At 38.8% G+C, this 1153433-nt stretch overlaps 5 protein-coding genes, 1 long non-coding RNA gene and 2 pseudogenes across 10 annotated transcripts in view; 5 read left to right on the top strand and 3 right to left on the bottom strand.

The window, feature by feature from the left end:
* Positions 1-176291: 176291 nt before the first annotated feature.
* On the bottom strand, positions 176292-889537 carry GRM8 (glutamate metabotropic receptor 8). Of its 2 annotated transcripts, XM_044389552.3 has the most exons (10): positions 888713-889537; positions 750337-750553; positions 562014-562149; positions 561391-561545; positions 560196-560333; positions 434338-434538; positions 307180-307316; positions 249657-250592; positions 183336-183582; positions 176292-176776 (listed from the first exon to the last, which is right to left on the bottom strand). In XM_044389552.3, exons 1-10 carry the CDS (start codon positions 889220-889222, stop codon positions 176727-176729), a joined length of 2727 nt encoding a protein of 908 aa, XP_044245487.1. In that variant the 5' UTR covers positions 889223-889537; the 3' UTR covers positions 176292-176726. The 2 variants fall into 2 exon arrangements, with proteins under 2 accessions (XP_044245487.1, XP_044245490.1); XM_044389555.3 differs by lacking the exon at positions 560196-560333 and having other exon boundaries at positions 888713-889531.
* Positions 199817-200260, top strand: LOC113263682 (ATP synthase F(0) complex subunit C2, mitochondrial-like; annotated as a pseudogene).
* Positions 564428-586112, top strand: LOC113266999 (NEDD4-binding protein 2-like 2; annotated as a pseudogene).
* A 92335-nt stretch (positions 889538-981872) lies between the features above and the next one.
* ZNF800 (zinc finger protein 800) lies at positions 981873-1016302 on the bottom strand. 3 transcript variants are annotated; one of them, XM_026510485.4, is made up of 6 exons: positions 1015615-1016302; positions 1015021-1015139; positions 1009912-1010007; positions 1001419-1001562; positions 997403-999095; positions 981873-996142 (listed from the first exon to the last, which is right to left on the bottom strand). In XM_026510485.4, coding segments are annotated over exons 2-6 (1995 nt in total). In that variant the 5' UTR covers positions 1015082-1015139; positions 1015615-1016302; the 3' UTR covers positions 981873-996141. The 3 variants fall into 3 exon arrangements, with proteins under 3 accessions (XP_026366270.1, XP_026366258.1, XP_044243972.1); XM_026510473.4 differs by having other exon boundaries at positions 981873-999095; XM_044388037.3 differs by lacking the exons at positions 981873-996142; positions 1015615-1016302 and adding an exon at positions 1015256-1015307 and having other exon boundaries at positions 996553-999095.
* Positions 1016248-1017629, top strand: LOC130542058 (uncharacterized). Of its 2 annotated transcripts, none has more exons than XR_008956342.1 (2): positions 1016248-1016698; positions 1016775-1017629. It is a non-coding gene; the product is annotated as an uncharacterized LOC130542058 (long non-coding RNA). The 2 variants fall into 2 exon arrangements; XR_008956343.1 differs by having other exon boundaries at positions 1016795-1017629.
* Positions 1017630-1140644: 123015 nt separating this feature from the next.
* Positions 1140645-1145911, bottom strand: GCC1 (GRIP and coiled-coil domain containing 1). The gene is made up of 2 exons (XM_026510498.4): positions 1144473-1145911; positions 1140645-1143604 (listed from the first exon to the last, which is right to left on the bottom strand). Exons 1-2 carry the CDS (start codon positions 1145502-1145504, stop codon positions 1142309-1142311), a joined length of 2328 nt encoding a protein of 775 aa, XP_026366283.3. The 5' UTR covers positions 1145505-1145911; the 3' UTR covers positions 1140645-1142308.
* A 2651-nt stretch (positions 1145912-1148562) lies between these two features.
* On the top strand, positions 1148563-1151719 carry ARF5 (ADP ribosylation factor 5). Its single transcript, XM_026510509.4, has 6 exons — positions 1148563-1148760; positions 1149288-1149368; positions 1149724-1149833; positions 1150422-1150493; positions 1151025-1151150; positions 1151242-1151719. Exons 1-6 carry the CDS (start codon positions 1148694-1148696, stop codon positions 1151326-1151328), a joined length of 543 nt encoding a protein of 180 aa, XP_026366294.1. The 5' UTR covers positions 1148563-1148693; the 3' UTR covers positions 1151329-1151719.
* A 1579-nt stretch (positions 1151720-1153298) lies between these two features.
* FSCN3 (fascin actin-bundling protein 3) overlaps positions 1153299-1153433 on the top strand; it is a 5961-nt gene continuing 5826 nt past the window's right edge. Inside the window, exon 1 of the mRNA XM_026514268.3 lies at positions 1153299-1153433. This exon is cut by the window's right edge and continues 6 nt beyond it. Within this exon, the coding sequence (XP_026370053.1) occupies positions 1153299-1153433 (135 nt within the window).

Raw genomic sequence — 1153433 nt, forward strand, 5'->3', positions numbered from 1 at the left:
TCTCCTTTAAGGACTTTTATGGTTTTCTGTCTCACATTTAGGTCTTTAATCCATTTCAAATTGATATTTGTGTGTGGTATAAGAAACTGGTCCAGTTTCATTCCTCTGCATGTTGCTTGCTGTCCAGTTTTCCCAATACCATTTGTTGAAGAGACTGTCTTTTTTCCATTGGATATTCTTTCCTGCTTTGTGGATGATTAATTGAACATATTGTCATGGGCTCATTTCTGGGTTTTCTGTTCTATTCCACTGATCTATGTGTCTGTTTTTGTGCCAGTACCATACTGTCTTGATCACTACAGCTTTGTAATGTAGCCTGAAGTCCAGAATTGTGATGCCTCCAGCTCTGCTTTTCTTTTTCAAGATTGCTTTGGCTAATCATGCTCTTTTGTGGTAATATACAGATTTTAGGATTATATGTTCTAGCTCTGGAAAAATGTTGGTATTTTGGTAGGATTTATAAATGCATAGATTGCTTTGGATAGTAAAGACATTTTATCAATATTTGTTCTTCCAATCCATGGGCATGGAATGTTTTTCCATTTTTTTAAATATCATCTTCAATTCCTTTCATCAGTGTTTTATAGTTTTCAGAGTACACATCTTTTGGTTAGGTTTATTCCTGGGTATCTTAATGTTTTTTGGTGCAGTTGTAAATGGGATTGATTCCTTGATTTTTCTTTCTGTTGCTTCAGTATCATTGATGGGAATGCAAAGTGAATACAAAGTTTGAGCAACAGTTTTTCAGTGTCTTGTGAAGTTAAACATATACTTAAAGATGACCCGGAAATTCCATTTGTAGGTGTCTACTGAAGCGAAAAGAAAAATTTCTTCACACAAAAGTTTGTGTGAATGGTTATAGGATAGTACTTCAGCTTAGGAATGAATAAACACCCACTGATGGGAGTACAACTCAGCAATAACAAGGGATGCGCTAATGTTATACCAACAACCTCGTTGAATTTCAAATGCAACATGTTAAGTGAAAGGAGCCAGCCTCTAAGACTGGGTTTTAATAATTTTAATAATTTTAGCACATAGGTTTATTATGAGGATGAAAATGACATCACAGATGTGAAAGTGCCTAAAGTGAAGCAGGTACTCAATGGAGTTCCTAAAATAATATTAGGATAATAGAGCTCTCCCATTGTCTGGATCCGGATCCATTAAATACAAAGAACTCCAGTGTTTCAACAAAAATGATAGTCTCAAACTACATGGCAACCAATAATTAGTGTTTTGATGGAGTCACCTACAGTTTATTCAGTAGTACCAACTATGTGAACTAGCAAAGGAAATGAGGAGTAGCAGTATATTTTAGGCTTCAACTAAAACTAACTTAAAAGGATTTGATTTTTTATTGTAGAAAAGTCTTGGTTTGTATTCCCACAAAATCTGGCATATAATGTTTTAGAATATTTTACATCCTGTTCAGAAAGAAATGTCTTATATTCTTACTTGCTACATGGAAATTTGCACACTTTACTAAGTGATTTGTCATTAAATAAATGAATTAGACAGACATTAATTTAAATTTTTACCTGCACTGTGTGGTGGCCTTTAAATCTTGATATTTACATCAATGTCTGCATCTGTGAAGCCATTGATTCCACCCTGCCCTGCTTAAAGAGAATCTTAAAGTGGCCTCTGAATCTATTATTCTGAACTCGCTACAATAAAACGTTTTTGTTACTATCCTGAAGCAGGAGCATGCATTTCACAACACACCATGTGGTCTTTCACTGAGCTAACTACTGTGTGATTCTTGCACTGAGTTTAATATTGAGCAAGTAAAATGTATTACAGCTGAAATATCAAGTGAGATAATGTAGCCAAGGTAACATCTAGATTTCTCCAGATATTTTAAAGTTAGCTTAAATCTCATAGTGATATAACCTTATAACTCTAAGGCTTTTCATTATTGTTCTACACCAAAATATTCCATACATCAATGAATGTAGTTAGCAGTTTAATAAGATACAGGTTCAATGTATAAAATCCATTGTATTTCTATATTCTATCAACAATTTAGAGATGGTAATTTTTAAAAAAAGGACCATATAAATAATATTAAAATGGAAAACTTTTAAAGGGATAAATAACAAAATTTGTGCCACACTTGTTCAATAAAATATACAAAAAATATTTCTGAGAGAAATTTTAAAGGCATAAATAGATGGGGATATAAAAAAAATAGATCAAAGACTCAGTATTGTTAAGGTGATAGTCTTTTCCAGAGTTAACTGTATATTCATCAACTCCCAATTAAAATCACTTTTTTTGTAGACATTCACAAACTAAGACTTTGTATGTAAATACAATAGATCTAAAATGGACCAAATAATTGTGAAAAACAACAACAAAGTTGGAAAATTTACATTATATGATTTTAAGATTTACTACAAAACTACAGTAATCCAGACAATGTGTTTGATGTAAAGAAAACATTTAGATCAATGGAACGGACGAAAGAATCCATATGTGTGTGATGTGTATGTGTGTATGTACACACACATTGATTTTCAACAAAGGTGCTAAGGCAATTGAATAGAGAAAGAATTGTCTTTGAAAAAAATAGTGATGAAGTAATTGGATATCCAATATGCAAAAATATAAATACTAACCCTTATCCCATGGGGCTAAAAATTTAACTCACAAATAGAGTAAAGACCACAAAGGGGCAAGAAAAACAACACAACTTCTTGAAGAGGAGGACATTGGAACAAATCTAAGTGGCTTTGGGTGAGCAAATATTTCTTAAGTAGGATACAAAAAAGTAAATTAGATTTCATCAAAATTTAAAACTGGTGTTCTCCAAAGACATCTCAGGAAAAAGAAATAGCAAATCATAGATGGAAAAACATTTGCAAACTATATATCCAGTGAAGGACTTACATCCAAAATATATAAATAACCTTTACAACTCAATAAGAATTTAATGAGTCAAATAAAAATTGTTGCTTTAAAGAGATACTTCACCAGAGAATATATAGAAATGGCAAATAAACAGATAAAAAGATACTCAATCCCCTTAATTATCAGAGAAACACAAATTTCAAATATATACACTAGAAAGGCTAAAATTAAAAAAGACTAACAAAATCAAGTGTTAGAAAAGGATATAGTGCAAATCAAAGCTCTCAAACATTGCTAGTTTGAATACAAAAAGTACAGTCACTTTTGAAAAGATTATAATTTCTTATAATATTAAACATTCATTTACCGTATGTTCCAGAAATTCCACTGTTAGGCTTTTAACCCAGAGGGAAATATATTTTCACACAAAGATGTGTGCATGAATGTTTGTGGAAACCGTAATCTTAACAGCCAAAAACTAGGAAGAACTCAACAACCCATCATCTGAAATATTTGTAATCAAGTTATGATATATCTAAACAATAGAACATTATTCAGCAATAAAAAAAAAAAAAAAACTATTGATGGATACAACAACAGGGATGAATTTCAAAAACATTCTAAGTGAAAAGGGCCAGATGCAAAGACTGCAAACTCTATGACTCCATTTATATGAGTTCTAAAAAAGGGCAAAACTATAGGATACAGAGTGGATTAGTGTTTGCAAGGTGGATCGCTGGAGGAGGCATTATTGCAGAGTGATGAGGGAATTTCTGGGGGTGATGCAAATGTTTTGTGTCATGATTGTGGTATTGATTATACAACAGTACACATTTGGCAAAATTATATGGCTAAAATTGATAGATTTTAGTTTTGTAAATTGTGTCTCAAAAAAATCGTAGAAAAAGAAAACAAAGAATTATCAAAGACCCAAAATTGCTTTGTTTCATGGCTTATATCTACTGATATTTAGTGCATTATAAATTAATACTGTAAAAAGTTTAAAATATGTATTAACTTATTTTTTAAGAATTTCTGTAAACTTAAAAATAGTCTATAAATTAAAAATATGATGGGGCACCTGGGTGGTGTCCAGTTCTTGATTTCAGCTAAGGTTGTGATCTCAGGGTTGTGAGATCAAGCCCCACATCAATGGTGCTTCATGCTCAGCCCAGAGTCATTCTCTTTCCCTCTCCCCTTCTCCTTCCCCCACCCACTCCCCAAAACCCCCTCCACCCCCACTCCCACTCAGGAGAGGTCTTTCTCTCAAAAAATAAATAAATAGGGGCACCTGGGTGGCCTAGTTGGTTAACTTCTGTGTTCGGCTCAGGTCATGATCTCAGGGTCCTGGGATCTAGCCCCACATTGGGCTCCCTGCTTAGCAGCGAGTCTGCTTCTCCCTCCTCCCTGTGTGATCTCTCGCTCTGTCTCTCATATAAATAAATAAATAAATAAATAAGTAAATAAATAAATCTTTTAAAATAAATAAATATATAGTTTTATGAAAATAGATGTTAAAATATTTTACTATCTTTCGAAAAGTAAATCCATTACATATTTTATGACAAAAACTTTATTTTCAAAACAAAATTAACTCCCTAAGAAGAATAGCATTGTGTTATACTCTTTAATGTCTGGCTTATAGAAGACAGCTGGATTCTCATATCCACTTCTGTGTTTGATTTGTTGTGACAGGGGCGCCTGGTGGCTCAGTTGTTAAGCGTCTGCCTTCGGCTCAGGTCAAGATCGCAAGGTCCTGGGATCCAGCTCCGCATCAGGCCCCCTGCTTGGCAGGGGGCCTGCTTCTCCCCCTCCCACTCCCCCTGCTGGTTTTCCCTCTCTCGCTGTGTCTCTTCTCAAAAAAATAATAATAATAATTTGTTGTCATGTATTTTTTAAAGATTTATTTATTTATTTGAGAGAATGGGAGCACAAGCAGGAGGGATAGAAGGAGAGGGAAAGAGAATCTCAAGCAGACTCTGCACTGAGCTCAGAGCCTGACTCATGGTTTGATCTCACGACCCTGAGATTAGGACCTGAGCCAAAAACAAGAGTTGGCTGCTTAACTGACTGTACCACCCAGGTGTCCCTGTTGTGATATATTAATTAAGAAAATCTAGTTTCACAGACATATATATTTTGAATAAGGAGGAAGATTTCATAGCATTTTCAAGTGGTAGTTTCTTAAAAATGAGTTGCAGTGTGGAATATAGAATCCTATAAATCCTTTTTCTTCTGTTGCATTGCATCTTAAATGGATCTATAACCCATGCATGCAGCACCAAACATTGGCTAAGATATGAAGCAGTAAGATCTAGTATGCATTGCTGCTGGGAGAAAAAAAGTGATACACACACAATGGAAACAATTTGACATTATCTTTTAAAGCTGAACAGGTATAGATTTTTTTTTTAAGATTTTATTTATTTATTTCTCAGAGAGAGAGAGAGAACAAGCAGGGAGAGCTGCAGGCAGAGGAAGAAGCAGGCTCCCCACTGAGCAAGGAGTCTGATGTCCTACATCATCCCAGGACTCTGGGATCATGACCTGAGCCTTAGGCAGATGCTCAACCGACTGAGCCACCCAGGCATCCCAAGTTACAGATCTTTTAAAAATGTCCACATTTATTCCCAGACAGGTATGAAAATATTCATAGCACTATTGTTTGTAATACCAAGATACTGGAAACCTTCCAAATGCTCTTCAGAGAATAATGTACAGATAAATTATACCATAATCACACAATAGAATATAATTATACAGAGGGGAGGAGTTAAGATGGCGGAGGAATAGGGGACCCTTTTCTCAGCTGGTCCCATGAGTCGAGCTGAATAGTTACCAGACCAACCTGAACATCCACAGAATCAGCCTGAGACGCAGGAAGATACATCTGGATCTCTACAAATGAACATCTCCAGCGCTGAGTATTGAGGTATGAAGCAGGGAGCCGTGAAACCGCGCACAGATATTGGAAGATAAACAGAAGGGGGAGGGAGCCGCCGCATTCGGGCGCCAGGAAGCAGTAGCCACCTGCACGGGGGAGCGGGCGGAATCGCGGACCGGCACCCAAGAGAGAGTGGACTGAGACTATAAGCCGGAGAACGCGCACGACCAGTCTGAGGGCTGGAGCTTCGGAGCGCCCGCAAGCCACACTGAAACCGAGCTCTGCAGCATGCGGGGGGGGGGGGGGGGGGGGGGAGCGGGGGGGGGAGGCTAGTGGCTGGCGGTGTTAGAAACACAAAGGACAGAGACATACCGGCTACGGAAGTGAGGGCTGGGATGCCGGGTGTGGGGTGCACATCCCGGGACACTGCAGGGTTGAGCAGCACCAACAGTAACAGAGTTAAAGTGGCCAGAACATCAGTGGAGAACGGCCCGCGATCCCTCTGTTCTGAGACAGAGGCTGAGATTCGGCCACTGCTGCTCTGACTCTCAGAAGAGGCACAGCAAACCGCCAGGGAAAGCTGCCAGAGAACAAAAGCCTGGAAATTCCGGCTCACAGCGTGCCCATCCCCATCCGCCCTCGCAGAGGACACAGAGACGCTACCCAAACAGGGTTGCCTGAGTATCTGCGTGGCAGGCCCCTCCCTCAGAAGGCAGGCTGAAAAATCGAGAAGCCCACATCCCTAAGATCCCTATAAAACAAGGGCGCACAGCCTGGGTCCCGGTCAATAATTTGGGCTCTGGACAACCCCGCAACCTCTCCTCATCAGAATGACGAGAAGCAGATGTCCCCCCCAGCAAAGAAAAGACAATGGGTCTGTGGCCTCTGCCACAGAACTAATGGATATGGATATAACCAAATTATCAGAAATGGAATTCAGAGTAACAGTGGTCAAGATGATGTGTAGACTTGAAAAAAGTATTATGGAAATGTTAATGAGAATATAAAATCTCTAAGGGCGGAAATGAGAGCGAATTTGGCAGAAATTAAAAATTCTATGAGCCAAATGCAGTCAAAACTAGAGGCTCTGACGGCCAGGGTGAATGAGGCAGAAGGACGTATCAGCGAATTGGAGGATGGGTTAATAGAAGAAATAGCTAAAATAGAATCTGGACTCAAAAAAATCCACGCTCAGGAATGTAGGTTACAGGAGATTTACTGACTCAATGAAACGTTCCAATGTCAGAATCATCGGCATCCCTGAGGGGGTGGAGAAAAACAGAGGTCTAGAAGAGATATTTGAACAAATTGTAGCTGAAAACTTCCCTAATCTAGCGAGGGAAACAAACATTTGTGTTCAAGAGGCAGAGAGGACCCCTCCCAAGCTCAACCACGACAAACCTACAGCACGTCACGTCATAGTACAATATGAAAATATTAGATCCAAGGGTACAGTATTGAAAGCGGCCAGGGCAAAGAAATTTCTCACGTACCAAGGCAAAGGTATCAGAATTACGTCAGGCCTGGCTACACAGACCTGGAATGAGAGAAAGGGCTGGGCGGGCGGGGGGGGGGGGGGGAGATTTAAAGCTCTTTCAGAGAAGAACATGCAGCCAAGGATCCTCTATCCAGCAAGGCTGTCGTTCAGAATGGATGGAGAAGTAAAGACCTTCTAAAATCGCCAGTCATTGACCAATTTCGTAACCATGAAACCAGCCCTATAGGAGATATTAAGGGGGTTCTATAAAAGTAAAAAGGCCCCAGGAGTGATACAGAACAGAAATTCACAATGTATAGAAACAAAGACTTTACTGGCAACATGGCATCATTAAAATAATATCTCTCAATAATCAGTCTCAATGTAAATGGCCTAAATGCTCCCATAATATGCCACAGGGTTGCAGATTGGATAAAAAGAAATGACCCATCCATTTGCTGTCTACAAGAGACTCATTTTGAGCCTAAAGATACATCCAGACTGAAAGTAAAGGGATTGAATTTAATCTTTCACGCCAATGGACCTCAAAAGAAAGCTGGGGTAGCAATTCTCATATCAGACAGATTGGATTTTAAACTAAAGACTATAGTTAGAGACACAGAAGGGCACTATATTATTCTTAAAGGATGTATCCAACAAGTGGATATGACAATTATAAATATATATGCCCCCACCAGGGGAGCAGCAAGGTAACAAGCCAACTCTTAAACAGAATAAAGAGACATATAGATAAAAATACATTAATAGTAGGGGACCTCAACACTCCACTATCAGAAATAGAGCACCGGAGCAGAAAACCAACATAGAAACAAGAGCTTTGAATGCCATACTCGATGAGTTGGACCTCATAGATATATATAGAACACTACACCCCAGAACCAAAGAATACTCATTCTATTCTAATGCCCATGGAACATTCTCAAGAACAGACCATGTTCTGGGACACAAAACAGGTCTCAACCGATACCAAAAGATTGAAATTATCCCCTGCATATTCTCAGACCACAATGCTCTGAAATTGGAACTCAACCACAAGGAAAAATTTGAAAGAAGCTCAAACACTTGGAGTCTAAGAACCATCCTGCTCAGGAATGACTCGATAAACCAGGAAATCAAAAATCAATTTAAACAATTTATGGAGACCAACGAGAATGAAAACACAATGGTCCAAAACCTATGGGATACTGCAAAGGCAGTCCTAAGGGGAAAATACATAGCCATCCAAGCTTCACTCAAAAGAATAGAAAAATCTAAAATGCAGTTTTTATATTCTCACCTCAAGAAGCTGGAACAGCAACAGAGAGACAGGCCTAATCCACTCACGAGGAAGCTGTTGACCAAGATTAGAGCAGAAATCAATGAATTAGAAACCAGAAGTACAGTAGAGCAGATCAACAGGACTAGAAGCTGGTTCTTTGAGAGAATCAATAAAATTGACAAACCGCTGGCAAGACTTATCCAAAAGAATAGAGAAAGGACCCAAATTAATAAAATTATGAATGAAAAAGGAGAGGTCATGACCAACACCAATGAAATTGGAAGGATTATTAAACACTTTTATCAACAGCTATATGCCAATAAATTAAGAAATCTGGAAGAGATGGAGGCCTTCCTGGAAACCTATAAACTACCAAGACTAAAACAGGAAGAAATGGATTTTTTAAACAGGTCAATCAATTATGAAGAGATTGAGTCAGTGATAAACAACCTTCCAAACAATAAAACTCCAAGCCCGGACAGTTTTCCTGGGGAATTCTACCAAGCATTCAAAGAAGAAATAATACCTATTCTCCTAAAGCTATTTCAAAAATAGAAACAGAAGGAAAACTACCAAACTCATTCTATGAGGCCAATATTACCTTGATCCCCAAACCAGGCAAAGACCCCATCAAAAAGGAGAATTACAGACCGATTTCCCTAATGAATATGGACGCCAAAATCCTCAACAAGATCCTGGCTAATAGAATCCAACAGTACATTAAAAGGATTATCCATCATGACCAAGTGGGATTCATCCCTGGGATGCAAGTGTGATGCAACATTCGCAAATTGATTAGCGTGATACATCCTATCAACAAGAAAAGACTCAGGAACCATATGATCCTCTCAATTGATGCAAAAACTGCATTTCACAAAATACAGCATCCTTTCCTGATTAAAACCCTTCAGAGTGTAGGAATAGAGGGTACATTTCTCAATCTCATAAAAGCCATCTATGAAAAGCCTACAGCAAATATTATTCTCAATGGGGAAAAGCTGGAAGCCTTTCCCTTAAGGTCAGGAACACGACAAGGAGGCCCACTCTCGCCACTTTTATTCAACATAATACTAGAAGTCCTTGCAACAGCAATCAGACAACAAAAAGGGATAAAAGGTACCCAAATCGGCAAAGAAGAAGTCAAAATGTCTCTCTTCGCAGATGACATGATACTGTATATGGAAAACCCAAAAGAATCCACCCCCAAACTATTAGAAGTTATAGAGCAATTCAGTAATGTGGTGGGATACAAAATCAATGCTCAGAAATCAGTTGCATTTCTATACACGAATAATGAGACTGAAGAAAGAGAAATTAGGGAATCCATCCCATTTACAATAGCACCAAAAACCATACGTTACCTTGGAATTAACTTAACCAGAGTCGTAAAGGATCTATATTCTAGAAACTATAAACCACTCTTGAAAGACATTGAGGAAGACACAAAAAGATGGAAAAATATTCCATGCTCATGGATCGGGAGAATTATGTCCATGCTACCCAGCATTAAAAAATGTCCATGCTACCCAGAGCAATCTACACTTTCAATGCTATCCCAATCAAAATACCGATGACATTTCAAAGAACTGAAACAAATAGTCCTTAAATTTGTATGGAACCAGAAAAGGCCCCGAATCTCCAAGGAACTGTTGAAAAGGAAAAACAAAGCTGGGGGCATCACAATGCCGAATTTCGAGCTGTACTACAAAGCTATGATCACAAAGACAGCATGGTACTGGCACAAAAACAGACACACAGACCAATGGAACAGAATAGAGAACCCAGAAATGGACTCTCGGCTCTTTGGGCAACTAATCTTTGATGAAGTAGGAAAAAACATCCAGTGGAAAAAAGACAGTCTCTTCAATAAATGGTGCTGGGAAAATTGGACAGCTACATGCAAAAGAATGAAACTTGACCACTCTCTCACACCATAGACAAAAATAAACTCCAAATGGATGAAAGACCTCGATGTGAGACAGGAATCCATCAAAATCCTAGCAGAGAACATAGGCAGCAACCTCTATGACATCGGCCAAAGCAACCTTTTTCATGACACATCTCCAAAGGCAAGAGAAACAAAAGATAAAATGAACTTGTGGGACTTCATCAAGATAAAAAGCTTCTGCACAGCCAAGGAAACAGTCAAAAAAACAAAGAGGCAGCCCACGGAATGGGAGAATATATTTGCAAATGATACTACAGATAAAAGACTGGTATCCAAGATCTACAAAGAACTTCTCAAACTCAATACACGAGAAACAAATAAACAAATCATAAAATGGTCAGAAGATATGAACAGACACTTTTCCAATGAAGACATACAAATGGCTTACAGACACATGAAAAAATGTTCAAAATCATTAGCCATCAGGGAAATTCAAATCAAAACCACACTGAGATACCACCTTACGCCAGTTAGAATGGCAAAAATGGACAAGGCAAGAAACAACAATTGTTGGAGAGGATGTGGAGAAAGGGGATCCCTCCTACATTGTTGGTGGGAATGCAAGTTGGTACAGCCACTCTGGAAAACAGTGTGGAGGTCCCTTAAAAAGTTAAAAATTGAGCTACCCTATGACCCAGCCATTGCACTACTGGGTATTTACCCCAAAGATACAGACATAGTGAAGAGAAGGGCCATATGCACCCCAATGTTCATAGCAGCATTGTCCACAATAGCCAAATCGTGGAAGGAACCAAGATGCCCTTCAACAGATGACTGGATTAAGAAGTTGTGGTCCATATATATGCAATGGAATATTACTCAGCTATCAGAAAGAATGAATTCTCAACATTTGCTGCAACATGGACGGCACTGGAGGAGATAATGCTAAGTGAAATAAGTCAAGCAGAGAAAGACAATTATATGATTTCTCTCATCTATGGAACATAAGAACTAGGAAGATCGGTAGGGGAAGAAAGGGATAAAGAAAGGGGGGGGGTAATCAGAAGGGGGAATGAAGCATGAGAGACTATGGACTATGAGAAACAAACTGAGGGCCTCAGAGGGGAGGGGTGTGGGGGAATGCGATAGACCGGTGATGGGTAGTAAGGAGGGCACGTATTGCATGGTGCACTGGGTGTTATACGCAGCTAATGAATCATCGAACTTTACATCGGAAACTGGGGATGTACTGTATGGTGACTAACATAATATAATAAAAAAACATTAAAAGAAAAAAAAAGAATATAATTATACAGCACTGACCAAGATTGAACAAAAGCTACATTCAACAACATATATGAATTTTAGAAAAGTACTGTTGACTGAACAAAAATTGCTTAAGAATGTACATTGTATAGGGGCGCCTGGGTGGCTCAGTTGTTAAGCGTCTGCCCTCGGCTCTGGGCGTGATCTTGGCGTTCTGGGATCGAGCCCCGTATCAGGCTCTTTCATGGGAAGCCTGCTTCTTCCTCTCCCACTCCCCCTGCGTTCCCTCTCTCGCTGGCTGTCTCTCTCTCTGTCAAATAAATAAATAAAATCTTTACAAATAAAAAAATGTACATTGTATTAACAAGACTTAAAAACAGAGAAAACTGGATAAAATATTGCTTAGTGATCTGTGCATATGTGACAACTGATAATTACAGCAAGTAAATGATAGGGAAAAATTAAAAAGCATGAGTACTTCTGAGGGGAAGGCACGGACAGGGAATCGGAGATGAGAACATAGTATCTTCAACAAAAGGGCAATGTTTTATTTCTAAAATTAGTGTGTTTTATTAATTATTATTATGATTCATAACATATATAAAACCTGCGTGTGTGTTATGCACATTATCTATATATGTGTTACAAGATTCTTTTTTTTTTTTAAGATTTTATTTATTTATTTGACAGAGATAGAGACAGCCAGCGAGAGAGGGAACACAAGCAGGGGGAGTAGGAGAGGAAGAAGCAGGCTCATAGCGGAGGAGCCTGATGTGGGGCTCGATCCCATAACACCGGGATCACGCCCTGAGCCGAAGGCAGGCGCTTAACCGCTGTGCCACCCAGGCGCCCCTACAAGATTCTTTTAATAGGATTTCCAAAAATTTTTGAATGGAAGACTTTCCATCTTATTCATAGTCTGCTGAGATTTCATACGGTCACACTTGTTTAAAGTGAGAGATAACATAAAACAGTATCATATAAGATTTCCTTAATAGTATCATCAGAGAAAAAAAATCCATATTTGAGCCATGTAGATAATTTCTTTCAAAAATCAACATAATATGCACAAATGTAAATACACACCACACAATGTCTTATGACTCTTAGCATAGTTGAGACTGAATCATTGAACCCACAGTTTTTCTTTCCATTCTTCTATTAATTTCTATTCTAAGCAAACACAAGCAGTGCCTTACATGAAATATGCCCAGAAATTGCACCACAAACATCCATTCTTGTGAAACAAATGAAAATCAGAAGCAAACCAAATAAAATTTCTCATTCAACTCATACTTCTCTCATTTGGGCTTCTGGGTGGTTCTTTTAGACCCACACAGATTCATTTAAGCTCTGCTGATGCAATACAGCATTTATTTTCATGACTTTCCCATCAAATTTAACAATCAGGCAGTAACAAGAGACTATATATTTTCATGGCGTTCTTTCAGGAAATTGAAATATAATAACTTTGAATTCTGACCTTATTTTCAAGGTCAAATATACAGTTCATGGAAACAGTGTATTTATGGTTCTGTAATAGAATATTTGACGTTATGCAGAAAAAAATTCTCTGTAGGATTTTATAAGGAACTGTCACAGATGTATTTATTTAATGACATCCATTGTTGGGTGTGGAAAGATGTCAAGAAGGCTATTATTTGATACACAGCCTCAGTGGAATGGTCACAATTAGTAGATGAGCAACATTAGTGATGTTCTTTTCTTTTTTTTCTTTTTCTGATTATCTAGCCCTTAATTTTAGTTTTTATTGGCTTTGATGTCTTCCAGGCTAAAGACAGCTTTGTAAAAGAATTAAGGCACTCTATCCTCATTATAAAGGTGCCTTTAGGAGTCATACATTTTGATTGTAATAAGTAGGCTGTGTTATGTTAAGGATAATTATCATTGACAAATTAACACATTTAGAAACCAATAAAGAACCAGTGGTTTTATATAATTACAAGTGCTCTAAAAGGAAAAGAATATGTGATCTTTAATTGATAGTTCAACTTTTATTTCTGAAGTCTGAATAATAAAATAAAACTAAAAGAGTTATAGATTAAGTGTATTGGGATTTTTGTCATTTTAAAAGACTTCTTTTATATATATATATAAACCCACTGTCTGTAATAAATCTGTTATTGCTTTTGATGCTTTTTATTATTAAAACAAAGAAGGTATATGTAAAATATCAATTTCATATCAAAAAACCATAACTGAAACACTGCATCAAGAAAAATATTTTTTCAAGTATAATTAACATATGGTGTTATATTACTTTCAAATGTACAATATAATGATTCAGCAATTCTATACATTTCTCAGTGTTCATTGAGATAAGTGTACTTTTAATCCCCTTTTTATCTATTTTGCCCACTTCCCTCTGGCAACCACCAACTTAATCTCTATAATTAAGCATCTTTTTTTTGTTCCCTTTTTTCTTTGCATTTTTTCCTCATATTCCACATATGAGTGAAATCATATGGTATTTGTCTTCCTGTGACTGACTTATTTCATTTAGCATTAATCCTCTGGGTCCATCCATGTTGTTGCAAAAGACAAGATTTCATCCTTTTTTTGGCCAAGTAATATTCCATTGTGTATATATATATATACATATATATACACACACAGATACACACTATACATATATATTATCCTTCTTTGTCCATTCCTTTATCGATGGACACTTGGGTTGCTTCCATATCTTGGCTATTGTAAACAATGCTGCAGTAAACATAGAGATGCATTTATCTTTTCAAATTAGTGTTTTCATTTTCTTTGGGTAAATACCCAGTGATGAAATTACTGGATCATATGGTAAAGAGGAATACTGTTCCTAATTATAAGATATTCACAGTCTTATTTTATCTTTGTGGTTATAGATAGTAATAACAAGTGATGAATTACCTTTATGTTCTCCATACTCAAAATAGTCATCCAAATATATAAAATGTCTCTAATACTAATACAAATGCAAGTGGGGAAGGGACAGAGGGAGAGGGTGAGAAAGAATCTTAAGCAGGCTCCAGGCCCAGTGTGGAGCCTGACGTGGGGTTTGATCTCATGATCAGGTCTGAGATCATGACCTGATCTGAAATGAAGAGTTGGACACATAAGCAACTGAGCCATCCAGGCGCCCCTCTAATACTAATTTTAAAGAGTTATTTAATTTGTGGCACCTTTGGCCTTAATACTCATAGGCCATAACCTAGAAAACTAGGGAGTCTCTTAAAGTCAGGGACGCTCAACTATATTATATAATTCTGGTTCAAAGAGAAAAGTTCTTGTAAAAATAACCTATCCACGTATATTACAGTTACCTCGATTAAGGAAAGTTCAAAAACACAGCCACAGTTAGATGCTAAAAAGCCCTAAAATGGTAGAGAATGAGGGAATCTTCTTTTTATTAGTACAACCAGTAATCTCAGTACTTTCATATTAGGGATGCTTGAAGTATGTTCCTCAGTACAGTTCTTCATAAAAACTGATTTGTAATCCCTAAGCTTGTTGAAATGCTGGATTAAACCCAGGCACTAGTGTACACCAGTCATATAGATGACAATTTGGAAATTAGACTGTAGAAGTTATATCCCAAAGTTAGATAAAGTAAAATGAAATTGAAGAAGGTTGGAGACATCAAGGTTGGAAAAGAAAATGACCCATCACCAGAAGTTTTAAACTTATGCCTGTTACAATTATTCTGTTCTGTGTTTAAGTGAAACAGTTGATATCTCAAAAATGTTATCCAAATAATACATGTTCATTTACTAAAAAAATGTGCACGCAATTAAAAATGAACCATTTGGTTGTGCACTTTTCTAATTGGCATTTCTAATTTGAATAAAATAAGAGGGTAGTGCATATATTGCCAAGTACAAAAGTTTTATCTGAGCTTAAATGAAAAAAAAAAGTTTTAGAATAAAAACAATAGAAAGATATTTTCCTGAATTTGTAGCTTCTTAATTATAACCTTTATTCCTTACCTTCCCCTCTCCATCCTGACTCTTCACACTTACCAGGTGACAGAACAGACAACCATAAACTTTAAGATTTTCCTGCAGTACATGATGGGGCACAAAAATGATATAAGGCTTAGGAAGGCATCCTCATCTCTGGCTTGAAATAATTCTTACTGGCCAGCCCAACAAGCTTAACATCAGGCATGCAGTCGCAGTCCATACAGAAAATCATTTTCAAAGTAGCTGAAAGTTACTCCTGAATAAATTTGTGGAGGCTTGACCTCTGCAGGATAATACTCTCGGAGAGGCACAATAAAAAAGGCCATAAATAAGGAGCATGGCATAGGGAGGAAAAAAAACATGTCTGGTTCCTCTCTATTTTTTTCTAATTTTTAAGTTCTTCTTAAAAAAAGAAATCATAATTTTAAATAATGTCAAAAAAGTACCTGTTTTGTTAGAAATTTCCTGAATTTGAGGACTTGTTCAATGCTGTTTCATCTACCCTTTTTGTGCAACTTCTGTAAGAGCATAGACTTGGAAGAGCCAAGTGCATCTCACGAAAGAGTAAATAAGGTACGTTCCGATTTTATAATATATAATTATGAATAAAAGAGTAAAATCACGGGATAAATAACCGTGGATCCAAAGCCTTGCAAGGAAAGTCATGACAATTACTAAAAATTAAAAAAAAAAAAAAGAACAAAACAAACCTGGATCTGCTTGTCTTTTACACATGAATTAATCAAATTCATCTGATAATTTACCATACCACAGTAAGTTTTTCTGGAGGAGTATATATAAAATTTGGGGGAAAAAAATCTTTATTCCAAGACACACCTAAAATAAAGTTGAATACATCAGTAGAACACATTTTCCATTGTACTTACTATATTTCCCTTAAGATAATGAACATTTTTGTAGCTTAAATCCAAAGGCTGGGATGAGATCCAGGATGGGAGGATATAGAAAGGCAAGACGTAGGACAAATGTCTTTGTAGGTTAATATCATGCCAAAATCCTACAGAACTGTCTCATGGGTGTTTAGTGCATCAGAGCCAGTTCTCCTGAAGCTGACAGAAATCTCTATATCTAATTGTTGTATAATTGTAGAGGAATAATATCACCCTGCTTTGATTTAGCAAATGGAATTTTTTCCAGCAAACTCTATATCAAGGTTCAGTTGAAACAGCTGTGCAGCTCTTGCATGAACCAAACAAAGGCAAACCTTTAAAGGATAGACAAAATTCCATGCCTTTCTAAGCTGCTTTGAAACAGAAGAGAAGTACTTTCTTTCCAATATGAATAATGTGGTGTCCTTACAAGGTCATTCCCAGTAGAACCAAAAATCAAGTTACTGAGGGGTTTTTCCACTCTTTTTTTTTTATAATAATCAGAATATATGACCAAAACTGAGCAGAAAACAATGGCATCTCCAGTGTTGAAACCACACTCCCTCTGTCCACAGTGCCTCTTGTATTCCCCATTTATAAAGCCATCGGCTGTGCAACACAGAGAGAAGCCCTTAGTAAATATGTGTTGAATTATTCTTGGACTTCTTTTTCTTTTTTTCTTAAACATATTTGCTGAACTGATCTTTAGCATAAGAATTATTTTTTAACTACATTTTAAAATTTTGAATGGTATTAAATGACTCCTGATACAAACAATGGAAAGAATTAGCACTCATATTCCCTAACATCTCCAAACTTCTTGATTCTTAATTATCTTTTTAGTATTAAATTTATGTCTTGATTATATAAGACCTCAAACAACAAGTTGCACATTTCTCAGGCTTACAAAAATGGATGTAATGGAGCCGGTAAGCTCAAAAAGTCTCATGTGGAAGAGAACAAGAAGATACAGCATAAGATGGCAAGGATTAGATGAGGTAGTGCAGGGCTGATGAGCTTGGAGAATGGGTAAGACTTTCCACCAAGAGACACAGAATGCTGTGCTTTAGTGCAAGTAGGACCATGTAATCCTAAGTGTTGGTATGAAATGAGAATATGTCAATATTTACATATACTTGTTTTGAGGACTTACGTCCCAACTTTGGGATTTCCATCCTTTCTGTAAATCTTTTTAAGAAAAAATTATAGGGGACGCCTGGGTGGCTCCGTTAGTTAAGCATTCAACTCTTGATTTTGGCTCAGGTGGTGATCTCAGGGTTTGGAGATTGAGCCCGGCGTTGGGTTCATGCAGGGCAGAAGAGCTTGCTTGGGATTCTCTCTCCCTCTCCCTCTGCCCCTCCCTAGCCTTTCCCTCTCTTAAAAAAAGAAAGAAAGAAAAGAAAAGAAGAAGAAGAAAAAATTTATAAAGAATTTGGAAACTAATAGGACAGGGTTCAACTGAAGACTGTATTTTGAGTCAGTCCTGTCTACATATGTAGAATTTATGTCCACACATGTCTACTTGCACAGGATTCTTTGGCCAGAAGGACACCTGCGAGGAGGAAGTTCTCTGTGTAGCTGGGAGACAGGGAATTAGAACATGTGACACAGTGGATGATTTTTCCGCTTCTGTAGAGAACAGAGAACCCACTAGGATGTAGTGTGTCAGTGAAGCATGGCATCCGTGAGCCCGGGGAGAGGGAATGACCACTGAAAGGCAGCCGTGTTCTTTTGCTGAATGTCAGTAGTTTCTATTAAAAGTGACCTTGTTCTGAGGAATGTGTGGGAGTACTGAGACATGCTTGCGAGTGGGATGGGAAAATTCTTCTAGTGGCCAAAGGCCTAGAGTTGAGTTAGGATGATGAGCTAAGAAGAAAATAAAGGTAAATGTAACCTCATTTGTAACTGCAGACTGGTCGTAGCTGGGAAAATCCAAGTTACTTTAGAGAGATTCAGGTAAAACTTCATTTCTTTCATCAATTACCCAGGGACTTAATTACATGACTAAAAAATACGGTTGCCTAAAATGATGTCTGAATACCAAAGGGAGTACATGTGGTCACACCTCACTGACTCCAGGAAGCTGCCAGAAGAATGCTTTCCAGAAATAAATATGTATGGAAGTATCAGCCAAAGAGTCGACAAAGTACCCTGAAAATTAATTTTTACTGTTTTTATTATAGGGTGTGCAATAAATAACCTTCATAATTCCTTCAATTGGTGGATCTAGATATTGCAGTTAAAAGGACTTTTCTCTCTTACCTCTCTTCAAATTCAGACTTTAGCTACAATAGGTATCATGTTTTCATAGTACAGCCTTCTTTTGGTATTTATTAAGACAGACTTCAGAGCCATAAAAAAATACACAAATTAGAACAACATGAAAGGTTTTTATTTTACTCAAAAGATATGTTTTGTGAGTAATAAGGAAGTTAATATACTTAGGGAATTCAAATTATCATGTATGTATAGAAGGAGGAATTAACACCAATTATGTTGCAGTATATTCCTCATCAAAATACAAAACCAGGGCACCTGGCTAGTTCAGTCAGGAGAGCATGTGACTCTTGATCTCGGGGTTGTGAGTTCAAGCCCCACGTTGGGTGTAGAGATTACTTAAAAATAAAATCTTAAAAAAAAAATAAAATAGGGGCATCTGGATGGCTCAGTCAGTTAAGTGTCTACCTTCGACTCAGGTCATGATCCTGGGATCCTGGGATCGAGCCCCTTGTGGGGCTCCCTGCTCAGCAGGGAGCCTGCTTCTCCTTCTCCCTCTGCCCCCCATCCCTTCTTGTGCTCTTTCTCTCTCTCAAATAAATAAATAAAATGTTTAAAAATAAATAAATAAATAAATAAATAAATAAATAAATAAATAAAATAAAATCTTAAAAAAAAATACAACACTCGGTTGTCATCCACAAAACTGGAGCCATACCCAGTGTGGCATTAGCAAGTTTTGCCCATCACAATGAGGAATAAACATGGAATTACTTGCAAGGAATCCAAGGCCATATCTCAGAGCATCCAGACGTTTGAACATCTCTTTGATAGCTTGACTATGAGAGCAGGTCTTTAAAACAGCTCAGGTAGTACCATCCGTTTAAATATACTCTCCTGTATGTTTTCACCACCTACAGCCCAAAAGTGCCTTTTAACAACTCCTCCCAAGGGCTGCAGGGACCACAGGAGATAGCATGCTGCCAGAAGAAACCATTCAGAGGAGAGCCATTCAGCTTTGGTAGCTACAAGGTATTGACTTTACAGTTGTACCCAAAGGGTGTTGCTCGAGGAAAAGTATGAGAACATAAAAGATATATGTCATTTTTACTCATTCCTTTATAGTCAGGGAAAGGGTATACTAAGAAATAAATGGAATCTATGGAAGCTCAAAAAGAGAGGAATAAAGATATATAAACATTTCTTGCGACAGGGAAAAATCTCTTTTGTTCTAAAGAAGTGGTCAAGTTGTTAGACACATCATGTTTGTGATGCAAGATGGAAGAGGCACAACAAAAAAGCTTCCATGCCTCTGGCGTTGAAGATTCATTAATGTATCCTCTCCTCCTGTCTGTTTATTTTTTTGTCATGAAAGGAACTTCAACAAATGTATTTTCCTTATAGAGATGGCTATCTCAGACCATCCTCAGAGAATCAAGTGTTTAAAAATACAAAAAATAAAAATCACTGGCCAATTATTGTGTTGTTTTATTACACCTGGCAAAATATTGTAATGCTTTCAAGTGGAAAAGTTATAAAGACAAAATGGTCTTATATAGTAAAAAGCCAATGAAGATCAATAGAATTTGTCTTTAGCAAAAACAAATCACATGTAAAACCTCCCTTTTCCTAGTCTCCCTTAAGGATTATTTTTATAAGAGCATTTCACTGAATTTAAACAAGAGGATTTGTGCAAATAGCCGATGACATTGTTTAACAACTGTCTGTACACTCAGAGAAGAGCAATTCAGAGTTTTTGAAATAACTGTTTTTTTAAAGATTTATTTATTTCTTTATTTGAGCGAGAGAGCAAGCGAGTGGGGGAAGGTGCAGGGGGAGTGAGGGAATCCTGAAGCAGACTCCCTGCTGAATGTGGAGCCCAATGCAGGCCTCATCCCAGGACCCTGAGATCCTGAACGGAGCTGAAATAAGGAGTCAGCTGCTTAACCGACTGAGCCACCCAGGTGCCCCTTGAAATAACGTTAATGTTGTGGAGGGAATAAGGGATACGAGAGAACTTACACTGCTTCCACAATAAAGAATTGGGAGAAATCTTGAAGGGATAGCCTTTTTTTTTTTTTAAAGATTTTATTTAGTTATTCGACAGAGATAGAGACAGCCAGCGAGAGAGGGAACACAAGCAGGGGGAGTGGGAGAGGAAGAAGCAGCTCATAGCGGAAGAGCCTGATGCGGGGATCGATCCCATAACGCCGGGATCATGCCCTGAGCCGAAGGCAGACGCCCAACTGCTGTGCCACCCAGGCGCCACAGGATAGCCTTTTTTTTAATCAATGGATGAATATGGTCTAGTAACAAAATCAGAGCTATTAAATATCCATTGCTACTGAAAACATGTGATCAGTGAGATCCTGGATAAGCATTTTGGGGGGTAGGGATAAAATATATCTAAAAGAAACAGCACTGGGTGGAGATGGCATACTGTCATAGAAGGAGATAATTATTCACTGGTCTCAGGTCATCTGTCAAAGTGGTCCTGCAAATGAACTCATAATCAGAGCTGTACCTGTTTCCAGATACAGAAATATGTGCTATGCAGTAGAGATCGTCATCATCATCATCACTGTCTTCCTCTTCCTCCTCCTCATCATTGTAATAGCTACCATTTATTAATTTTAAAATGGGCTAGCACAATGTTAAAGAGCTATAATATATTGTTTCAGTTCATCTTCACAACATCATGCCAATACCATCATCTTCAAAATTCTTTTCCTTCATTTCCTCCAACGATAATGCTACTGGTCATTGGGACAATATGGCTCTTACAAAGGCAAAATTATGGACTGACTTAAAATGATAGATGGACATCCTGAGTCTCACAACCAGGTAAAATCTGATTAAATGCTGGCAGTTCAATATATTTCAAGTGAGCCATCAAGACATGGCCCTGGAGATTTATATTTAGAGTTTTTATATAGTTAGGTAATATTCCCAAGACCAGGATGCCTGGTATATATTGATGACTTCCATTGCTTTAGCTTGAAAACATTATTTATATTTTCAGGTTTAAAATACATCATTTACACAAGGAATAGGGAAAACAAAAACTATCCCCGATTCTATAGGCAGAACCTGTATGACTAGAAATGTAGTATGTTCCCTTGATGTAGTATGTTCACGTGACTACTGAGCTATTGAAATGTGGCCAGCCTAAATCGAGATGCCCAGCAAGTGTACAATGCACACCAGATTTTGAAAATGTATTACAAAGATAAAGTAAAATATCTCATTAATAATTTTATATTGATTATGTATTGAATGATAATATTTTGGATATACAAGGTTAAATAAAATATATTAAAATTCATCTCATCTGTTCCTGTTTACTTTTTAATGCAGATAATGGAATATTTAAAGTTACGTCATTCACAGTTGTGGCTTGCATTCAATTTCTCTTGTACAGAGCTGTATAAACAGAGATTTAGGTTTCTGGAATAAAAAGGATGCCAGTGAACTGGGACTAATGAAATATCCTGGCTGTCCTGGGAACTATGTTAGGATGAGATTGCCTGATTCTGATGATAATCTGAAACATGATATATGAAGCCAGAAGTAGTAAGTCCTACTTAGGAGCATATAAATAGTCTTTATGTAGTCTGTACGATTTTTAGGTGGTATTACCAGCAGTGGTTACCTCTGGTCTTCGTTTGTGATTCCTTGCATATTTTAGCTTATCCCCAAACCAGGCACTTCACAAACACGTCTTGATCAGGAAAGAATGCCAAAGTGAAAAACTATAGATACAAAATAGGATATAGGAATATATGTATACATGTGTCTATATACAAATATAATTTATTAAATATGCATTTGTTTATTTAATATATAATGCAAATGTAAAATATGTTATATAAATATCTATTTTTGTTTTAATATTTATTTATCTATTTATTTTTTAAGGCTGGCTCCAGTTGTAAGAAATTTGTGTATCTTATGAAAGAGCTTGAATTTTATCATGTCAACTAGAAAGAACATTGAAGGCCTTAAAACACAGCAGTGGCATGATCAAATTTTTATTTTGTAAAGATCACCATTGCAGAATATTGTCTTCTAGGTTTATGGTTCTCTGTGAAGACAGTATTTTGCAGTGAGGATCTTAAACAGGTAAAAACTAGATCAGAAGAGAAATATGTTCCTTACTCATACTTGGGTAGGTTTTCTCCAGTTTCTAATGTGAAATTGGGACTGTGGTATGTGAAATCACCCATTACTCTGTAGTCACACAGTGTGACTCATGCAGTCTGACAAAATGGCCCTTGGTGTCCTGTCAGAGTTCCAGTATCAGTTAAGGTGCCATCTCTCCATTGTTCTCTCAAACTCCCAGCACAGAGTAGACATCAACTCACTACTCTGTTCTCATTTGTTCTTGCACGGAAGTCTTCCTTTTTTCAATACTCCTACAATTGCTGGCTGCAGAGTAGAGGTCAAAACTCGAGTGCAGGAGTAGGGAATGTGGATTTTAAGATCCACTTTAACCTGTGTGGGTTTTTAGAAGTCACATAACCTCTCTGTAGCTGAGTTTCTAACATCTGAGAAATGAGGTTAAAAAAGAGTACCAGGAAATGCAAATCAAAACCACAGTGAGATACCACCTCACACCAATTAGGATGGCTACTATCAAAAAATAAGTAAATAAAAATAAAAAGTGTTGACGAGGATGTGGTGAAATTGAAACCTTGTGCACTGTTGGTGGGAATGTAAAACGGTACAGCCACTATGGAAAATACTATGGCAGTTCCTTAAAAAAATTAAAAATTGAGTTACCATATGATCCAGCAAATCACTTCTGGGTATATATCCAAAAGAATTAAAAGCAGAATCTTAAAGAGATATTTGCCCACACATATTTATGACAGCACTATTCACAATAGCTAAGAGGTGGAAGCAATCAGAGTGTTTATCAACTGAAAAATGAACAAACAAAATGTGGTGTGTATATATATACACGCCATGGAATATTATTCAGCCTTAAACTCAGAAACATGTTACAACATGGATGAATCTTGAGGACATTATGCTAAGTGAAATATGCCAGCCACGAAAAGACAAATACTGTATGGATTCCACCTGTGTGAGGTATCTAGAGAAACCAAATTCATAGAAACACAAAGCAGAATGGTGTTTTCCAGGGCCTGAGGAAAGGAAAAAGTGGAGAGTTATTGTTTAACAGGTATAGAATTTCAGTTCGGCAAGTTGAGGAAGTTTTAGAGATTGGTTGCACAACAGTATGAATATAATTAACACAACTAAATGGCTAGTTGGTAAATACTATCATGCTGTACGGTTTTTACCACAATGAAAAAATAATTTTAAAAAATAGTATCCAGGGGCACCTAGGTGGTGTAGTCAGTTAAGCATCAGACTCTTGGTTTGAGGTCTGGTCCTGATCTCACGGTGGTGAGAATGGAGCCCCCTGTGGGGCTCTGTGCTGAGTGTGGAGTCTGCTTGAGATTCTCTCTCCTGCCCCTCCGGCTTGTGCTCTCTCTCTCTCTGTCACTATCTAAAAGAAATAAATAAATCTTCAAAAAAAAAAAAAAATAGTATCCAGCTCATGAGACTAATGTGAACGTTAAATAATGTATGTAAAGTGCCATGTGAAAGAACCATGCCTGAAACATTACAAGTATTTAATAATTGTGAACTATTATTATTACTTCAGAGCTGAATTTCTGCTAAGTCCACCATTTCTCTTTTGTCTCTTTTGTGGCTGGCTGGTAACTATTGAGGCAATGGATGAATTTTATATAAATTTGCTTTTATAACCAAAGAGTGCTTCTAGGCTTACTCTGTCCACGAAGTGCACCCACAGTAAGCATAACTCATGGCTTAATCCCACTATTAGGAACTTCTTCTGGCTCTCCCATACTTGAATTTTTGCTGTAGGACCATTTCATTTCTTTTATATATAGGCCACAGAAACCCACCTAAACTAAATAGAAATGGAACTCATAATACATATTTACTGTGTGTTATTTTTCAAAATCAACAGTTCAGAATGGGACTTAAATAGATCACTTCCATGAAGTTATCTGAATATTATTATTTCTGCCAGTATGTGGACAAGGGTTGTTTATTTTTATTTTAATCTCCACTGGGACATTTTATTCTTGACCACCTTCTCTTTCTTCACTTACAGTTTATGCAAAAAAATGGATAAAATCAAGGTTAAGGTGTTTTTCACATTTATCTAGATTTAAGAAAAAATTGCAACCATCATATGATTTCTATCATGATCTTCTATTTTTATACATAATGGCAGAATTTGTAGTTTTGTCTTGTTTGCAAGCTTACTAAGATTGCTTTTTGCATATGATTGAGAATTGCTTTGCAATCCATTCCTGTGTTACCATTCCCATAAAAGTATGTACTAGCCTGCTGTCACTCTCCAGCCTGTTGCCACAAAATGTATACATTGCTCTAAGACATAAATCTCCATCTTCAATGGTGTAATGGGATATAGATGAGTAATCTAAATTTTTAAGATGAAAAAGCGAGTAAAAACCTATTCCACAAAATGTCACAACATGCTATATACCTGAAAAAGAACTCTTATGGAACCCCCTTCATCATTGTAGCAGCTGTGATTGTAATCACTTTTAAATGATGTGTTCCACTGAAAGGAGTTGATCACATACTTTATGCAAAGTTAGAGTACCCAAATATATCTCCTTGTCTTGTTTTGTCATCAGATGAATGAAAGCTTATCTGCTGCTCTTTATAAAATCGAAAAAAATCCTATACACCTCATCAATGTAAAACAGTTTCTACCCTTGAAGCCTAGCCCTGAATTACTCAGCTGCAATCCATCTGTTTGATGTGTTCCTTCAGAGTAACAAACTCGGGGCACCTGGGCGGCTCGATCAGGTTAAGCATCTGACTCTTGATTTCAGCTCAGGTCATGATCTTGGGGGCCCGAGATAGAGCCAAACTGTAAGGATCTGTGCTCATCGCAGAGTTTACTTGTCCCTCGCCCTCTGCCCCTCCCCCTGCTCACGCACGCTCTCTCTCAAAGAAATAAATGAATAAAATCTTTAAAGTGACAAACTACAGCACATGTAAATGACATACATATAGCTTTTAAATATGTATATATATAGTAATTCTAAAAATTCCTCATTAGTTATGGCAGTGTTCTATTGTTAATAAATGTCAATCAATGTGAGAATGTGGTGTTTTTCCCTCTACAAATACTTCTAGAAAACTACTAAATTCTCTGTCTCTTTATCCATAAGTTAGAATGAATTAAATTATTTCTGTTGGGTAGAGGACACTACTCTTCTGTCATTTTGAAAAACATACTGGGGCAATAAAGGTGGCGTGTCTATTACGTAGCTAGTCTACAGACTGGAGTGTATAATTTTAACAGAGCGTGTTCCTGATGCATACATAAAATCGTAAATTTCTACTACAAGTGTTCACACACTTAACCATGAATAGAGGATCCACCCTAATAAAAATGGTCCGTACCTTGGCCTAGAGAAAATTAAGTGTCTCTACTCCTAGTTTTAGCACTTCCTATACTTAACCTTCTTTTGGCCCCAACCACCTAGTTATCATGTGTCTATCTTTAACCACATTTCACAGGACATCTAATTTTCCTAGAAATACCAAAGTACCCTCATCGAGTACCTGTGGCTTTCCTTTTTGTCATCCACCATAGCCTTTAGATGGAATCCAGAATGGTCACTAACATCTGTCATCTGTGATTTAAATTTGCTTTCTATTCACTCCTGACCTCTGATGCTCCATTGGTAGATACTGGTGGGAAAATCCACCTAAGACATTTATCAATCACAAACTCTCAAATGTTCAACTGTCACCCAGATTGTCTGCTAAAGCTTGCTTATCTACTTTGAGTATCACAGGTCCCTGTGTTCTAACCTGCCTGACTCTGTTCTTTTACTGTGCTTCTGAATCTGGGTGAGTTATTCCAGATCTGTTTCTAGAGGCAGGTTTCCACCCTGGTTTCTTATCCTCCCTTCTCCCTGATACAGTTGCACTGATAGAGTTCCCTTGTACCTCATGCTTATACTAGACTGGTGGCAGGAGCCATTAGAATAACATGTTGGGACTAGACTCTAAATTAATGGTTTTAACATGTTTCATGCTCACAGACAGTGGGATTTTGCTAATAAATCATGTATTTATCATATTATACTTCATTATTTTTAAAATAATTATTGCAAAAAGGCATGTTAATAAAGCAAGAAGTAGCAAAATTCCCAACTAATAACATGGCTGCTTACTGTTTTTGTTTATATAACTACATAATAAAATTGTCTTGGATATTCTTACTATGAATGAAATCTTCAAATCCTTTATACAGTATGTTTTAGCTTTCAGCAAGGCTTCCATCTAAATAGCCTAATTTAGATACAAATTCCGTTTTGTCCTCTTCAAAATTATCTGCTTTTTGTTACCCCTAACTTCTCTGAATATATTTCATTATTTTCTATTTTTAGAATCATAAAATAGCTATCATTTCTTACATATAAACTTGGTAATACTATGATCTTATTTCATGTTCATACCTTTAGGAGATAAGTATTTTAAATGTTATTCTGTAACATGAAGAAGCAATAAAATTAAAGAGATAAATTTTTTTGTCCTAAACTGCCAGGTCGGACTGCAAAGACCATCCTCTTTCATCTCTCCTGTCTCCTTTTTTAATAAAGCTGGGCACTTTATCCCTTTTTATCCTGTTCTACATCACAGATATTCATGGAGTGACAGTTGCTTCAAATCTATTTAAGAGCTTATCTAGTTATTTACATATGAGAGAGCATGTGGATGGGATTATACTACAGGAGCCAGGCAACACAAACAGAAAGGCTTAATCTTGTGCTTCCTAAAGTATCACTCACCTTTACTGTTGGAACCCCTTTCAATCATCATCACTTTTTTGAGCCTTCACATTGTGCCAGTCCCTCCAGTATTTATAGAAGGAGGAAATACATAGCTAAAATCAAGAATGTATTCCATTCTACCTTTTCATGTTTTTATTGTATTAATCTTACTAGTACATACACACTCTAAAAGTTTGTATGTACTAATATGTGAATTATGTACCTTATAGACACTAATTATATACACTAAAATGTATATCACAAATACATTATAATTTACACATTATATACATAAATGCATATAACAAATTATATATAATTAGTAGATATAAGTATATATTAACATATGTGTATACATTAAAATTCCATTACCAATATTTTTTTAAAATATTTATTTATTTGAGAGAAAGAGTGAGAGAGAGCAGAGCAGGAGGGAGGGTCAGAGAGGGAAGCAGGCTCCCTGCTGAGCAGGGAGCCAGACACAGGGCTTCATCCCAGGACCCTGGGATCATGACCTGAGCTGAAGCCAGATGCTTAACTTACTGAGCCACCCAGGCGACCCTCCATTGCCAATATTGAATTTGCTTGACACTCAAGATAATATTGTCCTCTCCTTTCTCCCACAAACCTATGCCTTTTGCAAGCGCATGCACACACACACGTGCGCACACACACACACACACACACACACACACACACACACCACATACAGCAAGGACAAGCCAAAGTATGTTTTCTCTGAGGATCACCACTTGGTTAATCTGTAGGTGTATTTTCTCTAGTGATCCACATGTTTCTACTAGAGTCCACATTATTAATGCACATTTCTATATATTAAATGCATCATATAAGCTAGGACCTATCCACTCTAATAAAGAAAACTCCTTTATAAATGGTTTAAAGAAATATTAAACTTATTGTTTCAAAAACAGTAGGACACTATTCAGAGAAAAATAACAGAATCTAGAGTCTCTACGGTTTGACATCAGCAAATCAGGTGCAGGTAAAATCTACCTCATCCTTATTTAGGACACATTATTTAAGCCTTAAAGTAGCATCATTTTCACCCGTGAAAGACTAAATCCTTTCTAAGATCAGGAACAAGGCAACAATATCTGTTCTCACTTATTCTATTTAACATCACAGCCAGTGTAACAAGGCAAGAAAATGAAATAAGATGCAAAATTATCGGAAAGAATGAATTTAAATGGTCCTTATTTCCAATGACATGATCGTGTACAGAAAACCCAAAGGATCTACAAAAAAATTATTGGAACTAATAAGTGAATTTAACAAGGTGATAGAATACAAAGTCAACATAAAAAGTCATTTATTTCTGTTTTAACAATGAACAAATAGAAGATAAAATGTTAAAACATCCCCATTTATAATGACATCAAAAATACTTACGAATATATTTAATAATTGATATGAATGATCTTTTCACTGAAAACTTCAAGGCATTGCAAAAAGAAATTGAAGACCTAAATAAAGGGTAAGCTACATCATGTTTATGGGAGGGGAGACCCAATATTAGTAATACTGCTAAGTCAAAGAAATCAAATACAAAAGAGTATATTTTGCATGGTTCTATTTATGTGAAACTCTAGAAAAAGCAAAACAATAGTGACAGAAAAGCACTAAAAAAAGCCTGTCAGTAGTGGGCCAGGGAGGAGGGAAGGAGAACAAGAGCAGGACTAAAGGAAACTTTTGAGAGTGAAGGATGTGATTATATGATCTGTATCTTGATTGTGGTGCTTACTATAGGATTCTATAGTTACCACATTTGAATGGGTTTTGTTGTAAATATATTTAATACTTTAATTTAAAAATGACAAAATGGGGATAGAAATATAAATAAGGGAAACAGGTATGATAGTTATGTTGAGAGCAGCATGATTTTTTAATCTAAGAGTTATGCCGGTTTTGAGGTGTGGTTTTTGGTTTTGTTTTTTTTCCTTTGGTGTGACAGTTTGAATGGGGAAGGTGCATCTCTTTTAAACTCTCCCTAATTTGAAAATTCAGTGTCTCAGAAACTACTCAGGAATAAAGAGAACATTATCATTGAATATAAACTGTTTGGGGAATGGTAAAGACCATTCAATAAAATTATGGTGAAAGGCACAAATCACACAAAAATACAAGGAACTGAAACTGGGATATTGGGATTTATAATAAGAAATATATATTTGGTCTTTTTCCCTGTTTCAGGCACACAGCTCCCTAAAGCCCTTGGCATTTCCTAAGTGACCAGAGCTAGCAAGGTGCCTTTTGTAATGTTAACAAGTGACTTTTAGAAATGGAGAAGGATTGGGGCTGGTTGCCAGGGTAACTAAACCTGTAATTAGAGGTTTGAAACTCAGTTCCACCTCCCTGACCTCCAAGGAGGGGAGAGGAGCTAGTTGAACCAATCACCAGTAGCCGATGATTGTTAAATAAGTTTCCATAAAAACCCAAAAGGAAAGGGTTTAGAAAGCTTTTGAGTTGGTGAACTCTTGGAGAGTGGCCCGCTTGGAGAGAACAGGGAAGCTTCCTGCGCCTTCTCACAGACCTTTCTGTATGTAGCCCTGCCATCTAGCTATGGATTCGTTATCCTTCAGTATCCTTTACAATACACAGGTTACTCTAGTGAGTGAACTGGTTTCCTGAGTCTTGGGAGTCACTCTAGCCCATCAGTGGAACGCAAGGAGGAGGTCGTGGGAACCTCTGATTTATAGTCTGTTGGTCAGAAGTACTTTCACAACTTGGACTTGCTACTGGCCTCTGAAGTGGGTGGAGGGCGATCTCATGGGCAAGAGCCCTTAACCCCTGGGATCTGGTGCTGTGTCAGGGTAGTGTCAGAAGTAAGTTTACACCCAGAGACTTCGTGGTGATGTGGGGAAAAAATACACCCCCACACATTGGCATCGGTGTCAGAATCTTTAGCAGCCATGTGTGATTTGTATTTGAAGTTGCAAAATGGTGTTTTTCTCACTATTACTCATTCTGTATTTCTTACTTTGCATTTTACTGTAAAGAACACTTTTTCACCTTCCTCCACTTAAGTGTGTATGTATATAGTATGTTCTTAGTAACACTGCAAATTAATGGATTATGTTTTAATTTAAAACAAATTATAACACATATTTCTCATTTTGATGTTTTCTATATAAAATATAGATAGTATATAGGTATATATATACAGTTATATATCATATGTAAACATTTATACATAAGATATGTGTAATATATAGATATAAATATTTAGATATACAAACACTTATATGTTATAACATACATTTTTTATATGTTATTATTTGATATAAAATTTTTTAATTTTACCAGTGTGAACTTGCTAGTCTGGCTCCTGTATACTTTCGAAATTGTCACCGTCCTATCCCTTTTCTGCCTCCCCACTGACCTCACTTCTTGAGTTCAGCCAAGAAAGAATTCAGAGACAAACTCTCAAGTAGCAGGAGCATAATAGCAGTTAAAGAGAAAGTACATCATCAAGATAGGACAGGGTGGGCCTGGAAGTTGTAGCTGCACAGGGAATCGGGGTTGTCTTGTTTTTTATCCTTAAATGGCTTATGGGTCATAGCTAGATAGGTCTCTGATTGAGTTACTTTCAGTCATTTCAGGGACTCCTTCCAGTGGGCTAGTTGGGGAACTTTTTGGCCTATGTGGTCCTTTTAGGAACAGTCATGGCAGCCATTCTCGACAGGAAGGGGGTCAGAACCTCAATGTTATAATGAAGATATAGGTTACTGCGGGCAGCAGTTAGAGGGAAGAATGCGTGTGTATCCCACAGGTTTTTCCGGGCTGTTTGGAACTTGGTTTCCACCTTTTTTTATCCGTTGGAATGCATTTGTTCCCTGCTCATATCTAGCTAACTGCCTTCTCTGTCAAAATTTCCCCATCATTTTATGGACACTGTCTTACTTTCTAGACCAAGATCTTTCAGATCCTTCCACTTCCCCTTCTCCAATTCTAGAATCATCCTATAAGGGAATAATTTTGATAGTAATAGTATTTAGAAACCAAGATTCGGGAACCAGGAGTGTTCATTGGTTTGGGGGATGTCATAGATTCTAGCAAACAGAGCTTAAAACATATATACGTGTTCAAATCACCAGTTCAACCTGACACTTCAAGTTTCAGCCTAAGACAATAGGATACTTCCAGGGTGCCTGGGTGGTGCAGTCGTTAAGCATCTGCCTTCGGATCAGGGCATGATCCCGGAGTCCTGGGATCGAGCCCCACATCGGGCTCCTCCACTGGGAGCCTGCTTCTTCCTCTCCCACTCCCCCTGCTTGTGTTCCCTCTCTCACTGGCTGTCTCTCGCTGTCAAATAAGTAAATAAAATTTAAAAAAAAGACAATAGGATACTTCCTTTCCTTCCCCCATTCCTGTTATATCCCCCTCTTCCCAAATGAAAACCCTGATTTCAAAAGCAGCAGTATATTTACTCATTTGCTAAATCCAATTCTACATACACACACACACAAATAGTTTGGGAATACTGGATAAAAACAAAGATATTAAGTAAAGTTCAAGATGTTTTTCTAACTCTTTGTAGCCTGAGCTTATACTGTGAAAGTGTTTGGAGTACATTATTTTGTTTTGACAAGTAGTTATGTTACCAATTGGATATACAGTTAGTTTCCTTTTTTTTCGCCCCCAGTTTGTTTTAAATGTATATTTGCGACCATTCCTGTTGATTATATTTATTTTTAAACTAAGTAAAACTTTAGGGGCGCCTGGGGGGTTCAGTCGGTTAAGCCTCTGCCTTTGGCTTAGGTCATGATCCAGGAGTCCTGGGATCTACTCCTGCCTGGGGCTCCCTGCTCAGTGGGGAGCCTGCTTCTCCCTCTTCCTCTGTCCCTCCCTCCCTGCTGTTCTCTCTCTCTCTCTCAAATAAATAAAATCTTAATGAAAAATTAATAAATAAAATAACCTAAGTAAAACTTTAGCATGCCCTGAGAAGACAAAACCATTCAGAGTATGTATAGAAAATCAATGTACTGTCACTTCCTCACTATCCCGTCCACACACTTCTTACGTTTCAGTCTGGAGGTAATGAACTTTATTAGTTTCTTCTTTATTCATCTTCTGTTCTTTTTCAAGCCTATGCACACCCCCACACTGGAAATCACTCATCAGCTTATTAATAGCTGCATTGTACTCTATTGCATAGAAGTAAAATAATGCAGTCCATCATTTTTTGTGTCTAATCATTTAGGTTATTTCCAGGCTTCCATAGCGAACAATGAAACAATAGATCCCATTGTGTAACTGTGTGGATGTGTTTTGTATGATGAGATGGTTGTATGATGAGATGGCATAAAATACGGTAAATTCCTAGAAGTAAGATTGGTGGTATCTTAGTCTCCTCAGGCTGTTGTAACAAAATGCCGCGGACTGGGTGGCTTAAATAAAAGCAATTTATTTTTCCCAGTTCTGGAGACTGGCTAGCCCAAAGTCAAGGTGCTGGGCATGCTAGGTTTCATTCTGAGACCACTTCTCCTGGCTTGAGGCAGCCACCATCTCACTGTGTGCTCACATGATTTCTTCCTGCGTGAGGTATCAAACTCTCTGGGGTCTCTTCTTATAAAAACACTAATTCCATCATCAGGGCCCCACCTTTATGACCTTATTTAACCGTAATTAGGTCTTTATAGGCCTTATCTCCAAATACAGTCACACTGGGGATTAGGACCAACATACCAATTTTGGGAGGACATGTTTTTAGTCCATAGCAGATGTGTCAAAGGGTATGTTTCCCCTGCCATTGTTTAAATTTTCTACCACAATTCTTTCCATCTTTTTTTTTTGTGAATTGTATATATGATGAAATGCAAACATTTTAGATATTAGTTCAGTGAGTTTTTTAAAAGATTATACCATTATCCAACACAGACTATAGAATATTCTATCATTCTAGAGATTTAACTTATGCCCCTTTCAGGGAAACTTAACCTCCTCCAGAGGCAACCACTTTCAGACTTCACTTAACATAATGTTTTTGAGATACAGATTTGTTAGTTTGTTTTTATACGTATTCCATTTCTTTTTATTCACTATGTTATTGAAATTCATCCATGTTGCTATGTGCATCTGATGCATTCCTTTTCATTCCTTAGTATCGTCTCACTGTATGAATATAACACAATTTGTTATTTTCTGATTGAAGGGTATTAGTGTGGTGTTTCATTTTTGGCTACTATAAATAAGGCTACTATAACCATTCTTGTATGGGACTTTGGAAACATTATCCTTTCTCTTGGGTAAATACATAGAAGTGAATATGTAATTGTTGTATTATAGAAATATGTTTCATTTGCAAGAAATCTCCTTTTCAAAAATGGTGTGCCATTTTATGTGCCTTCTAGTTATGTTTAGAGTTCTAGCTACTCTGTTTTTTTGTCATCATTTGCTACTGGCAATCTTTGATTTTAGACACTTTTGTGTATTTTAATTTGCGTTCCCTAATTAATAATGATTAACGCCTTTTTGGTATATCCTCTTTTTAAAAACATCTATACAAATCTAAAAAGAAAAAAAAAGACACACACACACACACACACACACAAAGAAAACCCTACACAACGTTTTTTTTTTTTTTTTTTTTCTCATCTGCACAGTTCTAATGCCTTTTAAGGGAGGGGTAGTTTTCCTTTTTAATGTTGATCTGTAGGAGTTCATTATATAGACTAGATAAATGTCAGATAAATGTGATGTGAATCTTTTCCAGTTTGTAGTTTGCCTATTTTCTTAATGGTGTACTTTAATTAAATTGCTTGCTTTATCTCTGAAAGCTTGGTTTAGATTTTTCCCGTGGAGTGATACATAATGCAAAGATCTTGACAGTTTTTTCAGAAACAAGAAGGGCAGGTGAGGGCAGCCAGAGCATGGGTTCACTCCTGATTGATCCTGGAGGTGTAGAATCCTTCCATTCAAGCTGCTATGGCCTTGAAGTAAGTTTTGACCTCCTAGAACTGCTTGAGACCCTCAGCATGACTGAGAAATATGCATACCTTTTTCACTGTTGAATTACTAAAACTTACTAGTTTTAAAGCACTGTTAATGAAATTGCAATATTTAGAATTAATTGAGTGTTATAACCGCACACTATAAATTATCAAAATAAATAAAATGGAAGTTTGTTTTTTCAGTAAGCTATTCCTTTCTTATAAATAACCAAAAAGAATAAAAAAATGTTAGATGTGTACTAGTAAGTCATTGGGTTTTAGCTATAGGAGTTTTTTTTTTTTTCCTTAAATCACTAAACTTTTTTTATATATAATTCTGGCCACAGCTAAATTTGCCCTTTGTGTCCTCCAAGCTGGACTACTGTGAGGAATTCTAATCAAGGGTTTCTTGAAGAGCTTCTCTTAGGTTTCCTGAGTTGCATCCTGGGGAGAACACAGCAGAGAGCTTGTTAACTGCCTCTGATTACTAAGAATGTGTTCGCTGAGGGAACAGTGAGGCGGGCTGCCTCTGAATAATGCCTCCAGCTATGTAAACCTCTCAAAGTACTTCATTTGATATTAATAGCTGAATCAAACTCTTATTTACTGGAAATCCTCTTTCAGTCACTTAAAGATGGAGAATTTAAAAACTTTTTTAAAAAGCCCCTACCGTATCTAGGGCTTTTCCAGTCTCCATCTTTTAGCCATTTCAGTGTGAAAGTCAGGGTCGGGTCAGCCTGAAAAGAAAATGTGAGCCTACGTGTCTCTGTGTCTGTGTGTTTCCCTCTCTAAACCACAGTGACTGTTAAGTATTTATGTTACTCTTAAGACAAAACAAACATATGCTCTTAGAACAATTAACCTTAAATATCCATTTCTTTGAAGTATATGTATATAACGTATATACGTACTTATGTTTCTATATAATAAATGAATATATGCCATCTTATGTACATATAAATAGCAAAGATTTAACAGTCAAAATGATAGCCCCAATTGGCAGAAATTAATGATGTTAGTTATAATACATTTTGGCATCGCTATCCCTCTGAAGCCATTTGATGTCATAGTACACAGACCATAAAGTTAAATATTTATAACCTATGCCTTTCTTAGCCCTTCCTTGCATGAGGAAAGGATAATTGCAAAAGTAAAGCCGCTCCCCAACAAATATTTTACAGGGTTGCTAACAAGAAGTCGCATACAGAATTGAGTTTTATCTGAGCTCACATCCCTCCCTCATGCTCACATTCTGATAATAATGAGAACTGCAATGGCCAAAAGTTCAGGGGCAAGGGCCAGTCAAATATGGCACTAAGGTCCAAGATGATGGAAGAATTTGAATAAATGGCTCCTGACCCCTCAGATTGTTGCTTTTTATGTTGTTGTATGAGCCATGTTCTGTCTGCAGCAAAGATCGTAGCTCAAGTTAACAAGGCAGTTTATTAATCCAAATTCACAAGGTTATTAATCTTGTTTTGATTTTGTAGCAAACAACATTCTAGCCCACTGAGAGAGCACTAACTAAATAGTACATCTCTGATACTTTATATTTGTAAAACACATCCACATACAGAATGTTATTTAATATGTTTTGCAATATTTTTTTTTCTTTTATGATGGAGGAAACTGAGGATTGGGAAAGTTCTGTAGTCCTAAATTTTAAAAAACTAGTAAGTATCAGGTAATTGATTCTAACATGCTTTTTAATCTGTAATTATACTAACTCTATTTAATATGAATGAGTTCTATTTATACTACCCATTTAATGATAGTGGTAAAACTTGGGTCTTTAATAGCTAAGATATTGGCAGAGGGAAAATAACGGGGGGGGGGGGTTTAAAAGAACTGTCTGTACACTCATGCTGGAAAAGCATGACGAATGGACATAAGTTCCCTGGATCTGGTCTGGCAGATAGAGCCCATAACTGGAATTTCTAAGAAATGTGTGTTTTTGAAGTGTAGTGAATAGCAGCATCATGGAGCAGGACTCGACTCTTCAGAGCAAAGTGTGGAGTGGAGAAGATAATAATGGGGGATTCATCAGATGTTTGGGAACTCAGGCCAGGTTGCAGGCAAAATTGGTATTGAAAAACAAAACAAAAATTCAGTAGCAAATTTGTATGAAAGCTGACAATGGACAGTTAAGAGAAGGTACTCTACATGTTCAGGTCCAAATAGTTGGGAAATGAGAGAGGATGGAATTTCAGATATACTGATGTGGTAGAGACACATCACATAGATATTTGGTTCTCAATTGTTGACTCTTCAAAAAGGCTAGAAAAACTTGTTGACCAAAGTTAAGTTTATTAGATTTACCACAATGAGGGAGAACACAACCTTGACAGAGTCTTAATAGTCTCAAAATGGGAAATTAAGGCAAGATCTTTGTAGAGTTTTAGGGGACTGAACTTAATGGTTTTAAGGGGCTCCTTCTCAATTAGAAATTCATGACAACTGGGTAGCATTTAAGACATCATAACTTTTGATGGGTACATAGAAGCAAGGGTCTTGAAACACGTCTTGATCAGGAAGCGGTTAGCCTTGATAAATAATCCGTTTAGTTGGTTCATACTCTTATCTTCTAGAAGCAGGTATTTCCTGGAGCAAGCAACTAAATTAATTTTGCTTGGTTCCAGCATAGTTTAATACAAGGACAGAGAATTATCTTGGGTTCAGTTCCATAGCCTAGAAGAATTGAATTCCAGTGGCACTGTGTGTGACAGTGTATGTGTATGTGTGTGAGAGAAAGAGATTGAGAGAGAGAGAGGTCTCCAAGCCTTGGGGAGAGACTCAAAGAGAGATTTAGAGAAAACTGTAATTTAATGAATGTGGATATTTACCATCCTCCTAATTGTTCCTGAGAGTTACTGAAATGGGGAACATAATTCTGATATTCCTTCAGTTTTCTCAGTCCTGTTTGCTGGGACTATGATTCATATATCTAAAGTATTTTTTTCAGGGGCCCCTGGGTGGCTCAGTACATTAAGCATCTGCCTTCGGCTCAGGTCATGATCCCAGGGTGCTGGGATCCAGCCCTGCATTGGGCTCCCTACTCAGCAGGAGTCTGCTTCTCCCTCTCCCCCTGCCCTTCCCCCCAACTCATGCTCTCTCTCATGCTCTCTCTCTCTCTAATAAATAAATAAAATCTTTAAAATAATTTAAAAAATAAAGTATTTTTAAATTATGACTTAACAAACATAAGTAAATTAATGCATGTAGTGCTCAAATGAAGAAATTTTCCATTCCATATTTCCTATCCTTCAAACCTGAAAGGCTTAGGGAATTTTCAAAGATCAGTTTCCTGTTAGTGACTTTCACCTTACAGGTTGACCATAGAGCCTCATTCTTCATTAATTATCATTCATTCTTTCAAAGTATATGGCATTGGGTTTCAGTGTGCAGCCTACTGTAGTCAAAGAAAGCCCAGGAAGGAAGGAGGCATGAGTTTGAAGGTATCTGGCCGTAGGGACTCCAGCTAATTAGAGATGAAAGGGCAGCTGGCACCTTAATATTTATAGCCATTACTAAGTCTTAGCAAGAAGGCAGAAGAGGTAAGGAGAAGCATGCATTATAGACAGGCAGATTTAACTACATTTAAAACAGAGCTTTCATGCACATTAAAACAACATACTTTGATAGCCTCACCCATTTGTCTAGATAGCTTTGCTTTTTGCCTAAAATATATATAAGGAAATTTATTGGAAAGTGTAAGAAACACCAGCAAAGTACTTTACTGATAACCATGATGATTCAATATCTCTGTCTAATATTCTGATGCTTCTGTGCTAATTGTCTGGGTTTCATGTATTTATCCAAAGCCCAGAAAAAAAAAAAAAAAGAATTAATCACATATCTTAAGCATTATACAAATTTGTATCCACGGTTTCTTCATGTGCCCCTAAAATGCATTATCATCAGATTATTTTCTAACAAAAATAAGCTTATCATACTCTCCCAAATTAAGAAAACTAGTAAGTGGTAATATATTAATTTTATCCTGAAAATAGAAGTCTGGATTACATTATTTTTGTATAACTTCCCACGGAATAGTCAACCTAGAAGGTTATATTCAGAAGCATTTGTGTTATAATTAAAAATAAATATTGAAGTTTTTTTTTTTAATTAGAACTGTGCAAAGATAGACTATAACTGCTTTGTGAGATAACGACTCTAATTGTCAGTAGAACTGATAAAGAATTTTGTGTATGACTGACTCAGAGTCAACCAAGAAGGAATTTCTGCATTGGGAGAATGGGCGGATTAGATGACATCTAAAATTCTGAGACTTTCCTAAAGAAGTTTAATATAAAAACTAGCTCAAAACCTTGTTAGATAACTTGGTATGACATCACGCTTCAATATACTACAGTTTCATACCAACCAAGGTGATCTTAAGTTTTCCCTCAGCCTGACCAAACTTTAGAGAGGTTTCTTCCTGCTACTAGGTCCCTGACCTCCCTTTCCTTAGAGCATTTATGTTAGAAAACTAGTACTTGTCACATCTGCCCCTTTGAGATATAAATTCTTTAAAAGCTCCTGTCAGTTTTACAACCCAGGACTGTCTTTCTCAAGGATCTAGGAGCTATCCCTTTGAAATACTATCATCAAGGAAAATAGTGCCCTGTCTCTGTGGGAGGATAGGAGCCTCACTTCAGTAGTAGACTAACTATAGGAGGCACGTTGGCCCAAGCTATAAAACTACTTCTTATCATGAAGATACAAGAAGATTTACTTTTCCTTTGGATAAGGCTAATTTGCAAAAAGAGATGGTTTAAGATTTCCTCCATCCTAGTTCTTAACAACTCTCCAGCCCTTTGTTTCTTTTTCTCAAAAAGAAAAAAATTAAAAAGATAAAGGTTTTTTTTTTTTCACTAATTCACTGATTTATTCATTGAACAAATATTTACTTAGAGCTTCTTTGAAAGCACTAAAAGGATACAAGAAGAGTGTTCAGTATTTTCTGAATGAGATACAGTTAATCAAGAGATATAAATATATAAACAAGAATAATACCGGAAGAAAAATTTTAAAGATAGAAATAAAGTACTCTGAAATATTAAAAGAAATCAAATGATTTGTACCTGGTTGGTGAAGGAGATGGAGTATTCACAGGAGGATTCATGGAGGAACAAGTGTTCAAGCTGGGTCTCTAACAGTGGCAAGAAATAGTGGGCTTTGGATCCACAGAGAAGCATACTTTAAGGAGGGGGCTTTCAAAGCAAAGGCAAGAGGACAGACAGAGCTGTAAGACTCCCCTGAGGCTTATAAATGGTGCAGTGTAATCAAAACAAGCTTTCTTTGGGGGGAAATATAACCGGAAAATTAGGTTGACCTAGATCTTGAAGGGTCTTGAGAACCAAGCCAAGGATTTGGGATTTTATCCTATGAATAATGAGAAGCTATCATGGTATTTTAAACTAGAGAGAGAAGTGGTCAAATTTGCATGCTAAGAAGTGCAATGATGCAGTAGTTCTCAAACATTTTTGGTCCCACCTTTAAAATATTTTGAAAGAAAAATACAGCAACTCATTATAAAGATGTTTTCCCCAAACCAACACTTTGAACTGGCGTCTTGTGAAGAGAACATGGGAAAGAACCAGCATGACGCCTTGATTACAGGAGCATTCTCAGACAGGTCAGTTTCAGGACAAAACACACATGGAAATGGAGGATGTGAGACATGATTCCCTTAAGATTATCTGGTCCCATGTATTTCTTGGCAAACTTTGCCACTCCTATAGACACGCATATGGATACAACATTCTGAAGAGTGCTGAAGGACAATGCAGTGGAGGATGTGAAGACTGGAGATAGAGTTAACAATAGAATATTTTTATTTTAGTCCGTGCACAAGTTGTTTAGTGCACAAAATAGGGCAGCAGAAGTGGCTTTTAGGTACTGCTGCTTAACCAGTTGCTCCACACCTACTGTCTTAAAATAACAGCCATTCGTAGTTGCCTGTGAATCTGATAAAGTATCATCTGACCAAGGGTTGACTCGCTCATGCATCCGGGATGTGCCAGCACGTAGGCTAGGGTCTCCCTTGTCTAGGATGGCCTAATTCACATATATCCAGTGCCTGCCAATTGCTGAGATGAGGGTAATGTGTCTCCTTATCCCTCAGGTTCGTCTAGGTGTAATAATATGGAGGTGGCAGAGTTCCAAGAGAAACAAACAAGACATTTGGAAGCCTAGACTTGAAACTGGCACATTACTCCTGCTATATTCTATAAATAAGTATGTCACAAGACCAGCGCAGAATCAAGGGGTCGAGATGGAAATTCTAACCTCTTTCTGAGAATTGTTGCAAAGTCGTATTTCAAGAAACTAGAACACAGAGAAAGGAAGAATTGTGGTCACTTTTGCAATTAGCCATAATGGTGATATAGAAGGCCTCTGAGAGTTTAGAGTGGGACTTCTTTAAAAAGAAGACTCTTGCAGGAGCAGGTAGGTCGTACCAACGGGAAGGCGTCTGGAGTGTGAAGATTAATGAAATCAATGGAAGCTTACTTGATGTAGTGTGGTGAAATAGATGTAGTCAAGAAAGAGCAGAGGTAAAGGAGGAAAGAATGTACAAGATCGGGTGAATTACTGGTTACAGGAAAAGTAAAGTTCTTACTAATATTAATTGTAGTTGAATTGTATTTAAATATGGAGTTAATTAAAATTCATTTTAATTGGGTCAACTGATCTATATGTAAATTTGGCCAACTTCATCATGGATGCAGAGAAACATTGAATATTAGTCTTTGATTGACAAAGCCTTCAAGTCCATCTAATCCAGTCCCCTCCTTAACATGTAAGAAAATAGAATATATCATTCAATAATACATAGAAATTACATTATTTAGCCCATAAATAAAGAACATTTGTCATAACACATCTGAGTCCATAACTAGTAATAACAGAGATCAAGTAACTCAGTTAACGTTTACTGAGAAGTACTGTGAGGGTACAAGTAAAAGAAATCCACAGGTAATGTAAAATTCAATTTTCATCATCAATTTCAACCACTTTCCAAGTCTTTAATAACTGATCTGCATGTTGTCCTAAATCATAGTATTTGAGAATAAAGATACCTTGGGGAAAACCTAATCCAGTTGTTTTAAAGCAGTATTTGAAAACACACTTACCTAAGAGGATATTGAACAAGAGTGCGAGTAAAGTCACTTGCTGAAGGCACTTGAACAAGTTGTTGGCAGAGCCGGCTCAAAGACATATTTTCTCAGACTCCCCAACTCACTGCCCCCTACTCAAGGTAAGCAGAGGAGCAGGAGTAGTGAAAGGAAGACAGTAATGAATGGTATTCAGAGGCAGAGTGTGAATCCCAGATGATGGCCTGAAAAATATGGAACCAACTGCAGCTGGAACGAACGTGCATTTGCTGTGTAAATAGAGTGATAGATGCACGATTCACACACACGTGTGTATGCGAAGGTCACTGACCACTGAGTGCTCTCACTCATCAGAAGATGCAGATCTTCAGACTCACAGATACGTGAAAAGAATCCATCTGTTCATCTTTTTATCTTGCCCATTTGTGCCTCATTTTCTTCCGCAGGTAGGATCAGAGGGTGGCTAATCAGTGTTCTGTTTAATCAGGTATTCTGATTAATAGTAGCTATACATATCTTGCAGGTAATTAAATTCCCAAACATTAGGATTCAAGTAAATATCTTTGACATTAAGTCTATACCAAGCAAAATATAATTTTTCTTTGTTGAATCAACAACCCTAATAGTTCAGGGTTATTATGATGAGTTTCATTATCATTTTATTGCTGAATTGCAAAAGGGCCTATCCCTGAGCTCCAGAATACCACACAACAGGCAGATTGTGCATAACAGAAAAAGAGAAAGAAATCCCCCATTTCTGCATATCCTGCACAGAGCTTCCCGTTTCTGTTTATAAATTTTACACATTTACAAATGTTCATTTTGGATTGTAAATGAAGACTGAGGAAGAAGCAGCCCGTAGCATCTTGGTAGTTACGACAGATGGCGTTAACCATGTGGGAATGCTTAGAATACAGAAAAATAAATTGTTACATAGGGAGGGCTCCGTCTTACATAAATGTTGAGTATAATGCAAATCAATTAATTCTTGTAGTATTTTAAAACAATATATAGTGAAAACTTTAGTTACTAAGAATCAGGGAATAATGTAACAAAATTAAGTAATAAGCAAGTAAAATTAAGTATCCATTCCAGATGTAAACAAAATAATAGAATTTAGTAATTCTCAGTGTTTAAATATCTTTTCAAGCTGAATTTGAAAAGGCAATGTGGTCTCTAAAGCAGACAAGTTTTATTAAAACAATAATTTTATGCAAAGAAACCAAATTTCCCTATGATTAGAATATAAGCTGCTAAGAAAACCTCAAGGCAAAAATATTTTTCAAAACCAATTTCTACCACGCTTACTCCCACACACACCAGAAGCTACTCACCCTGCGAGCTCCAACAGCATCTTCAGCCTTCCTGGGAAACCTCACACTACACCCACCCAGACCATGGTTGTACCTGGCCTGCAGCACCTGCCATCGTGGTAAAAAGCGATCATTTCCTGATGCAAGGGCCTGGGTGAGGGGCCATCTCGCTCACCACAGGTTAAAAAAAGAGTTGCAAAAATAGAATTTCTTTAGAATTGCAAATAATATGTCCAATGGCCCCTATCTACCACAGAGAATTGATACCCACCATCAAACATTTTAAAATATACATGCAAGGCTTTTCTTAATGGTCAGAAATTTTACATCATTTCTTTTTCTCCTTTAACTCATATTTCCATTCTACTTCCTTCACAGACTTAATGTAATATTAATGCAGTACATTTTTATTCTTAGATGTTTTTCATCGATCACCTCATCAGGCCACTGTACTGCCTAACCCCAGGGGCCATTGTTCACATAATACATATTATTTCTTAATTCCTTGAAAATAAAGTATGTTAATTTAAATTTATTTTCTTTACATTTCCCAATTTGCCATGACCATAAGGCCCTATGATTTTAAAAAATTTCTTTGGAGGTCGAGTTATAATTACAGCAGTGACTAGTACAGAGTTAAGAACAATTATATTACCTATTATGATAATTGTAAAATAAAAACAGTAAAATGATACTGAAAATTAATTTTAAGATAACTGGGCCTTCTTTCATAATTAGTTAATGTGCCATTAATTAATAGCATTAATTGCTAGAATATGAAAGAGTTCAGTAGCTATTCTGTCCCACCCTAATTCTCACCTTCAGATGTGAGATCTGAAAAATCTTGTTTGCATAAAAAAGTGGATGGATCTGGAAAGAGTTTTGCAGCAAAATTCTCTGAACTACAGAGTTACATGGCAAATATCACCTAAATATCTTTCATCAAACTTTATTTATGTTCTGTTAGTGGATAGTTTGATCAGTTCCCCTTTTAACTTTGTAGGAAAGAATGAAGTAAAAATACCTGATTTAGAATATGGTTGTTACCCATCATTAGTTTCATTCACTGTTTCAAAACCCACACTTACTTTAATGCCCCCAAGATTCTTTTTTATTCCTTGAGAGATAGCCCTATATTTTGCACAGTATGAGATGAATATCCCAGTTTAAAGACTAGTAGACTAGGCTATCTGACTGTTTGGTGCCCTATTTCCTGTGGATATGCTGAGAATGTATTATTGTATGGGCACCATTAACCTCATCCCTTCCAGTATGTGCAAAGATGGTGAGGCTATGAGAGACAACAGAAGACATGCAAGTGTTTTCAGACAGTGATGAATGTTAAATGAAATAAACAGGACAAAACACTCCATAATAGGAAACATCATGAAAAGCAAAGTACAAATCATTCAAGAAATGACTGTGCCTCGTTTATGTTTGTTAAGATTTTATTTATTTATGAGAAAGAGAGAGAGAGAGAGAGATCACGAGCAGGGGGGAGGGTTAGAAGCAGACTCCCCACTGAGCAGGGAGCCCGATGCAGGACTCGGTCCAAGGACCCTGGGATCATGACCTAAGCCAAAGGCAGAGGCTTAACCAACTGAGCCACCCAGGCACCTGACTGTGCCTTATTTAAAAATAACCAGGGACATGTCTGCCTTTGGCTCAGGTCATGATCCCAGGGGTCCTGGGATTGAACCCTGCATTGGGCTCCCTGCTCAGCCAGAAGCCTGCTTCTCTGTCTGCCCCTCCCCCCTGCTCTTGCTCTGTCTCTTTCTCTCTCTGTCTGAAATAAATGAATAAAATCTTAATAAAAAAAAAAAGTAAAAATAACCAGGGACAAATGTTTAAGCTCTTCTTTAGTAATTTAGAACTTGTCAATAATCTTTCAGAACTTAAACCACTATTAAGTGGAAAAGTTTCTGCATCCCCATAAACGTAATATAAAACAGGAACTATTCATTAGTAGCCAGTACCTACTATTTCTAATATTTGCTCTTCACTAATCTGAACTAGAACAGATAACTTAGATACTAGCTAATGGGCTTCTACCATTTCTCAAATTTAAATATTAATACTAACCAGTTCCAATAACTTCCAAGCACCTAACAACTTGTGTGAGAGAAGAAAGAAAATAAGCTGGCTTAAAAACTATGCCAAGTTAGATAGATATGGGCTCAGCATTCCCCATCTGCCAGGAGAGAGGAGAAAAGCTCTGAGCTCACCAAACTCATCTATGGCATCATTTAATATGGAGTAATCCTGCCAACATAGAGTTGATCTAACAAGTGTTCAGAATATGACTAAATCAGGTGAGTATTTCATCCTATTATGTAGGATTGAGAAGGTGTAGAGGCAATCACCCCTCATAATGCAAAAGAGTAGATAAGTGCAAAGAATGACCGACTTCATCCCAGACATTAAATATGGCTGCCTAACATGGTAACCAGTAGTCAGATTTGGCCGTTTAAATTAATTAAAAGTAAATAAAACTAAATTTTCAGTTCTTGAGTCATACTAACCTCATTACAGGTGCTTTAGAGCTGCATGTGCCTAGTGGATATCACATTGGACAGTGCAGATACGGAACCTGTCTATCAGGGCAGGGTGTTGCATTAGGTACCTCAAACCACTGGAAAGCCAAATTTAAATTTCTGTTTAACAGACACATGGGTTCTTTGTAATATAAATACTGTATGATTCACGTAAGTATTATAGGACTCATCCCTAGTAGAAAGAAAGAAACAATTTATTTTAATGGATGTTTTAATGGATTTTAGTATCTTTAAAATTATGAGTATCATTTGATATATGGAAAGATGAGATTTTATAACTCTACTCCAGTGGCCTGCAGGTTAATAAGCTTCCAAAATTGAGCAATTTACACTTTTACAAATAAGGAAAGGTCAGGTCTCTAGTGTTTCAGCCAATCTCATTATGTAAAAATAATTGATACCAAGCCACTCATCTAATATTGAGAAATAGGCAATTAAAATAGATTATTTATAAATAGTGATTTTAATCTTGACTTTAAGGCTTTAAAACAGATATATCATGCTTATTATATTGTGGTATGGATGTATGTGTATGTGGTGTGTTTGTGTGTGTTAATGGTTTTTTTTAATCAAACTTTATGTTTTATACACTCATCCATTTTAAGTGCACTGATTGATGAATTTTGGCAAATATGTGGTTATGTAACCATACCATAGTAGGGTTATAAAAGATTTCCTTCATCCCGAAAGTTCCAATGAGCCCCTTTGCAGTCATTCCTACCCCAACACCAGTACCCAGAGACTACTGATCTGTTTTGCATCACTATAGATTAAATATGTCTTTTTTGTAATTTCATGTAAATGGAATTATACAGTACGTAACTTTTGTGTCTGGTTTCTTTCATTAGCATAATGTTTTAAAGAATAAATCATGTTGGGGCGCCTGGGTGCCTCAGTTGTTAAGCGTCTGCCTTCAGCTCAGGGCATGATCCCAGGGTCCTGGGATCAAGCCCCACATCAGGCTCCTCCACTGGAAGCCTGCTTCTTCCTCTCCCACTCCCCCTGCTTGTGTTCCCTCTTTCGCTGGCTGTCTCTCTGTCAAATAAATAAATAAAATCTTTAAAAAAAATAAAGAATAAATCATGTTGTTTTGTATATTAATAAATAATGCCATTGATACTGATTGTTATTACATTGTATATCATTGTATACCGTAATTTGTTTAATCATTAGATGATTGACAAAAAGTTGTTTCCACTTTTTGGACTCATGAATAAAGCTGTTAGGAACATTTGTACACAAGTTCTTATGTGGACAGATGTTTTTGTAACTCTTGGGTGAATAATTGAGATGTTTTTGTAACTCTTGGGTGTATCAGGATTATGTGATAAATTTAATTTTAAAGATTATTCCAAGCTATTTTAAAAATCAGGAATGGAGTAGAAAATCAACTTTGGACCCAAGTTGGGTAAGGAGTAAGGGGTACAAATATTTTGTAAGTGCTTAGCTGTGGTAGGGTAGATTTTGCCAGAAAAGGTTTTGTTAGGTCACACTCTTTTCCATCCTTTGGCTGGAGGAAACAGACTCCTCTAGGAGATTGATCTGTGCCTGTTGGCAGTTCTGGGTTAGAGGCTCTGGGAGGTACTATCTGAGATCGATGGGAAAACCAAGGAACTCACTGCCTTGCATTTCACAAGCCCCAGGGTCCCTAGGAAACACACTTTCTTCCTTCCACCTTTAAGAGACTTTCTGCACCTATCAGTTGTGTTTCAAGGGGTTTTTGGTTGTAAGGGGGAGCTAATATTTATATTTTCCAGGAAAATATGTATAATTTTTAAATCTCATTAACAATAGAATGAAAATATCAAAAACCTAAGAACTATTTAATCTAATGATTAACTTTCATAGAATATGAGGTAAGACTTTATTTTAAAATCTACAAACTTTAAGATAAAGACAAATAGAAAAAAATACTAAGATAAAGACATAAATAGAAAAAATACTTTGTTCATGGATTTAAAAAGTCAATATTGGAAAATACCATTTTTTAAAAATGGATTTATAAATTAAATGCAATCCTAGTCAAATCCCTAAATGTATTTTCTGGACAATGAACGGGTGTGATCAACTAGCCCACCCAGTCTTATATTTCTTGAGAGATATTTGGCATAATTGGAAAATCAGTTTGTGAGAGCAAACAGAATATATTTAATTTAACATTAACCAGGAATTAGGACAAATATGTGAAGGTCATTGCCCTCTCTAGTAATTACTGGAATCAATTCTGAGTAAATTATATCTTAGACTATATAAATATTCTCAATATCTGTTAAGAAGGAATTATAACAAATGTTTGATTAATTCTGTCTAAAACAAAACAGTCTGTTAATATTATTTCTCTTCCAGTTTCCTGAATTTTTATACTTGAACTTCCTATATACTTATAAACCATTACATCTTCCTAATTGGGTCAGTTTCATAGTTCTTTATTCCAGGAGAATTGTGAGTGACTTATACTCACAGATTCACCATTAGGGACATTATATATTATGATGGCTCTGAAAACTACTGGATTTTCAGTGAGGTACGGGAGGCACTAGATTTTAAACATCTCTTCATGCACGTGATACTAAAGCACAATAACAGCTTACAAAATAACGAAGTTGTTCTTAGACCTGTTAAAATTCAAGCCTCACTACAGTTTCTTGTAAATATTTGCAGAACATCAGTTTATAAGGGTGGGCATACTCTACAACTGTTCAACTTCATTAAGAAGATATAAAGGTCTCTTTTATAGAAGTAATTAAATTCAGTTCTTACTTGCATACATTTCTTTTGCAAGATTGATTAAGATTTGATAACAGAAATGCTTTTTGGATAGGCTTAATCAACTCTAAACGGTCACCAAGGGACAAGGCCCTAAGCACACATGGGCAAAATCAATAGCTTCCCATCTTGTGTGGTTTGAAATGCTCAGAGAAATCAGCACATATAAAACTCCCTCACTGACTACCAGCAGCTTTGCAATCCAGATACTACCCACATTTTCAGTTTAAATGGAAGCTCTTTGTGTAAGATATAAATGCTGCTTGAGAGCATATCATGTTAAGTCAATTTTCAACCATCTAGTTATTATTACATTTATTAAATAAACACTTGGCAAAAACCCAGAGACTCGGTCTAAGGAGTAGTAAATTTTGGTAGGTGTAGAAGAGATCTGTAGTATATAGTGTAACAAACTCCTTGGCATTATAGCCATGAAAGCTGAGCATTCTCAGGTAACTGCAGAAGGACCCATCTGGCAGAAAAAGTAGAGAGCAGAAAATAGGACATGAAGGATGGAAATAGAGACTTAAAAGTAAATTCCCCGTGCCTCAAAGCTGGAACATATTTTGCCATTGCACAGATGTTGCAGAATCTTTTTAGAGATGTTTATGGGTTCATCTCTTCAGGCTATATTTATGCAGGTCAGTAGTCGAGCAGTGTGATGTAGCATATGCATGCTTACATCATATTTGATGTAGCATTTATCCCACATTTAAATCTATGAAATTGCCAGATCACAGGAGAGATCCAGTTTGCTATTTTCACAACAGGCTGGCTGCCCAAACTCTGCTGTGTGGAGGAGCCTCTTGATTCCTCTCTCTGTAATACACAGGTATTCCTACATGCTTGGTATCAATTAACACAGACATACAAGACTGTATGGAACTTATCCTTTATGGTGACATACATATATCACTATCTGGATCAAGAAGAATGAGACAAATGAGTCCCGAAGTTTGTCTTTTTAGTAGCGTTTTATTTTTTTCCAGCCAAAAAATTTTCCTCTGCGTGCTCTGCAGAAAGTTAGAATTTCTGGCCTTTGGGGCAAAGGAGAGGCAAGGAGATGCTGCCATGTCTCTCTCATCTCCATTCTCACAGTGTGGCTAGGAAAAGACTCAAACCGTATCGACTGCTGCCAGGACTGCCTGGGGCAAAATAATTTCATTAACAGCATTAACATGCATAAGCTGACTGCTCAGCACTCATTCCTGGCCCGTCCTTTCTATGCATGGTAAAATCAAAGCAGTTAAAGTCACTATGTTGCATTCAAAGTATGTGTTGTACTGACGTGAAGACCAGCTTGCCTCCTCCTGGCATCGCAGGAAATCCATAGTCATGAATTTTGAGGGGGAGGGAGGGAGTAGTACTTAGTATGATTCAGTGATGATGTTGATCATTCTTATAATTTCATATAAATTATGGAGCTATTTACTACTTGAATTGCATCATGCAGTCAGAAAGAAAGAAGAATGGTTTCCACCTTCTGTTCCTGAAGGCAGACTCTTATCTACAAAGTGAATAGTGGAGACCAGGATGCTCTAAATCATTGGAAGAGATGTGGATAACTGAAGGAAATCTGTTAATCTGTAAGATGCTTTCTAAGGCAGCCATGCAAGCTCCTGTTGTTTACAAACTTCAAACAAAAAAGCTGAAAATGCACTCTGCTCAGCCTGGGTATGCAGTTTTCAGAATCTGGGAGTTTTCTTTCAGAACGGCACCCTAAATCAAGAAAGCAGATGTTATTCATAGAACAACAGAAACAACAAAAAAGCTGTCAGTCAGCCGTACAAGCAAAATCTCCTGCCAATAAAGCTGCCAGGCTATCTGCCAATGAGTATTTATTTAGGAAATACCCTCTGGGAACCCTTATTAAGTGTTGTAATTCTCAAGACGCTGTAGCCTTCATAGACACTGCCACTTGTACTCAAAACCTGAGACCTGTAGACTCTACTACTCCATCTTGACGTGAAGTTATCAGTCCTGTCGCGAGAGTCCACCGATAGATAAATGTCTCCTGTCTGCTCATTGGTCTTTTTTTCTATGGTACTCTTCTGTCTGCTTAACAGAGCTATGCCAAATTCTATTGTTAATTTTTTTATTTTGTATTTACCATGTAATGTTTTGCTCTAAAGAGTTTACATTTATTACTAGATTGTCATGACTACCTTACTAGATAAAATATGGTTGATAAACTCACTTTATTGGGAGGGGGATGAACATCGATTGAATAACTGATTTCCTCAAAGCCATACAGTTTATAAGTGTGAATCTGGGTATAGAATCAAGGATTATTTGATCTAAACGACCATGCTTTGCTGCCTCTTTGGTACTGGCCCATGATGGATCAAAGATGAGTGAAAAGTTGAAATATTAGTATAGTGCATTCTAAGATTCTTACTGTATATGACTTATTTATTTATTTGATAATGTATTCAAAAGATATGTCTAACAGAGACTCTGTCTGAAAAGGAATAAATATTTTGTTTCTTAGGGATAAAAACAGTGCAACATGCTTTCCCAGTAAGGACCCAAATAAAAGATTACACTGAATAAAAAGATGAAAGAGTAGGTTTCCATTCCAGCACATAAGAAGCTTGAATGTCACCACTTCATCCTAACAACAAATAAAAAGCTGAACAAACTAAAAAATCAACATTTCTTCTTCGATGTGCAAGAAGTGAAATCACAGGGCAAACTACTGCCCCCCAAATTGGAGCAACCCATAGGTGAATACAAGGAATACAACACAGTGCAGAAACCTATGATCAGGAACCAGAGCCAGGATAGAGAAACCTGAACCATATTGCTGAATACAGTTGAATATGAATATGAATATGAAACTAAATATGAATTTCTGGAGACTCATTGTGGACATCTCTGAGATTTAAAAACTCCAGGGACACTCAGTCATAGGATGTCCCACACTTTTGTTAGCTTTATCTCCAAGATCTCCCCTAGGTCCCTACAGGAAATAAAGGAGAACAATCCCCTTGTACTTTTGCTAGAAGAGGAAAAGGAACATCTTTAAATATGCCAGAACATTCTATTCTTTTTAACAAGGTCTGCCCTCAGGAGAAACTGTTTAACCTACATGAGCCTAACCAACATGGAAGAAGGAACACTCAAATCCAGCCAGCTCTGGCCTTCCTGTTCACCTAAGGGGCAGGGGAACTGCTAAGCACCTATGAGGTTCCTGGTCCAGAAGCACAGGCACTAGAAGACAAGAGACCTACTCATAGGGAATAGTCCCCTCCCCACACCTTACTACGGCATTACTAAAGCCTTTTTCTAGCAGTTCCTTTTACCTGGTACATCATGGCCAGCCATCAAGAAAAAATGACAAGACATACTTACAGGCAAAAAATAAGTTTGAAGAGACAGAGAAAACATCAGAACTGGATTCGGATAGGGCAAGAATGTTGGCATTATCGGACCAGGAATTAAAACAACTATGATGGATATGTGAAGGACTCTAAGGAATAAAGTAGACATCATGTAAGAACAGATATGTAAGCACAGAGATGGAAATTCTGAGGGAAAAAAAAGAAAAATGCTAGAGACCAAAACTGTTATAAAAGATATAAGTTGACTTTAATGGGCCTATTAGACTGGGAATGGCTGAGGACAGAATCTGAACATGAGAATATCTCGATAGACACCTCCAAAACCTAAAGCAAACAGAAAAAAGCCAAAAAAGAAAAACAAAACAAACAAACAAATAAAAACCCAGAATATTTAAGAACTGTGGGACAGCTGAAAAATGTGAAACATACATATGGTAAGAGGACCAGATAAGAGAGAAAGTAACAGAATAAATCTTTGAAAAAATAATGACCGACTATTTCCCCCAGATTAATGTCAAACACCCAGCCACAGATCCAGGATGCCCAGAAAAAATCAAGCAGGATGAATACCAAAAATAAATAAAACAACAACAACAACAAAACCCCACTAAACATAGGTATATCATTTTTAAACTACAGAAAATCAAAGGTAAAGAGAAAAATCCTGAAAAACACCTCAGCTATAGAGAAGCAAAGAAAATAAGAATTACATCCAACTTAAAAAAAATTGCATCCAACTTCTCGGAAACCATGCAGATGAAAGTAGAGTGAAATATTTAAGTATTGAGAGAAAGAACGCCAGCCTAGAATCCTCTACCCTGTGAAATTACCTTCCGAAAGTGAAGACTTTCCAGACAAGCAAGAATTGAGGGGATTTGTTGCCAGTACACCGATTTTGCAAGAAATGTTAAAAAAAGAGATTTAGAAACAAGGAAAATGTTATCGGTCAGTAACTCAGCTCTTCATAAAGAAAGGAAGAACATTAAGGAAGGAATAAGTTAAAGAAAAAGACAAAATTAAAACTTTAATTTTTCTTATGTTTGAACTGATAACAGTTACGCCATGGAGAACAAGCTTCAGAGGAAATGAAATTGAAAATGAAATGGAAAAGAGCACAGAGGTTAAAAAGATTAGGTTGATAATAACAGAGACACCAGATGACAGATAGCCAACTTAGACATAGCAGGTGTCTATACAAAAGAAAGCTAAACAAATGGAAGAAAAAATATTCAAAGGTACAATTAGATAAAATTTATCAGATGTAGAAAATTGAAAGTATGCAACATGTCCAAAGAAAAAATAACACAGTCAACTCAAACCAAGGTATAAATCAATTTTTAAAAAATCTTTAAACATGTAGACAAAAATATTTAATCACCTAAGGGAAAAATAATGAGATCTTTGTAAGGAAAAGGAAAATGGTGGGTTAATTATTTCGAAGTCCTCAAGGAAAGAGAGTATGAACCCTTTAGAATTTTATATCCATATAATAAGGAAAAGGGGAATGAACGATATCTTTACTCATTCAAGATGCCATGAATCCTCCTTGAAAAGACCCAGCCAAGTAAGAGAAGAATGAGAAAGCTGTGCCAAAGAACTTGAAGTGAGCATTGAGGTTTTTTAAATATAGGGTTAAACCTAAATATCAGTGGGAATTTTTCTTATATAACGTAAGAGAAAACTATATACTTTATAAGTTTATGACATTTTACAATTTATGTTCTGAAAATACAGAAAGGGTGAGAGGGATGAAGTGTAAGAACAGGGTAGCAAATGTGACATTTACAGTTGATCAGTTGAGCATTATAGATATAATTATGTATTTGAAACCACTGGAGGACTAAAAATGTAACAGGAAGTTACAGCAAAGGGGAGGAAAAAGAGGCAGAAGGCAGTGGAAGTACACTAATTATATCATTATGTAGAGTGGAGAAGCAAACATACTCTCTAAAAATGAAGAATTATGCACTATAATATTAGTGTTATTAAGTTAGCCACAAAAAGGACAAACCGAAATTTTCTGAAAGAGCACATACATACAGAAAGAGCAAAAAGCAAACATCATCTTACAGTGTTTGCAGGACGAAAAAGCAAAGAAAAGAAGAGAAAGGGGAGAAAAACAACAGGAGCATTAAAAAGGAAAGCAGAAAGATCCTAATACTTAGACCAAATGCATCTACAATTTAAATGAATGAATGAATGAATGAATGAATGAATAAGGCAAATTTATTATCATACTATATAAATGTCCAGATTAAGTTTAGCTCACATTGTACAACGAAGGTATGTGTTTATGGAAAAGTAAGTGTAATGTCATGGGAAGTAGACACACACAGTCCTAGCCCTGCATTCTGTAAGTGTAGAATAAAATACGAAATATTGGGAAAATGCGTGGACAAAGAAGAAACAATGTGCATCAGATCTCATCCTCTTGGCATACTGTCGCAAGGAGTACATCTGTATTGGAGTAACCAAGGAAAGGGTTTTGGGAGAGGAAACTTGCTCCATACTGCTTTCATATTTGTAGAGAAAGGAGGGAAGAAATAAGGGAGCTTATAATCAAGGAAGGGCCTTAGTGAGGGGCCTCCAGAGCTCTACCCTGACATCAGTTTGTTTATCCAAGTAGATAAATTACTAGAAAATACAAATATATATTTTAACTCCAATTAAAATAATTCAGGTCTGCTGAGACAGCTTCTAACATGGCGATCTCTGTGTGGAAAGGAATGAGCTTTCAGAGTATCTGAATCTGTCTCCCTTCAAATGTATCTAAAGCAAATTAGCCAAGATAAGTAAAAATCAAAGCATGGGCCTAATGAACAGATACTGAGGGCAAGGCCAAGGTTTAAACTCAAGGCAAAGCACCTTCAGAAATAGTTGATAAGGCTTATAATGATAAAAAGTATAATCTACAATATTCCTAACACTTATGTTCAGGTGTCCTAAAACATTCACAAAAATCTATCTCATGTTAAGATATAAGTAAGCCATCAATTAATTAATTCATCAAAGTAGAAATAGTATGGAAGCCATGATGTGTTCATCATTTAAGGAAACTGGAAATTGATTACATAATTATAGATCAAAGGAAATGAACAAACATGTAAAAAACCTGCCATCTGGAAATAACAATAACACGATGATGATAAACCTTGAAAATTACAAAATATGTAGAAACTTTTGCCTCAGTTGGATGTACGAATTTTATATAAGGAAATACAGGTGAACTCAAAAATGCTTGGAATTTAGTGAAATCATATGGTATTTGTCTTTTCGTGGCTGACTTATTTCATTTAGCATAATACTCTCCAGCTCCATCCATGTTGTTGCAAACAGCAAGATTTCATTCTTTTTGATGGCTGAGTAATATTCCTCTGTGTGTGTGTGTGTGTGTGTGTGTGTGTGTGTATACCACTTCTTCTTTGTCCATTTACCCAGTTGATGGACAATTGTGGCTTTTTCCATAATTTTACTATTGATGATAATGCTGCTATGAACATCAGGGTAAATGTATCCCTTCAAATCTGTATTTTTGTGTCCCTTGGATAAATACCAGTAGTGCAATTTCTGGGTGGTAGGGTAGCTCTATTTTTAACTTTTTGAGGAACCTCCGCACTGTTTTCCAGAGTGACTGCACACGTTTGCATTCCCACCAACAGTGTAAGAGGCTTCCCCTTTCTTTGCATCCTCATCAACACCTATTATTCCCTGTGTTGTTAATTTTAGCCATTCTGACAGGTGCAAGGTGATACCTCATTGTGGTTTTGATTTGTATTTCCCTGATGATGAGTGTTGTTGAGCACCTTTTCATGTGTCTGTTGGCCATCTGTATGTCTTCTTTGGAAAAATGTCTGTTCATGTCTTCCGGATTATTTGTTTTTTGAGTGTTGAATTTGATATGTTTTGGATACTAACCCTTTATCAGATATGTCATTTGCAAAGATCTTCTCCCATTCTGAAGGCTGCCTTTTAGTTTTGTTGATTGTTTCCTACTGTGCAGAAGCTTTTTATCTTAATGAAGTCCTGATAGTTTATTGTTGCTTTTGTTTCCCTTGTTTCAGGAGGCCTATCTAGTGAAAAGTTGCTACAGCCAATGTCAAAGAGGTTACTGCTTGTGTTCTCCTCTAGGATTTTGATGGTTTCCTGTCTCACATTTAGGTCTTTCGACCATTTTGAATTTATTTTTGTGTATGGTGTAAGAGAATGGCCTAGTTTCATTCTTCTGCATGTTGCTGTCCAGTTTTCCCATGTGGGATTTTAGACACAAAACAGATGAACATAGGGGGAAGAAAGAGTGAGAGAGAGAGAGGCAATCCAGAAAACAAACTCTTAACTGTAGAGACAGAACTGAGGTTTGCTGGGGGAGGGGGGGGTTTAAATAGGTGATGGGCATTAAGAAGGACACTTGTTGTGATGAGCGCTAGGTGTTGTTTGTAAGTGATCAATCACTGAATTCTGCTCCTGAAACTAATATTACACTGTATGTTAAGTGACTGGAATTTAAATAAAAACTTGAAAAAAATACCTAGAATTTAGTAATTGCTTCATAAGTGCTGGGCTTTTTTATGCATTGATGATATTGGTGATTACCACTATGAATGAGTCTCATAAATTTTGGATTGGCAGCTCTTTTTGCAATTTTTCATCACTGTTAGAGATCAGAAGTATGTTGATCATTTTTCCAGAATCTCAAATATACCCAGGAACAGAGTCCAGCCCAGACTTGATCAACAACGTATGGGCTTAAAAAAGTAATCGGTAGTAAATTAAATTTTCCTCCTTCATTGTCTTCTAATTACCTAATCAAACTGTGTTTCAGTTTGCATGCATACATTTTAGGTATGAGTTTGTGCATTAAATGAGCTTCATGAGAGCAAAGGCCATTTATTTTTAATCTTTTCATCTCCAAAAGCTAACCCAGCATCCAGTTGGTAGGAAAGAAATGTTACATGTACGATAAAGAACAAATAACAAATTTTAGTAACAAGAATAACTCTTAACTTGAGAAAATCGTTTGCTGTCCATAAAGAAGATACTGACTTATGTTTGTTCTGTTGGTTTAGACTCTGCAAGGAAATCCCATATGGGGAAAAGTGGGCAGTAATCACCACAGGTATGGTCGAGACTCCCGGCTCTCAGCCGCCACCATGGGGTATGTAGTGAGCCAGGAAGATTCAGAAGCCCAAGTCCCCTCAGGTGTTATTCTGTTCCTTTGCACCTAGTATGGTGCCCAGAACCTAACAAGAGCGTGGCAGATATTAATATAAACAAATAAAAAAGGGAATAAATGCTGATATTGTTGCATGCATTCCAATTCTGAGGTCTCAAAATGCATTATGTGTCATTGACTCCTTTACATAAAAGGCTAACTTTCTAATTAACCCAGGTTTGGAAATATGATAGTTAAAGTGAAATTTTACGTTAAACCCATAAATAAAATAATTTTTTTCAATCTTCCTTTATCTACTATGAAACCAACTTGTTTGGTTGAGTTATCCCCCTGCTGTAGACTGTTCCCTAATGCCTTTACCCTTTGACTTGGCCCCAGAGTTCATCCTGTGATGGGCCCTCTGCTCACCTCTCCGGCTTCTGTCCATTTCCCAAGCTCACATTCAGTCACTGAAACTGGTGATCTCTCTGTCTGGAATTAAAACAAATATTTGTTGAGTGAGTGAATGAATGAATTGGCCACTAAGAATTCAGTTCTCTGTTTAAAAAATAGAATTGGTTGTTTTTTAGGTTTTTAAAATGCCTATTTTTTTGAGTTTTGCTTATTAACTATTTCATCGTCTGTGAACCAACTTAGAATTTCTTTTCTTTTGAAGGTAACTTGCAAACCCTAGTTCTAGTCCATGATAGCACCACGCAATTACCTTCCTTCTTCATAGCCTTACACTGTAAGTGAGTGATATTTCAATGCAATTATCAGGAAATGTGAGAGAAAGATAACTGCCTGTTTGGGCAGCACTGTGGAATGGAAGGGGTCTCTTGGGATTATGAGCCTTCTGCAGGATGCTGCTTTGCCCACATTGCAAAGGACTTAATCGTGCCTCCTTCTCCGGTGTTTTTAGAGCAGAAATATGTGAATAATTAGAACACCGAAATACTGAAACAGAAACATTTTGACTTAAACCTCTCATTTAGGAGTAGAAATGAGTTAATTTTGCAAAACACTGGCATGCATTTTTTTGGCATTTATTGAGATAAACACCCTTAATTAAAGCTTGAAATATAGAATACTCTCTTAACTGCCATAAATTAAAGCAAATTGTCTGCATTTTTATTGTGATAACATACTCAGCAAGTGCCAATCTCAAGGAAGTGACCTTGGATTGTAATACGAGTTTACTTCTGCTTGTGTCCTTTTAATTGCTATTCTAATTGTAACAAAGAAATGTAGTGTATATGGATGACGCCAAAGAACATGTATTAGTTCTTGCTTGGGTTATAGCACGAAAAGCATATGCCACTAAATAATTAAGCACTAGAATGAGATATGAGTGTATTTTCTGTATATAATTGTTTAAACTTGATCAGAGCAAGGCACTTAGTAGCTGCCTGAACAGCAAAACCTCACATACACTGATTTTATCAAAGTATAAATCTTATTCTACCTCAGATTCCATTTACTCATGTATTGGTAAAACTAACAGGCTATTTGAGCTGAGAATCATCAAAGCAATTCTTTTTTTCCTGGCTAGAAGCCGATCGGCAAGTTTAGATGATAATGTAGTATTAGTAGCAATAGTACCTGTTAATTTTTATTGAGCACTTAACATGTTGCTTCTTTTCTAAGAATTTTAAGGTACTAATTTATGTCTTCTGTTCCATTATTCTCACAACAAACCCTTGAAGCATATTTTTTTTATCCTTCATTTCCATTTCCAGGTGAAGAAACCGAGTTTGCCCGAGGTCATGCAGCTAGTAAGTGGGGAGGCTACTAATGGAGATCAGAGTCAGGAGGCAGCCTTCCTCACCACTACACTCTACCTAATTCTATCAGTCTGTGTACGTTTTAAACGGCCACGAGAAGCTAACTTCTTATAGGCAAACTCTTAAGGGACCAACTCATGATCCATGTGCTAATTCATTATTTGATAACTTGCCAGCAAACGAATAATTTCATCTGCACATGGCTCCCAAATTAGTTTGGATCCGGTTTTGGGTTTTTGTTTTGTTTTTGTTTTTGTTTTTTTGTGAATATAGAATCAGAACAAGAGAAGTTAAATATTATTAAGAGATATTTCTATCAAGTTTCTGTAATAGCATGAATAAGTCATTCAACCTTGGAGTATTTTAAAAAGAAAAGTATTTTTAACCTCTGATTATTCGTGGGTGATGCTCTTTTTCTAGACATCACAATATTTTCCCCTAGACAGTGATGCATTTGTCACTTCTCACCTTTCCAAAATAAATTTTAAGGTTTCCTTTTCTTTTGTCATTTAAAACTTTCCACTTCTGTTAGAAGAATACAAATTCATTTTTATTAACAATATTTTTAGGTGTCAATATCCTTGATTCTAATTTTTAGAGTACAAAAAACTCAAGTTATGCTTCTTCATACCTTATAAGGTCAGTGTAATTCTATAGATTGTGGATGAAATTCACAAAATATTGAACCTGGAGAATAGAATGAAAATTTTCCTGAAATACCAAACTAAACATCAGTTAATGACTTAGAGTCTCCAGACTTATTTCAAAAGTTAATAACAGAAATTATGAGAATGCAAAATTACTAGAAGAACCAGAAATGTAGATGATTGTATTTAGTAGACTAAATCAAATGATGTACAGAACTTATTCCAGTTTAAAATCCCATACCGATTCTGAATCACTTACGACACAGAGAGCATGTGGTTTTGTAAAAGGAATAGGAAAAACAACCAGGGAAGGTGAAAGTTAAGTAGTATCAACGAGATTATCATTAATTTTTCTTTCTTCCAAATTTAGATACACTTTTCAGAAGCCAGTGGACTTCCAGGAACACCTGTGAATAATTCTGTCTATTCCCTACAACAGTCCTCTCACGGCTTTTAGTCATAAACTTTAACATATTTTATTATCATTGTCAAGACTGCACTTTCTATTTGAATCAACATTTTTTCATGTTATAAAAAACAACATGTATCCACTATCTAAAATGAGATATTTTGGAAAATTTAAAGCATTCATATTTCGTTAACCAACATAAAACAAATTCAGTTCTGATATATTTCTTCTCTTTTATATTAAGTTAATGCTTGGTTTATACTTCATATATTATTTTATAGTCTGCTCTTTTTCATTTTAACATTATTTTTTGAGTAATTTTCTACACCACAAATCTGCACAATCCATATAATAGCAGTGTAGGGTTCTCATTGAATAGAAAGATCATTCTTTGAGTGTTTTCTTATTGTCAGATATTTTTGGTTGAGTAAAATTTTTGTGTATGTAACTAATAATACAGTGATTGCTTTTTACATCTATAGTTGCACACATCTCAGATTATTATTTTAGAATAGGTGCTTAGAGATATAACTGTGGGGATAAAGGATGTGCACATCCTTGGGGCGCCTGAGTGGCTCAGTCGTTAAGCGTCTGCCTTTGGCTCAGGGTGTGATCCCAGGGATCTGGGATCAAGCCCCACTTCCGGCTCCTCTGCTGGGAGCCTGCTTCTTCCTCTCCCACTCCCCCTGCTTGTGTTCCCTCTCTTGCTGGCTGTCTCTCTCTCTGTCAAATGAATAAATAAAATCCTTAAAAAAAAAAAGGATATGCACACCCTGATTTTTATTATTATATGAGAGCTCTTTTATTTTATCCTTCCCGCGGTGTATGAAAGTGCCCAATTCATTACACCTTCACTAGCATTGAATATCTATCTATATATCTAGATAGAGATAGAGACAGAGAGACAGAGAAAAAGAAAGAGAAAAAGAAATTTATTATAAAGACTTGGTTTATGTGATTATGGGGGCTGAGAAGTTGTGGGATCTGCCATTTTCAAGTTAGAGACCCAGGAAAGCCAGTGGTGTAATTCTAGTCCAAGTCTGAAAGCTGATGGTAAAAGACCCAGTCTCACTCTGAGGGCAAGAGATTACCAATGTTCTAGCTCAGTCAGGAAGAAAGAGAGAGAGACACACAGAGAGAGAACTCCCCCTTCCTCTGTCATTTTGTTCTATTTTAGGCCCTCAACAGATTGGATGATGCCCATCCACATTGGAGAAGACCATTTGCTTTACTCCATCTATCGATGAAAATGCTAGCCTCATCTGGAAACACCCTCACAGACACACCCAGAAATAATTATTTCCATGATCCAGTCAAGTTGATAAATAAAATCAACCATCACAGCATTATCGTTTTTATTTTTCTCTTTTCTGACTTCATAGGTGAAAACTGGTCTTCTATTGTTTTCAGTAGATTTTCCTTTATTATTTATCACGTTTTAGTAATTTGTTCCTTATCTTATTTCAGCCTAGACTGTTTTTTTTCTATTGAGGTGTTAGGTGTTCTACTTATTTTTATTAATTCTTTATTTTCCTTATATTGAAAGTAGTATACATTTATGTGCATTTATTTTTTTAAAGATTTTTTTGTTTATTCATTTGAAAGAGAGAAAGAGAACATGAGCAGGGGGCAAGGGTAGGAGGGAGAGGGAGAAGCAGACTCCCCACTGAGCAGGGGGCCCAACAACGTGGGGCTCGATCCCAGGACCACGGGATCATGACCTGAGCTGAAGGCAGCTGCTTAACGAACTGAGCCACCCAGGTGCCCCCATTTTATGTGTGTTTAAATATTGCTTTCAGTTTGTTTAACATTTCTAATAATTTTTATATGTAATTTTACTTGAATATATTTTAAGCATGGCTGCCCCCAAAGAAGAAGGTCATCTCCATTTCATCTGAATATTGTAGAATGAGTAATGTCTGGTAACCTGTGAGAGTAGTTAACTCTTCATAGAGTATGGATCTGTGTTGTTTCAGGGTTAGTTTGTGGCACTTGTTGACATCATTGTTACATTTATTTCATTCAGCTTTTTTATATTTTTAGCCCCCTATTTGTGTTCTATAGAATCCATGTCACACAAGCTACTTTCAGGGTAGACATAGTCAATAAAAGCAAAGAAAATATTCTCAGACAAAAGTGTTTAGAATAAAAAAGATGCTCATGGGTGGATGTGGACTAATGAAGCTTGACAATGGGGCTTCAACCTGAGGGCAGTTCAGCCTCCCTCTGAGAAATGATCCACGGGCAAACTCAGACTGCAAAGTTACACTCTACCACCGTTATCCTGCCTTCTCTTCATGTAATTCTCCTACTCAAGGAACAGTGAGAAGTTATCTCAAAATAACATGTCTTTATCTCAACGCAAAGAATTTACATTAAAAAAACCCATAATAATATATATTTTAGGGAAGAAAATTAAAGCTTGTGCCTGAGAGAATAAGTGAAATACTGTTATGATACCCAAAGAAGTAAAATATAGATCAATCGTACTCTTCCACCTGATTATGAGCTCTCAATTTCTGTACGTGTAAATATGTTTTTGGCTTTCCATTCTTCCCACTTGTGCTTGGTTGTGTGTCCACATAGAGGTAATTTGTTGTTATTGTAGCGAAATTCCTGGCATGGATCGGCAGACTGTGTTTACTAAGCTCCAGCGTGCAGTGGGTGAGACATCACTGGAATTGTTATAAAAATGGTCAGTGCTCCTTGGTATTTATCTATTCATTTTCCACAGCTTGCACTGAACTCTGTGGAGTCACTGGGAAGGGGACATTTTTCACAGCAGGGAACGATGGTTCTCTGCCCAAGCAACCAAGGATACCTGATCTCAAGGGACTTGTAAACTTACGTGACAGGTACCTGCAGAATTTGATCTTAGAGGAAGGAAAGAAGATCTTGTGAATGAGTGTTAATTTTTCTCTTTATTTTAAATATTTGCATTTTCTTAAAGTGAATTGTGTAAAATACTCCATGGCTGTTTAAATCAATTGCTAATGCTCTTTAACAATTCACAGACATAATCCTTCCCATAATATATCTGAAAACAATACACAAGATACCTTTTTTATTTAGTAGATATTCCAAGAAAAATTTTGTTTACATTGATGTTTAAAATAATAAAGCCAATTGCCAAGCTGTCAGGCTTTAATGTTTATATGTAGAGATAGATTTAGCTGTAGTAAAGCCAGTGTTTCAGATGAGAGATTATTTCTGTGGCATGAATTGATGTTATCAGAAAATGATCTTGCAGGAATGCTTCCCCCAGTTTACTAATGCCTGACATTTCACTATTAGACCTCTGTGGGTTTTTTGTTTTAGCTCTCTTTTTGTTTGGTTGTTTAAGTTTAGATGAAAAAGCTTTCTGTTGGCCTTCCAATGAAGTTGAAAGCCTTGCTTTGGCATATGATGAACCCATAATACAGTCCCTGCCCCTCTCCTTAACCTCATCATCCATCTCTCTCACATTTTTTTCTATGCTCATAATCATAAAATATAATGTCCAAACCTAGGTATTTGGGACCACATGTTAGTACTCTTATTAATTATGCCAGGATTACAAGTGTGAATTAGGATGATCCCAGAAAATGCAGAATATGCTGTCCTCATGTCACCTGCTCCAGACTTCATGCATCTCTTACGATCTCCTAAATGCATCATGATGGCCCCACCTCATCACTGATATGTTACTCCTTCTGACTGAATCGCAGCCCTCCTCCTCCAATTCAGTACACCCGTATGACAAATTTGCTTCAAGTCCTAGTTCAAGTGAAGCCCTTTCTGTGCACCACTGTGCCCAGCACGTGACCATTCAATGCACATGTAGTATGGAGAGTAGCTTGTATAGCATTTGTCCAATCAATAGAGTGTGTATAGAGAAACCCGATAAATAAGTGGATGGAAACACACTCCATGCATTTAGAATTGTGAGCCATCTATCTCAGAGTATTACTAAATTTATCTGGTCTTCCTGAGAGAATATTTTAATGAAGAGAAAGAGAAGAATGTGGGTACTGGGTGCTTGCAGGAAAAGGGGAAAAGGAGCATCATTTTAACATGGAAAAGCATTCAGTAAAACATTAAGAACAGTGAGAGAACTCCCTTCTTCACAGTCTCACAAAGGTCCAGCCCCATCTGAATCTAATTGTTAGGTTCCAGGAGTTGGTTTATTCTTAGAATGAAGTATTTTGTTTTAATTAAATGAGCCTAGTACTCATTTTGCATTTAGAATAGATTTCTAAATTAATTTTTTCATTCCCTCTTGTCATCTGAAAGCATCTAAGGTAACGCAATTTCCAACAATTTAAAAACAAATGGCTTCTATTCAACTGGCCTATATTTTATGCCTTTTAAAAAATTAACTGTTATCACAGCTCAATGTACCAAGTGTCAACCTTATCAAATTTCTCAGTGCCCAAGAAAATGAATGTAATTGCTTCCTCTCTATGATATATTGTACATAATTGGCTTCCTATCACAAAGCAGCTGGAAAATATTCACAAATTCTGAAGGAAGCCTGCATTTGCATGCAGATCATAGGCTCAAATGTGTATTTTCACTTTAATATAAGCTGTGACAAAAGCAACAATAAAGTTTTGTTGATATAAGGAAACTAACAAAAACAAATAGAAAAATCCATCAATATTTTTAAAGAGTTTTAAATATATATACACACACACACGCACACACATATATATACACACACATAAATAGAGCTATTTAGGTCAACTCTGTAATGTCTCTCTGATATTTTATATTCCAATTTATGTAATTGAAATTGCCTGTCACTTCAAATGTTTTAACATAAATAAGAGTGTTAATATTGAGATTTAGATATTTTCTGTACCACTTAGAAACCCATGTGGAACATAGATGCCGAGAGTGACATTTATTCAACTCTAATTTATGAGGCACTTGTGGTTTGTCAAGTCTGCTCAGGGAGAGTTCAGATCCCCTATTTGCTCAAATGTACCCCCATCATGTTGACAACTAGCATGCTTGGGGTACCTAAGGGAGTGATGCAGGGGAACCAGATGAACTTACCTGTGTGAAATGTACCACTTACCTGCTACTGGGAGCAGAGTTGGCCAACAGACCTGACCCAGCTGCTGTTCTCTGGATCCATCACTCTAATGGATCCAAGGCCATACTTTCCATGGACTGTTTCTAGTCAATGCAAAAACATAGCAGGGATACTAAAGGTGTCCCTTGTTGCCCGACCTGCAACTTTTCTTGTGGAGGACTTTGGCTCATGGACTTTCACTCGCTGCATTTTCTTACAACTCTGCTGCAGTCTGACACTCTTTGTACACAGTCCTTCATTCTTCCCCTTCCTTCATGGGTGTCAGACCTCATCACTGCCTGTAAGGTCTCTCCATGTTCTCTGTCTCCCCTCTTTTTTTTTTTTTTTTACTGGCATTTCTCCTAAGAAATGTCTTAAATGTGTAATTCCATCTTGGCATCTGTTCTCTAGAGCCTTGAAAACACATTGTTTACTCCTACCTTGAGATTTTATATCCCGAATGCTGTCTGTTCTCAGGCCCTACTGAGCAGAACAAAACTAGGTACAAACTTAGAGAACCGTACGCATCCTTTTACCTAGATCCCCATGTTTGAGCAAATACAAGCCATGTATTTCTGCCTCTGGGCCCCATACTGCCATTGCTTACCTTCCAGTTCAATGGTCCATCAACTGTTTTGGAGTTAGTGGTCTCTTTGAGAAGCTGATGAAATATATAGGCTCTTTCCCAGAGAAAAGAATACATGCACACAAATACAAAATGCAGCGTACCTTTTCAGAGGTTTTATGTATTATTAAGAATCATAACTAAATATAAATCCTCTAAGGAAAGAAATGCCAGTCATAAGGATACTTTAATTATGAAATGACAGAACATTATTGAGATAATTGGTGAAATCTGTACAAGTATATAGATTAGATAATAGTATTGTATCAATGTTAATTCCCAATTTTGATAATTACACTGAAGTTATGTGAAATAATATATCAGTTTATAGGAAGACATAGAAATATTTAGGGGTCAGGGGACATCATGTCATTCAACGTACTCTCAAACAGTTCAGAAAAAAATTAGGTATAAATAATAGACAATAAGAGAAAGAGAAGGCGAGAGAGATGGATACAATAAAAACCATAAAATACTAACATTTGGGAAATCTGAGCGTCCATGGGAATTCTTAATGATCTCACAACTTTCTCTAGGTCTGATATCTCAAAAAGTTTGGGCAACAAGTAATCCCAAATGATAGCCGAAAACATATTTTCTTAGTATTTTATTGGAGGTGTGGAGACCAATCACTTTCATTCATTACCTTAGCCAAAAATACACATTGTAACATTGCTACTGTGTATTCTAGACCTTAATAAATGAGTTAATAAATAATAACTACAGATAAATAATTATTAACTCTAAAAAATGATATACTCTAAAAATAGTAATTATAAATTAAAAATTTTAAAGAAGTAAATCCACAAATAAAAAGCTGCTGTTGGTAATTATATTCAGATACATCAAGATTCTAAGAGGCTAATCTTTGACTGATAAGCAAATATGGATGTGGGTGATTTTGTGTGTGCGTGTGTGTGTGTGTTGAATACAATAGGAGAGACTGTGACTAAACTCCAGCATTTATCTCTGTCTTCTCTTTATAACCTTTTGTTCTTTGAGCTTTCGATAATTATCTCAGCACTGTGGGAATATCACTGGGATCTTTTCCCACTTCTGGCATCCACAAAACAGATGACTATCAAAATTTAATGTATAAAAATTAAAATCAAAGTAGAAAAAGAGAGAAGCCTAAATTGTGTAAGAAAAAATATCACAAATTTTGATCAGCCCATTATTTGCTAAATAACATTACCTAATATAGGAGAGCATAGAAGAAATGCACACAAAAGAAGATCTGACTCCAGATTTCTGCCTGTTAATTGGGGAGGACAAAAGACTCTCAATTCTAACTGAGTCCAGTCTTAAGCAACCAAAACATGTCTATACATTCCATGGAGAAAATTGCATGACCAACATGCTGCTCCATGCCCCAAATATACGATCAGTTCTCAGTTCATATGCTCATACAGATGTGAGTCTTCTCTGAAGTTATGCATGGATTCACGGGATGACTGAAAGGGGATAAATTTTTTTTTGTTATCTCCAATGTGAAGAATACATGGCAGTATATGAAAATAGTGCATAGTTTGTGATGCGGGGTTACCAAGAGGGGAGTCTCTGTAGAAGTAATAATCCGTGTGAGAGAAGTTGATTGTGATTTCCCCACATAAGCAGTATGGACCAGATGTACTAGTGGATGCTTTGTACTGCCATCCAGATCTTCCTTCCAGACTGAAAGACTTATCTCCCAGCTGCTGGATAATAGATCTCAGCTGTCGGTTCTCTCAGCTAATTGCCCTCTGCTGAGGGAAGTTACTTTCTCCAAAGAAACACACTCTTCCTGGAGGTATGACTGGTTGATGTGGGAGTATAAAGGTCTAGCCTCCTTGCCCTGTCATGAGACAACCCTAATGAACCAGTCCAACTTTTAAGTTTCCCATGGGTCAGCTGAGGCCTTGATGTGACTGTACTGCAGCTCAATTTCTATTCCATCCATTTCTACTCTCTTTTGTTTACACCCAGGTCATTTCCAACAGCGCTCACCAGTTAACTTCTTGCATGCTTATGTGTGACTTAGAGTCTGTTTTCCTGGAAACCCAATTGATGCAGTTGGTACTGAAAGTGGTTAAGGAAAGCAGAATCTAAGATAAAATTTTGGAGCGGAATCACACAGCACCTGTCTAGCAATGAGGACCCCATCACTGGCAGTAGATGGAATATCAGTATACTGTGGAACAAGATAGTGGTGTAATTCTTAAAATGATCATTAATGCTAAACTTGGATGGTATTCTGACGAAAGGAGCTGCACTGGTCAGTAAAATGTATCAGATGGTTGAAAAGCAATGTAAAATGGTCAGAGACGAGCTGAATCTGCCAAGGGAGGAATGGACAGGAATCATAAGAGTATATATGGTATTGGAGTCTGAAAGGACTAGAGCAAGAGGCTCAGGAAGAAAGTAAAGTTAGATAGGGAGAGTTTATCAAGTTGCAACCAGTCCCGTAAGATCTGGATTTAACATCCTGACATAGACCGTGAAAGGTATTGCAAACATGCTGTGAGAATGGCCCCTAGAAGCTCGAAGAGAGTGATGGCCACCTCAAGGAAAGGGAAGATGCTAGACTGCCATGGCAGACAATGGAAAAACCCAACCAATCTCTGCCTTTTCTTCTGTTGGTTGCTCAAGTACACAAAAATACCATGAGTCCTGGAAAAACATTCAAGGATAACTTAGTCCAGCCTCCTCTCAAATAAAGGTATTGTATATACATCACAAACAATTGTTACTGAGAATCTACAGGACACCAAAATTGCGAAGTACTATTTATCCTGAAATATATGCGTTATAGTAAAACTAAACTAACCTCTGTGTCAAAAATAATATTTCTTTGTCATTAGGATATATGTAAGGAATCCTTTGGTAAATCAGATAATTAACCAACACTGATCTTCTATTTAAATCAAGATTTACTACTGATACACACACACATACACACACACACGCGCGCGCACGCGCGCGACCAGGGTTCTCCTTAAGAGGTTAAATCAGTTATTCTTTTGGAGAAAAATTATATAGTGTTCCTGTGGCAAATTGCCCTTTTCTTGTAGTTTGCCAGCCAGAAAGTAATATATGTCACTCTCTTCTAACTGGCAAGATTAAGGTGAACACAAATAGAACTGAGGGTTCTCCATTTCCTCCATACATTCATACATCTTTTCTTCATGACATTTTGGAACCCTTCAGTAAGAGCTTTGAATGTGAATGCAGAGGTGATGATTAAAGGGCCAAAATACAATCGTAGTGCCAACATAAAGGAAAGCCTCAGAGTGTAAGATGATAAGGGATTCAGAGAGAGTCATATCCCTCACCTCCAGCAGCTTAGTGGACAGAAATACAATAAACTATCAGAATTGTCAGAGATTTGTTCAGGCCAATGGCTGAAGAAGCCTTGTGAGAATCACCAGATCTGACTTGGCCCTCACAACGAACGCACTTCACCTCCAACAATCATACATGTAGACATGCATACAAGCACACACATAGCACATGTCTCCAACTGTAGGAAGGTAGAAGGTCACTACTCAGAGTAATTAATTATCTGTCCCCCATTGCCAAAGACCTGATGTATTAGAATCTTCATCTTCCTGGATTTTCTTTAATATACTTAGATTTCTTATTTTGAGAAGTGTGGTCTTCCACCCAAAAGAAGATAAAATTATGTTTAAGTCTTAATGAGATAGATATGTACATAGCATCTTTCTAAATAAAAATCTCTCACTTATTTATATCAAAATACTTTGGAAATATTGAGATTAACTTCAGTAATTAAGCATATCCAACCCAGAAATGCAGGGAATTAGAAAAGAGTAGATCACGGGTAAAGAGTTTTGTGACATTGGTAATCTGGTGATCAGCTCAGTTTTAGTCTTGTCTTCTGAATTTGGGATTTTTCATTTATCACTTGAATTAACCTTTTGCTGTAACTCATCGATAATAGTTCATTTAAACAATGTACAGGATAGGAATATTTTAATGAAGTGCTTCACTATTTTAGGTGGAAATCTTTCCCTAAAATTTCATATAACACTGATTTGAAAGAAATGTTTAGATACGATGCTTTAGTGAAGAGATCTATAGTCTAGTGGGTGAGGACACAGATGAGATGGGGCAGTCAGACTCCAGTTGTCTGCTTTTCAACTTCAGGGACGTTACTGCAACTCTACAGGCCTCATTTTCCTTGACTATAAAAAAAGATAACAATAGTTCCTAACTTACAAAGTTATTATAAGAATTAAATGGATTAATATAATGTAATTAGCGTAATTAATGGATTATGAAAGCACTTAACCCAGTGCCTGAAACGTAGTAAGTTTTCAATAAATGTTATTATCTTTTCATTCCTCAGTTTAAAGAATGTGAAAATTAAAGATCGTGTTCATATCTGTTCAATAGGAAGGAATAAATAATCATTGAAAAGTCATTCTGTGTTTAAACTCTATCCCTCTTCTTCTATATTCAAGATTCATTAGTTCCTTAACACAGATAAAGATAAAGAAACTGATAACTGTAGCAGTTCAGGAATCTGCCAGAGTATCACAGAGAGGGGATAGAAGAGTGGGGATTTAAACCCAGGTCTTCCATACTGCAAAGTCCTACCTTTTCACCATCTCCCACTGCCTTCTAAATTATGTTTGAAAGATTATGCCTTTTAAATTATGTATGGAAGTGAAAATTACCATAGACTGAGAATATTTAAGTGCCATGTTTTCTTGGATATGAATTTTAAAGTCATAAATATGGTTCTTTATGTCCATTCCATGGCAGAGAGTTTTACCCCAAGGGTCAATTAAGATAGAACAAAGGTCCAAAGTAGAAATTGTGTTGCTTTTTTTAATGTGTCATTATTCTTTCTTTCCCTTCTTCCCCTTTTTGCCTCAGAAGAAAACATTAAGAGCAGAAATATGGAGCAGGGAGAGGTAGAAGGGTTAAGAATCTGCAGCTCACTCTCTTGCTGGTGTTGGAGAGAGAAAGCCTTCATCAGGGGTGGCTGGACACAGGACAATGCCAGACTGGTGGGAAGAGGGTTGGATGCTAGAGTCCTCCTTAGGGAACTTCATAATGAAAATAGTTTATAAAACTGCTCCCTTCTCTGGAGGCTTGGTAAAACATTAGAGTCAACTGGTTTTTGTCCTCTGCTTAGTGAAAATCCTCGACTTCTTCTGATCCCCCATGTCCTTGGGAATCTCCCTGTCATCTTCTCTGTAATCTGGATTCCTGCATGGACATGGTTCTTGCTGTCCTCACCATCTGCCAGGACTGAACTCTTTATACAAATTAGTTGAATAAATAAATAATGAGTGAAATAATTGATGTATTTTGTGAGTGTATACACACACACACACACGCACACACACACACAGACCTTTACTGAGAACATAAAATAAGGCATATGTGTATGTGTGTATTTGTAAAGATTATATCAGTATGTCATTTGGAACCCTTTTTCTAAACATTACCAACTGGAATGGTATTCTGAAACATTCTTTGTACTTTTTTGGGGTTTCAGGTATAATGAAATATATCCCAAATATGAAAACAAAATTAAAAATTAAATGTCTGTTTTTTTTTTCAGTCGTTGAATCAGCTTGAAACATCTGGATGGATAATTACCAAATTTGCATGATATGTTTCTAGAATAGGACATGTTGTAGGGTGCTCATGATTCTATTTCATGTTATCATAGCGGACACCTCAGAGTAATAAGCAATAAAGCAGACTCATAAATACAGAAAACAAAAAACTGGTGGTTGTCAGAGGGGAGGAGAGTAGGAGCATGGGCAAAATGGATGAAGGGGAGTATGAGGTATAGGCTTTCAGTTATGGAATGAATAAGTCATGGGGATGAAAGGTACAGCATAGGGAATGTAGTTGATGGTATTGTAATAGTGTTGCATGGTGAGAGATGGTAGCTACACTCGTAGTGACAACAGTATAATGTACAGAGTTGTTGAATCACTATGTTGTACAACTGAAATTAATGTAACACTGTGTGTCAACTGTATTAAAAAAATAAAAGAAGAAAAATATGCTACCAAGGTGTGCCTTCTGACCTAGAGTGACATCCATATAAATCATGACATCATGAACAGAAAACTAACAGTGGTTTCAACTGTTAACTCCAAATTGGAAGCCTTGATGGCTGATCCTCTAAATTTGGTTGTTGATTTGTAATTGAGCTGCTTCTCACATGGGCAGTTCTGTATATTGTGCTCCAAAGGTTCTGACAACAGACACTTATTTAATGATGGTTAATAATACTATCAAGAAAAACCAGGGATTCCAGGAAAGTGGATAATAAAATTAAATTTTAAATAAAATAGATTTTAAATTTTAAATAAAATAGATCCATCCAGTATATCATTTTTGTCTGACACTTTTCTTAAGTCATTAATTAACTCCCTTCTCATTTCTCTTAGGATTGATGTCTGTCTTGCTCACTTCATAGAGGATACTGTTGGGAAAATACCGATCAGGAAGGAGAGAGGAAAGCTCTGAATACAGGTATAGTTTATGATTCTGTGATTATAAACAAAATAAGGCACTATCCACCTCCCTTCCTGGCCTAAGACTTTACAGTTTTGCATTAGTGAAATGAGTTATCGACTCCTACAGAATCCTAGAGAATTTGTGAAGAATAATGAAAATTTTTAATGTACATTTTCTCGAAGCGGCAGCATGTACTTGACAAGAAAACAGAAAATTTCTGCTTAAACATCTCTCCTCCAAGAAGTTCCCTGCTAATTGTACCTGCTTAAAAGTACTCATGACACCTCCCTTCTTTTGGCACTGCTGTCTCAGATACAGACTATTCTGATGTGCGCCCTTCCTCTGCACCCTCGGTAATCACACAGCCCTTATGCTTAGCTCCTTGGGAAGACTCTTCTCCTCAGGGTAATCTGAGAGAACTGTCCATCTCATTATAATCAGTCTTCTGCTGTCAAATCCCTTGTCCCCACCTTCCTACCTTGGAGATTCATACTTTTATAGCCCTAAGCAATGTTTCCGTTGACACCTCTTGAGGTGGGTTGTGAAGAAAAAGCCCTTAGAATACATAGCTAGCCTTTCTTTCTTTCTTTCTTTCTTTCTTTCTTTCTTTCTTTCTTCTTAAGAGTATAGGGACACCATATATTTTTGTGCATTATTCATTACATTTATTTACTCAACAAATGTTTATTGAGTGCCAAATATGTGCCTGGCATGGCTTAAGGCTTTAGAAATACATGAGTGAAAATAACAAAAATCTCTGCGTTTGTGGAGCTCCTATTCTATTGGGGAAAATGGAGGGGAAGACTGGTGATAAAATAAAAGGGAAATTTACACTATGTAATATGTGATAGATGCTTTGAAGGGGAAATGTAAAGTAGAATTAGGCAAGGATGGAAATTTTCGGTTTTAATTAGGATAGTTAGGGTGGGCTTTACTGGGAAAGTGTCATTTTAGCAACCATTTAAAGGTGATGAGGGAGATGCCTAGGGGCATTGTATTATAGATAGAAATAACAAACGGGTGTGAAGTCCTAAGGGAGGACCCCGTTCCAGAGACAACAAGGAGGATAGTGTGACTGGTGCAGGGCAGCGAGAAGTGGGTAAGGAATATAATCAGAGAAGAAACGTGGCAGTGGTGAGGTCTGGGGTGGGGAATGCCCATTATTTCAGGCCTCATACGTCCTTAGACATACTTTGGCTTTTCCTCTGAGTGAACTGGAAAACCACTGGTTCTTAGGAAGACTCACAGGATCTGATTTATGTTGCAACTAAGTCCCTCTGGCTGCTGATTTGAGAAGAGACTCTGGAAGGAAGTAGCAAGAATGCAGGTTGGGAGTCCAGTTGATTCTCTTGCAATAATTAATGTAAGAGATGGAGATGATAGTAATGGGATCAGGGCGGTAGCAGTAGAGGAAATGAAGAGAGTTCTAATTCTGCATGCATTTTGCGGGTAGAGCCAACAGGAATTGCTAACATGTTGGATTTGAAATATGAAGGGAAGAGAGGAGTCAAGGAAGGCTCCATGGCTAAGGATCTAAGCAGCAGGAAGGGTGCAGTTTCTGTGACCTAAGATGGGAATCACTGCAGGTTGAGCGAATTTTCAGGAGAAGCTCAGGAGTTCAGTTTTGGAACTGTTAATATATGCGGTCCTCTCTTCATGTGATAATGTGGGACCGCAAACTGATCATGTAAGCTGAAAGTGGGCAGAACAATTTTAAAAACCAATGGGAAAATTATAATTGTGTCATCACCTTTAAAAGTTTTTATCAAAACATTTAAAACCTCTCTTACTCTTATAAACATATAGGGAAATTAAAAAGTACAAAAATAATGTTCAAAACACTAAAATTTAAAACATTAGAAACACTGAAAATTAAAACATTTATTTCCAATAGGAAAGAGGCTTATCAAAAGTAGGTTGAACAGTGCTTACTTTGTTAGCATATAGCTTACAATATGGAACAAGTATCTTTTCCATGACTTGACAAATTGTCATATTCGTTTTCAAGTTAGGATCCTTTGAGCTTCCAATGTTGTGAAATTTCTGGAAACTTTTTAAATATGAATTTCTTCACTGGCATCATTTCCTCTGGGACGTCTTCATCTCTTCCATTATAACCACTTTCCCCATTTATATCAGTATGTTGGCCTTTACTAAGCTCCTCTGGCTGCATATCTAGAATGTTTCGAAGGGGGATAATGTTAATATTCACAAAATTGGGTCATTTTTCTGTAATTTCATGTTTGTTCTATTCTAATTTCACTTCTAATGTTATCAGCCATCACTTTTTGTTTCTTTTTTTTTAATATTAATTATTTGAGAGAAGGAGAGCACATGAGCAAGCATGCAGGGGTGAAGGGCAGAGAGAGATGGAGAGAGAGAATCTCAAGCAGATTCCCCACTGAGCGCAAAGCCTGATGCAGGGCTTGATCTCACAACCCTGAGATCATGACCTGAACTGAAATCAAGTCTGAGGCTTAACCAACTGAGCCATCCAGGTGCCCCTCACTTTTTGTTTCTGTTTTTGCACTTTCTTCTTTGTTAGCCAATATCCTCTGGCAGTTATCCCCTTTTATAAAATATAACGTGGGTTTATTACTGGGACAAGGAGTTAACACAACCACATGCTTTGCTGTCTGTGCAAACACACTAAATCAATTGAATAACAAATAACAGCACCCAGTCACCAATAGACTTTGAAAGAAGGGCCATGATTGATCACTGATCAAAAACGTATCTGTTATTTATGTAGCAATTTGTGGACTACAGAGGTAGCAGTAAAGGCTGTATTCTGTGCACTTACTTAGAGTTAATATGCTGTGGTAACTGGTATTTGAACTGTGTTTTTGGAAGACTGATGTAATTTAACTAAACTGTGGGGACTGAAATTTGTGAATACTGGGACCATGTAAAGCATATTCTGCTTTATTTAAGATACTTTTAGACAGTCCCATGTATATGTTGAGATAGATAAGTCTAAAATTTCAGAGAAATAATCTTGGAAGAGAACCAAAATTTGGAGTCATTGAAAGCAGGAAGCAGACAAAAGTTCTGGAGCAACCTTATAATTTTCTGTCATGTTTAGAGTCCTTTCCAAATGCATAAACTTGATATTTTATTCCCAACATTAGATGCCAGGGGGTCTTCATGTAACTTAAAAACTATCACTTCCCGGTTTATGTCTTCTGGAGAGCACTTAATGATTTCCAGCCAAGCTGTTCATGTGAAACCTGGATTTGTACTTTCTAAATTGATTAGACTATGGAACACTCTTTTATTGCTTAAGGTGATACAGATATAAAATAAGTATTACCTTGTATTGGGTCACTTTATTCTTTGGTATAACACTTTATTTGAAGAAATTCCATTTAGTTTATTTATGCAATCAAAGAAAATTAAATAACTTACTGAAATACTCTAAAAAACTTTTGTCCAAATATGTCATGGAGAATAAAACCTTCAAATCTCCATAGGATCTTAGTTCCAGGAAGCATGAACCCAAAATCGAGCCTGAGCTACGTGGGTATGTGTAAGAGTTTTCATAAGAACAATTTAATATAAGATTTGGGAAAAAGTAAACTAAATAAAACAAACCACTTGGCCTTAATGTCTGCTGGGCATGACTACTTAAAACTTCCCATTTATATTCTCTGATTAAAAAATTAGAAGTAAATCTCCTTTAGCATGCCAGTCTTAAACTCTGATGGTTTCTTTATGAAATAAACACTGAAATGTAGCCTTAGTCTTACACTAAGAAATTTGCTTTATTTTTATCTTAATAACTTAATATTAAGAATCAGAATATATCTAGAACATGCTCTGTAAGACCTTGAATTAGAATAAGAAATAATCCTGGATTTTTAGACAATGAACTTTGTTATTTATCTACTCACCCCACTTACGGGGCACTGCTGTCAAACATGCTATCCTCAGTATCCTCCTTATTCCAGTTTTACCATCTCTCTGTCCTCATCACGGTACTTCTTTCCCCTGGATTCCCAAAGATCTGTGTAAGCTGCCGCCATCTGACAGTCCTTCCCGTGAAGCTACATCTGATCTTTGTCTCCCCCATCAGATTTGCCATATTCTAGATCTTCCCTCCTTCATTTGCTCACTTCAAAATGTACCTGGTTTGTCCCTTGAAAACCGATGTAATAAATTGTTAATAGCTAACAATAGATTAATATCTCTATGGAGATTTACATTTTAATCAGAAACCACTATACATGCAATCCCATCAAAAGGATTTTGCTCTAATGGTGGTATTTCTGCCACCATGGCTAACTATTTGGGAAGATATTACTGATTAATAACCTGAATCACTATGTATCTGGTTTCCTTAGCAACCACTGCAATAGGTTCTTCCTTGAAGTTTTTTTCCCCCAGTCTAAACTCTGATAGGGATTTTGAGCAAAATTTGCTTTTATAAGGACATTGGTGGGATTTTCCCCTGAATTTGAAATTATAAATCTCAGAGCTTGAAGGCAACTTCAAGGTCACCTATCCCAACACTTTAATCTTACAGTTATAGAATTCAAGATGCAGATAGATTAGATGAATTAGGCAGAGCCCCAAAACTTCCTGACAGAATTGCTTCTTAAACTCGTAGTCTCTACCATGCCTTGTGAAATGTACAAAGGATGTAAAACATGCTTTAAGTAACAGCGCTTTAAGCAATACCTGCATCATTGCCAGTGGAGTACTGAATGCTGAGTGGTTGCCTCAGTAAGTGGTCGCTGAGTGGTTACCTGTGGACTACAGCTTCAGCAGGGCTTGGGTTGGATTGTCATTGCCGTGGAGAGCTGCCATCACTCAACATTGCTTTAGGCTACACAGTGAGGAAGACATTTCATTCCGTTTGCATTTTTGACAGTCAATAGCCTGAGCTTTCTCTGTAACCAAAAAGCATAGCTGATGAGTAAACCAAGGCTAAGTTCCTGAAAAGTGAGGAAAACACTGAAGGCAGGTTGGTATTTGGACCAGCAGCCCATGACTTCCCTCCACACAAAGAATGGCAGTAAACACCTTCCTGGGCATAACAGTGAGCCATGGGAGACCAGGACTATTTATTTTTCCTTATGTGCAATGATACTCAAGGTATTTGTAGTATGTGAGTACAATTATGAATTGTTTAGGATATAACTTGTTAACTCAGAGTGCACCATACAACTAATGAGGCCAACGTCACAAGTTTATTCCTTTGAGGACAAGTTTAATTTCATTCTGTCCATGCCCTCGGACTGCAACCTGCTACGGCTCTTAGGGAGCTAGAGGAGCTTTCTCGTACTGGAAAAATAACTTGAGACTGTGTTCCTCCATCAGAAAAAAAACACAAGATTATTTACATATTGGCATTGGGTTCACTCTTTTCCTGAATAATTCACTTGATTTGTACTCAGACTCATGTGAATAGGATGGTTTAGTTTCACTTCATTTTAGACAATCTAGTTGCATAATGTGAACTGCATGCAATAATTAGAGGAAAACTCAAATTTTAGTTTTGGAATTTTTAAAAAGATTTTATTTATTTATTTATTTAGAGAGAGAGAGCTCATGAGTGGGGGGAGAGACAGAGGAGAAGGGAGAGGGTGAGAGAATCTCAAGCAGACTGCATGCTGAGTTTGCAGAGCCTGACGTGGAGCTCAGTCTCAGGACCCTGAGATCATGACCTGAGCTGAAACCAAGAGTCAGACACTTAACTGACTGAGCCACCCAGGTGCCCCCAAAGCAACACAGTTCTTTCTTTTTTTATAAGATTTTATTTATTTATTTATTTCAGAGAGAGACTGTGTGAGCACGAGGAGGGCCAGAGGGGGAGGGAGAGGGACAAGCAGACTCTCTACTGAGCATGGAGCCTGACGGGGGGCTCATAATCCCAGGACCCTGAGGTCATGACCTGAGCCAAAATCAAGAGTCCAGCACTCAACCAACTGGACCACTCAGGCGCCTCCCAAATATAGTTTTTAAGACTAAACAAATACATAGGCATTTATGAATATATTGCTTCCAACTCCAGGATCACCTTAACATGTGTTTGGCTCATTGAAAATGCAGTCAAGATTGACGTTGCAAATGGATTTAGGAAATATTTTAGTTCTCCTTTTAAATCCATTGCTGAAGGAGGAGGAAGAGGCAGAGGATTAGAATCAAAATGAAAAGGGGGTGAAAGTAGAAAGAAGAGGTGGAAGTCCCAAATAAATTCTTTTACATTTTCTTCTGTTAACCTCTTAGTTTTATCTGAAGTGTACCTATAGTTCATCTTAAAGTGTATTAATCTAGTGTCTAGTTGTGTTAATGTTAGGTGGGAAGCCAAGGAGATTTAATGAATCAGTTCCCAGTCAACATCTGGTAAAAAGCTCCTGCTAAATTTTTAGGTAGCTGTTCATGTACCTTTATTCTTCCATGTATATTTTATGAGAAGCTTATCTAATTTCACAAAACAATCTCAGTGAAAAATTTACAAATTAATTTTATGAAAATAGACATCTTCATAAAATCAGATTATACCATCCAAGAGCGTGACGTGTCTATGCATTTCTTCAGACCATCTCCTATGTCCTTCATTATGATTTAAAAAGTTTTCCTCATTCTCTGTTAAGATAATTCCTGTGGTTTGCTTTATACAAATATTTAGGCTTTAATATTTTAAATTGAAAATACATTTTCTGTCACCCTTAAATTGCTTTCCAAACTCCTGCACACTGTTGGTATAATGATTAAGCCAAACAAACTTGGAACATTCTTTGAATAATTATTTGAGGCCTCGCTATATAGAGGGAGCCCCAAAGTAGAGTACAACCCCTGAGACATAAATTCAGTACAAAATCTTGAAGCCTTACTGAGACGGCCGATTTACATCGCATTTGAGAGCGGCAACAAATCCCTGGTTTCGGTGGACACATTATTCCCAAATGAAGAGCAAATGTAGTTCTTGATAAAATTAGCATAATGGAATCCTGCATGATCTGTGCGACTGATGTGAAGATGGCTAATTATAGGTCTAGATTGAGGAAAACATAATCATCTAAATATATTAGAAAACAAACAAATAGAGATAACCAAAGTGTAAATTCCGTCAGAGGATTGAAAGGCAGGTGTTTGATGTAAGACCTATATTGATACTTTAATACTCTTTTAAAAGTAAACTGACAAGGGGCGCCTGGTGGCTCGGCTGTTAAGCGTCTGCCTTCGGCTCAGGTCATGATCCCAGGGGCCTGGGATCGAGCCCCGCATCAGGCTTCCTGCTTAGCGGGAAGCCTGCTTCTCCCTCTTCCACTCCCCCTGCTTGTATTCCCTTTCTCACTGCCTCTCTCTCTGTCAAGTAAATAAAATATTAAAAAAAAAAAAAGTAAACTGACAAAAAATTGCCTGTTAATTGTAGTTGGGAGCAAAAAATAAGGATACTTAAAAAAAAAAAAACAGGGCTACTAAATCTCTGAGACAGTACATCTTAAATCAGATGGCCACGTATTTCAATGTCTTATACAGTGGTATCATAAGATAAACAAAATAAGTGATTATTGAATTTCTTGAAAAAAAGTAAAACAATAAATTAAAAACACTAATGATATGTTTTATAAAGCAAATTAAGTAATTATGGAGATGTTAACCTTGAAATCTCCAGACTTCTAAAATGCTTTCTCTTTATCTACAATTTTCTTTCTTACCCCAGTTCTCCTCCGTTAGGTTTTCTAATTAACTCCCACTCCTTTACCAGATACCAGTTCAGATTTAACTCCAACTAGGTATCCTTATTAAAAACTATTGCTTAATGGCCAAGCTTCAGTATTTGCTGAATGAAAAAAACGAATGAATGAGTAAATAAATGAATGCCAAGAAGGGGAAAGCCCAGGAACTGACTCATTTCTTTCTTTCCCTCCCTTTGCTTCTACATCTCTCTTATCAATCCTCAAATCAGATTATCTGGTACTATGATTGATCTCATCCAGGTTATGTCAAGACTATTTTACAAAAATAATTGACTACATTAATACCATTTTTAAACCTCATCATGAAACGTGGAAAAATTATGGATGTAATATACCATTCACCTTCTAAAGTTATGTCAGAGCTCAGAAGAAAGTAATAGATATATCGAGATAAATGAAAAAAAAAATGAATAAGAGGCAGGAAGTAAGCATGGTAAATTGGGAATGATATTTCAGTGAATTTCATTAAAAAGGAGCTTTGGTTTTAGCATGAATTAGGAAATAGGAGACAAGTTTGGGGCTAATTCAAGTTGGGAAGTGGGATGAGTTGCACACATAAAGCCTAGATTCTAAATTGGTAATAATCTCAATAAAAGCATAAACTAAAAATAAACAGTTTTAAAAATCGGTTTATGGGAGGGAAAGAATGGGGGGATGTTTCTCAAAGGAGACAAAGTTTCAGTTGTGCAGGATAAGTAAGTTCTAGAAATCTAATATACAGCATGCTGACTATAGTTGATAATACTATATTGTATAGTTGATATTTGCTAAAAGAGTAGATCTCATGTTCTCACCACATACGCACAAATGGTAGCTATGAGAGGTGGTGGATATGGTAATTAACTTGACTGTAGTAATCATTTCACATGTATATGTATCACACTGTATATTGGGGCACCTGGGTGACTCAGTCGGTTAAGTGTCCACCTCTTGATTTCGGCTCAGGTCATGATCTCAGGGTCCTGGAATCGAGCCCAATACTGGGTTCTGCACTCAGTGGAGAGTCTGCTTGAGATTCTGTCTCTCCCTTTCCGGCTGCCCCCTCCCCCCACTCGTGTTCAATCTATCTTTCAAATAAATAAATAAATCTTTAAAAAATATATCACAGTGTATGCCTTAAATATATACAATTTTTGTCTATTATACATCAATAAAGCCAGGGAAAAGGATAGGAAAATGAGAAACAATAAGGCTTCTAGAATGAAAGGTTTCCCTTTCATCTGTAAGTTTCTAGTCTTCTGATTTCTTAGCAAGGTGTGACTGTACAGTTTGCTATCTATGTTTTAGTTTTTAAAAAAGATTACTGATTCTAATAAAAGACAAATGATTTTTTAAAAATCTGCTATTCAGTAAAGAGAAACTTTTCTCTTTTGAGATGAAGTCTTGGAGTAAAAAATTAATAAAAAATATTTACCTTGAGAATTCTTAGCTACCTTAATTTAGGTTTAGGGCTTATGGTTTTAATAACAATACACATCCAAACTCCAAAAAAAAAAAAAAAAGGTAAAATGAGGCAAATACAAACCTTAAAACATCTGATACAAGAGAAACTTCCTAAAGCTGATAAACGCAATAGCAAACATCACAGTTAAGGGTTAAACATTAGAATTGAAAGCTCTAGAGAAATATAAGAATCATTACTTCTATCTGATATTGTACTTGTGGTTCTAGGCAGTGTAGTGTGACAAGAAGAAACAAAGAACTGTTTTAACAAAGAGAGAAAGGTAGAAAGGAAATGCCATATTGAAAAATTAAGATTACCTATATAGGGAATTTAAGACTCTACAAATGAATTAATAGAGTTATAAGAGTGTCAACAGCCTCTCTGGATATATGGTTGATATAAAAATTAAGATCATTCTTGTATATCTGTAACAAAGCATTAGAAAATGTAACCAAAAACAGAATGTAAATAATGCTAGCAGTAATATATAGAATATACTTGAGAATAATTATAACAAAAGTTATTTAAGATCTTTTAGTAAAAGATAAAGATATTTATTGTTCAGGGAAAATTTTAATTAAAATCAAAAGACATTATCAAAAAAGTTTTAAGTAAAGGAGATGTATCTACTGTTACTGATAAGTAAATTCAATATTGTAAAGAAACTAATTTTATCCAAATTAATTTATAAATTCAGTTGAATTGCAATAAAGGTCCTGATTGTTTGGTGGAATTGAACAAGGTGATTCTAATTTTATACGGGTGCAGTGAAGGACCAAGAATCACCAAGGTAATTGTGATAAAGTGGAGCAACAGAAATATTTGCAACCCAGATATCAAAACCTACTACATAATTGTTGTGAAAGCAGTGTGCCATTGACAGAAACAGAGACACATCGTCCAATGAATAAATAAAAAGATCTCAAGAAGAAAACCATGGTAAACTTGGTATGTGATAGTGAATCAGTAGTATAGTTAGCTCTGATGCGATTGTGGAAAGATAGTAAGATTTGTTATAATTTTAATGTTTTATCCTTAAGTGGAATTATGAATACAGTTTTCATTATTTTGTCTCAATTTTATTTGGTTTGATTGAAACATTTATGGCAAAATAGCAAAATGAAATATACAGCAGACTTAGCCTTTAAAAAAAAAGTTGATAGGAGGTAGGTTGTGTGACAAGAATGCCCATGTGTTTGGAATTGGTATTCCTGACCTACTATAGAAGTTTACCCTGCCTTTTCTTTCTTCTCATTTTTCTTTCTCTCTCATCTAGTCCCTTCACTTCCCCCCCACACCATCTCTTAGACTCAAGAAAATCCAGAGTAAGCATCGTTCTACATTACGAGGCAGCATGTTCTGTCCACAGATCCTTGTTCAGGAATATGTGTGGGTCAACTACTAAATTGGAATCCACACAATTTCAGAAAAATGAAAACCCATTACAAGGTAGATGGTTGACGATGATGATGATGATGACAATGATGATGACGACGACGATGATTCACAACAGTACCCAACTAAAAGAAATTGTAAATGATAAAGTTTTTAGTGTACCTCAGGGAGACCTTAAAAGGAGATATTAGGCCTATTCTTGAATAACATTACATGACTATTTCCCTTATCATGGGTAGAAAAATAGCGAGTTTAAAAGGGCCTGAAGAAATAACAAAGGCAGAGAAAATTTGTTAATAATACAGCTGCATTTCAGGAGATGAATATATTTAAAAACCAAACGAGCTTTTAAGTCATGAAACATTCCTTCACTCAGTGGAACACAGCTGAAGCAATGTTAATTACTTGCTTTCTACTCAGAATACTTCAATTTATTTTTATGGTATTACATTATTGTGGTATCTGAACTGAATAAATAATAGAATATTAGTTCCCCGTAGTAAATTAAGAAAGAAATCAGTATAATAACGCTCTTCAAGGAGAAGAGATAAGAGCAGTTATACAATCCATTCATGAATCATATTTATTAGCTTCTCAACAGGGACTTCTATTTAAAAATCAATACTTTCTTCCCAATATGCAGGGAAATTAGGTGTATTATGCATGGAAGATTTTGTCATAGGAAGTTTTGCCATAATGTAGCAGTTAAGGACATAACTTTGGGATCTGATTAACCTGTATTCTAATCCTATCACTTGCTATAAAATCTTAGGCAATTATCTTTTTACACGCACATAAGGAAGCCAATATTTCATTCAGGTGTTTTAGGAATTAAATAGGTCACAGAAGTGCTTATCATAGAAGCTAGCACATTAGCACTTAATAAATGCTAAATAAATGACATTAGCATCATCATCACTATCACCATCATCATCATCATCACAATCATCACTGACTTTGTGACTTAGATGTTATTATCACTAGTTTACATTCAAGGAAACGGAAGCTCTGAGAAATTATTTAACTGGTCAAATTTCATACAGATGTAATGAGAAAACACTAGAATTGCCAAGACCTTCTACATCCTTGTAGAGCCAGATTATTAGTTTGTAATTTGAATATGCATCTAAAACTGTCAGTATAACTTTTGAGTAAGATGTGCAAATTCAAATACATGCAAATGAGTGCAGTAAGTACCGTTTTCTGAGGGAAAAAATATGGCCATGTTATCCCGAACCTTGATTGGAAAACTTATAATTTTTGTTTACCAATCTAAATCAAGGTTGAAATATTAAATCTCAACTTCCTTAAGTCTTAGTGATCAGCTTCCTTACTTATAAATAACTGGGTGCCAGACAGAAAAGAGAATACGTTTTATCCAGTGATGGATGTCTACCCCCAGTTAAACCTTGGACAAGTGCCTGAATGCACCAGTGCACCTTTCGTTTTGCATGTCATGGTTCATTCATTTTTTCCCCATTCACTAAATATATATTAGATATCTGTTAAGAGCAGGGATGTGTATAAAGCCCTGGGCGCACAAAGACTCTATCCTCACCCTGGAAGGACTCACTTTCCAATGTGGAAGAGCAATATTGAACCAAAAATCATGGATGAATTTGAACACAAAGAATATTGTGCGTGAAGATCCAGAGATGAGAAACAAAATAGTTTTCAGAGAAGGGCAAAAAGTCAAATGATTGAGGGTGAGCTAGACACCAGGTATGTGAAGAAATGGTGGAAGCTGGCATAAAAGATATTCTTAAATCCCACATCAGGTAGGCTTCATATTTAAGGCCAAGGAGAAAAAACAAAAATCGAAGATGAGAGTGACGTGTTTAGATTTACACTTTGAAAAATTATTATGACTACAACCTACAGGATAGTAAGCTGAATACATCTTTCCAGTGATGCATGCAGCCCTTTATTCATCCATTCATTCACTCACTCATTCATTCATTCATTCATATGCTTATTATTCAAATATATATATATGTATATATATATATATTTTGCTCACTTACTGCATGTTGAACAATGTACTGCATATTGGAAGTTCAGTGAAGAGCAAGACAAGCATTCATTCTCTTCCCCTCCCTGTGTTGTCCCCCTTTCCCCCTCTCTTTCAAAAGCTTATTGCTAAGTGTCAGAAACTGATGCTAAACAAAATTTGGATAATAAACAAAATAATCCAGTAGATGAATATAGTAACTCATGTAAGAAATGATGAGGGTTTGAAAGAAATCTCTAGTGGTAGAATCCTAAAGGCATGAATGGATAGGAGAAGTATTTAGAAAGTAGAACTTATGGGATATGGAGACAGATTGAAAGTAAGAAGCCGAAGAGAAAAGGGTTTAGAAGAACTGTAAGGTATCAATTCTGACATTTTGATGAAACCAAGCCACTGGCCTACTGTATTCCTTTACTGGATAGGCTAAGTCAAATGGTTTGGTACAACTTAAGGCACCCATTTGGAGTTTCAGGTATTTATTTACAGGTAGTTTTTCACTCATTTTGCAGGATTAGAATCATTAACTTATGCTATCTACCAATGCTCACACAGGTACATGTAGAGAGGAAATAGATGTATTTGAGTGTCTTGTACCAACTCTCATTGGCTCACACTCACCTAAGATATAATGGACCCAGCACACAGCATGCGAGTCTGAGACCACTGCCACCTCTGGCCCAAGGTGACATAACCAGACTATTATGTCAGGATCAAATCTTTTGGTGGTGGGGGGTGGGGAGAGTGGGAATTCCAGAACGTTTAAGAACATCAGGTAGGTGAAGAAAGGCGGTAAACTTAGTGGGAGCCCAGAGCATGATCTGTGTACACAGCCATGCCTACAGGAGTGGGTTGATATGGAAGAGATTTCTTTTTAAATGGACACAGCCTGGAAGCCAGGAATGTTCAAACCATCCCACATGCTAGTAAATATTTAAGGTATGAATGGCAGACTGTTAAATGTGGTGCCTTTGTGCAGTGTGCGCGCCCATTCTTAGCTGGTAGCCCTAGAACCAGGCACAACTTTCGACTTCCTAATTCCCTTTATAGCTTGGATTGTAATTTTTTTTCTTAAAAAAATCTTCCCTACTCAGCCAAACCAGAATCTTTAACAAAGCCAAATTTTGGACAAATCCTCCATCCTTTTAATAACTCCATGACTTTCAAATTAGCCACTTTCTCCAAGCCAATAAATCAGAGATATACTATTTTGCAGATTTCCTTTCCCTTCCTATTCACTTCTCTCCTCTCCCCCACACTACCTTAGATGAAGTTCCCCCAGTTCACCACCATTCATATCTGTGAAGAGACAGAAGAGAGAGAGGAGGAGTGAAAAGATATTTGAGTTCTTGTTTGCGGTTAGTAATTCCACTTTGGTATACTCTGCTCTGGAACCTGTTATCTGTTTATCATAGTTTTCTCCTCTTACTTCACTTCCCCCCTTTCCTTCATCCACGTCTGTCTTCCCCCAAAGCCTTATGGAGCAGACTACTACCATTAGAGAGGTAAGGGGTATCGCACTATATTGGTACCCCACAAATTGTGGATTTTGTTCGGTTAACCTTCCTCTCTGAGGAAGATCAAGTAGCCATCTGCCTCTCAGTTCCTTGTCATGTTGACATTTGGGAGGACAGGTTGCTACGGCAGTAGCAGGATAGCATGTTCAAAGTTTGGCCACCATTTCCGAATGGTTTGGAAAGTTCCTTAAAAAGAAAAAAAAATGACAGAAATGCCTAAGAATAAGACAAGACAGTAGACAGTTTTTGAACTTGAAAAATAGAAGAATCTTTCTGGAGAAATGAATTGACTTTATAGCCTAGATGAGGAAAAGATAGATACAGAGATCATATATGCAAATGTAAACAGGAAATGTAACTTTTATAGATTCATTCTAGCTCTGATAATTAATACCCTCAAGGTAAGTTGCAATGAATATGGAAACTAATTTCCTAAATAGAATTTTAGAAGTAACTAATCTACACTTGCCATAAAAATGCTTGCTTTATTCAGGTTAAATGCATCACTTTTATACTTTTATAATCTGTTTAATATGTGGTCATAGATAGTCAAACTCCATAAAACAAGGTGACCAAATACTAATAAAGTGAGAACACCAGACAGAGTCTATGGGAGGTATAATTTCCATCAGGTATCCCCTGCTTTATTCCAGACCTGACTAACATTTCGGGCAAGCCAGGGTTGCTTGAGTCACAGTAATTAAGTTAATTAACAAAAGCTAATGTAGCCTTTCAAATATATAAAAAGAATATATCAACTCACAGAACATTTTTCTTCACACTGGGAACAAAGAGCACAAAAATAAAACAATTATTGCATAGCTGGTGGGCGAATGCCTCTTTGCTAATTTATCATCTACTTACTATCACTCTTTAAAGTGAACCTAACTCCAAATAAGTCTTGCATTTTTCTGTTTTTCTTCAAAGCAATATAAGAATAATTGTCTCAAAAAAATTCCTGAATAGCTTTAGTTCCTAGAACTTCTATTAGGAGCTCCTGTAATTCCATCTGAGTATCTGTTCATTTAACACTCATATGGACAGACTCTCTTTTATTTAAAAGCACAATGCACTAAGGTTATGTAAAGGAGTATACACATTTAGATTCATTCAGTAAGCGTTTCTTTTACATATACTAATAAATGTTTTCCACCACCAACACACATGTGAACTAAAGGAAAGGTAGTTCACTTATGCAAGTAAATGATATAAAATAAAATTTAAGAAATATAATAAGGCATTTGTTTAAACAGTAATATAGGAAATAAATTCAGAGGAGACATTGAAGCAGAAGAGGACAATTAAGAAACCTTAAATCAAAGAATATATACTAAATTGGAACCACACGGAGTGTAAGGGATTGTGCCAGATAATATAGAAAATACACCAGTAGTTCAATTTTGTACAGGATATGATCAATGTCAATGAACAAAAACGCAATTAATGTGTGATAAATGGCCAACGAGTACAAGGGAAACAATTTCTACAAACATTTATAAGAAGCAAATCACCTGTTATAACGACGGAAGTTTTTTTGTAGGAGGCAAGGTTTGGATCAAGCTTTTAATAATAGCTATAATTTGCTAGAAATGGAGCATTTTAATTAAAAGAACTATTTTCAATAGAGGTCTGTTTTATTTGAATGAAAGATTTCTAAAGTTAGCATTTGCCTTGGAGAGGATACTGGAGCCTAGAGCCTAGGATTGGTTCCATGTGCTCAGAAATTTGATTTTGTCAGCATTCCAAGAGTGGGTCAATTGCTGAGGATGAGACTCACATTAATCAAGTTCACGGAGCCTGAAGTATAAATGAGAATATCAATTTATTAATTTACAACACAAACAGAAGTAGTTGGGAAGCCAACTTGTAAGAAGTTTGCCTGGTGAACAAGAAACCAGAACAAGAATGTAAAAGGATTTTTTTGTAAATATTCAATATTGGGTTATGTTAATCACTTACTGCCATCTCCAGAAAAATTTCTGACAAAATTAACTGAGTTCTTGAGTCTGCAGGTCAGTCATATGGCAGGGGGGAGGGGGAAGAGGGGTGCTTGTGCAACCATGTGGATGGATGGATGGGCCATGTTAATGTTTGTCTTACTCAGTCCTGTTTCCTCTGTGCCTCCACAGTACGTCTGCTCAGCTGTCTACTGAAACATATTCTTTACTGGGGAGGAAATAGGTCTAATTTTATTCTAAATTTGATATTGCCAGTTAATCCAGTCAGAACTGTAGAGTATTACAGCATTTAATTCACCACTAGGTAGTCTTTATTTAAAAGTAACATATGGTCGTTCTAGAACATTTCAGAAAATATTGGAGTGTTCAAAACAAAAAATGAAAGTCTCCTTCCTCTGCTTACCGCTGCCTTGGTTCCTTTCCTCGCTGTAACTATTGTTAGCGGTTTGGGGTGTATTTTTCCAGCACATATTTGCATGCATATGCAAATAAAAACGCATGTGCATATGCTATTTTTAATGTAATCAAATGACATATACTGATCTCTAACTTGCTTTTTTCACTTAAAAATATAATTATGCATAATCTTCCCATAGCAAAAGTCACAGCTATAACTCACTCTTCATTAATAACTCCATAGCATTGTGTTGGAAGTAAAAGAGCCCACATTATGCACCCCATCCAATACCCTTCTATTGCAGTGTACATTTAAGGAGCTTGTTTGAGTGAATCTTATCACAGACTAAATTCCAAATGACATATATATTTTATATTTTAAAAATTTGCAGTTTCTCTATAAAAATTGGTATGAAGCATCTGTAAACTTCTGGCAAAGGGGGATGATAGTACGGATTTCCTCATGCTTTAAATAACATGGATTTCATAAATGTTTACAATATATGCTAGTCTAGTTGGCGAAAAACAGCTAAATTTTGTCTTAATTGGCATATTTTAATTAAGCGAGAGAGCTTTTATGTATATTATTAGTCATTTTTATGAAAAGTGTGTGTGTGTGAGACTGAGAGAGAGAGAATTGGCTGTTCAGATCTTTTGCCCATTTTATGCAGTTCCTTATTTATTTTGAATAAATCATTACTGTTTATTTATAGATTAAGGAAATTATGCCATATGTATTGCAAACACTTTTCAGAGTTTATTGTTTGGTTTTTAAATTTTGTTGACAGTGAATCATTTGGAATTTATTTTGTAAGGAAGGGTAAGAGTCCAGCTCTTTTCCCTCAAAACATCGCTAGTTATCCTAATCTGGTTTATTGAGTAATGTGTTTTCCTGTCATTGAGTTTTTGAAAACCTGTACTTATCATGTACTAAATATCCCATATAGATGGTTCTATCTTTGTCCTCTTTTCTGTTCCATTGATGTGTCAACCAGTAAGCCATTATTGCATGGTTTAATTAGTACAGCTTAGTACATACTTAACATAGTAGTTCTCTACCATTAACATATCTTCTTTGACTTTTTCTTCTTATTCTTATACATTTATTTATACATATAAATTTTAGCAAGTTTTTTCTTTAAGATTGAAATCAAGAAGTAGAATGAGGAAGAGGATGGGCAAGAGATGAGAATCATAATAGCAATTGATTTAGACATATAATTTATATTTGCATTTCCAATGCATTGATGCTGCTATTTCTGTGCAAGCATAAGGAGTCACTGGTTATTTGAGTTTTGTCTCACATCTTAATAAAAATTTAAATTGTGTTTACATATATCCGGCAACTTTCTTGTTAGGTTTCTTCCTAGGTGTTTTTGTGCTTTATTGTCATTTGAAAAGGCATCTTTTCTATATAGGAAAACTGCTTTTTCATTAATTTTAGCTTGACCTGATCACAGTACTGATTGCTTTTAGCTAATGGTCATCACGAACTTCACTCTTTTCCTTATCTCCCAAATCCATGCATTTGTCAGTTCTTTCATTAATGCCTCCTAAATACCAATACCGTTCAAATCTGTTCTGTCTTCTCTGTTGCTGTAAATCATACCCAACTTCAAACTTGTTATTGTGTATGCCCTGGACAATGACATGCTCAGTCTCATCCTTTAAAGTATGAATCTGTATATTTCCTTCTGTATTTTAGGCTCTCCAGTGGTTCCCTGTAATATACATAAAAGAGAAAAAAAAAATCTAGGTTTCTTAAACTTTCACCAGTGACTCTCAGTCCTCATCTCTGCCTCTTTCTAATTCACAGTTCATAGCCCATAAACACCCAAACAGCCTCCCTAGGGTTTCTGCCTCTGTACTTTGAACTTTCTAGAAGACAACCTCAATCATCTCTCCCTTTGCTTGAATAGCTCCGACCACCCCCTCTGGAGTAAGCAGCACATCTTCCTCAGAGTTGCTCTAGCCCCATGCTGAATTGTATACATTTCCTTAGCGCCCCCATAAATCACTGTGTATAGACCTATTTCATATTACACTTTGCACTATAATTGTTTGTTTAAACGGTTGTCAGCCAAATATATGAAATCTTTAAAAAACAGATTCTGTTTCTCCGTTATCTTAGAATTCTGTACGTGGGAATTTGTTTAGCCAAACGGATGAATGAATGTAAAGATTAAATATTATTAAAGGCCTGTTTTGTGTCAGACACTCAATTTTAGGTGCTAAATATACAACAGTGAACACAACACACAAAAATACTTGCCTTTATTGATGTCACACTCTAGGGGGAAAAGACAGTCAATCAAAAAATAATGAAGTAAATATGTAGTATATCAGGACTTCGTAAAACTGAAATAAGTGGAGAATAGAGTACAGAAAGCTTCAATTTTATAATGTCACAGAAAGCTTCAATTTTATAATGATAGAATTATCTCAAAATGGATAATAGCTTTATTTCGGTTTTAACAATTCAAGTTTTATTTGCAGAATTGAGAAATCGATTCTCTATTTCATAATAAAAATAAAATTTAATGAAAATTTCAAAAGGTGGTAGAATTAATGGATTGTAGATCTCAGTGGGGTTTTTGTAAAAGTAAGAGAAGGAGTGAATGACCTTGAAAAGGACATAAAACATAAATTCAGTTTTTTATTATTTAGATTTAGTGAATATGAAAAATAAGCCTATCAATTTGCTAAAAAAAAAATAAGCATGTAAATGGCTACTCTCAGATTCTGCTCTTACCTCATTGTGGATGAGGAAAACATGGTTTTCAAGTAGGATAACCAACTCATCCTGGTTTGCCTGGATTTCCTGGTATTTGGAGAATGGAATCATTAGAAAGATTGGTAATAATAAATTTTAGAATATGTCCATCAACATAAGAACTAGGAAGATCGGTAGGAGAAGAAAGGAATAAAGAAAGGGGGGGTAGTCAGAATGGGGAATGAAGCATGAGAGACTGTGGACTCAAACTAACTGAGGGCTTCAGAGGGGAGGGGGGGGAATGGGATAGACCGGTGATGGGTAGTAAGGAGGGCACGTATTGCATGGTGCACTGGGTGTTATACGCAACTAATGAATCATCGAACTTTACATAAAAAACCAGGGATGTACTGTATGGTGAATAACATAATATAATAAAAATATTATAAAAAGTATAGGGGAAAAAGAAAAGAATATGTCCATAGACCTGGAAATCTCAGGAAAAGTCAAGAACAGAATTATTGGAGATCAGATATCCAAGAGTCCAGGTTATTGGGAGAATCACCCACATGGATATTAAAATCACCAAGAATCATTGACAGAAGCAATTTTGGAGAAAAGAACAGCGAACCAGCAGGTAAAATCTTTAAAGGACAAGGAAGAAAATCTGAGGTTATATGAAAAAGTGTTCCTCGTAACGTGGTCCATAACTTGGTATGCATCCACAGTGAGGTAAGAGCAGAAATTGAAAGTAGCCATTTACACACTTTCTCAGCGAATTGATAGGTTTGTTTTTAATATCCATTAAATCTAATAATAAAAAATTGAACTTATGTTTTATGCCCATTTCATTGTCTGTAATTTAATTTTTTCTGTATTTATTGATCTGAAATAGTTTGGGAAGAATAAAAGAAGATCGATCCTCCCCACAGATAGTTTTTTTTTTAATTACCTTTTTAAAATTTAAATTCAATAAATTATTATTAGTTTCAGAGGTAGAGTTCAGTGATTCCTCAGTCTTATGTAATACCCCATGCTCGTTATATCATGTGCCCTCTTAATGTCCATCACCCAGTTACCCCATCCCCCTGACCCCCCAGCAACCCTCAGTTTGTTTCCTATGATTAAGAGTCTTTTATGGTTTGTCTCCTTCTCTGGTTTCATCTTGTATTATTTTTCCCTCCCTTCCCCTATGATCCTCTGTTTTGTCTCTTAAATTCATGTGAAATTTGTGAAATGAAATTCATATGAAATTTGTGAAATCATACGATAATTTTCCTTCTCTGATTGACTTATTTCACTTAGCATAATACCCTCTAGTTCCATCCATATCATTGCAAATGGCAGGATTTCATTTTTTTCTGATGGCTGAGTAGTATTCCATTGTGTGTGTGTGTGTGTGTATATATATATATATATATATATATATATATATATATATATATATATATACATACATACCACATCTTCTTCATCCATTCATCTGTCGACGGACATCTCAGCTCTTCCCATACTTTGGCATTGTGAACATTGCTGCTATGAACATCGGGGTACAGGGGCTCCTTTGGATCACTGCATTTGTATCTTTGAGGTAAATACCTAGTAATGCCATTGCTGGCTCATAGGGTAGCTCTATTTTCAACTTTTTGAGTGTTTTCCAGAGTGGCCGCACAAGCTTGCATTCCCACCAACAATGCAAGAGGATTCCCCTTTCTCCCCATCCTCGCCAACATCTGTTGTTTCCTGTCTTGTTAATTTTAGCCATTCTGACTGGTGTGAGGTGTTATCTCATTGTGGTTTGATTTCTATTTTCCTGATGCCAAGTGATGTGGAGCATTTTTTCATGTGTCTGTTGGCCATTTGTATATCTTCTTTGATGAAATGTCTGTTCATGCCTTCTGCCCATTTCTTGATTGGATTATTTGTTCTTTGGGGGTTGAGTCTGATAAATTCTTTGTAGATTTTGGATACTAGCACATTATCTGATATGTCATTTGCAGGTATCCTCTCCCATTCTGTCGGTTGTCTCTTGGTTTTGTCTACTGGTTCCTTTGCTGTGCAAAAGCTTTTTATCTTGATGAAGTCTCAAGAGTTCATTTTTGCCTTTGTTTCCCTTGCTTTTGGAGACATGTCTAGCAAGAAGTTGCTGTGGCCGAGGTCACAAAGGTTGCTGTCTGTGTTCTCCTCTAGGATTTTGATAGATTCCTGTCTCACATTTAGGTCTTTCATCCATTTTGAGTCTGTTTTTGTGTATGGTGTAAGAAAATGGTCCAGTTTCATTCTTCTGCATGTGGCTGTCCAGTTTTCCCAATACCATTTGTTGCTGTCTTTTTCCCATTGGATATTCTTTCCTGCTTTGTCGAAGATTAGTTGACCATAGTGTTGAAGGTCCATTTCTGGGTTGTGTATTCTGTTCCATTGATCTATGTGTCTGTTTCGTCCTCACAGATAATTTGACAATCACTGGTATAGTTGACTGCAACAAGAAGGGGTTACAAGTAATATTCTAAGGTGACATGAGAAAGCCGGTAGCCTATATGGAGAATAGAGTGATCCCAAAGTGGCAGTGAGATAGGATGTCTACTCATCCAGGTTTGCATAGGACTTTCCTGATTTTAGCACTGAAAATCCCAAGTCCCAGGAAACTCCTAGATCCCAGGCAAACCAGGACACAAGTAAAGAGGACGTCCATCCCACCTCTGCAGCTTATTGGTGCCTATTATGAGGTAGAAAGCATAGCCACCCCTTTCCAACCTTCTAATGGTTGTATGGAGGCCAGTGGTGGGGATAGTCTCCTATGAGAATTAGGAATTGTGTTGACTCTGTTTTTAATCCCAGAGCACAAGGATTTCCTTATTGTACCATAGAAACAGTAGGGGAAATGGCTTCCCTCATAACATCCGGAGCACCCAACTCCCTCCCCGTTGTTGCCAAGGGCTGGGTGAAAGCAGAGGAAGCAGTTTTCCCTGGAGTGTGTGCAGCATATTTTCTCTCCTAAGGATGGCACAGATCAAGGGCAGTAGTTAGCAATTCAGTTCCACGCTATTGCTGATCAAAAACTAATTGAATTGTTTGAACAATTAATGTCGATTATTTTAGGTCAGCCCTTTTATAATGTTGAACTTGATCACAGCTACACCTCATTCAAGGTCTAGTGTCTTCCTTTAGCAATTCCCAAATCTTTAGGTCAGCGTGAAAGAGAGTAACACCACTCAAATTTGCCCAAAGAGATTTGCAACAGAAAGCCATTTCAATAATTTATAACAAGGACTGAATTTACGTACCATCTGGTAAATGCATCTTACCAGTTGGGAAACTGACCTGAGAAGGTGAATTAAAATAAGAAAACTGCTTGATGAATTTGGGGCCAGAACATAAGTAGTAAAGTGGCCTTTAGCAGCCATTCATCAAGCCCTAGAGGTTTGGTAAGACATCGTCTGTTATAAGTAGATATAGCTGTCCAGCGGAGGGGGTATTTCTAGTGACTGGTGATGACATCTTCTCTGGATGGTGCTAAAGAAACAATGACTGATTCTTACGTTCACTTTTCTCGCCTCCACGGGGACTATCAGCTTTCAGTCTGCATTTGTTATGATATCATTATCCATTCCGCATTTCAACCTACAATTTCCAAGTAGGTAGATTATTTTTCCTCGGTTACAGTTTAGGATGCTGCCCCATGATGACATATAGACGTACATCCTTATCTTACCTCTAACTTGTCTTAAAACAGCACCATGGTATCAGCTGCCTCAGAGAAGATTTTCAGTAGACGGAACTGGACCTCAGGGATTGGCAGCTAATTCCACACCCGCAGTACACAAGCAGTTATAAATTCCTGTCATAGAGAATAGCACTGTCTGCCATGTCCCTAAATTGAATGTCCTATCTTAATACTAATGTAATTACCTTTCTATAAATAATAAATCCCCCTATATGTAATTCCTACCCCCCAGTTCATCTTGTTAAATTGAAAGTAAAGCTGTAACATTCTATCTCAGGTGGCACCCTACAGTATTTTATGGATGATATGTTGGCAGCGCTTCTCAAACTTTAATTTCTATGGGAGTTATCTAGAGATCTTATGCAGATTCATAAGATCTGTTATAATGCAGATTCAGCAGGCTGGGGCTGAGCCCTGAGATTCTGTATTTATAACAAGCATTAGTGTTGCTAGTCTAGAGACCACCTTTTGGGAGCAAAGGTTTAGGGGCTTTGTAACTAGCATCATCTCCCAGTGATGCTTTTGCAGATTTCATAGTAGCAGTTGCTACCATCAGGGAATTTTCACCATTGATGGTTCTTGGCTTAGTCTCTGCAGCAGACCCTACTATGGGATTTCAGTCAGATTCTTGATGTCTCTCGCCCCTTTGCAAAGTTCCCTTGAGCAGATGGATGGCTTAGGGCAGCATAGTTGTTGAGATCCTGGGCACTGCCATTTAAATGCAAAGTGGCTTTAGGCAGTTTTCTTAATTTGTATAAAGTCTCAGTTTCCCCACTTGTAAAGTGAATGAAAAGATAATGATGATAATAATTATTGTAATATCGTATAATTCCTAAGAATGTTATCACGATCAATGAGATAATGCATATAAAATCCTAAATATGTGGCACTCGATATATATACATTTTACTGTTATTATTATTATTGATATCATTATTACCATCTGATTTCATATTATCTCACGGAATCAGTATCCTGTCTGCCTCTTGATACATTTTTGCATTCTGAGGCATCATCTCCTAAACTTAGCTTAAGGTGACGTTTCATTCCCTCATGAGGCTGTACAAAAGGCTTATATAGCAGTATCTGCTTGTACCTCTTAACAATATCTGCATTTAGACCTCAGCGAAACTTAGAACAAGCTCTAGAATCTTCTTGACATTCTCATTCCACTCATCCATACATTGAATTTGAGAAATCGTTTATTTTTTTTTAAGTATAGCTAATCTATTATGGGTTACTTTGGAAAAACACAATTCTTTGCTGAGAGCAGAATCTGTTATTCAAGGTACATGTTTGGCAGCTGCTAGGTGGTAGCTGGATGTTAAGTGAGAGAGGTGAATTAGCATGAGACAGTTCTACTTCTCAGAGTGTTTGTCTATGATTAAGTTGATTTTTTCCCCTGTATTTAGCAACTAAAAAGAACTTTAGGAATGGCTTAATTAATCCTTGAATCATGTCAATTTTATTCTCCACTGGATAGGCACTAAGAATTTGTATTTAAGAAGGTTCTTCTTCTCTTGTGTCACCTGCTGATTTCTGCAGGAGACCCACCCAGCCCAGTAATTTGTATTCCTATTTTTAAATTATGTATAACCAACATCTAGGTGACTCCTATTAATAGACATCTCCAGGTGCAGGAACAAAGAGTGGTCTTTCTGCGAGGCGACAATGCATACTTTTGCTCTCACCTCGAGCAATCTGTGGTTCACTGATTTGCTTATCTGTATACTTCCTGAAGAGCTTCGCCTTTATCCTAGGAGAGGACTATCATTTGGAATCCACAGCATTTTAGATAGCATAGTATTTTGTTTTTTAAAAAAAATTCCATCACTTTTGCTCACAGCGGTTCCTGGTAAGTACGTAGTCATTTTCTTAAATAAGCAGTAAATGATCAAAAACTCTCAGATATCCTGCATCATCTAACTTAATGACCTGCATCATAGTTCTTCACTTCCTAAGACAAACGGAAGAAGTGGGTACTATTAAATAAGAGGTTTTAGAATTTAGAAAGGAGAGGTAAAATTGGTTTGGTGTGTAGAGTAATTAAGGCAATCCTAAAGCAAGTGGCTCGACTGTCACAAGTTCTCTCTCAGACTTCCTGGGCAAATGATGGACTATAGAAGGCTGTGAACTCAATCACAGGCTAGCAGTCCAACAAATCATTCACATGTGAGATGAAGTGCCCTTTATTCTGTCCTCACCTCCCAGCCAGATTTACACTCGAATTAGTGCCACAAATGAACCCATGGAGAGGAATTTCAGAGGCTGTACTGCACCGTCATCATCCAGAAGAAAGACCTCCCTCCTCCTAATATGAAAATGTGAGCCTGTGTTTGGATCTTACCAAGAGTCCAGCATTCCATCTTCTGTCAGTAGCTAGGAAGAGTGGAGGCTAATGCTGGTTCCAAACTACTGTCACTGTTTTCTCAATTCTGGGCCTGTTAAGTTCTAGCCAACAGAGCTCCCCATTGCTACTTAAAGTATTTTTTATTCATTAAGGAAATTTTGGAATCATTTTAGAACAACACGAAACATCAAGTACCACATTTATCACAATTAGTCAACGTATAAAAGTGGGTGTCTTTTGAAACAAAATGGTCTTAACTGAAATAGCTATTCATTGCAGATTTTCTATTAATTTAACTGACTGTGCATTTTTTTTCATAGAAACATTTCTGAATTTTAGGATGTTTTGACCAGCATTCCTCTTTAAGTCTACTATAAATATCAGCATTCTCTCCCAGAGAGACATGATCCTAGTATCACTGAAAAAATACCAGTCACGCCTGCGATTGTGTAGGTACATACTCAGACTAGTTGACTTTCTTTTGACAGATTTGTCTACTGTAAGGATTCAGAATGATCTAGCTGGTGCAATTGTCAACATGGCCTATGTATCAAATGTTGTCAGGCTCAGTTGAAAATGAGCGTACTTTCTTAGCATCACTAACAGCTATCTTAATAAAGCTGCCAACTTTGCCAAATATAGCTTGCTGGTGTCTGAGAAGTTGAAGTCATGTAAGAACTTATATTACATCTAGAAGCAACTAGAGAAATACCACGTGGTATATGAGTTGGATTTTGTTTTCTTTTTTTTTTTTAAGACTTGTTTATTTATTGGAGTGTGTGTGTGTGTGTGTGTGTGTGTGTGTGTGTGGCAGGCACACGCAGGGACTGGAGGGACAGAGGGGGAGAATTTCAAGCAGACTTCCTGCTGAGCGTTAAGCCTGACTCTGGACTCAGTTTCACAACCCTGAGATCATGACCTGAGCTAAAATCAAGAGTTGGATGCCTAACTGACCAAGTCACCCAGGCGCCTGAGATTTGCTGTTTCCTTATTTGATGCTTGATAAATAAGTTGTAGGTATCTTCAGCGCTTGTTCTACCCTTAATAACCAAAATTATGAGAAAGAAGTTTGTGATATCCTTGTAAGGGGTGAATGTGTGTGTATGTCTGGGTGGGTGTGTGTGTCCAGTCCTTTGGAATTAAAGTTGTGCTCTCCTGAGTTCTTTCTATCTGAATTGTATGATTCACATGTTTTGTTTTGTTTTTTCAAAGTAGACACACAAACAAACACACAAACATTTGCCTAGGGTGAGAATATTTTGTTTGATAAAGCAGTTTCTCCCCAATCTAAGAACACATTGTTTAGTGCTTATTATGCAGTTTTTATAATTTCAGCTTATACTTGTTCATATATTGTCTTTTATATTTTCTCTAGTTATTTCAAATAACTTTTTCTTATTAACAAGATTAAAAGCCAACGGTAATGACTGTCTTCCACATTCTTTTGTATTTCCAAAAAGCATTGAAAAATGTGAGCATAGAGGAATTGTGAGCTCAGTGAATAATAGTAAATGCAAACATATTTATTAAGTGTTCCTATGTGGCATGATTGGGCATATGCTTCATCAAAAGTGACTACATTTAATGGTTTCCTACATATTCTTTCAGAACACACACACACACACACATATAGCACACACACATTCTTATAAAAAATTGTCTAACAAGTCCATAAACCAGTTATGTCTTGATTTAAATAAATAGATCATCTTCCCATGTCACTACATACATATCAATTTCATTTTATTTAGTGGCTGCAGAGTATTATTATATCTGTGTACTATAACTAATTTAACCAGTTTCTGGTCAATGGTCATTATTTTCCAGTATTTTTGCTATAAGAAACAAAACTATAATGCAGATCCTTGAACATATATCATGGCATAATTTTGCAAGTGTGTCTATAGAGATAATTCCTATCCATAGAATTGTCTGCTCAAAGACTGCCATTTCTCAATTTGACGAATATTGACTGTTTGCCCTCCACAACATTCATACTTATTTAAGTGTTCATGGTGCATCTACACTGCCTACAAAGCTCATACTCTTATTAACTGTAGCCCAACTGATAAAATCATTAGGGAATTTCTTTTAAGATACTTCTGGATAGTTCAAATCAGGATTTGAAAGAGAAACCCACAACATAAGGTTTTATAATTCTGGGTCTAGGGGCCCTGGAGACTGTGTGTTTATGTGGGCACCTTCATTTTTCCCTAGGGAAAAGTCCATAGTTTTTAATAATATTTACAAAGGAGTTAGAGACCCAACTCTTACCTATACTCAAAAATCTACCTATTTCCAGAAGAAAGTTTAAGAAATGCAATTATTTGTTTTATTTCTTTTTACTAACTTAATCTAATAGTGAAAGTAAGTTTTTTTTTCTAAATTCTTGATTTTTTTTTTTTGTCTTACTGATGGAGGGGGATGCACATCCCAAATAAAAGAATGTGACATCACTTCCATCATTATTTAGGTTTTGAGAAATGTGTTACTGATCCCAAACATACCTGAACCAAGATTGAATTGTCAACATTCTTCTCTCTTTCCCCATCCCCCATCCTGTGACAGCCTCTTTTCACAACCTTCTATTTTATCCCTCCAGCCTTTGTAGGCAATGCTGCTTGTGCTGTTTGCACCTACTCACTTGTTTTCATCAAAGTAAGTGTAAGTGTATAAAGTGGACCATCATCTCTTCTGTATGACTTCAGGGTGATCCTGAATTAGTGAGGATAGGTGTCTTTATGGTACAGTAACAATAACACTAAAGTCTCAATTGTTAGAAAACACAGCATTCATTCAGGCTGCTTGAGTTCCAAGGCTCTTGCATCTTAACATATGCCTTGTGGTCTCTATGGCAGGACAACAGAGAGCTTGGAGAATCCAGGGCTAGCCCTTTCATTATAGTCTGTTGCTCAGAATTCATTGTATGCCCCTGCCTAACTGTAAAGGTGGTGGGAAATTCAAGGAGCAAATGCAATATTTGAGAATAACTACTGTCTTTGCCACAAATATCCATCCAATAAGATTTTAGCTATGAACACCTAACAGGATTCACATCCGTCAGATACTGTTCTAAGAGACTTGCATGTATTATCTCATTTAATTCTCTCTGGAAATCCTATCATAAATTCAGAGATTGGGTCGAAGAGAGGCTACATAACTTGCTCAATACCATCTGGAGAGTAAGTGGAAGATACAGGCATCAAAACTCACTAGTGTGCCTCCAGATCTCTTGATTTTACCCACTATCCACACTCCTTTTTCAGCTTTTCAGGTATTCCACAAATCCTTACCAAGAACCTGTGGTGTACATGAAACTGCAACATGTGCTAATGATGTACCTGATCCTGGTCTGGGAGTGCCCATAGCCTTAGGAGGGACACAGGTCAGTGGGGGGTGGGGTGAATTCAAGGTTAGGAGGCTGGTATATACAAAGGTGAAGAGATATGAGAGCGTGTGGTGGGTTAGGAGAGACTGGGGTGTAGGTTAGGAGCAAGCAGTGACAAGACATTTGATGGGAAAGATAGACGGGGACCAGAACTGTAAGAGTTGCTGATGCCTGAATACAGAAAATGAAACAGGAAACTTTGGTCTCTTTTTGTATTGCTGGGTGAAAAGTCAAGTTCCCCTAGAGGAGGAACCTCTTCTGGGAAGATCGTGTTGACTGCTTCCTCTGTGGTGGGTCCCCCTCCCATGGTGGTATCCAGGCACCTGCCCTAGGGAAACTCCTTCACAGAACTTCCATGATTTTTGGAAACTCCTCATGCTCTTTCACTAGACTGTCATGATTGAAGGATGCATGTGATTGTGTTCAAGTTTGAATCCCCCATAAGAAAGTCCTAGGGCCACGCAAGCATTTAGCACTTTATTTTTACTCTCTCTGTTTTCCTGAATAACAGGACATTTCCCAAAGCGTTGGTTGCCTTGGTCCAATGATAGAATACTTTTTATAAAAAAAAAAATAATCTTTCTTTCTTGCTGTTAGTATTGGTATTGCAGAGAGTATTCATGAGTAAAAATATGCAATGTATGAAAAGAAAGGATAAATAGAGGTCAAGAAAACGCACTACCTGAAATACCTAGCTCTCTGAATTTTTCAGATTATTTTTTTACTCTTCATATATAAAGGAAAGCAGTCTTGTCAAGTTATAAATCAAGTAAGTGTTTTGTAAGAAAACCGAGGTTGTAGGTGATTTTCTAAAAGATCATCTCCTGGTACATCATTAAACAGCTTTCTCTTTTACTATTCATCAGTTCTTCAACTGAATACCTTATTCCAAATAATTGGTGTAAAGAGAAAGAGATTCTCCCCCTAGATATCAACAGCTGTTATGTTGGAAAATATCAGTAAAATCTCGGATAAATTCAAAGTTGCAATTTGAGTTTACCACCTTGTCTGTCAGGCCAGAATGAGTGATCACATTCTCAGATACTATGAACAAATACAATGTTAGATAGTCTTCTTTTGCCTTTTCAGGTTTAACTTAATTTACTTCTCCAGCGTATTTATTTATTAAACCTCTAAAGACCTAGAAATAATTCTAGTGCATTGTCTTCTACTTTCCTAACACATTAAAAACATACTGGGCAGTTTGAACTTTCTGTATTCCTGATGCTTTCCTCTATGGCCTTTGATGATCATGTCACAAAGATGGGTCTGGAATCATTTGTAGTCCGTGTCCGTCTGAACTGAATTTCAGGCTCAGACATCTCTGTGGAACGGAAACCTGTATTGTGTTTAGCCTGTTACCTCCAGCTGAGTTTTGCGTTGACTTGACATATCCTGCCTTTTATATTGTGTTATTTTCCCTGTTTCTATTGAACTATTTAAGAAAGAAATCTGGTTCCCCTGGCATTTTTTTCCCCTCCCGTTTCAGAAGCATAAACATAACCGTAGTGTTGGCACCTTGTCTCTCCGAGTCCCACTTCAGTTCATCTGACCAGTGTATATGTGCCCGAACTTTACCATTTCTCATTTGTATTCTTCTACCTTTATATTCCAGTCTATGTTACTTACCCCCTAAGGGCTTGCCAAGAAGGGTCATAAGTGATAAAATGCTGCAAACCTGAGTATGGCTTGTTTTACTGATGTATTTCTTTAGCTTTAAGAAGCTATCTAGAAATCTTAGCACTGGAAAGAGCTAGCAAACGTGTGGAAACAGCAACCACATTTTACAGAGAGCTGAACAATGGCCCGGAGAGTATGGATGATATGTACAAAGTCACACGGTGATGCAGATAAAGCTATGAACAAGAGGCTGCAGAGCCAGAGTCGTTTCTGCCTTCACACCATAAGAGTTCTCTCTTCTGGAATTGCTTCTAGTGAATATTTGACTTTCCCAATGACCAGGATCCATAATCATGTGTGTGGAAATCTAAAGAAAGATTATAGGTAGAGTCACTGCCCCATATAGAAGTGAGAAAAACTTAGGTATTCCTTTCCCCCTTGGATCTTATGTGACCTGAGCATGACCAGCCAGATGACCTGTGTGATTCCTGAGGGACTGAAGCAAAAGGAAGTGTCAGTGAAGGATTTTTTATGGCCCCTGAGTAGAGTTCAGAGCCCAGTGGTATGGTGACAGGAGCTCAGAGAACTGCAGTCCAGCAATAAAAGGATAACCAGAGGTGATGTCAGTTGCAGAAGTGGCACTTGATGGCCGTTGGTAATTCTGGGTTGTCGTGGCTCTGTCTTGCTTGGCGCTTGCCATAACCTGAACCTGGCCTTAGGTTTTGTGAGACATCCCCTGCAATTCAAACATACTCATTTTCTATTTAAATCAACCAGAGTCCATTTTGTTTATTTGTGACTAATAGAGTAGCTATAATAAACCCATTAGGGAAGCTGCTGCTAATTTCCTTGGCACAAAGGCAGTTTCTCTTCCCTCTTGTCTATTGTCAGATCTTGCTTTTTGGTTTTATTCAAATTAAATCTCCTATCTATTTCACAGTACCTGGTGCGATCGAAGTACTAAAACAGCAACTGTGGAAGGAGGAATGAAAGAAAGAAAAAGAGAGGAAGGAAAGAAAGGTTGAGAGAGTGAAATGGAAGAAAGGAAATGGGAAAAAAGACAGGATCTTCCACATTTTCCCTTTTCTGAGGCCAATCCTTAATAAAAATCAGCAGCTCTGATCTAGTAGCTCCTGATTGTTTAGGATCATGGCTCGTCCTTTATCGTTTTCTTATCTTTAATGTCTTGCTTCATTGGTCCCTTCCCTATAAACTTCACATGCATTCAGGGTTTTTTCCCCATTCTTAAAAACCAGCAAAGCTTTCCTTAGCTTGTCTCTTTCTTAAATTTCCACTTTATTATTATTTTTCTCCATTTCAAGTACAAAGGCTTGAAACATTAATATTTCAAATATTTCTGACATAATCATTAATCCTATACAAATTGCCTTTTATTTCTACTATTCCTCCATTCCTTCATTTACTCGACATATATTTATTGGGTATTTACTGTGCTTCAGATATTGTTTTAGGCACTGGGGACACAACATCACTGCTTTTTTATAGGTTCCTCTGGGTACAGAAAATAAATACACAAAAGAAAAAATATCAGTAATAACCAAGAAAATGCAGTGGCTACACAGAGAAATAAAACTGCATGGCCACTCCTGACTTGTCAGAAAAGGTAGATGTGATGTGACGATCCATAAGCTGTGTGTGGTATGCAGTGAGTGTTGGGGACGTACCTTGTGGAGAATTGTTTGTGGAAGCTGTCAAAATATGTATAAGGCTATGGAAGTCACCTATGCAAGATATTTTAGGTACTTTGCTCAAGGAGCATAATACTTGAGATGGTGAATAGTAAAGGAATGTAGGGTATATTTCAGGTATAAAAGCCTCAGGACTTGGGGCGCCTGGGTGGCACAGCGGTTAAAGCGTCTGCCTTCGGCTCAGGGCGTGATCCCGGCGTTACGGGATCGAGCCCCACATCAGGCTCTTCCGCTATGAGCCTGCTTCTTTCTCTCCCGCTCCCCCTGCTTGTGTTCCCTCTCTCGCTGGCTGTCTCTATCTCTGTCGAATAAATAAATAAAATCTTAAAAAAAAAAAAAGCCTCAGGACTTAATTCAGGATCTATCGGATGACATAAAACAGGAAAGAATGAAAATTACTCCTGAACTTGGCTTGAGGAACTCAGTGGCTGTTGGCTGGATGTTAACTAAGACAGGGAAGACCTAGGGAGAAAAAATGTGGGTGGCACATGGAGTACAAACAAATCAAAATTCTGTTTTGGATGTGGTAAGTTTGAGATGCCTATTGGCCATCCAACTGGCTCTTTCAAGTTAGTAATTTGGTAACTATATTATAGATACAATTTAGAATCATCAGCACATAAATGGCACTCTAAACCCAAGGGACTAGACAACATGATCTAAGGATAAAGAGTAAATATAAATGGAAAACTAGACAAGATCAAATCCTGGGTACATTCCTACATTCATATTTCAAGAAGAAGAAGGAGGTCCCATAAAGAGAAAGAGCAGGCAGTGAGGTAGGAGAAGTAAGAAGAGTGTGGATCACCAAAGCTGAGAGAAGAAAGAAGTAGTCAGCTGTGTTGAAGGACAATTTAAGTTCAAATAAGGGAGGACAGAATAGGAACCATTGGATTTGGTAACGCCGGTAATATCAGTGGTCTTTGTTAACACATACATTAACGGCCTTCATTAGTCACCCTCAGTGGAGTGGTGTAGAGAAAAACCTGATCAGAGTGGGTTGGGGAGAGATTAATAGATAAATGAGTAGGAATAGCAAGTACAGGCAACTCTTTGAGGATGTGTTTGTCTGTGAAGAGAAAATGAAGTAGGGGGTTAGCGAGAAGGAGTTGTGTCATTGTTAATATACCCCCCTTGTGGTCCCTCTAACCTCATCTAAGTCTTCTGTCATCACTCCCATCATGGTCAGCACAACCCAATATTTTATCTGCAGATTCTTAGTGAGTAGTGCTGCTCCTTTTGATTGCTTTGATGAATTCATATACTTAATTCGTACACTGAGTTCCAGCTGCCTCCTTTCATCCAAGCACAAAAGTCTCACAAGCCCTTCAAATCAAACAGCCTGTCTCAAGGCAGCCTCACACTGGCTCTCTCTTTTGTGCCCGCAGGAAACACTCAAACCCTTTGCTAGGACAAATCCTGGGGGTGCAATGACAACTCATTCCTAACTCAGCAATTTCTCCTTTGTCCTGTTGTTTACAGTCAGCTAGTTTATCTCTCATCTCTGCCTATAATGGAAATAAGATAACAGTCTATCAGTGCACTACCTTCAACTTCAGGGGGTACCTGTCAAATTCATCAAGTGGCCCAGTGTAGTACCTCTCAATAGTCTTGAGGTGAGGAGCTGGAACTCTCCACATACAGCATACTTCCCTCCTTCGTGATAGTGATGGGGGATTAGGAATGGGGGCTATAACACATTTCAAAAATCATTCTTAGAAATGTTCTTTCCCAACAATCTCTGGAGCTTTTATACCTAAGATGTGGGAAATATATTCAAAAGCCATGAAACTTTTTTTTTTTAGCTGAAGCATTAGAAAATATGCGACTCTCTCTATTGTATCTTGGTACCTCAACAAATATTTGCCTTTAGCATTTTTCCATGTCCTGTTTTATAAAGCCAATTGCTCATTTCTTTGGAGTCCTGAGACTCCTCTGAATCGTGTAGTACTTACTGAGTGACACACAGCAGAAGCTGAGAGATGAGACATAACCCCAAAGAGAAAGTTGATTCCAATAGAACTCTCCCTGCTTTCTTAGCCCCCACACCCAATCAGTTACTAAAGTTAAACATTCTTCTTGGAGTATATTTCTCAATCTGCCCTTCTCCTTTTATCCAATCACATTGCCCTTCAGCTGGACCACTGAGAGCCTCTTGACCACTTCGTCTAGTCTTGGCCATTGTAATTAGCTTTCAGAATCACCCACCTGGACCTATCTTTCCATTGCTTAAAAATCCTTCCATGGCATCTGATTGCCTGCTGTATGAACTCTAAACTCACGAATTGGTCTCTAATTTCTTCTCCAGAATTATTTCCTGCCAGTTCTCATGCACCTCCAGTGATACTGTACTGTGGTCTGCACATAGGGGTGACAGCAGGGCATTTCTCAAATAGTTGGAAATAAAAGAAATAAAATTATGCTCTCATAGTTAAACCATAAAATCATACCACAATGGAAAAGAGCAGAGATATGCAAATTCACCTTAAAGAGAAAGTATGATTTCTATTATCGTGAGCTGATCATGCCAGCAGACCAGAAGAGAAAGAGCAGAATTACCACCAGTAGTAGTAGTTGACCCTGGTTTCCATGAGGAGGTAGACTTGCTGCTATATAATAGAGGCTGTGTGGAGAATAGAACTGAGGGATTGATTCCCTCAGAGGCTCTGGGTGCTTCTATAACCTGTGATAACCATGACTGGCCAACTGCAGCAACACCTCACCAACAGAATGCTAATCAAAGCCTCAGACTCCTCAGGGATAAAGATCTGAGGACTGGTGGGCCATGATGATGCGTAGAGAAGGAAGACAATAAACAGCAATTCCTCAGGAGAAGCTGCAGCCACAGGGATATCTTACCCGACTACAGCTCCCTTTGTAAGTCTTTCTTTTTCTTCTTCTTGCTCTTTTTTTTTTTTCTTTCAGAAATTGTGAGTGACTGTCCATTGAAAGTATCACTGACAGGACAGACTGAATTTAACATGGGTCAAAATTGGCTCTGAAGTGGTGCAAGGGGTTTATCTTCTCTGCCATCAGTACTTCAGCTGTCACCACTGTCCCAGGGCTCACAGAGTGTCTGATTAGTGATATTGGATCTCACATAATGTTGCCTTGGATTAATGAACCCACTTCATGATAGAGGCCGGGTACAGCAGTGGGCACATGACCAGAGAATCCACTGATCCTACCATATGGCCCAGAAGCTACCAGCTAGTGGAACACTGGAATATCCCCTTAAAAGTGCAGTTGAGGAACTAGCTTCGGGATTGGATGTGATCAGTCAAGATGCAGCATATGTACTGTGAACCAACCATGATCTAGGAGGTGCTATGTTCCTTAACCTACAAGACATGGGTTTGGAACCAAAGAGTAGGCATAGGAGGAGATCTCATTATTCCTCCCACTGATTCCTTTGGAGAATTTGTGCTATCCTTTCCCACAACTTTAGTTTTCTCCAGACTAGAGTTCTGGGGATGGAAATGCTTCTATCAGGGAACATAAAATGTTTCTTGGTATTTAAACATGAGATTGCAGCCTTTTCTGAACCACACACATCCAGTGTTCTCATCTTGGGTATCAAGGTCCTAAGTTGAGCAGAGAAGACTAACAAGGGCTCTGAATTCAGACTTGTTTGAAAATCTGCTAATCTCATAATACTATCTGAAATGTAGGTTTCAACCTTTTCTGCTGTCTGGTTATAAAGATAAGAATCTCTTTAAATGGTCCCGAAAGACCCTCTGGCTTTCCCACTATGCCTTGAACTGGGAGTAGACTGACCTGAGCAAGTCATATATTCTCTTTCATTGTTTCAGTGACACCTAACAACAACCATGTGACTGCACACATCCTATAATTGCCGTTACCCCAATATTTCTCAAATACTAGAGATATTTTATAAGCAATGCATCTGCTTCAACCTATACCCAACGCAGTTCAGCATGGGTGAGCATCTTCATAACTGTGATGCCTCGGCTTGCCAACTTACCATCATTAGTGCTGGCATTTCATCCTGAGGATTTGGCTGGGAGGAATTGAATCCTAACCTAGCTGCTGGAACTCTAGGGGCCAGTGTAGAGCATGCTTCTCAGGGGTTGTCCCAGTATATAGGCAAGGGTGTAGAAGGACTTGAACACCAACTACTGAGAGTGTTGGCTAAGCAGTGAATGAACCCAGGAAGCTATAATGCCCCAGCCATTTTGACCTGCTGTACTCATGGCAAAGCAGGCGTCGGGGACAGAAGAGCCCTCCAACAAAGAAATAGAAGTGCTGGAAGTTAGCACCCCTTCAATGGACAAGACAGTGGATATAGGTAGGTCCGATGCTAATAGAGTCAAAGCCTGGAAATTCTGAAGTTTCCAAGATATTTGCTCTTTATCACTTAGCTCCCCTCCCAACAAACTCAAGACTTTCAGGAACTTTGTTTCAAATGCCAGTAGAGCTATTGGAACTTTCGTGATGCCTCCGCCAACTTAACTGCTCCATGCCTTTGTACACAGCATGTATTAGAATCTCCTCCTCTCATACTAGCCTGTATGACTATTCATCATTCCAGAGAGTTTAGATTTCCCACTTCTTGAAAGCATTATCTGTTTCCCTGGTTACCTCTTAATAAGTCACTCCTGCCTTCCTACTTTAGTGGGACTTCTAGCCTCTCTATTATAGTTCCCATCATTGTAGCCCAGTATGTATTCCCAACTATGCAGGAGGTTTTTTATGGCCTTACTCATCAGAGCTTGGCCTAATGTCTGTTACATACTAGACAGTTATACTGTGAATTAAAGAGATTGAAGAAATCCATTAACCTTAAGAAGCATTTTCTCTTTTGGTTTAGGTATCTTAATGAAAAGATGAGAAGATAGATGTGATCCAGAAGCAAGCAAAAGTTAATTTCATTAGAAGCCAGTTACTAAGTCATCATCATAAATTCAGACACTTTTTTTAGAAAGGATATAGGAAATCAAATTACAACACAATACACAGAATTGGTTTATTAAGAGGGAAATCTGAAAGCAAACTGAGCTCAAGACCAAGTATACTTGTGGCTTGATCTTTTAAATAAAGATGTAATTAAATTACTGGATAATACCTATTATTATATTCCCCCTCCTCCCGTGCTCTACGGCCCTCATCTTCCTCTTTCATTTCCCATAGATCTTAAAACAACAGCATCTGGAATATAAGTTTCATCAGAATAGGGTTTTTTTATGGTTTTGTTTTATTATTGAATTTCTCAGTGCCTAGAAAAATTGCTGACTCACAGTAGGAACTCAAATAATTATTAAAAGAATGAATAAATTTAACATTTTAAGCAATATTCAAGTGATGTATTACTTTGATTTATTTTTTTAAAAAAAGAAACAAAAATTAAAAGGTTAAAAAATGGTGCTGTTAAAGACAACATATAATTGGTGTGTTTAAGGTAACAATTTGAGTTATTTTTAAATTAAAATATATATTAATGCAATTTTTAAAATACAAACTAATACTCCAAGTTATTCTGGGGTGAAACTTTTTAAAGCAACAAGAAAATTTAATTGGGAATATCTATACTATGGAATGTGATAAAGAATTACTATACACCCACATACACAAAATAAAATTAGAACTATTGTAGCATCTGTTGAATTTCTCATTACAGAGTTATTGAAATCTTTAAGCAAGAGTGACTAAGGGAAATGTGTATCCTCATTATTTTTCTCCCTCAACTGTGCACCATGTTGTTATATATACCATTTAATCTATAGCAAGGTGGCCACATTGAGTTAGAACTTTCTATTTATTCATAGAAGTATCAGTCGCCTATCTACCATTGCTCAAATAGCATATTTAAATTATAATCTTCACCAACTGTATATTTGACACTATCTCTGTTTCTCATTTATTACCAATTAATTGATATACTACTACACTTGTTTTTTAAAGTCATGATTCTTCAAAAAGAAAAAAAGATTTGGTGCAGGCGTCTGTTAAAGGAAGAAGAATCTCTCTTTCTAAACTGCAGCTCTGCGGTGTGAATGCCATTCCCAGCCAACTTGCTGCTCTGAGCTGCAGCAACGAGATGGACAATATAGGCTTCCTTGGCTTATGACATTAAAATTTCTAAGTCTGAATCCCCCTGAAGTTATTGCTCCTATGATGCTTCCTCTGTCACAGTGTGAGATGCAGCCCTCCATGTTGGAGCCCAAGATTTTCCACTTAATCACCAAGTATGGATTCCATAATTATTGCTTTATCAGTTAGTTAGAAAATAGTGAGGCAGGTTTTTCTTCCAGCCTTATATCCCTTTTATGAATGAAAGGGCTTGGGTCTACTGCTTGGAAACATCATGGGTTTGGAAGTAAATTCTCTGACCTGAAGCAAGAGAAAGAAATCTGGGAGAGGCTTCTGAATTTATCTTTTAGAAAGACAGGAACTATTAGACTCTGGAGAAAATAAACAGCAGCTCCAGAATGTATGGAGGACTCCAGGTTGGATTAGAGATGTCAGAAATAACTAAGGTGTTCATTTAAGGGCGACTAAAGGAAAATAAGAGGATTTGAGGTGTTTGTCTTAGCTGAAAGCACTTTAAATGGAGAAAGGCAACTTCAGCACTTATTTATAAGCTTAGGTAAAGAATTAAATTGAATTTCATTGGGTTCTGTGATAGCTCTTTCCATGGACTTAGCCTGTATTTTATTGGATTTCATTCTAAGACCATCTTTTGACCAAATGAGGTTTTCCAGAATAAAATATTTTTAAAGTAGCATCAGAGCTACCTTTCTCTAAAAGATGTTTATTCCTGTTCACTACCATAATGAATAGATGCATTTTTCATCTTCTCCCTGGGAAGAGAGTCACATTACTTAGTTGTGTAATAATAATATTTTTATTTATTGAATTCCCCTGTGCTATGCACTGTAGGTGCGTTCTATCACTTAATCTGTACAAACATTTGGGAAAGGGTCAGTATTTTCTCTGGCTTATTAATGAGGATCATAATGGTTAAGGAACTTGTCTGTGAGTAGAAAACTTGGTGGCAAAGCTAACCCTTGAAGTCAACTGTTTGATTTGTGGTGAACAGCACTCAAGAGCAGGACTTAACCAGGCATGTCCATCAGAATCGTATAAGAGGCTTTCCAAAATGCATAGCTCAGGCTCCACCCAGAGTTAGTACCAGGACTTTGAACAAGCTGCTTGGGCAGCTAAAGTCCTCCACTCTAGGGGAGGAATCCAAGTCTCATCCCTCCAGTGTCCCCATTCACAAATAATGCTGAAGGCAGTACTCCAGGCCATGCACACATACGTAGGATACGTGATAGGACCTCTGGCTAGAAATCTACTTATCACTGTTCTGTGCCTAATGGATGTAAATTCAGGAACTACTACCTTTACCACTGAGGAGTGGGCAGGGCCAAAGGATTGGAACCTGGTTTATATGCTTTATCCAGGAAGAAGATCAACAGGTCTGGGCAAAAGGAGAGTCTCAAAAGAGATTAGAAAAGTCATTTTCTTGAAGAAAGTTCTGGGAAATCAGAAAATGCTAAGCTCATGTTTCTTCTTGGATTCATGGCTTCTAATTAAAGTAGCCCAGGATGGCTTGGACAGCATGGTCCAGGATGGTCACTGATGCCCTGAGCAGTGGAGGGAGGGCACAGCATAAAGAACGCAATGAATCATCAGCCGTCAATGGGGAGAGCCATGGAGCTGAAATCTCCCAGGGGTACTGCTAATAGGAAAGAAAGGTATAAAAAATTACTTAAGCGAAAAGCAGTGAGTAATCTCTGCTAGCTTCTCCCAGAGGAAGCAGTTCCAATTAGGGGCTGCTTATGCATTTATTCATTTATTAAACAAACATTTACTAAGTATCTTCTCTGTACTTGTCCTAGGTCTCTAGGATGCAAAGTTGATCAATTGGCCTAGTTTTCAAGAAAAGAAAAAAAAGCCCTCAACAAATGGGTTTGGCCAGCTTTCGAATTGCTGATAATTCATCTACTATTTTGTTTTTTGTTACTTTAGAAAGAATTTATTCTGCCCATTCCTGGTTATGAGAAATGTATCAGGAAGTAATAAAATAATGCCTACTCCCATCCAGGGTGGGAGGAAAATCTTTCTACCTCTTAAAACTGGATGATTAAGGTTTTGTGCTCTAAGAGCTGAAGTCTCCTTATTATGGTTTATCAAGCTTTTTTTGGATGAATCATCAAGTCCAATTAAGGAAAGGGAAAGGAAGGAACAGAATTATGAAAGAAAATTCTCCCTCCTCCCCTCTTGTTCTAATAATATACAGGAAAGTGGTGACAGGGAGAAGAAACTTGGGTCCTGGAGTTTACATACTTGGCTTTCATCACTGTGATAGCTCAGACCATCTGGGAGTGAGCCCTGGAATAACTTATCAGGACAATGAATTACTTCCAATGACTAGGCCTAGATAAATTATATTTTCAACTCTGTGTCTAGAGTGATAAAATATCATGATTGTCAGTACAGTAAGACCAGGACTAGAACAGGGAGAATAGGAACAGCCCCCCAAAGAAAGATCTGTAAGACAGATATGGGCACTGGATAAACTGCTGGGAGCTGAAGAGTCAACCCACTTGGGGTCTACTGCATCTCTTTCCAAGATATGCTAAATTATCTATCCATTCATAAAAATACAAGAAGTATATTAGTCCTTTATAAGAGCTTAATAAGTATTAATCCAATTAATATAAATTGAGGCTAAAATCTTTTAGGTATATGCAATATGTCCATTTTTAAACCTGAAAACTTTAATGTAAAGGAACTTGGTTTTTTAAAAAGCATATTAAAGGCAGATGTGTAGAATTCAATAAATGGTGTTAGAACAACTAGGTAGCCTTCTGGAAGAACGTAAAAGTAAAGTTTTTTCATAATTTGCAGCATAAGAAAATGGATCAATGATACCAATTTTGAATTCATAAAAATACTAAATAATCCATGGAAGTGTAAAAAATATATATTATTGAAGATTCTTTATAAATATGGAATAAAGCTCCAAATCCAAAGAAAAATAACATTGATAAATTTGATGACATACATTTCAAAAAATCTGCATTGATCAAGCTTCCAAAAGCAAAGTCAAAAGAAAAAGTATCTGTTTCTTTAGGAGATATAAAACATTGGTATATCAATAAGAAAATGTCCATCAACCCAGCAGAAGAAAACATAGGCAAAAAGAAAGAAGAAAAGAAGAAGATCCACAGAATGGGAAATACAAATAACTTTTAAACATATGAAAACATTCTCAACTTACCTCACTCTAAGAGATATGTGATTTTTTAAAAAGATTTATTTACTTATTTGAGAGAGAAAGAGAGAGCACGTGAGTGCACCCCAGTGGGGCAAGCGACAGAGAGAGAAAGAGAATTCCAAGCAGACTCCCCATGGAGCGTGGAGCCCAGCTCAGGACTCCATCTCACCATCCTGAGATCATGACCTGAGCTGAAATCAAGAGTCAGATGCTCAGCCAACTAAGCCACCCAGCCACCACTGAGATACGTGATTGTAAACTATGTTTCTATTTATCTGCTATCAAGTAGATCAAGATAAATATTCAGTAACATACCGAATTAGCAAAGGTATGTAGAAACAGGAGTACAAATTGAAACAACCTTGGGCACCTGGGTGGCTCAGTCAGTTGGGCATCTGCCTTCAGCTTAGGTCGTGATGCCGGGGTCCTGGGATCGAGCACCCCAACAGGCTCCCTGCTGAGGGGAGTCTGCTTCTCCCTCTGCCCTCCCCCCAACACATGAGTACTCTGTCTCTCTCAAATAAATAAATAAAATCTTAAAAATAGATAGATCGATAAACAAACAAACTGAAACAACTTCTAGGGAATCTAATTTGGAAATCATAAAGTAGAAAATGCACATTACCATTGGTTAATTATGTTTCTTAAAATTTGCTGTCTATATTAACTGATACATGTAAGAACAGGCACTTATAAAAGGATATACCATTGCAGTCCTATTTGGAATAGCAGGATAAAAGACTTCACTAGCTTTCAATTCGTGTGATGATGGCTCAATGATATGGTATATTATGCAGCTGTGAAAAAAAATTTTTAAAGCTGACTAAGTTCTTTATGTACTGATATGGAATGACTTTAGTTTTTAAAAATGTGAAAAGAAGGTTAATGTGTTATGGTAGCTTTCTGTTGCTAATGCTGTAACAAAATAATTCAAACCTAGAAGCTTAAAACAAAACAAATTTGTTATCTTACAGTTCTGTAGATCAGACGGTGGGTAACTTGGGGTATTGTCAGGGTTGTATTCCTTTCTGGAGGCCCAAAAGAGAATCTGTTTCTTTGTTTTTGCCAGCTTCTAGAGGTCACCTACTTCCTTGGCTCATGGGTCCCTTCCTTCATCTTGAAAGGCAGCAACACCACGCCAGTCTGCATCTTCCTCTGTGGGCACTTCTCTCTCTGACCACAACTGAGAAAGGTTCTCTGCTTTTAAGTGTTCACGTGATCAGACTGGACCTATCTGTATAATCCAAACAATCTCCCCATCTCAAGGTACATACCTGTAATCACATCTGTAACATCCCTTTTTCTATGTAAATTAAGCTAGGTACAGGTTCCAAGGATTAGGGATGGATATCTTTGCAGGTCATTATCCTGCCTACCACAATACATATCCATATGACTATAATGCTAATATCTCTTTATGAATGAAGAGATTATACATAGGATGAAAAACAAAAATAGTGCTAGGATTACATGTAAAACCATTAATATTGGTTGCCTGAAGAAGAGGGTTGACACAGAAGTGAGAGGGAAAATTTTTCTTGTGCTCCCTTTTGTATCTTTTGAATTTTGAATCATGTAAATTATTATCATTACGAAACCTACATGTTTTTTAAAGGATAAAATCAAACCTCTTTGCAAAATGCAAAAGGAAGATACATGTAGATTGATTTCATTCCAGTCAGGACTATGAACCCTAGTATTTGATGAATAATAAATGTGGCTTAGAAACACTCCAGGGCCCTTGTGAAGAAGCCAGTGGAGAACGAGCTAAGGGCTCAGCCACCAATACAAGGCAGGGAGAGCAGGGGTTGCCTCATTGACCTGCTCCTGCTGCTAGGGCCTCCCTGTATTTTTACGTCACCCTTCCACAGGGCCTGAAGGGAAACCTGCATTACAACCAGCCACAGGGGAGAAATATAAAGTGGGGAGGGAGGTTCCCCCAGTTTTATTAGCGTTATTCCTTCCAGACTCTGTACTGATGGATGCTCTGATTGTGAAGGATACGTGACAGACGCATAATTACAAAAGTTGGCCCCTCACTCATGTTTTAAATACATGAACAGGGTGCTGTCCACACATTGCTCTCACAAAAGAAAAACAGGCTATGTGTTAGCCTCTGTATAAGAGTCTTTAAAATATTGTCAAGTATTTGGAGCCATCCTAAGTAAAAAAGAAATTGTTGGTTCTTTCATTAGTAACATTTGTGTCCTACTCTACTTTGGTATTGGTAACCTTGTTTCAAAAAAATAGCTTCATATATCATATTAATCTCTCTCTATATAAAAGGGAAGGTTCATGTTTGATGAGCTGTAGTAGTGTGTATGTGTGAACATAGGAGAAATTAAAGGAATAGTCTCAGTGCTGTTATATATGACTTCAGGAGTGACTGGAGTCAGTATTTTTTCTGAAAGCTTTGTGTACTGAAACTCTGGAGTTTATCAAAGCTATGGTGCCAAATTCTTTTTGGTGTTTTTCACTTGTATTGTGAAATAACATTTTTCCTCTTCCTGGTAAACAAGTTTTCCCCTAATATGTGAGAAACATTTTAAGCTTTTTAAAAAGAAAAAAAAGACTGTCTTGGGGACACAGATTTTTATGTAGGAAGCTAAATACCACTGATAGAGTAGCAAAAATTCTTCTCGTGGAGAGTCAATGAGTTAAAATTGACTGCAGATATTTTTAAAGTAAAGAATGTCGTCCTCTCCCAAGATAGCAATCATTAAGACAATGACAAATAATTGAATAGAAAGTTAGACAAAGAAGCCAACAGGAAATTCAGACATGTGAAAACCTAAATTATTTAGCTAAAAAAACACATGAAATGCTTAGCAGTGATGTTAGTGAAAATTAAATGCAAATCAAGGTAAAAAAAAAAATCTCACATTAATAGATTGGCAATTTTTAAAACTTGACAGTGCTAAGTATTGACGTAGATGTGAAGAACTTTTAACTTTGTAGTACAATTTGGCAAAAACCTAGTAGAGTTGAACACACACATACACTACAACTATAGAAATTCCACCAACAACTATGCACTGATGAAATTATCATTTGTCCACAAAAAGATGCGTAAGATTGTTCAAAACAGCATTGTTTTGTAGGAAAATAACAGAAACTATGTAAATGACCATCAAAGAGAAAATAGATAAATGAATTATAATATAGTCTCTAATGGAGTCTTGTATCCAATTGAAAAGTGAATGAACAAGAGTAGAGAATATCCTCATGGGTTAATTTCTCAGACAAGCAATCTTTCAAGCAACTTGTGGGAGACTCTAGTCTGGTGTCTGTCTCAGTCTGCAAGGGCCGTCATAACAAAACACCACAGACTGAGTGGCTTGAACAACAGTTACTTCACACAGTTCTGGAGGCTGGACCCCCCAGGGTGGAGGTGCTGGCAGATTCCGTTCCCTCTTCCTGACTTGCAGGCAGCATCTTCTCACTGTGTCCTTCCGTGGTGGAGAAAGAAAGAGCAGAAATGAGCTCTCTGGGGGTCTCTTTTTATAAGGGCACTAATCCCCATGGTGAGGGCCCCACCCCCTCATTTAAGCTTACTTACCTCCTAAAGGCCTCTAAGTACCTCTAAGTACCATCACATTGGGGATTAGAGTTTCAACATATGAATTAGGAGTGTGGGGGAAAGGGATCACAATTCAGACTATAGTAGGGCCCTATATATTGAATTTTAGAATCTTTAAAAAATATTTTTTCAACCTTTGTAGTAAAAGTATGAACACTGTAAGTCAGAATAGTTATTCCCTTGGGAGATGGGAGAGAATAAAGAGATCAGTAAGAGGCAGAGACCTGCTGAGTCTCACATGCACCTTCATGAATTATAAGTATGGAACATTTTGTGTAAATGTGTCCAAATGAAAATTTATAAATAGAGTAAAATGTGCTCATTAAGAACAAATGCAAATTTTGAGAAATGATAGACCCAAGGTACTTAGGCAACTCATCTTTTTTTTTTCCTTGGAATAATTTTATTTGATTTCAGTTTCTTACTTTAAAGTTCAACTACTTTTTTTTTTTAAGATTTTATTTATTTAAGAGAGAGAGCAGGAGGGAGAGAGAGAAAGAATCTGAAGCACATTCTGCACTGAGCACAGAGCCCAACGTGGGGCTTGATCCCACGACCCCAAGATCATGACCTGAGCCGAAACCAAGAGTCAGATGCTTAACCGACTGAGCCACCCAAGTGCCCCTCAACTACTCCTTTTTAAAAAGAAATACGTTAGGGCACCTGGGTGACTTAGTCGGTTAAATGTCTGATTCTTGGTTTCGGCTCAGATCATGATCTTCCTTCTCCCTTTCCCTTTGCCTGCCTCTCCCCTGCTTGTGCTGTCTCTCTCTATCAAATAAATAATTAAAATTTTAAATAAATAAATAAATAAATCCATCCATTACTTGGTTCTTGGAAAATTTACTTAACATATGAACCACTGCCTTCTTAATGTGAGTGATTCTTTCATGCTATAAATCCAAGAAAGGCTTAAGGGTGAATATCAGACTCACCTGTATCATATGTCACTTTGAGTCCATATTTGAGAGAATGTTTTTGCTCTCAGTCTAACTCCTTAAATGTGAACAGCTCAGTCATTATTATGCTGGGAACTTTACGTCTCTCCTTCCCCTTCCTCCAAATCTCATCAGTTCTTTAAGAGATCTCAGTTTGTTAGCTATATAAAGGTTTAGCAGTTTGATATGGAAAATTAACCTCAGATTTTAAAAAGAATCATTTCTGAATTAATTAAGAATAACATGTCATCCAAATAAGTAATGTGCACCAACATGTTCTGGGGTCAGATTGCTGTGATTCTAAGCTCTGACCCTCACTTCACACAGTTACTTATCTTCTCTCAACTTCAGTGACCTTATTTGCAATTGGCAATAATGTTAACACTCACCTCATAGAGTTTTGTTAAGCGTCAAATACCAAATGCAGGTGAAGAACTACTCATAGTCATTGCATTTTTGAGAGCTTCCTTCCTACCAGGCACTGATGTACATATGGCATTCATTCCGTCCTCTCAACAATCCTTTTAAGTAGTTACTGCTTCTATAACCCCCAGTTTATACATGAAGAACAAGAAGCCCAAAGGGTTACACGATGTGTACACAGTCAGATAGTAAGGTTAGGACGTGGACATCCTTAGGGGAACAATATTCTATTTACCACATGTATTAAAGATAGAATGCCAGGACTGGTGACTGACTGGGTGAGAAAGACAGGAGTGAAGCCACTGTCTTGGGATTCCTAGGAGGAGGAGGTGGTGGAGGATTGATAGGATTGTAGCTGGTGGAAACAGATAAGTAGGTTATGACAGGTGTCTGAAATGCTGTACATAGAGCTATGGGCAAAGGGCAGTGGTATCTCAGAGTAAGAAGCTTAACTGCCTGTGAAAACTGGAGAAAGTTTCCCAGGGAAAAAAAGGAAATTGCCCTGGGTCTTGAAGGGTTACTATAGTAGAAGCTTAGCAGGCAGAGAAATGTGGGAAGGACACATTAGGAACCAACTGGGCAATGCCAAGAAACGTAATGCAAGGGACCAATCCCTATGCAAATTTAATTTTCTGTTTAATCTGGTTATTCGGGAGCTATGTTAAAATGAAGTTTAGCTGGATCTTGAATTCAAACCCGTAGCAAATAGTGAGCTTCCAGGGACACCAAGACCAACATTACACATTCCATATGCTCCATTTCACTACAAATGAGCAGCTTTACGACCTGACTCCCTTGAGAGTCTTCAAATAGAGATTTAATTAGAAAGCATTAGAGAAACTCATCCTGAAATAACAAAGGCAGTGGTAGCCATAGGAAGACATTACCCTAGTGAGAACTTGGTGCACTCACTGCAGATTCTGATAAGAAAATGGACAAATGAGAAGATTATCTCCTAGGACAGTAATTATGCAATATCACAAAAGGTATTGATATATATAAACTTATCTTAGGATGACAAATATTTTTTAAGTGTGTTTCATTCATTAAAACTAGTTTATTGGGGCATGTGGGGGGCTCAGTCAGTTAAGCGTCTGCCATAGGCTCAGGTCATGATCCCAGGGTGCTGGGATCGAGCCACACATCAGTCTTTCTGTTCAGCAGAGAGCCTGAAGAGCCTGCTTCTCCCTCTTCTTCTGCCTGCCACTCCCCCTGCTTGTGTTCTCTCTCTTCTTCTCTGTCAAATAAATTAATTAAATCTTAAAAATAATAATAATAAATAAAGCTATTAATTTCTGCATTATCCATGGAAACACAGAAAGAGGATTGTAGAAGTTACAGTAAAACAGAAAAGAGCTCTTGGAAAATGATGATAACTCTTTTGTAATTATGACTTTATTATAATTAAAAATTTACATTATATTAAATTACCGGTGTTTATACTAAATATTTATAAATATGATTTAAGTTTTTTGATTGACAGATGACTGATAGAGCTATTGATGATTTGATCCTTATTTTAATGCTGTTGATATAATTTTCTAAGTTTATATGATCTCTTCTGAGCCAAGTATTCATTATGCAAACAGTGCTAAAATACATATATGCATGAGGTTGTAATTACTGTGTATTCCAGAATCATAGATAAGCTCTATTTTGGGAATAACTGATTTGTGTCTAACAGAAGAAATGAGGGATAATTAATTGTCTTGAATCACGTATCTTCATTTATATGATGGAACTTACCTGTGGGCCATACTGTTTTGTAATCCTTGTTCTGAACAGCTCTTGCCAAGAGCTTTTAATCCCTAAGCATATTTATGTGAATGTCTGAGGCTGACATAGCCCATATTTGAAGTGAAAGTATTTCTCATCCACTGACCTAGCAATAAAACTTAAGGTTTTACAGGAGAGCTAATGGGGCACATAGTAAGAGATACGGTAGCGGAAACTGCTTCTTAAGATGGGTGATCATTATGAAAAGTAAAGGAAAAAGAAAAGAGAGGGAGAAAAAGTAACATTGGTGCACATGTGCATGCGTGTGCACAGGCATGTACACGGACACGCACAGGGACCTGCACACAAGACCTGTTAATAATTAGGAATTATTTGAGCACCTGCTATGTGCCAGGCACTGAGGATGCAGTGAGCATATGCCCTGCGTTCACAGCGCTTATATTGCACTGTGGGGAGACTGGCAATAACCAGAGGAAGTTAGTATTAGGAGAAAAATAGCCCAGATAAGGATCTTAGAAAAGTGAGAAGGGAGTAGCAATGGTCATGGAAGCTCTCACTGATAAGGGGAGGTATCAGCAAAAATGTAAAGTAGTAATAGCAACCCATTAAGATATTTGAGGAAAGAATATTTTGGCACAAAGAACAGCTACTAGGAAGGTCCTGAGATGTCTGCTGTGTTCCATAAAAAGTGGGAAAGCTGGAAGGCGAGAACGGTAGACACGAGGTCACAGAATTTGTGGGAGGCTGGACCATGTGGGGTCGCGTTAATCGTACTGAGGACCTTAGGCCTGTGCCATAGTCTGTAGTCACTGACCATATGTCGCTCTTGAGCACTTGAAATGTGGCTATTGTCAATGCATCTTAATTTGATTTCATTTAAATTAATTTGTTAAAAATTTAAAATTGATTCTCAATTCAGTTATTGGGAAACTTCTCAATATGTTTCAAACAACTTGGGTATGTGAATATATTTTAATTGTAAATTTAATTGAATCTAAACCTGAATCAAGTATTTCCAATTAAAATTCAGGCCCTGAATTGAGATGTGGTAGATGTATGAAATACTTACCGACTCAAAGATTGAGTACTGAAAAAGACTTTAAAGTATCTCCATTTTTGTGTCAATTATATTCTGCAATGACGATATATATAATCTGATCATAAACCATCCTAAGAGGCAGAGGAGTATTATTGTGTGAGAAATGAATGCTGATAAACTTCTATTGGGAGTGTATATTAGAGCATTTTCTGGGAAATAGTTTTTGAGAAAATATAGCAAAAAAGTAAAACATAAACTTATTTATCAAGCAACTCCACATGTAGAAATATATCATAGAGAAATAAGTATCACAAGAATAAAGCCATAAACATGCCCATTGCAATGTATTTAAAATAGAACCAAACTAGCCCCAAGTGGGGGATACATTAAATTAATTGTGATATTGTCATACAGTGAAATACTAGGAAGTCATTTAAATTATAAATGTGTGTGTACCATTAAGAAAGGGCAGTTATCAATTATTAAGCTGGAAAAACTGTACATATTGACATCATATTATAAAATTTCATAAAATATAAATAATTCCATAGAAACACATATTTAACTTAATTTCTGTCAATTTTTCTGAGAGGTACACACCATAATTTTAACAATTTTTTCTTGTGTTATAATAATATAGGAGATTTTTATTTTCTATGGTTTTTTATACTCAAATTACATACATTTTATAATATAGAGTTGTTAAAACCACAATGATAATAATAACGTGAAAAACTAAGTGTTGCTCTTATTTTCTTTGCTGAAGGACTTTAAGAGTACAGTTTGAAAAAAAATGCAGGTATGTTTCAAAATCATAGATAATTTTGGAAGTTTAATGATCTCCTTTCAGTCATGGAGATGAAATTTTAATAGATGCTATCACTGGTAATGATCCCATTTTTTATAGTTGAATGAGTTGTAAAACACATTTTGTTAAATAACCTTTGCATATATGTCAGTGAAGTACTAAGGAAACATTTCTTTTTTTTTTTTTAAAGATTTTATTTATTTATTTGACAGAGATAGAGACAGCCAGCGAGAGAGGGAACATAAGCAGGGGGAGTGGGAGAGGAAGAAGCAGGCTCATAGCGGAGGAGCCTGACGTGGGGCTCGATCCCATAACGCCAGGATCACGCTCTGAGCCGAAGGCAGACGCTTAACCACTGTGCCACCCAGGCGCCCTTAAGGAAACATTTCTAACACAGTAATATAGGTTATATTTTTTTAAATTGAAAAAAAAATCCGGTTTTGGTTCAGAAGAATTCCATGGTGTCATGAGCTCAACCTTAAATGAATGCAAGTTCTGCCAGGACTCTGCTTTATTTATGACCCATTTTGTTAGTTTTGCTGGCTGTACTAACTCCAATTTTTAGGTGAGTAAAATATCATTATGACTTCTTTAGTGGAACAGAAAAGGGAAAATTCATTCAAGGCATGGAGAATATTATTAAAGATTACGGAGGCAGAAATGAGCAGAGTACCAGGGAATGACATTAATGCGGCCTGCCTGACAGTCTAGAGAGAGAGAGAAAGTGTGTGCAGGTAACAAGTGGGAACAGATAGATCATGGAGATCCTTGAGGACCAGCACTGAGGAACCGAATGTGATGAGTCTAAGAAGACCATTCTGAAAACCTGTGAGGACTCCAGATCGGGGAAGAGTATTGACCGTCCCTTTGATAGTCTTCAAACATTGAAGCTACCACTCCTACCTGGTTCATTGAAATTAATACGACCTAAGAGCCTTTTTTACACCTTTGAGTCTACATCTTTCTGTATGAGCATTGGGGCACATGCTCAGGCTCTGCCCAACTCCACCAACCCAACAGTTCTACAATTGATAAGCCAGGTGTTAAACAAAATTTTTTGTTTTTGCTGTTTTTAAAAAAATTTTCCGTAAAGCCTTTCTTTTGTGCTGATGATCTAGGTCAAGGATCATAAATACGATTTGGTCTTGCATAAAAGAAATACATATTTTGTATACATAAAGCTTATGCAGTTGACCTTCCGCTTAACCCAAACAGCAGGACAGTGAAATTGCTTATATTAGGATATATCTTTCTGATTTCCCTTAGGTAAACACTAATGTCCATCTTCGAAAGAAAATCCTTTAAGATTTTACTTAAGCTTTCTTGATCTCCTTTACCTGAGTGATCTTTTAAGAAAAATCACTCTCTTTGAACCACTCCCAGGGAGTCATATAAACCACATTTATAGTGTAGGACCAGATACAGAATGTGTAGATGACACTAAGAACACATCTTAGCCTCTCAGTTTATCAATTATTTTGAAGATTAATAGCATAGATTTCAGTCAAACCAGGAAGAATGTTTAATCAAAAAGAGCACATATTTTAAACTTCAGGCTTGTTCCATGAAATATTTCTCCATTTCCTACGAGGCAGAAGAGAGAGAGGAAAGAAACAGAATTGGGCTTTCCAGTCTCGAATATGTTTACATCATTTGCATGTAAAATGCAGAATAAACTTGGGGTTTAAAAAGTTAAAAAAAAAAAGTATTTGCTGTAGTTGTTGTTATGACATGATGAGGCGTCAAAATAAATGACTTGGCTCAAAAGCTGAATGAGCCCCAGCACGATCCTCACACAAGAAAACATGGTAAACGACTCAGTCAGAGACTCAAGCAGCAAAGATCACTGGAAGGAAAGTCGAATCGTCGGGAAGGCCAAGGAGATGCTTCCGTTCTAAGTCTCTGATATTAAAAATGATCTGGGTCCTTGCAAGCTCCAAAAAGCTGGGGCTCCAGCTCCAAGGCAGAACAAGCTTGCGAGTCGCTTGAGAAAGGCCAGAATTCTCACCCAGTCCACATTAACTTTTGTCGCCACCATCACAACTTAGTGCTGGTTAAAAGGGCTCAAAAGGCCTGTTAACAGAAAATTAAGGTAATGAGGTTTTTATTTTCCGTGTTGAAGTGGAGCCTAATCCTGTTCTCTCAGCTGTGACCACTCAATCATAATATGGTTTAAAATAGATTGGCTGTCTCACTCAGTAGCAAATGGGAGTCCAAATGAACTCTTTTCCTGTTTGGAGCATTAATAACAATAAATCCACTGCAACATGCGGGGCTTTATATAGATCCTTCTCGTGCATTTCTCACTCACTGAAAAACATATCGGCAAAGTTTGCTCAGAAGTAGCTAAGAGGCCAATATCATCAATGTTGCATTGCTCAACGTAATTATTTCATACATACGTTTTCTCTATTACTCATCTCATTCTATTACTCATCTCATTTAGTGCCTGAATTTCTGAGCATGTCAAATATATTCCTCATATCAACTTCACACAGCTTGTTCTCACGTGAAATTTTATTCAGTATTATTTATCAATGCACATAGATTCTTTTATTCTTTTTCCTCCCGCACTGAGAAGTTCTCAGATAGTCTATGAGAGGACTATGCCTTCTAGGTAAGAATCAATTATATGTGAAATCTAAAAAAGCCAAACTCATAGAAACAGAGTAGAAAGCTGACTACCAGGAGTTGGGGGGCAGGGGAAGAATTAGGGAGATGTTAGTAAAAGGATACAAACTTCCAGTAAGAAGATAAGTACGTTTTGGGGATCCAATGCCCAGCATTGTGATCAGAGTTCACAGTACTGTATTGTATACTTGAAAATTGCTGAGAATAGATCTTAAGTGTTCTTATCCCCCCAAAGAAATAATAATTATGTGATAGAGATAATCGTATCACAATGTATAAGTAATGCTACAGTGGTAATCATGTTGCAGTGTGTAAGTGTATCAAATCAGTATGTTGTACACCTTACCCTTACACACTGTTGTATCTTATTTCGGTTGTATCTCTGTAAGGCTGGAAGAAAAAACATCACACTTCTGTGTCTGCTATCTCTGGTTTTTCCCTCCAGCCCAAGTGCTTTCAGTCTGCCAAAATCACCAGCAGTCTCTTTAAATTCTTCACTCTCATCTCTAATTTTCCGTCCTTAGATTCCTTCCCACTAGACTCAGTAAGGTTCCTCATTGACTTCATAAACGCTTTGAGCCTGAGCATAACCTTGACCCTGCACTCATTTCCCCCAGTGAACTCTATCATGCACTTGCTCCACCTCTGCTTCCCCCACTGAGAGCTGAGTGCCCTCCGCAGTCCTCTTGTGGTTGGACCAGCACACAAACCCATTTAGAATATTCCATTGATTCTTGGTCATTTCAGCAGTTTCACACTTGAGGTCTTGTGACTTCAGTCAGGCAGTCATTTCTCTGAACGGTTTTAGGTACAGATTCCCAAGGAATAATAATTAAAAACACCCAAACTGCTTCACTGGCTTGCAGATAATTGGCAATGTAATAGACCTCCAGATTTCAGGGAAAGTATGTGCTCACTTTGAATATCAACTTACGAATATTGTCATCTATCCTTATAGCTAAATAGGATTCTATACATTTATCCATAAATATAAAATCCCTTTTAGAGCTATTTATTCTTTGACATAAACTGGGAGTGCATAGGACTAAAAAAAGCAGGTGGTCTGCTAAAGCAACAATATTATAGTCAAGGCAGACTGTATGTTTGCTTGTTTCAAAATACACTAGTTTAAAAACATAGTAGTCCTTGGGATACCTGGGTGGCTTCGTCAGTTAAACATCTGCCTTTGGCTCAGGTCATGATCCCGGGTGCTGGAATCGAGCCCAGCATCAGGCTCCCTGCTCAGCGGAGAGCCTGCTTCTCCCTCTCCCTGCCGCTCTGCCTACTTGTGCTCTCTCTCTGTCTCTCTGCCAAATAAATAAATCTTTAAAAATAAATAAATAAAAATAAAAACATAGTAGTCCCCCTTTATCTGTGGTTTGCGTTACCTGAGGTCAACCGTGGTCCAGAAGCAGATGATCCTTCTTCTCACATATTGTCAGTAGCAGCCTAATGCTACGTCACAGTGTCTGCATCCTTCACCTCCCTCCTCTCATCACATAGGCATGCTGTCATCTCACATCACCATAAGGATGGTGAGTACAGTACAGTAAGATAATCAGATATTTAGAGAGACCACATTCACATAACTTGTATTACACTATATTGTAATCATTCTATTTTATTGTCAGGTATCGCTATTAATCTCTTACTGTACCTAATTTATAAATTACACTTTTTCGTAGATACGTATAGGAAAAAACATAGTACATATAGGGTTCGGTTCTGTCTGTGGTTTCAGGCATCCACTGGGGGTCTCCCTGCAGATATGGAGGGAACTGCTGTATTTTAATACGACATCACATCCATATACTTGAATAAATATGATCGATTATTCAGGCATCCCTCTGAGTGTCTAAGCATTTTTAAAAAGTGTGCTGTCCAGTGTCCTCTAGTATTCTCACCCATTTCCAAATTTCCAAGTACATACAAATTACTGAATCTAAGCTTCTGGCAGATACATGTGTTGGAAGGATATGTGTTGAGGAAGCAGAGAAAAGTCCAGGAAATATGGGGTTTTTTTTCCTTATGGAAAAGAATAGAAACTATAAAACTAATTTTTATTTTGTTTGTTACATAGTTTTCAGAGTCCTGTGACACAGTTTGGCTATTGAATGGAATTCAATTAGAGTTGGTATCTTTATATGATACTTGGGGATGTTTTATCAGCTCAGGACAGACCCGCTCATAGTTACAATCGAGCCTTCTGTTAGAGTTTTAGAAGAGCTGAAGCTTGTTTGCAGCATTACCGTGCCTCACAATCTGTGGGGTTATTTCCTTCGTGGTGACCGACCATTACCTGCTCCTTCTCTTACTCCTTCCTCCCACAGATACTCTCTCCATTCAGGATCTTTGGATTTATGCGTATTTATTTATGCAGAAACTATAATTTGGTAAGTTTAAATACTCTAATTTACTGATAACAGTCACTATGTTACCTTCTGATATAACACACCAGGACTTCAGCTAAAATAACGTAGCTCTAAGAGAGAAATCTCTGGTTTTAGTGAAGGGATTTGGAGATGGGTAGGAGATTAAGGAATTTCCCTACATCCTAGAAATAAGGCACTCTACTACATCTGCACCTAAAGCTAACCTCAGTCCTACAACCTGGGGCACATAAGACTGTTTTGTGATAATACAGTAAGGAAACTATTTCACTCCAAGCACATTTGTTATATCTCATGAAAAGATATAGATCATTAAACCATGTCAAGAATTTTAAGTCTTCAACTTCATATTATTCAATTTTTTCTTCTTTTTAAAAGATTTTATTTATTTATTTGACAGAAAGAGCAAGGGAGAGCACAAGCAGGGGGAGTGGCAGGCAGAGGGAGAAACAGGCTCCCTGCTGAGCAAGGACTTGATCCTGGGACCCTGGGATCATGACCTGAGCACTTAACTGACTGAGCCACCCAGGCACCTTATATCAGTTTTTTCATTCATGAAGTGAAGGTAAACCTACAAACGTAAAGTATATATTAAGAGGCTATGAACATTTAATAAGTGACTTTAAAGTGCCATGTTGCACAAATGGCAGAAGGCATTATTCACCTGTGTTAAGCATCCTATTAGCCCAAGGTTTATCTGCTTAATTAAGAAAGCATTTGTCTTTTCAAAAGTTTTCTTTTTCTTTAACTTTTTTTCTTATTATCAACATAATGTTATAGCATAGAAGCATGTTCTTGGTACAATAAAAGTAAATTTCCTATGATAGAAAATGGGAAATAATTTATAAAAAGATAAGTTAATGATTTCATTCTTCTTTACTGATATAACATGTTATATCTTACATGTGTCTAGGTAAATCCTGTGGGTTCATTTCAGTGTGCTTTCGTGAATGCGGAGGCAGGGTTCACGGTGCCTCTCTCAGCTTCTGGTGGCTCTCAGCATTCCTTGGCTTATGCCCACATCGGCCTCAGTTGTCATGATGCCTTCTTCACTTCTGTGTGTGTGTGTGTGTGTGTGTGTGTGTGTGTGTGTGTGTGTTCTCCCTCCTCACTCTTAGGAAGAGTTGGGATTTAGGGCATTTAGAACCCATCTGAATAATACAATACCATCTCTTCATCACAAGTTTCTTAACTTAATCACATGTACTGAGATCTTTTCTTTTTTTGCCATGTCTGTGTCCAAGGATTAGGATGTGGATATCTTTGGGAAGTGGTGGTTCAATGTTCAGCTCACCACAGAGATATATGTTGTTTAGAGTGGTCCTCCAGTTCCATGTGGAACCATAATCTCTATGTTTCTGTAATTGAATCTTAGTTGTTTATTTCTGCAACATTCCCTATCTCCCTGCAATAGCCATTGTAACTTCCTCTGGTAGGAAGAGGGAAGGGATAAATGTACCACCTTAGTCATCTTCTTTAATTAGGAGAAAGTAAGTGTGATAGATACAGAGTCACATACCTGATACACACCCCCACCCCTTTGATAAAAGAACCTCAATTTGATTCTGAAGATGATGCAGCTGGGCCCAGACAGAGGCTCAAGATATGTTGAAGCCAAGCACAGGGCTGCTGTCTCCCACCCTTCCCCAGACTTCATGCAGCCACATCTGACGAGTGGTACAAAGGAAGTCTGTGACAGTCTCTTCCAGAAAGGATTGTGCTTTTCTAATAACAACTTCAAGCTCAAAATGTACATGTCAGGGGAGACAAGAGTCAGGCAAAACGAGAAGGATCTGAAGGCAAACCATTTTGACCCACGTTTCTGCTTTTCACAAGTTAACACTTTTGAAGTGTATGGTGTAGGGGTGTATGATCAAGTTACTGGCAATTAATTTCTTTTGCTTATGTTTCTAATTGATGTTAGTTTTATTAGGTGTTTGAATTAAGAGGTCTTATGATCTTAGCTTTACTCCTCCACATTTAGCTAGAATATTCTGCTATGGTTTTCAACGAATGTGTTTGCTACTGCTTATATTAAAGGCACAAAATAGATAGATAGATAGATAGATAGATAGATAGATAGATGATAGATAGATAGATATAGATAGACAAATCTATATATCTATAGATCTCTATATATATCTATAGATCTATAGATATAGAAAGATCTATATATCTATATCTATGTAGTTTTACACCTCAACCAGCATTGGAATTATGCCTAAATGAACACATATTACTGTGACCTATGATAAAGGAGATAAAGCAATTCAACTTTGATGATCAGCGAGTTTTCAAATATTAAATATTTTGTTTAATTTAAATTTGATTAGCCAATATATAGTATGTCATTAGTTTCAGATGTAGTGTTCAATAATTTATCAGTTGCATGTAACACCCGGTGCTCATCACATCACATGCCCTCCTTAATGCCCATCACCCAATTGCCCTGCCCCCCCCACCCACCTCCCCCTGTAGCAACCCTCAGTTTATTCCCTATAGTTAGGAGCCTTTCATAGTTTTTCTCCCTCTCTGATGGCTTCCCATTCAGTTTTCCCTCCCTTCCTCTATGATTCTCTGTGCTGTTTCTTAAATTCCACATATGAGTGAAACCGTATGGTAATTGTTTTTCTCTGATTGACTTATTTCACTCAGCCTAATACCCTCCAGTTTCATCCATGTTGATGTAAATGGTAAGTATTCATCATTTCTGATGGCTGAATAATATTCCATTGTATCTCTCTCTCTCTCTCTCTCTCTATATATATATATGTATATATATACACCACATCTTCTTTATCCATTCATCTGTTGATGGACATCTTGGCTCTTTCCACAGCTTGACTATTGTAGACATGGCTGTTATGAACATTGGGGTGCAGGGGCTCCTTTGGATCACTACATTTGTATCTTTGGGGTAAATACCTAGTAATGCAATTGCTGGCTCATAGGGTAGCTCTATTTTCAACTTTTTGAGGAACCTCCATACTGTTTTCCAGAGTGGCTGCACCAGCTTGCATTCCCACTAACAGCGTAAGAGGGTTCCCCTTTCTCCACATCCTCACCAACGTCTGTTGTTTCCTGAGTTGTTAATTTTAGCCATTCTGACTGGTGTGAGGTGGTATCTCATTGTGGTTTTGATTTCTATTTCCCTGAAGCCAAGTGATGTGGAGCATTTTTTCATGTGTCTGTTGGCCATTTGTATGTCTTTGGAGAAATGTCTGCTCATGTCTTCTGCCCATTTCTTGATTGGATTATTTGTTTTTTGGGTGTTGAGTTTGGTAAGAACAGTAGAACAGATCAACGAAACTAGAAGCTGGTTCTTTGAAAAGAATTAATAAGATCAATAAACCCCCAGCCAGATTTATCCAAAAGAAAAGAGAAAGAACCCAAATTAATAAAATCATGAATGAAAGAGAAGAGATCACGACCAACACCAAGGAAATAGAAAAATATTTTAAGAACATATTATGAGCATCAAATTAGACAATCTGGAAGAAGTGGATGCATTCCTGTAAACTTAGAAACTACCAAAACTGAAACAGGAAGAAATAGAAAACCTGAACAAACCATAACCAGCAGGGAAATTGAAGCAGTAATCAAAGATCTCCCAACACCCAAGAGTCCAGGGCCAGATGGCTTTACAGGAGAATTTTACCAAACATTTAAAGAAGAACTAATACCTATTTTTTAGGAGCTGTTTCAAACAATAGAAATGGAAGGAAAACTTTCCAAACTCGTTCTGTGAGGTCAGCATTATCTTGATCGCAAAACCAAAGACCTCATCAAAAAGGAGAGTTACAGACCAATATCCCTCATGAACATGGATGCCAAAGTTCTCACCAATATACTAGCTAATGGGATCCAACAGTACATTAAAAGGATTATTCACCATGACCAAATGGGATTTATTCCTGGGCTGCAGGGGTGGTTCAACATTCACAAACCAATCAATGTGATACATCACATTAATAAAAGAAAGGACAAGAACCATATGATCCTCTTAATTGATGCAGAAAAAGCATTTGACAAAATACAGTATCCTTTCTTGATTAAAACTCTCCACTCACCAAAAACAAATAAACAAGCAAAAAAAAAAAAAAAAAAAACCCCAACACCAGATAAAGTTCCTTTTAACACACACACAAACACATGCACAAACTCTCCACAGTGTAGGGATAGAAGAAACATACCTCGATATCATAAAAGTCATCTACAAAAAACCCACAGCGAATGTCATTCTCAATGGGGAAAAACTGAGAGCTTCTCCCCTAAAGTCAGGAACACGACAGGAATGCCCACTCTCACCACTATTGTTCAACATCATACTAGAAGTCCTAGCCTCAGCCATCAGACAACAAAAGGAAATAAAAGTCATTCAAATTGGCAAAGAGGAAGTCAAACTCTCACTCTTTGCAGATGACATGATACTTTATGTGGAAAACCCAAAAAATTCCACCCCAAAATTGCTAGAACTCAAGCAAGAATTCAGCAACGTGGCAGGATATAAAATCAATGCAGAGTAGTCAGTTGCATTTCTATCCAGTAACAATGAGACAGAAGAAAGAGAAATTAAGGAGTCAATCCTATTTACAATTGCACCAAAAACCATAAGATACTTAGGAATAAACCTAACCAATGAGGTAAAGGATCTATACTCTAAAAATTACAGAACTCTTATGAAAAAAACTGAGGAAGACACAAAGAAATGGAAAAATGTTCCATGCGCTTGGATTTGAAGAATAAATATTGTGAAAATGTCTATGCTCCCTAGAGCAATCTACACTTTCATTGCAATCCCTATCAAAATACCATCGACATTTTTCACAGAGCTGGAACAAGTAATTCTAAAATTTGTATGGAACCAGAAAAGACCCCAAATAGCCAGAGGAATGTTAAAAAAGAAAACCAAAGCTGGTGACATCACAATGCCAGACTCCAAGCTCCTGGCACAAAAACTGACACATAGATCAATGGAACAGAATAGAAAACCCAGAAATGGACCCTCAACTCTATGGTCAACTAATCTTCGACAAAGCAGGAAAGAATATCCAATGGAAAAAGGACAGTCTCTTCAATAAATGGTGCTGGGAAAATTGGACAGCTGCATGTAGAAGAATGAAATTGGACCATTTTCTTACACAATACACAAAAACAGATTCAAAATGGATGAAAGACCTAAATGTGAGACAGGAATCCATCAAAATCCTAGAAGAGAACACAGGCAGCAATCTCTGTGACCTCAGCCACAGCAACTTCTTGCTAGACATGTCTCCAAAGGCAAGGGAAACAAATGCAAAAATGAACTATTGGGACTTCATCAAGGTAAAAAGCTTCTGCACAGCAAAGGAAACAGTCAATAAAACTAAAACTATGGAATGGGAGACGCTATCTACCAATGACATATCAGATAAAGGGCTAGTATCCAAGATCTATTTAATATTAAATCTTATGAAAAATCTAAAGATGGTGCTAAAAAGTGAAATACTGACCAAACATAAAGCTAGATTTCTAAATAATGATGTGATGTTTGGAAATTCATAAAGAAATGTCTTCTGAATTGTCATTTTCAGGAACAAAAGCAAACAATAGTAAGCTAAAAGGTAAACATAAAGTTAAGTGCTATAATGGAGCAGTATGCAGATCACCTAAAAGCGGTGCATACATAGACTCTTCTCATGTTGTTCTCCCAAAATTAGATCAAAATTTAGGTCAAAAAATAACTGGATAAAAAAATCCAATTATTTTGTATTACTTGTCCCTGGATAGGGAAGTCTTATTAGTGATCTGGAATTGTGCTGTTGAAATTGAAGGGCCCTAGTTGTGTAACGCTGAAGAACCATGTCTAATTGAACATGCCTGTTTTAGTTTCTATTTCCTTTAAAACAATAAAAATCACTGAGAACTGTCCCTAATGGCAAAAAAAAAAAAAAAAATGATGCTGATAAAGCAAAGCTGAAATGACTGGGAAAGTCCAGAAATTACAAGTGAAATTCAAAAGGATTTGCATTTGCTGTGTAAGTTGGCTGATGTGGCAAATCACGTTTAATGCTGACAACTGTTAAAAATAATGATAAATGGAGACCAAAAATAAGCAGATAAATGAAGCAAGCAAACCAGAGCCGCTGAGTTCCTAATAGATGACAAAAAACTCTGACATGGGTTGAAATCCTTTGAATGGTAGGAAATGCAGAGGATGGAGGAAACTGATTTACAAATCTCAGGAGTTTGAATCCCAAGTGTGTGTGTTGTTTCCACATTAATATTTTATCCATCTAGTCAGCTTCACGTCGTGGCTGAAGTGGTATTAAAATACAGATCATATGCTTCTTTAGGTTAAGACATGTTCAAATTTATAAACTCATAGACAAAAACTAGTTTGAAAGGGAAATTGTTCAGTTGTATTTTTACAAACGAGTTTTACTGCAAAGGTTCCAGAACAATTGGCAAACTGTAACGTTATCGAGTTTATCCGAAACTGCCTAATGTTGACAAATACTGAAGTTAGAACTCTTATAGGCCTTGAGATTAAAGAGCGTCCCAAGCCTGATTCATATAGAGAGGACTACTATGCCTCATCCACACATTGTCTTTCACATATGTGGCAAAAATAAAGATATTTGGGGGAGCACATAATGGTTTTGAGTCAATTAGGCCTTATCATAGGAATTTACGTTTCTTCAATCAGGTCTAAGTCAGCTGTGTGGCAGGGAGAGGGTATCAGATGGCAGTTGTATATGTGCAGACGTGTGTGAGCATTTGTGCAGATCTATTAAATAACAACTTCATTGGAAATGACTGCACATTTCTACCTGCTACATAAAATGTCTAGTAAATGCCTATGAAAGCACTCTGTAAGCTTTAAGTGGGTTCATCAATATGAAAAAGCACATACCACAAATGATTCTGGGCTGGTTCCCTCCTGTCCAGAATAGCGTCATGCATTTACTCCAGGTTGCTAAACAAGTTTTATTATTTCTGTATATGCCATGATGTCAGAATTGGGGAGACAATAGATAATCCAATATAAGATTGCAGAATGGATTGTCTTCCTCAACAGCATACGAAGTAGCAAGTCCAGTATTTGGCTGAGAGTGCAGGGTCCTTGCTGCTAATAGGTACCAATATAATTAATTCTTGTATTTTGATTTTCCATCCAACAACCTTGCCAAACTTGTTAATCCTACTAATGTTCTGTAACTGACATTTTTTTTCTAATGAAAGGATTTTATCATATGTGATAATGGACAATGTTGACAGTCTTGTGTTTTTCTTGACTGACCGTATAGCTTTTTTGTTTAACTTATTTACTACATTTGTTGATGTGTCCAGTAAGATATGAAGTAGATGTACTGATAGTTGGTATCTTTGCTTGTCCCTGTTTGAATGAGAAAACTTTCAATAGTAAGCATATTTTTACTGTAGAATATTGGTAAATAATTGAACAGGTGAAAGGGTTTCCTTTTCTTCTAAATCACTAACATTTTTTTTATCGAGAATGGGTGCTGAAATATATCAAATATTTTTTTTATACCTTTTGAGGTAACAGATTATTTTCCTTTTGTCTGTTACTACGATGAATGTCATTTATAGTTATTTTTAATAGCCACTTTGTATTCCTGTAACATACCTGACTCACTTGATTTTGTTTTCTGTAAGTTGCTAAATTTGTTTTTTTCATATTTTGATAAAGAGGTTACAAATAAGTTGCGGTGTATACTGCTTATCTTTCATAAACAATCCTTGCCTGGTTTTAAGGTTCTAGGTTAAGCCAGCTCATAATTGAGTACTGTTTTCTCTATTTTCAATGCTCTGCATGAGTCTATATGATACTAATCTCTGGCATTTCTTGAGGCTTGCTTTATAACCAGGGGCATGCTCAATTTTTATGCGTGTTTCTTGCAGCTTAAGAAGAATATGGGCTCTCTAATTGCATACAGGGCTCCATATAGGGTCATTAAATTAAGCTTACTGATTGTTCTGGTCAAACATTTAATTTCTTCGCTAATTTGTATGTTTTTGAGGTGATTCTTGGCATGACCATGATAATGAGGTTGGCAGCTTCTCTTTGTGGTTTTATCAGTATTAGCTTTACATATTTAGATTTTATAAGATGTATTCATATCTAGAATTCTTATGTCATTCTGGTGAGTTGAAAGTTTTAACATTATACAGTTTATCTCTTACTCATACAAAGTCCGTTGTGGGTCATACAAATTCCTGCTTGGGTGTAGGGTGATTTGGAGATAGAGGTCATACAATATGGTAGCAACAACTTCTTCATGTATGGTTTCATTGTCATTTCTTGAAGAAGTAGTAGAGAGGGAATGAGGAGGCTCAGTGGTCTCAGCCTGGAAGGGATGTGCCATTTCTGTTTATATTTCATTGGCCAGAATGAGTCACGTGGCACTTAATGATCAGTATGGGGACTCTGTGCCATGTCATTCTTTCTGGACCAGGCAGAGGGAAACCTCCATCTCTGAGCTTCTTTAATGGTGAAGGTATAAAAAGGGAAGAGGGAAAATTATATATTGACTTCTAAAGTTTTCACCTGGAAGTAACACACATTATTTCTACTCACATTTTACTGGCCAAAGAAAGTCACATGGCTATGCCTAACTTCAAACAGGGTGGGAAATACATCCTTGACATGCCCCGGGAAGCAGACAGTTCAAAATACACAATGAACATAACTATTAATTAACATATTAGTTAAGAAATGATGATTATATGAACAGAGGAAGTGGCAGAGATGGACATAAGTAAATTCATTTTAATATATTTGCATGCAAGCAGCAAAATTTTCTGAGTGATTAGGCAATGAAGTAAGTGACTCTTCTAGCATCCCACCTGGCTGGGTAACAGCATCAGAGTTATGTGGAAAAGTGGGGGAGAAACAGCTTTTGTTCTCATTGAGGCAGGGAAGAAAACCAGCTTTATCTTTAATTAAAGAAAGTAAAGTTGAAATAATGTGGTATATAACCTCATATCTATTTTTTATTCTTTATTCTCATTGAGGCAAAGGAGGAATTAGGTTCATCTTTAATTATAGAAAGTAAAGCCAAAACAATGGGTTATGTAACTCTATACATGTTTTTAGTTCATTGCCTCTGCTTTTAGAGTTTGGATACCCAAAGCTCTCTAAGAAGCTATAAATAAGAGGGGAAAGAAAAGAAAGGAAGAAAACCTAGCTCCTTAAGTAGACATATGAGAGAGAAGATGTTTAAAAAAGCAAAATTTCCCCCATTGTGCCCAAGGCCACACCAGTGTCTATTGGTTGCACTCCTAGTTCAAAGTCCACTTTTTCTGCGATTCTTTTAAGAGGTTCTCGTCAGTTTAAATTTCTTGGCTGTCAGGCACAGTGGTGATGTGTTTCATCTGCTGTCTCAAGTACATCCCTTTATTCCTGCTCACAATGAAAAGATTTCAACTGGAAAGGCGTGCTTTGGGGAAGACTTCAAACCAACTAAAAACCAAACTTACCTTTTAAAAAGACTCAAATTAAGTTTGACATGAAGTATGGCATCCTGGACCATTCAGACTGCAATTAACTTTGACAGTGTTCAATTGATTACACCTTTCATTGTGGTTATACAGAGACTATATTGCATATTAAAACTTTCAAGATGTTAGCTATCCAAAATTTAGGTCTCCTTTATCTGTAACTGCAGAAGTATATAATTTGACATTCGTCATAAAAAAAAAAAATTTGCTCCTCACACAAAAAAAATCATAGATTTCTACATAATGCTTAGAAAAAACCTTTTAGTGAATTTTCAAAATTATTTATTTTTTAAGCTAAAACCTTACTTTTTAACCTTGTTTTCTTCCAAATCACCACAAAGGCAGACACATACCCACATGCAATCTTTCTGAATTTTGATTTAACTAGGCTTAAAAAAACAAATAGGTTCGGGGCTCCGGTTGTATTTCTCTATCATCCTTTTGGCAAGTCCTTCCTCCAGGGCACTGTAATGAAGCTATCCTTACTCATGGTAGCATTGCAGCATACTATCCAGAAGAGAAACATCTCTTCCAGTAGCTCCTGTAGAAAGATATAAAGCTCATATAAGCCAGATATCCAGAAAACATCTTCTTTAGTTTATTTTACCCAAACTGGATTGTTTATATATGAGCCATTCTCTGTGATTGGAGCCTGAGGGTTTGGCTTTATCCAAGTAAAGTCACTGTCAACAGTAGAGAGTAGGGGTAATTGAGGTCAATCTGTATCAAATATTAATAAAGAGAAAGGGGTAGAGGTATTTGAAGGAATTATGGTCAAAAGCTTCCCAAAATTAATGAAAAACATGAACATACACATCTAAGAAGCTCAACAAATTCCAAGTAAAATAAACTCAGAGAGACCCACATGCATCATAATCAAATTTACATAAGCCAGTGACAAGAAGGATCTCATCAAATACAGGAATCCTCAATAAGATTAACAGCTGATTTCTAATTTTAAACCATGATGACCTGAAAGTAGTTGTCTTAGTTCAGGCTGCTGTGACAGAATACCATAGCCTGGTTGGCTTTCTCACAGCTCTGAAGGTTGGAAAGCCCCAGATCAAGGTGATGACAGATTTGGTATCTGGTGAGAGCCTGCTTCCTGGTTCATAGATAGCCATCTTCTGGCTATGTCCTCATACGGTGGAAAGAGGTAGAGGGCTCTCTGAGATCTCGTTTATAAGGGCGGCTAACCTCATTCATGAGAGCTTTACCTTCATGGCCTAATTTATTTTAGACAATTTAGATTTCTAAATTTTCTAATTTAGAAGATTTAGAAAAATTTTTCCCATTTAATGGGAAAAGAAGTTTGTCAACAAATGGTACTGAGACAATTAGCTATCCATACTCGAAATGATGAATCTGTACCCTTCATTCACATCATATGCGAAAATGAACTCGAATGGATCAAAAACTAAATATAAGAGCTAAAACCATAAAACTCTTAGAAAGAAACATAGGCATAAGTTTTTGTGACTTTGGATTAGGCCATTGCTTCTTAAACATGATACCAAAACCACAAGAATATTAAAAGACAACCCATGAGTGAGAGAAGATATTTTCAAATCATATATCTGAGAAGAGCCAAGTGTCCCAAATATATAGAGAATTCATACCTGATTTAAAAGCAGAAAAGGGGTTTGAGTAGACATTTCTCCAAAAAATATTATATAATGGCTAATAAGCACATGAATTGATGCATGGGAAAAAAGAAGAAAAAAAAAACCAGAAAAATAACAAGTTTTGGTAGTGTTGGTGAGTATGTGGAGAAGGTGGAATTCTCATACGTTGCTCACGGGAATGCAAAATGGGCAGCAATGTGGAAAACAACTTGGGAGTGCCAGTAAGTTAAACACAGAATTCCCACATGACCCAGCAATACTAGACCCAGCAATACTACTCCCAGGTATATACCAAAGAAAATTACATATTGTCAATAGCAGCATTGTTCATAATAGCCCCAAAGTGAAAAACAACGTAAATGTCCATCAGCTGATGAATCTTAAAATGTGGGGGGCACCTGGGTAGCTCAGTCAGTTAAGCGTCCAACTCTTGATTTTTGGCTCAAGTCATGATGTCATGGTCTCAGCGTCATGAGTTCGAGCTCCATGTAGGGCTCTGCGCTCAGATGGAGTCTGCTTGATGTTCTCTCTCTCCCTCTCTCTCCATCCCTCCGCCCACTCATGCACATGCTAAATAATAAATAAATAAATAAATAAATAAATAATAGCTTTTTAAAAGTGTGGTACATCTGTACCATGGAATATTATTCAGCCATAAAAAGGAATGAAGAAAGTACTGATACCGATACTGATACTACAGCATGGGTGAACCTTGAGAACATGATGCTAAATGAAAGAAGTCAGACACAAAGAACCTTACCTTGCATGGTTCCATTTATATGAAATATCCAAAATTCTGTGCACACAGAAAGTAAATTAGTAGTTACAGGGAATGAAGTCAAAGGTGGATTGGGAGGCGTAGTGTTTCTTTTTCGGGTGTTGGATGGTTTCTGAAATTAGATAGTGGTGGTGGTTTCACAACCTGGTGAATATACTTAAAATCATTGAATTGTATACTATAAAATGGCAAACAAACAACCTCCTGTCATAATTACCACCCTACATCCCTTGCAATGCATTTTCACATTCTCAGCTTTGGGAGATCTCCCAGTCCAGAAGCCATGAAAGATGCCCTCATGTACGTTGACCCATTAAGTCCCAGCTTTGCAAATATCATTCATCAACTGCCCAGAGAAAGGCAGCTGGAGGGCAGCAGCTGTGAGGTTGGAGGGATGATAGTGCAGGCAGCTCCTGGACACACACTCTGTTCACACTCTTGCACACGGAAAACATCATGTAAATGCAGGAACACAGGCCAAGTCACAGTGCCCCCGAAAGAAGGCTTTTTCGTAGAAGCAGCATTCTAAAGGACCTTGAAATTTAAGTGAAATGGAATTAGAAAGTAAGGAAAGAAGGACATTATAAGTGGAGGCAGCAGCGTGAACAGACACAGAAGAAATGGTGTGACTGGGGACAGGACTCAAAGAACACACAGTGTCCGGAGATGAAGCAGGGTAGGTGCGGCTTCTCAGAAGGGACTAGCAATTTGTAGGAACATAACAAACCCAACTCATAAATTTAGATTAAGTTCCTTCTTACTCTAGTTGTTACTGTTGTTGTTATTTTAGGCAAAGAATACCAAATGCTTTTATAGTGGCTTCATTTCCCTTGTAGAACACCACCCTTGTCTCTGGGGTGCTGCTGTAGGCATGACAGTCAGCTGCCAATGACTCTGTACGAGAAAACTAGGAATTGTTTGGATCTGAGAATCTTAGATTTTTGCTGTATCCCAGTACATTTATAATTTGGATTCTCATCAGTTTTCAGGAAAAATGTATTCAATCATTTTATGCTTTCAATAGAAAAAATTACAGACAGCTGGGCTTTCTTACCCTATGCTCTACTTAACATTGACAAGATCATATTCTATTTTAGGGAAAAAGCAATCTCAATGCCTGGCATCCCTTGTTTCCTTTTTCCACTCCCCAGCTGTCCAACCTTCCAGAAAATTATTTACCTTCAAAATCAGGATGAAGCCAAATAACAGAATACCTTGAAAGTTATCCTAAAAAGTTAAATTTCTTACACAATGATATTCGAGAAGGTTGAGGAGGAGAGGAATGATATGATTCTACATGTGAATTTGGGCATACTGACCTTTAAAACAGCTTTATCAAATGCATGTTTTAGGTGGAGTCCAAAACCACATGATCTTATAGACTTGGCCTTGGTTTTGCTCCATATAATAAAATCATTGTGATTCAGTATTTCTTTGCGCCTTTGATTCTCAATACCATCAGCTGCTTGGATGCAGGGATGCTCGAAAGGTGGGTATAGCTAAAGCGAGTTGGTCAGCTGAAAGGCATCTTAAGTCTTTTCCAAGACAAAAATACTATTTTTATATCTGCTCATCAAAAAAATCAAGTTTTGTTAGATCAGATACTTCAGATTACATTATTAGAAGATCATGTTAAGCACAAACTGGCCATTTTGGCATGGAGGAAGCAAATTATGTTGTAATTCAATGCAGGCTGACAGGTTTTAGATCAAGAGTGGTTCCTGGCAATTTTTGTAATTAAGAAAATATCTATAAACATGAGGCTTGCAGTACTTAATTTGAATTCAGCATGGACTGCTTTCTCCTGATGCATATAGAAATGTGTCATTTACGTTTAAATGAATAAACATGACTTTAGGAACTTAGTTCTTGCATTAAAGATAACATGCTGATAATTCCTTTAAAAATTACTTGTATTTCAATAAGTTCACTTGCTTAGAGCATGGTGTTCATGAGAGTCAGGCATCTAGTAGGGGCCAGTTAGTTTCCCTTTGCTCCATGGTTTCAGACAATATGCCTAAGCTTGGCTTGTTCTTATAAATAATTATGACCGATCCCAAGGAGGAACAGGCTAAAACTTTATATCCTTTAGCGCAAACCCAACCCTTTGAAAAAGAAAAGAGAACAAAGTTTGCAATGGAAAACCAATTTATGTCCTTAATCCAGGTAAAGTTCTCCTATTGCCGTATTAGGTTTTACATGTTTAGTTTTCATGCTGTATCGGGGTGGGAATTTAACCAAGAGAACATTGTGAAACTTTGCTCTGGGAAAGGAGGTTTTTTCCTTCCTTACGTGTTCTTTAATCAGAACAAATATTTTGGAGCTAGGTTAGAGAAAGTCATGCCCCAGTTCCTCTTTTGTCCATCTGGGAAATATAGTATCAGCAATTTCCTGAGATGCTGGTATCCAGACCAGTTTTTATCCTCTTTTATTACACTTCCAGATGCCAAAGGGACATGCACAGTGTCAATAATCATCCAAAGTCATTCTTATTGGGCATCTAGTAGACAGTGCTTTAGGCTACTGAGAAGAAACCATCTCTAAGTAATGTATTTGTAGTCAATACATTCCTGTTGTTTTTTTTTTTTAGAAATCAAGACAATAGATTTTGACCTCAGAAGGATAGTTTGAAATGCTGGGTGAAGGATTAATTTACAAGGGTCAAATGGCAGTTTTGGATGACTTTGGGCTTAGGGCAGAGGAGAGAGTGCAGAAGTTGGGAAAACACAAAGCTGAAGGAAGTGAGGAAATCTGCAAAGAGCAAGGCAGCAGTGCCACATAGCTTGTGAATCTCCCTAAAACTCTTTCTAAATACAGAATAACCAATGAGAAAAATCCCTAAATCAAGGAGCAACATTTACAATTAACTAAGCGACACAGTATCCTGCATGATTTTGAAAAGACCAGTGGTAGGGAAAACATCACCAACAGACTCAAGACGTGTTCGCATGGTGTTAGCATCCACATGGGAAGAAGCACGGGGTAGGTGAGGCATCTCAGAACAGAGCTAAGAGCCAGCATGCCTGCGCTGGAAAGCACATTAGGCAGGTTACTGAGGAGGAGTGCAGATAAGTGCAGTATTCTTATTGTGATATATGGGAAATAAAAGGAAAGAATTAAACACTTACTCTGGGCTGCCCAGCTGGCTCAGTTGAAAAAGTGTGTGACTCTTGATCTCAGAGTCATGAGTTCGAGTCCCATGTTAGGTGTAGAGATTATTTAAATAAACTAATTTTAAAAAATAAAACAAAACATTTACCCTGCCTTACCAATATGATTGGATCCAAAAATAATAGTTGAGGGAGAACTTGATTGTATGGAATTATTCCAGTCAATAAATGAAAAATAAATGATAGCAATAGAATATTACTATTTTACAACTCCCATCAAATTAATGGATCTAGGTCATGGCTTCACAGGTGCTAATATTAAAAAAAAAAAAAAAGGGAACCAAACTACATGTGCCTCCTAATAAAAGAACACAATACAACTTGTAGTGTTGCCAAAGGGACTGAGCCGGAGTCTAATCAGACCTCCACATGGGCTGCCAAGTTGTAGGTAATATAGAGGACAGAGGCATATTCAAAACTGTAGATCAGATGGACTTAGTTCTTCAAAAAATAAATTGTAAGGAAAAGTAAGGAATGGAACGAAAAGCTTCGAAGTAATAGTGACTTAAGAGACACATCCACGAACCATAAAAAGAAAAAGAAAAAGAAAAAAACCTCAAAATTCTAAAAATGGGTGAGATTAAATATAGTTTTTAGGGATGCACACTTGAGAATGCACCATCAATGACTTAACTTGTTTGAAACTTACTGAATTTGTGCAACTTGCAAGGCTTTGTTCTAGTCCCTTGAATATTTAGATGATAAAGCTGTAAAGAAGTGTGAAGATGTGATTATTACAGAAGTGAAGAAAGTGGCTACTTTTGTGGGGAGTGAAGTGATAGTGGCGGATGGAGCATATGTAGGGCCTCTGCGGTTCTGGACTTAGTTCTGTGTCTCAAAATGAGCGGTGGGACTAGGTTGTTGGTCTTATGATAACTCATTAAACTGTATGTTTATTTATAAATGTTTCTGTACTCATCTATATTCTGTACCTGTTTCTATATTTGTTTATGTTTCTGTACCTGTTCTGTACCTTATTTATATTTCAGAAGTTTAAAAAAAAAAGACAGGGAAAGAAAATCTATACGGTCAGATCCAGAAATAAGACAGTAAATTGTCATTTTTATTTCCTTGACCTTTTCAGTCCCAGGTGACATAGTCCCCATGTAGGTGCCCAGAACCAAGCTCTCATTTCCAGATTGATTACCTGCTTTAGTTTTCCTGCTGTATCTCTAAAGGTCTAAACAGAGACTCAGTGCACACAGTAGGTGCTTGATATATATTTGTTGAATATTAGTAACTAGGTTCGAAGTTTTTAAACATGTCATAAAATTTTTAAACCTGAAAAAGATGCTCTTTTAATGCTAGCTGAGGAAAAACTGTTCTTTGCAAGATTTAAGAGAAGCTGGCCTTCATTATAATAAGATAACCATTAAGGTGTTTTCATGAATGTACAGGTGAAAAAGGCTAAGTCATTGCTTTTGTAAAAGTTAGGTACGCCAAATGAATCATGGTACAATATGTCCCTGATTCAAAGCTAAACGAATTACAGTTGAAATCCTGGCAAATATACACATCACGGAGTCAGAAAACGTTAAGCCAATGATCAATAGTTTGTAATTACCTAATTAAAAAAATTTAAAATGCCTTGTTTATTTTCAATTTTATGATGGGAAAATTCACTGTCAAGTCATTATTTTTTTGTTATCCATTTACAATATCATTTCATATGTAAAACTTATACATAGAATGAGTTTTCTTATTCAGATGGCATTAGGATTATAGCCACAATTCCCAGGCTATTAAAAGTAAATACAAATAAAGGGCAATATACACTGGCAAACATTAACTTTATATTCCCACACTGAAGCCTATACCCAGAAGAAAATGGTAATAGGTTTCAGTGGAAGTACATACACTTTTAATAGCCTTGATCATATTTAAATTTTCGATTCCCCACCTCCTAGAAATAACGGAACAAGAGAATGAATGGAAATTAAATGAAAAAAAATCAAAGCAAATGTCAGAAGCATCTTTCCATAAAAGATTAGAAATACTTAAAAAAAAAAAAAAGGAAAAGAAAGATGAAAAGCCATGCAAGCAAGAGCTATTCAAAACACAATTATACTAGATGCCATTGGGAGGGGGTTGGGGGGACGCTTGCACTAAAAAATAAGCCTCGACAGGTGGACTGATCCTTACATATTAAGCCTTTCCTTGTTCTCCCAAAGATTCATTTGTATTTAGATATTGGCTATTATGTGTAGGTCCACAGATTAGGTAAATAAATTTTACTTTCTCCAGTGATAAGTACACAGCATAGGAAAATAATTAAGGCATACATAAAAGCCTTAAAATGGCTTTGATTACTTATAGTTGCTAAAAGGGTAGGAAGGGGTAAGACCAAGACTGTGACTTCTTTGAGTACTTGCTAGCCTTTGATTTTTCATTCTAAGAACCTCCTCTTACAATTTGTCTCCCCTGTAGTGTCATAAAAATGATAGGCTCGGGGTCCCAGGGTAGCGTAGTCGGTTAAGTGGTTAAGTGTTGGACTCTTGGTTTTGGCTCAAGTCGTAATCTCAGGGTCATAAGATCAAGCCCTGTATCTGGCTCTCTGCTCAGCACAGAGTCTGCTAAAGTTTCTTTCTCTCTCTCCAAAGAAAGAAAGAAAGAAAGAAAGAAAGAAAGAAAGAAAAGGAAGGAAGGAAGGAAGGAAGGAAGGAAGGAAGGAAGGAAGGAAGGAAGGAAAAGAAAGAAGAAAAAAATGATAGGACCCCAGAATGATAGAACTAGGAAGAATCATTCAAGTCCCCCCTGGATGGCTGATCCAGTTAGTAGGTTTCAGCTCCCTGTACACGTTTAAGCAACTGCTGAAGTAGAAGACACCTTTCAGTCTCCCCAGATATGCACCTGTGTCTCAAATCTATTTGAATCCCAATTTTTCTGATGTCTCTTAGGCATACTGCCAGTCGCCCTATAAGCTATGTTCACACGTGCCCTCCGTGACGATACTGTAACTTCTGATTGAAGGCATTTAGAGACGCTGCTTGGTTTTTGTCACAATTCAGTAACTACTAGCAATATTGCCTTAGGTATAGACCTCTCCCTAGCGATTTCTTCCTTGACTATGTGTTTCCTTACAAAATAAATGTTATCAGAATTCTATTTTGAAAATCATTAGTGTGTTTTCTTCACCTCATTTCTCTTTGAGCTTCACTTAAGGCATCTTTCTGGGGCTTCTTTAGGGTTTTCTAGGAACACCTAGAGTAAGAGATGAAATAATATTCCACTTCTGGCATTGAAAACAGGGTTTTCTAGTGAAACAATGGCCCTGCAAACAAAGACATTTTCTTGAGAGAAGAGTTTCCAGTTTCTTCTATTATATTCAGTACAGCAAGGGTTAAATCTGGCAGACTCAGTTCACACAGTCGCCCAGTCATGAAGTGGTGGGATGGGAGTGTGAGGTCACCAGGCCTGCTGAGGCATAGGTGAAAGGCAAGAGAAAAAGAAGATAAAACAGACTATTTATCCCTGGCCCTAAGGCAGTAGAGAGAGAAGTTAAAGAGGCAGGTGTGAGGTATGGGCTTAGCACACACCTGGCTTTCGCTTGGACAGGGAGCAGTAACAATTAAACAACAGGGGAAAGCAGGAGTCTTGACCCCCACTCCTCTTTTAGAATCTTGAGAGGAGGCTGTCCTCATCACCTAGAGGTTCAGGTTGAAGTTTGATATACAGTAAATTCTCTGTCTTTCCAAACACCATCTCCAGCTAAGCCTCAGGTCAGGCACAGACCCTAACACCTGATTGTACTCTGATTCAACAGCTCGAGGCAAAAATGTTAAAAGCTCTGAGTTTCAGCTTCTAGACTGGTGAAACAAAGAGACGGGGCAAAATCCTTTTTAATATCTCCTGCAGATTTAAAATCTGATGACGGTTTACTTAAAAAAAAAATTCAGTGGCCACAGTTTGCTATTTGAAAAGATGTTTCTGCTTAGCCTACATATATTTTTTTCCTCTTGTATCCCCCTATTACTGTACTTATCTGTTAACAAACAGTGGGAGTTAGCTGGATATATTGAACTATAGTTTCATTTTGTAAGAAAGAAAAGATTTATGAAAGTTATAGAACCACAATTTATAGTAATAAAGCAAACATTTCTTCAAGAACCTTCTAACGTACAAAAGTAGATATGGGTCAACAAATCACACAGATTGCAGAGAAAATAAAATAAGATCTGAGCAAAAATTATATAGATTAACAAAAGTTACAGATGTGAATGTCTAAACATATCTATGAATTACCATCAGAAATGGTTTTCCTCTATAAACTACATGATCTATCCATTTGTGGGGAAATTTCTCTTACAGGAGCTTTATGACCATAGGAAGGAGAAGTTGGGTTCCTACCGTTTCTTGATATTACTCTATTTTCATGCAAACAAGAGATATAGGAAAATCAAATACTGTAAGATGTTAGGTTACTTCTTGCCAGGCTAATACGTTATCTTAGCCAGAGAAGCAATTGTCTTTTTTCTTAAATTTCTGCATGATTGGATTGTCATAAGTCTACCTCATAATCTACTCAAAATAAGTGATATATTTCACTAAAATCTAAAGGGTTCCTACATAAATATCTCATTTTCATGTAATGTTATTTAAACATTTGACTTATCTTATTATCATCACAGCCACAAATGACTTTCCTGATGGCCACTCAAATGAATTTGAAGAACAATTCTGACCTTGCCTCTACTATGAAGGTATAACTCTCATTCTAATTACTTCATTTGTCCTTCTCTTGGTCCTTGGGCTGTCAAGGAGGAAAAAAAAGATGTAACATTCCTGGGGCTATAGTTATCTGACTCATACTTACTTAAAATAACACTGTTATCCACCACTTGTGCTGGTCACAGCAAACATTGATAGAGATATACTTAATGGAAGGAATTGAAGGCTAATTAAGATAAATGTGTAGACCAAGTAGATGAAAATTTTATGGAGAAGATAAAGGAGATTTAAGAAAATAAAATCAAGGTCACCATGTATGGTTGGTTATCATCGAACTTATTTATACTAATACAATAAAGAAAGGGAAGGAAAACATCAGATAATTGAAACGATACATATTTTATGGGGAAAATCACCTCTCAAGAACAATTTTTGAATGACCAACAAAGGCAGGACATATGGTAGAAAACCTTCAGAAATTAGAAACTCAAAGAGAAAAAATTAAATAAGTCAAGAAAAGCCATTCATACAAGCAGAGTAAAATAGCTAATTCAATTATTTGAACGATTAAGAACAATTACGGACAAAAATACTTGCTGTTGAGAAAAAGAAAAAGATTTTCCCCGTATTATCCAGGTTGACTGGTTGCATTAATCTAATTCATTGGATTGATTAATCACTTAGCTTTGTTCTTACTGGCACAGCCTTGGTGCCCTAAAGCCTTAAGCCCATGGGGTATATTTAGTCTCATTCTCTTCAAACTGAATCTTTGAATCGATTGATCACAGAATGCTTACTTAAATTGTGCTTCATGTAGTTGTGTCGCAAAAATAATATCATTTGTGTTTAAAATGTGTTTTTCACATAAAGGAGTATTCCAAAGCTCATAAAGATTATTTTTCAAAAAAAGTTTAGCTCAATAAATAATAACATATCTATTAACTATCAACAAACTACACACTAACTCCTTATTAACTCAAGTAATGACCTTTTTAACCAGATAATCCTGCACAACCCACTTTCAGCTTCTGCAGCCTTTCAAGATCATCCTTCTTTGATACCCACATTGCCTCTATCATATTTGGTCAGGGGAAGCCAAGTCCTTGCTCCGTCCCGTGTTTGAGAAATCCCAGTGAACGCATTTGCGTTTTATGCAGTCTGATGGTCACTTACCCCCTCTCTGCCTTCACAGTCCTCTACTCCGCGTTCCAGCCAACTTCAGCTACTGCCCCCCCATATTGTATCACCCTGAAGGACGACATAAACTCTTCTCTTAGTTCTCCAAAGAAGCTATCACACCTAACTATCACTTTTAGCAAAAACTCACCAAAATCTTAGAGATAATAGAAAGATAAATGTAAAAGTAGACGAAGGGGAAAAGAATGGATGTTCCTAGTCCGGTACCCCTACAGGTTCTCTTCCTGGGTGGATGTGGTTCTCAACCCTGAGCCTACTATAATTTCAGGAAGCCAGTTCACCAGCCACAGAGGAGTGACCCCCTCTCTCAGGCTATCCTGCCTGATGTCTAGCCCCTCGCCCTTTCTGAAGTTCTTGGTAAGGAAACAAGAGCTTTCTTGCATTGTTTTATGTTTTTTCATCGTTTTTATTTCCCTGAATGTAAACCATTGCAAAGCTGCAACTGAATCTAGAAGAAAACGAACTTCTGATGATTATGCATATTCTCATTAATATTTGGCTTTCCCTTACCTCTAAATATTATCTTCCAGACTAGAGTATTGAGTTTGACATTAGAAAGTTTAAAGACCTACAAAGGCTGTTCCCTTCTCCCTCAAAGTTAAGATGTAGTCTGCTCTCAAAATTGAATCCAAATGTATGTCACATTCTAGAGAATATGGGGGGGAAATTGACAGCTTTGAAGTTGCTGTTTTTCCTCTGCAACTAACCATTTAGGCTTCGATAAATGACTTGCATCAAGCCCCAGTTAGAGTGCTCTTACTACATTAGAAATTACTTACTAGCTAGTTCATAACCAGTTATTCCTAACATTAATAGTTGTGTGAATGAAATCAGAGAATTTCTAAACCAATTTGCATATGGAATTCAGTAATGTTTCTGAGTTTATGGATGATTTGACAGTGTCCTTTCTTAGTCCCATATGCTGGAAACTTAAGAAACACAGGATGCATAAACTGACTTCAGTTGAATATGGCTGGTATGGAGCTCTTAGTCAGCTCATTTATTATCTAACTGAATTTCACCTTTAAAGCGCCATGCGGGAATTGTTCAGAGCACCTTAATTATCTTAATGAATAGAAAAAAGCTCTAAACACTTAAGACATTGAATTGTTCATTTAATCTCCTTTCTCCCCAAAGAGAAAAAGAAATAATCCACAACTTTCCATGCAAGACATAGAAGTGCAATTCTTTAAAAACCTTAGGTACTTTTGAAAAAGAGCCAAGTGTTTTGTCTCGTTCCCTGGAAATAGCACCCATCCCACATGATATTAAATTTTCTAACTTACTTGAAAGCGAAGTATGGATTATTCAGTGGGAAAAAGGCAGAATCTAGTTGGGTTCTAATCCGACATTTGGAAATAAGTTTTGGTTGGAATTCTTCTCCTACAGTTAGCATAGACTATGATGGCCAAGCCATCAAAACTGAATAAAATATCCATGGTTTGTGAAAGCCCTGAATAGATCAAGTGCAAAGCTAATAGGACAGTATTTACACAGCACTTGCTTTCTGTAATGTGACCATTAGAAATTCATTAAGAATCAGACTGGGAAAATGAAGAGACTAAAGATATTAATAACAAAAAGGAAAATCTATTTTAACGATGAAGAGTTAAAAGTGTTTATTTACTAAATACACATAGATACCTCCCAAATATCCACTTATTTGTTTTAATTGATTTCCTCAAACCAGTTTATGTTCACACAGAGCCCTACTCAAGCTTTTCTTCTCCAGCAATCCATTGTAGATTCGTGATGGATTTATTGTTTTTCTCTCCATGGCTAGTCCTTTCATCAACTCAGACCCAAATTTTCCTGGCAAATAATTCTCCAACCTTGCCCAAACCTCATACATCTTTAATAATTCATTATTCTATATAAGACATGCTGGGATGAGAGCTAGCTTGGAGACAAGGGGGCAAGCTTTTGCCACCACCACTTATTTTCTTCGTGCGTACATTTATTTATTCACTCAACAAAAGTTTAATGATGAGAATGATGGTACTATTGGATTTCTTTTCTGCACTCAGAAAACAAACATGAAAAGAACAAGACCATATCTGCTTGAGAAGTGTCATCATTTACCAAGGGATTCTTACTGGTCTAAATATTGAAATTTTTATGTTAAGTATATAGAAAATATTGGCATTCTATTATTTTTTTTAAGATTTTTATTTATTTTTGGCATTCTGTTATTAAAGATGCTAATAATATAACTAGTTAATGGGGCACATTAAATCATTTCTCTTTGTTCTTTCCAGAAATTATGATGTTCCTCTGGTATTTCATCGTAACTAAAATGGGTTAAAACAAACAGGTAGGCAGACGTGAGTACTGGGTAGCTGTATTCTGTTATGGCAGATGAAGAACTCAGTACTCAGCTGGGATAATCAAACTGTCCTGTGCTGTGACATTGTATTAACCTATTAATTGGAAGGTTTGCATCTTCTTTGATCTTTAAGTTTTCTAATGAAAATTCTTTATTGGGTCAAAAATATACAGAAGTCAGCTGGATACAGAGATGAAGTACTGTATCCTGTGCTTTGGACTATGTGACATACACTTCAAAGATATTTAAGATAATAATGTAAAAACCTTAATTTGGGAGTCATATCTAATTCCAGTTAAAAGGATGAAATATAAAATCGTTCAAGGGATGAAATCTGCTCAGTACAAAATGGTCAGTCACAAACTAGCATCACCTACTGAGATCAGTCACTTTGTACTAAAAGGCAGACACCAAGGATTTGACCCAAATACCACCATTTTGATAAGATAGTCTTTTGAATGAGCTCAGTTAATCTAAATTGCACTCTAGTAAAGAAAAAAGGCATGGGATACTATTTATAAAGTGATAAAATATTGTGTAAAGTGAAATGTATGAAAGAGGTTGCTCTGGGATCTGGCTGGGATATCAAATATAAGTCACTTACTATCTAGAACACTGTGTTAGTCTGGTGCCGGGGTGGCTCAGTCAGTCAAGCATCGGACTCTTGATTTCGGCTCAGGTCATGATCTCAGGGTCCTGGGATCAAGCCCCACATCCAGCTCTGTGCTCAGCTTGAAGTCTGCTTGTCCTTCCTCTCCTCCTCCTCCTCTCTCTTTCTCTGTCTCTGTCTCTCTCTCAAATAAATAAAAAAAATCTTAAAAAGCAAACAAACAAACAAACACTGTTTTAGTCCAGAGCCAGCTAGTTACTCAACCTCAGAGGAAGTTGGGTTGCTTAGCATGGGTAAGAATCCATGAGGTCTCGAAATTGAATCTTTTCATCCCACATTTCACTCTCATGTTAAAGGAGAGGCAAAAACATAGTATATGTATTAGTAGTACAAATATTTGTGTGATCATGGAATTTAAATGTGTATTTAATTTTTTATGATTTGTTTTAGTAACTCCATGACCAGGGATATTTTATTTAAACTTTTAAAATATTGAAATAATTATACACTCAGATCCATAAGAAGATGCATAAATAGTGCAGAGAGGTCTTGTGTCCCCATCAGCCAGCTCCTCCAACAGTGACACCTTACATAACTATAGGACATTATCAACTCCAGGAAATTAATTAGAACAGTATAATTAACCAGACTACAGACCTTACTCAGGTTTCACCATTTTTTGGACTCACTTTTTGTACATCCTTGTGATTCATTCTATGGCAATTTATCACATGTATAGATTCGAATAACCAGCATTCTTTTAATGAAGATACAGAACTGTTCCAGCACTGGAGAGTGCTTCCTCGTGCCATCCCTACCTCCCTTCTCTAACCCATGGCAGCACTAATCTTTTTTCCATCTCTTTAATTTGCCATTTCAAGAATGCTGTATAAATGGAATCATACAGTATGTTTACTTTTGAGGCTGGCTTTTTTCTGGCAGCATAATGCCCTTAAGATTGAACCAATTTGTCTCATGCATCAATAGTTCATTTCTTTTTATATCCAAATAGTATTATGCCATTATCTGGATACACACAATTTGTTTAATCATTGACAGTGAAGGACGTTTGGGTCATGTCCAGTTTTTGGCTATTTTAAATAAAGCTGTTATGAATATTCATGCATAGATTTTTGTATAAACATAAGTTTTCATTTTCTAGGATAGATGCCCAGAAGTGCAAGTACCGGGTTATATGGTAAGTATATGTTTAACTTTGAGGAAACTGCCAGACAAATTTTCTGAGTGGCTGTATCATTTACATTTCTACCAACAATGTATGAGAGATCTAGTTTTTTTCACAATCTCACAAGCATTTGATATTATCAATATGGGTTTTTTTTTTATTTTAGCTATTTTAATAGATATGTAATGGTGTCTTGAGGTGGTTTTAATTTGCATTTCTTGATGACTAATGTTGTTGAACATCTTTTCCTACGTTTATTTGCCATCTGTATATATTCTTTGATGACATGTCTGTTGAAATCTTTTGCTTGTTTTCTAATTGGATTGTTTGGTTTCTTACTGTTGAGTTTAGAGAATTATATATTCTGTATATGAATCATATGTCTGATATGTGATTTGCAAATGGTTTCTCTAAATCAGTGGCTCATCTTTTCATTTCCTTAACAAGGTTTTCCACAAAGCAAAGCTATTTAATTTAGAAGGAGTCCAGTAATTGAGTTTTTCTTTTATGGATTGTGCCTTTGGTTTCGTGTCTAAGAATTTGTCACCTAACCTTGGGTCATGAAGATTTTCTCTTATATTCTTTTTTTTTTATTTTATAGTTTTACATTTATTATAAGTATGATCCATTTGGAGTGAAATTTTTGTGTAAAGTGTGGGCTTTAGGTCAAGGTTCATATCTTTTGAAATGGATGCCTGTTGTTAAGAAAGCTCTTTTCTTTCATTGAATCAGTTTTTTCTCTTTCGTCAAAAATCAGCTGGGCATTTTTTTTTCATCTCTGTTTTTTTAACTAGTGGAAAAGTGAAAGAGAGAAGAGAAGGTTCACACTCATACCATCTACATGGAGATAGGAAATAGGGTCTTTATTTCAGGTGGGCATGTGTCCAGCTGAACTGGAGTGTCTGTTACTATAGAAGATGGGGATAATGAGTATTTGGGGACATTTAGAAGTCTACCAGAACAACCATCCTTTAAAAACAAAAACAAAACATGTTTCAGCAGTTTGGCAGGTTTTCCTTCCCATCAGGGTCTGGCAGAGAAGCCACATGGCTGACGTCTTTGGGTCTGAAGAGCCCCAGGTGCTTTCTGCTGCCTCACTAAGAAAGCTTTAGTATTTAATCCCAATCCTTTGTCTTCCTCTCTTCTTAATTACATGCTGACTGCAGTATCCAGACTTGAGCCTGGCAAACCACTCCTGATTTCTTTTCGGTGACTGTTTTATTTGTGGTTCATGATCTTTCTGTTTCTGACTCGATTCTGGTCAAGTTTAGGTGGCTGATGACTTGGCCCCCGAAGTTCGGTATTTTGGGATCTTGAGACTTTCTTGATTCAGATAAAACACGACAGAAGAGCCACAGTTCCTGTCTCTGAACACTGTAAGTTACAAGGGAGAAACGAATGACACAGTTGGCAAGTGCAGGTGTATTTCGTCTCAGGGCAAGTGCAGCTTTCTACCATGACACCTTAGGCCTGAGCTGTGGAGGCTGAGAGAGCAGGGACATGCCCTTTCTCGTCCTCACTGGTAGTGATTTTGTACCACTTGATGTTCAGAATGGTGCCCAAGTGGGCCCTGATATTTTTCACTTAGGTCAGGAACAACTAAACATTATTAGAAAATCTGCCCTGTTTAATCATCTGCCAAGTCCTTTTCTGGTTCCAAGAGAGGATTAGGCTGGTCAGCAGACAGTAGACTTGGCCCCAAGGTGCAGCTGGAATGGGAGCTTGGCTAGAACGAGGAATGAATGTTGTCTAAGGTGAACCTGATGGCCTGAGACCCACTGTGTGAAAAATTGACATTCCCGTGGCCTTATTATGTTTTTTCATCCTTTGAAAGGTGTTAAATTTTGTAAACGTGCACTAGGCTTTCACATGAGTGATAGACAGGCAGATCAATAACTTAGCATTCTCAAAGGTGCCCTGGGAAGATGACTGTAGTTCTTTTTTTAGTATTGCAAATATGAATATTTATGGTCCCCAATCCTTTTTAAATTGCAGAAAACTGAGAAGTTAGATCAACCAATAATAACTCTATCAGTTTTAATGCTGGTTTATATGAATATGTCAAAAAATTCACATAACTACCAGCATCAGGTGTTAAATCTTATCATTAATGGCAGATGTATTTGACACATTTATCATTGAGCTTTGACATATATCCAGAGAAGGTGTTTAACAATCAACTTTGACTTACATTTCGCTGTACTGGAAAGATGAGTATTAGGTAAAGAGAAGCGACATAAGCACTACACTTGTGGGTGGAAAGTGGTTAAGGGCGAGTGCTTTGAAGTCAGACATCTTGGCACCACTATTTAAACGGTGGTAACCATAAATGAATCACTTAATCATCTGCATCTCATTTTTTTCACAGGGAAGTAAGAGTAATATTACTAAATACCAAATACAGTAGTTATAGTAAAGGAGAAAATCCATACAAATTGTTTGAACAATCGTAAGATATTTTATTCTTAACATAAACTTCAATATTTCATAAATACTTATTCATTTATTTACTCATTCAAGAAATACAGGAGTACTTAAGTAACTGCCATGTACTTACCGTTTTACTTTAGAATTTGTTAGTGAAGAAAGCAGAAGAAAATCTTTGCCCTTGGGAAGATTTCTCCCCCCCCCTTTTTTATGCTTGGAATTATACTGAGTATCCAGAATTTTGCTTAATTGATTTCATTGATTTATTTTAACATGGCTCATTTTTACTACATCTGAAACTTTCGAACTTCAACTCACACATCATTAGTTCTTTTCATGGTGTTGTCTCTTCAGAGATTATCCAGAGAAGTTGATTTCCATTCCAATGCTGACTTGATTAATAGAATACCCCAGTTATGAAAGAAGGCCCATGGAAGTGTGCTTGTCTACGGACAGACACAGATGGTACTTTTCTTCCTTAGGCTGTGGCTCTGTGTCTGTTTCCTCCATTCAGCATGTTTTTAAAGAGGAGGAGACAGCGTCTCACGGACCACAATGTGTGCTGTCACATCTCACGCTGGATGAGAGTAAATAAACTTGTGTCTTTTCTTAAAGAACATAAGAACAAAAGTTATTTAAGGAAGACTAAGATTAAAAGCCCTCAAATGTACGATGTTAACTACACAGAACTGTTTTTCTTTGAGACCTACTTTTTTAAAAAGCCATGGTTTTTTTCTTTCTTTTTTTTTTTTTTTTTGGTAGAAACAGGTCTTTTCTAGAGCTATTTCATTGTATTGGCAAAATTTGGTAGCTCTGTAGGGCTCTTATTTCTATAGTACCATCTTAGTTTCCTTTTTAACATATATATACATTCACTTGCTTTATAAAAAATAAAAAAAATCATCTTATCACCATAATTTTAATGTATTACTATGAGATTCAGCACACCTTGGGGCACCTGGGTGGCTCAGTTGGTTAAGTGACTGCCTTCAGCTCAGGTCATGATCCCAGGGTCCTGGGATGGAGTCCACATTGGGCTCCCTGCTCGGCTGGGGCAGGGGGGAGCCTGCTGCTCCCCCTGCTTGTGCACACTATGTCTCTCTCTGACAAATAAATAAATAAAACCTTAAAAAAAAAAGATTCAGCACGCCTTTAATCACTGTTCTTTCCATGAAAATTTTCAATGACCCATTAAAATGCTCAGAATAATTGCCAGGAAATTCCTCTCTCTCTCTCTTGTTCTTGAACTGCACACATCTTTGGAAATGGGGTGAAAATATAGATATCACTTCTAAGGTCTTATTATAATGTCTCAGTGTCTCCAGCTAGAATAAAATCATTCAGAGAGGCTCCTTACTTCTGCTGTTCCCCTGCCACATCTATTCTCACTACATTTTCCCTTTTTTCTCTTTTCTTTGCCTCCCCACTGCCCCGTCCACAAAAATAGTAGGAAATGAAGAGCCAGGCAGACTTAATTTAGAATCAGAGGAGAAAGCTTCATTTTCCTTGTATCTCAGGCCCAGAAAGCAGATGTATATGTGACTGTCAATCAATTTTAAAATTGCTTTGTAAACTACTCAACAATTTAGCTTTTTGATCTTAGTGATATGCTAGCCAACACATAAACTCCCTCCTACAATCATTCATTCATAGTTTTCACAGCCGTTTCTCCATGGATGCTAAAAGAATCCCAAACGCAAGGTAATGTTTTGCCTTTCACTAGCTAAGGAAAGCAGAATCTTATGAATTCACAGTAACCCTATTCGTGATTTCAGGTACTTTTGATCCAAGAACTTCTTTTTCCATGCCTGCCCCGTCTAGATTGGCTGCACCTGTAGCTCAGAGATGGCTAGGAAACTGGGCAGGCCTCTGTTTTGAAAGTCAATATTGACAGTGTTGGCATCACTGTTAGTTCCAAGATGTTTTATTTTGCCAGGGGGCAGGGAAGTGGGGAGATCGGTGGAGTCTGCAATTTAATGCTCTTTCGGATTGCCAAAATATTTTCACTGAAAGCAGATAATGTAGTCTTAAAACGATCACACCAATCTCCCTACGTATTTCCCTCTGTCATAGATCAAGAGGAAATAAGTTGGTACATGTGGTTGACGTCATTCAGTCAGATTTCGTAGGTTATGGATTATGCAGCATTTTAGGTTTCTTCTTTAGTTTAGAAACCCACTTGCAAGGAAAGACCCTCAGGTAACCCAGTGCTGCATTTTAACATTGAGATGATTTTGCACAGCAATACTCTCTTTTAGGTTTGAAAATATTGTTATTTTTCTGATTTAAGTGATAGCCAAAGAGGGAATTTTAACCAAAATATGCGCGTCATTTTGATCGTCTTTGGCCTGGTCTCCTGCTGCCGTTGGCTCAGTTCAACCCAAGCCCAAGAAACAGGTGTCTTATTTATGAGTTCGTGCTATTTAAGCAGCAGACTCTCAGCTTTGTTACTGTCTGTTGTACAGTTCTCCTTCACGATCTCTCGTACTCCGTGCTATAATGAGCCTTCAGTTAGGAGTTCACGATAAATATATTTTAAATTCATCAAATTGAGGCAGTTGTGTTTGAATTTGTATCATTTGAAAAAGTAAAGCAAAAATAGGCTTTAACAAATCTTTTTCCTTTTAGAAAACAAAGGCACATGCTTTTGACAAGTACTATTGTTAAGTGCTACTAATGTGAAGAGAAACATATAGTCCATTTTCCTTGAACTTATTTTGACCTTGCTGTTTTGTGCAGTGTTTCTGTTTGTTTGTTTGTTTCCTTTTTTGGTCATTTGCCATTTTCAAGAAACAGTTCATTTTCTTAAACGAAGAAAGAGATTCTGAGAAGCCGTCATTCCAAACAATCTGTAGAACACAATTTCAAGCTACTGGTCCAAACTGTTTGGCACTTTAGGCGATCATTTATAATCCTCCATTAGACCTTGCCATTTGAAATAATCACCGTTTTGTTATTTTATCTCGAAAATTGTGTTCTCTGGGGCTGCCATTCAAAGAAAAATATACCAAAAGGTAGATAAAACCAATCATTCTGTCATTCCCTGTTCCGCATTTTAGTGGCGATGATGGTGACAGATGAAAATTCTTTGAAAGAAGGATTGCCTCCGAGTATCAACTCAAACGTAACTTGTTTTGCATTGTCAGATAACAATGCTGACTGGAGCAGTGGAAAAATAAACATGGACGGGGCATCAGTGGAAAAGTCCATCACTCAACGGCTACCAATAATAAATAAATGGAGAAAAAATATATATTCATTACATGGTTGAAAGACCCGAAGCCCATAACATTTAGAAAAGCAATTTCCAGACATCCTGCGAGCATTTGCAGAAGCTGCAGCTGACTGTCAGTAGGGTATTTGTTCATCCCCAAGTCATGTTGCCGTTCTTTTTTTTCTTCCCCATGTTTCAGTCTGGCCCACTTCCTTTAGTGACGCAGTCGAACATAAACCTTGACCACGTGTGGCTCAGGGCTGCTGTAAAGTTGACAAGCACATTGGAGAAGAGACACTGGTGAAACAAAGTATCTGTCATGAAGAGACCATGCATACTGAGGTTAAAGCTTTTTGGAACCTTCTGAATTAAAAAGAAAAAGTTGTACTGTTGGTCACCTGACATTGGTAGTAAGTGAGGGTTCCAGAGTTCTGCAGCCGTGTTAACAAGATCCACCAAAGTGTCCTGGATTGTTGAATGCCAGATAAAATGTCGTAATATCGCTAGAAATACTGCTCTGCATTTCAGGGATTGTATCCTGAATCTAAATATATACACTAACTGCATTTTTTGACTCATGACTGGCTGACTAGTTTGTCTTCAGACCAATAATTGAAACGGAAAAGGCAGCCCCTTTGTGAATTGGATCCAGTCTTCTCCAAAATCTGGCAATTGAGTGACACATGAAAGCAGAATACTTAATAGCGTATGCTTTCAGTTGTTACCTAAAATGAATTTATTTTCTCTACCTTCTGTTTCATTTTTCTCAAAATGAAAATGGTCACCTGATTTTCAGGATATCCCTTGGGTATATAACTTTTCCAATCTTAATGTTTACAGTATCATTTTTACTCCTTTCCTGTTTTATTACATGGAGTGAAAGAAAAAAATTAAGGTCTTATAAGCTCCAGAGAAGTCCAATGAATCTAGAAATTAGTCAAGGTGCTGCTTTTCTGCTTTCTGGCTTTTGTTTATGAGTACTCCCACGATACTGGGCAATGCAAGAACTCCACCTCCCACTATGTCGAAGGGACTTAACATTATGCAAGGATGGCAAGTTCCACCAGATCACCTGTCATTAAGATTCTTGCAGGAAATGCATGTATACGAGCATCTGCCTTCACCAGCATACCTGCTGAATGGTCTTTGGCTTCCCATCTTGTTCTTGCCACAAAATACCTTATCCTGTCATCAGCAGGGCAATTGGAATTGAGAGTTACAGAATTTTTTGTGTTGTTTTCTTGGTATAAAATTGAAAGATTTCAGATTAGATATAAAAGTAATCATTACCAGGGATGCCTGAATGGCTCAGGTGGTTAAGCATCTGACTCTTGATTTCGGCTCAGGTCATGATCTCAGGGTCATGGGAACAAGCCCTGCATCAGGCTCCTCTCTGGGCCTGGAGCCAGCTTGAGATTCTGTCCCTCTCCCTCTGCCTCTGCCTACCCCGGGTCCCAGCTCATGCGCGCTCTCTCTCTCTCTCTCTCTCTCTCTCTCTCAAAAATAAGGTAATCATTACCAGAAAAATTTTCAGCTACTTCATTGATAGCAAAGAATTTTACTGTCCCTTAGATCTGAAGAAATAGCAATTCAGTTCAGTAAGAAACGGACTCTAATCCCTACATTCCTTTGGATTAATGCCATGTGTGCATAGATTGCGAGGAAACTGCAACTGTGCAAGTAACAACAGATTGGGGAAGGAGAGACCCTCAGACAGGTGACGTTTGCAACTCCTCACTGCAGGTCAAGAGGTTATAAAACAGCCCCTTGAGATAGAGCCGGGCCTCAACCACATCTTCTCCCTCAAGTACGCACGCGGGAGACATCCGTCAGAGCAGAATGGGATTCATTCCGATTCTATGAATGTGAAATGTTATAACCTAACCTGGTCTTTTTGTATTTCTCTTTGTATTTGCTCTCTTTCAAAAAACAAAACATAAAAGACATTATAGAAAATATGGCTAACTTGTTTGAAAGAACAATATTTAACTACTTTATCACATCAATTCATTTTATATAAACACTGCTACTTGCAGACGCTGGACTCATAGGTTGGGATCTGGAAAGATCCTGAACGGTCATCTGGGTTAGCCCTCTGCCTCCTAACCAAACACTCCTCTCCTCGTTTTGCAGTAAAATCTGCTGACGAAGCGAGGCCAGCCAGCACCTGAACTCTCTTGTGAGTCGTCAGTTTTGTTGTCCTCGTTCTTACTGTTTCTCTGAGTGCAACAAGACTGCTTTCTTGAAGTACAATATAATTCAGATTTTCTCCTGGATTTGATTACCTTGTCTCCCAGTTAGTACCATTTGGAGGAGACTCACTATGTTTGTGCCTGCCTTTACTCAATGTTTATGTACAGAATTAGACCCTAACTTGTTGAAGTAATTGTTGTTGTATTTTGTTCATTGTATCTAAACACTAGTAGCCGACTACTGCTTTGTAAATGATCAAAACGTTTTAATTTTCCTCTGACATATTCCTGTTAAATTATATCGTACCCTGTATGCATGGCAAGGAGCATAAATCTGATGTGGTGAATACATGGGTATTTACAAGATGTAGCTCTAAATTAATGAGATTGATTGGATGTGTGAGTTGGGAATTCAGTTTTATAATTTTATAACCACTCCTTATACTATTATAAATTCATTTTTCCCAAAACAGTTAATATTTACAGGGAACGCTGCTCTTCAGTTTGTCAGCAACAGAGCTGCTGATAAATTCAGAAGTCGAGCACTGCGTAATGCTCTGCAATCATCTTATTCCAGGAGCAGATCACTTCAATCGGACTGGACTGGCAGAGCTCATAAAGGCCTTCAAGCCAAATAAGCAAAGGGAGGAAAAAAAAAAAAAAAAGACTATCAGGGAAGCTACTGGTATTTGCTGAATGATTTTCACTTACTATTCTACTTATAAAATGAACTCCCTTACTCGGTCTACTGTCCTACTCCCGTGTTCATTTGAGGGAAGGGCTGGACAGAAACTCGGAAGATCTGCTGACCTTCCATTCCTAGTGGGCAAGTGGCTCCCGCTTTTTCCAAAGTGAATCCATACAATGACCAGGAAAGGAGAGAGACAGTGAGACAGTATAATAAGTACCGTAAGCTTGAGGTAAATAGGGATTTAAGGCTGTTATTACCTACTTAGGTTTGCTTGAGTCTGCCTGTGAGCAGGGTGTTGGCCTACAAAGTAGAGGACGGAACTGTAAGAGCAGCAGGAAGAGGGGGGGGGGGAGGCTCTGCCCCGATGAGGATCCGGCAGAACCCTGCAGCACAGAGAAGCGGTTCATCACAGAAGCTTCTGTCCCAGAAGCACCTTCGGCCCGGGATGCAGGATGCCTTTTCCCCTCTAATGGACCTTGAAGCCAGGAGCCTTCGTTCTGTGCCTGAATACACTAGTTGGCTTCTGTGTGTTGCCGTGTCGCTTCCCTACTATGGGGCTTATTCTTGCTAACATTAGTTTATCGCCGCACCTCAGCTGTGGCTCTCCCTCTGGGACCTCCGGCTACGTGATGATGTTCTGTGCCTGCCCTGTCTGGTATCGCAGCCACTGGCCACACGTGGCTGCTGAGCACTTGAAATGTGGCTAGTGCGGCTGAGGACCTGAATTTTTAATTTTAATTAATTTAAAATTGAATAGCCACCTGTGGCTATGGCTTGGAAGTAGCATTGGCTTGGCAATGTCACAAGTTACAGTACTTTGAGCGATTTACTAGGGCGGGGTGAACTTCGCTTTCCTCTCCAGTGCAAGACTGGTGAGAGGTGCTTGCTGCCTATGAAAATTGCCATCCTGAGTACGTAAGAGGTGCCCACCTCTAGGGGGAGCCCGAGACCTTCTCTGAATACCTCTCCCTTCCCACTGCAGAAGAAACCCGTTCCTAGTCTGACCCTTCCTACCCAGTGAAATGAAGTGTTACTCAGGGTTGAGAGTATAGATTAAAGCAGTGGCCCGCGAATGTGGAACACAAGGGTAATGTTTGTAAATACCCACAGAACTTGAATGGTAGGGAGGCAATAGATGCCTGATGCCCGAAAGGAAGAACACTTGCTAGCTAGACCTCACAATCCGCCTGAGTGCACTCACTCTTTTCTTCCTTCTAATCTCTATCCTAGGACAAGATTAAGGTATTTAGAAGCCCTACACTCTTAAAGATTATGGTGTTTCATTCATGTATCGTTATAAGTGCAAACAACATGAGAGAGTAAAATAAATGTAAAGAAAATCAACAGTTTTTTCAAAAAGGCTGTTGCACTAAGCACGATGGTGAGTCTGCCATTTGGGTTATCAGGGACTTCCCTGTCTCCATCCCAAGCACTTTTTTGTTAATCCAGCAGCTATCACTGTGTTTTGGAAAGACTTCGTGGTCTTTGGGGCAGGCAGCCCAAACCAGTAGCCCTCTCACGGTAGTGAGTGCTTTCTCTTACTCTCCTATTCCTGATCCGCTAACTTCGGATCTGCCTCTTCCTCCATTCGGAATTAAAAACCAAAGACGTGGGACAGACTTGAGCAGCACAGCAGAATCAGCTGGAGGGCTTGTTAAATAAACTACAGACCAAACGGCCCCATTCCAGAATATGAGACTTGGTAAGTTTGGGTGAGGTCTGAGAATTTGCATTTCTAGTAGGTTTCCAGAAGATTCTTATGATGCTAGTCTGAGGACTGTACTTTGAGAACAACTGCTTTAGGTCTTGCTTTGGAATTTAGGGTCCAAAGTCCAGCTCGTAAGGCTAAGTTATCTTCGCTCCTTTGCCTGCTGTGTAGTGTGTGTGTGTGTGTGTGTGTGTGTGTGTGTGTGTGTGTGTGTGTTCCCAGGGAACTCTTAGAGGAGCAGTTGTGGCTGAGGGCGAGAGCCAGCATTTCTGAGTCTCCTAACCAAATGCAGCCTTTAACATAATCTTTGAATAGCCTTTAACATAATCCAAAACCCCAAGATCAGGACCCAAACAAATATTGCTTCTATTTTCTTTTCTCCCTTCTTCCTATGTTGACATTTTTTATAAACTCTACTCTCCCTTGGTGAGCCTATGACTTTTCATTTCCTGAGCCATATTTTAGACTCAGAATATTGTCTAAGACAGAAGCAAGTCAACCACTCCTGTTTTACTGTGCCCGTAAGAGAAAAGAAAACAGAACTGTCCCCCCCATGACATCGCCGTTTTTTCCACACTTGTTGGGAGAGCTGGACCCTGAAATGGTGATTGCCGGGCCGATGACAGGTCTCCACAACCAAACTTCCTTCCATGGTGTGGAGGAGTTGAGGCTGAACTGGAGGTCTTAAGAGGTTGTGGAGAAGGATATGAGGTTGCCTAAGACGGTTTTCTAAACAGAGAAAGAATTAACTTTGAGAACTTCCGGCTCCGGTAGAGCTCATTTGGAAGTGGGCCGCTCACCAGTCCCCTGCTCATCAGCTCTGATTCAGTGGGTCTCATTTCATAGATGAGGACCTGTCATTTATTTAGTATCACACATCCTGGCATGGCTGAGTTTGCAGTACAGTTGCCTGACATAACCTGTGTTGTTTCTACATTGGCTGCTTCTGTTTTAATTAGGTGACATTAATGATACCTCCCCAGAAGAGAAAATTCCACCTTCATCCTCTCACTTGAACATGACAGCATCGCTGGTGGCTGACACTGCAAGGGAGAAAGAACGTTAGCTTTCTGACCCTATCACACATTCAAAAGCTGCAGGGACAGGAAGAGTGTGTTATGCTTACCTCTTGTGTGAGAGCACTTTTGTAAATAGTCCACATATCTCAGGGCTCCAAACACACACTTTAGAAAAGTCCAGATGTTCACAGACACTCTGCAATCAATTTAACCTTGGATAATTGCACTCTTGCTACCCAAGGGCAGCTTCAACAGGATGTGATATATTTTGGTTTTGGTTGCTCTAAGTACCAATAGCCCAAGAAGTGCTGTTATAATAACCCACTTTATCCCAGCTAGTGGCTGATCTCCAAGGAGCTCAACGCGTTTTATTAGTTTCTTATTAGTTATCAAAATTGAGGTCTTCCGAAGGAAATAGAAAGTCTTATTACTTCCATTTTACAGGTAAAGCAGTCAAGGCCCAAAGGCTAAATGATTGTTTTGTGGTCTCACAGAATCCGGAGCCCTTGTGTTTCTGGGGTCAGGGGTCTAAGATCTAGAAATAAAAACAAAAGCAGAATCCTGCTATATGAAATATATGTCTTGTCATCTCCCACCCTAAAAGAGAATGGAACTTTCTTTCTGGCAAATTCATCATGACTTCTACTTGACTCGTGGAATAACAAAACATTTTTCTTTCTCCCTCATTTTATGCTGTTTTTTTTTTTTTAAAGTAGATGTAGGCATGAGATATTAAATATCAACTTAGAAGAAGTTTAACTTATATTTTTCTTTTGTATAAAATAATCAGCTATATTCAGAAAAATCTCCCCAGATTTGGAACTTTGTAAAGGCATAGATGGTACTTAAAAATTCTGCTGTGCCGTGCATTTCGTCTTTATGCTGTGCTGTCTTTATGACTAGTGTGGTTGTGTACAAATACCAATAGTCCATAGAGGAAGAGGAAGCTGTAGGTTAGGTACCTCCTATTTATTTCCAGGGTTCCTCATGCTTACTTCTAACATAATGCCCATCCCACCGCTCTGGAGTTAACTATTCGCTTGTCTGAGTCTCTGAAAGGCAGAAGCTTTCCCTTTATCATTGTACCCAAATATACAGAAGAGAGCCTTGTACTTATTGGGCATGTGTGCCTCTGATTTATTCCATTTGCCTCGCTGGAAGCACTTTCTATCTGTATACACTCTGTTCTGTGGCGTGTAGACCAACCCACACAGAAGCTATCGAGAAGCTGCCTTGGGTTCAGCCAGTAGGCGGCACCCACAGGGGATTTAGGGCAGGTGGAGAGTGGGATTAGGGTAGGCTCCCTCTTTCCTGGGTTGCCATGGTTAGTGCTCTCCATCTACTAAAAGTCACATGACAGCGTTCAAAAACATTTCATGATGCTTTGTTCAGAAATGACGGATGGACTTAAAAAAAAATGAAAAGAGAAGAAAAGAAAACAAAACAGAAAACAGCAAATCATTTGAAGGTGACTCTTTCCAGAAACCTGAAATTTAAACTAGGCTGAGTGTCAGAAAGCTATTTAAGGTAATTGATATGGTTTGCTGTTAAAATACAAACCAATGAGACCTTCTGATAGGTTCTAATGTACTCACATTTGCATTTTTACAGAGTTGATTTTTATTCACTCGTGAATGATACGCATGTATACCTGAAAGAGACCCACTTCAGGCTGATATGTGATTAAGTGTTTAATTGTTCTTCAGAAACACCTTCTGATCTTCCGTACTCACCATGCCCGTCACTGTGGTCAGAATCACTTGGTAGAAAAGAGGGGACTTCTCTGAGGTCTCCGATGATTTGGCTCCAGATTTAGAAATGGCAAATTTTAATCCTCCTTTTATCTTCTCGATGTCACACCGATAACAGCATGAGGAGTCTCAGAAGGCACACCCAAATCAGAGATTCTTAGAGCTGAAATATTTCTCCTCTTTGAAACCTCATAGGATTTTTGAGCATTTCCTCTAACACCTGTCACCAGTGAGGACACAGATGTCTTTCTTCCTCTGTGCTCTTTGTAGGCTTTGGCAGGGTGATCGGCGCTTTATACTCAACTCCCAATGGCTGGAGTAATCTAAGGGGTCATCCAGTCACTCTTTATGATATAAACCAAGAAACTTCTGTACATAATTTCTTAGGGATGGTCATATAGCTTCCATCTGAAACTTTGTTACATGCAGCAAAGCAGTTTAAATCTGCCTTGGTAACTTAACCAGATTCACTCCTTTTTCTAAGGACAGTCTGTGCATCTGACGTCAGTCTTCTTGCTTTTTACTTACAAGTCTGCTCTTCTAACTTAACATACTTGGTAATTTTTTTTTTCTTTTTCAAAATTCCCTATAGTATAATGATTTCAGTTCATGTTCAGCTAATTATACTTGTGTGTCACTATCTCTTTATACGGCCCCAGATATAAATCTATAGATTTGGTCTGATTACTATAGGATGTGAAACTTTTCCTCTCATGTTCTGAACATCATGCTGATTTTAATGCTGAATGAGATCCCATTGCCTCCAAAGACTGAGTTAGGCATTATCATCACCCAAATGGAAAAGTAACTGTTGGTGTTTTTGAGAAAAGAAAGACAGTGTTACGCTGAACCACACATCATTATCTAACTGTTCAACTAGAAAAGAGGTCCGTCCTCAACAGGATTTACTGAGGTCTGAGTTCTCAATAGAGAGAGTTTCTGTTGTCTAAATAACTTTTATCCTGTGTCACAGAGAGGCAAGGTGCTGGAAAAAACACAGCATGAGTACATACGGGTTTTTTTTATTTGTGCAAAAATGCGTTCCATATACCATTGAAAAAAAGTTTGGTAACATGAGGCAATAATGTGGACAAAGAAGAGAGAGGATATGTTAAATCTAGATTTGCACACAGGTCAACATTTTTATAATTTTTAAAGAATAATTTGTAATTCCCATAAAGCGGACTCACTATATATCACTGTTATAGCCAATAGTTAGAATTGAACAGATTTGGCATGCCATATTTACTCCCTCGGAACCCACAACATGATAAACTATATTTAATTTTTACTGCTTACTTGGGATACAAGACCAAACTATTGGTGGGAGGAGGACCCCTATTATTCATTCGAGTGTTTAAATGTAATTCTACTGATTGGGAGTGGGAGGGAGTATAGAGTAAAGTTAGGTGAAAGTTTTCTCTAACTTGGAACTGAGAAGTAGATGTTCCTAGAATTTATTAAATAGAGAAAAGTAAATCACTACTGTATGGTAAAGACTTTTCGTTTAGGTCAAGGAAGAAGCCAAGATAGAGTCTTCACATCACGTAAGAACCATAAATGGTCATGGCCATTAAAGAACTCTACTATAATTCCAGTCAGTTAAAACTTTCGTACTTATAAGTGATCATAGTAGTACAAAGACCTTACAGAAGTTGGGCTAAAAAATAGTAAAATTTGACAATGAAAACTATACTTAAAATGCATTGTGTATCATGGGCCATTTATAGGATAGAGTTCCTCCAATTCACCCAGTCCAATGGTTCTCAAACTTACTGAGCACCAGATGCTCAGACGTATGCATTAAAAATGCAGATTCTCAAACCCCACACCCTGAAATTGTAATGCGGTAGGTCTCAAGCAGGACCTCATAACCGACATTTTAAACGGCCTCCCTGTTGACCCTGACGCTGTGGTGTTCTGCCCATTCTTGGAGAAACACCAGGTTAAAACCATCCATAAAATGTTTTCATTTTAATGGGTTTCTGAAATATTGCTGCCGTACTTTCCCCTCAAAGGAGACTTCTGGAGTTAGTGGGTACTAATCAAAGAAGAGACATGAGGCAGATTTAAGGATTTTTAAAAACTTTTGAGCTAATTTTAGACTTACAGATTTATTGATTATTTTTAAAGGCCTAGTTCTGAAATGGTCCTTTGCTGGTACTCAGCATGGTGAAATGATCAGGTGTGTGTGTGGTAGAAACATGGGACCTGAGCTCCTTGCTGCTTCTCACCTATACTGTAAAGTGACACACGTGCATATAGTTATATAGGCTTTCTATATCTTCATTTAGAAAAGCCTCACCATTTATTGATACCGGGTGTACACTCTACTTTTCCTCATATTTTTAGACTTCAATATATGATGCGAGCCAGCTTCGTTGGTTGAGGAACGATACTATACTCCAACTATACCATACTTAAATTCAGCCTTAAATATCATAACAATTTTAGAACATACTCTGAATATTTACTGCTAAATTTTTCATTAAAAAAAGTATGTGTAGTCTCTGCAATAGTCAATGGATTTTATCCAGCCATTAAAAGTTAAAAAAAATTTTTTTTCCAGCTTGTAGGAATGCTAGTGACCTGTGCTCAGTCTCTAAACAAAATACCTCCACTAAGTATTTCAGTTACACACTATGGTTGAATTTTGTCATTCTTGCATGTTCCAAGTGATTTTAAATATTTATTTAGCTTAATTCAGCATGAGTCATTTCCTCCTTGATTTTAGTGGTAACCTCAGAACATAGAATGATTGAAAGAAGGCATCATTATTATGTATTAATGGTGAAAATTAAGTTAAAATATATTGTAACAAACTTGCGAATTTCTAAAGCTGACAGCAATAAGGAATATACCAAGAAGACATTTTCTCTTTATTATTCATATTAAATATGCCACTTTTATATTCTGTAGGCAGAATGAGACCCAAAAATATGGTAATTATATTTGAATACTATGCAGTCAATATACTTAGAAATTAAATATGTCACGCAGCCAAATTCTTGTCTTACTGGTTACTAGTTTAAAAAAAAAAGAAAACTCCTCAATGGGGCACAGCTGTTGCTGTTAGTTAAAAATCCCTACTGTGTAAATTGGTATTTAGGTACACTCTGAAAAGTGAGGTTTTTGCGACAATAGGCTATTATAGCTTCTTCATAATGGTTAAGGCCTATCACATAAACCCTTCTGTGTTCTGGTTCACTGACCTACTCCATAAAGCCATTATAGACTATTGTGCCAGACCAGCAGCCCCAGGGATCCAGTAAAGACCTATTTCACATCTCAGATCCCTGCTGATAGAAGACACATGTTCTCAAAACCCAGCTACAATGCATAAATAGGTATAGGGAGTTTTGAATTTGAAACTTCCATTTTACATAACTCAAACTGGGTCTCGTTTTTGCTTCTGAAAAATCCTCACACGTGTTGGAAAGAGAGAAAGTAGTGTGAGGGGATAGGTGGGGGAGGACTGGATAGACTGAGACTGTTACAACTTGAAAACACCTAGAAAACCTTTTCCCCAAAATGATGACTGAATCCAGTATAACACTGGCAAAGGTAATTGTCAGCTTAGAATGCAAACGTCCTCCCTCTCCTTCTGACCAGGAAGATTTGGACCAGCCGGAGGGAAGCAGCAAGGTCTTTATCTTTTTGCTTTGTCATCAGTTTCCACTCTAATAGACTTCAAGAACATAGACACCTTCTGCTAACAGTACTAAGGCTGTGGGCCCAGGACATAGCTATTAGGTAACAACTGTGTTGGAGACAGAATGATGAGAGCCGACTGGGTGTGGTCTGAGAGGAGGTATTAAATCCCACTGTGGATTGTAAGGTTCTATTCTTGGCTCAATTACTGGTGGATGATTTGACACTGAACTTTTAACAATCGTCAGCCCTGATCTTTCCAGCTGGAAGACATTATGACAATGTCTGCATGCTATGAAGGAGATCACGCAGCAGTTACCTAAGAAACTACTTCTGCATGAAAGAAACAATCACGGCTTGCCGTCCTGAGGGTATAATAAGAACATATTTGCAAATGATTTGAATGAACTTCTGAATAAGATTACTTTAAATATAGCAAACCGTAAAACTAGGTTGACGTCTGAACTTAACCCTGGGTCATAAATAAGTCCCTCAAGCAGTCTTGTCATTTCTTTTTTTCTGATTTCTTTCATAGTGTTTGAAAATTTTTAAATGAGATCAATCATGAACCATGAGGAAAGAGGCCTACGCCTACATTCCATAGCTGGTCTTCTGATGTGCATGGATAACTTGAGGAAGTGCACATTAGAAGCAACTCAATAAAAATGAGAAGTTGTAATCAAAGAAAAAATGTTGTCATTAACTTGAATTTATCCCAAGAATATCCCTCCCTCTAAATATATTTCCCAAAGCCAAGAAGGTTGAATAGCTCTCCTAGAACAGGTGGTCATGCGCAGCATACTGATATCAGAAATCAAATTGGAGGATTCCAGGAACTTCTTTCATAGACTTGGGCCTGATTTTCCCAGCTGCCCCCTACAGTTGTGTCCTCTCAGCCAACACATTCGGTGTGATCCCGCAGCTCCGTGCAAGCTCCACACCTCCATGCTCGGTGATCTCCAGCAAGTGAGCTAATCAACCTTTGTCTCCATTTTGTCATCTTCAAACAGGAGCAATAATAATAGCCATTCCACATGGCTGTTGCAGGATTTACTGCCAGATAGCACTTAGCAAGCTGTTGGACATAGAACAGGAGCCTCGTAATCTTACCTGTTATAATAACAACAATTATAATTGTCATTATGAGGCATCTTATCATCCCTCCCAGCTAGTAAGGTTTTGCATCTCTACACAAGAATATATGACCTTCCACACTGTTCTTACTGAAAGAATGAATGAATGAATGAATGAATGAATGAATGAAAGAAAATAGAAAGCAATCCCTTAAGAGATATGGAGCTTGTATACTATAAGACAACATAACTAAGGTTGCCTCCTGCAGCCCCTCCTGTTTATAATTTCAGACACTCTCCCCTTATTTCCCTCCTCTATGCTCCAGACAGATAGTTATGCTTCTTGAGAAGGTGGTTGACCTTCCTGGACAAAGAAAGAGTCTTGATTGGGATAAAAGATTGGGTGTAAAGGATAATTTTCCTGTGGTAGATTCTGAGGAGCACCATTCACTTTTAAATAACCCGAAGCCAAGAAAATAGAAAGTTAGAGGTTTTGAAGGAAACAGTATCAAAAACAACTGAAACACTAATCAAACAAATTTGAAAATAACCACAAAAGACCTGGGATATAAAAGTGCTATAGAGATAAGCTAGGAGAAGAAAAAACTCAGCTCCAGATTTAGCCTGGGAGGAGGAGTTGAGACAAGAGAGTTTGGTGACATCAGGAGAGGATCTGAGACCCTGCTGAAAATATCTCCAAGGGAACAAATGCTCATTCTCATAGTAGTTCTTGTCTTCAAATTTATCCCGGGATTTCGGAGTTATTCTAATTAATGACTCATGCATCTTTAAACATGCAAATTGAGAGGAGTCTGAGTGGGAAGAGCTGTTGGACATTCATTCTTTGGCATGAATGATATTTCCTTCAACTCCTTCTCAGTCTCCCCCATCTCAGTAAATAGCAGCACCACCCTTCCAGTACTCAGGTCAGAAGCCCTGGAATGACGTTTCTCTCACGGTGTACGTCTGATTCATCAGCAAATTCATAAGCTGTCAAAATCCACATAGAGTTTAAGCACCGTTCGCTACCTCTACTACTCTGCTCCACCCAGTCCGTGAGCACCTCTACCCTGGATCATCCAAGAGTTTCCTAACTGGTGTCTATGCTTCTGCCATTGACTCGATTAAAATTAGGACCAAGTATGTCCCTCCTTTGCGCAAAACTCCATTATGCTCTCCTTTCACTCAGTGTAAAAGTTAAGAGTTTTTTTCAGTGACCTGCAAAGCCCTGCAAGATCTTGCAGTGCACCCCACCCTACATCCTTCACCTTGCCCTAGCCTAGCCATGCTCCTGCCTCAGGATCTGTCTCCTTGTTCCCTCTGCCCAGAATTCTCTTCCCCAGGACACCTACATACGTCCATCCCTCCCTTTCGTCAAGCCTTTCGTCAGTGTCACCATCCCTAGCCCCTCGCCCTAAACTTCAGCCCACACTCTACAAAAGCTACTTCCTGACCTATTTCCTATCCACTTTCTTGGATTTAATTGGTTTCTCAACATTTATTACTATCTAACTCATCCTATCTGTATATATTTACCTTATATTTATATTGTTTACTACTTCTCTCTCCCACAGAAATACAAATGCCATAAGCATCAGAGTTGGGGTGTGTTTTTTTTGTTGTTGTTTTCTGAGTTTTGGGGTTTTCGTTGTTGTTGTTCACTGTTCTGTTCTCAGCCCCTACAGCGTCTTCTACACAGCAGGTCCTCCATAAATAGTTTCTAAGTAAAATGAATGACTAAATGATCTTAATGATATGGTTATTCCTTAAAATCCAGCTGCAGTAGGCCCCCCCTAGAGGCCATCAATATGCCTCTCTGATATCTGTGTTTGGGAGGTGGGGAAAACTTTGACATAGAAAAGTAATTTGGGATTGAGGCATTGGAGCACAGGAAAACATTAGTGAGTCCAAAAATGGAAAATGAGAAAAGTGGATCTCTGAGTACCTAGAATGTATACTGAGGGTATTGTTCAGCTGGGTGACATTTTCAAGAGGTATAAAGAAGTTCAAGAACATTACAAGGAAAAAACCCACAAAAAAACCAGAAAAATCCATAAACCACATTTCATCTAATAATTTTGCCTCCTACAGCCTGCCTCTTCTTCCTTCTTCCAGGAAATGAGTAAAGATCCGTAAAAGGGACCACTGAGCTCTGATGCTTTTAGTACTGCTTTCAGAAGATGGGTTCCATATGGAGAGAGTGCTATGGCCCTACACCCGCTGTTAATCCTCTCTCCGAGCCCAGAGTGCCAGAGAGAAGTGAGCACTAGATTGGGATTCTTAAATTCTAGGCTGTTTGTGAAAAGCAGAGCTCTGTTCATCACACTTGTCCTCTCTGTACTCCCACCCTGTCACTGAGAAGACTTCATTCTTGCTTCTCCTGCCTGGAAGATGCCCATGGATCCTCAGGAGGCCAGGTTTATTAGCCAGTAACAGATAGGAGGTAGGCATGGAGATATGGTAAATCATCCTTGATTTGTTGTCTTCAGAAAGACTCTCGCAAAGCACATTTCCTCTTTTAGGGTAATATACTACAGAAAGGGAGAAAAAATACGGGCTAGAGATGACAGTGCCGAGGGGGCAAAAGGAAGAAGTCACAATCACAGATTATTCATGGAACTGTCAGATAGGGAGCTGTGAGCTGAAGGCAGCCACACACTTATTCACATTTATCCTCCATATCATTTTATTCAATCCAGCCTCTGAATTACTTGGTCTCCAGAGTAAAGAGTAACGATAGGAGAGAATAATTAAAACACAGCCTCATCCTGGAGCCCTTCCATTACTATTAATTTAGATTATCTTAATACAATTTTAGGTGGGTGTGTGTATGTGTGTGTGTGTGTGTGTGTGTGTGTGTGTGTGTGATCTTTGTAATTCAAATACCGGTAACGTAATGCTTGAAACTCGGGGAAGTAAAACAATGAAATATCACTCATCAGAAAAATAATCCCAAACTTGGAAATAGGCGAAGGATGTTAATTCTTTCAGTGTAGCACTGAATTTCTATCAGTGTGGTTACTTCATAGCTCTGAGTTACAGGTGTTAATTTGTTGATTTTTATTGTGTAGATTCAAATAGTGTCTGTCCAATGAAATAGAAAACCTAAATGTTTATAGTTTATTGTACTATAAGACACTAGTTTTATATCTAGCCCTGTGACCTATCCATATATGAGTGCGTGGGTATATGTATGTATTCATATGGATAGTCCAAATGCTCTTTGGACTAATCTTAACGTCTTACTGGTTCCCTCATTAGTTAAGGAGTCGAATAAATCCTTGACTTTTTTGCTTCACCTCTGTATGAGAATTATATTTTTAAGTTTTGAAATTATACTTTAATACTCTAAGACTCTTCATTAGCTCTCAAACACCATTCTATGTTCTAGTGAACTTACCTAATGAGACTTAGTTTATTGGTAAATAATTTTACGCTTACATCAAAAACTGATATATTACATTTGTTATTTGTCTTTCCTGTTTTTTTTTTTATAACCACATCACCCTTTTCTCTCATCCAAGTCATAACATAGTCAATTCCTATTTTTTCATAGGTCCCAGTCCATACTTGGCCATGATGACTCTGTATCAAGTTATTTGTCAAAGTTAGCTCTGCCTAAGTAGGCAAGTAGAAGAAAAATATTCTGTAGATCCATTTTTTTTCTTTATCCTTATCACTCCAGAAGCAGATATGTAAATCAAAATCTGATACAAGACTTTACACTAAGTTCAACAGAGAGAAAAATATTCTGAATGTCCTACTGGGGCGTTAAATTAAATGAGAAATAATGGCAACCAAAGGTAATAACGTCGTTAAAGGTTATGCTGCAACAAGTTTTAAAGAGGAAAGAACTGAAGTAGAATAATCACAGAAAATACATTTTTAAAACAATTATTGTTCTGCTTTTGCTACTGTGCCTTTAATGTGACACTTTCCAACAGTGACAGCAAGTTTCTGAACATTCGCAGACATAATTTCTTCTTAAGGAAATCTTTTCTTCTAGTGATGTTCAAGTTTTTCTTCATTATTCACATCTTCATTAAAGGGAAACCATAATAAAAGCAAACGAAACATTGCTAAAGCTGATTCTATATGATTAGCGTATTCTGCAATTTGGTATTATTTCTCGCTCATCCTCTTACGCAGCTTCATTGTTATTTTTAGCAATTTTCTTCCAGAAGTTGAATGAAAATACTGACATTAAAGGAAATTAAATAAATGAAGTGAGAAAAATTGGTAAGTTTGCATGATAGAGTTTGAAAATGCTGTTTCTCCCACTTGCTGACTGGATATCAGTGTTGATAGAATTTTGAAAACTGTTAGTATTCTTTCTACATTGTGATCAGTAAACAATAGAGAATATAGAGTTAAAAGGGGAAGAAAATATAAATGATACAAATATCTCTTCCTAGTGAGATTTCCTGTAATGTGGTTTTTCATTTCAATTGAAAAAATAAAATCCTGTTCATCTAAGATGCCAGTTATTTTTGGCAAAAAAATTCTTAAAAACTCCAAAAATTAAGTTAGCCATTTGGTTAAATGTTCATAATGGTCTCTTTCAGGTTTAAATTTATGAGTGGTTGTTCTTAGGAAGAAAATTAGTTTGTGACAGATCAACCATTGATTTAGACACCTTTAAATATTAAGTAGTATAAGCTAATTTTTTTTTTAATTGAGGTCAGATTTGGCCCAAGGTCACACGAATATATTGCTCACTGTCTACTAGTGACATTTGCTGAATATTACCTTGGGCTACATTTTTAGCATTCCCTCTGGCACGGTGAGATTAGATGGGATGTTTCTTGGCCAGAATAAAACACAAGGTCGATTCTGAAGAATATAATACTATATTTTTTTTCCATGCAACTTTGCGTTTGCTTATCTATAGTACACAGGCAGTTCATTTTAAAGCCTAGGGCTTATGAACCACTACTAGCACATGCTAAATCCTTCACCTTACAGGATGCCTCCCTACATTGTCCCAGCCTATATGACTACCTCCTGAGCCCTCAGCAAAATCCCTGAGAAAAAAAAAACACAGCGGAGGTCAGACTTCTCCAGCCCGACCGTAATAGGTTGTGGGAGTTAACCTCCCACTGCCTGGGGCGGGTGATCATTTCATCAAGAAGAAAGTTCTCCCCGGAGATAGTGTGAGAAAGGATGATTGCGATATGCAAAGCTACAAAAACTATTATTCAACTCTGTTGTGAGTTAAGTAAAACTGTGTAGAACACCAAACAAGTATCGATTATTTATAAAAGTACTTAGAAAAAAAACAACCCATTGGTAAGTTTGTAATAGGAAGAACAGTTTTGAAATGTCATGAATTATGTTTATTTTTCTTCCTAAAGCCTTTAAAAAATAATAACCCACCTTTGGCCTGAGAGCCGGCTCTGCTCTCATAATCACCCTGTTGCATCCACTTACCCTGATTAGAGTCAATGAGTAAATGAAAACATACTTGAATTTTGTTCTTTGAATGAAATGCAAGGCTTGTTTAAAATTCAAGCATTTTTCTCAACCAAACATATGGATACTTACTAATTGAAATTAAGTAAAAAAAAAGTTTTAAAAGCCATTAATAATCTCCAATACAAAGAAGACTGTCAACTTAAAAATTAAAGTACAATTGCAATTACTTTTCTTGGTATGGCTATTGATTCTCAGATACATGGCACAATACAATGTACTAAATGTGCAGATAGAAGTTTATTTTGTTTTAAACTATGTTTTATCTAGAAAGGCACACCTAGAGGTGGGTTTAGAATCCTGATTACAGGATCGTATTTCTCAGAAACTCAGATTATCTGAAATTTTGAAAATAATGCCTTCACTCCTTGATGTAAATATTGTCAAATACTAGTAGGAGAAACTCAACAAAAGGCCAGTGAGTACACATTTCCTTCTATATGCAGCTTTCTGTCTCTGTAGGTATCTAGGAAATGTTGCTACAGGTGAAGGAGCCTGAGCTGTGCTCTTTCAACTTTCTATTAAATAAGGTGACTGTCAATATCTGGGTTGAAGCTACAGAGCATAGATAGTTCTTTATATCTATAAGGAGTGCAATGAGCCATCCAAGCTAACTCAGCAGAGAGAACATTTACTAACAAAATGATTGTAGAGACGCCTTGGCTTGATGGATGTCTGGGATCGGGTAGACTTGAGGAGCCCCTGATGAAGATGGTAACAGATTTGAAAGCCTTTAACAGGCTCCTTTTATCCGTCCTAGCAGGGTTTATTAGCGTGACCAGGCTTCCTGTTTCCTCTCTTTAATGATACTGTGCTGTGAACCAACGAATGTTTTCATTTGGAAAATAAGAAAGCATTGACATGTTATCTGAACTGTGGTTTCTTTAGCGATGCCAAGGGAATAAATATGCTAATTCTGTGCTTTGAGGAATGTACTGGGTAAGGCCCATTACTTCACTGATTTCAATGGCTACCAGGCCCAGGTAAGAAAAGGTTAACAGCACATACCTTGAAATATTTCACTGTGCAAAAGTTTTGACTTAGAACATGGAGAATTTCAGTGACCCTTCCATATACTTTTGACGGGGATTTTCATATTATATTCTTCATAGTAAAATTTAACTCATCATTTGTTAATTAGGATACGTGAAGCAATGTACCTCAAGCTATTGCTTGATTCTTCATAAAAAAAGCAATTACTATGAAAAGTTGCATCAATTTTGAAATAGTCACAGAATCTTAAACAAACAGTGCATTTTCATAGAGGAATACAAGCCAGCCTTCTTCATACACACACGAATGTAAAAGTCACAGTCCTCGAGGAAATCATATTACCGTGGGCTTTTACATCCGCAGTTACCAGCAGAAGTGCCAACTGGAAAGAGTGTTCCCTGGCTTTAAAACTGGAACGAAACAACTCTCAACATTTGCAAAACATTCCTTTATTATTAGAAATAAATTATTTGTATAAAAAACTGCATGCGTCAACCATTGCATTTATTTTTAGCACAACCCAGGGCTTCGATCCGGTCAGCCGTTACAAGAAACAGATTCATTGTCTTATACGAGTGGAACACGGTGGGACAGGAACGGGAGTTCTCACAATCACAGAAAAATACAAGAATAACATCAGACATGGTTTATTTCAACAGCTTTTTTTTTTTCACAAGCTAACATTAGTTTTCCTTTTGTGATTTTTTTTTTTAACTGCTTATGAGTAAGCAATACTTTAGCTTGACACTCATTGTTGTACTGTATAAAATGGGTTTTGTTTCCCTCTGTTCTTGATACTTTTGGCTCATGGCTACTTTGTGTTCCTTACAAGATTGACTATTGATTTGATTGACTGTAGTCTACAGAGATATCCAGGAGTGAGTTTTGGCGGTGTCATGTTTATCGTTTCAGATCACATACCAGATTTCTTCATATTGTACCATTTCCCTGTTTCAGATTGAATGATTGCTGTAGCTGATATATGTTGTCTTAGTAGAGGAAGCTGTTAAGACAAATTAAGACAAATTAATAGTATATCAAAAGAAATTATTTTGCTAAAATGATTTTAAAATTCAAGTCCTATAATCACTATTTTTATGCTATTCCATTTTTACAACATTAAAACATGTAGTAGGAATTCAGTGATCACAGGAATAATAATGCAGCAGCAGTTTTAATCCGTAAAACCACGAGTCTTGTTCATAGTATATTTAGCAGAAAACTAAAAATGGAAAAGTTCTAATAATAAATTTAGGTGAAATTCAATTTATTTATTTATTTATTTATTTATTTATTAAAGATTTTATTTATTTATTCGACAGAGGTAGAGACAGCCAGCGAGAGAGGGAACACAAGCAGGGGGAGTGGGAGAGGAAGAAGCAGGCTCATAGTGGAGGAGCCTGATGTGGGGCTCGATCCCAGAACGCCGGGATCACGCCCTGAGCCGAAGGCAGACGCTTAACCGCTGTGCCACCCAGGCGCCCCTGAAATTCAATTTAAATGTGTGTTTTGAGTAATAAATGAATACACTATGCAGTCAAATGCTCTACCACTGAGCTATACCAAATGTACCAAAATGAGTACACTATGAAAATGAAAAAAACACATTATCTATCCTACAAAAGACAAAAAATATTTTTTTTACAACCTATGTTAAAGACCTCAGTTCTTTGAGTCTGATTTGAGGATCAGAAACAGGTAAGTAATTATAACTAGTTGTGCTTTGAGAATGAATATTTTCCATTTAAAACAAATAATACTTTTATTTTGCTATTATTTATTTATATTTTTAGAAAGGGGGAGAGAGAAAAGAGAGGGGGCAGAGGGAGAGAGAGAGAATCTTTTTTTTTTCCCCTGGTTTTCTCATATTTTATTTTATTTTTAATGTATTAATTGTTTCAGGGGTACAGGTCTGTGATTCATCAGTCTTATATAATACCCAGTGCTCATTACAACACATACCCCCAGTGTCCATCACCCAGTCACCTCATCCCTCCACCCCACTCCCCTCCAGCAACCCTCAGTTTGTTTCCTCTAAGTGTCTCTTATGGTTTGTCGAGAGAGAGAATCTTAAGCAGATTCCACACCCAGCCCAGAGCCTGATGCGGACTTCAATCTCATGACCCGGAAATCACGACCTGAGCTGAAATCAAGAGTCAGACCCTTAAGCGACTGAGCCACCCAAGCACCCCTTAAAAACAGGTAATACTTTTAGACTCTAGAAGTGAACATAGTAAAATATGAAGTACATAGAGTATTTGTAAAGATCAAAGTAAATGTGTGTGTTGCCAATACATATTTATGCTTGGTTTCAACCAAAGGATACAAATGGAGATGTTTAAAAACAAAGACTCCAAGAAGAAAATAAATATTTAATTGTTCTGGTGCCAACTCACTATAAAGAAAACTTATTATTATAAGATTATTAGAAAGATATGAATAGAGTATTCTAAGTCAAATTTATACTCATGCTTAAATTTTCCGAGAATGTAAACTTAAATCCAAATAATTCCTTTGGTTTTTTTGAAAGATGTGATGGAATAAATCTCTGTTCTAAAATTCAAATGCGATGTCCTATTTTTTAGTGGCATTCTGGCATGCATAATCATAAGAAGAAAAATGTGAACAAATGCTAAACATGTATGTATTTCACTACATAAATCCAATTCAGGATGAAACAGATTTTTAGGTAATTATTTAACTTTTGAGCGTTAAATAAGCAAATTATAAAGCTCCTCCTCTGGAGGCATAGAACTGGCGATCAGACTCATTCCATTTTCGTTCACATCAACATCATAATTGACTGGACAAGTTCTTAACTGAGGCTGAGATCACATAAAGTTCACAATCACAAAAATAAATGCAGAGAGTGTCAGGAAGTGCTAATCATACATGATTTTACTATTTTTGATTTCACTGAATATTATGAGCTTCATGCCAAAAATAGCTGACATATCTGCTTCTCTTCTCTCTGTCGTTCACACTTCTACGTTATTATTGTGGCACACGGAAAGGAAGTAAGTTTTAGTCCTGGTTTTAAAGTACATTCTGTTCCCTATAAAATGAGTTTAAAAAAAAAGATCTGTGAACCAAGTCACTGGGCCTCAGTTTCATCGATAGTCCAAAATCCACAACATTGGGTGGTCATGAGGATGGAGGTGGAGTAGGTTTGTGGGGGAGCAGCTTTGTCTGGCAGAACAAATATGGAATCCGACTTTCCTACTCACCCCTTCCAAAAGGCTAGGTGTCTGTGATGTTCAGTTGGGTGTGAAGTGAAGCACAATGACTTTTATGCTTGTGTACTTTAAAAAAAATTTTTTTTAATTTCTAAATATATAATGCTCTCATATACCTCTCAATTTCCTGTAAGAAAACAAAATCTGTACTTCAACTATCTTTTTGAAGGACTTTCATATAGTCTTTGAAGGAAGATGAAGAAAAATTGTCACAAGAGTTAGAAAAACAATCCTTAAAAATGGTAGCTCAATGTCCTGCCTTATTCAGTACCTTCAACAGTAGTTAAAAATGTAGGAAATATTTATCAAGTTTGTAGATGGATGGAAAGAAAAATTATGGTGGAAATAGAGGAACAAGAGCCAAAAAGACCTTGAGGGGGATGATATTCAGAAGATGTTAATTTAACAGAAGGTGATCTGGATCAGACCATTCAAGGATCATTCCAACTTTGAGACCCTATAGCTAATTAAAGATTCATACTTCATTCTTGGAACGCTTCAAAGTTATCCTCAGGGAAAAAGATGGTAGAATTCTACTGAGAACTCTGACTATCATTTACAAAAGGAAAGTCATCTTAATTTTTCTAATGGTTAGAAAAAGGGATGCAAGGCTATGGACATGGATGATTTAGTCAACGGGAAAACAGTGATGAGGGGCAAACTGTGAAAGGCAGAAGTCTTGCGAGAATCTTCATCCTGGAAGTATTACAGAGCGAAGTAGATCAGAGATGTGCGTGTGAGCTACTAGGGAGTTTTTACAGTGGCGATGAACACACGTATGTGACAATCCGTTTTGGAATACAGCAAGAGTGAATTGCCTTGTGGACACCACACTGTGTTCATAAGCCAGAGAAAGTAGCTTTACCTTCAGCAGGAGCTGTTTTCATGAATTATTCATGAACACTGCTTAAGGAATACCATGTCACAGCATTTGTTAATTGGGTACAGTTGATAAATTCATACACATCAACTGTGTTTCTAACTCCCTTTCCACACACTTTTATGAAACAACACTTGACCTTTTTTTATGTGAAATGTAGTACTCTGCAAATTCAGTAATTAACATGGACTCATTGGTCTCCCTTCCAGCTTCACATTCCTTATCTTTATTCTGTGGAGATTTTGAAGCTTTAAACCCTTAAAAATGTGGCCAGAATTTCTGGCATTAACAAGTAATCTTTAAGATGAACGTTTCTAGGTGTAATGGATTTAGAGAGCTCCATAGCCATGAAGGAAAAGCATTGCATGTACATCATAAATATATTGCTAATTGCTCAGAAAAACAATCCCAACAATGCAATAGCAGCCATAATTACCCAAATCCTTCACATATTAAAAAGAAGAAGGAGGGACGCTAAACAGTAGTTTTTGAATTTTAAGTCTTTTCTATCATATTTTCAAGACAGCAATGACACTTCTACCTTATTTATATGGTGATTTGTAGTGTACAAAACACTTTCTCCCACGTCACTGTAGTGGTAACTTGTCACACGTCTCATAGCAGAAGGTATGAGAACGCAGCAACATGGATGCTGTTCCGGTGGAGTAACCAGCCCTCGATTTACTGAGAACGGACTGCTCCCATCCCCACAGGAGGCATTTTAAATCTGAGGAAGGAAGCACGGGGTGCCTGGGTGGCTCAGTCTGTTGAGTGGTGGACTCTTGATTTCTGCTGGGTCATAATCTTGGGGTCCTGGGATCTAGCCCCACATTGGGCTTCATGCTCAGTGCAAAGTCTGCTTGAGGATTCTCTCTCCCTCTCCCTCTGTCCCTTCCCTCGCTGCAGTTCTCTTTCTCTCTTTCTCCAGAATAATTAAATAAAATTTTGAGGAAAAAAAAAATCTGAGGAGGCACAGTCCTAGGTGCAGACAGCTGAAAGACAAAGGCTTTTCCAGTGTTCACTTCTACTTCTGAAGACATAAGACACACTTCTAGAAGAAAAATATTGCATTTAAGTTATCAGGGTTATTGATACTTGTGGGGCATGTGATTTTAGGAGACTCCTGCCTCAGTGAAAACCACTGGTACGGGTAGTCAAGGTAACAGGGACGCATGGAGTCCACGATACCTGGTGATGCAACTGAACAGAGATGAACCGTGGCTCCTGCAGTGGGATCGAGGGAGGATGTGGGAAGATTTCACGCGCTGTCTCTCCTGAATGTGTCAACTATAATTACTTCATCTGGACCCAATTTTTAAAATCCAAACGTCTTAAAAGATGAATATACTAAAGTTGCCAAAGTACAATTTAACTGTCTTTCAGGTAGTAATTGACTTTATCTTGATTCATCTTCTGAACTTTCTTTTACCTTCCAAAAGTGAGCACCAGACTCCTGCAGCATAGTATAAGCTTACCTTCCATACAGGCACCACATTTATGATCTTTCATTCTTACTTCAGAGAAAATAGGGAAACGCATGCTTGCTATGTAATTTCCACTTCAATATCAACAAGAAATAATAGAAGGAAAACAAAGCATGTGAGACTCGCTTCTATTAAATACGGGATTAGTCTTCATCAGTGCTGGGAATATTCCTCTGCAGGGAACCTTTTTATTTTTCAAAAGGGTAGGAAAATTTATTAATTTTTTTCTTCCACCACTTTCCAGAAATGAGTCTGGGATGACGGGTATTTATTTCAATGTCTGGTTGGTTGTTCCCATTTGCAACCATATTACATAAAGTTTTCTAGATTGTTGCTAAAAACCAAGTCCAACTATAGGCTCTGGTGAGTTGTGGTAAGAAATGCCAACAGCTGGCCAACAGCAGTTTACCGGCGTCCTCCGATGGCTTTTAACTGTCTAGACTGATGCTCTCACGGTAGAAAAACACAGATAAAATTCTGCCCTCAAATGACAAGCATTGAACTCTGACACCTTTGATAATAGTACAGTGCATCTTTTGCTAAAAGACCAAATAGGCCCATTATTACTAAATTGCTTACCTATAATCAGAGATGATTATAACGATTTGTTATCAAAACCTATCTTTATTGTGACTTCTCTCACAGTTTTTCAAGGTTTCATGTTTGCGGAAAGGTGACTGTGGGGAGTGTTTGCGGAATTCTTAAAAGGCTTCTTTATGTACAAGTGACGAAATTTGGTTATTAGTGAGCTGAAGGCAATCTTCCCAGAAAATCTGACCGATAATTCCAGGAAGTATGATAGTGATTGTAGCCAATAAACTTAATTGATCAATACTTATCTTTTAAGGCCATTCCTGTGTATGGAGCATTAGAGTAGCCAGTGTTCATCTGGAAATCTTGATGTAAAGAAAGGTTTATAAATCTAGTACAGACTCTTATGTTGTCATAATAATTACATCAGATAAAATCCACACTTAATCTTCCCTGTATTTCATGTCAGAAGTACAGAGAGCAGGGAATACAGCCTGCTGGAGAATCTGAGAGGAAGAGAGTATTTTGCATAGGGTTTTATCCTTAATTATTAAATAGGTAGGTTATATTTCCAAAAAACAGGAAGCCTGACGTCTAATGCAAGAACCTTTTGATCCATCTACAGAAACTAGTAAAGATTGTATTTTTTTATTTTACTGTACTCAGCTATCTGTGGTATTTTACAATAAAGATCTTCAGCCTATTTGCTACTCTTCCATAGATACCAAAATGGACCAGTTAAACTCTACCAGATTAGCTTGGTACTGGTGTATTGTTATCGTGTGCTCCTTCAGGGGTGACTACAGAGAAGAAAAAAGTGGATGAAGAGGGGACAAGTGGAGTGATGGCTGACAGAAAGGACCCTATTTTCAGGGTCATGAAGCATTCAGAAAATAACTCTAACTATCTTAATTATATCTAAGAAGGGGCCACTTGGGGGAAATAAATATTATGATTTAACCTGACATGTTGGCTCACTAGTTTTCTCATTTCCCTAAATACCTAAATATCATATCATTTATTTGTGTAAGATCTCTGAGCAACCAATAAACCAATAAAGAACAACCAATATTGAACCAACATAGATTGGAGCATAGTTCCTAAGTGCTAAAAGATAATTCTATACATGGAAGGTAGTTCCAAGCTTCAGATGTTTGGTAATGCCTCAGAAGGGAGGCACGAGTGTCATACTTTGTAAAAGAGATTTTGTGTGCATGGCCGTGCTCTGGAGAAGAGCCACTCGCCTTGAAATCATTCATTGGGTTCTAACCAAACGGTTCTAACTGCCATCATGGTCTCATGGTGTGCTAGCAGCACCATGCCCCTGGAACCATGGAGCACCGTCCCCAAGACTAGAAGAAGAATGTTCAACGTACATCTATTAGGAAGTGCTCCCGCTCTTGACCATCGGAAAGTCTACAGATGACTTACTGTTGGTTTCAAGACTCTCACAGAGTTCACTTTTCACCTCTCCATTGGGTCTGTCGTTTCCTTTTTGGATCAGTTTGCTTTGCATGGTGGCAGCTGTCACCACGGCCTTGAAGCTCCTCTTGCGTTTTTGAACGTTCTGCTCTGGATGAAAAATTATAATATAAACCTTGGGCATATAGAGCATGCCCAGAGACACCGAAGCGCTTAAACTCATGGAGACAGTAAGTGTTGTTGTCTGGATGTACATCTGAGGGGAGGAAAAAAGAAAGAATCAATGTTGGTGAGCCTGATCTAACATCAGGCAAATAGCACAACCTTTTTCTGTAGTGACTGCAGCTTCTCCGCTCAGGGTGCATGAGAACGTACTTACAGAAACTGCCCTTAATAATAGTCAAGCAACTCTTTGTCCCTACCTGCAAGTATGGGTAAAGTTGTTTTGTTTATGGAGCCTAATTCCTTAAAACAAACACAATTAAGCTGATGAAGTGAAGTTTCCTTTTTAGATTATAATTAAACATATATAAGAGAGGGAACAAAACCGTTCTGGGGAAAGACTAACATTTTATGCTGCACATCCCTTCTTCAGACAGGTATTAGACGGTCAAGTGTAATTCTTTCAACAATAAACTTAACCTAGAAGGTTATAGTGGAAATGAGTGGGAGTGAAATATTCCAGAACATCACCACCCACCGTTGTTTGAATAATGCTAGCATTTGCATCTTCACATCATGACTTAACTTCAGCTGTCAAACCTGATAAATCATGAGGATGCCATAAGGGCTTGATTTTGTAATACCACCACCCCCCAAGGACAATTCCAGAGGGTTTCTCAGTGGTGACATCATAACAAAATAAACGTGGGTGCTTTTACAAAATACATGACTCTTGCGTCCAAGATTTAAATATGCCTTCTGGGGATAGTGTCCTGGCATCTGCATTTTGAAAGTTCTCCTCCCGTGCTCATGTGCTCATTCCTTACGCTTACTGCACTGAAACTGAGTGCTCTCTTACTTACAAACAGCAGTCTCTCTGGAAAATTCTTCTTCCTAGAATCTAGAGGTCAACAAGCTGAAAAGCCAAACCTAAAATCACTGCTTTTGGTTTTTTCATTATGGTATGAAAACAGACATGATAGCATTTTAATCTTCTTTTTGAATTTCTCAGTGTTATTGAGTTATAACTGAAAAACAGAAATTGTGTATTTAGGGTGTGCAGCCTGATGTTTTGATAAACATACATACTATGAAATGACCTTTGCTCTCAAGTAATTAACATATCCATCGCCTGGCCTGGCTACCACTTTCTTTCATGGTTTCTTTTTATGTTTTTGTGCTGAGAATGCTTAAGGTCCACCAGTTTAGTGAATTCCAAGTCCATCACACAGTATTGTAAACTGTCGTTGCCATGCTGCCTGTTAGATGCTGAGAACGTCTCCATGGGGAGCTGAACCTGCCTGTGTTTTGACCGACGTCTCTCCGTTTTCTCCTTCCCCTCCACCTGGCAAACACTGTTCTATCCTCTGCTTTGATGAGTCTGACTGTTTAGGATTCTGCGTATAAGTAGATCATGCAGTATTTGTCTTTCAGGGTCTGGCTAATTTCACTTAGCATCGTGTCCCCCAGGTTGATCCATGTGGACGCAAATGGCGGGATTTCATTCTTTTTTAAGAATGAATAATACTCCATTGTAGGTATAGATCACATCTTTAAAAATAAAAGCCTTGACCTACTTCCAGTGTTCCTGTCCTGAGCTCCAAATATAATTTCCCCTAACTAACTTGGAATACTGAGGCCACAAAGAAGCAGTTAGAGGTCCCCTTTCTCCTATCTAGGATCCTCGTTAGTATCTGTTCGCTCTAACAACGTCTCTGAAAATGTAAAGTTCTCACATTGTATCAGGCAATCCCCAGGACCCGAACTAATTGTATCCTTTTAAATAAAAGCTCAGAAACCATTCACCTTCAGAGGTAAGTAGCTGAGTCAGCTCCTGTTTTAACAGAGGGCAAAGCTGTGAGGTAAAGAACTGTCCAAACGATGGGAGGAACTTCGGGTACTAGTACTAAGAGACTGTCCTTGTCTATGAAATCACACCATGTGGTTACTGAGTTTACTCTTCATCTACCGCTAAGTCTGTCCTTGCATAAGACCTCATTGTGAGTATGGGAATACCCTTCAACAGGCGATACAGATGGGTTTGTTTCAAAATTCCCTTCCTTTAGGAAGTCCTCCATGATAAATCTTACCTTAAGGATAATGTTACAATGGTGTCTTATTTTACTTCTAAGCACTAATGCATTGAAAAATCAATGCAGTGGATCACTTACCAATGCATAACTCCGTAATTATAACTGATTTATATGTAATTATAACTGTGATTTAATGAACTTTGTAGTAAATTAGGAAATGCACAACTAGGGTATAAACTTCTTAGAGCCTGTAACCTACATTCTTTTTCCTTATAGACTTCTAAGGAACTATACAAGATTCTACACACAAAAACTACTGAAAAACTGCCCATTATTCTCAGGTATATAAAGATCTTCGAGATCAGGTTTCCACAAGATTGGATTTACACAAATCATACAGACTATGCCTTCCAAATTTTTCCACTCTGCCAAACCGACATCGGCTATGGCTACAACACAGGGTTGGAGACATTTTAAGTAAGAAACACAAAGTGATGAGGTATGAATCCAGATTCTAGGTTGGGCTCATGCATATTAGCTTCAATAGAGACATGATTCAAATACATTCCTCAGCAAAGTGATAAATTACTACACGTCATGACCTCTCCTGCCAATAAGTGAAATCCTGTGTTAAATTTGAGAGAACCAAGGATCTACTACAATTAAAAAAGTCCTGATAAAATACGGATGTGTGCCTTCAAATCCCTGTAAGCTTTGCCATCTACTTTTAAGCAACTTCTTATTATGAATACTCATACACTTCAAAGTGGTAGTTAATCCTCTCTAAATTCCTACTTATTCCCCAGTTAGCATTGCTGCAGGAAGCCTATGCAGAAAATAGGCTATGGAGAAAGGATATTGAAGTAGGAAAACGATACCCCCAAATGCAAACCACCAACATAAATACCCCAAAGCCACTCAAATAGCTAACCATCGGTTTTGTCCCAGTCAGACCCTGCCAACTCAATTTAGCTTAAAAACAAACAACAAACCAACAAAAAGCCTCTAGAGGTCAAACAGACATAAAATGATGGGAACACCCACACTGATTAGCTGGATTCTTTTTATAAATCTTAATCTGTTGGTCTTGCTAAAATGTATACTACTAGTCTAAATAATACATAATTACCTTTCTATTTTGAAAACCTTGTAAATTTTCTCGGCTACCATAAATATAAATGGTAATTTTCTTCCCTGATTCAGAATCATTTCTGTAATATATAATAATTTAATCTTGATAAATATTAGGCATGAAGAAGATTCTGGATTGCTAGCTTCCATATTAAATGTTACCGCAGTGTAGTCTTTAGGGAAACCAACTCAGTGGAAGATGGAATAAACAAAGACATGAGGATTAGACAGTACTATGCTTGGTATCCAAATTCTCCGTCAGACACTATGCTTTCAAATTAAACCAAAAGGCCGATTTTAATTATGTGTTCTCTTAAAATAACTGAAAAATTTTCATGTAAAGGTAATACAGAAACAGCATCTATACAAAACTGTACCCTAAAATCCAAAACCTTACAGTGGCCCAGCATTTGTTACAAGGCATTGCACTGTGAGTAAACTAAGTTTTTGAACTTCATCTTTGAAAATTTAATGAAATGAAAAAGTCACATATGCATAACCCCAGTGAAAGCAGCAATGGCAAAACACACAAATAAAAATGCTACCTGTTCTCACTCTAGATAAACTAATGGATTCGTGCCTTCCAAATAGCTCCCATATTTAAAAATAAATGTAGAAATCATACTAGAAGATTGAAGATGAACATTTGATTCCAAAAAAACTCAGGGGGATGTTTGTATAGCTATAGAAAATTCCAATTATCTAAGGCATGTAAGAAAGGAACACCACCACTTACAGTTTTTGTTACTGTTGTTTTTAAGATAAAGAAGTTTACAGAAAACTCTGGAGTTGCGTTGTAGGTGGCAAAAGCCTCGAGTTCACCCACCAGGTGACAATCTAAACTCTAATAAAACTTCCCTGGCAATTGGACAGCTGTAGTGATCTTATTTTCCTCTCTGACCTTTAATTTCTTACCTATGAAGTTGGGGGAAAATAATACTTTTCTCATAGAAGGGGTACCAGGTGGAATGACATCATCTTTATAAAATGCCTCAAAGGTACAAAACAGCAGTAGCTCCACAAAGATGATTTACCCTACGGCTTCGAATCTAAAAGGACATTAACAAAGCATCCTTCCAGGTATCAGGATAAGAGAGGGGCCTGTGAGGCAGTTACCCAAAGCAGTTTTGTTTCGTGACTAGCTGACTGCTATGCGCTAACTATACGATGTCAAGGAAAAGGCTTTTGTAACCTTACTTCAAAGTAGGCAGAATACAATTTTGCCCAAAAGTCAACACTATTTGCCGATGTCAAGGCCATATTCACCGCCTGTGCTACAATTCTAGAATAGCACGCTGGCCCTCTGCACCAAAGCCACAGCTCTCCAGAGAGCAGAAGGGCACAATATTAACTCCCTACGACCAACATCAATCCATTGAGAGATGCTGACAATGGTACCGGACACGTTAACCTAACCTTTTCTCCAACCTTTTTTTTAATGCCCCACCTTCTGCCCCTTGGCACTCTAAAATATTAATAACTGGAGGAACGGGAGTATCTTTTCTATTACATCCACTGGTAGCCTCTCCCTTCCTCTACCTCCACACCCACAGACATTTTGAACCTGAAAGAGTCAGATGCGCTGAAACAGATTTAACTGATCTCTGGAGAAGCCAGGAAGGGCCGCACAATGGAGCAAACTACTGTGACACCTTTCCTGGGACCTAGTCTAGTAACTCTTCGTTCTCCAGAGGGGTCATTTGTGCACATCCAGGATCCACTGAAGGTAGGTCATGACCTGGAATCATTAACGACTCCAGGAAGAATTGAGGAGGGAAGAGGTTCCATTACTTCAGGAAAAAGGTCAGTCTTCTACCTGCACAGAGAACTCCATAAACTGGGACGTCCAACCTGGTAAGTTTACAACCCCTTAGTGACAACATGACCTGTTATGAGACCTAAAACCCAAGGCAGGCTGGTGCCATCTGATAAGAATCAGATGCATTATTTATTCCTGAATATTTCTGCCTTGCCTTGGATGGTTGAATCTCACTTGTTTCTACAGCAGCCAGATTCTACCTGGCTGCATTGCACACAGTCTGATCAGTCACAAAGCCGTGGTTAACACTTGAAGCCTGCCTTTCTCTGCTTCTGTTACCTGTCCCCTCATCTGTGTGTCCCTCAAAGTGGCACCTGAATCCAGAAATGGATTTTTTCTTCTTCTTGTCAGCTGAGCTTTAGTCAATGGACCTCAAAATCTCATTACTAGGGGTTATTTAAATTTTTTTTTAAACAAGTTTACAAAGAAATTGTGGAGTTGGCTTGTGGTGGCAAAAGCCCCAAATCAACCAATCATGGAGCATCCAAACTCCAACAAAACTCCCCTGCACTTGGGTCCAGGAAACATCAAAGGCAACAATCCAACGCTTCTGGCTGAGCCCGGAGGCTGGTGAACCAGCACCGGTCTCTAGCAATCATTCTACCATTGTTTCTGTTTTGTTTTATTTCAGATACCTTGCTGGTTTCTTCTACTTAGCCAATTCTGAAGGATCCTCCTCATCTCTGTATTATTTTTATATTGACGTACCCCAACCTCAGTCCTTCGCTATATGCCTGTCTATCTGTCTGTCTTTCTATCGCTCTGAAACATTCTCTGTCTTCATTGCTCTCCTGATCGTCACATTTGACATTATGGCCTTAAACCAGGACTGGGTCCCTGAGTGTGCTACCTGTACATAGGTCCCTTCACTCAGAAGTCCCTTCACACTTGGTTTAATGCTCTGCTGTCACTGTTCTGAAATTCTTAATTTTTGAACAAATAGACCTGCATTTTCATATTTCACTGGGCTCTGCAAATAATATAGGTAGCTCTGCCTTGAAAAACCATTTCTATGCTGACAAATTCCAGACTTCCCTAGGGAGATCTAATCACCTTCTGGGTACTCCCCTTGGATGTCTGATTTATACGTAAAACTAACAAGCATCTGAACACCACCTTCATTCCTAAACCTACTCTTCTAGTCATCTTCTTTATCTTCATTCCATCATCAATTTTCCAAGGGACAAAGCCCTTGAAATTGTCCTTGACTCCTCTCTTACACTCTTTATCTATGAAAAATCCTGTTGATTTTACCTTCAGATTTTGTCCACACCAGTCATTTTCTCCTGCCCCCGCTGGAACTACATTGGTCTTAGCCAACGTCACCTCTCATTTGGATGATCACAGAAGCTGTCCTAGTGACTTCTCTTCTCGCCCTGCTCCCTTCTGTCTGATCGTCAGATTGATCTTAACACAGCAGATGGAATACTGTGACCCTACTGTCAAAACTTTATAATGACTTCCCACTGATGGTGTGCCTACAATGGCCTACAGCGTCCTCTGAACAGAAGGGTTTTACTCTTTCCCTCATGCATTCTCTTGCCACCATACTGGCCTCCTGGCTGATCCTGGAACATCCAACCATGCTTCTGGTTTGGGGCTTTTATATTTGAAGACTTGCTCCTTCATTTCCTTTAGTTCTTTCCGGACCTGTTCTTCTCGGGGAGACCTCTCCTAAACATTCTCAAATCCTGTTACGTCCCACCCTCTACCAGCAATCCTCAGCTTTATTTTAATCCTTGGCATCTAACATTTTCTAGCATAAAGGTCTACATATTTTACTAATTTAATTTGTGTATTATCTATTTCCCTTAATTAGAATAAAAATTCCATGAGTACAGGGATTTTTACCTGTTTTGTCCACTGCTACAAACTCAACCTAGGAACCTCACCTGGCTGGCATACATTTGCTACATTCTTTGAGGAGGGATAGGACCTTACTCTTCTATTTGGCATTTAAAGGAAATGACCCATGTAGTTTCAAGAGGGAAACAATCAGAGTCTAAAGCTGGAAAAGCAGAAAATGTCTCAAATCAACATCTAGACTGAGACGGAAACTCTTGGATGGATAAACATGATGCTCTTTTAAACTGTAAAGATGGCGGTCTCGTTCTCAACTCAGCAACAGACAATGTAAATTAAATCAGTGGTCTCCATTGGGGAATATGAGAGCTCTGGGCTCAGCCCCGGATCCCTCCCCAATGTAAGAGCGTTATAACCAAGTATAGTCCACTCACAGTATTTATAAGCTTCCACAGACGTAACTCGAAGGACTTTAGGAGACAATTGATGTAAAATATTGGCGCAGCACCTGGCATATAGAATCAGTAGGTGATGCCTACTATTGTCCTAACTTTACCTTGACCCTATCCTCTATTCACCTTCCTCCATTCCTAACAGTACTGCTCTCTCAGAATCAGCCTCAAGACTTTTAGCCTTTTTTTTTTAAGATTTTATTTATTTATTTGAGAGAGAGAGCGTGAGCATGAGTGGGGGGAGGGGGAGAAGCAGACGCCCCGCTGAGCAAGGAGCCTGACTCGGGGCTCCATCCCAGGACTCTGGGATCATGACCTGAGCTGAAGGCAGATGCTTAACCAACTGGGCCATCCAGGCGCCCCGATTTTTAGAGTTTTAAGTAAAGAACACACACATGCACACACATAAGATATGGGCAGAAAATATTCATATGGAAATCTGCCTTTTGCTTGTGGGAAACTCTAGGGTCAGCACATTCAAAGACTCATAGTCAGTTTCATTCTGGGAAAAAGCACCATCCTGAGGGTTGTGCTTCTCCTGTCAGGTAGAAATCAGAGTTGCTGACCCACCCACAGGTCAGAGACATTACACTGTGTTTTCATTAGAAGAGATGGAGATGGTTTGCTCTGACCCATTCGCAATCTCTCATCACATCCCCTTTTGGTCAGGACACATGTTAAAAATGAAGAGTCAAATCAAAGGACAAAGCCTATGGATGCAGAACTGGGCTGGTTCACACGGGAGGTCTAAATCCTTAACCTTGGACTTACCGGGAATGGTGGGAACCAGATGCACAGAATAATAAAGCATTAACTAACAAGTAGATCAGCTCTGCCAAGGGTAGACAAGGACAAGTGGAAGCAAACTCATGACCCTCTAAAGAGGAATAACAGATATTGGATTTATAATGAGTGTTTATAATTAAATATACATGATATTTAATATTGGGTTAGTAAGTACAGTAATTTATTTTTTATTAAAGTCTGATAGACACTTTATAAGGTGGATGTTTTAAAGGAGAACATGATTAAAATGTACTCTTTAATTTTCAATTATTCGACATAAGTATTATTTATAGAAACATAGTAAAACTAATTTCTCAGACAATGGTGTTGCATTTTCTACTGTGACATGCAAATGAATATGACGCATCTACTTGCTGAGCATTTATTGGCTTCTCTTTTACAGGTATTTTTCTCCATGTTTCCCTCCACAGACTCTTGCTTCCACGCTGCCTTTTAGCGCTCCATCGTTTTGCAACAGCATGATCGGAGCTAAATGTTATCCAATAAGGAAAAAATTATAAATGAAGGTCAAAAAGGAACTAAATGGAAAAGATGTACCAGAAAAAAATTTAAAGACAAGGAACTATGGAATAATAATATTAATATGGAACAAAATAGAATTTAAGATAAAAATCTTAAATTATGCAGGGGCGTCTGGGTGGCTCAGTCAGTTAAGCATCAGACTCTTGATTTCAGCTCAGGTCATGATCTCAGGATGGTGGGATGGAGTCCCATGTCCGGCTCTGTGCTCAGCCCAGAATCTGTTTTGAGATTCTCGCCCTCTGCCCCTCCCCCACTCTCATGTGCTCCCTCTCTCTCTCTCTCTAAAATAAATAAAATCTTTTTAAAAAATCTTAAGTTATACAAAGATCTATCCATGTATCTATCTACCTACCTACCTATCCAAAAGTACGTTAGCACAATGTATGAAGAAGCAAATCATAGAAATACAGGAGAAATTGACAAACCCACAGTTACCATGGGAGATTTTTAACGCATAGTTTCAGAGATTTAAATTTAAGTACACAATATAAAATTAAGGTTAAAAATAGTTTGACTCAGGTAACAAGATTGCCATTTTAATTGCATTATTTTAAAACACAATGGAGAGGAGGGGGGTGGGAGGGATGGGGTGGCTGGGCGATGGACACTGGGGAGGGTATGTGCTATGGTGAGTGCTGTGAATTGTGTAAGACTGATGAACCACAGACCTGTACCCCTGAAACAAATAATATATCATATGTTAATAAAATAAATAAACTGAAAAAAAAAAAAAACCCAGAAGAATGAGGCTTTAGATTACTGAAAAAGACAAATGAATTCAGGAAACATATAAGCTATCTCCATCCCCCTCAAAAGGCAATCAAATTAGAATTGTAATTAATGAATAAAAGTTTTTATTTGTAAAATAAATAGCACCCTGTAAGTAGTTTGCATTAAAAAGAAAATTAGGAACTATTTAGAAAAGGACGTCATGAGAGCAACACATATGAAACTTGTGGATGCAACCAAAGTGGTGCTTGAAAAAAAGTTTAAAGACTAAAACGACAATCTTAGGAAACGGTTAAGTCTTGAAATTAACTGCGGAACTAGTCAAATGTAGAAGGAAGGAAATAGCTGAGATCTGAGATAAAAAAAGAAATGAATGATACAGAAAACTAAAGCCAGTAGACATAACCAATAAAACCAAGTCACATTTGGTAATATTTTATCAAAAAAGAGAGGTAAGACATGACTACAGACAACATATATATTATAGAGAGGACGTAAATGTAGATACAAATCAGATTTTCAAATTATTTTTTTAAAGATTGTATTTATTTGAGAGAGAGAGCGAGTGAGCAGGAGCGGCAGGAAGGGCAGAGGGAGGAACAGGTCCTGCACTCAGTGGGGAGCCCGACACGGGGCTCGATCCCAGGACCCTAAGATCATGACCTGAGCCAAAGGCAGACGCTTAACGGGTTGAGCCACCCAGACGCCCCTAGATTTTCAAATTAGAAGAGCAAATTATGCATAACTTTATGCCACTAAATATACACATCTAGAAAAACTGCATTATTGCCCAGGAAATAGATATCGGAGGTGAGGGGGGAAAGAAACTGGACAGACTGAGAACCATGCGGGAAACATGAGAAAGAGAATCCCTGACAGAACAGTGATCCCGCAGCCCTGACAAGGGCAGCGTTCCCTAGACCATCCACCCGCGTGAAAACAGGGAAGGCGCCCACCCCAGCTCCCCTTCTGTCCCCACCTCTCACCTTTGACAGATTTTCATCAGCGCGTTCATGGTGCCTTTGATCTCATGACGGGTAGGGCCTCAGAGCTTAGAAAGTACAGTCCCTTTCAGATTAGAGGTCCAAGCGCTCAGGAAACACACGGGCAGAAGAGCTTTTCTGCTACTCACTCTCCTCCTCTAATCTATAGCCGCTCACTGCTGTGGGTAAGGAGGGAAATGGGGACGAGCACCCTTCCCCAGAGTCCTGAGAAGACTACTTATAGTTGCTGTGCAGGACCTCCGCTCGCCCCTTATCCATGGACTGTCTCTGAAGAGCCGAATATTAAGATTGGCTGCTTTGCTAAGATTAGCCCTAAGACAGGCGAGCTGGGGAAGACAGCGACGTAGCTGTCTCTGAAAGGGTGACAGCTCCACATCGGACTCAGCCTCAAAAGGTCGAAACCCTCCCTGTGTCCCAGGCTCTGACGAATGGCATCTCTCATTACTCAGCAATATTTTTACCTACTCTCGTCATGTGCATGCCCAATGCCTCGGTGCTGGTAGTTCTGGCTTCGTCTTATCACCATTTCTGAGACGAGCTCCAGAGGGATGTGTTTGGGTGTGCAGAGGTCTCATTCCTAGAACTGGTTCTTCCACAAGATACAGATGAAGGTCAAAGCGGTCAGATTTCTGCGGAGGAAAAACCCCAGACCTAACGTTGTTTTAGACTTTGTATTACTGTCCCCTATCATACAGGCATCCAAGTAGACACATGGGTAGGACTGAATGCCAGCTATGGAAGAAGCATTCAGAAGAATTAAAACGCTACCAATACATATATGGTGACCTTGCCAAGTCGTCACGCTCAGCCGTGGTGAAGTCCTGCTGCTACAATCAGACCGGTGGTCTGCCTCAGTGAGTCTGAGCGCACAGATGGGCACTAAGTACCTCATGTTGGACGCTCAATTCTTTGTGGTAATGACAGCTTTCAAGAAAAGATAACTATTTCAGATGGGTCTGAGACATCGAAACACCCAGCAATCACAGCCTGAAGAAGTTGTGGGTATCCAATGACAACCAGTGAGAGGTGGAGAATGTTTTCAGCAGGCTTACGCTTTTCAGTCACAGCTAAAATTTCCTCTTCCTACAGATCATTCGATAAACTCTATGGTGTGAAAAAGAGCTTGGTGGTTCTACAATCCCACCTAAAACTGAAAAACCTTACCCGGCTTTAGCAGAGCCTTGTACTCTGAATGAAGCTTCTAGAAACTAACTCAAGGTCCTTACCACACTAGTGTCACCCAGCCAGCAGGACCATTTCTTGACATTTATATTCTCCTCCTAGTAGTGCTGCAAATGACGGAAGTTAGAGCAAGAGACTTGTCGAGTATGAGCTAGAACCAAGAATCTTGTAAAGCATATTCTAGAGCCGACAATCAGAAATCCCAAACATCTAAATCTCCTGGGAGAGCAAACCCAGAAGTCACCCCAGATTTCCCCCCTTCCAAAAAGCATAGTAGCAGAATTGGCTTCGTTGATATGCTGGATGCACATGATTCATTTTGACTCCGCTCAGATCAACTGCTTAGGTCCTGAGTGGCCTCACTCACCTGCATCTGAGTCTTCTCCTCCTGGGGCCCTGTGTGGTTCTGTGGAGACTAACGTCACCGCATTACTCTTGTCATGGTCAATCAGCTTTCAAAATGATACAGCTCTGACATTAAATATGCTACCGAACCATCAAGCAGAATCCTGGAATTTTCTTGAAACTCACCCAGCTCTTTACGCTACCCTCACCTGTAAACCAACTTAGAGTGCTCTGTGATGCCTATTCTGCGACGAACTCAATAGCCCGGCCTCTCCTCCCTGCCTCTACTCTGTGGCCTTAACTGAAACTTCTCTCTTCCTAGAAAGACTGTTTCCCCTCCAGTGTCTCCAGTGATGGTTGATGTTATTCCCTTTAACTGTATTCCTCGGGGAAGACAATAAGCTTAGGGCCTTCCTAACTCCCCTTTGCTATTTCTAGATCATGTCAGAGTCTTTCTCTTCCTCAAATACCTTGCCTTATTAACTATCACAACATTCAACTCTATATCATCTTCCATCTTGTTCCTATACCTGCCATCATTTGCCTTTTCATTGGAAGATCTAGCTTTGGCTCACGGCCCTGCTCGCTGTCTCAAGCAATGTGCTTATTTGGGGTAAATTCTACATCCGTGTACATGATTGTTCCATCCCCCTGAACTGTAATTCCAATTATTTTCCTTATCCTCCTCATTTGTAATGATGTTGTCCATTACTCCGTCCATCTCAGCCACTCACACTCACGATCACAGCCCAGATCTTAAATAGTCTTTTTAGTTTCTTGTAATAAAAGCTATAAAATACTTTTGGTTTAATATATTGGTTTTTGGTAAGAGATTATTTACATTATCTTGTATTTTTCTTTAAGTCATTCCATTTTTCACTTAGAATAAATATAGAGTTATGTCCCCAGGCTTCAGTGATGCGAGCACTGTTGCCCAGGTGTGACAAGTAGCTAATATCCAGAAGGGATGGGCATTTCTCATTTCTCATAAGGCATGTTTCTGTAAGGAAATGGCTTGCCGGACAGCTATTAAGGTACCAGAATTAATGTAAATGTGTACAGGGATCTTTTGCAATAAAACTGGTTATGACTTGTTCCAAGTGTTTTAAAATCGAGGCTGTTAACTTTGCTCATACTTCACTGTGATAGGAGGTAGACTTTTCCAAGTGTGAAAATACTTGTATTTTCCTAAATAATAAAGTACTGTAACTTGTATTTTCCTGAATAACAAAAAAGTAAACCCAGCTATTATCAAATAAAGTATGTGCAGTTATAATAGCTGTTTTATACATTATCGTGTCAACATTTTTAGTTAAATGTTTTATATTCAGAAAATGACTTTACATGTGTAGGTTTTATGTTAATTACCAACATCACAACAACTATATTTACTACAGTTTTCATTGCAAAGGTCCTATTACGTGATGTATTAAATAAACTTTTATGGATGGCGTAAAGACAATTGCCATATGTACTATTGTATGTATAAAATAATATCTCAAAGACCACAAATCAATTATAAACAGGATTTTGGAACATAAACTATTTTTAAGTTGAAGGACCATCTGGATGCTATTATTAAACTGTGTTCCTAAGAGCAGGAGTAGAGAATTATGTGGACAAATTATCCCATTGGTAAATCTGATAGACTGAGTTCCAAATATGTTCAAACTATTGATGCTTCAGACTTCAGGATAACTGCACCCAAGTGAAACCTTTAACTGCCATGGAGAAAGCAGCACTGAGTACTCTCTCTTTTAATGTTACAGAAAAAATAGTCCTGTACTTTTTTTTCTTTTATTACTTTTACCAAACAACTTTAGGTGCAAAGTTATAAATATAGTAGCTTACCAAGGAGAACATTCTGAAGAAAAAAACCAGACATTTTTAATTGGGACCATTGGGTGTGGCAGAGGTATCAAAATGTGTGCTCCTCCTTCCATTTTTTAGAATTGTTTCTGGAAAGTTCCTGATCAGTCCGGGACAACTGACTAGGAACAGTGTGGCCTTGTAACTAGTACTCAACCAATATCACGTGAAAGTAAAGGACAAATGTCATAAAAGTGTTTTACAGGATTTAATACAAGAAACCAAGAAGTGTGTGTACTCTCTCCGTAGTTCTTTCCCTTTTCACTGACTGGGTGTTTACCCTCATGAGGCACTAGACGATGGTAACAGTACAGGATGGAATAAATAGGGGTCCCTGAATCACCACATGGAGGAGAGCAGCCAGTCAACCAGGAACAGCCTCAGACTATTATGTGACTGGGAAAGAAAATTGCATGATCCGAGCATTCACTTTGAGTTATTTTTCTGCAGGTTGTGGATTCGAACTGACCAAGTAGTTAGTCAGCCAACTGACTAACTGACAGTCAACTCCGGCTAATGTGTGATGGCTGAGCAGGGTGAAGGATAGTGTCTATGGCTGTCAGAGAAACAGATTTACAGTGTCCTCAGACGGATTGTAACGATCAGCCTTGAGAACATCATTACCATGTTCTAACAAAGTGTCTAGTCTATCAAATATAATCCCAAGCCATTAAATTTATTCCTAGGTTCAGTGACCTCGGTCTTTGGTTAGGAAAAGAAAGAACCAAGCTGGGTTTTCTATTAAATTTTCAAGGAAGAATCATTTCAGGCACTTTATATAGGTTTCAGGACCTGAGGGAGTTTATAGGAAAGTAAGCCTATATAACTCAGCACTTCCAAAAGGAAGTTGGACTGTCAAATTAATAGTCAGCAATTTAGCACCTGTGCCTGATGTACAGCCTTCTCTTTGACCCCTTTCCTCGGCTAGTCCACATCTAACCCTGCCTCGAAGCAGCTTCCTTGTCACTGAAAACAACTATGGCCAATCTCTGAATACGTAAAAAATAAATAAATAAGCTACAGAATCATGACCGAGAACTCATCTATCACACAGTAAACTTTTTCCAAGTTCTATAACGTCTTATTTTTTTTAAATATTTATACTTTGTTTCTATTGCAAAGACTTCCATCTGTGTCCTTTTCAATTCACGAATTTCTATTACATATTATTGCCATCAATTATTTACTCCGCTCTTCCCTGTGATTATATATCTCATGAGCCACTCCTTGGGGAAGGACTTTCTTCTCCATTTCATCCTTATCAAGGTTCATCACGTGATATGTTTTAAGCAATGAGTTGTGAACAGATAGGATGCATCTGTATGTATACGCCTGAGCAGAAGAAGCTTTAAGCCTCATCGAGTGGTTGGTTCTCGCTCTTCTCTCTGCCAACAGAATGGTATATTCCAGAGAGAGGCCGTCCTACAGCGTACAACTATAAATCCTTGACAAGCAACGCAGATGAGAAATAAGCCCCTGTTGTTTTTTGCAAGCCACTGATTTTTCAAGTTGTTTATTATAACGGCACCCACTAGCAACGCTTAACTAATATATCCTGGAGACTCAATTTGGGGCAATTGAAAGGCCATTCTATTGAGAGTCAGAAAACCAAAGTTAAATGCTTGACTTTGCCACCCCTGGATGTGGTAACTCCATGCCAACAAATTAACTTCTGAATCTCTTTTTCTTGTATGGAAAACAAGAAAAATTACTCCTGACCTGAGAAGCTAACAGGGTTGATGATGAATATTGCATAAAAAAGTGTTCTGGGAGTACTGATATAACATACAGCGGTTGGGTGTAATATTATTCAGTACTGATATATTCCCTCAAGTATTTTTGCCTTCAGCTTTTCTGTCAAATATAAGGGATTTAGGAACATCTGGCTTTCACAAAGGATTGATCAGGGGCAGTAAGACTGAAACAATACAACCAAGCCAAAGAGGTAATTAGAGGAAAAGATCAGGTCACCCGGCCAAAACCATGATCCAGCTGGGCACTCGGCAAACCCTAGACAGGGTGGGGAAAGCAAGCCTTACAAACTGGAGCAAAACCAAAGAGAATACAAGAAGGGAGAGTCCCCCCAAACCTAGGATAATAAGTATATTTACAATAGTGTTTATTATGGGCCAAGCTCTTTATAAGCACTTCTCAAGCGCTCTCGCTTTATATAAATTCACACAGCTCTCTGAAGAAGGTACCATGTTTATCCGCACTTTACAGATGAAGAAGTGAAGCGTAGAAGTTTAGGCCCCTAGCCCAAGGTCACAGGGCTATTGAGTGCCACAGCTGGGACCCCTTTGACCAGGTCAGTGACCATATGGCTCTAAAAAGGAATGGAAGGAAAGTTTCACGAATTCTGAACAAACACTGGATTTAAGAGAAAAACGTAAAAGAAAATTAATAATCAGTTAAGGTAAACCTATTCATCCCTTGCTAAGAAACCTTACTACCATCAATACTAAAAATATCAGGAAAAATGAAAATGGTAACCTGATTATTTATTTTCAACCCAGTAACTTCACATCAGGAATATATTCCATTTTGAATAAACAAAATCACCTTTGCTCTTCCTGCCCCCCTCCACCCTCCGCCTCTCTCTGTCTTCTCCGCACTGGGAGCAGCTCCTGCCCCAGACCCTCATCCCCTGAAAATGTCCGCCTGTGCGAAGTTCGTCTTCACCCCCTTCTTGGGGAGGAGCAGCTCCCAGCTGCTGAACCGATCACGGTCTGCAGTGGTGCTAACACCACCGGAGACACTGACAGATCAGAGCCTCAGCAGCTGGCCAGCCCCATCCCCTGACCTCTCTCATTCCTAGCCACAGCTTCCAAGCCAGCGCCACTTCAAGAGACACTGACACGGCGGCCAGTGCATTGGGGCTGGGGCTGTCACAGTAGGGGCGGCTGGCTCTGCGGCTGGAATTGGGACTGTGTCTGGGAGCCTCATCATTGGTGATTCCAGGAACCCCTCTCTGAAGCAACAGCTCTTCTCCTACGCCATTCTGGGCTTTGCCTTCCCGAAGGCCATGGGGCTCTTTTGCCTGATGGTGGCCTTTCTCATCCTCTTCACCATGTAACGGAGCCTCTCCACCTCCCACGGATCTTTCTTCCCTTCTCATCTGCCCTGTATGTTCCTTTTCTATACCTCCCCTGGCAGCCTGGGGGAAGCGGTTGGCTCAGGGTTTAACAGAGGGAAAACAAATAAATACTGTATTAGTAAGAAAAAAAATAAACAAAATTAGATATGTGAACAAAGATTTATTTACAAAGATGTTTATTAGTAATTATTATTAAAAAAATTAAAATAGTGTAACCTAATGACCAAAAATAGAATGAATACATAAATAATGGCACAGCCATGGGAAACTGTAAAGAATAATATATGTCGAGACAGAGCTGCATCTATGCTCCCATCCCAAGCTCTAAGACGAAAGTGAGAAAGAAATAAACCAAAACATTAACCTGGACTATTCACGAGAGGTAGAATCATGGGTAATGTTTATTTTTTTTTTTTTTTGGTCTAAATTTTTAAATTCAAAAATTACTTTTACAAACTAAACTAAGGAGAAACTAAACAAAGGATATATGTTCTTCATTTTGCAGATGCATGAATGTATATGTGTGTGTTTTATTAAAAACAACAGAGAGCAGCTAATGAAAGGGTATGAATGAGATCACCCTTTAGTGTCTCCTTCTTGCCACAAAGGACGTGGGATGAAGTGAACTAAGCAAGTCGTATTCACTCAATATCCCTTATTAATCAGACAAATTTATAGAAATATGATTGTATTAAGGTTTGCATGACTTCGAACATGACAATGAGTAAAGCTAATTGCCCTCATAGAGAATCACTCCTGCCTTTGAAGTAGAGATTATCTTAACGAATTATAAAATAAAATTATAAAACTCATAGTTTTTTTAATTTAGGAATGTAATAATTGAATGACTCTTTGCAAATATTTGCTTATGGACTATTTATTTATTGTTGATTTTGGAATCCTTTTGAACACTAGTTTGCATTATCAATGTATTTCCACAAGGTCAATAAGAAATTATTTATCAACTTTATCTTACTTCAAAAGAACTATATATTATATGCATTCAGTCCATTGATAACTCAAGAGTTCTACAATGCCCACTTTTAGTGAATATTGGTGTGCCAAAAGACATACAATATGTTACCATATGTATATATTTTTTTATTTTAGGAAATTATGATCTTTTCATGAGACTAATTTCCACTTCAGAAAGTTAAATCATTTTTAGCAAAAACTTTCAGTTGCTACATTTTATATAATAAGTTATATTTTTATTTAAATGAACATACATTTTACATGATTGTAATGCTGTGAAGATTAAGTATTTGGTCATAGACATTCAAAAGCACTTCTTAGATAATTTCCACATTTATAATCCAATTTTAATAGCTTCATAATCTCACTCCTATTGACAAAAAATTAAATTACTATCCTGATGTTATATATTTAGATTTTTGTTTCTAATTTGGAGCCATATTATCTAAAATTATACTCCTTATCTATATTTCAAAGCCTGACCTTTTAGCCCCTCGTTATGTCCTGCTTACTACATACTTTCTACTTGTTCCACATCTTTATGGCTATCTTTTTCTTAGGTATTTTTACTTCAAATATAACATTTCTTCAGAATTACTACTAGAAAGGGATTTATTTAGACAAAAATATTTATAGATTGCATCAGTCAGGACTCAACTAAAGAAGCAGAACCAACTTCTAAGATAACAGATAGATAGATAGATAGAAGATAGATAGATGATAGATAGATAATTGATAGATGATAGATAGATGATAAATAGATGGAAAGATGATGAATACATAGGTAAAAGGATAGATACATGGTGACAGATAGACAGACAGACGATAAATAGCCTTGGATATCCTTTGTCCTTTACAATTCTATATCAATTTTCATACACACACACATACACACACCTAGTGGATTTTTTTTTAAAAGATTTTATTTATTTTGAGAGAGAAAGAGAGCATGAGCAGGGGAAGTGACAGAGGCAGAGGAGAGACAGAATCCCAAGCAGACTCCACATGGAACATGGAAACCTACGTGGGGCTCAATCTTACGACTGCGATCATGACCTGAGTTGAACTCAAGATTTGGAAGCCTAACCAACTGAGCCACCCAGGCACCCTCACTACTACTGGAATTTTGATTGGGATTGCATTAATATATAGATCAATTTGCAGATTTGATATCTTTGCAAAATGGAGTCTTCCCATCCAGGAATGTTTTATATACTTCTATTCATTTAGGTCCTCTCATGAATATATTTCCATATTATTTAGTAGTTTCAGTACAGAGATCATGTGCTTATTTTGTCAGATTTATTTCTAGGTATTTGATACTTATGTAATTATAAGTGATTTCTTTACAAAATTTCATTTTTATGTATTCATTATTTCTACATAGAAATACAATTAATTACAGATAGATAATAGATAGATAGATAGATAGATAGATAGATGATAGATAGATATACACACTTATACCCAGTGATCTTGTTAAATTTACTTACTAGTTCTAACAGCTTTGCTGTAGGCTCTTTTGGAATACCTATAGTCACAATTCATGTCATCTGTAAACAATGAGAGTTTTTTCCTTTTTAAACTTTATGCCTTTTGTCTTTCTGGTCATCTTGCATACTTAATTCAAATCTTGTTTTCAATCTTTCAATGGAATCCTGCAATTTTCTTAAACAGGTATTATATTTTCTTGTTAGAATTATTCTTGGGATTTAGTGATTCCATTATAAATAGCGTATTTTTTTTATCCATTACATTTTCTAACTGGTTACGGGTAAGATATAAGAAAGATGTTGATTTTTTTTTTTTGCTATGTATAATGTGTCCAGTCATTGTATTGTGACCTAAAATTTCTTATTAATGTAAGAAGCATTTATTTGATGTCTTTTGATATTTGAGGGATATGATAGTTGGAAAAAAAGATACTTTTCCCTCTTCCTTATTAAGAAGTAGAATTCTTAATTCTGTTTAATGTCTAATTGCATTGGCCTAAATTTCTGGACAAATTCTAAATAAAATTGGTACAAATAAACATCCTTATTTTGTTGCTGATTTTGTAAAGAATCTCTCTGGAATCTCATCATTATCAATGATGCTAATTCTTTAAGATGCATACTCTTCATTATGAAATGGGAGCATCTATTATTTTTCTCACAGATTTTTTTTCTTTTAAAAAAAAACAGATATTGAGGGGCACCTGGGTGGCACAGCGGTTAAGCGTCTGCCTTCGGCTCAGGGCGTGATCCCGGCGTTATGGGATTGAGCCCCACATCAGGCTCTTCCGCTATGAGCCTGCTTCTTTCTCTCCCACTCCCCCTGCTTGTGTTCCCTCTCTCGCTGGCTGTCTCTATCTCTGTCGAATAAATAAATAAAATCTTTAAAAAATAAAAAATAAGAACAGATATTGAAAGTTTCATGGGTTTCTTCATAATCTGCTGATAGGCTCTTAGGCTTTTATGATTTGATCCGATGATTAGATACCCTGGTACACTTATTATCTTCTCATTTTTAAAGTGTTTTACTATCCTGCTGAATTGTTGCTCCCAGTAGTATACTTACTTTTGTATCTATATTCATAAGAACAGTTAGTCTAGCACCTTTTAAGTAACATGTGTATTCTTTTTTTTTTTAATGATTCATTTATTTATTTTAGAGAGAGACAGCACAAGCAAGAAGGGCAGAGGGAGAGGGAGAGAGAATCTGAATCAGATTCCGTGCTAAGCCTAATGCGGGACTCCATCTCCAGAGCCTGAGATCATGACCTGAGCCAAAACTAAGAGTCCAACGCTTAACCAACTGGGCCACCCAGTTGCCCCAACACGTATATTCTTAATAACATATTACCTTACAATAACTAAGGCATCGTAAGAGTACTATAATTTCTTAAAAAATAAAAACAGTGTTTAAGGTCAAGACAGAAAAAAATATGAAAGTCTATTTTATCACCAAACTAAAATGTGTTCTAGAATTTAGAAATAATACATCTTCTTATCATAAATTCCCATTGCATAAAAATGTTCAAGCAAAGGCAAGGCTTTTATAAAAACATCAAAGGATGAGATAAATATATTTGGTTGTGATACTTAATAAATTCCTTCCATTTAACATGCAAAAACATACCCATGTGGAATATGCTCCCATGGAAAATCTGTCATTTCCAAGCCATACCAACTCTGGCAAATGATTTAATATCATCAAACTTCAATTTCCTCATCTATAAAACGGTTATAACAATGCCATCTCTAATTGCCTCACTAGATAACTATGAAAATAAAATGAGATAATGCATGTGAAATTGTCTCATAAACCATAAAGACCACAAAGTGCTGTAGGACATGGTGGATCTGTGGTATTGACCATAAAATTTCAAAGTCTGCCCATGTCACATGCCTAAAATCAGAGAGAGACAACTGTTGCAAATAGCATGAAATGCTGAATAACAAGAAAAAGGACAGAGTACCATTTATGTAATATTAAAGATTCATCAGGCTAATTATTTCTCTCTGTCCCAGTATTGTGGATATCACTACTTAAATCTACATTGATCCAATTCCATGGCCTCTCAGTTTCTCGTCTTCCTTACTTGCAATAATCATGTTCTTCACCTCATTTGTCTTAATAATAACTGCACATTTGCCAAAGTCTCACCTTTAAGCATCCTAAGCTCTGACCACCATCCTCCTCCTTCAAGCCTCTTCCTTCTGTACCAGTGCCAATAATCCTTCAACCTGACACTTTCCTCTGATACACCAATATTTAAGCCCTCTCGTATTCGTCTGTTCCTTCCTTATGTCTTAGATTTCATTGTCTGCCATTAAAAACATTGCTTTGCAAATCCCCTCCACTCCCTTATTCCTCTCTCCTGTCATTGCTTGTTCCAGAAAACTGAATTCCAAGGCTGTTTAAATTTAACTCACTGCTGCTTTTATACCTGCACCCACCGGAAAGCTGAAAGTGAGCTTGTTGTAAATTAGCCTTGTTTTCAATTGTTGATGGTAAGTCTCAGATGAGCCTCCTTCAATTCTTTTGGATTGTCCTCATTTCACTATCCCCCTCTTCAAGAACCTAATGTACATCCCCTCCTCAAAACTGCAATACCTACTCTTCTTCTCACCTTTATCTGATAGCTAGTTCTAATTTCACTGAGAAAACAAAAAAGACAGAACTTTCACATACTTCTAAACCACATCGGTAACCTACTGGCTTCTGTAATCACTATTTCTGTCTTTTCTCTTGTTACGATCAAAGGTCAAGTCATCCTTTGTGTGCAAGATTCCATCTCTTTGACCTGTTAAAGGACAGCACATCTGATGATTTCTCCTCGTTAATTCCCAACATTAGAAATATTCATTTTCACCATTTTGCAGTAAAATTCAGTGAAATTGTTATCTCTGTTTGCTGAATCCACTTGCCTTTTCTCCCAGTCTCTGCTGAACCCACTTCAGTCAGGCTTTATGAAAACTGCTCTTTGCCTTCGCCTCCATGTTGCCAAATCCAGATGACCATTTCTCAGTCCTCTCTCAGCCAACACTGGACACATTTAATCAGTTTCAGATGCTGTCCTAAAACAATTTGGAATATTCTATTTTCCACATTCCAAAGTGAAATGTAGTCTTCCAACTAAATAGGATTTTCAAAATTATATATATTTTTAAAAGATTTTATTTATTTATGAGAGAAAAAGAGTGGGGGGGGGCGCGTGGAGGAGCAAAGGGAGGGGGACAAGTGGACTCCGCCATGAGAACGGAGCCCTATACAGGGCTCATCCCATGATTCCAAGGTCATGACCTTAGCTGAAACTAAGAGTCAGATGCTAACTGACTGAGTCACCCAGGCGCCCCAAAAATTGTACATATTTTTAATCTTCAGCTGACCATCCATCTTTCTCCTCGACAAGAGATTTTATGATCCACTGCTGGGATTACAACCACCTCGAACGTGACCCTATCCAAAATCTGAGAGACAAAATTTGGTCTGCAGTGTAGATGACCACAACTTATTATCTGCTTATTAAATTCTCTTTTTTCCAAAACCTTTTTATTCAGACTTGAGCATCAGCCACCACAATTTTTATCTCAGGTACTTTAGAGTAGTGCTTTGCCTCAGCGATAATTACCCTTTCCGAAGGCCTCAATTTATAAAGTGTTTGCTTACTTAGTGCTTATGACGTAAATGTCACAGTTCAAGTACTTGATGGAGAAAAATATTAAATGAAGTGCACTTATTTTGAAGATAATTTCATTGAACATCTCCAAAGCAGGGTATAATTAAGTTACTCTGTCATACAAAATGATGGCGGCTTTAAGTAAGTAACAGCTGGTTACCCCAGTGACGGAGCAACAGCAGGCCGCCCTTGGCAAGAAAGGTGTGCAAACTCAGCCCATGCAGGATGCTAACAGGCCTGCGGGATGACGACGGTAAGAGCTGAGACAGGAAGACACCTGGAAACACGACTGAACAAGTCCCTGTAATGCCTAGCATGCATTTCAGTGGCATTGATGTGTAGAAATTAATGATAAGCACTTATCTATCCTGCAGTCCTGTAGTCAAAGGGCTTTTCTGTGTCTGGATAAATTTAAAGTTGGTCATTGTAGGTCAATGAGCACATTTCTTAGCAAGTGCTCATTTAAAAACGTAACTACTGTTGAAAGACCATATTTAATTCAAATAAGAGATTAAATTCAGCTTATTCATTCATTTAATATTAGCATAGTGATTTAAAAAAAAGTCATGGTCCATATCACAAATCAATATGATTGTTATTTCCTTAAAAACTCTTGCACAGATTTTTATGAAGTCAAATTTGCAACAATGACCTTAAAATGTCAGAGCTGCCTTTTGTAAAATAAATGCACTATTAAAAATATTTAAAAATTGCCTCCCTTTTTGGAAAGCTGAGTCAAGTAGCATGAATCTATTGTTGAGGTTTGTTTTTTTTTTTTTTAACAAAACTTACTGTTTCTTGATCTGCATGTCAACAAGGAGAAAAAGAAAGGTTGACTTATGTACTTGTTTGTGCGTTTATCAGACTTGTTCTTAAGTCATATTGTTGATCTTCGTGACTTGAAATCACTTTGAAGGCTGTTACCAGATTAACTCTCCCAACTAGTATTTTATTATATCATTTTTAAAGCAAGAATTGATTATCATTTATTAAACATTATTAAACAAGCAAATTTCAATCAAGCAAGCATTTGTAAGTGACAACTAGGTATTAGTCACAAGGTCTGTGTCCTCAAGAGGTTTATAAATCATGAGAGAAAACAGATACAGAAGCAAAAATGTCACAATAACACACTAAATGCTGAAACTGATAGAAGCACAAACAAGTCGCGTGTAACCCTGACTGGGAGTTCAGTTACAGTTTCCTGAAGGACATGTGCCCCAAAAAGCTCTTGATAGACACGTTAAACATAGGAAGGGGGGAAAATGAAGAGTTTTCCAGGCAAGAGGAACAGCAGGAGTGAAAGCGTGAGGGTATGAAAGAAGCATAGGAGGGTTTGCCCTTGGTCTCCAGAAGTGATTGTAATCCACGAAATGGTTAGTGGTGTCTGGGGAAGGGAGCTAAGGGATTTTCAGAGGCTTTTATATGAAACGCTGAATGTTAAAGAGCTTGATTTTTAAGGAGATTTAAAAAGGAATTAAAACCACAGCTACTGTAGTGTATAAAGGCTGGGTGTCAACGAGATGACACAGAAGACTCACACGCCTTCCGCGGTTACCTTTCTGCCAAAGTAGCGATTCTCAACCTTTTTGGTCTCAAGACTTCAAAATCTTACAAATTATTGAGGACACCTAAGTGCTTTTGTTTACGTGGGCTATATCTGTCAATATTTAGAGTATTTGAAAAAAAAACCCAAATTTTAAAAATATCTACAAGGTTTTTAAAAAATAATAATGTTTAGCCCATTATGTGTTTAACAAGTAAACACATTTTTTGGAAAGTATTTATTCAAAATATAATAAATATACAAACAAGTATACTTGTGGCTTTTTGTTTTGTTTTGTTTTACATTTTTGCAAATAGCTTTAATTTCTGGCTGAATAGAAGACAACTGGACTCTACTTTCCTCTATACGCCATCTGTGGTTATATGTTGTTTTGGTTAAAGTACATAAGGAAAACTCAGTCTCACACAGATAATGTAGTTGGAAAATGGAGGAGTATTTTAATAACCTTTACAGATAATTATAGATATTCTTCTTTGATATTACCCTATTACTCAACTATAGTAGTTTCTTAAAGGTTAGTTGTAATGTGGAGTCCAAAACAATGTCAATAAACTTTCCATATACCATTACATTAAAATCCACTGGCTATTTCGCACTTCTTTCCTCTCTGCACGATCGTGTAACATCATGTATTTATTACTGGGTCAATATTTGCTCACCGAGCTATACTAGTCTTTCTTGTTGACACATTTCACTATACTTTATCAAAAAATTGTGTTTGTTAATATCACCATTGATCCCATCAGAAAATTCTTTAAGAATTGAAAAGCTACCAAGCTCACGGTGATCGTACATGTTTTCCAAAATTCTACTTTTTACTTGAAAGCTCAAATTTTATCCTTGGCAATAAATACTATCAGTTGTTTTCCTTTAAGTGACAAGCCTGCTCCATTCATTTTCAAGGAAATATCTGCCATATACCCAAGTTTGAATAACCATAATTTATCTGTCAGTCATTTCCTCAAGCAAAAACGGCATCTCATGAAAAAAGCACCTCGCTCAGCTTGCGACTCAACCTCATAAGCGTCTTTCCTTGAGACAACCACCCTACTTCGGAAGTTCAGAAGCGCTTCTTTTTTCATTATGTAGAAACCCAGTAAGTCAAGATTTAATGAAATTAGTAATTCTGACGGTTTCATCAATAGCACTCAACTGAAATTGCTTTTTTCCCCCCAAAATATAAGAGCATGATGGTGAAGAACGTGACGACTAATAGCACAGTGTTGGCGTCAGTGTCTCGATTCATGTTAAGGCACAGCACTTACCTGCGAGTATCGATAATGCAAATGTCAACCCAGTGAGAAAGACACATAATATTGTAGTATTATTACGAAAATAGGTTTTACTTCACAGATACCTAAAATATTTTGGGAGACCCCCAGATGTCCACAGGCCACACTTGGGAAACATGCACGCCAAAGCCTCAAGTATACATTCCTATGCCCGACATCCAAATATAATCTCGTTCGCTCTACTCAGGTTTATACCACTGCCCACCCCCCACCCCGGTGCTTGGGACCAGAACTGAATTACACCACTGACCTTCCCGGTTCTCCAGCTTGTAGACGGCAGATCACGGGACTTACCGGCCTCCATAATCAGGTTAGCCAAGTGCTATAATAAATCCCTTTATATGTCTGGATCTAGATTTAGGTATCTTATTGCTTCTGTTTCTCCGGATAATCCTGACGAATACACAGGCCATTTGTGATTTTTCTTTGGGAATTAGAATTATCTCCTAAACTAGACTGTAAAATCTCCAGACGTGAGGACTGTCTTATAGTTCTCCCTACTTTACTATGTATGGTACTCAGCCCAGAGTTGTGCCTGTAATAAATAATGATATTAATAATATTTTGATTTTTATAAGTCAATAAAAATTTTAGAGTTTACAGATATACTGGTGTCTCTATGTTTGTAACTATCCTTATATAAAAATATTTTAATATAAATTATTTTTAAAATATCTTTTTTGGGTAATTAACAAATACCAAAGACGTAGTTAGCCAATATAGAATATCAATTTATAAAGCAGTGTACAGCTTATAACATACAAATATGATGATAACATAGCTGTGTATAGTGGAAAGGAAACTGGACTGGGAGACAGAAAATCTACATTTAAATGTCCACACAGAATAGATCTAGAAAACCATATGGACTTAGAGCAGCCACAAAACTTGGGTTCCAGTGCCTTTAACAGCAAAATGCTCCCTTCTACTGTGATATGTAAATGAAAAATTTTATGAAAATTTTTCTTATAAGCAAAGTAGTATTCAAATGCAATCTTTTGATGTTAACTGTTACCCTGAGACTTGCACGGTAATTGCAAATTAGCATCAGGTGTAAGATGACTAGCTGCACAGCATGACAATTAGGGGACCGGACACATCAATGAGATATCTTGGAGGGTTTTGTTATACATCCAAAAAATACATTCCCAAATACAATACAAAGACAGCTGAGGTACACAATACTGCATTTAGAGGATGACTTGAATACTGGTTAAGAACTACATGCGTACACATCCCACAGGCAACCTGTGTAAGGCAGAGAGCCTTCACGGTCCAGTGTTAGCAGCCTAACTCTGAAAGCCTCCAGGAATGACAAGGCTCTGAAGAGGTGATACAGATTTATACAGAGTGCCACACAGCAAGATTTCATAAAAACCATTAGGTTTCTCTTTTCTCCTTTAAAGTTTTAAGCCCATACTTGGCAACCCTCGCCTCTCTCTAAAAGGATGCTGTGTCCTATTCAATTCCTCTCGTCGTACTCAAGTTCTCACTTCAGCCAGGCCCTTGCTAAGAGCCCTCCCCCCCATTCTGACTGCTATCCTCTTGATGACGATAGCACTAGTCTGTTGAATAAAGTCTTCCATCTTACACATAAAATTCTGGAGACTTAACAGTGGAAAGTCAAGCCCTAGAGAGTTTTTGCAGTCATAACCTCACATCTGGACCAAACAAAATATAAGCATGTGACATTTCTTAAAATTAAGATGGGAAAAAAAGATCCTTACAGAATATGAACTATGCCAGTGGACAAATGCTCTGGGCTTCCTTTTATGCAAATAGATAAGTAGGAGAGGTAGTTAGCATTTTCAGAGGTCGTTTTGGGAATGGGTCCTCATGGACTCTACACGTAGCCTCCTACCTCTGCTCCCTTGCCTGTCTCAATCACCACGTTCCCTCACCCCTACACTCCATGGATTTCTTCTCAAATAAACTGCCTACACTCAAGTCTTTGTCTCTGTCTCTGCTTTCAGGGAAACCCACTCTCAGACAATCACCATCTTCTAGGAAACATGCATTACATTCCAGAATCTTCACATAGATGACATCTAACCCTGGAATAATGCTGGTAGAGTCCCCATTTTAAAGACAAGGACATGGTGATGTAGAAAGATTAATACGCTCAGAGCCACATTGCTAATGTGTAAGAACTAGGATGTGAGTATCTTCGGACTATTCAACTCCAAAGTTAAATACTATATATTATACTACACTGAGTTTGTCAATAGTCACAAATAAGAGTAACTCCTCTATGCAGTACCCTTGGGAAGAACAGCTCAAGTGATAGGAAACTTTGTTTAATCTATGTTTACCCTATCCACTGTGACGTCTGAGGTTGGAAGTTTCTACCCAGATTAGTTTATCTTGAGAGTTCAAAAGTAAGCACTGTTCTATAAGTATTGGTACCATTTTATGGGTTTCATAAAACTATATACTATTTCACAGAAACATAATTTCCTTTCCCATAGACCCTAGACAATTTTCTCAATGTAGCCCATCTTCTTGTTTTATTTTACCGAAACTTAATTCAGCACTATTATAAATGTTCCAAAAGAAACAAGTCTTAAAATAGTGTGTTTCTATTATCTTCATTTTACAGGCAAGTACAACGGAATGAATATTGTTGTTTGTCATTTAAATTTTCATAAATACTTTATGTGCTTTTTCAAGAAGCTTCAGTTTAGGAAAGGGATTACTCACAAATTTAGAGAGCTTGCATTTTATAAGTATGTAAATGTACGGAACTTAACAACTTTTACGAAGTTTCATACTGTTCGAAGTAATGGGGCATCAAACAAGCAACAATCAACTGGAAATGCAGAGCCTGTGAATTCTTCTTATATTTCCTTCCTACAGAGCCCATGAACATTTGGTCAATTTATTTAATTTATTCTTAGCCACAAATGTCTTACTTGTAAAATAAGGTTAATAATCAGAAGGACCATTGAAAGACAAAATGATGGTTGGAAATAACTTCAGAAATAGAAGAAGATAATAAATCAGTGGATGCGAAAAGATTCTGTTTCCAGTCTAGCCTTCAATAAATTTCAGAATATTTTAATCATGTGTACAGATTATATATGTTTCCACAAGGCCCCCTTCTGTGTTTGTTTGTCTTTCTGAACTGATGTCTAAATAGGGAAGTTGACTTCACAAACTATCCTTTCTTTCATTGTGTAGTATTAATTATGCCAGATCTCCACAAGTCTTAAAAATACAGTAATTATGGGGCGCCTGGGTGGCACAGTCCATTAAGCTACCCTAACTCTCGGTTTTGGCTCAGGTCATGATCTCAGGGTCGTGAAATCAAGCCCCGCATTAGGCTCTGTGCTCAGCACAGAGACTGCTTGGGATTCTCTTTCCCTCTCCCTCTCCCCCTCCCTCTGGCCAGCCCTCCCCACCCAGTAAATAAATCTTTTAAAAAAATACAATAATTGCAAATTAGCATTTATAAAGCACTTTTTATGTGTCAGGAACTGTGCTAAGAATTTTGTATTCATGGTCTTCTTTTAGTTTAATCCTAACACAACCACCAAGTCATGTCTTATTCACATTTTATACATGATGAAATCTGAGCTATCAAGGGGATAATGGACGCACAAAGCAGGTGTCACACATTGAATCTCACAGCCAGCCTCCATCGTCGGTTTCCTGTCTCCTGAAGCTTTGCTCTTGCTACTTCATCTCATGCCAGTTCTTTGTTAATATACTTGAGTCTTAGCAACTATATGGCAGTATTTAACTAAATAAAATCATTTTCATAGAAATTAAATTTAACTAATTTTGAACTTAGGTAGTTTTATTATAGGGCAATCATTGATTTTATAGATTAAGATGTAGACAGACTTATAGATTGGTATTCCTTATACATAAATCTCAAAACAGTAATTCTGCCAGGTGGACCTCTTTCCCTTGGCAAAGCTGATGTATAAACTAGAGTTTTATCTGGTAGTCAAAATAGTGACAGTCAGAAATCACAGATGATTGATTTTAATAATAAACCCATCTGAATACTGCCTGAAATGCTTCTGAAAGTCCATCAAGATACTTTTGCTAGGATAAATGTAAAGTGTGTCTGAAAAGGCACCAGTCTGTATGAGGAGAAGGAAGTATTGGGAAGTTCTGTTCATTTATGGATTTTGCTGGAGAAAGTTGTTGAGGGTTTTTGTTTTTGTTTTCTTTTTACTAGAAAGTGGATAAAATATTTTCATCGAAATAAAATTGTTTTATGATGAAATCTCCCTCCTCCCCAAGAAAAAGGGGATTAAAAAGCATCTGACGAAGAAACCACGGGCTCTGTTACAAATTGTAACAGTAAGACTAACAGCAGGAGACACGGGGCGAGTTCCCGCTAGAGAACACAGACCGGTCTGCCACCTGGTGGGAGAGGACAGAGCTGGAGGCGAGGGCAGAGCTGAGCACAGTGACGGTAAGACTAAGGAAATACTGGCTCAGAGACATTGAGTGAAGTTTCTCCCCGACAAGGAAAAGAGGAGCATGTACCAACAAGATTAACAGGGATGTGCTGGGAGAGTAAGGATCATCTTTCCCCGAAGAACAGATTTTAGCGGAAGGTGGGGCTGAGCTGTTGAAAAAACTCCCACAGCAGCCTCTGTGAGAAGAAAATGAACAGATGCGTGCATTAGCACAGGTTTATAGCTGTGTTGCTTTTTAAATTTTAACTTGTTTTGTTTTTTATTAGTTTCCTTTAGTAATTAAAGTATAATTAACACACAGTGTTATTGAGTTTTAGGTATAAAATATGATTTTACAATTCTATACTCAGTGCTCATCGACGTAAGTGTACTCTTAATCCCCTCTATCTGTTTCACCTCTCCCCCCCACACCTCCCCTCTGGCAACCACCAGTTTGTTCTCTGTATTTAAGTGAAGGCTTTTTTTTTGGGGGGGGGTCTCTTTTTTCTTTGTTTTGTTTCTTAAATTCCACATATGAGTGAAATCATATGGTATTTGTCTTTGTCTAACTTACTTGTCTGACTTACTTCACTTAGCATTATACCCTCTAGGTCCATTCATGTAGAGGCAAATGGCAAGAGCTCATTCTTTTTCATGGCTGAGTAATATTCCATCCATATCTTTTTCTTTTTCTTTTTTTTTTAAGATTTTATTTATTTATTCGACAGAGATAGAGACAGCCAGCGAGAGAGGGAACACAAGCAGGGGGAGTGAGAGAGGAAGAAGTAGGCTCCCAGCGGAGGAGCCTGATGTGGGGCTCGATCCCAGACCGCCGGGATCACGCCCTGAGCCGAAGGCAGATGCTTAACAACTGTGCCACCCAGGCGCCCCCCATCCATATCTTTATCCTTTCATCTAAGCACTTGGGTTGCTTACATGTCTTGGCTATTGTAAATAATGTTGCAATAAACAAAGGGGTGCATACATCTTTTCAAATTAGTATTTTCATTTTCTTTCCATAAATACCTACTAGTGAAATTACTGGGTCATATGCTCATTTTATTCTTAATTTTTTGAGGACCCTCCATCCTGTTTTCTGCAGTGTCTCAATCAGGGTGCGTTCCCACCAACAGTGCATGAGGGTTCCTTTTTCTCCACATCCTTGCCACCACTTTTTATTTCTTGTCTTTGTGATACTAGCCATTCTGACAGGTAGAAGAGGAGAGCTCATTGTGGTTTTGATTTGCATTTCTCTGATGATGAGTGATGCCGATGTGCTGCTTCTGAGTAAGGCAGCTTTGCTGAGTGGGACTTCTAAAGCTTTGCTCCGTCTGTGACTTTGACCACATCTCCAATCTCTATCAGGCTGCTTTTGCATTTTCTAAGTTAGACTAATAAAGGACGTCTTAGAGTTTTTAACTACCAACTCTACATGGAGATCTCCCTAATCTGTCTCAAATGCAGACACCTCCCCTATGTTTCCCCCTGGAAAATGGAGTGATTTATCTGATCGATAGGATTAGGCAAAGGCACCAAGAACGCACAACTCAGCTACTTTCAGGCTCTCTTTCTGGAATTGGTTGGCTGAAGGAGGCACATTCCTCTCTCTGCTGTCATGAGGAATGACTTCCCACAGCATGACTGGCAGGGGAAATCTCAGCTCTGCAGACCTGCTCGCTCTCTTATAATGAGTCTCAAGAACCAGACATGGCCACTGGGGAAGGGAAGAGTGTTAGGAAGCCAGCATTCAGCTCTCAGATCTGAGCCATATTTATAACCCATGTATACTATGATGATGATCATTTTCTTATTTATTTATAAGTCTGTATTAATCTTGCAGTTTAGTATCTATAGGAAGAGAGGAGCATATTTGTGATTCTCATACAATAACAGGTCTTGTGATATAAAGTATTATAAGTTGTCATCATTTTTTAAAGAAGCAATCCAAACATTAGCTCAGATAGACAGGCACAGTACTTAATACTTAGTATTATGTAAACTAAATATCATTCCAAACACTCTTTGAGAATGTCTGCTAATTAGTCACATGTGGCTTTTCAATGTCATACCCTTGATTCTAATGATTTTTAGGGTACCTTTAACATCCCCATCCATCTACCACATCATAAATACTCCAGTCTCTGTGTTCATAATTTATACTTGTTATCTCTTTAAAAAAACAAAATCAGCAAAATATAAACCAATAGTACAGTAGCATAGTAATTGTTTGCAAGCACGCAAAGAAGACCTCCCTAAGAAAATGCTTGGGGAAGACAGGTAAGTACATACTATACTTTGTTTTCCTTTATTTTCAAGGAGCCCTTAGTACATTTCTTAATGCATCATCCACACACCCACACAAAGAGAGAGAGAGAGAGAGAAAGAGAAAGAAAGCAGGAAAGAAAGAAAAAAGGAACAAAGAACTGAAATCTTCAAAAATAGAATTGTTATACATTTGAATGCCACTGCCACTGATTGAAAGTATAGAATTTCAAATTGCACTTCTCTTGAAAACATGTTGCTACTCTGCTAGCCTAGGTTACTAAAATCACAAAATGAAATGTTTAAGAATGTACAAAATCCAGTTCCCTCAAAGCAAACTGAACACTGGAGAATACTATACACTTGGTTAAAACGGATGACTGCTGAATTAAGTCCATGGTGCTCAGTTAAGGCCACAGCATAAATAATTTCCGATGACATTCACAATGGACCTTTTAGAATAACAAACACACTAGGTTAAAAATCAATTAAACAAACAGAAAAATGCAACCTTTATATATAACTGTTTATTCTTTCAACTGGATATGGCCCATTAATAATAAAAACATTTGCAAATTGTGCTACAGCACAGGGACAGAGACTGTGGCTCTTGCCAAAAGGTCAGGAAAGAAGTGAGACTATGACAGTCCCACCGCAGGACTCACAGAGCCACCGGAAAACACGTGGCCTCCAAAGCAGAGGTCAGTCGGTGGAGGGCTTTGGAACAGAAAGCGGGGTGAGAGCCAGCTCAGCAGGCCAAAGTCTGCTCGTAGCTAAACAGCAAAATCAGAGAGCAGGAATGGAAGTCGGAATGAAGAAGATGCAAATATTTTAGAACTAAGTGAAGTAAGTAGATTAAAATCTATTAATCAGGAGATGACATTAAAAGTGCAGGGATGATAGTTCAGCAATCAGAGTAGATCTGACACACTGAAAAGGATCAGAGGTCTTGATAATTTTCATTCTAAGTTTGATAATTGACTACATTTGGAGTAGAAACCAACTATCCAGGAACTTAAGAGTAGAATAATAATTGGGATCCCCAAGTTGAAGAAGGGAGTGTATGAATAAACAGGGCTTGCTGAGGAATAAGAATTTTAAATTATTTTATCATTCAGTCTTCGTGATTAGGGATTCTTAAAATATCAAAAGTTGTGTTAGCAAAGAGAGCAACCGTCAGCTAAATCACAATCCTGAGAACTAATGTGTGAAGATTAGTCCAGCCTATTCGTGTGATGATTATTGACAAATATCCTGTTAATATCAGCAAATGCACTTATATCTTTCTGCTCCAGAATGCATGACATAGGATAATATTAAATACCAGGTATGTAGAAGGAATTTAATAAGTAATGGGAATAGTGATTATGGCCAATTTCAGCATGAGGAAAGAATGAAGAGCAGCACAGTGTCAATATTTTCCTAAAATTAAAAAAAAAAAAAAAAAGGTAGCAGCATATGGAAAGAAGATAGAGGCACAGGTGGGAAATGTTCCCAATTATATAACTGTGTACTAGGCTATCAGTGCTTTGCATTTCACATTTGCTGTCTCATTCATTTTCATAAGAATCTTACAACATTCTTTAAGGATAAGGAAACTTGTGTGCGGCAAGTATAAATGAGCTTCTTAAGGTAAAACAGCGGATGGAGGGACCATCAAACCTGGGTATGTCTGCCAGGTCCCTTTTTTTTTTCTTTTTTTTTTTTTTAAGATTTATTTATTTATTTATTTATTTGAGAGAGCGAGCATGGGGGGATCGAGGAGCAGAGGGAGAAGGTGGGAGAATCTCAAGCAGACGCCCGCTGAGCGTGGAGCCTGATGCAGGGCTTGATCAAAGGACCCTGAGATCATGACCTGAGCCGAAACCAAGTGTCAGACGCTTAATCAACTGGCCACCCAGGTGCCCCAAATCCAGGTCCTTTTCATTAGCACATTGCCACCTCACTTGGCATTTTCAAGCTACATCAGCCTGAATTTACTCAATTATAAAGAGAGATTAAGCAGCTATTCTCATCAGACAGACCCAGTTGGAACTGCCTTATCTGGACAGTCCCCTTGGCTTTGATGTCCTTGTCCCACTTCAATCATTGTAACAACTCAGAAATTAATTTAACATCTTAAAATTCTTCTGGGTGGAATATTTTCTATCCCTTCTGAAGAAATCGCAATACTTCTGTAATTGGTATATGTGAAATTTGAAAGTTTCTATCAGAATATGGGGTTAAAACTATATGTACTGAAGTAGAAATAAGAGTCTTAAACGATAGGCCATTGTAACCTTCGATGCTGAGCGTGACTGCCTATCAAAAAAGGAGGGTGGACCTGCAGTCAGATCAGCCGTGAGACAGAAGCACCAAGGGGCCATTTGCCAGTGGAGTTTAGGTAGGGACCTCCCGCTTGCTGAGTGGCACACACAGTTCAAGTGCAGGATCAGAGCGCGAAGCAATGGATTTCCAGTTGAGGGCCAGGAAATCAAGGCTAAGACAAAGAAGTCCCTTGAACTTGAAATGTGTCCTAGAGAAGACAAGAGACAGATTCTGAGAATTTAAAGAAGTTAGGCACAGACCCCCCCCTCCCCCAGGGTTATAGGATTTCATTGTGAGGGTGGACTCTGAGGCCAACAACATTCTCAGGCTTTAGCACATGAGAGACATGAGAGAGCTGAGTATAGGGAGGGACAGCTTTGCATACTAAAAGCCCCTTTAAGAAACTCAAGTTTTCCTAACGCTAGATTCTTGCCTGGGATATTTTCGCTTATAGAAGAACAAAGCAAAGCCTTGACTGTGTGCGCACGCTGAACGGGGTTGGATGACGTAGTAAGAAGATGGAACCCTAGGCCAAAAGCCTAATCTCAGGGTCAAGACCACAAAGACAGAGTCATTAGCATCTTGACCCCTGAGCATTGGTGGGGGCCTCGGGAGATCAGTCTCCAGTAGGAGCGCCTGGTTTCCAGGGCCCCGCTGAATTGGACCTCATCTTGAGAAGCCCCTTTCTGGGGCATCACCACGAGCAACTAAAAACTGCTGTTCAGAATACACTCATCCACGTAGGAGACACAGTGTCTCCAGAAAAGTGGGGGGAAATGGCACTGCTGGCTGGTTCTGTTGTTTTTTTGTCTGATTAATGAGTTGGCAATTAATATTAAATAATTTAGAGCATAATTTTCTTCATTTTTTTTCACCTTCTGCCCTGTTTTGTACTAATACACACACACTTCACTTTGGCAGTACCTATAAAAGATGAGCTCTAATGGACCTAATGCAGCTATGGTGTCAAATTAGGCCTTTTATTACATGAAATTTGATTATGGGTCATAAATTATGTATTTATCTTGCATTAAGTGATGAAAGTAACTTGCTAATTAGAAGAAATCAAAGTTATTGACCTATAGTGAATCTCTTCTACGTTTGCTGTCGGCATAAAATAGGATATCATGCCGTGAACACAGATGCATATTTATTTTGTTCCTAGACATATATCTTCTTTTTAAAACGTCTGTGGGAAAACAAATGTAGACCGCTCCTCTTTGGGAGAATTTATCGAAGATTTATTCGTAATTCAGATTTATTATCTTTTCAGGTTATGAAGTTAGGTTGCCTCCCAGCTACAAACCCACTCTTCTATATACTCTAATGGTCTGTGATGCTGGGGCATCTTTGTAAACTATATTTCTTCTTGTTAGCTGGATTTCTGATTTGTTGTGCCAAGAGCAAGAGGGAGACTGGAAGACAAGGTGAAAAAGGAGGGGATTTCCTCTTTCCTAAGAGTGCTCAGCAATGCCCTCTACCAACAACATCTGGCGTAGTCTCCATTTCTTGTCTTCTCGTCTAGAATAGCCTCATGTACTTTTGATAAGAATTGGCCAGCTGGGCAGCACTCTTCTTCACAGGAATGAGTCCTAGGTCCAGGACACTCTTCTCCAAGCTCCTGGGGGGCCAGCAGCAGCTGGGCTGGGCTCCCTTCCCAGAGGTCTGAGTTCTAACTCTGAAGGGCCAAACTCCTGTGAGTCCTGAGGTGCCAGCTCCACCACACAGCAAACCCTTCCTGCACCCCCCACCGGAAGCATGAATCAAAAACCCACAGGGCCCCTCCCCCAGCTTCTAGGTTCTGATAACCCTATTTTTCCCCTTTATTTCTCCAAACCTAGGGAGTAGTAGCTTCTTCTTGAATGCTTCAGTGCTCCCTTTCACTTTTTATTGCCCCAACACCTTTATAACCAACTCTCTCTTTTTTTTTTTAAGATTTATTTTATTTATGAGAGAGAGAGAGAGAGAGAAAGCACGTGAGTGGGGGGATGAATAGAGGGAAAGAGGGAGAGATAAACTTAAGCAGACTCCACACTGAGTGCTGAGCCCCACCCAGGTCTCCATCTCATAACCCTGACACCATGACCTGAGCCGAAATCAAGACTCAGCTGCTAATTGACTGAGCCCCCCAGGTGCCCCTAACCAACTCTCTTTTTAAAGTTTTCTCTGCTGTAATACCTAGAGTTGTTTCTGTTTTCTTTCTGTGGACCCAGACTGAGCATAGTATGCGTGTATCAAAAAGCTCCCTCTAACATAATTAGATAAACAATGCCCCAAATTAACAACTTTGATCTATCTAATATTTAACAGCTTTGCTGTTGTTGCTTTTATTGTTAGTTTAAATGGAACAGAGCGCAGAACTAGGGCTGCCATCTTTAATAACTGGCGTGTTTACATCTAGGAACTCATTTGGATCCTTCACTTTCTTTTATTTCCATTACTTTTTTATTGATACATAAGACAGATAAGAAACATGCATAGAAAGCATTAATCTTAGATTTATAGCTGGATTAATTTATATATGTAAAGACCCAGATCCAGATGTCGCTCATTTCTAGCACCAGAGCCTTCAATTTCATAAGAACTCTCAAAAGCAGATCATTCTTTATAAGGAGAGAACAAAGGAGAACACACTCATGTTAAGGCCTGAGATAGAGCATACAATATTTAGTGGTCTTAATACAAGGCTAGTAGTTTAACCATTTTAAATAAAAATTATAACTGATGGGGCACCTGGGTGGCTCAGTTGGTTAAGCATCTGCCTTTGGCTCAGGTCATGATATCTGGGTCCTGGAGTCTAGCCCTGCATTGGGCTCTCTGCTCAGCAAGGAGTTTGCTTCTTCCTTTCCTCCTCCCCACCACTCGTGCTCTCTTGTTCTCTCTCTCAAATAAATAATAAAAAAAATTATAAATGATACGACTGCTCTTCCCTTCCCACTATAAGTTAAACAACTTTGTTGATATCTTACAGCCATAAAGTTTAGGTACACTAAATTGTGTTATGAAGGGAAATCATCCATTCTTTTACTCAAAAAAATCTTTTAAAATATCTCCTTTGTGCCAAACATCTGGTTAAATAGTAAGGTTATCGAGATGAATCCAACATAGTCTTTGTACTTGAGTATAGCTTCCGTCAAGTGGCAAATACATTCACCTAAAGACTGGTACAGATTAAGTTTGATAGGGATGAGAAGAAGGAAAGAAAGAAGGATGCTTTGGGGCCATAAGTTTTGTGCTTTCCAGGCAAGGAGAATAGGGAATGTGTCTTTTAGAGAAAGCATGTGCAGGAGCCATAAAAAATTTAGAATGGCTAGTGCATCAGGAGAGATGTGGGCTTAGAAGAGAGAGCACTAGGAGGTTTGGACCTCAGGAAATCCATGAAGATTTTTAATCCAGAAGGCTTTCTTTTTTTTTTTTTTTCTCTCTTGTTTTATTTTTAGGAAAGTAATACTGGATACAGAGTGGATGACAGACTTTAGGGTGCAAAGGGACTTAGTGGTTAGGAGATTGATAGATTTTTGTTAGTATAGGTGAGAGATAAGCCCTGAACCTACTGGGAGTAGCAATGATGAAGAAATAAGGCCAGATTTAAGAGGTTTCTGGAGAATTTTGGAACTTAAGAGATTTTGGTGATAGAATCAATGTGGGGAATGAAGGAAACAGAGTAGTTAAGTATCCCTAGGGTCAGGGAGTTGGCCATTAGCTGAGATTGGAAATTGAAGGAAAGCAATGATTTCCATTTTTTATTTGTTCTCCCTGAAATACCTTCTAAACACATGAGTTGATATGTTCAGTGGCAACTGGACATGCAGTTCTGGTGCTTAGAGGGAAGGTCAGAGATCAAAATAATATGTTTAGGAACAACATCAGGAAGGAGTTCACCCAAGAAAAGAACACTGAGATAGAAAAGTAGAGAACTAGGAGGAAGAACACCACAATTTAAGAGTAAGGAAAGGGAGAGGAACCAGCAAAAGTCACAGAGAAGGAATATTCATCGAGGTTGGAGAAGAACCTGAAAAGTGTGATGTTTTGTGTTATACTGAGGCCGTATGGCTGGATGATTCCAAGTGTGGATCCTGGAGACAGACAACTTGGGTTTGACTCAATTCGTTGCCACCTAAAACTGTGTGACCTTGGACCGGTTGCACGTAGATTCCTCAGTATAAAATGGTATAGTGGTAACTACTTCCTAGGGAAATGGAACTACTTTCTGAGGAAGCAGTACATTAATACATGAAAAATACTCAGAACACTGTTTGGCACATAGTAATAAGCGCGAATAAACATTAGCAATTGTTATACACCAGAAGCTCAGTTTTTGCTATTCATCTCAGAAGGTCTTCCTTATACAGCTTTTAATGCGTTATAATATAAATTATGAGGTACTATATCAACCCAAAGGGGATTAGACTTAATTTAATTGCATTATATCAAAGTACCATTGTGTGAATGCTTGCTTATTTTGTAGACCATTAAGTTATTTGTCATCTGCTATGCCTCCTTGGTTTTTATCAAACCATATTTAATTTTTCTAACCTTTAAAAAATACATCATTTTTAGTACTATACTTTATTCTTATAATTCCTTTCTGGATGCTTTCTATTCTGTTTACATCCAACTGGTAATAATATACTAATTTGAATAATGGGAAGAGTTTGTACTCACATCACATCCTTTACGAAAGGATTTCCCAAAGTTCTCTATGAATTATTTATTTTAACTGCAGGATAGTTAGGAAAGTAAATGCTTAGTATCTCCATTTTACAGATTTTTAAAAAATGAGTACAGAGCTGGAAAATTGATGTTTTAAAACTCATAGAATAGTCGAGGGAGCATGGCGTCATTATATGGAGATGCATTGAAAAGTTGGCTATCCAGAAATGAACCTTCCAGAGCCATAGAATTTTCAAACAAAGAAATAGTTTTTAAGGGGCGCCTGGGTGGCACAGCGGTTAAGCGTCTGCCTTCAGCTCAGGGCGTGATCCTGGCGTTGTGAGATCGAGCCCCACATCAGGCTCCTCCGCTATGAGCCTGCTTCTTCCTCTCCCACTCCCCCTGCTTGTGTTCCCTCTCTCGCTGGCTGTCTCTATCTCTGTCGAATAAATAAATAAAATCTTAAAAAAAAAAAAAAGAAATAGTTTTTAAGGGAAATGAAAGTATTCATCACATATCAGACCACCCATATGATTACAGCGGTGGCGGTCAATGGGAAAAACAAACAAAGAAACAAGAAAAGCAAGTAAAAGGAAGAAGGGAAGGCTGCTGGGTCAGCAGCAGAGGCAGATGCCATTTGTTAGAAAACAGTAAGTACAAGGCAGATTACATTAAAAAGCAAGCACTTGTCATCATGGGGTCTTGATGACTCCGGACCAGATTAGATCAGGTTGGAAAAGTTCTAGAGAGCCGGTAAACTCATCAGGAGATCCAAATACCAAGCAAGAAAGCAGGTGAGGCAGGCGGGGAGTGGGTATCAGAGTGTGACAATTAATGAAGAAGGGAGCGTGCAACGTCAGTCCAGGAAGGGCTGAGCGTAGGTCTGGGCAGTAACTGTTGGCACTCTGGACTCAGATGAGCCAGGAGGACCCGGCTGCTGTGGCAGGGTGCCTGTGACAGGAGGGATCAACTTGTGGAAGATAACAGAGGCTCCTGAAGTGTTTTCAGGATTTGATGACTAGAACCGGTTTACTTTTTAGAGCAAGTCCAGTAGCGAGGCTGGACTGAATAGTTACCATACCACCTGTTGTGATGAATTATAAACTTTGTTCTTAATGGCGAAGTACCTGCCATTATAAGAGTAAATGACCGTGTCTTCAAATATTTGGGGTTGGGAAGGTTCATTCCAAGAACGAAAAAGAAGAAAAAAAGATTTATAATTTGGTGATCAGTGAGGAATGGGAGAAACAAGGGAAGAGCTAACTGCCCTTTAATGCTATCGCGGTGAAAGGCACCGTCTCCCTCTATGGTGACAAGCTAGGTAACAACAAAGTATGGAAGCCTGTTTGTCAGGTATGCAAGGGCTGTGCAATCACAGCAAATGTAGCTGAGAAGCCTTCCTACAGGAGAGGGGAGAAAGAAGTTTCCAGAATTATCTACTTAGAGTGTCAGAGATAGAACCCATTGCAGATACTCTGTATTCTAATACACAAAACTACTATAGCCTACACCAGGAGACTCCAATTTTAAAGGAAAAAGAATGAATATTTGTCCTTGATTTTAAAAAAGAAAGTTTGGTAAAGTGTTGACAGAAAAAGAAAATATTGGTTCATGTACTGAGACCATTTTAGTAAAACCCTTTGCAGATTCTTAGTATTCTAAAAGTATTATATATTTATATGCATATGACATATACTAAGGATAATTATAATACATATACATGTATGTAATAGTCAAAATCAGAACTTCAGGTTCTTATTCCTTATGAGTTATTCTTGGTAAATAATTTGAGAATGCTCTTATCTCCAATTTAATGCTCATTTAATATATTTTTGAAATTAAAGACATAAAAATGCTATTGACTGCATGTATACTTCATAACAGGTAGTTTGGAGTGTCTAATATAAATGCAGAGTTAGAAGAGTAGATGTAATTATCAAACTTGATGCAGGACACATAGATTGAAGAGTCCTATCTGTTCCTTTGGGAACAGTTCCCTGATCCCCATTCCAGGTGGTGCCAGTAGCACATCAAGCTGCTGGAAACCATGATTTTTTATTTTCATGGAAGACTTATTTTTAGCAACCAAATATGATGGTACTTTATTAATAAGCATTTCAAGCGTGCCATATTTACAAACTAGAGTTTAAAATCTTTTAGCTTGATATGTACTTCTGATAGGAACTATATACTAAGGTAAAACAAACAAACAACCACTATACATTAAGGAATTGTAAAATTAACCACCATGGAAGACAGTTACTACTCACCAAATAGCACTGTGGTCTCCCACCCTTGCCCGGCTCCCTGCAGATAGGGGACAACATGACAAGGTCAGCCTGCTGATGGGAGCGGAAGTGGCATGGATCACTTCTGTGCTGAAGCATTTGAGAACCAGGGCTCGACCCTCCAGCTTCCTCTTCCTCTGCCACAGTGAAGTGGAGGTTACCCGCTGACACTGGGGATCCACATGGTGGAAGCATTTTTCATTGCCGAGTGACCACACAGAGGAGAGTGGCTCTCAAGGGTCCCAGCAGGCTTTGCATGACCGAGAAATAAACCTCTGCTCCGATAAGCCATGGCTATTTGGGGGTTGTTTTGTTACCACAACGTAATGTAGTCTCTCTTCACTAATAGTTCCCTTTTTTATTTCCCATTTCATTTTGCTCATGCGGTCTCGTTTGACAATATCTGAGTAAGGCATTTCCAAAAAGAAAAGGTCCAGAAACTTTTTACGGAAGTACCATTTTGGAAATCTAGATGTGATTTATGAAAATTCTATTTTTGAGGAATAACGTATTTGCTTATTGTTGTCAAATGTTTCATAACTACTGATCAATCTCTGCATATTATATTTTAACAAGACACATCTTATTAACATTCCCTATAAGTTATCTGTTTTCATCTTAATCCAGGTTTTCTTTTGGTAGTATCAGTCAAAATTTTTCCTTCCTTGAGAACATGAACTTCTTTCCTACTGATTTATTTTTTCCTATTCACTACATTTATAATGATGATACGTATCTACAACAGCATCAGTGTACTGATGATTTTGCAGCTAATAACTATCTTAATTTTTTATGTCCCAGTAGACATATAAAGCATTATGTTTTTCATCAATCACTTCACCAATTATTTTCCAATTATTCTGCTAAAATTATACATGTATGTAATAAAAATAAATTAACTATGGCATCAGTTGATTATTCCTGGCTAATTTTTCCTAATAAAATATTTACCAGTGTTTGCAAAGGAGATAAGATTTTGTGCCTGAATTTTACAAAAGTGTGCTGGAAAGAGCTTCTTGCTCACCAATTTCCAAATAACTAAGTTTTTGTTACTAACTACAGTGCAAAAATATCAAATTCACAAGCCGGCAAGTAATAATAACTGGTAGTAGAGCCAAATTATAGAGGTCTTCATGCGAGGAAGGAAAAATAAAGGTCTTCAACTGTGTAGCTGGGGTGATTTTTCAGTTGCAAATTTCCCAAGTGGAATAATGAATAGCAGAAGCAACTCTTGTCACTGGTTAGGTTTTTACATTGATGGATGAAAGCAAACCCTTACTAGGACGAAAATGGATTTGTTGTATAACCAGACTCATAGACATATAAAAACCACAACCATTCTGCTTTCCTTCCCTCACCACCTAAATTTTTTCTAGTGTCTTCATTGTGTAGGCTTACTAATTAACCTAACCGCTAATTAACATGAACATTGACTAGAGTGGCCCCAATACCTTCAGTATCTTCTTGAATAGACATTCAGACCGCAGATCTTTCCATGCAACTCTTTCTAGAATTTATGTTGACAGGTTTTCCCCACACACCCCCAATCTAAAGCTGACTCCTATTCAGTGAAAGCAGTCCAGTATAGTAATGACTTGGGAACTCTTCAGAGCATTGGACAAGACCAGTGTTCCCCAGAATAAATAGAGCAAGAAAGGGGCACTTTCTCAAGCTCTGCAAATTGTGTTTGTCTGTAGTTGAAGGTAAGTACAGTCAAACCAGGAACAATTAAGTACACAAAGCTTCAGTCTCAGTCTGTTTTTTCTGTGCCCCACTTTATGACGCTTCTTTCAGATGTGTCCCTTGCAAAACACTTGCCTTGGCAAAGTGGATTTTAGATCTTCTGCCTATTCTTACTGGAAGCTCCCAGAAGGGACTCTTCTTTCCCAATGAGCCCATTTCCACCTCTGAAAACCATACTCAGCTTGTAAAGCCTTACTAATTTGTTTATTGGAAGAACTAGTTCCCAATTGTCTTTCTGTATGGCCTCTGCTAATACGGATAAATAAATGAAAGGCAATTCCTCTTTTCAAGGAAATACCAATCGACTGTTGAAGACAGATACAAACCAATATATGAAATATAATGAGGGTTTTCCATGGGCATGACATACAAAAGATATCACAGAAGCACAAGAAGAGGGAGCTAATCCAACCTGAAGAGGTTCTCAATGGTCTTCCAAATCACCCACCAAATCTCCCTCCTCTACTTTCCCCACATAATTGTCCTCATGGCAGCGTGCGTTGTGATTAAGAGACTGATTTTGAAGCCAGCCAGCATGGCTTCAGATCCCAGCTTTGCCAATTACGTAGCTTTGTGACTTCAGGCAAGTCACCCCTTCCTCTCTGCACATCAATGTTTTCACCCATCTCATCCATAAAATGGAATAATAACAGCACATATCTTAGGGCAGCAGTGTGAGGATGCATTGGGTTAATACATTTACAACGTTTTGTTAGATCAGTGACTGGAATTCAGTAGATAATAAATATTGGCTATAAACATAATTTCCCCCCCTGCAATTAGAGATTGCTGGTAGTGTAAATGTAATCTTTAATAAATTATAATTTCCTTTGGGGAACCTCTCTGTGTTGCCAAAACGGCAGGGAGTCAATAACTGCTTCTTGATCAGTACTTTCTCTGCCTACATTTCTGGATTCTTCTCTTTTGTGAAATCTCAGTTATTTGTTTTTTCCCTCCACTCCTAGCAATATTAAAGTACCAACTTTCCTTCGACCAGTTCCGAATGATGGCCAGGGCCTGAATGAAGCATCTGCTCCTGTTAACACTTCCTTCTGCGGGGCATGTCCCATCTGTGCAAGAAACATTACACACATAACCCCCACCCCCCTGCTTGGACTCTACTTTCCTGTGACCCACCCCCAGGTTTTCCAAGTTTACAATTTGTTCAGCAATAAACCCAGTTCTATAAATCCAGATGTCTTTTCTGGGCTCTGGGTTCTCCCTCTCCCCATCCTCACTCTTCAGTATGAAATTTCCTTCATTACTACTGTTTTACTCATTGTTGAAAAGCATCCATATTGGCAGTATAGGTATAGGTTGGCAAACTCTTACTTTAGAGTATGTATTAGTTATGATTGAAGAAGTAAACATTTCTAACTTCAGCTCTTGGCCTAAATTCGTGTTTCGTTATATCTTTGTATATTATATATCTTTTTGGGATTGTAAATGAATGAGATTTGTTTTACTGCCATCAACTAAGAGTAGCAAAATTAAGTTGCTTAAATCAAATGTGTAGCTTCTCATAGAAATGATCTAGCATGTGTTTTGGAGAATGGATGACATATTTAAGGGAAAATTTAAAGACATTTTGCAATGAACTATATGGAATTCTTTCTATTGAATAAATCAGGACCGTTAGTAAATAAATATCAGACAATGACTGTGTTTGCAAGTACCGACATCATATGAATGGAGGGCACCAGTGGAAGTGGCTCTACATAGACCTGACCAAGGTGATCTACACGTGGTTGTGTCTCCATAACACAAACCTACAAGTGGGGACTTAACAAATTAATGAATTGCTACTGACTCCTAATAATCTTGGGGAGGGTGAGGTAGGAAAACAAATGACTATTTGAGAATACATTTGGGAAGCATATTGGAACTCTGAAAGCAGGGGCAGGAAAGTAAATATTTGAGAATAGAAGTTATTTTTAATGATCTTTCCTTACAATTTATGGTTAAAATATTGGAAAAGATACATGACTGGTTAGAGAATGGTTAGCTGCATAGGTAATGTGATATTATAGGATTTTGATTCCTGGGATGTGGCATAGACTGTCAGAAAGACAGACCCTTGAGGAGACAGAGTATATCATTTTTGTGAGATTCAAAAACTGTGTATTTGTCCAGAGAATGCCAGATATGATCATAAATAATTTAAACTGAACATGGAGGGGGGAGATGAATAAAATCCCACATTATGTTGTGAAATCAATTACAAATTGAGCACATTATGAAGTTAAATGCAGTGTAGAAACCACAATATAACCAAGTAATAATAAAAGTAAGTATTATTGCCATTCATTGAGTGCTTAATATTTCCCTGGCACTTGAAAGATATCTAATTCAATGTTCCAATGTCCCTTTGAGGTAGGTAATTATTGCCTCCAATACACGGGTTGTTTCAAATGATGTTTAATTGATTTATATTGCTTACTCAAACTCTCGTAGCTAGCAAATGGTGGAGACAGAATTTGTTTCAGCGGGGTAAAAAAAAAGCTTGTACACAAGGAATGAGTTCAGTCCCCATCCTGAAGCTTTGGGTCATTTTCTACATGAAGAACCCTGGCATGAGTCTGTGTTGGGGCAGAAACAAGAAACACTGCATGGGTGTTTCATCAAAGACTCATGAAACTCAGAATACCCAAACTCAACAGCTTTAACTTCCCATCACTGGCTCTACCTGCTTCATTTCAGTTTTAATATTTCTTGAACCAGGACTTCTTTGGGACGTTCAGTGGGGGCATTAACAGAACGGAACCATGCAGCTGGTCACAGCTGGCTCCCAGGACCCCTTCCCGGTCTGCACCAATGCTGTCAGCATAATGTGGACTTCAAGTTCCTCTAGTGACCGTCACTGTCATGTCGCAGCCTGCGTTCTACTTCATCAGCAGCTCTCTTCCCTCCCCTTGCCTTTATCCTTAGACAAATGGATCTGAACTCAGGTGACATCTGTTTTTCAGGGGATAAAATACCGAGTAGAAACACTGAGAAAGCGGGCAGTGAGAGAAAGGAGGCTTAGAGACGTGTTAGTCTACAATCCTCAATCAACCTAAATAGACTAAATGCTTATCCCACATCCATCAGTCAGAAGTGTGTATTATGAAATGTACAACTCTCTTCATAAATGAAAAGTGCCCACATATAGCTTTTTTCAACATTCTCTTAGAGCGTTTCAAGAACACAATTTCCACATCAGGTTCTAAAAAGAAACAATGTGGAGAGAATAGAGTTGGCCTTGTTTATGCACACGTGCACTGGTTCATTCCTTCCATAAAAATTACCTGCATACCTACTATGTGTCAGGCACTGTGCTGGGTGCAGGAAACCTAGAGATGAAGAGGATCCCAGCCCTTAAGGAGCTCAGTATCTAGTAATTCTAACAGCAAGTGCTGCACATGCTGGAGTTGTGGTCCATCTGATTTTGTTTCTCTCGTTGACTTGCAGCTGGAATACCAACAAGCAATAGCATTTCACTCCACGTGGAGTAAGGTATACTCCAATTTCTGTGTGTTTTTATAGTAGCCCAGTTCAATGAAGGTGGAGAGACTTGAAAGGAAAGAGTACTATATAGTTTAAACAATTCGGACTTCGGAAACTTCAGGTTTCAAAGCCAGATCTGGATACATAAGTAAGTACAAAGGCTTATAAGAATGTACAAAATCTGGAACATTATTTAGTATTGATGCCAATTTGAATTAGTATCACTAATTTGCAAATCAGCTTGAGAAAGAATATTATGATCCACAAAAATGTCCTATTTTGATTCTATAATGATTCAGGGAACTTATCCTGAAGTAACAATGAAAATTGTAGAAAATCAAATTTGGATAAGGAATTTATTTCAACTGTATTTATAATAGTATAAATAATTTATAATTCAAAGGAAGTAGTGTTTACTATCAGGGATTTTTTAAACAAACCTGGTATATCGCTGGCATCCGTAAGTGATATATTACATAATCTTTTCCCAAAAGTGGTTAGAGTCCACTTTTGGAAGAAAACATTCTCCCAAACTACAGCAGTTGCTTAGATGGGTGGGACTACGAGTGCCTTTCTTGTTCTTTTTTTCCATTTTCCAGTTTTCCTATGAGGTGGGTGTTTTACATTTATAATTAATATATATATTTTGTTTTAAAAAAGGGAGATTATTACACTAATGAACTTAGAAAATATGGAAGACAATTCATATTTCATTGCACTTTTCTTTTAGGTATTATATAAATTTGTTGAATACACACATTTTTTTAAATTTAGTATTTCTTTACTACTCAAGAAAGTGTGCCAATAAAGAATATAAGCTAATCTTGTGTGTATTAAATAAATAAAATATTTAAATATGCATAAGACAGAATGCAAAGATAAAGCAGCTTCATTCACTATGCACATGTGATTAAATGTAAATTAAAATGTTTATTGACTAGCTTATCAGCCTAATATACTATGTTTCAAAGTGTGCATTCCTACACTTTAAAAATATTTTAATATTAAACATATTTATATAACCATATCATTATTATTATTATTATAAGAAAATTGGTCTTAAGGAATGGTATACCATGTCTGAAAATAGCAGAAAGTCACCCAATGAGTCACCTAATATACATAATATTTACCCACTGTATTAGTTTCCTAATGCTGTTGTGACAAATTACCACAAACTCAGTAGTTTAAAACAACATAAATTTATCTTGCATTTCTGGCAGTCAAAAGATGGAAATGGGTCTAATGGACTAAAATCAAGATGTCGGCAGGATTACTGCCTTTCTGGAGGCCTTTTTATGCCTTTTGCAGCTTCTAGAGGCTGCCAGAATTCCTTGGCTCAGGGCTCCCTCCCACCTTGAAAGTCAGCAGTAGCCGGTCAAATCTTTGTCAGGTCATATTACTCTGACACTGTCTCCCTCCTCTACATTTGAGGTCTCTTATGGTTACATTGGACCACTTAGAAAATCTAGAATAATCTACCTATTTTAAAGTCAGTTGATTAGCAACCTTAATTCCCCTTTGCCATGAAACATAACACGCTGATGGGTTCTAGTGATTTAGAAAGTTTGTGTCTGTGGGAGGCCTTCGTTCCACTCGCAACTGTGAGTTATGGAACTTTATGTCATCTATCCAATTAAGAGTGCAAATATAACTTTAATTACACATTGGTCTAGTTTGATATATCTTTTCTTGTAATTTAAACTTATATTTGCACTGTTAATGTTTCTGTGTCTTAAATATATACATAAAGCTTTACTAAATTCTTATAGCAAATAACTTGAAGATTTTGACTTTATGTCATTTGTTTCATAAATCTAGTCTCATCAACCTAGTATAGAGTTGCCTGACAAAACATAGGACACCTCACTGAATTTTAATTTTAGATAAACAACAAATAATATTTTGGGATGCACAAATATTGTATAGGACATATTTATACAAGATAATTATTCATTGTTTATCTGAAATTAAAATTTAACTCAATATCTGAATTTTTATTTCATGAATCTGGAAACCTTAACCTTTTCTTTCTTTTTTAAGTAAGTTTAGGGGCGCCTGCGTGGCTCAGTCAGTTGAGCATCTGACTCTTGATTTTGGCTCAGGTCATGACCTCGGGGTCCTGGGATATAGCCCGCATCAGGCTCCATGCTCAGCACAGAGTCTGCTTGAGGATTCTATCTCTCCCTCTGCTCCTCTCTCCACTTGTGTGCATGCTCTCTCTCAAATAAGTAAATAAATAAATAAATAAATAAATAAATAAATAAATAAATAAATAAAAAATAAGTTTAGGAAATGACAATATATGCTGAGTTGAGATATAAAATGGAATAGATTTTTTTTTTTGCTTATCAGCACTCCATACAGAAACAGAATATTTTAATATTATAAATATTTATAATTTTCCTTCTATACATATAAACAATTCCATGTTTGCTTTACTATTCGAGGACATTAAGATTTCAGGATGTTATGATAAAATTATATTTTAAAATATAATTATATAGCTCTTTTGATGTTATTATATGTGAAGTTTCATTTCAGTAATGGGAGAGATGACTTGAAATAGATGAACTATTCCAAAATAAGAGTGAAGTACTGAAACTGTGGAATAAGTATGAAAAAGGGAATTTAAGCTATTGAGAAATATGTGCAACAGAATCCCTTTGTAAGCTACCGTTCACTAAAAAGAACACTAATAAAAGAAACTCCAGACATTGTTCCTCTGGAGAATGGAAAGAGAATTTGTGGAATCATCTGGTAAGACCTCTTAGGGAAACTAACACCCAAATACAAATGTAATTGATAATACTGGAATGGCTTCAAATAAAAGCTGGAGTTTGTTCGGATTTTAAATGACTGGAAATAAATATTTGGTTAACAGGAATCAGAGGGAAGCATGCTGCTGTGGCACATGGGACTAACGAAAGCAAGCATCGATGACTTCCTAACACAGTAGGAAACCAGCAATGAAGTGGCAAGAAAGAGGACCCTTTGGTATAATAGCCTATCATAAGAATAGCCTTAAATTATTGTAATATTCTGAAAAAGAGAACATGAAGCAATTTGAAGATGAAGTCATGCTTTAGGAATTTAAAGTGCTTTAAATTAAAGAAGAGTATGACTTATATATACTTTACTTTATCTAAAATATGTTCCAGGAATTATATTGAAGTGAGTTTCACTACATAGAAATGTATTTTCCCATTGATTGACATTAAATTGAGGCTGTTCTTCTCCAGAAAATACACTATTCATGATTTTTAAATCATATATTACAAATACATCATTTTTTTAAAAAAATTACACAGTTAAAGAGTACATCCTGATAGAATATATTATTAAAGAGTGGGGAATAGGACCAAACAAACAAACAAACAAAAAGCAAAAAACAAAAAACAAAAAAAACCTTATAAACAAACTCATAGCATCTTCTCTACTATTTAGAATCATGTTGCAGTCATAAAATAGTCATAAAAATAATTTTACTTTAAACACAAAATCAAGTAATAATTGATATTACTCTATTAAGCCAGATGAAAGTATGAAACATTTATCGTCTGCTTGGGGCTAGGTCTATGCTGAAAGGATAAGGCGCTATAGTTCGGGCAGATTTACATAACAAGAATATAAACTTAAAATGTCTCAAGCACCCAAATGCACCAGCACAAAATGCAGACAAGGAAGAAGATGGAGAATGCCAAAGCAAGACTTGAGTATAACCACGACAACACGCTGCCTCCTTGCAACTAGGATGAATGCAGTTTAATTCTTCAGGATGTTATTTCAACTGGTGTGCAGTTTATTACACAGTGTGGTCAGTTAGAATTGACCCTAAAATATTTCCTGTGTTAGAAATATGTCCTTTATGTTTCAAGACAGATACATATTTCTCTGTTGGTCTCACAAAGTTCTCCACCAACAGGAAGAAAACTCTTGTCACCTACATGGTTTCCATACTCGAATTAAGTCTGAAAATATCAGGAATTACTTTTCAAGACAATAATAGCTTTTCTTTTCTTCAATTACAAAAGGACTTTAAAGCATCAGTGTTCTCCCACTGTCCATAGGATGCGTGAAATTAGGGGGAAAAAATCAAATGGGAGAAAAATTCACAGGTATACAAGGAAACTTAACTGTCTCTTGCTACCAACGCTATAATTTGTCACAAGAGGGCTGTTTAGGAGACATTATTTCCTTCTCTCTTCCTAAGGCATTGTGGCAGAGCGATTTATGATACTGCACTGACCAGAAGTACAAGGAAAATGCAGTAGAAGGGGATAAGGAACTCACTACTGCGAGGTGAGATCAAAATTAATCTCTAAGAAGAGATTATGTTACACGTTAACTTCTCTGGGGTCACATCAAAGTCTTCCAGCCGGTGGCTCCAGTATTTCTAGCAGGAGAAATGACTTGAATGATAAACAAGGAGTGGTGATAAGTTGAAGATGCCAAAGAAAAGTTTGGGTCAGCGCTAAACTAGCAAAATCTGATGAACTAGAAGATGTCTACTGTCGATTATACCGGATAGCTCACCCTTCTTGTCTGTCTTTCCAACTAGAGAGCGAAGAAATTTACGAGTTAATGTGGAGTATTGACTACTGAGTTGCCTTTTTCATTTTCCTGCCTCAGATATCTCTGTAAAACCGAAAGAAACATATGGTGTGAGTACATGCCCCACAGGGCTTTTTGGAAAAGTAATTCAGATTCCGGATCATACATTTGTATCGTGCTATGTTGATGTGAATGCACTTGATTAAGGTTTGTGAGACTGATGGCTGCCTCGAGCACATCTGTCTTCTGAAATGCTTCATGCATTAATCTGCATCCTTCACTATACGTACATAATAATCTTCACATGTATTTGCTTAAACATTAGGTCACTCCTCTGAGTGGTTAGCCATTTCTTATGTAACTGGCAATTTTCTTTTACAATAAGAGCATCTTAGAATTAGGGCCTTAGAAAAGGGTGAGGAAATCCTGGGGCAATTATTCCCTAGGTTCTAATATTCCAAATGAGGTTGGAAGAGAAGCCACCTTTTCGAGCCCTCATTTTATAGGTGAGGAGACTGAGTTTCAGGGAAGATAACTTGTTTCATCAAGGGATGTGAAGGAGACAAGAGCCATTCAGCCCAAACATTTTCCCACTTTTGTCTAGCTCACTTTCTGGCACATATTGACTCAGAATTGGCTTTAAAATGTTTACCACTTTCCTGTTCATCTCCTTCCACGACAACCTTTTAGCTGACAACTTTTTGCAACATACTTTCACAGCCATTGTGGGGCTAGCAAAAAGCGAGAGTCAGGAAGAACACAAAAGAATTATGATTATTGACTCTACCTAAAGGGTTTGCAGATGGGGATGGAACCATAGATATAACCAGAGATGCATAAATGCCCCCAAGAACAACAAAGAACACAACCTTGGAAATGTGAAATAACGATACCCAGATAGAGTCCATATATGCTCAGAATCTGTAACGTTTTATAAGTTAAAGAAGATTTTATGGGTTGGTTGATTTGATAAGAACACTGGTTTCATTGAAATGAAAAGCTACAGTGAAAGACAAGATTTGAAAAGTTTAGATTTGAGCTAATGGTCAGCAAGAAATAATTTTAATGTAAGAATGCTTCATCGTATCTTTGGTAACAACTATAACAGTTTCTATCAAGTGACTATTCTATAATTATCAGTTTAAACCTGGGCTCCCCTACTAGAATTCAAGATGCATGAAGGCAGGCCGCATCGAGATCCATCGATATTGTCAGCATTAAGGAGCATGAGGGTGCTAAGTAAAAACTGGTTGACTGAGTAAATATTTTTTAAGAAGTGACAAAGCAGAAAACGCATGTGGCATAACTTCATATGGCAGAAATCTGGGAGTCACTCTCAAGGTGCAAGTCCCGGAGGTCAGCTTGTATCACCAGAGACACCCAGATGACCTTGGAAGTGGAAAGGAAAGAATGGATCTAGGAGCAGTTTCAAATGAGTAATATAATTTGTTGACAGAGTATAAATGGGGGAAGGGAAGAGGAAGTCTTGTGTTAACTCCCAAGTTTGAAGCTCTGAAAAACAGATAATGTTGACAGAGAAGAGGAATTAACGTAAAGATTAAGCATAATGGAGAAATAGCAGCAGCTAAAATCATGAGACTTGGAGTCGAACAGAGTAGGTTCAGCCCCAGGCACACCTCACGGTAGCAGTGTGAATGCAAAAGTTCTTAACTTCCCTGCATCTGTACGAGATGAAAGGAGATTATTTATACATAAAGCACTTAATCTGGTTTTTGGCGCATAGGAGGCATTCAATAAATAGTGACTATTTAAAATACGATAAACTTTTGTTTTAGATATCTTAATTTCACAATTTGGGTTTTGGAATGCTTTCAGATTCTGGTTTGGGATTGTTTACTTTCCCATTTTTTACATGTGAAAGAGCAGGCACTAAGAAAGCAATTCAAAAACACAAGTGTATCTTTTATAGCGGAAGCTTCGTGAATGATGAGGGCTCCGAGGGAATGGTGCCTGGGAGAAAGGCCAAAAGCAGTGGCAATGTTGAGCAGAAGGAAGATGAGATGAAGGAGACAAACAAAAAGAGATTCAAAGCGATGTGGTTTCCCATAGTGTCTGGGAGGGAAAAAATTTAAGATGGGGGGTATCATTAGCGGTCACAAATGTATGCATGTTCTCTCTATAAAATACACTAGAAAGTAAAAAGTGAGGTAGAAATAAGTAATTGGAGAGCTTTCTTTGGAGACATGTTCTTTATAATCCTACAGTATGGACTCTCTACTCATTGCTGTTTTTCTTACCACCTTCTACACATATTTTTCTTTTTTATTCTAAGTATAATTCTTCATTTCATGCTTGTTATTTTCACTTCTTAACAATAAGTAGGCAATATAGCCAAATGTTCAATAAATTGGGGTTTGATTGGACATTTTAGCACGGGGGGGAAGTGTTTTGTTGAAGAAAGGACGGTGCTCCCTCTGATAAGCTGCCTGCTGATGTAAACACTTTATGGTTTTATGACAGGCTCACCATCTACCAATACTATTTTCTATTCAATTCGTGTGGATGAGGATTTTAGAGAAAACAGCTGGCAGGAGAAACATATGACATTTAATCTTGCCTGAGAACATGAAATCTACAAAGCTCTATGTATATGTGTGTGTGAAACGTGTGGTTTGTATACACTCGCAAAGGTTATATTGGCAGTCGGATTCTACAGGGTTTGGGCCAACAGACAGCAGAAAACATTACATCCCTTGGTATTTTTCCGGAGATACACTTGACTGAACAAATAACTCGGCGAGTCTAAAATTCCGATGAAAACATTTGACTGATTGCAATTTTTGAACTAAAAAGATTTGTTTTCAAAATGAGAATGACCTCAAGTCATCCTTCACAAACAAACAAGTAAACTCACAATCAGTGGTGTAGGTTTTGATTGGTTCAAAATCACTCCCTGTGAACAAGATTCAGAACGCTGCCAAAACGTGGAACCTTGCAGATTACTGCGTGGATACACCACACGACATTTTAGAAATGATTTTAAAGAGAAACAGCAATAAAACTGAAATCCGTCTTTTTCAGATGTTATATGCACGGGGCCCGAAGTTGCAGAAAAAGGAGACATACAGTAGAGAAAAACTATTGCATGAATTTGGTCACAACCATGACAAGCAGAGAAAATCACAATTACCCTAAAATTTGCCCAAGATTACTAGAATATAAAATCCATTTAACAGCCAAATTTACATAATGACAATAGTGATTATATATTTAAGTTGATTCATAATCGTTCAGAAATGACTTGACTTTTATTTCTAAAGAATTTGTCTTTCATTTCAACTTCAAAATTCATTTGACTACTATAGCAGATTTGTTTACTGAAAAATCATAGTTCACCAGAGATTCTTTTCCTTGTGTTCTTTGCTTTTTTTTTTTTTAGTGATTTTTTATTATATTATGTTAGTCACCATACAGTACATCCCCGGTTTCTGATGTAAAGTTCGATGATTCATTAGTTGCGTATAACACCCAGTGCACCATGCAATACGTGCCCTCCTTACTACCCATCACCAGTCTATCCCATTCCCCCAACCCCCTCCCCTCTGAGGCCCTCAGTTTGTTTCTCATAGTCCACAGTCTCTCGTGCTTCATTCCCCCTTCTGATTACCCCCCCTTTCTTTATCCCTTTCTTCCCCTACTGATCATCCTAGTTCTTATGTTCCATAGATGAGAGAAATCATGATAGTTGTCTTTCTCTGCTTGACTTATTTCACCTAGCATTATCTCCTCCAGTGCCGTCCATGTTGCAGCAAACGTTGAGAACTCGTTCTTTCTGATAGCTGAGTAATATTCCATTGTATATATGGACCACAACTTCTTAATCCAGTCATCTGTTGAAGGGCATCTCGGCTCCTTCCACGATTTAGCTATTGTGGACATTGCTGCTATGAACATTGGGGTGCATATGGCCCTTCTCTTCACTACATCTGTATCTTTGGGGTAAACACCCAGTAGTGCAATGGCTGGATCATAGGGTAGCTCAATTTTTTTGCTTTTATCCACACAAACTGATTTTTACCCACTGTCACTATTTGGGGCCCAAATATCCTTCTCCATACTCGGCTAGATGTAGTCATCAGCAACTGAAAAACATTGCTTTCTCTCCTGTAGCCCAGAGCAGAGGGAAACAACAGACTCTTGCTTAAAGTGCCATTAGCTAGAGGCCTCCTGGCAGCCACAGACAAGGTGCGAATCGCAAAGACCACGTAGAGCCAGGGCCTCACCTCCCACTCTGTCGTCCTCTGTCCTCGTTCCCAATTGGAAATGAGTCTCTTCTTTGTAATTTCCATTGCCACATGTCAAGCCCCCAATATTGCTTGCCTAGATTTCTTCAGTAATCTTGCTATTGTCTTTTTTCTCATCCTTGCACACTACAAGGCATCTGACTCACCACTGGCAGACAAATCTCACAAAATGGAATTGTACTGAGAATGCACCCATGCTCAGAAAGATTCACAGAGCCTCAAGTCCCCGGCAAATGCAGTACAAACCTGGCAAAGTGGTTGCTGGTTATCTGACTATCTGTATGTTATGCGTAACCCTATAATGTGTTGCCCGAAATATGTTTTCAGAGTAAAAGGAGCGGTATTAACAACAGGGCACACTGGGATCTATAGATCACCGACCTCTCCTTGTGACTGTTCTCAACTTCCTCCATCACGGGTTTTACACACAAATGCCCTGACTTTCCCTTTTCTGAAAGTTTAATCCCCCTGCTCCTATCCCCTAGAAGGTGGTTTCCATCTGTCTCTCTCCACCCTTCATGACCTGTGTAATTCTCACCTCCTTCATGCAGACTTTGTTGATCCCTCAAAAGGACAGGCTACCTTCCTCCTTTCTCCGTCCGTAGCCCTAAGACCTCAGAGTGGGCACTTGGTCTCCATTTATGTTACTCTGCCTTGTACCGGTCATCCACGGGCTTGGTTTGGCCCCCAACTTGACCCTAAACAACTGGACAGCAAAATTCTTACTCATCTTTGCATTTTCCTAAACACCAAGCAAAGGTCCCTTTGTATAGCAAACATCGAACAAATATTTCTAACGAAATGCGATCATTGGCTGTAAACCCACACTTAAATTGTGGCCCTTAAAAAAGATTTATTTAATAACGGCATTAACCCTAAAGGAGAGGAAATTCACAAGTTGTTTGTGACATTCAAAAAAATCTCGAGTCATTTTACAAATTCAAAATCATTCACCCATTTCTGCATCTAAAGGATTTTTCCAAAATGCGCATTACGCACCAAAGCCCCCATATGAGAACGTACATTCATGTTGTCTTAGAAAAGTTTTTCCCGAGACTTTCACTTAAAGACTTCTATATGCAGTCTCTTCTATTTTTATCAGATAAATTTATTTATTAAATGAAATAAAATCGAAGTATTTGTAAAATAAAAACCCTCCATCACCCTTCTTCCCATATCCTGACGCTATTCTAGAGAATTAACACATTTGAAGAGTTTTTGTTTTGTTATTTAAATAATGCACTTATCTCTTGGCTTATCAATCTTAGATTGTGTGTGCTGACTGCTCCAGTAAAAGGTAGTGATTTAACGGGCTTGCACAACTCCTCTATTGCCCCTCCTTAATCACCACCCAACTTTTAAAGTTATGTTATTTTTAAATTAACAGGGTTTACAATATTTATATTCTCTTCTGTAGACAAATTAACATTTCTATTTTGTTTCTAGCTTTCTTCTAACAACGTAAGACTGGTACAAAAAGTGATTTTTGTATATGGCTACTGAACATTATTGCCTTCAGATTCATCCAAGGAGCGTAACTGGGCTTGCAGAGAAAGAATGACCATAATCATTAAAATCCTACCTGTTAAGAGGTAGTTAGACAGTAGGGTCTAATAGGTCCTTTTATAATTCCCTTCTAAATTTCTTCTAGGTTATAAGCAAGTGCTACTGTTATTCATCTCATATCAGATGTGCTTTTTTTTTTATTTTCTTGGATTACATCTAGAATAATTCATACGTGAGATATGCTACGCATCAGATTCTCTGGGCCACATATATTTTTAGCTTCACATTGATTGATAGTTTGGCTGCCTATACAATTGTAAGTTTAAGATACTTTCCCACAGAAAGTCTCTGTTCATTGCCTTCTAGAATCCAGGGAGGCATGTGAGGTCTGATTTTCATGTATTATATGTATCTTTTCTATCCTCAAAAGCCCATAGAATTTTCTTTCAATTAGTGCAATTTTACTGAGATGTATGGGCTTTTCAATTTTAAAAATTGTCTTTCTTCAAATTGTGAAACTTCTGTTATTTTATTTTATTTTATTTTTTATTTTATTTTATTTTTTGGGCCGTTTCTTCCCCTTCTTTGTTTCTTCTCAATGTTTATTAGATATATTTTAGAACCCTGTATCCATGCTCAAAGTATTTTAACTTTCCTCAGATTTCCTTTTTTCATTTTTCTCCTTTTGTTCTTGGTTCTTCCTCTGATTTTACCCTTCACATCTCCACTTCGGCGTTAAACCCAGTCATCCCATATTTATGTTCACCATATTATGTTCACCTGTTCAGCTTTTTATTTTCACATTCGTATTTTAATTTCCAGGATCATTTTATTTTGATTGATCTTTTCCAGAACAATCTATGCATGTGTGTATGTTCGATATTCTCTTGATTCTTAGAATGCTCATTAAAATTCTGTTTTAAAAAAATTCTCTTGGGGCGCCTGGGTGGCTCAGTTGGTTAAGCGTTTGCCTTTGCCTCAGGTCATGATCCCAGGGTCCTGGGATCCAGGCAGTCATTGGGCTCCGTGCTCAGCGGGGAGCCTGCTTCTCCTCTCCCTCTGCCCCTCCCCCTGCTCATGTTCTCTCTCTCTGTCAAATAAATAAATAAAATCTTTAAAAAATTTCTCTTATATTTTTGGAATTACCTCTGTTTTGTTTTGTGTATATGTGTATGTGTCTTTTTAAATAGTGATATTGGTTCTTCAGTTATCATGACATCCTTGGCTGTAGTATGGTTAGGATGTAGGGCCAGGTTGATGGATACGGATTACTGGTAGGGTCCATTTTCTTTGGATGGAAGGGCAGACTGTAGACCTGTGTAGGTTAGTCACTGTTTCACCTGACTGGCTTCTCTCACACATGCACGGATACAGGCACACAAACAGATTGGGGATCCACCAAAGGAGGAACTTTTTCTAAGAGTTGAGAAGTTTATCATGTCTCTATCTTGTCTAGAAGATGTAGCTCGTATTTCCCACCTGTTCATGTCTGTCTGAAATAAAGTTACTTCCAATTCTACTTGGTTTCTCTCTCAGTGCCCACAAGGAGCATAACATAATTCTAACATCAGACAATTCCCAGTTGTTAGAGTAGAATTCTGTTACACCTGTACTCTATCCTTGTTAAGTCAGAACAGAAAGGAACAGTGAGGGGCCCACCTGGCCCAGCTATTTTGAAATGCAGCTCTTTACATAATTTTCCTGATGGTCACTCCCAGGCCCACATCGGGTCTTTATGCTGACTTGAGGTTTAGAAATTATTTGAAACTATCATGGTAAGAACCATTTCTGTCGTTTGGGCCGTACTTTCCTTCTTTTAATTTCTCTATAAATCATACCCATTTGACTTTTATTTTTCTGGAGTTTCTCAAATTGTTCTACCTTATGTTGGCTCTAAAAATATAATGGGCTCTTCTCATTTTCTCTCTCTTTCCTGCCCTCCTTTTCTTCCTTTCTTTTCTTTTTCTTTTCGTTCCTTCTTTTTTTTCTTTCTTATATTTTTAAATTTCATTGTTGCCCTAGAAGAAAGGGATATACATAAGTTTGTGGCAGCCCACATCCTGAACCAAAAGCCAGACTACGTTTCTTTTTATATATATATATTTCTTTTAATGATGCCAATAAGTCCGTTTTGCATTTATTTCCCATAACCTGGAATTTATACTCATATTTGGTTAAATATTTTTCTACACTTTGGGGTGGGTGGTACTAACTCATATGATACTGCATTTAGAGATTTAAAAAAAAAATTCGTAACATAAAAATGTGATATGGTTACAGCCAAAAGGAACTATTTGCTTGCAATCTGCTCTTCCTGGCACCCTGTGTGCTCCATAAGATATAAGCGTCTACTGAATCATGGAAAATGCAATCTGAAGTTACACAAGTAAATTAGTCACTGCATTCTGTACTATCAACAGTCTGGGGCGTCTTTAGAGTTCTGTCTATATAGAAGAAAAATTAAGTCTATTTGTATGGCATTTCCCCTGCACATTTTTGAAATAAGGTCATGGTCACTATGACTGGAAAAAGTCACATTTCAGTCTTAATCAAATCTAGTAGTCTAGCATCTTAAACCTGTTAGAAAGCTACGCCATTTTAATGAGATGCGTGAGCCGAGGACTTAGTTCCCAGGTTGACTATCTAATTGTATAGTTGATTAAATTATTATAATTTGGGCACAGAAAATTCAAACCCTTTGTAAACTCAATTTCAAGGAAAAAAAAAAAGGTGAATGAGTAAATACCGCAATCTCACTAACAGCCAAATGTTTAAATTAAGTAGCCCTAGGCCTCACAGCTTCCTCAGAGTCCCCCCCAAAAAAGGAGGCTCATGGAATCTAAGCAAGGTTCTTTGAGCAAATATTTCTTTATGCTGTCAAATAAGATAGGCATCCCCAAAAGGACTGCCCTCAATGTGTAAGCTGGCAATTTTCTGCGGCAGTAATACGGAGCACAACTGGAAAAGAAGTAACAAGCCTGGCAAGGGCAGCCTAGCCTTGAGAGCCACTTAACGGGCTGGCCTACACTGTGCCCTAGAATCTCCTTATTTTGTGATTTCCTTCTGCATCTTCATTTTAACTGAGAGCATAAATGAGATTACATAAATGTTTTCTTTTTGGGTTGCTTTTCCTGTTTCCTTTTCTACTTGGCTTTCCGCTTCTAGAACTGATGGCAGCTCTGGTATGACTTCTCTCACCCAGATGCCTGATGGGTATCACGATAGGTGCCACCGTACCCGCGGATACAGCGAAGACTTCAAAGGGATCCGCTTCAAATGACTGCAGGTTGACAGGGAAAGAAAACACTCTCCTGTGTCCACTTCCCTCCTGTCTAAGGACTGCGGGGCTGCTGGCGGAGACAGGTGTGGCTGCAGAACTACGTCGGGGCCGATCTATCCTGAAAATCACTTCCACTGTTGTCTAGAGTAGACTGACAGGTGGCTCGGGCTGTGCTTTTCTCACCTCCACTGTGCCTCAAAACAGGAATTTTATTATTCTCTTCAGAACTACCTCTCACAACTCTTGTTAGAGTTATGCACTTTTCAAATTTTAACATATTTCAGCAATTGCTTTCTGATGACACCTCGCTTTCTTCCAGTATTTCCGGCTCAGTGTGTGCAGGCGGCAACACTTGGCCTCGGGAACAACTCTCTCTTCTCTTTCTCCGAATCCTACAGATTCTGGTTGCCCTCTGTAGTATACTTCATCTGCATGGTCTACACCCTGGGGTAAGTCTCTGTGTTCGAGAAAACACACCCAGCTGGAGTGCTGCTTGGACGTGGTCTCCAGGGCTGGAGACATTGACACAATTATCTGGGCAAATAAGAATATATTCAGCCATGAAACACATTTATTTCCTTGAAACTCTATGCTGGCTCAGGCCTCGACTCGATGCTGAGGATATGACAGTGAGCAAAACCCAGTGAGGTCCCTGCCTTCCTAAATTACAGCCAAATAGTAGGAATGGCCAACATTTTAATGATTACTTATTACATGCTGAACACCTGTCATGACTTATCTCATGAAATTCTCAGCAAAACGACCATGGGTGTCTGTTAGTACAAAAAAACTCACCATAATAAGACAACAGAAGTGTTTGGGTTTTTTGTTGTTGTTGTTTTTTTTTAAAGTCACCCATCTTCCTGCCTTTTCCTAGAGAATATGAACTCAAGTCTGTTCTAGTTTGAGCACAGGGCTGGGGGCAGATGGTAAGCGACTGCTTTATATTGCTTTCTGTGAGAATTTGCGTTCTCTGGGAGAATTTATTATTATCTTCAGATGCGTAGCCCTTGCCTACATTTTCCCAGACAGTTTAGCAGAGTCAGGATGGGAACCCAAACCCGCCTTCTCCAGAGCCTATGCTTTTCCTTACTCCCCTTATCCGTCTTCGCACCCCCACACGCTTCTGCCCTTCGACAGATAGAGTAAAAGAGCAGGGAGGGATGATGAGGCAAACGCATCTGATTAATTCTGTCGACTCTCCTTTGTTCTGTGTGCGCTAGATGGAACTAAGACACCTTTTTGCCTTTCTCCCTACGTATCTAGCAGCCCTATTTCAAAAGAACTGATAAGGACAAAAAAATTTTTTTTTCAAGAAATGCATATGGCCCATCACTGAAGTGAGAAAACTTGTTTTTCGGCGGGGGGTGGGGGGAAGCTGTTGTAATGGGGTTCACAATAAGATGAAAATATGAGACTCATGACATCACAGTCTAACTTACATCATGAAGAAGCATTACAATATTAGATCAGATCACTCTTGTGCAAGGCAGTCCTTTCACACATTGGCTCGGCATTCACTGAGAAGGTACGACATGAAAGGCTCTGTGTTAAGAGACATAGTCACCCAGATATACGTCTGGTAGGGCTACTGCTTCCCCTCCAGGAACGTTTCAGGGCTGACATTTGCACGTGAGAGGAAGAAGTGACAGGGTGGAGCCTGTGGAGGGCGCAGTCTAGGACAACTCCCCGGTTTCTGACTGGAGCTCCTGGCTGATGCCGCACCAACGGAAAAACGGCTGCTTTGGGACATAGGGGGGTTTGACATTCTTGAGTTTTGGTGCTTTTCTTTTTCCTGTTTTAAGGGTGTTTTGGTTCGTTTCCGCCCAATGCACTGGTTAAAGCACTGTGCTCCTTGGAGCTTGGCAATGTCATAACCCTTGTCTGATTATCTCAGCTTTATGAGTGCAATTAGAGGGGGTAAAATATGTATTCAAGAGGTTTCTGCCATCCTAACAGACCCTCACCATCCCCGAGGATTCTTTTCCTGACGATTACATTAATTATATTTTAAGTTTTTAAAATCTTTTCAGCACAATTAGGAGAGTTCGTTGGGGTTCATGCCCACGCCTCAGTGTGCCCACCCTTCCTTCACGCCACTTTTCTATAGGAAAAGGAAAAGGGCATTTATATGATGAGTGAGTAGAATGCAGCAGTAGGCACAAAGCTAATAAATGATGTCATTAAAATCTATTGGAAAAACATGATTCAACTTGATCTCAAAATCTGAAAAAAATGTGGGGAAACTAAATGGTATTTTATCACTGAATAAAGACTTACTTTACAGAGCTGTCTTCGTGAGTCCTAAAGTGTGCCTTTATAATTTGATTTTACTCAGCGGTTTTCCAAAACATCTGTCTAAATTATTCAACTAATTTTACCTTTTATTCCTACTTCTGTTATAATTTCAGAAAGACCTGTATGGTTAGATGAGTTTTCTTTTGTAGATTACTCTAAGAAGCATAATTAAATACATAATGAAAGAAATTTGGCTCTTCTGCTGTCTCCTGTGTTAGAAATTTGATGTCACTGATGGATAGTTACAGGATGCATTGCTTTTTTGCTTTCTCATCTCAGATCTGAGTCCTCACCGTCTTCCCCTGCCCTTGAGCCTGATCTTCTCCTGCCTTTGAGCCTGGCACCCTGCTGGTGCTGGCAGGCGTCAGGCAAGCATCGGCTGGGAGCCAGACTGAGGCTTACAAGGAAGGCTCGGGAAAGCGGACTGACATGGGCTCAATAATTAGCATAATACTGGACACAATGCTCAATAAGGATCTACTGAATTAATGGATGTGTGTACTGCCTGCTTCCAACACTTCAAGTTGATAACGTGGGCTAATTGGCTGAGCATTACAAATGAGAATGGAGGACTGACCGGCTCTTTGGTCTGCCAAAGTCAATAAAACTTTTGTAAAACCTTCTTTTAGAGATACAGAGTTTTATTCACCTTTAATATCTGTGTCAACAACTTTAGCAATGTGAAAAAAATAAGTATTCTCATGCATTTGTGTCTTGCTTTGAATAGTAAAGATACTGTGACAGGGAGTAACAGGTAGCAAATTTTATGGGAAGCCTTAGGATGACACGTAATTGTATTACATAAAGTTCCTCAGTAGCCAAAACGTAGCTACTTATAATATCTCTCCATGTAGAGCTGGTCCACATTCAGCAACTCCAAGACTACCTAAATAATTTGAGGACTTCACGATATTCTGAAAATTCCTACAATTAGCGTTTCCTCCTGATTTCTTCAGTCTTTTCCACATTCAATTATATCACGAAAACAAAATAAAACCAATTAACATATTTTATAATTTATCTAACAAAATGCTTCTTTGACTTACTTTGATTCCACAAAGCTAAGAGAGAAAAAATAATTTTGCCTAGCATTCAGTCATATCTCTATAGGCATGGATATATATACCCAAAAATATATACATAAACTCCAGGTTTTCAGAGGACATAGGGCAGCGCCCACGGGCTCAGCGGCATTGCATCGAGCCGCACCGCCCCCCGCCCCATCATGTTCACCTGTCCATTTCATCCTGAAACTCCTCCTATCACCATCACCGCTGCAAGGGGACAGCTGCAACTCAGCAGGGTTTTAGTTCTGAGAGACAATGGTCATTTTCTTCAACTACCTTAAAAAAGCTTATTAGTATAATGCATGTTAACTGCTATGATAACACTATCCAATAGTGAAATGTACCATGGTTTTACTTATGCCCAAAATTGAGGCAATGAAAGACTTATCTAGAGAGAAATAACATCTTATTTGAAGATGAAAGTCACAAGATGGGAAGTAAGAGTAGACTATAATTTATAAAATGTAAAGCAGGAGAAAGAAAAAGAAAAAGAAAAGGAAGTTAGATGTCAGAACTCAGGAGATTTTTGTCTGGGTAAATATTTATTGTCCACGAGAAAGCAAAATAAACTACTTATGGCCCTTTTTGGATAAAACAGTATATTAAAAAAGAAAGTCCTTGGTTCAAGTACAAATGCAAGTGCCACTTAATATTATTAATAATTCACATAACGTAGACATTTCCAGACTCTGAAGAACATTGTTTTGCCCTGACTAGTTCAACTAACCATATCAAAACAGACCCAACAGACTGTGAGAGACTTATTTTCCAGCTCATGCATTCTCTCCTGAGTCATTTTACAAGTTCGATCCCCATAAAGTCCTATCTACATATGTCAAAAATATAATGTTCATTAGGTTCAGAGCATCAAACTGCCTGACTTTACTTTCCTTCCATGTGCTTGGTCCCACATAAATTTTTCATGGACTTCTACCAGGCCTTCTAAATCATGAAAGGTCACAGATCTGGAACCCACAGTAAGATTTTTCTCTTCAGCAGCAAGTTTGCTGTCCAAACATGGTTGAAAGCCGCATTGATCTAGTAAGGGATGAATGCTCGTACTAATGAGCTCTCTGTGCCCTCGCTGAGTACTTTCTCCTCTGAATTAGTTGGGATTTTAAGAGTCATGCATGACCTTGTTTGCAATCTTAGAGACTTGGGAATGTAATTGTCCCCAGGATGCTTGATTTCCTTACAACTTCTGATGATGGAAGGTAGAGTGATCTTTAAATCCTTACTCTGAGAGTAGAGCTTTCTCATAGGCACAGTAAGGCTGAAGGACTATTTATTCGGAAAAATAGCATTTGCCTTTGTTTTACAAGCTGGCTTGTCTCCATGAAACTACCCAAACCTTGGAATTCATGGTTAATGTTAGTTCTCTGCTTTCCTACAGAAAACTACATGTATCCCATTGAGCGCATGCTCGCTTTCTCATATAGATGTTCTTCACTTGCAGTGATTCATGTGGAAAAGGTTAACTGGAGATTAGTGACAAAAGGAAATTATTTTAAGAGATTCAATTGATCTTCACCTTCCGAAAAATTATAAACTGCCCTATATAATTGCCCATTGCTGTCTTCTTTAATCCCTCAACATCACCTTGCACGTATGGAAAAGTGATAAGAATGGGGGCTGAGGAGAAATAGTAAGATGGTTCAGATCGAACCAAGCCATTTCCGTTTCTTTTGTTGTTGTCGCTTTACTATAAACCCTGCTTCCTTGACTAAAGCCATCGTGATTATGAAGGAATAGCTTTTTCCCAGAGTCACATTAGAACCAGAAAAGGAGGGATTTGTCATGCAATGGGATATCTCTGGGATAGTTCACCCTTATGAATCATATCTGCCTTTTCTCCCATCCTCTTTTAATTGAACACTAGCAAAGGAACAGTTATCTTCGTAGATAACAGACCTGGGAAGAGCGACCCAGAAAGTAATGTGAGATCTGTCCATTTTCAACCTTGCTAAGGAGGACACATTAAAGCATTCCTCATGAAAGTCAACCTTAGTCAACAAATATTCAAAGTTAAGTGACCTTGAAGGAATATATATCTATATCTATCTATCTATCTATATATATATCTATATATATATATGTGTATATATATATAGATATATATATATATTGTAAAGAAGAATACAGACTGAATCATCTTGAGAGACTATAAGTGAACTGAAAAGAAAGGCAGGGAAGCATCCTAAGGAAAGAAGTTAAATCCAGGGAAGGGTTGGTGTACGCATTTCTTGTGCTTACCTTTTCTGCTGACTGTGCTGTACCAAAAAAGATGGGAATGAAAGCTAACCAAATGATGCAGGTGGTATACATGGTAAATCCGATAGGTTTGGCTTCGTTGAAAGTCTCTGGGACACCTCTCGTTTTAATGGCATAAACAGTACAAGTGACCATCAGGAGGATACTGTACCCCAGTGAACAAATGAGCGAGAGATCAGAAATGTCACACTTGAGCACTCCCCTGGCGTTCTCTGGGTCTAGAGTCCGCTGTTCTCCATAGTCAATGATGATGTGGGGGGGGTCCACAGCAAACCAGACGCACACTCCTAGAAGCTGGACGGAGATGAGGCTGAAAGTGATCACCAGCTGGGATGCTGGACTAATAAACTTGGGTGCTGTGACTGATTTCTTCCCCTGCTCAAATATTCGGTGGATTCTGTTTGTTTTGGTAAGAAGGGCTGCATAGCTGAAACACATGCCAAGTCCTAGAAAGATCCGGCGGAAGGAACATATGATAGTATCTGGTGCGGCAATCATTAAAAAGGTGATTGAGTAACAGAGGAAAATCCCTGTTAGGAGCACATAACTGAGTTCTCGTCCAGAAGCCCTTACAATAGGAGTGTCATTATAGCGGACAAAGGTCACGATCACAAAGGTGGTGGCGACGATTCCCAATATTGCAATGAACACAGGCACCACAGCCCAGGGGGAATGCCATTCCAGTTTGATGATGGGGATAAGCTGACAGCCTGTGCGGTTGATGTTGGGTCTCTGATCCAGAGGGCAAAGTTCACAGGAGAGCTCATCCACCTGGTAGTTGTAACCTTCACAGCGCTCACAGTGCCAGCAGCAAGGGACTCCTTTCACCGTTTTCTTCCTCTCCCCGGGCTTACAGGGCAGGCTGCAGACGGACGCCGGGTGGGTGTGTTCTCTATTAGCCCACTGCATGTCTTCCACCTGTGGGGATAAAAAATTAATGAGCCTTCCATTTTCCCCCATTTATAATATCCTAATCCTAGCCACAGGTTTGTAATAAATCACTGAATGCTGACAGTGCAAATACAGTTTACCGTAATAACAGCCCGGTTTTCTTTCCCCAGTATTGACTTCTCGATGAAAGTGTTAAATGATCGGGTCCAATAAATCATTCCTATCGTCAACTTCATGAGTGTCATTAGTTTCCATTTACCTCCTCAATGTTGACCAATCTGTCATTTGTAGAAAGACTTATTGGCCTGAACAGTTTTGAAACTCAAAAAAAAAAAAAAAAAAGCCCCACGGAGATATGTTTTAGAGTTAATCACAGATATAAATGCCAGAATCCCTGAAACAGTGGCTTAGGATATAAATATCTACATAAAACAGTGATGCAAAGCTCTTCACCATATCTGTGGAAATTCAAATCGCACTGTGTCAATTTTCATAGGAAATGGTAAAACGAACTAATCGCTGATAATTATCATGTACCCGTGGTGATAACTGTATTAATGTTTTTGCCTTTGTTTAACTATGGAATATACCTTTTTCCCCGATCTTGCGTTTCCGTACCGTGCAAGAGACCACGCTGAATGAGATAGCTTGGTGGTAATGTTTTCCACTGAACAAAAGTAGTCTTACAAGTGGTTTAAAGCGGTGAAATTGGTACAAATGAGAAAGTCCCCCCCCCCCCCCCCCAGTGTGCTTAGTATCTGCTTCAGAGCCTTAAAGTTCCACCTTACTCTGGATTAAATCACAGAGTACCTCTACTAAAATAAAAATATTATTTTAAGGGGATTCTGCCAATCAATGACCTCTTACCTTGATTGTTTACTAAAGGTTCTAGACCCAGTTCCAACATTTATGGGGTAGGGAAGAGGACGTTTCCCATACCACCAAGCAATGTCGAATAGCAGCTGGGTGTCTTATAAGTTACCTCAATTCTGACACTACCTACCTGGATATAGCATCAGATCCCACAAGTTAAAGCTCAGGCTGCAAGACTGTCCCCCTCCCACCTCAGATGTCAATTGCCAAGTCCATGTCTCACGTGTGCTTCTGACGAACCTATAGACTGAAGGTTCCAACAACACTTGCCTTGGGTTCAACTAATTTGCTAGAGCAGCTCACAGAATTCAGAGAAACACTTTACTTACTGGATTACCAGTTTATGATAAAAAGGAAAAGATGTATAGGACGAGGTATGTGGGAAGGGCACAGAGCTTCCATGCTTTCTGATTACGCCACCGCCTCCCAAATCTCTACCTGTTCACGAACTCTTAAGCTCTCTGAACCCCCACCTTTTGGGACTTTATGGAGGCTTCATCACATAGGCATGATTAATTAAATCAGTGGCCACTGGCATTAATCCAACCTTTAGCCCCTCTCCCTTCCCAGAAGTCTGGAGTGGGACTAAAAGTTCCAATCCTCTAATCACATGGTTGGTACCTTGGGCAACAAGTCCCCATACTTAGGTTATCTAGAGGGTTTCCAAAAGTCATCTTATTAACATAATAAAAGACACCTTATGGGGTGCCTGGGTGGCTCAGTCATTAAACGTCTGCCTTTGGCTCAGGTCATGATCCCAGGGTCCTGGGATCGAGCCTCACATCGGGCTCCCTGCTCAGCAGAAAGCCTGCTTCTCCCTCTCCCACGCCCCCTGCTGGTGTTCCCTCTCTCACTGTGTCTCTCTCTGTCCAATAAATAAATAAAATCTTTTAAAAAAAAGACACTTTTATTGTTCTTATTACAAAAAATTCCAAAGGTTTTAGGTGCTTTGTGCCATGAATAAGGTCGAAGACCATATATTTCTCTTATAAATCACAATATTGCATTTACCTTATTAGAAACACAGTAATTCTAGCAGAATGCTAATAGGACAAACTAGAAATCATGGATCATAGGAGACAACTTATTATGAAAAGCAGCTACTATAAAAAGAGTGATTTTGGGGTGCCTGGGTGGCTCAGTCGGCTAAGCATCTGCCTTTAGCTCAGGTCATGATCCCAGGGTCCTGGGATCAAGTCCCACATAGGATGCCCTGCTCAGCGTGGAGTCTGCTTTTCCCTCTCCCCACTCCCCCTCTTTGCTCCAAATCTCTCTTGCTATCTCTCTCTCTCTCAAATAAATAAATAGAATTTTAAAAAAGAGAGAGAGAGAGAGAGAATGATTTTGTTCACTGATATGAACAGTGACTGACACACAATTTGCCCTCAAATCTTTGCTGAATTTGCAAGAAAAGAAGGACAGTGTTAAAAAGAAAACCAAAGGCCCAAAGTGGCATCACTTAGGGTAAAGCCCCAAGTCAGTAAACTTCGGCTTAATACCTGAATCTAACTGCAGTTTCAACCTTCCCCAGTGATGTACTCTTAACCGGGTCAGTCAGGAATTTTCTGATGGATGTCAATGAGTCTACCACTTGGGCCTTCTCCATTCCCCAAAGGAAGGTGAGGGAATCTGCATGACAAGACCTCCTGCTCTCCTCTCTAAGGGAGGGTGACTTTGCCTGGAATAATCCTTTCTTTTGCTTATAATTTCCTTGCCCCACCCTCTTATAAAAACCTTCCATTTTGCACAACTCCTTGGAACACACCTCTACTTGCTAGATGAGATGCTACCCAATTCATGAATCATTTAATAAGCTAATTAGACCTTCAAATTTACTCATCTGAATTCTGTTTTTCAACAACAGGAGGGATACCACAGCACAGTGCTGAGGAAGAAGGGGTCAACTTGAAAGTACTGGGAACTGGTAATAGAAGGTGGTTCAAAGAAGCACAGAAATGGGAGCCCAAAGAATGGTTAGAAAACAGAACAAAACAATATACAACTTATTTTCCCCAAGACCAGCTCTATTCACAACCCAAAAGAAGAATTACCATATTCTGTGGTAGTCTGGCTCCAAAATGGCTCCCAATAATCTCACATCCCAGCATTTGTGAACCCAGGTAGTCCTCTCCAACTGTGAATAGGGTCGATTTATGTAAACAACAGTGCATACTAGAAACGATTACATGTGATTTCTGAGACGAGGTCATTAAAAATATTTTGGCTTCTGCCTTGCTCTCTCTTAGATCAGTCACTCCAGAAGAAGAACAGTTTCATGAGAATGCTCAAGCAGCCCAATGGAGAGGAACCCAGGCCACCTGCCAACAACCATCACCAACTTATCATGCATGTGAAGGAAGCACCTAAAGAGTGAATTTTCTGGCTGCATTCCAATCTTCAGGTGACTGCAGCCCCCAGTGACACCTTCACGGCAACCTCATGAGAACCCCTGAGCCAGAACCCCCCCGCCAGCTAATAAGCTGCTTCTGAATTTCTGATCTACAGAAACTGTGTAAGATGATAAATGTTTTCTTGTTTTAGGATGTTAAATGTTGAGTTCTTTGTTACCCAGCAATAGAAAACCAAATACAACTCAAAATAAGCTTCTCCACCCATCCTGTGACCACCACCAGTGGAGTATTCTATTGAGAATCTACTCAGAAGGCAGTGACAGCTGTCATTTACCAAAAACACGCCCCAGAGTGGCTCGTGTAGGCAATATGCTTTCATTACTTGAAGGTTGCCTCCCTTTGGGGAACTATGCAACTGAAACTGTTGTCATGAATAGATCGATCACTTAAGGATGTTTTCCTTTCTTGAATGTGGGGTGAACGATTGAGGATAGAGAACTATGGTCCCCAAGCTTAATACCTGCAGAGGACTATCAAATCTCCCCAAGGTGGAGTACAAAATTCATGCCTGTTTAATTTCAAATATCCTCCCTTGAGAAAAAAGGTGGTATTTCATGTGTCAGAAGGGCACTCAAAACTATTAGCTCTTACCCTTTTTGGCACAAAGGTATAGCAATCTATCACATCCCTGCTAATTTTGTATTAGGTTTTAACAATTTAGGAAAGTTATTTTATGTATGTATAGAATTCCATTAGGAAAGAAAAGAAAGTTAAATTGGAAGCATATAGAGGCTTCTCTCGAAAATATTGAGAAAAATGAAATGCTCCACTGAGCGGCTGAAGTATTGATTTTATACCCGAATGGACTCTTAAAAGATAATAAAATACTTTTGCGAAGGTTATGTTTCAAAGCTAATTAATGTAAAACCAAAATTGCATTTTGTTTGGGGTTTCTATAGATTTATGATGTTACTGTAAAAAAAAAAAAAAAGAAAAGGCAGCCAAATATCTCAGAAACATTAAACTTCAAGATTGTTAGCGACTTTAAAGGTCAGCTTTCTAACCGCATGTGTAATTCTTTAATTCTCAATACATTTCATTTTCCAGAAGGAAATTTCTTTGTTAACAAAGAAATATACCTATACCAGATAAGCCTCATTACATAGGGTAGATAGTTATCATTATAAGTTAAATATTAAATTTTCCTTGGTCAGTTTTCTACGTACTGAACTAATGGGAAAATGTTTTTCATAAATAAAAATAAAGACTTTTTTAATATAATGGAGAAAATATTAAGTATATTTTTGTAACATGACAAATACACATGACTCCATTTTCGTCAAGGAATCTATTTATATATAACTGCACTGTGTTTTGATGCCATAGTTGAAGTCTGGGAACCGACTAGTATCTACCCCAGGGAAGAACAAATAGCAAATACTTAAATGAGGATCTTGTAAATATGTTAATATTTGAGTCAAATTATTTGTTTTGCATATGTTGCTAAATAGTGATTAAAAACAATACTACTTGAGATTAATTAAACAACCTAATTTTCACAACGGTGCTATAAGGTATAAACAAGGATCATTCAGCCCTTTTGTCCAGCGACAGCAACAAATTATACCATCTTTCATATGAGTATCCATGCATTTTTAAAATTTGTCTTCCTTGTCTTTGACATTATTCTGATATTAGGATTTCTTTCTAAAATATATAATCTAACAAATGGATGATAGTTATTTAGACAGACCTTCCAGGGACAAAACCATAGCCCATTCCTGACTTGATAATGTTCACCAACAGTGATTCATTCTGTAGGCTCCAATCCAGTGCATCTCATAGCATGTGAGCCATCAACTGGTTTCTGCTGTCAAATCCTATTATTACTGCAGACAAATACACCAACAGCCACAAAAACAAAACTTTCTGAGTGTGCTTCTACTTTTTAATCTTTAATCTTTCCAGACCAATCAACCTAGAGTAATTCCTCATAAATTCTTTAAGTAGACATTATTTTTATAGAACAATTTCTTCTGTATAGTTTTAGTAGCTCTTGAAAAAAAGACTACAAGAATACTTCCCAATTCAAGGCCCCATTATAATTAATAATTTTCAGTGTTCTTTACAAAATTCTTACTCAATGTAATACCTCGGTTATAATATTTTCTCCACATATTAAGTGGTATCTTCACTGATGGGATTACCCTACATGAGGAAACATTTTAAATACTAACAGGTAACTGGTAGCTAATCATAATCATCTCTTTTCATTTTGCTCTATAAATCACAGTATCGATAATCATTTTGGTGACTAGTTTGCCACCCCAATATTCAAAACCCCAACCTTCATCTGACTTATATTGAAGAAAAAAATTACCCAGAGCAGGCCCAGGCTGGCAGACCCCAGAAGATGGAAAGTTACTAGCAATAACAAGAGATAACCAGAAGCTCTGCTGGGAGCAAGAAATAACCAGCCATTTCTGCTTCTGTAGACAGGCTCCCTGCTACGAGCTTCCTGCACTGCCCTAACTGCTGCCCTAACCACTGTTCCTGCCTAAAGCTACGCCCCCACCACCAAATTAAACCCACCTACCAGTAGTCAGCACAGCCCTTGGAACCTGACCCCCTGCACTTCCCTATAAAAGCTCTGTAACCCCACTGCCCAGGGCCCAGAATTTCTAGTGCAATCTTGTCTGGGTCCTCCGGCATAAAATAAAGCCTACTTCTCCCACTTCTCCGAGTGTCACTTGGTTTCTCACTGGTCTGATTATTTTTCCACAACAATATAATGACATGTATACAACAATATACAATACAACAATATAATGTTTGTATATGCAAACATTTCCAGTGAAATTGAGTGTTTTGAAAAAGCTTTACTCATTAATGTCGACATAATCAATAGACATAACAAGTGCACTAATTAGCATTAAGTATTTAAAATATCAAAATTTGGGGGCCCCTGAGTGGCTTAGTCAGTTAAGTGTCCAACTCTTGATCTCAGTTCAGGTCTTGATGTCAGGATCGTGAGTTTGAGCCCCACATTTGGCTCCATGCTAGGCATGGAGCCTAGTTAAAAAAATAATAATAAAAAGTCAAAATTTGGTGTGTTTTGTGAATCATGATTCACATATGAGTGAATACACGTTGCACAGTTAATTTGATAATGCAACTCAAAATAAAGTTTCTCAGTATATTAGTATATATATTCATATATAAATAAATATTTCTTCCTTAATATTCATCCTTTCCTTTGGGTTATGCACAGCTTTCTACTCCTATTCAAAGTACTTTTAGTGTTTCTGAAAGTCTAATATATGTATGTGAGATGATCCCCATACTGAAGCCCTGACCTTATCTAATATTACGTATCTCATAACCTTTAAAAATGCAGATTTCTCCTATTTAGAAGGACAGTTTAAAATAAAGTTAAGAAAATTTTAGCATCAAAAGAGTTAAATACTTAAGAATAAACCTAACAAGTGAAGTGCAAGATTTTCTTTCACTAAAACCTACTAAATACCATTTTAAAAAATGAAAGATCTAAATAAGTAAAAAGAAACCCCATGTTCATGGATAAAAAAATGCATATTGCTAAGATGGAAACACTCCCTAAGTTAATTGACAGATTCAACATAATCCTTATCAAAATCCCACCTGGCTTCTTTGCAGAAATGAACAAGCTGCTTCTAAAATCCACATGGAAATATCAGGGACCCAGAATAGACAAAACAATCTTGAGAGTGAAAAACAAAGTTGGAGAATTCACACTTTTGATTTTATTTCTTATTATTTTTGTTGTTGTTGTTTATATTCTTTTTTAAAATTCAATTACTTAACATATAGTGTATTATTAGTTTCAAAGGTAGAGGTCAGTGATTCATCAGTCTTATATAATATCTGGTGCTCATTATATCACATGCCCTCTGTAATATCTGTCACCCAGTTATCCCATCCCCTCACCCCCCTCCCCTACAGCAACCCTCAGTTTGTTTCCTATGATTAAGAGTCTCTTATGGTTTGTCTCCCTCTCTGATTTTGTCTTGTTTTATTTTTCCCCACTTCTCATTTTAAAACTCACTACAAAGCTATAGCAATCAAGACAGCATGATGCTGGCATAAAGATAGACAAATCAATGAAATAAAATTAAGAGCCCAGAAGTAACCTCTCACATGTATGGTTAATTGATTTTTGACAAGGATCCCAAGCAAATTCAATGAAGACAAAATAGTCTTTTCAACAAATGGTACTGGGACAAGACATGACACCAAAAATGTAAGAAACAAAATAAAAATAGATGAATTAGACTTCATTAATATTAAGTCCTTTTGTGATTCAACAGATGCCATTAGGAGAGTGAAAAGACAACCCACAGTGGGCCAAATCATTTCCAAATCATGTATCTAATAAGGAATTTGTATCTAGAATATATATATATAATATACATGAAAAAATGTTCAAAATCATTAGCCATCAGGGAAATTCAAATCAAAACCACACTGAGATACCACCTTATGCCAGTTAGAATGGCAAAAATTGACAAGGCAAGAAACAACAATTGTTGGAGAAGATGTGGAGAAAGGGGATCCCTCCTACATTGTTGGTGGGAATGCAAGTTGGTACAGCCACTCTGGAAAACAGTGTGGAGGTCCCTTAAAAAGTTAAAAATTGAGCTACCCTATGACCCAGCCATTGCACTACTGGGTATTTACCCCAAAGATACAGACGTAGTGAAGAGAAGGGCCATATGCACCCCAATGTTCATAGCAGCATTGTCCACAAGAGCCAAATCATGGAAGGAACTGAGATGCCCTTCAACAGATGACTGGATTAAGAAGTTGTGGTCCATATATACAATGGAATATTACTCAGCTATCAGAAAGAACGAATTCTCAACATTTGCTGCAACATGGACGGCACTGGAGGAGATAATGCTAAGTGAAATAAGTCAAACAGAGAAAGACAATTACCGTATGATTTCTCTCATCTATGGAACATAAGAACTAGGAAGATCGGTAGGGGAAGAAAGGGATAAAGAAAGGGGGGGGGGTAATCAGAAGGGGGAATGAAGCACAAGAGACTATGGACTATGAGAAACAAACTGAGGGCCTCAGAGGGGAGGGGGGTGGGGGAATGGGATAGACCGGTGATGGGTAGTAAGGAGGGCACGTATTGCATGGTGCACTGGGTGTTATACGCAACTAATGAATCATCGAACTTTACATCGGAAACCAGGGATGTACTGTATGGTGACTAACATAATATAATAAAAAAAAATAAAAAAATAAAAATAAAAAAATAAAATATACCTATAATACACACACACACACATATATATATGTTAGAGATGAGGTGACATTTAAATTTTATTTATTTTTTGAAGGCATTTGAGTATTTATTGAATATTTTTGGTTTTATCAAGTTTTTATTTAAATTCTAGTTAGTTAGCCTATAGTGTAATATTGGTTTCAGGAGTAGAAATTAGTAATTCATCACTTACATATAACACCCAGTGCTTATCACAAGTACCCTCCTTAATACCCATCACCCATATATTTATATATATATATTATATATACATTAAAAACTCTTAGAATTAAAGTTAAAAGACAAATAATCCAAATAAAAATGAGTTAAAGAATTGAAGAGTCATTTGTCCAAAGAAGATGTAAGAATGGCCAATATGAAAAGTGTCCAACATCATTAGTCATCAGAGAAATACAAATAAAAACACAAGATCCACTAGGATAGTTATAATAAAAAAATATAGACAATATCAAGTGTTACTGAAGATGTGAAAAATTAAAACTCTTTACGTTGCTGGTGGGGAGGTAAAATGGTGCAGTTATTTTGGGAAATAGTTTGGCAGTTCCTCAAAAGTTAAACATAGAGTTGCCATATAACCTAGCAGTTTCTACCTCTAAATAATTCCAATCCAAGAAAACCGAAGACATACATTCACACAAAAATCTGTATATCAATGTTCATAGTAGGATTATTTATAATAGCCAAACAGCAGAAACAACCCAAATGCCCATTAACTAATGAATGGATAAACAAATTGGTTATATCTATACAATCAAATATTAAAAATAAATAAAAGGAATCAAGTATTAAAAATAAAAAATAAAGTCCTAATATATGCTCTAAAATAGACGAACCTTGAAAATACGTGAAGTGAGAAAAGTTAGTCACAAAGACCACATATCGTGTGATTTTATTTTATATGACATGTCCAGAACAGGCAAACCCATTAACAGACAATAGATTGGTGACTGCCAGGGCCTACGGGGAGAAGGGAACATAGTGAACGCTCAAGGGTACAGGATTTCTTGGGCAATGGCCTAAAATTAGATGGTGGAGATGGATACACAACTCTACGAATATACTGAATAATACTGAATTACACCCTAAAAGGGTGAATTTTATGGGCAAATGTGGATTATCTCAATAAAGCTGTTCTTTTAAAAATATGCAAACTATTTAACTTAATACATTCGGGAAGTAGTAACGCTTAGTATTATTCAGCGTATAAAAAAGATGTTGCATACCCACTCTGTTCAAGACATAGGATTCAGTGTGGGGATTCATCAGTGACCAAGACATGGTTCCTGAGCCCCAGAGACAGTGTAGGTGGGGACAGAGATAGGCAAAGACTCCTAGAGAGGAGTGAGGAAATGGTGCTGCTAGAGAAGCATTCAGCAGGGCCACCCAGCCCAGGCTTCACCGATGTGTAAACAGCAGCCTGATGGGTGTGGGAGATAATTCAGGAGAGAGGATTGTAAGAGGGCACCAGGCAAAAAAGGAAGGAAGGAAAGAAGGAAGGAAAGAATGAAAGAGGAAGAAGGAAGGAAAAAAGGAAAGAGGAAGAAGGGAGGGAGGGAAGAAGAAAGGGAGGGGACATTAAGACCCAAGGGCAAGAAGCCATGGCAAACCGGAGAAACTAAAGGTATAAAGAATACCAGACATGTAGATTAAAGCATGGGATGGAGTGGCAAGAGGTAAGGAGGTAAGGTTATGGAATATGTGACATATGAGATCATGAAGGACATTATGAGCCACTGAGAGGAGTTTGGATGCTATCTTACAGGTGGTCAAGAGGATCCTCTGAAGGATTACGACAAGGACAGGGGTGGTGAGTTTCGTTATTTAGAAGAATCCATGGGCTGCAGAGTGGTGAGAAGACTGACAGAGTTCAGGACTCCAGACAGGCCATTCACACTGATGTTGCTGGAGAATTCCAGATGAAAGGTGAGGGCAACAGGAATCTGACCATGCAGTGGTCAGGAAGGCCTCTGCAAGCAGCACCAGGTTTTCAGACTTTACTCTCCAGGCCAGAGAGTGATTAAAGGATTTTAAGCAAATATGTGGAGATTATATATATATATATTTTATATATGTATATATATATATATATATATATATATAATATATATATGGGAGATCACTGTGGTGACAGATGAGGGAAGAGAGTGATACAGAAGCAAGAATTCGAGTTAGGGATGTTGTAATTCCAGGCAAGACAAGAGCCTGTGAATTCTGTTAGGAGCAGTGATGATCAAGAAGAGGGGACGGATCTGAGATATATTAAAGAAAATAGAAAGAAAGAGAGGACCCAAACAATGACATCCAGTCTTCGGATTTGAGAGTCATTCTTAGCATTCACTGACTTCCACCCCTCATGTCTGATCAACCACCAGCTACAGGGCCTTGCCCTTGCCTTATCTGACTTTCAGAAATGGCTGACCATTGCATCAACCCTGCCTAGTCCCTGTTAGACACTCACACAGCACCTTGTAGCCTCCTTCAGTGGCACTTCACAGTGCGTAATTACGTATTTATTTGTTTGATTTCCTTTCTTTTTTTTTTTTAAATAAGTGGTTTTATAAAGGTTAGGTTATGTTCCTCAGAATTACTTAAGCAGTTGACTTAAAATATAGATCCCTGGAACCCAGTTCTTAAATATTACAATTCAACAAGTCTGGGAAGGAACCTCGGGTTGAGATTTTTAAAAGCCCTTCTTCCTGTGATTCTGACAGATGTAATTAGTAAACCATACTTTGCTAAGCACCAATTTAAAATTTATTTTCCTCAGAAGAGTAAGAACCAGGTCTTTTGTTCTACTGTTGTATCCCAGAGCCAACTGTGGTGACTAACCCCCAGTAGGTATTAATAAATATTTGTTGAATGAAGGAAGAAGGAACAAAAGAACAAGTGAACAGGTGATAGCTTCTTTCATTGAATAAAGGCACACAAGGGAATGACTGGTTTTAAAATGTAGATCATGACTTGGTTGTCTATGAGCTCAAAGTCCCAGTGAGGCTTCCAAGCCAAGAAACTCACAACTCAGATGAACGCTTGGGCTGTATTTATGAGTCAGGTTTGCAGGAGGTGAAGATTTCAAAGGCACAGTCATATTCAAGGCAATTGAGACTATGAATATTTATTCTCATCCACAGAAACAGGGATAGTGTGAAGGAAAGATGGCACAAATGGGGTCCTGGAAAGAGCAAATTTTAAGGAGCAGACTCAGCAAAGGAGGATGAGAAAACATGGCCAGATGGAAACTAAGGAAGAATATGGCCCATGAAACCAAACAGATAATTTAAGGAGTGAGGAAATGGTCAGTGACATCCAAAGAAACAAATTTCATGAGGATAGGATTTGAAAAGTGAGAGTCCCTAGTTGCCCTCATGAGAGAAAATTCAGCTTTTCTGTGAAGTCTTCTCTGATCTGCCCAATACCAGGCAGGTAGGTATGTTCTCCCCTGTATTTCATTATGTATTTTATCATAACTCTTTGGCATTTTATTGTGATTATTTGTTCATGTGTCCATTTCCCAACTAGACTGAGAGTATAGTAATCTCAGGGACAGATTATTTTTGACCTCCCGTTACCTTTTTTAAGACCTAGGATTTAATAAAAAGTCAATGTTTGATAAATACATAACCTGATTAATAAATAGAATGAATGATAAACACATCTGTGATTATCATTACTCACTAGTTAGTGTTTTGAGTAGGCATGGCTTTAGGCAGTAGGCAGATGTGAGTAGTAAACCTATTCTTTCTTCAAGCTGTGTGGTGTCTAGATTCTTTCATCTATACCCCTAGAGAAGCTAATTTGGGGAAATTATGCACTCTGACACATACCTCACAGGGATATTGGAAAGATCTAACAAGTTAATATCTGTGAAGGTGTTTTGTGAACAGAAAATATAAAATACAGGAGGAAACTCCACATACATTTCAATTTAGGACTGAGAGGCAACATTGGGAAGAAGGCCCCCACACTCTACCTATAATTAAATATAGCTGCTGTCCAAGAATTACGTCAGAAGCAACAAGCAAAAAGCCACCATCTTTGGATTTCATCCAGATCTGCTATTTCTTGCTTTTATTTTCCCACAACCTCAGCTCTTAATGTCAATTCCTGGTAATTGCCACACGAGATGACCATCTTTCACCCTCGCTATGCAGAGAAAACCACCCAGATGAGTCCTTCTGCCCTTGGCTCTGAGCTTGGAGAGGGTAGCATCTTTAAGTGTGCATGTTGGGGTGTGTGTGGTGGGACGGGTGGTTTCAGGGAAGAGTGTAGGAAGTCACACCCACAACACTTTGGATGAACAAGACGCACCAACACTATAATAATAGAGTTTCACCCCAACACAGTGTGTATGTGCGGCATTTGTAGCAATAGTGTTGAATAACTTTTTTTTCTTAATTTTGAACTTGCGATAAAAGTTTTAATATGAATTCTATGAAGACTAGTTATTTTTAATTATAAACCACTGAGCTACAACTGTATTACCATGTTTATTATACTCTAGATAATCAAAATTAGTTTCAAATAATTTCCTTAGGTTTCTTTTCATGTAGGATTAATTCATTTGAATGTTTACTATAAATGACTATTTTAACTTCTCAAGATGATTTGGTATGTCAGCTCTTTTCTGAATATTATTTAAAAGCATTCATAATGTTAATTTAGAAGTCAGCAAAATCTTAAAATATGACTTATGTGTCATATGTAAATAGCTACATTAAATACATTATGCCAGGTCTTTATGATGACTAAATTCAATTAAGCAGATCCTTCATTGTTAATAATAAGTAGAAGTAAATAATATGAAAGTCGGCTCAGGCTAAAACTCTCTACAGGCAATTCTGTAAACTTGTAGAATATTCCTTTTAATTATTTACATTTCTTCTTTTTCCTACCCTAAGCTGATTATTAATACATGCAGAAACTAAGATAATTCATTATAAACCATTTGTGATATCTTGAACAACATAATAGATACTCAGTGCAAAACACTTCTCCATTTCAACCTTGGCCCGTATCAGTCAATGTACATTTGACTCCATCCATGGAAAGTTAGGAAGCAAATGCCTTCAGAACATGAAAAGATAGACAAAAGGGTGTGAAATGAATATTTTCAGTGGTAAGCCACTTTATATTGCTCAGCAAACGAAACATAAAAGTGACAATGATGACAGGGCACCTGGGTGGCTCAGTCGGTTAAGCGTCTGACTCTTAATTTCGGCTCGGGTCATGATCTCAGGGTCATGGGATTGAGTCCTATGTCGGGCTCCTCGCTGGGCATGGAGCCTGCTTAAGATTCTCTCTCTTCCTCTCCCTCTGCCCCTCCCACTCATGCTCTGTCTTTCTCTCTAAAATAAATAAATCTTAAAAAAAAGTGATGGTGATGATGGTGACAATGACAGCTAACACTGACTGAAGGCACACTGTGTGCCAGAACCATCCTAAGCAATTAGCAGTAAATGTTTAAACGATGCTGAGTTAGGTATCCCATTTTGTTTAAGGAGTCACAGAGTGAGAGGTAACTGACCACGCGTTACAGTATTAAATGATGAAGGCCTGAAGCCACACACTCAATCACAGTATTTTATTACCTCCACAGTTTTACCTCCCAGGGCAATGCACGACACATGACAGACGGTTGAAAAAACAAACAAACAAACAAAAACTAAAATTGAACGAACATCCAGAATAGGAAGCAGAGGAGATAGGAGACGGGGGTAGGTCTAACGCATTTGAAATAACAGTCTGGGTGGAAGGAGCATGGCACCTAGACAGGAAAGGCCCTAGACAAGAACAGGAGCTGAGTGAATGAGACCAAGGCAGGCCGTTTACTGGAAATGGAAAAGAAAAGGTGAGTCTAAACCAGATTGAGAAAGAAGGTTCTAAATAATTTGGTGATAATTTAAAGGATTTGTTCACACCAGACCAAAGCAAAGACCTTGGGATAGATAAACATTTCTTTCATGGTTCGACTATGCTTTGTCCTACTCATTCCTGTCTCCTCAGAATCATTCCAGGAAAGCGTCATCTCCAACTAAGATTCTTCTAGCTATTTTATTCCAAAGAAGAGCATCATAAAGTTTATTTTATCAGTTTAGAAGGTATTCTTCCTGCCTGCAAGGTGTATATAACATAATCCCAAATGAATATATGCAAAATAGGATACTTCATTTGAATTAAAAACAGAAGACAGCAGTTTAGAAAAAAAATCCCAATTCCATATTGAATTCTTAGGGATTGCAGGACTCTTTCTATATTCTACCTTCATAGAAATAGACTTGAGACTGCCAAACGCCAACAAAAAAGGCTCCTGCAGCCGGAGAGGAATAGAGCTATCACAGCCGAGATACACTATAAAAATAAATGACTTCTGAGAAATGGAGAGAACCTGATGTTGCCTTTCAGCCCCAAACCTAGAGGCAAAAGGCTCTTCCCACAGAGTGCAGTACAGAACGGGAAGACTGAGAGAGATTAAGAAAGAGCTCACTTGGACTCAGCATGAGCAAAGTGACCAAGCGGAAAAGAACAGAAATGAAAGAGAACTTGAATGGCAGAATAGGAAACTGTGGATGGCATTGGGGGGGAATATGACTCACAGAGACACACTTTAATGTTTTCCAGAATTGCTGTATTTGTGCTGCAGTAAATAGGATGAAATGGTAACTCCAGCTCATGAAATACAATGTAAAGACTTGTTCAGAACATGAATTCGGAACAACAGCAGACATGAGAACTGAACCGTCTGAAACCTGTAGGAAAAGCCCACGTGATATGAAGATGTACGTGCTTATTCTGATACAGAAGTGACAAACAATAGATCTGAATTAAGGCAACAATACAAGAAAAGGAGCTCAATGACATCAAAAAAGAAACATTTCTAACTGGCCATATCTAGCTAAGGGTTTCCTCAATTTATAAAGTAATAATTTATTTATTTATTCAAAAATATGAATTGCAATGACAGTATAATCAATAGGGTGGGTACTAAGAATATAAATATGAATAAAGCAATATTTATGCACATGAAGAACCAACGTAGAAGGGATTAGAATTCAACACTAAAATCATGTGATCAAATATTTGATGTTTGTGAAGCTGGGCTACTTTCTTTCCCCCAACCTGGCAGGAGACTAGAGATTTTCTCTCTGGAGAAGGTGCAACATAGGGTCTCTTGAATGCAAGACACCTGGCACAGTGGATCGGGTGCCACCTTAAAAGTTGTCATGGTAAGGGAAAGCAGGAACATTGAATTCATGAGTTTTCCAGTCCCCTTCCCCTACCCGGCTCACAGAGTACTGCCAGCCTAGCTTATGTCCTCCAAGCAGAGGACTAAAAGGTTCATCTTTGGGAGACTTTTAGATCCATCAGCCTAAAAGAAAAGACCTAAACACTCTGACACTAGGTGATTTCCCCAGTGATGTCCACCATCAACAAACACATCCACGTGCAGAGAGTTTTCAATCAGCTTTCTGATGTGCCCTTAATTATGAGTGCAATCCAAGGATCACTGGGCATGAAAAATTTTCTACCATGCAAAATAGACATTAAATCAAACAAATAGGAAAAAAAAAAACAATTTGAGTAAATAGAGGCTATGCCTGGAAAGAAAACCATTGAAAAATTAATAGCTTCAGTGATCTTTTTTTAAATGCATGCCCAAAACAAGAGGTTGTTTCTGTAAATAAAGGAATATTCAGAAAGCACAAAAGAACTCTTCTACAGCAATTATAATAATTATTATAAAAATATACTTACATTAATTACAATTAATAATTACTTGTAATTAATGATGATTATAGATAACAGAATTAATTATAATTCTGAATTATGGTTTCAAAATGGAAGCCATTAGAAGAATTAGAAGGTTGAAGTAATCTCCAAGAAAGTGATCAAAAAGACAGAGAAAGAAATCAGGAGAGAATTAAAGGATCAGCTCGGGAGGCCCAAGATCTAAATAAGAATTCCAGGAAAAGAAAATGGGGAGTTGGGATTAACAAACAAAACATTTTCCCAGAAGGAAATGATGTGAAATCCTAGATTAAAAGGTCCCACTGAGTTCCCAGCACAATAAATAAAACATACACATATTAAGGTATATCCTGTTGAGTTTCAGAATAATGAGGACAAATAGGAAATCTTAAAAGATTTTGGAGATGAAAAAAAAAAAAGAAAGAAAAGAGAAAAAGTTACAAGGGATCAGAATGGCCTGAGAGCCAAGGAAAAATGAAGCAGTGCCTTCAAATTCTAAAGTAAAATGATTTCCAACCTAGACTTTGGCAACATGTTGTTTAAGCATAATGTCAAATGAAGATATTTTTATATACTCAAATTCTCTAAAACACATACTTCCATTTTCAGCCTCAAGAAGCTATGGGTTGGGGGTGCCTGGGTGGCTCAGTCGGTTGAGTGTCTGCTTTAGGCTCAGGTCATAATTTCAGGGTCTTGGGATGGAGCCCATGTCTGGCTCCCTGCTCAGCAGGGAATCTGCTTCTACTTCTCCCTCTCCTTCTGCCCCTCCCCCGGCTTGTGCGTGTGCTCTCTCTCACTCTCTCTCTCAAATAAATAAAATCTTAAAAAAAAAAAAGAAGCTATAGGTTGATGTGCTATACCCAAACAAGATAATAAATGATGGAGGGGCAGGTGAATTACAGAAAACAGGAGATGCAATGCAAAAGAGGAGTGAAGAAAATCCCCAGAATTATGGTAAAGGAAGATTCTAGGATGCAAGTTATGCTGTACACTTAGATGCCAGTCTAAATTACAGAAGCTGGAGGGACGTCTCTAGGAACTTAAATATAGCTAACCAGATGTCCTCTGGAGAAAAGTTTGGGAGTGAATTGGTCTTTAGTATATAAAAAGCAACACACACCAAAAAACCCCACAAAAAAACAAAAAAAACCCCAAACACTAAGCAGCCAAACAATTTTTAAATGATGATTATTAGCTACAGGGACAACAAAAAATTTTTCCAGGAAAGCAAAAGGACTCGAGGCATATGGATGGCACAAAACTTGCATATATGCTATGATGCGTCTATATTGGACAGATTGTAAAACAGGGAGTGTCAGTGGCAGAAGACAAGTATAAAGGAGATAATTCCTCACATCTCATAGCAGGAAGTCAATAAACTGACATAGCAGAAAAATAGGAAGTAGAAATTAAATGTAAGCACGTTATTTAGAAATACAAAGTAAGACATATCAAGGAACAGTGAAATCATTGAATGTAGTCACCTTTGATCATCGGAAAATAGGGGTGGTCTATTGGGGGGATGTTGTTTTCCAAATAACCTTGTAGGACCATTGGACTTTTAAAAATTCTGCGTACCAAAAAAGAAAAAAAAAAGTGGATAAGAAACAGAGAAGTAGAGCTAAGAATGAAACACCAACTGAAAATCCATATAGGAAACACGGAAATAAAGGGACAGTTTGCACAAAATCAAATTATTGACATAGAGACCAACTTATAAAATTTCTCAAATCATCGAGGAAAAAAAATACAGAGAGGGAAACAATGCTAGAAAATATAGAAGACGATAGAAGGCAAAGAGTTTGACAAAATTATAGATAACTAACGTATCTACAGGAGAAACCAAAACAATTGTTATGCTAAAATACAATCAAAGGAATGAGGAAGGAAAACATTTCTCTGCTCAAGAGACTTCTATGTAAAGAGATTGGAAGGGAAATTAATGCAAGGGACACTGATAAAACATAAACATTTTGGGAAGGAGGTACAAGATAAAAGAAATCCCAATACAAATCAAACAAGACTTAAAAAGCTTACCCAGTAAAAAATAAAAATGAGGATAGTCTCAAACATTTCCACCACAACACCCATGCAAAATAAAAGGAAGTATATTTTTTAGGAGAAACTCTTCTGATCACATAATTAAAAACCTGCAGTTTTCTTTCACATTTGAGGACTCGAGGAAAATTTTGTTAGATATATCATCACTGAGAAAACGTAACATTCTAAAATATACTTTATTGGAAACTTTTGTTTGAATATGTAATCCAGTCTGCTGCAAATTAAAGCAAACTTGAGAAGTTCGGAGAGGGAACCATAGAAGATGTCACCCTGACTACTGAAGCATCTGAGAAATCTACAAAAATGTGAGTAAATCAAGTTATAAAACTGGATACAACTATTATGCTTAAAAGCACATGCAATGTAAGCCAAAAAAATACATATAAAAAAATTATAATAATCTGATCCCAAGCCCTCATGTTTCAATGAAAATGTAACTTGCATATGCTTTTACAGGCAACAAAGCAAGCAACGACAAGAAAAAGAAATGTTAGAAAAATGATAAATTCTAGAGCTCAGAGAACATGCATTTAAAAATGAATCATCAGTTTGTTCTCTATAGTTAAGAGTCTCTTGGTTTGTCCTTCTCTCTTCTTTTCCCTTTGCTCACTTGTTTTGTTTCTTAAATTCCACATATGAGTGAAATCATATGGTATTTGTCTTTCTCTGACTGACTTATTTCACTTAGCATAATACTCTCTAGCTCCATCCATGTCGTTGCAAATGGCCAGAGTTCATTCTTTCTGATGGCTGAGTAATATTCCATTTTGTATATATACCACGTCTTCTTTATCCATTCATCTATTGATGGACATTTGGGCTCTTTCCATACAAACTGATGGTTACCAGAGGGGTGGTAGGCAGGGGGATGGGTGAAATAGATGATGGGGATTAAGGAGTGTACTTGTGATGAGCTCCGAGGGTTGTATGAAAGTGCTGAACCACTATATTACACACCTGAAACTAATATTACACTGTATGTTAACTAACTAGAATTTAAATACAAACTTAAAAAAATGAATCGTAAATAAATTCTTAATTAAGATAAAACAAGATGACCTTGTTTTATCACATTTTCTGATGACAGTTTCTAGTGTAACTAGAAATAAAGTCATAAACACAAATGCAACCACTTAGAAATTAAACAATAACTTTCTTCAAAAAGTCAAGTCAAAACTGCAATTAGGGCCATTTAGAAATAAAAGGTAATGAGAATGTTGCATACAGCGTTCTGTACTTAAAACAAAACTTTGTATTCTTCAATGCTTTTATTATAAAATAAGAAATAAAAATAAATGAACTCAGTATTCAACTCTAGAAGCTAGGCAAAAATAACAACATAAAACTAAGAAAAATAGAGGGGAGAATTAATAACAATAAAAGCACACATTAAAGACCTAGAAGACAGAATAATGGTGAATTAATTAAAAACAACATCCAAGAACAGTTTTTTTATGGAATAGCCAATAAAGTTCACAGATAGCTGGTAAGCCAAAATTGTGGAAGGAAAAAAAAGGAAAAAACTCAAGTACACAGCCTTAATTCTGATATTACGGAGGTAATCATAGATACCAAAAGGGAGGGAATAAGAAAATACTAAATTTAATATATAATATAGTGAAATATAGCATAATACTATATTGCTTTATAAACATACCCTATCTCCCAGACCTTGAAAATAGTCTGTGACATAGCTGTATTCTTTAGCTGCTGTGTTCCTTCTCTCCTTTCTTTCTTGATTAATCTTGTACAAACAATGTTTTATTCCCTCTGCACCATCCTCCCCATGCAAATCAGCCTTTGCAATGTACTCATCTTAAACACTGTGTGAGACAACACCGGCATTCAAGTCTGGTGACCTCTCTTTTGAAACCCTCCTTTCTTGACATCTTCAACGCTATGACTATTGCCTCTCTTAGTGGCATAAATGTTGGTTCTCTTTCTTTGTTGCTTCCCTTAACTCTGCCCAAAGTCTTATCCTTCATGTTTTCTGACTTGTCTTTCTCTATGAGATGTCTCCCCATCCTTCCCCTGGCTTCAAACTTCTCCGTGCTCTATCTCAATCCGGAACTTGTTCCTTGCCAGCTAGTGCATTTCCAATGGCCTGCCGACCAAGCGCAGTGAGACAGAGACAAAGCATGGGAAATAGAGCGTACCATGTCTAAAACTGTATTCCTTATTTGGCCTAAGGAACTTTCTTCTTAATTTCCCTAATTCTGTCCAATTTTGAATTTCATACACAATATCCGCCACTGTGCAAATTTTTTCACTTATCCATCCATTGTCTTATATAGCCGTACACAGTCATTTATTGTAACGCCATTTCCTGACCACCATAAAAGGCTTGCAACTGGCCATCCTTTCTCTTCTGATCCATCTTCCATATATATCAGGGCCAAATAAAAATTTCCTAAACATCCTCTTTTACCTGTTTCCTTCCTTGATAGAAACTTACAATGACTTCTCACTGACACAAAGCAAAAATAAAAACTGGTAACCTAACTTTAAGCCCTCAAACCCTCTCCAACCTTTTGAGTGTGACATAAAAAGCCCATTGGGGAATTATATGCCTCATTCAATTTTTGTATTCATTTTTCTTAAATATACATTTTGGCTTTCTTTCTCTATTTACTCCTGTTTTGTCTCTGCCTAGAATACCATCTTTCCATTTTGGGTCATCAAAATACTACTATTCAGTTCTACATGTAAGGAGCTTGGAAGTTACCACTCCAGCGTAATGACATGCAAAAAGCTGAACAGACTGAGAAACAAAAATGCTTCTAAGACAGAAGAGGACACAGAGGGTGTGCCCTGTTCCTGAGACCAGAGCAACAAAAAGGTCAATACAGAAAGTTACAGCTCACAGGACCAGACTCCCTTGCAGAAACCACCTTGGGAACCAGTGCTGTGGTAGGTAACTCTGAACTGTAATTGTTACAGGCTTAGGGCGGACAACTCTAAGAGTTAAAACTCAGTGGCACCAGTCTTAGGGGACCCCCACAATTTTGTGAGATTTATTTCCAGGAGCTCAATGAGGTTCTTACAGTACGTATCAGAGAAAAATCTTCTCACGCTTCTCATGCCAGAGGACACTGGTTTGTTTTGTTTTGTTTTGTTTTGTTTGTTTTTAAGTAGGCTTCATTCCCAGCGTGGAGCCCAAGGTGGGGCCTGAACTCACCACCCCGAGATCAAGACCTGAGTGGAGATCAAGCATCAGATACTTCTCCTGACTGAGCCACCCTGAGTACTCTGTTCTTTAGAACAAGGCCTGCCCTCAGGGAAACTCTCAAACAGGTTAGCTAGCTAGAGTCTATTCTGCTGGGGTATTAGCAGAGCTCAAGGGACACTGAGGAAGGGGAATACCAACTGTGGCCCACTCTACACATTTTGTCTCTCTGAAGGAGGGGAGAAGAAAAAAAACAACAACTGAAAAACACTTGCGAAGTTCACAGTCCAGAAGCACAGGCTCATTAAAAGACTGAGTACTAATCCTGAAACCATACACCGCTTCCCCTCCCCACACCTGACCACCACATTGTTAAAAGCCTGTTTACAGCAGCAACACATCTTGTCCAGCTATTAGGAAAATATTACCAGGCATACCAAAGACGTAGCAGAGATGCTGAAATGCTCAGTGTGAACATCAGGTTTTGGAATCAGATCAGGATTTAAATCTCTGTTTTTTAACTCACTAAACATATTTCTCTGAGCCTCAGTTCCCCCATTTGTGAAAATAGGTCAATAATACCTTACTTCAATTGACCTTAAGTTCAACACCACCCTGGCTTCAAACTTCTCCGTGCTTTATCTCAATCCTGAACTTGTTCCTTGCCAAGGAACAAGGAACTAGTTTGGCCATGGCTGATTCCAGATGGTGGAGGAGAAGAAAGCATTCATGGGCCCACTTAAGAAAGACGGAATTGCAAAGGAAAAAGGAGCTTAATGTCAGGAGCAGATTGTGCAGTTGGTGGGATAGCAATAAAAATGATTTTGCAGTGGAAAAAAATAATAATAATACCTTACTTCAAGTGTTTTTTTAAGGACTGAGTGAATGAACACACACAGACGTCCCAGAATAGGGTACGTCTCCAAGACAGCATCCTCACCAACCACCGTCCGCAATTCCTCTCTCCACTTTCCATGTGCTCAGCCTGTCACTGCGGCTGCTGCTAGTCCTCTTCCCAAAATATATCTGACATCTCCCCTGCTTCCTGTTTGAATGAAGTGTTCTATTTTATATTTCCTACTCTAAAATAATTATAATAAACAACAGATAAATCATTGGGAAAAAAACTCAAATGTTCCATTCTCTGCATAAAATTTTTTCCAAAAACTGCATAGCTCTGGTCTATCATTGCTAAAGTCTCATTACTGCGTGACTGACATATCCTGTGGGCTGTTTTCTTTGTGGTGATATTAATTAAATAAGCACAATAACACTGCTTAATGTCAAACAGCTCCTGTTATTCAGAGATCTCTGTACATTTGCTCCACTCATGATGCAGCTCCAAAGTATATCCTTTTTGTCATTTCAAAAATGGATATAGAATATTAAAATGTCAGCTTTGTTACTTTGTGTTCCCTGAAACAATATTTTGTTTGATCAAAAGAAACTCTGAAAGGTGAATTTATCATATAAATGAATGAATCTCAATGCAGTACTTGGCTTTCTGTGTGTCTATCTCCCAGGGCATGACATGAACTCTCTAATACATCTGGTCTGGCCTGGCAATCTGAACTCAGACTCACATATTAAGCTCGTAGATGTTAACCCAACTGTATTGATTACAATATGAAATATGACTCCATTGCATTCTAACACACAAGCTAGTTTCACTATCTCCAGAGGTTTGTTGGGTGATAATGTTCCTGAAAATTGCACACATGTAACTATGGCTCTAGCTGGAAAGAAATCAATGACAGCTTATCAATAAAAATATAAGATACACATAAACTCAAGTAGAGGCTGAATGCATTCTGGATTGCCAATGGTACGGCAGTTAGTTTCATTACTCACCGAACCACAGATGATGGTTCCCAGATCTCCCAGATTTCCCTGCTCCCAGATCTCATGGTACTCTTTGGTTGTTGATTTTTTTTTTTCAATTTCAAGGCTTATCTTGGGCATGCACAAATACAATAATTTATCAATGTTTTATATTTATATAAGCAAGCATACATCTTTTCTCAAATATGATTTAAAATGAGTTAAATAGAGCTTTCTAAAAATGTTTAACTTTTTGGTTTCAGTTTGAAGGAATAGAGTTGCACCCCTGTAATCAGTAAAGTATGGGTGCAGAATATAAAAAAAAAATTCACAAATAAAAATCAAAACATGTAAAGTGAAGTTTTGGAGAAACCACTAAAGAATAAATCGAAAGAGTGACATAGGAGAAAATAAGAACAACAAAAAGACCAAGCACATGTGTATATCACAACCCAGTTCTCTGCTTTTAAGAGGAAATCAGAGTAGGAAGGAGAGTTAATTAAAATTATTTTTGTCTTCAGAAGTAGTTTTTCATTCATTTTTTTTCTGATTTTTTTTAGCCTTCATCTTTATTGTTATATGTGTTATTTTTCAAGGCACTGAATTATATAATTTTGTTTATAAAACTGTAAGAGCATCTCATGGTTAATATTTGACTTTCTTAAACAATTCTCTATTTCCTGTTTTGGGAATAATAGAATAAATACAAGAAGAAAAGATTAAATTGGAATTTGAGATTCCAATCTGTGGACATAGACCACTCTTATTTTTAGAGGAGTATCATGGAAATGAAGAATGTGGGGCGTATAACTCAAAATGAAGGGGTAAGAGCAGTTAGAATAAATTATGATCTCAAACCTCAAAGAAACACCTAAACCCCCAACAAATAGGATGAACATAAATAAAATTATTTAGAACAGAAACACCAATAGAACAAAACAGATGCAATTTATCTTCTTGATAGATTCATAGGCAGCTTAATCTGGTCCATGTGAATAAAGCAGAGTAACGTGCAATTTACAGCCTAATCCCATGACATTGAGCCAAGCTGCAAATAGGGTATCCACAGTTAGGTGTGAAGAAGCCAAGTATGCAAATAATGAAGGGAGCTTCACATGAATAGTTCAGGCCAAGAGATGATCTTCATAGCCTGGGTGAAGAGCTAGGCTGAATCCAACAGGGTCTGGATAGATTTACCTTACTTCACCACTATCAGTTTATACAGTGCTGGGGACATCGATAGACCAGAATCCCTGCCTTGTCACATAAACCACTCTGTAGGACTATGACCATTATTAGAAATGAATAATTACCACAAACACCAGCATTTACTGTACTTGCTATGTTCCATATTCTTGTCAGTTGTTCAAATTATCTCCATTTATTGTTTATAGTTTTTCTAATTATTATTGTTGATTTTTACACTGACTTGAAAGCAAATAATTTATTCTGAGGGTTTTGATATTTGACACTTCAGGTCATTAAATGAGTCCCTACTAGCAATTTGCTACCATTGTTCAGCTATTGTAGTTTGCTTTGTTTTTATGTTGGGCATTTGTTTATTTGTATAGCTGTAAATGCCCAGATATTTTATTCTTCTTAGAGTAACAGATGTTCTCAAGAAATGGATTCCACTCCGAACATTACATTTGAATCCTCTCTGCTTAAAATTTGGTAATGCCCATGAAAACCAATTTGATTTGCTGTAAAAGGACATGCCAAGGAAAAGTCATATCTCAGAATACTAAAATAAAATACATTGGCTCTGTCTATAAGGAACCAAACACATCCACTTGAATAGTGAACATACTCTCATCTCGGAAATGTCAAAAAAAAACAGCTTGAGTGCTTTCTTATCCTTACTTCTCCAAGTAATACATTATTTTTGGGTTAGATACATACAGCTGGAGAAATAACCCCCTTTGTCTAAAGTGAGTTGAATGAGAAACAAAACACTTTGTAACCATGAAACAAAATTATTCATGAGAGCAGATGCATGTTTGAATAATTTCAGGTCTCAAAGTGAGGCGAGCAGTTAAAAACAAAGTTACTTTTTCGTTGTTTTCAGATTGGCACCTGGATTGTAAAACTTCAAAATAGGTCCCAGAGAGGACAATACAGCTAGAGTTACAGTGGAGAAGCAGTCCTCTTAAAAAAAAAAAAAAAAAAAAAAAGTGTGTACATGCTTTTATAAATTTTAGCTAGAAAGTTTCCTCATTTTCAGAGGGAACTTCCAGTCCTGCAAACATCAATCATGGTTGAGACTATTAAAAAAAAAAGAAGAAAAAAAGAAAGATACAAAGACTCTAAATGTAACATGTTTTTTGTTCCAAAATGTATTTTGCCTCTAAAGAGAGTGCCCATTCCCTTGCATTGCCCTTAGTTTCTTTCTCTAATTAGGTATAAATGCCAAGGCTTCTTCATTAGGGTCTTATAGCTTTATTTAGAATCCATAAAGATACAGGACCAAAAAAAAAAAAAATGGGTACAATAATAGGTACTGTTTTGAAGAGAGGGTTAGGGGACAGCATAAAGAAGAAATAGAGAACAACAAAATAGAGCCCTGATCTTGCCCTGATGAATGAGCTGCCTGCAGGGAGGCTGCTCCCTAAAGACGGAATCACGGATCTCTTCTGTGACATTCACTATCTCTAGACGGACTGGCAAGCACAGCAGACGAGACAGCAATGCCTCACTGGTGATTTCCTCCTTGTTAGGATGTTTGGAAGAGGACGACTTTGAAATCTTAAGGCAGAGCCAAGGCAGCTGTATCAGGGTGAGACCGGGCAATGCTCGGGGTCAAGTGCCAAAGGGCAGGAAATATGTAAAAAATCTAACACAGGTGACAAAGCCAGGCTCAGATGCCCTGTTGCCACCTTAGTAAAGAGGGATCAGTACTGATGCAAGGCACTTTCTATGCATTTTGCCAGAGCAAGTCATTTTGTATAAATAGTGGGATGAGTAATGTGCACAGGGAATGGGCTGCAGATAGTTGGAAAGGCAAAGTAAGTCCAGTGCTGATCTTGAGGCAAGTGTTGGCTACTAGAAATTTCAACACCAGTTGAAGAGTTTCAACTTCAATGAGATCCAAACCCCATCTCAGTTACTGACATGCTGGATAATTCTTGAATGGATCAAATTGTCTGGTTGGGCCTCAGTTCCTTCTAAAATGCCATTTAAATGGCTTAACAACCTATAATGAGACAAGAGTTGGGGGAAATGTGTTTAGAATCAGAACTAAAAAATGCTCAACTGATTTGGTGAATTCTCACAATTGTACAGGAATATTTGAGGATACGTTTCAGGGCTCCACGTGGTTATGCATGTAAACCATTATTTTAAACGGGAACTGAAAAATTCAATCTCACTTTTTCTGTTGCGTAGCCTCAGTGTAAGAGCAATGAGTTGAATGCTTCTGAAAGTCACATGTGCCTCCATTTGCAATTAGATACACTATGTTTTTGAAATTCTGGATAGTCTTGAATAGCAACACCTGTAATCACGTCAACAGACATGATCATTTTATGATTGGAGAAAGCGAAAGCAACAAAGGCATTGCCGCTTGAAATCTAACCCAATGATAGAAAGCTGCATTGTCAGAGGGAAGAAAGACTAATCTGCACTTACGTACCAGTAGCAACACTTACATCCTGCTCTGCCTTTGCTTTGTTTTTTAAAGGCACGACCGAACTTCTGTTTCAGATGAAAGAACATAAAAATGTTGGGCAGTGAAGTTTTCAAACCCATATAATTTTCAGTCTATATTAGTGATTATATAAGCCATTGATTTTTAACTAGAAGTCAAGTTAGTAGCAAGGCTTCTAATTATAATGAATTGCTAATATTTCATCTGGTTTTAAAAGCCCCAAAATAACATTGATCTATTTAATGGAAAGGTAGAAAGTAATAGAGAAAAAAATTATATGACACTATTGCATTCTGGGTTCATAAATTTTGGAAAGTTGTTTGTTTACAGCTCAAGATCTCAAATAACAGGAGCAGTACTTTCAGTTAGCTTCTACTGTTACTTATAAATGAGTCAATAAATAAATGGAAATCTCTGCGTGGAGATGAAATGAACCAGCAAAATACCAAAGAGTACAATGTAAAAAAAAGCAACAACAACTACAACAAATACCACAGATAAGATTTATTAGTCCAGATATGTCCTTTTTGGATAAAAACACAGTATGATGAGTAGTTAGGTCTTATAAAGGGAATAGATTACTTTCTCGCAGGTTTCTTCAAGAAAACGAAAAATGCCATAAATAAATACTGCAATAACGCTATTAGTACGGTTGCGAAACGTGAACATTCCAGTTTTGAAGATAGTACGAAACAATTCTGAGACTGATGGTATTTAGGAACAGGGTGCAGATGGTATGATATTCAACGAGGATGGATAAAATGTCTATTTGCCAAATTTGTTAAATAAAAATGTTAGCAAAATAGATCAATAAATGACAATCCTGTGTTTAATTATTATAGTGGCCCATGAATTTATGAGGTCTTCCCCAACTCCTCTCCTTTTTTTTTTTTTTTAATAAAGGTTTTATTTATTTATTTGTCAGAGAGAGAGAGAGAGAGAAAAAGCATGCACAAGCCGGGGGAGCAGCAGGCAGAGAGAGAGGAAGAAGCAGACTCCCCACCGAGCAAGGAGCCTGCTGTGGGACTTGATCCCAGGACCCTGAGATCATGACCTTAGCTGAAGGCAGATGCTTAACCAACTGAGCCACCCAGGCGTCCCTCAACTCCTTATTGTGAGTTTCAATACTAGAAATCAGCTCCATCTAAAACGTTATTAGTCAACTTTCCTCCCTCTGACAGATTCATTACATGATCTACTGATCCCACCATCTGTCCACACACTGGAAATATATTCCTTTACTTCGCCTGGTCCACCATAATTACTATGATTGGCACCTTCCATCTTGTACCTCCTTAGGGAAAAAAAAAAGAAAACTACAAAAGTAGTTAAACAAAACCCAACTCAGGATGTTATGCCATATTATTAGCAAAATGATAATATAAATATTCTGGCTAATAGCAACGGTTAATAAATTCTCATCCATCCATGGATTTTCTTTCATTGTTCTTTAAAATGGGTGTATGATGTATAACACGTTTTCTTTTACACTTTCAAATAATATAGCCAATTGATCTAGACTTAAAAAAATATTTCCCGAAGCCCTGAAACTTAGTAATATGATCCATGAGGTACATAAAAAGAGTTAGAGATAACAAAATCATGAAATGCCAAGCTGTATGGGTCATTAAAAGGACTAAACTAAGGATGAGAGGTAAAATGTCTTGCTGTCCAAAGCTTTATAAAGAAGTGTTGGGGTGAAATTCTTGATAAAGAGATATGAGAAAAGATTCTATTTGTGTCAAAGGCATCACTAAGACTTTGTCATTCTCTTGTGATAAAAGAAATGTGTTCACTTCCAATTCATCCCGAACTACTTACCATGGGTGACTGGTAATGGCTGGTTAGCTTCCTAATCAATATTTTAGTCTTAATTGACCAGAGAGTCCTAGCATGAGGGATGCCGACTGCATTGAGTTTCATTCAAAGTCATGCGATACCAAGTGTTTATTGTTGAAGAAATGCTCAAAGTAAACTAAATAAGAAGTTTCAGTGTGGCACAAAACCTAAGAATCTACATTAGGAAATGAAATCTAGGTATAACTGATCTTAAAAATAAGCAAAGGCTTTAATTAAATGAGCTCTAAATGTCAAAAAGATGACTAAAACAAAGAATTACTGAAGAAATGCATGGTTAAGTAAGTGGCTAGCAATATTCAAAATGTTGCAGGACTTCCCAAGGTATAATACGTGGGCATGATGATTTCAGGCTTAAAAGCCCTTTATAATGACTGTGGCAATCCTATAGCCCTCTGGGGACTTACACGTACTTTCCCTGGTTATAATGCAGTTAATAAGGCATTTGGCTCTGTAGAGTACATAGGCATTGTACTTCATCCTCATTTAATGATAACATCAACGGTATTTTTAAGTTCTTGATATTTTGAAGCATTCTCTTAAGTCCCCCATTTAAATATCAGAATTTCTGCTTTCTTTATTTAGCCAGCAACATTCATTGACTCTCATGCCACCAGTGAAAATACTAAGAAATCATAGCGTAACAGAATGTTGGATGGGACTTTTTCTTTACCCTAGAAATCCAAGTAAGACCCAAAGCTCCAAGGTCCAAAAAGAGTTGCCCCCAAGCTGCCATTGATTTATATTCATAAGAGTCAGTGAGCTATCTTGAAGGCCAACCAAGATGCTCCAGAAGCACCCCACTTTAAATATGGATGCCCCCACCTCACCCTAACCATAACCTCTCATGACATAGGGAACAAATTGGTGGGGAGGCCATCCATCTGAGGCTCACCAGCCTCCAGAGAAAAGTAATATTCATGGTCGAGGCTACTGGCTGCCCTCATCAGAATGAGGGTTTGCCAACGAAACCACTTGTAGACACTCCTGGTATCTGCACAAAAAGATGCTCTGGGTGGATGTTTGCTGAGCAACAGATCCTGCAGATACACCTGGAGCTACCACTGGAGAGATGGATGGTGAGATGGTGTTTTAGACTCTCTTGATGTATGTCCCACCCAACATGTGTGAGGTGTACGTCAACTGAGTGCTTATTGCTAGAGATTTCTAAAGGCTGGAGGCTTGCTGGAGGAGCCTGAACAAATGGGATAAAAATGATAATAACAGGGGCACCTGGGTGGCACAGTAGGTTAAGTGGCTGCCTTTGGCTCAGGTCACGATCTCAGGGTCCTGGGATGGAGCCCTACATGGGGCTCCCTGCTAAGCAGGGAACTTGTTTCTCCCTCCCCTCCCCACTTGTGCTCTCTCTCGCTATCTCTCTCTCTCTCTCAAATAAATAAATAAAATCTTTTTTTTAAAAATGGTCATAACAGAGTCTCTCAACCGGTTCAGAGTAAAAAGTTAGGGCAATGATTATGGTTATGTTTAGGGATAGCGGGTGGCTTCCAGGACCTTGGAAAGGAGGGAAAGGATTTAGTAGTTCAAATGTCTTCACTTTTATGTCAAAAAAAATATAGAAGTTAGATAATAGGCCGGAACCGTAGGCTTTTCCAGCAGCCTCTGAGTTACGCAATGAGTCCGAGTCATATCTTTCCTGGTCAAAGAGTTTGGATTGGAGATTTTGATCAATAGCAAGGAAGGACAGATATCATGGCTGCTGTTTTCTAACGGGTTCTTCATCAAAGAAGATGTGAGGTTAAAGCTGAACTCAACTCAAGGAAATCACACATACTACGGATTTGGAAACTCCAGTCAGCCAAGATCACTAGCAGATGGAACCAGACTGAATCAGAGTGAAAAAAAAAAGGTATTTCCCCACCACTGACAAGCCTCCAGTTAGATAAGATGAACTTAGTCTCACCTATTGCTCCTTCCTGCCCCCGGTCACCTGTAGAGAGAAGGAAGTAAGATGTCCAAAGAGAGAACACCAACCCTGGACACACACACTCCTGCTCTATTCCCTGCCCACAAGTCCTCCCTCACACTTCAGTTAGCCAAAATAATAGTGCTATGCTACACTGGAAAAGTGAGGGGTAGAGCTTTGAATAGGATATGAGATTTTATTCCAAATGCTGCTGGATTCGTTTTGGTAGCCAAAAATAATCAGAGAGCTGTGGAATTGGTACTCAACTTTTCTAAAGGACAGGAAAAGAAGAAGTAAACAAGGTTTTATTTATACCACTCTAAATCAAAATTATTTAGTAAACCATTTTTAATAACAAGAAAGGAAGAAATTTGGCTGCTGTTTTATATCAGTTTAAGGATCTCAAAATTAGAACAAAAACAGAACAGAGATGGCTGAGAAAGCAAAAAAAGAGGGAAACTTCCAAACACTATTATCTCCTTTTGACTCAGACGTTTCCAATGTGAGTTCATTACTCAGTTTAAGATTTTGTGAATTTTCATGACATGGACTACATTATTCACACCGATGATAACAACAAAAAAGATACATTCCAAGAAATAAAATATTTCTAAATGATTTTATTTTTTAAATAAAAAAATTCTCTTAACATAGTTGATTCAGTGCTGATGTCAATTTTAAACACTCAACAGTTTAGGGTTATCTGACCAGCATACAATACATATGGTTCTCCGCTTTACATTTCTCCACGAAAACTGCATGGCTTTCTCTCTTGTCCCTCTGTGGACTGCTATTTTAACTTCATATAATTACAAATTTTTGAAGATATTTTTTTAAAGGTTTATTTATTTATTTGAGAGAGAGGGGGAGAGTGGGGCAGGAGGGGTTAAGGGAGAGGGAAAGAGAAATTCAAGCAGACTCTTTGCTGAGTGCCGAGCCCAACGTGGGGCTCGATCCCATGACCCTGAGATCACGACCTGAGCCAAAACCAAGAGTCAGTCCCTCAACCGACCGTGCCACCCCAGCACCCCAAATTTCTGAAGATTTTTTAAGAGTTTGACTTCAGGTTAAACAATTAATCTCCTAAATTTATACGCAGTCATTAATCCATTGCCTACTAAAGAATATTATAAAAGGGTACAATGCTTTCCCTCATTTCAGTTAATAATGCCTACCCTGAAGACAAAAGTGTTGATCAGGTTAAAAAGTAAATGGAACTATTCCAAAATGGAAACGTAAAAAGGTGATACTAGGGCCTATCTGGCAGCTTCAGTATCACGACAACTGTTTGTAGCTCTTTAATCAGCTGGGAATCACGAAAGGGATGTGGACCTAGCTCGGATGAAACATGCTAAGCAAACGTACTACCTCTGTCAAGGTAGCCGGTACCCACAGGGAAATCAGGGAGAAGAACAAATCAAGACTGCAATCCCTCAAAATAAACCAAAGAAGAACAAGGCCTTTGCAAATTTACTGCTAAGCAGCAATGATTCAGCCCCATCCTTGTGATTCCTCAAAACACCCTGCCATGATACTTCTCAAAATTATTCTTCTTAAATGTATGCCTCAAATGTTAGCAGCTCCAAACGAACACACGAAAGCTTCACAAGTACCTAATAAGGAAAATGTTGTTTCTTCTCTCAAAACAGTGGGCCTTCGAAAGCCTGGGTAGTTTCTTAATCTAGCTTCATTTTTCGTTTTATATCATGTAGCCACAAGCCAATGTTTCCTAATTTGCTCCCTACAATGAGGCTGGCAAAAATACCAAGTACCTATTGTTTGCAAAGAGGTGCTTTCCAATTGAGGTATTTAACAATCCTGACAGGCCCCACGCAATGAAACTTTTGTTCTTCCAAGATACGCTGAACTTGTTCAAAAAGAAACGAAGATGCTGAAACTGAATTTTATTTTTATTTTTATTTTTTTTTAAGATTTTATTTATTTGACAGAGATAGAGACAGCCAGCGAGAGAGGGAACACAAGCAGGGGGAGTGGGAGAGGAAGAAGCAGGCTCATAGCAGAGGAGCCCGATGTGGGGCTCGATCCCACAACGCCGGGATCACGCCCTGAGCCAAAGGCAGATGCTTAACCGCTGTGCCACCCAGGCGCCCCTGAATTTTATTTTTAATTTTATTCTACTGCAAGAAGAAAGGGACACTAGCTCAGAGCTGCTGGTCAAATACTGACCGACGGGTACTTCTCAGGTAGTATTCACATGCTGTCACCAAAACTGGAATGAAACCAGGTGGAGAACTTTAAGGGAGGAAGCTTTCCTTAGCTGGGGTCAGTCTGTTCAGCTGTGGCAATGGTAGAGGCCAAATGGTTTCTCCCACTAATATGTGGTAATAAAGCCTGTCTTCTCCTGCACTCCTCTGACAATGTAAGTTAGCCCACGACACATCCTATCCATTTAGAAAGGAATGTCTACTCTATTATTGGTTGCAAAGTGTTAGGACTGTAAGCTGAATACAAAAAGCAAATTACAGACACCCGAGTCAGTCCCAGGTCTTCCAGGTTTTCAGATCTAAACAATATCAATCCCAGAAATTATCCTTTTTAAAATTCCAGTCCTTAAAAACGCTCAAGAGTTTTCACTCAGGACTCCAAGAACAACTTAACCCCACATGATAGAATGTTCTCTCTATAGTCACCTGAGATGTGAGTTTATTGCTTATTCACTTGGATTTCAAGACCAGAACATTCTGATTTTCCTTTTAACCCTTCTCTGACTCCAGACGGCATCACCCTTTTCCAAACTCCCTGATTCCTAAAGTTAACTTGATATTTTCTTTTGGTTTCTATTGGCTACCTACCCACTCACACCCCCCCACTCCCTCACACACCCCACCACCCACTGCTTCTTTCCTATCTCATTTCTTTTCAATCAGCACTTTGCCTCATGCCTACTCTCTACATCACATATTCATATTTTCTGGCCTTTAGTCATTTTATATTTGATTTCAGTTCACCTGCACTCCCCCACTGGGAGACAGTATAGAATAATGTTGGATGAAAAATCCTTGCATCAGTGAGCATGGAGTGGGATATGGGTCCTAAACATCTGTCAGGTAGGATATTTCTTGAATTATAACTTTAGGGCTCAAAGCATTAAGCCACTCCAGCTGCAATAGCCAACTTCATTGTATGAATATAAAATAAACTAGAAATTAGAAATTCAAAATATCTTCTATACTCCAGGAAGCAACTTGCCCACTGACAAGGACTAGAAGTCCCTAAAGAAGTTTTTATAAGTGGTAATGAATAATTTAGTTTAGAACTATTCCTATTACCCATTTTTTAGAAGGTTGAAGAGTTCTTGAAATACACCTTCCTTTCCCTGAATGCCACTGATGCCAAATTATAAAGCTATTTAAAAACTTCAGGAGCATTCTTTGATATTCTTCCCAACCCCCCCACCCATAAATTACCACTTCTTCTGGCTACTCCACCCTTGGAAAACCAGATACGTGGAAGGACAAAAACACAATATAGAACTCTTTCTGAAAGTGGGCATCCAATTAAATAATATATTCATTCATAAGTATCCCAACAAAATCTTGCCTTAAGAACATATATTTAGAATGTTGGCAGCTTAAGTTATGACCAGCTTTAAATATCACTCCTAGGATGTCTGTCATTTCTTTTCCAAATCTAATTGTCTACACAACTAATAGACAATTACCCTCTCTCCAACTAAGACAACATTTCATGAAGTTACTTTCAAAACCGCATTGACCCTGCTGGACTAGGATAAGGAGCAGGCTCCTGAATTTGCTGTCCATTATGCTAGGACGCCTCTGCAGTAAAATTCTAGATATGCAAGAAAGAATAAAGTTATTAGAGATTATATAATGCCACAAAATATAAACGGAGCTGTAACCAACAGAGGACATTTTTTATTTATTTATTTTTTGTTTTCTAAATGGGGTGGGGAGGAGTAGGGGGAGAGGGACAGACAGAATCTTAAGCAGGCTCCATGCCCAGCTCAAAGCCCGACACAGGGCTTGATCTCACAACCCTGAGATCATGATCTGAGCTGAAATCAAGGGGCAGACGCTTAACCGACTGAACCACCCAGGTGCTCCACCAACAGAGGACATTTTAAATAAATACCAGAAATATAGGAAATGGAGGTTGATTGGTTGAAAGACAAAAATAAGTGGAGGACTCATAACCTAAAATATACGGCTAGGGTGCTTCAAAGAACACCAGTTTGCCCAAAGGAAACTCCATGAAGATATAACAGCCAGATACAGTAGTTTGAATTTTGTACAATTTAAATGATATGAAAACACTGTGCTGAAATAGTAGATGTGCAGGATCACTGACTGCCTATGTTACAGAACCGGGATAAGACATCCACTCCATCCAACTGGCATCTACCTCTAGCAGAGAGCTCTCCTTAAAGAAACTGAACAAACAAATGGGAATACTAAGACCTCCAGTGTGTATGTATGCTGGCCATCCTCAGGAGAAAAAACCCTCTTCACCTGCCAACAGATATGCCCCACCATCCTCTCACCTGCACCAAATTCCTGGTCTGACTTCTTCAGATCAGAGATTCAGGAGGGGAAAAGTCAATCATCTTTCACAGCAGCAGAGGAAACCCATTCCAATTATCCAGGAATTTTTTAAACCAACTATCACCAAACAGCCGGAAGGGAAAGAGAGAACAGAATATAGACAAACTGAAAAGCCTCTGATCTTGGAGGAAACAGAGGTATTCCACAGAATGAAAAAGAACTTTAGGGGTGCCTGGGTGGCTCAGTTGGCTAAGCGTCTGACCCTTGGTTTTGACTCAGGCGGTGATCTCAGGGTCTTGAGATCAAGCCCCACCTTGGGCTCCATGCTCGGCTCAGAGTCTGCTTGTCCCTCTCCCTTTCTCCTTCCCCCTCTCATGCACTCTCTCTCTCTCTCTAAAATAAATGGAGATAAAATCTTTAAAAAAGGAACTTTTAAAAACTGTAAATAATATATTTATAGAGATTCAAGAAGAAAATCTATCCATAAATACAAAATAAGATGCCATTAAAAGAGAATACCAGGCATCAAAATTGTTACTAGTAAAGAGAATAGTATAATTGTTGAAATTAAAAGTTGGAAAGAGTGGAAGACAAAATGTAAGCATGTGGAGCATATAAAGCAAAAAGACAAATAAGAGAAAAAATGTAAGAGAAATAAAGGATCATCCCACGGGGTATATGATGTTTGTTTGGTTAGCAGAATTCCAAAAAGAAAACTCAGAGAAGATTGAGGGGTAGTATAATACCTAATAATTAGTACAAAGAAATGATCCAGTGCTGAGGACCTGAGTCTTGACACTGAAAGGGCCTCCTGAGTCTCCTGTACAAGGAATGACAGACGACACCAAAGCACCTCCAGTTTCTTCCAAGTCATTTCTTATTAGCAGTATTGGGTATTAGAAAAAAACAAGTAATTCCTTCAAAATTCTGATGGAAAATAGTTTTCTCTCAATACTTCCAGATCCAACCAAACCATCAACTAAGTACAAGCCGGAATATAGCTCTTTTTTGAACATTTACTGAGATAGTTTTCTTCCCTTGTACACTGGCATGGGAATTTATTTGAAGATGTATCCCAAAAACATAGGAAGTAAACTATGTAAGAGGAAAACATGAAACTCATGAGATGATATCCCATCCCAGAAGGTGAATCAGGGGAGGGCAGTTACCCAGCACTCTTAGAAAGTAACCAGTAAAGCTGGGAACAGAGAGACAGAGAGGTCCAGAAGGGAAATCTCCAAGGTAGTTGAAGGAAGACCCATAAGGATAATGGAGAGAGAGGGAAGGAAGGAGGGAAGAAGACAGAAAGAGAGAGAGAGAACAATGACAAATGTGCAAGAGAAAACAAGAAGAATGGTGATTGGAAAATCAGGACAAATATTTTTTTATGTCTAAATATCAAGCACATAAAAATGGCATTTGAATGTTAAGCAAAACACTGAGTATAAGAAAAGAGGACCCATCTGACCTTGATGCCAGTGACATTCTGCTTTGGGTGGCCCAAGTTTATGGCATCAGATGTTTTGGAGGAGGAAATGCAGTCTTAGCCCGGACTTTAAAAAATGTTTACACAGTCCTAATAATGTAACTGTTTACCCAATTTCTACTTTTGGAGTCAATCTAGGGACAAAGAAAGAGAAGCACAGGACGGAATGTCAATGTTAACAACTTAATGATGTCAAAGTGACAGTCTGGCTCCAAAAACAATGGGTTGTATACACGAGACGAAAGAGTATAACAAAGTGTGTATGTATTGAAATATTTTTCTTATGAAGCAGAAAGTTGAGATTTATGTCGTAAGATATACGTCTAAAGGTGGGAGTCCGAAATAGAGGCTTAAGTATATCTTTCCATGGTCACAAAATTTACCAGAAGGAAAACCAGAATCTCAACATGATACCATAAAAACAAGCACAAGGAGAAGAGGAGAGAGTGAAGGGTGGCAAAAGTGAACCAAGTCATTACCTTTTTATCATAATGTGTAAATAACTTGATAAATGAAGGATTCCATATATAAAAATAATATTTGGAGGTGTCACCAGAAAAACAAGATCAAAAACAAAGGACTGATAAACAACAAAAAGAGATGGCCTCTCAACACTGGGTCCAAGACCTGGAGTGGTACCAACAGGTAGTTTTACTCTCCGTTTCAAGCAGTTTGCTAAAATGAATACTTCAAAATAAATTTAAAAGTCAAACTTAAAACACCAGTTTAAATGGCCCCACTACCAAACAACCTGGGAACTAAATTCATAATTCTGGGTTCAGTCAACGATGCTGTTCAGTAACCTACACCAAAAAGTAATTACTGGTTTAATCAATAAACCATGCCATCATAAATACTACTATAGTTACTGGCAGAATATTAAACTCGTTATCATTGCCAGACGTAAGAAGCAGATCCACTGATTTCAGCTGGGATAGAGAACTCTGTAACACACAGCCATAGGGTTTATCGTGATCAAGAGAAGGCTTTGCAAGTAGCCAAGGGAGTCTGAGCACAGACCGAGGGGCTGTAAGAAAAGGAAGCAATGATTTCGGAAAGCCACATACTCATCATGAATACATTCTGACGTCAGATGTAAAGGCACCTTTTCTTAGGAGCTAAGGATCTCCCCACCTCTCACATGGTCAGTGATGAGGCTATACCCTCAGGACTGGCGTTTGTTTGAAATCTTAACTACCTGAATCTTCAGATGTGTTTTCCAACTCTGTTTTGACCTTGCCTTTTTTTTCTACAAAGTAAGTCTTTAAGTGTGCTGTGACCCGAAATCCCTCAGGATAACTAGAACTCCATTTCTTTCATTTTCATTTTCTTTCTTTTTTCTTCCTTCTGTTTTGTTTTGGTTTTGTTTTTTTAATTAGACACTCACAAAACGCAGTGCACTTTTTTTTTTTTTTTAACTGTTTTGCCGGCTGGCCCAGAGACCACATGTATTGTCTGATGCTATCGATTGTCCTGGCTGTTAAGGCGTGGAATTGGCACTTCCCGTGCAGAGGTTCCCTGATGAATTCTGACTCGATTAGGCCAGGAGAGCATAACATGACTCACTGTCTTCTGTCAGCCCTATTGAATTCCAAGCTGTCTCAGAACCAGCTTACTTGCTATCCTCTTAAATTCTCTGGGGTTTTTTTTCCCCTCAGTTGGCTCTGAGCTACCATAGACTGTGAGGGTAGACGACAGAGCCTTTAGGGAGTGAAACCAAATCGGCCACTTGACCCATGAATCTTGTTTTTAAAGCTGAGAAAAGAAAGAAAAATATTAACCGAACCACCATAACCGAATAATCAAATATCAATGTGGGACTCCGAAACATTATATTTATTTAAATACGCACACCAGATTTTTTTTTTTACTGATACTCTTACATTTTTGACTACGTTACTCTTACATTTATGAGGCACCTTCAAAGACCATTCTATGTCCTAAGGCATTAATGTGAATTTTACTCTCTTCTCTTCTATAATTTATATATAATAATATATAAATTATGTCTCTCTTACCCTTTTTAGCCCTCCATCCCCAGGCCTCCACCCACTCTTCTCCTAGGGTGGTTAGTAACGAGAAACATGATGGAGGTCAATGGAGGCAGCCATTGTACAGTAGAAGCAGCTGGAGTTTTTCTCTGTCAAGTGCTATTGGTGAAGACTCTTGAGTAAGTCATTCCTCTTTCCTGAGCCTCGGGCTCCTCGGCTGTAAATATCTTTAACACTAGCAAACCCATGCACCCTGTGAACTGGGTCCAGTATTACATAATATTTAAAAAACAAATTCACACCAAAATAATGAAAAGTGATTCCAATGTGTATTAATGTCACAAACACCAAAAAAGGACTGAATTCATAATACAGAGCACAATCTACGAGGTCATCTTTCCCCAGTTTTTAGTGTCTCTCATACTTGCAACTATCTCTAGGTCTCTTCCATCTTTTAAAACTCTACAGAAATTCCTCAAAAATCAGCCCACACTATTTTTTGCTTCTTTTTCTCTCTTCCCACCTTTTTTGATATTTTTTAAATTTTTTATTCCTTAAAAACTCAGGGAAGATTCTGACTGCACAGGCCCAGGGCATAAATTCCCTCCAGTCTGAATGCATAGTAGACACTTCTTGCCTTCTATCAAAGCCTAATTATAAGTTAAACTTACACCCCCGGTCCCCACTGACTCTGCAGCTCCCTTTCTAGGTCAGGCAGTTTTCTTCAGAAGCTTAGGTTTTGCGGTCTTTGAATCCACAAAAATATCCTAGAGCCAAATCCTGAAGTGCTCACTCTATGGCCTCCAGGGCTTACCAGAGCCATCCTATTTCAGTAGGAACTCTTCTCCATAATTCAGAGGCCTGTTTTCTGTCCTTGGCCATCCATTCCTTACATTCCTAGTATCACTGTTGGTATCCAAGTCCAACCCCTCAGAGCAAAGCCTCAGTAAGCAGAGCAGGACTTTAGGCCATAAACCAATCCATGCTTGGGTGCAACACCTCCTGCGTCCGTTTGAATGGTCTCTCATTTCTTGAGATATTTGATATCTTATGAAGTAAGGTTAAAGGCTAATTTCCAATCTGCAGTTACCTAAAGGAACTTCTTAGGCTGTCTTAATTTAGTGAATTTACTTAATACTGAGTCAAAAAACCCCACAAAACCCCAAAACAAAAACAAGTAATCCATACAGTAATCCAAAGCCAAAGAGTAGATTATCATCCCAAACCAGTATTGTAATATCAGAGAAGGAGCTGAAGTTTCCCTTCAGCTCTCGTATAGAATTCCAGGGACAACAACAGATGACATTGAATCATTTGGACATTTCTGTAAAACCTGAAATTCTATTCTAACCGATGATTTACTCCAAAAAACACTAGGCACTGTCACCACAAAAAACTCAGTTGCCTCACAGCATAGTGAGTAAATAGCAAAACAATAATTTGAAAGTCACTTAAATATTTATTGAAGTTTCTCAGCAATTCCAGAAGATGAATGTCTATGTCACCCATCTAACCAAGCACGATTTCTTAAAATTCTTTTGTACCCCTTTGAGCCTGCTTTCTTCTACAGTTTTCTTTTTTTTTTTTTTTTAAGATTTTATTTATTTATTCGACAGAGAGAGAGACAGCCAGCGAGAGAGGGAACACAAGCAGGGGGAGTGGGAGAGGAAGAAGCAGGCTCATAGCGGAGGAGACTGATGTGGGGCTCGATCCCATAACGCCAGGATCACTCCCTGAGCCGAAGGCAGACGCTTAACCACTGTGCCACCCAGGCGCCCCTCTTCTACAGTTTTCTTGATCCGAAGAATTCATCTCCTTCCCTCTCTCTTTCTCTGTCTCTCCCTTCTCTGTCTCTCTGTATACGTACCTTTTGCACTTAGCAGCTACTTGAAAAACTCTAACTTTCAAATCTCCCACCAAACCAACCTATGCTCCTTTCGTCATTCCTCTACCTCTCATCTGCTGATATAGTCATTTCTTCCTCTGATCTTCTTGATATAAATCAAACAAGCTTATTTCAGTGACTCCTACCTAGACCTGATGATGGAGAGCAAAAGTGATTCTCCTTAAAGAGACTAGAGTGAAAACTCTTAATAGTCCTATATTCATACTGTTCCTGCTACAGATAAACAGCAATATCATCATAAAAGATTGATTGGAAGCCAAATGCAACGATGTATTTACATATATGTCTGACATGGGAGGAATTTTTGGAGATGAAGAGCAGAATACAGTTTGGCCAGAATCCCGCACCCTTCTGGGTACAGCCCCTCAGTCTCCCGACGCCATTCCCACTTAGCATCCTGAAGAAGGAACGGGAATAAGAAAAAGGAGATGGGTAAAGGATGGCAGAAGAGAGGTTTGTGGTTTGTGTGAGGAATGAGCAGCTAACTGGTGTGGAGAGGACTACAGCTTGCCATGGCGCGTCTCCTGCTCCATGAGCCATGCTGAATATTTGCTAGGTGACAAGGAGGGCAGAGGCAGCTGCAAAGCTCCAGAGCAGCTGTTCCTTTCTCTTCTTCCACGCAACATTTAGACCATCTGGGCAGTTTGCGGTCACCACTAGGGAGCAGTAGCAGACGGCTGCCGGGCTCCAAAGGTGTACCCCTGAACCGTGAGGGCGCCCGGTACAAAAGCAGCTACGGTAATCAGAAGGGGGAATGAAGAATGAGAGACTATGGACTCTGAGAAACAAACTGAGGGCTTCAGAGGGGAGGGGGTGGGGGAATGGGATAGGCTGGTGATGGGTAGTAAGGAGGGCATGTATTGCATGGTGCACTGGGTGTGATACGCAACTAATAAATCATCGAACTTTACATCAAAAACCAGGGATGTACTGTATGGTGACTAACATAATATAATAAAAAAACATTAAAAAAAAAAAAGCAGCTACCCTTGTCATGCCAATATATATGATCTCCTGAATGGCAGCAAAAGGGCACGTTCATGAAACGTTACCGTTTTTTCATCTTGGTCTTTAGTTCTCTAATTTTACAAGGATTTTATTTTATATATAAGCTAAAGAATGATCAGTGAACTTAAAGAAAAAAAAGAACAATAAAAGAAAAAAAAAACATATTTTCTCTTCCCAGTTGGACCTACCCATATGAAGTAAGGGAGAAATGGTCAAGTGACAAACCTACAATGAAATTTTTCAGATTCAACCCACATTTACTGAGAACCTACTCTGTGTGCCAATTACAGTACCAGAATTTTCCATGGGCATTATCTTATATGAAGTAGGGATGAAAAGTTCTTTTTCTAAGTAGGGGTAAAAGACTGAACTTCACACACATACCCCATACCAAAAAAGGACATAAAAATTGGAAGAAACTAAATATTAGAAGTTCAGTTTTGTTGGAAAATATGCAAATCCAATTCTGACTCAATTTATGCGTACCTCAACATATGTCAAAAATCCTCCCAAAGGAGAAAATGAAAAAGTTGAATTTTTTTTAAAAATGTGACTTTGTGTGGCTATTATCCTCTATATGAAATGATTATGGCCTTCGTAAATAAGAGCTAAAAATTCTACAGCATTTTGAAGTTTACAGAGTATTTTCACATATGAAACCTTTTGACCTTTAAAAGGATTCAATCAAATAGGAGCTAGTTAGTATATAACAGGAACCTCCAATTCCTAGATGAGGAAGGATGTCAGAGCTGTAGTGTGCTAACTGGGTCTCCCTCTACTCTAGAGCAGGGACCTTTTAATAACCTGATAGCAGGCCATGGACATCACAACAAGGCTTTGCTCTGATGCTGGCAGGATGTATCAGCATTGGCCAACTAGTTTTTTGGAGTTTTTAAGAAAGGGCAAAAGCAGTTGGTATTCTAGCAAAAGAAATTTTACTTTTGTCTGTCTTCTGGGGTACAACAAGAGTGTCTGTAATTTGTCAACTGAACTAAAAACTCTGTTGCAATGTCTCCTGAGTTTGTTCACTGAATTGTTCACTTACATATGCAAAAATACGGGGGAATTAGTAAAAATTAATTTAAACTATAAGATATCTGCTTAGTACCCTGTTACTAACCAATATTATAGAAATAATTGTTAAAATTTTTTTTTTGAATTGTTGTTATCCTTACCTTAAAATTCCCTAAATTCCTTAAAATGAGATCAAGTCAATACGAAGTTCAAGAAAATACTAAAGAACAGACCGAGGTGTTTTGTAAAAAGAGAACCTGCTTATCCCACTTGAAAAACTAAGAAAAAAGTTGCAGTTAGAATAAAAGATAATTTTCTTTTTGTAGCAAATAAACCCTAAGTCAAAAGCAGGCCTATTCTCTCATAACATAAATGGTCAAGTGGCATTGTTAAATTTTAGCTGTCTCTGAAAGCCATCTTTTTGTAGGCCGACGGCATTTACTCTTCCTAATGCCCGGTGGTGATCAGGTCATTTCTTTATAGGGACTGACGCTAGTTACAGGATGACAGCCACACTCAAAGCTGAGATCCCAAACTGAAAATTCACTTTTTAGACAGATCTTCTATCATTCCCTTCCCATTCCCTGGTCTTCATGAAAATTCTTAGTCTGCCCCCCTCTGGCCCTGTGCAGTCTACTCCCTACTCTTGGCGTGCCTTCCCTTCATGTCCCTTGTCCAGAACATTCAAGCTCCGTCTAGCTTCAGTGTGACTTCCTCCCTGGGGCTTTGTCCTACGGCAACCTTTTCCCGGAAATCTTTCTCCGCATTCTCATCTACCTCAGGGTCATCACATCCTTTTCTTGGTTTCCCGTGTCCAGTCATTTCACCACTTCTTCTTGATTCTACTTCAGAATTCCCAGAAGCCTGCACACCGGAGTGGGCCCTGTGCGCCCGTGCATTTCACTTACGTTTCCGCTAGCTGAGTGAACTTGAATAAAGCAACTTATTGTTAATCTTCCTTTCCTCTTCTAAAAATGGTCATTTTACCAGTATCTAAGTCACAGGTTTATGATAAGATTAAACGAGTTAATAAATGTAAAATTCAGCTTAGGTGGAAAATTCGTCTTAAGTCAACATTTCTCAAACCGAGCTTCAAGGAATATTAGTTCCACAAACTGTTCTTCAAATAAAAAAGAGATTCCTGGTCAAATCAGATTTATTAAACAGTATATCCAATGCCTAGTTCTCAGTCAGTCGTGATGTGCATTAGCGTATTAAAGGCTCCACATGTATTGCAGGAAAGCAAAACAACACAAAAACAGTTGTCCTGACATTCCCTAAACTTACTTGACCAGGGGGCCTTCGTGTGCCTAGATAGCAGCTGTTTAAAATCCTGCAGACCCAGTGTTCTGAGGAAGGCGTTGGAGAAAATGCTGACTCGGACAAGACCCACAGTTATCATTTTGGAAGTTGTTTCAGCCTCAAGTTTCCAACAGCTTTAGAAAAAAAAATTGTTTTTATTTTTCATTTTTTGGTAAGAGAGGCAATCTCCTAATTTTCGGAGCCACCACAAACTCTGAAAGAAATGAGCCAATTGTCCCGTGGGAGGCTGTGTCATCAGGGTAGTAGAACGGTATTAACTTTCTCAGGCCAATTATTTCTTCAGGCTCTCTTAAAGGATATGAAAAAGTTCTATTTTTCATGCTATGCCCAGTAATTGCTTATCCGGCTAGTAACAGATGCGCAACTTCATCTCGGGAGAAAAGTTTAACATACAAATATGTGAAAAGCCGAGAAAGAGTGGGAAGAACTCTGGAGAGACTCGGGAAATGGATAAGCAGGCATGAAGGCAGAATCAAGACGTGATCACTGTGCCTGAGCCCCAAATCGTCTACCTGCAAACATAAAGCTGCTTATTGTGACGGAGGTAAAAGTGCAATAATAAATGCTCGTGCACTGATTGTCTCAATGTCACAAGCTGAATGCAACCAAATTTGAGGTGGCACGGTGGGAATTCTGAAATCATTCTATTTTTCCCTTTTTATGGGAGCAAAAATAAGCATAGCTCCCATTTATTGCTCAGATGTGGGCTGTTTTTCTCTTCCGTGACATCCCCTAATTCTTCACATGGAACTTAGCTCTCTTTTATCTTTGCTGCAAAAGTGCTTTCCAAATAAACTAGCATTTCTCAAATCACATTAGTTATTTCTACTTAGCCCTGCTTGATTTCAGTCCATCTAACAGAATAAACTTACCTTCCCTATAGCATAGTCCTATTTTTAAAGCATATTATAAAAACGCCTGTCTGCAAAATCAAGAGAGAACTAAGAGCATAGCCATTTTTAATAATTTTTACATGTTTATTAAAACAAAAGTAACCTCTCCCATTTTCTGTTTTAATATTCATAGACTGTAAGTTAGCCATGCTCCTTCAAATAAATACCCCGAATTGAAAATAATCACATAAGACCTCTGACCAGCGAGGTTTACCCTGGAGCTTTACTTCTAACTAGATGAATGAACGAGGCCTTACACTGTTCAGAGTATGTTTTTCTATTAAAAAACAGTAAGTAAATAAATAAGAAAACACATATTACATAACTACTAACCAAGTATCCAATTAGAAAATAATAGATCTGGAAGAAATTTTAGTGAAAAGCTATATTTGATTTCTAATTTTATAAACATGGAAACTGAGGCCCCAAATATTAAGTTGTAAAGCACAAAATCATCTCAAGATTAGTGAGAGCTCAGGCTGAAAACCAGTGTCCTAACTTCCAGTGATGCTTTCTGCATCATCACAGAGCTTCCTAGGGTCTGTCCTTTAAGTCCATTTGTGCCTTAAAGAACATGAAATCACATCTCTATCAAACATTTTATGGATATCATGTATAAAACTTGACTGGTTCTTGGATAAGCTAACTTTAGGGATAGGGTCATTAGTTGTACAAGTTTAAAATTTTTAATTCACAGATCCCAAACGCAAAGTACGTTCTTACTAGGAGATTTCCATAGTCACTGTCCCTTTGGGTTCCCTTTTAACATTTTTACAAAGAATTTCAATCAGTAGTCTCAAAGAACATACAGCAGCCTAATCTAAAAGTCATGTCTGATTTTTGGAATCTAAAATCATGGCCTGAATGCAGAAAAAAAAATGCATGTACCAACAGATCTGACTGCTACAAAGCAGTCAAATGAAAACAAATACAGCAAAGCCTACCAGCGTGTTTGGACAACTTAAGAAACATAGAGCAGGGGGCGCGTGGGTGGCACAGTCGTTAAGCATCTGCCTTCGGCTCGGGGCGTGATCCTGGCGTTATGGGATCGAGCCCCATATCAGGCTCCTCTGCTGGGAGCCTGCTTCTTCCTCTCCCACTCTCCCTGCTTGTGTTCCCTCTCTCGCTGGCTGTCTCTGTCAAATAAATAAATAAAATCTTAAAAAAAAAAAAAAAAAAGAAACATAGAGCAGGGGCAACTTTGAGGAAGTCTTGGAAACAGAGTTTCCTTTGGCGCCACAGACAGCAACGTTAGTGCAGTATTGATAGAAGGGATGGAAAGGGAAGCACGAGAGGGAAGAATGCAGGTCTGTTTTCACAGACTGTGATGTTCAAAGGAGCTAGACCTAGGTGGTGTTACTTTTAAATGAGAACTTTTTCTCCTTAGGTACATATGCTGCAATTGTCATAGGTGTCATCCAAGGCATCGCTCTGCCAGTTACAAGTCTAAGGTGCCTGCTACAGCAATAATGTTCCCTTTCTTATTTTCTAAAAATATTCTATATTAAAGGGCTAACTAAAACTCTAAAACTGTCACATAAAAATGAATTAGCTCAGTTCTGAGATAAGACATCAGTCTTCCCTGTTTCTCTCTACCCAAAACTCAACAAATATTCATAGAGGGTTTATTCATAATTATTTTGCTGGTGTCCTTCAAAGGGTGAGGTTAAACAAACTTGGTACACCCATACCATGGAATGACACTGAGCAAGTAAAAGGAACACACAACTTGGATAAATTATGAGGGAATTATGTTGAGTGAAAAAAGCTAAACTCAAAGGATTACATACAGTATAATTCCATTTACAAAATATTCTTGAAATGACAAATTTGCAGAAATAGAGAACACATTAGCTGTTGCCAGGTACTGGGGGAGGCATATGGGAGGGGAGTGGATCTGGCAATAAAAGGGCAACATGGGGATCCTTGTGGTGATGAAAATGTTCTGTATTCTGACTATAGTGGTAGGAGCATGGACCAACACAGGTAATAAAATTGCACAGAACTAAACACACACACACATACACACACACACACAACATGAGTACAAGTAAAATTGGAGAGATTTAAACAAAATTGGTAGATCATATAAATGTCAATTTCCTGGTTGTGATATCACATTATAGTTCTCAAGATAACAGGCAAAGAGGACATGAGATCTTTATTATTTGTTACAACTACATGTGAATCTGCAATTATCTCAAAGTAGGTTTATTTAAAAATTATTTTAGAACAAACACAAGCAAACAAGCCATAGGAAAATTTAGTGCTTTAATGTGTCCTTGTTATATCCTTCTGTCATTTATTTGTGGATTTATGCCTCAACCTCCTGAGATACACACAACTGCACATTTCTAGAATCGTCTGGAGATAAGGATCTATAACCTCAGTAAAATGGTATAGGGGCTTGGGGGAGGATCCAGCTTCTGGCTCTATTTTCCTTCCTTAAATAGTGGCACTTTTGAGGAAAGATGTCATGTTAAACTTTTGATTCAGTCAACAGACCCAGAAACTTTATTCCTTTTAGTTTCATGCCCTTACCAGCAACTGACCTCTATCTATAGCTGGGGGCGACATCTTTTATTCGTATATAATACTTTGCAGTTCTTACCTGTAATTTTCTTGTACGTTATAGGTTTTAAATAACACTGATGTGTCCATTGAGCTTTTTAAAAGTACCCTGACATACAGGGTTCACATGTATTTTAGTAAATCTACCAGAAGAAAATGACTTTTTTTTTTACCAGTTATTCCTCTATTCTACATTATCATTTTATGTTTATAACCTTATTTTAACCTTCCTATTCTACTCATCATGTTAAAATTGTTCTTATTTTACTCCTCCCAGGGTTAGAATAAGGATTAAAATACCACTTATTATAATTTTTATAACTTCATTATCCCCATAAAAGTCTAGAGTCACCATCCTCCTTTGCCCTTCTTTGGTGTTGGTATAAAGAGGCATTTGTATTTTATGCTATGTCCTTCTTTGAGTTGCACTATATTCTTTGATTTGCCTTTTCTAATTTGACCTCGATCATTTTTTCAGCTTTCGTTTCCCTTTCTGTGTCACTGTCACAATTACTTATTAAAATATCTAATTAAGCACCTGCAACTTCACCTACTTTTCATCAATAATAATAGACTTTTTAATGCTCTACTTACATTTTCCCTGATAAGCTACTAGATTCCCTGGGTACTACTGGATTACTCTAGGAATCTGCCTTCAACAAGATTGAGGTAACAGAATCCAGCATCTCAATTCTTAATCATATTAAACTATAGTTTCTATGGCATAATTTGTTTTTCTTAAAATATCACAGCAATGGCACATTGGAGGCACTTTCTTCTGGAAACTATATTTTTATAAGGCATACTTTTGTATATTCTTAAAATATCAGCATGATTCTTACTCCACTGAGCAGCCTAGATGAATCTATAGGCTATAATTGCTGATGGGGAAATCAAACTTGACTAATAACAAAAATTTATTAACTCTCTTTATTCTTTCTTCCTCACTTACTGGTTTATTTATCCTGCCACGATAAATGGATCTTATTAAGTCCTTTTAAATGTCTTAGGGAACAAGGCTCAAAACAGGTAGATAGGACAGATAAGGCAGACAGAATCGGTCAGACAGGCAGCAATAGATATTGCTCCTTCAAGGTTAGCATCAGAAGCCACTGAGCAACTCTGAGGCCCCACAGAGGATTAGGAAGCTCTGCAAGTGGCATGGCAGGAATAGAAGCCAGTGGTAATGCTAACAGTTAAGTCCTGAAGAATCTTATGTGGGTCCCATACACATATTCTCCTGTGTGTGACTTTGGATTTTCCCTTTTTTTTTTTTTTTTAAGATTTTATTTCTTTATTTGACAGAGAGAGAGAGACAGCCAGCGAGAGAGGGAACACGGGCAGAGGGAGTGGGAGAGGAAGACGCAGGCTCCCAGCGGAGGAGCCTGATGGGATCACACCCTGAGCAGAAGGCAGACACTCAACTACCGAGCCACCCAGGCGCCCCATCCCTTGGTTTTTATAGGGCTTGATTAGATGGATCCTGAACTAGATTCTCCATTCTGACTTTTATAACTGAGTTTATCCTTGATTACTGTTATGGCTCTGAGCTCTACCTTTACCCCATGTGCTCCTAGGTTACACTTTATCTCCAGATTAGTATTGTGGGGTCTGCTCACCTTTATGGCCTCATGAAGATAACATTATTTTTATCTTTTAGTTCATTAATTTATTCAATGAATATTTAGTGAGACCCACATTATGCTAATTTTTGAAGATTAAAAGACAAGTAGAATAGGTTGTTTGCTCTAAGTTATCAGTGCTTCTCTGAGAACAAATGGTAGGAGTCTTCTAGATATGAGGCTTCTCCCATCAGGCCATCCAAGTATTAGGGTTTTCCCCACTTGTTTCCATGGGGATATCAAAAACTAGTTGGATCAAAACAGTTCCCAATTCCCAGTCTCCAGACAAAGACAGAATATGCTTCTTTGTAAGCACGAATCCTACTTTGCTAATAAGAATGTGTGTTTAAAATAGACAAGAAAAAAGAAACATGGATGGGTGCATTGTGGACTCATGAAAGAGACAGAGTCCTTGGGTTCTGCTCCTTCTTAGTGTTACTAGTTCGGGTGTGACCCTAGGGACTGAATGTGAAATACCTCTATCTCATTACAGCACCCAACACAGCAAAGGCATGTTGGAGCCACTTTATTCTGGAATGGATGGATGGATGGACTCTTTTTCCACGGCCTATACACTCTTGCAACCATTTAAATTTGAATCTCATCTACCAAGAAGCTCTATCCACTCCCCCTACTTGGAAGTAATCATTACACCTTCTGAATTCATAGTTTGGTCTTTAATCTGTACCTAATTATGCTTTTATTGCAGTTATTCAAGTATATAGTTGCCTTAAATGAATTGCAAATCTTTTTTTTAAAGATTTTACTTATTTATTTGAGAGAGAGAGTAAACAATGGGGGGGTGGGGCAGAGGGAATGGGAGAAGCAAACTCCTTGCTGAGCAGGGAGCAGGATGTGGGCTAGATCCCAGGACCCCGGGATCATGACCTGAGCCAAAGGCAGACGCTTAACCGACCAAGCCACTCAGGTACCCTAAACTGCAAATCTTTTGATAGTTGGAAGTTTATTTTATTGAACTTTGTACTCCTCAACCGCTTAGCATTCTGCTTGGCAGGGAGAAGCCACTGAATAAGTCATCTGTGCACAAGTCTACTTCCTAATCAATCATCTTGGATCATTGTTCCATATTTAATTAGTACTTAGAAAATATCAGCATACTATTCATGACATTCAACAAATACTTACTGAGCACCTACTCTGGGCTAGCAAGAACATAGTTAAAATTTAATCACCTTGACATTTGCTCAACATGTCAAAAACATGAATTTACCAAATGCTTATTTTCTCATAAACAGAGATATAACTACTGACTCCAAAAATGGCTTTTTAAAAAAGAATAAATTTACACCTAATAAACCAAAATATAGTTTTGACAATTAGTCATCTTGTTATAAGGGAAGGAAGCAGAATAGTCTTTCCAGAATGGAGTATAAGGGCAGGAACTACGGGGACATTTAAGGTTCTGTCAGAATGTAGTAAAAGGTCTCAGAGAATTGACTTCACATTCATGGTTTGTGGGAAAGGGAGAGCTTATATATGTTGGCCTCGTAGGGTGAACTATCTTTCATAAGTACTGACCATGATATGAAAGAGCGTTTCCAAATGCAGGCAACTTCGCAAATGCGGAAATCGACTCAGAGAAAAAAAATGCATGACTTCTTTTTTTTTCTTTTTTTTTTGTTAAAGATTTTATTTATTTATTCGACAGACATAGAGACAGCCAGCGAGAGAGGGAACACAAGCAGGGGGAGTGGGAGAGGAAGAAGCAGGCTCATAGCAGAAGAGCCTGATGTGGGGCTCGATCCCATAACGCCGGGATCACGCCCTGAGCCGAAGGCAGACGCTTAACCGCTGTGCCACCCAGGTGCCTCAAAAATGCATGACTTCTAACAGTCCAAACAAATAAAAGGTCAAGTTTCCTCCCAAATGCTGTTCTAACTCCATTCAATCTATTCTTATTCCAAGACTATTTCAATATCCTTCATTATAGAAAAGCTGCTAGGTTTAGCCAAAACAGCAAACCCGTGAGGCAAATGAGTGTACAGAGAAATTCGCCCTTTCTCTATTCGAAGCAAGCTGAGGAAGCCCCAGTACGGCATATATCTGACTGATCATCTACAGTTATATATATATATATACACACACATATATTCAATTAAAATATCATATTGTAAGTACTATAACACATGGACTTAGGAAAGAGATTTAATTAGGCTAAACCCCACCAGAAATTTTGCTCAAGTTTCTGGTTGTCCCTAAAGCCTGCAGCCCATTTATTCAATACCAAAATAAACATTTTGGGTGTAGTGCACAGGCACAAGTAAGTTATCACGGCGCATGTACCTCTTTTTAAGGTTAATCCCTACCCAAAACGTCAAGATAAAGGCAGAAAAGACTTTGCATATATGGAATTGTAGATTGAAATTATAGGTCCTTGGTAATAGGTTGGTTACAGTGGCAAAACAAAATGAAACAAATTATTATTACCACATTCATTTAACCCTGAATATGTGGCGAGCAATGTTCTGGGATCTTTGCATATGTGATTTCCTTTAATTATCTCATGAATTAGTCATGATTTTCCACGCAGATGAAGGATCTGAGACTAAAAGGGGTAAAATGACATGCCCATGGCCACAAGACTCATGAACGGAAGGATGGAATTCAAACATCTTTCTTTCTGACTTTGAGGTCTCATTCTTGACCACTATATTCTAACGTGTTCAGTCCTCATAATAAGCCTATTTCTTATCCCCACTTCACAGATGAGAAAACTGAGGCTCAGGATTCAGTACCTGGTCAAGAGTTACTCTCTTCTAACGGAGTGACCCACTCAAAATTAAACCAGGGTCAATGAAGCCCTTTCCCTTCAAATCGCCCTTTCCCTTCAAATCACCCTTTCCAACGGACACCGTGCTACTAATAATTGTGGTTGAGACACTCTTACGAAGACACTGTCCTTCACTACATTTATTTATCTCTGCATTATTTACTTGAATAAAAAGAAGAAAACAAAAAAATAAGACAAGCAAAACCAGAGGCCTCATTCCTACCATAATCCAAAAAAAAAAAAAAAAAAAAAAAAAAAAAAAAGTAGCTCTGGTTGGAAGTATAAAAAAGCGAACCCTGCATTATTTTAGGTACGTCCAGTAACCTCTGTATACCTTCTCCCCGTGGACTTAAAGCAGCATACGGCTGTTCTCGCAAGTCAGGCTCGGCTGTTCACTCTGAACCTTTAGGTTACAGTACGTTTTATAATCACTAATCAGGACCACCTGCCTCTTGAGAGACTCGCCTAACAAAACGGAGAAACCTAATTGTTCAAATTCACTCTCAAATAGACAACACGCCCTTCATGCATGGACTGAGAGGACTGAAGAGAAAACCTAAATCAAACTAAACCGTTATACTAATTGATTGTAATTGCTAAATTAAGAACATATGTTAGTTCCATAATAAAGAAAAAGAAACAATAATACTTGGAACAATAAAGACAATGCTTTTGAGGAAATAAAACACCTCCTAATTTTCCAGGAAAAAAGAAATAAAAAACTACTCATTTTAAAAATTCTTCCCCTCCACTAAAGGTACACTCAGGGCAAATTTGTCACACTCATGCTTGTTTAATTGTACACTCTCTGTGTACAAAATTGCCCCATGGTTGAGTTCCGCTAGAAAAACCGGCTTTTTGAAAATACGCAGAATTCAGCCCGGTAACTGGCTGATAAATGCTTACCACTGAGCGTGTCAAATCTATTGTAAAATCTAGTTTAATAGATTAAGGAGATGGCGTACACGGGGGAGAGTATCCTCCCCTGTCCCTCAACACAGCCCTCCTCAGCAGTCAGGCCAGATTGGGAACCACTCTCCGGGCCGCCGCTGCGAAACCACGCACGCCCCTTGCTCAGTGCGCCTGCCTCACTGCGCTGGCATCGTCGGTTTGAGCGCCGGCCTATCCTTCCGGTCTGTGAGCACCCTGAGAACCACTTACTCCGTCTTGTCTCAAAACTTAGCACGGAGTATGTGCACAGAATGAATTCATCCAATCCATTCAAAAAATAACTGCCTAGCTGACAATAGCTTGTCATCTGCCACCATACAAAAAGAAAGTCTGTATTTGTCTTATGTAAAGGTTACTTTTTAAGCGTAGATTTTCTGAAGTATTAAGGCCAATATTAAAGATAGGCAGAAAGAGTGGACGATGGACACAAATGGTCAGCATTTTAATGAAGAGATTCTCAGAACGTTCTAAAGCAAATCCAAGTGCCTCTCTAATAAGCAGTGCTCCACTCACCACATTGGTTGTCAGCTCTCCCACTGCCACATAGAATCACGAGATACTGGATTAATAATAGGTAATGTTTATGGATTTCCTGTGTGCCAAGCCAAGCCCTGGACTCAATACTTTATTGTACTGTTTCATTTATTTCTTATTACAACCATACAATATAGGTGCTACTCATGTTTCCATTTTACAGATGATAAACTGAAGCAAAGCATTTGTTCCATGCCTTGACCACTATCTAAGCAGAACTTTTTTTTTTTTTTTTAAGATTTTATTTATTTATTTGACAGAGAGACAGCCAGCGAGAGAGGGAGCACAGGCAGGGGGAGTGGGAGAGGAAGAAGCAAGCTCCCAGGAGAGAAGTCTGAGGTGGGGCTTGATCCCAGGATTCTGGGATCACGCCCTGAGCCGAAGGCAGACGCTTAACGACTGAGCCACCCAGGGTCCCCTAAGCAGAACTTTAATAAACTGGTCACTTTCCAAGCACCCCGTACTCCTTCAAACAGGTGACCTTCAACCAGGTCACTGATCCAAGGAGAAACAGTTTCTCCTGCTAGGCTCCAGAAGTCAACCCTTGACTTACAATCTCTCCCCCCAGTCTAACCCACTTACTTTGCTCCTGAGAGATACATTCTCTCTGTTTCAGTAAAGCTGGCACTACTATCTAGTTACAAATGGTCATAATCATGCATGAGAAATAATTCTTACAAATCGTTTTGATATATTTTATGAACAATAACACAATAATAAACAGAAAAGTTTCATGCACCGTTAAATGTACATAAAAGAGCAGCTTGAGATTCAATATGAAGTTGTATAGTAAATATATCACGCGCACAGAGAGATGCATGTGCATGTGTACTTGTACGTATAAATATTTTAGGTAGCTTAGTATTATATAGTAGTGCACATATTTTTCAACCACTGAACTGTGTTATGTACATCCTTAATCATAAGAATATAATAGGCAGTTTGGCATTAATAAACATCAGATAAAAAGTAGGTTCCCTACTTTTACCCTTACAAATTTTCTTTGTCATGTTTAATTATTTTATTCCACATAAGTCCACTTTCAAAAGGGCTTTTGCCACAAAGCTCTTGATTTTCAGATTGGCACGAATAACCTGTAGAGTTATCAAAACAATGCTTCGATCGATGTCAGTTTGGGTTGCAGAACAATAGATAAGACTTCCTCAGGCTGCTACATGTAGTAAACTGTAGATTTGTGGTCTTACAAAGCACAACAATAGTTGGAAATATTAGCTGTCTTTGTGCATTACTGAATGCAGAAGTGTGACAATTATCAGGAAGTCATTTCAGAGACAGTAGATCGTAAATATCCCAGTTTTATTATTTCTCATCATCTGCTTCCTTGTTGAAAACTTTGGTGGTTGAGGCTGCATACGCAGACCATTATATTTGGAGATACAGAAAGTGAAAAATATATTCAAACCAGTGTCTTTTGAGTGGGTTCAAACCCAAGAAAGCATGTGTACAAGTGTTATAGGCCCACAGACAAGAATGATCTCCATCCTTCTGTATGCCGTACGCTTTTACCTTCTAGGTAGGACAAGGTATGGCTAGGAAATGAACTGAATTATTCATTTAGGAAATAAACTCAATGATCACAGTGTGGTGATGGCTTTGAGAATCAAGAAGAGGAGATACTTTCAATATAGGAAAGAAGGAAATACACATTAGATCCATTGGACAGTAGATGAATATGGTTCTAGTTCATTTGAAGCATTTAAAAGCACCTTGCTGCCTACAGAGGAAACACCGCTATTGTAGCGAGCAACGCCTCGGCCCCCAGTTCCTGTTAATAGTCCTATTTTATAGGTGTCGAAGATGGGCTCAATGAATGAACTCCAATCCTTAGCTGAGACTATATAGGGCATGCTCCTGATTTCTCTATACTCGAAGAAGCCAGTGTGCACTGATATCACGCCATGGGCTGTTGAAAGCTGAAATCATTCCTTATCTAGGGATAAGCAGATGCGGCTCCAACCATCCCTACACCCTCCCTTTGTATACAGCCCCTGACAGCCCTGCTCCCTTTCTGGGCCTCCCTTATCAATCAGGTTCAGGATCAGCTTCCCGCTCCAGAGCCCCTTATAATTGGTGGGTGCCAGTACCACATAGCTCTCTCCACCGTCCCCAGAGACCCTTCCCCAGGAGAGCCCCTCTGGAGGGCTGCTGCCAGCCAGACACACCTGATGAAGCTCTTCCACCCCACAGCCATCCTGCATGCCACCCCCACCGGGTCCCCACCAGACCCAGTAGGAGGAGACAGAGCCCTCTGTGTTGGCGACAGCAGGGCAGGCAAATGCCCAGCCACCTTTGGCACCACACCCAGTCCCTGGGACCCCACTTAGGTTACACTTTCCAAGTTTTCCTTACATGGCCACTTACTTCTAGGAACTGTAAAATCCGTGGGCCTTGGGCCTGATGACGCCCAGGTAGCCAGGGACAGCAGGCAGCCCTAAAGGCTGTTAAATGATCTGGACATCACTCTTGGGTACATTAACTTCCTCTGGTGTGGCGATTCAAAGAGGTAATATAAATACAGATCGTGATTCACTTCCGTCAATCAAATTTGGCCATAAGGTCTTAATTTATGATATGGCAAAGGTGAAATACACTTATTTTTAAGCCTAAATTTAATCATTTGTGGCACACTCTGTCATCCCTCCCCCATAACACACACACACACACACACACACACACACACACACACACACAGAGTGTACCAATACTTAAACAAGTGAGTCTTTCAGAAAAGGGCAAAATTTCCCTAAATATAATGCAGTCACTTAAAAGGAAATGAGGTCTTTCATTATATCCCTCCAGATATCATATTTCTTTATAGATATTTGAGATTTTCCATAACATTTTAAAGTTGAAGAAAGGATAAAATCATACATTTTCTAAAAACTTAATTACAAGACAGGGGCGCCTGGGTGGCTCAGTCGATTAAGCAGCTGCCTTCAGCTCAGAACACGATCCCAGGGTCCTGGGAATGAGCCCGGCATCAGGCTCCCTGCTCAGCAGAGAGCCTGCTTCTCCCTCTCCCTCTGCCTGCCGCTCTGCCTACTTGTGCTCTCCTCTATCTCTCTGTCAGATAAATAAATTTTAAAAATCTTTAAAAAATTAATTATGAGATAATTCTAAAAACACTTGTATTATAAACTTAAAAATAAAGCATTTCTCCTTGAGAACTACCTGCATTAATGTAAATTTATATTGATACTTACTTTTAGGTGAAGCTGATTGGTCCAGTGCCCAATGATTTTGTATTCTGCACTTTTGTTTGTTATTTGATACTGAAAGATATCATAACGTCCAGGAGCATCTCCGTTTTCATTAAAAGTGACAGGTGTCCCAGCACTACCTACAAATGTTTAGAAAACAATGTTAATAAAGTTTTAGTAAGATAGCACACTGAGCTTATTTTTCTCTAAGAAAGAGCGGTAGATAAAAATATATTGTGTGTGGTAAGAGATATGAAGATTGCAATCCATACAAGGTCATTCTTGATAGCATAATATCTTCTACACGAAAAGAAGCCCAGACGCACATATAGGAAGAAGTCATGCTTTATTATGCACATTAGAAAGTAAATGGTGAGTATCCAAGGTAGGCAATGTACATAACAGTTAAATAAATAGAAGTTGATTGGCTGAATATTCCATCCTGGCCATAGAGAGTGACAGTCCATAGAGACGAGTGTAAATGTCTTGAAGCACACCACCTACTGCAGAATGTAAACTACAAACAGCAACTCGAAATCCAGCAGGAGAATGTCCTAGCCACCTTCTCTCGGGTTTGGCTCTGTTCGGATTTGAACTCCACACTGAAGCAGCTCCCTATTCAATTTCTCTTCTCAGCCCCTGCTTCTGCTACCTCTGTCTAGAGTATATCAATGTGGGCCACTGCTGGGAACCTCCCAATGGGTAAGACAGCGATCACTGGGAAGTGCCGACTCCACTCAGATTGTAAAAGTTCCCCCAGTTCACTGGGGCAGGGCAGCAGGATGCAAGAAATGTATTTTCTAAACTCCCACTTCTCTTAGAAAGCTTTCAGCTTTTCTCTTTTCTCTTCATAGCTTCTACTCACTTTTACTTGCCCTCTTATTAACTGTTCCAGAATCACAGGTTTTAAGAGTAGAAAGGGATCACTACCCCCGTTTCCTTGTTGCATGTAGCCTCACTGTAGGAAGAGAACTTTCGGTTCTCTAACAGCCCTTAGCTTCTCCCTTCCCCTGCTTCATCTTGTTGGATAACTCTGTGTGATCTCGACAGTCACCTGACACCAGTCCCTTTTCTTTGTGTCTGTCTTCTCTCTGCAGGCTCCTCCCCTGAATTTCTTGTTGCAGCATATTGGATTTAATTTCCATACTGTGCTAGAAAGCATCTCCTCCTTGCTATCTCTTTTCCTATTGTACTCTCCCAAAATATATACTATGAATAGTTACATATGTCCATTTTATAATTTTATTTTATAATGAGTTCTTTATTATAGAGTTTTTAACCAATACCAATAATCACAAAATTCTAAGGCATTTAACTTATCAAATAAAATGGATGACTTAAGATAATAACTTGCAAATAAATACGATCACAATCACACAGTAGCAATAAGGGTGCTTTCCAAGTATTTAATGCAGAGATGTCTAATTTCCTCTGTTCTCTGGAATCTTTCTAAAATTTGGACATAGTGTGAAGTCTCCCATGAGACCCTAGATACCTGGCATCTGCAAAGACTGCTAAGGCCACAAGAGACTGAACAGCATGAAGGAAAGAGCACTGGTTTGAGAGTTAAGACCCCCATGACCATGCTAACTCCCTCTCATCTATTTCCACAACTTGCATGTCTCTTTTTATTCACTTTTCACGTAGGGACTTAACGATGAATATGAACATGTTTTGAAGTCCTAGAAGGGTCGTATGCATTTAAATCATTATTATTAATCCATATGGTAAATGACTTTATATATAAATCAAGAAAGAAATGAGGAATTGGGGGATAAAATTAGAGGACTCGAATCAACTGGTACTATGTTAGCTACTCTGTAGACACTCAAGTGGAAACCCATTTGCCATAACTGACCAAAACCTAACCTCGAGCAGGTTAACCTTTAAATGCCAGTTTCCTTGTCTGAAAAATGGAGATAATAATGACACTTTTCTCATAGGGTTGTTATAAGAATTAAATGAACACATAGCTATCAAGTGCATAGAACAATGCACGGGGTAATTAGATATTATTATGATGATTATTATTCACCCCATACACACCAATGCAGAGTAATAGGATGTTGAAAATTCTTTAAGTGATATCTAGACAAGGGATTATGGAAATTCAAATGGGAAAGATTCCTGGATAGAAAAAATACATATCCATTATGAATTTCATATTAACATCATTAACAATTCCCTACATTTTTATACCACTTGAAAACTTATGATGTCCTCTTCTTCATGAATAAAGGAATATTTAATTTCTCTAACTAAAGTCACCAATGTTGCATCCCTTACCAAATGACCAGATGGAAGAACGCCACCCACGTAACACATTCTCATGAACGTGCTCTGAGTTACATAGAATTCCTAGTATGCCCGGTATTTCTACAACTCTTTTCTCCAACTTGAGAAAGTCTATTGGAAAGCAAGTGAGGGGCACCTGGGCAGTGCAGTCGTTAAGCGTCTACCTTCGGCTCAGGGCGTGATCCCAGCGTTCTGGGATCGAGCCCCACATCCGGCTCCTCTGCTAGGAGCCTGCTTCTTCCTCTCCCACTCCCCCTGCTTGTGTTCCCTCTCTCGCTGGCTATCTCTCTCTCTGTCAAATAAATAAATAAAATCTTAAAAAGAAAAAAAAGGAAAGCAAGTGAATGAGAGCTGTATTATCCCAAAAAATTATATTTTTTCAGTTGAAATACTTCCTATATCATTATCAACAGCAATTTACACTAAATTTGACATTGTATTACGAGGCAGGATACTCAAGTGGCTAGGAGTGTGGGTTCTGGAGCCCGATCACTGAATCAAACCCCAGCTCTGTCACTTATTAGATGTCAGATCTCAGGTCAGTTACTTAACTTCCCTATATTTCACATGTCTCATTTTTAAAATGGGCTAATAGTAGTTTCTACCTAGGATGGATATGTGAAGATTAAATGAACTAAAGTATGTAAAACACTTAGTACCTAGTAAGCATTATGTAAGTATTAACTATGGCTTTCCTTAAGTCACCCTCATTAATCTTCCTTCTCCTCTTTCAACACAATGCCACCTATACCTAAAATCCAGTTCTCTAAATTCACCAAGCTCTTTCCTACTATCCTGTCCTTGCTCCTGTTATATCCATAAACTCCCTTCCGACATCCTCCTGACACTTCTTCCCTATATAATTCCTTTCAAGATGTGGCTCAAAAGTCACACCTAAAGAAACTTGATCTTCTAAACCTGGAGCAGGAGCCCAAGCACAACTTGGCGTCCTATCCTACTCTATCATAGCACTCGCTACACCCCACACATTTTGGCTATTCCTCCCCTTACCTGATCAAAACATTTATTCAACAGATATTTATTGAGAGCCTATGTTGTGCTCAACACTGGCTGGACCCTTTGCCTTCCTCACAAAGGAGGTCCCCTTAATAAAGGCAGAGTGTATCTCTAATCTTTGTAAGCGCTGAACCAAAGACAGTGCTCCATACTGAGTGAGTAATCAATAAATTGCAGTAAAGCATAAATCAGGCACTCACTAATGATCCCAAGTAAATCCATACTCACTCTCTTCATAACATTATGAACTGCATTTATGTCACCTCTCATCTTTTTTATTCACAAATGAAGGGACCTTCAGAATCCCTTTCACACTGTTATCAGTGTGATGTTAGAAACCATTCTTGTAACTTACTTTACTAATGTGATTTCTGCTCTTGGGCTAGGCTTGCAGTTGAGTTACTTCAACCTTTCACAGGAAGAACTGACTCCATTACACATTGGCTCATCTCAAATGATTGCTCTGGTTCTATGGTCTATGTAACCAAGAACACCCTTGAATAGCCATGAGAGGCCATGCTGTTTACTAATTTCTACAAGTAGAAATTTAAAATATCCTTTGTATGAATCTGGCCACCCCTGAGAAAAGTAACTGAGTGGCATTTTGTCCAGAAAAAAATTTAAATGACAAATGTGTCAATATATCCATCACTTTATTATGATTTACTCACAACACAGGTAAGAAATATAGATATAGATAGATATAGATATAGATATATCTCCTAGACTTCGTTATTTCAGAAATTTTGAAGTACATTAATTTTTTTTTAAACTTTTTAATTGATGTGCACTAGCGGAGAAATGGAAACAAACGTGGGGCTGTGATGTCACTGACACTTGTCCGGTACTGCTCTCAGAGTCTATTTATCTCCTTGAGTATTTTCTGTTCAATAAGAAATCCATTGGAAAAACTATATTTTTATTCCTAAGCATATCAAGCACTTCAACATGTTTTCATAGGAAAAAATGATACCTCCAATGACGATTTTATTTGCAAATGTTTGGCTCTGTTGAACATTGTTCTGGGGAAGAATATGGGCTTGGGATTCGGGGACTGATTTTGATTTCTGGCTCTGCCAATTACCTGCATGATCTGGGCAAGTCACCCTCACTACATCTGTTTTCTCAACTGTCAGGCGTGCATAATAACCACAACCTCCCTGGGCTATTCTGAGGGTTACGTGAGCTGATATATGTAAAGCACTTAATGCATGGCTGGCCCACGATAGGGGTGCAATAAAAGGAAAGCCATCATCATCATTATCCATCCTTTGCCTACACTTACGCTCCCGTGATCTACATTATCTTATTTCTACAATGCAAAAAGCAATGCAAGAATAATTCATTCGCCTTTATGAGTAAATATTATAAATATATTTATAAGTGTAAGCCACTCAGTTTATCTTCACGTTTATTACTTTCCTTCTTCCCTCTTGCTACAAAACTTTATCCATTTTCTTTCTCATAAAGACCCGCACTACTGGGTAAGCAGGAAAAAAAGAGAAAAGCTGAAAATGAACTCAGTTGATACAGCAATCTTTGGCACCCTTAAAAGAATGAATATATTGGATTTAAGTCATTGACCAAAATGCCACAGGAAATAGCAATTTTCAACAGAATCTCAATTATTCATGCTCACCTTTTCCTTATCCAATTTATTTTACCAAGTATTTATTACAATCAATAAACAGAACTGTATCTTTGAATTAGAGTCATATTGTAGTTTAATTATTTAGGAATCAGTCAGATTACTCTTACATATGTCAGTCAGCCTTTGTCTATGGAAGACTTGAGCATCTGACTCTGTCTTCCTCTCCATCCCTATCCCTGTTACACTTCGTGGCCTCGTCATCCATGTGGATGACGCAACATCCTGGCTTCTGCACTGGCCGACTTCCTCCCTTCCCATTATCATCCCTCTCGTGCATCACACCACCCACTACCATGAACACACTCGAAAAGCAGTCCTTTCCAGGAACTATATCATCTCCCAAATTTTACTCTCTGGATACCACCTTCTGCCTCCACTGCAACGATTCTATGATCCCCTAAATGTATTGATTCATTTGTCACCCCCAGTTGGTCATTATACTTTACCCCCATGATAGTTGCTCTTCCTTCCTGTTCTTGCTTGGGTTCTATGATCTCCCTCCAACCAATTTTGTTCCTCTGCCAAATCACAATCATGATTGAACTGAATTGTAGATCTTCTTTGTCTATATTCAAGCAGCTGAATATTGTTTGAGATAATCCTAAAACTTTCATGTCTGGCAGGGCCAGGACTAGACTGAGGCAGGTGAGGTGCCTCGGGCATGACTGTGAGAGCGAGTGCCCCCCCTAAATTCTGCACATTACGTGCCTCCCTTGCTTCATCTAATCCCAACCTGCTCTCTGGTCTTACTTTAAATTCATGACCTCAGATCTCAAGCGTGTGGTCACCATTGCTCTGGAATCCTTCCACATTTTCCCAACGGGTCTACCTCCCCACTCGGGATAACTGTGTCAGGCCTCACATACCCAAAACCTTCCTCCCCCATTACTTCAGCTTGTCTCATCGTTTCTCAGTGAGAAAAAGCAGCAGCCTCACCACTCCACCACACGCAACAAGCTCCCTGCACGTACTCACATTAATCTCCCCGCCCCTGCGGTGGCACACGTGCACACACCCCTCAGGTCACAGACGTACTCCCCCCCTGGGGCAAGGACCCCGCGCGCTCACTCGCTCTCCATGCACCTTCAGTTCACTGTTCTCTTTCCGCCCTGGACAGCAACAAATTTACACTGTCCATATCATTCTCTTCAGTTGACACATGAGTTCCAATAGCTCCCATCTTTAAAAAAAAGGAAAAGAAAAAGAAAAAAAGGCAAGCAAACAAATCCCATTACTGACCCTACTGCCTCGTTTAGCCACTCTCCTTAACAGGAAAACAGAACTTTTTAAGGGGGCTGTCCTCACTCTCCCTATTGTCTTATTTCCTGCTACCGCTTCATATTGCTTTAATCTGAAATTTAACCTCCACTGATGAGTCTCAAATTTATACATCTCGCCCTGAGTGCAGACTTGTCCAACTACCTGTACCTCCATTTGGTTGTTTGATAACCATCTTAAACTTGAGGCATCTAGAGAGAACATTTGATTTGTCATTTCCAAATACGTTCCTCGCAGTCTTTCCCCTCTTAGTAATCAGCTAGCAACTGTCTGTCCATTCAGTCAAGTCAAAACTAAGTTAAAGGGGCGCCTGGGTGGCGCAGTCGTTAAAGTGTCTGCCTTCGGCTCAGGGCGTGATCCTGGCGTTCTGGGATCGAGTCCCACATCGGGCTCCTCCGCTGGGAGCCTGCTTCCTCCTCTCCCACTCCCCCTGCTGTGTTCCCTCTCTCGCTGGCTGTCTCTGTCAAATAAATAAATAAAATCTTTAAAAAAAAAAAAAAAACTAAGTTAAAACCTCATATCTAACTATAAAATGGAAAGAATGAATGTAAGTTATGGACTTTAATAACAATGTATCATTATTGGTTTATTAATTATAACAAATGTACTAAACTAATATAAAATGTTAATAATTGGGGAAACTGTGTATGGGGGGTGAAATATGAGAACCATCTGTACTATTGCCCAGTGTTTCTGGAACTCTAAAGCTGTTCTAAAGTTTAAAGGTTTATTTATTTGAGAGAGAGAGAGAAAGCATGAGTTGGGGACAGGCAGAGGGAGAGGAGAGAGAACCTCAAGCAGACTCCATGTTGAGCATGGAGCCCTACGCCAGGCTTGATCTCACGATCCTGAGATCAGGACCTGAGCCAAAACCAAGAGTCGGATGTTTAACTGACTGCGCCACGGAGGTGCCCCTAAAGCTGTTCTTTAAAGAAGTTTAAAAAAAGTAAAAGAAAAATGATGAAATTATTTTTAGTGATATACTTTGTGTAACCCAATATATGCAAAATAGTATGACATCAAAATGTAACCAATATAAAGACTATTAATGAGGTATTTTACATTTTGTTTTACATTCCAAATCTTCAAAACCCTGTTTATACCCTACACCTACAGATCATTCCAATTCAGACTAGTATTTCAAGAGCTCAATAGCGGTCCACGCCAAACAGCATGCCTCTAAAAAACAACCCCTTTCAGCAGTCATCAGTCTAACCTTTCACACACTTAAGAAGTCCACCGCTGAATCCTCATCTCCATTCAATCCAACTGGACTGAACTCTTCTGGCCTCCACTTCAACTAAACTCTTCCCCCTTCACTAGTTTCTCCCCTAAAAAGATATGGATCCACCAAAGTCAGACTGTTGGCTGAGTATCCGAATCCATTCTCTTTTTCTTGGGCAGATAGCTTGGCTACATTTCCAATCTTCCCTATAGTTAGGGGTGGCCAAATGATTAGTGCCACTCAATGGAATGTGAACACAAGTAATACTTCTGGCCACTCATTGAAAGCCTCTTGAGTGGTCTTCCAAGATTATTTTGTCCTCTGACTGGCTAGGATGGAAATACCATGCTGGGTAGCCAGAGAAGCTACACGTTAAAGATGGCGGAGCTCACATCAACCTGGATTCCTGTGCGTTTGGAGGAGGTCTGTGCTAGTAACTGGTTCATCCATCCATTCATCGGTACTATTATCTGAGTAAAAAACCAATTTCATTCCTGGGAGGGGGGCACTTATTTTTGGCGGGGGGTGGAGGGACTTTTTAGAGTAGAAGCCACACTTTGCAATAAGCTTGATTGTCTGTCAGAGCCCTTCCCCCTACTCTAGGAATAATGATGTTTACAAGAGAAAAGGAAGCAGGACAAAGCAAAATGCGGGGGCCACCCCCAGTAAAAGACCCCAGACACTTTAAAGAAGCAAACGGCATTTATACAGATTTCATATTTCTACCCGCCTTTCCTAATCTGTGCTTAATATATATTATATATAAGTACATATCGTAGGGCAGCCAGGTGGGCTTTTGTAGGGCAGCGTGGGCGGGCGGGGTTGCCACACCTGGAGCTGGCGGTGCAGACTCCCCCCTCAGTTACAATCAACTTTGGATTCTGTATTTTTTTATAATAAAACGAGCATAAACCTCAAAAAAAAAAAAACAACCCAAAAATGAACAAAAAAACAAAAACAAATTTCTATCCTTTCTGAGCTATTATAGCTGGTGAGTCTACTTCTTATAGCAGACAAGCATAACACCATTCTAGAAAAGTGGGTTATCAATCAATAGTTATTAAATGAATAACAAATTATGTTAAATGTGGAAATAAATGCTTCATTTCACAGCACTGTATAAATCTTTAAGAATCATACGGGTTTTACAACCGAATATCAAAGCTATTGGCATGGATCAGTAACTGCTTTCAGATTCCCCTTTAGAGCTGATATTGATTATTGCAATCCACGTGTGTAATATAAAGGTGGAATCCAGAATGTGTAACCATACTCCAGAATTTCACTGTAATCATACTCCAGAATTTCACTAATATGCCTTGACGAAAGTACTCACCCAATTGGATGTTTTTCATAAAAACTAAATGTAAAAGTATTAAAAATATGTGCCTACTTTTACATTCTTTTCTGTTGAAAATGTTTTCTTTAGCTAATTGTTTTGGTGTATGAAATAAATAGGACGAGAAATGTAGCTGAATGGCATTTCTAATTCTCTCAGCCAAACCCTCCTTCTTGATTTTTCCATTAAGAAATTAAACTGACAACAGTACTTTCTCTTGTAGAAATGTCTTTATGATTTTTGCATTGAAGATGCTTTAAGAATGCAAAGTGTCATTATCATTAATGAACACTACTGCAAAAATAGAAATACTACCTATAATTGCTTTGATAGTATTTACATACGCGGATTGAACTTTCAATATAAGAAAAGATTTATTATTTAGTGATACTCATCTCAGGGAAGCAGATGAATTAGGACATTTAAATAAAATCTCTTATAAGAAAAGTGACTAGAGAGACTACTAAAATATCAAATGTTTGATTAAAGGAAAAAAATGGAAAAGATCATGTAATAATTAGTCAAGATTAATACATCTTAAGAGGGATTTGGGAACAAACCAAAGTGTGTTGCAATACTCTGAATTCAGTATATTTTCATTCCGTAGCAGAAAACCTTTCTTTATCTTGAGCAACTTAAGCCTTTTATTGTTTCTTTTGGGGAGTATTTAATTAATATCTTATATATATAAATGTGTGTGTGTGTGTGTATATATATATATATATATATACACACACACACAACTTCCATTATGTTATTAATTAATCATTATATCTCTAAGTGATGAATACATTTATGAAAGAGAAGTATGTGAGTACACACGTTCCTGCCTTTTCAAATTTGCTGTGCTAGGAGTTCTCTGTCTAGTCCAATGTGTTCCTGGAAAAGAAAGACACATTTGCCATTTAGGTTTAAAATTGTCAAATTTATCTATCTTTATCAGAATGCTTAATAAGAGGGGGGCCTGGGTGTCTCAATCAGTGAAGCGTGTGACTCTTGATTTTGGCTCAGGTCATGATCTCAGGGTCCTGAGATTGAGCCCCATGTCAGGCTTGGTGCTGGGCGTGGAACCTGCTTCAGATTCTCTCTCTTCCTCTCCCTCTGTCTCTCCCCCCAGTTCACATGCTTGCTTTCTCTCTCTGTCTCAAAAAAAAAAAAAAAAAAAGAATGGTTACTATTTAAAAATTTTGTTTTTGACATTTGTATTTTTTAAAGATTTATTTATTTTAGAGAAAGAGAGACAGGAGGGGGGAGGGGCAAAGGGAGAGGGAGAAAGGATCTTCAAGCAGACTCCCTGCTGAACGTGGAGCCTGCCTCTAGACTCAATCTCACAACCCTGAGATCATGACCTGAGTCAAAACCAAGAGTTACACACTTAACCAACTGAGCCACCATGTGCCCCTACACACTTAACCAACTGAGCCACCATGTGCCCCTAAAGTTTCATAATAAGACTGATACTGGTATGGCAAGTCTGCACTCCCTATTCTTTCTTTGACTCTTCTCTTCCATATACAATTTAGAACCGTCTTAAGTTCCACGAACAATCCTGTTTAGATTATTGGAAAATATATGGAATCTAGAAATCAATGGGGAAGATTTAACATCTTGATAACATCTTCCTATCTGTGAGCATGAGTTGTGCCTCAGTCATTTAGGTCTTCCTCTGTAAGTTTTAATATAGCCTTAGAATTTCCTTTTCATAGCACTTAACCATTTTTTGTAGATTTACTCCTGGGTAATTAATATTCTCTGATACTACCATAAATGGTGTTTTAAATTATATTATCTACTACTTGGCTGATAGTATATAGAATGCAGTCGATTTTTTTATTTTTCTGTATTAGTCTCATATCTACCCCAGGGGTAATTCTGTCCCCCAGGGATATTCGGCAATGTCTGGAGACATTTTTGGTTGTTGCAGTTGGAGGAGAGTCTCTCCTGGTGACAGGTGGAAGAAGCCAGGGGTGCTACTAAACAGCCTACAATGCACGGGGCAGCCCCCTATGATAAAGAATGATCCAGTTCAAAATGTTCAAAATAGTTTTAAGGTTGAAAAACCCTCAAAAAAATTCTGTTGTTATACTTACGGATTTATATCTAAATTTTTAAAAAATTTCTATGTAATGAATCATGTTATCTACAAATAGTTACAATTTCATTTTCCCCTTAACAATTCTTATATTTCCAATCTTCCCCACCTTTTCCTTATTGCACTGTCTGGGATCCACAATACAATTTTTACATGAAGCGGCAAGAGTGGACATCCTTGTACTTCCCCTCAGTTTTAAAGATTTCTCACATTCCTCATTTAGGATAATATTTGATTAGGCATTTTACAGGTGCTTCTTATCCTTTTAAAAAGTTCATTTCATTCTAAATGTACTAATATTTTTTATCATGAGTACATTTTTAATGTTAGCAATGTCTTTTATGCATCTTTTGAAATAATCTTTTTTTCTTTTAACTTGTTACTGTAAGGAACTACATCTATACATTTTCAGTATTAGCTCATGGAAGCTTGGTAAAGATCCAACTTGATTTCATTTTTGTTTGTTTGTTTGCACTGTTGAATTCAATCAGATAATATTTTGTTTAGAATATTTATATTCATACTCATGAGTGAGGTGGATCTGTGATTTTTCTTTCTTAGCATGTCCTTTTTGGTTTAATTTCAGGGTTATATTGGTCGCAGAGAAGACCTTGGATAATATTCCCTCTTTCTCCACTCTCTGCAAGAATTTGTATAAAATCGTAATAATATCTTCCTTGAATGTTTTGTAGAACTCACTTGGAATCATCTCAGACACCCGCAAGAGAATAAATGAACTGTGATATATGGAATCTTCACACAGTGGAATATTATAGTGCAGTCAAATGAATGAACTACAGAGATAGCCATAAATATGGATGGATTTTAGCAAAACAGTATAAAGTGGAAAAAGTAAGTACCAAAAATACATTTCACAAAGGCATAAATGATTAAAATTTTTAAAATTTTGTGTTTTGGGGGAATACATAGGCAAGGCAAATCTGTTTTAAAAAGTAGAAATATCGATTGTTCAGGAAGGGCAGGGTGATAGGTTAGTGATGGGAATATATGTATGAGTATAGCTTTTTGCCAAAATCCTAGCTTTTCGGAGAAGGGGAGTATTTTCATAGGTGCTTACTACATTCTTCGAAATAACCAAATAACGAATAAACTAAATAAATGAAAGTGGGCCTTGCATAAATCAATAAAGAGCCTGTGTCATGAATCAAGGCACCAAGAGAAAGAAATAGAAAAAGAGAGACAAAGAAAGAAGGGAGAGAGGGAGGAAGACAGGAAGTAAGAGAGCAGAAGGAAGGACAGGTAAAAATAATGAATGAAAGAAAGAAAAAGGGAAAGATTCACATCCAAAAGTATCTTTAAAGGAAGGGTCTATTGAAATACAGTGTTTTAACTATTGTGTAATTCAGTGAATTAACTGAATGCTATACTTAGCCTCGTTATTATGCCCTTGGGGAGTATGAATCCTCCCCGTAGGTTTATGCACCCAAACAAAATGGGTCATATACAGAATTGTTTCCACCCAATTCTCTAAAGCATCTTTTTCTGTATATTTTTAGATTTTATATTAGTCAGACTTCTGTCAGAATTCTCAGTTTATAAGATATAACTGTCTGGGATTAGAATCACGTATTTTTAAGCCAAAAAGCTTAGTTCACTTTTTCATTATGAAGATTTTTCTGGAGAGTAAAATAAGACTAAAATTCAGCTCTTACCAGTTGAGTCATAACTTCATTTCTTGCTGAATGTCAAGTTGCTCTTCTATCTCAGGTTTTAGTTTGAAATATCATTAGTGGACAGTCTTTCCATGTATTTCAGAATTAATATTTTGTTAATATTTGCATAATTACAATGAGCCAATCAAACATAGATAACTACAGGAACAGATGCTTAAGTGTTTAAAAAATGGATAAAATATCAAATTAGGAGAGGTCTACTCATTTTTGACAAGAATTTGTGTATTGAATTAAAAAAAGGATACCACATCATTTATTTTAAATGGACCTGATTTTCTCTAATTACACAAACTGTCAATGTATATTAGGCCACTATGATAGATGTGAATTGTCTATGTTACCATGGTGATTTGAGGTGTTTCCATTTGATGCTGCATGCATAACAATTTGGAGCATAATTAAAAGAAGGAGTAAAACATATAAGTAAAAAACTCATAAATTTAAAAATTATGGTCTGACTTTCACATATCCCTTTCTGAAGCTGACCTATCAAACAGATAAAAAGAGATAACTATTAAATAAGATATTGTATTTTCAAATATATATGAAATGATTACAAAAACTATTATTTTCTGCCCCAAATGAAATATGGTTAATTATAAATCTTAAGTCGTATTCTCTAACCACTATTCAATAAAACTTGAAATCCTGAACAGTTTTAAAAAGATTAAAAAGTTAAAACAACATAAAGAAAGAAAAAATTTAAAAAAAAACTCCTAGAGATTAAGAAAAAATGATTAAGCACTCATGTTAACTAACTCCTTAAAGAGAAAACTACAACTACAATTATAGAGTACTATTTAATAGATAGCAACATATTTCAAAACCTGAAGGATAGGTATAGCCAAGGCTGTCCTCAGAGGGAGACTTAGAGAATTAAAAGTTTTTATTGTTACTGAAGTCCTAGATGTATTTATATATAAAATTTATAATCTCGAAATGATAAATGGTTTTTTAAGCATGACATCAAATTAAAAATATTAAGGAAATAATTGATAATTTTAATAACAAAAACTAAACATTTCTGAATTTCAAACAATTTTAAAAAGAACCTATAGAAATATAACAAGGGATTAATATTCTTAATATGCAAGGAGCTCTTGCATATAATAAGAAAAATTTAGCACTGCAGCACAATTGGGAAAAAATAAACAGAAAATGCTGAAAATAAAATAGAAACAATTACAGTAAGAATATATGTGTTTCACTTCATATCAGTGGCTAATTATCACAGATAATAGCAGATAGAAGAAGTAGTTCTCAGAACCTGACAGCAATGTTCTCCCCTATACCATTCAAATGAAATAACGGAGAGTCTAGTTTATTTACTCTGGTTCTGTAAAAATAATAATAATAATAATAATAATAATAATTTAAAAAAATAAAAGAGCAATTCACCATCAGGTCATTCACATAGCTTCTCTGAGAAGACCTCTAATATTATTAATATTATTCCCTAATTTTTTTCTAAAAGATGTTAGCACCTGGGAAAAAAAGGAGACTTATGTCCAATAATTAATGATAATTAGCACTGATGTCCCCAAGATCTTGATATTATATGGTCTGGGTCTGGGTCTGCAAATATAAGCTACTTGAACACTTGAATCAAAATCTTTTTGATTAATATGAAAACAGCTTTTATACTAATAACTATATGGTACATATAGAGTATCCATAATAATCAGGGGTTTGTGTCTCCATTTTGCAAACAGGACAGTTTAGCCTTTATGTCAATGACAAAAGAACAATAAATTTTACATGTTTTCTAGTATGTTTATTATGAGTATAGGAAGGGGTAACTCTTTGACCTTAAAACAGAAATGTAGGTTTTAAATCTATGTCTATAGAGGTTTTTTTTTCTGCCAGCATATTATTTATTATAGCTTTACACTGGAATGCTATTAAACATTAGTTTTAATTAGGAATAAATTCCTTGGTTGCATTCAAAAAGAGAAGAGGGTGTATTATTCATGATCGTTAGAGAAACAACCTGTTGCCATTTAAAAATTCTATTTTATGTAAAGACATTGGATTAAAAAACTAATTAAGGGATTAAGAGCAAGTGAAGTGTTTAAAGTGGTTCTAAATACGTCTGTGAAAATAAAACCTCAGTTCTATGCCCAGGCCATCATCACCTGTCTTTGTTTTCAGCTGCACCTAGCATTTCTGTAATCAAGTTCACATTACTACAAAAAATAAGTCATGAGGGGTATCTGACCCCACCTTGAGAATTTCTCTAGGTTTTGCCTATTTCCTCTTTCTTTCTCATTCGTCACCTTGAATGGGTTTCCTATTCCTACAGACTCTGAATCTTTGAATCTCATTTTCCTTGTTCCCTTTGTATCTCAAAAATCAGCTCCAGACTATTAATCTCAGTGTTGACCTAAAACCCTATAGTGATCTGCCTCTTGTATTTGCTACTGCGTACGAGCTCAAAATTAGTATAGGACAGCGCTTTATAACCTAGCCTGGTCCTGTTAGACACCTAGGACTGGGCCCCTGTCAACCTTCTCCCCATGGCCCACCTGCCCTTCCAGGGACATTGTACATTATCATCAGCTCCACTGACGTCATCACTTATTAATGGCCGGACATTGTGGATATGCACAAACAAAAGGCTATCCTTCACTTAAGATGATCCCTGAGATGTCAGTGATTTTATCTTTAAAGCAGTGATGTTAATGTTGACTTTTCATGATAGCATATTAAATGATGAATGTGACAGTCATTACCAAACAACTATCCCAAGGGAGAAGGGTATAGTGGTAGAAAGCAAAAAGGCTTTGGAATGAAACCTGCTGTAGCTATGTGATCTCTGAGAAACTATCACTGTGCATGATCCCTCTTCTGAATGAAGTATCACCTACATCATAAGGTAGCTAGAAGATTAGAAAACACAACATTTGAAAAACATAGTATGTTGTCAATTATCATTATAGTTTTCATCCTTCAGTGCCATGTCTATGAATGTAGAGTAGATCAATAAAGTTGTTCAGCCAAATTAGTAACTAACTAAAAAAAATTATCTTTGTCCCCCATTGATTTAATCAAGGGTGTAAAAATTAACCACGTTGACATTTCATTTTCTTCAATATGAATTCCCATATGAAAAGAGCTAATGATTATAGCTATTTATGTTCATATTGTCAATTAACATCAAATTTCTGCACTTCACTCTGTATTTAGCTAATTGAGGAACTGATCTGTTGAATCCCACCAAATTTAAGATAATGTAATAATCAAAAGCAATAAACCCACCCGACCCTTTACTTTGAGCTTTTTTGCCTTCTATTGAGGCACAAGTTTTTTCCTATGAAACTAAAATTTCAGTATATTACAGAATATATTCCTTCAAAAAGAGAAAAAATTTATATCAGATAAACTCTGAGGAATCTGGTTTTTAAAAAATATTTCCTGTTATGAATCTCACATTTAAAAAATCCCTCTAAGAACTCTGGCATAGTACTAGAATTAACACGATAGGTAAAATAGCATTTGCAAATGCTTAACACCTGTGACGCATCTGTTCGTCCCTTCACGTAGAGGGAGGAAACCTGACCCCTTGTATTGTCCTGGGTGACACAGGCTGTGCTGGGACCACAGGCACACCTGTTAGAGCACCAGACTAATGTCATTCCACTCAACCATGAGTTGTTCACTCACTATAATAATAAGATGAGGAAATAATTAATTTCCTGCTTTTATTGAAATAACATTGGATTTCCTAAACACATACAAGCATTCATGTATTATAAACTCAGAAAACCAGAGAGTTGAATAGTGGTTTTTAGGGGTTGGAGGGAGGGAGAAATGGGGAGGTACTGACCAAATGGTACAAAGTTTCAGTTACTAAGATAAATAGGTTCTAGAGATCTACTGTACAACATATGGCCTACGGTAACGATATTGGATCATAGACTTAAAAATCTGGGGGCGCCTGGGTAGCGCAGTCGATAAGCGTCTGCCTTCGGCTCAGGGCGTGATCCCGGCATTCCAGGATCGAGCCCCACATCAGGCTCCTCCGCTGGGAGCCTGCTTCTTCCTCTCCCACTCCCCTGCTGTGTTCCCTCTCTTGCTGGCTGTCTCTCTGTCACATAAATAAATAAAATCTTTAAAAAAAAAAATCTGCCAAGAGGGTAGCTCTTATAATTGCTCTTACAATAATAGAAAAAAAAGTAGTAAAAAAAAAAGAAAAATGAAAAGCAGCAGGACGGAACTTTTGAAGGTGATGGGTAAGTGTATGACCTTGATTATGGTGATGGTTTCACTAGTGTATACTTGTCCTATACTTATCTCCAAACTCATGAGTTGTATACTTTGAATATGTATGGCTTGTTGTATGTTAATCATACCTCCATAAAGTGGTTTAAAAAAACTCACCACCTAAACCATAAACATTTCCTCTTTGACAAAGCTGATACCCCAGATGAATGGTGATGGCACTTCCCAATTTTTTTTTAATTCATAAGGGAAAGTTCTGAATGTTCCAAAACAAATATCTGAAAAGAATAATAACAAAAGTAGTCTTTGGGAATTTTATGATGCTCTGTTTTCCTTCCCTTGAAATTGCTAAGTGCTTCATGTTTTCTGATTTAAATGTCTTCTGAAATTGAGCCCTGGGAAGTTGATAGAAGCACTTAACTTTATGACTAAAAACCCCTCAGAACCTTAGATATATACCATATATATTTTGCATTTCTTTTAATCCTGAGAATAGCCTAGGAGGGTAGTGTATATAATATATACTAGACAGTAAGACCCTGTGAGTCCCTTTTCTCTAAAGAAAAAATCAGAAGGCATACTCTTTTTATTCTGTCATCTGAAGGCTTGTAGAAATTCTATCTGTATCTGTTGGCTACCTCATAATTAATTACTTTGTTCTTATACCCTAATTAAATTCAAATGCAAAATGGGAGATTAGAAAAAACAAAAGCCCAATAACTGAAAGTAGCTTTTAAAAACTGGGTGCCTTGGAACTTTTTTATCTTTCAACAATATGTAACTTTTGTAACCAAATCTCTTTGCGTTCATTTTCCATTCCATTTAACTGCTGTCATATTAGTTTCTAAAGTTCCTCACAATCTCAGCGGTAAGGACATGACTGAAACAGTTATACCAGACCTAAAGGATAGGTTGCAATGCTACCTTGCAACAGCCAGTAATCAGATTCTTGCACTGGGAATGGGGAAAAAATTAACACTGACATTTTCTTGGTCCATAGTCTACTCTGTTGTGTACCAACAGAAGGAAACTATGTCCAAGAACCAATATCCAATAAGATATGCTCCAGCGATTTATTGCCCTTTAAAAACCAAGCTCATGTGACTGACCATCTTTGTCATTAAAAATAGGAGGAAGCAGCATATCATCAAAGAGCAAATGAAAGGAGTTGAGTATTAGTCTTAGAAACAACGCTGGTGTTTTTATTTTTTAACTTAAAATATTCATTATAGAGATATTCGTATTTATTGTAAAGAAAAATTGAAAGTGGGATAAACAAAAGAAAGAAAAAGAGGAGAATAAAAAAGAAAATATTTGTCCATTTAGTGACCTATTTAGTGACAACCATGGTTATTGTTTGATCTCCATTCTTTCTCATTGTATCTACAGCTATTTTAAAACAATGAGGTCATACTATCTATGCAGTTTTAAATCTTTCCTTTCTTCAGTAATTACTGGAGAATATATATGATATATCATATAATGATATATCAAAATATTAAGTACTTTAATTATAAATACATATCAATAATATATAATAGCAATAATTACGGAAAATTCTATATGTCAATACATAAAGACCACTAATATAACTTTATTGGTTATACATTTATTATGTTTACATATGTACCAATTTACTTAACTAATCCCATACCGGTGGATACTTAACGGCATTGCCAATTATCTGGTCCTATAACAATATTACTCAAAACCTCATGCTTATTTCTTTGTATAATAGTCTGTTTTAAAATTTTCTTCATCCGGATTTGCTGTGTCAAAGGGCACACATACCTCAGATTCTGATGGAAATAACTTCTTCTTAGGAATTTTACATTTAGAGAAGCAGTGTCTATGAACAAGCACTAATATTTATATAATATGAAAAAGCCTCAAGACTTATTCTAGGATGGTAACACAGACACACACACACACACACACACACACACACACACACTTTGTTCTCTGGCCTACTTCTGAGGTGTTTAATGTGCACACAAATGACTTGGGATATTTTTAAAAGGCAGATTCTAACTCAGTGGGTCTGGAGTGTAGTCTAAGTGTTTGCAGTTCTAACAAGCTCCCAGCTGATGACAATTTTGCTGATCTGCAGACCATGCTTTGAATAGCGAGAGCCTACAGGTCTAACAATCTATTGCTGTAAGATCATCAAGGGAAGTTTTCACCTTCACATCTGCACATCCCTGATAGTTACCTAAATTCCATATATTCTTGAGGGGTCTAAAAATGAGCTTTATGGAATTTTTACACCACCTTTAATGGTTAGTAAACAGAGTGCATGTGAAGATGTATTATTCTGGAGGAAATAAGTACTTTAATTCAAATCTCATAGGAGTCATGACACTAAAAAGCTTGTTGATGGTATTTTATTGTGCTTTATGGAATGAAAAGACTGATCTCGCTTGCATTCCGTGTTTCCATCTGCATGCTAGATCCTTCCTACAAAGTCTTTCCCAAACAAACACCAGGGTAGCGGACTCTCTGTGCTAGTCCACGTTCCCTGCAACTTTCTCTCTCAGTGCATTTATGTGGCACAACATGAATTATCTAACGATAGGTATTTAGTGGCTGGAGAAATAAATTAATTTTAAAAACATTTGGAAGAATTAGAAGTGCTTCTTAAAGTAGCTTCCTCTGAAGCTGCTGTTGAAGCATAAGGATGTCAACCCAATAATATGCTGAATGGGATTTTCCAGAATTATCACTGGCTCATAATTGAAGCATTAGCAACACGGCCCTAAGGAAGCCATGCAGCCCTGTGTTTTTCACATCAGGGTGTCAGTTCTGTTGAGAATACTGTGATGTATGATTTATGTTTCTCTCAGGAAGATGTGTCTCCTGAGAGAAACACATTCTGAATTGAAAACCTATTTCTGAAATAGTCACAGAATCTAGGGTGGGGAAAAGGTTGTGATATAAGCCACAAAAAGAAAAGAAAAAAGAGGGGAAAAAAAGGAAACTCACAGTTCTTTAAGCATACGTTGTCACATAAACATAAATATTACGGAATCAAAGAAAGGACTCTTTGTCCTGGCAATGGATGGCGGTGATGGTCGCGCAGCTATGCAAATGTGCTTAATGTCACCATTCGCTTAGAAATGACTAAAATGATACATTTTGTTACGTTTAGTTTATCACAATTTTAAACAAAAAAAAAATTAAACAAACAAATAAATAAACAAGGACTTTGGACATTTCCAGATACCAAACAACCAAAAAGCAAATACAATAATGGCTTAGAAATTGTTGCTTTGCTCAAAAATGCCTGTTTTTCCTTGTATAGAAAATAACGACAGAACATTAATGTTTCCTTGAAATGTGTGGCTAGAAAAGAAGTATTAGCCTGTTGTTGAGGCCAAATTTAATTTGGGTAATTATGTTCTTGCTGCCTCAAAGTCCCCTAAAGTCTTTCATAATCCATGTCACTTCTCTGCTTAATCTGTTTACAGTAGTCTGCGCTCTTTGGAGTGGCCATTACCATCTGCCCCTGAGGTGGCTGCATTTCAGCAGGAGGGGACATGCTTCCTCTATTACAAAAGTTCCCAACAGGAACAATTCTTCCCTTGAAATTTAGGATGCAAATTTACCTGGAAGCACCTGTGAAAGATGTGGAAAATCTTCAGAAGGATAGGTCATTGTTAGCAGTTCCAATGTCAGCCCCCTCTTCCTCATATCTCCTCAAGTTTGGTTTAATAAACACTTTCGCAGGATGGAAGTACACTTTGAAAAAAGTAAAGCATTTTATATTGCACTTTTTTTCCTCTGAGTATGCTTAATATCGTATTTTTGAAGAAATGATACATTTACCATCTTGAAAATAAGCTTTTATCAGGTGCTAAAATATATTTTTTTGTTTTGTTATCTGGATTGCCTAAATATCATTGTTTGATTTTAATAATACTTTCCTTTCCTTCAGTTATGTCTCTATAAAGAGCTCACTCCATTCATAAACAAGAGATGCACCTTACATGACCCACACTCTTCCAGATCTCTCCCTACTGCTCCAGCACAAGGTAGAAAATTCCTACTATTCACGTAATTATTTGGATTCAGCAGAAGGGTGTGTGTAAAATGCTGCAGGATTGCTCTGAAGGGCTAGTACACTAACTTGTTAGTATTATCAGCACAGATAATTTTACCCTTAATCAGCTCAGTGTAGCATTCTGGTGGTATGAGGCATAGAGACAGTAGGTTTCTTTAGAAAGATGGTTCAGAGTATTGAAAGGGCAGCCTGGGTGGGCAAGTATGGACAGATAACAAGAAGGCATTGCTAAATGACAGGGAAAGCCATAAATAATGCCAGCAGGACCAAACCTCAGTTGGCAAGTATTGATCACTAGACCATGCCTGAGATGACATGCACCTGCTTCATAACTCAGTCTGTCTTGCTTCTCGGCTGCATTTATAGGTGACGCCACAGAATGTCAGCAACATTCCAGTCTAGATAGTCTGGAGTTACTCTCCTTCTTTCTCTGAATATTCATGTCAGTTTCTTCATGGAATATGATCTTCAACTTCTGAAAATTCTCCCATATAGCTTTCCTTCTTTCCAATGCCTTGACTGCAGCCCTTGAAACCTGGTCCAGCACCTGAGCTTTCCGACTGGTCACTGTGGTCCTCCTTCAGCCAGAGTGCTGGCTCTGAAACACGAGTCAAATCGTACTACCCCAAATGTTCTGATGCCTCCTTGTGGCCAGTAAGATAAAGGACAGTATTGTTTATCCCACATCATAAGCACCCCCATGCCCACCTTCGTACTCTAGTCAGGCCTCGCTGCTGTTTCTACCTCACTGCTGACTCTCCCTGCACAGTCCGCTCTGACCACACTGTCCGCTGAAGCTACACACTGGACCCCCAGCCAGAGCGCCCACTCTCCCAGCCTTGCTCAAGCTCTTCAAACAGTCTGAAATCCACGCTAGTATTTCCTTCTGCTACCAAACTCCTAATCCCCTTCCAAGTTCTTGTCCAGATGTCACTGTAGCACTTTGCTTGCTTCTGTTTATTGCATCTATTTTATTTTGCATGGAAGTACGTCTCCTGACCATGTAGTACAGCGCGGTCTCACACACTATGACCTGTATGAAGTAAAGATATATTCCTCTCATCCCCTGGCACAGGGCCCTACACGGAGCCCATGTGTAACAGCCACTTATTCGATTTATTTTCAGCAGTGGATGGTCCAAAGACCCAGAGAAGAATAATCCGAGAGGAGTAAAGGGGGAAATAGAAGAGACTTAGAGACAATGTGGCACAGGTATTCCACAGGCTTCTCTCTTGGCTTCAGCTCCCACAATAGTTTTCTGAATAGCTTCATTATCTTAGTAGGGGGGGCCATAAACCTTCTGCAAGTCATTCTCCAGAAAGACTAGCTCATTTTGGAGTTACAGCCAAGCAAGGGGAAGCACCGGCAGGGGGGCCTTCCTTTCCCGCCAAGCCTAGCAAGGATGGTGTTCCAAAAGCGAAAGGTAAAACTGGGCTAAACTAAAGTAGCACGAGAAGGGCACAAAGAGGAGACAACAATTTTAACACCAGTGATGGCAAAATTAATAATGTAGCAATACCTAGATTTTCATTAGCCTCCAGTAATAACTTTGCATTGAGCAGGCTCAGAAGCTGTGATGTGAATGCGACCTTCCGCCAGGAGCCCAGAGCTCTCTGGTTGGATGATGTGAAGGATCATTAACCACATCTTGCTGAAGAACATTATAGGTTATAAAAATGTCATCTAGACCATGCCGACAAGCCCATCTGTATTTAAGGCTGAATCCCTTTGAGATAAAAGCACTCCATGTGGCTCAAATGGGGCTGTGATTTCAGATGTCAGAAAACTATTAACACATAACCAGAGCACACAGGCTATAATAGAGCAGTTGAAGGAATGTGGGATATGAAATCTTTCCAATTGCCTCACTTAGAGCCTAAGTACTCATCAGAAAAGTACATCTTAGGAAAAAAAAAATTAAAGAATTTCACAACATATCAATAAAATTGATCAGAACCTAAGATAGCCTTTTGTGCAATTAATGGCTGAGATGCTATTGTACAGGACAGTGAGGAGAAGAGGTCAAGATATTTAGTGTTGGAATTGGATTCCATCTGCCATGGGGGAAAAGCGTGTTTTGAGAATTTTGTGAGAACCAGGCTAACCAAGAAGAAAATATTATTTCAAACGGGGAGTAAACCAAGTTCATCTGTTTTTTAGACTCACATCAATGGGGTGAACTGATATCTGAAAAGAAATGAACTGTTTTAATATCTATGCATATTAAGTATAAAGTTGTTTATTTATACTGTGTATCTGTTTCTTTGTGTCTTTTCTCTCAGTGTGGGCATATAAAAATAGGTACTGAGATGTGCACACATATATTTTCTGTAGTTTTTGAGCCTAAAGGAAATCAGTAGTAAATCTCTCTGAACTGAATTCTCTCCAACGTGCCTACTCCCCTCTTTTCACTCTCCTTACCATCCCTGTCATCTTCGGAAACTGGGGAGCTGTTCTGGAACAACCTTCTACCTACCTTTCCTGCTTCCTTTTTTGTCCTTCTCCTCTCCTGCTGCCACAATCCTGAGTTCAGGTATATCCACGTGGGGAAAGCCCACAAGGAAAAGAGAGGGTCCAAGTTATAGTTTAGTTCCCTCCTATGTCAACTATAATAACCAGAATATACTGCTAGTGAATGTGTCATCATAAAGTGTAATTACTTCTAACCAAGAGGGTTTTCCATTCTCTAGTATGGATCAATATATCGTATTATTATTATTAGCAATATTAAAACATTATTGTAAATGCACCATAAAATGTCATATCACCTGCTTTATTCTTTATTACTTTTGTCACTGCAAAAAGACCGTGTAGTCAACATCAATTTATAGTTAATTTTGAGTCATACTTTTACAGTGCTCTGTTAGCAATGGAAATACTTTATCAAGAGTTTCTCTGGCCTAGGTCTGTTTACTTGCTCTCTTTGTCTCTAGAGCAATGATCTGTGACTATTCAATAAAACCTTTTAAACTGACCATCTACTATTCTGAACCCGGAACAAGCAAATGAAAATAGGTCTGGAAAACTGTGAAACTGGCTGATGTGCTCTCTTTCATGTGCTCTCTCTCTCTCTCTCTCTCTATATATATATATATATATTTATATGCTCTCTCTATATGTATATTTATGTGTATGTGTATATAAATAATGTATATATGTATACATATATACACATTGTCACTATTATTATTTTGAACAAACTTTATCACTTATCTCATTAAGAATAAGAAAAATTAAAGTTATTATTTCACTTTCACATTCCTTCTTCAATGCTCTTCCTTTATGTAGATCGAGTTTCTGACCTGTATTATTTTTCTTCTCTCTAAAGAACTGCTTTTAACATTCTTACAAGACTGGTCTACTGACAACACAGTCCTTCAATTTTTATCTGAGACAGTTTTTATTTCTCCTTCACCTTTGAAGGATAATTTCTCAGAGTACAAAACTCTAGGTTGGTGGTTTGTTTTTTCTCTCTTAATACTTTAAATACATCACCCCGCTCTCTTCTTCCTTGCAGGGTTCCTGGGAAGTTGGATGTAACGCTTAACTTTGTTCCTCTATAGGTAAGATGTTTTGGTCTTCTGACTTCTTTCAGGATTTTTCATTTAATTTTCTGCAGTTTGAAAGTAATATGCCTAGGAGTAGTTTTTGTTTGTTTTGTTTTGTTTTGGCATTTTTCCTGCTTGGCATTCTCTGAGCTTCCTTGATCTGTGGTTTGGAGTCTGACTTTAATTTGGGGAAATTCCCCATCATTGTTTCTTCTGTTCCTTTCCCTCTTTCTTCTCCTTCTGGTATTCCCATTACATATATGTTATACCTTTTGTAGTTGTTCCACAGTCCTTGAATATTCTGACCTGTTTTTGTCAGTGTTTATTATCTTTGCTTTTCAATTTGGGATGTTTCTATTGATATATTTCTGTAGGTTTTTCTAAAGATTCTATTTATTTATTTGAGAGGCAGAGATTGTGAGAGAGAGCATGAGAGAGGGGAGGGTGAGAGCGAGAAGCAGACTCCCTGCTGAGTGGAGAGCCTGACACGGGGCTCAAACCCAGGACTCCGGAATCGTGACCTGAGCCGAAGGCAGATGCTTAACCCACTGAGCCACCAAGCTGCCCCTCTATTGATAAATTTCTATTCAAAGATTCTTTCCTTCACTGTTTCCAGTCTACTAATGAGCCCATCAAAGGCATTATTCATTTCTGTTACTGTGGGGGTTTTTTCTCAAATTTCTTTTTGGTTATTTCTTAGGATTGCCATCTCTCCCACACATTTCCCATCTGTTCTTGCATGCTTTATCCATATAAACTTGTTTGCTTTATCCATATAAAAATCGGAGTTGTTTTAAATTTCCTTTCTGATAATTCCAACATTCCTATCATGTCTGATTCTAATATTTGTTCTGTCTCTTCGAATTGCGCTTTTTGCCTTTTGTATATCTTGTAATTTTTTCTTGATAGCTAGACACAATGTACTGAGTAAAATAAACTACTATAAATAGATGTTTGGTAATGAGGTGTGGAGGTCAGGAAAGCATTTTTTTTTATTTAGTTTTTTTTTTAAGATTTTACCTATTTATTGGGGGGGGGAGAGTATGAACAGGGGAGGGGCAGAGGGAGAGGGAGAAGTAGACTCCCCACTGACCAGAGAGCCTGACTGGAGCTCGATCCCAGGACCCTGATATCACAATCTGAGTGGGAGGCAGACGCTTAACTGACTAAGCCACCCAGGCGCCCCAGGAAAGCATTTTATAGTCCTATGATTAGGTCACAGTTTTCTTATCTCCCTGGATTGTGAACTTCACAAGTATTTTTCAGTTTTTTCTTCCTCTCTTAGGTGGGACAGGATGGCTTGAGTGTGCTGGGATTTGGTATTTCCCTCTCCCAGGTCAGTTACGCTTCAATAATACCCCTACGGGTTAGGCTCTGGTTAACTAGTTTCCCCTGAGGGCAGGTCCTGTTTAGAAGAGAGTGTTCTGATTTATTTCAAATTGGTTCCTTTTCCCCTCCCTGAGCCAAAAACAAAAGGGACTTTTCTCTGATATTTACTACCGGAACCTGGTTGAGCTCCTGGAGGTACGTCTCACAAAACTGTGGGGCCTCCTGTCTGTCTGGCTCCCCCTGGCATTTTTAACTCTCAGAGTTTTCCACACTGAGTTTCCAGCAATCCACTAATTACAGTTCAGGGTTTCCTGCCGGAGACTGGTTCCTGAAATGGTGTCCGTTCCCAAGTCTCTGCTCCTGTAAAGCCACAGCTCCCTGGATTTGCCTTCCTGTCTCTCCAATCTGGGGGGCCCCAGTTTGCCTAATGCCCCCCGCTCTTATGGATTATAGAAACACTGTTGGTTCTTCTGTCTGTCCAGTTTTTTCCTTTTGTTGGAACAGAGGTTTGACTTCCAGTCTCCTTGTAACGTGGAACTGGAAACCAGAAGCCTCGCAATATGTATTTTCAGTCCGATAAAAACATAAGTACTATGAGCGAGGGCCTGTGCCTTCAAGAAGCATCCTTTATTTGGTAAAGAAAACACAGATGCTGTAAAGTAAATTAAAGAAAAAAATAGTAAGAGGCTAGAAATAAGCATGGTGCGGAGTAGGCCTCAGGGGAGAAGGAGCCAAGTTCACCTCTGCTGAGTACACGGGAAGGCTTCTTGGAGAAGCTGCGATTTTGTGCCTGGTACCAGATGAGGCGGTTTTCAGACGTTATTCCGTTTAATCCTCACATCCCTGACAAGTAAGTAGTTTTAATCTCTGTTTTGCTGGTGAGGAAAAAAAAAGAAGCTTAGCTTCCAAAATCGATTTGGAAAAACACCCGTGGGCATTTGTTCACCAGGCCACTTTCCACTAACTAGGACTTGGGATTCTGCAGCAGAGGCTGGAAGGTAGGTGAGATTCGGCGAGGTGATATAATCGTGGTGCACAGCCTGAGCTGAGGCACAAAAGGAAGCGAATCCAAGACATGTTCTAGGACCTGGAATATCTGTCTACTGTGGCAAAGGTGTTCTTTATACGGAGAAAAAAATCTTCCCCCGACCTTGACCTCCTGACTCCCAGCTGTAGCTCACTGGCCACGACTGTCCCATGCCCAGCTCTGCCTGGAGGATGGGTGAGCACACTGTCACCCCCAAAGTAAACTGGATTACATTAAAATGGCCAAGATGAGAGGATCCTGGGTAGGCTCTAGCATTATCTGCCACGCATAGAAAGCACTGAATAAATGGTAGCGCTTAATCCTTATTACCATGTTTCGTTGCATTGTAGGCACACGATTCCCACATATTACCATTTCTTAAATCAGTATATGTTCTACAGTTGGTGTGAAGAGAAACTTCCATAGCTTGGCTTCGTGTTACAGGCGTTTGGTACTCACCCATGTGTCACCACAGTGAAGTCACTTTCTTTGGTGTCACTACACATGAGTGAACTTTACTTTACATTTTAATTTCTAATTGTGATGCAAAATGTCAACAAGATGATGTCACGATAGCCATTCAAGCAAATGACTGTTATACCAAACAAGTCAGAGAGAGAGTTGAAGGAAGTACATTTTCCTTAAGAGGCAGTATTGCTAGTGGTAGAGAACAGAGGTGCTGGATTCAGACGCTTGATTTCGTTCCACCCCTTAGGAGCTGTGTGACTTTGGGGAACTTATTTTCTCCCTTGTGGCTCATCTGTAAAGTGGGGATGCCAATAAGGTCTTGTGAGGATTAAACAAGTTAATGTTAACAGAGTGCTATGGTATCCAGCACATAACAAGTGCTCAGAAGGGGCTCCTGGGTGGCACAGCGGTTAAGCGTCTGCCTTTGGCTCAGGGAGTGATCCCGGCGTTATGGGATCGAGCCCCACATCAGGCTCCTCCCCTATGAGCCTGCTTCTTCCTCTCCCACTCCCCCTGCTTGTGTTCCCTCTCTCGCTGGCTGTCTCTCTCTCTGTCAAATAAATAAATAAAAAATGTTTAAAAACAAAACAAAAAACACAAGTGCTCAGTAAATGTTAGCTGTCATTATTAGTAACATTGTTTGAAGCACTGAATCACTGTAGGGGAGGAAATGTACTCTGACATTACCTTCTAAGTCCAAAATCAAGTGCTTTCTCATTTTCAAGAAAAAAAAGATATACACATGTAAATAAAACTGTGTATATATGTACAGTTATTCAAGAAAAAAATCACTTCATACACATAGGGGAGAATAATTAAAGACTAAAGAAATTGTCAAATATCTTGGAATATACCATAAGACCTAAAAAAACTAAGAAAAGCTCTAGATACCCATAGAATTTCATTAGAGACTAAAATTCAGTAACTGTCAAAAGTTTTGGGCAGATATTCAAGAGAAACTGCTTAATACCCAATAATACGTACTTTTATTACAGAAAAATCAAAGCTGTGTATCCAACAAAATAGGAAATGCAAACAAAACCCAGTGTTTTGAAGATATGTTTCAAAATTATTCTGTCAGTCCTAGGGCAGGTAAAGAGGTCAAGATCATAAGCAGGGGTTTGGGAAAGCAGGTCAACACTAGGCTGCCCAAAGTCCAAGGTCGTGCCGAATATGTAGACTGTGAATATGGTGAAGGTTTAGACTCAAATGTTAATCGTGTTACAGAAGAATCAAGTCAAATAAATTCATGTGTATGCATGTACAGAAAGGTGAGATTAGTTAAAAAACAAAATATACATTTAATGTAGTGTTTCTTCTTTCCCAGAAATATGATTATTAAGTCTGTTGTGACTCTTCCATTAGGTGGTATCTGGGATTGATGTTATAATTCCAAAATTTGTCCTTAAGGGCTCACTGTGAAAAACTTTATTTTTAGAATAAATTTCAATATTAATACATATTTATGTTGTGAATTCAACATTTTTCATCATAAATCACTCTGATTACTATATATCAACAGCAGCCTCATTCTTCACTAATTAGTGTTCTCTTTTTCATCATAATCTGGTTGAGTTTTTGGAAGAAATGTAGACAAAGTGTGAGAATTCACATCATCCTTTGCCTTTTCTACTTTCAGATCTAATTTTCAAACATTAAAACTGTCTGATGCCATGGCCATATGGCAGTGTTTCCCATGGACAGAAATGATATATCCCTAAGCACCTCAGTCATGCTGCAGAAGAGCCTGGTTGTTCTCCTTTGGAAAATTAGTCTATTCAATCAAAATCTCATGGAAACAATTATTGGTTTTCCGTGTAGAGCTCCCGTTGGAGTCGACTGCTGCCTGAATCTTCCTTATTCTGCAACACTGTATGTATAAGAATTATATGTTACAACCAATATCCAAATGCCTCTAACTCCTATAGTGGGGAGAGACACATTGGTAACACAGTGAATTATTTCAGTTTAACATTCAGTTCTCAAGACAGACTGCTGGTTGTTAAAGGTGAGCATTATGCACTGATGATGATCCTTCGTAAATGAAAATGTGAACAGATTTCACAAATATTTTCAGGTTCACAGGTATTTTATAGGTATTTTTTTTCCTGATGCTAAACACTTAAATCAAAACAACATGTCTTGTTTAATTATACTTGGGAAAGGAAAAATAACACAGTGGAAATGGTTGCTTATTTTTCTTATCCCTTCTCCACTAAGGATATTAGCTGACACTACTTATGTAACCAAATGTTTACATTACAGTGAATGCCAAGTACTTAATGTAACTTTAAAATATACCTCTACACATTTCAAGTAAATGAATTCCTCAAAGTGATGAGGGAACGATCCTGGATGATTGGCTAATGGGTGTGTGTCAGTGGATAGAGGATGAAGTAAATGAGGGAAGAACTTCAGGAAGAAAACTCACCAAGCTGTCTCTAGTGAGATACATTTCATTCACTGCCCTACAATTACCTGTGTATGTTCCTGTTTCTGCCATTTAACTGGGAGCATCTATCTCAGTGTCCGAACCATATGTTCTGTACGATGAAAGCCATGACCAGGGTCCATTGGATCATGCCCAGACAATATCATAATAAAGAGCCATTTTCCCAAAAGACAGATTTACTCTCTGTGAGGATGGTGGTATCTCTCTGCTCTGAGCCTTATTCAGTCCCCAGTCCATTCACCACACTCTACGCAGAATTATAATTTTTAAGTGTCTTTCTGGGGGTAGGAGGGATAAAACAACTTTTCTGATTAGTATCACTCTAATTCCATGATCAAAACGTTCAAAGGATTTCAACACTGCCTGGAAATCTCCCTACAATTCTCTGTCAGCTGTCTCACTGTACTCGATAAATGCTGCCTGTGATGTCTTCACTACTAAATCTCCAACTATCCCCCCTTCCTCTGGCCTCTGCTGATGATCTTACCCTATACTTTACTGGAAAACAACAACAACAACAACAAAACTCATAAAGCATAGCCCCCATTTTTATTCCACAACTAAATGTTCAAGATCTTTTACCATGCTCCATGCCCTCTCCACCTCTCTAGCTAAAGTAGAGAAAGTATTTGTTCCATTAAAGTTCAACTCTACATACTCTGGTCATTACCTCCTCCATATTCTCGGGAGTCTTTCTTCATAGGTCATCACATCTCTTACTGCCTCCTTAACCTCTTCTTCATTACTGAGGCTTACCTCTAAGCATTCAAATGTACATTAGTTCATTTTATGAATGAGGGAAGGAAGAGATGGTAAGAGAGGTGGAAGGAGGGAGAGAGGGAGGGGAGAGGAAGGAAGAAAGAGTGTCTTGCTTTGACACCCTGATCCTTCTTCAGCTACGACCTTATCTTTCCACTTCTTTTCTCAGCCAAAGTTTTTAAAAGTTACCTAAAAAGTCTCTCTCCATTCACCATCCTATCTTCCTTTACTCTTCAGCCCTCCGTAGCTAGTTGTCCTTCAGTATTGAAGCTTCTCTTTCAAAGGCCACCAATGGCATCCATGTTGCCTAACCTCTCAGCTGTATGATAACACCCACCATGCTTAAGGAAATGAAGATCGGAGTTATGTAAGTCTGGAATCACAGTTCTAAGACACGCAGGATGTGTGACCCTTTTAAACTTCCTCATCTACAAATGGGGATAGCAATTATTTCCCTCTATTGTGTATATGTGTGTGTGTGTGTGTGTGTGTGTGTGTGTGTGTGTGTGATGATTACATGATATAATCTATATGAAGTGCTTGATCTTATACCTGGCACATTGCAAAAAGTTGTTCATTTTTATCATTGGTAATATTATTGGTGTTCATTCTTCCTCAATCATTCTCTTGCCTTGCACTTCACAAAACAACACCCACCAGAGGAAGAGAGACAGTTGCTCAGTTCCCTGAACACAGTCTACAGGGCTGCTGCTAACTGTGTCACAAGCCACCATGACTTTGCCCATGAGTGGAAGTATTGCTCTTTCCTAGACAACTTTTATGGGGTGATTTGGGGCCTGTTCTCAAAGGGTACTCCTAGAAAGTCTGTGAAATTCCCCATAATCTTCAATGAATCTCTTTTTGGGTGAATTAGCCTAGTCATATTTGGCTTTTATTGCTGCAACTAAAAATCCTGATAAAACAGTCGAAGTTCTAACTCAATTTATTCTTCTTTCCAAATTTCAGATTCATATATTCAACTATGCCCTTGTCATTCCTACTCAGATATTTCAAAGCCATCTCAAATTTAACATGTGCAGAACTGAACTATTGATCTCCCTCTCTCCCATCCCAAACAGCCTGCATCCTAGCATATGGCAACACATCAAGAACCTGGAAGCTGTAAGTGAATATTCTCTTTGTTACCCTCCACATTTTCTAAGTGGTCATTTTTGCCTACAAAATACATCTTGAATTTTTCCACTCATTTCTACCTCTATTTGGTACCACCCTAAATCAATCAGTACTATCTCACCAATGAACCAAAACACCTGATTTTAAAATTTTCTCACCCTTTCCTAGTTTGCTTTCTTCCAGTGCATTCTCCTCATAGCAAAGTAAATTTCTCAAAACAAAAGTAATGTCATTCTCTTACTGAAAATTTCTTAATGGCGTCTCATTGCTTGCACATTCATAAGACTTACTAGCATTTCTGAAGCCATGAACAATTTGGCTTCTGGTTACCCCTTTCACTGTATCCTACACCTACCCTGCCTTTTATTCACCAGGACCCGAACTCCCTGACCTTATTTCACCTCTTTAAAACAGATGGGCTTTTCTGTTTCAGGACCTTTACACATACTGTTTCCTCTGCCAGGAAGGCTCTGCCCACCCAGCATGACCTCACACCAAACTTTAGAGAGACCTTCTTATTACGCCAATGTTAGTGAAGTGTTTTTACTATGCTCTCTTGAGTCATGCTCTACTTTTCCTTCATAGCTGTTATCACACTTGGAAATCACCTATTTCTTGGTTGTGATAATTTATTATCTATCTTCCCTGTTTGTCTGATTTTTTATGAAGATAATAACTAGTCTGTTTTATCTCTAACATTTCAAGCTCTGTGTAGTGCCTGATGCACAGATATTAAAAAATATCTGTCCAAAGTTTGAATTAGCTCTTTCCATTGGTAACATCCCTAATTGCTCTACAGTCTGTGATGTTTCCTTTAAATGGCACTGGTCGCAGTTTGAAATAGAAAGGTAGGAATGATGGGACTTGTGACAGGACAGATTCAACAGCCAAACATGCAAAACCGAAAGCCCAGTCTGGCTATGTTCTCAGATGACTAGATGCAATTATGCTTCTGGATCAGGGATGAATGTGTTTGGTAAATACCAACAAGTTGGGTATTTCAAAACCCCATTATCTAAAACATACAAATAATGTCTTAGATGGAAAAGAATCACTGTGACTTAAACAATACTTGTATATTAACAAATGTGGAACAATGACTGTGATGTTCAAAAACTGATTATTAGGATGATGTAATTCTCAGAAGGGAAACATGGGGAAACTCTGTATTCCCATCATGCTTACTAGAATATTTTATTCCTATGTTTTACTTACAGTGACAATACAGATCTGGGACCTCATCTGCAAATTACTTACAAAATAATTGTGGGGAGACAGCCTCAGGGTGATAGACTCAGAAGCCATGTTAACGTATGTAATTTCTTATGTTAACTTACATAAGGTGTATTTCTTATGTAAGTAAATCATTACCCTCTTCATCTATGTATAAAAATGTGGATCCTAAGAGTGATTATGTAGATATAATGATAGAGACAAAGAGGGGAGAATTACTTAAGAGGGCTTACATTTGGGACACCTGGGTGCCTCAGTAGGTTAAGTGCATTTGACTCTTCATTTCAGTTCAGGTCATGATCTCAGGGTCCTGAGATCAAGCTCTGTGCTCAGTGGGGAGTCTGCTGGAGATTCTTTCCTTCTCCCTCAGTCCCTGCCCCCTACCCCACACACACATTCTCAACTACACACACACACACACACACACACACACATATATATTTTTTAAGAGGGTTTACATTCTTTCTCTACGGGTTTAAGGTCAATCTTTCGCAAATCTTCTTCCCAATGTCAGGAATCACTTCAGCTTTGAAGAAGTTTTCCTCACTGACACATGCATCTATCTCAGTGATTAGCATGAAATCTTACCATGGAATACATTTATTCATATCAAAGTGGTCCACTTTTCAGCTGCCTCTTTGGCTCACAATAAAAAATGGTTTATGTGATATATGGAAACCTCAAAAACCACAAAGCTAAATAAAAATGATAGTCCAGGGCAAATAATCTGTAACAAGGATACCCATAAATACTCTTGGTATTTATTTTAATATAGTTCAATAAGGTTGTTTGCTTTCTAATCAAAGAACAATCTGTATTTCTATTTATCTTCCTCAGAAGTAGTAACAGAGCCTATCTTGGTAATATCCATTGTGGGTAAGAAGGGGAAATAATTGGACCCGGGGCTCTCTCAGATGACGCAAAACATATCCTTTGATAATTCTCAGTAAATCTTGTAACACAGCCTATAAACAACTGCTAGATTTAAAAGTCACAACGGCATAGTCCTAGAGTTCGTATAGCAGAATTGTAACAGGGTTACAACTTCTCCTAGAATCAAGACAAAATGCCATCATTAGACTTAAAATAAACTCTTTTCATAACCATTTCTAGAAATAACCAGAGTCCTATGCAGGTGCACATGCATTCTAAAGCTTCCTCTACATCTGGACATGAGTTGATGTGAGGTGACAAGGGTAATTTTCAGATCAATTGGCATGACTACATGGTTTATGGTTACAGTGAACACCCTGGTGACCAGTGTGTCAGCAGACCCCAAAACAGCCAAATCCCTGGGTTCTGGTCTGGCTCCATTACTACCCAGGTCTGCAAATCTAACCTCTCTTGGCTTCAGTTTCTATAAATTGAAGAAAAATGGAATACATTGTCCTTAAGATCAACCTCCAGTTCCAAATTCTTAATCAGAAAACTTATGGCAGGTTTAAGAAAATAATTAATGGTCTACAGAATTAAAATCAGAGACTTGCTGAGGTAAGCAATGAAATTTGCAAAGGACAATGTAAGGTTCATTTCCTTCTAGATTAGGTAAACTTGTGCCCAGTATTTATGTGGACTTGAAAATTATAAGTGTTTTAAATAAATTAATTCTAAAATGAAGGCATTTAAAATTATTAGCTGCTTATCAGCATGAAACACAAAGAACACTGAAGTGTGAGATTTTTCCAGCGAAACTCATCATTAAACTTTCACTAACAATGCCATCATTTCCTCTCCCCTCTGTGATCACACCATCTCCCAGGTACAATTTTACGTTTAACAATCTTAAAACTAGGCAAGACTAGGAAAGCTGAGCAGGCGAATCAAATGATTAAGTTTTTAAAAGTTTTACAGGTATTTAAGCCTTGGGAAAGCTTAATTAAAGTTAATGAAGAATTTAAAATGGGAGTGAAAATTAAAGCAGTAGGAAATGTTAAAGAAAAAATTACTATTCAGTTGAAAAAAATCCAGAAGAGCCACAGGGAACTGATGCTAATCATCATCGATTGAAGGAACTGGCTCTGGAAACGCAGGAAGTGACCCGGAGAAACCAAACTGCGGAAATGTGGGCAGGAAAGCAAAAGTAGGGGAGCCGTGTAAAATGGAGGATGCAACAGAGATCTCATTTTTCAAGCAGAATATTGATTCTGCTTAACCGCACTTTTCCGAACTTTCATATTATCATAAAGACAATCAGAATATCCTCAGCTCTTGGGGCACATGAGTGGCTCAGTTGGTTAAGTGACTGACTCTTGATTTCCACTCAGGTCGGGGTTGTGGGATCGAGCCCCACGTCGGGCTCTGTGTTGGGCATGGAGCTTCCTTGCACTCTCTTTCCTTCTGCCCTCTCCCCCCGCCAAAAAATAATAGTAATAATAATAATAATAATAATAATATCCTCAGCTCCTCAAATTCACTCACTCATTCATTCAACATTTTATTTGGATCTCAGTCTATCAGAACATCTGGTTGAGTTCTGTACCACAAAATTCACTACCCACCTATCCTAAGAGAATAGATTGCAATTGCATTCCATAATTGTATGGAATAAAATGTAAAACCTCATCCTACTTGGTCCCAGTTACTAGTTACTCATCTTGAACCAAGCTTATCCCTGAGTGATACTATCAATAAACAAACACATAATATAACATTTTCTGGAATATATTACTACAGATATGTATCAGGCATTTGAATCAGTACTGTTTTAATTTATCAAATAATATCTGCATCCACAGAATATAGAAACCAAGTAGCTAGTCCACATCTAAAGAAGCTGCTTTCTTTTGCTCAATCACAATAAGAATGATCACATCAAGAATTATCACTTTAAGGGCACCTAGATGGCTCAGCCAGTTAAGCATCTGCCTTCGGCTCAGGTCATGATCCCAGGGTCCTGGGATTAAGCCCCAGGTGGGGCTCTCTGCTCAGTGGAGAGCCTGCTTCTCCCTCTCCCTCTGCTGCTCCCTTTCCAACTCTGTTGCTCCCCTGCTTGTGTTCTCTCTCTGGCTCACTCTCTCTCTCAAATAAATAAATAAAATCTTAAAAAAAAAAAAAAAGAATTATCACCTTAAGAATTATCACATGTGATTTACCTGAATCCCAAATAGATTTATTTCCAAAGCATAGCACTGGGAGAAACACAGCATTAAAATCAGCTCACAGAGTAACCGTATTTACAGAAAGGCACAGAAAATGGGCTAACCTTGGCACTCTCCAACTGCAGGACATAAATATTGTGTTCAGCCATTTCTTCATGGTTGGCAATGTAACATAAATAATAAAAACTATCTTAAATAGTTTATCAGGTATCAAAATCAGGGAAATGCCCACTAAACTTTTAGTATTGTCTTTCTTTTTTAGGAGGGAGGTGGGGGTTCCAAATTCAAACTAGAAATAATAACCGTAAAATAATACCATGGGTACTAAATGGCCACATTTGGGGAATTTGGAGAGTGATATAAGGCTCATGACAGCCATGATAGTCAGAGTGGGTTGTCAAGGGACTGTGCCCCCATATCTTAATCTCTTCTGGCAGTCAAAACAGCAAGGAATGTGCAAGAGGGGCATAGTCAAAGACCAGCCTTAATCTCCTAGAGGCATCGACTGTCACTGGTGAGAGATCTAAGAACTGTGATCTCCTCCTCATGTGTTCATCTTGGAAGCAAGACCCACCAGGCAGAATGGCAGCCATGAGAAGGGGCTGACAGTTAACAGCTGAAACTGAGGAGGGACATCTTTGGTTGTTGAAGGTGCTTTGCTTTCATAGACAAGCTGTGTTGACTATTAAAAAAACCAAAATGTGCAGTTTTTTATCAATAAGCATTGCCTTTGAAGGCTATGTGTACTACTTAGAGAAGCAAATTCATCCACATCTGACATCAGTCACAGGGTCTAACCTTTGCAACAGACTAATTCATTAGCCAGGAACCCAAATGAAAAGTGCTTCTGCAGACAGTACGACGGCTCTGACTTAGTAATGTTTACACAGCAATTTGTATTTACTTATTGCTAGGATGGTTTCCATTACTTTTTCTTCAGGACAGATCCCTGAGGTATTATCTCCATTTTTTTTTTTTTTTTTTTTTTTTTTTTAAGGTGAGGAAGATAAGGCATCGAGTAGTTAGTATGGAATCACAGAGATTTAGTCAAGCTATGTCTGCACACACAAAAACAACCTTTTGGAAAATAAAAATGAGTCTAAAATGCTTGCCTGACAGTAAACAGACTAGTGACATTGAAATATTTTCTTAGTAGTAAAATTTCACTTTCCCCCCCAAATAATGTTACAGTTCCAATTTATAAACAAGATAACAACTACATTATTTTTGTAAAAATTTTAAGTATAAATTGCTAGCATTTATTATTAGGGCAAATAATGTTTTTACGAACATAAAATTTAAAATTAGAGGGCATGAATAATAGTTCCAGGCTTCTATCACCCTCAGCAGCTGTGACTTTCAGAACTCCTGAACTCCACAGACCACATGACCACTGGGTATTGGGGGGAAATGTTTGCTTAACCTAGCCATGGAAAATTATAAATTCAATAAAACCGTTACAAACGGGTAAACATGCCAAAGCGTGTAAGGTGGGACTGTGTCGGAACCTTTCAACACAGTCACTTAGTCAATCAACTGTCCAGTCCGGCTGGGCGTGGTGGTGGGGTCGTGGTTGGGTGGGGAGTTGGGGAGAACTATCAGTAGAGGCAGCTACACAGGGTGATTGAAAGGGGGCAGGAAAGAAGGCCTGTGGCTCATGGACAGGCTCCTTCCTCATCCAGGTTACAGATATGTCCTCTCTCCAGCAGCAAACAACCAACTAAAACTAAGTAAAGAGAGGTTAATGGTTATATTCATTTTTTTAAGAAGAAGCAATAGCTTGAAGCTGATGACCTAGAGGCTAGAGCTGTCTTATTCTACTGCAAAAGAATTTAACGGAACTAGAGAAAAAAGGGGGGGGGGGATGAAAAAAAGAAGACAGAAAGACCAGGTAAAATTCAGCCCATTGGAGATGATGGCATAATGTGTGCTGAGACCATACAATTTCTGAGGGCAATTCAAGAGGCACAGGCTGAGTCATGGCTCACCGACTCCCAGAAGCGCTTTTCAATGAATGGGGTGAACCCAGACTCCAGAAAAGATAAGGCTATGCCTCTCCAGGGATTAAAGGGAATCTAAAGAGAATGGCCTGGCCTTGGACATGAGGGAGGAGGTAAAGTGAATTACAAAGGACAGGAACTAGTGAGTGGAACCAATGAGCAAGACCAGATGAGCAGAGAACAGCATCCCAAACTGTCAGACTTGGAAGGGACCTGAGAGCATCCTCTCATCCAAGAAGTTTGGGGATGACACGTTTGAGGCACGCCTGTCCCCTATCAGCTCTGTCCACAGTCTTTTCAATGCTTCAGATCTGGGCCAAAGGGAATAGTGGGGCCCTGAGTTATCAAGCTACTCTATGTGAAGGCTGCTTTCTAGATCAAGTGTAGTAAAATCCTTTGGTGCTTTACAAAAAGGAAGCTGTGGAGGACATGTGCTAATGAATTAGAAGGGAGGAATACATTTTGAGTGAAGAAGGAGACCAGAAACTCCAATAATGGATTCTTTGAAAAAGAATTCTCTTATTCCCCAAATCTGTGGAATAGAAAATTAAGCATTTACACACAAGCAGCAGCCGGAACCTACTTGGGGTAGCATTTCTGTTAGACCAGAAAATATATGTGATTGAACTTTGTAAACTGAAAAGAACTAAGATAGGGAAATAATACTGAAGTGGCCCTGGATTTGAGTCCTTATTTCACGAAGTCGAGGTGTGTGTGTGTGTGTGTGTGTGTGTGTGTGTGTGTGTATTTTTTCCCTGAAAATAAATGAGACAGACGTCCATTATCAAGTATTTGGAAAATAGATGGAAGAGAAGAGAAATATTCAATCTTAAACCTTCCACTTAGTCATGACCACTGTTAATAGTTTGGTACATTACATACCAGGCTTTATTGATACGTACATCTGTGCCTTGTTTATAAATAAAATTGGGATCCTAATGCTTTCTTTCTTTACTTGTCAATACATTGTATACTTATAATCTTAAAACATTATTTTGCAGGCTATGTGAAATTGTACTACTTTCTTTTTTTTTTAATGATTTTTTATTATATTATGTTAGTCACCATACAGTACATCCCCGGTTTCCGATGTAAGGCTCGATGATTCATTAGTTGCGTACAACACCCAGTGCACCATGTAATACGTGCCCTCCTTACTACCCATCACCGGTCTATCCCAATCCCCCACCCCCCTCCCCTCTGAGGCCCTCAGTTTGTTTCTCATAGTCCATAGTCTCTTGTGCTTCATTCCCCCTTCTGATTACCCCCCCTTTCTTTATCCCTTTCTTCCCCTACCGATCTTCCTAGTTCTTATGTTCCATAGATGAGAGAAATCATATGATAATTGTCTTTCTCTGCTTGACTTTATTTCACTTAGCATTATCTCCTCCAGTGCTGTCCATGTTGTAGCAAATGTTGAGAACTCGTTCTTTCTGATAGCTGAGTAATATTCCATTGTATATACGGACCACAACTTCTTAATCCAGTCATCTGTTGAAGGGCATCTCGGCTCCTTCCACGATTTAGCTATTGTGGACATTGCTGCTATGAAATTGGAGTGCATATGGCCCTTCTCTTCACTACGTCTGTATTACTTTCAATCGATTCCCAAAAGTTAAAAAGTTATGTCTTCAAATTACCACTATTTCAAATAAAGTTGTGGATTAACGTCCTTGGTTTTGCTTGCATTTATTTGGTTGCTGGTAAGATCCATCATTGTGCATGTTTTGGGCCGTTTGCATTTCTTTTGTGTATTGCCTTCAAGTCTTCTGTCCATTTTTCTCTGGTGGTAGTAAGCTTTTTTAAACAGCTCTCTGTATATTAAGTATATTAATCCATCCTCTGCCATAGCTATTTAAAATATCAGTGAATTGTCTTATTTCATTTATGGTATTTTCTTGCATATAGGAGGCTTTAAATTTTTATGTTGTTCAATGTTTTCCCTCACGGTTTTCGGTTTTGGTGTCAAGTTTTGAAAGCTCTCCTCTGTGCTACAACCACACATATGAGTTCACCAGTAGTTCTGTCTAGTTCTTCCAAAATGTATTAAGATTGGGGCTTAGAGGTTGGAAGCCATTCCTAATCCTCATGTTAACCCTGTGCTGTATTCTGCCTCCACTGATCTGAGGGTTAATCTGATCTGTGTTTTAATTTCATCATAAAATATGATTAATATTAGTATCTACCTCATAGAACAGCTAAAAGTAACAAAGGGGATAATCCATGTAAAGCATATGGCATAGCGCCTGGCGCATAATAAATACTAAATAAGCCCTAGAGATCACTTAACTCCCTACTACAAATGAACATAAGTTTGCAGAATACAATAAAACAAACCTAAATTTAATTTTTCCAAATTTGCCCCAATACTATATTTTGAATAATACATATTGTATCCCACTAATTTGAAATGCTGCCACTATACACTAAATGACTCCAGGTGTTTGGATACATTTCTAGACTTTTTATTGATGTCCATTGATCTGTCTGCCTAGTAATGCAATACTGCTACCATATTACAATCAGTATGGCTGAATAATGTTTTAATTACTTTCAGTGCAACTATCTCATCATAATTATTCTTTTTTTTTTCAGAAAATCAGGTTGCCAAAACTCCTGGGTAAAGTTCCAAGAAGGGGGCGCCTGGGTGGCTCAGTCGTTAAGCGTCTGCCTTCTGCCCAGGGCGTGATCCCAGGGTCTTGGGATCGAGCCCATCGGGCTCCTTGCTCTGCTGGGAGCCTGCTTCTTCCTCTCCCACTCCCCCTGCTTGTGTCACCTCTCTCACTGGCTGTGTCTCTCTCTGTCGAATAAATGAATAAAATCTTTAAAAAATAAATAAATAAAAATAAAGTTCCAAGAGGGAATTAAACAAAAGTATATGAAAATGTCGTTCTTCTAAAGACCACTCCAAGTGTTCCCTCTAAATATTTGTACAGAAAGTCCAAGGTGAGCTTTTTTGTCTAAATCCTACTTTAACCCTAATCACTGTCTAGGTTCTGTCCAGTAGAGTGTAAGGATACAAAGGTCAGCACCAAATGTCAAAAGAAAGAAAGAAAAAAAGGAAGAAAGAAAGAAAGAAAGAAGAAAAAGAGAAAAGAAAACCAGGTTTTTAAACCTTCCTTGAGAAGACTGAATTGATGAGTACCTTGAGCCTCCCCAAATCATTCCCTAAACCTAGCCCCAGGGATCCACGAGACCTTGATTCATCACAGGATAGTGCTCAGCCAACCCAAGCAGACCCTGCTTCATCTAGTAATTGCTACAAGGAGGAAGAGACCAAAAGCCTGCAGAGGCTGAGAATGGCAGTCAAGCGCCAACAGCTCTTCCTCCCAGTTCTTCTGCCCTGCAGGGAATGGCTTGGTGCCCAGGGGTTCTTACCTGCTTCCCTCACTCACTAGGTCCTCAGTCCCGTGGAGTAGAAAGCTAAGCAAGTGGCAAGACAGAGACGCTGAAAGTGCTGCTGTTATGCTACTCTTTCCAAGACAGTAGATTTAAAATCCCCTCATGGAAATAGAAGAAAAAAAGGAACGCTTAAACAACTTGTTTCAAATCAATAAGTGCTGTCTTCGCAGTGGCCTGATTTCTGTGCCGTCTCCTATTTAGTGATTCTGGGGTTCTGTGTGCACGGCATACGTTTGGATAGATCACTGGAAAGGCCGAGTCATTAACTACTAAAACACCACATTCACGTTCTTGCTCTACTGGGTTTTTATTTCATAATAAATACCTTAAGACTTTCCAAATTACTCTAAATTTGTATTTTGTAACAGATTCTTTGGGTTCTTTAACCTTCTCCAGGGACTGGGAGGCTTACAGGAAGATAAAACGGAAAAGGGATCTCTTAAGAGAACTGTGTAAATTATGCTGAAGATAGAATAAGCAATGAGGAAAACTGCTATTTTTCAGATTAACTCTGGCCATCAAGTAGATGGGGAGTGTGAAGGTGACAAAATACATATGCGAACGTGTTTGTGATAGCGTAAGGCTCAGGAGAGCTAGTGAGAGGAATGGGATGTTTAATCAGATGTACAGAAGTCAGGAGGGGAGCCTTCAGAAAGTCCCGATAAAGGGAAGGATGACGTCACAGCTGAGAATCTGAAAGGCAGGAAAGCTCAAGGGTTCATTAGGCTATTCAGAAAGACATTTCAGTTTTCTGCAAAGAATTCAGAAAACAGGGGCGCCTGGGTGGCACAGTGGTTAAGCGCCTGCCTTCGGCTCAGGGGGATCGAGCCCCACGTCAGGCTCCTCTGCTATGAGCCTGCTTCTCCCTCTCCCACTCCCCCTGCTTGTGTTCCCTCTCTCGCTGGTTGTCTCTATCTCTGTCAAATAAATAAATAAAATCTTAAAAAAAAAAAAAAGAATTCAGAAAACAAAGAAAGAGGCAGGAAGAAGACATAGTTAAAGAAGAACCTGCAATGACCTCAAATTTCAGGAGCATTTGCACACACAATAGAAGGGCAAATAATAAAAAGGAGAATATTTGTAAAATACAGAGTCAGGAAAGCGAAAGCACATAATAAGCCAAGGCTTGGAAAAATACATGTGGCAGGAAATACATTCTTCTTCCCATCTACCTCCCCTTCCTCCTCCACCTTCTTCTTTCTCTTAAAGTGCCATCCAATTCAAGAAGGGCCATAAAAGCAAATGTCTTTTGTTCCTCATAGAGCGGATGATTAATGACTGTTTGCAGGTGGACTGCGGTTCTCCGTCCCATTCTCTTCTGTAGTGGAGGGCATGTCAATTAAAGATGGTTAAGACCAGTGTTGGCATGAAGCTAGCTGGTCGAAGAGATTGTAAAAGGCACTTTCTAATTCTGAATGTTCCGAAGGCTCTCAGCCATGTTCACTTATGAGTGACCACACGTCTCAGTTTGCTTGATACAGTCCCATTTGTGCCTGCCTTTCTGGCATCTTATTAATAGACCCCCTTTCTCTTTTAAAAATATCTTTATTGGGATGATAAATTATATGATCATCTAGCACCTATATCACAATGCCAAGGGTATTTCACATTTAATTGTTTTCAATAAGCTTTGAGAATCTATGGAGAACGGAAGTGGTACTGTGAAGTTGCGATGAGCAGATGTTCTCATTTTCAAAAGTGGGAAGAAGGGAGGTGTTATTATATCTAGACTAAAGAATACAGACTTGGTAATCTGAGGGGCAGATCATCGTACAGATTTTTGTGATGACTTTGAGAGAAAGAAAGCAGCCACCAAGAGGGAACATGAATTTATAAAGACTAAATTAGGTGAGCTCCACCTTAATTCCTTCCTTATGCAGGCGACTGTAGTGCATGTCATGGGATTTCTATAGAGAGATCAAAATGGATTTTAACAGGACCTCAGACAAAGTTCTTCTTGATATTCTTAGAGACGAGGATAGAAATATGAATTGTCATACAGTTTGTTGAATTTTAATTGGTTGAATGACTATTCCAAATAGTGTTGACTAATGTTCACTAATGAGCAACATTAACGCTGCCCTTGGCACTGTCCTTTTCAATATTTTTCTCACCAAATTGGATTAAGACATGCTGATCAAAGTTACATGTGACGCATGGCAATAGCAGATACTGAGACGACAGAGTCAGAATCCAAAATTATCTCATCAGACTGGGAAAATGAGCCAAGACTTAATATTAAATTTCATGGGGAGAAACAATTTCACAGGGAGAAATTTACTTTCCAAAAACAAGTTGTGCAAAAACAAGAGAGGATATAGGGTTATGTAGTAGCACATATGAGAAGGAAATAAAAGTTTTTCTGACTAAAAGTAGTATTGTGGTGAGTTGGCCACAAAAGTGTTAACATCAGTATCGAGAGGGTGATATATCAATTGTGCTTTGAGCCCAGGAAGTCACACCCAAAATAACATGTTTCACTCTGGGAACCTCAAGCTTAAGCAACATAGTGACAAACTGGGAACCATGCAGAGTATAATCAAGATAGTAAGTTGTAACAGTCACTTTTTAAAAAGAATAATAAATACGATAGCAGTAACGACACGGATTTGCAGTCCTTTGTCTACATTCTGAAATCCACAAAGTCAGAAAACCAAAAAATGTTTAACTCAATTGTTGCCAAATCCTGACCTGAAATGAGGACAGAAGGTTACTTATAGTCTTAATCTATTCCAATTTGGCATGCAGATTTATATGTTTATTTGCAGAAATATTAATGTACTTGATTACGGTATTCTGCCCTATGTCCCACTGTGAATATACTTTCTCCATGTATCGCCATGTTGCCTTTTATAATAAGAATTTCAAAATTTATTTGGTTTCAGAAGCTTGGGTTAAAGGACTGAAAACTAATAATAATGTTATTATATCAATACAACATATAGTATGTATTGTAGAATATAATATCATTAAAATAATAAAAATAACATCACTGATAACAATAGCTAATATGGGAAGCGCTGTGTGTCACGGTGGTGTCACAACATCCAGACCAGCAAAGGCATCACTGTGGCAGAGGTTAGGACCCAAGAACAACCCATGGCCATGAGAAGCAACAAGACTGTCAGACTTTGCCTCTCTCTTCACCTGCCGTCTGTAGACTGGGTGCACTTCCAACATCCTTGCACAATTTAAGGAGAAGACCTTGAATGGGAGGTAATGACATACAGGGGTGTTTTGCAAGGTGTATCCCTTCGAGTAGGCTTTATCGTGGAAAGGCGAAACTTACAAAGAAAGGATCAGACTCAGCTATCAAAAAGAACGATTTCTCAACATTTGCTGCAACATGGATGGCACTGGAGGAGATAATGCTAAGTGAAATAAGTCAAGCAGAGAAAGACAATTATATGGTTTCACTCATCTATGGAACATAAGAAGTAGGAAGATCGGTAGGAGAAGAAAGGGATAAAGAAGGGGGGGTAATCAGAAGGGGGAATGAAGCATGAGAGACTATGGACTATGAGAAACAAACTGAGGGCCTCAGAGGGGAGGGGTGTGGGGGAATGCGATAGACCGGTGATGGGTAGTAAGGAGGGCACGTATTGCATGGTGCACTGGGTGTTATACGCAACTAATGAATCATTGAATTTGCATCAAGAACCAGGGATGTACTGTATGGTGACTAACATAATATAATAAAAAAATATTATTATAAAAAAATAAAAAATAAAAATAATAATAATAAAAAAAGAAGACGACACGGGACTCCCATTCTCCTATTGTCTTCATAAAGAGGTGTGGGGCTTGAGTGAGCTGCTAGATACAATGCGGGTGGGTGGCTTTTCTTTCCCTTTAAAAAGGCAAGCTTATGCTTGTCAAATTTGTCATGGTAGATGCTGAGAAACCACTAACTTATTAGTTATTATTTTGAGCGCTTTAATCCCTCCAAATGTGCTGTTCTGAATTCTAACATTCAGAAGTATGTCTGGAACATAAAAGTTTAAAGAGACATTAGTGGAGAAGGTAGACTATATGACCTCTAAGTTACTTTCCAACTCAGAGTGTCTTTGGTTTTACTAGATGCTCTGGAGAAGCATTCCATATTATTAATATTTCCTCTAATCTTAGTTGGCATTCTATTAGCATTCTTCACTGATACTGCATAGCGAATAGAGAACTTAAATGTATCAATATAGACCTTTGTCCTCAATTCTATTAACTGATTCAGTGCAATATAAACTGCCTCAGGTTGAACACCCTTTCTACCTAACTCAAACGCTATAATTCAATCACTTCTGATTCTTATTCCATCTTTCAACCCGACAGCCTCTTCCCATTTATTTCCTTCCCCTTCTCATGCTTCAGACTCAACAAAATCCATATTCCAGCTCTACTGTACTGCTTACCAGAGATTTGATAATCCCCAAATAGCAACTAGGTAGATTTATAGTAGTCTGTGTCATAACAGCTGGGGGATATAAAAGGCAGTGTGTTTTTCCCTAGTCATAATCCTTAAATGCAGGTGATAACATCTTCTGTGATCTATTTGGAATTCTTTCTCCCTTAAATAAGAGTACATTGTCTTCCTGCAGTGGGTACTCACACCCCCAAAACCGTATCTACAGAAATGTATCAAAGCATCTCAATGTTGCCAAGCTTCACATTAGCTGTGTTTTCGGTTGGACTATGGGGTGGATCAAATTTAGATTTCTAGGAAACCTACCAGGTGCTTTGCACCGTGTTAGATACTGGGAAAATAATTACAGTTCCTGGACTCCAAGAACTCACAATGTAAAATAAAGAAATAACTATAATTTAATGTAATAAGTATAATAAAGGAGAGAGGTACAATTGGCCAGGCCCCGAGGGTCGTGTGATACCCAGGCAGGAGGAAACATCATCTGTTCTCAGCAAGTTACCATGGCAGCAAGAATGCCAGCTGACCATTTAGCCAGATTACATAGGTGAAAGTCATCTAGCAATTGCCATTAGGTTTGTACATACCTGAGCACAAAACCTGGGTCAGGAAAAACAACTGAAAAAGAAAGAAACTAAATGATCATAGTTCTGGTCACATTTCCGGTGGAGATCTAAAGTACACTAATGTGCCGTAAATGCGAAGATTAATGTGGGTCAAGCCCTCCATCTTCAGGGTGGTGGTAGAAGGACAGGAAAGAACTTCCAGGCCAAACACCTCAGGCTCAGCCTCTTTTTTTCTTTTCTTTCTTTTTTTTTTAATCCCAGGGAGCCATTTAAATGTCACCATTTTCTACGTGTGCCATTGCAGAAATGTGGGAAGTGGGAAGCACTGGAAGGATACGCCGCAGACGTTTAGATTAAAATTAAACTGGTTAATTGATTCACTGATTTATTTTTTCCTCGATAAAGACATTAGTGGATGTCATCAGTTTGAAGCAGCAACACTGATGAAACCCAAAGACCAGCAACACGAAGATTTGCTATTTAACTTTGTGATTTATTTATTTCTTTTTGAAAACTGCTTCTGTGGATAGGATTTATATAGATCTTTTAAAAAATGGGAAAAAAGATTGGATTCTACTCTTTATATTTTTGTTATATTCAAGATATATCTGTTATCTGTAAATAGTTGATAAGTAGATATAGATTAGTGTCTTGAATTCAAGGAAAAGAATCCAATATTATCATGGAGGAATCTGATTTTGAAGTCTTTTAGCAACTGTTGAGCAGCTCAAGCTTTTCATCCATAAAGAGCAACTGTTGAGCAGCTCAAGCTTTTCATCCATAAAGAGCCACTGAGTGGTTACGTTGTGTGAAGCTGGGAATCCTCTGAAAGATTCTCCAGGCAAGGCAAAGAAAAATAACAATGTAGCAAATGGGAAATCTCTTTATCTGAGCTGCTTAAAGCACTTTTAAAGCTGTGGTTCCCCTCTTTCCCATAAACTAAGGGTACTCTTTAGAAGTATTCATATAAACAACAACAAAAAAAACAAAACACAAAAAACCAACAACTTCTGTTTACTAAAGGATCTTCCACTAAGAGGTACTCCGCTACCTGAAACACATCCTGCGTCTTCCCTGTGCTTGCTGCTGCCTTCTTTTTGACGGATACCCTGGGGTCATGGCTCCGGCTGTGAGTAGAGTCTTCAGGAAGTAGGGAGTTTTTCTAAACTGACTCATGGTGAGGGCGGAGGGACCTCCAATCAAGGCTAGGTCTCCTCCACTGTTTTAAATTTAGATGATAAAAATACAATTTTAACCAACAATTTGAAAACTGTTTTTAATTCAGGAGTGTCTTTGAAACTCTGTAAATAATTCTTGTTAAAGCTTCCCACTTGAGCACCTTTCTCGAATCCTGTCTTTCAAATTCCCAAGGCTTCTGTCTACAAAGCTCTCTATTACATTGTTTCTTCCTATTTTCCTAGCATTTTATTCACTCTGCCTCCCTTATTAATTCAATAAAAATTGTGTGCCAGGGTCTATGCTAGGAATTAGAATTAAAAAGATGAGTAAATTGCAGCCCCTCCCCTCAAGGGGTTTATAGTCCAATAGAGAACACTCTACTAGTCCCTTTTTTTAAATTAGTTCAGTACTTAACTTTTATACCTCTAAGAGTATCACATAAAATGTGCATATTGCAGAAAATCTTTCCCAAACTGATATTCTACTTACTATTATTTTTGGTTGCATGGACAATTTATAATTAAAACCTAGAATTTCCTCTGACACAAAATTTTAAATGAAGATACATGAAAATAAAGTTAATTACAGAATTTTAGGGCAGGAAGGGGTCTGTAGAGATCTTTTAGTGTAATGTTCTCATCTTCCTGACAAAACACCAGTGCCTGGAGAGTGAAATCATTTTATTTACTCAATAAATATAATTGGAGCATCAACCATATGCCAGGCACTGAGGCAGAGGCTGGAAATACAGGAATGAGTGAGATCCACACTACCTGACTGTGTCGTTAATAATTACACACATAATTTACTTGTGATTGTAATTGCTATAAATGAGAAGTAGGAGATGCTGAAAAAGTACAAACGGGGTGATGAAACCCAATCTATCCACTCAGGGGCTACTTCTCTCCGAAGGTCTCGTTAAAGATGGGACTAAATGAGCAGCTCACTCAGGTTGCACAGCTAGTGAGACGCCCAGCTGAAACTGCAAGTCAAGTTTCTGAAGGCAGGAGAGGCAGATCTCTGTTATAAACTGGCAAGTTGCCTACTCGTGGTTATCTATGGCACACTGACGATAAAACTGTCGGTAGAAGATTGTCTGTTTTGTTTGGAAGCTTACCTCGCTCCTGCCTGGCCGTCTGTTCATCTTTCAACAACAGTGTTGCCAACATATATAAACCCCATTTCTCTGATCAAGAAGCACGTATTGCCACATGTTGTAGTTTCCCAATAGTGGAACTTGCTTTTTAGTTATTTTGTATCTTTAATGCCTTTTATGTCCAGAAAAATGATTATTACATCAAAAAAAATTTTTTGTAAAGGATAATAGAATTGAGGAAATGCAGTTTATACACGTATATTAAATATCTGGATGTGTATTTTTCCAATAATTTCTTTCTGATAGGGAGGTCTTGCCTCTCTGTGCCATGCAATACAATCTCTTTAACCATGCAAAGCAAGGAAGGAGTGTTTTAGATTTACAACTCCTGTAAATAACTTATTTATCACGAATATACCCATTTTATCACTGTCTATGTGCCCTGACATACTGCTGACTAATATTATTAGTAGTGTGCTTGGCTTGGGGAATGCAAAGATAACCGACCTTGGGCTGTTCACCCGGAAGTATTTGTTACCTAACTTTTTGGTGAAATCCAGGTCCCATGTGTGGTAATGAGCAATGCCCTTAGTGCTTGTCAAAGGAGGCCAGTCAACTGACACCTGGAGAGTTTGTTCTTTATGCAGTCAATTCACTTTTATTGATTCCTACAGATAGACACACACGCACACGTGCATGTGTCTGAGTCACACTACCATCTTCCTCTTTTCTGTGTATGGTTTCTTAAGATAAGAAAAAAAACTTACTCATTTTTAGAATCTAAAAACTGATTCTGGAACTTATGAATAAGTACTTTAGAAATATTTGAAGGAACAGTGAGCAGGTAGAGAAAATAAATGGTTAGGCAGCCAATTCTTTGACTCCTCAGTTCCTATACTTTTGATGCCTCATCTTGAGCAGATTCTTCTGCAGAAAAAGCCAGCCTCTAACAAATCCTCTCCCCCTATTGCTTTAGGATTCCTCAACAGGTGCCTCCTTATGTAACCAAAGTCGCACTCTACTGCTCTGTGGCAGCGGCTTTGTCATCTTCAGCAGCTCTGTCCCCCTTCAGAGAGTAGTCTGTCCTCTCTGTCCACACCCCGCTGAGAGTGGCTCATCACTTCCATTTATCCCGTCCATTGCCAAAACTGAATCTACGAAGGTGCTCTCCCAGTGATCCCAGAGCTACAGGTGCTGCTCCCTGACCGCGACAGGTTAGCGTAAGATTGCAAAGCAGCCCGCGAGTACGGTGCATACCTCTTATCCCAGCACCTATTCCTTACCAAGGAAGAGAAAAACTAGGCTGCAGCTCAAAGATTTGCAGATCTGAGATGTTTCTTCCAAACTGAACCAACCAATCACCTCTGACAGAACAGGGACCTTGTCTCATTCCCAAGTACATAGACTTCCAGGTATCATGCTGACTTGTATTTTTCTTTCAATTGCTAGATACATATTTTTAGAGGCAGGCATAGGAAGATCCCTCTCAAATGGTAAGTTAGCTTGAATGATCACCTCTTCACCAAAACCATATTTCTAATCATAAATGATATGTATCCAGGGAGTATTCCACAAAGGCACAATTATTATTTTTTTTTACTCTGGAAATTAATTTTTTCCTTTTTCCATTATTCACCATGTTCATTATTTTTAGTCAGATCTCATGGATGATCCTCTCCCCTCTTTACGAATGTGTTTTACTTTGATTTTATGACCATCCCAAACCCAATATCTAGAAATAAATTAACAACTGCTCTAAGTATAAAGAGTGTCATTCAAAGCCAGGAAGCTTCAAGACTAAACTGGATCTATCCTTACTAATTCCCAAAACACTTTTGAATTATACTATCTTTCTTAGCACAGATCTCCTTACCCCATAAATATCTGTGCATATGTTCATTTCCCCTCCTCTACATGTGATTCTTAGATCAGGGATAGACATTATCTGTTGTTGTATCCCACCCCGACCACATGCCTGACTCATAATAGGCGCTCTCAAAATGCCTGTTGAAGGACTCACTGAATGACTGAATAAACAAATGAATGAGCAAATGACTAACAACAGATTCCCCTTATAGAAGACATAATACCAATCAGGCACCGTGTTAGACGATTTTTATAAATGATCTGATTTAATTCTCATAATACTGTAAAGCAGGCATTATCATCCCCAATTTGCAGAGAAGAAAACTGCTGCTTAGAGAGGGTAAGCAACTTGACAAAGGTTACAAATCTCATAAACGAGAACTTTCATTTGAACTCAAGTCTGTCTTTCTTAAAGGCTGTCCTCTTATTCACGAGGGCGGGGCTCAGCGCAGTGTGGTCTGCACTCCTCTGCCCACCACGTTTAGCCCACGAGGTTTTGTCACGCTGCCTCTGGCTGCTTTGGGCTACAATGCAAAAGTGGAGTGGTCGCAATGGAAACAGTCTAGCCCGGAAGGCTAAAGGATTTATCGCCTGGTCCTTTACAGAAGAGGTGTGTGCTCCCTGCTCTAGGATATACTGAAGGCACAGACCACAGGGGTGAGGGGATGGGGAAGGAAAAGCAGAGAATCCTGCCCCAGTGAGAGACGTGGTTTCCATATTTGCTGAACCCACGATTTTCTTTCCATTCTCCATTCTAATGCAACTGGGTTATTACGGGATTGCACAACTCCCTAGCAAGGCCCTAATTTAAATTCAGCCAGCCTTTGGTTAGTTAACGTTGGTCTTGTTCTGTTGCTGCTGCCGCCTTATCTCCTTTCCGTCCCTGTTTGGTGGGATGGCTAGTTCATTCCCAGTGCAGCTTCTGGTATTTCAAGATGAGAACAGTAGAGAGCTGAAACTCTTGTTAAACAATTAATTAGACTTTCAAAGGGCAGAGATAAGGTAATCACATTCTTCAGCTCTCAATGTAAAGTGTGAAGACATTTCGGAACTTAGTAAGCCTTTCTCTTCTCCTGGGTGTCTCTTTCTCCCCTACATCTTGTCTTCCTCCCCCCATATCACCACTTAACTCTTCATACACACATTTTATTGAATGTCAAGTATTTGTTGTGTTAATTAAATAAAAGTCAATGCTCCTCTCCTAACACTAAACCAGGCATTTAAATATGTTAACATCTGACATCAGTTACACAAACAAGATATTTTTGCCCAGACAAGGGCCTAGAGATTAGGGGCTCTTGTTGAAAAGACTTATGGTCTTTGGATGATGGGCAGGTCCTTCTCTCCCACTGCTCTTTTTATTTATGAATGATGAGTTAGTAGTAGATTAAAGCCCCCCTGGGAGAAAATAAATTTACACTGCATTCTCTTTTCTGTAAGGTAATTATTAAAATATTTCTGAGATTTTTAGATAACCCCAAATCATGTCAAAAGGCAGTAAATTGTGACTTCCATGAAATAAGGAAGGTGTTAAATGTGTTCACTACTGTATTCTGCATTACCTAGTGCGGTGCCTGGTATGTAAGTATTTGTGGATGAAGGGAAGGTAAGCGGGAGGGAGGAAATGACCCATTTTGTGTATTATCACACTTGGCTCCCAGTAACTTTTGCTATGACTTGTTTCTTTCTGATGGGACACTGTGAAAGAGAATACCCTATTTCACATGTTGATAGATGAAGTTTGAGGGAGTGAGGCAGAACTCTACATCTGGGGTGGAGGTGTCCTCAAGCAATAAGCTGAAGATACCAGAAGATGGCTTGAGTGTCCTCCATATCTGGAGGACTATAAGACTAACTGCACTGGGACACCCTCAGGAGAAGCAAAAACCAGTAAGTGGCCTGTCCAGGGGCAGTCCCTGAGGAGTCTGGCCTGGAGAGGTTTTGCTGCTTTCTAGCACATGGAAGCAGATCTGTGACAAGAGGGACAGGTTCATGGGAACATGTAACCAGCGCTACGGAGTCTCAGGATTATTTGGGCAGGGAAAGTCTGGGAAAAGCCTGGATGTTCTACTAGTTGAGAACTGGGGACCCACGCACCTTGTGTTCTGTGTATTGTGTAAGGCTGACTGTGTTAATCACAGGTTGCTGAAGCCCAGAAGCTTGGCCATTCCATGTCACCCTCTATTGCCTTTCTACACTGTAAGCTCAGTGGAAAACGATGTGCCAACATCTCAATGACTCTGTTACCAATCCCTTCAGCCAAAGGTATGGGACAGACTAGCCAGAAGTCATTGGCTTGGCTTGTCCCTATCAGAGTCCCTAAACCCCTACAATTCTAGTAGCTCACCTCCATCTGTTTCTCTCTCCCTCTCTCTCTCTCCCTACATATATATATATATATATATATATATATATATATATATATATATATATATATATATATATATATATATAATTTTACTATGAAATATAATACACATACAGAAAACTGATCAAAACCTAATCCTATACCGTAAAGAATTATTACAAAACAGAGTTTTGAGTAACCACCACATGGGTCAGGAGATACAGCACTGTTGGCATTTTCAGATGACCACTCCATACCCCCTGCACCCTCATGGACCCTCTGATACTCTTCCCAGTCACCAGTCTCTCGTCTTGTCAAAAGAGAAGCCCTCTTACTTTTAGACAATATTTCCTTGATTTATGTTTTACCATTTCCACCGAAATATGCATCTGGGGCATCCCTAAGGCTTTTCGTTTAATTTTCCCTGTTTCGTAAGCTTTATATAAATAAAATCAAACTTTTTTTTTTTCCTACTTGAACTTTATCTAATGGAATCAGTTTATCTGTTTGGCTACTTTTGATCTGGCTTGCAAGAATCACCTTCATGGTTTTGTTTATACGTACTTCTTTGGTTTTCATTGCTGAATGGTATTCCATTACACAGACATGCTATAATTTGTATATCAATTCCAGCATCGATGAATATTTGGGTTATTTCTAGCTTGGTTTTATGCACATCACTACTATAAACATTATTCTTTTAAATATGTCCTGAAACAAAGAGATGTGTATTCCATTAAGTATGTAACTAAGAATGGAATTGGTAGATCAGTTGGTATGCCAGTCTTCAAACATAACAGGTGGTGCCTGTCTGGTTCATAGAATGATTGAGCCAATTACTCTCCTATCAGCACTATGTGAGAAATTTTACAGCTTCAGATCCTTGCCAATACATGATATTCTCAGTATTATTTATAGATATAGATAGATTCTTATAGATAGATATTGCTATTATATTGGGGGTTTAATTTGCATTTCCTAGATTATTCATGGGATTTAAAATCATTTTAACTTTTTTTTTTGTTTGTGAAGTATATATCAAATTACATTTTCTTTTTTTTCTATTGGGTTGTCCACCTTTTTCTCAGTGATCTGTCTTATTCTTTTCTTAATAGGTATTCCAGAATATATACAAGCACTTCACTTGTTATATATATATTGCGAGCAGCCTGTCCCATACTCTGGCTTGCCTTTTCATTTTCCCTAAATCCAATAGGAGGAGACTTATGTTAGGAATTGTTAATTAAACCTTGGAGAAGTGGGAACTCAGAAAAGGTCATTTGAAGGTAAATCTTGAATATACATTCTTTTTTTTTTTTTTCAGGAAATTAAGTAGGCTTCCAATGAATAGAACAAAGAAACAAGGCTAAAGAGAATATAACCAAAACTTGACAAATGATACTTTGGGAGTAAAAGAGATTGTGAAGGAAGAATGGGTAATAGAAAAGCAAAGGATCAAACTTGGATAGCCATATTTAGAGAAGCTGTCCAAAAAAAAAAAAAAAAAAAAAAAAAAGAACAATAAGATAAGAAAGTTGAAGGGTGGCCCCCGAAGCAGGAAAAAATTCAGGTCAAGAGAGTATCATTAATGATCTCAATGGCAGAGCTATAACAGACGTGATGCTTAATCTCATGTGTCAACTTGGCTAGCCTATGGCATCCAGTTGTTTGGTCAAACACTGGTCTAGATGCTGCTGTGAGGTATTTTCTCATTGTGATTAACATTTAAATCAGTAGGCTTTGAATAAAGCAGATTATGTTTCATGATGTGAGTAGGTCACATCCAAACAGTTGAAGGCTTTAAAGGAAACATGGGGATCCTGGAGAATAAAGGAATTCTGCCTCCAGACCAGCTTGGGGTGCCAGACACAATATCAGCTCTTTTCAGCATGCCCGGTATGTTGTTCACTGGCCTGTCCTGCAGGTAGGACTCACCACAGCCTACAACTGTATGAGCCAATTCCTTAAGATAAATCTCTCTCTGTAGATTTACACGTTATTGGTTTTGTTTCTCTGAAGAACATTGACCAATACACTAGATGACCCAAGGGTTCTAAAGAGAGCCTGGCAACATATGAACAGAGATGGAAACAAAGTTTTTTGGAATTAAGGAAATTGAGTCAATATGATGCTTGGATTAATTTCAGAACCATTGAGGATAATGAGAGAAATCATGTGTTTATCATTGATGTTATTGAGAAAAATAAGTATTCTAAGGGGGAATAAATGATGTCAACAAGAACTGGGGAGAGTGGTATGTAAGGAGAACATGGAACCGCAAAGAAGCATGATTTCTGAGTGTTGGTGGTAGAACAGGGTCTCGGTGGAAACAAACACAGATTCCTCTTTCTTGTCTTACTAATATAACTGAGAGAGCAGTTTCCTTGACTGAAGAAAGTTTTCAAGAAAGGTCTATTTATCACCTATTCAGTGATCAATAGAATCCTGGGTATAATTTAAGAAAGGTAAAAGGATTCTCTAAGACTTAGAAGCATATTTTCACTTAAAATAAATATTCCCTGTGGTTTAAGAAAAAAGTTAAGAACAGAAATGTTGTGTGGTGGAGTAGAGATGAGCTGGGTGTCAATAAAAGTGAGTTTGGAAAGTTGTGGATGGAAAGGAAGAAGATAGAAGCTTACAGGTCCTATAGGCCATCTATCAGCTTCAGAGGCACAGAGATCGGGAGTTTGAATTCTGCACTACTACTTGGATCCCCCACAACATACCCTCGCTTACAACCTGTATGACTATGCAGTGTGAAGCAGAGTTTTCTAGAAATGACCCTGAATACTCTTGCAGTCATCTGAGCAGTAAATAGCTAGACTTCTCCCAATGGATAGGGTTACAGCGTTCTCCTCACACCAGAAGGACTGCACCATCCCCAGATTCTCATAGCTGGCTTTCTCACACAACTACAGTAAATAGCTGATGACTAAATGCAGAATGCCTGTCATCCAAAAAAATCTATCTACACTGTCTTGACGTGTTGCTCATTCCGTGGCCCCATAAAAAAAGCAGTTAGGGGCAATGTTTCTCCACTGGAACATAAACCCACTGTGTATCCAGCAGGTGGCTGGCCTTTATCCACCTCTCAGGTGAGAGGTTGAAAGGCCCTGGGAATGTGTTCCTCTCTTACTGACATTAACTTGTAGGAGTCCCCAGTAAAGCCTTTTCCTTGCCCATGTGATTCGACAGACTCCAACTTGAGCTCTATTGCACAATAGTGACCTGAGACAGGTAACAACCATCTTTAGCTTTGATACCCTAATCTGTAAAATAGAAATTATACCAACTACAATAATGAGTTACTGTGACGATGGAGCAAGATAATGTGTTTAAGATGCTTAGCACAGGACCCATTTCATACAGCTAATAGAAGAAAATTTAGTTATGGCTAAAATAATTAAAACCAAGTAGACTCAATTTCCCAATTAAATGATAATGCCATGGTTCTGGCTTCAACAAAAATCACTTTTTATATAACTGAAAAGAAAGTGCCCATTAGAGTGTGTGTGTGTGGGGGGGGGTTCAATTAGGGGTACGGTGGCTGGAAAGGACATTAGCAAAAAGGGAGGACCTGGCAGAAGTAGATCTACCTCTGCAAATTTATCCCACTGACAAGTGTACGTTGCATTTTCACTTGTAAAAGTGACTCAATAGCTACTTTATGTTTGTGTGTGTGTGTAATTTATGAATATACCAAATATATGAGATGTCTCTGAATGATCATGGGTAAATCCATTGCCATATGTCTGAACTCTGAGAGGATCTATCTGTGTGTAACAGTTGCTGGATTGATTAAATATTTGGGGGATGGGGGTCTGTGTTCTTCTGCTTAACGTGACATGGACAGAGAACTGCGAGCTGGGAAAGTCTCTGGTTATTATAAGGAGGTTGTCCAGAGGAAAATATAAAAGGTAAGCTCTAATTGTATAAAGTAGTTAAAGCAAAGGCCAATTCTTGTGTTGGATCTGCTTCTGAATTTATTGCTACTCCTACTAGGGCTGGCCAGAAGGACTAAAACTTCAGACATGGGTAAGACAACGTTAGAGGAATGAGACTTCACATGGGCCCACTGAGGTGCAGTCTATGTGTCTGTAGGAATGACCAGGGTCCAGCAAGGAGAAAAGTGAGCATGTGAGCAGGAGAGTGAGTGGAACCCATCAGCTTCTTCATCATGCTGCCCTTGTTCAGGAACAGAGCTGGTGAGGGAGGAAGAGGAGACCAGCCCTCGCAACACTCCCTACAGACAACTCAAGGAATGCCACTCAATCGGAATTTAATCCTTTACACTACTCATCTTTGGGGCTTTTTAAGTGCAAATACAACCAAGAATTTTCAAAATCTTATAAATTAACGGACACTTCGCTCCAAGTGTGAAGGAATGTACAAAGCTTTTTCTCAATGGTAGCTGTAGGGTAGGGTGGAGAGAAGACCAGAGGTCTGGAATTCCGAGGGAGGGGGAAACAGGCTGGGAGGAGAGGGAACCGGAGGTGAAAGGCAGTAATGGAAGACAACATTGCCTAATTACAACATGGAGTTAGGCTTTTCCGATGAGGAGGACCTTGACATAGGAGTGGGAGGGCTAACACTCTCTGAACATTAGTCAGTTCTACTGTGTATCACTGACGTCAGAAAAATACTCTGAGTACCAGAATTTAATTTTCACTCCTCAATCTTTGAAGTTCTGTTATACTTGGGACAAACTCTGGAATAATGGCAAATATACAGACTGTCTGTAGAATGAGAGGTAAAAACAACAGTGAGGAAATGTCTCTGTGTTGAGTCCCAAAGACCTTTACATGTTACCCACCAAGGGTAGTGATTGCAAAGGCCACTCTCTATGGCCTTGCTGTCAACACTAGGTGACATGTGTCAAAGGTGTTGAGAAGGGAGGTGTCTGTCTTCAGGACAAAGCATTATTTTTCCACTTGGAAGGTGTGTTCAATATGCCATCCTGGGAAGATTGAACTCTTCTAGCAGCACATAATGGAAACATACTATGGCACTGAGCAATAATCTGAGAATATTTCAGAATCTCAAAGACTACACTCAATATTGCTTCTCTTAACTGCAGAATATAGAATTTTACACTGCTCTAACTGGAAACAAAACAAAACTGTAATTTTTCTCTATCCCCTACCACTGTAGAGTTCCTTACTAACTTTGAATTTAGTTAAGATTAATTTAACTGAGTTATTCCTTCAAGAGTTGATTCCTACCAAATGTCAAATCCTGAAAAACTAAAATAATCACCTTCCAAATATCAATCTTGTAAAACAGATGCAAGATCAGTAAATTAGTATAGGTCACACTTTATGGGCAAATTCTTTTCACAGCCTAACGCTTTGTGTATTTAACTATTCTCATTAATTTATTTTGGCACAGAGAATGGCGTTCCCCACCCCCTGCTTCTGCATCCAAACCCTCAACAGGGAAGAGCTGGCTAGAAAAGTAAATAACTTAATAATCACCTCAAACTTCATTAACATTAATTAGACATGCCACCTCCCTTAAAAAACACAACAGTCATTTTACTGGAATAACAAATGACAAAACAGAAAAACAAATTGTCAACACAGGTACAAAAAACCTGCTAATTTATTGGAGGCTGGTGGATAATAGGAAGTGTTATATTAACATTATTCCTTTGTGATCCATTTTCAACCATATCCTTTCATTAGCAGGGTTTCTTTCCCTAATTTTAAAAGTAATAAACATCCTTTTTGAAAAACCAAGGAGACAGAGAAAAATACAAGAAAACAAGGAGAATTAATAATAAAGCTGCCAACCATACATAGTCATTGGAATACGGCAACATGCCTCTTCGGTGTTTTTGCATATGTAAGTACTACACACTAACCCTGTATATGCTTTGCATTTTATACTTTGAAGGACGCTCTCTGTTCATTAAATTATTGTAAACTTGATGCCTGTATTACATTCCATTTTATTGCCACTGGTGTGTCTTTCTTTCCTAACATAAAAAGCTTTAATAAGAATCTTTATGCACAAATATTTTTTAATTTCATATTACTTGTTAAATTCCTGGAAGCAGTCCTTCTGAACCAAACGGTAAAAAAGGGAATAGCTGAGGAGTTATTTTCCAGAAACTTTTCTTTATTTTAGAACGTATTTGATCTTTTGCTGACCATCTAAAAGAGGATTCTCATCTCATCTCTATGCCTGCTCATCAACCTAAAATATTTCTTCTGGATATACTTTCGAATTCCATAAGTGAAAAATGGTGTCTCAAGGTATAATATGTTTAGTTGATTGTTTCTAAAGCTTAAGAGTTTTCATAAATAGTCAAGCGTAGTTTCTTTCATGAATTCTTTGAATATGTCTTTGTTGATTGGTATTTGGGGATTTTGAGAAAGGTTATTAGAAATCTGTATGGCCATTGTAAAAATTCAATGTATTAACATTTTTCTCTTATATTTGAAGTAAATATTTCTCCCAGCTATTTTTAAACTTGTTCATAGTGTTTAAGCTTCTTATTTAGTTAAAACTATGTATTTTTTTTCCCTCGGTTCCTTTAAGTTTATAAAATTTCCTTCCCTTTTACAGATTAGCTATGCGTTATCTATATTTTTTTAAAATAATTGAGTCATGGTTTGTTATTGCACGTAAGACCATGATCTGATCCCTCTGGAATTGTATTGGCTTCTGGCTTGAGGTGAGAGTTTATCAAATAGGAAAATACATTATTTTCCCCACTAATTTGTGATACTACTTTTTTTCAGAAATCGAATTTTGGTATATCCCAGAATCTACTCCTGTATAAGCCAATCTAATTTTACTTTTAATATTGTCTACAGATTTAAAAAAATAGTTGCTTTTTAATTGTTATTAAAATTAAATGAAACTGAAGCTTGTTAATGAAATTAGCTAACAAAATTCTCCACTGCTGACCAGATATTATTAAAAAAACATTCAACCTATCATGTTTAATGGTGCGTAGATTTTCCCAAGCTGGATAACTGTGAAATAGAGTGTAACCAATGATTTGAGTGTAACTGTGATTAAACTTTCCAATGTTGGAAGACACTTTTAATGGGAGCTATTATCTATATTTATAGCAGTTTCATTTTTTACTTCAGCTGTTTCTTACTCAGTTTTTTCCTCCTTTTTTTGCAGTTGATTTGCAAAGTATTCCATTAATTGTCTCATAACTGTCATATCTATGGAAAATTCTTAGCATGCCTCAAAGTGATTGAGAAAGCTCTTGAGTGTTGAAATGTACTAAGTCTTATTTTAGATCTCTGTTTCTCATCCAGGTTCTGCTTAGGCAAACCTAGTTAGATTTAATGATGCTATCATGCATTTGCTAGCAAATTATATTAGTCTGGGTCAATCAGACCCTTGAGATATGTCTGTCCCTCTAGGTTCCTTTTCTAAACTAGATGTCCATGCAATTCCTATCTAGCTCCAAAGTCCAGCCAGAGGCATTTAAACTGGCCAACAATGGTATCTTGCCTTGACAGTGTCATGTATCTAAAGGTCTAAGCTTAAAATTGAGAAACAGAATCTGTGTGGCCCTATCAAATGCTGAACCCTAACCTTAGTCTGCATTCCTGGTCTTGCCTCATGGATCTCCTAAGCAAAAGCTGTGATTTTTAAGGATCTCTTTCTGTTCCTACAAGGACAAGGATTGACTGGATGGGGTGACTTTTCCAGGAGTAGGTTGGGTGGAGTAGGGAGGAGAGGGATTGAGATGACTATATTCAAGAATACCAAATTCTAGGAAGAGAGACACATCATGATGCATCACAATAAATACTAAGTTAGTTAGACATGAAAATATTGCTTTATTATTTAAGATATGTTATCATTTAAATGAAATAAGAAAAGAAAAAAACAATACACAGGCTAATATCTTCTATAATTTGGGAAACACCTACTTTGTTCCAAGAACTATATGATGTACTAGAGACACGGGGTTAAAAGATATAGTCTCTGTTCCCCAGTAGTTCATAGCATGGTGAGCAGACTTTCTAGAAAGCAGTATAAGAGCTGTGAGGGAAGGTTAAGGAGCAGATGGGATGGATGCCTAGCTCAGACTGTAAATATCTGGAAGGCTTCCTGGAGATTGTGAGCTATGAACTGGATGTTAAAGGAAGAGAATTTCAAACAGATGAAATAGCACATTAGAAGACTCAAAGCTGTGAGAAAATAGCCCAGTAAGGGCTCTGCAAATATTCTACTGAAGGTCTTAATTGGTCAGTGGCAAGAGACGAAAATGAAGGGCTTAATGGGGTCAAATGATTAGGGTTCTTATATGTCTTGCTAAGGATTTTGGATTCTATTCTAGGCCAATGGGAGATACTGAGGATTTTAAGTAGTCAGGAGGTATGCTCAGATTTGCATTTTGGAAAGATTTCTCTGGCTGTAACTGTGTCATTGAGGAAGGATGGGAGACACACAGCATAAAAAGGATAAAGGACTATTCTAGCAACTCAGAAATTCTCTGATTCTGAAGAAAGACACTAAAAAATGAAAAGAGGTAAAATATGATTGTGGATTATATGGTTAAGGAGACAGGGATGAGGAAAAGAGTAAAGGCAAGTCTGGGATTTCCCAGATTTCTGGCTTTGCCAACCAGGGAAAATGGGACGGCATTCACAGTGTGAGGGAGATTGGATTGAAGATGGATAGAATTAGCTTGAATGACCTGCCAAATGCTCCAGCGGACATGCAGGGCTGGGACTAGGGTGAGGTGGGTGAGGTGAGTGGGGCACTCAATTGGATGCAAATAAGGGAAAAAAAAAAAATCAGTGACCAGGATAAATGCTACCTAATGAAAAAGTTTTAAAAATCAAAATTAAGGCAAAAATCCACAAACAAAATATCAAAATATTAAAAAAAGGGAAGATCAATAACAGCACCATGCCAGCATGAGGAGCAAGAGGAAAACAGGGAACCCGATTCGATTCCAGCACCGGGCACAGGATGACAGCGGAGAGCACCGGGGAGCCCCCACCCCTTGAAGGAAGCCGGGACTGAGAAAGATCAGATAGTACCCAGGTAGGCAGAAGTCTTAGAGAAGGTGGATTTTTGGTGGGCTTCTGTTTTGTTTGTTTTTAGCTTTTGAGGTATCACTGAGAAATAAAACTGTGAGATATTTAAAGCGTGCATCACGCATTGTGAAAGAATTCCTCCCATCTAGTGAATTAACCCAAGAGAGGTGTTTTTATTTTTATTTTTTTACTTTTTTTTTATGGGAGAAGAAACTTGAGCATGTTTATTTTCTGAGGTTAAAAAGAGCTGGTGATGGAGGAAGGGCGTGGAGAGTAAGAAGTCAGAGAAGCATAGGGATGGGAGGGGGCGGGGCAGGAGGAAGGAGCTGAAGATGGGGAGGGACTAATTGTGGACAAGCTAGTGAGGAAAGGTCTGCAGAATTAAGGGGTTTCCACTTAAGAACTGAACGTGCAGAAAGGTGCTTTTATCATCTGAGTAGCTCATCAGCACATCTCCCCTCTGCAGGTCATTCGTTTTTTCTTCTGAAATGTTTATAACATTATGCACACCTTTCTGCATTTCTCCCCACCCCCAAATGTAGAGGAATTATTATGCAATAATATGCAATACTTCTCCTCCTGTAATCTCCCTCTCTTTTCAACCAGTAGTTACTAAATGTGAAGATTTAATGGAGGAAGAACAAAGAAGCATTATAAGCACTGTTTGTAGAAAATGCTAGAAACGGTGCATAAGTGCCGCTCACATCACTTCCAAAGTGCTCTTGTCCAACCTTGGGGCGGGAATTAACGCCTCAGGCTGCAAAGACCGCGTCCCTGAGTTCACCACACTCTGCACCTTAGAGCAATTTTTCCGTAAAACACTTCTTTTATTTTAGCAATAAAATACCTACTAAAAAGGTGAAAAACAATGCAGGAAAATGCAGTAAATGTTTGTTATTCAGGGAAGGAAGTTATTCCTTCCAGCACTGCTATTGTTTGAGCTAAATTCCAGAGGTTTATGCTAATGGAACAGAATGCAGAACTACCCCCAGAGAATGATTTCTCCAACATGCTAAGTAGCCAGGCTGTCAAATTAGAGGAGTCTCTGAGGCTAGTGCTTTTCTGGTCATTTTTAATTAGGCAATACTCTGGTGAAACCCTCACAATTAATCTAAAGAGTTGTTTATCTCCTACAGTAAATGGAAGGGGAATTTTTCAAGTATATGCAGTGGCTTGGTCTTTGTTACAATGTTATTTAGAAGAGTATGTCAGAACGTTTGAAACAGGACAAAACTGTTCTATAAAAAGTTTTAAAAAACTAAACAAACATAAGAAAAACTAAACAAATGAACACAAATTTGCAGGAAAATTAACAAAGGAATGATGATCTTTTATAATAGGGTTTTTATTAATATTTAACTTATTTAACTTATCAGTATTGAACTTATATTAAAATTATTTTTCAGTTGCATTTGTGTCTCAAAACACTCCAGGCATATCCATGTATTTACTAATAACAAAACCTATAGTAAGCCTTTCTACCTGTGAGACTTATTTGGGAAAGAATCGTATTTCTTCTTCTACCTAAGGGACCCAGACTTGTCTGCTTATTGACGCTCTATCCCGCGGATGCTATTACGACATTAAACCTTTCCTGACCAAGCTATGTTTTTCATTAATAGTTATTGACTACCATAAATCAATTACTAAACAATGAAGCAATGAATTAATCAGTAACTGTAGACAGAGTCTATGAGCTACATAGCTTTGTAACCCCAATAGAGCCTACTCTAGTGCCTGGAACATTAACAGGTCAACTAAATACTGAATTATTAATTAAACATGTATTGCACAAATTGAAATACATTTATATTTACTTCAAGAAATTCTCCCTAAATTTCTGAGCTTCTGAGGAGAAAAGCACATATTTCTAGCAACCTGGTCTTTAAAATCTTCATAGACTTTTTTTTTTTTTCCTGTAAAGGTAATAAGCTTTCTTTTGAATGTGGTGGAAGAAACTAGTAGATGATTTCTGAATGTCTGGTTTTATAATAAGGCAGGTCACTGTCCTCAGGGTTTAGCAGTCACTAGAACCTGAGGGACTTTTATCTAATCTTCACCCTGCACCTGACTGCCAAGCAGAGCTAATCACTTACCTTCCAGTGAATTAATGGGTTCATCTGTAAAACACAATTGCCATCAAAGGACTTGAGAGGAAAAGACTAATGATAGAATGACCAGAATGACAGGAGATTTAAAGATTCAACAATGCTATCAAAATTCATGACGAAGCCATTTTCCATACTTTCCCTCAATTGTAACAGTACTGCTTTTATGACGATTGAATGCAATAAAAATAAGCTTGTAAGAGCTCTGTAGTGCTGTTTTGTATCTGCTGGGTTGATGCCAAATGTAAATCCCCTTGCTTTCAAAAATGTAAAATGTGAAGCACTTTGGAAATTCATGATGATTTCATTAGATGCCCAAGGAATCTGGATTCTGATAGACAACCCCCGCCCCCGCACCGCACCCATGATTTTGATAAGGCTGCAAAATAAAGAGCAATTCCTTTATTTCTTTTTATCACCTTCTTCCTCTTCTATTTCCTCCCTCATTTTTCTATTACATTTTGAATTTGACTTTTATGTTTCTGCATCTTTGAGGCTTTCCATCCCTAAAACAATTGGAAGGTTTGTGCAGGCTCCAGGGTGCCATTTTCAGTGTCCGATGAGGTTCTCCCTTCGGTGTACGTCAAACAATCATTTTCAGGCTCTAGATAAAGAGCCAGAGTGCCCCAGAGATGCTGTAAGGCCACTGGGGGCTTGCCCGCCTGAGCTAGCTGTATCCTTCTCACTGCAATGTATATTTTTCAGGACAGTATGATAAATACTGGCTCAAAGGAGAATGATGGAACGTATACCTAAATTACATAAGATCTAGCTCTATTGAAAAATGGATTTTTTTTTCCAGGCAGAATAACATCTGTTCAAGGTAAGTAAGCATCACTCACAAGGGGATGGAAGATGTTAACTGAACCGATGTTGGGTCCACAGTGAAACAGAAGAACATCAGAACCAAGACACACATTGTTAAGATAGTTAGTAGGGTAATTTTAATCATCCACTTAACTTGACACAGCGATTGTAATATGTGGGAGGTTGATGTACAGAAGTCGGAACAAATGGAAATTCACAATTTCTAGACCAGTCATAACATAAAAAGCTGTTCCATGTATAATCAGTATATGATATAAACCATGTTGGATGTAAAAGAAATCAAGAACACAATTTACTGAAAATAAGGCTGAAGACTAAAACTGAATATAACACGGCTCTACATTCTAACAGTTAATGATTGAAGTTTTAAGAAAGCTTCTTTCTGCAAGAATCCTAAGTAATCATTTTTACATACCATTTTTAAATATTTCTTAGCATTTTCTCATCCACTAGCTCACTTGAATCTCTAAATAACCTTATAATAAAAAAGTTACTATAATCTATATTTTAGAGCTTAAAAAGTTGAGAGAAAGAAATTACTAATTTGATAAGTAGAGTGAAGGGGCCTCTAGAACTCCAGTCCTGATTTAGTTCACCTGAGCCAAGGCCATTCTCACATAAAGCTGTAACAATATCTGATAAAATAGAAATATCTATTACATTTTTTAAGCCATGTTCATTCAGAAAAAGAAACTGCCTAAGCTCTCAGATGCCTGAAAACCAGTCCCATAAAATTTAATTTTTTGGCCAGTCATAAAACAATGGAGGACATAATACCATCTTCATCCTGAGAGACTTCAAGTATATATGTTCCTAACTAAAAACTGCATCCTAACCTAAGAATAGTACATTTTGTTTCTACGCTATATTTCCCACATTATTTCATTACTGGATTCCTTCTTTCCTTCCTTTCTTCTTTCCCTCCTCCCTCCCCTGCTCCCTCCTTTCCTTCCTTTTTTTAGTAAGCATGTATGTATAACTAGTAATTACCAAGCACTTACAGGGCACTGGGCAGTGTGCTAGGCTCTCCGTTGCAAACATTTTAAAGTACAATAAGAGAAACAGGAAGAAATGAAATGAGTCAGCTATTCTGGGGATCGGTTTAGTCACAGCTGATCCCAGCTGCAGGCCCAGAGTGTTGGGCTGGGCCGCCTTGTATTCCAACCACATGCAGTGCAGATAAAGAGAAGCACAGCACCTGGTCAGTTCCCACTGCTGGCCCCTTTAGAGCTTTTACCTTAGTTAATGCCAGTGATTATATATGTAAAGGGTATGTATTAATCCTTGTACCAAATATGGGAGGGACTTCAGAGACTTCTAGTCTCATGGTTCTTAAATCTAACCAGGCACCACAGGCACGGGGAGTTCTTATAATGGATGGATTTTTGAGCTCTACCAAGGAAATTAGTATGTACAGGAAAGTTAAAAAAAAAAATTTTGTTCTTCTGATAAACTCTCGCAGTGATTGCTGAGAAACCTGTTTAAAATGACATTGGAAATCTTTAGACTGTAATCTGCTTTGATTTTTATTATTTCAAGATCTAAAATCAAGTCCCAATAGTCAAGTTTTATGAGAAAGTATTTGGTCGTAGAAATACGACCAGAAGTACAGAATTGCTATCCCAGTCTACCTAGCCAAAACCCCTGCCCAGGAGACTGGAAGGTGACAGAAGTAAACAGAGTATGCCAGGGTAGAGACATCTGGACCCCTCTGAGGTAAGCTAAGAAGATGAGATATGCACAGACTCGTCCTCATCCACTGCTAATGGTATGGTCGCGCAACCCTGAAGCCACCAGCTGGGACTGTGGCTTCCTGATCTCCCAGCTTCCTAATGATAAAGATATGGTGGGCCAGTTCTGGGATGGTGCTCTTGGAGTCACTTCTGAAGGCCCAACCTGGAGCTTTCCTTGCCAGGCCCTTCCAAAAAAAAACTGTAAGCACTAATTTATCATGCTATTCCCTTCTGCTCAAAATGGAGCGTTTTCTATTCTCTGTCAAAGAGTGCTAAGTGATAAAGCCTGAAGAATGGAAAGGAGCCATGTGACAAATCTGGAAAAGAGAATTCTAGGCAGAGAAAACAGGAGGTGCAGAGGACAGTGAAGCTGGAAAAGGACTTGGCGTGTTCAAGGACCAAAACAGTTGCTGTGGGTGGAGCAGAGTGAACAGGTGGTAATGGGAAGGATGACACAGAGCCGGAGACAGATCAGGGCCCTGTCAGTGAGATCAAGTTCAGATTTTTTCAGAAGTATACTAGAAAGTCAACAAAGAGTTTCAATCAGGCACAACTGAATAATAAGGGCATTACTCTGAATGCCTTGTAGAGAAAGAAAGCAAGATGACTAGTTACGGAGCTGTTGGAGGGGGGCGTGGAGGAGGAGGAGAAGTCAAGTGAAGGAGAAACTAAAGATGAGTGCTCAGCTTTTGGCTGAATCAAAGGATAGGTACGGTACGAGTCATTGAAATGGGGATTCCTGGGATAGAATAAGCTTGGGTTCAAGGCATCAAGTTTTTTGCTTGTTCTTTTGTTTTGTTTTGGTTTTGGTTTTGTTTTTTTTGCACAAGTTGAATTTGAAATGCTAACTGGACATCCAAGGGACTATGTCAAGGAAAAGTTATAAATAAGAGTCTATAAAAGAACAGTTTTCCATCTACAGACCCTCATCTGAGCCAGGTCAAATTGTTTTAGCACAAGATTAAAAAAAAAAACAAACCACCAAACAAACAAAACAAAACAAAACAAAAAAAACAACCCTCTGAGCACAGCGCATCCAAGCACTTATTTCTTATGTTGGCTGTTCTCAAAGACCATCGGCAGCTCTAGTCTATTAACCCCACAACTGCAGCCGCTGTGCTTTCCCCATATTCATGAACACTTCCCTCAGACCCAGTAAGGTCTGGACCTCTCCTGCCTACCTATCAGCAACAAATAACTACATCAGACTGTCTGGTCATCTACAAACCTCCTGCTGTTTCCTTCATACTCCCAACCCAGAGCAGTAACCCCAAGACCACAAGCTCCAGTCTTCCCAACTTGCTGTCCTAACTGCCTACAAAAGCCAACTTGGGGCTTTCTTTTTCAAAACAGTTTTTTTTTTTTCCCTTTTCTTATAGTCAGTCTTAGACTCTTGACTTTTCAGTCTAATTGGCCTAATTTAAAAATCAAGTTGGCGGCAACATTTTCCATAACTATCTGGAGTTATGAAGCAGTTAGCCAAAGAAGTGTATTTGACAGCTAAGTTATTTCTCTACAGAAATGCACTGAAATTTAGAAAGTGATAGTTAGGCTTGTAATATCTACTATTTTTCTATAATACCTTTGCTCCCCTGTGGCATCAGCTTATGTTATTCTCCCAGCGTTCCCAAAGGCGTGTGCTGCTAGAAAGTATGACTTCAGGATGCATCGTGCCCAACATTCCAGTAATCCTTTCCCAGGTACCCCTGTGGGAGGCTGGTGCTCACCTCTGCCCTCTGTCACACACCCTTTGTTGTTCAAAACCTCAACTACATCTTCTATTCCATTTGTGCCTATCCCCAGAAACGTTAAGAGATAAGAAACTTCATTCTCCCTGAGGGTGTTTTTAAGGATCATTTTACTCTCATGCATAGACAGAGTATTTGAGAATATTTGTAGGCACAGGATAAAGTATCAGTGAAGAGGGAGAGACCAAAGAGATGGGAGCCATTGAGAAAGGAAAGCATGGGAGAGAAGAGGCAGGGTCATAAACATGAGTGGAGGGGTTATTCTCCAAACAAGACAGGCGAGCTCTTCCTCCGTTGATGAGGAGGAGAAATAAACACACCAAGGGGAGCAGGAAGAGGATAAGAGTTTCTTAATTTTTCTTTTGAGGTGGAGAAAAGTAACTGCAGGAAAGATGACATTAGAGAGGCTAAACATTTTCCTTAAAGAAGTAGAGAATAAGATCATTTGCTTGGGAAGTGTAGCAGGTTATGAAAAAGGCTTAAGGTCACCTCTATGAGAAATGCTTTTGGGCATCAGTAAAAAGGTTATAACTGTGGAGAGAGCGCGAATGACAGTGGATGACGGCACAATCACAAAATGGTGTAGTCGCTGGAACCCTGTAGCTGTCAGGTAATTCTGGATAGGGAACAGGTAGAAAGCATGGACAATGGAGCTGATCCCAGAGGCAAGTGATTCTAGAGACTGGACATGGAAAGCATTAATGTGATTAACTGAGAGGTCCAGGCTTAGCGGGATGGAGGGAGAAACAGGAGCCTGCTGGGCCTACACATAATTGCAAGTGAGCCATCCAGGGACATCAGAGGTGGGAGTGACAGAGCTCAGTAGACACAGCCATCCCTTGCCCTCCTTTATGCTATGAACAAGTCTGCTCAAAAAGAGACAATTAAGGGGCACCTGGGTGGCACAGCGGTTAAGCGTCTGCCTTCGGCTCAGGGCGTGATCCCGGCGTTATGGGATCGAGCCCCACATCAGGCTCCTCCGCTATGAGCCTGCTTCTTCCTCTCCCACTCCCCTTGCTTGTGTTTCCTCTCTCTCTGGCTGTCTCTATCTCTGTCAAATAAATAAATAAAATCTTAAAAAAAAAAAGAGAGACAATTAAGAAAAATAAAGTAGGTCAGTAGCCATGCTTTCCCTACATACAATTTTGAGGAGTTATGGTTTTCAATGTAGCCTTTATTTCCACTTCAAAGGATTGTGACAGCTAATGTTCGAAAAATACACATTGCCCCACACTACATATTACCAACTTACATATTTATTAAAAATTTACAAAGCAATTATCTAATCAAAATAATAATAGACCTTAAGTTACCAGTTCTTTTGGTTAATATCTAGGTAATTTTATGGAAATATTTATTTATTTAGAAACTATGCTAAGAATATAATTTAAGATACCTATTTTCTTATTTCTAGAAGTAACTCTTTCATAAGAATACAATTGACTGGATCCCTTAATTTGAATAGTGATGCCTTTCAGAATTTCAGTGGATTATTTCTACTTGTCTCATTTTTCCACAAAGAAGGCTAAGCTTGCTCCATATTGGGAAGTGTTAAAAACAAACAAACAAACAAACGCATTCTTCAGACACCAGGTGTGTTTATACTTGAATATGTCAGGCTCAGTTTCTGAAACAAGGGGAAAGACTTGGGATTTTTTGGGTTTTTAAAGTTTTTATTTAAATTCCAGTTAGTTAACATACAGTGTAATATTAGTTTCAGGTGTACAAGGTAGTGAGTCAACATATCCATACAACATCTGGTGTTCACCATGACAAGTGCACTCCATAATCCCCCACCTATTTCACCCATCCTCCCACCCACCTCCCCTCTGGTAACCATCTGTTTGTTCCCTAGAGGCAAGTGTGTTTTTTGGTTTGCCTCCCTCTCTCTTTTATTTTCCCTTTGCTCATTTGTTTTGTTTCTTAAGTTCCACATATGAGTGAAATCATATGGTACTTGTCTTTCTCTGACTGACTTATTGGGCTTAGCATTATACTCTCTAGCTCCATCCACATCATTGCAAATGGCAAGATTCCATTCTTTGTTATGGCTGAATAATATTCCATTGTATATACACACCACATCTTCTTTATCCCTCCATCTGTTGATGGACACTTGGGCTGTTTCCACAGTTTGATTATTGTAGATAATGCTGCTACAAACACTGGGGTGCATGTATCCCTTTGAAGTAGTATTTTTGTATTCTTTGGGTAAATACCTAGTAGTGCAATGGCTGGATTGTAGAGTGGTTCTATTTTTAACTTTCTGAGGAAACTCCACACTGTTTTCCACAGTGGCTGCCCCAGTTTGCATTCTCGCCATGAGTGCAAAAGTGTTCCCCGTTCTCCATACCCTCACCAACACCTGTTGTTCCCCATGTTGTTAATTTTAGCTTGTTCTGGCAGGTGACGTGAAACCTCATTGTAGTTTTGATTTGTTTTTCCCTGATGATAAGTGATGTTAAGCATCTTTTCATATGTCTGTTGGCCACCTGTATATCATCTTTGGAGAAATGTCTATTCATGTTTTCTGTCCATTATTTAACTGGATTATTCATAGTTTGGGTTTTGAGTTTTATAAGTTCTTTATATATTTTGGATACTAACCCTTTATTAGATATGTCATTTCAAATATCTTATCGCATTCAGTAGTTGCCTTTTAGCTTTGTTGATTATTTCCTTGCCTATGCAGAAGCTTTTTATTTTGATGAAGTCCTAATAGTTTATTTTTGCTTTTGTTTCCCTTGCCGCAGGAGACATATTTAGAAAGAAGTTGCTACAGATGTCAAAGAGGTTACTGCCTGTGTCCTCCTTTAGGATTTTGGTGGTTTCAGGTCTCACATTTTGATCTTTCATCCATTTTAAATTTGTTTTTGTATGATATAAGAAAGTGGTTCCATTTCATTCGTTTGCATGTTGCTGTCCAGTTTTCCCAACACCATTGGTTGAAGAGACTATGTTTTCCCATCGGATATTCTTTACTGCTTTGTCAAAGATTAACTGACCATATAGCTGTGGGTTCATTTCTGGGTTTTCTATCCTGTTCTATTGATCCATGTGTCTCTTTTTGTGCCAGTACCATACTGTTTTGGTCATTACAGCTTTGTAATATAACTTAAAGTCCGGACTTGTGATGCCTCCAGTTTTGCTTTTCTTTGTCAAGGTCGCTTTGGCTATTTGGGTCTTTTGTGGTTCTATATACATTTTAGGATTGTTCGTTCTAGCTCTGTGAAAAATGCTGGTGGTATTTTGATAGGGATTGCATTCAATGTGTAGATTGCTTTGGGTAGTAGACACATTTTGACAATATTAGTTCTTCCAATCCAAGAGCATGGACTGTCTTTCCATTTCTTTGTGTCATTTTCAATTTCTTATATTAGTGTTTTATAGTTTTCAGAGTGTAGGTTTTCACCTCTTGGTTAGGTTTATTCCTAGGTTATCTTGTTATTTTTGGTGAAATTGTAAATGGGATTGATTTCTTAGTTTCTTTTTCTGCTGATTCATTATTGGTATATAGAAATGCAACAGATTTCTGTACATTGATTTTGTATCCTGCAATTTTACTAAATTCATGTATCAGTTCTACCAATTCTTTGGCGTATTTGGATTTTCTATATAGAGTATCATGTCATTTGCAAATAGTGAAAGTTTTACTTCTTCCCTGCCCATTGGGATGTCTTTTATTTCTTTTTGTTGTCTGATTGCTATGGCTAGGGCTTCCAGTACTACATTAAATATGGTGGTGAGAATGGACATCAACAGGGGGAATGATTTGATTCACAGAGGTTCTAGATTTTAATTTAGAAATATCACAGCCTGGGGTGCATCAGGTATAAGAACTTGAAGTGATGACATCTGCCTCTCTGTTGGTGAGTTCCTTTGCTGATACGAGGTTGGAGGCCAGAATTTGTCTGGGTAGTGTCTCCTCTGGTTACTTTGCGAGAGCATCATGGCCAAGTGAGAGTCAGAGGTAGATGTAACCAGATGCAAAATTTAGATCTTCCATTTGCTTTCCATGTCCAGTCTCTAGAATCACTTGCCTCTGGGATCAGCTCCATTGTCCATGCTTTCTACCTGTTCCCTGTCCAGAATTACCTGACAGCTACAGGGTTCTAGTGACTAGACCATTATGTGTCTGTGCCATCATCCACTGTCATTCAGGCTCTCTCCACAATTATTAACTTTTTATTGATGCCCAAAGACATTTCTCATAGAGGTGACCTTAAGCCTTTTTCGTAACCTGCTACACTTCCCAAGCAAATGATCTTATTCCCTACTTCTTTAAGGAAAATGTTTAGCCTCTCTAATGTCATCTTTCCTGCAGTTACTTTTCTCCACCTCAAAAGAAAATTAATGTATAATACATATTATACATTATGAGAGAATGGAAATACCTGGCTGTTGGAGTCAAAACAGACATGAGTTTAATTCCTAGTTAGCCACTTATTCAGTAGGAGGTTTTAGGAAAGTTCTTTAACCTCTGTGAAACTCAGAATTTTTACCCATAAAGTGGGTAATATGTACTTTACAAAGTTATTGTAAAGAATAAATCAATAAATAATATATTTAAGCATTTTGCATAATTCTTGGCACACAGTCAATAAATTGTCACAGTATGCATTACTTCCTTTTAACTTACTGAGTCCTTGCAATATAGAGGCATATTTTTAAAGTAATTCTTATTGTAAAGTAAACATAGATTTCAGTTTCTAAACCTTATGAAGTGGTCAAAGTTGAAATGTGTACTCAAAAAAGTATTCATCAGTGTCAATAGTCTTAAACCTGTAGGAATTCTGCAGTAATCAAATGCCAGTAACCCAGGGCAGCATGGTTCAGGTATTGTACTAAAAAGAGTCATAAAGTAGGTTGTAAATGATTTTATCAAGCCTTCAGTGCATTCCCATGAAAGTACACTATTGTCGTCTGTGACAGTCAACATGTGTGAAAGATGACAAGACAGGGCCTTGGAACCACTGAGCTACCTTACAGAGGTGTATTACTGGCAAGCCTTGTGGTAACCGAAGTTTACCCAGGCTGCGATCCACTAGAGTTCTTAGCTGGGCAATCTTTCTCTGGAAAAATGCCACACAATTCACCAGGCCTCCAGGGAGCTGGGAAATTACAAATAGACAGAGACTCAGGAGTGGGTGGATTTTTTTTCTTCAAAGCAGCAGCTCTTAGGATAAAAGGCAATCTTGAATCTTTAAAAAAGAAATCAAGAAATACAAGGTGTTTACTGATTTCTATAGCAAGTTCTATTTTTTTCTCTTCCTTTACTTCTTCTCTCTACATTCCAATGTTATATTTTTTAAAGCAAAATTCATGATTTTTACTTCTCCCTAATTTATAATGCCCCTAGAAAAGGAGCATCTTTGTTTATAATTATGAACACACCCTTTCTTACTCTGTCTTCCCTCCCTGTCTCCTTCCCTACTTTCCTTCTTTCTTCCTTCCTTCTTTCCTTGTTTCCTTCCTTCCTTCCTTATTTAACTCATCCGATCCTCAACTGTTATCTCTGAAATAAGCAAGTGGATATTAGAGCAGTCATCATTCTCATGACAGAGTCTTTCCCTGACAGGTGTGCTATATGTGAATATAAAGAAAGGAAAGTTTGAGTTTTAATCAAAACTGTTGCTGTGCGATTATTTAAGAGATGACATGGACAAAATAACTAAATGGCTGCTAAGATCCCCCACCATCTTTAAAACTCCAAGATTTCATTATTCTAATTATAAGGAAGAGACTGATAAAATATAAAACCTTTAATGGTGGTAAAACAAATTAGGAAAAAACATATTATGGATATCTTATAAAAAACTGGATTTAACATAATAGAGTAATACTGCCTCAACCAAAGATACTTCCTTATCATTTTTGCCTCATTTTTACAAATGAGGGGAAAGAATGCTTTCACAGGAAGGGGACGGACTTTTCATTGGCATCTCTAAGAAGAGTCTGAGGAAACTCAAAGCTTATGTACTGATGGCTTTTTGGTCAACTGCTTTGTGAGTGTCTGTTTTGCTGCCTTCCTTCACTCTCCCGTCTGGCAAACACAGGGATTAAAGATCAGTGTGTCGGTCATTCTACTGTCATCACAACATAAAATATTTTCTGCTCTCCTGAGCTGCCATCTCATCAGCACTAACAGCTTGACCTTGCACCCCAGTGGTAGAGAGGATACACCTGCTTTTAAAATGTGTGAACCAAATTTTATCTGCAGTGATTTTTCTCTTTATCCTTTGATCTGTCACGATTTCTTCACAATGTCAAATGCCTCAGAGCTGGGCTTGAATGGTGATCAAACTCCAAGGCACACAATTTGGGGTCTGATCCTGAATCTACACAATCAAAAATCTTTTCAGTTCAGACTTAAACCCCGCACTTTGCCTGACAATAGTGAAGTGCAGCCTTTGCTAAAGCTCTGCTTTGTCCTTTAAGCTTTTAAAAAATGAACATAATGAGGCTATAAAGAAATGAAACAGGTTTCTTGTACCAAGCATACAAGAAATACATGCATTTAATGAAACATGTCCTTTTTGTGACCCGTTGAGAGTTTAAACACTTCCTCAGCGCTGTCGTCATTGCCCGGAACACTATTTTGGAATTCCTCCTTGACAATGACTTCAAACATAGTTTCCTGGATCTGTCAGAAAATCAACATCACCAGTTTTTCACAGGACATGCAACTGGCCTAATGTATTTTCTTCCTCCCATTCCCTTTTTCTGTCTCTCTCTACTTAGACTTGCCCTCTCATGCACTCCTCGGCCTGTTGATTCACTTTCACTTAATGAACATTCATTTAAAGATAAGCTCTGTGAGCAGGGCTTCCCTACACCTGTGTTCAATTGCACTGTCAAGTGTTTTGCTTTCTACCTCTAGCCTGTTGTCCAATTTCTGAAGGGAAAATACTGGCAATGGAGCCTCTTTTCTTTTCTAGGTCAATCCTCACCTCGTTTTGTGTATTGTACTGTTTTGATTTTTTTTTTTTTTTTTTCCGTTTGCTTCTCTCTGAGAAATGGGCCAGGCCCAAACCTCTATAATCCTGGATGTGAGAGATTGAGTGTACCAATGGATACCTGAGGAGAAGAGCATTACGAGACGGCTGATACGCGTGTATCTGACTATGTCACGCCCCTGACTGGGTATCATGAATCATCAGAAGACACTGGATCATCAAATCTGGATTCAAACTACATTTCTTTAACTTTGCGCCTGAGTGCCATTTATTTATTTATTTATTTATTTATTTATTTATTTATTTTCCAACTGGACGTCTCCCTGAATGGCCCATGAGGAATTCAACTCAACATATCCAAAACAAAACAGACTTTATCTCTATAGTGCTGCTTTTCCTCCTATATTTATTTTAATTTTAACACTTACTTTCCTTTTACTTAAAAGGAAAAAAGAAAGCTATTCTAGACCCTGTTTTGTTTCTCCTTCTCTAGCCAAGCATTACCAACTGCTGGAGAATCTATGTCCTACCTAGTTCTTGAATGTGCGTAGGCTCTGTCTCCGCTGACATTTTCCTCATCAGTCAGTGGATGTTTGTTGTAGCATTTTAGATTTCCCTACTTCCAGTCTTATCCCTCTTCAATCAACCCTCCATGGGGCTATAAGGATGATCTTTCTAAAAGACAAACTATTCATGTCACTCTATAGCCTAAAAGTTGTTGTTGCTTTTCATGGCCTTCAAGATAATTTTCACACTCTTGCCATTGCTGATATTTAGCTTATCCAATCCTTTTCTCACTAAGTCAGCCAAGCTCAACCAAGAATGAATCCATAACAATATCTTCTCTCTTCTTGTCCTCAGTTTTCAGGGGTCTTCAGTGTATTACAATAAATTGTATTCATGTCTATCACAGTATTACCACTCCATAAATTGTTCTCTTGGAGAGAATTTACAATCTTTAATGACTGAGTTATCATTCAAGTGCTTTTGGTATAGCACTTGTGGTAGGCTGAATAATGGTCCCCTCTCAAAGATGTCCATGTCCTAATTCCCAGAAACTATGAATATATCACATATCAAAGAGCAATTAAAGTAGCAAATGGAATTAAGAGTGCTAATCAGCTGACCTTAAAATAGAGACATTATCTTGGATTATCCAGGTGGGCTCAGTGTAATTACAGGGTATTTAAAATAGGGAGGGGGTGCAGAAGTGGAGGTCAGAGTGATTCAGTGTGAAAGGGACTCCATTGTTGCTGGCTTTGAAGATGGAGGAAGAGGGTCTTGAGCCAAGGAATGTGCGTTGCCTCCAAGAGCCATAAAAGACAAGATAACAGAATTTCTCTTACAGCCTCCAGGAAGTAAGGCAGCTCTATCAACAGCTTGATTTTAGCCCAGTGAGACTCATTTTGGACTTCAGACCTCAGGAACTGTAAGATAATAAATCTGTGTTGTTTTAATCACTAAGTTCGTGGTAATTTGTTACAGCATCCATAAACAACATGTATATATCACTCATTCAACTACCCACTGGTTCAGAAAATAATATATATTACTAATACTAACTCCTAATGAATAAATATTAATATACTCTAAAAGTAAATGCCACTACTACACATTTTTTATATGAATAACATTTCCTTCATCTCGTGTTTGTTCATTTTGTAAACTTGAGGTTTGCATAAGGCATAAGATATCAGAGATAAGATATATGGATCTAAGATTCAAGAGTAGAAATGCTTAAAATACATTTCTCAATGATTTTTTAAAGTTTTAGTGGTCAGCCATACTGCGTGGACAAGAAATGAAGACAGAGAAACACAAAGAAAAGATAAATGGCGGCAGGAAAATAGATCATAAGTTATCTGCCCACTTACAATTCCTAAGAAGTAAATCCATTATCGACTGGAAGCCTACCCAAGACCAGATTGAACCAAAGTTACCTTTGCTGGTTGGTTCTAGAAGAAACAGTTACAATTAATCCAGGCTATTTTCTGATACTAAATCATCTTATGAAGCCCAGTCCAATCCCTCTGAATTAATCAAGCTAGGCTAGACTGAAGAAAAAAATAAACCTTGAAATTTTGTTGTCTTAAAAAACAACAACAATTTTTCCTCATGTAATAGTTTACGGCTAGTGTTTAGGGCAATGGGGCAGCTCTCACAGTCATCCGGGGATCCAGAATGATGATTCTTTGCTTTCTTCTATAGGGGGTTCCAAGGTCATCCTGGTGTTCCATTGATGAGTGAGCCAGAAAGAGAAAAAGCATGAAGTGCGTGGGAGAAGTCTGTATGCGGGGCTTCTAGCGGCATGTACCCACTCCCACGAAAGGGAAACTGAGGCATGGGCACCCTTAGGTACAAGAGAGGCTGGAAAATAGTCTCACCTGTGCCCATGAAGGAAGAACAAGCTAGTGGACAGCTAACGGTCCCTGACACAACCTTATTGCATGAAAGAACAGATTAAGGACAGGGACTGGTGGGGAAGATGAGGGTCTAAAGAAATTAAATGATGGAGGAATTTCTGAAATTATTTTCAAGAAGAATGAGGTATGACTAAACATCTCTGACATCTCTCTGAAGATCCCTAGAGCATTTAGGGGCTGAACTTCCCCGTTTCCAGCAAAGGGCTCTAACAATCCACATGTGCGAAGAGTCAGGTCTCCTTTTCACAAGAATACTTCCCCTGGATGTAGTAACTGAAATCGGGATGATGATACATGGATGAGTAACACTGGGTCAGGCTGCCCATCTTACAGGCCCTCCTTAGAGAGCATTGCACTCTTATTAAAAAAACAAAAACAAAACCGACTCCCTTGTTTTCTCTGAAAGAGGTAGAAATTGAAAGACTGTAAGAGCGCTCCTTTCCCTGCTCCTGTGTCTAAGGCTGCAGACGGTTGCACGGAAACGATCTAACAACACGGCGGATGGCAGTCGAGTACGGTGTGAAGAGGTAGAGGAACGATCTTCTTCACAATGATGCCTCCTTCATGAAGCCCCCTATGTCTCTCCATTTCACTTATTTCTTCAAATTCCATCAACTAGCAAGTCCCTTTTGCTGTGACCTGTTGGCTTCAATTGAAAAGTTACTCCAGATCTGGCCAACAGCCAGCAGCATAGGCGAGAGCTGGGAATTGGGAGCTCCCAAACTTACGTGGATTAAAGAATGAGTAACGCAGGCATCAAGGAGCCCCATGGCTACTAGAAATCAGAATGCCATGGAATCAGAACACAGGCCCAGGAATTTGTAGTTCTTAATGCTCAAAGGTAAACTGAACGAGCTTCACTTTAGACAAGCGGATAACAACAGATCAAGGGAATCCGTGTTCTATCAACAGCCAAACTGTGCAGCCTTGATTTACAGGGGTGGGCAAGTGACAGTGCAGTTACCCTGAAAACAGCAATCTGCAGAGGCACTTGAAACACGTCTGAATGAGAAATAAGAACATGGATGTCAGCGGGATTTTACAACTGGGAGTGTAAGAGAATTTTACAATTAGCTGTATCTTGGAGCAAATCATCTCATCAAATTGCTTTTTCTCCTAGGATCAACCTAAGTTCAGCCACCCTGGGCCGTAGGAAAAGGGTTAGAACGCTGAAGAAATCAGAGTCAGGGTAAAAAACACAAGTGATCGGAAATGGTGATAAGGAAAAAAACCAAGAACTGTTAATTTTACTAAAAGAAAGGCCTATAGATAAGACGCTACCCCTGGCCTCCAGGGAGTCACATTTTTTTTACACAGTTTTTATTTATTTATTTGACAGAGAGAGAGCATGTATACAGAAGCAGTGGGGGGGAGGGGGCAGAGGGAAAGAGAGAAGCAGGCTCTCCACTGAGCAGGGAGCCCAATGTGGGACATGATCCCAGGATCCTGGGATCGTGACCTGAGCTGAAGGCAGATGTTTAACCGACTGAGCCACCCAGGCATCCCCAGGAATTCACATTTACATGAAGGGAATACATGCTTAAACAGGTGTCCATGTGAGGTGATTAAGTAAATACGTTCTATATCCCTCATTCACTAGAGACCTACTCTCAGGGGTTAGAGGATAGGAACCAACTCAGCCACAAGAGTGAGTTCTCTTTAAGGAGACATATCAGACTAGCTTATTGTTTACCACACTATATCTCTCTTCCCCCTGGGCCTGCAGCTGCATTGCCCGGCACCCCTCCCAACTGTGCACAGCCGTAACTGAGGTCTGCCCAATGAACTGTGAGCCGAAGTGCTGCATGACCCTTCCAGGCCCACCCCTGAAAGACATCCTGCTGGCTCTCCTATGCACTCTCTCATTCCTTAGTGACTAGCCAGGTGCCAAGACCCAGTAGCGCACGGTGAGGCTCTAGGGGATGGCGAAGCCACTGTGTGCAAAGGCATCTGAGCCCCGGAATGGCTGACTACATGGAGCCAAGGGCCCTGCCTTAGCCTCACTAACCTGCAGTGAACTGAGATATTTATGAAGAAATCATCCTTTATCATGTTAATCCACTGAGCTGCTCTGGCAATGCTTGTTACAATTGTCTATCCTGACAAACAGGGGTATCTTAGGGATGTCTCATGATGATCCATTTATGTTGCTTCTTTTATGGGGGTGAATGTGTATAACTTAAAGACATATTTGCTCAAAGCACATCTTAAAATACGTGCCTGAAAAGGAGAAGCTGGAAATACCCACATATGTGTAATAAGCTTCTATTTTAGAAAAAATAAATGACTTAGGTTTGATTGTTTTAATATAAGTCTCCTGTAATAGTCTTCAAAACTGATTTTAAGAAGCACTTTAAAAAGAAATGAAAAATCACTGGCAGCTTATAATGGGGCTTGGGGAAGAGGAGGAAGCAAAATAAAAAGATATCCAAAGTTACTTAAATTGATGCACATTCTTACATGTAGCTAGAAACGGATAGTACCTCATGTCAGCCTTTATAGTCTGTGGGTCCTCTCAGATGAGGTAACATGCTGTGAAAAAGAATTGCAAAGGAAATGACAAGAGCAGATGTTTGCTCAAGACAACTGGATATTTTCTGAAAGCATCAAAGCACACAGTCTACAAGCTATCGCCAGCCAGGCGGATGGTAGCTCGTCACAAACCTCTAGATTTGCATCTTGAACAAAGTTGGTCTCTTCAAGAGTAATCTCATTATACTCCATAATAAAAGAAAGTTACCTGCTTTCTGTGCCACCTTTAACTTAGATCGTAAATTACCCCATGCATGAAAACGTACGGTGCATGCCCATCTCAACCCGTGGCTACTTCCTTTACAAAGCACACATGCAACAGTCAGGCCCCTGATTGTGACGCTCAGGACCCAAAACTAGCAGCAGAAAGCCCTGTCACTCCCTTCTAAGGTTCACCCCATCCCTGTTAAAGGTCCACCATCCCTATGTTGCTTAGGAGTAGGGGGAATACAGAAAAATTCAATGTGGTTCAGTCCTCGTCTAATGCACTGAGTGCAGCAGAAGATCCACGAGCTTCTGAATAGAGACAGGGGATGACCCCGAAGTCCGGAATATACACTGAGGAGGCAGACTCATCCAGTTACCATGCCGGACATTTAAATGTGCCTCTCTGTGCCTCAGTTTCTTCAAATTATAAATAGAAATACTTCCTCATTGCCTGTTTATGAGGAGTAATACAATTAACACATGTTAAGCACTTTTGAAAGACCATCTGACACAAAGTAAACTCTGTGCCACCTGCTATCATCATCATCATCATTGGATCAAGTCAGGAAATAAAAAAGTAGGAGATAACCCAGTCCCTGATTTTAGTGGCAAATATAGATTCCTTGCTCTGTGGTTCTTTGAGGGTAGGTGGACCCTCCCTTCAGTGGCACACCTGCTAGACTGGACAGGATACTCGGAGTCAACAGTTCTTTGGTACCCCAATGTGGATCCAGACTCCAAAGGGCGTGTTGCATTTCTATGCCTGTGCAGATGAGCACTTCCCTCCTCTGCCAATACTCCCAAGCTGTAGGGCTCTCCCCAGACTGGGTGATCCCTGAACCAGCTCTTAACCTCACTTACTCCCCCTTCTGGCCCAGAACCATGGGCTCCGGTCCTATTGTTCCATTGCTATAGCCTTCCTGGGACTTCTTTTCAGGAATTCATTGCCCTTCCCTGCCTCTGGGCCTGAGTCCACTCTCTTCCAGAACACACTAGAAGAGTTGGAAAGTATCTGCTCCTACCTCCCAGAAAAAAATCCCCAGGTTTTTATGAAAATTGATATATCACACAGCAGAGCTCTACAAAAATGAAGTAAGTTCAAAACAAAACAAAACTGTTAGTATAAGCCAGGTCAACCTCCCATTCCGAAGAAAATTCTGATGAAATCAAGACTGGCTACCCAAGATTTGCTCCAAGAGGGTTAGAAATAATTTGATTCTGGTATGCATGAGTAATGGGTCATTGCTCATAAAAAATACCGTTAAGCATTTAAAAATATAAATTTATATATTCTCTATGTATCATTTTCCTCTTTAACAAAATAAGATTTCCTCAAAGTGTATTTAATTAGTTATGTTCCAATTACTGGGTAATATAAAATCTTTAAAACATTATTTAAATACATATACAATTAGTAAACATACACACATATTTTAATATATTTAATATCTTATTTAATAATATAACTATATAAGTACATACATACTTATACATAATTACTGAATCACAAAAGTCAAATAACTTTAGCTAGTACCTAAATGTATTCAAGTAAAATATTTTAATATTAAATATATTATAATACATATACATATTCACATATTAATGAATATCAATATATAAGTTCAATAAGACAGTCTTTAAAATATTCCATAAACTTCCGTGGGTTTGGGTATGAGGTATATGACTACATTGAGAACATACTTAAAAAAAACCTGGGGCACCTGGCTGGCTCAGTCAATAGAGTGTGCAACTCCTAATCTCAGGGTCATGGGTTCGAACCCCACATTGGGCCCGGAGCCTACTTAAAAAACAAAAGCAAAAATAAAACAACTGCAACCACCGATATTCATAATTAACATATGCAAGCTATACAAATACAGAAACAATAACTGATTTGGAATTTTATTGCCTCAGAATAATAGAGGTTTTTAAATAGAGTTTTTGAATCTAAAGCAATTTAAATGAGAAATCTAGCTTTATTGAATTGGTACAGTGAGTTAAAAAAAACTCAATGAGATAAATTGCCATCTAGGTAGATGTCTCTGATACAGGCTTCTCCAATCTCCCACTAAAAAGCTATGAACACTAAAAAAGTAAAAAAGAGAAAAACAAGTAATATCAGCTAAAAAAAGTACTAGCAGCAAGCCTAAGTCCAGGATCTGGAGAGAATTTTTAAATGGCTTATGGTGGATTTAAAACAATACCTGGTGGAGTTCCTACAAAGCCCCCCCCCCCAAAAATAAAATAGCCCCCCAAAAACCCTCCTACTCAACTGAAATGCGGTCAACAAAACTGTAGGTCCTCTCTCTGCCATTTGCCTTCTTAGACCCCATATCTGCCACCCAGTACCTTGAAGACATGACAGATTTTTGACAACCTAAAAACTGAGCAGCTGGGCATGGAGGCCAGCTGTGGGGTGTGGAGCAAGCAGTGTCTCGCTAATATTCTTTTATGTATACTTGAGTACAATCTCATCTAAGATGACAGTGCTTGCAGTCTGATGTGATTTACGAATTCAAAAACAAAGGGGCAGAGTTACCTCTAGCACATTAGGAAATGCACAAACCCCTGCAGACACACAGGGAAGTGGGCTGTGCACATGAACATCAATTCATTTTCAGAAATGCCGGGAAGAAAAGAACTGTTGAGACAGTGTCCCTGCACAGCCGTTGCCTTTTGAGGCAGCAAGAAGAATCTCTGTGGGCAACCACTGCCCTGCACAGCCCCACCCCTGGGGCTCCCCTTCACAGATCCAGTGCCCTGCCGTAAAACTCCTGTCCGCGCCCTTACTGACAGCACTGCTCGGGATGCTGTCTGTGCATAACCACTAATTTCCCTTTACTTCCTGAAGAAATACGGCCCCCGGCTGCTGGCTCACAGCGGGAGCAGAAGAAGAGATCCTACTGTAGAGCAGTCATGGTGCAGAAATGCAAAGCCTCCGAGATGCGAGCTCTGTGCACTCCCCTGTGGTCTGCGCAGTCCGTGAAAGACCAAAAGGAGTAGGGAGAGAATCACAGAGAAGCAACACACCCACACTGGCTCTGGAGAGGCTGTCCCTGCTACACAAATGCACAAACAAAATAAAAACACGTATTGCCTCTGGAAAACGCTTCAAAACAAGGAAAAAGACCTTGATTCTGAAATGTCGTAGGAAGAGAAGACCTTTGAAAACATTTCAGCAGCAGCACTAGATGAACGTCTTAGAAAACAGGAGACAAGAGCCTCTTACACTGTTGGTGGGAATGCAAGTTGGTACAGACACTTTGGAAAACAGTGTGGACGTTCCTTAAAAAGTTAAAAATAGAGCTACCCTATGATCCAGCAATTGCACTACTGGGTATTTACCCCAAAGATATAGACGTAGTGAAGAGAAGGGCCATATGCACCCCAATGTTCATAGCAGCATTGTCCACAATAGCTAAATTGTAGAAGGAGCCAAGATGCCCTTCAACAGACGACTGGATTAAGAAGATGTGGTCCATATATACAATGGAATATTAGCCATCAGAAAGAACGATTACCCAACATTTGCAGCAACATGGACAGGACTGGAAGAGATTATGCTAAGTGAAATAAGTCAAGCAGAGAAAGACAATTATCATATGGTTTCACTCATTTATGGAACATGAGAAATAGCAGGAAGATTGGTAGGAGAAGGAAGGGAAGAATGAAGGGGGTAAAGAGAAAGGGGAATGAACCATGAGAGACTATGGACTCTGGGAAACAAACTGAGGGCTTCAGAGGGGAGGGGGGTGGGGGACTGGGATAGGCCGGTGATGGGTATTAAGGAGGGCACGTATTGCATGGTGCACTGGCTGTTATACGCAAATAATGAATCATGGAACATTACATCAAAAACTAAGGATACACTGTATGGTGACTAAGATAACATAATAAAAAATTATTATTAAAAAAAAAAAAAAGAACAGCATTAATGATGTGAGAGCCTAAAACATAGGAAGTCTTACACAGGCTGCTGGGCCCTGTAAGATAAGTCCCCTGGCTACTTGTCACTCTTCCCAGTACCCGCCCCCCCCCCCCCCACCCCCGGCGCCCTACCACCCGGCTCTCCTTGCTGCATCGGAACCATGCAAACCAAAGGTTATTTCCTGAGGTGATCCTGAGGTCCTGAGGTTCGTATCCTGCTTCACTCGGGTCCCCGGACACAGGTGCCCTCTTCAGAAAGGCTTTTCCTGTTCCACAGCAGCTTCCTTCACTCTCTAGTGCCCTCCCCTGCTTTAAAGGAGGCAGATTGTTCACAGCACTGGAGCCCAAGGTCAGTCTCTCAGAGTGATTGAAGGCCTGAGTTCCCACCCTGGATCTACCACTTCCTGGCTGTGTGAGTTTAAGCAAGTTACTTACTCTCTCTTTGCTTTATTTTACTCATTTAGTACTGAATGTAACTGACGTTATTTGCAACTGGACCGAGCCCCAGTAGCCCATAGCCTCCACACCCCGTAATGGCTTTCTTCTCTCCTTCCTTCCCCGTCTCAGTTCTTCACTCCTTTGCCAGTCCTCCCTGAGATCCCTTCCCACTTAAGCTATTTGCAGGCAAATGCTACTGTCAGGGTTTGCCTCTGACGACCTTTGAAACCTACATTATAGGGTAATTGGGTAGATTCAATGAGTTGATACAAGCAAGTACTTAAAACAGTACCTGGAACAGACCAAGCATTCACCAAGTATTAATTTTATTAATTCATTGTTATATTTCAGTGCCTAGAACAATGTCTGGTAAAAGGTACCTGCTTAATGAACACTTTGTGGATGAATAAAAAGAGGATAAAGGACAATAGTATGAGAGAAAGGGAAAATGAGAGAAATAAAGAACTGTAAGAAAAAAAAATATGTGTCAGGTCTATTATAATTCAAATTGGAGGGTAGTGAGGGCCCGAAACAGCATGACGAAAAACCATGTTAAGAATACAGAAGCAGAATTAGAGGCTATTCCTGAATAGAAAGAAAAGAGACAAAGAGGTGAAAGTGACCAGAATGAATATGATGAATGGGGAGGGCAAAGAAGAAAAATCAAAGCTAAGAATTTCAGGAGTTCCTAAGGAAGAAATCAAAAGTTCTTTTTAGGAATGGTAATAATAACCAATGGGAGAATAGGCTAAATATATATATTTTTTTAATGGGAGGGGAAGGGGGACTAAATATGCAAAGAGTCATTTCTACTTTCTTCATCCACTTCACAGCTCTCCACAAAAAAGAAAGCACCTATTTGGATGGAGCCCAGGACATTCTTTGGCCCATTGTACTAACGGAAAAAGGAGGTTGGTTCCTCCTCTTCAAAAGAAAGGAAGCCTACCAAATGCTCATTTCCCATTTCCACATAGTGGGAGCCTGCTGGAGCTTGGCCCTTTGGGGAAGCTGCTATCATCTGTGTGACTGGCTGGGTATGTGAACCCTACGTAAGCAGGTAACTTCACTAAGCCCCACAGTATAAGCTGTATTTTCCAGTTTGGAAATCCCATACTTGGAGGATACTGAGGACTGGAATAGTCCAAAATAAAGTACTGGAATAGTCCAAATTACATGCGATTACCTTATTTTACCTGTGATTCTTCCCCATCCAAGATCTCAGAGATAAGAATTCAAGCCCTGAAATTCCAGAGAATCCCTAACACCTTACACCTAAACAAACTCTGGCAATTATTTTTAGAATTACAAGGATCAGAAAGGAAATGTCTCTCAAGCTTTGAGGCAAAACAAAAGACCTTAACTAAAGAGTTAAGGCTAAGAAAATCAGACTGTTTGGGGATATCTCTACTGCGTTAAATGTCAGAAGACAATGTAACAAATCTAAACAATTCTGCAGTGAAAGTCCAAGACCCATGGGTTTTATCCAACTAAGCTAAGGGAAAAAAAATACAGTCTTAGATATATAAAAGTTTAGAAAGACCATCTTTCTACTGAGGAAGTTCAATAGGAAAAATAAAACAAAACAAAACATATAGACCAAATGGGAGCTGAAACAAAAGCAAAGACTTATGAATAAGGAAGTAGTAATGCAAGAGCAATGTTTGAGTCTCTTCTATTAGCTCAGATGGGGATCTAAGGCTCATGGAACTGGCTGAGAAGATTAGCAACAGATCTACACATAAACAATATATATGTCAAAGAAATGGCTTTGGCGATGAACTGATTTAGAAGCAGGAAGAAGTTGTGATCAAAATGAAGGCTGTGTAGCTTGAGCAGAGATTTGAAAATAAAAGAGGGAGACCTAAATGGATAGAAAATACAAAATAAGAACGTCATGGGAGTTGGAAAATGCATGAGCAAAGATCCAAGATATGGGATGAAGGTCAATTTGTGCCATAATAAATATATAAATAAATAAATATAAATATATAGTGGGATTAGAATTCCAAGAATCACTCTAGGGATATTAGAACGCAAATTTGCAAAAGTGAATTGGGTGTCGATCATGGAGAACCCTGGTTGTGAGTCCAGGAAATTTATAAATCTTCTTGTAAATAATGCAGAACTGAATGAAAACTTTTGAGTATAAAAAATGGAGTGGCTAAGGAGCATTAACCTGCACTGTCTATACAAGAAGCAGGCAGGATAGAAAGCTATCACAATAGTATTAAAAGGAGAGAGGGGAAAATGGAAGAAATAGTGTGATGGAAAATACAATAGCTGGTAGGTATTTAAATGTGAGGCTCAGTATGGAGAAAGAGGCTACTCAGAAGTATCAAAAACAGGGTAATGTGGAGGTTACTAATTGAATTATAAAATTAAGGAAACAGGTGTACTTTAGGTACAAAACACAGAAGAACTGATGTTATCTCTTAGCTATGTACATTTGAGGGTAATAGCTATGCAGTTAATTTAGTTATCAAACTTATCTTTTGATAATGACATATAATGTCTCCTGTCTTGAATATAATCATTTAATAAACACTATAATATTTTATTGATGAACATGGTTAAAAGCTACAATTTAAGTTATATATCTATGCTTATATTTTAAGGAAAATAAATTTTTTAAGATTTTATTTATTTATTTGAGAGAGAGAGAGCACGAGCAAGGGGAGGGGCAGAGAGAGAAGCAGACTCCCCGCTGAGCAGGGAGCCTGACCCCAGGACCCAGGGATCATGACCTGAGTGGAAGGCAGACACTTCACCAACTGAGCCACCCAGGCTCCCCAAATAATTCTTTTTAGAATTCACTTATCTCCTTAAAGGGACCTCAAAAAATGTAGGTTTTAGATTATGCTTTCATATTAAACCAAATTTGCCAATGGGAAAGACACCTGTAAAAGTAAAAATGATTTTATCATTCTTTAACCATGTGCTCTCCTAACATTCTGCTGTTAAGGCTTAATACTGATTAACTACATTGAGATCACATTTGATTAGGTCTGACACCTTAGTCATTATCAGCAGGTTATGAAAAAAACAATGGACATCCCAAGAACTTACTGTAGAACTAAGTTAGGTGTAGACCCAGATTTGACCTAAATATTTACCCTTTAGCTTCAATCATCAGAAATTTGAAGAATTACTTTATGGGTTTCCTCATTTCTATTTCCACCTGCTACCTTACAATACTTTTCTAATCCTTCATGTCTAAACTTTTAACTAGAAGAAATTGCAGGAACATTGCCCAGATAGTCTCAATGGTAGTAGACAGAGGAGAAATAAATTCTATTCCAGAAATTTATCGTTTGAATTTAGGCATTCACTGACAAATTTTTATTATCAATATGGACTATTTCTAGGTATCCCAATCTTCTACTGAAGATTTCTTTATTTAAAACACAGTATTTTCATATTCCACAATCTCACTCATACCAGTAATAAGATATTAGAAGCACTCAAATTTAGATTAGTTTATTTCACTAAGTATATGCACGATCATTATATAATCATGGGATTATGATAAATGCATATATATTCGAATAAGTTATGAATACAAATATTTTCCCAGACACAATGAGAATACATTATTTTCTCATTTTCTCTGTCTAATAAATGTTTGTAAATAGAAAATAACTCTAAATAATCAATTAGGTATATCATTTGTATTACTAAAAACAGAGTGTTTTCTTTTTAAATGAGGTCTTCTTAGTGCAATACTGTAAACGCTTCTTCTACATAATAGGTAATACACATTTCCTATTTCGGCCCTAACTTCATTTGACATTAGACAAATCGTCATAACATATAAAGTCTAGGAATTACCACCAAAAGCCTAATTAGTTAAATGTGTCAGAAGTTATTTCTTTTATATAGTCATTAACCAAACTTAGTAGGTAGACAGAACAAATACCATCATGTTTTTTCACCATGTTAGGTATTAATATAATTTAAAATAAACTAACTTAAAGTATTTAATTTAATTTAAACTGAAAAACTGTAGATAGGTTATTAAGGATGATAAAAGACCAATTGTAAAAAAAAAAAAAAAAAGCTGTAAAAATTAAAAGCCCCATTAAGAAATCCAAGAAATTATGTAATTAAGTCTTCTGTTTCTATTCGGAGCAATAGCAACTATCTCTAAGTTATCTAAGAAAAATTCAATGTCTCTAATGAATGAATTCTTTTTAGCCTCTTGAATATTACATGTTGTATGAGCTTCACTTTGAGAGTTAGTAGTAAAATCTCCCCATATTCTAATTTAAAGGAAGATATATTAACGAAGTCTTTCTCTCTAGCTAGCTACGATGACCTAAATCATGAAGGAAAAAAGCACGTTTTTCTTTTGTTTCATCAAAAATATTAATATAGCATTAGAGGGCTTTATAAAATTCAATTTTAAAATTTACCCATCTTACTTTGTGCAATTCATTTGAATTACTATTTCTGTTTAGTTGAAAGCCTGATCAAATACGTTATAGGGAAAAAAATTACTTTAATAAATTCATTAACAAATTAAAGGACAAAATTCATAGTGATTATGTTTTCAGAAAAATTTTAAATTTAAAAATAGTTTTTAGCACAGTCAACAGTAACTATCAGAGATCAACATAGCTTTATATCCTCTCCAAAGGTAAAGGTACTCTCTTCAATGTTAAGGTCAAAACAAAGATGCCCAGTATTATAATCAGTGTTGCATGTCATTCTGGACGTCCTAACCAATGTAATAAGACAAGTAAAAGAAATAAGGTAAATATAGAGAAGGAAGAGACAAAATTATGCTCATTTTCTAACATGAATGTGTACTTGAAAAAAATAATTGAATCATCTGAAATTCTACTAGAAGCAATTAGGTAGTAAGTAAAAGTGCCACTTACAAAATCCTTATGTAAAAAAATCTTCATAACTTCCTAATACACCTCCAATAATCACCTTAAAATACTATGGGGAAGAGATCCCTTTAATAATAACATCAGCAAATATAAAATGCTCATAAATAAACTTAGAATTTTCCAGAACTGTATTAAAAACTGGTAATATATTACTGAGAGCCGCACATAAGTTGAATAAAAATTTTGCATTACGACCTAGTATAGATACAGTATTCCCTCCAAGCTGATTTGCAAATTCAGCCCATTTCTAAAGGAAACCCCAATTCAGTTTTTTGAAGGAACTTTATACAATGTACCCAACTACACAAGAATAAAGCCAATTTTGAAACCCATACTAATGGCAACTTATTCTACCGGATATTAACATATATTAATTCAACAACAATATTTAACACAGAAGTTGTACTAGCACACACACAAAAATGGATAGTCAGATCAGTGGAATAGAAAATTCATAAACAGAACCAGAAAATGTCATAATATAGCAGATGATTAAAACGGCCATTTCAATCATTGAAAAAATTGAAGGCTTTTTCTATAAATAATGTTGGATGTTGGCTATACATAAATTAAAAAGTTAGATGTCTACCTCATATCTTACAATAGAAAATGAAGATGAATTCAATACTTTATTATAAGACTGAATCGTGAAAAAGCTAAAAGAAAAAATATTTTTTAATAATTCTGAAAGTATAGTATATCTGTTTTTGTCTAGTTTAAACCTAATTTCCTAGTTGAAAGATCGCAGTGTGAACAAGACATAATGGAGAATATAAACTCGGCAGATGTGAGTAAAACGAGAGGGCTTATTGAGATCTGCACCCCTAGAGGCAGTGGTGAGAAACAGTCTCCAGCAACCTCAAAAAGAAAGACTTTTCGTAGTCAGTGTCCAGGCAGTGATTGCTGCATACCAGCTGAGCATGTAGGAAAAACAGAAATGGTATGGAAGTAGGCACCACGAGGTAGTTGTATGTCTAGGAGAAAGGCTGGGTTCATCTCACTAGACCAGACAAGAAATAGCATTCCATAATTCTAATGGCAGAGATCAGAATACGTGCATGTGTGCATGCATGTTTCTGTTTGTTCCAGAGAGAGGAGCAGAAGGCTATTTCCCTGCCTCCTGGAATTAACTCAGAGTAGCCATGCCTCCTACGAGTGATCAAACATTCACAGGCTAGCCCCTACCTGTACAAGTGACACACAATCCTTTGAAATTGCTTCACTAAAATCTAATTACATTCGTGTAACTCCAATATAACATTGACCTTAATTCCGACTATTGTATTATAATAAATTTGCATCATTTGACTTGTGACTTGAGGTACTCAGATTCCAAATAATTTAGTTGAGAGTTTGGAGTACAAAAAGAAAAGCCTCATGGAAAGGTAGTATTTTTGGATAACCCAGGCCTCTCCCAGGATTTTTGCACAGGGCTGCCAACACACATTTCTAGGCATAACACAAAGACAGAAGGTAGAGAAAAAAATCTTGATAGATGCTACCTTATAATTTGTTTAGATTGTTGTAGGACAAGTAACACCATATATGAAAGAATGAACAATACAAATAAATTTGTAAAATATATGCCAGATCAAGGGTTAATGTATGCAGTCTAAAAGACTTCTTCTGAATCAATAGGAAACAGGGGAATACCCAAAATAGGCAAATGAACAAGCAATTTGCAAAAAAATAAATATAATTGGCTAATTAGTATATAAAAACTTGAAAGCTCATTAGGAATAAAAGATATGCCAATGAAAATAATAAATTTTACCTCTGACATTGATAAAGATGAAAAATAATAATAATACCCAGTTTTGAAAATGTACAAAAAGATAGGTCAACTTACCCACTACTACTGTGTGTGTAACAACGTAGGGCAATTTGATAAAATCTATCAAGAATCTTAAAGGCAGCGGTTACACATCTAAGAATTTTTCTTAAGAAAATAATTGAACAAGTAAACAGATTGTCATCATCTTTTTCCTATACAAAGGACACTGTGTTATTATCAAGAATCCAATGAATTATTTATTTTTCAGAATGAAACCTGTTCAGCATTATAAAGCCCTGTCCCTACAGGATATTCAAATCAAGAAAATGCAAAGATCCTTTTTTAGATGGCACCCACAATTCAAAAGCTCTAATCACAAGCACAAAGAAAGGCACAGAGTACAAGACACAGATGGAGACAACGTGAGTCCCATTTGTGCACCTGCGGGGAAATGGGTTCTCTGGAACACTGAAGAGCTGGAGGCGGAAACAGGGACACCTGGGCACTAACTGCCTGTCTTTCCCTGGGTGGGAATTAAGCCTTGCTGATGCTAAATTTGATTCAAGAACCAGAAGAGCCCAATATTTGTATACAGTACCTTAAATGGAAGTGCACACAGATTGTTAATGTTAAGTTCTTCCAGAAGGCAGATGTAAGCTCTGGGTACAAAAGACTCGTGGCTCAGCACGAATCGAGCATTTTCACACATGGAGCACCACTCTGCCTCGTATGGGCAATAGCAATGGCAATTCTGTGATCTATTTGGGAACCAGGGACCAGGAAGGCCTAGGCCAAAATGTGCTGTGGTAAATCAGAAACAACCTCATGGACAACATGTGTGCACATACGGGCTCTTCTCATTACTTGGAAATGTGCAACACCGTTGCAACTGTGCACCTATTGGAATTCTAGCTCATCTTCAACTGCTTAAACTATGTGTAAACAGAACCCCCAAAACAGGATACAAAAATGTCCTAGACTTTGTAAACATAACCCAGTGAACCAAGCAAAAGCATTTCCATTTGCCATGTTTGATATATTCAGCCCGTCCTGTAATTTGGACAAGGTCATTCATTAATTATGTGTGTCAATGTTATGAGTCTATAATTGCAATCTGGATGTTTTTATGTTCCTCCCATTATATTTAGGAGATAAAGTGTCCTAAATATTTCTAACCTTTGCTACTCTTTATCCTCTGAGGCTACATGATGTCAAAATATCTTAACAGAAATGAAAAAGTGCAGTCCATCACTACTTTAAATAACTTTTCTATAGGAAACCCAATACGCTCATAGTTGTAAATATCCAAAGATTTGTCTGACTGGGAAATGTTGTCATTACAGCAATGCTGTCAAGTTTCTTAGAGATTCAGAATTATGTCCCAACTTAGTACTATTTCAATATAATACAGTCTTTCTCATTTTCCCTCTAAAGATAACTGCTCACATTATACTAACTTTAACACTAGACTAAATATTCACTAGCATTTAATTTTCCATTCCCTTCTTGACCAATGGCCAGACTTACAAAACAGCTATTTCCAATGCCCATTAATTTTTTTATACACTTAGCAAATATTTATTGCATAGTACTTAGCTAAGCACTAAACCAAGCCATGAGAATATCGAGTCAAAAAGTCATGACTCCTATGCTCAAGAGAACTGTAGTCTAGGTAGAGGCAGACAAGTAAATGTGCAATTCACCTGCACATAGGGAGTGTCACCTTCTGATTAAGGGACATGGAGGAGGAACATTAAAATCAGACTGATGCAAATGAGGATGGGCTCAAGTCTAGGAAGGTTTTCTAGAGGTGACCCTTGAGCTGAGTTTGGAAATGAAGAGGAAAAGGTGATATGTCAAAGACAGGAGTGAGAATTCTCTAAAAAAAAAAAAAAGGTTGAGGGGACAACATGAGGGATCACAAAGATGTGATAGAGCATGATCAATTTATAGAATCACAGCCCAGCACAGTGCAAGTGAAGGGCACTTGTGGAAAAAAGAAAAAAAAAAAGAACATTTTCAGGGAGGATGTGATATGCTAAGCCAAGGATTCTGGATATGATGCTAAAAACTGCTGGGAGCCATTTAGTAACTTTAAGCAAGAGAAAAATGTGATGAGATAAATGTTTTGAAAACAAGCCCTCTGGCTGCTCTGTGCACTGAAAAGAGAGCCAACTTGAAAGAGGGAAATGGGATGGTATTGCAATAATCCAGGCAAGAAATTTTAATGGCTTCAATTAAGGTAGGAGAGATCTAGGGGAGAGAACGGATTTAGAATGTATTTCAGTACTGGCGAAACACTGTATACAGGGAAAGAAAGGAGTCTAAACTGATTCTAGATTTCCTGATTTGGAGGACTAGGTGGACTCTGTTTAACTCACTAAGATGAGAAAGTCAAGCAAAGGAATAGGTTAGAGTGAGAAATGATAAACTTAATTTTGAACTTGATGAGTTCAAGATCCAAGTGCATTGGCGCAGAATGCAGCTGGATAAGCAAAAGGTCTAGGTCAGAGAGATGGCACGTAACTATATAGAAGAGGTAATTGAAGCCACGGGAGCGGTCAAGGTTATAGTGTTGGGGTGGCAGGGGATGTTATGCAGAAAGAACAAAGGTACAGCATAGAACCCTGTGAAATCCTAAACTGAGGGGAGAGCACAAGGCAGACCACAAATAATTGTCAGAGGAGCAGATGAGGAAAAGGAGGAAGAGGAGGAGAAGAGGAGAGCCAAAGAGGCTGATGAAGAAAAACTCCAAAGAAAGTTAAGTGTTTCAAATACTTCAAAGAGGCCATTTAGGATGAACAAGACAAACGTTCACAGCCGTTAGCAATGTGGTAATCAGATCTGAAGGAAACACTGGTAGGAGGTGAAAGGAAAGGAGAAGCAACCAGATTCCAGAGGCTAAGGAGGGAAACAGGCAGTGTGGACATAGTGTCTATCAATTTTCCAAATAGTTGTCAAAGGAAGGAAAGAAGGAATAAGACATGTTCCATATCAACCACTAATTTGAAAATAACTATTTTCATAACTTATTTTTCCAAATGCGTAATCTTGGCAACATCCTTTTCCAATAGAAATGAAACAGTTTTGGAAACAGTTTTATGGAAACAGAAGATAAACTCCTCCCACTTTCTATTCTGATGCCAAAGTTGCAATAAAATCGCAGCAATAGGAGGAGCCGTGGTTGGGAACTGGAGTGAATCCTCTTGAAGTTCCCTGCCAAAGTTATTCAAAATCGTCTCACACACATACCTGCCGTTCACGCAAAACATGATATAGCCTACAAGAGCGTAAATCTGTAATATTCACTTCACTGTATCTTACATTGCTTTTAAGATCATGGTGTCTTTTGCTTAGCCACCTAATATTTAACACTGGTGTTTTAGAGTAGCTCTTCCCAAGAGATTTAAACCATTGCTCTCAATGTCCCTAGAGAAACTTCCTCTCAGCATTCCCTTTGCAGACTGCTAATTCTCCCACAACCGCTTTATATAATTACTTATAGTTTTACTGATGTTTGTTTCTAACTCTAGTTTAATGAGCTATAAATTATTAATAATTATGCTAACTTACATTTATATAGCATTGTTCACCCTGAGAGATCCCAAAGCACCTTTCCAAAATATACACGGCTCACATAAATAAACGCCAGGCAACGTTAAGGATGATGAAAACCACCAGTCACACAACTAACATGCTGTTTACCTAGCTCCTGAACAATAAAGATGCTTCACAGGAGCCGAGCTGATATCAATCATAGGAGAGGCTCCACCGAACACCAAGCCACAGGCTGATATCATCTCTGACTATTAACATAGACCATTTTTTATTCACTAGGATATAACTCCTATCAAGTCAAATTGAATTAGTTTTGCCAAAAAGATCAATGGCCGTTTAAAAATGTTTGAATAAAATGCAGGTACTTTACACATACTTTAAAAAAAAAAAAAATGTCTGTCTTCCTTAAACCAAGCTTTTACTGCGAAACAGGGAACTCTATGCTAATAGCTGACATGAAAGGTGGCTCCCGGGTCACAAATCTAGACTCAAATAAGCACTCCTTCCATGACCTTGAACAAATCATTTATACCACCTATCTTAGTTCGATAGGTCTGGAAAGAAAACTCTATTATCTCTGACTCAAACTCAGCAATTTTGGATTTGAAAGATCAGGAAAGTATGCTCAAAGATTCCTCTAGCCACAGATGATTTCTGTAGAGCAGAATGTGAGATGCCTCACATTCTTTCAGGTGGGTACACAAACCAGCCATAATACCTGGTAAATTCAATTTTTAAGCAGGGTTACTGTTAGAGTGAAAATAAAGAACTTCCCAATTGGCCATCAATAAATCACCAGTTAAATAAAATTAATTTTTTTTCAAGAAAATACTAAGGAAAATACTAAGGCAAGGTTAAACATTTTCCACCCTGATTAACATCTTCCTACAGTAAAGGACATAAAATCTTAACTTTTACTATAAAAATGAGAAGTTGAAAGTGGGGGAAGTTAGGACTTAGTGATAAATAAAACCAGTTAGGGCAACTGATTAGTCCTTTATGTAGAAAATGATAGCAAGTATAAAACTTACATTTGCCTATATGGTAAAACTTTATTTGTACAGATTAAATAGAGAAGTGATAATTATTATTATTATTGAGGACAAAGTATATACTAGACAACGTGCTAAATGTATTATATGTTTTATCCCAGGGTCCTCATAACTACTTTATTAAGTAGTTGTAGTAGAGTTTTATTTGTTAACAAGATATCCCGATACATTCCCAAATTGCTAAATTTTCAAATATGGAAATTTGTATGGTTTAAAACCACATTCATGTTTAATTCAATTGTTTCCTGTGCATATCTTCACAGTGTAACCTATATTTCTGGTTTAAAACCACATTCATGTTTAATTCAATTGTTTCCTGTGCATATCTTCACAGTGTAACCTATATTTCAATTTGCACTCAAGCTTGATTCTCTTTGAGTTGTTTCGCAAAGATGACAGCATTTACTGAAACAGTTTCAGGAATCACTTTCTCTAGTCTCTGCATATAGAACTTACAGCAGAATCAGTCATATCTTGGATCTGAACCAGTATAGAATATGACATTCTACTTTTTAATATATGCTAACCTTCTCTATCTGCTAAGAAACATGACTTTATCAGATTTCCTCTCATTTCTTTTCTTTTCCATCATCATCACCAGCAGCTGACTTTCTTTTCAAGCTCATTTTTAAATAAAGAGATAGAGATTTCTATAACTTCAAAAGAAATTGGCAGAGTTGATTATGCTCAGTCATTAACTAAGGAATTCATTTCTCTGAAGACTGTGGTTTGCCTCACACCATGGATCTTGGAAGTTGCTCTCAAATGGAGAGACACGGGAGTGATAGACCCGCGAATAACAAGGGTGAGTTTTATTGTACCTACATTTACATAGGAGAAAGCTGAAGCTCAGTAAAGCTAAATCACATACCCTGCCACAGGTCTAGTAAAGGAGAGGGCCTTTCAACCGAGGTCTGAGAAACTCCAAGCCTGTTTTCTCTCTTCTACGACACAGCATGTCCCAGCCAGTCTGGTGTAGTGAATGGTCTGAGTTGTTGAAACTACTTTAATAAAAACTAGTTTTACCATAATTTTGATTAGAACAAAAAAATTTTAAAGTCTGACTCCTGGCCTTGATTTGGCAACTAACCAGTTGTCAGGTTTTATAGAGTCATCTTAACCTTTCTGGTATTCAATTTCTTCACTATAGAAATGAACAACTTGTCAGGTTTTAATGAGCTCCGAGGTCCTATAGTCTATAAAAGCATTGCTAAATAGATTCGCTGCCAGAAAAAGCCGTGTGTGTAATTGCGTACAAGTATATGCTGCAAGGTAATTAAGAATTGTTGTTGTGTTGTTTTTCATTTAATTTGGTCAAATGCCCCTCATGCAATTGGATTGCAATATTATGTGCTTACTAAGCACTTGTGTTGTAAACATTTTAAGAATGAACGTCAGTTTATTCCACACCTACAACACCCTGATTTTAATTTGATAGGTCTAAACTTAAGCTGTTTTACTATAATATTTGAGCAATGCATACTGAATATAAGTGGGCTCCACAACAGAACGGGGTATATTCAGTTATAGTTCTCTTTCTCTTCACATAACTAGGGAATAATGCTTCAGATTCATACAATTTCCTTACCCATCTCTTGATATCCATCTAAATTATCTTCTAGCCCAGTGTTTCTCAACCCAGGCTACACATAATAACCACAGTAAATGGAGAACTGAAATAAAGAGGATGTATTGAGGCACAATGACGCTACCTAACTTGCCAAAGTTATAAAGCTGAGAATAAAGCTAATGAAATCTGGCGCTGAGATCAGCTTTTTACCACTGCACTATACTGCCTCAACCAAGCAGCTTTTGGAAAACAGATTACTGGGAACCACCTGGTACTTCCTGAATCAAAATTCCAGGAACATGTCTGTGTGTGTGTCTGCATATGTGTTCGATGTTCCCAAGTTGCTCTAATGGGGCTGTTTCCAATGCATGGAAATCACTTAACTAGAGTACCAACAAAAGAGAAAAAAGACTCCATTTGCCAATTGGAAGAAATCAGTGTCCAAGCATTTGGTCTTCTGATGAGAGAGGCCTGCCCCACAATAGCCTTGCTTAACTCAGAGATGCACGTAATATAGCTGCAAGGACATGTAATTGTGTAAGCATCAGTTGCTTTCCTTTCTGTTTACCCTAAGAAAAAGCCAGGATTTTTTCTTGTGACTCTAATTCCAAATGCAGGAGAGCTGAAATGTCCTCAGGAAATAAGACCAGTCCAACACAAGCTGACAGCATAATGTCATGAAAAGAACTAAGGCTTTGCAGGCACAGCCAACAGAAGCTAAAATCCTAGCTTTGTCATTTGTGAAAGCACATGAGTACAGGCAAATTATTTCAATCTCCCTGTACCTTAGTTTCCTTAGTTATAAATAGAGAATGTAAGTATAGGACCTACTTCCCTTCCACAAGACTGTAGGAGGCAGGATGGCATGAGAGTTAAGAGTGGATTAAATCTCAGCTCTGCCACTTACTTCTCTGAGATGAAGTTCCTCACCTATGAAATGGGGATTCTAAGACTGTCAACCATAGAGTCGTGAGGAGTAAATGAGATGATGCATGCATTATTACTATTAGTATTGGGATTGCTGCAATGATTAAATCAAACCTTTGTAATGAAACTAATCCAGTAAAGGATTTTTAAATATTACGTTCTCATTTTTTAATCTCATCTCTAGGTAGAACGTCAGGAGAAAGCATCCACACTGGGTATGCTCAGAAACCCACATGCCACCAGAGATTGAAAAAGCAAGAATGAAGAGCACCTTGAAGGCATGTTTCAGAACTGTAAAATGGTCCTAAAATAGTATCTAATTTCCCTTGATCTGGTGTTTTTAAAATACCCAGGTGGAAAACAATAAGAGGTTTTTCAAAAAAAATTAAAAATAAAACTATTATGTGATCCAGCAATTCCACTTCTGGGTATATACCTGAAGGATATGAAATCACTGTTTCAGAGAGATACTTATGCCCCCACGTTCACTGCAGCAGTACTTATATTAGCCCAGACATGGAAACAACCTAACCATCCACCGACGCATAAATGCATAGAGAAAATGTGGTATATATGTAATATATAATGGAGTACTATTCAACCTTAAAAAAGAAGGAGATCCTGACATTTACAACAACACGGATGAAACTTGATGTTAAGTGAAATAAGTCAGAGAAAGAAAGAAAAATACTGTACAATCTTACTTGTATGTGGCATCTGGAAAAAACAACACTCACAGAAACAGAGGTGATCGGTGGTTGCTAGAGGCAGAGGACGGAAGGGATGAAGGTGGTCAAAGGGTACAGATATCCAGTTATAAGATGAGTTCAGTTCCGAGGGTGTAACGTACATCAAAGTGACTAAGTTAACAGTATTGTATAATATTTGAAAGTTGCTAAGAGAGTAGATCTTAAAAGTTTTCAATACACACTGTTGGGATTAATGTAGAGCATGAAATCAGCCATAATACCTGGCGTGCTAAAATGTAACACAGAAGCTCCTGGGGGCGATGGAAGGTTTTAGAGAAGGGCATAGGCCTTTGAAATGCCAAGGCCTGCGTAACCACTCTGCCATAGGAATGCGACCGGGAGCTGCCTTCCCGGAAGCTTTCTTAGCCCAAACAGCCTGTGACCTAAGAGATGTAGGCATTGTCCCCTAGGCTATGTTTAGCAGAACTCCTAGAACATGCAGATTAGTGTATCCTATGTTTCTGGTAAACAGATCCTCCTAGTTCCAGTAAGACCCCTTATCACACATCAGTGCTTGAGAAACAGTGATAAAGATTTATGATTATCCTGAAGCAAAAATAAAGGCGAGAGCAAAGAAGAGGAAAGGGTCTTCCTCTCTAGCGTTGACCCCTTTGCCTTCTCCTCTCTTTCACAGCGAAGTTTGGAGTAATCTTTCATCTGTCGGTAAAGGGATTGCTGGCCATTCCCAGCAGCACAAACAAAACTATTTGAGGTGATGTTAACTAATCTTACTGTGGTCATCACTTTGAAATATATACATACTTCTGCTATCATAGTCCCTACCAGAACCATGCATGCCACTACTTAAAAGATCACCCTCCCAACTACCTCCCACTGTGTCCCACTGCGAACTTATCGTTATCAAACACACCAAACATATGCTCCTTGGTGCCTACACTCTTGCTCTTTCTTCTGCCTAGAATGTAACCCACAAACCATATCTTCACCCAGCAAAATCCACCTTACTCCTAGAAGACCTGACCACAAGCTATTTGTCCTTTCCCAAGGTTTCCCAGTCAGAATGCATCATTCCCTCCACTGAGCTCCCATAGAACAATTATTTGTGTATACTTCCATTACTAATCCTAGTCACAAATCCATTCTGATGTATCTCGATAATTGGCAATTTAGAGTAGTTGGCTTTCCATTAGATTTCAAGTTTCCTAATGGAAGGGAATTTATCTTACATATCTTCATTTTTTCCCACAGAGGCTGAACTGCTCTCTTGCACCAATGGATATTCAACACAAATTTGTTGAAATAATATGTATGCATTGCAGACTCCCATGGCCATGGATAGAGTTCCAAACAAAACCCATCTCAGTCATGTGGTACCTGCTATGATGCCCTTAACTCAGCGTATGGCAGACACTAAATGAAAATGTGCTCTGAAAAATAAAGCATAAAGTCTTTAACATCTGAAAAATAGACTAGTGCAAAACTGAGTCTAGGTTATATGTAGTAAAATTTCAGCGAAAAGATGCAATTAATTAGCAGTTTAAAAAGTCATTCTCTCATATAAAGACTTTATAGTTTAATATATTATAATGCAGATCCAATAAAATGTCTACTATTCCATTTTTAAATATTTGAAGACATAGAGGGTAATGTCCCAGGAACATAGACTGATTTTCAGTGCATGTGCTATGAAAATTATCCACTGTTCATATCACACCTTACACTGACCCTTCTGACAAGTTTTTAAAACTATACTAACTTATACTTCAATCATAATCTTATAGGAAAAGGAAGGAGAGGGGAAGGGAAGAGAGGGAGGGGAAAGGAGAGGATGAGCAGGAAGGGAAGGGAAAGGACCTGGAGTGAAAATGAAGAGGAAATCCAACCATGACTCAACATAACATTTTCTCTACCTTGGTATTCCTTAAAGAAATTATACCAACAAGGGGTACTGAAATTTTTTAATGAAATAATGTTTGAGCTGCTTCTCTAACAGTATCATTTGCCTACATGTTTTTACAATACTTTTTCTTCCTCTTTCATTGGATAATACTTACGGAGAGATATTATTTAGAAGAGTGGCTCTCAGTGTAGCCCACAGACCCCTGGGTGGGCTCCCCTTTCAGGTGATCCACCAGGTGGAAACCATTTTCATAGTAATATTAAAGTTGTATTTACCTCTTCCACTATATTGATATTTGCACTGATGGTTAAAAAAAAAAAAGCAATGGTAGGTAAAACTGCTGACATCTTACCACAAAGAAGACAGTATAGCCGAATTATACCAGTTATCTGTGTATTATTCACTGCTACATACTTGCAGTAAAAAAAAAAAAAGAAAGAAAAGTATATATTACTTGTTTCACTGAAGAATAACCTTGATGAAGCAGTAAAACTTATTGATTTTTAAAATCTTGATGGGAGAAAAATCTTCATAGTATCCTGTATGATGAAATGTAAAGTACACACAAAGCACTTATATTACAGACTGAAGGATGACGTTTGACTTGGGGAAAGATGAGGGGGTGGGGACATGTATGCGATCCTTTCTCTCACGAGCTGAACTAGCCACCTTTTAAATAGCACATCATTTTTACTTGGAAAAACTACTGCACATAAACCTCAACTACGGGACTGGGGTACTTGGAAGTTTCTTCTCAAAAATGAACAAAGTAAACCTGTTAGCTCAATAAAAACAGATGGAAATTGTAGCTGATGATAAATCTTGAGCTTTCAAGTAAAAATTAGTATTTTGGAAAACTGTGTCTTCCACAAATTTAATCAGGCTTTTCTTGATCAGACTTTCCTGATTATACTGGTGGTGATATTAATAAATATGATGTTTTATTATTATATAACAAAATGTGCCAACATTTGAAACAGATATATAACTCAATGAACCCATGTTATCCAAAAACTTCAAAATCTTTCATAGTTAAAAGATTCATTCAAAGCACAACATAGACCAACTAGATTATAAGTTTACTGCTATAGTCTCAGATTCTAGATTGGAATGAACCTTTATGAAACAGTATTTGTCAAGTTGTGATGTAGTATCAGTGATAATCTGAAAAAGATATTCACATACTCTTCCCTTTCACTACATATCTATGTAAGACCAGATTTTTTTTTTCAATGTTCTTCACCTGGAACTTCAAATTGCAACAGATTGAATGCAATAGAAATGAGAATGCTACGTTCTATTAATCCACACATTAAATAGATTTGTAGAAGTGTCAACAATACCACTCACGAAATTTTTTCTTCCGTTAAAATAATTATTTTCATTAAAATGTTTTCTGTATCAACATGTAATTGGTTTATTATTGTTACTTTTCAGTGAATTAATAAATAAATTTTATCACTTTTAATTTTTAGTGTGGATAAATCAATATATATAATACATACAAAGGCTTTTTGGAGTTCTTAATAATTTTGAGTGTAAAAGGTGCTGGGACCAAAACATTTGGAAACATCTGATTTAGAAAATATCTGTTAGGAATCTACAAAATTTGATAGAAAGAAGACAAACTCTCTGGCAAGGTTATTTTACATTCTGAGTTTGGAGTCTTTTGCTCTACAGAATCAGAGATCTATACATCATCTTTTCAACAACTATTTCTCAGTTCCTGCTATGGGCCAGGTGCAATAGGGAAAAACAAAAACATAAGACATGGGTCTTGCTATGAGAGCACTCCGTTTCCATCGCTATCACTTACATCTTCTGAAAATTCTCTTATTGATTGGCACACATTCATTTCCCTAAAGAAAGCTAAGAGAGCACTGCTTTTTAAAATGGCAAAGAGGCCCTTATCATAAAATGCTATAATCAGAGTTTTAATGTGGTTATTTAAAATAGATGAGGTGCATATATTTTTTAACTCACCATGGAAAACTTCAAAAGGAAAATCTAGAAGAACTGAGTCATGTTTTTAAAATATCACCCTCCCTGTGAATCACAAAAAAATAAAAACTAACCTTTGAGGGATGACCATATCCACAGAAGTACGTCCATGTTTTAACACAGCATTCATATTACAAAAATTATATTAATAAATCATAAGAGCTATTAAATGTTACCTAAGATTATAAATTTTTCAGAATGGAAGGCTACAGATTTATTAATAACAAGGAAATTTGTTCAGTGTTGCATGGAATAGAGAATGAAATTTTCTGATTTAGATATTATTACTGCTTTATTGGGACATCATAACTACTGTCCTAGAAGTTAAAAATTTTATAATTAGTAACAGAAAGGTAACTTAACATTTTTGACATTTAAAATTACTCAATAGAACATGAAATATATTAATGAGCAATTATCTTTCACATAAGGTAGAGGCAATCTAAATTATGTTTCTATTTTTCATTTTACACTTCCACACATTTTGTAATGACAGAATATAAAAGAAATATAGAACACATATATTTATTCATACTACTTTGATTTGCCTTTTAAGTTTTAATGCCTATATTTTACCTTCTAATTGAAATGTAAGTTTTTATAGGGCAGTGTGTTAGTCAAATTATATCTTTGGCACCCCCTAACATCTTATTCACTATTCTCCACACAGTATACATTCAACATGATTACATGTCAAATCACACTTCAATTTACCTTAAAATGCTTGGTTAGAAAGGGATAATTCATATCTATTGGTGTTACTTTTTCAGAGACAGATGACTTGTCTGTAATATGCTGTTATTGTTTTCACTCTTTATAACTTCACCTGCAGGAATATTTTGTTGGGCAAACAAAATCTTTATATTTGAATTTTAAATGTTGGAAGGCATGCATTCCTAGCCTCATCTTCTTCTGTGGTCTTACCTCCTTCCAGTTTTATATATTTATGTTACCTGTTTAGCTCATACCCTCTAAAAAGATCAACTCCCTTGGTTTGAATAAAGATTTTATAATCAAGACCAAATAATCCACTTGATGGTAAATTACTAGAATTATAACCTAATAACACAGCAAGAAATTACAATGGTTCTTTTCTGTCTACAGAAGCAGATCTAAATTATCCTACCTGGTTTTCACTAATATCCATATCCTCATGCCAACATATTAGTCAATCTTATTTCTCATTACTCACCAACAAAAATACTTAAAATATTCTGTCCAGTTTTTTATGCTTACATTTCTTATGATGCTAATTAAAGACCTATGAAGTTTTTCCTATTTTCTCCAATTGTGGAAATACTACCCGTTCTTTTCTCTTCCTTTTAGTTTTTTTTTTTTCAAGTTAAAATAAATAAATAAAAAATAAAAAGACAAAGAAAGAAAGAAAGAAAGAAAGAAAGAAAGAAAGAAAGAAAATAGAAATACAACTGAAGAATTGCGAACTTTTTCCAGTTCCTCTCCCTCTCCTTGCTCCCCAGAGATAACTACTATCCTTGGTACTTATCATTTCTATGTATGTTTTTATTCATTTTATATATATATCTGTATCTATAAAAATATATCCTATGTATTAATGTTTCTATAATACTATTATAGTATATAATATTTTATTGTATCATACATTACACTATACAGCAGCTAATTTATGGACTCATATTTTCTAGATTTATCCAGATAGGTACATCATACTGAATGGTAAAAGATGGAATTCTTTCAAACTAAGATAAATAAAAAGCAAGGATGCTTGCTCTTTCTACCTTTATTCAACAACTGGAGGTTCTAGCCAGTAGAACAAAGCAGAAAGAAAAGTTGAACAGCCTATATATACGAAGGGAAGAAGTAATACTATCTTTATTTGTAGGCAATTTGATTTTTTATGTAGAAAAGCCTAAGGATCCTACAAAAAAAGTAGCTAAAATATGAGTTAATAATTGTTGCTTCATAGAAAGTGAGCATATAGAAATCAACTTTCCTACTAGCAACATGAATTTAGAGATGGAAATTTATAAAATAATTGCACTTATAAGACTCCTAAGCATATGAAATTATTAGGGTAAACCTAACAAAATATGTGCAACACTTCTATACTAAAAACAACAAACACTGTAGAGAGAAATTTAAAAATATCTAAATAAATGGAAAGATATACCATGTTCATAGATGAAAAGACTCAACATTGTTGAGATGTCAATTGTCTCTAAATTGATGTACAGATTCAATGCAATCCCAATTAAAATAATAGGTTTTTTAAGAAATTGACAGATTCTAAAATTAATATGTAGATGCAAAACACATAAAGTAGCAAAGCAATTTTTAAAAAGAAAAACAAACAGAATTTACTACCTGATTTCAAAACCTAATATAAAGCTATAGTAATCAAAACAGTATGATATTAGCATAAACATAAACATAGAAATCTACAGAACAAGATAGCAAGTGCAGAAATAGACTCACACATGTGTGTTCAAATGATTTTCAGCAAAAGGATATTCAATGGGAAATGGGTAGTCTGTTCAAAAAATGGTGGTGAAACAATAGGATGAATGTATTTACAAAAATGAGCCCCAAACCTTACTTTATACCATATTCAAAAATTACCTTCCTATTGATCATAGACTTAAATGTAAGAGGTAAAACTATAAAAATTCCAGGAGAAAACTTTGGTAATCTTGAATTAAACATAAATTTCTTAGCTAGGACAAAAAATAGTAAGATTCATAAAATAAAAAGTTGATAAATTAGTCTTCGTTAAAACTAAAAAGGTTGTCAAAAGACACTATAAAAACAAAAAGAAAAAATATTTATATTGTATATATAAGACTTGTTTCTAGAATAAAGAACTTTTACAACTAAGAAATCAATTCAGTTTTTAAAATGAGTAAAAGATGTGAAGAAACAATCAAAGAAGATATAGAAACGGCAAATTAGCATATGGAAAAATACACAAGAAGATTAATCAGAGGAATGCAGACATGCAGAGTAGATTCACAATGAGAAATCATTATACATTCACCAGTAGGGCTAAAATTAAAATGACTGACAATATCAAGTATTAGAGAGGAGTGAGCAACTGGAACTGTCATACACTCCTGTCAGGAATACAAAATAGAGCAGTCACTTCAGAAAAATTTGAGTTTCTTATGAAGTTAAATATATTCTTCCCATACAGTCCAGATATTCCACTCCCAAAGTATGTACCCAGGGGAAACAAAAACATATGTTCTCACAAAGAGTTGTACTTGTATGTTTGTAGAATCTTTTTTCATAATGGAAAAAGCTGAAAATAATCCAAATTCCATCAACTGATAAATGGAAAAAGAAATTGTGGTATATTCATGAAAAAAAAAAAACACAGTGAACTACAGGCACAACAACATGGGTAAATTTCAAAAGCTTTACATTAAGTAGAAGAAGCCAGATACAAAACTTGCAAAATGTATAACTTCATTCCTATTAATTTTTGAAAAAGCAAAAATATACTGACAGAAAGTAGATTAGTGGTTTCCAGGTAAAGGGATTGTGGGGAGGGGACTGACTAGAAGAGGCAGGAAGGAACATCTGGAGTAATGAAAATGTTCTATACCATGATTGTGGGGGTGGTTATACAATTGTATATATTTGTGAAAAAAACAAAAACAAAAACAAAAAACCACACACATCAGATTATACACTTAAAACTAATTGACTTTATTCTATGTGTATTTTACCTCAATGAAGCTTATTAGGTAAAAATTACTGGGCTAGAAGGAACCTTAATGCCCATTTCTCAACCTCAAGAAAGTCATGGATATTAATATCCAAGACTCATATATTATTATAATGAGTTTTCAAAAGCTTTTCCTTGACTTCATATTTGTTTTAGTTATTAGCTTCCAACTCTTGGAAACACCTTTTTTTTATTTTATTTTTTCACTTTTTTATGTAATGTCTACCTCCAGTGGGCTTGAACTCACATCCCCAAGATCAAGAGTCACATGCTCTACCAACTGAGCTAAGCCAGGTGGCCTGGAAACAATGTTTTTTGGTTTTTGTTTTGTGTCACATCACCTGCCTAACCACGTAAAACTAATCTGACTCCCTGATTCTCAGTGTTCTATTGAAATTACAAAGGTTCTTTGTTTTCTGTTTTAAACACATGGTTTTTTTCACTAACCAGTTTTTCTCTGTTTCTACAATAGCAGTTATCATTAGAAGTGGTTACCATAGCAATCACCGTAATCATCACAGTCATTAGGACTGCACCTCCAGGCTAAGTAAGTTTCTAGGACTTGAGCCCTGGCCCCACCACTGGACTAGGTAAATCAATCTGTGCTTCAGTTTCCTCATCTGCAGAAATAGGAATAAAAATTATTCCCATTTCATTGGATTATTTTGAGGATTAAATGAGATAATACACAAACAATACTTAAAAATACACCTGGCACATCATATGACCTCAATAAATGTAAGCGTTTATATTAGCCTCATATTTTCCACTGGAAATTCCAGAAGAAATAAAAACAATGCTATCCAATAAAGTACCAAACTCAGATTTTAAACCCAGGAATTATACTCAACTGTAACTTCAGAAGTCAACAGAAAAGTCATCCTCTACTTCTCGGTGTTGTAGGGCTTCTTTATTTTTTGTTGTTATTGTTGTATTCTTAAATTTTCTTGTTCATGTTACAATGGAGAGAAATGAATTAAACATTATGTTAAAGGATATTTCTTATGTCTATTACATGCATGTATGCTTGCATTATGCATATAGGTATGTGTGTATGTACTTTAATTTATCTTAACCTAAATTTAATTTGGGATTCTTTAAAGGACTTGCATTGAAGAAATTATTTGGATAGGAAAACTAGGAATACACAAGGCCTGCCTTGGCTTACCATATCCTCCTACTATAAAGGCCTCCAAGGAAACAAATACTATGCACAAAGTAAGCAAAGGAAGGCACTTATTATTATCAGATTGGTTTGGATTAGATTAGATTGCATGGTTAGCTGTGACTTTGGCTCAAACTCCATGGTGGAACTTGGGAGACAATATGATATGGAGGGATGCTTGTCCCCATGTCAGCTGGGAAAAAGAACCAGTTACACAAGCGAGGACCACTTTTGCCTTGAAGTAAGCCAACCTGTCCCAATTCTTCTCAGATCAGGATAGTGATCTTTTGTCAACAGCCACATGTAAGAAAGCACATCGACAGAACGAAAGCTAGATGGCCCTGGCCTGTTTATGACTACTCCTTCAGGGAATTCTTCACTGAGAGCCTTGTTCACTTGCTTTTAGCCAAAGGATGATTCTACCCAGGGACACAGCAATCAAAGCTCAAATCTGATCCATCCAAACCAACAACCTTTTTCTCTTTGGGTAGGGGGGACTCAATGATAATACAGAGGGCTGAGAGTTTACTTTCCATATAAGCTCATAGCAGTTGTTAAAATTGTGGTGAGAATTAAAATGTGACTAATTATTATCTGATATAATTTACTATAGTATACTTGCCAACTACTGATATTATAATCTGGGAAATATTTCCAAGACAAAATATTTCTTCAGTGTTCAGTAGTATCATGTTCACAATGTGAACTTCAAAGAAAACACTTTTAAAATCAGTACTTTTCAGTGACAGTGGTATGGCATAAAAGCTCATGGGGAAGACACGCATAAACCCTAGAAGAATAGCTACACTTGGCTTCCATGGGTTTCCACAAAGTGCTTACACTACATAATGTGCCATTTTGAGAATTTGGAGGAAATAACATACTTTTTAGTAAAAATGATCGATTCTAGTGACAGAAGAGACAAATTCAGCACGGTAGTAACAAAAAATCTCTTTCCTTAAGATTTTATATCAGTCTTTTCCTAGATTCTTATCTTTCTCATAATTTGGGTTTAAGTATCACTTTAGTGATGATGTCACCAAATTTTCTATCTAATCAGTCCCACCCTCTTCCAAGATATTCTCTAGTTCAGCTCTGTAATACTTCACATTTTGTACTGGTTTGTTAATGACTGCTTGCCCCCAGACCTGCATCCTCCTGAGAGAAGGGACTGCTCTTTGCTCACCACCGCTGCTGACGATCCTAATAAAGACCAGTACAGAGTGGGCATTTATTAGTAATCTGTTGAATAAATACTTTGATGAATGAATGAAGATTGAGCAATTTTAGTAGGCCATCTTCAGAACAATGACCTATTTCAGTTCCTTTGATATTTATAGGATTAAACATAGAATTGAAAATTCTGGGTCTAGTCCTAATTCCTTGACTTACTATCTGTGAGTTTTGAATATTTAACTTAACTTTTAAACACCTGTTATCAAATGGCATAATAACACCCACTTACGTTCCCTCCCACGTATGACTGTTAGGGCTAATGAGAGGCTATATATATATGAAAGTACTTTAAAATGAAAAGCATTAAGATGCCTGGGATTATTATAGTAATATGCTACAATTCAAGGTAATTAGCACTAAAAAGACTCAATATGGATAAATTTAAAATTTACCATCAAAAAAAAATCTTTCACTGAGATACGAAATAAAAAATCTGAGAAATTATTGTTAGGGGCTTATCATCTTTACATAGACATATTTGTTCAAATATAAATCTCAAATGACAAAATTATTTTTCACCTCAAATACTAGTAGAATTTTGGCAATTCCAAGTCCGTGATGAGGACAGAAAACAATACACAAAAGTTTAAAGCAATTAAATTGTTTTTTCCCAACCAGTATGTAGCTCATTTTATTTGTGCCCTCCTACTCTGCATTTCAACTAATCTGAACCCACGCTGGAATTAATCAATTTTATGTTTTTGTGACATTATTGTCTTTGCCAGGAAACTACAAAAAGTCTTTTTAACCACAAAGATTAAGAAATCATATTTCTTGATTCACAAAGGGAAGAATTTGAAATCCTAGAGAACTATCACTGGCTAACATCAAGGCATTCAACATCCTATTCCTAATTCAAACCAAATGACAGAGATGGATGAGCTGATCAGGTATTATGATTTCAAAGAACTCTCGCATGCACAGGGTTAATTTTTTATGTTAGGTTGAATTTCTAAGTATAGTGCCTTATGCTATCAAATGAGACCACAGATCACCTAAACTTAACATATGGGCCATTCAGAATGAAGTATCTAAAACCTGTAGTAAATCGTTAAAATTTTAAAATAGTGCATTACACTCATCAGCAAATACATCATGCCCAAGTTATGACACTCTAAAAATGTAGTAAAGAAGATGAATGTTGATCACAATACTCTGAACATTTCTGATCCTTAGTGTTGTCAATTCTTAAGATTAAAAAAAAATAATAAAATAGGTAGTGAAGTGGCTCTGGAAACATTTTTTATTAAATGCCAGCCAAAGTTAACACAAGCTCAAATGTCATTTGGTTTATCCAAGTCCCTGTTCAAAGATATGAAGCAATTCAAAAATTCTACTCTTACCTAATCTGTATGAAATTAGTAAGTTTATTTTGACAATGGTAAGGAAACTTATCCTTTCTTTCCACCACGTCGCTTTATTATTTTTTGTTTACTTCTTCTATTTCTACATAAAGAGGAGTGTGTGTGTGTGTATATATAACTGTGTCTGTGTATGTGTCTATGTATGTGTGCATATGCTCTACAGTGAACTTAAAAACTCTTGGCATTAGAAATTTACTTTCTAGTTAGCTCTGTCGAAGAACTTAGAGCTACTCAGCTGAAACCATCCTTAAGTTTGCTAAAGGTGTTACTTAATTTTCGTAAATATTTTGTGCATGGAGGTTACTAGAAAATGTATGGACTGGTTATTTAATGTTTCAATACCAGTGAAGCACACTGCTATCATGCACAAAAGCCAAAAGGTCACTTCAAGTAATGCAAAAAAATAAAAAAATTAAAAAAATAAAAATCAACATGAAATGGTATTTGTTTATTCATGTATTAACGTATAATTGTCCAAAGTAGTATCACTTAAATTTTGCACCTGCAGCTCATTTTAAAGGCTCAGATGGTTCAAACCACACAACCTGTAAACGTATAGAAAGAAAATATTATGCAAACATTGCAATAAAAATCCCATTTTTTAAACAATATCTGATAGTTTGTGCTTATAGACCAAAAAGCAAGGAAAATTTTTCTCATCCAAATCTACTGGTTAATTACAGGCTTTAAGAGTAGGAAAATGCCACTCCCCTGCCTCATCCCAACTATTTCTGTGTATAAAAAGTTCTCTTTGGTTTTGGTTGAAATATATTGAGTAGGATCAAAAAGATATGCCCAACTAATTCTTATTTAAATACTACATGGAAACAAATGTCCTGAAATATAGTGTGAAGTTTTCCTACAGAGGGCGAGTATCATTTCAAAAGATAAACATGGGGGTAGAAAAATCAGAGAGCACTTATTTCTGAAAAAGCATACAATGTGCAGCAAAACATTGCAAGTTTTCTCAAATGCCTCTTAGCATTCTAGAATCTATTGACTCAAGAATTTGCGACAATTCTGAGATGTTTTTATTAATAGCTAAATCAGGAAAAGCAAATGTGCTTTCTTCCCTGATAAAATAAAAGCATTAAATACTAAAAATAAAAATACACTCATGTTTTAGATACTTTGGAATCATCCTACAGTACTAGCTGCAAGAGGACGATTTCCTTCTTTTCACTGCCCAGTACAGAGACTGATGTAATCGGGCAACTAAGGAGTATTTTTTTTCATGATACTGATTAAAATTTAAACAGTCATGAGAATGCTGTTTCCTGGAAGGTGAAATATATTTCAGGAGTCATATTTACTATTCATATGCATTAATCAAGAGCCCAGCATCTGGACAGTATGGAAGTCCTATGTATCAATATTTCCACTGGGTAGTTTCTCAATTCGACCTTATTAATTTTATTTCTTTCACCATTTTTCAAATATTACATTTACGCCCCTTCAGCCCCAACAATCACAAAAACAACCACAACAATGATAACACAATTATATTTGGGCTACAAAGAATGTTTGACTTCATTTCTAATGACAGTTCAACAAAAGACCTTAAGAAGTTACCTGAAACTGTTTTCTATAAGCATTTTCCAAGATTCATTAAAAAAATAATATTTTAGAACCTCAATTTTGGCTGATTCCAATACAGAGATAAGATCTCTAAAAACAAAACAAAACAAAAGGTAAGTTCAACAAACAGCACCAAAACAACTAGACGTCTATGTGCAAAAAAAATTAAAAAAAAAAATAATGTAGACACAGACCTTATACCCTTCATAAAAATGAACTCAAAATGGGTCATAGACCCAAATGTAAAATGCAAAACTATAAAGTTCCTGGAAGATAACACAGAAGAAACCCCAGATGACCTTGTATATGGTGATGACTTTTTAGATATAACACCAAAGGCACAATCCATGAAAGAAATAATTGATGAGCTGGACTTCATTAAAATTAAAACTTCTGATCTGCAAAAGACAACATCAAGAAAATGAGAAGAAAAGCCACAGACTGGGAGAAAATATTTACAAAAGACGCATCTGATAAAGGACTGTTCTCCAAAATACACAAAGAATTCTTAAAACTAAACAATAGGAAAAACCCAATTAAAACATGGACAAAAGATCTGAACAGACACCTCAACAAAGAAGATATACAGATGGAAAATAATCATACAAAAAGATGTTCAACAGCATATACCATTACAAATTAACACCACTGCATACCTATTAGAATAGCTAGAATCCAGGACACTGACAACAGCGGATGCCGGAAAGAATGTGAAGCAGTAGGAACTCCCATTCATTGCTGGTAGAAATCAAAGTTAGTACACCCACTTTGGAAGACAGTTTAGCAGTTTCTTGAAAAACTAAACATGTTCTTACTTGATGATCTAGAAATCATGTTCTTTGGTATTTACCCAAATAATTAAAAAGCCTATGTCCACACAAAAACCTGCACAGGGATGCTTTTAGAAGCTTTGATCATAATTGCCAAAACTTGGAAGCAACCAAGATGTCCCTTAGTAGATGAATAGGAAGGTAATATACTGGGACTAAATATACTGTAGTACACCCAGACAATGGAATCTTATTCAGTGCTAAAAAGAAAAGAGCAATCAAATGATGAAAAGATGGGGAGTAAACTTGAATGCATAGTACTAAGTGAAGGAAGCCAATCTGAGAAGGCTACATACTGCAGAATTTCAACTATGTGACATTCTGGAAAAGGCGAAACTATGGAGACAGTAAAAAGATCAGTGGTTGTCATTGGTAGGGGGTAGAAAAGAATTAATAGGCAAAGCACAGAAGATTTTTTAGGACAGTGAAACCATTCTGTATGACATTATATTGGTGGATACATGTTATGATACATTTATCAAAACCCACACAATGCACAGCAAGAACGAACTCTACAGACTTCAGATGATAATGATGGGTCAATGTAAGTTCATCAATTATAACAAACATACCACTTTGTTCTGGATATTGATAATGGGGGAGGCTGTGTATGGGTGCGGGCAAAAGGTAAGTGGGAAATCTCTGTACTTTCTACTCTGTCTTGCTATGAACCTAAAACTTCTGTAAGTCTACTACTTAAAAAAATTATGAGAACATGACCAACATGAGAGGATTCCTGAAGGTAATATTTTCTTTACCACTTTCTAAGAGATTATAGGTATTGTACTAAAAAATTAATTTTTATATATTTTAAACCTCATTAGTAGATATTAAATGTTATTATTTTATAAAATAATTCATTGGGCTTTAAAAATTAAATACTGGCTATCTTATAAAGTAAATTTAAATAATTGAATCTAATGTTAATAGAGAGAGATAATGGTGGGAATGTGCTTTACTGCCTCTTTCGCAAAAATTGCAGTGAAATGAAGCCAAACATAAAAGAGTACAGATTACGTAATTTCATTTATAGGAGTACAAAAGCAGGCCACCTTAGTCTATGCTGTTAGAAGTCAGGAAAGTGACAGAAAGAGAGCACAAGAGGCTTCTGAGGGGCCAATTGAGGATTCTGGGGTTTGGTTGGGGGTTTTGGATATTGGTTTGGGTGTTCTCAGTTTGTGAAAATTCATGGAGCTATAGACTTTTTGTTATGCTTTTCTGAAAGTAAAAAATAAGGCAGGAAGCATAGTTCTTTAGGTTTTGACTGAAGCAAAGAGTGAATAGAAACAAGGGTATATAAATTTTTACATAAGCCAGCAGTTAATATAAGGATAGAGAACAAAAAGGAAGTTAAGAGAGCTTCAAGGACCTGCAAGGAATGGCCTTTTGGATATATCATTCAACAGGCTGGAGTTTCTTAGTGTTGCTCATGAGCTAGTATAAATCCTAGGGACACCTATTTAAGCTAGACAGCCAGCAAAGAAAAATGTAAGATCTGGGGAAAGTTAGAGTTTTCTTAAGCAGGATTAAGAGTGAGGAAGGAATTAGTAAATATCTTTCTGTGAGACTTTAACCATATTCCTTTAACCTGTCAAAATGTGTATTTTCATTTCTGTTTGAATTACTTCTAAAAATGAATAGGGCTTATGAGCTGAACTAATTCTATCATGTAGAATTCTATCATTCTTCTCTGTTCTGTGGGCATGGACAACTAAATGGTTTGTACACTGTACAATCGTTCTCTCTAATTAAGTTGCATGTGACCAATGACCTGCAGCTAAGTTCTTTGCACAGGTCATAGGTGTCTCCTTCGCAGCCTACGTCAAAATGGGTTTCTGAAGAGTTTCTTAATATAGGAGGTATACTTTGTTCTAGAACACATTCTCTGAACACTATTTCAAGCAACATCTTCCACCCCTTTATCTATCAGGTCATTTTACTCTGGACAAAATGGACTAGTATTGGCTTTAAGTCCTCTTATTCCAATACCTGCTAGTAAGAAATGATGAGTTCAAAAGGTGACTCCAAGAGAAGAGTGAAGAGGTGAACTAAAAAAAACAAATAATCCTTAAAAATAGATTAATTATGCCTTGAAGAAATATGAAATTCATTACAGATGACACAGTATCACTGATTATCAGAGATTTATCAGATGCTTCGAAATCTAAGATTTGTACGGAATGTGTGTGAGTGGGTATGGTTTAGGGGGTAAATTCAGGAAACATATACAGAGGCTTTATTCTTGTCAGGTGGCAAAAGGGAAAAAATAATAGGTTACCATTTGTTGATTATTCAATGTGCCAGGCATTGTGCTAAGCCCTTCAGGGTGAATTATCTCATTAAATGCTCACAAAAACACTGCAAGGTAGGTATGATTATTATTCCTAACCAAAGATGAGAAGATTAAGGTTTATAAAATGTAAATGACTTACCCAAGGTCTTACCACCTAAGTAAGATAGCTGGAATTTTAGTTCATCTCTGTATCAACTCAAAAGCTCATGTGCTTAGCCACTTGTCACTATCTTGATCAGTGAATGATCACAAGGGCAAATAGAGAATCATTGGGAAGAAAAGAACATAAGAGGAATGGAAAAGAAGTACAAGACACAAACAAAAATAAAGAAAGGAAAAGAAGTAAAAAAAAACCACAAGAGGAACAAAATACAAACAACACAGTGCCGATATATAACAGACACTCAATAAATGTTTGTTAAATGAATGTGCATGAGATTTGCAAGTAAATGTCATAAATACACACTCCATAAATATTTTTTAAATTAAAATTTGGTCATTGTTCCCTTAGCTACAGACAAAAGTGTGTGTATGTTTCAAAAGAAAAGTTATTTTATAGTCATGGTTTTCGAACACACGCAAGAGACTGAGAAAACCCAAATACCCAAAGTGTTAACAATTAGGCACCTGAATTAAAAAGAATTTTCTCATTCATATCCCTCACTTTCAAACTAACTTCTTGATTAAACTTTAATGTAATTATAAGAGTTAATAACCTTAAAGAGAAAAATAATCAAGTCTCCATTATAATTTTCTGGTAGATTCTTTCTGAAGCAAAATATCACTAGAAAATAATTACCCTTAATAACATGGGAGCTATTCCATTAAATTCTTTCCTTCATTAAAAAAAGTACATAATTTTGAAGGAAACAGAAGAAATAATGAGAGAATGAGCCCCATTTGATGTACTCTACGCTTATCAGATGCCCATATCAGCAGTAATGCACTTTCCCATCTACTTCGAGAATGTTGTAAAAACAACCACATTTCTGTTGCTATATTTAAGAAGTTGATGCTGCTGGGGAAACCTTGTTGATTGGTGCCACGGCAGAAGCATCATTTCTGACATTTGCCTCCTTCGTTCCCATTAGTGATCCTTCTATGTAGTGCTTTTTAATTCTGTGTCTTTCTGAAGAGTCCCAAGTCCTCAGTCCCAACCCACCCATCTCATCATCTTCATAAGATGATCCAAGTACTAATCACTATTGATAAAATATCCTCCATATATAATACAGTTTATCTCTCTTTATTAAGCACTTTCTATGTATTATCACCTTACATTTAGATTTCATAGGAACCCTACAAAATATTATCATCCCCATTTTGTAGATGAGGAAACAATGACTTAAAGAGGTTTTGTTACTTCACCAAGATCACCAAGTGGTGAGCAGTTAACTGGATTCAAACTGAGTATAAAGCCTGGGCTTCAGGGCGCCTGGGTGGCACAGCGGTTAAGCGTCTGCCTTCAGCTCAGGGCGTGATCCCGGCATTATGGGATCGAGTCCCACATCAGGCTCCTCCGCTATGAGCCTGCTTCTTCCTCTCCCACTCCCCCTGCTTGTGTTCCCTCTCTCGCTGGCTGTCTCTGTCTCTGTCAAATAAATAAATAAAATATTTTTTTAAAAAATAATAAAGCCTGGGCTTCTGATCACTATGCAAAATACCCACTGTCCAGTGTGAACTCTAGACACTTTCCACTGCCCCAAATCCTCTCTGCTCCCTCATTCTTCATTCAAGGCCTATTGCTGTATCCCCATTTGGACCCAAGTCCAGACCTTAACCCTCAGTTACTAAGCTCACAGCACCTCATCTGTTTCTGGGCTTTAAACATTTATTTGTAATATTTCAGCACATGATGAAGTTCAGGAATTAAAAGAATAGAGTAAAAGCAGCCCAATGCAGTAGATGAAGCTGAGTAGGACCATATGAAAAACTAAGCTTTTATTCGATGCTGGCTCCATCTTGGCCCACATTTAAGTGTTTATATATTAAGGGAAGAAATGAGAGATTAATAAACCTTGTGCTTGGGGCGCCTGGGTGGCACAGTCGTTAAGCATCTGCCTTCAGCTCAGGGCGTGATCCCAGCGTTCTGGGATCGAGCACCACATCGGGCTCCTCAGCTAGGAGCCTGCTTCTCCCTCTTCCACTCCCCCTGCTTGTGTTCCCTCTCTCACTGGCTGTCTCTGTCAAATAAATAAATAAAATCTTAAAAAAAAAAAACAAAAAAAACCCTTGTGCTTTATGACCGTAAAAGAAATTAGACTTAAAAAACCCCATAGTTTATCACCTTATTCAGTTAGAAAACAGAGGCAGCTACATTCACACTACTAAATTTCATGATGACTTAACTTGCAAGATTAATATTTTATAACCAGCCTGAAGTTTCCTTAATCAGAAACTGAAAAATTATCTATTTTCAAATCAGCCTGTTTATTTATCTTTATATATTCAATATTACTATATATATATATATCATTCATTTTTTAAAAAAAAATACAGTATTTCCGGGAATACTTTACTACGTGCAAAACTTCAGCTTCAAAAATAAATTATATAATGTACTTCCAAATTATTAATAATTATTTTCTCAATTTTATTTCAAATAAGGTAATTATCAAAAAGGATACTTATTTTTAAGATTAACACACTTGACTTTCATCCTGTTTGACTTTGCTTTATCTCTATTTACTAAATAGTTAATATTTAATGACAAGGAAATTGTGTAGCATAACTTCTAAAGATGACATTTTGTCAGTTTTTCCAGATATTGACATTTTATATCTCATTTTCCACTTACAGAAGTAGATAAAAAGTAGTGTAAAGCCAGTATCATCAATAACATATATACTAAAATACTGAATTGCCTCCAGTAAAGGAATTGTTACAGTTACAAAGGAAGATCATTTGGGGACATTAAGATATTTCTCAGAACCTCTTGGTTTTTAGTCAAAGCCTAGTGCCTAGAACAGAGCCAGGCTTCAAATAATTCTATGTCCCTTCCTCCCTCCTCCTTTTCTTCCCATTTCACTTGGTTTTCACTTCCCCTTTTCAAGTACTCTTCTCTCATGGGGACTACTGGACCTGTCTCCTAACCTAACCACCCCTGTCTTCAATCTCACTTCCTCCAGTCTGCAAATTGCTACTGTGGTTATTTTTCTAAAACACAAACAGTAGCACTTCACTGTTCTGTTCAAAGAGCTTCAGTTCCCTGTTGTCTACTGTGTCACCTTCAAACACCAGAATTTGACAGATTTCTAACCAAACCCAAGCTCATCCGGCCAGTCTCATTTCCACGCTGCTTTCATGCCACACTCTTGAATTCTGGCAATGGAGATGCTCAGATTTTTTAGAATGCATGTTTTCCCTTGTCTTCCAGCTACTATTCAACTGCTTTATCTGTTTCTTTTCTTAAATTCCACATATGAGTGAAATCATATGGTATTTTCTTTCCCTGACTGATTTATTTCACTTAGCATAATACATTCTAGCTCTGTCTGCTTTGTTGCAAATGGCAAGATTTCATTCTTTTTTATGGCTGGGTAATATTCCATTGTATATCTACACCACATCTTCTTTATCTGTTCATCAGTCAATAGACTGCCATTAATACTTTTTCCCCATCTTGTCCACCTAAGAAATATCACTTTCCATTTGTAATTGAAATCAGATGTGTTGTGTTCTTTGAGGGCCTCCTTACGTATTTCCTATCTCAGCTTTACACTCTGTTCTTAATAATAATTACCTCTTATAATAACCATGCCTCTATCATATCACTTATCAAATTGAATTCTTTTTGGTCACATGTTTGTGTCCCTCCTCTGTTACATTATGATATCTAAGAACAAACAGAACCATGTTTCATCAGTCTTTGTATTCCTGATGCCTAACATAGAACCCTATTACATATCTTTATAAGATTATCAGTAAAATGTATGCGGGATAAATAAATGATTCATAAAACATGAAAATGGATATAAACAACAACAACAAAAGACAACAATAAGAACACTGATAGGCATCTGTGTTTTAAAAATATAACTTTACCTTTAAAAGAGTATGTAGAGAATTTAGAGCTGGAAGAGATTTCAGAGATTAGAATATTTTATTATAATCCTTCTATTTAAAAGGTGAAGCCACAAGGTCAAGATGGGCTCACAACACAGAAGGAAAGTAGTGGCAGAACTCAGATAAAACCCTAGGATTCCAAGACCCAGTCTAGGTGCTGTGCCACTATATGACATACTATTTGTGGATTTAATTAGAAACAGAACAAAATTGTGATTTTGCTTTCCTGCTTTTTCAATACATTTTTATAAATCCAATTATTTCAAATATTTTCCTTACAATATATTTCTAGAAGTAAACATATGGGCTGAGCAAATACTCTGAAAAAATTACACTAATATCCACTCTCATCAAGCATATTTGGAAGAACCAATATAATTACCTTTCAATAATTACTATTATAATTTTCAAGTCTTTGTAAATTTGACAGGTGGAAAACAATCTTTTATCACTGATTAAATGATCTTTATTGGGGCACCTGGGTGGCTCAGTCAGTTAAGCATCTGCCTTCAGCTCAGTTTGTGATCTCAGGGTCCTGGGATGGAGCCCACTCCTGGCTCCCTGTTTAGCGGGGCGTTTGCTTCTCCCTCTCCTTCTCCCTCTAATTTTGCCCCTCCCACTGCTTGTGCGTGTGTGCATGCTCTCTCTCTCTCTCTCTCTTACTTTCTCTCTCAAATAAATAAATAAAATCTTTAAAAATAAATAAATAAATGATCTTTGATTACTAGTGAAGGTTAACATTTTTTTCAAATGTTTATTAACATTTACAAGTTTTGCCAACTGATTTCTTCCAGATGTCATCATTGATATCATGCTTGGTGGCTCTTTTTATATTTGTGATATTATCCTTTGACACAACAGCTCAAATATATCCCTTACTTTATATTATGTTTTAAAACTGTATTTATGATAATTTTTACTATCTGACAGTGCTAAAATTTTACTAAATCAAACATGTCTATTTTCCCATTATAATTTCCTTCACTATCCTATTCAAAAAGCTTCCCCTCAAATCTAATGAATTGTCTTCTCTTTTTTTCTCTTGCTTCTTTTTCTCTTAACTCTAAAATAAATTCCGAGTGGGTAAGACTCTCATTTGGAGGAATCATCTCACTTGATCTTACTGTAAATAGATAATCAATTAATAGAATGTCCTTTTCCACTGAGTTCTAAGTCCATCATTATCACATCAAAAATTCATATGTATGTACATTTACAGGTACAAACTGATTTGTTTATTATCATTATATCTACTTATTATCATTATATATTTCTACCTGCTCCATCTACCATATGTCTGTTCAGTACTAGTCCCACACTGGATTGATTATTATAGCTTACCATTAGGCTTAAATATTAAATGTTTGGTAGAAATAAATTTTTCTCCAAAATTATTCATTTTTATTCATTTATTCTCACAATTAAAATTTAAATATTATTTCAAATTCCAGATAATACTCCTTTGTCATTTTGGTTGGAATTATACTAAGCCTGACTACAGATTTACTCAGAAGAGATTAACGTTTTTTCTTGTAAGTTTTTCTGTCTAGAAACAAGGAATGTCTCTCAATAAAGTTGTCTTCATATAGGCCTTTCATATTTCTTGGTTCAATTTATTCCAAGATATTTTAAATATTTTTTTCAAAGGAAACAGAGTTTAATTTCACATTTATTAGTCAATTTCTTACTAGTATGTAGGAATGCTCTTCACATTTTGATATTAATTTTATATTTGATCATCTTTCTAAAGTAAGTCCTTCTAATATATTTTTCAATTTATTGCCTTGAGAGCAAATCATTTGAAAATACTCATACTACTACTTTTTCATTTTTAGTAGTAATTTCTATGTTTCATGTTTTATCACATTGGTTAAAATTTATAGAATATTAATAATATTGGTCTAATAGGACTAATCCATCTCTTTAACACAAATAACAGCTATAAATATATAATTGGCTACAGGCTGAGAGAGATATACTTTATCATGTTAAACATTCATTACATTTCTAGTTTATGCTTTTGTACTTGTAACAGAAAGGAAAGATATATTTTAATCAAATGGCTTTACAGAATCTTATATTTATCATTGTCTTATTTGACCTCTTAGTGTGTTTATAGTACATTTCCTAATATTAAGTCATACCTATTTCTTTTAGATAGGTTGAAGTTATTTTATGCAAACAATTTTGCTTCAAAATCAGACTATAGTGTTCAGAGACACTCAGAATTGTGTATTTGGAAATTTGCATTAAGTACCTGAAATCAAAAAGGTTTCTAAAGAAAATAAGGTGCTGGTAAATTCCACCTCTCTACCAGCCTCCATGATCAGACAAGTGTTCCCATAGTCCAGGGAACTGCTCATTCCTCTTCATGTAAAGAAATTCAACCACAGAATGAAGACTACAATTAAAAAATTCCGAAGCTGATTCCTCTTTCAGATTCTCATAGATTCTGTGTGATTCTTAACTGTGTCCCCTCTAGCCTAACGAAAACTCTTTCACATAAGGAAGCCATGAGATTCTGAGCCCACAGGGGCATCACCCCTTTTCAGGTTTTCCTCTCTCTGCTCACTTTGCTTAAAGTTTCCCCATAAGTCACTTATAGAAACTTCCCAAATGTCCCTTTCAACCACGGGGAGTGCTCTAGGACAGTCAAGTTGGTACTACTGCTCCTCGCCACTGATAATTTGGAACAGATCTGACATCCAACTGAAGTTTGACTAAAGAGATCCAAGTTTCCAAGACATTAGAATTGAGACTTAGAAATACATACATGTTAATTTCAGTAGGTGCCCTGAAACAGCTGCTAATTTCTAGAAATGTAGATGGCCTTCTGCTATCTACCCTATGGACCTAGAAGTAGGGGAAAACCAGTATAAACAGAACCAACAGAGCAGACAGACAGATGTTGAGATTTCTGACCAGTTTTTTGTTCTTATAACCAGTCCTTTCCTTAGATCCTGTTGTATTCTGCCATGGGGTTTCTTGACATACCCTCATAAATTCTTCCTTTTAGCCTAAGCAAGTGTAAGGTGGTTTCTGTTACCTACAATCAAACGCTCCTGATTAGTATGCCACTGTGCCTGCCCTGCCCCTGATGTGAGCTCAAGTACAGAGAAAAGGAGTGAGGAGATCACACTGGAATTCTATCCAACACTTTTTCTTTATGATAAATAAGGTTCTCATGGCAACAGAAAAATCTCTGACTCTATACAAGATGTAAGTATTAATATTTTATCGCCTATAGACCAGAACGAAGGAATTGACATCATTGCTTAAGTTCCTGAAAAATCTGAACTCCTCTTCTTTATTTTATGTTTTTCTTTTGATAAATCTCTGGATTTAAAAAATTTATAGAAACAGTGTTTTGTTCAAATGGTAGCAATGAACGTAATCCAAAAGGCAGACCTTTGTTTCCCTCTGGCTCCCTAAGTACAGAGAACAGGTTGAGAAAAGTTGTAAGGAACACGTGAGTAATTCCAGATACGCTATGACTCAGAATGTGCTTAAAATACACATGCAGAATATGGCTCAGGTAAATTTTTCCGTTGATGAGAAAATATCAGTTTGAGTGATTAAATTCAATCAAGCCACCCTTGCTGTTTAAGTCTTTGATGGAAACAGCACTTTGTAGCTTGGTAGTTTGACTAAGCACTTCACCTTTAACTAGTTGTTGTGTTATAGGATAATTCTGGCCTGAGATACTAATCATTGATCATTCGAAATTCTAAGATGATTGTTATGTTCTCAGTGAAACAATAGACTGGAAGAAGCATGACCTTTGAAACCAAGTATCTTTAAACCACTGCTTAATTAGGCATACCGCACACAAGGTTACAATCTCAGCAAGACTGGATTTTAAACTGTTAGTTTAATTTTATACCAATGGTCTGTGCAGCCGCCAGCTGTTCTGCGTCCGTCACCTCCTACTATTACAAACTGGAAGAGCCTCCCTTCATACCAATGACGAGGTTTTATTTACTACCTCAAATTAAAAGGGGTCATGAAAAGCAATCTGCCTCGATATCTCATTAATGTCAGAAAGAACCAGTTTAACAACAGTTGGTTTTGACGCACAAATTACACATTAGGGCAAACATTATCCAATATTTAAATGGGCATTACTAGATAATTCCATCCAATGGGTCAATTTTTTAAATTACTTAAGAGTACCTTTTGTAGCTCAGTGATCCTGACAGAAAAATCTGAAAGGCTACACTATACAACATTGACAGTTGCCTTACAAAGCTCATTCTTTGACAACTGGTAATAGCTATGCTAAGAAAACCTTTAGTGCACAATAATTTTTTGTTGTCATGTACAGTAAGCAGTTCTGGGTCTAGTCAAGTACATTCTCAACACTTCAGGATATTCAAAACTGATCTCAAGGAAACCAGGGTTTGGTCAATGGTCTCCTCACACTTCTAGGCTTTGGAGAATGAGGTGGTCGTCTCACTAAGTGAAAACACTATCCCCAACAGAACCCACTCAGTTGGCATGCAATTAACAACATATAATAGCTTTTAGCTAGGCTCCCAGCACACATTCTAGATGTCTACTTCCAGTTCCTATGAAAGTCCTGTGAAGAGCAAAGATATTTAAGTCTATGGATTTGATGTGTGCTCCATGTAGCTATTAGGACTTTCAAGGTTCCTCCAGGACGGGCAAGTAGCACTAGGGGAAGGGGAGTGTCCAAGATTATGGCCACCCCTTCAACCCGGCAGTTCTTATTTTAACTGACTGAAATGTTCGATTTCTGAGTAGCACTCTTTTGAAGATCGAGTCTGAAAAGCAGAGTATAAGGGAAATGCTCTTCATTTATTCTTAACAGAATATGGTAATCCCCATATCATCAGAGCTTGAGAGAGTTGTAAATCTAGATCAAAGAAGATTATCTCCCTCCTCTTGAAAACTCTTAATAAAATACCCTTCAGTGTTACAAGCATTACATTCTTGGCTTTGATTGTGGGTACATGTGCAAAACAGCCAAAGAGAAAGTTTCTTCTTTTATATAAAATTTTGTTAAATAACCTTGCTTATTAGGCCGTCAAAGTCCTGTATGATAAATTTCTTTTAGAAATAGTTTCCAAGGGGCGCCTGGGTGGCACAGCGGTTAAGCGTCTGCCTTCGGCTCAGGGCGTGATCCCAGCGTTATGGGATCGAGCCCCACATCAGGCTCCTCCGCTATGAGCCTGCTTCTTCCTCTCCCACTCCCCCTGCTTGTGTTCCCTCTCTCGCTGGCTGTCTCTATCTCTGTCAAATAAACAAATAAAATCTTTAAAAAAAAAACAACGAAATAGTTTCCAAGAAAATTAATCCTCTCTTAAAAATAGATAGGCTTGCTTCCATCACATAATGAAAGTTACATATCTCACAGAATGTCCCTTTACATTGTGGCTGCTCTGGAAGCTTACAACTTGATGTAGTCCCATATCCTGGTTACCATATTTGTGTCTTCCTCTTTAAGTGGTTTTGATAATATACATCTATTTGAACCACCCTATATATCTTTATATCATAATTAGGCAAGGCACTAATAATTAATGAATACTAATAAATAAGCAATAACAAAATTTAAAAATTGATGAACTCCCTGAAAATTACTAAAAATCAGGAGGAGTATATAACCAAGGCAATGTGCTTATGCTTGGTCTCTTACCTTGTAGCACCAGCTGTTGGAATACAGACAAGTTTCAAGCCATTAGCAAAACAACTCTCCAGGGAACTCAAAGAGATTCACTTTTAAGTTCATGTATTAAAATTCATGTATTTTACATGACCCTCATATCTGGAGTACACTTACTCTTGTATCGGACACAGTTCTATTATGCTTTAGTGGGTTCCTGTTGCTTTCAAGAGAAAGAACAAATCTTAAGAATGGCCTGTAAGACCTCTTGTGTTCTATCTTATCCTTATCTCTGACACCTATTTCCTTCAGATTCACCTGTCCCTAACTCCCTAGAATAGGGATGTTTTCCTATTACAAACTCTTGGTCTGGCACACCTCCACTTTCAGCACTCACTGAAGATTATATTATTATACCTTTGTGTGCTTTTTTGATTAATATCTAAATTGCCCAAGAAAATCTAAATCTCATATCTGTTTTGACTATTTTAATCAGTAGTATATCTCTAGCACCTATCGCAATGTTTAACAAATTCTATGTGCTCAATAAATATATCTTGACTAAATTAATGAAATGTCATATGTGCTTCTCTGTCCATAGTGAGTTGAAAGAAGCAAATTATGGAAGAGATAAGCCCTAAAAAAATTACAAAAACAGCAGTCTGATAAGGTAGAAAAGGGAAAAAAAGACTATAAAAAGTAGACAGAAGAACTCAGGAATCACTGGAGTCTAGAGGCAAATTGTCTTAATAATCATTAGGCATTAAGAGGTTTTTAATAGTCTTTAATAGCATCATTATATTACAGTATGGTATAATAATGGAAATCATCAAGGAAGGGTTTGGCTTTTATCTCTGATTAAGATAAGAGAGAAATAGGTAATTCACCTTTAAAATACTTTAATCTCGTGTTTCTTTAAAGATTTTTCCCATCTTCTGGAGGTGAGCTTCTGTTATTGAGAAAATATAATCATTTGCATTCCTCTTCACATCTCCTAACTACTTGGATAAATGGAGTGTTCCCCAACCTCATGTTAGGATAAATAACCTTGCATTATAATACTCCTCTTTTGCTCAATTTTCATAATTGCAAGAAAACTATTTTTAAATTCCCCTTAATATTTATATTCGTAACAAAAGGATTGTTATATAATGTTTCACAAAAAATTCTGCTGAAAATAGGGATACCCTGTGTTGAATGTCAACCAAATTTTGCCTCATGTTGCCTGCACAAAGCAAAAGAAGAAGTTTCCACTTGAATTCTAAATTGAAGATGACCTTGTGCTTTTGTGAGAAAGGCTGGCAGCTGAGGTCACTGGAGTGTATTATGATGGACAGTGCAGAGCTGTGCGTGGCTCGGAGGCATGGCCATTGTGTGGATTACAGCCAAACAGAAAGAATTAGACAGCTCGGGGCATTCTATTATTTCATTTGAAAATAATGGTCAAAATCATGGGCCGCAACCATTACAACTTTCATGAAAGAGCAGCAGCATTCAATAATTCCATCACTTCAGACAGGCAGTTGGCTATTCTCAGCTGAACACTATGGGTCCAGCATATTTTGTATCAGTTTCTGTGACACTCACATGGTGTGTGTCAGAATTTCTGCTTCTGCAGGAGGCAAATCCCATCTACACTGCACCCTCTGTACTTCTAGCTTACAGGATGCAGCCCTTTGCTTTACAGGGACCAAATCATTGGAAGTGATACAAGGAAAGAGAAGACCCAGAAACTTAACCCAGCACTCTTAGAACGTAACTATGTAGCAGCTATGTATCAAGCTTCCTCAAGTCAATTTACTGTTTAAAAAGCTGAAAATCAGTTTTAAAACAAAATCTCTGCAATTCCTTCTCTAAGAACAGCGCAAACAAAACATTTTCAAAGAAATCTAATCTGTTGTCAATGGTTCCAAAGGAGCCTCCTAAGTTATTTCTGAAATAGTGATATTTAAGTAGACTATTTTGATTGATAGAGGTTTATTTTTAACTTCTGCTTCTTTCAGGAGCACAAAAAAAATATGCTTGAGATTTAAAAGCAGGTGGAAAAACTCACACTTCTGATTAAAAGGGGACCTGCTTCTAATCCTGTGCTTTCCACTCTGTTTGAGTATCTTCTCTATGTGGGGGTGGGGAGGAACACACACGGTCACTTCTAAAGTATTTAATGACCAAAAAAACCCACAAAAGTTGTAACTTACCATTAAAATTTACAGCCCGAATATAACCAAGTAGCTCTTTGCCATCAGCAGCACTCATTCGTGGGCAGAGGCCGATGTACCCAGCGCAGAGATCTTTGTGCATATTGTGCAGGGCGTAAGCCATGGAGTATACTGCATCAATTACAAATTGGACCTTTCCTTCCTGTTCATAAGATGAATCCCTTGCAATTCGCTCCAGCCCTGCAAAATAAAAAAGAAAACCATCAACGGGTGTTAGATTTCACTAAAAGATGGCATGAGGCACACTTAATGAGACAAAACTATTTGATTTTACTCCCAATTATTTTAATCCTATACTTACTGAGTCAGGCTTTTAAACTAAGTATTGGATTTTTTATTTGTGAAAAACAGAATCTATTCTATTAGCAACAAAAAGAAATAAACTAAATAAAAACATATAGTTTCATTATCTTTATTTCCACCTTACTGAGTCCGATTACATTGTCCATTTCTTCAGAAGAATCATTCAACTTACTTTTTTCTTGAACTCAATTTTCCATTTTTTTCTTAAGATTTCATTTATTTATTTATTTATTTATTTATTTATTTGAGAGAGAGAGAGAGCAGGGGGAAGAGCAGAGGGAGAGGGACAAGAAAACGCTGTGCTAGCTCGTAGCCTGATGTGGGGCTCAATCTCAGGACCCTGAGATCATGACCTGAGCCAAAATCAAGAGTTGGGCACTCAAATGACTGAGCGACCCAGGTGCCCCTCAAACTCAATTTTCTATTTTATTATTCTTAAATCTTTTTCAGCTTTATGGAGATAAAATTGGCATATACCATTGTGTAAGTTTAAGGTATACAACATGATGATTTTATACATGTATATATTGTGAAAGGGTTTCCACAATAAGGTTAGTTAACACATCATTGCCTCCCATAGTAACCTTTTTTTTCCCCCAGTGGTGGTAAGGGTTAATTTACCTTCGCAACTTCCAGGTATACAATACAGTATTGTTAGCCATTGTCACCATGCTGTGCTTAGAGCCCCATCAATTTTCTATTTCCATAGTAATCAATATAAGTCATTAAATCTAGCAGTCTGATAAATTCGTTTTCTAGGACTTTCCTTTCACCTAACTGCCAGCCCTCATTTCCAATTGCCTATCATATTCCTAGGTAGTCTGCTTCCATGTCAAACTCAATAGAGCTAAAAACCAGGCTATTATCATAGAGAATTACATCGTTTCCCTAAAACCTCCAATTGAGGGTCTTGCAGGTTTGAGAGCATAGAGAGGGAAGATGAGTTCTTACAAAGAGTACCTTCGATGTGCCAAAAGTTATATTGACTCCTTCAGTCTGCATTAGCTTTACAATCTAAGCTAACCTCCATGCAGATATGGGAGCACTGTCTTCTCCCTACCTCTGTGTGGCACTTTGGCTCCTGGGTCTTAGGACAGCACTGCTATGTCCAGAATGTCATTGAGGGACCTTGTGAAAACAGCCCTTTCAGCTTCTGCCAAAAATTTCTCTCCCTTTGTGATTTTCACCGCAAGGTAGACAATTCATAAATAAATATTGAAGAATGGTCACAAACCAAAAAGATGCAGTTGTTTCTTTAAAGGTCTTATCTGGTGACCAACCACTCTGGTTCGTCCAGGATTGAGGGGTTTCTCAGAATATAGGACCATGGGGCGCCTGAGTGCCTCAGTCATTAAGCGTCTGCCTTCGGCTCAGGGCGTGATCCCGGCGTTCTGGGATGGAGCCCCACATCAGGCTCCTCCGCTGGGAGCCTGCTTCTTCCTCTCCCACTCCCCCTGCTTGTGTTCCCTCTCTCGCTGGCTGTCTCTCTCTCTGTCAAATAAATAAATAAAATCTTAAATATATATATATATATATATATATATATATATATATATATATATATATATATATATATAGGACCAAAACCTAGATAGTCCTGGGCTGACCAGCATGGTTGCCTATGAAAAAGGAGGTAAATGAAGCATCAACTTCAAGATACAAGACTGAAATAACTACTTTGAGGGTAGCTCCTTAGGTCCATGAGGAGATCTCAGTTTCATTTATTTTGTGTCACTAAATTTGATAACTGGAAATGAAGACTATAAATCCCACAGCAGTTGTTCCATTCCTGATTATCTTCTTAAGTACAGACTCCCGAGGCTCACTTCAGATTTACTGAATCAGCATCTCCCAATCTAGGGACATGACAAATCTGTATTTTCCAAACACAGAACCTAACCGTCTTAGTTTGAGCGGCTATGACACAATACCAAAGACTGGGTGGCTTGTAAACAACAGAATTTGCTTCTCATAGTTCTGGGGGCTAGAAGTTGAGACGCAGGGTAACAGCATGGATAGGTCCTGGTGAAGAATGTCTTCTGGGTTGCAGGCAGCTATTTTCTCATTATATCCTTACATGGAAGATAGCAGACTTCTGGTGACTTCTTTTAAGGACACTAATCCCATTCATGAGGGATAGTGCTCTAGCTTCAAAACTTCATCTAATCCTAATTGCCTCCCAAAGGTCCCACATCCTAATACCATTATATTAGGGGGTAGAATTTCAACATATAAATTTGAAAGGGACACATTGTCTGTAACACTAACATTCCAGGTTATGTTGTTAATATTGCTGCTCTGTAAATCCCTCGGCTACAATCACACACACACACACACACACATACACACACACACACACACACACACCCTCCCCCGCCACTTCTGCAAACACTATTGCTTGTTTTTCTGATTTTGCTTTCTTTAGTGTACTTTATTTTTGTGTATGTGTGGCTCCTAACAAACAAGAAGATGCACATTTTTTAAAAGATTTATTTATTTTAGAGAGAGAAGGGGGGGCAGAGGGGGAGAGAGACTCTCAAACAGACTCCACACTGAGCAAGGAGCCTGAAGCAGGGCCTAATGTCACAACTCTGAGATCATGACCTGAGCCAAAATCAAAAGTCAGACACTTAACAGACTGAGCCACCCAGGTGCCCCTCTTTTGTGTACTTTAGAGAAAAGAGAAAATTTCTTTGCCTCCGTTACCACTGGGTGGAGGATGAAGAGCAGGCGTAGAAATGGCAGAAAATGCCCAAGCCAAATTGATTCAAAGAAAGTCATGACCGTGAGAACATTAAGGAATTTGGGAAATTTTCACAATCCATGGAATATGTGTAAGAGCTAGATGTGTGTGAATGTTTTATATTTTTAAATTTACTCTACCCTAAAATGTTCTGGATTTAATTATTATGATTTTATTTTAATGCTACTGCAACCTCACTATCAATCTATAAAGATATTGCTCAACATTCAATAATTGGGAAAAAGTTATATACAACACTTTCCTGATCAATTTTAATGGAGATGCCCTAATTTAATAGACATAGTCTTTTTTATAAAAGATTTATTTATTTATCTGACAGAGAGAGAGAAAGCAGGAGGAGAGGCAGGGGGAGAGGGAGAGAGAGAGAATCTCAAGCAGACTCTGCACAAAGTATGAGCCCAAGGCAGGGCTTGAAGACCTCATGACCCTGAGATCATGACCTGAGCGAAAATCAAGACTTGAATTCTTAACCGACTGAGCCACCCAGGCGCCCTTAATAGACATATTCTTTATTTTTCCTAAAACAATTTCAACTTTATACATAATAGATTTATAGTTATTCTCAAATGCCACACATCTTATTAAAGGGACATATTTAAATTTGCACTTGTCCAACTATTTATTTCCTTGACTAGTTATAAACTCCTAGTGGTATGAGCAAAGATTAAGTATATCCAACTTTGTACTTTTTTTTTTAAAGAAAAGTTCAGAAGGCTGTTTAGTGACTGTTGTCACACAAGTCAACGGACACTATATGACCCTTCCCATTAACCAGTATAAGTACATGGTGACAAACTAAAATTCTGAACATTATTACCATTTCTAAATTTAACAAGAAATCATTTTATTTCTTTCCAGGCTGTTTAGACAACATATTTTTCTATTCCCTAACATTTCAATTTCATGAGGATACTTAAGATTTTACAAGAGCTAGAGTTCGCTCCTCATATCCTATAGTTTCTTGTCTTATTCATCTAAAAGAGGAATTTAAGAAGCTGACAGTGACTCATCAACTTAATTGGCTGTAAAATTTCATTATGCTATAGTTTCTAAAGTTAATGTTAATGTATTGCTATAAAGTGCTAAATATTGTCAAAGGCTATATGTCAGCCAACCATTTAAAACACTGACTGTAAAGCTGTGATGTGTTTTAGTGTATAGCTTAAAATTAACAGCACATAGCAAAGCGTTTGCACGGTGAGAAATGAAGTCAGCCTCATAAATTTTATAGCAAGATTGTTTTATGTTTTCATTAATGAAATCTCAAACTTCTGACTATATCTCATGTTCCTGGACAATAGAGTAAATTCTTATTGGTCCAAGCAATATCACATGTGCCCCAGTTAAGGTCTTTCAAACATTACAGTGTATCCTCTTGGTTTTCAAAAGGCGAATCTGCTCAAGTTTGCAAAGTGTTGTATGCATTACAGTGAGAGTTCCTAAGATAAGCCTGACGTGAATTTTAAATTCTTTGACTGACAGATAGTTGTCAGTCTTAGAAAGCTTTGCTTTCTAAGAATTTCTGACTTCTGGGGTGTTGTTTAGTTTTATAGACTGAGATTCGAGGTTGTTTTCCTTTTCCTGAAACTATGTTAATGTAATGATGATCCAATAAACTGATCAATTCAGCGAAGAAGAAGAAGAAGGAGAAGGAGGAAGAGGACGAGGGGAAGAAGGGGAGGAGGAAAAGGAAGTCCTATTAGTCATTTTCTTCCCAGGAAACCAAATATCCAATTGCTTGATTTTTTTACCACAGTCCTAACATGTAGTAGAAAGAACCCCACATTCTAAATTTGTAGGTAAAAAGTATTTATTTCGTTTCTCCCTGCCTTCTTCTTAAGTACACAGCAACTATTTTAAATGATTAAATTATTTTCTTGCAGTTAGTGTGGAGAGGATGCTAGGAGGAAAGAAGAGAATCCGTGAACTGCTAGGAACACATTTATCCCTACAGGACCAGACTGAAGAGTCATTCTGAATTCCGCAACAACTTCGTATCTCGCTACGCGATGCACCAGAGAAAAGACTGTCATGTCCTACAAGCAGCTCTCCCAGGGCCTCACGCGTTTGCAATAACTGCACAGTGGGGGACTGAAATCAGTGAACCACGCCAGTGACAATCCGTGAGAACCAGAAAGAATCGCACTGCACGCTAAAAAGGAATCACTAACAAGTCAGCAAACCTAAGTCACCTTTTACTGAATTTAAACTGATTTGGTTTCAAGGAAACAATAGGGGAAGGATGGGAAAGAAACAGAAGCATATTCAATTATACAGGAAAATCTCCTAAGCCCCAGGATATGCAAATGAAGTGTGTGCAGCTCCCATGCAAACTACAGAGAGATGAGAACGTGGGCCCTGTGGTAAGGCAGAAAGACAGATTGACTGAGGGAGGACGGACCAGTGGGGCAGACCTAGATTCAGGTCCCAACTAACACAAACCAAGGCAGGTGGCCTTGGGCACATTCCTGGGCCTTCGACTGGGAAAGTTGCTCCCAGGGACCTCCGTGATGGGATACTCCATCTCTCCAGCCTCATCTGCTGGTACCACCCCACCTCCCTCCTGGCTCCACTTGCAGGTCCTTGAATATAACAAGAGCTCTCCCACCGCAGGACTGCACTTAGATGTTCACTCTGTAACTCGCCACTCCTCCCTGGATACCTCCTGTTCGCCCTCCGGGCTTCAGGTAAGATGTCAAATCAAGTTAGGCAGGAGCACTGATATTTAATTTTTTTTTTAAAGATTTTATTTATTTATTCGACAGAGATAGAGACAGCCAGTGAGAGAGGGAACACAAGCAGCAGGAGTGGGAGAGGAAGAAGCAGGCTCATAGCAGAGGAGCCTGATGTGGGGCTCGATCCCATAACGCCAGGATCACGCCCTGAGCCGAAGGCAGACGCTTAACCGCTGTGCCACCCAGGCACCCCTGATATTTAATTTTTTAATATAGCGGCCCAGATCAGATCATAGAGTATCTTAAATGCTATGCTTGAATACTGAATATTGTTCAGTTGGAAACACAGAGCCATGACCAATATTTAAAATATTTCTGGGAATACAGGTAAAGTAAATTGAAGCAAATGTAGTTTGAAGGTAGAGATACAAGCTGGGATAAGGGTTCAAAGAGTAGGAAAAAAAAAGAATGAGAGAATATATATTTCAGATGCCAAATTGTGATTAAATATGGGAGTAGGGGTTGAAGGCAATCAACAACTCAGGGGTTTTGAGGCGAGGTAGCAGAACACTGACAGCATTAACAGAATTTGGAAAATCAGGTTAACAAGAAGGTTTTGTTTCTGATGGCTCTGGCTCTCCAACTGCATCAAGAAAGACCTCAGTTAAAAGAACTGATTTTTAACATTCTGTAGCATCTACTATATTCCCCAACATAGAATATAGACTTTATATAAATTTGTTGAATTGCTTAAAGAACAAAAGGTCCAAACATTTAGAGTAATCATATAATAGTAATATGGCTGACGATTTATTTATAACTGCAATAATTTAAGCCACTTGGGAGTAAAGTATCATTTGCAGTGCTGTCATAAGACCTGAGGGGCACCTGGGTGATTCAGTCGGGTTAAGCATCTGCCTTCAGCTCAGGTCATGATACCAGGGTCCTGAGATGGAGCCCCACATTGGGCTCCCCAAGAAATCAAAGACTCACGTTCTAGTTCTAACAGAGTGACCAATTGACTTTGTGCCCTTGGCCAAGTCATGAGCTTTCTGGCATTTGTTTACTTCTCAGTAGAAATCAGATGATTGAATAAGATGATCAGTCAGGGTCCCCACGGTTCTGAATTTCTAGATGCTAGGGCATGTGCTCTTATTTCTTTTTCCTCCTTACACTCACTAAGATCCCTGGAAGATTGCATAAGGGGTATAAGTGAACAAATACCACTAAAAATTATCCAAAACAGGTTGGAATATCCAGTAACTGGACTACCACTGAGACCTGGAAAGTCTACACTAACAAGAAATACCAAATCTCAGCCTGGATTTTTCTTCCTGTATTGTCAATCTGGTTAACCGAGTCACTGCATTTTCACAACTCTTAGAGCTATTTCAAATCTAGGTCCTTGTGAAGGAGAAAAGTTTCAATTCTCTTTTTATTTTGACCCAATGGTTAAAGAAATCAATTATAGAAAATAAGATCAGAGAAGTAAAAGGACACAAATAATTAAGACGGGCAGGACCGTTCATGAGAAGCATCTCTTTAGTTCTAAATTATTATTACTCCCCCCCCCCTTTTAATAGATAAAGGAACTAAGACTCAACATTTGAATAATTTACCCAAGATCACAGTTACGGCAGTAAATGGTAGTCAAGTCTGACTCAAAACCTTGGCCATTTATTATTACACTGCCTCCTCCCCTGTGAAATTGTGTTTTTTCCAAATCAGGCTTACCTTTCACTTCTCTGAACTCCTCTTTAACTTTTAGCCATTAGACCCACAACTGACTTGTCTCTTTATGTTAAATAGTAGGTAGAGATTGTGTGTGTGTGTGGGTGTGTGTGTGAACCTTTAAAGAGTAGTGAGCAGGAACTAAGAATATTATAAAATTATATATACTTTTACAGAAATACTAATAAATATTAACAAATGACAATATTTGCATTAAAATATACAGAAAAGGGGAAATACACTCCTATAACATTTTTCTGACGTACAAAAAATTCATCTTGCTGTGAATTTCTGCCATACACCTGAGATAAAATTGGCATAATATGGCTGGAATTCATAAGCAAGAAATTAGATATTTGTAGTGAAAACCAAAGCTAATAAAACTTATAAATTAATATTTCTAAAAATCAATAGAGTACTTTAGCTCTGGAAGGTAATAGCGTGTATGTGTGTATGTGTCTGTCAGATTTCTCTAAGAAAGTAACATCAAGCTAAAAACAGAATTCCACACCTAAGGTTTTGCTTTGTAGATTCGGCACTAGGCTTTGTCAAGGACTTGTATAAACAGATGTATTGGACTAATGAACTAATTTGAGCCTCTGCCTTATCTATTTACAAAGGGCAGAGAAAATGAGAAGATAAGGGTCCTCTACTGAAAATCACCTGCTCTCCATTTCTTCTGTAATTTAAATGTAGTCCCAAGAACTGAAGGCTCTTAGCTGCCTGAGGACACATCGGAGACACTTGTAAATCAACCCCTGAAGTGTGCTACATCAGCCCACAATGACTTCTCTCCTTTGTGTGCCTGGCAGGAAATGGAAAGTGCTTCAGGCAGGTGCCAGGTGTCCCCTTCAGGTGTTAAATTTTCCATGCAATGCCCTAGGGTTTTTAAAACACTGAAAAACCTAAGGTAAGAGGCAAGTAAGATTCAGAGTGTATCTTCAGGCAAAACAACCAGTTAAAAAAAAAAGATGCTCAGAAGAGGAAATTATTTCATAGTTATATCCCTAAGTCCCCAAACAAAGAAAAGGCATTTGATTAAATTCAGACAGTTGCATTTCTCTACATAATTATCTTAGATCATGCACATCAGAAACAAATTTTTATTCAAAATAGTGTTGTAAGACTACTGACAGAGTTAACTTAATAGTTCGAGGTAGAGGTTCTCTCTTTAAAGCACATTAAAGCTCCCCCATGGAAGAATCCAATTTCCCCCCCATAAATCCCCTTTAGCAGATAGGACTTCTAATGCCCTCTCCCACCCCAAGATATGTTAGTCATTGCAGACCTTATAATGTGGCTTTGGATTTCCCTTTAAAAAATATATTTTTTATTTGTTTCTAATTACAAAGGCTAGTCGGTATTAGTAGAATGTTAGAAAAAAGTATAATGAAGAAAATAGTATCTATTAGCCCACCACATTAACCACCTTTTACATATTGATCTACTGCCTTACAGGATTTCTCTATTTTCCCCCTTTATTTTTAAAAATTAAAAAGATTCTGTGTATATTTTTTAATCTGCTATATTCACTTCACCTATAGTGAGAATTTCCCTATATTGTAGGAAAGCATAGTTTTTATTTGCATCGTCGTTCATTCAATGGATTCAGGTTTTTGCATTTAACTGTTTCCCAATACTCAACATATTTGGTACAAGTTAGGGATCTAAGTTTGTCTTCCAAATTATGAACCAGTTCTTCCACACTATTTATTGAATGAATATTCTTTTCCCCATTAATTTATATAAAGTCACTTTTTTTTTTTTTAAGATTTTATTTATTTATTTATATGACAGAGAGAGACAGCCAGCGAGAGAGGGAACACAAGCAGGGGGAGTGGGAGAGGAAGAAGCAGGCTCCTAGCAGAGGAGCCTGATGTGGGACTCGATCCCAGAAGGCCAGGATCACGCCCTGAGCTGAAGGCAGACGCTTAATGACTGTGCCACCCAGGCGCCCCTATATAAAGTCACTTTTAACACACATCGAACTCTTAAATGTTCTTGGATATATAACCAGAGTTTATGCTCTAGCCCACTTGTCACTTAATATGCCAATACTACCTGTTTGACAGTTATTGTAATTTTATAATAAGTTCTGCCATCTGTTCATGCAAGTTCTATCAATACTCGTTTTTTAAAATTCTTAATAGTTCTCACAAATAAACTTCAGAATTATTTAAGCTAGTTCCAAAAATGGCAGCTTTTATTCCAATTGTATTGATTTTTAAAATTAGTTGCAGAAGACGTGAAATAGCTGCGATATTAAGTGTCCCATTTAGAAACATAGGATCTCCATTTATTCAAATCCTCTTTTGGAATCCTCAGTAAAGATGTCACTCACATATTTCTTTTTAAGGAATGCCTCGGTATTTTGTGTTTTCTAGCTTTATGAAACATAATTTTTTTCATTTTATTTTTAACTGGTTAATCATGGTATAATTAATAATTTCTTTTAAAAATATTTTTATTTATTTTAGAGAGAGAGCACGTGTGTGCGTGCATGAGTTGCAAGCAGTGGAAGGGGGAGGGAAGGGAAAAGAATCTCAAACAGACTCCACGTTGTGCGCTCTGGAAGCCTGAGCCCAAGGCAGGGCTGGATCTCCCCACCCTGAGATCATGACATGAGCGGGAACCAAGAATTAGACGCTTAACTGACTGAGCCACCCGGGCACCCCTCAATTCATTCTTAATGCTCAACATTTTCTTCTCCCCTTATTTAAACTGTATGCAACCTAGAAAGCCCAGGGTAAGTCCCATCTCTTGTTAAAAAAACAAAAACAAAACAAAACAAAAAAACAGAAAAGTGCAAAAAAGCATGGGTTCTGAGATCAGACAGATGAAGACTTGAGATCCTTCCTGAGTCTCTTATTCTCTACTCATAAAATGGGAACTTATACCTATGTTGCTTGGTTGTGAGAATTAAGTGAGATAACGCAGGGCATCTAGCACCTTATATAGAGAATAAATGGACACCATTATTTGTTCTGCAGGGCTATAAAATACATAAACTTCAACAATGTGCAATACTTTTCCAATTATACAAACAAAATAAATCCCAATATAAACCTCCGTACAGTAGGAGGCCATGGGAAGGTGAAATAATTGGGTTTCCAGGTCAAAAAGAGCAGTGGGTCAGAAGAACAGACAGGAAGGAGGAAAGACTTGGATGGGGTGGGCTGTGTGGGAGGTTACTTCATAATATGAATAAGGACATATGGTGGCATGGGCTAAGGTGATGATGAAGACAGAGAAATACAAATGCATCTGAGACATTAGGAGACGTAATTACAGGATTTGGATGAACCTGAAGCAAAGGGTGTCTCCAAGAGTGACTTCCAGATTCCTGGCTTATGTATCTGGGCAGACCCTGCCGCTCAATGAGACCAACAATGGATGCTGTCTAGGCCAGAAATATATTGTCCCACTCGATAGCCACATATTTGCCTAATGGGCATGAACACGGTGTATTCGTTCCTGTTAAGACAGGCCAGGGAAACCCCAGTAGCCTGCACCTGAAAATTCTGTCTGCTCCCTTGGTACTACAGGAATGTACCCTGTCTGATTTGTGGCTTTTCTAGGTCCAGGTCAGTGTTCTACCCCTGGACTTCATTATTTTTATTATTATTTACAAACTCCCCAGGAACTGGGGAAAGAGATGGCACAGGAATTGTTTCCCAGACTATGTTACTATTCAGCAACTGACTTCAGTTATTCTTCTTGCAAGTCATTAATCATATTGTCTCAGATACTCTTTGGAACAAAAATCTGAGCAGTAAACAAGACAGTCTACATTGAACACACACATAGAAAAACAAAACTCTCCCCCTTTCTACTCTCTCTAGTCCCACTTTCCTACTCCCCTACTTTCTCACTCTTCTTAAGATTTTGTCAACAATGTCACTACAAGAAGACATATAATGAGACCCTAACACTTGCAATTAATAAAATAGGAACACTCACACTAAAACAACCTTAAAAATGATCGTATCTGCTATTTTTAGACTTTATGACACGTCCTATTGTTTTTAAAATCACTGTAAAAATGATTTAAAATCATTTAAATCATTAAAAACAGCATTTTTAAAAAATAAAATGGAAATCAGTGCACTGTACATAGTAATGGGAAGTACTGTTTCTTGAAACTTCCATTTCACTTGGAAGGCGTGTGAGCACTGGGTTGCCATATACAATAAAGGACTAATCTGGAGTACAATCAAAAAGCGTTTGAAACTCACTGACCTCGTTCAATCTTCTTACTTTACAAATGGCGAAACTGAGGTCAAGGAGCACTAAGAGGTTTTCCAAATCCAACATCTCAGGAAGAGGCAGAATTAGGAACAGAACCCTACTACCTAATTCCATGATTCCTCCCCTTATATCACATTGCCTTTCTTCGCTGCACCTTCTCTCCCTTTTTAATTAAGATCCATTGAGAATGAGTAAAACTTGAGGGAATCCCTACGTGGGTTTGCCCATGAGGAATTAAAAGCCTTGAAAGGAATGAATAAAATCAACTCTGAGGAAAAGTGAATAGCAAGAAGTTGTGAGTTATGGTAAGATTCTCTCATGCCAACGTAAAAGGAGTATCTGTAGAAACCAACAACATTCAAAGAACCATGGTTTTTGGTTGAAACGGTCAAAAACAGAAAAGCAAAGGGCTTTATAACTTAAGCGTAAGTTATAGAAGGAACTTAAATTTAAAACAGAAAAGCAGAAGGACCTGATGTGCAAGATGCATATCCTTTATGTGAACGTTTTAGGGGATCTGTGCGTAATACTGGAGCCCCCAGAGGAAAGAAGAAAACAGTCATTGCCTTTGTGCAGTGTGGTCAATCCTCTGGGTGACTGACTGGGTCTTTCACTTTTCTTCCCAATTTTAAGGGTCACAGCACAGGCGTGGGTATAATGCCGGTGGCTGATTAAAGCAGGTCACAATCTGTCTGGGAGAGTTTCTCTGCCATCCTTCATAGGGACAGGGACCAGACAAGATGACCTCTCTTGTTGCCTTCCAATTAATTCAATCAGCCTCTGCTTCTGTCAGACATCTTCACGGACGCAGACCGTCCACTCATTCCAAGTCCTCACCAGGAGTCAGTAAACACAGAGGCTGCAGACTGTGTTTAATGAATCAGTAGGATTCATCTTTCAGTCATTTTTGATTTACAACTTTTTTATCAGTATTATTTTCTCTCTTGGTAATCTGAAACTTCACGAAGGGCAAGGGGCTAGATCTGCCTCCTCTGCGGACCCACTGGGCCTAACATAACATGGTGGCCAAATCTGTCCAAGGTTAACATCAGTTTGTTAAACCAATCCGAACCGAGTTCCGTTCCAAAGAAGGACCACCAATAAGATAATTCCAATTAGCTGTGCATAAAGCCATCATCCCTTTTCTTTAATATTTTATGAAGCGACACTCCAGGAAACTATATGGGACATAATGCAGTACAACTGGGAAAATGTTTTTCAAGTAAATGAAAGCTATGCCTTCTATTTTTATGTTCAAATAAATGTCCATAAAAGGTAGGGTCCGTAAGGGTGTTTTGCTTCTTGCTTCTCTCCACGTGGGCCGGTAGGATAATTTCCATAATAGAGGAAACAGACCATCTGAGACTAACCGCATTAGACAGTTTTAAAACAACAGATCCAGGATGAGGAAAGTGCTCGTTTCAAACCCTTCATAAATCAGGAACCCGTGGCTGTATTTCATCACTCCCAAAACAATCGAACATCAGTATTCATTAAGCAGAACTCCTACACACTGTTGCCTTAGATCAAAAACTGTAGCTTTTGACTAGGAACTTACCTCATAATGGAAAAGGAGTAGATCTGTTTGACAAGTCTTTTTTTTTTTTTTTTACTCTAATATAAACTGTGATGTCCTTCAACATTACATATAAACTAAATTATAACTCATGATTTAGTGTGAGTCCTCTCTAGACCTAGAAAACTTTCCAGGACAAAAGTGGAATTCTGGCCCTGTGAGGAGCAAATTAACCACCAAGTGTCTCTCTGGCAATAAGCCCTGGTTTCACCTTGAGAGATGGAGCTTGACCTATTGGGATCTCTCATTTTTACCCCTGTTTGCAAATGCCAAAAAAAATTTTTTTGAAAATATTTTCATCTTTAAACTTTCAATGCATGCAAATGCAAAAAAGAATTGAAAATATTTTCATCTTTAAACTTTTCTCGCATGCTCTGAATATCAAAACACATTTTGTGAGAAAAATTATAAATAGAAATTTGGTATATTTAGAACCAAAGTGAAAATCATAGCCTGAGATGCACTTTAAATTTAGTTCTAACTAATCTGCTTCTTGGATTCTGTTCTCAGTGGTTTATTTTTACTCCCCAAATTATGTTACTACCATCAAGGACTTGGATAGAAACAGGGAGCTAAGATAAAGGAAACATTTAGACATAATGGCTCAAGTGTACAAATGTTCATAAACAGCCTTCTTTTTAGAAGCCGAGAGGTAGAGACCTAACATTTATCAGATCTATTATGAGCCAACCACCATGCTAGACAAGCTGGATATGTTTCTACATAATTCTTACAATCACTCTATGAGGCAAATTATATTATTCCCATTATTTTTATTTTATTTTATTTTATTTACATAAGAAAACTGAGTCTCTGGTTAAATAGCCTGACCACTGTTACAAACATAGCAAGCTACAAGCCAAGCCTCCACACTGTGTCTTGCTTCCTAGTCTTATTCAAACTGTCTTGCTTTTTCCATTGCAAGTCAGGTCTAAACAATAAAGAAGGTGCCCCAGACACAACATGATTTAGATTAAGATATAAACCCATTGCCAGATCCTTGGATAGACCTGTTTCATTTAACAGGGCTGCTCTAAGCACCGAGTAAACATCTGGCCTTTGACTTTCTATGACAGTCCTGTGTGTTCAGCTTCTGTATGAAGTGGCAGCTTTTCATATGTGAGTTTTTGGATCATCGTTCAATCAAATGCATTTTGCAATGAGACAGAGTCAAGTATGGAAGTCGTTTGGTAAAGCCCCCTCCCTTTCAGAGCCCACCTTCTTGGAAGAGCACTTATGCTTCTCCTCTCTCATTGCCGTTCACATCTTGACTTCTATTTGTCTTCTAGCCCAACCACACATCAAGGCTGTCTGGGCAGAGACCATTGGTGGAACCTCAATATTAATTCACCACTTTTTCTGTAGTATTAGAACTCATGATTTTCAGCAGGCACATGGCTGGCCAGAATAGACTCCATTTTCCAACCTCCTTTATCTCTAAAATAGCTGCCAATAGGATTGTAAGCAAACGTGTAAGGTGGCAACTTGCAGGACCTTTCTTAAAAGACACGGAAATGTGTGCTTTGTCTCTATGGTTTTATCCTCTCTCCCATCCTGCTACGTAAGACGCAAACGCGGTAACTGGAGTTCTGTCTTTCATCTGGAACCAGGAGGAATTAGAGCCACATCCTAGAGACCACAGAGCAGTATTAGGCGCATAGGTCCCAGAGGCCTGAGTGGGGCGGAGCCACGGCCTCATTCCTGGACGGCCTCCTCTGCATTTTGCCAGACTGAAAAATAAAGTTGCGTCTTGCTGAAACAAGTGTTATTTTCCCTCCCTGTTACTTACAGCTGGACATAATCCTAAGTGATAGACAACCACGATCTCGTTGGGTCTAAACTCAAGGACAGCAACCTACTTACCACATGTTGAATTTGTATTGTACCAGTCTTTATGAGGTAGCATGAAACAGTAGGAAAAATATGAAATTCATGATAGAAATCCCTCTATTTACTAGCTCTGTTATCTACAGCAAATGAATTAACCTCTCTTGGTCTCAGTGTCTTTATCAGTGAATAAGGGGAAAATGAGCTCCTACCTTGAGTGTTGTTGTAAGCAGTCAATCAAATAGAAACTACAATTTGTTTTCCTTTTCATAGACACAAGCAGTTTAGGTTTACAGATTTTACACCTATGACTTTAAAACACCTTTCAACCCAAGTACCCCTTTTCTAGTTTCACCTACTCACTGAATTAATGAATATTCTGACTTTCTTCAAATAAATCAATTGTTGTTTATGGACAATAAGGAGGGCATGTGATGTGATGAGCACTGGGTGTTATATGCAACTAATGAATCATTGAACATTATATCAGAAACTAATGATGTACTATATGTTGGCTAATTGAATTTAAATTTAAAAAAAAGAAAATACATAAGGAAAACAATCTTTGAAGGCATTCTCCTCTTTATGGTTTCTAAAATCATCTCTGTATCTTATCTGATTTTAAGACAATGTCATTAATGGTCCACAAGAGCAGGGACCATATTTATTTTCAGTTGTCATTTTATTTCCATGCATCTGGTTACATCTCAATAAATGTTAGGGTCTTCTGTCCCATCCTTCTATGACAGTCATTCCTGTAGCAAAGGGTCTTTTCCTTGGCCATGAAAAGTTATGAGTAGAGTTAGGCCCTACCTCTATAGGTCACTTCTTCTGGCAACTTCTTGTCCTTTACTTTCTAAGTACAAACCTATAGCCAATTATGTCCCTTGATAAAAACTAATTATTCCATTCCACACTCTCATAGCCTAATAAGAAATATAATAAATACACAGACTCAAAAGCTCTCTAAAGTTATAATTAGCAGGTATAGACTTTTTGTCAATCAGCTGGAAGTATTGGTCTAATTTAGAAGGTCAGATTAATCTGACAAAGTGTTTTTGATCTGCATGTCTGTTTTTCATCTTCTTCTCAGTTAAGTTCACAGAGTGATTTTCAGGGCTGTATCCCTTTCATTTTGTAAATGCTATTTTGCTCACAATATCGGCTCTTTCTGCTCCCATAGTTAGGACTATGTCTAACCAAATTAAGAGGGAGACCAAGTTAGTATCCAGTGCCCCATGCCTCTGCAGTTCTAGATCATTTTTGCCCTTTAAATAGCCATCTTTTTGGGATACCTGGGTGGCACAGTCAGTTAAGCTTGTGACTTTTGATTTTGGCTCAGATAAGATCTCAGGATCCTGAGATCAAGCACCCCGTTGGGCTCTGTGCTCAGCGCAGAGTCTGCTTAAGACTCTTTCTCCCTCTGCCTCTCCCCGATTACGTGCTCCCTCTCTTAAAATAAATACATAGCCATTCTTTCTCCTCATCCCTATCCAACAAGTGCCCAATTATTAACGAGATAAACTTCTTTGCAAAGAGATAGTAAATGGTTGATAATGTTCAAGGTGTTACCACCCCAAGTGTACTTTGTTAACATGCCTTCACTTCTTTAAAATAAATCATCAGCCTGTTGTAGGTTGGAAACAATCACCTAATTTAGATGGGCATTTATTTCAATTATCCCAATGATGATCCTCTTCTCAGATTTCTAGGCATTAACAAAAAGAATGGAGGGAGAAATAATAACTCTAGTCAAATTCTACAGTTCTCCTTTTCTGTTTGATACTAGTCATTTGAAATTAAATGCATAAGCACAATTTAACTTTAAAAAAATCCCCTACATATTGTTGCTTTAATAAAAATTCTACCTTTCTTTAAAAGCAAAAATTCACTACTAAAAAATAAGTACAGTAGGGGTACTTGGGTGGCTCAGTTGTTTAAGCATCTGACTTTGGCTCAGGTCATGATCTCAGGGTTCAAGCCCCAGTGGCTTCAGGTTCTGTGCTCCGTGGGGAGTCTGCTTCTTCCTCTCCCTCTGCCCCTCCCCCCACTCATGTGCATGCGCACACGCACACACTCTCTATCTCTCAAATAAATAAATAAAATCTTTTTTAAAAAGTACAGAAAAAAATATCATCAATTCAATTACTGTTGTTTCCTCCTAATTTAATTGAAAGAAATGCCTTTCAAGACCTTTTATTCCTTCAAAGAAGACATACGGATGGTCAACAGACACATGAAAAGATGCTCAACACCACTCACCATCAGAAAAATACAAATCAAAACCACAATGAGATACCATCTCACACCTGCCAGAATGGCTAAAATCAATACAGGAAACAACAGATATTAGGATGCAGAGAAACAGTAACTCTCTTATGCTATTGGTGGGAATGCAAACTGGTGCAGCCACTCTGGAGAACAGTATGGAAGTTCCTCCAAAGGGTAAAAATAGAACTACCCTATGATTCAGCAATTGCACTACTAGGTATTTACCCAAAGGATATAAAAATACAGATTCATATAAAGGGATACATGCATCCTGATGCTTATAGCAGCATTATCAACAACAGCCAAACTATGGAAAGAGCCCAAATGTGCATCAACTGATAAATGGATAAAGAATATGTGGGGGATATAGATCTATAGATCTTATATAAATAAATAAATATATATCTTATATAAGCAAATTATATATATATGTGTGTGTGTGTGTGTGCATATATATATATATATATATATATATATATATATATAGGAATGTTACTCAGCCATCAAAAAGAATGAAATCTTGCCATTTATAAACACATGGATAAAGCTAGAGAGTATTACACTAAGCAAAATAAGTCAGAGAAAGACAAATACCATACGATTTCATTCATATACGGAATTTAAGAAACAACACAGATGAACATATGGAAAGGGGAAAAAAGAGAGGGAAACAAACTGTAAGAGAACCTTAATGATAGAGAACAAACGGAGGGCTGCTAGAGAGGAGCTCGGTGGTGGATAAGTTAAATGGGTGATGGGCATTAAGGAGGGCACTTTGTATGATGAGCATTGGATGTTATATGTAAGTGATGAATCACTAAATTTTACTCCTGAAACCAATATTACACTGTATGTTAACTGACTAAATTTAAATAAAAATTTGAAAGGAAAAGAAAAAGACCTTTTTTTCCTAGAAAATAGAATTTTCTATTCTCTTTGATCAATTTTCCAAGTGGTATCTCATCTTCTTTACTAATTAATTTGCTATTTATTGTTTTTGCTTTTTTTGAACCTCTTCATAATCATCCCTAGCTTTTATTTGCTGTTTCAAATACTTGCACGTCTTAATAATTTGATAGATCTTTTAGTTCTATTTTTGGATATTTGTTCTCATCTACTTATTTCTAGATCATCATACCCCAATTATGCAACTTCTTCAATTGAGGTAAATCCTACTGAAACATAATTTTTAGTAGCTTCACTAATTTTCAGAGAAATTCCTAAAACTTCTATTTAGTGATTAATCCCAACCTCTTAGACAAGAGATATCAGCTTAAAATGAAATGCAAGTGACTAAGGATGAGGGGAAAATCTCAAACTAATTTTTTCTATTTGAAAGTGCCAGATTAGAAAATGCACTTGCTCTATTCACTTTCTTCAGTGAATCATTGGTCATATCTATCAAAAACAGCAAAAGCCATCTAAAAAGTATATAGTTATTCTATCATTTGAAAAACTCTTTCAGATACCCTTTACATATATTTCAGTCCTTGTTGAATGTAACTATAAATGCTTTTTAACATTTCTTAATGTACTAAAACTGTGTTTTCCTGAATATTCTCCCTATTTCAGAGATATTCAAATATTTCCTATGCCCTAGAATGGGGAAAAATTGTCTTATCCCCATGTATTGAAATGATAACATAAGATACAATTACATTAAAGGACATGAGGAATGAATTCTATTTTACCCTTCAAATGGGCTTTATCATAACTTAACAGTTAAGCATACAATTACTAGTAAACCAAGAAAGCATTTAGACTAATTAGGCCTAGAGTCTAGGAGATGAGTTCACAGATTATGTCTGTGAGACAGCAATCAGGTCGATTCAGTCAATTTAAAACAAAACAAAAAAATAAATAAATCAACTCGGAGACAGGAAAAAAAAACAAAACTGCCAATAATTTTCCTTTTCAGCTAGTGTAAATGCAGTCTTCAAGATAAGCTGTTCTTCACATAGAAATAGAATTCATATTGTCCAGATTATATTTGAAATCTTGTAACATATGGCATTCTAACTTCTAAACAGCCTTTTCTGAGCTAGCTATACGATCAAGAAAGAGGGAAAGTAGAAGAGCATCATCAAACGTGGTTCAAATGACTACAGACAGGAAAACAAAATGTTTTGTTTCTGGTGTATATTTAGTTTTTCTACAATACGATTTAGACCATACAGTAAGACAATCACTATAAACATCTTACACACATTGCACTTAGTTTGCATTTCCTGCTTTCCAGAAGCCATACTGAAATCTAAGATAGCCTTATAATGTTCAAAAGACTAGCAACAACAAAAAATGGCAATGAGCACAATAACAGACTAATTACCATTCAGCGGGGAGAACAATGGAAGCATTTTTTTTTGCTAGCCGTCATCAGCTTATAATTGTGGCCCTGCAAACACGGCAACACATAAAGAAACAGCAAGAAGCTCGCAGTCAGCTTCCATGTTAGAAATGTAAGGGATTTGCAAGTTTCTTATCTGCACTGCCCTGACAGACGATGGGGACCTCCCAGTTCTTAGGCGGCGGCTCCCTTCATCAGCGCCCACATCCGGACCAGGTGTACAGGCTAATGTTCCACGGAAGCTAATTTCTTTTTTTAAATGTTATAATCCCATAGAGCATGATAAATAACACGGGCTTAAAATATAAACAGCTAAAACTAAGCATCAGGAGGAAGTAGCTTGTTATTTATAATGAATAAGAAGCCTAAAGAAATATAATCATATGAAAAATGCCCTAAACTATGTGGATATTATGTGATATCATGACTTGTTTAAATGATTTCATTTAGTGGAATAGAAAGTATGAGTTGCTTTCTGTTACTCCAACCATTTTCATTTTCTGTAGAGTAACTTTCTAGAGAAGATCTGCTATATAGATTATGTCACACAGACTCAGTGAGCAATTTATTGGGAAAAGGAGAAAGATGAAGACTCCTTTTTAATTTATTCAAGGAACTGAATAACTAACCTGTTTTCTAACTTACAGCTTGGAGTATGGAATTCACTTTGCATAAGAGCACATCCTTAAAGACATTGTTAATGATGTTCTACCCTTAAAATAAAAAAGTAGATCACTGGCAAAATCAAAGTGTATACTGAAATTTATTTTTATTTAATAAATATGGAAACACTGTCCTTCCTAAAGAGAAATCTAGCTTTATGTGGTTTTGTAAAGATGCAATAGGTAATATATCTAGTCACACCAACATTTTAAATTAAGTGTTGGGTATTTGGCTTTGCATTAGTACTTATTCATATAGTTGTACTAGTCATTGTTTTAAACCACTCTATCAGCATTTTATTTAAAAGATTGTTTTTTTCATTAAAAATTCTGATTATAAGTCCTAGAAGTGAATCAGCTCTATTTTCAGATGGTTGTGCCAAGGCAATCAGAGGGTGAAGAGAAATTTGCCAAGTCAGAGACCACCTCCGGAGCCAGGGCTGCCCTAATGGTGGCAGGAACATATGGTAAGAACGGTCCAGAGTCCAAACAGGTGAAGGTGAATGGGGAAGAGCAGCAGTGATGCCCCACAGGTGTAGATGCAGACAGGAAGACAGGAACGACTGGTGACTCGGTAGGTGAGGATCTGGGGCTCTGAGTACAATGACTTGATATGAATGTCGGGGCACCAAGTGCTTTGCAAACTGCAAAATGTGAGTCAGATGCCTTTCCTGTGGGGAAGTAAGTACGAAATTTGAGATTCTCATTAACTCTTTGAGAGCACTAGGGTGCCATTTGATAAATGACGGTGCCAGTGTTCTCACAGGAGCTCAGGCATCTGTTGGAATAAATGTGCATCCTGAAGTGCCCAGCTTCTTAATGTTGAGTGTTACCCCTACCCAAAGAATGTGTCTGAGTAGCAATGATACCTACATCTCATACATGCTATTATTACATTAAAGAGAGAAGCACAGAGATGGAGAGAGAGAGAAATCGATCTATCCGGGCATAGAAAACAGTTCTTAAGAAAACGACATTACTATATTCTTTAAAAAAAAAAAAAAAACAACAATTTGAGATGTCACGTTTAGAAAATTGAATATCTTCACTTGTTACCAGCTTTGTCTACATTTTCTTTGACTTGCATTCACAACACAGATCTTCTTTTTTAGAGTTATTATCTTTCTACCTTCTGTTTTTAATGCAAAGTACTAACTGTATTGTTTCATATGAGGCAGCTCTCCCAGACCAGTCTTTTTTCTTTTTTTTTCTTTTTTTTAAAGATTTTATTTATTTATTCGACAGAGATAGAGACAGCCAGCGAGAGAGGGAACACAAGCAGGGGGAGTGGGAGAGGAAGAAGCAGGCTCACAGCGGAGGAGCCTGATGTGGGGCTCGATCCCACAACGCCGGGATCACGCCCTGAGCCAAAGGCAGATGCCCAACCGCCCTGCCACCCAGGCGCCCCAGACCAGTCTTTTTTCAAGTACTGCTGTTAGGAGGGCAGCTGCCAACTCGAGGTGGTAAGTCAACATTGAGTTCTGCATACATTCAATTCAAGCACAGCAGCGAGGAAGAGGCATCCTCTCCTCTTCTTGCTTAGGAGCTCTAGGGGAGAAATCAGCTTGTAATGTCTACAGTCAGTTCACAGCATTGTGTTTCAAAGCATAGACCGAAATGATCTTTCAAACTGTTTGCTACTAATTATCATTTGTTGCCATCAGATGAAAAAGAGCCCCTTGGGTACAGCTCATGGGTGAAAGAATCAGGGTGGTTAACTGAATTCCATGAAGAAAAAAAAAAGACTCTAAGATAGATAACCATCAATTTTAATCAGGCTATTAATCACTATGCTGAAATGGAACATGTAACTGCAGGGAAACGGTTTCTTCAGAAAGACGGAGAGATGGAGACCGAGACGCTGAATGGTCCACACCTGAGGACTGTTTCTTTCTCGATGTGGGCACAGGCTTGTTGATGCCAGGTTTACTGCAGAAATCAGGAGTGCCTCATTTGTTAAATATCCTTTCAAAGGAAGCTTATAGATTATAAGTGAGACATTTCCAGAGCAGTGATTTAAAAGATCTGTGTGGAAAATTCTGTTTTTTCCAGTATCTGACAGTATGGTGCTCTGGAGGGCCAGGTTCTTGGCCCACAGCATTCTCCTCTTCAGCAAGTCACTGGGGAAGGCCAGAATGGGGGTCTCAGGCTGTCCCAGTCCCGGGGGCCTCTCCAAGTCTGATCAGTATCTGTTTTCGTGATGGGAACTTAAGAAAACTTCACAGTGAATGGCTGTGTTCTCTTTTACCCAATATCCACTGCCCCTGGAAGCCCAAAGTAATGAAAACAATGCTTAGACCACTGGTTTACCATGTATGGTCCCTGGAGCACAGCAGCAGCAGCCCTTGTCAGGGGAAGTTAATAGAAAAGTAAATTCTCCAGTTTCAGCCCAGTTATAGGGAATCGGAAACTCTGGGCTCTGCCCAGCCATCTGTGTTTTAGCAAAGTTGATTCCAGTTCACCGAGAAGTCAGAGCCACTGGTTTAAACTGTAAGCATTTAAGCGCATTATTCTATGTCCTCTCTGCTTTCATTGTTAATTAATTTGAACCTGATTCTCGCCCCTGACTTACTACCACAACCTTTACATTTCAAGCAGTTTCAAGCTGAAACACATCCACAGTTCTAGGAAATAAAACCACTTTTCTGATTTTTTTTTAAGTCCAGTATGTAAGTTATCAGGTGATGTTTCTGCTCTAGCCACAATAGCATATTCCCTCTGTCTAAGCCATTCCAGTGACAGAAACAGAACAATATCCAGCGACTGTCAGTATGATGTCCGGTCACAGCGTGAGCCCACTTTTTCTTTGGCCCCTTCTGCACTGCCCCTTGGCCACAGAAGGTGCAAGTTCTTTCCCTGGCTGCTCATTCTCCCCTCTTCTTCCCTGTCGAGGTCCCCTCCATAGAATTTACATCACATTTTTCTCTGCAGTATCATTGGAAACTACAGAACACGCTCTCATGCTCATGCTCACCTGCCTGTACCCTTCTCTGTCTCCCAGAAATAGAAGGGAGCTGGAAAGAGTGTGCTGTACATGACAGCGCAAGGTGACGTCTGTTGTGACAGTTTCCCTATCAGCTAGCTTTACTCCTTTCCTTATTTGTTTCCTCTTTCTACATGTGACAGGAAGTGTCCCCTTTTTCCACTTATTTTCTGATCAATACTTTAAAAATTAAAATAGTTTCCTTGGTAATAGCTACCCACAGCCCTTTTATATCCTTTTGCCTCATTTGGTCCGTTTTAATAATCTGAGAGAGTGGAAAGGTCACTGCAGGTGAGAAGGACTGCATTCAAGGGACAATTCTAGCACTTACAGACTTACCAGCACTTGCCACTTCAAACTCTGAGCCATAGTCTGATCTGGAAAACAGGATGAATAATGACCTCGGTCTTGTATACTCCATACAACTCTTGAGAACACCAAATTAAAAAACAATGTATGTAAAGTCACTGCGAACATTATAAAGAGCTGTGTACATGGGAGTTACTAGCATCAGTGAGGGAACTAACCAGACTTCAAGCGAAAGCCAACAGAACTAGGACCCCAAAGCTATCACAAGTCCCCTTAGAATAACTGGCCTTTTAAAATCTGGAGTCAGATTGCCACAATTTAGACAGGTTGAGCCAATTGACTAGCTGGTAAGTGTTTGTATTAAAAAACAATTAGTAACTGTTCAGTTTGCTGAAACAGATCAAAACAGAGAAACTTGGAAAATAAAACCTAAGATATTTCCGTAGTTGGAGAAACGCCAGAACAAAAGGAGTCAACCTGCTAAAGACCACACTACCTAAAAGAACAATGAAGAGGGAATTAGGGTCTATCCTATATGAAAATGTTTACTAATATAAAATTGGTTTTGAGGTTAATTGATAATGCATTAATAGATGATGGGGGAGAAATCATTCCCATAAGGAATTATTTTGGATCATTAACAACAGTATTGATTTACATCAATTTAAATAGCCTTTGAAAACAAAACATAGTATTTACTTCCCTGGGTTTTCTGTAAGTCTTAGGAAAAAATATCAGTTTGGAACTCAGAAATCACCAAAACAAAAAAGCTGAAATAAGACAGAATGTCTTTGCTCTTTTATTACCAAAACAACCTAAGAAATTAAAAAAAACAAAAAACAAAAAACAAAAAAAAAACAGCCCTTGGCACTAGCAGTGTTAATTATCTACATTCTTTTTCCTTGTATATAATCTTGAAAATATCAGCCTATTAACCTTGTAGAATGCATTTTCATAGACATTTTGCTCAGCATGAGCTTACAACCAATCCCAAATTGCTCGTGTCAATTCCTCAGGTTCAGTGTCACCTAAGGTCATTTTTTTCAGTTACCAAAGATTAGAGTCCTCCAGCAAAGCACAGTCCTTAAGGTTAACGTATTGTCATCACAAAGACCTATTCGTTGTCCAGTTCAGAAGATAAATGTTTTTTATTTGTTACATAAGAAATGATAGCAAATAACAGAACACAATTCACATTGATTTTTATTTTTCTTCTGAGAAATATCTTTCTAATCCATATCACTTATCCAATATATAAATATAAGGAGTATTCATTTGTAACCAGTGTATTATGCTGCACCCGGAAACTTTGTTACTCTGAGATTTTTCTAAAATTTAAGAAAATAACATTATTCTCTTATATTAAGAAAAAGAATGCTAATCTGTCCTTAAACCGCATTTCTCAATGTATGGTCCACAAACCACCCGCAGCAGAACTAGCCAGGTTACTTGTTAAAGTGCCTCAACTCCATCCTCATGAACCAGACTGGAGCGGAACTGAGAAGATGCATTTTCACAAATACTGCTGTTGACTCCTATTCGCACCACAGTCTACAAAACACTGTTTATCTCAGCCAGTGCTTTCCCAGTCCACTGCACGTTATGCTCACCTGGAGAATGTATAACAACACCAATGGCCAGACCTCACCCCAGACCCATGAACTCCGCACGTGTGGACTTTCTGCAACGTTGCCAGATGAAATACAGGACATGCTTACTTAACAAACTTATACTAAAGAACTATTTGTTGCTTATCTGAAATTTAAATTTAACTGGGTATCTTGTATTTTTATTTATTAAATCTGGCAGCCCAAGTGATGGGCTCCAGGCACAAGGATTTTTAAAAGCTTCCCTCTGAGTCAACTGAGCAGCTGAGGTTGAAAACAACTGATTCTAAACCACGACTCTAAAGACACTGCGATATAGAACCACAGAAACACTCAGACAACAGGGCAGAGTTGAGATAATCCAGCTCAAAAGCAGGATCCGGATCTGCTGGATCTGTTCCACCTGTTCCACCTTGACTCTTACTCGTTTTCCCAAAGACGTCACAGGAATTGACTAATTTTAAATTAGGTACATAATAAATGAATGGCATCAACATAAGATCTAGGTTTCATTTATGAAACAATCTATCTTTTTAAAATGAAATATCCTCTAATAAAACAGTTAAAAAATATTAAATAAAATGGAGGTCCCTACAACTTGGTTTCCATGGTCAGCTAAACGCTTTCATAATTCATAAATTGACTTCTGCAGTCACAAACTCCTCTCTGGATCCCCAGGATTCCCAGCAAGAGGGAAGTCATAAATAACAGCCACACTCTCAATGATACCACTCTTCACCTTGGCCTGTTTATAAAGCAGCAGAAACATAATGCCATTTGCTCCTCAAAAAAAAGCTGGGAGCCTTTAGACACTGCTCAATTGTCCAAATGAGTGGGGATACAGATGGAATAAACAAAGATACAAAATTATCCACGGTTTACATAGCAAGGAAGAAGACGAAGGTTACTACAGCTGTGAAGTTGGGAACAATAAAGGCTGATAAGTGACAACCCCCAAATTTCTGGAAAGGTAGAATTCCTTCATTACAGTCACTCTAAATGTAAAACGCCAACATAGTCTACAAATAACAATTCATAATAACATAAGATGATGAATATGTCATCATTAACCTGATAACATTATCTTAAAAAGTATTTCAATTTGCAAGTTTTCTCAACATGAATGAGTTAAGATTTTAAAGATGGAAATTTACACAAAGTTGAATTCTAATCAGATAACTGCTTTCAGGGGTTAAGTAAATTTTAGCAGACTACGTCTTTGTTATATACCTTTGTAAATTAAGGGAGAAATTGCTAAATGGATCAGTGGAAAGGCATAGGATCATTTTAAGCTTTTTTTCCTTATAACTTATAAGACTTTGTCCCACATATCAAATTTCATGGACATGTTCTAAAAAGATATAGGTCCAGTGAATACTTATCAGCAATCATCCTACTTCCCACAACAAAAACAATTTTAAAGTTCTCTTGATATCTGTTAGAACAGCTCCAGATTTGGTAATGATTTACCCATGTCTTCAAAATGTGGTGTTTACCAAAGGAGGAAACATAAATGACCAGCAGATGATTGAAATGCTCTTCACTGAGTTGGGTCTGTGACAATAATAATACACTGAACAAGCCAGTCATTCCATCGACTTACATGTCTCCCAGGATTTGGTGGTATTTGTAATGGTGGTATTTAAGATGATTGCATATCAAAGCTCCTGCTAAATTATGTCCTACTAATAATTATAACACAGTGGCTAATAGAAACTTGCTGATTTAGTTAATACACCAAACAACTGAGTTAAAAAAAAAAAAAAGCTGTATATAAGATGTCAGCTCTTTGAGGCTCACAGTATGTCTCACAGCATTAACATGTAGATCTCTGTGAATGCATGGCAAAAAATCAGTTGGCTGAGATACTCCTTTTAAAGTGCTCTTCAAAAATGGGAACTCCCCTACTATATTCATTAATAGCAAATAAGCATTCAATTCACATTCTAAGAAACATTTTTGGAAGACCAGTTGGGGTATGGGTCATTTCTACCCTCAGTCCTGCCTTGAGCTCACGATCTTGCCCCTTTAAGACATACCTTCATGAAAGGAAGTGCTCTGTTCTCTCCTCTTACTGGGAGAGATGAATTGGACATTTTAAAATCACATTTTGTCTACCGAGAAAAAAAGTCCAAATAGAACTGTAGACTACAGAAAGAGTCATTAAATCTGAAGGTTTCTTACCCCCATCCTATTAGTTATTATCAGAATTGCAGTTCATTAATTCTTGAAATATTCATGGTTCATAATTCTCCTAACTTTTCTATCAATATAAAGGTTAGAATTTAATCAGAGTTACCATGCTAAACCTCTTAATTTTTACAAATACTTCATCTGTGTTGTGATTAGCATTAGTAAAAATGGCTTAAACTGAATGGCGTCAGAACATCATTTGTGATTTGTAATTTATTATTTACATTTTTCACATTCAATCTGGAGTTAAAAGTACAATGGCACATATTCTTAATTTTCAATTATTTACTTTAAATATTCAATCATAAATAACATTCCCAGATCAATTTAATTTTAAAAAAAATGACATTTTGGATTCTTCTAAATACCAAGCATGCTCCATGGTCCATGAAGATATTCATGAGGTCTGCAGCCAGTGGTGTGCAAATTTATCAATAACTTGCAAGTAACAGAACTGAAAGACTGCTCCAATTTGAAGTCTACTGACAACTCTCTGAAGCTAAAACCTTTCAGTCTATCAAGCATGGATTTATTCATGATTTTTGACCTTAAGAGATTCAGGGGAAAAGTGCTGAAAAATTGAAGGTCTAATCATTGGATAAAAACTACTCCTAGAACATGAAATATTATTCCAAAATCCATAACTAGCACTAAGATAGTGTAAAACAACAAAGCAACTCAAAATTTACTGCCCCTTCTCTTCTCCCTTAAGACCGACATGAACTTTTGTCTGCCTAAGCCTGATACTATCTCAAGATACATTTTTATGTCCACATTAAAAGTGGGGATAAGGAGATAACAAGTATTGGACAAGTCTATTTAATACATAAAAGTATATCTAAACATTAATAGCATTTGAAAGAAATTTAGGATTGTCTTCCTTGGGGATAAATTTACATCTCCAAAAAAAAGTGTAAGAAGAAAATGCCTCTATGAGAACAAATGACATCATGATACTCTAAGTTCTGCATTAAAGAATGTCTCAGAATTTCTTCCAGATTTACACAGTACCAAGTTCACTGTCTTCAACTTGTTATGCATTATACCGAGATTAATATTTTAGAGCATTTCCTCCCATTGTGTAGTGTTCATCACCTTCATAGCTACAAAGGGGAATGGCCAAGGACAAATTCAAAGTGTGTAACTAGGGATTAAGGGAAAGGGCTCTGGCGTTTGCAGCTTACTGAGATAGAACAAAGACATCAAGGAAAGTTCTAATGGAGAAAATACAGATCCACTTACGTTAATCTGGAAATATAAGACAAAGGAAAACTGGGTAGAAATATGAACATTTTCCTCTATCTGGGGAGGAGGCAGATGTCGTTACTTCTACCTCATAGAGATAGGTCAATCCCAGACGTCCCCCATGCCTACACCTAGGATTGATTTGAACGACAAGTTCAAGTTAGAGGTAACTTCAGAGATGAGCAGCCTGTGCATCAGCAGGGATGATAAAGAGAGCTTTGGCTTTTGAAATATGGCTGTGCTGATGCCATGTCAACCCTTAGCTCCTGCCTAGTAGCACAACAGAGTGGAGAACAAGGGAAAATAAGCAGTTTGCTTCGATAGGACTACAGTTTTACCTAACTGAGCTGCTCTTATATCCAAGTGTGAAGTTGCAGGGCTTGTTGGCCCTGATGCAGAACCAAGGGCAGACAACTGGCATTCACAGAGAAGGTCAGGGAACTTCGGGAGCCTGAGGCTGTTGAAAGGAACCTTCCCCATAACATGAGACTGGGGAGGTCCTCCAAGAAGGGTCTGTTTTTGACAGATGGAGATGAGAAAGAACAGCAGTGATGGTAACTTGGAGCAGAAGTTCATTCTGTATAGTCCTACTGGAGAACATTTAAGAGATTGGTTTGACTGCCTGAGGGAGAAGAGAGCTGAAGGGGGTCAACTAAACAGAAGGACTAAAATGCCAGAATAATTAGTTTGGACAATCTAGCCCTTTGCTACCTACCCACAGTGTGATCAGTCTGCCAGAAGGAAGCAGTGAAACCACATGGAAGCTCACAGAAATGTAGCTTCAGGACCCCCTCGGGCCTCTGGAGTCAGAATCTGCATTTTGACAAGCTCTGTCTATGATTCTTGTGCACACCAATGTTGGAGAAGGGGAGAAGTACTGCTCCAGTGTTTAATTGAATCACCTGGGTTGCTAAAGCTGAAGGCGAGTGCAGGAATGCCCATTCTCAACAAACATCTGAGGGGAAACAAACAAGAAGACGGCCAATATCAAAGCAGTAGTTTAGGAACATTAATCTGATGGAGATGAGTAGGATGGATATAAGGGTAAAGGGACAAGCAGCAGTAATCCTAACAACACAGACATGATTATACCTGTGCAGTATCGTCAGCGACACCAAATAAAACTATCTCTTTGATTCCCAGTTTGGAACACAAGAACAAAGGATGGATAAAGTATCAAGGAGCTCTCCTTGTACTTTGGAAATTCATTCCAAAGGTAGCACCTCCATCCCTTCTTCCTCCTTCCTGGATTGCAGGAGGCCTATTCCCCAGGCAGGAGTAACCTTACTCCGGTGCATCAGCAGGGATATTACTAGTAACCTTATAGTTACTAGTAGCTGAGTTACAAGGAACATTGTCATTTGGTAGGTGTTCCATAACTGTGGTTGTTGTTGTTGTAATAAGAATAATTATTACTAATACTTTGGTCACACCTCCTCACCTATCCAACCTGCTTCCTGTAGGCTGGGTTTCCTTAGCTCAGCAAAACTGAAGAATCTGAGTGAGACAGACCCGAATTTGAGGCAGACCAGTCCACAGCTGCAGAAGCCAGTCATCTCCTTCCCAACGCAAGGAAATAAAAGCCAAGTGAAGGAATAGATTGAGCTCTGATGTCTCTTCCAAAGACACACCCAGAATTGGAAGAATCATCTGATACAGTACAAAATCAGAAAATAAAGACATATTCCTTTTTCAGGTTCAATGACATGGTCATCCTCAAATATAAGCTCTAACTTTCAAATTGTTTCATATATATATATATATATATATATATATATATATATATATATATGGTAGATGATGGCAATGACGATAATGATGACTAATGCTACTGAAAATATTCTACCTTACCAAATTACTTTGTGGTACCTTAAAAGCCATAAGCTCTACAAATCTCATCATATCCTAATGCATTGCTTTGTAGAGACCCAGGAAGGAGACCAGCCTCTGTCATTCATCAAAGTGTCCTTCCTAATGTATTCGAGGTTCCCCTTAGAAGTCCCTCATCTGCTTACCATGCAGGCTTCTTTCTCACTCCTCTGCTATGAAATCACTGCCTTTGGTAGATTTTCCCCGTTTTTCTTATTTAAATATTTATAAGTGTAATGTAGCCATGCCCCAGTTCATCAATAGTAATTCCTCTTATATTTAAAGACAGAGAAATGTAGAGCATTACTGAGTTAATGTTTCTGTCTCTCCCACTCCATGCCCATTTGTTTCTTTAACTGGCCTCTGAGCTTGCTGTTCGCATCATCCCAAATCTGCCATCAGAGTATAGTTAATACTTGAGGGCATGACACTTTACAGAATATCCCGCTTTGTGGGATCACTTATGTGGTGTTCAAGCCAATGATTTGGGGAGAAAACGTGTCAAATCCTTCTCTTAAATGAACACCAAAATAAATTCTGGATGAATTAATGATTGTAATGTAAAATATAAATTTAAGAAAAACAGAATACTATCATAACCTTGATATGAGGGAGAACTGCTTAAAGCATTATACCAAAGTCAGAAACCTTAAAAGGGGTGATTACCTGAATACAAAACTTTTGAAATGTGAAAAAGCCATATTTTATCGGCAGCATTAAAAGGCAAATAAATATCTGGGGTAAATATTTGTGACATATGATGAACAAAAGATATAATAACGCATATGGAAAAAGCAGAAATAAAAAGAAAAAAATTAGAAAGGTCTGAAGCAAATTTTTAGAAATTTAATGGCAAAGGTTATAAAAAGGATATTTAAAAAGAAATAGATTCAGCTAATATGCATGCAAAATGTGTTCAACCTTACATGTGTTAAACACAATTCAAAGCCACACTTAAAACTGTATTATTCACCTATTAATATCCCATTCGATGATAATGGTGGTGTATATACTTCACCTAGCTATGCCACCTGTAAAAATTTATCTTAATTGGATATAAAGTTGTCTTTTATTAAAGCGACCAACAATAGGAGACATAAGTATAATGGGATACTTCGTGGCCATGAAAATTTATGAGCTAAATCTATAATTATTCACTTAAAGGTAGTTCATGATATATTACTACATTTGAAAAAAAAGGTTCATGCATAGCATTTTTTCTTATAATTTTTTTCTTTTTAAAATGAAAATAGCAATATGAATATGTTTGCATAGGACACTAAAATATTCAGCATTATGACTGGGTGGTATTTAATGGGTTATTAATTGAATTTTTCTTGTCTATATTATATAATTTTATATAATATGCATGTAACTGTTAGTTATAAATACACGTTAATTAAGTTTTTAAATAAATAAATATTACGTTGGGGGAATGGGAGCCAGCATACAAAATATTCAGAAGAGGCTCCCTCTCTTTTTGCGAGGTAGAAAGGGCCCACTCCACAGAGGGAAGAAAGACAGTCATGGTACCCCCTTTGCTCTGACTCTAATTCCACTGCTTGGTCCACTTTCTCACTATTTAAGGAACTATAGACAATTAAATGTCAACATGGGTTGTAATTGACTTCTAGCAAGTAAGAGTTTCCAAACGGTTTATTTGGCTAACGTAAGCAATATGTGTCAATAAACTATTTATGTGAGATTTCAAAGATCTGTGATATCTCTGAGTTTCCTTTGTTATGTTAAAATAACTTTTGAGTGAGACTCACCCCTGTGATTTCTCTGGTCAACCTGTTCACTTGGCTGGCCAGAGGACCTTTTCAGAACTCCTACCTTAACCCCTTCAACTACAGCCTCTCCTAAACATAGCCATTTTTCTCCAAAGCTGGAGCAGAAATGACAGTATCACTTGAAGGTGTGCTACAAACCAGGAGAGAATCATAAAATTCAAAATTTAAATTAGAAAAGAAAAACCTTTGTCGTTTGAAATCACAAAGGTCAAAACGTGCAGAGAATATAATGGTGACAGTAACGACTCCTTTCAAGGAAGAATGGTGCTTGTTCACATAATCGAAGCATCATGTGAATTAAACTCATAGACTGTAGACCACGAATTTGGTGAACAGGAATAAATTTTCAGGTAGTTCTTGGCAGAATTTACTGACCTTGAACAGGAGACCCAGGCAGATATTTATAGAGGCAGGTCAAAGAGATAGGTCTCCAAATGGCCAATTCCCTGCTACTAAATGAAAATCTTCTTTGAATAAGTTGGTGGTTCTCTTGGGGCCCATGAGGCCCAAAATTATTTGGGCTTTTCATTGTGAATTTTTGGGGGTGTGATGATTTGTTTCCCTTTAAGACTCCATCCCTGAGGCACCCACTAATTAGGACCCTGGAACCTTGTGTCTGCAGTTCAGGGAGTTACCAGCAGATGGCAACATTGGTTTAGTGAGTAATACAGCGGCTACCTCTCTAGGCAGACTGCCGGTAGCTCCATAGTCTCCCTAAGATGTCAAGTTTAATTTTTCCTAAACACAAAAACGATCTGTGAGGATTCTAGCACTTCGAGGAAAAGAGAGCCCTCTAACAATAAGACTGTATAAGTACCACAGGAATTTCAGGTTCCAAACTGATGGTTGCCAGAGAGAAGGGGGTGGGGAGGTTGGGCAACACGGGAGAAGGGGAGTGGGAGATACAGGCTTCCCGTTATGGAATTTATGGGATGAATAAGTCATGGGGATAAAAGGCACAGCATAGGGAATACAGTCAATGGTGTTGTAAGAACATTGTATGGTGACAGATGGGAGGTACATTTGTGAGCAAGCATAACATACAGACTTGTCGAACCACCATGTTGTACACCTGAAATTCATGTAATATTGTGTGTCAACTATTCTTCAGTAAGAAAAAAAACGAGGTTGCATTTTCAAATACAAATAAAAGTTGAAAAAAAAACTGTAGATATTGAGAATCTCACAGTTACCTAATACCTTATTATCAGTTAATATTTTTGTAAATTCCATACCCAGAATTTGTATTCTTCTACATCTTAAAATGCAGTCTTCTATGATTGCCTTCCTTCCAGCTCTACACGTTCTAGTTATTGATATTTAAGCATCATTCTATGACCGCCACACAATGTAAACTTATGTCCTTAATTATCCCTAGGTGAAGATGCTGAAGACTATGGTCAAGAGCTATGGCCTTGGAGTTGAAAAGCCATAGGTTTAAATTGTTCACCATTTCCTTGGGCAGATTATTTAATCTTGTTAAACTGCAGTGTCTCCATCTATAAAAACGTGTTAATAATATACCCGACTCATAGGATTCAATGAGAGAATATGTGTATAAAGTGCTAAATTTAAAGCACCGTGCTTGGCACACAGTAAGCCCTCATTAATGCTATCTACTGTCATTACTCATAGTAAGTTCTTGATTGGGTACCTTTTCCTCTGTTCAAATATGCAGATGGAAAAATGGCAACAGCAGACCCACCTTAGCTTCCTACCCTAAACACAGAGGATGCAGGGCAAGGCTATCCATTAGCAAAGGGGCTCCCTCTTCCTTTTACAACTGATTTTCATCTCTCTGTCCTCTCAGTTGGCTCTCTGTGCAGTTATAGCTCTTACCAATGCTGGGGCCCATTGCCCTGGCTTACCAGCCCTATGCCTTTTCCTGCAGCTCTCTGGTCAGTTAGTGTTTTCCCCCCTGTTCCATTTCTAATACTTTAAGGAAATTCTTACTGAACAGGGTCACTTTTAGTTATCTTTCCAAACATGACCAAAACGTTGAGAAATGACAGTACACACACATTTTATTTTCTCCAAATCCCCTCCAACTCTATTCCATTTCATTGTCTCCTTCCTTAGTTCTTGTCCTACCATGGCTGGCCAGGTTCGTCAGCCAGTTGAAGTGAAAGTTATGTCATTAACCTACTGATCTCAGAACCTCACCACCCCTTTACCTAATGGTCCTAGCTGAAAGGAAATTTAGCTATAATTTCACTTCACAATCCATTCAACAAAAATGCACATATCCTATCTTCATCGAGAATGTGCTGTTCTTAGAAGCCAACAGCATCACAGCCTGAATCAGAAACAGTGACCCTCTCTCTCTAGGGTTGCATTACAGCAACTCAGCTGGGGTAGCTGAACTGCTTACATATATTTATAACTAGGGAGAGAAGAGGGAATTGGCTGAATCAAGTTTCCATCAAGATCTACTCTACCAATTCTAAAGGTCTATAAACAGTTTGGAGGTCTTTCAGAATCTTAACCAGCTCTATCCTGCTCTGCTAGAAATTACTCTATAAGGACCCACCCCCAGATAGAGAGACAGAGGGAGATAGAAAGAGGGAATTCTTTGCCCAGACTGTGGTCTCCTTACCACTTGATATTCTGCAATAAACCTGTTCTGAGACTCTCCTTCCCTCTAAGACCTTGCGTACGCAGACAATGGCCACACCATAAATGACAGCAGAACTCTGACCCACAAGCCCTATAGTAATCAGCCTGGGAAGCCAAACCCCACCTTATGCAGGAATTGGTCCAGAACGGTCAGAACTTGACCAAGTCAATGACTTCCAGTTCCTACTTTTTTTTTTTTTTTGGTCCCTGCTCTGCTTCCAATTAGTGAAAGCCAAATAATCATAAACCAATCACATAAAATGCCCTGCCTCTCGTTAACCTATCTTCAGCTTCTCCACCGCTAATAGTACCCAATCGGAACGTACCTGGAATCATCTTTTTTTTTAGTACAAAGCTTTCTCATTCCCCTCCCTATCTTTGAGTCCCTGACAAACGCAAGTGGTTATGGCTCGCACTCTTGCTAGAGCCCGCTCTGAATAAACACTTCTGTTTGTTCTGATTTGGGTAGTCTCTGTGATTTCCACAGATTTCCTGGAGTTTCCCCTGAGATACCACTGCACTGCTCGCTGCTGCTGACCCTGGGTTTTCCCCAGGTGCAGTACCCATGGATGCCCCCTTACGCCTTGCTGCTTGTGGTTTGTTGAGTACATACAGATGTGGTAAGTCAGCACAAGCCCTCAACTCGGCTCTATTTGCATTGAGCTCCTCAGCTACTTGCTGCGTTTGGTCCCCAAGTTTGTCACTGGTTCCCATTTGTTTGACATCTTCAGCAGGCTGTTCCTATTCATGCCTTTTTACTTCCTTTTGTGCTTCTGTTTGTGTTGTGCTGTCTTAAAATGTTGTTTGTCTCAAAGTGTTGTGTATCATAAACAGTTCACAACATTACAACCCTGTGAAGGACAATCACAGGGTAGAACACAAGCATAAGCCTTTGAAGTCTATTGTTTGAGCAAGCATCACAGGCCGGAAAGTTTTAGGTTTTCTTTAGACCGGCTTCCATCTGGACAAACTTTGCTGTGGGTCACCGATAAAACTGCATCATGAGGTCTTACTTCCTTTTTTTTTTTTGATCCTGAGAGCTTAGCTTTCATCCAGAGAGTGTTTTCTCTGCTTTTCTGACTGCCAGGGGGCAAAGACTGTCAGGTCTGCTTTTAAAGGCAGCCAACAGGTCGGGGGCCTGAGACATGAAGTACACAAGCCTGGCTTTTGAGCAAGTCTAAATCCTCTCCTCTAAGGAAAACTGCTACTTCTTCTGTGTACTCCCTTTATGATCCCAATTCTTGGTTGTATCTCTCTAAATGGCATAACTTCACCAAGGATTATTTGGGCCTTCAGAGGCCATTCTAGGGAACATTTGAGTTGAACAGAATTGCTCATTTGAGAAGTGACTTAGGGAAAAAGGAATACGATTTCTCAGGCCCAATGGGCAGGATTTCTTGGATGGTATATAGAGATCTCCAGATAAAATTCTGACACAAAAATTGGTTAAGTGATTCTTCAGGTGCCTGGGTGGCCCAGTTGGTTAAGCATCCAACTCTTGATTTTGACTCAGGTCATGATTTCAGGGTCATGAGATCTAGCCCAGCGTCAGGCTCCATGCTCAGAGCCGAGTCTGCTTGAGATTCTCTCCCTCTGCCCCCTCCCCCCACTGCTTGCAAGCATGCTCTCTCTCAAATAAATAAAGTCGTATTTATTTATTTGAGAGAGAGAGTGAAAGCATGAGCAGGTGGGGGTGGGTCAGCAGGGGAGGGAGAAGCAGACTTCCCACTGAGCAGGGAGCCTGACATGGGGCTCCATGCGAGGACCCCCAGATCACAACCTGAGCCCAAGGCAGACACTTAACCAGATGAGCCACCCAGGTACCCCATAAGTAAATAAATCATTAAAAAAATAAAAAGAAAAAAAAGAAAAGATTCTTTGGCCCAGATGAACGAGTAATTTGACAGACTTAAGCAGCAAGCTAGACTCATTTCCCTGGTAAATCCACCCCTTCCTTTTCCTTCATTGCTTCCCTGTATCCAGGTTTCCGTCTTCCTCCTTATTCTTCTCTCTTCTTCCATTCTTCTGTCATCTTCTCCCTCCTTTTCCCATTGTCCAGACCCCCTACACTTTCCCAATGCTTCTCCTAAGATCCTAAAATTCCAGTTGCTTCTAAAGATCTATCCCTTTCAGAGCCGGATATGCAGGCAATTCTAGAACTTATATGTCAGATAGGAGCTGAATTAAAAGCAATTTAATTAAGGAGTTCCCTAAACCCAGACAAGACCAGGAATTATTCACAGAAGAATTTAGAATTCTTTTGAGTATATATGACCCATGGATACTTGACCTATATCATTTTTAAAACATGTTAGTCAGAACCTCAGATGCTAAACCCTAAGTGACAAGAGTGATCCAAAAAGGAACCAATGGGATCCCTCTTTCCACAATAAACTGAGAGGTCAAAAAAGATGAAAAAGTAGGACAAAGTCTCATAAAAGTCATACCTGAACATTTCCAAGAAGAAATGATGTACTATAATTTAATCATGCAAACAGAGAAAAGATGAAACCTAGGACGTTTTCAGGATGAACTAGAAAATACCTTTGGCAACATTAGAGGTTTATAAAAAAAAGGTGCAGATATAACATATATAATTTTGTCAATGGAAGTTACACCTGAAATTGGAGACCCAGCCTACAAACAGAAATTAGAAGGGGAAACACCCCTCTACCTGAATTACAATAACCTATAGACCATTTTGAAAGGGTTTAGAGCAAACATGAGACAGGATCCAAATAAACGTATGGTCCTGTAGATAAAAGAGCTAGGTAGCCCACTTTCTGGTAGATCACCCACTGACAGGGACACTGGGAAAAAGACTGTCCCATCTTAACAAAAGAAACACCAAGTCAAAGAAAAGAAATCCCTTGACTCAGAAAAAAGAGGACGCTCTGAAGAATGAAAAAGTATCCAACATACTGCCCTACCCTTTAAACACTCAAGAAGAGGGGCGCCTGGAATCAGTTAAGCATCTTCCTTCAACTCAGATCATGATCTCAGGGTCCTGGCATCAAGCCCTACATCTGGCTCCTCACTCAACAGGGAGTCTGCTTCTCCCTCACTCTCTCTCCTTCCCCCTACTGGTGCACACATACTTGCTCTCTCTCTCACTCATTCAAACAAATCAATAAAATCTTAAAACAAAACAAAACAAAAAACCACTTAATTTGAATTAATTGTAAATATGGCTGGTCATCCTCCCAGCAGATTCAAGAGCTACTCTTTCCTAACCCCCCCTTAATCTTTGCTCAATCTCTTCCTCAGAGTCAACGTACCACACAGGTGGTAGGTACTTGAACTAATGCACAAGCTTTCCTTATCTTTCAGTCTTCAGCTGTAACCTTTGGGCCCTTGAAAAACATTTCTTCCTGCTCTGCAATACTACCCCTCCAAATTTAAAAGAAGAGACTTACTTTGAAAATGAAATCATACTATCAAATGGAAGCCAGAGTAACCATTTCATGAGGTTCCAGAGGACTCCTCTATTTATAACCAAGTTGTGTCTGCTCTAGATATATCCTTGCTTCCTCTGTTATATTTGATGCATACCCCAGATAAAGGTCTTGACACATGCATTATTTCAATTTCCAGTCGCTGCTGTCGCATATTACCACAAACTTAGTGGCTTAAAATAACATACATTTATTATTTTACACTTCTATTTTTTCCAAAATGGGTGTTCCTGGGCTAAAATCAAAGTGTTGGTTAAGGGGCATTCCATCTAGAGGTTCTAGGGGAGAATCCATTGCCTTGTATTTTCCGGCGTTTAAAGTTCACCTGAATTTCTTGGCTCATGACCCCTTCCTCCACCTTTAAAAGGGGAAATGGGGATTCTTCAAATCCTTAGCTCTTTCTTCTTCTATTCATAAGGAATTTTGTGACTACATTGGTATCACCTGGATAATCTTGGCTAACCTCCCCATCTCCAGACTAGATAACTCTCGCCCTTACTTCCACCTGCAAACTTAATTCTTCACTGCCATATAGCCCAACATGTTCACAGGTGCCAGAGATTGGGATGTGGCCATCTTTGGGAGCCTATTAGTCTACCTACCACAGTCTGGTGCCTGACACTCTATGGGCTAAAATTTCCACTGACACAGGAAAAATTATTGGAGGAGAGCCTATTGAAGTTCAGATAGATCCAACCACAGAGTTATCCGAATTTCCCCAATATCCCTTGGAATCAGAAGCAAAGAAAGACCTCAAGCCTATAGATAAAAGTTTTATATACAAAGGCCTTCTCATATCCTGTACTAGCCTTTGCTACACTTGTCCTGCCAGTAAAGAAACCAAACAAGACAAGATATTGATCTGTTCAAGACCTCAGGGCCATCAACAAAATTATTAGCCCTTGCTTTCCATTAGCACATAACCCAAATATCATACTATCATCAATTCCAAATGAGAACACTTGCTGCACTGTCGTGGCTCTGCTCTACCTTTTCCAGCGTGTCTCTAGACCAATGAAGTCAATACCTTTATTCCTTCACCCGGGGAAGACAACAAAATACCTGGACAATTATTCACCAAACCCCCTCCTATTTTTCCAGATTCTCAAATAAGTTTAAAAGATCTAAATTCCTCTCGTAATTCAGTTCTGACACAGTATGTAGATGATCTCCTACTTTTTTCAGAGGACAATGAAGCCTATTAAAAAAAGGATACCTTTTCTTGCTCTCAGCCTTAGGAGAAAAGGACCTAATATTTCCAAAGTTAAATTATAGTTTGGCCAAAACAGAGTCCATTACTCAGGGTATAAGTTATCTATGAAGGGAAAACTCTCCTGATGGACTAAAGACTATGCAAACTTACTTTAGTTCCCGCACAAAATGACAATTTAGAGGATTTCTAGGTTTAACTGATGGTGCAGATAAAAAGTTTCAAAGTTTTCTGGGATTGGAACATCTCTCTATGAATTGAATAAAGCCTCTGAAAGAGATACTCTCCTCAGAGAAGCCAAACACAAATAAGCCTTCTTTAAAATCCTTAAAAGAAGGCTCTTTAAACTCCTCCTCCCCCAGGCATTCCTTACTACAAAAAGCCCCTTTATCTATTTGTTCATGAGAGATCTGGACAAGTTGAGACTTTAACTCAACTTCATGAGAACTATCAATTTCTATTGCTTACCAAATCCTTACCCTTAACCTGGTTGCAAAGGCTTAACCGCCTTGTCGCGGGACATTAGCTGCCACTGTGGAACTTGCCAGTGCTTTGCTGAATTAGCTCTAGGCTTCCAGCTTGACCTCATGGTTCCTCACACAGCACAGACCTTACTAGTGACTGAGAACAAACCACGTTTTTTGCCAGTCACTTAACTTCTGATGAGACTGTTACTCTTTCTCACATTACTATTCACCACGGCAATACCCTAATCCTGCCACTCTCTTGCCCCCTACCAGAAGATGGGAAACTTTATGATAATCTTATCCAAAGTGAGGAATTTTCTATACCTCACTCAGATTTAGTAGAGACTCCCATTGAGAACCCAGACCTATTATTATTTGTTGATGGATATCTCAAAATGAAAACTAGAGGTTATCAAGTAGGATATGTTGTCACTAATTTAAATTCTCTTTTAGAATATAGTCTTCTAACCAACATAAAATAAACTGTGGTGGCAGAACTTATTGTGCTTACTGGAGCTTATCATCCAGCCAAGGACCAGAGAATAAACACATGTAATACAGAGCACAGATATGCTTTTGGAATAATACATGACTTTTTAATGCTTTGGAACCAAAGGGGTTTCTCAATTCTGCTGGAACTTCATAAAAAATGGACAAGTTAAGGAATTTTTGGATGCTTCCTACAGAAGTGGCTATTATAAAGGTTGAGGCTGATGCAAAAAAGATAATAAGGAAGCTAAAGGAAATACTATAACAGATCATTTTGCCAAACAAGGCAGCCTTCACCAAGGCTATGATCCTAATTAAACCCTCAAAGGATAAATCCCTTGAGGGATTCAAAAAGGCTATTATGAAATATCTATGTTAAGTGCTTGAAAAGGAAGAAAGGAAAAAATTTGGTTGTACCTTTCACTCAGATCATCTCTGGCATTCCTCATAAGATGCTTTGAGGCAAAAGAGAATTTCAAATGGATGTTCGCTAAATTTCTCTACGAAACAACTCATTATAGTAGAAACAAACTGGTTACTATCTCAACTTAGCATTGTTGGAGAAAATTTACAAAGACAGTTGAGGCTATTTTCAGGCCATATGTCAACTGTTAACAACACAATCCTGGAAGAACTATAAAGGTGGGACATAACTAGGAACCAAAGCCTTAAGGACCCTTTAAACACCTCCATGTGGATTGTATGCAGCCTCTGTCCCGCACGGGATCTGAATGTATTTTAGTTAATGTATGTAGATTTTTAACATGGGTTGAAACATGTCCTTGCTAAAAAGCTACAATCTTCATACTCACTGAAAAGTTCCTTGATTATGTGTTTCTAACCTGGGGCATACCAACTTTTACATAAGTGACCAAGTCACATGCTTAATGGGAACCATTAGAAATATGTAAGGAATTGCCCCCTTTCTAAAAACCTACATTGGCCTTACCATCACAATCTTCTAGAAAAGTTGAAAAAAACCAATGGCATCTTTCAATTAAAATTAACAAAATTTTCAGAAACCTGTGAGCCTCCTTTGGGAGGCCAGAGCCACTTCCACTAGCATTTATGGCTATATGGTCTCAGGAACCATAGAGCTTTTCCACCTGTGAACTGGCAACTTACAGATGTATTCACCTAGAGACCCGTGATATTATACTCAGACCTGTTTCAAAAAGATATGACAAATTATTGTAAGGGACTCATGAAACAGATCCAGCATTATAACCACCAAGTTAAAGCTGTCTTCCTACTACATCTTCCTAAACAGTCTCTTCATGATTCTCCACCAACAGACTATGACTACTAGAAGAGACATCGGAAGAACACGCTCTTGATGTTCATTAGAAGGGATCTTATCAGATACTCTTAACAAAAAATATAGTGGGGAAACTCCAGGCAGTCAATCAGGTTCATGTTTTACAACTAAGCAATTCTTAGTGCTGCTAAGCAACACAATTGGAAGGCTAATCTAATAGGGGATCTGAAACTGAAGATTCTCAGAGATCTTATGGAAGCAGCCAGTCTTTAAAGGTAGACAGCTGACCCAAAATCTTCAGAAAAAGGACTGACCTCAGAGAGTAGACAGCTTCTGCCTAAGCATCAGACCAAGAACCCTAGTTCTTGTTTTGTTTTACCTTATTGCCTATAACCATTCTTCTTCTTTTCTATAGACCCCTGTTCGTCATCTACTCATCATGGCCCTCTACCTCTTTTTTCTCTCTACTAAAATTGCTAGTATAATGATAATGAAATTTGTTACATTGAACCTACTCATTCTAATGACATTCTTAGATTCTCCCAACAGTAGCCACTGCCCTTAATCTTACAGATTACCAGATGAGTCATCCAAAACCAGATCCCCCGATAAAAATCCCTGGGCAATTTTGGTCTTATCAGATAAGACCATAAGGAATTACAGCTGATGGCATTTACATTTGTACCTACATGGACAAATGACTTGAAACAAATCAACCTATGGCTTTGCTATTGTCCTTCCGTCCAAAAGAAGAGCCAGTTATTATCATCTACTGATCAGACCCTAGATAATTCTAAATTTGAATTCTGTAATCTTCACTGTATAATGAGCCCATTACTTGTTACCTGGGAGAAAGCAATAGGGATTCAGATCTGTAACCCGGCTAATGTAAGGCCTTGGTTCCATCCTCGTGTGATGAAAAATTCTTTTTTCATGGCTCTTCATGTGCCCCTACTATTACTACCTCATTTGTGACCAGGATGCCTGGTTCTGTTTGCCTCAGACTAATACCTCATATACTTTAAGAATAAGAAGCTAAGTCTTCTCTGTACATGGAGACGCTAATTCTAAAAACCGCTAAGGCTTAAAATTTCAACTCAAACACTAGCTACAAAATGAGGCCACCTTTTATTATTTAGGCACTCTACCTAGGAGAATCTGACTCACTGTTTATATGAATAATCAGGGCATCACTCCCCAAAGTAGGAATTCTATAAATAGAAAAGACTGTAAGAATCTTAACATTAACTCTAGAAGAAGTTATTAACAATATCACCTTTGTCCTAGATAGAATGCACATCAGTCTCAACTCATTGGCAAAAGTAGTAAGGAGCAATTTCACTGCTTTAGATTTCTTGTTGCTACTCACGGTGGTCTCTATGCCATTGCTAATACTTCTTGCTGCACATAGATCACTGAAGCAGGCAAGGCAGAACAGCCTGCACTTCACCTTAAGGAAAATATACCTGGATCTATAATGTGATCCCAACGTCCTAGAGAATTTGTTCTCATGGCCTGACTTGGGCAATCAAGGTTCCCAGTTCCAAAAACATCTTACAGGAACTATTAATTGTTCTGCTTCTGAGAGATCGATCATGATGCTAGTCTGTTGCATTCTATCTAGAGTCTTAAATATTTTTCAGCCAATCATTAAATGATAGCTATGATAATACAAAAACAAGAAGTTAAAGATTTTGGGATACGATCTCTATGAAGACAGTCATACAATTCCTGAAGGATGAAGATCTGAAACTCTAGCTTTCCATGAATTGGTCAACCTGTTGCACGTGAGAGAATACCCCAATGTGGGGACTGAAAGGCTGAATATGCAAATGGACAATGATCAGACCACAGATGATAACAGAACCCTGACCCACAATCTCAGCAGCAAGCTTCAGGTAGCTTCCCTATTTTTGTTCTCACTCCCAACTCAGGCAGGACCAACCAGAAAAAGCCAAATCTGCTCCAGAAACCAATCACGTAAGATACCCCATTTCTAGTTACCCTATCCCCAGTTTCTCCATGCCAACAATGTCCAATCAGAAAATACCTAGAGCCTTTGCTTCTTTTTTTTAGCATAAAGTTTAACCACTCTACTGACTATCACTGAATCTCTAACAAATGCAAGTGGTGGTGGCTGGAGCACTAGCAAGCTCTGACCAGAGAGCCTCCGTTTGTTCTCATGTGAGTGGTCTTCATTTATCTTCACACATTTGTACACTGTCCATAGGCAAGCCAGCACACTAAACTTTAGCAAGTATACCTGTAGTATAGAAAATGCAATATAGCTTAGGAAATATTTGTTCTGCCCTTTAGGATATGTGTACTCTTGGAAAAGGTAAACATCTCTAAGCCTCAGTTTTCTCATCTGGAAAATAAGCGTAACACTATTACCCAAATAGATGTGGTATAATGATTAAATATGCTAAAACGGAACATGCTTCTCCTATTGCCTGGCACATAGGTGAACAATTAGCACTGATACGATGATCATGAAGATGATGGTTTTGCTATGCTCTGCAATCTGGATTGTAATCATATCTTGCTATTTGCTACCTCACACTGATGCTAAGACACTACACCTACAGTGGAATATATATATACACACACACTCCACTGTAGATGCAGTTTCTTAACATCAGTGTGTACACACACACACACACAATTTCAAGCATATGCAGAAGCATACAGGATATGATGAGCCTCCACGCATTTGTCACCAAGTTTCACCAATTATCAACTCATGCACATCTTTTTCATCCATCGTCCCCCAATTCTCCCTCCCATATTATTTTACTTGAAGCAAATCCCAAACAGCTATCATTTCATTTTAATATTCCATTATACATCCTTAAAGAATAAAGACTCTTTTATAAAATATAACCATAATACCATTATCACCGCTAAAAATTCCTTAATATTATATAATACCAGTTGCTTATACTTTGAATCTAATGTGGTGAGAAGTTTAACATTGATTTATAGACACTTCAATTGTTTCCACACATTTATGGCTCCTTTCTTCATTTTCACTTTTGTTTAAAATGGTGTTCATAAAAATGAATGGTCAGTAATTGGATTCTATATTTTTGTCAAGAGGGAGGATTTGAAATAGGACTGAATTTTGTCTCTATTACTACCTATCTTCACTACCTTAGGTAAGTTTTCTTTACAATTTTTTAGCATTTTAATATCCAAGCAACCCAGAGTAGGCTGTATAATATTTACTATTTAGTTCATTTTAATACAGTAAAAAGAATTATAGCAAAATGATACCACAGAGAATATGTATGAGGGTTCACTTAATCAGTGCCATAAATATATGTTTAAATATTTTCAAAATATTTACCAGTTCCCTCAGAAATAATTTACCTGAGGGATGATGAATATTTGCTTGTCTGGTTCATTTGTAAGATTCAGTTTATTTACTGAAGATTATCGATGTACAGTTACCCGTAAATTGAGAAAATATCCTGTAGGTTGCATATTTACGAAAAGTCCTTCCCTATCATTTATCATCCCCTAAACACATCCTGACCACTTTTGCCATCATCAGTTTTGAGCGATTGATTTTCAGAAGCAAACATTTGAGGGGAGTGGATGAAGGGAGGTCGTTTGAGCGTTCCTGTTTTTATGAGTCAATAACTCACCCCAATGAAAAAGATTTAATTTCACCAAGGTAAGTAAAGTGTCCTTTTAAAAAGATAAACAGAAAATATCTTAGATTCATTCTATATATTTATTTCAGTAGATGCTCCTTTTCTCTCTGTTCCTCTTGGCACACTTTTTTTTTTTTCTCCCAAACTATAGTAAATGCCACAGCAACCCAAAATCTTCACAAGCCTTATGGAAAGAAACACTTAGAATCAGAGGTAATTCAACTAGTGAATCACGGTCTTTAATTCTGTCTGGGAAATAGCAACAATGATGAAATGAAACAAAAAATACTGAAGAAAAAAATTTATTTTTCCAATCAGGAAAAAAAAAAGGATGGAAAAAAAAGAGAAGAATATTCTAAGAAAACTGTGACTTTTTTCTAAGTTTTTTTTTTTTTTAAGGTTTTATTTATTTATTTGACAGAGATAGAGACAGCCAGTGAGAGAGGGAACACAAGCGGGGGAGTGGGAGAGGAAAAAGCAGGCTCCTAGCGTAAGAGCCCGATGTGGGGCTCGATCCCAGAACGCTGGGATCACGCCCTAGGCCGAAGGCAGACTAGCTTAACGACTGCACCACCCAGGCGCCCCTTTTTCTAAGTTTTTATTTCAGTTCTATCACTTAGTGCTCATCAGGACAAGTGCACTCTTCAATCCCCATCACCTGTTTCACCCATCCCCCGAGCCCACTCCCCTCTGGTAACTATCAGTTCTCAAAAACTATGACATTATGACATTTTAAATTTCTTGACAGAAAATATATTAGTCAAATGTCAAATGTAATTATTAACAGAAATGTCTTATTCTCAGCTGAAAAACAATAAAATTGGCTTCCAGATATTTTCCTTTCACAAATCTTAGGAGACATAACTCAGGACCCTTAGTGTAAGCATGTCCTAAAACCAGTTTAATCTAAATTTCAGTTTCTGTGTTGCTGACTTAAGGTTTGATTATCTTAAGTAAATAACATCAACTGTTCTGTTAAATATTTTCCAGGAAGAAAAACCAGAAGACATAACTGAAGGCTGAAAAGATAATCTTTTCTTGCTTGTTGTCATTAAACTCACTTTTAGGCCCTTAGTGACAATGGAAAATACCAATGTCAAATCTTTCAACTATAACAATTTACTCTTCTCAGTTTATTCAGTCTGCCTCGAATAAATTCTGTGAAAGATTCTCTCAGTCATTCAAAATTTTAAAAGTTGTTAATTTTCATGACTCCTACCAGAATTAATTTTGGCACCCTGATCAGCCAAAGTAAGTAAATTTTTCTCCAGCATTAAGATACTCTTATAAGCTAAATTCCAATTATCTTAAAATTGAAGGAAACCATATCCAGTTATTGAGAAGTCTGACAAGGAAGTGACAGTAATAAGGTGAATGGCATATTGCCTACTATTTGGCTTCGTTGTGTCAGAAAACTGGTTCATTTTTGGCAGAACCTGAGGCATACTTTAGTCTACAGGTATATCTTGGAATACCACTCAATCACTGATTCCCTCCACAGCCAATTATGACCAACTCCTGTCACCTCAACCTTCTAAAAGTCCCTCTAATCTGCCCCGTTGCTAATGCCTTAGTTCAGGCCCTCCCCAGCTCTCAGCAGAATTTTAACTAGAGTAGCTGTGTGTGGGAGCTCCCTTGCTTCTGTGGCCACCCACCCAATAACTGATCCTTAATTGAACAACCAGGAGATCTCTCCTCCTAGGGAACAAAGCTTAGGATGGCTAACAAGCTAGTGTCACACGCAAAATATTTCACCATTTAGTTTCCTCACACTTCACCACCTTCTCTCCCCCTGTTCCTCCTCCTCTCTCCCATCTTCCTCCTTCCTATTCACCCACACATCACATCACATCATACTTACCCTAAACTTCCCCCACTTTCCCAAACACATAGCCCACTTTAACAGCCTTTGAAATTATACTGGGTTTTCTTTCCTATTCCTATGAATAAACTTACATAGTGTTATAAATATTTATTCTGCCGACTACCTCCCTGTTAAACTATGAATCATGTCTTAGTCTTAATCATATTAATCTCCTTGATAAATATTCACTGATGTGAAATTGATTCTGACAGACAAATCAATGTAATGTTATAGAGATCCAATAAATAAACTACAAATATTTAAGTATTCATTAGATGATAAAGATGTCATTTCAACTTCATTTAACTTTACTGGGATTCATAGTCAAAAATCTGAAGATAAAACAGGTTAGACTTTAGCTCATACAACACAAGAGTATGTATTCCAGATATGTGAATAATGTAATTTTTTTTAAACTATAGAAATACTAGACAAAAATAAAAATCAACATTTATATTATGTTGTAAGATAAAAAAGATTTTACCAAGTATGACTCCAAAGGCAGACATCAAGCAGGAAAGCAGTGATGGCTTTTCCAATTAAAAAAATCTATAGCAGTGCTCTCCAATATAACTTTCAGGACGGACGGAAATATTCCATAGCTACACTGTCCAATACAGTAGCCACTAGCCACACATAGTTACAGGACTCTAAAAATTTAACTAGTGAGACTACAGGACTGAATTTTTTATTTTAATTAAATTACATTCAAGTTTCGTTTAAATTTAATAGTCACTTGTGGCTAATGGCTGCTATTTTGGGCAGCACAGATCTATAGGTTCAAATAAGATCCTATAGAAAGAAAATAAAAATATAAGCCACAAAATTGAAAGAAATACATCCATTGGTTGAATAACTACATTTTATTCTTAAAACATAAATTGTTCTTACATAATAGTAATAACAAATTCCCTACTGGAAAAAAAAAGTAGAGTTACAGATGATATGCAAAAAGAAATAAAAACAGCCAATAAATATATGAAAGCCATTCACCACTGATTAGTTATCAGAAAAATGAGAAGAAACAATATACTGACAGCTCTCAATTCTCCCTCTCAGCCCTCTTCCATCTACACCTCATTCCCATTAGTCAGATTTGAGTCTATCCATTCTACTCTTTCTTAGTATCTTTCTCTTCCTTGATCAGTTATTTTTGTGACACCCACCTGGCAAAAACTCAGGCTTGGATAAATGCAACAGTCCACAGCATGGACAACAGAACATGCCATACAAAGACGGACCTCTGCAGAGGAGGTAGACCTAGATGTGTGGTCTCACAGGCTCATTCTCAGCACACCCTGGCCACCCCGCATGTGTCTTTATGAGCAGTCTCCCCTTTTTTCTCCCCTGTTTCTTTTAAAAGCTTTCCACTATTTCCGATTTCCAGCCCCACCATCTCTGACCTGATTATTCGCTGCTAGTCTCAGCTCCTACTTCACCAAGAAATTAGAGACCTACCCGACAAGAACTTTCTCAATCTCTGGCCAGTAAAACCTTCACATTGACTCCCTTTCTAATTATTCTTTATGCTTCCCCTATTATGACCACGGACTCCTCAAGGTCCAAGTCTATATTCCACCCACATTCTGGATTTCAGCCTCTATTTTATATTCCTTCTTTTTCTTGCCTTTTCTATTTCTCCTCATCTAACAGCATCTATCCCTGACGCATTCGCATACACCTAATTCACTCCGATTTTGTAGAGAATATATAATACAACGGCTTACGAAATCAGCTCCCAACCCCAGCTCTGCCACTCACTGTTATATGATCATATTCAACCTCATTCATGTTTCTTTCCCCTTATCTGTAAAAGCTATCCCTCGGATAGTCATGAATGAAGGTTTTCCACAAAGCACTTAGCACTGTGCTCAGAGTATGGCAAGCTCTTAGAAAATATCAATTATTTTCACCACTATTGCTAATTTTTAACTCTCCCTGGCCTCAGATTCTTATTAGCTATCCTCCATCTCTTTTCTTCAATTCAGAGCAAAACTTTTAAACCTTTTTTTCTGAACTAATTTTAGGTTTACAGAAAAGTTGCAGAAAGAATACAGAGTCCCACGTACCCTCCACCTAGTCTCCCCTAATGTTAACGACATTGCATAACCATGGCCCAGTGATTACAACTGGGGAAGTTATTATTGGTACAACATTATTAAACTACAGACTTTATACAAGTTTCACCAGTTTTTCCACTAATGGTGTTTTTCTATTCTGGTATCCAATCTGGGATCCCACCCCACAACTAGTGGTTATTTCTCTTTAGTCTCCTATGACCTTAACACTTGTGAAGAGAATTAATAAGTTATTTCGTGAATGTCCTTCGGTTTGGGTTTGTTTGATATTTCCTCACACTACAATTTGAAAAATTCTTGCATTTTTAGCAAAATACCACAGACACGATATTATGTCCTTCTCAGGATGTATCAAGAGATTCATGATGTCAGCATGTCAGAGGAAAACTTTTTGTAAGAATTATCTTCTCTCACTGATTGCTCTTCATCTCTTCCCTCCTGCTTCTCAATCCACTGTTGACTGACTTCAGTCCCCATCAGTCTATTGAAACTGCTCTTATCAAGGACACCAAGAACTCTCCTGCTGTTTGATTTTTTTTTTTTTTAAACATCTTGGTGCTCCACTCTTGGGCCACACAGTAGCCTCAACATTGCAAAGTGCTCTTGCTCAACGCCTGTGCTGGGCTGCAGCAATGCCACGCTGGCCTGATTTATCACTGACCTTTCTGAGTGCTTTTCTCAGTCCCCTTTCCCGGCTCCTCTTCTGTTACCCTTCTTTTCAATGTCAGAGTGCTTATTTATAACCAGGCACTCTCCCTGGAAGAAGACGTCTACGTCTCTGGTGTTACTTGCCATCCATGTACAGGCAATTCCCACATCTATCTATACCTTCAACATATTTCTCTCTCCTAAGTTTCATACCTATATATACAAGCGTATTCTAAACATCTCCATAGACTATCCTATAGGAATCATAAACTGAACATATCCCCCAACCAATCCTGAAGTGAAATACGATTTGTTTTACATTTCAGAAAGCCTCCCTCAAACCTACTAAACCACTACAGATATAAACTCAACAAAGTAGAGAGTAGGTCGAGAATGTTATCTGTCCTTTGAAATAAATTTTTATTAATGCAGTCGAAGATTGCATTAGATTTTGTGGCAGCCACACCGCATAATTGACACATATTGCGCTGACTACAAAAGACAAATCTCTGTGTTTTTTTAATAAATATATTGCTGTAGCTGTTTTCCCAGTTCTGTACTTGTACAGATAAAATTTAGGACACACTACGTCACTCTGTTGGATCTGGCCCATCACTCAAGTCTGATATATTCTGGGATCCAAACACAGTAATTCATTTGTTAAATCAAGATACACTGAGCAAGCACTAAATGCTCACCATTTTGTGAGACACTGGAAGCACAGTAGTGAGACAGACTTTTAGTTGTAACCTCAATCCGTTCTTCTCCTCTTCCACAGTATTACAGTTTAATCCAGGCACCTGGCCATCAGCTAGATACAACACAGCCCAACAGAAATACAATGAGGACCGTATATGTGATTTAGATTTTTAGTAGCCAAGTTAAATGAAGTAAAAGGAGGTAAAAATCATTTTAGTAACATATTTTATGTATCCCAGTATATCTAAAATATTATTTTAACATGCAATTAATATAAAAAGTATTAATGAGATATCAGGCAGCCTTTTTTTCATTCTAAATTCTTGAAGTCATTGTGTATGTTACACTCAGAACACATCTCAATTCAGACCTGCCACACTGCAAGAGATCACTAGCCTCGTATGGCCCTGCTACCGTACTGGATAGTTTAGAGGTAGAGCGGTGTAACCGTGTTCTTATAAATGGACTGTGAACACAAGTTACACTAGCAATTTACTCTTCATTTGCTTAAAATAAAACTACTTGTATTTCATAGTACAGCAGCTTAAGCCTTAACCTAAAAAATGCAAGATTTGAACAAATAACCACGTCTTGGCCCTGAGTCTGCCATTCCCCTCATGTGCAAATTCAATGAGGATATTTTCTTAATCTTCATCTAAAACATGGGATCCAAATACAATGAAAAAGTGGGAAGAAATAGGATGGAGCTCTGTCACACACACCTAGAAACTGACACATATGGGCTGTAATGATCCATTAGTCAGCAGCCTTCTAGTACAGCCATTCAACCAGTTACTCGTCTTAATTGTCTTTGCATCCACCCTATAATTCAGTGTGTCCCCTCATAATGGCTGAGGAATTAGGAGACATTTTTTTGGCCCCACAGCCAGATCAAGATGTTTTATTATTTTCCTTACTTTCTTGATTTGTGACTAAGAAATATTTTGAAATACTTCAACCTTCGTCAACTCTTAGCAGTCCCATTATATCAGCTCCCACCTCCCTATACCATATGTAGCTAAATTAAAGAAGACCGCAAAGTCAGCTGAATGAGCATTCGGAATAAAGATTCATAGAAACTTCTCCACTACAGAGCCCTCTCAAAGAACCCCTTCTTCCTCAGGACAGTAGTTTAAAAAAAGCAGACCTTAGGATGACCACTGTGTCCACTGCTGCATCGGAGTTTACAAAGTGATTGCTCATACATGACCTTCTCTAAAATGTGTGATAGTTCAATGAGGTGTTACTATTCTCTTTGTTGCCATTATTATGCCTGACTAAGAAATAGGAAACCAAGGATTTAGAGATAGTAAACAACTCGTCCAGAGTCAACCAGCTAGTAAATAAGTGGCAGATTACCAGATTTCTCAATTCAAATCCAGAGTTCTTGCCACAAACGGCCTCAGGAGATTGCAAAGAGGCTATACTCTTAGAAGTGTATGTAAATACACAGGACCTGGTAAAATAAGAGAACTATGCCAAAAACAAACTATGAATTTGTACCTTTAAATGACAGCTTATAAACACTGATTTAAAAATTCAAAACTTTGAAACTGTTACACCCAAATGAAATGTTCATAGATACAATAACCCCTTGAGTATTACGTATTTGGATGGTTGAACTTATTTTCCATTTCATTTGGAAAGTCTACATATCTGGAAGTTTAGTAGGATAGATGTTCTATTTTCCTTTGCAGATGAGAAAGCCATCTCAGTAAGTGCAGATTTGCATAACTGCACAAATTTACATTCAAGCATTTGTCGTGTACCTTCGATGTGCCAAAAGCCTGGTGAACCTGAAGTTTGGGGCACAGTCATGACTAGAACCCAGATCGTTGCCTCTCTTTTGTCCAGAAGCTGGTACACACACCATGCTGTCTTCCCCAAAATTACCATAGTGAGTGGATCAGATCCCTGGCCCTCTCAGACCTGTGTTCTGTCACGACTGTGGTACACGTTGGAAGAGATGATTGTCATAGCCTATCAACCTCATAAAGCTAGGAAGAGGCATCCAAACATTTTCCACTTACCTTAACAATTTGTAATGAATGCATTTTCCTTGGATTTATTTAGGTCATTCTTAAACCTATTTGTATATTCAGTGTCTAAACACAATCTCTCTTCAGTTAAAGCAAAAAGAAACATACCTATATATACAACTAAACATTATAAAGCTCAGTTGAAATAGCAAGCTATTTTTTCTTTACTTACACTTAAATACCAGGTTTGCCTACGTTTTTCATTTTTTAACCTAGATTTACATGTTATGTAATTAGATATAACAATATTAACTAACAAGCTATTTAACAGGAAACCTTTATGATAAGAAGGGGTGTGAACGTGGCTGTGGACTTTGAATTTTCAAAACTACACAACTATCCTTCCCAAAAAACTTGGGAAGAAATATGCACTTTTGGTACTTTCATTTTATAGAAAACCTTCTTCTATCAATTCCTGTTCTCAAGCATTTTGTAGAGATTCCCTGGCTAATGGTAATAACCAAAAATTAAAAGCTACAGCATATGTTGAATGGCTGTAGCACCCCATAAATCATATTTACTGCCATTTGTTAACATGCTGCTTTAATTTCAGAAAATTCAACAACAGTTCATGAATTTTGCAGGATCTCAAAAAAGACATGCCATGATTTTATGCTGAAGATGAAAGGAATGTTGTTCATTTTAATGTATACTGGGAAGTCAAATGATATTCTCAAATTTAATGGTGAAGTAAATTCAGTTAACTCTGCAGAAACATAAGGAGTCTTACACAATCCATCTCTTGGCTGGCCAAAGGCAGATTAGGAAGCAGGAAACATTTAGGAACTTAAATCCAATATCTGAGATGTGCTTTGACAACTCTTCTACACCAAGTGCAGCTGGTAAAAGGAGCAGGCTGAGAGGTGATGGAGGAGGGGGATGAGGACGCCTGATAACAGACAGCAGCTGCCACAGTAGAGAAACGGAGACAACTACTATATGCAAAAAGTCATCTCTGAGCAATCATTCTTTGTACTCCAAGTCTTCAGTCTCATCCTAAAGGATAAAGCTACCTCTATGTCCAGATATAGGGAATTTCCCCTAGGCCACTGGTTGTCTTAGCTTGCTTGGGCTACTATTACAAAATACCATAGACTGGGTGGCTTAAACAACAGACACTTCTTACAGTTCTGGAGATTGGGAAGTTAGAGATGGGATGTCAGCATAATCTGGTTCTGGTGAGGACCCTCTCCCTGGTTTGCAGATGGCTGTCTTTTTGCTGAATCCTCACATGACAGTGAGAGGAAGCCCTGGTGTCTAGGTGTCTTGTAAGGATAATGATCCCATTATGGGGGCTCTACCCTCACGAACTTGTCAAAACTAACTACCTTCCTAATAACCTCACCACCTAACACCATCACACTGGGGTTTACAGCACAATATATGAATTTGAGTGTGACATAAATATCCAGTTCATAATAGTGGTCATCAAACTTTGGTGTGCCTAAGAACCATTTTGGGATATATAGGAAAAATCCAGATCACCAGTCCTACAACACTTGAGATTCTGATTCATTCCATCTGGGAGGTGGCCAGGGAATACTTTCAAAAGCAGGCCAGGGAATTGTGATGCAAGGGTTCACTGGCCACATTGTGAGACATTCTGCCTTAGGTTACTTTTAAGCAGAAGGGACTGCTTACAAGTCCCTGTGCTGTGCCTGAAGGAGTGAGAAGAGATGTTCTGAGATCAGACGGGCTTATGGATGGTTAGAGCCAGAACCAGGAATCGCCAACATAGGCACATCTACATAAATGTTAGCAAAATGTTGCTTAATTCCCACCCCCACCTATATTACGATGACCTAGGAAAACTATTTTTTTTTTTTAAGATTTTATTTGTTCATTTGAGAGAGAGAGAGAGCATGAGCGGGGGGCGGGGGAGGATGGCAAGAGAGGGGCAGGGAGAGAAGCAGACTCCCTGCTGAACAAGGAGCCCAATGCAGGGCTCGATCCTAGGACGTAGAGATTGCGACCTGAGCCAAAGGCAGTTAACCATCAGAGTCACTCAAGTGCCCCTCAAAAACTATTTTTGAACAAAGGGAAATAAAAAAGAATAAACTTAGATCATATCCTCGTATCCAATCTAAATATGAGTTCTTAAGATGGATTTCAAGAGGTTCCGTAGATGGGAACTGACTGCCAATTGGGTAAATCTAGCTGTGTGTAGGCTAATGGGATCAGTCTAGCCAAAGTGAGCTCACCCTGAGGAAGAAAGCATCTCCTTTACAGTGTGATGCCAAGAATAATTCTCTTGAAAGAGAAACAAGAATAAAAAACTTGTGAGGATTATATTTAAGTACATATGATATTTTTTATTTACTTTGTCTTCTCTGCTAAACATGAAGGGAAATCTATGGTCATAAATGGTTCAAACAAACAAAGATGTCATTCAGAAACAAGTCACAAGGAGAACTGCTCATTCAACTTTCCTAAAGATAATGTAGTATGATCAGATAAAAACCCTGAATGGACAAGGCTTTCATAGAATTAATTGCTGGAGCTTAATTTTTAAAACATTGAAATCATAACCTTAACAGCTTCCAAGTATCTTGCAACACACATATTATGATGATTTTTAAAAAGATTATTGTTCACAAGCATAAGAGCGAAGCACCAAAAGAAACAGAACTAAATACTGAGAGAATTAAAATTACTTTTAGTGTGTTGCATATTTCCCTACAAAAGTTCAAGTTATCCTTCCAATATATGAAACTATTGATGTTTCAAGTAAAAGGAAAATGAATGCTTATTATTAAATTATTCATATATTAGATCTACTCAAGGAATGTTTAGTAAAAGAACAAGCCAGTAAAAAAAAAAATGAACTATAATTCCTACAGACAACTTCTCGTTAGAAGTAAAGACCACCTTTTAACATCCATTCGTGAAAAAAACTCCAAATAAAGTAGGCATAGAAAAAACATACCTCAACATAATAAAAGTCATTTTTGACAAGTCCACAGGTAACCTCATACTTAATGGTGAAAGGTTAAGAGCTTTTCCTCTAAGATCAGGAACAGGTTGAGGGTACCCATTCTTACCACTTCTATTTAATATAGTACTGGAAGTCCTAGCTAGAGTAATCAGGCAAGAAAAAAAGAAAATAAGAATCGGAAAGATGAAGTAAAGTTGTACTTATTTGTAGATGACATAATTTTATATGTAGAAAATCCAATGGACTGAACCAAAAACTGTTAGATCTAATCAATGAATTCAGCACAGTTGAAGGACACAAAATTAACATACAAAATTCAGTAGCATTTCTATAAACAACAAAAGTTCTGAAAAAAAAAATAAACCAGTCGCATTTATAAGTGCACCAAAAATAACAAAATACATAGAAATACATAGAAATAAATTTAACTGAGGAGGTGAAAGATACCTATATTAAAAACTACAATAAATTAATGAAAGAAATTGAAGATACATGTAAATAGAAAGGTATCTCATGTTCATGCACTAGACGAATTAATATTATTAAAATGTAAATACTACCAAAAGCCAAATATAAGTTCAATGCAACCCTATCAAGATTCCAATGGCATTTTTTACAGAAGTAGGATAAACACTCATAAAATTTATATGGAACCACGAAAGACACTGAATAGCCAAAGAAATCCTGAGAAAGAAGAATAAAGCAGGATGCATCACACTTATAGATTTCAAGATATGCTATTTTGATGTTATAGTCATCAAAACTGTATGATATGGACATAAAACAGACAAACAGACCAATGGAACAGAATCGAGAGCCAAGAAATAAATCCAAGTATATGCTACAAACTAATATTTCACAAGGGAGCCAAGAATACTCAGTGGAGAAAAGACAGTCTCTTCAATAAATGGTGCTGGGGTAATTGGATATTCACATGTAAAAGAATAAAATTGGACCCATATCTTATAACACTCACAAAAATTCAATCAAAATTGTGTCTAACAATTGAAGACTTAAACATAAGAAGCTGAAACCATGAAACTCTTAGAAGAAAACACAGGAATAAAGCTCCTTGCCCTGAGTATTGGTAATGATTTTTTAGGTATGACACCTATACCTAAAGCAATAAAAAAAAAAAAAAAAAACAAGTGGGACTATGTCAAACTAAAAAGCTTCTGGGTGCCATAAGAAGCCAACAAAAAAGTGAAAAGACAGCCTATGGAATGAAAACAAATATTTGCAAACCATATATCTGATAAGGGGTTAATACCCAAAATATACAAAGAACTCACATAATTCAATAGCAAAAAAACAAATAACCCAATTTAAAAAATGGGCAAATAACATGATTAGACATTTCTCCAAAGAAGATCTGAAAAGCCAACAGGTACATGAAAAGATGCTCAACATCACTAATCAATAGGGAAATGCAAATTAAAGCCACAATGACATATTACCTCACACCTGTTATAATGGTAATCATCAAAAAGACAAGAGATAACAAATGCTGGTATGGATGTGGAGAAAAGGGGACTCTTGTGCCCTGTTGGTTGGATTATAAATTGGTAGGGCCTCTGTGGAAAATACAGTATCCAGGATCCTCAAAATACTAAAAATAGAACCACCATATAATTCAGCAATTCCACTCCTGATAAGATATCCAAAGGAAACAAAACACTCATTTGAATAGATATCTCCACCCCATGTTCACAGAAACATTACTTACAAGAGCTAAAACATGGAAACAACATAAGTGTCCATCAATGGATGAACGGATAATGAAGTTGTGGTATATAAATACAATGGAACATTACTCAGCCATAAAAAAACAAGGAAATCCTACCATTTGCAAAAACATGGATAGACCTTGAAGGAATCACACTAAGTAAAATAAGTCAGACAGGGAAAGACAAATACTATATGATCTAATCTCAGTTATATGTGGAATTGCAAAAAAAAAAAAAAATCAAACTCATGAGAAAAGAGATCAGATTTATGGTTACCAGAGGCAAAGGGTGGGAGCAGGGGGAAACGGAGGAAGGTTATCAAAAGGTACAAACTTCCAGTTTGAAGATAAATAAGTACTAGGAATGTAATATACAACACGATGACTATAGCTAACACTGCTATACTATGCATATACAGGAAAGTTAAGAGAGTAAATCCTATGTGTTCTCATCACAAGGAGAAATTCTTTCTTTTTTCTTCTTTCTTTTCTTTTTATTGTATCTATATGAGAAGATGGATATTAGCTGAACCTCTCGTGGTTATCATTTCATAGTAGATGTAAATCAAACCATCATGCTGTACGACTTAACCTTACACAGTGATACGTGTCAATGATTCTTCAATAAAACTGAAAAAAATAAGACCTCCTAGATACCAATTGAAATTGCTCCTCTTGCTGATTCTGGTGAAATATTCCAGGATAAAGGTAAGACTCAGGTAATACAATAAAAGTTTATTAGTCAAGTTGTAGGTGCCTAGGAACTTGTTATCACTGGCACATTGGGGAGCAGTTTTATAAATATAAGAAATGTTTGTAATGATAAATTGTTGTTGAAATTAAACTAAATATTTATATCTTCAAAGAAAATCCATTTAATTTCTTTGAAAACATGAAGTTTTCCAAACAGATTTATTATGGATTTTGGTCCCAGGTTATTTGTAAGTACTGGTCTCAAAATACCATTGGCACAGACAGATTCCCTCAGGAACACAAAAAATAGGTGGATGATCCCATCTCTGTGTCCTAAATGTCTCTCAAAAATTTTAGGAAATTAATTGAAAGGGCAGAAATTCGGTTGCTTTAAAGCAAACAACTTCAAAGTGAACACTGCATGTCTCTGCTTTAGAACACACACATAAACTCGTTTCTAAAAGGATTGGGCCATGTTCAAGGCCGGGTACTTGCGCCAACACCTAGATGCAAGCTGCTAAGGCTCACATGAGGGTGGAGGCAAAAGAAAAAGCTGACAGTCACTCAAGGGCAACATCCTATAGCTTTCAAAACAGTCCTTCTTTGGTCAGCCTATTCCATTTGGAGCCAAAGCATTGTACAACCACTTGTTCAATATAATGAAGAAATTATATAAAAATCTCAGCAGACGTAGTGAATAGAAGCTCCATATGCCCTCCAATGCTCATAGCAGCATTGTCCACAATAGCTAAATCGTGGAAGGAGCCGAGATGCCCTTCAACAGATGACTGGATTAAGAAGATGTGGTCCATATATACAATGGAATATTACTCAGCCATCAGAAAGAATGATTTCACAACATTTTCAGCAACATGGACGGGACTGGAGGAGATAATGCTAAGCGAAATAAGTCAAGCAGAGAAAGACAATTATCATATGGTTTCACTCATTTATGGAACAATAGAAGTAGGAAGATCGGTAAGAGAAGAAAGGGAAGAAGGAAGGGGGAGTAAACAGAAGGGGGAATGAACCATGAGAGACTATGGACTCTGGGCAACAAACTGAGGGCTTCAGAGGGGAGGAGGCTGGGGGATTGGGATAGGTCAGTGATGGGTATTAAGGAGGGCATGTATTGCATGGTGCACTGGGTGTTATACTCAAGTAATGAATCATGGAACTTTACATCAAAAACTAGGGATGTACTGTATAGTGACTAACATAACATAATAAAAAATTATTATAAAAAAAATCTCAGCTGAATTCCACATTACTGAAACTCACAGAGAATGAAACATAGTCTTCCTAGAACCATATATTAATTTCCTAGCCAGAATTATGTCCTTGCATTCTTTTAAAAAATGCAAGAGCACCAGTTATGACAGCCAACAGATCAAACTCCTATATACTGATAGTATATGAGGAAAGTAGTATAAACAATAGGCAAATAAATAAAAACAAGAAAACAAGAATTCCAAGGGGACGCTACCAAAAGAAAGATGTTATATGATGAAAACATCCACTAAAGTTTGAAGCAGGATACCTGCTTCAAGTTTGATCATGGCATTCCCCTACTTTCTGGGTAACTCACAGTGAAATTAAAAGTCCATGACGTGGCCCACATGTCATGCTGCCTGCTGCCTTCTTCTCCAATCTCAAACTTGGGCTGGCCCCCCTCTCCAGACTCGGGCACCCATTGGCTCCTCCTCAATCACATGACACAGACCACACACATGTCACTCCTTAAATTTAGTCTTCCCTCAGGCACATAATTGGGCACCCATTTTCTTTCAAAGCATGCCTTACTTTTCCTTTGAAACATTTGTCAGCATGAGTGACTATTATATTTGTGTAATAATTTAATTTTTCTCTTCCTGAGGGCTTATGTATGGTGAGTGATATAAACACTCAATAAATGATGTTAAATTAATGACATCCCAGGTCTGACATTTACTAATGTCATATTATTTCAGACAAGTTAGCTAACTTCTCTGAGCTTCAGTTTTTTATCTATAAATATGGGCAATGACACCATAACCTCTCTATATTTTATCTGGGCTATATCTACAAAAACATTTTGCAAAATTGGAAAGTGCCAATCAAATTTAAGACATTATTACTATTATGACATGAAGATTATAACCCAAAGAACTGTTTAATGACCATTATAGTCTTCATTTAGTTGCTGTAACACTGTATAGACATATCCAGAAAGGCCTCATGTTCAGTACTAATAAAGCTTGGTATTTAAGGAATATTATAGACTGTGAATAACAAACAATGATTCTTTGTAATTTATACCTGAGGCTGATATCACATGAGGTATCTCAAAACCTTGATTAATGTTATTTCATTTAATATAGTTTTATGCCAAGATGTCACAATAAAAAGAAATCGATTGATATTACTTAATTGTTCTATTTATGTGGATTATTTCAACATCTTAGAAAACAATATAGGGTGCATGCCACTTTATAACTCAAATACACCTTGATATGAACAACTATTTAAATGAACGTGAAAACTAGACATACGACTTTATACACCAAAATGATATGACTGGGGGCGCCTGGGTGGCACAGCGGTTAAGCGTCTGCCTTCGGCTCAGGGCGTGATCCCGGCGTTCCGGGATCGAGTCCCACATCAGGTTCCTCTGCTATGAGCCTGCTTCTTCCTCTCCCACTCCCCCTGCTTGTGTTCCCTCTCTCGCTGGCTGTCTCTATCTCTGTCAAATAAATAAATAAAATCTTTAAAAAAAAATGATATGACTGGCCAGTCATAAGTAGACTTTGTGTCTGAGCTAGTCTTCTAAGAGTGGAGATTCATTTAAGCTGATCTATGCACAGTTCTCACCTCATCCCCTCTTCACATGGCAAGCTAAGAGGATCTATGGTCCTTGTGCACTTCTATCAGAGTGAAGGGAGCCAGCAAGTGCCAGATGGAACATGACCATGGTCTCCTCTTTTCTATACCTTAACCCACTGGCCTAATAGCCCCAGACAGCAAAAGATTTGTGATGCTAAAAGAATTTACTTCTGTCTGGGTATTTTGGGGATTTGACTCCTGTCAGGTATTGCAACAAAGTCAAGTGATTTCAATTTACCAAGCAAGGACAAGAAATGGTTTCAGGAAAAACCAAGGTGATGAACTATTGAGCATTCAGTTCATTAGCTGTCATCCATCTTGACATCTTCATCTTTCAAGCAGTACTGCAGAAAATCAAAGACTTGTAGTGCTTCCTTTAAAAAAAAAAAAACCACCCAAGAAGGAAACCATATCCTGTTAAAGTTAAAGGGACCGTGAAGGCTATTTCAAATGGATTATGAAAGATAACCATTGCTGCAGAAGGGAAAACTTTGATAGATGCTCAATCATAAATACTACCTGTGCCCTTAAACAGACAATCTTAAAAATAATATCATTAAAAATATGTACTGAGTGAATTGCTGGAGTAATTTTTAGCTTATTCTAATTTGATGCATTCTGCATTTTAATATGCAGTAGTAGTGATATGCCAAATAACTGACCTTTTAGAAATAGCATCTTGAAAAAAGAAAAGGCCCAAGAGAAAAAAATGTTTTCCTGAAAAATCAGCCAATAAAATGTGGGCAGTAAGACTCCAGTGACACAGCCAAGTACTGGTAATATCACCTCTCTTCTTTTGTTTCTCTCCTCTGCTTATTCAGCACTGAGGTACTGAAACCCCAGTTTTTCTGCACTTATAAGAGTTTCCTGGAATTACAGAGTAATGGAAGCAACCAAAGACATTAAAGAAGTGGTGTGTAACCTTCCCCAGCCAGTATCTCTTACTGACGGGAAAGGGACTGCTCCATTTCAAGTTCTTAGAGATCCCTAGAGACAAAGGTGAGATGAACTTCATGCTGTACTTCTGTTTCCCACATGTAATTGTATTAATGCTGAGAGGCGTTGTAATATTGCCCTTGAATCTCTCTTTTCTTAGATAGTCAAAGAAGAGTCCTCCTGACCTATAGATACTAACAAACAAAATAAGACAAAAACCATCTCCCATGTCTCCCCCTTTTGAAATCTCCACTCAAAACATCTAAGCCGGGCCGTGAGAGAAAATGTTAACTCGGCTGGTATTTTGTATTGACTAAAGACTTGGACTCTTGGAGGACTCTGTGGTCTTGAGTTACTGGAGAACTGAGGGGCTACCCAGGTGTTGGTCTGTCCCTCAGGGAAAGCCCTAGGTGCAAGTGGTTTAGGCAGGCTGCCTCTGAAGGTGCGTTTGGTATCCAAGTAAGTGTCTACATCTGAAAACTACTTCCAAGACCTTCAGCCTGAAATTCTCCAATATATTATTAAAACTCTTATTATCATCACAGTACTATCACTACTCCCGCCACCCCGGTGTACTGCATGATTCTGGGCCAGGGAACTGGATCAGGCACATCTCATACAGAAACTCATATAACACCTGCAATTACTGTATGAGGTTCGCATTATTTTCAGTTGATAGGTGAGGAAACAAGCAGGTAACACACTCCAAGTTTTTGCTACTTACCACGGTCCATGAATAGCAGGTATAGCTTCACCCATGAACTTGCTGGAAAAGCAGAATCTCAGGCCCATCCCCAGAGAACTGAATGAGAATCAGCATTTTAATAAAATTTCCAGGTAATCTATGTGCATATGAGTATTGAGAAGAACTGCCTTAGGTAAATGGAATCACTGAGATTTAAACTCTGACTCAAAAATCCAGATATTAACAGTCTCCTCTTTCTGATGGTACAAATACAGCTAAAGGATGAAAAGCATTGAGTACATTTACACTTACACATGATTTTTTCATTAGCTGACAAAACTTGATACTGAGAATTATAAATTCTGGAGGAGAAAAGGGCAACCTGGAAATCATAGAGATAGTAGATACCTTTGATAGGGGAGTACAAGAGACCTACTGGGAAAGCTAACTGGGCTAAAAGCACACTTTGTCCATTTCACAGTTTGGCTAAAGGCTAAGGGTAAAACTGTTCCAGCTTACCTAAAGTGCTCTCTGACATCAAATAACCCAAAAAGAAGCTCAAGCAGTCTTAATTGAATTATGCATATCATTTTCTCATGAACCAAGGCATTCCATAGCCTCTGCATAAGAATCCAGAGACAGACATTCCTTTGCTTAATGTACATATTTACTGTTCAGATTCCTATGTCAGACAATGAGCCCAACATTGAGCTTTCTAGAGATACCAACTACTTCAAGAAGTCTGATAAATGGAAATATCTATATGAGTAGGAAAGTCTTTTAAATGTAATTTAGGGGCGCCTGGGTGGCTTAGTTGGTTGAGTGTCTGACTCTTGATTTTGGCTCAGGTCATGGTCTCGGAAGTTGTGAGATAGAGCCCTGAGTAGGGCTCCATGCTTAGCGTGGAGTCTGCTTGTCCCTCTCCCTCCCCTGCTTACACTCATGCTCTCTCTCTCTCTCTCAAATAAAAATAAATAAAATCTTTAAAATGCAGTTTTCATTCTTCCACTATGTATAATAAATCAAACTATATTAACCAATCAAGCACCCATCTGGGATCTGCTGTGATGAAATTCAAGCCTAAGAAGTAATCAAAATTTGTTATTTTTATGTGAATTAGCATGTGCTCTTAAAAAATTTCCCTTAACCTTAAGTTGGTTACACATTTCTGCTATACTCTTATTTGTACTATCAAAATTTCTAAGCAAATCTTTTTATTTCCGAGAATAGAAAGGTAAACTGTAGGCATCCACAATTCAAGTTACCATAATTAGAATTATTTCTATTGCCTTTTTCATTAAAAACTAACTGGACCCTATTATTTTGCTTTCCTCTTGTACTAGAGTATTTTAGTAAGTGACTTTCATAGTACCTAATTTCTTTAACTTCTTAATGAGATGATATTTTCATTTTTTCATGGAGAATTTAGTACTATTTTTAAGTGTATTTTTCTTGTCCATTATATTGTGTTATTATAATCATGCATCTGAAAGAGACACTCATGTTGTATCAATAAGCCTTTGAACTTCTTTATTTAAAAATGAAATTTTGGCCACAGTTTTTCACTATGAAATTTTTCCAAATACCGCATATCATAGAATGACTAGTTAATGAATACATTTTCAGAGGGGAAAAAAAGAGTTTTCTGTGTATTTTTAATATAAATGAAAGGGACTACAGGGCAACTCATTTTTGAAAGGAAGATTATAATTTTTCACTAAACTTTCATTCTCATAGTGGAAAGTATACACTAAGTTTATGTCACAGATGAGATCAGAGCAGATGAGATTAGAGTTTCTGTTTATATAATCAATATTTGTTAGATTACTCTAGCTCCTATCAGGAAGATCTGAAAATTTAATAAAGAAGATATATTTCATTTTGGGTAAGTAGCTGTGTATGTGAAGATTAAAGGCATTGGCAGTGCCTGCAAATGAAGTCCTTTATTTTCTGTAATAGAACAATGCAGCATTGGCGTTGCGACTGCTGTAAAATCTCATAGAACGAGCCTTAATGTGTACTATATGGTTTACTCCCAGACCCAGAAAGCCATTGGGTACTATTCTGGTCATTTCTTGCTACATAACAAACTACCCCCAAAATTTTATGGCTTACAACAATCATTTTATCATCTATTATACTTTTATGGGTTGAGAATTCAGGAAGGACCTGTCCAAGCAATTCTTATGTGCCATGAGACATAGACAGAAGTCAATGGGTGGTATTCAGCTGCTGGCTGGGCTGCTGCTCCAGAGAGGCCAAACCAGCTTCACTTACATTTCTGGAATCTCAGTGGAAATGATTAGAAGAGTGGGCTGAGCTGAACAGTTGACTGAAGCATCTACATGTGGCCTCTCCAATGTGGTGGTGGTCTCAGAGTAAGCATGCACCTTGCTTAGCAGGCTAGGGTTTCCAATGAAGAAATGTCCCAAGAGCCCCAGACAGAAAGTGTAAGGATTCTTCTGACTTCGCTTCAGAATTCCCAGAATGTTGCTTCCACTGCATTTATTGGCTAAATAAGTCGCTAAAGCCAGACCAAATTCAAGGGAAATGAAGTTAAACTCCGCTTCTCAATAACAGTGGTAGCAAAACATGTGCAGACATCTTTAATCTACACAGGTAACCACTTAGATCCTTATGTCCTTCTTTGTCCAACCTAATAAGTGACTGTAAGTGACTGAAGATATTTCATATATATTTTATATATATATATAATACATCTATAAATAAATAATAAATACATAAATAAATATACATACACAAATAAAATACACATAAATAAATAAATACATCTATCTATCTATATATATACATAGAGAGAGAGAGAGAAATATAGATACATACATACATGTATAACAAAGTAAATCTCCAAATTAGTATGATTTAACGTAGCCCCCACTTTCCCAAATGTAACTCCCTCATTGAGTCCAGGCCTGAGAAATAAGTTGAATAAATAATACAATATAGAAAACTTGATTATCCCAAAACTAATCATCCATGTTAAAAGCATATATATCATCACTACCACCCATTTTTAGTTTACTTCTCTTCTTTTAGCCTTTTATAGCTGCTTAGCACATCTTTCAGATGCTGCTAAGGAAGATAACAATGAAACACTACAACCTATCTATTAGAATGGCTAAAATGCAAGGAAACTTACAATATCAATTGCTGGCAAGGATATGAAGCAACAGAAACTGTCATTCATTACTGGTGGAAATGCAAAATGGTAAAATCACCTTGGAAGACAGTTTTGTGCTTTATTATAATGCTAAAAATAATCTAACCATATGATTTGTCAATTGTTGGATTTAGTATGATGATTTGAAAACTATGTATGTAAAAACATATATATGAATGTATGTTTATAGCAGCTTTATTTGTATTCCCCAAAAACTGGAAGTACCCAAGATGTCTTTCAAAAGGTAATGTATAAACAAACTGTAGGACATCCACACAATGGAATACTCTTCAGAGATTAAAAAAAAAAGAAGAAGAATTATCAGTCCACACAACAACATGGATGAATCTTAGATGCACATTGCTAAGTGAGAGAAGCTAGCCTGAAAAAGCTACATACTATAATGACTCGATTTACATGACGTTTGGAAAAGACAATCAGTGGTTGCCAGTGGTTTGGAGAAGGGTTGAATAATCAGGAGATATTTTTGGTGCTATGAAACTATTGTGTATGATATTGAGGTGATAGGCATATGACACTATTCATTTCTCAAAACCCACAGAACTTTATAGCACAAAGAGTAAACCTTAATGTATGAATAAAAAAAAAAAAAAAAAAAAAAAAAAAAAAAGGAGGTCAGGGGAGCCCAGTATGGAATACAGATCATGATGAGAGAATCTAATTGTATTATGAATATATAACTTGAATTCAGGGGGGAGGGTTAAATGGTGGTAATCAAAGTAACTTTGGAAATTACCAAAGAAAAAAGGAATAGTACCTAAGCACTGCATTTTAGTTGATGAAGTTGTTTTTCATAGGGTAAAGATTAACAATTCTGAAATTGTTATACATGGATAACAGATGGTGGGAGCTCACTGTGGGAGTAGAAAGTTATATAGATAAGCAAGAAGAAGAGGCTAGAATGATCCATGTGGTGATAGATTAGAGTTTGAGACATCAATATGAACTTGTGTTCAGTTTAATATAGATGCAGATGGATAGATATAGAAATAATTATAGATCCATGTGTGTACAGAGGTTAGCATCTATTCATATATTTCTAAGCTCTGTCCACTGACTGAGAAGGTTAGAACAACACCCTGGTAGCAATGGGCACTCCCTAATACCCAGAACTTGGCTTCAAATTTCATTCTACAATGAAAAGAACCAGAGCCCTTCAGAGAAATGACTGATCCTAGTGATGATGGGAATGGCACTTAACCTCCACGGTCCCACTCTCAAAAACCCATAACCCCAACCTAATCATAAGAAAACATCAGGCAAACCCAAACTGAATGACACTCTCCAAAATGTCTTACCAGTATTCATCAAATTGTCAAGGTCATAACAAATAAGCCAAGTCTGAGAAACGGTTACCATCTAGAGGAGGACATACTAAATTTAATGTAGAGCCCAGGACAGAAAATGGACACCATGTAAAACCAAAGAAAAATGAATGTAGTATAGCCTTTAGTTTTAAAAAGAAATGTTGCTGGGGAAAATAAATAAGATAATTACTATAAAAAGGAAGTTCACACACCTACATTGACAAAAATTTAAGTATGACCAGCAAATTGTTTAACCATTAAACATTTTTGTGACTGATTGCTAAAATGAAAGAACACGGTTTAAAGAAAAAAATCTAAATATAGTTTTATCTGCCTGTATTGAAATGAAATAGAGAAAAGAATACTCTCTGAAGAGGACAAAAGGTTCTAAAAGGCAAGGGGAGGCTGCAAAGTCACAGTGGCAGAGCCAGGGAGAAAACGAGAACATCCTTATGCAGAAGGATACCAGAAGGGGAAATGAGGATGAGGTCATCAAAAAGATGTTTAAGAGGTTATAGGTTACTGAAAACCAGGATGGGCCTTTATTAACTGTCTATCTGACCCTGGAAGCAGATGATTCTAAGTCACAAATGGCTGAAAAGAGGCATGCCCACCCAAAACCATACAATAAAAGGAAAGAGACTTGGTAAATAACACTTAACCTCTGCAAGCAAAGACAGAGAGAGAGATTGAGGCTGAAAGTAAAGTACATATTGTGGTAAGATGTCCACACCCCACTCCCCATAACCTGTGAATATGTTACAACATAGGAAAATTAGGTCATACATGGAATTAAAATTGCTAATCAGCTGAGGTTTAAACAGGACATTACCCGGGATTATCTGGGTAGACCTCATATAATCACAAGTGTCCTGAAGTGGGGAAGAGGGAGGCAGAAGAACCAGAACCAGAGAGATGGTGTATTAGTCTACTCGGGCTACCATTACAGAATACCCCAGTCTGGGTGGCTTAAATAAGAGTTCTGGACACTGAAGTCCAAGATCAAGGTGCCAGCAGTGCTGGTGTCTGGTGAGAGCTCTCTCTTTGAATTGCAGATAGCCAGCTTCTTACTGTGTACTCCCATGGCCTTTCTTCCTTGTGTGTGTGTAGAGAGAGATTGAGAGGGAAAGAAAGAGAGAGAGAAAGAGGAAACAAGCTCTTTGACTTTTTTTTTCTGATGGGGACTCTAATCCTTCCAGATCAAGGCCCTACCCTTCCAACCTCATTTAACCTTAATTATTTCCTTAGAGGCTCTATCTCTAACTACAGTCATATTGGAGGCTAGGTCTTCAACATATGAATTTTGGGGTGACATAAACATTCATCCATAACAGATGGCACCATGAGAAAAACTTGATTGGCCATTGCTAGATGCAAGGGGGTCATGAATGAAGGAATGCGAGCAGCCAATAAGTAGGAAAAGGGGAAAAACAACAACAGCTAGATTCTCCCTGGAAGCCTCCAAAAAGAAATGCAGCCCTGCCGACACCTTAGTTTCAGCCCAGTGAGACTGATTCCAGACTTCCAACCTCCCGAACTACAAGATAATGCATTTGTGTTGTTTCAAGGCACTAAGTGGTAGTTATTTGTTACAGCAGCAATTGGAAACTAATACAATTATGAAAAATGTATGGACGACTTGAAAAAGAAAAATAAAAGCACTTAATTTGCAAACACCTGTTCAAGGATGACAAAAACGATACTGAGACTTAGAGATATGTTATAAAAGAAGATAACTCTCCATAACACTTAATACTCAATATAACCCTGTCAAGTTCCTAAAAAACATGCTCCATGTATTGGTCAGAATATCAGCCCTCCTCCTCTTTTGTTACTGTCGATTTTGGCAGATGTGGACTTCAGCAACTAGCACAGCGGCTGATAAAAAGTAGCCGCTCAATAAAGAATACGTCCATTATATAAACTAAATGGGGCTAGAAAACAACAAAGCTCACTATCACATATGGCTTGTGAGATTGGGTACATTAGTAAAGGAAGGAAGAGAGAAGGGAGCTAAAATTAATTGGAATAAAAATAGAAGTCAAATTGAAATCCAAGTGAAAATGCTAATGCTTCCTAGTGAGACATTTTTAACCATTGACAAAGCTTCTGAGTTTAAGTTGGGTCTTCACAACATCTTGCAAAAATGCATGGCAAAGACACAGCTGAACACCCACCAGCTAAAGCGGGGCTATGATTGTTCTGGCAAACACATAACCCAGAGTAAATATTGTCTTGCATGAAGATGTGAGGAGGTGGATTAGGCATTGTAATTACCACTTGCTGGGTATTCTTTTTAAAGATTTAATCATTTAGATGAGACTCAGCATCACTAAAAAAGAAGTCAATATTTCTGTGAGCCAGGGAGCGAACAGTACTGATGTTTTTCTTCTGTTCAGCTGTTACGCGTGCCTACCAAAAGTCAACTTCACCTGCAAGTTATTCATTCAAGACAGCACAGATAAAGAATCATGAGCAGTAACTTCTTTCAGTTCATTTTCTTGAACACACTGTGTTCTCATATATTATTGATCAAACAAGTGATATTTAAATAGGGTTGCAATTTGTAAAATTACATAGTAATCTCGCTATATTATCTTAATTAATTTTATAACCAGCACTCAACCTCTGTCCTCTGTGGTGTATCTAATGTATTCACGTGCAGATGCACAATAGCACACTCTGATAGCAGCTTCCAGAATATGACTTCTGTTCATCTTCTCCTTGTCAACTGGCGGCTACTAACACCAATTCTTTTAAGATGAGTTGCTGACATTAAGCATGTGTAGAACGCCACCTTGAGATGCTGATTAGCATACCATGCCTTTGAGGTAGGGCCCCTAAATTTCAATGTACAGAAGATCACCTGGAACTCTGGATTCCTGGGCCCCATCAAAGAGATTCTAATTCTTTAGGTCTAGTATGGGATCCAGGAATTTGTATTTTTAACAAGCATTCTCGGAGACTCTCGTCCTCAGGATCAGGTCTATGGAACCAGATCCATTTTGCAATCATATAGAAATCTGCACAATGATTTTTATGATTTATAATTAATTTATATTTAAATTTTATAATTTACAATATTATTGCTCAAATTCCTTTCTTCCTTTCTTTAAATTTCTTTTTTTTTTTTTTTTTTTTAGATTTTATTTATTTATTTGACAGAGATAGAGACAGCCAGCGAGAGAGGGAACACAAGCAGGGGGAGTGGGAGAGGAAGAAGCAGGCCCATAACGGAGGAGCCCGATGTGGGACTCGATCCCAGAATGCCGGGATCATGCCCTGAGCTGAAGGCAGACGCTTAACCGCTGTGCCACCCAGGCGCCCCCCTTTCTTTAAATTTCTAAGCCCTTATGTACTTACCTCTTTTAGTGCTCACAATAATCTTGTGATTTAGGTATGATTATTATCCCCACTCTGATGAGGAGGCAAATGGTTAAGTTCAGACTGCCATATCAAAATACCATAAGCTGCAGGGCTTAAATAACAGAAATTTATTTTCTCACAATTCTGGAGGCTAGAAGCCTGAGATCAGGGTGCCAGGAGGGTCAGTTTCTGGGGAGAGCTTTCTTCCTGACTTGCTTTTTTACTGTTACTGTGTGCTCCCTCTCTATGGCCTTCCCTCAAGTGGGATCAGGGAGAGAGAAAAATCTCTCTCTCCCTCTTCTAATAAGGCCACACATCCTCTCAGATGAGAACCCTATCCTTATAATCTCATTTAAGCTTAATTATCTCCTAAAAGCCCTATCTCCAAATAAGTCATATTGGGGGTTAGAGCTTCAACATAAGAATTTTCAAATTTGGGGGGGGGTAGATGAGACAGATTTTAGTCCACAGCACTTGCCTATTACAACTGGTAAGTGGGATCCAGAGTTTTCACCCAATTTGGCCTGATTTCAGAGCCCACGCCATTTCTACCCTACCTTGCTACTCTTCCACTCCATTCTGGGCCACTGGCAAGAAAACGTGATTGACCTCTCAGTGATGGGGCATCGGGGCTGACTAGGATGAATAATCAGACCTCAATTACCTAAGAGTTGACTTTAATATAATATACATTATTTCATTAAGCTTTGAAGATCACATTGTATCTGTTGGCTATGACTACTTTATTCCTGTTAATTTATCACTAGTGAAGTATCTGTTTTCATGGAGAACATTTTAGACTTCAAAATGTCATGAAAGGGTAGGCATGCACTGGAGAGAGGTTTATGCTGAGGGTTGAGACCCATATAGGGAGAGAGATGGGAAGAAAAAGTGCAGATGGGTACAGGGGAGGATAGATTATTATCACTGACTCTACCATTTCTCCTATGAAAAATAAAATAATAATTATTAATTCTATCTCCTAATATATGGCCAGCACTCTACAATATTTATTTATTTATGTATTTATTTATTTATTTGAGAGAGAGCATGGGGGGGGGGCGAGGATGGAGCAGGCTCCCCACCAAGCAGGGAGCCCACCACAGGGCTTGATCTCAAGACTCTGATATCATGACCTGAGCAGAAACCAATGTCAGATGCTCAACTGACTGAACCACCCAGTGGTGGAACCACCCCAATAATATTTAAATATACATACATTCCCTACATAAAATATTTGATACATAAAATCTCCTTCATAAAAATCTTGAATATTGTATAGATAATTAGGGCTCAGGAAGATCAGTTAAATTGTCCAAGTCATAAGATATTAAATGTGGGACCAGGAATTACAGCAAACTACGGGGAAGTAAGGCATGATATTTCACATTTACGAATTTGTCAAGGAACCTTTGGAAATTTAAAACTCAAACTTCACATGGAGTTCCTTCACTCAAAAACTTAACTACATAAGAGGTAAGTCAGAGGCAAGGGCATTTACCAATAAATCAAATGTAGAAAAGGTGTTCTCCTTATATTTCACTGAAAATTCTCACTGTGAGTGACAAAATCATTTCCTCCCCAAAATAATCACATAGTGTGAATTTTAAGTATAATGACATTTTATCTTTAAAAAGTGTGTCTAAGCAACATTACGGAAGGAAAATTTTGGTTACTGAAATATATAGTCTAATGGGAGAAAAGTATCTTCTTCAAAGAAAATGACAAAAATTTTCTATAATAAATGTTCTGATAAGCATAGACCTCTATAGTCCTGAGGTTGAATAGGCCCATTTTTACATATTTGACATTCATAAATTCAGTAAGAGATCGCACTTCTCAACATCAACACCAGGACATTTGACTTCCCAATTATTAATCAAAAATATCAAAACCATAAATATGCTCTTTAGAGAAAGAAAGAGGGGAGAGGGGGGAAAGAAAAAAGAAAGGAGGAAGGAAAAAATTAAAAAGGGTAGAATAAGAAAAGGGCCATAGTAGTTTAGTTCATAAAGGGAGGCAGAGCTGTATACATTGCTGAGTCCATTCTCTCAAGGGCCCAGCATGGCAAAGCCAGGACCAGACATACATCGAAAACCAAATTCCTATTCTGGTGTTTTTTTTCCTACTGCACCACAGATTAAAATGCAAGAAACCCATATTCTCTATTTATTAACTATAAACATAAGAAACAAATGTATGGCTTGTATCTATTCCCAAAATGATCTTTATATAATTAGAATTCACTTTAAAAAATGATCTTATTTAGGATAGAGGTTGGTTAAAGTAAAAAATAAAACTGATAGTATCTTTCACACTTGGCATTCACAGGAGAATCTTGCCTTGCTCTGTTTAATAGATCCCAACCCTCATTTTCTATGCAACATAAATAAGGGAATAGAATGGCATGACAGACAACTGTTAAGGCAGGTTGGTAATAAAGAAAGGTTGAAAGTGAGAAGTGACAGGAAAAAGTGTTCCAGATATCTAACCCCAAACGTAGTGCTTAAAAACCAACAGCAAAATTTATTTTGCTTGAGTCGGTAATCTGTGTAGAACTTGAAGGGGACAGCTCATCCCCATTTCTCTTGGCATGAGCTAGGACACTATCAGGTGTGGGGCTGGTGTTTATCTGAAGCCTTGAACAACGAGGACCGGAACAGCTGGGATCCTTGGGCACCTCTACCCCTGTGTAGTTGCTCCTGATAATCTCGCCTGCATAGTTGCTTCAGCATAGCTGGACTTTTTAAATGTTGGCTCAGTACTCTCAAGGCACGTGTCCAAGAGAGAGAGCAGGTGGAAGCCATATCACTTTTTATTACCTAGGTCACATCTATGCTCTGCTTCTGTTGTGTTAATAAGCCTTCTCAGTTTCAAGGGGGGAACATGGACCTCACCTTTATATGCAGAAGTATCAAATTTACATTGTAGGAAGAACCTGTGGGGTAGGATATATGGGTGGGCCCATCTTTGGAAACATATCCTTCCCGTGACTCTTAGGAAACAGGGTCAAAGGTACCATGAAAGGTTGTCAAACCTGGGAACTGCTCATTTCCTGCCCACCAAAATGCTCACAAAAAGGAATTGCAGCAGACAGAATGCTTCCCCGTTCCTTTCTTGAGAAGCACCCACAGCCCCTTCTCCAATCCTCTCACCAGCGTCCACAGTTCCACCGGCTCCATCTTGACAGTTGTGAGCCCCCAGCAGCTCCCCTGGTGGCCCAGTGAGCCACAGCCTCAGAGGATGGTCAAGCACGGATACCCGCTCAGCCAGAACCAGTAAAAATCCACTCCTTCATATTAAGATGTGGAATAGCATTTTATAATTGGGAGAAAGCAGAGAAGAGGAGGGCAAGGAGGAAAGGCAACTGACAGAGGAGCAAAGGAGTAACAGAGAGCAGATGAAGAGAGGGGAGTAAGAGAAAACACCACCTCTGGCTCTTTCCCATTCCTGAGGCCCAGGGCCTCCTGAAGCTCAACGTACCACCACCGTATTCTTACACTAAATTCCCTTTTTTGTTTAAGCTACTAGAGACTCGCCAAGGCACAGTGATATCAATTTAAATATATATATATATATATAGAGAGAGAGAATCTTGTGTCAAAGATTAGTTGTGTAGCTGGACCACGCATGAGAGGGGCTTGTCACCTTCTAAGTTTCTCTGCATCCAGAAAGAGTTCTAATTTATACATGGGTCAAGTCAGTAACAGGCTTCCTTTCTTTAGAAAGTGGGCCCCCAAAAACCTGGCCCATCAGAGGCTCACATTTTCTTCCTGTGACCTGGGGACTCTTAAAGAACAAACCAGACAGGTAAAAACTGACCACAGTAAGTAAAGGGGACAGAGTTTTTAAGAAATCCATCTGTTATTACATATTACAGATCAAACAAGGCACTGGTAACTGCTGGGGAAGAGAAAAGCTGATGGCAAATCCAGCTCGCACTGTCTACACTGATCTGATCCCTTCATCCTCGAAGGCCAGTCAAGTAACATTACGCGTTATCCTAAAACAGCTGAAGGAAGCAGAGGTGGCAGGTAGCACTGGTATTACTCCAAGAGATTCGTCCTTTTACAAAAACCTCGACTTGAGGCCTGTATTTATAAAATGTTCCATCTATTGGAATTGTTTTCTCTTGATATTTTGACTTGGAAAAAAGAAATGCAGATGGTAGCAAAGTCAATCAGGTTACTTCTCAGCTGTTCAGAGCAACATTCGGACATTTGAACTACATTTAAAATGTTGATCAATCGTTATCAGGGTCAATCCAAAACTTAAAAATACTCAACAAGGTAGAATTTTACCTAATTTCTTATAAATGTAAATGTTTAAATATACAAATTCATAAATATGAACATATATAATAAATCTAGAGGTATACAGAAGTATAATCATATAACACACACATGGCCTGATTCCAAGATTAGTTAAGCAACCTGGACTGTGTGAGGGGAAAATCACACAGCACTAGATTTTGCAAACACAACAACTGAAAATTCTTTCACAGAAAATACGCTTAATACATTTTTAGGTCTCTAAAAAGGCTTATTAGATGTCACAATTTAGTATAAAAGCAAGGCCTCATCTTCCTAATTTGGTTCTATAACCTATTTACTTTAAGCCCTTCTCATTTTTTTTTCCTTTTGTTAATGAGAAACTAGGATAATATAGTGTGGGGGAAAAAGAGATCGGTAGTTCTTACTCACCACTGCCCTGCCCTGTGGCCCTTTAAGCTACTGACCGACCAGTTGCTACCCTCTTGGATGCAGCCCGCACCACCCCCACTCCGTGGTACACTCTGCCATTTCCCGAGCTAAACTTCTGTCTGATGAGATCTAGGAAAGGAAAAACAAAATGTCACGTGCTGATGTCTAGCTCAAAGTAAAACAGTGTGGGTCATGCAAAGTCATGCCGCCTAAGGGTCTGTGATGGTCACAAACAAGCACATAGAATTCCCAGAGCAGGCCACTCTCCAGGGCAGGGAGGGGTGACTCAGGAGGCTAGGGCTCCCTTGGCCTGAGCACACACCAGAGGTAAGTAACTCCAGACACAAATAAGGACAAAACCACCCACAGCATCATACCTGAGTATTTAACACCAATACCTCCAGTCCATGGAGGGGCGGCTCAGCCTAATCTTCCAGTGTGCCACCCCCTCTGACTCCCCAGTTGCTCCCAGTGCTCACCATCCCTGGCATGTCGATACAGCAGTTATGCAACAAATACTGTACAGCAGCAATCAAAACAAAAATCCTGTCCCTAAAGAAGTTATACTCCAGTAAGAAAAGAAACAATAGATAAAAGCAGGTAGTAGGACAGTCAGAACAAGCCTTAACTGCATTCTGGTCAGGCCATACATTAACCCCCAAGGGGCCTGGAACAGATAGCCCTGAGGGAGGTCACTGGGCAGACACAAAATAAGATGGAGGGCCAAAGATGGAATCCCTATCATTGGCCCGCCTACACTTCACCTTTCCCACCTTCTTATTCTCACTTGAGTTGTTTGATCCCATGGTTCTCAGTTTCAGCATGCACCAGAATCATCGGGAAGACTTATTAAAACACAGATCACTGGAACCACTCCCAGAATTTCTAATTTAGGAGGTCTGGGGTAGAGCCCAAAATTTTACATTGATAACAAATTCCCAGATGCTGCTGAGGCTGCTGGTCCTGGGGTCACACTTGGAGAATCACTGGTTTAATCTCTTAAGAATGAGCCTCTACTCATTCATCTGTACTTATGCAAATGCCACACTTATTTCATTCTTAAGCACTGTGTCTTTTATGAAGTCTTCCCTGGTTTTTAAACCAAAAATAATTTCTCCTCTGGGCTTCTGTAGCTAGTAGCCAGAGTTCTCTCAGGCCATCACCTTCCCGTGCATTAGAGCTAATCTGTAAATGCATATTCCTTAAGAGTAATGATAGTGAGTCACTTATGTTTGCATCTCCCATAGTGCTTGTCAAAGACACTTAGTAAATATCTTAATTGAATTAAAGATGCAGACCATGACCTCAAGAAATTTGAAACATTTCAGAACAAGAGAATGGAGAATCTTCCTTCAAATGAGAAAAATGGTCTTAATGATTAAGAAACCATGGACTCTCTCCAATTTTTTTTTTCATTTCCTCCCAAATAGTGCTAAAATCCACTTTATGCCAAAACTAAATTCCCTCTCAGTTGTGATTTTTTTTTTTTCTGAACTCAAATAATTAATGAGAGATCAGGCTAATATATAGAATGTAACAGCAACAGCTATGGGCCTTACTGGTTTGAGTAATTACTTCATGAAATATCATATCTTAAAATATTTCCAGCCAGTGCATCCTTTTTATTAGCACTCTATAAATTTGCTGTCACTGTGATATCTTCAGGGAATGCCTGTAAATTAAAAAATCAAATAACGAAAATAACATTGCCACAATTTTTTTTTTTTAGCAATCTGTTCTGAAGGATCTGAGTAGATGCCGTTGAAATATGAACTTAGAGGGAAAACAGTGCTATTTCTACTTGCCTTTCTTGTGCATTTATTTGTTATTCTCCTAATCTTGTCTGAGGTAGCTTCAGGGATGAGTTCTGTTATGTGGTGATACTTTCCTTTGAACAACTACGTTTACAAGTCAATCAGGCCAGTGAATAAACTCATAATGCCTAGCCCCACGATGTAGATGAACCTAGAAACATTTTAGCTAAGTCATTTGGAGGGATTTCTTTATGTGAAAATTTGGAAATGGGAGCAAATATAAATGCTCACCACCTAAACCAGGCAATGATGAAATTCCAAAGCCCTCAGATCAGGGAGAAGTTGTCAAGTTCCACATCGCTGTGTAATTCTTGTTTGGGGAACACCCATCTAACATGACATATTATCTACCATAAATTCATGGATTCTTTCACTCTGCTCTGTGGGAGGTAGTCTTCTTGGTTGGGTCAGTTAGCTCTTGTCTTATGGTATCTGGGAACTAAGCATGATTTCCTTCCTCTCCTTTGGGAAAGTTCTCTCTGACTAGACTCCTGATGCACAGGTCTTAACGGTAAGCAAGTCCTTTGTAATTGCATGTACATTTACTCTGTGGCAGAAGCAAAGTGAACTTTCTTTCTTGAACATGGAGATCTTTATTCAAAGGATCTGGAAAATTTACCTAACCACTCATCAAAGAGAAACAATGGCTTTTCTAGAAGAAGGGACAAGGAAGAAATACAAATAATAGGAAAAATTCTGTGCACTACCACAACCCAGCTACATGGGATGTTCTCTGTTTCTACTGGTGCCTAGAGAAGTCTAAGTTTCAGAAGGCCTCTAACTGAATGGTGCTGTTGCCTGTGATTCTATAGGCTGAAGTGGTAGCTGCATTTACAAGCAACATTTCTACTTAGTTACCCAGGTAAAGAGAGTCCAAATGTTGAGTTTGTAAAATACTCAAAATGGAAAAAAAAAAAAAAAAAAAAGAGGTAGAATGTGGGACCAACTGATAAAGGAAATCCCTCAATTCTGACAAGAGCAGTGAGCCATCTTCCCTTAGCACCATTATTTACTCCTGAAAAACCAGTCATTTCCTTCCTCATACAAAAACGTTCTAATACTGTATTAGAAGTTTAAAAAACAAAAATAAAACAAACCAAAAAACCCCTTCCAGGCTTGACCTTATACCTACTTCTACCCACACCATTTCTTTTTTTTATATATAATAATTTTTTATTATGTTATGTTAGTCACCATACAGTACATTCCAAGTTTTTGATGTAAAGTTCCATGATTCACTACTTGCGTATAACACCCAGTGCACCATGCAATACGTGCCCTCCTTAATGCTCATCACCGGCCTATCCCAATCCCCCTACCCACACCATTTCTATTCTTTCCTTCAGATTAAAACTCATCAGGTGAGAGGCACTACCCAGGTCCTTTTTGCTTTTCTGCCTTATCAGTCTCAGGTCTTAAATAAAATTGTGTATTGTTGATTCTCAATTTTCATCTCCGGGCCACACATCTCCCCTGCACTTGAGTTTCCTATATGTAATACTATCACTACATGGATGTTGGGTAGATACCTACAACTTAATATGCTCAAAATAGAATTTCCCACTGTCGGCACACTCAATTCTGAGCTTCCCTCGTCTTTTCCATTAAAGAAAACAGTACTCCCAATCACCTAGTTATTAAAGCCAAAAACTTGGTAATTAACACATTCCCTCAGCCCTCACTGTCAAAGAAGCTGGATCTTTCACGTTATTTGGCTGTGATAGAATTTCCATGATGTCTTGGTGGTTTGGATATGGGGGAATCCCTGCATCTACAGTTGGCTACTATAATCTATTTTCTACAGAGCACTAGGCATCGTAGTTTCAACACTTAAATCAGGTCACTCTCCATTCAGAATTCTTTTAATTCATTCCTATTAGTCTTATAGCAAAACCCAAATTCCTAATCCTAGTCTATAAGTAATTACATGCTCTGACTCTCGCTTGCCCCTCAGATTTACCTCTTACCTATCTCCCTCTCACTCAGGATGCTTAGGGTACACTGGCTCCTTTTTGTTCTTTGAATGAACGTGCCACATATTTTCCCATTAGTCAAGGCCTCTGTCATGTCCCTGCCTTGGGTGCCTTCCTTGTTCTTCACATGGCAGATAGTCTACTGTCCCCCTCTCCCCGACACCACACCATAAATAGCCTCTCCTACAGCAGCTCAGTTGGTTTTCATCATGGCACACACACCTCTCTCAACACAGTTCCATCTCCCACAACCCCCCACACCTATGACTTAAAATCTTCTCATTGGTTTGTTGGCTTACTTCTCTCTCTGGTACACAGCAGCTCCCATGCCTAGCACAGATTCTGGTATATAGTTAATTAAAATTTACTAAATAAATGAATCAAAGCTGGGCTTGTCCTGACTAAATTTGACAAATGAAACCAGCTCCTTGTCATAAACCCCTATCATGCTACCTCACACACCGAGTGAATTAACTCATGTTTAAGACTAATTGACCAACTTAAGTCATACTTGCACTTTAATGGTGGGGAAGGGAAGGGAAATTTTTTTATGTATGTGCAATTAACATTTTGGAGTTGGAACCTTAGTTTATCCTGATGTGAAAGGTATCACAGATGATCCTCAATAGCACATTTTTTATTCTTTAAAGGCTATACCACTCATGTTTAAGAGCCAGTGCATATTAATATTTTAGGAGACCATGGGTTCTTGGACAGTCTGAAGCAAGTCTGGATGGAAACATCTGGAAAAAAATTCACATACAGAAAAAATTTACAGACAGTTTGAGTGAAGTCTATCCATTATGCACTCTGAAGACTCTGGGTCCTAAATAAATAAATCTTCTACTTACTACATGAAAAACAAGATTCCATTGTCTCCCATCGTAAATCTTGAATCATTGCTGATTTTCCTTATAATTCCTCCTTAAGCAATCTGAACTTCCCCCATTGCCCTTACAAACTGAGGAGAAAGAATAAGTAAATTGGGAGGAGTGAAAGGAAGTAATACATTTATTGGACACTAATATGTGTCCAGCTGTGGGGTAAAGCCCTGACAGATGGGTTTTCTCTTTTTTTGTAATGCAAGTACCTGACCTAGGCTTCAATTGCCAGGCATCCACTTCAAAATTAACTCCCTCTCAAATAAACACTTTGCCAGCCACACACTAGAGAAACAGCCAGGCCTCTCCATTCCCCTCATCCCCAGGCTCCTCTTTTTTAGTGATCTTGGTTGGTTTTAATAACTGACCAGTTTGAGCCTTGGGGTTTTTTGTCTGTATGTTTTTGTTTGTTTTTGTTTTCTCTTCTGGAATATTAAATTCCGCCCCCGCCCCCCGCCCCTTAAATTGTAAATTCACCAATAAGAAGTGAGTATAACAAAGCCTAGGTCCCACCCTTGACCACAATGAAAGCACGAACTCAGGCACCTCTCTCTCTTACACTCCCTTTCTCTCACCTCTCACCTTTCACCTTGCTGTGTGGCCCCACGTGTGCTCTGTATTTCCAGGGCTTGTAAGTAATAAACCTTTTGTTTTTTTCAAAGTTTCCTGATGGTGATTACTGAATGGTGTCTTACACTCATAATAAGAACCACAAGGGCTGGTCCAGCCACAACACTGGGTATGGACAGGCTGAGACTGGCACCTAACACCAGCACTCTGAAATATATTTTCCATGGAATACTGCATTTAATGCTCAAAACAACCCTATGAGGTCAATGAGCCCCATGTATGCAGTCTGGAAACTGAAGAAAAATGAGGGTTAAGTCACTTCCATGTAAGAAGTCCATGATGAAGCCTAGATTCATATCCGGATTATAAACTCCTATCTCTATATTGTGCCTTGTATTCTTATTTTTAAAATGGCTCATTCATTATTTCATTTAACTAATGATCTGGACACTCCCCTTTAACTCTCGGACTTTGTCTTCTGCTACTCTTACCTTTGCTCATTTTGTGCAAGCCCCATGAGCTTTCTTGCTATTCTTTAAATTAAGTTCCTTAAACATAAATCAGCTATGAAAGCAATTAATAGACTTGGTAGTACTACTGTGAAATATAATTATTTATATGTATAATTAGGAATTGAGGCATCCTTAAGAAATGTACTTTGGTTAAAGTTATATTTAGGAGATGATTACCTCAACTAAGATACTTGGCAATACAGATATATTTGTGAAATTAAAGTATATTATCAATTATGGAGAAATGATTACAAATTAAAATGACTATGGAACAAACAGGGTTACAATAAAAGCATAAATATAACCTCATTAAAAATGTGCTAATATTTTATCCAGTTTGTAGATATTAATTCCAATTCTTTCAAACTGCAACAGATTTATTTATGGAAATTGCAAGCATGTGGAATACAAACATTCTACTTCATTCTACATAACATACTTGCTGGCCAAAACATGTATCTCAAGTTGGGAATAATGGGGAAATGCTGCACTTTTTAAAATATATTTGAGCCCTTTTGCTTTTTTAAGTGTATTTTTTATATATTGAGATCCTTTTGCTTTTCTGAAAATAAAATCACTTTTAGTCTTCATGACCTGTGAATATTAGTATATAACTGAAAAGACCTATAAATAATGAAGAATCCATTCGATATGGCAGACATGTTAAGATTGCTCTATGGCTTGTGACTGCAGCAATTATTATAAATCTTTTATTGGTGAATTTTCATCTATGGCCTTCAGCCATGCTCAGACATGTCTTTCTCATTCTATACCAGCCAGCTAGTTTCCTGCTGCTTGATCTTAGCAACTCAGAAGGACACCATGCTGGCTGGGACTTCGTTAATGTGAAATACTTTTAACATGCAAAAATGCACAGAGAAGGTTATATGAAAAATCACATACCCACCACCAGGCATTTATAATCCCCTACTTTCCTCCCCAGATATAACCACAATATTGGAGTTGCTGTATATCCTTCCCTGTCTGTATTTTTATTTTCCCTCCTACGTATCTATTCATAAAGAATATAAGTATCATACTTTTACTTTTTCTATCACCATTACACTTTCAAGATTTGGCCAATGTTGATATATAATGACCTACTTTATTTATCGAAGTCTTATGTAATATACCACAATTTATTTATCCTTTCCCCTATAAATAGTCATTTATATTGTTTCTAATTTTACACTATTAAAATCAATGCAGCAATGAAAATCCATGGGCACTTATATGAGAACTTCCCTATAGTGTATGCCTAGAAGAATTATTAGCGCTAGTACAGAATGCAAATTTTCAACATTACTGGATGTTGCTAACCTGCCTTCTAATGTGGTTTCACCAATATATTCTCCCACCAATAGTGTGTGAGAGTTTCAAATTCCCTATAACCGCTCTGTATTTGGTACTGCCAACATTTAAAAACAAAACAACAAAAATACCTTATCTGATGGGTATAAAAGTATATGTCCTTGATTTTTTTAAATCTGTATTATCTTGATTATTGGTGAGCCTGAGTATTTTTATGTTTATTGGCCACTTACTTATCCACACTTATTACTTGCTTGTTCCTGTTCTGGTTTTTTATTTTACTCAGTGAGTTGTTTTTCATTTCTCATTGATTTCTGGAGTTATTTATATAGACAGAAACCTAATCTTTTTTTTTAAATCTGGTTTTATTTTATTTGTTGTATAAAAAGACTAAAATATATATAATGCAACTATCATTTCTTGCTCTATAGCTGGCCTTTTAACTGTTTTTAAGTAGTTTTCATGTTGTCAAATTAATCAGCTTCTCCCTTTTGGTGTGTGTCTTTTTTTGGTGGGGGTGGTGGGGCAAGGTGGGGGAGGGTTCAAATAAATCACTTCTACCCCAAGGCAGGAATGTATGTATGTGTGTGTGTGTATGTATGTATGTGTATGTGTGTGTGTGTCTATACACACACACACACACACACACACACATACACACACACACATATATAGTGTTTCCTACAAAATTTAAGTGTTGTTTGCAAATGTATCCTTAAATCTGTCTGGATTTTATTCTGTTTTAAAATGTGAGGTATGAAGCTAATTAATTTTATTTGTCCATTTATATAGCAAATTACTTCAATATAATCAATACTCTATTGTCTCCTCACTGATTTTTTTAATACCATTCATTTGATTTTCCATATGATCAGTTCCTGAGATCTCTATTTTGTTTTGCAATAAAGATACAAAAATAAACTAATAATTAGGTATCTTACAGGCAGCTCATAGCTTTTATTGCCATTTTGAATTTTTTAATGTAATATTTGTTTCTGTAGAATAAAAAGATTCTTAAATAATTCTTACACCCAACAAAATTACTACTTCTAAAATCTGTCAGTAAATGCTCTTGGATAGTCTTACATATACACTTATATTCTGCAAACAATAATCTTATTACTTATTTTCTAATCCTTATATGCTCTTTTTTATTCTCATTCCCATATGCTCCTCTTGTCTTATTGTATAGGCTAGGACCCAGCTACACCATGCATCCTTAAAGAGGAGGGAAGAATATTTACATCAATGTTTTAAACTGTTACTAGTATATTCAGATTTTCGCTTTCCTCCTCTGTTGATATTGGAAATTTATATTGTCTTAGAAAAGTGTTCAGTTGATCTAAGATAGAACGCTATTTATTTGGCATAACATGTTCAGAATATTGTCTCAAGATTTAAAAATCTTCACTAGATCAGAAATTATATCATTTTTATTGCTCATAGTGCTGTATGTGTTTATGTGTCCCCTTTTTTATTGATAAATTTTGCCATGGGCTTGTCTATTTTAACTTCCTTTTCAAAAAACCATCCTTCGTGTTTTGTTAGTAATTTCCGTATTGTTTTTGTTTGCTGTTTTATTACTTTGTGCTTCTCTTCATATGATTTCCCTCTTTCCATTTCTTTGTGGGTTCTCCGCTATTCCTTTTCTAACTGCTTACGTTAAATCCTCATTTGTTTATTTTCAGATGACTTATTTTCTCATATATACATTTATAACTAGAAACCTTCCTTTAAGAGATTACCACATCCCATGAGTTATTATATGTACTACGTTCACTGTCATTCAATTATAAATATTGTATGATATCTACTTTACTTTCTTCATTAGCTCATGAATTATTTAGAAGCCTATTTTTCAATTTCCAGCTAGATGAGAGAGCTTGAACTATTTTTTTATAGTTCGTGCCTAATTTTGTTGAACTTATTTCATGGAATTTAGTGCTAACATTTTTGGGGGATCTTGTGAAACGATAATACCAACACACATTAGTCAAATATTTACCATGTATTAGGCACTATTCTAAACAATTCACCACATTTTAACTTGTTAAAACTCACAAAAAGTCCCAGGTATTATTATTACCTATAATTTGTGAATGAGGAATCGGAGCCATAGCAAGACACAGTAACTTAACCAGCTTGCACACCTAGTATATTGTGGTACTAAGACTCAGACTATGTCAAATTTCAGAGTCTGCACTTATACCCTCCAAAACACACTGGCTCGATGTAGCCTGCTCAAAGAAGACAGATGTTCACATTTGTTGAATGAGCAATTGGATATGCATCTATGAGATCAGTTTTGCTAATTGAGTTATTCAAATCTTTTAAATCCTTCGGTCTAATTAATATACCAATTTCTGAGAGATATGTTAACATCTCTTATTTAGATTATAGTTTTGTTAATTTCATCTCACTGTGCTTTTAGCTTTCAAGTTAATTTCAGTTCATATTAGACTTACATCTTGATGAATGATTTTTTATTAATCTATACTTCCCTTTATCTCTGCTAATACTTGACAATAAATTCTATTTTCTGATATTACTTCACTATACCACCTTTCATTTTATTTTTGTTCGAATTGGCCTAGCAAATCACTTTTCATTTTCATACATGTGTACACATACATACATACATACATACATACATACGTGTGTGTGTATGTATTTGTGTAATACGCTACTTTTTTGCTGGATTTTGCATTTTACCCAATCTGAGATTTTCTATGTTTTAATGGCTGAGTTATACTGTAACCATTGATATTTTATACTTATTTCTACGAACTTATTTTGTATTCTTTATTTATCATCCTTTTGGATGTTTCTATGTTTTCTCCTTTTCTGCCTTTCATCAGATTGATCAACTTCTTCGTATAGCATACTATTTTTCCTTCTAGTGATTTCTAAGCTATAGATTGTACTTATATTCTTTTCATCGTCAACCTTACATTTTTAATATATACAATTATATAATGACATGTTAGGTAAATTGTTATTTTCTTTTTTTTTTTTTTTGAAAAATGCAAAGAGTTTAGGAAGGCTTAATTTCTGCCACTCAAATACATCCTTGTTGTCTAAAGCTTTATTTCTACCTTATTTAAACCAGTGCTAGCCACTTTTTGAAAATCATTGCTTCTTACACTTTATTGCTTATTAATAGAATCAATTTTCTTTTTTTTTTTTAAAGATTTTATTTATTTATTCGACAGAGATAGAGACAGCCAGCGAGAGAGGGAACACAAGCAAGGGGAGTGGGAAAGGAAGAAGCAGGATCATAGCAGAAGAGCCTGATGTGGGGCTCGATCCCATAACACCGGGATCACGCCCTGAGCCGAAGGCAGACGCTTAACGACTGCGCCACCCAGGTGCCCCTCAATTTTCTTCTTTTTAAGTTACAATTCCTTCAGGAAGAGGCTGTAAGAGGCAAACTCCCTCTTTATATGACATAAAATACTTTCAGTTCCCTTTATTCTTAAATGATAGTTTGAGAACAGATTTGTAACTATTGTTATTTTTCCCTCAATATTTAAAAAATATTTCTTCTGTCTTGTGGGCACCTATTTGACTAATTAGAACTCTGCTAGTAATTTTATGGCTGAACCAGAATGGATCATGTCTTCTCTCTTTGGTATCTTTAAAGATTTCCTTTTGTCGGGGCGCCTGGGTGGCACAGCAGTTAAGCGTCTGCCTTCGGCTCAGGGCGTGATCCCGGCATTATGGGATCGAGCCCCACATCAGGCTCTTCTGCTATGAGCCTGCTTCTTCCTCTCCCACTCCCCCTGCTTGTGTTCCCTCTCTCGCTGGCTGTCTCTATCTCTGTCAAATAAATAAATAAAATCTTTAAATAAAAAAAAATAAAAAATAATAAATAAATAAATAAATAAATATAAAGCATGGAATTATAAAATCTTAGTACAGAGATATTGATTTTTTACATATTTCCGGGTGTGTATGGTTTTCTATGGTCCATAGAACTAAAAGGAACCATCATTACTCCAATTCTGATACAAGATAAAGAGGGAGTACTGAAGCACCAGGAATTACAAAGTTCAGTGAGCTTTAACTAACTTGAGTCACTAGTATGATGGGTTCTAAGGAAATAAAAAACTCATTTACATAGACTGATTTCTTATATTCTGCCGATGCAGCCTTGTTCCAAACTCTCACTGCTGTGATTTACAAGAAATGAAGGAGAGTAATAAATTGGACACTTTCTTACCAAAACCACTGGAGGTTTGCCTGAAATTAAGATGTATTGACTGGAGACTTTTATGAATTTCTGGAAATTGATGTCAATATTTTCAAGTAATGAATCACTGGCAAAGGAGAAAGAACAGAAATTCTTTGTAATATGGTAAACCCTAGTAAGTAATTCCTCTCTGAATTTCTCTCTATCTTGCAATATCAGGAGGAAAAAAAATGAGAGACGTAAAGGGTGAGACAAAAGACCCTATCTAAAGCTTTGGTCAGTGGGAGCAAAAAAATTGTGAGAATGTTCACAGAGAAATGAGAGGAGCGAAAGGTAGAGGAGAAAGTCAGAGAAGAAAAGAGATGGGAGTACATGGAAACTAAGGCGAAAGGAGAAGCAAAGACAAGAAATGGGGGGGAGGGGAACTACAGATGACAAAAAAATATTATTATCCACCTGTATTAAAAAAGGATGCAGTTTGAGAACCAGGCACAGGATCTTAAGTGGAATTTAAGAGAAGTAATCAATCAGCAATATATCTGGAAGTATTTATAAAGCATCTCAATCTTACTAACAGTTTGTGGCACAAAATCATACAATCAGGATTTAAGGTACTTATCTATCTGAAAATGTTCATCAGAAAAAAATGAAACATGGAAATAAAGGTATTCCATCAAACAGTGTGGTAATTAGTGGGATGCGGCTGGGGCAGGCCCAAGCCCTGAGGCAGCAGCACCCCACCCACTTCCTGGGACCTACCTGTGACCTCACCCTTATGAGTCTAAGGCCACATTAGGTGCCCAAGGCCCCCAGCTGGTTGAGAGAAATGGCGGCTGTACCAACATCAGGAAGGCCCACGGGGCCTTGGGGGCCGGAAAGGACGGCTCAGGGTAGACTCAGACTCGGCCACCTCAGCCTCCTCAGCCTCAGGCCACAGAGCCATGCAGATCTTGGACCTGGGGTGACCCTCATCTTCTAGGTGCCACCCTGTCCAGCCACCCCAAGGGGCCAGGAAGGAGCGCAGGGCAGGAGTTGGAGTCTTTGTTCCACTAGACCTGACACTGGAAAAGAGAAGTGGTAGGACAGCCAACCACATTTGGCCAACAGGGAGTGACCACCGCCCTTTGAGAAGAATTATAAGCCATTTATATTATATATATATACATACACACACACACACACACACACATATACACATACATACATACATATACATACATACACACATACATATATATATTGTTTTATTTTATCTATATGCAAATAATATGTCATGTATAATTGAAACTTGCTAAGAGCAGAACTTAAGTGTTCTCACCACTAAGTATGTATGTGTATATATGTACATGCGTGTATAGTGATGGATGTGTTAATTAACTCAATGGGGGTAGCCCTTTCACAATGTACAGATACATAAGATCATCACTATGTACACTTTAAATATCTTACAATTTTATTTGTCAATTATACCTTTATAAAGCTGGAATTTTTTTTTGATAGAGCCTTATTTTTGCTACATTTGGACATTTTAGATGTAAAGAAGGTCTGATGTATGGTAGATACCACATCTTGAAAATGCCCATTTGAAGAATAAGAAAGAAGAAAAATCATAGACAAGAAATGTCTTCTGAAAGTGACTTTTGGAAATGGGATTTTTAGCCCGCCTCTGGAAGAGATACCAGGAGCCACACGGGTCCACATTTGTTCAATAGGTTAGAGGTGCTGAAGCACAAGACAATGAAGAGGAATGATATGGTTCCCTATGCTACACTTGCCATATTAGGAGACATATTCACATTTTTCCCATCATACTGCGTGTGCATCGAATTCCTCACAACCTTATAGTTAATACCGGTAAGTACTTTTTTGAAATAGTTAATCTCTCTAGATGTTCTGAAGTGCCCGATTAATGTTTAAAGTAGAGATAACAAAATAACACATTTTATAAATATCCTTTTGTTAAAATTCATACAAAATTTGTCTTTTAGAAACAGAATGACCAAACCACCTCTTTGAGCAGTAGGACTGTGTATGCGCACTGACTCAGGAGACAGGGAGAAGAAGGGAGTGAAAAGGGCTCCACGCCAATGGTTTTATAGTAAGACAAGATTAACCACTATTCTGTATGTTCTGGCCATTCTGTTTTACTTTGCTGTGTAATAATGGACAAACAAGTCTTAGTATTGCAACACCTAGTCTTTCTAGATGTCACACATGTTGCCAGTGTGTGGTAAAAGAAGAGTTACTAAATTATTTTGTACATTTTGCGTTACAATTTATAGAAAAGATGGCTCTGAAAATGATTTATAAAATTCACCTCTAAATAATATAGATACTTACATTTGTCCCTGCAGTAAACACTGGAAGTGTTCAATGAAAGGGTAAGCATTAAATAGAAGAGACAATTTTGCGGTTGATCATGATCAACGAAAATACTCATATATAGGCTTCGTAAGATGTGTTTGTGGATCCAAATTATCCTTTATGCTTTACTGTTTGCATGAATCATTTACTACCATTGTCAGCTCATACCAAAGGACACTCAGAGTAAACTTGCATATGTCTTAAATGACTTGGGTGCTTGGTCTGTGACTTGCCGTGAAAACCAGCTTCTGTTCATAGTTTTTGTGTTTGCATAGGATGGAGGGAAGGAAATTGGCTCTGCTGTTTTGGGAAATTTCAACTCTCTGTCCTTAGGTTTGAAGATAAGCAAACTCTTCTAAGGGTTGTTCTGCCCTATCTCTTCTTTCTACTTTTCTTTTCTTTCCCTTTTTTCCTCTGCACTCTGAAATGCCAAAGAGGTTTGGGAAGGAAGATATCACACGGTTAGGACATTGGAAGATAAAAGTCATTCCCATTCCATTGCTTCTTTAGTCTAGACCTGCCTTATCTTCCAGGGAAGCCATTTCCCAGCACCAACAGAAATATTAGGAGCCTTAACTCTTTTCACTGCTAAGACTCTGTTTAGGTCACCCCAACCAGCAGTACCCTAAAAGACCCTCTGTTTTATTTTATTTTTTAAAATATTTTACTTATTTACCTGACAGAGAGAGAGAGAGAGAACAAGCAGGAGGAGCAGAGGGAGAGGGAGAATCAGGCTCCCTGAGGAGCAGGGAGCCCGATGTGGGGCTCTATCCCAGGACCCTGGGATCAAGACCTGAGCTGAAGGCAGACACTTAACCGACTAAGCCACCCAGGTACCCAAGGACCCTCTGTTTTAAAATCAAGGTGATAGTAGTACTTTAACCTGTTTAATACAGTGTTATTAAAGTTGTATGGAAAGAAAAAGAAAGACCCTCACCATCTTTTGGGACCATGTTAACATTTTTGAAACTGTGCATTCTTCTTCTCAGTGGATAAAACATTTAAGGTCAGACCCGTACTAGAACATCCAGATCCCCTGCAGTTGGTTTTCTGCCACTGAAACCTCAAAACTAGATATTCTCAGCTGTGTCCTGCATATATTACACGGGTGCATCAAAGATTTATAACTCCCCTTGGTCCACCTCCGGGGAGCATTTCATCATCGAAGAAGATAACTAAACTCATTTGAGCCCCTCTTTAATTTTTAAAATGAAAATCTATATCCATCAGGCATATGTCAGGGTTTTCAGAGAGAGAAAACTAAGATAACTTTTGCAAAATTCTTTTTTTAACACAATTACGAAGTACTCAGATTATAAAAAACTTTTACATTAATAAAAAGAATCTACCAAGTAATTACCAAGTCCCTAGTATTATGTTCCATATTTAGACTCTCTACTACAATTTAAAACACACACGCACACACGAACATGCATGCACACGTGCACACACACACACAGATTTAGAGATGTATTTTTCCTCTTCTGACATGTATTACTATTGTTTCACCTTCAGTAAGTTTCACTGAGGAGCACTTCTCAATCTAAATCAGTACAATGCACTTACTTTGGCTTTTTGATGAAAATGACAACTCAATTCAAAACAACCCCATTTACTGTACTTTTTATCCCATACACAAGCAAATCTACTGAGCATATTAGTTTCCTTTAAGAAAGAGAAGCTTCTTTAAATTTTAGCTTAATAAGAGCAAAACTTACTATAATAACTGAGTAGGAAAATCAGCTGATGCTTATAAACTGCATTATTAGGTATCAGCCAAAGCATTTTGTATATATTATTTACTACTCACAAATACTATTATTACCTCCATTTCCCATCTGGGGAAACATTCAAAGAGAGAAATCACTTTTTCAAAGTCGCAGAGCGAGCACTTGAATGTAGGAGGTCTAGAGCCAGAGTCCAATGCCCAACCACAGTAATGTACACTTCAGCCTCTCTAAGACACACATGCAGGAGTATAAGCAGAGAACTATCATTAATTCACACTAACTAGATGTAACTAAGGGTGAATAAGCCAAACATGTGAATATGTCAGTTCCTGACCTCACCTTTTCTAGAGCTGTGTTTTGTCTTAAGCAGTCATCTATATGTCCAGGCTCTCAACATAGCAACCTCTCTGACTGAGACACAAAATTCTTCCATGCTCTCAAAAGATAATTGGGTTCACCTATTCCAAATATGTCAAACATTTGCTAACTATCGTGACAAATGTGTGGAAACTCAAATAGTTTTCAAAACTATACATTTCCTCTAAGTCAATATTTTATAAAAAATTTTGCAATTAATAAACAGTCCTATTCCAGCATTGATTATTTAATGGGTTCTCCCTATTAGGATTACTAGAAAATAAATAAATAAATAAATAAATAAATAAATAAATAAATAAATAAATAAAGTATAAAATTCGCCTGCATACTTTGTTTCTAAGGAAGTGTCAGTCACTTTCATTCCTTAAATATCATTTGTATTGTTAAATTCTCATGTTTTTTAAGCTCTGACCTCTTCCCTGAGTTTCATCTCTGACTTCCACATGGAATTCATCTGGATACCTAGCATGCTTTGAAAATCAACATATCAGCATTCTTGAAGCTTCTAAACCTGTTTAGATTAAATGTATTTCAGTGCTCATACAGGAGTGCATGACTCAGGGTAAAATAAAACTTTCTGAGTGATACATTTTCTAACAAAAATTCGTGACTTATATTACTCATCGAATCCTAACCCCGATCATCAAACTCAGAAGTCGCCCAATTCACCTGCTTCATTTTACAGTTGAAGAGACTCAGACCCTGAGAGAAAATGTGACTTGTCCAAGATCATCCTGAGCTGTAGCTGAGCTGCAACTAGCATCTTGAATCCTGATTTTTTGTGTAATTGCTGTTATTTTTATACTGAGCATACTATAAGCCAGCCATCATAGGGAGTGTTTTACTTGTATTATCTTATTTAATTCTCAAAACAATCCTGGAAGGTAAGCATTATCCTACAAATGAGGAAAGTGAAGCTCAGGGTAGTAGAACCATTCATCTAGGTTTATGGACTGACAGCATCAGAATCCCAACACATGCCTTTTTTGCTCTCAATTCCCTGGTTTTAGTCAGCTCTTCTAGAGCAATGCTCCTTCTGTGTCACTCACTTTCCTCCTGTGAATGCAAACGGTATAAACACAGAAATACATTTGACCATTTTAACTGTTAAACACTTCATGGCATAGGGTTTTCCACAATAGAATTAACGTATTAAAATGGGTTGACAACCACGTATTTTTGCACAATTGCTTTGAATCCTGAATTTCAGCTTGTAGGATATATCTACAAATCATACGGTAACCACGCATTTTATTATGCTTTGTATTCTATTAGTAATCGGATGCCATGTATTTGGATTCGATTAAACTGTGTATTTCGTGTCCAGAGACTCTTTTCCTGAATTACCACAGATATTAGCACTATAAATCAGCACCTTTCAAATTTTATTTCATGATAACTCAAGATATATTTAAATAGTTTAGTGGGTGTCAAAAAAATCTCAAAAATATTTCGTTTATTTCACTTATATTTTGGAAACCTGCATGTTCTGTATATTAATTTAAACTTGGGATCGGCTAAGAAGAGATCTAAAGTAAGTTTTAAAATGGAATTGTATTGGGGCACCTCGGTGGCTCAGTCGGTTAAGCATCTGCCTTCGGCTCAGGACATGATCCCAGGGTCCTGCGATCGAGCCCCAGGTCAGGCTCTCTGCTCAGCTGGGAGCCTGCTTCTCCCTCTGTCTGCCACACCCCCTGCTTGTGCTCTCTCTCTCTGTTAAATAAATAAGTAAATAAATTAATAAATAATCTTTAAAAAATAAAATAAAATGGAATAGTATTATAAGTAGGGGAAAACAAACAGAAGAATGTATTAAAGAGTAAGAATACTAGGAAGAATTTAAATAGGTAGTAAGCAATATGAACTTCCTCACCTACATAAAATCAAAGAATTTGAGATATCCACAGAGGCAGCTGTGTAAACCTCTAAACCTCCTCCAGGTTGGTGTGGTCCCAATATTGAAAACCTTATCCAAGAGCAGTCCAATTTAAGCAGTGACTACAGCTATGAACAAGCAATTTTATGTTCCTCATCATGGCCAAAATGCATCATGTGGGCTATCTACACAATCAATTGTTCAGTAATTCAATTCATCTCAATAAGACAACATTAATAAAGAATTAGGTAAGCTATTGTCTGGTTATATCATGCATAATAAATCACCAACTGGTTCTCAAAAATGTCCTCTCCATTCTTCCTCCGTGGATATTGCCCTAGGTCAGATGTCACCTCTCACCTTGATTATTGTATTAAGCTTTTAATGGATCTCCCTATCTCCAATCTCATCAACCCCACATTACACTTTAATGACTTTTCATCACCTTGAGAATAACTAGAAACTCCTTTTTGTGCTTGGCCATTGCCTCCATCTCTAGCCAGAACTGGCCACTCTCTCGTGGGAAGCCTGTTTTCCAGCCATGTGACTTGAGTGCTATTCCCAGACCCAACAGACTCTCTCTTTCCTCTTCATGTGACAGTTTCCCCTGAACAGAATGCTTCTCTTTCCTTCTACATTTGGATGACTTCTCCTTTGACACCCTACTCATTCTTTATCTCCCCCAAGTAAAGCTTTCCATGACCTTCCCCAGGTTCAGCTGCTTCTCTTCTGTGCTCCCTTTGCATCATCTCCAAACCACTTGTCTTCGGCAGCATTTACTATCTCCCCAACAGGACAATTTCCTGAGGGCAGAGACTGTCTTACTCATCTTTATGTCCTTATCTAGCTGAGTGCCTGGCACATGGAAAATACTCAATGGATGTTTGTTGAAATGGTGAATAAATGAAATAGACTAGTATTTCCCCACAGTGCCTGATCTGAAGAATTACTTGGGTCCTAATTAAAAATGCAGATCCCTAAACTAATCCCTTACAGATTCATATTGACCAATGAGGAATGGGGCAAAAGATTTTGAATGTTTATAAATTATTTTAAGTGATTTTCATGAGGATGGAGGAGGAAATAGGAGAATCACTACAGTCATTTAATCACGAGAATTAAGAACATCTGTGTTTTCACAAAATAGCTCTGCCCTTAAGTTGCCTCTCTTTGAAATATCCATGGGGACACGCTTCCCCATTTACCTAGTACTTAATTGTGTTGTGCAAATTAAAAAAAAAAAAGAAAAGAAAGAAATTTTTTCATCATATAACAATAAGGGCATGAGAATAATCTACCCTTAGTTCAGAATATAAACTCAGCAAGGGGCTTGGTTATGATTTCAACATTGTTTGCATTCTTTCAGCCAGTGTTTTGGATGTGGCCTAAAAATGTCATGACTCAGAGTAGTTATTTGTAGAATTGCTTTAAAATTTTATCTAAACCACTGTAATTTCACACCTGGCATTGAAGCTACCTAGTTTGCCTGCATGAACTCCACTTACTTGATGATTATACAGTACTTGCTGAAACTAACTTAGAGTGTAATATTTTATTCTTTAACTCACAAACTTGTCAAAGAAAAGACTTTGCTCCATATTGCCACCTAGTCAATAAACCTTACTCCTTAATCCTGGCACTAATCTTTTCACCTCCACCACTTCATGGAAACTTTTCTTTTGAAGATCACTAATAATCTCTGAATTGCCAAATCTAACAAAATTTAGCAGTACCTGTTGGCTTCTGGACTAACAGTGCAAGGGGAGCCTTTCTTCAACACTCATTCTTTGTTGGCTCCCTGGTTTTCCCACTCTGCTACTTTTGGGTCTCCTTTGTTAATTTTGTTTTTCCGGCTTTTCCTGCTTCTAGATATGTTTGATTCCATTTTGGAATCTAAACTTGTTTGTCTGGCAATTCTTCCAAATTTTTCAAACTGTTTGGGTCTTACCACACAACACTCCTCTCCATGTATCCTATGGTCTAGACCAGTAGTAGTCACATGTGACTTTTAAATTAATAAAAGTTAAAAGAAATTAAAAATTCAATTCCTCTGTCACATGATCATGTCAAGTGCTCAATAGCCACATGTAGCTAGTGGCTACCATAGTGTACAACACATTTTTAGAACATTTCCATCATAACAAAAAGTTCGTTGGGCAGTGCTAATCTAGACAGCTCGACTACTTGTCTTTCTCATCTCTAAGTTTTAGCCCATTCCACTCCCTTTATCTGGAATGCTGTCCACCAACCGTCTCTCTTCCTATTGAAATATATACCTTCTTTAAGATACACCTAAATAATTGCCTATCTCCAAAATCTTTACCAATCACTCCAGCTGAAAGTGTTTACAGTTTCACTACGAACTCCCAAAGTTCTTTGTGCCACTTTTACCCATGTTGCTTTGCTCTGTCATTATGGGTGTGAACTTCTGCTCTCCCTGATTAAAGATGAAAGCATCTGAAGAGTTGATATTTGCCAATTGTCACTGAGTACTTTACATGTGCTAAGCTAAGTGCTTGATGTTTCTCAGATCCTTACAACTCCCCTGTTTTACCATATTAATGTTAAGGAAATGGATGTAAGATGATGAAGTGATTGGCCAAATGAAAGTCTGAGATGGGAGGTGATTGTCCAGGGTCACAGAGTGGTGAGCCCTGAATCATTCCAGGTCAGTCTAACTTCAAAGTCCATACCCTTTAATCATGGGGACACACTGCTTCCTCTATCTCATTTACCATATCAATCCCCACTCCATATGCCTAATGCTAAGCACAGCTCCATTGGTGAATGAGTGAACAAATGAATAAATGCCTCAAATGTATAAGGTAATTTACAGTTCATAAAACTTGTTGACAGCCATAATTCATTTCCATATGATTTCCCCCAATAGCTCTGAGGATACTGTGCAGGAAACATTATCTCCTTTTCACAGAGGCTGAGAGTTCAGAAGCCTCCTGAAGTTCGCATTGTTATTTAGTGACAGGGACAGGACTTCAGCCCAGGTCTTCTGCCTCCAAGTTCTATCAGCCTTTCTTTCAAACCCCATGAGAGTTCAAAACTCAACAATACACCAAAGACCCAAAGTGCCATATCTCAATACACTATTTTCTATTTGCCCTTTTTTATTCAATAAAAAACATGATAATGAAGCTTAATTGTTTACATTTATGGGAAGGAGAGAGGCAGTGTAGTCAAGTTTTCAGTGTTAGTTAAACAGTCACATATTTAGATCTTTATCATTTTGTTTTTGCCCTAACCCCATTAAAATAACTTGCTTGTATTAAACAAAAATTCTGGGAATGTTAATTAGCAATTTAGCTATGAATATGCATGATTATTTTTAAGTCTTCTAATAATATGCATGGGTCTTATCTGTAATTATATCTGTAAGTTCTTTTTCCCCCCTCTCTCTCTCCTTCAGGAGAGCCATTTAAAACACATTTAGGAAATGTTTGAAAAAATTAATTCTATTACTCTTACTTTCCAGAGTTTTCTTAAATGTTTTATGGCTATAATTATTTTTTCATTCTCAAGGCAAAGCAATATATCACAACATACATTATCATATTTGTTGACAAAATACAAGATTCAAGAAATTAATTTTATACCAGTTAAATAACAGAAGAAAAAGTTATACTGTATTATCTTCTTTATTATATTAATTTTCTCATATACTTAAACAGTTTTCAATTTTGTCTTGTATCTGCAATTACCCTTAAGAGTGGATATCATACTTCCATTTATTTATTAATTTATCCATCTGCGAGCCTTATGTATTTGTGCGTATATATAAAGTTAGTTGGGAATAAGATATAGAAGGATTAAACTCACCTATTTTGAGTGCCTTTTTCCTGTCATGATGCAGATTCTTTACAAAAATTATCTTATATAACCCAAAAAGGAGTTTAAAAAATAATTTGCCCAGACAACCCTGCCAGAAAGTGGCAAAGGTCAGTTTGAAGCCAGGCCTGCCTAATTCCAAGTCTATAAACTCTTCAGTGCAAGTGACCAATGAGTGAATGGATGAATATTAAATTTAAAAGCCACTTGGGTAGGAGAGGAGTTAAGATGGCGGAGGAGTAGGGGACCCCTTTTTCAGCCGGTCCCCTGAGTCGAGCTGGATAGGTACCAGACCAGCCTAAATAACCACGGAATCAGCCTGAGACGCAGGATGATGCATCTGGATCTCTACAAATGAACATCTCCAGCGCTGAGTATTGAGGTACGAAGAGGGGAGCTGTAAACCGTGCATGGATATCGGAAGATAAACGGAAGGGGGAGGGAGCCGCCGCGTTTGGGCGCCGGGAAGCGGCAGCCACCTGCACGGGGGAGCGGGCAGACTCTCAGAGGGCACCCGCGAGAGAGCGGACTGAGACCGGTGAGCCGTGACCGCACGCGCCACCAGGCATCTCCCGGAACACCGGAATCCCGGTGTGCTCACGGGATCCAGACTGAGACCGGGAGCTCCCGGAGCGCGCGCGGGGCGGCTGGCGGGCCACCTGCACGGGGGAGCGGGCGGACTCGCGGTCGGCACCCGCGAAACAGCAGGCTGAGACCCTGAACCGGGTGCGCACGCCACCAGGCTTCTCACGGAACTCCGAAATCGAGGTGTGCTCACCGGGCATTGACTGAGACCGGGAGACCCGGGAGCCTGCGGGGCGGCCGGTGGCTGGCGGCATTAGAAACACAAAGGACAGAGACGCGCCGGCCCTGGAAGTGAGGGCAGGGACGCCGAGTTGGGGCGCACATCCTGGGACGCTGCAGGGTTGAGCAGCACCAACAGTAATAGAGTTAAAGTGGCCAGAACATCAGTGGAGAACGGGCCGCAATCCCTCTGTTCTGCGACAATGCAGCCTCTGCTGCTCTGACCCACAGAAGAGGCATAGCCGGCCGCCAGGGAAAGCCGCCAGAGAACAAAAGCCTGGAAATACCGGCTCAGAGAGTGCCCATCCCCATCCTCCCTCGCAGGGGACACGGAGACTCTAACCAAACAGGGTTGCCTGAGTATCGGCGCGGCAGGCCCCTCCCCCAGAACACAGAAGGCAGGCTGAAAAATCAAGAAGCCCACAACCCGAGGCGCCTGGGTGGCACAGTCATTGAGCGCCTGTCTCCGGCTTAGGGCGTGATCCCAGCATTCTGGAAAGGAGTCCCTCATCGGGCTCCTCCGCTGGGAGCCTGCTTCTTCCTCTCTCACTCCCCTGCTTCTGTTTCGTTCTTGCTGACTATATGTCTCCCTCTCTCAGATAAGTAAATAAATAAAATATTTAAAGAAGAAGCCCACATCTCTAAGATCCCTATAAAACAAGGGGCACGGCCTGGGACCCAGTCAATAATTTTGGGCTCTGGAAACCCCGCAACCTCTCTTCATCAGAATGACAAGAAGGAGAAGCCCCCCCCCAGCAAAGAAAAAACAGTGAGTCAGTGACCTCTGCCACAGAAGTAACGGATATGGATGTAACCAAATTATCAGAAATGGAATTCAGAGTAACAATGGTCAAGATAATGAGTAGACTTGAAAAAAGTATTCAGGAAAATATTACTGAGAATATAGAATCCCTAAGGGCAGAAATGAGAGCGAATTTGACAGAAATTAAAAATTCTATGAGCCAAATGCAGGCAAAACTAGAGGCTCTGACGGCCAGGGTCACGGAAGCGGAGGAAAGGGTTAGTGAATTGGAGGATGGGTTAATAGAGGAAAAAATAAAAATAGAAGATGGTCTTAAAAAAATCCACGCCCACGAATGTTGGCTACGGGAGATTACTGACTCAACGAAACGATCCAATGTTAGAATCATCGGCATCCCCGAGGGGGTGGAGAAAAACAGAGGCCTAGAAGAGATATTTGAACAAATTGTAGCTGAAAACTTCCCTAATCTAGCAAGGGAAACAAAAATTCGTGTCCAAGAGGCAGAGAGGATCCCTCCCAAGCTCAACCATGGCAGACCTACACCACGTCACGTCATAGTGCATTTCGCAAATATGAGATCCAAGGATACAGTATTGAAAGCGGCCAGGGCAAAGAAATTTCTCACGTACCAAGGCAAAGACATCAGAATTACGTCAGACCTGTCTACACAGACCTGGAATGAGAGAAAGGGTTGGGGGAGCATTTTTAAAGCTCTTTCAGAGAAAAACATGCAGCCAAGGATCCTTTATCCAGCAAGGCTGTCATTCAGAATTGATGGAGAAATAAAGACATTTCAGAATCGACAGTCACTAGCCAATTTCGTAACCACGAAACCAGCCCTACAGGAGGTATTACAGGGGGTTCTATAAAAGTAAAAAGGCCCCAAGAGTGATACAAAACAGAAAGTCACAGCCAATACAAAGACTTTACTGACAACATGGCAGAATTAAAAGCATATCTCTCAGTACTCAGCCTGAACATTAATGGTTTAAATTCTTGCTTTAACGCCACAGGGTTGCAGATTGGATAAAAAGAAATGACCCATCCATTTGCTGTCTACAAGAGACTCATTTCGAACCCAAAGATGCATTCAGACTGAGAGTAAGGGGATGGAGTACCATCTTTCACGCAAATGGACCTCAAAAGAAAGCTGGGGTAGCAATTCTCATATCAGATAAATTGGATTTTAAACTACAGACTATAGTTAGAGACGCAGAAGGGCACTATATTATTCTTAAGGGAAGTATTCAACAAGTGGATATGACAATTATAAATATATATGCCCCCAACAGGGGAGCAGCAAGATACACAAGCCAACTCTTAACCAGAATAAAGAGACATATAGATAAAAATACATTAATAGTAGGGGACCTCAACACTCCACTCTCAGAAATAGACAGAACACCCTGGCAAAAACTAAGCAAAGAATCAAAGGCTTTGAATGCCATACTCGACGAGTTGGACCTCTTAGATATATATAGAACACTACACCCCAGAACCAAAGAATACTCATTCTATTCTAATGCCCATGGAACATTTTCAAGAATAGACCATGTTCTGGGACACAAAACAGGTCTCAGCCGATACCAAAAGATTGAAATTATCCCCTGCATATTCTCAGACCACAACGCTCTGAAACTGGAACTCAACCACAAGGAAAAATTTGGAAGAAACTCAAACACTTGGAGACTAAGAACCATCCTGCTCAGGAATGACTCGATAAACCAGGAAATCAAAAATCAAATTAAACAATTTATGGAGACCAATGAGAATGAAAATACAACAGTCCAAAACCTATGGGATACTGCAAAGGCAGTCCTAAGGGGGAAATACATAGCCATCCAAGCCTCACTCAAAAGAATAGAAAAATCTAAAATGCAGTTTTTATATTCTCACCTCAAGAAGCTGGAACAGCAACAGAGGGACAGGCCTAATCCACACACAAGGAAGCAGTTGACCAAAATTAAAGCTGAAATCAATCAAGCAGAAACCAGAAGTACAGTAGAGCAGATCAACAGGACTAGAAGCTGGTTCTTGGAGAGAATCAATAAAATTGACAGACCACTGGCAAGACTTATCCAAAAGAAAAGAGAAAGGACCCAGATTATTAAAATTATGAATGAAAAAGGAGAGGTCACGACGAACACCATTGAAATTGGAAGGATTATTAGAAATTTTTATCAACAGCTATATGCCAATAAACTAAGCAATCTGGAAGAGATGGAATCCTTCCTGGAAACCTATAAACTACCAAGATTGAAACAGGAAGAAATTGATTTCTTAAACAGGCCAATTAATTATGAAGAAATTGAGTCAGTGATAAACAACCTTCCAAATAACAAAACTCCAGGCCCGGACGGTTTTCCTGGGGAATTCTACCAAACATTCAAAGAAGAAATAATACCTATTCTCCTAAAGCTATTTCAAAAAATAGAAACAGAAGAAAGCTACCAAACTCATTCTATGAGGCCAATATTACCTTGATCCCCAAACCAGCCAAAGACCCCCTCAAAAAGGAGAATTACAGACCGATTTCCCTAATGAATATGGACGCCAAAATCCTCAACAAGATACTTGCTAATAGAATCCAACAGTTCATTAAAAGGATTATCCACCACGATCAAGTGGGATTCATACCTGGGATGCAAGCGTGGTTCAATATTCGCAAATCAATCAGCCTGATACATCATATCAACAAGAAAAGACTCAAGAACCATATGATCCTCTCAATCGATGCCGAAAAAGCATTTGACAAAATACAGCATCCTTTCCTGATTAAAACCCTTCAGAGTGTAGGAATAGAAGGTACATTTCTCAATCTCATAAAAGCCATCTATGAAAAGCCTACTGCAAATATTATTCTCAATGGGGAAAAGCTGGAAGCCTTTCCCTTAAGATCAGGAACACGACAAGGATGCCCACTCTCGCCACTATTATTCAACATAGTACTAGAAGTCCTTGCAACAGCAATCAGACAACAAAAAGGGATCAAAGGTATTCAAATCGGCAAAGAAGAAGTCAAAATGTCTCTCTTCGCAGACGACATGATACTCTATATGGAAAACCCAAAAGAAGCCACTCCCAAACTATTAGAAGTTATAGAGCAATTCAGTAACGTGGCGGGATACAAAATCAATGTTCAGAAATCAGTTGCATTTCTGTACACGAATAACGAGAACGAAGAAAGAGAAATCAGGGAATCCATCCCATTTACAATAGCACCAAAAACCATACGTTACCTTGGAATTAACTTAACCAGAGACGTAAAGGACCTTTATTCTAGAAACTATAAATCACTCTTAAAAGACATTGAGGAAGACATAAAAAGATGGAAAGATATTCCATGCTCATGGATCGGAAGAATTAACATAGTTAAAATGTCCATGCTACCCAGAGCAATCTACGCTTTCAATGCTATCCCGATCAAAATACCAAGAACGTTTTTCAAAGAACTGGAACAAATAGTCCTTAAATTTGTATGGAACCAGAAAAGACCCCGAATCTCCAAGGAACTGTTGAAAAGGAAAAACAAAGCTGGGGGCATCACAATGCCGGATTTCGAGCTGTACTACAAAGCTGTGATCACAAAGACAGCATGGTACTGGCACAAAAACAGACACATAGACCAATGGAACAGAATAGAGAGCCCAGAAATGGACCCTCAGCTCTTTGGGCAACTAATATTTGATAAAGCAGGAAAAAACATCCGGTGGGAAAAAGACAGTCTCTTCAATAAATGGTGCTGGGAAAATTGGACAGCTACATGCAAGAGAATGAAACTTGACCACTCTCTCACACCATACACAAAAATAAACTCCAAATGGATGAAAGACCTCGATGTGAGACAGGAATCCATCAAAATTCTAGAGGAGAACATAGGCAACAACCTCTACGACATCGGCCAAAGCAACCTTTTTCATGACACATCCCCAAAGGCAAGAGAAACAAAAGATAAAATGAATTTATGGGACTTCTTCAAGATTAAAAGTTTCCGCACAGCCAAGGAAACAGTCAGAAAAACTAAGAGGCAGCCCACGGAATGGGAGAATATATTTGCAAATGACACTACAGATAAAGGACTGGTATCCAAGATCTACAAAGAACTTCTCAAACTCAATACACGAGAAACAAATAAACAAATCAAAAAATGGGCAGAAGATATGAACAGACACTTTTCCAATGAAGACATACAAATGGCTAACAGACACATGAAAAAATGTTCAAAATCATTAGCCATCAAGGAAATTCAAATCAAAACCACACTGAGATACCACCTTACGCCAGTTAGAATGGCAAAAATAGACAAGGCAAGAAACAACAATTGTTGGAGAGGATGTGGAGAAAGGGGATCCCTCCTACATTGTTGGTGGGAATGCAAGTTGGTACAGCCACTCTGGAAAACCGTGTGGAGGTCCCTTAAAAAGTTAAAAATTGAGCTACCCTATGATCCAGCCATTGCACTACTGGGTGTTTACCCCAAAGATACAGACGTAGTGAAGAGAAGGGCCATATGCACCCCAATGTTCATAGCAGCAATGTCCACAATAGCGAAATCGTGGAAGGAGCCGAGATGCCCTGCAACAGATGACTGGATTAAGAAGTTGTGGTCCATATATACAATGGAATATTACTCAGCAATCAGAAAGAATGAGTTCTCAACATTTGCTACAACATGGACGGCACTGGAGGAGATAATGCTTAGTGAAATAAGTCAAGCAGAGAAAGACAACTATCATATGATTTCTCTCATCTATGGAACATAAGAACTAGAATGATCAGTAGGGGAAGAAAGGGATAAAGAAAGGGGGGGTAATCAGAAGGGGGAATGAAACATGAGAGACTATGGACTATGAGAAACAAACTGAGGGCTACAGAGGGGAGGGGGGTGGGGGAATGGGATAGACCGGTGATGGGTAGTAAGGAGGGCACATATTGCATGGTGCACTGGGTGTTATACACAACTAATGAATCATCGAGCCTTACATCGAAAACCGGGGATGTACTGTATGGTGACTAACATAATATAATAAAAAATCATTATTAAAATAAAAATAAATAAATAAAAAATAAAAGCCACTTGGGTAAAATATAAATGTGCCTGATATCTATTCACTAAAATTTTTATTAGATGAAGGAATGAATGAATGAATGAATAAATAAATAAATAAATAAATAAGTGGCTAGAGCTCGATACACATCAGCTCATTTACCTCCCCACCAAAAGAGAACATTTTCAAATAAACATTCAGAAAGAATACACAATTAGGAAAACATTTCAGCAATGATGAGGCTTTTATAGGATTACTCTTCCTAAGTTCAATAGTCTTAATGCATAAGCAATTTGCTTGAAGCCTATAATGCCCTTAGATTTCAAGTTGAGAAGTGTGATCATCTGAAAACAGAAAATTAAGTATCTAAAATATTGTTAAATAAATAGATTGAACTGAAATTAGCCTCTTAGGACTTTAAGTGCTTCCACATAAAGTCCAAGAAATAGAGGGAGGAATGATGTTCACTACAACCAAATATTGCTTAATTCCAAATTTAACTTCTGCAATTCGATCTAATGTTACATCAAGGCAGATGCACCCTCCACATGTGACCAGCTTACACCAACTTTAAGAAAATGCCTCACATGGGCAAAAATGCAAACTCAAGTAATAGTGATATTTCATTTGCTATATTTCATTTCTTGTTTCCCATACCTACAGCCACAATCCAAACGTATCTCCAGTCACTTTACCACTGGTTTATTTTAAAAGCTTTGTACCTCTTCTCCCCGCCATCAACTTTTCTTCCCACTTTCACTCTTCCTGAAAATGGCTGCTAGAAAAATCTTCCCCAAAGACAGCTTTTATCACAAGTTCAAAACCTATCACAATTCTCTAATGCTTGGTATATAACAGACTCTTAAAGTATTTTCCCTCTCACCATCCTAGTCTCTCATGCTTCCTTCAGGCAGATACTACATTAGTTTAAAAAAAATCAGCTTTCTTATCTGTGCCTTTTGGAATGCTGGCGATCTTAATTTAGAGCTGCTCAACTTGCTTTGCAAATTATCTTTGACATATTTTCATCTGGGTATACTATCAGTCTCTGTATTAGTCAGGGTCCCAGAAGGAAACAGAACTCATCCCAGATGGTTCAAATGAAGAGATTTTAATGAAGGAGTTATTTACCAAATTACAGACAGAGTTAAGGAAGAAACAAGATGGTGAAGCATCCGGAGACTAGCAACAGTGAAAAGACAATACTTGATAGGGATGAGAGACGAGGAAAGGGTATAGCATTTCCCCAGGAGGCCAGTTAAAGCAGGAGGCACAGACGAGGGCGGCCTGGAGGGAATGACAGCCTAAAAGGACACCACCACAGCCAGGGCACGGGGTCAAAGCAGGACATAGAGAGGAAACATGCCACCTCTATCACCTCTCACCCTCTGATATCCTTCTAGTGCTTTCCATTGGCCAAGCCCAAGATGAAGATAAAGGGAAGAGAGTCCTGGTCATGCAGTCTTCAAAGGTCAGCTTCCCAGGACTCAGGGAAGACAGAGAAAGGTGGAGAATGGGTGGGAGCATGGCAAGTGGAGAATTTGCATGGTCCCCAGCTAAGCTGTAACCTTCTGGAGGGTGGTAATTTCTGAGATCAGTGACATTCAGAGCAAAAGAACAGCTGCAAACCTCACTGAAATTGCAGCTATGTGTTGCTTTGAGCAAGTTCATTTACTTAGAGGCTCAGCTTCCTTATCTTTAATATAAGAATAATCTCTGTTTATAGAATAATTTTGAATATTAAAATAAAAATGTATATAAAATATCTGGCACAATAAGCAATAAATAAATGGTAACTACTGTTACTAAATGAAAATTAGTCAGTATAATAAAACTGACTCATAAAACCTCTTATAATAAAAGAATGAACCATCAAAGATAAGAATCAATGCATGTTAGTGGTCACCTTTGTAGCTCACCTCCACCCCACATCCCCTTGCCTTAAAAACATGGCAGGACATCTTTAGAACTTGGCAGGCAGACTATTTTATTTTACACTAGTGATTTGGATGCCATTTCTCTTCCTCCACTCAGTAACAGACGGTGCCCTGGACAGCAGTGACATCTGCAGCCCCAAGGGAGAAGGGTCAGCACAAATTTTAATTTTGCTTTTGGTTTGGGGCTCTAAGTACACAAACAGATTTTTTTTTCTTCCCTGTCAGTTTTCATCTAGCTTTGTATCTGGCATTTTTAATGCTTTATGTATTTGGATTAACCCAGAAATTTATAGCTCCAAGTTTTTGCTTATTTTGCTTCATGTCTCTAAATTCAACCTCCTTGATTTAAAAAAAAAAAAAAAGGCAAAAGAAAATGTGAAAAAGTATTCTGGCTGTCCTTTCTGTATCACTAAGCATGTTAGAAGAGGGCATTCTGCTTTTTGAGCTGCTTCTTGTTACAAATTCTTGACATTTGAATATTTTCAATAATAAGAAACAAGAATACTAGGGAGAGCCTATAAAAATTGTGGTCAATTTGACTCTACTAGAAAAAAGAACTGAAAAGCTGAGAGGAGAACATTTATAAAGATTGTATGTCATGTTCACTGGAAAGGGATGAGATTCTATACTGATTTCTATTATGCGATGTATAAATAAATAAACAAACAAACAATAAATAAATAAGTAGAGAAATAAAGAAAGAGAGAGGGAGAAAGGGAAGGAAGGAAGGAAGGAAGGAAGGAAGGAAGGAAGGAAGAAAGGAAGGAAGGAAGGGAGGAAGGAAGAAAGGAAGGAAGGAAGGAAGGAAGGAAGGAAGGAAGGAAGGGAGGAAGGAAGAAAGGAAGGAAGGAAGGAAGGAAGGAAGGAAGGAAGGAAGAAAGGGAGGGAGGGAGGGAAGGAAGGAAAGGAAGGAAGGAAGGAAGGAAGGAAAGAAAAGGCTTTATTCTTAGAAGGTCAAGTGTCTGTACTGGGAACAGTTTGATCCTCCTGAGTCCAATTTTCAAGAGAATTTCTGTAATAAGAGACCTTCCTGATGTTTGAATGTGGTGGGTACATTTGGGACCATAAAAATTTCCTTCTCTGGCATCCCACAGAGAAAAAGCATCTATCCCTAAAAATAAAAAATAGAATCCTCATTACTGAGACACTATCCAACCTCAATGGCATCTGTAGTTTCCCTGTGCCCTGGGGCAGTCTTCAAAAGTCAAGGAGAACACTAAAGCCAATGTCCATAGGATAATTAGATCAAAATAGACCTGAGGGCTGGCCTCAGGTAGCTATTTCAAATGGGAATCAGTCACAGGACAATAAAAACTATAGTTCATGCCCAAATGTTCTCCTTGGTCAAGGAGGGACTGACTAGATAGAATCAGGACTCAAGGGTCATTTCTGATCGGCCTGAATCCAAAACACCACAACAGAACTCAAGAAGCTTCACAGACAAATAATTACACAGCTAATTTAGGTGTTTGGATTAGATACGTGATTAATAGTCCCCTTCATCTTCTTAGACTTGATTATTCTAAACTAGATCAATATTCTGAATTTATAATAGAATATTGAGCTTCACTTCAACTGTGCAATGGGTAGAAGAAAATAAAACCAACTGAGCTGCCTTTTATTTTGATGCCAGAAAGACAAATAGAATGCTGTGCCTAAATCATTCAAGCTAGTAGATCACATTAGCGGCAATTCACAGTAACATAAGGAGATAAATGGGATTTCTGGTCCTGGTTCCTTTCTCTGGCCCTGAGACAAGTTACTTATTTTGATTGATTCCAGTTTCCTAATCTGTATTAAAAAAATTTATTTGGTGGTTTATTTATCTGGTGATAAATAATCTCTAATATTTCTTTCATCTCTATAAAAAAAAGTTGTTTTACATACCAAGAAGGATAATTACAGACCTATATTCTGATAAGGCTCCATTTCAGGTGGATCTTGCAGCAGGCAAACGAGTAGACAGAAACTCTAACACCAGATTAAAGAAGGACTCAGCCAGAATCATGCCAAGTTGAAGAAGCCAAGTCACAGAGACAAAAGAAATCCTTTAACCAAAAATAGCTCATGTCTGAAATTATATTGTTGATGTATTCCACACCTGTTTGTTGGATATGTATCTAAAAACTTGGTTTAGAGATAGATAGATAGATAGATAGATAGATGGCAGATCTATAGAGAGATGATCAATAGAAAGCTAGAAAGATAATAGACATTTTCAACCATATTTTCTAAAAAGACAGTTGTACGAAAAAATATACATCTAATGAAAACATAAAAATCAGACTAGAGACAATACAGATAGTTCAGTAAGAAAGGATCAAGGGTGAAAAATAGTACTCAACTATATCTGCCTAAGATCCTACACAGCAAGAAAATAAGCTGTGATTTTTACTTTTAGCTCCCTAGAACTTAAAAATTGTCATCCTCATGAGCGCTAGTTAACAATATGATAGAAATCATTTACATATTAAGAACAAAACACACACATACAAAAACTGTATTCAAATTGACTGAGTCGGGACACCTGGGTGGCTCAGTTGGGTTAGCATCCACTCAGGTCATGATTCCCCAGGGTCCTGCAGTTGAGCCCTGGGTCAGGCTCCCTGCTCAGTGGGGAGTCTGCTTCTCCCTCTCCCTCTGCCCACCCCCACTCTTGCTCGCACTGTCTCTCTCTCTCAAATAAATACATAAAATCTTCAAAAAAAATTGAGCCATTTGGGAGTCTTCCTTAAAAGAGCACAATCAAACACTGAATGCCACTCACCACTGAGATTAAACCAGTGGATTAAATAAAGAAAATTGAAGAAAAAAAAATGAAGAGCCAGATTAATTGCATAAACCTTGGTCAAAGAGAAATATTTACATAAGAATTTCATGAATAAATAGAATGCAAGCAACTAAATACTTTTTCAACCAACACCTGGATATCAGTAGCTAAATAAACCTTTCACTTTTTTCTTTCTCTTTCTTCATCCTTGTTCTCTCACTTTAAATAAAGGAAAATGAAGCACATTATTTGTTGAAGAGTTTAGGCACATTTTGAGTCATAGCCCAATCTCGCCACTTTAAGTCCATGTAACAACTACAAATGACTTAGGAGAAAAAAAGGGAGATCATGTTCCATTGGGGAGAACAGTCTTTCATTTTAGTGTAAACTTAATGAATGCATTACCTACTACAGAAGTATTTTTAGGCTGTTATTCATTCAACAAATATTTATCTAGTGTCTTCTAAGTGGCAGGCACAGTAGACATGAAGGTAAGTGACAAAGACATGCTCCTTATCCTCATGGAGCTTACAACTTAATAGGGAATCCATCAAACAAACCAACAATCTCATAAATAAGGTACAATTGAGTAATTATGTAAAAGTGAGCGCAGTTCTCTATAGACATAGACCAAGGAGATCTGACAGGTAAGACAAGTTGAGGGTTTTGTGTCCTATTCCTGGGGTCCCACTCATCAACAAACAGGTGAGAAAAGTATTTCCAAGAACAGAATGTCCTTCTGAACACCCTAAAGTCTTGTCCTATGGGCAGCAACTGACTATATACCTCCGTGTCCAAAGCTAACTCTTGCTTTTTCACTGGCCTTCCTGAGAGTGAGCTCAACAGGTCATGAGAGATGAACCAACACTTCAGCACAAACCCCACATTATCCAATACCTTCTTCAAACTTAGCAGCTCAGCTTTGGTCCTTATCCATTAGTGATGGTTATTGTACCATGATTGGCTTTGCAGGGACCCCATGGGATGCATCACCGCCCCCCCCCCAGCATATTCCTAAGTGACATGCTAGGTAGTTTAAAAGCCCAGTGAAGAACTGGATAAACTCAGAATTTTCTAGAGTTGAGGCACACACACAACATCCAACCACAAACTAAGTCCTAACATCTAAAAATAGAAGTTCCTAACAAGAGGCAACCATCAACATGGAGAGAAGTAAAAAATCAATCTAAAATTACCCTCCAATCCCACCGGCTCCTTCCTGTCCTCTGTACCCTTAGGATAGCCAGTGGAGTAGCCTAGCCATACTGTCTTAATCAGCACCTAAATGTCTTTTTTTTTTTTTTTTTTTAAAGATTTTATTTATTTATGTGACAGAGAGACAGCCAGCGAGAGAGGGAACACAGCAGGGGGAGTGGGAGAGGAAGAAGCAGGCTCCCAGTGGAGGAGCCTGATGTGGGGCTCGATCCCGGAACGCCGGGATCACGCCCTGAGCCGAAGGCAGACGCTTTAACGACTGCGCTACCCAGGCGCCCCAGCACCTAAATGTCTTTGACAGACCTGGGACATAGCAGAAAAAAGAGCCCAGAGGAGTCTGTTGTTTTCTATAGCAGAAAATCATGGGATATTTAAGCATAGGAAAGAGAGAATGAACTTAGCCTTAATAGAGAAATTGGGTTTAGATGATTTCATAAACAAATCTGATTTAATATTTAATTTATGAATACATTCACTAATTCAAGAATGGTTTTAAACCCTCAGGGAGCAGGAGTGGTATGGGGGTCAGTGGGCATTTCTAGCTATCTTCTACCTTCAAATATAACTTTTCCAAAATAAAATGAGGAAGCCCAATTTGTGTAATAACAAAGGTTCTTATGTGACTCCAAATGCAAGTTTGTTTTTTTTTCCTTGGAAATGTAAGCTTCTGAAGGGCAGGGGATTGCATTTTCTTATCCTTCGTGGCACTTGGCACAATATCACTTCTTCCAAGGTGCCTTATAAATAGCGTGGGGGTGATTATAATGGTACAATGTTCATCCTACTCTTTAAAACCACAATTAACCCAGGTAACCCTGTGCAGGTACAATGATGTTCTGCTTTAGTTAAATTGGCTAATTCCAAAACAAGGTCTCTATCATGAAGCCACTGCAGGTGTTATAACACAGAGACATTGATGATAGTGTCATTCTGCATATTAATATAACCTGCAAAGTTAAATCTGAGCTTCCCCACATTTTTTTTTAAAGATTTTATTTATTTGACAGGGAGAGACACAGTGAAGAGAGGGAACACAAGCAGGGGGAATGTGAGAGGGAGAAGTAGGCTTCCCGCTGAGCAGGGAGCCTGATGCGGGGCTCAATCCAGGCCCCTGGGATCATGACCTGAGCCGAAGGCAGACACTTACCAACCGAGCCACCCAGGTGCCCCAACTTCCCCACATTATTGACAAGAATTACATATACCCTTGTCATACCCATTGACCCATCTTGAGATCAACCAGTTAAGTACTTAAACCAACAAATGAAGAAAACAGAGCAGCAAAATTCCAGATATATTTTATATCCCTTATTCCATTTTATACCTCTGTTTATACTACCTCTATAGTATAAACAGATTTTATTAATTTCTGAGAAGGCAACATGAATTCATTAATGCCTACAGATTAAAAGCATGGTAACATAAATGAAAAGCCACTGAATATATATTTTTCTAAAAAAAACTTCTTTACCTTATAGAGTCAAAATTTTGTTATCCAAAATATATATGTATGAAGACTTTCTTGAGTAATACCCCCATCCTTAAGTTACTATAGTTCATATGTAGCCAGCTTCCCAGGTAATAAAATATATAAAATGTGAAGTTAAACATTGGTGTTTGCCTTGTGTTTATTCTGCATGGAAATGAATGAGTGTCATAGAGCAGCAGAGAAAAGGGTCAAAAGAAGGGTAAGCTCTATTTTGGAGGGACAGAGAAGAACTCACTCAAGAGATTTGGATGCTAAGAACCTGGTGGAATAAGATTGTGGTCCATCTGCGTTTCTTGAAAAGGAAGCTTTCAATCTGGACCCTGAAATGAGGATGCGATATACCTGAAAATCAAACCAAGAAAAACTGCTTTTTCAAGAAAAAAAAAAGGCAACTGGAGATAAATACCTAGACTTAGGAAGCAAAGGCTGTAGCCAATTTATAATATTCCATACAGACAGACTGAATAATGAGCTTACGTGTAGTTTCCAAATGCATACAGTGTTTGCCTAGAGATTTCCTTGAGGTAAACCTACTCTTGAATCATCCTTGCCATGTGAAAGATAGTACTGAGCTGCCCAGAGAATCATCAAGGGGCGGTTCCCTGGACGCAGGACTGTGGTCCTTGAGGAACACTGGAGCTCTTGTGTGGTTAGAAAGTCACCAGTGACAGAACACACTACGTATGTCTGTCTTTGAGAAGGAGAGGAGGGGCTGACCACAAGGAACTGTGTTGAGTTTGCCCCTCTTTTGGCAAATTGTAGTAGCTGATTATTTATATCAAAGGATTATCATCCTCATGCTCCCCATCTCTAATGATACCTGAGATTCTTGTCCACACTCTGCCCAACTCTATCGATACTTGCCCCAAATACACACCAAAGTTATTAAGAGCTGGGAGAACAAATTGTTTGCCCATCCCCATAATCATCTGTCCTAAAAGGTCATTTAAACATTTAATCAAAGCCGAGGCCCTTTGGGGAAGAATATGAGTCATGCAGCCCGCACAGCAGTCTGCAGTTGGTTTTGTGTCCATCTTAGGGATGATATAGACCGAGCCCACAAAAAAATCAGTAGCAGGGACATTTTCTGTCAGTAGTCAGGGGAGAAAAAGCTAAACAGTTTTCTGGACTGTACTGAATTAAACCTTCATACCAATTAATAAAAATCCTCTGGGAAGCATCCAGCCAGAATTCCCAGAATGTTGGCCACATATTAAAACATAAACTAATGCTCCTGAAAAAGAAGGCGTAGGTGGGCATCCTAAACTAATATGAATTATTTGTTTTTCTGCTACTGCGAATCAGCTACACCACTGCTCCCTTTCATTAGGTACAAATCCACAAAGGAGGGCTTTTGTCTCATAAAAGTAGCTCAGACAAATGACACTCCTCTGGGTGCGGAACCCAAAGCTGGCGACCAGCCCATTCTCTGCACTCGGGTCCCCTGGTACCTTTCACTTTCACAGCTATCAGCCTGCTTCAGACCTACATCCTTGCTCTGACTGGGGACAAAGAGAAGATCACGATGGAAATCCTTCTATGTGCTGCTAATAAGCCTATTTAGAGTCATTGAGAAAGCCTCATTTTGCACCAATAAAAGCCTTCATGAGTTCTACTGAATCAGTAAAAGTGAAGTGTTTCTGGGCACTCCCTGTCCTCATTTTACATCAGTCGGAGAGGTGAAGCTCAGCAAAACGTTGGATATGATGACCTCTAAGTTTCCTTCCTTCTCTAATGTCCCCTGATCCTCTGTTGGCTAGTGGGATTTGAGTTCTATTTAAATTATCATGTATTCTGATGGATTCCTGAGCCTTTCTTCAGTTTTAGATAATCTCACTGTGGTCTGCTGAATTGGCGTATTTGGAATCCCGGATCTCTCTCAGCAAAGAACTGAATATTGCTCCCATCGAACTGCTTAGCTAAAATTGCCTATATTCTCTCTGAAAAAGATCCGGTTAAGAGAAGATGTAGAGGATATTTTCACCTCCCACTGCAAGGCTAGGGAAAGCTGTGGTGTTTCATGAACCCTGAACAAAAGGGAAGTTCAAACCAGCATTTTAATGTCTTTAATGAAAGATATTAATCATTTTCCCAAATGAAAACATACAATTCTAAGCATAGATCACAGTGATGTAAGCAAATGAACCCGTAGCTAAAAGGTTCTGTACGGGTCAATGATTTAATGGAAAGTAATACAGGGGTGAAAATGATATCACTGTTGATTAGAATACTACCTCCCTTCCCAGCAAACAGTCAAGTCAGCTCACCATTGGGTCATAGTGGAGAGGTGCATAAAGAAAAGAATTTTCTAAAAACAATCCAAGTTCTACATGTAAGCTCAATGTCTTAGCTATAGAGCATTTTGGTAACATAAGAGACAGCTAGAGCAACAGGAATGGCCTTTGTAAAAGGCAGGTCCACTGATAACAACCACCAGAGACAGAAAAACTCCTATCTAGAGACAGGAAAAATTAGCATGTAGCCATAATTTTTAGAGGTTAAATTACTTGTCCAAGATCACACAGCTAAGTTGTACTGTTTGAGGTCTACTAATGAAGATGAGAATTCTACTAGACATAGAAAATGTACTAGAAACATCTACTTCCTCTTAAGTCTTATGATTTAGTTTATAAACTTGCAAGCACTTTGAACAGGTTTTCACTTACACTGCAAAGAAAAATGCTTAGCTAAATTACTGTCTGTCTGGGTGGTAAGTAGCACACCACCACCATCTGTAAAATAATATTTTTGTAGACAAAAGGGCATGTTGCTTAAAGGAAATCAGAGGTGAATTATTTTGATAAATTAAGGAGCATTCTCATAGAAATATGTTAGTGAAATATTGCTGAAAAGCTGTATATCATTTTAATTTTAATAAATCAAATCACATTTTATAGTCACTGACTGGGAAGTCAGTATTTAAGAAACCTGTGGTGAATCCGTTTAATATAAACAATTTGTATTATAAATATTAACCTCCTGATTTTAGAATTTTTTTCATATCTTCTTAAAATGAGGCATGTTCATGTCATGTTAAATAAATCACTTTCACTTATTGATAATACATTATATTTGTTAGGATGCTTTCAGTTGCAAATAATAGGAAATGCAATGCAAAATGGCTTTAAAATTGAGAGGATTTATTATGATCTCATATCACAAGAATGGAAGGACATTCCAGGGCTGGTTAATTTAGAAGTTCACAGATGTCAGCAGTGACTGAGTTTCATTCTATTTTTCTATCGTGCTATCATCAACATGATTTCCCTGCTGCAGGCCCAGGCACCAGTTGCAGCCATAACAATAACCAGAACAAAAAGACTCCCCTCCCTGCACTTCCTTAAAGGTCCTGGAAGACTTTCCCTTCTATCTCCTTGATCAGAACTGTATCGCAAGTTACTCTTTCAACCAAACATTGACAAGTGGGGTAGGACTACCGTAACTGGACTAGTTACCCTAACTGGACTAGACCAATCCAAATTAATTGGGCTACATGGAGTATGCATTAAAGCAAAATCATTGCTCTACAGGTCTGTCAGCCTAGACCTCTACTATCTGATGTGATAGAGACTAGCCACAGGTGGCTATTTACATTTAAATATAAACCAAATAAAACTAAATAAAATGTAAAATTCCATTTTTTAGTTATACTAGCCACATTTCAAGTGACCAGTAGTCACATGTGGCTAGTAGCTGCCCCATTGGACAACACAGAGAAAATTGTTCTCATCATCGAAAGACCTACTGGATGGTGCTGGCCTACAAAAAAGGGAAATTGCTCTTGGATAAGTAAGCAACAGTACCTGCTGTGCTCCCTATGTAGCAGGCAATGAGCTTTATGCATACTATCTCCTCTAATCTTCCCTAGTATTAATATCATATGCTAGTCTGCATGCTAGGTTGCTAGCTAAGGATGGCGAAACTTAATTAGAAGCACTTTGAACTTGCTCACATACCTGCAGGAAGGGCACAGGTAAAGTCTTGATCACAGAACTCTTTCCATTTGTCATCTCTGTTCTGTCTACATGTCAGTATCAGAACAACTTTCTCCTCATGGTGAGGAACTTGACAATCTCCCCAGCTTCACATCTCACAGCACTGCCTCCTCTCACCCCCAAGAGGGACTGATCTTCCTCCTTCAGTTCCAGTTTTAAATAACTGTTGGAAGGACTCTGATGGTCCAGCTTGGGTCAAGTACCAGCCTTAAACCAATCAATTGTAGTTACAGAGACACTGGGGAAAGAATTAGGGTTTAGATCAGAGATAGGTCCATAGGGGGTCCACCCATAGATAGTGAGGACAATTTCCAGAAAAACTCAAATTTCACGGTCATCGCCTTCAACATATTCCCTAAAAGCCAAGTCCTTTGACCTCTGACTCAGGCCTTCTCCAATTTGCTTTCCACATACTTTCTGGGTCTATTTCACGCAGCCTTATTTATAGGCTACTGAGTCCTAACTGTCTCCTACAGCAAGACCTCTTTTCTCAGCTTGGGACTCACATAGTCAACTACTTCGATATCTTTTATGATGTCCACTTTTCCCCATCCCCAGTGCAGCGTGGCCATCATTACCTGGGCCATTCTCATCTCTGGAGGACTTACTGTAATATCTAACTGTTCTCCCTTCCTCAGTGCTATGCCTCACCAGCGTTATGCTACAACCAGAATAATCTTTCTAAAATGGAAATCCGATAATGTCACTGATCTGCTTAAAATCTTTTAAGTGGCTGTTCATTGCCTTTCTTAACAAACTTCAGCTCTCTCATGAGCCATGTAAAATCTTACTTGATTAGTCCCTTGCCTATCCTTCTCTCTTACTATTTTCCCACCCTACATTCTACCACAGCCAATTGAACCTGCCAGTTTCTCAAGCCACTGTCCTTTCTCTTGTCTGCTGGCCTCTGTGCTTCCCTCTATTTGAAACAACAGTCCTATTGATAACCTCTTCATCTTATCTAAATTCCACTCATTCTCTAGTCTACTTAAATGACACCACTCTTCTCCTCTACACTACAATAGGTCTGATATACACTTTCATTCAGGAACCACAACACATGTCATTGCAGAGACACGACTCAGTTATTTATCTTCTCAATTAAAATGTAAGCCCCATGAGGGCAAAGACCATTTCTGTGTTATTCACCAACATGCCCTTAACATCTAACAGACGGTGCCTGACAAAACGTAGGTAATAAATAAGCTGAATTGAATTCATTCTTCATTCAACAAATACCTTAAGGAATTCCTACTTGTGCCAGATGCCAATCCTACGCACCAGAATGCAACAGAGAAAAAACAAAGTCCTTGCCTTCATGGAGCCTGTGTTCTTGGGGAGAAAGAAAACCAATAATATACTAATAAACTAACAAACATGATTAAATTGAATGAGTGAACATATTCTCAACTGATATTTTCCATCGTGTTTTCCAAGTTATCTTTTCATTATTCTGTTACCTTATCAGTAGTAATATGGATATACAATACTCTCCCCCCCAGATAATGTAAATGTAGTTTTTGTAAACACACTATAGGGTCATGGCATTTATAATCAGGAAACCAAATGTTCTAATTAGAATTTGAATAATGCTAAGTGAAATAAGTCAAGCAGAGAAAGACAATTATCACATGGTTTCTCTCATCTATGGAACATAAGAACTAGGAAGATCGGTAGGAGAAGAAAGGGATAAAGAAAGTGGGGGTGATCAGAAGGAGGAATGAAGCATGAGAGACTATGGTCTCTGAGAAACAAACTGAGGGCTTCAGAGGGGAGGGGGTGAGGGGAATGGGATAGGTTGGTGATGGGTAGTAAGGAGGGCACGTATTGCATGGTGCACTGGGTGTTATACGCAACTAATGAATCATCGAACTTTACCTCAAAAACCAGGGATGTACTGTATGGTGACTAACAAAATATAATCAAAAATATTCTAAGAAAAAAAAATTAAAAAATAAAAGAATTTGAATGATGGATACAAGCCTATATGTGTTTCTAGAACCCTATCCTCATCTCTATATTATCAGTGAAGTCAGGAATTTAAAAACAGATAAACTATCAGAAGAGTTAATTTTATTCTTAAATTATGGTAAAGACCCTTTTTAATATAGCCATTTGTATTGAGCTTTTTCGTTTCATCAAAAATGTGTGAAAATTAATTCCAACAATTAAAATATTTGTCAGCTAAATGCATGCTTAACATGCATCATGTCTGAATGATTAGAATGGAGAGTAAGAGGACTATCTGACCATCACTTTCGACCAATTAACTAATTTAACAAACGTTTAATGCTGATCATATTCTAAGTCCTAAGGATACAGGCCCTGCCTCCTAAAAAGTTACAAACCAATCACTTAATATTTATATTGTCTTTTTTAATAAGATATAAGCTCCTTGAGGAGAGGGAGGGAGAAGTTTAGCATGGTACAGTTTTAACAAATGCCGTAAGTAACCAAAAATTAGACTCTCCGGGAAGTTTTCTCAGTGAGCCTTAGTAAACTCTGATCACACCTCATTTTATGTCTCTTCTGTCTTAATGTATCCAATTCGTTACTCAGCTACATACTTCTTGTTTGGATGTGTTCCTAAGAGTTTATGGTAAATCTCTTTTATTTCAACAAGTCATAGTAGCCATGGGATTCCCTCAAATCCCATGGGTTTAAAGGAATCCCAAGACAAAGCTTCTTAGAAAATATTCTTTTTGTGATACAAGTAGTTAGCCCCTTGTATGTAACTGTTTTGTACTCTTTTTGGGAGTAGGGGAAGAGATATCAAATTCTCCTAATGTTGAGCCATCTGTATATTCTTTCTTTCTTTGTTTTGTTTTAATGAATTGGGTCCCTCAATTGAGGCTTAATAATCACTGAGGGAAAGACAGCTTCTTCTAATGTTTTCTGTGCTTTTCTCTCCCTCCCTCATCTTCACTGACCCGTCTTTCTGTAACGTTTCAAATCATTGGTTCTCGAAAGTGCTTTACTGTCACTTGATTGTCTATATTTCCTTTTCCATTTCTTAGTCCTTCAGTGTAATATTCCAGAGATCATGTCCATCCAGATTTGTGTGACTCCCAACCAACCAAGCTAATGTCAGAGTCCACTGTATGCTTTGCAGAAAGGGTTTCCTAGACTTCTAAATTCATTTTTGCTCTGTAGAATGGGTGATTCTCTGTTTTAAGTTATTTCCTGAAAAATGGAGAGTTTATGTACCTTGGACGTTCACTCTAATCAGAGGATACTTCTTATGCTTCTACAGTTCTAGCAGTATTAGTGCCTCCCATACCAAGAGCATCAATCTGACCTCCTTCGTAGTCAAGGAGGGTCACAAAGAGGGGATACTTAAACTTTGGTGGCCCCTGGGGAAACATTTAGGATACTATACCAGGAAAAAATGGTGGAATGGTCCTTGTTGGGAAAGACCTTCTGAGCAGGAGAGGATTGAGGAAAGAACCAATCATCAAATGGATTTCAGTCCTACCATCACCTTCAGGTAGCTGTAAGGCTTTGAACAACTCCCTCAAACCACAGGGGCTTCAATATCCTTTTCTGTAAAATGAAACAGTTAAGCAAAATGATCTCTATGAACCTTTCCAACTCCTTTATTCAATGTGCCTTTATGACTGATGGCATAATTTCTAAGTTTTCAGAGTATTCTTGGTTCCTGACATGGCAAACTTTGTAAGCTACTTTGCAGATTTTGAAGATACAGGTGCATTTGTGTACATTTCTTTAAATTTAGTAATTAAGCTTCCCACTTTCAAATTTCCTAATGAGGACACACCACACACACACACACACACACACACACACACACACAGACGCATACACGCTACTGTATCTTTATATTTTACTGATCGAAATACTTATTGAAGATTGTATATACAACATAGACTTTTGATTATAGATTTTTGCATTTGGCAATTTAAAGTCTTACTTAAATGATCTTCTGTAGAACACCTTGGATTTATCAGTAATCTTTAGCGCAGGGGAATATTTATTCTGCTAACTGAACATCAGGTGCTGTTGCTATCTCTATAAACTAACTGTAATATCCCCTGTTCCTCAAAGTGTGGCCCAGAGCCCACTGGCATCCACATCACCTGAGACTGGGTAGAAATGCAGAATGCCCCCCCCCACACCTATGAATTTTAACCAGATGCTCGGGTAATTCACGTGCGCACAAAAGTTCTAGAAGTGCTATTATACATTATAGTGCTTCCTGAACTGGTTTAAAATAAGTGAGTTTTTTTCTATAAGGGAATGAATAAATGGGAAAATTAATTTAGCAAAGTGAATTGCTATAATTCAGTGTGCTACTGGACTTAGACTTATAAAAACTTAGAGTTGATTACCTCCCCTATTTTTTTTTAAATATTGTTCTAGGTCTACTTTTATAAAGGGCAGGGGGCCAGGGAAATGGATAAAAAGTATATTCTGTCCATGACCCCCTTGAAATACTATGTATATCATTGAAAATCAATATGAAGAATATTAAAATACTATTTTCTATACCATTAGGTAATAACCCAATATGTTACTTCTGTTTCACTTTGTACCTGATTCCATAATGCATTGCTGTCATACATAAAGTATTATAAAGAGAAAAAAGTATTTTCCAACTATGTGGTAACACTCTGAAATAAGTAAATAATTAAATAAAATGAGGATATAAAAGTCAAGGATAAATTTAAACAAAACAGACCAAGCTTCTAGCTGCAGCTCTGAGATTGTGTGAGTTTTCAACTATTCACCTAATCTTTCTGGGTTCCTGTTTCTTCATCTAGAAAATGAGAGAATGATCTCAATTTCACATCCAAGCTCTAGAATTCTGAAATCTAGTATGTCTGAAATCAATGCCTGTTTTGCCATCTATTGAAATTCAATATGGAATCTCAGAAGTGGCATAAATAAGTCATTCTGGGATTGCTGCTATTTTACTCACCAAGAACAGCAGCATATGGGCTAACAACCACCCCCTGGTGCTAATGTAAAGATGTTGCCCCCCAGAGTTTTACTCTAGGCAAGGGGCAAGGAGCATATAAGCATAGCAGAACATATTTTATTTAACACAGGGAAAGTTATCTTAGTTTCCCTCATCCTGAGTCACCGAATCAAATTGTTTAAATCCATCCCTGTTGTTAACTACCCAACTCACTCACATGGTCTCCATGTGTCCTGGGTGGAAGGTGAAAGCTTCCACCTCCCATAGCCTCCCAGAGCAGAGAGAGGCCTGTGGAGAGGTAGTTACACCTGAAAAGTCACCTAGTTAGTTACTCTGGCCTAGATAATAAATTCGCAGGCCTTTCAGGGAGCTAATTATTGAGCCTGCTATGTGGTTCACTGACAGAATTGCTTGTTTGTGGGAAGAAACATATCTGTGCATTGCTTTTTCCATTACCACTATTTCTATCATCATAAATAAGAATCAATAGGCCATTTCAAGTAACATATGCTCACCACCATTTAGCATCGCAGTGTCAGCCATATGCAGGCTAAGCAGCAGCGTCCCAACCTCCTGGCTAAGGATTAAAACCCAACAGACAAGGAAAGTACTTCAAATGCTGTAGGTAAGACACTGTACGTGCGTGTTATCAATAAAAGGGCAAGAGAAATCCGTTCTTTGCTTCTGTATCTGTAGCAGGGTCTGGCACAGGGCAGGTCATCCAAAATGAATAAACAAGTGAATCACGATGAATGAACAGATGAATGAGGCAAAGGGAGGATTTAAGATGCTCTATGGGGCCTACTGAATTTATTGGGTTGGTCAGGGATGTTCTGATAAGGGCACAGAGAGCTATTCACGATTCATGATGAAGAAACGAAGTGCAGGACACAGTGTGAGCCGAGAGGGAGCCTTCTTCGGGGGAGCATAGACCTAGGACGACCTCCCACATACTCCAGGCTTGCAATGTTCACTATTTGGCCTCACTGTGGAAGATGAGAAATCAGAATGACAGCCATAGAAAAGTCAAGCGAGACCTCAAAAGAATAACTCTCCACTGCCGATGAAATTCTTGCCCGACTAAACAATAGCAGATTAGGGGCTGATCAGAGGAAAAAGACAGGAAAAAGACAAAATGAGGTAGTGAAGGGGAACAGTGGGAGAGGAGCTCAGGCAGAGGCCTGAGTGGGGAAATGGGTCTGTGAAAAACGTGCAAAGACAGGGAGAGATGATGAAAACCCACAGTTCTCGGGGGGGGGGGGGGGGGGGGGGCTGTGGGTGTCTGGGTTGTGCGGAGTGGAGAGGCATGAAGGCTGAGAATGGAACAAGGGAGGGAGGGCGTAAAGGAAAGAGAGGTCAGATAAATGTCTATAAAATAACACCCATCACCACTGATAACAAGTACAAAGAATCCTTTTTTCTTCTTGAGAAAGACAAAGGGAATTTTAAGTAGGATTAAGTAGTAGTAGCTTTCAGAACTCAGCAGCTCTCAGAAGCAATAATAACTACATAAATAGCTAAGTGGATGGTAGGAATTGTTTCACTTTGGCATTTGGCCAGCATATCAGAGTTAACAGTAATATCACATCTTTTTGAAAGCTTTCCTAAGATTCTAGGGGGGTAAATCATCTCAGAAAACTGTTTGCACCAAGTTAATTTTAGGAAGAGGTTGCTCCTCACTGCTTGAAGACATTCTATCTCCCGAAAATTGATAAGACAGAAGCCCTCCCCTGCTGGGAAGCACTCTCTTATCCATGTAAATACATTGCCGGTATCGCCCCCAACGGAAGCAAATTATTACGTTCACAGATTATCATTGCCTGATGTAAAATTTTACTCAGAACATAACACACAAATGATACCCTAAATGCAGCAAAAAGGCCCTTGAAGATACGCTCTTTCACACAGTTCCCTAACTTTTCGACTCACTGTGGTTGGTTAAACACGAACTCCGTAAGGCCAAATTCCGAAACATGCACATCTATATCCATTCATTTCTGAACTGGATGGGATTGGACAAACTGGAAATAAAAATAATTTTCAAACCCTGGACACCCTACTCATGACTATCCATAGATTTTTCCTTCTTAAGTATATTTGACCACAAACGTGATGGATCGTCTTTCCTCCCCAAAAACAAGAGATGAAAACTGAGTGTTGACGGTAATGTGGGGCACAAACATCTTCTCTCAACATCTGGAAGTATTCACGTGTTACTGTTTCAAAAAAAATTAAATTATAGGGCGCCTGGGTGGCTCAGTCAATTGAGTGTCCGACTCTTGACTTTTTGACTCTGGTCATGAGAGCAGGGTTGTGAGATTGAGACCCCCCACCTCCCAGCAGGCTCCGCACTCATCAGAGAGTCTGCTTCTCTCTCTCTCTGCCCCCTCCTTCTGCCCCCCCCCCCCCGCCACAAGCACACGCTGTCTCTCTCTGTCTCTCTCAAATAAATAAATACATCTTTAAAAACAAATTAAGTTAGAACATTGCATCATTTTTTCTTTTCCACCCAGAAACAAGTTATTTCAGTACCACTCACAATGGAATTTGCCTGAAAATCCATTTACTAATCCCATTCCCTAAGGGTGCACTTGCCCTAACACTTGGCGTAAACACCATTTTCATTGCGCTAGAAATAGTTCTAACTGGACAGACTTTTACGATTTTAGCAATACCCAAATGAAATTGAAGGAATCTGAAGCAGACATGCCACCACGTCTGGGCTGTACCATAGCCCAGGTCAGAATTCATGCCTGAATTAAGTATCAGTATAGACCATCCACAGATGCTAAAAGGACATCCACATACAGCAACTTTTTTTTTTTTGAAAATAGGAGTTTAGAGAAAATAGAGTTTAGATTCTGAAAACAGTCTATTACAAATTATGATTAATTAATAACTAATTTCCTACCAACTTTATATAGAGAGAGAATGGAGTTCAGCTACTTCATTAACTGGTGGACTTTCACTGACATGGTCTAAATGACAGTGAGCTGTGAATACGTGTACACGATCAGGCAGTAACACTCAGAAGTCAGAACTAAGGACAATGCAAAATTTATCTGAAAGAAAGCACAGAAGTTACTCTGTACACTCCCCTTTCAAATCCTTCTATAAACGGGGCATTCTTTATTTCCCATTATTCTTTAACATGCACCCTTCTTTCCAATACACTGACCCCTTCCCTGTCCTTCCCACGTCTCCATGCCATGCCCTACTCTGTGCCTTTGTCCTACTGGCCCACCTTTTCCCTCATCTTGGATGCTCTTTCTCAAATCTTTCTTATCAAACACTCATTTCTTCCATGAAGTTTTGAATTTTACAACTTGAACTTACAGTCATATATTTTCTGAAGTGCCGTAATATTTATGTCCAAATCTAGCTTTTAATTATAGGATTTTTCTCCCTCTACCTATGTGTAATTCTGTGTGTGTCTTTTTCCCTAACTGAATCACATTATTTAGAGGTAACACTTCCCTCTTAATGCCTCTCCTTAAAGCTTCTGTCAAGAGCCTATCCCACAGCTAATTTCTCTTTCTCTAGCTACTCCTTCTGAATACTATATTTCTCTGAAATACATGCTCAAGTGTGCTCTATACTAAAGAAAACTTTTGTAATCCTGCTTCTTTCTCAAGTTTTTCACCATATCTACTTTTTTTCTTTGCCAGACTTTTTAAAAAAGCATTCTTTCCCCCATTTCCTCTCTGTGGCTCTATCTCAGCCCCTCACAATCCGAGTCTACCACACTTCTCATCCCTCAGCCACGCCTCTCAGCAGCACCCACACTGCATGCACACCATCTCTTCTCCGGCTCCCTGAGACGGCACCTTCCACCAAACTCACTGGCCCTTCCTGGCTCCTCCCCTAGAATCTTCCGTCATCATCCCTCAGCTCTGCTTCAACTCCTTTGGCAATTGCATCTCTGCCCTGGTCTTTAACTTTCAGGTCTCCACCTGCCACTCAAAAGCCTGCATTTTTAGTGCTGGATTCTCTCTGGGGTCCTAGACCTGATGCTGCCACCTGCTGGGTAGTTCCATGGGGCCACCTCAAAACCAAATTCAAGTCTGTCCCCTCCAAATCTACCATTCATTCTGTTTTCTCTGCTGACTAATTACATCACCCTTTTCCTAGACCTGGCTGGTAGAGGTTTCACGTTCAGAGCCTCCATCACTTACCCCCACACCAGGGTTCGTCACTCACCACAAACTGTCAATAAGACTTCCCAGGACTTCTTTCCTCTGTGTTCTGCCCAGACCAGCACATCCTTGTTTAGGCTGTGACTGTCCATCACTAGGACTACCAGACAGGCCCTGACTGAACTTTCTCCTTTCTCTCTCCTGATCTCCAGTCCTCCTCACACTTCTGCCAAGGGAATCTGCTTGAAACAGGTATCTGAGCAATGCCCTAGATGAAAAGCCTTGAGTAATTCTATCCTACAGGCAGGAGAAAGCCCAAACCCCCCAGCACTGGAGTTCCTGGAAACAACTTGAAGACCTTGCATGACATGACTCCAGCCTATCTCTTTGCCACGTTGGCCATCACTCTTCCTCTCACTTGACCCCCTCTTCCCTCACTCCAGCCACCCTGATTTGTCCCCCTGTAGCTTGAACAAAGGAGGCTTGCCCTAGATCCTGGAAGATCTTGCCATCATATCTTCACATGGCTGACAACATCTTGCCATTCTGGTCTCATCTCCAATGTCACCTGCTTGGAGAAGCATTCTGTGACTGCACAGCCTACTTGCCACCCTCCCAGCCAATACCACCTGTGCAGCCTTTCACACCCACTCCCTTGTATTTCCTGTAAGCACACCTCAGCATCTGGAAGTCTCTGTTCATTTATATGTTTCCTTATTTAGTGTCTGTCTCCTCTCACTGGAGTGTAAGCCCCATGAGCACAGACATCACCTCCATTCCAGTTCCTGGAAGGGTGCCTGGCATGCAGGAAGCCTGAAGTCAGACCGCTCCACAATGTGCCACCCATTTTTCACACCCTCATCCTTACCCTGTGTATATGCCTGCTCTAGCATTGACCATATTGTATCTTCTCTTGAGCAGCTATTTCCAGAGGAAGTGATTAGAGGGAAAGGAGGAGCTATCAAAATATGGGAGTGACGGGTAGATGAGGAAGGGATATATGGTTATAAAATGCTCATTCAAGTTTTGTAGTATTCAATGTAAGAAGATTTATGCACCTTTGTTAAAATTATCCTTGATGTTTTGTGGGTTTTGATCCTGTTATTAACAGGATTCTTTAAATTTCATTTTCCACATGTTAGATTCTATAAAAGAACATACATACATATATATATATATATATATATATATATATATAAAAGAAAATATATATATATTTATATTCTATAAAAGAACATATATATATGTGTGTGTATATATATATATACACACACACATATATATATGCGCACACACACACACACATATATGGATAAAAGTCAAGGTTTTTTATATTGACCTTGTACCTATGATTTTGCTAAATTCAGTGCTTAATTCTAAGTAATTTTTAAAATTCCATAGGTGGTTCTATATACATAATCATGTTATCTGAAAATAAAAAATGTTTCATTCTTACATTCAAAATATGTGCATTTAATATCACTATTATTCTTAAGCATATGATATAGAAGGTAAAGCATCAAAAAAATTATAGCTGCAAGAGCTAAGCAGGATATGGGGGACAATTATATTATAGGGAACATGGGTTGAAATAGTGGGGGAAAAAAAGACTGTCTTATACCAATGTATTATGATCTATCATCTTCACTACACGTTAATTTCCTGCAGACCAGTATCATTTCTTGCTTATTTGTCTATATCCCACCAAGACTATTAAAGTATTCTGCCCATAGTAGAAACTCAATAAATGTTTTTAAATAGAATCCAGATATCCCAGTGTTGGGCATATTGCATGTGGTCAAGAAATACACGTTGACTGTAAGACCCAATGAGTATACAGAGGTTTGTTGAATGATCAGTGTATGCTCAACCTTGATGAGAAACTAATAAGAGGCATGGAGAAATAGAAGATACTCTGATCATTATCCATATAGAAAAACTTGGTCATTTCTCAGGTAATGATAAAGCAAACACACCAAGGAAAACATTACAGTGGTTACCTGTGCATTTCTTTATATGGCTGTTCCTCTTTCCATGTGATCCTAACTTGCATCCAAAATTCTCCTCCCAAAATTCTGCAAACCACACATTTCTTCGATTATTGGCAAGAGTTCGGCTTCTAAAATAGCGATCAAACCCTATTTCAGAGAAGAAAGGTATAAACTTAATATTCTTTCAAAATCGAAACCAAATACTGTCAGAGCTTTTAAATGGATATTATGTTATATTGCAATCATTGCATGAGGGAAAAAAAAAAAAAAAGCCCAAAACATATTAACAAATGGGAGAGAACCAGTAGCCCAGAAACCAGTCTTCCCTTATGGTAAAAGCCAAGGGTAATCAATGGACAGTATGATCACCCTCAGTCTTCACCATTTAGGCACCTGGCTCAATGTAACAGAGAGCCTGTTGCTGGTACCATCCTAACAACAGCCTCTCCTCTACACCGCAGCCACCAGCAACCTTCTGCTAGATCTTCAGAACCAACTCACACTACTCTCATTCTTCTCTCTGTCTCCTAGTAGGAATCAATGTCCCAGCTTTCTATGCTTCTACTGGCCTCAAAATGTATCCGTCCTATATATTCCATTTTCAGCTAATCCAAAAAACTGATCAATGTTGATGTAATCTTATGGGGTCATGGGTAATGGGCCAAAGTGTCAGCCTGCTCAGGCGACCACCTCATTGAAGGGAGACCACCCGGAACTATGCCTTACTCCAAAAGATAATGGGGAAGGTCGGAATTCCAGTCACTGCTAAGACCATCGGAAAGGCTATCTGGGAGACAGACGTCCTTTCAGGGAGGCTCCATATCTTTGCTGTTGTGTTAATTTATCTGTAGGGTCAGCCCTGCCTCGCATCTCCATTTTTTATAAAGTAGCACTCTCCCCATGACAGTGCTGTAACCACCATCTGTCCCATAGAAATATGCAAGCTTAGAGGACAATATCATGGAAATAGCTAAGGCCAACTATAACTCCCTTTTTTTAAGAAAAAAAAATCTAATGGGTACTCTTTTCTAATGAAAAATATGCTGGGTCAAATTGTCACTGTCTTGGTAATTCTCCCATCAGAATTAAAACTTCTATCCAGAGTAATTAACAATGGGTGCATTTCATCCTATGCTGATACTCATCTTGTCTTTGAGTTTTGATTCAATTGAAATGAAACAAATTTTCTGTGGCTTGTCCTTACCATCAATTGATGCTCTTTTGGGCAAAATCGTCACAGCCCCTTCTGCAATCTCCTCCTGTTGATAAACAGGTGCTATTTTGGATCCCCAACTATCTGAGCCAATCCAGAGAAAATGACCACTTTGATTTAATTTCTTTGCTGCTTCCAATATCCTCCTAAGGAGTAAAAAGAAATATAACATGCCATGTTTATCAAGAAACACTACACTTAGAAATGGTACAAGACCAGCTCTGTCAAATTATACACACTCAGTAAGTCACCGTTAAACGAGTCAATCACTAACTGCCTGAGTCTTATCATTTCTAAAGGAAACGTATTGGAAGCTTAACTCCAGCACCTGTTAATCAGCCTCATCCTTAACCTCATTCACATCACTCTATCATCCTTACTCGTCTCGCTTCTTTCAGTCCTCAGGTTTTGCCCTATAGCCATTTCAGACTTAGAAACTAGAAGGCTGTTGTGTCTCCGCAGCAGAAGGAAGGCAGTCTGTAATTGCATGAGAACGTTGCAATTCCTGTGAAATCTCACAAGATTTTACATTGAACATGAACTATGTTAAAAAAAAAAAAAAAAGATGCATGTTGGAAATGTGATCCTACATCAGGAAGAAAATTAATCAGCACCTGATATCATCTTCATTGGCAAACATAATCACCGCCCGAGCATTAGGTGTTTCTAGCAGGCGTTTGATAATTTTTTCAAATTCTCCAGGTCTTGGTTCACGCGGGATTTTCTGTGATTGAGCAATGCAAACGCCACCTATTTCAAAAAGAAAGAGAGAGAGAGTGACTCAGAAAAGGCACTTATTTAATTCACCAACTTAATGAGGTTAGCTACTTTATAAAAACATATGATTCAATGCAGTATATTGTTTTTCAAAACATGTGTCATTCTCACCTATTAAAAGTAATCATGTTTGTTTGCATTACAATAAATATAAAATAAATGGCATCAATTATTTAATCATACATTAGTGTCGTTGTTTTATTTTCCAAGTTTCAACATTATTTTTGTGGATAACTATAATAAAACCAAAGGGTACAAAATGTGTAATGAGAGTCAAGGAGCACAAAGAATGGCTGTTTTGATTCATTTGACGTAAGTTGAAAAACAAGTGCCTGGATTAGTAATATGAGTATGTCTTATAGGTGAGACCATTTGTTAAGTAAAAAGATCCTTTTCCTATTTTTATTAGTATACCTCCTTTAAAGTTAATTTCATTTTACAGCTCATAGTATTACAGGAAAATTTTTGTGCATCAGCAAAATGGTATGTTATGAGACAAGTGGTATTTGAGACTATTTGAGACACAGGCAAGTCCCAAAGATTCAAACCCTCAGCTGACATTATGTGTCCACCAAGAAAATAAAAATGGCAGAAATCCCATCCCATTATCATACCAAAAAAAGAAAAAAGAAAGAAAGAAAGAAAGAAAGAAAGAAAGAAAGAAAGAACTCTTCCTTTGGCTTTTCCTTCTAAGACAATAAGAGACCAAAGAGAAAAGTTTAGAAAATATTTCTGCCACCTCTCAGGGTTCCTCAGTCTCAGTGGAATAGAAAGAGAACTTATTCTAATATTAGAAGAAAAAGGAATATTAGCAATATGCTTTTGGTGCATTATGGCTTAAAAAGGCTTTTTTTTTTTAGTCAGATGAAAATTAAATCACCATTTATAACATCGCTTCAGTAAGCAAAGGCATCTTTATTTCCAAACAAATGCCAATACATTCAGTCACCCTAACATCACTAGGTTCCATTATATGTAATGTATTGGGCTGGACACCGGAAATCCTTAATCTAATCCAGGAATTACCATCTACTCTGGGAGACAGGCATCCCAAAAAATTATCATAGAATATGTGGTAAATTTTAGAATTAAGAGGATATACCTACACAATGGGAACACAAAGGAAGGAGTAACTTAAGTGCTTGAGAGAGCTGGATTTTAAAGAGCAAATATGCATCCATCTAGGGACAAAAGTGGGGCATTTCTGGTAGAGGTCCAGGTATGAAAGAACCTTGTTTGATTATGGTCTATGGTCAAGACCGGCTGGTGCTGAGGTTGGAAAGAATAGCCACGCCCAGCCTGAGAATGACTTTGTTAGACATGCCGAATAATTTGGACTTTATCTTGAAAACAATGGGAATCCACTAAAAGTTCATAAGTAGGAGAATTACATGATGAGTTTTATGCCTAACCCTAACCCTAACCCTAACCCTAACCCTAACCCTCAGGTAGCCAAGTAAAGAAGAAATGTCTGGTAGCCAAACAATGGGTGTCCAGTGTGCTGTGATCAGACTTACCACGTGTGGCAATAACGTACGATAACAGTGCTGGAGTACTGAAGGTTGTATCTCTTATAAGTTAGAGCATGGTCAAAGTTATCCCTACAATAGCAATGCTCTTACTAACCTTTTTAGGGGTGAGAATTGCCCATAATCCACAGACAGTGCCTGTAGATAGCTAGCCTACCAATACACCATTAGTAGTTGTGATGATTGATTCATTCCTTCCTTAAATATTTATTGCATGCCCACTATCTGCCAGATACGGCACAGGGGCTGTGGATACAATGGTGAATATAATAGACACAGTTTTGCCTTCAGAGTTTAGAAACATTGGAGGTAAAATAGGCTTAACATAGAACAAAACAACAAAAATAAGTATATAATTATAAATTATGGCAAGTCCTGTGAGGAAGAGCAAGGGCATTTAATTTACATTGAGGAGTGTTCAGGAAAAGTCTCCCTAAAGTGGTGTCAAGGTCAGAAAGCAGAGAGAATGGGTGAAGACAGCATGAGAAAGGGCAGGAAAGAGCAGGGCAAGAAAGAGCAGGGCAGGAGCAAGTCAGCAGAGCTAATGAATGAGAGGGAGAGAGGTGTGAGAGGAAGATGAGAGGTAGACAGGGCCCAGATCATGCGTGGCTTGTGCAGGTCCTGTGGAAGATTATAAATAATTAAAGTGCTTAACTGCCTCACTCAATGTTTCTATCTCTTCACTCTTTTAAGTAGCCCACAGAGATCTGTTTCATCTGTGAATGTTACATTTCACGGAAGAAAAATGGAGGAGGGTCACTAAGGCACAGGACAACCCGGAGTGGAAAGAACAGCAGGCACTGAGGTCCACAAGGAGGTTATTGGAAGAGGCAACGGAAAATGATGCCCAAGACAATGCCGCTGGGGCTGAGGGGGAGCCAGTGGAGCTGTTAGAATGTGAGTTAGAGTCAGTGAAACTTCGTACAATTTTTTCCAGTTTTGTTGGGGTAGAAATTACAAATAAAAATTGTACCTATTTAGACTATACTGCTTTTATGTAAGTAGTGAGGTAATGGGAAACCACTAAGCACGAGACCAAGGTTTTGGTCTTTGTGGCCTGTTTGTGTGATGTCACCATTAAACAGTAAGCACCACGGGAGGGTGTGCAGGTACGTAGAGGGGAAAAGAATGATTTTTGATTCAGGACAGGTTGTCTTTGAAGTACCCATGCAACATCAAACCGCAGAAGCTGATCTGGAGCTAAATAGAGAGACGGAAAACGTAGTAACAATTTTGTCAGGTGCTGATGCAGTCAGCAGTTGAAGGGTTGGGAGTAAACATATCAGAGAGAGGGAATATTTAGTTATTTATTTTATTTATTTAAAATTTATTTGAGAGAGAGTGAGAGGGAGAAGCACACTCCCCGCTGAGCAGAGAGCCCAACATGGGGCTTGATCCCAGGACCCCGAGATCATAACCCGAGCTGAAGGCAGAGGCTTAACCGACTGAGCCACCCAGGTGCCCCCAGAGGGGATATTTAAATCAAAGACAGGAAAAGGTGAATGATGGAGCTCTGAAAAACCACAAGCTTTGGAGAGGGGGCTAGCAAGTGCTAATGGAAAGGAGCGATCACATATTTTGAGAAGGAAACTTTTGAGACAGTCTAGTGGTAAGTTGAGGACTGCATCATGTTCTTAAAAATCAAAAAACGAACAAACAAAAAACTGATGAGTGGAAGCATTAGGTACCTACAGAAATGTGAGAACAAAACTGTAACACTCTGGGGAACAATAGCTGTTTTAAAATACGACTGCCCTTTTAATTAAATTGCTGTGATTACTTAAGCATCCCATTAAAGACAGGTCATATCCTAAGTATCTTCCAAGATTACTACTGACTCCATAGCTGGAAGAAATGAAGGCGGAAAACATTTTATTATGACTATTTCAGATGAGACAAACAGGGGGTCCAGACCTTGTTTAGTCTGAATTTATTGATTTATTCATTCACTATGGATCTATCGAACTTTTTTGTTTGTAAACAGCTGAGTTAGTTAGGTTGCATTTTACATGGTCTAAATCCATTTCATATTTTTTATGCCTCTGCCTTCCATTTGTCAGCCTGGTCACTTTGTGTTTTCCTGGAAAGAGGGACTAGACAATTAATTTATTTCAGCTGAACAAATACTTATGGAGAACCTGTTCCACACGGCATTTTGCTGTTTGATGTCTTATGGATATTTTATTAAACTGTGAGCTGTATTACTTCTCAAATGATCAGAGCTAGAAGATTAGGATTCTTTTCTTAGCCCTGAAACTCATTCACACTTTCTATCTTCACATCAGTCAAAAAGTCCGACAGTTAATCCATTCATAAGCACTCATGGTCTACTATGTTTCAGGAGCTACAGACATTCAAAGATTGCCTGTCCTCAGCATCTTATAATATAATTGAATGACAAGATGTACACAAAAGAAAAGCCAGATGAGAATGTAAAATTATCTAATGATGAAAGATGATTGCATAGGATATATCAAAATGCAATATTAAAATTCATCACCCCTGAAACGGTGCTATGACTTCAAAAGAAGTCATTATATACTGTTAGGGTTTGGTTAAAATACCAGTGAAATTTAGTCAAAAGTTCATGCTTCATCAAAGATATGTTTTCCAACAATACCTATACCTACAATGCCTACAGTACTTTCCTACATTATCTAACACTTTGGTTTTTAAAGAGAGTCTCTGACTTGATTCAGACTCCTGGCATGAGCAGGAGGACGAGGAGTTGCCCTCCAACAAAGAATATGTCTATTGCATCTATTTTTCCATATCTCAACCTGAAAGAGTGCTGACTGTATTCAATTCAAGGGACACCAACTTTCCTGTTCCGTGGGCTTCCCAGTTCTGCAAGAAATAATTTCTAAAGTTTAGCACTTTCCTAAAGTGAAGGAAAAGAATGTTGCACAGAGGAATTTAAAATTGGCTGTTTTCTGGAATTTGCTGTCTGATTTCCTTGCTCATGTAATTTTTTTTCTTTTGATTATTTAATGATAATTAGAAGATCATTTACAGAACCGAACACTTTATGTACATTTCACAATACACAAGACCGTTCTTTCTCAGTCTCATTCACTGATACCTCACTGGTCCTAATGGCAGCACTCTACGACTGGTATTATCACCACATATCTGATGAAGACACTGAGAAACAGGAGTATCAACAGCTAGCAAGAGGCTGGAGCCCAGGTTCAGAGCCACGTCTGCCTGACTCCAAGTCTAGACTTTTTCTGTCATCTTGCTTATCCACAATTGACTATACCTGTTGTTTAATGGTTAAGTGGATACAAATGATTGATGAATAAAATAAATTTACAGATTCTTTTAAAACCCAGCAGGGTGCCCCTTATAAATCAATTGACAGCTATACAAATACAGTACTTCTATTGAGTATTAAGAACTTAAGACACTTAGAATCTATGCAGATTTCCTAGAACTGACTTAAACTTCTTCAGCATATAACCAGTCCACCCTCAAAACTTTCCAATTACCTCTGCAAATGAATGTCTTCAGAAAGACTTTCCTGAAGTCCTTCATATTCCACTTCTCCTTTGCATTACAGCAACCACGATAATTATATTCTTTTATTTTGTTATTTTTTTTCCTCATCTTGGACTACAAACTGCATTACTACTGAACCTTGTCTTTCACATTTACCACTATACCCCATATCACCTATCACTGTGTTTTGCACATTAATACTTTAACAAACCTTTGTAGAGTGAATAGATGGAAGACTTATACTAGACACTGCTGGCATAGAGAAATAGAAATGACATAGTTCTGCCTTCAAACACCTCTCAGTCAAATACAGAAACAAAAGGATGCATATAATTATATGTTAAAAAATAAGTGACATAAAAGAAGTAAAAAAATGTGGACCCTGATATTTCAGAGGAAGTTGTTATCGAAATGGGTCTGCCGCCCAAAGCAGTTTTTATCAGGGTGCCAAGAATTACAATACCACCTTAGCCTTAGTTCTTTCATCTGTAGGGTGGCACAAAAATTTGCTCTCCTTGATTCAAGAGTAAATTTGTAAATAATTCCATTTCATAAGCTTTTTTTAAAGATTTCATTGATTTATTTGACAGAGAGAGAGCACAAGCAGGGGGAGCAGCAGGCAGTGGGAGAGGAAGAAGTAGGCTCCCCACTGAGCAAGGAGCCTGATGCAGGGCTGGATCCCAAGGATCATGACTTGAGCTGAAGGCAAACACTTAACCAACTGAGCCACCCAAACGCCCCTCATTTCATAAGTTTTATCTCTGGGTGAGTAGCCTGATGTCTCATGTCTGAGAGATGAAAGGTATGTTCATATGTGTTGATTTACCAGTGCAAAAAGATACTGGAGTGAGGAAGAAAACACACTTGGCATCAGAAGACCTGAGAGTGGATTCTGTGTGACCTGAAACAAATCTCTCACCTCTCAGTTTCCTCACTTCTGTAACAAGGTTCATAATAACCATCTCCCAGAGATGCCAAGAGAATCAAATTTAAAAGGGTACTATCATAAAGGTCTATACAAATGTGGTACATTATTATTGTTGTTAATAATATCATCATCGTGACCAGATAAGCAGCATCACCAAACCTGACAGGGGAGATAGTTGCTGCTCAGACCTAAAACATGGGATTGTGAATCGATCATATTCTTCAGTCCTTCACTATTCCTTGTATAATATTATCAAATATCCAAAATTCTGAGAAGTGATACTTGTCCATTTGTCTATGCCCTAAATAAGATGACTAGATTTCACTTTTCACCTATTATTGGTCAACACAATGGGATTAGGGCAATTTCAATGCGAGAGAATGGGAAAAGTTACTTATGTTCTCCTCTTCAACCCCCCAATTCCTACCCTAAAGATCCAAGTCTCTTTTCAAAGGGGGTCCATAAGTATTTTGAAGATCTGGGTTGAAAATTAGAATTTAACTCTTTAAAAGAATAATACAATAGTAAAAACTATGAAACTCTTAATGGTGCCAACTATTAAGCAGCAAAGGCTGCTGTGAAAACAACCACACGTTCTGTTTCATTTAACATTTGCCTATAGATTATTAAGAAGTGGGAGTCTAAAGTGTCCGAGACAGTGTTGTCACAGGTTGGTCTCCCCAGGAAGCAGACCCTTAGGAGAAGTTTGAAATGCATATTTTCTGTTGGCCTCCATCCTCTGGAGGGTCAAGAAAGGAAGCAGCACTGAGCAGAGAAGTCCAGCTGGCTGTGGCCCAATGACAAGCTCCCAACACCACAGGGAGCTCTGAGACTAGAATGGCTCCATCAGACATTGCATGTGAGCCCCATCCTGAGGTAGCAGGGTAAGGGTAGGGTTAGAGATTGGGCAAGGCAGCTCTCTGCAGCCAAGCAATCCTTCAAGGGCCAGTAGAGCAGTCCTAATGGCAAAGCCAATGGGTCTTTTGCTGAATGGGGATCTGAAGGGGCACTTACCATTTATACAAATTAAGATTTATAGAGAAATGAAAATATTATATTTCTAAAATGATAGAATACATCAAATAATTAATAAAATTTTATTGTTTAATTTCAGAACTCCTCTTCCAAAGGAATTTATTGCACAAAGAAAGTAACTTCTATAAACAGCACAATACTGGAATTATAGGACAGCTCAGACAACAGAACTAGGATCATAAAACTCCCCAGTATTTCAATAGATAAGTTTCATTAAAGCAATCTGAAAGGATAAAGTATCAAGTTTTTAGTTGTTGCTTATTTTTAAGAACAAAATCTCCACTAATAATGTGGAAGGAGAAAAATAAGAAACAATGTCACAGCACTAAGTTCCAACTGTGCTGAAAATCGAGAAGGATTAAATTATTAGGAATGAAATTACTTACAAAGCTGTGTATAGAATATTAAATATGATTTTTTTAAAACAACATGATTATTACCAGTGTTGGTTGGCTCACAATTTCCGTCAAGTTCTAAGTAAATCAGGTCAAGTCTCTGGTTGTATAACCTGTTATATCTGCATGACAGACTGGTTTGGTACATAAGCAAATCAACAAAATTACCATTTTATCAATTGTCAGAGAGAGTGACCAAACTATTGGTAAAAATTGGTCACAATTTTTGATTGACCATAAAAAAACTGTCTATAATTGACCATTATTGACCAAATAAAAATGTGACTTAGTTGGTCAACCATTATTTATTTCTTATGACTGCGCCTTCAGAAAATAGCAACGAACAAAACCAAATGATGGGTTTTTGTTTTTTTCTTAAAGACAATAAAAACACATAAGCTCTTCAAAGTTCCCAGATCCCAGTTCCAATTCCTGGGAGGGGAGGAGTTTCCCTACCACCACCAACCCATTCTCCAGACACCAACTGGGTGTCCTAAAATTCAACTCAATTCTGACACTATCTACCCAGAGACAGTGTCATGTCCCACAGGTTTAGGGTCCAGTCCTACAAGATTGCTCTCCCACCTCACTTTAGGCACCAGTCACACAATCCAGATTGTTAACTCTACCTCAGACCAACTGGCTATAAATCAGAGGTTCCCAAGGCCCCTCCTTGGGTTCAATTAATTGGCTTGAGCAACTCACAGAACTCAGGGAAATATGTCACTTACTAGATCACCAGTTCATTATAAAACTATAGAAGTCAGGAATAGCCAGATGGAAGAGATGCATAGGGCAAGATATGGAAAAAGAGCACGGAGCTTCCATGCCCTCTTTGAGCACACCACTCTCCCCCAATCTCTAGGTGTTCACCAATCCAGAAGCTCTCCAAATTTTGTCTTTTTGGGTTTTTATGGAGGCTTCGTTACATAGGCCTGGTTGATTAAATCATCAGCCACTGGTCACTGAACGTAATCTCCAGCTCCTCCCCTTTCCTAGAAGTTCCAACTGGATAATCAATCACACTGTTGGTTTTCCTGGCAACCAGCCTTTGTCCTCAGGATACCAAAGGGCTTTCCCAAGGTTACCTTATTAATATAACAAAAGACACCTTTATTACTTTCATCACTTACAAGATTCCAACAATTTTTTAGGAGTTCTGTCCCTAAAACAGGAGAAAAACCAAATACATATTTATTATAAATCACAGTACCACAACTCTCCACCCTAAATACCCTTGACATCATTTCTTTCTTTCTGGAGATATAAATAAAAGAGCAACTTGGTCTAATACAATTGGTTCTTTAGTGATAGTTGAGTAAAATTTGTTCTAAGGTTCAAATAAGTGTAATCACACCTTTTGTAACAATATTTGCATCTCCATATGTGGTGTACAACTGGGACTTAGCAGAAAAGTGCACAACATGATCAAAGTGTGTACGTTTGTCAGCTTGAAGTGCACTTCATGAAAGAGAAGATTTATCTCGCACATCACAGTAAAGAAAAGTGTTATCTTTAACAACATGGATTAAAACAGCAAAATTGCACTTAAATCTGTGCTCATTCTCTCTCTCTCTCTCTAAAACATCTTATCCTTTTTCCTATATCAAATGCCATGCAGACTCTTAAAGGGACTCTGAAAAGCAAAGAAATACAGGAATGATACTCTTGGTATAGAAAAGACATGAGCCAGATGCTACTCCTCTCCGTGTCCCGTGAAAAGCAGCAGTGGGGACAAGCCACTATGAAAGGGACTGGTGCAGAGAGCCAACTCCTGCCCCCCTTCTGCCCCTGTCTCTGGGATCTCAGAGAGATGTTGATACTCCGGGGGCAGACTGGGTTGGGAGAGTCTCACAAGGTCAGTGTCCATACTTAGTAGGCTTTCTAATTTGGCCACGACTCATCACAGTTCTAAACACTTGCTCAGAGGAACAGAGTGGTAATGGTGGTTACGAATCTCTTCCCTGGGGCTTGACTTCCTGACTCTAAATCCTGGCCCTTCTCTTACTGACTAGTGAAGTGGATAAGCTATGTGACTTTTCTGTGCCTCTGTTCCTCATCCAGACATCAAGGGGATGCTACTATCTTCCAAATGCATTACTGTGAATAAATAAGGGATTAAATAAGCACTCAACAGATTAATTTTTGTTACAGAAAACATATTAGTTGTACATTTTTTAAATCAAAACTGACAAACCCCAAATAGAAATGGCAACTCATTTTCATCAAGCAATATTCACTTATAACACTATTTCAAACACCTCAAACTTCATTCCCCAAATATACACAGAATAATAACTCTTAATAGAGATTCCAGTCAATGGGGTGTTAACTATAGAAAGTCCTACAGTCAAAAGGGAAACTCATGCCCACCACAAGCTAGACTGAAACTTCTGATGTGTTGCCTCTTCCCACTTCTGAAAATTGTAAATACCTAAGGAGATATGGGTAGGTACAGTATGTGGGAAAGATTCAGGTAAAGACAGGAAGAGGGGAAAAAAGAGGAAACCAGGAAGGGGAGGCAGTGAGAAGAGAAATGACATGGGGGAAGAAAGGGGAGGGGAGCGAGAGCAAGAGTAGAAGCCAGGGAGCCCAGAGAGCACCATCTGGATCAGAAGTATCTCTGGAGCTGGGCAAAGAAAGGATTCTCTGTAGGGTCAAAACAGCAAATGTGGGGTTAGGAACAGTTGAAGAAGGAGGACTTGACCAGTTTTAAGTAAGTTTTACTAAGGTGCTGTACGCATTTGTATTTCTTTGGATTATTTTCCGAGGACTAATTTTGGAGTGTTTGGGGATTTTTATTTTGCTTTGTCTGTTTGTTTTTGCCTTTTAAAGTAGATTACCAGATAATGGGGCCAACAATATGACAAGAAGCTTTCAGAAGATAAAACCAACTTCCTGTAAATGCTCAAAGGCCCAATATGAACAGACTCACTGAGAGAAGAGAATTTCATATTTTCCAGCCCATTGCCTGGAAAAACATTTATGCCAAAACTATTGGAATCAAAGTGAGTACTGTTTAAATTTCTTACCCATTCTGGACTAGGGAAAAAAAACAATTAGTATTGGGCTGTGAATTAAGCCCATCGCAGTTAGATTAGAAATTCATCACTCAGTTATAGATTAGGAATTCATTACAGAATTACAGCCATTAAGTTTAATTACTGAGAGGGGGAAGGATATCCATGGGATCTACTCTTCTTCAATTACCCAACAAAATTTATTGAACACTTGTTACTTGTCAGATGCTTTTTAGACACAGAGTATACAGCAGTGAACAAGATAGAGAAGGCTCCTGACTTCATAGACCTTACTTTTCAGTAGATCGCTAGGGTCTAGTAAAGCCTGCCACCTGTGGGCATTCATTGGATGTAAGATGACTGAGTGAAGAAGCTCCTATTTCATGATATAGTGGAATGATCTAATAAAGAGATAATAAGCATGTCTATATATTAAAAATGCCATCATTCAAAAAAAGCAAAGCATCCTTGCATCTATATTATATGTGTATATAACATAAAGTCATTTCCAAATAGTTTCTGCCCAAAGTACCCTTTCAACAGGATCTCAACAGCAGCTTTCACAGCTGGCAAACCATGAGCATTCTTCTATCCAGCGCTCAAGAAATATCCTATTCTACTTGTCAGCATTACTTGAATTCTATTATGTATTGGCTTTCAATCAGTGGCCTCTACTCAAAGCAGCATTTTCAACAAATATTCAAAGGTGATGACATTCTCTATTTAAGGAAGAAGGAACTGATAGCTAAAATGTCATTGTTATTTTAGCTAAACAACTCCTTAGAGCAAGAGTTTCCCTGTGACCAATGTACAGTAGTGACTAAATGAAGAAATGGACTTCTGAGAACAACAATATGCAGGAAAAGCTTTTAAAAACTCACTCTTTAAGGAAATGCAAGAGTTTGTAGTGTTTCTCTGGTAATGCAAGATCATTTTCCACAGCAGGATTTGATCTATGTGTTCAAGATATAAAAAGGTTAAAAATAGAGCTATATACTTAACTTCCTGGATTCAAATAGGACTAAAAAGAGAGGAGACTGAATACACATGTTTTTGATAGCAAGCTATTTTACATTTTAATTATTTAAAGGACTCTTTTGGGCACCTGGGTGGCTCATTTGGTTAAGCGTCTGCCTTCAGCTCAGGTCATGATCCCAGGGTCCTGGGATCGAGCCTCACATCAGGCTCCCTGCTTGGTGGGGAGCCTGCTTCTCCCTCTCCTTCTTGTGCTCTCCCTGCTCGCTCTCAATTAAATAAATAAAATATTTTAAAAAAATAATAAAGGACTTTTTCTTTTAAAAAAGTTTAACAGCATCACCGAAGTGTAGTTGATAAACAAAAGAACTGTATATGTCGAATGTGTACAATTTGATGAGTCTGGACATATGCATGTAACTATGATGTTATCACAAAAATCAGGGTAATAAACCTGATGGGTAACATCATCTCCAAAAGTTTCCTTGTGTACCTGCCACTGCCGTTTTTTGTTTGTTTGTTTGTTTGGCTTGTTTTTTATAGTAAGAACACTAAACATGAGATCCACCTTCTCGACAAATTTTTAAGTGCATAATACCATGCTGTTAACTATAAGCACTATATTGTGTAGGATATCTCTAGAATATATTTATCCTTTATAACTGAAACTTTATACCCATTGAACAACTCCCTATTTCTCCTTCCTCCCAGCCCCTGGTAATCACCATTCTACAAGTTTGACACCTCTTTTTAGCAAAATCATTTAGGATATGTCCTTCTGAGACTGGCTTATTTCACTTAATATGATGTTCTCCGGGTTAGTCCATGTTATCACAAATAGTAGGATTTCCTTCTTTTTCAAGATCGAATAATATTCCATTGTATGTATATTCCACACTTTCTTTCTTCACTTATCTGTCAATAGATATTTGGGTTGTTTCCATAGCTTGACAATTGTGAATAATGCCACAATGAACATGGGAGTACGGTATCTCTTTGAGATCCTAATTTCAACTCTTTTGGATAAATACCCAGAAGTGAGATTGCTTGATTATGTGGTAGTTCTAGCTTTAATTTTTTTGAGGAAGCTACACACTGTTTTCAATAACAGCTGTACCACTTTACATTCCCACTAACAATATACAAGGGTCCCAATTTCTCTACATCCTTGCCAACACTTGCTATACTTTGATGTTTGATTGTTTTTTCGTTTTGTTTTGTGATAATTGCCATATAAAACAGGTGTGATGTGATACTTTGGTGTAGTGATTTGCATTTTTCTGATGATCAGTGATGTTGAGCATCTTTTCATATACATGGTAGCCTCTGTATGTTTTCTTGGGAGGAATATCTATTCAAGTTCTTTGACTTTTTAAATTGGGTGATTTGTTTTTTTTTTATTGAGTTGTAAAAGTTTAAAGGACTCCTGTTAAAATAAATTTTGGACTCGATTTTACTAAAATAGAGGACAATTAATAACTTGAAATGCAAGACTCCCCCATACAGAAATAAAATCAATTACTACCTTTTCCTTAATGAAAAATCTATTTTAGAATAGAAAATAATAATAAGGACTCAAAAAGCCCTACTTCACCATGTTTTAATGTCTCATTTCACCCTCATAAATATCCCAGTGCTATTGAATAAGGTAAACATTATAAAATTCTTTTCATATTGAAGAAACCATCCCCAAGATCACAGAGCTAGGAAGCAGTCAAGTGAAGGCCTCATGAACCTTATCCTAATAGCTAAGTATACTTATTGTACTTCGCTGCTATCTCTCAATAATTGTCTTCTTCGTCATTAAATCTCAATATACGTAATTAAACACAGCAACAACAGGTAAAGTAGGATAATCAAAATGAAAACTCCAAAGTTTTATACTATCAGGCGTGAACCATTTAGAAAAATGCTTAGTCTGGTTTAGGTTAGGCCGAAATTTCATTCATTAACATCCCCTCAAAAAAGTTTCTTTCTATCTATCCCCCACAAGCCCAGGCATGTCTGCGATCACTCACAGAGCATTAACTGAGCCCTTACTACATGCTGGATGCTCTGTTGGAATCTGCAGTTACAAAAATGACTAAGACATGGTCCCTGGTCTTAACATACTTATAGTACATAACACAATATATAAATAAATACTACAATTTGATGTGAGAAATGCTATATAATTCAGGGTAGCCTGGGGACACAGGGCCAAGAGAATGGAATCTAGTAACTGTGAATAAGATTCACTGGCTCCTGCCAGTGATCATGGGAATATGTGGTGGGAGAAACGTAAGAAATAGCTCTATAGTACATCGATATGCACCAGGATCAACAAGTCAGAAAACATTTCAGAAATGAGCTTATGATTGATTTTTAGCCAGCCAGAAAACAGTAAAATCTACTTCTAATGGATTCTACCAATCGGCAGAGGAGTTTGGTATTTCCCATGAAAATGTGATTGTCATTAATAATTTAAATATGATGTAATAAACACCCCACATTTATGTATAAAAGGGGATTTAATTTTACTCTTCCACAATAAGAAACAGACAACTCACCTTGGGGTGGAAGGAACACAGAAAATAAATAAGTAAATAACCATTGAAATGGCCACTTGAAAGGGAGAAGAGCAAAGCATCAATCCTAAGAACAAAGGATTTCAGTTGGGTTCAATAAATTTTAATCCCAACTAATCAAACTGCTATATGCATGGCGTTACTTATTTCAATGTTAAAACATGTCAGAACTTGTGAGAATAGTTTTCTAAACATTTTATTCCTATTATTGCAAACTGTGAAAATGTACAAGCCAGGGCAAAATTATATCATTTAGGGATTCACTGTCAAACACTCACCGAAACTAAGAAACTTCTACATCCTCAATGTTACAGAAAATTTGCCAGGTGTGTTATAACATTTTGCATTAAATTATATCGTTTATCTAAGGGGGTTCTTAGAAAAGAACATTAAGCATTCAATAGTCCCAACATCATCCAAGCACAAAAATGAAAACCGATCAGAACTGCAAATGACAAAAGGATAACAATTTTTTACCTCATAAATTTCTGTGATATAATTCCTACAATTTCCGTTCATGCAGTGACTCCCAGCTAAAACTCATGCTCTTTACAAATGCATTATATCTCAACTATATACAGCAAGTAAAGATCTACAAATGAAAAACAGTTTAGCTTGTGAAAAAATACCCTGAAATATGAATAGTATGACAGAGGCCATGGTTCTTTCATTATAACAACAAGTTCACTGATGACATGACATAATTTTCTCATCCCCACATTTCATCATGTCCACATTCCCTCTCTATGACCCGGGGCAGACACAGCCCCTCTGGCTATCAGTTTCCTCATTTGTAAAAAGAAAGGTGCTTGACAGGATGATCTCAAGATTCCTTTGAATTTTGACATTTCATATTTCTATGAATATACCACATAAACTGCCTCCCCTGAGTACTGTGAATTATGTAAGTTCTAATATGGGAATAGAACATCATGTAAAATACAATAAATCACTTTTAAAAAAAGCCTACAAGAGAAAGATAGAGGATACACAAGAAAACTTGTCTAAATAAAAATTATGAAGCCTAGCTTCATGAGTCAGGGCATGACTGGGTAACTTAAAAACTGATTTTTACAAGAGAATTAGAGCCTCAGTCAGGTGCTCGGGGTCTGGGGACCATTCATTGAAGCACTATGATTCCTTGTCAGTGCAATAAAAATGAAATGAGAGGAGGGGTTAGGCAGACCATGAGGAAGATGGAGACATCTTCATGCCGATTTGTCCATCAATAGCTTTCACTTGTCTGTTCCATAACAGCCCCCTTCTCTCTCATCTTTTAATTCCCCCCACATATTTCTTTATCGTACTCCATTTTCCTTTTCTTCCTTTCCTTTTTTCTTCTCTTACTCTCCCCTCTCGCCTTTCAAACAGCAGGAAATGGTGCCAGGTCACTTGATACATGCCCTGGGATTACTTCTGTCCTGTAGCTAACCCGGACTCACCAGCAGGGCAGCCACGGCAACACAGAACTGTTGTGTGGCCCAGGGTCTGGTTAAGTGTGAAAATAGAGCATGTGCATTGGAGCTCCACTTCTTCCAAATATCCAACTAAGTTGCGGAGTATAAAAGGAGGATAAGAGGAAAGAAATGTCATCGATGTTATGAAAGCTAAAAAGAAATGTCATCAATGTTATGACCAGGTCATAATTAACTTACCAAAGCAGAAAAAAACTGAAACAAAAGCCCACAAGATGTGGAGATGGGGCTGATGACGAGAGAAACAAAGCCGTCACTCCATCCAATACCATAAAGGCCCTGGAAACGGAGGCTCCAGAAAGTCCAGAAGGTGGCGTTCAAAACAAAGTTAGGTGAAATATTTGTAAGTCCTTTTGTCAACTCCAGTCCCTCTGCACAGAAGATGTGAGCATCGCTTTCTACAGAGAATAAAGCCAGGGACACGAGACATATCTGAGGCCTAAGCAAGTTTCTATAAAATGAAAGCCTGCATGCTGAATAGGGAGCCCCTGGTCCCTTTCCCTGCTGGGCACTCAGACTTCAGCAGCCTAACATTCATCTCCCAGGCCGGAAATTAGAGGAATCTTCTCTGGAGAAACTGGCTGAAGGGTAACAACACACTGATATCATATGGATGTCTCCCCACCAAATAACCAAGTCTACCAGCTCACTTTACAGTAAAGCCACCGGTCAGTGAACTTTCCCACACTTCCTAAGCTTCCAAACAGCATGGCAGCACTATATTCTTTTTTTTTTTTTTTTTAAGAATTTACTTATTTATTTGAGAGAGAGAGAGGAGAGTATGAGCAGGGGGGAGGGGCAGAGGAAGAGGGAGAAGGAGACTCCCCACTGAACAGGGAGCCCAACCAGGATAACCTAGGACCCTGAGATCATGACCTGAGCCAAAGAGAGATGCTTGACTGACTGAGCCACCCAGGCGTCCCAGTACCACATTCTTAATGTCTCACCAAATAGAACAGATGAACTCAGAGGACACAGCAACAAGACACAAGTAGAAGATAACTTGAAGAACATTAATGCGCTCAGAAAGAGCTCCTAGCAATTAAAAAGGACAAGTGAGATAGAAATATCTCAATAAATAACTTCTAAGAGAAAGTTTGAGGAAATACTTAGAAAGTGAAAGAAGAAGAAGAAGAAGAAGAAGAAGAGAAGGAAAGAAGGAAGGAAGGAAGGAAGGAAGGAAGGAAGGAAGGAAGGAAGGAAGGAAGGAAGGAAGGGGGAAAGGTCATCATGACATAAGAGCATTCATTCAGGAGGTTTAACTTTCAAATTTTGAAGTCTCAAAAAGAAAATAAAGAGAAGCCATTAGCAAAGAAAGAAAAATATTTCTGAGAACTAAAGAACATGAGTTTTTGAGTTGAACATACCAATTGCCTAGCTGAAAGAAAAAAGAAGGAAGAGAAATGGAGAAGACCTACCTAAAGGAACATTAAAATAAATTTTAAAACACTTAAGAGTGAAAACAGATTGCAGAAAAAGGATTAGGGCTCAGAACAGCTTCAGGATTCCCAGTGGCAGTACCACTTGTCAGAAGAAAACAGAGCAATCCCTTCAAAATGCTGAGGAAACTTGAGTTTTATTTTAGACAAACATAAAATCACCTGAACTATAAATCAAGTGTGTGGGTAAAACAGTCTATTTTGGACATGCAGAAATCTCAAAAAAAAAAAAAAAAAAAAGACACACACACAAAACAAAACAAAAAACAAAAAACTTACTTCCCATGCACCCTTCCTAGGAAGCTTCTGGGAGGATATATACTAATAAGGACAAAAGAAGAAAGAGGAAGATTTAAAGTCCAGATAACAGGTACTCTAACACAGGAAAGGTAGAGGAATTTCTCCAAGTTATGATGAAGAAAGGTCAGAGTTAACAGCCATACAACTGGTCTACAGATCATCCAATCCAGATTAGAGCAAAAAGATGGAAGACTCCAGAAGTATCTCCAAAAAAAAAAAAAAAGAAACAGAATTGATGTGTTTGGATGTTCAGAAAGGATATGTACAGTTCTGCTAGAGTTTGAGGATGAATTTATAATAAATATATAGAAAGCCAAGAGTATGACAAAGCAAGGAATTATTAATTCCAGGAAAAACAACATATGTGTAAAGAGACCAGGTTACTTTAGTACCCTATCTAGATGAATTGTGACATCATGTGCACAGTCACGATGACATCAACATTGAATATTGATTGGACCAAAATTGTGAAACAATCCTACCGGAAGAATTAGAGAAGTGTATGTGTTTCTACATGCACACACACGTGCAATTTGTGTATTGGGGGTGGGACATTAAGTCAGCAGCTTCCATACTAGGAGGACAATAAAATGAAAACTAAAAAATCAGGATAGCCACATAAACATGTTCGATGGAGGGGTATCTGGGTGGCTTAGTCAGTTAAGCAGCCAGCTCGATTTCGGCTCAAGTCATGGTCACAGGGCTCTGGGATCGAGCCCCACATCAGGCCCTAAGCTCAGCGGGAAGTCTGCTTGAGGATCCTCTCTGTCTCTCTCCCTCTACCCCTCCACCCGTTCTCTCTCTAAAATAAATAAATTTAAAATATGTTCTATGGAAATATGGAGATGAATACAAGAAAAACCACAAAAGGAGTTGAAAACAAATCTTCCGGAAGATCAAGATTCAAAAGTGGGAGGGTGGGGTTGCACTACATATGATATCACATGGATAAAATACATACTTAGGGCTCTCTCTGCTCTTTAAGGTCATAAAGTAGGAAGAACAAAGTTTGAAGATGGCAAGAGGATTTAAATCCTACCTGTTAAGGGAAGCATTTTCTATAACTGGGTTTCTCTTAAAAACATTTCTGCATCTTTATACCTAGGCCTGTGTCATCTTACTTACTTGGGGGTTTCCTTGTTTTGTTTGCTTTTGGTGACATAACAAATGCTTGTTTCATCTTCTCAGGACCAAAACCCAGACAATAATGTATACTGACAAAAACAGTCACTAATGAGAACAATGTGACAAGCCAGGAGGCCAGGGTTTAAAGCACCAGCTTCCACCTCAGCCAAAGCTAACCTATCCCTAAGTTGTTTCAAATTCTTAGATTCCAAAGATTCTTAGCAGATACAGGAGTAACTGTTTTCAATGACATAAAGGACCTATCATTTAAACAAAACCACAAATTAACACTTTATCTGGATACTATTTGCAATTTAATATGTTTGTTGTTATGATAAAGAAAACAAGTTCTCTCACAAAAGGACATAATTATCACCTATGTGATCTTATTTGACTATTTCGAGGACCACAGAGGAATGGAACTCTATGTCCAAAGTGGCCAGAGTGTAAAGGGGAGCAGAGGAAGACCCAGGGGTGGCTATTTGTAGCTGTGGGCATTGGTGGAGGTTACACTAGTATTCCAGCTAGCATATCAGCTACATGAGTTTACAGTAATGTTGGCAGGTGTTCAACAGCATTTCATATGAGAAAGGGGTAGGAATGAAAATTATGCTAGTGGTTGTCCTCCAAACCCCTCTTAATAGGGCTTGAAGCCCTGGAAAGGATGATTTCAGGAAGGCATGAGAAAGTATGAAGGAGGGGCGCCTGGGTGGCTCAGTAGGTTAAGCATCCAACTCTTGCTATTGGCTCCGGTCTTGATCTCAGGGTCTTGATCTCAGGGTTATGAGTTCAAGCCCTGTTCTGGGCTCCACACTGGGCATAGAGACTACTTAAAAAAAAGAGGGGGGGGGTGCCTGGGTTGCTCAGTTGGTTAAGCATCTGCCTTTGGCTCTGGTCATGATCTCAGGGTCCTGGGATCCAACCCTGCACCCTGTGTCCAGCTCCCTGCTCAGCGGTAGTCTACTTCTCCCCCTGCTTGTACTCTCTTGTGCTCTTCCTCTCTTTCAAATAAATAAATAAAAATCTTTTAAAAAAGAAAAGAAAAGAACAAAGAAGGAAAATATGAAGGCGCTTCCTGGCAAAATTTTAGCCAAGCTATCCAGAACTGAAACTTGATGAATGCTATCTAGGAAATAAATCGCGGAGTTCAATAAGCTGTGGCTCAAATACATGTACGTGGGTTTTTAAAATATATGCTACACACTGAAGCACTGGGGTATTAATCTGTACCTCACAGTTCTTCAGAAGAGATTTGCAGTGATTTCTTTTCCAAGGACAATGGGCTACCTACCTTTAGACTACACGGTGAATGAAGAGGCCCCTCTCCCTAGCACTCACACAGGATAAACGCAGATCAAAAATCAGCAACAGGGAGAAATGTCTGAGGCTAAGACTGCGCCAGGCATGGGGCATGAGAAACCAGACCCTGATTTTCAGAGAATTTGAGTTCTAAGGGGTGAAATAAATAAAAGGTACTGGATTCATAAGTCATTCCTTCATTTTAATCCCAAATAATAAATATTCATTTTAAATCTCATGGATTTTATACCAACACGACTTGGGCATAAAATCAGGAACAATCATGTAACTCAAAAATATAACCCAAAAGTGTTAAATTCTTTCCCTGCATTAAGTCACTGTACAACAGGGATTATACTGTGTAATCCTTCTGGGTCTCACGAGTGTCCCAGATACAGTGATTTAGTGAAATCAGGTTGTTACACCGTTTTCTGGTAACAGGCTTTTCTCACTCTCTACCAACCAAGATCCACAATCCTTCCTCTTTTCTTCCCTCCCTTCCTTCCTTCCTTTCTTTTTTTGTCCTAGTGAATTCACATTTGTGTATCTTTTTTTTTTTTTTTAAGAAAAAAAAAATCACTAATCTTCTTAGACATTGATGGTGCCAGTGTGAGAACCAGGTTCTTATCGGGCTCTAATTGGACGCAGCATTGTGCAAAGGAAATTAATGAACATGGGAGCCTCTCAGAGTTTACAGTTTATGTGAGAAGTTTAATGAGGAAAAAGAGGTCAATGCATTTCATAAGGACCAAAGCCATACAAATAAATATTACTTCACAGTGTTCTGAAAGCAAGTCTCTGTCTGTGGACTCAGGTAGGAAAGATCACAATTTATGTGAGAAAAGGAAAAAAGTGGGCAAAGAGGAGAGAGGGGAGGAAAGAAAAGAGGCATCAAGCGTTTGAATGAAAAGGAGACGGTTCTTAATAACCAGGTGGTATGTGACACAGAACAGCAAGATCTCAAACACAGGAACTTTGGCTTTCTGTCTTACATTTATTATTATCAAGCATGAAAAATATCCAAAAATAACACTTGGTTTGTCATTTTTAGAGCTCGTCACATACATTTTGTCTATTTTTCTGCAGAATGGTTAGCATTCAATTTATTTTTGCATGGGTGCTGGCACACAACATGGGCATAAAACTGTGAAAAATCAAATAGCTCAAAAAGTGTAGGTGGGCTTCTGCAAAATTTGTGCTGAATGAATTTTTAGAAAGCAGAGTGTGGTACTAGAATTGCTGCACATGTGTTCTATTATTAAATATCTAACTCTTCCAAATTGGGAAGGATAATAACAAGCAATCTTGTGGAAGAGCTGAAGACCTAAACAGTACAATTCTGAAACCAAAATAAAACCGTTTTGGTTTTTTTGTTTTGTTGGTTTTTTGTTTTGTTTTTTTTTTTACTTTTATAATATCGTGGCATCACAGCATGAAAACAGAGCAACACTGACAGGGAAAAAAAAAGCCTGGAGAGCACTGCCCATCACCTTACCATCCTTGACTACGAAAATTGATGATTTATTTTAGTCTTTATCCACGTAAATCCATAATTATCAGTTTTTACAAATTTGCATCTAACTCTTGTATTTGGCTTTCCATGGAGCATTGTGCCGTTAGCATTCCTCCACGCTATTTCAAGAGAGGCAGCAGAAAGAACACCAATTTGTGAGCAAGAAGATGTGGTATCAGCGTTAGCACGCATTAGTTCCCTGGATAGTCACGACAGTCATCATTTTCTTAGCTATCCATTTCCCCATGGAACCGACATAACCAATTTTACTTACTCTTCTTGTTCTGGGACATTTAGGTCACCAATATTTCGTAGGTCTAAATAACACTGTAATACAGACTTCCTTGATATAGCTCTTTTTATCTTTTGAAGAATATTCTTGATATAACTTCATGGCAAGGTAAACATATTTATATATGCTTTATACCTTTTGGTACATATGACCAAATTGTTTTCCAAAAGATTCATACCAACATATACTGTTACTAGAAATATATGATTGCACAGTAGCCTTGCCAGTATTGAACACTATATTTAATGTTTTGCTAATAAAATAGCTGTAAAAGGATATCTCGCTATACTACTGATGTTGTGTTATCTTTATTATATTTTATAATTAGTAGTTGTCAGGAATCCAGAAAATTAATAAAATTTTAAATTATGACCCATAGTCCAATAAGGGACTATAGATATAATTTCACTTAGTGCTTCACCCAGAGAGAACTTTTTGATAATTAAATCACTGATTAGTCTTGACTCCTCATTGTGCTTAATTGCCCTCATTCAGTGCATTACTAAGCCTTGCTGTCTCAAGCCCCAAATCCTTCTTCAGCCTGCCTACTCCTCTCTCTCCCCTTAGTTCAAGCCCTACTTAGTCCTCACCTGGATTACAATATCCAGTATCTCCACTTCCAGTTCAATGGTTGGCATTGTGTGTGGTCTAAAATATCAGTTGGAATATGGGTGTTACTCCTCTGCATATATACGCCAATAACATGCTTTTTTTTTTTTTTTCCAGGACAAAATCTGAACTTTGTGACATAGCACACAAGGCTCTTCACAGTCTAGCTCAGTCTTTAGTCTTCTGTCGTACCATAAACTCCGCACCCATTCAACATCCAAACGCTACCCTGTTATAGCCTTTACCTAGATGACCACCATCTTGCAAGACTCATCTCAGGGGTCTACTCCTCTAGAAGACTTCCCTAACTCCACATCCTGCCGGTACTGATTGGTCATTCATAATTTCATCAGCAGACTGGAAACCTCTAGTTGGAGCATGTATTCCACTGTATTGTGGTTGCCTATTTAGCTGCTGATTTTCCCAACTAGCCTATTGGCTCCTTAAGGTTAAGATGTGCCTTTGAGGGATCCCTCCTACATTGTTGGTGGGAATGCAAGTTGGTACAGCCACTCTGGAAAACAGTGTGGAGGTCCCTTAAAAAGTTAAAAATTGAGCTACCCTATGACCCAGCCATTGCACTACTGGGTGTTTACCCCAAAGATACAGACGTAGTAAAGAGAAGGGCCATATGCACCCCAATGTTCATAGCAGCAATGTCCACAATAGCTAAATCGTGGAAGGAACCGAGATGCCCTTCAACAGATGACTGGATTAAGAAGTTGTGGTCCATATATACAATGGAATATTACTCAGCTATCAGAAAGAACGAGTTCTCAACATTTGCTACAACATGGACAGCACTGGAGGAGATAATGCTAAGTGAAATAAGTCAAGCAGAGAAAGACAACTATCATATGATTTCTCTCATCTATGGAACGTAAGAACTAGGATGATCGGTAGGGGAAGAAAGGGATAAAGAAAGGGGGGTAATCAGAAGGGGGAATGAAACATGAGAGGCTATGGACTATGAGAAACAAACTGAGGGCCTCAGAGGGGAGGGGGGTGGGGGAATGGGATAGGCCGGTGATGGGTAGTAAGGAGGGCATGTATTGCATGGTGCACTGGGTGTTATACACAACTAATGAATCATCAAGCCTTACATCGGAAACCGGGGATGTACTGTATGGTGACTAACATAATATAATAAAAAATCATTATAATAAAAAAAAAAGATGTGCCTTTGAGTGAGTGTGCAAGATGGATATGTGAGTAATGGTTTCTGTGAAACCACGGAAGGATGCTGGAAAGATCCTTCAATGGACAAGCATAATGGAACAGACTGCCTTATGAACCAGCAGTTTCAAGAGGAAAAGTTAAACAAATTGCAGAAGTTACTTATTCTTTTAAGAGGTTTGCCTGGTTCTGGGAAAACAATGTTGTCGCAAATTCTGCTTGGTCAGAGTCGTAATGGCATTGTGTTCAGCACAGATAACTATTTTCACCATCAAGATGGGTACAGGTATAATTTTAATCAACTAGGTGATGTCCATGACTGGAACCAGAACAGAGCAAAACAAACTATCAATCAGGGGAGATCTCCAGTTATAATAGACAACACTAATACACAAGCTTAGGAAATGAAACCATATGTGGAAATGGCCATAGGAAAAGGGTACAGAGTACAGTTTCATGAACCTGAAAACTGGTTGAAATTTGATCCTGAAGAATTAGAAAAGAGGAATAAACATGGTGTATCTTGAAAGAAGATTGCTCAGATGTTGGATCATTATGAATACGATATGTCCTCCATCTCTAATGTAATGAATTCAGTGGAACCACCACACAAAATCACACAAAGACCTCCTCATTCACAGGGGAGACAGAGGTGGGGAGGCTCCCTGGGCTCACACAATCAAGTTTCTGTTACAAATAATCATTACACTGGCTATTTTCAGCTAACACATTTGTTGCTTGCCCTTGAAAAAAATTAGTGAGCCTAACTTGAAGCTTAAATAATTTCAAATGGAAAAAAAAAAAAAAGACTATGTTGCTTCAAAAAGAATGTTCCCAGCAAGTTGTTTAAATCCTAAAGTGTAAATAAAACTTACATAAAATTGTTAAAAAAAAAAAAAAAAAAAGTTGTGCCTTTAAGGGAATCCTCAGTGCCCTGCAAAAAGCGAATTATTAGTGATGGTGAATAAAAGTCTGGTAGATGAATAAATAAAGGAATGAATGGTCCAGGCTTTGCTCAATGCCTTCTAGTGAAGGTACCTACCAAACTTCCCATACGATTGGTTGTGACCTTTAAAAACCAGAGAGCTACTATTAAGTTTCTGCAGCATATGACAGGGCAAATGGTCTATTAAATGTACAAGATGCTGCTAAAGTATTTGGTGGCCTGAAACATACATGAAATAGGTTATTTTGAATGATTTACTAAAGAGAATATTGAACATTATCTTTGTCATGTGCATTAAATGTGAAGTCCACCCTAATAATAGACACATAGTAGAGAAAAACCAAAAGAGAAAGAAAAGAAAAAAGAAGAGAAGAGAAGAGAAGAGAAGAGAAGAGAAGAGAAGAGAAAAGAAAAGAAAAGAAAAGAAAAGAAAAGAAAAGAAAAGAAAAGAAAAGCCTTCAAGGAAAAACTGAATTTAAGGGAGTGCAGAGCCTCAGGTGCAATCTGGCTGTCTCAGAGGGTCCTCCGGCAGATCAGGAAAAGCTGTCTGAAGGAAGCAAGTCTAAAAGGAGGCTGCCCAGAGGCAAAGGTGTTGACACACTTAATGCGCTCTGGCAGTTGTTTTCACACATACTCACAATGGAAGAAGGAGTTGAAGCAAGAGAAACAGAAAAAGAGGAACATGACCAATTGTATTTGTGTAAAGGAAGACGTAAACAAGAGGAGTGAAGACATACCATATCCTATTTATTCTATAAGCATGAAGGCAACAATTAAAAAATAAGATGGTCCAATATTAAGGTGATGTAATTACTATGTTGCCTAACTGGAAAGGAAATACTACCTTTTGCACTCTAATGCTTCCCAATAGAACTTTCTGCACCAATGGTTGTGTTCTATTGCTGCACTGCCTGATACAGGAGCCACCAGCAACATGTGGCAGCTGAGCACCTGAAATGTAGCTAGTGTGACTGAGCAACCCTGTTTTTCATTGTATGTGATTTTAACTCAAATTTAAATAGCCACACATAGCTAATGCCCTTTAGGCTGGGCAAATTCTACACCCCTACAGCTTGAAAAAATAAGAAATCTTTTTTTTTTTAAAGATTTTATTTACTCATTTATTTGAGAGAGAGTGGGGAGAGGAGTAGAGGGAGAGGGACAAGCAGACTCTGTGCTCAGCATGGAACCTGATGCGGAGCTCAATCCCACAACCCCAAGATCATGACCTGAGCTGAAACCAAGAGTCGTACGCTCAACCAACTAAGCCACCCAGGTGCCCTGAAAAAATAAGAAATCTTTTAAATTTAAGGCAGAAGAGGACTTAAGGGACAAGTTAATTTGTTTGGGAGATAATTAAATAATACTTCCATTGGTCTTTATCATTTGTAATGTACTTTCATATTTTTTGTTTAACAAGAGTATAGAAGCTGAAGATGAATGTGGATTCTCTATCAACAGAAGCACTAGGAAAGGAATTAGAGCCCTGTGTCCTCACCTACATAGAATGTGGCTCCTGTGGAACAAAGACCCTACTGAGGCTTGCTGGACAGGCAGAGATAATAGTGATTAGGAATACAGACTCTACAGCCAGACTGCCCATGCTCAAAACCCAGTTCTGTTTTACCGGCTGGATGACCTTCGTCAAATTACTTAACTTCTCTGTGCCTATTTTTCCTCCTCAATTTAATGGGAACACTAATAGTATTGACCTCACAGGATTGATACAAGTTAACACATGCAAAATGTTTAGAACAGTGCCAGGCATACATAGTAAATAAATTGCTCATAATGGATTAACAATTCACCCAGGGACCAGGGATCAGTAGTCCCCCAAGCACATGAAGAAACCTCTTTTGGAAGGACACGCTGCTCTGGTCTTGACTGGTCCTTCTTATCACTCTGAATATGTCTTTGCCTCATGAGTATCAGATGAGGTCTCAGATGAGGTCTCAGACAAGGGAAAGCACAATATTAAACAAATGATAACAGATAGTCTTCAACCAAGTTTTCACCTCCTCCTGATAATCCAGTTCCATCACCCTATTAGCCTAATTATTCTATCTAGTTTGCATGGCCACTTTGCCTTCCAAATTCTAAGAGGTTACAAATGATAATTAAAATTATGAGCTGATAATTCCTGTCAATTATTAAATGTTTTCATGTGAATAGAGCATTATAAATGACATTCATAGTCAGAATTCTTAAAGGACCCTGACTTTTCAACCTGCAACTGGGGTGTGCCCTGTACTCCTAATCTTGTTCTTGATTATACCCTAGCCTGTTTCTGAACTTTCTCTACTTTTCCAAGCCTTCACTGTCCCCATCTATCTGTCACTCATATACCCCTCACCTCTCTTTCTCCTCTCTCCAGCCAGCTCATTGCTTGGTGTAGGTGGTTAGAAGCTTTAAAGTTTTCTGGAAAGCTCTCCAGAGGAGTGGAATAATGTGTCTGTAAGGAGAGCTGATGTTGAACACATCAGAATGGAGGTGAAATTTAGAATACCTAAGAAAGAAAGGCATTAAACTGGAGAATAATAAAAATGTATAAATAAATAAATAACAATTTTCAGGAGTGATGCGAAATAAATTAAGGATTTTCAAAGTATTACAGAGCTAACAAGCCACAGCATATGACAAGCGTTCCTATATAATTGCTAGGAAGGAAAATGCAAGAATACTTTCTATTCTTCTCCAAACAACAAATTCAATGATGTGCTTTGAATCAACAGAAGAAACCACTCAGGTTGTGAAGATGCTATGAAAAACGGTCATCTCCAGGGGCTTTATGAATTAATCCTTACCTGAGGCATGCTTTTGCATGCTCAGTGTGAATTATTCTTTGTAAAATTATACTGAGCAGAATAGAAAATACAGCTTGTAACTAGCTTAACAAACAACAGATTAATAGCATTTCATGTCAGCCATAGATAACTGAAAAGTCAAAAGCCCAAATATATATTTATCAAGACTTCATAAAATATTTGTTTTAAATAGAAGGAACCATGTTCTGCCCTTCACTTTTTGCACTTGGAAAACACTGGTGATTATCCTAATAATTTCAGAGGGCAGAAGTCTCTCCAGGACACTAGAATAATATGTCTTCACAATTCTTCATTTTCCAGTTTGAAATTGAAAAACTCATAAGAAAGAAAACAGTCTCCTGCAACAATCTGAGTTACTAATGAGTCCATTGCTTTTCAGACAATCTTGTGCAATATGTAGACAAATGCTTCAGCCAGCGCTGTTTAGTGACATCAGCTCACACTGCAATACATTATCCCCTGATGTGTGTAATAAATTACAGATACTTAATAATTTATCATGGTTGCTTTGAGAGCATCACACAGCACTTAGCATCTAACTCAACAGAAAATAACTATTGACCTCCTCACAGCAAATTCCAAAGACCTCATTTTTATACTCACTTGGCTAACATTCCTTTTAACCCTCTTCTTTAATTTCTCCTCTAAATTTTAAAATAGCATCTTATTTGGAAAGAAACTGTGGGATTATCTAGGGTCAACCCTCCCAATGTAGTACTCTCTCTGGCATCTCCAACAGATAGCTATAAACAAGTTTTCCAACTTCCTCAGCATCTCTGAAGCACTATTCTGTTTGTCCACTGGTAGGTCAGTTACTTTGCCTGGTTTGGCTTTATTGTGAATCTTTCCTTAAGAATCTGTTACGTTCACTGCAGCATTTGGACTTTTAAAAGCAGTGGAAATCCAAAGTATGTAAAGGTTAACACTCCTCAGTGCTAACACCACAGACTGGAAGGTAAGAAAGTCAATCAATGAACAAGCTGTTTATCCTTAGTTAATACCGAATCCAGGGTGCAGTTTTAGCTGACAAACTAAAGTCAAGGTTGGCATCACACAGAGCGAATCACAGAAAACTAATAAGGAATTAATACAGTATCTGTTATTAGGAAATCTTTTTCAGCATTCACAGTTGGTCAACCCACTGGAAGAATTATAAAGAAAAGGCAGAGCTCTTCCCCTTGAGGAGTACATGATCTAGCAGGGGACATAACAGCGTGTATATAAAGGTGGATTATTGAGTTCAAAGTATATTACGTAAATAGCAGGCAAGAGTGCCTGGAGACTTACAATGTCATTTAATAAATTGAGTTAATCAAAGAAGCTTTTCTTGAAGAGGTATAGGTCTTAAAAATTAGAACATATTTTTAAAAAGAATGAGAAAGCCCTGTGTCTAGAAAGGAATGGATATTATCAGGTCACATAATGAAGAAAAATTCAAAAGGACTATCAAAAATGAATCTGTACAATTCAGATTAGGCAAGGAGGAGAGGAAGCGAGAAATCCTGCAAATGTTTGAAACTAGATCTGCTATAAAATGAAGTATAGAAAGAGTCCAGGTTCTGGAGTTGTATAATATCTAAAAACAATAAATGAAGAGGTCTGTCACAATTCTGGGAACCCCTTTTTCTATCCAGAAAAGGGTTAGAGCCAGGATGAGAATAATTCTGATCATGAAAAGCCCAAGATTCTTTCCCTAAGGAACCATGTCCTGTGATCTCAGAGAAAGACCCATTCTCCCATGGTTGCAAGGATGAAGCCCTCAGAATCATACCTAGACACCAAGCTGGACACCAAGTACAGCTGCAGCATGGATTAGCTCCCAGCAGGATGCAATCAGTGGAAACATACTTCTCTACCTCTTCTCAAGAAAACATTGTAAAAGGGACAGACTTCAAAAGCTTTTAAATGAAAGAAAGTAGAGGTTCAATTAAGTTGTATACGATCATAGGTGCTAAGGGCAATGCAGGAAAATACAGATCCTCCTCACTTACAATGAAGTTACATCTCAATAAACACATCACATGTTGAAAATATCTTAAGTCAAAAATGCATTTAATAGACCCAACCTGCTGAACATCGTAGCTTAGCCCAGCCTACCTTAAATATGCTCAGCTTATATTAGTCTATAGTTGGGCAAAATCATCTAACACAAATCCTGTTTTATAATAAAGTGTTGACTATCTCATGTAATTTACTGAATACTCTACTGAAAATGAAAAACAGAACAGTATGGGTACAGAATGGTCGTAAGAGTACTGGTTGTTCCTCAAGACTGTACGGCTAACTGGGAGCTGTGGCTCACTGCTGCTGCCCAGCATCGTAAGAGATACACTATGGCATATCACTAGCCTAGGAAAATCTCAAAATTCAAGATTCAAAGCATGGCTTCTACTGAATGTATTTTGCTTTTGCACCGTTGCAAAGTCAAAAATCATATGTCAAACTGTTGTAGGTCAGGGACTGTCTGTAGTGCATCCTGAAATATAGTTAAGAGAATAGAGATTAATGATTGGATTGAGGTGATTTGGAAATCACTCTAGTAGTAAAAGCACAGCTGAACACACCAAGGTCTTTCACCTGGCCAGTTTCTCTTCTGTTCACACCTAAGTGGTGACTTTCAACCATTCTTCTTGTGTTCTTCTCTAAATCCACATCCCTTACTACTCCTAGTTAGCATCCTCTTCTTTCTGAATACTTATCATGGTTTACAGGTTGATAAACGTGTACATGCTGGCTGATGATGTAAGAAGACAGTGTGGAAGCCAAGACACTGTTCTGTGGAGATAGTTGTTATGGTTCAGACTTTGGTTCCAACACTTGGTAGTTGTAAATAAATACATTTCATTCCTCATAATGGTTACCGTAAGGATGAGGAGCTAGTATATGTGATGGTGGCAGAGCAATGTCTGGCATGTAATAACTCTTTGATAAATATGGAGTCACCCCCACTGGATTCATGAGAGCAGGGAACTTGTCTATTTTATCCATTACTACTTCTCTGGGACACTGCACAGTGTTTGGGATACAGGAGTTCTTTAGTGTATATATGTGGAATGAATGAATAAAAAAGTCATTCTAGCCTTTGTTACTCATTAAGTCTTTGATATGTATATATCCATAAATGTTCATTCTGTCCCCCTTGTTCTCAAGTACTAGGGGCAAGACATTATTCCCTTTGTGTGATGATCATACCTACACTTAACCAAGCACTTTCCCAATACTTGAGAAGCCAAATTTTGAGAAATGTGGGTGGCGGCAAAATCCCTCAGAGTTCTCAACTATGCTATCAAAATGCTTCTATGTTATAAATGTATAAAAAATTCATAACTCTAGTATACGTTTAAGAAAGGCAAAGAAATGTTCAATCCCTCTAACTAATAAACTGAGGGTCTTTGGGCCACAAAATGTAATTATTTAGCCCTGCTCTAAATCATTCATAAAAAATGTTTAGTGATGGGTCTCCGTAGCATGCTTGTGACTTTTTAAAATTGATTTTGATAATGGTATACACAGAGGTTAAACCGCTGAGTTAAAAATGAACATGCCAGTAATTTCTAGGCCGGAGAAAGTAGCAACACCAAAAAATTTGAAAGGTAAATAAATAAAATATATCTTCAATTGACTGGAGGTATTAAAGTCAACAGACCACTAAATAATATGAGGTTATTCTTGAGGGTCAGGTATAGAAATCTCAAGTCCCTTGTGCCTGTAGTTAGGGTCAAGAAGGAGGCAATTACACTTACATGAGCCAAACAAGACATGGGAAGAGAAAAGAACTGGTTGGACTGGATCTATAAGTCAACTTTTCGGTATGATTCGTAGGCTTCTGAGAGAGCCTTGGGCTTCACAATAGCCAAGATATGGAAGCAACCTAAATATCCATCAGTGAATAAACATAGATACACACACACACACACATACACACACACACAATGGAATATTATTCAACCTTATAAAAGGAAGAAATCCTGCCATTTGTGAATACGTGGATACACCTGGAGAACATCACATTAAGTGATATAAGCCAGTCACAGAAAGACAAATACTGCATGATCTCACATATGTATGGAAACTAAAATAGTCAAACTCACAGAAACAGAGGGTAGAATGCTGGTTGCAAGGGGCTGGGGATAGGAGGAAATGGGGAGATGGTGGTCAAAGAGTACAAAGTTTCAGTTATACAAAATAAGTTCTGTAGATCTAATGTATAGCAATGTGACTATAGCTAATACTGCACTGTACACTTGAAATTTGCTAGGAGGGCGATCTCAAGTGTTCTGACTACAAAAGAAGAAGAAGGAGGAGGAGGAGGAGAAGGGGAAGAAGAAGAAAAAGAAAAGGAGGAAGGAGGAGGAAGAGAAGAAAGAGGAGGAGCCAGAGAAGGAAGGGAAAGAGGAGGAAGAGAAAGAGGAGGAGGAGAGGAGGGGGAGGAGGAGAAGGAGGAGGGGGGGAAGGGGAGGAGGAGGAGGAGAAGAAAAAGGAGGAAAAGGAGAAGAAGAAAATGGTAACTATGTGAGGTGATATGTTAATTAGCTTGATTGTGGTAACTATTTCACAATGTATATGTATGTACATCAAAACACCAAGCTGCACACCTTAAATATGTAGTTTTCATTTTTTTCATTTTACACATAATTTTTATTTGTCAATTATACCTCAGTAAAGCTGAAAAAATAAAAAATAAAATAAGGTATAATGAAAAAATATATCCCTCAACTCAAATCCCACAATCAGAGCTCAATTTCTCTGACGAAGAAATTCCGTGTTCTTCAAAGTGAAATACTTTTTGACTCCGTGAAGGTTTGGAGCCATGTGCCAAAAGATTGCGCAAAGCCACAGGATAAACATGGCTTATCTACCTGCAAATTAAGTTTTCCTTGAAGATTTGAGGCAGAGAGAGACAAATGTTTTAACTGATAGTAATTTAAATTATTTGTTTATTTAAACAAGTGGATAAATTGTGCTGTAGAATGCAAGATTTGCATGCCTGTTAAAAACAAAACAGGAAACTACAAAGAAGCATTATGCTTGTGGCAAATCCTCTTAAGCTACACGGCAGTTTGTGCTGAAGAGGGACACTTCATTGGGAAAGACTGAGAAAGAAGAGGGAAAGGAAGAGAAGCCATATAGGCAAAGTTCACAATCTAGCTGAGACCCAACCCTGCTCAGGAGCAAGGGAATCTGGGAAACCCAGACACACTGGAAATAGGAATCCTCATTACCCAAGCAAGGAGGGCAGCAACTAAAACTGACAAAACACTGGCAATGTATGTCATCAGAGCCAAGAAGAGTGGTGTGGGAATGGAGACGAGAATAATGCAAGGTTTGGGTAGGACAAAGGTCAGAGCATCAGAACTACATCTACTTGTTGACTCAGTGAATGGAGGGCAAAGCAAAGGCACACACATGCACACTCTTACAGATTCAGAGTGAATTCTGACAACTGTGTATGTAGAGGAGGAAAACAGAATTCAATCAGGTTCAAGAGGAAATTGCTTACAGGTGTCCAGATGGACTTACCATATCAGCAAACAATACCTGCGTGTCACTTCCAAACTATGTTTTCCAATGTACTGACTTTCTAGGAACTATGACTCTGGTGTTTTCCTTTTCCTTTCAGCTGAAATAAATCATTTTCCCCAAAATAAATGTAGAAAGCAGTTTTGTCTACAAGTTCAGTGTTTTCAGGGGCAACAGAGATTCAGACTGCGTAAGCTGGCCACCCAGCTCATCATTTTTACATCTTCATGCAACAGAATATAAGCATGGTTGCTTTCGAGCATACATGACTACTACCAAGTCTGAATTACTCTTGCAACAAAGTCAGCATTAGGAAAAGATGAACATCAGTCAGTCGGTTAAAAATCTGCTTTCAACTCAGGTCATGGTCTCAGGGTCCTGGGATCGAGCCCCGCACTGAGCCCCACATCAGGCTCCCTGCTCAGTAGGGGTTCTGCTTTTCTCCTTCTCCCTCTGCCCCTACCCCAGGCTCATGCTCGCTCTCTCTCTCTATCAAATAAATACATAAAATCTTTTAAAAAATAAGAAAAGATAAACACACACACATACACACATCTAAATCATGCTGTTATAGTTATGACCACACCTTTCCAGACACATGAATAAGTTTCAGTGCTGGAATTACAACGTGTTTGGCTGAAAGGAACTCAGCAAATGATGGATATTTGAACTTAAAACAGTTGATGTAATGAGCACTGGGTGTTACATGCAACTGATGAATCACTAAACTCTACCTTGAAATGAATAATACACTATATGTTAACTAACTTGAATTTAAATTTTAAAAAAACCCAGTTGATCACTTGTCCTATGATATTTTTTCTTAACACTCAGTTCACATTATATTTGTAAAAACACAGAGAGCTAAATGAGCAACAAGACCAGGAGGACACTATTCTTTCCTATCATTTTCCATGATGGATAGGTTCCTCATGAAGGAGAAAGTATCTAAGAGCATGCCAGAAGTCCCGCCACGTTTTAATCTCATTTCATAATTATTCAGCAGGATTGTGGTAGAGACTCTCTGACTCTCTAGGATCCACACTTTCCTTGTCCTGCTCATTGTAGAATCCCCTGAATTTTATTTAGGGGAATCTTGTTCCTATCCTCCTTAGCCCCAGGTTTCCAAATCTTCTCCTATTTTTACATATCCTAGAGGCAGGCATTTAAAACATAAAGGAAATCTCAACTCATCTCATATTTTAAAGGAGAAGAACTTTATTTCTGGCCAGTGGCACCCAAACAGAGTCTTAAAGTGTATTTTGTTTTATACAGTTGATAACCCTGCACTGTATAATTGAAATTTGCTAAGAGAGTAGAACTTAAATGCTCTCACTGAAATGTGAGATAAAAAAGATAAATATGTGAGGTGATGGATGTACTAATTAACCACATGGGAGAAATCTTTTTATAATGTGTGTGTGTATGTATCTGTATGTAATATATAATATATATAAATATATATATAAAATATATATATATAAAATCACCATGATGTACACTTAAAATATAATTTCATATGTTGATTATACCTCAATAAAGTTGAAAAAAATTTTAAGATTTTATTTATTTTATTTTGAGAGAGAGAGAAAAAAAGAGAGAGCGCGGGGGAGAGTCAGAGAATCTCAAGCAGGCTCCACATTGAGCATAGAACTGGACTCGGGACTCAATCTCATGACCCTGAGAACATGACCTGAGCCGAAACCAAGAGTCAGATGCTTTACCGACTGAGCCACCCAAGCACCCCTAAAGTTGAAATTTTTAAAAAGTATATTTTGTTTTATACATGTTACATATTTGTATTCAAAAAGCAGAATTCTTAAAAAAAAAAAATCCAGAAAAAAATAGCAGCCGCCCTGTTAGAAACTACCATCCCATCCTTCCCTCTCCCAGCCTCCTTCACATCTACATAGGATTAAGTTTTTGGCCAATGAGTTGTAACCGGGAAGGATCCTGTAACTCCTTTCATGTTTCCATAAGGACATTGTTTACCTCCACTTTGTGTCCCACTCTCCCACATCTTGCAGTCGACTATATGGACTAATGGTGTGTGCTGGCTTCGGTGTTGAAGCTGAAGGCAACCCCTTGGGACAGGGCAGAGTAACAAATAGAACTACCCAGGTTTTTCCAGGATATTGTAGAGCAGACATGCTCACCAATCCTGGACCACCTGCCTACTTTGAGACCATTAAGTGAAAATGAAATAAACTTCTATCTTGTCTATATTTGGGGTCTCTTTGTTGTAGTAGCTCAGCCTGTACCCTAATATAAAGTTGCTAGAGAAGGAGTATTGCCAAAACAAAACTGAAAATATCTGGCAGTGGCTTAATGACCAAGTAGCAGGTGGTAGGGACACAGGTATTGTAGCCTGCAAATCTGGTGACCCCGTAGCAAAGTCAACTGCTTCTCTTCTCCAAGTAGTAGAAGATAAGATTGTCACTCAAGGTCTACTTCAAGAAACTCCTATGGAGGGGCGCCTGGGTGGCACAGTCGTTAAGCGTCTGCCTTTGGCTCAGGGCGTGATCCCGGCGTTCTGGGATCGAGCCCCACATCAGGCTCCTCCGCTAGGAGCCTGCTTCTTCCTCTCCCACTCCCCCTGCTTGTGTTCCCTCTCTCTCTGGCTGTCTCTGTCAAATAAATAAATAAAATCTTTAAAAAAAAAAAAAAAAAAGAAACTCCTATGGAACATTCCCAGGCCACATAATGGGAGACAGCCCAGTCACAAAGATTCAAATGGTGTAGGTATAACTTTCCCATTCAAGCCCATTGCTTCAGATGACCTCATGGTAGAAGCCCTTAAACTGGGGTGGGGAGAGTTAAAATGGGCCGTGCACTAAAGCCAATAAATAAAAAAGGTAGAATCTGCAAGCTTAAGAGCTGTCACCAAAGGTTGCTTTCATACAGAACAGACTGGAAGCAAATGACTGGAATTTATGAGGAAATTGCATTGCCAAAGAAAACAAAAGCCTACCTGACAAAGCCAGTGATTGTTCACTATACCAAATCTCAGGTCCCCATATGTGCCCCCATGGAAAGCAGGCTGTAAAAGGAGAACAGCTCCAGGGGACACTCTCCAACACTCACCACAGATGTGGCCACAAAAGATGAGGGCCACCAAGAACAAAGGACAGAGGAGTTGCTCCCAAAGAATAAGGCAGGGTGGCCAAGAAGGCTTAACAAGGACTGTCAAGCAGGTCCTGCCCAGCAAAATGTGAACACTGCTACTTACTAGATTCAGCTAGGTGCTTCCTCTTCCGCCCTTTCCAACTGAGGATTGTGTAGCACAGAACTCATCTTTTAGTGCTGGCATCACCAGATCCACATCTGAACTGATAGAGAGGCTGAACCTCTCCCAGAGCTCCTGGCTTCTCAGCTGGGTACAGTAATTGGATGAACTTTGTTTGTCTCCTTTGGGAAGGAAGGAAGTGTGTCCTCCGATGGGATAAAGAGTGAGAAGGAATATTTGGATGCTAGAGGAACAAACTTTGGCAGAGACTTGTTAATTATCTCCAGTGTCCCTTCTTTGTCCTTTTACGTTGGGAACGCCCAGAGAACTGTGAACTCCCTCAGCCTGAACCTCCACTGCCCAGGCTGTCTTGTAGCTGACTAGGCATGGCCATGTGACTAGATTTTGGCTAATGGGATGTGAATTTTGAGAAATGAAGTACGTGTTTATAAAAGAAATTGCTTGCCCTCAACTTTCTTTCTCTCTCTCTCTGTCCCCACTTCCCATGAGCTAGAATGCAGATGTGATGCCGTGTGCCACTGTTGAGCACACAGATGCGAACAGAGCCCTAGACATGCAGAGCAACAAGACAGAAAGAATCTGGGTCTCTGGGTGGCTTTCTGGAGCCAAGCCTCCAGCTCTTTCTGACCTGCCTTCCTAAACAATGTCTATATTGTTGAGGCACTATAAAAATAATAGTCTTCTTTTTATAGCAGCGAAGCCTGTATCCTAATTAATCTAGGGGAAAATTGAGAATCAGAGTGATTTGAGTACAAAGTATAGACTGTGCATCCATATGCATGAGCTAAAAGTGAGGAAACAGAAACTCTGTCATTTTAAAAAGAAAAGGCGGTCGCAAGATGAAGTAGGGAGTGTATTGAAATCCAGTAGCCTTCACCAGAGCACAACTGACAAAATCCATGTAAGTGAAACCATATTCAGTTTGGCAATGCTCTCCCTACAGAAATAAAAGAAATTGTAAAATTAAGTCATTTATCTTTTATTTCAGTGGGTTAGAGGTAATAATAGATCTATTCAAATTTGATCTATTCAAAAAGAAATCCCATTAAAAAAAGGTAACTTACTTGAAATTCAATTTGATCTATTCAAAAAGAAATCCCATAAAAAAAAGGCAACTTACTTGAAAAGTGAATGGTCACATGCCCCAATATTTGGCACCAAATATCAGAAAGGAAAATCACATAGAAAAAAGGCTGTAAACCTTTGTGGTTAAGAGGTCTGCTCCTGAAGATAGACCAACCAGTTATGCATCCTAACTCCCCAGTTGCTAGCTCTCTGACCTTGAACTCTAACCTAGACTCACCAAGCCTCAGCTGCCTGTGTCTCAGTTTCCTGTGGATTAAATGAAATGCACAAAGCACATGTGGCATTGCCCAATTCATAGTAAGATTGCAATAAATACTGTTTAAATTAATCACCAACTGATTGTGAAAAGGTCACAATTAGAAGCCAGACTTTGTGGCTTCTTTTTCAAGTTGGCAAGCCATAAAATGTTTAGTGCCTTAGGCTTCAAGGAAAAGCAGGAATTCAATCAGGAAATGTATTTAAAATAAATATGCTGATAAAAAGTCAGGTTCACAAGTTTTCTTTTCTTTTCTTTTCTTTTTTTTTTTTTTTTTTTGCCGAACTTTCCAGCTTTTCTTTTCACAAGTTTTCTTAAACACAGCTTCTAGGTTTGAGAAGCAAACTCCCCTTTCTCTGTGCTTGAACCCACCTAAAGAAGGAACATCAGGTCTTTGAACTATTGCTTTCCATCTGTATGATTTCAGGCAAGTCCTCAGACATCTCTGAGACTAGGTTTCTTCATCTGTAACATGGAGACAATAATTTCTACTTCACAGATTGCTATGAGTATTAAATGAGATAATATGCATAAGAGGCTCACTATAATGCCTAGTGCATAGGAAGCATTCAGATAGTGGACAATGCAAACTTTGTTATTGGTATACTTATTGTTACACAAAATAGTAAAATACTTTCCATGTGATAAAACAATGACACCCTCACATGAGTTTGAGACCCACTGATTATAGGGCACACACTTTGTGCTATTATCATGTTAATGGGTCACACTGACAACCTAAGCATGTTCTCTCCCAATCTCCATCAATGCCAAAACATTATTCTTATAAGCCTCTTGTGCAGGGATGGGATGTATTTGTGAAATATGGATTCTGCCCCCTGGGAGACTAAATGCCTCACATGAAATTGTATCCGCATTGTTATTTCTTATTAGTGCCACCGTCTATCCAACTAAGATGACCACTCCAAGTTTGGCTAAGTAATAATTACAGCAAGTTTGTGTCACCCAGCATCCTCCAAGACATAATGATTTCACAGAACTAAAATTAAGTTTGCAAAGAAAATGACCTCCTAGCTTTCAGAATGCTGACTGGGACAACTAATGTCATGGGCTAACCCAACACTCAGGGTGGAGTGGGGCCCTTTCTCCTTCACCCATTCATGGCAATGAACCTGAAATTAAAAAATATGTTTGAAGAGAAAATGAGACTTTTCTTTTCTGGATTAAAATAGAACCTTTCCTCACCCACCTATAATTCCAATTCCTCATCCCATTTCCATCAGGATAGAAGATATTTCACATTGCTTCTTTTCATCCATTGTTTCATCTTTATTTTTAAAACAATCAATCTTGCCCAGGGAAACATGTTTATAGTATTTTCTCTTGCAGGTTTCTGATGATGGTCGCCACCCAGCCTGACCCAATTTTCTAAGCTGATTTTTCTCAGCTGTGGAGCTGCTTGCTGAGTGGTTTCACAGTTCATCTGCTCCAGTTCCCTATTGCCATAGTCCTAGAACCATCTTGGCTATATGTGATGGGCACTTCATGAAATGGTCAATACTGCTGCCCTTCCTCACTCAGGCCCAGGGGCATATGCGGACCCGGGTCACACTGCTTAGTGGTGGTAGAACTAAGACCAGAATCCATCGTCTTTGTTGTCACCATGAAGACAAGAGCCCTTGATCCTCTGTAAATCAAAACAGAAATCAAGGAACTTCAATTAAAGTGTTCTACTGGCTGACCTCATGTAGGCACAGCCTTCCTCTAGGACTTCTGGCTATCCCCTTATTAAGTCTTGGCTGTCTTCTAGGATCGTCATTTGGGGTCTTCTTCTTATTATTATTATTCTTTTTTTGTCCTCTCTCTTCCTTTGAAGATGTTTTCGACTCTGTCCAGTTGGATTGCTTGCTGCTTGGCTGGTTGTCCCGGCTAAGAGCCCAGGCTAGAGTGAGTGCCCACTGTGTAATCATTGTAGATTATGTGATTGAAAGGGGGCTTTGTATATCATTATTTGCTTGCTTGGCCAGTTTTCAGGCTATTTGTTTGCATCTACCTTGAAACAAAGGCAATGATAATGAGGCACAGAGTGCTACACATTTTTAGTTCACCATCTCTACAGCAGGTCTTTCTGCAGGAATGTGACCCATGCTACCTATCTATCAAACCAAGTCCACTTCTCCCCTCTCCACTGAGCCTTCCCTCACTCCCTCATTTCTGTTTCCTTCTGAAAAGCCACAGCACTTGTCTTAATATCTCTCATGACAGTTATTTCCAAACATGTGTTGAAATGGTTCACATCATGTTTTCTCTCCCCTACTCACTCACAAGCCCTTTGAGAACAGCCCCCTTGCCTGATTCACCCATGGAGCCTCCCCAGGGACCTGCACTGCCTTCACCAAATGCTCAGGAAACACTGGACCAAAGGACACACAATAGAGATCCAGTGGATTTTTCAACCCGAGCAGGAGCAATTCTAATTCTTCAGCTTCTGAAACAGAGTCTTGCTATAACCAAAACAAGCAAATTAAAGCCCTTCCTAGAAAGGGTCTTAATTGATGTTTATTTGAATCTGTACAATCAGCAGAACAAGTTCATATAATTTTTTGAATAGTTAATTTTTACTTCCAGAAAAGTACAGCAAACAAGGTCGCATTCAAATGTGACTATGGTGACAGAAGTCATAAACTCCAAAGTTTGTTGGAGCTATAAATAATCAATATCAAAGATGAAAATTACATTTACCTAGAAACATTTCTTTTAAAGAAAATCTGTTGTTAAGTCCCTCCCCACTTACATCAGGTAGGACACAGATAATTTCTTCTAAAATATATAGGGTAACTAAAAATCTTCCCTTTCTTTAAAAACTGAAATTTGATTTACAGTTATAATGCACTTTATCATCTTTCTGCAATACCTTTCCTCATCTGGGTTGGAGTAAAACTTTGAGAGAATTAGTAAAGCCTGTTAACCTCATGAATTGTTTTCTAGGTAGTGAAATTGAGAAGTTTCAAATTTTAAATCTAAATTTAAAATTTTTAAGTTAGAAAACTACTTTCTGGATAGCTTGATTACATGAGCAAACAAATCAAACACCCACATTCCCAGCTATAGACAATAGCATGGAGGTCTATCACTACTATATTGAGAATGTGCCTATTTTTAAAAATCCAAAATTTCTTGATAATGAAGTAGTTAGCATGTGGTCAAGATAACCATGTAGGCCTATATCCTATTTATTTATTTTTCATTCTGCATGTCTTCTGTCCTTCATTCCTCATATCATTTTCCCATCTCAGACTGTAAAAGTAGCTTGAGGGCTGAGACCATATTGTCAATAGTTCACTTTAATTGGAAGCAGTAGGTGCTTAAGCACTCATTACCTGACGAGGAACATCGCAACAACAAGCTTAGTTTGTAGGTCAGTGCTAATAAGGCCAAGGTCCTGGACCTGACACAGGTAGACGTTTCTTCTGCTCCATGACAATGAGCCAAATGCCTTGGTCTGTGCTGTTGCTCACCCATTGTGGTGGGAGGAAGGGGTGAAGGGTATGGACCATGAAGAATACGTGAATATTCTAGTTCAAGTTCCTATTACAATCAGGGTTGGAGAAGTACAATCAACATTGTTAAACTAAGAAGAATCAGGTTGTGGTCAAGGTCAGAAGTACGCTCAGTGAAGATAAGACTCATTAGTTCTCACTTCTGTTTTTTTTTTTTTTTTAAGATTTTATTTATCTATTTGACAGAGAGAGGCAGCGAGAGAGGGAACACAAGCAGGGGGAGTGAGAGAGGGAGAAGCAGGCTCCCTGTTGAGCAGGGAGCCCGATGTGGGGCTCGATCCCAGAATGCCAGTCTCAGAAAGCCGGGATCATGACCCAAGTCGAAGGTAGACGTTTAATGACTGAGCCACCCAAGCGCCCCCTCACTTCTGTTTCTTTCTCTAACACAACCAAGTGAGAGCCTTGCTTCCATCAGGAACACAGACTCATGAGCACTGATCATCAAACAGAGAAATACACTCATTGGGCAGGGTAAGAAGGCTATCCCCATCATTTTTCGGGGTACATATTTTGAAAAAAAGGACCCTTGTAGATAATAATAACCCAGTACTGAACTGAAATTTAGTCAATTGAAATAGTGCATATGATATACTTTGGGTCTCATTAAAATAGTTTCTGATTCAGTAGGTCTGGGGAGGGACCAGAGATTCTGCATTGGTAGTAAACTCACAAGTGATATAAGGGCTGCTGGGTCCTTGGACCTTGCTTTAAGTAACAGGATTTGAGAGATTCTCAGAGTGGCATGTGCATAGGAATCCTGGAGCTCAAACATCTAAGTGGTCAAAAAACTTTTGAAGAAACTGACAAATACCAGTGGTCAAGGTCATCAAGTTTTCAGGAATCCAGATAACAGACCACTCACAATCATTCAGAAAGAATGGTCAAAAGTAAGTCTTAACAAGTGCTGAGAACTCAGTCAGGTGCTCCTCTGTCTCTGCTTCTAGAGCAGGCAGCGAGGGGCTGTGGGACACGGGGCAGGGGCCTGGTCTTGTGGGCACTGGCACAGAGAAGTCACTGCAGCTGATCTTAGACGGTGTGGTGGTGCTGATGGGAGAAAAGGAAGTAAAAGGTACTCAAATCTTAGATCCTTGCTGTAAGGCTAAGATCAGAATTGTACAGCTATCGGTCAGAGTCTGGCACAAGCTTTACAGATCATTTTATCCAAAAGTTGTTGGATGTTTAGGGTTTTGCAGTCTTCCCCATCTCAAATACATTAAATCATTGCCAGGCTCCATTTGACTTTAACAGGGTGGAATAGCTCTCAGGGTAATCCAAGGTGAAATCTTATTCACTTTTCCCCTCTCTAGTTGAGGTCTCTATATAGAAGGTGGTGGGGCAGCTAAAATTAGGCTTAGAGAATTGTGTTTGCAGAAGAGCCACAAGTGAGGGTGAGTCGGCTATGAGCTCAATAAAGAGTAAATAGATCGACATACTTACATCCATATATGGATTGATTTAGACATTTGTCAAGTATTTGCCAAAAGAGCTTTTCCCTTGTCTAAGGAAGACACTTTTCTCTCTAAGGGACTCATTTTCACTGGTGAGTTTGAGAAAAGTTTAAATGTTCAATGGGTAAGGTGAAAGGTACATTACTGCTTTCTGTATCTTTCCAGATAGCTCAGCTGATCCCCCTTCCTGGGCTAAATACTATTAGCATGCAAATAAAACTGAGGTCCTTCAGTTAGTATTGTGTGCACGAGACACTAATAGTCCCCATCAGAATCATGAAGCCTCTCCAGAGAACACCCAGGAACATGATAGACCAAGCTGACACAGACCTTCTTCTGATGACAAACACATGGCAAGTTGTATCAATAATAACCAAAATAAATATGATAGCTTGTCTGAACTTGAAGGAAAGATAGAAGATTCTCAGGGATGTGAGCTAGAGCTGTGGCTGGGACATCCAAAGTTATGTTATTAGTGTGTATGGGTACTAAAGTTCAGGCATAGTGTCCCGGCCTTGGACGTCGACCCAGTGGGGAATTAGAACTGAGCACCTGGCGCACTAGGTCTTCCCAAGCCTTGAGAAAAGACAGGAAAAATTCTACTCTGCCCAGATATGCTAAAGTAAAGTTTAGTTTCTACTCTAAATAGACTTAAATTATTAAAGATGTTAAAATAATAGAAAAAGAAATTCAGAAGTGATAGTTGCCATTACTACCTTAAGTTCAAACTGTTCCAGGAAATAGAAAAAAAAAATAGCCAAACTTTTTATGACCTTGATTCCCAAAGGATAACATAAACAAAGCTAAAAGACAAACCACAGACTGAAAGAAGTTAAGTGAACGTACATAAAATACAGAGAGTATCAAGAATATATAAAGGACTTACAAAAATCAATAAGAAAAAAACAAACAATCCTATGGAAAAATTAATAAGAGGTACATGCTGGTATTTCACCAAAATAAGACCCCAAATTCTAATAAGTATTTTGGAATCAGCTCAACTTCAATAATAATCAAAAAAGGTTAAATGACTAATAACATGGTATTATACATCTATCATGATGACAAATATAAAAAAGCTTTATACCAATTGTGGGTTAAGATAGGGGAAAACTTTAATACACTGCTGGTGGAAAAGGAGTTTGGCACCAACCCTTTGGAGAAGAAACTGGCAATATCTAGGACAAAGGAAGATGCCCTGAAAGCCAGGAGGCGCACATCTAGCTATTTGCCCCCGAGAAACTCTGACACATGCAGAGGGAGATGTGACTAGGTTGTTCCCTGTAGAAATGTTTGCAACAGTGAAAAATAAAAAACCAAAATGTTCATAAATAAGGAGAAATCAATAAGTAAATGTTGATATATTCTAGTTGTAGTATTTTATTTCTTTCCCTTTATGAGAAAAGGTCTGATGCAATTATCTTGCAACCATTTGTATTGCCCAGGCAGGGAGATGGGTTTATAGGTTTTTCTTTTTCTGCATTTTCTGTATTTTTCAAGTATCTTACAATTAGCTTTTAAATAAAAGTGTATTATAAAGTCTATTCAGAGCTATACATATTATTAAGGGAGGATATATATCCCTAAAACATAATCAAGCTTATGACAAGTAAATTACATAAAAATGTTTATACTATTAATTATTTTGTATAGGATATATATGTGTATATATGCACTATGTGTTTATATGCATGTATGCACACACACGATAGATATGTGTATATATGTGCATATATATATACACACTAAGTATATATTATATATACATACATACAAGCCTAGAAGAATACAGAGAATTTTTAATAGTGTTAACCCTGGGAAGAAAGTAGAATGGAAAAAGCGGGTCAAGGGGGAATTTTTCCATTTTACTCCACCTGATTTTGTGCTGTTCACATATGTATGAACATGTATTCACATGTTCTAGTATATTGATTGCATTGATGCCCCATTTATTGATGTTTCTCCATCCACAGCCTTTTTCCTGTAACTTTAAGGCCTCCACCTGGCTCTGACTGGCTTGTAACTCACTTTGGCCAATAGAATGCAAAGGAAATGACAATGTGCCGGGTGGAGGAGAGTCTAGTTATCCTAGCTGAAACTATTCTACACCTGTCCAGAGACAGTTAATCCCCCAAACATATAAGAGCACCAAGTCAAAATCAGAAATCTGCCCACCAGACTCACAGTGACTACAGAAGCCTGGGATGAGAAGAAATATCTAGCTGACCCATGAACTCATGAAAAATAATAAATGTCTATTATTTTAAGGCATTGAGTTTTGGAGTGATTTTGGCATGCTTTAATAGCTAATACATGCATTCATCATATAGGAAATTTTTAAGAGTGGAAAAAAGGTCCATCCATTCTAGTAAAAGTGACCTGATGATTCATACTTAGACACAACATGTAACAACTCCAAGCCTCTATTATTAATGTCATCATTAAGGTCTAACATCAGAACTTGTTCTATTTTGCCCACAAATTATCCAGTTTCTTATTTAGAAGATGGCTGCTTTATCTTCCATGAAGCTAGAGACCCGCCAATCTAGGCTCAAATGGAATCTTGTAGCGTATCATCCAGCATGGTGTGTCATGTGCCTTCATTTACCCTTCATCAAGTTTCTCTAACTGATGCTGAAGAAAAGACAGTGACAACAGATTGCTCATAAACAGGTGCTGCATTTGGTGGTAGAGTCCAGCCAAAATGAATATAAAGAGAAATCATGTCATTAAGTCTGCTCCAAACTGAGTCAACTGTAACACAGAGTACATCTTAGCAGACAGTACTATCCTGCATCTTGATTTACATAGATCACACCTGACTGGTGTGGCAGAAGGGTATAAACCTGAGAATTTGGAGGATGCCTTCTGCTACAAACTCTTGCTATGACTTTGGGCAAGTTATTTGAACTCTAGGTTTTCTTTCCTTTCCCTTCCCCTTCCCTCCTTCCCTCCTTCCCTCCTTCCCTCCTTCCCTCCTTTCCTCTTCTCTTCCTTTTCTTTCTTTTTACCTAAAGAGGTTGGATGACTTATCTCTTAGGTTTCTCCCAATTTGAACATTCCATGATCCCGAGACAGTGAAACAAGACCCGAGGCCTTCGGATCATAAAAGTAACCTTTTCATTCCACTTTAGTCTCCATAGATTTCGGTGTCCTTTCTCTCAGTCCAAATCACTCATTTGAAAAACTTGGACTGAGATGAAGATTTTAGCCGAAAGCAGGCTGAAAAGTAGTTGCCATCAGAAGTTCCTTTATTCGTCATTTTTAAATTGTCTACATTGCAAATGTTCTCCAAGGAAGATGTGTTGGTAATTATGGTCAACATCTTCACCTCATAGATGAGGAAACTAAGGCCCTGAATGAAAGGTCCTATAATTTATCAAATGCCATACAAAATCTTTGCAGGCACTATGAGCTCTACTTTTGTTTTCTAGTTCTTGGTCCATCCATTAATCCATTCAAATAAGATTTATTGAACACTTACTAGAAGCTATACTAGGCACTAGGGACCCAAGGAGTCCTAAGGCAAACTCACTGCCCTCATGGAGTTCATAGCCTGGTGGAAGTGAAGGATGAAGGAATCAGTCACACATCATAAGGCAAAGCTGTTTGTGGGATGCTTTGAGAACCCAGAGGAAAGAATATCTCACTCTGTTTGAAGACACATGTAAAGCTTCATGGAGAAATAGACAACTGAGCTGCATTTTGAAAAGTAAGGAATTTAGGCATACAAAGCAGAGGAGGATAGAGCAGAGAAAATAGCATATCAAAGGCATTTAAAACATACACACATGCACACACCACATACACACACACACCACACACATACACACCACATACATACACACACATACATGCATACACCCCCACACACACCCCCACGCCCCGCTATATATATATATACACACACACACACACACATATATATATATATACACATTCACACACATTTTTGGGAACTGTAAGCAGCTGATAAGCTTGAACCTAGGACGAAGGCTAGGAATGTCAGGAGACATGAAAGAAGAAATAGGTAAGAATAGATAATGCCAAGGAAAGAAGCTGACTCTTGCCTAGGAAGGTGAGGAATGAGCCAATAAAAGACCAAAACAGGTAAAGGACATAGTTATCCTTGGTTTTAACAAAGAGGATGCTCCTAACGAAGAGGAGACAAGAAGACCCAGCTAATGACTTAGAAGAACAATTGATTAGGAAAGGAATGAGAGCAGCGGGAGGCTAACACATGTCTACTGCTTTTTCCACTTATCTCTGTTGGATTTCATGCCCTCCAGCCCCAAAGTACCATTCGCCATCCAAAACCTGACCCCATGGGGAAGGCATTGGAGATGCTCAGGATTCTCAGCGGGGCCAAGCCTAAGGCCAGAGCACATTGCTGCTCACAGCTGGACCAGTGAACAAAGGCTGTGGGGATCCTAAGAGAAACATGGCCTAGGAAATTGCTGAGACCCACAAGACTCAATAATAGGTAGCACGGAAGTAGCAAAGAGTTCAATAAACCAAGGTGAAATCTTAACAAGTGGTATACTAACTTAACAGCCACGTGACACTGACAAGGTTATTTCACTTCTCCAAGAGTCAGGGTCCTAGTCTATATAAAATGGAGATACATTAACATCTGCCTCCTGTCATGGATATATATTAAATGAAATGGCACATGTGAGGCACTCCACACAGATCTGGCACACGGTAAGCACTCAGTAATCCATAATTACAGTTATTATCATTTAGTGTCATGCAGTCGAGCACCCTGCCTATTCCTAAAGAAGTCTGGAACCTGACAGATGGTCCTAGAAGGATTCTTCTTGATATCTCACCCCCCTTCTTCCCCTCTAGAGATTTAAGTGACAAAATATTACATTAAACGGGCCTCTCCTCTGCTCCATTGCAGAATTTCTTACATTCTTATGAAGCAGATTCAGTCTAAGCTCAATTAAGGGTTAGATCTACTCTTGGAGTAGCTAATAAAATTTTTTAAAATTATTTTCTTCCTTCTACCACTGAGTAGACCCTCTTTTAAAATGTGTAAAGAGTACTAGAATCAAAATACATATAATAGGCTTATATTTCACATGGAAAAAATAGTATATCTGCCACCATTCTTCTTATTTCATGGCGGTTTTGAGAGCTAAGAGTTGGGGTTAAGAATATTCCTTTAGATGGGAACTTTGCTGAATTTTTATCCACTCATTTCTTCCCTTCATGGAAAAAAAAAAAAAGGAAAGCTAAATCTTCTACATTGTGGGAAATTTTCATGTCTTAGCACCATCTACAATGTTGGAAACATTAAGAGACCAGCAATATTTCTTGTATAATGGAGCCAAAGGAATGAGGATGGATGAAAAGGAGGAACAGAGCAGAAGAAACTTGGGGGAGGGGGGTTTACCTCAAAAAACTATTCAAAACTCTGGACTTCTTAAAAACTATAGTTATGATGGAAGTGCTTCTTTCAGACCTGCAGCCTTATTGTAAGCTTCGAGGTTCCTGTCAAGCTTTTTAGATCATAGACATGGGCTTGAAGTTGAGGTTAATTTCACTTTGTAATACCACTAAAATGAATATCACAAACAAAAGTTTTAAAAGCAAGGGACTGAGTCCTTGGATTTAACTGCATCTTTTATAGGTAAGTATTTGACAAAGTCACATTTGCAAAAATACATACTTGGTTGAATTGAGGACCCACATAATTGAGACAGCCAAATTTACTGAGCTTTTTTTGGTTAGTTTGTTCCTCTGCTTATTCAATTCTGTTTCACATTTGATTGATCAGACCTTAGACTAAAATGACCAAATGATCTGGTTAAACCTTCTGGTAGGAAGAATAATACTGTGGAAAAATATTCACAATAAAATTTTAAATGATGAACAACACAGGTATATAGAATAGGATACAGTTTGGTTAAAAATATATATGTATATATATATATATATATGTGTGTGTGTGTGTGTGTGTGCCTATGTATATATATGCGTGTGTATATATGTGTGTGTGTGTATATATATATATATATATACACATATATATATATCTTTGTCAAAAGACACTGTGTGCATAAGCATAGAAAATTATCTGGAGGCATTTATACTAAGATATTAACAGTGACTTTCTCTGGTTAGTAGCATTAGGGATAATTTCATTTTTCAATGTATTCCCTCTCTCTTTCCCTCTCTGCCTCCCCACTCCTTCTTGCCCTCCCTTGCCATAAAAACAGCTATTAATTACTAGAAAATACCTAGTGTTATCAGTTGTGTATATCAACCACACCATAAAAAACTTCTGCTTAGAGTATAAATCAGTATAAAATATAAGAGCAATTAGCAACACAGTAATGATTATCATTCCCAGTTTTTGGCTGACCACGTTCTATACACTGTACTGTTTCCCATGGTTTAACTTTAACCCTGGGAGGTGGTCGTTCTTACTATTCCTGTTCTACAGATAAGGGAAATTGAGGCATGACGATATTAAATAACTTGCCCAAATTCACACCCACTAGTAAATTGTAAAAGTCCAAAGCTTTTGATGGTCCAAACCCAAAATGGCAGAGACTGCTCTTAATCATCATGCTAAGGTGTGAACAAAAATCACGGATGTGCAGACATCTCTGATAATGTTAATTAGTAAATTATTATTACCTCTCCTTTGTTCTACTTAGATTGACATAAATACAGTAGCTACATCTACGAACTTTGCCCAGTCTGCTCCATTTTGAAGCTTTTTTTTTAAGCTTTCCCCTCTCATGTCTTGTTGTTAATATTAAACCTCCTTATCCTGGTAACTGGCATGCCTTTCTCCTACAGAAAGTAGAACATGAAGAAGATATTGTCATACAGCTATTCAATAGAGTACAAAACAGCTGTTAAAAATATTAAGGAAGATCTCTATGAATTGATATGGAGCGATTTCTAGGATAGACTGTTAAGTGAAAAAAAATCAAAGTGCAAAAGAATATGTCTAGTATGGTACCTTTTGTAAAAGAAATAAGTGATTATAACAAAATACATATGTAACTGCTCATTTGTACAAAGGAGGAGGATTAACTTGAAAGTAAAAAGATTAGTTATGTATAGAGGGTATGAAAGGGCTGGGAAGAGGGGAGAATGGGTGTGGGGTGGCAGGGACAAGGACAGAGTGACGCTTCTCTGGTTACATCACTTTGCAAAGGTCTGGCTCTTAGAATCACAGTTATGGTTCATACTTTCCATATATCCCCAAGCAATAAACAATTAAAGCTTGGATGAGGAACAAATGCAATGCAAAAATGTAATACAAAAATTAAAAATGAGCTTAACTCCATTACAAATGAATCACAAAACCACAGTAAAGTGGGGAATAATAAAACTAACCTAAATAACTGGAAAATAGTATCCTGCCTGGATACTGTAAGGCTGAAGACAAAAGTAACTATAGAAATGGTATAATTTAGTCAGTAAGTGTGTTTCTTACATGGGTATAGTTAAACAATTTTGAAACGAACTTTATGTGCGCTCTAGAATTAAATAAGTAAATGCATTGTGGAAAACAGGAACCAAACTGAGAGGGCTTCAGAGGGGAGGGGGGTGGGGGATTGGGATAGGCCGGTGATGGGTATTAAGGAGGGCACGTATTGCATGGAGCACTGGGTGTTATACGCAAATAATGAATCATGGAACATTACATCAAAAACTAAGGATAAACTGTATGGTGACTAACATAACAAAATAAAAATTATTAAAAAAAAAGAAAACAGGAACCAGATTTTTCACTATTAGAGAGAGAAGTTACAAATAAAGGGGGAAGACAGAAGTGAAGCCTGAGGTAACAGTATAAATGCATGTTAATATTGGATTATGACCCATAGAATTAAATAAACATCCATGAGTCCATGCTCATGGATATAAATAATCAATTATCTAGATAGATGGGAGAGAAAGATAGCTGTCTTTTTTCGAATTCCAATAAATAAGTGTTGAAGGAAAGAGAGAAATAGAAAATCCCCATGAAGCAAACAGCATCGTAACAATCGCTACAGAACCAAGATCCACCAATGCATGCTAGAATCATGGGTGAAAGTTTGAAGAGAGCAGGATTTTTCTAGTCTCAAAGCATCTGCCCCAAGCTATTTGATAACAAGGGAAAAGGTCGTAACTGTCAAGTGAAGAAACCCAGCAGAAATCATCTCAACCAAGTAATCAACACCAACACTACCAGTAACAAGACATACTGCCATCACAAACCTCATGATACGATGCCCTAAGAAGGACACAACATCATCTCCATGGTATTCTTGCCAAAAAAACATACCCTCAATCCAATCATAGGAAAATACCAGACAAACCCAAATCAAGGGACATTTGGCAAAATAACTGATCTATACTCATCAGAAATGGTCATAAAGTTTAAGGAAAGGTGAAGTACTGTTATAGATTTTAGGAGACCACAGAAAAAAAAAGCAACAAAATGCAATGTGGGATACTGAATGGAATCCCAGAAAAACAACCAGAACAAGACATTAGTGAAAAAACTGGTAAAATTTGAATAAGGTCTTTTAGTTATTGGTGTTATGCCAGTGTTAATTTCTTGATTCTGACAACTGCACTATGGTTAAGTAAGGCTTCAACCTTGTGGTTTCCCCTATCCCAACCAAGGGCAGGGATATATGGAAACTCTGCACTAGTTTTGCAACTTTCCTATAAGTTTAAAGACAGTGCAATATCAAAAGGTAAAAGAAAAGATACCGTTTTTACTCCCACAGAATTAAAAATGCTTTTGAAGAAGTAAATCTATTTTTTGAGGAGAAAGATGAGATTTTGGGGAAAAAACACTCTAATGTGAAATTAATAGCAAGAAAACTACATTTGGTCTGAAATTCCTAATTTTTGGCAATTATAGCTTAAGAATTTGTATCAACAATTCTGCCTCTTGTATTCAACGCACTTTAGAGTTTTTATTCCTCAACTATTATCAATCTTAATATCCTGGTTTCAGCAGAGGCATCTTTCCCTTTCCCAAAGATGGGACCTTAAGAAGCTCTTTGTCATCTCTTAGCTGTTTACAACTCCAACTGTGAAAAACCGCTAATACATTTGATTTGGGGCCCAATGGAACCCTATGGCTGAGATGGACAACCCAGGCTGATCGTCTTACTTTCATCTGCTGAGATGTTGCATTTATTTGCTTTCTCACATCATGAAAAAGCCAGGTTGGGTTTTTTTTTCTTTTTTCTACTCCTCTATCCCATTCTCTCCCCTATTTAACGGTGTCTGTCAGAAGAGCTATCAAGAGGCAGCTATGCAAGTTAATCAGTCAGGGCTCAAGCGCCCAGGAACTGTTTGTTACAACAGCAAAGGGAATGAAGCATATATAATGAAGCCTCCAAGCAACAGACTAATTAATACCTCTCTCTTCTTTGAAGAAAATGACCCAATATTGAACTCCAGTGGTTTATACAACATTTTAATTTACTATCTGCTAAAAGGAAGACTACTTTATAAAATGCATTCCTATTTATTCATTCTCTGATAACACTACTAGTCATTCAAATTGGACCCCCTGGCCAAGGTCTTAAAAGAAACTTGACTAGGACAAGTAGATATGTAATATATGCTATTATACTCATGCCTCTTGTTTCTACCAAAGCAGAATGTGGAAAGAATCTTGTGTGTTGCTGGCACACAGGGGCAGCCAGTAACTCCTACTTGTTGCTTCCTCCTTCCCTCCCTCCACTTTTGCTCATGTTATTATTGGCAAAGTGTTTGTAAAGATTTGCCTTCCAGACAACAATTCAGAATAAAAGGCAGGAGATAAACACTCTTAGAAATAACAGAGGAAATCTCCCAGTCAAATGAAAAACTGCTTTATTAGGAATTAAGAGAGGCAGCATGGCAAAGTCCTAAACCTCACTTTGTTGCCAGGCACGGGAACACGAACATCTTAAGGCTCCTGGAGTCTTTCCTTGCCTGTGACTAAGACACTGGAGCTAGATGGCCTTGAATGAACTTCCCAGGTCAAAAATGATTCTGCAGTCAAATATTCCTCATGTTGCCATATCTAGCAAATAAAAATACAGATGTCTGTGTCCCGTGAAATATTTGGAATATACTTACCCTAAAAATTACTTGTTGCTTATCTGGAATTCAAATTTAACGGATTGTCTTATATTTAATCTGCTAACGCCCTTTCTCCCTTCTGAGAAATGAATAAGTAATGCTACAACTTAACTTTCAAGCCTGGATTTTTCTATAAATCCACCACTTCCTCACTGTGGTACTCAAGCAATTTATTTAATTTTTCTAATTCTGTTTCTTCGTCTATAAAATGGGATAATAATTATTATAACTTGCTCATAGGGTTGTTGTGGGAAGTAAATGAATCTATACAGTGCTTAGCAGAATACTATGTATCCAATAAATGCTTGCTCTTATTACTGTAATTATTATTATGTTTACATTGAATAAAGTATTTGTTAAAAGAGCAAACAAGTCAATAAGCAAAGTTTGGTTTTATCAGAAAGATAGAAAATGTCTTTGCTGAGCAAAGTAGAGGGAGAAGAAGAGTCTGTGAATAAATTGAGACTCCCTAAATTACACTGTAAGATTTTCCTGTAATCCCTTAATAATAATTACTGTCAGGCTTCAGAATGAGGAACGCTTACAGAATTTTCTTCCAATGTTTTATACATTCCATTTTTCATTTCAATTCAGAATAAAAGGCAAAAGAATTGGAGTGAAACAAGTGAGATAAGCCCAAACAAAAATGAGGAAAAGGAAAAATATGTAAATTAAGAACACACTTATCGCTGGCCATTAAAAAAAAGGAATTGACAGGGACCTCTAGTGAAATATTTCAGTCTAGAGGCTGGTTTACAATCCCTTCCAAGATTACCTATGCCTGGATAGCAGCCAATATTTAAGCTCTTCTCTTCGAAGTGTCCTATCTGCCCATTCCACCTTCATGTTCTCAAGAAGTCTCCTAAGAACCCATCAACACCAATACAAAGGCTGTAAAATAACATTTTCCTCTTGGTTGGATGCAAAAACCAGAACAGCAGAAAGGTTCTCGATGAAAATTGTTTGAATCACTATGAACTCATTCTTTCTGCTGACTAGGTGGGTAAAAAAATTAATAAATAAAGGGGGCTTTAAGCCTCCAGTTACACCAGCAGCTTCCAAAGACCGTTCCTTTTTTTCCTTGGAGCCAGGATCAACATAAATGATTCACTGTCTTTATGGCTAGTATTCATAGGTATTTGAGGGTACCCCACAGACTCAAATGAGTTCTTTTTCTTTATCTTGCCTCAAGAGATTAATTATTTCTGTCAATGAAAGTCTGTCTTCCTGTTAACGAATCCCAATGGGTCCTTTTCCCTAGTCTATCAGATAAACTCCAAATTCCAACATTTTAAGGGATTTTTTTTCCCTACATTACATTGCTGCTCAATTGTTCTGCCTGTAAAGAATATGTGACTCTCTTTATAAGGTCTTCAATTCCACCCCCCCCCAATTTCCTTAATAAGAGATCAGCCTGACAACTTCATCAACTTCACAAGTATACGATGATGTTTGTCATAGGGGATTCCCAGTGATTATAGAAACTCCGTTCTAGTCATCACGTTCCCATTTTAATAGTAATCTTTAAAAGGAACCTGAGGTGGTCAAGTGGAGAGCTCAGTAGATTAAACGGCAGCCTTTGCACATGTATGTGTGACCTGCTCAGCAGAGAGAAGCAAGTTCAGACAATTTTATGTTATCAACTATCGAAGAATAAATGGCACTTTAGAGTTACAGGAACAAAAATGTGCATGTGAAAATACTTTATAAAATGTAAGCTTATCACCATAAAATCAGGGTGTTATTAGTTTTATTTAGGGAAGAAAGGGGAGAAAGATGGATAGAGAGCTACTTTTGAGGTTTGAAAGTCTCCAGAGAAGAAATACGAGAGAAAAGACAATGTACTGTGGACTCCACTCTATTTCCTATTATTTTCTCTCTCTCTGAGCCTCAGTTTCATTTATAAAAGGCAAATGATGATGCCTCCCTCAGAGTTTATTTGATCAAACGTAATAGTATATATAACACCACCAAAAATGGTGTCTGATGGGTAGTAGAAGTTCAGTGAAGGCTAATTTCCATTGTGCTCCTCTTCTTCAGCATTCCCTTTTCAAATGAAAATAAAACTGAAGAGGCCACAATTTGATTCCTTTATTACTTCCGAACATTTTCTTTATTAACCCTGCAGGAATGGGAACAAGGAAAACAACAAGCATGTGGTAGGAAGGGATCAATACTGATGAGGAGAGATGAATCATGTCGGAATTCTCCATAGAATATACTAGATGCAAAGGTTATTCTTAGGCTTAATTAAACTTGCAAAGTTTATCTTTCCCTCTCTCTCATCATGGAATTCTTCACCCAAGACAGAGCTTACTATTAGTGTGAAAATGAATCATGAAGATAGATTTGGAGAAAGAAAAATAATCTATGCAATGAAGACATGCATCTTTCTCAACCCTGGGTAACAGAAAAGTGTGACCACTTTTTAAAGGTTCCACAGATGATTCTGGTGCCTCGTAAGGATCAGGTCACTGCACTAATGTAGAGCAAGCTTGTGCCTAGAAGGTAACGGAAGCTCTCAATCAGAGGGCTGAACAAAATTAGTAAGCGCTGAAACATATGAGCTGTAAAAAAAAAAAAAAAAAAAAGCAGAAAAGCTGTAATAGAAGAGTCCACTCCACATTCCCCATTGGAAGTGGGATCTCTTCCCTTAAAGAAGAATCTACATGGGAAAGAGCCATTGTCTACTGTATTAAAGGGTTTCTCTACCCACCCCCACCCTCAACCTCATATACTGAAATACAAATAGCACACGACCCGGTGTATTTCACAAAGCACATTCAGTAAAGTTGTCCAATGTCATCAAAACTGTGAAGGAGTGACCTGCATGGAGAATTTACTTTTTTGACTCCTCAACAAGCATCCAAAACACGGTGAAATCTAATGTGGGCAGATGGAAGGAGAAAGCTGGAAGACAAAAGGAGAGGGGGTTAGTGAGCTTGTAGGAGTAACCCTAGGAAGAGACTTGGAAGGAGAGTGGAGGCTGTGAATCCATTGAGCTGTAAGGACTGGCTTGGTGTGATCTTTAGTTGAGAGAAAAATGCCACAATAATAATAAGGAGTAGGGGCAGACATACAGAGAGTGGTGCCAGCTGCTGGAAGGAAAACTACAATTGACCAGACCGAGATAGAAAGTCCCCAAGCTAAATCTATGTCAGAGACCTGGAAGAGAGAGAAAGATGGAGTGTTTACAGGCAAAATTTGACAAAAGTGAAGTTGAGGAACAAAGGTAATCCTTTAAAGACTATTTTTGATTCCTTGTGTGAAAGATGGCAACATTATCCTGAGCTTGGGAGAAAGTCATAGAAACTTACATTTTCATTACATTCCATTTGAACTAAAGGGCACGGAACCCAAATTTTGGAGAGAAAAGATTGAAAGAGCCAGAGATTTCTGGCAAAAGGGAAAAACCTAAAGTTTGCCTGTAAAACTTGCTTACAATTATCATTTGTGTATATGTCTTTTTCCTGTAAGGGACTCTAAACCTGTGATCTTTGCATTCTCCATGGTGCCCAGTAAAATACCTGATTCAAATATCTTGAGCTTAATTTGATCATAAATCATAATTTGATCAGAAGCCATCTGGTCTGAGTTCTAAAGTCAGATAAACCTAGGTTGAAATCAGCTTCATCACTCATTAGCTACGTGACATTGAATAAATTAATTACTCTTTCTAAACTTAGCTTCCTCATCTGAAAGATGGAATTGTTGAGAAGATTGGAAGAGACAATGTATATAAAGTACTTGCCACAGTGCCTAGAAAATCGCCAGCATTTAACAAAGGGTAGTTCTTATTATTTTTATTACTGAGCTCTTTATTTTTTCTTCTCACACACATAATCCATGGTATCTGACGTTGCACATACATCAGTCAGCCAGAAACCCCAGTAAATCAATGACTAAGAAAAGGACACCAATCAATCTTCCAATTTTTCTGCCCTGACAAGATCCTGGCAACTGGTAGTGAGAAAAAACAAAAATCTGCTACAGAGATGCATCATCGTTGTTATCAGAACAGAGTGAGATGATGTCACAGTTAGCAGGGCTCTTTACAAATGAAGACGACTGTACTAATACGATGCTATTTCATTCAGCCTTCTTCAAAGACTCAAGCAAAAAGTAAATAAATAAATGAAATACTCCTCAAAAAACAATTGAGATGCCTTAGCTTTTGAAGAAATGAGTAAAGCAGAAAACATAGCTTTAGTTTCCAAAAAGTAGATAATATTTTATAAGAACAGGAATGAAAAAATAAACTAATAAAAATATTCCCATCCAAAGACAACCAACACTGTTCTTAGAATGCTGGTTCAGAACTAAAAATGAAATTATTTTAGAGTGTATGAAGTTACATTTTCTGAGAAGATGGCTATCAGGACAGAACTAAAGGCAATCATCTTAATATATTCTGGGCAGACCCCAAGGAAAGTTTAACGCTTTAAACTGGGACCTAGGGGCACCTGGGTGGCTCAGTCAGTTGAGCATCCTACTCTTGATTTCAGCTTAGGTCATGATCTCAGGGTCATGGGCTTGAGCCCCAAATTGGGCTCCCCACTCAGTGGGAAGTCTGCTTGAGATTCTTTCCCTCTCCCTCTGCCCTTCTCCTCCCTCTCTCTCTCTCAAATAAATAAAGCTTAGAAAAAATAAAAATAAACTGGGACCTAAATTTGGCTTTGTTCTAGACCCAGAAAAACTATTTGTGTATGCTATTTCCTAGATAAATATAAAAAGGAAATTGAATTGAGATATGGGAATGGCATTGGACTATGTCACTTCTAAGCGATAAATTTTAAAATCCAAACTATTCCTATTTTGAAAACAGTGTCATTTAACTTTGTTCTTTCCCTGCTACTCCCACTTTTTCTATGAATTGAGTGGTACTGTAAATCCCACTCCTAAATGGTTTAGCAATACTTAAAATTCAGCAAAGAACATTCCCACCTCCAGGAGATACCTCTCCTTCATTATTATGGATGACTGACACATAAACAAATGCGATGCCTAGAATTGGAGCCAGTTCTTCTCTTGCAAATATTCACACATCAAACAATTCTTTCCTCATTTTCATAAAGACAGTTCTGACCATATTATCATAGCTAAAGGACAAAGTATATAGCTCTCAAAACTCAATTGATCTTAGTTATCTAAGTCTTACTTTAAACGAAGATAACAGAAATCCTTTCTCTATGTAAAAAGGTTAAGCTTAGAAAAAAAAAGTGAAAGATTTTCTGGTTCATCCTAAATAGGCTTTGGAGGAAGAATCGCTAAGTGTGAAACTCCTCACCTACTGAATTTCATTGATCAAAGCATTTTGTAAAACAAGCAAATGCAGAATTTTGAGAGGCATTTAAAGGGCTTGTCTTTTGGAAGTTAATACCCTTTGCTTAATTTATCATTGATTTCCATTCTCCTTTCCTCTCTTATACTATCACCATGTGTAAGGGAATATAACAAGATTCTCATTTGTCCAGAATTTAGCTTGAACCGTTCAAGCTCCAGATACTCATGGGGGCTGCAAATTATAGGATGTGTGCATTCATCTGGATCTTATCAACACTTCTGCATCCCTCTATGCGCCAGGCTCTGAGTAAGCAGGTTGGTGCTGGCTTTACCCCTGCCTTTGAACACCACATGGCAGGTGTTTCCTGACATATCTTTGTCATGTTTGCTCACAGGGAGCACATTAATAGAGTTCCAGGAATCTGAAGAAAAGCACTTGTCCCAGGCTAGCAGAGGGAAGGAGAAGGGCTTCCCTGCACAAGCCTGTTTTGCTTGGACATCTGCTAGTCAAGCACCGCTGGGCTCTGCTGCCCCATCACAGGGGGATCACCCAGTTCTGTTCTACCTCCTCACTCAACTGTTCTGGTCTTCAGTATTCCTCTGTATCCACTGTAGAGGAGATTCAATTTAACTCCCCAGTGGCTCAAACTATAAATAGAGAAGCTTTCTTGCTGATGCCAGGTGTCCCCTTGCTCCCTTTCCAACCCTTCTCTACACCCTTCCTCTCCTCCTTCCGAACTCTGGGGGCTAGAAGTAGAAATAATGTTGTTCACATATAAAATACTAATTTTAATTACAATTTCTGATTATACAAAAACTCCTGCTCAGAATGCTTTTCAACCTTGTAATAACAATAATAACAATAATAACAACAACAGTATTTATAAAGGCTTACCATGTGCTAGGCAATGCATTTTACATTTCCTCCCCTAACTGGCCCTGCAAAGCAGGTATTAGGGCCAAGAAAATTAAGGGCTGGGTAGGTCAATCCTTGACTTGACCAAGGTTAAACAGCAAGTGATAGAGACAAAATTCAAACCAGGTCTGTTCAGGTGCCAAAGGTCAGTTTTCAAAACACCCCACTGCTTCACAAGGTCAGGATGTGAGAAGCAAAGCAAAAATAAGATTATAGCCCTAGGAATTTGCTGAATACAAATTTGTTACCCTTCAAAAGCTTATCAAAAACCAAACCAAAAGAAGTATTTAATTTCTTTCAACAAAAGACAAACACTGTAGAATAAGTTCAAGTAGCCTAAACTTTTGATTCGTACTACTGTGAGGAGAACATACGGTAGTTTATGTTTAAATGAATGCTGGTAATGGAATAGAATAGAATGCACCATAATTGATTTATGGATACTGTGTCTCTCAATAACTCACAGTTAGCAATTTCCAATTTTAACCAATCCCCTTCGATAAGAGCCTGCTCAAAACACTTAACATCGTTTACTTTGAATACCTGGGGCTAGAGCAAATGTTGCCCACCATGATAACCCGATCAGCTAAGCCTGCAGTAAATGTGTTACTCCTACCACCCACATGTTTGCTCTGTCCAGTGGTTTGCCCTATAGGTCAAATTATTCCTGTGTACTCTCCCCTAAAACTGAGTTACATGCTCAGTATTCAAGAGGGTTATGTTGTCTAAAGTTCTCAATTCTGTAGCCATCTCTCCACTCGTGAAAACCTTGGACACATCTTTGACCCTAACTTCTCTTTCTGTGTATCACTTTCTACCCTGTGTAAACATATATAAATGTTTACATATGTTTATGTAAACAATTTATTCATCTCTTCTGTATGTAAACCAAGTAACTCACTCAGGGTTTTGTTGTTTTAAACACCAGATAGACTCTAGTTCAGGGAGAATGGTTTTACTTTCCTTATAACACAATTATAACAAAATAGCACTCTTTAATCTCAATTGCCCTTATTTTGGTCAGTTTCAAATGACTATCTTGTTTGCAACAGCTCTACTTCATTTTTACACAGTGATACCATAGAGTCCCTGGTCTATTTCTGTTTCAATCACAAGCATTATTTCTCTTCTCAGCACAATAATTTCTACAACTCATGCAATCAATAGTATCAGTTGACTGAATTATTTTAAATACATATATAGAGCTATAGAGGAAGTTTTTGTACCAAATATTGTACAAACAATAAGCACTATTAATTAACTTTCCAGAAAGCATTTATTAAGCATATATTTTGTTAAACAATTCTGTTCCTTCCACTTAGAAACTTATCACTCAGTTCAGTGCTGCTCAGTGGAAATATGATGCAAGTCATATATGTAATTTTAAGTTTTCTAGTAAAGGCAAAGAGAAACAGGTGAAATTAGTATTATCATTATTGTTAATTAAACTATTAATATAAATTAAATTTCATTTAACACAACATATCTGAAAGTTACCAACTCCAATATGTCATCACATAAAAATTATTGCTATATAGTATACTTTTTTGCATATCTTCAAAATCTGGTATATGTATTTACGCTCAATTCAAATGAGCCACATTTCAAGTGCTCAATGCCATCTGTGGCTAGCAGCTAATAAATTAGACAGCACAGGTCTAGACCAGTGGTTTTTAACCTCACTGCACACTGGAGTCACCTGGGTAGCTTTTAAAAATCTGGGGGCACAGGCCGCCCTCAGACCCATGACTAAGAACCTCTGGGAATAAGACCCAAACATCAGTATTTTTTAAAGCTCCCAGGTGATCTCAATGAGCAGCCAAAGTTGACAACCACTTACAAAAAACAAAATGAAAAACGTTAACAAACACAGGAATGTCACCATTTGTTTATTTATGTCAGAGGGGATGCAACAATGAATAACATCACGGGGCTCATAACTTGTATGAGAGCAAGAGACACATTACAACAAGTATTCACAATGCTGTGATAACCGCTCAAATAAAAACGTGAACAAATACAACAAGTTAACAGAGAGGGAAAGAACACTAATCAGTAGCCTGATAAAGGGCTAGTATTCATGTGCTGGCTGGTAGAGATTGTTAAATGTCGACAGATCAGGACTGAACAATATTTTTTGAATGGGGGCAGTTAAGTGGTTTTCAGTGACTTGAGCAAAAGGCATTTTAGTCGATACCATAAAAACCTCATTAATCAGAACTGAATTCAGATTTTATCATTTCTGATAGATGTTGAGCTACAATTTGCTTTTACCCTATATATGCGGGGAGGGGGGAAGGGCCTACTAAGGAAAAGAAGATTTTAACAGAAAATTTAAAATTCTTAATACATTATCTAAATAAAAATAACTGGCATTTTCATAAGCAAGCTCTTAATCTGTTAGCTTAATGCGCTGTATATATTAAAATGTTATCAGAGTTATTTAATTATATTTGTAGAGAAAAGCATAGTAATTCAGACTTATTTCAAGTTTACGAGTCTTTTTGTGATATGAGCACAAATGCTCTTGAATCAGGTTTTCTACTGTCAAATATGCTTCTTAGTATGATAAGTTTCGAGGAAGTTTTCTCCCATTTATCTACTATAGTTGTAAAATAAGAATATGCTTCCAGCATCCTCCCTACCCTAAGTTCTTTTTCTAACTAATATATCGTCGTTCCCTTATTTGCTCAAAATGAGCTCAGAATGTTCCTCCTTCATGAAGCCGTCCCTGACTATCCCCCACATCCCCTCTGTCTGTGTCACCTGGTACACCGTGGATGAGATTCTCATTACACTTACTCATATAGACAACTAAGCACAAAACCGCAATCTTTTTCTTGCAATACTATGAGCTACTTAGGGGCAGCTTAATGTCTTTTTTGGTTTCCTGTCTCCAGCACCAGCACAAAAAGTGGGATAGAGTAAGTACTCCAAAATATTCTTCAAGTTACATTGAAACAGAAAATGGCACTTCATAGGACCAAACTAAGAGTCAAATACATTTCCACAAGAATAAAAGAAAAGATTTACACACTAAAAAAAAGAAAAGATTTACTCATTAAGCGAGGGTGCACAGAGATTTCTTAAAACTCTGAATATTTCACCTTAAAAGGAAAGGGACACAGCAGGCATCTGCTTGTACACTGGAAATTTTCCTACAAAGTAATATTATGATTTCCTCCCCTTGAAAGAGAGAAACATACATATCATGATTTCTACACTGAGTATTTAGGGAGTGAACACGGTTTGTTCAAACAGAAAAATAATTGGAGATACTAATATACTGGTCAGCATGACCCAGCCAGGAAACTTGATTTGCTAAACTTATCTTCCTAAGTAAAACAAAACAAATTGGGCCAATAGAAATAATAAAGTGCTGCCCAAGGCTCTCCTTAGATCTTCCGAAAAAGTAAGTCAATGAGAAATAGAATTGCGTTTGAGAGGAAAGGACCACCGTGTCTCTGGTCTGCTCTGAAGGACAAGAGGGATGGGGCAGGGACAAGGGTTGGGAGAAGGGGTTAATGATTCATTGTTCACAGACCGGGGCTGTTGGGTGTCTGTTGTAGTGTTTTAATGTCACTCATAGGGCCTAACTCTACCATCCCAATCTCCCTAGGACATAAAAAAAAAAAAAAAAAAAAAGGGACTTACAGAGTAGAGCCCTGCTCCATGAGACTCCTTCATACTATATCTGCTGTGGGACTCATTCATCCTGAAACACAGAATGCCTGGACCATAAGCATATACTACATTAGGTCCATAGGTAAGGTGGATGTTTGGTAGTTCTTGGCATTGACTCATTTATTCACAATGCTCAAGATATATGAGATTTTACACACACACACACACACACACACGCAACATATATATATGTTAGATATATATGCTAGATATGTTAGATATATCTGTATACATATCATATATATGTATATATACACATACCTGTATATATAACATATATATAACATATACATACAATCTGTATATATAACATATATATGTTAGATATATATATGTTAGATATATATGATATATATATGTTAGATATATATCTGTGAGATATATTTATCTCACAGATAATTCTACAAATTATACAAAACATATATATATTCTACGAAACATATATATATATTCTATAAATATGTATTCTACAAATTCTAAAAATATATATATTATATATATACTACATATATATATTCAACAAATATATATATATATTCTACATTATATATATTCTACAATATATATTCTACATAGAATATATAGAATTCTACATAGATATAGATATAGACAATTCTACATAAAGATTCTACATAGATATAGACAATATATAGAATTCTACAATATATATATTCTACAAATATATATATTCTGCACATATATATATTCCAAAAAATATATATATATTCTACAAATTCTACAAATATATATCATACAAATTATATTATTTATATATATATTCTAGAAATACATATTCTACAAATTCTACAAAACATATATATACATATAACATATATATATGATCTGTATATATAACATATACATAATTCTACAAATTCAATGAATAACAATAGCCTATGCCAGATTAAGAACTCTAAAGCTAAGGTTATCTGCAAACCTCTTAAATCTATCCTCCTTGGGAAAAAAAAAATGCAACAATCTCAGACACATTACATGGGCCTTCCTTCTTCATTTTCTCTTTATTTAGAAAAATCATCTCTTCCTTTTGCTCCTAAATACAATTGCATCCCTAAAAATGCCTGAAAGCATGTTAACATATTTAATCACAAAACCAAACGCAGCCTTCATGTTTAGAAACTTACAGTACTTCACATACTATTTCTTTAATCCAATTCAGAGTCTTAAGTAGGTCCAAATTCATATATAGTCCTAATAAGCTTTGAAATAATAGTCCTCTCTTCAAGAAGAACAGTACTGTTAATATATAACTGGTTAAGGTTAAACTAATAAATCATAATCAAGCAAAAGTAGGTCTTGATGAAACTGCCTTAAGCCTCCATGATTTTACAATTCCATATTCAGCACTCATAATAAATCCCAATTCATGTGTGTGAATATATAAATATTCATGCATTGTTAAATGTGCACCTATAAATGCACAGGATACATATGCAAATGTAAATGTGTTTTACGACTTCAGCTTATGAAAATGTCTCATAGACATATATTGGTCTTGGAGAAACTACCACTTTGATATCCATTAGATGTAATATATGAGTTTACCATTGTGTCATCATCATGGTATAATGCCATTGTCTAAGATTTATCTATTAGATAACTCAGAGGTATGTAAATGCTCTGGAAATAAAAAGAAAATTGTGAAGCCATTAAATCATGGTCAATAAAACATTTCTGTATCCATCATAATCTAATCCTCCAACTCCATCAAGTTTTAGCTGCAATGACTTCCAAACCCATTTACCACTTTTGGGTCTTCCTCTCCATCCTTGTTATAATGATGATGAATTGTTCAGATTGGCTGACCGCTGTTACAAGATCAAGCCAAAGCCAAGCTTTGAAAACCCAAACCAATGATTAAATCGATAGAGTTGCCCAAATTAAGAAGCAGGCAAGGCTCCACATTAAATGGTTAAGCTTTAGTGCTCCCTGAGTTCTACTATTTACTCAACCCAGGAAGCCAGAACAATGAAATTAAACATTTGGACTGTGTTGCAGTTCCTCCCACAAAAGTTCTCAAAGAATTTTAGGAAGAAAAAGTCCTAAAATGGTTTTCCTATTACACAGCTTGAAGAAACCATTGGATTCAATGGCTCAATGCTAATAAGCCTTAGTTGACAACAATAAACTTTTCTAAATAAATTATTTGATCCATGTTAAATTTGTGTTGGCCTGTCAATGGCAGGTTGTGGAAGATTGTGGGATGGGGGTAGCCAAGACTGGTCAACAGAATAGAAATCATAGCCAGCAACCCCTTTATATGGACAGGGACTGGGTGGTAACAAAGCTAAAAACAAATAACCAAGAGATAGGGAAAAAGCCATAAAAAGAATGGGAAATATATGCTGGACACTTAATCTATGTGTTAGACTTTGCTAAGTGTATTTAACATTATTGTATTTTCATCTACATTTCATTCATTCATTCAAATGCATTCATAGGTACACATGTGTGTGAATATATATCTACACATATATACACATACCACTGGATATGAAGTAGATGAGGAAACTGAGGTCCAGAGCGGAGTTACTCCAGATCTCACAATTGGTGAATTGCCAATAGGGGCTGCAATTACAGGCCAGCCTTAGCAGATGCACTTAACCAGTTTACTATACTGCTCCCTCTCCCCCATAAGTCTATGAAGAGGGCTAATTTCCAAGAGACTGGTCAAACTGGAGGTTGTAAGCAAAGTCCAAGGCTTGGACAGGTGATCTGGGCTTCCAGTGCTGAGATCCAAGTCAGGCAGGGACACAGGCAGCCACAGAATCAGGACATACAGGGCAGTGTCTAGAGATTCATTTAAGGCAGAAGGACATAGGAGGAAACAGCTCTTAGGTATAAATCAGGGCCCATGTTGAGACTCAAGTCTCACATCAGAGCAAATTTAGAAACATATGAAAAAGGGAGGATTTCAGAATTTGAAAAAAGGTCCTGGACACTTTGGCCTGATTTATAAGGCACGAATCTATGTTAATTAAGTGTGTACAAGTCCATGGAGGCAGGGGTGCGGCCTGCAAGTCACTGCAGCTGAACACCAGATCTCCTAGGCTGAGGACCACTCATGCTTCTAAAATCTCCACTGAGTTCCAAATGTGGTGCTTTCCTCTTTTCCAATTATCACCGTCCTCATCCCCATATTAGAAACAACAACAACAAGACATCTACTTGGGATGGGAAATGCCATGGATAATAATGTACTATGGGTCAAATAATACATTCAAGAACCAGTCAATTCAGTGAAAAAAGAAAAATCAAATTGCTTATTTTGCATCATGCAGAGAAAAAAAATAAATTACTATTTGAACGTTGTGCTTTTCAATAGTTGTACTAATGTTGGGTAGACATAGTCACCAGGAATCTCCACACTTTGTTGCTTTGGTATATTATTTTTTAAACTGACTTTTCTTCTTGGAATCAAATTTATCCTTTTGGGATGCTTAATTCCTTAATGTCAATCTTTTTTTTTTCCCACTAAGCAAGCAAGTTCTTTGTTTTTTCAACTAAATTCTTTAATCAGCTTTTGTTCAGAAACTGTTTATGTCTATCTGCATTACAAATGCTAGATTTAACCAATCTATCAATCCAAGATAATACAAGGAGGAATCCTGTCAGTTCGCCCTTTCCTCTCAGGAACAAGATACCGTATTCTGTACTTTTGAAGAAAAGAAATAATAGGATTAGACTAAGATTGAGGACAAGAGGATGTCAGGCCAAAGAAAAGCATGTAGTCCTTCTGGAGTCTTCCCATCTTATATGGGGAATTGTAATCCATTTGTGCTAAATGCTTTGAGTATTCTCATTATGCAAAAAAAACCATTACAGCCTAGTATATTTTGTTACCATAGTTCTGCCTACTGGGAACTATAATTAAAGTACATTTGAGCAAATGCGATTTTATTTGTTATTAAGCAACTAAAAGCTTAGTCAACCTTGCAAATATGGCATTATTTTAGGATTACAATATGAGCCAGCCAGCTATCCAGTAAACTTTATTAGGTCCTATCTTTATTAGCAATGCCTCCTATTCCTTTTGTAGGAGACTTCTATAATACTATGTAACAGTAGTTCTCAAACGTTAGGATGCATCAGAAGGCTTGTTGAACAGTACTGAGCCAGGCTCCCAGAGTTTCTCATTCCTTAAATCTGGGAAGGGCTCTAAAATCTGCATTTCTAATATGTCCCTAGGGCATGCTGATGACGCTGGTCTGCAGACCACACTTTAAGAACCACTGCTATACCACATAGTTGTTAGAGCTTTGGAGTCAACCAACCTGGGTTCATATCCTAGCTCTTCTAATATCTGTATGTCCTTGGGCAGCCTACTTCATCTTTCTACACCTCAGTTTTGTTTTTGTTTTTGTTTTGTTTTGTTTTTTAAGATTTTATTTATTTGACAGAGACAACCAGTGAGAGAGGGAACACAAGCAAGGGGAGTGGGGGAGGAAGAAACAGGCTCCCAGTGGAGGAGCCTGATGTGGGGCTGGATCCCAGATCACTGGGATCACGCCCTGAGCCGAAGGCAGACGCTTAACGACTGCGCTACCCAGGCGCCCCTACACCTCAGTTTTTTAATCCATTTAGTGGACATAACAATACCTATCCAATAAGTTTATTGTGAGAATTAAATGAGATAAAAATATGGAAAGTATTTAGCCCAGTGCCTGGCAGGGAGAAAAAGCAATGCATGGAAGTGATCAGTTTATTATTATTATTGTTCTTAATTGGATAAATATATCAACAGCAAGTTCAAGGTATTCACAGCCAGCATTGTGCATCAGACTCACCTGCTGCACAGGTAAAATTTTTGAAAAATTCACACAATGAGCTACCTTCCACCTCAGAGATTCTGATTTCATTGACTCTAAGATGCCACTGATTATAAGATGGACCATTATTTTATGTACAGCTAAGAAAGAAATTCTGCAATTATACCAGGACTAAACTAATAGGAAATATATCCATATTTTGGAAATGAGAAAATGTGAAAAAAAAATGTACCTCCTGGAATTAATAAAATACAGTAGGTAAAGATGTAAATTTGGGCTTGCTTCCCAGACTGTTGTGATGTACAATTCTGGTTAAAAAACACTGACCTAGTCAATATGATAGCTGCAGAGGGAACTCAAAGTTCAGATGCCTCAAAGCTAAGAGAGCGCACAGGTTGGAAGGCCTGGAACTACAACATAGGCCAATCTCATGATCCACCATATAATTCCATTGGTTATTAATGAAACCAAAATATTTCCACTTGGTTTGATAGCATTTTCACTCCAAACTTGGAAGAGGCCTTCTCTCACTGAATAGCAGTTACTCACATGGTGAGAACAAATCAATCCATTGGTAGAGCCAATCAGATCAGAGGAGTATATAGTACAGTCTGCAGAAGGTGTTAGAGCAAGACAGATTTTTCTTCATAAACATGAATTCCAGTCCTGAGATTTGAGGAGTACTGGGGGAGACTTTTAAGGAAGACACAACATGATTTCCATTCAGGAGAGAAGGGAGCATGGTCAAGGTCCCACACATAATGAGACTTGCCGTAGTAACTTTTTATCCTCCATCTTGATTTTTAAATTGTACTTTGTAATATGTTGGGTAAAAGAAGCTGATTTTGTATAATCTGATTGTTTTATCAGATTTATGGTAGTTACAATTTCCCTTCAATCTAAGAACCCTGGATGAAGACATTAGTAGCACATGACCTCCTTCAACTTTATACTAATGCTCTCACTCATAGGAAATCCATTCGTTCTGTAACATAACATAGAACAGGGCAGTATCTTCTGATATTTTATCTGGGAGCTTACAATTTCTATAACTTCAGTAAAATGTTTCTGGTCGTCTCCATGCACGAGTGAATTATAACAAGAAAATAAAATAAAATGCATTTTAGCTCCTGAAAATTCTAAGAATGTAAATCACTAATGAAATGTTGAAATAAAACCATAGCTGTATTTGCAGGTTTCCAACTATGAAAATTTCATTTTAACTCTTTTCTATCTTGTGACTACCCAGTTCCTCCTTAAATGAATGGGATCACTAATAACTATGAGTTTGCTAATGAGAACTCAATCTAGATAGACAAACAAACATAAGATGTGTAAGTCAGTGAGTACAAAGGACATTTGTTAAAGGTCCAAATAGTGACAAACTATAGCAGTCATAATTACAATTGAAAAATATATGAGTTTGGATGATTTTCTCATTTTCTCACTGTATTAGAACCCCCCCCCACACACACATACATACACACACAATCAATGAAATCTGTATTTCCAAAAATATTTTTTTGTATCTTGGAAACCTCTGTTGGACCTGGCTTATATTAAATTTCTTTCTGTAGTTATATATTAAAGATTTACCACAACAGTATTTTTAAAACTGTGATGTTCTTAAAGTTTCATGTTTCTAGTTACAGAGGAGGAAATACAAGATATCATGAAACAACAAAAATGCCTACATAATTTAAATGATTGTACATGTAGAATATAATTTAATATGAAACTCAGTCACCTGAATAATGACATCCTAGACACAGGTTACACTGGTCATTGAGTAATATATGTCAACTTAATAGAGGAGGGAGCAGCAATATCTTTGTAGGAAATTAGTTTCTGTTTTACTATAAATATAGAAGATGGTATTTTTTAACTGATCTCTCTTGAAGGTTTAGTGAATGCTACCCCTATTTTCCACACAAGAATACAAAGACCGAGCTTGTAATTCTTCAATTCCATCCACCTATGGTAATATCCAACTGACTCATGTGACCTTTCCACAAAGATTTATCATTATTGAGGGAATCTTTGTACACCTTATCTATTTTTCCCAAAACATGTACAAACTTCCTGAAGTTTCATTTCTTCTACATATTTGCTGATTTTAAATATTTTCAGTTCCTTGGAAGATGTAAGAAAAAACCGAAAAAATAAGCATTAACAGTGGCTTGGAGATTCTGGCTTGTTTTAACAAAAACAGCAATTATTTCAAATCCTCTGCTGATTAGAAAGTAGTGGATCTCACTTGATATGTCAAAGCATTTTGATATTATGTTTTGTACTCCCATAAAATGCCATTGTCATCTCTAATAATTATCTGAATGTTCAACTTTCCCCAATATCTTTTTCTTAATCTTATGTGTCTGTTAGGTTATTGGTTGCCTAGGAAAAATATGCTACAAAGAGGCCAACACAACAATTTTAGGAAGAAAGAATAACAGCCAAATGCCCTTTCTTCTTTAGTACAATTTCTAGGATTCCAGAAAATATAGACACGTAGCCCACATCACCTTCAGAGAGACTTCTAGAAGATCTTTCAACTTATCCTTGTGGATGGAATGGAGTAAGTAAATTGAGTGAATGAATAACAAGGCAGATTAGTCCCAGTTTCAACGGCTATACCCAGAGGGTGCCAATTAATAGAACAACATCAATCTGGGTCCAGGTATGGAGCATCATAGAAGGATTCTTTCCTAGGTTCCACTTGTTTCAACATTTTATTCAATGTCCTGGGTGAGAATATAGAGAGGACATCATAAAATTTGTAGAAGGGAAAGTGACCATATTAGATGACTCAATTAGGATCAGAAAAGAAGGGGCGCCTGGGTGGCTCAGTCGTTAAGTGTCTGCCTTTGGCTCAGGGCGTGATCCTGCAGTTCTGGGATTGAGCCCCGCATCAGGCTCCTCTGCTGGGAGCCTGCTTCTTCCTCTCCCACTCCTCCTGCTTGTGTTCCCTCTCTCGCTGTCTGTCTCTCTCTCTCTCTGTCAAGTAAATAAATTTAAAAAAAAAATCTTTAAAAAACAAAAAAGGAAAAGAAAAGAAGCTGACAGGTTAGAAGCAAGGGCTAAATACAATGAAATGAAAAGTAACTGAAATAAATTTTAAATGAGGTGATTAAGTCCAAAAGAACAATTGGTTTGTACAGAGTGAACAGTAGCAATGGTTTAGTAGCAATCCATGTTTAGAGATTTTAGTCTACAGAAAGGTTAATATGAATCAACAGTAGAAAGAGTGTTTATTGAATGAATGAATAAAATAGTGTAGAATCAGTGGGAGAGGAGAAGAAAGTAGGGAAGGGCAGGGGAGGGAAGAAGAAAGAAAGGGAAGACAGGGAGCGGGAGAGGAGGAAAAAGGGGAAGAGGAGGGGAGGCGGAGAGGAGAATCTATATGAAAAGCAGCAAAAGCTCCATCTGTTTCTGTGCAGCCCAGACCAGCCTGGAAGTACTGCAGTGTAAGAATGGACAAACTGGGTTCATTCAGGGGTGACCTGAGACGTACAGTCAAACGAACAAACCAACAAGATCCAAGAAATTCTTGAAGGACTCAGGCACATTTAGCCTTGGAGATCTGATAATCATGTTCAAATATCCTAAGAACTTTAATGGGAAAAAATTAGAAGGTAAGGAAATAAGCTGAGTGCATGAATAAGAAGGCAAATTAGTCACAAACAGTTTCAACAGCAATACCCAGAGGGTACTAATTAATGGAACCACATCAATCTGGTTCTAGGTGTTGAGCATCATAGAAGGATTCTGTCCTAGGTTCCATTTGTTTTAACACTTCACTCAATGTCCTGGGTGAAACTATAGAGAGTCATCATAAAATTTTTACAAGTGGGACAAATGAATGGAAGGCACAAAGCAGCAGAACTGGAGCCTGTAAAAGTAGTTCAATGTCAAAATTCTCCAAAGATGGAAGGCTCAGTTCTCAAAGGATGGAGCTACTAACCACTTTCTCCAGGAGATGTTAAAGCCGTGACTGGAAGATCCTTGGCATAGCTTTTGCCACATTAATTCAAGCATAAGATAGGTGGGGACTAGATAATCTTTGAAAGTCCCACCCAAACTCAAGGTTTCAATATTCGGACATTTTTCTGTGGTGTAAAGTAGGTTCTTGCAAAAGATTTTCTCTTCTAAAAACAATGAAAACAAATGGTTAGCCTCGGGGAGGTGATCCAAGTCTTCAGGAAACCCTAAGAGAATCTTCTATTTGTGTGTTTGCTCTTTAGAGAACTAATCTCCTTCCCCTGGAATGTATTAATATCTGTTTGTCCTCTGCTATACTGGCTGACTTTGAGAATTTGCACACAGCACACTTTATCTTGCTAAATGTAATAGTCTGCCCAGCATTCTTCCTTTATGAGAAATCCCTATCCACTTTCATAAATTATATGAATGGATCTGAAGTGTACTTTCCTTTCTTCAATAGAAACTATTCCCAAAAGTAGCCTGAAAACATGTCGAACATCTGCTCCTGCACATAGTTCAATACATGATATTGATTTGTATTATTATTGGGTGAAGTCTGAATACAAGCAAATTTAACACACTTCTGAACAAATTCCTTCTCCTCCCACGGCCCAGTCATAGGAACTCAAGGAAATCAGAATTCTAATATTTGCCTATGCAAGCTGTAACTAACCAGGTAGTCTGATAAAACAAATACCACAGTAGAACATTCCAAAACCTAACATAGATTAGATAAATATAGTAAGTATGATAAATATTTCTCTAATTTAACAAATATTTAAAGATATATAAGTATTTTTTATCATCTGCTGTACTTTCATATTCAAAAATGTTGCTTTTCCACCCTGTGAGTTCTCGGGTGCCTCAGTGCTTGTTTTGAGTCTATTATATATGCCTACCCCATCTTTTAATAATCGAATACAATTAATGTTTATCATGGCACAAAGAAAAGTAACCAAAATCCCTAAATCCTGAATTCTTTCTAGTCATCTGCAGAGGCTTTCCCATGCACAGTAAGTTCCCTAACAGATATGTCCATAAAGACTTTCAGAGTAAACACAACCTTATTATTAACTAGGGCTTTGGCCTCAAATACCCCTCTGGTATCCTTCCCTGATGAACTGGGCTGGATCTCATATGAGCTTGGCAGACTCCTGTTGTCTCTTGGGCTAAAGATTAATAAAAACAGCCCCAACAGCTAATCCTTGAGTCCTTTCCCAAGTCTCAGTCTGATTCTAGCCCCTGACAAAGCCTCTTTTCTGGCACAGATTATATCTACCCAGAGGAGGCAGGTTTTCCTAACTGGTAAAGTCTTTCTATATACCTGTGCTGTCCAAAACAGTAGCCACTGTTCACTTAATACATTGTTAATTAAAATTAAATAAATTTTAAAATTCAGTTCCTTAGTTGTACTAGTTATATTTCAAGTGCTCAACAGCCACATATGGCCAGTGACTAGTATATAGAACATTTTATCACGCTCTATTGGACAGCACTGCTGTAGGATCCCATTTTGTTCCTGACTTGGGCACCCTTGGTTTTGGAGTTAGGCAGACTTTACCTTCCACCAAAGATCTGAGTGTGCAACTGTTTACTCATTTGTTCATTTAACAAATATTTATCAGTTCCTTTCCTAGCTGCTGGATATATAATCATGAACAAACAGACATGGTACCTGCTCTCATGGAGCTTATGTTCTAGTGAAAGACCAACAATAAACAAGTGAACAGCTAATAGAAAAGATTATTTATTATGAATTTCAATGCTAGTATATCTCCCTTTTAACCTCAAAGTAACAAGGTGTTTTTGTTTCATTCAAGTGAGCCCATCCCTACAGTGGTCAGTCTTTCTCTTGACTTTCTTCAGATGGCAAACACTGACGGTTTTAGGATTTACTTGAGTCTAGTGTGTTTTTCAGTCTTTTTTTCTTTAGAATTTCTGCCCATAGCTTAATTCTTGCCTGTGCTCTCGATTCCCTCACAAAGGGTTCTCCAGGCTTTATAGCTTCAATTATCACATTTTTAGGTGTGACTACTATTAATTATTTACATTCCCAAATAGTACAACAAACTACTAGGCATCTCCTCTTGGAAGACTCCACCTTGGTTTCTTAAATCTTATCATTAGATCTTCAGAATGCCTCTTGAACTCATATCTCTCTTCTATTCCCAGTGGGCCATACAATCTAAACTCACTACTCATTACTAAAATCATTACTCATACCCGAAATACTAAAATGTATGCCCACACCATGTTTGTCTCCATCCTCTCGCTGGTTGGGATCACCTCCCAGCAGCTGCTGAGACTACCACTCTCTGCAGTGGTGCTGAAAGGACCAACACTGACAGATGAGTGCCTCAGTAGCCCGGCAGACCCACCTCCCCCCACCCCACTTATCCCCAGCAGAAGCTTCCAAAATGGCACCATTTCAAGGGACACTGACCCAGCAGCCAAGTTCATTGGGGTTGGGGCTGGCATGGTCAAAATGGTTGGCTCTGGGGCTGGGATTGGGACTGTGTTAGGGAGCTTCATTATTGGTTGTGTGCAGAATTGTTCTCTGAAACAACAGTTTATCTCCTATGACCCCCATGGGGTCTTTTGCTGATAGCAGTCTTTCTCATGCTCTTTGCCATGTGAAAGAGCCATCTCCATTTCCCATATTTCTTTCTTCCACATCTCTCATGCCATGTATGTTCCTTTCCCTATACCTCCCCAAGCAGCCTGGGGAAAGTGGTTGGTTTAGGATTCAACAGAGGAAAGATAAATAAATATTGTATGAATAACAAAAATAAATAACCTGTTATCACCCTGGCCAAAAATCTATCCTGGCTCCCTATTAACTACAGAATTAAGTTTTTTTTTTTTTTTCATGAACTTACTGCTTTGAAAAGATAAGGCTAAAACAGAATGATTCTGTTATTAAAATGAGTGTTTCATTTAGGAGTAGGAATTATATCCTGTTTAATCTCTAAAAATGATTTTAGATTTTTCAGGCTGATATACCACTCAGCTCCTATGACATATTATGTCCCTGCCTATGTGTCCTCCTATTATCTAGTTAAAACTTTCCTAATCATCTTCCTCCCACAGTTTCCACAAACTCTTCTTCCACAACATAAACACACACACACACACACACACACACACGCACGCACACACACGGGGGAGGGGGGGAACTTTTAAAGATAATTTACTGAGTTCACTGATACAAATGGGAGTTTTAAGAAGCACAAGCAAACTATTTCAGCATTATTTTGGCCAATTTTATATACTTTTCCCATTTCCTTGCCACCCACATGAAGTCTACACTAAAGTCTACACTATGTCTTTTACCATAGGGTCCCAAGCTCAGTAGCTTGGGAGTAAGTCACTAAATGGTTTTCTGCAGGCAAATTTTGCATCAATACCCACAAACTAAAATCATCTCAGCCTTTAACCTAAGGACCTACTGGTAAGTAATCATTTCACCACTGGCCAGGATGATAAAAAATAAAAAAATCAAACTCTTTAAAAAAAGAGAGAGAAACAATTGACATATAGCATTGTATTAGTTTCAAGTATAGAAAATAATGATTTGGTATTTGTGTACACTAGGAAATGATTACCACAATAAGTCTAGTTACCATCTATCACCACACAAAGTTATAAAAAAAAATTTTTTTTCTCGTAATAAGAATCTTCAGGATTTATTTTTTGGCAACTTTCAAATATGCATTACAATTTTATTGGCTATAGTCATGGGGTTGAATATTACATTCCCACAATTTGCATATTTTATAATTTGAAGTTTGTACCTATAGACTACCTTCACCCATTTTGACCATTCTCCAACAGCTCCTTTCCCTCTAGCAACCACTGTGCTGTTCTCTGTATCTGTGAGATTAGTTCTGTTTTGTTTGTCCATTTGTGTTCTTTTTTAGATTCCACATAGAAATCATATAGCATTTGTCTTTCTCTGATTTAGTTCACTTAGCATAATTCACACAAGGTCCATCCATGTTGTTGTAAACGGCAAGATTTCCTTCTTTTTATGACTGAGTAGTATTTCATAGTATAAAAGTATGACATCTTCTTTACCCATTCATCTATCAATAGACACTTGGGTTGTTTCCATATCTCAGATATTGTAAATGATGCTGCAATGAACATAGGGGTGCATATATCTTTTCAAATTAGTGTTTTCATCTTCTTCGGGTAAATACCTAGTAGTAGATTGCTGGATCATATGGTAGTTGTTTTGTTTTGTTTTGTTTTGTTTTGTTTAGAAACTTCCATACTGTTTTGCATAGTAGCTGCCCCAATTTACATTTCTACCAGCAGAGCAGGAGAATCACCTTTTCACCACATCCTTGCCAACACCTGTTATGTCTTGTCTTTTTGATAATAGGCAAGCATGAGGTCGTATCTCAGCGTAATTTTGGTTTCTATTTCCCTGATGATTAGTGACATTGTGCATCTTTTCAGGTGCCTGTTGGACATCTGTATGTCTACTTTGGAAAAAGGTCTATTTGGGTCCTTTGCCATTTTTTAATTGGATTGTTTCCTTTTTTGTTATAGAGTTATATGAGTTCTTTATATATTTTGGAATGTTAACCCCTTATCAAATATTTGTAAATATTTTCTCCAATTCAATGGGTTAACTTTTCATTTTGTTGATGATTGTCTTTGCTGTGCAGGTTTCTTAGTTTCATGTAGTCCCATTTGTTTATTTTTGCTCTTTCTACTTTTGGAGTTAGGTCCAAAAAATCATTGCCAAGACCAATATCAAGGAGATTATCACCTATGTTTTCTTCCAAGAGTTTTATGGTTTCAGGTCTTACACTCAAGTCTTTAATCCACTACTTTATTGTGATCTCAAGCTAAATATTTATCTTCTATGTATTTTAGATGTCTAAAGAGCAAAACTGTGATTTGAGTTTATTAGTAATTAAAAGTACTAAAAGATTCTTTCTTAAAATGTTCTAGCTATCTTTCAAAAATATCTATTTCCTTTTCATGAGGATTAAATGTACAAAAGTCATGTCTCATTTATTATGATCATAACCTGCTCTAGCAATCAAAGAGGAACTTTTTCTTATCTTTCTGTTATATATTATTGTGGTTGAATTAATTCTTGTATAGTATGTCCTTAAAACAATTATACAAGCTAAATGATAAAGTTACTAAAACCCATTTTTTACTTTTTTCTGCATAATACTGTTTCTGCTGTCATAAATGTACTAGACTCTGAGAAGCTATGTAGACTTTTATATTTGTTACTCAGATCCCTTGAAAAATGTTCAAAATTATTAATATACATACTTGTATATGTATACACAATATAAGGTAAATTATCATAAACAATTTCCCTAAACAAGACTAGATCGTAGCAAATCAATGTTTAATCCATTTCCCAATACCATTTTACAGTAGCTTCAGGTACTAGAATTAATTGCATTGACTTGGAAGAGAACAGAAGACATGTTATATCACAGGTCACAGGCAAACCCTTAATTGTACTTAAATGCTTCTGTATCTCTATGACAATATTTATTTAACAAACACATACAGCACTTGCTATGCCATGCACTGTTCTAAGCCCTTTATAAATGCTAAATAACATTTAACATTGTGAGTTAGTTAGTATCATTATCCCCATTTTACAAATGGGGAAACTGCAGCATAAGAGAAGTAAGTGTCTTGCTCAAGTCCCTAGAGCTAGTAAACGGCAAAGTCAGAATTTGAGCCTAGAAATCGGGCTGTAGAGTCTGAGCTCTGAAGGGCTCTGCCCTTCAGTATTCAATATTATTTCTACATTTGAAATCTAATTCCAGTAGAAGGGTGTTATAGCTTTTAATTTTGTGGGGAAAGGAGGTTTCCCTTTGATATATGAAATCATTTTGTGGCTACTTCCATGCAGACACTAAAGGTCTCCTTGATCCCCTACCCCCTGGCTTGCATGCTTTCCTGCTGTGCACCCATCCAGCTCTGTGCTTTGTCCTATGACAGCACCTACCATGATTTCTGCATATTAAATACTAAGTTCTTTAAGGGCAAGGAGTAGGTCTTGTTCGCAGTTGCAACTCCAATGTGTATCTTGAGCTGATTAAGCATTGTTACAAATCATCCAGCAGCCAAAGAGTTAAATTGATTTCTTATCAAGTTATGACACCTATAATAAATAAATTTCTTCTCTTTACCATTGGGAGTAGGCACACATTCCAATTTTAAAATTACCAAGTGTGTGGAATTAGGCTTGTGATTTAAAGGAAATGATACTGCAGAAAAATAAGTTAATGGATGGTTCACCCCTGTCTTGTCACAGAGGTTTCAAAATTTGGGGTGTTTCAAACTTAGAGACACTAAAGTCCCTCATTTGAAGAACCGCCAGCACAGCTGCACTGAGCATTTTAAGCTAAAAGTCAAAGAATATATACCAAGCTACAATAACAAAACACTTCCATCAAAACCTTGCAACAAGGAAACAATTGCCAGCTAGCATATTGCTCTCCACAAGAAATGACGTGATGTCATTTTGTGCAAAGGACATCAAAACAACTTGTCAGTTTAACACAGGATTTCGATACACCACGAGAAGCCTTTCACGTATCACTTTAAGCGTTTCCAAGAAAATTGCTACAGAAGTTCTTAAGGCACAATAATTTGAACCTAACTAGACTTACTAACCAACACAAACTATAACTTTTCTAAAATGTCTACCTCTGTATAAGTGGATGAATTTGTTAGCAAAGTCCTACTAATTCTTGGAAAATATAATTCTACAGAGAAACAATGATGCATTTGCTTTCATTCAGCAACATTCACTCAACAAATTGTTAATTATGGACCTATTATTATGTGCTAGGTACTCTATTGGGTATACTTATAGGAATCCGTCTTCACAATAAAACTATTTTTTAATTGAGTTACTAATTCCCAGATTTTTGGTCCAGGTTAATTGCATTAGGGAGTAAGTTCTTAGTATACATGGGAAGAAAAACAGAATTATAGGTGACATAAACAATTCTATATTTTACCTTGGATATCAGGAACATATATAGTTATATGTCAGTTTAAACATGCAGTTTGAGTATTCTGATCAACTGCTCATTTTGCATTTTTGCCTAATTTGAGCAGGCCATTCACTGAAACAGTCAAATTGAGTTTGGCATGGGGCTGGCCATAGGCTGATAAAATGAGGGAGCTGAATGGGCACTGTAAACCACAGGCTCCTGAAGAAAAAAATGAGTTCTGTAGCTCTGGGGCTGGAAATATTTCCTAGCACTGACCGTGCATCAATATATGATTGTTAGAATGAATGAATGACCCCATGTAACCTCTCTGTAACATACAAAACTATAACCCATTTATAAAAATTTCCCTAGGTACCAGACATAAAGATGGGTATTTGGTCACTACCCTAATAATATTAACCCTTCCTAAATGAAGAGATCATATAGAGGCTCTTAAGGCAAAAATATTTTGAAGCTAACTAGATTAATTAACCAAGACAAACTATAACTTTATTAACACCTATTAATTTCAGTGAGATTTCCTTAACTGTCTTAATTATTCATCACTGATTTTTTTACAATTTTTTATTTATTAAATTTTTATTTTAGTTCCAGTATAGTTAACATACAGTGTTATATTAGTTTCAGGTGCACAATATAGTGATTCAACAATTTCATACATCAGTCAGTGCTCATCATGACAAGTGCACTCCCTAATCCCCATCACCTGTTTCACCCTTCTCCCCCACCCACCTCCCCCCTCTGGTAACCATTAGTTTGTTCTCTATAGTTTAGAGTCTGTTACTTGGTCTCTCTCTCTCTCTCTCTCTCTCTTTCTTTGCTTATTGGTTTTGATTCTTAAATTCCACATCTGAGTGAAATCATATGGTATTTGTCTTCCCTGACTCTGTTTTGTTTTGGTTTTTACTTTTTTGTTATCTTTTGGGCTATCCTGATAATTAAGATGGAGGTTAACAAAATGATAAATTATAACTCTGCTTCTTTGTTACCATCTTAAATTCTATTAACAATACAGACTTATCCAAGCTTATCCCCTTTTTATGCCTTTGATAATATAATATGAAATCTGCACCCCCAATCATGCTGTACAGTACCCTTTCTACTATAATACATGTTTGCCTTATTTCCCCACTAAATTTTAAACCAGTATTAAAGACCTAAATGTGAGACCTGAAAGCATAAAAATCCCAGAAGAGAGCACAGGCAGTAATTTCCTGACATCAGCTGTAGCAACTTTTTTCTAGATAGGTCCTCTGAGGCAAAGGAAAACAAAAGCAAAAATAAACTATTGGGACTACATCAAAATAAAAAGGTTCTGCACAGCAAAGGAAACAATCAACAAAACTAAAAGGCAATCTACAAAATGGGAGAAGATAGTTACAAATAACATAACTGATAAAGGGTTAGTATCCAAAATATATAAAGAACTGATACAACTCAATACCCAAAAAGCAAATAATTCAAATGGGCGGAAGACATGAACAGACATTTCACCAAAGAGGACATACAGATGTTCAACAGACACATGAAAAGATGCTCATCATCATTTGTCATCAGGAAAATGCAAATCAAAACTACAATGCGATATCACCTCACACTCATCAGAATGGCTAAAATCAAAAACACAAGAAACAACAGGTGTTGGCAAGGATGTGGAAAGAAAGGAACCCTCTTGCACTGTTGGTGGGAATGCAAATTGTTGCAGCCACTGAGCCTCAAAAAATTAAAAATAAAACCACCCTAGGATCTATCAATCCACCAGTGGGTATTTACTCAAAGAATACAAACATACTAATTCAAAGGGATGCATGACCCTGTGTTTATAGAAGCATTATTTACAATAGCCAAAGTATGGAAGCAGCCCAAGTGTCTATTGATTGATAAACGGAAAAAGAAGATGTGAGATAGATAGATAGATAGATAGATAGATAGATAGATAGATAGATAGATAGATATCATGACCATGACCTTTGGCAATTTGCTAAACATCTCTAAGCTCAGTTTCTCATCTATAAAATGGGCATAAGTGCAATTGCTCCCACAGAATTGTTGTGAATTATGGTAAGAAATATGAAATAATGCATGTTAAGTAATTGGATTGAACTCGACACATAGTATTACTCTCAAACATTAAAGACATACTTTGATACTAAAATATACACACTTAGGAATGTTTTTTAAAGTAAAAGCTGCTTCTTTTCTCCCAAATAATTACATATTAAAAATAAAGTATTTAGGGGTGGCAGAGAATTCAATTCTTCATAAAATAATTCCCACTCTATACATCTTTTAGGTCAAGACATCTACAGTTAGCATTAAAATCACAAATATACTCATGTATGATTAAAGTAGGTGGTACAAATATCAATAATTACTATAATTTAAATTTTTATATTGTTTTAAGTATTGTCACAGGAAAGTAAACCATTTTCTTCAGCACAAGGATGGACTGAAATGGCCTGCAGTTCCCCCACAACTATCTCTCATCCTATCACCCAGACACCCGAGCATTGTGAATCTTTAGTGTTTCATTATTTGGTTATTTTCAGGACACTCAACCATGCCTCTTGAATCACTGAAGAAAACAGCAGGTCTCTGGATTTTGCTTTGTTTTGTTTTAGTCATAACCATTTCAGCTTCAGTTCAACACGATCATCATTCCAACTGTTTCTTTGGAAGCTTATCTTGCAAAGCCAATAAAAGACTGTTCCCAAGCCTAGAGACTTTCTATTTATAGCTTTCCATAAGCCTCTTACAGGTAGGTATTTATTCCAATTGAATATTTAAAAGGTAGGTCCTTTTATGAAATGGCTTTTTTGTTAATTCAAAAAGGGATAATTATTTATAAATTGAAATCCTTTCTAATAGGATTTGAGTTGACCTACAACAAAAGATATAAATAGATTAAGATTGTTAAAATAAATCAAAACATATCAAAGCATTGGAAAAGATGCTGCAAATATAAAAATCATTTGATTATACACAAAATTTAGCTCTGAGCTTCCATGAGACTAAGGCGAAAATGAAAATACAATTGATTAAGCAATTCTCATTACTTTATAAAGCAGATCTGTAATACTTTTATATCCTAATTCTAAGTGTGGTCGTGGTACTAAATTCCAGTAGGAATTTATCTTTTGGGCCTTTCTTCAAGGAAAATTGAGTTTCATAATACACAGTATTTTCATCAATGAGGTTCAGTGGCTGCTTTGAACTTCAATAAAAGTCAATAGCATGACATTATGCCAGTAATTTTAAAATTATTTTTAGCCATGGAACCTAGAAAATAAAATATTATGCAGCAGCTCAATATATAAAATACATAAATAAGAACTTCTCTAATTGAAGCAGAGTTAAGGGGCCTGAAGCTACCATAATCACGGAGTACAGAATCTGGGCAAGGAAAAGGCCTATGTAGCCAATAAGCTGATCATATTAGCTACAAATATAAAAATGTAAATCAAATGTCCTACAGCTAATATCACACTTAATAGTAAAAGACTGCATGCTCTTTCCATAAGACTGGGGACAAGGCAAGGATATCTACTCACATCAGCTCCATTGAACACTGTACAAGAGGTCTTGGCCAGTGCAATAGTGCACAGAGGAAGAAGGAAAATAAGGCAAACAGATAGGAAAGGACGAAGCAAAGCTATCCTTATTCACAAACAACCTGACTGGGTATATAGAATACCTTAAGAATCATTTAAAAAAAAATCCACTAGAACAAATAAGTTAGCTGAGTAAGGTTGCAGGATGCAAGATCAATAGACAATAATCATTTGTATTTTTACATACAAGCAACAAATAATTGAAAATGAAACAAAAAATACATTTATAATAGCACCAAAATCCACGACATACTAAGGAATAAATTTAAAATATGTGTATGGGTAGTACACTTAAAACTACAAAATATTACTGAGAAAAATTAAAAATTTAGACGTGGAGATTGCTAAGGACTGAATTATATCCCAGTAAAATTCATATGTTGAAGCCCTAATTCCCAATGTGTTGGTATTTGAAGATAGGACCTTTGGGAAGCAATTAGGTTATATGAAATCATGAGTGTGGGACCCTTATGATGAAATTAGTGCCCTAAAAGAGGGACAACAAGACAACTTGCTTCTCTCTTTCCATACACAAAGAAGAGGTCATGTGAGCACACAGCAAGATGCTGGCTGCGTTCAAGTCAAGAGAAAAGCAGCCTCACCATGAAATCCACTCTGCTCACACCTTGACCTTGAACTTACCAGTCTCCAGAACTGTAAGAAAATTAATTTCTTTTTTAAAGACATCTAGTCTATGATATTTTGTAATGACAGCCCAAGCTAAAACAGAGACATTCCATGTTCCTGGATCAGAACACTCAATGTTGTTAAGACTAACATATTAATTCACTCCAAATTATTCTATAAATTCAGCATAATCTCTATTAAAATCCCAGCAGGCCCATATGGCCCAGAAATTCCACTCCTATATATATACATATATAAAATATATATTGATTGATATATAAATATATATTTATATTTATATATATTGATATATATATATATAAAATAATTGAAAACAGACTCAGAGAGATACATGTATACCCATATTTACTGCAGCATTACTAACAATAGGCAAAAGGTAGGAACAACTCAAGTGTCCCTCAACAGATGAACAAAATATGGTGTATACACATGATGGAATATTATGCAGCCATAAAAAGGAATGAAGTTCTGACACATGCTACAATATGAATGAATCTTGAAAATGTTATTGCTAAATGAAATAAGCCAGACACAGAAAGACAAATATGGTATGATTACATTAATATGAAATATTTAGAATAGGCAAATTCATAGAGACAGAAAGTAGGTAAGAGACTACCAGGGGCTGGGGAGTACTGGGTATTACTGCGTAACGGGTACAGAGTTTTTGTTTGGGGTGATGTAAATCTTCAGAAATATTGGTGATGGCTGTACAACATTGTAAATGTAATTAATGCCACTTGAATTGTATACTTAAAAATGGGCAAAATGGCAAAATTTGTTATATATATTTTACTACAATAAAGAAAACTACTTCCAAAAAAATCCTAGGAAGCTTTTCCATAGAAATCTACAAGTTGATTGCAAAATATATATAAAAATGTAAAAAAACCTAGAATAACTAGAACCATTTTGAAAAGAACTAAGTTGGAGAACTTATATTACCTGACCTGAAGATTCACTATAATGCTCCAATAATTAAGACAGTGTAGTATTACTGTAAGGGTGGATATACAAAGAGTGGAAGAGAACAAAATGTCCAGAAATAGAGTCATATTTGATCAATTAATTTTCAACAAAATGCCAAGTTAATTCAACAGGGAGAGGAATGTTTTCAGTGAATGGTGTAGAACATCTGGATATGCACATGAATAAATGAACTTTGATCTCTCCTCACATCATACACAAAATTAACTCAAAATGGATCATAGACCTAAATGTAAAAACTAAAAGTCTCCTAAATAGAACAATTTGAAAACTCCAAAATTGATTAGTTGAACTACACTAAAATTAAAATCTGATCTTCACAAGCTCCATTAAGAAAATGAAAAAATAAGCCACAAACCAGGAGGAACTGGGACAATGTAATATATGTATATATGATTTATTTATATTTTATGTTTATTTATATTTATATTTTATATTTATTATATATATACATACATACATATGTATGCACTCACACACATATATGAACATATATATATAAAGTGGTGTGGGGTGGGTATGTGTGAAACTTGTATCCAGAATTTAATAACCTACAACTTAACAAAAAGACAAAAACTCATTTTAAAAATTGTCAAATGATTTGAACACACTTTGTAAAAGAAGATGCATAAATGGCCACTAAAGAATGTACAACTATACTAGTCAACAGGAATATGCAAATTTAAACCACAGTAAGATATCATTACAAATCCACTAGAATGGCTAAAAATAAAAATACTAGAGCAAGTGGAAATTTCACACCATGCTGGTGTCAAAGCAAAATGGTGCAATGACTTTGTAAGGCAGTTTGGCAGAATCTTATAAAGTTAAATGTATATCTATCATATGACCCGACAATCCCAAGAGTGATTAAATCCTACCCTACAAAAATACTAACAGCTGATTTAGTCATAATAGCCAAAACTCTGGAAAACAACCTAACTACCCATCAATAAAGGAATAGATAACCAAATTGTGATATATCCATTCAATGGACTACTACTCAGCAATAAAAAGAAATAGGCAAAAGAAAGAAAGAAATAGGCTGTTTCACTATTGATATATGCAATGACATGGATAAATTTCAAAAACATTTTACTGAACAAAAAAAGATATGCATACTCTATCATTCCATTTATATGGAATTCTAAAACAAGCAAAACAAATCTATAATGACAGAAAACTGATCCGTGGTTGCCCACGGCTATGGCTGGTAGGAGACAGAGCTGACTGCAAAGTGGCGTGAGGGAACTTTTTTGGGTGCTGGAAATATTCTGTCTTGATTATGGTGGTAGTTACACAAATGCATTCACTTGTCAAAACTCATCCAATTCTATACTTAGAATGGGTGCATTTTATTAAACATAAATCATACCTTAATCAAATTCTGAAAAGTGAAAATAAATATCTATAACCACTACTAAATCCATATCATGTACTTCCTGAGGCTGTGACAAAACAGATTGTCAAAGCAACATAGCCAAGCACACCCACAGGTAAACTGAAGTGTGGGTGTAAATTCAGTTTGAGGATAAACAGAATTCTGAGTCATTGGCAGCACCAGGGACAATCTCTCCCTCATACCCAGCTGGGAAATGTCCACATTTTTTTTCCACCATCAGTGTACTTATCCCAGGTAAACAATTCAAGAGCCGGGAGAATGTCTATGCGGTACCTTCCTCCTGAAAGACAGCTATTCTTGACAGTGGGTACCTGAGACAGGACTCAGGAAACCTCTACCATGGACAGCTCTCCAGAAGCTATATTCTTTAGTGAACTATTTGATCTGTGGGTGATAGTAAGATGTTTGTACATTTTTGTCATTTCCATTGCTTCCCTAACCAGGACAGCCCACTAATTCTCAATCCCCCTCTCCAAAACAGTGCCTTAGGAATTTGTTCAAAAACCTTGGGTTTTAGCCAGAAGTGATTTTAAAACATTGAAAGCATAACTAAAGTGGTGGTTTATGCATTATTCTTTGTACAGATAAAAATTCATCCTGAAGCTTTTCTAAATTTCTTGATAAAGTCCATTTTCTCTGATGATCTCACATACAACTTCTAATACTATTAATACTAATACTATGGTTCTCAAACAATTCATGATCTTAACCCAAATCCTTAGAGGTCTATGATGGGCCTGGAATTAGGGTCCAAGGATATGCCTTTTAACAACACCCTGGTGATTCTGCCACAGATAACCTTCAAATGTGGTTTGAGAAATACTGTTCTAATGGATTCACTGTTTCATTGCTCTGCCAGAGACACTTAACTTTTAGTCCTCCAGCTGCTTGGAATGAGTTGACTGACAGGCTAGATAATAATCAAATACATAATCAAATTCAATTTAGTCACTATATACTTTCTTCAAACTGTCCCTCATGAATATGGGGCAATTTATTAACTGATTGTTGTTGACCTTGCTTCTGTTAAACAAATTTTAAATACAAGTGGCATTGATTCTATAAACAGTAACATCCTAGGAAAACAACCCATAAAGAATCTTTACACTTAACTCCTAGAGAATGGAGATTCGGATTGCTTAAAAGAACATGAAATAGCTTGCTGTTATAGATTAAATTTCTTCTGAGAAAAGGTGTGAACTAATACAGGTGGCATCCAGATGGAAAATTAGTCCCTTCCCACCCACACAAAGAAAGTTTTTAAACTTCTTCCATGACAGTAAAGAAAGGGAAGACATTTTGTGACAAGAAACATTGCAACTTGAACATTGGAAGAGAACTGCAACTCTTGGGAGCAATCCCTATCGTGTGGAACTGTATAGTGTCAAATAGAACAGATAACTGAACTACAGAAATTGAGTTAATGGAGAAGTAATACATCAAAGTCTGAACTTTATGCAATGGTAGACAGACTGACAGTTTTTCACAATTATATCTGGTTTTGGTCTTGAAAGTAACCAATCTACTATAAGCTTGTATGGGTTAGCATGGGACATAGGAGAGGATCAGTCAATGAGGGGAACAGGGAGAATAACAGAAGAGGATCAACTACCACCAGCCAGAAATAACCTCTTAGCCTCCCTGGTTAAGAGTTCCACCAATGTCTTAATGAATGAAATCGACAGTTAATCCCAGAACACCATGTAGTTATTTCTGTATGACATTTATTTATAGATTTTTCTCAATATAAGCCTAAGTTAATTAACTGTTTAGTTCAAACAATTTGTTTTGAAGGGAGTGCTCCCCCCTTCTCAGTAAATCCTGTTAAGGGTTAAAAAGTATTCAAACTAGGTGAATCCAATCAACAATTACAATGACAATAAGAGCACCTCTTTTTATTAGTGGTTCTTAATTTTTAAGAAAGAGTTTTAAGAAAATTCACTGAGTACTTTATACTATAAATTATTTTAATATGAATTCAATTAAACAAGCTCAAGAACCATATGATGAAACAATAAAATGAAACAAAAAGAAAGATAAGGGTCAAAAGAACACTTAATAAAATAACAAATTATTAAGATCAAAGAGCTAAATAGACAAAGTTGTAAACTGAATTACTCACTAGAGAAAACATTTGAGAAAATCACAGTGAATGCAGAGAAAAAATACAGAACCTAAACCAATTATAAGAAAAGTAATATGTACAGAAGGCAGAAAAGGTAGAGAACACAGCAAATACAATAGAACAGTATTCACAGATATAGCACAAACTTCTCTTCTTTAAAAAAATAAAATGGCAAAAAAAATAAAATAAAAAAATAAAATAAAAATGTGTGAGAAAAAAAAGAAAATACATATGTAGATTGAAAGGGCACATGAAATCCCCCCCAAAAAAGATAAACACATTTTGTCACATTTTACTTTTACAAAAGCAATACCATCATTATTAATATAAAGAAAAAAAGGAAGGGAGGGAGGAAGGGAGAAAGGGACCATGAACTTGCCAAGATACTATTTTATCATTTTCCTAGTTACTTAATCGTTCCAAAAGAAGAAGGAAGAGAAAAAGAGAAAAATCATCATTCATTTATACTGATCACAAATCAGATACATGAATTCTTGAGAATAGCTGCTTATACCTGATATATGAGAATTTTACTGTCGGTGATTTTTGCCTGATATTTGTCTCCAATTTGAAGTATTTGAAAGAGAACTCCATATTTGCAGAGGCCCAACTGTGCTACTGATTAAAAGAGGTCTGTATTCCATAAATATTTACATCCTGCTCCACAAGAACAGGGAAACAACTTAGTGTGCCTGTTGCTCTCCCACTTAAACATATCTACTCAACAAAACAATTGTGGATCATTTTCTATGTATAATTATCTCTTCTGCCAGATTACTGTTAGTAGAATGTCAATTCCCAAAGACATAGGCTGTGCTTTCTCTTTGTTCCAATGTGTGCCTCTGCATGGTGGAAGTACTAAAAATAAAAAATAAAATTGTAAGCTCATTTATGGTTATAATGATATTGTTTTAAACCCCCTAAGGGCAGGCTGTGAACTCTCTTGACCAGACATAATTTCCAGTAAGTTGCAGATCTAAGCGACTTTGCCAACTACAATTGTATTTGCAAGGAGTCTCTTAAAATTATCTACTCTCTTCTCAATCATTCCCTTGCATTTCGTTTAGGGTTTTAGCAACTGGCTCACTCTAAACCTCTCAAGCACTACTCCAGACACTACTTTTAGTAACTCAAATATTCCTTGTTCTCTTTTTCTCCACTGCGTTCACCTAGCAAAACCCAAACTGTTTAAAACCCAACTTTCTATCTGCTTCACACTAGACCCTGACTGCTGAAAATGGCAGGAGAAGAACACTCACCTGAGTTACTCCATCTCATATAAACTTTTTAAGAAAGAATTTTAAGAAAATTCTTCATTTTCTTACAATAAATTTATGACCACAAATCTCAAGAAAGACCTCATCACCACCCAGCATTTTTCTATGTTTCCACAGTAAATTATTTCTCCCACTCAGCCAAAAATTTGCTTAACATATTTCCCCCTCATCTCAAACCCTCAAAACTGTCTCCTTCCTTAGCTTCTCATCCTTAGATGATGATCTTGACTTCTATTTCACTAAAAACTAAAAGCAATCAGGAAAAAAAGTCCTCATTTTCCCATCAATGAATCTTCTAACCTACTTGCATCTGACACATCCATTCTGTCTTTCCCCCAGACACAATAGCTGACCTCTCCTTGGTCCATTTTAACCAACCCTCCAGGGTGCACCAGATTCCCTCCCTTCTTCCTTTTCAGAATTTTGCTACTGTATTCTTCCCCTCCTTTTTCATGCCCTCCTCAGTTTTACCCTCTCAAATGTATCATTTCCATTAACATGTAAACACACTATAACAAAGAGTCTCTCAATTTGAAAAGCAAACAAAACAAACTTCCTTGATCCTATTTTGCCTCTCCAGCTTCTGCTCACTTCTCTGTTTCTCCTTTGGGAAAAGAGTGTCTCTACGAGTTCCTTAATCAACTCCAATCAGGTTCTGTCTCCACCACTCCCATGAAGCTGCTCAAATCAAGGTCATCAACAACCTCTGTCTTGCCCCATCTGTTTCCAAATTAACTTAATCTCTCAAAAGTGTTAACTTAATGGATAATAGCCTTGTTCTTGAAATACTTCCCTTGTAAGTATTCACTTTACTTACTTCACTTCACAGTGAAGAGCACTTTACTGGTTTTCCTCTTAATTCTTTGGCATTTTTTCTCCGTTTCCATTGCTGACTCCTCCTGCTCTCAATGTTAGCATTCTCTAGAGTTCAGTCCTTGGCTGCCTTCTCTTCTTTATATTTATTTCTTCCTAGATAACCTTATCTACTTCCATGGTATTATATAATTACCAGTATACTGATTATTCCCAAACAATATAGATATTACATACTCTTTACGGTCCATATTCTAATCTTTGTATTCCATTTCCAGGCTCTCGCCTGTGCCCTAAGCTACAACTCTTGATATCCTACTACTGCCTATGTAACATTTCCAGTAGTTTGTCTAATAGACCTCTTAAACTAATGGCCAAAGAACAACTCTTTATTTCTATTTTTAGTGAATTTGAACCTCTCCCTGTCACCCTCATCTCAGTTACCAGTACTACCATTTACTGTTTTTCAAGTCAAAAATCTAAGTGTAATTTTTGATTACTTATCATATTGATTATCAAATAGTTTCAATTACCCTTTTCCTCATCCTGACCCAAATTAGTAGCAAGTCCAATGGGTTTTACCTTCAAAATATTGCAAATCCAACATTTATCAACCCTTCCAATGCCGTCGCCTTAGTCCAAACTACATCATCTCTCACCCAGACAACCACAATGGCCTAATAACTAGACTCCCTGCTTCCATTCTTGCTTCCCTGTAATCTATTCTCCATTAAACGATCAAATTTAACTCTCAAAAACATGGATTAGATTGTATCATTCCTCTGCTGAAAACTGTAATAGGAATCCATTGACTCTTGATAGGTTTTAACTCTTCACATGGCCCACAGGTTCCACATGATCTGGCCCTCGCCTACCACTTTCCTTCATCTCCTGCTCACTCCATTCCAGCCACATCTGCCTTCTTGCATCCACAAACATACAAAATTTCCATTCCCCCAGGTCATTTACACATGGTGTTTCCTGGAATTCTCTCCCCTAATACCTTCACATAAATGGATCCCTTACATCATTCAAATATCTTCTCCGACATCACTGTTTCAAAGATGCCTTGTCTGACTAGCCTAGGTAAAACATCACTCACTCCATCTTCTTATCACTCTGTTTCTTGATTCTGCTTTCTTTTCTTTACAATATGCTTTGTTATTCCTCTCTTTACCTGTTACTTGGCAGTCTTCTCCACTAGAAGGTAACCCCTCGAAGTAGGGACTCTAGTGTATTTACTGCCATATCCCCATGCCTGCTGAAATTAATACTGGCCCCACAGGAAGTGCTCAAGAGATTATTTCCTGAACAAATGAAAGAAAGAATGTTCTTTCCCTACTGAAAAAACATGGCTGATTCAGCTCACTGTTGGCCTGGGGAGGGCAAGTTTTTAACAGTGTTAAATGACAACTACTCTGTCTTCTATGTGGTGACAGTGTAAACTGGGTGGAATTTCAATGTAGGCAATGCTCAACCTGGTCATTTTTTAACCACTTTCCCATTTTCTAGTGTTCCTTCTCCCTCACCTACTAGCATTCAGCATATTCATGTCAGCCAATAACTCTCTACATGTATACATGACCCTTGCCGGGGCCTCAGTTACCTCTAAAGCACCTCCTCCAGAAGAACAAGCATTTGCAATCACACAATGTCATGGTACAGCGGTACCCAAGATGTAGCTGTTTCTATCAGTTCAGCCTTCCCAATCGCTCCTCATTTTTCTGCAGGAACAGAAAGTTCCAGCAACTTATGGGTGCTAAAAACCTTCAAGATAGTTTTAAATAAATTGTAAAGCATACCTATGATGGTTAAATGTACATGTCAACTTGACTGTGTCACAGGGTGTCTAGATATTTTAACACTATTCTGGGTGTGACTATGAAGGTATTTCTGAATGAAATTGATATTTGAATTGATAGACTGAGTAAAGCAGATTGCCTTTCCCAATGCGGTTAAGACTTATCCAATGCATTGAAAGCTTGAAAACATCAAAAGGCTGAGCAAGAGAGAATTTGCTCTCTCTGCCTGACAATGTAGAGCTGGAACTTACACCACAAGACTCTCATGCTTCTCAGATTGCAACTATTCTCATGCAGGTCTTCAGACTGCAAATCCTGGGACTTCTCAGCTTCCATAATCATTTTTTGAGACAATCCCTTATAATCTATCTATCTATCTATCTATCTATCTATCTATCTATTGTTTCATTGTATTTGGCCAGCTTAAGTCAAATAGAGTAGGGTAGACATTGGCATCTTTGGTAGCAGGCAGATCCCTAAGAATCTATCTCAGAGAGAAACAATTTCAACTCCTTTTTCTAGCGAAGATGGAGAGCTACAAATTATTCATCTTTTTTTTTCCTTTATTTTCTTTTAAGGACCATCACTTTCCACAGATTATTTCAGAACTATTTGTATTTGAAATTAATACAAATTATGGGTTTGTATGGTAGCTACAGCAGTTGTTTTCACTTAAGAGAATGGATTGCCATTTTTGTTTAATTACCACTCACCCCTTTTAAAAAATACAGAATGCAGTGATCACTCATGACTATAAGAGAGATTTTATCTCCATATGGGTGGTAAAAATATAAAGGTTCCTAGTGCCATGTTACACTTTATTTCTTAAAAAAGGTTAATCCTCTCACAAGAAAACATTTTATCCCTTAGGGAAGAATTCTTGATTCTTCCCATCACTCTGCTTTACTTTATATTAATAACTTTTTTCATTAATTTTACTATTAACTTTTGACTTCTAGCAATGTTTTATCACTGGTGAATTCTTTCAGACAACCACAGGGTAATATGGTAAGGATTAACATCTTAATAAAGGAGAATAACTTTTTTAGATTCTTAGAAAGTTCCAGGCCAAGATAATTTTCTTATAATCATAGTTAGGGAAAGCTTTTTCATGGCTTTTATAAAGATGCCAACTGAAACCGTGCCTTAAAATATGTTATCAAGTATCTCCTGAGCAGAAATCCATACACAAAGCTATTGCTCAAACAACTCCAATAAGATTACAGGACTCAAGTCGAAGATGCCCCAATACAGAATTCATTACAACAGAACTATTGTTAAAGTCTCTAACTTCCAATAGCTTCTGCAGATTTAACAGTGACTTTTCAGAGCATTGCCAGGCTTCTACGTTGCCATAAGACATGTTTTTATACCTAAAGAAGCAATGTCACCAAATCTTTTTAAATTGGTAGTAGGCATCCAATTTTTGAAGATCACCCACACTGCTTGTCAAGGTTAATTGTTTCTTTGGATTTGACTGAAATATAAAGACAAGCAAGCAAAGAAAGTCAAACTAAGAGGTATAGTCTCTACTAGTATTTTCCATTTTTATCTTTCAGGCAAGGGCTTTTAAGATGCAGTTGATTTTATGGTACAAAGAGTAAATGGCTTTTTTCTGGAACTATTCATATGGGCCCAAATATCTATATAGGGTTAAACATAACCTTTTAACATTAATTAACATTTTAACTTAGTTGATAGATAAGAAGAATTTTAACTATAACCCTCATCTTGCTCCATTTTACATCTGACGGATTCAAATAATAAGCTTCCTTCTAGAAAATCTTAGAAACACTGGACATGAAGACATGAAGGAAGAAGGTAAACAGGCCAAAATTTCAACAATCCACACATTAAAACAAATTCATGCATAGTTATATCACCATTAAAATTCTCCCTCATGTCTCAGGACCTGGGTACTAAATTGTCTGTGATGTATTTGTGAAAACTATGTGCTGTTCTCTAAATTATTTAAAACTATTTATGTTTGTATGTTGAAATTTACTCTCAGTGTTTGTTCAGATTAACTATTAAAAGTAAAACACTTACCTAACCCTTGTTTTTGTCTTGTAATAGCATTTGTGCTTGATTTAAGTAAAATTTGTTAGTTTTAAATCAAATAGTAGTACAAAATAATATTTACAAATTCCAAGGCCACTTTAAGAACAGCCTCTGTTCCCAGTTACTATAAAGCATCAATCGTTGGTCATGAGAGTATTTTCCATATATTCGCACATTGCCTTTCATGTAGCACAGGTATTTTATTGCTCATCCAACAAAAAACAATTGAAAAGTCAACTGCTTTGACTTTTTCAGAGTTTCAAATATATTTCTACATGCATCAGTGAGATAAATCATTTATGAAACTCTCATTAGAAAGCATTACATAACACATGTCACCATCATATCTGAGATTTCTAAATCATACCTTCCATTTGCCTTCTTCCTTATTTAAATTTTCTAGGCTGAGTTTTGAGCCACATAGCTTTTCCTGAAGTGACAGGAGGGATCAACCACACAGAACTTACAAGTTTTCTTTTCCATCTCTCCACAAAATCATTTTGTCTTTGATTAAAGTGACTGACCACCAGGGGGCTGACTGAATTGACAAACTATTATTTTACCTGTTAAGAAATCAATTCATTCAGTCAAGAGGGCAATCTGATTGTATTTCAGATATGACCTAAATGTTTTAGGTTGAGATAACCAGTCCAAAGTAATCACTAAAGAATGAAGTATTTCAAAATACTCATTACCCATGAGTACATCAATTTGGAATTTTGATCATTTAGACCTATTCTCTGCTAGGTGAGTTCTATATGACACTAAAGTAATCATAAAATTCAAGAATTGGACACGGACCTGACTGAGCCACCCGGTTGCCCCTAAAATTATATTCTTTTTTTTTTTAAGATTTATTTATTTGACAGAGATAGAGACAGCCAGCGAGAGAGGGAACACAAGCAGGGGGAGTGGGAGAGGAAGAAGCAGGCTTCCAGCAGAGGAGCCTGATGTGGGGCTCGATCCCAGAACACAGGGATCACGCCCTGAGCCGAAGGCAGACGCTTAACGACTGAGCCACCCAGGCGCCCCACCCCTAAAATTATATTCTTAATTTTGTTTGTATTAAGTCAAATGTTTTAAATGAAATTTAAAATGAAGAGGATGTTTTCACTTTATCACAGAAATTACAGAGTACTAAAATTTCACAAATTATAGCCCCACTAATTTGGAATTGTGAAGAATCTGACTTTTTTTTCTTTCTTGAAGCTTATATTTGACCCAATGTAAAGAGAAGTTATTCTTCTTTGGATTGCTTTTCAATCCTTATAAATAACATGGCCACAGACAAGGACTCAGTTCAGTGCCTATATGTCTCTAACACTTCTCTAACATTTGACAACTCTCTCTTTAAGAAAATGTATCCCAAGCTCAGTCTTTCTCCAGGCAACAGAAGCTGACCATAATTTAATAATGTCATTTTCATCACATTATATTTATTTTTATAGTTGCCTTCTGTTTTCAGCAGAGAATACTGGTTTTCTATTCACAATATAAAGTTTTCTCTTTAAATAAATTTAGAATACAAAGTGAATCAATTTAAAGAAAATATTGAGTAATAACTGTACAAGTGGTAAGCAAGTATATGTAAAAATCATGACAGTGGTAAAAATGGGTAGATGTTGGGAAGTAAATATATATACAACCAATACATAAAAAATTATGTACAAAACAGTAAAAGGAAAACCATCTACTTGGGTAAACAAATTAATTTCGATCCCTTTCCTAGTATTTATTTGCATACCATTGTATTAATTCTAAATGACTCCTCTTTATTTATTCAGGTGATCCCATCAAAATCCTTACTCAACAATATTTTGAAAGCTTCTTGTTCAGTACAGTACAAGCCTCAGAGTTACAAGACTGAACCACATAGAGGAAAAAAAAAAAGGTCTGTAATTCAAAAACTTCATTCAACAAATTCTTATCAATCACTCAGTACATCCAACAGGGTGAGCCAGATTTGGGGAAGGATAAAAAGATCTATGTGTCCACTCATTATTCAAAAGTTATCTTTTTAAGTAGCTATAATATGCAAAGCCACTTGCTGTATAGGATTTAATTAAAGGAAAAGAAGGAGAGAAAGGAAGATGCGTAGGAGGAGGAGGAGGAGAAAGATGGGGAGGGAAATAATTACTAAACAAGGATTCTGATCTCAAAGAGATTACCATCTAGTTATTATTACTTATTATTGTCCTTGAGTTTTACTTACAGTCCTAGATACTGTTTCATTTTCTCATATATTGCCTTTTAGAAAAAAGGCAATGTATTATTCAGTAAGAGGTAATATTTAAGAGACATTTCCTTTGAGTGTCAGATTCTATGAAACTCAATAACAAATTCATGGAATACAAAACAGGACAATGTTAAACCCATAGCAATGTTTATAAAATTCTGCAGAGTTGGCCTTTCACATTTTCCTTGTGAAAGAGGTGATGCTGCCCCAGAAAGGACAGAACTCAAAATCTGTAAAATAAATTCATGATACTAACACAGTACTAACTTGAACATATGCATTTAATATAAAAGCCCACAAAGCATAACTTGAAATTTAATTATATAAATTAACTTCGTTGGAAGGAAGCCGCTATTCTTCACAAAGATGGTGCTTTCAATATTCACTATGTGTGTATATCTCACTTAGGATGAGTGGAGTTGTGAAACTATAATATAGTTATTAAATTACTTGCATTTATATTCTTCTTTTCTTTCTCTTTACTCTGTGACTGAACTTCTACAGAAAAAGACGAAATCTATTGTGTCCTAAGAAAGAGTGGTAGTTTTTGATATGAAAATGGATTTTGATGTTCAACACTCAAAGGACATTTTCATTTCTGATGTACTGAAGGCAGATTTCAAAAAAAAATTTTTGTAGCGTATGTACTCACACATCGACTATCATTTTATTAAAACAACAACAACAACAACAAAAATCTTACAGAAAGATTACAAGACTTTCTTTGTACCCTAGATCCTGTGTGGTGGTATTTTCTGCACCACCTTGGCACAGAAAGCCTTCCCAACGCATCTGAAGCTGATGGTACAGCTGGCATAAATGCTATGACGGCCCTCTAACCTAGCCTTCTATTTGTATGGACTGCCCCCTCTTCTCAAAAGGATTATGAAACAGCCAATCAAGCCAAAAATTCAAATATTAGCCACCTGGGAATCAAGTTTAATTGTTTCATTACTTCATTTCAACCACTAAGATGGGAGGAGAAGTAATATTTGTTGTCAAAGAGATTAAGCCAGAAAAATGACCCTACAAATGAAAGTGGGGATAATTATCCATCCCTGAAGTCCTCAGGCCTTCATGGTTATTTCACCAGATTCTGGGGCCAATCTGCTCTTCCTGCAGCAAATGAGGCAAACTTGGGTCCAAACATTTGCAACCCCCCAACTCCATCTGAAGCCTAATTACCTCAGTACTGATAACCAGTGCCTGGGCTCCTTTCACTATGGCCAGTCCCTACCTAGTACCATAGTTACTATCTACATCCTTCCCTGTCTTTTCTTCTCAGCCAACATTCAAACAGTGTGCCAGGTACTGTGTTAGCAATGGGAAACCAAGAAGAACAAATCCCTTAGGATGGGGTGCTCACTAACTCCTACCATTATAGATATCCTGTCTCATATGGCATCTTCATCTAATTTTGCTTCCCATAAAAGTAAAAATATTTTTTAATGTGAAAAAACTTACAACATTACATAATTGTGGCCATTTCAGTCTTTAATTCCACTTAAATAGCATTTTAGTGCCTTGAATCTTATAATGAAAGCTTTTGCTTCTTGCAGTATATTTCTTTGGGTTCTTACTACAGCTTCTATGATGCTCTTGGGTTGCTGGCTTCCTTAATTAACTTCTCATCACATAGAATCACTAGAGTTTCTTGCTAAGTGGAAATGAATACCTCAAAATTATTTTTACCATTAGGCTATTTTTAATATTCCATAAGAATATTACTACAGGAAATTAGAAGAAAGCGGGGGGCTTTCTATCACAAATCCAGGATATTTTTGAAGGTTTAGTGGCCTATCATTTGGATCTATCAAAACCTCCTTGCAGACAGAAGGCGGAACATTACTCACACACCGAGGGTGTCAGAGAAGGAAAACAAAACAGGATCATTGAAGCCATTGATAAACAATAAAGATCCATGTGGTTTAGACCACTTTTAATCCGGAATTCTTTTACCTGAAACCCAAAGTATTCTGTTACAGTTTCTAAGACCCCTATTAGCACAGCTATATCAACTTACTGGTTCAACCAAACATGAATGGAGAGGAGAGTCACAGGCTGGAGCAGGAAAAGAGGCAGCTCTCTGCCGATGCCTATTCTGGGCTTCCCAACCAAGTTTTCTCTGACGGCTTTCTGTAGTTTGGTTTTCTACAGTGAACATAAACTGTCATCTTCTGCTCAGTCTCAGGACAGTAAAGACTTGGAGACTGATCTCCATGTGATTTCACCTCCACCTCCTCTCCCCAGGGCCACAGCCATTAGCTAATTCACAAAGAAGAAACCAGGGCAGTTGCCTGTCGACCAAAGGAAAGGTTGCAGACAGAAGTCTCAAGATAAACCAGCTCTTCTGCAGGTGGAAGTGGACGGAGGGAAGCCCTGATAGGTAGCCTTTGCCTAGTTTCATGATATAAATATTCTCACCATAGATTTCAATGTACCAACAATTTAATAACTGGCTAACAAAATTCCTGAATATTTAGCAACCAACTCTGGAAAGCCAGTGCCAATTCCACATCACTAAAAGTAACTATACATTTCCTTGTTTTAGATATTAATTTAATAAAGTTCTCTTTTTTCTGAGAAATCACTGTGTACCAATAGGAGGCATTGTTATAGGAAAGTCAAGCACATAAAATTAATAATCAGCTCTTCTCTTCATGGAGCGTGTAGTCCAGTGGCAAGTTCAGCAACCTTTCCAAGATAGAACCAAAAATCACTCCTAAGGCAACACGCTTACAAGTGCAAGTTAACTTAAAGTAAATTGACATCTAAGTACCTAAGACATAAAGAAAATGAGTACAATAGCCCATCTCATAGGGTGGTTGAAAGGCCCAAATGAGATCACAGAAATGTAAAGGATCATTCTTCATAGAGTGGAGTGAGGCTAATCAGACAAGGCAACATTTGGGTTCCCAGAACATGGTAATTGATGATGACAAGGTCAAAGATGGAAAGGCAGGATGCCTAGGGATACTGGGAAGACAGACAGCAAACAGAGCCCACTGACCTCAAAGACGGTGGGATGAATTGTGTTCACACAGCCAAATTATTTCCTAACCACACCACCACGCCTTTTTCATCCCATTTATTATACAACCATTACTAAAACTTTAATTCCTCTAATGTCTCAAAAGCTGCATCTGCAAAACTGTCCTCTAAGCCTGTTTTTAGGATATTCAGGACAAAGACCTAAATGATCATGAGACTAGGCTTCCCCAAATTCAAGGTCTGAGTATGGCTTAGGAGGTTAATAGCCTGGTCTTTGGTACTGAATTCTAACTCTGCCACTTGCTAGCTGTATGCCTTGTACAAGCAATTTAAACTCTTCATGCCTCAGTTTCCTCATCTACAAATAGAGATGGTAATATTTAACTTATAATATGGTTTTTCAGATTAAATGAACTAAAACATATAAATTATTTATTACAATGCCTGTCACATAGTTATAGCTAAATAGCCGATAGATGCTATTATTATTGATTTGAAAAGTATTCCATTCATAATTTGGATTAAAAGCCTTCTTAAATATATAATAAAGAAACTGTAGGAAATTAAATTAGTTCTACCCCTTGTTTTTAAATGAGATGATTTTAAATCAGCTGAGATGCTTTTTTTTTTTACCACTTAAGTGTCAATTTCGTCTTACAAATAACCCTCTTATGATTGAAAGTCTTTTGACTAGTATAAGAAAGCTGTTTAATACCTCATACATATCTAACATGGAAGGGAGGGATGGAGAGAGGGGGAGACACCAAAGGAAGAGTCTTTCTGATCCTCCAACATATGTCTTCTATCAAGTCACATGAACATCCTCAGACCAAATCCTGTGGCGAGAGGGTTGGGATATGTTTATTGGATGGAGCTGGGATGGCTGGGGTTAGAGGTCTGGGTGGGAAGAGAGGAGGTGAATATTAGGTGGGTAACCTACCAATGGACCCTATAGTTTCAAGACCACTGCTTCTACTCATCTGTTGACCTCAAACTATAAGAAACAGGCTATTCAGCAAAGGACATGATTAAAATTTTGACTGCCTATAATTCTGCTAAGTACCATATTACATTAAAAAGATGATATTGGCTGCTATTTACTCTTGCCCTTGGATTTTCTACCTCCATAAAAATGGTAGAGAAATTTCTTTATAAATAGAATATCTTACTAGCTCCAGTATCAGTTCCTACTGTATTTTTTTGATAGAGCTAATTTTCTTATTTCACTATAGTGACATACATCAAGGTACAGAAGGTTAGTTGTGTATATAAAAAAACACCAGCCCAACAAGCTAAAAAGAGAAGAACTTGAACAATTTTATTGCTGAGTAATGACAATCAATTTGCATGACTGTAGTTGAACTGACTGACTGAATTATAACCATTTGTTTTGAGACATTCATGAAGATGAGACCCAAGAAAAAGAATAGGTACCTCTTGCATGGCTTTTATTCACTGTTCTTGTCATACAAACAAGCTTAGATTTTTGACTTAACACTGCCCCAGTTCTCAAACAGCAAGCTTCTCCTTATGACAGTAGCTTTCTATTATTATGATGGATGAAACCCCAAATAATATTTACTCTATCCTATTGGAAAAAAACATGAAAATGTCCAGAGGAGAAAAATCTCTAAAAGTAATAAATGAAATACATCCACCAATAAAGGGGAATAGAATCTTGGTCCCTGGTCTCCTTTTCAAGTATTACTCCTCTGATGGGAATGTAAGACTATGCCAGAAATCTAAACATGGCTTTAATTCCTACATTCCCATGCTAGATACTTTAAAAGGACCAGAATTAGCTGAACTAAACTTTAAAGGAACAAAATGCCTCATGGATCCATTACAATACATTTCTCTATATGAAATCCCTATAATCAAATGGATCCTTGAAAGGCAAAACAAGGAAAAAAATATAAAATCAGGGAAATTAAGAGTGATGTGAGCCTGTTATTGATACCAGCTCTGTGTTTCTTTGCCTCCATGCCCTATATATCTAAATCTCTAGCTATCAAAAGAACATATCCTAAAGAATAACACAGTGACAGAGATGAATTTCAATCTGACAAACACAGTGAACTAAAAAATGAACTATATCATAAACCATTGCTCTTTCTCAATCCAAACAGAAAAAAAAAAAAATCCTAAAGGAACTTACATTCTCTAGGAAATAACTAGGGTAATGTGGAAGGTGTTCACTAAATTTCTGAAATACTGCATGAGTAATCAATCAATCTAAAGCCATGCAGGAATTATCCTTTAGTAAAATGCTTTCCCACGTTTCATGTTAAACTGTGGCTTTCTTTGCTCATAGTTTTTTTCAAATACTACTTTTATCCCCCAACAACAGAGTTTTAGACTGCAAAGGTAAATAAGTTTGTCCAAATTTTTTCATGTGAACCAATCATTTTGGGCTCATAGAAACACTGCCATATTCATTTACTCACCCAATCTATTCACATGATTCACTACCTTTCTGTAAAAGAAAAATGCACATCTTGATTAATGAGATAATCTGTGAAGCAATTGCACTAACTTTTCTAAATTTCATACCTATTAATTTCAATAAATTTCCACTAATTTCTGCATTATGAAATTGATTGAGTGGGAACATCTAATCTGTCTTTACAAAATCCTTTATTACTGCAACTATACTTCTGCAGCTTTTTAATATCATTTTGTGAACTTTTCATCAATACTGCTGAAGTTGTCCATACCTACCATCCTAAAATGTACCACCTATTTTAAGTAGCTAAATCTACTCAAATTTTACTTCAGAGTAATCTCAGGTTACCAAATTGATTGTGCCATGAGGCATGAGCACTAGAACATCATGTTTAAATGCATATACTGTGGTGTGAAAGGGCAAAAGCCTCTTCTGCCCTATGCTTGATGGGGAGCATTTGGTCCATGGACTCCTGTCACCTTGTTCCTGCCCTCCCACATGTACCAGCACCCACAAACCTACAGTGTACTGGGGCAGCAGCGAGAATAGAGAACAGCTAGAGCTATTTGCCAAGGTAAAGAAAACAACAATTTAATGATATAAATGATGCCACAAGTGACACCAAGATTCCAAGCTTCAGTAACTAGATGAAGGTGTCATCACTCCCAGAGACTAGGAAATTGAAATGGCGGGCTGATGAGATTCATCTGGAACTTACTGAGTGCAGGGTGATGGAGAGGCATTCCAGTTGTCTACTACTTTTACCTTGGGATGCTGAAACCCGATTTAAAGGACTGGGCGCACATGCAGAGTTGTGAGTAAAGAGAGAATACCCCCATGATTATAACTGGCAGATGCGGACAAAAAAAGATGCATTAAAAAAGAAAAAAAAGAAAAAAAAAAAGGAAGGGGCACCTGAGTGGCTCAGTCTGTTAAGCGTCGGACTCTTGATTTCGGCTCAGGTCATGACCTCAGGGTTATGAGATCAAGCCGCTAGTTGGGCTCTGCGCTGGGCATGGAGCCTGCTTAAGATTCTCTCTCTCTCTCTCCCTCTGCCCCTCCCAACCTTCCGCTCACTGTCACTCTCTCTCTCTCTCAAAAAAAAAAGAAGAAGAAAAGAAGAACAATGGGTGAGAGAAGGGCCTTAAAATCTATTCATTTGTTATTAATTTATTTAACAAATATTTATTGAGCATCTACTCTGTGCTAGACATTGAGGTAGGGGAGGGGAGGCAAGTATCCAGGTACAAAATAAATTCGGCCTGTGCCCTCTTGGAGTCTACAGTCTAGCAGACAAGAGAGCAAGAGCAAGAGAGCAAGACATTGGATAGCATCACCCCCTCTTTCCCTCTCCACCCTCCGCAAATATGAATAATTGTGATAAAGCTCCAAAAAGAAGAAAAAAAACAAGGTCCAGTTGCTGGCAACACATATAAAAGGGAGTTGCCTAATCGTGTCTGAAGTGTTAGTGAAGGTTATCCTAAGAAAATGACATTACCTGCCAAATGAGTAATAAAAAAAGAAAGAAAGAAAAGTGATCACCTAAGTCAGAGGGAGTAAAGATACCACACACTAAGAAAGAGAAGAGTGAAACGTACAGTGCAAGGCAATAAAGACGCCCTGGAAATCTTTAGGAACCTCCTTTTCTTCTTTCCTCCTACTCTTTACACTCTAATCCCAAAGTCAAGTAAAAGGAGGCAGTTGAAGGTGGAATTGGGGTCGGAGTGGACTCTGCTAACAATTTACCCAATATCTATTGCCTTACTAAACAGAACCCTAAGTTCTTTAGGGTAGCAGTGAGCCCAGCTGAAGTATTAACTTTGCCAGCCTGCCTTGCAGCTAGGGGTAACTGATAGCAATTCTGACCTGTAAAACATAATGCTGCTGGGGATTTCAGGAAAGTTTTGCTTTCCCATTAGCAGCACAGATCCTTCCTGTGGGCAACCTAGTTTTCTTTTTCCTATCTTTATTGACACGGTGAGGCCTGGAGTGAAGCAGTCAAGCCATCTTATAAGGTAAGGCAACCATAAGAATGAAAGCCACAGGGGCTCCTGGGTGGCTCAGGTCATGATCTCAGGGTCCTGGGATCGAGCCCTGCATAGGGCTCCCGGCTCAGTGGGGAGTCTGCTTCTCCTTCTCCCTCTGCCCCTCCTCCCACCCCCACCCCCATTCATTCACAAGTGTGGATTCTCTCTCTCTCTCTAATGAATAATTTTTAAAAAAATCTTAAATAAAAAAAAAAAAAAAGAATGAAAGCCACATACTAAGGGTGACAGAACTGAAAGGTGAAGGTGCCTGAACTTCGATGACACCCTGGAATCACTGCAACAGTTCCAGACCCTCTACCTGTGGGTATTGTGTTAGGAGAGAAAGCCGCTTCCCATTTGCTTAAGCCAGTATAGACAGTTTCTGTTACTTGCATCAAAAGTAATCCTTAATTAGTACAGGGGTGTAGTGGGGGTAAGGGGAGTAATCATTGTCAAGGACGATTGAAGTTGAGATGACATAGACAGAAATAGGGCTATAAACCCATTTTTAGTCCCTTTTGACCACATGGACACTCTTACTGCCACAAATACGTGGGGTATTCAGGCTATACACTCAAATAAGTGCTGTATCATGTAGGATAATGCTTTGGAACTATAAAAATTATCCCCTGGAAGTTGTTTAGCTTTAAACCACAGAAAACTGGTATATTTAAAGACATCTAGTTGTCACATCAGAACATTTTCTTGAAAAAAAATTTTTTTTTCTCCATCCTTGTACTTTAATCAAGACCATCTCAGGAAGTAATGGAAGTGTTGTTCTGAGAACTCAGCCATGTGCTATAGCAGGTGGTGGACATTTAAATGGCATTATTTATCATAAGTAGCATATAAGGGAGTATCTTAGAGTCTCTGATTCCAAAAATGTATGTCAATTTGGCAGAAGACCAGTGCTTTTTTAGTTATTAAAGCATAAATGGGTTTTCAACATTTTCCTTTTCCTAATTTTACACATTGATTTGTCATGACACTCCCGTTTTGAAACATATGTAAAGTCAGCTCTGGCCAGCTTGACCAAGAATCATTACACTGGCACATTCTACAATGTTGTCCACTATAACACAGATGTCACTGTGAAGTGTGTCCAGTCTAGAGTTTGAATCCTGTTCTATCACATGTTAATTGTATTACCTGAAGCAAGTTACCCAATCTGTCTGAGCTCTGGCTTCCTGAATACCTACACTGTATGAGTGTGAAATGAGATCCTTTCTAAACAAACACATTGTACACAAAGGCCTTCACTCCTATAAGCTCTCAAAAATATTATCTCCTTTCTGTGTTGCCCATTTCCTATACTGAACGGCATCTAAGGAATTTTCATTAAAGGAAACAGAGGCAAAAGCTAGTAAAATCTGTTCCTATAAAAACAGATCCCAACCTAATTAAGTGCAACATGAAGAGAGGGTTTCTACTTAAATTCTGAAGCAAGGATTATAAACATACAGAGGATGGTAAAAATCAATAGCAGCCATTGTTGAAACATCATGCAAACCACATAAAGAATATTTTAAAAACTGTTTCCATTTTCAAAAAGGCTAAGTTAGTATTATGTAATCACAAAGCATACAGTACAGTTCACAGAAAAGAATTTGGAAGACTCACTTTCTTTGTCCTAGAGACACAGGGTAGGGGATATTTCTGGGCACAGCCCTGAGCAGAGAGTGTTAAAGATGGGGGATGCTTCCTGACGAATCCCCCTGCTCTCATCTTCCTGTGACCCTTACCTTCACGGTTGTCTGCCCCTCAGCTGTCTATCTCCCTCTGCTTGAACCAGCACAGCAAATACCTCCCCTAGGAGAGCAGAGGGGAGTCCCTTACCAGGCATCACCTTCCTGATGAGTCTGATGAGTTGTCTTTCTGATTATTTCACTCCTCTCAGGGCAATGTGGCAGGCAAGGGACAGTGAGAGTAAAACGATTCTAAGGAAGACCCTAGTGCTGATCCGGTAGTACTCTTTATGGGTACTGAGGATTTTTTTTTTTCTTGAAATAACTGTGAATGGTAACATTTCCTTGGCCAGTCTCAAAAATGTCAATCCATTTGTTTGTTAATACAAACGTGCTGCTTCCTTGGTTCTCGCCTAGGAAGGTGGAGGGGGGCGCAGGCAGAGAGAAGGAGAGGAGAACCAGCATTATCGCCTTGTAATTATTCAGAGGATGTTTCGTTTTATTTTATGTTAGAGTGGCCAAATTTGTATTATTCCTCTGTTGCCCTAATCATCATCATAAATCAGGAAACAAGAATCTCAATGTCCAATTACCATTCAGAGTAGATACAGGAAGGAAATTAAAGCTCCATTTCTAAGTGGAAGAAAGGGCAACTCCACCGAGCTTCCTAAGGGAATGTATGCTGTGCTGAACAGTACATTATTGAAAAAGAGATAAGCAATTGTATGATGTACAATTGCCAACACTTTCTAGTCTTTCAACTTCGGTTCTAAATGCTTACCAGGAATAATATCTTCACATTTTTCAAAAGGCTGCTATAGGGGAAAGCCACTTACACTCACTTATATTCACAAGTATTGCAAATACAGCAGTTATTATTTAAAGAAGAGAAACAGACAGAGCCAAAGCCAGAGACCAAGAGAAGCAGAGAGACTGAAGTCTTAGCTTCCACACTGTAGAGGGCCAAGACCAGGAATGCGTTCCAACAAAACCCTGCCCTCACCACCAGGCTCAGAAGCCCCACACCTCACCAACTACTTCCTTTAAGGACCTGAAACCAGAGAGCTACTGCAGAGATTTTTTTTTTTTTTTAACAGAAACCAACCTCTAAGAAATATAATGAGCTCAAAGTTAAACTATTAAATTATTTTCTCTCCTTGGTAATTTTTATACTACTAAATAAAGGTAGAAACTAAGTGAGACTAACTTCCAGCAAGTCAACTAAATACTACTGGTCAATTTAGTCACCAAATTATGGTAGTATAAGAGAAAAAAGTGAATCAATCCAGTTGTTAATAATCAGTCAACGAGTTGAAGTGGTAGATCTTCTAACTCTGTGAAATTATACCTAAATGAAATATCCCTAAGTAGACTTTACTTAGAAAAAGGCAATATCCATCCATAATATTACTAGAAAACCTATGTTTTTCATGGTGTTTTAACACAGGGACCCCAGTCACATAAAAACATTTTTATAAAATTGATGAATTTAGGAGCGCCTGGGTGGCTTAGTTGATTAAGCATCTGCCTTCAGCCTTAGGTCATGATCTCAGGGTCCTGGGATCCAGCCTCAGCTTGTGTTGGGCTCTCTACTCAGCAGGAAGTCTGCTTCTCCCTCTTTCTTTGGTCCTCCTCCCTGCTCATGCACACTCTCCCTCTCTCAAATAAATTAAATCTTTTAAAAAAAAAAAAAAGTAAATTGATGAATTTAGCCACATAGTTAATAATTCCTAGTTATTAAGTTTATTGAACCAAATTCAACATATTTTTAAGGTGGTAAATACAAGATTAGGTTCAGGTTAAAAAGAATGCTACAAGATACAATGAAAAAATATGGGTAATTTTTATCTCTCTGGCTTTTAGAGTATTTTTAAATTTTTGTTTCCTTCTATACCAGCTTTATAATTGAGTGGAATTCTGATAAAACAATATGTCATCCAAACCTAAGTCCTATGCCTTAGGCATTTAATAACTGGCAACAATATTAAAATTGCACTTATCAGTTCTAACCTTTTTTTTTTGTCTAGGAACTAGCTGGCTCACAGCCCAAACATGATAGTAATTCATAGTTAAAACTGTCTTTGGATCTTCTTATAATGCTATTACTTGTTATCTTCCTCTCTATTGATGGTGGGTTTTTTTTTTTTCCCAATAAAAATGTTATTGTGATTGTATAGATCACTGCATGGTAAACATAGAAATTCTAAGTCATTTTTGCAGTAGTAGTTCTTTAAGTATAGTTCCACTATAGCTTATAAGAATCATCTAGATGTTTGGACAATTAGAACAAAATTTAATTCATTAAAAAATGAAGAAATATCCAAGTACATAAGAAGTGTCTACTGCAACTGCCAATTTCTGATATAAAATACAACGTTTTTAAAATTCTAATGTTCATAATGACTATCCAACCCAAAGCTCCACAGATTGCTTCCTTCACGCACCCTTGGCAGGGGAAAAGAGATGAGGGCTTTGGGGGGGTCAGGAGGTGAAGGGAGAGCAAAGAATTCAGTCCCTGGCAAAAAGGCAATTAAGAATAGATCAAGCCCGGTTTTAAGATCATTTCTTCTAGGAGGAAGCACGTAAACCAAGAAAAAAAGAAGAGAGCAGTGACCAAGAATTTTTTTACTAATAAAATCCCATTGATTTTAACGGAAGAATGTTGTACCTTCCTATACATCTTATTTCACCAACCACCTAAATTTTATGGCTTTTTAAAACACCTCAAAGTTAGTGTAGTATAGCGACCTGAGTTCAAAACCTAAGTCTTCCACTTAATTTCTCATCTATAAACTGGGAATAATAGTATCTGTATTATGATAACATATTTTTCAGTGCCTTGAAAAGAGCATGCCACAAGGTAGACACTCAACTTATGGTAATAACAAATATAGGAGATGAGAAAATACCAACTGGCTTTCTAGAAACCCATCTGTGTACCTTGCTCTGGTATGCATCACCGTTTGTACGCAGCTGCACACCTCACTTCAAGAGCATTTTCTCTCTAAGACTCAGAAGGAATACCTCTTCCTTTATGTTTTCCGTAGAGCTTTCTTTTTCCAAAGCCATTTCCTTCATAACAGGCTTTCTCTGCTTTTATCACAGATGTTTTCTCTTTATTTAGGATGAAATTAAAATGTGTATGAATTTTGTTTATTCATCCATTATTTATAGTTTCTTATTATGGCAAGACATATTTTTGTAAGTCTTCCTTACCAGTTAGCACCAACCACCTCCCGCTGTCGGCTGAACCGCAAGGATCTATGCAAAAGGAACAAACACTGAGAATACCTTCACCTGTACAGAAAAGACATCAATTTCTAAACCTGGAAACTTGTTTTTAAGGAGGAATTTCTCTTCCTAAATATTCGCAACTGGTTATGTTCCGAAACCTAAAACCATGGTTTTTTTTCTCCTTTAAGTTTTAAACTATTAATTTTACATTTCAAAGAGATGTTAGCTCAGAAGCAAAAGGCTTTGATCATTTCATCAAGTAAAAACTGTAAAATTGAATTCATGGAGACAGACCAAAAAAAAAATCTCCTTGGCTGACAAAAATTTCCAATTTTAAATCCACGGTCATCCTTCATTCAATGTTTGCACAGCTCCACGGGATTTTGTTTGCTCATTAAAGTGAGGCCCTCCGTAAATAGTGGGTTTCAAGGTGGGTTTTCTGTAGGCCATAAAATTTCAGAATATTAAAAACCATAACATCTGAAGGGCATTTTAGAAAATGATTTGGTAATTTTTCTGAGATGTATTCTTGACAATGCCTGCGACTTCAAAATATCTCTGCATCTAGAGAAGAATATTTCAAGTGTTCCTTTTGATATGAAAGTCTTTTCTCCAAGGCTAAGTCTGTAAATAAAGTCATTTTTAGAAAAGATGGAATTTAGTCAAATATGGAATTGGTTTCAAATCCCTGCATGGCTAATCATTTGCTTGACTAAATTGATAGCTTGTCAAGTCTTATATTTGATTATTAACAGCTGCCACCTCTTCTCCAGCATTTCTGGTGCCTGCTCTTGCGAGCATTAAATAAGGGAAGATGAATTAACATGACTAGCACAAGGCGTGGCACATAATAAGCATCAGCATGTGGCAGCTGTTAATATTTACCAGCAATTATTCTACAGTTAAACAGAGGGAGAGAGATAATGATCTGTCCGGCATTGGCCACCAGGAGTTTCCACTATTTTCTGGGGCTTTTCTCTATTCATCATTCATGATGACACTAACAATTGAGATTTAATACGTTTTCTCTATTTTAATTGAGAAAATAGAGCTAGTTGCTGTTGAATTAGCCTCTCTGCTCACTCTTGCCCTTATTCTCTCCATTCTCCATACAGCACTCGAATCGTTTACCATGTACATCGGACCATGTCCCTCTCCAGACTGAACTCTCCAAAGACTTAACTTCACACTGAGAATGAAGTCCAACTTAGTCTCGTGGCCTTTGAGGCCTCCCAGGAACCAACCTCTCACATCATTCCACGGCATGTCTTCCCTCCTCCTAGTCACAGCGGTCTTATGGTCCTTGCCCTTGGCCAAGCCTGTTCCCACTTCAGGGCCTTAGCACCTGCCGTTGCCTTTGCCTATAGAGTTCATTACTTGTGTCTTCACATGGCTGGGTCCTTCTTTCTGCAAAGTAGCCACAGAGGCTACTTTCTCAGGGAAATCCATCCCATACCCTTCCCTAAAAATCTTTCCATCCCATTGTTCCCCCTTCATACTCTATTACCCATTCTATTTCATTTCCTTCACTTCTCCCCATGACTTTATTTTTATGTAACCAATTTATGGAGAAATCTCCACTTCTTGGGATATAAACATGAAACATTGCCCCTAATAGTACCATGTCAACCTCCCTTTCTTGAGAGGAAACAGGTCCCTAATGGCATCTTAGCCAAACTCCATAGCTTTTCAGCCACTTGTGACTGAGAACATCTCATTTTGTTTAAGACTTGAACCTCTTCATTTCAAATATCCATCACATCACAGAGTTAATTCAAAGCTACTCTCTTCCCCTTCCCCATCACAGGCCAGACCATAGCATTTTATGGTGGAGTATAGAGTGAAATCCTTTCTTTTCACACATTTCTCCTTTTCTTTCTCTCTTTCACCTTCTCCCCACTTTCTCCCCTCAGACAAAAGACTCTCATGGAACCTCAGTCTTACCCTTCACACCCAGAGAAGAGCTACACAAATGAAGAGACTCTCTCTCTTTTTTTCTATTCTGGCTGACTATTGAGATATGACCATATCCCCCCCCCCCCCCCCAACGAAAGTGTGGTGCTTTAGTTCCATCATGAGCTGGCTTAGGGATCAAGAGCTGCCTTTTTTAACTCACTAGTTCATTTGCTCATTCGTATCTATGAGCAGCCATGCAGAGCAGCCATGCATTAGGTGCTCAGTACGCGCCAGGCTCTGCAGAGGCACATGTGCAAACATTTCTTGGAGCCTCTTATATCTCCAACATTTACTTCTTTTTTCTCTTGCAAGTCATGTACAACTCACCGGCAGTCAATATCCTGTTCAAAGACAGTCCACAAGATAGTTGGCCAGAAGCAAACTCCATTATCTCTGCTTAGCTAAATCTTTATAATTCAGAAAAATAGAGGAGCTAGGCTTGCTCTCAGTAGAAACAGCTATAGCTGCTTTAGTTTAACAATTAAAATCATATCAATTCTAGACAACTCCAAGAGAGAGGGAGCCTCCTTGTCAGATAAGCTATCATTTTTTAATAGACTTTATTTCTTAGAGCAGTTTTAGGTTCACAGCAAAATTGAGCAGAAAGTACAGAGAGTTCCCACATGCCCCTGCCCCCACAACATGCACAATCTTCCCTACTATTATTGCAGAGAATCTTTTTATGTGCATGGACACACATTGGTGGTAAAAGGTTTTCTGTGTCTTTTTTTGATTTAAGATGAACCTAACTATGACCCTGCTGAGAAGGGAAGTAATGTTTTTTGAGGGAAGTACCCTCTCCTTTACCTTTCCAAGAGAGCAGCCCTGACACGTTTGCCTTTCTCCAAGAGCCCCAAGACATGGTCCAGCTCCCGCATTTTGCTACTCCCCAAATGACTGCAAGTAGAGCCACCCTAACAATTAGCACACACACCACCACCACCCTGTTGCCAGGAACCAGGACAGTGTAAATATTGTCCCCACTGGGTCATTGGGGGGTCACTGACCCCACCTGGGTCCTGCCAGTGGATTTCCTGAGTCTACCTTTAGACATACCTCCCCTAATCTTCAGAAGTACCTATCAAACACCCACTTTTCTTCTCTTTAGAGTGGGATCAGGGACAGAAAAGAACCTCCATGAATACTCTCTAAAACTCTTCTCATCTCCCACTCTACTCCAACGGTAGCAAAAAAGGCTTACAGATTCTTCCAGGGAATGAGATGCTAGTCCACAATTCTGGCAATACCCCCAATATTGGTTCATTCAAAGTCCCAGTCACTTGGCTCCAAGGAATGGCAAAGGACCTTCCTCCTCTCATGAGGGAAAGGAAAAGCAGGCTCTGAATATGCACTCCCCAAAATGCTGACTCCCACCCCTTCAGTCATCTTCCTATATTGACCGGGTTTAGTGGCCAATCTCATTCTTACTTGATGCCTCTCAGTACTTAGTGCAGAAGGCTATGGCAGTGATCTGCAGCACCTTGAATTTGGAGGTACACTTAGTTCTTCAGGTCCTCAGCTTTGAGATGAAGTCCCAATTCTAAGACTAAGGGGGAAAATACCATTGCCATGTATTGGTTTACTCTCTGTCAAGCTCAACTCATTCCTTTCTTAATCTCCATCATCTCAGTCTACCCTCAGCACCTAGAGAAGTGTTTGACACACAACAGGTACTCATTAAAGATTTGTTAAATGGGGGCACCTGGGTAGCTCAGTCAGTTAAGCAGCTGCTTTCGGCTCAGGTCATGATCCCAGCGTCCCTGGGTCGAGCTACACATGGAACCCCACATGGAGCCCTGCATCAAGCATCAAGCCTCGCATTGGGCTCCCTGCTCGATGGGCAGCCTCTTCCTCTCCACCGCTTTTGCTCTCTCGCACACTCTCTCTCTTTCTCCCTCTCTCAAATAAATAAATAAAATCTCCAAAAAAAAAAAAAGATTTGTTAAATGAATCCTGTTTTGAACACTGCTAAAATGAGAATTTAACTGTATCATAATGAAGCCCATAATGGCTGAACAGCACTAGTGGTTCAAAATCAAAAGAATCTCATTTTAGTTAAAATTTTTTTTACTGTATTGCTGCCCATTACAACAGAACACTATTTTTTTTCTACATGGCATCCCTTTTAAATGTTTCCAGATAGAGATGATGATCCTGACTACTTTTCTTCTCCAGGCTTCTCATGACACATAGGTTTCCAGACTCCCTAACCCTCTTGGCTGCCCTTCTTCAAAGAACTAATGCTACTTTTCGGATGTGGTCTACCAGTGACAAGTAGTTGGACTATCACTTCCTGAGAGCTAGATATTCCTTTTCTGTTAAAGGAGCTTACACTTGCAGTAAGATTTAGGCACTTGTTGTATGGGGTTAATTTTTTCAGGGAAGGAACCACAGAGTTGGCTCACATTAAATGTGTGGTCAACAAACCTCAGATTTTCTTTATATGGACTATTGTCACGTCAGACCTTCACCTCCAACACTAGGTTAAGTGGCTTTTCCAAACATAAATGTTGAATCTTACGTTTAGCTCTATAACATTTCTTCCTTTTGTTTTTGTCCATTCTAGTTTCTAGAAGTTTTTAAAACCTTGTTAACACATTAAGATATTCAATTTGTCATTATTTGCAAATTTGACAAACATATTTTCTATCTTCACTTAAGCCATATTTTCCCCGAACACTGCAGAGAATGGAGCCAAGTCAGAGAGCCCTGGGGTGTTCTTTTCTGATCAGGCTCTTTTTTAATATGGCTGCTCATCCAACTGCAAATCTACCTAAATCTGCCTAATGTAGCCTCATGCAGCCCACATTCTAATTCTCTCTCTCCCTCTCTGTTGTTACAAAACTGGAGCTTTTAAGAAATGCTCTGGAGAACTTTAAAAATGATACATCTAAAACAGATTCATGATTAATAAATAAGATCACCTTCTCCTCAAAGATATATTTAAGTTAATATGATATATGCATAGTTATCTTTTTTCTCATTAAAAAACCCAATTAATTACTTTATAAATTATCACAACCTATCCTGATTAACATCAATATTGTTGTTCTGATCTTCCAAAAATCTTTCCACCTTTTTTTGAAAATCTAGATATATGTCCATCTTCAGACTCCTCATAAATTCCATAAATGCCCACAAAACCCCACCATTTCCAGGGCCAAATCATCCCACTCCTTAGTATTTAGGAAGTTCTAAGTCTGAGCATTGACAGTGGCTAGACTTTTTTCTATTATCTCCTCAGGAATTATATTAGTCATCTTGGGCTACCATGAGAAAATACCACAAAGTGGGTAGCTTAAACAACAGAAATGTATTTTCTCACCGTCCTGGAGGCTGGCAGTCCCAGATCAAGGTGCCAGCATGGCTGGGTTTCAGTGAGAGCTACTTCCTAACTTGCAGATGACCACCTTCTCACTGTACCCTCACATGGCAGAGAGAAGATGAAACTAGACCGAGCTCTCTGGTGTCACTTCCTAAGACGGCACTAATCCCATCATGAGGGCTCCCACCTCGTGACTTCAGCTAAAACCAGAGATCTCCCAAAGGCCCCACCTCCAAATACCACCACCTAGAGTTAGGGTTGCAACTATGGATCTTGGAGAGACACAATTCAGTCCATAGCAGGAATTAATTAGTTATTCAAATTATTTGTTTGGCTTGCCACACCCTTTCTCAACTTGAAGATTATCTGCTCTGCTGGAAAGGATAAAATCGAAGAAAATTAAGATTTGAGTCTTCTATCTTTTCTCCATAATCTATCCTATTATAGCATCATCTCCAAGTAGAGAACCTATTCTGTCATTATTCCCTATTCCAAATTTAAATCTTTAAAAAGACATTTTCTGAGACAGCATTTTTCAGAGCCATCAATTCTTCTCCAACAGGTCGCACACTTTCTGCTTTGGCATTTCCCCTAATCATGCATCACTATTTCCCCCAGGATTTCTGCCCCGCAACCCTATCACATTTAACTCATTTTCACTGATGGCTGACCAGCTGCTAGCAGCTATTCAGAAAGGGCAATGCTTCACCTCTGCCTGTCACCCACCCAAGGTACACTCTCTGGGACACCTGAGTTCTGCAGCCTACCACCAAATAAGACCGTCCCTACCATCTTTCTAGCAATGCTCCTTAAAGAAAATTGAAGCCCTGTACTTTGTAAAGGTTCATTTACTGCCTCAATTTGGGGTACTTAAAAAAATCAATAGCAATCTTAATTCCCACTGGAGATAAATAGCCCAAATCTTTAACTATGCATGAACATGGGAAATTTGAGAAAATATAAAAAGACCGTTTAGCCTTCAAATCATCTGTTCCCTTCTTAGAACTCCACTTTTCCCAATCTGGATGGCATCCAGATTTGGGGATGAGAGGGGATGAGAGAAAGAGCTTGTGTTTTTTTTCTATAAGGTAAGGAGGATAAGAGTTTTCTATTTTTAAATTTTAATTTTTCTTTTTTGTCGTTGTTTTATTTCTACTGAAGACTGAATTGGGAAAGATCTTTTGCTGTACGATCTGGAGAGCTTTTATTCAAAACTACTCTCAAAGGCCATTCTGAATATTCTTAATCAGTGGGTTTCTAGAAATTACCTTAAGGCCTTCCTCTTCTTGATTTTTGCCAATATGGTATCTTGTTGTAATTGTATTTTCTTGACCATAAAGAAGATAAACATCTTTTCACATGTGAATTGTCTCAATATATTTTTGTGCTTTTATCCACTATTGGATGTTGTTTTTTAATTGAATGTAAAGATAGTTTATTTACATATAGTAATCCTCTGTTTGGTATATGTGTCATGATTTTTGTCTCCTAGTCTATTGCTTGTCTTTTGACTTTTTTTTTATGATGTCTTCCCTACCCCAAAATTATAAAGATATTCTTTTACGTCATTGTCTAATTCTTTTAACCTATAAAGTACCACATGCTTTGATCAATTGAAAAGCAAAATTCTCATTCTTCAGACTTATCTTCTCTGGTCTAAAAATCTTAAACCTCTTTTTTCCCCAGTTTTTCCCAAGGTTCTATATTTTGAGCCTTAGATATCCTTGAGATTTAGTCCAGATCATCTCCATGGCCTTTTATCAGATTTCAACAACTATATCACTAATATTAATTATAATAGTAATATCTAAACATTTATTGAACACTTATTATGGACCATGGACTGATCTAGTTATTTATCTGTATCATCTCATTTAAGACTTACAAAAACACCATTTTATAGATAAGGAAATTTAAGATTAAGGTGGTTAAGTCGTTTGCTCAAGGTTTTACAAATCATAAATGCCAGAGGCAGAATTCAAAGTTAAGAAGTTGGATTTTCTGCTGAAAAACCTATATGCATAATCCTGGCATTTTATTGGCTTTAAAAAAAAAAATGCACATTTCTCCCACAGACCTCTAGCTAGAAGGGACTTCCTAAACATTAAATCACAACCTCTACATTTAAAAAGTATAGTACTGATGACCCACAGAACAATCCTCTCTCATATAAATTCTGGACACATACATTAAAAAGAATAGACTCATTAATAATGAAAGCTAAAATCACATGTGTAAACACATTGCTTTTAATCTATTCAATTATTTCCCCATAAGCACTAACTGTGCATCACAAATTATGCTGTCTAGAAGACATACAACAAAACTTACAGCTTGGAAGATTCATTGCCATAGTCTAATGGAATAGTTTTCCGAGAGAATGAAAATTCTGAATCTCCAAGATGGAATATCCCTATCCACTGTTTCCACATTTCGTTAATCAAATTGAAGATGGACAAAGAAGGCAAACTATACAAGAACACCGCTGCATAATTAATTTGCACATCTCTTTATCAGTTACATATAAATATATTTTCTTCTCATACAGTTTAATTCAGGAGCTGCAAACTGGTAATGCTCAGCATCCAAAGTCAGCCTGCGGAAAAGTCTTAATTGTTCCACACAAATGAATATATGTTCTCCAGTTTGCCACAGGCAATACTAGTCCCTATTGTATCACACTTGACCTGATGTGATATATTTATGTAACCTGGCCCCACCTCTACAAACATTTGGGTTTATGGTCCTTTAATAGGTCTAGTGTGATCATGAAGACAGTGAGACAGAAGTCCATATTAGAGCCCCTATAATCTGAGCTTGCTACACATTGCACCCCCCCAAATAAACTTAAGAGATAAAGCCACTATCCCACTGTTCAATCAAACAACAGTAACAGTCATTCTGCTATCCCAACCCTTATTCTCCCTACTCCCTCTTTCGCTTTCCATACCAAACCCTAAAATGATAAGCTGTCTAGTTATGCTTTTGGTTCACTCAGGAATGACTAGGAGGCTGCACTGTCAGATTACAAAATTGGTTACACAATCCACGTCACAAAGGTACATTTGTGACCTTCCACAAATCCACTGTTTTCACTGTGTGGTGTGTGGTACAAACTCCAAGGGATAAAAGCAAAATTGCACTCACTCTATCCCTCAAATAACCTTGAGCACTGTTGTAGAGTGGATCATGGAGACAAAATTGGTTTTTTTGGTAAAGAACTGAATATCCTGCTTTCCATCCTAAAAATAGCAATACTGTCGGAAAGCCCATAAAACTCTGAGCTTTCACTCAAGTCATTTTAAAAGTCCTTGGTTAGGGTGGACATAGAAAAAAATATATCCGCAGAGCTTTAAAAGCAGAACCTAGGAAGGTGGTTATGGTCATAAACTAAAGCAGCTCAGTATAGATCAGTTCCCAGTGAACAGTCAGGCAAAGAACTTCTGCCTTAAAAAAAAAAAAAAAAAAAGATTTCAACTACAACTTCTTAAATCATAGAAATAATGTCAATGTTGGAAATATTTGCAGAGCTATATTTTAGACAGTGAATGATATTCCATAAAAAATAATCCTCTTCTCCCATGGGGCAGAAAGTCAAAACAAGGCCAGACAACACTAGGAGCCAGATTCTTTGGAAAGTCCCATCGAATCGTTTCAAAGGCAAGGGATTATAATAATATTTGCATTGTTAAGGCTGTGTCTGTATGATGCCAGCAAACACTTGATGAGGTTGATGCACTCAAGCAGTCAGTTTAATGAAACATTTACTCAATGTCCATGTTGTTTGCCTACATTAACCAAGTGATTGGCTGATTTGTTTGATTGGCTGCTCACTTTGTTGAACACTGTCTGCTCTCCCACTTCTTCTTTGGCCACTTGGAGCAGTCGCCCACAGCACTCACTTCCCATTTCTATGCTATGCGCGGTAAGTAATTACCTATTTACAAGTCTATCGCTGTCACTAAAGACAAAGTTCCTCAAAGGCAGGGGTAGCTTCCTATCCATCTTCTACCTTGTCCAGTGTCACGGTCTGTATAGTGTGGGGAATCAGTCAATGGCATGGCTCTTGGCAAGTTGTCCTTGTGGTGTGATGGGAATTTGCCACATTTCTTAATCTCTCAATGTTATTTGTTTCATCCCATCTAGAGGGTCCTATAAAAAATGTTAGTTAAGTGCTTCCCCCAAGGGGCCACACAGTTTCCCATGTCTACAACACTCTGCCTGCCTACTTATCAGGTGGCTTCTCCACTCTGCTCTCTCACTCAAGCCTTTCCCTCTTCCAATTCATATGCCACACCTTCTACGAAGCATTCCCTGACAACTTGACAGTGATTCCCCCTTCCGACTTCCTCTACTCTATGCCAGCTATTTGAGCTTTTAATCACAAACGGCTGGCTTGCTCTGTATTCATTAGTATATATTTGGAATCACCTACTGCAAAGATTATTAAGCTCTTTGAGATTTGATCCAATACATCCGTTAAACCATATCCAGCTGTTTTTATATTTTTGTGATCAATTAAATAAATGATATCTAATAGTTGTCCAGTGTTCTATGTTTTATTTCACTCAGTATAAGGGCAGTTCTAATGCCTACATCTAACATATTAGAAACCTCGAGCCCAGAGAAGTTAAGGAACTTGCTTATGATGATACAAATAGTAAGTCTCTCTTGGATTCCTCTTAGTAGAAGTGGGATATCTTTCTGTTTAGGCACATATTCTAACAAAGTCCCCTCAGTTTTCCTAAGAAGATGTTTACCTCTTCCCCGGCATTATTGTTAAGACACCTGAGTCTTAACATAGAATCTACAATCTTAATGCAAACTTACAGTTACCCTATATGTCTCATCAACCAGGTGGAAGGAATCCTTTATCTAAACAAGACTGCCTAAAGCACATATATTCTCCATATGCTAGAAAATCCACTACCCACTGTATAAGCAAGAGCAGCAGAGAACTGGGCAGTTGGACCCCCACAGTACTGACCCATTATAGAGCCACAGAGTTGGCTCTATTATTGATCAAGCCAAACGGCAACTTGCCAAGTAGCCAACTCTGTGGGATTCAACTATGGGTCCACAGTTAAAAGGACATGAAGACACTGTTACATTGCAGAGTTCCCTTCGTTGAAGATCCTTGGGGGAGAGTCCTGTCTGGTCTTAATACCAAGGACAGAACTTTTCCAAAGCAATTGTTCTATCTTTGCTTACGGACCCTACAGCATTTTTAACTAACCAGGTTTCCTTTTTTGGTTAAAGGTGAATTTGTGATCTATCCTAAGTGAGTGAACAGGTTTTATAGTCATCTTTACTTGTTCCAAATCCTACTTAATGCCCCACATTTACTTTTTCTATTATTTTCCCCCTGATTTTAATTTTAAATAGTTAAATGAAAGAGAATACTGCTTATCCCTCTGCTTCTCTCAACCTCCCAGTCCCAACTATTTGTGCTTTCATGTCTTTCCCCACCTCTCCCCCAGCATCATCTGCTCAAAAATGGATTTTAAAAAATCATTTTACATGATGATGAAATGGTTTTTAACCATTTCCTAAGTCATAGACCCCTTTGTTAAATGCATAGATATGTCTTCTCTTTAGAAAAAAATATCTACCCCCAACCAAAATGTTTGAGTATATATCCATTAGCTCTTGAATATCTGACCATGGTCCATGGGTTGCAGTGAACAAACCCTTGCTTGAGTAAATGCACAAGGCCCCTAGAGTTGCCCCCCAGGACTTGTTGCAAGCCCAGCAACATGGAAGGTCACTGAGTTTTCCAAGCCCCTGTCACCAAGGCAGAGGCCCAGGCCTCCCACCCACCTGAGTCCCCCCACCCACTCCCCCACTTCTTCCCTCCCTGCCCAAAGACTGTGAAATGATGGTCTTTTCAGTCCCTCTTGCTATGTCTGTGCCCCACTTCATGCCACAACCTTAAATGGCAACCTAACAAACTCCCCACTCCCACCCCCACCTCCTTTTTCTCCAAGTATGAATTTCTGCTGCGTCCACCAGCCCAAGCCTCAATTTCGAAGTTTTATACCTCACAACTTCAATAGTGGGCAGACGTGAACAAGGAGCAGGGGCTATCAGGACCTTGTAAATGAGGGAACAGAGAGGCAGCCTCAGGAGCTTCCAGAAGTAGGGTCTGAAACAGTAGTATCTCAGCCCTGCAGAGCACAAAAGTCCCAAGGAACCATGAATAGACAGATGCCGAATTCCAACTGTGTGTGTGTATTTAAAATTACACTGTATATAATATCAGCAAAAAACTGCCAGCTCTGATGCTTTTAATATAGACCTAAGAATTAATGAAGAGAAGAAAAACTGAAAACATGGTTTGACTGTGTAAAAGAAATGGCAATTACAGTCATATACAAAATATATTTACCATTTATGACTAATTACCAGATGCAAAATAGCATGGTAGAATACATATATATCATTAATTTTATTATAAACTGAATTTGATTTGCATGCTAAAAATTGCTTCCTGTCAGTTGGGCCTCAAGATTTGCTGCTTACAATTTCCAACATTAAGGGAGACATTGACAGGAACCCTATTTTATACTCCTTTTGTTTTTTCCTTATCATCTAAATAACACAGCAAGAGATGCCTGGGAACTGATAATCTCACTACGGAGACCAGAGTTTGCACACATATCTGAAACCACTAGAGAAAAATCTAAGACAATGTGTAAGAAGATTACAGTACACATGACTTATAGAAAAATGAGGGAATTTGCAACAATGGGCCAAAATAAGAAGGCTACATGAAGAAAGTAGGTTTTGAACTTAGCCTTATAGCAAATCTAGGATATGAATTTGGTGGAAGGGCATTCCAGTCCAGGCAGAAAAATTGTTTTCAGCGATATAGAAGATATTCAAGTTTTTAAAGAATTCTTTATTTCATATTAATGTACCCATTACATTATAATGAAATAAGACAAGCTTTGAATGAACTCTTATAAAGAAGAACTTTAAACCATTATTTTTATTTATTTACCTACAGAAATATATATTCATATCTTGACTGTTAGTTTCTAGGAAAGCAAATGAAAAATTCAGAAGCCATAAAGCTGCCTATAAAGCTTAAATAATAAAAATAATTTATTGTAAAAATAGGATAATGAAATCACCAACAGTGGATGACACAAACAAACCTTATATTCCTTGCTCAAATAGAGTAGTTAAATTAAGAAGAGGTATTTCTTCACCTTCTTGGTTTGAGCCTACCAAAATAATGACTATACTTGATCAGATGACAACTAAAATAATGACAGTCGTTAGTAAATTCATATAATCAAAATAACCATAGCAAAACTTGGCATATTCTATATGGTGAAAGCACGTGAAATGTTTGAAAGTCTGAGTTAAAACTAAAGACTTTAGGAACTCACCAAAACAGCTCCTGGGGAAGGAAATCTCTCACTCCACTTGTTTCAGTGCCCCTTAGGATTAGCATACTTGCTACACTGCATTCTGAACTCCATGAGACCCAATTTGGAGTCTGGGTATATTGGTCCCTGTCCTCAAACACAAGATAGGATTAAACATGAAGAAAGGGGGGGGTTAACAGAAGGGGTAATGAACCATGTGAGACTATGGACTCTGGGAAACAAACTAAGGGCTTCAGAGGGCAGGGGAGTGGGGGACTGGGATAGGCTGGTGATCGGTATTAAGGAGGGCACGTATTGCATGGTGCACTGGGTGTTATACGCAAGTAATGAATCATGGAACTTTACATCAAAAAGTAGGGATGTACTGTATGGTGACTAACATAATATAATAAAAAAATATTTAAAAAAATTTTTTTAAATAAAGTTAAAAAAATAAAATTGTTGGAACAACAACAACAAAAAAAACCATGAAATATATTTATTAGGTGTTACAGGCTGAATTGTATGCCCTTGATACCCACCCCACCCCACCCCAATCAATTTCACATATTAAAGTCTTAACCCCTAGTACCTCACAATGTGACTGCATTTGGAGATAGGGGCTTTAAAGGTATTAAAAAGTTTTAAAGAGATTAAAGGTTCTCTCAATTAAAATGAGGTCATTAGGGTGGGCCCTAATCCCATATACATCATGTCCTCATAAAAAGAGGAAACCACAACACAAGGCAGATAGATGCAGAGGTAAGACTATATGAAGACCCAGGGAGAAGATGGCCATCTCCCAGCCAAGGAGAGAGGCCTCAGGAGAGAGGCCTAACCCTTTCTAGACCTTGATCTCCGACTGCCAGCCACCAAAACTGTCAGAAAATAAATTGCTGTTCTTTAAGCCACTCAGTCTGTAGTACTGGTTACAGCAGTCTTAGCAAACTCATACATTATTCGAAACTCCTATGAGAAGAAATGAGGGAGCTGGGGAGAATCATGAACCCACAAAGCTGGTTTGACCCTGAGTGAAGGAAAAAGGGAGGGAAGGAAAGAAGGAAGGAAGGGAGGGAAAGAAAAGAGGGAAAGAGGGAGGATGGAAAGTCTGAGACAGCAGTGCAGGTCTAAGGCAAGTTTGGCAAGGCTGTAGAAGAGTAGCTCCCCAAAATGGATGCCTTGGTACCCCCACCAACCTCAGGCACTGGCCGAAAACTGCTCACGAGCAGCCTCAGTGATGGATTTCACAGCACAGCAGCTGGATTTGTCAGTTTACTCACTCCTTACATCCAGAAATCTGAGAAGTGCGTTTCATGGCTGTCCACGTTGGAAGACCTCCCCAGCTCTGGACAGTCCAGGAAGGACTTTACATTCAGACAACTCAAATGTCCACAGAAATTTCCACTGAATGAACAAGTTTTTCACTTTGGTTACTATGTGAAGCAACAGAACATTCTCATTCCCCCTCAGATACAAATATTGTTCCATGCTATGTAAGGTAAAAATCAATGAAGTCGACCCCACTGACTGAAAAATTCAGGTCACATGGAAGACAACTGTCTGAAGTTTTTGTGAAAAGACATGCTAGCTACCCAAATTAAAAACATAAATAAAGATTATGATGACTCTGCTGAGGAGCTTCCAAAGCAAGGAGCTACAGGTGATAAAACCTAGTTTGGTTGACCCTGGAGTGGGAAGATCAAAGGTGGCGTTTGGGGTTTGGACCCAAGATCACTCGGCCCACACCTTTTGAGCCTGCCTGCCTGCCTTCCTCTGGATAGAGAATAAAAATGCCTATTGTTTGTTTGTTTGTTTAAAGCTCTAAGCTGTCTAACATGCTATGCTATTCAACCCTTGCACCTTCAATACCAAGCATAGTGACTGAGAGTAGATGTTCAATTCGTGTTAGAGGAATAAATAATTTCACACATATTGAATTATAGAGTTTCATGGTGGTTAATAATAAATGGAAGTAGTTCCTGTAAGTGACTGTAATTAGCATGTCTGTGGTCAGGTAGGGGGTAAATTACCCAGAGGAGAAAATCACAATGAGTCTCTTCTGAAGTCCACAGAATCCAGAGTCAACCTCAAAAGTAGGGGGAAATATGGGGCAGAGACAGAAAGCTGGGATCAGCAGGTTTCAGGGCAAGATTGCATCTGTAATGGGCGTGATCCCGGCGTTATGGGATCGAGCCCCACATCAGGCTCCTCTGCTTTGAGCCTGCTTCTTCCTCTCCCACTCCCCCTGCTTGTGTTCCCTCTCTCGCTGGCTGTCTCTATCTGTCAAATAAATAAATAAAATCTTTAAAAAAAAAAAAAAGATTGCATCTGTAAGAGGGAGGAGGCTGAGGCATTTCATTTTATTTCCCCTTAAAATGCCAGTGCAGTGTGGTATTTAGGAAGAGAGGGCTGAAATACATGGCATTCAGTCTCCCCAAAACCAGCATCATCTCAGTTCAGAATGTATCCATGTCTTCCTGATACCGATAAAAGGGAAGTTTCCATTCTCTCATTCATTCATTCATTCATTCATTCATTCAGTGTTCATAATCAGATGCTATGCCACCTGCTGGGGAAAGACAAATCATAAAATGTATTCTCTACTATTGAATAGGAAGTTAAATATATCAACAGGCAATTATAGCACAATGTGTGAGATGTTGTAATAGAGGTTATGTATAAAGAGCTTCCAGAGCAGAGGCAGAGAAGAAAAAGTGGCTGCGGGGTAAGTAATGGGATCACAACAGGTTGACATTTGAGCCTCGACAACTGGAGCACCAGAAAGCAAGGAAGCATGTTCTATCTAGACAGAAGAGCAAAGAAATCACAGGTGCAAAGACATAGAGGGGCAACAGTTTTGATTGAGATAAAGTGGGAAGGTGCAAGGGCCAATATGGTTGTGGAAAGGGAAAGAAAAAAATAATTTTAAAGATAAAATCTATTACAAATAGGTGTCTCTGGAGTCAGCTGAAGGAGACTCCGGGTAACGTGGGGCACAGTGAGGTACTGGGATTCTGGAAGAACAGTGGCCAAGAAGTGGCAAGAGAAGGGGCACAGGGTCCTGAAAGGGGAGTTGGAGGATACCAAAGACAAACTTGATTTTTTTTTCTTTATCCTTTTCATATGTCACGTTAAATTTATTTTCTTTAACTCTTCTTAGGACTTAACTTTCTCAAGCTATGCCCAACCCCTTGCTCAGGAGTGGAGAAGCAAGCAGTGACTCTGTGAAGATGTGAAGGCACTGTGGGGAGGGAAATTCAGAACTCACCAACAACACCTGCACAGGAGGCCATCTGTGCCTGGAGTCATTGACCCGCCTCTGAAATTACCCCCCAGGGTGTCATGCCCCCCCCCCCACACACAGGCACGCACATACCCCTCCCTAAAGCAGAGGAAGCTCAAGAGCTGAAGATTTCCCGTTCCCCAGTGTCAAGAAGGCTGCCTACCCTCTTTTCAACTCCATCTGCCCACAGGAGGCCAAGCTGGATGGCTGGACACACCTTGCCCTGGAGTAAGCAATTTACCTAAATTATGCATAAGGTGTCTCTCAATAGGTACTCTTTAGAACAGGAGTTTAGCTAAAAATGAAGCAATTGTCATGGAATTTAAGTAAAAAAGTTTGGCTCAAAACTCCAAATCCCATAGGGCAGCAGAGTTAATGCAGTGGAAAAGTGGGGGCAGGAATGGAGTCAGGCAGGCTGAGGGCTACTTAAGCCTGCAGTGGGCTGACAAGTAAACAGGACACTATAGCAATGACAGACCCAGTGTCTACATTTCTGACTGCCTCTGTGGATCAGGCATTTTCTTATTCAATCATTTCTTTTAATGTACAAAAAAGTACAAAGAAAAATATAGTAACATCTATGTACCCACCATCCAAAGTTAATAAAGGACATTTTGTCATATTTGCTTTGGATTTCTTTATTTTTAAGAAGTCATTTATATTTCCTAAATCGCATTTCCTCCTCTCTCTCCTCAGAGTCCGCCTCTATGCCATGAATCTTGTGCACATTCAGTAACATTTTCATATTTTGCCACATTTATATGTACCTGTAAATATTATAGAGTATGGTTTTAGACTTTTATTTTATTTCCTAAAATCTTCTCTTATCAACTCAAATATATGGCTTCAAAATCTATTAGTGTTGATCAGTCTGTTCCACTGCGCTTATCAACTTTGCACATGCTATTAAATTTACTCATTTGTTTTGTTTATAATATGGTGCTTTCTCACCATTAGTCTATGAAAGAAACAGAGGGATTTTTTTCTGTTTTATTTAATAATATATCCTGAGCACGTAAACAGTGCCTGCAATGTAGTTGATGCCTAACAAATATTTGTTGAATGAGTAATACAATTCAGTTAATTTAACTTCTAGAATATTCTTTTTCACAAATGCTTCAGAATTTATCTATTTCTTTACTAAGGTTTATTTGAATTATTCCTAATTTTTTTATATTGTAAACAATATTGCATACATGCAGAAGTCCCTCTCAGGCATTTACCTAGAGAATTTCTAGGTCATAGGATATGCGTGCTTTAAACTTCACTAGATATTATCAAATTACTCTCCAAAGAGGTTTACCACTTTTCATTCTCACTGCTTTCCTACTTGCTCATTAACACTTGGCATGATCAGATTTTTTTTAATTTAATAAAATTAAAATGGTATCTCAGTTTTCTATTAATTTACATTTTCCTGATTACTCACTAGTGTGATTGAGTGTGTCTCCATGTATGTCTTGGCTTTCTGGATTTCCTCTTCTTTATGGAACCTATTCATATTCTTTACCCATTTTTCTATTTGACTTATTTTTTGCCTCTAAGAAAATAACTTACAGGAATCTTTAGGCTGACATATATGCCAGTATCTTCTACCAGGATGTGGTCCAGCTTTACCTTTGTTTTTCTTAGTCATTCAGATTTCTAATTTCATATAGTCCAATACATTAGTTTTTCCTTACTCTGATGTCATAAAGGTATCTTCTTATATCTCTATTTGTTGTAAAGATATCTTCCTATATCTATCTACCTACCTAATAACTCTATTTCCTACATACAGTTATAAAGTTTTTCTCCATTCATCTTCTAATCCATCTTAAGTTTATTTTTATAAATGGTGTAAGGTAGTGACCTAATTTCATTTTTTAACAAAAAAATTCAATGAAGAGTCCTTTCTCTACAGATTGTCAATCCCACCTCCACATATACCAAGGTCCCATATGTATGTGAGCACCTTCTCAAACTACCTATTCTGTTCTACTTGATCAAGTTGTCTATCCTCATGCTCACTCCAAATTCTAAATAGTGCCATGTACTGAAAATTTTTATAAATCAATATATGGGCAAATCCTTGCTTTTTGGTTTTTTACTTGTTTATTTCAAAATTGGCTCTTCTTACAATGCTACATTTGCATATGTTAGAATCTGCCATCACACATACACACACCCCATAACACAACTTCGCAATACTGAAACATCCATATATGAATTTAAATCAACAGTATTATCTCACTAATTATTCCAGTCTGCTTCTCTTATTTATATTTATATTTTCTTCATAATGGTTATACAGATTTTTCTTACATTTATTCCTAAGGACCATGTAGGTTTAGTTAACAACATGAAGAGTATTTTTTCTACTACATTTTTAATGGGCCATTTCTGGTGTATAAGAGGAAGAAAAGCAATACCACCAAATCTGGAGTCAGTTCACCCCAATTTCATCACATACTGTGAGCATGGGTGAATTTTTTAATCTTTCTGTGACTCAGTTTTCTCAAATTTCAAATGGGAATAGTATCAATGCTACCTCATAAGGTGGTTGTGAGAGGTAAATAATTTAACTATATGCAAGGTGCCTGGCACATAGTAACCAAGTGTAAATGTTAATTTTTATTATTATAAGAATATCATTAATTTGTGTAAATTGATGTTATATCTAGTGGCCTTGCAAACTATCTTGTTAGTTCAAATAGTTTGCAGATCCTTTTAGATTTTCTTTTTAATAATGATATAATCTACAAGTAGGACCAAAGTTAGTTTCTTCCTTCTTATTCCTTATACCTATAAATATTTCTCTTTCGTGTCTTGCTATATTATCCAAGACTTACAGTATCATGATAAGTGGAGCAGAAAATAAGAACATTCTTGTCTAACTCCCTTTAAAAGATATATGCTAAAGTTTCACCTTTAAGATTTAAAGGTGAATAATTTTTTGTTAGATACTCTTTATCAGGTTAGGCAAGGCCCACTGCATTCCTAGTTTGATAGAAGTTTTTATCATAAATGGGTCTTGATGTAGGTGTTTCGATTTTCCTAAATTTAATCCCTACATTGTAGTTTACACTAAACATTAAGCAACAATATACTTTGCGACAGAAATCAGCAAGCTATAGCCTACCTACCTGTTTTGTAAGAAAAAAAAATTTAAATACAATTTTTAAAAAGCGTATTGGAACATAGCCACACCTGTTTATTTATATATTATCTATGGTTGCTTTCAAACAATAAAGACAGGGATGAATAGTTCACAGAGACCAAATAGCCCACTAAGCCTGAAATATTTACCATCTGGCCATTGAGAGAAAAAGTCTGCCCACCCTGATATACACCATATTAAATCCCTCCTTTAAAAATTTACACTCTATATTGGAAGACTGAGGAAAAACTGGGAAGCAGGACAAAGAGGATTTTTGAAAAAATATCTCTTCTAACTCCCTAGTCTCCATCCACCTCCTCTGCTGTCTAAGGTTCTCCCTTCTCTCCCCTTCCCCATTCCTTTTTCCCCTTTTCCTTCTCTTACTCTTCTTTTTCCCTTACTCTTCTATATTTTTTAAAAAACAATACAAAATCTCTTCCTCTGACTAAATCAAAAAGAAAACGGGCCAACATTTCTTCAATATCTAGTATGTGCCAAGTGCTATACTAAATTACTTCATTCAAAATTCAGTCACTCAACAAATACATATGGAACATTATATGCCAGGTACTATTCTAGGGGCTTGATATATAGTAGTGCACCAGACAAGGATTCCTGCTGTCATAAAGCTTACAATTTAATGGAGGGAAACAAACAATTAAAAATAAGCAAATGATATGTGATGGAGAAAGAGCAGCTTGAGAAGGTATAAGAAAAGCGATTAGGGAGAGGAACAAGGGTGCAACGTGGTCCAAGGCAATCAGCAGGTTTCATTGACAAGGTAACATCTGAGCAAAGACTTGAAGGAGGTGAGGGAGGGAACCCAAAAGGCCCATGGCATCAGTGTTCCTGGTGTGTTCGTGCAAGGAAGCCAGTGTGGCTGGACAGATGAAGCAAAAAGCACAGGAGATGAGATCAGAAAGACTGTAAGGGCTGGATCAGAGGTCCTTGTAAACTTCATTCTGATGGAAAGGAAGAGCCAACCACTGAAGGGTTTTGAGCGGAGGAGTTAAGTGATCTGGCCGATTTTAAAAAGGATCGTTCTGGCTATTGCAGTGAGGACCAGTTATAGAAGCTACAAGGTCAGTCAGGAGGACACTTGGATACTGAGGGAGAGTTCCTCTCATTTAATTCCCCAACATCTGGATGAGATGGATGATATTATGTCCTTTTTGTGCATGAGGACACTAAGACTGCAGATGAATAACATACTAGGGCACACAGCTACTGTGAAGCAGAGCTGGTTCAAACCCAGAGTCTGCCAGGGTCAAAGGATGGTATCCGGAGTCAGACCATTAGCTAGGCTGCAAGAGGAAGTTACTCAAATAAGAGGGCTGAAAGTTATCAGCAGAAAGGAGAAGGACAAGGACAAAACCAGGGAAGGAATGTGTTTCGCTTTGCAGAACCAACAGTTCCAGCCAAGGAGGTGCCCAACTCTGTGTTTCACCGGATAACCCCTTGCTAGGTGTGCCTCGCTTGACAGCCCCTTAGGTCAGCCTGCTCAAGCAGGACTAGAGCTAAGGACCTATGCAAAAGCCCCCTGAGTTGTCCTGAAGTTACCTTTAGCTCATTAAAATACTAAAATCTCCTACGGGTGGAGTTTCCCACCACTTTTTTGAACACACAGTGTGTTGCTAGCATGCTGACAGCTAGGCATGGACAACTGAGCAGAAATGCCTATGCCAGTTCCCTGTCCCGCTCGCCAATACACTGAATGAAAGCTTCCTGTACTAACCCCACGGAAGACAGTGCTTTGAGAGCTCTCCATCTCCTCACTCGTAACAAGTACTAAAAAGTCCTTTGCTTTCAACATTTCCTTGGGTTATGTTCAATTCAATGCACCCTAACCGCAAACCCCTTGAGTCCTGTTACAAGATAGACATGGACTTCACTATGTGAATGTGCTTCATAAAAGATCATTATTTAATGTATGATATTATAATTGCTTCAAGACTTTGATAATTTTAAATTAATCATATATGTGGTGACTAAATGTAGTGTCTCTCCTGATCAGATGGATGGCAGCCCCCAGATGTGGGGTGATGATCTGATGATGGGGGTGGGGGGGCTTCGTGACATAGGCAGTGAAAGGGTTCACCTGAGGCGGAACAAAGAAGAAGTACACCGCAGGTGAGCAGAGGACAGGCTGCTGGCCCCTGGCAGTGGGTGGGGGCTGTTTTTAAAGGGGGAAGATGAGGAGGTATGAGATACATGGAATTCTCCCTTTTTTCGGCAACTGTGTCTTGTTGTAAGTAGCCCATTGGTTAGTTAGGACCCGTGGATATTCTGCAGTGGGTTTCCTGATGGGCCTGTCTGTATTCAGTCAGGGGGTTGGGGTCACTTTGGGCCCTTCTTCTGCCTTGATCAAGTTTCCATTGCTCAAGCCTGTTGTCTAAAAGTGGCCTCTACAATATATTTATTAACATTTCATAGATTTTTAGATAAATCATATTTCTTTGTAATAAAACCTACTTGGATGCTATAGATTCAGATTTCTGGATTTTGTTCTTGAATTACTTATTTTAAAAAAAAAATTAAACTGGGGGCCCGTGGATGGCTCCGTTGTTCAAGCACCGACTTGATTTCAGCTCAGGTCTTGATCTCAGGGATCGAGCCCTGCCTCGCCTTGGATGCCCTGCCCTGCTGGGAGTCTGCTTCTCCCTCTCCCTCTGCCCCGTGCCTCCCCACCCTCTCCTGTGCGTGCATGCTCTCTAATAAATAAATTTAAAAAAAATTAAACCTAGATTTTCAAATACTGGTTTGCTTCAAATAAACCTAAGGACCTGGAGATTTATTTATTTTAGCCCTAGAAATTAGGAGCCAACATTATGTTCCCACTCTCCTACAGAGTCTCAGATTATATTCTCTAAAAGCCACTTCACCACTTGAGTGTTTTCTTTTTAAAATCTCTTGACTAATAGGTACATTGCCAAGCTCAAATCCCATCTTGCACACTGTAATGCTATCTTCCATAATATCACTGCTAAGAAAGACAGAGAAAGACTTGACCAGAGAAATATTTCTACTGACTCTTCAGTCCCAAATTGAGCAGCTCCAGTCACTCAACATAAAACATAAACAACATAAAAATAAGTCATACAAATTTGATCTCTAATCTATGGATGTTGAGTTTTTAAGCAGCCATTTTGACCCAGGTTTACAGGTACATGATGTTGAAATATTTAAATATATATGTGTGTTTATTGTTAAAAAGAAAACTATAGGCCCAAAATGACGTCTTAGACCAAGTCATGAAATCAGGGCTTAATACCCAACCTCACTGCAGTTTCAGCCTCCCCCAGAAATATAAGTCTTACCCATTGGCCAATCAGGGCTTTTTTTTTCTTTTTTTTTAATATTTTATTTATTTAAGGGACTTTTTTGAGAAGTACCAATGAAGTATTCTTTCACATGGGTCCTCTCAATTGCACAAAAGAAGATGAGATAATCTGCATGATAAGACCCACTGCTCTTTCCCCACCCCACCCACCAAGGGAAAGTCACCTTGCCTGGAACAATCGTTTTTCTTCTTTTGCTAACAACTTCCTTGCCCTACCCTACTTCCTCTGAAGCCTTTCATTTTGCACAACTCCTTGGAGCTACCTTATACCTTCTAGATAGGATGCTGCCCGATTTATGAATCACTTAGTAAAGTCAATTAGATCTTTAAATTTATTCAGTTGAATTTTTGCTCTTTTAACAGTATATAATCAATATATGAAAACAGTCAAGAATTTAAATCAATCAGCCACAGATACTTACTGAATTTGAGTGACCCTTAGGCGTTATCTTAGGCCCTGGGGATTCAGTGCAGAGAATAAAAAGGTCAAGACCCCTGCCTTCATTAAGCTTGTAGCCTAGTAGAAAAACCAAATAATAAATACATAATTAGAAGTATTAAGGGGGCGCCTGGGTGGCTCAGTCGTTAAGCCTCTGCCTTCGGTTCAGGGCGTGATCCCGGCATTATGGGATCGAGCCCCACATCAGGCTCCTCCGCTAAGAGCCTGCTTCTTCCTCTCCCACTCCCCCTGCTTGTGTTCCCTCTCTCACTGGCTGTCTCTCTCTCTCTGTCAAATAAATAAATAAAATCTTAAAAAAAAAAAAAAAAAGAAGTATTAAGGGAGCCATGAAGAAGGAGGGAAGGTGCAGGACTGCTCTTAACAAGGACTAAACCCAGTCCAGTGTGGGAGGGAGAGGATAGTCTGAGAAGCCTGCCCCATAGAAGTGATGTTTCAGCTCGACCTGAAGGACACATACTAGTTAAGCAAAAAGAGCAAATAGGCTGAGAAAGAAAGAATATTTCAAGAGAAGAAACTTCAAAGGGCTTGATACAGGAGTGAATCCAATGCTTTGGGGAAAAAGAAAGTCCGGTGTGCCTGATGGAAAACAGGACAAAGTGGGTACCATGGGATGTAAAGCTGGAGACAGGCAGGGGCTGGGTCAGGTCTGGCTAGAAGTTTACACTTAACTTCAAGAGCAAAGAGAAACCACTAGGGGGGATTTTTAGTAGTGGAGTGACATCTAGTTTTCATTTTATAAAGGTCAGTAAGGTGCTATGTGAAGACTGGATCAGAAGGGAACAAGAATGAAGCGCACCTAGGAGGCCCTTGCAATCATGCAGAGGACAGGGACAGGGATGTAGGCAGAGGGACAGGCGGCAGGGTGGGCAAAGGTGAACAGATTCAAGTCAATAGGGACAGTGTGGGGGATGAGTGAGAAGCAAAACCCAACAAGGAGCCCTCATTTTCTGACTGGCTAGATATAAGGGTCATTCACTAAGATGGGGAACATGGAAAGGTGCTACTTCACACGGGCGTGACTCTATTTCAAGTATGTTTTAGGGTTGGAGATAGGGTCGGAGGTCCCTTCCATACCACTTCTGCCTATCAACCTAAATTATTGGTCGCAAAAAATTTTTACTGAAGGTGTAAGTAGAGTCGAGTCTTCCTTACAGAGGGAAAGAAACAGATGTCTTTTAAGAAAGGCAGCGGAAAGGGGAAAAAAGTTAAAGACAGTTTTCCAGAGAAGCCTGAGCACTGGGATGGGGTGCAGTGGGGGGAACAGTATGATACTGTAATTTTAAATATGAAATATATATTTGGTCTTCATCCCCATTTCTGGCTCAGGGCTCCTTAAACCCTTGAAATTGCCTAAACTGTGAGAGCCATAAAAGTGTCGTTTGTTATGTTAATGAGGTGACTTTTGCAAAGTGCTTACAGAGGGGAGCTGGTTTGCTAGGACCTTCAACCCTGTGAGTGGAAGGTTGAAACTTCCAGTCCCACTCCCCAACCTCCGAAGAAGGGAAGAGGAGCTGGAGATTGAATTCAATCACCAGTGGCCAATGATTTCATCAACCTTGCTTACGTAATGAAACCCCCATAGAAGCCCAAAAAGGGTGGGATTCAGAGAGCTTCTGAATTGGTGAACACCCGGAGATTCAGAAAGAGTAGCGCTTTTGGAAAGGGCCTGGAAGCTCTGTGCCCCTCCCCCATACCTTGCCCTTTGCATTTCTTTCAACTGGCTGTTCCTGAATCCTATCGTTTTATAAGAAACCAGTGATGTAGTGAGTAAAAACAAATTTCCTGAGTTCTGTGAGCCACTTTAGCAAATTAATCAAACCCGAGGATGGGGTCATGGGACCTCTAATCTACAGCCAGTCAGTCAGAAATACAGGTAATAAGCTGGGCTTGCTGCTGGTGTATAAAGCAGAGGTGGGGAAGCAGACTTATGGGACCGAGCCTTTAACCTGTGGGAGCTGACGCTATCTCAGGGTGGAGTCTGAATTGAGCTGAATTGTAGGACACCCAGCGCGTGTCCCTAGAATTGTTTGGTGCTGTGTGGGAACCACCCCCCCCCAACCCTCACATTGAAATTGGATGCTTGGGTCACCAAAAGAGACAGGAACTGGAGTGGTCCTCCAGAGACACACTACTGACCCAAAGGAAGTAACACATCAAAGAACATTTTGATTACTTTACAACTCTGCTGAGGGCTGACAACATTCCAATCATTTAAACATTTCCCTTTTTGTTTCCTTCCTCAGTGAATGGTGATGTACCTATTGATTACACCATAAAGATAACAGGGGAAGGAAGGGAGGACTGCTTTTCTCGTTCTGTTGTCTTTTTAGAGCCTCTTCCTGGTTCCACTCAAAAGAGAATGCAGAATTTACAGTTATGAGGGAAGTTGCTTCTGAGCATGATTAAGTGCTTTTTATCTTTCCTTCACACAAAAGCTTGCAAATACCAAGCTATTCAATTGCAGAATCATATCCTTTCTATTTTTAAATTATATTCTAGATCACATTATATGCTAATTATGATAAAATATTTTGCAATAATGCAAAGGCGTTTGAATAATCAATCTGCACTTCCTATTCAGCTCCTAAATATATACCCTAGTGGCTCTCAAATGAGGTCCCCATACTCAGAGCGTTAACATCACTTGCGATTTTGTTAGAATGCAAATGCATGGGCTCAACTGTAGACCTACTGATCAGAAATTCTGGAGGTGGAGCCCAGCAATTTTCTTAACAAGCCTTCCAGGTAATTCTGAGACATGCTAATGTTTGAGAACCACTGTCTTAGAGCAGTTCTTCCAACCTTTTCATATTTAAAGGTGATGGTATTTGTACAATGCTTAAGAGGAGAAGCTGCTGGAGGCTTGAAGACACCAGCCCAGGGCTCCAGCTGCCCTAGGCCCTGTTCAGTGGTCTACTGTAACTGTTTTACAGCCCATCAGAGGAAAACTAACCTGGAGATACTCCAGGGCAAAATGTTCCCTGCGGTTTTGTCTCTAATAATGACAAATCAGGACTCACTTGAATACCCATCAACAGAGAAGAATGGATAAATGGTAGTATGTTAGCATATTAGAATACCATTCACAGTTAAAATGAATTCATTGGAGCTACATGTTTCAACACAAAGAAAGCTCCAAACCATTATGTTGAGCAAAAAATACATATAGTTTGATGCTTACATAATGTTTATAACATGCTGTACAATGTGTTGTTTGTGGCATGTCTGCTTGCAGTAAATCATAGTAACATGATAAAAGACGTGATGAGCAGTCTATTTGGGGCAGTAGTCAGCTCTGGAGAAGCACAGCAAGAGGAAAGGGCATCAGGGATGTGTACTAGCTTCACCGATGTTATTTCTTAAACCATCTAAAGAAAATACAGCAGTAAGTTAAGATCTGACACGGGGGGGGGGGGGGGTGAGTGCACAGGCATTTCTATATTACTTTTTATACTTTTCTGTATACATGAAATATTTCATTAAAATTTTTTATTAAAGGGACACCTGGGTGGCTCCACTGGTGAAGCATCTGACTATTGATTTCGGCTCAAGTATTGATCTCAGGGTTGTGAGATCTAGCCCCTGCTTCCAGCTTGCATGGGCTGGGCGTGGAGTCTGCTTAAGATTCTCTCTCGGGGCGCCTGGGTGGCTCAGGCGTTAAGGGTCTGCCTTCGGCTCAGGGCGTGATCCCGGAGTCCTGGGATCGAGCCACGCATTGGGCTACCTGCTCCACTGGAAGCCTGCTTCTTCCTCTCCCACTCCCCCTACTTGTGTTCCCTCTCTCGCCGGCTGTCTCTATCTCTCTGTTAAAAAAATAAATAAAATCTTTAAAAAATAAAAAGATTCTCTCTCTCCCTCTCCCTTTGCCCCTCACCCGTGCACATGTGTGCACTCTCTCTCAAAAGATTAAAAGATTTTTTGATTAAAAAAATCAGTTGGAATTTGCTATTAAACTTCCTGAGTTCTAAGACCAACTATGACAACAGATCTTTGATTATCAGGAAGATTATTCTCTCTCTCAGGCCCTCAGGTTCCTCATCTGCAAAATAGAGGAAGGTGAATTCAGTGACCTCTGAAATCTGTCTGCCTCTTTTACCCTCTCTGATCTATTTTGGTGCTCAAATAGAAAAAGCTCAAGCCCCTTGCCTTTTTCCTCTCCACATATAGGCTGCAGCCTTGCCTCCTCAGCCCTTGTTCCCTGTCCAGCTGTCCCCACTAATAGCCCCCTCGTTTACAACGGCCTCAGCAACTGGGACAGGGACTAATAACATATCACAAAGCAGGAGTCATAAAACCTGTGTTCTAAGATATATTTTAAGGCAAAAAGAATAAAAATAAAACCAGAAAAGTTTGGCACAAAGACAAGCTGTGTGGGATTTAGAAAATGACCTTGAATTTATAAGCAACCTTTCCTTGAAGGAGACTCTTCCCTAAGATTCCCTAAGCCGTGGGTTTCACCAAGTGGAAGAGAATTTTGAATCGACATTATAGCAATGTACACTACTTTATCCCTATTCTCTGGACATCACCTCCACTTTTTTTCCCCACCTCAACATCACATACAACAGTTCAACACAACTAATTAGCTGACTTTTTCCATGAAGGAAAGCCTAGCTTCTCATTGTCCATTGATTCTCCTGAGCTTCTCTCCAGTTATGCCTTACAAGGGCAATTACCTTTCAAACAGGTTTGTTTGTTGATCCTTTGAATGTGATCAATCATTCCAATAACATCAACATCATAATACTGGTGAACCATGCCTACAAAGGGTGGCCAATTTTGACTACTTATTATTTACTACAAAATATTTCAAATACACAATTATACCCACCACCAAGATGTCATATTTTTTTTACAGCTTTGCTAATTTACATATTCAAATCAGCAGGCCAGGTAAGAATGTTTATTTTCTGCTTTGTGATTTGTGACACCATATCACAAGTGTGGTTCCAGGCCTCTTTTGAAGCATTTGATTAGTGCAATATGTTAGGAAACATATCTAATATTGACTGATACGTAATATAAGGCAAAAACAAGCCAATCTGGTTTCAGCTTTAACGTGTACTAAGGAGTCTAAGGAAATCATCTCTTAGCCTTGCTTTCCTAATCTATGATATTTGTACAAATTGGACTTGGTTAATAAGGTCCCTCCAATCTCTGAAATCCTTGGGTCCCTTGGAATGGCCAAATAAACCAATTTTTCTAGCCTTATATATGTAGTCCCAGTCTAAGTTTTCAACTTTTTCAGTTGAAAAATGAAAAATTCATTAATGAATCATGTAGACTCCAGCTAGATTCAATGTAGTGTGTGCACAAATATTTACTTATTTATATATAAGGTACATATTTTAACAGAAAGAAAAATACACACTGCACATTTATCATACAAAAAATAAATGTCCAGCGTTCTATTATTATACATAATAGCAAACGGTTCGTGCTTGCTGAATTAATTAATAGGATTAATTATTAAGGTCATACTGTGTCAGAGACTACGCTAGGTATTTATAATAATTTCTTACTTAATTCTTACAGCAATTCTGAGAGGCGGATACTTTCTACCTGGTATGAATCATAGCACTATAAATACTAGTCAAGATTCTAAGTCTGTCTTGGTGTACCTTAGTGACAATATTAATGCCCAAAAGATAGATACATGCTCTGTAAATGAACTTTTTAAGAGCTTCACCCTTGTGTATCACTGGAACAACTTCCGGCTTTTGTTTAACATTTACCTTCAACTTTATACTTCTTACTTCAGCACTCCTGTGACATTTTCTTTTTTTTTTTTTAATTTTGTTTTGTTTTTTAGATTTTATTTTTATTTATTTATTTGACAGAGAGAGAGAGAGAGAGCACAAGCGGGGGGGGGGGGGGAGCGGCAGGCAGAGGAAGAGGGAGAAGCAGGCTCACCAAGCAGGGAGCCTGATGTGGGGCTCAATCCCAGGACCCTGGGATCATGACCTGAGCCGAAGGCAGATGCTTAACAACTTAGCCACCCAGGCGCCCCTCCTGTGACATCTTCTACCATTCATTGTTTTGATGTACCTCTCTGGTGATCAAAAACAAAGCTAAAATAATGGGGCCTGGAATGACAATTAGTCAGTGAGATCTATCCAGACCTTATTCTCACTTAGGTGAACACAGTTGAATTTTACCACCTTGTGGTACCTAGAATTACCTGTAGTATTTTATCTTCACTAAACTTCTCAATATATTCAGTTATGTATATCAATTTCATAACTTCCTTTGCGGGTCTATTAACCTCGTCAGAAAATGTCATCAATAATGTGCATTGGGTTACAGCAGAAGGGCCCTATCATACTCAAATGGGAAAGATGGAGAAATGTAGAGTGGATGATAGTACAATTAGTAACTAGTGGAACTGCTATACTCAAAAGGCTAGTGATGAAGAAAAGATTTTCAACCTGGACAAAGAATTGTGCCACAGGGTTCTCCCTGTGACCTTCTTCTATTCCCTAATATTACCAATGACGTAAATGGGCAGAAAGGTTCTAAAATGTGAAGATGACAAAAAATTGAGTGGGATAACGATGGATTACATAAATCAAAATAAACTTGATAAGGTAAAGAGATGAGTCAAGCCAAACAAATTGAAATTTAACAGAGGTACGTTTGAGATCCAAAAAGAAACTTCCTAAGTACGGAATGTTTTGGGGGGGGGGAAAGTGGTTTGCAACTACCTTAAAAGAGACATAGGAACTTCAGCTGACAGTAAATTCAATATGAATTAACAATACAGTATGACTACCTGAAAGCTGGTGCTACCTTTAGTGATACTGGAAATAAGAAGTTTCTGCAATAACAGAAATAAAGTATTTAAAAGAAGTGAGGCCATAAGCCTGCTCTTCCTGACATGGGTAATTTATTTCTATATTGTATATAGTTTTCGGTGTTGAACCTTAAAGATACAGAAAAAGTGGTATTGAACCTTAAAGATGTAGACAAATGACATTCAGTTTCTCACACCAGAAGGGTCCCATGTCAGATGAAGAGACATTTTAAAATATAAAAAAAAATTTTTTTAGAAAAAGGTATTAATCTGAAGGAAAGAAGACTAAAGGATATGACAGCTATTTTTAAAATATTTTTAAAGTGGTATATGGAATGAAAGTAGTCTTACTCTGAAGGACCTCAAGAGGTCAAATGAGAATCAATAGGTTCAAAGAAAATAGATTGCAACTTGGCATAACAAGGACATTTATGGGATAGGATTATGAGATTGTGAGTTTCCCCTGTGTTAGATGAAGGGATAACAGACTGGACCATCTATTGGCGGGACACTGCATAGGGGATTAACACACCACAGTGGGAGTTTTGTCTCGATCAATTTTGAGGTCCCAGGTAAACCTGATGGAAAATAAACTCACAATCCACAAGTTGCCTAAAAAGAGGGTGACTGTTAAAGACTTATTCATGTTACCAATGGTCTCAGCAAGATACGGTTTGAAATTAATCTATTCCCCAAATATGTATACACATATAAAAAACAAACACGATTCTTTTCAAAGAGGAATAAACACCAAAGCCTCATTAGTTCAGGTTTTACTCTCTGAAATTTGTAGTAATTCAGAGGCAAGTAGAATCAGTTTGCCATCTGCAAGGAAAAAAAATGTTTGTAAAATAAATTATCAACATAATAAAATTCTGGGAGGAAAGCTTGTCCTTATATCTAAAGTCAAGAAAACACTACTAAAGGGGCGCCTAAGTGGCACAGCGGTTAAGCGTCTGCCTTCAGTTCAGGGCGTGATCCCGGCGATCTGGGATCAAGCCCCACATCAGGCTCTTCCACTATGAGCCTGCTTCTTCCTCTCCCACTCCCCCTGCTTGTGTTCCCTCTCTCGCTGGCTGTCTCTATCTCTGTCAAATAAATAAATAAAATCTTAAAAAAAAAAAAAAGAAAAGAAAACACTACTAAAAATAATTAGCTTGTAATTTCTGTACAAATAAATCTTTCTAATTTCTGAATGACCCCTTCTTTACCTCAAGTCAGGTAGGATTAAACAGTTATAAGTACTTGTAAGTACCATTTATTCTGACCACAGCTGATCCTTGAACAACATGGATTTGAACTGTGCAGGTCCACTTATACACAGATTTTTTTAAACTAAATACAGTTCAGTAATGTAAATTTTCTTTTACTTATGCTTTTCTTAATAAGATTTTCTTTTCTCTAGCTTACTTTATTATAAGAATATTGTATATAATACATATAATATACAAAATATGTATTGATTGATTATGCTATTGGTAAGACTTCCAATCAACAGTAGGCTATAAGTAATAAAGTCTAGGGGGAGTCAAAAGTTATACACAGATATTGTCTGTGCAGGGCATCAGCACCCTAGCCTCTGCATTGTTCAGTTCTTAGCTGTATTGCACAAACTACTGAAAATAATAGTGTGTGTTTTTTTTCATGTTAAGAAATCCAGCTTTCACATGACCTGGGCATTTCCCAAGTTTAAATTAGGCCCCACTAATTCAAGTTATTAAGGAACTTCTTTGGTGATAGGTTGCTTTGAATTCTTGATTACAGATAAGCAAGAAATTATAATAGAGCTTTATTAACCAAAACAAAGTAATTACAAACTAAGGAGAGATAAATGTATTATGAATAGGCTACCTTAAAAATAAAATCCAAAAAAAGCTAGAGAATCACACAAACTGGCCATAAATGATAGAAACTGGGTCAGCCCATAGAACCCAATGTTGTCGAATGCATGACTGGCAGGACCACACGGGCGTGTGACCTGTGCAGTTCGCTCAGGGCCCTGCACCTAGACTGGCTGCACACATGGTTTAATGTTCTACTGCCAATGTCTTGAAAGTCAATAATTTTTGAACACTGGTCCCTACAGATCACGTAGGTAGTCCTGGAGATGGGTACAAAATGGTGACTGAGATACAAAAGGCAAGCAAATGAAATGCATACACACTGGCAAAATCTAAATATAGTTCCATTTATTAATGAGCAACAATATCCTGTAATCAAGGCACAGCCTGTTGATTAAAGTTATAAAGAATTACTTTGCTTGTTTAATGTGTAAACTAAAGCTAATTCACAAATTTGCTAATTGTTTTCCTCTGCTGCAGATGTGAGCTGCCAACCCGTGGAGCTTGAGTATTCAAAAGTAATCAGCCACCGTTTCAAACTCCATCAAAAAGTCATGTATCATTTTCAGAAGGCATGAAATTTTGGTACATTTTTACTGGAGTTACAGAAGGAGTGATGAAGCTAGTGTGAATTTTAAGACAACAAACAATCTCTTCACTTTACAGTGTAAAATAAAAAGTAGCAAAGAACCACTGTAGTACCTTTAGTTTTTCCAGTATTCTCTGGATTGTGAACTCCTAAAGCTACATGTGAATGAGGGAATTGTGAACCTTTGCTCAAATTAACTCTCCCAGATGTGGGATGTAAAGTTCCTTTCACCAGTGACAGATAGACACCTTTATATCCACATGTCCCTGACAGAAGGCGTTATCCAAAACTTTAAATATCACAAATAAAATTTTGTGTATATCACTATCGTCTCTGCTTCAGAATTTAATTCATTTCTAAGCACATAAATCTAGAAATGAAACAATCAGGGAAAAATCAAGATGAAATATCAAATATAAAACTCATCTTAGTTTTAACTTAACAAGTGTTTCCCCATTTAATTTCAAGTTCATAAGTACAGTCAATGTAGCTCTAGAGAGGTATTTAACAACACCCTAGATTTATATAACATTTGTTCTAAAGAGCACAAAGAACGTTCACACACAGCATATGATTTGTCTATATGATAACCCTATAAAAATCTGGAAAAAATGCATGATTCTCATTTTAAAAATGGTAGAACTGAGGCACAAAATAGATAAAAGCTTGCCCAAGATGCCATACACACATGCGTGTGTGTGCATTCACACAAACACACACACATATACACACATACACAACAGAAAGTAAACCATATTTTGCAAATTATTTCTCCTTTTTAACATTTTCATACGATTAGAATCTCAGTGAAAGATTTTTATGAAATGTATGCCTACAAAAGATATTAGTTACAATGTAATTTCAATTATAAATCATTTTACCTGGAGCCCTATGAGGTACTAAAATTTTTTTAAACAAATATGCAAATTAAGAGATTCTATTTTTTAATCTAATTATGAAATTACATTTAAATTTAGTAGCAGCTCATATTTTACAGACAAAAGAAAACTAATATGGGGACAACCTATGATAGGCACAGTCTATTAAACAAAATTATATTTTGATTTCTAAAACTGCCTTTCAAGAACAAAGGTTGTAATTTCTGGAAGGAGCCATACACAAATTAAAAAAAAAAAAAAAAGAGCCATGGTTCATGCAAAGAAACACTTTCTAGTCTGTAATTCGCAGCTCAGCTTCCTCACTACCTTATACTACCTCAAGTCCTTAGTCAAAGAGTTGTAGATTTGTTGCTCAATTTAAAAACCCTCTGGGAGTCATGTCTTTAATTGGCGTTGTGATGTCTTACGTCATGATGTTGCGTCACCACGTGATGACGCTGTGCCATCACACACATCATCGCATATTGACACAATGTCATGGCATAATATCATCAAATTAAATTCGACAGCACTCCCTTAGCCTGGCCTCAGGAAGGGCAAGAGAGATTAAAAGATTTTCTTTGCTCTTGTCAACACTCTTGGTCTGTAGGAGAGAACAACGGACTTCACAAACCATTTCCCGGTCTCCTAAAACTTACTGGATTCCACAGTAGAGGTATCGGACGGTTACGAGGAAAAGTTTATAGGGGTGGTTTTCGTAGGTTGTAACTTGTTTTGCCCCATAACTAGTAACACCTGAATCCCATTTTAGAGATAAATATTTGCATAGGTTAGTCTCCTTCTTTTCTTTTTCTTTTTTTTCCAGGTCATAAGCTAGGAGAGTATACGGTCTGATGAAAAAAGAAAATAATTCTTTGGCTCCTCATTTCTTGCCCTCATCATCCACCTTCTTCCAAATTTCTTTCCTCCTTCCCCACATTCTTCTCTGACATTCTGAAATAGCAAGTAATGGGAGGGCAGGAGGCAGATGCAGCCAGTAGTTTTGACTAGGAATGTTTATGTAAGGTTGGAAGGAGTGTTGAAAGCTGTGATAGGGGACCTTTTGCCAACCCAGCCTGATGACAAGCAGAGCCTCCATGTTCACATCCATTATAAACATGGGGTAGTTGAATGAGACATATCCAAATGTTATCCAAACTGTATCTGGACATTACCGGAATTTATTTAGAAACTCATCCAAAAAGATGTAGTTACCAGTGCATTAAATGTTAATATGCAGTTTGTGTGCATGCATGACCTCTCTTTCATTAACTCAGTCCTTATGTGCCAGATACTGTTTTAGGTACAAGAGCTTAGGTCAAGCAGAATAAACCATGTCACCTTGAAGAGTCTACAGAGCGGTAAGGGAGACAGGTAAGCAACAGATTTCAAGACAATCTGCTAAGGGCTCTAATGATGAGACAGAGTGTTCTGGAGACTCAGAAAGGGAAAGGAGTATCTGGAGCTGCCAAAAGGATCCTCCAAGGGAGGTAACATTTTTGAATCTTGAAAAATGAGTAGGCAGAGGAGAAAAAAAATCCAGATTCAAATGCAAAAAAAACTGGGCATGTAAGAGACCCTAAAGTATTAGACTGATTCATCCTTTTGTAGATATTTTCTCAAAATGATCCATTCATATAAATGATATTTTGAGGGATACTGACTCACACACTAACATTACCATAATCCTTCATCATAATTACAAACAGCTTCTAGATGACTGTTAAACACACTACATCAATGCAGTAGAGTTATCTTTTAGAAGAGTTTTCTATCCATGAGGCTAAATATGTTATTCTCTTTTCATAACCAAATAAAAATTGGAAATCAAAGTCACTTGTGTTTTCTTGAAAGCATTTGACTAGCCACAAAGATCTTGGTAACTTCTTTTCTGGTATGTACGTAAAGATGGATTGGAAAAATCCTTGCTGATGATTCACCTTTTTAAAATAAGCTTTGAAGAATATTTGTTTTTAATACACTATGGAAGAAACATCTCAGTCAAGTCAATGGTAAGTGGTTATATTTTCTGACATTTGGTCCCACATGAAAGCCACTGGTACGTATTTTCTACTGCTACCATAATCCTCAAAAGGTTTTTAAAAACTAGACATGACAAGAGAATAAAAACTCTAGGGGATTTCAGCCCCCAAAGATTTGCCTTTATCTTTCTGAAAATTATATGATGTTGAGAGGCAAATTTTCAAACAAGTTTCTAAAATGTCATTTCTAAGCTAGATATATACAAATCTTTTAGAAATTAGCAATTATTTAATTAAAATTTGATAAAAGCTTTAACATATAATTAAACCATGTCAAATATACATATACAATATATATTCATTAACATATCTCTTTTATAAAATGATAAAAAGCAGAGACCTAGCACCTAGACTCCCAAAGACATACAATAAGGAATAAGTGGTGAGAGAGAAGAAACTTTCCAAATACCAATTCTTTCTCACATACATACAAAATTTTATCATAATAGGATAGTAAAGAAACAAGATGTAATGAGAAATTTACTTAGATAAATGATACAGTTTAGAAAATAAAATATAGAGAATATGGGAGACAAGATCTACAGAAGATGGGAACCCAATGGTACCCAACAGTAGGCTACCCAGTTAACAAACATAAGACTTATTTCTTTAAGAATATTAAGTGTATCTTTTTTTTTAATTCCAAAACCAGAAGAAAAAATAAGAACAGCAACAATAGCAACATCAAAAACATCCTTGTTTTTGCAGATTTATTCAGATAGATATTAATGCACTTTTCATCCAGATAAAATTCATTTTATGGAACAAATACATGTGGCAAAAACTTTACACTCAGTTTATCTCTGTCAGAGCAAAGAATCTTTTGTAGTAGTGTAGTCATCCATAACTTGTCTGTTTTACAAGTTCAGACTTCCACATACTAACTTTCTTAAACTGGGGCTCATTTTTGCAAATATGTCTCAGTTATATAGCAACAGAGTGAGCCTGGGAGTAGGCGCTGGAAGTGTTCACACAGAGCCTGTCTACCTCCATATTTTATACCTACATTGAGATATATATTCTGCAACTATATCTGAGACAGGTGTAACAAACACCTGTACTCATTCTTCCTGCCCCTATATCTTTTTCTATACTCCTATATCTTCCTCTCTGTATCTTTTCTTTTACATAATGAGGACTATTCAGATTACCATGAATTTAAATAAAACAGTCCACAGGGAGATTTTTTAAATCTTAATTACCTGTGTGAATAATTTTCTTTATTTAATTCAGAGAGAAGGAAGGGTAAGAGCACTCTCTTTTATTATGGACCTGCTAGCTACTAGAAAAGGTAGGTGCTTTTCATATGTCATTCAGTTCAGTCACATCTTTAATGATCTTAAAGAAGAACATGATTGCTAACCAATACAAATCAGGAAATTCAGCTCTTTGAATTAAGCCAATAGTGCATGACTTTTAAACAATAGAAATATTACTAATTTTAAGTGTCTCTATGAGCTGGGCACAGGTTTTATTTATTTGTCAGAGAGAGAGAGAGAGAGAGCACAAGCAGGGGGAGTGGCAGGCAGAGGGAGAAGCAGGCTCCCTGCTGAGCAGGCAGCCCAATGCAGGACTCAGTTCCAGGACCCTGGGATCATGGCCTGAGCTAAAGGCAGATGCTTAACTGACTGAGCCACCCAGGACATCCCTGTTATTTTAAAAAGTTAACCCAACTTACTATCATTTTCCTGCAGTTCTAGGTAAGCAGGCATGGATCAAGTTACCAACCCCATTAATAATCTCTGGCTTTGGTGCCCCTCTAGTGGAATTCTCAGCCCCCAACTCCATCTTCCATTCCAAACACCCTTCTTCCTTGTGCTAATGCTTGTGGACATTCAAATTCTGCTGTGTCCCCCAGACCCTACTCTACCGTCGATGGTGTTCACTGCCAATTCTCTGCTACCCTTACTGATGACATGGACTTGATCAGTGCTATCCTGGCTCCCACCTGGCCTACACAGATCCAGGGTTGCAGATGCCACTGCTAGAGAGAATGCTTTCATCACCAAAATGGAAATGGTCTACTGCACTTCCATACGCGATGCACTTGATTTTTCACAATAGGGAGGAAGGGTCCCAGATTGCGACAAACTGAAGAAAGAAGCACAAATTGAACTTGGGGGCTGATGAGCCTCAATTTTTGATATATCATCTTGTCCCCTGTATGTGTGGCCTTTCCCAAGGTCCCTGCAGGGGATAAGGGCCAATCCCAAGGAGTTTAGAGAACCAGAGCTGCAACGAGCAACAGGCCAGCCATGAAAATGGCTAAGCCCAGGTGTGCAGGAGCAGAGTCCCAGCAAATCTGGTGAGACATATAAGACAAAGAAAGCTACCCCAAGAGGGGAGTTCAGCTCGATATAGCCCACAATAGAGGGCCATAGCTATTTATACCAGATGTAATGGTGTGATGAAAGTGATATTATGGAAAGATTCAGGAGGAAATTGAGGAAGCCAACCACTGCAGTCCAAGCTGTCTTGACACTGTAAGCATGAAAGCTGGACCTAGGCTGGTAGCAAGGGATGTGGGGAGAGTGAGGGTCCAACTAGAGATATTTTCAGCAGGATAAAAGTCAGGACTTGTGAACATATTAGAGGATATTGTAAGACCAGGAGAACTCCAAAGAATTTTTGCATGAGATATGGGAAGAATGTCAGGCTACCGACAGAAAAGGGGATGTCAGGTGGTTGTGCTCATGGAGATGGTGGAGGAGAAAATTCCTTTCATTTTAGATGTGAGCAGTTTGAGATGACAGCAGGGTACCCAAGTAGGATTGTCATGTTGGTTGTCACTGTCCTGGTTCTGGAGCCCACAGGGGCCTTTTCAACAACTATGAAAATTCCTAGCTAAAATGAGCCAAACCCATTCGTTCATTCATTCATTTAACAACAACAACAAAATTAACATGCTTTTCCTAGTGAAAAAGGAATGGGTTTTCTCTTTCTCACTCAAAATCTAATCTTCAGAAAATGGTTGAAATCATTCACCACTCTGAAACTTTTGCTGAAAAGATCTGATTTGTTGAAAAAAAAATGACTTCAAAAAAGGATAATTCCTTTAACATTCCAGACTGTAACTTGATATTTTTTCCACAGATTCTACTAACTGATTTTTCTTAATGTTTAATAGAAGCAAAGTCATCACAATGAAGAAACCTTATGTCATTTATCAGCTTCCTCTCCAGAGCCCTGAGAACACCTGACAATTATCTCAATCAAACTGATCATTCACTGAACACATAATCATGAATAATTTAGTGGAGCAATAGATCTATTACTTAATATAGTGCTAACCTTTTATAATGCTTCTACCCAGGGAGAAGACTAATATCTGTGTCACAGAATAACTTATATGAGGCCTTAGCTTTTGGAGGTAACATTGTGACTCATGGAATATCTAAACACATGCAATTATAAACCACATTATGGGAAAATAGTTAACCTTTGTGTAGCATTTAAGAGTTTACAAAGTACTTTCTCAGACATTATCTCATCTGATGCTCAAAACAACCCTGTAAGAGAGGTATTATTAACCCCACCTATTTGATAGGTGAAGACAACAAGGCACAGAGAGGGGAAGTGATTTGCCTAAAGCTGCCTAGCTATTAAATGGAGCTGAGATTCACCCCCCAAAATCTGTGGTCTGTCTTCCACGCCCGCAATTCTCTTGTGGACTCATAAATACTGATACCAACTTAGGCTTTTTCAAGCAGGCTCTCTCTTTTGCACACAGCTCCAACATGCTATGGCTCCGCTCCCCCCTCCATCTTTCTTGGCCACCCCCCCCTCCCCGCCAACTAGTGGCCAAGGCTTCCCACATGAGCCCTTGCTACAGGAGGATCATAAGCTACCATTTCTAGAGCAAAAATGCTTATTTTCTTATGTACCAAATCACATGCAAGCATTTCTGCAATGTGTACCCATCATCTCTGTAGCCAAGGAAGCCACACATCTGGTAGTAACAGGTGCTGTACTTATTCTGTTTAAAATGATTCTTGCCATGTGACAGTTCATGTAAACAGCAAACAGAATTCTACCCAATCAAGAATTGCTCTTTATTTCAAATTCTTAAAAGAGACTTGTCTCACTGTAAGCTAATTTTGTGAGAGTTCCTTTTGCCCATTCAAGATTTAGCTTGATTTGAGAAACTATCTGGAATATTCTTTATTAGGTTCCTCTCTCTCTCTCTCTCTCTTTTTTCCTTCCTTCTCTCCCCACCCCTTCCCTCTCTCCCTGTAACCAAGACTGCTTATGATGGATAAAAGCAATGCTTGAGTTCTATAATCTGCTCTTCAGAGTTCTTCATTATGCTTAAATGTTTCCCTTTTGTTTTAAAGGACATTATCCTGCATTAAATGTAAGCAATTAAAAGTGTCATTAGATAAAACTGACATTTGTTTTAGAGCAAAAGTAAACTCCATTCAATTTAGAATGTATGTCAGGTCCCTTCTTTACCAGTTACATAATAAATCATCTTGTTACAATAATCTTTATTTTCATCTCAGCCGTTGTTATTTAATTTTTTTTGCTTACAAATAACAACACTCTAAGGACCACATAAAACATGCTCGTAGACAAAGCTCCAGCAAAAGTGGATTGTGATTTAGGGAGAACAAGAGGAGATATGATTTATAATTGTACATATATAGATAACTACATGTGTGATCCCTCTAGGCCAGGGAAAGCAAACAGAGCAGAATGCTCTCCCACTAAATAAAACATGTACCCTCCTATGGTCAAACTTGAGTTTTCCCCACCCCGGCCACCACCTCATATTAATCAAGGATAACTTCCCCAAATACCTGGTATTAACAGCATTCTTCTATGAATTGAAATTTTAATCACTTAGAATTCATGTTCAAAAGACATGGGTGGTTTGATATTCAAAATCACATTCTTTACAGGAACTTGCAGCCAGAATCCCAAATTCAATTTATTATTGTACTCACCATAACTAAAGAGCATTTTAGCAATTTAGTCTGAGGTTTCAAATTTAACAAGAAACAATCCGAGTGGCAGGTCTAGTGCTGAGGGGATTCTAGGCCCATTATCCAGATGGGGGCTTGCAATGTGACTGACCATTCCAGATGCCTGGCACTGCGAGATTTCCCAGGACATGGGACTTCCGGTGCTAAAACCAGGACAGTCCTGGACAAACCAGGTTGGTTTCCCCAGATTCAGGTTGAGGAAAAACCTCCCACTGGAACTGGGGCACATACGGAGGAGGACTTGCTCCCAGAAACAGGGCAAAAGCTGCACTAGAGCCAGAACACAAGGTTGGAGCGGGCCGAGAGGCTGGGATGTGCAATCCAGGGGTACTGAATTAAAGCTTTTCCTGACCCCCTACTGAGGACAAGATTGGCGCCTGAGCAGGAGACAGGCTGAGTCTGCAGTTGGGGCACAGATGGCCACACAACAGAGCCTGGAGCAATATGGGAAGAAGACACCCAGAAGGCCTTTCCTCCTCACCTGTCTTCTCTTTGTGCTCTTCTGCTAGCCCGAGTGATCAGCTGCTCCCTTGCTTTCATTTAAGCTGGGATGCACCGCTTTATAATTGAACGTGTGCGGGTAGAGCTGAGCTCCCACAGCAACACTGGCATAAGGAGATAAAGACCACACCAGAGTTCTAGGGCTTTTCTGCTTTTGAGAGGGAAAAGTCTCTATATGTTATTAAAAATATATAAACTTAATACTCAGTTTGAGTTTGTGTTATACTGAAGCACTTTTCATTGGAAGGCAACAGAAGTTCTTTCCACTTTCTCCACCGGCAGCCAGTGCACAGTGCTGCATCTAGTATGATCAATATCGAGAAACACCCCCCTTGTGCTTAGGAAATCCTTTTGCTCTGTAAGAACAGGAACCTGAGAGTATGCCTTGCCCAGGCAGTGGTTGTACAATTGGGGTAAGCTGATGACAAAACCTCAAGGCTGAAGTAGAACTGTCAATAGTCACCTCTTTCCACCAGAAAGTTCTTTTCTCAGCATTAAACATTAACAATACTCAAAATAATAATTTATTTCACCAAAGGAGATGATATTCCTTCACAAATGAGCATCCATATGATATCATGATTAGAAGCACCCATTTATTCCACTTGTTAAAGAGAGGATCTTGACTTGTTTTGCAACCTTTCTGAGACAAGCTCTCCTCATCTGAAAAATGGGCAAGATAGCTCAGAATTTGTAGGGCTTTTCTAAGAATTACATAGGATAGCAAATGTAGAGTGCTATGTCTGATACTAGTAGATGTTCAACAAATGTTTGTTATTTCCCTTTCTTTTTTCCCTGCCAACACCCTGTCTGCAAATGAAAAACTAGGTCACTCAAATTTGGAAAAAAATATTCATTATCACCATTGATTACTAATCTTAGTAGCAGCACCATGGGAACAAATTCTGTTTATTTTCTTTGTCTTTTACATTTTTCTTAGCCTTCAATATCTAAAGTCTTTTTTAAATTCCATTTATCAGAGTAAGTGGATAGCTGGTAGAGACGATCTGATATCTGTACTTGAAAATTTTTTAAATGCACTTAGATAATCAATCCACCTACACACTTATGAGTGTGTCTATCTACAAGTAAACTTGTTTCTACACAAGAATCATATACAACAAGTCCACTCTGAGCACTTCACTGGATTCGATTGTCCTCTAAATAAAATCATGATTTGTCAGTAGAAGGATGAACACTACACTTAAAAACCTCTGAAGTTGACTTTTACTTATATCGCTAACACAAGCATCAAGCAGAAGGTGACAGAGTTCACCACCATTTTTGAACAACAAATAAAAATGACCCAAAGGGGCGCCTGGGTGGCACAGCGGTTAAGCGTCTGCCTTCGGCTCAGGGCGTGATCCCGGCGTTAGGGGATCGAGCCCCACATCAGGCTCCTCCGCTGTGAGCCTGCTTCTTCCTCTCCCACTCCCCCTGCTTGTGTTCCCTCTCTCGCTGGCTGTCTCTCTCTCTGTCAAATAAATAAATAAAATCTTTAAAAAAAAAATGACCCAAAAAATGACCCCAAAATGACAGAAATCAGGAATTCATTCTGTACTAATATATTAAAGTCAATACAGTCAATAATTCCTCCCATATCTTGTCCATGTAACAACTTTCCAAGTCACTATAAACCAGGAGGCACCATAGGAACTTGCTGAAAAAAGGGCAGCTAACAGAAGGATTATTTTTCTTAATTTTGATGTTTCCTAAAACTGAAAATTAAGAGCTATTACTGTATGCCAGAGACTGACCCAAACATATTTTATATATGTATATATAAACATATATATTATATATATATATATATATATATATATATATATATATATATATATATATATTCAGCATTCACAATAATTCTGGCTGTAGGGACTGCGATTATCCCCATGTTACAGATGAGGAAACTAAGACTTGGAAAATGGCCCAGGGTCCCAGAGTTGGTGACAGCAGAAATAAAACTTAAACCTGTGTCTATCGGACTTCAAATCCCATACTCTTTAGCCATTAAACTATATAAGAGAAAAAAGGGAATTTTTCTCCTTTTCAGTAACATTATAATTCTAACCAAGAAATATATTGAACCAGTTCATTTCATCTTAAGGCTCTAAAAGCATTAAATGATGTATCATAATAAGTACTTCAGTTTTACCCTCCAAATGGTCTATATACCAAGATCTGTGAACTGTTTTCTACGAGTTTCAGGCCCTGGATCACACTTAGTATCCTACAGAAAATAACACTGCCAAAGAAGTTCTTTCTCCAAACTAACTTCTTAGATTTGATGTAAGTAGTTTAAGCAAATGTCCTTTAATGTTCTCTTCATCATGACTAGGGAAAAAAACTAAAAAGCTCTGAGTTTTATTCACTTCAAACACCGAATCTCAAAAGATTTGGGAAAAAAATGTTCTCATTTTCAACTCAACTTTCAAAGGGTTTTAATGGTTAATTTGATATCCTAGAGTATTCAGCAGTATCCCTTAATGAGCTTAAAACTGAACTTTTTTCTCACAGACTTGGTTTTCAGATAATAATTGAAGACCACCTCATCCTGACTTCTTTGTGCGTTGATGTCATTAGGCTCAAAGTCAAGCATGAAGGTGAACAGATATTAATTTAAGACCATTTAGAGCTACATTCTCTGCATCACCCACAACAAGCCTCCTTTATTAGCCCCTGACGGGCCCTTCATTAGTTGAAACAGATCAAAAGTTAGGTGGAAATAACCCTGCCTGGGACTCAGACGTCTCTCATATTCCTCTCCTTATTTGTGGAATTCGGTTCAGAGACAATGGCAAACATCGTAGCTCAAAAGAGAATGTTCCCTCTGAATGTAAATCAAATTAATAGATTTAAAATACGGTGACACAGCCGAGATTCACGGTTGACTTTTTCTATACTTTTTTTCTTTTGGCAGAAATAAATCGCATTGGCCTCCTCTCTGTTAAAGATATTTCAAATTGAATATCAGACCCCCAATTGAAACTAAGTATGGTAAAAATAGAAACACCTGTCTTTTCATTCAGGATTCCCCTTCTGTTTCTATATGCCCAGCTTCACCTGGAGTGCGATGCCCCTGATACTGCGGATAAATATCTCCTGAATTCATCAATTTCTGTCCATTCCCTTTGATCACACAGTTCTTACTCAAGCTGCCACTCTGCCCATTGAGATATAGTGAGGCTTACGCTCTGTTTCCAGGGTTTTCACCTAGTTTCCCTCATTTTGTCTAATATATGCATGCTCCATGCCCATGCTCACCTCCTCAATACCTGGTTTACTCAAACATTACTCTGTACAATCTATGTCTACCGATGAACGTTCTAACCTTAGCAAACATTTTCCCTTCCTTCATTTTCATCACCCCGGTACTTGAGAATCTCAAAAGGCCCTCCCGGTCTGGATAGGCTCTTCATTTCTTCATTCACATTTTATTGAGCCACTTCCTTCTTAGCCACAGAGTTCTCGTGTGCTCATCTCTCCCAACAAGATGCTTTGAGAGTGCTAATGTATTTCCAAAAAGTTTCCCATTATCTATAGAATAAAGTGCAATCCCCTGAGCCTGACTTTTTAAGGGTTTCTAAGGTCTCACTGTGTTGGTGGACTTTTTTTTCCTCCAATCACTCCAGATTATATTGATCTCCTCTTTTCTGAAACTTTTTAGCATCTATATATAAATCATTTGTCCTTGAGCTGAATTCTATGCTTCTCTGTACTATTTCAAAAGGGTCTTATGTGTGTTTCTGGCTGTCCTATCAGTAACTAAACGCTGAGCCTTCATATTATATTTCTTTTGTAGCACCTGGCTCACCACCACACATATCATAGGCACCCAGGAGATGATTATTAATTCAGCAAGACTGAATGAATGAATGCAAAAATTATAGTGCTACCTCAAAACATAAAAAATACACACACACAAAGAATGTTCCTAGAGAAGTAAAAAGCACAATTTAAGGTAGAAAGCCCTAGGTGTTTTCCCAGGACGCATGATAAACCTTAAACATTATTTTTAGCCAGTTCTTGAAGATGGGTGAGATAAGGTTAGATGCTATTCTAGTTCCCTTCTTTTATTTTGGCAGGGGATCAAGGGAGGTGAAGTTAGCCCACCAACTGCTTGCAAATAAGCCATCTCTTTCCTTTTCTTTCAAAAAGTAGTCTATAGAGACAACTCATAGAGGAAAGAAGGCAAGGTGAAAGAGGAATAAGAAGGACAGAGAAGTCAGTCATTCATCACCGCCACAGCTGGAGGAAGGCAGCCTTCCTCTGCCCAGAAGGCAGGAACAAATATCACTCATTCCAGGTCACTGAGCAAATCTTTGCAGGGAATGAAACTTCTAGAGACTGGAGAACCTACTAGGGAAGAAATCTCTCAATAGCTCATAAGGGTCAGCCACACAAAAGGTTTTCAGGGTGGAAACCAAAATGCCTCTGGGTCAGTCTGACTGCATCAACAGGAAGAACAGAGAAATGGACCATGACTCCAAAGGGGGCAGATGAGTAAGTACAGAAAAAAGACAGTCTTCACTCCATCAGTAAAACCCCAAAGATGGCTATTCAAGATACCTAAGATGGATATGGGTTTTGAGAAGATGAACACTTTCAAAGGGGTTCAGAGGTTGCTGTTAGCTTAGAAGTTTCTACTTACTCTTTCAGAAGAGGTGAAAATATGGGCCATGGGATCTTATTTTGTCTGATTATATAGGCTGGATGGCTTGGTTTCTCCAAAGTCTATGAAACTAAAGCTGACCCAGCAAAAACTGGCTTTAGTAGAAACAGCAGGAAGGCATTTTGAGTTCAAATTTTATGACTCTCAGTAGTCACAGGGAGGGAGAAACCCACCAGATCAGGGACCAGAGGAAAGACCAGCCCAGATTCCTGAGCACAAAGTCTTCTCTCACACATTTTTTTATGCAGGTGATAAGACTGTGCTCCTCCAACTAGACAGAAAATCCTATTGAGTAGGAGTCACTAGCTCTTCAATAATTAGAAGTTTTTGTAACAAATTTTTGTCCTTGAAAAGAAGAGTCTTCTGTAGATAGGACTGTAACATTAGTAAAACCTTAGGTAGCTTTGATTTAACTTGTGTTTTCAGTATTATGAAGTCTTTAGTAATGCTGGAATGTTTCACATACAAATTGCTGTAATATGTTTGGTTTAATAAGACTTGGAAATGGAAGTAGTTGCTACTGATAAGCCCAGATGGCAATACAATGGTATGCTGAATTAATCTGATATTCCAAACAATACTGGACTTTTAAAATAATAGATGTAGCAATAAAATAGTATTCTGATTAATTATAATCCAGAATATAGGCACCATTGGTGGAGTAGGAGGGAGGCTTTGGGGACTTCAATGTAAAACTCAGTCTTTTTGCCATTTATGAAAATTTAATTCCACGTAGTCCTTTTTTTTTTTTTTTTTACATTTCCAATTTTCATCCATGCATCACATCTGAGCATGAAATTGTACAATATAAGCAAAGGACAAGGACAGCAGAGGGTCACAGATGTGTGTACTGGAAGGAAATGAGGCAGGGTGCTGCTCCTCCTCTGGGGACAAACCTTCTGGAATGTCCCCACTTGCCCTTCTCTGGGGGATGATCCTTAGCTTTGTACATCCAACTACTTTGTTAGACACCTAGGGAATCGTTCACACTAACAAATGCTCACACATTTCACTATCATTTGAAATGAGATGATTTTGAGACATGCCTCTTGACATAAATAAGGCATCTTTCCTCATCATACCAGTTGCCTTGTTCCTGGGACAATAAGATTCCATCCAGTCAATTGGTCTTCTCCTAACAATGCTGGATATACACTACTGCCTTCTACATGGTCTGCTCCCTGCTTTTAAATGTTAAACTAATTCCATATTCTGGAAGCCCCTTCTTATCTTGGATGTTAGCACCTTCAACCTTGCCACAGCTTTGAATCCAGTGATAAAGTCAAGCTCTGCTATACTCTGACCTCTTGATTGGAAACTCTGAAGTTTTGGATACTCTTCAGGTGCTTATCAGTGTCCATGTACAAACACTCTCCTGTGTAGTGTGTTTTAACAGAAACTCAATCTTGCCCTTTGTGGATTCTTAAAATCCATTTCATTCTCAGCATTATGGGTATATTTCCTACTCCAGATAGCCACACCTAATGTACGGGCCCCTGCCCATTTTGCATGAAAGCTTACTTTATTTTCCCAAAGATTTCTGGGGTAAGAAATGTTGCCCACAGTCACGTTCCTAGTAAAGCCCTAAGTGGTAGAGGTGGGAGAAGGAATGGTGACAGCCAGCATCCTACAGGTGAGACTGTAACTTCAATCAATAGGTTGCACGATCCCTAATATGATAAATCATGGGCAATAAATATTGTTTTCCATAATAAAATGTAGCATTACTTCGAGTTAAGTCTTAAATCCATTAGAATTAGATATTCCCCCTCAACTATGTAACCAATGGGTCACACTGAAGAAAATGTAGCTGTACTAGTAGTTTAGTAAAATGAAATTAGTTGTTTAAAATAAAATTGGTGGAAATACAGTAACACATTTACTTGATAAATGCATTCATGTGTTGTTTTAGTTAGAAAGCAATGGAGTAAGGAGTAGATATGATAACAACAGAGAAATTAGAAACAAATGAAGTTGACTGTCTCATCATCCATGAGATAAATCCATCTGCGTGATTTTGGGATGGAATAAGGCAAAGAGAGTAGCAGTGACCCACAAAGCCTTTCAAGAATTGTTGAATCTACTTAACGAATATAGTCCTGTCCTGTTTTTGAGACAGTAGCCAAGGAGACTTCTCCCATTATTCACAGAGGGAGCAGGGGAACCAGGACATCTGAATAATCAGCACTGACTGACTGGGCCAGTGCTCACTGTGACCCTGAAAGAAGAGCAAAACAGCTTACTCACCCGTATCTCCCTCCCAATCCCACTGGAGATCAAATTAAAAAGGCAGCATAGCACCTTATTCATCTTTGTACAACCCAAAAGCATCCAGCAGAAGGCCTTACACAGAGAAAGTGCTAAGACATTTATTGAATTGAAATGTATGGTGGCAAATACCATGCTTTAAAAGTGTTAAAAGACTGTTTGATATGCTCAGTCTAGTCAAAAACATTGTATTTAAGAGACAGAAGCTTGGAAAAGGTGGTTGGTAGAAAGCCAGTTTGGCTAACAGATAGTTTGAGCGTCTGACAGCTGCATTAAAAGCAGAAATTGGTAAACAACTTCCCATAGTATGATAAAAGCTTCGTTAAGGCAGCTCTGAGTCCCAAACAGGGATGAAAAGCTGAGAAAAACCAAAAGAGAAGGCAAATAATTTTTTTTTAGAGCTGTTTTAGGCTCACAACAAAGTGTCCCATATAACCCCTGCCCACCCCCCACATTATCAACACCTCCCACCAGTATACTTGTTACACTCAATGTACCTACACTGACACATCATTATCACCCAAAGTCTATAGTTGACATTAGGGTTCTCTCTAGGTGTACATTCTGTGGGTTTGGACAAATTTATAATGGCATGTATCCACCATTAAAATATATAGAATAGTTTCCCCGCCTTAAAAATACTTTGTGTTCTGCGCATGGACTCTTAATGCTTTAATATGCAACAGTAACAGAAACCCTCTACTTCTGTCCACATTCAGACCCATCTTGAAAGCACAGCAAACAGTCAGGGAATCATGAAGAGAAGACCAGTTTTTGAGTCATCATCGTCAACAATGAATAAACACTGAAAGGAGTGAGACTTCAAGCCCAGGAAAACAGAAAGGAGAGAGAGAGTCCACAAGGTTGAGAGGAGGCAGGAAGCTTCTGGGACACTCAGCCAGGGAAGTTTAGTGCCTGCTGTCCAAGCAGCTTCTGTTCTTCTCTTCTGTTTCTTCTATTTCCTCTCAGGACAACACCCAGACTTTAATGCCCTTTAAGGAGTCCCTAAAGAGCAAAATCTGACAGGGATCCTCCAGGTACCTGGTGGCTGACCAAAGCCTCAGGATTCTTCACTCCATGCTTGGCCATTGTGTCCATCCCAAACCTGGGTTTGGCACCATAAACAAACATCCAAGTGGACAACAGGAGTCACATCAGTTATGCTTAAGGTTTTTCATGGGTTCATAGGATGTTAGAGCAGGAAAGATCTATGGTTAGACAACTTCATCCAACCAAGGTCTCTAAAGAGGAAGAAACTAAAGCCTAGAGAGGTGATGTGATTCCTAGAGGCATCCAGAGAATTAGAGAGTGAACCAGAACAGAAGTCCTGTCTCCTGACTCCCTATCCAGTCCTCCAACCACTACCCACACATCCTATGCATGTGCTATTCTCCCTTTACGTTGCCTTTATTATTCTGAATTGTTCTCTGTCCGTACTATTTTTCTCAGGCCAAACCTTTAACGGAGTGTATGTGCCTGTGTCTGCATGTGTCTGTGTTCAGCAGAGCACCTGTGTTGGAAGAAGAGCATACAGAGGTCTGGGAGTGTCTGTGTGCTCACTCTGGCCCTCTGGTGTTCTGCCAGGCAAATGCCAGCATTTTTCATAAGTAATATTCCTCTAGCTGGTGTGTTCTCCCATATAACACAGACCTCAAACAGAAGTGCTCCTCCCTTCCTTGATATCTAAACTATTTTCGCCTAAACTTCCATTTGATTCTCCGTGTACATTCACGGACTTCCCTTAGATTGCTGCAATTTTTAGAGCAGGCTCCAGCCTCGAGGTTACCTATGGTTCTAGCTTCTTTTCTAATAAATACTCCCAGTTATGGACTAGCTACTGCGGGGAATGTGACTTTCCCTGTTCTACATTCTATGTTCCCCTATGTGAAATACTCCCACTAAAAACAAAATCAGCCACCCAAGACTGCTGTGCATATAAGAAGCTTTGAGCGCAGCCATTTACATCAAAACAATGCAAACCACTTCAAGCTGGCCAGTAGACATGCCCGTTTTGTTGCTGTTTTTTTTTTTTTAAGTTTCCTCCCCCAGTAATTTTTTACTGGCCAGATAACCCTCCTTGGCAACCAAGATTTTTACCATTTTCATGGCTCTTTTACTCTTCTTTCCCATTCTCTTGTTCTCCCTGCCTCCTCCTTTTAGGATTGCTTGGGATTCTGTATTCTTCTCATTCTGCTATCTAAAACGATGATCTTCAATTGGGAGAGGGGGATGATTTTGACCCCCAAGGGACATTTGAAAATGGCTAGAGACATTTTTGGTTGTCACAGTTCTAGAATCTAGGTAGAAACAAGGGATGCTGTTCAACATCCCACAGTGCATGGGACAGGCTCCCACAGCAATGAATTATCCAGCCCCAAATGTCATGGGATTGAGAATCCTGGGGTTGAGAAATTCTTAGCTAGAGAACTTGGCTGTAGCCAGTTCTATTCTCAAATACAGTTCTATGCTTATCCAAATTTCTTCCTACCTCTTTAGAAAGTGGCTATAGTTTAAAATAGCATGTCTTTATTTCAGTTTTCCTAACAAGATCCAGACTTCACTTCCTCTTGCAGCCTTCCCTGATCCTTCTTTCCACTCCTCCATCTGTGCTTTCATGGCACTTCTGCACACCACTATTCTATTCATCCATTTTGTCAGACCATAACAGCATCGATCATTCCCTGTTAATCCCCCTAACACAGACCCTGGCATAGAATAGGCATTTACTAAGGTTTATGGACTTGAGTTCAGTGTTCATAGAGCAGCTCCCCCAATCTCAGTACCAAGACTGACAGAATGGTGAAGACTACATTGGCAGCAGAGGGCAATCATAATTCCTGTTAGACAGAGAAGGCACACATGCCATGGGAATGACTATATGTCAATGCAGTATATGGCCTTGGTTAAAAGACCACTCACTGATCCTCTTAGTAAAGAAATCCAAAGATGACTAAGCACAGCTAGAAGTTTCCATTGTCAACAGAGGATATCAACCAGATGAGACTGTTGCCTTTCCAATTTTCAGTGACGGTATCACAGCTTGCAATTTGCATTGCAATCAGGACTATTTTAAAGGAAGAGGTGTAACTGCCTATCTAAGTATTGCTAAAGCATACATAAATGACCATTTTTCTTGACTGAGTAATGATAAGTGGTACAATTATTTTAGAATTAGCAGTAATTTTCCAAAGCTTTGTGAACAGTTCATGAAGTAATGGAATTTCGAATGGTAACTTCTAGATAACCAATCAGTTAGTGAAATAGGAGGGGGAAAAATGCCCATATAGAAAGAAGACCATTTATTTACTTATTTATTCTTTTTATTTTTTTTTTAATTTTATTTATTTATTTGATAGAGAGACAGCCAGCGAGAGAGAGGAACACAAGCAGGGGAAGTGGGAGAGGAAGAAGCAGGCTCCCAGCGGAGCAGGGAGCCCGATGCGGGGCTCGATCCCAGGACTGTGGGATCACGCCATGAGCCAAAGGCAGACACTTAACGACTGAGCCACCCAGGCGCCCCAAGAAGACCATTTATTTAAAAAATAAAAAAAATTATCATAACATTTCTAATCAGCCATTTTGATCTCATTTTCCAAATATTGTTACATCAAGCCATCCAACCATGACATATATAAGCACAACTGAAGTATTAGGCAATATCATTTATATATATTTTTAAAAAGTCAGTGACAATCAAACTTTGACGCTTTTTAAGGATAGATACTTCATCACTTTGCTTATTTAAAAATAAAAATAAGTCAAAAATAGTGGAGAGAAAGAACAAACAGTGGCAGAAACCATCTGGATTTTGCATGACTTCAACCCTGCCAAAGTTAATGCTTTCTACCTATTACCCCATTACTGATTACCCTTTCTCTTGCCACAGCTTTAGACATACCCCTGGAGCAGATCCTGCTTACTTGTAGACCCAACAGCTACTTCCCTTTTCTCCTTGCTGATAGATTGTTCAGGTAGCACTGGCTGTTTGCCTCAGAGCACATTGGCCCCTCCTGAGCCCTGCTGGGAAGTCTTAGTTTAGTTAGTCTGACTTAATATTTCTCATCCTTCTTTCCCCTCATTGCCACATAGAGAGCCTTTGTAGACCTTTTTCCCCCCTCAAATACTTCCCAACTCCCTCCACATGAAATTTTAATACCACAGATCTACTGTACATCTGTTTATGTTCTGTGGCCTTCGAAGGACAAACCATTGTAAAAATCTAAGATATTTTTGTCCCGGTGGTAGGCAGAATAATGGTTCCCCAAATATTTCCGCATCCTAATGTCTGGGACCTGTAGATATGTTAGGTTACATGGCAAAGGGGAATTAAGGTTGCAGATGGAATTGAGATTGCTATTCTGCTGAATGTTAGATGAGAGATTATCCTGGACTACCCTGGTGGGTCCAACATAATCACAGAGTCCTTAAATGGGGAAAAGGAAGGCAGAAGATCAGAAAAGAGAAAGAAGGGATCATGAAAAAGAGTCAGCTGATCATTGCTGGCTTTGAAGATGGACGAAGGGAGCCATGAACCAAGGAATGCAGGCAGCCTCTAGAAGGAGGAAAAGGTAAGGAAATCAATTCTCTTCTAGAACCTCCAGAAGGAACACAGCCCTGCCTGCACCTTAATTATAGCTCAGTGAGACACATCTTAAGCTTCTGACCTCCAGAACTGTAATATAGTTCTGTGTAGTTTCTAAGCCACCAAGTTTTTGGTGATTTGTAACAGTAGCATAGAAAACTAAACCCCTCCACAACCCAAACCAATTTTTGTCCCTATGATGGCAATTCTGCCACCATTGAGAATGAACGATCTAATTCCATCATCGTATTTCTATTTCCTACTTAAGTACTGAATTAGAAAGAGGCATGTGAAAGAATTCAGGCCAAAAAGACATGATAGGGAGTCTTCTGGTGGTTTCTAAGAAAGGATTTTTTTCTTCGCTATTGAAAAAAAAAAATGGAGATATCCATAAAGAGAAATTTCCTTTTGTTTCTCTATAGATATTGCCATTTCCATGAAATACTTAGACCTGTTATAATGAGACAATAAGGGCACCAGGATGAAGAGGAAGCCCACATGCTAAGGATAGCAGAGCGTAAAAATGGAAAGAAACTAAATCCTTGCTGCTTTCATTGGACATTGACATAACCAACCCTGGAATTGACATACCTCCTGCCTTCTTGTTAGGTAGGAAGACAAATGCACTTACTATCTAAGCCAGTTTGGGATTGGGTCCAAGGCTTGCTATCAAAAGCAGCCTTTCTTCCCTTTACCAGAAATGCACTCAGCCTGTAAACAAAACACCCACCACTAGGTATCTCCTCATTAGCTGAAAATTAATATGGTCAACAGAAATATTTGAAGTAAAAGATCACTTCAGTCTCAGAGATCATAAGAATGAAATGCTAATTAGAGATGTTGAGAGACAGTTAAAAATCCCTTGAACAGCACAGAAGGTCCTCTTTCAGCTGGCCTTTGACCATATCCCCAGCCTATTCTCTCTCACTTACCCATCTCCCCAGCCCCTATCCCGAACTCCTGTAGCCCAGTCACACTGAACAACTTGCCATTGCAAATACATGCTTCTCGATCCCTGTGCAAGTGAATGATCCCTTGAGCCCTTTTTACCTGGCTAATACCTTCCCATTCTTCACAATTCAACTCCTATTGGCTTCATGAAACCAGTCCTGTCATCACCCCTGCCCAGAGAGAATTAATCATTCACGATCTTACTTTACTTATGTTCCCACAGAATCTTAGGTACATCTTCAACTACACTTTTCAAATTGTTAGAATTGCTGTGATTGCATGAACCAACATCTGACTCCCCCCTCAATAACCTGAGCTCTGAAGGCAAAACCTGTGGCCTTCATATGTAACCCCTGCTCCTAGTACTGTGCCTGGCCCAAAATGGGAGGGAAGAGGGAAAAGGAAGGAGGGAGGGAAGATAAATATGAACGACAAAGTATGAGTCTACAGCTTGGATGAGACATCAGAAGTGAAGATACCATTTGGCAAGCCATCAGCACACAGATGATAGTTGAAAGTAAAAGCTTGGATGAGATTGCCAGAAAAGTTCCTTCAGAAACATTTACCATTGGGGTGGGAGGAGGTGAAGGTGTCAAGAGGGAGATCTGCCTCCTGTTAAAGGAGTCAGTTTCCAGAAGAAGAAGGGATCGGCAGTGGTGGATGACGCAAAGGGGTCAAGAAGGAAGGAAGCTGAGTAAAGGCCTTGGACTTGGTCTCTGAGATAACTCCTAACAAAGTAATTTCGCTACAATGAGAGAGAAGAGGACAAATGGCAGGGAGTTAAAGTGAGAGTAAACACTGAATTGGTGTGCCCATGGTGAGCACATACTGCGTGTGCAAGGGTTTGACCAGAAAAGGAAGGGAAGGGGCGCCTGGGTGGCACAGCGGTTAAGCGTCTGCCTTTGGCTCAGGGCGTGATCCCGGCGTTACGGGATCGAGCCCCACGTCAGGCTCCTCCACTATGAGCCTGCTTCTTCCTCTCCCACTCCCCCTGCTTGTGTTCCCTCTCTCGCTGGCTGTCTCTATCTCTGTCAAATAAATAAATAAATAATCTTAAAAAAAAAAAAAAAAAGAAAGAAAAGGAAGGGAAAAAATATGTATGACTCTTTGTCTTCTTTTGTTCCATATTCATGTAGGCTGATAATCCTAAAACCATTTTTATTTATTTATTTATTTATTTATTTATTTATTATTATTATTTTTAATAATGATTTTTTATTATATTATGTTAGTCACCATACAGTACATCCCCGGTTTTCGATGTAAGGCTCGATGATCCATTAGTTGTGTATAACACCCAGTGCACCATGCAATATGTGCCCTCCTTACTACCCATCACCGGTCTATCCCATTCCCCCACCCCCCTCCCCTCTGTAGCCCTCAGTTTGTTTCTCATAGTCCATAGTCTCTCATGTTTCATTCCCCCTTCTGATTACCCCCCCTTTCTTTATCCCTTTCTTCCCCTACTGATCATTCTAGTTCTTATGTTCCATAGATGAGAGAAATCATATGATAGTTGTCTTTCTCTGCTTGACTTATTTCACTAAGCATTATCTCCTCCAGTGCCGTCCATGTTGTAGCAAATGTTGAGAACTCATTCTTTCTGATTGCTGAGTAATATTCCATTGTATATATGGACCACAACTTCTTAATCCAGTCATCTGTTGCAGGGCATCTCGGCTCCTTCCACGATTTAGCTATTGTGGACATTGCTGCTACGAACATTGGGGTGCATATGGCCCTTCTCTTCACTACGTCTGTATCTTTGAGGTAAACACCCAGTAGTGCAATGGCTGGATCATAGGGTAGCTCAATTTTTAACTTTTTAAGGGACCTCCACACGGTTTTCCAGAGTGGCTGTACCAACTTGCATTCCCACCAACAATGTAGGAGGGATCCCCTTTCTCCACATCCTCTCCAACAGTTGTTGTTTCTTGCCTTGTCTATTTTTGCCATTCTAACTGGCGTAAGGTGGTATCTCAGTGTGGTTTTGATTTGAATTTCCTTGATGGCTAATGATTTTGAACATTTTTTCATGTGTCTGTTAGCCATTTGTATGTCTTCATTGGAAAAGTGTCTGTTCATATCTTCTGCCCATTTTTTGATTTGTTTATTTGTTTCTCGTGTATTGAGTTTGAGAAGTTCTTTGTAGATCTTGGATACCAGTCCTTTATCTGTAGTGTCATTTGCAAATATCTTCTCCCATTCCGTGGGCTGCCTCTTAGTTTTTCTGACTGTTTCCTTGGCTGTGCAGAAACTTTTAATCTTGATGAAGTCCCATAAATTCATTTTATCTTTTGTTTCTCTTGCCTTTGGGGATGTATCATGAAAAAGGTTGCTTTGGCCGATGTCGTAGAGGTTGCTGCCTATGTTCTCCTCTAGAATTTTGATGGATTCCTGTCTCACATCGAGGTCTTTCATCCATTTGGAGTTTATTTTTGTGTATGGTGTGAGAGAGTGGTCAAGTTTCATTCTTTTGCATGTAGCTGTCCAATTTTCCCAGCACCATTTATTGAAGAGACTGTCTTTTTCCCACCGGATGTTTTTTCCTGCTTTATCAAATATTAGTTGCCCAAAGAGCTGAGGGTCCATTTCTGGGCTCTCTATTCTGTTCCATTGGTCTATGTGTCTGTTTTTGTGCCAGTACCATGCTGTCTTTGTGATCACAGCTTTGTAGTACAGCTCGAAATCCGGCATTGTGATGCCCCCAGCTTTGTTTTTCCTTTTCAACAGTTCCTTGGAGATTCAGGGTCTTTTCTGGTTCCATACAAATTTAAGGACTATTTGTTCCAGTTCTTTGAAAAACGTTCTCGGTATTTTGATCGGGATAGCATTGAAAGTGTAGATTGCTCTGGGTAGCATGGACATTTTAACTATGTTAATTCTTCCGATCCATGAGCATGGAATATCTTTCCATCTTTTTATGTCTTCCTCAATGTCTTTTAAGAGTGATTTATAGTTTCTAGAATAAAGGTCCTTTACGTCTCTGGTTAAGTTAATTCCAAGGTAACGTATGGTTTTTGGTGCTATTGTAAATGGGATGGATTCCCTAATTTCTCTTTCTTCGTTCTCGTTATTCGTGTACAGAAATGCAACTGATTTCTGAGTATTGATTTTGTATCCCGCCACGTTACTGAATTGCTCTATAACTTCTAATAGTTTGGGAGTGGCTTCTTTTGGGTTTTCCATATAGAGTATCATGTCATCTGCGAAGAGAGACATTTTGACTTCTTCTTTGCCGATTTGAATACCTTTGATCCCTTTTTGTTGTTTGATTGCTGTTGCAAGGACTTCTAGTACTATGTTGAATAATAGTGGCGAGAGTGGGCATCCTTGTCGTGTTCCTGATCTTAAGGGAAAGGCTTCCAGCTTTTCCCCATTGAGAATAATATTTGCAGTAGGCTTTTCATAGATGGCTTTTATGAGATTGAGAAATGTACCTTCTATTCCTACACTCTGAAGGGTTTTAATCAGGAAAGGATGCTGTATTTTGTCAAATGCTTTTTCAGCATCGATTGAGAGGATCATATGGTTCTTGAGTCTTTTCTTGTTGATATGATGTATCACGCTGATTGATTTGCGAATATTGAACCATGCTTGCATCCCAAGTATGAATCCCACTTGATCGTGGTGGATAATCCTTTTAATGAACTGTTGGATTCTATTAGCAAGTATCTTGTTGAGGATTTTGGCGTCCATATTCATTAGGGAAATCGGTCTGTAATTCTCCTTTTTGAGGGGGTCTTTGCCTGGTTTGGGGATCAAGGTAATATTGGCCTCATAGAATGAGTTTGGTAGCTTTCCTTCTGTTTCTATTTTTTGAAATAGCTTTAGGAGAATAGGTATTATTTCTTCTTTGAATGTTTGGTAGAATTCCCCAGGAAAACTGTCCGGGCCTGGAGTTTTGTTATTTGGAAGGTTGTTTATCACTGACTCAATTTCTTCATAATTAATTGGCCTGTTTAAGAAATCAATTTCTTCCTGTTTCAATCTTGGTAGTTTATAGGTTTCCAGGAAGGATTCCATCTCTTCCAGATTGCTTAGTTTATTGGCATATAGCTGTTGATAAAAATTTCTAATAATCCTTCCAATTTCAATGGTGTTCGTCGTGACCTCTCCTTTTTCATTCATAATTTTAATAATCTGGGGCCTTTCTCTTTTCTTTTGGATAAATCTTGCCAGTGGTCTGTCAATTTTATTGATTCTCTCCAAGAACCAGCTTCTAGTCCTGTTGATCTGCTCTACTGTACTTCTGGTTTCTGCTTGATTGATTTCAGCTTTAATTTTGGTCAACTGCTTCCTTGTGCGTGGATTAGGCCTGTCCCTCTGTTGCTGTTCCAGCTTCTTGAGGTGAGAATATAAAAACTGCATTTTAGATTTTTCTATTCTTTTGAGTGAGGCTTGGATGGCTATGTATTTCCCCCTTAGGACTGCCTTTGCAGTATCCCATAGGTTTTGGACTGTTGTATTTTCATTCTCATTGGTCTCCATAAATTGTTTAATTTGATTTTTGATTTCCTGGTTTATCGAGTCATTCCTGAGCAGGATGGTTCTTAGTCTCCAAGTGTTTGAGTTTCTTCCAAATTTTTCCTTGTGGTTGAGTTCCAATTTCAGAGCGTTGTGGTCTGAGAATATGCATGGGATAATTTCAATCTTTTGGTATCGGCTGAGACCTGTTTTGTGTCCCAGAACATGATCTATTCTTGAAAATGTTCCATGGGCATTAGAATAGAATGAGTATTCTTTGGTTCTGGGGTGTAGTGTTCTATATATATCTAAGAGGTCCAACTCGTCGAGTATGGCATTCAAAGCCTTTGATTCTTTGCTTAGTTTTTGCCAGGGTGTTCTGTCTATTTCTGAGAGTGGAGTGTTGAGGTCCCCTACTATTAATGTATTTTTATCTATATGTCTCTTTATTCTGGTTAAGAGTTGGCTTGTGTATCTTGCTGCTCCCCTGTTGGGGGCATATATATTTATAATTGTCATATCCACTTGTTGAATACTTCCTTTAAGAATAATATAGTGCCCTTCTGCATCTCTAACTATAGTCTGTAGTTTAAAATCCAGTTTATCTGATATGAGAATTGCTACCCCAGCTTTCTTTTGAGGTCCATTTGCGTGAAGGATGGTACTCCATCCCCTTACTCTCAGTCTGAATGCATCTTTGGGTTCGAAATGAGTCTCTTGTAGACAGCAAATGGATGGGTCATTTCTTTTTATCCAATCTGCAACCCTGTGGAGTTTAAAGCAAGAATTTAAACCATTAATGTTAAGACTGAGTACTGAGAGATATGCTTTTAATTCTGCCATGTTGTCAGTAAAGTCTTTGTTTGTATTGGCTGTGACTTTCTGTTCTGTATCACTCTTGGGGCCTTTTTACTTTTATAGAACCCCCCGTAATACCTCCTGTAGGGCTGGTTTCGTGGTTACGAAATTGGCTAGTGACTGTCGATTCTGAAATGTCTTTATTTCTCCATCAATTCTGAATGACAGCCTTGCTGGATAAAGGATCCTTGGCTGCATGTTTTTCTCTGAAAGAGCTTTAAAAATGCTCCCCCAACCCTTTCTCTCATTCCAGGTCTGTGTAGACAGGTCTGACGTAATTCTGATGCCTTTGCCTTGGTACGTGAGAAATTTCTTTGCCCTGGCCGCTTTCAATACTGTATCCTTGGATCTCATATTTGTGAATTGCACTATGACGTGACGTGGTGTAGGTCTGTCATGGTTGAGCTTGGGAGGGGTCCTCTCTGCCTCTTGGACACGAATTTTTGTTTCCCTTGCTAGATTAGGGAAGTTTTCAGCTACAATTTGTTCAAATATCTCTTCTAGACCTCTGTTTTTCTCCACCCCCTCGGGGATGCCGATGATTCTGACATTGGATGGTTTCGTTGAGTCAGTAATCTCCCGTAGCCAACATTCGTGGGCGTGGATTTTTTTAAGACCATCTTCTATTTTTATTTTTTCCTCTATTAACCCATCCTCCAATTCACTAACCCTTTCCTCCGCTTCCGTGACCCTGGCCATCAGAGCCTCTAGTTTTGCCTGCATTTGGCTCATAGAATTTTTAATTTCCGCCCTTAGGGATTCTATATTCTCAGTAACATTTTCCTGAATACTTTTTTCAAGTCTACTCATTATCTTGACCATTGTTACTCTGAATTCCATTTCTGATAATTTGGTTACATTCATATCCGTTACTTCTGTGACAGAGGCCACTGACTCACTGTCTTTTCTTTGCTGGGGGGGGGGGGGCTTCTCCTTCTTGTCATTCTAATGAGGGGAGGTTGCGGGGTTGTCCAGAGCCCAAAATTATTGACTGCGTCCCAGGCCGTGCCCCTTGTTTTATAGGGATCTTAGAGATGTGGGCTTCTTCTTTAAAGATTTTATTTATTTACTTATCTGAGAGAGGGAGACAGACAGTCAGCAAGAACGGAACAGAAGCAGGGGAGTGAGAGAGGAAGAAGCAGGCTCCCAGCGGAGGAGCCCGATGAGGGACTCCTTTCCGGAACGCCGGGATCACGCCCTAAGCTGGAGACAGGCGCTCAATGACTGCGCCACCCAGGCGCCTCCGGTTGTGGGCTTCTCGATTTTTCAGCCTGCCTTCTGGGGGAGGGGCCTGCCGCGCCGATACTCAGGCAACCCTGTTTGGTTAGAGTCTCCGTGTCCCCTGCGAGGGAGGATGGGGATGGGCACTCTCTGAGCCGGTATTTCCAGGCTTTTGTTCTCTGGCGGCTTTCCCTGGCGGCCGGCTATGCCTCTTCTGAGGGTCAGAGCAGCAGAGGCTGCATTGTCACAGAACAGAGGGATTGCGGCCCGTTCTCCACTGATGTTCTGGCCACTTTAACTCTATTACTGTTGGTGCTGCTCAACCCTGCAGCGTCCCGGGATGTGCGCACCAACTCGGCGTCCCTGCCCTCACTTCCAGGGCCGGTGCGTCTCTGTCCTTTGTGTTTCTAATGCTGCCAGCCACCGGTCGCCCTGCACGCTCCCGGGTCTCCCGGTCTCAGTCTATGCCCGGTGAGCACACCTCGATTCCGGAGTTTCGGGAGAAGCCTGGTGGCGTGCGCACCCGGTTCAGGGTCTCAGTCTGCTGTTTCGCGGGTGCCGACCACGAGTCCGCCCGCTCCCCCGTGCAGGTGGCCCGCCAGCCGCCAGCCGCCCTGCGCGCTCCAGGAGCTCCCGGTCTCAGTCTGGATTCCCATGAGCACACCGGGATTCCGGTGTTCCGGGAGATGCCTGGTGGCGCGCGATCACGGCTCACCGGTCTCAGTCCGCTCTCTCGCGGGTGCCCTCTGTGAGTCCGCCCGCTCCCCCGTGCATGTGGCTGCCGCTTCCCGGCGCCCAAACGCGGCGGCTCCCTCCCCCTTCCGTTTATCTTCCGATATCTGTGCACGGTTTACAGCTCCCCTCTTCGTACCTCAATACTCAGCGCCTGAGATGTTCATTTGTAGAGATCCAGATGCATCATCCTGCGTCTCAGGCTGATTCCGTGGTTATTTAGGCTGGTCTGGTACCTATCCAGCTCGACTCAGGGGACTGGTTGAAAAAGGGGTCCCCTACTCCTCCGCCATCTTAACTCCCTCCAAAACCATTTTTATTTAATTTTAAAAAATACTTTATACAAAAAAAATACTTTATACGTTTTGGTCCATTCAGGAATAAGCTTTTTAAGGAGTTTACCAAACAAGTCATCAGGTGCTTAACCTGCACAAAGGAGAATATAAAATATAGTCCTCTCTAAAATGGGCTAGTTTGGCAGCCTGGAGATTGTCTGCATGGTCTGATTTCAGGGGCAGGCCTCTGCTCCAGCAGAAAGGAGCCAGGACCTGAGCCCCAGTACTAGATTTTCCACTAACTCACTCTATGGCCTTTACTAAGTCATTCATCTCTTTGGGCCTCAGTTTCTCCCTTTTGAATCTGCTGTGGTTCTCTGATCCTACTCACTGGTACTAGGAAATAATTCAACCATTCAATGAACATTTGCCTATTAGTTCAATGTGCAAAGCATTAAGCTAAGAGGCTAATTCTTCTAATGGAAAACTCTGATCCCTATTATCACATAAATCCCTCCTGGGAAAGGTAACAATCTGAGCTGTTATTATCATTAACACTAATGTGGAAATGTTTCCTTGGTTATAATAATAATGGCAAACATTTCTTAAGAGCTTACTGCATGCTAGACCTTAAGTTAAAAACTTCATGTGGATTTTCTTGTTTAATCATCACAAAAACCATAGAGGTAAAGACTATTGTTTACCCTCAGTTTACAGATGAGGCAAGTGAGTCCTAGAGAAGTCACCTACCCTATGTCATCACATAGTGGTATCACTGGGCAACTGCTAGACCAATGGCCTTAAAGCATGTTGTATTAGTCAGGGTTCTCCAGAGAAGCAGAATCAATAGGATGTGTAGATAGACAGGGAGAGAGGGAGAGAGGTAGACAGAGAGATAGACAGGGATTTATTTTAAGGAACTGGCTTATGCAGTTATGGAAGCTGGCAAGTCCAAATTCTGCAGGGTGGGTCAGCGGTCTGGAGACCCACAGAAAAGCTGCCGATGGTGCAGTGCAAATGTGTGGACTGCCACAGAACGCCCTCTTGCTTGAGGGAAGCCAATCTTTTGTTCTATTCAGGCCTTCCACTGATTGGATAAGGTCTACCCGCATTAGGGAAAGCCATCTGCTTTACTCAAAATCCATTGAGGTAAAGTTGATCTCATCCAAAAACATCCTTGTAGAATATATTCGATAATCTTTTTAAAAATATTAGTTTACTCTAAAACATTTCCTTTTGTTTTTCTCATTTGGGCTAATAACAATCGTCCACATAATGGTCAGAAGTGTGAGAGTTATCTCTCTTTCTTCTCTCTCACTCTGTACATCCAGTTGCTTGCAAAAACCTACTGATTCTACTTCCTAACAGTCCTATTTGTCACCTCACCTCCATCCTCGCTACCACCGCTTTATTTAAGGCCTTGTCACTTGTTGCCTGGACTTTTGCAATAACCTACTAACTTATCTTGCTGCCTACAGATGGATTGGGTCTCTATGTCCATCTTTCAACCTACTGTCAGAGGGGCCTCCCTAAAACACAAATCTGGCCATGTTGCTGCCCTGTTTTAAATCCTTCAATAGGCCTATCTCCTTGGTTGGTAAACAGGTCCCTTACAAGCCTGTTCTCATTTATTTTCCAGTCTCATCTCCTGTCATCCACCTATAAACCTCCAGACTCCTTGCACCCTACCTTGCCAAAAACATTTGCACTCCCTTAAAATTGCCATACTCTTTCTTGATTCTACACTTTGGCAAATGCTGTCCCCCTCTGCTTCAAATGCCAGCCCCCTTTATCCCAAATCAGTTCAAACATCATTTCATGAGAGTGTTTCCCGTGATCTCTGGGCAAAACAAAGTACTTTCATACATGCCCTCCCAGAGCCTCAATACAGAATCTGCCAACCACAGAAAGTAACTCCTGGTCTGGAATGTAAATCCCTAGAAGATAGTGTGTGTTCTGTTCATGTAACCACAACACCTAACAACATAGTACCTGGATATATGAGACCAGGTACTTTATGAAAGTATTAGGAGACCTTAGCAGAAATATGACCTTCTACAGATCAATTTGTGGTCCCCTTACCCCTTAGTGGGTTAAAAAAAAAGTGTTTCCCAACCCCCAAGGAGAGTTGGTATCCAAGAAAGAGATGACTACCAGAACAATGAAACTGTACAGAGCTAGACTGGGCTGCACTTGCTAACACAAAGATCTTCAGATACAAAACAGGTCAGGGGGTAGATTCTTTTGAAGAGATAGGCTGAACTATCTTCTTGCTGTCTCCAACAGCTATGCACTTGAGTAACTGAACTCTGGGAGTAGACTGGGGAACTTTAGGTATACTCTAGACCATGTTAGTTATGGTAAACAACATGTGAAAGCACAAGCCACCTTCCTTATAGAGGACATAGCTTTATAGTTCTCTGCAAACACAAAACCATCAATAATGTGGGGGCATGAAGTTGTAATGAGCCTCAGATTCTGTAAGTCATTAAAATAAAGCAATGACATAGTTGTGCCACATCTACAGAAAGAACGAAAAGGTAAATTGTTGAGGGAGACAGTGATTGCAGGCCCTAATCATCATGGCCCATTCTGAGGATATTGAGAAGTGGTTTTCTCTTATCACTAACACTCACCCATCCTGGTCCCTCTTTAGGAATCACTGCTGCTGAAGGCTAGTGAAGGAAACACCACAGTTCCAATGACAATGACATTCAGACTACTGAATGTTTCAAAGTAAGAACAGAATAACAAGTCTTTATTACCACCAACATGGAAAAGGTATGAGATAAAATCATGCATACCAAGAATGTTGGGAAATCAGAAACATAAATCCCACTGATGGACCAGGTCCTTCTTGATCATAAAACTGAAATGAGGAAAATACAAAGGCATGTATGCCAGAGGAAGCAAATTAAACTTCATTTTTATAATTGAGAATTCCAGTGCAATCTTGTGTATTTATCAATGGAAATCTTGAACTCTATGGAGCACATATTGCTTGAAATGCTAATGTCTGCCCCCCTGGTCTCCATCTACATACATGCCCTCTTCCTTCAGTATCCCCTCCAGAAGGCCCTTCCATAACACTCCTGATTGGAAGCAATCACCTCATCCTCTGCACTTACACAGCCTGTGACCTGTACCTCCCTCCAGAAATCATTTTTGCTCATCTTATCTCTAAGTTCTTGGAATCTTACCTCATATCACATACATCTCTGTATTGCTACTCGGTGCCTGTCACAGGGCCTTGCCCATAGCCAGTGTGCAATACATCTCATCTAATGTGACCAGGGGACATCTCCTGTTGTAGCATACATAAAAGAAACCAGAGTTTCCTGTTCCACCTTCATTAATCAAGTCCTACCTCCAGATTTTTGTTTATAAGCAAGGGAGAGAAAAGCTGAACTCACAAGTTCATGCTGCTGAGATCAAGACTCAAAGCATATGGTGACCCACATGGAGGGCCCTATACCAAATGCCAGGGAGAAAACCAAGGTTTCTCCAAGGAAAAATTAAATGGGGAAAAGGAGACAACGCCATCAATTAAGGATAGGTACTATAGCCATCCCAAGCCAGGAATACCTTTGCTGGGGCTTTACTAACCACTCCAGGATGTTAAAGTAGGACTAGGAAGTTGGGGCACAGGGAGAAAAGGCACAGAAGGGCAGCGGAGAAGAAGCCAACCATAGCCCAACCTGCTTCTCCACTGCAGGGCTCTAGCCTAAAACAGCTCCAATCTATGGGAGGGGAGAAACTTTCAGTTTGCTGAATTTCAAAGTTTTATTCCATTGGACTGGACATTTTAATAACTGAAATGAGACTTTTCATATACTTAAAAGTGACTAGAGAACTAAGAGTATGAGGCCAAGATACCCTCTAGAGGGGAGTGCTGGGAGAACTAGACCATCATATCTAAAGAATTAGTAGGAAGAAGAAAAATAAAGCTACTTTAAGCTAGTTAAAAAATAAAGTTACTTAAAGCAGTTGCAACTTTAAAATAAAGAAGTGGCACAATGGATTATATTCAATATGCCAGTTATAGTTACACATTTTAAGTCAGATCTCAATAATAGGACTTTCCCAGAGTGCTCTTCTCTCCTCAAGACTCATACAGCACAAAAGACTTCCATACTTCTTGACAGTCCCAAAGAAAATTCCATTTTTTTAATGAAGAAACTAAAAAGTCATTGATTTAGAAACTATAGAAAGAACTAAAATATCTTCTTTGAAAACAGAGGATTGAGCCATATTTATGACAGCCAAACAGGATGTTCTAGCTCTTTCCTTCTGACCTGAGCTCCTCTGATTTCTGTCCAATTAGTTGGTGTTCAGAACTGGCCCATAGCTGAAAGGCCCTATCAGGCAGCTCTCTGGCTGTTGTATGATTTGTGCTATTTTCACAGATTGGACTCCATTAGTGGTGGTGGTAGGCAGTGCATATCTTGCCACAGACAACTGCTGAGTAGGTAGTCATGACTCCCATCAATGAGCATGAAGCCCCTGGGTTGATCCTTTGGTTCCTAACACACTAGGGCCAAGAGAGGCAGAACAAAATGCAGATCCTTTTCAAAGTAGAGGAGAACACCTCTACAGAAGCCTTTTCTTGTCCCTGAAACTGTTTTATTTGTTGTCATTTAGATGGAGGCCAAACCTATTTTTGACAAATATTATGATTCATGGTTACTTTAAAGTCCTATTTTTCAGGAAAATTTTAGCTACTTTAACTTCATTTAACATATGTTGATAGAGTTCTATCATGCCCCGGGCACTGACGAATAAGACTAGGTTGCTGATTCCCCTGCGGAGGTCACAGTCTAGGTGGGAGGCTGAGATGTCAACAGACTGGCACCACACAGTGTGTGCAGTGAACATCTGTGTGATTCACTTGCCTGGCAGCCTTTTCTCCTTGTTCTAGGAGAGCACCTCAATTTAGCCTTGAGGAATGGCCCTTCCCTCTGGCTTTGACCATGTGTTTCAAATGGGGCTTATCCCACCTTCCTCTCCCCAGCTCCAGATGGGCGTGCGACTCATGGCGACTCATGTGAAGTCCAAGGTGAACAGTCCTTTCCCTAGCCCACAGTGGTAGTCTGAGTGAGGCACTATAACCCAACATGGCGGGGCCAAGCCTGGACCTTTGCTGGAACTAATGGGAGGGAAGTACACCCTTTCCACTAACAGTGCGAGTGGGACATCCAGATATGTCCATCTGGAACTCAGAATGTGGTCTTATTTGGAATAAGGATCCTTGCATATACAATTAAGAGAGGAAACTCAAGATGAAATCATTCTGGATTAAAGTGACTCCTATATCTAACAACGAGTGTTGTTAAAAGAAACAGAAAAAAATACACAAAAAGAGAGAAAGGTGATGTGACAATGGAGAAAGAGATTACAGTTATGCAGCCACAAGCCAAGGAATGCCAAGATTTGCTGGCAGCCACCAAAAGCTTGGAGAGAGGCATGGAATGGATTACCCCTCCGAGCCTCCAGAAGGAGCCAACTCTGCCAACACCTTGATTTCCAACTTCTGGCTCCACAATTGTGGGAGAATAAATTTCTGTTGTTTTAAACCATACAGTGTGTGGCAATTTGTTAAGGCAGCTCTGGGAAACTAATACAGTTACTAAGCTGGCAGTATAGTATATAAGCCCACAGCTGCTGGTGGCCATCTTCCCACCACATGGAAGAAACCTGAGGATAAAGCCAACATGCAAGAAAGCAGAGCTCAGAGCTGGAACTCATTCCTGTTGCCTTTCTTTTTAAAATGCAGAGCTGAGGCTACCTGAAGTCAGATTTACTCCTAGACTTTCTAAGTTTCTGAACGCCCAAATCCCTCATTGGTTTGAGTCCAGACAGTGAAATAAATGCTCTCTTTACTAAAGGTGTGTACAAAGGGTTGCAATCTCAGAAAAGAGCTCAACTAACACTACTTAAGGGAATCCAGGAAGGCTTCACTAAGTATCATTAATGCTGGGTCCTGAAGAACAAAAATAGCTCCAGGCAGACACCGAGGATGCCTCATTTCCAGAAAATGGAAGAGAATCCACACAGGCACATTAGAAAACATAAGGTGTGGCATGGAACACAGTGAGTGAGGGGAGAGGGAAGGAAAGGTAAGAAATTAGGCCGTTTGAAGAACATTCTTTGTTCTCCCTGTAGCTTGGCAAGGCTAAGATGAGAAACATGACTGCAGAAACCAGTCTGTGACCTCAAAAGAGAAATAGCAAGTGATAGTAAAAAGAACATGATTTTCACTTGGTTTTCAATGAGTTCTCTAAGGAGACTCTTAGATTTGGGGACAATAAGACGGGGTGGGGGTGGTGAGCAAGAGAGGCTCCACTTTCCATGGAAGCTTTATTGAGACTTTGGTAAGCAAATACTCATATTTAATAGATACAATGCGTGTTGGAATTTGCAAATCAAAAGTCATTAGGTCAAATCGCCATTTTGCATACTTTAAATAAAAGATGCACTAAACCTAAGTTTTAGAGACCAAAGCGTCAAAGCACCCATTTCTTTCTATGACCCTTGACTATGGGGACCCAGGAGCGTTTCCAGAATCACCACTGTATTATAAGAGCACAAAAAATGTTCAGAAAACTGCACAATGATTAATGAGTCTTAAAATGAATCGGTAATATGAGTGAAAGAGCAACACAAAACATGAGTTAAGAGGAAAATGTTTGAAACTATTAACAAGAACACTCTAAACTTCAGGTCCTCCTAGCACTCAGGAAAAACACCAATAAATATCTCTAAATGGATTTTGTTTAAAAAAAAAAAAAGATAATAGCAACCTGGGGGACACTTACCTTTTTGTTCTTTTTCACTTAAGTTTTAGTTGAAGTGAAATTTTGCCAGGAAATAATTCACTTGACTTCCCACCCCAGAAATAACCTTTTAGGGAAGCCACAGAGTCATTTGGGGCACACCCATCCTAATCTAAGTGCTCCAGGACACACCCTGCTGCTGGCCAACACGTCTTAAACCACTTTTGTTTCAGTGGCTTAGATTCCCATAGCAGCAAGTCACCTCATTTCCCCAGGCCTGCAACTTCGATTCTACTTGTGCCTAAGCCAAGTCACACATCTATCTCCCTGCTTTTATGCCCACCCTAGTCCAAGCCAACCTCAGGCCTTGCCTGCAATGAATTTCTAACTCATCTTCGGCTCCCGCCTTGCCCTGCAATCCAGTTTCTACACATGATCCCCTTAAAATCTCAATCATACCATGCCACCCTCCAAATCAAATATCTTCAAAGGTTTTCCATTGCTTGAAAATAAAATCCACACATTCTGCCATGGTCTACAAAACCAGTCAATCACGCCTCTGACATGTTTGTCTCATGAGCTGCTACCCTTTTCCTTGCTGGTTTCTAGCCACACCAGCTTCCCAGATATGTCACCAATAAACTATAAACATGCATTTGTTTCTTTCTTAATAAGACATGATTTATAATTAATAGTTTCAACTTATAATTACTAGTTTGTTTACTGGTTTTCTTTTAAAATCAGTCTCCTCAATAGAATCGAAGCAAGCCCCTTGAGTCCAGAGACCACATATGTGAATTCTCAGCACCTAGCACAATCCTTAGAACCTCATATTGGCTCCAATCTTTTGTCAAATGAATCATGAATAAGCAAGCTCCTCAGGGCCCGAAGTCATGGCTCTAAATACCAGATGCCATATACCTTTAGGACATCTTACAGTCATGAATTATCCCACACACTTACATATCTGGAACACTCAAAGGCATTTGAAAGAGGAGTAATACATTCAACACATTTCCCTACTTTCTGGTGTCGCATCCACCTACTTGTCAGACCTCACAGAGCTCTAAACCTTAACTCAACTTTGCCCTGCCAGAACTATAGGTCCAGTGTCTGGTTCTGGTTCTCAGAATCAAGTTTACCAATCTGGGCATCAAACTTGCTGTCATCTACTTAAGCTACTGCTTCTGTTTCCCAACTTAAACCTGGCCTCGAACCTGGTTTCCTAGTTCTCCTTGCTTCCCATGAAACCTTCTGTTGTAGACCCACCCTGCCACCCAGGCCCCAAGTCTCCCAAATGCCAGCAGGGATGATGCGATGCTGAATCCTGACCCTAGGCAGGGCCCATCCCCTTCCATGTGAACTGCTAGCCTGTTCATCAACCTACACCCTCCAGACTACCTCCTTCCTGATAGCCTGTCACCAGGATGCACTCACCTGCTCTGTGCTCATTTATCTACTCATTCAACAAGCATTGTTAGAGCCTCTTCCAGACCCTGCAACCACTGTACTAATACAGGGATAAATAAGGTGTGCTCTCTACCTCTGAAGGAAGACAAAGAAGTAATTAAAATACAAAGTGGTAAGATATCTATTTGTAAAGTACCTAGAAACTGACTAAGTGTTCAAAGTGGCCCACTTCTCACCTTCTACTTTGTCTTGACAAAACTTAGGTCAGGCTTCTCTGCTTCCTACATGTCTCTGAACTCTGTCTGCCCCCAAATCTGAGCAAGCACTGAAAAATGGAACATGTCCCCTTATTTGCTTCCCCCAGTAATTGGATGACCACAAGAGGACACTCTCCTATCAGACCTCACTGGTCATTTGCCCTTTGCTTGCCCAAACTTCCCTTTAAAAATCTCCATTAAGCTTTTGCTTATTCCTCTCTACCCTGTAAAAGAAAAGACTTTTTCCCATTTGAATTTTTCCTGTTTGCAGATTTCTGAGATACGGGCATTCTCTATTACAATGGTCTTTCTCCTGAATAAAGTCTCTCCTTATGTCTGGGTTTGTTTTTACTTGGCAGCACACAGAGAAGAGAACCCTAACTTAGCTGGGAGGAGGAGAAGGAGAGCAGAGAAGACTTCTGGGAAAGAATCTGAGAACAGAAGAATAAGGAAACATTAACCAGACCAATGTAGGGGAAGGCAGGAATTCCAGGCGTGCCACATGGAAGGAAGTTCACATTACTCACATGGAAAGGTAATTTCTTGACCTATGCTCTGTGTGCCTGAATGGCACTTACCCCACCCGCATCTGGTGCTGCTCCCAATCGCCTGCCCCCCGGGGAGCTGGCCTGTCTCCTTCCATGGTCCAGGTCTACCCCTCTGCATACCCACACAAACACACACGTATGCTCTTCCTCCAAACATATGTCCCTTCCCTCCCAGCATGCCATGGAAGCCTCCAGAACACTGAACAGATCTAGTTATCGATGCGACAGACCCAGGCCCCCTCTTCACATTTTTCATGGACTCTCAGTCCCAGGCATCTCACACTGCTTCTGGTTTGGGCTGAGTTCCCATAGCCTAGAGACAGGAGACTAAAAGGACATGAGAAATGTAAAGACAGTAAGCTTGATTAGAAATTTCACAAGCGCAGCAACCAGGTCTGTCTGATCCAACACCATATCCCCAACCTCCTAGGAACAGGGTTCACACACATAGTAGGTGCTCCAATATTTGCTGAATAAATTGTCACATCAGCTCACATGAATAGTTCCATCTAATGCAGGATTCCTTCCGGCAACAGCATCACGCATCAGTTTGAAGGGGAACACACTGGTTGCCCTTCATGATATCAAACACAAAAGGCTGGCAATGTACTCTGTGCATCCCACTTTCCCTTAATAGTCCATTATGTGCATGCCAGCCGTGATCCATGATGCAAATGTGGCCCCAGAGTCACATGGCCGTGAGTACCGCGGCCTTGGAAGTGTATCTGAGCTGCTGCAAGAGGCTTTTTTTTCTCCCTCTCATTGCTACAATGCCAGAAGATATGTTTAAATCATTACTTAAAATTCCTTTCCCAACCAAACCTCTTCCCAGAGCTGTTAACAAGAAACAAAATATGCTGACTTGAGTTTCACTTTCTCTCCTTTCCCCTGCCTTCCCCTTGTGGGGCCCCCAATGAGTCATGGAAAGGCTCTGGGCAGGTAACACTCAAAGAAGCCAAGAAAGAAGCCCAGTATCTGTCAAACATGCAGATGTTAGAGAACAAAGACTGTGCAGCATGGTTTTGCCAAGGGACACGACCCCGGAAATAATTGGCACCTATTTCAACAAACTATTCATTTCATAGCCTTCTGATTGTACTATTCTTGAGCCATTTATCTTCAAGGAAACCATAATTAGTGCTTAGTTGATAAGTAATAGAGTAAACTGGGAAAACACACTCCTAATTCTCAGGCCAACTCTTTCACGCCTACAAAAATGACAAATGGATTCTGATGTTTCTTTATTTCTGCAAGGAGGGTGTTTTTATACTATGTTCTCTCATCGACACAGTGAAGTACACATTGCACCTGAAAGCTCCCATCGAGTGCTAGAGTTTCGAAGCAGAATGGTTTTAATGAGGAAATTACTTTGGAAAAGGAAATAAAAGAATGTGATTTCTTTAAGGCTAGGCAAAGGAGGAGAAGGGTATTCTTGTCATGACTTAGGCATTCAGTTCTGAGGCATCCAGAGACCAGCAGGCAAGGACAAGGGGAAACAAGGTGGGCTAACCTGGTTACAGAAGCTGGTGCCTCAGGAGAAACTGAATAGCCCAAGGCCCAGAGTCCACCCAAAGAACCAGGATAAATGTGGGTTTGATTCAGAAAGAACTCCATAAATCCAGCAGTCATCGTTGGTATTAGGGATTGAATTGTATCCCCAGAAAAACTCATATGATAACTCCTAGTACTTCAGAATGTTACTTTATTTTCATTGCAGATGTAACTAACTAAGGGTCGTTACAAATGTGATTAAGATGAGATCATACTCATATGAGGTCATCCAATATGAAGTCATATTAGATTAGGGTGGGTGTCCTTATAGAAATCCTATATGACTGGTGTCCTTACAGAAAGGGGAAATTTGGACACACACACACACACACACACACACAGAATGAATACCATGGAGATGAAGACAAAGATCAGAATGATATGTCTACATGCCAAGGAACACCAAAGATTGCTAGCAAACCACCAGAAGCCAGGGGAGAGGGGTAGAACAAATACTCCTTTATAATGCTCAAAAGGAACCAATCTTCCCGACACCTTGATCTAGGACTTGAGACTAGACTGATATTGTTTAAGCCACCCAGTTTGTTGGGCTTCGTTATGGTAGCCCTAGAAAAGTAATATAGTTGGTGATGAGAGTTAGGTAGCAGGAAAAAATAACTCAAAACATGGACTGCACCTGGTCCTTCCCAAGAATTTGCCTGGGAATCTCTGAAAAAGAACCTCACACCATCATCTGAGGCTAAACTCTCTTATTCTAGGGATAGGACACTAAAAGGATGTGAGAACTGTAAAGGAAACAAGCCAGAGAGGGTCAGGACACCAGCACATATCAGGGGCTCACTCCACAGGCAGGGCTGTGCTCAGTGGCTTTATGCAGAGTCAGATCACAGCCACCGTGCAAGAATGTAGGCAGGACTGGACACCCCCACCCGATCAGGTGAAAGAGTCAACAAGGAATCAGCAGAGTGTCACGGCCCAAACCTCAGAGTCCAGAGTTGAGGGCAGAGCCCCATTCCCAGGGATCCAGAGTGTTAGTCAAGGATGGGATAACACAGTAAGTCTGCAGCGACCTAGAGAGGGGATCAGGGCTCACCCTGGGACCACCAGGCACAGGGTCCATCATGGTCAAAACATTTCAAACCCTGGAAATTTGTGGGCTGAGGTTAAGGACAAACTGTTGGCCCTGGCTCAGGCTGAGGAACTAAACAAAAATAAAAACACTGCCAAAGACACAGGTGATCAGGGAGAAGAAGAGTTAATGCGAAAGGGCAAGTCATACACTTGTCTGAGTAATCATCAATAGATCAAGAAATAAAAATGGTCAAAATCTATATACATTTTACACCTATTAAACTTTTCACAAATAGGCACAACATTCATTACTAAGATAGTACCATATTCTATATTCAGTTCTCTGTGCTGCCTCTTTCTCAGGAAACTGTGTTTCTGTTGAAGTTATCGAAATTTCACTTCCCATCACATAGTGTACTGTCTTTGAGCTTATGGTTCACAGACTGTCAGCCTCCACTGTATGATGCCAGGTCTTTTGTTACCTGAACTGCAGGACACCCTCTTTTAGGCAACATGTTCTTGGGCAATGCCCATAAATGATGCCTCTGTTAAGGCAACGATCACATCCATTTGTAATGGTTTGCTTGCATCTCTGAGTCCTCCGATACATGGTGCCCCGGTAGGAAGCAGAAGCCATGATTCATCTCTGCATCCTGAAAGCCTAGCACAAGTGTGTCCTGATATAGGGTGTGTGCACAATAAATGCTAGCTGAATAAATTAATATTTAGGTTGAAAAAGGAAGAGAAAGAGGAACAAACTGTTCCTGCACAGTTGTTAAATCCATTACACAGATGAAGAAATTGGGACACAATAAGATTAAGTTACCCAAGGTCTCATAGCTAGGATATGACAATTCCAGAATTCAAACCCAGCTTGAGAGAAGCATTTAATTACTCCCTAGCACTGTCTGACCTGAGAGCTTAGAGGTGGTCTCCATCTACAAATTATGGGCTTTGATATTTGCCAGTAACAAAACATTGAATTCTAAGTAGCTCAACAGTATGGAAGCCCCTAAAGTTTCCCATATAGATTACACATTAGCAAAGAAAATGTATAAACCATTGTTGGAAACATCTCTGCCTTTCAGTTCCCAGAGCCTGAGCAAGCCTGACGTCTAGGTTCACTATACTAACAAAACCATGAATCTGGTGACAATGGCCATTTAACAGAAATTCATAAAGCATCTGTTATGTGCCAGGCACTTTGCTGGATATTAGCATGGGGGGGGACACACGGTGGGGGGTCCATCCCCTGAGAAAAACACAAACTGGGAGAAGATGGATACAGAGAGGTCAGCATTACAGAGTGCCAAGTGGTGCCAAGGGACCTATAGGAGCACATCACTGAAGACAAGGCAAAATATTCCAACTTGTCCCGGTATCTCAACTCTTCTAAGGGGCAACTAAACAACCAGACCCAAGCAAAGACAACTGTCAGGTGACACAATATAACTTATTGTTATAACTTATTGAATAAGACTTGGGGTAGAAGACTTACCATAGTGGTTTTGGAGACTAGTAAGGAGAATAGAGAGGGGAAGGTGTCAGGAGCTTCACAAAATCCTCCTTTCTGATCTCCATGATCTCTCAGGAAGAACATTAGTAAGTTTGAAGGTAATTAACAAATCAAGCCAAGCCCTCTCTGGCTATTTATCCTACACACCAGGCAGTACATCTACCACCCCCATAATATGCAGCTTTGCCACACACTGGGGAGAAAAATCCATCTTATTCCCATTCCTTTCACTAGTAATACCTGATTTCAAAGAGCATGTTAGAGTTTATGAATAACATTCATCAGTATTATATCATTTGATGACCACAGAGAAGAGGGCTCCCATTTTTCAGACAAGAAAATTAATCCTCAAAGTCTCATAATTGAAGAAGAGACATTTAAACAAGTTTTTGACTCCAACGTGGGTTCCACTGCCTCAAACTGCCATTGTTTACTAAACACTTAACTACAGCATTAAGAATCATAGGTCTGAAAGCACTTATTGAATGTTGCTTGCTATTTCACATTAACAGCAGTTGCTGCTACTTAGCAGTTCCTAAGCTCTAAATATTAAGAAAGGCCAAGGTGAAGAACAGCTTTGAAATGATGCTCTATTTGATCAGGTTCTGCAGTAATTGTTAAAATCATATACACTTTCTTTGGATCCCTATAAAGCTTCTGCAGGATCACTGCACCTGCAGTGCCAATTTGCAATTTCCTCAGCCCTCCTTTGAAGTTATTCTTGCCAGTTACCTGGTGTTAATATTAATTAAATATGATTTGCAACTTGAAATGTGGTGTTATCAATGGAACTCAGCTGTAGGAATATAAAATAAAATTTTCAATTGAATTTAAATGTTCCCTTTCATTCATAGTATTTTACAACATTAATACTTTTGTCAAATTGATTTTTGCCTGCTGGAAGTCATTTTTCCAAAGCAATGAACATCTGAGGGAAAAAGCTGCTCTTTATGTATTCCTTTCTTTCTGTCATTGAAAATACTTTGTTTTAATCTTGAAGTGAATCCATTTCAGCTAATAGAAACTTGGTTCTTGTTTATAATCTAAGAGGAAAGAAATGCTTTCTTTTAAAATGGCACTGACATAGTTTAAAAATATGATCAGTGGGCACTTTTCAATTACATACCAGGAATGAAATCTCCCTGACTTTATTGCTTGACCCCCGCCAAAAAATAAATCACTATTGGCAAGTGTCAGTCATTTTATACACAAAAAAAGAATTAATTAAATTGGTTTATTGCATTAACATTTCAAACAGATTGTGCCAGTCCAACGACCTCTGCAATCCCTTCCAATTCTGGGATTTTAAGATTCCAAACACATGTCAGACAATAGTTGGAAGCTTCCAGCATTTGCAAATTAGAAGAAAAAAATTAGAAAAAAAAAAAGTCACGTATGCTAGAAGCTTTGACAGAATCAGGTCTATTCTGCCCCCTGTAATGTGCACGATGACGACTCGCAGGCCTGTCATCTTCAATAAGCCATTCATAAACATGATGACTGATTAAAGGAGGTGTGTTGCCATACTGTACAAATCCACAGTGAGAAGATATAATGCTTTCACAAATTCCTTTTATCTTCAAAGATAAAGCTTTAGCTTTCTTGCCCCTTATAATGATAGTGGTAGCATTAACATTTATTATCCTGTCTTCTTTTTAAAAATAATATAATAAGGTAAGACAAGTGAAAGCCTGTCTAAAGACTCAAGGAAGTCATTTTTTTTGAGTCACAAGCTGCAAGCCCCAGAGCTTATGATGGAAAATGTAAGCATATACTATGAACCTCTTTATTACAACATCAATGAAAACATCATATCAAATAATTAAAACAAGACAGAAATAGAGGACTCTGGTCCTAACAACTGAGGGTGTGCAACATGGATAAGTCTTAAAAACCAGAAGCAACTGAGCTATTCCCTTCCCACAGGCCAAGAGAGCCCAAAGGGGAAAATAAAAATAAATTAGGCTCAATAGGGCTCTCTGGATGTCCATAATTTTCCAGGTGTCATTGGAAAGAGCAGCACCTCGGAATTTCACAAAGCAGGGAAGTTGAACAGCCAGTTCAACACTGCACAGGGAGTGCCCACTGTGATCCTACTGCGAAGCTCTTAACTACCTAGAAGCCTAGGAAAGCCAGACTCGGAGCCCACCACATATCCTAGTCTGGAACCCTGAATTATCCATTATCCATATCACTCCCATCTACCAAAGTAGCCAGGGAGGGTAAAATCCTATAACATTCTGAAAGGAACTTCTGAACTGGTTTTATATAGGCTTCTCCATTAACCAAATTCTGTCTACTTAACACCCCTCTCAACTTCATTTCTAATCTATTGTCCTGGTCTACCTCCTATTCCTGTCACTGCAAGTTAGCTTCCTAAGCACACCCATCTTCACTACTGCCCGCTGCTATGGGTATTAAATTGTGTCTCCCAACAAGATATGTTGAAGTCCCAAACCCAATCCTCAGAATATAATCTTATATGGAAATAGGGTGATCACAAATGCAATTAAGATAAGGTTCACACTGGAGTAGGGTGGGCCTTTAATCCAATATGATGGGCATCCCTATAAGAAGAGAAGACAGAGACAGACAAGAAAGGAGAAGACTGTGAAATGATGACAGAGGCAGATATTGGAGTGATGCCTCTACAAGCCAATGAATACCAAAGATGAACAGCAGAAACCAGAAGTTACCAAAGGAAAGGAAGGATTCCCCCCTACAGTTTTTAGAAGCAGCATAGCTAACATTTTGATTTCAAATTTCTGGTCTTTAGATCTGTGAGACAATACATTCCCACTGTTCTAAGCCGTCTAGTTTGTGGCATTTTGTTATGGCAGCCCTAGGAAACTAATGCATCCCTTCAAGGACACTCCTTGTTTCCTGCCACCGACCACACATGTTCAGCTATGCTCTCTGGCAAAAGTTCCTGTTCTCCAATGAAAATCTGCTCAATATCCTTGAATTTAAGAACTCCTACCATCTCCCATCATGGAAATCTTCTTCAAAGGTGACGGAGAGTCCCCTCATAGCCACAAACCCATCGAGAGAAGAGAACACTCTGCCATACTCTTAGCTTTGCTAAGTCTAGGCCATTATTCCCACACTTTTTTCCATTTATATCAATTTTCCTCAGCTTTACTGAGATAAAATTGACAAATGAAAATTGTATATATTTAAGGTGTACAACATGATGTTTTGAAATATGTATATACTGTGAAATGATTACCACAATCAAGCTAATTAACATATCCATCACTTCACATAGTTACTATTTGTGTGTGTTTGTGGTGAGAATACTTAAGATCAACTCTCTTAGCAAATTTCAAGTATACAATACGGTATTTTAACTATAGCTACCATTCTATACATTCATCTTATTCATCTGGCATATCAACTTATTCGTCTGGCAAAACTGAAAGCTTACATCCTTTGGCCAACATTTACCCATTTCTCCTATTCCCTAACCCCTGGCAACCACCATTCTACCCTCTGCTTTTATGAGTTCAACTTTTTCGGCATTATTTTTCTTTCTGTGTCTGGCTTATTTCACTTAGCATAATGTCCTCTAGGTTCATCTATGTTGTCATGAATGGCAGGATTTCTTTCTTTCTTAAGGCCAAATAATATTCCACTTATATGTATTTTCTTCGACCATTCATCCATCAATGGACACATTGGTTGCTTCCATATCTTGGCTATTATGACTATTATGTGTTACAATGAATATGAGAGTCTAGATATCTCTTCAAGATACTGATTTCATTTTTTTTCAGATATATACTAAGAAGTAGGATTGCTGGATCATAGAGTAGTTCTATTTTTAATTTTTTAGTAACCTCCATATTATTTTCCATAATGACTGCAGTAATTTACACTCCTACCAAGAGTGTACAAGGGTTCCCTTTTCTCTGCATCCTTACCAAGTCTTGTTATCACATAACTATATATAAAACTTCTCCCCAAGAGTCTATCCTCAGCCCCTTTCAATCCTCACTCTATATCTTCTACCTCAGCAATTACCTTTCCTACCTCAATTACCAATTTTGTGAGAATGAACCTCAGGTCTATATCTCAGTTCCCCTCTCAGCTCTAGACAAACGTTTTTTGCTGTTTTTCTCCAAAAAGATATGTATTGATACCTACAATTTACTGTATTTGTAACCAAACCACACTTTCCACCCAATTCCAAATCAACCTCTCCATTTTACTGACTCTTTTCTATTTGTGGCACTTGCATTCTCCTAATTGCCCAGGTTCAGAATTTCAAGTTCAACTTTAATTTTTTTCTTACCCTCAAGCTCTACCTCCAATCAATTGCTAAGTTCCATAGACCCCACCTCACAAATGTCTCCTAAGTCTGTTCCCTCTTCCATTTCTATTGTCACTGCCCTATATCAAGCCAAGACTGATACTGCAAAGGCCTTTCAACTGGTCTTCCCATCTTCCACTTCTCATTACTACACTCTTAAACACATGTCCTGATAGATCCCTCTCCCCTCAGCAGTTTCCTTCATGGACTAGAAGATGAATAAAATTACCTCTCTGGGAGGTGAAATACTCAACTATGTGTCCATGTCAAGTCTTCCAATTTTGTCTCCCATAATTCATGACACAAACTATGCTCCAATCAAATGTGCTATTTGCTGATCTCAAATATGTTTTGGCCTTTTCAAAAAAAAAAAAAAAAATCCTATAGTCAAGAATGCCTCGGGCTGATACTATAACAGCTATCAAAGGACTATTTGTCTTTATTTTATCAAGTAACTCCTGTCCTGCTCTCCCTAGATGGATGTTGGCTAGGTAAGAGGCATCACAGACATCTGTCTGTGTTCATGACCATCATTTACTTATTTTCTTCATTCTCCAAGATTCACACACACTTCCTGCAAGTCTCAGATTTGTTAAAATGAAAAATATTCTAATCAAACCATACAAGCAATTTATCACTAAACAGATTTTCACTTCACTATCATTCCATTATGATCTGTCTGAATTAATCAGAGAGGAAACATTGGAAGCCTCAATTTACACTGAAACTTCTTAGCAATCAATGTTCCTAAAGAGAGAAAATCTGAACAGAGTACAGGAAAATTTATAAGAGTTGGGAAAATATATAATTTTATTAATAGGCAGACACTCCACAAAATGAATTTATATATCTCCTTCTCAGTCAAGATACTAAGATTTTTAAAAACATACTACTAACTTGGTGACAGAAATGTCATCAATGTTGTAGTAAGAGAAGTGAATGTTACAAAACTAATGAATTTTCATCAGAGTCATCAGATCATTTCAGAATGGGTTAAGTTGCTACCATTTGCTATTCCCATTAATATCATTGTCATGTAAAAGGTTTAATTTTCAGCTATTTTTGTTCTAGATAAAAATCTTTGTCATTAAAATGAGGGATGATTTTGATATTTAATATATTCCATGGCATACTCTAGTGTGGTACCAATTTGGCCTTTTCAGTATTCTGCATATTAATTGACAATCCAGCCCTCCTCCATTCCCCAGATAAGTGAGAGCTGAAATAGAATGGACAGCCAATCAAGTCACAGAATACTGAAAGGATCAACATTGAAGAAACATGTTGCTCTAATCAGGAGCACACACAAGGCACTAAAATTATTTTCTCCCAGGAATAATGAATGGCACCATCTGAATCCTTTTATGTGACAGTATTACCAAAGTATAGCAATGCTCCCCAAAAGAGAAAACTAAGTATTTCTTTTTTTAGTCAAAAGAATAAAACTGCGATCTCACTTAACTTTTAGAACAATGCATTTTATCAGATTCTGCAACAACTGGCAAATTATGTCCGGTATTGAATTTTTCATAGCAATCTGTTTCATGCACACAATGTGACCTGTAGTTGAAGAATGTACAGGATCACTGCAAAAAAACATATCATTTCAATACATACTCTATCAGTTTCCTTCTCTTGTAGAATTATCACTCTGGTGGGAACTGACATCAGCTGCTTAAATAATGCATTAACCCTGCTTCCAGAAGCTTTTGTTTTCATTTGAGTGGGCATTTCCTCCAAGATAATGGATTCTTATCCAAGAAGATAATATAATTGGTAATCATTTAAAGTTAATTGAATGTTTGAATCATTTTTATAGCAAAAATGATGGAATTTAAAATTCCAAAGAGCAAAGAGTATGGTATCATGGACACTAACAACAGGTGTGGACAATTCTTCAATTAAATCAATTAACCCAATCTGTCCAACAACACCAGGCTTGGAACACTGGAACAAATGTTAAATATACTAACTATTGTGTATAATAAATTTTCATGCCCTAGTATATGCAGAAGAACAGATCCCAAGCATCTTCAAGTCTTTCGAGAGAAATCTTATTCCAATAATATAACTTCAGACTCCATCCTTGGTAATTCTACATAAGCCCAAATCACTCCCATGGTCTTTTCCTGAGCTGAAGCCTCCAAGAAAGACAACAAATTATCAGTATAATTTCTTCCTTCAAATTCAAAATTACTCAAAACAGCCAAGGGGCACTTTAATTTTTCCACAAAATATTATTTCTCTTAGAGAAAAAATATGTACATTTTATTCAGTAATTCTTAATAAGAATAATAGTATTTGTTAAGTAACAATATGTCTCCTTTCACCCACCAAGTTATATTGTTGACCAGTCAGCATTAAGATTTGCACTTTAAGTTGTTTTTTGTGTTGTTCTGTTTTTTTCACATAATGAAATGGATTTACAACCTCATGGCTAAACATACATGTGGTAAAATGCCTATGGAGGTTTGGATAAGCACCTTGATAAAAGCCCAGGACAGAGCTCATCAGCACCTTGTTCTGACCCAAATTTTACATACTGCCCTTCATTCCACTGTAAGCTACAGAGTATAAGGTTAAGAATAAAAATGCAAAAAGTCAAATATGACAATAAGAATATTGCTGAAGTATAGCCTCGGGGGCTACTTCAGTATTGTTTTAAGATGATTACCAGTCTTAATCCCTCTAGTGTTGGATGTTAAATTCCACTGCCTTTTTTTTTTTTAATTTAATGACTTGCTAATGTAAACTTCCATCTAGAACAATCAAATAGTATGTCATTTATTCAAATTTACAGTGGCTTTAATGTGCCAGCAAACTCCCTCATCAAAACAGACAACTTTAAAAAATGTTCACCTGAGTCGGGAGCTCTATTTCCTAAATTAGCACCAAAGTGTCACCTTGATAGACCATGAACAACAAAATCATTTATAATAAACCCAACTTCCCCCTAGAGTGGACAGCCTGGGTCATGCATCTGTGGGAGCTCTAATTATTCCATACAGATCAGAGAGCACTTGGAGATGCTCAGACTTCCACAAATTGTCACCTCCAAATGCAATCATCTGATAAATATATGCTTACCAATCTCCCTTGAGATCTGAGTGAAGGCCTCCACACCACTCTCTCCATAGTTGCCCTCAGAAGCCAGTGTTGACACATAATTCCACCCCAGGGCCGTGACAATGTCCACCATGGCTTGCGCTTGGTAGGAGTCAGGTGGGACTACCCGAGAGAAGAAGTCATACCTGGTGTTATCACTTAGCTCTGGGGCTGTGGATGCATAGCTGATTTGAGGTATCTGTAAAACAAATGACAGATCATTTCAACCCATGAAGAATCTTGTCAAATGATGAATTATCTCACAAGAGACAAAGTAGCCAAAGCTATACCAGAAAACTAGACATATCAGCCTGAAGTCAAAATATGGTTTTGTGACCACCAATCTTATTTTATTTTTATTTCATATTTTATAAAAGTCCGTAGCTCACTTTCTTTCAAAACACATTTCTAAACAGCAAGAAAGAACTTAGTGCTGCTTCAGGTTCTGAAGCCAAAGCAAAACATTTGTCCTTTTTGTTGCTTCTTTTTTATGCCATAAGTGATAAGTTCTGGCACAAAAATGAAGCCAAAATGAAGGTATAATGCATACACACATCAGAAAAGGTCACCTCTGAAATTGTATTGGCTTTAGGACATAAAGGGTACACGATCACAAACAGAGAATTTAATACAAGATTTTTTTACACTTGATACCATTTCAGTCTTAAGATTATACTTTTGGTAAATTACTTTAAATATATAGTTTTGCAAGTCTATTCACCATTTATTGATATAATCATTGAGTACCACAAAAAGATTTGGGAACAGCCAACTATGTTATCTTATAATAAAAAGATCTTTTCAGCTGCCCACCCAAAAAAATTACAAAACGGGAATCTATACCACAATTTCTTTAGGAAAATAGACAATATTCTGACATACATAGGGTGAATTGCCAGACTTTGAAAACTAGGAATCCTATGTAATTTATCTTAAATAAATTCAAAGTAACAAATTAACTACATGCCACAAATCTCCCCCTAAAAACCTTTTAAAATGTGCTGGGATAGAAGAACATATGGGTGCTAAAGAATAGAGTGGAAGGACATTATGGCTACATGGGGCACAGATGATGCAAGAAATCTGGCAAACAAGGTGAAGAAGGGCATTTCAGCCACAAAGAACTGCATGTCCAAAGGCATACAGTCAAGAAAGGGCATGGTAGATGCCAGGAATTGCAGCATTTCACATGGAGGGAATGCAGGGTAGCAAGGGAAGAACATCAAGAAATATAACTGCAAAGCTGGACAGATAAAGGGTTAGTCAGGTATGACAAAAAGTATGGATTTTAACACAAAGGCATGGGGAAGCACAGAATGACTGTAACTAAGGTAGTGGCATAATCAGATTTTTGTTTTAGAAAGATCATATTGGCAGCAGCGGAGAAAGTAGCAGCCCTCAAATTTCAATGTACACCTAGCTAGTCCCATTCCTGAAAATTCTGACTTGGTTTAGAAATCTTCATTTTAATATGCTCTCCAGAAGAATCGAATGCAGGTGGGCTCACACTATGCTTAGAGATAAATTTTAAAAAGCCATGCTAGATGTAGGGCAACCAGTTAGAAAATTACTATAGAAATCTAAGTAAGAAAGTATGAAAACTGAACTAAGGCAATGACGGGGGGATGGGGGTGGGAAAGGGTGTAGAACCTGTAAGTACCTAAAAAGCAAAGTAAGGTGAAGGTAATGAGGGGAAACGTGAAATGACTCTTAGTTCTATGGCTTTGGTAACTGGGTAGATGATGTTTGTTATTTACCAAGATACACAGAAAAAGAGGAGATTTGGAAGACAAAAATTATGAGTTTAATTTTTTATTGGCTTCTTTTAAGCTTCCTACGAAATGAATGAAAGTAACTAAAAAGTAGGCAATAATATTGGGGATATGGAGTTTAAGAGTCTTTGGGACTGGAGATAAAGAATGGTGGGGGCATGATGAAAGAGACCGTGAAAGCCAAGGAAAGTATGAAGAGTGAAAGAAGTGCAGTTTGGGAGCGTGAGCTATGCAACTGTGCATGTCGCCACTCCTCTGCTGCCCTGCCATAGTGTGAAAGTTCAGAAGTCGAAATGACTTCAAGATGCCCTAATTCGGGTTGCTTGGTTACAGTTGCAGGTTTGACTGGTACATAAAACAATTAACTTTGCTCTCCATCTGATCCTGCAGTTAGTGTCAGTGCTAAGATGTCAGAGACTATGGTTCCATCTTCCCACATAGGGCTGACTGCATAGTCTGGAATCTGTCACCCACCACACTCTGGCCAGATAATTTCCAGTCCACATGGAGTGGACTCTCCTCTAGACATCCTTGGAAAGCCCTCAACATCTGAATAACCTTTCATGGGTCTAGAGAGTCCTACTCCATATCGATAGCCAATAAACTAAAACTAAACTTTCCAAGATATAAAAGTCTCAGTTACCCAGGCAGCAGCTAGAACAATGTGCTTGGAGCTCTCCAAGGTGCTGCAGGATCCATTCAGTTTCTGTGTAACCTGATCTATATATATATTGACTATAACAATAATTTTATCCTATTTAACCCCCAATTCTTCCTGGTCCTGTTCTCCTGGTGGGACCATGTTAACTTGCTTATTAATATTGTGGGACCATAAAAACCGGTCTGTCCTAACTCCTTCCTGCCCCTTTGCTTTCTCTGCTAGATACACTGGCCCTATCTTGGAAGATTGTTCCCATGATTACACTTTGTGCCTATGACTCCTCAGCAAGTCCACCCTTTCAAATCTCCAACCGCACCCCAAATCTGGGCCTCTTTCACCTTCTATTGCCTGCTTCCAAATTACCTGGGAAAGAGACAATGAATGACTCAGTGAGATCTACCTTTTACTAAATAAAACTCCCAAAGATCAAGAGCACGTACATTTCTATGTTCTAATGAAAAAGGTTTGGCAGCCTGACTTTCACTTTGGAAGGAATTCTGTGCGTGTGTGAATGGTGTGTGTGTGTGTGTGTGTGTGTGTGTGTGTGTGTGTGTAGGAAGACATAGGGGAGCATTCTATAGCAAATTCTATAGCACTATACCATTTCCTTGTCCTGTTTGGATATATAATAATCCTCCCACTTCCTCAGCTACTCAGCGTCCATCAGTAAAATGCCTTACACAACCCCCACCCTGCCTATAATAATGAGCCACCCCTTTCTAAAAATGAGCACAAAGTGTGAAAATTGAGTGTTTGAAACCAAAACTAATTATCTCAAATTACTACCTTCAGTCAGTCACTTTCAGGGCTGTTTAATTAGCAGTCAGCATCATGTTTAGGATTAATTAAACAGGTGTAAAGGCTATATAAAATAAAAGTGCAGATAGAAAATGGTTGTTTGAATAATTAGGTAAAGGACTTACTCCCCAAAGTCTTGAGGAGTTTTCTTTTGCAGATCAAGGTGTGGAAAACTGAGAGTACATGTTTGTGTTTTCATTTGCTCAATTTTTGCTATGTTGCAGTCTAGAATAATAGACATCAGGGTATACTGGTCATATTTTAAGACAACTTTTCAAGTTTTTATGAAGTCACATCTCATTTTAATTTTATTGTAGTTGACCACTAAGCATTGGCTCATAAAGCATTTTAATTTCTGTGTCAGCATTCCCAATATTTCCACTATCTTCAAATTAACCCCCTACTGGCAACTGAAGTGGGATTTTTTTCCTTAAAACCTGGAATGTTTCTTTTTCTTTTCCCTCCACTAAATCCATCCTAACTAATCCCTTTACCCTGGAGTTTCATTTACCAGAAACAACAAGAGTGGAAGAAAGAAAAGAAAAAGAAAAGAAAAGAAAAGAAAAGAAAAGAAAAGAAAAGAGAAAAGAAAAGAAAAGAGAGGAGAAGAGAAGAGAAGAGAAAAGAAAAGAAAAAAGAAAAGAAAGAAATGGAAAGGAAAGAAAAGAAAAAGGAAGGGAGGGGGAGGAAGGAAGAAAAGTGAAAAAAAAAAGTGGTAGGTGAGGGACAGAAGTAGAGAGGGAAATGAGAAAGAAAAGAAGGAGAATGTACCAAGAAAAGGGGGTGTTAGGAAAAGCATTCTTCATCAGCTCATTCTTTGTAACAAGTAACATCCTTCATAAGCTTCTGTTAACTTTCACCCATTCAAAAGGTATCCAAACTCTTCAGTCTGGGTCACTAAACCCTGATGTCAGACTCTGTCCCATCCTCCTTCCTAACCTCCTGTCTTCCCTGTCATGCCCTGATGGTGTCTGCACCCCGTCCATGCTGTTCCCTGTGTAGCCCATGCTGTCCACCTGATGATCTTCTGCCCAAATTCAATATCCAACTCTAAAGTCACCTCCTTCCTGTGAAGCTTTTGCTAATTCTCTCAGGCAGAGCAGTCTTTTGCTCCTCCTCACTCCCATAACCTCCATCATCTGACATGAGAAACATGACTGTGTGCTGGCTTTTGAGCCTCCCACAAACTCTCTATTGATTTATTTGGTATCCCTAGCATCTGACGGAGCAAATGCTCAATGACTATTTGGAGACAATTAATTAATTGAACTGTGGCAGGAATTTTGATGCAGACCCTTCCTCACAGCCTTCTGCCCTGCATTCCACCAAAATATTGGATATACCATTCTCCATTTGCCCTTTTTACTCCTTCTCCTTCCTGCTCTATGTCCTGGGAGGCTGCTCCGTGACTATCTCACTTGAGCTCCCTCACCTCAGGCTTCCATCTGAGTTTGGCCACTGGGAGACACCAACAGAGATGGGAGGGCAGGAGACAGAAGTGAGAGTATTGATTCTCCCAACTCCTTCCCCCACCAACTTGGTGTTCCTCTACCTAAGCTCTCAACCACGGCTAGAGTTCTTACAAGGTTATAGTGACTACTCTCTACCCTTACCCCTTCAGATTTTCCCAGTGTTGCCAATTTCTGAGTACTTCGCATCCAGTGCTGGGTCCTTTATCTGTGCTTACACCTTATAAATAGTACTTTTGTTAACCTCTCTCCCATTACCCCCTGAGTGTGCTAGAAGCCTAATATACCCACTCCTCCAGGTCTCTATAGAAGAGACATTCACTGCCATGCTTCCACATCATCAGCCCTGCCCTAACCTCTTAGTCCTTTTCCATTCATTTTCCCTTCCAGCCTTCTCTACCACTGTCCTTACATGACTGTTTCCTTTTTCTCTCTCAATGCCTTATAACATCAAAATTGCATCACTTGAAAACACCTGTCATTTTGCTTTTTATCGCTTATTTTCCTTGTGCTGAGTTTCCATAAAAATATAATGTGTACTTAAATTAAGGTCATATTTCCATTACCCAAATAAAGCATATTTGAGGCAATTAATTGTATAACTCAAGATACTCATCACCATACTCTCTTTAAAAATTGCTTTAGTTTCCACTTTTTCTGATAATTGGTTTAAGAAAAAACTCTTTTACTTCTATTACATTTTCACTTGAGTCCACAGAAGAGGTTCCTACCCCCCAAACTTACTTCTCTGGAGAAGTTTTATAATGCATATTTTCTACCTAGATCTCTACCATTTACTCTACTCTCCCCAAAAGGGAGCGAGGACAGAATTGGAGGTCAGACTTTATATTTACGGGGCAAGAGTCACTAACAGGCTCTGCCTTTATTCTCTGACCTGCCCACACACATACCAGGCTTCTTTTCTCTGTATGGCTATTGACCAGGCTAGGCCTCTCTTCTTGGGAAAGAAGCCCACCCTTCCTCTCCATATTCCACGGACAACCAGGTGTTGGAGGGAAGGCCTAAAGCCTATGTCTCTGGTTAAACAAGCTGATTTCAAGTCTTCTGTGCAGGCAGAAGTGAGTCCTAAGGTTGAGATGTGGTATGGGAGTAGCAGGCACCATTTTGGCCACAAGTCCACACTAAATGCTTTCCAGTCCAGTTCTTAACAGACAGCTGTGTGTCTGAGGAAGTTATTTGATGTTTACCCAGCTGTTAATAAAACTAATTATTTGATCCACATTTAGCTAGTCATTCTGTGAATCTTGGACTTGCAAACTCTAAGACAGGCCAAAGTCTGACTTAGAACTCAAGGAAGCAAAAGTTCTATTTAGAAAAAAGAAATTCAGTTATAACCTCTTGGATATTTTAGCAAAAATAAACAAATACATATAGTAAGTATATATTTTAAATAAGAGTTAGCAGAGATTATTTTCCTCTCATGACTGTTCCCTACTTCTAGACAGAACCCCAGATTTTTACCTGGGACTTGGCCACTCAGGAGAAGACTATATATTTACCCAGCCTTCTTTGCTATGATTATTAGCAGTGATGAGGGTACCTTTTGAAAAATGGTCTTAAAGGAAAAGGGAATATCTTTCTCATGCACCTCCCTCTTTCCTGTTGGCCAGAATTTGGACATGACGTCTAATGTTCAATTAGCCATTTCAGGTCATGCCCCAGTGATGGTAGAGCAAAAAAGTCACACCCTAGTCCAAGCCATCACAATGTCTGAATTCCTAAAAGCACTCGACAGCTCTTCCTGCTTCCGTTCTTGTCTCTCTCAAATCTATTCTACACCAATAACCAAACTGATCTTTAAAAAAAATCAGATAAAATAAAAATCTTGCCCAAAGCCCTTCAATTATTTCCCATTGCTCTTATAATAAAGCCCAAACTTCTTTTTTTAATTTTTTTTAAAGATTTTATTTATTTTTTTTTTTATTTTTTATTTTTTTAAATGATTTTTTATTATATTGTGTTAATCACCATACAGTACATCCCCGGATTCCGATGTAAAGTTTGATGCTTCATTAGTTGCGTATAACACCCAGTGCACCATGCAATACGTGCCCTCCTTACTACCCATCACCGGTCTATCCCATTCCCCCACCCCCCTCCTCTCTGAGGCCCTCAGTTTGTTTCTCATAGTCCATAGTCTCTCATGTTTCATTCCCCCTTCTGATTACCCCCCCTTCTTTATCCCTTTCTTCCCCTACCGATCATCCTAGTTCTTACGTTCCATAGATGAGAGAAATCATATGATAATTGTCTTTCTCTGCTTGACTTATTTCACTTAGCATTATCTCCTCCAGTGCCGTCCATGTTGCTGCAAATGTTGAGAATTCGTTCTTACTGATAGCTGAGTAATATTCCATTGTATATATGGACCACAGCTTCTTAATCCATTCATCTGTTGAAGGGCATCTCGGCTCCTTCCACGATTTAGCTATTGTGGACAATGCTGCTATGAACATTGGGGTGCATATGGCCCTTCTCTTCACTACATCTGTATCTTTGGGGTAAACACTCAGTAGTGCAATAAAGCCCAAACTTCTTGCTGCAGGAAACTTGTGATTTGGCATCTGACATCTTTCCTTTCACTCACCTGACCCAGCCAAGCCCTTTTTGCCCTCCAAGCTTTATGCCTATTGCTCCATATGTTTTGCCCAAGTCCTTCCAGGTTTTTCTCATGCTTCAGTCTTAGTTCAAATGTCTCCTACCCAAACAGACCTTCCTTGATTTCCTTCCTACAGTGGTCTCCCCACCCTCATTAGTACCTCATCACCCTACTTATTTCCTTCATTACACCTGATCATAGCCTGCGTTAATTTGTGTATACCATTTCCCCTACTAAAATGCAGATTCCACAGGGGTCTTCTTTGTGTTGTTTACAACTATAACATGACCTTCTAGCACATGGTAGAGGTTCAATAAATATTCATTGAAAGAAAAATTAATATATCCACCAATCAATCAAGGACCCTTTTCATTATTTTTCTCCATGCACTGTGATTTTGAAAGATTTTCCTATAAAACTATTTAAGTAAAAATTCACCCATTTCCCATTTTCTTTATTACTCAAAGATCTATTCATTTGCTAAAGTCTGATCAGCATGAGATACCTGTTGTTACCAAGCTGAGGTGATAAAATTCCAGTTCAAATCAACTAAGTGCCATTTTAGCTGTAGCTGTGCAGGCTCATTGTAGGGAAGCATACAACTGCCACTAAGCTTTTTGAAATGCTGAAAATGGCCATGAAAATTTCATAACTACCTTGGCAAACACTTCGATCTGTCATTAAAGAAGAATAAAAATTACATTTCTAATCAAAGACCAAAGTCAGAGATTTTAAAATTATTTGCCTCTTTTTGTTTATCTTCATCTGTAAAATGGATATTCTAGACAGGGCTGAGAGTGCTTCTATCTCCCTTAAATGGACTGTGTTTCTCCCTGCTACCATCACTGAGTCTGACTGCACATGACTGAGAGGGTAAAATGGGATATTACTGAGATGCAAAGGGGCTGAGGGACTCTTAGACACAGTAAATCTCATTCATGGTCCAAGAAGCTTATGATTCCATTCCAGCTGCCTTTTTTTTTGGACTTCCCACTGTTTGTATATCAAAATACTGTGGGTTAGCATAAAACTTGCCTTGTCTATTCAAAACACTATGAATCCTGCATCCATTTCTCTCAGTTTCTGGTTTGACAAAGAGTCCCTAAAGAGCCAAGACACCCCCGACAAGACTAGCAATGAGCCACCTGAAGCACAACTCAGAGGAAGCCCCTAAGAATCCTGGTAAATTTAAGTCTTCTTGTAAGACACTCATATACATCTGAGGACAGGTTTGCAGAGAGAAGACAATTTAAGACCTGAGTCACACACATCTTCACCATCAATGCCTGCCAAAAAGGTTTTTGTTCTTGTTTCTCTCTACAAAAAACCTTGTCCATTGATTGTCGAACCTAATAGTGGAGGAGGTTAGTGGGGTGGGTTCCTCATGCTGTTCAATAGCATCATTGGTTTTGTCCAGTGAAAGATCAGCTTGAAGCTATGCTCTTTCCTCAGGGGGTAGTGTTTGCCTGTGAACTTCCCCAGTAATGCCAGCCTTAGCAACAGCAGACATCACTATGATAACTTCCTGCCACCCGGTCTTGGGATGGATTTATTGTTGTTACAGAACCAGGTCCAGGAACCCATAATGATTACAGCCATTTAACTTTGTCATTTCAGATGTGACTACTTTTCTGGTATTAAAACCACTAGCTGCTCTTGGCAAAACATGAGTATATAATCAGAAGTTAGCTAAAAATAAGGAGGTTGGAGCTAGAAGTCAATGTCGAGCACGGACCTTCCCCTCCTCACACTGTCCTGAGCTGTCATGCTCCTCTCAGCTTCCCAAAAATGAATAAGGAGAGGAAAAGGAGAAAGGAAAAGTAGAGCCAAAGAGTGGAATAATAATGAAGAGTGATGACTATCCTCAGTTTGCTTCTAAAAACGTGAGGAAGTACTATTCTTCTCCCCAACCAAGACCTACTCAAACAATCCTGCCTGCACAATGGACAGATAGCAATATTCCCACTTGTAGAAGTTAGGGCCAAGTGTGAAATTCAGTTCCTGGCTTTCTTCTCAGTTCAATTCCCACAGTTGACTCAAAGGGACACAAACTTTTGTGTGTTGCTACACAGCAGAGCTTAGCGAAAGAAAAGGAGAGGAAGTCTATTGAAACAGGAAATTGTGGAGGCCATGAAGAAAGAGAAAGAAAGAGACAAGGAGAGAGATTTCACTGTACTCTATTTTTATCCTTCTCCCAACATCAGCTCATTCAGAGTAAGCAAACTCTATCTACACACCCACACTGAAAGGGCCTGTGGTTAATTAACATAGCTGAGTATAGCATGATGTTGGTACTTTTAAGGTCACAAGTTTAATTTCATTATGGGCCAGGATGCAGACTGTACCCCTCACCAGAACCTTCCTCCTCACAAATACAGAGCACAGATAACAAAGCCAACCGGAGAAGGGAGAGACAAGGTCAATTCATTCTCACTCCTAGATAAATAATTCAAAGATGGCTTGCTACTGATGTGAATTTGAAATTTCAGAGGCAAATATGAAGAGCTAGTCATAGGAGGCACACTTTTTTCAAAACATAAAGAGTACATTTTTGTACATGTATATACCTGAAAGTATAAACATATATTATACTACAAAGTCAATTCTTGGTTTCAGGTAATCCATTTGGATATTCTACTGAATTGTAATAGGGTACATTTTTTCACCACTTTTGCAAAGGTATCGTATGAGTCAGGGAAGTGGCACACTCAAATTAAGGTAACTCCAGGAGGGTTCATAAAGGGACTGTTTTCAAGGCAGGGGCAGTATTTAGGCAATGGCAGTGTAAAGCCAAAATCCAGTAAAAGTCAGAAGCAAACAGTTGCCACCCCTGGGCCCTAAGGGCTAGAGAAGGGAGCAGTTACAGAAAGCAGAAGGCATCATGAATGAAAGTCATCTTGAGAAAAGCAATCATTTCCCTGGGGAGACACAGCCAACCCCTGGTAACTCCACAGAAAGGGATTCAAAAGAATTATACCCTGACCTCCTGCTGGCTCTCTCCTTGACCAAACTCACTGAAAATCAAGGAGTAAGAGAACATGTTGATGTTGTCTGGACAGAGTTGTCTCCCAACACAGTGAACAGAAGGAAAAGAGAGAAAGATGGTGGATACGAGGGGCAAGCAGACACAATCCATCTCAAGTATCATTCATCACTGATCATTAGACACTTTAAATAAATTTAGGTACAACTGTGCAGATTTCCACTTTCCTATGTTATATTATTTTTTCATAACTTGATGATTTCAAATACTTTTGGCAGAACATCTACACTAAGACATTTTGGTTTGGCTATTGGAAATTCAACCCCTAAAACTAACCAATTCAGTTAAACTTTCTTTGGAAAAAGGGGTAATGCTCTGTTTGAAAAAGAACAGTAATGATGTTAATCAAATTGGTAATGACATTCTAACCTGTTTATTTAAATGAAAGACAAGCAATCTGTGAACATGAAAAAATTTACATATAAACAGCCATAATTATACCCTATAAGATTAATAAACTTTTTTTATGGCTGCTAATTACATTTTACAATGAGAAAGCATAGTAGCTCCTAAGGGAAAGAGTTGTTATAATCTATCAAGTCACTAGTAGTGTGGGAATTTTAAAGCCTAACCACCCTGCATATATTCATCCAAAAGTCCTAATAGTAAGTTGGATTTAAAACCTTCGCTTTTTAAGGAAGGGACTTTAATATTCCAACTAGTTCTATAGTTCTTCTAATTTATGGCTTCTCCTGACCTTCAATTTTTCCTTATTCAAAAAACAAGTGAACACTATTTTTTTTCTAATTTCCATACATTTCAGTACACTGTAATTTCTAGAAAATGATAACCAGCAAACTAAAAAGGTTAATTCAATACACACACTTTTTCTGATTAGTGGTTAAATTAAATATAATGCCTTTTTAACGGTTACTTTTTGATTAGTCCATTCAACAAATTAGCTCCCACTATGTTCCAAACACTATGGCAGGCTCTGGATATAGGGCAGCAAACAACACATGGTCCTTCCACCCCCACGAAGCATATGGTCAGATGAAAAAGACAGGCATTAAAGAAACAATCACCTAAATAAACATTTAACAGCAATTGTAATAAGCACTGGGAAAGAGAAGCGTAGGCTGAAAAGAGTAACAGGGTAACTCATCAGCTCTGAGGGGGACTGGGAAGACTTCCCTGAGGAAATGACATTAAGCTGACACATGAAAAGTGAGGGAAAAAAGGAAAGGAACACTGAACACCAGCCACAGATTGTCTCTCACTTCAGCATTCCTTCAGATGTGTAAACCACCCAATTTGTACAAGTGAGGAGGAGGGCCAGTCGACTGACAGGTACTTAATTTTAGAAACTTGCCACAGGCTGCATAAAATTATAACAAAGACCACCACTCCCCATGCTTTTTACACATACTATTTTCAACCAGTATATGCATAATCTGGGTTCTCATATCAGAACTATTTAAGAAAATAACTATGTAATTATCGGCAAGAAACTGTGTTATGCTCTCATAGATCCTGAGGTTTATAAGGGTCAGGAATGAATGAACAAATGAACGGATAGATGGGAAATGAAGGAATGGATAAATCCAGCAGAAACTAAGCCCATAGGGGGAAAAAAACAACTTTAAGACAAGGGCACAGGGGGAACAAAAGCATACTTTGTATTACTTATAAGCTCTGATATTTGCTTCCTTTAGGAAAGTAAAAAAGTGATTGAAAAGTAAAAGAAACACTTCATTTTCACTCAGGCAGTGAAGGCTTGCGATAGGATTTCAAAAGACATGAGAAGCAGGTTAGAAATAACCCAGGAGGAGAATAATTTGGGCTTTTTCCCCCTTACAAGATAATATACGTTTCAGCACCTCTCAGGAGGAGGAAAGAGAAATAAATGAATCTGTCCACCTCTGAAAACTCTGCTCAGTGACCCAGCATCCCAGAGAGACAAGGAGAATGTCATCCCCTGATTTCATTATTTCTAACTACCACTGCCATGATTCCACTGTATTCCAGAGTAAAATGTACCTTCTCGAAAAAGTTTTCATGCACCTTGGGATTTTGAAATGAAATCTATCTCTAAGTATTCTTTTAAACAAAAGGTGGGGAACACTTCTCAATGAGATCCTTAGGACAATAAAAATTTTCTGTAAAGAGGTTTTTTTTTTTTTTTACATGAGTACAAAAAACTGACCAATTATGATTTGTTACATTAGAAAAACCAAAATGATGCTGTGGCACGTTCTTAGCATCATTTGCTAAATCACTTAAAAATTTAACTCTCCCACCCATTCATTCCCATCACTGCTGACTTAAAACTATCACCTAGCATTTAATTTTCCTCTTCTGCTGATTTCTTTGCTGTGCAATCACCGCTGTGGTTGAATTTTTCCCCCAAGCATGTCAGCAGTAACACATTAAAAAAATAAATAGTAATTATAACCAAGGAATTGAAGTCAATAAACCTTAAGCTGGCAAATAGGCCATTTAGACTCGCATTTTATCACTCAATAATAAAGGATTTGAATCTGGAAAATAAGGTAGAATGTTGATAAGGACATTTGTCTGTGTCAATAAGCTTCCCACTTGACAATTTCTTGGAATTTCAGTGATTACCCACATTCACTTATATCCTGGTTTTCAGCTGATTATTTATCCCCCAGCTGGCATTCAGGTACTGATTCTGAACACCAAAACCAAATACCACTGGAAATTTTCATTTCCTTTATGTTGTCTAAGCTAGTGAACTCAGTATGTTAGAAGGGAGTGCATATGAGGCTAAAGGTTTTAGTTACAGCTCCATTTACATAGGAAAAAACCCCACCACATTCCAAAGACCAAATAGTTGATTTCAAAAATGGCCATCATTGGATAATAGCAAAAGTAGATGAAAGAATGCAAATGAGTCATATTCTATTATCCTACTACACACTGAAGAATGTGCCAAGCACATGTTCCTCTGCCAAACAATATCATTATCATCTTAGTATCCAAAGGGCAGCACATTAAGTTTCTCCAAAGTGGACTAATTAGCCCTTTTATTACCATCTCTGCCCCATCCACAGGGGAGAGCTAGCTTACTGCTCCTGATAAACATCCTGTATGTGTCATATCCCATCTGCTCACCTAACTAATGAAACTCTGTGTGTGCACGTGTATGTATGTGTCCATACCTGTACATATGGATGTGTGTTTGGTTGGTTTCGCCAACATTTATTTAGCATGTTGTACTGGCCAAGAACTTGCTAAGTGCTCTATCACAATTTTATGGATGAGAAAACTGAGACCTGGAGAAGTTTAATAACTTGCTTGAAGCTAAATAATTTGTCCATGGTAGAATGGGATTCAAACACAGGCAGTGTGAATCTTGACTCATCTCTTAAACACCTCTACCCTCTACTACCTCAGGTCTATTTTAAAATGTTCATTCTTCAGTAGCTTTGCCTCCCATGAGTGCTCACTTTCCTAAAAATGCAACCACAGTTTCCTGTTCCCACCTTTTCTAGTCACATACACAACTCTCTCAGGGTCTCAGGTCATGATTCTGCTAGAGCTTGGACACTACCATCACCACGTAGGTCTTCATAGTGAAAAGGAAATACAAACATTTCCTATAAGCAAATATGATCTCCCTCCCTTGGTTTCTATCAATTGCTATAGTCCCTTATGTGGAGGGAGACTTCCTAGCCCAGTTGGGTACCAGCAAATTGGTCAGAGAGAGTGTAGGCACATGTAAAGTTTAAGCAGTTTGGGCAGCAATCATCTAGGTTCACAAGGGCATTCAGGAGCCAAGGGGATAGTTGAGGCCCAAAGACCAGATAAAGCATGGCAAAAACAAGGGGTGATTAGCAGAGGCGGAAATCAGGAAAGGTAGAAGACTGAAGGGTATTCCAGGCAGAGGGGACAGTATTTGATGGAAACCAACAATGAAAGAATATGCTTATGAAAAGCAAGCAATTCAGTGGTCTTTGTACAAAGTGTTCCTGAGACCAGTTCAGTCTGGTTTTCTGTTTGGTTTTGGTTTTCATTTCAACAAGCACTTGTTAATCACTTACTATATGCCAATAATCTTACTTGGCTTCTATGAAAAATCACTCTCCCAATTTTCCTCATAAATCTCTATCTCCTTTGTTGGCTATTATTCCTGTGTTTCTTCCTTTAACTGTTAGTCTTCTTTAGGATATGATCTATGTTCTCTTTTCTTTTCACTTCACATCCACTCCAAATCTATCCACCCAGTATAAATCTTTTTTTCTGACCTCCACACCCATGCTCTTGAAATATCTTGAGTGTCCAACTGGTATGTTGAAGGATGTCCAAAACTTATTACATCTTTACCAGCATAAACTGGAAGCCAACTGGTATACCAAAAGTCTCAAACCACATCAAGCTGATCAGCCTGATTCCAAATTTATGTAAGTGCTACATACTTTATTGTGTGTAACAATTTCTAACTGCACAGTACTGAGTGTTTTCCTTCTACAGCATAAAATGCATGACTTTGGTCTATCTTGTCTGGCCCTCATCTTTCCTGTGTTTTCTAGTGGTCAGGTTAGCCACCATAAATGAAGACTTTAAAAAAAAATAAATTTAATTCCTAGTTTCCCTGAGAGGAGAGAAATATGCTTTGATATGTGCTTGGTATGAAAGATATAGTCACATTCCAAAAGACTGATTTACTAGCATTGACTACAATATCTGTAGTCAATGAAGTTTTCTCTATAATCTTGCTGCTCAGTGTTGTCAGCAAACCCACAGCACCAGGACCACCTGGGAGCTGCTTAGCAATGCAGAACCTCAGGCCCCACCCCAGACTTACTGAATGAGAATCTGTATTTTAACAAGATCTCCAGGTGGTTCCTGTGCACAATAAAGTTGGAGAAGCACTGCTCTAATCTTAAACATTGAATGTGTACTCAGGAGCCCTGTATTTTCTTTTGAAAATTTTGATATCATACTCAAAGGGATTTAAATGCATTCATTGCAAGGATTATTTTGGTAGATCTTGATGTTATCATCATGAGGAGATATAAAAGCTACCACTAAGCCCAATTTATGAAGAAGTTGGTATCTTAAATGTGATGTTCACTTCCACTAAGGTGAACAACATCTCCTAACAAGCCAGAAATTTCTTTTCAAAAATATCCCACTACTCACAAATTGTAATCATATTTTAAGAGTACTGTGTTTCAGTACTTGCAACAAATGCTGGCATGAAGTTTATTTTTAGTGTCATGGTTAATCTATAGACCAGTGAATACATCATGTCGAGCGTTGAGTGTAAGAAGTTTTTAAAACATGTTGCTTACTTATTTGAAAATAACAGATGCATTTTTGAAAAACAAAAGTTTGACAAAGGCTGCATGACTGAAAGATAAATTTAAGATGCAATGTACCTTGTCATCAATAAACTTCCCTTAGCATTCATATGCAGTCATTTTTATCTGACTCTTATTCCTCTAGAAAAACCATGAAAGAATTTTTTTTCCTTTTTTCCTCCTTTTTTTCTGCTTTCGTGCCCTCCACAAGAGCGGTCAAGCCTATGTTCCCTAGAGAATAAACAGGCTTTGTTTTCAGAAGCCTTAGCTTACAGAAGCTGTATATCTGAATTCTCTAGAGAAGGAGGGTCACCCAAGGTTTGAAGAGAAGGAATTAGAGATGGAGGGAGAGAGCAGTGCAGTGCTTCATCAGTGACTGGGCAGGATGGAGATCTTCATTTTGCTCCTTCCAATGTATGAGAACCCAGGAACCTCATCAAAGAAGCTCTTTACCTGTGTTTGCCATGGAAGGAACAGAGTCACTGCCTTTTAATAGCCCGTGGGCTATTAACAGCATCTCCATAGTGAACATCTCTGCAGCACTTGAAACTGAAGTATAGGCCCCAAATATGACCACGATTGAATTTCTTGACATTCTAGTCGATGTGGATCAGTGCTAGAGTTACCTGGTATAGAAGAAAAAAGTTGCTTGCCCTTGAGTTTTAAAGAACAACTATATTCCTTACAACTTACTACCCTATCAGACGGTAGGCTTGTGAGCTAAGACTCTAGAATACACTTACTCTTTAGCAGATTCTAGGAAAGTACTTTGTACACAGTAGATGATCCATGTATGTTATTGATTAACTGCCAAGTAGTGACAGTAAAACAACTCAGGATTCCTGACTTTCAATATCTGCAGGCTACCTGGTAACATTGCTTCTCAGAAGCATTCCACATTTTTGGTGCTTAAATGAAAATATACTTTTATTTTTTTATGAAGAGCTAACTCCTTTTTCATAGACCATAACTTAGATATATGAAGACATTTATTGTCTTTCCAATTCTCTCTAATTTTCTAAATAATCTAAATATGTAAATGTTTTCATAATGGTTTGCCAGAAACTGTATGTAAATATCATTGGGCTCTTTTTTAAAAAAGGAAGCAAAAAAGGAAAGAAAATAAAACCTTTCAGGCACTTCTGTCTTGAAAAATAATATTATTTCAACCTCAAACTTGATGAGACTTATATATTGCTTTTTAGATGCCCTGTATTTTTTTTAATTCTAAGGAATGAAATTTGAGAAAGTTTAAAGCAGTTTCTAATGTCATTTAAGAATATAATCTACCTTAGGGTACCTGAGTGGCTCAGTCATTTAAGCATCTGCCTTTGGCTCAGGTCATGATCTCGGGGTCCTGGTATCAAGCCCTGGGTAGGGCTCCCTGCTCAGCGGGGAGTCTGCTTCTCCCTCTTCATCTCCTTCTGTGCTCTCCCTCTCTTGCCTTCTCTCAAATAAATAATTAAAACCTTTTAAAAAAAGAATATAATCTACCTTAAATTAGGACTGGGAATACTGAAAATGTAGACTTTTTTTCCTTCTTAAATAGAGTGGGACAAGTCAGATTCAAGGTGGCTTTTTTTTTTTTTTTTTTTTTTTTTTTTTTAGCAGGACAAATACAAAGGAAGAGGAAGAATCAGAAAGATTGAAAGATGGGAGAAAAACATTTTTCAATAAGTAATGAAGACACTATTTTCTGCAGAGGGGTCAAGAAGAGTAAGAAGGTTAAATACTAGGGCACCTGAGTGACTCAGTTGCTTGAGTGTCAGACTCTTGGTTTTGGCTAAGGTCATGATCTCAGGGTCCTGGGATCCAGCACTGCTTTGGGCTCCCTGCTCAGAGGGGAATCTGCTGGAGATTCTCGCTCCCTTTCTGTCTCCCTCTGCCCCTCCCCTCACTTGCATGCTCACGCTCTCTCGTGCACGCACTCTCTCTCTAAAATAAATAAATAAATCTTTTTTTTTTTTAAAGAAGAAGGTTAAATACTGGATGAGAAACCATAATTAAAGTAATAAGGCTAGAGATTGAGAAGAAGAGGATTATTGGAGATAGCAGTGAGGCTTGAGGACTGAACATCAGAAACAGGGAAAGAAACCTGAAAAGAGGAAAGAGAGAAGTGGGAGCCTTTAGCAAGGGAAGGAACAAAGAAGCCACTGTTTTCACTCCAATCTTCCATCCTTGCTAAGAGGCTACCATTGACCTAATAATCTCGCGGTCATCTTTCTGGACTGGTATAGACTTGGTTCAGGGTAGTCTCATTCTATCCAATCATTCTCCTGGGTTACTGAGTCCCATCATGACTAACCATCAGGGAGATATAATCAACACATCTGGACTTACGCAAACTTAACTGCATTATTCCGCTCACAGTTTCCAATTAAACATTACCAAATTTTCTTCAAAAGTCCTTCTGTTCTATGTCAATATGGGTCAAGTATTCTTCAAAAAATTTTTAGAATGCATATTTTTCTTTCTTATAAGTAATAAAAGCCATCAGTTAAAGATAAGCTCTCAATTTCCCACCACCAAACTGACAAACCTGACTTCCTGGGCATCCAATTCCCTCTCCCTTCCTTCTGTTACAAGATGATATATCACTTTTTCTATCTAATATCAAGCTTCAACTCGTGCTCTGAATTGTACATGCAACAGGCTTTCTGCTCTTAACACTATAGAATATCTAAATCTCTAAATCATTAACTTTACACTCTCAACTGGGTCCTTCCCACCTACATTTGTATTTACTCAAGCCTTTCCTATTTAAAAAGAAAACATTTTTTAAAAAGAAAAAAAAATGTAACCATTTCTAAAGCTCTCATCCAGCTATAGTTCTCAAGCTAACTTTTGTCTCCCTTTATAACTAAACTGTTAAAAATTATCTAAACTTACCCTCTTCATTGTCTTACCTCCCATTCTCTTCTCAATATTAAATCTGGCTTCTGTCCCAGTGTTCCACTGAAATTGCTGTGGATAAGGTCACTAAAACTTTTCATGTCACAAAATCCAATGGCCAATTTTCAGTCCTCATTTCACTTGAACCAGCATCATTAAAATTTTGACAATACCCTCTCTGGCTTCTGCACATGCTATCCCAGTTTTCTCCTAACTCTCTAGATGTTCCTTCTTTGTTACCTCCTCTAATTCATCTTTCTCTGCCTGGAATTTAAAAGCGAAGTTCCTTAAAGCCTGACCCAAAGCCCAATTTTCTTCACATACTTGCATTCTTTTTTTTTTTTTTTTTTTTTTTTTTTTTTTTTTTAAAGATTATTTATTTATTTATTTGACAGAGATAGAGACAGCCAGTGAGAGAGGGAACACAAGCAGGGGGAGTGGGAGAGGAAGAAGCAGGCTCATAGAGGAGGAGCCTGACGTGGGGCTCGAACCCGGAATGCCGGGATCACGCCCTGAGCCGAAGGCAGACGCTTTAACCGCTGTGCCACCCAGGCGCCCCCACATACTTGCATTCTTACAAGGTGATAACATCCAATCACGCTAATGACTTCGATTACCATCCGTTTTATTACAATCCCCAAATTTATTTCATCAGCCCCAGATTTCTTCTCTAAAATGCAAATTTAACACCAACTGGATTATGGACCTCCATTTAGAAACTTCAAACTTACCTTAAATTCAATATAATCAAAACTGAATGTACAGACTCATGCATCTGACCATGATGGAATAACTGGGACCAGCCGTACCCCACTACTACTGTAAACAACTCGAAAACTGGACAAAATATATGAAATACCTAATTTTAGATAATAGGCAATTCAGCACTATAATCTCTGAGAAAGGGAAACAAATGAGTTGAGACCTATGATAGTCCTGGCTTTCTGTTAGGAGTCACCTTCTGGACTATGGAATAGGAAGGGATGTGTCAGGCAGGACAAGGTAACCCCACTGAATTGAGAAAACAGAGTTCAAAGAAGCTAAAGTGACAGAAATTTGTAAGTCAAAGAACCAGAGAAGTGGAAGCTATGCAGACTAAGAGCTCCAGAAATCTGCATAGGCTTCCCCTTGACTCTTTTGCTAAGTACTAGGTACACTGTACACTTTAAATACATTACAATTTTATTTGTCAATGGTACTTCAATAAAGCTAGAGAAAAAAAACTCACTTCAATACAAAAACACAGAGAAGTTAAAAGTAAAAAAGAAAATATTAAAAATATATGCCATAGAAACACTAATCGTAAGAAAGCTAAAATAGCAATAATTAGACAAAGAAGACCAGAACAAGGAATACTTTCTGATAAAGAAGGACATTTCATAATGATACAGACATAATAAAAAAAAAAATAACAGTCCTACATTTATATGAAACTAAGTATAGATTATAAAATGTATGAAGCAAAACCTGACAGACTTCAAAGGAGAAGTATATAATCTAAAATTATAACCGGAGATTTTATCACTCCTCTTTCAGGAATTGATAGAACAAGAAGACAGAAAATCTGTTAAAATACAGAAGATTTGATTAATACTATCAACCAAGCTGACTTAATACACATTTATAAAACACTCTGCCCAACAAATAACTCAATATATATTCTTTTGAAGTATGCCTGAAGGACTAAGATAGACCATACGCTGGGCCACAAAACATGTTTCAAAATTTTTTAAAGGGCTGACATTATATCAAGTCTGTTGTGTGACCATGATGATATTAAATTAGAAATAAATAATGGACAAACATCTGGTAAGTCCCTCAAATAACTGGATACGTAAGCATATACTTATAAAGAACTCAGAGGTCAAAGAAGAAATCTAAACAAAAAATAGAAAACATTTCAAATTGAATAAAAATAATAACACAAAGATCATAATTTGGGAAATGCAGATATAACAGTCCTTATGAGAAAGGTATAGTTTTAAATGATTTAAAAATTAGAAAAAAAATAATAAAGGTCCTAAATCAATTAACCGAGTTTTGGCCTTAAGTTGCCAGAAAAAAGAAAAGAAACTTAAAACCAAAGTAAGAAGGAAAGAAATAACAAAGATATAAACATAAATCATATCTTTGGTATAAAAATAGAAAGCAAATAATAAATATAATCAATAAAATAAAAACCTACTTCTTTTTAAATCCCCCCAAAATTGATAAACTCTAGCTACACTAATGAAGAAAAAAAAACATCAATTATCAGTATCAGGAATAACTAAGAGAACGTCACTATAGATTCTACAGACATAGTAAGGATAATTAAGAAATATTATGAACCACCTCATACAAATAAGTTCAATAATTTATTTTTTTAAAGATTTTATTTATTTATTTGAGAGAGAGATCACAAGCAGGGAGAGCAGCAGGCAGAGGGAGAGAGAGAACCAGACTCCCTGTGGAGCAGGAAGCCTGATTCGAGGCTCAATCCCAGGAACCCCGAGATCATGACCTGAGCTGAAGGCAGTCACTTAACCAACTGAGTCACCCAGGCACCCCTAAATTCAACAATTTAGGTGAAATGAACAAATTCATAAATTGAGGACACAAATTATTTTTTAATAGAAAACCTGAATAGCATCATATATATTAAAGAAATTGGGTGTGTAATTAAAAGCTTTGCTATAAAAAAACTTCAGACCCAGATGGCTTCATCAGTAAATTCTTTTAGACATTTAAGGAAGAAATAAAACAATTCTACACACAAACTCTTTCAAAAAATGGAGAGAGATGGCACTGATTTTATGAGGACAGCATTAGCTTGATACCAAAACCAAAGACATCAAGAAAACTACAACTACTGTCTAATATTCTTTATAAATATTAATATAAAATTATTTAACAAAATATTAGCAAATCAAATCCAGGAATATGTAAAAAGAATAATAAACAATGACCAACAAGGTTTATCCCAGGAATGCAATCAATTTACCATATTAACAGAATAAATAGAAAAACCATAAATCTAAACCATACAATCATCTCAATTGATGTAGAGAAAGCATTTTTAAAAATTCAATACTTATTAAGGATATAAAGAAAAATATATATGTGATTAAATAATATATAATAAACTCCCATAAAATTATGACTAGACAGAAAACTTCTCTATTCAAAAAATACATCTAACATTATACCTAGTGCTGAGAGGCTCAAGGCTTTTCCTCTAAGAGTGTGTACAAAGCAAAGATGTCTATTTCACTACTTTATTCGACATTATGTTAGAGTCTAACAAATATAATAGAACAAGCAAAGGATAGATGATAGATAGATAGCACACAGATTGGAAAGGAAGAAGTAACACGTGTTTACTTGCAGACAACATAGTCATCTACACAGAAATACTAAAGAATCTACAACAAAGCTAATAAAATGGATAGGTATATTGAGTAATATCACAGGATATAGTCATTATAGAAAAATAAATTACATTTCTATATACCACCGACAAACACTGAAAAATGAAATTTTTTTTAAAAAATCCTTTACAATAGCACTGAAAAACAAACACTTAGGGATAAATTTAACAAATATATACAAAAGATGAACACTGAAAACTACAAACATTGCTGAAGAAATTTAAAGAAGGTATAAGTAAATGAAGAAACATGATGTGTTCATTGACGAGAAGAAAATTTAATATTGTTGTGATATAAATTAATCCTAAATTGATGCAGAGATTCAATGCAATCCTAGGAGGCTTTTTTTACAGAAGTTGACAAGCTGATTCTAAAATTTATATGGAAATGAAAAGAATCTACAAGAGTTAAAATAATCTTGAAAAATAAGAACATACTTGGGAGAATTTCAGGATTTACTATAAAACAGCAATGATCACCAAAGAAAATACTGGCATAATGATAAACATACAGAGGAATGGAATAAAATACAGAGTCCAGAAATAGTAGGTTGAGTTTCTTAAAAGGTGCCAAGACCGAAACGAGAAAGGAATATCTTCTCAACAAATGGTGACAGAACAACTGAATATCCCTGCAGGAAAAAAATAAACCTCACTCTTACACCATCCATAAAAATTAACTCAAAGTTGGTAATACACTTAAGTGATAAAAGTATAAAACTACTAGAATAAAACAACAGAAAATCTTCATGAAATTGGGTTAAGAAAAGATATTTAGTAACACACAAAAAGCACAGTCCATTAAAAAAAAATTTATGTTAGACTTTATTATGGTCTGTGGTCTGAACGTTTGTGTCCTCCCAAATTTCATATGTTGAAATCTTAACCCCAACATGATAGTATTTAGGAGCTGGGGTCACTGGGAGGTTATTAGGTCACAGGGCAGAGCCCTCATAACTGGGATTATAAGAAAGACCACAGAGAGTTAGCTCATCCCTTCTATCATGTGATATTACATCTAGGAAGCAGTCCTCACCAAATACCAAATCGTCTAGCACCATGATCTTGGACCTCCCAGCCTCCATAACTGTATGAAATAAATGTTTGTTATTTATAAACTCAATTCATGGTATTTTTTTATAGCAGTCCAAATGGACTAAAACAGACTTCATCAAAATTCAAAATTTCCGCTCTTCACAAGGCATCTTAAATAAAATTAAAAGGCAAGCCATATTGGGTGAAAATATTTGCATAGATACCTGACAGAAAACTTATACACAGAAATTTTAAAAACTCTTAAACTCAATAAGAACACCAACAGCCCTAATTTTGAAATGAAAAAGATTTGAAGAGAAATTCAGAAAAGATATTCAAATGGAAAACTCTTCAGGGAGATAAAAATAGAAATTACAACCAATGAGATACTACTACCTAACCACTAGAATGGCTAAAGTTAGAAATTGACAATACCAAGTATAGACAATGATGTGGAGCAATTAGAATTCTCATATGTTGCAAATGGGAGTGCAAAATGATAGAAGCATTCTTGACAATAATTTGGCAGTTTCTTTAATACATATACTATATATGTATATGTGAACATATGTGTATATGTATTATACTTAAAATTATATTTATAAAAATTAAATATATGCACATACCATACAACTCAGCAATTCTGCTACTCAGTATATTTATCCAAGAGATATAAAAGCATATGTTTATTATGGAAGCACCTCAAGTGTCCATAAATATATGAATGGACAAAGAAGATATGATACACACACACAGAGAGATCACAGACAAACACAATGAAATATTACTCAGCCATAAAAAAAGAATTAAATCTTGCCATTTGCAAAAACGTGGATAGATTTAGAGAGTATAATGCTAAGTGAAATAAGTCAGAGAAAGACAAATACCATATAATTTCACTCATATGTAGAATTTAAGAAACAAAACAAAGAAAAAAAAGAGACAAATGAAAAAAAAAAGACTCTTAATTATAGAGAACAAATTGATGGTGACTAGAGGGGAGGTAGGGGCAGGGGGAGGGGAATGGGTGAAATAGGTTAAGGGAATTAAGAGCACACTTATCTCGATGAGCACTGAGTAATGTACAGAATTGTTGAATACTATATGGTATACCTAAAATTAATATAACACTGTATTTTAATTATAGTGGAATTAAAAATTAAATAAACAAAAAAACATACATTCACACAAAGGCTTGGACACAAATGTTCATTGTAGCTTTATTTGTAATAGGCAAAAATTGAAAACAACCTAAATGCCCATCAATAGATGAATGGATAAACAAATTGTGGTAGAGCAATAGAATGGAATACAAGCCAGTGACACAAAGAAACAAACTACTCATACACATAATAATATGGATGAATCTCAAAACCCTTATATGGAACAAATGAAGCCAGACCCAAAAGACTGCATACACTATGGTTCCTCTTTTTGAAATTTTAGAAAGACATATCGAATCTCTAGTAAGAAAGCAGATCAGTGATTGGCTGGGGCCTGGGCAGAGTACAGGTACTGTTAAGGGCAGGAGGAAACTTTTTAGATGATGGAAAAATTCTCTATCTTGATTGTGGTGGTGATTAAACAGGTATATACATTTGTGTCAAAATTCATTAAATTATCCATCTAAAACAGGGTCATGTTATTATATGTAAAAAATTACTTAAAATAAGTGTATATTACTATATGTAAATTATTCCTTAATAAAGTTGATCTTTTTTTATCAATGCCCAGCTTCTCCTTCCACCCTAGCCCATACCCTTCAAAACCAAGTCCTTTCCAAGTTACCAAGAAACCTTGGTATCATGCTTTCCCACTTCTATCTCCCTCAACATTCATATTCATATAATCATCATGTTATGTTTACTTTCAAAATATCTCAGAGTCTTGATACGTCTTATCTCCACTGGCACTTCTCCTCTACTTCATTATCTCTCACCGAGATCTATATGACATCTCAGCATTCACTCCTGTGTCCTTCCAGTGTATTTCCCATGCTCTAGTCAATACAGGTCTGATGATGGTAGCCCTTTAAAAAATTGTACAGTTCTTACCATGATCTAGAAGCCCCTGCGTGGCCTGGTCCCTGCATATCCCTCCAATATTTCAGTCATCCTGTAGGTCTCCACACTCTAGCCACGGTGGCTTTCCCTTCAGTTCTCAAAGAAACTGTAGCTCTTCCTTCTTTAAGGCCTTCTCACTTACTGTGTTCTATGCTCATATACCCCCATCACTTAAATCCTCCCTCACCCTTCACATCTCTGTTCAAACATCACTTCCTCAGGAAGTCTCCAATGGTCCCTCATAACACTCTGAGCTTCTCCTCCATAGTACCTACTTCTGTTGGAATTGTATTATTTGTATAATTCACTGTTTAATTTCTATATCTGCTGTAGAATTTAAGATTCACAAGAACAGTGGCCCCGTACATTTACCACCAAATCTCCAGTACCTAGTAATAAGAAGTTCAACAAACATGAATAAGTGAATGAATGTAGCCTACAATAAAGAAAAAGTAAGACCAAGTCAGCCCACAGTAAGATAAAACAAAGTGTCAATTATGACCTTCTCTGAGAGTAAGTAGCTTCTTTAATCACTGACATTTTGATACTAAAACGAGTCCAGACGGACCCAGAAATCAAAGTAGAATAAACAAAACTATAAAAGGTGAATGTCATTTTATCTTTAAGGACTTATTCACTGTAGTCTCTATGTTTTAAAATCTAAAAGAGATAGACTCATTACCTGGGATGTGACAATGTGCATCAAGAGCAATAATAACTAAATGAATGTAAATATGTAAAATAAATCATATATATATATATGCATGAATTCATAATAATACTCAGAAATTCATTGGTCACCATTGGAAGTTGCTTGGGCACCAAATTATTACATTAAAAATCGATAATAAATGGGGAGAAAATCAAATATTTAATTTGCCTTTTCAGTAGTTCAGAGTAATTATGTAGTGAATGAGGGAAAGTTCTTTATAGAAGAATTCCAGCTAATAAATGCAGAAGGAATTGTTTCTATAATGGTGACTCCCAAATTTGTTTACTACCTTTAAGCCTACTTTGACTTGGACATTTCAAACAGCCCATCCCATATGGCAAAATCAGGGATATCTTTCTTACTTCCAAGGATCTTCTATGCCAATGGATCAATAAGCTGAAGCATGGTTTGTATGATGAGAGACTCAACATAAAAGTAAGTTTTGGAATATTCTGTGGCTAATATTGAAGGCCAGCACAAAGACTTTGTGCTTAATTTGGTAAGTGATGGGAAACCACAAGAGATTTTCTTTCTTAGTGGTGATGTGACATTATTAGATCTGTGCTTTATAAAAATAAACCTAGCAGCATATTTTAAAATAAACTGGAGAATAGAGGGACTGAAGATGGGGAGAGAGTTGTGAAGTTATTGCAAAATTTAAGGAGGCTGTCATAATGGCCTGAAGTGCGGTGATAGCAGCGGGAATGGCAGATTCAGGAGCCAGAGGGGAAGTATAATTAGACAAAGGCTAACAGTTGTGATTAAAAAGGAAAGTCATAAATGTATAAAATGATACCCACGGTATTATGATTAATAAATGACTTGTGATAATAATAATAATAATGACTGTCAGGATTTCGTTTGCAAGCTCCAAGCAGTCAAAAATTCACAGTTGGTAACACAGATTGGTAAAATAAAATGTTAAAAAATTCAGCAACCCTATTGCATCAGAGTCTAACCAAGTACTAGAAACCACTTGAGTATCCAAAAAAGAAAGACTACACTGAAGGTAATTCATTACATATGTGACAGGAGAGGTAAAAACCCAGAAACAGTGAAACTATCCAGAGATTGACACACCATGAGGAAGCCACTACCATGCCTATGCCAGACAGAGAGGGAGAAGGTGGTATAACTAGAGCCAAAGGACAGAGTCGCCCAATAAAAGCTGAACCCTTGGCAAGCCTGAGGCTTCAGAGGAAACACTTAATATCAACATTAACTATATGACTTCAAGGCAGAGATAGAAGGGGAGACATAATTAGAAATCTTTTTCCTTCCTATCTGCCAATCTCCTACCAGTGCCCCGCATTAACAAAGATCAACCAGAAGCTCGCTAATGGGGGCCCCGAGGAAATACAGACTACAGGGATCAACCTCCTATAACATAGAGCAAACTATGTTTGCTCTATAGAGGGTGGGTGAAGAATGGATTTAAAAGCAGATAGACTGAAAGCCAGCACAACTATACAGCTTAGGGTGAAAGCCTTCAAATTTTCAGCCTAAGACTAGAGATACAAGTATAAAATCAAGCAAATTAAGTAAATATTCTGTAATCTTAAATTTCAATTTGAAATGTCAGTCTACACTGATGATTCCTTTTATTTTTAAACATGCATTTCCTAATTGTGTCTACTGAAAATGCTAAATGCAATGAGAGTGCAAAAGCAATGAACTCTCCTGGCACTCAGATTGTGGTCTCTACCTACCATTCCTCGTGGAAATGAAGAAGGGTCCTTCTAGGAATCACTGATTCCCGGAAATGAAGAAGGGTCCTTTTAGGAATCACTGGTTCTAGATTTATAGCAAGATGAACCTGAAACAACTTATTGTGCCACAAAGCAAGGATATTATCAAGAATTAATAGGGTTGTAAGAAAGGACACTGGAGCCAACATGAAGGAGTTCCTACAGACTTAGTATGGGACAATTTTCATCAAAAAGAATAATAACTGTAATAAATTAGAACATATTAACTACATAATAACCCAAAAATAAACCAAACTTAAATCTAATTAAGCCTCTATATCAAACTACCAGTTTATGTTAAATACGAAGATAGAGCAAAATATCCACATTTTGGAACACATGAGAAAGAATCAGAAATCCAAGATGTGGAAAACTCTATAGTGTAAATGACACAGGGTCTCGAAAAAAACAGTGATATTAAAAAAGAAGAGGGGCTCCTGGGTGACTCAGTTAAGCATCCAACTCTTGGTCTTGGCTCAGGTCTTGCTCTCAGAGTCATGAGTTCAAGCCCCACATTGGGCTCCACACTGTGTATGGAGCCTACTTAAAGATAAAAAATAAAAATAATTAAAAATTTTAAATTTAAAAATTTTTAAAAAAGAAAGAATTAAGGGACTTATCAACCAAATGCAATACATAGACCTTGTTTGGATATTGATTCAAATAACACAACTGTTAAAAAGGCATTTTTAAGACAATTAAGGCAATTTGAATATGAACTGAGCTTTAGATGGTATTAAGGAATTACATTAATTTTGTTCAGAGTGGAAAAAAATAGTTAAAAAAGAAAAGATAACGGGCACCTGGGTAGCTCAGCTCCTTAAATGTCTGACTCTTGATCTCAGCTCAGGTCTTGACCTGAAGGTTGTGACTTCAAGCCCCATACTGGGAGCCTACTTAAAAAAAAAAAAAAAAAAGTCTTAAGAAAAATTTGTAGCTACTCACCCAAGATGCCCAAGGTTGGTCTGGGAAAGCTGGGTCTGAATCTTAAGACATGGTGCCCAAAGTTTTCTGATTATCAGAATCACCTAGGCAACTTTTAAAAATTCAAAATCCCTGTTCTGGAGTGATACTAAACAGTTCCTCCAAGTATCTTAAAAACCATCCAGGCTTGACTATCATGCTATAAGTCTTTGGAGGAAAATCCTATGTCAAGACCTTCAAGCTGAGTCATTTTGTTTATAGCACTGTTTCTATACAGCCTGGAAACCTGCTGTCCAAGCACTCTAAACAAAGTGAGCTATCTTTATCTGAAAGCTCCTTTCATTGTAGTAGAGTAACAGTAATAATATTTGCTATTTGTTATAAGTCTTCTAGGCACTTTATGTATATTATATCTCTTGAAACCATCCTGTAAGGCAGGTACCATCTCTATTTTATAGGTAAGAAAACTGAAAGTTAATTGTCCTTTGATTATATACAGCTAATGAAGGGCTAATGTTTAAGCTAGAATCTATTGGATTCCAAAGACTACATTCTTTCCATGATACTATATAGCTTCCTTAGTAACAAGCAGGAAAGAATATTTCCTGCCATATCTAATGCATCCTTTATATTTACATCCAGAATTCGTTCTCCCCCAATCAGCTTGTGAATGGCAGCTGCCGAAGACCCAGCAAAGACCTGAGCAATAATTAAAACCTGAGTGAAGGAAAAAAAAAATGGCAAAAAGAAAGAAAAACCCACATGAATTAAGGTCCTATAATAACTATATTATCAACATTAATCATATGACTTCAAAATGACTCCTTCACCAAATCCAACCCGATAAATTGGAATTATTTCTTCCTAGAAAGAAATGATGTGTATAAATGTCCATAAGTATGTCATAATTTCATGCATGGTATATTTCATAACAGGAACATAGGTGAAATCAACATTTTCAAGTACTGACATTTTTAATAAATCTATAGAATCACAGGTACAAACAAAAAAAATATTATTCTTTCAGTTGAAGCATAAACAAGACTTAACACTTGTATTTACCATCCCCTACTGCAGCTATTAGCTAATAGCCTTATTTTATGAAAAAAAGATATTCATTTCCTTTGAACTGTTTTCCCCCACATCAAAGCAGAAGTACTTAATATAGTTGAGAAACTAAATTACTGAGCATAAAATCAAACTCTCTGTTCCTTAGAATAATTTTAACCACCAACTTACTATACACTGAAAAATATACACACCCATTGTTGGTTCACAACCCTGGGAGTTCCCTGGGCGAAAGCTGAAACTGGCCCCAGAACATGGAGGTTAAGGAGAGACCGAAGAAAGAGGTTATCCATTCCAGATTGGCAGGTTAAATAAGCAAGGGAACTTACATGGGAGGCTTGTCTTTGGCAGCCACAAGATGAGCAGATCTCCACACCTGTCACAAAATCTTAAAAGCTGATACAGAGGCCTTAATGGGGTTCAGTCACATACTCAGTTAAGATGGTCTCAATAACACAGTGCTCTCTCAAGACTATGTCCTTGAAACACCTCCTATTATGGGAATGGTGGGCAGAACGTACATTTCAAGGACCAGGGAGAAGTTGAGGAGCCCCAGTCCAGCTCCCAGATAAACTGGCAGTCATGTCCTCTCAATATCCTCCTGCAACATTCATGTGAATTAAATATTCAAACTAACCAAAAATCAAACTCCCAAACACACTTGCGCTAAACTGCTAAAGATTTCATTTCTCGTCCTTATCCAGACATACCAAGGAACAGTTTGTTAAGAGACTAACCTTCTTACTAAGTGAAAATTGCACATAGTGGGGGAATTAATTCCCTAGCCACAAGAAGCTAAACCAATGAGAGACTCAATCTGAAGACTAGCCTTGGCGACCATGAATGTAATTATTTTCCTCTGTGTCAGAATCTTGGTAGAGAGTTTTTTCTCTTCCTAAGCAATACTCTGGACATTCGATAAGGTGACAGAGAGCCCATGCTCCTCCCATAGAGCTGCTCAGTTTGGCATGGAACCTAAACATTGTTTTGGAATCCATATACTTAGCACAAATCAGAATATTCTCATAAACCAATGAATACGTTTGTGGGTATCTTATTATTGTTGTCAGATTAATATTATCTAGCAAGTAGAGCCTGAGACAAGGACTTGAGTGCATGTGGTTTTTTCAAGAGGTAAGTCCAGAAAGCAGGAATAAATGAGTTGGGAAGGTGAGATGAAGAAGTTAAAGGATATATCATTACCTGGTTAGAACAGTGGGAATCTGGGACTCAACTCTGCAAGGGACCCACAGGAACTATATAAAATGTGCCTCAGAATTGTCTTTCTAAATAATATAAGTCTAGGACATTTATTTGCCAACTCCCTACTCCATTGGTTGAAGGTCCCTGACAAGGCACTGACTCTCCCACACTACCAGATTCTATACTAGACCATGTTCCCATGGCTTTGTAGAAAGTGCTAAGAGTTTATATTTTTAACATGTTGCTGCGGGTCCTGGGACCAGACTTACAGAAGTCCCCAGAGAAATATCTCGTCTATACCCACAAACCAGTCTGTCTTGGAAATAGCCCAAGGCAACTGTACTGTACTGGCTCCCACTTATGAACATCCACTACCACCCATGAAGCATTGTAAGCTGGTTCACCATACATGCCTCTGAAGTGGTGCCCATCTTGAGAAAGCCAATGTTTCTGTTCTCCCAATACTACCAAATCACTGTCCCAAGTTTCCAGGACCAATGCAAAGTCCCCCTATGTTAGCTGGGATCCCAAGAAGATATTCTGGTGCTCAAAATCCTACTAGTCTTACATAAAGACTTGCATTCTGTCAGCTCAAAGCCAAGCAAGGACCAGAAGCAAAAGATATCACACCACACCTTTATTAATTCTACTCTCTTTTTTTTTCAAAAGCCCTACCTCCAATCAGACCCTTCACCCATATTCAAGACAAGATTTCTCAAAATAACAAAGAATGGAAGTTGACCTGGAAAAAAGACTGCAACACTAGCAACATCTGAGCTCTAACTCAGCCTGTGAAAATCCCCTTGTTTGCTCTTGTCCTTTTTGTTCTTGTGGCAAGCATTAAATAGGTCTGTTACTTTAACTGTGATGATATCAGGATGATTGCATACGTCCAAGTTCATCAAATTGCATACATTAACTATATGTAGTTCTTTATATATCAGTTATACCTCAATAATGCGGTTTTCTCAAAAATGCTTCTTTATAATATATAATAGCACAGAAACATTGATCCCTTTTCTCTGAACTCTGAAAAATTTCTGGAGTGACCTTTAGCATGATCATGGTATCAGTTATCCATTGCTATATAACAAATCACCTCAAAGCTCAGTGGCTTAAAACAACAACAAGCATTCATTTTAGTCATGAATCATTACACTAGAAGTTCTCTGTACTTAACTCCTTTCAAATTGATTTTGAGTTCTATAGACACAGCCTTTATGCAGTAAAAAAAATAAAATAAAAAAAAAATAAAAGAACAGTGTATTATTATGAGTTGAATTGTGTACTCCCAACAAAGCTATATTAGAGTCCTAACTCCCAGGTCCTAACCCCCAGTCCCTCAAAATGGAACCATATTTGGTGATAGGGTCTTTAAAGAGGCAATCGAGTTAATATGAGGTCATTAGGGGGAACCCCAATCCAATATGACTGATGTCCTTATAAAAAAGGGAAATTTTGACACAAAGATAGACACCCATAGAAGGAAGACAATATGAAGAGACATACACACAGGGATAAGATCATCTACAAGCCAAGGAAAGAAGTCCAGAGCAACCCTCCCTCACAGCCCTCAGAAGGAACCAACAACTCTGGCCAAGACCTTGATTTTAGACTTCAAGCCTCCAGAACTGTGAGACAACATATTTCTGTTATTTAAGCCACCCAGTTTATAGTACATGGTAATGGCAGTCCTAGCAGACTAATACATGGCTCATTTTTCTGAATTTGAAAAGCTCTGGTTGCCAGTCAGGATAATTTTGAAGATTCCTGGTCTCTCAGTCATTTCTTAGTAACAAGATTTGGTGGCAGGATAGGAGATTTGGGTTTAAGAGAAGAATTACAAGAGTTCTTAATTGACCAAGCACGTGTTATTCAAGTCCCCACCATAATGGTGTTGCATAGAGAGGCAAGATTGTCATAACATGAAAATATTCATCAACCCATTGGCCTTTGACCTTCGGGACAGTTAAACCAAGTGCAGACAGCCAGAGACGACATCTAGGTTTCAGAGGAAATTAGTTTCATAATTTTTGATTTTATATTTAAGATAAAGCCCCAATCAATTTTTTTTTTTACCTTGAAAAGTTGGCTCCCATTTTAAGCAGATCCACATGTAAAGGCCAGGGACCTTCAGCTAATGGGGCTTCCTTCTTTATGTCACTTTCTCACTTCTTACTAGCCTATAAGGACTCTAGTTTAACATATCTCACCACCTCATATTCCTAGCTATATTCTTACACCATTTTCTTAAAATAAGAATATGACTTATGTGTTTTTAGCCGATCAATTTACCATAATTCACATCTGTGTTTTTTCAATCCAGAATTTAAAGATGGAATGGATTGGTCCCCTCCACAGTGACTTACTTTATGGTAAAAGGAGATGTGTTGCCTATTTCTTGCCATATAACTGTCATAATTTAACATTTCTTCCTTTTATCCTTTGTTCCCTGGCATCTGCTACTTATGTTTAATTATGTTTTCCTTCCTAAACCTATACAGCTCTGAACACTTAAATGCAAAAGAGTGAACAATGTGAATTAAATTTTTAACTGTAATAATGACATTTTCAAAATAAAGAATGGCACTTTAAAACATGTCATTTATTTTGAATTCTGCAGTCTTGAAAAAAAAATAGGGGCAAACTAGAATCTATTATGCACTGCAGACAGTCTTCATTATCTATGGCAAGATACAAATAGCCTCCTCTGGGATACAGCAAATCAGAAGCCTGGAATTTGCATCAAGGTCTTGCCTTGCTAAAAGAAGTGACCAGGGACACAGCTATTTCTCAGAGAATGAAGTTGTAACTCCTTCTTTGGTTTCAAAGGGGAAGGGCAATTCTGCACTTCACATGCTAAGGAAAAAACGCCTCCCACCCCACCTTTTGGTACTATTCACTCTGCTCACTCTATAAATTAAAATGCTATTTTACTGCATTTTTGTTCCTTTCAACTATTTCTTTTCCTTCTCAAAGCTCTATTCATTTGTTCTTTCATTCATTCATTCCTCAAATATTATTTACTGAGTACCTATTACATGTCATTCTGCTCAATTCTAGAGGCACAATGATAAGACAGACATGATTCAAGAAGCTTAGAATCCAATTGGGAATATACAGATAACAAACTGACAACAGCTAAAGAAAGTATAACACAGGAAATGAAGAGAATGTGGGATAGGTAATATGGAGGAATTGGTACTTTAGTTGGGAGTCAGAAAGGGGACTTTCTGAGGGGGATGGCATTTAAACTGAGATTTCAAGGACAAGAAAGAGCCTGGCTTTGCAAGTACCAGTGGAAGAGGTTTCTCAGTGCAGGAAAGAGCTGGTATAAAGGCCCTGAGGATGGAAGGATAATGTGGATCCTCTGGGAAACTCTTCTGTGACTGCACTAAATGGATTGACAAGATGAGTCTTAAATGTTTATTGAAGAAAGCAAGACACATATCATGATTTGTCCCCAGACCCACATCCCCTAAGGAGGACTCTTGTTAGAGTAATACTGGCATATTTTAAAAATATAATTAACTCCATAAATCTCTGCCAACTTAAAAAAAATCAAATAAACTGACATTTTGTTTTTATTCTTTTTGTTTTTTCTTTATTGTCTTCAATGTGTATCCAAAGTGAATAACATAGTCAAAAAGTAATCACTACCTTCTAATTCTGCAAAGAAGTGAAGCCACTTTGCAGTTTATATTGAAATCATTTTGCAGTGATTTATTAGGACATAGCACTCCCTAAAAGTTCCAGCTAAGAGGAATTATTTCCAAGGCAAGTGGTTTTATTGAGGTACATATGATCATTAAGCACATGGACTTTGGCATCAGGCAAATTCTGGGTTTGTATCCTACTTCCACCTTGTATTATCTATGTGACTTGGATATTATCTCCATTCATTTTCACAGGATTAACCCTTAGCCTCCCCATCCAAAAAGCAGGTTTAACTATGAAGAGTAAATGAAATAATATATGTGAAGTATTTAATACAGAGCCAGGTACATAAAAGTACTGATTGGGCATCAGTTGCTATTGTAATTACATTTTATTAATGATTTCATTCATGAGTAAATCAAGAACTCATTGTTAAGTACATTTGTACTCAGTTTCATTCCTTAAGAAAAAATGACAGAAGTACTGAGAAAAAAAATGGATGAAAAAATATCTAAATGTTGCAATAAAGTTATTCAACACTTGGAAGTTCAATTTAAAACATAGTCTTACCTTGCTACAGATCTCACCTCCATGAAATACCACCTCAACTTGACAAACTACCATTACATAAATTCCAATGAACCTGATTTAGCCATTAAACTTAATATGATTCAGTGAAAGAGGTATGAGAATCAAGTGGAATTATTTCAAGAATGAACTAAAACATTTTGCTATCAAAAGCAAATGCAGCAAAAATAGAATCTGAATTATAGGAAAGCCAAAACAATTTTAAATGGGAAAAAATAAAAAATAAAATGAATATTATTTACTTGTTACCATAACATTTTGAAACATTTTAACTGTCAAAGAAATGCTCATGACATTTCCTGGACTGTTAACTGATAAGAATTTTCCTACATATGAAAAAAACTTTAAGCTCTTAACTGTAAAATGTAGGCAAGAGATATATCTTCTAAGAGCATAAAATGTTCAGCTAAGTGAAGAGTCTACCCAAAGTTCAGCTAGCTTTCCTCTGGGTCCATTAAACATGGGTCTGCACTTTCACAAAGATCTTGTAACAGGCTAATATTTCTGCAAACTTCAGAAATAATTTTTTTAAAAACATTAAATGGATGACCAAGAGAGAAAGTTAACATGATAAAAATTTAATAGGCAAAGGGATTTTTATATTTAACTTACCAATGGTACTACATGTTATATTAAAGAAAATCATTGAATCAGATAAGAGAAGATGTTGGCTTGGTTGAATTGGGGTTTACGCTTTTATCACCCATTCCTAACAGAGAAGTTTACTCAGTAAAATTAATAGGATGGAAACATTTTTAGAAAACAGAATTTAACCCATTTCAAAGAAGAAAAATTATTTTGAGGAATCTAACATGTCCATTTTCATATAAATAAATGTAAACATTATGTAAGCTAATTATAAATCAATTTTTTTAGTTATGCGTGAAAGCAGATCCATAGGAATCTCCAACTGAAAACATTCCAAGCAATTCTTTTTAGGTATTGTTTAAGCTGTCACATATGTTTGAAAATAAATAAGACTAAATTTTGAAGTCTTTATAGTAAAAACTTTTTTACTAATTTCGATGAAGTTTTCCCCTAGCCTTCCCTCCAGAAGCAAATGTGTTCTGCAGTTCAGGACAGGACTGGATCAGGAAAATAGATGAGAAGTCTTCACCTCGAGAGTCAGAGTTGAGAGATAAAAAGTTTAATAGGTAATTTATTTTTTAAAACAAGAACCAGGGACAAGACTGTTAGAAGTCGTTGAGCACAGACAACTCTGTTCATCTAGAATTATGGTTCTTACTCCCTAGAAGAATTTAAATATGACGAAATAGGCCATTTTCCACACATGACAAGCTCCAAGGGGGTTGCCCCTCTCTGATAAATAACAGAGGAGATACCCAGTACAAATCTCTTCCTTGTCATTATCTCAGTAGACAGTAATTTCCAGACAGTGAGGATTAGTTCTTTTTCCTCTTCAAACTAACTACACCATGCACAGTGCTGTGCACATCATAGGAATCCCTCAAAAGTTCAGTGAATTCCACCGAAAAACAAATTATTCACTAATCTTAGATTCTTCAATGTCAAAGCATAAAGACAGAATCAGACAAGAGCACTGAATTCTGAACTAATTCAATAAGAGTCATAAATTATGAAGTGTTTCCACCAATACATGGTTAAGCACAGGGTACCTAATTTTAAAATGACTTAGTTATTAAGGGACAAAAATAACACAAATGTCACAGAATTTTCAAAGGAGCTTTATAATTTGTGTAACTTGCTAGAATTGGGGTTATCAAATTTAATATGAACAGCTTTCATCAAATTTGGATTTAATGAATGCAGTTGTGAAATGGGCAAATCCAATATACTGCAAACAGCTCAACTCTTAATTCATTCCACAGATATGATTTACCCCTAATAGCCAGAAGCATCACTTCTAATAGCTCATGTTATGGCAGAATGGATTATGTTGTATTCATTCTACCTCCAGGAAGGAAGCTAGCATCCATAATAGTAGCATTCAACTATGTGTTATAAAGAGCAACCCAGCAGAACCTTTATAACATAAAATGTGAAGATATTTAAAACATAAATTTACTAGGTTGTGGCAGATCAGAGACTTCTCTCCTTCCACTAAAGGGATATATTTTTTATTCAAATCTTTCAAATCCTAGTACCTGAGATCAGCTTCAAAACTTACCCAGGACTGTGGAAAAATATGTCAACCTCTGCTGTGTACTTCTGAGTCTCAACTCACTATTTCTATAAACACGTATGTGCACAGGCAATGAATGTTTCTAGAAGAGCAAATTTATCGCTCATTTAACGTGGAGGATGTGTCTGCATTTGAGAATGTAATGGATGGTCCCATATCCTCTTCTAGAGAAATGTGCACTGTGCAGTGAAGTTCAAGTTGAAAATGCTATGAGTTCTAGCTCTCCTTTTAAATATTTCACTCCTGAGAAAATCCCCCATCACATGTAAGCAACTGCTAAAATATTTGTAATCTAAGGATGTTTCCAGATCTACTTGGAAAAATGAACAATTGCATATTAGCTTGACAGAAGGTATATAGAATTAAATAAAAGGGTAAAAATCACAGCATTACAATGCAAAGAGGTTTCAAAGTCATTCTGAACTCCAAGTTCCAATCTCAGTTCTGGTAAGACTATTAAGTTTTTGGACAACTTAATCTCTCTCAGCCTTGATTCCCTCATGTGTAGAATGGGGATAAAAGTAAGACCTTTGGGGAAGTTGGAGTTTACACACACACACATACATACCATATATATATCGTTTTCAGCACAATCCTGAAACTTTGCCCCATAGGGTTAATGAAGTTGAAACTATAGGAAAATTTTTTTTAAGATTTTATTTATTTATTTGAGAGAGAGAGAGCACGAGCAGGAGGAGGAGAAGGGGCGAGGGAAAAGCAGGATCCTCACTGATCAAGGTGCCCGATGCGGGGCTGGATCCCAGGACCCTGGGATCATGACCTGAGCCGAAGGCAGCCACTTAACCAACTGAGCCACCCAGGTGCCCCAAAACTACAAGAAATTTAAAGCTTGTTTTTCAGAGACCTATTTCTCCCTAATCAGCTATTGTTTACTTTCAGACCCCACTAACAAATCAACTAGTTGTCTCTGCAGAAGCCTGGACTGAAGGTCACTGACACAATTTCAGTCTATGAACAAGCAAGGCCCTGCATTCCTTATTGGAGATAATGAGCCCAAGACCCCATCTAGCTCATGCCAGCTCTCAGAGCATGTGCATAGCCGCTCTCCTTGTCCTCAGATGACCTCCTGACTAATGTCAGGAGCCAAATTTTGCCTCATTTTAATGTAAAGCCTCCCCCCAGAGTGAATATGGGATGCATGTTACATATATGTTTGCTCAATGCACATACTCCATCTTTCTTCATGAATAGTCATAATTTCCTCACCGTTTTCATCAATATATAGATAATCTCACTCCTATGACTATAAAAACCTTGTCACCCCCCCCCCTTCAGGAAGGTGGATTTAAGGCTTGCCCTCCCATCCCCTCATGTGGCTGCTTCTCATATTTGCACGTTTTTTTTTTTAAGATTTTATTTATTTAGTTGAGAGAGAGAAAGAGAGTGTGAGAGAGCACAAGAGTGGGGTGACGGGCAGAGGGAGCAGCAGACTGCCCGCTGAGCAGGGAGCCCAATATGGGGCTCAATCCCATGACCCTGGGACCATGACCTGAGCCGAAGGCAGACGCTTATTTGCACGCAGGCGCCCCATATTTGCACCCTTCCCTTGCTGCACACTCAGTGTCTCTATGACTGGCTTTGCTGTGCCCCAGGCAGGAGAGCTTGGGTTCTGTTACAATCCACAGATCAGGCACTCTCTGAATTATAGCTATACATGCATAATAACATGCAGACATCTCTACAGCCCATTCCCACATTATATGGGCATTATCTACTCATGTTCTCCCCTCCTCCCTACATTCCAGGCCATTAGAGGCAGAGGCTGTCATATTCAATTCTATAACCTCAGGATATAACACATGACTGGCATCTAGTAGAACCCAATCAACAGCTACTTATATTTAGTGATAGCAGCTGGCTTCTCCTAAATGTTAACATATTTTATCAAGTAGGTCAAACAAAATGAAGAGTGTCCATTCTTTTTTTATAATAATTTTTTATTATGTTAATCACCATACAGTACATCCCTAGATTTTGATGTAAAGTTCCATGATTCATTACTTGCATATAACACCCAGTGCACCATGCAATGCGTGCCCGCCTTAATACCCATCACAGGCCTATCCCAATCCCCCACCCCCCTCCCCTCTAAAACCCTCAGTTTGTTTCCCAGAGTCCATAGTCTCTCATGGTTCATTCCCCCTTCTGTTTACCCCCCCTTCCTTCTTCCCTTTCTTCTCCTACCGATCTTCCTACTTCTTATGTTCCATAAATGAGTGAAACCATATGATAATTGTCTTTCTCTGCTTGACTTATTTCGCTTAGCATTATCTCCTCCAGTCCCGTCCATGTTGCTGCAAAAGTTGTGAAATCATTCTTTTTGATGGCTGAGTAATATTCCATTGCATATATGGACCACATCTTCTTAATCCAGTCATCTGTTGAAGGACATCTCAGCTCCTTCCACAATTTAGCTATTGTGGACAATGCTGCTATGAACATTGGGGTGCATATGGCCCTTCTCTTCACTACGTCTGTATCTTTGGAGTAAATACCCAGTAGTGCAATGGCTGGATCATAGGGTAGATCAATTTTTAACTTTTTAAGGGACCTCACACTGTTTTCCAAAGTGGCTATACCAACTTGCATTCTTAACCTAATAAATTTTCTCCCTCTGTTATTGTTGAACTTATATAGGTGGAAACTTATTTAGCTGTGACAATCAGTTCTTTTTCTACTTAAAATTTGAAATTTAAAATTTCCCCATTTTTTTACCATCTTGGGTTCATCTTGGTACCTTTTTAAAAATTTAATTTTCTTTGCTATTAAAAAAAAATAGAAACATAACTGTGGTCCCGAATACCAGGTCAGCTTCTTTTTTGATTCAAAATGCAATTAATTTTCTGAGTAAAAATTTAAATAACTGACTTCTGCCTAGGGGCAAGATTCCCCATTTACAATTCTTTATTAATGAAATGAAAATATTTTTGCCACATTGTAAACCCATAGGAAAGTTACAGGTTAGAGTTTGCACTAATTGTTCAAATTCATTCCTTTTTTAAAAATTAGATCATAATTTTTAAATACTTGCCGAGATTACAGCAGCCTATTTGGCACAAATCAGATTATCTCTGTATCTCTTCCTTCCTTCTCTCTCTCCCTTCTCCAAACTGGTGGCCCAATCCCAATCAGAAGTATAAACAGCATCTCCAGTCTCCTATCCACAAAGTGTGCCCAAAACAGGTAGTACAGCCGAGGTTTCACAACCCTTAATCTGAACCTCTATGATACCTTCGGTACAGAGCTGCAAAGCCCTTCTCCAATTAGCCTTTTCCAAACAAATGAGGCATGCAACCTAATCTTCACCCTGACTCCCACCCATTCTCCTTCTAAAATATTTTTCCCTTTTATATATACATATAGATGGAGGACCATATACCCAGAGGCTTGAATATTTCCTGCTCAGAGCACCTGTTAGAGTCATATCTGTTAGCAACCTGCAGAACCTTTATATTCCCTGCAGGGAGCCCAGAAACCTGAGTTTTGGGGTGCCTGGATGGCTCAGTCATTAAGCGTCTCCCTTTGGCTCAGGTCATGATCCCAGGGCCCTGGGATTGAGCCCCACATCAGGCTCCCTGCTCAGCGGGAAGCCTGCTTCTCCCTCTCCCACTCCCCCTGTTTGTGTTCCCTCTCTCACTGCCTCTCTCTCTATCCAATAAATAAACAAAATCTTAAAAGAAACAAACAAACAAACAAACAAACAAACAAACTTGAGTTTTCACAAGCCCTCCCAGGGATCCTGATGTGCATACAATCAGGGTTGAGAACCTCTGCTCCAGCCGTACACTGTGGAGCCCAGACAGGCAGATTTTCTTCACGGCTTTTCATTTTTATAAACATGCTTTAGATTCCCAATCATCTGCTGACCCTCCGGGCCAGCACTTGAATGACTTCATGTTTAGCACAACTGTGAATGGAGTCGCAACACTTCCATTTCATGATAACTAATATTTAGGTCAATAAAGCAATTGTCTCTTGGAATCTGAACTACTTCACTATACATTTTAAAATTTTATTTGTATCACACACATCCACACATGCCAAGGCGATCTGAAGGGAAAACCTAAAGGAAAAAGCAAAACATCTTTAGTAGGGAAAGCACAGAAGGGCATCAGCCCCAACTACCTGGAATGCAAATCAGCTCACACTCACTGTCTTTAACATTAAGAAAATCAGAATGGACAGTGTGGATGGCTCAACACAATTAACAGTAACAGTGATGATGATAAAAACAATTAACATTTATTTGGTCCTTACTGACATAGGCACTGTGTCAATGAGCCACATATATTATTTAATCCTCACAACAACACCCCCCCCATTTCACAGATAAGAAAACTGAGGCCAAGAGATGTTAAGCACATGCCCAGGGTCTTACAGATCTTTAATGGCAGAGCTGGGACTCCATGTTAGGTCTGTCTGACCCTAAGACCACAAACTCAAAATACTTTGCCATGCTGATTTCCAGCCCATCAGCCCTGACTTGGTAGACAGTGAGAAAGTAATGTGTTCTCATAATTTCTTGATTGTGAGTTATCCAGAAACATTTCTCATGAAACAACACACTACAATTTGAATGCTAAGTTTGTCAGTACCCTGAATGTCTCACAAACCTATTAAGAGGCTCATTTTTTTTCTTTCACAGGAGAAAGATTACAAAATGTAATGTGAGGACATCAGGGCATGAGGCAAACTTTACCGGTCACTGTAATTTACAAGAGCCCCATCAGTGCGGTACTATCTTGAACAATGGAGCCATGAAAACTACAAATATCAGCAAGGCAGTAGCAGTGAGCAAACTGCCTCAAAGTCAAGTCTAAATAACTTACTGGTGGAGAAATCACCCTGGCATATATTCTTCAAGAAATAGTCACTCACCCCAGACAATGAATTTAAGTTTCAGCTGTGGAATCAGTTGCTGTTTTAAACCTACCATACTGGAGAGAACTATCAACCCCTCGTCAGCACCATCCACTAGTATTTCCCCTTGTCTGCAACTCACGGAAAGCCCATTTCAGAGTAGATGAAGATTGGAGCACTGGGCAGAGGTTTGTGGGAAAAAAAGAAAGGCACAAGTCCTTCACTTCAGTCAAAAGTTACAAATAGGGCAAAAGTCAAAGTGGGCGGAAAGGTCAAGTGACCTCTAGTAAATACTACGCAAAATCCTATAGACACCAGGCCGCAACTGGAGACAGCTCACACTCACACCAGCAGCACAGGTTCCCTCACAGATCCATAAATTAATGTTCAAATGCTAGGCTAGTCCCACTCTGCTTGCGCTTGGGTGGCCCTGTATCTCAAGGCAATATACTCCTAATTCGACTTACTCTCTGGTGGAGTCATGGTTTGCCAACAACCAAGTTAGAACCCATCTATGTGCACCTATAAATATATTGTAGTGCTCATAAAAATTCAGTATTTAACTAAGACTTCATAGTAGTCATCTTACTCTATTTCAGGTTCTCTCTGTCTCAGCACTACTAACATTTTGGACTGGTAATTCTTTATTGTGAAGGGCTGTTCTGTGCATTGTGGGATGTTTAGCAGCATCACTAGATGCCAAAAGTTGTGACAATCAAAAAACATCTCCATACATTGCCAAACGTCCCTGGTGAGCAAATCACCCTTAGTGGAGAATCACTGCTCTATTTGCTCAATTTGTCCCATATCAAGGGTCTTTAAAAGGCAAATGTAATACTTCTGTACTACAATGCAACTGTTTAAAAGGTATTTCATATCCCATGTTACTATAAGTCTCTATGTTTCTGATTTATTCAGACATCAAGTGCCCTTTATTCTGGTGATGGTGTATTAAGTGTCCTTGAATGAAATGCCAGGCCCTGCCTGGTTTTCATCTTTCCATCTTCCTTTTCTGAACATCTAGGACCCTTGAGCTATACCCAGCTTTAGACTCACCTCCAACCTCATCTCTCAAGGACTGATCTTGGTTTGGCAAGGAGAGACACTACCTTAGTGTTCTCATAGTCAGTGTCTTGTCACTCCTGCTATTTGTTATTAAACCACATCCTTGTGACTCAGTCTTTGAAAACCAGATATGTGCCTTGAATTGGGGGGGAAAAAAAGTCCCCACTCACCACTCAGTGTTGATAATTTAAGTTCTGCCTTGTTCCTATACTCTTATAATTGGTCTCAGAAGACATGATCCTCTATGATCAGGGTCCTGAATTATTCTTACCACTTCTGATTTAAAATTTGTGACTGTCTACATGCTGATAGAATTGTTAGTCCAATATTAATTTGTCTATTCCTTGGAGTTACAAATATCATCTGCTTTGGAGTTGGCTATCACCAAACTTCCACAACCATCATCAATGCTCATTAGACCTTGTTACATCTACAAGACGCCAATGGCTGTATTAGGCTGTTACCATCTGTGATTTCACCAACCCCTCTAAAGGCCATCCTCAGCCAGTCAGTCTCATTCTGCAACCCTGCCCCCTCCCCAGTATACATCCTACCCAGGCAACTGGGGGATTTTCAGATTCAGGTTTTTGCCCAAGACATTGTAGTTATATTAGGAAGGCTATGGCACTCAGACCTAGAGTAGACACTTGAATTAATATCCAATCAGCTCTTCTAGGTAGTTTGCTCAAATTTTACTTACACCTTAAGCCAGAATATTGCTTGTCTAGTTAGATCAATCTAGCTGCATTGCTTTTTCTAGGGGTGACGAAAACTAACAGAAATAAGATCTCCAGTGCCCCGTCACAATGAATATATTTGAATATAGTATCTTTTTTACTCCCACGTATTTTCTCATGAAATGAAAGATTTTTGCAAGTCTCACTCCTAGCAAAACACTTAATTGAATCAATTTTTCTACTTCATCTCTTTCCTTCTTCATAACTACAGTGAGGTATAAAATTTAAGTACAGATAACTCAGAACAAAATCAGAAACAAAAATAAAGACTTTAAAAGTCTCAAAATCCTCCCAACAATTAATTTTAATTTCAGCAACTGCATGGACTAAAAGTATGTTCTGTGGAGAGAATCTTAACTGGTCACTCTTTCCAATCCTCTGCCTTAAAGGAGAACTGCATCCAAACCATTCTTGTCATTCATTGGCCCTGGCTAGGCTATAGCACTTACACAACAATTAATAATTACATGGGGACTTCAAAAAAACAAAACCCACTAGAGTACAGCAAATACTTTCAGAATCTACCAGAAGTTGGGCAACAACCTTCAATACTACTTGACTTATGCCACCATCCTACAGCATGAGTAAGGTGAGTATCTGCACTAGTGCGTGGACAGGTGAAATACCCAAGCTAAATGAAGCACTGTGGATCCCAAGAAAGGTAAGTCTCAATGACACAAGTCAATTTACACACAAAACCAATTGCTCCCAGGGATACAGAGTGCTTTTCCAATTACAGATCATAACCCAGAGAACTGGAAAGAATGACATATTAAGGTTCTCTCCCCAATGAATGTACTGAAATTAATTTAGTAGGTCTTGACTGCATTTTCTTCTTCTTATGGAATAGAATAGAAAATTTCAGAATATGTTACAAGCAAATAGTAAGAGAAAGAATGTTCCATAATTTTTTTTTCCTGGGTAGATAGATGATAAATAGATGACTGATAGACAGTGAACCACTATTCATTGAACACCTACCATGCACCAAGTACTTTCTAGACACTTAAACGCATCACTGACTACAAAGGATAAAGATCCCTGCACTTGTGATACTTACATACTAGTAGTCTAGATAGAAACGTAAAATGTATTGCTTAGTGCATCGCAGATTTTTATTAAGTTTGAAAGCCATCGTTTATAGTACAGCGACGCCTAAGCATTCTTCCCACCACTCCCCAAGGGCAGATGCACCCAATAACCACCCTGCCACACTGGGAAGCCCTGGACAGGGTAAAGTGGAAAGAATAGTCCAAATCATTCCCCCTCTCCCCTTTGAAGCTTGCCTTTGCAGTCAAGCATGGCTTCTTGAAGCCATCCTCTCTTTGCTCCATTTTGCATCTCCCGCTTTGTGTCTCCTTCCCACAATTCTAACAGATAAAGTGGTTGCAAGGGAAGGAAAACAGCAAAATGAACCAGCTTTTCAGGGATAGTCCCTAAACAGACGGAAAAATTTCATTTTAATTTTTAATAAATATTCACTGCTAGTAACAGGCAAACCATTGAAATTGTGATAGCCTATTCTCTTAGGCCAGTTAAACAGCATATCTACATATATTCTTCCTAAATCTCTTCAGAGCTATCCTAATAGGTACTAAGTAATGTCCAATTCAATACTTCTCAACATAATGACTTGCTTATTTAATCTGTAACAGCTCTAGCTCAGGTTTAGTGGGTCTCTATATGAGCCCAACGCTGTGCTGTGTGCCTTGTCCTTAATTTTCACAATGACCTGTGAGGAAGGAATTAGTATCTGCATTTTGCAAAAGAAGATATTAAAACTTATAGAGGTTAAATCATTTGTCCATGATCATTTGCCAAGTAAGTGGCAGCAGTGAAATTTTAACAAATGCCAGGTAATTTAACAAAATTACTGATTGTATCCTCATTAATAGCAAAAGGTTCATTATGTATGAAAAAATGATGAACTCTTAGAAAACATACCTTAAAAGCCTGTGATCTTGTTTGCTCTTAATCCTACTTTAATGTTTTAATGATCAATGACGAAGACTATAAAACCATTGAGTTTAGAACTGAAGTGTCCACACAAGTACTTTCTCCTACTTTTGCTGCAATAAGTTTAAATCTTGCTCAAGACACTGATATTTCTTGCACTAAACCCTTTTAATATCCATAAGGATAGTGGGAAGATAAGACTCTGGGTCCAGAATGTCTGGTCTCAACTCCCAACCCCACTGCTTATTAGCTGTATGGGCTTGAGAAAGCTATACCTCAGTTTATTCATGTAAAATGGGAATAATGATAGTACTTAAAAAGAGGATTGTTTTGAAGATTAAATGAGATATTATAAGTAATATATTTAGAAGTGTGGGTACTAAATAAACACTATGTATTTGTTATTTTTATGGTTATTACAAAAAGCACTAATTCATCTCATTCTACTAGGCATTAAAGTCTTAGAGTTTATCAAGGGGAAAAAAACAACAAAAGAGTAAGTTTTTCAGGGGTGGGGGGCGAGGGGGAAGAAATGTTTAAGTTTAAAGCTCTATAAGGACAGAGAATTATGTCTATTCCATCATCTGTTTCTTTATTCCCCAGTTGCTTGGGTTGCTGATAGGTGCACAGTGGATGCTATTGCCTAACTGATGCTGTTTTTGGAAAGCATTACACTTCATAAATTATTTGAAAAGGAACCATTTTGTTTTTATGCTGATATACAAGAAACCTTTGCTTTGCAAAACACAAAGCATGTTTATTTACCGAACAGAGGTCGGTACCATAGGTTTGCTAGAAAAGAAAAATCACAACTGTTAAAAGGAAATTCAAACCAATTTTGCAGCATAGGTCTATATGTTGTTTTAAACAAATGTCTCAAATGTTGTCAAATGAAAAGGTCAAGTGTACATCAATATAAAAGAATATAAAGGTCCTTATCATCCTTTAGCCTCTTCTGGCTGTTAGTGAGGCAAGAATATGTTTAAAATGCATCTCCACATAATCAATTTCTTTACTTAAAAATGTCATTCTGGATGGATATTTGATGGCTGATTAATTTTTGTCCCTTTTTCTCATATGCAAATAAAAGACCAAAATGCATACTTCTAGTAGCTTTCCTTACTAGCGATTAAAGTGCTGATTTTCTACAGATCTACTATCTACAGCTCTAGCAGAAAAATGACCTTTCAATCTATGCTGCTCTGTTGCTTAAATATATTTGTCTTTTCTCCAAAATACTTGTTAAGTGAACGATTAAGCATTTGAATGTAGAAGGTAGAAATTATTGTCATTGCCTTTGTCAAAAAGTCAACACATTAAATATGTTGTACATACAAATGTACTCAATTAACATTTTAATTAAGGGTAACAAATAATAATTAAACAGATGACATTTTATTTAATTTTCTCAACTATAAATAGCTTGATGGAAATTATTGTTAAATCTGATGTAATTATTTCTCCTTGAAAAAACAGTGACCTCAAGCTACCCATAATCAGAAATATTTCCCTTTTGAGTACTTATATAGTCATGTCCTATTCATAAATAAGCTCCCAAGTAAAGTTTCTCGTGTTATGATCCATATTCTCTTCATGTGGCATGCAAGCAACAGTATAGTCATGTCATAATTATGTGGTTCAAGACACTAGTTTGTGTCTTATGCAAAAACATAAAGTAATTAAAGGCTGAATTCAACAGTTAAAGATTTATGTTTGGTTGTTAGATCCAGATAAGCCATTTTTCCAAGCTTAGCAACCCAGTTCTGTGATATCCTGTTTTCATGTTGCCATAGGTCAACAATACCTGTCCTGGTTTTTTTTTTCTTTTTTTTTTTTTTTAAGATTTTATTTATTCATTTGACAGAGAGAGAGAGACAGCCAGTGAGAGAGGGAACACAGGCAGGGGGAGTGGGAGAGGAAGAAGCAGGCTCCCAGCAGAGGAGCCTGATGTGGGGCTCGATTCCAGGACCTCCGGGACCACGCCCTGAGCTGAAGGCAGATGCTTAACGACTGAGCCACCCAGGCACCCCTGTCCTGGTTTTTCAATGCAGTAGGAGTAGCTAATTGTGCCAAGTGGCATTATTAATTTCTCAAAGCAAAATTAGACTTAATTCATTTTATTTTTCAAAATAAATATGAGCCATTCAACACTTTGAAGAAGAGTAGAGTGATAATATAGAAAATGATACAGAAAGTACCAATAGACGTTGACTTGTCAAGAAAATAGAATAAGCCATGCTCTCAGTGTTGCCAGATTTAGCATAAATAGATAAATCATTTTTGATTTTTGTGTTTTGTCCCACATTGCATGCAACACACTTAGACCAAAAGATTATTCATTATTTATCTGAAATTCAAATTTAACTGGGTATCCTGTATTTTATATCTGGCAACCTTACTTTTAAAGGAGAAGTATCTATTTTCCAGAGTGGCTGCACCAGTTTGCATTCCCACCAACAGAGTAAGAGGGTTCTCCTTTCTCTGCATCCTCGCCAACACTTGTTGTTTCCTGTGTTGTTAATTTTAGCTACTCTGAGGGGTGTGAGGGGCTATCTCATCGTAGTTTTGATTTGTATTTCCCTGATGAGTGATGTTGAGCATCTTTTCATGTGTCAGCCAACTATATGTCTTCTTTGGAAAAATGTCTATTCATGTCTTCTGCCCATTTCTTTACTGGATTATTTGGTTTTGGGGAGTTAAGTTTGATAAGTTCCTTATCGATTTTGGACACTAACCGTTTTTTAAAAAATTATTTTATTTATTTATTTATTTGACAGGGAGCAAGAGAGCACAAGCAGGGGGAGCAGCAGAGGGAGAGGGAGAAGCAGGCTCCCTGCTGAGCAGGGAGCCCAATGCGGGGCTCGATCCCAGGACCCTGGGATCATGACTTAAGCCTAAGGCAGACTCTCAGTTGACAGCCACTCAGGCGCCTCTGGATACCAACCTTTTATCAGATATATCGTTTGCAAATATCTTTTCCTATTCCAAAGGTTGTGTCACTCATATGTGGAATTTAAGAAACGAAAGAGATGAACATGGAGGGAAAAAAAGCAGAGAGAGGCAAACCATAAAACAGACTCTTAACTCTAGAGAACAAACTGAGGGTTGCTGGAGGGTGGGGAGCAGGGAGATGGGTTAAATAGGTGATGGGTATTAAGAAGGACACATGTGATGAGCACTAAGTGTTGTACGTAAGTGATGAATCTCTGAATTCTACTATAAAACTAATATTACACTATATGTTAACTAACTGAAATTTAAATAAAAAAATAAAAGAGGAGTATCTATAAGATAAATTCTCCTTGAGAAACAATTTCATGCTGTCTGATACAGGGTAAGCTATGGGAAAAAGGAGAAATCTGGTGATAGACAACACCTTGGACCTCTCCAGGGCCCTGGGAGTACCAGGAAAGGCCCTTAGCCAGCATCAAAAGAGCACGTCCAGGAGACAAACACTCCTGTTTATTTAGTAAGTCATATCTGGAGTTTAAAAGTTATTGATCTATTGTTTAATCTGCTCTGCTTTCATTGTTTTTTTAATTGTGAGTAATAAACAGGTCTCAGAGGACAGTGAGCAGTGCAAGGGTGTCTGTCGCTGAAGAGAATGCTGGAGACACTTGGAGCACTCTACAGTTTCTTGCAGGGAAATCCCTGGAAGACAATGTCGTTCCCAGAGATTTGGCTTTCAAGACACAGCAGCTTTCCAGTGCAACAGTGAGCATAAGATTAAAGAATGGGAGGAAGGAGAGGGGAGGGAGATGTCTCGCGGCTCAGGGAGGCAGAACAAGGAGACAAACATCCACAGACTGAGAGACCCAAAGCGGGCAGAGGAAGGAGAACAAGTTTTTGGAAGTGTGAGTATTTTTTCTCAGCTGAGAATTCAGAAGGGACATGATGATCAGGACATATGGTTTCCTCGAAATCCCTAGCTTTTAATTGGCGAGATTAGAACTGAATTCAATCATCCAGATATTTCACCAAAGACAAGTTCCAGGAGGACATAGCTAGGGCTACTAACCTCCTCCCTTTCAAAAACATTCCTCTGTTCACCTCCAGTTACTCAAAAATCCCATTATCATTTGAGGGATACTCACTGTATAGTAATTTTCTACCCCACCCCATCTCTGCAGTCCCGGCATCCTTCAGAAGAATCTTCCATGACCTAAAACAAGGCCCCTGGCTGCTCTCCAACTCAAAGAAAGCGTCTCCAGATTAAAAGGGAAATTGCTGGTGAAAAATAAAAGGGGAACAGAAACTAATCACCTAACACCAGGGTCTACCTGCAATGTATGAAGGTAGGCAAGGGGAAATCATTTGCCTCTAGGTTAGATGTCATTTTTTTTGTTGTTGTTATTGGTGCTATTTAATTGCAAACATGTAATCAGCACACCCTTAGTATGAAAATAAAATATAATAGGCACACAATTCAACAATATTAAATGTACAAATGAAGGGACCAATGAGTTAAAGTTGGGCAGCCCAAGGAAGCCCTCAGAAAGAGCTAATCAGTGCTTCCCAAAGGTCTGAAGGCCCACCTCCCCTACCAGGCAAAACTGAAAGGTGAGGCATCCTGGCAAAAGTGTAGAGAGTAAGGATGCTGCTTTCCTGCTGTTGAGGATGGGGGTCTTCTGACAGGCTCCACTAACAGAGGGGAGGAAGGTTAGATTTACTTTAAAGAGATCTTGTTTCCTAATGCATATTGTTAAACTCTCTCATAATGCTCTATGCAAGCTTGGTGGGCTACTGCTGTCTTAAGAACAAACGCACTGCAGTTCTCTCTTAGTCCCTGCTTTGGATAAGTCCCCTCCAGCCCACCCCCAGTCCCTAGGGATTAAGTCCATCCTCTGACCCTTACAAGTGCACTGACTTAGCATGTTTCCAATATCATCCAATCCACATTTGCTGTATCTTTCAAGCTGGGCTCAAAATACCTCTTTTTAAACAGCCTTCTGAACTAATTCATACATTCAATTTATTAGTTTCTAATCTGTAATGCTGAACTCCTACACAACTATTTGTCAAGACTTTAGCATATATTTTATATTATTTACTCAAGAAAGAATGGCAGCACTTTGCATATTATTGGTGCCCCAAACATAGCTTTAAAAAATGGTTAAATGAAAATTAGTATAGAGGAGCACAGAAAACTCTGTTGTCTAAGATATAATGTGTCTACTCTTAACCATCTTGGAACTCAAATGTTCAACACATTAAGGTCCCCAACCACTTGCTACTCAAAGTATGGTCCCTGGACCAGCATCACCTGGAAACTGGTTAAAGATGCAGAGTCTTGGGCTTCATCCAGACCCACTGAACGAGAATCTGCATTTTAACAAGATTCCCCAAGTGATTAGTATGCACAGTAACTTTGAGAAGCACTGACTTTCCCCATACCAGGCATGAAGTAATCTACAAGGAATAGCTCTTGAATGGCTGTACCAGAGGAGTCTACCTCTATTTCTGCCCAATCAAACCTACCAATTAGAAAACAACTCTTCAATCAAAGGAGTTTAAAATCCACTTCTCATTGTCTCAGCGAAATGGAAAAGAAGATAGACATAGAACAAAGGGCTCAGATGAGAAAGAACAAATCACCTCCTGGAAAACAACTGATAAAGATTTGATATTTGACATTGGAGGCTTTGTAATAGCAGGAACCACAAACATAGGCAGGTCCCTGAAACCAGGGTGTATCCTCCAACAGTGGAACAAGAGCTCACGGATACACAGTAGTGCCCAGCAGAGGCTGGGCATCAACAGAACGAGAGCTGAAAAGAAGACAAAGGCGCAGAGTAGCCCAGGTTTTAATGAAAAAGAATTGGAAATTGAAATCACAGCCCCACTGGCTCTTTTGTGTCTAGCACTGGTATGCCAGAAGCTCAACTAAGGACTCCACCTATACTACATCATTCGATCACAACTATAAGAGACAGTAAGTGTTATTATCCCATTTCACAGATGGGGTAAATGAAAAGCCCCCAAAGACTGTGTAACTCATCTAACACACACTGGGAAAGTGACAACACGGAATTCTAAGCCATTCTGGCTCCCCAGCCTTTTCTGCAACTACCTGTGCTCTGCTCTGCTGCCTCCTTCTATTCAAGGCCAATAAAGTAGATATGGTTTTTATTACATAGGGTGGACTCAGTCTCTCCCATTTAACACTTTGGTTGGCTTCATAAAGTCCATAACTGAAGAAGCCCTCCAGATATTACTACACACGCATGTGCAAAATGGGTAAACCCTACCTTAAAAACAAGATTGTCTTCACAGTGAGCCTAAGGAGCCTGGCATTATGAAACCCTTTCTTAACAAGGTGGGGTTTTTTTTCTTTCCCAGTTGGTATGTGCTATACATTACAATGAACATCAGGTTTTAACAAAAATGAAGCACTTTTCCTTCCTTGGAGAATAACATATGCTGGCATGACTAAACATGTGGCCACCTGGTCCCCTGGTGCAGAAGGACTTTGTGGGAGGTCAGATCTCATTAGGGCAGCACTGCAGACTCTGTATTCTGAAGGTCTCTCAGCCTGACCTGTGGGATCTATTTTAGTCCTCGGAATCCATGCTATCCCAGACCTTTCTCCAGCGATGGTCAGCCTAGAGAAAATGGTATCTTTTCCACTTTTCTAATAAACTCAATTACTCTAGGGTTTGGTTATCTCTGAGCATATAGACCAAGCACCTCCAGAAATTCCCCCACAAGCAACACCGTGTAAGAAGTAAGTTATCCCTCCTAAGGATCTGCATATATCATAAAAGAAAAAAACACCTAAAACCCAACTACGGTTGCTTGTGAAAAAACACATGAAACCAAGTGGTCATCCATATTTTCTTCAGTAAACACATCAGGTGATCTTCTGAAAGGTGTTCAGTCTCACTGCAACTTCTGCCCTTCATCATCATAATCTCATACTCCTTGAGCCTCTGAGTTTATAGCTCTCTATTGGGCTTTTAAGAAATACAAATGGAGACGTATCAAAAGTTGAGCTTGTGTATTTACAGAAAATCTCAAAGAAAAGACCCTTCAGTGTGGTAAGAAGCCCGGAAGCACCTAAGGGGGATAAGCTGCTTCCACTTAGTTTATGGATGAGAAACCTGAAGAAGGGGTAGTGTGCACTGTGGGGGCGCATTTTAAAAATTTACATGCTACTCTTTTCTTCTGTTGGCAGTATTAACAGTAAATTGTATTTTATATTCTGAAGGTTTATCATTTCTCATTTGTGTTACAAAGCAGATTAAAAAAAGTTTTAATATCACATGTTCCTAGGCCATTTTTAAATTACTCTTACTACTTCTCACTTGCTAATTGTTGAATTTTCACTTTTATTTTTAAATTAAAAATAAGGAAACTGCTATCTCTTCTCCACTTCCCATTACCTTAGGGAAAAAAGTGAACATATATAGTGTACAAACCACAGGAACAGGAAAGATGGCGGGACCCATGGAAGCAACAGGAGGGAAACAAAGTAGATAGTTAAGGTCCTTCAGGCCCAATTTCCCATGCAGGTTTTAGCAGTTACCAAGTAACTTGAACAAGTTCATCAACCTCTATGAGCCTCGCTTTCTTCACTTGTTAAATAAGCACAATACTCACCTTGCAGGGTTAGTCTAAGGGTAAGAGCCTATGGAGGTAAAGCACTGGGAAGAGTGCAGAAATTCAAACTATGACAAAGGTGGTGATAGTCGTGGTGAAAGTGATGGTGATAGTGGTGGTGACAGTGGTGGTGGTGATGGTAGTGGGAGTGCTAATGGTAGTAGTAATGGTACTGATGACATTGGTGGTGATGATGGTGGTAGTGGTGGTGGTGGTGATGGTAGTGGGAGTGCTGATGGTAGTAGTAATGGTACTGATGACACTGGTGGTGATGATGGTGGTAGTGGTGGTGGTGGTGATGATAATGGGCAAAAGTGACAAGACAAGGCAGAGAGGGTGAAGGTAGCAAAGTGAGAAAAGAACACTGGATACAATTTACCCTAAAATCAAGAAATGATCATGATTGAGTACCTACGACAAAAGAAATATTCTACCAACCTGATCAACAACTTCATTCTGTTTTGAAAGATGCTTGAGCGAGACTGTAAATTCCATTGAGAACCACATATAATCTAATCTGACTTCAGTTTATCTCCACATTCAGATTCCATAGTCCTCAGTAATTGATCCCAGGGGAAGGTTGGCCTAACATGTTTTTAGGTGGCCTTTTTCTTTGCAAGATATTTTTGAGTTCTCTTTACAAATGAGTGTAGGTATTATGAGACAGAAATTATTTCTTTAAATTGGAAGGGCAGCTGATGACACTTGGAGAAAACAATTAAAAGGTCCCTGAAGAAATTCTCCAAAGAGGAAAACCATGAATAAAATAATTTTTCAGACAAGCTTTATAGAACTAGAGTTCAAATGCTGTATGATACTTATGTTCTTAACAGTTTGCAGCCATTTGTCAATCAAAATTAAATTATAGGCATGCCATTTGTAGAATAACGAATTAGTCAATCTTATTAGCATGAATCACAAAAATCTCCTTAAAGCTCTTGGGTTTCTTAAAGAGTTTAACACCTCCCGTTTTCTCAATGTGAACATCAATTTGCATTAGTCACAAGACCATAACCCACTTACTTAAAGGGTATATTACATAAAAGTTCACACAACCTGCTGTGAAATACTGTATCTTTAGCATTTGGATCACTTGGGACACTGAAAAGGAAGAATTCATTAATGAAGTGTGAGGCTCGTTTTATTTATAGTCCATGGGAAAGGCATATCGCACAGCCATCAGAAGCACTTCTGCAGGCAAGAAGTCACAGTTAATCCAAGTGCCATGCAAAGCTCGTGTAAGTCCAATCCTGGTGTCCCTGGCAGTCAGAAACATAGTAAAGGAGAGAGAAATCCATTTTTAAAAAATTAATGGCAGAGAGACGATGAGAATGTGGGTGAAGGTCAGATCCAGACAATAACAGGAACTTTCCTAGGAGGAACACCTTTGCCACCATGACAGGAGGAAGAACAAAGGTGGGTTTGGGGGTAGGCGTATTTAAAGGTATGATAGACACTGAGGTGGTTCTGGGAAGATATCTTCTATTTTTTCTGTGAAGTAATAGAAGTCATTTGTTAAATGATGGGAAATGGAGAGAGGGGTAACTTGAAACAGTCACTGTGGATGATGTAGAGCAAAGGTAACTGGGTCACAGAGGACTGTCGGGCAATCTGAAACTGGTGAACATGAACTAAGAGGAGTCTCAAACTTCTCAATCCACTTTTGTCCATTTCTCCTACCCAAGTGGACTCCTGAAGGCCTTAACTGATTTTGTATCACCAGCACCTAGTATAGCCCCTGGCACAAAGTTATTTATAAATGTTATCTGAATTCAACTAGATATGACAAATATCTGAATTATCTGAGCATACACAAACTTTAAATACTATAACTTTTTTAAAGTTTGCAAAATACAATCAATTTGTTAGTGAAGTTCAATGTATACATGAAGGAAAACCCAAGACCTGCCTTTGCATTCAAGGTCAGCCTGTGATATGGGGGAGGTCAGGTGAGGAGAGCTCCAAGTGCAGGGGACCTGGGAGCATGGGTGTGAAGATTAGATGGCTTCCCAGTCACCTCTGCTGAATGCCTCCTGGGGGGCAGCAGGGTCCCAAAAAGAGGATCAAGGGAATCAACAGTGCCACAACATGACCCTGGTTCTGTAGGAAAATTATGCTTTGCAACCTGGAATTTAGAGAAAAGCTTTCAGGGAAATCAATCACTCAGCTAGTCCAGATTTCTAGTTTGCAAAGAGTACTCTTCCCTGGAACTCAAAAATACTACGGCATGCCTCTCTCTCTTTCTCAGGATCCAGTTCCTGCCCCCACCTGCAACCCTTCTAGCTTCTTCTTGCTTCTTCCATCCTGGCACCTTATGTTCCAGCTATTCCACATTATTTCCTGGTTTGAAACACCACGTTTTAAGTTCCCAGCTTTGTATGGGCTGTCCCCTCTCACTGGAAGGCCTGAAAGAAACCACATTTGATATAACCTTTGTTCCCAGTGACTTGAAAAGTGACTGGCACATTGTAAAATGCTCAGTGCATGTTTGTTGAATTGAATGTATCATTCACCTTGCAGACAAATGGCTATTTCTCAGGTATCAATTCATTGTGACATTTCCGTTTTCCAACCCATGAACTAAATCTTTTTTTCTTTTAAAGTGATTTCAGAACCTCACACTATATATTTTCTCTATTTGGGTTTTGAATAAAACTTCCAAAAGATAGAAACATTTTAAATGAATAGCGATTTCTTTACTTTGTTCTATCACATTTTTAAAACTCAGTCTAGAAACATGATGGTTGGTATTGATTTAAGAATGCCTAAAATATTACAAGAGACATGAGTATTTAAACATTTGAAGACATAGGCATTTAAAGATACCTCAAAGGATTACAAAAGAAATAAGACTCTGATCATTCTCCAAATTCAGAAATATTAGAATTAGAGGCACCCCTCGAAGCCTAAAAAAAGTGGCTTTAGAATAAATAAAAAAGAGTACCACTTTACACAGCAGGTGGCAAACATGAAACTTTATTCTGAGAATTGGTACAGACTTGAAAGTATAAGTAGGTTCCAAGAAGGACTTAGCTATAATCTAGGACGATGGTTCCAACATGTCATTGAGCAGAAATCAGAGCTACTTACCTTGCCAGCAGGGTGCACCCACCCCTCACTGACCCACAAAGAGCCACTTGCATCCTTATCATAGCTGTAGTGCTGAACAGGATACATCCAGTTTGGTCTGATCTAACCCAGCATGGCATTTCTGGTGTTTTTATTCTCTAAAATCACAGCTCTGTTGTTTGGGAAAATATGCTTTCTTGAAACAGGGTACGGTTCTTTCTTTGATTCATCCTACATAAATTAACTATCATGAATCATTTGAAATAAAATATCTCCTAAAATAGTTAATTCATTGAACAAATACATGAGGGAAATCAAAGAAGAGCATACCCCAGCCATTGCTGAATGTCTTTCTAAACCAACTGTACTTGAGGAGGGTATGTTGAGTTAACAAGTGTACTAAAGCATTTGGTATGCTGAGCCCTATTGGCCCATGTAGGAAGTAAAAGGAAAAAGCAGAAAGAAGTTATCTAGATCCAAATGGCAAGTTTAGTTTACAAAAGTTTTATTCATAAATTCTGTCATGGAAAGTCCTTCAAATTCTACTCAATAAGTATAACGTTTATAACACATGCATACATGTGGGCCGATATCACATCAGGAAGTAGAGAAAAACAATGATATTAGTCCTGTCCCTTTTTTTAATTTTATTTTATTTATTTGAGAAAGAGGAAAAAAGAGAGAGAGTGTGAGCAAACACGAGAGAAGGGAAGCAGCAGAGGGAGAGGGAGAGGGAGAAGTAGGCTCCCCACTGAGCAGGGAGCCCTACAGGGGGCTCAATCCCAGCACCCTGAGATCATGACCAGAGCCGAAGGCAGATGCTTAACTGACTAAGCCACCCAGGCGCCCCCATCCTGTCTTTCTTATGCTCGTTTTAATTTAATGTGGGATCTGGACAATTGGAAGAAAATCAAGGGATCTCTTAGCTTGATACCATGGGGAACAATAGAAGGCGGCATTTGTGGCTCAGCACAGGAGAGGAGGGAGGTAGAAAACTGGGGACTGAGTCACTCTTGACCACTGACTAATGTTTAATAACCACCCATTGTTATATCCTGCAGCTAATTCTAGCAGGGCTTACTTATGTTTATGGGGTTGCCATGTCATAAGAGGAATTTCTCAGAAAAAAATAACCATTTATTAAGATCTTTCACCGCTCATTGACAAAATCATGTATTGGCACACACATTCAGGAATCCCATGAAACAATTGTTCCTATGTAATGACTACTATGCGTAAACACTGAAGGTTTTTCTTCCAACATGTAAGAGCTATTGAATTCCTCCCCTAGCCCAACCCTAGAGAAGCCACACACACACACACACACACACACACACACACACACACACACACTTACGCACACACACACAAAGTATATGAATCTACATACCTAATATAAAGACAATGAAGAAACTCTGGGAAGAAAAAGATTAGTAGATTAGTAGTAACCAAGTGTGGAAGAAAAATGGCAGCCAGTATGAAGGAAGGAGGTTGCAATGAATGGAGAGATAGACTGGCGCTGTGCATGTGAGTTGTATTCTTCTTACTCTAAAGAACTTCACTTGTCCCTTACTGCTGGGGCAGATGAATAGCAGCACCACCCCACCCTGTGGCAGTCATAGGCTAACTTCAGGGCAGAAATGGAATGTGACTGATTAGCCTGCCTGAGTGGTCCCTCTACCTGCCTGTCCCCTCCAAAGCCCTCGCCTGGGACTAGACAGCTAAAACAGAAAAGGTTTAGGAAGAGAGAAAGCTCAGAGCAGAAGCATAGGCAGATTCATTCAGGGGCAGAGTTTTAGTGAAGGAGAGCAAATGTAAAGTTCAAGTCCCGGCCGTGGTGCTATGAACCCTCTATACTGGGGCACACCATCAACCTCCCCTCCTTAAGCCTGCCAGGCATGACACAGGGTAGGATCTGGCTTTGGCCATGTAGCATGCATGAGAAAATCTGTGTTTTGCTGACACTGAAATTTAGGAGACTGGTAGTAATTTCAGCCTAACCAAACATTCATGATACACAGAGCCACACAGATAGAGATCAGTGATAGAAGTAGAAAACAGAGTATGATATATAGTACAATACCAGGATGAAAATTAAAAACACATTCACATGCAAAACAACATGGCAGACTTAACAAGGGTACACACATAGTTAAGACGCCATATATTTAAGACAAACATCAAAGACACCAGAGTGAATGCTAAGAGAAAGAAGGGAATTGGAGCAGTGATCAGGGAAGATGAAAGAGAAAGAAAATAAGACCAGAAGAAGGCTTTGCACCAATAAATGATGACAATGTGCTATGAACTAAGGAGAATGATTAACTTAACTCTCTGTACCTGAGATCTAATTAAAACAAACACCACCATTATAGATGATTGGAGGCTGAAAGTAAAAAGTAATTGGCATTTATTAGAATAGATAGGAAAAAAAAGTAAGAACGCAATTAAAGAGTTTGTACAGGGGCGCCTGGGTGGCACAGCGGTTAAGCGTCTGCCTTCGGCTCAGGGCGTGATCCCGGCTTTATGGGATCGAGCCCCACATCAGGCTCCTCTGCTATGAGCCTGCTTCTTCCTCTCCCACTCCCCCTGCTTGTGTTCCCTCTCTCGCTGGCTGTCTCTATCTCTGTCAAATAAATAAATAAAATCTTTAAAAAAAAATAAAATAAAATAAAAAAATAAAAAAAAAAATAAAGAGTTTGTACAAATAAACACAGACTTTGTGAGGTCTAATAGCCCTAAAACTGTTGTTTTTCAGAGATGCCTTTACTCCATCTCAAGATGCCACTGAAGCCAGTGTAGGCTAAGAGCCCGCCAGACTGGAGAGGACATAGGACATAACCTCTGAAAGGCTAGTCACAGGTGTCCTTTCCAGCTCAGATATACGGCACCCCACTGTCCGCTCTCTTGTCAGTAGACTCAGGGCAGACTCAGGAATCCAGTGATTGTCCAAACATTTGAGTGGAGACATGACATCCTACCCATACCCAAAAGATGGCTGAATACACTGTTCTGGTCTTTTCACCACCCCCTAGCTCCAGTGGCAGCAAAAACAGGTAGTTGGTGCTCTCCATCTGTCTCTGTTATCTTTGTGGCAACCTCCCTAAAGCGTCCTACCCAAAACTAGAGTGATAGCATACCAAACTCTGCCAACAAGTCCTCTTGTCCCCCAAGCGTGCCATAAAGCATACTTCACATCTAAAGGTCATATGGCAATACTGCTGACACATGCTTTCTTAGATTTAGGTTTGGTAAGAATAGACCATAGACTGTGAGCATCAAGCTGCTTAGCTGGAGCAGGCCACAGAGAAGGAAAGTGAAGCCTTTGCTTTCGGCTCTCCTGGGTATTCTTCACGTCATTTTTTTTGTGAACTAATAATAACAGATCCAATCTACATATAGGTTCTCTCGTCTAAAATTACTTATCTAAGTTAAGTCATTTAGTCACTGTTTGATAATAAGATGCAAGATAAAGTACTTGTGAACACAGAAAATTAATGAAAAGGAAACACTGTCTGAGTGTATGCTGAGTTTAGCCACCAGCATCTATTTTTAAAGATGAGCTAATTAATTGTTACATAGAATATGGGGAAAAAAGAAACACAGGCAAAGCTTTTAGACACACTCACCACCAACTTCAATAGTATGACACTGTTAGACTATTTTATAAAAGCTTATGGCATGATTTTAATACAGTTGTCAAACATGCCAGGATGAATCCATGAGGGTAGAAAACCACTTGAGTCTCTGGGCTGGGGCAGGGGGAAAGGGTGGGATTGAAACGGACCTTAACACTTTTTTAATAATTATTCATCTCTGTGTATCTCTCTAACAAACTCTTCATTTAGTAAATCAGATTGTAATCATTTTGCCACATGCCTTTTCCCCCAACTGTACCTGTGTATAGAGACATTGATCTTCACACTGTTTTTTTTTTTCATGAGAGTTAATGTTATTTAAACGGCAAATTGATCAAAGATGAAGAAGACTGGACTTTTTCATTAAATTGGAGCATTCTAAAATTTAAACAACATAATCCAAATGCTAGATTCTCCCCCTGAAGGACTGATATTACATTGATACTGTAATATGCTTGAGAAGCTGGAGCATACTAATTTGTTATTTTTGCAAATAAAAGATGATTCTGAAAACTGACTTTACTTCCACTGTTGGAAAGCAAAGCTAAAGAACAAATACTCTAATGGAATGTAAAAGAACATATTTATTAGAAAGATTTTATGAAAGCATTGGCTAAGCATGAGAAAATTAGAAAATGGCATTTTAAGGCTTATTAACACACGATCTCTTTCAAGAAAATATTAATCTAATACTATAGCAAAGGGGGAAGCAGCATATATACACTTTCTGCTTAGACAAAACCCCAGCCAACATCATATGCTCTCAGATTCTCAGACCTCATCCTTACAGGAGGAAGGCGGTTAGTGAACTTTCCATACTCACATTAAACTGGGCATGGAAACCTGCCCATGGAACTTCCAGGTCTGGACACCAGAATAAACTGGCTCACACTACTCAAACTTAATGAAACAAAAACTAGCCCAAAAAAAGGCAGGGGGACTACAAAAATTGACCAGAACCTGGCAAACAAAGAAAAGTTTACAACCAAAGGCCATGACCTCAGAAAATAGTGCATGAGGAAAGAAAGAGAAGATTCTGGAGTAGAGCAGAGTGACACTGTGTAAGGAGGTTCAGTCACCCCCCCCACCACACACACACACACACACTCACACACTCATACGCTCACAGACATACATACACACTCCCACATAGCCCTCACACATTACACTGGGGAGCTGCAAAATTCTGAGCCCTCACATCAATAATAGATCTGGAGAGAGGCAAGCTTAATGGGCTAGTCTTTTTTTTTCCCTCTCCTCTGGGGAGCTATGGAAAGGCTGCTGAGAGAGAAATAGTAGTTCTCTGGCAGAAGAGAAGCCTCTGGCTACAGGATGAATTAGGGGAGGATCTGAGGCATGTGGGGACTCCCTCATTGGAATGGAGGTCACTTCCCAATCAGGTAGACAGGAGGTGTGAGTCAGATCCAGACATCTTACAGCTGCCCCACCTTGGCTGAGCCTGCCTGTTTCCCTCCATGTTCTCAAGAATCAGTCAAATAGATCCAACCTCAAAAAAGCAAAGCCAGGTCTGTGTTTTCTTAGTAGAAACAAGCAGGTCTCAGCCTTGGGGGAAAGACAATCAAGTATGGTAGTTCTCTCTGGATAAAGGAATTAAGGTTATTGTTTTTACTTTCTTCTCTATTCTTTTCTGATTTTCTTAGTTTTTATAATGAACTTGAGATTTTTGTATGAAAATAATGAAAGTAAGAAATATGACTGTGGCACTTAGCTCACCACACAGAATTTAAGAACCACGAACCTGAGGTAGGGGTATAACAAACCATACAATGTTCCCATCTTCATCAAATAAACACAACCCATTTAGTACTTTGACCTTTGAGAGCAGAAGAAAAAGGAAAGAAAAGGAGGGAAAAGATCAAGACTTAGAAAAAATAAGAAAAGCACAGGAGAAAACTATCTGTGAGACATGGAGAGACAGGCCAGTGTTAGAGCAGTTGAGGGAGATGGTCCTAGTCTTTCCCTCCCAACGCACACTCCTCCAAGTTGATCCTTCCATCACCCCAATCCTCACCAAGCCCTGATGCCCAGTTTCAGTCATCTACAGTTAGGGCAGCACTCAAAGGGGGCTGAAAGGAGAATTAGGTTACTGTGAAATATGTGTGTATGTGTGTGTGTGTGCACACACGCAGGTGTGAACATTGTGTGTGTGTGTGTGTGTAGTAGTAGTAGTAGTAGTACGGCTTAAGCAGAGCAGACTTACTCCAAACATGAACAGCTAATATCTGAAATAAAACATAGTCTTTACTTGAATGTACGTTCTCTACCAATAAAAAATCTGTTAATAATTTAAATAATTTAATAATAATTTAAATAACTAATCTCTGTAGGATGTGAATAAACAAGACGATCATAACGATGAGCAAGATTTAAGGGAGTGCCCTCTTCTGAATGAGGCACTCTTCTGTCACTATTTACCATATTTCCATGGGTCTAAGGTATCACTGAGCAAACAACGCACCACTATTTTATATGCCATTACGAAAGGAAAAAATGTTATCAAGCAAACTATAACTCAGTTCCTTCTTATCCTATCAACTGCAGGACAGCTCTGGTCATGGGAATGTTCAAATGTGTATCTTAGAATCGACGAAATGCAACACCTCTCATCACTCACACACCATCACTAACTGGGGTTCTTGAAGGATCCCTTAAGCCTCCTGGTCTGTTTCTTCAACTAAAAAAAGGGTTGGACTTCTATTGCTTACATCATTTGTAAGATTCCTCTATGGTGTAAAAACTCTGGGTTCCCGATCTCTGGTTTTTTTCCCCAGAGCTAAAATATTCGGTGGCCCTGAGACCTTCTAAGCTGTGAAGAGCAGGAGCTCTGGGTGGGTTTTGCTGCCTGGAAAGCCTCGAGGAGCTCCGAGCCTTTCTGGCATCCCACCTCAGTCCCAACAAGGAGGCACCAGGGAAAAGGCAGCCATCTTCCCTCACCCATTGCTCTTCCTACACCAACACCTCCATCTAGGGGTGGTCTCCACTTGCTTTGCCCTATTATATATTTCCTGCTCCCTTTTCTCCCAGGCCAGAAGAGAAAGAGTCAGAGAGGGAGACCTGAGATCTCCTTCCATCCAAGCAAGACTCCAGATGGCTTTCTGCCAATCAGGAAATGGTTGCCTGGGCAACCAAGTATTAACTGGAAGCAATTCCTATTCTCTCCTTTTGCTACACTAACCATTCTTCTGGTTCCTCCCTCTTGTCTTACTAGGGAGTTAATAGTAAAAGGATTTATTTAACTAGACTCTGCATTTTATAACCCCTGCCAGCTTCCAACAGCAAACTCCAAACTGCTTCTTACTAGAGGCTTGTCTTAAATGAGTCAGAACTACTTTTTCTCATCTAAATATTTTAAACCTAGTTGGAACACGGCAAAGAAAAGCAAGTTCAAAAGACAGAGGAGCTAGCTCCCTTATGCCTTGATTTATCAGTGGCTAAGGGTGGTATATTGAAATTGAGGTGAAACATTGAAAATGTTTCATAGCATCAAGATCAGCTGAAAATAGGAATGCTTTTGAAATGAGAAGGGAAAGGACATTCTTTACCAAAATATCTAACCCTGCTAGCTTACCCATATTGACAGAGTAGATTATTCTCTTTAGTTATGTGGGTGGAGGGTACAGCCCAAAGTGATAGATTCTGGGTCTGTTGTACAGTGTAGCAAAGGCAAGCCTCAAAAGGCATCATTAGAAGAAGGTGTGTGGCAGCGAAGGAGATGGGTATTGCTGGGTGGGAATGAACTGCTGTCCAGATCCACTCCATATCCTTCTCCAACCTGCTATGTGCTATGTGCCTGGGAGCCTGACTTCTATGAACCACACCAGCCTGTCCCCTGGCTTCCTTTTGGGTTTAGTCAATGGAAAGGACCTGCCAGAGATGAGAAGGCAGACAGAGGAAAACTTAGACATGCATAACCCCATCTGTCCCTGCTGGGTAGGCAGTGGCTGTTTCTCTGCCGAAGCCAAGCTCCTGCCAGACAGACCTCTCCCACAGCTACAGGTCTCCACAGAATTCTGTAATTTCTGCAAGCCTACAGAGCGGTCTCAGCGGCTTCCCACTGCTGACCCTAGGGTGCTTCATCATCCCTTGTTGAATTCCCTCAACCCCTAACCCTTTGTTAATAGGCCCTGCAGTCACAACCCCCTGAAGAATTTCTTATTTCTCTGGGCATGATCATAATACTGTGACTATTTTTTAAAGTGGCCTTTGGTTTTTAGAGATACCTCCTGAAATATCTAGGGATAAAATGATATTGAAATGAAGCATGTTTGGCCAGGAGTTGATAATTGATAAATGGGTCATCTTTATAATTTTCTCTCTCCATTGTACATGTTTAAATTTTTCCATTATAAAATGATTTTTAATGAGGGAAAACCTCTTTCTAATCACCCCTTTTGGATATGCTATCTGCTTCCTGTGGATACCAGGTCTGAGACAGGAGTAGAGGAGGAGTAGAGAACATCAATCAGCAAGATGATCATCGCCTATTATATAATTTTGTCTGGAACCATCTCTAAAAAGCAAAGCTTTCAAATAATGTGTTTGTGGTCTTTTCTAAACTGGGAATAGACAGTAAAACCTCACTAATTCATGTTCATTAACTAGGAGAACAATCTGACTCAGAGAAGATCTATGTAATAAAGTAACTTTTTAATTTTCTTTAAAAAATTGAACAATTTTATTTCAACCTCAGACTGGCCTTCATGCACCCTCTGACCTTATCTCACAAGGTACGTTTTTGCAAATCTTTATGGAAAACTTTTATAGCTGTCTTAGGCATGATCTTCCTCATACTAACAGAATCCCTGGCCCTCTCCACTTCATTCCAAAACTCAACCGTTTGAAAACTCAGCTTGTGCTATCTCTTCTTTAAAGTCTGTCTTGACTATATTGACCCAAAACGAACTCTCCTTCTCAGGGATTACTATCTCTGCTTCACCAGTTACTGGGTAACTTTGGGCAAGTATTTAACCTCTCAGTGCCTCAGTTTTAGCATCTGTAAAATAGAGTTCATAAGAGTAAACATTAAGTGAGATTGTTTGGGATTGGCTGATACGAAGCATTCCATCATGATAGCTACCATTATTATTTATTCAAAAAATATGTACTGAGCTTCCACTGTGGCTTTTTCCGAGTGCTGTGGATACAACAGGAAACAAAATTAAGCACTTGCCCCACGGAGCTTCTTTTTAGCAGGAGAGACAGATAATAAACACATGAACAGATAAGTATTAGAGTTTTAAATAGTGCCAAGTGCTTGAGGAAACTAAAACAGAGTAAAAATGAGGAAGGTATTGTCTTTAGGTAAGGTGGTCTAGACTGGCCTCTCTTAAGAACCTGACATTTTGATGAAAAGGCATATAATGAAATTGGCTTTTAAACCTGGTTTCACTGCCTAAGAAAAAACTCCTAAATATCAAAACACTGCAAATATTTGGGGACTACATGTTTTCCAACTAGTAATGATGATCCAGAATCTCAGCCTGGATTCTCAGCTGGTCAAGAGACAAATCTGCATTCATAACCTAAGTGTCCATTCCAAAGCTGTATTTCACGACCATTTCAAATGTTCTCATCCTCCCTGATTGTGTTTTTCATTCTGACCTAATTTATCGAACACAGTGCTTTGTCATCACAGCTTCGCGCTGTTGACAGATTCTTCTCTTGCTGCTATTTCACGGACTGGGCCTTTTCATTTCTTCACCTTTAATTGTTTCCTAAGAAACTGCCTTCGGTCTGAATCGCACCTTTAAACTGCTTTCATGAGACTGTTTCCCTGCTTGCCTTGTATATCAGAGTCACTGTCCCTGAATTCTTTCATCTTCTTCCACTTCCGCATGCTGTCTTCCCTGGTCTCCTCTCTCCTAGAGAGCAGAGAGGAGAGGGGATCCTGAAAGAGACTGCTAACCTGGGAGAAGGTGTGCGTCTGGAAGGAGGTGGGTGGCTTCACTGGTAGGAGCGCAGGACTCAGAGAAATAAGACGTGGGTGGGAAGTAACAAGAGCCCTACCATCATTTTCCCGACAATTTCAGAACCTAAGAACTAATAAAATAAGGATTTGTGTCAGAAAATGTCAAAAGATTCAGGAAGATACATGCCACGCTTATTTCCACCAAGAGGGAAAAAAATCTCTGGTGATAAAAATTGTCACCTTATGAGTCCTTTGTAAGTCAGCTAATGGAATGAATTTAAAATATATATGTATATTTTATAAAATAGCTATATAAAATAACAGTGGACAGCTTAACTCTGAGTCCCTGGGCTTTTCCCCTCGTGAAGCAATAAACACAGGCAAATATCTTGGCTATCCAAACATTCCTCTTTACCTCTTGTTCCTCTGCTGTGATTTTTTTTTTTCCTTCTTCTTCGTCATACACAGGGTCCAAAGTCACTCAAGATTAGAAAACATGAAAAGCTTAGAAATTAAATCCTTAAGATGAATTTCTAAGGAATTCACCTAAGACCACATAAATTTAGAGCCCTTCTTCGCCAGAAACTCAGCAACTCAGATGAATGTTACTGCTTTCTGAATTGTGATAAATGAGGCCCACCCAAAATTGGCCTGTTTTTCATCTGGTTTCATGTCCACGTGAGCTCGGGAACGGAGCCGCCGTCCAAAGACTGGCTCGTGCCCAGAACATTCCCAGGTGCCAGGTAAGGAGGCAACATTACCGTCTATGCCGGCGGCACGCTAGCACACACAACACTGAATGTTCTAAATATGGAAAAAAAAAAAAAAGCAATATGAGAGAAAATACTGTTTTCTTTTCAGTAATGATAAAAAAATATATAGTTTCATTATCTCACAAGTTAGAACATTACAGAAAAGAAAAGATACCTGAGAGTTGCAGCCTTTTTCTCTCTCATCCTCATATACAGATTTCCCTCATAAAAATACCGTGTTGTCCTAGTTTAAGTTCTTTTTATAAAAGGGATCTTTATATTTCTTCTAAAATGACATGTTAAAATTAATATTGGTTCACCTTAAGTGGCCTCTGGTGTGACACATTTTAATCTTCCAGACAACACCCTGATCAAAGGTTATTTTTTTTCTCCTTTTGTGTTCAGATTAAAAATTATGATCTGCAGGCATGAGTTGAACAAAATTGAAAGTTTACTAAAAGAAGGAAATCACTGACTAAATATCTTTGTTTAAATGTGGGGACTGAATGTTTAAAAAAAGATCTGGTGTTTCCAGGGGCATGGCAAATGTGGGAAAAGGGAGGAATCTGGGTGAAGGCAAAAATAGGTGTGAACATTTAAAAACATTAAAACTGACCAAACACAGGTCTGTTTCTTTATTATCACCCTGTGCCAGCAATTCTAAATAATGTAAGTAATAAAATACTCCTCTCCAAAAAATTGTTGAATATGTTCTAACATTTGCTATGGTTGGATTTTAATCATATGTATGCAAACTAAGTTAACATATTTTTATTACTCATCTTTTAATATACACTATAATCTACAAGCAAGATAATTCAGTTAACTCCCAGTTACACAGCTGACTACAGACATGTGCCGTCCAGATACATATATTCATTCCATAAGTAAATTCATGAAGATTCAGGAAGCATTCTGGCTCACTTTGGGCACAGGTTGTATCTCCAACCCTCCTATCCTTAAGATACTCCATAGTCTTACATTTAAACAGATTAGAAATAAACAATGATAGGGTATGAATTGTAGAAAAAGAAACAAGTTTGCATTAATTCATCACTCCAAGGGATCACTGGAGTTTTAATTTTTGTTTCAAACAAACATAAACTGAAGAAAGAGTGCAAAATATGAGATGTATTTTTGTTTGGTAAGTGCAAATTTTAGTTCATACACAAATATTTTACTGAATTTCAATTATCACCTTTTAAATTAAATTTTTTTCTTTTTTACTATTCTTTTTTGTCACTAAATTGACATTCAATTCTAATATTATTCATTACTGTCATAGACCAATGAAGAAGTAATTTCCTTTTTTTCAAAAGTTTATATTAATGTAATTAAAATCCATTACTTTTTCCTTTTTGTACATAACCCTTATGTTTTATTTTTTACTTTTCCTGGCATAATTATATATCCGAAGTCCAATAAAAGTTTATCTACCATCTGTATGTCTTTTCTGTATATCACTATTATTATTATCATGCATTATCATGCATTTCATTACATATGAAATAATTTTGAATATAATGTTGTCACACAAAGGAGGGGAGGGTTAAAAATGATGTGCTCTGAGTGCAAACATGCTGCATACACCACAGGCTTAGTGGAGTTTTTTTGCATTCTTTCTGACTTTCTAACCTTTTGTCTGAGTCCCAGTTGTAACACAACTTACATCAAAATTGTGAGCTGGCCTAGGGTGGTAGATTCTAAGGCAGCTAGAAGAAAATAACCCCTAGGAGGGTATAGAGAAGAGGGGAAATAACAACCAAGATATTCATTCATTCATTCAGCAAGTGGCTAGTAAGCACCCAGAACTACACCAAGCACTGGTCTAGGTACTAGGAATACAGCTGGGATAAGCTTCACACCCCCTGGTAGCTTATGCTATAATGGGAAAACACAGACAATAAATAATAAAAATAACAAACAGGTAAATTATGTCACCTGTTAGAAGGTGATTAAGTGTTATAGAGAAAATAATAAATGCCACATGGTATAGGAGATCAGGAGTGCCAGGAGTTTGCAATTTTAAATAGGGTGGGTTGGTTATTTGTCATTGGGAAGATGACATGACAGATGGGAGAATTAGCTGTGTGGATATCTGGGAAAAGAGCAACCTGGGCAAAGAAACAGCCAGTACAAAGCCCATGGGAAAGGAACAAGCCTGGTTTGCTCCAGGAAGAGCAAGGAGGCCAATCAAGTGTGGCTGAAGCAGAGTAAAGGGAAGGGAGTAGGAGATGACCAAACAGGAAGGAGGGTCAGACTGCAGAGAGCTTGGTAAGCCTTTAAAAGGACTTTGTTTTTTACTCTGGATAAAACAGGGAATTTCAGGGCATTAAGCAGAGAAATAATATGATCCTATTTACGATCATTAAAATAATAGCCTTAAAGTAAGTGAAATAGCCACCTCCAGGCAGGCTGGAGGGACATGGGGGAGATCCAGCTAAGACATCTGTCCCATATTCACCTCCAAGATAGATCCACCTGATTTAACTGGCTAGGAGTCCCTTTCTTCCTTTACTTCTTGCGTTGAGGCCTCCTGAAGGTGAACACCTCATCAAGTTTTCTGGATTCAGAAAGGGCATTCTTCAGGTAAGGGTCTAGAGATGCTGCCCGGATGCTAAGATTTTACCATTTGAGATTAATTATTTTGCACTATCTTCAAGAGTCTTCTCTGAAACTATGAATTGCTCTTAGATGTTTAACCTATGAAAACTAACTTTTTTTTTTAAGATTTTTTATTTATTTATTTGACAGAGATAGAGACAGCCAGCGAGAGAGGGAACACAAGCAGGGGGAGTGGGAGAGGAAGAAGCAGGCTCATAGCGGAGGAGCCTGATGTGGGGCTCGATCCCATAACACAAGGATCACGCCCTGAGCCGAAGGCAGACGCTTAACCGCTGTGCCACCCAGGCGCCCCTGAAAACTAACTTTTTGATACAAATCAATTCATCCCTTACTAACTGACAATTAACCATCTGACAATCAGGCAGGAATGAATGTCAGAAACACACACACACACACACACACACACACGCACACGCCCCAATACTTAGATATGCATTATAAACTCACATTCTATCCACAACTGACTACAACACTAATAGGTCCTAAGTGTATGCCTGAAGATGTACAGAATGTCCTGCTATATCTTTTCCATTCATTTCCCTTATTTAGGCATGTTAGTACAGAATAAGGATGAAACAAGGGGAGAGAGAGGAAAGGGAATCTCAAGATGTGCATGGCAGCAAAGCTATGAAGTGACAAACGCAGAGGTAAGGGGACTCCTGGAGAAAGATCTGTCTACCTAAAATTTGAGCCACAGCCTTCTCCTACCTCAAGCCAACCCACTCTCTGAGCATAATGGAAAAACTTTGCCCTCAGGCCCTGCCCTCACCCCTAACCCTCACCTTCCTGAGAGATGACTAAATGATGTCTCTTTGTAGCCTAATTGGTCCTCTTGGTCCCTGACTCCATTATTTTTTAAGACTATTATTACATTTATTTCACTTAGATCTTTTGTCAGTAAAATTTCTTAACATATCTTTGTCACAATGGAAGGCTTTTAACTTCTCAATTGTTTTTTCATGTCTCCTCCAAAAATAGCACTGTCAGAAACAAGATGAAAAGCATCATGTGGGCACCAATTTTTACCCATATTTGCCACCGAAAGTTGAATTTGAGGCTAGGATAGAGCAAATACAAGAAATGGTATTTCTTGGGGCATCTGGGTGGCTCAGTCAGTTAAGTGTCTGCCTTCAGCTCAGGTCATTATCCCAGGGTCCTGGGATCAAGCCCCACATTGGGCTCCCTGCACAGCCAGGAGCCTGCTTCTCCCTTTCCCTTTGTCCCTTCACCCCACTCTTGCTCTCTCTCTCTTGCTCTGCTCTCTCTTTCTCTCTCAAATAAATAAATAAAATGTTTTTAAAAATGGCGTTTCTTAACAATATAGAAAATGCTGTTTAAGGTTTTTCTCTGCTGTTTGCTAACATCAAGTATCCATTGATAGCTGAATGGAAAAAGAAGATAGACAGATGATAGATTATTACTCAGCCATAAAAAAGAATGAAATCTTGCCATTTGTGACAACATGGATGGACTTAGAGGGTATTATGCTAAGTGAAATAAGTCAGAAAAAGACAAATACCATATGATTTCACTTACATGTGGAATCTAAAAAACAAAATAAATGAACAAACAAAAAACAGACTCTTAAATACAGAGAAAAACTGGTAATTGCCTGTAGGCAACAGGGGAGGGATGGGCAAAACAGATAAAGGGGATTAAGGGGTACAAACTCCCAGGTTTTTTTGTTTGTTTTTTAAGATTTTATTTATTTGACAGAGAGAGAGAGAGAGACAGCCAGCAAGAGAATACAAACAGGGGGAGTGGGAGAGGAAGAAGCAGGCTCCCAGCAGAGGAGCCTGATGCAGGGCTCGATCCCAGAACGCCGGGATCACGCCCTGAGCCAAAGGCAGATGCTTAACGACTGAGCCACCCAGGCGCCCCCAAACTCCCAGTTTTAAAATAAATAAATAAGTAACGGACATGAGAAGTACAGCATAGAGAAGGTAGTCAATAATATTGTAACAATGTTGTATGGTGACTACACTCAACCTGGTGAGGACTGAGTAATGTATGGAATTGTCAAATCAATATGTTATACAACTGAAACTAATATAACATCATCTGTTAATTTAAAAAAAAGTTTTCTCTGATGTTTGCTAACACCAGGTACCTTGCCAGTGCTCACAGTTCTGAGCTGGTGATTATCCAGTGTTATCAACTCATACTTCAGAAACCCAGGTTTGAATACTTACGTTACTAATGCCTTCTTTCTGTTAGGACAGTCAGCTGTGGGCACATAGGGAGCTTTGTACTGAGTGTGACAGATCAGACTCTTCCACACGTGGCAGCTTCCATCCAAGGAAGTCTCATGAGGAGATAGCAAATCCCTATTTGATATTATTTAAGGACAGTACAAAGCTTGCCATGACTCCATCACCCACAAAGTTTCCACATGTGAAAACTGATGCCTTGACATCGTCAACATGGAGCAAAGACAGTACAATAAGAGTTGACTCTTAATATGTTAAAGTAATATAGCCAGAGGGAAAATCAATACATATACACTAACATGTAAATGATGAGGGCCCTACCCCTTCCTTAAAACAGATGTGTGAGTGCAGAGTAGAAAGAGCCCAGGAAATGAAGATTCTGAAAGGAAAGAAGAACTTTGTCAGGTAAGATTACAGCCCCTGATAGCCTAAGACCCACTAGGAAAGGTAAAATGAAGAAAACCCTCCTGAGAATATCTCCTAATGGTGCCCTTGTCACCACAATAAGCACTTAAACCCTAGATATCTCATCCTCATTCCTATTAAAACTTTCCAAAGGATGGGGTATTCCTATGGTGTTAACTATATTACAAACTTCTAAATATTACTAAAGTGAAAAAATCTAATTTTCATCATTTCTATTTAAAGATCAGAAATATAGCTGACAGCAAAAAAAAAAAAAAAAAGAGGTTAAAAAAACATTCATTGAGAAAAAGATAAGGCAGTGACCACCTTGTACATATTATCCTTCAGTACAACAGTAATATCAGGCCTGGTGGGCAATGGAGTCCCCTCTAGTCTTCCTTGCTGACACTGGGATGTGTTCTCTGACATCAGCCCAACCCCAAGCCCTTTCTACTACCCAAGTATAACCTTCCTAGTAATTGTTCAAGGAGGCAAAAGTACAGCATAGACATTCCTCAGCCTGTGTTTCAAGACCATTTATCAACTGAGCCCTCAGTCTACTTTGACTCCAGCCATAACTCCCCCTATAATCCTACTCTGCCCTACTACTCCTCCTACTCCCCTACCTAGCCAAACAGGAACACTTGGGGGTATTCAAATCTCTCCCTTTCTTAATTCTTGACCTTTGTTATACTACTTTAATCCAGAGTATCCAACACTAACTCGACATACCAAAATCCTATTCACCTTCAAAACTACCCCAATACTTCCTAATACCTTTCATGATCCATCTGTCTGGATGGAATTTTCCTTCCTCTATATATCTAGCACCTATGTCTACAGAAAACATTAAAAATAGCCCAATTCCTAGCTAGATTGACATAAAACCTCACACTAAAAGCCCATTTACCTCAGTTCCTATTGCCCGATATATCATGACTGGCTTGCAACAAAAAATTGCAAGGCATCCTAAAAGGCAAGAAAAAAAACAGTCTGAAGACATAAAACAAGCATCAGAATTGGATTCAGATATGGCACAGACTTTGGAATTACCACACAGGGAATCTAAAATAATTATTGTTAATACATTAAGGGTTGTAACGAAAAAATTAGACAACACGTAAGAACGGGTGGGTAATGTAAGCAAAGCTTTGGAAACTCTGAGAAAGAATCAAAAAGGAATGCCAGAAATCAAAAACACCATAACAGATAAAAAGAATGCCTTTGATAGTTTTACCAGTAGATGGGACATGACCAAGCTTCAGTAAGCTTGAAGATATGTAAATAAAAACTTCCCAAACTGATATGCAAACAGAAAAAAGAGCATGAAATAAAACAACTACATACTGTTGCCAGCCAGACATCTGAGGCGTTCCCCATCCCATTCCCCATTCTGTTCCCCATCCCATTCCATTACCCAAAGAGCCACCCACGCTCTTTGAGGCAAGTTCATCAGCTCAGTTACCGAAATCATTCAAGAGAACTTGCCATAATGGAAGGACCAAGGAGGAGAATATCCAGAATCCCCGGCAATGTAGTGTCTAAGCAATAGGTGACCCCCGACAAGAATCTATGTATACAATGTGGTGCGGGTGTTTAGTCTTTCACGCCTGCACACATGAAAATTACTATCTATTTAATAGTCTTAATAAAATGTCTGTCTCTTGTCATCTTTCTTATTATATATGCATTACTATCTATCTCACTGGGGCATTTTGAGACTTAATTAATAACGTAAACTGATTTGAGCCTTGGGGGGGGAAGCTAGAGAAAATGGTTTATGTATATATTTGTACTATGCAGAATATAGTATCATGATAAATATGCTATAACAGCATAAAATGAAAAGAACTCTGGGCCAGACAAGTGAAGGGGAAGATGTGAAAAACAGAGACATGGAAACTTTTATAAACCATGGCTAAAGAGATAACCAGGGCAGATATCTTAGCAAGAAAAACCAATTAAATAAGTTATAAATCAGAAACATGTCGAATTATTATCGTCTTGGGGGAAAATGACCCTATGTCTCAATTAGACATGGTCACATATGAAGGTTCAAACCAAGAAAAGTAACAGGTATTGTGCTCAATATTCCCCATTGCCTCTGCAGATACACTGTCCACCTTCTCCACTCTGCCCCAAGGGTCTGACCTTTATGGTCTACTTTAAAGGGTACCTTCACTGTGGCTTCTGGTGAAAGCCAAGTTGCAGGAGGTCAGAAAAGGGAAGAGAAGAGTGAAACGAGAGTATTTATTTTCTTAGCACTCTACTATGCTGTGGGCAGACAATGGCCATATGCCTCTACAAAAGGCCATAATTCCTGGCAGGCAGCCATCTCCTACAGTCCCTCCCCAGACACCTTCAGAATAGCAGGGGTATCATTTTATACTTTTGCAACATTCCTTGTTGGCTTCCCTCAAGAAAGTCTGCCCACATCCTTGAAACAGTCCCTTTATTTCTCCCCATCTGTTCCCTGCCTAGATCCTTATTGATACGGATATAAAATATGTACACATGAGAATATGCAATATATACATATATAAATATATATTTGCCAACAAAGACTTTTTCATTTTAACAAAATAGATCATACACAAAAGAAATGTCAGTAGGATTTACCTCCTCTGTGAAGTTATCAACCCCAAGCTTTGGTTATACCTTCCTCTCTGTTCACCCTACTCTTTACACACAGCATATAATTATCATGAGATTGTGGTTGGCATGAGAGAAGCTTACACAAGGGGGCTTCATTTGAGGAGAGCTTCATGAAGTGAGAGAATCCAAGAATTACAAAATGCCAAGAGGTCTGCCCCTTGGAGTTATGTCAACTCAAGCCCCTGTAGTTGGCTTCTACACCTGTGTACAACCAGGAAATGCCAAGTGTTGCACAATTCAGTGTGGCCTCTCTTTTCTTAATATATCTGTCTTTTCAGTCAGATAGTGAGATCAAGGGCAGAGTTTTTCATGCTCTTTTTAGATCTGTTGATCTCCTACTCTCATTGAGAACACACAATAAGGACACAACCAGTGTTTATTAATGAACTCAGAACTACCTTCCAAATCGAATTTCCTGACAAAGACAAGGATAAGCTGTTTAAAAGAACATCATTTAATATCAAAGCATCTAGGTTATAATAACCCCAACATCATGTACCTTGAGATGTTAAACATATAAGCTTGTTTTTTTCCATTTTTGAGACCAAACTATTTTGTGAGTATTTTTTAAAGAAGAATGCTCATGTCAAAGCAAGCAAGAATGATTCTTTTACATCTGATTTCAAAGAGGAACTACATGTCTATCTGTAAAAACAAAGTGTGTCTCCAGCCCCTAAAGTCATAACATTAAATTTAGGGTTTTCCATACAAATAGCAAACAGCAGTGCACCCAGATGACCTCCAAAGCCATCAGCCTATGGACCATAACTGGCACCAACTCCCTTGACATAAATCCACATTTGGTGTTCTTATCTTTTCTCTTCGGCATCATGACTACTGGACCCTTCCTATGTGCGATTCTTGGACATGTCTCTCCTTCATAGCCCTTTCTGTGTTAGGTCTCCCTTCCACAAGCCTTGGAGCCCACAGCTTTTGCTCTCACTACCTTGACTCCTTTCATTTTTACACTCGAGCTCAATTTTTCTCCACTGCAATAGCTTCATACATTCTCCTGTCTGCAATATCCAAATGGCTCAGATTAATATGAATATACTCAGACCTGTGGCTCATCCATAAAAATGATCATAAAAGGACACCTGGGTGGCTCATCAGTTAATTGTCTGACTCTTGGTTTCGGCTCAGGTCATGATCTCAGGATCATGAGACTGAGCCCCATGTTGGGCTCCGCACTTAGTGGGGAGTCTGCTTGTCCCTCTCCCTTTGCTCCTCTCCCCCTCTCAAATAAATAAATAAATAGTCTTTTAAAAAAATAATAGAATAGGGCTAAGCAATATCATCAGGCTCCCTTAGATCTGATTTTATCATTCTTCCACTGAACTCATCTGATCTCCTGTAATAATCCTCTGTCGCTTGGCCTCTTGGTATCAGCCCTTTGCATATCTAGCATTTATGGAGTGCCTGAAATAGGAAGAGCATAGTGCTGAGTTCTAGGAATACAAAAAATTGTCTCTGCCCTTGACATGTCATAGCAGTTACCATTTCTGAGCACTTCTATATAGGCTATTTAAACAGGGCTCATTTATATCCTCACAACAACCCTATGAAGAGGCACAACCGATGACCCCATTGTATAGATGAAAAAACTAAGACACATTGGTTATCATGGCCCAAGTCACACACTAGTAAATGGCAGAACCAAGATTGAAACCTAGATAGTTTGATCCTCTATGATACTGCCTCTTAATAATAGTGAAACGTTTGTATTTAAAAGTATGAATAAAATATTGAATAAAAAGATCTTAGTTTTGCTAAGTTTTCCAGCATGAGGGGTTACATGAGCTCCAAGATGCTTTCCACCCTGTCCACTTGTGCCAATGTCATGGCCCCATCTGGAGCCTGTATCCCATCTCAGCTGACTAATCTCCATCTTCATCCGGCATTATGCGAAGGCCCAACATTTCACCTCCAAAGAGCCATTAGAGTCATTGAATTGACTTCTATTTGTGCTTTATTATTTTGTACATGACAAGATGGTTAGTTTGTACATATACTACATCTGACATCATTTTTTTCTAACTTGTTCTCATTGCCATGTTTAATCTCTCCAACCAATCTATCAAGGGCACCTCCAGCCAAGCCAGGTACAGTGCTTATCAAATAGCAAGCAAAGTTTGTCAATAAATCAAATAATTCACTTTATCCAGGGAGTCAAATAGAAACCATGGCAGCTCGGTCTGAGGACACTCACTCACCTTGACCTGCCAGAGCCTCCCCCATCAATCCACCAGAGCTAAATTGACAACAGCGCTCCAGCCAACACTCCACACTTCTATCCCCTTGACTTGCATCTTGTCTTAAATGATAATATAAACACTCAGCCTCCAAAGTAGTGAAAGAAACTTTTATTTTCTCATGGTTCCACTGTCCAGGTTTTTATATGATATTGTAAATCCAAAACTGCCATCAAAGTTAGAAGCTTCAAAATGCCTTTATAGGAATTTGGATTGTGATTAAACATTTACCTCCAGTGTTCTCTTACTAGTGGTGGAATTTCCTCCCCAACTACCTAACACGAGTACATTGGCTGTGCTGGGAAGTCCTGCAGACCTAAGCAGATTTGAGCTATTTTCCATCACTCATCATTGTAAATGTGTTTGTGTTTTAACTGTGGGGTATTCTTAAGCCTTTCTGCTAGTGATGCTTTCAGTAAACAACAGTAATTCTCAAGGGCCTTATCATGAATGCAGTGATTCATCTCCAGCACAGAGAAGTGGCTTTATTTAGAACTGGCCAGAGGGGGAAGGGCATCATTATATTCCATTTGCCATAGGATCTATAGAATTCTTTCTCATTTGCCCTGTGTAGCAAGTCTAGTTTACTCCTTTTCCTTTATCCTTCTATAAAAATCGCAAGTCTAAATATTAAGCAAATATCCCCACATTAATGCTTTACCCAAATTATTTCTTCTTAGTTGGTTCAAACAAATTGCACTTTGCATACCCTCCCTCAGTCTAGTTTGTGAGGCCACAAACTAGGCCACACATTTTACACAATGGCTGTCTAACACATAGAAGACATTAAATAAATGTTTAATTAATATTTGCAGAGCAATAAAGGCAGAGGAAAAAAATAGAAGCAAGAAAGGGAGGGAGGTGAAGTTGGTAACTATAGGTGAAAAGAAGACAAGGTCATAGACTACATCTGTCTGGTTCATGAACAACTGAGCCCCACAGGGTTGAAGACTATTCTGTGACTTCAAGGGCTAAATACCCTCCTCTTGAATTTTACTACTAGGAGGACCTTTAGAAAGAGAGAAACCAGTTTAGAGCAATTCATCCCTACTGCTGGAAATATACAAGTCAACACATTTTGACCTCTGAAGGTAGATCAGCGTAAGTAATATACCAGCTACCTACTGTCATAATAGTCCTACATAACAAACAGCCGCAGAAACTTCAACAGCATTTAGCAATAAGTATTTATTGTTTATGCCCCAGTCAGCTGGGGTTGGCCAGATGGCTCTGCTAGTCTTAGCCAGGTTTGCTCATATGTCTATAGTGTCTACAGTCACTGGCTGTAGGCCGTTATCAGCCAGCCTTGGCTGGGACAACTGAGACTACTCAGCTCTGTTCCACATGCCTGCTATCCTCCAGTGGACTATCCCAGTCATGGGCTCATGGCTGTGGAGGAGGAGCTTGCCACCAGAAATACACAAGGACTCTTGAGGCCTAAGCTTAAAGCTTAGTCATCACCTCTCACCTCATTCTACTGGCCAAAGCTGAAACCAAGGGCAGGGAATTATGTCCTGCCTTCACTGGAAATGGACTATAAGTTACATGGCAAAGGGAGTAATACAGGGAGAGACAGGGAAGTGAGGCCAGTGATGCAGTCTGCCATAGGTAGACTTACATAAAAATAAAAACTACAGCACTTTTAATTACAAAGATGGAACTCAGGCATATTTGCAAGTATTAAGCTAGGAAAGCAATTTGAAAGAAGGTCCTTATTTTTTCTAATAAATATCTAGTTCAGTCATTATTTTTTAACTCCAATCTTGTTATTACAATTAAATATTCACTTGAGGTAAGTAACATTTACGCTGAGAATGAATTGATTTCTTTCCTCTCTGGGTATTCTTTATTCAAGTGACCTGGTAAAATATTTTTATGAGCTAATAAAAAACTTAAAACATTTTCATAAGGCTATGGGAATGGTCAATTTTTTTCTAATTTTTGGAGAAAAAGAGAAATGAAATAACCTATTTGATATAACAAAGATTATGAATAAATTAAAATTTTATTTCAGTATTTTAAATTTAATAAATACTTTCATTTCACAGTTTTGACAAAGCAAAGGCACATCTGATTCCTAGATTTGTATTTCTCATCTGATTCAATTATGTAAGTTTATATTTTGGAAATACCAACTCACTCACATCAGGACCCAGACTAAATCACTCTGCGATATCAGAAGCTTCAGACTGAAAGAAGCTTGAAATGAAATTACATCTCTGCAAAAATCAGAATCTCTATTTCTGGGTTCAGTGCACTTGACAGTTTAACTACCTACATTGTTTTTATCATATGAAAAAGGAGACTACTTTAATTTCACATCCTTTAACCTTCTAGCAATGAAATAGTTCTAGAGAATATAATGAATATAAAAGGGGTCAGTGTTCAAATTACATTCGTTTATAGTTAATTGGAAAGTTTCTTTTGTTGTTGATGACCAGAGCCTTTTTGCCTGTCCATCAGCTAGTAGCTATCACTCTGATGCCTTAATCTTCAAGTGGACATTCCCTTGATTCAATACAATTATGGTAACCCATAAGTTAATGTAGTCCCGTAAGAGAGATGCTATCATTACCCAGATTTATGGGCAGAACCACATCCATAAAATTTAGATAATTGCTTGTGTACTGCCAGCCTATTTTGCCTGTTAATATAAATAATATTCTCAACATTAGCTACCAAGAGGACAAATTTCTCATAACTGACTCAGTACTTAATTCTGTCAGATAATCTCCTCTGCAATTTGATGAAGAATACACTGTGAACAATTTCTGACAACCTTCGTTTTTCTAGTGTGTTTTGCTGAAGAAGCCCAATCTGTTGTTTGTTTGGGGTTGTTACCACATTAAATTGATTTAAGGACACCATTTTCCATTCTTCTGTCTTCCATGCTCTGTTAACTTATGTCACATTTATTAAAACTCATGGTTTTGCATGTATGTTTCAATTTGTGATAGAAAACTGATGCAACGCATTCCTCTCCTTTTCTGTAAAATAGTGTTGAACAACTGCTGCTATCGTTAACATATTGCCGCATCATAGGTCAACTCGACATGGAAAGACCTGCGTAATATTCTGATTAGGAAATACTACCAGGGGCACAGAATATATGTGAAGTACCTTTTCAAATAAAAACTTGGAGGAAGTAAATAGAACAAATGCATAAAAGAGGAGCATATGTTTTATGCTACCAAATTATGCATCATTATTTTGAATAGCTAACCAAAGTGTGTTATAGGTACTAAAGCTTCATTTAAATTTTAGTCCATTTGCAGTCTTTTAAAATTCCCAAGGCGGGTGGGGTGGAATGACTTCTCGAGGGAGCTGAACTCTAAAATCTGTTTCTGGGAGATACTGCGAACTGTGGTCTCAGATTCCAGACTGTTCCAAACAAAGCTCTCTGAGCTCCTGTACACTCATTTATGACATATCTGCTTTCACCCGCTAGGTTTGTGCTTTATCAGTCTCAGGGAGCCCATCAGGGCTTACAAAGGGAAGGAAGTCTGAGAGACATAAAAAATATTGACACCAAGCCAGGGAGCATTTTATATTCTTTACAGCATAGGCAGAACCCCTGAAAGTGCTGAAAATGAAGGTCATGGTCTGAACAAGTATGGGGACTGGGTTGCCATCCTCACATTCTTCATGTTATTAAAACAAAATGTCTATTCACACTTGAAGTCTCCCAAAGCCCTGTGTTGGAGAAGAGGTATGAGACTGGAGCACAGGCAGAACACACCTCCCACTTTCACTCCTACCTTCCCAAAACACACTTAACACTGACCCTGCTCTGGCCAGACAGAGCAACATATTCCCTGAATGTATCTTGTGCTGCCCACCTTCAAGCCTCTCACACCTAAATTTTAGCCATACTTTAAGGTCCACCTCATTTTCTACCTCCTAGACTTCTCTGAGTACTCCAAAACAAAGTGAATGCTCTCTCTTTAGAAAGATTACAGCTTTTAATTTTTCCCTACCATCCATGTAGCTACATATGATTTATGTAAATATTCACTGTTTCCCTAATAGGTTATACATTTTGTAAGGATAAAACCATGCCCGAATGTTCAGTTATGCCCCTAGATGGGTAACATTGAGCCTTCCCCAAAGGAAATGCATAACACAAAGTTGTCTTTTGTGCTTTTAATATATTTTTATATTTTAACTTTTAATATTTTCCTATAAAAATAATACAATAATCATACATACAACCTTCAAATGTAAATGAGAATGTAAAAGCCATAACCCTCATTGATGTCCATTCAAAAGTGTGAATCGATGGAAAAGGAAACGTTTGCATCATTCACTCAAGCAGGTGTTTCAGGCTATAGCGAAGCTTGAAATTTTCATATCATTTTCTGGAAGACACAATTCAGTATAAACCTACTTTCCTCTACAGTGGTGGGTCCCTGAGTGGGTTAACTGCACAGACTAAGACTCCAGACTGTGAGATGGAGTACTATATGTCCCCATCTCAATTCTCAATTGAAGTGATATTCCCAGGACATTTCAAAAGGCCCCAAGTTTTATGGAGGCTTAAAGAGTGAGGTTATAGCTTTTCCTGAGCAACTGTTAATTCTTAGGGCCAAGAATAGTGGTTATGGAATATATCCTCATAACCACCTTCTCAAATATTATAGTCTTGCAACTTGCAGGGAAGACGGGAGGAAAAAAATACTACCACAGTTTAGACAGCTGCCTCTATAACCTTTGCATCTCTGAAAGTTAGAGCCCAGCCCATCCAAAAAGCTCTTTTTCAATATGTTTTCAGGAAACATTTTAATCATCAATCCAAGCATCAGAAAACAAAAACAGAGAAAGAATACAACTTAATTGAAATCCTAAGGGCATTAACATCTTATCTCTGTCATAACATGAATTATACTTGAAGCATGATCAAGTCATGTGAGCCTCCAATCTCAAAGATGAACAGCCCCCATGGATGTCGGAGGGTACCCAGGGAAAGACAAGAACAGCTTTTACCACCAGCTGACCCACAGGCTCAGAATTCCTCTAAGGACCCTTAGTCCAAAGACGTAGCTTCTAACCCAGCTCTGCAAGCAGCTAGTCCTGTGTTTTAGTAATGGAATTAGCTTTTCTCTGCCTCAATTTCCTCAGGGTATGATGTAGCAATAGGAAGGTAACAGTGAAGAATATGGGCTTCGGAGCGGTGGTTCGACAAACCCAGCTTCAAACATCACCTCGACACCGCTTTGCTGTATGACCTTGACAATGTAATCACGCTCTAAGCTTTGATTTCTTCATCTATTTTTTTAAGATTTATTTATTTGAAAGAGAGAGAGAGAGAGTATGCTCACGCATATAAAGGGGGAAGCCCAATGTGGGGCTCAACCCCAGGACACTAGGATCATAACCTGAGCCAGAGGCAGATGCTTAACCAACTGAACCACCCAGAAGCCTTGTGGTTTCTTCATCTATACAGAGAGAGTAATGTTCATGGGATTATGGTAAAAATTAAGTAAGTTAATGTATGGATGACAGTAAACTTCAGCTGTTACCATCATAATTATCAGCATTTTTATTATAAGGGAATTAGATTAGGTTATCTACCACTCCTAAGTTTATTAAATTATAGTAGAAGACTCCGAAGAAAACCCCCATTCAGCCTCTAACTTTCATCACGGTAAAATTAATTTGCTCCTTAATGCTCCTTTGCATCATAATGAAAAGGTAAGGCACCCTTGTCAACTTTAGGGAATCCCAGTTTCTGCATCAGATACATTTTATTTTTAAAATTAAGAACATAAATAACACTTGGAAAATAGTCCCATTTCAACAAAGTCCTTGATGGTTAATCTATAAGAAGTAGTCTTAACTCCATCATCTAACTAGCTTTCCTGAGAGACTGACTATAGGATATAGGAAATGTGAATACCAAGCAATGAGACTGATTTCAGCAAGACATCCAGGGAAATCAACATAAATTACTCCTTACCACACATAAGGAAAATCATTTTGAGACTACATCAAAAGATTAATAAACACAAGCCATGTTTTCTAGGGATTTGCAGGTAACATGGTGATTTACACACAGGTGTCTAAATCTCTTTCCCTCCCAGACCCCAGTTGAAATGATAAATGGAATATAAAAATGTTGATATAAAGCTTCACTTTTGACTTCCTTAATCTTATTAGGCATTCTAGTTATTGGGATCAAATAGTTATCTCCTGGTAGATTGTTGCCAGTTTTGCCTTTGGCACACAGTCCCCACATTGACCTTGGTCCTCCTTGCCTACATCTTTTTGCTGTCCTTCTCACAATATGTGTTTCTCCATTCCATTCATTCATATTTATCACTTTTTTTCCACTTTATTGAGATACACTTAATATACAAAACGTTGCATATATTTAATGTACACATTTTGATGAGTTTAGACATATGTATATATCTGTGATATGATCACCACAAACAAGGTAATAAATATATCCATCACCTCCAAAAGATTTCTTGTATCCCCTTGCTTGTGTGTGTGTTAAGAACACTTAGCATGAAATCTATCCACTTGTCAAGTTTTTAAGTGGCAACACCATACTGTTAATCATAGGCACCATGTTGTACAAGTAGATCTCTTTATCTTATTCACCTTGTGTAACTATAATTTTATACTCCCATTTAACTCTTCCATCATACCCTGGCATCAACCATCTGTTGTGCTTCTCGGAGTCTGAATAATTTAGATAGCTTTTTTGTAAGTGGAATCATGTGGTATTTGACCTTTTTGACTGACTTATTTTACCTAGTGCGATGTTTTCCAGGATTATCCATGTTGTCACAAATGGCAAGATTTCCTTCTTTTTTAAGGCTGAATAATATTCCATCATATGCATGTACCACATATTCTTTATCTACTTGTCTGTTGATAAACATTTGGGTTCTTTCCAAATCTTGGATATTGTGAATCATGCTGCAATAAACATGGGAGTGCAGATACTCTTCCAGATCCTGATTTCAAGTCTTAGGATCTATATCAGAAGTTGGACCACTGGATCATATGGTAGTTCTATTTTTTTTTATGAAACTCCACACAGGTTTTCATAGTGGGTACACCATTTTACATGCCCACCAGCAACGTACAAGGGTCCTGATTTCTCCATATCCTTGCAGCACTTGTTATATTTTGATATTTTGATAATAGCCATCCTAAATGGTGTGAGGTGATATCTCATTGTGGTTTTGATTTCAATTTCTCTGATGATTACAGATGTTGAGAACCTTTTCATATACCTGTTGGCCATTTGAACGTCTTCTTTGGAGAAATGTCTATTCAAGTGCCCATTTTTTTTTTAATTGAGGTGTTTCAGGGGTTTCAGGGGGTTCTTTTGGTTTTGATTTTGGGCTTTTTGCTATTGAGTTGTAGAAGTTCCTTATATATTTTGGAGATTAGCCTCTTATTAGCTCTATGGTTTACAAATATTTCTCCCAATCTGTAGGTTGTGCCTTTTCACTCTGCTGATTGTTTCCTTTACCGTGAAGAAGGCTTTTAGTTTGATATAACCCCACTTGTCTATTTTTTTCCTTTGTTGCCTGTTTTTGGTGTCATATCCATGAAATGATTGCCAAGACCAATGTCATGAAAGTTTCCCTCATATTTTCTTTGAGGATTTTTAGTTTCAGGTCTTTAATCCATTTTGAGTTGACGCTTATGTATGGTATAAGATAAAAGTCCAATTTCATCCTTTTGCACATGGATATCCAGCTTTCCCAACACTCTTTGCTGAACAGATTATCTTTTCCCCATTGTGTATCCTTGACATCCTTGTTGAAATTCAGTTGCTCATGCATCCATGGGTTTATTTCTGGGCTTTATATTTTGTTTCATTTGTCTTCATGCCAGTACCATATTGTTTTAACTACTATAGCTTTGCAATATGTTTTGAAATCAGAAAATGTAATGCACTCCTGGTTTCATAATACATCACTTCCTATAAGACCTAATTCAAGTCTTTTTGCCTATAAAAAGCCTTGTTTTTTAAAATTTTTTAATGTGTTCAGTTAGCCAGCATATAGTACATCATTAGTTTTTGATGTAGTGTTCAACAATTCATTAGATGCGTATAATACCCAGTGCTCATCACAACATGTAAAAGCCTTTTTTTGCTAACTCTGATCACTTAGCTTTATTGTTCTACAATACTGTCCCTTGTATTCTAATTTCACAACAGTGAAATTTCCTATCAGCGATTTTGTTCATATGTTATCTCATTTATATTCTATTTCAATGTGATTTTCTCCCTCAACAGAAATATACCTTCACAGGATAAAAACTGTTTGCTGCTTCTTTGAAACCACCACAATGCTTTCAATGTTCCTTTGAGTTCTTCCTGAATAAAGCAATTAATTAATTAATTAATCAAAGAATAGATGAGAGGGTTACATTTTTCTTCTCAATAATGGCCAATTATTATGATGATGATAATGACAAAATTCTCCCCAAAGAGATTCATTTTGTAGTTCATGTTGTGTTAATTTTGCATGTCAAACCCCCAAAACACCATTATTCTCAGCATATTATTGTGTCAAAAATCAAAAATTCTGAAATAATTAAGACAAGCTTCAGGCAAAATAATGGTCTCTGGAAAAGAAAAATCAACAAAAACCTTTTATGATGCTAACACCAAGATTCAGAATTAATACCTGCCTTATAGCAGAACCGTGTTAAACTGCAATCCTACCATGTACAATTATTTTTGAGGAAAAATACATTCTGAGCTGTGATATATCTGACTCTGTGTAATAATGAATACTACCATAAGTGAGGTCAACACTATGGTTGCTAAATCTACCACATACCACATCCCAATGCCTGCATTAACTTTGTCTGCCCAGAGGCCAAAACCATTAGAGGGGGTATCTGGGGCTCTGGGATATGGTGCACCCTAAAGTCATCATTAAAGACTATGTAGAATCTAAGGAACCAGCCAAAAAAAAGATATATGCCCTTTAGAGGCAGATGTTTTTAAGTTTATGGCAACCCACCCAAAATATTGAAATGATCAATGCATTGAGATAAATATGGAAGAAACACAGTTTCCAAACTAACAAAATCTCTTAAAGAGAAAAGGAGCAAATTAATCAAATTTCAAAGAGAAAAAAGTCTTGTTTAGATTTGCAAATGTTAAAAGTGAAGGCAAACTATTGCTTAAAATTATATTTCATCTCATCCAAACTGGTAGTGTGTAATCTCTCTACTAATCTTGAGGGCATTATGCTAAGTGAAATATGTCAGAGAGAGACAATCACTGTGTTATCTCTCTTATATATGGAATCTTAAAACAACAATAACAACAATGAAACAAGCTCATACAGAAAACAGATTGGTAGTTGCCAGAGGTGGGGATGGAGGTGCAAGAAAGGGATGAAAGGGGTCAAAGGTAAAATTTCCTTAAGTTGGGATATAGTGATACTGAGAAATAATCTTTTAATAATGTACTGTTTAGATTTTGTTTTTATAGATGATTTAAGAGACAAATGGCTAATATCCCTGATGAACACAGATTTTTAAATTCTCAGCAAAGTATTAGCAAACAAAATTCAACAATACATTAAAAGGATCACTCACCATGATCAAGTGGGATTTATTCCAGGGATACAAGGGTGATTTAATATTCACAAATCAATCAATATGAAACATCACATTAACAAATGGAAGTATAAAAGCATTTGACAAAATATAATATTCATTCATAATAAAAACTCTCAACAAAGTGGGTTTAGAGGAAACATACGTCAACATAATAAAGGCCATTATATGAAGAATTCAGAACTAGCATCATACCCAATGGTGAAAAACTGAAAGCCTTTCTTCTAAGATGAGGAACAAGAGTAGGATGCCCACTCTCACCACTTTTATTGAACATAGTGACAGAAGTCCTAGCTACAGCAATCATACAAGAAAAAGAAATGAAAAACATCCAAATTGGCAAGAAAGAGGGGTGCCTGCATGGCTCAGTTGGTTAAATGTCTGCCTTCACCTCAGGTCATGATCTCAGGGTCCTGGGATTAAGCCCTACATCAGGCTCCCTGCTCAGCTGGGAGTCTGCTTCTCCCTCTCCCTCTGCCTGGGAATAAATTTAGCCACGGAGATGAAAGATATATACTTCAAAAACTATAAGATATTGGTGAAAGAAATTGAAGATGACACAAACAAATGGAAAGGTATACCATGCTCATGGATTGGAAGAACAAATATTGTTAAAAAGTTCATACTACCAAAAGCAATCTACAAATTCAATGTAATCCCCATCAAACAACTAATAGCATTTTTCACAGAAGTAGAACAAATAATCCTAAAATTTGTATGAAACCAGAAAAGATCCCAAATAGCTAAAGCAATCTTGAGAGAGAAGAACAAAGCTGGAAGTATCACTATTTCAAAATATACTACAAAGCTGTAGTAATCAAAACAGTATGGTACTGGCACAAAAATAGACACATAGATCAATATAACAGGATAAAGAGCCCAGAAATAAACTCACACTTAATTTATGACAAAGGAGGAAAGAATATACAATGAGGGAAAGACAGTCTTTTCAATAAATGGTGTTAGGAAAACTGGACAGCTGCATGCAAAAGAATGAAATGGGACCATTTTCTTATACCATAACAAAAAAGAAAAAAAAAACCTCAAAATAGATTAAAGACCTAAATGAGATCTGAAACCATAAAACTCATAAAAGAAAACATAGTCAGTAATCTATTGGACATCAGCCTCATCAATATATTCATGAACATGTCTTCTCAAGAAAGGGAAACAAAAGCAAAAATAAACTATTGGGACTACATCAAAATAAAAAGCTTTTGGACAGCAAAATAAACAAAAAGGCAACCTAGTGAATGGGAGGAGATATTTGTAAATGATGTATCAATAGGGATTAATATCCAAAATAAATAAAGAACTTATACAACTCAACACCAACAAAAAACAAAAAACAAAAAAATCTAATTTAAAAATGGGCAGAACTGAATAGACATTTTTCCAAAGAAGACAGATGACCAGCAAACACATAAAAAAATTCTAATATTACTAATCATCAGGGAAATGCAGATCAACACCAGAATGAGGTATCACCTCATAGCAGTCAGAATGGCTAGTATGGAAAAGGCAAGAAATAACAAGTGCTGGTGTGGATGTGGAGAAAAGGAAGCCTTTCTGCACTGTTGGCAAGAATATAAATTGGTACAACCACTGTAGAAAACAGTATGGAGGCTCCCCCCAAAATTAAAAATATCATATGATCCAGTAATTCCAATACTGGGTATTTACCCAAAGAAAACAAAAACACTAAATCGAAGAGATATATTCACTCCTATCTTTATGGCAGCATTATTTGCAATAGCCAAGTTATGGAAGCAACCCAAGTGTCCATTAATAGATGAATGAATAAAGAAGATGGGGTACACACACACACACACACACAGTGGAATACCACTCAACCATTAAAAAAAATAAAATCTCAGAAATTGTGACAACATGGATAAACCTAGGAGGTATTATGCTAAGTGAAATAAGTCAGACAGAAAGACAAATACCATACAATTTCACTTATATGTGAAATCTAAAAAACAAATGAAGAAGCAAAAAACCAGACTTTTAAATACAGAGAACAAACTGGTATTTGCCACAGGAGAGGTGAGGGTGGGCAAAATAGGTGAAAGGGGTTAAGAGGTACAAATCTCCAGTTATAATAAGTAAGTCATGTAGATGAAAAATACAGCAATAGGGAATATAGTCAATAATATTGTAATAATAATGTTTGGTGACAGTGACTATAGTTATCATGGTAAGCATTGAGTAATGTACAGATTGTTGAATCACTATGTTGTACACCTGAAACTAATATAATTGTATTATAATTATACTTCCATAATAAAAAACATATATCAATGTTTTAAAAATGTGGTAACTTATAAATTAATATTTTTAATTTATAATTACATATTATATATTTTTAATTTAATAAATTAATATATAATGTACTAGAGCAGGGGATTGATTTGTTTCACTGATAAAATTAATTGTAAATGATGTAATCTGATCTACTATAGGTAATCAAAGGAGTATTTCTCTTGAGAAGACAGGATTCTAAAAATATCTCTATGGTATTATTCTTTTTCAATACATGTATTAGTTTCCTGTGCTGCTGTAACAGATTACCACAAATTTAGTCACTTAAAACTCAAATTTACTACCTTTCAGTTCTGGACCTGAAGTCCAAAATGGATCTCACTGGGATTAAATCAAAGTGTTAGCAAGGTTGTGTTCCTCTCTGGGGAGAGAATATATTTCCTTGCCTTTTCCAGCTTCCAGAAGCCCACATTCCTTGGCTCATGACCCCACTTTATCCTCTTCAAAGCTAGCAACATTGCATCTCTTATTCCATCAATCTGACTTCAGCCAAGAAAAGTTCTCTGTTTTTAAAAATTCACATGACTACATTGGGCCCACCAGATTTTTCTCTCCTATCCCAAAAACTGTAATCTTAATTACTTCTGCAAAATCCTCTTTGATATGAAAGGTAACATATTCACAATCTCCAAGGTGTAGGGCATGGACATCTTTGGGAGGCCACTATTCTGCTTAGTACAGTATGTTCAGCAGAACTCATTAACAGTCCCATTTTCTATTGCTTATGAATCCAAAATAAACTTGAAGAATTTTATTTTATAGATAGTCTTCTTTATGGAGCATGATATCCGTGATGCAAAACAAATTTTTTCATCTTCAGAAATTATAGAGTCTAGATATGGACTAGAGAAAATCTTAACTAATTATTAGTCAAGATTCCCATGCTCAGATTGGACAAAATTAGTTAACTTTAAAATTCTGTAAGGTTACAGAATTCTGCCCTGTGGAGACAAAACATTTTGGATTCAACAATCCTCATTATTCACTTTGCACTTACTGAATTACTTAAATAGTCCTCAATGTAGTGAGTTCTCTCTCCCTTGAACATTTGCACTTTCACCTCCCTCTCTTGCCTACTCAGAATGCCCTTTCCCACCATCTTCTTGTAACCACTTCCTACTCTACTCCTTCTAGACTTAACTCAGGCTGTCTCCTCTGGGATTCCTTCCATAAACCCAATCAGAAAAGGTGAAGAACCCTTTCCTAGGCTCCTGCCAAACTCTGAACTTTCCTCTTCCTAATATTCACACTACTCTTTTGAGGTCATTCTTATAGTTGTCTGTCCACTCCTCCTTCCAAAAAATGACTGTTTTCATTGAAAGCAGATATTTGTGGGGTTTTTATACACCTTTGTCTTCCCTAGCACCTAAATAGGACCTGGTACAAAAAACCCAACATTCAATAAATGTTGAATGAATGAGTGATGGCAAATGAACAAAAACAAAAACCCGTAAATTAAAAGAGATACTCATTTGCTAAATCTCTCTTTACATTGTCATGAATTCTTACTTAGTGGGGAACATATGCAATGACATCACCTATGGTATTAGCAGCAGAACAAATACAAATATGAATAGTTACCGCTTTAATATAATTTACTTACTGATGAAGAAATACGACATTTAATTTGAGGGGCAATTCTCATCTCTTAGAACCACCACTTTATTATTATGTAATACTTTTCAATCCCTGTCCATACAAATATTGTGTACCAAAAGCATACATATGTACATAACAGCCAATTATCCTTTGGCTATTAACATAGCATTTTGTACATGGTCCACATTATTACACTTTTTCATAATTACCATCTTTAGTGTTGCTAATAACTTGTGTATTCATTTATCATAATTTGAAGGCAGTAAAGTAGGTGCTTCAGAGCACAGCCTTAAGCAAGACTGCCTGGTTTGAATCCTATCATTTTGCAGCTGTTTGACATTGGACAAGTCACTTAACTTCTCTGTGCTTCAGTTTCCTCATCTGTGAAATAGGAATAGTAATAGTAGTACCCATTTTATGAGGTTTTTGTGAAGGCTAAATGAGTTAACATAAAGTGATTAGAAGAATGCTTGATATATGGCAAGCACTCTAAAGTATTTGCTTTATAATAATAATTATTATCTTTGTAATCATGAGTTCATGTACTATTATCAATCACCTAGGTTGCTCCTAGATTACTTACCTATATGGATTTGAGGATGGTCATTTTGTTAGTTGGTTTTGCCTCAATAGGATTGCTTCCTCAGAACAAATTCCCAGATTTCTAGCCCATTTCCAAAAGGGCTTTTAATTCAATTTTTAAATGCTCAAGTGCAAAATTCCTTAATTTTATGTTTACTTGTAAACTATTTTTAAAAAGATAATTTCACAAAACCTCAATAACCTGTGCAGATAGACAACTGTCAACGGAACTGGAAGGGCCCCAAACTTTGGGTTTTATTTTAAGCTGTGCATGTCAGAGACGTTGTTAGTTAACCACCTCTACGCATATCCTAGTGAGGGAGAGTGTGTGACCAAAGAAACAATTTTTTCCTAACATGCTTCACAACTCAAAATTCATGGATTTATGTATGTATTTTGGTTTGCTTTGTTAAGTTTTTTTGCTGTCACTAAACAAAACAGTTTCTTTTATCTCCTTCCTCATGAGAAAGGAAACATGTCTGTCAGGAAAAGAAAAGGGGAAAAATAGGAAAAAAGAAATACATCTCTCAGAGAAAGGAGCAAACAATAGGAAGGAAAACAATAAAATATGCCCGGAACTTCTTTGATAGTACCCATTTATTTGTGGAAACCAAACGTTTTGGACAGTTAGGGAGAACAGAAGAGAAAGTTGGCATAACTAAAGGAGACAACATTACTTGTTGTTGCTTCTAATATTAAAAGATTTGGGGCACAGAAAGTGTGCAAAGGAAACATTATAAATTCACTCTCTCTGGGCAATAATACTCGTAGGTTCAGTACTATTTCTTTAGCAGAAAGCATTTGAAATCCAAACTCTTAATTATATGGATACTATACGTCTTCTGCTTTCTAGATGTGGAAATACCAAAAGGGGTATTTTTGTTTAGCTGGATCTTATGAGGTTTTCCTTGATTCATGACTAAAAAAAAGTTAATTTGCTTAACCAATATTTATGCAATTTCAGGCACAGGTCACAACATGATTCATGCAAACTGGACAAAAGTGAATCAATCTTTATGTCATAATGAACACAACTGTGTGCAGTCAGTGCTTAATTTGAAAACTGTCTGCTCTGTGGCCTTAGTCAAGTTTCTGAACCAATTTGAATAACAGCTTCCTATAAAATAAAAATGAAAGCAATAATACTGTATGTCCTTGTACAGCTTCTGGGAAGGTTAAATGAGCTGATTCATGTAAAGAACCCAGGGAGTATGTGCAGAGTAAGCCCTTAATAAATGCTAGCTATTGTTTTTCTTTTTTTCATTCAGATACTATATGAAGTTTTTTTATTTGGAGTTGTTTTTTGGTGTGGGGGTTTGGGTTTTTTGTTTGTTTTTTGGTTTTTGGGTTTTTTTTGTTGTTTTTTTGTTTTGTTTTGTGGGGGGTTTTTTTTGGGGGGGGGGTCTTGTTTTGTTTTGTTTTGATTTTTTTGGTCCATTATCCTATTCTGGAGGTTCCAAGATCTGGCTTATATTGTCCAGTGCTAAAGAGGTATTTTATTTTTCATTTCATGTTCTCTTAAGGTATCCAAGAAGTAAAACTTTCACTATGTGCAGATGACATACTATGTATAGAAAACCCTAAAGACTCCACAAAAAAACTGCTAGAACTGATAAATAAGTTCAGTCAAGTTGCAGGATACAAAATCAATGTACAGAATCTGTTGCATTTCTATACACCAATATTGAAGCAGCAGAAAGAGAAATTGAGAAAACAATCCCATTTACAATTTCACCAAAAATAATAAGATACCTAGGAATAAGCCTAACCAAAGAGGTAAAAGACTTATACTCTGAAAACTATAAAACACTAATGCAAGAAATTGAAGATGACACAAAGAAATGGAAAGACATTCCACCCTCATTTACTGGAAGAAAAAATACTGCTAAAATGTCTATATTACCCAAAGCAATCTATAGATTTAATGCAATCTGTACCAAATACAGCATTTTTTCACAGAACTAGAACAAACAGTCCCAAAAATGGTATGGAACCACAAAAGACCCTGAATAGCCAAAGCACTTGAAAAAGAAAAGCAGATCTGGAGGCATCACAATTCTGGACTTCAAGTTACATTACAAGCTATAGTAAACAAAACAGCATGGTACTGACACAAAAATAGACACACAGATCAATGGAACATAACAGAAAATCCAGAAATAAACCCACAATTTTATGGCCAATTAATCTTTGACAAAGAAGAAGGAATATCCAATGGGGAAAAAGAGAGTCTCTTCAACAAATGATATTGGGGAAACCTGAACAGCAACATGCAGAAGAATGAAACTGGACCTCTTTCTTACACCATATGCAAAAATAAATTCAAAGTGGACAAAAGACCTAAACGTGAAACCTGAACCCTTAAAAATCCTAGAAGAGAGCAAAGGCAGTAACTTCCCTGACATTGGCCGTAGCAACTTTTTTCTAAATAGGTCCCCTGAGGCAAGGGCAACAAAAGAAAAAATAAACTATTGGGACTACATCAAAATAAAAGGGTTCTGCACAGTAAAGGAAATAATCAACAAAACAAAAGACAACCTATTTAATGGGAGGAGATATCTTCGATGACATATCCAGTAAAGGGTTAGTGTCCAAAATAAAAAAAGAACTTAAAAAATTCAACACCCAAAAAGTAAATAATCCAATTTAAAAATGGACAAAAGACATGAACAGACATTTCTCCAAAGAAGACATACAGATGGCCAACAAACATATGAAAAGAAGCTCATCATCACTTATCATCGGGGAAATGCAAATCAAAACTGCAATGAGATATCACTTCACACCTGTCAGAATGGCTAAAATCAAAAACACAAGAAATAACAAGTGTTGATGAGGATATGGAGGAAAAGGAACACTCATGCACTGTTGGCAAGAATGCAAACTGGTGCAGTTACTGTGTAAAACAGTATGGAAGTCCTCAGAAAGTTAAAAACAGAACTACCCTACAATCTAGCTATTGCCCTACTGGGTATTTACCCAAAAAATATAAAAACACTAATTCAAAGGGATACATGCACCCCTATGTTTATTTATAATAGCGAGGATATAGAAGTAGCCCAAGTGCCCATATTGATAAATGAATTAAGACATGATGTATGTGTGTACACACACACACACATACACACACACAATGGAATATTACTCAGCCACAAAAAAGAATGGAATCTCGCTATTTGCAAGGACATGGATGGAGCTGGAGAGTATAATGCTAAGCAAAATAAGTCAAAGAAAGACAAATACCATATGATTTGACTCATATGTGGAATTTAAGAAACAAAACAAATGAGCAAAAGAAATAAAAAGAGAGAAAAAGGCAAACCAAGAAAGAGACTCTTAACTATAGAAAACAAACTAATGGTTACAGAGGGCAGGTGGGTGGGGGTATGGGTGAAATAGGTGATGGGGATTAAAGAATGCACTTGTGATGAACACTGGGTGTTGTCTGGACTTGTTGAACCACCATATTGTACATCTGAAACTAATATAACAGCATATGCTAACTAACTGGAATTAAAATAAAAACTTAAAAAAAAGACAATGGCTAACAGACAACCAGTTCAATGCTTATTAAGTAGAAATTAAAATTGCTTTCAAATAAAATGAGAACATATGTCATCAATGAAGAAGTTGGGTCTACTGCAAGTTTACAAAAGGGACAAAGTACCCTGAAACCACTCCTAACAGACAGTCCCTTTTTTTTTTTTAAGATGTGAACTTCTACACTACATCAAAAACTAATGATGTACTGTATGGTGACTAACATAATAAAAAATTTAAAAAAAAATAATTAAAATTAAAAAAATAATAAAGATGTGAACTTCTGTGTAACATGAGAAACACGACCTCTTCATAAAGTCTCTGCAGAGACTGCATATGATAAAAGTCAGGCTCTGCTGCTTTAAATGTTGATCTCCCCTTCAGGATCACAACTAGAGGCAGTTCCATGCCTTGGTTTCCAAAATAGTGTGCCTCATTATGAGAGAATAGAGGCACACAAGGATAGGATTTCTCTACTCCATCCTGAAGCCACCCCTCTACCTTGTAGCAGCCTTGTCTTAAACCACACTACCTCTCGTTTAAAAAGATGTAAATTACGCCTCCATTTCGAAAAACATAAACCACTCCCCTGTCTTCCCTGAGTCCAAGCTCTGCATAGGATCTTAATTAGCCCGAGGAACATGATGACAGTGGCAGTGCCTGTATTAAGTGACAGAAAGATCCTCTCAACAGAAAAACAACCAAGAAAGGCTTCAGACAAAATATTATTCAGTTCATTATACTACTGATTTTTTATAATATTTAACTTCAGCTTTGCTTTTTTATAGATGTAGGCCAAATAACCAGGAATGCTTTCAGTTACATGTAGAGGTTCTCTGATGTGTACATTTTTCTTAAAGAAGAGAAAGAACAGCTTTAGTACTAACTAATCACAGGTCCTGTGAGCTTGGGGAAACATGGAAAGATACACAAATGTAAACCTCACCAAAATCTATGCATTTATTTGGTCTTCCATAGCAATTTAAAATTGAGCAATAATTGAGATGTTCTGAATGTGTCATTTAATTCCCACAGGAAGTATCAATGCAATTCAGTTGCTATTCCCTATATCCAACCACACATTGACTCAACTAATGAATACTAGAGGCCTGGGGGAGGCTCTGCACTTGGTTTGGAGGGTATATCAAGAAGAAAATAGAATCCCTCCCTAGAAGTGCCTGCATAGTCATAGATTAAACTTGCCTAATTTCCCTACCTTCTGCAACCTACATGATAGCCCAAAATTGTTTGGGATGTAACACAGAACTTTCAGATGAGTTAGGTGGCCATGGTCAAAACACTGAACATGATTTTAACTTTAAAAAGGAGAATTCCACTATGAAAATCTGCCTAACAAGTTTCATTAGACTTCCCACCCCCACCACCACCATTTCTGGTCTATGTAAATTTACCTGTTTAGCAAATGGATAGGACTGACCCACTGGAAGTTCAAGGATTTGCCCTAACTCAGAGTTCATCCCCAAAATAATCAATACTTTGGGAGTTCTAACATGTAGATAATGTCAGATTTAATTTCCACTGCAACAGAATTTCAGTAAAGTTCTAAGACCTCTTACCAATCTTTGTGTTCAAGTTAAAGCAACAATCCTTCCATCATTTTAAATTATGCAAAATTCTAACCAATAAAAAGAGAGAAGGTATAGTGTATTAGTTTCCTAGGGGGGATGCAACAAAGTACCATAAACTGCCTGGCTGGAAACAACAGAAGCTGATTCTCCGGAGTTCTGCAGGCTAGAAGTCCAAAATCAAGGTGTCAACAGAACCACGCTTCCTCTGAAGCTCCGGGAAAGGATTCTTCCTTGCTTCTTCCAGGCTCTACTGGATGCTGGCAATTCTTGGCACTCCTTGGCTCTCAGATGGATTACTCCAATCTCTGTTTCCACATCCACATAGCCTTCTCCTGTGTGTGTCTGTCTGTGTCTCTGTTTTGTCTTTTTATAAGAATAGAAGTCATTGGATTAGAGCCCATCCTAATCCAGTATGACTTCACCTTACCTTAACCGAATACATCTATAAAGACCCTATTTCCAAATAAAGTCACATTGTGAGGTTCCAAGTGGACTTTAGTTTAGGGGAACACTATTAGACCCAGTATATATAGGATGCAAAAAACTACTCAACTCTTCATCACTAATGAATTTCAAAGCAAGTCAAAGTTAACATGGAAACTTCACCAGGTTCCAAACAGATGCACAGTTTTGTCTTATCTAAGATCATAAAATCTCTCACCTCTATTATGTTGATATTGTGTTTTATAAGTTGCTTTCATACTGTCTCATTTGACAGTCACAAATACAAATATTCACCCTGAAACAGTCTCTTTTTATAGATACAATGAGGAAGAGCTAAAGGAAGTTAAACTTTTTTTAAAAAAAAAGGATTGATTGATTGATTGATTGATTTGTCAGAAGGACAGAGAGAGCACAAGCAGGGGGAGCAGCAGGCAGAAGGAGAAACAGACAGCCTGCTAAGCAAGGAGCCTGATGTGGGACTCGATTCCAGGACCCTGGGAACATGACCTGATCCTAAGGCAAATGCTTAACCGACTGAGCCACCCAGGAATCCCGGAAGTTAACCTTTTATCACACAACTACTAAATATGAGTCACTGCCAACATGTAGTAGAGTCCTAACTGATTATGGAGTTCATTAATTAATTTATATTTTCATAGCATAAAAAATGTGGTAGGCAAGCTATGCAGAGAATGAACATAACAATCACTGAATTGCAGACAGAAAGAGCAAACATGGGAAAGCAGCTGTTCCTACTCCGTAATATTCTATATCAAGCTGTTTGCACAAGACTTCATGAAACATAGGACATGGCACAACATTCTCCAATGCATTATTATATATATCTGACTCTATTGTTGCCTTCGGACACTCCTGGCAATCCACAGTCTTCGCAGTTCTAAAGTACAGAAGCTGTGGTCAGGAAAGCAGCTTCCCCATTCTGCAGCAAGACAATAGAAGAGCTTGATATCAGAGAGCCAAGGGTTCCACCGAGGTTTCTAAAAGTGCAGCAGTTGCCATTAGAAACTTCCTAGCCCTCGGATGTGCATTTTACGGAGTGCTCGGAGGGTGATAAACAGATCTTTTACTTGATTTGCCATCTGTGAATTTTAAAGCTGTTAAGGCACTTTTCAGTCTTTATTTCCATGATGCTCCTGATCACATTTGCTAGTTAGATGCACGCACTATTATTCAGTTCTATTGAGAAAATTGTACTGATGCATCTGCAATTTGGCATTAGCACGGGGTTGCTCTTTCATTTTTTATAACATACCAGGTAAAATAAATCATCTTGAAACTTTGGCCTATTGTGAGTGCTTCAAATAATTCTTTTCATTTCTTCATGACCAATAGTTTACATTAGAAGGCTGTTAATACATTTGAGCAGAATTTGTGTTCTCAATTCAACCCAGACTAGGAATGAAAAGGCATGGAGAAGAAACATGGCCTTCCTGGACAGCCTGAATCAATAAGTTGTTACTCCTTGCCAAATGTAGCTTATGTACAAATGGCTTCATTTCCATTCCCCTTTGCAGTCTGAGCCTAGATAACCACTATTATAGGAGCTACGGGATTACACTGACAGCTGTCACCCAGGCAGTACCCACGCGTTTTCAATAACCTTCGCCTTTTTTCAGTTGTTGGTTTTCTGAAAGACAAAACTGTGCTGATCCTGATTGTATGAAACCAAAAAGAAAAAAGCCATTCCATTTTACCTGGGTGCATTTGCCTTGGTGTCTCTCATCAACGTGAACGCTGCACCACTAATCCAGCTGGCCTTGTGTGTTATCTTTCCAGTAGGAGCAACAGGGTCATTCATTCTATCAATTTAACTCCTATTTATGGAGCACCTACTATGTGCCAAGTACTGCTCTGGAAGCATTTACAGCAATGAATGAAACCCAGTTCCTGGACTTGTAGAGCTTTCATTAGGAGGGGGGATAGGAGGAGTCAGATAGGAAAGCATGTAAACAAAGAAGATAAGATCGTGGCTGATCTTGGAAAAAACAGAGCTAAAGGAATGGGTTAGAGCAAGGTTTCTCAACCTTGGCACTACTGACATTTTTGACCAAATAATTCTTTGTTGTGGGGAGCTATCTTGTACATCATAGGATATTTAACATCATCAGTGGCCTCTACCCACTAGCATCCCACACTGTAGTCTTGACAGTCAAAAATGTCTCCAGACATGGGTAAATGTTTCGTGGGGGGCAAAAATCACCCTCAGTTGAGAGCCACTGGACCAGCCTGTTGGGGGGGGGGGGGGGATAAGGAGATGTAACTCTTGAGCTGACCATAAAAGATGAGAAAGAGACAGTTTTAGGATCATTTGGAGGAAGATATTTGAGGTAGAGGAAATAAACAGAGCAAGGCTCTAAATGGGAGCAAGCTGGCCTGTTTGAGGCCTGTTTCACCCTTCTGGGGTGAAACCACCACCAAAATTCTCTCATAACAAAACCTACAAGGAAGGAGATGTCAAAGATAAAGTGATCAAAGACACAATTTATGTTGATACTTAATCATAGAACTGAAATATCAGAACCTTCTTCTTAAATATGCACTATTATTCAGAGAACTACTAATGTGTTTGGTACAAAACTATAGTTAAAATGCAATTTTTTGGAATTTTAACGATGTGTAACTGAGTGGTACTTGGTATTTTTTACTGATTTTTTTTTTAATTCCACTTCTTCTCTTCCTTTTTATTCTAAAATGGTTAAGTCTAAGACCCAGCAATTCTGGATATGGTACTCTCTGCCACTCACGTGCCCAACATCACAGAGCTCACTCACTTCCCGTCCTTTGTTCTCTGACTCTAATTTGTACAATGTGGAAGTTGAAGTAGATGATTCCTAAAGTTCCTTCCGGATAAAAATTCTGTGATTCATTTGTAAATTAGTGTTAAGTAATTTTTTATCTCACATGTTTGAATGTTATTAAATATAGCATAATCATAGCATTTTAGCATTAATGCATTGTGTATATTCCAAATATTGCAAGTTTCACCAGCCCATGAACACAAATGTAGTCACATTTCCATTAATGCCTGAATTATCAGGGCTCAGGCTTCCTTTGAAGTCTCCCTCCGTTATTTTGGGGGTATTATCAGATGTCACTTCACATTCAATAAGCACAAAACCAACCACTACGTTTTTCCACTTCTGACCTTTTTGCTAGTCCTCTCTTCATAAGAAGGTAAGAGAGCTGGTACACTGCCATGTCTCCAGGGCCACCATGAGATGACTGACTTTCTGGAGCTACCCTCTCTACTGCTGCTTTGCAGCAATCCAGTGTGCTCTACTGGGGGCACAGGGAGCATCCAGGGTGTCAAATCTTCCCTGGGGTCTATGGCAGGTGAGCGGAAAATGATGGAGGCTCACCCACCTTCTAATGCTATGACTGGTCAGCTAGGCCCTACCGTTCTTTCTTGCTCACTTTCATATGGTGTTTCACAAACACTACTCCTTCCCCTTCTGACCTTTACCCATCTCCAGCTATACTCCATATAGTCCTCTTTATTCTCACCTCTTTCCTCACCTCTCTCCAGGCACTTATGCATAAAACAGGTCTTTCTTTTCCCTTCAGGAACAGAAGTTTTTATGACTATCATTTTAGGCAACTACATCCCCACAGAAGTGACTAACTTGATGTTCCAAAAGCCATAACCCATGCTGGACTCTGTTAGGAAACTCTGCCAGCTATGGATACATGAGAAAACTGAGAGCCATTGGCATCGAGGACACTAGCACCAGAACCAGTCCTTAAACCACTCAATTTTATTTTCTGACAAATTTATTTCTCCACCCCCTGAGGGAGCCTAGCATCCTCCTACCTCCACCTACAGAGTTAGAGTACTTGGATCTCAGGAGTGAGGTGCAGTCATGCCAATTCACCAAGGTGCTTTACGGTTCCTTGCAAGGCTGGATTCCCTAACCATTAGGGTAAGGTTGTCAATAATCTTGCCCATATGTAGTAAAAATCATCTCCTAGGACAACTGGCTTGAGACTATTGATCCATTTAACATGGGTTTTCCTAATCAATATAGAAACTTTGAGCCTCTGAATTCTGAAAGATGGATTCTATAGTCCTATATGACTTTCCCTGGCTATCAACTGCCCTAAGTAGGGTAGCCTTAAGATACATATGGACTTTGCTAAATAAATTTGGATTAAATAAGTTGTGTTTTTCTAATACACATAAAATTATTTTCCTATCTTTGTGAATTTTTTCACAGCTACATCTTCTGTAATTCTGAGAAGCTTTATTTCCTTGGAATTAATACATCATGGTAACAGCAAACTTCAGAAAAACTTCCAGGTTTGTGTACTGCAAATGCATGTCCAACTAGCTTCAGCAGCAGTTGTCTTTTACATAATTCAGTAGAAGAGAAAGTAAGTACCTCTAACATTCTGCAAACCCACAGAAATCCATACTGCTTCAGTCTCATGAATCCTATGTGCATGAACACTGGAGAACTTGCCAGCAGGAAGTTCAAACACTGGTTGCCTTGGACACTCCTAGAAGACTTTTCTTTAATCATCCATTGGGGAACTATGATATTAATTTAGACAAAAGATGACAATAGCTGGACTAATAATAGATAAACACAAAGGACAAATTCAGAAGCTAACTAGGAGATAAAATGGCTTATATGTCCACAAACATGCATGGGTATGGGCAATGAGGGAAGGAGAGGAGGTAGTGATAACTCCCAGATTTCTGGCTTACATGCTGGAGAGAATGCTGCCATTTTTTATTCAACAATAGGAAGAGAAGCAGAGCTGGAGAGAAATATGGTTAATTGCATACTAATCTGTATTTGCAAAATGATGAAGCACATGGAAGAGCATATATTTTTTATTAATAAGATGCTTATATTCTTACCTAAGAGAAAATATTTGTATTTACTCTCTATGTATGTAGCCCTCCATTATTTTCAGAATCCTTATTCCTGGGGTGCCTGGGTGGCTCAGTCGTTAAGCATCTGCCTTCGGATCAGGGCATGATCCCAGAGTCCTGGGATCGAGCCCCACATCGGGCTCCTCCACTGGGAGCCTGCTTCTTCCTCTCCCACTCCCCCTGCTTGTGTTCCCTCTCTCACTGGCTGTCTCTCTCTCTCTCTCTCTCTGTCAAATAAATAAATAAAGTCTTTAAAAAAAAAAAACCTTATTCCAAAGTTTTCTATACGTCTTAATAGGACACCAAATAATATTAACCAGCAGGAGTGGGAAGTAATTAAATGAAGTAATAATTAAATGAAACTTTTATTAAAACACTAATCATAAATGCTCACTCATTTATTCAACAAACATATATTAAATGCCAGCTATGAGCCAAATATCATTCTGAGCTATAGAAATATAGATAATAATAATGCCTGACAGGTAAGAAGTACCAGCCACCATGCTAACACTTGACCTGCCATTACAATCTCCACCATGACCCCGCAAAGAAGGTGCTGTTAGAATAGCTGTACTTATAGATAGATGATGAAACTGAGAGAAAGACAGGTAGAGGAACTTGGATAATGAGTAGGGAGCCAGGATTTGTATGCAACACTGAGACTACTATACCAGACCTTCCTCACAGAGCCCAAGATCCCTTTGGGAGGTAGACCCACAAGTAAATGATTATAAGGCTTTTATAATTCTCACCTTGCTTGTTCACCTCAAATCTCACAGCTCTGCCATTTTCCAGGCCTCTAACCACTGGAGTCAGTATAGCTGCCAGGATCAATTAACACCAGCCTCTTCCTGATCCCACTCTGCCTATAACTGTAGCAGTCCCTGGTTTTCAGTCATTTCATTGAGTTTTCCACCTTTTCAGCTGCCCGAATTTCTCTTCTTTTTCCTGTTATTTGAGTTTTTGCCTTGAATGCCTAACTTTTCCTTGGGGATACACAGTTCCCAATTCCATTTCCCACAGAAGTTTTAATCTTGGAATATCTAATAGAGTGTGTTTGTTTCAACATCAGGGATATAAATACTTAAAATGGATGTTTGGCTTGGTGCTGCAAGAAACCAAGGGCAGGGGCGCCTGGGTGGCACAGCGGTTAAGCGTCTGCCTTCGGCTCAGGGCGTGATCCCAACGTTATGGGATCGAGCCCCACATCAGGCTCCTCCGCTATGAGCCTGCTTCTTCCTCTCCCACTCCCCCTGCTTGTGTTCCCTCTCTCGCTGGTTGTCTCTATCTCTGTCAAATAAATAAATAAATAAATCTTTAAAAAAAAAAAAAAGAAGAAAGAAACCAAGGGCAGCCAACCATGAGCCAAGGGACTTACCGTGTTTATTTAAATATAGTTTAGGTTTCTCCCCTCTCTCTACTCCAACAAGATTTAGCACCTAGAACAAAACACTGTGCCTTCAGTTTGCACTCTGAGACTGCTGAAGAAGTAAATCCCCCTGGAAACTTCATTTGAGAAGGAGCAGGGATACATAGCAGCTAGCAGGAAGGAATTACCCTAGAACCAACACTAAGTGCTAAATCAGAAAGGGAGCCTATTAAAACCCCACCACCTTTTCCAAAGTCAAGAATATGCTGTCCAATATGAAGCCCAGCCAAGATGTCAGCTGTTGAGTTTTCAATGAAAGAGTACATTGAGAGACAGAAGGTTACCCCCTCCAAAAGCCCTGAGAATTCAGTATCCTCTGTCTGGTTCTGCTGCTCTGTTATTTCCCACATCCTATCCTGGCCAAGTCTAAATTCCAAACCTTCAGAGCTGGATTCAGAATTTCCAGGGTAGAAAGCATAGAGTGAACCAGAGATCCCACACATGTAACTCACCCACTATCTCCACTCTGGAAAAAGCTATAATGCTCTGGACTCCTGGCAAGAAATAGAAGTGACAGAATTCCTAACCCTGCCAAGAGTTTAGATGTTAGACCCTGAGGATAAGCATGAAGTCAGCTTTAAAAAAATGTGAGGGTCCCTGGTCAACCTTAGAGAGGCAGAATTCCTTTCCCTACTTCCAAGACAAGCCCACAGTAGCTCAATGCCAAAAGTATAAAGCTGCACCACAAAGATGTTGATTCTTTCAGTTTGGGGAGTTGCTGAAAGAACAGCGAGGATCTAGGCGTTACGAATTAGACTAGCTCCATTCATGTAGGCTCACCTCTGTAAACAGTGATAAATTATCTGCTAATTTATATTCTGTCTTTTAACTTTGTTTTAAAAAAAAAAACTTTCAATATTTATAATGCGTTACCTCCCAAGCATCCTATGAGCTGGACATTGGCTATAAAGGTTTTAGCTCTCAATACAAAGGAGAATGGTCTAGCCCTGTGAAATATCAAGTGATGGAGCAAACAGTCTCGTAAGGGAGTAAACTCTGGTCCAGCAATCAAGCCAAAGCTGGATGGTCATTTGTCACAGATGCTTTAGAGAGTTCATAATTTGGGTGAGAGGTAAGAATAAATGACTTCTAAGATTTCTTCCAATCTTAATGTATATGAGGAATCCTTTTTTAATTGCAAAAGCATCCAAACGTATAGTGGTCAGTGACTTTCCTCCAGTCACACAATCAGAAAACTCGAAATCCTAGTATACTTTCCACTAGATGATCTTCAGCATCACCAGTAAACTCAATCTCATACCCCAGAGGACACTGCTATGAAAAGCTCCCTTTGGTGTCACAGATAATGGGCACAAATAAAAGGCTCAACATCCGATGGATATGCTTTCCCATATTTTATAAGATGATCAACTTAGTATAGGTTCCACATTAAACTGAGACTGTTTATAAACTTCTGAAACCAATGCAAAGAGTATCTCAAAATTAGTACAGAACATTCTAGATAATTGGATTAAACTAATAATTTTACTGCTAGCCTCATAATCAAACATATGGCAGCACTTAATTTGGCTGAGTCGGTCTCAGACTAGGGGAAAAAGAAGACTTTTTTCCATCATAAAGATCACAACCTTATATAATGGTATGCCTTGCATAACAGTCACACCCCTATTTTTGGACTGGCAGAGCCAGCATAAAAAGTGTTATCATTACACAAATAAATACAGCACTTTAGAGGTGTTTTTAAAGACAAAAATGCATTTTCAATTTTATTACTACTTTTCAAATGGCAGAGGCTAGAGAGAGGTTCCAGGCACCTTGCTTCACTGCTTTTGAAGCAAGAGTGACCTAACTGACTATAGCCACATCTCTTCCCAAACAGAATTTCCCAGGAAGTCTGAAGTTATTTGGGTCAAGTTCACAAGGTATTTGATTCAGAGCCTGATAATATACTTTTGTGTTATATGAACACTAGGACATGGAGCTATCTTTTAACTGAGACATAAAAACCAAGGTAACAACCTACTTGTATTCATTGTCAAGTTTTCATATCATTACAGCCAAAGAAATGAAAGCCACATCCAACCTGTCTGCTTCTATTAATACACACAGTGAACTTTGATGTAAATGTCAGACATGTTCACTTTAGGCTTCTGGTCAAATCTGCATGAGGATAATTAAATTCCAAGTTTCCAAATCCCCCCTGTAAATCCAACAGCTATGATATATTTCTCTTCTTGTACTAAGTTATTTTTTACTATTGCTCCGAACTACTCAACAGCTGTAATTTCGCAATTCACTGGATGTTGAAGGGTATAACTAGTGTACAGAGGGCTATGAATGTGTGTAAACTCAAAGTCCTATGCCAACACTGTGATGTTACACTAACCCACATTCCCCCACATTCACAAAACATCACTCTGCTTCAACTGGCTCATTCCTTCAGATACCCAGTAACCTGTGGTCAATTTCTCTTCGCTATATACCTTCATTGGTTAGACCTGCTTTGTCTAGTCACTAGCCACATATGGCTACGGAGCACCTGAAATGTAGCTAGTCTAAACTGAGACGTTCTATAAGTATAAAGTCACATACCAGATTCTGAAGATTTAATATGAAAAAAGAATGCAAAAGTTCTCAATAATTTTTATATTGATTACCTGTTGAAATCAGAATATTTTGTATATATTGGGTTAAATAAAACACATACACTAGAAATTATAAAAAAATTTCTACATGTGTGGCTCATATTACTTTTCTGTTTGATAATGGTGAGTTAGATATTTTTAGGCTCTCTTTCTCTGTCTCAATTCCACTGAGCCTTCTTCAATCAGATATAAGTCAAGGCTTCTAATTTTATCTTTTGTTTCTCTTAATCTATTTTTTGATCCTTCTGTCTTTCTGAGCTGCATACTGGGTATTTCTCATATTTATCTTCCAAGTCACTGATTCTTTCTTCATTGGGTTTTATCTCTTGTTAATCCATCCATTCCATTAGGTTTTGTATGTTTGTCTGTTTTTTTAAATATTTTTTTTATTTATTTGAGAGAAACAGAGCATGGGGAGGGGCAACGGAGGGAGAAGCAGACTCCCCACTGGGCAGGGAGTCTCAACGCAGGGCTCAATCCCAGGACCCTGAGATCATGACCTGAGCCAAAGGCAGAGGCTTAACCAACTGAGCCACCCAGGTGCCCCTGTATGTCTGTTTTGACATTTTGAATATGGTTTTATTTGTTGAATTTCCACACAGGATTTCACCAGGGTTAGAAAAAGGTTGGAAACTGTTAGGCAGTTTCTACTAATGCTGAACGTATGCATGCTCTGGGACCTGATCATTCCCTTCCTAGGTATGAACCAACAGAAATGGATAAATAATAACTGGAAATTACCCAAATTCTGAGCAGTAGAATGAGTAAATAAATTGTGATATATTTACACAGTGGAATACTATATTAAATAAGAAACTACAACTATATAGAAAAATACGAATGAATTTCATATTTTTATCATTTTCATACATTGAGAGATAAAGGTCATATCCAAAAGAGTATGTCCTATATAAATTTACAAAATGTTTTAAAAAAAAAAAAACCAGACAAACTGACTATGGTATTAGAATTCAGGTTAGTGGTGGCCCTTGGAGTGGGGAGATTACCTGGAAAAGTACATGAAGAGGGCTTCTGAGATGACGATAAGGTTCTGGTTTTTTTTTTCCCAAGATTTTATTTATTTATTTGACGGAGAGAGAGACACAGTGAGAAAGGGAACACAAGCAGGAGGAGTGGGAGAGGAAGAAGCAGGCTCCCGGTGGAGCAGGGAGCCTGACCCGGGGCTCAATCCCAGGACCCTGGGATCATGCCCTGAGCCAAAGGCAGACGCTTAACGACTCAGCCACCAAGACACCCCAAGGTTCTGTTTCTTAAGCTGAATACTAATTACATGGTACATATAATTTGTGAAAATTCATCAGGTTACATAATTATGATGTTTACATTTTATGTGTAAGACTTTTTTAAATATTATAAATTCAAACTCCTTATCAGTCAGATTTTCAAAAAACTTCAAGTTTTTTTCCTCTTTCAGTTTTCAATTTAAAATATAATATTTCTTGGGGCACCTGGGTGGCGCAGTCGTTAAGCATCTGCCTTCGGCTCAGGGCGTGATCCTGGCATTATGGGATTGAGCCCCACATCAGGCTCCTCCGCTGGGAGCCTGCTTCTTCCTCTCCCACTTCCCCTGCCTGTGTTCTCTCTCTCACTGGCTGTCTCTCTCTCTGTCAAATAAATAAATAAAATCTTAAAAAAAATAAAAATAAAATAAAATATAATATTCCTTGAAATCTTGCCATTTGCAGTGACGTGGATGGATCTAGAGTATATTATGCTAAGTGAAATAAATCAGAGAAAGACAAATACTATACGATTTCACTCATATGTGGAATTTAAGAAACAAAACAGATGAACATAGGGGAAGGGAAAAAAGAGAGGGGATGCCAAACCACAAGAGACTCTTAACCAAAGAGAATAAACTGAGGGTTGCTGGAGAGGAGATGGGCAGGGAATGGGCTAAATGGGTGATGGGGATTACGGAGGGCACTTGTGATAAGCACTGGGTATTTTATGTAAGTAATGAATCACTAAATTCTACTCCTGAAACTATATGCTAACTAAGTAGGATTTAAATAAAAACTTAAAATTATATCTATATATATAATTATATATATATATTTCTTTATTTCCAGAATTTCATTTTGGTTCTTTTTCAAATTCTGACAAATCATATTTTTAATTCTTTTTTTATTATGTTATGTTAGTCACCATACAGTACATCATTAGTTTTTGATGTAGTGTTCCATGATTCATTATTTGCATATAACACCCAGTGCTCATTACGACATATGCCCTCCTTAATACCCATCACCGGGCTAACCCATTCCCTCCCATCTGAAACCCTCAGATTGTTTCCCAGAGTCTCTCATGGCTCATCCCCCCTCAGATTTCTCCCCCACCCTTTCAGCTTTCCCTTCCTTCCGCAAATGTCCTCTGTGCTATTCCTTATGTTCCACATATGAGTGAAACCATTTCTATTGTCTTTCTCTGCTTGACTTATTTCACCTAGCATAATCCCCTCCAGTTCTATCCATGTCAATGCAAATGGTGGGTATTCATCCTTTCTGATGGCTGAATAATATTCCATTGTCTATATGAACCACATCTTCTTTATCCATTCATCTGTTGAAGGGCATTTTGGCTCCTTCCATAGTATGCTATTGTGGACATTGCTGTTATGAACGTTGGGGTGCATGTGGCCCTTCTTTTCACTACATCTGTATCTTTGGGGTATACACCCAGTAGCGCAATTGCTGGGTCACAGGGTAGCTCTATTTTTAACTTTTTAAGGGACCTCCACACTGTTTTCCAAAGTGGCTGTACCAATTTGCATTCCCACCAATAGTGTAAGAGGGTTCCCCTTTCTCCACACCCTCTCCAATATTTGTTGTTTCCTGCCTTGTTAATTTTTGTCATTCTAACTGGTGAAAGGTGGTATCTCAACGTGGTTTTGATTTGAACTTCCCTCATGGCTAATGATGTTGAACATTTTTTTATGTGTTAGCTATCTGTATGTCTTCTTCGGAGAAGTGTTTGTTCATGTCTTCTGCCCATTTTCCTTGCTCATGTTTTAAATGCTTTTATTTCTATAAGTATTTTAAGGATAGTTTATATTCTGACTCTGATAATCCTTATATTGAAGTCCTTGGGAAGTCTAATTCTATTGTTTCTGTTTCTGCTTATAACTTGTACACTCTGTAATCAGTAACTTTTTATTGTGAACTCACACATGGCTGATCTCAGTCTGTGGGGTTCCTAAAGAGCCTCAGTTGTGGGTACATTCCACCAAAGAGGATCCTCATCTAATTTTGCTGGGCATTCTGAGTCTCACACTAGAATCATCTTACCCTAATTCTTTCACTTGAGGTTTCCTGGACAGCATACGTGGATAAGGTAAATTTAAACCCCAAATCCTCACGAGGTCAGAATTCTCAGGACTCTTTTTATTACCCCATCTCCAGTCAAAGCTGGAACAAGCAACTTCTCACAGCAACTTTCTTTGCCAGGAGGATTTTTCAGTCCATCTTTTCACTGAGCATACAGATCTTCAAGCCTTCTGGTTTTTCAGGCTCTTAGGCCTGAGTCACTACCTTGTAGCGTCCAAGACCCTATCTCCTATTTCACCACACCCCACCACACCCTCTGTTGTGTGACAGTTAGAAACCAAGGCTCCAGGTTTCCATTATCTTCACACCCCCCAAGGCAGGCCTTAGCTTAGGTGCTCACTCACCACCCTGACGTCAGCTCTCCCTTTTTAGCCCGATTTACCCTGAATTTGTATGAGCTTAGCTACACATTTTTGTATGATATCCAGCATTGCTCGGTGTGCATAATTAGGAGAGTTTCTTAAAACATTCAGTCTGCTGTAATACCGGAGGCAGACGTACACCAGGCCTTCTTCACCTGATGCTTAAAAGCTAGTGAGACAATATAGTTGTAACTTCCAGGGCTTTGGAGAGGCACCTCTCCAGTTAAGCTCCCAACTTAACTATATCTGAATTTTATAGAACTAAAAAATGTTTGAAGTGAATTGAGATAAATTGGGATGTCAATTAATTTTCATAATATGATACCACCTACCACCTAGTGGACTTACTTAAAAAAAAAAAAAATCACCCAACAGAGAGAAGCTTGCTACTTCTTTATTCCAAAGAATAAAATAATTCAGAAACCATTCATTCATACAACAAATATTCACCAAGAATCTACTCTTTGCCAGGCACAGTACAAAGTGCTCAGCATACAAAAGTGATTAAAACATGAAGGTGGCCCTCAAGGAGTTTAGCAACAATTCCTTAAAGGTTTTTTTTTTTCCTGAAGTGCAAACTGATCAATAAGTAGAGACTGCCCAGCATAGAGTGTTAAGAGTCTGAGAACAAGTCAAAGTTCAGTAGATAAAAGTGACTTATTAAAAATATGAATTATACCATGTCACATTTTCCTGCTTACATACCTGTAACAGCTTCTCATTGCCTCTAGGCTATAAACCAAACTCCTCCGTGGCCTACAAGACCCTACGGGATGTGCCCCTGCTTATCTCCTGCTCTTCATCTTGTACTACGCTTCTCGCTCATTCCACTCTCTCTACACTGGCTTCCTTCTGTTCTTCAAAGATGCCTGGGTCATTCTCACTTTAACTCATTTTCATGCACTGTTCCTTTCCCCTAGAATACTCACTCTTCTCTCAGATCTTTATATGGACCCCAAGTCCCATTATGGGCCTCAGCTCCACTGAGAGACCCTTTGAGAAGGTCCTTCCTTGACTACCCAGTATCATTTACCTATTACATCATTTTTTTCCTAGTTTCTTCATAGTACATATTGGTGTTTTACAATATCTAATTTTTTATGTATCTTCTCATTTAGGAAGTCCATTCTTTGCTTTTATCTGTATTCTCTAAACAAAGTTGGTATATATAGTGGGGGCTCCCTTCATATAGGAGAATGAGTAGAATAAATAATCAATGAATGTCTGCAAGTGTGAAAAATAGGAGAGTTGCTTCCACTTGTGCCACCTAATTGCATCCCAGGAAATAAGACAAGCAGCAAAAATTTCCAATTAGTGCAATAGTTGCTATAAGGTTCAGTAGTAGCTAAAGGGAGAGTAATGAACTCTGTTGGGAGCAAGTGTGGGAGACATCAGAGAAACTGTGCCAGAAAAGGCAGCAGACAAAAGACTCTAAAGAATGAGTGGGCAGCTGCTGGCTAGACATGGTGGGAAAAAGCATCCAGCAGGAAAAGACCACCTGCAGTGGCAAGCAGATGAGAGACTCTTCCTTCCTTTATGCTGTCACCCTAAATTTAGAGACTGTAGAACTTCCCAAAGGGTTCAAGTGTGGCCCCTCGTCCAGAGGTGGCCAGAGTGTCCTACTGTGGACTTTGCTGCCAAAAAACTTCGCAATTTGTAAGCAAGTTGCTTCTCCCTCCCTCCTCAGTGTCAGCATCTGGAGGATCAGAGTGTGACTCGAGAGTTTCAAAGGGCCCCCCCACCCCCACCCCCACCCCCAGCTCTCAAAACCCATCAGTGAGTCCTGTGCTTCTGCTCCAGCACACATTATAAAATTGCCAATACCAACACTGTGAAACACAAAGTCCTTTTAATGGTTAAATTTTGTGTGTGGCTTATTTTTGGTTTTAATGATTAAGAGAGAATCCACAGAATATCTGTGTTCCAGTCCATTGCTTGATTATGGCTCAATGCATAAATCAGTTATGAAATGCAGCTCTGGATTTTGGTCAATTCTAAATCCCTGTTGTGCAAACTGCCTGTGGCCAGTCAGCCTCGCCAGGATAGGCACAGAGCAGGAGGCCAACTCAGGTCTGTGATTCCTAGACCACAGAGCTTCACAATATGACATCTACAGACCACTTGTTCCATATCACCTAAAGTTCTTTTTTAAAACTCAGGTTCCAGAGAGGGAGACAAACCATAAGAGACTCTTAATTATAAGAAACAAACTGAGGGTTGCTGGAGGGGAAGAGGGGCAGTGGGACGGGTTAACTGGGGGTGATGGACACTGGGGAGGGTGTGTGATGTAATGAGCAGTGGGTGTTATATAAGACTGTTGAATCACAGACCTATACCCCTGAAACAAATAATACATTAGATGTTAATTTAAAAATAAATAAAAGAACTCAGGTTCCTGAATGCAAATCAAAACCACAATGAGATATCCCCTCACACCTGTCAGAATGGCTAAAATCAGAAACACAAGAAACAACAAGTGTTGATGAGGATGTGGAGAAAAAGGAACCCTCATGCACTGTTGATGGAAATGCAAACTGGTGCAGCCACTGTGGAAAACAGTCTGGAGTTTCCTCAGGAAGTTAAAAATAGAACTAGCATACAATCCAGTAATCACACTACTGGGTATTTACCCAAAAGATACAAAAACAATAGTTCAAGCATTATTTCAGCATTATTTACAATAGCCAAATTATGGAAGCCACCCAAGTGTCCATCCATAGATGAATGGATAAAGAAGATTTGGTATATATATATGTAATGGAATATTACTCAGCCATAAAAAAAGAATGAAATCTTGCCATTTACAACAACATGGATGGAGCTAGAGAGTATAATGCTAAGCAAAATAAGTCAGTCAGAGAAAGACAAATATCATATGATTTCACTCATGTGGAATTTAAGAAACAAAACAAATGAGCAAAAGGGAAAAAAGAGAGAAAGGCAAAAGAAGAAACAGACTCTTAACTATAGAGAACAAACTGATGTTTTCCAGAAGGGAAGTGGGGAGGGAGATGGATGACATAGGTGATGGGGATTAAAAAGTACACTTACCATGAGCACTGAGTAATTATAGAATTGTTGAATCATTATATTGTACACCTGAAACTAATGTAACACTGTATTTTAACAGTAATGGAATTAAAATTAAAAATTTAAAGAAAGAAAAGAGAAACAAATTCAGGTTCCTGCGTCCAACAACCCACCACTCCCCTAGACCCAACTGAATGAGAGTCTGTCATGAGTGGAGCCCAGAAATCTATTAATAAGAATAATTCTTATTATAGGGATATTCTTATACCTATTCTTAAATATATCATAGGTAATTCTTTCTTAAGCGCTCTCAAGTACAGAACCACCACCCCTTTTTTTAAATTATGTTCAATTTGCCAACATATAGTTTCGCCATTAGTTTTTTATGTAGTAGTCAATGATTCATTTGTTGCATATAACACCCAGTGCTCACCACAACCCGTGCCCTCCTCAATACTTATCACCCAGTTACCCCATCCCCCCATGACCCTCCCTTCTGTAACCTTCAGTTTGTTTCCCAGAATCCAGACTCTCTCATGGTTTGTCTCCCTCTCTGATTTCTTCCCATTCTGTTTTCCCTCCCTTCCTCATGGTCCTCTGTGCTATTCCTTATGTTCCACGTATAAGTGAAACCATATGATAACTATCTTTCTCTGCGTGACTTATTTCACTTAGCATAATCCCCTCCAGTTCCATCCATGTTGATGCAAATGCAGAACCACCACCTCTTAGCGGTTCCGTGGCAAAAATGAAATGTCAATAATAGTGGCTAGCATTTATTGAGTGCTTATTACATGCCATGATCTGTAGCAGGCTTCTCTGACTTCCTTTCTCGCCCCAACTGTGTTACGTAACCTACCCAAACTCACAGAGCAACCAGCTGAGGGAGTCAGGATTTAAGCCTATGTTTCTCTGACTCCAGAATCCATGTTCTCAACTGCTAACTAGACTACAGCAGGTCATGGTACTTAAGAGCTAATGCCCTGGCATGATCTATGATGAGTTCAAATCCCAGCTGCATCAATTTCTAGCTGTGCGCCCTTGGACGAGTTCTTTAGCCTCAATTTCCCCATTTGTAAGGTGAGACTGTTAAGCAGTCCTACTCCATAAGACAGCTGGTTCTGAAGAATAATTGAGGTGATTCATGTCAACTGTTTAGAAGGAAGCCTGGCACATTGCGCACGCTTAATAAGCATTCACCATTACGATCCAGCCTCCCCTTTCTCCAGCTTTTGGGCTCCTCAGGGCCTGTCACTGGTCCCAGGGGAGATCTCTGGCAAGTATGAGGAGACAGATCTGAAGAAAATCTATCCCCTCTGCTGGAAAACAACCCAAAGCACACGCTCCACCAAGAGTGGGTCAGTAGTGTGCTCTCTGGAGATAAAGGACGGCACGTTATTTGAACTTAAATGTTCAAAGGGCGTCAACTCCTTTCTAGCACAGAACACTTTCAGCCTTGCTGCTTCTTTTTCTTTCAAGCCTCCTAATGATTCTGTCTGTCATTATAAACCTTTCAGTTCTGCTTCAACAAAGCACAAAGGAATTCCATCCTTTAATCCTCAAAATAGTTTGTCTTTATAGTTTGGCAGGTAAGAGTTGGTTGCAGCAGTAACTCCTGGTTCCTGGCTCTCATTATGCCAAGAACTGCAATGTGCTGCTGCATCAAAGCATGACTGATAACAAATGCTTTTAGATGGTGAGAACTGCTCTTTATAACCTGCCTTCCAAGTGCCCTCTTGACATAGAAGAACTTTTTTGACTACCATCAATCATCATTAGTAGCAAATGGTGATATCTGTCCAGGTGACATCTCAGCCACGGAAGTTTCATCCTTAAAATGTCAACAACTGCAAGACTGAAATATAGAAATACAATAAAGACTTTTTTTTTCCCATGGCAAAAATTATTTCATAACTCGTGTTTTTACTAAATCTAAGGAGGTAGTTAAAATTATTAATTTTTTTTCTAAATGAAACTATTTTTACAGTTTTGCATTGAATTTTAAATAAGCCTCTATTTATGAACACAGATCTTTCAAGAGCCCGGAGAAAGGAGAGTCAGCAGAAAAAGCAGCATTGCCACACTATTCTCACACAAATCCAATAATATGCCTGTGAGCTTCCACGTCCATCTCAAAACCTCCACCCAGAGGAGATGAGACGGCTGAGGTGCACAAGCCCCAGCAGACCACAGATCTGCTGACCAGGCTGTAAACTGACTTCTCCTTTGGAAAAGCCAATCTACTAAGCAACTCCCAAATGTAGCAAGACCCATGCAAACAGGCAGCTCACTCCTCAGCAGAATTTCCTTTGGCTGCACCACGCTGAGACCTTCCTCCCTCTAAAAGGGACTGAAGCTTTCTCAGATGCAGAACCCTTTGAAAAATGGGGAAAAGATACTGGTCCCACAAGAATGCAGTCTTTTTAGTAATAAATTAGCCAAGCTTAAAAACTTCTTAGAAACATCCAATTCCAAACAAGAAATGCTTGGCTTTTGGTGAAAGCCAATACAGGTGACTATGCCTCAGAACAATGCCAGCTGAAGGCTTCTTCCTAACCTTCTATGAAGCCAGTCAATTTGGTTTGAGATGCAACTCCACAGTGAAGGCATTTCCAGCCTGGAGTGTATCCAGGATGAGCTAAAGTTTGAGAGTGATCAAAGATTTGTAATCAAAAGACCTGCATGATAAAAGGAGCCTCTCCAGAAGTTTATTTTGTTGGATGTTGACCTATAATTTTCTGAAACCACCAAACAGTTTCAGAGACCAACAAAGAATCTATGCCATATTTCAACAAGGGTAACAGCAAAGTATCAACTATTTGTGTCATGTTACAATAAAATACCCTCATTAGAAACCTCTGTCCTACAGAAGGAAACTGCATTACAGGGAGGAGCTCCACTATCCTGAGAGCCCCAGGACTGACATTACTGAGCTTTCACTCCAGCCCAACCCCAACTTCACCTGCTCCTACTACTCCCTAGAGCTGTCCAGTTTCTGCCTATAGGAACATACGAAAATACAGAAACTACTGCCTCTTCCCCTGACCAGCATACAAACTGCAATAATGAGTCAAAGAATTATTGCAAAATGTTACTAATAATGTAATCAAATTATGAAATGGGCTCTTATTAGAGGGATGGAAAAAATGTTTACAAAATACAAGGAACTGAAGTCCAGATACGAAATACATTTACTTAAACTCCCAACTAGAGTAGATTCTCACTGCAACCTCTTAGACAAGAAGCAAGGAGACTTTGTTCCACCCAGAATCTGCTTTCTAGACTAAGTCTCTAATGTGGACTTCCTTGCTGTCCCCTTGGTCACCAAACCATGCAGCTCTTCCTCCTCTGACCTGAGGCCTGTGCAGGTCCTAGCACCCAAGGTAAGGAACGCTCATCCCTTCCAGGCCCCCAAAAATGCCTCTCTGGGTTTCGGGCTATGTGGCAATAACCTCACAGTTGCCTCCTTTGTGTTCTTGAAGGTTTTGTTTCCATGGACCACAGGCCAGCAAGCCCAGGTCTTACTAAATCCAATGTTTTCAATCAACTCATCTGAGTCAACAAGGCCTTAAGAGTTCACCTTTCCCAATCCTTTTTTACGTGTAAAGCAGAGAGACTGAATGATTTGCTCAAGGTCACACAGCAAATTTGGGCGTAGAAGCCAGGCCTTCTGTTACCCAAGCCAATGGTTTTTACCTGGTGCCATGATGAGCCCTGTTAACCCATGCCCATATTCCCAGGGATCCCTCTTCCAGCAGCTTCTAATGCTACTGCTACCCTCACACCTGTAACCTTCCCCAGAGAACTGACCTCGGGTGATAGAGCCACCTTGCCCAAAGGTGGCTGGGAATTACCCTAACTCAGGGCTAGGCTGCCCCTAGCTAAGAACTGATTGGTGCAAAGATATCAAATCCCCACTTCTGCACCTCAAAATAGATGAGATTCTGATGTGATTGATGTTACAGAGCATCCCATGGCTCAGGTTGACCCTAGGCTTCACCTGAAAGCACATCCTTTCTCCTGAGAATGCTCTTTAATAAATCACTTGTATAAGAATCCCCTGTCTGGGGACACTGATGGGATGCTGCACTTCCCCATGAGTGTTCCAAGCTGGCATGTAAGCTCAATCTCCACAATAGTCAAAAGGCCTCCATGGACTATCTTTATCTAGAGCCCAACAACATTAAATCCAGTGACTCAGAAAGCCAGGAATAGCCCCCTTGTCCCTTCCAGCATGGAAATCTACTTTCCTCTAGGAAAAGCCAACACCCTCCCTCCTGCCCTCTCAGCTCTCACCTGACTTGTAGTTAGGAGCTAAAAGACAGATTCTGAAGTCAGTAAACAATCAAGCTGAGGTTATCAGCAACAGAACATTGCCTAAAAATACTATCAATGACTCATTCTTCCAGTTCTGCTCCTTAGGGAGCAGAGAAACCTTCCCCAAGGTCCCTTAATTTGCTTCTTACATTGTAAAATCTTTTAAACGAGAATGGGGATCTCATCACAGCATTAACTTTAACAACAAGCCACCCATTGCTTTTGAAATGATTCTATTCCACTTCCTTAGAGGAATTACTGTGCTTGCTCCATGTTCTAACTGATGTTCTTACTGGATGCAGTATTTGGGACAGGAAGACATCATTTCTGGAGATCATTTAACTATGACTTGTTTACATAAAACAGCTTCCTCACTGAGTCTGGACTTGTTTCTCTCCTGGTAGAGGTCAAATTATTGACAAAATACCCAGAGAATGTATAACCAGCTTTGTAGCAATAATAGCTTTTCTTTTATAGCACCTAATATGTACCAGGCACCAGAAATATGCCACACCTACTCTCAACAGGTAGACGCAACAAGGCTCAGGGAGAGTAAAAAACATATCAGTGTTATGTAACAATTACATGGTAGAAACAGGATTTAAACTCAGGCTCATGTAACCACAAAACATGTGATTGGACCTCTTCCCCAAAATGTCCTTGCCATTGCTGCAATGCCTGAGCTGGTTCTATCCTGCAGCAATTTCTGTTCCAAGCCATGTTTCCTACAGAATTATTGGATGTTCTCAAAACTATACTACATTCTCTGACCTTGAGAGAATGAAACAATACAAAGGGTGTCTGTAATGGATAAAGATAAGAATCAAAAGGAATTTTAACAGGAGGAAGTTGTAAACATACTGTTCCCTATTCCTCCCTTAGGTATAGCTAAAAAACCATGACATTACATCTAGAACAAACATAAGAAGATTCTGAAAGATAAAGAGAAGTCAAGAAGATTCAGTACCTGAGGACCCAAGGAATAATGTGGTGGTGAGTTCCTGGATTTTCTTTTTTCCTCATATATTTTAGGCTGGATAACCAGAGAATCCAGCAACCTGGAAATTATAATAGGCATAGAAAAAAATAAAAAGCCCCTCTCTCCAAAAAACTAGGAAAGAAGAGTAGCCTAGCCCCTTTAGATAGAAAACTTTTAGATAATAATCACTCTACTCCAGTCGAACACTGCAGAAAAAACTATAGTCCCATCCCTACCACACCAGCGAAGGCCTGGACTATAACGAGGTATCCCAACACCCTGACCAAGATGATTTTAGAGAAGCTTGAATGGGAAGACTGGACTTTCATCTCTGCTGAGTGCAATCCCTTGCTGAGGTGGTATCAGACGAGCCAAGCAGAGACTCAGGACTTTGCATCACCACTCAGCAGTGCCAACCTCCAGCAGTGTCAGTGGAGGTCATGTGGAGCAGTGTCAAGGCCCCCGCTCCTCCTCACAACCAGAGTGGTGTCAGCATCTATAAGCAATTACAAACATTCTTGAAACAAATGAAAAACTAGAAAGATTTGGCAAAGAAGAATTCTCAGCAAAGAAAGAGAAGATACAAAGAAGAACCAAGTGGATATTTTGGTACTAAAATATACCGTAACTGAAGAAAAAAAAAGAAACCTCAGTGGGGAGGTTTAACAGCAAACTTGGCAAAAGACAGACCTAAGAATCTCAGTGAACACCAGACAGGATAAACCCAGAAGTCCACACCAAGACACATCATAATCACACTTCTGAAAACTAAGGACAGAGATAAAAATCTTGAAAGTAGCCAGTGAGAAACGATACATTAACTACGTGGGGAAAATAAATGGAATGACAGAGGACTTCTCATAAATCAAGGAGGGGGGCGCCTGGGTAGCGCTGTCATTAAGCGTCTGCCTTTGGCTGGGGGCGTGGTCCCGGTGCTCTGGGATGAGTCCCACATCGGGCTCCTCCGCTGGAAGCCTGCTTCTTCCTCTCCCACTCCCCTGCTGTGTTCCCTCTCTTGCTGGCTGTCTCTCTGTCACATAAATAAATAAAATCTTAAAAAAAAAAAAAAGAAAAGAAAAGAAATCAAGGAGGCCTGAAGGAAGTGGTGCCATAATTTTCAAGTAATGAAAGAAAAGAACAATCAACCCGGGATTCTAGCTCTAGAGAAAACATTCTTCAGGAATGATATTCTCAGATGAAGGAAAACTAACACACTTACCCTAAAAGAACGGCTAAAGACAAGTCTCTAAACAGAAAGGAGAAGACTTAAAAAAAGGAATCTTGGAACATCAGGAAAGAAAGAACAGCAGAGCAAAAATATGGGTAAATACAACAGACTTCACTTCTCTTTAGTTTTTTCAATATGGTTTATGATTAAAGTAAAAATCGTAACACTGTCTACTATGATTTTCAAGGTAGACAGTGGACATATTTAAAACAATCAAAAAGGGGGAGGGTAAAGGGTGTAAGTTCCTATACTTCAATGGAACTGGAAAAATGTTAACACCAGTAGACTATGATAAATTATGTATATATAAATGTTATAAGTAGAACCATAAAAAAGATTTTAAAGAGACATACCCTAAAATGCAAATCAAATCAAAATAACACCACTCTAAATTAAAATGGAATTCATGAAATGTTCAAGGAACCCACAGGAAAGCAGGAAAAGGGCAAAGGAGAGACTGAAGAGAAGAAAGTGGGAGTGGGTGGAGTCATCTCCATCTCTTACACCAGGATCACTCTGGAGCTAACTAGACCTTTTTCAGAGGTGAGTAGTCTGTCTGCTATTTGGGTACACATTTGGGGTGGAGACAAAGACAGGAACCCTCCAGGAAATGCCACAGAGCTTTTCCTCAGGACTTACAGTGGGTTGGTGAATGCTTGTACTGGTAATCATGGAAGGCTCTTTTCAAAGCCAGCAGGCTGACCTGTCTTTACACTGGAAGAGACTCCTTGCTAAGCCTTGGGTCTCAGCTAACCTTCAGCATAGTGGAGCCTCCTTCCTTGGAGAGGGTGGTACATTTACATTCCAACTACAAAAGCCAAAAGCCCCACTTTGTGTGCAACCCATGCTGCTGAGAAAAAAAAAAAAACAAAAACTGGAACTAAGGTGGCTTTGATGAAGGTCTCATAAAGTCTGGACAAGGGGAAGAAACAAGTCTGACGATTTGGATCCCTGCTCCAAATGCTTAAAGAAATGAGCTAGATTCAAAATCAGTCAGACTTGGTAAACTTCCCTACCAGATATATAAAAGACCTGTATTAACAGGCAACTTCAATCTTGAATATTAAAAAGAAAATGAATACTGAGTTCTAGAGTAGTTCAACCTCCCTTTAATTTCACTAGAAGCAGTTGTCCTGAATCCTTCCAGGCAGGTGAGGAGCCCCCAGTCTTTTTTTTTTTTTTTTTTAATTTTATTTATTTATTCGACAGAGATAGAGACAGCCATCGAGAGAGGGAACACAAGCAGGGGGAGTGGGAGAGGAAGAAGCAGGCTCCCAGCGGAGGAGCCTGATGTGGGGCTCGATCCCATAACGCCGGGATCACGCCCTGAGCTGAAGGCAGACGCTTAACCGCTGTGCCACCCAGGCGCCCCCCCCAGTCTTATTAGTAAACCATTTCATAGGATCTGCTGGCCCTGTGTCTCTGGTCCCCCAACCCTATGTCTTCTAGAAGACTGCTTCTGAAAACTTTCCATAAAAATTTAAGGTTTCTGGAAGGGTATTTGTACATTACATGCCATTCATTATTCCAAATGTAATCTTAATCAGTTCAACATAAAAGCAACTTAATATCCTCAATAATGGCAAGGGTAATTTTAAATATTAAAGTCCACATTAGGAAAGAAGGGGCTTTGATTCATTCTCTCCTTCCAAAGACGCAACATCAACTTGGCACACACCTCCAATCTTCCTTGCCACCCTCCCTTCCTCTTTTCTTCCCTCTGCCTTTTTTCTTCCTTTTCATTCTTCCCCCTTATAACAAAAAAACAGGTTGTAGGGGCAGAGTCAGGTTGACCTCAAAAATCTGATTATTCCTTCTCCTTCCACATACTCAGAAACCTAAGACTGTTCATAAAAGTAGCTCTATTTCTCCCAGAAAAATATCTGTCTTTTATGTTTGTCCTGCCTTTGGCCAACTCTAACATATTTTTCTATTGAGTTCTAGTCTGTACCCCAGATTACTTAAAGGTACGTTTGCTGACAATACCAAGTAGACTCACTTGAGGTTTCAGAAACAATCTTCCTTTCACCAAAAGGCAAACAGCCCAAGGAAGACTCTCCTCTGTCTATATCCTCCTCCAACTTCCCAAGAGCAGAACTGGCCCTTGCAAAATCTTTGAAGGTTTCCAAAAATTCAGATATGGGGTTCTGTGGCTTCGTATACACTGTTAAATTTGAATTAATGCCTCAAGTTAGTTTAGTTCTTTCTGTCTTGAGCTGATTAGTGAACATGAAATTTCACACTAATGCTCCTAAACCATTTGCCTGCAATGCAGGACTCACTTTTTATTTCATTTTAAATATGTTCACATCATCTCATGACCATGGTTCCAAGCGTCTATCAAGCTTGCCCTCCTCTTACAGGTGGGCTGGTTTTTATTGTGTTAGTCCACAATGCTCCAACTTTCCACTGGCACACACTGGCACACGGAGCTAGTAGTTTTCTCAAGTAGTCCTGGAATCCATTACCATGGAAACAAAAGATATAAAAAGCTGCTTTATCTAATAGGAAAATCAAGAGGAACTCTAAAAAGATCAAAAGTGTTTTCAAAGTAAAGGTATAACCAAATACATTCTAGCTTGGTTAAAGAAGCCTTGGGCTGGAATAATGAGGCAGGTTACAGGAGGAAAAAGGTGGGAGGGGGGCAGGGGGCAGGTAGAGTGACAGTGAATGCACAGCAGCAGCATTGGGAGGCTCTGGGGCTGGTTAACTGATGGACAAGTGGGACTGCTGCCCAAGTCTGCCCCCAAAAGTGGCGAAAAGAACCCAATTCTCTTCTGCTAAAGTGCAGGAAAGAGAATTAGAACGCTATTCTCTCCCCACATATATGAAAATGTATTGTCTGTTTTTTTGACATTGATAGAATCACACAAACTGTGGTCCCAATATCCTACCCAACCATTCTAAACTAAACTCAGTGGAAATGAGGAGTAAATGAAAGAACCTTAATATAAATATGCTCATTTTATCATCTCTGCATTTGATCTAGAACTTGATCCCATGTGTTGAGGAAATGCTGTCATGGATCCTATTTTAGTTTGGGAAAGGAGTAGGTGCAAACCACATGTATTTATTTTGATGTTCTCATTGTTTTTCTGAAGTCCAAGTAGTTTTACCACATCCTGCCATTAACTTCAAAGAATAATTTTGGATACATTAGTCCTTGCATGGAAAAATTCCCAATACATAAAGTGCTCTGGCCATCTGTAATAATATAAATTCTTCCCAGTCAGTATACGCCTTGGAAAACATCTGTAACAACAGAAAGCTCTCATCAACACTGCTAAAGGAGTACACATTTCCCAACATTTCCCAGGGAGCTGTGTGGCCACTCCAGGACCAGAGAAGCCATACAGGATCATGGACAGTCAGATTCAATCCTTATATTGAGGCCACTGCCCACTGAGGATGTGCTGGCCAGCCCATCTGCCATTACAGCCATTCTACACTGAGGCTTACAGTGTAAGGCTTATAGAGCTGAACTCTTGTGAGATAACTCTTCTGCTCAAAGGCAATCTTCTAGAATAGTAAGGAAAAAATGGATTTAACCAAGAACAGGGTTAAATTAACAGCAGGATTGTGTTTAGGGGAAGGAAACCGTAACATAAAGGATTTTAAATCACACTGTATGAAAGGCTATACAAACCAGTAGTTCAAAGCATGAACTTTTGCATTTGTCAAACCAAGGTCTGAGTATGGCTTGGCCACTTTCTTTCTTTCTTTTTTTTTTTTTCTTTTCAAATTTTTACTTAAATTCTAATTAACATATAGTATAATATTGGTTTCAGGAGTAGAATTTAGTGATTCATCACTTACATATAACACCCAGTGGTCACTTACTTTCCATGTTACATAAGTCTCATTTCCTCATCTGAAAAGCATACCTATCTGATGGAATTGTGATCAAATAAGATTAGGCATGTAAGTGTTTAGCACAGCTCCTGGTTTATAAGAAGCTTTCAAACATTAGTAGGAGCAGGTAAAGCAATAGGAACTTTCAGCCTAAAGAACTCAAGACTCAGGACAGTCTGTCTCACGAAAAAGAAATGCATCAGAAGACAGGAGCAGGGCCAATGGGTAGAAGTGACTGACCATGACATCTGCTCCCCTCTTAAGCACCAGGATTCCAACTGGCTAAGATGGGCTTCCCCATCCTTTCTGGAACTAAACCCATTCTTAAAACTATTCAAGGGAGAGAAAAATTTCAGTTCAGAATAAAGAAAAAAAGTAATGCCATTATAAAATGGAGTGGGCCAGCTTGTGAGATTATTAGCATCCCATCACTGACAGTGTTAAATCATTTTGGATGCCTTCATTTGGAACCTACTTTGTGCCAAGGACCATGCCAGGTACTCTCAGGAACATAAAGATGAGTAAGACATGTTTCTTGCTGTCCAAGAACATTATATTCTAGACATAGAATTGGGGTTTGGGCGGAGACATATTTAACACAATTAAGAAGAGCAAAAGGCAGCCCTGAATCACTATGTACCAAGGGTCTTAATAGATTAGATTCTGCTTTGGATGAAAAGCTATAATGGAAGATCTCAGAAATTCCTTCCATCTCTAAGGTTCCATAATGGCAAGTATTAGGAGAACTAGGAAAAACAACTTTAGAAAAAAATAAATTATTTTGCGCCAAGCCTCTTAAAGCATTTTTTTAAATGTCCATTAGTGGGTGTGATACTTGAAAACCGTGGAACTCCACTAATGAATTTAACTGAGTTACGTAAAACAAAGTGCAATGCAAAACTATATACTTTTTCCTTCCCAAGAACCAATTTCTAACAGGGCATAGATTCGTTAAGGACAATTCTCATCATGTAGATGTGATCACCATATTTATAGATTTTACATTTATTTTACTTCAAATCCTAAACTTGTACCACTTTACTAGAATGAAATATTAATGCTATTAGTTTAAACATCATGAAACTTTAAAAATAAGGTGTTAAAATAATATTTATTCATCAACCTTAGACCACTACAGTATTTTAGATCAGTGATTTAATATCTATCTTTTTTTATCATATGCTATGCCTAATACTGATCAGTACAGGCTGAACTTTAACTGTAATTATAGTCTAAAAATACAGGTTTTCATTTTAGTTCCTCATAATTCAGAGAAATACATAAAAGTAAATATGTATTTAAGTCTGAAGCTTCAAATCCCAATTCTCGCAGCATGTGTTTAAACCCATCCAGCTTCACACGCAGACCCTTGGCCCCATACTCCTCCCAGGACAGTGTTGGCTCAGAGCAGCATGGAGGTGACAGATGGGGCATTCAGTTAAAGAGCGGTGCTGCGTTATTTTATTTTCGTTAGAGAAGGAAGCTGTGGGAAAAATATTCTCCACTTAATCTATTTTATTTTCAGCAAGGTGTTACCTGTAAATACTAATTTATACACATGCAAAACTTCACTAGGTACTTTACTGCATGAATATAAATGAAATCAAGTAATCCAAACTAAAAAATGGAATTTCCAGTATCTTCTTTTCCTCAGGCAGAGGGAGAAAAAAATACAAGGCTTTAAAATTCCATCCCTGGGTTCAAAACAACAGAGCATCTTATATCTAGCTCCCATTTAAATCAGTAGGGTTACAAGAGTAGAAATTACAAGTTAAGGTACTGCAGCATTAAGAAGAAAAATAATCATTTATGCCATTTTCAATACAAAACCAATTTCCAAATCACTCAAAACACTTAACACTTAGAATACTGTAAGTTCTCCAATTTTTTACATTGTCGAGATCTACGGCCGCTTTGTGAAACAGAGGAAGTGCAGATACGGTTACTTCCAGTTTAGTCAGGGGTCAAAAAGATAGAAATAAAAAACTGTGAGCCTCTCAAGGACAGTGGTTTTGCTTATTGGAATGAGGCAAATAAAATCAATTCACTGATAATGTATTTCCTTTCTCTCTCAATAATTGTGTACCTCTGCTTAATGAGAATAATATAAACAGTCAAGATACGCATGTGACAAATGAAAAAAAATTTTTGGATCTTAAGTTTTGTGGATTTCCAAAGTACAAAGAATGGGGGGTGGGGGGTAAGGCTTTTCCTAAGTCCACTAGCTCCTTGCTCAAATCCCACAGCAATTCACCTCCCTCACTTATGCCTACCCTAAGGGCTTAGCATTCTGCCCTTTGGAAGCTCTGAACACACTGGCTTGGATTTTAGCAGAGGTCCCAAGTTTTGTATTCAATGGGAGGAGGGAAATAGCCCTCCAATCTTTCTCGTTTTAAATATTCCTAGAAGACTCTTTAAGTGATCCTTTGAGGTTTTATCGTAGGAGAGACATGCTATGAGGAACAAACAAGGTTTTCACTTACTTCGATCTTCACACAGTTGAACAGGACCAGGCATCAGGTCAAAGGTTCATAGGATTCCCCACGCCTGGAAGAGCCCTCCTCCTCTCCTGGCCTCTGGGTTAATGTGTTCCTACTCATACCCCTGGGTCCTGCCCAACCCCACATTACCACACAAAGCCTTGACTAATCATTGCAACTTCCTCAGGTGAGGCTGGCCTTTCTTCAAAACCCTGGCACCACACTCTAATTCTCATTATAGCACTTTATATTACTTGTTGTTATTTCACATATTTCTCCCCATTTGGATCTAAGCAATGTGAAGGCTTAACATCTACTTTCATAGCTGTTCCCTAGAGTGTCAAACATGACACATATACCTAGGAGATGCTGAATAAATCCCTGCTGGGGATTGATTTACTACTTCCTGTTACGCCTGATAAAGGAGAATAAGTGAATAATATTTTATTCCTGAGCTACAATCTCCTCATTTATAAAATTAAGAAAATACTACCTGTCATTTCTTCACCTTATTCTGCTTCTCTTGGTGGAAAAAAAAAAGAGGGGGGGGGGATTGATTTAGTGCTGAGTTTAAAGAACTATACCAAGAACTATTCGGCATCATCTTACAAAACTGTCCTTCCTAACTAGACCTCACTAGAATTCTGCATTATGAAAATATCATTTCTTTTTTCCTTTTACATATGAGTAAATTATCCATGTTTGATTAGAATGAAAATTTACCAGGGTATAATTGATATGTGTTTGACTGAATTATTCATATTTTAAACAGGTGGAGAAAGATATGTCATAGTGTGAGTCAAATTTAATATATTTAGGTCTACTATTTTTCCGGTTATCCAAAAATGAATATGACTTCCAAAGAAAGTACCTCTGAGTTCTTTTAGTGCTTGCATTTCTGACATTTGTCAGAAAGTGATAGGTATAAATGTTAAGCAATTCATCCCTAGGAGAAAGAAAAATTACTCCCTCAATAAAAAGGTAGTGCTCTTTGTCAGAGTGGGCCTGTGTTTCTACGTTGGGACTGTATCAAACATGGAAAAGAAAGGGAATTCCAACCCAAAAGGCAGATTTAAAGGCTGCCATCCAGCTTTGGGGTTAGCCAACTGCTTCTCCTAAACCACAGCCCCAACTCTTATAGCATCGAACTGGAGGTACTGGGAAAGAATCCAAAGGAGCAAAAATTCATTTTTTTTTTTTTTAAATCCTAGTAGCACTTTTTTTGAATCCTAGTAGCACTTTTGTTCAGGTCTTGGAACAAAATCAAAAATTTAACACAGCTTATCTTTGGGTCATCCAATCCTCCCCTTGGTTTTATTTCTTAAATAAAACAGACTCTCACCATCTAACACATGTATTTGCAAAGAATAATGGTACCACTACTTTTTTAGCTCAATTTGCTGGAGCATGGGGTTGGTGAGGTCCCAGTCTCGTGTCCAGTCTTCAGAAAAACTAGGTAGCCTTGCTCCATGCCAGAGCTTATTTGGACCTATTAATTGTGTTGTGTCTTGGGCAATGACTACGCGTCTAATGCTAACCCACCATTGTTCACAAAATAAGGCAAGTCAGGATGAATGGCTGAGAAACTGGAAAAGACGTACCACTCAAAATGAATATCTTACTGATGGTGCACATCAGTATCTTCCTCCTCATTATCATCATGGTAGCAAACATTTATGGTGCTATTTGCCAAGGATCTCGCTTAGGACTCCATGCACTTTATCTTGTTTATCTTCATTTAAAACTTTATGAAGGAAGTACTATTATCCCATAGTCTTTACAGATAAGAAAGCTAGGATTTAGAGAGATTAATCAGCTAATATAGTAATATAACTAATAAGCATTACATCAGAATTTGAACCCAGGCAGTCTGATTTCAGAGCTTGACCTATTTCATGCAATTCATATTAATCTGTTTTACTCAAGAGTATCAGCACCACTAGATAAGTATATTACAATAATCTATAATTTGAATAGACAGCTCCTCATGATAAATATTTATATGCCACAAATACCTGCACAACAAATCTTCCTAAGTATGAAATGCCATTGGTTTTATAAACAATATAAATTCAAACATTCTCAGAGCTAAGATGATAAACCACTCTGAGAACTCTTATAGAATTGCCACAATGTAAATTACACTTAGATTTAAAGTGTGAGAAATAGTACAAGCACTAATGAAAGCTAGAGTTTAATCTCAATCTATGGGAAAGGAAGCAAAGGTGAGAAGCTGGAGGAAGACTACATCACCATCCTCACATCCCAAGTAGCCTAGCGTGGCACTGTGGGAGAGACAGATCTATGACCTCTCAGGAGCCGGGCATAACCGAGATCTGGGGCTTGGTTATACCATGGAACCCAGTCTCCCAGGCTCAGAGGGAATCCTAGGAGAGTCTTGGAAGGAGATTAACGACCAATATTGAGAACACATGCCCATTAGATTGCTGAGCCTAATGGAGTAAAGCAGCAGAGATTGGCCTCATTCTGGAAACAGATAAAGGTGGCTTTGGATGATGCTATACCTGGACTCCTTCCCACCCCATCAACCTGGTGCTCATTATGTACTTAAAATACATAAAGATTACGTGTCTATTTCTATGTTTTTAAGAATGCTTAGAGATAAGGAAAATCCCTAATTACAGCTAAAAGAGATGTCTCTGTCATTTGCCAGAGAGTGTATTCTATCACTTAAATTGGTAAATAGGCCCTTTTTTCCCCACCATGGGGAAGGAAGGGCCTCTTGTGACCCTCTATTGATTAAGACTGCTGTGGAATGTTATTTGCAATCTCATTGCATAATGGGAATCAGGAGGTAGCTGTCATGGTTTCTGAAGACAAATTGCTGGTAGCTGAGACAAATCATAGCCTCTTTCGTCTTTTACTATTCTCAATTCCCAGTTAATGTATATCTTACAGTCTAAGTTTCTTAAATCAGTCTGCTCTACTGTCACAGGTAGTAAAAATGAGTAAAAGTGGTAATCTGAGTGACCCTGCTTTAGGAATCATGTTCAAGTGACCATTATGCTGATCATTACTCCTGAGCTATGCATTATTTAATAAGGAACACAACTTCCAAAAGGGCACACAATTAAAAATAGATCCATACAGCAGCTGCTGTGATTATGACCAATATGAACAGAAATCCAACCAGGCACGAGTCAAAAGAAAAAAGTCTGCTGCCAGACAGAACATTGTTCAATCTCATTTTTGTTTTGTGTACTTTGACTTGCTAAGTCAGCCAGCAAGTGATTTATATGGAGCAGCGGTTCTCAAAGTGTGGTCTGTGAAAGAGCCGCATCAGCATCACCTGGGAACTGTTAGAAATGCAAAATCTTAGACCCCAACCCAGACCTACTGACTCAGAAATTCTGAAGGTGGGCTCAGCAATCTGTTTTAACAAGCCCTCTGGGTAATTTTGATGCATGTTAAAGTTTGAGAACTACTGGGCAGGAGCCAGGGGACAGCCTTTGGATTCTAAGTCTTCTTAGAAAAGTATACCTTTGGTTGCAAAAAGTTATCTGAAGAAGAGTCTGGGAAGAAACCTGTCTTGAAACCAAATAAAACCACTGCCATTTTCAATTTTGCTGTAAACCTAAAACTTCCCTAAAAAAAAAAAATGCTATAAAAATTTTTTTAAAACCAGCCACCACAATTTTTAGGGTGAATGAGCAGAAAGAGCACAGGACTTTCCTTATGCATGTATGTGTTTGTTGTGTATGTACGTACACACACACACACACACACACACACACACATATATATGTGACTTGCTCTAGAAAGGTTTTCAGACAAGCTCTTAATACATTGCATCCAGGGGCGCCTGGTGGCTCAGTCCTCTAAGCGTCTGCCTTCGGCTCAGGTCAAAATCTCAGGGTCCTGGGGGTGCCTGGGTGGCTCAGTCGTTAAGCGTCTGCCTTCGGCTCAGGGTGTGATCTCAGCGTTCTGGGATCGAGCCCCACATCAGGTTTCTCCACTAGGAGCCTGCTTCTTCCTTTCCCGCTCACCCTTCTTATATTCCCTCTCTCGCTGGCTGCGTCTCTCTCTGTCAAGTAAATAAATAAAATCTTAAAAAAAAAAAAAATCTCAGGGTCCTGGGATGGAGCCCTGCATCTGACTCCCTGCTCAGCGGGGAGTCTGCTTCTCCCTCTGCCTCTGCTTCCCTCTCTTTCTCTGTCAAATAAATAAAATCTTTAAAAAAATAAAATAAAATAAAATAAATCACATCCAGGGCAGGGGGCAGCAGAGGCCTGCATGGCCTGATGCGCTGGGATGGAGGGTGAGGCCGCCTGGCAGGGCTGGGACTCAAGCCACCTCCAGCTGGTGGGGGGGAGGGGTGCAGAGGGCACAAGGGGGCTGCCCCAATGCCAAGCAAAAACATCTTCCTGTATGTGCCTAACCTCATCAGTGAGTGCTGCCCATGGTCTGGGCCCAACGGCAGGGGGGGGCGAGGGGCCTAGGGCAGGCTCTCTGATCCCACCCTGACTGTCCCGTCCATCCCAAGGTTATGCCCAGATTGCCTTCACCATGGTTTCTTTCTCCTTCATGCCCTGCTGCCCCTCAGGGCCTCCTCCTCCTACTTGCTCAGCGGACTTCTGGATGCTTTCCACGGACACGCTGCTCGAGCCCTTAATCAAGCCTGCTCTGTTTATCCCTTGTGCTGGAAATGAGTTCTTCTGCCTCCTCCACCTGTTCAATGTCTCTGAGGGACCTTTAGTTGGCTCTGTGGGTTTTTCCGAGTGGGCCTCCAGATCACCGCCCTTATCAGTGCTCAAATCTCTCATTAGTGTCGTCCACCTTGACAGCCCCCCCACTACATGGCTGGCCTGGACGTGATGAACCGTGCCAGGAAGAAGGGACCCGGAAACCTCCAGCCCCTGATTGCCCACCTGCCCTGAGGGTCTTGCTGTGCTGCATGGCTCCCCTCTTCCTCCTGCAGCGTCCCAGGCTCACATCCTCCTAAGGATTTGTCTGGCCTGCTGGGAAGCGGGGTCATCCGCTTTGGTGAGGTCATGTTCTCGGAAATCCTGAGGGCCAGTCCCACCCCTGGGCTTCCCAAGGGCCTGGATTTCACATCAGGAAGGATGCTCAGGAGGCCCCTCCCATGGTGGCAGTGCTCCTGGGGCACCAAGAAGCCTGTCCGAGCACACGGCACTGTTGCACCTGCTTGCTCAGGCCTGAGGTCTGGCTTGGCCTGAGACGTGAAGGACACCTGAGTGAGGGAGACAGGCCAGGTTTCTCAAAAGACGGAGTCAGACCTGTGCCCCTGGCCAAGGGAGGCTGCGGCACCACAGCTAGGAGGGCGGGAAGGGGCCATACAGATCTTCTCCCATCCCAGTCTCCTGTATTAGGTCTATCCTGGCTCTGAAAACCTCGATAATAAAGGGAGGGGAGGGCATCCCTCTCCAGGACTTGGTTTCCTTTGAGATACTCTTGGACCAGGGCCTGCGTTGAGGGGAGCTTGGGGAAAAGGAAGATCCATCTGGATGCTTTTCTCCTAGTTGTTTACTGACTGGCTTTGTCCTATCATTCCACCATGACCTCAAAAACAGGTCTTCCCTGCCACCCGAGCTCATGCCCTGTCTTTGCCCTCCTGCTTTATTTTCTTTATGACATTGTCCCTGGCTGTCTCTGTTTGTATACCTCATATTTTCTACCCCCACCAGAATGTAAACTCCCTGAGGACCCACACTTTTCTTGTTCCTTCTCTATCCCCACAGTGGAGGTGAGCCTTAACCAGGCATATCAGAGATGCTTAATAAATATTCACGGATAGAAAAAGTAATAAAGAGCATCCATTCACAAGACATTCTCTCCTCACTATTTTCAAAACAACCTCACTACTTAAGATACTCAAAAGATAGGCATTAATCACTAAGTAATCTCTTAAGATATCTTCAGTATTCACAGTAGGATTTCAGACTGTTCACGGCTAAGGAAAAGAAAAGTAAGATTAAGTGCACCAAGTTTAAAAATCCGCTTCACCCAACAAGAGTCCTGATGCTCCTTTAATGTTCTGAGCACATGACCCCTACACTGACTCTAAGTTACTTCATGTCATGAAAAGCCATAGTCTATGACGTGTGAATCTGCCTTATACCAAGGTGTTTTGGTAATTCATTAATTCAGCCCTTTTGTTGCTCCATAAAGGGGCCCTATCATACCAAAATTCACTCTGGACTGAATGTGTTTAGATGAGCCGCTAGCATTGTTTTAACTTTTTTTTCAAAAGATAATGATCTTAAGAAATCAAAGTGAAGTAACCTATCACTAAGCAATTTATGAAATAAATAATGGTCTGTTCATATAATAAAAAACTAAGCAGCTGTTTAAAAAAAGCTTCCTAGTTCTCAATCCTATACAAATGTCAGAATCACCTAGCAATTATTTAAAATATACCAATACCAGGGTTCCACCCCAATTTCACTGGTCTTGGATACAGTTTGAGCATCCGTATTTTTTTAAAAGCTATCCAGATAATGCTAACATGCAGTCAGGGTTGAAAATTACTGAGATGAACTATATTAACCAACTCGGAAATGTCTCCCAGATATATCATTACATGAAAAAAGTCACAAGACATAGATCTCTTAATAAAATTATGTGTCTGTATATATAATTTTATTTAAATGAATTTAGATATGGTTTCTGTTTTACACTATTTACTTATTCATTGCTTAAACTTTTCAAAATGAGAATGTGCTCATGTCTTTTACTTATTTAATTTTAAAAATCTGTTTAGAGAAAATGTGAATTTGTAGGAAAATGTGGAAGCACATTAAAATAGTAACTCCCAAAATATACTATGTCTCCTTCTTTCCCCCCTTCTTCCTCCTTCTGTTCCTTTTTCTCAAAGAGTATAAAAGTAAAATAAATAAAATTCCATTTTTATCCTATCTACCCAACACAGATTATTTCCAACTTTTGGGATTGGGTTGAGGGAGAGAGTAGAGATGGAGGAGGTAGAGAGATAAAGTTCATTCATTCATTCCTTCATTCATTCATTGGACAAACACTGGATTCCCAGACAGGTCCATACTAGGTGCTGGAAATACAGCAATAAACAGAAGATACATATCCTCATATGTATCAAGATACCGTCTTGCCCTAGTAGAGCTCTGTTACATGTAACAAAGAAAGTTAATCTCATCAAGAGAAGTGAGGAAAGACTTCCCTAAGTAGAGGTAGACTTCATCCTGGAGTTAATGGTAACCATTGAAGAATGTTAAGGGAAGTGACATTACCAAGTCTGCATTTTATATATATATATCCATATATATATAAAGGGTATATATATATCCTTTATCATCACTTTTCATTGTTTGTATATTTTCAAACCAAGATGCACTACCTTCTTTTAACTCCATTAAGTTAGAGATAAGTGGCAATATATTGTTATGTGTGCATCTTTTTAGACTCTATGGGTGTTATGCCATTCTGAAGGGGCCCAAAGTCCAAAAAACTGTCCTAAATGTTCACCTTTATTTCAGTCATAGCATTGGCTTACTCACACTATTACTTTTCAAAAAGAAATTGTAAGCCAATCTCCAATGCACTGATTTGCTAAACATTCCTTTGCTAACTATTCTAATATTTCATGGCAATCTTAACATACATGTTTAAATAGAATACATGAACTCATAAAGTGAAACATTTTCTATTCCAAGAATGGAATGTTATATATATTTATATATACATACACACACATACATATATATAAATTTTATATATAAATATATTTGCTATAAATATTTATATCTGGCTACGACTTTAAGTGCCAGTGACCATGGACAATGCCCACTTCCCCCAATACTCCCACTTAGAGCCACTAACAAGACAGAGTACCCCTCATCTCTCATCTGAGGTGAGTGAGCTCTTCACAAAGTTAAATTAGAGCTTGCTACTGAGGCAAAGGATTGACTTAAGGAGTTTATCTTTCAATTCGCTGTTACCTATTTGCCATCAAGTAATATTTAACATGAAATGTTACCTCCTGCTGAGTTTATTGATTGGGCTCATATATCTGCCCGTCTAACTAAGATGAGCATGAATATGGCAGATTCACTTCATCCGAGTTTACAGTTAATAAAGCCCATTGTATGCAATAAATAACACAAAAAATGCTTGGCTTTATGGAAGTCATAGCTACAATTAGTAGAGTTTCTTGAAAGAAACAGATCTTTGTAAACATAGCAAGGTAGGTGAAGGCTTCCAGGGTAATGAGATGTTTCACAGTACTTCATTTACTTAACCTTAAAGTCAATTTTAGCCATTTATAACTGGACCACTTGCACATGTAAAGAAATTATCCAACCCACAAGTGGATTTCTATTTAAGTCTCATTTGGTTGCTTTGGGAAGTATCCACTAAAAACTACTTAACTCCTATCCTTCAAGAGTAGAAAGTTCATTCTCAGGTAAAGTTAACTAGAAAACAAGAGAGAAAAACTATATCTGACACTGTCCTTTTATGACCCAGATGTATCTATGTGATGTGAGTGGTTACCTCCAAGCATTGATGTGCTATTTTTAACTTAGAATCTTCAATCCTTGCTCAAAGTAAGTTATGATTAGTGTTTTGAGGAACGGAATTGCTCTAATTTAAAGGAGGGGGTGGAACATGTTCTAGAAAAGGGGAAAAATCTGAGCTCTTTATAAAACATATGCAAATTCTCAAACTTGTTTTAAAAAAATTTTAATTATGGGCTTCCCAGTCAACATTTCCAAAAGGCCCCTTTATTCTTTTTTAATTCTTTCTAAATGACACAATCTCTGAGAGCTCAGCCCCTCTTTTCATTGGTCTCTCCACAATACAAGAACCACTGGGGTAGCATTTTCACCTCTGCATACATAGGATGAGGCAGTTCTGAGTTTGCTATTCTGCAATTACATGTCACATTATCCTAATTGATACCACTATTATCTAAAACCATTAACTTGCTGTAAGGATTAAACAGTCACCTAAGTGACCACTCTGCCCTCACATTAACCCATTTATGACATATGTGTGTTTTAGGGTACAGCAGCGCTTCTAAAAAGTTCAGATCCTTAAAGTCCTCATCTGGTTCTCCAACTTGTTTTCACTCCCAACACACCTAAGAAATGTGAAATCCATAGAAATGGACTTCAATCCATAGAAATGATTACCAGGGGGCTGAGGGAGGCATATACTCACACACTGGGTCCTGTCATTTGAAAAGCCTATGAGGTCATTTTGATAAGCCAACACCCCCCACTGGGGCAATAAGGAGAGAGAAGGGTATGAACCCCACCTTATGGAGATGAAAGTCACTGGTTTAGTAGAGCGTTCATTGTCTTATGGGAGGAGGCCACAGGACAATTCCAGCTCTAGCCCCCTGTCCAACTCTCCTCTGAAGTTAAAGAGGCTGATTTTTTTTTTTTCATTTGTCCCTGGGTTTTAATAGGAAGAGAAGCAAAAATAGAACAACATCTCTTCCCGCTAGAGAGGAGCAGAGCCAGCTGTACTCCTGGGCAAAGGAGGTGGCCACCCACGAGGTACAGTCCCTGGTGGGGAAGCTAAATGAACCTCTCCAACTGATGCCTGAATCCCCTTCACAAAGACAAATCATTTCATCTCACTGTTGGTGATCCTGCAGAAAATGGAATCTTCCTGACTTAAACACAGGCATACTATATGCAGATGACTGGTAATACAGAGCTCCTTTCCTGAAACCAGGCTTCGATTAGAACACAGAAGGATACGGGGGACAGGAGAAGCTGCCACAGGGAGAACAAGGCTGAAGAAAGACAGAGATGCCTGGAGGCCTCTGTCTCCTACACAACTTAGCCCAGGCAGATACAGCACGTGAAGACAAGGCTATTCCAGGGTTGTCCAAAAAAAGAGAACTAAGACATCTGGATATTACTTCCAATTTTAGCACAAGCATTTTCTATAGAATTTTAAAACAGGTTCCAGCTACACTCTAAAGACCTCAACTAATGTTTATTGTTGAGCTGGACAGTGAGTAAATTCATTAAGACCTTTTTATCCTTTATCATCACTTTTCATTGTTTGTGTATTTTCAAACCAAGATGCACTACCTTCTTTTAACTCCATTAAGTTAGAGATAAGTGGCAATATATTGTTATGTGTGCATCTTTTTAGACTCTATGGGTGTTATGCCATTCTGAAGGGGCCCAAAGTCCAAAAAACTGTCCTAAATGTTCACCTTTATTTAAGTCATAGCATTGGCTTACTCACACTATTACTTTTCAAAAAGAAATTGTAAGCCAATCTCCAATGCACTGATTTGCTAAACATTCCTTTGCTAACTATTCTAATATTTCATGGCAATCTTAACATACATGTTTAAATAGAATACATGCGCTCATAAAGTGAAACATTTTCTATTCCAAGAATGACTACCATCATTTCATGATTAATACCAGTGTAGAGTGCTGGCTGGAGTCTCACATAAATCATCAAAGTGAATTAAAGTAGCAAAACCACAAAAGTTATCATTATCAAATTCACATTCATGTGGTTCTAGGTTCAGCTAAAAGATAGGCTAAGCACCTATAGTCTCTCACTTACTTTTGAAAGACACATTTTTAAAGCCCCAGGAATTTGGCTAATAAATACATTTGCTTCCACATAATAAATGCTCACTCTGTGCCAGTGTACTGATTGGAGTGATGATACTTAACATAGCCAACACCCCCTCCCGACTAAAAGTCACCCACTCTCTGTGATTTGGTCAAGGGTGGCAAGAGCAACCCTCTCATGTGCTGACCACTGTCTTAAGAGTTGACCTGGAACATTGGACTCTGCCCAAAGAGTCAATGGTAATTCCCCAACCTGGGCAAATAAGGTCCCTCCAGAACTACCCAAAAGAGTAAAAGAGAGAGCTGGCCAGTCAATGACAGAAGAACAGACAGAGGGAAGTCAGATCCAGACTACATAAAAACCAAACCCACCCTTCAAGTGGCCTGAAAGTCCCTTTGGCAGCTCAAGGAGGTGAAGGGCATGGACAGGTACTGGTGGAACCTTTCACCTGCATTTTCTCATTAAATCCAACCAAAAACCTAACATCATATTATTATCCCCATTTTACAAGTAAGCTGATTCTATTAATGTAAAATTAATGTAAACATGCTTTAAAAAGCTCAAATAAGCAATTATCACCAATACTCCACTCCTCAAATCCTTGTCTACTTTTGGCTGGCCACCAGACTATTGAAAGGAGATGGGATTCATAGGAATTATGATGGGACTAATGGGAACCAGAATTAGTGTATAAGGGAGGGTAACGGAAGGGAGAAGATCCTCATGAAGATTTCCCTCTTCTCTAAAAGTGGGTGTTGTAAAGGGAAAAAAAAAGAGAGAGAGAGAAACAAACCAAGAAACAGACTCATAACTATAGAGAACAAACTGATGGTTACCAAAGGGGAGGCAGGGGGAAGGAGGATGGGTGAAATAGGTGATGGGGATTAAAGAGTAAACTTATCGTGATGAATACTGAGTAATGTACAGAATTGCTGAATCACTATATTGTACCCCTAAAACTAATAGAACACTGTATGTTAAAGAATTAAAAGCTTTAAAAAAATTAAAGAAAAGAAAAGAAAAAGAAAAGTGGGTGTTTTGAGCAACAGTCACTGAGTTAAGAACAGAAAAGAGATGCTTTGGAGGAAGTGGGAAAAGAAATCAAGTCAGAGAAGAAAAAAGGTGGTGGGAAAGTGGCTGAAACTAAATACCGTCACAGAGCACAAAATGGCATGTAGCTCAGAATTGAGGCTTGTGGAAGAAATTCTAGATCCCAGGATGTGGAGAGACATCTGGAAAATCCTGGTCTTCATCTTGTCTCTACGCAAGGGGTCAGCTAGCCCAAGGGAAATTATTCTAGAAATGACGAATTAGAGCACCTTTGGCTGCCTATTTTAATCTTGTATTCTTCTCATTGCCAAGAGGCTCTTCCTAATGTCCTTCCAAATGTCTCCAGCATTCTGTGCCTCTTCAATACCCCTTAGACACAGAGAGCTTCTGCTCAGCAGCATCCTCATTTCAGAAAATTTCATCAATCTGAAAATAGTCATTAAGCTGCCTCTTAGCATTCTGTCCTCTAAACTAAAGGGATTCATACAGAAGCTGGACAGCCACCTAGGGGAGGTTACAAAGAGCATTCCAGCATACAAAGTGAGCCAGACTACGCGGTGCCCCTAGATATCTTCCAAACCAAGAGTCCTTGATTCAATTTCTTTCATCTTTTTTGTGAAGTTTTCTATCAATTTGTTCATTTTTGTCACTATGGTTGACCTCTGTCCAACTTCTCCATATCCCTTTCATATTTTTACATCTAATACGCAGAGGAACAGTTTCCCACAATATAAAACAAAGCCTCATTAATTCAGATTAAGTTGGAAAAGTCATGTCCCACTAAGAAATCAGTGAAAAGTATTTTTGATTTAAAAAGTTGTCTATTATAGAACACTACATAATAGATACAAATAAACAACATGCAAAAGTTAATGAAAGATGGTGAGTCACAACAACTCTATTTCTATGGCACTTCATACTTTTCAAAGTATTATTCCATACATTATTTAATTTTTTCAATTTTATTCAATATGTAAACGCAATTATAGGTAGTAGATCATCAAATCTATAGCAGAAAGGCTTGAATTATCCTGCTAAACTTGAACTTCTAACTCAATAAGAATTATATATAATTATTCCAAGTCTGCATCACAGCAGTCTGAATTAATGAGGTTCTGCTCTATTGTAGCTATTATAAACCTGACAATTTTATGGCCATGTTATATCCCAGGATGTCACTCCCATCCACACGTTAGTGATAAATACTGTTTCTTCACACAGGAACTTTTGTCATAACAGAGCATCCCACTTTAAAGAAGCTTCACCAAGTAAATTATCTTATATCTCAAACACCATAGAAATGTTTTATATGAAAAATGTGCTAAGATTTCATTATACTCTCTAAAAACACTTGCTTTGACTTATAATGAGCATCAATAAGGAAGAAATCCCAAGATCTTAAGGACTCAGCATGTCACAGAAATTATCACCTGTTTGTTCAGGAAAAAAAAAAAAAAAGTCACAATCAATCCAAACTAACCAAGTAAATCAACACATGTATAAACCCAGTCACAGAATCCTCTATTTGAGGAACCTGGTGACCCTGAGAAGGTCTGTGAACATCTTCACCATGTTCACTTTCTTCTTAAACCTGTGGTTGGAATCAGAACAATGTATTGTCTTTTCACAGCGGTCAGAAAGACAATGCCTTTACCTACCTTAAAAAGTCTTAAAATGTTAGCAACCATGATGGACACGGAGCTTGCTGCAGCACCTATGACACCAGAAATCTTGTCAGGCTTGGTGAAAATGGGTGGATCTCCATTAGCACACTTCACGTCAGAAGCGTCTTTCTCTATCAATGCCTGCACGAACGTTAATGACTGCTCCAAAGCATAGGTGTCCCTGGAGCATGTGTCAAGGATCCGGACACCAAGAGTGATATTGGAGAGGAGATCAGGGTCCTTATTAATCTGGTCGATTGCATAAAGCATGGCCTCCAGTCTGTGGATCCCCTTTTCCTTCTTCAGCTCCCCACAAGGTACCCCTCTCTCTCCCTTTGCATGGACAGGGAAGAGACCCCCCAAAATGATGTCCCCATCCACTCGTATGGAATGGGCATACTCCTGGCTGTGAGTTCTTTGCATCATTGTGAGGATCCAGTAGAACTTGGCGGTCAAGAGGAAGAAACAAGGGCAAGAGGCTGATCGCTTTCCCTCGCATACCATTTTCTCCACAGATGGTGTTGCAACTCAGGACCCAAAGTTTATTCTTGCCACAGAAGAAGGGGGACCACCAGAGGCTGCACTTTCTGGAGGCTACCATCAGGGCCCATGGGGGAAAAGGCTCTGTGGGTTTCAGCAAGTTTTCTTGATTTGAATGTCACAGTGAATTTCCATCAGACCCCTAAGGTTCAATTTTATTTCCATATAAAGTCAACTTGCCTGGAATGGTGCAAAAATTAGAATAACAGCTGAGGTTCTGAAGGTGGGATGAGGTCAACAATTCACGTCCTTGAAGTCAGCCCTGTAGCAGAATTATTCCTGGGGGGGGGGGCAGGGGAAGGGAAAAAAAGTATTCAGTTCAATGGGTCTACATTTTTCATATTTTTAAGCCCTGTTTATACCAACCTCTTTTTGTTTGTTTGTTTGTTTCATTTCCCCTATTCAGTAAGAAACTAATTTTTTTGTCCCCCTATGATTCTGAACACCTGGCTGCACTGTGTCTAAACAGAGAGATTGATGACACTTTCGGAACAAGAGGAACAGAAAAGTATCAGAAACTAGGTTGATTCTCCCAAGCCACAAAGTATTTTTATTTACCATTTTATTTCAATAAATCCAATTTCCATGCAGGTAAAAATCCTGTGATTGATGGCATTATTTCTTTTCAAATCTGTTTTTACTTTTTACGGCTGTCTGAATTTAGCATTTAAATGTCGTCCACAAGATCACAATGAAAGTTTATTTTCTGTGATGTATTCAACAAGCCAGTCATCTGTTAATGACATTTTTTTGGTGCCTCAGATTTCCCAGTGGGGAGAAAGTGATTATTCAAAGAAAGAAAGAAAGAAAGAAAGAAAGAAAGAAAGAAAGAAAGAAAGAAAGAAGAAGGAAGGAAGGAAAGAGGAAGGAAGGGAGGGCAGGGGAGGGTGGGTGGGAAGGAGGGAGGGAGAAAGGGAGGGAGGAAGGAATTCAATCAATCCAAGGACCCCACATGTATATGTTTTATAGCTTGTGAAAAGATTTAACAAAAAATGTCAGCTATTTTGTATAAATTATCTTATTGTTCTCTGATGACAAAACAAAGACTTGAAAATGAGACACATGAGGAGGGTTATGTGTGAAGACAGTCCTATGAATTTGTTGGAGTGGAAGCAATGGGTATTCTCAGAGTGCTAAAAGTAAACATTCTTTGATCCTAGAATCACTAGGAGCAAATCAGAGCTGGAGATCAATTGAAGAGCTGCTTAATTTTGTCTGACTCAGGGGGGAAACCAGTTATTTCATCAGGGCTAGAAACAACCTAAAATGAAAACGTCTACCAGCAAATCTAGAGAAAAAGCTTGGGACCTTTAATCTTAAAGAATTCTATGAGGTTCTTTCAAAGGACTTTTGAGAAGGCTTAACTGAAAGCAAGAACTGACTTAACATAAGAGAATCTGATATTTGAAACACACTTCTAATTAAGCGAATAAACAGCACCAACTTGTTTTGGCAGGATGGTTCATCTAAGGCTCGTTTCTATTTATATATACATGGGTTTGAACCTGAAATCTGGACAATTCTCCTCTAACTTAGCCAACCAACATCTGGTTGTATTTTCCATTCACTTGTTTAATTTCCAGTTCATAAAATTTTCATTCTATCCTCCCTGCCCAAAGGAAAGCATACTGCCTCCCTAAAGGATAACTGAACATATGTCCAAAAGCCTTCAGAGAAAGCCTCACTTTTTTCACTTTCAGATTAGAAAAGGGGGCTGGCTCATCATAGCCCACTGCCCTGGATTTCTGAGCTGATACCCGGAGTATACTCAGAAATACAGCCAATGGCCCACTCTCCTGAGATGGTTCTATTCTGCCTATGGACAAGCTTTCCCTGCCTCCTGGCATGGACTAAGCCCTAGATTCCTTCTATTCTGCCCCCAAATACTTAGTCCTTTTCTGATTTTTCTCACCACTTGACTGATATTCCCTCATGTGCAATTCTCCTAGCAGCTGCTTCTCCCTCAGAAAATCTGTGATTTGACAATAGCCTGACCTCAGGCATTCCACAAAAGGAAACACTCAGAAAGTCAACTTGACTTTCTGGATAAAACCATTTAAGTGATACACCATAAATGGCATCAACCATCCACTAAGAGATGTAGGATTATGTTATACAGTTTCGTAAGGAAGACCAGTTATAAGACAGTAAAACCTCATTAACTCTGACCACTAATTCAGAGCTTGAGACCAAGTCCTCATGGCTAGGCTGACCCTTAGCATTTCCTTTCTGACAGAGCACAGAATAAATGGATATGTGAAGGAGACATGTTTAAGGGAAAAGGGAAGGGGAAGGACACCTGTTGTTCTCCAAAGACCAGCCTTTCTTCACTACACAAAGCCACTCCTAAGTACTTAGAAGAATAAATGGTTTTCAATTATACAAACATAAAACCAGTCCATCTGTTAATTACAAATCATTCTTCCCTGCGCATTAGCCTAGGTCTACTCGCTGTACAGTCCTGGAATTAATAAAATTGAGTTTCTTATAAAAGTACTTGTGTTTGTAATAATTTTTTAGTTTCTTTAGCATCTCCTAGGTCCATTTAGAGCTTTAAGTTAAGGACAGATTGGGGATGGGCAGCAGTGAGGCAGGACTTCGTTTTATTTAGTGGATGAATGCACTTGAATGGAAAATGAGACCTTCCATTTTGGTTATTATTGATTGGACAGCTCACTTGAATTTCTGCTTAAGTTCCCTCCCCTGCAACATAGAATTAATGGCGCATAACCTCTTGAAAGCTTGGTTTTCTTGTTTGTAAAGGGATGATAGCACCTGGCCCAGGTTACGTGCCCAGTAAACAAGAGCTGTCATTGCTATCCTAGTCTGTAACTCATTCTCCACTAAAGCAGAGCAACTTTTTCTACATTTGTCCAGTTGGTGAGGTTTTTACTGAATTTTGTCACTTTAAAATTAAAATCAGGGGACGAGCTGGTGGCTCAGTTAAGCGTCTGCCTTCTGCTCAGGTCATGATCCCAGAGTCCTGGGATCAAGTCCCGCATCAGGCTCCCTGCTCAGTGGGGAGTCTGCTTTTCCCTCTGCCTCAGTCTCTTTCTTTCTCTGACATATAAATAAAATCTTTTTTAAAAATTAAATTAAATTAAAATCAGAACTACTTATACTGAAATATTACAGTTATTTCAAAATTTGATATGACATCATAAAAATCAGACTCTCAACAACTGAAAGGTTTAGTTTCCCTTTTAAATTTTAAGGACAAATAAATTTCAAGGACAAATAAATTTCAAAGTTTGTGGAAAACCACATAAACTCAGTTTCACTGTATAATCTTACATTGCCTAGTCTTACTCTTATTCAAGTCTTGTAAACTTTAATCTGAACTCATCCTACTTGGAGTCAATGAGTTTTAAAGAAATAATGACCTTTTCGTACGACAGAACTAAATAGCTCTCCTTTCTGTTCTGTGCTTGGCTTAGAATAAAGCAGTTTTTCTCTCAAATGCACCTTTCTCTGGGAATGGGTACAAATCTCGCCTGTGCTGATGGACTTCTTCAAGGAGGTGTGAGGTCTGCAATCCTGAAATCAGCCTCCGAGGGGAACAGATGCCTTACACTATTCCTGAGACCACAGCAAGGCCTTCACAACCTGTGAGGAGGCTTAACCATTAACCCCCTCGAAGCCCTTCAGGTTCACTCCCTCCTGGTCTGTCTGAGGTACAAAAAACATCATACATCCTAAGCACTTCACCAAAAGTCCCTGCTGGCCCGGGGAGGCCGCCTCTGGCTGGAACTTGAACCTGGGGCCTCCTAAGTGTGCCTGCTTCCTTCAAGGCCAGCAATAAGGACAGCCCCTCAAGGGCCAGGGCCCAGAATTCTGTTTCTCTTGATTTTCTACATACCTTCTCTGTACCAAAGACCCAAGTGTGTATGGGCAGAGTTATTTCGAAATCCCTCAAAGGGCTGAGGATATCAAATACAGTTTGTCCAAACCCCTGCTTCAAACCAGGTTTCCTGGCCAGCCTGATGCCAATGAGAACAAACCCACCATCCCACATAGGGCCCTTCAAGTCTATTAGCATGTCTTCCTCCAGCACTTGGCAAGTGGTTTTAATACATGATATGGTAAAATCCTCACTGAGGAATATCATTAGCCAAGAATTGTGATTTTTTTTTCCCTCATAAAGAGGCCAAACAGCATCCCTATGCTGGATTCCATTCAGCTCTTTAACAAAAAGGTTAAGCTGAATATTGTCATCAACTCAAAACTGCAAATCTAGCAGTTTCACCTGAAACTGCCCACACTTGCAGCTCTTTGGGTTGTTTTGGAAAATGCATCGCATTTGTCTCCGATCTATGCTACAACACGTGTGCATGGCCCTGGAATCTTGAGGGAGGGTGTGTCCCAGAGTGAGGATGGGCCCGAGACAGAGCCCTCGCCTGGCAACGGAGACCTGGAATTGGATCTTTGTTGGATGGTCACTGGCTGGCGACACTAAACATGTCACTTCACCTCTGTGTGCTTCCATTTCCTCATCTGTGAAATGAGTGAGATGGACCACATGATCTCTAAGGTATCTTCCAGCTTCCCGTTCTGAAATTCTATTATTTAATAATAAGGGAATGAGATTACGCTCAAACACCAGAGCAAGGCTTTTCCAGCTGAACACAATAACTGATTTTGTTTGCAAGCTGAGTGACTTTTTCCCATCAGTGAGAGAGGGTTGTGAAAGCTCTCTGTACAAGCAAGCCCCATATTAAGAAAATCTGATACATGAGAAGCTCGACTTACTAAACAGATAAATTAGACGGTGATTATTTGCATTACAACAGAACTCACCACAGGTTTCCTTTAAATAGCTAAATCCCCCATGTATTTAAAATGCAATCTGATTTAGTAGAATTCAATTTGTGCAGTTTTTTTCCAATAACATAGCTATTGCATAAAAAGACCACAGTTAAAGTAATGAGAAGCCACTTTTATAGTATGTATCATATAAGAAGAGGGAAAGGGAGTGAAACCAACATTCACTGAATGTCCACAGGGCACCTGGAGCCTCACACACATGATCTCATTTCCTTCACAAAACACACCTGGAAGATTGGTATCAGAGCCCCCATTTGGGAAATGAGGAACCTAAAAACAGAAAGATTATATGAATGTGTCCAAATTGAAATGCAGGACTACTGCTATGTTCTTTTCCTCACTTCATGCCCCTTGGGTTCAGGACACCATGATAGATAATGTGCACATGAGTATGGTATCCTGGGGTTCAAGAAGTCCCTGGTTCTAATCTCACTCCCCCCAGTACTTACTATATGGCATTGGGCAAGTCACTTCACCTGGGACTAGTTTCTTTGTTTCTAAACTGAGGAATGATTTCTGGTCACCTCCCAAGACTGTGAAGTCAAATGATATAATAATATACATAAAAGTACTCTATAAACTGCCACATGCTTAAGAATGTATAGGGGTACTCTTAGTTTAACAACCAGTCCTGGAACTCAAATATTTTACCAGTGTTTTGTGCTTAGAAGGCCTGAAAAAACCACTTTACCATCACACTCAGAGCTGGCCAGACCCTAACAAGTCATGTGTCTAAAGAATCAAAGGAGACTGAAGTAAAATTGGAAAGAGGGACCCCAGAGGAAGTCAATGGAAGTACAGCATCTGACCTAGAGAATGAAGGTCATGGATACTTGGAGCATCCAAAGGGCTATTCTGAAGGAAGTGGTGACAAGATATTCTGCAGTGAAAAGAGGACAACAGGAAACCTTCCCAAGTTGTATACAAGATATAACTCAGAGCTTCTACCACAAAGGGTCATTACCACTGGAAAAGTTAGCCAACAAACAGCTGGTAGATTTCTATCTTTACACATAATCTTGCCTGGAAAAGTATAAAATTGGCAACACACAAGCTCAATAATCTCACATACTCTTCTTGGGCTCTCCTATATCTTCCCACTTGCGTTCACCTGCACCTTCCTCCCCCAGACCTGTATCTCTTCCCTCCCTCAGTACTGAGGTCTCCTACAAGTCACACTCTTAAGACCTGGCTCTCCCATTACCTTGGCCCTCCCCAGGGACTGAGGTAATTCATTAACAGGTATCAAAACCTAAAGAGGCATTAATGTCATCCCCCAACTGGAACATCTGCATTTATAAGACAATTTCCAAGAGATCCATAATTTCTTTACCAAAAAAATGTATCTAATAGTGGTTAAGACTACTAATGTAACAAATGAAAGCCAGGAGTTATCATGAATCAGTAGCCTTTCAGCCTGTCCCTCAAATCACTCTAACAGCAATGCCTACCACTCAGAAGACAGGTCCTGGGATAAGAATACATCATGCTCAAGGTCCTTAGTGAGTGAGTGAGTTCATCACAACTTGTCAAAGCACCAAGTAGAAATGAAAATCAAAGAAAACGTCTCTCTGAACCAAGTAAGAAAGGGGGGGGGTAGGGAAGGAAGGAAAGAGAGAGAGAGAAGGAGGGAGGGAGGGAAAGGAAAGGGAAGGGAAGGGAAGGGAAGGGAGGAAGGAAGGAAAGAAGGAAGGAAGGAAGGAAGGAAGGAAGGAAGGAAGGAAGGGAGGGAAGGAGGGAGGGAGGAAAGAGGAAAGGAAAGGAAAAGAAAATCAAATCTAAATTCCTAGCAGACAGAAAACCTATTCTTGTGATAGAAACAATGTGATTGAGCTGACTCTGTTCACATACCCTCCTGGAACAACATGGAATGACTGTCCCTCCTGAGAAAACTACACGTGTGAGTCTGGTGATGTCCAATCAGGTTCTACCAAGAAAACAGCAACAGTTTCCTGAACCTTCAAAAACCAGCCTATTCTACAGGCATGGAGATGTGGGCAGTCTTTGCTATGGATCCAGTTAAAAGATAAATCCATGCAGCATCCTCCTTTTGAGACACTGAGACAGAGCAGCTCCACTCCCCTGACTAAAGGCAAGGTTCTCTTTGTGTTGGGCATTCTAACTACAGGAGGAAGACAGCAGGAAAGAAACTTAGAAGGAAAAACATCATTGCTACCATGAGCGAGCTCCTGTGTGTGCAGTGGACTGTGCTCATGCCTGAAGACAATGGAACATTCTTACACAAAGATTGGCACACAGTGTTGCCAATGTGAATGTCAGCCTGTTGTTTGCTGCATAAATACCAATTAAACCAGCCCCTTGGAAGCTCCAACCTGCTCAGCTAAGTTTGAAAAGAGCACATCTCTCCAGACTTCTAACTTTCTGTCACACTTACAGAAGTTCAACTCTTCCTTTTATCTATTCCTTTTGCATTTAAATATTTTTAGAATTATTCAAGTAGCCATACTTTGCAAAGAGAGCATGGTAGGGCAGAACCAGCCAGCACAAACCAAATAGAATAGAGCCTAAATAACGGTATAGAGCTGTGTTCTCAGCATCTTTTTCTTTATTCTGGGTAAATCCTCTCCTAGAGAGCCTCTCCTGAGCTATTGCTCCCCATATCCCTGATTTAAAAGCAAGAATGCTGTCTTTATCTCAGGTATGATGCAACCTGTAGTTGACTACAAAATAGGAAAACTGCATTTAAAAACCTTACTTCATTTTCCCTGATGGTTAAGGCTTTTCTCTCCAAAATTATCAAACCACGTATTTTCAAGAACGGGGCAATGAATTCCACACAGCTGATTCTGTCTCCTACAGAGATTTTTCAAGACATTATTCACAAGCAAGTGGCCAAGGTAAACTCAAGTGGTTTTTGTAGCCATTTGCAATTATTGACAAACAATTTCATAAGAGAAAATGGAAATTACAGTCAAGTGCAATAAGCTGTTTATCCAAGATCTACCTGCTGGTGGCTCTTTCCCCTTTTTATTTTTTCTTTCAAGCAAAATACAAGCTATTATCAAAATGCATTTCTACTCTTTCTGATATTTCTTGTCAATATCTCCACCACCAGCCCTGCTTTTCAGTTCGGTCAGTTGGCAGGATTTGTACTCCATCGCGGTAGTAGCCGAGATGGTAGGGTATTCCTGGGTGTTCGAGAGACTCCCGTGCCGTCAGGTCTGTGGGAAAGGATCACCCTCAAAAGGCAAATAGGGCATTCCCTTCCCCAGCAGGACTGGCTTCGGGACCGAGGGGCTTGGGTGACTGCAGCAGGCGGGTGGGTCTATTTTCACCCCCACCATCCTGGGAGCACAGACACTCTCTGACCCCAGGCCCTGCAATTTGGACCACGAGGGAAACAATTCTTCAGGGAAGCCTGGGGGTGCCGTCTTGCGCAGTTGGGCTACTTGCACACCCCTCTGCGTTTCATTTGCACCAAGGGAGCGTGTCAGACAGACGGGTTTTTTGTTTGCTTTGGGTTTTGTTTTTGGGTTTTTGGTGATTCGGTTATATTTTCACCAACTGTAGGAACCTCAAGGGATCTCCGAGCTGCTTGGCAGAGCAGATGGGCTCTCTATCGGCGGGGCTCAGAAGGTTCTCTACCTCTGTCTCTATCTCTACCTCTATCTCAGCCCGCAGCCACTTACCCCGCCCCCGCTCCCCTCTTCCCTGCTGCATCTTCCTTTTTCTTCTCAGTTCCTTCGGCTGTTGAACCCGGGCTCCCGGTAGAGCCCAGGGCCTTAGAAGTACCTGGTTTCCCTTGCCTTTCCCGCGCCGCTGGGGTATTCCAGCGCCTCCCAGTCCCCCGGCACGCCTGGAGATCCAGCCTCGGAGCGCTGCCGGACCCGAGCGCCTCCGCCTCCGCCTCCGCCCCCGCCCCACCTGGCTGCCCCGAGCGCCCACGCCCGGGCGGGTCTGCCCCAAACTGGGGCCGCTCTGGCCGCAGGTGCTTCGGAGGAGCTGTCGGGCGCATCTGCCTTTGCTCTTTAAACTCAAAATCCCTGAGAGCATTCCTCCTCTCCCCCACCCCCAACAGGACAGGGAACTCCAGTGTTTTCCCAAAAGCCACAAAAGGGGGGGCGCGGAAATCCCAACCTCGCCGGGCTAACTCGGAGAATACCAAACTCCAAGGCAGAGGTGCAGGGATGGAGGGGTTCTCGAGAACCTCCAAATCACTCGGCTTCTCCCGCGACTCCCGTCTTCCCTAGATTCTGCTTAGACATTCATCCAGCCCCGCTCTCAAGAAGGAGGGGGTTACCCCAACTCATCCCGGAAGCCTCTAACTTCGGAAATCCCTCCCGTTAGGTTTGCAGAACGGAGGTACCTCGTCATCTCGGCGGGGCAAGTCCGGACTCCGCCAGGGCAGGCAATCCAAGGAAGAGCGCTTTAAAATCCTGCCGCCGCACGCCCCATCAGAGCACCCTAGGCGCTCCTGCCCCTTCCCGTCACCCTTCAGTCTCTCATTCGCCGACTAAACTTTTGGGGGATCACATCTCCAAGCCTTGGGAGTTCCAAGCTAAGCCTTCCTCTTTACTGAACCTCTTCACTGGAATGTAATCATGGGAAGACAAGAGGGGTGGCTGCCTTATTCTTTGCAACGTAAAATCAACAGATACCCAATCAAGCTCCAATGCCCGGCCAGCCCCTCGCCCCCTGGTGCCCACTCTCCCTCGCCCCCCGTTCCCGTCACCTCCACCCGCCAGTTCTCTCCCAGACTCCGGTGTGCAAGGCCATTTACTTGTGCCCAGGAAAAACAAATCACTAAAGTGATCGGAGAAGAAACCGTGCACCTGGCTGTCCACTGAACGGTTTTAAAGAAGAAAACGGAAAGGGGAATAAAATAGGGGGAATTCTCCTTTTTCCGCAAGCACAACCTTTGGGGGGAGTTCGGGGGTGGGGGCGTTTTTTCCTGTGGTTCGGCACTTGCTCCGCTTTTCCTCTTTCTGCTGCTCGGCGCGTCTTACCCTGCTCCCCGCAGAGGGCGCGGTGAGGAAGCCCGCGGGGGGCCCGCAGCTCCATGTCAGCGGTGCCGCCGCCGCCGCACGAGGCAAGCACCGCGGCCGCACTTGTGGCTGGTCTCGGGGCTGAGGGGGCTGAGCTGGCCCGGCCGGCGCCAAGTGTCTTCCATGTGAATAACAAATACTCCCACCGGCGGCCGCGATTGGTCTGCGCCCGGCGCCTCCCGATCCTCCGCCCGCGGCCATTCACCCGGCGCGGCGCGGGGAGCCAAGGCCGGGATCGCGTCCGGGATCGCCAATCGCTTCGCGCCAACCAGTCACCTCGCGAAGCAGGAGGAGGAACCCCGAGGGGCGGGAGCCCCTGGATTCAGGTGCCACTGAGCCAACCTGGCGCGGGCAGGAAGAGCGACGCTCGGCCGACGGATTCCCCTTCGCGCTACATCACTTCAGCCCGCAGAGATGCCGGGACCAGAAATGTCAATAGTTCTGATTTAAAAAAAAAAAAAAAAAAAAAAAAAAGCACCCCCACCCGCCCCGCCCCCAACAGAAAAGGGAGGACTCAAAGACTCAGGGGGTGGGCTGTGGCGGGGAGGGTAGGAACAAGTGCTGGCGGATGGAAGGAAGAATATGGCTGTGAGGGAGCTGAGCAGCTCCGACTGCCTGGCGAGCCCGGACCCGCGCGGGAAGGCGCCGCACGACGGCCACGCGGAGCCGGGAGTCAGGACCGCGAGCCTGGGGTCCTCCTTCAGGAGCACAGCCCCGAAAAGGGTCACCGTGAAGAAAATTGGTCGATGGCAAGGGTCGCCACACGCTTTCTTTCCAGGGATGCTCAAAGTAAAGCCCGCCGGCCGCGCGGTTCCCCTGCAAAGTTTACCTCACGCGGCGCCGCTGTTCGGCCATTTGTCCTGCCCGCAGCTCCGGCGATGGTCTCCCCCACCCTCGCTCCCGAGGGTCTCGGGGGGCGCCTTCTACCGAGCCCCCGGAGCTCGAGCATGGACATAGGACGGTCCCGCTGCGGGCACGGCGCAGGAGGGGGCGCGGGCGGTCACGGGGACCGTCGTGGTATTGAGCCGATTCTAGCAGCCGCAGATGCGGGGCGGGAAACTCCTGAGGAGCCGCACCGCGCGGCTCCGCGGGTTCTGAGGGGGAACCTCGGAATTCCTTTCGCCTCCAGCCGAGGGAAACCCGCGGGCTCTACGCGCACAGTCCAGCGGCCCTCCCCCTGAGTTACCGCCCGGGCTCCACGCACCTACCGGGGCGCGCGCGAGAGGGAGCCCCTGGCCGCCCCGCGCCGGGGGAGCGGCGGCCGGCGCCGCCTTGTGTTGGTGAGAAAGTTCCATCTAGAGGCGGCCGCGCGCCACTGCAGCCCGCACCCCAAGCCGCCAGGTGAGCCAGGGAGCCGGCGGCCGCCTCTCCCCGCCGCCCAGTGGGCGGCGTGGGAATGCTGCGGGACCGGGGACAGCCGGAGCGAGATAGGGAGGATGCAGAAGGGGAGGACGAACCCCATGCAGAGCACCCCCCTCCCCCATTCGGCATCTCCACAAGGAATTTCAGCTTCCGAAGCATAAAGAACGTCATGATCATCACGACAGGTATCGCGCATTATCCTGTATATTACTTATCCTGTTCAGGCTTCTTTAGTTCTCACACCAATTCTGTGAGGTGATGAAAATAATAAATTAAGTCTACTGTACAAATGAAGAAGGGAGCCGAGGCTTAGAGACACAGCTGCAAAGTGCTGGAGCCAGAAATCAGAGCTGCCTGGCTTCCAAACCCTGCACACACTTCCTCCAGGGGGTGGTTGCTTTTCCCAAAACTGGCATCAGTGTGTGAAGTTTCCACTGAGGAGACAGTTGTTTCACAAAGCCACCCTCTTTGTCCCTTAGAAGAATCTACAGGTTTCCAGCTCAGGAGACCTCTTCCCCTTTCACTCCCTCCTCTTCCCATTCCCATTCCCTTTCCCTCTCCCCTCTTCCCATGAAGGCTGCTTGATTGAAGAATCACTATTTTGTGATCACAACCACCTGGAGGGAAGAAGGAGGCTTTGGAGAAATAAAATAGACCGGGTCCCCTGTCCTCAGGTTCCAATATAGGGAGCCTCAATTCACTGTGAATGCATGGCACAGCCTTGAAGGGAGTGACCAGCAGGCAGCACAGCCTGGAGCAGAGAAGGTGCTAGGAGAACCCCTGATACAGAGATCAGATCAGGGGGTGGGTGGGCTCATCAGTCATGTGTCTGCATGAAGTTTGGGAGACTTTCTTACCAACTGGCTGGGCTCCCTTCTTCTCTCCCAGAAGTGTGATTTCTCACTCAGCAGTCTCATGTCTGTAGTAGACAGCTCACCACCCCACCCCAAACTGCAGACCAGTGATGTATGTCTTAGCAGTTATCACAGGTCGTGGGGGTGTATGAGTCTCTTTCTAAACCCTTTACTATTTATGCATGAAAACGTTTGGAGAGTGGAGACATGAAGGAGGGGGCAGGCATAGCAAGCCTGAAAATACTCTGAACCCCCAGAGCTGCTGACCACACCATGGTCTCCAGGGTCTGCTAGAGGCAAGCTGTGGGCCCAGTAAGTAGACTGTTGCTCCAGGGCGAGCAGGGAGGGCAGCACCCTGGCACTCTGGTGGGCCCATTTCAGAAATGAGGACAGCATAGCTGGTTGTGGCTTTGGAGGCCTGACAAGGCTAAGTGAGCTGCCCAGGGTGGAAGTGCCTAATGAGCCTGCTTTTCTCTTTTGCCTATTGATCATCACCTGTGGAGAACGGGTGTCCTACCGGCACATCACTGCCTCTTTCGGTGACCCTCTGGCAGATGAGCAGAATTGATCTCCCCTAGGGAAAGTTTAATTCTCATGTTTGGCTTTGCATCATCTTTAATTCTTGAAACTCAGAATGGGACCATCATCCCAGACCTATATGGAATCTGGTCAATAGGGAATAGATCCATTATACATATTCTGGGGTGTATTCAATGAGTTTATCTGGTGGCCTCAGAGCAAGTGACATAAACTCATACACAGGTTATAATCCACCCAGACGGATAGCAACATCAGGGCAGAGGAAGAGAGATCATCTCGAGTCATTGGTCCCTGTCAGTTACACTTATAAAAAAGACACTAGACTGTCCAACCCCTATTCATCAAGCTGAGACCCCACGCCTCTGCTCACCCTGTGCTGCAGCCTGTGTCAGAGGACAGTGTCTAAAGCCCAGGCAGTCCAGACAGCAAGTAATGCCAGAGTCACCCACCTGGTCTCTCCTTGGGCTATCCCACTGCCGTATGAAATGTATCTTCAGGAGGTGTCTGACCTCATCATCCATCCCACCCCAAATATTTATGCAAACCAAATATATTTCCTGGTGGTTAATCCTCCAAGAAGATTTGCCTATAATCTTCTCATTTTCAGTTGATTTAAAATGTGAGAAACTGCCCATGTGTTAGAAAATGCAAAAAACAATGCCATATGTTTGGGGTCCATTTAACTCAAGCTGTGATATGTATTCCACACATGGAGATTTATGCCACAATTCCTGCTTTGGGGTAATCATTAAGACTCGGAACCTTTGCAGGCTACTCACCCAGGAGGAATATTGACAGCATGAAGCTCCCACATGGAGCAAAACTGACAGGGAAAAGTGGGAATGGGATTTGTTTCTTTTGGAAACTACGACAATATTTTTCTTGCTAAACCATCTGCAAGTGGTGGTAAGTGTATCCTATTGGTTTTGCTCAGTTGATTAAAACAATGGCTACTGGAAGCAAGATCAGACATGTGGGACTGACTTGGGCAATGAGGTTCATGACAGTAATGTGCCCCTCACCCCCACAGCTCACACCTGTGAGTAGAAGTCATGGGAGGGATTTCCTGAAAGGATACATATGGCACAGTGTACATGAATCCCTAACCCACTTCATTTGGGTTTCCCCAGGTGCACAAGCTGAGACAAGGATTCAAGGGCAAGTAGTTTATTTAACGGGTGAAGCAAGTCCCAGTAGTCAGGTGGGGAAGTGAGCCAAAAAAGTGTGCATTATCAAGCTACTTGCCACTGTGGGCCCCTGGAGCTTAATATCAGTGGAGAGCTCTGGAAGCCAGGGTAGAACACACACCAGAGTTGCTCCAACCCAGGGGTGAGGGAGCTATACACCCACTCCTATCAGTTGTTGGTAAGAACTGCTCACAGATGGTGTTAATTTCCGGCAATTTCAGCCTACTACCTGGGTGGCCGCCAGCCTCCGGGGGCCAGGTAAAGCCCTCAGGCAAAGAAATGCAGGTGCTGGCTGTTAGGAGGCAGGCAGTGTGTAATCGAGAAGTCTGAGAAAATATAGCAGGTGACAGCATCTGCAACATCTGCTATTAGGAAAACCACACAACACTTACATGGATCAAGGCAATGTCTCTCCACATGTGGTCCTGGGACCACCTGCCTCAGAATCACCAGGGAGCCAGGTATAAGCACAGATTCCTGGGCCCAATCCACAGCTGTCTGAATCAGACTCACTGAGATAAGGCCTGGGGATCTGTATGTTTTGCAAACATTCCAGGCGATTCTGAGGATGTTCACTACAATTTGAAATCCACCGCTTTCAGGAAATCATTCTCCTCACAGGCAACCAGCAGGCAGCCTGTTTAAATATGTAAAAAGTTACTTGCAAAGCTTAAGGAGACAAACCTTAGAAATCAGGAGCCTGGGGAGGGGATGCCAATGCTGTCCAGATCCTTGTTCTCTCATTTACAACTCTTTTTAAACTGAGGAGGTTCCATCCAGTGTTTTCTGAGAAAGAAAAGAGGCTGAGTTTCATTCCTGATTCTGCCATTAATAAATCATATCCTCTTGACCTTTGAACATTTCTGCACCTCAGTTTTTTACCTGTATGTGGGTATGAAAAAGACAGCCATCTGTTCAATTTCCCTATCAATAATGTAGGGTCGTCACTGGAAAGGGGCTCACACACACACACACACACACACACACACACACACACACACACACACACACACTGCATTTCCCGACCTCTCCTGCATCTAGGTGGGGTCACATATCTAGTTCTTGTAAAATGAATAGAAGCGATGCGTGCCACTGGAGGCTGAAAAAATTAAGAAGCAGATGCTTCCACCTCTCTCTCTTTCCCCTTCTTCCAGGTGGAGGCAGAGACTTTCATGGTCTTAGGAATGGCAGCTCAAGATGGAAGGGCCCTGGGTCCTCAAATTGCCAAGTTGAAGAATGCTGCCTGACTACCAGAAACGTCCACACTGAATTGTTAGGTGAGTGAGAAACTTTCACTCTGTTGAGTCACTGAAACTTAAGGATTCATTTGTTATAGCACTTAGTTGTTATTCTAACAAAGTGGTATTGGAGGAGGTCATTGAGAGTCAACAGCTGTGGACTCATGAGCTGGACCCAGGCAATCGGTGGTTCCTTACCCTTTCTCCTGTCCTTCGAATGTACATTTTGCCTACCATTCCCATGTTAGCAGCTGTTGCAAGGACGTAGACTTGAGAGAGTAATGTGTTGTTGAGACCATCTGGACTGGATATGTGACTGAACCCCATTAAGGCCGCTATATGAACTGTTAAGATTCTGGTGGGTGGGCGTAGAGAGCTACTGACCTTGTAGCCACCCAAGACAAGCTTCATAAGTAAGTTCCCTTGCTTGTTACACCTGCCACCTACCAATCTGGAGTGGTCTGCCTCTTTCTTAGGTCTCCTTGCTCTCTGCATTCGGGGACCAGTTTCAGATTTCACCCAGGGAACTGCCAAGATTGGGAGCCAACATGTGGACATGGTAACGCGTATCCCCACTAACCTAGACACAAGAGAGAAATATCCCTGCCTCTCTCAGAACCACTTCAGCATGGTTACATGCCCTTCCTAGCAACACTTGTGTACTCAGAGGAATAGGGCCATGTCCAAATGCTTCCCAAGCCCCATCCTCCCTACCTCTGGCATAGCCTGGCCTGAGAGAAGGAAAAGATAGCAGCATTGCAGTGTTTGCCTCCTCCCTCACTGGGACCAAAGACATCTTCAAGCCCAGGGGACTGCTACTGATGAAAGAATTGCTTCTCACTTCCTCTTATAGGACCTCCTTCAAGCATCAAAAAAATATTCTTTTGAACTAGTTAGGGAAAGGAATCTGTATTTCCCAGCACTGAAATTTCCAGCCTATTTCTTCTCCATCCATCCTTCTCAGACCAGCACAGTCCTGTCTTTTCCTCAAAAACTTTCCCAGACTTCTAGAACACACTAACATGACCTGCACAACGTAGCTGTTGGTGGTTTATATTAATGCATTTTTTTCTCTTATAGCACCTCTATCAAGCTGGACCGTTTTCTTGTATGGTGTCGTAGTGACTTCGTTTGGGTCCTTGCACTTATAGTAAGTAATCATGAGTTACTGAGCCATTAACCTTGCAAAGAATCAAGAGCAATACCACCACCACTGTGGCTGCCAACACCACCAGCTACACCACCACCGCCTCCTCCTCCATCACCCCCACCTGCACCACCTCTGCCTCCCAGTCCCCTACCACCACCCATCATGAACTCACCTTAGCTCCCTCCAAGGCTAAAAGGTGACACTAGAGAAAGCTTAATAGAGATCATATTTTTGAATCACTTTGTAAAAATTGCCAGATGTAACTCAATCCCTAATGTGACTTTGAGTCTTACATTCAGTTCTTTAGGTTTAAAAACTATCTAAACCTTACTCTAGTTATTCATTAAATTTTTAATCTGAATCTCAAAAACCTGTGTTCTTATAAGAAAAACACTTAAAACAATGTTTGGCAAACAGAAAGAACATAAATGTTAGCTACTTGTTGCTATTGTTCAAGAAACAACTTATATTACATTTCATATGACTTTGAATTTGTATTACAAATAATTTGATGTCAGAAATGTCAGAAATGAGCATTAGTTTCATGAGACTTCCACTGACAGGATGTTTTGGCTTGTTTTGCTACTTATCATCAACTGACCGGGAAGTAATAACCAAACAGAAGTATACAGATGAGCACGAACTCAATAATGAGTCCAGATAAGCTATTTGATTCTTTCCAAGGCTAATAATCAAGTAATTCATGATTACCCACTTGGCCCAGGGAACTAAATAAAGTCATAGCCACTACATCATAAAATAACAGTCTAGCCTGACAGATATGTAATAGTACAGAGAAAATGTACAACAATCAACAGCTCAATTATATAGGTCAAAGTAGGGTGTTCTAGGAGTTTGAGAAGGTTTTGGAAAGAGAGGACCAAGCTGGTCTAGGAAGGGTGGGTAGAGAAGAAAAGAGTATGTTTCAGAGCTTACGGGAAATACAGCTTTTACTTTCCCATAGTCCAAAAGAATCTTACTAAAATATTATTTTCTGGGCACAAAAATGTGGCTTATGGTAAGCAAATCATGAAACTCACCCAGATGTACTGAGATACCAAAGGAACCCAGCTAAAAAAAGTTAACTTACAAGACAGCATAGTAGGTATCTACAATTGTATAACAAACTACTACAAAACTTAGCAACTTTAAACAGCACACATTTATTATACCACAATTTCTATTGGTCAAGAATCCAAGCCTGGCTTACATAGGTCTCCAGCTCAGGCTTCCTCACAAGGCAGCAAAGTGTTGGCTGAGACCTTGCCATCTCAAGACTTGACTGGGACAGGATCTGTTTCCAAGCTTACTCAGTGGTTGTTGGCAGGATTTAGTTCCTTGTGGGATGTTGGACTGAGAGCTTCAGTTCCTTGCTGGCTGTTGGTCAAAGGCCGCCCCTAATACCTTACCACACAAACATCTCCATAAAGCAGTTGACAACATGGCAACTAGTTCATCAGAGTATGCAAGTGAGAAAGAAATCAGGAGAGTGCCAGCAAGATGGAAGTAACAGTCTTCTGTAACCTAATCTTGGAAGTGACATCCCATCACATTTGCCATTATTCTTCTATTCATTCTATTCATTATAAGTGAGTCACAAGGTGACTCAACCCCCAGTCAAAGGAAAGGGGTGATTACACAAAGGCACAAACTCCAGGAAGCAGGAATCTTCAAGAGCTGTCTTAGAAGACTGCCTCCTACAGGAGTTGTTGCTTTGAAGATCTCATCACAGTGAGGCTTGCAGAGCCTTGAATGTGCCTGCCTATGGCTCCATCAGGCACTCAGAGCAATTATTAAGCAAGGAACAGCATCTACCATTTATAAATTTATAAACTCTGCCACTGATAATGTTAATATATTGTTGCAATTAATGGGGAAAAATAAGTTTGTGAGGTAGAGAAACAACCGTTGGCTGGGATTACATTGCTTTTTACCAGGTTTAATTTTATTATTTTACTTCTGGATGGTCACAAAGCATCTAATACAGGTCCTGCCTGTACCTAAGCAGTCTTATTTTCTTTTTTTCTCCTTCTCTTACTTCCTTCACGTTTCTTCCATTTTTTGGATACTTAGTGATAACTTCATTGGAGGGAAGAAGAGTGAAAAACACGATCATATTCTGGAAGAATTATTGCACTTCTTAATCTTTTTTTTCCCATTTCAAGTTGAGAAGAGGGAGGCAGGAAAGCAAGCAGAAAAAGAATCAAAGAGGGAAGGAGAGAGAGGAGGGAAAATGAGGCCTTGGGAAAGACTCTAGCCATCTGGGGTTTTATTGCCTTAAATTAGAAGTGAGGGAGGAATTCCCAGTTCACTCTTCTGAGATAGAAAAGCAGAATCCAGGAGCATTTCCAGGGGCAAGTTCTGGGTGCAACTGTTTGAGTGGGAAAGTGACTGGTGGCAGAGGCAGGTATGCAGGCTGGTGGGAACGCCAGGGGCTGCAGATGGGGAGGGCTGCCCAACAGCAAAGGGAAACAGTGAGACCAGAGGAGTGGGGCTGGAAAGGGCAGGAGAGGGAACTGTGCCCAGAATAATAGCTGGTGAGCAGGGCCAGGTCCCCATAAGGGGATATGAAAAGTGAGAACTTAAACAAGAGATGGAGAAGGAGTAATCTTTCCCCCAAGGACATGTTAAAGGCTGCTGAGAACAGGGAGGGATATTCAGATGGGCCCATGAAAAGTCTCCATCCCTAGAGGATCCACTCATTTTTCTCTCCTTTCCTTCTCCAGCCTTCTCTACCACCACCTCCTAATTCTACCCTTTCTCTGTTCACTTTCCTTTCTTCCCATCTTTCTTTTTCTTTCAGTCCTTACTCTTTATATGACCTTATTACAAAACGTAAGGATATCTATTGTATATACTTCCTGAATAGAATTTCCTGTTCCCTGCTCTAAGTTAAAAACCTTAACAGACGGTTATTTGTTTAAAATCCCTGTTTTAACTTCACTATTTTTAATTTATGGAAACTTCAATAAGCTTTTTCTCCTTCTCTGACCCTTGATAGAAAAAAAAGGTTTTCATGTCCCTACATCAAACCATAATAGTTGGGTTGAATCTCTATATGTTGTGCTTGGCTATGACATAGCACACTTGTCAGTAAATTCTTCCTTGATGAAAGGGTAATTTTTTTTTAACTCTAAGTTTCCCAATTGGACATTAGCATGACCATCAAATCTGAACTAAATTTAAAATCTTTGCATGTAACCTGTGGATTGAAAATATCTTACAATATAAAATCTTACGAGAGACTTACGTTAAACTGGTTTCAATCTATATTGCAAATATATTGTTACGTCCTAATGATTGGCAGTAAAGAGTTTTATTGGCAGCAATGGGGGAAAAAAAAAGATGATAAGCAATAAATTGATCTCCGACTTTGAAGAAAAAAAGAAAGCCTAGCTCTCAAAAGCCTAAAATTAAGCTTTTCACCTCAATTCTGATACTATTTTAGCAACATGTGTAGGGCTCCAGCTGCTAAACTCTGAAGTGTGATCCTGTCACTGTCACCGCTTAAGGAGGATTATGTCACAGCAGTGCCTTGACTAGGAGAGCTCCCAGAGATAACTGAATGTCCCTGAATGGTGCTCTGGCCACCACAAGTGAAGAAGGACCTCACCCTTCCCCACACAGTTTGAAGCCAAAACATCCCCTCTAGTCAGGAAACATTTCAGATACACTCAGTGTCCTGCCATAAAGACATTTAGACAGTAGACTGTGCTGAAGTCCAAATTAATCGGGTGAGGATTTTGTAAACTCCCCAGGAAATAGACTAGCGTGTCTTGAGGATGGTGCTGTGCTCAACCAGCAGTATGTATAGGTGGCCATCTTACCATCTGACAAGACCAGCATTTGCCAGTGTGGCTCCTTCTGAGGAACTGTTTTCAGAAAAATACACTCTCACACATTCACTTCTGAAGCTAAAATTAAGCATATAAGGTCTAAGGTTTTCTTTTATAAAAGTACATAAGAGTTGGGGGAGGAAGTTTGCATCTCTCCAAATTTGAGTCTCCTTGAGACAACCACTCACACCTGGGCTTTGAGAAGAGACAAAGGGGTAAGAAAATAAAGAGAGGAAAGAAAGAGGGAGATAAGGCAGGAAGGGAATCCAGAGGATGCTTCAGTATGAAGGGATAGAATTAAAGTCACCCAAAACACAGGAGCATTGTTTCTAAAGTACTCAAATTTCAGCCAAACATAGAATCACCAAGATAGAAAAAGCTGCTGAGGTTATTCTTGCCTGAACCCTTCTAACCACAGTGAGGAAACTGATGCCCAGGGCAGGGCAAGGACTTGTCCGAAGTCCCCTGGGGAGTTAGAGGAAGAGACAGGAGTAGAAGACTGGCCTGCTGACCCTGTTCCAGTCCTTTGCACATCACCCCAGAACTTGTATAAGGAGTCTTTAGGTTTACATTTTTAGATATGTACATTTGGGATATATGTGTGTATTATAGATTTCTTTCTCTGCATTCGTAAATTGTTCCATGCAATGTTCTTTTCAAATTAAGGTAATAGGTTTTCTACTAAATCACACTCTCTTGTTTACTGGATATTTAAATTTACCTGACCCAAAGTCTTAATCACAAGGTTATTCAAATGAAGAAGACAGATAAAGTGAATATTACAGTTTATTTACATTTCCCAAAAGCATTTACTAAGCATTACTCTTGAGCACAGCATTATCCTAGCTACAGCTTCCTATAGTCAATCTATTTTCAAGACATATGAATAAAAGGCATGGAGCCTATAACAACCTACACTCCTCCCTGAAAATAGGATTAATTCTTGGCAATGCCAACAAACTGGCAAAGACTGCCAAAGCTCATCTTCCCAAGCTAAACTGGCTTTAGTTCCCAGCTATCTTCCTCCCAGTCCCTGACATAGTCTCCCCCAGGAGCAAAATTAAGAACACTTTAACAGAAGGACAATAATGGAAACTCTAAATGCTTAATACATGCAGTCTACTTCTTCATTAATGAGAACTATTCAAATCACTAAGCTGCATCAAACCAAATAAGCCAGGGCTGAAAGCAGCCATATGTTAATTAGGTAGAAAGAAAATATGACTTCCTAGATTTTGTCCTTAACTAGGATTAAACTACCTGGCTTCTCAAGGATGGCTCCTAAGCTGATTTATTTTGCAACTTCTTTGACATGTTTAGGTTAGTGCCAATTTATATTAAGACAATGAGACCCTCTGCATTTCTAGAACTTGTTTCCTCCACCTGCCCTACTCCCTTTCCCAACCAAGACCCAGACAGCTATGGCAAGGTATCGTGGAATTTCTGCAATGTCCTTCTCTCACTTCTATTCCTTGCTCTCCCTCCTTAACCAACCAACCAATCAACCAACATACAAATAACTAACCAATCCTCTTCTCTCCTCACCAACTCCCTCAACCCTCCCACACATTCTTAAGAATGACTGAAATTTCTCCTCAACAAAATATTAGCAAACCAAATCCAACAATACATTTAAAAAATCATTCACCACAATCAAGTGGGAGAGCCACAGCAATCAGATAACAAAAATAAAAGACACACAAAATGGTAAGGAAGAAGTAAAACTCACTATTTGCTGATGGCATAATACTACATATAGAAAACCCTAGGGGCACCTGGGTGGCTCAGTTGGTTGAACATCTGCCTTCAGCTCTGGTCATGGTCTCAGGGTCCTGGGACGGAGCCTCAGGTCAGGCTCCATGCTCATTGGGGGGTCTGCTTCTTCCTCTCCCTCTGCCCCTCCTCATGCTTTCTCTCGCTCTCTCAAATAAATAAATATTTTAAAAAAGAAAACCCTAAAGACTCCAGCAAAAAACTACTAGAACTGATAAATGAATTCAGTAGGCTGCAGAATACAAAATCAACATATAGAAATCCATTGCATTGCTATACACTAATAACGAGGTAGCAGAAAGAGAAATTAAGAAAACATCCCATTTACAGTTGCACCAAAAATAATAAAATACCTAGGAATAAACTTACAGAAGTGAAAGACCTATACTCTGAAAACTATAAAACACTGATGAAAGAAATTGAAGACAACACAAATAAATGGAAAGATATTCCATGCTCATGAATTGGCAGAACAAATATTGTTAAAATGTCCATACTACACAAAGCAATCTACAGATGCAATCCCCATCAAAATGCCAAAATCATTTTCACAGAACTAGAACAAATAATCCAGAAGATCCCAAAAAGCCAAAGTAATCTTGAAAAAGAAGAACAAAATTGGAGGTATCACAATCCCAGATTTCAAGACTTACTACAAAGCTGTAGTAATCAAAACACCATAGTTCTGGGCGCGCCTGGGTGGCACAGCGGTTAAGCGTCTGCCTTCGGCTCAGGGCGTGATACCGGTGTTCTGGGATCGAGCCCCACGTCAGGCTCCTCTGCTATGAGCCTGCTTCTTCCTCTCCCACTCGCCCTGCTTGTGTTCCCTCTCTCGCTGGCTGTCTCTATCTCTGTCAAATAAATAAATAAAATCTTAAAAAAAAAAAACACCATAGTTCTGGCACAAAAATGGACATGTAGATCAAGAGAACAGAACAGAGATCTCCAAAATAAAACCACAATTATATGGTCAATTAATCTTCAACAAAGCAGGAAAGAATATCCAATAGGAAAAAGACAGTCTCTTCAACAAATGGTGTTGGGAAAACTGGACAGCAGTATGCAAAAGAATGAAACTGTACCACTTTCTTATACCATACACGAGAGACATAAATGTGAGACCTGAAACTATCAAAATCCTAGAACACAGCACAGGCAGTAATGTCTCTGACATTGGCTGTACCAACATTTTTCTAGATATGTCCCCAAGGCAAGGGAAACAAAAGCAAAAATAAACTATTGGGACTACATCAAAATAAAAAGCTTCTGCACAGCAAAAGAAACAATCAACAAAACTAAAAGACAACCTACTGAATGAGAGAAGATATTTATAAATGACATATCCAATCAAGAGTACCCAAAATATATAAAGAACTTATAAACTCAGCACATGCACACATGAAAATAATATAAAATAATCCAATTTAAAAATGGGCAGAAGGGGCGCCTGGGTGGCACAGCGGTTAAGCGTCTGCCTTCGGCTCAGGGCGTGATCCCGGCGTTATGGGATCGAGCCCCACATCAGGCTCCTCTGCTGGGAGCCTGCTTCTTCCTCTCCCAATCCCCCTGCTTGTGTTCCCTCTCTCTCTGGCTGTCTCTATCTCTGTCAAATAAATAAATAAAATCTTTAAAAAATAAAAAAAATAAAAAAATAAAAATGGGCAGAAGACATGAATAGACATTTCTCCAAAGACATACAGATAGGCAACAGACACATGAAAAGATGCTCAACATCACTCATCATCAGGGAAATGTAAATCAAAACCACAACGAGGTATCATCTCACACCTGTCAGAATGGCTAAAATCAAAAACAAGAAACAGCAAGTCTTGGCAAGGATATGGAGAAAAAGGAACGCTCTGCCCTGCTGAAGGGAATGCAAACTGGTAGAGCCACTGTGGAGAACTTCCCTCAAAAAGTTGAAAATAGAATTACCATGTGATCCAGTAATTCCACTATTGGGTATTTACTCATAGAATACAAAAATACTTTGAAAAGATATATGCACCCCTATGTTTAATGCAGCATTGTTTAAAATAGCCAAGATATGGAAGCAGCCCAAATGTCTATCTACAGATGAATGGATAAAGAAGATGTGGTATCTAATGTTATATACATAATGGATGTGGTGTGTGTGTGTATATATATAGGTACATATGTGTGTATATATGTGTGTATATATGTATATATGTACATACATATATATATAAAGATGTGGTGTATATGTAATAGAATATTACTCAGCCATAAAAAAGAATGAACTCTTGCCATTTTCAAGAACATGGATGAACCTGTTCTTTGTTTATTTTTAAAGAATTACTTTAATTGCATTTTTAACATATAGGAATACGCAGTGTGTAGCAATTCTTAAATCCAATTTTCCTCTCTCTTCAGTTTCTCTCACCTCTTTGGTTCTTACTCAAATGTCTCTTTCTCAGTGAGAAGAGTAGAGTTTTTAGATTTTTCCAAGTCTCAATGTCTGACTCAATGGAAGACAGCTGGTTTTACATATCTGTTTCAGTCTTAAAGAACATGGATGGATCTAGAGAGTATAATGCTAAGTGAAATAAGTCAGTCAGAAAAAGACAAATACCATATGATTTCATGCATATGTGGAATTTAAGAAACAAAGCAGAGAAAGAAAAAAGGCAAACCAAGAAACAGACTCTTAACTATAGAGAACACACTGATGATTACGTGGGAGGATGTGTAACACAGGTGAAGGGGATTAAAAGTACATTTATCATGATGAGCACTGAGTAATATGTGGAATTGCTGAATCATTATATTGTACCCCTGAAACTCATCTAACACTGTATGTTAACTATACTGGAATTAAAATAAATAAATTTATGTATTATTCATCTATTTTAATTAATTTTCTTAATGACTAAAATTCCATCATCCATTTTGTTCATTAGATTGTTTCAAGGGGAGTCCCTCTTTTTATGTCTTGGGTGCTCAAGTACCCTTACATTCTCTATTTTAATCTACTCTCTATTTTAACCCTTACACTGAAATTGAAATGACTAACAGCACTTAAAAATGTACATCTCTCAGGGCGCCTGGGTGGCTCAGTCGTTAAGTGTCTGCCTTCGGCTCAGGGCATGATCCTGGAGTTCTAGGATCGAGCCCCACATCAGGCTCTTCCACTGGGAGCCTGCTTCTTCCTCTCCCACTTCCCCTGCTTGTGTTCCCTCTCTCGCTGGCTGTCTCTCTGTCAATTAAATAAATAAAATCTTTGAAAAAAAAATGTACATCTCTCAGGGGAGGATCTGCATTAGCAGAGCTCTGTGAAGATATATGCCCAATGCCCATCCAGTTTCCCAGGCATAATAGACTCTCTTCTTGTTTAATTGAATTGATACATAGCTCTGTGGGCAAAATTTAATACTTTCAAATCAAACTCTGTCTTCATTAGAGCACTGCTTTCAGAATAATTTTCTATTGATAGAAGTTCATACAGGAGAGTGCTGGAGTCATGCATAACCAGGTAGCCACTTGAAAAAATGTTTGATTAAAATATTGTTGTTTTAGGAGGGCACGTATTGCATGGTGCACTGGGTGTTATACGCAAGTAATGAATCATGGAACTTTACGTCAAAAACTAGGGATGTACTGTATGGTGACTAACATAACATAATAAAAAATTATTATAAAAAACGTTGTTTTAGTCTTGGCAAACAAAATAACTCTTGTGAAATAATTTTAATGGCTGGATTGTCTTGCCAACTAGTTTATAAACTTGAATTCAGAGAAGACATGGATATGATATCTGAAGGACTTGTTCTCCTCAGCTCCTGGCACATACCTTACCTCTAACTGAAGTTCAGCAGATGCTTGCTGAGTAAATGTGAGAATTGATGAATAAAAATGAGATAAATAGAAGAATGGGTGGATGGATAAATGGAGGGATGAAAGAAAGAAAAGAGAAAAGCATCAATGGACTGGACAGGGAGTCAAAGATAGATGTCACAATTTACTTTCACCCAAGACAAAACTTAAATAGAGGATCAGTTAGAAAGAAATGTATATATTGGAGACAGAAAAGGGAGAAGAAAAGGAAGATGAAAGGATCAGTGCAAGAAGCAGTATGGGCAGTAAGATGTTGGTGATGGTAAGAAACCCTCGGCATGCCAGGGTATCAGAAAATTATTTGAAACTTGGAAACAGGCAAAAAGAGATTACTGGGAACCCTTTCAGTAAAGGGCTGGGCTTGGCTTTTTATTGTCTAGGCCAGTTTACAACTCTGCAGAGGAACAGGTTAACTTGTAGATGTTTATTTGGTAGAATAGGTAACCAGACAGGTTATGGTTTATGGCTCTGTTGGATATTAACCAATTTTGTATATAACCCCTTAATCTTATCTTAGTTGTGCCTATAAGTGGCTAGCTACTCAAATGTTCTTTCAACCAGTTTTAACATCTTACTGGTTCCCTCATTAATGAGTTAAATAAAATCTTTCGTAACTGTTCATTTTATATTTGCAGGAGAGTCATGATTTTCTCTTTACCAAAAGTATCAAAGATCTTCATGACACATCATTAGGGAAACATTAGTGATTCAGGAACTAGAAACACCTACGGTTCTGCCTGGTTCTCAGGCTCTACAATACAACCAGCCACTTTGATGTCTGGCTGCTCATCTGTGAGTCATTATTTTCATCCAGTGCTACCAAAGGAGTGAGAAGTAATATAATTCAAATACTCCTTTTCAATGGCCAAAATAAGTATTTCTTCATTCATTCAACAATACTTATTAAGTACCTATATTATATGCTCTCTGTACTAGGAAATATGAGGAAATATACTGTTTTGAAAAATCCAGTTGTTCTCAAATTATAGGGACATGAAAAGCCATTGTACAGGTTTTTTTCCAATTAAAAAAAAAAGAAATGTAATGGTTCTCTTTCTGTTTGAAGGAGACTAAACTTGGAAGTTCCATACCAATACTAAAAATATGCCTTAAAAGGGCCAATGCTTTTCTAAGACCAAAGAGGGAAATAAATCCAAAACCCAAGCCAATTACTGAATATTTGAAAATTCCAAAAAAATGGGCAACAAAAACTTTTGACAACTCTTAGACAATTTCTGTATCTGTAGTAATTAGATTGAGGACTACACAAAGCATAGACTGCTCCCTCATCCCTCTAATAATTACAATGAACTGCTAATCTGAGCTAGCCCATTCAGACTTGGTTAGGTTGGTTAAAATGCTGTGTTAAAGAGATCATGATGGTAGGTTCTCTTCCTAGGTGAGCTACTTAGTTGTACTCAATTCCGCAGCTAAAAACTGGTTCCGTATCTTCAGTTAGCCATCGAAATATGGGACAGTGTGAATTAGAGTTCATAACTAGGAATCAGAGAACTAGGTTTTAGTCTAGATTCTACCACTAATGGCTATATATCCTTAAGTGTCCACTCTGAGCCTCAAGATCATCCTCAAGATGAGGTCCCTTATGAAGTCATGTGTTGTCATTATCACCATGAATGATTTAGACAGTTTACCAATAAAATTAGAAGTCAGAAAGTAACTCACTAAAATATAGCAATAAGATAAATTGTTAAATGTTGCTAGGAAGTGGTGTTGTAATAAAAGTTTGAAATAACTGATAAAGGGAGTCATCAAAATAAATACAAGTTAGGCGTACCTGGGTGGCTCAGTCGGCTCAGCATCTGCCTTCGGCTCAGGTCATGATCCCAGGGTCCTGGGATCAAACCCCACACCATGTTCCCTGCTCTACACAGAGTCTGGTTCTCCTTCTCCCTCTGCCCCTCTCCCCACTCATGCGTGTGCTCTCTCTCTCTCTCTGAAATAAATAAAATCTTTTAAAAAAAATAAAAAATAAATAAATACATGTGAGCAGCTCAGAAGAGAGAAGAGCATGCCCTAAATACAATCAGGACTTATTTAGACCAAAACTTCCTAACCTGGAGAAAGCTAACACAGCAATTAATATTAACCTAAGTCAAATGTCTTTTTAGCAGCACCCTATTTCCTCCCTCTAACTCTGTGCTCACCAAGATAACATACTATCCATGAATGGACTGCTCATTTGACCACAGTGGCTCTTCCACTGCAATTTGATAAACTGGGATTCCTATTTCTTAATAAGACATCCTATGAATCTGGTTTGATTTAATCAACCCCAAGACCACTTAAACTTCATGAAGTGACAAATTCAATTTCATGACCTTAAAATGAAGATCTCACTCCAGGCAAGGATAATATAATTCCAAAACTGAAAACCATGGGGTTCTACCTGAGACAGGCAGCCAGCCATACCACTCTCTGCAATGAGACTGCATGTATGGGGCTTTGACCAGAACTTTACTGTAAATAGGAGAATACCATTAGCAAACTCATTGATTAGGCTTAATTTTAATCATGTCTTCGCTGAAGACATGGTGACAACAAAGAGATTTCAATAGAAAGGAGGAATTTTCTATACTGTGAAAGGCACTGATTCAATACCTTACCACTCCAGGGTCTTCATAAGTTGTAGAACTTGGGAGAGCAGCCTAGGGATATAGATGCTTAAGACATTACATTTCAACTTAACTATAGTAGTAAGAATTAATTGTTGTATTTTATTTCTAGAGAGCTCTTCAAGAGAGGTTACAGAGCACTTGCATTTCAAGTCAACAAATATTTTCAGAAGGCATGTTGCATCCAAGAACAATGCATTTCAATCACCACCCCTGTCAGTAGGTTCCAATCACCAACCAGGCAAATGGCAAAGGCTCCTTAAGGGAGCAGTTAAGCCAATTTGAATGCCTTAATATGACAGATTCCTCCATTTTTTTAAAGAAAGATTAAAATTGAAATACTGAATATTTTAGGGACTTGATAAGTCTCTAAGTTACTTTTTTTTTCTGCTTACAAGCCTTAGGGACAAATTTCTGGCTGTGATCTCTGGATCATCTGCTTCAAAACCACAGAAGAACTTGATGAGAATGCAAATTTCTGGGTCTACAGATCTACTAAACCAGTGCTGCTGGAGTGGAGCCTAGGAATCTGTATTTTTCATATACTCCCCAGGAAATTTCTAACACATGTTGGGTGAATAGGACCCTAAAAATAAAAACTAACATGAACACCACATTGCTAACTTCAGATCATTTTTGAACTGTATCTACTTAATCTCTCACCCTTCTTCTCTGGGTTAGTTTATTTCATATACAAATTCAAGAATGTTGTAATGCAGCTTTCTGGAATCATCCCCTCTCTCTGACCTTCAATCACAGGGCCTCAAGACCTCAAAACTACATAAAAGATCACATTCAAACCTAGAATCACAAAAACCACTAATTTCTCTCAGTTTGTGTGGAATTGCTTCTGTCCTGTCATGACAAACCATAACTCAGCCTGTTTTTATCAACTATAATTCTGTTACAAAGGCTGTGATTCTGGTGCTGAAGAAAGCACACTGGCTTTGGTGGTAGGCAGACCTGTCATGATCCCTTCACTGGCTCTTGGTAACTCCTTTTATTTCGGACAAGTCACTTAATCAGTCTGAGCTCTAGTTTTCCTGTCTAGAAAATGGGAATCGTAGTGCTTGGGATTGTTTCTGTGATGTAGACGTTCAGTTAATTCAATCATGCACTCAACAAATATTTACTCAGCAACAGCGGTGCACCTGGCACTCCTAGACCTTTGAGATTCATCAGTGAAAAAAAAAACAAAAGATCCCTGTCCTCATGGAGCTTGCAGTTTTAGAAAAAGGAGCTAAGTGGTAAACAATAAATAAAAGAAATAAGTGAATTATATCATAGGATCCAAGTGTCCACTATAACAGAAAAAAAAGGCAGGATAAATGAGATCAGGACAGCAGGGGTGGGGAAGTGGGTCAAGGTAGGCTTCTTTTAGAAAGAAGGATTTGAACTGAGTTGATGGAAAGGAGGGAGTAACCAAGGAGAAGAATATTCCAGGCAGGGAACAATTGGAAGGCTGTAAGATGGGGAAACAAAAAGGGGATCCCTTATCAGCCACCTTGAGGACTGACAGCCAGCGAGAGAGGGAACACAAGCAGGGGGAGTGGGAGAGGAAGAAGCAGGCTCCCAGCAGAGGAGCCTGATGTGGGGCTTGATCCCAGAACGCCGGGATCACACCCTGAGCTGAAGGCAGACGCTTAACGACTGCGCCACCCAGGCGCCCTAGGACTTGGGCTTCTATTCTGGGTGAAATGAAGAATAGTTGCAGGATTTTGAACAGAGAGCATCATGATTCCTTACCTACCATTAGAAACATGTGCTTTGATTATACATTCTAAGACATGGCCTTAAGTCCAAAAAAAAAAAAATTTCATAGATGATCATTTTCAAGAGGAGTAGATTCTGCTTGGGCTTACAGTGATTATTCTTTACAACAGCTTTAAAACAGGACGAAATTTGCCAAAGGACTCTACTATATTTGCATAACCATCTCCAACCATGATCTCTGGAGATCACTGTGTGTGTGTGAATGGGTGTGTGCACACACACTCTCAAGCTAATACCTGATTGCTACTGCCAGCCCTACTGACATTTTAGGTGCAAAACTGTGTTCCTGGATATGGAGCAGAGTCTGAAGAAAAAGTAGTGGCCCTAGACCTCTAGTCATGGGCCATTATACCGGTGCAAGAAATGAAAATTCAGCTCCAGAAACACACAGTTCGGGCCACTTGACATTCTAGTGAAAGATTTTATAAATTACACATTTTCTCAATTCTGCATAGTTAAATGAGAAATGGTATAATGTTAGATCTGTGCATGAGGAAATGGGCAGGAATTTAGGAGAAACCACATAATAAGTCTCACAGCGAGCAAGGGCAAAAGTATATCCTTTCTGTTTTATTTTTCCGCAAAACCCCTCTCATGGAACACCATGTATTTCAAAGAAATTTTACGACTAGAACTTTGTGGTACATTTTAGGGATTCTAGGGTATTAATTTCCCATATTTCACTTCATTCCTGATATTTTTATTGAAAGTTAATTCTTCTTTACAGGCTGGTGTGCTTGCTAATATTGCCTGAATAAAGTGTAATGGTGCAATAAGGTAAAAATTGTCCCATGTAATAGACAAATGCCAGGCTATTGAATGGGGACCCTTTGTTTGCTGTTACATCACACTTGTATGATGAATTTCATGGGTCCTTTAACTATGAAATCTTCTTATCCAAAAAGGACAAAACTGAACTATGTTAACATGTTTATCCAATAAGAGATGAGTGCAGTAAAATGTGTAATTTACTTTTTTTTAATTCCTCTGGAAAACTGAACTTAGCCAAGTCAAATCTTCTGATTGAACATAGAAGCTAATAAGCTTCTTTCTTCATCTCCCTTCTAATTACTATATAATCTAAATGCTGGCACTCGCTACTATTAAATTTTTTTCTAAGCGTGTTTACATCATTATTCAAATTGAATGGAAATCAATTGAGATGGGAAATATGGAAGTTTAAATGTATTCCTTTGCCAATATAGTCAATAAGAGCAGGGACTCTGGAGCCAACCTGCCTGGGTTTGAAACCCGACTCTGTGCTCTGTGCCCCCCAGCTGTGTGATTCAGGGCAAGTTGTTCAACCTCTCTATGACTCAGTTTCATTGTCAGTGAAATAGAACTAGCAATAAGAATGTTAACAGGATAAAATGAATTAATATATAAAGCACTTAGAGCAGGGCCTGACCTGTGATAAGTTACTAAATAAAGAGGAAAAAGGGGGTGCCTGGGTGGCAGACTCCCCCCCCCTTTGCCCCCCACCCCGCTCATGTTCCCTCACGTGCACGCTCTCTCTCAAATAAATATTTTTTTTAAATTAAACAGGAAAAAATATCAAAAATCAAATGGCTCTCTTTATGACCTACTCTAAAGAAGAATAATTGGTGGCTGAGGGAGACAATAAAATCACTACCTCAAGCATTATTTTACAAGCTACTTTCATAGCCCACCTGGTCTCATTAAATCTCTCCAAAGTCCTCTTGTTCATGGGGACCATGCCCTCCCCTGCAATGGTGTACAGGCGATGCCAAGCGTGAGGCCAAAACTTTCATTTCTTCTTTCTTTCTTGAATGTCCTGATTACCGGGGAAGAAACCTCTGTGAGATGAGACTTACTATGCACCTCCAAGTTTTATCTGTGGTATTTATGGAAGCTACATGGAGGGACAAACCCTAGGGGTGTGAAAAATAGCATCCAGAAGTGGTTTTATAGTTCACAACTCTCTGCCACCCTAGTAAAATGTCGATCCTGCCATCCCCAATGGGGTTGATGTGGACCAGAGTCAGACACACACACATACCTGTAAATACACACATAGTGACCACAAACTCAAAAACGGCTAGTCCTCAGACCCCTTTCCCTCCTGGGGGTTCTGTACTTACTCCTTCTGCCTGGCACAGTCTGGCCCAGCTCACACGCTACCTTCTCAGAAAAGTCTTCTGTGATCAAGCCAGTGCTAAGAACAACGGTTAGCACAAGATAAGACATCTAAAAAGTAGTTACACATGAATAAATGATCTTTTCACAAAGTCAAATGATAGCCCTTATCATCTTTTTTTTGAGGAAAGGAAATAGGTAACATACCCACAAGTTTCAAAATTCAAGTACAAAAGGATTTACAATTAAAAAAGTCTTCTTGGGGCACCTGGGTGGCACAGCGGTTAAGCGTCTGCCTTCGGCTCAGGGCGTGATCCCGGCGTTGTGGGATCGAGCCCCACATCAGGCTCTTCCGCTATGAGCCTGCTTCTTCCTCTCCCACTCCCCCTGCTTGTGTTCCCTCTCTCGCTGGCTGTCTCTATCTCTGTCAAATAAATAAATAAAATCTTTAAAAAATAAAAAATAAATAAAAAATAAAAAATAAAAAAGTCTTCTTTATCCTTATTCCCCATCCATCCTGTTCTCTTCCCAGAAGTAACTGTTTCCAGTTTCTTGTGAATCCTTTGGAGATACTGTGTATTTGCCAACCAATACACATATGCCTACCCTTGCCGCCCACCCCCATGTATGACCATTTTAGACAATCTTCTGTTCTAGCCCTCTCTTCCCAGAGCTCTTGTAACTTTGCTTTGTGTTTTACCTATTTTTAAAACCTAGTATAGTTGAACTTACAGAGTTATCTAATCAAAGAATAATGATTTGAGTTATTTTAAATTGAGAGTTCCTCTAGTATTAAAAAATAGATTTTGTTTATAAAAATTAATTTTTGCAACTCATTTTTCAGAAAACTATTTGTTGCCAAAGCCAATAAATGTAAAATCTGTAGATAACTTCATGAGCAGATAATCTTTCTATGGTGTAGGATATATTAAGGAGAGGTTCAAAACACACCAGTGTATAGCTGTGGGGTATTTTTATATTTAACATCAGTGCAAAAGTGATTTTTAAGCAGAGAGGGCTCCTTGAAACCAAGTAGCCACTTTTAACTTTTGATTATTTTCTGGAATTACTGACGTGGGTTAAAAATCTCCACATCTCTGTGACTGAGATCTAATTATGCTTTTGAGCCTCTAATGCCAACACTCCTGTATTTCTACCCACGCAACTACATGAAGCCATGACTTACCCTTTCCTCCTTTCCAGAGCACTTTTACCTGCCCTATCCTCCTCCCAGGGGTGGTAGACCAATCTCTACCCAGCTCTCTCTACCTGTTTCTCTTATCCCCATTTTCAGATTTTCAGTTCTTACAAAAGTTTCTAAATTAACTGACTTAAAGTCAATACTTTCCCACTATGAAGCCTATTATGGAAATGAATAAAACTGGAAAGTAATGAATTAAAGATAATTTTGCTTTTTATACCATTTGCAATATTTGACTCACAAATTTCACATTAAACAAAAGAAGTTAGGGCTGAAATAGAAAACTATTACATGATGAAAAAAGAAAAATACTTAGTAGAAATTAAATTAATTATGAAGGGCAGGTATATTTCTCTTAAAAGGAAAATAGATAACTTTTGACAAAAGTGTTCAAACAAGAGATTTATGACAGTATTAGCTATGCATTAAAATATGAATTTTTTTTTTTTTTTGCACAGACAACTAGTGAATTGCCTTGGGAAACTTGGGCTTTTTCCCAACCTGTGGCAAACTGAATTAAACACTAAAAGGTGTTCTAGGACCCAATTTAAACGTAGAGAAGGGAGTTTTCTACACACACATCTCAGACACCAGTAGGATGTCCTACAGTTCAACTCAATTCTGACACTATCTACTCAGAGACAGCATCAGATTCCACAGGTTAAGGGCTCAGTCCTACAAGACTGCCCACCTCCCACCCCCTTCAGAAGCCAGCTGCAAATCCAGACGGTTACCTGTGTTTGTAACTGACTGACTGTGAATCAGAGGTTCCCACAACTCCTTCCCTGGGTTCAAATCCTTCCCTCACAAAACTCAGAGAAATATTTTACTTAGTAAGTCAGTGGTTTACTATAAAAAGATATAATTCCGGAACAACCAGATGGAAGAAGGTATGGGTCATGGTATGGGGCAAGGGCACAAAACTTCCATGTCCTCTCCAAATGTGCCACTCTCCCTAATTTCCCTGCTTTCACCAGCTAGGAAATCTCCATACCCCATCCTGTTTGGGGTTTTACGGAGACTTCACTACTTAGGCATGTGTGATTAAATCATTGACCATTGGCAATGGAACTAAGTCTCCAGCCTTCCTCCCCTCCCAGGGAGTCTGGGGTTGGGGCTAAAAGTTCCAATCCCCTAATAACAAGGTTGGCTCCACAGGCAACCAGCCCTCATCCTTGGGGGTGGGGGGGGCCAAAGTCACCTCATTAACATAACAAAAGACCTTTATGGCTGTCATCCCTTAGAAAATTCCAAGCCTTTTATTTTTTGGGTCTTGTTTTTTTTTTTTTTTTTAATGTTTGTTATGTGAGTCACCATACAGTACATGATTAGTTTTTGATGTAGTGTTCCATGACTCATTGTTTGCGTATAACACCCAGTGCACCATGCAATACGTGCCCTTCTTAATACCCATCACTGGCCTATCCCAATCCCCCACCCCCCTCCCCTGTGAGGCCCTCAGTTTGTTTCCCAGAGTCCATAGTCTCTCATGGTTCGTCTCCCCCCTCTGATTCCCCCCCTTCATTTTTCTCTTCTTTCACTTAATGTCCTCCATGCTATTCCTTATGTTCCACAAATAAGTGAAACCATATGATAATTGTCTTTCTCTGCTTGACTTCTTTCACTTAGGATAATCCCCTCCAGTTCCGTCCATGTTGATGCAAATGTTGGGTAATTGTTCTTTCTTATGGCTAAGCAATATTCCATTGTATATATGGACCACATCTTCTTAATCCAGTCATCTGTTGAAAGGCAACTCGGCTCCTTCCACAGTTTAGCTATTGTGGACATTGCTGCTATGAACATTGGGCTGCATGTGCCCCTTCTTTTCACTACATCTGTATCTTTGGGGTAAATACCCAGTAGTGCAATTACTGGGTCATAGGATAGATCTATTTTTAACTTTTTGAGGAACCTCCATACTGTTTTCCAAAGTGGCTGTACCAACTTGCATTCCCACCAACATTTCTATCTTTAAATTGGAAACAAGTCATACGCTCATGTTGAGTGTTTATTAAAGTTGATAATTCACATGAAGTGCTAAGTGCACTATGTACCATATAACTAAACTTAAGTAAAATTGAACAAAAACACTTTCTTCTCTTAGAGTCTAACCTATACTAGAGGAACCAAAGTTAACCTGGGCATTGGAACACAAAGTTGAATCTTTAATGGCTTTCCATAAAATAAAACAAATTTATATGGAGTTTCCTTCTTCCATTTTGGGTATCCATTTACTCCTTGAGAAACAAGTTAATACCCAAAATCTTCACATTGCACACTTTCTTTTCCTGGTGAATCCTCACAGGAAAAAGAAAGGTCATTAGTAATGGTCAATTATGACAACGCCTACTATCAATGATGCAACAATGAATACGTGTATGCTTGGACTTGGTTTCATTCAGTCCTCAAATCCTTGGGAGATGTGCATTACTCCAGCTTACTGGTGGGGATAAGACCTAGTTAAATAGCCCAAGATTATACCAGTAGAGGCAGAACCACAATCTGAGACCAACAGATCACCTTAAACTGTGTTCCTATTACTACTCAAACCTGGCCAAGTGAGGATCAATGGAACCAGCCCTCAGCCTTGGGGGCTGGTGGTTTCAAAGTCACCTCATTAACATAACAAAAGACCTTTATGGCTGTCATCGCTTAGAAAATTCCAAGCCTTTTAGAAGCTCTATGCTAGAATGGGGATGGAGAACAAATATATATTTCTTATTATCAATCATAATATCACAAACTAACTTTTGCACTTTGTCCTCTATTGCAGATAGCCTATGTTTCAAACTGGTTAGAAAAATCAGAAAATGTGACTGTAGAGTTTTTATAATTTATTCAATGTTATATTTTTATATTACAGAAACTGTATATATGTATACTATATGTATGTGTGTGTGTGTGTGTCTATACATATTTTTTTTTTTTTGTAATAGAAACTACAGAAAGCAAACCAACACTTGACAGCATTTGCTTGGCTGGAAAAAAATATGCAGAATATACACTGATTCTCAAATGGAGGTTCACCCGAGGTGGGTATTAGAATCTCAAAAAAAAAAAAAAAAAAAAGGAAGACAAACAATGTGATTTTTTTTTTTTTAATCAACCATGGGCAAGGATTTTAAGGGTTACGAAACACTGGCGTATGAGAGATACAAAGACAATAAATGAATATCACAGCTGTTTGGGCTCTTGCCCTGAGCCCACAATCATAATTCTAACAGCCGACATTCTAACCACCACTCTGTGCCAAGCACTGGGCTAAGCATTAAGGCCCATCTCATTTATTCCACCCTGACCCTCAATGTATACACTATTAAGATCTCCATTTTGCAGGTAAAAGCAGTGGATGCTTCCAGGGCTCAAATAACTTACCCAAGATCGCATAGAGAGTGAACTCAAAGCCAATGTTTGAAACAGGGCATCCATGCTCTTAATCATCTCACTCTACTGGAAAGAACTGATTTTTGCCTCTCATGAAAACATTCCCATTAATATCCTTGCTATATTGGATTGTAATTAGCTTATACTGTCTCTTCTCTTAAACTGTATCATTTCTTAAGAGCTACATTTCAAAATCATTTGGATATTCAGTTTAAACTAATACTCCTGGATTATATTAGGTTTCAAATTGTCGAATTAATGGCTCCCTACAAAATGTTCGGTGGTGAGGTATATAATGAAAGCCCTTTTGTCTACTAATAATAATAATAATAATAATGCCTAATCATTATTTTCATGTGCTAGGCATTGTTCTGAGAGCTTTAAGCTTATTAACTGAAATCGATTTAATCTCCATCACAACTCTATGAGTAAGGTGCTATTATTATACCCAATTTATAAATGAGAAAACTAAAAATGTGCTTCTTGAAGACCTATGAAAATATGTGATCCCTATAAAGAGATGGAAAGGAAACTGCAGAATAAATGCTTAATATATAGCTATATACATAAACAAACACATAAATGCTACCATATACAGCATACATAGGTTCTGTTAATTATTGAATCCAATATACTTCAAATCTTTATTACATCTGAAAACAACTCATAGGATAGATTTTTCTCACTTACAGGGATTCCTGAGTATATTCACTATGCTCGCTAAGACATCACAGCCAACCTTTAAACAAGTTATTCATTGGCAAATAACTCAAAAACAAAACTATAAAAATCTCTCAGCAGTCTTACAAAGAGAGAGAGAAAGAGAGAGAACAAGAGAGAAAAATGTTGGGGAGTTTCCCAAAGGAAATGAAAGGAGCTCAAACTGCCATCATTTGTGCACGTAACAGCTTAAGAAGCCTAGGAAGAGCTGAGGACTTGACATTCACCTTGTTCAAGTTCATTCTAAGTTTAAGATGCTCCAAAGAACCACAAAATAAGATCTGAAAGCTGATGATCCTGCTCTGCTCCCTGCTGGCTGCATGACCCTGGACAAAGGCCTCAGCAGCCCTGTTCCCTGTCATCAAGCAGGGCCATTGCAAAGACTAAACAAGATGGCGTGCAGGAAAATGCTTTGCCAACGTTAAATTTCTACAGAAGACGTGGCCGTTAATCTTAGCTACACAGGTTTTCTCTTATTCGGGGAAAGACCATTAAAATTGTAAGGTATTTTTAAAAGAAATATTGTTTTCTTACCATTAAATAAATGCAATAACTGACAAAATGTGGTCAAGTACATATCTATATGTCAAGCCCTAGACTAACAATAATTAGCCTATTGACTCTCTATGAATGAGCATTTCTTCATTGCTGGAGAAGTTTATCTCAATAGTTTCCGCATTCTCTCTGAAACATTAGCTGTGCCTACCAGATCTCATCAAGGGATCTTGGACATGTGGCAGCCACCGGCCTCTGGGTAAGGTGCTGCCAAACACCCAGAAGCCAGATATCCACTCTATTTTCTCAAAAGCCCAAATTCAGGAGCTGCCTGTTGGGCTGCCCTGGGCTGTGTGAGAATCTCAGAGATTCTCCCTGTCACTCAAGGCCTGAGCCTGAGCAGAAGAGACACAGAACTTCTTTTCTTGGGTCTGGTGAGGATAGAACTCATTCTACCAGCCTGGTTTCCCTCAGTCTCAAAATTTTAAAGGGACCAAAGCAAGGGACACCTGCAGGCCCATCTTCACACAGAGGTCACAGGATGTAAAATAAGGAGAAGGAGAGAGAGAGAGAGGAGCATGTTGGAATCCAGCAATTGTCCATCTATATGCCAAGTAATTTCAACAATATTCCTACCTGGCCTAGTGGAGCCTCCAATATTGAGTGCAGTCAAATCCCTGCTCCCCCTTCTCTTAACTGTCTCCCACCCCAATACCTGTTTTCATGCACTCATATGCATTATGCATAGAATTGTTTTCTACTTGGGAGAGACTGTGGCAGGGGTAGTTGGAGGGGAGAAAGATTAAGAAGAGGAAGGAGCGAAGGGTAAAGGAATCTATTTTCCCTCTGCCTCTCACTCCTCACCTCCATGCTCTGAGGAAGAAAAGGCCAGAAACTGGTAGAAGAGTTCAAGAGAGATCTGGTGTAGCAGAATCTAGAATGTCAAATTCTAGAGCACTCCTAGATGCCTATACAAAGAATTCAGGGGCCAGAATCCCACCTCCTCAAGGTTGTTTTGTCTGTCCTTGTTCAAATACATGAGCCGAGGACTGAATTAATTATACTCCATAGTTCATGACACATCATTTCCCTTGGCTCCAAGAAGGGTCTCGCGTTTATTTTACTTTTGAAGTTTGTCGCTATCCCCTATTCCTTCCATCTCCCTCTCCCACCACTGACCGTGTTTCTGATGTGTTTGGTATCTATTTCTTAACCAGGACCAATCCTACCCTGTACCCACACCTCTTCCCAATCTCAGCACCGAGTCTCCAGGGTCTTCTCCCATCCTCACATTTAATCACACCTGAAGTCAGCGTTGACACCGCAGGTTACCTGCCCCTCCGCCTCCTCACTTGCTATTGCCTTCATTCCCTGCTGACCTCATGTTACCGTGACTGACTCATTAGTACCTCCCCTCTAGGCTAAGGGCTGTGGCCCTCCAACAAGGACAACCCTGGCCGGAATGGTCTGGAACCTCCAGGGAGGACTTTGGCTCCCTAGAGAAGAGTCTGCTGTCAGGAAACCCCCACCTATACATAACCAAAAAAATTACTCATCTGGAGCTCTCATGATATGTCAGCCATACTCCTAATTCAGAGTTAGGGAATAAAAATATCTTCCTCCATGACACTGGGCTTTACTTGAGGGAATTTGGAAGCACACAAGGAAAGAAACGTCAGTCTGTATTGGCTCTTTATCGGTGATGGTCTGCTCTTCAGGATTTATAAGGCAACCATGACACTCAGGCATTGACTAGCTCTCCAGAATGCAGACAACATATGTCCCCAACTCTTAAGAAAAACAATGGAAAAAATACTGTGTTTACAACACCGTTAAGGGATTAAAAAGGAGCCATGGCCTACCAAACTAACAACGTTCAAATCTGTGCTACATTTGGGGGCCTGTTGCTGGTCCGGGGTACAGTGGTCCCTGCTGTAGACTGAAGACTTCCTTAAATGTCCAGGGAAATTCTGGTCACCCACTAGACACACTGTTCTTTTGGTAGGATTTTCCACAGCAGGCACATCATAGAGGTGGCTTGGCAAAATAGACTATTAATAAATGTGTCCTTTAGGAAAAAAGTGTGTAACTTTGTGTAATGACAGATGGTAACTAGACTTATTGTGGTGATTATTTCACAGTGTATACAAATGTCAAATCATTATGTCATACACCTAAAACTAATATAATGTCTGTCAATTATACTTCCAAAAAAATGTGTCCTTTATAAAAAAAAGGCTTCAAAATATGTAATACCTTGGAAATTCTTTGAAACTCATTTTAAATCTTCAATCTGGCGGTGTCAAGCAGACACAATGTGAAGCAGCATATGTTTTTAAGTATCTCACAGCTGTCGTCTTAAAAGCTGTGTCGGCTTTAGTTCAACCCACAAACTCATTTCCTGCAAATAAAGGGTGGAACAGACAAATGCCCGTATCTCTGCATTGAAAATGCATGTGCTTGAGTATCATTCTTCACTTACATGTAGCACTTTGTATTTGCAAAAGGCTTTGCAATCACCCTGGCTGCTTACTCCATATGGCAATCCTGTGAATTACATTTTCTACATTGACAGACAAGAGAAGGGAAACATGATGTCACAGGTGGAACGGCCTGCACTCCTGGGTCCTGCAGCTCCATGGGTTCAGGTGAGATGCGGGGAAACGCAGCGTGTGTTCAGAGTCCTGAGAATCATGACTTCCTGTCCTGTTCCTGGGGAGACCTGTGAGCTGGTGAAATCTCAGCTACTCGGCCGTGGGAATGCAATGCTGGGCTACGTGTTAGGATTCTTTTCTAAGATACTTAAAGTACTTTTCAGGTAATAACTCACAAATTACTCGAACATCTTTGAGATACGTGTCTGTGGCAGATATTACCTCCATTTTAGCAACGAGGAGAAAAGAGAAGCCCAGGATCATAGAACAACTCGGAACCTCTGCTGGCTTCTGGGCAGCAGGTCGATTTAGCAAAGGACTATGCATGTAAGTTCAAAGAGGGGCTTGTCGACAGAAAAGACTTCAGATGTGATTATCTACTGGGCACAAAACTCAGACATAAGTATGTGTTAAACCCAGAACAGAGTCCTTTGCATTGCTGATTCTCAATAAACACCAACTGACTGCAGTAAAAGTAAGAATCTGCTTGTTTTTTGCTTAGGAGCCCATCCCAGACCCAGTTTGGTCATTTAAACTTCTTTCCAAGGCCAATAAATTCTTACTGAAGTGTTTTGTTCACCTCTATTCAGAAAACAGAAGCCTCTTTTGTTTCTCGGACAAAAATTCAACCAAAAAAAAAAAAAAATGCTTTATAAAGGAAACAGAAAAAAGAAATGGAGCATGTCTAGTTCCTGTGATGCATCATTAACCAGGTACCTCTTCACATGTGTGTGTGCTTATTCATTTGATTTTCCAGCTCTCCCAGGAATCCCAATGTAGAATAGACCGCTTGGGAACAACTCACAGATTTACAAGGCACTCTAGGGAATACAAGGTCTATAAACTGACACATTAGCCTCATCCATAGCCGGGTGCGAAGTACTTTTACTACCACAATATGGACCACAGTGTTCCTAATACAGAAATAATTTGGTATCAGTAACCAATTTAACATTGGCACGGAAATGTCCTTCATTTCCCTTAACAGCTTCCGGCCCATAGAAAAGCAAATGCAATTGAGTGGAAATTGCTTTTCGAGGAGTTGTGTCTGCACAAGAAATGTGAAGCTAGGGACTGAGAGTCCATCTCATCAAACCAGGCCCAACACCGGGCACTTTCTATTTGAAAACGTGACAGAAAGTTCATACGGCAGCTTCCCGTGTTGGATTTATATGATTTCAGTAGAATCGTACTGAATACAGTTTCTACAGGCCAATAATCAGGGGTGCAAAAATAGAGCCTTTACTTTGCCAATCACTGAATTTAACTCCTATCTCAAGCTCCCAGTCTTCTCCATGGCAGGAAAGTTAATCTTCCTAATTTAATTCAAATTATTAATTCTCCAGTCATCTCATGGATAAAATCAGACAAATTCAGGGTTTCCCCCTTTCCCTTTCATTCTCTTGAAACAGCAGTGTAGTTCTGTGGGTCTGTGTGTAGCTGGCATTGGGGAGTGAGAAGCTCCTGCCCTGGCAGCTGCTGAGGGCACCTCCACCTGCTGGGCTTCAGTAATTGGCCTCTATTTCCACAGCATCCCTGCCTTTGAGCAAACATGCATTACGGCTTCCAGGTTTTCCATGCTGTTCCTGCTTACACTGAACCCTCATCACCAACCTCTCTCACCCTTGTCCACAACCCTCCCAGGGACACTGAAAATTACTGTGGACTCTTCTCTGGGCTTTGGGAAACTCAAAACTATCAGAACCTTTCTCACCTAGACTGGCCCAGCTGCTGTCTCTGCTTTGCTGCTGCTCCAATGTGTTCATGAGGTTTGCCGCATACACAGGCTTCACCCAGGAAGTGAGGCGCGGGGCTTCCATTCCCTAGAAACCCTCCAAACCAAGCTGAGCTGTCTCGTATCTTCACCCAGGGATTGGTCACTGCTAAACAAGGACCCCAGGGCCAGACTGCTGAACACAGACACTGGCTCTGACACTAACTGTCACTTTGGGTCTATCACTTGACCAGTCTGTGCCTCAGTTTTTTTTATCTGAAAAATGGGATCTATCTCATAAGGTTGATGAGAAGAGTAAATGAATTTAAAAGAAATGCACTTAGAATAATGCTTGGCACATAGTAAGTCCTATATGCGCTGGGTACTGTTATTGCTGTTAGTCCATGATGGAGGCTGGGATGGGGCATCCCTCCTCCTAGAAACATATCAGCACCCCCCAGCCAGCCTCTTAGGAGGAGAACTAGCTGTCACCCTCATGCTGTCTTTCTAAATCTACTGTCTATTGTATGAACTTTGTGCTCGGAATCCTCCAGTCTCTTAACCTTCTGGATCTCAAAATAGCTTTTCTCTTTCAAAATCCTGGACTTCTGCAATTTAAATCCTTCACTCTGCTGTAGATATCAGAAAACTATTGCACTACTGGAAATTTAAAGTCAAGAATTTGTCTTCTGCACTTTTCTCTGCCCTAGGATAATAACCCTGCGCCCTGTGATCAAATACATATGATGGAAAAATTATAAGCTAAAAAGTTAGCATTTCTCTTAATTGAACTGCTAGTCTGATCATTTTGTGGGGACAAGAATAACAAGGAGGCTAGACTGGCCATGCCTATTCCATGCTTCAAATATTCCAGAGAATCCTGAGAGCAGTTAAAGTAGCCAAGGCAATATCGCACTAAACAAATTACTTGAGGCAATTCATGGAAAAATGCAAAAATACACTAGCCGGGTGGGCTGTAGCATATGCAACAACAGAGAAACAACCCATACCACCAAGACTCAGCGGCTATCGTGACAAGAAGAACAAAAAGTAATAATCCTGTTTCCACAAGAGCTTTGTCCTGAGTACAAATGGCATCAACACCTTGAGCACTAATGGTCAGCTGATTTAAGGAGAATCCTCTAGAAATGTATTTAAAGCATGGATTTCCCGTTGGGATTTTCATTTTAAGCTCTAAATATGTTTTTGGTTACTGAACCAGATCCTCTGGCATTAAAGTACATCCCCAGTGCATACTCAGAGATATATGGCCTCTTCCAGGCCACTAGAGCAATACTGGATGAGTTATGACCCAGGCTACAGAAGGACATTACTCACCCTGAGTCCACGAAAACATCTGTTTGGCTCCACAGGCTCTAAAGTTACAGCTTAAAGTCAAGTCTTCAAAATCCTTTTTAAGAAACACCCAAATGACACCACCAGGCATTTTAAATCAACCCGCATGCATTTGAACTTCAAGTGGTCAAACTTTGTGTGAGAAAAGATAACATCTTTTTCTCAACAGTCCTAGTCTACCTCAATACAATGTTCTTCCCATAACGTGCTTTCAATATCAGCTTTTCAGGCACTAAGGAATCCACAGCCTCAGCTCAGTGGTTACAACCAAGTTAATTATGAAAGATGAGAGTCAGGATCCTTGAGAATGCTCCAGGCAGGGAGCTTTTAAAATCTCAGATTCGTTTATATATGTAAATGGAGCCTGTCCCATGTTTCTGTAAAACCACTAACCTATTGATCATTTTCATTCATCACTTTCATTCCAACAGTCTCAGACTGATATTAAATGTATAATTAAATGACTGCCCAATTGTTTGGTTTCAGATAATGGTAATAGCTCACACTTTACAGAGGGTTCATTATGGTCTACCCACTGTACTGAGCTATTTGTGAATATTATCCAATTTGGCCCTACAAACATTGCCATTTTACATAAGCCTCGTGAAAGTTTGGAAACTTGTCTAAGGTCACACAGCTCATCATTGTGTAAAAACTTGAAGCAAGTCTTTACAAAATACGAATATTCTTCTAAGACTATAAGAATATCATAAGTAATCCTTACTTTTCTTTTTTTTTTTTTTTTTTTTAATGGTTTTTTATTATGTTAGTCACCATACAGTACATCCCCGGTTTCCGATGTAAGGCTCGATGATTCATTAGTTGTGTATAACACCCAGTGCACCATGCAATATGTGCCCTCCTTTCTACCCATCACCGGTCTATCCCATTCCCCCACCCCCCTCCCCTCTGAAGTCCTCAGTTTGTTTCTCATAGTCCATAGTCTCTCATGTTTCATTCCCCCTTCTGATTACCCCCCCTTTCTTTATCCCTTTCTTCCCCTACCGATCATCCTAGAGTAATCCTTACTTTTCAATTCTTAAAAAATTCTTGTTGAAAAAAGTGAAGTCCCATTACATAAACAATGAAAAATTAAAAGCCATTAAATTGAACAAAACATTTTGTCATAAAAACAGTTAATTTTGTACTGATTTCTGCTTCTTACTAGCCCATACTTAAAATAATCTAGGTTTTAGAGTTTCCCAAAACTTGATTTGGACAGGGTAATTTTTTATTATACATTGCACTTGGATTAAGTGTTGACTTACTGTCACTTTCATCCATTTTTCACTCTTTGATAATATTATGTTTGAGTAGTAGTTCATTTTTATGCCATTAAAATGTAGAAACACTGTAAATCCGTACAAAATGTCACATATAACGTTGAAAAAACTTCCACAGCTTACGTCTAGTAAGGTACTATAATCATTAATTTCATCATGGGGCAACTTTTATTACATGAATAGATCTAAATGAAAGGGTTGCATTAGGGGATCAGTTGGCATGGGCAGGGCATGGACACTACATGATGTAAGTGCAAAGTAAAGGTTTTTTTTTTTTTTTTTTAAATGATTTTTTATTATATTATGTTAGTCACCATACAGTACATCCCCGGTTTCCGATGTAAGGCTTGATGATTCATTAGTTGTGTATAACACCCAGTGCACCATGCAATACGTGCCCTCCTTACTACCCATCACCGGTCTATCCCATTCCCCCACCCCCCTCCCCTCTGAAGTCCTCAGTTTGTTTCTCATAGTCCATAGTCTCTCATGTTTCATTCCCCCTTCTGATTACCCCCCCTTTCTCTATCCCTTTCTTCCCCTACCGATCAACCTAGTTCTTATGTTCCATAGATGAGAGAAATCATATGATAGTTGTCTTTCTCTGTTTGACTTATTTCACTTAGCATTATCTCCTCCAGTGCTGTCCATGTTGTAGCAAATGTTGAGAACTCGTTCTTTCTGATAGCTGAGTAATATTCCATTGTATATATGGACCACAACTTCTTAATCCAGTCATCTGTTGAAGGGCATCTCGGCTCCTTCCACGATTTAGCTATGGTGGACATTGCTGCTATGAACATTGGGGTGCATATGGCCCTTCTCTTCACTACGTCTGTATCTTTGGGGTAAATACCCAGTAGTGCAATGGCTGGATCATAGGGTAGCTCAATTTTTAACTTTTTAAGGGACCTCCACACGGTTTTCCAGAGTGGCTGTACCAACTTGCATTCCCACCAACAATGTAGGAGGGATCCCCTTTCTCCACATCCTCTCCAACAATTGTTGTTTCTTGCCTTGTCTATTTTTGCCATTCTAACTGGCGTAAGGTGGTATCTCAGTGTGGTTTTGATTTGAATTTCCTTGATGGCTAATGATTTTGAACATTTTTTCATGTGTCTGTTAGCCATTTGTATGTCTTCATTGGAAAAGTGTCTGTTCATATCTTCTGCCCATTTTTTGATTTGTTTATTTGTTTCTCGTGTATTGAGTTTGAGAAGTTCTTTGTAGATCTTGGATACCAGTCCTTTATCTGTAGTGTCATTTGCAAATATATTCTCCCATTCCGTGGGCTGCCTCTTAGTTTTTCTGACTGTTTCCTTGGATGTGCAGAAACTTTTAATCTTGATGAAGTCCCATAAATTCATTTTATCTTTTGTTTCTCTTGCCTTTGGGGATGTGTCATGAAAAAGGTTGCTTTGGCCGATGTCGTAGAGGTTGTTGCCTATGTTCTCCTCTAGAATTTTGATGGATTCCTGTCTCACATCGAGGTCTTTCATCCATGTGGAGTTTATTTTTGTGTATGGTGTGAGATAGTGGTCAAGTTTCATTCTCTTGCATGTAGCTGTCCAATTTTCCCAGCACCATTTATTGAAGAGACTGTCTTTTTCCCACCGGATGTTTTTTCCTGCTTTATCAAATATTAGTTGCCCAAAGAGCCGAGGGTCCATTTCTGGGCTCTCTATTCTGTTCCATTGGTCTATGTGTCTGTTTTTGTGCCAGTACCATGCTGTCTTTGTGATCACAGCTTTGTAGTACAGCTCGAAATCTGGCATTGTGATGCCCCCAGCTTTGTTTTTCCTTTTCAACAGTTCCTTGGAGATTCGGGGCCTTTTCTGTTTCCATACAAATTTAAGGACTGTTTGTTCCAGTTCTTTGAAAAATGTCCTTGGTATTTTGATCGGGATAGCATTGAAAGTGTAGATTGCTCTGGGTAGCATGGACATTTTAACTATGTTAATTCTTCCAATCCATGAGCATGGAATATCTTTCCATCTTTTTATGTCTTCCTCAATGTCTTTTAAGAGTGATTTATAGTTTCTAGAATATAGGTCCTTTACGTCTCTGGTTAAGTTAATTCCAAGGTAACGTATGGTTTTTGGTGCTATTGTAAATGGGATGGATTCCCTAATTTCTCTTTCTTCGGTCTCGTTATTCGTGTATAGAAATGCAACTGATTTCTGAGCATTTATTTTGTATCCTGCCACGTTACTGAATTGCTCTATAACTTCTAATAGTTTGGGAGTGGCTTCTTTTGGGTTTTCCATATAGAGTATCATGTCATCTGCAAAGAGAGACATTTTGACTTCTTCTTTGCCAATTTGAATACCTTTGATCCCTTTTTGTCGTCTGATTGCTGTTGCAAGGACTTCTAGTACTATGTTGGATAATAGTGGCGAGAGTGGGCATCCTTGTCGAGTTCCTGATCTTAAGGGAAAGGCTTCCAGCTTTTCCCCATTGAGAATAATATTTGCAGTAGGCTTTTCATAGATGGCTTTTATGAGATTGAGAAATGTACCTTCTATTCCTACACTCTGAAGGGTTTTAATCAGGAAAGGATGCTGTATTTTGTCAAATGCTTTTTCGGCATCGATTGAGAGGATCATATGGTTCCTGAGTCTTTTCTTGTTGATATGATGTATCACGCTGATTGATTTGCGAATATTGACCCACGCTTGCATCCCAGGTATGAATCCCACTTGATCGTGATGGATAATCCTTTTAATGTACTGTTGGATTCTATTAGCAAGTATCTTGTTGAGGATTTTGGCGTCCATATTCATTAGGGAAATCGGTCTGTAATTCTCCTTTTTGATGGGGTCTTTGCCTGGTTTGGGGATCAAGGTAATATTGGCCTCATAAAATGAGTTTGGTAGCTTTCCTTCTGTTTCTATTTTTTGAAATAGCTTTAGGAGAATAGGTATTATTTCTTCTTTGAATGTTTGGTAGAATTCCCCAGGAAAACCGTCCGGGCCTGGAGTTTTGTTATTTGGAAGGTTGTTTATCACTGACTCAATTTCTTCATAATTAATTGGCCTGTTTAAGGAATCAATTTCTTCTGGTTTCAATCTTGGTAGTTTATAGGTTTCCAGGAAGGATTCCATCTCTTCCAGATTGCTTAGTTTATTGGCATATAGCTGTTGATAAAAATTTCTAATAATCCTTCCAATTTCAATGGTGCTCGTCGTGACCTCTCCTTTTTCGTTCATAATTTTAATAATCTGGGTCCTTTCTCTTTTCTTTTGGATAAGTCTTGCCAGGGGTCTGTCAATTTTATTGATTCTCTCAAAGAACCAGCTTCTAGTCCTGTTGATCTGCTCTACTGTACTTCTGGTTTCTGCTTGATTGATTTCAGCTCTAATTTTGGTCAACTGCTTCCTCGTGCGTGGATTAGGCCTGTCCCTCTGTTGCTGTTCCAGCTTCTTGAGGTGAGAATATAAAAACTGCATTTTAGATTTTTCTATTCTTTTGAGTGAGGCTTGGATGGCTATGTATTTCCCCCTTAGGACTGCCTTTGCAGTATCCCATAGGTTTTGGACTGTTGTATTTTCATTCTCATTGGTCTCCATAAATTGTTTAATTTGATTTTTGATTTCCTGGTTTATCGAGTCATTCCTGAGCAGGATGGTTCTTAGTCTCCAAGTGTTTGAGTTTCTTCCAAATTTTTCCTTGTGGTTGAGTTCCAATTTCAGAGCGTTGTGGTCTGAGAATATGCAGGGGATAATTTCAATCTTTTGGTATCGGTTGAGACCTGTTTTGTGTCCCAGAACATGGTCTATTCTTGAGAATGTTCCATGGGCATTAGAATAGAACGAGTATTCTTTGGTTCTGGGGTGTAGTGTTCTATATATATCTATGAGGTCCAACTCGTCGAGTATGGCATTCAAAGCCTTTGATTCTTTGCTTAGTTTTTGCCAGGGTGTTCTGTCTATTTCTGATAGTGGAGTGTTGAGGTCCCCTACTATTAATGTATTTTTATTTATATGTCTCTTTATTCTGGTTAAGAGTTGGCTTGTGTATCTTGCTGCTCCCCTGTTGGGGGCATATATATTTATAATTGTCATATCCACTTGTTGAATACTTCCCTTAAGAATAATATAGTGCCCTTCTGCATCTCTAACTATAGTCTGTAGTTTAAAATCCAATTTATCTGATATGAGAATTGCTACCCCAGCTTTCTTTTGAGGTCCATTTGCGTGAAAGATGGTACTCCATCCCCTTACTCTCAGTCTGAATGCATCTTTCGGTTTGAAATGAGTCTCTTGTAGACAGCAAATGGATGGGTCATTTCTTTTTATCCAATCTGCAACCCTGTGGCGCTTTATGGGATGGTTCAAACCATTTACATTAAGACTGATTACTGAGAGATATGATTTTAATGTTGCCATGTTGCCAGTAAAGTCTTTGTTTGTATTGGCTGTGACTTTCTGTTCTGTATCACTCTTGGGGCCTTTTTACTTTTATAGAACCCCCCGTAATATCTCCTGTAGGGCTGGTTTCGTGGTTACGAAATTGGTTAGTGACTGGCGATTCTGAAATGTCTTTATTTCTCCATCAATTCTGAATGACAGCCTTGCTGGATAAAGGATCCTTGGCTGCATGTTTTTCTCTGAAAGAGCTTTAAATATGCTCCCCCAACCCTTTCTCTCATTCCAGGTCTGTGTAGACAGGTCTGACGTAATTCTGATGCTTTTGCCTTGGTACGTGAGAAATTTCTTTGCCCTGGCCGCTTTCAATACTGTATCCTTGCATCTAATATTTGCGAATTGCACTATCACGTGACGTGGCGTAGGTTTGTCATGGTTGAGCTTGGGAGGGGTCCTCTCTGCCTCTTGGACACGAATTTTTGTTTCCCTTGCTAGACTAGGGAAGTTTTCAGCTACAATTTGTTCAAATATCTCTTCTAGACCTCTGTTTTTCTCCACCCCCTCGGGGATGCCGATGATTCTAACATTGGATCGTTTCATTGAGTCAGTAATCTCCCGTAACCTACATTCGTGGGCGTGGATTTTTTTAAGACCATCTTCTATTTTCATTTTTTCCTCTATTAATCCATCCTCCAATTCACTAACCCGTTCCTCTGCTTCTGCGACCCTGGCCGTCAGAGCCTCTAGTTTTGCCTGCATTTGGCTCATAGAATTTTTAATTTCTGTCAGATTCGCTCTCATTTCTGTCCTTAGGGATTCTATATTCTCAGTAACCTTTTCGTTAATAGTTTTTTCAATTCTACTCATCATTTTGACCATCGTTACTCTGAATTCCATTTCTGATAATTTGGTTACATCCATATCCATTATTTCTGTGGCAGAGGCCACAGAATCACTGTCTTTTCTTTGCTGGGGGGGGCTTCTCCTTCTTGTCATTCTGATGAAGAGAGGTTGCGGGGTTTCCAGAGCCCAAATTATTGACTGGGTCCCAGGCCGTGCCCCTTGTTTTATAGGGATCTTAGGGATGTGGGCTTCTTCTTTAAAGATTTTATTTATTTATTTATGTGGCAGCCAACCAGCGAGAGAGGGAACAGTAGCAGGGGAGTGGGAGAGGAAGAAGCAGGCTCCCAGCGGAGGAGCCCGATGAGGGACTCCTCTCCGGAACGCCGGGATCACGCCCTAAGCTGAAGACAGGCGCTCAATGACTGCGCCACCCAGGCGCCCGGGTTGTGGGCTTCTTGATTTTTCAGCCTGCCTTCTGTGTTCTGGGGGAGGGGCCTGCCGCGCCGATACTCAGGCAGCCATGTTTGGGTAGAGTCTCGGCGTCCCCTGCGAGGGGGGATGGGGATGGGCACTCCCTGAGCCGGTATTTCCAGGCTTTTGTTCTCTGGCGGCTTTCCCTGGCGGTTTGCTGTGCCTCTTCTGAGAGTCAGAGCAGCAGCGGCCGAATTTCAGCCTCTGTCACAGAACAGAGGGATTGCGGCCCGTTCTCTACTAATGTTCTGGCCACTTTAACTCTGTTTCTGTTGGTGCTGCTCAACCCTGCAGCGTCCCGGGATGTGCGCCCCACACCCGGCGTCCCAGCCCTCACTTCCAGGGCCGGCGCGTCTCTGTCCTTTGTGTTTCTAATGCCGCCAGCCGCCAGCCGCCAGCCGCCCCGCGCGCGCTCCCGGATCTCCCGGTCTCAGTCTGGATCCAGTGAGCGCACCGGGATTCCGGTGTTCCGCGAGATGCCTGGTGGCGCGCGCACCCGGCTCACGGTCTCAGTCTGCTGTTTTGCGGTGCCGTCCGCGAGCCCGCCCGCTCTCCCGTGTAAGTGGCTACCGCTTCCCGGCACCCGAACGCGGCGGCTCCCTCCCCCTTCCGTTTATCTTCCGATATCTGTGCACAGTTTCATGGCTCCCCGCTTCGTACCTCAATACTCAGCGCTGGAGATGTTCATTTGTAGAGATCCAGATGCGTCTTCCTGCATCTCAGGCTGGTTCCGTGGTTGTTTAGGCTGGTCTGGTACCTATCCAGCTCGACTCGGAGGACCGGCTGAAAACGGTGTCTCCTACTCCTCCGCCATCTTAACTCCTCCTCCCCCAAAGTAAAGTTTTTAGGAAAAACTTACAGGCAAAGATGTAGCAGAGGTTATAAGCGTCATCTTCTTGCTATTCTGCAAAGGAGGTTATGTTGGGTCACACACAGCCAGGCTGGCCAGTGGACACCTGAAGAAGGACCCTGTGCCTGTGCCACTTTGCATAGTTACAGAGGCATTGAAAGGGGCCAGGAAAGATCTACATACCTACAAAATGATGGGAACTCTATGGTAGATGAGATGGCTGGTTAAGAAAGAGGGACTCACCTGGGGCGCCTGGGTGGCTCAGTTTGTTAAGAGACTGACTGTTGATTTGGCTCTTCCCAGTTCCTCTGCTGTTCCAAGATGTGGGCAGACCCCCCTGTGGGTGGGAGGAAAGAACAGTGGCAGCAAGGTTGCTCTGGGTTGCCTGTGGCTAGGTGGTAAATCTGCCTAATCCTAGACAAAAACTTTAACAACACCTAGAGCTATATTTATTTATCAGTTATTAAGCTGACATTTGCTTTCTATCAGTCTGATTCCTGGACTATTCTCAACAGGTCTGAACCGAGACAGAAAAGAGATAGTGTTATTTATTAGTAGGGTGACCATATACTTTACTGTCCAAACAGACACTTCTGAGAAAGAAAGGCAACACTATTAATAATTACTCCAGGACTACAGACAAACGTGGGACTTGTTCCTGGCAAACAGGGTGCGTGATCACCCTATTTATTAGCCCAGCTTATGTGTGAGCTGAGATGTTGAGAATCAGACAAAACGAAATTTAGGGAGAAAAGTAACACTCTGAGATTGATGGGCTGGCTTAGTCTTTAGGCTTTTTAGACTCTTCTTTTACCTTTTTATTGTAAAATAAAACATAGATATGGGAAACCACACATAAGTTCATTGCTTAATGAATATTATAAACACTCTTGTAACTATCATCTACATCAAGAAATCGCCCTTTACCAGCCACTCCAGTAGCTCATCCACATGCCCTACCCCAATCACAGCCACCTTCTTCCCCCCAAAAGTAACCTCCGTCTTCCCTTAGTTTTCACTACCTTATATTTCTTCTTGGTTTTTTTAGACTCAATAATTTAGTCTTGCCCAGTTTCAAAATTTTTAAGTGTCCTTTAAATCTCTTTTAATCTACAGATTTTCCCCTCTGGTTTTTTTTTTTTTTTCCTCACATTTTATCCGATGGAAAATTCATGGTTTGGCCTGGTTTCCCGCAATCTGGGTGTTGCTGGCTGCACATTCATGGTGCAGTACAACATGTTCTTCTGTCCTCTTTTGTCCTGCATATGGCAGCTGGATCCAAACACTTGATCAGACTCAGGCTCAATCACTTTGGTAAGTCTATAAGTGGTCATGTTGTCTCCCTTTTTGTGATGTCAACAGCCATGGACACTCTTCGCCAGATCCATTAATTCATTGGGAGTCGAATGGTGATATTCCACTTCTACATTTTATCTTCATTCATTAGTAGGGTATTTTTATAAACAGATACTTAACTCATCTACTATTTAGTTACCCAGTGTACCCACTGATACAGTTTGTGTAAGAAATGCTTGATTCTTTCCCTTTCAAAAAAAGTTCTAAGATAATTAAATAGTTCCCTATCATCTTCTGAATATTATCAATGATTTTATATCACTATGAACTCATTAATTTAAACATATTATGTAAGTTTCAATTCACTGACTTTCTTATCCTTAATAAACCTCAAATTGTCCCATCTTTGGCCAATGGAGCCCTCTTCAGGTTGACTCCTGAGTCCTTTCGACACTACCAGAGTAGTCTTTGAGAGCCATCTTACTGTTTGGTATGACAAGATATTCTAGACTCATCATGTACAAGAGGGATTTAAACTAGATGATTTCTTTTTTTTTTTTTTTTAAAGATTTTATTTATTTATTTGACAGAGATAGAGACAGCCAGCGAGAGAGGGAACACAAGCAGGGGGAGTGGGAGAGGAAGAAGCAGGCTCATAGCGGAGGAGCCTGACGTGGGGCTCGATCCCATAACGCCGGGATCACGCCCTGAGCCGAAGGCAGACGCTTAACCGCTGTGCCACCCAGGCGCCCCTAAACTAGATGATTTCTTTTTTTTTTTTTTTTTAAAGATTTTATTTATTTATTTGACAGAGATAGAGACAGCCAGCGAGAGAGGGAACACAAGCAGGGGGAGTGGGAGAGGAAGAAGCAGGCTCATAGTAGAGGAGCCCGACGTGGGGCTCGATCCCACAATGCTGGGATCATGCCCTGAGCCGAAGACAGACGCTCAACCGCTGTGCCACCCAGGCGCCCCATAAACTAGATGATTTCTAAACATCCTTCTAGCTTTATAATTCTGAGACTATAACATCTTAAATTAATTGGAAACATTTGTTTCTACAGTAAATCACATAATCATTTTTCTATTATAATTTTTTTACATCTGTTATGACATTTATCAAAACTTTCCCATATCAGAATTATTTTAGGGGTTTCACATTTCTCTTGCCTACCACACTATGAACCCCTGGAAGGCAAGGATACACCCTGTTCTTCTCTTATCCCCTCACCCTGTAACACATTATAGATAATGGATAGATGCTTAATAGATTAAACTGAACCATAAGACTTGTTTAGTTTACAATCTTAGGAGACTACACTACTGGATGAACTCTCTATTATAGAGATACGACTTGCGGTATAATCACTGATAAAACAAGATAGCAAATAATTTACTTGCTAATATGAAAGAAAGGACATACATCGATACCACATTTCAAATTAAACATTAAAAAAAAATAGGTTAACGCATCCCTTACAAGTTATCAGCTCTATCCTGTATTCTGAGAGGCTTTCAGAAAAATTTCACAACATCCCCTAACTTTGATTTTTGTAAGGAATGAAGAGTGGTGAGGTTTCTGTCCAGAACACTGCAAACTTAGGACCTATTGATGCAGGAGCACTGTCATGCAGGTGGACGGGAAGGCCAAGAACCGTGGGTCTGGGTTTTTTTTTTTTAATCTTTTTAAGGTTTTTATTTATTTATTTGAGAGAGAGAGCATGAGTAGGGTAGGGATGGAGGGAGAACCAGTTTCCCCACTGAGCAGGGAGCCTGACTGCGGGTGGGGGGGGGGGACCTCAATCCCAGGACCCGGGGATCATGACCTGAGCAGAAGGCTGAGGCTTAACCGATTCAAGCCCCCAGGTGCCCTGTTTTTAAAAAAATTCTTGCTCCTTGTGCAGGCAGCTGAAGAGGAAAGCCTGTGTGTCCTGGGGCTTTGCTATTCAAGACAGAGTACGAGTGCAGGAGACGCCGAGAAGCCCATGTGGGACTCTGACCTGCTCTAGGTCTTCACATTTGTGAGACCCAAAGAGCAGAAACTTTTCCTTCTGCTACAAGAAAAAAAAAACATGAATAATAATGTTAAAATTGGTTACTAGCAGTATGTTCAAGATGGACTGTGGCCATATGTTCTTATTTAAACTAAGCAACAGGCAATGTAAGTATTTAGCATTTGTTAATGAAATGGTTTATTGTGGGTATCCTACTGCTCTGTGGAAAGCTGGGTAACTATTGCCCTTCTCATCAGAAAATGGGACTTTTCGCTCCCCAGGTTGGACCTTAGGAAGCATGTTAGTTTCTCAGTGCATTAAGCATACAGTAATGTCCTTTATTAAAAATCATTTGTAGAAGATTTCTGCTTCCAGGAATGTGGAACACACACTTTTCTCCAATCCTCCAATGAGTGCTACAAGAACCCTCGACATTAGATATAACATCAACACAAAAAGATGCTGAAGGGTGAAGAGAGTGCTAACCTGACACCGTTTCAAGATTCACCTGGCAGCATCTTCATAGTCAACACGGTTTCGCTTTGCCTAAACAACACATTTGGGAAGCGTCTCATCATCAGAGAGCCCAGGGGTCCGTGTTTGCCCGTGGACCACTTGTTGCCCCTCGCCCTGATGATCTTGACCTAAGGAAAAACCCACTTCAAAAGCACCCAAGCAGTGGTCCAATTACAGTAGGTATGAGCATCACCGTGTGACCAGATCTCCGGTCTATTCTGGGCTGAGAAATCTCAGAATGAAAGTTCAAAGAAATTTCAAAAAAGTCCCAGAGCAATGAATTCTTCCTCCAGTTCTTAACAATAATTAACACTTACTGAGCATCACCTGGGCGCCAGCATTCTTCTCCAGGCTTTAAATAGATTAACACACTTAATTTACACCCCATGAAACAGGCTTTTTAATTGGGAAACTGAGGCACAGAACGGTTGCATAACTCACTCAAAGTCCTAGAGGAAGTGGAAGAACCGGGATCTAGATCTCAGTGATCCAACCTCTAGACATCTCTAGCTTTGGAGAAAAAAAATGCCTGAAAAGGTGTTTTTTTGAGGTTGGCCCAGGGTATTTGCTTTGGGATCGTGAGTGTTGGTTATAAACCTGGTTCCTGGGTCCACCCCAACACTATCAAATCCAAATTCTGTGGTACCTCTAGGAATCCATATTTTCAACAAGCGTCCCAGGTGACTCCTGTGTGCATCAAAGCTGGAAACTTCCTGACTTGGACCATGAGTCAGCTCCGCCAAGAAAAACCCACTGATTCCTGAGAGGAAGTGAATCACACACACAGGCCCCTCTTGCTGGACCCTTATCATTCTAATCTATGAAAGTGACAATCAGAGTCAGCAGGTGAATATAGCTCTCTGTAGCCAGGATTCTAGAAAGAGGTGCTGTAGGCAGGCTGTGTACCCCAGTGTTGCCTTTCAGGCTTGCTCTTTAGTTTAGACCAGGATCTCAATAGCCGTTTTCTAAGCCCATCCCATGAACAAGCCATTGACTAGTAACCACTTGATAAGAAAAGCTCTAATATTTGGCTCACTTATTTAACTGAAGTTTATACTATACTTCTGGCCAGTACTCCAAACCATGATTGCCTTTAAAAATAAAATGACTAACTGGATGAATGAAAGAAAGAATGAAAACATAGATAAAATGTATAGGTCACGCACAGAAATAACTCACAATTCTCCATTTGCCTTAACAAATCTCTCTGAAGGTACAGCCACTTACAAGTGACATTATCCACGTTAAAAGGGACTATGAAAGTTCATTTACACGGATCACACACGAATGCTCTCAAAGTTATTATCAAAGTTCATTTGTTTTGTGATTTTTACCAAATCATAAATCATTATTAATCTATTTTAAAAGATTATCAGGGGGCGCCTGGGTGGCACAGCAGTTGAGCGTCTGCCTTCGGCTCAGGGCGTGGTCCCGGCGTTATGGGCTCGAGCCCCGCATCAGGCTCTTCTGCTAGGAGCCTGCTTCTTCCTCTCCCACTCCCCCTGCTTGTGTTCCCTCTCTCGCTGGCTGTCTCTATCTCTGTCAAATAAATAAATAAAATCTTTAAAAATAAATAAATAAATAAAATAAATAAAAATAAAAAGATTATCAAAGTTCATTTAAGTGGATAGCATTTGTTCCCTGAGCAATATGTGTGTCCTTTATGATGTAATGTTTCAAAGTCAACCATTTGCTGGTGACACAAATTGACAGAATTGAGAGGTGAGTTGTGAGAGAACCAGTACAACTGTTGCACGGAAGAAACTATGTTTCTACTGTGTAAGAAATATTAGTAAAGGGGTGCCTGGGTGGCTCAGTTGGTTAAACATCTGCCTTCAGCTCAGGTCATGACCCCAGAGTCCTGGGGTCAAGCCCCTGCTTCAGGCTCCCTGCATCTCCCTCTGCCACTCCCCTTGCTTGTGTGATCTCTCTCTCTCTCTCTCTCTGTCAAATAAATGAATAAAATCTTTAAAATTAAAAAAAAGAGGAATATTAGTGAAGTCCGCCTATTAATATAGAAACATAAGTGACCTCATTAAAAAACAAACTGAAAAAGAAGAAATGGCTTTCTTTAATGGTGTTTTTAGATAATCCCATAAAGCTATTTGATGTGACATGGTGTTTGCTGTAAATGGAGGCTTACATTAGCATTTTTTTAAAAGATTTTATTTATTTATTTGACAGAGAGAGACAGCCAGTGAGAGAGGGAACACAAGCAGGGTGAGTGGGAGAGGAAGAAGCAGGCTCCCAGCAGAGGAGCCTGATGTGGGGCTCGATCCCACAACACTGGGCTCACGCCCTGAGCCGAAGGCAGATGCACTTAAGGACTGAGCCACCCAGGCGCCCCATTACATTAGCATTTAAAAGATAAGAGTTAGTGGGAGGGTCTAGGAGGATGTGTGGGTAACACCACTTAATAGAACAGGGCTGGCATGAACTTTGGGAACCAAATAGAACCGGGGAACTAATGGTTTTCTGAAGCTGTGCTAAGGGATGCCTGGATGGCTCAGTTGGTTAAGTCTTCAGCTCAGGTCATGATCCCAGGGTCCTGGGGGATGAGGGGGCATCTGCTTCTCCCTCTATCCCTCCCCCTCCCCCTGCTCATGCTCTCTCGCTCTCTCTCAACTAAAGAAAAATAAAATCTTTTAAAAAATAACCAAAGTTGGGGCGCCTGGGTGGCACAGCGGTTAAGCGTCTGCCTTCGGCTCAGGGCGTGATCCCGGCGTTATGGGATCGAGCCCCACATCAGGCTCCTCTGCTATGAGCCTGCTTCTTCCTCTCCCACTCCCCCTGCTTGTGTTCTCTCTCTCGCTGGCTGTCTCTATCTCTGTCGAATAAATAAATTAAAAAAAAAATCTTTAAAAAAAATAAATAAATAACCAAAGTTGTGCTAAAACATCACCACATACTAGAATCTGGAATAAGGTTGGCCCCTCTGAACCATCCAGGGACACATACTTGATAAATGATCCCAGGCTTTGGAGTCAGACAGTCCTGGATTCAAATCCTACTTACTAGCTTTGTTACCTTGATCCAGTCATGTAGGTTCTCAGAGCATCCTTTTCCTCACCTATAACATGGGCATAGTTACACACACTTTACAATACTATTGGGGCTAATACATGAGATAAGAAATGTTAAGCACCTAGCACAGCAGCTCACACACATTGGGCACTCCATACATAGTCCTCCTCCCTTCTCCCCTCCCCATGCAAGCAAGCCGACACATTTACCAGGAGAATAAAATCAAATCCACATGAGGACATTCACCAATAAGGCTCTCGGCTGACCTGAACTCAGACGACAGCAATACACGGAAGTTGTCCCTGCAGTGGTTCATTATTCCTAAATACTTTAGAAGAGAAGGTTAACTTTGACCTTCTAGGGACTCTTCAAAAACAAACAAATTTAAAAAACCTTTAAAGTCATGTGATTAACAGCTTGTTTCCATAGATTATAGAATAAAAACTGCAGAAACAATAGTTAAAATATTACAGGTTGTCTGCTGTTTCACCTTTTTTTTGGGTTTTTTTGTTCTTGTTTTGTTTTTTTTTTTTTAGTCTCATGTTCTTAAAAAGACTGCTATGACCACACAGCAAACCTGAGGCAGCACAGCAGGGTTTTGTAGTTCTCAGGAATTACAGGTCATAACAAGGCTCTCAGACTTCACTCCCCTCCCAGGCTGGTGTGTGAGGGCAGGAAGGCCAGGGAGTGGGGCTCAGCTGTGAGGTTGGTGGCTGCTCGGGCAGGAACCAAGCAGAGAGAACAGAACCCGAGGAAGCGCTTTTCACAAACCAAGGCTGCAAGCCGAGCAGCACTGGCGCGGGGCGCTCGGGTAGAGAGGTGATTATCACACCATCCTCACCTGGAGAAAGACAATTCTGGCAACGTGGCTTCTAATAGGCGAGAAGGAATCCAGGGTCACGAGTAGCCTGCTGCCTGTTCTACCCTGTGTGCCCATCTGATGTGCCCCTTCTCGAGCCTCAGAAGCTCTAACAAGCTCCATGTGTTTCTGTTCATGGCTGTTCCTCCACGCGTCTCGCACTGTTCACACCTGTGCTCAGAAAGAGCCCTCTTCTTATGGCCACGTCTCTCATACAGAGGCCAGGGGTCGTGTCTCAAACCTGACAGGTGGAAATGGAACTTGAACTGAGATGGGATCATTGTGGTGGCTCTCCGCGCGTGGTCCAAATCTATCCTGCTCTGAATGAACTCTTGGGAGACACAGCACAGAGGACCCCCCTCCTGCCATCCCAGCAGCCACTGGCACCCTGCCATTATCACTGGACTGTGTCCCTCTCAGTCCTTCTCTTCTGGCTCTGTTAGCAAGTGCAGAGAACCATGATGGTTTCTTTATCTCCCCTCAACCAAGTGGTCCTCCAGCTGTCATCACCAAGAAATTTTTCTCCTTTATCCATCATGAAATTCAGCGTGAACGGATTCAAATATCTAGCTTTGAATTCCAAATTAGAGCTTTGAAAGCTCTGATTTTTCATTTTAAAAGCCAGGCATTTGTGAGAAAGAATGTTGGGAGGGAATTGGTTGATGGGGGTGGATTTCAAGCTTCAATACCAAGAGTGAGACTGAGAGACTCTACGTGTAACATTAAGCCAGAGAATGGGAAAGGATGTGTGCTGATTTAGAGCCAGGTTGCTACCACACAAAGGGGAGATTATGGGCTGGGAAAAGGAGCTTGGAAAGAGGAGGAGGGTTTCCATATTGGCCCAGGCACTTGGACCACCATTTTGTCTCAGGTGGTATCTTTGTATGAATTAGAAAAAAGTGCTCATTCCTCAAGACACAGGACTTTATTTTCCAGAAAATTGTCATAATCCATGTACAAATCAATGATGTCTCTGATGTGAATAGGGCTCCCTTAAACGTGACACCATTGTGCAGTGCATAACCATTTCATAAAGGCCGAGGGGGCACACACCGTCCCTGCCTTTTTCCATGGTAAACACTGTAGGGACGAGCTGTAGAAATTCTTCAGTATGTTGGGAATCTGAGACCGGAGTCAGAGCTGTGCCCTTCTTGCCATCAGCTTTGGAAGGAGGCAAGCTCCGCATTCCCTTCACTAGAATAAAGTGGCAGCCCGCCACCTGAAGCCCAGCGAGGTCTCAGATAAACCCCACTTCCCCACCTCAGTTCCTGGGGCCACCGAGAAACCCAGAGGGGCACTGAAGGCAAAGCTACGAAGGGGTAACTGTGTTCCACGCAAGCTGACTCCGAGCTGAGGCCACAGATTAACCAGTAGGGACCTGGAGGAGGTTGCTGACTCTCAGAATAGCAAGTCCAAAAAAGAGCCGTGGTTGGGACCAAATCCGGAGAGGGAGAGACTAAATTTCTGGGGAACTTGCCATGTATGGCTTGTGCCTAAGAGAACAGACGATGAGCCACAAAAATGCAGATGCCCACAGAGAAACGAGATGGCCCAGAAGCCTTCCCCAGATGCCAGGATGGTGGATAAGCCGCTTGAGGGAAAACAGGGAGAAGGGGAGAAGCGGAGGAAGGAGGACTCAGACAGGGACTGAGTTACCTTGAATTGGTAAGATTACCTTTCCCCTATTCATTTTGTTCTCAAGACTGCTCTATATATTTTTTGACCCCTTGAATTTTATAACTATATGAGTGTCATGGCTGCCACAAACAAAACATTCATTATGTATTTCTCAGCTGTCTCCTTCTCCCCATTTCTCATCCCTCAGTCAGCTGCAAGCTAGGCAGTCAAACTTCATAGCACCCAGAGGAACATTTAACCTTGTAAATCTTCAGGCTTTTGCTTCTTACCTGGGGGACTTTCCCCCATTTCTTTTAACCCATCTGTTCTCATAGAGTAACTCGTGGTACAGTTCCTAGAAAAACTTAACCACACATCGTTGTTGAGAAAATTGGAATATGAGGATTAGTAACCAAGCTGTGTTCCCAATCTTCCAGAAACAAAAGAGGACCTGCTCCCAGCCACAGGTGTCCCACATGACAGTGAGGAAGCAGCAGGTATGCGAGGGAGGGCTTCTGCATCATGGCGGTCTCGGGGGCTTCACCCTGAGATAATCATGGAAGGACCAAGTTCTTCCTCCTTGAATGCCCTCTCCCGCTGTGACAGTGGTTGGGTAAAGCACACAGTCTCCAGTGTGTACTCTTTAACTTGAGAAATAAAAGAGGAAATGCTCCATTTTACAGGCTTATATTTAATCTTAACAACTGCAAGATTTAGATTCTTTCTGAAAATGAGTAGTTTAACTCCCTGCTCTACCCAGGCAGTGGTTCTAACACAATCCAGGACCTTGTGTATCACCTTTCTTCCCTCATAATCCAGTACTGGCATTCTGATACTCTGTGTTAATTATTTCATAATAATAAATGCTAACATTTATTGAGCATTTACTTACGTTGGGAACTAGTCTAATGACGCTACATAAATTAGCACATTTAATTCTTGCAACCATATGAGATAGCTACCATTATTAGTTTCATTTTATAGATGGGACAACTGAGGCACAGGCAAGTTAAATAAGGTCACACAGCTAGTAAGTGAGTTTAGAGCCCATCTCTCAACCATGCTAGTTGCGTATTTCAGCTTGGTCTTTAATAAACCTTAAAACTCCTTGAAACGAGGAGGTGTCTTCTATCCCTACCACCTATCATCATGAGCAGAGGGTAGGCAACAAATAAAAGATTGTTAAACTTAGCTTTCAGAAATACTATGGGAATAATATGGGAATTCCTCTGTCACCTCTCCTCTTTGTAGATTTAACACAAACCCCCTCATTTTATAACAGATTTGACAAAAGAATCTCACTACAGATCTCTTCATTCGGATTCCGGGTGGACTAGGTCTCCAGGAAAACTGGTCTAGATATTATACCTGTGGTTTGAACCAAAGCTTTGATTTAACCTCTCTGGAACATATTCATACTGCATTTTGATTTATTGGTTTTTTTTTTTCTTTAACAAGACTTAAAGTCTGCTTTCAAAACAAGTATCTCATAGGAATAATTCCTGCCATATGTGATATACATTCATTCCTAAAAAGCTGGATGATAAATGGACTCAAATTTCAACTGCACTTGGGAAGTTTGTTTCTTACAGATATTCTATATTAAATATTTTATAAAAGAAAAAAATCTCGTATTTGTTTCTTTTGCAAACCTATACGTCATGCCTGTGTCAACTCAGAAGAAATGCCGATGTTCCCAATCTGTCACCCTAGCGATAGTAGTAATGTAACTAGGTGGCCTTTTCTAACCTTGTAACGTCTGTAAGATCTTTGGCTGAGAGAAGACCTCCTCAGACTGATGATCAGAGACGACCTGCAGTTTCTTCTATGAGTCTCTTCCTGGGGTCCCTATCAGAATACAGCCAGCATCACTCTCAAGTTCCTGGGGGAGTCATGGAAATGAAGAGATTCACCCCGGGAAGGATTCACCCCTGCTTCACTTCCTCTGCCCCCCTTTCCACAGCTGACCCACTGAGAGCCTTCCCCTGTAAGCTCTGAAAGTGTCCAGATCTGCATTAATCAGAGCATTAGCTGCAACACTTCGCCGTCACTGGGGCGTGGGGCTGAGTCTCGCTCGAGATCCAGCACCCTCGCTACTGCCGCAGGGCTCTCGGGGACCATCTTTACGTCCACCGCACCCCATGCTTGCTGACTCCCGAAAGGATCTAGTGTGCTGGGGGAACTTGGGGTGTGGGTATCTCCCACGTGGACACGCAGCCTACCTCCCAGCCAGCCTGACAGGGCCTAAAGAGGGGCCCAGTGCCTCACTTGCCCTAAATAGCCCTTTCCTTGCCAGGCCGAGACGCGGACAGGAGCTGAAGATAAAGACTAGACTCTCAGCCTGCGAATGTTAGATGAACAGCTGCCTCTGCTGGCGGCCAGGGGATCTCGCAGTCAAAGGTTTTACTTGAGGGTTTGGCACCAAAGGTATATGTGGACACCTGCAGTCCTCTGTCCCCATATTTCCAACAAGCTCCTTGAAGAGACGGCAGATTGCCTCCGGACAAAGGCTGTCTATACCAGGGGCTTCTGATCTAATACTACTACCTGATCTTCACTCATGATTCTACGTTCCCACCATTCTGGAAAATTTATTATTTATGTCATAAATATAATTCATCTTTTGGGTTACAAGTTGTAGCCTCTGGCTTCTAAAAGTTAAGTTGTACCCTCTGGCTTCTTAAAGTTCTAGTTAAATGCTTCTAAATAGTATAGAATGTTGGATAGCTAAAAGTAGCTCGTGTCTTACGCTAGAATTATTTTTTTAATTGCATTCGTCTAACTGGATTGATATTCTCAGTTGCTGCTGCTGTTGTTGTTGTTGTTGTTGTTGTTGTTGTTGTTGTTGTTAAGAGTGAAAAGTAAAGGGAGAGATCCCGAGAGCTGAGGCCAATGGGTACTTGCCTATATTTCTGCCGACTGATTCCAGTCGGGAGAGATGTTCCGCAGCAGCAGCTTGAGGTGATGGTTTAGTTTTTAGTTAGAAACTAAAAATATCTCCGATGGTTCCATTGATCTCCTCATGCCATCCTCAGACCATTCTTTACCTCTTAATAACACTTTTTTTCTCCTTTCTTAGGAAGAATTGATTTTTTTCAGTTTAGTCCTTACGACTCACAGAAGAAAGAATATGAAGATTTTGGCCTTTAGAAGATGAAAGATTATGAAGAGAGTATGGAATTAAAACGGATACTTATTCTTAATATGATATCCTTTCTGAAAAATCAATACGGCAGAACAATAAAAGAGCGCACCCCCTGAAGTTTCAGCAAATATATATCTACCAAACATAAATCAGAGAGAAAATATTTAAGTTAACTTTATTCAAACTGAAGAAAAAAAACCACCACCAACAACAGTAAAGTTCTCTCTGAGAGACAAAAAGAAGCATGAAGCCTTTGAAAGACTTTTGCAGCTGTTTTGGTGGTAGCTTTCTAGTCTTCCTGAGTAGGAGGAGGAGGAGGAGGAGGAGTGGGAGGAGCAGGACGTGGGCGATGGAAGAGGAGGAGCGGTGGCAGCGGTAGCCATTGGCATTGGAGTACTTACTGTATGCCTGGACACGTGCAAGGTCTTTCCATGCTTTATTTAATTCAACCCTTAAGGAAATTTCTGGGAGATAAATAATAATTATTACTATTATTCCTACTTTGTAAGAAAACTAAGACTTCAAAAAATAGAAGGGACTTGCCTAATGTCACAGAAGAAGCAGTAGGGCAAGGTTTGAACCTAGGCATTGACCTAACCACCTGGACTCAGGATTTTAGTGTTGAAGCAGTCTCTGAATGGTCTCTAACCCAATCCCTCATCTTACAGATTTAGGGGCCAAGGCCTAGAGTGTAAATGATCCAGGTTTGCATGGCGAGTTAGGGGAAGAAAGAGCCCTGCCGGAAGTCAAGTGATCGATCCCCTTTCTAGACGGATATCCCTTAGACAGCACAGCACCAACTTAACAGCAGCTTCCTTGTGCTCCAATTCTTAGTGTAACAGGAGAGGTGCCACTGTGTATAACACCATCACCCACACTACACGTGCATTAGGAAGCAGCGTTGGAGAGACCAAGCAGCCAGGGAGCGCTGGATTCTTCCTTCCACCCACCCTCTCAGGTGATGCCTGCGGGCTACGGAGACAGAACTAGCATGCAAGGCTGCTGGGACAATGGAGACTCCAGAAAACAGGTGAGATAAACTGAGGATAGGCATTTGAGTGGCTGAAGGAACTGCCATCAGGAAAAGCTGAGAAGCTAAGAAGCCAAAACAATCCAGAGGATTCCAGTGCTGCAGAGTGTATAGGAATCATCCAGAAATCAAACCCTGAAAACAAAGAACTGCAGGTAGAACAGCCCTTTGGGAGAAGAAGGAAAGCTAACAAGTACCAGGTCTAATTGGAGGATGAACGCCCTGATCTCTCTGTAAATAGGCCATGTTTTCCTGTCGTTTTGTTATGAAACTTTTCAGAAAAGCTGAAATAATTGTACACCATACACCTGCATCCTCCCGCCTAAATCTGACAATGAGCCTTTTAACTGCATTTGCGTCATAGCATACCGATCGTCTCTCCGTCCCTCTACCCATTCATCAATCTTAGTTTTGATGCATGTCAGAATTGCAGACATTCATATACTTCGCAATTAAACACATCAGCCTGCATACCATCAACTAGAGGTCAATATGTGTTGGTAGTTCCTTTTTGGTATAAAGCTTACATACAGTGAAATGCACAAATTTGAGTTCACTTGTTGTATATTGAAAAATGCACACACCTGTCTAACCCAAACCCCTAGCAGGGTCTAGAACACTATCATCATCCCAGAGAGCGCCCTCAGGCTGCCCTCCAGCCAATACCTAGCCCCTGCACCAGAAGCAACCACTGTTCTGATTTCTTTCACCGTAGATCAGTTTTGCCTATTCTAAAACTTTTTCAAAGTGGAATCATGCTTGATGTGTTCTTTCGTGTAAAGCTTCTCTTTCTCAGTATAGTGTTTCTGAGATTCACGCGTGTCTTCATGAGTACTAGACGTCCATTCCTTTTTGCTGCTGAGTAGTATCCCATTGTATGTTGTATGTTAGATGCCACAGGTTGTCCATCCTCCTCTTGAGAACGTCTCAGATATTTCCAGTATTGAGCTATTATGATAAAGCTGATATGAACATACTTGTACAAGTCTTTGGGTAGACATATTCACTTCTCTTAGGTAACGACCTAGAAGTAAAATTTCTGGGTCACTGGGTAGACGTAATGTTTAATTTTATGAGAAACTGCCAGACTTTTCTCCAAAGTCATTCTCCCAGTTTGCACCTCCGGCAACAATGAATGTAAGAGAGTTCTGGTGGCTCCATCTGCCCACCAACCTTTGGTGTTATCAGTTTTTATAGTTTTCGCTCTTCTGGCGACCAAAATGTGTTCATATAATTTCTTTTTTTTTTTTTTTTTGGTTTGTTTGTTTATTGGGTGTTTTTTAGTTTTTATTCAAATTCTAGCTAGTTCACATACAGCATAATGTTAGTTTCAGGTGTACAATTTAGTGATTCAACACTTTCATACAACACCCGGAGCTCATCACGACAAGTAGTCTCATAATTTCCCATCCATTTTCCTCCCCCATAACTTAGAGAAGGGAACTGATAATTCCTCTGTCTTCACCTGAACACTCATAACAGCATTCACTGGGCACTTACTATGTGCCAGATGCTTGCTAAGCACACGACCCCATTGTATAGGATTTCCTTTATTATTATTATTTTGTTCATGAAACTATCGAGACTTAGCAACTCTGTCAAGGCCACACATTGAGAGTCAATGGTACCAGCTGTACACGCCTGACTCTAAAGCCCATGGTTTTAACGTGCTCCGCTAGACCACATCCCCAGGCTAGTGCTAGAACAGAAAACGATTTCTCATTCAGAGCTATTGACTCTCTGTTCTTCTGCATAACTAAGTCTCCTCCCATGAAGCATACGAGCCCTCTTCGGTTAGTATGTGAAATAACTGGAGCCAATTCTAAACTTAGCGGGAGTCCACAGAGCCATGGCTAACCCACCTGAATGCCCATGAGAAATCTGGCCAATTCCGGGGGCCACTGTGCCATTCATCCTTCCAGTCAGCCAGGTACCTCCTTCTGGGCACCCCCAGGGCGCCTGATGCTGTGCTAGACTCAGGATTGCAGAAGAACGTGTTTCATGGAACCTAAAATGCCAGTCTTTTATGTACTACAACAAACTAAATAACACTGCTCTCCTACCATTTGGAATTTTTATTTTATACTTATTGAAAGAATTATTTTTATCCTTAGAGACAGGTGTCCAGAAACCTGTGCTCACCTGATCTTGATCTTTTCTAGCACCTTTGCAATGATGGAATAATTTCGAGACAGGTCAAGGAACACCTGGGTTTTACTAGCCTTTTCTAACCACTTTGACTTAGCTCATACTTTAATTTTGTCTCTCAATAAAATCACATGTTGCTGGAACTTAAGGAAGTTCTACTCAAAGGTAGCAGGAAGTTTCTGATAAATTCATGTTTGATGCCTTAACGACAGACTTGCAGCAGGCCTGACGGAGCCCAGCAGCTTCTCCCGTTGCCTTAAAATTCCATCACCTAGTCCAGGGGTCACAAATTCTTTTGCCTTCAGGGGTTTTGCTTGCTTTTTGTACATATCAAAAGAAGAAACATACCATAGCTTTGTCTGCTTGCTTCCTTAAGTATCTTTCTTAGGTACCTGAGAGCATTTGGTTTTACTTTGTGCAAAAGTATAGAATTGCAGCTATCCCTCTAACAATAAATACCTGATTCCCTACTATCAAATATATGTCCTATTGCTCTGTTCCTGTGCCTTTCTTTGTATGTAACTTTTCAATGCCGAATCATAGAGTAATGTGTTTGAAGAATTTTTTTCTTGACCAGTCAATTTATTGTCTTAGCCAAAAAAAAACTCATGAAGACTTGAGATTGTACTGGTCAGTTTTAGGCCTGTTCCTGAGCCCTGAGGAAGCTGGCCACCTTCTGAGCAACCTGATCTTTCTTCCAGACAAGACATATTTTAAGACAATTCTATCTTTTCTTTTAAGCTTGTTAAGTTTCTTTTTATAGGCTGGATTCTCTCAAGTAACAGCATGAGCTTTCTAATATAGCTCTTCCATCAAGCCTGGACTTACACTTTTAAGTATCGAAATAATTATTTCTTATAAGCATCCAACCCATAACACATTGACCATGTACTTTGACGTGGGATTTATTGCCTTCTGAATTGTAAACCAGGGATCTTTGGGTGCTTGGTAAGGAGAGAAAACCCCCCGCATCCTCGGCCCCCTCAGAGTCCCAAAAACTGTTCCCAAAGGAGCCTAGCAAGGTGCATGTCTGCCAAGCACGTGCAGGCTGCAGGCTGACCATCAGCGCTTCCCACGGGCCCTCCTCCCCAGTCACATGCGCCTCACTCTGCCTTCACAGAACGTGTCCACACCGTGCATTCTGGCCTAGAAGCCAACCTCCACAAACCCTGCCAAGTGTGCGAGCAGAAGCCGCACAGACTACCCCATCGTCTCATGCAGGCGCAGGCGGCCTAGGAGAGTCAGCCTCCAGTTGACAAACTGTCTGCCTGCGTTCGGGCGAGGTGCACTGGCTCTTCGCCCGGATCACCCAGTGCTCTCGGCCCGCGAAGCACACTTTCCCCTCCTCCTGCTCCTAAATGTCACATCCTGTCTCTTGACAACTGTAACAAAGCCTGTCCTTGCATATCCGTGGCTTAATACAGCCCTGCGGGCTTTGCAATATGACAAAGGAAACGGTTTTTGGAGACAGTTTTAAATGTCTTTTGTTTACATTAAACTCAACGCATAGCATCAACAACGTAGATCACTTGATTGATGAGAGGACTGGCTGAAAAACGGCGGTCACGTGTGTGTGGAAGGCCAATGACGCTACATCACGCAGCCGCCAGTCAGGGGCTCAAATGTAAAACAAAAAAAACTCATCTAGAAATGGATGAACTATGGTGAGGAGCCACCCTGACTTAGCAAGCACCAGGGCTTATGTCCTCGGAGCCCACACACTCTCTGCAAAGAGTGGATGCAGCTGTCATTTCAGGGATCACTTTCACACACAAGTGACAATTATCTTTAAAATTCTCTCTTTGCAGGGCACCTGGGTGGCTCAATGGGTTAAGCATCTGCCTTTAGCTCAGGTCATGATCCCAGGGTCCTGGGATCGAGCCCCTGTGTCAGGCTCCCTGCTCAGCGGGGAGTCTGCTTCTCCCTCTCCCTCTGCTCCTCCCCCCTGTTTTCTCCTCTCTCTCTCTCTCTCTCTCTCATAAATAAGTGAAATATTTAAATATATAAATAAATAAAATTCTCTCTTTTCTGTAATACAGCTAAAATGGGAACAAAGTTAATATAGGTTGAAACTTAAAGAGTAATATGAATGTACATTGCTGACAATAACAGTGGGCCTTAGAGTTATGTTTATTCATCTAATGAGAAAGAGAATTTTTCTTAATTTAAGGGATGACTTAGAATGTGGTTTCTGGTCTCAGCCTAGAGAAGTATTGATGACTTGCATTTCTGCAAAAAAAAGGATGTAAAGCTCTAATCTGTAAGTAGATATTTAAATGTGTTATCAATTACTCCAAGTTTCTAATAATTAAAGGAAAAACTCTTACCTAAAACAAGTAAAAGATTAGTCTTGAAAATAGAAGTACACACAGTAGCCGAACTGATGAATTGAAGGTTTCAGTTTGTCTTTTCCAACCATCAACATTAGCCTTCTTTCTGTCTTTAACCATAATATGTAATGTAGCTGGACTTCCAATGCCCGATTATATTGTAAGCATTTTGCTTTTATTAACTTACATTTTCCGAGAACACAGAGCTAAATGAGTCCCACGGATTCCATTTTATTCATCACCAAGAAGTCAGCATCAAAAGATAAAATTAGTGTCTGTGGCCAAAACTATTAGATGTCAGATCCATGTCCCAGTTCTAACTACACTCTTTCCATTTCCAACTCAATTCCCTTCATTCATTTCTATTAACTTGTTCAATCAAAACGAACCAAGTTTCTTTGATGGGGGCCCCAGAACAGTGACAGCTCAAAAGCAAACCATTTCTCCTCTTTTAGTTCCTTTATCACCTTTTCAACTTACACAAGATCAGAGCACTAAAAGAAAAAATTTTAAAGGGAGCATGACATTTGTTAACAGTTTGATTATTCTAAAGTATTTGCATCAGCCGGAAGATCAGTTCTTTCGCAATGGATTTTCTCAAGTTACATATCTACTTCTTCCTCTGGTTTCTTGATTTTACATATATGGTATAATGCTGATGCGGGCAGCTCCTGGAAATAGTGATACTCAAGAGGATAATCACCCAATTACTTAGAGATATTTCCTGAGCAATTAATCAAGAGATATAATTTTTGACGTTCTAGTGAATTTAATGCACTGTAGTACATTCTAAATAGTCAGCAAATATCTAAATTATGAAGCATTAATAGGAACTTTTCTGAGGGCTGTGAACTTGAAGTCTTAGCCTTACTGTTCTTTCTGAAACTCAGTCCACCTTTATTAAATTCAGAACTTCTACTGACTTAAAAAACGGAACCAAGTAATAGCCAAAGTGCTTTCAGAAGATCCGCATTAGGCCATTGTGTTTGATTTATTCTGCACAATGATAAATAATCATATGTCATAGAATAGTGAAAAGTTGGGTAAGTAAAACAATAGCAAGGGCTTTTAAGTGTTGCTCTACCCTAAGAAACTTGGGTTTGCATATATCATTTTCAGGTTTCTGCTAACACTACAAGCAAAAGCCTACAAAGGAGAATTAATTATATTATGTGCATGAAATCTGATGTCTACAAAGCACTTTACAGTATTTGAGTGAAAGGAAAGTATAAGAGAAAATCATTAAAGCGATCAAATAAATTGCTAACTTCATGTCTCTTTTAGTTAGAAACAATTAACGCTGTTAAACAGTGGCATAGAAGTAAAATTGCAAATATAAGGTTTATAATTTAGGGAATATTTTTCATTCAGCTCAAAAGGGATAAACTGATCATTAAGCCTCGCCACCAAAGTTAAGACTTTAATTTTTTATTTATTTATTTTTTTGTTTTTTGTTTTTTTGGTTTCTTTCACAAACAAGCAATGAAACTGCTTAAAGGGCAGTTCCACCAAGCAGCCAAGCCCTGGGCTGTTTAAAAATGAAACTGAAATCTGATTTAAGTCAAAGGGGAGGTACTTTGAACAGAGCACCCAAGTTTGGGGCTACAGTGAGCTGGGGTCTCACTCTTGCTTGCATTAGTTTCCGCTGCTACTCTCTCACAAATTTCGTGGATTAAAATGACACAAATTTATTATCTTACCTTTCTGGAGGTAAGAAGTCTCAGTAATCTAAAAATCAAGGCTGCGTTCCTTCTGGAGGCTCTAGAGGAGAATCCATGTCCTTCTTTGTCCACCTGCTGGAGGCTCCCCACATGTTTGGGTGCATTAGTCCAACCTCTGCTTCTGCCGTCACATCTTGCTTTCCTGCCTCCTCTTTCACTTATAAGGACCCCTATGATTACACTGGGCACACCTGGAGACTCCAAAATAATCTCGCCATTTCAAAATCCTTGACTTGGGGGCGCCTGGGTGGCGCAATTAGGCATGGGACTCTTGGTTTTGGCTCAGGTGGTGATCTCAGGGTCCTGACATCTAGCCCCACGTCAGGCTCCATGCTGAGCACCGAGTCTCTCCCTCTCCCTTCCCACCAACACTTGTGCGCATGCGCTCTCCCTTCCCACCAACACTTGTGCGCATGCTCGCGCTCTCTCTCGCTCTCTCAACTACATAAGTCTTTTTTAAAAATAAAGTCAAATCCTTAATCACATTCCTTTTGCCCTACCCTTTTTGCCATGTAAAGTCACGTGCGTGAATTTTGGGGACTAGGCAAGGCCGGCTTGCCTGGGGGGAGGGGTGTCATTATCCTGCGGACCCCACCTGAAGAGCATTTGCTGCCCAGCAGCTGGGTGAGCCCGAAGGGGCAGCCCCATCGGGAAATCTGTGCTCCGGGACCATGTCGGAGCAAGGATGCCTTCATGTTTTCCACTGACCAAATGATACGGGCAATGTGAGCAACAGAGGAAGGGTATTCACACAGTGAGAGGCGCAGCCATGCCTCAGAGGAGAGAAATCAAGTGAACCCGCCTCTCAGTGCAACTAGGGAAGAAGCCAGCAATGAGCTGGAGCAGTGCTCGCACTCTGAGAACCGGTGCGGGTCCTCCGCCTGCTTGTTACTGCGCTACAATGTTGAAAAAGTACAGAAATCGAAAGCAAGCTTTTAGAAAATTGTCTAGCAGTTTGACAGAGTAACTTAATGTCCGTCGAATGTGGTCATTTAAAATGTGCGTTTATATTTTCTATGTCTTTCTTTCATTTTGGGTATGTCTTTAATTTTATTTTACTAGCAATTCGTTTTTATTGTATATTTTCAAAACCATCCGTCCTCAGCAGATTGGAAAAAACTGGAAATTATCGTTCCCTTTCTCTTTCTTTCACACACCCAAAAATTCTGATTCTTCACCACGGGTGGCTTTTCAAGAAGCCCTGTGTGAGGGGAGAGAGTGCATGACTCACAGAAGGGAATTCTAGCTGAGAAGCCCCTAGAAACATCCAAGGAGCTAGAATCAACTGTGAACACCTGCCAACACCTACCAGGCCCAGGAAATTCCACACCAACTCACGACACTCTCAACTCATTAGGAACTTTCCTGGCCCCCTTCCTCTCCCCACTCCCCATGTTCCAACCCCAGAGGTTGGGCTAGCTGGGAGAGAGGGGGTAGGAGCACTAAGCCTGGAAAGGGGGAAGAAGCCTGCCACACCCTCTTCCTCCACCACACTCTTGGGGAAGGGGCTAGGGGAGGGCTCAACTTTAAATCAAGCTTAGACTACTGAATATCACAAGGGTCTAGATACCTCAATTACTGAATTGAGAATGTACTTTGTGGTTTAAAATGAATATAGGACTGTTTTCATTGTATAACAGTGAACAGAAAATTCATGATGACTGCCCAAATTCTTATCCAAGGTCAGAACTAAGAACAAGCCCCACAGAACCATTGTAAAGGGAGAGCTGACAATAATAGAAGTCACTTTATGGTTTTGTCCCTCAAGTCATAACTGTTCAACCTAATAATTATGTAGTTCTTAGATGCAAGACAAGTCTTAATATAGAGTCACCACTGTAATGATTAAAGGCAGGGTTTCTCAACCTCAGCAATATTGCCTATTGGGCTGGATAACTTTTCTGTTGGGAGGTGGAGGGAAGTCCTGTGCATTATGGGATGTTTAGCGGCATCCCTCACCTTTAACCCCCAGCACTCCCTCCCCAAGTTGTGACAACCAAAAATGTCACAGCTAAATGTCTGCTGGGTGGGCAAAATTGCCCCAGTTGAGACCCACTAATGTAAGGAAGCAAGAAGATTTTTTCCTTCCCCCATCCAATAATTACCTTTCTACCAAGATCCAGAGCATCTGAAATTCCATCCTTTGACACACTTATTGCCCATTCCAGGCATATTCTTTTAAATCCAAAGTCCTCTGAGAAAGGACATCTAACTGTTATCTGTTAGATGACATGTGAATGGGGTCATCAGATTTTGCTCTTTCACAGAATTGCCTATTTTTAATATTCTGGTTGTCTGACGTCAAGATGAGATGAGTAAGGCACAAAGGTTCTGGGAAAACCTGTTGGTTCCTCCCATTTCCAAATCATCTCTTCTCCCCACCTTCTCCCCACCCCTACTACCAACTTTCTCTTTCAGGATCTTCACCTCACCTATATTTTGGCGATAAATTTTTACTATGTCCTCCAGCACCAGTTACACATCCCTCAAACTTATCCTTCACATTGTCCTTGGAATGACGTTTCTAATCATGCCAGGTCCCTACTGGTAAGTCTTTAAATACCTGCCATCACCCAGAGGAAAAAGTCCAAGCAATGTAACAAGGCATACGCCCTAATTCCATCCAGAGTGCATAATTTCTGTCCCCCAAGCCTTTGTGCCCTTGCTGTTGCCTTTCTCTTTTACTTTCACCATCCCTTTGTTCACTGGGAAACTCCCATTTAACCCTTCTGGTTCAATTCAAGCACTTCCGTCCTTGAAAACAAACCCTTCTCTGATTCCCTCAGCAATATTTAAGTGCTCTTTTTTTCATGGTCCCAGATAATAGTAAACATATCTTTAGTGTAGCAGTTACCTCGTTGTGTTTAATAATTTTCTTACTGGATTTTTTTTTCTCTACTAGACCATGAGCTCATTAAAGGTAAAAACAGTGGTCTGGTTGTTTTCCTGAAGAAGCTCATGGCATGGTTTACAGATCCCCCTGTGTCTGGCCCTCTGCATTCCTCCCCAGTCTTATCTGGTCACACTGTCCATCTTGCTTCCAACTCCCACACCACACAGACCTTCATTCAGTTCTAATCCACCATGTTCTCTCTCCATGTCCAACCTCCCCAGATGGCCTTCTTTCCTGTTTGCAGTGTCCTTGCTCTTTTCCTCCCTTGAATGCTGTCCCTGAAAACTCTGCTCATTGTCCCCTTCTCAGCTAAATGTTACTTCTTCCAAAAACTTAACCTTAACTTCCAGACCAAGGGAGGCCCCTCCCTGTTTCATTCTTCCAAGACATTCTGTGCTTCTTTCTGCACCTATTACAACTTCTTTAGTGTGACTCTCACACCACCACACTTGGGTATAAAAGAAGTGCTATTACTTTCATTTCTAAGTAAAATTGAATTTGATTCTGAACTTGCCACTCAGGAGGGGGGGATTATGTTTTGGCAAGGCTGTTGGAGTCCTCTGGAGTGCTTAAGACTCAGAGTAAGGGCATCTAGACTTTAACCCATTGAGGCCTATGCTCACTTCTGAGATACTCACTGTCCAGCTTGTGGTCCATTCAGACAGAGGCTCCCATGCTTCATGCCAAGCTTTAGGGCTGCATCAGGCTGAATGCCATGGCAACAAGGGTTCTGTCGCCCTAGTGGCACTCTGTGGCCACTTTCCTCTGAGGTCCCAAGACTTCCCCAATGTGCCATTGCTCCCAGGATTGGAACTTTCACTTCTAGCCCTCCAAGCACCGATCTGATCCCTAATATTTGCAGGGGCCAGGCAAGAATACAATACAGACTTAGGGCAACAAACTATTAAATGAGTTCTATTGTTCTATGCTAACACATATATCTTCATAATTTCCTAGGAGGCCACATTTAAGTTAAGAATTCTTGGATTCCTCAGAGTCCCACACTGGAGCATGGGGGCCTAGTCATAACTGGTCCCTGTCTTACACCCCCAGGTGCATCCCACACTGTGAGGGGCCTCACATGCACCTGTGTGCACTCTCCAGCCTGCAGAACCAAGCTGTGTCCACACCCTTGCAAATGTCACCCTTCGGCTGCTTTTTGGGCCTACAAGGGTTTAACTGATAGCACAAAAGGATGGACCTGAAGAGGTTCCAGAAGGTGAGGCTGTGTGGATTGAGACTTTTGGGTTATGGCACCCAGAATGTAGTCTACAGCAGGACTCAGGGTCCAGGTGGGCATATACCCTCGGCTTCCTCAGACTCTTTGTCCTGGCAAAGTGAAGAGTAACTGAACAAGGGTCCGAGCAGGGCCATGTAAAGCATGGGGCCCAAAGCAGAGGCTTCTCTTACCTGGATCTGAGGGCAATCTTGAGATCAGACCCTCAGGCCCAGCTGAGACTAACTCCATGGTACACAATAATAAAATAAACCTGTTCTATATGCTAACTCAGTTGAGAGTTATACTAGATATACTAATCAAATTATTACTGCTGTGTGGAAGCCAAGAGAAAGGGCCATCAAAATATTGCTAAGCTAATAAATAAAATCAATATTTCCTGAGGTTTTATTTTAAAATATTAACAGTTCTATGGGGGGAAAAAAGGATTCCATAATAAAGTGTTTGAAATATTTTTAAAGCAAACCTTTTTCTTTAATGTTGAACTTCTTGGAAACTTCAATATAAGAATTTGGTCTGTAAACCTCCAGATAGGCCAATAAAGTAGACGGTATTCCCCAAATTTTTCTGGGTGCACGTGTGTGTGTGTGTGTGTGTGCACATGCACATGCCTGCACACACATGCATGATATTTCTTTTAGCACAAGAATTCTGAAAATGCTATCAATCAAATAAAACAAAACCCTGTATCAGTCAGAGTTCTTGAGTGCAAGTGACAGACACTACTCATTCTAGTTTAACAAACAAAAAATTTACATGGAAGATTACCAGGAGAGTCTTCAAGAACCAGGCTGGAAAAGAAAGCAGTCTGAGCAGTAGAAACCACAGCAGGAAGACCCCAGTCCTTGTACTGCTGACAGTGAAATAAATTAATTCCCAATCATCTCCACTTCCTATTTCATAGGGAAATTCTCACAAATAATAAATGATGCACAAAACCAAGACACAAAAGAATATGATCCTAATTCTATCAAAAAGAAAGAAAGAGCAATGTACAGGAACAATCCTAGAAGAAAATATAACAAAATGTTAACAGTGTTTTTTTTTTTTCTGAGTGATAGAGTTACAGATCATTTTATTTTATTTATGTACATAAATCACATTGGTAATTATAAAAATAAATGTTTTTAAAATTACTTTTCCAAGTCTAATAGAAAATTCTGCTTAATGCCAAAATTTTGTGACAAAGTCCATGTTCACAGTTTTCAAATCCTTCCTGCGTTCATAAACGTTGATAATGAGTTTTTCTAATTATTAGATGATCATTTGAGTTCCATATTATCTGAGGATTTTGGAAGCAATAAACATTTTTAAAGCTCTTTCTTGCCTTTTACATGAACTACTAGGACGTTATATAGAAATCACAATTTCAGTAAATTATTGGTATTAGTATGTGAAATCCCTGTTGTCAGTAATTAGTATAGACATCACTGGTTGATGTTTTTGGGAGGATCTTGTAAGAAGAAACTTTAGGTAATGCTTACATATAACTTCAGATAAGACCACTTCACAGATACCTTCACTTTTTCCAAACAAAGTTAGCTTTTTATTAAAATAGCAACATAAATATTAATAAATTTATTCTTTATTAAAAGGAAATCAGGATTCACAAAAACAAAACCTCACAACACTATCCTAAGTAACACCAATCAAAAATGAAATAAAAACAGCAATTGTAATCCATTGCTTTAAAATAGCAACAATTAAGAGACTACATACCAAAACTTTTGAGATGCAGTCAAAGCTGTTCTCACAGGTAAGTTTATAGCCTTATGTGTCCTATTATTAAATAAGAAAGAAATAAAAATAAATGAACTAAGTCATCGATTACTAAGAAACATTCAGAAAACAAAATAAACTTAAGAAAAGAGTAGAGAAGGAATTAATAGAGTAAAAGTTATATTAGTGATGTAAAAAATAGACAAAATAGAATTTATGAAATAGCTAAGTGTTATTCTTTTAAAAGACTGGCAAGTCTAATAAAAGAAAGAAAAATGCAACCAAAAAATTAGAAATGAGAAAGGAGCTATAACTATAGAGAAAAATATTTTTAATTATAAGATAATTATATGTAAAGTCTGCTAATACATTTTTAAATTCTATGAAAATGCATGATTTTCTTTTAAAATATTTCTTTTAAATTGATACCCAGGAAATAGTAGTTAACCTGTCTAGGCCAAAGTCATGGAAGAAAACTTTAATGTTTTCAGAAATTAACCCCCCACTCGCCTACCCTGAAAAAAACCTTGGAATCTAAACAGTGCTATGAGTGGGTTCCTCCAAATCCTCAAAGAATACACTATTCCTATACTCTATACTAATCTAGGGCATAGAACATGATTTTTTGAAGCTGACAAAAATAGAATTAAAAAATGTAAAACTACTATCCAATCTTATTGATGAATATAAATGCATTTTTCCTACATAAAAATGTAAGGAGCTGAATTCAACATTATTATATTACACTGAAAGAGGAAAAGACCCACCATAATGAAACAGGATGTATCTCATGCAGAAATAATCCAACATTGAGAAATCTATTAATATGATTTATTGTAATTTAGGTCAAGGAAGCAAAACCATATAATGATCTCTAGTTTCCCAGATATGTTTAATATAATTCAACAACTTCCAATAAAATGCTTAGTATATGTGAACCAGGAAACCACTTCCTTAACCAGATAAAGATTTCTATTTCAGTCCAACAGCTAACATTAAAAGCTAGTGAAATACTAATGACATTCCCAAAAAGTCAGGAATAAGAGCAAAATTAATACCATCACTTATTTAACATATGAGGTATAAATATTGTAAAGGAAAAGAGAAAATTATCATTAATTACACTCCAAATGATTGTCTACTTAGAAGAGAATCAACTAGGAGGATTCATGGAGGAGTTCAGAAAATTTACCAAAAATCAATAGCTTGAGCCTACAAGGAGTAACCAGTTATAAAACATAATGAGAAAATGATCCCGACAAAGATACGACAATATCTAATAATATAATTAACAAGAAATATGCAGGACCCACAAAATTACTGAGGAATATACAAGAAGCCTTCAATAACTTTGACATCTGACAAGTTCCTGAATGGGAAAATTAATATTACAAAGATGGCAACTCTCCTCCAATTAACTTATAACACTGAAGCAATTCTAAACAAAATGCCAATAGAAGTTCTTTTGGAATTTGACTGAAATATAACTAAAGCTTATCTGAAAGAATAAATGCGCAAATATAGCTGAAAATATTCTGGAAAAGAATAACAACGTTTGCCCCAGAGTAACATTTGCCCCATTAAAAAGTTAATCACATAATAAGGCAAATTATAAAATGATAGTAATTAAAACAGAATGGTTCAGGAATAGAGAAGGATAGCAACCAACCAACAAACAATAAATCCAGAAAGCACTCCAAGTATATGTAAAAATTTAATATTTGGTAAATGTGGTTTAAAACAGTGGAAGAGGGAGTTTTCAATAAATGATGATGCAACAACTAAATAAATATTTAGAGCCTTAATCACATCTATATCAAAAATAAATCCATTTGGAGTAAAGATTTAAATTTTAAAAAATTAAAAGAAAAGAAAACACAAACAAATATTTATATAACATTGAGATGGAGAAGAGTTTTTAAAACATATCATCAAAAGCAGAAATCATGAAAGAGATTTATCTAAATGGAAAATGTAATATTTCTATATATCAAAGACACCATGAATTAAATTTGTACATATATGACAAGGGGCAAAATGTCTGCAGCATATAGAACAAATGGTTGATGGTTTAATATATAAAGAGCTCTTATAAATCAATAAAAAGTGAACTCCCAAGAGAAAATTAGCAAATGTGTTTATTCATTCCTTCAACAGGTATTTATTGTGCATCTAATATGTGCCAAGTATTGTGCTAGGGGCCAGAAATATAATGTTAAAGAATCTAGACATCCAGACACAGTCTCTTCCTTCAGTCATTCCAGCATGAGAAACAGACACACATATACAAAGTAAATAAGCAAATAAAGTTATGAGTTGAGATAAAAGATTGAGTAATGAAGAAAACAAATAAAGAACTGAGATAGCAAATGGGAGAAGAGTGGTGAGGACTACTTTCAATCAATGCTCTGGGCAGGCCTTTCTCAAGATGTATTAAGCATTATATAAAGAATAGCCAAGGAGAGCAGCTTAAGCAGAGATAACATTTACTAAGCCCCTGAGGTACAGAGAAGATCTCAGCATGTTGAAGGAACCACTGTGGCTGCATCACAGTGAGCAGTAAAAAGGTGAGTGTGGATGGGGTTGGAGACAACAATAAGCATCAGATTGTACAGGACTGTATAAGCCACATAGGGGCGTTCGATTTTATCCTATGAGCAACAATTTACTCAATTCCATTTATAGTCATTGTTACCACTGTATCAAGAATGTACTGAAGTGGGTCACAGGTCAAGAGTAGAAGCGGAGGAAATAGGTAGGACTGGCTGTCACAGTAATCAAATGAGAAAAAAATATTCATCAGGATTAAGTAATAGCATTGAAAATGGAAATAAGCAGACAGATTAAAGGTATATTTTGGAGATAAAAACTGATAGATTATGCTGGTCTATTTCATATTAAAAAAAGAGGTCATCAAAAGAATCAAGGAAGACTCTTAGGTTTCTAGCTTGAGCAATTGGTAGGATGGTGGTGCTATTCACTGTAATAGAAAAAGGGGAAGCAAGTTTGGGATAAGAATGAGGAATTAGATTTGGGACATTTAAGTTTGAAAGATCTGACCCATCCAAATGAAGATATTAAGCAAGCAATTAGATCTATGAGTCTAGAACTTAAAGGTCAAGGTAGGAAACAAATTTGAAACCCTTTAGCATAAAGATGGTACTTAAATCCATGGAAATTGATAAGACTGTCATGGAGAAGAACATAAGGGGGAAAAAAGGGACCTGAATGGAGGTGAGAAACCTCAACTTCTCAAAGGTAGGCAGAAGGAGTATAACACTGATCAGTGGAGGAGGAGGAAGACCAGGAGAAAACAGTGTCTTGGATATGAAGAGAGAACATTTAAAGAAGCAGAGATTGGTCAAGGTGAGGACAGAAAAGTATCCTCTTGGATAGGATAATATGAAAGTGACTGGTGACATTAACAAGGAGACTTTCAGTGCTGGTGGTGGCAGGGGAGTCACATTGTGGACTGAAAAATAATTGGAAGATTAGAAAATGAAGACAATATATAACTCCATAGAGACATTTAGTTATGATGGAGAGCTGAGAAAGGGCTAACAGATGGGAAAGATGTGGTTTAGATGGGGGGACACTGGAACATGTCTGCATGCTAATGAGAATGATCCATTCAAGACAGAGATTGATGATGCAAAAGAGAGAAAGGGGAAAATCTAAGGAGAAGTGTCCTCAGAAAGGCGACAGAAGATGGGATCCAGAGCACAAGAGGAGGGGCTGGCCTTTGAAACTTCCTCCATAGTCACCAAAAGGAAGGAGATGGTAACCAAGGTAGCTGGGTTGGGGGGCGGGGACAAGGGAGTCTGATGGTGGGAAGATGAAGAAGTTTTTATGTAATATCTTCTTATTTTCCAAGGGAAATTTAAAGTAAACAGGCAGGAGGAGATCAGAAAAATATGAGGAGAGATGAAAAGGTTTATCAGTTTTAGTGAGAAACTGAGACTCCAGTAGGAACAATAGCACCAATTTGAGGTTGGAAATAACAAGTTGGAAGTGAAACTAATTGACTGCACTGTGATTTTCTGGAGGAAAACATTCAGTTGTCCCAATCAAGCCCACGGAAGGCAGATAGTAAAGCTGATCCAGAGTTGGGATTTTACCAGGCAAGTAAATTGGAAGAAACTGAGGTTCAAGACTGCTGAGAGCACTGTATTTCAAGGAGGATGATTACAATGATGGATCATGGCATCTAGGCTAGACAAGAAAGGAAGTGAATCTAAAACAGGGGCTGACAGTGGGGAAAACGAGGTTAATGAATTAGCTGTCAGTAAAAAAGGGACCCAGAAAGATCGGAAGATGGTGATTGGAGTGGAATGTCTGATAAGATGTTAGCTCGGGTCCTTCTAGAAGGAGACACCAAGGCAGGGTTCAACTTTTCTATTGAGGGAACATCTGTGAAGGAAAAAGGTAAGGAAACAGGAGCAGGGAAGGGGAGGCCTTCGCACCATAATGCAGGTCTGACACTATGAAGAGACGGGGGTTGAGCAAGGAGAGCCTTAGACTGCATGCAGCACAGTTCTAAGAAAGTTTCAGCCAGGCTGCTGGGCCTTTGTCCCCACCGCAAAGATGCTCGTTAGAGGAGTCCGGCATGTCACATGAACGGGCCATCACTAATACCCACACTGTGCTCAGTTAGGGGCTGGGAGTAGCCCAGGAGAAGCATGGCTTCAGCGCAAACTGAGCGGATGGCCTGGGATGGCAATCTAGAACCATGGGGACAAGGACTGATTCCGAAGGGAAGAAATGGTCATTGGAGATGAAGTTACAAGGAGGAGACTGGATGTTGGAGTTCAAGTTCAACCACAGTTATGCATTACACACTCCAGATGGTGTTGATGACCCCGTAGTCACAGGGGATTTGTACACTAATTAAAACAATCTTCTGGCAGACGGGGGGTGGGGGGGGGGTGGACTAGCTTACTGATGATAAGGATTTGAGGTGAAGTAGACTAAAGCGGTAGCAGCTAGTCTTTGAAGAACTAATAATGAAAGAAACTGCCTAGGAAGTTGATAAATTACCAGAAGGAAAGGAGGATGCTACTGTCCAGTGGCAAGATTCTCAAAAAAGCCGGGGTTTGGGCAGGCAGGATGAAGAAGTAATGCTCCGAGAGCAGCAACGACTAGCAGGAGGCCATCCTCCCGACCCGCCGGCCCTAAGGCACACGGTCCTCGCGAGGGGCTGCGTGGGCAAGAGCTCTGGGGTGAACGAGGTCCGATTGCAGCGAGGGGCTGAAGGGAGGTGTGCGAACAGCAGAGCACCCGGGCAGTTCGCTGCGGTCGGTCGGAGCGGCCTTCCCAGAGCCCGGGAGGGGCTGGAGGGCGGGCGGGGAAGAAGGCGGGCCGCGGCGGGGAGCCTGAGGTACTCGGGCCAGGGGGAGCGCGGGCGTAGTCCCGCCGGCGGCCGGGCGGCGGCGCTCACGGCGGCGCGGGCTTCCCGAGGCCGCGGGCGGCGTGCTGGCGCTCCCGGGCGGCGCCGCCGCGGAGCTTGGCGCGGCAGCTGGCGGCGGCCTGGCGCGTGGTGACGGCGCCCGCGGGCGGGCAGCGGCTCCCCGGGGCGGCCGGGCGCAGGGCGGCGGCGCTGCGAGGCGACGGCTTCCCGAGGCTTCGGCCCGCACGGGCGGCAGCAGTCCCCATGGAGAAAGACAAAGACACGCCGGTTAGAAACGGGACCCACGCGCCGGCTCCTCCCAGCTAATCCGGGAGCCGCGAACCCAAACTCAGCGCGATGCCGTTTCCGCCCAACAGGTTGTCCCGCAGACGCAGGAGAGAAACCCGTGTTGATCAGAGGAAACCGGCATCCAGCTGAAGTCTCATACAGACTTTAGCAATGTAAGGAAATGGATCAGAACCCTTAAGCTTTTTTCATACTTTGACCCAGCAATTCTAGTTTTAGAGTTTTCCGTAAGGAATCATTATGAATACATACAAAATTTCCATACAGGGTGTTCAATGCAGTATCTATAACAGAAAAAAACAACAAAAACAAAAGGCAAAGAAAATTAAAAAATAAAATTAAAGAAAAACTGGAAATATCCTTTATCCAACAGTGAGATGTCGGTTCGATTAGTCTTTTTCTTATAGTGGAGATTAGCCTGCTATTAAAATAATGCCAGGAAATAATACCTAATCATATGGGGAAGTATGTATACTCGATGGAATGAAAAAAATCAGTTTTCATCCCCATTTGTAGTGTGTGTGGAGGGGTGTATACTTATGTATCTACATACACAACACACCACAGATGTGTAAAGTAATGGAGAGAAACACTCCAAAATGTCACATGGTCATCTCCAGGTGATGAGGCTGCAGGTAATCTTGAGATGTTTCCCAAATTGTATACAATAAGCATATCTTATTTTTATAATAAAAAACACAAGTTAGTAAAATTTTACTCCATTCTTACGTACCCATTCTAACTTTTTCCCAATTCAAATTTATGAAAATAATCATATTGTTTAGCAAACTGGTGGACACCATATTTTAAGAATGAATGGATGGACCCCAGAAATACTTCATCTTCCAGAAAGGTTCTGAGTAAATCAGAGTATTACAAAGCAGTTTATCCCTTAAATATTATGCAGTTAATCATAACCAGTGTCTTCTGTGAAGTTTAGCCCTTATTTTACGCTAGTAATAATTTCTACTTCAGACAAAAGTGGGGGGTGCTTTCTGGGCTTTTAACAAACTTGATTTATAATCGCCACAGAAAAAATAAATTATATTTTTGGAACAAATGTTTTATATAATAGCAATGTTTAAACAATGTATTCAATAATTTTCTCTTTAACTTAAAAGTACTTAGTGGGAGCAAAACAAAAATGTTACAATGAACTAGAGTCTAAACATCCTGGTCTTCCAAGAGAACACATTTAAATTTTTGACAGTTATTAATACCTAGGAAGTCTGTTTTGCCCAACCTTGTCCCAGGAAAATGCATAAAGATGACCATAAAATTATATTGATATAATGTAGGGGTGGGATTCCAGGGCATTGTTGTTAAATTGATAGAAAACACATTGTAAGTTCCAATGGTATTTTAAGCCAAAGGGACCTCAGAGTTGTCAGGTTGATTTTACTTAACTTAAATCCAAGTTTAGATGCTCATTAGAATATTGCTTAAATATATGATGACCTAATCATCCACACCATCCTGCAAGCTTCCCTCTTTCTGAAGGGAATGGATAAAATTATCATGTCTAGAGGCACACCTCTAGTAGACGTTTATCAGAAATAAAATTTACAGAGAACAAATCCGAAGAGGCCAAATGTTTGTGTTCACTAACCACTTCTGAACAAAAAGAAGGTTGTCTGAGCTTTTTATAAAGCACACTCTCTCCAGAAACCTTATTTTCCACCAAATGAGTTATAACCTAAACAGGATTGAATACAGATAAAACAGAAGGGCATTTATTTTTGGTGCTGTAGTCCATAGAGTGATTCCATTTAATTCGACAGTTTTGAGTACCTATCATCTCAGGCACTGTGCTTAGACACTAAGACCAAAGAAGGTTAACAGGGGGTTCCTACCTTTGAGAAGCTCTCTCTAGAAAATTACCTCCAGATTATTAGGATAACTCAGACCCTGGAGCTAATCTGAATCCCTAAATCAGCCCTCAGTCCTTCCAAAGCTTTCCTTCTCACATTCTTTACATGAGCTTTCTAATTTCCTGTCACTCCTTTGCTCAGACTCATCCATAGCATCCCATTGTCTCCACACTAGCTAAATTATTCGTTCTTAACCTTTCAGGGGAGTCAAAGACCAGTCTGAGATTCTGATTAAAGACACAGACTTCTCCTCCAGAAACATGCACACAAATGCATACACCATATACTTTATTTCACTGCACTGGAAACTGATTTCCTGAACATTAGCAATATATTAAAAAAACAATATTTATAAAGGATTATGCCTCCCTCACATTGTTATTTTTCATTAAAAGATGGTGGCTTCCTGAAGAAAAGTAATTTAAAAAAATTCTAACTGCTCAGTAGTAAATCTCAATGAGATTTGGCTTATGAGTTGAAATTATGATACATTCTTTGACATAGCAACACATAACATCTTCTTCGATAATCAATTGTGACTTTTTTCTCCATGGTAACAAGTACTGAAATCTTTGACTCACAAAGGTACACAGACCAAAGCAGAATTCCACAGAATGCTTTGTCAGGTTGAGGTAGCCTCTGTACTGGCACACTAAACTCCCCCAAGACTTTCAAGCTAGAGTCAAGTAACATTATTGCCTCTGCTTTCACATTCAATTAAGACCTCTTGAAAGGCAGCAAACTTCTGTCTAGTAGAGAAAAACATCATATTCTGTTCCTCTTTCTTGGTAAGGTGGTGTCACCCTCTTAGAAGGGTGGTGACAGCAGCTGATGTGGAAAGTAATGAGTCACAGTGACGTGTGGCTGTCCTTCCCTCATCAAAGCAGGAAAGCCAAGATGTGTACCTGACATGACCAGCGCACATCTGCCTGTCATTTTTTTCTTTCATTTGAATATTAGATACACAGAGAAAATTATTTTGAAAATGTTGACAGCCTTTCCAATTTCCAAAAAGTATCCTAAAATGGAATTCTTCTTTGAAGACATCAGGGAGCACACGAAAACGTGCAGCTTGATGCACTGAGGGGCATCAGTAGTTCACCCAGTTGCACACTGAACAACCAGGTTTTTCTAATTCTGAAGTAACTGATATTTGAGAGAAGCACTGCCTCAGTTCCCTTTCGTGGACCATGTTTTAAGAAACTGCACCAAACTACTTGACTCCCCACTCCCCTAACATACACTATTATTTCTCACCTCTATGCTTTTATTCTTGGCATTTCACCCATCAAAAAATGTTTTCTCCCTCCTTTCATCTATTCAAACACTGCCATCCCTCAAGACCCAGACCAAAGCCACTCCTAACAAGGTTTCCCTGAATATCTCAGTCTGAAATGATCTCTCCATTTTCTGAACTCCCACAACAGCAGGTGTGGTTCTGAGACCACCTGCTTCAAAAATGCACCATAATCTGTATTTTTACAAATACCAGAAAGAGCTGTGGCAATGTCTCCACTGTTTTCCTAAATCTATTTTGCCACTCTTAAAAGAATAACTGATCCCTGGATGAAGAGGGGAAGGCTGACAATGCTCATTGTTGCTCAACTGACTCATCTCAATTTTTCCTTTCTGTACTCATTTTCATACAAAAAGTTTTGATTTGCCAACTGTGTACTTGTCATATCTGCAATATCATTGTTGACTGTTGAATTCACCATCATCATACCTTTACCTCTGGGGTTTTCAATCATTGCCTCCCAATTTCATGGCCATCCTGATATTCTAAGAGTCGAGATGATGCTACCATTTTCAAAATAACTTTACATGCTATGAGAAAGAATTTAAGCAGAGCTTGAAATGAAGGTAAGCATGATTAGATGGAAAGGGCTGTAACTGACATCATCTGTTCAAATAAGATATAAAATTATATATATTCTAGAGTTGAGCAGTAACTTGAAGATGATCTCTTTCAATAGATTCACATTACAGATGGGAAACTGTGGGGAATGAGGTATTTTGGAGCAAAAAAACTGAAATTTGAAGAGAATCAAAGCCCCAAAACCAAAATGGTAACAAAATCATTCACAGCCAAAAAGGACTGTCCTAATTAGCTCATGGATTCAACATTAAGGATAAATGAAATTAAGGAGTTAAGAGAATTAAAGAATAAAGAATGAAAATAACTGAAAATGTAAAAGATGAAACAGATCAGTCATCTAAAGACATGGCCCAAAAGACTTTGACATTACAAGTATCAAGGTGACCTGAACTCAACACCACTTATATTTATCTATCAATATAGTTATTAGTTATCATTTAATTACTGTATGCCAGGTACTGGGCTATTTGAGAGATTTGAATGCCCTTTTATTAAACTCTAATGGGAAAAAAAATGTGCCAAAGGAGATCATCTATAGTAACTACGTAAGAAAAAAAATCAAGAAATCAAAAGCTGGCCATCTGTCTGCAGCCTGGTCTAGTAAAAAGGATGCTCTGAGAATTGAAGAACATCTGGTCTGAGTAGCAAATACATTCCTTGGGAAAGATGAATGCATTACACTACCAGAACTTGCTGATTTTGGTCACTGAGAGCTGATTCAATGCTCATCAAGCAACCTTCTGATTATAATTTAGTAGGTTGTAGATTTGCCTATTTGGAGAAAATACACTGAGCCATAAAAATGAGAAGCCAGTATGCCTGATACCTCTCACTGCAAGTTTTAAAACTAGCATTGTGGAATTTACACACTAGTATCTAGGAGGCTGGTTAGAGTGATCGAGTTCTCTAGCACCCAGTCACCTTGCTAGATCACCCAGTAATGAAGGCCAGCCTCAGAAAGTAATGGCCATGTCAAAGTTACCTGTGAGGCCGAGAGGGAGGCTAGCCTGCCCTCCCTGTCCTGTTTACCATCTTCAAACTACAACGCCATGTGATTTCAAACACACATGAACACATACACATACACGTGCACATGCATGCAGCGCACACACACACACACACACGCACACACAAGAGCCAGTTCGGAATGAAAAAGAAGGAAGAAAATACAGTGTTTCTCCAGGCTCCAGGACACCACCTTGTGAATTTAGAGCTTAGTTTTTACAGCAGAGAAGGCTCAAGATTGGGTTTTTTAAAAATAACACCAATTAAGTGTTTGTTTCACTTGTTAAAAGAAATTAGTCACCTCCACAAAAAAAAAAAAAAAAAAACAAGTAGAAGTGGAATTGGGACATATAACCTTATACCAAAGAATAAATATCAAAACATTTCCCGTGTCTCACATAATACATGGTTACTTAAGGTTTTCTTTTTGTTTGGGGGGCTTTGTCAGTTTTTGTTTTCTGATAACATCTCCATAGGAGAGAGACCTATAAATAGAGCAAGGTTCTAACACGACTTATCGCAGTTTTTGACAAGACTTTAGTTCTCAGTCTTACACCAAGAATTCCAGAGTCAGAATGCATTAAGAACCAGTAGAACTGTGTCCAGGGTTGATGATAACACACATAAAAGCTGCACTAATGCTATAAGCCTCAGAGATACGATCTTATTTGTTCTACTACTGAATTTTAACTATTGTGAAAGTACTATGAAAATATACTTTTAGTATGATTAACTTTTTTCCAGTCAGTAATGGAGTTATAATTAACACTATTTTCAAACAGAATTACTCAGTAAATAATGCATCGAGAAGTACTGCTATCTTAGGGAGAACACAGGATTACTGTCCATCTAAAGTAAAATTCAAATATAAATACTTAACCTCTATAAATCCTTTCATGGACATTTGGCATGGGACATATTTTTAAAATGGATTCGCCTTTTGTGATCTAGTTTGGTCCAAAAGATCTAAAATCGTGCAGTTCTTTAGGCCCCATTAATCTCTGAAAAATAGATGGCTATAATGGCATTGATACATATATATTAGCCAAAATAAACCCAGAATGATCAAAATTAAAGATACATTTCTATACAGATGATCATGAGTCATATTAAGATGATTAAAACACATAGTTACAATCTGTTTTGAGAAACAAATGAAAAATTATGTCTATTATTTGCATATGAGGTTGGAGATTTAAAAATTTAGAAAATAGGGGAGTCTGGCTGGCTCAGTCAGTATAGCGTGTGACTCTTGATCTCAGGGTTGTGAGTTCAAGCCCCACGTTGGGTGCAGAGATTATTTAAAAATAAAATCTTTTAAAAAAGGCATTAAAAATTTTAAAAATAAACATTTGTGGTTTGATATTTATAACATCACTGCTTTTCACTGGCACTGTGAAATTAAACTGTTTTGTACACACCAGATTTTTACACAAGTCGAAAGGTAAATCATTTCCCTGAAAACTTTGCCTGTCATTTCTTTCTCAAATGGGAAAGTAAATATCCTAATCGGTTATTTTAAGTTACTAGCACTAATAATTATATGTATTTCACTTATTTTTTTAACTTCAACATTTATCATAAAATAAATCAATGACCATGATCTCTTGCAGAATGCCATGTGAAATACTACATTATGGTCACATGAGGAATTCAATATATACTAAAACAAAAAACAATTTAACCCTTTGTCCATTCACATGAACAAAAACTGGTTGTTTAAATGACAGACAATACAGTAAAATGAAAGTTCACGAACCAAAGAATAAAAATATTTGGCTCTACAAAATTCAGACATATGCTATGTGGAAATAAAAAAGTGAAAAAAAAAAGGTACAGAAAAGTGTATACAAACATGCTACCATTTGCATCAAGGGGAATGTACACATTTATATGCTTATATATGCATAGAACAGCTCTTGAAAGCCCAAGAAACTGGTAATTTGACTCTGGGGTAGAGAATGAGGGAACAGAGAGTTGGGATAGGAAGAAAACTTACCTTTCACAGAACACCTCATCATACTGGTTTTTTTTTTACATGTATGTGTTATTACCTACTAAAATAATATTTTAAGAGATAGCTGGCCTCTATTCCTGACTTCTTCATTAACTACATGTGTGACCTGGTGCAATCACTTACCTCAACTTTCTCCACTTCAAAATGAGGTGCTACTAAATCTCTAGAGTCCCCATCCGCAATTCAAAGGATTATGGCTCGAAAGATGGTATTTACAAAATGCCAGGTGGCTAAAAAAAATAACTGTAAGACCTTACTTTGCAGTGACTTACATAACGCGATATTATAATTATTTATACTCCTGCCTGCTCTGTTCCCAGGAGGCTGAGACAAAAAAAAAAAAAAGCACCACAGCAAGCAAATGAGCCTGGGAATAAAGTGTTGGGCGACGCAACAATGTTTCTCTTCTTTGTTTCCGGTTAATCCTCCTTTTTTTATATATCTAAGCTATTGCTTCCAAGATACAGACTTCCAGAATATATTTTGATAAATGAATAATTAAAATAATTGTAAAAAGGAAGAATTTTTGTGATAAGATTTTAAAAATGGATCCTAAGACAGGAAAAAAAGCTGAAAACTCACCCCCTATTCCCATAAAATTAGCCCAAGAATCTCCTAAAATCATTCATAATCTTCATTAACACAAAATGCTAACAGAACCAGAGTAGCCAAGTGGAGAGCAACAGAAGGTTTAGGCCAAAGTAAGAGATGAAGAGGACCCTGAAAAGAAACCCAAACTGACATCTGGAGAACAGAGGATATTCAGAAGAGGCCTGGCGATCCATTTATTCACGATGCTATAGAGAAAAACTGTCGGGCCTCCAAGGGCTTAGAGTCTAATTGTGGGAACGCTCTAGTTAAATAATAATGCAATAATAACACAAAGAATGAGAGTGAAAAATAAGTGGTATGGTAAATGTTCATCAGAGGAAGAGGTCTTGACGGGTGGGAACTATCAAGATCAAGAACAGATTCATAAAAGAAATAGGATTTTGAAATCTGCGTGATAAGCAAAATGATGGTGGCAGCAAGGACAAAATAAAGTCAGCAAGGGAAGTCAGTGCTGGTAGTAGAATGATGGGTTTAGCTTTAGTCATAGTTTGATTTTAAATAGTAACTTCGCAAAACCTGTTAGAAATTCATTTCAAATACCGGGTTGCCAAACTTCCTTTGCAGACTACTACATAGGAGTGATGCCATGCTAGCATTATGTCAAAAGTGACTGAACAGGCTCAAATACAAGATCAATCTGCATCTAGATGTAACTTTTAATAGGGCAGGGCTCTGAGGTACGAGAAAATCACTCTTACACAGGATGTTTGGCAAACCTCTTCTAGTATTTTCTTGCAAGTGCCTAGAATCATTTCCTATCACAACCTTCATACTTAGGAGTCAGCTCCACCCAAGACACACAAAACCAGGAAATCAAGAGGTGCCAGTTTTACTTTTCTATTGATTAAGTCTGTGAACTGGGTCTAGCTGATGTAATAGAGTCCTGTGGATTTTACCACACAGAACAAATGTCAAAACAAAACAAAAAATCACCCTCTATCTCTCAGTGATCTAGTAAAGCTGAAAGAATAAACACTTAATAAATTCTCGCATGATACATAATATAAATTCAAGGTATTCATTATCTTATGGATAAAAAATCTGTGTGTGTTATTGTAACATGATAAATCTTGCAAGAAATTTCTAAACAAAATTTCTAAAATGTTAGCATAGGGCAAGAAAGAATATGAACAAATATAAAGAAGTCCTCAATGCAGAAAATATATATTCTAAAATTCTATTCCACTCTTCATTTTTGTTACAATCCTACAAGTGCCTAAATACACAAATTACCTTTATTCAATAATCTTTTAGTGATTTACTGAGGTGAGAATAGGTATATAGAGGCTTGCCAGGAAAAAAAAAATCAATGCTTAAAAGCAAATTTATTTAGAAAAGAATATTTGAAACAAGTATTAATTAAAAGTTTACGATTTAAAGTAATTTGTGCTACAGCAATGTGCCTTGTATCATTTTGACATGGATATCAGGTTTATGCTAATGCCTATTATTAATTTAAAGTTCAAATAACAAGAAAAAAAATTGTTTTCAAAGCATTAGAACAGAAAACTGTAAAGGCTTCTTTTCTCATTTAACTACAGATTAGAAGATTATAATATAGCTGTGTCCTCTTCTAGTTCAAGCCTGTCAGCATTTCTATTACTGACTTCAGTTTTTAAGGGTCGTAACGCATCCATAAAAGTCACTCTATTAAAACCTGACACAGTCTCCCAGGAATTCTTCCCTTTAAAGGAAGATTTCAAAAGTTAATCAAAAGCTGGATAGCTCAAATGGTATACAGAGCTATGCTTTCAGTATCAAGTCATTGATTTCAATCCCAAGCAGGGCTGACTTCTTAAAACTCATTCTGCATACCCTCCTCAGTATCCACTGGCCTGGGCAGGGTAAACAGGCTGCTTCATGTCAGTTCTGAGGGCACAAAACCCTCCACCTGTGGAGAGCTCTAGTGGCTATCTAGATGGCAAGGTCTAAAGTTTCATTGTTAGGTTCTCCCTTCAGATAGGAAGTGAAAAGAAATTGGGAGAAACCAGTGAGGGCCACAGGAACATATATGACAATGCAGGACCTAGTTTTTAACTGTTATCTTAAATATTCACCCATCCAAAAAGTGCAGCTTGTCAAAGTAAAATTAATATACTTCAATCATCTGTTCAGTGTTTAATAGCACATTTTTTCCCTTAGAATCTGGCTGTGGATACTAAAGTTTATCATATGGATTATGTCAGATTCTATTAGTGAGATGGCTTCTTCCTGGGAAGTTTCTAGGGACACCTGGGTGGCAGTCAGTTAAGTGTCCAACTCTTGATTTTGGCTCAGGTCATGACATCAGGGTTGTGACACCGAGCCCCACACTGGGCTTTGTGCAGGGTGTGGAGCCTGCTTAATATTCTCTTTCTCTCCTTCTGCCCCTCCCCATGCCCCTTTTCTCTCTCTTCCCCTCAAGGAAGGAAGGAAGGAAGGAAGGAAGGAAGGAAGGAAGGAAGGAAAGGAGGAGGGAGGGGACTAAATCACAAACAAATCCTGGACATACCCAAGGTATAGGACTCAACAAACAGATCTTGTTCTAAGAACACTAATAGTTTTTTTTTTTTTTTAAGATTTTATTTATTCATTCGACAGAGAGAGAGAGAGACAGCCAGCGAGAGAGGGAACACAAGCAGGGGGAGTGGGAGAGGAGGAAGCAGGCTCCCAGAGGAAGAGCCCAACATGGGGCTCGATCCCAGAACTCCAGGATCACGCCCTAAGCCGAAGGCAGAGGCTTAACGACTGAGCCACCCAGGCGCCCCACCAACAGTTTTATTTTTAAAAACAAGGTATTTCCTTTCTAAGGTTAATCTTTTAAAATAGGTCTTAGAGATTTCTGTAAAGCCCTCTAAATAAAACACAGGTTAGTTCACATTGCCTAACAGTATTACAATTTAATTATCCAGCACTTCTTAGAGTAATATCAAATATATGTTACATTATAGACTGCACACATGGCAGCAGAAAGTAGTAGTGGGTGGGGCAGATGGAGAATCAGTCCTAGCCAAACATCATTTCCCAAACGCAAAACTGAAATAGAAAGGCGCTGACCTAAATTACACAATAAACCAGAAGAATGTGAGTAGGATATGCTGACTCCGTTTATTCTTTATAACCTCTTCAAAACCTAGGGCTTAATATACACGCACACTAATGACTCATAAGTCTCAAGCCCTTAGACAATCTCTCTCTTGACCTCTAGTCTATATCTCCTGGTCCTACTAAGCATCTCCAATGAGATGTTCCATCAGCACCTCAAACTCAACACAACTAAACTTTAACACTCCCCCCCTGAAAAGCGTTCCTCCCCCTCCTGTGTTCCCTACCTTAAAGAATGGTCTGACCCACCTGCCCAAACAAAACTCCCAAACCTGGAAATCATATTCAATTCCTTATTCATCTCCACTGCCTGGAAAATTCCACTTCTGAAATAATTATAGTATCCATATCTGTCTCCACAGTTTCATTGCCTTACCTAAATTTAAGCTCTTATCACTTCTACTTAGATTTCTGAAACGGGCTTCTATTTGATTTCCTCAGCACAAATCTTACTCTCCACCCCAATTCAATCTCCTCAATGCTAGCATATACCCCTGCTTCAAATCCTTCAACAGCTACCCCTAATCTTCAAAATATGATTAAAATTAGTCGGCCCATAAGATCTTTCTTGATTTGGCCATCACTGTCTCATATTCCTTCCCTTGGTCTACATGTGGTCTCATGTTTCTGTATCCACTTGGAAGTTTTTCTACCTAACTCTTTCAAAACTCAATTCAAGAATGAATTTAAGAATTTTGAAAAGTCTTCCCCAACCCCTCAGTGTGCTTTAATATTCCACTTGCGTGTATCCTTATAATATGTTCTTCTTCTATGATACTTGAGAGAAGGAACTGTTCATCTCTGTAACCCTAGCACCTAACTCAGTGCCTCACACAAGGCAGGAGCGCAATATGCCCAATGAATGGATGACGCCAGTCACCCTACAAAACAGTGTTCTTTGACTTTCGATACCTGAGCAGGCTTCACGGGGGCAAACAAGTTTAATTTGCTTATTATTACTGATCTATCCCTAGATATTATTTTTAAACTATTTATTTCAGCTTCTATTCAATAAAAGTTTGTTAAATTGAAATCTTCACTCTTTAAAAGGCAAATAAATACCGCATTTCAAATACAACTAGTCCTACAAGTAATAAACACTTTAATTAATATGTTGGTATAAAGGCTTGCATCACTCAAGAAGCTAAAAAGGAATCTGGGTTAACTTGACCTAGCAAATACCTGTTTGCCTCCATGTCTAGGGCACCACCTATCATCAATAATAGGTAAACAAATCTAGCTGCCACCACCCAGTGGCCCCCAAATCAACTGAAGTCACATCAGCATTAGTGTGAGTATGAGGTAATGTAACTGTTGATGCCCATCCTCATGGAAATAAATCCAAAAGACAGAAGGGAGAAGCCCATTACTATTACAGAAAAGCCAGAAGTTCTGTGAGAATGTCGGAAGAGTCTAAGACCCTGTACCCTCTGCCTTTGCAATCTCCTGTTTGCCTACACTGATAAGCTATCAACCATCCGCTCATTCAACATAGATTTTCAAAGCATTTTTATGTCCCAAGTACTGTGCTAGGCACAGGGTCTACATAACTCTCCTCATTTCTTATATGACTCTCTCCAGTGGGAAGACAGGCATTAAACAAATCAATGCACAAACATAACCATAATTACAAACTGTATTCGATGACAAGAAGGAAAGGAATATGAAACAGAACTACAAGGAAGACATACTTTAGGTTGTCTTTTTTTTTTTTTTTTAGATTTTATTTATTTGAGATAGAGAGTGAGAGCCAAGAGACAGAGGGAGAGGGAGAAGCAGGCTCCCCCTGAGCAGGGAGCCCAACACGGGGCTCAATCTCACGACCCTGGGATCATGATCTGAGCCAAAGGCAGACGCTTAACTGACTGAGCCAATTAGGCACCCCTAGGTTGTCTTTATTCAGAAGTGACAATTAAGCCAAGACCTGAGAATAAGTCTTTCAAGTGACAGTAACAGCAGATCTGTGTTTTAGGAAGATAGTTCTGACAGAAGCATGGAAGACAGATTAGAGAGGAGGTCAGTTACAAGACTAATGCAATAGTGTAGGTACAAGATAAGAGTCCAAATTAACTACTAAATATGGAGATGGCAAGGAAGAGCCAAATGTAAAAAAGCATTCAAAGGCAGGATGGAAAGGCAACGATCACGGATTAGGTGAAGAGTATAAGAGAGGGGGAAAAAAGTCAAGGTATTTCCTAGGATTCTAATTAGTCTAGGCAACTAGGAGGGTAGGAGAATGAATAACTGAGAAAGGGAACACATAAAGAAGGAACAAGTTTAAAGTGAAGATAGTAAGTTTAGTTTACTGAGTTTTTGTTGCATTTAAGGTGCTGGAGAAACATCTATAGAGAGATGCCTGACATGCAACTTTGAAAACAAATGGTCTTATAATCAGGAGAGCAGCCAGGCTAGAAAATAGGTCCAGGGTCATCTTCACCGAAATGATAACTGATGCTCTGGAAGTGAAGGAATCACTGAGACAGTATTAAAAAAGAAAAAAAAGACAAAGGAAACTCTGCTCCATATTTAAAGGCCTAGTAACAAAGGCCAGAGGCAAGAGAGAAAGGATCAGAGTTCACAGGAGCACCAGTCCAATAAGTACTTATCAACGTCCACCATGTTCCAGGTCCTATGATAGATGCCAGGGGCATGAAGAAAACATAGAAGCCCTATCTGCAAGATCCTTATAGCCTAGGAAAGACGCACAAATAGATCACTTCAATATAGTAATTGATGGGGCACTATAGAAACATACAAGAGGGATACCTAGCCAAACCTAGGAAGTCAGGAAATACTGAAGGACATAGCAACTGATCTGAAGCCTCAAGATTAAGTAAAATCATGCAAAGAAAGTTGGTAAGGGCAAACCAGATGAAACCAAGAGAATGTTCTAGACTTATGGAATGCTAAGCAGGATAATGGATATAGAAAAGAACTGGAAGGAGCTGAGAGGCTAAAATGGTTTAAGCTAGAAAAAGTTACTCTTGGAAGAAAATAAGATGGGAAAAGTGAACAAGGGGTTTTTGGTAGAAACTTTACAAAAGGTTTTAGGGGAAATGTTACAGAAGAGACTGGAAGAAGTTGCCAGGTTATATGAGGATTTGGGAAGAGAGATGGGTAAAATAACTTGTATGAAGTTCACTAATCTTTATGTAATTGTACCTTTTTATCTCCTTAGAAAATTTCTGTAAATTAGTAAACAGAGTCATTATTTTTCAAAGAATCTTGGGCCTGTCTGGTTTTCTGGATGCAATACCATGCTGAGACTAGCCCAAGATGACCCAGTTATAAGTGACCATAAAAGTCTGGGAAAAGTAAATTTGTAAGCATTATTGGCCATGAAGAGGTCAAGCATGATGAAAAGCAAGAAGCCACTAGACTTAGCATTTATATGGCCATTGATGCCCTTCAAGTAAACTTTTAACAGAAATGTAGGGGTCGAAAAAAATTGCCAGTGGTTCACAAGTAAAGGGTATAGGCATGACACCAAATCATTCATTCACTCAACAAATATTTATTGAATGCCTACAACACAGCAGGAACCATCCTAGGCCCTGAGGAATCAATGGTGATCAAGACATAGATCTAAGAGCTTCACAGTGTAAAGGAGGAGGAAGATAAGGAAATAGACAGTTATAGTGAAATTAGTGCTAAAACAGAGCAGTATGAAAGCACACGGAAGCTTGACAGTGAAAGGAAGGAGGAACAGATGGCAGTAACTAGATTGGAGATAGTACGGAGGCAAAATTTACTTTCTGGCTGAAAGGAATTTGAGCATGTTTGTGAGCTGAGGGGGAGAAGCTTATGGAAAGGGAAGAAGATGGGGAGGGGGAAGGAGAGGAGGGTTGCTGGAGGAAGGATTTGGGGGAAAAGATTGGTGAGACTTGGAAAAGAAGAACACTTCCTTCTGCAAAGAACCAAAGCAGGAAGAGAAGACAAAAAATAATTGTGATGCAAAAGGGGAGCATAAAGAAATGTCCTCTACCTTATGCCATGATACAGGCGAAGGTGCTTCTTACTAAGGAAGTAAAAACACAGTTGGGGGCTTCAAGGATGGCGCCTAAGTTTTGAAGTAGGCAATGTGAGAATCAGATAAATGAAATGACTAATCAATTCCAATTCCTAAGATAATACAAATGACAGAAGAAGCAATCAACAATTATTGCCTGCTTTTTGTTTAGATCTGGGAGTGGAACAAGAAGTAAAATGTGAGCTGCTGAACTTCAAAGAATTCAATAGGCATGAATTAAACAAAAGTAAACCTTTAAAGGAATTATCCAAACAAAATCACTAAATGTACACCCATACATTTTGTGATTGATTATGGATTACTTACAGCGTATACAGTCAATACAGCATTCCCATGAGTTCGAATCTGTCACCGTTACTGAGCAGCCATGGCAGAAGCTAAGAGGTTCACACAAAGGCGGCAGACAACAGAAGCCATCAGTAACAGAAACAAAGAGGAACTCACAGGTAGAGAAACTATATAGATCAGAAGATGAGGTAATGGTAAAAAAAGAAGTTTAAAAGCAGAGATATATGGTAGACTAATGATAAGCCTGAAGATAATTGAAGTAATGTTCCTGCCTCCCCCTTTTCCTTCCTTCAACATTCTTTTAGCACCTGCTTTATGCCAGGTACACTGTGAGGCACTGGTGATACAAAGAGAAGACATCATTCTGGCTTATAAACTCAGAGGGTGTTCATGTACCCACAGCCAATGTTTACAACAAAAGAACAAAACCAAAAGCTGCTTTGAGTTTTGCTACTCAGACTATACATGCTTCTATAAGACATTAACCACAAAGCAAAATTATATGAAAAGTTCAACAAATTCTTCAATAATCAGCAAAAGGTCCTATCAGAAACGGCAGCAGATTAAAGACCCATAAAATAATACGTTCTAACTTAATAAACTGCTGTGTATCTTGGCTTTATCACGGATGTTACATCTGACTTTTCATTAAACGGTTGGATTAATGCCAACAAAAAGGCAACGAACTGCAAATTGCAAAGCAAGATAACCAGAAACTAAGTGCTAGAAAGTATTTCAGCAGCAAATTGATAACATTTTTAGTGATTATGACAACAGTAATAATGCACATTTATTGAGCTCTTACTTGAGCCAGGTCTTGTGCTAAGTATATTATATACAAATTATCACTAAATTTGTATAAATTCCCACAAAAAAAACCTACCTATAAGGTAGTCTTTAATATTATCATTCTACAGACAAGAAAACTGAAGCTTAGAAAGATTAAATAAATAGTAAGTTAAGGACCAAGACTTGAACTCAGGTTTGCATGATTCTTAAAAATCCATGCTTTAATCACTGTATGATTCTGTTTCCCCAAAGAACGGAATAGTGCCAGGCACATGATGGACACTCAACAGTATGTGTCATTGAAGGAATGAATGAAAGGATATAAAGCAGCTATTGCAAAGTGAACCCCAATATGGAAAATACAAGTAGAAAAGCAAAAGCAATACTTTAAGGATTCACTAAATCACCAACTCAAACTGTGCGGCATAATTGGAGGTGTCTCGAAAGCAGCCGCAATTGACAGAATGGCCTAATATGCTGTTACAGGAGATGGTTCTGAGTGAAAATTTCAGGCTATGAATCTGCAAAGCCAAAGATGGAAATACCACCAGTCAGTTCAGAAAAGGAATTGTGGATGCTGATCAGAAAACTCGTTCCCACATTTTCTCAGTATGGAAAGGATTGGTGCTGTACGACATTAAGAGTTAACCCCCGCAGGTTACCTTTAATTCTATCACCTTTTGGGTTTTGGGGTGGGTTTTGTTTTGTTTTGTTTTTCAGAGCAAAACAGATTCACATCATGAATCTGGTACCTACCAACTCTTTTTTTTTCTTAATTGTAGTATAATTAACATACAGTGTTCTATTAGTTTCAGGTGTACAATATGATTCGATTCTATATATTATGCAGTACTCATCACGGTAAGTGTACTCTTAATCCCCTTTATCTAATTATATATCACCGTTAAAATGGAAGAAAATCATGCATACTGGAAAGATGATTACTGGAAAGATGATCTAAAAGATTCCCACCAAAGTGCCTTTTAGGGTGCAGAGACATGTCTTATGTCACTGACTCTGCCACCAAGATCACCAATAGACAGGAGCAACAGACAGCACATATCCCAAAAGTAGCCAATCTATGAACCCACTTATGGCCAGTAACCTATAAAGATGCCTGGCATGGGAGATTTGCCCAAAAAGAAATGTATCTAACTCAACCAACTGGATTTTCTCTTACAGGAGTCTGAACTCAAGCTATACAGAGGGAAAGCTAGCTGAAAAACAGAGAAGGCAGGCAGGAGTAATAAGACAGTTATAACCGTATTGAGAAGATACAGAATGAGGTAATTAGTTTAAAAATAAAAGGTAAAAACAGAATCTGCAAAGGGCTAATAGCAGCAGAGAAGTAACATGTCTGCTGCTAAGACGGCCACACCCGGTCACTAGAGTTGCATTGATTTTTTTCCAGTTTCTATTAAGACCTAGTTGAAATCTATATGACGAAGCCAGTTTGTACATAAGGTCTGGCCACTTTGATCTCCTTTATTTCCCTACATAAAGCTATCTAATAAACTTCTCATACTAGCTACAGACCAAGTAAAACTGTCTTGCTTGCAACCAAAAAAAAAAAAAAAATATATATATATATATAGTACAATAATTTTATATATGAGAGCACATGCACCACACCTTGCAGTTACATGGCAAGGCAAATTGGGTGGGGGGTAGTAATTCAAGCACTGTGGGTCTTATTTTCATCTTATAGCATCTGTGATTTGAAGACACTGTTACTTAGCTCTAGCTAAGTGTTTTAGAAAAAAAGGGCCTTCAAAAAAGCATCTTCTACCCTAAAATTTAACTTACAATTGTGCACTTAGAGATTAAGAAGACATCCAGGGAAGTTACAGGAAACAAAACCATCTCTTCCTCTTGTGTGTGCAATAATCCGCGTCCAAATTTTATGGCAAATAAGTGATTTTGTTCTCTCATAAGAAACAATAGCTGACTAGTCAAGATGGCCACGCAAATAAAGGACAAATTGGAAAAATACAAAAATATTTTGAAAAAAAGTTTGAGGATATACTGAAAATTACTCAAATTTTACTAAGTGTGTTCTTGCCTATCTTTATGATAGCCCCGTTAGCCTATCTTACCACCTCGAAAAGCCTGTCCATTCAAAGGAAAGGAGAATGAAGCTCAGCAAGTCTCAACCATCTACAAATGCCCAACACACTGAATTCCAAAAATATCTAATGATCAAAAGGTTTGAAAATGACAAAGCCACTCTCCTAGAGAAGTTTATACAAAATGCCCCTAACAACTCATATGTCAAAAACCCAAGAAAACAAAAAAAAATCCTTTCCCTTAAAGTATAACTTTTTTCATAGAATTCAATCACTTGTGCACACAGTATTTTCCTAGTGCATCATTATTTTTTTCTTAGAAGAAAACTATTCCTTGCCTTTCCTTTCTATCCAAAATCAAAGCTACCAGTCACAACCAGCAGGTATTTTAGGGTTCAGTCTACCAAAGCACCAATCTATGCAAGTCTCAGCTTCTTTAAAAAATACTTTTGCAGAGCTTAGAAAGAAAGTCTGACTAAAAGCCACAGGTCCATTTCTCAGAATTAATCTATTTTCAGGATAATTCCACAGATAGAAGAGATTAAAAATCAATATTCAAAACCTGAGTTGCAATAACAGTTCCATGCACTTGGGGTTCATTTTGGTGTAATAACCTTTCCCCTCGACATAACATCATTACACACTCTCGTATTTAAAGTGTTATGAGAGTATATAAAGCAGGGACACCCAGATAGGGTGCAAGTTATTATTGCTCAAGCATTCAGGGTGAGGGTTTTTTGGTTTATTTTGGTTTGGCTATTTTTTCAAGGATATCACTCTAGTCCTTAAACATTATAGTGTTTCGTGACAGGAATATGCACCAGACACCTGACACAAGTATTTGAGTATCAGAATCACTAAAAAGCCACATAACACAGGTGCTGGAACCCTAGCACTTCATCTCAAGTTCAGAATATGAAGGTTCATCCAAACCTAGGGACAAAAGTTCTCTGATGTTGCAAATTATACAAGTCCCTAAATACTAATTTTTACTATCTTATTGTTAAAAAAGCAAAATCAGGAACAGTCAGGTGTGTGGGTAAACCCTCTCAGCAGATAATCTAACAGTACTTGGGCCTCAGCTGAAATTTGGAGCACTGCCACTAATGACTACCAGTGGCAAGACTCTTGAAAAAGTACCATTTCTTCTTATCTCTTCATGTACATTTACCAACGAAATTCCTGACCTGGCCCAAATCATGCTTTCCTGAAGAATCCACTAGTTCCATAATTGAAGCTTTCTTTCAAATAGTACTGCACATATACTTTTGTCTTATAGAAACATTTCAGCTATGTTACTCAGTTAATATTTGTTCCATGTCAATATTCTGCACATGACCAAAAATAAAATATTTGTGTGATAGGGCAAATACTAATGAGAATTTTAAGACAGAGGGGTTATTCTGGGAGAATAACCATAAAAATAAAGCCTAACTTAAAATGAATGTGATTACAACTACCTAATCACCTTTTTCAAGATAAATGAAAAATCTGAGTAAGAATGGTAAACTAGTAATATCTGATCAGAAGAAAACTGACAGCAAATAATAATAGGTGTCTTCATTGTCCCAATTAAAGCAGCAGTTAAAATCGGATGTGTAGCAATAAATTCTCTCTTCTAATGTACCCCTTTCAATCTAAACTTTAAGTAGTAATAAAAAAATTACACATTTTAAAATGTTATGAAAATCACTTACAGTAACCATATCTAACATTTATTGTAACATGCCAAACACTATTCTAAATATTTTACACGTACTTTTCATTTTATCCTCAGAACCCTATCCCCATTTCATAGGTGAGGCAACTAGGGCACAGAATGTTTAAGTATCTTGTACAAAGTCATACCGGAAATAATGCATGGATCCAAAAATTTAACCAACCAAGCTAGCTCCAGATCATTACACTAAGCTGCCAATAAGGTAATGTAGCGAATGTGCTTCGCAAATGGTAATATGCAAATAAATGATTAAGAGCACTGATTAAGAGCACATGCTTTGTAGTCAGATCTAGTGTCAAGTCTCAATTCTGTAATTTACTAGCTATGCAAACTTAAGTAAATCACTGAATTCTCTAAGCTTCAACTTCCTATTCTATGAAATGGAGATAATGAAGTAACAGTTCTTATTGGCAGATTTTACTGGTGGATCTTCTTGGTATATGAGGGGCATTATACATGGAAAGAATTAGCACAGTGCTTGGCATACAGTAAGCACTCCATGAATGTTCATTATTACTATCTAATACTAACAGTTCTGTTCATTATTACAAACTCTCATTTTAGTACTGGTAGCATTTTCTAAAGTAAGTAAAATCAACATGGAGGTAATAAAAGTTTATGAAATTAAGACCCGAAGTCTCAAAGTATCTGACGGCACAAATTTAAGGTGGAAAAGGCTACCATTTACTTTAATGTCATTATCAAGTTTCTACTTAAAGTGCCTGGGTATACATGAAAATGTGCAAGGCACTAAACAAAATTATCAAGACATAATAGTCCCTGACTTCAAAAATACACAATTAAGCAAATTAACTCCGCTGAGTAGACACAAACAGCAAAACCTCCAACTTTGGGCATTTTCCCAACCAGACACAACTATGGTCGTCATTAAGTTCCCCTCTGCTTGTGGTGTGGTAGTGAATACATGCAGAAGAAGCAGTTCAAAAAGAAATAGTAAACCTGACAAAGGGAATTTAGAGTGATAAAGATTAAAGAAGAAATGAGCTGACTTTCTACCCTCATAACTTCTCAAAAAACATTTTGTCTATCTTGGTACTAATGATCTCTGTTAATTAACCAGAGGAGAAAAAAAGGAAAGAGCCAGAAATTCAAAAAAGAATTCAGGGTAAAATGGTACAGAAACAAATTCTAAGTGAGAGGAGGAATGAAGTTCAAAGTTAGAAAAGCCAAAATAATTGCAGGTGAGTTTAAGCGAAACATATTTTATTCAGCATTCTATCATGCGCCTAATGCCTTAGAAACCAAATGAGTAATAGCCATTCTTAAGACTGCTGATCCTTACTCCTTCCAACCCTGAGATTTCTGTTAGCTTTTAAAGTCAGAGAAGAAGGAAAAAATAGCATAGGGTACAGAAGGATTTTGTCTAACAGAACAGCCAACATCATACTGCACATATCTTAGAGCTCGGCTTCTGATCAACTATGAGAGCCACAGCTAAGGCAGAATCCTGGTAATCTTCAGATTCCATTAAAAAGGTAGCTTCTAAAACTCCTAAGTAAGGATCTAGAATATTTCCAGGAAACCTGGAAATCTAATTTCTAAAGTTTAAAAAAAGCATTTCTTTTTCCATGGTCATGCTATTTGAAAAGATCTTTTGCAACTTCACAACAGGAAATGATACCCACCCGTGCCTCAAACTCCATACCTATTGAGAAACTCCTCTGTCCATACCCAGAGTCTAAACCATAGCAAAACCACAAAATCCCCTGTGACTCCATCCATAGGCTCTTTAAAGTAAACTGAGTAGAACAGCCTATTGATCATAAAGCAGTATTACATATTCCTAAAAAAAGGTACTTTCCAATAATACCAGCAATCTGTGTCAACCAAAAACGTAGCTCATATCTACAAAAGTAGGACAAAAATTAAGGATGGGTAATTTATATATTCTGCAAGAATATATATATTCTTCAAGAAGAAAGTTTTCTTCCTGAAGTAGGGAGGAAAGGGGAAAAAAGAGAGACATGGACATAACAACAACAAAAAAGGTTATTACGCATTCAAGGTTTAACTGTACGTTCTAATGAACACCTGCCCAGAGTCAGCCATACCTCATCCAGCTCTCTCCTGCACTATCCAAAATTATGAAGTTGAAATGCAAGCCGTATTTTTTATTGTTTCTCCTCTTTCACTGCACTTAGGTATGGAAGGTATCTCAGGAAATAAGATGAGTTGAATTCTATAGGAAAACTCTTGACTGATCAAATAACAGCAAAGGTAGATAGATATAATTTGTAGCCAGAAATAGGTTTTAATATAAAACAAGCAATTTGTGATGGCTCTTTGTCTGCTTAACTACCTATCCCCACAACAAAAAGGTGCTATAAATATTTGCTTATATAGCCTGCATGCAGAAAAGCTTCTGGCACAAATTTCCTAGGACTGTTCTCCTTAAGAGCCTCAGGCCTGAGCCCTCTGAGAAGACAGAGCTCAAGAGTCAAAATAAAACCAAAAAGGATGAAGACCAGAAAGAAATAGGAAGAACAAAGAATTTCTAATAACTTCTTGTTCATTCTACCTTTCTAAACTTGTCCTGGTTTAGCCTCTAACTCATCTGCCATAATCCATTCATTTGTCTACTATGATAGGCAAATTCTCTCTAGGCAATTCTAATTTAGACAGACACATCCTGACATAGTGCTGTTTTTTCCTCTATGACCCAGATGAAACCTTTTGACAGTCCTTGGAATCCTCAATTCCTCCACTCTGTGGCTCTAGAGTCATGATGGAGGAGACAAACTGAATGGTACTGCAGAAATAGGTGAGCTGCAGTAAAGGAATTCCAGGTGCTCCCCTCACCCTCATTAGGCTATTTTTCTTTCTTTACTACAGTATTTAAAAAGTAGAGAGCAAGAGGCTGACATGCAAATGAGGGGCTACAGGAAAGAGTCACCCCCAGCTTTTTAGGAATACTCGTATCTTTTCACTGGTTGTAGGTACTTAAGTCTGGAAAATATCTTTGGAATATGTCTTGTGTGTAAGAATGCATAAAAGATAACACCTTGCAAAAGTCAAACATACAGATTTAATAATGTGCAACTAATGAAGATGGTTTATAAATGAAATACCACCTACACATTTAGTTCCCTAAATATATTATGCTATTAATCATTAAAGTTAGATCTATAAGTACAAGTTTTCCATATGTGGAAAAGTAAATCTGTTTTTAAATTAAAGAGAAATTATCACTCTAATTCTTAAAAATAAAACTATCAGGGTATAATTCAAGTGTAGCTGCTCATAGTCACTGAATAAACTTAAATTTGATAAAACATTTAAGTTTCAACCAATGCACCTTTGTTGAAGCACATTTAGCTGAAATAACTTTGAGTCTGGTTTATTTCCATCACATATAGTACATTTTTCCAACAAGAGCATGTACATTCAATATAGAACATTTCCAGCAACAGTTACAGTCTTTCTAGTTTCCTTTCACAGTATATTTTAGTGCAAAGCACTGGGAAGGGTAAATGTTTTTCTAGCTATTGAAGCATTTTATTATGACCTTGTGGATCTTCAACATTTTAAAATTTTATACAAAAAGTATATAGATGGACAGGGTCCCTCCTAAGTACAGGTGCGAACCTATATAAAAACATGGTATATTCTCTGCTGTACCTTTTAAAATTATAATTTGACAAAAATTACTAAAAAATAAATTTTTTCCTAAAAAGTACAAAATATTGATACACAAAAACCTGCCCAATATTTCATAAAGATAGATGTACTTCTGTTTTCCTAAAATCTTGATTACAAAAATGGACAAGAATTCATTATTTTCCAAATTTTACAGTAGGAATCAAATATCATCTAAAGTAGTCATTTAAGATTTTACTTGGGAGAAAAAATTCAGGGTTTACACTCCCATCTTCCTTTTTTAAGCAATATTTAAAGAAATAAACTAATATCATAAGAAGTGGTTGTGCATGGATTGTCCGCATCCATAAAATATCAGTAAGCTATTTACTACCTTCATATTAACATTAGTAAATGTGTGGTCAAAAAAAAAAAAAAAAGAAAGAAAGAAAAAAAGAAACTGAAAAATTAAGTTGCATCTATTATTAAAGTGCTTTGTATAAAATTTAAAGAAAAAAAGGGGAATGCTTAATTTTCATAAAAACCTCAGATGTTTACAAGTAAAAAATGTAATGATCCATGGATGAAAATGAACTGGAACTTTCCTGTAGTATGTATTTTAAAATGAAACTTTCAAACATTTAAGTGCTGGAGAACAAGTTAGAAATAAATGAATGTAAGAATAATTACAAATATTTAGTAGGCTAAATATTTATAATATGTTGATACTAATTTCTCTTTTGGTCCTAACATACACTCACTAGGAAATATATCTGTACAATCCAGATGAAAATTTTGCCGAATAAAGTGAAACAAAACTAAAATCACTAAGATATAGTCTTTTTGTCAATTAAAAATCACCAGTGGTGATATATATTCTTCAGGTTGTTGATAGCTTTCATCAACAAATTGTTTGGAAAACAAACTTTGCAACGTTTTTGTAGAAACTGTAGACCAAATGCACAAGGTCAAGGGTGGTTAGCTGATGGACTGTGATGACAATACGTAATGTCACAGCTACTTGAAAGTGCTGGGAGAGGCAGTGCCTTAGAAACAAGTGGTTAGATGGTTATTATTTTAGTCAGAAAACAGCAGTTACAGTCGAATATTTATGAAATTGTTTTTCCTTTCTTTTTCTCATAGTACCATTTGAAGACGTTTAGTGGTTCTAACACCAATTTAAAGTCTTTCCACAAAAATGAACTCCAAACCTTTTCGTACATCACTTGAAGTTATCTGAGGAGAAATGGGAATAAATGAACACTTTTGAGTTTACCAATAAAACCTTGTTTTTAAAATTATACAATAGTAAATGACTTCTAAAGGATAGTTTCATCTCAAGTTTCCACACAAATCAAAAAATGTGTGATACTCAAACCACAACATTTAACCCACTCAGCACTCAAACTAAGTATACTGCTTTAGAACCTGAATCCAAAACTAATTTAATACTAATTAAATATATTAAATGCCTTAATACAGGGAAACAGGTACTGAAGGTAAACTTTTAAAAATATAGACAGACTTGCAAAAACAAGTACAGGGAGTCTACTCCTTAATTATATTGCATTTTAAAAATCTACACTTATTCCAAAACCTTCTAAAAAAGTAAAAATTTTTTTCTTTCTTCCCAATAGGGATTTTCCTTTTCTTACAACGCACAACCACAAAAAAACCAAAACAAAACAAAACCAAAACAAAAAAACAAAAAAACCCCTACTTAATAATACAAACTATGTTGAAATGATCACAAAAAGTCTATTGAAAACAAAAAGGGAAAAGTAAGATTTGGAACCTATATAATCACTTTTCCACAGATCAAAACTAAAAACGGTAACTCAGACATACTCCCAAGGAGAAGGAAAAAAAAAAAAATCCAAACTTTTGTCTATCAAGTTTTCCCCTTTGACTGGAAGCACTATGTTAAATGTAAGTAATAAATGCTAATTGTTCTAAATTCAATTTGGGGATTTTTTTTTTTCTGAGTGCAGCACTTTATTTAGCCGTCACAGATTAATTTTTACAATAATTACAGTGCCTCAAAAGACTTTTTTCCTATAATTATCGCCTTCACAAATTCATTCTAATATATTTAACTTTTCCTACAATGTATTAATTAGTAGACTAGGTCACTAAATCAAATTAAACCTGTGCAAAGTTAGTTAAACAGAAGACTTCTATTGTAAACATAAGCCAATATAAATGTATATATTTTACAACATTGAGAGGAAAGCACTGACCCTGTGCCATCTACCTACAACTATATTGCATTGTCCTGTGGAAGATAAGTTCTGAAGTTAACTTTTGTTCCCAAGCCACTGGAATAAAGGTCACTGAAGAGGTAAATGCAATATGCACATTACTCTTGCAGTTCCCATTGCCATAAGATATATGGAAGCAAACATGTGTTAAAATGGAACCAGCTATAAATTATGGTCAAATGATTTTTTTAGTTCGATGGGGGGAAAAAAGCAAAACTCTGTAACTGTTCCTCACCAGACAAGAGCCTTAGATCTTGTACTTCGGCCTTTGGTTTTGTTTCCTTCGGGTGAATTGGAAGCATTTGCCTTATGAGTTTTCTTATGATGTTCAAGGTAAGTCTTTTTGGCAAATGCCTTTCCACATTTATTGCATCTGTGAAGAGAAAAGTTTTTTGTGACTTTTACTTCAATACCAACGTCAGCTACTTCATACTTTTTACTAGGAGAGTTAGAAGTGCCATCGTGTTTTGAATCACTATGTTTTGCCTCATCCCTCGAAGGGCCTCTTTTTGCCACTTTATTTAGAACAAAATCAATGGGCTTCTTTATAGCTCTGATCTCTAAACTGGCTGTTATTTTCCCAAGATAGCGGGATGACTTTTTATGAACCACAGTTATATGTCGTATCACATCACGCTTCCGACGCGTTTCGTAAGTGCAAAGAGGACACTTGTAGAATTTAACATAAATGTTATTCCCATCTGTGTGCAACTCAATGTGTTTAGTCAAGTTCTGTTTGGAAGTAAACTGACGTTTACAAAGTTTACAGTAAAGTTGCTTAAAGTCAAAGCCAGCTGAAAGTTTTGGTTTCCTCGTTTTTTGCTGGCCACCTGCAGCAGACGGACTAGTTGATTTAGGGCTTTCAGAGTCTTGTTTAACTTTATTTTTCTGTGCTGCCGGTGTGTTCTTTTTTTCATTTGAATGATTTGTTCCCTTTAATTCATTCTGTGGAGAATGGGTAATGGAAGGGGGTGAAGATTCTACAGAATCTGCTGGTTCAACTTTAACTTTTATTTCTGAACTGCTGGCAGTATTATTAGGGCCTTTCTCTCTTTTAGAGTTTGTTCCAGAAAGAGTTATCTTGTGGACAATTTGCATATGTCTTTTAAGCATTATTTGTGAACTATATTTCCTCTTGCAAAGGAGGCATTTGCATGCAGTTAAATTGTATTCAGCCTTTGAAGACGACTTTTGTTTTCGAGTCTTAAAAGATTTTTTAGGAGAAACAGAATCCAGGAACAAAGGTTGCCCAGGCTTTGTTGCTATATCAGGAGTAATTGAATCCCTCCTTAGTCCTCTATGAACTTCATCAAAATGCCTCCTTACATTCGCTTTTGTAGCAAATGATTTACAACACACTGGACAACTCCTACTTATTGGAACTAGAACATTCTTACTGCGTCCTTTAGAGGACTGGTTTGGATTCTTTCGCGTTTCAATGTATTTTTTTAGTTCTTCCATCTTTTTCTTGTGTACTTTTCGAATGTGACGACGAACACCTCGTCTGGAATTGAATTCTTTTCTACAAAGACAACATATCAACTGGTGACCAAAATCAGAATTGTCAGACGTTTCCAAGTCAGCCTGTGATTCCTGAGGTTGCTCATCAGATGTAGGCGCAACTTCGTCTGCAACAATCTCCACAGGAGGGGGCTCAACAGTTTCCACCTCTGCATCTGTAACTGGTACTGTTTTAGACTGTTCCGTGCTAGTTTCCTGTATTTGAACTTCGGTTTGTTCAGGAGTACTGCTTGACTCTCTGACTTCAGTAGGATTATCAGTCCTTGAAATATACTGAAACACTGCATTTTGATTAGTTTCTATGGGTTCTAGCTTAATAATATATTCTCGCTTGTCCACACTTGGATATATGGCTTCTAGGAGATCGTTTATGGCTTGGCTTTGTTTATCATTTACATCAGGAAGGTCTGTTAAGGAAAAAACAACATTTTAATCTGAAATAATTTGCCTGCTCTAGCTCTCTAATATTTAAAAATGTATTATGAACCTCTATCTTAAAATTTATTATATTACTGGTTTATATTATTAAGAAGAGCATTATCTACTTTTTCATATTTTAAAACTAGAATTAATTAAACTAAAATTAATCTAAAATCTCATCAACATACACAAATGTTAAGAAATAAAGATGAAGAGCTACTTCCACTCCTAAGTGCCCTTAATATCAAATATATAAGCACATGAGTGTCCTAAACAATTAAAACAATATTTCAAACTTTTAGTCTAAAATTTTCAGGCTAGCAAAGCCAAATCAAAGGTCTCATAACCCAAGATGGATAAAACATCATGAAGAAGGTACTATTATATATTAAAATGATTCTTTTTTTAGAAAACATAACAGCATTCCTATTAACTTAATCCATAATAATCTAGTCTACTTGTATAGAGGGACACTTAAAGATCTTATGGAAATGAAAAAGAAAGATCTGTAGGACATAAATATGAATGACATGTAGAGAAGTATTTGCTATTACAGGTCTTCTTAACATGATACCATCCCATTCAAACAAGTGATTGAAAACTATAGATTTATTACAAAAACAGAGCTAGTTTTATTTACTCGTGCAATAATTAGCATCCCCTATAGGCAGCCAAATATTCCTACTATAACCGAATGATCTAATATCTAATATTGGTTATGTCTCCACATACAACTCTAAAATCTAGCTACAAATATAGCAACAAATCTGATATTTAGAAAACAAATGCTTCCTTATTGCTCTTCTAGTAATCTTCCCATTTAAAAGGGATGAAGTAGTGTCTAAGGATAACACTTTCACGGAAGTATTTCTAGAATCAGTATTGCCAAGAAAAGTGCACAATAATCCAACAAATCCAACTATCTGTATTTCTAAAACTCAACTCTACACTAAAACGAGAATAACTATCAGAAATATAGGGGGCGCCTGGGTGGTGCCGTCCTTAAGCGTTAAGCGTCTGCCTTCAGCTCAGGGCGTGATCCCGGCGTTATAGAATCGAGCCCCACATCAGGCTCTTCCGCTATGAGCCTGTTTCTTCCTCTCCCACTCCCCCTGCTTGTGTTCCCTCTCTCACTGGCTCTCTCTCTCTCTCTGTCAAATAAATAAATAAATAAATCTTTTAAAAAAAACCCCTAATTTTCTACTAGTACTTTCATTATTAAAAGATCAGATTTGAAACTAATCCCTACAGACTGCCTTTTCATTTATATCTCAATGATAAAAACAAGTATAATAAGATCTAACAGTACTAGGAAAAGTTTCCAAATATGAAATTTTTATTTCAACTATGTCTTATAATAAATATACTTTCAATCAGCTTCATGCTAATAATTAAGTGGTACTTTTGATTTTTGGAGTTTTCATTTCATTCCCATCCCAAAAAAGTGAAGTTGAAAAGTACACCAACTCCACAGTGCAACTATAGCATCAAACTGACAAAATAAGTTCTATAATTTGTAAGCGTTAAACCCCTGAACGAGAAATAATGAAAGTAACCTATTACTTATTAAAATATCTTAAGGAATTTGTATCAGTTCTTAAAGCAAGAAAGTAATACCATTACATATACTGCTAACTTAATCATACAGGGGCAATACACTTAATCCAACAAACATTTGGTTCCACAAAGACTTTATTAGCCTACAATATGCCTTCATCACATAAAGCTACTTCAGATCTCAAGTTGGCCTATAATGCAATCTAATTTCTGATAAAATGATTGATTTATAAATAAATTTCACTGAGAACAAAACTGATCTTCAAATCAAGACCCAGAAAAAATTAGAAAGGTGAATATTTTTTACCATCCCCAACAAATCAACTAATTTACTCATTCTTTGCTCTATTTCTAACCTTCTCATTTACTTAAGGAAAATCTTAATTATCAATCATATGTAACAAGTTGTTAAAAAAAATAAAAATGAAAAATACCAATACCCCCTTCAAGCGCTCATATTTTAACTTAGAAAAATCCTGAATATAAACTATATGGTCCATATAAACATTCAAAAACAATATCCAATATCTTAATATAAATAAATATACTCATAAACCTAACCTCGTATACCTTTAGAAAAACCCAAGCAAAAAGCACTTATATGAAAGTACCTAAGAAAATGAACATTAAGTCGAATATTTAATTTTATTCCCCATCATTAAATTATTGATACCATTTTTACATAAACGTATAGCTGCAGTATAAGAATACTTAACTGTAAAACGTGTAACTTAATATATGAATAAAACTTACTGTCATCCATCTGGAGACTTGGTGGGCAGTAGAATTTTTTATGGGTAATTAAATTTGGTAATCCTCTGAAGAGACTGCGGCATAATTTACATTCAAAAATAGTGTCCACGTCTTTTAATAAAATGTGCTTAAGTTGTTTAGTTCCTGAAGGAAAAAAGAAAAGAAAACTTAACACAAAAGGTAACTTTAACATGCATTTTTAAACTGGGCAACCACTGTTGACAATCCAAAGTGTAATTACTCTTTGCAAACAAAATATAGGCATTGCCAATTTCCACCATACTGTATTCAGAACTAAGTTATAAACTAAATTCTAAGTAAAATTCTATCATCATCTGGATGTTAAAATTGATATTCTTGGGGCGCCTGGGTGGCGCAGTTGTTAAGCATCTGCTTTCGGCTCAGGACGTGATCCCAGCGTTCTGGGATCGAGCCCCACATCAGGCTCCTCTGCTAGAAGCCTGCTTCTTCCTCTCCCACTCCCCCTGCTTGTGTTCCCTCTCTCGCTGGCTATCTCTCTCTGTCAAATAAATAAATAAAATCTTTAAAAAAAATTGATATTCTTTTTCTAATTCAGCAGCCAATCAATTCTTAGGATATCCCAACAGTGGTTCCAATATCTGGCCGATCATCACAATAACCCAGGAATAAATAAGTACATAACCCACCTCTGGAGATTCTGATTCAATAGATCTGGAAGGGGAAAGAATTAAACATGCCCCTCCCCCCCCCATCCCCCTACTCCTTCCCAAAATTTCTGGCTGGTTCATATAGCTCCCTTCTGCATTAAGATGTGAACATGGAGTTCTGTAATGCGTTTTCCCTAATTCCTTAAAGAAGTCAAAACTGTGTCACAAGATTGTAACTTTTCTTTTTAAACTCAGCTCAAATTACTTCAGGTTCTGGGCCAATATGGGATTATGGTCATTGAGTGTCAGAGTAGAGAATCCTTATCCATAATTTGAATTTTGCTTAGGCCTCTTGATACCACTATAAATTTATTCAAAGCCTTTCTCCCTCAAAAACTCACTCCAAGTGCAATTAATTAGATACTGATAGTTTACAGTTTAAACTAATTTAAAGCCTGTCTTCCCCACTAGATTATAAACTCCAAAGCAGCCAAGACCAAACCTGTCTTATTTAAGACTAAAAAGTAATCAGCTCTAGCAATGCTCAATAAAGATTAGTTGAAGAAATGCCACTGATGCAGGGAATCTAAGCATTGTGACAGAAGATGAAAAGGCAGGAAAAATAAATAAATGGCAATGAGCATCCAATCTTTAAAATAAAAACATCCACCAGGAATAAAACACAAGCAGAAGATCTTTTGTCATTATTTCCTATAGGTTTTTGCCACAGGTAAATTGACAAAATTGATCTGCCATGCTTTACTAATTAGCCTTTAATTTCCTCAAATAAAAAAGATGATAATAATATTGACTTCAAGAGGAAAAAACAAATGTGTCCCGAAAAAAACTTTAAAACTACCTAGTTGCAAAGTGTTCTTCCATCATTCCACAAGTACTTGACACTCTTTTAAAGCTCTGGGACTACTAAAGAGTAAACACACTATACTATCCATCTTGTAAAATGAACAAGCCAAAGCAAACCTATCTTAGAGAATCATAAAAGAAAATATGAATCTAAATCCCAGAAAAATTAAATCACACATGTGGATTTCTACTGGGAAAAAATAAATATAATGAAATCATTTCCACCATTTCTCAAATCCAAATCAAAGGTTTACTGCACTAAACCATATTACCACAAAACCAGAAAACATAAATTTAAAAAGATTCAGAGGGCAGCCAGAGTATTATTCTTTATATAAAAGTAAATTCATACACACACACACACACACACACACACGCATGCACACACGCACTTTCTTAGTCCACTTCACATTACAAAATATACTGGCAATAGACTAACATGTTTAGTTCATAGCTAACCTCCTAAGTGATTGACAAACTATGAGAGGTAGACTGATGATAAAAATATTTTAGATAAACCTAACATATCTACATGTAATTCCCAAGAAGTATAGTTAAGTGTAGTACCAGTAGGAAGAAAAGAGAAATTTTGCCCACTTTAATTCTAAATTGAAATACCTGCTAGGCCCATACTAAAGATTCAATTCTGCCTTTTAAAGATAGTCAAAAAAGACTGAAGAGGAATGCAAAAACAAGCTAAACTAGGTTTAAGAACTCAATTGAAGACTGAAATAGAAAGTATGAGGTTATATATAAAAAATAGTTACTGCTAAAAATGTAAGACTGCATCCCTAAATCAGAGATCTTACTTTGTCCACCCGGCTCTCTCAACCATAAAAATTAATTAAAAATTTAAAAAACCTACATAGAGAGAAAAAGATACCCTAAGTCCTAGTTATAGAACTAGTTATATTCAGCAGAGTGTATATTCGTTTCCAATAGCATCCCCCTAAAAAAATTTCTGGCTCTAACCTTAAATAATCAATCTTAATTATCATTCACAAATGCTCCCCCCACCCCATCCCACCAAACACAAACATAAACACAGTAGTTGATGCAGGTACATCAAATTTCTTTCAGAGCTATGGGTTCACCAAATTGTTTCTCTATCACTTTTCAGGCCTTCACCTATATTTTTTTCCCTCTCTGCCTGTAATAATCTCCCACTTCCCTGGTCTGGTTCACTTCTAGTAATCTTTCAAATTCTGGGGCGCCTCGGTGGCTCAGTTGGTTAAGTGACTGCTTTTGGCTCAGGTCATGATCCCGGAGTCCCAGGATAGAGTCCTGCATGCGGCTCCCTGCTCACAGCTCAGTGGGGAGGCGGCTTCTCCCTCTAACCCTGCCCCTCTTACGCTCTCTCTCCCAAATAAATAAAATCTTAAGGAAAAAAACAAAACACTCCAGGTTAGAAGTCACTTTCCCCAGGAAGCCTTCTGATTCCTGGTTTTTGTTACAAATTCTTCACTCCCTACTCCCACAGCACCCTATACATCTGTACTATATTATCCCACTATCTTGTAATTAATTATTTTTCTGTAGTCCCATTAAACTGGAAGCTCTAAAAGGATGGAGAAGATAGCTTTAATGCTCACCCACTGTAGTCCCAGCCCTCAGGCTATGCCTGATTGAGGTTTGTTAAATGACACACTAGAGAGCTCCATGTTTAAGGAAACCTTCTCTATAAATGATTTTTTTTAGTCTATATAAAGTTGCCTGGGAAGTCAAAAAAGAGACCTCAAAGATTTTTCTAATTCAACTTACACATTTTACAAGTGAGAAAAATAAGATGCTGCCCATTCCATAAATACAGACAATAGAAGTTCTTCCCTAAGTTAGTTTTAGTTGCCATTTAATGTTTTGTTGTTTTTCCCAGGTGGTCATAATGGCTTTGGTCATAATGGTCTTGTCAGCTACCATTTTGTGACTGCTTTGCTAACACTTAGACACAGCCAATAACGGTGCCTCTGTCAACAGCTAAAACTTTCTGTCACCTAAGAGAAAAGACATGGTCATCTAGATAGCAACATAAAGTTCTTCCACTGCCCTTGATTCTGAAAGAGACCCATGCTATCTTATTCCTAATTATTCCTTTTCCTGTATTAGTAACTTTTTCTTGCCCTAGGTTTTAAAACTATCTCAGAAGTCACTGTTTACTGATCACATAGGTCATTAATCAGTATCTTTAAAAAAAAAAAAAATAGCCCTCCAAAGGGTAAGGCTTTTGATGCTTAGAAATTAACTAATTAGTGAATATTTCAGATTCTCATAACAGGTGCTCAGTAAAAATTACTTAAACCCTATCAAGGGTTTAGTCATGTGCTATTCCTTAATATCAAATACATTATATGTACTGAGAAAAATGTTTACAAGATTTTTTTCAAAAGGAATCAGTATTCAGTTTCACATTAGGGTGGATGGCAGTCACTTTACATGATGTGATATTAATTCTAACTCTTCTGTGCCAAAGATAAGCTTTCATTTTTTTTCCCTTAATATATGGATATGTTGGTCAATGACCATTTTAGATTATAGCAGTAATGATTTTTAAATGGCATACTGTTTGCTTTATGATGATTCACATATAAGCTCAATCATTTTTAGCATGACTGTTTAAATATAGTATCATCTCAACAGTGCAAGCAAATCTGTAATTCCTGTCAAAACTAATTTCCAAAGCCAGTATATGCAGGAAATTTCTAACTAATCATCCCTCAACAAAACTTCTTAAAGGTAAAAAATAGGGAAAACTTAAGAAAATTTAAACTGATTTCGTACCCACCACCTGCAAGAGTTGGTTAAAAAAAAAAGGTTAAAGGTTATGGAACATTGCCACATACTACAATAAATTTATAAGCAGAATAAAATTATTCAAGTGCCTACTTGGTGAATCTTTTCGTTTAGTCCCACAAACATTTATTGGACACCTATTAAATATGAGGCTGCAATGCTATTCACTGGAAACATGAAAGTGAAGGATCTGATCTGTGCCCTTAGAAATTCCCAGACAACTATAAATGTCTGCTCTTCTAGGAACATAGCCTCAGATGACATGCTCTGAAGAATGTAAGAACAACAAATCAAACAAATTTAAACAGTACAAAACCAAACGAAACAAAAAACTCTTCTAAGAAGTTAAATGACCAAACCTAAGATGATAATAACAATAGCAAATACCACACAAAGCTAATTCTCATTTTTCACTATAATTTACTCCTCCCTAAGAGAAAAGATGCCCTTCCTGGCACATAGTAGTAGTGTATTTCATAGACAGAATCTTTTTTCTATGATATTACATATAATCTTTTTACAGTATTATGTATTTCAAGGTTTAAAAAAACAATGTCAACTTCATATGAAAGACCAGTTTTGAATACCAAACTAAATAATTATCCTTCTCTTTTCTCCCCATTTTTCTGTTTCTAATCTTAGGGCATTCAATAGCTCCTTTGCCTGTACCAGAAGATTAAAAGACTAAGAAAGAATATTAAGCTCAATTAAATCGATTTTAATAAATGTCTCATGGAAGTACACCTTTGTTGTTGTTGTTGTTACTTAAAATTCTGTTTCAGTTTGGGGAGAGAAGTCAGGAAAAAAGGAAACTAAAATAAAAGTGTCAATAGAAAGGAGGGAAATTTGAAGACACTAAGTCACAGATGTGATCCTAGAAGGACTAACAGAGCTAAGGCAGCACCCAAGCAAAAGGCAGGGCCCAGTAAAGATAGTACCAGAAGCCAGGGATACAGAGCAAACAGCATGTCTCAAAGTCATCCAACCATCAGGGATTTCAGAGTAGAAAATCTGTAGGTTGGAGCAAAATAGGCAGCCTTCTAAAAAAATGAGGTATCGATCTATGGACAGATGTCAAACAACAGTGAAATGTACTGTTAATAAAGCAAAAATACATAACAGTGTGCAGAATCAGCTACCACACAATGGGGGAAAAGTGAGGGATCTATGCTTGTGTATGTATATAGGGTCTCTGGAAGAAGATACACAAATCATGTAGCAGTGGTTGCCTGAGCAAAGAGACTTTTTTTGTATTTTTATATATCCTTTTATGCTTCCTTATTATTTTTAAACCACAGGCACTTATGACTTAATCCAATAATATTACTTATTCCAATGTAGGAATATTACTTAATTCCAAAAAGAAAAATCTATTCAAATTAATTTACAAGTGAAGCAGCCAGAAATAAAAAGATATCAAGAGGTCAAGAAAGATTTATCATTAAAAACCAGAAAAACAGTCCAAAGCAAAAACTGAAGTGAGGCAAAGAGAACAAGTTAAAATTGATCAAGCAGTCAGGAGAACACACGTGGGACTGGTAGACCTAAAAAATTAGTTAACTCCTTCCTCAGCCTTTAATGAACTTCCAGTTCGGGTAGGAATTAATACCAGGTCATAGAAAGCCCAGTGTAGACAGGAGGTGAGTCACTTAGAAATGACACAGTAGCTTAAGACAACTATCTGAGCTTGAAGATTAAGCTAGATATCCTAACACATTACTAATGCCCCACCTGACTTAGCCTCTGTAAGTTAACAAGAGCCAAAGCAGAGAGTTCGGATAGTTCTTTAAATGCAATGTGTGTGACCCAGATATAATAGAAAGAGTCTAGAAAGGAATGAGTCACTGAAGGTGTGGTTAGGAGTAGAATGGGACCAGGAAGAACTTAAAGGGTCAGAATGGATCTTCGTCCCTAAGTCATGTGACCCAAATTTCCATTCTCTCCTCCCAAAGCTTCAGTCAGCCAGGGCTTAGATACTTCAGTGCTAAAGAGCTACCTCAGCAAGCTGTAGATTACACAGATACGTAAGAGATTACAATCTTGAGGAAATTAAAATTGCTTAGTTCTGAGACACATTAATGAAGTAAAAGAATTCCTTTTTTCAAATCCAAAATTAGTTCTTTGTACTGCTAAGCATATTTCTAAATTACTTCTAATTTAAATTATTGGGTACTTGGAATTAAATTTATAGTATTTTCAGAATTCACCTAAATAAAACATAACTCAGAAGGCAAATGTGAATTTGAAAATGTCAGAAGAGGATATTTAAAAAAGAACTTTTACCCATTTCACAGACCCTTTTCTTTAGATTGTAAAGAAATAGCAAATACAGAAAAGAGACATGAGCACAGTGCAAAAGGAAAACAATTTCATTTCTAAATATTCATCTTCCAAAGTTAAACACAGATTTTGAGAATAGGATCCCCTTGAAAAGGTGTATTTTACAAGACCAAGCATTTATGAATGAACCAATTCTAACTTCTTAATCAAATAACACTATAATAAACTGAAGTAGTATAAAATAATCTGATTCGTTCCAAATTTTGGATTTTAAAAAAGAAACCTATATGGGTGCCTGGGTGGCTCAGTCAGTTAAGGATGTGACTCTTGATTTCAGCACAGGTCATGATCTCAGGGTTTTGAGATGGAGCCCCACATCCGCCTTCACACTGGGTGCGGAGGCTGCTTAAGATTCTCTCTCTCCACCTCCCTCCTCACTCCCACCCCTCTCTTTCCCTCTCTTAAAAAAGAAAAAAAAGAAAAAAATGACCTATAGCAAAGAATATCATTAAACGTGAAAAGCTATTACCTTCATTTCCATGAGAAAGAACAAAAAAAAAAATACCTATTTAAAGTAGCTAAAAGAAACTCTTACTATGACCAGAAACTAACCATTCTTCTGTTATGCCAGAAATATATAATAAATACTGCCCCGAGTAAGTAAAATTTTAATTGTATTTATCATAGAAAAATCTGACCTATCAGTTACTTCAATTAACAGAAATAAAAACAACAAAAAAACACCCTAAAATAGGTTATACCACCATTCAACATGAGCAAGGCATGGGTATACACTCGATACTTACTGAATTAAATATACATAAAAGCAATGCCATGAGGATTGTTTAAAGTGGTTGACTAAAAATCCAAGAAACAGATCTCAGAAAGTCAGAAATTTTAAAAAAATTTATTTTAGATGAAGGAGCAATCTATTTCTTAGATACTAAAATAAAGGAAATATATGCTATTTCTCTTTACAATGACTTAAAAACAAGCACCTCAAAGCATTTATCATTAAAAAACAAGTGGTTACATATAAATTATCTTTTCCTTCTAATCTCAGAACTTTTTCATTAAAATAGTAAGCTTTAGAATAATAACAAAAGATATTCTAATCCTTTAAATTTCCATCAGTTAGGTGTCCCATCAATCATGTGTCGTTTGCTTACTTGTATCTGACTCAATAGTCTGCAATGTCAGAGAAGCCAAAGCTACAAAAGGTGGTTAAGTGGACCGTAAGAACCACCGAAACCTAAGACCTCACTGAGAAAGGAGTTCTAACAGTCCTCAGTCATGTATATGCAGTAAGCAACACCTATTTTAAAGCCCTGGATTGCAACTGCACAAATACACATATTACACATGCAATTATTATATAATCTAATAGAAAGTAAAGCTAAACAAATGTATCCAAAGAGACCAGGAACTGGAGTAAGTATTTTTCCTGTCTTGTGCTCTATCAAAAGATGTTGAAACTCCAGAGTTAGGCAGGAGGTGAGTCACTTAAACAGAGATGATAAAGTAATTAATCTAGAACAAGTGACATCTCAGACATTCTGAATAATAATCTACTCTGCCAGTGCTTATAAAGACCCAGTATAATTTACTACTGCCCGTTGAGGGTTTACAAAGATATGCCAAAAAAACAACAATAAATTGTTAAGAAGAGGCACGTTACCAATAAAGATACCACATATATTTCTTTAAACCATATTAAATAATTTTATTTCTATATTAATATATAATATATAGTACTGAAAAAGAATCTAGATCAAGTCAATATTTGTTCAACCACTTTTTAAAAATACGACAAAAGTATTCTATAAAATCAACGTATACATTTTAATATTTTTAAAAAATTAATTCTAAGGATTTCTAGGTAGTTTTTAACTATTATGTGAAGATTGAAAAATACATCCTAAAACATTCATACCTGATCGAAAGCACTCAATTATTTGTTGAATACCAGATTTGGATGTCTGTAGTGGTTGCTGTAACAAAGGAGCATCTCCAGGTTCCAGGATATAAACTACATGGAAGACAAACACCCACCCCAATCCCCACAAAAAAAGGGTTATTTAAATCATTTACTATTGAAGTAAAACAATGGTTTGCTACAATCATGTTAATGATAATCACACTTGTTCATATATACTTCACCATCATCTTTGTAAGGCAAAATGAAATAATGGGGAAAAAATACCTAAAATTATTCTCAATTCAAGGCTAAATTAAAGCTACTTAAGGCTTCAAATGCAAAGATTTACTATTTTGGCATTATTTACTATATATTTGTCACGTTTGCCTTATTATTCCCCTTGAAGAGGAACCTCTGTATTTAATCAAAATTCTAGGGCAATGATGTCCTAGCCACATCTCATAAACCATTCCAGAACCCTCTGGACAATCTAGTACAGCTCTCTTGGCAATTACGAGAGCAAAACTCAAAAACCACTGCCTAAGGAAAGAACTAGTGAAGTGCACAATGACAGATGTTCAAGAATGTTCACTGCAGCACTCTGTAGCACTGTAAATAACAGAGAAAAAATTTCAAACAACTTAAAAATCTCTCAATAGGAACCAGACTAAATAAACTATGAAATACCCCTACAACAGAATCCTTCATGGCTGTTAGAAAGCATGAGCTAGATCTACATATGCCAACAACAAAGGATGTCAATAACAGATTGCTGAGCAACAAAAACAGGTTGGAGAATACGACCTCACTTCTATTAATATATGTTTCAACAGATACAGAAAGAAAGAAATTTAATGTATATATGTGTGTGTACGTACAGACACTAATATAAACACAAAAAGTCTGGTGGGATATCAACAACAAGGCTTCTGTCGGGGTGGACTTTACAGGGGTGCTTTTCATTTTCGGCCTCACACTTTGCTAGTGCTTCAGAGCCTGGGCTTTTAGAAGTGTGCATGTTAAAACACACACACACACACGCACACACACATTTTCATAATAAGTAAAAATAATATTTCCACTTTAAAAATAAGAAGTTTCATTTTCATATACAGAGGTCTGCTTTCCAAAATTCTCAGATTCACAGTACAATTATATAATAAATTAGATTATGATAATATGAAACAAGGTAACTGAAAAGGAAAACAGTTTTTCCGTTAGATACCAAATAAAGAAATGGTTGTGGCAGAGAAAAACCAGCCATTTTAATTAACTTTTTTCAATATGTTATAATAGTCTACTCAACTATTACCATCTTAAGCCAGAATCATCCACTCTGGGAAAACAGGGAGGATTACTTCAATAATGTGTGCTGCTACTTATTGCTTCAGGGCCTGGTCTTGGGCAGCATTTGGCTTTCTGATAAGGGGGCTAAAGCTGTTGTGCTATGTATACAGACACAGCCTTAGACTCTCTGTTAAGGCTTCAAGTCTTGCACTCAGTGTACACAAGTGGAAGAAACTTGGTCTCAGGACCACGTCATTTTATTCAGTACAACTTTCCCAATTTTAAGAGATACTTTAGGAGTATTTTAAATGAATTAAGAAGCACACATGCACAACTCATTTTGAGAACATCTGACATTGGCTCTACCTGCAGCGATTAAAAATATAGACTCCAGACCTGGACTTATTACACTGAATTTTTTTTCTGACATTTATTAGATACAACTAAGGCAAATTAAACTCTCTGATCTCTTCCTCATCTCTAAAATGGGGATAATAAAAGTACCTAAATCATAGGGTTGTATGATGATCAAATGAGCTAATGCAGGTAAACTGGTTAAAACAAAGCCTAGGATATAGTAAGTGTTCAATAAACGTTCTATCACCACCACCACCATCATCATCATGTACAAATTAATTGCTTTCTGACACCAAAAACTTAAAGTTTCCAAAATCTAAGAGAAGTAGAATTCAACCCTTTAAAGGTGCAATAGCAGAAGACTGATGATACCATTTATTTGGATTAGATGGATCTCTTTTCACTATTTGTACAAAAGAACTGACAACTGTTTATAAAAAATAATGATAATAACTACAAAAAAGAGGGTAGAAACTGTACAACTGTAAAGAACTAAAAGCATCAAGGTTTGGCTCTGTAAGTAGAAAGAATTCTAGAACGGGAAATTTTAAAAAAACAGCAATGAATAAGGGAGGGATAGGGAGAAAAAATGGAAAATTGTCCTTAGAGTCCCCTTTCCTCATTTAAAAACGCTCCAGAGAACTTTCTATAATACACCAGCTTCCATTTCCACATGAGAACATCTGATTTCAAAGCTAGAGCAAAATTTTGTTACCTAATCACCTTCAGAATACTGCTACCACTAAACACATCAACATCCTGAGACACCATTCAAAATAACCCCAGAGTTAGCTTAGTTATCCATGGACAACATCCACTTAGTACACAGATCTGTGTAGTTCCCACTGTGTAAAAAAAAAAAAAAAAAAGATTCTTCATTTGAAAACATACTCTCAACCCTAAAAAACTTCATATATTAGTATTTTACATACGTTCCCTATCATCCCTCCCAAGATCAGATTACAGGACCATTAGGAAAAAAGCCATGATCTCCCTCCAATCAAAACACCCAAACCCTCAGAAGTTAACATCTGTCTTTACATCCTTCCAAGAACACACTTCCCAGAATCAAATACCTACTTTTGTAACGCTCTCTCCTACCTTAAAAAAAGCTCCTTAAACTAACTTTCCGCTTATGATGTCTGGGATATACTTACAAATAACAGAGGGTAGGGAAGCAGTGGGAGGGTGGAGAACGGAACTGTGGAGAAGGGAGAATACAGACCAAAAGAGATTGTCCATGTATTGATGTGCTGAGTTGTATGATGCTTACAAGTTCCTTACACCATTCTACTTTTGAATGTTTGAAAAGTTCTGTAAGAAACATTCTTAAATCTAAGAAAGTACTTAACATACATAGACAGATTGTACTGTCTGTACAATCTTACAAATTGACCTATCCTATCAAGGCCTCCTCAGGAACACACTGCTCAGGGACCAGCCCCACTATTCATAATTCAAAAGAGGCTAGACCTCTGATGATTGCCTATTAGAAGAATTTCTCAAACTCCATGTCATCATCTTCCCTCCATCTGAAGGCATCCTGTTTTAAAAACTATCATAACATATTCCTCTCAGTACTAGAAATATCCTCCCACACAGCATTTACCTTCCTCTGAAATAATGACAATTAACTATCCTATAAGTTAACAAACTTCTAGCTTTCCACCAAACTAATCTTCAGAAAGTGTTTAATTCTAGCTAAGAAAGCAAAGAAACACAAACTACTTGTGACCTGGTAGTCTGAAAAAATAAACTACATTGAAAAAGTTCCTGGTAAAGAAAAGTTTATTTTTTAAAATTAAGGCAACTTATATGATTTCTTGTTAATGAGGGAGAAAAAAGCAAAGACGTTCCAATACATATTAAAAAGTTCAACACTGAAAAACATCTTTTAAAAGACATTAAAGTCTTTAGAAAACTTTAATTATCAGAATACACTAAATAAGGTACGGTCACAGATTATTTCCTTGTCTATATCTATTTCTTCCCACTCAAAAGTTCTATGAAGGAAAGACCTTATCTGTTTTGATCATCACTTACATCCCCATTGCCTTGGACAGTGCCTAGCACCTAATAGATGCTCAATAATTATTTGTCAAAGAAATAAAGAAGTAAATGAACACCTAAACTTCTTCCTAAGGAAGTTTTATTTACAATGATTTCATTTCAACTACATGACTTGAAATGTTCTCAAAAAAAAAAAAAAACTGGAATAAAAGGTCAGTGGAACACAAGTATAAAAGCATTCACAGCCTTCTACTTCAAAACTAACGAACTCCATTCAATATTTGATAAAATGTAAGTGACACACAAAATGCACAAAATATGCAGTATGAAGGGGTGCTGAAAATAGATAGGTCGGGGCAGTCAAACAGAAACTGGATCCCATCTTGGGACTATATTATTAGCAGAGGTAAGTTATTACTGATTTCCAGTAAACCAGTGGGGGCAATAGGGCCATATACAAATTTTTTCTCATGTGTACCAAAGTTTTGTGAAAATGGGAGTTCTTCCTCTATACCACTACCATTTTTTCCCATTAGTCAAAAAAGTCCTCTATTTGAACTCTACTGTGACAGAACCAAGTACATTAGAGCAGTTAAAATACTCCAACAAAAAAAACAAGGTCTAAAAGTAATGATAAACACCTGCCTTTAAACTAGAATAGAAGAGCCTTTGTTTGGTTTAGTGACATGAATTCAATGATTCCCTTTTAAGTTGTACCTCTGAATGTTTGTGACAAAACATATCAAACTTCTAGTAACTAGAAAAACTCAAGTTTATATATCACACTTATCAAATTAAAGTTTTCTAATATTCTTCAAGAGACTCAAAAAAGGAACTTTTTCATTCCATAAATCCAACTAAAAACAGTTCTACTGAATAAACTATCCTAAAAATACTCGTACATTCTACCTAAATAACCAAATTTTTTATTTTGCAATACAGTATATTCTGTGCAAGAAAATTTTTAAAGGTTGCAGTCAGCAAAACCTGATTCTTCCAACAAGCTGAGTTTAACTTTTTTAGCCCAACTAAACTCATTTTCAGGCTTTAACCACTATTCTGTGATAAATATGCATAAGAAACTTAATTCTTAAAAGTTTAAATGAATCCACTTTCACGAAGACATGTATTCTGCTACCTATTTTCTTCTCTATCTTCAGTTTTAAACACTCAAAGGACATGGGGTATACTAACTGCAGGCTGCCTGGAAAGAAGGAAAGGCAACTGAGTGATTGATCTTGTGGAAAAGATTTAAGGTGACACTTGCAGTACTTTTTTTAAGGGATCAAGCAGGGGAGACCTCTTGTTTGTACAAGCTTCTAGCTTCATAACTAGTTTTATGCTGGGGAAAATTATAGCTTGCTTACTTAGAAATGACTTCTTGGGCAGGAGGAAAAGAAAACTGGAAGGAAACACAAGGCAGAGTGGCTCTGACACAGGGCAAAGTGACCGGAGGAGAAAGGGGTATACCTGGTTCACAGCATCCGTGATGATGGTGGTCAGTCTGACAGTATTTGTCCCTTAAAGGCATTTTCAGTGGGCGAGACCTACTTTCCTTTCACTGTAAGAAGCTCTTCATTGCGGCTTGGCTGTTGAAAGAAGCACAAATCCGTCACTCACCCAGAACTTCCTGGGGGGGCTCTGGCTATATTTACCAGATACGTTCCCTCCACCCGCCCTCCGTTTTCCCTCCACGGACCCGTACCTTCCTCTAGAACCTAAAAAAGAAAAACGCACGAAGGCTTCTCCAGCCCAAACTCCCGCACAGGTTCATCGCCCTACCCGGAAACGCAGCCTGGGGCGCGCAGCGCACGGCGAGGGCCTGGCCGGCTGCGCAGGCGGCAGCGGCCTCGCCGGCCCGGGCGGGCGCGCGCCGAGACGGAGGCGCGGAGCGCGGCGGGCACGGCCGGCGCCGGGGCCCGCGGGGCGGCGAGCGCGGCGACTGGGGCAGTCGAGGTGCGGCTCCGCCGGCGGCCGGCCCACGCTGCGCCCTCCCGCCACGCACGTGCGTTGGGGTCTCCGCGGCGGAGCCCCCGTCCCCATAACCAAGTGCGCCCAACTTACTTAACTCCTAGGGCGGGCCGGCGGGCAGGCGGAAGGAAGGAAGGCAGGCCGGGCAGCCGCGGGCACAGCCTGGCGTGGGAGGCGGCTTCGGGCCCCACCTGGCGCAGCCTCGGCGGACCACGCGAAGGGAACCGGGGTTCGGGCCCGACGCGCTCCCAAAGAGTCCCCGCCGGCGCTGACGCGGAAGCGCCACAGCTCACCACGTCCCTCCGCGGCCCGAGGCGACGGCGACGGCGGCGGCGGCTCACGGCGTCCCTCCGCGCTGTGGAGCTTGGCGGGCGGGCGGGCGGGCGGCGCGCGGGCGCAGGCAGTTGACAGGAGGAACCGCCCCGCAGAAGCCGCCGCCGCCACCGAAGGAGCCGGAACCGGAGCGGGCAGGACCTGGGCACCCCTCGCCGGGGCAACGGCTGCCGCCGGAGCCCGGCTCCCCCCCAACGCCGCTCCACCTGCAACGGTCCCTCAGGCTTTTGGAGAGGGGCGGGGAAGAATGGGGGTTTCCCCCCACCTTGGGCCTTTTTTGGTAGTAGTTGTTTCAGGAAACTTTATTAAGTCAGTCTCTCTCTTTCTCTGTCTCTCCCTCCCCGAAGAGCCTGAGCTACCGCCGCGGAGCGGGTAGGAAGGGGGAAGCAAAGACTCTCCCGTAGCGACAGGGAGCGACTGACTGACCCCGGACGGAGATGGGGCGAGGGCAGGAAGTGACAAGCTCTCGGAGTGGGTGGGGGGAGTGTGGCCGGCACGCCCGGGAGCGCCGCGCGCATGCGCCCGATCGGGCGCCCGGGCCTGTAGGGAGGCGACGAGCCGCGGCCGGGCAAGGGGAGGGAACCTTGGCCGATGGCGCTGGGCCCGCGACCGGGGTCTCGGGCCGGCCACTCGTCCCTGCCGCGGGCCGACGGAAAGCCGAAGCCCTGGGCTGTTCCTGCCGGGAAGACGGGCTGATGGGCAAGCCAACTGTTGCTTTTCTCCGTCCGTTGGAACCGAAACAGGGAGGGTTGGAAAAGCACAGGAATGAACTGTAGAACGAGGCTCGACAAATGGGTGAGCCGTAAGTCGTGGTGATTCCGAAAAGGTTGTCAGCACACTTATGGTAAAAGTCGATTTTTTTGTTTGTTTGTTTGGTTGGTTTTTTTTTTACCCAAGAATTTTCGAAGTGTTCTTCTCAGCACTTTGGGGTTTTCATCAGGTCCTTGGGAGGAAACTGCCTAGTGGTGGAGGATGGGGCTGATTGCCGCGGCGCTCCTCTTCTGGAACCTGAAGGCGAAGAAGGTGGGTCACGTGGGCAGGACGCACTTTCCCTCCTCTTCGGTGCCTGCGTCCTACTTGGAAAATTCCCGAAGATCGTGGTCGTCTGTCAAATTCCGCAAACCCGTGTGGTCGCCTCTTGGCGCAGGAGAGCCGCCTCCTCAACTCCCAGAGCAGGGTTTTAGTTCTACAAGCAAATACGTGTCCACTGTCGGTCAGGAAATGTTACAGGAGAAAAAGCCCATACGCTTTGTTTCATCTTCTCGCGCCGAAAGATCCACTGAAAATCTCCGCAGTTGTGTAGCTTGAACTGTCAATTTGCGGGGTCCTGAAAGAGCAGTTTAGTAGTAGTTAGGTTCTGGGTGTATTTTGGAAGAGCAAACGAGTGACTGAAATCTGCTTTCAAAAGTCATAGGAAAGTTTGTGGTAGGTCCAGTAATTAATTGATAAACTCGCTATTGTAAAAATACTGAACGGAGCATTTGCGTAGGTCTTGGGGGATTGTAGCAGCTTGATAATGGGGTGATGGGAAAAGGAAGAAGAGTGGTCCAAGTGATCCACTTTTTTAAGGGAATTCCAGGCACTGTACACTCTAGACAACAGTCACATCCATAGTATGTTTGATCTTTTTTTTCTGAACCATTGTCAAGAGGCGTCACACAACATCAAACTAAAATGTAATGCCACAACCTACAGTAAGGTAAAAGAAATTATGATATGTCCACATGATGGTGTTTGTTATGCAGCCAATAAAAATCATTTTGTGTAATATTAAATTGTATGCAGTATGCTTAAGCATATAGAAGAAATTTTAATGTGACACCTTAACAGTGGCGTTACAGGTAATTTTTACTTAACATTGGAGATCTTTAGTAAAATTTGAGGTGAAATATTTTCTTCCTTTTCAGAGGATCTTTTCCCACTCTTATAAGCACATTAAGCACAGGTTAAAAAATGAATATACAATTTTAAGTTTCCATAAACCTGAAAAGGCATTGCTTCAGATATGTGATTTATGTTTGCTGACCACATATGAGTAAAAACTGGTTAGCTTCCTGAGTAAATGCAGCAGTATTTATACTTTAGAGTTGTTGGTACTAGAAGATCCCCAAAATTGCTAATAAATTTTAAACAGTTCTTGAGAAATTAGAAGTATAGACAAGATTGGAACGTCTGTGTGGGTAAAACAGATACTGAATACTGAATCAGACTTTTAAAGATGAAAAGAAACCATGGAAATTAACTAGTAAACCTTACTTTAAGAAATGAGAAAATTGAAATCCAAAGAGGTTACCTGATGTGCTGAAGGTCACAAAGTAACAGAACTGAGTCTAATACCTAGGTCAATCCCTTCTATAACAATACTAGTATCTGACATGTATTGAGTAATATGTTTTAAACTCAAGAATAACATTTAATCATATCAACAATCCATTCTACAGGTAGGGAAACTGAGGCAGAAATAGGTTACATAACTCCTCAAGGTTACCTGATAACATACAGCTGATAGGCAACTGAGCCAGCATTTGAACCCAAGCAGTATGGCTCTGAGACTCATTTCCTTAGCCATTATGCTATATTGCCTATACCATGTTGCCTACACTCTACCATAACCAGTTTGGATCACACTATATGTGAAAGATGAGCCAGTAGATCCTGTCATTTGTGAAAGGTATTAAAATGCCATGTCCCAAGTTTATGGAGTTGCTAAATCACAAGAATTTTATTGAAATTTCATAGGGCTCTAGAGCCTAAACTTTGGACTAGAATTATCGTCCTACCTCTAAAAACACTGCACAGATCATCCCAGAAAAATTATGTCTTCCCTTCATTGTTCACTACAGCAACCTAGGTGACACATTATTATGGCTTTAAGGAACTTATTGATCCTTAAAGTCTGTAAGTCTGTCCTAATGATTAACCTAAGACCATTTTATGATTTAAAATTCTCTCATCTTCAAGGCAGGAAAATTCTACACATACACGTACGCATTTATTATTGTTGCATAAGAAACCACCCTAGAAATAGTGCTCTAAAACCATTTCATGGGGCGCCTGGGTGGTGCAGTCGTTGAGCGGCTGCCTTTGGCTCAGGGCGTGATCCCAGAGTCCTGGGATCGAGCCCCACATCAGACTCTTCCACTGGAAGCCTGCTTCTTTCTCTCCCACTCCCTCTTGCTTGTGTTCCCTCTCTCGCTGGCTGTCTCTCTCTGTCAAATAAATCTTTAAAAAATAAAAAAATAAAATAAAATCCACTTTATGTACTCAATTCCATAGATCAGTGATTTAGACTGGCCTTGTCTGGGATCATGCATATAGTCATTTGGCATCTTAACTGGGCACACTCATGACTGGCTGTTGGTGTTGACTATTGGCTGGACCTAACTCCTAGCCTTTCTTCCTGGGCTTCATGTGTAGGCAGCATGTCAGGCAGGTACAAACAGGAAGTTGTAAGACCTCTTGAAGCAGAAGTTATATGACATCACTTCTATCACATTCTGTTAGTCACAGTAGGTCAAAAGGCCAGCAAAGATTCAGGAATTGGGAAAACCGATTCCCCTTCTGGATGGGAAGAACAGCAAAGTCCCATTTCAAAGGGATATGCATAATAGGAATGGGAAGGATTATTGTGATGATCTTTGCATACACTCTTTCATGAACAATAGATAATTATTTCAAGAATGGTACTAGCTAAAGCTGCTGAATTTTTTTAATGCTGTGTGATTCCTTTAAGAACAGGAAAACAAGGAGATACTAATCAAACCTATTCTTTAAACTGAATAATTGGCCAATTTGGTGTCCTTGTGTAGATAAACTTTGATGATTCCTTAACTTTCCTAAGTGGACTTCTTTTTCTCATCATTTTGTTGCTCTTTTAAAGGTTTTCCCATCTGTTTTAAACACATCCCACTAAAACACAGCATAAAAACCTAACACCAAATAGAAGTAATTACGGTTCCTATAGAACCTTTACTCTGGTCCAGATTTTGCTAGCTTTGATAATGACGTGGCATTTTACAACACAAATAATTCATAATTATGTACAAATCAAATTATGGGCCAAAATAGAGGCTTAGAGTTTAGAAAGAAACCCCACCTCTGAAAAATTGATTTAGAAGGGCAAATATTAAACTTGATCTATCATTAACTATATAGAATTTAAAACTTAAGTATTGTACAAGCAAGATTAATATGAAAAAAGAAGGTAATGCTTTCCCTAAGGTATTTATTTTAAGGAGAGTAAGGAGTAGGTTGTACCTGGGTTGCTGCCCTGAGGATAAATTGCCTACCAGGAAACCCCTGACATGAACTTGTGTCTTTCACTCCTTTTTTTTTTTTAAGATTTTATTTGACAGAGACAGCAAGAGAGGGAACACAAGCAGGGGGAGTGGGAGTGGGAGAAGCAGGCTTCCTGCTGAGCAGGGAGCCCAATGTGAGGCTCGATGCGGGGCTCAATGCGGGGCTCGATCCCAGGACTCTGGGATCATGACCTGAGCTGATGGCAGACCCTTAACGACTGAACCACCCAGGCGCCCCTGTATCTTTCACTCCTGGTGCTAAGGCATACTTAGGTCTGCTGGCCAGGTGACACAATGCATGTACCATGCTGCCATAGGGGCACCAAACCATCTTTGACACGTCTTCCATTCAAATGTATTTCAGATAGCATTTAAGTGAATTTCATTTTTTTGAAAATGTTTTTTGTCATAAAGGAGTTTGTTCATAAGTCTGTATTATAATCTAATAATAGCTAATGATAATTTTGTCACTTTTGAACTCAGACAATGTGCTAAGTGCTTTCTAGTTTTTCACTGAAACCTTACAAAGATCTTGGGTTAGATATTATCCCATTTTACATAAAGAGAAACAGATAATTAGTGTCTGAGCCAAGATTTAAATATAGGTCTGCCTGAGTCCAGGTCCTGTGCCTCAAGTTACATATATTCTAATTATTACTAAAATTTTATCTCCAGGTCAGGCCTGTCCCTGGAGCCTCTAAACTCTTAACTACCCATGAGACAGACCATCTGAATTTTCCCAGGCATCTCAAAATCAGCAGGACCAAAACTGAACTTCTTACCAAACTGTTCTTTCTCTTTCAAATTTTAACCAACAGTGTTCTCCACTTAGGCTCTCAAGACAGAAGCCTTGGAGTCAAAGAGAAGAGCATTGGCACAGATGCAAAGTAACAGAAGTTAGCTATATACAGGTTATCCCCAACATCTAACCTACCACCATAAACAGCTGGTTATACCTCAGAAAGTTTGGGAAAATAGTTTCATCTCTCCATATGCACCATCAATCCTCTAGTCTAAAACCCCATCTCTGAACCATTGCCATAACCGTCTCCATGGTCTAACCTACCACCCACCTCTCCCTCCCTCAATTATTCCACATTATCAATGGAAGTATAGTCCAAACAAATCTAATATTACTTCCCAACTGAAAATCTCTGTTGACTGCCAATTTTTTACATGAAGAAATCAAATCTTAACAAGAAGCATAAAACCAGCATACATTTTGGGGGCAGAAAAATCTGGATGTTAGTCCTATCTCCATCAATCACGGGTTTTGTGTCTCTAGGCAAGTAAGAACCTCTTCTGAGCCTCAGTTTTCTCAGCTGTATGCTATTTTAAGCAGAGTGAGAAATCGGTTAATGAATAAAGCACCCAGCAGTATCTGGAACACAGAACAGGTATATAATAATAAATACTCATTACATCTGGGCCTCCCACAACTTCACAACTTTATGCTCCAAGGATTTCTCACCCTTTTCAGAAATTAACAAAGCAAAAAGTAGTTAAACTGAGTGGGGAAGGAGTGTGGGACACAAGGGAATTTTAGAAATGATGGAGGTGTCAGTTATGAGGGTGTATCCATTTGTTAAAGCAACTATTAAAATAGAATAGTGGTTACCTTTCCAGGAAGGAGAAGGTTGGCAAGTGGAACTGAATGAAGCAGTACCAACTTAGGAATTCCTGACCATTTTATAGATTTTGACCTCAGTGATCATTACATGTATATCTGCTTTATAATAATTCAGTAAGCTGATAGATGTTTATGCCCTTTTATGAATGTGTATAATATTTCACAACAAAAATGTTTTTTAAAGTAGCTGACCTAGGTTTTAATGCCTCTGAATTATATCTTAAAAATTAGAAATGATTATTGAACTTTTCAAGGTTTTATGCCTTTGCACATGCTACTCCTCATGCCTGGAAATACCTTTCCCCTTCGTCTAGAAAACGCACCCACCCCTCAAGACCCATTTCAGATGTCCCTCCTTCTATGAAATCAGTTCCTACGGACAAATAATTGCTCGAACTTCTTTCTCCTGTAGCACATCGTTCTGATCAAATGTCTGATTCTCCCATCAATCAGAATTCATCAAGAACACAGACCATAACGTACTCCTCTTTGTTTTGCCATCACCTAGCACACAGCCGTCACATAAGAGGCAACCATTAAATTAAACCATGGATGGGCCTGAGTAATTGAATTAGCAGTAAACACAATAAGAAAAATTTAGTGGGGAAAACCACTTTTAGGAGTTTGGTTTACTTAGGCTCCTGGCCTAATGGGACACTCATTTCCAACGTAGAGAACAATCAGACATACAAGGACAATTACAGGAACCACTAGCATGCAGAGTCGGCAGTGCTGTAGAATCCATACCACAGCTGGATACTTGAAACTACTAACCATCCATCATGTAAAACCATTCATGACTTTGTTTCTGTTTTTTTTTTGATGGGTGGTTTTTTGTTTGGATTTTTTTTAACTCTTAATTTTGAAATGATATCAAATTTAAACACAAATTGCAAGTAATTCCCATACCCCCTTGGCCCAGATTCACCAATTTTTAATATTTTGTCATATTTGTTTTCTCTCTCTCTCTCTCTCCATTTGATTTTTGGACCATTTTAGAGTAGGTTGCATACATCATGGTCCTTCATCCCTTATTACTTCAGTGTAGATTTTCTAGAAGCAAGGATATTATCTTACATAACCACGGGACAGTTATCAAATTTAGGAAATTTGACATGATAAATTTGATTTGATTTAATTTGATTTGATTAAACATGCTTTGGGGCGTCTGGCTGGCCCAGTAGGTGGAACATGCAACTCTTGATCTTGGGGTCCTGAGTTAGAGCCCTATGTTGGGCATACAGCCTACTTAAAAAACAAAACAAGCAAACAAACAAAAAAACCATGATATGATACAATACAGTTGACCCTTGAAACAACACAGGTTTAAACTATGCGGGTCCGCTTAAACATGAATTTTTTTCAGTAAATACAAGACAGTACTGTAAATATATTCTCCCTTCCCTTTCTTAACATTTTCTTTTTTCTAGCTTTCTTTGTTGTAAAAGTACAATATAAACGTGTTAATTGACAGTTTATGTTATTGGCAAGGCTTCAACTAACAGTAAAGTTTTTGGGGAGTCAAAAGTTGTATGTGGATTTTTAACTGTGGGGTAGAGGTGGCATCAGCACCCCTAACTCCTGCATTGCTCAAGGGCCAACTGTACTTTTATTTCATCTACACTTTATTATTATTATTATATAAAATATACATATTATATCAATTATAACTGTGTCAATTACCCTGACACAATTTGCTCCAATTTGATGTGTCAATTACCCTGACACAATTTGCTCCAATTTGCTCCAATATAAAACCCAATCCAGAATAACGTGTTGCATTTAGTTATAACTCTTTACTTCCCTTCAACCTGAAACAGTTCTTCAGTCTTCCCTCGTCTTTCATGACAATGACGTTTTGACAAATATAGGCCAGTTGTTTTATAGAAAGAGTCAACTGGGGTTTGTCTGATGTTTCTTCAAGATTAGATTAAGGTCTTACATTTTTTTGAATGGAATACAGCATAAGAAATGTGGTGTCTTTCTCAGAGTATCAAAACCAGAGGCATGGGATGTCTGTTTGATATGAATCTTAATCACTGGCTTAAGTGGCTGTTCAGTTTCTCCACTGTGTAGTTCTATTTTTGCTATAAACATGTGATTTGTGAGGAGATAACAATGATTTTATTATAGAGATGCCTTTTAACTGGTGATCTTGATAATTCTATTTAGGTTTTAGAAATTATCAAAGCAAAAGTAAAAGAATAAAAGTTAATTGAATCGCATATTTATTTCTAATCTGATAATTAGAAACTAATGATCAATTATGTAACTGGAAACTGTTTCCTGGTTTAGTCTTACATGATATGAAGTTGAAAAAAAGTTTATAATTATTGGAAAATCCATTCAACCAACGTTTACTGAGTACCTATTATATTTCAAACATCCTGCCAAACTGAGAACATACAGTAAGACAAGTTTTCTTCCCTTTAGTCAACAAAATTTTACTTAGTGCCTTATACATCAGGTCCTGAATAATTTAGGAAGTTCTTATTCTCTTTGAGTTTCTAGTCTAATTATTAAGGTGTTCCCAATCTAATAAGGATGACATGTTAAAAAAAAGTATATTATTTCATAATAATCACATAAGACAGGCACAGTAGAGATGGTTGAACCCATGGAATTATAAGGTCCCATACACAACAGCAGCAGGGGGACAGGGAAAGGGAGCATTTGCTGCAAAGGGTTTTTCAACTCACTTGAATTAGAGAAGAGAACATCATAGAGGATGAAAAATAATGTGTTGATTTTTGCCAAGTAAATATTATAATGTTTCCAAGAACTATTCCTTAAGGATAGCTGGCTAATAGATTATCTATTGTTATGTATTAGCAGGGAAAAGCATTCTCAATTTTAAGTTGTAAATGTTTTGTGATTTAGACAGGTAGTCATTGAAGAGGCTAGTGTTTGGTATTACATCATTAAAAAGGCATTTTAGGGGTGCCTGGGTGGCTGAGTCAGTTAAGGTTCAGGTCATGATCTCAGGGTGTGAGATTGAGCCCCGCATCGGGCTCAGTGCTAAGCGTGGAGCCTGCTTAAGATTCTCTCTTGCTTTCTCCCTCTACCCCTGCCTGCTCACTCGCTCACTTTCTCTCTCTCTCTCTAAAAAAAAAAAAAAAAATGCATTCTGAGTTTTTCATTCATTCTCTCAACTGCTCCTCCTTATGGCCAAAGGGGTTTATTTGCAAGACTGACTTAAGGCTGCAGTTCAAGACTGCGGAACAGAATGAAGTTAACTCGCTTATGTAACTCTAACTTCCTTAGCGTATTGATCTGAACCACCAAATCCAAAATCTTCTCTAATAACAATCAGAAAAAAGTACGCTTTTTGGCTTACGGAAATTGAGTCAAAAGTTAAAAATCCATACCCGTGCCTCAGGTCTTAATTCCAACTGAACACATAGACTACTATGTATCAAACCATAACCTACAACAAAATATTATTTTAATGAAACATTTTAAGTAAGTGACTGGTTTTTGAACTTATATTTGTCCAAGATTTTATAATTTCTAAAATAATTTCTACAAAATGATCACTTTGTATCTTAAATCAACATTTATTTTCCCAAATTTTCCAATTTTTTCAAATGAGAGTTGTCTATCTTGAATATAAGAAATCTCTAAAATTATAGCATATGAAAGAAAATGGTGTTTTATATAGTCAGGAAGCTTGCTGGGTGTTTCTTCTACTTTCAAGTCATCAGACAGTGACAACAGACTGTTTATAAAGCAATTTCAGTGTTGTAATCGTCATATATGGAGTAAGAAAAAGTTAGATTGGTAAGAATTTCAAAAAAGAGCATCAGGAAATTACTCCCTCCACTCAACAGAGTAGCTTCTATTTAGGAGAAAGCACCAAGGATCTAGAGTGTTAGGATTCTTGGTAAGACCTGTGTTGCTAGGCTGTCCTAAATCATCCAATGACACCTACATACTGGAGTTAATATCCCTGTTTTCAATGCCATAGAATGACACTTTTCTCGTGGTACTTTGTGGGGATATCTAAATCTGTCACTCTCTTTTCTCAAATAAATGCCTTTGAAAAAAAAGTGAGTCAGTTCAGTGCCTTTCTAAACATCTTATTACTAGGAGAGACGGTGTGCCAACACAGTCAGGAATGGCAGTTTCATTTATGGGAATAAACTTTACATTTCTCAGAAATTTTATTTTAAAAAAGGAACAATTGCTATAGAATATTCAAAACTTCCCCCATTAATGTTAGTTCTCTTTTCTTAATGACTTGTGAAACTGTGAACAGCTATACAGTAAGGTCGGCAAAGATCTCATTGAAATCCCTCCTTTTCTAAATCGTGGTCTTTCTGGTCATAGGAAGGTCGTTTTAAACATGGAACCCAGCCAGATGAATGAAGATGCAAAATAATGCACAAGTCAACTAGATTAGGAAAATGAATGTCCAAAGACTGTTCAACCTAAGTGCTGTATTTTATTTGGAAAACATTTGAGACATTTGTATCTCCTCTAACTGTCCCTTAGGATTTCACGCAAAGAAAACAAAGACCTCATGTCTTCTGGAAATTAAAAAAGAGTCTACAGAAGATATTTTGTAGTCTACTTGTTCCTCCTTATATCATCTTTGTATTAAAAAGAGGGGGAAAACTCCAAGAAAAAATATAAAGAGGTGGTGAGGAAAAAGGAAAGGGTAATTGGCATTAACAGGTCAAGTGTTGGTTTGTGTCTCAGTTTATGAAACAAACCAGTGAGGAAAATACATATTCTAACTTTGAATTAGGAGGGGCAAGAGAATATAAGTCTGATTTCTTATTGCATGATTCACGTGAGAAAAGTTTATTCAAATTTACCATATTTTGAACTATATGAATTTAAAGGCATAAAGATTTGGCTCAATTACCAATCATTTTTGCACAGTGTCAGTGTTGGAAAAAACTTCAAAGTCACCTTTAAAATCCAACCTTCCATCTAAAGCTTGCATCTCCTTTACAATATTCCTGCCAAGGGCCAAGCTAAAGTTTGAACATTTCCAAGTAACAGGGAATTTACCACCTCCTGAGACAGTCCACTCCACTTTATTCTATTGCCTTGAAATTGCCCTTCCCGAGCTTCTCACACCCAGCAAGTATGAGTATATAGAACACATATAATTCCTCTTCCATCCGACACCCTCGTATGTATTTGAAGTCTTCGCTGACTGGTGAAATTTCCTTAGTTCATCCTCTAAAAATATCAATTATCGAATTAGAGTATTTGGATTCATTCAGGTAACAGGTATTTAGTGAGCACCTGAGTTATTCCAGTAACAGTACCAGGGATTGGGAGATGCAATGAGGAGCAAAAACAAAAACAAAATCCATGATCTGCGCCCTCATAGAATTTACAGCTGTATGATTGCTGTCTCCCCACAGATTACATGAAATCTACTGTTTTCATGCATATGCTTTCATGAATTTACTTTCTGATTAAAAATGCCAAAGTAACTGAACATTCAGCAGAAAAATCATGATTATCAACAGAAATATTCAATTTACATAATTTGAGAATTCATACCTCTACCAAAAATACCCTACTCCTTATACTTACGGAGTTAGTACAACTATACATAATTATATAAGAATGTCTTTTGCTGGGGCGCCTGGGTGGCACAGCGGTTAAGCGTCTGCCTTCGGCTCAGGGCGTGATCCCGGCGTTATGGGATCGAGCCCCACATCAGGCTCTTCCGCTATGAGCCTGCTTCTTCCTCTCCCACTCCCCCTGCTTGTGTTCCCTCTCTCGCTGGCTGTCTCTATCTCTGTCGAATAAATAAATAAAATCTTTAAAAAAAAGAAAAAGAATGTCTTTTGTCTTATATAGATGAATTAATTTGCATAAGACATGATTCATTAAGAGAATACAATTACTTGAATAATCAAAATCATTTATGAAAACCAATTAGCTGACTTTTTGCAGTTCTCAGATAGGATAGAAATCTTTGTGGAGAGCAGGCCTAGTTCTTACATACTCCAAAAGTTTGATTTGCTACAAAACTAAATTTGCAGATGAGCCAGATGTTGGTAGTAGGATTAGGTTAGGAGCAAGAAAAAAACATTCAAGGGGCGCCTGGGTGGCTCAGTCGGTTAAGCCTCTGCCTTTGGCTCAGGTCATGATCCTGGGATCCTGGGGTCCTGGGGTCCTGGGGTTCTGGGATCGGCCCTGCATTGGCCCTGGCATCAGGCCCCAGGGACATGCTTCTCCCTTTGCTCCTCCCCCTGCTCATGCTCTCTCTCTCTCTCACTCACCCTCTCTCTCTCAAAGAAATAAAATCTTTTTTAAAAAGGGGGCGGGGAAGAAAAAACATTCAAGACTAAGTTATGTGATTTAGGTGACTGACATTACCAAGAATAATATATCGAGAACTCTGAAGGAAAAGTCTACAAAGCCTTCCGTCGGTACCATATATACAGCCATGTTTCGAGAAGATGAATTCTTGTATCTCTGAGGCCTATTCAGGATCTTTTTCAGATGAATGGACTCCCACCTCTGTAATTGTAGTTGATTAAGCCAGTCATTATTTCATTAGTCACAGGCAACCATATACAGTCTGGCACATAGTAGGCACTCAATGGGCATTTTTGACTGAATGAACACATGGACAGAAGTGGAAGTAAACTCAGAAGTGGCATAAAAGGGACTAGAGTGAAAGGGAGTTATTAACTCATTCAATAAATATTTATTGATCTCTATAAATAGATCAGGCCCTGTGTGTCAGATATTGTTCCAGGGCATATGGGGGGGAAGAAAACCGGACATGATTTACTAGCCCTCCAGGAGTTTACAGTCTAATTGAAAAGAGGGATATCAACCCCCAAAACACCCATTATGATGTAAATATAATGTGCACAATACAAGTGGTGTAATAAGACATATGGTGCCATGGGAGATACACTAGTGAGATCTGACCTTGTCAGGGAGGTCAGGGAAGGCTGATAACCAGATGGATAACCAGATGAAGTAAGGAAAAAGATGGTCTGGCAAGTGCATAGCTCTTATGGAAGAATAATGGCTAGTGTGACTTCGCACAGGGGACGTGATATGAGATGAGGTTGGAAAGACCTTCACAGGCCACGTGCAGAGGTCCTTTATCTTAAGAGCGAAGCAAAAGCATCAGCATGTGTAGCAAGGTTAGAGATCTAATCGTTACACTCAAACGTGCACACAAAATGTGGTGTCGTTATGTTGTGGTGTGTGTACATGTACACATACACATATATTTTGAAGTTAAGATATCATTGACATTTTATAATTGATATAATAAAGCTCCCCCTTTTAAAATGAACAAGCCAGTGGCTTTCAGTATACTTGTGGAGATGTGCAAGCATCACCACTATCTAATTTCAGAACATTTCACCGCCCAAAAAGAAATCCTGTACCCATGAGTAACTCTCTAATTCCTCCTCCCCGCAGTCTAGGGCAACCACTAATCTACTTTCGTCTCTAGGGATATGCCTATTCTGGGCATTCATATAGATGGAATCATAGAATATGTGACCTTTTATGCCTGGCTTCTTTCACTCGGCATAATGTTTCCAAGATTTATTCATGTATTATGTATCAGTACTTCATTTCTTTTGGTTGCTAAATAATATTCTATAGTATGGATATGCCACATTTTATGTATCTATTCATTGGTCGATGGACATTTGGGTTGTTTCGTTTTTGGCTATCATGATTAAAGTTGCCATGAATGTTTGCGTGCAAGTTCTTGTGTGGGCATATTGTTTGCATATCTCTTGGGTAAATACCATGGAGTGGAACTGCTGGGTCATATGGATGTCCTGTTGGTTTCCACTATTGACATCTACGGTAGATGAACACGTCTAGACGAACATCGGACGTGTTCTTCACTCTGTGTCATCAGAGCCCAGGAGGGCCCCTTGGTCCCTGCCCAGCCTCTCCTGGGATCAGGAGGTTTTTGCTACAAGTGTCATCTAGCTCCCAGCAGACTGTCCATAACCCACCAGCTCTAATCTCAGCGTCCAGGCCACATGGGAACTGAGGGAGAATCAGGAATGCAAACAAAACCTCTCTGACTGAACACACCACAGCACCGTTTTAACTATGGTAGGCACTCCCCACGTGGATGCAGGACTGCCCCGCTCTCAGTTTCCTCCCAGGACCCCAAACAATGAGTGGAGGAATAATCTCTCCACTCCTGTTGTCCCTCCTGTTGTCCCGTATCGAGCATACCTTGGCCCCAATGGGTGAGGTCAGGAGAAGACCAGCATGTCTCTTCTCCTCTCCAGAGTTTCAAGAACTCAGAATAAAGAGAGGAGAATTTGTTCAAGTATCTTCACACCCTCGTTTCTGCTTTAGCCTTCAAGTCCAGCAACAGGGGTAGCCTTTATTTTTACATCTTCCACAGTTCAGTGATTCTCTCTAGGGGATGGCTGGAACTGTGCGGAGGTATTATTAGTTGTCACGATGATTGGCAGCTGCGACTAGCATTTAGTCGAACAGGACAGAAGATACCAGATGTCTCACGGTGCTTAGGATCACCCTGTGCAACATTTTGCCTGACGTTTTCTTAGTAACAGCTTCACTGAGCTAAAATTCACATACCATGAAATTCACCTATGTAAAGTATTTCTCATTTTTTAGTATATTTACAGAGTTGTGCAACCATCACCACAATCAATCTTAGAACAATTCATCACCCCCAAAAGAAATCCTGTACCCATTAGCAATGACTCCCCATTCCACATCAACCCCTATGCCAAGGCAACTATAAATCTATTTTCTCTCTGTATGGATTTGCTTATTCTGAATATTTCATATAACTGATTGTCTATAACATTTGATCCTTTGTGTCTGACTTCTTTCACTTAGTGTAATGGTTTTAAGGTTCATCCCTGTTGTAGCGTGTATCAGTACTTCAATATTTTAATTGCCAAATATATTCCCTGTATGAATATACCACATTCTATTTATCCATTCATTGGTTGATGAACACTTAGGTTGTTCCCACTTTTGACTATTATAAACAGTGCTGCTAGAACATTCATGTACAAGCTTTTTTGTAGACATGTTTTTCATTTCTCAGGTGTATGCCTACAAGGGTAGTTGCTGGGTGATACAGTAACTCTATGTTTAACTTTTTGCGGAAATGCAGACTGTTTGTCACAGCAGCTGCCCTATTTCACATTCTTGCCAGCAGTGGATGAAGATTCCAACTTCTCCGTATCCTTGCTAATACTTGCTATTGTCTGTCTTTTTTATTATAATGATTTTAGTTAGTAAGAAGTGCTATCTCATTGTGGTTTTCATTTGCATTTCCTGAATAGCTAATGATGTTGAACACCTTTTCGTGTGTTTATTGGCTATTTATATATCTTCTCTGGAGAACTATACCTGATGTTTTAATATCCCACTACGCTTTCATAAAGGTGAAAAAAATGCTTATAATTATCTGAGCCTAGATTCTAATTCTAGTTTACATATACCGTTGACCCTTGAACAACACAAGGGTTAGGGTTAGGCGCCGACTATGGGCAGAGCTGAAAATCCACATATAATTTTTCATATAACAGAGAACAGTCCATTAACACTTATTTTGTATGTTCTATGTATTCTATACTGTATTCTTACAATAAAGTAAGCTCAAGAACAAAATATATTGGGGCGCCTGGGTGACACAGTCGTTAAGCGTCTGCCTTCAGCTCAGGGCGTGATCCCAGCGTTATGGGATCAAGCCCCACATCAGGCTCCTCCGCTATGAGCCTGCTTCTTCCTCTCCCACTCCCCCTGCTTGTGTTCCCTCTCTCGCTGGCTGTCTCTATCTCTGTCATATAAATAAATAAAATCTTTAAAAAAAAAAAAGAACAAAAAATATTATTGAGAAAATACATTGACAGTACTGTACTATATTTATAAAAAAGAATCTGCATATAGGTGGACGTGCACAGTTCAAACCCACGAAGTATTTTCGCATGATTTTAAGATACAGTGAATTCAAGAAATGCACCTATCATGTAAATTGAGTGTTGCTTATACCTTGTTTTGTGTGGAAGTTTAGCAAGATTTGTTCATTATTTCGGAACACATCACCAGCGGCAGTGCCCTCGCGGTGTTTCAATTGCCAGTACAACATGCTTTTCGAGATCAGTCTCCATTTGTCGCTGTGACCTGCAAATATGTATCCAAGGGAGTTTGAGACTCCTTTTAACAGACTTAGAAATACAGGGATCTCACTGAATGTTAATGATAAGGGTTTTTTTTTTTAAATATACATTTTACAGCATTTCTACGGTTTTTAATGTTTAGAACACACTGTTACCTATGCTGTGAAAATTACATATTAAAATTATGTAATTGAACAGTCTATTGTTTTTTAATCTTACTTTGATTCTGTTCCCAGAAGCCTGTCAAACAACCCTCTTTTGTTACCATATTGTTTTCCAATCTGCCTTCTTCCTCTGCCTAAGAATACAGTATCCAAGGTCTTTTTATACACCGGAGACTGGATGCAGTGGGATTATAAGACACGAGACATGTTTTGTGCGTATATGTGATACTTCATCACTGCCTATCCGATGTCATAATAAAGGGAATTATTTTACATTGTATAACAAATAAAACCAAACTCATTCACACAAATACCATATTTCCTCGTTTTCTCCATTTCAACTCTCTGTAATTTGTCTTGGCTGTTATCCACACTTCAATTGTGGTTATTTCCCTCTTTCTCTTATCATATAAAAATAAGTCTCACCTGATATTACATATCCTAATTTTGGTTTTTATTTCTGTTTCCACTTGTACTTCTGCCCTTTCATTTCCTTGTATTTCTTATACAGAAGGAGTTTTTTACTTCTCTTAAATTCAAACTTTTTCATTATAACAATACTCAAGCATCTGACCCCCTCATTATGTCTTCTAGTCTAGACATGTCTAGGCTAGAAAGACTTATTTTATAACAGATTACTTTCCCTTTATTTCTCCTTTATATTGGGCTTAGGTTATTTTATTGATTTTTTTGGAATTCTAGGTGGAGATCATTTATATTCTCTATGACTTTCATTTCAGGGTAATAAAGGAAACATTATAAAACATTAGTTAGGAAAAGGGGACATTGGATCTGAAAGGATTGAAAACCACTGCTCTCCACCATATCTTCATCCACCACAGGACAGCAAGCTTCATGGCCTGGCTATCATATCATAGGAGGATGGGGTATCTTCTCTATACTATGGCAGGCTCTGTGATCTCAAATTAGTGGGCTTGGTTTTTATATGCTACAGAAATTTAGATAATCATCTCTAGCCCAGGCCTGGTTTCAAGATTAAAGAAGTCAGGTAACTTCCTTCTCATCCCCAGGGCAGTAAGCCTCAAGGCTCAGCTTTAAATGTGGAAATGATAAACTCATGATTTAACGGCCAAATTAAAATGTGGTGTTTTAATGATTGCTAACTATAAATGTTTTAAGCAGGGCAGAAGCTAACATAATCATGTTTGGATTCTATAAACTCCAGCTGCTATGCAAATAATGGACTGTGAGAGGCTCATGTATTGACTCAAGAAAAACATAACAGCCTTTCTGGTTTTCTCTGAAATCTAGTGAAAACATGGCCCGTATTCCCCCAAGCTCCCCCAGGGTATGAGGTATCATTATATTCATCCTTTGTCACTAAAAGTCATCTGGGACCTTAAGGGATTAACAGCATTAATAGTGTAATTTACAAAGATAAGAGACAAACAACTGGGCAGTGGCTCAATGACCTTAAGAATCTAGTTCCTTTATATTCTAATTTTATGCACTGACCGGCTCCAAGCAGCATAGCTGCTCAGCTGTGGACTGGGTCTCTACAGTTTCTAGGTAATAAAGACAGACAGATCTTAGAGTGGGGGGAGCCCAGTTGCTGCTTCATGAGCTGGAAAATATGGAGGCTATGCATTCTTGCTTTCTCAATCCAAATCATCCCATTTTATTCTAGTTTTAATATATAATTTAATAAAGTTGAATTAGATCTATTATCAAGACATCGCCTATAATTATCACATGCTATTATAGCAACAAGAGTCACATTGGTCTGTGTGAATTGTTTAATGATCCAGCCACCAATATGCTTATGACATTCCGGACCAGAGAGGAGGAGAGAGTCATCAACTACCTCACATTATTTTGGGGAAGAGGTTGGTATAAACTGCTTGGGATGGAATACCTAAATCAAGATGGCCAAGAAAGAGATTCCTGAGAAGGATCCTAGAATCTTTTTATGGGAAATAGTCAATCAGAAAAAAATACATCTATTTCTATTGGTAATAAACAAAGAGAAGAACAGAGGATGAATTTCTTTGTCCCTTTCAGACAGAGGATTCTGTGATTCCTTAAGGATTATAACAAAGATTAAAATAAAAATTTAAGGTTTTCGGGGTCATTTGCTGGTGGACCACTTGATTGAAAATGCTAGTTTACTCTGTATGCCTTAGTAATACATGCTTTCTGTTTCTTCCTCCTTGTTTCACCAGTAATTTCTTAATAAAATGGAGAATCTTTATGAAACAAGACTTCTTCTCATACAGATTCAGCAAGCCTTTTGCTTACCATATTAGTTTTCTATGGCTGCCATACAAAGTACCGCTAAGAGCGTGGCATAAACAGAAATTTATTGTCTCATTGTTCTGGAGGCTCCACATATAAGATCAGGTGTGGACAAGACCTGGCTCCCTCTGAAGGCATGAGGCAAGGATCTGTTTCAGGCCTCGCTCCTAACGTCTGGTAGTACTTTGTCTCGTGAAGCCTAACAATCTTCACGTGACGCTCTCCCTGTGTGCGTGTCTCTGTGTCCAAATAGCTCCCTTCTTCTAAGGACACAAGTTATACTGGAGTAGGGACCCACCCTACCCCAGTATGACTTCATCTTAACCAATCAACTCTGCAACAACCCTATTTCCAAATAAGGCCACATTTTGAGGTACTAGGGGTTAAGACAACAACAGATAAATTTGGAGGTGGGGATACAATTCAACCCATAACATTTACCGTTTTGCTTAAAGCAATAATGCTTTGTCTGTGAAATTATGGCTGTGGGAAAGGAAGTAAAATAGTGGTTTTGAAGAGTGGTATGGCAACCACGACTTTTAGTTTCAATTTCTAGTCCTTCTGCTTATTTTTCTTTTTCAATATCAAGAAGTCTCGGACACTTATAAGTGTCCAAAAGTCATCTTGAGTGTTTTTCGTGAGAGACAATATAATAGCAATAGAGATACAACTACTCATCTTAGAAGAATGTACAAAATTACCAACCAAACTTCAAAGTGTCAAGAAATTGCTACTTTTAGATTGGAGCATATAAACACTGCTGACATATACCTCAGCTTCCTGCTGCCATTTTCCTCAAGATTAAGAGTCTTCAAAGCAAACCCCAGACCAAGCAAAATTATGAAGTAAAGGAGAATTGCCTTTTGGCTCTTCTCTTCCTTCCCTTGCTTCCTCCCCTTGCACAGCGGGCCTTGCACACTTGCCTGTGCCTTATTTGCCTTTCCTGGCCCACATCCTCTGAGGTCCTGTAGACATTCTGCCTGAGCCTGCCAACCTTGCTATTTGGTCCATCCTGCCATTACTTTCCCAGGTTTATTATTATGGAATCTACCTGCAGAAATCTGCCAGTTCTGGATTTCCTCAGGAAAGATGCGATCTTTGATCATAATTTGCAAAGCTAATGAACTTGATCCATGATAATGTGGTTGTGGGAGACTGATAAAGGATCCTTTCATCCCTTCTAGGTAAATCTGTGTTGTCGAAAAAACAAAACAAAACAAAAACTTCTAAAACAACAGCGGATGCCTCTGTTGTATAATTCAGCAGGGCGGCTTTCACTGGGATCCTGACGCAGAGATAGCTACGTAATTTGCGGGATCCAGTGCAAAATGAAAATGAAAGGGCAAACCAGTGCCCCAGACCAAAGAGGACAGGCAACCCCCAAAGGACTGTAACTTCCACGCCAGTACACACTCAGTATCTGGACTGAAAATGTTCAAGAGGGTCCCTCTGAGTCACCTGCCAAAGGTGCTGGCGTGCTGCCATTCGAGACACCGTAGGGCATGAACCTGACTCTGCCCCACTTGCACTACACCAAGGCCACTGCCAGGGGCAGGATAGGGCAAGAGAATGCAGGTTCCCCCCTCTGCTGAGACGACCCGTTTGCTGGGCCAGAGAGAGGGTAACAGTGGTCTTGGGGCAAGAGTGGGGAGGAGGAGGGAAGGTGGGCCCAGAATACCTGGGGGCAGAGAGCAGGCAGCCAAAGACCTAGGGAAGGGGGTAGCAAGTGGCACTGCACGTGAACCGAGGCTCCAAGTCCCCAGTGAATGCTCCACTGTCCCATCAGACTTCACTTACAAAACACAAATTCAAAGATAAAATTCTTGAGTTTCAAGACACTAGCCACAGAGCGTTAAGCCCCAAGCACAGTGGCATCAGAGAAAAGGGGGCGATGTTTTCTTGCACATAGATCTTTGGAGTGGTCCTTCAATCCCGTGGCATCTTAACCAACATATAGTACAAACAGTTTAGGATTTGAAACAAGAAGACCCAGGTTTGTGTCCTGAGTTTCTAACTTACGAACTAAATTATGTTATCATTAAACTTTTCAAAACCACGCCTTATCATTTGCGATGTTATCACGTAAGGCGGTATCCTATAAGGGTTAAATTAAATAAGGTTAACGTGATAGTGACTACAAGCTAGCCCCCAAAGTCCATGCACTTCATCTCTGGGTACACAGCTCGACTGTGTTCCCTTGTCTTTCTTACAGATAGGTGGAGCCGTATGACTAAGTTCTCTACAACACAATGTGAGCAGACGTGACATATGCCACTGCCAGGCAAGGCCCAGAAACACCTCCCACAACACTTCACTGTTCCTTTCCTGTTCTGTAGGCTGGTCGTAAGTGCTGATGGGGCCCCAGAAAAAGGAATTCTTAACCTGGGGTACATGGAGCCCCAAAGGATCCATGCACAGACTTCAAAAATCCCTGATATAAGTGAGAAAAACCTTTAAATCTTTATTTTCACTAACCTCTATTTAAAGTGTTTCCTTTCCTTTCATTATTAATGTAGGCAACAAAGCACAGCACAAGCAGCATTATCTTTCACCATAAAAACCACCAATATTGTCATATTACAGTCGTGGCAGACATCTCCAAATACAACGTATGCTCATCACTACTCTGATATTGTGGTAGTTATCAGACCCATGGCTAGATCTTATTATTTAATGCATTAATATAAAGTACATATAATACTATATCATAAATTAGCTCCTTTAAAAATTCAATGACTATTTCAACATACTTTTCATTATGTAATGGTAAATATTTTATTTTATGCATTTGTAAACATTATTCCAAGAACGAAGTTTAGATGCCCAACCAGAATGCTGAAGTGGCCCATGACACAGAACGCTGAAGACCCCTGGTAGGATTATGCCAAGGAGAAAAAAATCTAGACACAAAAGCCTGTTTGCTATGTGATTCCATCTGCATATCTTTCCGGAAAAGGCAAATTTATAGGGACAGAAATCAGTGAGGGAAGAAAGGAGATTGACTACAAAGGGGCACATGGATACTTTTTGGAGGGATGGCGATGTTCCAGATTTCAGACATGATGATGGCTATACAACCATATATGTTCATCAAAACTACTTGAACCATGCACTTGAAAAGGGTGAGTTTCACTATATGTTAAATTAGACCTATATAGGGGCACCTGGGTGCCTCAGCTGGTTAAGCATCTTTGGCTCAGGTCATGATCCCAGAGTCCCAGGATCGAGCACCACAGCAAAAGCAGAAAAGTCATAACTCTTCATTAATCCCAGTAAAATACAACAACAACAACAACAAAGACCCACATTGCATGCTTAGTCATTGTGATGGGCGGAATTGTGTTCCCTTGGAATGCATATGCTCAACCCCTCACCCCCCCCAGCTCAGAATGAGAGCGTATTGGACACAGGGTCTTCGAAGAGGTATAAGTTAAACTGAGGTAATAAGGGTGGCCCCTAATTCAACATGACTGGTTTCCATATAAGAAGAGGAAATCTGGACACAAATACACACAGAGAGAAAAAAACCACGTGACGATCTTCTCAGGAAGAGGGTGGCCCTCTACATGCCAAAGAGAGAGGTCTCAGAAGAAACCAACACCTTGATCTTGAACTTGCAGCTTCCACAACTGTAAGAAAATACATTTCTGGCATTGAAGCCACCCAGTCCAGTACTTCATTACGGCAGCCATAGCAAGACGAATACAGCCATCATTATTTGCAACTACATATTTCATTTAAAATCATAGCATCGTAGAGCTGAAATGTGCCCCAGCATCAATTATCCAATCCAAGCCTGTCATTTCATGTGCAGTAATAATAACTAGTGGTCGTGAGGGCCTACTGAGTGGCAGGCACTGTGAGGGGTATATGTATTCTAATGTACTTTTCACCCTGGTCTTTGTATTTGTTATTTTCATTTTCCCATTTTTACAGATTCCCGGAGCCAGTAAGTACCAGAAACTTGGACTCAAACCCAGGTCTGCTTGGCACCATAGTCCTGAACTCTTGAACACTATACCAAAGGAGTTAAGCAATTTGCCTAACTACAGTTAACAAGGGAGTAACAGGGGCACCTGGGTGGCGCAGTCGTTAAGCGTCTGCCTTCGGCTCAGGGCGTGATCCCAGCATTCTGGGATCGAGCCCCACATCAGGCTTCTCTGCTGGGAGCCTGCTTCTTCCTCTCCCACTTCCCCTGCTTGTGTTCCCTCTCTCGCTGGCTGTCTCTCTCTGTCAAATAAATAAATAAAATCTTTAGGAGAAAAAAAACCAAACAAGTGAGTAACAGCAGGATTAGAGCTGGAATGGAGGTCACTTCACCCCCAAGCCAGTATCCTGTCTCAACGACTGTAAAGCCACCTTGAAATGCAAAGTTTTATAGAGGCTGGTTGTTGGCAAAGGTCTGAGACGCACTGGAACTCATTCCTGTCCTGGCCTCTGCAGATATTTTATAAAGCACAAGAGGACTTGAGCCTGTTAGGGAATGTATGAGCATCTGTGAGAATGGCCGGATACGAATGCCAGGGAAGGGAAGGGAAAGAGTTCACGCTGATATGGTTTAGGTTTGAAGAGGAAAACTCAAAGAAAGGGGCTTAGAACATGAGAAACGGAAGTTTTCACCCTACATGCAGATTCATAAACTGGCCCCCACTCTACATGCTTTTACAGACAATCTACACTTAAGTAGAAAATTCTGGGATTTTGGAGGTTTTTCATTTGAAGGAATTGCTTTTCTTCTCTCCTACCTACACAGTCTTAAATTGAACTCTTTTACTTTATACTCAAGTGTGTTCCTGACACCCTCATTAAGACCAGACTAAAAATTTCATTTCAAAACTCCTAAATAAAACCTACAGCTCATCTCAGTGGTTTGAAATGGAAGATGTTCATTGTAAGCATGTAACTATTTTTTGCAGTGTTAAGGGAAGTTGCCTCTTCTAAGCTGCATTTATGTAAGTATGTCCTATTTCAGTGGTTCTCAAACTGTGGTCCCCAGGCCACCAGTACTAGCATACCCTGGGATGGGGATTTGCTAGAAATGCAACATCTCTAGCCCCACCCAGACATACTGAATGAGAAAGTCTGCCATCTGTGTGTTAGTAAGCCGTTGGGGTGATTCTGATACATACCTATGTTTTAGCACCTCTGCTCTATAACAAATATTTTTAGAATTTTGATTTTTTTTATATTGGAGAATGTCTTTATTCTCAGAAAATTTGTGCTCAGGTATTTAGGAGTGACGTGTCATGATGCCTGCAACTTGATTTCAAATCCTTCAACAAATATAGATACCATAGGCTGAATGTGTCCTCCCCAAATTCATATGTTGACACATAATCCCCCTCCACCATATGTGGACACTGTAAGAATACTGCAGTCTATGAATGGGATGTGGGTTCCCTTTTTTCTTTCTTTCTTTTTTTTTAATAATAATTTTTTTTATTATGTTAGTCACCATACAGTACATCCCTGGTTTCTGATGTAAAGTTCGATGATTCATTAGTTGCATATAACACCCAGTGCACCATGCAATACGTGCCCTCCTTACTACCCATCACCAGCCTATCCCATTCCCCCGCCCCCTCCCCTCTGAAGCCCTCAGTTTGTTTTTCAGAGTCCCTAGTCTCTCATGCTTCACTCCCCCTTCTGATTACCCCCCCTTTCTTTATCCCCTTCTTCTCCTACCGATCTTCCTAGTTCTTATGTTCCATAGATGAGAGAAACCATATGATAATTGTCTTTCTCTGCCTGACTTATTTCACTTAGCATTATCTCCTCCAGTGCCGTCCATGTTGCAGCAAATGCTGAGAAATCGTTCTTTTTGATAGCTGAGTAATATTCCATTGTATATATGGACCACATCTAAATACTGAATCCAAAATCTTTAATAATTAAATGTTTTAAAGAGGAAAGTTGTCAGAACAACCCAAACCAATTATTGAATCATCTTCTGTCAAAGATTCAACACCACCAATCAAAGTGATTCCTTTATTTTGGTCTTTTGGGTACCTTTCAATAACAAGAGTCTGTGAGCCTTGAGGGAATCCAAGGAGCCTAATTCAGTGACTGGGTAATTCAAACAACTGGCGCTTGAATTTTTTTCAAAGTTTCAATTTTCCATTCTGTTAAAAAAAAAAGTGCCATTTCTATGCAAATATTATTTTGAAGCATAACCTATTCCATTTAGCATTTTGAAATCAAAATAAGAAATATACCAAAATGTTAACAGTCGTTAGTTCTGGGCAGAAGAATTACAGGTGTATTTTATTCTTGTCTTTATATTAATATTTTTTCTTTAAAATATTAAGGTAAAATTAGGTAAGCATATGAGGTTCCATTAAACCAAGTGAAATTCATCATTCATAGTGACTATAGCTGGATCCACTATTCATAGGTAAAGATTTTAAGATTTTATTTATTTATGTATTTGAGAGAGAGAGAGAGAGCATGTGCACACAAGTTAGGGTCAGGGGCAGAGGGAGAGGGAGACAGACAAGCAGACTCCCTGCTCAGTGGGGAGCCCGACATGCAGCTTGATCCCAGGACCCTGAGATCATGACCCAATTAAAAGTCAGACGCTTAACCAACTAAGCCACCCAGGCACCCCGAGAGATTTGGGGGGGCAGAGGGACAGGAGGAGAAATCTCAAGCAGGCTCCATGCCCAGCACATGAGCCCAAGGCAGGGCTCCATCTCTCAACCCATGAGATGAACCCGAGCTGAAATCGAGCGTCAGACACTCAAATGACTGATCCACCCAGAAGCTCCAAGAAAGACTTATATATATATATAGACATAGAAAGCATTTTCAATGAACAAGATTGAACAGAGACCTTATTTTCCATTGTTTTCCTTCTTTTCCTTCTAACATGTCACAGATGGACTGACTATACTACACAGGAATTAGGCAGGAAATATTCTAGGGAAGAAGTCCAAATAGATTTATTTTAATTGTAACAGAGTTTTTTTTTTTTAATGGCAAAATGTTTTCTACACTAAAAAAAGAATTTGCTTTAGAATCTATAGAGAAATTCTTTTTATAATACACAGAGTCATTGTATGTAACCCCTTCTCATGCTTAACGGTCCTCAGTTCCACGGGCTGTTGATGGCAGTTTGGTTGATTGGCAGTTACACTGTAATGAGAATGGGTTCATATTTTAACTACTCACTCTTTATTGCAGCAACTGATATTGAAGTTTTTTATTTTCCTCACTTTGATTCTTCAAGATGTGTTTTCCTTCACATAGATTTAATGTTTCCATTTTTAAATGTTTTTCATTTAGATTTCCTTTAGGTACTTCCTACAAATTTTATGGGCCTCCAATCGTATTATCGCTGTAGTTGTCATTTCTGAAATCAATGAAGCATAGCCTTTCACAGGGTTGGCTTGCACCCACCTAGCGAGCTAGACAAAAGTTTGGCATTTTATTTCTCTACACTTTCCTACCCAAATAATGACTCTGTAATGTTGTTACACTAACTTTCTGAAATCTTAAATATGACCACTTTTCTTATGTGCATGTTTGTCATTTCCCATACACTGTGCTATTTATTGTCTTTGCCCTGTGCTTTAGTTAGCGTCAAAAGCCCTGGATTCAGTCCAATTTCCACCATTTACCGATTCTATGAATCACTTACCTTCTTTGAACTCCACTTTTTTCAGCTGTAAAATGGAAGTAATATTAACTACATCACAGCGGTTATAAAAAAGAAATAATATTATATAAAAAGAAATAATATCGTAGTGAGACCATAAAATTTTAGAGTAATTACTTTTATTGTTTTCTCTCTTGACTGAGTGCCCAGGAAGCATGAAATAACTGAAGAAGGGAATGGAAAAAGCGTAATTCAAAAGAATTAAAGTCTGTCTTCAGAATTGAGCCTAGAACTTGTCCTTGTCACATTCTCTCTGCCACGCACACACCCTTCCCCTGCATCCTCCTTCTTTTTTCAACTCACTATCTTTTCCAGATGGTTTGGTTGGGGAAGTTTGTTTTGTTTTGTTTTTTTAAGATTTTATTTATTTATTTGACAGAGAGAGAGACAGCCAGCGAGAGAGGGAACAAAAGCAGGGGGAGTGGGAGAGGAAGAAGCAGGCTCATAGCAAAGGAGCCTGACGTGGGGCTCGATCCCATAACGCCGGGATCACACCCTGAGCCGAAGGCAGACGCTTAACCGCTGTGCCACCCAGGCGCCCCAAGTTGGGAAGTTTTTAACCAAGTCTAGGAGGCAGGTCTATACTGAAAGAGTTTCTAGGGTGAGGTTGGAGGCTGGTGGTAAAAAAAAAAAAGAAAGTAAAAAGAAAAAAAAGAAAGAAAAGAAAAAAAAATGCTAGAAGGAAACAAAATCTAATCTAGCACTTCAGCCATCTGTTCAACCTATATAGTTTCCCTCCAGAAATCACTGGTACATTCTTCCCTTGAGCCAGTTTGGGGATAGATAGGGATTTGAAAGAGGGATAGAAAGAGCTGAGTGGCTATGCAGGTGTGCATTTTGGTATGCATAGGATCATTTAGTTTCATGGGGATAACCGAGTATGGGAAGGGAAGGGAAGGAAGATGGGTTTTGTGACATGGATGAAAGGCACAGTTCCAGAGCCACCTCTAGGAGTCTGACAAGTCAGACAAGAACACATGTGTAGGGAGAGCTGAGTCTTGGAGTAACTATAGAAGGGGAACCGAAGTCACAGTTCTAGGTCACTAAGATTTGAAATGTGACACTAAACTGGGGACAGCAGTTGAGTGGTTAATCTCTCTTATTCACTGCATTGTTGGCTCTGCTCACTAGAATCTTTGTTCAGTGGAGGATACTTCATTTGCCTTCTATTCTCTCTTTTTTTTAAGATGCCTGTCCGATAGTTCCCAGAATTTAAAAAATTGTTTGTACTAATCATAATTAATAATAATGGAAAACAGCATTTCATCAAAAACCATGGATGGATTCTGTACACCTAATATAAAAACAAGAAAACTCTTATGACACTAAATGACTCAATATATTCACTGCAGACACAGTCCTTCGATTTACCCACCTATTTGCAGAAGATCATGTTTATTTTACAAGGATATTATGATAATGAATGGGACTAATGTTTATAAAGCATTGAAAATACCGTAGTTTAATTAATTTTTATGTATTTTTCCATGATGTGTGTATGTGTTGTGAAAAAACACCTTAAAAAGAAAAATAGCAATATCTACTTTGTTGGCCCATAAAACAGAGATTAAGGTATTTCTTCATTTTAAGTTAAAAGAAAGCATTACTACCATCTATTCTATTTTTTATGCTTCTACTTATAACTTTATTTTTTTTAGTTTTTATTTAAATTCCAGTTAGTTAACATACAGCACAAATATTAGTTTCAGATGTACAATTCAGTGCCTCACCACCTACATACAATACCCAGTACTCATCACAAGTGCACTCCCCAATCCCCATCACCCATCATCTATTCTAGGGATTTCGGGTTGTTCAGAGACTGGAGGAGCTACTTTATTTGTTCTTTGATTACATCCTACTTACAGCAACAGAGACAAATTCATTCTTTGACTCAAAAAAAGTTTATTGAGCATGTACTATGCCCTATATTGGGTTCTGGTGATTCAATTTTATTAATAAGACATGATTCCTGTCCTCACTACAGATAAAGTCTATTTAAGAAATTCTCTCTCATTTCAAGACAATGAAAAAGGAAAATACAATCATGCATTTCAAAACTTTGTGGTCTATGCAACAGAGAGATAGTTCGCTCATAGAGAAGAATATTTCTGTCCATCGGCCAATGTTACTTTAAAAAATATGTCATACTTCCAGGTCTAAACATTCCTGAATATAAAATGTTTCAAATGAAAAAAAAAATTTAACTGTGAATTTTTTAAAAAGAGAATATATGTGAAGTACAACCAAGAAAGATTCTTTAGTGGTTATAAGAAATAACATTGAACTAAATATCAACTTCAATTGAACTAAAACCAAAAAATCCTGAAAGAGCAAGTTTTGCCACTGATAAGCTGTCATTTCATACAAATCAGTCATTAAAAAGTAGTTGTTTGGGGGCATCGTTGATGTCTAGCAATACCAAATAAATATAATGAGTTAAGTAATAAAGGTTTTCTCTCCTTCAACGTGGCTGTCCAAAGATAATTGTTCACCCTTTTTATGCCCCTTTCATCTGTCAATGCAATCTTCCCAGAAGATACTGTCACAGAGAGGGACATCCAGCCACATTACTCACTAATTGGTCCACACCCACGACTTCTCAGCAGTGTACCATCGAAGATACAGTAGATTATTGTGTTAAAATAAACAGTTGTCAGCACTGAGGTTACAATATATTATCCAGGACACAGGAGTAATTTATGAAACACATTAGCATCACCTTTGCCAATCTACTTTACACACAAAACGATGGAGTCTTTCAATGGGAAGAACAGATCTAAGTGAGCCTTCCATTAGACAGAAGCCTCCAAAATCACAGACCTCTAGTCACTTTAAGGCTACTAAATTTGCCATGATATGGCAAACACTCAAAAATCACCATCATTAACGGACATTTCTTCGGTGTCTATGGTGAGTAAAGCATAATGCATGATGCTAGGGATACACAGAGAAATAAAACACAATCCCTGACCTCAAGGGGCTTATAAATCACTGAGAAAGAGAACATAAACATTATAAGTGCAGCAAAATACAAGGCAGCATGAGGGAAGAGACAGCACTAGACGAGCATTAGATCTGAAAAGGGGGGAACCAGCATTTAACAAAGGCTCGTTATATACATCTGTGAGCCAGTCACTGACCAACGCGCTCTTCATAGTTACATGCTTAACTTGGGTTGTATGGCTCTAGCCTAAGGAAATAATCCAAAATTTAAGCAAAAATCTAGGCACAAAACGCTCTAGCCTAAGGAAATAATCCAAAATTTAAGCAAAAATCTAGGCACAAAACGCTCTAAAACATTATTGGAAACCATGAATAACTGGAAACAATCTAAATGTTTAATAGGAAAGAACTTTGATACAACTCTATGGAAAAATTATATGTAGCCATTAAAGGAGATATTGACAAATCATGGTAAGTATGGGAAAATGCTAATTGCAATAAAACCAGCATAGTACCCAAAAAGAAGCATGGAAACCAGAGATGCATTAGGATCTCAACTTGGCATATTTTTTAAAAACTATGAAATATTACACTAATTTTTTACTCTAAAAATGAATAAATAAAGGGAAATTATTAAGCATCTGCCCTGCCTTTTTAGGAGGAACCAAAGTTTGTGGAGGAAAGCTCTTCTTTACAAAATAATTCCAGCTAATGAATGTAGAAAAAGCAGAATTAGAAAATCACCATTTTGCAATCCCCAACGAGATAATTTATTCAGGCAAGAATCTCAGCGGATGCCCAAACCATTAGATGAAAAGACAAGACTCAAAAGAGCCAAAATTTCATGCCATAATTACCTGCCAATCACACATGGGGAAAAAATGGAGAGATGTGAATCATTTATTACCAAATCCTGAGAACTGTCAAATATAGGTAGTAGGCAAATACGTGTCTGTGTGTGTGTGTGTGTGTGTGTGTGTGTGTGTGTGTGTGTGTGTGTTCCTTGTGCTGGTTTTTCCGTTTTTTTATATATTTGACTTTTTATTATAAAAATTTAACTATAAAAAAAGACTAAGAAGGAATATACCAAAATATTGGCAGTAATTATGTCGATATAACTATAGGTGATTTCCAGAGTGCCTGGGTAGCTCAGTTGGTTAAGCATCTGCCTTCAGCTCAGGTCATGAAGTCCGGGGACTGAGCCCCATTTCTGGCTCCCTGCTCTGTGAGAAGTCTTCTCCTTCTGTCCCTTCCCCCACTCTCTCTAATAAATAAAATCTTAAATAAACTATAAGCGATTTCCCTCTCAATTTAAAAAATATTATTTTCTAATTTCAAATTTTTTATTAATGATTAGGTATTATTTTTTATCATCAGAATAAGTGAGTAAAAGAAATGCAGACATCAGGTAGAACTGTGTCTGAAAAAATAGAAAGGCTTAAGCCTCTCCATTTAAGGCAACAGTGATGTTGGGCTATTGTTGCTTTGGTTCTGACGTTATTTAATGTATTAATAGTTTCCAAAAGGAAGTTCAAAGCATATTAAGTCATATTTCAAATAGTATCTTGGCAAAGCAAGAGGGAGGGCTGCAAAAACAGGCCAACCCTGACACAAACTGCCCACACAGTTCATTAATAAACAAGACATTTTTTTTCATCTTGAGAAAAAATTCGATCTAATACCTCCTGGGAAATTCTTTTCTGCATAGTTATTCAATAATAGAGTAAGCCTGGGAAGCAACAAAGCAAGGAGGAACAGCAGTGGAGAAATGGGGAGAGCTCTTGGAATGAGAACAGGAAACGAATGAGAGCTTTAGTTTCCAATGACGTAAGTGAAAACCGCGTCGGTGCTGAATGGGACCGGGTAACCAGGCAGAAGCTTGCCTCTTCTCACTGCTCGCTGAGACCATCTAGCCCCACGTCATGTTCAAGTTGGGCACACAAGAAACCTGCGAACAGCAGGGCTAGCAAAGCATACAAATGGGAGCCTTCAGGGATCCATTCATCAAAAAGACCAAGAGATTAAATATGCAGAACCTGCCACAAGATGACAGAGTGAAGAGATAAGGTTACAGAAAAATATGTAAAATATATTAATGCCAAGAAGCAAGAGAAAGCATTCAGCCTGGAGCTAAGAATAATGGCATTAAATAAAACGAAGGAAAAAAAATTGTAGTGAGAAGTATTTAAATGATGTCACTGGAACACATCTTACTACTTGCCTTTACACCTACTGTATAATTTAATAGTCTTCTTTTCCGTGGACAGTGACCGGCGGGGGATAATGCTCTTCCCTTTTCGTCTGGTAGAGGCTTACACTGAGGCTTTACATAATAGTATAGTGCAGTGGTGCCCAGATTTGGGGGCACAGGAGGGCCATCTGGAGAATTTTTGAAATCCCAATGATCAGGTGGCATCCCATACCTATGAAACCAAAATATCTGGGAGTGGGAGCCATGCATCAGCATACTTGAAGATGTCACGAGAAGTCAGGGTGCAGCAAAGCTGGGGCACTACTGGCCCAGTAGGCGGAGGCAAATGGGGGAGCTGGATCAATTACAGAATTCATGCTGATTGACATATTTTAAGAAAAACCTACCCCACGAGTGCTAGCAGCCCAGTAAAATCACGGAAGTTCCTCAAAGGAAGAGACAAAAGCAGCCATGGGCAGAAAGGTGCAGCACTGAGCAAGTCACGAGCACGGACAGAAGCTGGTGAATCATACCGCAGGGGCAGCGGGGTAAGGAACCTTGGTTGGAACGGCAGAAGGACAGACTCAGTATTCACTGAAAATAACTCTCAGTGCCTTTTTCCCTCCTTTTATGGATAACACTTGAGAGTCCATACACTCTGTTACCACCTGAAGCCAATTGCATTAACATTTTTCATCCCTAATCGATGTTGGTTTTATTTCAGAATATCAAACCATTTTGAATTGTTTCCATTACTGTTTTTGTCTTCCGATAGTGTCTATTAACATTCCCTACATAAGAATTGGGGGAGTCTCTTGAATCACGGCAATTTTCACAAAAGATATAAAGTGACTTAAGTATATGAATTTGGAAGTGACTTGAAAGCAATATCAAGTTTACTTCACTTGAAAAGCATACAATACATTGCTTCAGTTTGGCTTTTGAAAACAGACTTATAATTTTGCTTATATACTCTGTACAAGAGACCCAAGATTATCTCCTCTCTCTCGAATAGTGGCCTCCGTCAAAAGAAAACCAGATGTTGGGGCGCCTGGGTGGCTCAGCCATTTAAGCAGCTGCCTTTGGCTCAGGTAATGATCCCAGCGTCCTGGGTTCGAGCCCCACATCGGGCTCCCTGCTGAGTGGAGAGCCTGCTTTTCCCTCTCCCTCTGCCTGCCGCTCTGCCTACTTGTGCTCTCTAGCTCTCTGTCAAATAAATAAAATCTTTAAAAAGAAAGAAAGAAAAAAGAAAACCAGATGCACTCTGCTCCCATCCATCGCCCACCAGCCTGTCCCTAGCCCCTCTTTACCCTGGCCCTCTTGTGGCCCCTGGCCGTGTCAATGAGAAGGATTTCCCAGGCCACGGCGGGGGGCGGGGGGGGGGGGACTTAGCCATCTAATTTGGGGTAGAAGATCAGTATTTCCCACAAATGGCCACATCCCCACTACCAAGCCTGAGCTATCTTAGGGAAGCGGAGGACAGAACTCAGGTCGTAGGGCTGCCAGTAACCCCAGCAGGTCGGCCATGGGGTTGCTATATCCACTAATCAAAGAGGATGGGAACTTCGTTCCAGAACGGTTTTGCCTTTGTAGCTGCCAGTAACCCAGGGCTGAGACCGACACATTCACCCCCTACCCTCTCTAAACCTCCTCTTTATTGACATATAATCCACATACAACACAATTTAGTCACGTAAACTGTACAGCTCAATAGTTTTTAGTATATTCACGGGGGTTGTGCAACTATCACAAATTTCGGACATTTACATCACCCCAGAAAGAAACCCTGCGCCCATTACCAGTCATTTCCCACTTCTCCCCAAAGGCAGACCCTCTTCCCCCAGCCCCAGGCAACCACAGATACACTTTTTGCATCTAGGATTTGCCTGTTCTAGAAATTTCACACAAATACAATCATACAATATGTGGCCATTTGTGTCACCTTCTTTCACCTAGCATAATGGTTTCAAGGTATGTATCTACTTGTGAATATCAGGAATAACGCTGCTAGAAACGTTTGTGCACAAATTTCTGTATGGACATATATTTTCATTTCTCTTGGGCATATGCGTAGGAGTGGAATTGCTCCGTCATATGTTTGATCTGTTGAGAAACTGCCAGACTTTTTCCCATAGAAACTGTACCATTTTACATTCCCACCAGCAATATATGAGGGTTCCAGTTTCTCTACATCCTCTTCAATACTTGTTACTACCTCTCTCTGATTATAGTCATCCTAATGAGTGTAAAGTAGTTATCTACTTTTGATTTGCATTTCCCCATTGACTATTGACTTTGAGTATCTTTTCATGTGCTAGTTGGCCATTTGTGCGTCTTCTTTGAGAAAATGTTTTTTTAAATCTCTTGCCCACTGGGACAGCTGGTCCCCCACCCACTGACCCCGACCGGCAACCCGCATGGCATTCCCCACCACACGTGGAGCCGGTCACGTGTGGAGTGCCCCTCCACCCTGGAAACCTGGCAGGGCTGGAAAGGGGGCCACCCCCTCGCCCACCACGCAACGCGCATGTGTGGGGAACCTGATGCTAAACCATTCCTAGAGGACCTGCTTCTGGGTCAGGGTTTCCTAGCTGGCAGAGTAGCTCCCTCGCTGGGATCTATTGAAAGTCAGCCCTTGACACAAGGATTTGTAAACTAACAAACAAAAAAAAAAACAGAGAGAGAGAGAAGGAAGGAAGGAAAGAAAGGGAAGGAAAGGGAAGGAAAGAAAGAAGGAAAGGGAAGGAAAGGAAAGGGAAAGGAAATGAAAGGAAAGAAGGAAGGAAGGGAGAGAGGGAGGAAGGAAAAACATTTTTTAATGAAAAACAGTTTTTTTTAAATAAATTCTTTGCCCATTTTTAGATTGGGATATCTGTCTTATTATTATTGAGTTGCTTATATATTCTTTAGATATATGATATCAGACATGATTTGCAAATATTTTCTCCCATTCTGTAGGTTATCTTTTCATTTCCTGATGGAGTTCTTTAAAAACACAAAAGTTTGTACCCACTGGTTTCTTTTTCCTCTCTCTCTTTCTCCTTTTAACCAATCCTGTATACTGGTGGTTCTATACAAGGCTGGAATATAGGCTTTTAATGAAGCAATGATTTTCATCTGTTTTGTTAAATGCTGCAATCCCAGCACCCAACACAATACCTAGTCCATAGAATACCCTTAATAAATATTTGTTGAATGAATAATTAAACAACATTCATATATACTCAAATTTGAATCTTTCTGGGAGTATATCCCATCTTGTTCTAAGTTATGGCCTTTTGAAACCACGGAAATGACCCTGGCTCTCAGCCCAGTGAAATGTTAGGGGATCACTCAGCTAAGCACAAACAGCAGGATCACGTACATCCCTTCTGGTCTTTCATCTTGGCTAACTCCGTCCTATTCACAGAGGAGTTGCCAATCAGTGTAGCAATGGAATAGCCACTCTAGACCTTTCCCTGCTGCCTGAACTACAACCAAGAATGGACTTCCATGGTCCTTCCTTGCTTGCCTTTCAAGGGACAATTATACACACAGCTGAACTGTTTTATTATTTTAAGTGAGAGTCATTAGTTCTATAGAAGCTAACTTTTAAGGATCCAAAGAAACTCAGAGTCACCGGGGTGAAGGCCTAGAGGGCCCTCGTCACCGCCCCATCAGAAGGGCACTTTCAGGTCTTCTTTGGATGAACACTGAGAACAGATAACAGTCCATCAAGGGTCATGCAGCTGTGGCGAGCACAGAGTGATAAAGGCCCAGACACAGAAGGTCCACTGAAGCCACCACAAACGAGAAGCCATCTTTGCTGGCCTCCAAAATATTTTTGGCTGTAACAGACACCCTTCTTATTAATAACATTAAGTCTCCTTCCGCTTAAATGAGTGCTGATTGGAATAACTGTGTTTACTTTGGTCAAACTCATTGGAGCAAATATAAGTGGTCTGAAGGGAAAAGGAGCATCTCAAGTACTAAGGGAAGGATCCTCCATAGTCTGGCTATGAATAGAGTCCGAACTACCATTCAATTATTTTTCTTTCTTCTTTTTATTGAGGTATAATTTACAAATAAAACTATAAAGTATTTAAAGTATACAATGTGATGATTTGAATTACGTATACATCGTGAAAGGATTTCCCCCTTTGAGTTAATTAGGACATCCATTACCTGATATATTTATTTTTCTTTTTCAGTGTGAACACTTAAGTTCTATTCTTCTAGCAAATTTCAATTATACAATACAATATCGTATTAAGTGTGCAGTTATCAACTATAGTTGCCATGCTATACCTTAGACAAAATATTTTTTATATTATTTTCATTATGTCACTTTTCTAAACTTGTATCCTTTATTGTTCCCATTATCTACAGAAAGAATTTCAAACTCCTTGGCATGGCATCTAAGGTTCCTATTATCTGGTCGCACCTTGTCCCCCCAGCTTTTCCCCACCTTTCTTCAATACCTGTGAGCCACCTCTCCTGTCTTCTGAAAGTGACATACTGACTCCCATACTAATTCTTTGCACTTGCTTGAACACAACGATTTCATATGTTTCTACATCTTGCCATTATATTTTAGAAAAGCAATCTAGTGACAGATGGTAGATGCTTTCCATTTCTTAGCTGTACACTTAACAATTTTCTTTTGGCCCTAGCTTATTAGTTTTATTTTTATTTCTCAAATCAAAACTTCAATATCAAAAGTTATAGACACAGATGCTTCCAAACACAGGAAGAACAGAGCAGTTACATACGCAAAAAAATATATTTTAAAATATCTAAAATAATAAGCAAAATTAACAATACAAGTTATGCCTACCTAATAATAAACTTTCTATTTTTTTATTTTTTTAAAGATTTTATTTATTTAATTTTGAGAGAAAGAGCGCACGTGCACAAGCATGAGCAGAGGGGAAGGGCAGAGGGAGAGGGAGCAGACTCTTAGCTGAGCAGGGAGCCCATGTGGGACTCTATTCCAGGACCCCGGGATCATGACCTGAGTGGAAGGCAGATGCCCAACCGACTGAGCCACCCAGGTGTCCCAATAATAACCTTTTCTTTTTTTTTAAAAGATTTTATTTATTTATTCGACAGAGATAGAGACAGCCAGCGAGAGAGGGAACCCAAGCAGGGGGAGTGGGAGAGGAAGAAGCAGGCTTCCAGCGGAGGAGCCTGATGTGGGGCTCGATCCCATAACGCCGGGATCATGCCCTGAGCCAAAGGCAGACGCTTAACCGCTATGCCACCCAGGCACCCCATCCAATAATAAGCTTTTTTAACAGCAAAGAAATAGGGGGAAAGAATGATGAATCCTTAATGTTCAAATTAGTTTGGTGTGAACTTTTTCCCCAGTAAACCAAGAATATTTTACATTTTTAAAGTATCTTTCATAAATCACATTGCAGCAAAATAAATAGATCTCTTAATAAAAGAACAAAACCTCACTAACCAGGTGCCTTCTCAACAAATCAAACTGATAGAATTTACCCCAAATTCCCTTCAAAGAGAAAAAAATTCACAAAAGGAATACACAAACAGCCAAACAGATGAACAAATGTTCAGTGTCACTAGCAATCAAAGAATTGTGAATTAAAATGAGATGCCACTTTTGCCATCCAAACTGGCTTTATTGTATAATTACATATTACACACACACGTGGTTAGGATTACACCACATTCTGTTTTTTCAAAGTATTCGCTGCAGCAAGGATAAAGTTAAATGGATACTCTAAATATGGCTGGTAGATGTAACTTGGTTCAATCTTATTAGAAAGTGATTTGGCATTTTAAATTATCTGTCTTGTGGTCTTATAGTCTCTACAATTTATGTTTTTAATAATTACCCAATATTTCATCAAATGTATATATCACCAGTTATTTAATCATTCCCCTATCACTAACTTTTCCAGTTTTCTACCATAAATGCTACAATAAACATTTCTATATAATTTTTGACATCTCTATTTTTTTCAGATAAATTCTTGGAAGAAATGGTACTAGATCAAGAGGTAGAATAATTTTTAAAGTTCTACTTTTAATGGATCCTATATACTGGTGGTTATCTACAAGGCTAGAGCATAGGCTCTTGTAGGGCAGTGATATTTGCTTTGTTAAATGCTGTAATCCCAGCCCCTAGAACAGCACCTGACACATCATATGCCCTCAATAAATATTTGTAGAAAGAATGATTGAATAATTTTTGCATACATCCAAATTTTGGCAATTGTTCTTATAAACTTCTAAGAAGACACCCCACCCTGCCTTATTAAGGAAGTCTGGAGGGGGGCCCCTGGGTGGCTCAGTCAGTTATGCGTCTGCCTTCTGCTCAGGTCATGATCCCAGCGTCCTGGAATCAAGCCTTGTTGGGGCTCCCTGCTCAGTGGGGCATCTGCTTCTCCCTTTCCTTTTCCCTTTCTCTCCCCTCGCTCATGCTGTCTCTCTCAAACAAATAAATAATCTTAAAAAAAAAAAAAAAAGGAAGCCTGGAGGTTCATCAGAACTTGGTCAAGACCTACCAAGTACAAATATGAAATTTGGACAGACTTACCTAGTCATTCTGTCTTATATTTTAAAAGAGGTAGAATTGTAGCAGCAAGTTGGCGATGACAGCCCTCACTATGGTTGCTCCAATCTGGTCCCATTGCTCCCAAATTGATTAATAGATTTAATGCAATTCCAATAAAAATCCCAGCAAGATTTTTTATAGATAGTCACACATTTTACTGTAAAGCTGTAGTAAACATGATAGTGTGGTATAGACTAAAGACAGACATATAGAATGGCAATATCTACAATACAGATAAACACAATGATTGACAATGAAACAGAAAAGTCCAGAAATAGATTCACACGTATATGGTGAATCAGTTTTCACCAAGGGTACCAAGACAATTAAATAGAGAAATGATAACCTTTTCAAAGAGAGTGCTGTAAAAATCAGATATCCATATGCAAAAATAAAAATTAACCTTAATTTTTACCTCACACTATACATAAAAATTAACTCACAATGGGTCACAGATCTAAATGGAAAAGCTAAAACTATAAGACTTCTAGAAGAAAACATAAAGTCTTCATAACCTTGGGTTGGGCAAATAAGTTTTTGTAGGATATAAAAACATGAATTCTAGAAAAAAAAAGGCAAATTTGACTTCATCAAAATGCAAAACTATCACAGTTCAGAAATCAGTGTTAGGAAAATGAAAAGGTAAGCCACAGGCCTCGAGAAAATATTAATACTTATACCTGACAAGAGACTTGTGTCCAGAATATAAAGAACTCTCGTAATCAACAGGATGAAAAACCAATTTTAACAATGAACAAAAGAACCAAACAGGAAGTCCATAAAAGAAGATACATGAATAGAAATAGGTACCTGGAAAGATGCTCACTGTCACCAGTCATCAGGGAAATCACAAGATACTACTACACAATTCCTATGACAGCTACAACGAAATAATGACAGTTATAGAGGACGTAGAGGACCTGGAACTTTCATACTTTTCTGGTGGAAAAGCGGTTCAGCCACTATGGAAAACGGTTTGGTAGTTTTTTATAAAGTTCAACATGTACTTACCCATGACCCAGCACTTGCACTCTTAGGTATTTACCAAAGAGAAATGAAAATACAGATCTATACAAACATGATCTAGTCATACAGCCAAAGCTGGAAACAATCCAAATATCCACCAAGCGGTAAATGGATAAACACATTTGGGTATTTTGTATGATGGAATAATGTACAATAACACCAAGGACAAAGTCCTGATACAGACAATGAATTGTCAAAGCATTATTCTAAGTGAAAGGAGCCAGATACAAAAGATTCCATTTAAAGGAATTCTAAGAAAGAGAAAACTGTACTGATAGAAAGTAGGTTGGTCACTGTCATGGGCCAAATGGTAGAGTATTGGTGGAGACATATGGGAACTTTGGGGGATGATGTAATTGTTCTATGTCTTGATCATTCTGTCAGTTACAGGATTGCATACATTTTTCAAAACTCACTGAATTATCCACGTAAAATAAGTGAGTTTTATTGTATGTGAATTATACTTCAATAAAACTGATTAAAAGCCTTTTTAATAAAATACTATTTAATGATAGTTTCTTTTCATTTTTAAAAGTCGGGGTAAAAATATTTTGATGTGCAAGGGATACTGGTCTCATAAAGAAGGTAGACAAAAGGGTGAGTATTGAATACACCTTTCCCTGGGTGGAGATGTGTCAACAAACAGGGCTTCTTCTCCTAGAGATTAGAACTCAGATTGATCTTACTCAATGTTAATATAAAGAAGGTGATTGCATAGGAAGCAAAGTTTACAGATGACCCCTAAATTTCTATCAATAGTGCACACTAAGTGAATGAAGATGAATTGCTGGATGATTTCATCCTATGTAAATAGGATAAATAATGCATTTTAAGAAAAGCAATTCAAAGTTACATTAATAATTATTATACAGGCTCAAGTTCTTTTCCTGGGCTATTTTGTTTCCTGAAATCTTGATATCTATTGAAGATGTGATAATGGTATTATGTTTTAAAAAAATTCTTTATCTTTTAGAAGTAAATACAAAAGTACTTACAATTAAGTGATATGATATCTGGGATTGCTTTAAAATAATCCAGGGGCGCCTGGGTGGCACAGCGGTTAAGCGCCTGCCTTCGGCTCAGGGCGTGATCCCGGTGTTATGGAATCGAGCCCCACATCAGGCTCTTCAGCTATGAGCCTGCTTCTTCCTCTCCCACTCCCCCTGCTTGTGTTCCCTCTCTCGCTGGCTGTCTCTATCTCTGTCAAATAAATAAATAAAATCTTTAAAAAAAAAAAATCCAGTAGGGTGGAGAAAAGTTAAGAGGTGAGTGTGGTTATGAATATAGTGGGAGCAAGACTGGACATGCATTGTTAATTATTGAAGCTGAGTGATGATTACAGGGGATTTCATTTTCTATTTTTTATTTTGTATATATTTGAACATTTCCATAATAAAAAGGTGGGGTTTTTAGTTTCCTACATTAAAAAAATATCTATCTTAACATAGGTGAACTCGGTCTGGAGTTATCCTGGACCATGCCTCATGGTCCATAAGGGCATCCATCAGAAGTTGAAAATACATTCTTAAAGTATTATTTTCAAGTCAAGGCAAGGACATATGGCAGAATCACCAAGAGTGCTCATCCATTCTATGCCAAGAGCCTCTTTAGAAGATTTGATCTCATTGGGTGGTGCATTTAGGAACTGAGGGTTTAAGATAACAGTGTTCAATCGGCTAGGAAAAGGAAAAGGCTAGGTGAACTTCCAGGATTTCTCCCAGTAAGCAATCATTTGGGGAATTTCTAGAATCAGTGGAAAGGCAGAGTTTCACCACGTCATCCCAACAGGCAGCTGACTTACAAAGCCAACAGAATGCTAGGATCAGACACAGGACAGAAGACACAATTATTCTATCCTATATATTAATTGCCAAAAAAATACTACTGGAAATTCAAAAAAATGGAGAGAAGGGTAATTAATTATTTTATTAAAAACTCAAGGAAAATCTATGAAAACCAGAGACCAAAAGATAATATTGGAGACTTGAGGGTTGTAAATTCATAGAGGTAGAAATAGTGTAATCGGGACTTTTCACTCAATCCTAGCACACGAGAACCAGAGGATGCTACTTAAAGCTTAAAAGATGTAAATTAAGTTCAAATAAAAGGAAATATACTTTGTAAGAATGTTTTAGCCAAGAACATGAAGATGCTTATGCAGGGTTTAACTGGCAAATAATAAAATATAACTAAAGTAGAATATCCGAGAGACAAATCCTAAACATTTCGAGACTAACCATTTGAGGCACCATGAAAGTCATCTAAGTTTTTACAATCTACCCACTGGTATTACTTCACAGACAGAGTTGGCCAAATCATCCGTGTTGCCAAAACTGCAGTTCTTAGTTTTTTAAGATACTATTAAAACTCAGGAGTCACTGTCACCATGGCTCTTGGTCCTTGACAAACAGAAGGACCCTCCGTTTCTACAGGCAGACGTATGAGAACACTTGAGCTAGGAGCAGAATAGTGCAGCATTCCACCATCCCATCCTTGAAAACCTTCTCTTCCAGTTATTTCCTGCTGTGTAACAAACTACCTCAAAACTCAGGACCTTAAAGCAGCATTCATTTTATTATATTTTATGATTTGGGAGGAACTAGGCCAGGTGATTCTTCTGCTCCATATGGCATCACTAGGGTTACTTGTGCTATTCAGGGGCTGGCTGGGCTAGGCTGGAAGGTCCCAGATGACTTCTCTCACACGTCCAATGTCTTGGCAGTGTTGCAGATGGCAGGGTTCAGTTGAGTTCTTCTCCCTCACTATATAATCTCAGCATCTCTCCATGTGTTTTCTCTAACAGGGTAGCTAGACTTCTTATCTTTTGGCTGATTTATGATCAGGACTCCAAGAGACAAAGGAGAAAGCTATCAGACCTCTTAAAGTCTAGGCCCAGAACTGGCTTTGTGTCACTTCTGCTGTGCTCTATTGATCCAAGCAATCCAGGCCAGCCTTGATTCAAGTGGAGAGAAATGGACCTCTCAATGGAAGGAATGTCAAAGAATTTGAGACAATTTTTAATCTATCACAGATGTCCTCAGAAAACCATCAGGAATGGGGCGACTGGGTGGCTCAGTCTGTTAAGTGTCTGCCTTCAGCTCAGGTCATGATCCTGAGGTCTTGGGATCATGCCCTGTGTCAGGCTCCCTGCTCAACAGGGAGTCTGCTTCTCCTTCTCTCTCTGTCCTTCTTCCCCCACTGCTCCTCCACTCACTCTCTCTCACTCTCTGTCTCCCTCTCTCAAAAAAAATAAATAAATAAAATATTTTTAAAAAAGAAAACCACCACTTTTTCACACACACACACACACACACACACACACACACACACACACACAATATCCCTGTCTGCCTTTGAGGAAGGCCAGGAAGGAATTTTTCCTGGACTAAATGTTTATTCAATAAGAAAGATGAATAGTTCTACGTATCTCAGTATCTTAGCCAGACCAACAGAATATTCTCAGTCACATATGGAAGTGTTTTCTTCTCAGTTTGACTCTATGTGGGTGAGTGATATAACATACGTATGTATCATATCGTATATGCATTCATCAGGTGACTTTATTAAAAAGGAAGTTGGGATTGTTCTAAATAACATATGATAGAAAATAAGTCTTTTCAATTTAATTTTCTTAGAAAGTCTTAAAGCTTATCACAAGGAATATACGATAATAGCAACAATAACGATTGCCAGTGTAAAGATGCATAGGCATTTTTTCATACATTTGCATCATTTAATCATCACAAGCATTCTGCTAGCCGATACTGTCAGCCTCAGGTCACATGCTATAATCTGGATTTGAACCCAGGTTCACTCTAGCTCTAAAGCCTACAGTCACAGTACAAATGTGGTAGAGAAATAACAAGTGTTGACAAAGAGGCGAAGTAACTTAAACTCACACCCGGCTGGTGGGATTGTTCATTGTTACAGTTACAGTTCGTTGTTACAATCTGGAAAATATTTATTTGAAAGCATATCTTGTGTGACCTAATGTTCCTACGACTAGTTAAATTCCCTAGAGAAATTCATGCACACGTATGAGGACACATATACAAGCATATTTATAGCCTTTGTTAGTAATAACACAGAAACAAGAAACAATGCGTCAATCAACAGTAGAAGAGAGAGCAAAGTGGTGGTGTGTTCATTTATTGAAGCAACATTCACTAGTGAAAATGAATGACCTGGAATAACAGGTATCAACAAGGACAAATCTCAAAACTCCAAAACTGAGGCAAAGGAGCAAGCTACAAATGAACACCTAAGTAGTATTCCATTTCTAGAAAACAGAAAACACTGAACAATGTGCTCATTAAAATGCATACGTGGGGTAAAACTGTAATGAAATAAGACAGTATTGTACAAAAATTCAGCCAGGAGGAAGAGGAATATGATCTGGCGGAAACACAGGAGGGGCATTTGGCATATGGTGAAGTTCCACCTTCTGGCCTGAATGAGAGCTCATTTTGTTCTTTTTCTTTTAACTAAAACCGCATCCTTTACACAGCCAACCATACCCGATGTCCTTCTTAGCACGTTTCAACACCTGCAGCTGGTTTGCCACACTGCAGTTTTCCATCGATTGCTTTCCCATCATCCACCCTGGCATGACCGGGCAGGGGGAGCTAAGCTGATTGATGTCCCTGCCGCCACACTGACCAGATAGCTCTGAAGTCCATCGTTCACCTGCGCAATTGGCTGTCATAAGTGTTTGAAAATCTGTTACATGATAAGATAGGTCATTGTTTTTTTAAGGAATCTCTGAAATTACATTATTGCTTCTAACTTATTAAGGTGAAAATATGTGATTGTCCAGTTTTCCTTTGCATTTTTTAATCACTATCACAGAACAATGATATAGCACTATAATTAATTATAGTTAACAATAATTATTAATTATTATTAATATATTGTATTATTAATAATATTGTTAACAATACTGAATTGTAAAATTTTAAATTTGCTAAAAGAGTAGGCCTATGTTCAGCATTCTTACAACAACAAAAAATAATAATAAATGAGGAGGTAGGAGGAAACTTTTGGAGGAGATAGATATGTTCATGGCACAGATTCTGGTGATGGTTGCACAGGTGTCTACATTTCTCCGAACTCATCAAGTTATGTACATTAAATATGTACAGCTTTTTGCATGTCAATCACGTCAATGAAGTGGTTTTTAGAAGATCACCACCACATGCCACTATGAAATATTTCCTTAGAAACAAAAGACTCATCACATCTGCGTAGAGAGGGTAACCATAGTCTCTATTATGAGCAAACTTGGTGAAATTTGTCATGAACAAAGGATAGTAAAGTTGTGTTTGTAGCTTGATATTGAAGATAGATGTAATGAAAGAGAAAATGTTTACTGCTTCAGTGTGGAAAGATGACATCATTAAGGAAGAAAATAGCGCTTTTAAATAATGCATTCTATTTTGCTAGGGCAAAAGAGAGTAAGAATGTCTTAAATTACCAAATTTTTCTACTTTCACAAAGGAAATAAATACAATAATTAGAAAAATCCAAGTGAAATGTATTTTATTTCTACTCAGCATAAATGCAGAGCAGAAAGACTTCTTATAGCTTTTTCTTTCTTTTAACAGTACATTAACGTCCAAATAACCAAAGAAAAAGAATTGCAAATTATAATCTTTTCTCCCCTTATGTCAAAGCCAAGGTTTACTCCTAGCTATTTTAACAGGTAACATATTAAGTCAAAAAAAGTAAATTAAAATTCATTCTCTGGAGGGCACATTTTTTACCAGATTAAAATGAGACAGTAAGTTATGCATCCGGTAGGAAAAACCACGCTTTCAGGGCAATTTGAAAGGGAAGTATTTTTCTCCAGTTGTGAAACTTTATAACAATATATTTTTTAAAATTGGTAGTTTGACATATTCCATTTCTTTTTACTTTTATGAGTAATACATTCCAGAATCAGGTGCTCTTCTATTACATGTGCTTAAAATAACTATCTTCAAAGCAAAGAATATAATCAACATTATATAATGGGGGGGGGGCTCCTGGGTAGCTCAGCCATTAAGCGTCTGCCTTCAGCTCAGGTCATGATCCCAGGGTCCTGGGATTGAGCCCCGTGGGGGGCTCCCGGCTCGGCGAGAAGCCTGCTTCTCCCTCTCACACTCCCCTTACTTGTGTTCCCTCTCTCGCTGTCTCTGTCAAATAAATAAATAAAAATCTTTAAAAAAAAATTATATAATGAGGGTTCATGTTTGCTTTTAGTAATATTAACAGGATTCCCCAGTAACACTCATGATCGTTATTAATATAATACTACATTCCCTAGATCTTTCCTGGACGAGGGTAAATATAAGTAATATATAGTATAAAATCAACGTTACCATGTTTGCACTAAGCATTGTATATTATCTCTAATTCTTACGACATCCCTGCAGGTCCTTATTAGCTCCATTTCAAACAGGAGGACAGTGAGGCTTGGCGAAGCTGAGCAAATTGTTGAGCGCTGCATTGCTGGTAAATGGCCAGATGGGGATTGGAATCTAGGTGTCTCACTGCTTCCATGTTATTATGCATATTTATACTTATGTCAGTCAAAATGTGGCCTTTGGAATTCAGTAACATTAACACAGCAATGCCTGCTATGGAATGCACAATATGCCGCGTCCCCAAAACACCATCCTTTTTTTTTTTAATGTTTTTTTATTATATTATGTTAGTCACCATACAATACATCCCTGGTTTCTGAGGTAAAGTTCAATGATTCATTAGTTGCGTATAACACCCAGTGCACCATGCAATACGTGCCCTCCTTACTACCCATCACCAGTCTATCCCATTCCCCCAACCCCCTCCCCTCTGAAAGCCCTCAGTTTGTTTAAAAAGGTTCTACTCTAAAGGTGTTCTTCTATTATTTGAAACTTAACTAGAACATAGATTCATTCTAATATCAAACATTTGCATTATCCAAAGGTTGATAAAGATACATGTCCTGGACTAGCAGGCACTTCTAGATATTATTGTTTAAAATCAACTGGAAAAGAAATATTCAATAAAGATATTATTATATCCATTAGGAATCAAAGCATGATTTCAGGCCAAAGCAATCCTGAAAAAGAAGCACAAAGCCGGAAACAGTACACTTCCTGATTTTAAGCTATGTTTCAAAGCTGGAGTCATCAAAATATGATACTGGCATTAAAAACAGCCATGCAGTTCAATGGAACAGAATAGAGAGCACAGAAATAAACCCATGCATATATGGTCAATCAATTTACAACAGAGGAGTCAAAAATATACAATGGGGAAAGGATAATCTCTTTAATAAATTGTGCGGGAAAAACTGGATAGCCACACGCAAATGAATAAAACCAGACCTCTATCTTACGCCATATGCAAAAGTCAAAGTCAAAATGGATTAAAGACTTGAACATAGATCTGAAGCTGTAAAATTCCTAGAAGAAAACGTAGAGAGTGTGCTCCTTGACATTGGTCTCAGCAATGATTTTTTGGATGTCACACCAAAAGCATAAACAAACAAGTGGGAGTACATCAAACCAAAAATCTCTGTTCAACAAAGGAAACCATCAAAAAATGAAAAGGCAACCTAAGATATAGGAGAAAACATTTGCCAACTACATATTTGATAAGGCTAATATCCAAAATATATTTTTGCTCAATAGCAAAAAAGAAAGCAAAACAAGCAACCTAAATTAAAAATGGACAAAGAAACTCAACAGACATTTTCCCAAAGAAGACATCCAAATGGCCAACAGGTACCTAAAAAGGCGCTCAACATCACTCATCATCAGGGAAATGTAAACAAGACCACAACAAGATATCGCCTCATACTTGTTAGGATGAAAAAAGAGAGAGAGAGAGAGAGAGATAACAAATGCTGGAGGGGTTGTGGAGAAAAGGGAAGCCTCATGCACTGTTGGCAGGAATGCAAACTGGTGCAAACACTGTGGAAAACAGCAGGGAGGTTCTTCAAGGAATTAAAAATAGAACTACCCTATGATCCAGCAATCTCACCTCCGCATTTAGCTCCAAATGAAATGAAGCCATTATCTCAAAGAGATACCTGTCCTCTCATGTTTACTGCAACATTACTCACAATAGCCAAGGTTTGGAAACAATCTAAGTGTCCATCAATGGATGAATGGATGGAGAAAACCTAGTATACCCCTGCCACACACACACACACACACACACACTCACAATGGAATATTATTCAGCCTCAAAAAAGTAGGAAATCTTGTCATTTGTGACAATATGGATGAACCTGGAGGGCATTATGTTGATGAAATAAGTCAGACAGAAAGACAAATCTTGCGTGGCATCACATATGTCAACTAAAGAGAAAAAAAGAAGTTGAACTCATAGAAATGAAAAGTAGAAAAGTGGTTGCCAGGGGTTGGGGGGTGGGGAAATTAGGGAGAAGCTGGTAAAAGGATACAAACTTTCAGTTACAATATAAGAAAGATCCATAAGAGGATCTAAGGTATAACATGGTGACTATAGTTGATAACACTCTATTGTAAAATTGATATTTGCTAAGAGAGAACTGAAATGTTCTCACCCAAAAAGGGGGGGTGTAAATATGTGAGGTGATGGATGTGTTAATTAACTAGATGGATGTTAACTAACTAGTTACTAGTTATTTAACTAGATGTATACGTATATCAAATCATCACATTGTACACTTCAAATATTTTACAATTGGGTCAATTATACCTCAATAAAACTAAAAATAAAGAATCAAGGCATAATTTCAAACTGATCTCTACTTGATGAGTAGATCACCAGATCCTTATATAAGGGAGATATCTTTGGAAAATGATGTGACCATTTATGTTCTCAAATAGATGAGCACACTAACAGTTTGATATTTTGAAAAACACTGCATTAACAAAACTCACCAGCTCCAATAAATAACAAGATTGTGATTTTGTCCATACTGCAGTTCTATTAGCAGCAGAAGAAAGAAAAGGAGGAAGAAGGAGGAAAAAAAGAAGAGAAAAAGTAGAAGAAGGAAGGAGAAAAAAATAAGAGGAAGGAGAAGGAAAACAAAAACGAGGAACAGATGAAGAATAGGAAAAGAAAAGAAGTGATGGAAGAAGAGGAAAAGGAGTGGAGAGGAGGAAGAGGAGAAGCTGCTATGCTATTCTAACTCCAGATTATTCTTTGAAATTCTATTCACAGATACTTGCAACCCTCTGAGCTCTTCTGGGTACTTGAATTATGCATTGCGTAGTTGTGCTAGATCCTATTTGGGGGCAGATTTTAAAAAAGATGTCGTCTCTGTCCCTCAGTTTTGACAGCACTACCAGAGAGTAGAGACTCTATACCATAAGTTGGAACTTGCCATATTAGGGAGTATAAAGTTCAATATACCAAGTGGAGAAATAAAACTAATACTCAATGAATGCCTACTATATAGCTAGGACTTACACTAGGTATCTTAAATGCATTTTGTCATTTAATAAGATTAATATTATTATAGCCATTTTACAGATTGAAAAACTGAGGCTTGGAGAGGTTAAGTAACATTCCCATGGTTGCACCACAATAAGTGGCAGCCCAGAATTTAATCCTGTTTGAATCTTCTATGCTCATCTCTTACTTCACTGTCCTGTATCAATATGTATGGTGCTTTTTAGTGATTCATTCTAAATAGCAGATCAGGGCTCCTTCTCCTTATTTCTCCTTGAGAAAAGCTGATGTGGTCAGAAGCCAAAATCACTACCAGTGATCTATGGGATTATGGACTGAAGTTTTCAGTATGAGTCAAAGTCTCTTGGACCAACATGGCTTGATGCCCTGGATTCTTTACTTTAGCCTCCCATTCTTAGCTTCTCACCTGTTTAGACTGAAGTGCAGAGTGACAAAACCTATTTGAGGGGAGGGATGGACATGTGTGTCGTTGTCCATGGTCCTGAACCACAGGTTGTTCCTCTGGGAAGAGGAGTTGTGGTTACGGATGTGGCATGGGGCACAAACCCAGGAAGGTCTGGCAGAACTAGATACTGTCCAAAGGAAAGGATGCATGAAGTAGACGGCTTAACCAGCACAAGTCAATAGAATTTTCTGTAATGGTGATAATGTTCTAATTCTGTATGTTCAATGTAGTAGCCATTGGGCACTTGAAATGTGGCTAGTAGATGAGTAATCAATTTTTCATTTCATTTAATTTTAACTAATTTAAATAGTCACATGTGTACCATATTAGACAGCAGAGAGAAGGTCATTAGCACTACGCTGCTTCCTGAAAATGCAAATTCTCGGGCACCACACCAGATGTACTGGGTCATAATCTCTGGGATGAGTCCGGGGATGTGCACTTTTAACCAGGAAATTCCTGTGCTCGCTGACACTGAAGACCCGCTATCTTACAGGGTCAGCCTTCTGAAACTTTCCCCCTGAGCCCACTATTGCCTGCCGCTTTCACTTCAGTTCCTGAGCTCGTCCTGACTTAGAAAATTTAAAAGCCTCAACCCCACTCTCAGCCCTGCCTTCATACCTGGGACCCGGTGGCTCAGGATGGTTGTTGAGTTTCCACATCCTCCTTCTTCATCCCAAGATTACTTAAGGATCAACATTAAGGGCACTCAGGACATGGAAACTCTAAGCTCCTGTCTGACCCTGCCCTAAGTCGCAATACTCCCAAATTCATACGCTATTTGCCCTCTCTACCCATGTATTTTTACCTAGTCCAGAGAAACAGGCATTTGCCTTGGTTTCTGCCCCCTTAAGTCCCCTGTCCTTTCCCTAATTCCCTCTACTTGTAGGGATGGTGCCTTCCTAGTTCCCACCAGTCTGTCTCAAATGAATCCTCATCTCCACAATCTCCATCCACCACAGTCAGGATGTGTGGAGAGCTCTAGTGACATTGACTACTACCCTTCTGACTTTCAAGTTAAACTCATTTAGAAGGGACCTCTAGGTTCTGATGAATGACTAATTCACCCATAAATGTGATACATTTTTGAAACACTGAGCCTTGGACTGCTAATTCTCTGTAGCTAAATACATTTCTCCAAGCTTCCCCATACTGATCACGTTACCCAGATTCCAGCATGCTACACTTCTGAGCCCACCTTAATTGAGTATTTTTAATTTAATAATGGAAGTCAGGGATAAAACTAAATATTTTCAGGACTGTGAATCCAATATCTAGTAAAGTTTTCATATCTTCTCCCCACCATCACCACCACTCATATACACACATATACACCACACACAATGTCCACTGATATATCAGTTAAAAAATTCATCTCCTGTGGATCTCCACATCTGACAGAACGTGTAGACCGTTACACAAATCATCCCACATAGAGCCTTTACACTGTGGCATAGGTCCCTCTCTCATTGACCTTGTGCTTGGTCATGTGCCTTGCTTTGACCAGACTTGCTTTTGACCAAACATGACAGAGGCAGAGACTTTGTAAGCACTTGCACACTGACACCTGCCTTCTTGGAATTACTGCCATCAGCACACAGGAGACGGGCCTCTGCTGCTGAAGCAGCCACACAGAGGCCTGAGGCACTCTGCTGACGGTCCCGGCTGACCTCCAGGTGAGGTGAGGCTACCTCGGCTCATCCAGCTCCAGTCAAACCCCCAGATCACTGTACACGCATGAGCAACCCCAGAAAACCAACAGAAGGGGGCGCCTGGGTGGCTCAGTAGTTAAGCATCTGCCTTCGGCTCAGGGCGTGATCCCAGGGTCCTGGGATCGAGCCCAGCATTGGGCTCCCTGCTTGGTGGTGGGAAGCCTGCTTCTCCCTCTCCCACTCCCCCTGCTTGTGTTTCCTCTCTCGCTGCCTCTGTCTCTGCCAAAGAAATAAATAAAATCTTAAAAAAAGAAAGAAAGAAAAGAAAACCAACAGAATGGCCCAGCTGAATGCAGACCAAACTGAGCAAATAAATGATCATGTCTGAAGCCATCATGTTTTGAGATAGCTTGTTCCGTAGCAACAGATAACTGACACACAGAAAGACCCTAGGAGATATTACCATTATTCCTATTATATAAATGAGGAATGTTAAGTTCAGAGAGATTAGGTAATTTATCCAAGATCTTAGAGATAGAAAGCCGCAGAAGAGGATCTAGAACTTTAGTCTGTCCCCAAGTTCAGCACTTCTCCACAACACTAGGCTGCATCTATACAACCACCATTCAACTAGTAAAGGGTCCCTCAACGACCCCAGCCTTCCCCAGACCCCATTTGCTGGCCTAGTCACCAACCTCCAGCATCCCTGTATTGAGGATAAGAGTCCTTTGGCTCCCTCTTGGCCTGCTAGTGACCTCCCCTTGTTACTTTCATTCTGCAAAAACTAAGACCAGGAATTATTTTAAGGGAACCGCTTGAATACAGTTAGTGGAAGCATTAATAGGTGAGATCTACCTTATATGCAAAATGAACATTCTGGTCTGCAGTCCTGACATAGGTAATCATAATGGAGAAAAAGAGAAACAAACTTATCTGGTCTGGAGGAAAGCCATAAGATTTAGGATTAGAAGAAATTCATTAGTAAAAAACAGATTTTGGAATCAAAGTTCTTATTCATAGAGAACACTATAATTATATTAATTCTTTAATGCAAAATTGAAGAATGAAATGGATTTAAATGCCAAAATTGTGAAAATGTGCCACAAAACTGAATAAAATTTTTCAAATGGAAATCTTGGAGTAAATAAGGCCATGACAAATGTATATTTTAAAGATTTATTTATTTAAGAGAGAGAGTGAGAGAGCGAGAGAATGGGGGGGGAGGCAGAGGGAGAGGGAGGAGCAGACTCCCTGTTGAGCAGGGAGGCCGATGTGGGGGCGTGACCTGAGCCGAAGACAGACGCTTAACAGACTGAGCCACCCAGGCATCCTGTGACAAATATATTATGAAAAAAACAAAACAAAAAAAACAAAACCTCACCATTTGAGAAGTTTGTATAGAAATTACCAAAGGAATAAGGAGATGTAAATAGGTTTATTCATTTCTTCTGCAATTTCTTAAATAACTTCATCATGCCCCTTAGGCTAATTCATGAATTTAGTTCCAGGTGAAGCAAATGATTTGAAAGAAGTCCCTGCCTCTTGGCTAAAGAAGTGCTTACTTTGCTATTATCAATAGACAAGTGAACCAGTTTTCTGAGTTTTTGGCTTGGGAGTCCAAAACTTAATTTTAAAATGAAAATTTTCATATCTGAATGTTATTTTGCCCATAGTGATAAAACAGTAAGAAAGCATCTGGCATAAATTAAGTGAATCAATTTCCAAATCACCTGGAGAATAACTCTTAGTGTGAGGATGTGAGGTCCTTACAAAAACTGGCTTCTCAGGACGCATTCATTTTCCTGCAGCCCTCTGTCCCCACCACAGAGCGAGCAATCGCACAGGGGTGTCAAGTAGCCTCTATAACCCAGCTCTTGTTCCAGGAGAGCTGGTGTGCCCACATCATTTCACTCAAGGAAGGAAAAGCAGAGTGGGCTAGTGAGGAAGCACCACGGCCTTTAACCCATCATTTAACCTCCCTGTGGCTCACTGCTCTGTAAAAGGTGGGTAGTAAAGCTCATGCTTCCTACTGCACAGAGTTGCAAGCAGAAAAAGTGTAAACATGCTTTGAAAAAGTTCAAAGTGCCGTGCAGATACAAAGGGCTTTATATACGGTGAAGAGTATGAAAAGGCAGCGATCGCACCAGCCAGCCACAAGGCTGCTGGTGATGCCTCACATGAAAGCAGAGGCATCTGAAACCACAAAAGACCTAACAGGGAGCAGAAATAAAGACATGCTGCTCGCAAAAAATGATCGTGCTTATTCTATGATCCTCACGTAAAGAAATAATATTTTGAAAAATTGTCATGTTAAATTTAAGCTACCGTTGGGTGACTCCCAGCTATGCAATTTGCATTTAGCACACACTTAATTATATCCTAGAAGAACTCCTCTAATTCTCATTCATGACAATAATCCTGCAAAATTTAACTTGGATCCATTTACAAAGATTTATGCACAAGGTCAATGATAATAAATCAATCATTTCTTTCTTTCCACTTACTTTCTGGATAATGATTCCCTTTCTTCCCCATGGTACAAGGGGTCAAAATCCTGTCTGCATACAAGCCACACATTTTTCCTGTACCATCTTATCTCCATTCATAATTTCACATGTGCTAACACTGAAAGAAGAGTGCTCTGTGTTCAAGCCAGTCTACTTCATTCCATTAAACAGACATTTTTTATTACATTACATCTGGTGTTTTCTTGTACCTACATGACATGTCTTTGACACTGTTTTTGGCATTTGGGGGGAACACACTTAGGAATAAGTCCCTGCATCCAAGAAGAGTCCTCTAAGAGAGAGGGTAAGAAAAAAATCAAAACAACAATACAAGCCAGAATAGAAGAGCTTTAGAGAGGTTTAAAAGGCTCTCAGTGGTAAAGAAAGAGATCACATCTTGTCTTGTCAGGATAAGGTTTCGGAAGGATGCTTTCCAAATAACCCTCAAAGCAGAAATAGAGGTAGAAAAGAAAAGGTGCATTATTTGCCAAAACCCGTGTTATTTGCAAAAATAAAGCATGGGTGGGAAAAGGAGGAAGGACAAATAAATGCAAAAGCTTTGAGGTAGCAAAGCAAAGAGCACAGTCAGGGTCTACTGGTGGTGAAATCCGGGTGCTGAGGGCACCAGTCTCTACAAAGTAGGGAGGAGTGGAAAGATGAAGCAAATGAGCCCCTCTTATTCTGAAGAGCCTTAATTGCCAGGCCAGCGTTCAGGATATGAGAGGGTCTTTGAAGAGGGGGAAGCAGGAAACTACAATATTTCACCGCCACAAAACCCTAGCTCTTTCTATTACATAATCATTAGCCCAAATAATGGATAAAATGATAAAATCATTTGTACACGTTTGCATTAAAATCCTGATCAAATACTGCTTTACTGTTTTATGTATGTATTTATAATATTATTGCTGGCTATACTTGAAATTAGCTTTCCATTAAAAAAAACATGCATGTTTCATTTTGTGGTCATCAAATGCTATCCAGTTATTCAGTATTAGGAAAGTTTCCTCCAGTATAGTATCAAATTGATATCTGGGTTTTATTTCCAGCAGTACAGTTAATAAATTACCCTGCTTGACCTCCCCGCAGAAATCAAAATACAAGATAAAATACAATAAAAATATTTTTAATACGTCAATTACCTGGATATCGAGTAAGGGGAACTTGGTGAAACTAGGAACCCAGAGAGGTAATTAGAGAAAATGAGAAGCCACTTTTGGGTTGGAGGGCATTTGCCAAACTGAATGAACGTGCTCCTCGTTTTTTCCAGCCCCATAAAGCCACAGAATAAAGGCCACAAAGCCCAGGATTCACCCAACGTGAGGGGTTTAATAGGAGATCCCCTTTCACAAGGCTTGCCTCCAGTGTAAAAGTGAACTGGAAAATAATTCTGGCACTCAGAGAACTGAAAACGAAATTACCTATCCAGATATGTAGTCTCAGAGAGTATAGGACTCTCCCCTAAAATTTCTTTTTTTTTTTAATGTTTTTTTTTTTTATTATATTATGTTAGTCACCATACAGTACATCCCTGGTTTCTGATGTAAGGCTCGATGATTCATTAGTTGCGTATAACACCCAGTGCACCATGCAATACGTGCCCTCCTTACTACCCATCACCGGCCTATCCCATTCCCCCACCCCCCTCCCCTCTGAAGCCCTCCGTTTGTCCTAAAATTTCTTAACCACAGTCAGCCTTCATGTAGTTTTAAAGGCCAAATTCACACTACCTGGGATGTCCAATAAATCACAAGCTAAAAAAGTCAGTTTAGAGTTGTCCTGGGCTGTTAGCTCCTCCAGGTTCCTGGCAGAAACAAATTCAAATCCACTCTGGAGAATTAGATTTATCACAGTTTCAAAGAATGCATGCAAATAAGTTCCCAGAAACATGAGGTCACAGTGTAAAAAAAAAACAAAAACAAACAAAAAAACCCAAAACCACGCCCCCCCCCCCCAAAATACACAAAAAAATAGGAAAAAACACTACCATGAGCAAAAGCCTACAGAACAGACTGGAAAAAAGTCTAAAAGGCTTTATATCTAAATAAATTTAAGAATGGTTTAAAATAGGAAGAAAAAGAAAGATCCCATAGAAATGATGAAGCAGATGTTTAAATAAAAAATATATGCATCGTGCTCACTTTGGCAGCATATATACTAAAATACAACTTCTAGAACTAAAAAAAAAAAAAAAATTTGTTACCTTAATAGATTAACAAAGCTGAAGTGTGAAACAAGTAGATAAACAATCATCCAGCAGGCAACACAGAAAGATCATGATAGAAATTACAAAAAAAGAGACCAAAAGATATGTCAAACCAGAGCTCTAAAAGGACAAGAGAGAAAAAGAATAGGAAAAAAGAATATTTGGATTGACGATTAAGAATTTTTCACAAATGATGGGATATCTCTCCCCAAGATGAAGAAGCCTAATGAATCCCAAGCTTGATTAAAAAAATAATAATAAATCCATGATTAGAGATTTATCTGAATCTGTGCATTCCCAAGACTGGGTCAGTTTTGAGCTTTAGGTGTGACCTCATCCATTAAAATAAAAAACAGAGAGCAGCCTTGAAAATTCCCTGAGCAGACAAAACCAGTTTTGTCATACAAAGTTTAATTTAGCTTATTTTGCAAGACTAATTTGACCTGGGTCATTTCTTGCTTATGCCTCTGAAAATCATAAGCAAGACTTAAACTGTTTCCCAAGGTTGATATTAGGTAACCGTTGACTAGTTCCCTATCATTTAAGAGAACTCTTATATCATTTTTTTATTTTAATGTTTTTTTATTATATTATGTTAGTCACCATACAGTACATCCCTGATTTCTGATGTAAAGTTCGATGATTCATTAGTTGCATATAACACCCAGTGCACCATGCAATACGTGCCCTCCTTACTACCCATCACCAGTCTATCCCATTCCCCCACCCCCCTCCCCTCTGAAGCCCTCAGTTTGTTTCTCATAGGCAAGAGAAACAAAAGATAAAATGAACTTGCGGGACTTCATCAAGATAAAAAGCTTCTGCACAGCCAAGGAAACAGTCAAAAAAACTAAGAGGCAGCCCACGGAATGGGACAATATATTTGCAAATGATGCTACAGATAAAAGAGTGGTATCCAAGATCTACAAAGAACTTCTCAAACTCAATATGCGAGAAACAAATAAATCATAAAATGGGCAGAAGATATGAACAGACACTTTTCCAGTGATGACATACAAATGGCTAACAGACACATAAAAAATGTTCAAAATCATTAGCCATCAGGGAAATTCAAATCAAAACCACACTGAGATACCACCTTATGCCAGTTAGAATGGCAAAAATTGACAAGGCAAGAAACAACAATTGCTGGAGAGGATGTGGAGAAAGGGGATCCCTCCTACATTGTTGGTGGGAATGCAAGTTGGTACAGCCACTCTGGAAAACAGTGTGGAGGTCCCTTAAAAAGTTAAAAATTGAGCTACCCTATGACCCAGCCATTGCACTACTGGATATTTACCCCAAAGATATAGACGTAGTGAAGAGAAGGGCCATATGCACCCCAATGTTCATAGCAGCATTGTCCACAAGAGCCAAATCGTGGAAGGAACCGAGATGCCCTTCATCAGATGACAGGATTAAGAAGTTGTGGTCCAGGGGCGGCTGGGTGGCACAGCGGTTAAGCGCCTGCCTTCGGCTCAGGACATGATCCCGGCGTTCTGGGATCGAGCCCCACATCAGGCTCCTCCGCTATGAGCCTGCTTCTTCCTCTCCCACTCCCCCTGCTTGTGTTCCCTCTCTCGCTGGCTGTCTCTATCTCTGTCAAATAAATAAATAAAATCTTAAAAAAAAAAAAGCTGTGGTCCATATATACAATGGAATATTACTCAGCTATCAGAAAGAACGAGTTCTCAACATTTGCTGCAACATGGACGGCACTGGAGGAGATAATGCTAAGTGAAGTAAGTCAAGCAGAGAAGACAATTATCATATGATTTCTCTCATCTATGGAACATAAGAACTAGGAAGAACGGTAGGGGAAGAAAGGGATAAAGAAAGGGGGGGTAATCAGAAGGGGGAATGAAGCATGAGAGACTATGGACTATGAGAACTCTTACATCATAAGCGATCATCGTGAAGAATAAACATGCTTTCTCGCTACACAAGCTGTTTTCTAACAAAATATTCCCGAGCCTCGTTCCATGTTTTCGTTTGGGCATTCTCAGTTTGCAAACTGTCTTACAGGTGTGTGCACAATAACTTTTAATAATCGTTACTTTGGTGATCCATTGTTTTCGTCTTGGCTATTTCTGAACTTTTTTGTTTTTTTAAGATTTTATTTTTAAGTAATCTCTACACCCAACATGTGGCTCAAACGTACAACCCCGAGATCAAGAGTCACGTGCCCTACCTACTAAGCCAGCAGGAGCCCCTGGACTTTTGACACCCCTCTGGCAGGCCTTTCCCAACCTACGAGAAGAGGTGAGCAGGCTCAGTGGTAAGACAGTCTGGTTCATCCAACATCTACTTGGTAGATTTTAAAACATCTTGCCACATAAAGCCAACGAAATACCCACCAAATTCCAGTCACTGAGGGTTGTCCTGAACGCTCTTTAGGTTCTCCAAAAAGAAGCTTGTTTTGTGTCACATTATTTTTCTCCCCTATGTGTGGGCCAGATTCAATTTGTCACTACTTGGGTATTGAACACTTTTTGCAAATTAAAGAGAAAGTCACCTTAGGCAACTCTCACATACAGGCTTATTGGAAACTTGATGGTACTGTAAATCATTACAGAGCATAGGGTCTGTACCACCGCCCTCACTGACCAAATAGAGAGCACTGCTTTGAAGCCAGCAAGGACCCCTGGGACTGGCCTAATGCTTTTTGCCTTCAGCTTCTAAAGTTTATCACATTACTGATGTTTGAGCTTCTGGATTCTGCTGGCTAGTTTAATCATCTTGAAGTATAATAATACCATTAACAGTGTTAGAAATGATTTGTCCTTCTTTGTACTATTTCCTTCTGGTTGATTCATTCATTTTATTTATAATTTTGCAATTATAAGTTTTCTTCCCATAATCCTTCTCTTCCTGGCCGTTCAAAGTAAAGACCACACTATCCTCTCTCTTTTAGGATAATCTGGTGCTATGGAAATAGAGTTTTCAAACAGGGATTAAATGATCCAAGAGTAAGAGAGAAAAAAGAAGTACTTTTGAAGAGAAAATTTGTTTTCAGATATAATCCCTTTAAACTAAGCCATTACATAAACTTTATACAATTATTAAATGAGCCCTATATATCTAGCAAGGTGCTAGGTCCTAAGCAGTTCGGAGAAACATAAAATCCATAAAATTGTGTTCCATCCGAGGAAATAAGACACGTAACACAATGTACAAGCAATGTGGCACTGTATATAATTCAGATGTTAAAAAAGAAAAAGTTTGGGATCATAAAATCAGTAAAAACAAAAAATCAGAGTAGACTAATAAATAAAGGCATATGGGCTGCATATGGATAAGCCATTGGAATAGGGCTTTAAAGCCAAAATCAGGAATTTCAATTTCATGATTAGAAGGTATGCTTAGAAAAAAAGTGTAATGTGATCACCACGCTGCCCAGAAGATGATTTCATTTGTTCATTCAGTGAACATTTTCTGAAGGTCTAATGGACATTGGGTCCTGGACTACGCATGAGGGCAGGGGAGAACAGAAAACATTGAGACAATGGATCTTGGATCCGGTTCCCTAGAAGTGCAGCCTGAAAGAGGAACTTGGGTGCACAAGGATGTAGACAGGGAGTGCTCTAAGGAAAGGGAATAAGAGAAAGAGAATAGGGCTCAGGAAGGAACTAAACTAAGATATGTCAGCAGGAGTCTGGCTGCAGCCAGATCCCTTGGAAAGCCCCCAGAATTGTTCCATCCTGAGACAATGGTAAAAGCCTATACTCCCCTATCAGACAGCAATTGCCTGGAGGCTCCCCGAGGGGTAGTGGTGAGTAATTTACCAAAGGAGTTAGGGGTCATAGAGTAAAGAGCAATTCTCCACACAAGTGGGCGGGAGTGAACTGCTGGTAGCCAATACTCACAGCAGCTGGGGGATGGGGGCCTAGCCTGCTGACAGGGATCTGAGTGGGTCACCAGGAGTGTAAACAATGTCTTCAAATTAAGAGAATTATTTTGAATTTAGGATCCTATACCTGTCCCTCAAAGTACTGTGAAAGAATCACTTGAGAGCAATATTGTGGCAACAAGATAAATGAGCTCAAGAAAGAGAAATGCATGGTATACAAGAAAAATGATAAATACATAAAATTTCTGGTTAATTTTAATAATTGCTAATGGAGAAAGCAAGAAAAAGTTGGAAGTAGAATTCCAGATGATTACCATATGGCAGATGGTGGTATAGGATGGGGAGGAGAAAAATGAGAGTATCCTAAGGTGAGTAGCTGTGTAGAGGAAAAAATAAATACAGATTAACTCTGGGCCTGCTCCCTCCAATATGGTTGCTACGGGCTGAATTGTGTCCCTGCAAAATTCATATGTTGAAGCCCTACCCTCAGTATTTCAGAACGATTATATTTGGAGATAGGGCCTTTAAGTTAAAATGAGACTAGTAGCGAGGGCCCTAATCCAGTCTGATGGTGTCTTGGTAAGATGAGGACATGTGGGTACGCAGAGTCCCCCAGAGATGCGTGTACACAGAAGAAGAAAGACCATGTGAGGTCCCGGCAAGAAGACGGCCATCCGCAAGTCAAGGTGAGAGGCCTCAGGAGAACCAAGCCTGCCAGCACCTTGAGCTTGGCTTTCCAGCCTCCAGAACTAGAAGAAAATAAGTTTCTGTTGTTTAAGACACCCAGTCTGTGGTATTTTGTCATGGCAGTTGCAGCCAACTAATGCAATGGTACTGACTGGCTACTGTGGTTATTGAAATTTGCATGGATTTACATTAACTAAAATTAATTAAGTACATTAATTAAAATTAAAACGAAAACCTCAGTTCTCCAATTGCACTAGCCACATTTCAAGCACTCAGCAGCCGCATGCAGCTGGCAGTCACTCTGCAGTAATACAGGAAGCATTCTGATCTGCAGAATAGAGAGCATTTCCATCACCACTGTAATTTCGGTTAGGGCTGCTCTGAAATTTGAAGGCAAATTTTAAGTTTAAATATATGGGATAAACTTAAAATAATTAGGAAAAGAGAAACAAAAATTAAATGAAGAAAACGTAATAAACGCAGCAAAAACCTAAAGGAAAAAAATCAAGAAATAATGATAAATAGAAGATAAACTAGTAGGACTATAATTAACCATATCTATCATCATAATAAACACAAATACGTTAAGTTCCCCCTTTAAAAGACGGAGACTTGTACATTGGGTAAAGGAAGAAGGAAGGAAGGAAGGAAGGAAGGAAGGAAGGAAGGAAGGAAGGAAGGAAGGAAGGAAGGAAAGGAAAGGAAGGGAGGGAGTGAGGGAGGAAGGAAGGGGGGAAGGAAAAAAGGAAGGAGGGAAAGAAGGAAAGGAATTAGGAAGAAAATTTTAAAATGGAAGTATGGAAAATACACAATTGGTAACAAAAAATTGCAAATGTAGCAGTATTAATACTAAACAAAATGGGATTCAAGATTAAAAAACAAAAAGAGTAAATGCAACAAAAAAGAATATTTTATACTAAAAAAGATATAATCGATTATGAAGTTGGAAATAAAAGGTAAAATTGAGAAGTCATCAAATGGCTACCTTCCATTTCACAAATGGAAAATATACTATTGGACAGTAAGGAGATGTGACATACATCAGATCACAGGTAAAATGTCAATAAATTTCAAAAACAAAAAATCTTACAATCCACTTTGACCCTATCACAACAAAAAGAGAACGTAACCACAAAAAAAAAAAAAATTATCAACTGTGAAATATTTTAAACATCCTTCTAAGTAATTCCTGTGATAAAAAGGAAGTCAAAATGTTATTTAGAAACACTATTTATTTATTTAGAAACACTATTTAGAAAGTAGTAACAATGAAAGCATGTATCCAGTCAAGATACTTTTTTTTTTTAAGATGCTATTTATTTATTTGTCAGAGAGAGAGAGAGAGAAAGCACAAGCAGGGGCAGAGCAGAGGGAGAAGCAGACCCCCTGCTGAGCAAGGAGATTGATGCAGGGCTCGATCTGAGGACCCTGGGATCATGACCTGAGCCAAAGGCAGACGCTTAACCGACGGAGCCACCCAGGTGTCCCTCCAGTCAAGATTTTTATCTGGAAGCAACTCTGGCTGACTTAGGCAGAAAATGAATTTATTCAAGGACCCCGGTTAGCTCACAGAAGCAATGGCTTAGCAGTAGGACTCAGCTGAGAGCTGCACAGTGAAGACAATGGCCACCAGCGTGCCACCAAACCACTCTGCACGGGGCAATGTTCCTGCCACCACCAGGTGCCAGCAGCCGCATCTGTGCCTGACAGCCCTGGACGCGGAGACTGCCCTCAGTAGTCCCGTCACTGCTGTCCCAAGAACCTGGTCTTGCAGCAGATGCCACGCTGCCGCTCCTGGGCATGCGGACTGTCAGTTCCAACACCAGGGCAGCGCCCTGTATTTGGAGCCTCAATGGCGTGCCTGTGTCCAAGCTGCGAGCAAGACCCACAGACTGGGCTTTAACAGAGAAAGCAGGCTTTGTCTCCCGTAAAATGTATCAACTCAAAAGCCAAATAAGCCCAAAGAAAAGAGAGAATAAGCAACTAATGAAAACAAATACAAATATTAACAAAATGGAAAAGAAAGATAAGATAGACTTAATTTTTGAAAAGACCAATGAGGTAAGACAAACTTATCAGGCCTGATTAAGGAAAGAGAGAAACACATTTTAGGGTTAAAAAAAAAAAAAAAGGAGCATAACTATAGAACGTTCTTATTTTTAACAGGTCATTATCAACAAATTTGAAAACCTAGAGTACGTGGATTTTTTTTTAAATATATAAAATAATGAGTCAAGAGAAGATAGAAAACACAAGGAGACCAACAACCACTGGAGAAAATCGAAATGTAATTTTAAAAATCTATCCCTGAGAAGGCCTCAAGAAGATCTAGATGGCTTTATAAGTGAGTTCTAGAAAAAATTAAGGGAAAAAATGATTTTTATTTTAGGCAGACAATTTCGGATTGATCATAGGAAAGGTAGAAAGTTTTCCCACTTTATTTTTCAAATGAAACATAACTTTGCACAACTAAAGTTCAGGCTAAATAAGACAATTATTGACAATATTATTCAAAAATATAGGTGCCAAAATCCTAAACCAAATAGTAGTAAATCAAATACAGTCATATATTAATATTATATTATATATATATATATATATACACATATATATATATATATATATGTAAATTGGTGAAATAAGGCTTGTTGTAGGAATGCAAGGATGAGGTCAATGTTAGGAAATCTCACTGACAAAGGAGAAAATGTCAGGATTTTCTCCATTTTGATAGACACAAAAAATCCATTTGATAGAATACAGTAGTCTTTTTGAAGTAAAAATCCCATTTTATATTTCAAAAAACCTTTAAGAGGTAGGAATAGAAAGAAACATCCTTTTTCTAGGCAGAAGTTAACCATCAGAAACATGCAAATTATTTTTGATGGTGAACTACTAAAGGCACTGTAATTAAAGACAAAACCAAGAAAATGTATCAGATAGGGCACCGGGGGGGCTCAGTAGTTTGAGCATCTGCCTTCAGCTCAGGTCATGATTGCAGGGTCCTGGGATCAAGTCCCACATCAGGGTCCCTGCTCACTGGGGAGACTGCTTCTCCCTCTCCTTCTGCTGCTCCCCCCTGCTCATAGTCATTCTCTCTCTCTCTGTCTCAAAAATAAATTAAATAAAAATACTTAAGAAAGAAAGAAAGAAAGAAAGAAAGAAAGAAAGAAAGAAAGAAAGAAAGAAAGAAAATGTATCAGATAAAAGTGTCTGGGTTGCAAGCAATAGAAACTAATTCTGACTAATTTAATCCAAAGGGAGCAAGGATTTATTGGAAAGCTTGTAAAAAGCTCCCAGCATCAACCAGAAGGCTGGACAACCTAGCTCAGAAACAGACAGGAATTCTTTGGTCTCTGGAATCAATGAATTGCAGTTTTTCTTGCTCACTTGCATATGGTTCACCTTCTTCAAGAGCCAAAGTCCTAGGATGGCAAGTCTAATTGGCTAAGCTTCTGTCACAAACTTGCCCATTGGCGATGCAGGGGCACTAATGGGAAAGACCTAATGAAAAAAAAAAAAAAATCCAAGGGTCCATTCTGCTTCCATAATGGGAAAGCAGGGTCCCAGGATTTACCATTCTTCCATGACTGCCCACAATGGGAAAGAGGTAATTCCACAAAAACAAATAATTCAGCAATCAATCAAGATGTGGTTAGGAGAAAGGGAAGCTGGAAAACAAACAAAAATGCTACCATGACATCCTAGCCAGTGTAATAAAGACAAAAAAGGTTTTTAAGAAAATGGAAATAAGTGGGAAAGATCTCAAAAGAAGAAATTAAACACTCATTATCTGGCAATGATGTCATTGTCAAGCTAGAAAGTTCATCAGAATTTGCTGGAAAAAATATCAATATATTATATAAATAAGAGACATTTAGGAGCACCTGGGTGGCTCAGTCAGTTAAATATCTGATTCTTGATTTGGCTCAGGTCCTGATCTCAGGGTCATGAGATCAAGCCCCGCATGTGGCTCTGCGATCAGCGGGGAGTCTGTTTGAGATTCTCTCTCTCCCTCCCTCTGCTCCTCCCCCCACTAAAATAAATAAATAAAATCTTTAAAGAAAAAAATAGAAGTTCACTAAGGTGGCTAAGCACAAAATCAACACACACCCAAAAAATCAGTAAATTATCTGCATTCCAACAATAATCAGTTAGAAAATGTAATGAAAGAATATCCATTCACAAAAAACAAAATAAAAATAAGAAATGTTTAAAAAAATAAAAATATCCACTTACAGAAATAACAAAAGCTGAAATATCCAGGAACATCCCTAATGAGAAATGCATAAAACTCATGTAAATAAAAATATATAATTTATTTGAAAGATAGCCTAAAGAAGACCTGAGTAAAGGAAATATACCATATTTCACAATGAAAAAATTCAAAACTGAAGAACTACCCAATTAATCCATGAATTCAATATAATCTCAATCAAGATCTTAGCATGGGGAAAAGAAATATCCAAGCATGGTTCTTTATGGGATTTATAAGCTTGTTATAAAGTTTACCTGGAAGAGAAAAATGTATGAGTATATTTGAAAAAGAACAACAAGGGAGCATTTACCATACCAGGTTTCAAAACATTAAGCTTTAATGATTAAAACATGTGGTATAGTCAACAGAGGACACGAGGGAATCTAGAAGCAGCCACTGTCTGTTATCATAAAGGCAGCATTTTACATCATTGGCATTGGCGCAAATAGCTAACCATTTGGAAACAAAATTAGATCCCTACTTCCTGTGCTGCACAAAAATAAATCCCACGTGAATTAAAGAGCTAAGTATAAAAACAAAACTATAAAAGCGTTCTAAGAAAATACAAGATCCTTTAAATATAATCTTGGAGTGAAAAGTTTTTACCGGACCCAGAGGCCATATAGTGACCATTTCATTATATAAAAAAATTTAAACTTTTAAGTAATACAAGGTACTTTCAAAAAATAAGAAAAAGCAATAGAGTGGGAGAACATATTTGTAAGAGCTTCTACAAATCAGTAAGAGAAAGACAACACAATTGAAAAATAGGCAAGGATAAAACAAGTATTTCACCAAAACATTTCACACTAAACTTGTGAAAAATGATTAGGATTACTATTGACCCAAAGAATGCAAATAAAAGCAACAATTGGATACTTTTTACAATCAGATTTGCAAATGTTAAATATTCAGTGTTAGTGTAAGGGTGGTAGGAAATGGTCTTTGTGGAAATATAAATTGGCCACAATTCTTTGGAAGACGATTTGGCACTATCTGTTGAAATGTTAGATGCATACGCTCTCTGACCAGCAATCCCACTTTTAAGTATCTGTCCAACAGAAATATGCTCTCAATGATGACACAATGTATGTAGAAAGCTTTTTATAGCAGTATTATCTGTAATGGCCAAACTTTGAAAACAATCTAAATGCCCATTAGAAGAAAGGGAAATTAAGCCTCTACCATGTAAAATAACAGAGCAATTTAAAGAATTATGTGAATGTGTATATACTGAGATACAAAGTGTGCTATGACATTAAGAAAAAAGCTCAACTTGAGTGAACAGTATGATCCCACTGTTGTAAAAATCAAATCCCACGGTTTATGAACCTGTATGTAAATGTAAATGTGTAGGACAAGGGCCAGAAAGACCCACAGCACATTGTTCATGGTGATTATCTCTAGGGAGGAGAGTGGGATTGCGGAAATGAGACTCGTTTCTTACTCAACCTTTCTGCTTAAGATGTTTATAACAAAGGAGCACCTGGGTGGCTCAGTCAGTTAAGCACCCGACTCTTGGTTTTGGCTCAGGACCCAATCTCATGGGTCATGAGATCAAGCCCCATGTGGGACTCCCCACTCAGGAGGAGTCTACCTGGATATTCTTCTCTTCCGCTGCCCCTTCACCCACTCACGTGCTCTCTCTCTCTCTCTCAAATAAATAAATAAAATCTTTAAAAAAAAAAAAGATGTATATAACAAAAATGTGTGAGTGCCTACTTGTACAAACTTATTACAATTTTCAAAAACTGTAAAATCATAGTGGTGGCAGAATGGAGGAAAGATTAATGAGGAGCAAGATTAGAGAGAGCAAGACCAGTGAGGAGGACACCATCACCATGCGAGCAAGAGGGGACTGGCCCAGGGTGGGCAGCCGTCCTCGGGATGAAGAGGACATAGATTCAAGACAGAGGGATGTGCAATCAATGATTGCACAGGTGTGGGCAGGAACAGGGAGGAATGTTAAAAGATATACAAGTTTATGGGCCACTTAATATGGGGGGGTGTCATTTACTGAGGTGGAGAACCTGGGAAGAGGAGCAGGTTTGGAGAAAATCTAATGAGTTCAGTTTCGTCGTATTTGGGGGTGCACTGGAGATGCCCCCGGACATTAGGCTGGAGATACAGACACAAGTGATCAGGGCACACAGGGTGCCTGAAGCTGCAGGCTAGAGGAGACCTGCATATAGCATGGCATACAGCTGGGAAAAGTAGCAACACAAGCAGAGAGCCCGAGAAAACATTGACCTTGAAGGGCTGACCAGAGGAAGAGGGAACCAGGAAGAAGACTGAGAAGGAATGACCACAGAGGTGGGAGGTAAGCCAAGGAAAGGGGGTGACATAGAAGTTAAGTGAGGACAGAATTTGGAGAAGGGAGAAATGGTCCATAGGGCTATCACCAGGAGGAAATGCAAGAGCCAGAATGTGTAGAGGTCACTGGTGAGGGACACGGTCAGCTTCACTGAAAGGGAGAAACGGATGCCAGGTCACAGAGGCTTCTGAGGGGCATGGGCTGTGAAGAAGGGCCACAGCAGATGGAAACTTCTTTTACAAGAAGCTTGGCAACTTTCTCATTTTGTAATGTTCGACAGAGAACATGTTATTACCGACATAATAAGCAAGGGAAACAAAGATCATATTTTAAAGGATAATGTGTTTTAAAATAAAAACTTTAAGTGATTATGACAAGAAGGAGATGTGGGATACATACAGAGTAGGACACCCAATCCAAGATGGAGGAAGATGTTTCTTACAAGGTAGAAAACCGCATACTTACACGGACTGTGGAAAAGAAAGAGTGAAGACCCAAGAGAGTGGAGGGTGACATGAAGCAGGGCCACCAAGGACAGAAAAAGCTGAGTTCCTAATCAACAGTAGGTTACCATCTCTCCTATCAACACAGAAGAGCAAGAAAAAGGACAGAGACAGATGGACGTGTCCTTCTTGGTAAGGAGGATGTTCAAGGAGTTTGCCCTGACAGCCTCTCTGTAAAGTAAATCTGACTTCGGCTCAGGTCATGATCCCAGGGTCCTGGCGTTGAGCCCCGCATCGCGTTCCCTGCTCAGTGGGAAGTCAGCTTGTCTCTCTCCCTCTGCCTGCCAATCTCTCAGCTTACACTCTCTCTCCTCCTTCTCAAATAAATTAATAAAATCTTAAAAAAAAAAAAGATTCTTTCTCTCTTTCCCTTTGCCCCTCCCCACCCCACTCTTTCTCCCTGGGGGAGAGAGAGAGAGAGAGAGAGAGAGAGAGAGAGAGAGAGAGAGAGAGAGAGAAAGAAAGAAAGAAAGAAAGAAAGAAAGAAAGAAAGAAAGAAAGAAAGAAAGAAAGAAAGAAGGAAAGAAGGAAAACAGAAAAGAAAGAAAATTTTATATTATGGCTCAATACACATATATATATATAACTAACACAAAAGATTCATGAAACAATACTTAACACTTCCCTTCTGAGATGAATGCTTTCTACTCTACACTATTTAACCTAAAAAACAAACCAAAAAACCCACTAGATTGACCTCATCAATGGGTTGTGACTCAGTTTGAAAAACACAACCACTCACAGCTGAGTACCCCTAACTAATTTCAGGTGCATCTTATTTTGTCAGTCTTCCTGCTCCACTTACCCGATAAGGGGACAGAGAAGTTGAGGAGGATGTATCAGAAGGATAAGAATTAGCAGAGTCTAGGGGCGCCTGGGTGGCGCAGTCGTTAAGCGTCTGCCTTCGGCTCTGGACGTGATCCTGGCATTCTGGGATCGAGCCCCACATCAGGCTCCTCCACTGGGAGCCTGCTTCTTCCTCTCCCACTCCCCCTGCTTGTGTTCCTTCTCTCGCTGGCTGCCTCTCTCTCTGTCAAATAAATAAATAGAATCTTAAAAAAAAAAAAAGAATTAGCAGAGTCTAGGATAACAGCAAGAGGAGCATGTAAAGATGGACACTGGGATGGATAAGAAAGACCAAGGAGTCAAATGAGAACAAACAGTGGGGACCAGGCCCTGGAGGTCCCAGTGTAACTGCAGAGCAGGCGCGGTGACATCCGAGAGCAAAGTAACTCAGAACCAGTTCTTCATTCTTAGATTTAAGCGTCAGAGGCAGGGATTCTGGGTGATGACAAGGCCCCGGCGTGACCCTCAGATTCAGGATGATTCATGGAAGTGCATCGCAAGGACTGAGAAACTGCAGACAGAAGACGGTAAAGGTTTGGTTGTAGAAGCCTAGGCATGCTGTGGCTGTCGCCTAGGTTAGCTGGCAGAGAACATCAAAAGCTCAGGACAAACAGAAGAAAAGCTTGGATCAACACTGTCCAAAGAATTTTGTCCAGTGACTGAAATGTCTTATATCTGCCCTATTCGGTGAGTAGGCACCAGCCACACGCAACATGTGGCTAGTGTGACTGCCAAACTGAAATTTGAATTCTATTCATTTTAATTCATACACATTTCAATAGCCACGTGGAGCTAGTGGCTATAGCAGTAGGCAGTATAGAAGAACTCTCCGGAAGGCGCACAGTCAGTGAGAAGTACCACGATGGCATGATTCCGAAGCACTGAGAATCTGCTGATATCACTTACTTTGACGGGAAAAAAGGCAAAGTCATCTGTTTATTTTACTTAACAGAATGTTACACACACAGAAACGTACTTTAGAGATTCAGAATCCTTGGTCGGCAGAGATATAAGGTATTAGGGCAAGAGGTGTAGAAATACCATTTATCCATGTGAGCTGGTACATAAATCAACGAGCGGATGAGTTTCTCAAGACAGCAGAGGCGGTGGCAAGCCAACAGGGCTTCACAGGAGCACTGCCGGGTACTTGGGGGAGCGTGCGAATTCGTGATGTAGGAGAGAGGATGAGGGGCATTGTAGGACTGCTCGAGGAACAGAAGAAGAAATTCTAAAACACTTCAAAGACTCAGAAAGATTTATTTGCATGTTTGTAGCTCTTCCTGTTAAATTTTTCCACTTATTTCCATATGGTTTGTGTTTCTTGCTTGAACTCTAAGAAATTCAGTTATCATTAAAAGCTATCCCAGGTTTTGAGTCAAACGTTATCTCAGCCTGAACTCAGCCGTTGCTCACCAGGCAACTGCTTCCCGAGTATGGGAATCTCAAATACAATAAAGCATCATCCCCACTGTATTCGGTATTGTGGCTATTTTTGGCTGAATGACTCTTCCATATAAAATTTACAATCAGTGTTTTCAAGTCCCGCCAAAAAAGAAAAAAATCCCTTTGAGATTTTGATGGGAATTGCATTGAATTTATAAATTAATTCGGAAAGAATCAATGGTCCAAGATATTGAATCTTCTACCATATCAACATAGGCTACCTCTCCATTTATTTAGACCTTCTTTAATATCTTTCTATAAAGTTTTATAATTTATTTCATAAAGATTATGTACATCTTTTGGTAGATTTATTCATAAATACCATTTTTTAAAAGATTTTATTTATTTATTCAACAGAGATAGAGACAGCCAGCGAGAGAGGGAACACAAGCAGGGGGAGTGGGAGAGGAAGAAGCAGGCTCATAGCGGAGGAGCCTGATGTGGGGCTCGATCCCAGAACGCCGGGATCACGCCCTGAGCCGAAGGCAGACGCTTAACTGCTGTGCCACCCAGGCGCCCCCATAAATACCATTTTTGTTGCTGTTATAAAGGAGATATTCTTTCTCCGGTTACATTTTCTATTTGTTGATGGCAAATAATTTACATAATAACATTACATTCAATCACCTTCTTAGTTCTATAAGAAGCCTATAGATTCTTTTAACTTTCTACTGTTTGTTTAATACCCTTTATCTGGTTAAGGGAATATCCTCCAATATTTGGCTTCATGAGATTTTTTTAAAAATCATAACTAGATCTTGAATGTGTCAAAATAATTTCTGCAGCTATGGGGTTGATTTTTTTCTCATTTAATCTCTTGATATAATGAATGATATTTATAAATATCTGAATGTTAAACTACCCTTGTATTCCTAGAGGAAGCCCAATATAATCATAATGCATTATCTTTTTTTACATACTGCTGGATTCTGGCTTGTTAATATTTAGGCTAGAATTTTTGCACCAATGTTCAGGAATGGGCCTGGCAGTAATTTACCTTTTTGTACTGTTCTTGCCAAATTTGGGTGCTAGGTTTATACAAGGTTCACAGAATGAGTAGGGAAGTATTGTCTCTTTTGCTATATTCTAGAAGCATTAGGGTAAGACAAATAATTTATTCATTTAAGTTTGGTAAAAATATCTGGGCCTGGTATTTTTTTACGGAAAGATTTTAACTACTTATTTAGATAACTTTTTTCTGTTTCCCCCCCTTTGATGAGCTTGAAATTATAGAATCTATTTCTATTCTTTTAGTAGTTACTTTTATAATTTTAAAATTTCATTCTTATTTTAATCAAAGATACATGTGGACATAGCTTAGAGTCAAATGGGTTTTTTTCTGTTTTTGTTTTTAAAGATTTTATCCATTTATTTGAGAGAGAGAGAGCACGAGAAGGGGGAGGGAGGGCCAAAGGGAGAAGCAGGCTCCCCGCTGAGCAAGGAGCCCCACATGGGGCTTGATCCCAGGACTCTGAGATCATGACCTGAACCAAAGGCAGATGCTTAACCGACTGAGCCACCCTGGGGGCCTCAGGGTCAAATAGGGGGTTTTTTGTTGTTTTTTTTAAAGATTTTATTTATTTATTTGACAGAGAGACAGCCAGCGAGAGAGGGAACACAAGCAGGGGGAGTGGGAGAGGAAGGAGCAGGCTCCCAGCAGAGCGGGGAGCCCAATGTGGGGCTCAATCCCAGGACCCTGGGATCACGCCCTGGGCTGAAGGCAGATGCTTAACGACTGAGCCACCCAGGCACCCCCAGGGTCAAATAGTTCTTGAGTCAAATGCAGCCTCATATCCTGACTCCCAGAAGTAGATATTTTCAATTTTTTAACTGATTCTTGAGTTATTTGTGTCCGAATCTCTACATAACATGCTTACATTATTACTTCTTGGTTTTCCTGTTTCAGGCATTAACTATTGCCTTCCCACTCAGGAAAATAAAGCCCTAATATACTTTCACATATACCCCCTATCCTCTTATAACTTACCACATACACACAAACATCGTCCCTCCATCCACACAACGTAGTTATTGGAATTTTTGATAGATGCTGCTGCTTTGCACACCCATTACTACCTACCCTTCTGTGTTTCAAGTTTAACTGTCCTACACTCCCCACCGTGACTGCCCCTTGCCAGCCCAGAAGCCATGACTCATCCCATCCATAGGAAATCTTCAGGGTAGAAAAGGAACCTGGGGGGCTAGCTGCTTCTAGAAAACCTCTCAACCATGCCTCCTCTTGTGGCCTCACCTTCCCTTCAGGGCCAGGAGAGGCCTCTTGACACCTGAACTACCAGGATTCCTCAGCCAGCTGCTCCTCAGCTCGCTCCGTCTGGATGCACAGGAGGCCATTTGTTTCTTCCAGGTACACACGGCAGTTCTGAGAGTGTCTTGTTGCTTTCGTCTTTATGCGAGCACATATGTTATTTCTTTAAGCAATTCTGTACATAATTATGTTATATTCTGCATCTGGTGATTCTAAATCTGAAGTTCTTAGGAATCTAAATCATGTTTTATTGTTTCCGCTGACTCCTCATGAAGCTTGGAAGTCAGCTTTCCCAGGCCCTCTGAGACAATGATCACTCCTCCACCTGCTTTCCTAAATGACCTTCCTAAATTTGGCTGCTATTGTCTCCTCCAGTGTTCCTATAGGCTTCTGTCTTTGGGGCGGGAGGAAGGCGGCGCTGTGCAGAGGGAGAGAGAGAGAGAGAATCTTAAGGGAGCTCCACAAGGAGCCCAACACAGGACTCGATCTCATGACCCTGAGAACATGAATTCAGCTGAAATCAAGAGTCAGACGCTTAACTGACTGGGCCACCCAAGTGCCCCTAAATGGGTATTTTTAAAAGACAGAAGCCTAGCTCAGCGGGGAGTCTATGTTTCTCCCTCTGCCCCTCCCCCTGCTCATGTGCACTCTCTCTCTCTCTCAAATAAATAAATAAAATCTTAAAAACATGTTTTTTAAATATCCTGTTTATTGTCATGCTTGTGATTTGGGGAAGGGAGTGAAAATAAATGAAAGCTTTCAATTTATAAGGTTTAATTGGACATTCTCCAATTCCTAAAACGTTTCCTTCATATTTAAGTTAAATTCTAAAGTTATTAAATTCCTCAGCCCTCACTCCTGAACACCCTTCCCAATTTGCATGCCACTGCCCTGTAAAATTTAACTCGAGTGTTTCAATCCCCACAAATAAGATGTTATTTTATACACATAAGATTTGTTAGATTACCAGTCTCTTTGTTCACTAGATCTTCTTCTGTGTCAGACCTTACTTCTGGAGACGTTCTTCTCATTCCTTTAGAATAGCAGCTCGAAGTGTGCTTTATGGCCTTATAAGGGTCCCAAGACCCTCTTAGGAGGCGTCTAGAAGGTCAGACTACTTTCATCATAATACTAAGGTGTTATTTGTCTTATTCACTGCGTTGACACATACATTAATGGGGCAAAAGCAATGGAGGGTCAAAGTGCTGGTACCTGAGTACCAATCCAGGCAGCGGACCGACTACGCTAGGAATCAATGTGTTCTTCTCCACCACCCACTCTTAGCAAATTTCCGGAAATGCTAGTTCACTTACCAGTGTGCGTGGTGAAGCAGAAAAGAACATATTAATTTTATTAAATCTTGGCCCTTACACGATGTCTTTTTAATATTCTCTGTAACCAAATGGGAAGTACAAAAAACGCTTCAGCTGAATACCGAAGTATGATGGTTGTCTCAAGGAAAACACTTGTGTGATTGAGTTGCAAGCTGACGTAACCAGTTTTTTCATGGAACACCATCTATACTTAAAAGAATGACTGACAGATGAACTATGGCTATTCAGACTTGGATAATTGGCAGACATTTTCTTAAAATTGAATGAAGTGAGCCTGTTATTTCAAGGAAAACAACTGACAGAATTTGTTGCCAATGACAAAATTCAAGTTTTCAAGGAAAATTAGAATTTTAAGAAAACTTATAGTTCGCACCATGGACTTGACAGCTTTTCAGTACATAGACTTTTCTAGCAAGATCAATGATAATGTTAATGAATGTGACTTTTGTATCAGTGTTAAGAAGACCTACATTACCAACGTTTTCCAAACCACCAGTCCATGATGTTACAAAATCATATACAGGTAAAAGATCCATTTAAAGTTTAAGATACGTAAATAAATGTTAATGTAATAAAGTGCAAGAAAGTTTACCGATATTGCTTTCAAATTCTACCTTGCAACTAACCATTAGGAAAGTACCATTTGTTGAGTTTTGCTGCAGTACCAAGAATAATATCCACCGTTATCTGAAAAGGCTATTAAAATACTTCTCCCTTTTCCAGCTACACACCTGCATGAGGACAGATTTTCTTCATACATTTCAACCAAAACAACATACGACAACAGAATGAATGCAGAAGCAGCTATGAGGATCTAGCCGTCTTCTATTTACCCAGACAATAAAGAGACTGTCAGAAATATGAAACAATTTCTCATGAATGTTTTTGTGTATGAAAATAAGTTATTTTTTCTTAAAATAAGTCATATATGCTAACATCAAATGTTTATTGTTTTGTTTTCTTTTTTAGAGAGGGAGTGAGGACGGGCAGAGGGAGAGGGAGAGAGAATCTTAAGCAGGCTCCAAGCCCAGCAGGGAGCCCAACATGGGGCTCCGTCTCACAACCCTGAGAACACAACGTGAGCCAAAATCAAGACAGATCTTTAACTGACGGAGTCACCCAGACACCCTAAATGGTTTTTTTTTAATAAATTAATAAAAATTTTTTAAACTTCAGGCTTAACTTCTAATAGGGTAAATACTAATAGATGTAACCCACATATACAAAAGCTCTTTGGGGTCCTCAATAATTTTTAAGAATGCAAAGGAATTTTGAGGCCAAAATGTTTGCTTTACGAGTTTATTTATTGAGGACCTGTTGGTGATAAACTCTCAGATTTTCCATCATTTTGTCTTTCTATGCTGCATTCTGGGTAATTTCTTTCAATCCATTTATCACTGATTCTCTCTTCAATTGTTTAGTCTGATGTTTAACCAACTCATTGATTTTTCAAAACCTAACAATTATATTTTCCCATTTTGAAATTTGTGTTGGTTTCTTTTCAGATCTTCCTGCTTATTTTGGATAGTTCCTTTTCACTTTCTCATTTCTATGAGACACCAGGTTATTTCTTTAAACATTTCATACATAATCATTTGATATCTTGCATCTGATCATTCTGAAACCTGAATTTATGAGGGCTCTAAATCCTCTGTTTATTGTTTCTGCTGACTCTTCTCCTGGTGAGACGGGGGCTTTTTCTTCTGTCATTTTGGTGATCTTTGATTGTGAGTTTATATTTGGTAGTTATTAATCTATAGGAATCCTGAGGGCCACTGGAGGTTGCCTTCCTCCAGGGCAGGTTTTCCCTTGCTTCTGCTGGGGGTTAGGGAGACTAGACCTGGAGCTTCCTTATCTCCCTTTCCAGGGTCTGAACCTCAAATAGAAGTCTCATGTTCCATTCACTCACCTTCCACTGGGCACCAAGCTTAGTCTCCTGATTGCACTTGCTTACTGCTCACTGCATCTGCTACTCAAATTTCAACAAACTCTTCTTTTTTTTTTTTTACACTGTTAGATAGTTCCCTCATTTCCTACAAACAGCACTGCATTTGAAATCATGATGTCACTCAAGCACACGTGTATCATAATGTAATCAAAACACAACTTTCTTTTTGCCACCCACTGTTCCATTAGGCTTTATTTAGCAGGGGTAATGTTTCCCTATGCTTGCAAGAAAAACAGTCTTGATTCAGAAACTAGGATGTCCAATTCTGTATAATAATTATAACTCTGGGCTTGATTTAGCAGTAAATCTCCTCCTCTCCCAGCTCGCTTCTGCTTCAAGCCAAAAGCCTACAATGAGAGAGGTTGATTGGCTTCTTCCCTAATTCACTGCCTTGTGCTTCTCTTCTCTTTCTTCCTCTTCCCTCTCCCAAGCTGCTGTTTTGATGTCATCGGGGTCAAAGTAGGAGGATGACAAAGACGCATGGGACAAACGTTCATACTTGAACCGATATCCTCATGAGCTGAGATTTAATGACCTCTGCAGAGTTTACTAACAGCAGACATCTTTCTCTCATAATGTCTGGCCCCAAATGGGCACCTTTATAACCTGAGTGGTCGTTCATAAGTCACCCCTAGTCTTCGTACACCAGTGGTATATGACCAGCCTCTGTCTTCTGATGTCTTCCCACCCATTGCAGATGGCAGACTCTAAGAGAAACCACATTGGATTTTTCACCCAAGTGCCAATGTCTAGTCTCTGAAACAAGGAGACAGCTTTTGCCACAACAAAACAAACAAAACAAAACAAAAAAACAAACAAAAATCCCACAAAACAAACAAACAAAAGCTCAACCAAAAAACAAAAACAAAAACAAAAAAACCCTCCCAAAGTCTGCCACAGGGTGGTTGGCCAGCCCTTCTCTTGCCCTCTAGATTTCGGACACCAGAATCAGACTCCAGCCCACACATATCAAAGCTTTCTAGATGGTGTCATGGAAGTTCTCACTGGACCTGAGATGAAGAAGGAAGTATCTCCCTCCATGTGGGGGGAAGCTGTGGTATTTATCACATGGTTTTCTCCAAAGATATCCTCCCCTAATCCTTTCCCCTCCCATGCGATGACCCTTCTCATGTCTTTGATCTACTACTTCGTTGACATGGTTCTCAGAATGTTCTCTCTCTCTCTGGTATCTATCATATTGATGTTTCAGTCAAAACTCGGGCTCGCCCCCTTCTCTCTAAAATAAATAAACAAATCTTACGCCTTGGTGGCTTTGTTGAACGACCTACTCTTGGTTTCAGCTCAGGTCATGATCTCAGCGTTGTGGGATCGAGCCCCATCTCAGGGTCTGTGCTCAGTGTGGAACCAGCTTCTCTCCCTTGTCCTCTGCCCCTCCCCCTCCGGTCCTCCAGCGCCCCCCCCCACGCTTGTGTGTATATGTGTGTGTGTGTGTGTGTGTGTGTGTGCGTGCGCGTACATTCTCTCTCTCTCAAATAAATAAATCTTAAAAAAAAAACTCAGGGGGAAGAATTTCGGTCCAACATTCTGTTACTCATCAGTAAGTATGTTTTGTCCAGGAACTAGCTGAGTATTTAGTTCACCAAACTGGAGGAAGCAGAAGCATGTTCCAATAAACTTAATTAATTCATTTCGATGTTGTAAATATATGATAAAATACCTCAGAAATAAGGCTGCAGTATTTAGTCATACACTGAAGGTCCTGAGCTGTGAAGAATAGTGTAGACACGCCCACAAATCAATGTCATTTCTGGAAAATAATGATCAAGTATACTACAGTAAAGGGCCTGCCTTCTTCATTATGCACCGTGCTCCATGTAGCCGGTTCCATGACTATGTCTCAACCCACTTTTACCTCATTTGGATGCACATGAGGCCATTTATTCCTCCAGATACACATTGCATAATTATTTTCCGCTCTAGTAAATGAATAGCTTAATTAGCTCTTTAATTTGATTTTAAGAGCCGAAAAATGTAAGTAATAGCACATTCTTTCTTTAAAAAATATTCTAAATAATCACACTTTGTGACTAGTTCTTAAATAGCAAACTGTACAAAAAGAACAGGAAAAAAAAAACAGAAAAAGCAACAGCTACTAAAAAGCTATTTTTGACAATTAAGAGGATTTCTCTTGTTTACATTAGAGGAGAAATAGTACAAAAGTAACTGAACACATGCCAGAATAATTAGCAGCTCTTGGCTCATTTAAATTATGTGCACATTGCCATTTTAATGCATTTTTTAAACACCCACTTGCAATTCTATTTTATTCTCAGAAGAAAATTAATGACTTTCCACTAGGTATGACTAGTAAAACCAAATTTGTTTCCTGTTTTCTTGGAAAACATATATCTTCCTGGCTTTATAGACCCACTTTTAATAATAATTAAAAACATAAAATAATAATAACTGTACTTTGGAAGTATACAGTACTTCTGCACAAAAACTAGCAGCATTCTTTTATGTAAGATAATCCCTCTATAGAAATATCCTGCTGTTCCTTCATGATCACTATATAACATGTTGATTCTAAGGATAATCTAATATTAATAAAAGGATTACGACTGTGATTTTCCTTTTTTTTTTTTTTTCAGGAAAATACTTCAGCAGCTCCCTAAAAACAAATTCAGGTCATGAATTTTACATATTTTCTTCTCAATTGAAGGCCCCTGATGATTAGTCACAAAGTAGTGATTAGCAAGAAGTGCGTGCATAAGCATGCTTCATGTCCCAGGAGGTTAAAAACAGGGAACAAAAAGAGAGGAGATAGCCACTTTCTCCTTTTGAAGACATTAATGCCGAAAATTTGGTCACCAGACCCACAGATCTGAAATTTGGACGCCAGACCCATGGATCTGAAAGCTATAATCCAGACCTACACAAGCTTGGTCATTAAATGCTAAACATATATGGCTTAGCTAAGTTTCATGATATGACTCACTCAGACTTCAGAATACGTGGAAAACATTGACACAACCTGATCATTGTTATCCTGGGCCCAGTCTGCTCCAGGTCCCAACCAGATGCCACGTGAAACCAGAAAAGTAAAAGTATCTATGACAGAACCGGAGCCCTCCAGAGGCTCTCAGTCTATTGAGAGATAATGACTGGTGTATAGGAAAGTATTATATCAAGGTAAAGAGTTAGAGATTCTCTAAGATAGAATCAGAGTGCTGAGGAAATTCACAGAAGGGAGCTATTACTTCTGCATGGAGGGACTGGGGAAGGCAAATCCGGCCCTCAGCCATAGGGCCAAATGAAGCCATGAAAGTGTATGGGCTGCAAGAGGGGCCCTTTCAGGCTCAAGTGATCATTTGTCATGATCGTTGGAGATGAATGCAGTCCCACTTCACTCATACCAATGTCTGCATAAGTGATACAAAAATTAAATAAGAGTATGCCCATCAGAGAATTGTCCAGAAGCCAAACAGAATGAGGCAAGATCAGAAGACATGACCAGGTGATCCAAGAAGACAAAAAGTAGGGATTCTGGTTGAGTCGTTAGCCTGACACATGATATTTTCACATTCGGCCTCTTTAATTCTAGATCCAAGTCTTAAATGGGATATTTTAGAAGCTGTGATCCAGTCCCACAGTGTTAGGGAGCTGTCACATGAGGGAGGAACATGCATGTCATGTGATATGTCCATGGCCACTCAGATGCTGAGAAAGAAAGATGAGCACACATGTTGAGCCCGAGTGGGTGGAGAAGACTATGTTCTTAGCCTGAGAAGACCAGAGTTTTCCACCTTCCATTAGAATATTCACTTCCTGGGGCACCTGGGTGGCTCAGTCGGTTGGGCATCTGACTCTTGATTTCAGCTCAGGTCATGATCTCAGGGTTGTGAGATGGAGGCCAGTGCTGGGCTTAGTGCTGGGCATGAAGCCTGCTTAAAGATTCTCTCTCCCTCTGCCTCTGACCCTTCCCCCCACCAAAAACAGAATATGCAATTCCGTCTTTGCTTTGAAAGAAGAAAAACTAATCATAATAATGCCATCTTTATTTTTGGAGGCTTATTCCCTTCCTTTGATGATCTACAATCAAGCTACAATTGTGGAGACCAGATACATCACCAAAGGGTCCTTGAAATTACGCATTCATCATTTCCAAGATACGTGTGCAGCAATAACATTCATATTATTTTATCGTATTTTTGACAACAAAATAACATGTATAACATATAGTCTTTAAGACTAATAATTTTTGCAAAAGCATATAAAGATCCGACCGTATATTTTAACATTGCTCTTCTAGCACGTGTAGCAACTAGCTTGTGAGCTGATTTAACTTGACATGTGAAAATTAATCAACATCCTTTTTTTTTTTTAAAGATTCTATTTATTTATTTGATGGAGATAGAGACAGCCAGCGAGAGAGGGAACACAAGCAGGGGGAGTGGGAGAGGAAGAAGCAGGCTCATAGTGGAGGAGCCTGATGTGGGGCTCGATCCCATAACGCCGGGATCACGCCCTGAGCCGAAGGCAGACGCTTAACCGCTGTGCCACCCAGTCGCCCCAATCAACATCCTATCTTTGATCCATGCATGCAATTTCATCGATTTCAGTGGAATCAATCTTCAAGGGGCAGGGATAGAATCACTCCATAATTATCTCAACCAATCCAGTTGCTATATTTATTACAAAAGCCACTTTGCCTTCCATACCGACATTTGGAAACTCAAAAGTACATACATTACATTCTATTGAATTTGTTCCTTCCATATGCAGAGTATGAACTCCATCATGAAATCCGTAATATAAAATTCCCAGAACAAAAGTGTATCTGAACTGATGAGAGTGAACACTTCTGAATATTTCAGAGGCACATCCAAGTTTACATCTGCTTCCTTAGTATATACCCTAGGGGGGAGGGAAAGACCCTCCGTGGGTGTCTTATTAACATTCAGCAATAACACTGATAATCCTCACGCTTCTGTCCCATCCTTCAAAACGCTGGGTTTTACCTTTTACAAATCTCTCCCTAGTTCCTTTCCAAAATTCCTCTATGACTTACCTCAGCAGTGCTCTCCAGCCATAGTCCAACAAAATAATATGGGACTTAAATAGATGCTTAACCCTGAAAAAGGCGCCTCATGCTTCTGAAACTAGAAGAACAGGCCATGAAACCACCACTACCAAGAACAGTAAACCAGTTCACGGAGCTCTCTTCTAATAAGGCATCTGTTAGAATTACTCAAGCCCACAATAAATAAACTGAGCAAGAAAGATGTCATAGAATCTTTTTTCATTATTTTTCTTCAGAAAAGAACTACAAAGTCAGGTATTCTTTTTTTTTTTTTTTCTTGAAGCCCCAGTTTGATTCTCTTCTGAGTTAATGTCTTTTTTTTTTTTTAATAAAGTAAGAAGTTTTGTTTTGTTTTGTTTTTTTGATGTTCACATGAAAAAGAGTCCAGGACTATGCCCAGGGGAATCAGAAACATTTTACGTTTGCTTTGCTGTTAAAACCCACACAGTTTATCTGCAAAGAGGATATCTATATCGGCATCAAGTGACACCATGAATATAATCTCCAGGAGCCAAAAGACTCTAAAATCAGCTCATATCACCCAATTGTTTTCTATTAAATCACTGAGTCCTTCTAAACAAATTAAGTCAAAAGGGATCATGGATTGAAATGTAAAACATAAAGCTATGAAGTTTTTAGAAACCAAAAAATAGGGGGAAAACATCAGGTCTCAGGATAGGCAAAACGTTCTTAGACTTGATACAAAAACCATAATTCATAAAAGGAAAACTCGATAAATTGGACCTCATCAGATTGAGGACTTTTGTCTTATATAAAAGACTGTGTGATGAGGATGAAAAGCAAACTATAAATGGGAAAAAGTACTTGCAAACCACGTGTCAGACAAAAGACTAAGATCTAAGCACTAATAAAAAATTTTCTGAATTCAACAGTTGAAAAAAAGGTAACAATCCATTAGAAAATGGGCGAAAGATATGAACAGGTATTTGAATGAAAAGGCCAGACAGGTGGCAAGGTGTTCAACATCCGTAGCCATCAGGGAAAGACAAATGAAAACCAACCGCAAGGAGCTAGCGCTACGCGCTGTCAGAATGGCTACAACGACGAACGCTGGCAACATCACGTGCTGAGCCAGATGCAGAAACACTGAATTGCTCCTACATTCCTGGTGAGAAGGCGAAACAGCAGTCAGTGTGGAAGATATTTGGGCAGTGTGGCGGGCTAACTGATGGCCCCCAAAATGAGCCCACGGCCGAATCCTCAGAACCTTTGAAAACATTACCTTACACGACAAAAGAGACTCTGCAGATGTGCTTAGGTCAAAATCTTGAGATGAGATTATCCTGGATTATCTTGTGGGTGCAATGTAACATCATGAGGGTTCTTAGAAGATGAAGACAAGTACCAGAGAAGGGAGAAGGTGCTCCAAATCTGGCTTTAAACACGGAGGAGCTGGAGGAGGCAAGGAATAGATTCTCCTCTGGAAAACCCAGGAGGAATCCGCCCGTGACCTGTAAGACTCATTTCAGACTTCTGAATAAATCTGCGTTGTTTTAGGCCACCAAGTTTGTGGCAGCAATAGAAAATGAATACAGGCAGTTTCTTATAAAATTAACCATACCACTATCATATGACATCATAATTGTCTCTTGGGTGTTTATGCCAGAGAAATGGAAAACTTACATTCACACAAAAGCCTGTACAGAAATAGTCATAGCAGCCCTGTTTGTAATAGTCACTAGCCGAGGCAGCCCAGACGTCCTTCGACAGGTGGGGTCAACAGCAGGAGTAACCTCCATAGCACCGAACACGACTCAGCAATACAGAGGGATGAATCATTGATACATGAAACGATTTGGAGGAATCTCAAGGGAATTATGCTGGGTGAAAAATCCAATCCCAAAAAGCTACAGACTCTGTGATTCCATTTGTCATTCTTGAAATGAAAAAATTACAGAAATGGGAAACAATTTAGGGACAAAAGGTATGGCAGGAGGGAGAAAGAAAGATGTGCTTATAAGAGGGAAACACGGGGATCGTCGTGATGACAGTGTTCAGGGTCTTGATTGTAGTGATAGATACACAAACCTACACATGTGATAAAACTGTATAGAACCAAACACACACACAGTACAGATCAAATGGGGACAGTCTGAATAAGAAAGGTGGGTTATACTAATGCCAATATCTAGCTTGTGATATTGTACTAAAATTTTGCAAGATGCTACCATTGGGGGGAAGTGAGTAAACAGTACATGGGATTTCTCTTCATTCTTTCTTTAAAAAAAAAAAAAGTTTATTTATTTGAGAGAAGGAGAGTGTGTGCTCATTGGGGGGGTGGGGCAGAGGGAGAACCAGACTCCCTGCTGAGCAGGGAGCCCAACACAGGCTCCACCCTGGGACCCTGGGATCATGACCTGAGCCCAAGGCAGACACGAACCAGCTGAGCCACCCAGGCGCACCTCTTTGCATGATTTCTTGCAACTGCATGTGAACCTACCATTATCTCAATAAATTTTCTTTTTTTTTTTTAAGATTGTATTTATTTATTTGTCAGAGAGAGAGAGCACAAAGAGGCGGAGCAGCAGTCAGAGGGAGAGGGAGAAGCAGACTCCCCGATGATCAAGGAGTCTGATGCGGGACTTGATCCCAGGACCCTGGGATCATGACCTAAGCCGAAGGCAGCTGCTTAATGGACTGAGCCACCCAGGCACCCCTCAATAAATTTTCGATTAAAAGAGGCATGTATTACTATCAACGTACTAAAATAATATCTTCCCCTTTAACAGGCATTTTATGTCCCTCATACAAATACTATTAGCATTTTAGTAGAACTACTCTTGTAACTATTACAGATAGTTACATATTGGTATATACCGTTTTCAGTCATAGAGGAAAACTACCCTTAGTCAGGTATGATTCAGTACTCTAAATACCTGCTTTTTATTTTTGCCATGTATACATTTCTGCATGCCCTACTCTACTAAACCCTTCATATCTACTACTGCAAGTAGAACGGTGGTTAAGGCCTCGGGCTCTAACATACGATTATCGGGGCCAAACCGAAGTTGCACTATTTATGATTTCTGTGAACTTAAGTTCTCCGTGACTTAGGTTCCTCCACAGAGAAATGGAGCGAAAACTAATAGCTACCTAAAAGGGTCATCGTGACAATTAAATGAGTTCATATGTGCATATGAAGACTGGACACAGAATCTTATACAGAGAAAACACTCGATAAATATTATGCATTATTCTGGTACATATCACTATTCCTGCTATTTTATCACTATCAGGGTATAGGGGTATATTAAGTGTATATATGTAGGTATATACTGTGACCGCACACAGATGGGAGCCACAAACCAAGGGGAGAAACTGTAGAGTGACGGCCATGCCAAGGTAAGGGACCACCCATCCTTGTGATGACATGAATGGGACCCCTTGCTGCCAGCTAAATGACTTCTTCCCGGAAATCTCTTTATGCTCTGGACTACAAAGCCACTTTGCTCTCTCCCTTTCTCTCCTGATGCCCATGCTCCCACAGTCGCACGGCACAAACTAATCTCGTTGATTAAATTGAATTCAGGGTACCTCTAAATAGTAACAGATTATGTTTCCATGTTTGTTTGTACTTGATTTTTTTTGGGGGGGGAACTTAGAAGAGATGGTTTAGGTTCGTAATAACAGAAAAGGCAAAAAGTTGTAACTTTAAAAAATTGTGGTAAAAAATATGTGACATAAAATTTACCATTTTAACCATTGTTAGGTATACAGGTAAGCAGTGTTAACCATATTCACATTTTCATGCAACAGATACCCAGAACTTTTCATCTTGCAAAACTAAAACTCTATGCCCGTTAGAAGAACAGCTCCCTGTTTCCCTCCCCCGCAGTCCCTGGCAACCGCCATTCTACTTTCTGTTTCTCTGCGTTTGACCACCTTAGACACATCATAAGTGAAATCACAAAGTATTTGCCTTTTTGTGACTGGTTTATTTCACTTAGCATAACGTCCTCAAGCTTCATATATGTTATTCCTTCCTTTTCTAAGGCTGAATAATATTCCATTATATACATATAATGGAATATTATATATGGATATATATAATGGAATATTATATATGGATATATAATGGACATATGGATATCCATGGATATTCAATGGATGAATGGATAAAGAAAATTTAGTATTGGGGCGCCTGGGTGGCACAGCGGTTAAGCATCTGCCTTCGGCTCAGGGCGTGATCCCGGCGATCTGGGATCGAGCCCCACATCAGGCTCTTCTGCTATGAGCCTGCTTCTTCCTCTCCCACTCCCCCTGCTTGTGTTCCCTCTCTCGCTGGCTGTCTCTATCTCTGTCGAATAAATAAATAAAATCTTTAAAAAATAAAAAATAAAAAAATAAAAAATAAAAAAAAAAGAAAATTTAGTATATATATGTGTATATAGATGTGTATATATACAGATGTGTATATATATATAGATGTGTACATATATGTGTATATAGATATGTATATATATATGTGTATATATATGTGTATATAGATGTGTATATATATATAGATGTGTATATATATGTGTATATAGATGTGTATATATATATAGATGTGTATATATATAGATGTGTATATAGATGTGTATATAGATGTATATATATAGATGTGTATATATATATAGATGTGTATATAGATGTGTATATAGATGTGTATATATATATAGATGTGTATATAGATGTGTATATATATAGAGATGTGTATATATATATAGATGTGTATATAGATGTGTATATATATATAGATGTGTATATATATATAGATGTGTATATAGATGTGTATATAGATGTGTATATATATAGATGTGTATATAGATGTGTATATATATATAGATGTGTATATAGATGTGTATATATATATGTGTATATAGATGTGTATATAGATGTATATATATATAGATGTGTATATATATATAGATGTGTATATAGATGTGTATATAGATGTGTATATATATATAGATGTGTATATAGATGTGTATATATATATAGATGTGTATATAGATGTGTATATATATATATATAGATGTGTATATATATATAGATGTGTATATAGATGTGTATATAGATGTGTATATATATAGATGCGTATATATATATAGATGTGTATATAGATGTGTATATAGATGTGTATATATATAGATGTGTATATAGATGTGTATATATATATAGATGTGTATATAGATGTGTATATATATGTGTATATAGATGTGTATATAGATGTATATATATATAGATGTGTATATATATATAGATGTGTATATAGATGTGTATATATATATGTGTATATAGATGTGTATATATATAGATGTGTATATAGATGTGTATATATATATAGATGTGTATGTAGATGTGTGTATATAGATGTGTATATATATAGATGTGTATATAGATGTGTATATATATATGTGTATATAGATGTGTATATATATAGATGTGTATATAGATGTGTATATATATATAGATGTGTATGTAGATGTGTGTATATAGATGTGTATATATATAGATGTGTATATAGATGTGTATATAGATGTATATATATATAGATGTGTATATATATATAGATGTGTATATAGATGTGTATATATATGTGTGCATATAGATGTGTATATATATACACAATATATATATTGTATATATGTACACATATATATGTACATATACATATATACGTGTTTACATATATATATATATACACAATAAATTTTCTTTTTCCATTCATCCACTGATGAACATTTGGATTGCTTCTACCTCTTGGCTATTATGCACAATGCTGCTATGAACATGGGCATGCAAACACATATCTCTTTGAGATCTTGCCTTAAGTTCCTTTTTTTTTTTCCTGCTTTAAATTCTTTTGGATATATACCCAAAAGTGAGATTGCTGGATCGTGTGGTATATCAACCCTGCCCATGACACTCAAAACACAAGAGCAAAAAGGGTGTTAGTTCTTTATCCAATCTACCTCCTATTTTCATGATATGCAGACCTTGACTCCTCCACGCCTGCCTCACAGAGCAACCCCACCCCAGTTGCTGGCTAGTCCTCCAAAGACAGTAGGGCAATATTGATGACTTTGCCCCTCACAGCTGGCCTTTGGCCCCTGGGGTCCAATCGGAGCTGTCTTGACTTTGTGTCTCCTGGTTTCGGCTTTCTGAGTCATAATCAGAATCTGGGGACTTCTTCCACAGCTTCTGGCAAGTCGCTAGTCTTTCTAGTATTATCTCAGCACAATTCCTGGTGCCAAATACGTGCAATTGTAAGCTAAAGCTCTAGCCTCGACATTCAGCTGCCATAGGTCTGGGGTCTAACGTAGCTTCAGCCACGAACAGTGGGGATGACTGTAAATGTGCCCCATCCAAATATCTCAGCACGTACTATGACGTCATTAGCATCCCCCTTGTGTGTTAATGGAATTGGCTTCCTTACACTCTACGTTTGAAGCCTCCTACTATGTGAAGCAATTTTATAGTCATCATGGTTAGATCACTACCATGTGCAAATCTCTTTTAGGTTTCCAGGACCCAATTGCAATATGGCGGAGGCCAGGTGGGGCAGGGTCCTCCACACCACCAAGCAGTTCTTGGGACACCAACTGAGTGTCTATGAATTCAACTCAATTCTGACACTATCTACCCCTAGATAGCAGGTTGGGGGCGCAGGTTGGGGCGCAGGTTGGGGGCGCAGGTTGGGGGCGCAGTCCCACAAGATCCCCCTCCCCCAACTTCACACACCAGTAGCAAGCCCAGGTGGTTACCTGGTTTCTGACCAACCCACTACAGATTGGAGGTTCCCACAACCCCCTCCTTGTATTTCAGACTCAAATCATAAATCCAGGTTGTTACTGTACTTCTGACCAACTGGCTATAAATCTGAGGTTCCCAAGATCTTTCCTTAAGTTTAATTTTCTAGGGCAGCTCACAGAACTCAGGAAACCTGTTACTCACTAGATCACCAACTTACTCTAAAAGGATAAAACTCAGGAACAGCCAGATGGAAGAGATGCCTGGGGCGAGGGGAAGAGGGACAGAGCTTCCGTTGCCCTCTCCCAGGCATGCCACTCACCCCAATCTCCCCAAGTTTATCAACCTGGAAGCTCTCTGAACTCTGTCCTTTTGCGTTTTTATGGAAGCTTCATTACATAGTCTGATTGACAGAACTCGATCTCCAGCCACTCTCCCTTCCCCAGAGGTCTGGAGGGACAGCAAGTTCCAACCCTCTGATCACAGAATTAGCCGCCTTTATTGCCGTCATCACCTAGGAAATTCTGAGGGTTCTAGGAGCTCTGTGCCAAAACAGGACCAAGACCAAATATACTGTATTTATTATTATAAACCACAATGTCACATCGTCCAACTGCTGAGAACTCAGTATTCATCTCTACCTTGTTTTTTTTTTTTTAAGATTTTATTTATTTATTTGACAGAGATAGAGACAGCCAGCGAGAGAGGGAACACAAGCAGGGGGAGTGGGAGAGGAAGAAGCAGGCTCATAGCGGAGGAGCCTGACGTGGGGCTCGATCCCAGAATGCTGGGATCACGCCCTGAGCCAAAGGCAGACGCTTAACCGCTGTGCCACCCAGGCGCCCCTCATCTCTACCTTGTAACTAGATTAACTGAGTCCGGGAAATCAGGATTATTTTCTCCAGTACCAACAGTCAGAGTCGAAGTTTCCTTCCTTTCAGATGCAATGTTGCTCAAAAGAGCAGTTGGTCCTATCTGGGAAACTAGACAACAAGGAAGGCCCAATCCCCGAATAGACTTGAGAATACAGGATGGCAAGCCAGCTGCAGGTGTTGCGAGCATAGCTTCTCCCCCCTTGACCTTGACCCCTGTGTCATTCCTTTTTACCTGTGCTTTCACCAGACAGGTGCTTACATTGTCAGCCCCATCCACAGAGAAAAAAGAAGTTAGACTAAGCCCAAAGAATTCAGTCTGTAAACTCAATCTAAAAGTCTGATATTCAAGCCACCACTTTGGGTGATGGTCTAAAAACCAGCAGCCTGGTGAGACAAGGAGCTCTGCTCAGCCTTGAACAAGTGCTTTTGGTCACAGTCACAGGCTCTCCAAAGAAAAAGAAGGAATCAACTGCTTACCCTACTCAGTTCTCTCGGGGTGGCTGACACCCCACAAAACAACCGGGCCCCAGCCTCCGTGACACCCGGACGTGCAAAGAGAAGGGCCGAGTATACTATATAGCTGTTGCATCTTTTAAATGAAGATAATTTTTCAGAGGCTACAATGGAGGCTGGTGAAAGAATTAATATGGCCCTTTTTAGAGCCAGTGACTGTGTCCAAAAAAAGATACGCGCTAACATTTAGCCAATATATTCCTCACCATTGACTACTTTCCCTGTCCATTCTAAGACATTCATTATCAGGTAATTTCAACCCAATGCCATCATTTTACACTTTGTTGCAGAGTTAGGCTGAAACGACATCAGCTCTGGTCCATTCTCACGATCAGATAAATGGGTGTAGAAGCAGTTCTCTGTATATAGAAAGCTTTCATTATAATGTACTTTTGCTGGCATTTTTTAAGGGGGAGAGGAAGCTGACAATATTCAAACACTAAATCAGAGCCTTAAGTACAGCAGGAGAGGAGACGCCAAAACCCTGCGGCGGATCGCATCCCAACACTGACATCTGTTGGCTACAAGCGTGCTGGATCTTCCGGTCCCTCCTTTCCCTGCGATGCAGGCCAGCTCCTTCTAAACCAGATCTCTTAGCAGCCCTGGGCCATTTGAGGTACGTTCTGTCTTTCATTCCTAATAGATCGCAAACTTGTGTTCAGAGTTTCTCATGTTAGCCTTCAACTCTCTCATGTAACAAGACTTTATGCCATTTTAATTCTTTTCTAAAACAAATCAAACATTCGTGGATGCAACACCCGCTTCCATGCAAACGCAAGCTGCATAAATGAGAAGTGTCATTCTCCTGATACAGTTTTGAAATGTACATCACGAGGAAGATTACACAAAACATGCTTGTTGACACATCAGCTTGTCCCCCACACAAATGCTTCCTGCTCTTCGCCTGCTAACTACTCTCTCCTCCTTGCTTGGCTCCATCCTCCTCTGTGTTCTTCTTTTCTCCAGGATCCTACACTCCCCTTTTTCTTCCTCTGCCTAACCATGAGGACCCACAAAGACTCCCTCTCCAGGCCTCCGGAGGCCTTTTAATGCACAGCGTCTGTGGAACTGTATCTAAGCACATGGTTTAACAACCCACAGAATAAGAACACCCTGACCTTTCCTCGCTTATATTCCCTAAGTTTTCAAAGTCTTAGAATAAGAGGGATTACCTCCAAAGCCCCCAATTTAATGCTATGTTTTAGCAATATTAATCAATATCTGTATCAATATCAATAACTTTATCATAAACACTGAGCTATTGTCCTTTTCTGAATCAACACCCCATTCCAGCTCCCCCACTTCTACCAAATGCAACACTATCCTCCCAGGCCCTTAACTGCAGTCGGACACGGTGTCGTTGTTGGCTCCCCTTTTTTCTCTCCCACAACATTCCTGATCCCTCCCCCCAGCAGGAGGCCTGACCCCCATCCCACCGCCTCTCACCTAGACAGAGACAACAGAACGTTCTTCCTCTTTCATGATAACAATTACCATCTATGTGCTGAGGACTCCCACATCCCCTTCTCCAGCCTCGACCTCTCCCCTAAACTCCAGACCCATAATCCACAGAATCTGCAACTGCTCTTCTTCACGTGGCTAGCCCCCTGGGGTATCTGAAACTCCACATACCTAAAATCAAACTCCCATTCTTTCCTCCCTCCCCCACAAACTACCCCCTTTCCTCTGTTCCTTATCTCTGTAAACAGAGAGATTATTAGCTTTGCCATCCAAGCCAAAAACCTGGTAGTCATCCCCGATTTCATCTGTCCCTCAGCGTATCCGTCAATCACAGAAGCGTGATTAATTCACCTGCTGATTCCAGCTCCGGGATTACTCTTTATTTCACTCGTGTCTCACCAACCCAACGGCAGCAGAGACCACGGTCTGCCACCTAAGATTTGGACTCCTCTCCTATAGCATGGAATTTTCACAGGGAAACAGCTGTCCAGACAGAAGCTGTATTTTCTAAGCCCCAGTATCTGGCGTGGGGAAGAGAGCACATGATTAGTTGTTGCCCACGGACTAGAAGCTGATGTGACTTGTACTACTCAGCATTTACAAAGCAGATGGACATCCCCAAGGCTCTTTCCTCATCCACTAGCAGAATGGAGTGGACTCTGGGGTCTTAGAGGATGATGGGACCATGCGAGAGAAGGAGCCTCGGTCTCCGAATGAGACCCAGAACACCATCCACCAGGAATACCTGTATTGGGCTGTGACACAGAATGGACCAAATTTTTGTTGTGTTGAGCCACGGAGAGTTCTGGGCTTGTCTGTTACAGCACCTGAAGCACTCTCTGACACTCCCTAGGTCAGGGCATCATCACTGCTCTCCCAGGTTATTGCAGGTGACTCTCAGCCGACTCTGTGCCTTTAGTCTTGTCTGCCCGCCCTGTAGCATGTAAGGTCCACAGAAGCAGAGGCTGGCTCTGCTTGTTCGGTGGGTCCCCATCAGGGAGCACAGCGCCTGGTATACAGTAAATGACTAGGATCCTTCCTTCCCAATTTCTCCCTAGTTCATACTCTCCTCTCTTGGTTTCTATTGCATCATGCCCCTTTCCCTCTTATCCTACCATACACATTCTCTCTCTCTCTCTCTCTCTCTGACCGGGGGTCCACCTGAGCCCTCCTTCGAGTCCTGCCATCCAATCCCCTCCCATTCCTTCCTCCCAAGGCCCTTTCCTCTTAAGTTGCTTATAGCTCAGCTTCCGTGCATTTTTCTCTAACTTTAGCTAGGACTGATTACTCTAACATTTAGCTATCCCCTTGTATTATGTGCCTTGGCCTAGACCTCCCGTTGCATTTGCAATTAACCCTTTGTGTCTGGGCTGTATTCTGTCCCATGTCCTGCGCGACCTTACACACTCCTGAGGGAAGGACGGAGGTTCACTCCACAGAGCTTCTCAGCAAATGCTCAGTAAATGCCGCCCACTGAAGCCAATACTTCGCTTTAAACAATACTCTACCCAGCACCTTCCAGAGGCCTCTGTGTCCAAACGGGTCTTTTTCCATATATTTGAATTAGAGGGACTTAAATAAATTATACATAAATCTAAAATGAAACACAGCCTTTACAAACAAAAACATCTCTCCATTCCCTCCTTTGTGACTATGGAGTTTTCCAAAGGGAAATAGATTGTTAGAGTAGGAAATAAGCAATTCGTTCCAATGTATAGTTACCATTAATAACAATTAATAGTAAAAATTATAGTCTAGTGTCTAATAAACCAGTGCCTGCACACACAGTAAATGCTCTGTCAGACATCTCATTTAATTCTAACAACCTATAAAGCGGTTTTCTTGCTGTTTCTGAATTTTATCAACTTCTTCCTGAACTTCCTTTCTCGAGTCCAGAACTGAGGGAGGGAGCTCTTCTTAAGACATCTGAAAGGCTCACTGCCGAGGCCTCTGAAAGACAAGGGGTCTGGGAAGCATTCCAGCACGTAGCTTGAGAAGAAGCACCAGAGGTGGTCAGCCTCAGAGAAGATTCTCCTACCTTCACAGGATGGCCGCTGGGAAGGTAGAGAGAAATCCTGCAGATGCAATGCCTGGTCCCCATACAGACACCATTACCACTGCTGTAACCCACCCATGTCCTATGCTCCTTTCATCACACAGTCCATACATCAATGTCAGCCAGGTGGCCAGTCAAGTGACATGTGTCATCTTAAGCACGTGGGAGTGGTGCACCCAGCATTCCGAGGATGCGGACACACAGGCCAGCCTGGGACCAAAGTCCCTTCAAACCATTCCATGCAGCACCCCTCAAAGAGAGACATAACCTAGCTCTCAAGTGAATTTGTGAAAGCTTTCAGGCGTGCCTTACACGCATTTGAAAAATTATTTTTCACGTACGAGCTGTACATTATCTGTGTGCAGCCATCCTATACACTACCCTGCACAAAAATAACCGATTACTTATGAGTGACAGAGTAATTGGCACTACCCTGGTTATTCAGCTATCTTTATGCATTATAATTACCAGCTTCAGTACACTAGACAGAATTTAATGTTCTTGAAAATTAATATTATTGAAGGACTTGATACAAAAGCATGTAATGTTCTTAAATTAAAAACTTGTCGCACACTGATAGAGTCTCACATTGTGGGCTATTTATCAACATTTGGTTTTCATCACTTCGAACCTTTTTATCAAGGTACAGAGCCTGGAGCTCATGTCAATTCAGTACAACGGAATTCTAACCACTCACAATCGGAATTAAAGTTTGCGATAATAATATTACGTGTCTAATGTCTTGGAGACCTAGAATCTTTTGCCTGCTGACCTGCATTATAGCTGTGAGTTCCTTGAAAGCAAAAAAAAAAAAAAAAAAAAAAAAAAGAGGCATTTATATATGATCCTAATAAGTGCTTCGTGTGCTAAGCCTGCATGAAATATATCAAAGAAACAGAATAATATACACCAATGATGCCCGTGAACTCACTAGAAGAACTTCCATCTTCTGCCCTAGGTCTAGGTGTGACACAGGAGAGACCCTGCCGAGATAAAAGACACGGTTGTGAAGCTAGGTGCGCTCCTGACTGCCATCCTACCTGGGGTGAGAGTGCCAAGATAGGAGACCCATCATGACGCTTTTGGTTGAACAAGGAAAACCCTCCCCCTTTAAAATGACTTAATCCCAGTCTCCCAAAATGTTTATGACTTCCTGAAACCTGCTTTTCTCTTTAGTCCTGGGATAAATTTCTATTTACTGCAGTCTCTTTCTTTCCTCTTGTATTGTTTGCCTTTGTATTTTTAATAGCATAACAATTTTTACATGTTTCATCAGTACCATTCATCAGGGTGGGCCTTCTCCTCTCTGCCACAGTCCCCCACACCCCGTATGAACTGTCAGGCCACACTAGCCATCTGGGGGTGGCTTTCCAGACTATTCCCTCTCCCGAACTCATTTTCCCTGACCCTTCCTTCCCAATCCCGGCTATCTTTTTTCTCTTCCTCAGCAGTTGGCCGACACATGGAACTACAGCGTGCTCAACACGTCACCCTTCAGAGCTTGCACAGTACTTTCTCTTGCCTGTTCCTGTGCAAGAACCAGACTCCTAGACTCTTCTTTTAATCTTATTACTTTCTTTATAATAATAATTAAAGTTATGTGTTACTCCTGTGGCTCATGAACTGCTTTTTTATTTCTGTTAGCAGAGGTCCCTTAACAGGATTGATTTCCCATCCCCAGTACGGTGGCTTAATAGATTTGAATCAAAGAATCATAGACCATTTTACTATTCTTAGTTTTAAGAAAATTAAAGTTAGAGGGGCCCCTGGGTAGCGCAGTCGTTAAGCGTCTGCCTTCGGCTCAGGGCGTGATCCCGGCGTTCCGGGATCGAGTCCCACATCGGGCTTCTCCGCTGGGAGCCTGCTTCTTCCTCTCCCACTCCCCTGCTGTGTTCCCTCTCTCGCTGGCTGTCTCTCTGTCACATAAATAAATAAAATCTTTAAAAAAAAAAGAAAGAAAGAAAATTAAAGTTAGAAAAGACAGGGCTAGATCCCATTTTAAGTTTGAAGCCAAAATTCTAATATTTCTTCACAATCACATTAATAGATTAACATGGTTTCAAGTAAAGGATTATATTGTTCTAATATACATCAATTCAATAATCAAAGTGATATCTGCCAACTTGATTAACTCCCATAAACTTGCATGAATAAAGCTTATTACCACCTACTATGTACAAAAAATCAAAATGGATTATAAACCTAAGATTTTAGTTCTTACTATAACTAATAAGAACTAAAACTACGTTTAAAAAATCAATTTCTTCCTGTTTCAGTCTTGGTAGTTTATAGGTTTCCAGGAAGGCCTCCATCTCTTCCAGGTTGCTTAACTTATTGGCATAAAGCTGTTGATAAAAGTTTCTAATAATCCTTCCTATTTCATTGGTGTTGGTTGTGACCTCTCCCTTTTCATTCATAATTTTATTAATTTGGGTCCTTTCTCTATTCTTTTGGATAAGTCTTGCCAATGGTTTGTCAATTTTATTTATTCTTTCAAAGAACAAGCTTCTAGTTCTGTTGATCTGCTCTACTGTGCTCCTGGTTTCTAATTCATTGATCTCTGCTCTAATCTTGATCAACTGCTTTCTCGTGCATGGATTAGGCCTGTTCCTCTGTTGCTGTTCCAGCTTCTTGAGGTGAGAATATAAAAACTGCATTTTAGATTTTTCTATTCTTTTGAGCGAGGCTTGGATGGCTATGTATTTTCCTCTTAGGACTGCCTTTGCAGTGTCCCATAGGTTTTGGACCGTTGTGTTTTCATTCTCATTGGTCTCCATAAATTGTTTAAATTGATTTTTTATTTCCTGGTTTATCGAATCATTCTTGAGCAGGATGGTTCTTAGTCTCCAAGTGTTTGAGTTTCTTCCAAATTTTTCCAATTGTTGTTAGAGAGGATGTGGAGAAAGGGGATCCCTCCTACATTGTTGGTGGGAATGCAAGTTGGTACAGCCACTCTGGAAAACAGTATGGAGGTCCCTTAAAAAGTTAAAAATTGAGCTACCCTATGATCCAGCCATTGCACTATTGGGTATTTATCCCAGAGATACAGACGTAGTGAAGAGAAGGGCCATATGCACCCCAATGTTCATAGCAGCATTGTCCACAATAGCTAAATCGTGGAAGGAGCCGAGATGCCCTTCAACAGATGACTGGATTAAGAAGATGTGGTCCATATATACAATGGAATATTACTCAGCTATCAAAAAGAACGATTTCTCAACATTTGTTGCAACATGGATGGCACTGGAGGAGATAATGCTAAGTGAAATAAGTCAGGCAGATAAAGACAATTATCATATGGTTTCTCTCATCTATGGAACATAAGAACTAGGAAGATCGGTAGGGGAAGAAAGGGATAAAGAAAGGGGGGGTAACCAGAAGGGGGAATGAAGCATGAGAGACTATGGACTATGAGAAACAAACTGGGGGCTTCAGAGGGGAGGGGGGTGGGGGAATGGGATAGACCGGTGATGGGTAGTAAGGAGGGCACATATTGCATGGTGCACTGGGTGTTATACACAACTAATGAATCATCGAGCCTTACATCGGAAACCGGGGATGTACTGTATGGTGACTAACATAATATAATAAAAATATTATAATGAAAAAAAGAACTAAAACTACGTCTTTCACTTAGAAGGAAATAATAGGAGTAAATCTTTGTGAACTTGGATTAGGAAATGTTTTCTTGCATATGACAAAAAAGCACAAGTGACCTAAGAAACAGATAAATTGGCCTTCATCGGTATGAAAAACTTTGTGCTTTGGAGAACACCAACAAGAAAGCAAAAAGACAACCCACAGAATGGGAGGAATATTTGCAAATTATGTATCTGATAAGGGTCTACTATCCAGAATATATAAAGAACTCTTAACACTCAAGCCAATGAAAGATGAGCAAAGGATAGGAACAGCTATTTCTCCAAAGATGGTGGACAATGGTCAATAAGCACATGAAAAGATGTTCAACATAATCAGTCATTAAGGAAATACAAACCCAAACCATTATGAGACACCACTTCCCATCCACCAGGCTGGCTATAAAGAAAAAGATAGACAATAACAAGTGTGGGTGAGATGTAGAAAAGCTGGAGCTCTCAGATTGTGCTGGGGGGAATGTGAAATAGCGCAGCCCCTCTGGAAAACAGTCTGGTGGTTCCTCAAAAGTTTAAACACAGAGTTACCCTATGACCCAGCAATTCCACTCCTAGGTATATGCCCCCCAAATATGAGAGCATACATTCAACAGGGCGCCTGGGTGGCTCAGTCGGTTGAGCGTCGGACTCTTGATTTCAGCTCAGGTCATGATCTCAGGGTCATGGGATCGAGCCCCGGATGGGGCTCCACACTCACAGCAGAATCTGCTTGAGATTTCCCTCTCCTTCTCCCTCTGCCCCTCCCCCTACTCGCACATGTGCAGGCGCTCTCTCTCTCTCTCCCTCTCAAATAAATCAATAAAACCTTAAAAAAAAACCACATACCCACACAAAAACTTATACATGAATGTACATAGCAGCATTATTCACAATAACCAAGGAGTGGAAGGACCCAGATGTCCAAGGGATGGATAAATAAACAAAATGTAGTATATTTATGCAATGGAATTTTTTTTATCCATTAAAAGGCAACTGATTCATACTACAACATGGATGAGCCTGAAAACATGATGCCAAGTGAAAGAAACCAGTCACAAAAGACCACATATTGAATTATTCCATTTATTCATGTGCACAATAGGCAAACCCACAGGGACAGAAAGCGGACCAGTGGTTGCCAGGGGTTGGAGATGGTTCCACAACTCTGTGAATATACTAAAAACCACTGAATGATATATTTTAAAAGGGTGAATATTGTGATATGTAAATTATATCTCAACAAGCTGTTATTTCTAAGTGCTTACTGCTAACATGTGCTTCGTGCTCTCATCAGTGAAGGAGTTTCCAGAGATGAGAATGGGGAAAAGTGTCTAAGGCCTAGAAGGGATAGAATCCCATTTCACAACACCAGGATCTTCACCTGGCCTTCCCCCCTTTCTTCCTTACTTGGTTAATTCACAGAATCAGCCGTTTGCTGATGTCACTTGGGTAAATTAACTCCTCCTGACCTCAGTTTTGTTTCCTAAGGCATTCGCCCCAGGGAGTAGCACCTGGACGTCGGGGCACACACCGGCGTCAGGCCAGCTAATACTATATTCCCCAGCTCTACCAGATGGGAGGCTTCGCTCGTGTTAGCCCACCTGGCCAGGCCTCATTCATCCTCACTGTAAAATGGGGATAATTTACACTCACCCCACAGATTGCAGAGAATGAAACCCTCTACACTTATTGGGGTCCTTGACAGGGACTAAGCACTCTGCAAACACAGCTGTTATTGGCTCAAAGGCTCCTTCCTGTTCTAAAAGTCTCCGTGATAGCCAATGGAATTCAGCTTCCGTAGCATCTGTAATAAAAGTAGTAACGCCACTTTAAACAGTCAAGAAGGTTGTCATAATTCAGCCAAGTATGAGCCAAAAAAGATGGAATATAGAGCAAGAGTTGTTTAGCCAGTTAATAGGAGAACAGAAAAACGTGTCATTTTCAGCCTGCATCATTATAAACTGTCATTCTAAAGAACAAATTAGGGGCGCCTGGGTGGCTCAGTCATTAAGCGTCTGCCTTGGGCTCAGGGCGTGATCCCAGAGTCCCGGGACCGAGCCCCATATCAGGCTCCTTCACTGGGAGCCTGCTTCTTCCTCTCCCACTCCCCCTGCTTGTGTTCCCTCTCTAGCTGGCTGTCTCTCTCTCTGTCAAATAAATAAATAAAATCTTAAAAAAAAAAATTAAATGAAAACCAAATAAGAGGGAAAAGAGTAATGAACACAGAATTAGGACTTAAGTCGACTTGACACAGAGCTTAAAATAGGAAGAAAAAGCTGAAGTCGTCTTGTCATTCTGCACAAGCATGGCCATTACAGCGGTGTGGACTTGATGCTTTTTACCATCTTCTGCCAGTTGCCTGATTGCTTGGAGAAAGCAGTTTCCATAATCTGGCTCGATTCTGGGCCACGGCTTTCTTCTACTGAAGATTGCACTGGCGGCTCACAGGACCGGTGGACGGGTAAGTGTAAGTCTATGTTAAGTCGTCGTGACACTGTTCCCTCTGCCCCTTATGTTCTGAGTCAGACAGACACCTAGACGATGGCGTGGGGTTTTTTCCTCCTCATTTGGATGCCTGCATGCTTGAGATGCAAATTTCTTAGATCATCAAGCAAGCATTACTGTCATCATTTGCAAAATGACAAAATTACGGGGATGTCTCCCCTGACTGCTTTGATGGACTGACTTCCGGCTCTCAAGGTACCTTCCCTTTTCCTCCAGCAGTAATTTATCTAAAAGTTAATTACCAACCATTAGCTCGCCTACTGAGCTAGCCCAGCAGTCCGAGTTGAGCGTGAGGAAAGGGGGGGATCACATAAGTTACCTTCTGATTTTTCTCGAAAAATAGAGAAACAGAAGCAATACGAAAGGACAGTCTTAGTACCAACAACAACAAACTCCTGCAAGAAAAATCCCTTAGACTGCTGCAGGAGAACGTGGTCTCATTTCATGTTTAAAGGAATACGTGCTCCACTAAGACACAGCAGCCTGTGATTGCATCTAGAGGCATTCAAATCCCTCCAAGCCTGTGCACATATCATAGAATAAAAAACATACTGGTGTTATAGGTCAGCCCATCTGCAGTAAACATGTCAACGTGGGAGAAGGGGAAAGCAGACACGCACTTCAGATAATCCCTCTAAAACTTATCAGGGTTTCTACAGCAGGCTTGTCCTTCATCTTCAAAGGTGCCCATGGGGAAAATGACAATCCATGAACACAAACAAATGACACGTTATCCTGAATCATAATTTTAAATAAATGAAAATGATGCCATCCAACAAATTATTCCATAGTACCAGTAACTGTTACATCACGCAGGCCTCCTCAAAACAGCGGACACGCACAGTGACATTTACAGTAACGTTATACCATCTTAACCTTGTCTTGCCATTTGTGAAACTCCACAGTTAATGCAACCTAGCATGGGTCGCCATTTCGGCAAACTGGAATATGGCATGTAAGTGATATAGACGCTTAAAAGAGAAATTCGTTCAGAAAAGGGAACCAAAACAAATTCTAGAAAATTTGAGGCATATTAAAATAAAAATATTTGGCATTCAAATAGATGACCTATTACAAAACCTATGCATTTGCATACTTTTTTCGAAAGGGAATGAACTCCAGGTTTGAACTTTGGTTCTTTTGTTTTTTTTTAAGATTTTATTTATTTATTTATTTATTTATTTGTTTGTTTATATGAGAGAGAGAGAGAGAGAGAGCATGAGTAGGGAGAGTGGCAGGCAGAGAGAGAAGCAGGCGCCCTGCTAAGCAACTGATCCCAGAACCCTGGGATCATGACCTGAGCCAAAGGCAGATGCTTGCTTAACCGACTGAGCCACCCAGGCTAAACTTCGGTACTGCTAAGCTACATGACCTTGGGCAGTTTAACTTCTCTGTGCCTCAGTTTTCTTATCAGTAAAACGGGAGAAGAAATAGTACCTATCTCATAGGCTTGAAAGGCGAATTAAATGAGTTAACATGAGTAAAATACTTCAAACGGTGTCTGATACACGGGAAGTACTACATAGGAATCAGTTGTCATTATATCTACGGTCTTAGAGGTGGGGGGGCTCCAGCGGGGTACCATTTTAGCATGAAAAACACAAGTGAGCCCCTTGGCTTGGCACTTCTGGATGCTTGGGCCCTGAAATCCAACCTGACCGATGATCTGAACCAACAGATGAGCCCTTCTATTAGCAGTGGAAGGAGGCACTCATGAGTTCTGTTTTGTCCAGGTACTTTCAACTCCTGAACACCCAAGGGATGGGAAAGAGCGTGGTCTGGATCAGCAAACATTAATGAAGAGATGCCATCACAAGACCATCATGCATTACCACGTTGCAGAAAACTGTGATAGAGTCTACCCATAATAACATTTATAAAGCAGTTTTGACCAGTCAGAAAGCACTTCATGATCCGATCATTATTATGAGCATTTGTTATCCCTATACTACAGAGGTACAGACATGAAGAATATTGAGTAGAACTGACATCAACTATATCCTAGACATAGTCCTTTATTTATTTATTTTTTATTTTTTAAGATTTTATTTATTTATGTGACAGAGAGACAGCCAACGAGAGAGGGAACACAGCAGGGCAGAGTGGGAGAGGAAGAAGCTGGCTCCCAGTGGAGGAGCCCGATGTGAGACTCGATCCCGGAACGCCGGGATCACGCCCTGAGCTGAAGGCAGACGCTTAACAACTGCGCTACCCAGGCGCCCCCATAGTCCTTTTTTTAAACTAAATATCCTTGATGTGAGTATTCTTACTTATAACTCAGCTTTTGGGTTTTTTGCTGTCGTTGTTGTTGTTTGGGGTTTTTTTATTTTCCAGTTCACTGCATCCTCTTTTTCTGTGTTTCTCACCCAACCCCTCAGAGGATTTTCCCAGATCGCCACCCAGGCTGACTACCCTCTAAACGTAGAAGCCCAAAATCAAATATTCTTCCCTAGTAAGCACTGGAATAGTTCTCACCTCCTTTTATTTTCTTTCCCCGCAAACAATGTTTTAAAAGATTTTATCTACTGAAATGAAATCACTGGCTCTCCACTTACTTGCTGAAGGACATCTGAGTGGTTTCCAGTTTTTAGTGATGACAAATAAAGCTTTTATGAACATTTGTGTACAGCTTTGTGTGTGAACGTCAGTTTTCATTTCTCCAGGATAAGTGTTCAAAAGTGCAATTGCTTGGATACATGTAGTTGCCTGTTTAATTCTATAAGAAACTTCCAAACTGTCTTCTGGGGTAGCTGTACCATTTTACATTCCCACACACGACCTAAGAGTGATCCATTTTATCCACATCCTCACCAGCATTCAGTGAGGATATTATTGTTCATTACAGCCGTTCTGATAGGCGTATAGTAATAGCTCATTGCGATTAAATTTGCATATCTCTAATGACTAGTGACGTCGAACATCTTTCCATGTGCTTATTTGCCATCTGTATAACCTCTTCAGTGAAATCTCTGTTCATGTCTCTTGCCCGTTTTCTAATTGCATTGTTTGGTTTTTCCTACTGAGTCTTCAAATTTCTTTATGTATTCTAGATGCTCGTCGTTTATCAAACATGTGGTTTGCAAATATTTTCTCCCAGTCTGTAGCTTATCTTTTCATCTTTTTTAAAAAATATTTTATTTATTTATTTGACAGAGAGAGAGGGAACGCAAGCTGGGGGAGTGGGAGCAGGAGAAGCAGGCTTTCCACTTAGCAGGGAGCCCGATCTGGGACTCGATCCCAGGACCCTAGGATCATGACCTGAGCTGAAGGCAGATGCTTAACGACTGAGCCACCCAGGCACCCCTTATCTTTTCATCTTCTTCACAGTCTTTCACAAAGCAAAAGCTTTTCATTTAGTGAAGTCCAATTTACTATTTGTCCTTCTATGAATCATGCTTTTTGTGTCAAGCTTGAGAACCCCACAGCAGGAGTCATTACACTAGAATTAAGGTAACTCACCCGGGTTTGTCCAGGATGGGACTTTTCTGGCTTTATCACTGAAAGTCCCACATCTTGGGAACTCCTCAGTCTTGGACAAATGGGACAGTTGCTCACCCAAACTAGAACCGATGGAGTCCTGCCCCTCTGGTGCACCAAAGCAGCCTCAGCTGAGCAGTGGAGGGGCTAATGCCAGAGAGACACCCCTCCTAGGGCTTAGACTCAGGATGTGATATCACGGACACATGAATAACTACAACGGCACGAAGTTCTGAAGGGTACACATGGTAGCTTTGCCACTTCTTCTCTCACGACAATGGGTGTGATGTTCTGGAAAGGCAGGCTGGCAAGAACGCTTTGGGCCAAGGAGGCTCAGTCCTGGGTGCACCAGATTCCCCCAAAAAGCACTTCAAAACTGCTGATGACTGAGCCCCACCCCAGACCAGTGCTTCTGTCCAAGTGGGAGTGGGGCTCAGGCACCGATTAGTCCCCAAAACTCCCAAAGCGATTGCAATGCACAGTCGGGGTGTCTGCTTCCGGCTCCGGGAGCACAAACTGCCTGTGGACAGGGATGAGAGCTATTGCCACCACTGTGCCCACAGCTCCTAGCACGCAGCCTGCATATCACAGGCATCCGGTTTACATTTAATACATTTTTTAAATGAGCGAATAATACAGAAATGATAAAAGATTGGGACCATACATCATTTACTTTGTCTCTCCTGCTTGGAACGGAAGGATCAAACGAGGTGCGAGATAAACCGTAGGATAAGCTCCCTAAAACCAGACTGTTCCCAAGCCTTTCCCAATCTCCCAAAAAGTTACTGGTGTTGAAAAGCCAAGAAATCCCTGATGGCCTCAATGGGCATTTGTATCCCCATCATTTTACAGATGGATAATTTGGCTGTGGGACAGTGAGAGCTGTACGTCATCACTTTGCGAGTTAAAATCCAGACCCCTGGCAGCATCAGCAATCACCAAGGAGCTCGCTAGAAATGCAGATTTTCAGGCCCCAGTCCAGAGTGACAGAATCACAATGTGCATTTTAAGAGACCCCAGGTCCTTTGCAGCTCCTTAAAGTTTAAGAAGCCCTCTCTAACCCAAAAGGCTGAGAAGTCCCTATGGGGAAGAATCAGCTGGCTGTGCTGGGTCCCTGGGAGAGTCTGTGAAAGGAACAGACCCCCAGAGGAGGTTGGGGGAAGGGGTGGCCACACCCTGAGGCCAAATGTCAGAGCTTTTTTGACCTTCACAAACTCTTCAAAGCATCTAAGGACTTGAATCCTTAACTCACCAAGTCTAAACCTTCAGCAGGTAAACCGACAGGGCCCAAGAAGAACGACCTATAGATGCCCAAAAGTGTTTATATTTACCTCCTGAAGGATCTGGGTGAATTTAGGGCCATGATCAGTTACTAAGTCTCATCCTGAGATGAATCAAAGAATGTGGCCTGGTCTCTGAATCACCCAGCTGAGGCAAGCTCTTTGGGGTTTGCTCAGGGAGGCGGGGTGGGTGGGCCTCCTCGCTCCCTCCCCCACGTGGCCAGAGTTCTGTAATTCCCACATGACGTCCACGGTGCTCGGCAATCCCCCCCAAACACCAAGATCCCTTAGAAACCCTGCTCAGAACTCCACCACCCCCCAGAAGTTAGCCTACAGGCATCGGCACCGGCTTGCGGTGGGAAGCTGTTCTTTTTATCATTGACTTCACCCTAAAAGCAGCCCCTGCAGGGTGTGCAGATGGGAAGAAGTGGCTGTGGTCGTCTTTTCTGTTGTATAGCAGGGGGACTTACACCTGCGAGGAAATAGTTTATTTATTTATTTGTTCTTGCAAATTCTAGATACCTTTATGCAATTTTCTCCAGATTCTAGTATCACCTACCGGTCCTTCCCTGCAGAGACAATAGCAGAAGTTCACAGAGAAGAGCCCCCAAACCAGGGTGAACATCAAGGGAAAAGCAAAAGCCTCAACTCCCTGCATCGGGAGCACCGCTCTGGCCTCCGTGTAACCTGACTAGCTACACACAGCAGCGCAGAACGGGCGCTCTCGGCTAGACACTGGGCTGCAATAATGACGCTTTGCCCCCTCGACGAAATTACTGCAACTACTTTCCGCTTTGCAACATCATACACAGAAAACATTTCTCATGCCTGGGCCACGGCCTGAGGCAGTGTTTGCATTCTGCATCAGGAGGAAATTGATTAATGTGAATGTTTTAGCTGTGGTTGTTGTTTGTGTATAAACTTTTGTTAAAACAAGTACGGCAGAATAAATGACCTTTATGTAGACACCTATTAAGGCACTAAAAGGCTTGGCTACATTCATCTGAGACGCGTACACATAACGACTGGAACAATGAGGGGATCAGCAGCTGCAAGGGGTTGAATTGAATTCTTCAACAATAGAAAAGTTTTTCAGACCCAAATACCAGCAATCAAAGAGAATTTTTGCAGATAATCCGAGAGAAAGAAAATAATAAAATAAAAAAACTGCTAGCCAACTTTGCACCAGTTAGCATAAGGTTGCCATCTGAAACATGTCAGCTTAAGAGCGGACCGTACCACCGTTCTTTCGCCCCACTGCAGTATTCAGAACTGTTTCCCCCAAATAATCCCAGATGGCATGCCACAAAATTTCAATTCATTTTAAAAGCTTTCTTTGCTGTTATTATGTGATTGAAAGTGCAAAAGCAAGTTGCCATTCTCATGGCACTATTTGCATTGGCTATTATCCCCTAAAATCCCCTTTAAACAGCTACATTGTCAGCCCATAGGCCTCATTTAGAACTACAAAAAAGCCCAGATTAATTCGATCAAAGAAAGAGCCAAGTACAAAATGCACTTTTCAAACTGTATCAGAGTGGGTTCGCTTTACAGATCGCTTCGGGGCAGGAACCGCAGGGGAAAGAAAGCCCTGAAATAAAGCTTGGTTACGAAGCGAAATAACTAGGTTTGGCTCCTTCTCTGATTTATTGGAGCACCTCAAGGCGAAATCTCCAATTAAAAATTCTTAGAGGGAAAGATATTTAAATATAAATGCTGAAACAGACCCCCACAAATCGCAGCATCCCCTGTGTACCCTTGGCTCTCAGCCACCATTCTTAGGAGGCCCTTGGAAGCCTTGCCCGGGTAACCTGGTTAGGAGTAGGCATTTCTGAAGTCGCAAACCCCACATTAAGCCACCGGGCTTTGCACTTGTAAACATTTATATCCGACTTTCCTCGCCCCATCCCCAGAGGAAATGTTTTTTAGTTACTACAAGAACAGAAACTGCTGGAAAAACAAAGGAAAACGGTGTTGACAACATTGCTTTCCACAAAACAAAACATGCCCAAGATTCAGGTCGGATTCCGGGCTTAGAAGCCTGCTTTTGCAAGCCTCCGTCTCCAGGCAGGCCGACGGGGCTGTCGGTCGGTCGCAGAGGCTGTCGCTTTGTTTTAGTCTCACCTGGGGGTCTGGAGGTGGGGGAGAGAGCTGGGGTGAGCCAGGCTGGCGCTGGGGTCTCTTAGGGACGCTCCATGAGTGTCCTGGGCGGGGTGAGCGGCGTCCGCGTCCGCTGGAGTTGGGGCGGCGGCGCGGCGGCCGGCGGGCTCCCTCCCTCTCCGCCCGAAGCTGCGCCCCTTCAGCGGCGGCTTTTGTGCGCCGAGAACATTTTACTGGGGAGGGAACGGCGGCACAAAGGTAGGGCTACGGGACGTGTCTCGCTAGATGTGCCGCTGCCTCTTCGGGCACCGAGCGGAGCCAGGAGAGTGCCGAAAACACGGGCAGCTGCAATAAATATCAAAGTCATTTCCAGGAGGGAAGACCCCGGGAGGATCTCAGCCGGGTGTTTCAGTTCAAGCTTTTGCTCCGGGAGGGACGAACTCAATGTCCTGAGTGGTCTGCTGTTCCCCAGACCCACCCTGGAAACAAAAGAACATCGTGCTGCTGTAATCACATCTCATAGAACGTTTAGAAAGGGGCACGCTTACCAAGACGCTCCAGCCAGCAAACGCCAGTCCTGAACTTCTTGGCCGCATGCTTAGCTCGAAATGCACAGGGCTAGTAAGTTATTCAGTGGGCTCCTAGGTGTTCACCAGCCCCAAGCACCAAATCCTCGGCGTGCTGAGAATTATCTAGAGGAAACAAATATGGATAGAAAACCGAAAATTGAATGCTACTCCACCTCCCATCTCTGAAATCAGGAAAACAGAAAGAAGTAAACAGTGAACACATATACAGGAAAGAGGATACAGAATCGAGCTGTTTTCAGTGAAGGAAAACACTCCATCTTCCCCCAAAATCTCTGAAAGAAAGTATTCGGACACTTTCCCTGACGCTCCTAACTTTTAACCACAGCAACACAGTACAGAGAAAAACGGTTCTGGTTTTTTGAGACCTGGATAAACTTTGTGAAATTATGCAAACCTAAACCTGGGGAGGAAGGAAAACTGCCATCTGTTGACCTGTAATGAGACAAGTTGAATCGTTGTGAGAAAACAGCCGCAGTAATTTCTTTCTAGTGAATTTCAGCAGACTGGTAACTAGTTGGAATGCGAATTTCCCCTGACTTCATACAGGTCTCACTGAAGCCCTAACTGAAACACAATTACTTCCTTTGATGGTGAGTCAAGAATATTCCAAGCAAAATGAGAAAGGAACATCAGTTACCACCACTGCCAGCATTCAGACACCCAAGGTGGTCCCATCAGGACTCACAAGGACATTGTTTAAGGCAAATGCCTTGAGGCTTTTTTTAGGAGAGCAGGAGAGTAAAGGAACAGGTGCCTGTGATATATTTAAAAGCCTCGAGGCTCTGTTAGGAGATCTGAATTCTGGTCCTGGCTCTGCCTCTGACGAACAGAATGACCTTGGCTTAGTCGCTTTCCCTCTCCAGACCTTACTTTCCTCATCCCTAAAATAAGGCTAAACTAGATGCTTTCCAAAGGCACGCCAGAAATAACATCAAAGAACAGTGAGAGCATTCCTCTAGAGAACGCAGACAACAGTAATACAACGCGTCTACAATGAATTTCTCATGTTATGTGCTTTCTCTATAACAGAATAGCTTCACTGGCACAGGTTGGGCTTGAAAGTTCTCCTCTCAGTCTGCTAGAGGCTCTGGTCCTCCCTAGGCTATGCCTAAGAATTCACCCCAACCAGGTTCCTTTGAAATTAGCTGCAAAGTTTCTGGCAGCTAGCTGCAGCAACTGATCCACAGCCTGAATCCTCCATAGGGAAGCCTACTTGACCTATCTGGCCACGGGGCCCAAGCTGTTAGTCTTCCAGAAAGAGTTTCTATGTTTTCTTCAGTCAAGTAAAAAACAGGATGCCATTAAAAAAAATTATTTGACAAATATATCTCTTACACATTTTATATTTATAAAGGGGAGCTCTTGGTTTAGTCATAAATACTTGTATTACAGGCAGCCGTATCCATGCATTTGTTCAAGAAATATTTATTGACCACCCACGTTGCACCAAGCACTATTCTAGGTGTAATAAATACAAGAGTGAAAAAGAATAAGTTCTCTGCTCTCATGGAGCTCACACTCTAATGAGAGGGGCCAGGAACAGACAGTAAACAAAAATAAGATTATCGTAGGGTGGTGGGACAGGAAGCGGGTGGGCTACACCGCACTGGGGGACTCTTCAGAAAAGCTAGCCATGCCTAGCTCAGGGAGGAGCGCAGTCTGGGCAGAGGGAAGAGGTGGGACCGAAAGAAAGCCAGTGTGGCTAGAATGCAATGGTGGAGGAAGTGAGTGGTGGGAGATAAAGTCAGAGAGATAGGCGCGAGCCAGACCACTTACACGATTGGATTTTATGCTAATTATAGGAGGGAGCATATCAGAGAGTTTCAAGCAGGGTAGCTACATGATCTACATTTCCTTTTTAGAAAATACTCCTGTTCTGGGAAGAATGGATTCTAGGTGGAGCAAGTAGAGAAGGGAGGTTATTTCAATAATACAAGTAAAGGTAGAAGTGGCTTCTACTGAAAGTCATGGTGGGCGAGTGTATTCAAGATGTGTCTTGGGAGACTTGTTGCTAGAGCACAGGGGGAGGAGTCAAGGGAGAGGACACCGAGGAAAAGAGAGAAGTGTAACTTCTAGATGTGAGAATTGAGCAACTCAAGGAGGGAGAAGCAAGTCTAGTGGGGTGGGAGGAATTAAGAGTACTGGTATGGCAACATTAAGTTTGAAATGCCCTATTAAATGTGTATGTGGAAAGACCGAGTAGGCAGTTGGGCACATGAGTTCGGAGCTGCAGGGAAAGGTCACTGGGATAGGGTCAATGACAATCATGGTCAATAATTCCGATTAAGACCCTTCATCTCGCAGATAAATGGAGCAATTCCTCTGGGATTTGTACTTGGTTAATAAATCAAATACTTTGGGTGGCTCAGTGAGTTAGGCATCTGCCTTCAGCTTAGGTCATGATCCCAGGATCCTGGAATGGAGCCCCACATGAGGCTCCTGGCTCTGCGGGGAGTCTGCTTCTCCCTCTCCCTCTGCTGCTCCCCCTGCTTATGCTCTCTCTCTCTCTCTCTGACAAATAAGTAAATAAAATCTTTTTTAAAAAATCAATCAATCAATCAATCAATCAAACAAACACTTCTTTCATGCTGCTGCAGTGGTCTTGGTGTCGACCGAATCCTAGGATTATGGTGACTTGTTCTGGACCCAGCTGCCACAATCCAACAGTTTCTACCTTTGTGCCCACACTCCACATCTCTCACATCGACCTCCAGGTTTTTCGGGAGGACCTCCTTATTGAGGCAGACCTGCCTATCTATCTATATATCTACATATCTATATCTATATCTATATCTATATCTATGGCACATATATGTCCCATATTGGGAAGTGTGAGGACATTAATGCCCCATGGGGTAGGTCTTTGAGGCAAAATGGCAATTGACAGATTCTTCCTTCCACTGGACTCTTTATAAACTGACCTGAAAAAATGAAACACAACAAATTCTGTCAGAAAATGATCTCACAAGATTAAGAAATCATTCTTTTTTTTTTTTTAAAGATTTTATTTTTAGGGACACCTGGGTGGCTCAGTCAGTTGAGCATCTGCCTTCGGCTCAGGTCATGATCCCGGGGTCCTGGGATCGAGCGTCACATCATGTCGAGACCCATGTCTGGTTCCTTGCTCCTCAGGGAAGTCTGCTTCTCCCTCTCCCTCTGCCCCTCCCCCTGCTTGTGCTCTCTCCCTCTCTCTTTCTCTCAAATAAACAAAATCTTTTTAAAAATTTATTTTTAAGTCATCTCTGCACCCAATGTGGGGCTTGAACTCACAACCACGAGATCAAGAGTCGTGTGCTCCACTGACTGAGCCAGGCAGGTGCCCAGAGAAATCGGTCACTCTCAGATCCAAGTGGTGCTGGGTGACGAATGCATGCTCATATTTACTCCTCTCCTCTCTTGCTTCCCTACCCCTCTTCCCGCACTTTTCTCCTGGGACTGCATTCAGAATGCAGGAGTCCAAGCGGAGGTGCAGGCTGCTCTGCCCCCTTACCACTCAGCAGACCTGGCGGTGCTAGAAGCATCTGTGGTGAATAAGAATACTGTGTGGAGTCTTGGAAAGCCTCAGCGGGAGAGTTATTGCAAAATACTCGGGTTATAGAGCAGGGCCACATCATCTATGGCTAAGAACTAATTTGGTGTGCCACTGGGTCCTGGTAGAGATTGGTTGACCTTGGGATACCAACTGACAATGCGGATGAATTTGAGAATTGCCCATCCAGCTGGATATGATTAGATTCACTGAATCATGAGGTCAGGCAAATACAACAATCCACTGAATGATGGAAAAGGAGGTCTGAGTAAATTACATGCACAGGTCATCCGGACTCCCATTCACTTGTCTCGATGGCATCAATACTCTTCCTCAACTCATTCCCATAGCCTCGCAGTGAATTCCTGAATACCAATTAACACACGGAGAAAGAACTCAAAGTTGGTTCATAGATAGGTCAATAACAAAATTGGTACAAAACCAAAATAAAATAAAATAAAATAAAATAAAGCAAAAACATTTTTAAATAAAATAAAAGACTGCAGCTGCATTACTGAGGAACAGACCTAAAAGACAGTGATGAAGGGAAATTCTCCCTGTAGGCAGACCTCTGAACAGTACACTTGGTCGCCCCCTCCAATATGGAATGGCCTGAAGTACAGATATGCAGAGATTCCTGGGCAGTGGCAAAAAACCGCCTGTTTGGTCAAGTCCTGAAACCAACAAGATTGGACTATTGGGAAGAAGGAAGTCTGGGGGAAGAGGCAAGGGAATGATTGGTGGAAGTTGATACTAAGTGTTTAGATCTTTGTATCTCATGTTAATGTCCGCAGGAAGTGACCGTCTCAGATAAGGCTCTCACCAACCAGATGGACAGGGTGACTCGTCTCACAGACATGAGACAGCCTTTCTTTCTTGGCCAACATAGTGCTTGTACAATAGACCCGTGCTATATCCATAGCCTCATCCAAGCTACCATGGTATGGGTGGGCTACGGAGCATGAATTACTCCTCATCAAAACGGACGTAGCTACTACCACTGCTGAATGCCCAACCTGCCAAGAACAGACACTGACACGGAAATATTTATTAGCATAGCACTATTCCTCAAGGAATTACACTTACATCGCCTTCTACCCTAGATGAGGAACAGCGATTGCTCTCTCCAGTTCTGCCTGAGCTGAGGTTTGCCTTCCGCCTCCACAATGCCTCCAACAACAACACCAGCCGAGGTTTACAAATGCCTATTCTATTGACATTATAACACCTAGAACGTTGCGTTGTCCAAGGGACCCACCTGATAGAAGAGAAAATGTAACAAGGGACACACGACCACGGACTCAGCTGTCTCACCATATGCCTCCTCACCCTGAAACATTCAGGCTAATAGACAGTGTAATGGAGGGGGGCAGAGGAGAGCGGTAAGGGAGGGAAGCAGGCTGCTGAGAACCCACCCAGGATATCAGGGAAAAGAGGAGAGGCGGGAAACGTGAGCAGAAATTCCAAGCCCCCAAGCACATGCTTATTACGAATTTCAAGACAGCAACTACAGAACATTAAACCCCAGGAGTCAGCCTGCATCGTCACCTGCCCAGGAAGCTGGCCCTAATGCCCATGCGTGCCTCAGTGGGAGTGTAAGAAAAGCAGCATTCCATGAAGCAAACTTTGAGCCAATGGGAGAGGGAAGGCAGCAAGTAAATTCTTCTCCCTCTTTACTCTAGACATACTGTCCTGAAAAGCAGCCATTTACATAGCGTCTCAAAAAATAGTCCCTTAAGATCAAGAAATCGGTCACACTTGATTGCAAGTGCAGGCCAGCTCCTTTGGCATTTTCACACTAGCGCTCCCTCCTTCCTTGCCTCACTCCCCTTGTCTTCATCCTGCCTGGGTCGCCCTCCTGGTTAAAGCACTAGCACAGATGCCACCTCCACACGCTCTGCATTCTGGGTAACCCAGGCTAAGACAAGCGGTTAACTGAAAAAGCAAGGGCGCGAGGAACATACTTTAAATATTTTATTTTAATTTAAACATTTAGTTTTAATTTAAAATGTTATCTCAAGGGGCGCGTGGGTGGCGCAGTCCTTAAGCGTCTGCCTTTGGCTCACAGCGTGATCCCGGCGTTCTGGGATCGAGCCCCACGTCAGGCTCCTCCACTAGGAGCCTGCTTCTTCCTCTCCCACTCCCCCTGCTTGTGTTCCCTCTCTCGCTGGCTGTCTCTCTCTGTCAAATAAATAAATAAAATCTTTTATTCGCCGGGATCACGCCCTGAGCCGAAGGCAGACGCTCAACCGCTGTGCCACCCAGGTGCCCCCAAAAATATGTAATGTTATCTTGATTTAAAATGTTTAAGCGTGCATGTGTTTGCCACTTCTCCAAAGGTTTTAGGGATTTTTTCGAGACCGGAGCCACAGATTGAAGTTCAATTTTATCTTTATTGACTAAAATCACAGCCAAAGCACATCATTTCCAACTTGCAGCCTTGATTTATTTAAAGCAAAACAATAATTTAAAGACTCTGTTAAAGCAACTTGAATGCATAATTCCTCTAAATTTTTATAGATTTTTTTTCTAGTCTTTAACAGTTGCCCCACCAAACTAAACATTATTTTAGTGAGGACCTGCCTGTATACTGTTTTAGTGAGCACCTGTATTAAGTCCTTGCGAAAACATGCAGCTTAGTTTCATAGTCACAAGCTTTTTTTCAACTGCCTTTCCATAGGTTGATGTGATATATAATTAAACTACAACCACAGGTACATTACTATAAACAAATTCATGGTTACAATTGTAAAGATTTACAATGTTAGTTTTTGGGTTTTTTTTACAATTTACAATGTAAAGATTTACAGTTGTAACAGTGTAAATTTGTAAATATAATATATATACATACAGGCAGGTTTCAGGACATACATAATTGATTCCTGGTAACACTCAGCTCGGCCTACAAGGACAGAAGACTGGGGTGTCCTTAGATCAGCCTCAAAGTGTGTCCCCAGACTCCAGCATCAGTGTCTCCTGGGAACTGCTTAGAAATGCAAAATTCCAAGTGAATCAGAAACTCTGGAGCAGAGTTCAGTAATCACTGTCTTAAGTCCTCCAGGTGATTCTGAGCACAGGCAAGGTTGGGAAGCACCGCCCTGTAGTATGTGGGTTAGTGGGCGGGAGCATTGGTGTAATGAGCAGCAACTCCAGCACATGTTACGAGGAAATGGGCGGGACCTTTAATTTCTCGAGGTCGTTAACTGGAGGTCAGTTAGAAGAGCTTCTACTGTGTTTTAGTTAGGATTAGGTTTGGCTTCCTAGAAACAAAAGCCAAAACAACAGTAGTTTGTGTGAATATAGTTAACACGACTGAAATGTATGCTTAAAAATGGTCAAGATGGGAAATTTATTTTACTTTCTTTTCATAATTTTATAATGAATGAATACATTCGTTAAAAATTTTAAAACAGTGGGGGCACCTGGGTGGCACAGCGGTTAAGCGTCTGCCTTCGGCTCAGGGCGTGATCCCGGCGTTCTGGGATCGAGCCCCACATCAGGCTCCTCTGCTATGAGCCTGCTTCTTCCTCTCCCACTCCCCCTGCTTGTGTTCCCTCTCTAGCTGGCTGTCTCTATCCTGTCGAATAAATAAATAAAAAATCTTAAAAAAAATTTTTTTTTAAAACAGTGGCTTAAGCCAATCAGAAATTTATGTTTCTTTCATCTAGAAGAAATCTAGAAGTAGACAATCCATGACTTCTCTGGCACTCTGCTAAGTGACCAAGGACCCGAGGCGCGTTCCAGCTCACTCTCACCATCCCTCGTGTGGGGCCCTCCTCCTCATGGCCTAATAGGGCTGCTGGGGCTTCAGCCACTGCATACCCATCCCCGGCAGCAGAATGGAGCAAAGGAAAAGACAGGCGCACTTTCTCCCTTAAAAAGAGCCTTCACAGCAATCCCAAACAACACTTATTTCAGCGGCTCCTTGTGTGGCAGTCACGTGGTCTGGCACAGCTGCAGGGACTTTAGCAAATGTCTTTGAGCTTGAGGCACAATGTGCCCATTGAGATATTGAGATTCCATTACTAAGGAGAAGAGGGGAATAAATATTGGGAGACAATCAGCCGACTCCATCACATATTGCAACTGTAAAATCACGCAGGCCATTCCCCAAACCTCAAAAGAAGTCTCTCGTGGAAACATTGCTAGACATTGCTGCAGTAAAACATAGGCACAGATTCAGCTTTCCTTGGCGGAGTAAGAGTTCTCATTTTTCATGAGATTTTAAAAGGGAAAAGGGGGAAGAAAAATACCCTTCACCAAGGCCCATTACATGCCAACCACTGTGCCTTTCTATCTGTCCCCTCACTGACTGTCCACCCGGAGCTGAGGCAGCAAGTCTGACTTTCTGTAATAGGATGGGCTAGGTTTGATGCTGTTAAAAAGAAAACTCATCAGCCAACTTTTTGGGAGGGAGATAGGGAAGTGGTGGAATCATGCAAGAGTTCCAACAGACCAAAGCAAGGGACATGCCCATGCCCAAACTCTAGCAGGTGACCCAGTGCCCTGGAAAACTGGAAACATCAGTTACTAAATGGCCCAAGGTTAGAAAGAAGCTCCTTGACCCCAGAACTGGTTTCTCACTACCTTTGTAATTAGCATCTGGCCCACATCCTCGCATGTCCAAGGAGCACAATGCATATGTAAGTTGAATTGCTCACTGATTGTAAGTTTAGAAAACCCCCCCCCGAACCTCATGTGAACTTCAGTCATCTTTCTGGAGCCACCCCTCTCCCCCAAGATTTAACTTCTGTAGCATTTCTTCCTAGAATTCACCCAGGTAATGAAAAAGCTAGAAATTGCTGAGAATTGGGTTCGGCCCCACTCTGTCCACACCGCCTGCGGCCCAGGGGAGAACTCCCCTGAGGCAGTGCGGGCACGAGCCCTCTCGTGGAGGAAGCACTTTGGCTTCCAGGCTGCAGTACAATCTGATGTGTCAAAATTCTGCCTGCCCTTTTACAAGGCAGTAATAACAGATGCTACTATGGGAATTACGTTTTCCCGATGATTAGATTATATAGCAAACTAATCACTTTTGCTTTTATGAAGAATAAAGTGCACAACCACACAGCTGGAGTTGTTATTAGCGATTGTCAACTAAATAATTGAAGCGGGGCTGTTTACGTAAGTCCCTAATTACTGCTGGGATTTGTACAGTAAGATAGAATTAATGATCTTTTCTGTCATATCTCTTCTGTAATGTGATGACTTTGTGAGCTTCCTCCTTCTAATTGCATAAAACAAGGAAAGCTCTGTGTTAAGGAAAAACGGGCAACTAAATAATGATGAGTCAAAACCCACCTAATTAAGACCTGAGTGCCAGAGCCGAGCCCAGAGCTGCTTCCGGGCACACTTCTGATCATTACTGGATGTGTCACAAACCGTGCGAGAATACACCGAGGGAGATGGCCACTGTTATCCACCCAGGCGTCTCCACCCGCACATTCCTGGGCCTCTAGAGTCAGGATTTTAGCATCCTTAGCAATGGGATTGGTAACTTTATACCACATTTGGAAATACACCTTATTATGTGGGTTCTCATCCCGTTGCTCAACTCCCCAGCCCACTCTGGATCCAAAGACACTTCAAGTTTTTTTTTAAAGGTGGCCGTGGGAACATTGCAGACTTTTGATCTTGCCTATGATTTCACGGAGGTGTAGCTGTCCAGGACGCTGACCTAAGGCAGCTCATGCGAGCGGCGGGGAGCAGAGACGGAAGTGCGACGGCCTCGAAGCTCAGGACCGTGACCCACAGGAGGTCTAGGCTCAGCAGCCCGCTGGGGTGCACCAAGAGCAAGGCCGGAAGGACATCACTGCAGAGGAGGGCAGAACTTACCTGCACAGAGGACGATGAAGACACGGAAAAGGTGCTTTTCTGTCCACTTAAGAGACTTCGAAGGGCTCAGCCTGGCCTGGGGGCAGCACAAGGTGACCAAGAAGAGTAGCCAGTCCCTAAGTCAGGGCTAAGATCTGGAAAGCCACTAAGGTGGCTGAAAGGAGCTATTAAAGGCATTATACTTTAGCCTATGATTTCCTTAAACGTATATTTTGTGTCCTAAAATTCCTTTGTATCACAATAAAAGTTAGTATAGACCAGCCCTGACAGTCTGCTGATTGGGTAATTCCTACCCTCGCACCAGCTGTGATTCTTTGTGTGTGTGTATGTTTTACTTCCTTCAAAACTGTTCAATATCTATCTTTCAAATCTTCATTGGAAACTCTATATGAATTCTTCATTTCAAAAGAGGGCAGGTCTGTGGTTCTTGGGGAGGGAAGAGACACATCAGTCCAGTGCTTTGAACACCCTGAGTCGCAAGTGGCTGGCACGCCCGGGTGGAAACCCTGCGTGGGCCCTATGACGCTGGAGCTCAAGGAAGGGGTCTGAACTGGAACACAGCTTTAGGGGTTGCGTGGCGGTGGCAATTAGAGCGAGGAAACTGGATGGTCCCCCAAGAGAGTTGTAGAGTGACGGCAGAAGATCAAATACAGAACTCAAGTGGACAGCAACATTTTCCAGCAAGCGGGGGAGGCAATTAAGTCACAGAGATAAGAAGAGAGGAAGTCAGAGGAGAAAGAAGAAAGAGGTGTTCCTCCCTAGGAGAGAAGTTTGGGGAAGAGATGGTTCATAGCATCAGAGACTATGGCCACACTATGACCATCGTGTGGTCAGAGGCCACAATGATGACGCAGATCAAGGATCTGAAAAGAGAGGCACGTCTGCTTGAAGGTGCAGGACAGGTAACCCCCAGAGAAGAAAATGTGAGCACATCCCACGGAACCACTGGGCAAACTTTGCAGGAGGAATTTACATCTTTAGGTTCCTTCAGATAATGGGACAAAGATTTCACAAGGAAATCCCATGTGGGCAAGCCTTCACGGTGGGGAGTAGAAGGCGGGGATAACCCATGTTATCAGCCATACTAATTACTCGTTAGTTTTTGGACCATATTGGGGCTCACAGTTACTAGGCTCCAGCTCCAGGCTTCTGATCTGCCAAGGCCCGTGAGAAACGTGCTGCCCCACTGTGCACGCAGTCAGAGACCTTGGAACCTAGAGCCCCTGAACCCACCCGTGAATGAGCCAGTTACACGGCTCACACGCCCGCAACCTTCGCTCATTCTCAGACTAAACTCATGAGTTTGGCACCGAGCCTGGCTACACATTCAGCTCCTGACCTTTGGCTCTGCCAGCGATGCAAAACTTACCTGAACTTCCTGAGAGAAGTCCTTTCCTAAGAGCCATTCAGACGTGGCCCAAGGTTCCCACAGTCACTCATTGTCCTTCAAGGGCTCCCTCACCCTGGGATGGGAACGTGCACTTCTGCACCAGGGTGCCCCTGTTCCTACGCATTCACCTGGGACTTGAACACCCTGTCTCTGATACACAGGTAAATGGAGCTTTTTCGGGCCACACTAATGATTCAGGCGGTATCGATAACTACCCTTTAAAGAAGGCATATGGGGGGCACCCGGTTGGCTCAGTTGGTGGAGTGTGTGACTCTTGATCTCGGGGTTGTGAGTTTGAGCCCCACGTTGGGTATAGAGATTGGCTAAAAATAATAAAAAATCTGGGGCACCTGGGTGGCTCAGTCAGTTAAGCATCCACTCTCGGCTCAGGCCGTGATCCCTGGGTCCTAGGATTGAGCCCCGAATTGGGCTCCCTGCTCAGTGGGGAGCCTGCTTCTCCCTCTCCCTCTGCCCTTCCCCCCTGGCTCGTTCTATCTCTCTCTCTCATGCTTTCTCTCAAAGAAGTAAATAAAATCTTTAAAGTAATAATAATAATAAATCTTTAAAAAAATAAAGAAAAAATAAAGAAGGCATATGGGATGACACTCTTCCTTTAAAATGGTCTGGCCAATCCAGAGCTAAATGCTCTGATAGGAATGGGCACACTGTATTTGGGGGTGATTTAATGAAGCCTTAATTTTAGAATAATTTTAGATTTACAGAAAATTTTCAAAGACAATATAGAGAGTTCCCACATACCTCAAACTCAGTTTTCCCTATGATGAATATCTTACATTCATATGGCACATTCATCTCAATTAATAAAGCAATATCAATACATTATTATTAACCAAAGTCCATACTTCATTCGTATTTTCTTAGTTTTTACCTAATGTCATTTCTCCCAGGATCCCATCGTGGATACCATGTTACATTTAGTCATCATGTCTCCTTGCACTTTCGGCTGTGAGAGCTGGGACTCCATCTTTTACGGTGGTTACTCCATCTCAGACTCACTCTCCATGCATCTGCACGCTGCCTAGACTCCTGGGATCCATGAACATGGGGAGAAAGGTCAGAGGGGCAGACACGAGTTGCTCAAGGTAATGCATGAAGCCTAATCCAGTCTGCACTGTTGACAAAGGCCTGTTAGAACAAGTGAAAGAACTCCTACAGCGATGTCAGAAATGGTACTTGCGGAGTCACGGCTTTGGAAGTTATCCTCTGTGACCTCCTTATTTGCTACAAATTAAGGGTTTTCCGTGTGACAACTCCAAAAAAAGAAAAAGAGAGAGACAGAAGAAGGAAGGAAGGAAGGAAGGAAGGAAGGAAGGAAGGAAGGAAGGAAGGAAAGAAAGAAGGGAGGGAGGGAGGGAGGAAGGAAGGAAAGAAGGGAGGGAGGGAGGAAGGAAGGAAAGAAGGGAGGGAGGGAGGAAGGAAGGGAGGAAGGAAGGAAGGAAGGAAGGAAAGAAGGGAGGGAGGGAGGAAGGAAGGAAGGAAGGAAGGAAGGAAAGAAAGAAGGGAGGGAGGGAGGGAGGGAGGAAGGAAGGAAAGAAGGGAGGGAGGGAGGAAGGAAGGAAGGAAGGAAGGAAGGAAGGAAGGAAGGAAAGAAGGGAGGGAGGGAGGAAGGGAGGAAAGAAGGAAGGAAGGAAGGGAGGGAGGGAGGAGGGAAGGTGGGACGGAGGGAGGGAGGGCAGTACTTGGTTTGTACAGCACAAGAAAAGAACCTGGAGACAGATCAAGAATCAAGCCACGGATTGTGTGTTAATGAGGAACTGCTCTGTCACTGGGGACTAGAGGGAGGATGACTAGCCTGAGGGCCAAAGCAGGGCCCGCCAGGGCCGTGGGGACAGGCACTGCGAGTTCACGAGTTCACGTCTCCAGTGGAGATTAGGGACACAGGCAGCCCTAAGATTCATCACCCTGCAAACAGATGGATAAACTGCATCGTGGGCCACAGGGATGGATCAGGCTCACAGAGCTCCTCCCCTGCACCACCCAGGCCAAGGACTCTCAAGGACATTTGTTCCCCTGAACCAGAAGTACCTCCCATGTGGGGACACCATCAGGATCAGGAGTGTGAACCCTATTCCATTCTGCGTCCTTCAGCACATTCTGTTTTTTTTTTCCATAGGGGCCAGAAGTGCCATCTCTCCCCCTGGCTGGGGCCAGGTCAGCCTCACGGAGTGAACATGCTACTATTTGTAGTAAGGGAAGAGGAGAGGAAGGAGACTTAATACATGGGAAAGGCAGGGGCAACCACTCTGAGGCCTGGAGAAGGAACTGGGGGGCGGGGAGCAAACAACTGCTGGGAGGTTCTTTTCCAATCTCTTGTCCATGTCCCCTGATTATTCATCACCCATTTTTTTAAAAGATTTTATTTATTTATTTGACAGAGAGAGACAGCCAGCAAGAGAGGGAACACAAGCAGGGGGAGTGGGAGAGGAAGAAGCAGGCTCCTAGTGGAGGAGCCTGATGTGGGGCTCGATCCCAGGACCCCGGGATCATGCCCTAAGCCGAAGGCAGACGCTTAACGACTGCGCCACCCAGGCGCCCCATTCATCACCCATTTTTGCCTCCTTGACCCTCCTAGCATGCTTTTAGTAACTTTATTGAGATATAATCCACATATAAAACAATTCACCCACTTAAAATGTACAATTCAATGGCTGTTAGGGTTTTTCACATATGCACAAAGCTCTTCAACCATCACCACTAATTCCAGAACATCACCCCCAAAAGAAACCCTTAGCGCTTCTTAGCGGTCACTTCCATTCTTCCCTCCCTGCTCCCCAGACCCTAGCAACGACTGACCTGCTGTCTCTATGGATTTACCGGTTCTGGACATTTCATATCAATGGAATCATACAATAGGTGGCCTTTCGTGTCTGGCTTCTTTCAGTTAGCATCGTGTTTTCCAGGTTCATGCATGCTGAGCCGTGTTATCAGTACTTCATTCCTTTTTAGGGTTGAATAATATGCCATTCTGTGGATTATACCACATTTTGTATCCATTCAGCAGATGGAGGGCATTTGGGTTGTTTCCACTTTGTGGCTATGATATTTATTAATAGCCATTAGTGTGCAAGTTTTTTTACAGAAGTATATTTTCAATCTCTTGGGTGTATATGTTGGAGTGGAACTGCTGGGCCCTATGGTAACTCTATGTGTAACTTTCTGAAGGGCTTCCAATGGCTACACAAATTCTTTCACAAGAAGAAGTGCATTTCTCTGCTATGGAAGCCAGTGTTCTTTTGGGTTTTGATATATGTACAACTAAGCCTCATTATAACTGGTGCTCTTGGCCATCAAACCTCCAGTGTTTTGTAAACGGGTACATAGATATGCTTTAACTGCCAAGGTGTGTCTTGTGTGTCCTGTAAGACTGGAAGCATTCTGAGGATGGGGATCGTGTGCTTATCTTTCTTCTTCTATCACAGAGCCCAGTACTGTGCCTTGGCCAAAACAGAATTAATTCAAATACTTCTGGATATATGTATGGGTGTGGGGGCTCACAACTAGGTCTAAAGAACAGATAGAGCTGTGAATGAACCTTGAAAACATTATGCCAAAAAAAGAAAAGAACAGAAAGAAGAGAATCGTCAGCCTTCTCCCTCTACGAGTGGTGAGACTTTCCTTTCTCTACCATCAGGCACGGAGCTGCACCTTCTCTTCTACCTTTGTAATTACAGGGCACTTTGTGTTTTCTGTTGAAATGTATTTGGAGAGACACTAGGTGTTGCTGGTTTCCCATGAAAAGAGTATCGCTAGGAATCATCTGGTAGTACAAGGAGCCTTTATTACCAAGACGGTAGGGAGAATTTTCATTTCCCATTTTTGCTTTTGCTAAAATTCTTTCCAGGTAAACCATTTACCAAATATATACTGTGGTAGGCAGACTAATGACCCCCACAGATGTTCATGTCCTAATTTCCAGACCCTGTCAGGTTACACAGCAAAGAGGAATTGAAATAGGGAGACGATCCTGGTTTATCCCAACGGGCCTCATGTAATCACAGGGTCCATAAGAGCAGAAGACTCACTTAGCAGGAAAACTGGCTCTGGATTCTTTGGATTTGGTCCTTTTAAGCTTAGTGATACCGTTCTAGAGAGCCATTGTAGGGTAATGATTAAGAACCCAGGCCCCAGGGGCGCCTGGGTGGCTCAGTCCTTAAACACCTGCCTTTGGCTACGGTCATGACCCCAGTGTCCTGGGATGGAGCCCCGCATTGAGCCCCACATCCAGCTCCGCATCCGTCTCCCTGCTCGGCGGGAAGCCTGCTTCTCCCTCTCTCGCTGTCTCTGTCAAATAAATAAATAAAATTAAAAAAAAAAAAAAAAAGAACCCAAGCCCCAAAGCCAGACTTCCTGGGCCCAAATCCTGCACCTTACTGCTAGCTAGCTATGTGATCTTGGGCAAGTTATTTAACTTTTCTTTGTTTCAGTTGCCTCAGATCTAAGGAGGAGGATGATAATGATGCTTCATGAGGTTGTTTTGATGATAAATAATGAATATTAAATTCATGGCAGAGAGAAGCTCTTAAATCTGGTCTTTGATACATGTAAACGTAGTACCTGGCTCGTTACATTGCGACCATACAAAATTGCTCTGGATTGAATGCCAGCAACCCCGCGAGCCTTCCTCGCAGCAAACACAGCCCACGTGTACTCGCTGTCTGTTCAGCTGAGCGCACCTGCGCGGCGCAGTCCGCCGAGCGTCCGACTCATGCTTTCGGCTCAGGTCATGATCCCAGGGTCTTCGGATCGAGCCCTGCATCAGGCTCCGTGCTCGGTGCAGAGTCTGCCTGAGACTTTCCCTCTCTCCCTGCCCTTGCACTCTCTCTCTTTCTCAAGTAAATAAATCAATCTTTTTTTTTAATTAAATAAATTTTTTAAAAATTTGACAGGGCTGAGCACTCTGTGATGAAACTCACTCTCCCTTGAATTCTTTGACATCCCCTCTGCTGGCTTTCTCCTCCTTTTCCAGTTGTTTCTTATCTGTCTCCCTATGCTCTTTTCACTCTGCCTGCTTTTAAAATGTTAATGAAACATTTAATATTAATGAAACATTAGAGGACTCCATCCCAGGGTTCTTGCTGTAGAAGAAAGGAAACACAAATACAGGAACACCGTGTGGAAATGGATTGGAGTTGGAAGTATGGGTGTGGACTCATGATCTGTACGGCGTGTAGGCGTATGGGCGTAGCTACATGGGTACGTGCGTGTGTACGTTACATGCATACATTTCCTATGTCTGCCTGCTGTGAGGACCTAACCCCCAGTAACGATGAGCTTACATCGCTCCCAGAGACTAAGTTTCTAATACCAGTCTCCACTACAAGGAACCAGGGATCCCCAGAGAAATTGTTGATTTCAGGACTGGGATACAGAACCCATAAGATGAGCCAGAAACACATATTTATGCCTGAAATGATGGGGGAATGTCGCAAGAACACAGGAGTTTGAAGGGACTTTTACCAAATCTGAGGAAATTTGAGCCAAAATAATGAAGGAAAATAGTGAATTATAAGCTGTGGAAAAATAGGAATCCATCAGTTCATACTAATAATAAATAGATACATAAACTATTAAATAAGCAATGGGGAAGGCAGGGCTCTTGCTGAGAAAACACCAAGGACCAAAAGATAGATGCTGGAGTTGCAAACCATGTTGCAACCATCGTGGTCAAGAGAGTAATGATTGAATTATCATCAGTCGATGCTAAATTTAGGAGGGAAACTTCGAAGAGGATCGAGACATCTGCAGGGACTTAGAGCCTCTCCCCATAGAGTGCTTACTAGTAGCAAGGCAGAAAATACTACCCGTACAGTGAGGAAACCAGACATCTGTCTTGGTACCACAATTAATATCACCAATGAGGGACAACTGGATAGCATTTGCCTCAAGATGTCATATTCTGAGATCACAACACTTGTAAAATATTCTGGCAGGAATGTATAACCAGCCTCCAATCACGAAGAAACATCAAACTCAAAATGAAGAAGGGGGGGCTGTATTATCTAAAAATGCCACTGTCATAAAAGATAATGAACAGGTAAGGAACTATTCCAGATTAAAGAAGACTAAAGAGATATGACAACTAAATGCAACATGTGATCCTTGACAGGATCCTTTATAAGAGGAAGAAAAATCCTATAAAGAATATTATTGGGTTGGGCGCCTGGGTGGCTCAGTCGGTTAAGCGTCTGCTTTCAGCTCTGGTCATGATCCCAGGGTCCTGGGATCTAGTCTGGTATGGGGCTCCCTACTCAGCGGGGAGCCTGCTTCTCCCTCGGCCTGCAGCTCTCTCTGCTTGTGCTCTGTCTCGCTCTCTCAAGTAAATAAATAAAATCTTTTTTAAAAAAGTACAGGAAATCACCGTGCCCAAGGTCAGCGTGAGAAAAGTGCCGAAGGACATCAGAGAAGGAAGCACCTGCACATGGCTGAGAATCAGAAGAATCGACGTGGAGGAAGTGACATTCCAGCTGAGCGTGAAGGGGTAGGAGCGTACTGCCAGGGTTGGGCGGGGCGGGGGGGGGGGGGTGTGTGTGACTGCGAAGGTAGAGGGAACAGTGCCAAGGATCCTAGTTTTGGAAAACGGAAACTGACCAGGTGACTGAGCATAGGCCTGCAAACCCAACACCACAAGCTTGGCCTCCAGACTCCTGCCAGTCTCAGCTCAGTTGCCTAAGCTCCACGCCGGGCAGACAGGCCAGTGGAGTCCCCAGGCTGCCGGCACAGGCTTCTCGGGGAGGGCCCGTGATACTCCCGAGACTGAAGCTGCGTTTTCAGAGACCTGAGAGCTGTTGAACTAAGGAAAGACAAGGGACCCTACTCTAATTACCAACCTCCAAAATATTTCAACGGTGCACAGCAAGGCCTCAGATACACGTTTGCATCCCGATTCTGCCATTACCAGCCCTGGGCCTTGGGCAATTCATCTCATTTTGCCAAGCCTCCACGTCCTCATTTGCAAAATAGATAGGCTTCACAAGACTGGGGTGATTAAGTAAAATAACTAGGGAAAGTGCTAGCAGTCTGCTTCATTGCAGGCACTCCACAAAAGGCCATTGTTATCTCTACTTTTGCTTACAGCAACATTTGTGGCTGAGAAACACTGGACTTAAATCCAGAGAGCTCAGTCTAACTTCCATTCTGCCACCTACACATTCTCGGGGGAAAAAAAGCATCTAATGTGGTTTAGCACCTACTTTGTTTCGGGCATTGGGCTGGTTCTTTATGTACTTAATTTTTCTTTAAGATGAGGATAGAACCCTGAAATAGGTGTTATCCCCATTTTAAGAAAATTAAGTTCAGTAAGATTAATTTATAAGGTCACAGAACTGACAGGTGATCAGATCGAGATTTCAACCCAGAATGTGTGAACCTGGTTCCCTGCTCCCCATCAAGCGTAGGGAACCAGGCTGCCTAGGGAGGCAGGGGAAGACAGAGGAGGGGAGGAAGTAAAGGGGATCGAGGATCAGTAAAGTGACCCATTCATTAGGGTTCTGTTTTTAATTCCCCAGCTTTACTAGAGGTTACGGGTGGAACCCACCATAGCAATAGCTGGTACCCAGCCCTCCTTTTGCTCCATTAGTGATCCGAGTCCTAAAAATTAGCAGTCATCTAGAACCTGGGGGACAGGGCAGCTTTGGAACTCTTTATAAAGAACCAATGTTTTCTGTTTAACTCTACAGCTGGTCCATCTGACCAGCTCCACTTCGCTTGACTGAAATTTTATAGCTGGAGACTTTCTCTCCATTTGAACCAACCCAGTTCAACCTAGAGATCAGTCTCTCCATCCCTAGCAGTCATCTGTGGAGACAGGCGCTCACCCTCAAAAGTCCTGACAAGACAGGAGAACACTCAGATTGAACCGGCATTGGGTCATCGGACCTGGTTCGGACATCTGCCAGTTACATGACCCTGGGCAAACTGAACATCTCAACCACTCTCTCCTCATCTGTAAAAATAGAGGATGACAACACGTGTGGAGTAAATGATAAAATGGGTGTGAATGGCTCAACACGGCGCTGGCACGGTGGGCAAGAGTTCCCAAACACAACCCTGTACTGGCAGCTTCTCAAGACAAGGCCAAGAGCCCTAGAGTTCTGGGTAACGGACGGGGACTTACATGTAGGGCATGATTATACGGCTGTTTATTCCCCAGAGAGGAGATGCCCAACAAGAGATGGGGGGAAAAGGAAAGTAGAAAGCCCTTAGAATGACCAACTTGCCTTCCCGCCCCCTTCTTGCATCTGTTCTTCTCAGCAATCCTACCAATTTCTGTGGTAATAAACAAGGTTGTCTCATTACTTCATTGACACATCTCATGCAAGGTCTGATATTCTGGAACCATGGCCAAGAGAAAATTTACTTTCCTCTGACTGTATCTGATCTCAATTCTTTTTCTCTCTCTCCCTTTCCTTTCTTAGAGTATCTAGCACAGGAAAACCAGTCAAGTAAGTGGAAAACATATTTGGGAGGAAAACGTGAGGAGATAAAGAACTTGTGTCCTTCTTAAGGGTGGGAACGGACCAAGCCTTTTCCATCTCAGTAGGGAACGGTCACAAGCTTATAAATATCAATACTTGAAAATTAACAGGAATTATTAGTCCTAGAAAGCAGCTGTGACTATGGATCTTTCTATGCTGTCCAAAGTCACCTAGAAATAACAATCAAAATATATGCTACATTTAAGGGGATCAGGTAAGGCAATTAGGAGATAATGATTTTAGTTTAGTTTGAAATCCTGAGAAACTTTTCCAGGATACTGTGAACCCTGACTTGAAGAATATATAAAGCATCCAAAAAACTGATTACTTCTAAAGTTTCAAGCACCAATTATGGAAGTTTCAAGTCTGCCCAACAAACCCAGAGAGAGCTTTTTCTAGTGTAGCTGCTTATACACACACATAATTGGAGGCTGAAAAATTTGTTCTGTAATTGAGGAAGTTAAAGCATTGAGATGTTCCTCTCTAGATTCAAGCTCATGGATTTTTTTAAGGATTTTATTTGAGAGAGCAAGCGAGCGAGCATGGGGAAGGAGGGGGCAAAGGGACAAGCTGACTCCCCACTGAGCGCAGAGCCTGATGCGGGGCTCGATCCCAGGACCCTGAGATCATGACCTGAGCCGAAGGCAGGTGCTGAACAGACTGAGCCACCCAGGAGCCCCTCAAACTCATGGATTAATATATTATTTCCATATTTTTATTCACCATTTACACTCACACTCTGTGTATGTGTGTGTGTGTGTGTGTGAGAGAGAGAGAGAGTACTGTTAAGCACAGAGGTCAGGCTGTTCATATTTAATGACTCTATGGTGTATGTTTATCATTTGAACACATCGCATCTGTTTCATTGAGTCTGCTGTTTGTAGATAGTTCAGGGCACCCAACCTCCCAATTAGATCATTTGATCAAAGTCTTCTGCACCCCAAACCCTCACAAAATAGACCTCTATGATGAAATAACAGAAAGATCCATGTTAGTCCAGTCAGTGACAAAGCACTGGTCTTTAGGGTCCAAAGATCTCTATAACCAGCAAGAGCAGATGGGGGTAAAGGATAGAATAGGAGAACTGATATTGTCTGAGCCCAACTTTTCTGAGTCCCTCCTTTCCAGATTGCTGAAGCCCCCTTTCCTTACGTGTAGATTAAATCTACTTGTGCAAGACCAAACATAAAAAAACCCAGGAAGGAGGAAAAATTTTAGTAACGCATGTGGGGAAGACGAGGATCATTTACTGAAACTCTATGACCTCCCAAAGGAGTAGGTGAAATACCCTGGTGACAGTAACCCATGAACACCCTGGCTTGCAGGGACAGGGAGATTAGCCAGAATGCTATCTAAGAGGCAGCTGGCTCCCCAGCCCCTCCGCCAAACTTCCACCACTTTCCTGTGAGGGTCACAGAATCCTCTGGAATCAGCAAATCTTCCTCCTCTTCTCTGTCCCTACAAGGGCAGAAACCGCTGGGAGGAGGGGAGGAGGTTGTAAATCTCTGAGCTAATTCTTTGTATCCAGATAGGATCAGTTTCCCAATCGGATCCTTCTCTGTAAGAAGCCAGGATTTTTTTTTTTTAATGGAAGGTCAACATTGAGGAAAAGCTAGCAAAATCATTCCCTTGCAATCTCAGGCCGACCTGAGGCAGACAGGTTAAGGCAGGGTCAAATGCAAGAGGCCCATGATAAGCCTATTCAGGCCCAAAGCAGGTTACTCTGGAAATGCCTAGGGCAGATGTGGTGCTCGGTGCCCTGTACAGGATGGCCACAGTGGTGTGTCTGTCCAGACTGACCAGGCCGTCCCCAGCCCCAACTAGCCCAAGCTTCCCCGTTCCAGGGTGGAAGAATCTGTGGACATTAGGGACAATCTGTCCCTATTTCAAAATTCTTGGTCCCTCTCCAGCCCGGATTTATGTCCCCAGAAAATTGGGGCAGTGGAGGACCAGACTCGGATCGTGATGAGACGGGACTGAACAGCCGGTCCTTGTGAGAGTTTAGAACTGACTGAACTCCCTTTGGAGTCACATTTACTCCTGGCTCTGTGCTGGGAGCATACTACTAAGACAGAAAGTCTTATTTTAAAAGTCTCATCACTTCCCCAACTTTGGCACCTTCCAGTCTTCATCTCCCCCCCACCCTCACAAACGCACCACCCGAAGATACTGCTGGGACGTCTCCAGGGCCCAAGGACAATGTGGCATTAATGGCGTTTGGCAGAAAATCCCACCCCACATTAAAGACTCTTCCAGTTCAACACAGTGAAGAAGAAAATGATAATGTAAGAGAAGGGGCAGCAGAACCAGAGCCTGCCCCTTCCCACACAAGAGGCACAGACGTCAGGGGCCCGCGGAAAGGGCGTCATCTCTTGCCAGAAGGCCACCAGCTGGCACCGCTCGGGAGCCGCATGATCACTTGCTTCTCCTCGGGACTGAAGTGCAAGATGGTCAGGATGGCCGTGAGCGTCTGCTGGCGGCCCAGCGCGTCAGGCAAGGTCAGGAAGCGGTAGATGATGTTCTTGAGGTACTCCAGGTTGGCTCCCTCCCGACTCTGGTCCCTGATGTTCTTCTCAATGTGGCTCTGCAGGGCTCCCACCTGCTCGCGGTGCCGCTCGCCCTCCTCCAGCAGCCGGTCCTGCAGCTGACGCACCTCCACCTCCAGCCGGCGCTTCTGCTTCCTCAGCGCGGCCGTCTCCACCTCCTTGCGGGCCAGCTGCTCGGCGTACAGGAAGAAGGTGGGCTCGCTGGCCGCGGCCAGCTGCAGCGCTTGCGTCAGGCCGTCGGAGGCAGACGGGTCGGCCGGGTCCCCGGGCCCCCCGCCGCCCACGGGGCTCCGGCGTCCCGGCAGCGCGGAGGACAAGGCCGCCGAGCGCAGCTGCTCCAGCTCCAAGTCCTTCTCGGCCAGCACGGCCAGGGCCCGGTCCCGCTGCCGGTGCAGCTCCTCTTCCAGTCTCAGCGTGCGGTCCCTGAAGTCCAGCTGGCTGCGCTCCAGCTCCTGCCGGTGGGCCTGCTGCAGCCGGGCCAGCTCCTGCTTCCGCTCCTCGGCCTCCTGCCGCTGCTGGCGCTCGAGCTCCTCGCAGGACAGCCGCAGGGAGATATACTTCTCCTTCAGTTCCGCGAGCTGCTCCTGGGCCTCCTCCAGCTCCTTGGCCAGATTCCCGTCTTTGGTGTTCTTGCTCTTGAGGACCACCTGGGCCCTCATCTTGTACCTCTCGAACTCCTCCTTCAGCTGTTTCAGCTCCTGCTGGTAGTAGAGCGCAGAGGCCTTCTCCCCGTCGGCGGCCTCCGAGCTGGCCATTATCTCCAGGTCACAGAGCTTCTCCACGTCCAGGGTCACCTGGCTCTTCCTGGCTGCCACCTGCAGCAGCCTCTTCAGCTTCTCCATCTTATCCTTCAGGACGTTGACATCCAGACTGGACTCCTCTCCATGGCTGTCTAGGGGGGACCGGCTGGAGGCGGCCAGAGCCAGCGTCTTGTTCTCCAGGTCCAGCTGCAGGATGCGCTCCTTCAGCTTCTGGATGGCCAGCTGGTCCTTCTGCTTGGCTTTCTCATAGGTGCCCAGCAGCTCGGACACCTCAGATATCTGATTCTCCAGGGCCGCCACCCTCTGCTCTTCCACCTGAGATTGCTGGCGTAGTTGATCTTCTGCCAGGGCTGTCTGTAAAACAAGGGAACAGATGGATATGCATCCAGAAAAGCCACGAGGGCCCACGGCAAACTGAGAGAGCAAGAGAGGGGAGCAAACGGGTCACAGGATTGGGATGGCCTGGTGAGAAGGGGAACTGGGGATTTTTCTGTTGCTTTGGAAACTAACGAAAGTTCCCGTAATCTGTTTGGGTTCTGCTCCCAGAGATACATTACACCAAATATTAAGAACCGCTGTGGATCTGCTGCTGTCCTGCTTTAGTGCCTCCACCTTCTCCTGTCGCACACAAGGCTCACACGTGAAGTGTGTTATCTTTGTTTATCATCTGTTTCCCCAAATCCTACTAAGAAATCATAGGACTTTCTTTTCCTCTCCCAATATTCCCGGAGGTTCAAAACTCGCTGGATCCCTCTCCACACTGAAAGGAGCACTGTAAAATAGCACAGCTTTCCAGAACAGGCAAATTGACTAGAAGCAATTACAAGAGGTTCCTTCTGAGAAGATTCCTTTGGTACCGCCCCGCCCCAACCCCCAGCCCCCCACCTATAGGCATATACTGCCCCCATGTAATGCATATGCCCATAGGCAGACACACTCCTTCACTGCACAGCTGCCACTATACTGGTCCACGGAGCACAGCCCATAAGATGCCAAGGCCCAGAAGTTCGGAGAGGTCTGGCTCTGAACCAGCCCATACTGAGGAAGTTCACATCCTGTTGGAAGCACATTCTGTGGATACTGTCAACACAGCGCAACCTTCTGAATAACATCAAAAATTGACAGTGGTGCCACTTAGCTCTAATTACCCAAAGAGACAAAACCCTAATATTTTCCACTTTAGGCTAAGTTACTAACGTTTGAAGGAGATGACAATAATTACCTTCCTCATTTCCTGCTGCAACTGAGCCTGGAAATGGCTCTTAAGGCAGGCAGCCTCTTCCTGAAGCTCCTGCAGCCGAGGGTCGGGCCGATTTTTCTCATCTCGAAGAGCCTGCAGCTCACCTTTCAAGTCCTCCACCTCACGGGTCAGCTGCTTGGTCTGCAGCTCAAACCCTTCCATCTGACCAGCTGCATATGCCCGCCCGGCCAGGGCTTCTCGGGTCTCTTCTAGCCGAAGCTCCAAGTCCTGGCGCTGGGTCCTCTCCTCCTGCAGCAGTTTCTGGAGTTCACGAAGCATCAAGGCATGGTCACTCTGCTCTTGAGCCCGATCATGCTGTTGGGTGATAAGTCGGGCTTTGGTTTCTGCTATCTGCTCCTGCAGCCCCTTCAATTCTCCCTCTAGACGGCCCCTTTCCTCCTCTGCCTTTTTACTGGTATCCTCTAAGTCCTGTTTCATCTTCTTCTTGTCAGCCAGGTAAGAAGCTTCCATGCGAGACTTCTCCTGGGTGACTGTAGCCAAAGCGCTGGTCAAAGTAGCCAACTGAGTCTTCAGCTGGTGCAGTCGTTTGTCCACTTCCCCACCCCCAGATGGTCCATCCCCACTGCTACTGCTAACGCCACTCTCCGACCCGCTAGCTTCTTCGGACTTTGGAGGTGGTGGTCCACGAGCCAGCCTGTCATCCTCTACCCCAAACTCACCCTTGGTACTGGTGAGACTGGCCGCAGTATCCAAGCTGGTGGCGGTCCCAGTGCTATCCTCGCTGTGAGTGGAGCATCGGTCATCCACAGAGTCAGGAAAAGAGAGGCCTGGAGGCTGGACACCCGAGAGCCCCACATCCGCCTCGTGGGATACCGACAGCACCTTAATGCTGGCCTCTAGAGCCTCCTTCTCTTTCAGGAGACTTTTATAGGCGCGGACTACATCCTTAAGACGCGCCTGGTACTGGAGGAGCTGCTTCTTCTGCGTCTCAATGGTCTCCAGCAGGTCCTTCTTGCTCGGTCCGCCCCCGAAATTCATGCCAAACTTCTCCATGTTCAGAACGGGTTGCTCGACGTCAGCCAGAAGAGGGTCGCGAAGACCTTGGTGGGGGCAGTAAACGACAGGGAGAGAACTGTCCCCGAAGCCGCACCTCCCAGCTGTCCGAGACCGGATGTCGGACGCGCGGCAGCCTAGCAAAAGCGCCCGCCCTGTCCCAGGCACCGAGGGCGGGGGTGGGTCCTATCTTAGAGGCGGGGCGACGTCGGCACGGGAGTAGCACACCGCCAGGGTTGGCCTGTACTGTCCCAGAAGCTGCTCCGCGCTCCGCGCTTGCCTGGGCCACAGCAGTCCCGGCCGGCCCGCAGCCCACGGTCGGCCAAGGGTTTAAACCGAGCGTAACCCCATCACGACTTCCTAACCACAGCTGCCAGAAAACGGCGTTTCCGGGTCTACTGGAAGTGACGACAGCGGGACGCAACAGGCTCCGCCCCGAGTGGGCGCGAGGTGGGCGGGGCTACTTCGGCCGGTGGGTGGGAGGGGGCCTGTTCCGGACGAAGCAGGGCTGCGAGCGCCCAGCAAGCAAAGTCGGGGACTCAGGAGTGGTAATCTTTTGGTGGGGGCGCCTGAGCTTACCCTCGGGCTACGATGAACGGGAGACAGTGGGCAACGTCGCACTGAGTCCTTCTCAAACAGCCGGATGAGCGACCCTTCCCCACATTTGGGGCTCAGTATCTCTGTCCCTAAAGATCAACGAGACCCCCATTTAGACCACGAAAACTGCAACCGTTGATAGGACAGTTTCGGCACATATTAGGTGTATAGCATAATAATTATTAGCACCCTTCCTGAGTTCTGCTGAGTTGGTTCAACAAATATATGTAGAGGGCACCCTATAGCCATGACCTCCATCCAATGTGCCAACTGTATTCCAGGACCTTCACAAGAGTTTTGATATTTAGCCCTTGCAGTTATTCTGCTCAGTGGGTGGAAACATGAGAGGTTAAATAACATGACCAAGGTCACACAGGAATCCTATCTGTATCTGTCCAACTTTCAACATACCAAGTGCTGCTCCAGGTGATCACCATGAAGAGACAAAGTCCTGCCCTCAAGGAGCTTCTATCTAGTGAGAAACCAGAGATACAAACACAATTCCTGCTCTCAAATAGTATGTCCGGGTATATTCAAAGTGATATGGGAGTTAAGAGGAGGGCGGCCTGTCTAGGGGAGGCAGAGAAGATTCTCAGAGAAAATACCTGGGGATCTGAAGCATGAGTGGCAATTGTCCCCTCACTAAAGATTAGGGAGATTAGCATTCCAGGCAGAGGGAAAAGATTGCTAGGACTCCAAGGGCAGCAGAGAGCCTGGCTCACCCGGAAGTGATTGAGAATCACTTCATGGCTGTAGCTTAGGCTATGTGAAGGAGGTTGGCAACAGATGGGGCGGGCACAATAGGTGGAGACACAAATTAAGGCATTTAGACTTTATCTTGGGGGCTAAGAAGCCACTAAAACATTTTAATCTTGAGTGGCATTATCCAGACTTGTAGGACAGGTTGAAGATACCAAGGGGCAGGAGACTGGTAAAGAGGCCATTTCTGTCCTGAGGAAGAGATGGTAGTGAAATAGGGCAAGGAAAACGGGGATGGAAAGGAAGAGGCTAATTAAAAGAGCTAAAGATGTGGACCTGACCGGACTCCATCACCACTAGTTCTATTATTGTACTGAGACTCTTAAATGCACTCTTCAGCCTTGTGAAAAGCCTTCTTAAAAATGCAAGTCTATGGCTGAAGTTTAAGTAAAGGAAAGTCGTGGACCCACTCATACCTGGTGCCCAAAGCCTGTTCTCTTTACAGACTTTTCAGGTCAGGATGGGGCGGACCCTGGAGGTCTGTTCAGACCCAGTTAATTTCTTAGTGGCCCAGATAAAATCCAGCTGCACTATACAAAACATTCAGATATATTGTTTCATCATTTTAACCTTCACCATTATCTCATGAGATAGAGCCGATATTAGTTTCCTTTTGTAGAAAATAACAGGTTGTGAGGATCGGTGAAGCTAAGCCCTCAAAAAAAGGGATTTGAACTGAGACCTGGAACAATGGTACAGAGTGGGCATTTAATATTTGTTGAATGAGTGAATGAATGAAGGTTCTCAGATTCTCAGCTCACCTCACCATGTCCCGTCCATAAGCAATGGATCCTAGAAGCCTACTGGCACTCCAGTTTCAAATCACTTGCCCGTGCTCCACTGAGCAGCCTATTTGGTTCATCGAAACCAAATACTATATTTGTTAAGCATTTATTAGGTGCCTGGCACTGACCCAGTCTCTGTCGTAGAAGAAATTGAAATTAATTCCTGTCTTGCTATTTCCCCTCGTTGCTGAGTGAGGAAAGCACTTTGAATCTAGGGCCACAAGAGTTTCATAAATTCCTGGATAGGTGGGCATTAAAAATCCGGGTTCCAAGGTCTGTGGCAAAGTGAAGACGCTTTAGAAAAGCCGCCTGGGTCAGCTGAAGGACATTGTGTTCTGGGCCATGGAAGTAAAGGCATTGTTCTCCTGAATGCAGGAAGAGGTTCTGCTGATTGCGAAACCGAGAAGGCCCCTAGCGCTTGGGCACCTTCTTTTTCCATCTCCCGCGCGCTCTTCTCGAGATTCCACGGTCACTTGAACAACCTGCAACGCTCAAAGCCCCTCTCTGGGCGCTGAGGGCGCCAAAGAGAGGACTAAGACATGAGCACAGAGCTTGCTCCCCTAGGAGGGTGGTGCACACAGTGGATGATGCTAGTTCGCAAGAGCTAAACCGGAGCTCAGGGTGAGCTAGACGCGACAAACCAAAGCCCAGGGGCCGGCCACTTAAGCTGGGGGCCGGGGGCCGTGGTGGAGCATTGTATACTTTCCTCAGCCCCGCTCGGGCTTCGGTGAAGCAGCCACAGACCTGCCACCGCTCTAGAAACGAGGAGACACCCAGACCCTTTCCCTCTTTAAAGCCGGCGCGGGACGCGCGAGGCTGCGGAGACTCGCGAAGCTTCAGTTTTTGCCGGAGCAGGGGCCTGGGGGCGGGGAAGGGGCGGGGCGGGGCCCGGCCGGGGGCGGACCCGCGATGACGTAGGGCGGGCCGGGACGCGCGGAGGCAGCGGCGGAGCCTCCTCCTTCTGCTGCTGCGCCCCATCCCCCAGCGGCCGGCCGGTTCCAGCCCGCACCCCGCGTCCGCGCCCGCACCCCCTCCCCCGGGCCCCGCCATGGGCCTCACCGTGTCCGCGCTCTTTTCGCGGATCTTCGGGAAGAAGCAGATGCGGATCCTCATGGGTGAGGCACATCAAACGCGCGGCCCGGACCGGAGCGTCGGCCCCCGCGCAGCCCTCCCGCCCCCGCGTCCCTCCGAGCCCAGCTCAGCCGGGTCTCTGACCCTGAGTCACCCACCTCCTAACCCCCGGAGTCACTGCTCTCGGGGGGGGTCGCGGTCTGCAGCGCCGACCCCGGGGCCTGAGCCCGGGAGCTCCGGGCCTGGGTGGGGTGAAGCTCCCTCCGCTCCAGCCCGGCTGGTAAGAAGGGAGGAGGATTCCGCCCTTGGAGACGACTTTTAAAAGGAGTGCGGCCCTCATCCTATGTCCCTTACCCCCTAGCCCTCTCCCGTCTCTCGCCCGCTTTGGGGCACGAGTTGGTGCTCACCACCCAGTCTGCTCTTAAGGCCTCGAAGGTAGAGAACAGCGCGCACCTGCAGGCGCTTGGGCTCTCCGCCCCCGTCTCCATCAGCTGTCCTGGCCTCTCCCCTTCCCTGGTCTCTAGAGGGCTCCCTCGCTCCCGTCTCCATCCCTGTGCCCCTCTCCTTGCAGTTGGCTTGGATGCAGCTGGCAAGACCACAATCCTGTACAAACTGAAGTTGGGGGAGATTGTCACCACCATCCCCACCATAGGTGAGTTCTGAGGCGAGGCCGGGAGGGGCGGGCGGCTGGCGGCAGGCCTTCCCAGGGTTCGCTACCCATTCTGCCTGAGCCCTTATCTCTGTGCAGGGAGCTGACCCTGACACCAGACACTGCTACCTGAGAAGTGGGTCACAGTTTCCCTTTAGTTGCTGGATGGTGCCGAGGCAGGGTGAATGTGACCCAGCCCCGCCTGATCTGTGGACTGCCTATCCTCCTGGGTTCACTTCCCATGGGACTTGATCAGTGCTTCTGGTTTTATGTCCCTGATGAATCCACCTAGATTTAGAGAGTTCCTTTCTTTTAGGACTTTGCTCTCATATTTTTTTTTTTTTCCAATTATCTCCAGGCTTCAATGTGGAAACAGTGGAATACAAGAACATTTGTTTCACAGTCTGGGACGTGGGAGGCCAGGACAAGATTAGGCCTCTGTGGCGGCACTACTTCCAGAACACTCAGGTGGGGTGGGGCTCCCCAACCCCAGGAGAAAACGTGTTAGGGCTACAGAAACTGAGATGTGGGCCTAGACGGGGCCCGCAAGCCAGGAAAAAACCTTTCTCTCCTATCTATCCCCATTTGTAGGCTTACCTCTACTCATCCTTCAGAAAAGGCTTTAGTCTTCGGAGACTTAGCCGCCTTAGCTTCTCCTGAGAAGCAGGGCTCTGGGGCCATGCTGCCTCATCCATCCATCCATCCATCCATCCATCCATCGCTTCTTCTCGCAACGTGGAGCTTGAACTCATGACCCTGAGATCAAGAGTTGCATGCTCTACCGACTGAGCCAGCCAGGCACACTCATGCTGCCTCATTTAGCTCTCGTCTCGTCTTTCCCTGTTCCCCTTGCACTTCTGACTACACTGCTTGCCTGAGGCAGAGGCTGTATCCTTTGCAGGGTGTCTCTGGTTGGTGCCAGCATGTCTGCAGAGCCTTAGTGAAAATATATTAGATGAGAAGGTTTAGACACAAAGATGGGAAAAAGAGAAAAAGCCAGACTAGGTTATGTCCCAGGTGGGAGTGATCGCTTGTCCTTTCTTCCTTCCCGCCCAGGGCCTCATCTTCGTAGTGGACAGTAATGACCGAGAGCGGGTCCAGGAATCTGCTGATGAACTCCAGAAGATGGTGAGCACCCAGAGTCCCGGGAACTGAGCCCTTGTTTGGAGACAGATCTCTGAGATCTCTGTGCTAGGGTGAAAGTCAGGAGATGTCTCACAGGCCTTGAAGGTGTTTCTCTTTGTGGACACAGTCACAAGACATATCTCACTCTGTTTTCAATTGGAGTCAGGTAAAAAAGCATAGGACTGACTTTATCCTTGAATGCTCACGTCTTCACATCTGAGGAGTTGGTGGGGAAAGGGGAATTATATGTGGTGGAGAGAAACGTCGTCTTACGTTCTTGTTTTTCCATCTGGAAATTTTGACATTTTGACTAGGGCAAGTCATTAGAAAAAGGCTCTTTCTGGAGTTAAGGCCAGATGGCGTCAAGCTGATTTATGGCTCTCTGTCTTGTGTTTAGCAGTAGACTACGCAATATTACATGTTTCCCACAAATACGCTAGACGGTAGAAAGGGGGGCTTCCCCTACACAGCAGGGAAGGGGAGGCCTGAAGACTCCACTGGGACTCCAGCCTCCATCGCCTTCACCTCTCTCAGCTGCAGGAGGACGAGCTGCGGGATGCGGTGCTGCTGGTGTTTGCCAACAAGCAGGACATGCCCAACGCCATGCCCGTGAGCGAGCTGACCGACAAGCTGGGGTTGCAGCACCTGCGCAGCCGCACGGTGAGGGTCCTGCCTCTCCCAAGGGAGCCACGGGGGGGGGGTGATCCCCCTTTCTTCCCTGCTACTGATGTTTTTTTCCTTCTCCCCACAGTGGTACGTCCAGGCCACCTGTGCCACCCAAGGCACCGGCCTGTATGATGGGCTCGACTGGCTGTCCCATGAGCTGTCAAAGCGCTAACCACCCAGGGGCCGGCCCCTGCTGCCCGGAAGCTCCCGCGTGCATCCCGGGATGGCCAGATTCCCGGACTCCTCAGGCAGTGCCCTTCCCTCCCACTCCTCTCCCACAGACACAGGCCTCTGCTCCTGCCTGCATGTTCTCTCTGTCGTTGGAGCCTGGAGCCTCACTCTCCGGGCACGGAGGGGTCCGCTCTCCTGCCTGCTGGGACCTGTGGAAGGGACTTCCAGGGCTAAGGCCCCTTCTTCCAGAGGAGGAGCAGGGATCTGGGTTTACTTTTGTTTTTTCCATTGCGGGTGTACCCTTGGGGCCAGGTAGGGAGGGAAGGTGAGGGCTCCGGGTGGTGCTAGGACGTGGTACTGGATATTGAGTAATAAATTTGCTGTGGTTTGTACATGGTGTCGTCTGTAGCCTGGAAGTGGGGGGGCTAGGTTGTTGGGTACAAAGGGACAATACGATATGGGCGAAGCTCGAAGCAGCTAAGGCTGCAGAGCCAGCCCCCGTCCCACGGCGTGTGCTCACACCCCGCTGCCTTCATCTCGCTCAACTTCTCCCTCCTTATTCTTGAGGCTGGATGTACTTCAGAGGTTCCAGTGGAGGAAGTAACATTTCCTCCCCAATTCCAGGGGGCCTTTGCTGAGGGTGACAGGCTCTACCTTCATGATTCTGTAAATCCCATATGTCCCACGCCTCTCCATCTCCTAGCAGTGGTTCTTAATGATTACCATGAACATTAAAATTGGGGGGGGTATTTATTAAAAATAGGGTCCTGAGGTGCACTTGAGAAAATATGATTCATTAAGACTGTTCTGAAGCCCAAAAATACGCATCTTAGAAATAATGCAGATGATTCTGTCCCTGGTAGTCTATTAGCCGTACTCTGTAAAACATCGGTAGGGCCCTTTTAATCCCTGGGGATTAGAGTTCCTCACTGTGCACTGAAACTCTTTCTACCTGGGAAGACACCCCTGCCCTGTACTACCCCACCCGCACCGTGGGGACTAGGAAAATGCGTGTATGGAACCAGGACTGTGGGCTGTTCTCCAGGTGTGGTTCACTCTGCCCATTCTTTGAATCCCAGCAAAGCTTAAAACCTACCCTCACCACCGTTATTTCTTCTTGCCTTTCTCCTTTCACATTGTCAATTTCTCCAGGTTCTGGACTGATTTTCTCCAGGAGCTCTATAGGAAATGAGTCCCAGAGGCTGTTGGCCAACAGGGACCCTTTGAGGGGGAGGTCTGGGATCCTTAGGGGCAGCCCAGCAGCAGTGCGGCTGGGGATTGTGAGGAAGATGCCCCGTGCTCTCCCCGTCTAGAACATTTTCCTTCCCCTTCTCTTAGCCTTTCCTGATGAATATGAGTAATTTGATCCCTGCTGGTTATCTGTCTAGGGTTTCCTCACTTCTTGAAAAGCACCTTCTGAGACATTTTGGCCTCATTCTCTCAAGGGCTGTAAAAGTTCATAGATTTTTCCCGGATACCTTGAACTTTAAAAACACTTGAGTCCCAAGGGAGCCAAGCAGACCCCACTTTGTGGGGAGAAAAGGGGTTGTTATCCTGTGATTAAAATGAGAAACAAGTGAAGAAGGGAAGGCACTTGCCTGTAGTTACAGGTGATCGCTGGCACAGGCCGAAATTCCGATCCCTGTCTTAGCTCAGCCACGTCGGTGCCGGGAGTTGTGCGGGGGGGGGAGCTGAATGCCAGACGCCCTAGACCCACTTCCTCTGGGCTGTGGATTGACGTGGCTGGGCCAGTGCCCTTTCCCCACCATGGATGAGAGGCAGCCCTCACAGTCACAATGCTCCCGGGTCACAGAGGCGCTGGGCCCTGGGCCAGCCTCTGCCTGAGAAATTCCCTCTGGGACCGTCTTCTGGTGGGTGCTACAGGCCTGATTCCAGGCCCTATGGCCTGTGGAACCACACCACTGGGGGGCAGGCTGGGCCGGACGGAGTCATCACCGTGGCGCCGGCCCCATGGAGGAGGTGGAGTGGACGCGGAGACCCAAGCCCGAGGAGCTGAGGGTTGGGCTTATCAGCTGGGCGGGATCCTACCTCACGTTTGAGGCGTATAAGAACACGGTCACTGCTACTGCAAAGGGTTTGGGCCGG

Source organism: Ursus arctos, unplaced genomic scaffold, assembly GCF_023065955.2.
Source record: "Ursus arctos isolate Adak ecotype North America unplaced genomic scaffold, UrsArc2.0 scaffold_3, whole genome shotgun sequence".
NCBI classification, from domain to species: Eukaryota; Metazoa; Chordata; class Mammalia; order Carnivora; family Ursidae; genus Ursus; species Ursus arctos.

What these genes read in the sequence shown, in the direction of transcription:
- GRM8 (XM_044389552.3), bottom strand. Translation starts at nt 889,222, where the DNA reads ATGGTATGCGAGGGAAAGCGATCAGCCTCTTGCCCTTGTTTCTTCCTC. An exon ending in TCAGATCTCAAGGGAGATTG is followed by an intron (nt 562,150 to 750,336) that starts GTAAGCATATAT and finishes TTTTTGAAATAG; the next exon opens with GTGGCGTTTGCATTGCTCAA. An exon ending in TGAGAGTCTTGAAACCAACA is followed by an intron (nt 176,777 to 183,335) that starts GTAAGTCATCTG and finishes TTGTCTTAACAG; the next exon opens with CTTCCTCTACTAAGACAACA.
- ZNF800 (XM_026510473.4), bottom strand. Translation starts at nt 1,015,081, where the DNA reads ATGCCTTTAAGGGACAAATACTGTCAGACTGACCACCATCATCACGGA. An exon ending in TCACGGATGCTGTGAACCAG is followed by an intron (nt 1,010,008 to 1,015,020) that starts GTATACCCCTTT and finishes TCTTCCATGTAG; the next exon opens with TTTATATCCTGGAACCTGGA. An exon ending in AATTGAGTGCTTTCGATCAG is followed by an intron (nt 1,001,563 to 1,009,911) that starts GTATGAATGTTT and finishes TTTTTCCTTCAG; the next exon opens with GAACTAAACAACTTAAGCAC.
- GCC1 (XM_026510498.4), bottom strand. Translation starts at nt 1,145,504, where the DNA reads ATGGAGAAGTTTGGCATGAATTTCGGGGGCGGACCGAGCAAGAAGGAC. An exon ending in TGCAGCAGGAAATGAGGAAG is followed by an intron (nt 1,143,605 to 1,144,472) that starts GTAATTATTGTC and finishes CTTGTTTTACAG; the next exon opens with ACAGCCCTGGCAGAAGATCA.
- ARF5 (XM_026510509.4), top strand. Translation starts at nt 1,148,694, where the DNA reads ATGGGCCTCACCGTGTCCGCGCTCTTTTCGCGGATCTTCGGGAAGAAG. An exon ending in GCAGATGCGGATCCTCATGG is followed by an intron (nt 1,148,761 to 1,149,287) that starts GTGAGGCACATC and finishes CTCTCCTTGCAG; the next exon opens with TTGGCTTGGATGCAGCTGGC. An exon ending in CACCACCATCCCCACCATAG is followed by an intron (nt 1,149,369 to 1,149,723) that starts GTGAGTTCTGAG and finishes AATTATCTCCAG; the next exon opens with GCTTCAATGTGGAAACAGTG.